This window comes from Euwallacea fornicatus, chromosome 7 (assembly GCF_040115645.1).
Source record: "Euwallacea fornicatus isolate EFF26 chromosome 7, ASM4011564v1, whole genome shotgun sequence".
Taxonomy (NCBI): Eukaryota; Metazoa; Arthropoda; class Insecta; order Coleoptera; family Curculionidae; genus Euwallacea; species Euwallacea fornicatus.
Window position 1 is genome coordinate 3413400 of NC_089547.1, and position 982527 is coordinate 4395926.

At 38.9% G+C, this 982527-nt stretch overlaps 74 protein-coding genes, 10 long non-coding RNA genes and 4 other non-coding genes across 208 annotated transcripts; 40 read left to right on the forward strand and 48 right to left on the reverse strand.

The window, feature by feature from the left end:
* Positions 1-11525: 11525 nt before the first annotated feature.
* On the reverse strand, positions 11526-12734 carry LOC136340048 (uncharacterized). Its single transcript, XM_066283765.1, has one exon. The coding sequence runs from the start codon at positions 12581-12583 to the stop codon at positions 11927-11929; it is 657 nt and encodes a 218-aa protein (XP_066139862.1). The 5' UTR covers positions 12584-12734; the 3' UTR covers positions 11526-11926.
* Positions 12735-39686: 26952 nt separating this feature from the next.
* Positions 39687-202716, forward strand: LOC136339857 (roundabout homolog 2-like). Of its 5 annotated transcripts, none has more exons than XM_066283411.1 (9): positions 39687-40114; positions 137753-137807; positions 165401-165527; positions 165870-166063; positions 195898-196176; positions 196233-197813; positions 197869-198190; positions 198448-199087; positions 199274-202716. In XM_066283411.1, the coding sequence occupies exons 2-9, from the start codon at positions 137789-137791 to the stop codon at positions 199616-199618; spliced, it is 3507 nt and encodes a 1168-aa protein (XP_066139508.1). In that variant the 5' UTR covers positions 39687-40114; positions 137753-137788; the 3' UTR covers positions 199619-202716. The 5 variants fall into 5 exon arrangements, with proteins under 5 accessions (XP_066139508.1, XP_066139506.1, XP_066139504.1 ...); XM_066283409.1 differs by lacking the exon at positions 39687-40114 and adding an exon at positions 47394-47880; XM_066283408.1 differs by lacking the exon at positions 39687-40114 and adding an exon at positions 124450-124761.
* Positions 180506-180598, reverse strand: TRNAY-GUA (transfer RNA tyrosine (anticodon GUA)). Its single transcript has 2 exons — positions 180562-180598; positions 180506-180541 (listed from the first exon to the last, which is right to left on the reverse strand). It is a non-coding gene; the product is annotated as a tRNA-Tyr (tRNA).
* A 1673-nt stretch (positions 202717-204389) lies between the features above and the next one.
* Positions 204390-207820, forward strand: LOC136339855 (uncharacterized). 6 transcript variants are annotated; one of them, XM_066283404.1, is made up of 4 exons: positions 204390-204467; positions 206809-207024; positions 207487-207586; positions 207648-207820. In XM_066283404.1, exons 2-4 carry the CDS (start codon positions 206945-206947, stop codon positions 207792-207794), a joined length of 327 nt encoding a protein of 108 aa, XP_066139501.1. In that variant the 5' UTR covers positions 204390-204467; positions 206809-206944; the 3' UTR covers positions 207795-207820. The 6 variants fall into 6 exon arrangements, with proteins under 6 accessions (XP_066139501.1, XP_066139498.1, XP_066139497.1 ...); XM_066283401.1 differs by lacking the exon at positions 204390-204467 and adding an exon at positions 205936-206024; XM_066283400.1 differs by lacking the exon at positions 204390-204467 and adding an exon at positions 205943-206038.
* A 1024-nt stretch (positions 207821-208844) lies between these two features.
* kraken (serine hydrolase like 2 kraken) lies at positions 208845-212992 on the reverse strand. Of its 2 annotated transcripts, none has more exons than XM_066283434.1 (7): positions 212774-212992; positions 212605-212673; positions 210690-210854; positions 210460-210630; positions 210059-210208; positions 209838-210004; positions 208845-209784 (listed from the first exon to the last, which is right to left on the reverse strand). In XM_066283434.1, exons 1-7 carry the CDS (start codon positions 212814-212816, stop codon positions 209599-209601), a joined length of 951 nt encoding a protein of 316 aa, XP_066139531.1. In that variant the 5' UTR covers positions 212817-212992; the 3' UTR covers positions 208845-209598. The 2 variants fall into 2 exon arrangements, with proteins under 2 accessions (XP_066139531.1, XP_066139532.1); XM_066283435.1 differs by having other exon boundaries at positions 212770-212992.
* Positions 212993-213162: 170 nt separating this feature from the next.
* Positions 213163-214031, reverse strand: Rrp40 (exosome complex component Rrp40). Its single transcript, XM_066283439.1, has one exon. The coding sequence runs from the start codon at positions 213897-213899 to the stop codon at positions 213210-213212; it is 690 nt and encodes a 229-aa protein (XP_066139536.1). The 5' UTR covers positions 213900-214031; the 3' UTR covers positions 213163-213209.
* Positions 214032-214091: 60 nt separating this feature from the next.
* Vps20 (vacuolar protein sorting 20) lies at positions 214092-215571 on the forward strand. The gene is made up of 5 exons (XM_066283440.1): positions 214092-214291; positions 214640-214749; positions 214834-215074; positions 215137-215314; positions 215364-215571. Exons 1-5 carry the CDS (start codon positions 214226-214228, stop codon positions 215411-215413), a joined length of 645 nt encoding a protein of 214 aa, XP_066139537.1. The 5' UTR covers positions 214092-214225; the 3' UTR covers positions 215414-215571.
* A 277-nt stretch (positions 215572-215848) lies between these two features.
* LOC136339868 (thioredoxin domain-containing protein 9) lies at positions 215849-217386 on the reverse strand. Its single transcript, XM_066283437.1, has 3 exons — positions 216647-217386; positions 216322-216511; positions 215849-216226 (listed from the first exon to the last, which is right to left on the reverse strand). The coding sequence occupies exons 1-3, from the start codon at positions 217037-217039 to the stop codon at positions 216057-216059; spliced, it is 753 nt and encodes a 250-aa protein (XP_066139534.1). The 5' UTR covers positions 217040-217386; the 3' UTR covers positions 215849-216056.
* Positions 217387-218147: 761 nt separating this feature from the next.
* Positions 218148-286077, reverse strand: LOC136339858 (integrin alpha-PS1-like). Of its 3 annotated transcripts, XM_066283415.1 has the most exons (16): positions 285688-286076; positions 230005-230132; positions 228276-228296; positions 224718-224816; positions 224488-224665; positions 224019-224227; positions 223632-223839; positions 223090-223387; positions 222679-222914; positions 222033-222448; positions 221516-221673; positions 221133-221368; positions 220851-221083; positions 220555-220793; positions 220283-220501; positions 218148-219659 (listed from the first exon to the last, which is right to left on the reverse strand). In XM_066283415.1, the coding sequence occupies exons 1-16, from the start codon at positions 285879-285881 to the stop codon at positions 219441-219443; spliced, it is 3291 nt and encodes a 1096-aa protein (XP_066139512.1). In that variant the 5' UTR covers positions 285882-286076; the 3' UTR covers positions 218148-219440. The 3 variants fall into 3 exon arrangements, with proteins under 3 accessions (XP_066139512.1, XP_066139510.1, XP_066139511.1); XM_066283413.1 differs by having other exon boundaries at positions 220555-221083; positions 285688-286077; XM_066283414.1 differs by lacking the exon at positions 228276-228296 and having other exon boundaries at positions 220555-221083; positions 285688-286077.
* LOC136339882 (uncharacterized) lies at positions 282676-285681 on the reverse strand. The gene is made up of 2 exons (XR_010732218.1): positions 284755-285681; positions 282676-284694 (listed from the first exon to the last, which is right to left on the reverse strand). It is a non-coding gene; the product is annotated as an uncharacterized lncRNA (long non-coding RNA).
* A 2621-nt stretch (positions 286078-288698) lies between the features above and the next one.
* On the forward strand, positions 288699-295015 carry LOC136339864 (serine protease persephone-like). 4 transcript variants are annotated; one of them, XM_066283430.1, is made up of 9 exons: positions 288714-288808; positions 288875-289057; positions 290606-290739; positions 290795-290966; positions 291022-291119; positions 291170-291333; positions 291386-291585; positions 291636-291814; positions 292042-295015. In XM_066283430.1, the coding sequence occupies exons 2-9, from the start codon at positions 288982-288984 to the stop codon at positions 292201-292203; spliced, it is 1185 nt and encodes a 394-aa protein (XP_066139527.1). In that variant the 5' UTR covers positions 288714-288808; positions 288875-288981; the 3' UTR covers positions 292204-295015. The 4 variants fall into 4 exon arrangements, with proteins under 4 accessions (XP_066139530.1, XP_066139526.1, XP_066139529.1 ...); XM_066283433.1 differs by lacking the exon at positions 292042-295015 and adding an exon at positions 291893-292035 and having other exon boundaries at positions 288699-289057; XM_066283429.1 differs by having other exon boundaries at positions 288700-289057.
* LOC136339859 (serine/threonine-protein kinase/endoribonuclease IRE1-like) lies at positions 292374-298990 on the reverse strand. Of its 2 annotated transcripts, XM_066283417.1 has the most exons (14): positions 298700-298990; positions 298383-298628; positions 298191-298320; positions 297840-298025; positions 296610-296846; positions 296311-296548; positions 295543-295861; positions 295065-295489; positions 294893-295009; positions 294589-294758; positions 294337-294530; positions 293952-294227; positions 293702-293893; positions 292374-293561 (listed from the first exon to the last, which is right to left on the reverse strand). In XM_066283417.1, the coding sequence occupies exons 2-14, from the start codon at positions 298458-298460 to the stop codon at positions 292995-292997; spliced, it is 3129 nt and encodes a 1042-aa protein (XP_066139514.1). In that variant the 5' UTR covers positions 298461-298628; positions 298700-298990; the 3' UTR covers positions 292374-292994. The 2 variants fall into 2 exon arrangements, with proteins under 2 accessions (XP_066139514.1, XP_066139513.1); XM_066283416.1 differs by having other exon boundaries at positions 298383-298990.
* An 885-nt stretch (positions 298991-299875) lies between these two features.
* On the forward strand, positions 299876-303682 carry LOC136339862 (ATP-dependent RNA helicase DDX42). Its single transcript, XM_066283424.1, has 14 exons — positions 299876-300342; positions 300448-300519; positions 300680-300764; positions 300889-301242; positions 301295-301499; positions 301678-301892; positions 301946-302172; positions 302226-302269; positions 302327-302481; positions 302532-302648; positions 302701-302821; positions 302882-303029; positions 303200-303398; positions 303469-303682. Exons 1-14 carry the CDS (start codon positions 300071-300073, stop codon positions 303529-303531), a joined length of 2277 nt encoding a protein of 758 aa, XP_066139521.1. The 5' UTR covers positions 299876-300070; the 3' UTR covers positions 303532-303682.
* A 148-nt stretch (positions 303683-303830) lies between these two features.
* Pym (partner of Y14 and mago) lies at positions 303831-306030 on the reverse strand. The gene is made up of 3 exons (XM_066283441.1): positions 305798-306030; positions 305251-305496; positions 303831-305086 (listed from the first exon to the last, which is right to left on the reverse strand). Exons 1-3 carry the CDS (start codon positions 305838-305840, stop codon positions 304791-304793), a joined length of 585 nt encoding a protein of 194 aa, XP_066139538.1. The 5' UTR covers positions 305841-306030; the 3' UTR covers positions 303831-304790.
* An 800-nt stretch (positions 306031-306830) lies between these two features.
* LOC136340064 (putative inorganic phosphate cotransporter) lies at positions 306831-310775 on the reverse strand. 3 transcript variants are annotated; one of them, XM_066283780.1, is made up of 9 exons: positions 310593-310770; positions 310437-310537; positions 310184-310377; positions 309886-310134; positions 308825-308924; positions 308569-308757; positions 307978-308277; positions 307682-307920; positions 306831-307266 (listed from the first exon to the last, which is right to left on the reverse strand). In XM_066283780.1, the coding sequence occupies exons 2-9, from the start codon at positions 310468-310470 to the stop codon at positions 307054-307056; spliced, it is 1518 nt and encodes a 505-aa protein (XP_066139877.1). In that variant the 5' UTR covers positions 310471-310537; positions 310593-310770; the 3' UTR covers positions 306831-307053. The 3 variants fall into 3 exon arrangements, with proteins under 3 accessions (XP_066139877.1, XP_066139876.1, XP_066139878.1); XM_066283779.1 differs by having other exon boundaries at positions 310437-310770; XM_066283781.1 differs by lacking the exon at positions 306831-307266 and adding an exon at positions 307273-307422 and having other exon boundaries at positions 310437-310775.
* Positions 310776-314371: 3596 nt separating this feature from the next.
* On the reverse strand, positions 314372-318648 carry LOC136340295 (putative inorganic phosphate cotransporter). Its single transcript, XM_066284267.1, has 8 exons — positions 318189-318648; positions 316630-316817; positions 316239-316487; positions 316002-316101; positions 315473-315661; positions 315118-315417; positions 314826-315064; positions 314372-314739 (listed from the first exon to the last, which is right to left on the reverse strand). Exons 1-8 carry the CDS (start codon positions 318220-318222, stop codon positions 314515-314517), a joined length of 1524 nt encoding a protein of 507 aa, XP_066140364.1. The 5' UTR covers positions 318223-318648; the 3' UTR covers positions 314372-314514.
* Positions 318649-321964: 3316 nt separating this feature from the next.
* On the reverse strand, positions 321965-326722 carry LOC136340298 (putative inorganic phosphate cotransporter). 2 transcript variants are annotated; one of them, XM_066284271.1, is made up of 8 exons: positions 326355-326722; positions 324160-324350; positions 323552-323797; positions 323328-323427; positions 323082-323270; positions 322728-323027; positions 322437-322675; positions 321965-322385 (listed from the first exon to the last, which is right to left on the reverse strand). In XM_066284271.1, the coding sequence occupies exons 1-8, from the start codon at positions 326386-326388 to the stop codon at positions 322191-322193; spliced, it is 1494 nt and encodes a 497-aa protein (XP_066140368.1). In that variant the 5' UTR covers positions 326389-326722; the 3' UTR covers positions 321965-322190. The 2 variants fall into 2 exon arrangements, with proteins under 2 accessions (XP_066140368.1, XP_066140367.1); XM_066284270.1 differs by having other exon boundaries at positions 323552-323800; positions 326355-326719.
* A 6863-nt stretch (positions 326723-333585) lies between these two features.
* Positions 333586-339943, forward strand: LOC136340066 (uncharacterized). 4 transcript variants are annotated; one of them, XR_010732250.1, is made up of 6 exons: positions 333586-333783; positions 335361-335809; positions 336206-336678; positions 336986-337145; positions 337774-339644; positions 339697-339943. XR_010732250.1 is itself a non-coding variant. In XM_066283783.1 (6 exons), exons 1-5 carry the CDS (start codon positions 333766-333768, stop codon positions 337949-337951), a joined length of 1278 nt encoding a protein of 425 aa, XP_066139880.1. In that variant the 5' UTR covers positions 333586-333765; the 3' UTR covers positions 337952-337981; positions 338045-339943. The 4 variants fall into 4 exon arrangements, 3 of the variants coding, with proteins under 3 accessions (XP_066139880.1, XP_066139879.1, XP_066139881.1); XM_066283783.1 differs by having other exon boundaries at positions 337774-337981; positions 338045-339943; XM_066283782.1 differs by having other exon boundaries at positions 337774-339943.
* A 574-nt stretch (positions 339944-340517) lies between these two features.
* Positions 340518-342814, reverse strand: LOC136339887 (lysophospholipase-like protein 1). 2 transcript variants are annotated; one of them, XM_066283462.1, is made up of 4 exons: positions 342478-342814; positions 342259-342380; positions 341182-341326; positions 340518-340957 (listed from the first exon to the last, which is right to left on the reverse strand). In XM_066283462.1, exons 1-4 carry the CDS (start codon positions 342554-342556, stop codon positions 340605-340607), a joined length of 699 nt encoding a protein of 232 aa, XP_066139559.1. In that variant the 5' UTR covers positions 342557-342814; the 3' UTR covers positions 340518-340604. The 2 variants fall into 2 exon arrangements, with proteins under 2 accessions (XP_066139559.1, XP_066139560.1); XM_066283463.1 differs by lacking the exon at positions 342478-342814 and adding an exon at positions 341502-341689 and having other exon boundaries at positions 342259-342384.
* Positions 342815-343003: 189 nt separating this feature from the next.
* Drep4 (DNA fragmentation factor-related protein 4) lies at positions 343004-349842 on the forward strand. Of its 2 annotated transcripts, none has more exons than XM_066283459.1 (4): positions 343004-343468; positions 344307-344531; positions 345306-345522; positions 345795-349842. In XM_066283459.1, the coding sequence occupies exons 2-4, from the start codon at positions 344313-344315 to the stop codon at positions 346370-346372; spliced, it is 1014 nt and encodes a 337-aa protein (XP_066139556.1). In that variant the 5' UTR covers positions 343004-343468; positions 344307-344312; the 3' UTR covers positions 346373-349842. The 2 variants fall into 2 exon arrangements, with proteins under 2 accessions (XP_066139556.1, XP_066139557.1); XM_066283460.1 differs by having other exon boundaries at positions 343004-343427.
* Positions 349843-350539: 697 nt separating this feature from the next.
* Hel89B (histone acetyltransferase 1) lies at positions 350540-365400 on the reverse strand. Of its 2 annotated transcripts, none has more exons than XM_066284269.1 (23): positions 365245-365400; positions 363061-363131; positions 362759-363003; positions 362469-362609; positions 362243-362415; positions 361895-362087; positions 361669-361844; positions 361288-361609; positions 361133-361233; positions 360509-360832; positions 360143-360374; positions 359769-359981; positions 359334-359714; positions 358902-359285; positions 358405-358850; positions 356498-356843; positions 356211-356438; positions 355694-356159; positions 355452-355605; positions 354869-355302; positions 354590-354811; positions 354092-354348; positions 350540-351988 (listed from the first exon to the last, which is right to left on the reverse strand). In XM_066284269.1, exons 2-22 carry the CDS (start codon positions 363072-363074, stop codon positions 354096-354098), a joined length of 5448 nt encoding a protein of 1815 aa, XP_066140366.1. In that variant the 5' UTR covers positions 363075-363131; positions 365245-365400; the 3' UTR covers positions 350540-351988; positions 354092-354095. The 2 variants fall into 2 exon arrangements, with proteins under 2 accessions (XP_066140366.1, XP_066140365.1); XM_066284268.1 differs by having other exon boundaries at positions 361669-361847.
* A 254-nt stretch (positions 365401-365654) lies between these two features.
* On the forward strand, positions 365655-366516 carry LOC136340303 (nucleolar protein 12-like). Its single transcript, XM_066284276.1, has 2 exons — positions 365655-365782; positions 365878-366516. Exons 1-2 carry the CDS (start codon positions 365694-365696, stop codon positions 366467-366469), a joined length of 681 nt encoding a protein of 226 aa, XP_066140373.1. The 5' UTR covers positions 365655-365693; the 3' UTR covers positions 366470-366516.
* A 138-nt stretch (positions 366517-366654) lies between these two features.
* On the reverse strand, positions 366655-368468 carry Nthl1 (Nth-like DNA glycosylase 1). The gene is made up of 4 exons (XM_066284272.1): positions 367690-368468; positions 367465-367635; positions 367246-367405; positions 366655-367189 (listed from the first exon to the last, which is right to left on the reverse strand). Exons 1-4 carry the CDS (start codon positions 368176-368178, stop codon positions 366960-366962), a joined length of 1050 nt encoding a protein of 349 aa, XP_066140369.1. The 5' UTR covers positions 368179-368468; the 3' UTR covers positions 366655-366959.
* A 233-nt stretch (positions 368469-368701) lies between these two features.
* LOC136340304 (anaphase-promoting complex subunit 15) lies at positions 368702-370092 on the forward strand. The gene is made up of 3 exons (XM_066284277.1): positions 368702-369099; positions 369365-369424; positions 369780-370092. The coding sequence occupies exons 1-3, from the start codon at positions 368977-368979 to the stop codon at positions 369894-369896; spliced, it is 300 nt and encodes a 99-aa protein (XP_066140374.1). The 5' UTR covers positions 368702-368976; the 3' UTR covers positions 369897-370092.
* holn1 (CD2 antigen cytoplasmic tail-binding protein 2 homolog holn1) lies at positions 369963-371681 on the reverse strand. The gene is made up of 5 exons (XM_066284273.1): positions 371337-371681; positions 370955-371230; positions 370750-370904; positions 370540-370702; positions 369963-370483 (listed from the first exon to the last, which is right to left on the reverse strand). Exons 1-5 carry the CDS (start codon positions 371509-371511, stop codon positions 370233-370235), a joined length of 1020 nt encoding a protein of 339 aa, XP_066140370.1. The 5' UTR covers positions 371512-371681; the 3' UTR covers positions 369963-370232.
* Positions 371682-372194: 513 nt separating this feature from the next.
* ND-B12 (NADH dehydrogenase [ubiquinone] 1 beta subcomplex subunit 3) lies at positions 372195-372518 on the forward strand. Its single transcript, XM_066283715.1, has one exon. The coding sequence runs from the start codon at positions 372195-372197 to the stop codon at positions 372516-372518; it is 324 nt and encodes a 107-aa protein (XP_066139812.1).
* Positions 372519-372635: 117 nt separating this feature from the next.
* metl (methyltransferase-like protein) lies at positions 372636-374211 on the reverse strand. Of its 2 annotated transcripts, XM_066284274.1 has the most exons (5): positions 373856-374211; positions 373664-373806; positions 373121-373606; positions 372895-373067; positions 372636-372842 (listed from the first exon to the last, which is right to left on the reverse strand). In XM_066284274.1, the coding sequence occupies exons 1-5, from the start codon at positions 373907-373909 to the stop codon at positions 372703-372705; spliced, it is 996 nt and encodes a 331-aa protein (XP_066140371.1). In that variant the 5' UTR covers positions 373910-374211; the 3' UTR covers positions 372636-372702. The 2 variants fall into 2 exon arrangements, with proteins under 2 accessions (XP_066140371.1, XP_066140372.1); XM_066284275.1 differs by having other exon boundaries at positions 373785-374206.
* A 248-nt stretch (positions 374212-374459) lies between these two features.
* Positions 374460-378915, reverse strand: LOC136339917 (uncharacterized). Of its 4 annotated transcripts, none has more exons than XM_066283527.1 (11): positions 378763-378915; positions 377470-377694; positions 377145-377394; positions 376977-377093; positions 376608-376923; positions 376380-376556; positions 375781-375948; positions 375645-375720; positions 375441-375584; positions 375086-375388; positions 374460-375033 (listed from the first exon to the last, which is right to left on the reverse strand). In XM_066283527.1, the coding sequence occupies exons 2-11, from the start codon at positions 377686-377688 to the stop codon at positions 374740-374742; spliced, it is 2064 nt and encodes a 687-aa protein (XP_066139624.1). In that variant the 5' UTR covers positions 377689-377694; positions 378763-378915; the 3' UTR covers positions 374460-374739. The 4 variants fall into 4 exon arrangements, with proteins under 4 accessions (XP_066139624.1, XP_066139625.1, XP_066139626.1 ...); XM_066283528.1 differs by having other exon boundaries at positions 377470-377689; positions 378763-378911; XM_066283529.1 differs by lacking the exon at positions 378763-378915 and adding an exon at positions 378578-378756 and having other exon boundaries at positions 377470-377689.
* A 314-nt stretch (positions 378916-379229) lies between these two features.
* On the forward strand, positions 379230-380889 carry Sod2 (superoxide dismutase 2). Its single transcript, XM_066283549.1, has 4 exons — positions 379230-379395; positions 379471-379647; positions 379757-379986; positions 380419-380889. The coding sequence occupies exons 1-4, from the start codon at positions 379358-379360 to the stop codon at positions 380619-380621; spliced, it is 648 nt and encodes a 215-aa protein (XP_066139646.1). The 5' UTR covers positions 379230-379357; the 3' UTR covers positions 380622-380889.
* Positions 380890-380978: 89 nt separating this feature from the next.
* LOC136339920 (frizzled-10-A-like) lies at positions 380979-396197 on the reverse strand. The gene is made up of 5 exons (XM_066283535.1): positions 395728-396197; positions 383109-383314; positions 382864-383056; positions 382623-382806; positions 380979-382163 (listed from the first exon to the last, which is right to left on the reverse strand). Exons 1-5 carry the CDS (start codon positions 395902-395904, stop codon positions 381346-381348), a joined length of 1578 nt encoding a protein of 525 aa, XP_066139632.1. The 5' UTR covers positions 395905-396197; the 3' UTR covers positions 380979-381345.
* Positions 396198-396429: 232 nt separating this feature from the next.
* Positions 396430-408312, forward strand: LOC136339928 (uncharacterized). The gene is made up of 2 exons (XR_010732224.1): positions 396430-396551; positions 407896-408312. It is a non-coding gene; the product is annotated as an uncharacterized lncRNA (long non-coding RNA).
* On the reverse strand, positions 399119-410982 carry qtc (quick-to-court). 4 transcript variants are annotated; one of them, XM_066283530.1, is made up of 12 exons: positions 410842-410982; positions 407425-407669; positions 407085-407340; positions 404278-404431; positions 403810-403882; positions 403681-403755; positions 403458-403626; positions 401984-402357; positions 401749-401923; positions 401591-401686; positions 401361-401444; positions 399119-400759 (listed from the first exon to the last, which is right to left on the reverse strand). In XM_066283530.1, the coding sequence occupies exons 2-12, from the start codon at positions 407643-407645 to the stop codon at positions 400562-400564; spliced, it is 1875 nt and encodes a 624-aa protein (XP_066139627.1). In that variant the 5' UTR covers positions 407646-407669; positions 410842-410982; the 3' UTR covers positions 399119-400561. The 4 variants fall into 4 exon arrangements, with proteins under 4 accessions (XP_066139627.1, XP_066139628.1, XP_066139629.1 ...); XM_066283531.1 differs by lacking the exon at positions 410842-410982 and adding an exon at positions 409359-409501; XM_066283532.1 differs by lacking the exon at positions 410842-410982 and adding an exon at positions 407883-407900.
* A 2800-nt stretch (positions 410983-413782) lies between these two features.
* Positions 413783-421495, forward strand: LOC136339923 (clavesin-1-like). 4 transcript variants are annotated; one of them, XM_066283541.1, is made up of 5 exons: positions 413783-414090; positions 419048-419397; positions 419719-419972; positions 420023-420183; positions 420238-421495. In XM_066283541.1, exons 2-5 carry the CDS (start codon positions 419076-419078, stop codon positions 420362-420364), a joined length of 864 nt encoding a protein of 287 aa, XP_066139638.1. In that variant the 5' UTR covers positions 413783-414090; positions 419048-419075; the 3' UTR covers positions 420365-421495. The 4 variants fall into 4 exon arrangements, with proteins under 4 accessions (XP_066139638.1, XP_066139636.1, XP_066139639.1 ...); XM_066283539.1 differs by lacking the exon at positions 413783-414090 and adding an exon at positions 414717-415605; XM_066283542.1 differs by lacking the exon at positions 413783-414090 and adding an exon at positions 415727-415869.
* A 1570-nt stretch (positions 421496-423065) lies between these two features.
* Positions 423066-426957, reverse strand: nbs (nibrin). 3 transcript variants are annotated; one of them, XM_066283523.1, is made up of 8 exons: positions 426892-426957; positions 426327-426432; positions 426012-426131; positions 425708-425840; positions 425180-425592; positions 424476-425125; positions 423813-424403; positions 423066-423753 (listed from the first exon to the last, which is right to left on the reverse strand). In XM_066283523.1, exons 2-8 carry the CDS (start codon positions 426355-426357, stop codon positions 423577-423579), a joined length of 2115 nt encoding a protein of 704 aa, XP_066139620.1. In that variant the 5' UTR covers positions 426358-426432; positions 426892-426957; the 3' UTR covers positions 423066-423576. The 3 variants fall into 3 exon arrangements, with proteins under 3 accessions (XP_066139620.1, XP_066139621.1, XP_066139619.1); XM_066283524.1 differs by having other exon boundaries at positions 425708-425844; positions 426016-426131; positions 426620-426949; XM_066283522.1 differs by having other exon boundaries at positions 426620-426949.
* A 186-nt stretch (positions 426958-427143) lies between these two features.
* LOC136339925 (androgen-induced gene 1 protein-like) lies at positions 427144-430134 on the forward strand. 4 transcript variants are annotated; one of them, XM_066283547.1, is made up of 4 exons: positions 427144-427692; positions 427763-427987; positions 428516-428620; positions 428979-430134. In XM_066283547.1, the coding sequence occupies exons 2-4, from the start codon at positions 427829-427831 to the stop codon at positions 429432-429434; spliced, it is 720 nt and encodes a 239-aa protein (XP_066139644.1). In that variant the 5' UTR covers positions 427144-427692; positions 427763-427828; the 3' UTR covers positions 429435-430134. The 4 variants fall into 4 exon arrangements, with proteins under 4 accessions (XP_066139644.1, XP_066139645.1, XP_066139642.1 ...); XM_066283548.1 differs by having other exon boundaries at positions 427818-427987; XM_066283545.1 differs by having other exon boundaries at positions 427145-427725; positions 427784-427987.
* Positions 430135-433860: 3726 nt separating this feature from the next.
* Positions 433861-439558, reverse strand: LOC136339914 (protein tolkin-like). 2 transcript variants are annotated; one of them, XM_066283514.1, is made up of 16 exons: positions 439474-439558; positions 438033-438414; positions 437813-437951; positions 437514-437750; positions 437280-437458; positions 436989-437222; positions 436584-436808; positions 436373-436526; positions 436053-436316; positions 435840-436003; positions 435609-435781; positions 435367-435550; positions 434882-435207; positions 434666-434821; positions 434359-434604; positions 433861-434305 (listed from the first exon to the last, which is right to left on the reverse strand). In XM_066283514.1, the coding sequence occupies exons 2-16, from the start codon at positions 438196-438198 to the stop codon at positions 434162-434164; spliced, it is 2991 nt and encodes a 996-aa protein (XP_066139611.1). In that variant the 5' UTR covers positions 438199-438414; positions 439474-439558; the 3' UTR covers positions 433861-434161. The 2 variants fall into 2 exon arrangements, with proteins under 2 accessions (XP_066139611.1, XP_066139610.1); XM_066283513.1 differs by lacking the exon at positions 439474-439558 and adding an exon at positions 439288-439409.
* An 867-nt stretch (positions 439559-440425) lies between these two features.
* LOC136339913 (ATP-dependent DNA/RNA helicase DHX36-like) lies at positions 440426-445008 on the forward strand. Of its 2 annotated transcripts, none has more exons than XM_066283511.1 (18): positions 440426-440558; positions 440624-440768; positions 440956-441091; positions 441224-441423; positions 441482-441663; positions 441725-441914; positions 442037-442226; positions 442283-442539; positions 442659-442746; positions 442804-442981; positions 443097-443239; positions 443291-443461; positions 443522-443756; positions 443816-443934; positions 444081-444319; positions 444381-444584; positions 444638-444835; positions 444895-445008. In XM_066283511.1, exons 1-18 carry the CDS (start codon positions 440453-440455, stop codon positions 444962-444964), a joined length of 3051 nt encoding a protein of 1016 aa, XP_066139608.1. In that variant the 5' UTR covers positions 440426-440452; the 3' UTR covers positions 444965-445008. The 2 variants fall into 2 exon arrangements, with proteins under 2 accessions (XP_066139608.1, XP_066139609.1); XM_066283512.1 differs by having other exon boundaries at positions 442807-442981.
* A 610-nt stretch (positions 445009-445618) lies between these two features.
* On the forward strand, positions 445619-452127 carry LOC136339919 (switch-associated protein 70-like). The gene is made up of 10 exons (XM_066283534.1): positions 445619-445864; positions 447109-447297; positions 447354-447515; positions 447564-447781; positions 447838-448037; positions 448107-448257; positions 448390-448548; positions 448599-448768; positions 448820-448969; positions 449019-452127. Exons 1-10 carry the CDS (start codon positions 445766-445768, stop codon positions 449120-449122), a joined length of 1602 nt encoding a protein of 533 aa, XP_066139631.1. The 5' UTR covers positions 445619-445765; the 3' UTR covers positions 449123-452127.
* Positions 449301-471065, reverse strand: Axn (protein axin). 6 transcript variants are annotated; one of them, XM_066283515.1, is made up of 17 exons: positions 470731-471065; positions 467430-467497; positions 458615-458729; positions 455840-456156; positions 455385-455548; positions 455208-455326; positions 453841-454036; positions 453637-453784; positions 453441-453567; positions 452998-453147; positions 452189-452408; positions 451915-452072; positions 451695-451853; positions 451373-451569; positions 451144-451312; positions 450763-450999; positions 449301-450697 (listed from the first exon to the last, which is right to left on the reverse strand). In XM_066283515.1, exons 4-17 carry the CDS (start codon positions 456042-456044, stop codon positions 450571-450573), a joined length of 2376 nt encoding a protein of 791 aa, XP_066139612.1. In that variant the 5' UTR covers positions 456045-456156; positions 458615-458729; positions 467430-467497; positions 470731-471065; the 3' UTR covers positions 449301-450570. The 6 variants fall into 6 exon arrangements, with proteins under 6 accessions (XP_066139612.1, XP_066139615.1, XP_066139618.1 ...); XM_066283518.1 differs by lacking the exon at positions 458615-458729; XM_066283521.1 differs by lacking the exon at positions 452998-453147.
* Positions 463330-464490, forward strand: LOC136339927 (uncharacterized). The gene is made up of 2 exons (XR_010732223.1): positions 463330-463801; positions 463876-464490. It is a non-coding gene; the product is annotated as an uncharacterized lncRNA (long non-coding RNA).
* On the forward strand, positions 465098-468079 carry LOC136339929 (uncharacterized). Its single transcript, XR_010732225.1, has 3 exons — positions 465098-465662; positions 465795-465880; positions 466084-468079. It is a non-coding gene; the product is annotated as an uncharacterized lncRNA (long non-coding RNA).
* A 2589-nt stretch (positions 471066-473654) lies between the features above and the next one.
* Sgsh (N-sulfoglucosamine sulfohydrolase) lies at positions 473655-476821 on the reverse strand. Its single transcript, XM_066283537.1, has 9 exons — positions 476698-476821; positions 475646-475775; positions 475447-475580; positions 475234-475384; positions 475082-475182; positions 474889-475026; positions 474624-474827; positions 474267-474565; positions 473655-474187 (listed from the first exon to the last, which is right to left on the reverse strand). Exons 1-9 carry the CDS (start codon positions 476801-476803, stop codon positions 473894-473896), a joined length of 1557 nt encoding a protein of 518 aa, XP_066139634.1. The 5' UTR covers positions 476804-476821; the 3' UTR covers positions 473655-473893.
* Positions 476822-476832: 11 nt separating this feature from the next.
* On the forward strand, positions 476833-478020 carry Pmm2 (phosphomannomutase). Its single transcript, XM_066283543.1, has 5 exons — positions 476833-477022; positions 477098-477223; positions 477275-477424; positions 477484-477684; positions 477741-478020. Exons 1-5 carry the CDS (start codon positions 476899-476901, stop codon positions 477884-477886), a joined length of 747 nt encoding a protein of 248 aa, XP_066139640.1. The 5' UTR covers positions 476833-476898; the 3' UTR covers positions 477887-478020.
* On the reverse strand, positions 477981-479725 carry LOC136339922 (methylglutaconyl-CoA hydratase, mitochondrial). Its single transcript, XM_066283538.1, has 5 exons — positions 479354-479725; positions 479023-479298; positions 478768-478968; positions 478555-478710; positions 477981-478232 (listed from the first exon to the last, which is right to left on the reverse strand). Exons 1-5 carry the CDS (start codon positions 479496-479498, stop codon positions 478123-478125), a joined length of 888 nt encoding a protein of 295 aa, XP_066139635.1. The 5' UTR covers positions 479499-479725; the 3' UTR covers positions 477981-478122.
* A 167-nt stretch (positions 479726-479892) lies between these two features.
* Positions 479893-491087, forward strand: garz (Sec7 domain-containing protein garz). Its single transcript, XM_066283510.1, has 33 exons — positions 479893-480132; positions 480364-480591; positions 480801-481028; positions 481087-481281; positions 481344-481472; positions 481559-481665; positions 481771-482003; positions 482064-482232; positions 482295-482441; positions 482493-482715; positions 483802-483989; positions 484045-484195; positions 484263-484438; positions 484496-484704; positions 484754-484872; positions 484924-485156; positions 485208-485335; positions 485392-485621; positions 485712-485886; positions 485943-486155; positions 486212-486381; positions 486528-486715; positions 486772-486856; positions 486912-487052; positions 487222-487382; positions 487436-487597; positions 487652-487849; positions 487906-488100; positions 488157-488258; positions 488388-488528; positions 488779-488986; positions 489253-489412; positions 489737-491087. Exons 1-33 carry the CDS (start codon positions 480060-480062, stop codon positions 490146-490148), a joined length of 5877 nt encoding a protein of 1958 aa, XP_066139607.1. The 5' UTR covers positions 479893-480059; the 3' UTR covers positions 490149-491087.
* Positions 491088-491940: 853 nt separating this feature from the next.
* RapGAP1 (Rap GTPase activating protein 1) lies at positions 491941-588170 on the reverse strand. Of its 10 annotated transcripts, none has more exons than XM_066283387.1 (13): positions 587788-588170; positions 587295-587508; positions 549648-549852; positions 503640-503890; positions 503114-503249; positions 497833-498054; positions 497516-497773; positions 497146-497366; positions 495812-496025; positions 494412-494639; positions 494151-494356; positions 493899-494088; positions 491941-493839 (listed from the first exon to the last, which is right to left on the reverse strand). In XM_066283387.1, exons 2-13 carry the CDS (start codon positions 587441-587443, stop codon positions 493729-493731), a joined length of 2391 nt encoding a protein of 796 aa, XP_066139484.1. In that variant the 5' UTR covers positions 587444-587508; positions 587788-588170; the 3' UTR covers positions 491941-493728. The 10 variants fall into 10 exon arrangements, with proteins under 10 accessions (XP_066139484.1, XP_066139491.1, XP_066139492.1 ...); XM_066283394.1 differs by adding an exon at positions 569384-569425 and having other exon boundaries at positions 587295-588169; XM_066283395.1 differs by lacking the exons at positions 587295-587508; positions 587788-588170 and adding exons at positions 569384-569425; positions 580740-581070.
* On the forward strand, positions 542514-542585 carry TRNAE-UUC (transfer RNA glutamic acid (anticodon UUC)). Its single transcript has one exon. It is a non-coding gene; the product is annotated as a tRNA-Glu (tRNA).
* LOC136340148 (uncharacterized) lies at positions 560415-562033 on the forward strand. Its single transcript, XR_010732267.1, has 3 exons — positions 560415-560602; positions 560707-560946; positions 561068-562033. It is a non-coding gene; the product is annotated as an uncharacterized lncRNA (long non-coding RNA).
* A 2149-nt stretch (positions 588171-590319) lies between the features above and the next one.
* On the forward strand, positions 590320-595421 carry LOC136340354 (uncharacterized). Its single transcript, XR_010732285.1, has 2 exons — positions 590320-590846; positions 594245-595421. It is a non-coding gene; the product is annotated as an uncharacterized lncRNA (long non-coding RNA).
* A 68-nt stretch (positions 595422-595489) lies between these two features.
* On the reverse strand, positions 595490-595596 carry LOC136340455 (U6 spliceosomal RNA). Its single transcript, XR_010732307.1, has one exon. It is a non-coding gene; the product is annotated as a U6 spliceosomal RNA (small nuclear RNA).
* Positions 595597-595854: 258 nt separating this feature from the next.
* LOC136340355 (uncharacterized) lies at positions 595855-596980 on the reverse strand. The gene is made up of 3 exons (XR_010732286.1): positions 596942-596980; positions 596658-596890; positions 595855-595959 (listed from the first exon to the last, which is right to left on the reverse strand). It is a non-coding gene; the product is annotated as an uncharacterized lncRNA (long non-coding RNA).
* Positions 596981-597532: 552 nt separating this feature from the next.
* Positions 597533-597639, reverse strand: LOC136340456 (U6 spliceosomal RNA). The gene has a single exon (XR_010732308.1). It is a non-coding gene; the product is annotated as a U6 spliceosomal RNA (small nuclear RNA).
* A 934-nt stretch (positions 597640-598573) lies between these two features.
* On the forward strand, positions 598574-605646 carry eRF3 (eukaryotic translation release factor 3). The gene is made up of 10 exons (XM_066284386.1): positions 598574-598931; positions 600756-600896; positions 601515-601667; positions 601727-601867; positions 602089-602253; positions 602310-602445; positions 602496-602817; positions 603060-603323; positions 603395-603563; positions 603646-605646. Exons 1-10 carry the CDS (start codon positions 598697-598699, stop codon positions 603687-603689), a joined length of 1770 nt encoding a protein of 589 aa, XP_066140483.1. The 5' UTR covers positions 598574-598696; the 3' UTR covers positions 603690-605646.
* On the forward strand, positions 604150-607421 carry LOC136340353 (ADP-ribose pyrophosphatase, mitochondrial). Of its 2 annotated transcripts, XM_066284388.1 has the most exons (5): positions 604150-604290; positions 606078-606248; positions 606308-606542; positions 606608-606756; positions 606808-607421. In XM_066284388.1, exons 2-5 carry the CDS (start codon positions 606086-606088, stop codon positions 607092-607094), a joined length of 834 nt encoding a protein of 277 aa, XP_066140485.1. In that variant the 5' UTR covers positions 604150-604290; positions 606078-606085; the 3' UTR covers positions 607095-607421. The 2 variants fall into 2 exon arrangements, with proteins under 2 accessions (XP_066140485.1, XP_066140484.1); XM_066284387.1 differs by lacking the exon at positions 604150-604290 and having other exon boundaries at positions 605848-606248.
* MED1 (Mediator complex subunit 1) lies at positions 607107-615248 on the reverse strand. 2 transcript variants are annotated; one of them, XM_066284385.1, is made up of 15 exons: positions 615057-615248; positions 614682-614821; positions 614489-614622; positions 613860-614435; positions 613540-613771; positions 613309-613489; positions 613028-613254; positions 612747-612971; positions 612395-612500; positions 612137-612329; positions 611723-611937; positions 611001-611670; positions 609623-610824; positions 609309-609370; positions 608624-608765 (listed from the first exon to the last, which is right to left on the reverse strand). In XM_066284385.1, exons 1-14 carry the CDS (start codon positions 615073-615075, stop codon positions 609357-609359), a joined length of 4134 nt encoding a protein of 1377 aa, XP_066140482.1. In that variant the 5' UTR covers positions 615076-615248; the 3' UTR covers positions 608624-608765; positions 609309-609356. The 2 variants fall into 2 exon arrangements, with proteins under 2 accessions (XP_066140481.1, XP_066140482.1); XM_066284384.1 differs by lacking the exon at positions 609309-609370 and having other exon boundaries at positions 607107-608765; positions 615057-615247.
* A 381-nt stretch (positions 615249-615629) lies between these two features.
* Positions 615630-618279, forward strand: LOC136340069 (phosphoribosyl pyrophosphate synthase-associated protein 2). Of its 3 annotated transcripts, none has more exons than XM_066283788.1 (6): positions 615630-615766; positions 616827-617320; positions 617378-617512; positions 617563-617703; positions 617768-617914; positions 617968-618279. In XM_066283788.1, the coding sequence occupies exons 2-6, from the start codon at positions 616835-616837 to the stop codon at positions 618124-618126; spliced, it is 1068 nt and encodes a 355-aa protein (XP_066139885.1). In that variant the 5' UTR covers positions 615630-615766; positions 616827-616834; the 3' UTR covers positions 618127-618279. The 3 variants fall into 3 exon arrangements, with proteins under 3 accessions (XP_066139885.1, XP_066139884.1, XP_066139886.1); XM_066283787.1 differs by lacking the exon at positions 615630-615766 and adding an exon at positions 615904-616027; XM_066283789.1 differs by lacking the exon at positions 615630-615766 and adding an exon at positions 616488-616667.
* Positions 618280-619225: 946 nt separating this feature from the next.
* Positions 619226-650056, reverse strand: gw (trinucleotide repeat containing adaptor protein gawky). Of its 8 annotated transcripts, XM_066284380.1 has the most exons (20): positions 642539-642847; positions 639560-639907; positions 639319-639505; positions 638738-638886; positions 637875-637985; positions 637268-637822; positions 636996-637208; positions 635581-635787; positions 634684-635012; positions 634337-634614; positions 634079-634283; positions 633688-633882; positions 633493-633636; positions 633301-633443; positions 633093-633246; positions 632628-632839; positions 632069-632345; positions 631750-631869; positions 631425-631578; positions 619226-631370 (listed from the first exon to the last, which is right to left on the reverse strand). In XM_066284380.1, exons 2-20 carry the CDS (start codon positions 639864-639866, stop codon positions 631213-631215), a joined length of 4098 nt encoding a protein of 1365 aa, XP_066140477.1. In that variant the 5' UTR covers positions 639867-639907; positions 642539-642847; the 3' UTR covers positions 619226-631212. The 8 variants fall into 8 exon arrangements, with proteins under 8 accessions (XP_066140477.1, XP_066140473.1, XP_066140475.1 ...); XM_066284376.1 differs by lacking the exon at positions 642539-642847 and adding an exon at positions 649910-650056 and having other exon boundaries at positions 639319-639907; XM_066284378.1 differs by having other exon boundaries at positions 632628-632830; positions 639319-639907; positions 642539-642849.
* Positions 650057-650358: 302 nt separating this feature from the next.
* mtRNApol (mitochondrial RNA polymerase) lies at positions 650359-655594 on the forward strand. The gene is made up of 16 exons (XM_066283717.1): positions 650359-650621; positions 650743-650844; positions 650895-651027; positions 651084-651266; positions 651325-651628; positions 651680-652135; positions 652277-652618; positions 652794-653621; positions 653691-653905; positions 654042-654228; positions 654291-654455; positions 654533-654704; positions 654758-654971; positions 655025-655196; positions 655251-655342; positions 655398-655594. Exons 1-16 carry the CDS (start codon positions 650480-650482, stop codon positions 655522-655524), a joined length of 3834 nt encoding a protein of 1277 aa, XP_066139814.1. The 5' UTR covers positions 650359-650479; the 3' UTR covers positions 655525-655594.
* Positions 655595-655766: 172 nt separating this feature from the next.
* LOC136340184 (putative polypeptide N-acetylgalactosaminyltransferase 9) lies at positions 655767-704100 on the reverse strand. 2 transcript variants are annotated; one of them, XM_066284027.1, is made up of 11 exons: positions 703559-704100; positions 690145-690354; positions 689249-689378; positions 689013-689196; positions 687466-687574; positions 670677-670948; positions 669634-669950; positions 666555-666807; positions 666359-666498; positions 664499-664603; positions 655767-657459 (listed from the first exon to the last, which is right to left on the reverse strand). In XM_066284027.1, the coding sequence occupies exons 2-11, from the start codon at positions 690162-690164 to the stop codon at positions 657187-657189; spliced, it is 1803 nt and encodes a 600-aa protein (XP_066140124.1). In that variant the 5' UTR covers positions 690165-690354; positions 703559-704100; the 3' UTR covers positions 655767-657186. The 2 variants fall into 2 exon arrangements, with proteins under 2 accessions (XP_066140124.1, XP_066140123.1); XM_066284026.1 differs by lacking the exon at positions 664499-664603 and adding an exon at positions 664650-664760 and having other exon boundaries at positions 703559-704099.
* Positions 668136-730834, forward strand: LOC136340191 (uncharacterized). The gene is made up of 4 exons (XR_010732271.1): positions 668136-668293; positions 668360-668460; positions 692762-692831; positions 730414-730834. It is a non-coding gene; the product is annotated as an uncharacterized lncRNA (long non-coding RNA).
* On the reverse strand, positions 705537-706355 carry Vlet (Valette). The gene is made up of 3 exons (XM_066284040.1): positions 706199-706355; positions 705706-706144; positions 705537-705654 (listed from the first exon to the last, which is right to left on the reverse strand). The coding sequence occupies exons 1-3, from the start codon at positions 706231-706233 to the stop codon at positions 705538-705540; spliced, it is 591 nt and encodes a 196-aa protein (XP_066140137.1). The 5' UTR covers positions 706234-706355; the 3' UTR covers position 705537.
* On the reverse strand, positions 707316-732316 carry Pino (Pinocchio). Of its 5 annotated transcripts, none has more exons than XM_066284037.1 (6): positions 732186-732316; positions 731708-731840; positions 729876-729911; positions 710555-710615; positions 708077-708317; positions 707316-708020 (listed from the first exon to the last, which is right to left on the reverse strand). In XM_066284037.1, the coding sequence occupies exons 2-6, from the start codon at positions 731838-731840 to the stop codon at positions 707898-707900; spliced, it is 594 nt and encodes a 197-aa protein (XP_066140134.1). In that variant the 5' UTR covers positions 732186-732316; the 3' UTR covers positions 707316-707897. The 5 variants fall into 5 exon arrangements, with proteins under 5 accessions (XP_066140134.1, XP_066140135.1, XP_066140133.1 ...); XM_066284038.1 differs by having other exon boundaries at positions 732181-732314; XM_066284036.1 differs by having other exon boundaries at positions 732060-732314.
* A 275-nt stretch (positions 732317-732591) lies between these two features.
* On the forward strand, positions 732592-734970 carry LOC136340185 (man(5)GlcNAc(2)-PP-dolichol translocation protein RFT1). Of its 3 annotated transcripts, none has more exons than XM_066284029.1 (8): positions 732593-732805; positions 732859-733061; positions 733110-733299; positions 733352-733633; positions 733694-733869; positions 733929-734016; positions 734066-734569; positions 734623-734970. In XM_066284029.1, the coding sequence occupies exons 1-8, from the start codon at positions 732746-732748 to the stop codon at positions 734770-734772; spliced, it is 1653 nt and encodes a 550-aa protein (XP_066140126.1). In that variant the 5' UTR covers positions 732593-732745; the 3' UTR covers positions 734773-734970. The 3 variants fall into 3 exon arrangements, with proteins under 3 accessions (XP_066140125.1, XP_066140126.1, XP_066140127.1); XM_066284030.1 differs by having other exon boundaries at positions 732595-732858; positions 732914-733061; XM_066284028.1 differs by having other exon boundaries at positions 732592-732805; positions 733352-733869.
* An 837-nt stretch (positions 734971-735807) lies between these two features.
* Positions 735808-736808, forward strand: eIF3f1 (eukaryotic translation initiation factor 3 subunit f1). Its single transcript, XM_066284034.1, has one exon. The coding sequence runs from the start codon at positions 735936-735938 to the stop codon at positions 736767-736769; it is 834 nt and encodes a 277-aa protein (XP_066140131.1). The 5' UTR covers positions 735808-735935; the 3' UTR covers positions 736770-736808.
* Noc2 (Nucleolar complex protein 2) lies at positions 736734-740904 on the reverse strand. Its single transcript, XM_066284025.1, has 7 exons — positions 739215-740904; positions 738825-738959; positions 738578-738776; positions 738363-738529; positions 737641-738306; positions 737375-737590; positions 736734-737320 (listed from the first exon to the last, which is right to left on the reverse strand). The coding sequence occupies exons 1-7, from the start codon at positions 739689-739691 to the stop codon at positions 736820-736822; spliced, it is 2361 nt and encodes a 786-aa protein (XP_066140122.1). The 5' UTR covers positions 739692-740904; the 3' UTR covers positions 736734-736819.
* LOC136340182 (uncharacterized) lies at positions 740784-745101 on the forward strand. Of its 6 annotated transcripts, XM_066284024.1 has the most exons (14): positions 740784-740901; positions 741216-741427; positions 741542-741669; positions 741720-741919; positions 741967-742148; positions 742199-742434; positions 742484-742657; positions 742708-743017; positions 743066-743304; positions 743459-743775; positions 743827-744212; positions 744263-744408; positions 744465-744660; positions 744707-745101. In XM_066284024.1, the coding sequence occupies exons 2-14, from the start codon at positions 741259-741261 to the stop codon at positions 744868-744870; spliced, it is 2847 nt and encodes a 948-aa protein (XP_066140121.1). In that variant the 5' UTR covers positions 740784-740901; positions 741216-741258; the 3' UTR covers positions 744871-745101. The 6 variants fall into 6 exon arrangements, with proteins under 6 accessions (XP_066140121.1, XP_066140115.1, XP_066140120.1 ...); XM_066284018.1 differs by having other exon boundaries at positions 743459-744212; XM_066284023.1 differs by having other exon boundaries at positions 742223-742434; positions 743459-744212.
* Positions 745102-745337: 236 nt separating this feature from the next.
* On the forward strand, positions 745338-755956 carry LOC136340187 (uncharacterized). Of its 2 annotated transcripts, none has more exons than XM_066284031.1 (8): positions 745338-745582; positions 745648-745844; positions 746157-746244; positions 746300-746420; positions 753963-754115; positions 754172-754256; positions 754309-754411; positions 755032-755956. In XM_066284031.1, exons 2-8 carry the CDS (start codon positions 745664-745666, stop codon positions 755492-755494), a joined length of 1194 nt encoding a protein of 397 aa, XP_066140128.1. In that variant the 5' UTR covers positions 745338-745582; positions 745648-745663; the 3' UTR covers positions 755495-755956. The 2 variants fall into 2 exon arrangements, with proteins under 2 accessions (XP_066140128.1, XP_066140129.1); XM_066284032.1 differs by having other exon boundaries at positions 745651-745844.
* A 22994-nt stretch (positions 755957-778950) lies between these two features.
* Positions 778951-821234, forward strand: br (broad-complex core protein). Of its 25 annotated transcripts, none has more exons than XM_066284317.1 (10): positions 785939-786235; positions 803221-803422; positions 804844-805032; positions 805086-805306; positions 805361-805560; positions 805821-805974; positions 806089-806312; positions 807000-807065; positions 815196-815456; positions 816443-816573. In XM_066284317.1, exons 2-9 carry the CDS (start codon positions 803237-803239, stop codon positions 815414-815416), a joined length of 1461 nt encoding a protein of 486 aa, XP_066140414.1. In that variant the 5' UTR covers positions 785939-786235; positions 803221-803236; the 3' UTR covers positions 815417-815456; positions 816443-816573. The 25 variants fall into 25 exon arrangements, with proteins under 25 accessions (XP_066140399.1, XP_066140401.1, XP_066140397.1 ...); XM_066284316.1 differs by having other exon boundaries at positions 785940-786235; positions 816323-816450; XM_066284321.1 differs by having other exon boundaries at positions 785940-786235; positions 806089-806303; positions 816323-816450.
* Positions 821235-821358: 124 nt separating this feature from the next.
* On the reverse strand, positions 821359-823884 carry NO66 (Bifunctional lysine-specific demethylase and histidyl-hydroxylase NO66). Its single transcript, XM_066284299.1, has 7 exons — positions 822930-823884; positions 822626-822878; positions 822437-822564; positions 822246-822375; positions 821931-822191; positions 821667-821872; positions 821359-821608 (listed from the first exon to the last, which is right to left on the reverse strand). Exons 1-7 carry the CDS (start codon positions 823543-823545, stop codon positions 821454-821456), a joined length of 1749 nt encoding a protein of 582 aa, XP_066140396.1. The 5' UTR covers positions 823546-823884; the 3' UTR covers positions 821359-821453.
* Positions 823885-823957: 73 nt separating this feature from the next.
* Der-2 (Derlin-2) lies at positions 823958-825489 on the forward strand. The gene is made up of 5 exons (XM_066284328.1): positions 823958-824252; positions 824561-824791; positions 824859-824981; positions 825034-825197; positions 825261-825489. Exons 1-5 carry the CDS (start codon positions 824160-824162, stop codon positions 825409-825411), a joined length of 762 nt encoding a protein of 253 aa, XP_066140425.1. The 5' UTR covers positions 823958-824159; the 3' UTR covers positions 825412-825489.
* A 259-nt stretch (positions 825490-825748) lies between these two features.
* LOC136340324 (protein phosphatase PTC7 homolog) lies at positions 825749-831768 on the reverse strand. The gene is made up of 6 exons (XM_066284327.1): positions 831352-831768; positions 829712-829891; positions 827947-828098; positions 827447-827611; positions 827095-827233; positions 825749-827042 (listed from the first exon to the last, which is right to left on the reverse strand). The coding sequence occupies exons 1-6, from the start codon at positions 831575-831577 to the stop codon at positions 826993-826995; spliced, it is 912 nt and encodes a 303-aa protein (XP_066140424.1). The 5' UTR covers positions 831578-831768; the 3' UTR covers positions 825749-826992.
* Positions 831769-832791: 1023 nt separating this feature from the next.
* Positions 832792-834918, forward strand: rdgBbeta (cytoplasmic phosphatidylinositol transfer protein 1). Of its 2 annotated transcripts, none has more exons than XM_066283768.1 (6): positions 832792-833009; positions 833514-833662; positions 833839-833935; positions 833987-834058; positions 834115-834369; positions 834481-834918. In XM_066283768.1, exons 1-6 carry the CDS (start codon positions 832959-832961, stop codon positions 834742-834744), a joined length of 888 nt encoding a protein of 295 aa, XP_066139865.1. In that variant the 5' UTR covers positions 832792-832958; the 3' UTR covers positions 834745-834918. The 2 variants fall into 2 exon arrangements, with proteins under 2 accessions (XP_066139865.1, XP_066139866.1); XM_066283769.1 differs by lacking the exon at positions 832792-833009 and adding an exon at positions 833064-833212.
* Positions 834919-835093: 175 nt separating this feature from the next.
* Positions 835094-836209, reverse strand: RpL11 (ribosomal protein L11). The gene is made up of 4 exons (XM_066283770.1): positions 836157-836209; positions 835675-835806; positions 835426-835612; positions 835094-835371 (listed from the first exon to the last, which is right to left on the reverse strand). Exons 1-4 carry the CDS (start codon positions 836160-836162, stop codon positions 835133-835135), a joined length of 564 nt encoding a protein of 187 aa, XP_066139867.1. The 5' UTR covers positions 836163-836209; the 3' UTR covers positions 835094-835132.
* A 357-nt stretch (positions 836210-836566) lies between these two features.
* LOC136340025 (dynein regulatory complex protein 1) lies at positions 836567-839921 on the forward strand. Its single transcript, XM_066283718.1, has 13 exons — positions 836567-836670; positions 836727-836839; positions 836890-837047; positions 837104-837307; positions 837356-837568; positions 837621-837923; positions 837979-838210; positions 838559-838818; positions 838875-839028; positions 839078-839273; positions 839322-839501; positions 839561-839736; positions 839788-839921. Exons 1-13 carry the CDS (start codon positions 836567-836569, stop codon positions 839919-839921), a joined length of 2427 nt encoding a protein of 808 aa, XP_066139815.1.
* A 79-nt stretch (positions 839922-840000) lies between these two features.
* On the reverse strand, positions 840001-847504 carry LOC136340056 (uncharacterized). Its single transcript, XM_066283772.1, has 15 exons — positions 847369-847504; positions 844883-845166; positions 843447-843547; positions 842964-843119; positions 842646-842774; positions 842354-842593; positions 841945-842073; positions 841760-841889; positions 841584-841706; positions 841442-841531; positions 841266-841389; positions 841112-841214; positions 840944-841059; positions 840710-840891; positions 840001-840658 (listed from the first exon to the last, which is right to left on the reverse strand). The coding sequence occupies exons 2-15, from the start codon at positions 845162-845164 to the stop codon at positions 840599-840601; spliced, it is 1965 nt and encodes a 654-aa protein (XP_066139869.1). The 5' UTR covers positions 845165-845166; positions 847369-847504; the 3' UTR covers positions 840001-840598.
* Positions 847505-851894: 4390 nt separating this feature from the next.
* Positions 851895-855218, reverse strand: LOC136340057 (membrane-bound alkaline phosphatase-like). Its single transcript, XM_066283773.1, has 10 exons — positions 854999-855218; positions 854801-854941; positions 854619-854752; positions 854233-854467; positions 853057-853197; positions 852816-853004; positions 852625-852762; positions 852442-852576; positions 852213-852389; positions 851895-852157 (listed from the first exon to the last, which is right to left on the reverse strand). Exons 1-10 carry the CDS (start codon positions 855096-855098, stop codon positions 851952-851954), a joined length of 1596 nt encoding a protein of 531 aa, XP_066139870.1. The 5' UTR covers positions 855099-855218; the 3' UTR covers positions 851895-851951.
* A 2236-nt stretch (positions 855219-857454) lies between these two features.
* Positions 857455-885312, reverse strand: LOC136340451 (calmodulin-like). Of its 6 annotated transcripts, none has more exons than XM_066284584.1 (8): positions 878631-878773; positions 873885-874335; positions 873729-873770; positions 864238-864480; positions 862391-862526; positions 861028-861163; positions 860823-860971; positions 857455-860770 (listed from the first exon to the last, which is right to left on the reverse strand). In XM_066284584.1, the coding sequence occupies exons 2-8, from the start codon at positions 873975-873977 to the stop codon at positions 860739-860741; spliced, it is 831 nt and encodes a 276-aa protein (XP_066140681.1). In that variant the 5' UTR covers positions 873978-874335; positions 878631-878773; the 3' UTR covers positions 857455-860738. The 6 variants fall into 6 exon arrangements, with proteins under 6 accessions (XP_066140681.1, XP_066140686.1, XP_066140683.1 ...); XM_066284589.1 differs by lacking the exon at positions 878631-878773 and adding an exon at positions 862615-862748 and having other exon boundaries at positions 864234-864480; positions 873885-875031; XM_066284586.1 differs by lacking the exons at positions 873885-874335; positions 878631-878773 and adding an exon at positions 885171-885312.
* Positions 866367-871258, forward strand: LOC136340453 (troponin C-like). The gene is made up of 6 exons (XM_066284590.1): positions 866367-866625; positions 867993-868020; positions 868377-868520; positions 870542-870661; positions 870939-871070; positions 871129-871258. Exons 1-6 carry the CDS (start codon positions 866623-866625, stop codon positions 871155-871157), a joined length of 456 nt encoding a protein of 151 aa, XP_066140687.1. The 5' UTR covers positions 866367-866622; the 3' UTR covers positions 871158-871258.
* Positions 885313-885931: 619 nt separating the features above from the next.
* Positions 885932-892628, reverse strand: LOC136340194 (inaD-like protein). 3 transcript variants are annotated; one of them, XM_066284046.1, is made up of 9 exons: positions 890639-890657; positions 890466-890589; positions 888968-889114; positions 888524-888917; positions 888256-888475; positions 888008-888153; positions 887586-887954; positions 886623-887530; positions 885932-886441 (listed from the first exon to the last, which is right to left on the reverse strand). In XM_066284046.1, exons 3-9 carry the CDS (start codon positions 889107-889109, stop codon positions 886296-886298), a joined length of 2325 nt encoding a protein of 774 aa, XP_066140143.1. In that variant the 5' UTR covers positions 889110-889114; positions 890466-890589; positions 890639-890657; the 3' UTR covers positions 885932-886295. The 3 variants fall into 3 exon arrangements, with proteins under 3 accessions (XP_066140143.1, XP_066140141.1, XP_066140142.1); XM_066284044.1 differs by lacking the exons at positions 890466-890589; positions 890639-890657 and adding an exon at positions 892485-892628; XM_066284045.1 differs by lacking the exon at positions 890639-890657 and having other exon boundaries at positions 890466-890626.
* On the forward strand, positions 892266-893209 carry LOC136340202 (uncharacterized). The gene is made up of 2 exons (XR_010732274.1): positions 892266-892941; positions 892994-893209. It is a non-coding gene; the product is annotated as an uncharacterized lncRNA (long non-coding RNA).
* On the reverse strand, positions 893075-899263 carry Ptpmeg (protein tyrosine phosphatase Meg). Of its 2 annotated transcripts, none has more exons than XM_066284043.1 (17): positions 898839-899263; positions 898621-898783; positions 898230-898389; positions 897957-898173; positions 897781-897901; positions 897640-897727; positions 897428-897580; positions 897127-897372; positions 896909-897069; positions 896630-896838; positions 896227-896409; positions 896073-896177; positions 895850-896017; positions 895684-895800; positions 895402-895634; positions 894999-895283; positions 893075-893766 (listed from the first exon to the last, which is right to left on the reverse strand). In XM_066284043.1, the coding sequence occupies exons 2-17, from the start codon at positions 898737-898739 to the stop codon at positions 893671-893673; spliced, it is 2661 nt and encodes an 886-aa protein (XP_066140140.1). In that variant the 5' UTR covers positions 898740-898783; positions 898839-899263; the 3' UTR covers positions 893075-893670. The 2 variants fall into 2 exon arrangements, with proteins under 2 accessions (XP_066140140.1, XP_066140139.1); XM_066284042.1 differs by having other exon boundaries at positions 896630-896859; positions 898839-899262.
* On the forward strand, positions 893795-895005 carry LOC136340198 (uncharacterized). The gene has a single exon (XM_066284055.1). It carries the CDS (start codon positions 893910-893912, stop codon positions 894894-894896), a length of 987 nt encoding a protein of 328 aa, XP_066140152.1. The 5' UTR covers positions 893795-893909; the 3' UTR covers positions 894897-895005.
* Positions 899264-899439: 176 nt separating the features above from the next.
* Positions 899440-901178, forward strand: Jra (Jun-related antigen). 4 transcript variants are annotated; one of them, XM_066284061.1, is made up of 3 exons: positions 899440-899658; positions 900102-900320; positions 900382-901178. In XM_066284061.1, the coding sequence occupies exons 2-3, from the start codon at positions 900131-900133 to the stop codon at positions 900864-900866; spliced, it is 675 nt and encodes a 224-aa protein (XP_066140158.1). In that variant the 5' UTR covers positions 899440-899658; positions 900102-900130; the 3' UTR covers positions 900867-901178. The 4 variants fall into 4 exon arrangements, with proteins under 4 accessions (XP_066140158.1, XP_066140154.1, XP_066140155.1 ...); XM_066284057.1 differs by having other exon boundaries at positions 899442-899658; positions 900009-900320; XM_066284058.1 differs by lacking the exon at positions 899440-899658 and adding an exon at positions 899705-899948 and having other exon boundaries at positions 900009-900320.
* LOC136340199 (S-adenosylmethionine mitochondrial carrier protein homolog) lies at positions 901162-902871 on the reverse strand. Its single transcript, XM_066284056.1, has 7 exons — positions 902536-902871; positions 902172-902328; positions 902013-902122; positions 901831-901950; positions 901616-901775; positions 901419-901560; positions 901162-901363 (listed from the first exon to the last, which is right to left on the reverse strand). Exons 1-7 carry the CDS (start codon positions 902605-902607, stop codon positions 901240-901242), a joined length of 885 nt encoding a protein of 294 aa, XP_066140153.1. The 5' UTR covers positions 902608-902871; the 3' UTR covers positions 901162-901239.
* An 884-nt stretch (positions 902872-903755) lies between these two features.
* Positions 903756-911491, reverse strand: LOC136340195 (macoilin-1). The gene is made up of 10 exons (XM_066284047.1): positions 911251-911491; positions 910423-910697; positions 909420-909600; positions 908193-908385; positions 907992-908144; positions 907726-907935; positions 907434-907673; positions 906933-907048; positions 905790-905983; positions 903756-905733 (listed from the first exon to the last, which is right to left on the reverse strand). The coding sequence occupies exons 1-10, from the start codon at positions 911328-911330 to the stop codon at positions 905492-905494; spliced, it is 1884 nt and encodes a 627-aa protein (XP_066140144.1). The 5' UTR covers positions 911331-911491; the 3' UTR covers positions 903756-905491.
* A 113-nt stretch (positions 911492-911604) lies between these two features.
* On the reverse strand, positions 911605-917278 carry LOC136340197 (trehalase-like). 5 transcript variants are annotated; one of them, XM_066284053.1, is made up of 7 exons: positions 917195-917278; positions 913511-913805; positions 913163-913456; positions 912568-912973; positions 912261-912518; positions 911875-912206; positions 911605-911823 (listed from the first exon to the last, which is right to left on the reverse strand). In XM_066284053.1, exons 2-7 carry the CDS (start codon positions 913756-913758, stop codon positions 911649-911651), a joined length of 1713 nt encoding a protein of 570 aa, XP_066140150.1. In that variant the 5' UTR covers positions 913759-913805; positions 917195-917278; the 3' UTR covers positions 911605-911648. The 5 variants fall into 5 exon arrangements, with proteins under 5 accessions (XP_066140150.1, XP_066140149.1, XP_066140147.1 ...); XM_066284052.1 differs by lacking the exon at positions 917195-917278 and adding an exon at positions 916004-916087; XM_066284050.1 differs by lacking the exon at positions 917195-917278 and adding an exon at positions 915839-916035.
* Positions 917279-918992: 1714 nt separating this feature from the next.
* Positions 918993-972056, reverse strand: LOC136340196 (extracellular serine/threonine protein CG31145). The gene is made up of 9 exons (XM_066284048.1): positions 971014-972056; positions 968185-968484; positions 957129-957253; positions 950845-950923; positions 946700-946792; positions 941154-941397; positions 939497-939690; positions 935835-935975; positions 918993-921130 (listed from the first exon to the last, which is right to left on the reverse strand). Exons 1-9 carry the CDS (start codon positions 971235-971237, stop codon positions 920929-920931), a joined length of 1602 nt encoding a protein of 533 aa, XP_066140145.1. The 5' UTR covers positions 971238-972056; the 3' UTR covers positions 918993-920928.
* Positions 960473-962966, reverse strand: LOC136340201 (uncharacterized). The gene is made up of 3 exons (XR_010732273.1): positions 962242-962966; positions 961157-962187; positions 960473-960609 (listed from the first exon to the last, which is right to left on the reverse strand). It is a non-coding gene; the product is annotated as an uncharacterized lncRNA (long non-coding RNA).
* Positions 972057-982527: the final 10471 nt, after the last annotated feature.

Genomic DNA, 982527 nt, shown 5'->3' on the forward strand with positions numbered 1-982527 from the left:
CAGCTTCTAGAGAGTCTCTATTCAAATCAGAGTTTCTAAATTTATATCAAAGTAGACTTCTTATAGGAGGCTTGCTTGAGTTAAACTTTCATTCATTCAAACCTTCCTCCGTGAACAAGAATTTCGCGAAAATAAGTTGCTCAAGGTATTTCAGTGAGAGTCTCTGGTCGACAAGCAGTATGCCCAATTTACTACTTAGTAGGTCCGAAAATGAGATGGAACGGAGGATTTAATAAACAAATTTTTAATAATCCAAGCTACTTTTATGTACTCAGTAATGTCAAGTCAAAAACGAATTCCTCTTCATTTGTACGAGATTACCCATGCAGGAGATAAATGTAATTTTTTTATTTATTTTTTTCTTATAGAACCCCATGGATATTGCGACGTTTTTGTGTTCTTTGAGAAATTCTGAACATATTTTATGTAACATTCTCATTCAGCAGTTATCGAAGTGTTTGCGCAATATGGCAATTAGAGTGGCCTGCTAGATCGCCTGATTTCACCCCTATGGACTTTTTTATGAGTTTATCTGACATAGAGTTTATTTGCCCACTACATGGAGGACCCTGCATACATATATGTACACGTCAAAAATGCCCAACCAAAGACAATACTTGATGTGTCTCCACATTTTCATTAAAAATATGCCATTGAATTTTTAACCAATTTTTACGGGACTTTTGGTCGTCTGTGTATATTTCGGTACAAAGAAGCTACAATCTTTAATTTGTTTTAAATTTCTATGAATTATCAGTTTCGTGCTCAGGTAGGGGCGTCTGGACCCCAAGTATGATGAGGCAACAACATGGACAAATACACAAAACGTTTTTAATCAAAATTATGAAAGACGGAGAGTCTGAGTCATCACACTCTCATTAAAAACCCCTTTCTGGCGCGTAGAGTAGAACAAGGGGGCCCATGTGTGTCTGTGTACGCGCCATCTCTTCAATGACTAGAACTAAAATGAAAACCACCCTTTACACCCCTCGAGGTCGGTGCTTGTCACCCCGCCGTCTAATTATTTTTCAATTGCCGATCATTTTTGTTATTCAAATGCGTGAAAAGTTGACGCATTGTACATTGTGTCTGCTTAAGTGGGAATCATATGGGAGATTTTTTTATCATTAATTTGACGAAAAATAGTAGTTCTTCATGAAAGTTCTGCATGGTCATCAACCGAAAATGAAATAATCAGACATCACTTTTTTGGAGTTGCGTACCAGCTTTCTTAAAAACATGATTCTTGCTCAAGAAACATTTCTTATTGACAGTTTCAATAACGCACACTTGGGTTCCAACAAGACGGTACCTCATGTCGCGGTACTTTTCCTGTTAGAGAATACCTTTAAAATGGTTTCAATGCAAAAATTAATACACGGACGTTCAAATACTTTTTCGCCTGTCGGATCTCCCGATTTATCCCCTAGGGATTATTTGTTAGGGGGTTTTAGCAAAAGAACAATTAAATGCTTTGATAGAGAGCCTTGCCACCTCCAGGCACTAGTGAAATGACTAAAACTGAAATAATCCTATATACTCAAGCTGCCTCTTTGTCTTTTCCTACAAGCAAAATAAATTATTTTTGTGCATTAATTACCTCCTTGAATTGCGCAATTGTTACGAAAAGATATTGTGATATGAAAAGTTATCGTGTTTTCAATAAACAAGAGCTAAAAGTGCATTCTCGAACCACCAATAATGAATTTTTTTTTAGCAAAATTCATACTTTTAAGAAAGCCGGTTTGCGATTCCAAAAATTTGATGTTCGACTATTTGATTTCAGGTCTAGGACCATGCAGGGTTTTCGTGAAAAGTACCTCTTTTTCGTAAAATTAATAATACAAAAATTTCCCCCAGATGATTCCAACTTAAGTAGACACACGGTATAGCGTTGGACTAGCATGGGAAGTAAATGGGAAAAGAGTTTGTACAGACTTCCTCATCTTACATTGGGCTTTCAAAAAAGCCATTAAGGAAGGAATAGAACCTCAAACTCGTAGCATGAGATAAAGGGTCCAACAATAAAGGGCCAATCCGGGTTATGGTTCCGGTATTGTTTGACAATATCGTTGGACTGGCTACTTCCCGTTGATTTGGGTCCTAATACTACATGTTCTTTGTGAATTTCCAAAGACTATTTAGACAACGTTGGCGAAAAATATGCTGATTTGTAGCAATAAATTTCTTAGGAAGACGAGTTTATGATTTTATTATTCCAAAGTCCTGGAATTTGAGTGTTAAATGATACCTTACGGCCTAACAGAGTTTTTTCCTTCGTCCGAAGCACATAAAACTAAGAAAAAAATCCACTCGTAAATCGCATAGAAAAGGATGAAAAGTGTACCGGTAAGGCCCTTTTATATCGGCCAAAATTGTATCGAATTTTCTGGGGAATCTTGCTTTAAATTAGAAATAGTTATTAAACCCAGAAAAGGACTTTGCACACGGTATCACTCCCCATTATTTTAGAAATATTATTTGTAAATTACTTCCATTGACAACAAAGCCCCCACTGACACTTATCGATCTTAAGTGACTCTGTGTGTGCCAGTTAACACAATACAAATTTTAGCTCCTTTGTGATATTATTATCCCAGCCCATTATGGGCATTATTTTAATATTGATTAGCTGTCACCCCGGCAGGATTGATTGATACCCCCAGTATATTATAATGTGGGGATGTAGTGCCTGATATAGAGGAAGCAATTCACAAATTGTCTTGTTTGGACGGCAGCTGGACCGGTACGCCCTATTGGCGATGACATTGGGAAGTTTATTGTGAATTAAATTGGTTTTGAAATTTTTAACGTTTTTGCGGAAATTTCACGGGGCGGTAATGATCGATTATGAAAAACGCGATTTAAAATCGAAAGTTAGAGTCCAGTCCATGGTGCCTGAAATTGGAATTTCAATGTAGGTACGTCGGACACCATCGCAGCCGACGGACGGGGCAAAGTGAGACTTTCATGGGTTGGCTGTTTTGCCCGTTTTAAATAATGAAAAAAAAAAAAAAGTTATGTCCGAAGATATTCGGAAAAATCATAAAATAACTAAGGTGAAGTGGGGTGGGTGTGTAAACGGGGTAAGTGAGTTATCGCGGTTCCTCTGTTGTAATAAACGTAGAAATGTGTTCGTTAACAGATAGAAATCTTAAAAGTGATTTCAATCCAATGGCGTAGACGCAACTTCATTGTTTGTGGGGTTCCCCTGTGTAAATAAACCAATTAGGTCGCACTTTAACAAAGAGATGTGTACACGTTGGGAGTCGCAATTAAAGTGGCTCCTTTTTTAGTGAAATATTGAATTAAAATTTTCAGTAGGTATAAACATTTTTGATAAAATTTTACGTTTAAAATGAGAACCAGAGATTGCATTTTAATATTTATTGAGAAATGCATTAATCCCCTCACCCCCCGGAAATATTTTTACACGGGCTAAGTGCAGACTGGCCGCTGGGGCAAGTGCATGTTTGACCGCTCTTGCCCCTGCGATGTTATTATTTTTATTGTTTTCAATCTAAGTCTTATATTTGCTGTTTTTTTCTCTTGGTTTAGATGTGATTTTTGTTTTTTTTTTTTACAACCGACCTGGTTCGGAATTGTGTCAGAAAATTAAATCGCGGGAATTATACCCAAGACACATTACAGGAAGTATTAGAAGCAGCTAATGGTGGACGCATAAAAGCTTATAAAGTAAATTAACAATTTGTTTTTAACATTATAATTCTTTCCGCGCTGAAATGATTATACATAGAGAGCTGAAGGTCTCCCATAAATTTGTTAAAAGTTGAAGGAAGTGTTTTTCATGAAACGATGGGACACGTCAAATATTGTCTTTAGTTTTGCATTTTTGAGGTAACAGAAATGTATACAGGGCTGCCCATGTAGTAGGTGAATTACCTTCTCATTTTTTATCTTATTTAACCCGATGTACATTATGACATTTCGGAGTTCTTTGAGAAATTCCGAACACATTTTATGTAACATACTCATATCGTGAATGTATTAAGGGTTCGAACTGTGCCCCGTTGGCCTAAACCTAACCTGCCCTAACCTGACAATGGGCAGGTCGCAAGTCAAATTCCCCAAGAACCTCTTTTTATCATTTGAGGAGATATTTGTTGAGCCTCTTAAGTTATTTTATTCTTTAAGTATTCCACATTGTTCAGTTTACTTAAATACGCCCTACGTGTCAGATAACCCCATGAAAAAGTCTATAGGGAAGAGGTCAGCCGTTTTAGCTGGCACCCTAATTGCCATGTTGCGCACACATTTCAATAACCGCTGAATCGAGACATGACTATGTTATGCGAATTATATCTCCAACTTTTCAAAGAACTCGATAATATACATGGGGTTCAACAAAACACAATATACCACGTGTTCCGGCATTATCGTGAACGATTTTTCCTTTAATTTTTAACGACTTTCTGCGAAATTTTTGGTCTTCTACGCACATTAGATCACTTTGTTTAAATTTTTCTTTTCAACTTTTTATATCGTTGAAGCCCTATTTTGCACTTATCAATGAAAAAAATCTTGTTTCGTTTAAAAGTGCGTAAGTTGTAAATCAAACCAAATTGTTTACTGCGGTGAAAAGCAGTTTGTGGCTGAATTAATACTAATTCTATGCTGGTCCCTTTGGCCCGTGATGTACAGCTCCAAAACGTTTTAAACAGGCGTGTACCCACTGGCCCCGTTTTCGGTGCAATTGCGGAGCAGTCCCTTTTTTACGTTTTCCTACAATACCGAATATTGTGATGGAGATTTCATGTTTTCGCCTGTATAAATTAAATGGCAATAACCCAGAAAGCTATAGATATGAAAAAGTGGATACTTTTTTAAATATCAAAATGTACTTAATGGTGTAAATCGGAATTTAACAAAAACCGGTCCCCTCTTACTCCACTCCCCCTTATTTTCTTTTTTCACTTACATCACTTAAATTTGTAAGATTTGAAAGAAGTTCGAGATCGCTCCTTACAAAACAGTGGTGAGGAGGCTGACGGCAAATAATCTCCAAGATGATTTCAAAAATGCCCACCAAATGCGAGTGTCTCTTTTCCCACTCACATTCTTTTTGTGTCTAAAAGACATACCATTACTTTTATGAATGAATATGTCAAACACGGTTTGTAGCTTCATTGCACCCACATGGGATGCCGGATTCCGAGCTTAAATTTATTTAGAAGGTCATGCAGGCCCAGTCAACTTTTCACACCATAAAGTATATAAGAAATGTGTGTTTAAACGATACACACCGCCTGAAATGGGCCGTGTGTATCCTTTTCCCCATACTGCGTTTTAACGATGTGCATCCAGCACATCTCGCCGATCATGTTCGAATATGTGCGGCAGTGCCTTCTGCACCTTTCAAATATTAGAATATCTTCTCCATGAAATTGGTACTCGACCAGAAGGGGCAGGGACTTTTCAGGTCGTTGATTTTTCTTGGGGGTTGTGGGGTGGCGATTTAAAAGTTTCGACCAATGCGCTGGACGTATTAGGGCCCAGCTCTGTCTGCAATGGTCAAACAGGTATCGTCCGATTGTACCTCTTTGAGGCGGCCAGTACTTCAAGGTCAAAACGAAATTCTTGTGAACCAGAGGTCATAAATATTTTCTCGGACATTTTTGCATGAAATTTAGGTATTTACGATCTATTTAACTTAGAAATAGACACGGGCAAAACAATTATAGACGTCTCCCATCGTCCACAATGTGACAGCTGTGGATTCATCTAGACAAGTGCAGGTAGCGGCGAATCGTTTTATAGAGACCCCAATAAATTCATTTTCGTTCCTTTTGCCGGTACCTATACAGGATGTAAACGAAACAGTGTGAGATATTTTCAGAATCGGTTTTACAATTGAAAACATGAAGAAAAGTTCGTACAAACGTCGGTCCGCAAAATCCTTCTAAGGAAGCTACGGCCTTTCAAAGGCGGCTTCGAGGAAATGCAGATTGACGTGCGGAACCAGGGGAACAGCTACATTTACTTAACATATTCCTCTATCCTTTAACTTTTATGACAATTTGACATCGAAATATAATTTCTTATCTGAAATTGCTTGAAAAGGTACTCTTGGTAAGTTGCCGTAGATCGAGCCGTTTAAAAAATATGTCGCTTTAAAGGCACCGTTCCAAGGTCTGATGCTGAAATTGGGCAGTGAAATTGTCGAGCGAAACAAAATTTATTTTTTTTGATAAAGGAGGTATGGAACGATAACAAAGCTTAAAAAATCAAGTTCAAAGTAGATCAAAAATTTCATTACCCAATTCCAACTGTGCAATAGTTCTTTTGAAGTGACAAATCCGCTCTATTTGTCATATTTTTCTCATGAATTCTTCCGTCGATTTCGTCCCAAAGGTTCCCTATGGGGTTCAGATTGGGGCTTTAGGCCGACCAGATGATCATACCATCTGTACAGTTAACCACCCTTTTAGTTCATTTTTCGGGTCGTTGTCATGTTGGAACGTTCACTGAGGGCTAATAGCTTCTTTCGAACAGGGCAGTCTGTGTTTTCCAGAATATTTTTATAAACCTGTCCTAAATCTCAAGACCTACATTCTTACTAATAGATCCATGTCAAACTTCCCGAAGCACCCCCGAACTAGAATACAGCCACTTCCATGTTTATCCCTCGATTAAGTATATTTCCGGTTAAACCATTCGTTAATTGGTCTTCTGACCCAACAAATTTCGTCTGATTTGAACAGTTTAAATTAACTTTCATCTGAGAAAAGGTCAGTCTTCCGGTTTTCATCCGGCCAATTCATATGCTCTTTCACAAAACGCAATTTAGCCTTCCTATTTTTTCCTTTTTGAGATGAAAAGCTTCCCTCTTTTTAAAGTTGGAAATCACCCTTGATATTTTGGATTTATTTCAATTTAAATCTTTTGCACTTTTACACTGCTTTTCCCTGCTATCGAATTTTTCTAAGATTTTTTCATTCAGCTGATGCGATAAATGGACACCTCTTGGTATCTTGTAATATTTTCTGTCAATACTGCGATTAGCAAAATAGATATCACCCAATAATATAACTGAACAAATTAGTTGTTCTACATATGACCCCTGCGAAAAACAAACCAGTCTGAAAAAAGAACATCAATAAAACGTATTGAAAATATATTTTTGTCCTTTTATAATATTTAAACAAATAACAAATATGTATATATGCGCTCGATCAATTCTAAAAAAATATATTTTTTTGAATAAATGATTATTTAAAATGTTTAATTAGTTGCTTTACATGTGAGCGACAGTGTACATGTCATTAATTGTTATTTATTGCTGTTTGCGATTTGTTGACATCTCCGCATTTCAACCTTTAATTTATTGAACACTTTTAGTATACCCCCGATACCATTTTTTATGGCATTTTAAAAGAGCCTTAGTGCGGCCTTGTTCAGTGGTTTTGACTGTTGTGTGGTCGTTCGGTTGGATAGTGTCTGCCCTGAAAATAAACACACTTGACTGAGAACCAGCCGGATAGAAGACTTAAGTGCGGATAGAGCTGGTCTTATGCTTAGATTTTATGAGCTTATTCGGAAAAACTATGTGCGATTTAATTGAAATTTCAACTCATCGTTACACGGATTTCAGCGCAAAAAATCAGCTATTTCACAGAATAAATTAAAAAATTCTATTCCCATTGCCCGAATTCCAAACTTGTTAAGAGATCAAAGCGGATTTGCAGCATACATTTATCTGACAACTTTTCAAGTTCCCTTCACAATTACGAATTTCCCTCTGATTTTATTTCATCTAATTAAATCTAACAGTTTAACCTAATGAAATTCACACCTTTACACATAACGTATAGTTCGTAAACATCCATCTGTACCCATCTAAATTACCTGGATCTGAACTCAAACAATCTAATTTCGCGGAACTAATATCTAATTAAGGAAATTGGGGGTTTTCTTTGGTAACGACCTCGCAAATGAAAATAGGAACTGCACGAAATCTAATTCCAAGGAAATACTTATTTGGCGTTAACAAAAGTTTCTTTATAAAATAGGAATAGGGTAAAGTTTGGATGAAAAGAGACCGTTAGGGCATGAGGTGGTCTCAGCAGGTGTGGAATTCTTAATATGGCAGCAGTATTGCGTTGCTTTACTTGGCAAATAGAAAACGTACCATTTTTGGTAAATGCGTTTTGTGAGGGGAGTTTCGTGAATTTGGAAGGATAATTTGATTAGGTTAGCTAGACATTTCATAAAATCAATGCAATGAGAAATTTCAAACTTCACACGCAATTAGGTATGAAATCGATGTTTCGGTTGAACCTCGAACGGAGGAATAAAGAAGAAAACAGTTGTAACATTTTCGGATATTACACCTCCAAAGAGGCTTAAATGTCTCCACTGTGTCCCCATGATGTATGTAGTGTTTCATGCACGAAATCTGTGACAGAAACGAATCGATGCGATGTGTCTACATCGATCAATCTGTTGGATAGGTCTTACGCGAATAAATGGTGATTTGGTTTCTAGAATGCGGAAAACATGAAATCTTTACTTAATAAATGTGAAATGGATTTGTCAAGTACCTGCAGATATAGGATTGATCAGTGCGAGAAGATCCTTTGGGAATCACTATCTGTCGCCGGTGCAACATCGTGAGCTTGGCACGAGGTGTAGTGCTGTGACCAAGAAATAAGGTGAATTTTTCATTTAAGCTTCGCGGGTGCCATAAAATCACGAAAGTATTTTTTTGCGCGTTGGTACCACTGTCTGCGACATCTACGCACGCGTTTTTGTGGACATACAAAAGGGAATCCTGGGGATTTTTGCTGTTCCTGAATTTCTTGAGCAAAGCATTTGCATAAAATTTCGTTTACGAAACGAATATTCTGCCGCCGAAACGGTGACGCTGCCACAGAAGGCCTTCGATGATAGGACTATGTCGCAGATATATTTCTACCAATGGTGCAAACACTTTGAAGAAGACCCAGAAGGAGTTTGAGACGAAGAGCGACCCGGAAAACCATCAACTTTTACACATGAAAGCCACGTCGAGGAAATCATAGATTCCTTCCTCAAACATCGTCGATTGACGATTAGGGGCCCTGCTGGTGCTGCGGGCATTTCATTTAGATTGATCCCGACCATTTTAGAAGATGTCTCTCGCCTCAAACGCGTCAAATATCAATTGGTTCCAGAAACATTTAATTTTTTGGACAAAAAGCGTCGCGTTGAAATCTGTCAAACAACGATTTCTAACTATCAAGACGTGGTGAAACGCATCATTGCGGGATGTGAGACTCGGACCTGTGCATACCACCCGGAAGTAATCGACCAATCGAGCGAACATCGTGCAAAAGGTGCAAAAAATCGTGCTAAAATCACTCAAAAATCAAATTCATGTTGACAGTTTTCTTCGATTATCGCGAGTAGCGAGTCATCAACTTCTTCTGCCGGGCCAAACCGTTGACAAGCAACATTATTTGAGCGTGTGCGTCGTTTACCTGAAGCTATTTGCCTCAAAAGGTCACAATTGTAAGTAGACAATTGTTGATTTTTGCACCAAGACAATGCACCGTTCCACACTGCAGGGAGCATTTTGCCCAAAATTCCACCCCTCTCGCTTCACGACCTCCGCATTTACTTGATTTAGCCCCACCGGACTTCTCGCTCTTCTTCAACAAGCTCAAAAGACTGCTCCGGGTACAACGTTTCGACTCGATTGGGGAGATAAAAGCAAATAGAAGAAGGTATTGAAGGCCATTTCGACGAACGACCTCCCTTGTGTTGGACAGGGAGTACGGAGGTGAAGGCGATCAAATTAATTTGACGGAATAAATGAAGAATTTTCATTCTTTAAATGAATTCCCCCTTCTCCTTTGATCACAGCGGCATGTAGTATTTTTAAGAAATTGAAACGTGAAATGTAACCCGCAAAGAGTTTTCGCAAAAGTATTGTTTTGGGGAAAATCAAATGTACAGAGCGTTTCCATAATTAAATATGAGTTTCAAGGGTTATTTTTCCCAATCGATCCCTTTAATTGGTCACTAATGAACATTTCCGTTAAATAATGCAGTACGTTAAGTCTTATGTGGTTTTCAAATATACAACAAAATCTCATAAAATCGACACCTGGGAGAAGTCGTAAATTCTCCGATGCGAATGGTGCGGGGTACCTGCTATAACCCATGCTTAATTGTGTTTTTTGGTTTGGCGGTAAACGCCTTGTCCCATCATGGTTTGTGGATTTCATAACAGATCAGAACAAGGGCTTATTGTACAAACAAAGATTTGATACGGTCGATGTTCGTTTTAATTCAATGTAAATGCGATCCACCTTTCAAAGCTCATCCTGTACCATATTTAACCTTGCAATAAACAAGGCTGTAAAATGTAGGTTTCAAGTAAGCTTCATTTTTATTATAATGGGTCTTCCTTAATGATGTGCGGACAGTCTAAGGTGGCATTCTACATGAAAAATTAATGATAGTTCGTGGTATAAACTATGTTCCAAAATGCTCCGTTACGAAAATAGGGGGCCGCAAAGTTTAAAAGAAAAAAATGGAAATTAATGGATATTTCCGAAACCGCTCGAAATATTTCATTCAAAATTGTCCACCGCAGTGTCTCCTATAACCTCCTCAAGTTTCGTGCAACCTTTTTGAAACACCCCGCATGTTCATATTGAGATGAGTAAAATGATAAAGTAGCAATAGAAGACTTCCAAGTTCAATTGGCCCTTCATTAAAAATACATATTTCGCTCCGCCTGCATCTGAAATACTTCCTTCAAAGTACATAAGCATATATAGTTTATGGTCTACTGACCTTAAATCCGGAAACCTGTCCGGCCATGCGGCGAACCTCCCTTTTTTTTCTGCAAGACCGGAATTTAAGGAACAGAATGTGAATCATAATTTATGAATAAACAATTTACATGAGCATTCTTCACATGACCTCATTTACCAACGTAGTCGTCTAACTTTTTAGCTCCGTTTTCCCGTTCCCTTGCTGCGCCACTTTCTCCAAAATCAAATTTTGCCGCTTTCTTTGCCTGAGGCCCACCGAGATGCTGTTGTTTCAAAGTAAATTGTAAATTTGCAAACATACTTAGAGGTAACTGGAGGCAATACGAACAAGACGGTATTAATTTGTTTTCTCACAACTGAGTTCCTGAATTGGGAGAAGTTGCGATTTTAGGGGTGATTAAACCGCTGCTTGGAACCCAGGAAGAAATAAAGTGGGACTTAGGAGATTAAGGAAATGGGGTGACATTCGCCCTGGGGACCACTTTGCTCCCTACCTTGATGCACTATGGTTTGTTTTAGTTTCAAGTATGCTATAAAAATATGCGAGTCGTAATTTGTTAAGTTATGCGATTATGTTAAGAAAATCATTTGAATCTGGGGAAATCACGTGAAGTTCGTCTGGTTGTTTGGTAAGCTCTCAACATGGTACTAACCACAGGATGGCCAAACCAAAAGACAAATAGCAAAACTCAGGGTCTTACTTGTATAGTTAAATGTAGAATTTATTTACCAAATGGTCCTCTAAGTTCGAGAAAGTTATAAATCCGGCTTGTGCGGTTTTGTAACATTTGCTAGGGACATTTAGCTAATAATGTTAGGGAATATTAATTTGAGGTTAGGTACCCGACGCTCATGCCCCCGAAGTTTGTGTACTTACTTCTGTCCTCGAGGAAATTAATGTATTTCCCTTTGGCCTTTCGGTAATATGCTTACCTATGAAGTTAGCATTTGCTTAGATATAAGTTCTATATTCAGCCAGGACAGGTATTATCTTTTGTTCAAAGTTTTAATTGCAAATTACACAGACAGGAGCATTGTCGCGATTTTTTGTCCGATGGTGTTGCTACCGCCATAACAAAAAATCTATTTTGTATTATCGTTCCTTTCACCAAAAGAAGATTTTTCAAAAGATCCCCCTCTTCTCAATGCGTCAGCTCAAAGCCTTCTTCTTTATCCAAAAAAAACTTGATATTTCCACCAGTAACTTCATTGATGTGATTTAACACCCCCTGCACGTTAGGTGGAACCCTGCCAAACTCATCTCTTATGCAGTTCAAATAGCTGATCAGCCACTTGTATTGCGTATCGGTGATTGCAGGGTAACCTCTGGATAGGAGCATGATGATGCTTATGGATATTGCTAGCATATCTACTGAACCTTGGAAGAGGTCGGACAGATTCAGTTGCTCCCCAACTTCTGCAAACTCGTCGAATTCCACTGCCCAAGGAGTGGCAGCGATGGCTTGTTTCACTTTGTAATCTCGAGGGAGTTGGTCTTCATCCAACCCTAAAGGCTCCTCCTGCTTGGTAGCAACAGTCAATAAGCTCTTCTTTAATTGGTGTTCCTCTTTATCTGGAGGCTTCGAATCAGCCGATTTAACCAACTTGGGCCCGAATCTGCTGGTTGTCGAGGCACTAATTGAGATTTCTTTGGGAGCTTTAAGAGCCTTTTCCTGGACTTTACTTAGTTTAGAAGGAGTGACAATTTTCACTACACCCCCAGGCCGAGGAATTGCAGCAAATATTTCGGGGTTGTTCTGAATAAGGAAATATGACGGAGCGGTGCCTTTGGCCGACATCTTGGGGTGTTTGGGTGGTTAATTTGGCAGCAAAATCGCAGAGAAATAACTGAGCATTTTTGAAGTTTAAATGAAAGTGCCACACATCGTCAGGCAGGTGTGGTAGACAAAATTGTGGTTAAGTTCCGAAGTGGATTCAAGAAAATTCTGACAAACACACTGACGAGTGTCAAATGGGCGACGTCACTGTATTCTACATCAGAGTGCCAAAGTTGTATGAGGAGAGCACAAATAAACATTTTCTGAATCATGTTTGTCACATTTGACAACGCTAACTGCATTAGGGTATCAGGTAGCCCGTCTTGCAGCAATTTAATCACTACAATCAGCATTACCAATATTGCCTGGACTTACAGTACTGGCAGATTTCAGAATGGCGTTCTATATATGGCCCGTTCCAAAAAATTCTTAATCCAAATTGCCTCGACACAAATTTTATTTATTCCATGAATACCCAAGTTGAGCTCTGTTTGTTAATTGCATGAAATAAGTCATGGCATGCGATTGTGCGCGATTTTTTTCCATGGAAATCTGGACCAGCGGTTTTCGGATGAATATCCTTGAAACGCATAATTTCATTTTTGTTCGTTGCAATTGGTTTGGGCCTCAAACGGGAGATCACGGTGTCTTCAAGACGGATGGTTTTTCGAAAACCCGACAAGTATAAGTGAATAAAATTGAATTTGCTTTGAAAATGGTAGATCTTAGTTAAAATTATATTAGGGAAGAAAAACGAACAATGTATTGCCGGATTTTCCAGACTGACCGCTAAGCGGTCCTTGCCTGCGGTACCACTCATTTAAATCTTTGAATCAAACATAAAAATGTTTATTCATAATTTATAATTACGGTAAATCATATACTATTCAAGTTTCTGGTGAATAATGCATTATTTGTGTGGTGTGGAAAATTATAGATGTGCCATGAAAGTTAACCTACCAGGTATTGATTTGGCAAAACCACAGTCTAATTCCAAATTCAAGTGAATTTGTATCTCCTATTTTTATACCATAATAAATCAACAAAAGATCATTCTTCTCTAGGGGACTCTAGAAAACCCTAAAACTCATGTTAGATGAGTTTGCAATATTTAGCAATTTTTACGGGCTGCGTTAAGGCGGTAATTACAACCCAAATATCAGTCAGTTTTCGCTTACTTGTACCAAAAACCTCGCATTTTACAGCTACATTTTCTGTAGCTGTAGTTTATGTAGTTTTACATTGAAATTGAGATTAAAGGAATTAAAACAAACCTAAACTTATCATCTGACAATAAAGCCCAGGGAAACGACAATTAAATCGGGTATTTCCCTTTCCTTCCTGTCGTTGGATGATAATAATTGATAATCCCTCACATTTTGATTCCGGACAATCGGCGCCCGTTTACTCAATGGAAATATGGTTTATGGTAAAATCTATGGAAAACCCGGCAAAGCGGGAAGTTTAAGGCATTGTTTTCGGGCTTCCGGTGTACTTAACTCGATTTTGAAAGGCACGGAAGGGCTGTTTGGGCTACTGGCAAATTTCCTGAAAAGGAGAGTGGTGTGTGGAGAAAATCGATATCCAGCTTTTGTTGTCACTCTTATCAGGAGGACGCAAATTTACTGAATATTAATTCGGATTATTATCCGAACGGACTGAATTTATTGTTCATAGTTATGCTCAGTTACGATTCACAATATGGCGCTTTCGGAGTATTTGGCGGTTCCGCATCATATTCGGGAGCTGATTACTCCTCAATTCAAAGAACGTTTCTGCTTCTTACGACAGCTCCCATTTTGTGAAAGAACTCGTGGCAGTCGTCATACTCAATTGCCCCGAAATCCACCTTTAAATGTACCTTCTCTATTTCCGCTGCAAAAACAGATCACCGCGAACAAGGGCTACAAAAAGCCCCTTAATTGCATCCCTATTTTTCACCCTACTTAGTAGATGAGTTGTTTCGAAGCGCATTAGCCTAAGTTCTTAATTGCGGCAGCGTATTCGTATAACGGGAAGAGTGATGCTGATGGGCCTAAGGGCACATACGCACTGAGATGGGGGAAACTTTATTTCTATTCGCACTATCAGGTGCAAGATAGTGCGAATACAAATAGTTTCCCCGTAAGTTAACTTACGTTTTTATTATCGCACAGTTGGCCGCATCGCGGGTACTTGCTTGGTGCGTGTGTGCCCTTAGGATTTGTTGCGGTTGTCACTTTTCATTCTTCATACATTTTTCCATATATATCGACACGTAATTTGTGCAATGCTGAAACCTCTAACCAAACTAATTGACCTCATACTGCGAACCCTCCGAAAACTGGTTGAAACCCGACACTAAAACTGAGTCCCCAATTTGGGTTCTCACCCTTTTTAATCTCCCTCCCCATCGTCTATTAATTACGCAAAATTCATTGCAGATAAAATTTCTAAATTGCCAACTGCGGACGTTTTTCCGTTTGTGATTCAGCGCTTCTAAGAGTTACAAAGAAGTTACACGTGACCGACACGTGCCCTTGGGGCATGTTTGGTGAGCAAGTGTGTGTGTGTGTGTGTGCGTTCCCATGTTGTCAAGTTTATGGTGTTTTTTACTCGTGTTGTCAAAGCAGCAGCTCTCATTATTGTACGTTATCTCACCGATTCCGTCTCACCCTCCTTACACCGAGAACCTTATCAGAACTTGCACAGTTACATCGATGTCTTAACTGCAATATGAAGTATCAACTTATCCCATAAAAACCATCCTAAGACAACAACGTATACTATGAAATTCGACATTTCCATAGCTAAAGCCGACATGTGGCCAACATAAAGGGCAGTAATGCAGTTCTAGTTTGGAGCTTGTTCCTTATTTATGACCCCGCCACGTGGACCAGATTCCATTCTGTGTCCAAGGGGTGGAATTATCTATGCTAATACGTGATATCTAACAAGTAAGTAGTGTGGTAAAGTCAAATAAAAGTACGGATTTGGAGGTCTTTGATGATAATCGTTTGATTTTCATTTAAATTGGAATGACCAGTATTGGGACGCTCATTGCACAGTTCTCTAACTAAACACGATGAAATCTCTCAATAATCAATTAGGTATTTGGAATGTACTTGAAGTAAACATAGCCAAAGCGGCGTTGAGTCATTAACGCGCATGTGAGTATGTTGGATTGTCGCGGGCGTACCTTGCAGTCGTGGTTTATTGTAACATTGGCTACGTTTACGGCACTGATAGTTGATCCTATAGTATCTACGTTTTTCTTAAGAGTTATTCAGTTGTGAACTGTAGAACATAGATCATACATAGATACTAATGTATTTCTTTTGGGTTCCATTGAATACCACGTTCCTCAGTTGATGGGATTCTGAAGTCATGAACACTCACAGCGGCGGCACTGACTTTTTTGACATTTCTTTTAAGAAAATGCCATCATTGAGCTTAAATTTGTGACTATGACCAGCGACGAAATGTGTCAATAGCTTCAAACGTGAGAAGCTCACTTTAGCCAGAGCATTGCGACGAAAACGCAGGTTTTTAAAATTAAATCTAAAGCCTTCCGAGGCAGCAACGAAGCATTTCTCAGGCGAACTATGACGCATCCTGCATTATGACTTCCATCAAGAATGAGAGGGCGCTTACATTTAGGTCAGTAGTAGAAATGAGTTCTACTAACATTTGGGCCACTATTACATCTGAATCCGGTTCATTATTATGTCTGTGAGGGATGCTGTGGGGTGGCCACCCCACGATTTATGTCACCCCACGCAAATTCTTTTCTCATTGATCCCTGGGACAATGCTTTACGTCACAGATCGGGCCGATCTAGTCGAAATTCTGCAAATCACTGATGCAATCATTATCGATTGAGCGACCTTGATGATGCGAGGGGTTAGTTTGAGACAATGAACGTTATTCATGCAGGATGTGTTGAGGTTATTTTTGTATTTGCTCTAGGGTGTGGGATTGTGATGAATTTAGTGGTGAACCCAGTTTCCCATAAGGAACATATATTCATTACACATTAAATTGCATTACATTACATAATTACATTACAATCATTGCATTAGATTAATTACATTGCATTTTCACCGGAATGTTTCGGGACAATTTTGACGATTTTGCAGTAATTTCTGATGTGCGAAATTGAAAAATCAACTCGGCTGACCACCGAGTGACGCCACTTTGTGGTCACAAGTGGACATTAAAACAGAAATTTTCATGGGAAAGTTGTAAGTATCTCAAAAATCGTTGAGAACATGTTAAGTTATTTTCTACCTCCTTATATTTAACTTTATTACAAATGATGCGTTTTGTTTCAAGCGAGTTACTCTACTACTAATATACAAGGTGGCAGGTGAAATAATGCCGATTCCTCTTTGTGCAAAGTTTAGGTGAAGATGATCTTCTGGATCCTTCTGTTACAAATATATCCGCTGCTCTTCCACGAAACTTTACTGTATTCCAGCCACTTTTGAAGCTCCTCGTTTTCATGCAAAAATATCAAAATTTCTCATATAAATTGTTTTCGAAACGAGATAAATATTTCGATAATTATTATTTCCTGTATTCACAAAGCCACATCAAGCATTAAACTTTGATATTATCGATTAAATATAAAATTAACTTTTAATATTCCCGCCTTGTAATTTTGCAACAATCCGAAAATGCAATATGAAATATTGTTATACCGGCACAATTTGCTGAATATCTAATTATTATGAGGGAATTAAACAGGATAATAATTTTAATCAGGGGCTCCTGGAATATTTTCACATATTACAATTACCATGAACTTCGTGCACAGAATATAGACAATATAAATATTTTAAATTGTTTTTCAGCCCTGGAAACCAATAATGGCATTGGTTCAAAAATTGATTTCCATGATTTACTTTTACAAATTGCCCTATTTGGTCAAATTGCTGTTTTTTTTATATTTAAATTGAGTATGAAATTTGCATACACCGGTGTCACATATCGTTATGGAGATATTTCAAGGGGCGATAGCTTTATGCAAAATAGTAAAAAAACTCTAGTGGACCCATGGTCAAAAAAGCGCCATTTGCGATATACCGGTTAGCGCAGATCGCTCCTTGGAATATCTGCAAGATGATATATAACACCCTGTAGATCGAGAAATGTACGTTCATCATAATCGAGGAGGTGGATCATCGCTGACTTCTCAAGGTGGTTAGATGTGGCCTATAATTAAAAGTTAAAAGCGAAACTTGAAAGAACCAACACGAAATTGATAGATAAAGTTAATTAAAATGAAGGAAGAGATGACCAAAAGCGTTCAGTTTTAACAGTGTTTTCTCCACACTGATTTCTTTTTACTGGTATATGCAACACCAGGTCGGCACCCATGTAATTGCTTTATTAAGATCGTTATGGGTGGTCTCCGAATGTCTGCCTTACAACAGAGGTAAGGAAATAGCCCATCTCAGACCCCAGAAACGTGGTTAATCGCAGTAGATCAGAAAGGAAATTTAGAGGCAAGTGCTAAACCTCGTTCGAATGGAACTGATATAAAAGCAAGAGTTTTTCAAAAAATTCTCAATGTCAGAAATGACTACAATACTGTAGTAGTCACAAACATTAACCCCAGAGGGTAAAAGAGGGCTGAAAAAATATACAAAACTATTCAATACAGACCTGAATGATTGTATCAAAGATGAGTTACCTGAGATGAAGTTCCAAATTGTCACGAATGTTTCGAATTTTTTTCACATCGATTGATTAGTGGGCGCCGCGAACAGGAGTAGCCACCGCGAGATCCCGATTTGAACCTCCTAGGTTTCGTTTCATTGGTGTTTTCTGAGATGGAGCTGAATCGACCGATTTTTCAACCGTACAGCATCCAATAATCATTTGTACGATCGTTCCTGGGACACCCTATAGATGAAGGATTGATGAAACTCTCCACGTCATATCGGCTTTTGAGCAATCCCCCAAAGCTGGCTACAAAGCTCTTCGCTACACAACTTTCAAAGTTTTTAATGAAAATGCCGACGTGTACCCCCTAAATTCAGCCATTAAAGGCAACTATGTCAAAGAAACCATCATGGTAAATGATAAATGCGAAATAGGAATCCTCTTTTTAAACACCGAAATGTTGTCACCGTTACGGTAGTTTCGAGCATAGCGATATCCTGCACCTCGCTCCACCACTGCTGCTTTATATGGAAATTGAGTCGCTTTCATCTGGGGGTTTATTGTTTCGTCTGCATTAATTTGGGGGGGTCTTTATTTGGTTAGTGTAGTTAAATTTTGCCGTTTGTAGGCCCTGGGAGAGGATCCACTTGACTTCTTTCTTTGTCGTTTTGTTTCCTGTATTTAAATGTTTAGCCAGGACAAAGGAGGAATACGCTTCTAGTACGGAACCCTAGGTAATAAAGAAAAAATTATCTAGATATTGAGCTTTTTCGCAAGGGAAATTATGGCATTTTGGCGGTTTCAGTAATTGCGGAATCATCACCTTGAGCTTACGTAGTCTCAAGTGAATTTGTAATTTATGACTCGGCAAACCCCTTCATTTATGTACAGGGTCTTTCGGAACTATGGGGTCAAACTTTTAGGGGTTGTTCAGTGCAACAATGGAAGACGTCTGAATGTAGGAACACGTGTCCGCAAATTTCTCCCTCCAGCCCCACGACCTTATGGTGCTTTAAGATAGTTATATGCAAAAATCTGTTTTATCGAGCTGCAGGACGTTTTATTTTAATCGGTTAGCACAAAATGACGCTACAAAAATAGTTCAGAATGTCGTTCTTGAACTTCATTGGATCAGAGACGGCTGAAGTGATCCAGTTCGGTGGGCCCCCTTGGTCACCCGATCAGACGCCTTCAGATTTATTTTCGACGGGAATAAGTAAAATCTCTGGTTTATGAAATACCAATGGAAACAGAGCAGGACTCGATTGCAGGAATCACTGGCGCATTTGAAGTCATTCAAAACGATTATCAAGTTTTCAGCCAAGAACGCAGAAACCATATACGTCGTTTAAACAGGTCTGAAGACGACATTTCGAACAATTATTTCGGCGTTATTTTGTATAAACAATGTGAAATGAAACGTACTAAAATTACATAAAAACCTTTTTGCACATACCTGTTTCAAAGCGGTATAAGGTCGTAGACCCTCAGGGAGACATTTGTGAACACAGGTCTTATGCTCGCTCGTCTTCTATAGTTTCAGCGAACCATCACTATTAGGTAGATTCCATAGTTGTGAAACACCCTGTAGAGAAGGTTTTTGGCGCCTCAATTCTAATTATTTCCTAAATCTTGTAATACTCTTTTTAATCCTCACGGTTTTAGCAAATATTCTAGCTTTTTTAGATATGCCCAAGAAACTACAATCCTTTATGCTACGACAAATATTAAACTAATTGCATACCAAATTCACTTTGGGGATTCTTAATTAGGCTTTCAATCCCCCCGTCCCTTTATTTCATTAGACGATCAACCTACTAATGACAAGAAATGGAATAAGATTAGGCAAATTATGGAGAAACGAGAAAATTCCAAACTTCTTCAAGCTAATTTCAGTCGCCATTAAATAACATCCCTATAGAAAACCTTGTTTTTCTCACATTCAATTAAGAAAATCCTGAAAACAGCGACAAATCATCAATTAAAAGTGAAAGAAGGTCCGTCCAGAAGTTCCCGAACAAAAAAAAATTCAATTAGCGCCATTGAAAACAAGAAACAAACAGGGTGGAAATCAAAGAAACCGAAAATCCTTTCGGCGTTATCTTGGAAACGTGACGACCATAAATTACCCTTTTCGGGACCCCAAGGAGGCTCAAATTCGGGACATGAGCCGCCTTTCAAAGGGCTTTTCTTAATATTTTAACGTTCAGGAAATTGAAGAATGGGACTGCACAGTTACATTTAAGCCCGTTTTCCAGGAAAAACTTCGACGAATTTACGTGTTTCGCGTTCATTAAAAAGTTAATGACCGTATCTATCCTTGGCGAGTTGTTTGATTTCGCATCTGGGATGTATATTCAGGGTGCTAATCCCTCTTCCGGTCAAGGGGGGTGATTTATGCAGGTGCAGGCTAAAAGAGTTATGAGAGAGGGTGTTGTAATCTGTTGCCGGAAATGAACTACATACGGATTTGTGTTTCGCATCTGAAAATGGAGATTAAACAGGTTAGAATATGAAGACGTCGGAAGGCCAAATGGCGTATGGGGGGATGCTTCGTAAACTGAGAGTTTGCATACGAGCAAAATCAAAACCTTCAAGGGCGAAATTAACAAAACTCTCACCTCTAATTGGAAAGCGTCACGAAGGTGACAAACGAAAAGGGATGGCCCTTCTACCCTACGTGCTCGCTACTTGACACCGTTATGTCGGTTTCATTTGGAAAACTACCCCCGAAGGGTTGATGTAATTCATTATGCCCTGCGTTGCCTGCGGTTAAGAGTTTTGAATCGGATCATAGCTAGTTTTCTCATTTGTTAGTGTTTGCCGTAAGTTCGGACGTGTTTGAAATATGACCGTGGCCGGATGGTAATTTATAGACGTTCTGTATGTACCCGTGTTATCAGACAGGGATATAGTAGTATTAATATGACGGGCTCGGACATTTCTGATGTAATAAATACCCGTGGGAGGCAGACCCAGGTGAGCTCTTGCAAGGAGTGGTATTGAGATTTGAACTAAAAGACCCTGGAGAGGCCAAGGACTGACCTCCAAGAAGGCCTCATTAACCTTAATCTCCCAGTGGTGATATGCTAAAATCTTATAGCACCTTTAGAATGAATTTACGATAAGCTTTTTATTTTCCGGACATTTAAATCTATTATTAGATTTTAGATACTTTCGCCGTCATTCTAATACGCACATCAGGTAGGTAATAACGTGAAAACTACCCTCTGAATTCACTTTAATTTGCGACAATAATTTTACTAAATAAGTGCGTCTCGTCCTCATCCGGAATTTGGAATGAAACTCACGTCCGCCGGTCCAGACCGTTTACGGCAACGAACGGCCGTTATTACACCCCCAGCAGACTAGGCAAGACTGCTCGCTTTCACCCCCCAGAGGGAAAGCTACTTTTTATCAAAATCTTCTCAGACTAACGAGGGTTGTACATTTCTTTCCTCGATTTCTTTCGCTTATTCTTATAGTGGGAATATCCTCGCGAACTGCAGGCGAGAAAGTAATAAATGATTTACGAGTTGTTGAAATTTAATTAAAGTTCCTTTCCTTGAATGGCTAAGTAGGGTTTTAAAAGCGGCGATGCTGAAAGATACACACTCACATGAGTTTCAGCTGCAAGAGGTCCGTTTTGAATGTAGCTGATTAAAACGTCTACTCGCCTACCCCCTCCCGACCAAGAGGCAACTTTCAATTTCCAGCGATAACATCCCTCCGGTTTTTAATTAAATCTTCAAACCCTGCTTAATATGTGAATCCATCCCTGTTACGACCCTCACTAATTCCAGCTACACCTCCCATTATCTCAAAGTCCATAATTCAGCTGCGGCTACTTTGATTCCGGTCCGATCGGTTTAGTTACGTTGCGCTGACCGTTTCCTCCGGATGTTGGTCGGTTAAAAGCACTAAGGGCTTTCAGGGTAATAAAAGTAATCAGTCTTTGAGCGAGCTGCTGATGTATCATTGAAATTGCAATAGACTTTAGATTCTGTAGGTCTAAGAATTTTTTTTTTTTTATAATATTGCAGTCGCTGAAAGGGAGAAAGCCTCATTGGTTATTCTATTCCAGGCACACTGCCATTATTCTTTAATAGTACAATAGGATTTGCAAGCATTCATAGAATTTTTCACTCCGTAAATAAGTCTCAAGACGTCTTTTGTTAGGTTGCCAACGGAAGTAAGTCCTTCAATCTTGGCTGGGGTGAAGCAGAAAGTCGCAGTGCTAAATCAAGGGGTCGTATTGTGTTAGGAACAATCAGGTTTTTTCCTTATTATTGCTCAAAAAAATAGTACTAGTTCGTAATTTAACAATTATTGCGGGCTCCAATTAAGGGCGGCTAACTCAAGATTGGAGCCGGCGTTGGTAATTTACATTTTATGGGACGGTACCTGACGGTCAAAAAAAATTAGCTCACCTCAATGGGTATGTGACTTAACATTTAAAAGGGAACCCTCATAAAAAAATAACAATTAGAAACACGGAGTCATTACGGAGCCTTTTCGACGATCAGGAACATGAGCGATTTAAGAGATTCCTGGTGCCGATATTGTATTTTATCAAATCTAACGACGAAGATAAAATAAAGCATGGGAGTCCTAATGAGGACCGCCATATATCTTGTTGGCATTCAGTCTTTTATATCAACAAGCAACCCCATATAGAGGGTGTCACTGGGCCAGTGGGCCGCGATAATGAGCCATTGATCCGTTTGATTTATAGGTCCATAAGGATTTATACACCGTGCGTTCATTTGATACTGTTTGTAGTTGGTAATGCAGTGCGAACGAGAGAGTAAAGGGTAGGAGATTTTCTCGCCACTTACTCGAGAAGGGTAGTTTCGATCAAAGTCTAGACACGCGCGTTCGCAGATTACAGTTGCGTGAAAAAAGATTAATAACAAAGCACTAAAGTCTGTATACAGCAATTTAAATAATGGAAGAAATTGGAGAGAGAACCAATTTAAATTGCGGGAGAGGGAATCGAGCGTCCCGCTACCGATCTCCAGGGTGAAAAAATGGGTGTTTCAAATCCAGAAAAAATCACCTAATGTAGGCATGATTGTTCCCATCCATTATCACTTTAAAGCACCTAAACTTGAAAGTCTTTTTAAAAATACGCCCGAAATTAATTTAAAAAGTGTTTGACCATGTTAGCCGAGGCTTTCAGGGCAAATACTGCTGGGAGCAAAGTAACCTATGGCGCAATATCTCTCTTTCCAACTTTCACCACGGGGTTGTCAGGAAGTTACCCCTAAAGTCCAAACACGCGGCCTCACAATTATGGCCATTGAAAAACAACCCCCGCACGACCCTAATGAAAACCCTGTCGTGTGTGCAATTTCACCGAAAAATATTTACGACGATTCTGCATTTTTTATGTTTCGATTTCTATGGGGCTTCTAATAGAAAATAACGAGCCGTAGGTCCGGAGTGACGTTTTTGCCATTTAACAAGTCTTAAGGGGATAGATTAGCCTAAAGTGGTGCGGAGAGTGACGATAATGTCTGTATGAAGTAACAAAAAAGCTATTTTAGGACTGAATAATGGAAAATAATGATCTGATTAGCTGTGCACCGAATGATGTACTGAGGGAAGAGGGAGGTGGAAAATCAAATCTTAATTATTTTTATTTTCTCCCCTCAATCCTTTTTTGACCAGTAAGTGGAAGTTCCGTAGCAAAGTGTACCGCACACGAAAAACATCGTTCAAATCTTATTCGAAGACATTATCTCAGTGAGACTCATAAACAGGGCCGGCCTCAGCCAGTCTGGTACACTGACCGAAATTTTTCATCGCCGCGTTCTATCTCCAAAACAAAGACCACCGACCAACTGCCCCTTAAGGCCGGACAGCTCACAAATGTCCTTTAATGAGCGTGACGAAATTTAAAAGTAGTAATAACTTCTAACATGTCCAAAGGCACTTTCGCATGTGTTAGGGAGAAACTTTGGCGGAAAATTCACTAAAAGGGTGTTTTTGGTTCCCTTTTTTTTTAATCTTAAAGTGTTTTTTGCTCTTTTATGCGGATGCGAAAAGAATCGCTAATTAGCACGCTAATTATAAAGTTATTCCTGCAACCGCAGAAATGCGGCAAATTGCAGGTAGTAGGATTCCCCTGTATGACATCGAAATCATTCGCGTGCGATAAATTGATCTCTTAAGAAAGCGAATAGTGAAACGATCACTGGTGATCGTCTGCATAAATGTCCAGACAAATCTTGGCTGAAAAAGGCACTAAAATATTACTGAGTTTGTAGAAAAGCTCTTTTCACTCGCTTACACAAATTCACATTCATCTTGATGGATTTCATAGAGTGAGAGGTGCAGGTGGAGATTTCATGAGAAACTTCCACCTGCATTAAACTGTGTTTAATCATCCTGGTGCTTGAAAGAATATAATGAACGATTTCCTAACCCTGCCTTGCAACCCCCTGTGCCGGCCCGGACTTTTGAACCAAAACATATCCCCATTATTCGACTTCGAAGATTTTTCGGGATGTAAGTTTAGTGGTACACACTCAAGGGTCAAAATAGGTCTATTATGTCTTCACTTGAGAGGTTTTCATGCTATTATCGAAGGTATTTAAAAGGTCGGAGATTCGGTTAGACGTTCAACAGCTCTGTTATTGTTAAGTTGAGCTGTTTTGCTAGGAAGCCAATTTAGGGACCCTCCGAAAATTTAAGAATTAAAATGTAATGGAGGGAGAGAGACATCTTTGTTTTGGTTAGGGGTATTTAAGTCCACCGTTCCGTGACGCAAAATCAATTTAAAACAATACTCTCAAGTAGTAATTTACATTATAAGTTTGTCACTAATTGTCGTGAATTTGAGCCCGTTTCGATTATCAAATTTATCACACGTTTCGTTTTAGAGCAAACAATATTAAAACATTTTTGGTTTATTACTGTCTAGCTCCTCCTATCAATCCCGAGATACCCCTAGGGGAGCTGCATATCGCATGATAGAGCAAGCACCAAATAAGAGTGGGCACAACATAATATAATATCATTGTAGGTAATGGTACAATCAATGCCATGAGTTTGAATTTTCGCTTCGAGAACGTTTCCAATTTGCATGGAAACCTGGCAAATATTCCCTTAAACACAACTCCCACCACGCAGCCAAATCCCTTTCAAAGTTTCCCTGGAAAGCATTTCCTGGTGAGTTTGCCAGCAGTAACTTGGCCCTTAATGAAATAAGAAAACCTCTGTATACACGGCTTTTTTTCCCTTTTTCTGTAAAAAGTCCCCTTTACTTTATCCATTGTCTAAACGGAACAGCACCTGTACTCGCAGCCAATAATAGGAGTCCATTAATCTTTTTGACTATGAGGGCACTTCTGTGATCAACACAAACACAGGGGAACGAATAGAAAAGCATTAGTGTTTTTAACTAACTTCGGGAGTACTCTATCGAATAAACACACGTGGGAGAGAGGTTTCGGTGTATTATTGTGAAACGTTCAAATAGCCATAAATTTGTATGGGATAATAGGGAAGAAGCTAAAGCCAGCTGTGGGATTGAATAATTTGAAGAATTATTCCACTTATTTGTTATTACGCTTTCCACATGCTTGGCAACAATATTCCTTAATCATAATTTAAAATGATGCCTCCTATTCTAATAAATCGTCGCCCCCTTCTGAATAAGACGTTCCTGGCATAACCACACCAAAACCATCGTTGTTATGCACGACTACTTAAGACCATTTGCATGAAGAAGTAGGCAGTATTTTTGGGTAAATATAAATGGAATTTGACATCCCAAGATTTCCTTTCATTTCCGAAGGGAAATTTTAGGGTAGACGGAAAATCGATTATAAAGGGCGTCGGCAGATATTCGATTGAACAAATGTTGGGAAAAGAGGAAAAAATCAAAGAGGGATTAACACGTGAAGATGTGTTGTTGCCTTTAAGGCACTGATTAATATCGATGATAGTTTGGGCCAAGGCCGTCGTAGCAAGTTCACACCCGAGAAAGCCTCCGGCCGAAAAAGTCTGCCGCCCTTGCTGGTTTGCGGCCCCATAAAGCCAGTACCGGCCAGGGACTGTGCTAGGCACCTTACCCCCTGTACAGGTTTAATGTAAAAACTATACAGCATGTTTTCTGCCCTTTTTTTTTAAACAACTTAATAGTGACACGCATATAGCTCGTTATTTACCTAGGGAGCTAATCAGCCACGATCTCACCGTCATGCCTTGCTGCTTTATTTATGGTTACCATGGAAGTTGGAACGCGTTGTTTTTTGTATTTCGGTTTTAATTTATGCTCAATTTTGTTAACTTTCCGATAATTAAAAAAATTTAGTTAAATCTAGAGGTGAAAAACTCGCACGTATGGTGCTAAAGTAAATGGTGATCATTCAGAAAAACCCTCACGTGCCATGGCATTTAAACTGGACGTTCTGATCACAATAATGTACTTTATAACGCTATTATATGTATACCAAAATAACATTCATGCGGCTATTTGGCGCCCCCTAAAACTGCCACCCCCTAAATTTGGCGCCCCTGAATTTACTGCCCCGTGCAAATGCAAAGTTTGCACGTTACGCTCTCCCTTCCCAACTTACTCGATCGCATGAATAAATCGCCGACTACTACTGATGGCGCAATTGAGCTACAACTCTTTGGCTGAATTTAACGGAAGTCTTAAGAAAATTGTACGCAGTGAGCGAAATAATTCAAAAATCTTAAAGGAACGCAAAAAGACTATTATTTCCAAAACCTTTAAAATAAAACATTTTTACAGGTTTCAGCACCAAATTAGGGGAATGTAATAGCTTCCCCAGGAACATTTAAAATCAGTCTTAATTCCTTAAACTACTTTAACTTAAGGGCGCAGTGCCACAAAAGCGCCCCCGCGACATTAGCCGTTACTTAGTCGAACGACGATCCAAAGAGACAAAGCGTAATTTTACCCTCTAAAAAAATGACAATTCCATTAGGAAGGAATTTTAAATTTCCGCGGCACGGGGCGGACCGAAAACGAAATTTCACGTCCCAGACAATGTTTTAACACGGATTTCTACTTATTCACTTGTTTGTGATTCTCAGTTTGAAACAATGTCTGCTACTCTAGACGGCATAACGTGAAGTGGAAAAAAATACGCCAAAAGTACATTAGTATAAACGAGTAATTCAAACCAACCGACTTTGTTTCTATTCTTGGTTTGTGCCGGAGGAATTGAAAGATCTGGTATATAAATTGAGGAAGTTTTAATCGCAGATATCCCGACAAGCCATCGATAGAAGCACATTTCCTTCGAAAATTTTCTGAAATATTTTTGCGCGTAAAAAGCTGTCGCCGAATCTTTTATGCGCCTGAATGGCTGTCGCCGAACATTTCTTGCGCCTGAAAGTCTGTCGGCGAATCTTTGTTGCGCTTGAAGGTCTGTCGCGAAATCTTTCTCGCGCCTGAATGGCAGACGCCGAATCCTCTTTGCGCTTTGATATTAAGAGATAAATGAGGATGGATTTTAAAATTTGAGGTTTTAATTCACGAAATTTATGCCCCCATAGTTTCTTTCGGTTCTTTGCCTGGTAACAATCATGCCCTTTGAGAACAACAAATAGAATTTTACTCGTAGAATTTGTCATGAACCCGCACAAAAGGGGTTAATAAAATTACATTATTAACCCTTCAAGCGATTCAAAAATGCATCGCACGCCTAGTTTACTCTCCAGCACCCCATCCTACGATGTACTAGAAAAAACTGACCCTAGTGACATAATTTTGCACCCTGTCACTTCACTTGGCGTAAGTTGAATAGATCGCAGATTTATAATATTGATAGAGCTTAAAGCTTAAAGAGCATGTAGAAGTTCTTATTATTTTATATTGTTGCCAGCCCCGGGCGAACAGTATTAATCATAAAGGGCTGGCTGGTTGCCGAAATCAAAGGATAATGGGGTTTGAAAGGTTGTTAGACTTGGTGTGCAAAAGGAGTATGGAGGGAAAATATAGACTGCCCGTCTAGACAGGACCGGAAAATTAGGATTTTTCCTCAATAGTTTTATTTGATGCGAAAGTTTCTTTATGTGGAATCAAATTGAGATTAATTCTAAAATCTTTGGCATTGTATCTGGCGCACAAAAAAAACTGTTGTGAGTGGATTTGGGATGAATGATGAAAGGCGGAAAGGTCAATATATTGCCGTTGCAAAGAGAAATCAGTCCACATAATGCATTCATATGTTACCACGAAAAGAGGAAAAATCTCCCTTTTAAACTTACCATCCCTCTACAATCCATATTTTTCAGCGTAAGCTCGACGTGTGTTAATAGTTCTTTACGTGTAGAGGGTTAAAAGAAGAAGATTATGGCTGCGGAGCAGGTTTAAGCTTTTATTCGGTCAAGAGAGTAATCCTTCTTTCAGACCGTGTAAACTATGATTCATGTTGGAAACAGTCAATCCTTAACAACTGAAGCAAGAAATTTCCACATATTTTATATATGCACGATCTATACGCACGTGTGCAATTCTACCTCTGCAACAACCCCCATTTTCCCAACAAAATAATAGAATCCGCCACACATTTTCTGCATGCAATATGTGCATACATATGATATATAACTAGTTATTTAATTAACAACCGTTAAAAAACGGGCATTATTTTTTCTTTGCGGCCCGTTGTCAAGAGCGACGGACGATATCGTGGTTTTATGGGCCGTTGCTATGAGCGACGGCCCGTAAAAATGAAACAAGGCCCGCTGGCCATAAACTCGTTGTTTCCACTATGGAAATTAAGACGCGAACAAACAGTTTCCATCCGTTTGTGCGTAAAAGTTATAACCCACAATTTTTTTATTTTTAACTCGGAAAGTAACTGTTGCTGTTTTACCACCAAAATCAGCATTTCTCTCATTACAGACCGACTCAAAATTCGCCCTTCACCCTGAAATCTACTCGGTTTTTTGCACCCCTATATTTTATCACGGCAGACCGAACGAATCAGCAGATGCATATTTTCTAAACGGACACTTTCTCTCTTTTGAAGCGTTCGATTTTCGATGCGGTTGATCGGCTTTCAATAATCTTTTGTTGCCGCTTTCAAATCGAAAGTAAACAGAAACGAGAGGGACTATATGGGCTTTGATAGTGTTATTTTTTAGTATATAATGCCGGGTGTGTGTAAACGGGTCTAGTTTTGCATGTAATTAGTTTCAACAGAAATAATTTTGATCAACTCATTGAAGCCCCCCCAATCACCACCACGTACAATCAGCGAATATCTCGTTGAGTGTGGCGGCGGCACTGAAAATGTTTATTAGATATCCTGAGGTATTAACTGTCATCCAAAGAACCTTTCGGAAGTACCTTGAATTTCGAGAAAATATTTAATGATTTTCGGCAGTTTTTTGTCCTTTTTTTAAATTCGTTCTGAAAACGGACTTCCGCATTTCCGCCAAGCTGCCCAGCAAACTCGTTGGTGGCAACGTAGCAGATGTTCCAGCTCCCGCAAGAAATGAACCCAAACAGGCCTAACAACTTTAACCCGTATTTCATCCTAGTTATCACCCTCAATTTGCTTCAATGCGTCACCCTCATACCTCTGTCGTTATTTCCTTCTTTCGAAATTCTTACTGCAAACAGAAAGCTCGTAAATATTCCTTAGCCTAGGATAATTTAGGAGGTTTTACAACGTCGGATTAACATAATCGTAAAAATTTAATGACATGAGGCTCCGAATTGTTCTTTGGCAAACAAAAATATGGGGCTCAACAAGCGTGCCTTTGTTTGCTCAATAAAGAATTCTTAAAACGGATTTTGTGTACGAGAAAAAGGTCATATTCCAGAAATTCTGATTGACATGCGTAATGTGCTTAGAAACGACACTGCAAGCTATCCAAAGAGCGAGTGAGTTTCATGCCTCGTAGAGTAAAACAACTGGTCCCAGGTACATCACTTCAATACGGAATACTTTTCATATATGAAGGAAAAATCTTTAAAAAAATTCTTCGGAAGTATGAGATACATTAGAGGGCGGAATTTCATAACCTTTGGTACCGTTGGAAAGCTTATTGGAAATGCTTTTCGAGGATATGTCGCAACAATGCCGGTGCTAGTTAAAGAAAAATGCTTTGGCGGCCAGAGCGCGTTTGGTAGAGGGAGTGAGTTTATCACACCCTCGACCATCTTTCCTTATCATATTATGGAAGACGTGTTTTTGGATTTTTCTATTGCCAGCATAATTTTCAAAATAGTGGCATTAATAGTTTTTAAAAATCATCCTGTATGTTTTCCTCACTGGGACAAGAAATATTAGATGTCGAGGAGAATTCTACACATAGAAGATTAACACGGGAAATCGGTTTTTGTTTTTCTACCCCTGCACGGATTATCCAGTTGAAACACTTTACATCGAGGTGGTGGTACTCGAGACCGGCCATCATTCCGCGATTTCGTCAATTTTCCAATTAGAGCAGTTCTGGTTCAAAGCGCCTCCAAATTTCAAAAATTCGAATGTCCCGCGTAACCTTTCGAAGCCACGATTGGTCAAGAAAAATAGACGAGAACGTTCATTTGACATGGGGTTTTTACGTTTCTGTGGTTGGCGCCATTGTGTTTGCGTCATTCTAATCTTGACTGTGACCAATTGTGGCCTCGTATGATTACGCGGGATATTAATATTTTTGAAATTTTTAGGCGTTTTCAGTCAAAATGGTTCAAATTAGAAGATTGCGGAATTATGGCTGATCTTGAGTGCTGCGATCTCCATATACAAGTTTTTCAATGGAATCAGTGCTCTGTGATTCGTGCAGGCGCAAAAAAATAAACATCCATTCCTCATGTTAATCTCCTGTGTCCAGGGTCCGCCTGGACTCCCCGTATAAAAATGAATAAAGTATCAGCTACACTCGATCGTATCAAGAGAGGATTGTATGTTACCTAATCGAAAATGTGTCTCGGTCGGGACTCGCCCTGAAATCTCGTTGGCTTGCCCTGTAAAACTTACTTTCCAGTCTTGTAACGTAATTAACAGTTTCGCTTTGTGTAATCTCCCCGTTTACTTCAAACTCGATAGACAAGCTCCCAGTGGACTTTGAGCCTCCGCTTATGACCATATCATTGCCCTCCACTAAGAACGGTCTTGCTCCGAATTTTAACCCCATTCTCAGTCTTTCACGAACGTTTTCACGTACTAAAAACATGTAACATTTAATTAAAATCGACGCAACTTTTTAAAACATGGAGCCTCCATTAAAACTTCCAGCGGACAGAATTAATTCTTGGCGACTTTTAAGTTACTATCAACGGTGCAGTTATGTAAATGGGCCCTCATTTGACGTCTTGTGTCGGTTTTAAATTTGCCATCCCTCTCAATTTAGCCCTACGTCAGTGGCGGATCACTTAGTAATTGCCAGTTTTCAGAAGTTACCAACACGTAGAGCCTCCGATATATGGTTCGTGTCGCGTAACTATTTATTTACGTCACTAAAATGACGTAAATGACAAGTCGTATGAATTTAATGTGTTAAAAAAGAATAAATATATATTGAAATGTCTAAATATAACCCTTTCTTGCACGGTTGCCGCTTAATTTGTTGCCGTTTTGATTTAATTTGGCGTTAAATTTTGGCGGCAAACATTCGTTCTTTTGAAGACTAAATTAGTGCCCTGGTTATTTATTATCGGTGGTTAATTATTGTTGTTATTGTTGGCATGATATCCAAGTTCTTAAACGGTCGGCGTAAAGAGCTGGTAGCGCCCGTGCTACATATTAATTTTGAAAAAGTGTGGCATCACTGCTAATGTGCAGCCCGTGACGTGCATAAAAAATTACGTCACTCGAATCATATATACACGTTGGTGTTGTGGGGACGTTAATAGGAAATGGAAGATGTCCGAAATTATTTTTTAGTATTTTCAGCTGAGGTTTCCACGTTGCCATTTACCCCGCCAATGCTATCACTTAGTCTGTGGTTTATGGCCAAACATTTAGCCTAAAATGTTGTCTGCGAATTAAATTTCGTACCCTTCCCCGGTAATGTATTGTAACGTATAACTGTAAGTGGCTATTAAATCCTATTATGCACAATCTGTGTGTATAGGTGAATTGTGGTTCGAGCCCCTAATCCATAAAGGCCTCGAGAGCACAAAGCTGCGTCAGGTGAACTCTCATTTGCATTAATCCGGTTAATTCCGGTAACTAGGTGACATATTTCTTAATGGAACTAATCCTTCTTGGCTAACTTCGGCGGCAGTTAGCTAGATTAGTCGAGGAAATGCTTCCATGGATCTCCTGGTTTAATTCCAATTCAACTGAAATCGTTTATCGTGTGAGACTAGAGTTTTGGAAAGGTTTGGCGAAAAGCTCGGATGTGGCATTATTTCAAATCCTTCTTTATTGGACTGCATGTCCCAGTTTTGCAGAAGAAGAGAGTCAATAAAGAAGCCGCCTCTTAGGGCGTTAGATGAAACTGCCCATCTCGGAGCTAACTCGAGACACGCAGGATCTATGCCATGCAACGTTGTTTATGCATGATTACGCAAAAATATTTGCTGAGGTTCATGGAAATCTGAAGGAAGCTGGAAAAAGTTATGTGAAAGCTGCACCTGTGGCTTGTTTTCAACGCCTTTTTGGGTCAACTTCACATAATCAAAGTGCGCATTTTTCGCGCAGGAATTGTATCTTTGAAGCTGGAAACGTTCTTGATAAGCTGTAAAATTTCGAAAGTTGTTTGGTCAGAATCTTACAAAATTGGGCTTTATTGACTGTATTCTCGCATGTCCCTTAAATGAAATTCTCGAAAAGTTTCACTGAGTATCGCATGAAAACTGAACAAAAATGAAAGTGTTTTATACCGAAAATTCATCCAATTGATCATTCCAGTAACGTCCGTTCTCCAGTTTGTTAGGCTAGAACGTTAGAGGCAATTTAGGGATAGTTTGCAAGAACTCCGCTAATTTAGAATGCCGGTACGAAGCAGCCCAACTCTAAACGAATCAAGGAAATCTTCAGTCAGATGGAAAAACTGAGTTATATGTAGTTAACGCTTAGTTTTAGGAAAGCAAATAACGGAAATACTTGCTGTGGAAGAGAAAAGTTTATAGGAAGAAACGGTCAGAATCTGAGATGAATCTTCTTGAAAATTTACCCGTAACTGTGCTAATAATGCATTATTCATCAGAAAAGGTTTACGTACAGATTCACCATGCGGAACAGCATTAAGCTTCTCAAACCCATTAAAGCTTCAGTTTTCAAGAAAAAATACAAAAGCTATCAATATCTCTGAAAAACAAGATTTATGACGGGGAATTAACTAGTGACTTTATTTGCACAACTGACCCTTAGAACGCCGACATTTCAGGTAAAGAGCCTTAATGGTTTTTTTTAATCCTGGCAACACTTAGGAAGGATTTGGTGTTAGTCCTGTTGAATGCCATTTTATGATGGTTAAGGGTTTCAGAGCCTTTATACTTAAATTGGAACTTTCGTCGAAACGGTATTTAGGGAGTTATCTCTTTAGTCGAATTCGCCACGCATCACTTGTTACAATGATGAAAGTCATATTGTGGACATTAAAATATTCTTAAACCAGCCGAAGTTGTTAATGGCTGTTGTAAAACCATTGAATTTGCAGGTGGGTACGCAGATACGCGTCCTGTAGTTTCCGATGTACAGGCTATCCACGAAAAAATTCCCGTCGCCCTCCTCTAACGTTTCAATATACTGAAATAGAAAACATGTTTTTTAAGGAAAAGTGCTTCAAAGTTCATGTAGTTTTTCAAGATAATCGGCAGTTTTCTACAGGTCATTTAATAAACGTGTGCCAAGCCAACATTCCATTTTTTGAACAATTAAGCATTACGTTTTTTTACACATTTAAATTTTGCACCTTATTATGAATTCAAGAATATATACAGAGAGGGGGGAGGGATTTTACGCGAACACCCTGTACCGTGCAGCTCTGATTTCTCCCCCCTCCATCACTGAGAGTTTTGCACGGAAAAATGTCTCTTTCATTGATTGTATTTTGATGTGACAAACTTAGATCACTTAGAAGACCAAACTACTTTTGCAAATCAGTTGATAACGTTTATAATAATTGCTGAAAATTACTTTCGCCTACCGCAATGCATGCATTGATTCGATGACTCGTCTTCGACAATAAGACGAACTCTTTCGAATATACTTGGTGTCCGATTAATAATAGCACACGATTCAAAAATCCTATTTCTTAGATTTTGTGAATTTTGAATTGAAATTTTGTAAACTAGTGCTTTCAAGTGACCCGATAGAAAAGAACCAAAGAATTCAAATCTGGTGATCTGAGAGGCCAGCATCGCGAACCCGCCGTTCCTATTCTTCGGTTAGGGTAATTCTCGCCCAGAATTAGGAATGTGCGAATTTTTATTTTTATCAAATTTTTACTAATTTGGTGATAGTTTAGCATGGCACATTTCCCACGCATGTTGAAGTTTAAACCCATTTCTCTCCCAAAACGGCCGCATTCAGCGACAAACACTAAAAGTTATGGTTATTACCTAAACTCATAACTAAACAAAAAACTAAATAAATATTTGAGTTTCTCTTCACCGATAATTACAGTATCCGCAATTTCGTCAAATTAACATGGCATTGAGTAAAAATATGACAAAAATACCAACCAAATTGTTTTTCGAAGCCCCGTATCTCAAGAAGCAAGCCGATACGGACCTATGTTTTTGAACTTTTTATGTTAAAATTAGTCAAAAATTAACTTTTTTAAATTTGCACAAGTACTTAGTAGACACCTTATATATTGTATATATGCAGGGTGGTCAATATGAGATGGTCCGTCGCCTTATCTCAAAAACAGTGCGGTTTAGAAAAAAGAAAAAATATATTTTTGTCACTCTGTAACTTCCAAAATACAAAAAAAATAAATAAAAATTCGTGAAAAACTCAATAAGTCTAATATTAAACTTTTTCCTCTAAACCTTGTGGTTTTTCAGATAAGGCATTAGACCATCTTATGTGAACCACCCTGTACAAATGTATGTTGCTTATGAGATACTCGGTTTTGAGTCATTATTCTCGAGCGCTCCTTGCCTAATAAATTCCGTGTTTTCTAGAAATCCGTTCAAAGCTTTTAGTTGTCTAGGTCAGGGACTTGGTGAGACAGTTAGGGGGGGATTATTAAGGAAATCGATTTGTGCCTCCTCTAGCTCTATTACTCAAAACAGAATTATTCAATTTTAAGCCTCATTCGACTGCACGTGGGTTTCAAGTTCTTTAAATAATATATTTGAACAACACACCGGAGCCTCTCCTCAGAGTTAATACCAATTTCTCGGGGAGGAATTTTCCACATAACTCATCGGAAAGATAACGAAAACTTTCGCCAATTGATAAATCGGGCCGGTGTAATATCATTTTGAGATCGAAACGAATTAATCCCTACAGAATTCCAATAATACTATTCGAGATACTTTCCATTGTAAGCAGCGGAGTTCGAGGCAAAGAAGGCGATATGGCGAAACTTGTGGAACTCCCGCGACCAACTCCAAGTTGGGAGTTTGGTTAGATTTATGAAGCCATTTCCCGTTTAATGAAACACACCGGTGCGAGCAGGGAGATGTGATTAGGGGTAATGAGGATGCACTTCGATTTTTGATTATGAGGGGTGAAATTACTTCTTCGGCAGGAGTTTGGAAGTTGGTAATGAAACGCGACCGGCGGGAGCGGTTCGAAGGGTTTTAATTTTTAAGAGCTTAATGGGAGTTTGTTAATGTTTCAGTGGAGAACGAATAGAACAATTCGAAATAAGAAAAATAAGAAGCAGACAATGATAGATGTTACTTTTATTCTCCAGCGAACCATGTTTCGACCGGGTCAAGGGTTCGGATTTTTAAAACCCCCAGGCGGAACGCCCGATGTTGACCAATCCAAAGACCTCTACCGCTTAAATTCTTGTGTTCGCTGAAAGCTGAAGCAAATAAAAACCAGGGACGGACTGATGAACTTTCTAAAATCGTCTAAAATTCAAAGTGACAAAACAGGATTCTGATGTGACCTGACGATGAATATAACATTAATCTCAATAAAAGCGACACATGTTAGTTTCCTGAGACTTTTTGAATCTTCGCTATTGTGTAATTTCGATTCCGTCGGGAAATATTTTAAAAATGATAAACATTTGCTTCTCTGCTTTGCAGAAAATTAAAATCTCTAAATTGCGAACCCCATTGAAGCCGCATAATATACTCTTCAAATAACGCAACTCTAAAGGCCCAACTACGAGTAGCAACAAAATATGATTAAAAAGTTCTTCAAAGGGCTTCAAAAAGCCATCTCTTGCAGTGTTTACCTTTTGATGTAGAACTAAGAGAGAACTTGCGCGGCAAAAAGGCAAATTTTAATAAATATTTACTTTTAATTAGGCAAATGATGAGAATGTAACATCAGTGGGCCCTGTAGTACTCCTAGAAGTTTTATCGATGGCATGTTTGTTTTCCTTCTCGGGAAAGGTTGCCTTAAAAACTCATCCGGAGGTGTGTAAATAACATAATTGAGAGCACTAATTTGAAGAACCGATGATAGTTAGTGCCATAATGGTGAAGTTTCATCTTTGCTTGATGATCCTTCAGAAGTAAGTTACAGGCACATGGCTTATTATTTTAATATTAGTGATTCTTGCCAGTAATGGATATGTTTCCAGATGCTTGCAAGCGAGAATTATTTCCAGAAAAGGCAGCTTTTTGGTAATTTCCGGCCTTCATGTCTATTAGGCACACGTGAGTATATGGCTATGATTAAAAAAAACGTGCTCTAAGTCATTCGCCTTTTAGTACAGATCCGAGCCGGCTTTCTTCTTTCCAACTATGATACATTTACAAACTACATTTTATGCTTATTATGTTTGGGTTTTGAACTGGCCAGCGTCGGCCTTAGAAAGTCTGACATTTTGGGAGAAATTTTCAGTCTCCGCCCCCGTACTACCAACCAGGAGCAGGAAAGTGGCCGTTCGGTCTCGCCCCCTCAGAACACCAGTACTGCAATTAGCTTGGGCCAGGTTACTACTGATTTTGTTTTTTATAGTACATTGGGTTGTTGAGCATTTTACCTATAAGGGAGGGATTGTTTTTACCTGTTCAAGTGTTGTTAATCCTTCTTCCTGACCCCCCGCCATATCCATGTTCCACGTTCGTGTCTCACTGAAACATAATGAGATTATTACAGTTAAGTTCACTGGCTATAATTTTTTTAAGAGAATTAAAGCCTGAAAATTTATTTAAATAAGATATTATTGGCCAAACGAAACACCTGTTTTCGTGATCATGAAGCGAGTCAGCCAGCCCATGTGACACGTTCAAGCGTTGCAAATCCTTCGTTGTTATCACCATCTGAAATTCTTGTACTCCGGTAATGAAATTGTAATTAAAGCTAAGCAGATGGAATTTACAACCGTAAGTAAATCAGCTAAAGTACGCCGGTGTTGACAGGCGTTGTTACCGAAGTGATATATCTGTTGTCAGAGCCGTTTCGTGCATAGTTTTGGTTTGCGATTATAGAAATATGTAGGCTTTACACGAATCTAATTACGTTTTGCGATAATTCAGGCCTTGAAGAGAGAGAATAACGGCGTAGTTACCATTTTTCACTGATGAGGACTTGTGATAGAATAGACATACGAGGATAATCCTAAAAGAATTCGACTTGGAGTGGATGTGGATGGCAATTTGTTTGTTAAAAATTTGGGAATATTACAAAGACCTAATCTTAAAAAGTGGTCGATCGAATGACACTCCAGATCTAACCCCTTCAGATATTGTAGTGGAAATCCACAGAACCGTACTGGAAGATAGTCGGCTAAAATTGTGCGAGCTAGCAGGCATGATAGGTATTTCAAAAAGTACTGGACACCGCATTTTGACCGAACAATTTGATATGAGAAAGCTGTACGTAAGATGCAACAAAAGCTTCTCTGTGAGAATGTTTCAATGGAGTGTTTGGCAAGGTACCGCAGCAATAAAGCCGAGTTTCTGACGTCGATTCATAACCATGAATGAAACATGGGTCCATCACTTTACACCTGAAACGAAAACGCATTCAAAACAATGGACTCAAAGGGAAAATTGGCTTTAAACAGAACGAAAATAGTTCCATCTGCGGGAAAGGCAGTGGCGTCAGTTTTCTGGGATGCATGTAGGATCATTTTTGCTGACTATATTGTACAAATTTGTTAGGCAAAGAAATTGAGAAAAAGCGACCACATTTGGCGACGAAGAAAGTCTTGTTTCTTCAAGAAAACGCACCGAAAAACACACATCCATCAGTGACGACAATGACCAAAATCAATCGACTTGGTTTCAAACTTTAATGCTCATTCGCCATAATCGCCAGATTTAGCCCCCTCAGATTATTTTCTATTTCCACACTTGAACAAATTGCTCGTTAGAAAGATAACAAATGTAGAATTAGAGTCCGAGGTTGATGCCTATTTTGAAACATTTGAAGCTTTTTACTATAAATTAGAAGCCATAGGACGTTGATGGGAAAAGTGTATCAATGTTGTAGGAGAGTATACGGGGCCATAAATTTATAAAATAACTTCCATAAATTTAACCAATGCTCAAGAACATCATTTGGAACAAAAAAGTCCTGTACAACAGAGGTGAAAAACTTAAAATAATTAAAAAAAAAATGTTAAATTTAATAACCAAAAAGTTATGGTAAGCTCAAAATTTTAACAAAATGACGAAAAAAATACTAGACAGATTGTGATTTTTTGACGTGTAACAAAAAAAGTTAAAATTACTCAGCAATAAAATTGCTAAAAGCAATTTATGACTTAATAACTATACGCAAACTGGATTATAGCGAACCTGAGTTATAACGAATGGTCGTCTTTAACGAACTAAATGTCAGGAATATACAAAATGTCTATTTAATTACGTGTTATTCTTATTCAGATACAATAAATACATTTATAACGAGCTACCGGCGTTACAGAACCCATTTCCAGGAAGAATTTGCAGGTCCGATCGAATATAACGGACTCATGTTTGTTAAAGAGACCATTCTGAAGGATTTATTAGGCTAGTTTTAGGGTCTTTTTTATTGGAGATAATTTCGACCCCGGGAAATCCCCATAATATATTGAATTGTAGTCGATTTTGAAGAGACTTTGGACTGCATTACCTGCATTTTATTGTATTGAATGTTACGACTTGAGTAATTTACAAATCCGTCAATCTCCATTTGGCCTTGTATAAAATTAATACGCACACGTTTCAATTTGGATCACACCCCTAATCAACTACCCTTCGAGCAGACGCAGTTTGCTTCAAACAAGGCGAACATAGCATATGTTTGTACATATTAATTAGAATCGGATACAACGAACGCCCGGTATAGCGAACAAAATCTCTTGTTCCCTTGTGTTCGCATTAATCGAGTTCGACTGAAATAATACAACAAACGGTGAAGGTAAACTGAAGCGGCAACGTCGCACTGAACGTGACCGGTGAAACGAAGTTTGTTTTTGTTATGATTGTTTTTTGCATTTTCTTAACGTCCGGTAACTGATAAGACTTGACCTTTTATTAGTACGCGAATTTATACAGACTAATTAACAGTACCTACGTGAATATGTATTTTTTACGTGAATGTTGTGATCTGCCTTTGGTTTGTGGAGAGGCGTCACAGAATTAATTTTAATTCACTAATCGTTATCCAGAGAGAAAACTTTCAGCTCGACAAACGGAACTTTTCACCGTGTACGGGAGAATTGCTTAAAACCCTTTTTCCTTCATGCATGGACTCAAATGGTGGACGTTTCGAACATTCAATGTAGTAGAAACAATAAAAAATGTGTGTTTTTTAAGGTTAAGTGAGCGGAGTGATGTGTGCAACGGAACACGTCACGCAAATTAGAGATGACAACGATCATTTAAAGGTAAGTGGCGTTTCAAAGTAATAAAATAATAATCGCATTATGTTTAAATTTTAATTATAAACCCTATTTGACCCAAAGAACCCCGTATAAAAATGCATACCTAGTTGATGCGGCTTTTTAGCGAGGCATCGAGATGAAATAAACAAGATGCGACGTTGCCAATTTGCAAAAGATGTTTTTGCTTTTTGTCGTCGGGGGAAATGGTCGTATTTACGACACCTGTTGAAAGGAGCTTTTTTATCCAAAATAAAATTCTTAATCATCGGCTAAATTTACGAAAGTTATTTCCCTAACACCCTGTATCTAGAAATAATGTAATATTTCTCGATTTCTTTTTAATTGTTGAAGCTTTCGTAGAGTACGAAGGTATCAAATTACCACGATTGCATCAAGCAAACAATATCTAACGCGTTAGAAACTCGAATTCACGATCGTGGCGTCTTTCGTTTCGATCCTTCTTTCACGAATGTGCTGTTGACACGAGGCGCACACCACGAAAGCGTGGTTCACTACCCGTGTAAACGCGCCTTTAGGTCGGGTACTTCGACGATTGTCCCCATAGGTAAACTTCTAGAGAAGAGTCAGATATGACACAATTAACGAGAACAAACCCTATCCGGCCCCTGGTAATTTGAAAAAAGGAGTTGTGGCTTTTAAAAATTACCCTAAGATTAGTAGAGATGTAGACATGTTGTGTGAGACACCATGGGGATTTATTAGGGTTTATTGTGAAATATAGGCAGACCTCTGGTGGTTGAACACTGCACGTGTCTCCAATAGGGGTGGTCTTTCACTGATTTGTGGATGTTCGCTTGAATTTGTCATTACGTTGTAAGTGAGTCAAAAGCAGTGGCGGAATTTAACCCTAGATTGGCTAGTTAATGTAAGGTAAGCCGCGCATGAGTGATTTTCCGGTCGGCCGATTAATGAATCGGTAACTAACATTATCGCATACTTAAGTGCGCGCATGGACGAATAAAAAATTGGCCAGCTAGAAAATCGGAGTCCAGGGACAAATTCCCGATCGAATTGCGATTGGCTGATGTCTCCATCTCTATAGTTTTTAATGGAGTCACGTGCAAGAGTTCGATTTTATCCGATTTATGGATACCTACAGTAAAGTAGAACGGACAAAATACTGACATAACTTCTTCTTTTTCCATTGCTTCGTTTAATGTTTCGTGATGAACTCTCATACTGTGCCTATGTACATCAACATTTTTAGCAGTATACCCGATATTTTCTTCGCTTGGTACACCTTATCCCATCTGAATTTCGTATGCTATATAGGTCGATGCAGGTTTATGCAGGATACCGAATTTTTCGATAGACATCCTTGTAGAGTCCAAAAATTTTGCCAGATGCTCTCTTATTTTCTCAAGAGATTGGTCGAACTAAACCTTTTGTATCTCCCATGGAAGACTTTCTAACGCTCTACCAAATACCCTGTGTAATATGGTTCGAAAAATTATTTTGTGCCTATTGTGTACGCACACGACAGTTGCCCCGTAAGAGTACTGATCAAAGGGACGATTTTCGTTCAGTGATTCAAAGGGAAAATTATAAACCTTTATTGAAATCACTATTTATTAATACATTTTAATTTACTCGACAATAAACTAGGATGATTTTTTTATATTATGCTAAATCTGTTCTATAACATCCACAATTAAAAACAAAAAAAATCTTCTTACAAAGGAAAGAAAAAGATTAAATTCTATTTTCTTTCAAAACGAATCTCAAAACTAGAATGATACACTTCTTTTTTTAATCGTTTTTGTAATAATTTAAAATTTATTTGGTAGCCCCTTGGCTAAGATAACTTCGCGAAGACGATTTGGGCTCTATTCTACCAACTTTTTAGTGAAATCTGGGGAAATTTTTCCCATTCTTCGAGAAGCGCGCTTTTTAATTGGTTTTTCTTGAAAAACTCATGTTTTCTAATTTCCTCTTTTAATTTAACCCATAGATTTTCTATGATATTAAGGTCGGGTGGCTGCGGTGGCTTTTTTTTACATGATAATAATTATACAAAAGCTACTCTTTCGCAATTTGGGCGCTATGCTTTGGATCGTTGTCCTGGTGGAACACAAAATCGTTAAAAATATCCAATTTTTCCACCCTGGGTTGTAAATTTTGCCTCTCCATAATGTCATCGATGAAATGCAGCTTTCCTATCCCGTCACTCGACATACAGCCCCAAACCATCACACTCCCACCTCCGTGTTTGACAGTGGTTCTTAAGTTTGCTTTCTTTCGTGCTACATCGGGTGTCCTCCATACCAAAACCACGTTCATCCGATCAAGAGAGGTTGAATTTACGTTTATTTATAAATTAAACTCTTTTCCAAAAACTTGTCTCCTTTATCCAAATGCTCTTTGACGAACCGTACTCTGATCTTTTGATTCTTCAGCCTAATGAACGGTTTTTCCTGGCTACTCGACCATGGAATTGATGTTTTCGCAAAACTATTATTATGGTTTCTGGATTCAATGGCTTGTGAAAATACTTTCCAACTTCTATAGCCAGTTTGGGAACACTTATTTGTGGAGTTCTCTCTACATATCGCACAATCCCCCGTTCATCAGCATCAGTAAAATTTTTTCTTGACCTTTCTTTTATCTTGGTTTTTGATCTTCCCTCACTTTTAAAACTTTCTATAATGTGTTGCATTGTTGCAGGACTTCTTTGTAGAAGATAAGCGATTGCCCCCAATAAACTTGCCTTTTTTGTGATGACTCATTACTAACTCACGTCATCTCGCAGTGGTATGTCTTCCCATATTGATTTTGAACGAAATTCTAACAAATATCAATATTAGTCAACAAGAACTGTTTACTATTCGCATTTTTGAACATTTCTTTGCATTCAGAAATATTCTAGTATCGTAAAATTGACTTGTATCATTTTAATTTTGGAATTCGCTTCGAGAGCAAATAGAACATAAATTTTTCCTTCCTTTGTAAATTTTTTTTTTTTTTTAATTTTAACTGGGGACATTATAGAACAGATGTGGCGTAATATATTAAAAGTGTTGTACCCTGGTTCATTGTCATGTAAATACAAGTTAATTAATAAATTTTGATTTCGATGCAGGTGTATCGTTTCCACTTTGAGCCGCTCCATCTAATGGTAGGAAATGGGAGGGACAAGCGTATTCTTTATATGTAATTTAATCTGTCCTTTTCGCTTTAAAGCGGAATAGACAGCGATTAAAATTCCCCAAGAATACGTAATAAAGGCACATAAAATATTTCTGCAGAGTTCATAACTTTATGGAGCCATATTTCCCGCATTTACACAGTAACCGTAACTTTAGGGAAATTTGTATTCTACTATAGCAAACAAAATAAAGACCTGACTTTGTAAATGACAGGGACATGTCGACAGCAGCCGATATAAGCACGGTTGAGCATCACTTTTCGGCTTAGTGAGCATTGATTTTCGATTGAATAGAGTCTTTCCGAATCCTGGGAATCAGCACGATAGTTGACGTTATGAATTTAAGCAGGGCCTTTTATTGCTTTGCTAAAAAAGAACTTAAAAATTATTCTTTGAAAACCGGCGATTACCCTAAAAACTCAATTAGTTTCCCCTGACTTAATGCCATCGCCTCGAAGATAGATTTTTCTCTCCCATTTAACTTTATGATTCAAATGTCTTCATGTTCCCAAACTAGGAAGGTCCTTAGAAACTCAATTTAAATTAAATTTGATTATCATACTAATGCCTTTTTGTGCGAGGATCTCGGATACCTGCTTCATTCCATAAAATTTATTGTTAACGATTGATTTTTTTATTACCCTTACTTTTCGGTGAGTTGGGACCTTGGTTGATAACTCTTTTCGATAAAATGGCTTTTTAATAACAAAAGTAATAGGAATTTCCCAGTTAATGGATATTTGAGAGAGTTAGAGCCGATTTAATTCGAATTCGATTAAATAGGTAGGATATGTTTGATGTTATCTTTCAACGGGCTTCTGTTCGGAAATTAATGTCTCTATTAGGGACGTTGTGGGGTGCTGAATGATACTTTTTATCTAACGCCCACGACTGTTTATCGTGATATTATACTAACTTTCATTCTTTGCCTTCTGATTGATTGCCAACTGACGTTGTTGAACGATCAACTGAGTGAGATTCGGCGAATTTATTTACTTAAAAATAAATTCCTAACAAAAAAAAAAATACCTAGGCTCAAATCTGGAATTATTTTCGAGCCAAGGACCCATATGAATTAAATCCGAAAACGTGGCATTTGCCAAAATTTGCAGGAACAATTTCCGATCCGCCCCTGTCGTCCGCGATTTGTGCAGGCCTGCTCCTATAAAATTTAGGCCTACCTATAGCTGCATCAATTGGCATAGATTTTGAAGAGCTCCTAGCGCTCATCAGAATTCAAGCAATCAATCTACATACACAAGTAGAATGAGTACCGCCCTTGTCGGTGGGGGACTTACTTGGTCGGTCGCTTTTCTTAAGGATAGGAGGGCGGTGATCAAAGATATCGCCCAGACTTGCTTAAGCCAGCCTTGCGCAGTATACGTGAAGGATCGTTATCCTTCAGATTTATTGACTGAAATCGTTTACTTTAGAACTGAATAAATCTCGGAAAGTTTTTCTTTGCGACAAATTTGCCATTGGGCGCGTACCTGTTTATGAATAAAGCAACTTTTTATTGTTCATGCGTAAAACCTAGAAGAAAAGTGTTGTTGAAATTTCGTTGACGCCCCACGTCTATTTAGTATAGAAAAAGGAATTGTATTATGTATAAGCCTGCAGTAAAATGGTTTTATTGCACGCGCTGACGAGCTGAAAGCAAGATTTACAGCTCGTGTGCGAAAGCTAGAATTTTTTCAAATGTTGTTGTCGAATAGAGTTATGTTATGGTTAGACTTTTGTTGATTAATCCACATGAAAAATTCGTGGTTTGCACGGAAAAAATGTGCTATGAACTAAAAAGTGATGCACTATCAAGGGAAATGCGCGCCTGTGCAGTAGTCTCACTTATCGCTTTCCCTCCGAATAATTGTTATTTTAATGCAGTAAAAAGATCGCGATTCATTTTCATAGGACCACATCAGAGTTCTTCTGTGAGCTGATCAAAAAATCATTTTAATCGGGCAAATCATTCATTCCCTACATTACTTCAGCGTTTTTGCCCCTAAATTATCCCGTATACCAGGATGAGATGAAATCATCCCCGTCTCGAAAATAAAACAATTTAAAATTGCTGATATTTTTTTATTTCCACATAGGCTCTTAACCCAACGATGCTCCAAGGCCTTTATGCCATTGCCATAAGGGAACACGTCCAATGCTTCAAAATACACATTTGTTGCAGACATTATTTCGGTATCTAAGTCAAATTTCTCACCAGCGAACCTTTTTTTGAAATTCGGCACAGACTGAAATCGGAAGAAACCAAATCTGGTGAATATGGTGGATGCGACATTAATTGAAAACTCAACTGTTCAGTTTTATCCATTACGGTATGAGAGTTGCGACATGGCGCGTTGTCGTGATGAAACAGGATCTTTCTTGGCCTCACCAGGGGGTTTTTCCAGAACTCTTCGATGTGGTTCTTCCAGAAGGTTTGAATGATATGCTCCATTCAAGGTTTTTCCCTTTGAAAAATAATCAATAAAATGAATCCCTTTGAAATCTTTAAACACTCGCCATAATCTTTCTAGGTGATGGAACACTTTGAGCTTTTTTGGAACGGGTTCATGCTTTACTGTCCGCTGTCGGGGTTACATCTTGATTTCCGGCGAATAATGATGAATCCATGTTTCATTCATCATAATGAAACGTCGTCGAAAATCAGTCAGGGTCTTTCGCAATTTATTCAAACATTAGCACAAAATGTTGGCGCAGGTCAATTTTTGTGCCCCCTTGCACCCACATTGCAGACAATTCTCTCATGTCTAGAGATTCGGTCAGGATATGATGTGTCCGCTTTGTAGACATATTCATCTATTCAACCACTCTTAATCTCCGGTAACCCAAGATAATTTGGTGCATTTTTCGGATGATTCCGGCCGATTTTGGCCTTCTCGACCGTACCGCACCTTTTGTTCTGGTTCTACCTCTCTTGAAGTAAGCAACGCGTGGCTTACCTGTGGATAATGACGGGGATAAATTGCCTAAAGTAGAATCCAATTCAGCTTTCACTTCTGGTGGCATGACTCCTTTGACAAAGAAGTATTTCATGACCGCGTGCTTTTCGTTTTTTGTCAATTTTTGACCTGTGCCAAACTTGTACGCGCATATAAAGTGAAAACGTCAAAACGAATTGACATTTCGTCGTGTATTGACATTTCGTTGTGAATTGACATTTCGTCGTGAATTGACATTTCTTCGTGAATTGACATTTCGTCGTGAATTGACAAGTTCGAACAAAAAGAACGTGTCACTCGACGTACAGATGACGTAAACGGCTGAAAACGAGTGTGGTTCACATTATCGAAGTGTTTGCATTAACGGACGTGACTAACAATAAACGATTTAAATTTAACCAATAAATTAAATTGATTAATAAACGATTACAACAAACGATTTATTGAAGTAATTTTTAATTCAATAGCTAAAACGAAAATTGGGTGTTACGTTTCAAAAAACGAAATCGGCCTCAAAAGGCAGGTGAAAGTGACCTTGGAAAAAAAATTGGGCCCGAGAATGTAAAAAAAACTTTGGTGAACCTTTGTTTTATACATTTTCTCGATTTCAACGAATGTACTTGCTTTTCCCGTTTATCTAGAATCGCCTGTTATGCAATCACATTACTCCTTTCTATTTTTTAGATTTTTTTTTTAAATGTAGAAATAAATTTTCTTTTTTTTTCAAATTATGCTCACTTTTCCTAGCTGTAAGTAAGATCATGCAAGTGAGCGTTGTTTTTTTTTTAATATTCTTGGGGACAAGTGCGTTAAGAAAATCACGCTTCAGCTATTGCGAGGGCGAAAACCTTTCACATCACCCTCATATTTGAACACTCGCTGACTTTAGTCCTAAGAAGGTCTTAACCTTTCTTGGTATTCAAAACCCACCATTTCCACGAGTAGGGGCGTAACAGTAGCTTTTACCTTCAAAGTGCATCGTTGTCGGTGTGGGCTGTAAAATGTGCTCCTCGCAGCGTTTCCCCCTGAAAACTAAAAAAGCTCCGTACGTTGCACACAAGCTCTGGCTGAAATCGCTGAAATTCGGCGCCCTGCATCGCCCTGTAGTAAAATCCGAGCTTTCTGGTGGGGGAATCATTCAGGATACATCCTCGTACGCGGATTTCAGTCGTCTGGCGACGTTAAAAGAGATTGGACGTTGCTTAAACGTCGCGCAGCGACGAAAATATCACGTAAAATCGGCGGTCCGCGGTAGCTCACTTCAGTTCGGGGTGATTTTTTGCAAATTTTACCGCAACTTTGACTCTTTTAGATAGTTCCAGGTGTTGTGAATTACACGAGGCTTTTGGCACTCATCTTAGTGCCATGTGGATATTCGTTATTTCTAGTAAACTTTTAAGAAATTGTGGATATTTCTGAACTATTCGATTAAATTATTTGGTCACAATTCAATTAATCGACTGCGGATTTAAGTCAAAGGTTATCCTATTGGAAAAGCATGAGATAACCCAGCGTGAACACTTGTATGTGTTAAAATATTCCTAGTTGCTAGTAGTCAACTAGCGAATGTGACTGACAGTGATTTGAAGAAAAAATGTGGTGGTCTTCGATCTTCTTGATAACTGGATGTCTTCAGCTAGCAAAAGGTAGCTAAAATTCGTCTTCTTTTAAGGTTAAAAGAGATGTGAAGTTCGCTCGAAAATCGGGCCCAGGCTTCACCTCGAGCGAAAACCATCAGGGTTCTCAGCTTTCGCCGAAATCTAGCGCCGAGTAGCATATACCTAGCGATGCGTCACCACGATGCCAGCGCAACCTTCTTTCGTTCCCTGGTCCTGAAAGTGGCCCTTTATGCGCGTGGTCTGGGGTAAACATTATTGAACTTGCCGCGATTACCGAATCGATGAGGACCTCAACGAGGACTCATCAATTTATCCAGACTGATTGACTCAGGCACAAAACGTCCGACATTGGAAAGGGTCTTTTATCAGTTTTTCTGGGACATATCCGGAGCTGTGCCGTGATTTCTTGCGATCTTAAGTCGGCAAGTTTTTGAAGAGTCGATCGTGTGTATTTGCCGATTTTTTTCGGATTTAATGCGATGGACGAGGACTGACTTACGTAGTAACCATCGACTTTGCGGTCCTCGGCATCGGCAAATTGAATAAAAATACCATTTGAATCTCCTCTTTCTTTTTCATTTTTAAGACGCTGGCAATGATCATTCGGACGCGAAGTGGGCAGTTGGGTGGGGTCACCTCACGTGAGTTGCACCTACGTTTTTCTGCCGCACGAGCAACCCGAAATTTACTCTCCTCTCCCTCTAGCCTAAGTTTTTAGCGACGTAAACGATTTCACTGAAGCCTAACTAAACACCTGGAACTTGTGCATCGCTTATACATGAGCATAAACGAAGTGACACCCCGCAACCCCGACTCAACCCCCATAATATTCACGCTTTTTGAAAACGGCACAGCTGGGAACCAGTGCATATGTGTATTTCAACTAAAAAGCCCAGGCACATTCACAGTTTCTCCATATCAACCGCAATACACTTTTGCTACCTGATTCCGAAATAGACCTTTTTCCGCTATGGAAAGATGGTCCGCTCTTTGAAAGAGGCCATTGTCACCCCGAAAACCGTAAATCACCCCCGTGACACTTCTTACACAATGACATAACACCTTTTGACTTCATTGTAGGCTTAATATCTTGTATTACTACGCTCGAGGATGTAGTCTTGGAGGTGCCTTTGTAGTCCTGATTTCAGAAACGCGCGGATAGCTCGGATTGAAGGTAATTTCACACATTAGGAGATATCCTGTTTCTCACAATGAACAATGGCAGTTAATCCTTTGAGGAGTTTATTATTTGTTCTTTAAGCGAGTTAAGAACTTCTTAATGAGTTTAATATAACCATGATTGACATTTGTCTCTCCTGTTAATTAACAAAGGGCGCCGACAAAGTGAGCTATAAAGTTGTTATCTTTGGCTTAAGTTAAAACAATTCTCTTGTCGGAAAGTCATAAAAAGTTTATATTGTTGAACACCCACGATTTAAGAGAAGTTTTAATGCCCTTTTGGGAGAGATATGGCCGTGTAATATTTTTCCGGGAAATAAAAACGCAATCCGAACAGTACCCCTTGGTTAAAACCGCATATCTCCATTACAGACTTTTCTCGAGCTTCGTGGCATAAATCAAAGATAAGAAAACAGATGTAAATGTTTGAACTTGAGTTATAGACAATATCTCATATCGTAAACAAGGTTAAAGTGTATAATAAGAAAAATTACGGAAATTGTTAACAACTTATGATTTTCGGGTCCACATGCAGCAATGGGAGATTAAGAGCTATGGGGCGCAGTATTTATTAAGCCATAAACTTGGGTCACATTCGGAGATTAATAGTTTGGTGCTTTGGGCTGGGGAGACTATTTATAAATTTAAAATGGAGCAGCCTAATCAATAAGTAATTGTAATTAATTCGAAATTGAGATACATGCACGCGTTCTGAGAATACCAATATCAACTTAAGCAGTGATGGTGATTAATGAAGCTCACTATTGATTTATTTATCCTTCAAACATGATTTATAGTGGTACGGAATCAAAGTAGGTTGATGTTACTTCAATTTTAAGAGGTTTTAGGGACGTTTTTTTGATTGGTTGTTTACGCGCTGGGAACATGGAAACAGAAGGAAACACGGGGGAAGTCACTTGGAACGAGAACCAAGAGACGGATAATTCCCGTCGTTGTAAGCAGGCAACATTATCCAAAGTGTCCGTTTCTGAAGCTGAATCTTGGGGATCGCGGTAATCGTAAAAGTTGCGAGGTCGGTCGAGTTGAGACAAAGTTGCGCAATTTGGAGGTCAATATATGCAGCTTTAAAATTTCAAATACCCTTCGGGGCTATAAAGGAAACTGACATTTTGAAAAAACTAAATAAAAGGAACTTAGGGATGCGCGGAGGGTCGACCCTCCACTTTCAGCCGCGGCGTTACGCCTTTCCTACAAACCGGCATCGGTCTTGAGGCGTCCTTCTTTCTTATTTTGGTCTTTAGCATTGTGATGGTCTTCCTTCGCAGCTCATTAACATCCAGGGCTACAGATTTATGACGCAAATGAAGTCTTTCATAGTTCCCCCATAAATAATAATCTAACGGGGAAAGATCTGGCGAAAGCGCCGGCCGCCACGCGTCTCCACCGCTCGGGATGATTCTACCGGGAAACATTTCCCACAAATGATCAACCGGTCTCCTATATAACGCGTTATGCGGCGTAACGACACCTTGCCGGAACCAAATTCGACGTTAATTTCTTCTGATATATCGAAATGGAAGGACTATCTATTATCGAATGGAGAATTCAATTCATTGTTCTTTTATGCACGATTGTCGAAGAGCTTTTAACATATTAGTCATCGCCCGTAAAATTTCCACTTCAATCCCATTTGGTCTATGATCACGTCTCTCTAACGAGATCTTTACGAGTCGGTCGTTATAAGCAATTCGTCGTTACAGCGACGTCGCTATAAATGACTCCCACTATGTCAGAACATGCATTCTTGCTTTAGCGCTGCAACAATGCAAACTAAATTCTTACACAAATCCTGTGTGGTAAATCAAACTGTCTAATAAATACACGCTAAAATGAATCAGACAATAAAATATTCCGTGATTAGCATATATTGAGCATAATTTATTTGCATCCTCTTATCAGTTCAATTCCCTCTAATACACTAAAATCGAAAAGCTCGATCAATCGCGAAATTTGTTTTATCTATGCATAATTTGGTATTTTGATATGTTAAACCTCGTGCTACAGTCAATTGCACCGTTGAAATTCGCAGTACTACCGAGTACCGCTTTTGACGGCTAATTCCATTAAGAGTTTTTGTCATGATTCAATATCTCAGGCGAGAGTGTTATTACCGAGATACGGGAGGTGAAGGTCTGTCGTTTTCGTGAAATTACGGAGAACATTTAATATCAATTCGAATTGCAAGGGTCCTATCTACTGGTTGAATGAGTGCGGGGAGTTAAGTTTTCGAAAAGCCCCCGTATGGGTCTCGGCGAAAGTGAAGATTCAAGGAAACACACTATAACCTTTTGCGTAACCCCGTAAGTGCTAACTGCAGAGATAAATTACTAAATAATTCTCGAAAATTGCGTTGGGGCTATTTGGTCCATCAGCAGTGTTTTCAAGTCGGTATTGAAATGTTTGGTAAGTCCCGGGAAAGTTCATTTATTGAATTTTCCGAATCTTTCGTGTAGTTCAAATGCTGCTCAAAATCCGCTTATTTTAATTAAGATGATCTAATTAGGGCTCCTTGTTCGTCTATTTAGTTGCTTAATTGAGTGGAAGATCGTTCGTAAATGATACATTTTCTTAATTGGATTATGTGTACTCTCAGTTATCTGCGATTTAATCAATAATTTAAGGACTCCGTTAAAAGAGCTTTAGCGCAATATTTAAGAAAACGCTTTTAGGTAAGTTTTGCCGCTCCGTCTTCGTCTCAAATTTTATTGCAGTTTGGCAATTAAGAGAATAGCCTCGGGAACGACAAATTTTATATCGAAAAGGAAAACAAGCAATTAAAATCGAACAAAATGACATACTTTCCCATCCTTGGCTTTAAAGTTTCAAATTGCAGTTTAATGGGATTTTTACAGACTCAATCTCCTAAATCTGTCTACGCCGAGATAAGCTGAGTCAACATAGGATGTGTGTATGACAAAATAGGATAGAAAATTTATTAGAGTTTCTAGGGCAAAACGCGCATCTGGGCTGGTGAAAAAGCTCGAGCACCGTACCAAGATGCCCGTCGATGTGCGTTGAAAGTTGCGGGAAACGCGATATGTCCATAATTAACTGTGCGTCGTATTTGTCCATAACTTCGCGCGTGAGAATTTTTTTCATTAATAAAATTTTTTACTAATTAAATTTCTTATTAATTCATTTATTCATTAACGTCTTTAAAATTATTTTTCATTAATATTCTTTTAATTATCTTTTTATTAATATTTTTTTAACGATTTTTTTTAAATTTTCGTTTTACAATTTGTTAAATCAAAATTTTGTTATTTATCGTTCCGTGAAATGTGCCGCGTTTCATAGTCGCTCTCACATCTCTATGAAGATACCACCGAATGCGCCCGGTACCTCCGTCTTGAACCGCGAAGCCATACCAAGTACCTTTCAAAGACTTTATCTCCGAGTGACAACAAAAACCAGCGGCAAGATCAAAGCTATTAATTAGCAGTTTCTCGCGTTACAAGTTCATTAGCCATTCACCATTCTTAGCTTAGAGAAGTGACGAATTTGTAATAAGCTGTAATGGGGATACTTGCGCCTATCCGCCGTCTTTCATGCCGCAGAGGATTCGTTGGCGATTAAAGAGCGTTTTTACAGCTTCTACGAAGTGACAAAAGACGTGCGATAAAGTACGCCAATAATTTGTATAAACGCACGGAGTTCTTGGGCAAGTGGAACTTTCTTATATCATACGGACGCTTCGAAATAACCGAACATTTGCGTTTTTAAGCTTTCGTGTAAAGTTTACGAATTTTTAACTTTGTGCTTTGCTATTTTAGCGTTTCTCTAAATATTTGTTTAATCTGCTTTTGGGGTATTAAAGGATTTTTATGAATAGCAGCTGTTGCCTTGAGAAATCATTTGCGCTTATGTGATTCTCCTAGGATTACATCAATTGAGTTCAGGCCATAACCAAAAATAACAAACAAAATGACTTCAAATTTGCAGTGGAAACGCTTTCAAAGAGCGCCAACAAAGGAATGCATTACAACATGTTTAACGGTTACAGGGCTGGCTTTTTAATGCAATCGGAGATAGCATCAGATGCGTATCTTGTCCCGAAATACAATACGGCTATTTTAAAAGCAAATGCAAAGAGTATGTCTCAGAAGATATCAAGTGTCACAAGTCAAACTCTTTGTTTTTTGATTGGCAATTTGCTACTCGAGGAGCGCACTTCGGCGTTTCTTAAAGAGTGTTCAACTTGTGTGGGCAATTTGTTTTATTTGGCTTCTAAAAACGAATTTTACCATTAACTAAACGGTTAGGGAAAATTTTCTTAAACGAGCAAATGTGAATGTTTTCACGTCTCACGTGCGAATTTGTTGCTTGTATCTGCGGGGAAGTGCGGCGCGGAAATCGGCCAGAAAGTGAGCTTTTCCGCACATATTTCGCAGCAACGAGTAGCCTCGTGAATAACAGCAATTCTTCACTCAAGGGCCGAAAAGCACGACGGCTCTGCTTACCCTACATACCGCGACGGTGCGTGACGATTGACAAATATGACACATGACATTTCTCAGAAAACAAATTATGCACCGTTGACTGTACCAATCACTTCCAGATTAAATTTTTTTCAAAAGGCATTTCCTTTCCTGGAATGACCTCGTTTTTTCTTGCTCGCCAGGCGATGTATTAAGCCCTGTCCAACGTTATAAAACATATTAAAAAGCACGTCTTCATAAAAAATATATTCTGAGGAGACGGCCACAGGGACCATCAACCGCGAAGGAGAAACTACCGTGGTCGTTCATCCATTATCGAGTCCATTACACGAAGTGTCCCCGGTTTCATGATGAGCACTGCAGGAATGGTTAGAGAAAGACATTGTAAGGCGGGTCGCTATTACAGACGTAGCTTCTAGCTATCGCTTTTTATCGCTGACTCACAGGGTGATACCGTTCTCAACAGAAATTATCTTCTAAATTATTCCGAACCTTCACAGCATTTAAAATTCCTGAGTTATCTGTAATTTTTACAATATCTGCGATACCCGCGTTTTCAGTTCAAATGCAACTGGTTCAAGGGCCATAAATCACAAAGTTCAAGTTCAAGGCGACACGGCAGGTTAGTTGCAAAAAACCTCTAGCGGGACTTTTGGTCTATAAATGAATGCCCCATCGCGTGATGGTGCCGATTTCCCGTATCTCCGCCACTGACCACTCGACATTGCTCATGTTTGAGCAGGTGTGTTATGTTACAAATTAATTCGTGTTTAAGCTGTTAGTCGAAACATGCTTTAAACAAGGTTCAAGGTGATAATTACGGTGGTCGCTTATCGATAATATTTTGGTTTAAGCGACTCCCTTCCTGTCAGGAAACCCAAACGAAAGGTACCGATAGGATGCAAACGTTCGGTTCCACCAGTGACACGCCCAACAAAACCAATCTGAATATTTTAAGGGAAAACATTTTCCGTTCTCCTAATCAACTGAAAAACTCTTCCCGCGATCCCTGCCGAGTTTGGGCAAAGCAGTTCTCATAACTCTTCTTACTATGACGCACCATGTTCCAGCGCTCGATTTCGGGGGACGCGCAATTCGTTTTCTGCATGCTGCACAAGTTTTCTAAGTTGACTAAATTTATTTCTCAAATTAAACCCGAACAGGCCCAAGTTCCTCCCCCCTCGGTGTGTTTTTAACCTGAGACAGCCCGAATCTCTGGCGTTGAAAAAAAGCTATGTCGAATCATGCGGAGCACCTAGGTGAACTTCATCATGGGGTTTATTGAGACGCGGAACCAGGCCAAAGGCTTTTTATATAAAAATTCAAAATAACCGAAGTTGCTCTCGGCAAGTCCTCCTCGAAAATTGTCAGTTTCGCACGCGGGAAATTTGATGAGATCCGTCTTGTGGCCCTATGAGGGCTTATTAAGGGCGGACGCGGGGAGGACCAGTTGCTCGCCGCTCCGGTTAAAATTAATAGGGTCCACACTAAAAACTTCAAATAAAATATTTCTATTGTGTGTTCGGACCTACCTCGGTGACCCTTCCCAGCCAAGCACGCAGCGGGTGGGTTTTTAACTTCTGTTTGAACAATGTTTATGTTCTCTGTTTATTTTAAGCGTAGAGGGTGACAGAAACGATCTTTTTTGGGCGGAACTCGTTTAAATTCCATTATTCCATCGGAAAGTTATGAATGAAACTAATAGCTTAATGTTATTAGAAATTCTATGGGCGCTACCTACGCGACGCTGCCGGGCGAAATAATAATAATAATAATCATTCGGAAAAGCAGACAGAAATTGATACCGCAACATATTGATTATGCGGTTATTAATGATCACCCCGTAAATAAAAACACAAAATCTATTGAACTTTAATATAAATTCCAGACTGCGTTCCCAAATTAATTTGAATAATCAAAATGGTTTTAATAACTCATCCGGTGCAGCATATCAACGTTTCATCGCCAAAATAAATCATAACAATTTAATAAAAACGGCCGATAAATGAGTTTAATTGAAAGGAATCGTCACAAAAGGTCTCGACCTGGCCATGTGAATTTATTGTTGCTTTTATCGTAATGAAACGGCACTAATTAAAAGTATAAAAGATATTCATTACAAGTGACATAAATGTTAACACAACACGCATCGAATTGTTTGGTGTTGTGATCTCGTCCCAAAATTGTGCTGATATGAATGTTTAGTCTTAAATCGCCATGTTTTATTCATGTAAAGTTGTGGATTTATTACAGAAACAAAAGCACCGCGCAGTCTTTGTTGTAAGAATATTTAATGCGGTTTTATTACCCTCTTTTAGCGGCGGGAACTGTTTATAATCGTGGAATACGTGAATGTTTCTATTTACGATTTTGCTTTACATTTTACTCAGCATTTAGAGTCGTTTTGTTGAAGGATTTATGTCTTTTTCTGTACCAGCGATTTTAGTTAAATGTAGCGACATTCATTCATCCAAGGCAGCGTACGGGGTGCCGCGAAACGCCGGTCAAACATTTCGGCGGGGTCAAGCACGGAAAACTTCTCGGTTCGGGGACAGTGGCCCTTCAACGTCCAAATCGGAAAAAGTTCTCCTTCGGCGCCTTGCCGTGGCTACTCCTCGGCCGTCCCAGTTTGTCGGCTCCGGGAACCCGGCGCGCCCCTGGCTTTTCTCAACACCCGGAGTTTTCCCAATTAGGATTTTATGACTCGAGTTGCAGCAATTAGGCGCCTTAGAGCAGGGAGGAGCAAAAGAAAAAATTAGAAAAGTTCAATGCTTCAATCTTTCGGAACACTTTGCCTCCACGCGTTATCTCTGACTTTTCTAAATTCTGAAGAGAGGGCAGTTTCACTACGTTAGTCGGCGGCCATGTTCAATTCCTGGCGAGGCGTGCTGCTTCTGCCCGTATGGCTCTTATGGCGGAGAACCGCGTAAATGTGCTCGATCAGAAAGGATATTAATTGCGTACGGAAAAAAACAACCTAAACGAATAGGCATAATAATATAAATTAACGCGTCATTTAAATAATTGCCACGCCCAATAAATTATTCCACAGAAAGTTTTCCTCCCGATCGAAAACTAGCTGCTTGTCCGTTTTATTCCGACGAGCGTGAATTCCTCTTCACACACGCATATTCTAGAAGCTGAATTTCACGTAGGTGTTTTACTCGAAGCTATGGACGACAAAAAGACTTTATAACCATTATGCATGAAGATATACTACGACCGCAATCAACAGCTGCCCAAAAAAGCACTCTTAAATTCGAGCACCCATTTCGAGTGGAGTGCAGTGATTACTCGAAACACTTGTGCCCATAATTACTTATGTAAAGTATTGTAAATTTACATATAAATAATTTGATATATGCAAATTTAGTTATTGACGAGACGAGGTATGACTCGAAAGTCCATACTTCAGTAGTCCTACGATTGGAATAATAAGTTGACTTTTTATTGCTCGGGCAACAGGCCATTTTTTCGCTGATTGATTGATCGCTCGTAATCAATATGGCGAACTTTTCAATTAGATTGGGGCGCAAGATTACCGTTGACTTATAATAAGCAATCTCAGCTCCAATTAAACCGAATAAGCTCAAATAGAAACATCGCACTTATTATTCTCAGATATCCGGGTATCTAGGTTTCCCATGAACGTTAAAAACAGCTTTTAAGTCATTTACAGAACTAATTACACTAACTAATAGTCCCTTTCAATAAACTGAAACGTCCTGAGGTCTAAACATGTTCAAAATGGAGCCGGCTTTTGAATAAATCATGAAAGAAGAACATGGGAATACGGTTTTCATAGCAGTGGTATTTAAAGATTTAATCTAAACAGAACTACCATTGCGAGCTTGTGCTTTGTGTTAAAATGTATTTATGACAATGCGGTTATTAGGTGTTTGCCGCAATTTAGTAATGCAATTTTAACACACTCACAATGGGGAGAAACAGTTTCAGTTTCACTCTATTGTTGCCTAGAAACGTGGGATGACTGTTACTCAAAAAGTGTACTAAATTAGTCGTATGGATCCGAAATTCCAGACTACTTTACGTTTATGCTCCTCATTTTCTGAGCCCCTCAAAATTGACCCACTGCACGGTTGGGCGTTCCGGATCCTCCGGCCAAGTAGATGTCGATTCATATAGCCTTAGAATACAAATCAAACATTAGGCGAAACCGGTCAATCCAGGCTGAGCTTTTTCAGTCGTCCTCGGACAAAATTCGGTGTAGCAAACTGACCGATACTCATAGTCGTCTGGACACGAAGTACTCAACGGCGAAGCTCAAGATGTATCTTTGCCGAAGCTGATGATGAGTTCGTAATTCGTCCAGGGATCTGAACATGTCTCTCGGGAAGTGCCGAACCAAAGAAGGTCGCTAGCGATGTCTGCCACGTAGCAAAGGGTCCGTCCTGCCCGACACGGGCAGATAAGGCGCTCCGCGGCCACCGAAGAGGAGTCTACTATCTATTGGGAATGTTGTGGTAACGCTCACAGGTTCCTATAAATTATATCTGCTAGAATTAGAGGTGTTAAGAAATGAACGACTAGCATCGACGCGTGCACTCGCGACAAAAGATCAAACTGTCGACCGTAGAACCTCCAAGCCCCCGACAGTAACGATTTATTCCTCAGGGAGAGTTCCGCGCCGTTGCGGGGTGCAGGGAAAGGAAACCCCACGTTTTTGGTGGGTGCTGAGTCCCACATTATCAGCTTGCCAGGACACCAGGCCAGGTGTCTTTTGAAGATTTTTCCCAAGACAAAAAAAAGGCGCTAAAAGTGCTTTGCGAGAAAAGAAGAGTCGTTCTGCTGTGCATGGGTGTGCGGTAAGTGAGCACGTTTTGGGAGAACAGAGTCTCGAACAATCTCCGGGAGGATCTTCCGAAGAATGCGCCCCTCAGGGCCGCACCGTGGAGCTTCGCCTTCCCGCTTTCGTACTGTTCAAAAGACAAATTCGTTTTCACATTAAACATTTATTTTCGTGATTATTGACCATTAAATGCCCAACCAATTAAAAACCTGACACGTTTTACATTCAAATAAACCTTTCCCTTACAACAGAAATGATGAGCTTCACAACTGCTGTTGTACCGAATTTTGGCGTTATTATGCACCTAGTGCGCCATTCCACCAAATTTACCTTCCATAAAGGAAATTGTACATCTATAAACAACAATTTCTATCAGGCAATAATTTAGAGAATAACATCGACCATGAATGTTAATCGGCAACATCGAAACGAAAACCACCATTACAAGGCGTTGAATCTATACGAGCCGATTTGCATTTTTAATTGTAGAGGGACCACACTGGGCACTTAACTTTGACTTTTTTTTAATAATAAAATAACGACTTTTATGGCCCTTTGTGCCACCTGAAATAGGCAAACGGGCAATTCGAGCTTTTGCGAAAAGCTTTTACTCTAAAAATGCTGGCTGCAAGTCAGATCTTCAGCTATGCTTTTGCAATTCAACACACTAAAGGCAAACACCATTTCCATATAGATAACCCTCCTGTATTGATTTTCCACACACATGCACGTACCGCATACAGTTTTATAGATATATCGGCGATTTTCCAGTCAAAAATGATACGCGTGTTCCTATAGAGAGGGTTCGATATTTTTTATGGGGAGAGCAAACAAAATCTCTTTTGAACGGGGAAAAAATCACTGGAGGAATGTCTTTGAGGCAAAAAAGGAGGATTTTTAATTTAATTAATGCAACAGACGGGAAATTGCGAAAGACGCTTCAAGGGAAAATGTCTTTCTTTTGTGTACATTGAGCTTTTAAGATTTTCTGACTTGCGACGTTATATTGTTCACTTTGCAAGTCAGCTTTAACTACGGCTAAATTTAGTCATAAATCCCCTTGGCAAAAAATAACGTTGTTAATTTGTCAAATGCCTCAAACACCCCGACTTCACAACCCGAGGAAGTAGGTACCCCATATTGCCATCTGCCAGTCATAACTTACAGCGAAAACGAAACCATTTACTAACTAGCACGTGTAAAAGTATAATTTTACATATGAATTCACCCAAGATTCCGGGGTGGTGTAACAATTTTGTGCAACATTTATTTCGGACGCATACGATTTTGGCCCACCCCATCTGAGGGGATGACGAGGATGTTATTATTGCCCATAAAACGTAGGCAGGGTAATTTCCGGTAGGTGTGGCACGTGGACGGTACTAACCAGGTGAGATTTTTTAGGGGTGTATGACCTGGGGTTTTGTGGAGCCTGTTTTATGATTCTCGTGTAAACAGAGGGTTGGAGCGCATAGGGTGTTCTGCTGTGGGTCACCACTGACCGCTTGAATTTTGCTACTCTTATATGTTTGAGAGCGGCTCGGCTGGGAGATCCCGAGATTGTGTTGAGTTGGCCTGTGACAAAAAATAAGGTAATTTAAACAGCTTCGCAAACTCGGGCAAATGCGGGCTGTCACAAATTAAAATAAAAAAGCTTTTGCCCATTGCTCTCAGAGTTTACGAGATGGTCAGTTCAATTTCGGAATGTGGCCAGCTTGAAGTCCCCGCCGCCAGGTATGCCAACAGATCGTGACAACTCAAGAGGTCTAAATACGATTTAGAGTTAACTCCTCTATTGCGTTTTGTGCCCCGATACGGTCGCAGGCGATAGGAGCAGCGCTACATCCACGAAGCAGAGATGCAACCTCTTCTACCTCACATCAGGTTCCTCCCTAACCCACGTGTTTCAGGACACAGCGCCCTATCTCACGTTGCCAGACTCACAACGGGAAATTAAAAACAAAAAAAAAAAGGAGAACCATTTGTTGCTCTGGCCGTCCGGACGTCCAGATCTTGCACCCATCGAGCACGCATGACGTCGTAGGCAGAGGACCGTAAAATTGATCCCATTTCCTACGAAATTTAGGCGCTTTTTGTCAGGCTCTGTAAAGAGCCCGGGAGGAATTAGTAGGGCATCGATCATCTTGTCATCGTTATTAATACTTTTTTTTGCGTTTTAACGCTCGAATTTTTTCGAAAAATGTAGAATGATCGTGCCCTAACAAGCATGCCCACCGAGCGTTATCTGACTAGCGCCATTATTACTGGGTGTTCCGCTTTCTATGTCACGCTGGATTGTACGTTTGAGTGCTGCTTGCCATTGGAGGTTGGTGGTAGAAATTAAATTGATTTTTTTTTATGATAAGTTTACCCGCTTTCGTTATCTGCCGAAAGATAAGCGTATCGCACGTGAGTCAAATGTAAATCCAGTCGTCAACCATGTTTTTTTTCGCACATTATCCTGCACTCGCTTCTCTTTTTTACCATTCGGCCCATTTCCATAATTTAAGAGATGACGTAACCTAATTTCGTTCCCTAATAAAAAACGGTATTAATATCATAACCGTATATAACAACTGGTCCGGAATAAATTTAACTGTTTTTAAATTACGGCTGCGTAATTTTTAACACCTCTCGTATATTTATAGCTACACTTTATTAATTATGTAGCACTGTAATTTTACAGTGGACGGTTGTTTGTCTAATATTTTAATTAATATTCCGGGCCGTTTCTTTCCCAATGGCCAATCAAGGCATTTTCTAAAATTACCATGATTTACCTCAACAGGGGCGGACTCGGGGTGGCGCGGCTGAGGCCAAATCAAAGCGATAAATTTGCAATTTAAACGCGACCACCCGTTCTCCCGCAAGAGACGCCCCGGCGGCAAATTCGAATTTCTGACGGGGCATTTTCCGAAAATTTCACCGTCTCCAGTCCGTCCCTTCGAGACCGCAAAACATCCTGTATAATTCTTTCTTTGAACTTGGCTGTCTTTATTGGGTTAACGCTCAAAGTTAAAGGCCATAATTATGGGAGGAATTTGCCAAGTTGGGTATATAATTTCGCGTTTAATTGGGTTTGGGGGCTGGACGCTGTTAAGATGTTTTAGGTAGGTAAAACAATACACGAAGAACTTAATTTGAGACCACCCTCGAGTCAGATGCAGAAACATGCGATGTGGCATGACGGAAGGTTCCGCTTCGATTGGCGTTGTAATTTTTGTCAAGTTCGCAAAGACAAATATCTTGTAAAAATTTTGTATTCAAAAGCGGGCCGAGAGTCGGAAAATTAAACTTTCATACATCAAACTGGGCCCGTTTAAAATAAAATCTGGCGGAACTTTTTAATATAGCAGGCACCAGATTTAATAAAAATTCCCAAAGTTTGTGCAACGCCAAGAAATCAGGAATAACGACTTGAAAGGAAAGCAAAATGAGAAAAAAACGTGTACGTTTTGTGTTCTGCCTGATCTTTGTCTTACGTTTTCCGATGGAGATTCAACCCTGTTTATGCTAAACCCCTGAAGAATTTTTCATACACGAAATCCAAATGAATATTTCCCGATCTGATTGGATTGTCGATTAGAGCTTGAGGGGCGAGCTTTTGTTTCAAATCAACCCGGTGCGGTGTTAAATTACGAACTATTTTTTGAGACGCGCTAAAACGGTCCCCTTTGATGGAGTCCATTAGGTATATTGACTTTCGCCTATTTCCTCTACCTTTCTATTTACACAGTAACCTAGATCCTCGAAAGATATCCAGTCAATTAAAGAAAATAGCTTCTTGCGGCCGAGAGGGAGTTAATTTTATAGGCTCTAGATCTAGAATTTTTGAGAAAATCGCCCCACATTTATAGACGTTTTGCCTCCTGCAGCGAGCCACTCCAACATCTGGCTCTATTTTGGCAGACCGGCAATGCAGTCATCTTTAAAAACATATTAGGGTAACTGTGCGGAACATGGAAATGTCATTACGTGCAATTAAATTATGGAAATCTGGTGCAGGAAGAAGAAAGAATAGACAGTGTGTGGCACAAATCACGATATACGAGGCCGCAAATTTTTGCCCCCGTTTAAATTTTCAGTTCAGCTACGAGAACTGGAGAGCCCGGGACGGTTGAAATTTACCTTAAACATTTTGATACTTTGCTCCGTGTATTTTCCGAACTTCTTTATTATCTTTTCTTCGGAGAATGTCTTGAGAGTATTTCATGCTTCATTCGTCTACCCCTCCTGTGGCTGCTTGAGATCAAGCTTCGACCTGTTTCCCGGCAGGTTCGGTATCTATTTTTCACGGAAACTGAAGGCGGTACCACATCTCCATCCACTGCCGCTCTCATGGAGAGCGAGGTTTGGCGGACGCACCAGGAAGGGCGGAGCACTTTCCTAGCGAGCGGCGTTTCTTGACGGTGGTTTAAAATTTCGCCCAAGGCGTCAAATTTGTTAAGGCCGGCCCTGGAGGTGTCGCAGCTCCGTTCTTCCAGACGTTTAGCCAACTATTTAACTCACATTTTTGCTGCACAAGCACGATGTTCCCTTTTCCTTATTTACCTCATTAACGCAGAGGAAGCATGAACTTTCCACGGACTAATTTTTTTAGGGAACTCGAGAAATTGATGCGAAAATGCGCAATTTTCGAGCTCGTCTTGGGCAATAACGACGAAATTTGCCCAAGAAAAATTTGTCCTAATCGATCGTTGTTCCAGAATGAAGTGACCGTCATTCAAAGACAGTAAGGAAGACACCCAAGAGCTGTCTTCGCTGACGATCGCCAACGCAACCTTTGCGAGTACGATAAAATCATGATTTTTTTCTTGTAGGTTGGTAGTACTGTGTGCGACATCCATGCAGGTGTTTTTGTAAACGCAGAAAAATGAGTTTTTCGATTTCCACTATGCCTGGTTTGGTTGAGCAAGGGGTGTACGTTAAATTTCGTTTGCGGAATGGATATTCCGAGACGTTGAGGATGTTACAAAAGGCCTGTGGTGATAAGACTTCGAAGACGGTCGAGAAGGAGTTCAAGACGAACAGTGTCCCGGATGTCCATTGACATCTACCGATCAAAGCCACGTCGAGGAAGTCGAACAGTTGGTGCTCAAAAATCGTCGATAGACAATTAGAGATGTTGCTGATGCTGCGGACATTTCATTTGGATTAACCCTGACTAATTTAAAAGACGTTTTGCTCCTCAGACGAGTGAAATCTCCGTAAAAAATACCCATTTCTTTTTGGAAAAAAAAAACGTTGCGACGAAACGTGTCAAACAATGATTTCTGACCACCAAAACGTCATAAAACGCATCATTGCAGGATATGGGGCTCGGACTTGTGGATACAACCCTAAACTAAGCAACCGATCAAGCGCATATCCTACAAAAGGTGCAAAAAAAACAAAAAAACGCGCTAAAATCACTCAAAAATCAAATTCATGGTGATAGTTTTCTTCGATTATCACGAGTAGACAGCCATCAACTTCTTCTGCGGGCCAAACTGTTAACAAGCAACATTATTTGAGCGTTGTGCTCAAATAACGTTGTTTACCTGAAGCTATTCACCTGAAGAGGTCACAATTGTGGGTAGACAATTCTTGGTCTTTGCACCAAGATAATGCACCGTGCCACACTGCGGGGAGCGTTTTGCCCAAAATTCCATTCATGTCGTGCCACCACCACCGCACTTACCTGATTTAGCACCATCGGATTTTTCGCTCTTTAACAGGCTCAAAAGACTGCTCCGGGTACACCATTTCGACCCGATGGAGGAGGTAAAAGCCGAATCGAAGAAAGTATTGAAGGCCATACCGGAGAAAAACTTCTCTGCCTGTGTCGTGGATTGGAAAAAGCCATGGCGTGAGCGCATTGCGCCGGGGGGTACTCCGAGGGCGATGGAATCTATGTGAAAGAATGGAAAAAAGATTTTCTGTTTTATAAATAAATTCACCTTTTTATTTATCGCGGCAGTATTAAAGTGTTCGACGTTATGTGAATCACCAAGTGCGGATAAAAATCCACGAAGATTTTTTCCGCTCCCCTTTTTCAGTTTTGAGCTTTCGGCAGCGAGATGGTTGAAAAAATTCCATCGCGCAGATTTTTACAGTTATTTCAAACTTGATGCGTTATTGGTGTTAATGGCTTCACGACTTCCTCAAGTTTAACACGCCAAGAACCGCCAAAAACCGATCCTTCCGCCGTCCACCCGCGCTCTCCACCACCCCGAAATAGCTGGTCGCGTCGCCATTACCAGCAGGAAGGGTTCTTTCGCAACGTTTCTCTTTGCAGCACAAACACCAACAACATCATACTTCACAGCGCCATATCTCCTGTCTTCCAATTTTGGTAGTACAACCAGAAAAGTGGTTGATATCTCCAAATCCACCACAGGCATAAAACTGATTACATGAAAGGGTCTACTTATACGAAACTGAATGTCTCTCTTGCCTTATCTTTTTTAAGTGGTGTTATGACAGAAGCTGAGAGATAAAGAGATTTGCCGTGATATATGACTAGCCTCGGTACCATCGTCGGAACTCCACACGAGGTACTTCGTGGGCACATGAGAAATAATGAGAAACGTTAAACAAGAATTCAGAGATTGTGTTTAATTGGGACTCTTCGTTAATTAATCTGTTTTTGTTTCAGGTAAGACGCCCGGAGATGGATCATCGGCATTGCTGATTCTAGGTAACAATCATTGTAGGTATGATTTGTGGTTAAAATGTTTGTTCAAGTGCACTTATCATTTTCCAAAAAAAACTCTCTCCTAAACTAGACAATACGTGACTTAATTTGGAATACAGTTATCGTAGTACACAATCTCGAGAACGACTTCGACTTAATAGAACGTTCTTTGTCACCGGATCGTGTTCCACGGCCTAATGTCCCTACATAATTAGAAAATTAAGAGATAAACTGCTTCTTATAAGTTATAACTCCGTATCAGAAGCTCTAATCTAACAGATTAAAAGCTCGCTTCTTTGAGATATCGATCTCAAAAAATTAATTAGCCTCATCAAGTGACACTCGGATTGATTTCTGGTAGTTAATAGACCGGAGGTGATCAGTTTTATTAGCTTCTATGTTAATTGGGTTTTTAGTGGATTTAATTCATTAGCGGCTGTCAACAAGGAATTTAATGTGGTTAATAGGGATGAGTGGGTGGAAAATTTTTTCCCATCATGGTATCGGGGTGTCGGAGCAGCCGTCTATCTGATGGTAATTAATTGTGTTTATCAAGGAGAAAAATTGCCGAAATGTAATTATAAAATTAAGCCTCCAAGAGTCGTATTTCATTAAGGCCCAGACGAGGGCATCCGTCCCAGAACAGATTCTTTAAAACTCCAGATTACCGCAATTTTCATTCTTAATTATGCTGAGTTTGGAAGATAACAGTTCGCCTTTCATTTTGCCCAACGAAAAATGTTGAAAATTCCCACGTTTAATTCAAATTCGCTCTTTTACTATAATGTCTATTTTTTGACACTTTAACACTTCAATTTATCGCCTATAAATACGAGCGGCAAGTAAACCAACCATTAACCAAACCTATTTCAATTTTACGACGGGTCATAACGAGCCCGAGAAAGTTATGGGCAACATTCCTAATAAACTCCTCACCCATTTTCCCGAACTTTTCATATTTAGAAGTTGTTGAGAATATGTATATGAAAAGATGTCGCGAAGAATAATGGCAGATAAATCACTTTTTCGATTTAAGGCTCGTACATTATGCACCAGCTCATGGTGGGTGGTAACACTTTTTCGATACAAAGTGTTTTCATATATTTGGGGAATTTGGCTAAGCGAGGAGCAGATCCACTTGAGATCACAATAAAATTCACTTATATTGCCCCATCGCGACGTCAAAGAAAAGCAATTTTTGACCGTCAGAAACGTGTCATATGTGCAATTAGTCCCGACCGTCGTGTTGCTTGTACGTCTGAGGATCGGGAATCGATTTTCCTCTCTGTTCGAATAGAGGTAAATTTCCAAATTGGGAGGTGGTTACGACGAGCTAACTTAGAATAGCTTAGAGCCTTAAAGGAGCAAACCTCTGGCGTTCGACGGTCTCTATCTCTAGCGTCAACTCGGCTGTAGCAACCACTCCTAGATTTCCCGCTCTAACGCCAGTCTCCGAGGCTCCCAAAGGACCTACTCGGTGTCACTCAGGAGGTAACAGTATCCACTACATTATACGCTAGGATATCAGCCATGCACTAGCAGTAGCTACTAGATTGCCTGCTCTGGTGTTAATCGTGCCGCAGCGTGTTATAAATTATAAAATTTTAATTAAAAATAATAAATCGGAATATCAATGAATTTAATTTAAAAATTCGCGAGATCAGGGCACCCGACAAACGCTGGAGGGAGTATTTCAGTGTTTCGGCGACCAGCGAGGGGGAAACGTACAATGTGTATATTGGTGGGATTTATCGTCAGAGCTGAGGAGAAAAATGTGACGAAACGCTACCCAATGCCGGTTATTTGCGTGTGGTAATCGTTGTTGACACGATAAGTCAAGGAAGTGAATTTTAACGCACGACCGTGAAATTTTGCGCACGAGCCGCAGGCGAGGGCAGCAATCAAGGGGGACTTCTACTCCCGAAAATAATTTACGTTAAGCGAAACATTATACGTTTGTACGACCTTGTATGAGGTAAACGATAATTTAACTAATGAAAGATTTGCCAGGGTTGATTTTTACGAAACATGTTACTCATACACTTTCAATGGCACTCCCATGAATGGCGTGGTACGTTCACACGTCCCTATCGAACTTTCGTCGGTCCAGACACTTTGATTTGTGGGATATTCTACTGTATTTCTACAGGTGAAGATGATGTTTTCGGTTAAGGTAGAGTGTTATGAAAATTGTTTCTTTTATCAGGTCGCAGAAAATTAGAATTTAATTGAGCCGAAGGATGAGGCTGCGCCCCAACTTCTTACTCTCCAACACTAAGGGGACATCAAGGAAGTTTAAGTAAATGCGAGTGTTCCGATGCGGCTTCGTGGACAACAAGTCCTTGAAGGGCCGATTCACCATTTAGTGTTATCACCTTCTACCTCGCTTTTGTCCACGTTCGGCTTGTGGGACGATTCACAATGGCACTCACCAAAAACCTTCGGAAGATTCCACACAATGAAGCGATAAACATAATTCGAATCAGTTCATTTAGGTCTTGAACTAGTCAAATTTTCCTTTAGCTTCGAATGTCTGTTACTTATTTTCATTTTTTCTCGATAATTCGAACGCTTTTGCAATCGAGATGTTTAGGTAAAATTTCCATTGTGCTCTAGCGCAACTACCGGACATCTAAGGGAAACTCGGACCACTGAGCGGCGTTCAACTAACTAGAAAATTGTGAGAAATCCCGCTTTGGCAGCAGTCTGAGTTTCTTCGGATTTACCGAAAATTCCCTTTCAGATCAACGTGCGCTAGAAGAAAAGGTGAAGAGAGGACGAATCGTTGGTACTCGCCCGAACTAAACGTGAAACGGTGCGGACAAAGAGGCCACGGCAACCTCGTTAAATTAACTATTCGAATATAATGCATAATCATAACCCTCATAAATCATAGTTATTGCCCAGATGAGTAACTATCTGCAAATATTTAAATAATAATCCTCCTCTAAATCATAAAGGATTTATTTTTAGAGTGGCACATCTGCAAAAACACGCATTTGTCTTGAATTGCTACAGTCAACATTAATTACCTCCTCTGGTTCGTATTTTCCGACTAAACAAGAAAACAGAGGATTGTTAATTTATTTACGGGTTATCATTTATGGGATGTGGGAAATAAATATAGTGTTTTAGCGACAAAGTAATGATTTCCAAATAGAGATGTTTCAACGAGAGGCAACGTTCTACTTCCGAGAAATGGAAGAGAAATGAGTCTGGCGAGCTCAAAGTTTCCACTCATTTCACTACGAGCAAGATATATTTTCCCTGCCAATATAATTAATTATTTATGCCGGCCGAATGGTGGATATCGAGGAAGAAACGAAAAAGCTGACGATGCTCGTCGACAATCGAAACGTCGGATTTGAAATATGACGGCTTATTCGTGAACTTCCAATAGCGCAACTTTGCTCGATTTTGACCAATCTTTGTGGCCATCTAGGTCCCCAGCGGTGAGCTCCAGAGACGGACTCCCGCGACAACATGTCGTAAAACCCTATACGGGACGTCCGGTTTTTCGTAGCAGGATTTTAGCCGCGTATTCCACCCATAAAAACAATGTTAGTTTGCTAAATAAACTACATTCGAGAAATGCTTTGTTAGGGAAATACAGGGTGTTGCCGTTTTATACAGTGACCGACAGAAAGTGCGCACCATATGGGAGTTTGTTTTTGTTTTCTAATTCGGATTTATCCGGAAATTTTATTCTTGGTGAAAGTTTTGCGCATTCCTGCAAACTCAAAGTGCGGTTTGCAAAATGCGTCCATCTTGTTTCGTACGGGGGAGATTCGAGAACTACGAAAACGGCTCAGGAGTGAACTGCCTTTATTCTTAATTTTAGGGGAGACATGTCTCGTGAAAAGTTGCTTAGAGTTAAAAGATAACTCCCACAATTCATTTTCAAATATCTATCCCATAAAAGTTGCTCTTTAACGTCTGCGCGATTAGATAACACTAGATGATCGTGGAAATCTACAGACTGATACTCTTCGGGGTTATGACCTACTTTATCGTCCAGAACTTTTTTATGGCGCACCAAATAGCATTTAATTTCAGACATTTAAATTCCCTGCTCCATTTAGGCACTAATACCTGTTTTGAGCAGTTTAATATGTCACCGTTTTCCAGTTGTTTGCGAAACGATGAAGCAATGCATGCTACTATCTTTATCCAGGAGGTTTGGTCGGTTCTGCCATTCCTGACATTCTGCTGGCATTAAATTGTCTGACACCACTACGGTGTAAGCCGAAGTAAGGATTTGCTCATTGACGATCTAAGGGCGGAGTGGATTTTTACCAAGAAGTAAAAAGATAATAACAGTGGACACGAGGACGGCAGTAACTAAATAACTTAAATTAATATCGAGTAATAATAACGATTATTATTATGGAAATTGTTTAAAATAATCGCCGTTGCATTCTGCGCATAAACTGAAACGTCGCCGTAAGAAAAATAATATAAAAATATCGATGGTTATTTGTTATAAACAAAAAATATATAAAAACTGACGCCCCGTTTTTCCTTGATAAAGCACTTCTCGATTATAGCTAACATAGCGAACAAATATTATTTTTACGCGCAGGCCGCGTGATAAAAAACCCTGCAACGAGAAGCCGGTACACCCTGTACGTGTCTGGAACGGAACTTCCCATCCCCAGTACCCAGCTCTCTCTACCTCCCAACTGAGAATCTATCCTTACACAAACATATTCTTACGCATAATTCGGGCATAGATCATGAGAGTTCCAAGGTAATTTCCTTAGCGAGCCCCATGGGCAAAATTGAGGCACACACCACTGCTCTCCTTGAGCATAACATGGCCCCCATTATAATAAACCTTCTTGACGTAGTTTCTATGTTAATCTTCTCCGTGATATAACAACAGAAACTTTACCGGCGCATAAACATTCGGGATTTTGTGTAAAATGGAAGTTGGAATATCCAGGTCTGAAATTTAGCCTTAAACTCTAGAAATTTCAAATAGCCGGGGGCTGGTTTCAATTATAAATTTCCACGTTTTTGGTCACGGAGTGTAACCGAGTATTAGGTGAGAAAGTTAGTAAAATTAACTTTTTAATTACAAGTTTGAGGGTCTGGGTCTTCAAGTTTGGATGGAATATGAAACCAACTTTCTAGCGGACTAATTTAGGCTATGAGGGCCTTTTCAAGGTTTCAGGCGATTTTCAGATATATCTGAATAGTGTTCGCAAAGCTGGAGCTAATGAAGTTCATTCTCACGGCCCCCCAGGCCGCAGGCCAAGGCCTATTTCCTAAAATTTTGCTAACTCACATTAGATAATTGGTGTGTACGTGGTCTGCGGTATCCGAAACAAACGCGAATTAACACATAGATCACGAACGGCTCAGATAATTCATTAATTAAGGGGGATTTCCAAGTTCAATACCGAATGGCTGCAGAATGCACACAAATCATTCCAGGGGGGAAATGCGTGGTCCATTTGGTATGTCTTTGTGTAGTTGGGGCGTAAGTTATACGCACCGTAAAGGGTACGTTTATTTGCTATGTGCGTGTGACAGGAAACTGCTTTGCAAATTTATTTGCCTCGCCAAAGCCCTGAGAGAGGTAATTTCCGCCCATATAAATTACCATCAAAAAATTTCCTAGAAACTTTTCGATTGAGACATCAAATCGAAACATTTTTAGGACGGCTTTGAAGTACTAAAACCCAATAGGGCGCAGCATCGACCGCCAGTGGCGTATCACAAACAAGTGTGATAGGGCAAAAGCCCATGAACAATCTCATTAAGTTGATGTTATCCGTAATCTCTCGACCCAGCTGGGGCAAATTCATTGTTTATCGAGAAGTGGTTTCCGTGGAAACCTGGCCAGCGCACCAATCGCGAGTCAGCATTTCCCCCTTAGCAGGAACTTTGCTCTCTCGCTAATATTGACAGCGTTGCGATAATTCGACCCTTAGTGATGAAAACCTGATATTTTAATGAAATATCTAGATTAGCCTTTAGAATTTGTGCTCGGGCAGCGAGTAATGACAAAACAATTCCGAGAAGATTTGTAAACTCCCTGCTGTTTGTTGGTAGTTCGCACTACTAACGATTCCTCGTCATGTCAACTCAGAAAATATGATCCCAAAAAGGGCAAAACTGCAATAACAAGCGTTAGTTCCTTCCTAATATAAAAGTCCCATATATTCCCTTTCCAACGCCGAGTGTGCCAGCTCTAAAAATGACGAACTACCGGCTCTCTAAGTCTTAGAACAAAGTTGTTTCCGGAAAGCACTATTTTCTCGGAATCCTCTGTACTTTTCCATCGTACTTTTCGTTTTGTTTATAGAACGCAAGCTTGTCCAGGCCATTTTTCTTACCGGGAGAATAAATGTCCGCCATTTTTCAGACGATGCGCCCGAGGCTTTCCGCGATTTGTCTTTCCAGGGTTTCGGGTTTATCCTAAAAAGCGACGGTCATTGCTGGTTAAAAGATCCTTTGCGATATGTCCTCGTTTTAATATTTTTATAAATGGTATTGAGGCCATCATCCTCTCCAGCAATTTTTTCCAGCTTAACGAGGAGTATGAGAAATAGGCCTGGGTTATATCAGCGGAAAATGGCCGCTGCTCATATATAGGACATTAAGGGCCTTAAATCCAGAAACGAGACAATGAGCTTCTTAACAGCCCTATCATTTTGGGTTAATGGCCAAGTAGTAATTCGACACGAGCTGGATAGCGTGAATAACCCCCATAGGTAAATTTACAAAGCAACACCCCAAAGCTTTATCGATACTTTCCAAACCCTTACAAAAAAGGGCAAGATCAATCGATAATAAGGTTTTAATGAGTTTTTATTGTGCGCTACGGTTCGGCATTGAATGCGATAATTGTATTTATAATATTTACTTAACAAAACCTGTAATAGGGACTTCGAATTTATTATTACTATACATTACAGAGTTTCGAGTTTTTTCATGTCCAATTTTGGCATGTCTAAGCTGGTGATAAATGAGTTTACGAGTCATTTTTCATATTATGAGTTTGCACCTGTGGATTTGCAGAACCTAGAAAAAATATTACCGTCCATTCCACGAAGAATCGACACAGAACCGAAGATTTATATGGCCTTTGAACTTCCATTGTCCCAAAATTCGTGCCATTCTCCATCATTTAACCAAATTAGACACGGGTGGTTACGGGATTAGCAGGTAGTACGCAAACCACGTGATTCGGCTAATCTCGGCGTACAGGGTGTCTGGGTAATTCTTCGTCTTCTTTACGACCGAATTGTCGAAAGTTCAAAAGGCTTTAGGACGAACTAGGTATCTATTTCTTGCATTTACTTATTCCAAACAGGGTAATAAAAGACCCACCATCCAACGCTCAATACTCACTTTCATCATTGTTCAGGGGACACCCTGCATGTAGTCAAACATCATTGGTTTCTTTAGGCTGCCGCATATTGTGGTTTCCTTCTATTTCAGTGAGAAATTCTTCAGAAAAGTGCCCGTCGTGGTGTTCTGGTAGCGCGCTACTGTGGGATCCCCGAAGCTCCGCCCACTAAACGGTCAATCTCGGGTGAAACCTCCAGAACTGCCCTCGAGGGATATATCGTCAGGGCCAGATAGGACTGCGAGTGGCTACTCGACTCGTATTCTGCTAGTCGTCCCACTTTTCTAGTGTGATTTCAGGACATTGCTGCCTACGGTCTCTTTGGGCCACCCCGGTCCTCTGGTGTTTTTTTTTCACCCTTCGTGTAATTGAAATGGCTTTCCTGATAGTGTCGCGCCTCCGCATGGTCGATTTATCTCCTTTAAAGTTACGCTCTCTCGATTTCCGATTATTCTATCCATGCCCTTTTGGTCTCAGAGCATGACGTCATCGACTCTAAGGTGTGGATCTGACAGAAGTTTTTGCTTTCTTCTTCGGCAATGGAAATTATTTCTGCATGTGTGCTATTTGCATTTTCTTCCATACCATTCTTACTCGACATCGTTTTTTCCCTCTATTTTCCCCAACCGGAACCGCTAATGCTGCAGGTCCGCGTCCCGGCACATCCCGTTTGGTTTTGCGTGGTGGGGACACCTTCAGAAGGCACCCCCCACATTCGGGGAGGATTGTCGGGAACTTTTACGCCCGTACAATCCAATCACACGATTTCTCGGAACCGCCGTGCGGCATATCTTCCGGCTGGTACGTTTGGTCATTTACCCTTTTCGCCTCTTTCCTTCTGTTCCTTTAACCTGAGCATCTCCGCCACGTAATTTGCAATCAGTCTGAACTCCCACACGCTTTCAACTATTTCTTTTTTTTTAATTTTTTGTGTCGATTCTTGTCCTGCTATTACGTTGAGCGTTTCCTTTTTATTTTTGTCATTTTGTACACGCGAAAAATGCATATTTTACGTCCTCCGTGTCTTCACGGCAGTACGGGCATGAGTAAAATTCTATCTTTCCCATTCTCTTTAGATACGTTTTAAAACATCCATGCCCCCTCAGAAATTGAATCAGATAAAAGCTATTCTCACCGTGTTTCCTCTCCATCCAGGTTCTAATATCTGGAATATGGGCCATTGTCCACTGAATTCCTTTTTCCGTCCACCTTTTTTGCCACGCTTCCCTTGTTCTTTTCCTTTATATATCTTTTTTTCAACTTTGCTATTTTCCCACGTTTTATATGTTTCCATTACCAAGAGGTCTAGAGGCGTTTGCTTGCTAGTTACCTGTATTGACGGTGTTGGGGCTGTTTTATCCACCCTACTGCTTCCACGTGCCATTTTCCACGAAAACGACAGCAGTCCATTTCTTGTTTTAGTACATTTTAATGCATTACTCCCTATTGAAGATGCACAGAGCACAATTGATAGATACATCCCGGTTTACCTATTGCACGACCATCGTTGGGCCTTCCGCGTGCCTAACCCGTCCCTCCCTCCCCGGGGGTTGGATTCCCAGATTGCGGTGAGGGGGCGTTCAGGGGTCACCACGTGGAGGTGCGGATAGGTCTTTGACCCCTAATTTAGGGCCTCGGTTAATATGTTAATTCGGATTATTTCAGAGGTTATTACACTTTTTACATGGATACACACAGCTTTTCCTACATATAAATAAACGTCCAACTACACCCACTAAAAGCCGGCATTTTCACACAAGACTGCGTCGAGTCAAAATTCACTGTTGACTCTTATTATTATCCCGATTTGGTCTCTATTGATCGGTCGTCTGGCCGGACTCGCTGATTCAATTTGTAAATTGCTTTATTCAAAATGGGATAGAGCCCGGTGAAAGTAATTTGAATAAAAACTTTGTTTGAAGGGACACCGAAAGGTGATATTTTGCCAATACACGATTTTAATTAGCGAGAGCCATGTTTAATTTAATGATAACGCTCGCTCAATGTACTGCATGAATACAAAGTGTTCATTTGCAATTCCGAAATTTATATCGATTTGAATGTGAAAAAAAAAAGATTGGATTAAATACCCTTAATTTTCGGGAAAGTTAAGTTTCAACCCCAATAAATAATAAATCTAATAGTGATGGGCCTTAAAATGGCCTTAGACGCGAGAGCTCCAATTAGATGCGAAGTGATTATAGTTCCTTGAGGGCGGGCTATATAATTACAGCACAGGGAGGATATTTTCGGTACATTGCTGCAGGCCTTCGTAAAACTACTCTGAGCAGACAGTTCGCAGCCAGTTTATCAAGATAATATTATCGGAGGAGATCTCCAACGAGTTCAAAACGTATGCAGATACGTAAAAAAGAGATTAAAGTCCTAAACGATAAAAGCAAAAGTGTGACAAATAAAGCTGCTTATTTTGTCAGAGGTCTTTAAAGGAAATACACATTACGATCTGAACAGAAGATTACAAGGTTTTAACCAGAGGTCTAACATGTCATAATATGCTCAGTTCTTAGGAAAAGATGTGACTGCGCGATAAACTCAGTTTAATATTTATGTTTCGCGTTCCCGATTTGTTCGAGATTTCGAACGATTCCGAAATCGAAATTCGGGCTTTTTGACCAAACAAACACACTCGGACCAATTAAAACCGCACATCAAATAAATCGCCCCCATTAAGGCAAGCGGAATGACTTTGTTTGAAACACGCCGCCATTGTTTCATATTTCCAATTGAACATAAATTATCCATTCTCCATTAGGCTCCGGCAGGCCTACATATACCTGCGATTTCCTCTCTGGCTGAGCAAAATGGTTTTATGGACCATTTGGCATTTGTAATAATTAGGTTTGGATGAGCTTCGGTGTGAAACAAAGCTTTTGAGTGCTTAGCGTTGTTTCGCATGTGGAAATTACTGCGCGGACCTCGTCAGAAGTGGTTCGGCGGTTGGTGTGAAGTGAGACTAATTGGAAGAAATTCGGGCGCCGGAAGGTCTCCCGAAATTTGGAGGAGCGGAAAACTCCCGGAAAAAATCGTTTTGCTTCCGAAGAGCAAACGTTGGAGAAATTTGACCGCCCGCCCACCGACTTTTGAGCCTCGGAAAGTCTCGTCCAAATAAAGAGGCCCAAATTTATTTGTGGCTTCTTGTGCATGTAGGACTACTGACAAGACGACGTCGTGCGTTCCTTCCCTTGTTGCGTTCGTTCACCTTTCACGTGTGCAGGATGAGTTGAACCTGGGGGTTTCCTTTTAACGCGACGAGGATCTAAAAAAGCCATGTGAAATGGTTTCGTAACAATTTTTCGAAATCTCAAAAATGGTCGAAACGTGCGCGTACAAAGAAATTAAAAAAAAAATAAGGGGCTTTTTTAATAACCAACAGGGCGAATAGATCGCAATGGACCGACAAGACGGCCGGCGAGATCACCAGAACTAAACCCATGTGATCCTCAAGTGTGGGGCTACGTGAAAAGTTTGGTTTACGATTGAAATTGACACAGTGGCAGTGTTGCGCGAACAGATATAAAAGACGTCGCAGAAACGATTCGAGGAAAAAAGATCTCTTCTGACGACACGTATAAAGTCGTGGATGAGGCGAGCCACAAGTTGTGTAAACGGAACCAATGGCGACAATTGCGAACCATTTTCATGCGCATATTTCTGTCGTTTTTGAGATTTAGGAACAATTTTACACAAGGATTATGCCTAGTTCGGGTGTAAATCGGGTCGAAAACTTGAACTTAAGATCCACCCCATGTTCCATCGTTTCGATCTGAGCCCTTCAATCAATTGGAATTCGTTACAGGCCTCCACATATGAACTTCCAAGCATCGCACGCAAGCACCTCAGTTATCGCAAAACCAGAACAGTTTTCCGTGTAAAATCGAACACGAATATTTAAAATTAGACCTCAATTATTCTCTCTTAGTAAAAATAGAAAATTAAAAACCAGAAACCTTGTAGGTGTAAAGTTATTTTTACTAGGGCGCAATTAATTTCCTTTTGTTATACGTTGCATGAGATAACAAGTTTATAAACTTTCAGTTAATTTAGCCTGGACGCCGCGACGCTTGGTCTAAAGCCGACGGTGATTAACCTAATGGAAATGGCATGAAGTATACGTGTGGAAATGTGGATTTTTGTCTCCGGTTTCTGTGTGATGTTCTATTGGAATGGAGCGGTTTTTTTTTTGTTGATTAATGATGTCGGTTGAAAAAGGACAGGTCCACACCCACCCAGTGCATTTTTAAGTTTCGAAAATACCTCACGGACGGAAATTTTTAGATCGAAAACTTAAATGCGTCAATTTCCGAGGGAAAGATTTCGCTGGTCTCACGCTGGGTGTTTGAAGCGTAATTTTTTTTCATGCAAAATTCAAAATCAAGTTTTCACACAAGAAGAACCAATAGGCTAAACTCTGTGCCTCCTCCTCGGTACCGCCGCGAGGCATCACTTCAAAGTCTTTAATCCGACTTCTTTCGATCGAGGCCTTGTCCTCCATGACATCTTTGATTGAGATTAATTCCCAGTTTCCCCTGCTGCTTGTCAGCAAGGCTCCAATATTTCTCTTGCGACGATTCATCCGGACTCGACGTTCGCTACTTTGTTTTCTTTCTGAAATTGGTCGCATTCGAACATAAAGTGCTGCGAAGTGCGAATTTCTATACCAGCAATTATCCTCGGTTTGCTGGTCGGTCCTTTTTAGGTACGAGGATAGTCCCAGAACTAACCGACCTAACAGCCAAAGAGAAAATGTTTTAAAATAGCCATCAACATCGGTCTCCACCACGTAATTATTAGGAAATATCTTTCCGCTCGGTCATTTGTTCTAATTTGGAAATAAGGAATTGTCTGAACGGGCTAAATCTGGCCAATATGGCGGACGAGGAGTCAGTTCGAAACCACTGTGAGCGATTTTGGCCATCGCGATGGCGGAAGCGTGGACTGGTGCGTTGTCTTGATGAAGCCAAACTCCCTTTCTCGGCAAATGTGGTCGCTTTCCGTAATTTCTTAGCTCAAACGCCGAATTAAATTTCGGTAATATTATCCGTTTGTTGTTTTTCCTTTAGGGAGATAATCAATAAAAATTATCCCACGTACGACCCAAAAAACTGACGCCGTCATCTTTCCCGAAGATGGAACGGTTTTCGTTTTCGTTGGAGCCGATTCCCCTCTTCCATGCTTATCATGTCTGCTAACTGGGGCAACTCTAACCAACGGTCTTTCAGTACGGTTCTGTAGATTTTAAGCACAATATCTGGAGTGGTCAGATCTGGAATGTCGTTGGCTCGACCACTGCGGAGTCCATCTTGGCATCTCGCACGACCGCGTTTAAAAGCTGCCCCCCGGTATTTTACAGTTGTTAACCGAGAACCCGAACGTAACTTCGCTTTGAGGTGGGATGAATTGAGACTTGTCCGCGAAATCTCTAAAAACGGCTCCAAAATAAACGTTCACATCCAAACTTCAGGCACAAGCTGTGTAAGGTTAGGCCTTTGTGATATAGGCAAAAAAATCGCCATTTATATGTCAGGTCGGGCACTTCAGGGGCTCTTCTCCTACGTGCCGAACACAGCGCATCCGGCCATGGTTTGGATGAGATAATCGTCTACTTCACCCTGTCTCCCTTGCACCCACCGTTTAAGGTCTTGGATAAACCACTTCGTCCTCCCTGTGCACTCGTGCCTACCCAGCCTGATCTGACCCTCCAGCGTCTCAGCTGACCGAAATCGGCGATGGCCTCGTTGGCCGCTTAAAATCTAACGAATACGCTCCTTTCTGGTAATTAATTTTAAGTTGTTCCAATTTTCCAGAATTTTCCAGACAAATTTCAACTGACTTAAAAACTCATAAAATCAATCACGATTTGATGGCTTTTAATCCAAATTCACTCCACAACATACTGCTCTCCTCAGTTATGAGTGCATTCTCGGTTATTATACACAATGACCGGTCGAGTCTGAGTCTGAACGCTATCCAGTCTGGCTCAAAACAATGAATCGCTTTTCAAACCCGCTATCTTTGGCTACGATCCAATGCTCTAATTTGCCAGAATACGACCCTTAGCTTTGCAGTATCAATTTCTATTTTCGACTCAATAAAAAGTCAGGCTCTCTTTAGATATCTATTTAGATGCGTCTTGTGCATTCGCGTTGTTTCGAATGGCTTTGCAGTGACTTGCCTGGATTTGACATTTTCTGGATGAACTTTAGCCAAGAGTGATTCGTGCTTCAATTACTTGGCATTTAAGGATGACTGGCTCCTGCACGAGATCATTTATTCTGGGCCATGTTGACTGGCGATGATGAAGATGTTGGACTGCTGGTGTCCCACTATACCCACGTTTACACCGTAGGAATTTTTCCCTTCACGGTCTTTTGCACTGGCGCGATTCGGATCTGGACTAAATGGAAAGCGGCGCGTTCAGACCCGACCCATTGTGAATTTGATGAATACATTTCGAGCCAAAAGGTAAATTCTAAAAGGCACATTTAGGGGTGATAAATATGCGTTTCTTTATGGTAAATTGTCGGAAATAATTTATGCGAGTCGGAAACGACGTATTTTTAAGGCGAATGTCCTGATTCGTTATTTTCGTCAGTTTCATGTCCAGGTGAGACCGCCCGCGAATGGTAATGAAACCATCGTTGGTCCACCTTAATAAATTGTGTAAGAAGTGAGCTGTTTTCAATCCCACTCAGCGTGAAACTCTATTCTTTAAACGGCTTAGTGATTAATAAATGTTTACACGTCTTATCTGATAACAAAACTCGATCTGCCGCAGTTACACAGATAATCAATTAACCGAGAGTCATCAATCGCCCAAGGAGCTCTTAAGCAAAAAGAAAGACTGATGAAAGAGGAGAGGTAATCCATATTAACGCAGTGGCGGGTTGTTAAAAAAATTGGGAAGATCTGAGAGTAAGATCTATAAGGTCCATGGGTAATCAATAGGTTGTCGAGGATTCTTCGTGCAATCCCAGCCAGCTTCCATTGAAAGCAATTTGCTTCGTTTGGTGTGGATTAATACAGCGGTCTGCGGTTTCGTTGGTGGTCCAAAAAGCTATTAGTGACGTTTAAAAACCTGTCTTAATTAAAATAAATGAAGTGAGTTTTGTATTGCATAACCGGCCTGCCACTGCATCAAATTAGAAGCGATGGACTGAAAGATTAACGAAATTATATCTGGGGCGAATAAAATAAAAAGCAAGTTTGTGTGCCATTGTGTTGACCATATAATCAATCAGGGCTCTCCTGGGTTCGTGTCAATTCGCCGCATTGTTTGTTTTGGATAATTTATTGGGAGTTTCTTCGGGATTATTCCTTCAGGTTTAAGTGGGGAAAAATCATAGGAAAATTCCCGCATCGATTGTGGGCGAAGGGCTAATTTCGCGGATGCAGCGCCCCATTACCGGCATTCGTCCATGAATTTCTGCATGTTCAATTCCGCCTCCGGTTTACGTGCGTGTGCCGAAGCCTCAGATGTGAGGAGTGGATAAAAAAAAAAGTTTAGAAAAGGTGCAGATAAGGAGGCGAGGATGCCCCTCTCCATGGGAGGGGGGCGCGTTGTAGTACTGCATGCGGCATGGGAATCGAGCGTTTTTCAAATAACCGCAGAATCGTTCGTCTCTGATTTACAATTTTATTTTTTATTACAACGGCATGACCGACGTCACAGGGGTTTTAAAATCATGAACGGAAAATTACATGCGGCGGCGTGCTGTCCATTCTCGTTCGACGCAAAACGCAACGTTGAAGAGGTTCAAAAAGTTGACTTCCACCCTTTCCAGCGGGTCTCCGTTGACCTCTACGATTTAATGTCGCATCGCCTATTTTAATCCTTCTAATGAACGAGGCTCAGCCTCGTAGACCTGCGCCGTCGGATAACCCCACAAACAGAAATCACATGAGGACAGGTCAGGCGACCGAGGAGGCCGTAGAATGTCACCAAATCTGGAAAAGCGATGGTCTTCATTTTACAACCTGCTGTTCGCGGATTGTTCACGTAAGATTGTGTCACGGGTGGGAACAGCATCACTTCGATTAATATCGAATCTGTGAGGAAACTCACGCCGAACTGCAGTCACAGACTCGCCGCTCCTAACAATACACGAATTTTCGATGTTCTAAGGTCCACGACGGCTTCGTTGCGGCAACTGAAAGATGATAATTAAATACCACGAACCGACGCGTGAAATGCCTGGTGAAGCACCACCCTTCCATTGTAAACGGTCGGGTACTACTCGTACTGAAAACGCTTGGTTCTCGCGCCGCATCCCGTGTGATCGTGACGAAAAAGCGAGGAATTCCCCCCATAGCGGGAGAATGAGTTTAATTTTAGTTTTTGATTATTTCACGTAGACAGTGGATAATGACTTATTTCACTCGCAAACTCAATCCCCTTCAGCTCTCTTCGATGAGTTTCTGCAGATTCCAAGTTGCCCAGCTTACTTCGCTTTGCATCCCCGTCGCAGCTTCGCCACTAAATTGGAGCGATACCCCAGGGAAATGAAAAATTCAGTTACCTGCTCCTAACTGGAAAACATGACTCTCCTCCACGGTTTTTTTCTTGTTAATTGGAAACAGAAATTACACGCATAATTTTAAACTGTTCTAATCTAAGCCCGTTACTTTCCGATAAAAGCCCATCGCCACAAAGGGCAGGGCTTATTACTGTTACCCAGTTCGTTATATCTTGAGCGGACAAAGGGTTTAGCCTTGTTATAAAAACACGATCATTGTTTTTCTCTGCATTCTATTTGCACAAAGAAAGGATCTAAAAATAAGCTGCACAAAAGCTCACGAAACTGGAAAATCTGGAACGGTTTTCTTGTTTTGTTCCCTTTTGATTGGGACTAGCGAAAGTTTTGATTCAGTGCTGAGTCCCGAAATGTTTCTTTTTTCGCAATTGATATCACATAGGGGCTGATTTCGTATATTGCATTTCCCACATTCCCCGTCGCATTCGGATGGTAAATTAGAGAACACGCACATATTTTGTAGAATTCGCGAATATAAGAGTACGTCCCCCTAAAGGAGTGATAAATGATCCAGCCACTGGAGTGGTGCACAGACGCGTCCCTTGAAATGGAAATTCGGAGACCGAAATAGAGAAAATTCAGAGGAAACTCATCTCCGAATATGGCTAATGAGATGGGTTAATTTGTTGGATGGAACGCTCTCTGGCTCATTGAAATGTATTCATCGACGAGGCCGTAAGGGATGAGGCCGAAGTTGTTTTGGAACATGCAAAACGGCTTGCACTAACGACAACCTGCAAGGATAACCGCTATGACGAGTTGAGGTCATCAAACCTCAGGGTTATTTGTCCCTGTCCGTAGTCTCCAAGAACCATTTCCTCGAAAATTTCACGCGTCTGTTAGATTCGATATTTCATCAATGCGATCCCGGCCACTCATTGTTACGCCGCACCGATCGCTGTCGAATTGCGTCGGCAATTTGCACCGGTGCAATTGTCAAAGGCGATTTCAGCGAAAGTTGTCCGAGATGTTTGGATTTTCTGCGAAGGTTGCACTCGTGCAATTCACTTTCAATTGCACGAGTGCGACTTCCCAAAGCGAATCGAAGAGAAACGTTTCTGAAATCAAGAAAACACAAATGGCGGTTCGGCTTCAAGCAGGATGATTTTCTCAGTTGTTTCTTATTCAAAATTTGACGATTTTTGCAGCTTTTCTGTTTGTGCCGCAGTTTTGGAAACGCGCCGAGAAGCTGAAACCTCCTTGCACCGATCAATCCCTGGACCTCGAGACTCCGAAAAAAGGAACTGAATCAAAACTACTGTTAAAATTACAGCCGTACTCCCGTTTCGTCCAATCTTTTTCCTCTTATGACAAAACTGCAGCCTCACCTTATGCTTCCTGATCGCTAATTTCAATTTCCTGTGAAAAATTTAATTAAATTCCTGCCGTCCAACTTGACACCTTCCACCTGAAGCACCTTCCAAGTTGAGACCCAAATGACGGGATAAATTTGCTTCCGTAGGCAAGATGTCTATTGCTAGAGCAGTATGTTAATGGCAATATGCAGCCGGACATGTACACAACAAGTAATTTGTCCATGTTCAATCATCCGTGGAGGGCACGGACATTTAAATAGTGGAGGTTAAGGAAGATGGATTGACAAAAGCGCCCTGTGACCCTTAGGTAAACTTTGTCGGTTCGGCGTGACCATTAATGAAATGACTGGAATTTGGATGGCACTGAATAGGGCAAATACGCTGATTGTTGAGAGAAGACATTGTGTATAAATGAATGGTGTTGATTAGCGATAATATTAAGTTGGAACTTCCCTCGCCGTGATGAATACGGAGCATTATAGAGGCATCAAGATTGCATATTATAAGTCTTGTTTTTTAATTTTGCATTAAGCTCGATGTTGAATGTAAATAGTTATATCTCCTCGTGGAATGTCCCGCTAATCAGGGACGCTCTGAGGCTAATTGATTCTGAATGGGCCGTTTACCACGGGCTTGCTTAACTGATTTAATATTATTAATCTTTCATTGGTGAAATTTGAATACTAAACTAGTTTTAAATTAGATTCGCAACTTTTGTTTTCTTTTTCGAAATGCATTTCCAAGTCCAAACAGCCTACATAGATATAAATCGGGATTTGCAATTCATTTCGCATTTACCAACCATCGTAATTGACTATGTTTTATAGGCAGCTAATCAGTTTATTAGATATATCATTGCGATATCCTAATGGGCGCCTCTAATAGTTTTAAATCATGACAGATTATGACTCATGATATATCAGACTTCCCGACTTGTGTTCGTTTTGATTAATTCAGTTATTAGCAATATTCATCAATTCTTTTTTCCAGGGGAGAGACATCTCCTTATGGTTCGATCAATCATTTCCGTGCGAACGCTAAAACTCAATTTCAGCCCATTTTTATTAATTTGTTATTGGATATGTTAGCAAAAGTTGGGATATTTATCAATGTTATTTGATGTGTTCGAAAAAATTTCATGTAGAAGTTTTGATTTTTTTGCAAGCAGAAATGTCCGAGCGTTAATTAAAAGCTGTCAGTTTCCCCATACAGGGTGGGTCAGGAAACGTCGCGTTTTGCCTTTATGAGTTATGAGGGTCGAGTCGTCCTGCGATCGGCCCAGTCGACGACGCTGCGTGGAAAATTGCCGATGTCTGATTTAAGTGCGTTCTCCCAACACAGACGTCCTTGCTGCTCGCTGAAAGCTCATAGGATCCCATTAGAGGTGGCAATAATTTTCTGGATTTCTTTCTCAGAAACGCTACTCGCGGTTACAACACGAGACGAATTTATTTGTGAAATGAAAAAACTTTATTTATTCCTTCAAACAAATATCATCGCCTTCGAAGTACTCCGCGACCGACACGATGCACTTGTGCCATCGTTTTTTCCGGTATGGCCTTCAATGCGTTCTTCGATTCGGCTTTTATCTCCTCAATCCAGTCGAAACGGCGTTCACGGGGCGATATTTCGACTTTGTCGAACAGCCAGAAGTCCAACGGTGCTAAATCAGGCGAACGCGGTGGCTGCGCAACGATACGGATAGAGTTTTTGGCGAAACGCTCGTTATCCTGGTGCAAAAACCCCACATTTGTCCACAATTGCGACCTCTTGAGGCGAATAGCTTCAAGCAAACGACGGGTAACGCTCAAAGTATGTTCCTCGTTAACGGTTCGGCCTGACGGAAGCAGTTCACGACGCACAATTCGCGATCATCGAAGAAAATTGTCAAAATGACCTTGATTTTTGAGCGATTTTGGCGCGTTTTTTGTGCCCTTTTTGCGCCCTTTGCACGATGTTCGGTCGAACGGTCGGTTGTTTCCGGGTCGTGTGCACAGATCCAAGTCTCATATGTCGCAATGACGCGTTTCGTGCCGTCTTGGTAGTCATAAATCATCGTTTGACACATTTCGTCGCGACGTTTTTTCATCCCAAAAAAATTGAGTACTTTTGGGACCAATGGAGGTTTGGCGCTTTCGAGGTACGAAACGTCTTCTAAAACGGTCGGGGTTGATCCAAATGAAATGCCCGCGGCATCGGCAAGGTCCCTCTAATCGTCAATCGACGATGTTTGAATGACAACTCTACGACTTCCTCGCCGTGACTTTCATCGGTAGACGTTGACGATCGTCCGGGGCACCGTTGGTCTTGAACTCCTTCTCGGCCGTCTTCAAAGTCTCATCACCAAGGGCCTTCTGTGACATCCTCAACGTCTCGGAATATCCATTCCGCAAACGAAATTTAACGCAAACCCTTGGCCCATAAGAAAAGTCGAAAGACCCACTTTTGCGCGTTCGCAAAAACACGTGCAGCACTGCAGCGGTTGACTGTAGTGACGTGACGTTCTGCATAGATGTCGCGGACAGTGTTACCAACCTACGGTACCTACGGTGAACTAACTTCGTGGTTTGGCGAGCGACGTTCTAAACGAAAAATTCACCGTATTTTTTGATCGCAGTAATATATCAGCTGTAACATACTGCACGAATTCCTGGAATATGGATCAAGACAAGCGCTAAAAACCGGAACCCTTCCTTCCTCTTCCTTCCCGGAAAATCAGAACTTTTGTGCAGCCTTGCCAAACGTAAACATAAATCTGCAAGAAAACAAATTTGAAAAAAGTCAGGGAGCGCATCCAGAGTAGCCGAAGCAGCAGGACGTTTGCTGAATATATAATCGTCCAACAACATTGATTTTATTGGCCCCTTGTTTTCAAAGGATAAATTAACCACTTAATATTCTTTAAAAACTTTAGAAATTAGTTTCGCCCGAGAGAAACCGAGCCTCAGGGTGGCGGTATTTGTTTTGCGGATCATCCTTCAGGGCATGTTTGAGGCATATTTGAGAGTGTATGTAATGAAAACAAACTCTCTATCTCATATATTACACGAGTCGTTTGTTTGCGAAAGGAAAGCGCACTTTGTAAAAATAAGAGCTTTCGGAAATGCAAATAAATCAAGTTTCTTTAGGCAAGTTGCTCTCGCGAGGGTATTAGAGTGACAGCTCTATAATTCGACTTCCGGAATTACCCACTCGCGCAAAACTATCCATTAACTAATAACCTCGTTAGGGACTCGCAAACCGAAGAAGAAGCAGAAGACCGATTTGTATATACGAGAGTATTCACATTCGCTTTTAGCTTAAATAATTACACAGTGTGTTTGTGTGTTCCACAGATGTGCAATGTTGATTTACGCCTTTGTGGTTTATTTGTGTTTTCGAGTGACATTTCACAAAGATCTCATTTCTGGAGAAACGTTATTTCTGGTAAATTATATTTCGGTGCTGAGGAGCGCCTCAGTTTTACCTCAGTCGAGCGTTTAGTCTGAGGTGATGATATTTTATCCGGTTTAATGTACGACTTTGAGATCTGCATCGGATTCAGGCAGCGGAACCTCGGTAATTAGCGAACCGTCTCTTGTGTCAACTTTTGACTCGAGGTTTGCCTGAATACCTGATATTTATAGCAACGACCACCAATCGGGAACAGCGAGGTGCTGGCTGCAGCTGCGAAGCTGTCTCCTGGACAAATTTTTCTGCGGGATCACCACGGAAAGTTCACAATGCGCGGGGATTAATCTGTTTTGAAGCAGAAATTGTAAAAAAAAAAAAAAAAAAAAAAAAAAAACTAAATTTCGCGCCGCTCAGTAGCAAACGAACAGTTGTGCCCACTCTACGGGGTGTCCGGTTCGCGGATGCACCCTCGAAACGGGACGGCGGACGCGATGATTTCGAACGTATTTGACCACATGTACCAGCGTACAATAGCGCGTTCCCAGATGTCGTAATTTTTCCGAATTTTCACAAATTCGCCGCTTACTTCCATACGAGTTACAATAAAAATTCGATGAAACATTTGGTCCGATACCATCTTTTTGCGTATAAGCTCGGATGTGTATTTTATCGGAATCGAACGTCTAATGGGATCGGCATATGAAAAAAAGAAAAGAATTGGAGCCCATTAAAATTCCAAAAATGAACCTCCCGAATATCAAACCTCGACTTTGTAAGCAAATAAAAAGAAAGATGCAAGCGAAAGAATCGTTCAAATATCTCTCAAAATTCCTTTCACCATTGCTCTTTCCAATGATGTATTGAAAGAGGCAGACTTAATGTGGCATGAGATATTTAATCAAAAAAGGAAAAAAATTGCAGAAAAAATTTACGTGGCGGTTTAACCAACGCAATAAGAAATTAATAAGTAATTGTTATTTATGCATTAAAAATACTATTTACTTATGATTAATTTTTGTGTTCTAAATGAGTTTCTGATACAACGTCGGCATCTTAGTCGCATCTCTCCGGTGACTGGCTTCGTTTCAGCCTTCACTATGCATCACGCGTTGCCCGGTATGATAGTCAACTGGGGTCAGATCAGGAGATCTGGCAGGCCACAACATCGGCACCTCTCGACCTCTATATATTTTTTTTTTTTGAAAAATTAATTACTTGAAAATTCCGTGTGAATTTAGCGTCAACGTTTGGGCCGATGTAATAGAGAAGCTTTTGATTGGTCCATATTTTTTTTCAGGCAATTTAAATGGCGACAATTACTTAGAATTTTTAAGAAATAATTTCACAGATATTTTAAAAAAGTGCCTTTAGATGTAAGAGCGGAAATCATATTTCAAAACGATGGACGATCTCCCCCATTATCGAAGAACAATAAGGCATAATCGGTTATAAGCGTTTCTAGGCTCAGACGGCGCAGAGCGGGTCAGTTTAGACCACCTTCTAAAAATTAAGTGGGTGTCTGCAGTACTTTGTATCTCAGAACCACAGGATTGCTAGGTTCTACTGAACAGAGGACTTTGTGGTCCTGGAGGTTAAATACACACAGGGTGTGCCAGAAACAATTGCACACGTGAGTATGGCGCGCCAGATGGAAAAAAACGAGATGATTCAGCTAAACGTGCCTTATGCAAAAGATGCTTGCTTTCATTTTATAGGATGTGTAAAGTATTTTTAAAATTTTATCAATCGTTTTGTAGCTGTTTCACTTCAGCAAATTTATAAATATACTGATTCAGATAATCACTCTATTTTGTTACCCCTTAGCACTTCATACTCATTGGTACCCCTGTTCCTGGGACACCGTTTATAATTTATATTTGTTTTTTTTCTCGAACTAACACATTCTTTTTTTCTAGGTAAGGACCTCCTTCTAGACCACGACTACCATTCGGTCACTGCAGGGCATACGAAGCGTCCTTATATGTGCGTACTATCCACAACAAACGCAAAGGAAATTTCTATGCTATAGAAATTCCACTTCATCTGGCGTTTAATTTAGTTCACAAAGCTTTCGGTTGAAAATCGCGGAACTCCGGTGATGTATGAAGAAAAATTTAATTAAAATTCTGGAAACTCTGAAACAAAGAGAGTGCCAAATTTCGCATTTAAGTAACTGCATGGATTCAGGCATTTAAAACGCATTCGGTCAGTTATTTTCCAAAGTGAGTTCCATTATGGAACCAAATTTAGTTAAAATCTTGGAAAATGCGACGCCTTAGCAGCACGGTCCTGGATTCCGGTATTTAAATTGTATTGAGATCGGGATATTTCTGCGATGATCAAAAGCTCCTCGGCTGAACGTTGAGGGGGGAAATACACATGGAACGCTTGCTTTTTAAGAATTTTTTTTTCGGAAATTACTCAGTAGTCTGATTTGAAATTGAATATAGTTATTGGGGACTATAACAACTACCAAGTGCTTCTTTTTTGTTTCTTAATAATCCTGAAACAGCGGCGGTTTAAAGTATACAGTCAAAAATCTGCGGTACGCTAGTGGAGGTCGGTAAAATCATCTGTAGCAAAAATATAAGGAAAATTCATTAATTTATGGAAACACTTTCCATGAACCTAAAATTGTGAAAATTCCGAAAATTGCAAAAAAGGCAACGTTTAAAAAAAGATAATATTTTCTTTAGAAATCATTGTTGATGATCATTTTACAGCGTTAAGCAAGACATATTCGAGAGACTCGTGCAAAGGGCAACAAGTCAGCGAACGTTCTTTCAAATTTTGAGCAAAATCGATTGAGTAGTTTTCGAGCTTCCACGTAGCGCGTGCGAAATTTCGAATTTCGAAAAAAACGAGTTTAAAGTTTTAGAGAGAGAACCGCCAAATTTAAGCGTTCAAGCTTTCGTTGGCGTTGTCAAGTCCTCATGAATCAGCAAAATGTTAATTCGCACATCTTGGTGAAGAGGAAGTGGGTGGTTGTGGTGTTCCGGTCTGGGCGTCGCCACTACTTGCACGCTCCGGCCGACTTGACACCACAGCATTTTTAACAATAAATAATACAGGAGGAAGGCGGAAATCAGTTTCACAGTTTTCCTAGATCATTCTAAAGTTGTTTTTTTAGCACTTAAAAAAAATTTTCCCGTATTTATTCGCCCCCTTCAGGGTCTCAGGGGCGTCCCAATTAAACAAAATAACATTCCCTGCCCCCGCCTATTGGCCTCCCGAACGTGGCAGAACGCCCTCGGCCCCCTTAAACTTCTCAATATGGAGTTCCTCACGTGCTAGGATCGCTCGCCCCTTGCTGGTCTGTATCATCGTTGGCGAATGTCTCCTCTTGAGGAGTGACTTCTTCGCACAACGTGGCGAATGTTTATGGCTGTTGATCATATTTTTCTCCAATGCTAGACATTAAAGGTACCGCCTCACCCATATCGTCTGGCAGGAAACAATCATATTATGCATTATGTGGTGTGAAATAGGGCTAAAAGCCCGTTAAAGATAAGATTCGTATGAATAAATTTGAAACGTTCGCCTGTTAACGGCCCACAATGACAATGGGATGCCATTTTTAAATGGGATTTTGTGGTTAAAAATTCATTACTCATATATTATATTACAATACAGTGGGTTCGAAGAAGCGATACCCCCTCAAAAGCGAGAAAAAGGCCGGCTCATTGCCTTTACGACTAAGAAACATGGATAAGACAAGAAGTGTGCATTGTTATCGTGATGTTGAATTTATTTTGGCAGATAATAACACCTTTAAGGTGGCGTGGGATGATGAGGATTTGCATAAAACGGCCATAACACTTGACTAATATCTCCGAGCTGATATTCGCATAAGAAATTGCTTTGCCCGCAGCGCCTAAAGGTGACCAAAATCAGAGAGGCATCAATCATGGCGGCAACTTCACAAACCAGTCATATCAAGCTTAATGGCGGAAGTGTCTGAACCACATCTCGTTATTCGAATACAGGGCAGCAATTAGGCGTTAAGCATAACTGCCACGAACGGCTGACAATCGCGTAGCACCGAATCAATTTGTTGGAGTATTGTGCAATATACGGGGCGGTCACTGATCCAGATCAATGCTAGATGTTCGATTCAGATTAACCACCCAAAGGAGCTAATTTATGAGACAAGTAGTGATCTGAAAGGGTCCAATCAAGAGCACGAACCGGATGCGATCGAGTGATCGCAGAGATCGAAGTGTAGCACAGTTTTTCAGTGCCGCCCTGTAAATGATATGGGTCTGCGTTTGAGATGTCAACAAGGATAGTTGTGTTTTGCCTGGGTCTTGAGCATGCAGTCAGTCACTTTGCATACGAATATATTGGGAGTTGATTTACTGCTGTATAATGGTCCTTTCACACTGTTTACGCTACCGAGCGTCTCATCGAATTCTTTCAGTCGAGCTTTCCTCGAAGTAATCGAGTTCGAATTTATTCATGGCGGTTTTTTTTTTTTTTTTTTTTTTTTTTTTTTTTTTGTTTATTCCGTCGGTACATAGTGCTCAAGCGAATGCACGGGAAAGCTTTTCGTAGATCTTAAGGGTGCGGTGCTCCGAGAAAAACGCCATGAATTTCGAAAATTTGGCAGGTTTTCTCGAACGTCCGGGATTATCGCTCATGCAGTAGGTCAAGGAAGTGTTGATACATCCGGGCGAATCCCGTTTATTTGCAATTTTTATAACACGAAAACAAATTAAATAACGAAGAATTCAACGTATTCGTCCAAGTAAGGCGCCATTACACGGATTTATGAAAATTACAACCAGGACACCGTCTCTTCGTACAGGGTGTCTCATTTTCCATGCAATTGGGGGGTTTCAGGTGTTTCCCGAGTGGATAGAGAAAACCGCGGTCGGGGCTTTTGGCCTGATTTTCGAGCCAATTTCAATGATCTAAACAGCATTTTGGTATCTCGACTCGTTTGGAAGATACAGGGTGTTCTTCTTTTTTTATCGTTTCCTTTGACGCCCCACAACTGAATATTTTTTATTTTTTGCAGCAACATCTTTTCTGCATTTTCTTATGAGCAATCCGATGACGTATTCGAATTTTTTCCAGCTTAATTTGTTTTCGAGCTACACACCGAAATTGCATTTTTTAATGGAGACCATAGCTTGCCCTGACTCCATTAACTGGAGATCTTTTTTAGCTTTCTGATGATATATAGTTCCACACGTTATCTCGGCAAATGAGATAATTATAAGCCATTTTTTATTTTTTTTCGATTTCAAAAGGAAATGCATCATTAGGCGCAAAGCTTATTTTAAAACTGGAAAAAATGCCCTGATGGTATTTTATGCCGTATAAAGAAAATATTGATGTAGAAAAACACATTTTTCTTATACATATAACAATCTTTTTGTAGTTCAAGCACTGTTTAAGCTGATGTTTGTTATGATATAAACATACTTCATGTAAGACAATATATGCTCAATTGCCGTATCCAAATGCATATATGTATGCTTTAAATCTTATGATTCCTAAAAAATCGTTTATAATTAGCTCGTTTACCGCGAAAAATATATGGAACTGTATATTTTCAGAAAGCTAAAAAAATCTCCGGTCAATGGAGTCATGGCGACCTATGGTTTCCATTGAAAAAAACAGCATTGCTCTGTAAATCGAAAACAAAGTAAGTTGGAAAAAAATTGAGTACGCCACTGAATTGCAGATAAAGCTTTTTACCTAAATTCTAGGAAAAGTGCGTCGTATCGAACGGTGCATCGCTGCAAAATTTCGTTGAAATCTGCCAGGAAACATCGAAGTTATCAACAATATTTTTTTCTAACAACTTCAACGCTCCGCTTGGCGAGTACGAAACGCCAATGACAAGTCGCATAAGGAAAGTCGAATTGTTTTGGCTCGAGGAATCTGCGGTTGGCGGGTTGCTCATTTTGCAACACCCCGTATTAAATTTTTGTGATTTACGAGTTACGAAAATAGCAAATAAACGAGATTCGCGCGGGTGTACGAATACTTTTTTAACCCACGGGGGGCACCCATAAACGACGTCGCTCAAATTTGGGCAGAGCTGCGCGATCGGACCACGGAAACGCGCTCAGCGCCCGTAGCTCGTTCCTCCTTATCGCTCATTTGTGACGTTGTTATTCGTAGATGAAATAAAACGGTTCGTCGCGCTTACGTACGTCGATTGTAGAGCGAAACAATTTCCGAGATAATTAATTCTTTCGGTTTCAATTGCGGAGCACTTTACATGCACTCTCCAGCGGACCCTCGACTGAGAGCTAAAACAGTTGATTCTCAAAACAAAAAGGCATTTTCCCATTGTTTGTGCAGACTACCTTAAGTCGCGACGTTGCCAGGTTTGAAATACCAAAGGACTCCTATTTCGCTTTGCCTAACGGCGGCGAGGTGAAACATCCCCTAGGACGCGGAAATGTGACAACGCCGCGAAGGAAATCGAACAGTTTCATTTGTTTTAGCAGGAATCATTAACGGCCTTCTTGCTCCTTCACGTACAAGAGGGGTGAAATATATTATAGTTACCATCGTTTATCTTTTGTTTTGAGGGGGCAGCGCAATAAAAGTTTCCGTGCTTAATTCCTGGAGATCTTTTGTTTTTCGCATTCGGGGTCGGTTTTATATTTTGAATTCTCGATCGCATAAAAAGGGCCTCAAGTTGGGACTTGTAATGGATATTTAGATTGGGGTGGGAGATTATTTTCCTGGAGGGTCATTGAGGTGCCATTTGAGCTTGCTGCGGTCGGCGGCGCAGGTGGCGAGTTCTGCAGCTTTTATTTGTCTGCACATCTGCCGCCGCGAGTAACACGCGCATTAATTGAAAAAGTTCAGTTTGGGCAAAAAACTCTCCTTTGTGGAATGTACACGATAGCCGGGCAACGGCCCATAAATTCCCTTCCATTTTGCAATTTATTGATTAAGATGTAAAACAGCTCTTTATAAATTCCGAACCTAATTTATTCACTTAAGCTTTTCTCGCTTTAGAGTACAAGCTGAAACGCCAACGTAATAACTCTAAGACCCAGTTATTACCGACGTATTTCACTTTAAAGCACAGCTTCACATACAAGCGTGCAACTCAATACCCTGGTAATATATTCTCTAAAACACGACTTTGCGGCTTAACTAGATCACAGGGTAATATGTGGTCTGGGGCTTAAGTCCTGTGAAGAATGTAATAATTGTAAGTGTCTAAAGCTCTTTTATTTTCCAACAAAGCCGAGTAGCTTAAGCCGTAATGGGCATTTCAACGCGGAAGATAAACATCTATTGAAGCATTGCGCTGAGTAGGTTTAACGGTGGCTGTGGGCGTGGTCAAGTTTGGTGTGGTGCACTCGAGGTGCGCCATTTGACTGAGAATTTATTGTTTATTGCACGGGGTGATCGGGGGGCACATGACAGTCTTTTGGGGGCGAACAGAGGGACAAACAAAAAACCGTTTGCCGTGCTTCTTCTTGGCCACTCTGTATATGACGAGGCATGCTTAGCAGTGAAACCAGACGTCTTGTACGTTTCGGCAGATCGGGTAATTTGCATTACAGCGCACCACCTTCGCGGCAACGTTTTGCTCTTCAAGTAATCTTGATTCTTGACGGTAGTATTAACTTTCACGTGTAAATAACCTCCCTTTTATATGAGGAAAAAGAGGCTTCAAGACTTAAGACCTTGCAACCCTCCCCATAATCTAACAGTTTAATAAAACTCATCTCTTATATATCACGAAGTCTTGTGGTGTGGCGTCTTAAGGAGTCTGGAGGATCCTTTCAGGATATGGGCGTAGGGGACACTTTAACGGAAAGAAGTTCGGAGAGTTAGAGTGGGCTCGGGTCTGCATAAGATGGGAAAAGCGAGAATAGATCTCTGGGAAAGTTCACAAGATACGCTCTTAATGTCGCTACCAGACTATGGATTGGTCCTATTAGAGAATTTTACGAGTATCGATTGAGAAGGTCACGCGCACACTCGCGCGCATACTTTTCTGGTAGTATAGAAAAACTTTTTGCCTCCACATCTAAGAATTCAGGGAATAGTCCTTCACTTTGCACCCCACCCGCAATATTTCCTGTGGAATCACCGAAAGTAAAAGTGTACGCCCTCTTCATCACTTGCCTTGACATCGTAATCCAATAATGTATCGAACTTTAGCAATTTAGCTGGAAGTACCACAAAAGAAATTCTGCAGTATGTCTCCTTTGTAAAGCAGTTAATACTCTGGTATATCTGCACTTGAGATAGTTCTTTGTGCCAATTTTCTCTGCTTGGTCCACACTAGCTGTAAATCTTATAGCGATTTTCAGCAGTCAAACTTTAAACATATTGGCGAATATAGTAAGCGACAATTTAAACTCGATGGTTCCCCATTTTGTACAGAAATATTCAACTTTCACGATTTTACTGTGAAATAAAAAAGAGTCAAACGTACAACATGTACGTAAATCGTAAACGTAAACTGAGCAAACGCCCAATTCTTTTTAACATTAACGCATATGCTGGCTCTCAGCTGTCTCAGGCGCCTTCTGCCCTGCTCCTCGCAGCTTATCGGTGTCAATTTGAAGGGTTCCGACAGGTACCCTAACGTTTACATCATCGAGGTGAAAATCGGCAATGAAACGTTCTTCCGTATACAGGAAACGGTAGGGAAATCCGAGCGCAACGTTCGAAATAACGTTTACGTTTAAATCTTAAAGTGTTTAACGGGTCAAATTTTTCTTCTAAAAACACAAATTCGACATAAACGTGATATCATTGTGCATGGGCAAGGCCCCTTACTGTAAATTGAGCCACGTGGGCAATTCGTTTCGACATGACCACGTCTACGTGTCACGTGGCGAGTCGCACACTTAAGTTTGATGAGATCGACAGCGCAAAACACGTTGCTACTGCGCATGGCCAGTTGATATTTTGTGCGTTTACGCAGTCTGGCTGACCTTTGTTGTCCACTCGCTTCGATTTAATTGAAATTTACATTTTTACTACTTTGAGGCAGACATTGAGTGGGGCAGAAGCTCGACGAAAAACTCTGTTTAAGTGTGAAATGAGAACACGCCTTACTGGCCAGAGATTAATTTCGAGATACTATTTCTATTAACAATAAACTCCACCGGAATTTGAAAATTACCGTGGGACCGTCGAGTGATATCGCAAAAATAGGCGGAGCGGACCGTGAGATTTTGAGAATATTAGATAGTAAACCGGGATTTTCTTGTTGATTTCTTGAAAGCTGAAAGTACACTCTCCTAAATGGCAAGTAATAAATCGTTTTAAGCAACATCTAGATAACACTGTGCAGTAGCCTGATAAAAATAAAAACCTTCACTCCCACATGGGACACAAACGACATCAGCAGCCTTTTATTGCAGCCCGATAAAAGGTGTCAAAGACTTATTATTTTTAGGATTAAGTATAGATTTCACCACGCACCACCTCCTCAGGCAGAAATTATTAATCCTTTCCACTTGAAGCCATCATGGTGAATTAATGTAAGTCATTTTTAATAAGCGGCATAGTGACAAATGACCGAGTTGTAAAAATCACACGGCGAATGATATGACTGGGCCCGTGAAATATGATCATAATGTCGGCCATATGCTTGGCACATGAAAGTCGGTACGAAAGTACAAATAGACCATTAAATGGAGGAATTCCTTTATGACGTTTTTGCATATAGACGTTAAAAAAGTCGAGCTCGGGACTGAACCTAAAGTGCCCTGTAGAGTGCCTTTAGGGCGGAATCTCCAGAGCAAGGCCCAGGGGAATATGACAGTTAACAAATATCACTAACAGATATAAATAACATTCGTGGCTAATGGGGGGGTGTGGGGTCAAACGTGAGCGATTCCGAATGAGAGCTATTTCGCATTCGAAATTTCGTTTTAAGGGTGGATTGTGCCACTTTAGAGCCCATACAAGTTTTAACATTGGTATTACATTAAATTACTTGTGCCTCGGTCGAGGGTGGCTTTTTAGGTTTTCGGCACCGGGGGTTAAAGCAAACTAATGGTTTTGACTAATGAGGGGTGGAGATTTACATGATTAATCTTTGATTTCCATTGTAAAAGTTCAGAGCGCATTAACTTGTTGGAAAAAGAACAATTTTTAAAAGTAAACCCTCGATTCTTTCATCGTCCGGGCATTAACGGAAACCTTTTTTCAATAAAAACCGAGTTGACAATGAGAAGTTGTCAGCGATGTTTAAAATAGGCCCACGAAATATGTTTGGGAGCTTTCCCGTTTTTGTCTGGATATAGAGCTGATGACAGACTTTTATTTGAATTTACAATAAAATTCTGTTCAGGCTCCAGATATGCATACGCTGGTGGATTTCTGAAGTCGAGTAAAAACTTGAATAAATAAATCACTCAGTGGGTTTGGTCTGACCCAAAAACGCAGGACTAGTTTACCCTTTAGGCTTGGGGCAATTTCGCGCATCTTCCGCGACGTCACTGCAGCTCTAAGCTCGCCGATGTCGTTAAAATGATACACGTTCCCCCCATTCGTCTTCTATGGACGCAAATCGAATCCATCCTAATTTCAGATATCCTTAAAAATACAAGGGATGATGCCATCTCGGGCTCTCCTCTAAATCCCTATTTATATTGGCCTTTCTTTTTGTCTTACCGTTTGATTCTGGATTTATAGCTTATAAGGGAATTGCCTAAGGGACCGAAAAGATATATTTCTTAAACTCTAAGTGGATATCCTTTTATTTCCAAGTGAATCCGGTCGTAGAATTTCACGATCGAGCAATGATTCTTAGGTGAACACGATGCGTAACCACCAACTGATGAGGTCTTCGACGATCAAGCAACAGCAAATAGCCAAATCTAAATGGAGTTTTAATGAATCCGCTGGCCATTGCGGGGATCAGGCTAATAACACTAACACCAAATTGAAGGAAACAAAAAAAACTACGACCCATCAAATAGCAATAAAGTCGAGTTATCGTAGTAATCTATTGCTGAGGCAATGAAACTAAGAGAACAACTTGGTATAACTCGTAAAAACTGAAAATACATAAACGAAAGTAGGCCCTTATCAGAACTCCCATCCCCGCCCTGTGCCGAACTCACGACGCTCATCCAATTCAGGACGGGCTTCATCGCTCAAATTTCTCTCTTGTCTTGGACCTCGTGGCTGGCCACAGGAGTTAGCAAATTAATCCGAAATCGTCCTGAAGTATCATAAACAACTAGAGATGACATCCATCATGGGCGCGCGTTGCTGGGACAGGCCCCAAACTTCAGATTTATGTTGGTCATTAATTTATTCGGATAGGCCGCTGGTGCTCGAGATCTGCGTCTGGTGGTCACGATTTGGACGACAAGAAATATAGAACTTGATGGAGAGTGAATTAGGGGATAAGAGGGTTTAATGAGGATAAAAACGATGTCTTCATGGATTAGGGGAGTTACAAAAATTATAAGGCCGATAAAGTGTAACGCATTGATGGCCCTTTGGGCTTCGGCTCCGAAGGGAAATTGGTGGATTGAAAAAAACCGCTCGAGCAAAGCCTATTGTCAGATTTTTCGTGTCCTTCAAAATGAAAGAGATACAGCAGAATTTCTTTCTTATGAGCCCCACATCGAATTTCCGTATTTTTCAATCCACTTCAGCTTCGGGCAGCATTAACCATTGAAAATTCTGTTTATTTAGAATAGAAGTTACTCGGAATTAATTTATAAAAAACTTAGAGCGTCCAAGTAATGTATGGACCGCTTTACACGAAGTCATCTTGGACACACTGTAAGAAGGACTATCATATGGATGCCATAAAGGCCAAATTATAGATCAAGACACGCAATTACAGTTCACATGACTAGAGCGAAAAATAGCAGTTTTATCTGAAAAGGGAATTTCCCGAATTGTTTTGTGCCTCCCTGTATAGCAAATCACTTTTAGGATCTATACATCAATTTTGACGAATCTTGATTGCTTAATTTGATCTCGGAGGGACTTTTTTTGTGACGTTGTGCTCTGATATACTGGATGTCTAGGCGTACCCTGCACATAAGACATTAACACATGAAATTCATTTTTATTTTCTTGCGACTGCATGGGTTATCAAATTGAAAAACTTTTACGTGGAGGTCATAGCACGCAGGACCGTCCCTCATTCTGCAATTTTCTCAATTTTCTAATACCAGCCGTTTTGGCTCAAAACATTTTCAAATTTCAAAAATGTGCATTTCCCGCGTAACTGTTCGGAGTCACGATTGGTCAGAGCCAAGGACAGAATTAAACAAACACAAAGTCTCGATTCTGACCAATCGCGGCTCGAATTAATCCGTTAATCCGAATAAAGCCGTCAATCTCGTAGGTTTAGGTTTCGTCTGGACACCCTGTATATGTTAAACGTGTTTTCTTCATTTTCTTTACTTTGGGACTAACGACTCTAAACTGAATGGAAAAGCAGGGCAAGGCTCAAACATGGTAAGTTTGTTCTTGAAAGTGGTTCTGAACTAAAAGGAGAGATCAGAGGTAACATTGCTGTTAGCGTCCCCGGGCAATCAATAACAAAGTTCCCCGTGAGACTTTTATTTCGAAAATGTCGTTGTACTTGTTGAAACAAACACACTTCTTCCTCCTCTTTACGTCATATATCACATATTTATAGCAGGTGTGGACTCTAACGAACGAGTGTAAACATTCCTCACACTTTTTATGATCAGACCCCACTAATGGATTTATTTTATAGAGTGAAATAAAGCAATATATTTTATGTGTGACATTCTATACTAATGTTGTTGCTGGATATTTTTGGACGCGCAACATCCAGACAAAACCCCTGAGTGATTTAATCACAAAAACGAAAAAGCAATTTTTAATAATTCAGAAGTAATCCAGAGTAATACCGTACCCCAATTACCGGATAATGGGAAAAAGAATCGTCATCAGAAACGGGAAAAACAGGAGGAATTAGGAAGCCATCCGGGCACATCAAGCTGAACTGGGATAATAAACGTCTCGTATAAAATTGCTTCCAGAAATTATTTTCTTATAGATAACGCCCGGTCATATTTTCTGGAAAACAATCAGAGATAATTGTGTCTGGATCTTAGTTTTCAGGACTTTTTTTTGTTCTTCCTTAAATTTTGTGGGGATAACCCAGACGTTTACCCAAGACATTTTTCTCCTCTACGAGTGGAGACCAATTTTAATTTCAACTTAAATTGCAGGATTGAAGTTGTAATATTTGTTTCTGCGGTATTTTCGGTTCTATAGAAAAAGAGAGACACTCTCATTAAGTTTTCCTCATATACCGGGCCCGTGTTAAACCACATCAGGTGTAATTGGGGAAATCTCTCAGAAACTTTAATACAAAGCAACAATGGAATACATACAATAGGGGTTATGAAATGTTCCTCTGTTTAATGCGCTTATGGCTAAATTAATGCAAATCCAATAGGCGGGATCAATAATAAGCATTTTAATTAAAGTAATGCCCTCCATGTATTGGGGAAATTTGTTAATAATATGGTCCTTGTACGTATAATAAGGGAAGGTTCATTGTGGGTGCCTATGCCAGATATTTTCCTATAAAGGCCAAATTTTCCACTTTCCGGCAGTCAATACTAAATTATTATCATTCCCTTTCGGCGTTTTCGTCCATTATCTTAGCTTAAATGGGCAACGAGTTCTCAGTTTTAGATCCTCGTGTTTAGAAAAATCCTCTCTCGATATTTCCATTAACGAAAGTAAATCTCCATGGAGAAACACTCTTGAATCTTAATGAAATTGCCCTTAAGTCCACGGCATATTGTCGCACACTTGCGTCACATGGTGATAATTTTTTTATGCTAAGCAGTCCTCTCTTGGACAAATTCCAGAAATTTCCGAACAAAACCCAGTCACTTCAACACCGGAGGAGTAATGACACCTAAGCACAGTCTCAGAGACGTTTTCCGGGCAGCTTAAAACAACTCATTTGATGTTTTGAGCATATTTCATTCATGTGATGAACGCAGGAGCATTTTGCAAGCGCTAAAATCATCGAAAAATGGAATAAACAGGCACTTGAGGGAAATTAATAAAAGTGCAAAATTGCCAACTTGAAATGGTAGATTATAGTATAACCTGGATTAAACAACTTTCATATACATCGAGGACCCGTCGAGCAAAAACTGGCGGCAAATTTATACCACGTCTCTGCGTATACCCCTGCGAACGGACTTTAGGAACTGGAAAAGGAGTAATCCATAAATTTGACATTGAACAGGTATTTTCTTCGAAAGTTCGCTTTCTCCTCCACTCGCACCTCGTCAATTCATCTCATTTCGCCCCGAGACTTCGGCACACGTCATTGCTGCCTTCGAACCCCAAAAATTTGATTAAACCGCATGTCTCTTGCAAATGACATCAAATCTGGAGATGTTCGCACTTTTTGCGTATTCCTATTGTTCAGACATGGATATTTCGAGAAGAACTGCCGGAAAGTAGAACGCGACTGGATTGATTGAAGATTTCTCCAGGCATATTTCCTAAAGAAAGATTGGAAAACGCTCCGAGGGGCGTTCCTGGGCATTGTTAAGAGCTGTCTTCGTGTGAGTTATTAGGATGTAGTCATTTATTATGCTGCAGATTTCATCCAGTAATCAAAAACACGCTCTAAAAACGAGCTTTCCAACTGACACCTTTGAAACCTCACAGGGTGCAATTTCTTTTGTTTAGTGTCGATGGCTAACAGCCCAGCGGGTAATTAAGCAACGCCAGTCATTAGCAGCCTTTGGCCTTTAATTTCGGTTTAATTTTGTAGAAAAACACTCGGATGTCAGTTGAAGAGCCCCGTGACAATGGCGGCACCCAATTAGCCTAAAATGGTCTTTAATAATAACACGAAACCCTTTAAAAAGCCACCGATTGTGGGTCAGTGATTTCCAGTGGCGTAATCGGCCGGAAAATCGCGCATTCACTCCCTGTTCCCACCACGTGTTCGATGAGCTCATTAACGTCAAAAGCACAAGCTGAAATTATGGCTGGCTGACAATTAGGACCTGTTTTGTTAAGGTGATGTGTCAAGGGATTAAATTGGGGTGTCAGGTAAATTGTTTCCTCTTTATTGCCCCCCACCTCCAGGATTTGTCCCTGTGCAGTCGCAGAGGAAAACACAGTAAATCTCCCGCAGCATTATACAAGAGCATACACCAGCAAAATCAAAGAACCCCACACGGGAGTAAATATTTAAAGGTAATATGAAAGGGCCAATAAAACGCCTTACTTACCCCTCCAAGGGGGATGAATTTTTGATGATCTCAAGAAGGTGATCTAACAGTCGAGCACTAACTGATCTGTGACCTCCCTGGGTCTTTAATTATTCAGGGAATGTCTCCTGGAGTTGTGACGTAGCAAATTAGGGGGATTGGAATTTGTGGGTCTCGATACTAAATATGAAATGTTTTCAGAGGGTATGTACGTCCTATGGGTTTTAGAGAATAAAGATTTAGCGAGATTCCATAGCTTCGAGATGGGACAGCAAGCGGGGATACTCGCAGTAATTAAATATCTTCTAACTCATCGGAACTTTTTAGTCTCGTTATTAGATATTGTTGCAGAACTCCCGACCTTCATCGCTCTACATATTGTTGCCACCGATTCTCATATCCTTAATTAACTTGAGGCCAAAAAATGCCCACCCATAGTGATTTCCGACCATTCATATTTACCTTCCCGTAAGCACACGGAAAGCAGACATGCAGTGCCAGTTTAATCTGATTTAATCTCGTATAACCCGCTGCTGGTGCTCCATGTATACCTACGTATCAAAAATTTAATTATCTTAATGGACTTTCCAGATTTATCTTTCAGCAACAAAACTATGCAACGTTTTTAATATCGTCACAGGACAGTATTAAAAATTCACTATTTGTCGAGTAAAGTCGTGACAAACCTGCATTTTTTGTATGATGTTTGTCCGTGTATTTTGTATGTTTGTTATTTAATGCAATTAGGTCGAACGAAAAGAGTCGTCAATTTAAAATGCATTTTTATTGAAGTTTATGGGACTAATGAGGGATGAAAGTCGGGCCTGATTCGCCCGTATTCGCGCCCTCGTATTCTTTGGAAAAAAAAAACAAGTTACAAAATTGCCCGTTAGAATCGTTTAAGGTCGCAGAAAGTGGCAATAATTGCCCTTTAAGGTCTCCTTGAGTGTTGGTTTCGCCACTTAAAAAGATTCCGTGGATCTTCTTAGTAGCTCGACTCTGATTTGGAGATAGTTTAGGGGCTCCCCGAATAGGCGGTGAAATTTTCCCCGTCAAAGATCAGTCGCGAAAGTTCGCCCAGATTCTATCGACTTCTCTCGGTCAAAATAGTGGAAAAATCCAGGATCGAAGCCAGTCCAGGACGATTAAGAGTTTAAGTTAATGCTGTGGCCTGATGTGGATTTTTCCGTGAATTTTCTGGAGCAAAAGAAAGTCGTTGAAACACGAGCGAATAATGGACAATTTTACGAGTAATGGTTTACCTGAAAATCCAACATTTTGAACCGGAATTCGACTGTGTAAACGAATGCAACCATATTTAACCCTGTCTTAAGGGGTACATAACTCACTATGCAACCCACATATCAACGGTTTTTTTTTAGGAGAGCCCCATGCCGGAGGAGTGGCTCGGTTTGTCAGATGGATGTGTTCGTTTCTAGTTCCATTTTAACGAGCATTTAATGAATTCATTTTGAGGTAAAAAAAACGGCACAACCTTTATATGCCAAGATCATGACGAACATTCCTATGGGTTAATAGACAGTTCCGGCCGACGCGCGACTTGAAATTGCATTTTCCATTGTTCGATAAATATCTTTGGCAATAATTTTTTAACCGAATTGAAAAATTTCGTTTAAAAGAACAGTAAACAATTTAAAAGCACCGATTTTTTCATCAACTATCAGATGAGCTTTTAAAAAAGCTTTTTCCCATATTTTATTGTCGAGGCGCACAATGCACAAAAATCAGTTTTCAGTTTTGATGGGTATTTGATTAATGCCTTCGCTGTGGCCGCTTATTTTTCCATTTGACTGTAATTCAACGATTTTGCTCCGAAAAATCAATGATTGTGAAAGACATCATTTCGAATCTCATTTGACGTATTTTTGCTACCACTGAACTCACATCAATGTGAATCACCGAAAAAAAAAAAAATTTGATTCTCGAGTCACTTAAATGTCCAGGAATACGGGATTTTTTGTTTCAACTAAATTACCGACGTCCTGACAATTGTTCCATGGATGTATTAGTTTGGATCTAATTTTTTGTGCGGTGACGCAAAATGGAACAAAGCTCTGCGACCACACTCCTGTAGTTTAATTATCATCCTAATGGAATTGATAGGGATATTTGCAGGTTTTGGCTTATTGCACGGGATTTATTGAAAATTCTGTTGATCTATCAGTGAATAAATGAAATTTGTTCGCTAATGTATCGATGGCTAATTAATTCTTGACGGTTTTATTAAATCGACTAGGTAAACTAATTTAAACCTGCTCGCTCCAGTCGGTATAGATCGATTCGTGCCATAAACTTGTGCGTTATGGCGGTTCAAATAATTGAAAATTTCATATTTTCCGAGTAAATTTAACATTAGTTTTAACGGATGGATTGGCTCAAATTTTAGCCTATTTGCCGAAATTTCATGTAAACCTTCCACATTATTTGCACAACAAACAATAACCACCAGAGGCACATACGAACTCTCCATGTAATCTCATCTTCCTAACTTTGTAAATTTTAATATTATATTTATTTAAGCCCGTGTCTGTTTGCGCTTAAACTAAGTACATCTAAATTCTGGCCATGTACAATATTTGCCTTCAATTTGTTTAATTGCAAACCGACTTCTCAATGCAAAATTTGCTTTATTGAATCAATATTTGACTTTGAAGACATCAGCTTCCGTCTACAAGTCAAACCTTTGTAGAGAGTTATTAGACACAAATAAATATTTACCAGAAGTTCGATGCTTTGGAGATTGATTATTGCACATAGCAAGGAGCCGGGTATCTACTTGAGGAAAAAATCGTAGTACCAAACGGGTATTTGCCCGATAAATTTCCATTCACCTTTTCCATTCAAACTTGGAATTTGTGTGTTTTCCGGGAAGACCCGAAATTATATTTGTCCTAACGTTTCCCATTTTATGATATTCACGACTGGAACTTTTGGTAAACAAAGGTGTAAAAGAGATTCGGTGTTGATTTAGGTTCGAATCGCTAGAGCTCAAAATCACGTCTATTTACATTGGTTTATATGGATGGCGACTGTGGAATTCTGCTTTGTAAAAGGTTGGGAATACATGGTTTGGAGATGAAGGACTTTGCAGATAATCCCGTGGTGACGTCGTCGTACGATTTGCAGCAAACGAAAATGTCGATTCGGTCAAAGGTGATATCAAACCAGTTCGACCGCAGAAAGATGATGATCAGCTCGAGCGGGAATCATATTCAAGCGTCCCCGTAGATTTTGCAGGAAGTTCCTAGAAGAGCAACAACAATGTGATCAATATTAAATATTGCGGTCCCATCTAGATTTGTCCATATTACCACATGTTTTACGACGCAACAAACATACTAAAAGTATGCTTAGCAAATAATTTAATGTCTGGAATGCAAACTGCCACATCCTGCTGCAGCATAAGCAGGAGACAGAGCTATTCCAAAGCGCCGCTGGAAAATTAGACTTTACTCCAAAGCACTATTTCAAGCTCTAGTACGCCGCTTAATCCAAAGCTGGCTACAACGAACCGGCTTGAAAAAGTGGCAATTTTCCGTAGTGAATGCAAGCATATTAATCATCCCAATATAACATACTTGGAGACAGGGAAAATGGGCGGAAAATGTTGGGGAAATGCGCTATTTTTCGGAGTTTGTTTTGGTCCAGAATAATTATACATATTGTTTATGTGCTCTTTACATGAAACGCGTAGAATTGCTGGAAGCAAAAACAGTTTCGTATACAGGGTGTTTCCGAAGTATGGGATCAAACTTCCAGGAACTCTTCAGCGCTACAATAGAAGGCATCCGAGTATAAGAACACGTGTCCGCAAATGCCTCCCTAAGGCTTTATGCTGCTTTAAAACTGTCGTGTGCAAAAATCTGTTTTGTCGATTTTTAGTACGTTTCATTTTAATTGGTCTGTACAAAGTAACGAAGCAAAAATTGTCCAAAATGTCGCTATTGAACTTAATTCGGTCAGAGGCGACAGAAGTGGTCCAGTTCCATGGGCCCCCTTGGTCGCCGGATCTAACACCTTTAGATTTTTTTCTGTGGCGACATGTAAACTCCCTGGTGTATGACACGCCAGTGCAAACAGAGCAAGACCTGATTGCCCTGACGTTCTTAAACATCCCATGTACAGGGTGTACGAAAGTTTTCGTGAGCACTTGGACTTAATGTCAATATTTTTAGTTTAAACCAGAAAATTTATTTCGCAAAACTCGATCTGAAGGGATTAACGAAAAAGCCCTAACGACGTAATGATTTTCCACTCAAAACAACATAATGTCTCTTGTTTACTGCTGCTTCACCTGTTTCCGCTTCCCTTTCAAAAAAGCTCTTCGAATCCCGTTATGAGAAAACATAATAAAACACGTTCACCGTTCTCAATTGAGTTTTCCCCAAAAATATATTTCATAAAAGAAAACCGTACATAATATAGGAAACTCTGTCTGGAGCATCGGAAACTTCGCTTTTAAATTTTGCCATGTATATTTTATTTAGATTAAAGGATTTGCGTTGGCACCCCTCGTTTTTATCTTTCGCTGACAGTTAACCGGGTTTCATTTATTATTAAACAGGGTTTTTCGTGACGTAATAAATCCCCATCGCAGGGATGATATTTTTCTAACTGAGTCGCACGGAAAAAGCACGAAACATTGACGTTATGTGTCTACATAATTAACGAATCACCAGTGGAAATCCTACAGGATATGGGAACCGACCTCGAATTTCGGGATTAAAGAGACCTAAAAACACTTTCTAATTATGGATTAACAATGCCGCTTTGTTGTTTTTTGTTTGCAACTGGCAGAATGTTTGTAAACGACGGAATTTGGGAAAGGCAGCGGCGACGTTAATCCAGAACACTGCGTTCAGCGATGCGATCCGAAAATTCGATGATTCAGGAAATCAACATTGTTCCTAATGATAGACGTGTCATTAGTCTTAATATTAAAAAAATATTCAGTAAAAAATTGCCACGTCACAATCGGATCACCCACAGATTTCGTTGCGCCACCGAGTAGTCCCACTCGGTCGCCAGTATTGACGACTTCGTCCAGCGAGACAGACCCGTCAGTGAGGAAGGGCGTCAAATAAAGGTATCGATGCCCCAATGTCAATGGGCAGAGCGCCACCTGGGCAATTCCGTATATTTGATATTATTCCTATTCTATCCCAACGCCCAGTATGGCCGAGACCAATAAAATCGTCCGTGTGGATGAACTCCAAGTAGTTCGTCTGGACAGATTAGGTTAAAGTCAAAAGTTTTTAAATGCGAAGATTTTTACAGGGCGACCGAGAGGCGCAGCAAAGTCCGTCCAAGAGCCCTTACAGTGGTGGAATAAATGCTTATGTACAATGACCAGTGGTCAATCTCGCCATTTTTACTGGCTTCATCGGCGCAGGTTGACGTCTTAGTTTTGGGCTGCGTTGCAGGGGGCGCGTTGTAGGGGGGCGAAGCGTACAATTTTATGATCAGAATACATTCCCTTCTAGGCTAAACTGGGCTTGGAAAGGGGATCAAGGCAACCTGGTATCGAATTCTTCCATTCTCCGGATGCCCCTTTACTTGGTACAAAAATAACAATTTTCCTTTCCAAAGCTCTTCTTTTAGAGCCATAATTGTTCATCGAACGCCGCTTCGGAGCATTTGATGAAGCCTTCCAAAGTTCTATTTTTTCAAGTCTATTAATTCGACGTTCTTTCGCTCTTTGATAGAGCTTTGATGAAGGCATCCAAGAGCTGCCTCGAAGGAGAATTTATACTGCACTTTTCGCAGGCTCTAATACTCAGACTTTAGTAATAGTCAATAATTGTCCATTGAAGACCATTTAGCGAGCTTTTATTACGTTTTCCAAGGAGGTACATTTTCAATTCTGTTAATTTCCTCCTTTGGAAATTTCATTTAATTTAATGTGTTGTTTTTCGCTTAAATCACCTGCTTAATGTGGACTTTATATGGTCTCTTCGGGACATTTAATTTGGCAATTACACAGAAAAAGTCAAGTTTGTCGCCATTAAAAGATGGTAAGTTGTTGCCAGTGGCGTGCCATGCGAGCGACAACTTCGCAGGTATTAGAAAGGTCGAGAATCGGGCATGGGGAAAAATGAAATATCGAGAATGTTAGTTCCGGAAATAATTTCATCTACGCAATACCGCCCGCACGAGAGCGAGGTGGGGCGACGGCCCACGGTTTTTCTCGGTGTGGAGGGGGGGGATCAAAAATTTTCGCCCACGGTACCACATTTCTTAAGACCGACCCTGCACCCGGGCGAATGTGGATTTTATTCGTTATGAATACTCGTATGCATTTTTGCAGCCCAGCTGGTCCTCAAATTCTCGAAGTATCGATCAAAATGTGAACTGTGTCAGATGTACGTAGATTCGCTTTCGATCCCTCGGAAATTTTAAATTTTGAATAAATGCATAAAGTTTCATTCTATTTTGTTCAATTTCTCCATTCTTCCGATATTCAGCAAAATCAGGCGTTGCAACCGCAACGAATACATGTCGGAAAACAAACATCCCCTGGCAGATGCTTAATCAATTCGTCAAACAGAACTCACCTCAAAATAAAAGTTGCTCCCGCAACCAAAACCTCTTGTACAGAAAATTAAACTAAAACTTTCCCTCGTCGAGTTTATATCGTAGTTTCCTCTTGATTAAAAAACTTTTGGTGTTTTTAACAACAAAAGCTTTCAATTTGAGGGTGGCCACGAAATGCAGGCCCGCCGCTCAAAAAGCAACGTGTTTACAAGCATCAGGAAGCGTTCCACCGAAACTTTTTCAATTTTTATTTATTTATTCCCGATTTAAAATAAATCACTGCAAAGAGAGGAAAAAAAAGAGGAAAATACAACCTGCTGGGGGGCGCTTTCACTTAAACGAGTTCGATTCAATTTGGTATTAGCAAAGCCACGGATATCGATTCATTGTTTTTTTTTTTTTTTCCAAGTAATTGAGTTAAATTTTAGCCTATGAACTTGATAAATTGATTTTGACATGACGAGATGCATTTTATTTCAAATATTCACCTATTTTTGAACTGGAAAATTTATTAAAAGTATAAAAACGCAATAAAAGCAAAAATATTAGCGAAGGTCTGAATCGACTATCGACGAACTGCTGACGGGCATGTTTATTTTTAATGTTTTTTCGATCGTAATTCCCCGGAAACCCGTGCCATTTGTTTCCTTCCATAATCGCACAATGTAATGATTTCAATTCTGTTTATTTTCAATTCCCAATTCATCGAATGCGATCTTATTATGGGAATTTAATTAGCTTTTTGTTCCTATTTAAACCGGTTTTACTTCAATTATCCACAATTTTCATTTAATTTGAGCACACTTTTCCACCGCCATCATAGATGGATTACAGCTTTTCTTCTAGTGGTTTTACGCCTCTTATTCTCAACCATTCTTCCTCTCCTTGTATCCCCAGATTTTCAATTTAAACTCCAACGAAAATCTAAGAAGTTTATTATCCTAAACTGCCTGATAACAGGCTAACTGCAAGGCGCTTTCCTGTTAAGAAAAACGATTTTCAGAAAAAGTTTTCTTTGCCTCCAATGACCGTATATATCTGGAAGCGGGAACTAAGGGGGAGCGGATACAATAGTCCCTAAATAGTCGTATTTTCCGAAGGAAATACAGCACGAAAGTTCCTTTTAATGGAAGTGTTGACAGATTTTGTAATACCTCGCCTAAAGCCCGTTTGGTTCTGAATATTTTTCCATTACTAAATAAATACACTTTTTGGGCATTTAGTGGCAAATGGGTACTGCGAGAAAACGGCGCAAAAACGAAACAAGGAAATATTTTTCGATGAAGTCTGGATTGCAAACACTAAGAAAAATCGAGACGATTTTTTAATAACTGTGAAAAATCACCCCCTTCCGGACTCACCCATGTGCCCACGACAATTTCCGCAAACGCGGTTTTTGGGGCATTTTGAGATATTTTCACTGGTGTTTGGGAGTTTTTATCACAGCGTAGTCAAAAACAATTTCGAAAATTGTTTTTGAGGATCCCCACAAATTTGCAGGTTATTGCGGAATTTTCCTCCATATGTTTCAGGCCGTTTTATTGCGACGGAGTTTCCAGGAAAGTTGCTCGAGAATTGGCGGTTCTTGCCATCTAAAGGGAAATTGAATTTTCTATTATTTTTGGAATCGGCCCCACAAGCCCGGCTGCACACCGAAGACACACTTATAAATGCAATGAAAATATTCGTGGCACCACAGTTGGGTCTTCCGAACGAATCGGTACAAACGCATGCACGCCGAGGACCCTTTTTTTGGGTACTGACGTTGGTGGCGTGTGTGCCCTTCCAGTAGCACCGCTTCGATCGACGACACCATTGTAGTAACACAAATGTTCCTATCGCATTTTCAGCCTTTCCATTTCCGACCGACCTGTAGAGGATAATACGATTCGGATAATCGATCACTCAAATTAAAAAAAAAAAAAACAAAAAAAACATACAAATCTAAAAAGTAAATGAAAATTTACAACTCCAATCGGAAAGACAAACACGAGGCTAAAACGTTAAATCTGATTCAGTATTTGCGTAACACCCGTTCTGACTGACGATTTCATCCGTGATGGCCGATAAATCAGGGAATAGCCTATCTCTTAATGCCACATTGAATTATAGCTTAAAAGGGGATTAATCCATAATATGATTTATAAGGCCATATCATTAAATAAACAGCCGATCACAGGCGAGGCCGTGATCACTATTTCGGCCGGACTGGGTGTGCCCCGATGTGCATTGAAGTGGGAAAACTTGATATTACAGCACATCCTAACGAAACAACAATAAATAATAAAAACGCGCATGGGTTTCATAATAATACCAAAAATCTCCGGGGGTGGTTTTGAGTATATTTTCATTTAATATCAAGATCTCCGAAGGTCCTAAAACAACAATGGTGGTTTACTTAATTCGGTTTTATTTGAATAACCCGGATTTTTTCCTCTTCTCGCACTGCTTCAATTTAATTTTTTTTGTTCCAGGTAAATATGGAATTCAGTATTCCCGGCAGTTCATCAGGCAAATGAAAAAGCAGCGCGGAGCCATCGGGCTTATCTAGATGTTCCAAAAAACCTGGAAAATCGGTATTTTATCGTAGTTCACACTTTTTATTTCTGCTGGATCGTTCTTCTGCACCCTGTAGAATACAATTCCGATCTGCCCGATAATTGGCCTGTTCTGCACTTAAGCCACGTCAGAGACACAGTTTCCGTATAAACTCAGAAATTGAAAGAAACTGCTATATCCCTTGGAAAAAAAACCGTAAATCTAACCCCAACAGTCGAATGAATGAAATAAAGAACTTTTATGTCTTTCTTGCTATTGAGGAGTCGCAACGCTTAGGACGTATGGCTTTCGGGGTATTTTCTAGTTTTATGTGCGAGAGCCGAGTTTTCTTCCACCAACAGTGGGAAAAGGTACGTTAGATCAATTTTATGATCCTTTTTTTCTCAGTTTAAGTCTATAATCGAAAATTGTCAGCAAGCACCAATCAACCACATAAACTATTCCCTATGTTCGGCAACCTAGGAAAACTAGGGGCAAATCGAATCAGTATATCACTCACGGCGGTGTGACCAAGAAAAACGTCCCTTCCCTCAAAGGAGCATCGAAGGGGAGGTAAATAATAAATGAAGGGGGTCGTGCTACGCAGGCAGGGGGCATGAAATTCCGATACACACCGGGGTGGCAAGGGGAAAACGAGGGTAATAAGATCACGTCGACGGTGGAAATCTGGGAGCATGGGGTGGAAAAAACCATAGAAATGGAAATAAATCTGGGGTTTGGGCGGCCGTAAAATATAGAGGAGAGCCACCTTTTGCATAGGAATTTTGTAATAAACATATAATGCCAAGGGGGTCGGGGAAGTGCTGCGGATTTGCCAAGTTCGTGTGAGAATTTTGATATTTGAGGTTATCGGGAGGGCGAGGAAAACTACAGTTTTCCTTGGATGAGGGGCAAATTAAAAAATTCCTGCCAGCAGATCCAAATCATCGCCAGTAGAGTGCGAGTCAATTTACATCATCAGGAAAATAAATGTCATGAGGACGAATCGAATGTGAATCGGAATTTCTCTCGTGTGTCCAGAGGCAATAGGTAGTGATATCGCCAGACCACGCCCACTCTGCTTGGTTTCTGGTGGGCATCACCATCAGTGAGCACTAAGTGGTTGCGCAACGCATTTTTATAAAGTTTCTGACGTGTAAAACCAGCGGAAATCCTTCAAAAGCTTGAAGAACAGTTCGGAGAGACTCGTGCGAAGAAACCCCAAGTGTACGACTGCCATCAGAAATTTCTGGAAAGACCAGAAACAGTCGGGAACGAGCCTCAGTCTGGCCACTGGTCCTTTTGGGATTTCAAAGGGCGTTTTCACATTGACTATCTCCACGAACTTCGCACAGTTGACGCGGCCTACCACTGGCAGCTACTGGCTGAAGCCAGACTTACATATCGCCAGTTAAGAGGAGAGAACTTTCGATCAGAAACCTGATTCTGCTTCAGGACAATGCCCAACCGCCGACGAACTAACCTGAACTAACCTGAACTAACCTGACAAGAAAGGATTTTGGGAGAAATTCACTGGCCGACATTACGACACCCTCCCTACAAACCGGATTTATACCCATGTGATCATCACATGTTTGACTCGTTGATTAGAGGCAATGGAAGGTGAAAGATCCGACAACGGTGCAACCGTTGAGTGCTTCGTGCGCACTTCGCGGCCCCGCTTCGTCCTACGACGACGACATTTGGAAATAGGCAATACGATGGGAATTATTTGTTCTTAAGTCAGGAGATTATGTGAAAAAATAACATGCACCTTACTATTTTGGATCCTGTTCCAATATGATACGTCCTCCTAGTTACGTGACTATCTCGGGCCTATTTGCGTCCCCCCGTCCTTCGCAACGACAACTTGTCCCGGCAGTCAAAACTTTCGACGAATCACCCTATATAATAAAGCACGATTGCCAATGAGCTTAACGGAGCACGTCTCACTCACTTACCTGTTCAAATGTGTCTCTCCGCGTCTGCTTCTCCGAGTTAATCAGCCAACGCCTGCATGGATGTAGAAGCATTTTCCGTATTAATTTCCTCATCATTAGAAAACGCAGCAACCAGGTAACAAACCTTGAAATCATTTCCAAACCAACTCGATCGAACAACCCGTTTTACATATTTAAATGATCTATCAACTCGTTGATTGGACCCCGGGATGCACCCAATTGACATTCAGACTGCATATTTCGCCGGAACTTCTCGTTTGCAAAACGGTCCTGCAAAGCTCAAATCCCGATCTGCTGGATCGGCGGGAAAACTTCATTTCGATTCAATTGTTTCTTTGGATTCAACCGAATCCCACGGGAACATGTTCCCTGGAGTGTCTCGATAGTATTACCATTCGATCCTGGGAGATGAATTTAAATTTCGGCGAGGCTTAAAGGCGTTTTTGGAGTGCTTAATTGGTGGCAAACTTTGCATTAAGTTTGTTTTGTAGCCCGAAACTTTCGGTTTGTTTTCGGCGAAATTAATTACAGTGAGAGTTCTCAGTGCGTGGAACTTAATGGGAGATCGGAAACTAAATCGAGAACTGTAAAAGTGTATTTTGGTTGTGTGGGTCCAGAACTAATCTCGTTGCCGCTCCCGCATGACCCCTCGAAACGGCAAAAGACATGTCGTAAAATGATACCAATTCGGCGCCAGCAAACTTCCAGATTTATCCCTAAAACCGTTGAAGACAAGTTTATGTTCCGAATTAACTGATGTAGGGTGGTAAATCCCAGTGTTTTGATAAGACACTCTCGAGGTACATAGCATAAAGTAACAAACATTTTCGGCTATGCGTGTCTCACAGTTTGACAAGGGAACCACAAATTAGTCATCACTGGGAGCTTTTTTAGGAGTTTTCGCGTCGATTGCACGACCGGAAGATTCACAAGCTCGGCTGATTGCTTTCGCTACAAACGCCTAGACAACGTGGCACGTGCGACTTAATAATAATTTAAAATTTAATTAATAACAAGAAATGCGCGTTCGAGGAGTTGTGAAAAGCCGACGAGAGGTGCGATGGGCTGAACAAAAGTTAGCTGGGCCGTGAAACGCGCAAAAACTCCCTCGATAAAATTTATAGCGGGACCGAGTAGTAAAAAGGCGTATTCGGAGTTTTTAATGTGGGTGTCAAAGTACTTGAACGACTGTTAGACGAAACAAATATTGTCCTGAAAATTAAGGGAGGAATTGGTGGAAAGGAAACACGGAAGGAGGGGGGAGAGTTGAAGCCGTCCTAGTGAACGTCGACGATTTCGAATTTTTAGGAATGTATATGACCATGAGCGTAATGGAGAAGTTAGTGCAGGACCACGGTTAACTCGCAGACTAAATGTTTAAATAAACGCTAAAGGACCATAATATGGACTACATTCCTATACCAACCGACCACCATTAGCGCGGGGAAAATATGTCACAGATTAACGATGCGTTACGGAGGTTTCAGCAAAATTACATAACATTTATGCTGTTAAACTGAGCTGCTTCACAAAAGTTAGGAATTTCGGCACCTCGCTTGGAGCTGGCAGCAGAAGTAATTTTTTTGTGATCTTTTTCAAAAAATAACCAAAAGTATACTTTCGGTAATATTTTCTAATTTACTTAAGAAAACCGAAGAAGTAATAATAATAAAGAATTTTTCCGAAATCGAAAATAGCATAAAAATTACATCTCGACAATTGCGTATATCGTATGGCCCCCACGTTGTACCAACGCTTCACATTTTGGTCCTGGTATGCTTTCAGTGAGCCCGATTAGCGAGCCTCGTGGCAAATTTTCCCAAAACGGTGGAAGAAGTTCTCGAAGCTGTGGCATTGGTGGATGACGCGGTGGATGTTCTCAAACATTTCTTTGCAACATATTCAATGGAGTTAAAATCAGGTGGTTCTGACGGAAACGGTACACGTTCGATACATGCGTATTCAATCGAACCTATAACGATTCCCGCACGATGGGTTTAGGCACTATCGTCGAAAAATCGCAATTGTCCTCCTAGAGCAGCCGGCAAATCCGACAGAATGTCGTTGATGATGGCCTCTTCGTAGATCTGTGCAGTCGCGTTTCTTTCACATACGCACAACTCACTTTCCCATCACAGCAAATTCCACCCCAGACAGTTGTCGTGCCCCTTTAAAAGAATGAACCTCTTGTAGAGTTCTTAAGTTTCTGCGTACTCCAGGATTTGTCCAGACGCGGACGCGCCGACTATAAGAGTAACTGCCAAATTTGGACTCGTCCGTGAAAAATATAGAACGTCAGTCCTCACCCCAATTGATGTGCTCTCTTGCCCACTCTTGTCCTGGAAGTTTATTTTCTTGGGTAAGAGGAACTTTTGTCGAAAGGCGTCTCGAGACTGTGTTTACTGCCTTAAGTCTCCTTCGAATAGTTTTAGTAAAAACTTGGACCACCGGCCTGGCGTCTAAATGTCGACAAAGCGCAGGTTCTTCGCGCAGGAACCGTAATAAGTCGGTCTTGCGCGGCGGCGGTTCCTTCGGCGGCCTGTCGAGTTTGTTGGAACTTTGTTAGCGGTCTGGACATCGCGCTATGAGAAACGTGGAACACTTGGGCGACATCCGGCCGTTTTGGTCCAGCCCACAGGACACCAGCAGCCCTGTTCTGTTCCCCTGAACTTAAGTTCCTCCGAATCGTTATGAAAGTGTTGTAAGACTTTTGTACAGCCGAGTGAAGTACAATTACCGCCCCAAGTGGAATGGAGTCCGATATCGATGTGCTGATTGGATTTAAAGGAAAATGCGAAATAATAATAAATTTAATTTTCTTTATCCACATTGTCTGTTGCCGCCTAAAAGCTACATTTATTACTGTGCTATTTGTTATTTATCAAGATTTGACCGCATACCCAGCTTTTGTGGAGCAGTCATCTTTTCTACCGTATGTGGTCCGTCTGCGCAAAGCCAGAAATTTCCCAAAATCGTTTTTTGAATTATTCGCGAATCAAACTATTAAACATCGTTATCGAAACAGAACCTACAGTGTGCTCTATTTACGTAAGCCCCGGCAATAAAAGCAAATCTTTTATATCTCTTTAGCTCTCTTGTTTAACGGGCGAAAACAACATAATTTAGATAAAAACATTACTTCAGCCAGTAGGAGTACACAAAAGGGAGTACGACAGACAAGATAGATCAGCTCGCATGTGGTGTTGTGAATAAAATCACTCCCCAGACGGCAGTTGGTCGGTAATCCACGCCTTACGTATCTAAAACATCGAAGCGAGCCCCTAAATCTTGAATTTCCTTTTTGGATTCAGCAACTACACGTGTCTATTTTTCCCGTTTTGTCGACGTTTTGTCTGCAGCTTTTAAAAGGGCCATTTGTCAAATTAAGCGGGGCATTTGTTTCGGCTCTTTAATGCCATCTAAAATAGAATCTTTCGTCTCAATAGGAAATTTGCCAAAAATTCCTCCATTTGTGCTCTTAAAAATAAATTCAAAGAGAATCGCGTTATTGCGGCAATGAATTCCCTAAACCTTCCATTAATGCGGGAAGTGCCTCAACTTAATGGACAAGTGCCACTTAACTGTGGGATCAATTTCAAACGTCAAACAGCAGAGAAATGCAATTTAGCATTACGACATAGAGCCTCTTTGTTCCTTTTATGCGAAATGTACAGGCTAGTAGAAGGTAATTACACGGTTATCAAATTTTCTATCCAGGTGTAGTAATGTAATCTACGCTACTGGAAACCGATGCCTCAACATGTATACACGAGTTTTAATAATGATAATAACATACCGAATTTCCATAACGACATATACACGATGTTTCCCTGTCGATGGTAGATTAGACCTTTATGGAGAACGGGGCGCAAGATCTCTATCGACCAAACTTTTTTAACATAAAACATCTCCGGCGAGGCGGCGTTGCCGGTTATGCGGAAAAGTAGTAGCAACTTCCATATATGCATAGTAAACAACACGCTATATGTAGCGCCTCGGCGGGCTCCCTCCGTGGCGCTGCGCATTTCCCTAAGTAAGAGCTCCATATTGACGCAATCAAACGCCCCATTGAGATCAGAAAAATCGCAGCCCGAGTGTCGCCCCCGTTCAAAGAAGAAGTAATTCTCTTGTATAATTGGAGTGTGGCAGACATAGTCGGTCCTGTCTGGACTCAGTCTGACGGGGCGACACTTTATGGATGTACTCGTCTATAATTTATCAATAAAGATTGATAGTGGACTCCCTTCTTAAGTACGGGAACTGCCTTGGTGACTTGGAACAGTTCAGGAGATTGACCCTCCCTAAAAGACCTACCTATGCAAAGTGCCCCGGACCTACCTAGCCGAACTCCATAAGGTGGTTTTGGACATCAAAGATTACCGAAGGTGAAAAATTTCGGAAAACTCAGCACACTTTGAGGAAATACATTGTTTTTTTTTGAGGACTTGTTTTTTGTAATTTAAATGCCCTCGTATGTTCTCTCGCATTGCCGCTACCAAAAATGCCATTGCTACCGTTGGAAAGCCACTTAAATTTCCTATTTTAAACAGCCATTGTGAGTTAATCTTATTTGCACTTTGCTGACTTTTCAGAGGTCTGAATGTAAAACTTTTTTATTTCTTTCTTTTTTGTCAAAATTTCAACCGTCCATCGTTCCAAAAGATTTCCCCATCTTACGTCATCTCACACTTGAAACGACAAACATCTACAGCCAAGTACCTTCCTCGAAGTTACCTTACTGTTAAAAGAGTGAGGGAGGTGTCAGTTATTGAAAAACATTTTAAACGAAACACGACAAGGCTCTCAAAAATAAAAAAAATAAATTTCCTCAAGGTGGGCTGAGTTTTCCGAAGTTATCTATCTTACAGTTTTGGCGGCTTTTGATGTACAAAACCCCCTCCTGATTTGTGACTCGATAGTTCGGAGACACCCTGTATACACGCAGGCCAAGACGTGACACAGACGCGTCCCATGACAAAACTCCAAACCTCATCGAAACCCCACGATCTTTTATCTTTCAATTTATTTCCCACCACGTCCAATACCTCCCTATCCATCACGGGTGACAGGAATAGGCTGCGATAATTGACCCTCGTGGCAGCCCGACATTTTGGGAGTCCCCGAACTCTCCCAACAAATTCCACTGGAACTGTCACCTCGGGGCATCCGCGATGACATCTGTTACGCTTTCTTCGTCTACACAAATTGCCATATTGGAGCTGCAGGGTCGCTCGTGGGGGATCCCCGCGACCATCTCTTCTCCGAATCCCCATCACAGCTACTCACTCCGTTATGGTTAAATGACCGTTCAGTGGCCCTAACCAAATTCGAATATTTGCCCCTTTCGTCGATTTCGCGTTGATGATGGTAAAAAGGTGTAAAGAAATCACGTGGACGGTCGACGTTTTAACATTCCCTTGCATGTGAAAGATCAACGACATAAACGTCTAGGGCAAGTGCCAGTGATTAAGACACGAGGAGCCATCATCATCTTTTATTACGTGCTTGCTAAGCCGTTTTGCTTGGGATGATCAAACATGCCTACACGAGACACACATAGATTTAATCAAAATAAATATGCCTTAATTATACAAGCAAACAAATAAATTACATTCCGTCCCGGGGAGCAAACAAAGACAGACGTCTTAAGGGTGGAAAATTGCGTCTGTAACAAGGTTACCGAATAAGAATTGGGGTGACAGATTGACGCCACATTCATATCTGTCTTCTTCTTATTTAATTTCGTCGGCGTCGGGGTTTTTGTCTTGCAGGACAGCAGGACAGCAAGACGCTGGATTTTAGATCAGCCACACGGCAATTTTTCAAACGGTTTTGTAGATTTGTTTAACATTAGTTCGGTAACGAAATTGACTTCTACACTTACCCCTTGTGTATTTTATTTTGGCAGTTTCCTTCCAGCGTTGCACAAAGGTCGTGCATAAAATTCATAATTTGTATACGCTTAACCTAAATTTACCCTAATTCGTTGGTCTCTCTACGTAAATCTGGATAATCTGAATTAATCTGACAGTTTTTCCTGGTTAAAGTGGCCCAAACTTAGGGCCATTTGTTCCACGAGGCGAAAAAATTGTAGATTTACTGCGGTGACGATATGAACAAAGAAGCCAACGTAAGGCGGAAAATTTCCGTTTCCGGCTAGTAAATTGGTATAATTTCATTGTCCCCCCTGACCCTAAAAAAACCGCAAATATGTTCCAACGTTTTCAGGCGGATGTTTCTTTTAAAATTTTCAAAAAATCTCCGAAAAAAAATGAGAAAATCTGCTGCCAAGAGAAATGCCTTTTTTCTGAGGACTGGCTTGGATTCAGTCCTCTTTTCCTCTAACTCAGCAAGCTAATTTTACTTTTCCCGCAGGGGCAGTAACCTGACCAGAATGTATTCCTCCTGCTTCTGAAGCTCAAATTTAAACGCCAAATAGGCCAAAACTAACCCGAAACTACCAGACGTTTTTCCTATTCCGGAGCTTAAACTGATGGAATAGTTTCCTTATGCCTGAAGCCTCACCTGACCTGAATTAATTTCCTCTCCTTTTCGGCAACTAAAATAACTCAAACCGACCTGATGTTTCCTAGATTTTTATCGACTTTTATCAAGTTTACTCCTGATTCGGACATATGAAACCTGGACGAAACCGATTTTTAAAATTAATTTCGTTAGAATTCTTTCGTACCTCGCCGCGGCAGATATCTAAAGACTTTTAACGCCTTTCGCAGAAGACTTTTTGTAATTTTGATGTCGACGCGCATGCGGTATAAAGACACGTTGTTCCGGCGTTTCAAATTGGCGATGCGACTTTTCACGACTAGTCGCGAAATGTCGCACTTTCCGAAACCGGTTCCGAAAAATTCAAATATCTTTTAACGTCGACATTCCAAGGAAGATTTCTGACAATGTTTAACCGAAATTTTTCCTTTCGTGAAACTTCTTGCCCTCCGAATTTGATTTCCAGCTGAGAGTTCCCCGAGTATCGCATTCTAACGGAAGTTCACGTCAAATTCGGACGCACATGTACGAATGACCACCGAACGCCCTCGAAAGCTCTGGTACCTTACAACTGACGTAATAGCCCTAGAATGCAAATTGGGCAAGGTGCGGCGCAGAACTGGTCGAAGACTCAGACCACGTGAATGAGGATAGGTGCATGTTTCCATTACAAAATTAGCCTGGCTCTAACAACTGAAAATAAAATGATTAGTCCCAAGTTTAAACTGCAAAGAATATTACTCGTATAAGCAGAAAATCTAATTACACACAAATTAGCGTCATCAGTTTCCGCTTTTAATGAATGCGCGCCCTTATTCCGCACATTTAAGGCGGAATACGGAGAAGGGAATAACCAGAGAAGGAAGATTGATAGACTTTTTAAGTCGTCCGTGAAATATTAAACGGCTGGAATAAATTTATAATGGTCATTATTAGCATTTATAGCTTTTACGTTTCGTTTGAGAAAGACGAACGAAAAATCGCTGAAATAATCATGGTAATTAATTATCCCCAGTTTTTATGAGGGCCAGTTCATTTTATCCAGATTTTACGGCTTACAGAGGGTCGTTAATTGACAGCAAACCTTAACACATTACGCATTTCTTTCACCAAACGCGGAAAGACAATTTTCACGGCACTAAAACATTTAGCAGCCGACAATTTCTCACTTTCCCGATGTAACTTCAAATTCCCATTTCATAAGTTATCCTGGAAAATTTTTCAGTAGCCGTCATAACTCAAAACGCGATTCATCCATTTCGGACTTAATCTGATTTCTATCGCGACAAAATCCACGGCTCCACCATAACTCTTTCGGGAAATTCCACGGAAAGTGTTTAAGCATCGGATTTTCCGGATCGAAATGGCACTTGGACTAAAGCCTAATGGGTTTTGTTTTCTGCACAGGTGCGATTATTATTTAAGTGGCAATTGGAGTTGGGCTTTGAGAGAACCTCATGGTTGGTTTGTAAAAACCGTTTGGTTTCGATTTTATGTCCTAAGGACGCGTTCAAAGGCATTGGAAAGCTCGGTTGGACGGTGCTCAAATGCGAAATGCAAAAAGAGTCCAGGAGTCCGAAGCTGTCAAGCGAATTTGAGAAAAGAAACTATCGAGCTAATTCGATGATACGAAATGCATTTCGCACATTTCTGGAATACCCGTGAAGTGATTGCGCAATCAAGTCAAGTAAAATAGCATTTTCCGCACACGCTTGTAAAACGCGTTTTTCATATTTCCACGTACAAATGGATGCGATAAACTATCCTTTCCCGCACGGAATAGGCTATAAAGCTCAATCGAATTTAAAGTAATACCTAAATTTATCAAGAAAGTTAGTTTTAATACCTTTAAAAATATTATTGTGACCTTGCCAGATGAAAAACTATCAGAAAAGTTCAAACTGCAGTTTCCCGGTTCCTATCCCTGTTTCATGTAACTCTGGAGGAAATTTACAAACTCAGTAAAACTTTATATTTTTCGCGAATTACTTCAAATTCCTCAAAGGAAACCAAACGTTTTCCCCGTGGTGTTCCTTCAAAACGGATTTACTGGCCTTGTCTCTGCTTTTTCTCCGGTCTGCCAGACTATTTATGTCCTGACTTATCGTCCAATAAATTTAATGGACCATAGGGCATGATTGCACTATACTACATTCAACGAGCTTGCATTTGCAGACTTTCCGCCCTCGCCTGGAAACACCCTTCGTTACCTGAAAAATGAAAGTGTGACCTATGATGAGGTCTTTCGCGATTTTCATCATCTTTTTACTGCACATCAACCGGAGAAAATGATCAAAAGTTCCTTCTCGAATTTTGTTCTCAGGTGCTGCCTGGAAAATGTAAGATAATCTCTATATGCTGAACTCTACGTCTGTTTCAATGCATCTTGGAAACTGCCTTGGAAAATGAACGAAACGAGCAAAAATGAAAAAGAGCGTTTCAAGAGTACGCACTGGAAGGAGGTAGTTTAGATGGCATATAGCATATTAGGCAGTTTATTCTGGATTAAGGTATTACAAGTGTATGGTCCCTAACAAATTGGGCACTCACGACTTTAAGAGGTAATTGTGTTCTCCGCTTCGGGACACAATAAATATTATAATCCGTTCGGTTCAGTACGGTTTGGGAGTGATATTCTCCTTTCAACTGGAAATACCGAACTTCTTTGATCTGCACCAATATTTCAGCACGTCAGAAAATATAAGGAAAATTTCCAGAAGGTTTTGTTTTCGGTTATGTCTCAAACAATTTTCGGGAGAAAAATTTTTTCAATTTCTAAGCGTCAATCAATTTAATTCAGTTCAGGAGTTGGTACTTTTTCTATTCGTGTACGGGAAAGCGCACTTCCCTCCAAACATTCAAGGGCGGAAAGTTGAAGTTTCGTGCATTATTGCGGAAAAGCGAGATATTAACAAGATGGCAAAGCAAATTCCGCCAGGTCGATGCAGGAATTTTTGCTATTTTTTATTGTTCCCACGTCATTTTCAACACTTCTTAGCTTAGTTCGCATTAGGAATCAATTAATTTTTAATTTAGTTGTGAACCTCCGAAGTCTAAAACCTTCAGAATTCAAGGGATATTTGTGCGGTAGGCATTTTAACACACTTGGGCGATATTGGCTGATGTCTAATTTCACATACTGCAGACAAAGTTAACCACAGCTTCTTGCAAGACAAATGCACCTGCCCAACACGATTGAAAGTGTCCCCTTCCCGCACTCGACTGCAAATCGAACTTCACGTTTTTCGATGAGCTGAAATCAGCCAGCTGTAAAGCATAACTTTTTATACTTGCTGAATAAGTATTTCCTAGAACTGCATGAAAAATAAACCAACGGAGCCTGATAATACAACCTGAAAATCGCAGATTGATAATGCGGACGCATAACATAGGCACACGAGTGAGTAAACCGCACTTGACGCCCTAGTCAAAGAATGATCATATATACACTCGTAAGATATTGTACCACTTGCCTTCGGCTCCTGTCAACAAATTGTCTTATCCTTATGCTGTTATGAGCGTAATTACTGTTCCGCTTAGCACGAGAAAGTGTAATTTTCGGGCGCAATTTTGCGCACTGAAACGTGCACGTTCAAGCACACTGAGTCAAATTTCAACTTGTAATGATAGAAATACAACGTCTTCACTCTGTTTTGAATATAGCAAAACGAAACGCATAACAGCGCCCAATTCGAAGCAGGTAATATCCCATTTACCCTCGTAAACTCCTTCCTTACGCTCCACTAAAATAGAGTTTCCCAAATCTAATTAGTGGCGCCTCCAGCTAGCAGGAGACAGGAAATTTCACGTGTCTTTCTTGATTGGGCTTAATTTGGTTATTTTTCCTGTGTCTTTTTATTGGAAAAATGATGAGACTTTTACTACATCTCGGACCCTTCTTTGACGAACCGAATGTTTCCAGACGAGATATGTGGCCGTTACTCGTGTTAGTGGCAGCATAAAGTTAATTTGCTAGAAAATTATTTCTTTCCCATCTTGATTGACGTGGGCTTTTATTATGCCGCCATTGAGGTCGTACACCAATTTTTCCTTTGATCGAGTAGATAACGAAAATATTTTTTTTCTTTTAATTTACTCTTATGGGACGCAATTTTAATCAGGCTTACAAGGCTTCCGCTAGCCATTTTCCGAGGAACAAAAGACTAACTGCGCCCTTAGTCGCTTGTTTTTACCGCCGACTATCGTTTTTCATCGCGTTCGCATTAAAAACGTCGGCCATTACGGCATTAAACGTCATCCATTAGCTCTTGGTGGTTAATTATCGTTAAATCTCCCGCTTGGTGTGGAGCCTGTGGTGTGCCTGAATACCGGAAAACACCGGCCAAAATGCCAAAGAACAACAGCCAAACACAATTGTTTCAAAGAACATCAATTTGCTGGACTCGGCATTGAGAGGAATCTACCTAATGTTTGATACAGATTTATGTCCAGAAATTTAACTCCCGATGTGCAAATTAAACCCTTTTAACTCTGTTTAATCTAAGCAAACAATGAAAAATTGAATTGCTGTTTATCCAGAGATTTTCTCGATGGCCGGAAATGCAAATAAACTGGAAATCGGTTTTGATGCGATGGTTTTGCCGTTACGATCGCCTAAGGGATGCAAAAATTGAAATTAGAGACTATTGGTGCAATGAGCTTGGTAAATATTGTTAAATAATCGAAACTTTCGTTTAAGTAGGTTAATCAGCGTGTTTCTTCAACAATTTTTTATTTGTCCGCAAGTACGTCTCACGTTAAGCAAATCACTTCGTACGTATAGTTCGTAGTTTAAATATTTGCGTGTCTAACGAATTAAGCAGCACATACGTGTCTAGAGTATGCGAGGGGAAGGTAATATTCAAATAACAAAAACAAAGATGCCGTGCGTGTATATAAAATTTCGGTCAAGTAAACTTTGGAATCATTTGACACCGTACACGTATGTCGTTGATATATTCTTGTACGTAGTCTCGAACATAAACCAGAGACAATAGAGACGGAAAATTAAATCACCGAATGGGTTCGCTTTTGACAACTATTGTTATCCTTGTTCCGCATATCGTGGTTTTTGTATAGGCATCTACGTTTCACAGTTGGAGCCGTTCGCCTGGATACCGGAACTCGGAAGTTTCATTTTAACATCATGCCATCTTTGCCTTGCAATGACGTTGATTGGTCGTTGGCTGACCTAACAATTGACATTTGTCATTGTCGCCTTCGCAATTTTGATCTCGAGCTCGAGAAGTGCCTTTTTAACATCTTTTGCGTACGATGCGGATATTCCGTTACCGATGTGGAAAAATGTGGAATTTAGGAAACAGACAGTATTTGCGATCTGTATTTAAGAGCATGACCAACTTGCTTGAACGAATAAGATAATGCAAAGAACCACACTTTACTACAAACAAGAACTGACCAAACTGCCGGCCAATTGCCTTTTTTTAGAAGCATCCACTAAATAAAAGCTTTTTTTCGCAATTGCAATTCTGTTAGCGTCAATTTTTAGTTCGGAATCACAAATTTTGTGATTGCGCATGCTTAATGATTGGGTGTTGCGAAAGAACCTATTATTTTATATTACTGTTTCAATGTTTACCTCTTTCTATCTTTCCGAAACTATTCCTTTTCTTCTTCTTCCCTCTCGAAATTATGAGTTTATGTATATTATAATCTGGCGTATTTAGGAAAGGAAGGATTTCAATATCTAATATCGTGCAGCCAGACGGCTTGTGGTTGCCAAAGTAATTGTGCTGACAAATTACCCAACAGGAGCATAGCCGTTTATACACGAAGATTTCATAATCGCATGACCAAATATAGTGGAATTCGATTTATTCAGCTATTTTATGTTTTATTATACACCAACTTACATAAAATATTTTAAATATTCGATATTTTACTTAAATGGGTTTTGTTTTGCCGTTAAAACAGAAAATAAAAAAATATTGTAGAATATTCCCCTACGCGCGCATTTTTGAATCGCTCCCCCGCTAACAGCGCCCTCTTCGCCCAGAGCCCGAAGGAAGTGGACCAGTGGAATAGTGTCATCTCTATTTTAACACTTAGTTGCCCGTCTCGTGTTGTTTTTGCAGGCACAAATGAACTTAACCTCACTTAAATAGGGCTCGGATTATCTTTATTATAAGTTAGATTTTATTAAAAATAGTCGATTTCAAGACTCCACGGACTTGTGTGATGGTTAGTTAAAGTGTTCTGAGTGCTAAAGAGGGTGTTTACATCGGGACAAAAGGTCTTCTTTATGGTTGATCCTGGCGAACATCGTCATTTGGGGACACTTAGAATTATGTCGCGAAATTGTTTTGGGAAACTGGCAGTGTTCAACGGAAATTAGGAAGCGGTAGACCAATTAAACGAACCCCATAACTTGCTAAAAATGTGAGGTGCGTATTGTTAAATTTCTTTGTTTATGTTGGAGATTACGTAAAAGAACGTATCAAACTTGACCGATTTTTTTTAATATGCATGTCTTACACACATTAGACCAACGGGTCAAAATTGATAACCAGAGGGTGTACGGATTCATTAAAGATGGTGGCATAAATGTATGAGTTTGAGTTGGTTATTTCGGAAACGTGACAATTTAGAGTGTGATCCGTTTCAGATGAAAACACCCCTGTACTTTTTGCTTTCGTAACTCGATTTCAAAAAACAAAGGCTCAAAAGGTACAGAATGAAAAACTCTATTTATGCTGTAAAAATTAGTTTCTAACTCATCTGACCAAGACCTGCAATACTAAAACTAGCTATATTTGAAAAAGCTACAATAAAAAGGAGAGGCTGGATGAGTCGATGAAGTGCGCCACTGGTATTAGTACACTGAGAAACTCCACACGTAAAAAAACCTCAAGCAGGGCTTGAAATATCAGAGGCATGTCGTGGACAAATTCATCTCTTAATCTTTTGTGAGCCAGATTCTTGGTGGTAAATAGCAAACAGCTTAATCAAGGCTCTATGTTTGCGAGTTTTTTTTGTAGTGATCACCCTTGATGTGGCATCTGCCACATCAAGGGTGATTTTGCTACGAACACATTTGTGTTCGTGGCAAAAGAGGTAAAAAAAAAAATCCCAAAAACGAAATTTCTGCTGGTTCGATAGAAAAAACTATTCATGGAAAATTGCAGGTACATGGAAGCAATAATTCTATTCCTGAAAGGGTCAAATTGTGTCACCCCTGTCCCCATTTAAATCCAGTGAGTTTATTTAGTTTGGCATCAAAAATACTTGCATGTGAGCGCACGATCGGAATACTTTAAATATTTGGGGAGTCACAAACTTTCTGTTTACTTTCTGACTATAAAAAAGCTAGAAAAATTGTTTGGTGTGAACCATGTGACGCGTGATAGTTTACTTGAATAATTAGTAATTTAGGATAAGAATAGCGGACCGCGTGTTTAAATTATTGTATACAATAGAGCTTGTCTAAGGTCTAGGTTCCCATAACTTCTAAATGAGTTATGGGTCTCTTAGAGGTGTGAGGTTGATAATTTATGGCGTCAAGTCTATTTATAAAAAAAAAAACACATTTTCTGTGTTAAGAAGAAAATTACATGTGTTTGGATTTAAACATCTGCCTATGCCGTTGTAGGAAACTCAATTTTCCGACTAAACAATCATCTATAGCCATTATTTCACGCCATTTTCTCCTCGTGGCGTCATTCCAAGCAAACGCCTTTCAAAGGATATAAAGCCTGCTTACACGAGGACAATTTCGCCTTATATTCCAGCGGTATTGTCCTGTGATACATCTTTCAAGAAGAGGTTTTCCTGGCTCCGGGAACAACTACAAGGCGTAACTAATAAATAAATCAATCCCCTTATTTCGCCTTGTCTAGAGGACTCCGAGGAATTGTTACATAGGGAAATAGAACTGCGAGTTTCGGCTAGATTGTGCCTCTGGTTAACTGTTTCGACTATATAAATTTGTGTCACTTTGCTAGTTTATTGCATGACGAGGGTGTATTTACTGTTATTGCTTTACATATTGCAAAGGGTTTGGAAATTGCTTTATTTTACAACTACTTCCCGATAAGCTCGCTCTTGTTGTTATTTGATTTAGGACGAAATTTTCAAGCAGAGTTGCAAATTTGGGTAATTGAAAAGCCATCGAGAGCTACCATGAACCCGCATGGTGTCTGTTGATACGGAAGCATCTAAAAAATCACCCGGGCCAAGAGGCCGCATTGCCGTAGACATACGCCGCGTTTGAAGACATGGAAAAGGCGTTCGAGAGCTTACAGGGAAAATTTTGAAAGTTTGTCTAACTCCCCAAGTAGAACTTCCATGTCGAAGATTTTTGAATTCCGTAACTCTCAAGTGTTGCGTATAAACTGTCAAATTTTTTGTTACGCTGATGAAGCAGCGGTAGAGAGGTTCCATAATGGCTAAAAAAAAATAATCAAAATTCCACCCTCAAAAGACTGAAAAAGTTTTTTTTTTATAACTATTAGTAACTAGATCTACGCCAATACATTTCAGAGCCAGAAAGCTTCCACCTCTTGCATATAAACAGTATTTGCGATCTCGCTAGTTCCCATAGTGCGCTCAACGTGCAACAGCTTCTTATTATTCAACATGCTCGCTCATGTCTTTAGTCGTTTGAATTATGAATTCAAACGACATACTTAGTAATCTCCAGGACACCATGGCACCTGAAAGTTCTTCGTGCTTTCGAAGCTAGAAGCCTGTCTCACCCAATTCTTGCATTTCCTCGGTTTTCAAACTGAATTTCAGTGCAATTTCCAACAAAGTTATATGAGTCTACATGGCGCTTTCATCAAAAATTAAACCAGGAGCAATTAGCACCTGACTTCCGACGCAAAAATCGATTTCCGGTTCTCCTGGGCCTGCAATTCCCAACTTTCCTTCGTCGACTGCGGTGGAAAAGTGCGCGAGGGTCGAGCTGGGGGGCACTTGTAAACGTGTTAAATTGTTAAATTCCAAGGGATGTTTTGGAATTCTCCCCTGTTTTTAATGGCCGATGCTCTAAATGCTTCATCTGCACTCGACAAACTGTGTTGATGTCGCTTTATATTATGAAATCCAGGGGCGCAGCAAAGACTTCTTTCTGGAAATAGTAGGAGGCGGTTCGAACACAAATATGTGCAGAATGTACATATTACTATATCGAAGAAATTCTTCATATTTCTCATTTAGCACTGAAGGAAAATTGAAAATTCATCGAATGTTCAAGTTCCTCCGTTGTTATCTATTTTTTTAATATTATCAGTGAAGAATTTTTGCGATATTAAGACTCTTCTTCCCATGATATACGCATTTCCTTTGGCACGCCTATGCAAGCTGTGATGATACAGTTCACCCTGACAAGTATATAGTCGGCGTTTTTGAAGGTGGTTGAAGTGTTCATCCCCCGGGGGTGCCGAATCCATGCCTTCCTGCGTTTTGGCCTAATACGGCGTGAAATTTTAATATTCGCCATTGTAAATGGAAAAACAACCGCAAAAAAGGGCCAGCTGCCGGCTATACGTTAATGCAAATTAACGGTGTGTGTCGGTGTGTCAAAGGACTTCTTTTTTGCTTCAAGTTAAGTTTTAATGTACCTGGAAGATTGTTCCTTTTGGCACATCGAATAAATGGATGGAGTCGTAACAAAAACCTGTTAACGTTGGGTGCGCAGTGCACATTCATTAATACGTAATGTATATATAAACACTAGGGGGGGGGGGTAAGAGCAGTTCAAAGTTGAACATTTAACCCGCAACACCCAATATGTATATTCGACGTTAGTTAGTGAATCGAATTTGCGCTTACTAAAAAATTGTTGGTATTTTCCTCATTAAGGGTGATCGATAGAAACCGAACGGATTGTACATTTGGACCCACAGGGGCCGATTTTTCATCCTCTCTTCGTACACTGTGCAAGTCACATCAACAGCAAACAATACAATAGGGGTACCTGGAGCCGCCGCCTCATTTTAGTTAATAAAAATCGAAAACAGTGGAGGCCCAAGCGCCCAACTCGATGTCGAATATCTCTGATCGACGATAATTTGTTGTGAAAATTATTTGTTATCGAGTGCCATCGGAGAGATAATTTTCCCGTCATGAATCATGTTTTCTCAAAGGCGTAAAAACGAAATTAAAGAAGCGTTTCATTTTCTCTTTTGATTTTGCTCGCGATTTGCTCAAGCACTCATTTCCCAGTTGCGTGGCTATAAGCTAGTAATATACGCTTATGTGTGTTAGAAGGATGTGTTAGATGTATATTAGACGGATGAAAAAATGCAATAGCATTATTTGGATTAGCAATTTAATGATTTAATTCCCCTGATTCTTCTAATTAAAACTTAATTAACGTCTTAAAATATAGCCAATCTTCTTGTATACGCCGTTTAAATCCCCCTCTAACTACCTAGTCCTTTCGTACCTCGAAGGATAATACTAAAAAATTTATAGGCTTTTCCCTTTTTAATACCCTTTCCGCACTTAAAATTCAAAGAGCGCCCGTGGAAATCTTTTTCAGAGATTTTTTCAGCCTTGTGCGGAAAATAAAGCTACCACTAATAAATATTAAGCATTCTGCATGATGTGCAGAAGGGAGGCCAAAAGGTTGTTTTCTCCAAGGGCTGAAAGTTCTAGTTGAAAGATGTTTCTAACTTGTAAAGTATTTGCAATTTTAAGTGAAAGGGCGGTAATTTGTATTTTGACTGCAATATCATCGTTCGACAAGTACATACTGGTATATCGAACATTTTCCTCCGCAGAACGAATTTGCTGTTTTAGCCAGGAAAAACATTGACGAACTCAAATATGTGGCCCAAGCTTCATATAATCAGCGGTTGCTGTTTCATACATGTTTTGTTATTATGCTTTGCTTGCATGTTAACCACCAGTTTATTGGTCAATAATAAACATTTATGTGTATACATACCATAACCGCATGATAATGCCAATAAACGTACACCGAGCTAGTATACTGGACCAAATTGCGCATTATTTTGGCTACAGCTATATTGGGAATTTTAGTAATATCGGATTGTTCGAATCAGAATTTCAGAATTCAGTTAATAAACCTTACGAATTAAGCCCTACAAGTAATGATAATGATCGAATTATTGAAGTACTGACAAACCTTTCCGAAGACGCATTTCCCATTGAGATGTCCGAATTCTACCTCAACTAGAACTTAATTTCCCGCTTAACTTTCGCAGAACTTCAATAATTGGGTCCCCAACCCCATTTCGCACAACACTAACGGTACATGATCCCAGACATTCAATTTAAGTATTATTCTCCTCTAACCAGCATCTTCTGAAATTGAATTGTCTTTTCTCTCCCCTTCATTATGACTGACACCATGACGATGGGACTTTTTGCTGACGCAGGGCGGATTGTTTACCAAATTGATGGGAAATATCGCTCGATCAGCTTAATAGATTAATTAGTCTCGTTTGTTTAGAGGGATACCGTGCCATTCATGGGGGCCCCATAATGCCTCAGTTTTATGCAACTTCTTGGAACTGGCAAAAGTTTGGTAGCTTTGAGATAATGAGGGCGCAAGTGCTCTTAGACTTAGGGGAACTGGCGGTTAGATGAATGCTAATTGCTGCAATTGAAGGTGGGTGGGTTACCAATTGAGATTTATGGATAGAAGGTGGAAATTGTCAATGAATTCGGCACTAATGCAATAATTACCACTTCAAAATCAATTACGTACGACCCTGAATTACAGTGGCAGATTGGTGAATGGTGAGCAATAGGAATTTTTAATGGGATTTTCATGTGTTCCGCTGTTTTCAGTACGTTACTTCAATTTCCTTCAAACTCTATTTGATTTAAAATTTCTTTTGGTACATCCCGGCCTTGTGCAGAGCAACAGTGAAATGTTAATTCATGTTTTGATGAACATTCCAAATTGTAAGTCGCACTGAAATCTCTGGTTGTTGAAATGCAACCTGACCCACAAGCACCCTTTTCGGGGGAGTACTGTCCTCGGCAGTTTTCCAGATAATTGCGGGATATTTGCACGGATTGAAGGAAATACGAAAACCCTTCGAAAGTTTTGGCGGAAAAAAATGGATTCTGTCCAGGTTTTCCATCCATCCGCACTATTCAGCAAATCTGACCGTGTATACCTTGAAAAAGTGTCGAAGCTAGCAAAATTTAGACTAAATATTAAAATGTCTGCGGAATATACCGTGCGACTTTAAATTGCTCTCCTCCCCTGTTGAATTTTTAACAAGGTATGTTTTTTAATGTCGCTCTCATCACCGGTAGCGCAAAATGACCGATTTAAAAAAACCGAAATATGGGTTAAGTGACCTCAAATTAAAAGTCTCTCAAAACTACCATTCGATGGTTGCACTGTAATTTAAAATGTATCGATTAGTTTTTGAGGAAAGGAGATATAAATTTGATTAAAAAATGCAATGCACACTCAGTTAAATAGTACACGAACAATGAAAAAACCTCTTTGTTGATAGGAAACTCGTTCGCTTTTGATTTTGTGCTCACAAACAGTCTTTGGTTATTTTATTTATCTTTTTATTAATTTTTTAATAACGTTTCAATTTTTAAAACTCGTCCATTTTGTGGTATCCACGCCGCAAGCAACGTTTAAAAAAATAAACAAACGTCAAAAAGTAGCATTTTACGTCCTATTTAATGCTGCTTTTTAATTAAAAAAAAATATTAAAAAGTGAAGAAGAGAAGGGGGTGCATGGTAGAAGGAAAACCGTAAACATATCTGAACCTAAAGATATTGTATTTCAAACACGAAGGTTTTGCACGTCTATGTTTCAAATTCTCTTGAGACGCGGTTGCTGTCTCTTTCACTGTTTCAAATGTCTGCTCTTTATTGAAGGGTTCCGTTCATGAACCCTTCCTCATGCCCTGTGAATGCTTAATTTCATGTGCCATCTGCGACTTTCGAAAGCCCAGCAAGTTTAAAAAAACACTTTTACTAACACCAAACAATTGAGAATAAACATTTAAAGTGTTCCCCAACATGTTCACACCTACATAAATCTGGAAGACTGCAAGGCAGCTAAAAACACCCCATCAAGTGCGGACCTTAAGAACCCCAACCACTTGTCTTTCTGAAATTTACTATCATCAGAATTTATGTTATACTGTCTTGTTGCGGTTAACCATAATTTATGTGTTTACATCAGAATTTTTATGATTTATACAAAGTGGCTGGATATTCCTGTCGCCGAGAGGGCACCGCCATTAAGCTTTTATGAATTCCAGATTTATGTGTCGTTTTACGCCGCGCAGACTTAATTCCGTAATTTGGTTCTTTAATATGACTTATGTTATTCAAATTTATATTGAGTTTAACGAGGCATGCAAGTTTATGTGTGGTATCACAAGTAGTCCGCAGGGTATGCCGTTATTATGCGTCGAGGTGTCATTTAGTTGAAGACTTAATTCGTCATGCATGAGTGAGAGGCGACAGGTTTTATGGAGAGTCATATAAGGATGGCCCATTTAATGCAAGTAGTTTGATAATTTGTATTCCATGATGATTTTCCGGGATGGCATCACTAATTTCTGCACATTAGAGGAAACCCTTGTGTCGCAAACAAGTCCAAGCACACGGAATAATGCGTTACATTCTTAGCTAATGAGGAAGGTGTATGATACGACACTCCACGAGACTTGTCCCAATCCACCTCTTTGAGTTTCTCTAATCAGGTTCAGGTGTAGTCAATTACGCCTCCCTTGTAGGACAAAAGCTCTAAATACACCCACTTGCATTCATGTACCATTACCCCCTAAATCCCACCCAGTGACACATCGCACTGTATATGCCATTGGCATTTATAATAATCAGCGTAATAACTTCGCCTATTGTGTTTGGTGCCATTAAAAATCCATGGTCCAAAAGGACTGTCATATATTCTGTCATAAGCAGGACGCGCCATCTGGGCTATTTATTAGGGCCTTCGGGGTATTTTTACCCCCTATTTAAGGGACGAGGGACACCCCTTTTTTCTTTTGTACGCGCCAACAAATTGTGTTATTAACGTGATTAGGTAAAATCGTATTGCTACGAAACGAATCGGGCTCTCTGTTTTGGGATAATTCGGTATTAGATAGGGACTTACACTGCGTTTAACTCTAATGGAGTTTAGGAAATGAAATTATTTTGGGGTGGATAATGGAAAACGAGATAAATATATTTTTCATTAATTTTATTGCCGCTAATCGAGAAGATTTAGATCCGTCCAAGAGACGCATTTGCCGCAAAATTCCTCTTATCTTTTAAGTGCATTTTTGTAGGGAATTAGGCATCACTCGAAAGCGTTTCCATGTCTGAAAACGCATTCTACACTAGTTATATTTAAACTAATGTTCTACTTTTGCTCATAACAAAGGAGTGCAATGCATACATAGCAAGAATAGGTGCTCCAGATTCTAGCCAACACTTAATTTCGCGAGTAAATAATTTCCGCACCGTATAAATTTCTTAGGATTCTCATAGTCAAATATCAAGTTTAAACTTTGAATTTAAACCTTTCATAAATGTCTTGGAACATTCTGATGTGACGAATTATCTCGTTAGTTTCTGTATCCAAAGCAGCTTAATCAGACGCGTAATCGAGAGGAAGAGCGAACAAGAGCAGAGGCGCTCGAGGCGACGGTACATTGTGTTACTAGTGCCGAAAATCACATTATCGCACGAGTAAGACGGCGTGGCGACGCGCACCAAAGGCGAGCGGGCGCAGTGCCTCGCGAGTGAAATCCTGTGATTTCCCTACACTTTTCCCACTGGCATTGCCCAGTGAGGACCTTTACCGAAGGATAAACCTGGCAGGCATGTAGTCACGCATTAATTATGTTTAGACTATTTTTACTACATCAAACACCCTTATATGAGCCGTTCTCCCATCTAAACTACGCGGCATGGCTCCTGCATTGCCATATTATAGACTAAACACCGAAAGCGACGATTCCTTACATGAAACGTCCATTATAAAGTGATTAGCGCCCCGTTCGCTTTTAATGAAACTGCAATTAAGTCTGTAAATAACTGAATGCAGTTTGCTACGATTATTATAACCCAGTTAAGCCCGGCGCATATGGTACAACCTTTGCTTCTGCATGTTCCGAATGGAGAGACGGGAAATTAATTTCGTTTTTCCATGGAGTGTTCGCCAAAATGAAAATGTATGATCTTCACGGGAGTAGCAACCGTTTTCTTGATATTTGTTCGGTTGTGGATTTAATTTCACTTCGATTGCGCTTGTATCGGTCCTTCCAGGAACGGAGACCCTGTCCATCCCCCTTGCGCCCTGCCAGGAAATTGGCGACGACATGTCAGCATTCGTGGAGGATGGGGGGCCAAGTGGAACACAACTTATGATACATCATAATGCATTTCACTAATTCTCCTCTTTTACCTACTAAGGCGCCCCTCGGAGTAGCTCCTTGAGTTCATGAATTTTTCTTTGATTCATCAACTCCCCGCGGGAAACTTTCCGCCCTGCAGTTCTCTTTTTCATTAATTTATCCTTCAATTTTGCTTCCGCATTCTTACTGATTAAATCCCAAAGATATGCGGAATCCACGGATTAGACATTTCCCTTCGTTTCTTCCTGATTTCGGCATTTACCCGAGAAATCGCCAAAAATTTGTCATCTCATAACGATGCTAAAACCCTCTGTCGGTGACCCGTTTTGTCCTCTATGAATCCATCTGCACGTAAAAGAAATAAATGTCCTTTCCCGGCTTAGAACAAATTCTCCAGACTTTTACCGATGGATATAAAAGAGGTGGAATAGCGAATCCTGGATATCCTCAAGGATTCTGAAGGTATAAGCCCACTAAACCCATAGAGTGGCGGCAATGGTTCGGAGATTTAAAACTTTCTTAGGTGACTGGGAACTTAGCTAAAGTTCCATGAGATTAGTTCTACTAAATTTTTATTTCCAGCTAATTTGGACGTTCTGAAAGGAACTTATAATCGATTTGAAGAGATAAATTTATGGCTAAGTGATCATTTTCCACTGCAAGTTCAATTTAACTTTTAACAATTTGCCCCCAGCTCGGTCTAATTTATCGGCCCAATATACAAAACATCCAAGTTCTTGTCGTCTAACAGATGGCGTCAAAGAAGACGATGTATCCCTTTTAATATAACTAGCGGGAAACTTTTAAAATATTTTCCAATATTTTTAAAGCCAGCTGGCGCCTTGATGCGTTTTTTCCTTTAGCAATAAATTTGTCAAGTACGTGCCTGAAAATCCTTATAGAAAGGGAAATCCTGCCGCCGACCAAAGCACGACTCGGGGATAAAACTCAGCGACGTACTGAGAACTTTCCACAAAAGCTTTTTTAATTATTAACGACGCGTCACTAAACCTTGACAAACGCTGCATTAGCAACTTTCGAAAACAAAACTTTTAATAAAGCTCCAATTTAATTTTTTCGTCTTTCAAGCTGGCCGAAATGGTCTAACAAGCAGTTATTATTTAAAACTCTGAAATACGTACGGCCCTGGTTTTCTAAGGGATGTTGTTAAAGACGTGCGAGGAAAGACGCAGATGTGACCAGACTCGAAGGGTGGAAGTCTTAACGGCCTCCATTTTATTACTTTCCCGATCGAGTAATTTGGTTAATGATTGACAACCCAGATCTCCCCTGAAAGGGCCTGCGAAGAATGGGAGTAATTTGTTTCGAATTTATTTTTTAATTTTAAACAGGAAGTGGCAGAGTACCGAATGTTAGTGGGAGTTCATCACTGGTGTGCATTAGGCTCAAGAGCAAATTCGAAAATATTTTTTCGCCTCATGTTCATTGAAATGAACCAAAACCCCGTTTGGGACTTAACCGAACTTGACTGTGCGGATTTTGTTACCTGACTGGAGTTTCCCGATGTTTATCACAAAATCGCCTCGGACTACTTAAAAACAACCAGTTAGATCTTTATGAGGAACCAAGGTTCATGGAATCGTCTTAGAATCTGTTGCTAAGGGCCTGATTACTTTACTATCACAAAACTAATTTTAGGGTACATGCGAGGGCAAGTTTTTTCAAGTTCCGGCGAACTAGCTGAAACAAATGAGGTCAGCAAAACATGTTTTGCATGTATTATACATAAAAGTTACTTATGTATCGAAACTACTTTTCGGCCCAGTCACCAAAGACATTAAGACACTTATCGTAACGGAGGGAAGGTTTTTTCTATAACCTTTTCATACCAAATTGCGAAATTTTATACCCGCTGCTTCAGTTCCTCGGTTGTGTCGAACTTTGATCCTCGCGACCAAGTGAAAACCACTTAGTGCCAAGTCTGGACTGTGCGGTGCATGGTCGAACACTACCCATCCGAAATTTTTAAGTTGCTTTTTAGTCTTCGCTGCTGCATTCAGATCCAACCTGTAATATCAAATAAACTGCGTGACATAGAAAAGTAAACACCTCGTAAAAATTATTTTATTTAAATAATTTCTGGTATGCATGTTTGTATACACAAAGAAACGATTACATTTTCAGCTATATTTATTAAAGTGTTTGCGAGTTATCAGGAATTTTAGCTTTTTTCTACTATAAAAATTGTAATAAAATATCAACAATATTGACTGCAAAACATCATTTATTGGTGTATAGTGTGCTTAGACCGTATTGTTAGATTAATTGAACGTATAAGAATGCAGTGAAATTTGCATCAATTGAGCGAGTTTGAGAGAGGTCGAATACTGGTTCTACCAGAGGTTGGTCGATCGTTTAAGAAAATCGCCACTAGATTGAACCGTAGGGTAAACACTATAGAGACACGTTGTCAGGCATAGCTCCAAAAAAAAAACAAAGAGGCAGAAGGAGAGGTGCTGGACCATCCCGAAGAACTACAGAACGCCAAGATGGCCGCCTTCGAATTACAGCCTTAAGAGAGAGGTTCGTAACGTCGAAGACTCTGGCGGATCATTGGTTTGCTGAGAATGGAAGGCCCAATGGGATTCGAACCATTTATCACCGGATAAAAAGTTTTCGACTACTTTCATACCGTCCCGATTTCGTGTTACCCCCTCACCTTAAATTATCGTCAAAATCGACAGCAGCGGTGCACAGAACGGATACATTGGAATCTGGAATATCGTGTTTAGTGACGAATCCAGATTCTGTTTGGGTATGCATGACAATCAGGCAAGAACAAGAAGAAAACGAGGTGAAAGCGGGGATCCTCAGTTTGCAATACAGAAGTATGTCGATCAGACTGTTGGGGTGCTATTGCATATGATAGGAGGTCGCTTTTACATATCATCAGAGGCAGTACAACAGCCCAACGGTACGTCCAAAAAGTTCTGGAACCTCATCTCGTGCCTTATTTCGAAACTCTTGCTAATCCAGTTTTCCAGCAAGACAATGCACGACCACATGTGGCTAGAGTGACTATGGACTTCTTTCAGCAAAATGCAATCAATTTGCTACCTTGGCAACCTCGATCTCCAGACCTCACACCGATTGAACATGTATGAGACATTGTAAGTAGAAGGATGCATAATTTACCCCATCCTCCAGAAACCCTAACGGCGCTATGTCATGCCGTCCAGTTAGCCTGGAATGAGATCCCCGAAGAGGACATCAATCACCTCATTAGATCCGTGCCTGGACGTGTACAGGAATGTATAAGACATCGCGGAGGGCCGACAAATTATTAGTTTTGTTTGTTTTTTTAACAATGGAATTTGCTCAGTTTTCCAATGAAGTTTTGTTTTTGCATAAGGAACATGCGTACCGACAATTATTGAAATGAAACCATTTGTACGGGGTGTTTTCTTTTCTACGTCACGCGGTGTCGTTCGCTCATCTCTTATCTCAAAGAGATGGAGAGATGAATAAACGGGTCTATACCAAAAACCGCATGGAAACGTGAGTACCCGCAATAAAGTAAAGGGAACTTGACAAAAGTAGCCCTCAAATTGAGCAACAAGTCGCGTACCAAGTACTCAAGGTACTCGGCCGAAGATGAGCGCATCATTATGCAAATACCCCACCGATTCGGAGAAACACCCCTTTTGTGTGCAAAATCACTTCCACCATTTATCACACCCGCCAGTGACAGAACATTAATAACCTTAAGTAGTCGCTAATTTTTAGAACAAAAGTCGAAAGTTTACCATCCTCGAACCCATTTTACTTTCTAATAGTCTCTATTCATAACAGATAAACCTACTTGTAACACCTCGTGTTTAAACCGAGATTTCCATATACAATCGTCATTAAAAACCGTTTTCTTGGTGAGGGCCCCAACATTGCGCATAACATTTCCTCGTTTAAAATTGTAGACAATGTCTATTTTACATTTTGGACTTGTTTTAACACCTTTGGGCAATGTAAGGAAATTTAAATTTATTATGTCATTTGCCGGAATTCAATGTTTCTAATGTCTGCCTCGGTTCTTTTCAGGTATGATGTCGCACTGAAGCAGAGGGAAGAAAATATATGAGTGTCGATCTTGTATGTAAGTAGACTTGAACGTGTTACTTAGAGTTTCTGAGACTCGTTTTTTACTGCACAAACAGTTAATAATATTCTCTATAACATCGAACATAAAGCAGATGGGAAGGTTCCTTTTTCAGAGACCGAATGATTTTTATTTAGGATATTATCTTTCCTATGCGAGGGATAAACAGTATTTTTCCTTTGTTCCGATATATTTATGATGGAGTATGGTCTGCCCTGAATATGAACGGAGGATTTAGGTATCAAATCTTTTAATATGGCACGACTTTTATGCAGTTGGATGGAACGAGATTTGTTTTCGACCGTGTATGAGTTAAGTCATGTTCCTTTTTCCACTTCCTGGCTCTTCCATTTCTCATTGGGAACTCGGAGCGGTTCCCGCTGCTTCGCGAATTTTTGAAATCCCGGAGCCCGAAGGCCTGAGATAGCTGTAGGGACTTATCTTTGCCTGAACCTGACGGTATTTCGACAGTTTTTTGGTACTGACTCAGCGACACTTGACTTGCCATAGCTGAAACGGACCGCTGTGCCTTAGTTTACAAAAGAAACTTGAAGGCTGCTACCAATTTTCTATACACTATGTATGTTTATATTTTCGTTTAAAGGTGCGCGTTCTACGCAAAAGTTCCTGGTTGAATTACAAATGATCGTCTCCCAAGTCCAGGCTGGGGAGCCAGCCCAACGACGTACGAATTAAATTCGCTGGAAGACCGCTTTTCTCACAGAACTGGAAAAATTTAGAATCTGCTTGATCCTCACATAAAATTTACTAAATCTGACATGAAAACACATTCACACTTATAATTTACTGCTTTTCGCGAGTTTTTCTGAATTTCATGTTTATTTTCCCCGACATGAAGCCGAAAATTTCCCTCAAAACAATATCATAACATATCCAGCAGTCCGACAACTTATTTACAATGATTTCCAGATTTTTGGTTTATTTGAAATTCTCCAAACAAATCCGCTACGTCCGTATGCGAAATAACTCCTATTCGAATTATAACTATTTTTCCGCCTCTGAATAAAGGGCGATATTCACTTACCCTTGACATACCAAACAGTGGTCTGATTACAGAGGTCTGTTTCACGTGTCCGCTAAAGTGGTACGTGACGCAATGTTAAATTGAGACTGAAATCTTAAACAGGCCTCAACAGAATTGCGGTGCGAAGGTTGGCTTGGAGGGACTTGGGAGATCGACGATGGGAGGTGGTGCGAAGGACCGAAATATTTGTGAAAAAAAAACACTGCGTTGATATCTATATCGTCAAAATTCTTGCCAAGTGTCCCACGCGAAATACACGACTGTCCTACGAGGATACTTCCAGAAGTACTCGACCGGATATACAGGGTGTTTCCTAACTACGTGTAAAAAATTTAAAGGCGCAATCCTCGACCGATTTTGAGTCAAAAATGTCTAATAAACATATGTCCGCAAATGCCTTGTTTCCAAGATACAGGGTGTTGACTGAAAACGTTGAAAAAGGTTTTAAAGGTTTATAAAGGTTTGGTGGTATTTACTAACTTGTTTATTGTTAGTTTTTTTGCTACTTCCACTACTTTAAACAAGATAGTCAGTGTTATTTTGGTGTTTTACTCTCTAAAGTGAAAGAATTTAGTTCTGTGTCTCAAAAATCAGATTATACCTCAGTTTTGAAAATTTTTCAAATGCCTAATCACACTAATCAAGAAATGGCCAATATGGTTTTTGTTTACGGCCTTGCTGAAGGTATATATAGGTGTATTTTTGACTCAAAATCAGGCGAGGATTACGCCTTTAAATTTTTTACACGTAGTTAGGAAACACCCTGTATAGATGCCGATTTTTGCCAAACGTTTGTCTATGTTACAAGGGCCTAACCTTCAGAACTTATACCTAAAGCTTGATGGTGGTAAGTTGATTCGTAGTTGTTTTGGGGGCGTTTTCAGTGGACGCTTTTAGAGATTTTGTGAACGTGGAAAAAATGGTTTTTATTGATTCTCCCTAGCGGAAAAACGCGAAACGGCGAATATTATACAAATTTAATGTAGCGTTTGAGCGCAGAAATGAGGAAAAAACAACCGGATTTGTCGAAAACGAGAGTTTTGTTTCGTCGAGATAACGCACCAATCCACACTTCCGTCATGGCGACCTCCAAAATGAATCAACTTGGTTTCGAACTTTTCACTCGTCCGCCAAATCCGCCAGATTTAGCCTCCGCAGATCATTTTCTATTTGCAAACTTGAACAAATTGCTCGGTGGAAAGAAAATAAATGTAGAGGTGGAGTCCAAGCTCGATGCCTATTTTGAAACATTCGAAGCGTTTTACTATAAACAGGGCGTAGAAACCATAGAAAATCGCCGGGAAAAACGTGTGTGCATCTCAAAAGAGACTATGTTGAGAAATAATGTAGTATTTTTCACTTTATTTTTTTTCGTTAAGTGTTAAATCGAGTACTTCTGGGACCATCCTCATACGCTAAATCTGAAAGCTCAGAGGAATCTCAACGAAACTCAACTCGCTATGAGTTCTGAGAAGATCTAGAAGAAGGCCGATGCGGGACTTTAATAGCAGTTCGCAAGTGCTTATTGACACTAAGATAAGCGCCCAAATGACTTCAATCGAGTCATCGAACACATTACATCGAGTTTAGCACATTTAGTTTTCAATATTCCCTTAGAATTTCTCGACTCTCTGCCGACATTTTAATTAATTACAACGCTGAAAGGGTCCCTGTAAAATTAATTATGTCAAATCTGGGTTAATTAGATGCACCCTAATGTATTTGCCAGCCGTAATGGATTTACTTATAGATCGATAAAAATTTTATTTTATTTCTTTAACTTTAGAAAATTTTTTCTTCTCACGTACACAATCACATCCCATTCCTGAGATCCTCGGGATTTTATCCTATGACTGTATACACCTTGAGGCTTAACTGTAATCCGTAAGGGTCGATTTCCAAGGGACAATTATGCCTGCAGCTTCAATTTTCCAACGTAAAAGGTCTCCTTTTTGTCGGGAGCAGGTGGAACTGAAACTTTCCTTCGCAAAATCGAGATTAGATTGCATCGGTCATTCAATCACGCGAGTATTAAGGGGCCAGTCAGATGCAAACTTTCTATTAAAAAATTTCCAAGAGAATTTGCGGAATTTGAAAAGGATTTATAACGCAAATAGTATTAGTTTCATTGCACAATCCTGTGGAGCTGGAGGATTACCCAGTCAAGTCTCGGTTTCATATTCTCTCCTTAAACTTATAAACATTTCCAGCTTATGAAAGTTGTTCTCGGAAGCTCGCAAAAACACACGAGGGCCTGGAACAACAACGGCGCCATTTTAAGATGCTCGAAGCGCACTTTCGGAAACTTCTCCAAGAAATACGTGGTGCAAATAAGAAGAAAGTTTGTTTAGACAAGTCTTCGTGCGAGTTTGTCGACAGGTTTTAATATCCTCTTCGTTGGAAGCTGAATATATAGGCGCAAATTACGTCATTAAGAGATATATTTTTGTATAAATACGCGGTTGAAGTTGGAGAGACCGGTCTGATGAGGAATTCTAGCTGCGACTTCAAGAAAAATGAATCCCTAATGAGGTGCTCATTTTAACAAGAAAGTGTTTGCGTTGCTTTAGAGGTCCGGTTTTAACATACTTTTTACAGCAAATTTTAAACTGCGACACATACGCTACGTGCTTTTTTTACTCTACTGGGACTACAATATGACTGTTTATATGCACAGCACATGAATCAGGTTGTGTGCAAAAACGTACCATAAAGCGTCCTTTATAATCAAACTGGACATAAAATACTCAATAATCACGATTTATTAGCAGGTTAAAGGGATGAAAGGTAAAGCAGCAAAGGTACAGTTTTACACCGCAGAAAATCATGGCAGCTTTAGTAATCGGGGGAAGTCCCGCATTCGCGTGGTTCCCCCCTTGACTTGACGCAGCATTCTTCGTTGTATTTCGTTTCGGAAGAGTTCGTAAGCACCCTTGAAGTTTGTACTCCTCTTTAGGGGTAACGTTTTTTTGGCCATCACAGATGATTTCGCCAATATGCTGTTTCGTGCCAGGTTCATCGGCACGTTTCTTGTATCCAAAATTGTTGTACGTATGGGGGACCCTGGATTAGGCGAAGTATTTATGCCTCGTACTCCAGAGAAAGGCGTAACCCTTCCGTATCTTGTGCGGGTGGTCCCAAAGTCGGAGTTATCGTTTAATCAGCGAATGCGATTTTACAAAAAAAGGTTTTTCCTTTTGGCTTTTTTTCGAAATATCAAGATCGACGGAGATACCGGGGTGTTAAAGCTTCATTTAAAGAATTAAGACTTATTAATAATTGCCAATCGACGTGAGATACTTAAACAAAATCTTGTAGATCGCAACAGCTACGCGGGAGGTATAATGTTTAATAAATAAAATTATTTTTGTTTTGACCAGTGGCGCGCGTACAAAAAAGATGTTTAATATTTTTGAAAAGAAAGTACGCCACTGATTTTTCTAAAAATGAAAAATGTTATTTAGTTCCTTGTTCAATCATAAGAAGAGCAGTTGTTTTATTGTTTTTTGGCACGACGCACCGTTTTCGAATTAAAAAAAATCAAAAACGTTTTAACGCGCGCCAGAAATTAAGTACTGTTTTAATTTAAAATATCAAAAACAAAAATTCAAATGAAATTTAACCATCGCCAACACCCACAAAATTTTGTTTAATTATCTCAAGTTGTTCGGCAACTATTGATAAATTTCAAGTTTTTAAGCAAAACCTTGACGCCCTGTATCTCCCTTGATATTGATATTTCGAAAGAGCGCCGAAGGAAAAAAATCTTGCTTTTTGAAGCCCTATTCGCCGGCGAAAGGATGACTCCAACTTTGGAATCGCCCTGTATTAGGCTCTGTTTCATCCGTTCGTGTTTGCAACGAGTTCCTGACGATTCCATTTCTCATTGGAAGCTGGGAGCGGTCGCAACTGATTCGAGAATTATTGGGTCCGAAGGATTTAACTCAGCTTGGACCTAAAGGCCTTTTGACTGTTTTTGGGTCCTGACACGGCCACGTTTGGATTGCGTTGCCGTAGCTTAGCTTAGCTGGTTTGAAGCTTGATTTTTCGTTTGATACGACAGAGCAACACCTAGTTTTGGTGCGCAGCGTATTCCTCGTTGAAAAGGTGCGCACTTTTTCCAAAAATCCCCCGCGTCGGTCATAAACCACTTTGTTTCGTAGTCCATTCTCGGAGAGCAAATACTCTGAAAATTGATATCCCAAGTCCTGGATCGCGGATGTACCTGGCCAGCTGATTTGCTGCCAAGGCAGGAAGTGAAGCTCGAGTGCGACTTAATCCCAATTCAAGTAGCTTGAAAATCGAGTCACACGCTAAATAAAAATTCACATTTGGATACACTATATCTGAAAGCAATATAACTTACACTGCTGCCGGCGTTAAAACTGGATTTTCCGATATTCGAAAAGTTCGGAAATCAATGTACAACCCTTGCGAATAAATGTAAAGTTGAAGAAAGTATGCCGTTCTAACGTGGAATTTACATGGAATGTTTTAATCAAACAGCACCTCAGGCTCCCATCGTACATTCCTGCAAACGAATTCGCATTTTTGATTTCCTGTTATTAAATCCTTTGATTTTTATCCAGGATATTGCATTGTTCGATTTAATTCAAAATAGCAAACAAACCGACGAATTTGTTGCCACTTTTCTTGTTTTATTTCAAACCAATTTTACGGCCGTAATGTCGGGGATCAAAAGGTATTATGACAGATTAATGCTGAAGAGCTGTTCTCAGAAGTAATAGAAAAACTTTCGACAAATGTGCCCCGTTTTATTACGAGCAGATGATTGAGAAATAAACGGCACTATCGCAGCACTAACTTTATGAGCCAATTCCGTTTTTATTAGTCTTCTTTAGGAAATATTTCTTTTTGTTTTATTGGTTGCATGTGTCAGTCCTCTCGACGGCATTTAAACTAAATAATTGCAACGCAAATCAATCGGATATTTATTGAAATCTTTCATATTGCCGCGCGGAGACACCCCCGTTTCGCACCCTTTTCCATAAATTCCAGAAAATATCAAAAACCACTCGCACTTCTCCCCAGCCTGGCATTGCATCTAATAAATCAAAGGTAAATATCCCTTAAATCCTGGCAAAAACTGCACCTGGTGTTTCCTTCTATATCCATTTTAAAGTATTCGATAAATTTCTGGAAAACGCGGAAACCCATAAGAATTCCATAAGGAGAATTTAATATAAGGCCTCTTAGTGACGATAAACATGAATTCCCGGGTATATTTTACTCTTTTAAGTCCTTTGAGGATATTTCGACGATAGTGGGTGTAATAAATCCTTGATAAATGCATTTCAAATCTTACTTTATTGAATATAATGGCTATTTATAGGTGACCGGTGAGGTCGTTGCAGGAATTGAAAAATAAATCTTCGAATATTCCACTTTAAATTCCTTTCCAAACTCTTCCCCGGCATTGCCCTTGGGCGAAGGGAGGCTGTTCCTTATTTCCCACTATTAAATAACCATAAACGTCTCAAAGACCTGGTAAAAGATTAAATTATATAAAGAAGACTTCTAACTCTCAAGCAGGAATTGATCCGGACAAGAAAGCAAGAAGGGGATGATGGCAGTCTGGAACGAGGGTGAAACACACAAGAAACTTGGTAAGCACTTAGTAAAATTACAGAATGCCTGGTAAAAAGAGGGGTCGCATGGCGGAAAATATTATGAGAACGGTCATAAAGTGACCCTAAATAAAATGACAAGCGAAAGGGAGCTTGATGCAGGTAGAAGGGTGGACACTTACGAACAGATAAGTTTGATATTGAGTGCTTTTTTGACACGCCGATCATCATAAATGGAAAGCGCGAGTTATTTTTCATTAACTCGGGCTAAAATAAAACGTGTTTAAATGGAGAGCCCCTAGAATGCAACTAATTGCATTAATTCCGGGGAATTATTATTTCCTGCTCTCCATTAATTTTGCCAACCATCATGACTTTCGGGCTTTAATGTGATTCTATTATGAAATGATTTCAATAAGAGCTCTCGAGGTCATCGGGTTCGGAGAAGACGTTAATAGCTCAGTAAAAATCTGTATGGAATAAACATGAAGATCACCTACTGAACTCTCGGTTGAGTTAAATTTAGAACTTGAAGTTCCGAATAGGGTTTCGATTGTGTACCTACGATAATTTTGAAATAACTGCACGTTACGCCTGCTTCTTTAGGCTAATAAGGGTTTTTAAGCCCTTTTGGGAAAGTTCTGAGTGTCCCCATTTTTCCAAAAAAAAAAAATCAAGTTTCCAGAAAAACGATAAAAATAAAGCAACTTTTAATCCGCAAGTGAATTTCTTCTCAAATCCGCTAAAACCTTGCTTGTTCAGTACCTCCTACAGTTTCTGAGATCCCAATACATGGATCTTCAGTTTGTTCAGCAATTCTCTCGCCGACGAACATCGAACGACTTGTTTGTATCTTTGCAATTTCTTCACTCTTCCGGTCTAGTTGCTGTGCTAGTTTGGACCGGATTTCCTGATTTTTGAGAACCCTTATGATTACGACTTCTGGATCATTACCCCCCCCCCCCAATAGGATACCCTGTGAAATATGTTTTATGCCGGATTATTCCGTGTCTTCTTGATAAAATTACACAAATTCGTCCACGTTGCGTTGTTCGCTGGCGAGACCTTATAAGAAAGCAACATTTCACAAATTTCCTTTACCTAGTTTTGTTCACGAACTGAAGAGAATAATCGCATTTCCTATTCTCCTGGAACAATAAAGTTCGCAAATGCAAATAGGATTTTCATACAAGATTCATCCAGACAGTGGCTAAATCAACATTCTTAACGACCAACATGAAAATGGACAAAACCCAGATTATCTTTCCTTGCTCGAAAAAGGCTTCCTTTCGGACGCCATGTTTTGCATAAAAGACGGAATCCCTCCATTTTGAGGCAGACCGCTTGTAAACTGTGTTCGCAGTCTTATAAATATTTCAGGCATTATACCACGGATTTGCTAAATGGGATTAAATTAAAAATAGGGGACAAACGAAAAGGGGCCCCCGCTTTAACCAAATTCGAAATTCTACGTGTCGCGATCGCCTTTTGAGGCCTGACCGTGGAATAGGCCATTGTCGGGCTAGTAAACTTTTCTTAAACCTCTTTAAACCCACTAAATTATCCCTATTTAACCCCACGTACAGATATCAAATAAGCATTTAATCAAATAGGATTCCCATTAACCGTGAAAGCGGGGCATCTTGAAATCTGAAGAGGCAAACATTAATTAAGGTGGTCAGCATGGATTCGTACTAACTTTGAACGTCCTCGGATCCGCTTTAATCATTTAAATCAAATAGAATTAAATATGGAGCCCTTAAATGAGAAACCTTTAAAGGGCCATGAATAATTGATAGAGTTTTGAGCGGGGACTCCATATATTACTTCTGTGGCTTGCAGAAGGGCTGAAAGATATTTGTTTTTGCCCTCCGAAATCGGATTTGCAAAAGTAAAATGGGGATTTGGGGCCGGGTGAAATTATTTTCCATCGCGGTTGATTCGAAACCAATTACTTTTCGTGCTAGATATTCCTAGATGAGGCGGCTCATCCTGTGCCAGAGGTATTGAGGGTGCGGACTTGTCAAAACGATAAACGCCAGTGAGCCCCTCGTTTCGAAAATTTCTCAATGGCAAATTTGGTCTGTGGCCGAGCGGGAGAGGCCGTCAAAGGAATTCTTGGCAACGCTGCCTGTCCGCTCGCATTTCCGTCAAAATTTTCGGCAATCGTTGTCAAACGCTGCGTTGCCATTTCCCTGAATTGAAAAATTCGAATAGGGGACACAGTTGATTTTCGATTCCCCAACCCCATTCAGCGTCGCAACCACCCTCATTGACCTGTTCGAGATGATTATCCTGAAACCTCCTTTGAGGGCAATTGATGAAGAACTCTCGTCCTTTGACGACTCAGAAAATGCTGCTTTTTCAGTGTTTCAGATGTCTCCTTTTCACGTCTCGTTACTGCCAGAAGTACGACTTACGAGGAGCTATAAAATACACACTTGCTTTAGTAATGTGGACAAATAAGTACTCTTATCGAGACGGTCGCTGAAGATATTGGAGTAAATTAAACGAAAATGTCTTCTTATCTGACACCGCCGCATTTTACCTAATTTTACGAGCACAGTTTAGATATATCCTCGACCCAAATCTATACAGGTTCGTTTGGAAACTACACCGCCTACCTACGACTGCTTATACATATCGCAGCTCTCAAGATACACTTATTTAAAATCCTGTATGTTCTTACTTTTACTTTGATATAGTTACGAGCAATCGTAAATTCTACAGGCATTCTTTGTGTGGTCTTTGTCACAGGGTAATTCGAATCTAAATGGATTTCGTGTTAGTCATAAATTTTTAAGTTGCCTTTGTTGCCTGGTAAAAGATGAGCCACCTCCCATCAGCCCATTCTTCTTCACCAACGTAAACACTATTTCAGAAATTCGGTGTCCCAGCGAAGACAAGATACACGCAACGGCATAAATAATCCCTTTTTTTTAACAGGAAGTTTAAACAGACAATTTAGTTTTCCCCTAAAAACAACGCTTTGATACCCCTGGGGTCAGCCTTATCTCTTTTAGACATGTCGCTTTAAAACTGGACATTTTTCTTTGGACAATGGATGGCGGACATTGTGATTAAACGACGGAACGCAGTTATAAATGTTTGGGGGTGAGATGAAGTCTAGTGGAAGAAATGAGGCCTGTTATGTTAACAGATAACATTATGTGCTTTTTGGGGTCATGTAAGTGGTTAATATCGGGATGGATCCATGCAGAGGGAAGATTCGAAGAATGTAATATTATATAACGAGTCAGAAATCTTCTCTACGCGAAAACCAAGGCCACGTCCATCCCCCTCGTGAAGATGTGAAATATTTGTGAAAATTCGATGATTTTTGCGAAGAGAGCTTTAAAATTGGTCCCCAAAAACAGAGTTCACTCCCGAGCTTTCCAGGTTCAAGACCGGGTTCCGGCTTTCACGAGGATGATTTTCAGACTCGAATTCTTGTGGTAAATCTCGGTTGCCATTCTGTTACTCAAATTTTGAGTGCAGAAACTGAACGAGGAAAACATTCCTCCCAAATTTGAGTTTTCTGAACTGACACTAAAAGTGAAGTTTGCCCGATTTTTGAAGGGACGTGATGAAATTACCATAAAACTTTTAGCAATATGAATTGACACTAAGAATGAACTTTTTGTTTTTTCGAAGGCGATTAATGCCATTTGAATTTAGGAAATTGCACCTCTGAGATACTTAGGCGATAATACTCTGCTAAATAATAAAAAAATGCTAATATATTCAGGTCAAAAACGCACCATTTTCGATATACAGGGTGACAGAGTTTAACGATCTTTCTTATATTTTTCTTTTTTCTCACGTGTGTCTTTGAATTAATTTTTTTAATTCCATACACCTAGTCTCTTTAAGAGCCTCTACAGTAAAATATCAAAATCGTCTGTTGCCATATTCAGGGTGTTATGTTTTTGGGTCATGTCCTACTTTAGGCTTTGTATATTTTTTTAACGCCTTATATGAATTCTGATGCCAAATGTAAATTCCTTCTTCGACTCTTTAGCTTTCTGGTTTCTTGCAATATTTTCGTGTCTTTCACCGTTTCGCAGAGTTTGCAAAAATATCTTTATCCAATTAAGGATGTAGAGGAAGTAAGAAAACAAATTATCATCCGGCTCAGTTACCTGAACCAATTCGTAGCATTTGATCAAATTTATTGAAACAAAAAGAAAATTATAAAAATTGTTGAAAATGTGCCACCCAATAAATCAAAAATGATGCGTTTTATCATGGGTATATTTCCAGAGCACTATCGCGCCGTGAAATATCTCCTGTAGTATCTCCTATAGGGTGATACACGCAAGAATGCGCTCCACAAGGATCCCGTAAACCATGAGAGAGAGAGAGAGAGAGAGAGAGAGAGAGAGATGACTGATAAAATTAAATCAAAATCGTGAAACTTCAGGTTATTTTTAACACGAGAATGAGACGTCCCTTCCTTTGATTTAGTAATTCTGCGATTTCTTGCGGTTTCCCAGATTTCTTTCTACGAGCGTTCGTACCCGGGACACCCTGTATTCGCTGACAGTGATAAATTACACCTATTTCCAGGCCACCGTAGTTTGTCTTAATGCCCAAATGCAACTTTTCGAATTATTACTTAGAACTTCGCAAAGTTTGAAATCCGATTGGGGACTATAAACTTTATAATCCTGCTCGTACAACACAAAGCTCTCGCCAGCAAAGGTAGGTAAAACAGCTCTTATTCCCAGCTAATAAATAATTGAAAATACCTCTTGAACAAGTCTTCAAAAATCCTTCAGTAATGGAATATTAAACCATTTTACTAAACCTCCCTAATTTTGCCATTCCATCAATCAATTTCCCTCGCTTAAAATCAACAAACCCCGATATTAAATACGAATTGCGTTTCCTATGTAAATACCCCTAAACATTCCATTATTAAACTTTCTTCCGCACCTGAAGCTCGAATAATCACATATTTCCTGATGGGTAATTAATAATATGGTAATCCATTCATACAATAGGGCACAATAGGGCTTATTACGTCTGTCTATGAGCTAACCTGTTTAGTTCGAGAATAATAGTGCAATAACGTTAGGTTTATGCCACTAGATGACTATGGCATTGCTGTAATAGATTTATATTCAAGTTGTACACCGTTAATCACATCAATTAGGACGTAATTAGGATACAATAGCGTTCTGTGTCTCCAAGAATTGAATTATTAGATTGCGGTTTCAGGCTTTTGAATTGGAAGAGGGATAGATGTTGAAGTTGAGTTGGCTCAGATGCACGAAGCCCCGTGCCGTTCGCGAAAAGAACTGCTTCTGAATTCATTATTTTTGAATAAAATACGGTATTACTTAATTCCAATAGGAAAATCCCAAAATTATCCACTTGAACTAGGAACGTAAAAGATTACAGGGTGTCCCATTTAAAAATTTAAATTTAACCGGGTCTTAAATTTATCCGGGAGAATTCGGAAAATTGTCGTCTAACAGCGGCCTAAATTCCAAATGTGTCATATAAAATGACGTTAATGTCACAGAGTGTAGTGAGACGTGATGGTATTTTGAATTTACATCTCGAAAACCGCAGAAACTGCACAAATAGCTCGTCAAATGCTCATCGATTCTTCAAAGAGTACCCATCAACACCTCCTAACGCCTTTAGGTCGTGCGGCCAAGTACCTTTTGAAAATTTGCTTTAGCGGTAGCTACTCCTCCCAGGCTTGAATTTGGAATGGAAACAAATTCTACGTCAAATCAGTTCTTTTTTGTCTCGATATAATTCCAGTTAGGTACTTTCCATTGTCTCTACACGGTTTATTGGGATTCCATTGGGAGAACTCCAGATAACTCTAATTTGGAGCTTCATCCCATATTAGAGAATATCGCTCTGGAAATTAAATTTATACTAATTAAATAAAATTAAATGCTTGCCATTGTCTTCAGAGGCGACAGAGAAAGGCTTTTATTGTTCAATTCATGGTCCATTGGGGAAAGGAAAGTCCCGAGGAAATCCTAATATGAACCAACTTGTATTTGCACTTGCAAACCTGCGCTACCTTATATGTCAGCCAGTTCTTTCTCCCTAGCCATTTTTCAGCTAATTAGGGTTTATTTAAGTAAAGTGATTAAATGAAATTGATACGACTCGAAGGCAGTACCCGTGCTTTTTCTCGTTTATTACACGAAGAACGGTGGCAAGGAACATTTGAGGTTGCGAACGCACTTAGATGTATAATCCATGAACGGAGTTAAATAGGTCGAGAGATAATGAGTAAATTGGGACAGTCTAGAATTAATTTAGACACAAAAAATACGTGCGGCACTGGTTGAGTCGTGAGAATGTGTCAACAAAGTTTTTTTTTCGTTTTTCTTTTTTTTTCTTTTTTTTTTCTTTTTTTCTCTTGAACCTGAAGAAGAATTCTCTTTGCGATTTCAAAATATTTTCCTTTCTTCTCTCTTTCTCTCTCTAAAAGTTGGTCCGAACCTTTATTACCTCGTTGCTACCTCTCGAACCTGGAAATTTCTCACATTGGAAACCTAATTTCGCAACCACTTTTACAACCCCATAAATCCCGCTAATTTCAAGTTACACTTTGCCATTTTAACCCAATTATTATCCCTTTCAGCGATTTATTATATCGCAAACCGTCACTAAATCTAAACCCTTATCGCGCCCTGGAATCCCTCACGTTTGCACTATTAAGCTTGATAGTGCCCCCGCATGCTATCGGCGCAAAATAGTTAAGTATTCACAGAAATTACCCCTTAAAACTAATTTACAAGTTTTATTTGCATACAAACGCAAATCTCAACTTTAGTTTTTCGATCGTAATTTTTTATCATTGATATGAATGCCCGCATCCGTGCAAAAGCAATTAGCGAAATTAAACCTTTGTTACAAAATCGCGTCTTTATTGTATCAAGTACAGGAATACACGTATATTTTAAACTTGCTCCCCGGATTGTGTAACTTCGTCGGGAGGGTAGTTAAGGATTTAGCACGAAACGTACGCCCTGGAGAGCCCTTGCAGAATAGCAACCCTGGAAGAATATTAGCTTTTTACTTTTTCGTTTATGGTGCTGGTGGAAAGGCGAATTATGGGGAATTACCGCCAAGAAATGTAGGGTGACAGCACAATTAAACCCCGACGACAGTGGAAAAATATGAAGAGCTTAATAACTCCACTTTCCTAAAACGAGTCCACTTGTTACAGTTATTTTCTTCGCTGTAAGCAGGTGTAGCTGACACCAACTATAGCACCAGGGGCTGCAATTTTCGCCGTAGACCGAAGGCCCATAAACATGCCGCGCCTCGTAGGCGTCAGATCCCCATAAAACACCTTCGATTGCGCGTAAAAATCCAGATCAATTGATATTTATAGTGCAGTCAATATAAATATTAATCAGAATTGCCTGAGATTCATTATCGAACTGTTTAAATTGTTTTTAAGTGAGCGTCATGCGTGCCGAAAAAAGCTCCCAAGTTTACGAGCTTACGTGGGCCAAGCTTAATTGAATCCCGGTATTTATTTCTGCAACTCGAAACCTCGACATCTGCTTTGCCAGAAACTTGACCTTGTTAGTGCTAATTATTCACACTAAGTAATAATTTATGGTTTTAGTGACACATGTGTTATGTCTTCAAGTGAAATTGAATGTTGCACGTAGGGGCTGAAGAGAAGAACAGTGCGAAAAAACGCAGATAAAATTGTAGTAAACGTCGCAAACCCAAAGAAATCGTTTCGCAACTTCAATTTTCCAATAATTAATCTTTCCGATTGCTTCCTGATTTGTCGTCCCTCTTCCCTATTTGTTTCGTTTATTATTTCTGTCTGGATCTGTGCGTCTCCTTTGCGTCTCCATTTAGGTCTGGTTTTCGGCGTCCGCGCACCCCTCATTTCGAGTCTTCACAGCCCAAAAGAGCTTTCCGGCCCCCTTGCAGGACGTGTGTCCACGAGAAATCCCCAAACAGCAATGTGCGCCAATGGACTAGCGCAGGCCAGCTGCCTTCAAATTCCTTAAAAAAAGAAAAAAATGCGTTTCTGCGGTTTTTTTTTTAGTTTCATACCTGACTGAGTTACGTGATATGTGAAATACTTCGAGGTGTGCATCTGCGAAAAGATTAAAAGGTTAAAAGGCAGGCGCGCCAATGAGTTTCCACACGGCGACGTCTCGTGACTTTCAGTAGATCGAGAATAATTCCTTTCACGATTCGTTAGCGTGGATGATCTAGTCGGGCTCATAAAATATTTCTGAAAACGTGTTACGGTTGTTTAGTCCCATTTTAGACTGCCTAATCAATCAAGGCGATAAATCGGACTCCGCGGCGCCACTGTCTTGTAACCAATCAGATGCAGATTGTTCTGTCCGTCCACAATCATTTGCCGATACTCATACTCGAACTCATTGGCGTGGATGGCGCAGTTGGTACGATCAATTTTAGAAAGTATTTACGGGTTTCCGATGGTAGGAGCGTGTTTTGCTCAGAGCCTCTTTCCAGCTTCGGTCGCATTCTTGAACACGTTTCACCCGCCGAGCATCGGTAGAATCAGCATAAATCCTGAACCGCTAACCCGTTATGCTGGAAAACAACACCTCCATGTCCATATGTACAATAAGCAATTTAGCAAATAAACCTTTGAGTGTTACCAGATGCAGATGCAGCTTCAACACTCATATAGGCAATTTCTTTTGAGGCGCGGAAATGCGAATGGGTAATAACATGAGAACACATTTTGCAAATATATGGCTCGCTGTGCCTCAATATTTTATAAAAATAATATTATTTTTCAACGATCTTGCTAAAATATTAAGCTATCTGTTTTGTTGATCTGACAGCAGTAATAGGTACGCGAACGCGTTCTTAGCTATGTTTTCGCATAGCGACGGAAGTAATTTTATAAATTATATGGGGACCCCAGATGGCTGCGTTAGTTTTATGGCTTTGTTAAAAGATATTAGGGCTCTAATTGAAGTCTACCTGGGAATAGAGACAACGCTACAATCAAGGATAGGGTTTACAAAAAGGTATCTTCAATGGTGTGGCGGGGCGTTTGAGTAATTACCTTTCACGATTATGTACGAGCCGGAGGGGAAAGTCAAATTTCTTTAGAAGAAGTGGGATTTTTATGATTAAGTTAAGCCGGAGATGAAGAAGTGTACCGGGCGATTCAGGCCGATGGCTCGCCTCTATCATTTTTTTTTTTTTTTGAGATTGGAAAGTTGAAATTTTGAGAGAACCTATACGAGAATAGAGCCGATTGAGTGGCAATAATGGCGTTTATCTCGCGCTTCCGGTTCAACCGGAAATTACCTCAACTTTCGATTTTTAAATGTAATGCCCTATGGATTTCTACTTTTTTGGAATCTAGAGGTCCTTTTTAGCCTAAAACGATGCCATTTAAAAAATATATATTTTTTTGTTGTTCTTTTACGTCGAGCTACGCCACTGAGGTATAAGTATTAGGCATGATTCTAGGTCAGAATTATGGGGGAAAATACTAATTTGTCATTTTATCGAGTGCTTTTTCTTTTATAAGCAATTTAAACACCGAAAAACAGTTTTTCCCATTTATCTTCCATTTTTCAAAATGGCAACTTGGTGGCTCATTGCGAGTTTCTAAAAGTCTATTTTTTCCTAAAATTTCTGACACCAAACACTTTTTACTTGTGGAAATTGTGTTCTTTTTCTTCTTCATTAGCATTTCTCGCTTTCGTTTTATGCACTACTGGAACGCTACTGTTTTAAAGTAGCAGCCGGTCGAATGGTCTCTACATGGTCACTCTTCAGTATTAAGCCGCGTAGTATCAAAAAAAGTAAAAATATATAGGGCATTACATTTAAAAATCGAAAATTAAAGTCATTTCCGGTTAAAGCAGAAGCGCTAGCTCAACGTCATTAATGTCAATCAATCGGCTCTTTTCTCAGGTAGCTTCCCTCGGAATTTCAACTTTCTAAGTTTAAAAATAAAAGTTATAGGAGCGAGCCACCTTCTTGAATCACCTGATGTACATGAGCCGTGTGTTCATGGAAAAGATGTCTGTAGACCTTTTCAGTAAATATATACAGGGCGCCCCAGAACAATTTCAAGCATCAACGAATACAGGAATTTTCTCAGAGTTTATGATGTACCTGCCTAAAGTGTTTGCCAATATGCTTACCGCAGGCAACTACGCCTCTCGAAGCAATTAGTGAAAAACTGATTTAATCTCAATTATCTAATTTAGCAAATTATTTCGACACCCTGTAGAATGGAAACAGGCACTTTCTGTGTAGAGCAATTGCAGCCGATTCTCTCTATTTTTTCAAATTTTAGCACCCACTGGACCATCATTTCGAGGACGGACACGCAGCTGCCGATGCGCTGTGGAACGGACCAAAATTTGCACAATTCGGAATCCACTGAAGAAGCTCTCGGATTCGACTTTGGGATTTTAAATTATTTGCGAAGAAACTCAAATTTGAATTCAGAAAAGAGCACATTAAAAATCGGGGATTTACAGCTGTTTTTTCTATAAATTGTTTCCGGATCTATTTTGAACCCTGCTGCATCTCTTCCGCTGAAACGCGAAGTCACTTTGGCACCAACAACCGACACAGGTCATCTAGCTCATAAACCGCCAGTATTAGTTCTACTTTTAATGAATCTGGGGAAATTAGACGTCATCGATCGGAACACCTTCGATTTATCTTTTCGCTCCTAATGCTCTTCAACCTGTACAAAATATTCATTTAATTCCTGCTTTAAAATGTCTAGAGGTTTTTCCCCTGGAAGTCAAGGTAAGCGTTTCTCATGAAAATTCTTTGAAAATCTCTCGTTGGGGATCACTATGATAGGCTTAGCTGGCACGTAAGCCGTTGTCAAGTTAACATCCGCAATCATATTAAGAGCCCATTGCTAGAAGGAGGAACTTAAGCCTTACATATGTGCCATTTGTTCTAGGTATTAGGAACGTCTGCGAAGCAGTAATTTTTTTTGATGAGATGCTCGAAGAGGTCATTACAACACCAAGTCCCTCTAATTTATATGACATTTGTGGCATTAAGGTGTATGCTTTTAGTGCCTGTTGACCAGTTAAGAGGTGCGCCTGGCATAAAGTGTGATATACAAGCCCCAAACAACACGTTAAATTCAGCTTAGTTCTGGCCTTCTACGGTTACCTACTCTTCGAATTTATATTTCTACACAATTTGCTTAGTTCCCACAATTTTCAGCCAAATGCGTTGTTGGCGTGAATATTCACTGGTGCAGCTGAGACAGAGGGCCCATAACCTCCAGGTCGCAGTATCGCTATAAAAAAAAAAGGGAAAGCTGTTTTGCCTATAAAAATCGCCCTTTAGATCGTATCATGCGAGCAACTCGCACCGTACGCACCGGGGAAAAACGTAAAACGTAACGTTGAACGCGGAGCATAAAACTCATCCAGAGGGCGCAAACGGCACGAGGGTCTAAAATTATACGTGTCTCGTACATACATACATACGTTGTATATTCTTGGGAAATTTTAAAAGAAAATCTGGTGTTAGTGCGATATCCCGAAAATGAGATAAGGAGAACGTGAGTGGGATTACCGATGAGTTTGCATGAGTGGAAGCGACAGTTGAAAAGGTGGATTTCGCTTACGTAAACGAGGTAATAATAGCATATTTGCCTCTTATAAGTCCCTCACATTGCCGAGCACTTAAAATAATGAACACATTATTGGCCTTTTAGCATTCTAACGCGGACAGATTCCTTCGAAATTTGTATTGTGCTAGTCTCGAGATCTGTCAGCCTCAAGGCAGTCTTCCTCTAATTTAGATTAATCTCTTTAATTATTTCCAGCCTGGATCTCTCAGGGTATTGTCGCGTAATAGTGATGGAAACAGCTGAGCGCTTTATAATTATATTTATATTCCATTTAGCTCTTTGTTTAAGTTCCTTTTCCGCATTGAGATGCCGTTTGGGTTAGTAAACCTTTGAGGGAAGGTAAAACCAAATTAGAAGTTTAATTGCATGAATTTTTCGTTGGGCAAATAACAATTAAAACCATGTTCGGACAAGAGAAATTATGTAAAGGTGCGGTTAAAATGCAGAAACTTTAATTATTAAACTGTGTCCGAGCTCGCTAAAAACGATAAATACACAGCAGTGTTCAGTTGATTTTTAGTTTGTACTTTAATAACAATTTGCTAGAACGTGAAATCGCAAATAAACATTCTGGCAAAATATCTCATAAGGAAAGTAAATAATGCAATAGAGAAATATTTGTTTTGTAGTGGTTTGAAAATGGATATTCCCGCTTTATTTTTTCATTCTGTCTGGATCTGAATAAACGTGGACTGCGTCCGATCTTGATCTTCCGCATTCGGAACGAATCGCAGCCGCATCCTCCATGGGTGGTTGCGTCCCCCCCATCGATGAATCGGTTCTTGGAGTGGCGATTCAGTTCTCCTTCAATTCTCTTGTTTCGTTTAGGAAGAATGCGTCACACACTACCCAGGGAGAGAACTGCGCTTTGCTTTCCATCACAAATAAATAATAAAAAGAGTAATGGAAGAAAAGTCGAAAAATTAACACGCAGAAAAAATATTCAAGGATAGTTCTGCAAGCCGGGGGGAATCTTGTCTAATGAATAATGTCCACCATTACGAGACGGTGACGCGCTCCAAATGGAGCCACTTTGGACGAAGTGTAATGGCGAAATAGTAACTATTTAATTCCAGTTCCAGTGTCCAGTATTTCACAAGTTCTCCCGCTTTTTAGCAAAATCAAGAGGTTTCCGAATAGCACCGAATGATACGGTTCGAGGCTATTTTTGAATACAACTTGAAAGAAGTATCCGAGAGGGCAATCGCCGACAAATGAACTGAATTGTGTGAAGGTTTTAAATGCGAAAAACGGATCATTTGCATCCCTGGCCATTGCCCTGGCCGAAAATACAAAAAAAATCTCTTTTCCGAACCTCGGTAGGGCGCGCAAAACTTGATACGCCACAGTCAATGGAGTTACTAATAATTTCAAATGAAGTGTCGTCATGATTAACGGAAGATCCAAGCTTGAGCTCCACTATCAACTGAAGCAAAATAGCAAGTTTGTCTTTCCGGTATTGTTCGTTATTTTGTCAAGATTAATTACACTCCGTCAAATCTGCCATCAAAACATACCCAATTTAAATAACCAGAAAACGGTTGTTACACAGTTTCCAACTAAAACAGGGGTCATAGATTCAATTTGCATAAAAACCCACCTATCACAGTAAACCGAAATTGTTTTAATTAAAATTTCCAGTTTATGACGGCCATTTCGTGTCCCCGAAAGAAAAACGGTTCGGGCTTTCGAGACTACTTTAAACAGTGAACGGGTCTCGTAGAGGTCATTTCCATGCCGAGGCCGTTCCAGAGGGCCAGTTTCAGGAGACAAAAGGACATTAATCCACCAGGATTAGCATCGACTGACCCTTGCAAGAGCAGGACTCCACAGCCGGAGAAATTATCCTTAACATGCCATTTGTTTTAGCGTTTACCCGTTTTATATGCAAAGCGGAACGGTTAGCTAAAGTCCATTTCGTCCTTTGATAAGGATATTGTATTAAATGAGCCCGTTTTGGTTGAATTTCAATGAATTTTTTACTGTCGCTGAAGACATTTTGGCTTTTATGAACCGTTGAATTGGTCCTGCAAGAGGTATGAAAGAATGAAATGGACAATAATTATCTATTCAGAAGGTCAGTCGGAAGGAACAAATAATGAATATGTCCAAGGTGGATCGCTCAGTGTTTCTTTCATTTTTGTTCGCGAGCAGTGCCGCACATGCAGTGCAACATTCGCCCTTCACTAAGGTCTCGGGCGAAGACTCTTGTTAGCGTTTCGGTGCCAAATCTGCCTCCATCTTGAGAACCTCGGAAATATAGTTTATTAAGCAAAGGAGCACTATTTTTGGGTGCGGAATGTGCGCTTAAAGTTTCGCTACGAAAGACTCGGACACCCACGAGTATTTGCGGGACGGACATATGCGGGGGTCTGTGGTATTTCGTGTTTATTGCTAATGGAGCGTGATAGAAAGCAAATTCTGTCACGCTCGATGACATTTTTTGCAATATAGGGATTAATGGGCCTCGTGTCTCCACTGTCTAAAGGCTTAAAAGATCGGGACTTAGTATTGTGGAAGTTATTTTAGGGACGCGCCTCCAATGTGGTGTCGCCAACGTGTGCGATTTTCCCCTAGATTTAGGGAAATTGCGTGCGTGTGTATGTAGCACAAAAAAAACTTAGAAGAAATCGCGGTCGTCCGATCAGATTTGGAGAAGTAACGGTAGAATTGGAGGTGCGTGGATGATGAGCTCGATTGTCCGGATATTCCTAAAAGCAATTTCCATTATCTTGCCTTATAAACTGATTTGTACTCAAACCCGGTAAACCATTACCGAGATAGGAATCGGGGAAATCAATAGACCAATTAACTTTTCTGACTTTAATTCGAATAACACAATTCTATCGCTTAAACCCCACTTCATTAAATATTCAAATAAAGCCAACCCTCTACAAGCTCTAGTGCTAATAAATTTAACCGGCAATATTCCACTTGTGAAAAATCTGCTGAAAAACGGTTTAATTAAAAATCATAAATGCACGGCATGATTCAAATTAATAATGTAATGAACCCTTGTACAGGTTAATTAATCCTATATCCCAGATATTTTACACCTTTTCTCGTCGGGTCTTTGTCGGAAGCGAAATGGAGCAAATTTAATTAATATTTGCGGAATGCACCCCCGGAGTGACGATCTTAAATTAGAAAACTTGATAAATAAACTGCCGGGAATTACTGTATTATTGTGGTATTATTCAAGATAATAACGCAAACAGTTTTTGTTATTTGAGAAATCGAGTTATTTCTGTTCTAGTGGGTTTAGAATATAACGCGGGAAAGAAAACGGGCAATAAAATCCATATGTAAAGTAATGAAGTTGAATGAGCGCGCAAACCTCAAGCATCTGTACAACAATAAATTATTATAAATTCATATACAACAAAGTGACGTGTCACCGATTACGATTTTTCTACGCATTTCGGAAAGTGCTGCTTAAGCATCAAGCCTTTCACTTCGTGACTGCGCCTGTGATACTTGTCGCATTATTTCGAATCTTTACCCCTTCAAGATCGCATCAAAATATATATACACAGTCCAGTGGCGTGCCACGAACCCAGCGAAAGAAACGAGCTTTCAAGACTCGCGTCTCAGGGTTCAGTCAACATTTACTAGATTGATGGCGCGTTCACAGACAGAACCGGCCGCACCAAGTCTGGTGCCCTATGCGAAATTTTTAATCACCACCCCCTAACTCTAAGAAATGTCCGCCCCGCAATGGGCCGGATGGCGGTCCGAAAGGAGGCCCTTTCCGAGGCTCCGCGACCTCAACTGATGTATCCACGGGCAATACGAGAACCATTTCGGTCCATCGAACCGACGGACGGCCCATTGGCAATTTTGAAATTTTCTCGAAAAATCTCTAATACCATTTTTTGCCACCGTTCGAGTTTTCAACCTCGATGACTCAGGCAGACGTGGGCGAGATAGCAAATACCAAAATGTAAATCTGTAATTGCTGAACAACAGGTCCAAGTCCAGCTTACAACCTTACAGCTGTAATTGTCAGTTACTGGCACATTGTAATAAAAATTTGTAAAAGCGAGCGATAAAAGCCAACGAATTTAACCGTGCCATCATAAGACGACATTAACAAAAGTAAATGTTGCATAGAGTCATAAAATGCCAGTTTCTTGGTCTGTCTGAAGCTGCGAATTCCGGTTAATATCTTTAGAAACTATTTTGCCCAAGTCATAGTTTATGGGCAGTGGCAGTATGCCAGAACGAGATGAAATGTTTAATACCATTCTTGACAAGCCTTATTAAGTTTAACATGTCCCTAAAATATTGCCCCTTTGCTGCAGCATTTAGTCGCTTGGACTGGTGGAATCCTGTTAAAAACTATCGAGTCGATTCGTCCCAAAATGCATCCATCCACTTATATGGCACTCCCCAATATTTTCCGAACGGTTCCACCTTTATGACAATAATCCAGGCACTTAATCTGGATCCGGGGCATTACACGTTGAGCCCTATGGCGTCCCTACTGCAAATCCATAGGTAATGGAGCAGGGGGAGTACATGGCTCGGGGAAGCACTCGGTATGAATGTAAAGGACCAGGCCCTGAAAATCGTCATAATAACGTCCCGACGTTGATCCCTCTATAGCTCCAGTGTCGTCGGTTTATTAACAATTTTTGTACGGAAGTAGGCAGCAAATCTGGCGGCGTTTTTCATTAATGCACAAAGCAGCAAAGTTCACTTTCTGCTACTTTGTTAGGTATATTATAGCTAATTTAATGGCATTATACCGCCGGAGGCAAGACATTATTCCAAAGGGAAGTAAATGCAAAGCAGGAAATTCGAGTAAAGTAATTCGCTAAACAAAGGAATTATTTTAAATTAGATTGTAATCCAATTCACCATGGATATTCATAATTATTGTATGGAAGGCAAAAATGACTGAGACATTTAATATCCGGATCCCATTGAAGGCATCCGAAAGGAAGGAAAGTGGTAAACATTGACTCAGCAGGGAGTAACGAAGATCTTGATAAGCAACGTGAAATTCCAGCGTGAGGGCGAAACCCACACGAAAATTTGGGAAATTTTGATGGAACCGAGAAGGTTAAATTGTGGCAAAGGACGAAAAACTCACCTGGTGATGAATTTTGTGGAAACATTCAAGGAAGCGATGGAGATGAATGGGTCAGCGGGCTGATATTCCAACTTTTTTAACTCGTGAGGGTTAGCCGGTAAAATATTGCACGCCGTGGAAAAATGGAAAAAGGGTAAAATCCGTTAAAAGCAACTCATAAGGAGGTTCGAGGCACGTCTACTTTCTTAACCATGATGTCAGATATTTCATCAAGTACCGCCCGCTCTCGGGTAGTAATTACGTAATTAATGGTTCACAGACTTCGGGAATTTTAAATTATAACAAATGAAACCTTTAATGCACACAAAAAAGAAAATAATCCTGGAAACGATGCCCCATTCTCCATTCAACCGTCAGCTCCCATCTGATACTGCTCTCCGGAACAAAAGCCAGAATTCTCTCCATTTAAAGAGCAATTGTTTCCTCCATAATTAAACTTTCCTGGAATCTTATCAGACATCCTATTTCGTGTCTTTATCCAACTCATCAAATCAAATTATGCAGCATAGGAGAACATCTTGGGTGCACCAATCGAGGGGTGGGCATTGATGACGACGTTTAGGACCAAGTTCGGATCTTACGTGCAAAGTAATGAAAGGGACAGAGAGCTAAGTGAAATTTCATATTCCTGGAAAGGCAAATTGGGCTTGTTTATAGGGGAATGTGGCCGGTAAATTGTTTTAGGGTAGTTTTAGTGCTTGAAAGGGATTTGAGAATGCAGGGCTGAGATGCAGAAAAGTTCCTGGGGAGATTATCGCATGACACTAAACTGCGAAGCTCATTCGCAATCATTTAAATGTCGGTTATAACACAAATGCATGAGTGGTCTATTAGAGACTTTCCAAGAATGCATAATAGACGATGTAGCAATAAATTTAGCCGAATGCCTTATGCTTTTATGGCAGCAATAAGGATTATACACGGACAGAGCTCGGATAAAAATGTATTCTTATGACTTTTCCCGCTTTACATACACATACATCAATCCGTTAAAATATCAAAAGTCATTGTGCATTCATCACAGTTCATGGCATTTCCTTTTTATCCGGAGATTTGAATTTCCCGAATAAGAGAAAAACCGCCCTACGATGCTCGGCTTGGATACAGACGTATAAATCTTCGGGACTAGACAAAGAGTACGTCTGCTCACTTAAAGTGCTGAAATACACTTCCCCACTTTCCTAAGTTGCCCGAATCAATTTAAAGCCAATTTTGCATATGGAAGTCTTATCAATGTGTTCATTTTTGAATTTATGCCAAAGCATATCGTAGAGGAAAATGCCATTCTGGTGAAACGAACAAAGCGGAGTAAATTTAAAGATATGGAAGGATGTATTTCAGTTTCGAGGTTTGAGTAAAATTTTATGTTGCTCTAACCAAACGCCAAGTCTGCTGTAAGTTCTCACAGATATGGGACGGATGGTTGCCAGGAATTAACGGAAAACATTCCGGAACGCAGTCGACCTGCAAGCCGAACTAGCCGCGACTATCCAGTTTCTGGACCTTGGATTTTTTTCCCGCTGAAGCCAGTAGCCTAATCGCATTATGGAAGCTATTCTGAACCTATTAGTCTGGCGATTTTCAGCAGTTTCATTCGTCTTTTCAAAATTTGAGTCTTAAGCGAGGAAAGAAAAAAAAATAACTTGGAAAAGCGAAAAAGGAGATTTTCCAATCAATTCTGCTGGATGCTTCCCTCGAGTGGCCTCAATTGGACAAAGAAATTTCAGCCATAAAATGTGAACTTGAGTGCGATTCCGCGGAATATCAAATATGACATCAATTTTCATGTTTAAATGAAAACGGCGTCTCGAAGCCTCTAAGTAAGAGCCGTTGCCGCTCTCACCTAGAGCGCAACGGTAACTATAGGCTTTTTGCTTCCTTGGGCCATAAACGTTTAGAGGCTCCACCAGGAAAAAGGTTCTTGGAGCTGCTAATTCCAGACCACTGAGTGTCTCTGATCAATTCAAAGTTTTCACGTAAACTTTCGCCCTTGAAGAGACGACAGACGCCAAGAGTCGTATTCAAGGAAAATTGCATTTTTACTCCCTTCCATAGTTATGTTCGGAAATTGAGTCCTATATTACATTCTGGTAGACGTCTTAACGCGAAACCCCGACTCATAATCCTAAAAGTCGCGTTTAAACCCGGCTTCAAAGCATGATTAATGCCTCATTCTAATTCTTTATTACAATGATCAACAGAGACTTCTAGTGCACTTCGAAAGCCAAAATTACCCAATAAAGTCCTAAAATTCATTTATGGCCCTGTAAAAAAGACCTAAATTAAAAGTTTATGCCTTAAACGATTTACAGGGCGATATTCATCCGTAATCACGTTAATGGAGATTTGATATTCCGAAGACGTAAAATTCAATATAACCATCTTTATTGAGTTCGTTTTTGTTGTAAGTCACAATGTAACGCATCCTTTGTTGAGGTCTCTAATTTAATTGGCCCAGGCTTGAAAAGGAATTTAAGGGCCCAATTACTGCGTTCAAACATTAGTGTTTTCCCATTACTTCCCGTTCCATTTTTAACAATAATCAAAGACTTAAACGACATTTTCCTCCTCTGCATTCAGGGCTATACAAGGCGCTCCTGGTGCCACTTGAAAAGTAACAAACGTTGCTGCGAAAATTAAAATGACTTTCCGCTTCTGCAAAGAGACTTTTAAAAGATTTAACGGCTCTCCGACTAACAAAAGATTCTATTATCGACATACGAGAACTACTTTCCGTAATGGGTTCAAAAAATTTCCCGTAAATCAGTCACTTACGAAATTACGTTTTGCCCCGTCTCATTGCCATTAGATTTATTTCGTTCGAGTATTCTGGTGGGTGATTTTTGCTGACACTTTAAGGTGGTTAGGTCTCATTTTAATCTGAACTCAACGTTTAAGGTTTAAAGCCGAAGCGACTCGGATGCACCTAGCCCGAAGATTGCGGAAAACCGCTTTGGCATTTTTCAATAAGTAACGGAACTTAATCCTCGAACGCAGTTCCGCTAAATAGTGGCCGCTCGCCTATATGACCAGTGTGAGAATATTGGCAACTGCGTTACAAATTGTCATTTCTTTCAGTTATCTCGCTTTCGTTTGCATCCAAAAACTCTAGTAAAGACCTCCATTTCTACTGGCTGTGCGTGCGTGTTTCTAGTACGCCCCGGAAGGACGGTAATAGCGCCCCTCTTCACTCACTTCAGTCAGCAACACCCGCTTCCACTCACCAAGTGTTAGACAAATAGCGCACCTCGCAAGTCCTTAAAACAGGAGAAATGTCGATTATCCCGATTATCATCAACGACGAAAGTCTTCTTTGTCGCCGCGTTAATATTCAATTGAACCATCTACGAGGTGACAGTGGTACGAAAACATACAAAAAAAATTCAACCTGCTTTTTGTCAAGGAACAGTTCATTAGTCGAACAGCGATCCCCAGCAGAATAGGAAAAAAATTGTTATTCAAGGCCGCAGCCTTACCACGCAAACAGATTCGCATAGAAAACCACTTGCTCCCTCTCATCCGGTATAGCTATTATCAAAGGGTCAAGGGGTTAGACTTACCTGCTTAATGCTTCAACTTCAACATCTCTAAAACCTCTCTGTAACTCTTTAGCCACAGAAGTGTTATCACCAAGATGCTCTAAACCAGGACGTTGAAATATCTGAGAATATGAACACAGTAATAACAAATCCAGGAAATTAAGGCCAGAAGAGGGTTTCGAACACAGCTGGTCAAACCAGTCGACATGAGCGCATGTGAGTGAAGTAAAAATATTTCCGGCTGCGTTCTAAACTTAAAATTATTCCGTGGTATTTTATTGTGACGATTTTTTTCACATATAATCTAACAAGCCCCCCCACTTTATCTGATAAATTTTACCTGCAAGCACGATGTCATAGCTACATCAGCAAATAACAAAAATATGCAGTCATTAGCTTGATGAACTTTTGCTGGTGCGAGATGCCCCTGCTGAAGAAAACAGTGATTGATTTAACCTACAGGCAAAATGCATCAGATCACACATGAGCGTGACTTGTATTCGACTGGAAACGTGCCTGAAAAATCTCCTCACCCCCTCGACATGGGCACACCTGTCTACCTCCTTTAAAAATACTTTCTGTGCTGTTAGAAAATCTTGATAATTTAAATAGTTATGTTAAGGTCAATCAAAAACCCCTTTCGTTGAGCTTGTAGGGTCAGTTCAGGCTATATTGTTACGATTATTTTTATTTGCAGGTTATCACCATACCACACAACAACCACCTAGAATAACGGAGCATCCTGTAGACACCACTGTAGCTAGACATGATCCTGCGACCCTAAACTGCCAGGCAAATGGGGAGCCGGAACCCTCATACACATGGTAAATCGTGTTTAATATAATTAGAGGCCTGTGATAACATACCTGGTGTTCCGCAATTAACTCTACGCAACGGAACCCCAGATTCTTTATACAGTGTGTTTTTGTATAAAAAATATTGAGATTTTACCGAATTCTCGTGTACCAATTGCTGCTACTAACCGAAAAGCAGAATGGAAACGCTTTAGCTTTCAAGGTTTTGGACGGTCTCGAAGACACCCCGCATAAAACTAACTAAAATTTTGGACGCCCGGTATAAGCGCTGCATAGTAAACAACTATCAATTAAGTTTTACTTAAAGATTCATTCCTTCAGTTTGTTGAGAAGAACTAACGCATTTTTCAGGTACAAAGATGGTTCCGTCTTGCGCACAACCCTTCAGGACTCCAGATCTCACAGGGTCGTTCTTCCAGCAGGAAATTTATTCTTCCTGAAAGTGGTGCAAAGTCGGAAAGAATCCGACGCAGGGGTGTATTGGTGCGAAGCCAGCAACGCTCTGGGGAAGGTCAGGAGCCGAAACGCTACTTTAACAGTCGCAGGTAAGATGTGCTTCGTTGCAGTGCGCAGGGATGCGCACTTCATGATTTTTATATTCAAAAACGAGTACTAAGTGTTGACAGACTTTTGAAGATGTCTCCATTTTTTCATCATCAAAAATCTCCAATTTTTTCCTGAAAGTTTCTACAACTACAGGGATTTTCTCACACTTTAAATAGTTGTTTTGTTGGGTACTTTGCTACGTCTGATTTGGCAAAATTTTGCCGAAGATACGTGTAGTATAATTTCTGAAGTTCTAGTAATGAGCCTCCAAAGGTACGTTCCATGTGAGTCCAAAGAACTAAACCGACGAAATACTTTTCAAAAAAGCAACTTTCCAATTGGCCAAACTCCCCGTTTTTTTGGCATCATGTTTAATGCCACATTACATACTCATTTAGGTGGGGAAAGGGGGTCTTTTACTTGACATTTTCGTACTTTTCCGAAATTGTCAAAATCCAAGTGTAAGACGCCGCTTCAGCCCTTCAAATGCCTTAGCTCTCTTAAATTTCAAGATACGGAAATTTTGCATTTCAAATTGGAAAATATAAAACAATTATGCCGATTGAAATGTCTTAACTTAATTGAATTTGAAAACAGTCTTATCCTATAAAATTTAGTTCTCAAACTTTTCCCGTGTAATGGAATTGGGGAAAAAAGAGAAACTCGGCTTCTCCCTTTTAAGGGGCCTGCGTCGGAGGAAGTTTTCCGATTTGTTTTTATCAGAAAAAGCGCAAAGTTTTCAGATTGAAGTATCTACATGGAACTAAATATAAATTAACTAATTGCCACTTTAAGACAATATTGAGGCTACGTGCTTAAATTACCCATTTAAAGAAAATCTCCAGGAAGTAACAATCCCGCTTGCTCAGCAACGCTGCTATTATTATTGTTTACAGTTTATTTTCTCTATTCTGAAAAATATATAAGGAAACACGTACGTTCGCTTAGCTCCCGAATCTACTCCAGAATTGAAAAAACTAGAGCGGGATTCTAATGGTAACGTTCATTACAGCCATCTTCTTTTATTATTACGGCTTTTTTTAGAACAACTCCAATAAAATGTGCTCAAAAGAAGCACTCGGAGAAGTTTAAATGTGGCAGGAAATAAAAACAATTAGCTTCCACAGAAATGGATTTCACTATTCTTCTTTATAGACGATGCAATTCCACCTCGTTCCAAGTACTCCCCCTCCAATTTCAGGTCTCATTTACCCCCTAAAGCATCCGTCCGAATCCGATTTTTGTGATCTTCTCACGTGTTCATCGGTCCGCCTCTCAAATCTATCGGAGAGGATCCGTTCTAACAAACAAAAGAGGTTTAATTTAAATTTTCCTGTTTTGCAGCTTCAAATAATTGCCTGTAAGTTCAAAAAGGGCTTTAATTGATCTCCGTATCGCCTGTTTTGTTTGATGAGTAGTTTTCAAATTGGAATGCTTTTGTTCCGCCCTTCTGCCTCCGGGGCGAATAATAAAGGCCCTCATTCGAGCTTTTCAGTGAAACTTTTACCGGAATTCACTAGTTTCAGAATTTGTTTTTAAGATTCGTCCGAAAGGAGCTACCATAGTCCGACGATCATCACGGAAAATCAACCGCATCGGGGGTTTTAGTTACTTTTAATTAGAGCAACAATGCCCGTAACGCTAATTAAATTGCGGCCCCCAGTTCGTGAAATTGAAATGGGATCCATTTTTTTTTACGTTCGGACGTTTAATTAATATAGATATTTCGTTACATGATCCGCGTATTTTCAGAACCGAACGTCAAATGATCATAAAATAAACAGGGCTGTTTTCCCGATAGGGGTTGGAAAGGGGCTTAATTAAAACGTTCGCATATTTATGCATGTGCTAGCCGCAACAAACTGAACGAAGTGACAATTTCATCTAAGCATCAGAAATATCGAACGCAGTTCGAGTTTAAGGTGTCTGATACCTTGAGAATGGTGGCGGATCAGACTGGCTCTCACGGATTCCGTTCCATTTCGTATTCCACATTCTACTCCATGGCTGCACCTCGCGTGGTTGTAGGTATTGAAAACGTTCGTATTTATGCCTTTGGAGTCGATCGAAATGGGCCGGATCTCACTACCATTTTCGCCTAGTGGCAAGGTGCACACCGAAGAACTCGCCCCGAACGGGCGGAGACTTTGCTCCACGAATTTCCTCCCCATTACCTGCCTCCCCGCTGATCGGATTATCCTCAGCCTTCTCCCTGCTGGAATATATGCCATTGCGTGCGGTGCAAAAATTATTATTTATCAAAGAAGCTTCCATTTGAAAAACAGACCCGCGTGCGAGATCCAAATTCATTCCCTCAAAAAGCCCCCTCCAGATGAAAATTTGCCGAGCGCCGAGCGCAAACTTTACCTTGTGTACCCCATTATTAAAGCTGCTAATGAAAATGATATAAGGGTCCCTCGGAATAACTAAGTGGTTTAACTGTTTAGCTTGTTAAAACAAACATCTTATGTTTTGTAATAGCGTTGGAGAGCTTTGCCAAGAAAAACGCACTGCAGAGTTATTGCCTCGGTATGCGTGTTGCAGGCAGCAAACATACCAAAACTTTTCCCCTTCCCAACGTTGACTTGTTAATTAAATATTCCTCATCTACCTTATTTGGAACGATAGATGACGATGATAAGACAAGGAGCGAGTCCATAAATTTCGAGCTTCCTGAGTACGCTCATAAAACCTTCAATAGACTTCCAGGGGGAAAATTTATAAGCTCAAAATTATGCGTTGATTATAAAATTCCTAAAAGTGAAACTGGGAAATTGCGCTTAAAGATAAGCAGAGCAGACTGCGAAATGTGTCCCAGAACGGTTATAATATTGAATTATTCCGTAGCTAACCCCGGGAAAATCATGAGAGAAAATCGAGAAGAGACGGTTATTATTAGGAAACCCGTAAATTCTAGGACGCTTGGATTACTTTGGGCTGAGGTATTATGTGCAGATTTACGGGGACAGGGGTGGTTTTAAGCGACTGCTATGCACGGTATTAGCGGTTACATTATTGGAAATCTCTACGAAATTTACGAGCTATTTAGGCATCAAACATTTTCAAATTTATAAATTCAATTCGTTCGAGGAAGAATTCAGCGGGAAACGCCGATTTTTAGAGTAATTTTCACTGCCTTTCAACGTTTTTGCTACACAATCGCCCTAGTTTTTATTTAGGAAATTCCATTTTCCCGGCACTTTCATTCAGAACAGCCAAGAGGAACTGCGCAGTAACCGAAGACTTAAGAGACGAACACCTAAAATCACATCAAACGCAAAATGAATCGCTACGCGATTCACATTTCTCTGAGGCCTAGATTGCTTAACCTAAGATTTCCTTCTTCATTATGTAAATCTTCAGATTTTTCCACCACTCACCCCGTTGGTGCCCTCGATAAAGCCACCAAGCAAATGTTCCTTGTTCGGAGCTCTCCTGAGGCCTTGCGCCGCAATACAACCAACTAACCGTCAACGAACCAACATTAAGGGACAAATTAATGGAAAAATAATTACAAGCCAGGGCCATAAAGTCTTTGTCATTATTTTTAAAGCAAATCAACCACACAATCAATTATTTAAAAGGCACTTATTATTGCCTGCCGGATCGTTATCTTCTTCCCATATCGATATCGATTTCTTTCTCTAGAAGCAGCGGCGCCCTTTGTTCAACGCAAAGTAAATGTAGGTGTGGAAATTCGAGTCTATCCATTGACAAGGGCAACTAATCTACAAGTCAAGTGAACAATATACCTTAGGAAAGGCCCTTGAGACGTCCTCTTGAAATCTGAAGAAGGGTTAATTAACTGTATAGTGGTGTTCGTTGTTTAGTGGTTAACGAGAAAGGTTTTAATGAAATAACATAAACCGGAACTGTCAATTGGCATTTACTTAGTTCGAAAGTTTTTCCTTCGTAAAGCTTCACAGAAATTACAGCCGCATTGTCGTATCGTTATTGGAGACTTATTTTTTCGCCCTCAAGATTCGAACCCGTAAATCGTTAAATAACTTAGTCGACGTTAAGGGCGCATCAAATAAGAATCAAAAACCTTTAAATGAGGTCGTATCTTCCCTTAATTTTCGTTTTCCGAATTTTCACAAGAACTAAATTTTATGTCAGTAACTTGAATATTTTCCTCCGTCGTCGAGGGACTTGATACTCCGGAAAATGACATCCAGAGAGTTTTCCAGGGAAAACTTTTAAGTTTCCTTCGCTTATTTTCCAGTAGCTTGCTTCCTGATTCATCTCTCGAAATCTCCGTGACGTTCAGTTGCATTTTCTTGCTTTGTTTTCGGTATTGAGGGAAAACTTTATTGAGAATTTAGGTTTTAAGTAATTACAGCTGTAGGTGCAGCTAAGGCCAGTTGAACTTAGTTCTCTCTTCGGGTCCCTATCGATTGAAACCTGAAGTTATCCGTTTCTTATCGGAAATTGCAACATAAAAAGCCATCTAAGCGGAAAATTAAAAAAGGCATACTCCCCTAGGATTCCGAACTGTCCCTTTTCATTAGAAACCGTCAGATGAAGCATCGCCCTTATTATTTTAACAATCGATAATCTTTAGATAATTCTTGCTACCACTGGCGTATCATCGGATTATTGCAGAGATACTTCGACGATTTTTTGGGCCTTTCCTTTTGTACAGGAATTAACAAAAATTTGCATGAATGTCGGAATACTTCAACAAGCTCCCGGAGTCTCCGTTGGAAATCGCTTTATTTTCTAATTGATTTTGCATTTTTCCTTGTCGACGAGCCCTTACTTTCATAGAGTATTTGTTGATTTAATAATTGCCAGTTAAGGCAAACGAGTTAGTTAGATTGTGGGTTAGTTGTGACCAGAATTTGTTGATGATACTTAACATGAAGGTCCTGCGTGCCTGGTGGGACTGTTTCGGATCTATGTTAAAATTGTCCGAAAAATTTCACTTTTCATTCGGTAACAATCGATTTTCTTTGGGTTGTTGCTAGTATCGCCATTTACCACTTATTCTGGGAGTAAATTTTCAAACATCTCTGGAGAATGACGAAAAAATACTCGATAATTGTGAGACTCTCGACAATCTGAATAAACCAACCGCGTATATTTAAAAAATCATTCGGTAGCTAGAAAACTTCTCAAAGTTTTTGAATATCTGTTGAGAAATAGTTCAAAAATGTATAGTGCGTCTGGAATTGTGAAAAATCACCTGGAAACTACAAAAACTGCTCTAAAATCTGGAACGTGTAAATTGTTTGTGGCGATTCGTGGAGCAGAATTGAAATTTCGCGAATTTCAAAAGCGTAAGGTGCGAACGGAAAATTTTGAAAAATAGTTGAAAATAGAGGTAAGAATAGAGGACTGACCGAAATTTTCTCCTGATCATCATTCTTGTAGATACTCCTTTTTTTAAGGATAATGAGTGATAAGTACTCCTGGAGATTTCGTTGAAAATTTTAGATCTGTATCTCCATGCTTTCAATACTTCTCTCATACCAAAAACCTGAACCCCAACAAAAACGCATGTGGCAAGTATTTTCAAGACCCCATCACCCCGATAATGACTGATGATAAATTTTACATTAGTCCGTGTATCAGACGCCAAAAACTCTCTGACCGACCAACTTAGCAATTCAACGGGCAACTGATTTGTTCTCAAAGCATTGTGTTTTAAGATGAAGAACGAAAAAAATGTGTTATTTTTCCCAAGCTTATATCTCTTCGAAACATCCAACACTGAAAAAAACTAAAATTGAATTTTATATTCCGCTACTAGAATAAAAGCAACGGCCAACAGGGACAAAACATTCGTGAATTTCGTTCCTGAAGACCCAGTTTTTTACCTTTTAGAACATCATCGAAGGTTCTCATAAGCGTTTTTGTTTAAACGCACTTTAGTTTAGAGGTATTATCGAATGTTCGACATTATGCGACAGATAGATATTCTGCAGTTACAAACTGTTAAAAGCCCAAAATAATCTCTTTTTCAAGTGGTTTTCAAAGCTTCCATTATTAGACGCGTTCAATGACCATAACCCACCTTTTCTTGCTTTCGGCCGAAAAATAATTCAGCAACATTAATAATGAGAGCATCGTCAGCGCCCCCTGCTGTTTCATTTACGGTCGCCATGGAAACAAATGTCAAATGAAACGTCATCGGTGACGTTATGATTCAAAACGCGCTTCCTTTGAGTTTTAGGGACTTAATTTGTGCTTAATTTGGACAAATTTATCGTAATTTCATAAATTCTAGTCCAATGTAGCAGTAAAAAACATCGTATATGGTAACTTTTTCGCTGTCACGCTCACGGAGTTTTAGCGAGTGCAAGCAAGAGACAATTAGTCGATTGATAAGTGGGAGAGAGAGGTTACCTTCGTTGACTTGCAAGCAGTACGTCTTAATCCGAGGACGGATCATGTCGCAAAAAGGACCTGTTTTTCAATGGTTGTGCTCTAAACATACCGCTTCTTCCATAGTGTTTATAGAGGTAAGGCTACATTAACATTTACCATGAAATTTGTTCTCGAAAAATGTATTCAAAATTGCATGTATGCGCGTAATTTGCACCCCCTAAAATCCCGCAGAACTACATTCGTCCTCAGCTTAAGGTGTACTGCTTATGAGTAAACGAAGCTAGCCGATCGTTGGCAATGGAAGGGGAAACGGTAGCTCGTCTCTCTCGCACTTATCAATCGCGTAATTGCCTCTTGCTTGCACTCGCTAAAACCACGTGTGCATAGCAGCGAAAGAGGCACTGCATGCACCCCGGCTGTCAAAAAATACTTGAAACTTTTACGTCTTAGATCCCCCTGCAATGCACGCTACACATTCTTGAATTTGACCTTCGGGTCATAATAATGTATCTCACAAAAATATACTATTTTGAATTTGCAGTTGAGCTAACCCGTCTGTCGCCATACCTGAAAGTAGTAGATAACTCTATCTGGGACCGGAAAGCCGCGGTCTCAAATTATTCGATCTAACTAAGCTCCGCCGATTCGTGGTTGAACACGAAACCTTTCAAAATGTCTGTCAGCATGAAAAGATGCCTCGCTCGGCAGCCTATTTGTGTCGTGTATCCTAAGAGCTCCGAATATTGAGTTTTCCTCGGAAAATGTTGGAAATTCAAAGCCCTTTTTGGTAGTTAGCAACAGCACCGTTTATTATGGAAAGTAGGAAGCACGGAATTACGTTATCGACCTTTAAAAAATTTAATAAGATCCTCCGAAAGGTCGACGAGACAAGACAGGCTGGAATTCCGCTGTTATTGTTTTAATGCCGAACCATAGGGTATTTGTTCTATTTCAAAGGTTTATGGTTTGTCGAGAATTCCTAATGGCAACTGTTTTGAACCGAAAATGTATTTCAAAAACTACCAATCTCCATGAAACAAGCCGAAGAGAGTGCTCCAAGACCGATTTTGAGCTATAAAAAACTCGTAGATTAAACACATCATGAAAAATGCGTAATTTAGGTATCCCTAATAATTTTGGTATAGGAATGTTCTATATGATCTCGTTAACTACACAGTATGGAGATCATTTCCATGGAAATGGAAAAGCACAAATTGACCAATGTTCTAACCCAGTTTCGCGGTTTCTATAGATATTATCTTGCCGATAAAGGCCGACGGAGTTTAAGAGTAAATAAAATTCAATACAAAAGGCCGGGTTTTGTACCTCCGCCACTGTGAAACTCATTATTGATAAATGTAATACACGTCACATCTAGGACCGAGATTTAATAGCTCCGAACTAACCGAAGCGACCTTTGATCCAAATGCGGTCTCCTGGGGGGCATTTTAGTCCATTAGCCAACCGCTGGGCCCGATCGAGATATTTATGCAGGGCTTCTTGCCATTTTTATGGGTGTCAGTTTACTAATTGGCTCTGTACGAATGCTTTCATTTAAAACTCTTTAAATCCCTGAATGAATAATGAACGCTTTCCGTCCCACAAAGACGAGAAATATTCCACCTAAACCGCGCCGCCTGTGCCGACAATTTCGAATCTAACCAAAGGGGTCTTTTGGGCATCTTCGGCTTACAGCCCGCCCAAACATTTACTCCCTGGTCTGCCCCAAGTGTTGGTGTTTGCTGATCTCAACCGAAAACACTCAATACGAGGGATTAAAGCTAAATAGAGTAAATATGGCGGTGCCTAGGACCCGCCTAGGCAGGATAAACATGTCTTCATCACGTAGGAAAACAAAGGTACAGGGAAGTGGTTAAATGCGGAAGAAAAATGGCAAGACGTTTTGAGTAAATATTTAAACAAATGGAAACGAGACATGTTAAGAAAATATATGTGGAAATACCTCGGAGAAGATTTAATATTTCGCCTTGAACCGGGAGTACGATAGCTTACAGGTGGAGTTTGGCAGAATCCAGCGTTTTCATTCGGGAGTACGATAATATTGTGTATTATCGTTTTTTAACCGATTCCGAAATAATATCTTTGCTCAGGTAAAATTTTTGTGTTGGAATCCTTTCGTGCAATACCAGCAACGAGATCGATTTCGAGAAAAAGCACCAGAGTTGTGCAATTTGATATTCTTGGTCCAGAGTGGAAGGATCCACATAGTCCACGCAGAGAATTGAACGTTTCTGTTCCTCAAAACTCTCTTTGAAACCGCCAATTTTTCTGGAGAAACTAAAAATTCGCTGGAAACCCCGAGACCCGTTTTAAGCTGTAAAAGGATTATTTCTATTTACATTTATTTTTGTATTTTTTAAGTTTTTTCCGAATTGTTTTTTCTGGGTATTTAACCAACGGGTGAATTTTAACCCATGTTGCACGGGCAAATATCGTAAATAATATTCAATTTTGCCACTTAGGAATCTATTATTTTAGTACCAGCGAATACACCTTCCGATATGTATTTTTTTTAACAAAAAACAATTTTTCCGAAAAAATACATATTCCGAAGAGTGATTATCTTAAGGGAAATGTGTCACTTAAAACGAAGGCAATCTGGATGACACCCACGACCAATTCTTTAGCTGACTGTCGTAAACATCTTATTTGCATGGAATTGGTATTGACAATGGTAGGTATTTTAGTACTCACGGCCGTTATTTCTCAGAAAGCTCCCATGTTTAATGAGGTATTGAAAATAGATGGCTGACCTGCCAAATTGGAGGAAATAATACATATTTGAAATTTATTTCCCGCAAAAAAAGTTCAAAAAATTAATGATTTTCGACATTTTGGGCGCTCTTAGGTAAAAGGGCTGACCGGTGCGTGCGGTCTGAACTAACCTGACCTAGCCCGAACTCCATACTTCGGAATAAAGATATATGACGCTTCAGGACATTTTACTTTTGAGGAAGTGGTGACGATAAATGACAAAATTAGGTGCAAAAGTTTTGCTGATGTTAGACGGGAAAAATTGCAAGATACCTAAACTCCTACTCGCGGCGAAGTCTAGTTCATAATGGCCCTCTTTGGGGATTTTAACTTCAAACCGGAGGCAATTAACCCATTCAAACGAATAAGGAAATGTGAGTGCGTTCCATTAGAAGTTTCAAGTTTTTCTCACGGAAACTGCTCCTCCTGTCCCTGCCTGCACGCATGGCCCAATTTTTGATGATGCCTAACCCAAATGTGCCCCATCCAAGAACCAAACCAATACTTTGTCGGTGAATATTCGATCGATCGAGATCAACTAAATGGAAGTGGAGTTCATACCACGTCAGCAACAATACTGCAATCATGCAGGCTACACCGTCAAATTGCACTTAGAAGCAGCCCTAATTTATAATCGACACTTTAACAGTACCTTATAACGTCATATAAATATCCCTGATGGATGGTAGTACCTGGGCGGTACCGGGCAGCATTTAACAATGTAGACCTGATATATTCGGTGCTATGACACTTTAAGTGGGTGTTGGCGGTTTAATAATCGTAAAAATTGGAGCAGGTTAACAAGAAGCTCCATATGATTTGTCGGTCCGGTTTGCCCGAAGTGGGCGCGCTTATAGGGAGCCCGCTGAGGTTCGATTTTTTCGAAATTTCTCATATGTAAACAGGCTCTTTTATGCGAGTGAAAAGTTGCAACTTAATCTTGGCAATCCCACTCGTGCGACCAGAAAACACAAATGTGCCCATACGGTCATACGCGATTGCCATTTTCCGAGCATTCATACGATGCAACATAAACTGTATATTTTACCTTTTGCGAAAATTTATGGGGCCCAAGGATTTATGGCGCAGCTTTAAACAAAACGTAATACACCTCTAAATCTAAAAACGTCGAATTTAATTCCTGTTGTATGGAACGAAATCGCGAATAATCCTGAAATATTACAAATAAGCTCTTGGTAAAAGTATTTTGGTAGCGCTGAATAAATCGTGGAGAATATACGGTGTTTATCAATTAAAAAGTAAAAGCATGCAGCTCGGAGCCTAATTAATTCAGCTGACTTATATTTAAAGGGGTTAATTTGGGATTAATTTCAAAATAGAGACAGGAAGCAAGAAATGCTTTTGAGCAAACTTTCATCATTCTTCGAGTTGTGAAAGGCTTTTTAATTGAGTTTCTTTTGATGTCGAAGATGGAGGCAGCAAATGCATTTCTGTAAGTTGATTGACGAAAACAGACTCGGGAGTTGCAGAGAATTAAAAGTGAACGGCCCTAGTGGACAGTTTACTTCCTCCCTCCCAACTCTCCGAACAAGTCCTAACCAGTCCTATCTGTCTGAATGAGGTCCGTAAAAAATGACCTTATCATGTTAAACGCCGGGCCTGATACGCCGGCATAATGCCGAGGAGAGATCAAAAGTTCATAATTGTAGCGATCAAAGGCCTTGATAAAGTCGTGCAAAACCAGCGCAGGAGCCTGACCTCTATCACCGGCCCCGATGACATATAATTTAGCCGACGGTGGAACGGTCATCCTTTCGGAGATTTCAATGAAGGGGGCATTGGTGGACTGACCACCCGGTGCTTCTGAAGAAGTAACGAAACGTCAAAACGATCTCCCGCTCTTTGCGTTTGGTATTCTTTAAAAAGCAATTTCTGCTGCAAATTCTCACTCTCGGCATCCTACAATAGGGGTGAAAAATTATTTCCAAAGAATCTCCCTGAGCTCAAATTACCGAAACTGAAATTACAAATTAATTCCATTAATTCAGTCCTTTGTTCCACTGCGAGTCGTTCCTCTCCCAACTTCCATACTTAACGGAAGTTTCAATACAATTCGAACGCAATAATAAAAAGTGCTATAAAAGGGGTTAATACTTTTTCGGAGTTGAGTTACAAATGATCAAATCTCGAATTTCTATCAGTCTTAATGGTCTGCTCCCCTTAATTGCAGGAAAGTTTTATGTTTTGCAATGGGAAGTTTGCTGACTTGATGAAAGTTTTCGAATAATACAAATTAATAAAAGAAGTTCGCTTGAACAGCTCAAACCATCGAGAGAAGTTTTTTCAATAAAAAAATACCCTAAGCCAGAGATTTTTGAAAGATACACAATGGTATGTACGAGCCTCACCTCCGTTAATAAGAAGCTGAAGACACTGTTGGGAGAATCAGATATTCCATTTTCCTTTTCTCATCATTCGATGGGAATATGAAGCAACCACCGGAAATAAACACTGTAACAAGAAGGAAGGGAGATTCTTGAGAAAAGATATGAGATTAAAAAGAAGAATGAACATTATTACGAAGCGGAAGATAATTTTACTAATGCTTTTTTGGGATCTCAGCACTTGAACGAGTATTTCAGCACGTTGGTGAAGCAGGGAAAGCAAATGAAAAGATCAACCTTCCGTCCCTTTAAAATCGGGAAAGCCCAAAGTCAACCTGCGAGAACTTCGTAGCGTGCAATTGATCTAAAATCACCAAGAAATGTACTCAAAATTTTCCGAAAATTCTGTAATTTACGAATGAAAAAAAAAATCAAATAAAAAAGAACAAATTTACTTGTTTGGGGTAGTTAAGAAGAAATATCTCTATTGGAGACGCCTAAATGTGCACTGATCAAGAGCCAGAAAGGCAGTCGGGCTAAAAGGGTTAAAACAAATGGGTGCCATTAGAATGCGGTTTTGGAATAATGAACTCGGTTGCGATCGGATGTGCATCGCTAAAAACAAGCCATTCTGGATCGCCCATTTTGTGATTTGCTGCCATTAATTAGGTCCCATATGGCCAGTGGCGTGTTCACGTGGGATAAAAATACACAAAAACTTTCGGAGGAATTCCGAGTTCTATACGAATTTTATTACTCCTATAAGTAATGCGGAACCTCGTAAACGCCACCAGCCAAAAACTAAATAAATTTTTGTTTTGAAGAGAAACTTTATTAGTAAAACAAGGAAATTTGAAGAAAAATACACATTTCCTCGTTATTTTCTTTGTCTTTTGCTTTTATTACTACTAAAAAGTAACACATTGGTATAAAATATCTAAACAACTGAAAATTTGAATATTTCTGCCTCCTTAACGAACATGGTGGAATATCAAATGAAAAATGATGAGCAGGAATTCTGCGGCTAAAACCAGATTCGAACTAGCAATAAGAAGGTGCAATTCATCAAGTCAATGCTTTAGTCAAAATTTTCCTTCACTGAGGGTACCATAAGATCTTAGAGATATAGTACCAGTCAAGGTGATGTTTGGCTCTCCGTCCTTTGTTGTCTGGTTGTTGAAGTTTGTTACTTGACGCATTAACCTCCGGTCATTGATGCTCAGTGCGGCCCTGCTCGTAATGTTATTGTCCCCTTTCCACATTCCTGGAGCAACTTAACAATTCGATTCTATTCTGGTGTGTCTCCTAAAAATACAGGCATTGTTTTGACGATCAAAGAGATAAATCTTTGTTCCCGATTCCCGATGTTAATGTGCCTAATAAATTCAAAAAGGTCTTCTGCCGTAAACTGGTGCCACCCGAGCATTACCTGTCGTAATCGTCGGACATTTTTTTCCTAAAGAGTTTTGAAATTCTTTGCTCAATTAAACGGAGAAAAGTGAGACGTTTCAAGTGTTTACGGTTTATTTATTGGTCTGCAAAAGTTTTGGGAATTTCCAACTTGCCAACCAAACATATGCCCTGTGGATATTTTTGCAGATTCCTTAGGCCCTTCGGGAATTCGCATTTCGATATATTGTAACAGTTCATAGCCCCCCATCTGGTATTATATGAATTGTTGTTTCGGTAGCATGATGTAAAATAAAGGTAGATCTTAAGCGTTAAAACTCTGCGACTTTTGGGATCTCGCTAAAAACCCTTCATGGGTCCCTAAATCTTTCTTCCTGCACTCTTTTCCCAACTCTTTTTTCCTACAATTTTTCCTACACTTTTTCCCTGCACTTATTTCCGACGCTTTTTTCTCCACAGTTTTTCAGGTTTTAAGGGTCATATAAGATTTCCGTTCTTCTCCACTACACGATGTCGTAAGTGCATTTCACCGACAATTGCTTAAGAATACAACGAAAAACGACAAGACTCGATACAGAAATAAGACTGGCGATTTTACAGAGATTACAGTGCCTTGTTCGGCAACAAATGTGACGTTTATGTAAAAGATTTGCTTTGATAAGTTTCACCGACAAAAATTAACCCGGAATATCTCGAATCTCCCCTAACTTCTGCCTAATTCCCTGTCAGCCAGTCAAAATTAAAAGGGCAATTAAGACACAAAAATTCGACTCCAAATACGGCCGGTGAGTCACAAGAAAGTAATTTTGTATTATCACTGCCCGGTGGAATTTTTGCACATCCCTTAACCAAAATTGTTCATCATAAGAGCTTATCTATTACATTTAACAAGGAATCATTTATTGCATCACTTACGCCTTATGGTAATTCTTCATGCAAATAACCGCATTTCTCATAATTATTCCTAATAACAGTTTTAGCTAAGCATTGCTAAAACAGCCTACTAATTTTAATTCCTTCCGTATTTGTCTTTATCCCGCCAGTTAAGTCTCTCTTCCCCTTTTGGACTTAAAGATCCCCTTCGTTTGGGCTAAATGAAGGAAAACAAACTTGTGACATGAATTCAAAATGTCTAATTAGGAATATTTGTCTTGAGGAGTGTTTTTAAAGCCGTCTTAATTAGTGTGTTAAAAATGAATAGTCGAACGATTTTTTGGTTTTGGAAATATTAATTTTTGCTGCAATATTAGATATGCCCAATTCATTAAAAGTTATATTAAAATTGATTGAATTGGGTTAGTTTATTAACTTTCCGTTCGATTTATTCGGTTTCTGCAATAAAAATAATAACATTTTGAAGTCTAGTCCTGCACCATCAATTAGTTTTATTTGAATAGATTCTATATATATATATATATATATGTATGTCTGCAAACTAAAACAATTTATTTATTTGGAATTAAATATTTTATATTGGATCAGAGTTGTTGTTCCAATCCAAAATTTACAAAAAAAATGATGCCGAATGCTGTATCAATCATCAAACAAATCATTTAAGTTTTGTTTTAAAAAAAAGTCTCCTTCGAGCCGGATTTGAACCAGCGACCTATGGATATCTACAAACTCAAACTCCGCTACAGTCCACCGCTCTACCAACTGAGCTATCGAAGGTCTGACGGGTGGGATGTTTCGCGCAAATATATTCGCAACGCGACGTGTATTTATTTTAAGTGAAAGTATCGTGTGTAATGAATATATAAAACTTTGCAGTTAAGACTCGAGTCAAAAGTAGACGCTAATGCTGTTGTTAAACAGCATTAAAACTAGTTACAGAACTTGCTTTTAATTAGCATTGTCTCTCACTTCGTTGCTAAAAATATCGTTACCGGGCCTTCGCCATTCTGTCACGACTGAGTTATAATAAATTCGTGAGACGTATACAGGGTGTCTCGGACAAAAACTTATAAGTAATGATGGGGATTTCTCATTACAAAAAATGCTTCGTTTCCTTGATACAGAATTATTGAAAAATCGCCCTTTTTTCAATGTTTTTGGCACACTTTCTGAGACATTTCTAGTGTAGGTCAACTGTTCTCATCTTAGACATTTAAAAAAATATTGAATACTACCACAACGATATTTTTCCGAAAGTACCTAGGTATGTCCCTCAAAACTACATAGAAGAGCCTCGTATTTCGGTAAGAACTCACCTTCTGATCTTTGAATTTGCAGGTCGTACAGGTTTGGAAATATTAAATACAGATCATTTGGGAACACATTATTCTTGGACACGTCTCAAGAAATTGCGTTTAATATAAATTGCTAACTTTAAGTCGCTTGAAGAGCGGAAAACCTCGTAAAACAGAGAAGTTAAACTTTGAAGTTTCGAAGTTTGTTGAATCTTCAAATTTAAAGTTTAAATCGATAAATGGAGTATAATGTTTCGGTCTAGACAGAGACGGAGACCAAAGCATTTCGTGTAATTTTTATAATTAATGAATTTCGCTCCTTCAGTCCAAAACCACCATTGTAAGCTTTGAGTTCAGTTTAGGATTGTAACAGGCTTGTATGACTATGAAAAGGAAATTCCTAATAATTTTTTGGAAAATTTTAATTTAATAAAATAATATCAACGTAGGATTTGTTGAGAAGTTAAATCTGCTAGGTAAATGGCAGGGGATTGAGGAGAATTTTAATTCCTCAACAATTTATAGTTCGTTTCTTCTTTTCCTCAGAATCTGTATCATTATTAGAGGTATCCGAAATGTGCTTTCATTGAAGCCGTATTGATTTCCTATGGGCTGAAATCACAAAAGTATTATTTCTTACCCATGAAATTCCATTCAATAGTTAAAAGAAAAACTCACAATTTACATGAACCTTGTATAGATTTTACATGAAATTGCCCTGATACGTGTTCGAAACCCCCTCACAAAGCTTCTCCTCTTGGATGGCTCGTTCCAGCTAATATCCAATCGTTGTAGAAATTCGAAGAACTCGATAGAGCCGATTATCCGTCTTCGTTATTCTCGGCGGAATCCTCTACAAAGCAATTTCCATGCAAAACGCCCACTCCATGGAAAAACAGTCGATTTTTGCTTAGATAAACAACGCTTATTATGAATGACACCTTCCCTGAATATAAAACACTCAATTTCATGCTATGTGCTTAGGGCGACTGCGTTCTTATCTCGTGTAATGGAGTTTTGACTCTTCTCTGCCTTTAGATCTACGCCATTGTTACACCTTAATCTGGAGAAACGCCCGAAAAGAGTCGAACAAACTCTTTTCTAGTTTTCGTCGTCTGTGCAGGATTCGCATGTCGAAATGCAACAAAGCTAATTCGATTTTCACATGTGCAAACTTTCCGGAGTTTCCTTCTTTAGTGTAGTTGTCCATGTAATAAGTTAGGATCTAAGTGGTCCCATACACGTTCCGGGACATTCTGTTGCTTGTTTCCGGGTTACAGGCGGCGAGTTCCTGAGAATTCCCGACGTAAATTGCGGGAACTTGGGGCATCTGACGGAGTTTCGTGTGACCAGCAATTTGGTCGCTCTGCCGTAGTTTCCTCGATGAAAGTTTGTTTTTATATCGGGAAAATTGCGAAGGTGGTCGCCTGAAGAATTCCAACTAGGTGTAAAGTAAAACGAGAACACATCGATACTCTGAAGTTTCTCAGATATTGGAGGGGCTTTACTGCGAGCTCATATGTCTGAAAGCAAATTTTTTGCATCTTACTCGATTATCACAGGTGAGGGAGGCAGCCGCTCGAAGAGTTGCGCAAACCGTCACTTCTAGTATTGTCATCAGATCCCTACCATCAGATCAGAAATCCCACTGCCCGGTTTATCTCTGAAATAGCTCAATATCGCCCAGAACTCTTCTCCTTTTTTTTTTCTTTTTTTTTCTAAGAAAAGTTGCTCCCTAAATTCCCGAGATATCGATCTCCTACAGCTTTAAAAATCTCAAAAAAACTCTCGAAACTCCGTCGTTTGAACTGATTGAGGATAATCAAGGATTAATCAGTGGCACTTACTTAACTAGGAAAGTAATCGCACTGATTAAATAATCGAAATTTTCCATTCAAGAAACGGTATCTGATGCGAAATTTTCGACTGGAGATATGCAAAACAGATTACTGACTTCCTATATCGAGAGCGTAATTGAACTCGCACAGCTACGTTCAAAACAATTAAATTAAAATAGTGGATACTGCCAGTAAATTCAGTTGGAAACTTTGGATCCAGAATGGGAAATTGCACGCTCCGTTCCAGAAATCGATGGAAGTATGGCCTTTGTCATCCGCAGACTGGACGATAGAAGTTCTGAACTAAGTAGTATCTACGGTGGATAAGATGGTATTGAAGAAATGACTTTGATCCTCCTCTAGAAGTAATTCCTCCCTAAGTTTGAATCGTGAGATCAATTGTGGTTAACGTAAGTCATGGGTTCAAATCCTGTTGGTCCAAGGTGTTCACATAAGCTCTTCGTAACGTCAGGTTTGTATTGAACTTCCGCCGATTGCCCCAAGCAGTTCCAAGGAGTGCCCCAAAGTGCCGGTTGCTGGGAACTACCTTAAAGCAAAACGTTCCTCTCATTTTCAAGAGATAAGAACGGTTGTGACTCCTTCCAGTTTACGTATAGAACTGCATAAGTTTGTGATATTATGATCAGCTCTTAGTTATTAAACGCCCATTAAAATTGCATTAAGTGCGATATACTCAGTGCTGACGCTTTCTCAGTTTTATTACATCCCTTTAATTTTGAGTGATAAGATCAGCTGCAGTTAGCGTAACTTCACCTCCAGAATTTATTGTGTTAAAAGGTGAGTTCTTGGTAACACCAGTTTACATTGAACCTCCGGGCATTTCTCGCCCATATCACTCTAGCTTTGAGAGGATCTGATTAATTAACGGTTGATGCCCTACCTATTTACTGTATTATAAATATCATATTATTATATTATATTAAGCTTCTCGACAACATCAGTTACGCGCCCCATTCAATATTAACAGAATATCGAATGATCTATCCACCACATGCATATTTCAAAAGGTTATTATATCGTCCATCGTCGTTAAGTAAGTACCTCCTTTTACCCGTCATATCGCTTTACGAATATGACAATAAAATCCATTCTGTTTATCTTCTCGGGCACTTATTCTGCGTTTAAATAAATAATTGAACGTTATAGGCTTTGAAGCATCGAAATTGCCCCTTGTGACTCCTCAGATTACGAAACGTGACCCTCGGCGATGTAGACGAACTTTCCACAGGTGATGAAAAATTGCGGTATTTCATTTAGAAACGCGAAACCCGTATGGGTTCGAAAACATGCAACCAGCTTCAGCCCTGCCTACCAGACACACAAATCAACCCCAACGCGGACAATTTCAACTTACCCCGTTTGGCCACAGATTTTTTTCTTCGCGGCAAACAGCCCCTAAATTTCCAGCAGGCAGGATTGCAGCCATGTCGACTGTCTGCACCCCCGGACAAAATAATTGTAAAATGTCCGGCCAATTTCGCCTTTTCCCGCCAAATAAAAATTAATGTGCCTGTAGGTCGATAAAGTCAAATTTAAAGTCAATTTTAAGCGAACGGGGGAACGACCGGAAATTGAGATAGTTGTGCCTCCAATGTGAATTGGTTGAATTGATTTGAATTCACTGATATATCAATCAACCGTGTTCATTTCCCGTTGTTTCGGCGGATTTTTAGGGGTCTTTGTGGGGACATTCGTCACCATTTCGGAGATAAAAAGACTTTAATTTAGTTCTTCGAGATTGATTGTCTGAGTAAAATAGTCTCGATTTGAAATTCTCATTCGAAGGATATTAAGCTCGATATGAAAATTTCTCCCCGGCGATTTATCACAACGCACCCATAATGGGCTCGCTCGGGTGTCCGAAGGTAATCAAACTGATAGTGAAAGAGGGGAATTTACGATTTTCCGATATTTAGTATTTTCTATTGTTTTTCCTGTAATACATAATTTTTAATAATTATTATACTCTTCTGGTCTTTTTTTACCTAATTCTTTGTTCCATATTCAAATCAACAATGAAATTTATTTTAAACTAATAGCAAGTTTTATTAACAATTCAGCTCGAAATTGAATATTTAAAGCGTTAATTGAAGCCTTTAACAATTCACGTATTTATTGATTGTATAGCCTACACATCAGACCACTTTACGTCAAATAAAATCATAATTAACTAAAACTGCATAATATTCCCGAAAAATGCTGAAACCTTTCGTAATTACTCAGATATATGAAATGTTTTAGTTGATATTTTCAAATTTATTTAATCTCTGTTCCATTTAATAAAGCAGTCTAATAAATTGGTAATTACCTGCGTATTTCCATGGTAAAATGTGGAGTAATGTTTCTCGTTTATTCATTACGTAAAAATATTTTGTTGCTGACATTTAATTTGAAATAATCAGTATTTTCGTTTAAAAAAACCCATAACAAATACCTCACAATCCCTTCAGCCTGATTCAGGAAGGAATTTCACGAACAATAATGTCCACATTCAGCATTGCGAAGTCGAAACAATTTCAACAAATTTTCGAGCATTGGCCCCTTTCTCGACCTTCCTCCCTCTGTGAAATTACTGTTAAGTGAACTTCACACCGACTTCACGACCAAAATCTCCACGTTCAACAGCGCGAAGTCGCAGAAACCTCGTTGTAGACTGAACCTTACACCGAGTGCGACGCTAATTTTGCAGACAACAAAATCGGAAAAAACAGGCAAAATGTTAAACTTTTTCCATTTTTCCGTTTCTCTAGAATTTTAGAATGCACCTCCCGCTAGCTAAAGAAGGGATTTTGCAACAAAAACTCTCAAAAAGCTCCTTAAAGCGAGAAAATCCCTAAGAAGATTTGCGGCGTCTACCTGTTTGTGCCTCACTACTTCTCTATCATTGAGCCCTCTGAACTGAAGAAACCGAAGGAAAAAAATTGAGCGGCAATTCCGATCTCCAACTTACTGCTTTCAATCGTAGAATGAAATTCATTCTGAAGAACGAGTTCTTCTAGAAGCAGTACACAATGCGCACTTGGTCTCTGCAATTGCGTAATGCGCTCGTCACTGACTGAAGAAGAAAATTGGCGACACGATTCTCTAACTGATTCTGATGCCTCTGTATCTCTACCATAATGATTTTTTGCAATTATTCCGCAACGAACATCACACGGATGGAGGAAAGAGTTTCGCAACAATTATCAATTTATTCACAAGTTTAAACTCGAGAAATCCCACAAGTAAAATTCAGTTTATAAAAAGTACACATATAGTGTTCACCATTTGATCAAGATTCGACTGCTTCTCTAACTCTAATGCGATATCATTGAGGTTTGGTAAGAGAAGCTTTTTATAGGCTTGTGTCACTCCCATAGGGTCCGGTTTTGTACCCCGCACGGGTTCCCTCTGCCCTGCTCGCATTCACAGATTTTCAGTGCGCCTTTTAACTGCTCGAGTGGTCATTCGCTTCTAGCAAGAATGCCTCTCAATTAGGTTGGAGAAAGCATGAAAATATCCATTAATTTACTGAAATGGTTGCAGCTTGATATTTCTTCTTTCAATGACCAATTTTCCTGTTTAAATGGAACTTATCAGTGGTTCTTTGCCAACTCAGAACTCTTTGAATATTTTAGCTGCAATCTCCGTTTCATTGAACTCGACCTGAACGTGTTAAACACGCCCCAATCCCATTGCACCATTTGATTAAATTCAAATTAATAGCTACAAGAGGATTGCTGTCGTTTTGCTATTTTTTCCTATTGTTGCCTTAAACGTACAGCTTAAGTTTACAATATATAGCCGGTGATTATTATAAGAAAGTAACCAATATAAATCAAATTTATCACGCGATGTTTTTGTCTCGCTCTGTTTTCACGATTTCAGCGCGTTTCTCTGATATTAATCCTAAATAACGTGAAAATAAATGCAATTTTATCATGAAAAGCTTTGCCAGAGGAAGATTTAAGAGCCGCTTGCTTTTCAATTACAGGGTTTTAATTGAATAACTCGCCGGTTGAATGCTTATCCAGATTCCCGGAAATGACGGAATGTTATCAATCAAAACCTAAAACTTTAAGCAGGATGTTTCCCCTTTCCCGATAGCTTGTTCGACACAAACCATAATGCAGACGACCCCTTAAAAGCACCTTAACACGTTCACGCAACTTTTTTAACTCCTAAAATCTCTGGAACAGCGAAGTTTGCAACTTTGAGGAGCTGGAGTCGCATTTAAATGTCGTCTAAGCTAAATTTTTGCCGCTTTCCAGAAATATTCAATCGCGTTCAGGGAAATTCTATAATCCAGCGAAGTGAGGTTTAGTGCAGCGTTTGCTATAGCAGAGGCGTATTCCATTACCTTCCATAACATTGGATAAATATTAACGTGGTTTCCGCCTTCAAGAGGGTTATTGGAAGATTTGCGATGGAGCTTCTCACTTCCACTTTTGATCACCTCGGGCAAGAAATGTGGTAGCTAAGGTCGCGGTGAAGACTCAGGAGGGGCGTACCGCCCCTGATTTCCAGGTCAAATTTAAATGGGCAAAGGAGGGTAGATAAACAAAGGAAGAAACTTAGTCATGGCACCTTATTGTTCGGATTCATGCAACTTAGATTATAACATCAAAGATAAAAGCTTCCATTTCTTTCGTGATACCATAAAATTCCAGAAAGTCATCGTTTTTGCGCAAATTTAGTTAGAATGGACACGACAACGTGAAAGCTTCATTTGGAGGCCTCAAACCAGGCATAATCAATAAGTCATCAGTAATAACAAATCTATTTGCCCGGGAATCTAGACTCTCATTAATCTCCTTCGGTAGTGTTTGATTGCTTTTTGATCTCGATTGGATAAAATGCGGTTGGAATGAAGGGAAATGGAAAAATCTGAAGAGAAAAGTGGATTACTCATGGCTTGTTGTTGTCAGGTCCTAATTAATTAGTGAGGTTGGCGTGTTTTTAACCCCGTGTTTATTGTTATCGGCATGAAGAGGGGAAGAAGTGAGAAATAATTGAGAAAAATTGCGTTTCTTGAATTGTTCCGATATAAATGCACGAAAAGAATAAAGTGGCTCAAGAATGATTTGCGAGCAGCTGCCTAATGGCATGATACGGAAAGGCTAATTTTATGAAGAAACTTTATCAGTGGTTTTAACACGAACCCCAGCATCACTCCCTGGGTTTCCAGCAAAGAGGAGAGAAGGAAGAAGATTGCCCCGCTAACATAAAACTGGCCAAAAATGCATTAATCTGTTGATCTCCCTGGTTTGCCCCCTCCAGGGGCACCTAAAGCGTAGCCCCCTTTTGGATCTCTCTTGCATATCGTTAACGATGGTACCATCATTCTTGAACGGGTTCCTTCTAAATCCGAAAAAAAATCGTTCGTTTCGTCGGACTGACCATTTTGAATGTTTGAGCAGCAACTTTGAGTTTGGTCCTTCTCTTAATTTTATCTATCAATTGCTTTTTCTTGCAGTTGTGTTTCTCAGGTTCATTGTTTTTCAACCACTCCTTCCGGGTCCTTCGTCAATTTCTTATCCGCCATGACTTGAGAATCGCTGTAACTCGTCCCCTTAGTGTTATAATCAAAGTGAATCCACAGATCGTGTCTTTCGTTCATTCTCCCATGAGCTGTGGTTCCTCGAACTCTAACATCTCGGTACCTAGGTGTGGGCAGAACCCGTCTCTCTCTCTCTCTCTCTCTCTCTCTCTCTCATCATAATAATAATATCTCATAATCATCATAATATCTCTACATAAGTTGATACCTCAATTTCAGCTTCTCCTACTGTACGCTTCGACCTCCCTAGGGGCCAACAAACAGGATTTAATCAAGTTGCTAATATTTTGATGGCAAATAATACCGGCATTGCTATGCCATGATTAATAACTTCGGTCCGTGCTGTTGAGTAATGTGAGCCACCCTCAGAAATCTCAGGAACTGTTTGTCTGGACATTCTCCTGCTTTTTGAGGGGGATTACCGGCAGATATTACCTTCAAGCAGGGTCCGAATTCAGAGCCTGTCATGGAACACTCGCCGGTGCCTGAGGTCTTTATTTGTTGAATTGAAGCGACGATTGACAAGTGAGGATACTTTCCAAGTTCAACTGAATTACCGTCATTTATCGTGGCTTAGCAGCTCTATTCATTATACCCCTGACGCTGTTTATCATGATCCTAATCACCATGTTTCCAATGCTCCTTGTATGCGGCAATTTCCTCAAATTCATATCTTCCACGTGGACCCTGCGGCTTGCGATCCAGATGCTTGAGCCGCACTCGATTTGCATAAATTTCACGCCTAAGTTGGCATTACTCCACGGAATCAACCCTTCAGGGGCCGAAGGGTGAGAATGACCGTGGGGCCGTTTAATGTTATTTTTTTTTAATTACTGACATATTTGGGTTTCAGAATTCGGGATGGGAGCGATTCGTATGGCTGATAAATCGATGTGTGTGATTTTTAGAAACATGTCCTGGTTCCATTTCCCAGGGTGTTTCCGCGAAATTTCCGAAACTGCCTGAAGCGTTTTTCCCTTTTAGCTCGGGATAATAAACGAGCCGAACTAATGACTTAACAGGAAAATCGCGATCGACAATTTTCTTTAAGCGATACAGGTAACAAAAAAAGATTGATAACCCATCGAAAGGTAATCTGCACCCTTCCAAGTTTAAATCGCTCCTATTTGTAAAGGAAAATTGATAATCCACCCTCTTGTTCCTTTTTCTTTGCACTACGTTTGCCATATCCGGGCGATTATAGATATAAGAAAATTTAGCCTAAGGCAAACTATTGTTCATTTTTCTTTTCCGGGGCTCTATTTCAGCCCTGGATCTCTTGCCTTCTTTCAATTTCGTGTTCCAACCTCGCGTGTAAGAGGTAATTCGTGTGAATTCGGCCAGAAGTTTTGAAGAAAAATGGTGTTTCTGGGGTCCGTAAATGATTTTATAAATACTCCGTTTGTTTTGCTTAGATCTTGATATATTGATTCCAATTACCGGCCCTTTTTAGGGCAACAAATATGGCAGTGGAAATTTCATTAGGAACTCTCAGACAATGACAGAAAATTAATTATCTTAAAATTTTGCCCACATCCTCAGCCACACATACAAACTGCCAAAACTATGAATCAGATAAAGGGCAACTTTCCGGAATTACTCGACCTAAAATACGGAATAGGTAGTCGAGATTCCAGATAGCAAAACAGGCAGACGTCCCTTTATTATTTTCGTTTTGGATAAACGGGTCCTCTTTTGGAATATTGTCGCGTACAGAGGACTAATTACTACATAAAACGCAAAGTTAATGTCGAATTTGTCCCTCTTAAGGGCGTTCCACTACCCCGTACACATCTGCTAGATCCAGAGATAACAATTTGAACTTGTATACGTGCGCGGGGGGGATCAAATTGATCATTTCGCTTATTTGGGGGCTATAGTGATATTTATTGGGAAAGTTTCGGTGATTAGAGAGTTTAGATTTAGAGACATGAAATTTAATATTACAACAAAGTTTATCGTACTTGAGCCTCCTTCGTTCGAGACACACACTAATGGCGCCCAAAATCCTGTTCAGTGCGTACTTTATTACCAATGAAAATCCCCGTTTCGAATTCAGCAACTGGGGCCGGATCTACTCTTTAACAACCTGGGGACGAAAGGATCTTCTCCGATCCCTGGAGAGAGGCAAAGGTCCGAGAGGACTACGAATCGCTACTGGTACGCGTCTCCTCCCGGTGGATTTGGGCTCTCCTCCTCTGTTGTATTTTCACGACATCACCTATCTCTTTGGGTCATTTAGGTGCTCTCGGATTTCTCGTCGCCCCTCGCGTAGTCGAGAATACTTCCTGGTGTCCTCGCGCCTCCTCATGCTCGATTTCCGTTCTTTTAAGTCGTGGCGCAACGCCACTCTTCCTCCTTCCAATCACATTGTCTACGCCCTTGTAATCCCGTATCCTGTTATTACCAATTCTGAAATATAGAGTGTAACGTGTTCTTTGGTTATTTTCATTTATTTTCTTATTCTCCTTTTAATTCTCCTAAACAAAGTCTGTTTCTAAGCACAAATTCGAAAGCAAACCAATTTCCTATCAACAAAAGTTTTTTCACTCTCTAAGTACTGTTTAATTAATTTTCTATTGCATTTTTTTATCAAATTAATATCTGTTTTTTTCCAAAAACTACGATAAGTTTTAAATTGCAATACGCCATTGAATCCATACAGTTTTGGAAAACCTTTCATTTGAGGATTCGCTCGTACTCAATTTCAGTTTAAAAAATCGGCTATTTTACGCCACCGGTGACGTGAGCAACGTTTAAATAAATAATCAACCGTCAAAATGCAGTATTTTTTACCCTATTTAGTGTTGCTTTTGAATATTTTAAAAAATAGTAATTTGGGAGAAAATTCCCGGTTAGAGCCGCACGTTACGTATGGGGTGGTCGCCGAGGTGGGTTTTACCTCTAATCGTGTAAAAATTACACCTGAAACGTTACGTGACGTAAGACAACGCTGTTAACACTTTTTTCCATTTTATGGGCATAAATGGTGGTCATTTCCCGCATTTAATAAATCGATCAGAAAAGTAATGTGAAGTCTTTTTATTTACCTATTTTTTATTATTATATACTACCTATATTTTATTATATACAGGGTGGTCATTTAGTGCGGTCTCGGAAGATATATACTATATTTATTTATACATGCCATTTGAAATAAGCAAGATATTCTAAATCGTAAGTGAGTAAGATGCAATCAGTACTTTTGCTCGCCCTGTACATAAAATTTCAAGAGAACTATTTTCAACTTGAAGGAGTATCTGTTGTTAAGACGCACCGGTCAAAAAACGATAATTCATTCATTCATTTCACGTAGAAAAATTTTTTTTCTTGGCCTTTGCATTTTTGCATTTCTTTAATTTGCTCAAGAAGTATTTGTTTTAGACTTATCGAGTGTTGTACCAACTTCTACTATTTTTTTATTCTAATTTCAAACGTTTAAAAAAATATATGGTGTTTGATTTAAAAAAACGTAAGTTTGCATTGTATCTTTTTTTTGCGCACCCCGTATAAATGACAATATTTTTGAAATATGCCTTATAAGGTCGCACATAGAAGTGTAAAAACAATTTTTCATCAAAACCATTAATAAAGCCGTAATCGTCCGAGGCGTTCTTATTGGACCACCCTGTATATATATATATATATATATATATATATTTTTTTTTTTTAAGAAAAAAATCACAGAGTCATAACTCTGTCAATTTGAAGGGCACAGCTCGCCTCCGTCAAAAGGATTCGGCGATATCTCACATCTAAAGGTCTTCCTCCTCTCATTTTCAAGTCTGCAGCCGTTATGGCGGTAAATTCATTATTAACTAGAAGCATTTTTTCCCCCACAGACTTTGACAAGCTGTCATATCAAGAGAGGTGGTGACAGTGGCTTCAAACTTCGAAGGTATAATCGGGGTGCAACTACCTCTAAAATGACGTATCGCTCGACGCCCCTTCCCCTTCGGGTGCTGAAACCGAAGGGTTGAAATACAGTAAAAAGTTGTCGCCGTCGGAGCAGAAATCGTTCGAACGTTTTTACATACTTTCATTTTGAACGCTGAAAATCGAATTGCAAAGTTTCCGTTGTTCCACCCTGTATGTTAGCCCCGGTTTAAAGGTGATGTACACATGCATAAGAAATCCGACCTAAATCCTGGAAAACATCCAGGGAAGTCAACTGTGCTAGCACCGTCCTTACGTATCCCGGACCAACGCAACAACCCTATTACCTCCCTCCACAGCATTTTGCTGGAGCTATTAAATTCCTAAGATATTAATTGATAATCGCGGAAGGCATTACACTCCTAGATTAGGGAAGTACGGGGCGAAAGGACGGAGGAAGATAATTTCCCTTTCCTCATCAACAAGGGATATTTTATAGAGATTGAATTTGCACCGTCTATTGCAACGTTTTTAATTAAAATACTAGATAGCTTTTAAATTGAGAAGGGCCGTTTTGGTTTTTTCATAGTCCGTGGAACAAGATAAGGTGAGATAGTCAATTATGGAGATAATAGTTTTAGAGCTCGTTACGAAAATAGCCTTGAGGTGGGCGATTTGCATCTTTAGCCGTATCGAGCGGTTTAAGCAATTTCAGCTCCAAAAGCATCAAATATAAGGAAAATTTGCTCCGACGGTAATAAATGGCAGCCGATAGGCCCCAGCCACTCACCACACTGGGCAAAGACAATGAGCATTATAAGTAATATTGTCCCGGCATATCTAAACCTCCCTGGGCAGGAATAGAGGATGTCGTGCACAATATAGAGCGACATGGCGTTAATAATTAAAGTATAATGCGTGATGCTAATAAGGCTCTAGTGGGCATCAGTAGCGTCATCGTGTGGTGAGAGATAAAGTGGACTCGTGGGAAATAAATTTTAGTTGGTCTACGGTTTCAATCGTTCACGAAACTTTCAAGGAAGCTCCGCGGCTCCCTCTCAGGAAAGTCCAGTTTAACCGTTCTGCACGAAGCCCACCAAACTGACCACTCCACGAACCATATCACTTGCAGGCTGCGGGGTGCCTACACATTAATATGCGTAACCAAAATTGAATTATTTGCTTAGGGCGCACTCTCTTGTGTCTCGTGTAATATGGTTAATAGAACAACGGCTGTCTAGTCCATAATGTTTGCATCAGATCATTGATCGATGTAGCCATCAAGTAGGGATACTCTAAATTATTGATGCGAAGTAATTGGATGAGGTTCAGAGATTTTCCAGATACGCCTATGGAAGATGGCAATGATGGGATTACCCGTTGGATCAATACAGATTAAGAAAATTTAGATGTCGGAACAATGGAGGACTTGCAGGACAGAGATGTGGGCAGAGGCTCGTCTCTAGCATCGGCTCGCCGCGATCGATCCGAAGAATACTGCTAAAGTGGCCGAAGAGTGGCTTCGAGCTGAACAAGTGCCTGTTACGAAATGGCCAGCTCGGAGCCCGGATTTGAACCCCATTGAAAACATGTGGAAGCGATTGGAATGCGAAGGCGGGCATAAACGCCCACAAAAATTTACAAATAAGGATTCATTATTTGCTGTTCGGTGCCGAGCTTGGTGTGAAACTTCCCGAGAACCTTGTTAGAGTCGATGCTCTGGAGATAGGCAGAGGTGATAGAGAACAAAGGATTTGCGACTAAAGACGAAAATAACTTTTTGTTTCGTTAATTTTCACGAAAGTCCCTCCACTTGTGTCCTCTAAAAAAATTTATTTATTTATTTTGATTAATAAAGACCTTCAATTGCTCATTTGTTCGTGCATAGTTTAAAGAGTGATCTGCATACCCATCAAAAATTCTGATTAAGGATTATTATGCGCAAGAAAGATAATTCAAAAGTTTCCCCACGTTTGGCCGGCAATGCATGTTCGCACCCTATCCCCCCCCCCCTCGTGCTGCCCCCGTTCCGAATGAAACTTCCGCTTCTAGGGCCTCTTCATAATCGCCATGTGGTTTCTGTTCAAAAAATTGTTTCCACGTTTATGTCCCCCCGGGCCCTTTACTTGCTCACGTTCCATCTTAAAATTGCCCCAAGTCCAATCAAATCAAGTAAAACGCCTCCAAAGCACAATACCTCTATTACGGCGCATCCCCGGGTAAGCTGCCCATAGCTAACCCAAAACAGCGGCATCTATTATTTAGGAAATAATAAAGTTGTATATCTCAGTGAAACACTCGTCTGCACTCTTGGAAATGACTTTCCCAATGTTCAAATGAGCACCATAAAACACGACAAACTGTGTGTAAAATGCGATAAAAGAATAAGATACACAGAGAAGAAAAAGCGGAGGAAATCGAGCCATGGAAATAACATATGAGTTTTTATAGATATACTTTGTTTCTTTACGACTACCATACTTAGAAGGGTGGAAAAATAATGGGGTTACTCAAGCTTCATAAGGCACTCGGGTTTGATTGATGTTGTCAGTCCTCTAGGGGAATATTAACATAAAATAGAGCGTTATTCACATGAATATGAAATGTTGTATGAAAAAATTGAGATAATGGGAGTCACTGCGCCTCTGGTTTTTTGCAAATCTGGCCGAAGCTCGACCAGGAGGAGAACGCTTCTGCTTCAATATCATGCAAAATCATTCGCGCACTTTGCCCCCGGAACCGTCCAGAAACCTAAAAGTATCTTTATTAACTGCCATACGTGCTTCCACAAGCCCGTCTATTGGAAAATGCCTGTACGCCTCTGTTTTTGTGCGGATGTAGCGGTAACTTTCGGACGAAATTTCATTTTAAATCAATGGCGTAGCACGCCCGAAAGAGCCGCTGAAAATGTTTGAACATCGGCGTGTTAACTGATGCTCTTTGAGGATTTAATTGCTCTGAAGATCAGAGACCCAACGCCTCTGATTTTTTCTAAGTTGAGTAGTCAGTTGAAGAGTCAACTCCTGTGATTTTGCATAAATAAAATCATAATTTTCCAAGTGGATGGAGAAATCGCCCCTCCCCTCCCTTCTGTCTTTCTCTCTCTCTCTCTCTCTCTGACTCGGCGTCTGATAAATTCATTGGCGTAGTTTATCTGCAAGGGCAGCTAATAATTCTCGAAACTGCATGTGTTAACTGGTTTTGGCTTATGTATTAATTAAACAATTGATTTCTTGAAAAATGTGTGTCGCTACGCCTCTGACTTTGCAAGAATAAAATCGCCGGTTTCAAAATACGATGAGCCACTTTATCCCCCCCATGTAAAGTTCTTGTCGTAGCATGCCTGTAAACCCAACCAAAATACCCTTGAAAATCAACACGTTCAATCACATACTTTTTCAAACCTCCAATATAAAGGCAGGCAAGAGAGCACTCTTTGAATGAAATACAATCAAATCAGTGGCGGGGGTTGCAGAATAATAATTAAAGATTGATGTTCGTTTCCAGTGCTTCGAGACGAATTCCGATTAGAGCCACAAAATGGTAGAGTGGCCGCCGGCGAAGACGTCGTCATGGAGTGCGCCCCCCCTCGGGGTACTCCAGAGCCTCAGGTGTCCTGGAGAAAAGACGGACAAACATTGGAACTGGGCGCTAGACTGAAGCTTGTGGACGGCTTCAATTTAGCCATTACCGACTCCAAACCATCGGACGATGGCAGATATCAGTGTGTAGCTAAAAACACTGCCGGTATCCGAGAGAGCGCTGTCGCAATCCTCAAAGTCTTTGGTAAGACCTGTATTTCCACGAAAATGTATTAATACCCTTCTCTGGTTTTTCGGTAGTTAAACCCTTCATGATAAGACCTCCAGAAGACATAGTGGCCCTAGTAGGTTCTACAGTGGAGTTTCCATGTAATGTTGGAGGGGACCCAATACCAGATGTCTTGTGGAGAAGACAAGCTGCGGGTGGAACAATGCCTCTAGGAAGGGTGAGAGTTCTGGAAGACCGCACTCTTCGTCTGGAAGATTGCACCCTTCTGGATCAAGGCAGATACACTTGCGATGGAGACAACTTCGCAGGAGCAATATCGGCCAGTGCTTTCCTCACAGTTCACGCACCTCCAACTTTCTCCGCCAGACCTTTGGCCCAGACTATTGAAAGCGGCCAGCAAGTCTCCTTTCACTGCCACGTGACTGGAAGCCCTAAGCCCTTAATTTTTTGGTCGCTAGAAGGAGACAGGACTTTGATCTATCCAAGTTCCCCTTCGGGGAATTACGAGGTTTTTACTTCTAGTGATGGGCAGTCGACTTTGATGCTCAAAAATGCTCAAGTGCAGAATTCTGGGACTGTCATTATTTGCTCGGCTGTTAATGAAGCCGGTTCCGTGTCTACTCGTACAAGACTAACCGTGACTTCCAAAGAAGACAGGCCCCCTCCAGTTATCATACGGGGACCTAGTAATCAAACTCTACCTATACATTCTGTAGCTTATTTGATATGTGAAGCTAGTGGAACCCCAAAACCTGTGATTTCGTGGTATAAAGAAGGCGTTCCAGTGTCTCCTTCCAATAGGATAAATATGACAAATCCTGGCCAAGTGGAAGTTTATAACCTAGATAAAGATGACTCTGGAGCTTATACGTGCGTGGCATCGTCCAAGAACGGAAAAGCTACCTGGACCGGTCATCTGTTAGTGGATAACCCCAAAAACCCCAATATAAATTTCTTCAAAGCTCCAGAATCTGCGATGGTTCCGGGCCCACCCAGTAGGCCTCACGCTTTGAACCAGTCAGAAGGTAGCGTTACCATCACTTGGGGTCAAAACAATAAAATTGGGTCTTCAAGTCTCCTTGGCTACCAAGTAGAACTCTTTGGAAGAGAGGAGGGGGTAACCCCTACATGGACTATTGTTGCCAGAAGAGTTCCTGGACCTACATTCACCCAGCATCTACTAACTGCAGGAGTACCATATACCTTCCTGATACGAGCTGAGAATTCACATGGTCTAGGACCTCCATCACCTTTCTCAGAGCCTATTATAGTTGGGCCGGATTTGGGTCAGAATTGGGGCAATCCTGAGGTCACAATTCTAAGTGAAGCTAGAGCCAGCCTAGTGACCTCACCCAAAATAGTCCGTTTAACAGATGCCATTCCCATATCTTCCAGTTCAGTGAAGCTCGCTTGGGAAGTAACAGAATCCACTTATGTAGAAGGATTATACATCTACTGCGTGTCTGTAGATGAGTCCCCAGATGTCGCTAGAAGCTACAGCATGCTCACAGTACTACATACTGGAGCTTCCAGTACCTTTACTGTAACCAACCTGGATAAATGGACGAAATATGAGTTCTTCTTGATACCTTTTTATAAAGCTATAGAAGGGCAACCTTCGAATTCTAAAGTCGTGAGGACTCTGGAAGATGGTTAGCTACTACTGCTTTTCAGAGATATTTTATTTTTAATTAAAATTGTTTTTAGTGCCCTCCGAGCCACCAACTGGCATGGAAGCTCTTCTACTCAACTCGACAGCAGTGAGACTGAAATGGAAAGCTCCTTCTCCAGGAAGTCTTAATGGAGAACTGGAGACTTATAAGTTGGACGTGAAGAGCAATGATTCAGCGCTTCCTACCATCATAAATGTGGGGCCTTCTGCAATTTTTTTATTAGGAAATTTGTCTTCTGGGGTGGTGTATTATGTGAAAGTAGCTGCCAGTACCAGGGCCGGAGTTGGCCCTTACAGTCCGGCCTCTACTTTGAGGCTGGATCCCACTTCCAGGGTCATGGATAGTAGCATGCAAAGGTCAGACACTTTTCAGATATCTTTTATATTATGAGTTATAATGTGCTAACCGAACGAAACGTTCGAAGAGAGTTTTAGCATTAAATTTTATACTAAAACTCTCTTTATTTTAGAATGCTTTACCGCTTTAATACGTTTTTTATAGTAAATTCTTGTCTAAAAATCTGGTGAACTAGTAAAGTGAGTTTCAGATTAGATCCCAAAATCATTTGATAGGCACATTTCTTGTGAGCAAGATTTAACACGTATACTTACAGGCCCATTGGTCCGGACATGCAATCCGACAACTTCGTCACCGAAACTTGGTTCATGGCCCTTCTCATCAGCATGATCCTAGTAATGCTAGTGCTCTTCGGAGCCATGTTCTTCGTGCGACGCCGACAGCTTCTGTCCAAGAAGACCATGACTCCTTCCAGAACCAACGGCGGCGTACTCAGCACTCCCCTAGCTACCAAGCAAGAAGTGCCCTTATGGCTAGACAAAGACATTCCTGACTACGCAACAACCTTCCCTGAATACTCCAAACTCACACCAAACCAGGAGTACTCCCAAAGGAACGAGTATGCCAATGGAAGCCTTCCTCAGAGCAATGGGAATCTCCTAAATGGGAACATCAACCTTCATACAAATCCCTTGCATTTTAAAGAGCAATACAGTACCAGACCTGATAAGCTGGAGTATGCCGGCTCGGAAAATGGGTACCATAGCGGGAGGAAGTACAATGAGTACAACTTACTGCAGGTGCAGGAGTATGCCAGTCCTAATGTGGGAAATGATAGAGCGTCGCAGATTGCGGATTACGCGGAAGTTGATGCCACTTTGGCTAATAATAACGATGGAAGTTCTTCTCCAGCACCATATGCTACGACCACTCTAGTGACTGGAAGCAGGCGACTTGTAAGTATCGAAGAGAAAATTTGCTTGTCATTTCGTATTTCATAAGGGGTTACTGGTTGCTGTAAGTCTTTTCATCATCATGGCGAATTCTAAATTTGGTCTCGAGCAATGGACGTCCTTGAGATTATTATCACCTTCTTACCTCAATTTTCTTGATATTCGGATAATCCGAACTCTTCTTTTCAGCTGTGGAACTCGTCCGCGCTCTCCACCACCGACGACGAATCACCGTACCCGGCCTCGAACGGGGGTTACTACAACAGAAAAGTGTACTCAGACTCATACTTCGCGCCAGCTCACACCTTGCGCAGGCCCAAGAAGGACCAGCACAGCAGGAAGAATTCCCAGGAAAGCAACCCTCCTGACCTAGTCTCGCCCAATTCCAGCCATGGACAACCGGTTTATGCCAGAGTAGGACCTCCAGCTTTGTCCTGGAGAAACGGTTCTCCGGGACTGAGCAGCTTTAGCCCAAGTGCCACCAGACATGTGTACCATGGCTCTTCCAAAAGTGAACCTGGGAATATGTTGTAAATTAGGTACGCTAATTTACTGTGATCTTTTTAATGGAAAAATGAGTTTTTTATTTGATGGTCCTGTGGGATGATTTGAACTAGCACTTTTTTGTTTTTCCAAGGCTTTTTAGGGGAATGATTCGACCTACAATAGGTAAATGAAATGTATATTTGTTGTGTACATATTCGGATCTTAAGCTAAGTTTACGAAACATTGTGATACTGTACACTGATCGCATCTATCTCAATTGGTGGGTCCCTTTCTTTATTATTGAGGAGGTGTTCTTGGAATGTACATATCTAAGATTTGTGTTCTACTATTGATTTTTTAGATGCCCAATATTCACGTCATATATGGAAACTTACGTGGCTCCTGAAAATTCATTAGAAGTTGTAGTTCTAAGGCCTACCGTTATACAGTGAACCTATAGTATAGAATTAAAATTGTGTACGAGTTCATGCAGCTTTAAAAAGTACTTAATATATCGTTGTTCAAATAAATGAGGTATACAGGGTCCACGCACATGTAGACGCTGCGATTCGCTCGAGACAGGCTTTAAAGAGCTTTACTTCTTTACAGACATTCATGACCTATAAATCCTCAATTTTCCCGACTGCAAATAAACGTTTGAAGTTTTCTCCAATTTGGGTTCCTTGAAAAGAAATTTCCATCCAAATTTCCCTTTTTTCCACCAATTGCCGGCTATCGGTTTTTCACATCGTCTGTTTTAGGAAAATGCCACGATTTCAATAAGGCACATTCTCGGGTTTCTCTGGCGCACTTAAGAGAAAATGCGAGTTGCAAAACCGATAGTTCAGATGATCAATCAACTCACAAGAGCAACAATGGTTATTTAACTAAACAGAAACTTGTCATGGTCAAATAAATCGACCTCTCAATTTCCTGGGTATCTGGTGAATTTCTACCAGGGTTTTCCTCTTAACGAAATCATAACTTCGGCGTCAGTTTAAATTCGGTTAGTTCGGTTACATTTGATATTCAAATTCAATATTTCGTGACGTAAAAGGTTTTTTTTGGAAATTGTACAGGTTTGTCTTAAAAACATTAGCAAAAACGGTTAAACATTTTCCGCAATTTTCCGTCACACCTTTTGCCATGAAAAAAAATCCACGGGATAATGTTTTTTCAAGAGTGTTAGGAGCTTTCGTGGAGGCTTTTGACGACTCCTTATCGTCACACAATCAAGACAAATGGTATTTCCATCAATGTTCTATTCTCTTTCATTAACACGCCCCTGTGAATAAATGTTCGCCACAGGAAACCACTCTTTAGAGCCCTCTCACTTGGAATTTTTCCTCAAAATAAGCAAGTTGGGTTTTTATTACTGGTGATTCACCCAAGACATTGTCAGTTTGTGAGTCTGAGGTTCGAAAACGCGTGGAACGCTCTGACACTCCATCTTCTCAATCGCAGAGGAATCGTCGTTCCAAGAGTCCAAGTTGGGGTGAGTGATTGGGATTTGCCCGTTGGCGCCAAATTAATCGGATTAAGCCGGACAGTCCGCGGGGTCAGTCCATTTTTCTCCTCCTGACAAAATGGCGGGCGAAAACAAAAGTGGCTTATTACACGACACGGGACGTTGAGCCTCGCGTCCAATGCTTGGGCAGTAAGCTTGGTGCTTCACGGCCTGTTTTAGGCCGTTAAAGGCCACTTTTGTACAATCCAAATTGCAAATTTATCGAAAAATCACCTCAGTTAGTGTCTTTATTTACTACCGTTCGCTCTGCCTCAGTGCATCATCTTGCTCCGTTAAGAATGAGATATTTCTACATCACGGTTCATTATAGCTTACCACCTAGCATCGACTGCATTACCTACATAAATTGAATATATCGCCGCTGGTAAGTTACGTGACTAAACCATCGCAAAAACCACCAGCTATTCATCCTTACCGCGTTTTCGTATTTCGAGCAAATATCGAAAAGTAAACGTGCATTACTTCTCGAGCCGTGAATTGTCATTCCACATAAAATTGATGACGATAACATGCTAAAACTGTATTGCAAAAACGTTTTTTCCATGAGCAATAACACTTCAAAATGTATACGTAATTGCTGTTAAAATGATAATCAGCTAAAGGTAGCTGGCGAGTTTATATTGTGACCTCGGACTAATATGTACGCGTAAAAAAATTGTAAAATATTCAGAAAATTCGTTTTTAAAGCTGCAAGAACCCGACTTATAGCATTTGTGTAAATAGCTGTAACCCTTAGGTTTTTGGGTTATCACGTACGTTGCTATTAACATCCCAAAGCTGTGGTGTACGATAAATCTCGGTTAGAGAGATGTTTAGGAATTTTAAGTGTTACGAACTTAGATAAAGACTGATTTATAGTAGCTCTGCTCCAACGGGACAGGAAACCGATTCCGTCTTGTCAGATACCGGCGGGAGTGTGCGTCGGACCAGACCGCCGTACCTACTGCGCACGCGTCTGACGGTTAGGACTTGGTCTTCTCCTTGTTAAAACAAACGCAATCCTCACTTACTAAGTTTACAATAATCTTACTCAGATGGCTCAAGTCATTCGATACTTTATGTATCCAATCAATCTTCCCATTTGGTTACTTTATGCTAGCCCTAGATGTAGTCTAATAGTCATAGACGTTATTATACCTCGAAAAATGGTACATATTCCTGCAGACTACTAGTATATAGGCATAATCTGAAAGGCTTCGATGTAAAATATGCCACATATCAGCAGTTGTATATAACTTTTCTTACTATTAAATTTAACGAAAGAATAATAATCTCATCCCTCCTTAGGTTTAAAATGAGCTATAATCTGTACAGTTTTCATGTTTTTCATGTGTAAAATAGGGTTGGGAGGTAAGCTTAAGACAGTTATCCTCAAGTATTCTTCATATCTTAAGGCATTTGGTTTCGTAGCAAATAGCGGAATTTAATCATCTGAATGGGTTCATCTTTCTGAAGGCATAATTTATTCCGTTTCAGTCTTCCTATCACTCAGTACGTAATCTTGAATAAATAGCTATGTAGGTATTGCCCACGTTGTGCTCATATTTTTATAATTATGTGCCATCTACTATGTTATACAATGTACAGTATTTAACAATTAAATAAGGTTTATAAATTATCAGGTGTATGTTTTCATCGCCCAAACCTGTGCGAGCTCTGGTGTTGCCTGCTGTGGCAGGTAGGCAAGATCTGCCACCGTTCAGTTCCTGGTAGTTCGGGTTCTACCAGAGATCACTCAGTTTAGGAGATTTTATCGTTCACGCAAAAGTAGGTACGACAAAATTTTTTCCGGGCCGAAAGTCTGAAATTCCCCCCTACCCTCCAAAGGCCACTTTCGGCGTGAAACAATTTCGCCACCGGTCTTCGAAAAACCCGAATGTTGTCGAACAGCAATGAAAGCTCATAGTCATGCACTGGATGTGTGATTTCTCACTGAAGGGGCAGTCAGTAAGCAGAGAATCAAAAAACTGTTTTTCTGTGCATTTCCATGTTCGCCAAGAATTGCAGCTCGATCTGTTCAGGACTTAAACATGGAGGGAGATGGTGGTCCAAAACTGAAGAATAAACGTTTTACTTCTAACTCGAGCCAAACGAACAAATTTCTTAAAATACAACCTGGTCGCATGGATCAAGTTAGCATACACGTTTGCCTGCAAGGTACCCGATTTGTAGCTGAAACACTTTCTCAACACCATCAGCACAAATACAAATGTAGATAAATTGCGCGTCTGGAAGACAGTTTTCTATGGATGCCCAGAAATTAGCCCATTTTTATGGTACCTGTGGTCAAACTACCCTCCAGCTCGAACCCCTATTGCGGGCAATATCCAGAAGAGTTACTCAGTAAAGGCAAAACCTTTCGAATTCCATGGAAATAGTCTTTCATATAAAATCTTGTCTTGACTGTTTATTCAATGCTCACTCTCCCTTGGACCTTCGATAGGTCTGGTTGTAGGTTGTTGCTGTAGGTCTTCGGTAGGAAGTTTATGTTCAAGTTTTTCGAGAAACATGTGGAAAAAACACAAAGTTTCCTGATGTTCAAAATCCAGAATATTTAAGATGTTGTAGACCTGTCTTTGTATCCTCTTTCTGCAAACCGCCTCGTGAAGTTTCTACAATCTCCATATTTTTGCTTTTGATTAATCGTCATCCACTCCCTTACGTTATCAATTTGAACTGTTGTTATCCAGTGTTAGATCCGTTTAAAAGAAATGTGAGGGAAGAACTTCTTAAAACTCATATCTTCATCCTCGTTGTTAAAAGATTAGAGGAAATCTTCAGTGGTAAAGAGGAGATCCCTTGATGGCTCCTTGATAAGCATTTTGAGTACCTCCGAAAGGACCAAGACATTCTCTCTCGAATGAGGGGGCAGATATTGGTCTAAAACTATACTTAGTTTCACCTTCTTTAGTACTAATAAGTATATGCTACGTCAACAATGTCCTAAGGCCAGTATTAGTGTTGTTCATGCAGATTTTACTAAATGGTATTTTCCAACAAGATAATGCAAGGCCATGTACCACGAACATTACTTGAAGGTACCTGGAACAAGCACAATTGGAAATGGCTTGGCCTGCCCGATCACCACACCTATCACCTATCGAACTTCTTTGGGACATGATGAGTCGTCATCCTCGAAATTTACCGAGGTCTTCAAACAATTTAGATGACTTATGACATGTTTTTTTTTTTTTAATGAATCACTGGTCATGTGATACTCTGTTATGAAGTATTATTTTGCCAAAATTACAAGGCTTTCTTATCATTACTGTGCGATGCATTTCAAATGATTATGAGTGTATTTCCAGGTCAAGATAGGGTAGTGGCAGGACGATTTAGGAAACAGAACTGAAGTGGATATTTCGTGCGGTAAGGTGTGACTTTCCGCACTCATTAAGTAATCACCTCGCTACTTTAGTAAAATTCATTTTCGAGCACCGACATCATGAGAGTACCTCTTCTCGTGACGCGACGTGGGACTTCGTGGGGCATTTATGACAATGAAAAATTTGCCATCATAATTTCCATTAGCGCGTTTTTGGACTCGGCAACGACTGCTGCTAAGGAGCGTTGCAGTTAAGCGTGGTTGGTTAGTCACAAGAGTGCCTGTCCCGAATTAAATTATATAACACGCCTTTTAATGGCTAATAATTAGGTTAGGCGTTGCTTTAATTGTGGGATGAAATAGATGAGTATTTATAATGAAAGAGACGGATTTACTCACTTTAATCTCACTTCTTCCATCGAACGCGCCTGGACACCAGATATCCTCCTTCGGAAGTAATTAGAGCAGGTTTCACTGGGTACCATTTTCGGTGTTTTTGCATTTGGTACACGTGGTAAATCCGATACTATTCATGTTCAACCCGAGAAAATTCTAAACGTGTACTAAATAAAGATCACCTGTGGACTTAAAGCACCTATTGTGTTCACACTCTCGACTACACGAGTAATAAAAATTTTATAATCTGATACTGTTAATCGCCTCTTTAAAAAATCTCCAAGGATATTTTTAATTTCATCTCAAGGTTCCAGGTAATTCACACAATAACACGATTCGACTAAATCCCTCACCAAGCACTCGCGGGATAATTTTGGAGTGTCGCACTCAGCGTTTCCCTTTGGGGGGAATAATTAAATGGTTTCTTTACAAGTAGAACCTTTTGACTAATTAACGATTATTTTTTTTAATTAATAAAATCACGTCACCAAGGTGTAGTACCTGCTCGTAAATTACGTAATTAGTAAATATCGTAAAAGCCAATGGCGCCCAGATAAGATAAACGATTTCAATGCTGCAAAGGCAAAACATTTTCTGAAGGGGCAAACAGGACCGTTCCTGCCGAAAGTGGTTTATTTCGTGAAATCCAAAAAAAGCAATAGTAGCGCGATTGCAGGGGAAGTGGAACGCTTCTCCACTCCTACCACTTCTGAGATATTGCGACCACTTCAATCTTCAGAACAACCCCAAATCGAAAAATTCTCCATTACTCCAAACCCGATCTTTCTCCATATGCCCCAAAATAATGGACTTACCTTCGGTATGAGGAACCACTCTCCGTTGAGGCAGTTACCACTAAAATGGCTGCATGAACTATAGCGACTATTGCTATGACAAACGGTATCAGCTCGTCCATATTTTACATTTAAAAATAATTCAAATTCAAATTACATAGTCTTTCCCTTTCTAACCAAATGGAAAAGCTTCAAGAAAAAAGAAGAGACCTCGTTAAAATACCGGGCATGTCATACCTTCACTGGGTGATAAAGTTATCAGCTTTTGTGATAATGAGCGAAGTAATGTCGCTTTATTATTAACAGTTTTTTTTTGGTTTTACATGCACCTCAGGTTTTTATCGTTCCATGTGCAATGAACTAGTTGAGGTAGAACGAAAGTTTATGTGACTTTGAAAGTAAATTACATAGGTATTACCTACAAGGTGAAGTTAAATAAGAAGTTCCCTTTTAACACAATATAGACCTCAAAAAAACTAAGCTAATTCTTTATGTGACATTTTTTCGAAATCTTAAAAATAACCGGAATATGCGCGTACGAAACCACTGAGATGGCCCGCGAGATCGCCAGACCTAAATCCATGTGATTTTTATCTGTGGAGGTTATAAGAAAGGTTTGGTGTTTACGACTGAAATTAACACAGTGGCAGAGTTGCCTGAACGAATAGAAAACGCCGCAAAAATAATTCGAGCACAAAGATCTCTTCTAAAACCATATAATTTGTGACAATGATGACGATTTCGACTACCTTTTAGAGCCAGTCCCGGAGTGAATAATATTTAAAGGTTTTTTCATTTATTCAAACTTTAGTACGAGCAAAATAACCAAAATTATTTTTGATATTTCGAAAAAATGTTTCATAAAGATTTTGCTTAATTTTTTGAGCTTTAGGTGGTGTTAAAAGGAATTTTTTTCTTAACATTCACCCTGTGTATTACGTGTCCTTGCCTTTTTTCCTGCATGAACGTTGATTGACCCATTGAAAATCCTGAGAGGACGACATAAAGGCTACTTCTCCACTGAAAATGATAAAATTATCCCCATGTCTGCAACACGAATTTCTAATGTTGCTCATTAAGCATAACGGCAAATTTGGCCATAGCACTGTAAATTTAATACCGCAAGCGACTGCTTTTCACACATTTCTCGACCATTTCAATTGACCACCCTCTATTTTATATTACTCCATCTCAGTGTACACCTGGGGGAAGTAGTAATAAGGCTGTGCCCATGGCAACCTTCCATTCTCCATGGCCCCCAGATAAGTACAAACACAACAATCAACGTGTTCGTGTCATTAGTTGCTGTACGAATAGGACTCATAAACAGAATGGTCATTGCCGAAGTGGAAGAAGTAATACTGAAGTACCGAAAAGAGGAAGAAAAAGTGGATAATATTTTAAAACTGGGGTAAGAGTTTCTGTGTGCATGAATAAGATAGTTTAAGCCGAGCTTATACAACGCATAACAAAGAAGTTCATATATTTCTACACTTTGCTTCTCATTTTGTTATGCTTTGTGCCGTATAAACCCAGCGTCGATCTACACGAAAATGTGGGATTTTACCAGAAATTGCTTCACTTATTTGCAATTTCTCATTTGAGTTTCCATCATGAACACTTTAATTATACGTAAAGGGATACTCCAATAGCAATAAAAAGTTCATTCGTGCCTTAAGCTTTATTCATCGAATAGTGTCCCTTTAGATAATCCTGCGAGAGTGATATTAAGTACGAGAAGAAATGAGGATGGTAGTTCTCTAATGATTGAAACGTTAAAACCCGAGTAAGATCTCGGTCGCCATTTTGACAGGAATTAATTACACGTTTAATAGTCTTTTTGATTTATGTTACAAACTTCAATCATTCACAGGAATCGTAAGGTAGCAGGCAAAAACACTTATGCCGAGGTAGTGCAAAGTCCGAAACTATCGCCTGATCAAGCCAAAGTGCGTAACAGACAAATTTTAAAGGTATGACCATTTTTGGTGAATGCGCTAGCTTAGTCTCTGTTAAACAATTTTATTGTTTCAGGAGCTTGAAACTGTAAAGGGTAACCTCAGGTCTAAATCGATTTTTAGCCCTACTGAACTGCAGTGGGAGAAAGTATGTGGAGTTTACCAGCAAAGCCCTTCGCTGCCTATTGAAACATGGCACTGCCACATGTCTGTTTTTGTATAAAACACAAATAAATGCGGATAAATATTGATAGTGTTTTCATCATATAGTGAAATTTAAATATATCTTTCAAATGCCAATATGCTGTACGTATAGTCTACAAATTGACTTGTCCAAGAACCATCAGAAGCTAAATATACCTCTTCGCACTTCTGTGTCCCTAATACCAAATATTAAATTTCATATGCGAATGCAGCAAATTGCCCAAGAACCGGTAGTAGGGAAATATACCTCTCCTTGCACTTCTGTATCCCTGATACGAAATGTTAAAACTTCAGTAAGATGCTCGAAAAATACCATAGACGACGACGGATCAGCATACAGGACAATTTTGAATTAAAAACTCAATTTCTCTTTTTTTATAATTATTTGAGTTCGACAATTGAAACGTACATGCTATATACATTTCAGGAACAGTTAATTCTTTTTGAATTTGACGGTTAGAACTATGAAATATTTGAAACGACAGTGCTTCGCGCGTACGTGACAAATATTGGGGGCACAAACGAAAAAGTAACCATTTATGAGCGGTCACGTGACATGATTCGGATGTATTGTGGGTTGCTTCAAATTTTACATGGCGCTATCTACGTGCCTCTATGTCAAGTATGACTCTATAGTTTCCTGTAGTGCCATTTAGAGACAGATTGCTCCACCTAGCATTATGCGATAGAAGCAATCTTTACATTTAGTACTTAACGTGATATGGCACCATTTAGGAATAGATACCTAAACCTAGAATCGTACAGTAGAAGGAATCTTCATATTTGGCAACTACCGCTGTGCACGATATTTAGATGGCGCCACTTAGGCGGATAAATTGAAATAACTTCACAAACCGTAATATCCATACGTTTTTTCAATATTTTTTGCAGCCTTTATCAGCAAGCGTTCAGTGAAAAAGATAATTCACATTTTTTAAAATAATCAATAAGATGACTCATTCCGAACATCCTCTTGGAATCTTGGATACCAAAAAATAGTAAAAACACAACTCTATTCAAACTGGTTTCCTACGATTTCCGATAATGGGATTAAAAATTAAAACACGCATTTAGAATCAATATATATATAGTATGTATTTGTATATGGATGGGAAACTATGTGAATAAACTGATCACAGTCTTCACAAAGCCAAAATTTTACGGAAAAATGTTTTACGTGTAAAATTGTTCGTAAAAGAAATTTCATAACGTACCCATTACCCCACAACTTGGTTTTAATAAAGTCAGTGGCGCACATCATAAGTTTGCCTTAAAAATAATTAGTGAAAATCGAGTACTCCGATTCCAGCGAGATTGGGTTCCGCAATATGCGTACGATGCAGCTTTGATATAGCGTGGCAAAAACTCCAATCGGACAAAATCGATTTTTGGGTCTAAAAAATATCATGGACTATACATCATGAAAATTTTTTACCAAAAAACTCGAAGTTGTCGAATTAAAGTTTTGGCCGCGGCAGAACAAAGTTGCGTCGTATGCCTACTACCCCAACGTCGCTGAAATTGGAGCACTCAATTTTCGCTTATTTTTTTTACGTAAAATTATCATGGACGCCACTGTCTTAGCAAAGACAAAATTGACTTAAAAATTTCCTATGACATAATAAAACACAACAAAATCAACCTTTAAAAGAAATAAAGCAATACAGAAATATGACCAGAACCGTAAATAGTAAAGTTTATATGTGCGTGTTTTTACATTTTACCCAAGTTCACATTATACCAAAAAATTAAAATTTTAGCATTATCCAACCCATATAAGCACTTCATAAATATATGTAAAATTGACTAGATAATTTACTAATTTAAGATATTAAGAAATTGTGAATAATCGTCGCCACTGATCTACCATCATTTAAATGCAAATGGTGCGTACCCTCCACTAAATGTCGCTCCACTTTCTTGGCTTGTTTTTCGATTTCATTTAACACGAAGTCGTAATGCTCCGGATGGTCTGGTTTGTGGCCATCTATTGCTCTGATATTCAATACCTATTAAACATATACAAATACGGTTCAGATAACAATAATATCGTGCAACCAACCTCGCAGAGAATTCTTGAAGCTAACTCGGTCACCTGCTCAATACTTATAAAACCTAAAGCAGAGAGCTTGAGTCGGGGATCTCTGGTAAAATAATACCCATCTCTATTCATAGCCGGTCGCATTCCCCTCTTTAATAAAATTTCACATCCTTCACGATTTACAGAACCTATAAAATTATAAATCAGGGAAATTGGTGAATAAATTAAAAATTTGAAATTACCATTATGAGCATGCACCAATATTTCAAGCATCTCGTTGTATGGATAACAGGGCACCTGGTCTGGAGTTAATTTTTCATAACTTAAGAATTTATCTATAGCAGGCCCTATTGCATCACAGCTCCTTTGCAAGTTTCTCACAGAAGGACTAGCTAAAAAGGTGTTTTAAGGTAAAAAATTGTTTAATAATGATAATAATTAGGCTATGAATGACAGGCATAAAATTAACTTAAATGACAAAATCAACCGCTTTTGCTTTGAATTCAAGCGGCATATTTAGAGAATTTTAACGACCCGTAAAATATTTTCTAATTGGAACAAATTTCTATACAGTGTAAAATTCCATAAATTCTCAACAATTTTAGTGTGTTTGTCACCTACTCCATTTACCTTAAGCACTTACCAAGGTCTATACTAATGTATTTCTTTACTTCTTTGGGATATGCAGCTGCATACAGAAACGCAATTCCACCCCCGAGCGAATGTCCCAAGATGGTAATGTCTTTCCATTTAAAATACTTAACTATTCTCCTTAAGTAATGAATGCCATCCCACCAAACGTAGTACTTGTGGCCTAAATTCAGAAACTGTGATTTTCCACTTTTTAAAATGCTTTTTTGGCAATTTTCTTACCCTGTGGAAGATGTGATGAAAATCCATGTCCCGGTAAATCTATGCAAAGTAAAGAATGCCCCTTCTCCTTCAGTAATGGGGCTACCTTGTCGAAGGTGCCAGAGTTGTCCTGCCAGCCATGCAAAGCGATAATGGGTTGTATGTCGCGTGAACCCCACCACTTTCCTGAAAGTATTTGCTCAACAAAATATTTAAATGTTGGAAGGGCAAATTGCTTCTCACAGGGTCTGCTAGTTTATGATAGTTTCAAATCCCATGATTGACTATTAACCAGAAACCCTCACTCAATCGGCAAGTTGTAAAATACGTAATAAAATATTTCTTGGACAATGCAAAAAATAAGATAAAAAGTCGTTGTTAATGAACCATCAAATTAATTGGTGACATTACAAGATGATATCAGTTAACGATTGTTTAAAAGAATTGGTTCTCGCCTAGCACCCGAACCACCCCATTTTTCAATTGTAACATTAATGCTATTCTTAGGGAGTGGTTTCAGTATGATCCGGTTTAACTGAAACAACTTTTACACCGTTTTTGTACAATTGGGTCCTTAGACCTAAGCCTTACTGACTGAATTGTTCCTTAAGCTTGATTCATCTAAATTAATTATACATTTATGATTTCGTTAGAGTTAAAAAAAATAATAAAACTCCGCAAGTTTCTGATGCAATCTTTTATTTCCAAGAATCAAGACCAAAATGAATCCCGATACAACTCGTCATAGACACCCCCGAGCTCATCCCCCTTTTTTTTTAAGAGAACTGACAATCCAGCCTTTTTTGTACGGTTACCAGATCTTTCACCATTTGTCTCTCGCATACGTTAAAGGAATTTATAAACAAACCTCTATCGTTTTCTCATACTTATCTTAAAAAAAAAATGTACAACCAAACTCTCTATCATTTTGAGATAATATTAATTAATGATTTTAACATAAATAATGCTCACATCCATGAAATTAGTTTAGTAATTAGAACTGTTAGTTACGTGAGAATCTTGTCATGATACCAGCAGACAATTTCAAGTCCAAAAAATGTAGTAGTAGTAGTAGTTAATTATCAATTAGGTATTGTTACTTCATACAATTATTTGTTAAAACTTTAATCAAGCAGACTATTTGTTTAAATTAAATGAATAAATCATTGATAACTCGTCACTGCTGCTGGTGATATGCAGAATATTATTCTATACTAAAGTAAGTGATTCTAATGCTCTTAAATACTATAATAATTTTTAAATAATGATAAGATAGAAAATGAAAATTTTATTTTGAAGACTAATTTTCTAATATTTCATCATCAAAAAACGCCCTTGATCTTTGACCTTACTAACATATTCCTACGGTTTACTTATATTTCCACGCACTAATTTGCTAGAAACTTACTCCTCAATGAAAATATTATTTAGAAGGAAAGGAAACAATGCTAACAATAACTATACTTACACACATAATACCGTTATTCACTGTTTTTTTCAAGATTTAGTTAGTTAAGGGAAATGACACTTAAATTGGCCAAGTCATTATGACCACAGGTCACAAATAACTTTTAAATAGCAACTCTTACTTTTCTCCAAAAAATATTTTGTGTATACAGGGTGTCTTTTTTTTTATACATTTACAAAGAATGAGGCAAAAAAAATGGCTTAATTCAGTTTGAACAATATGCCACTATTGATTAGACTGCAATTCAATTAATAAGGGCTATTGGTACTATAGAGAAATTAGAGTTGTGTAGATATTGATTTGCTAAATCAGTTTGATAGGAGAGCAATAATTCTGATAAAGAATTTATTGATTTACAGCAGGATTTTCTATCTCTAGGCTATGGTAAGGTTTCTTAAAGCGGCTAGTAAATTGTACATTAAAGGTGTCACAATTACTTTATGCATTTACTGAGTCTCCAGGACTTACCTGCTATGTGTCCCCAAGGAACAGGAATTTGTACTTCTGCAAAAGCTCCATCAGTGCTAGTCGAAATTCCTTTTTGGGGGGAAGTAAGACACGATTTAGTTATGTAAATTTTTGAATACTTAATAATATTTTAATTATCAACATAAAAATGCAAGCACCAAGTACCTACTATTAGAATCTCCATTATGTTTAAGCTCAACCGTAGCGCTCATGGCAGACGTGAATATATACAATGACACTAAGTAAAATTGATTTCACACTACAAGAAGTGTCTAATAGAAAATTGTGTTCGCCCAGAAACGCACTTTATAAGTTAAAAGCCTTAAAATTATCTAAAATCCACAATCACCTTTCTCTCGTTCTTGTTTCATTTGCATATTCGAATTTCGTAATGACACTAATCAACTGATTACGTCATTGATATTAAAGTTTTAGTCTTAATCTGGAAATTTGGCAATGATGGCAATGTTATGAATAGTGCTATTCAAAAATTGCATTAAATATTCTTATTTAAATTCCTATATGGCAAAATATAACTACAATGAAACTGCAACTCACTTAAGTAGACGTAAAATTTTATTTTCAACAAAACTTAATACAAAAATCTACTTATGCTCTCTACAAGCCTCAATAATACTCTTTTCTGATTCGCCACTTGCAACTTCAAAAGCCCTACACAGAGTCAGTATGTCTTTGGATTTATTTGCCTTCATCCACACTTTCCCATTAACACCAACCACAATCTCATATGGAAACTTGCGACCAAGAGTTCTTAACAGAGGATTTTCGACATTCAACAAAGACTGAACCAGGTTTGTGTCCAAGTTCATTAAAAATCCATCATTGGACAATAGACCTAAGCGCCCTGCTTTGTAATATTGGTCAACACACACTAGCTCAGGCTCCATTTCTTTATGAGCATTTAAAAGTCTTGCATACACAACATCACCTATGTTGACATCCGGTTTCATTTTCTTAGTAGCACCTTCAAAAGCTGACAAACTGAGGCATGCAGGTTCAGCACTTCCTATGTCAACTCGCAGGGAATCTCCTGATTTTTTGGTTATAATTCCAACAACACAATCACCTTTTTTGGGGATGTACCTGTTTCTTCGGGTTTCGATCCAGTAGGTATTTGGCTTCCTAAAGCAAAGTCTACCAGCTTGAGAGACTATCAAGCTATTAGGATCTTCTTCGTTTCTTCGAAGTCCTGGGCCAATTATAATTTGTTTGTCTTTTGACTTCAGATCATAAATCAGTTCCCCTGGAAGAAAGTAACCTACGACTTTGGTCATTATTAGTCAATTGATTGGAAAACTAGGAATTAAAAACAGAACTAAAACTATGGATTATTTTTAGGTTATTTTATGAGATACGACTTTCTATTCGTTTCACTCATATTTGATACAACTGATAGTAAAAAGTGAAATGAAAGTAGTAAGACGTAAACCAGAGTTTTATGCTTAACCTCAAATTTATGTCAGTGTCAGTTTCTTTGACATTTGTTTGTTATGATTTATAGTATAAATTTAAAAATCGAAGTAAAATTAAGAAAATAATAATTAATGCTCTGGTGTATCAGGTGATAATTTTACTAATTTTATATAGCAACAAGTGAATAATGGGTATAATCTTTGGTAAAAAGAAACCTTCCAGCAGAGTCACAGCTCAGGACAAAGCAGTCTTGGTAAGCAAAAATTAAAAAATAAATAGATCCTTGATTTGTATGTAGTGCACCCACCGTATTTCATATTCGATACCATTACTCACATAATAAATATGATATGAACCCAGGTAGACCTTGAGTAGAGTTTACAATATCAAAATTTATAAAGTATCAGTATATATCTCACTTGCCAGTGAGAACTATCAAAAACAGGTAATTGCTAACAATTCATACTCGAGCAATAACCACATGAAAAGGTATAGAATTCCCCTGCAGGCAACAACCTGCTGGTCTAGATTTAAAGATGTTGTGAAGTTTGCAATTTTCAGTTGATTTTTTATACAAATAACTATTTTGCATTAATTTTAGCAATTGAAGCAACAAAGAGATAAATTGAAACAATATCAAAAGCGAATAGAACTTACATTAGCATCTGACAGGGATTTGGCCAAAAGGTTACTGTCTAAGGGTCAAAAGGAGTAAGTATCTAAGATTTTTAACTAATTTAAAATTTTTATTCTCTTATATTTGTCTAAAACTAGTTAACAAATGAATTATTTTAGTCGAGCATTGCTTTTACTCAAGAAAAAACGTTATCAAGAGGAACTACTTAGAAAGACTGATGGGCAACTGGAAAACTTAGAAAAACTTACCCATGATATAGAGTTTGCTCAAATAGAGCTTCAAGTAGTTGATGGCCTGAAACAAGGAAATGAGGCCTTAAAGAAAATGAATGATTCTCTCAATATTGAGGACATTGAGCGAATCTTGGATGAAACCAGAGAAGCAAAAGAAAAGCAAGATGTGTGTTAAATCGCCATTCACATTTAATCATTGTAAACCTCACAAAATGAGTTTTTTTGTAGGAAATATCAAGCTTGTTAAGTGGAGGATTAACAGATGAAGATGAGGAAGCAGTGGAAGATGAGTTAGCAGCAATCTTAAAAGAACAAATGCCAAATGTCCCATCTGGTGATGTACATATTGAAGATGAGGAAGCTATTGCTCAAAATGAGGAAAGCAAAAAGCAATCCCCAACAAAACGTGAGATTTTCCTATTGTAGGTTCATTAAAGGCAAAATGTAATTTTCAGATAAAACCAAAAAATCAAAGGCACTTGAAGTTGCTGCACTGGAAGCATAATAATATAATGATGTCTGGATTGAATTAAGTATATTCTTGTTATAAGTTTTTACCATTAGTATTCGTTCTTACTGTTGGTTCTAATTGACTTAAATTATATATAATTAATGTTTATACTTATGGTAATACACAAATTTGTGATATCAGTTTTAAGTAAATAGTTTTAATTCATAATACATGCAGATATCATCATTGTGTTTGACAAAAAGAGCTCTTGAGCTCATGACACTAATTTTCTATCACTTCTGATTCAAAATTTATGGAGTTTTTTAGTCTTCTACTAAATTACTATACATATGACTTCTTGGTTCTTAGCTCCAATGCTACCTATAAATAAATGCTATTTTATTGTATAAAGAAAACATCATACCATTATCAAATCTTCATTATTTATATGGTTTTTAAAGCCCTTTAATTGAAAATTAAACAATGGAAAAAAATAAATATTTTATTAAACTTTATATTAAAAGATTTAAGTGGTTTTTAATGTAAAACAAGCAAATAATAGGTATAAAATAAATGTGTTATTACAAATGATGAATATATTAGTTAATATTATTGAAAAATGGATATAATCCTTATAAAATTCAGGAAATATTCTTTCTGTGACACTCAAGTTTTTATTATAAAGGAAGATTCCCGATTAATCTAAAGCTTCCAATTCTGCTAGTTCTTCTGCAGTTGGCTCATTAGATCGAGCAGGTAGTGACAACATTTCAGATTTTAAATTGTCACCTCTTAAACCATCTTCTTCAATATCCAAGTCTTCGTCATTCCTATTGTAGGCACTGTCTCTAATTTTCTTACCATAACCTATTTCACATTTGATATTTAAAGAACAATCAATCAGAACAAATCTGACTATTCAGTCAAATGGTTATTACAAAGTGAAAAGGAGAATTACCTACCTCTTGATTTTTTCTGAACCTGCTGGTCAGGAACAACACTAAGATCACCTTCATATTTGATTATTCCATTCTGAGCAATTCTCCATTCCAATACTTCTGTAGAAAAATCATCTCTATTTCCAATTTCACTGAATCCAATTATCTTATCTACCAGAATTGTATTATGGATTAAGACAATTGTTGGAATAACCTGGAACAAAAATTGTGGAAATGAGAAAAATTTTTCTTGGACTATCTTTAGAAACAAGTATCAGGCATGATTACTATTTACTATTGCTATTTTAAGGTAACCCTTAGCAAGAAAAACAAAGAACTTCATAATTACCTTAATTTTCAATTTCTCTGCCAAAAACGGACATTTCTCAGCATTTAATTTCGCGAAACGAGCCTCTAAATGTTTAGGTGCTAATATCTTCAGATGCTTATCCACAATTTGACACCTTTCAGAAGAGTTTACATAAAAGTGCAATACTATATTCTCAGACTTCTTGATAATATCAAAAAAGCACTTTTCTTCTGGAAGTTCCTCATATTTACCATGATCATTCTTTAACCATTCTCGCTTCTCTTCTTCATGTTTTCGCAGCTCTTTCACTCTATTTTTTCTCAATTGTTCTAGATCATTTATATCCATATTATCAATTTGTTCAATAGTAGCATCAACCTGCTTTTCTATTGCCTGTGTTACTTGTAGAAGTTGGTTTTCTACGTTGGCCATTTTTGTGGTTTATTTAGTTTTAAGACTTCTGTGTGTGTCCTGCGATTGCTTTTTTTTGGGTAATGACAGGAAATTAATTGTCAAAAATTAACAAAACCAGATATTTACAGGTAAAACTAATGTCACATATGAAATTTCACGTTATTTTGTGTTTACTTATTTGAAAAACTTAAAGATTCTGCACCGGATGGTTTTCAATGGGAAATTATTTATTTTAAAGAGTTTCAAATTTTTATAACCTCAAAATCTGAATACTGAATTTTACCACTCGTATGCTGTAATCAAGGTTGTTACAAGGAACGAAAGCGCCATTTAAGTAGTAATGTGGCAACGTGGATGTAGAGTGCGTAAAAAAAAATCCGGTAAAGTAAGTTTTGGAATGGTTGACACCGAGTGCGTATGGCTTTGATATATTCTACGTAATCTCGAATATAAACCAATAAATCTAATCTCACTTTTAATTGTTAATCTTTAATAGCGGTCAACAAAAAATTAAACATAAATAAATATATTAATATTGATTTACTTACCCTATTTACGACAAATGCTGAGAAAACACAATTGAATTTCAAAGAGCCATGCTCCATTTATGAACTGCCCAACTCAAAAATAAGACTCAACCATAAAAGCTTTTTGTGAGAATGTAAATATTATTTTTAATACTCAGAAAACTAACCAACACACAGATTTGTGGGCCCTTGAAAAAGACTATTTTTTTCAACTTCAACGAATAATAATCGGAGTCGTTTTTAAGTGAGTTTAAGTTTACTCGTTGATGTTCAAGATTACGTAGAACATATTAAAAACATACGAATTTGCTGTAAAATAATTCTAAAGCCTTAAGCGGAATTTTTTTAAAGTACACCGTGTTTTGACCGTATGCACCTGGTCTGAGTCTTTTTAATTTAATGAAGTAGACAATGTAAATAAAGCTTATAAAAGGAAAAACAACTGTGTACACCATTTTGTTATTAATATTTTTCTCTGCTTTATCAACATTTACTTATGACGCATTATTATTTCTTGAGTTTACGTAGTGTACGACTCACAACTGGTGTAATTCCGCGAACCTGCAGCCTCATCCAGTATTTCTATAAAACAAACGATAAAAAAAGAAATAGGTATATTGAAAATTTGAAGACCTACAATACATGAATCAAATAATAATTCCAAACAATAAAATTAATTAATAGCAAGTCACATATTTATAATAAACTATATTTACAACTAGAAATATATATAATTTATATAAAATATTTACATTTAAATGTCCTTCACGAATCTACCACCATCAAGGCATAATATTATCTATCCGCTATAAATAATGGCAGTGAAAGTGTACTGAATTTTCAAGTGATAGACGACAAATCTGAACCACTTCCAAATCCAAATTTCATAATTATAGCACCATTTGATGGTCAATAAAACTTAAAAACAGTGGTATATAATATAGCAATTTGCATATTTGCACTTATATAATAAATGGACGTACTTACATGTAAGTACGCTACTGTTTTCTATATCATTATGACCTATAACACAATTAAGTACGCTATAGTGTAGTTCACGAACAGGTTAACAATTTGAAAGGCTATTGAATGTTTTTCACAGCTTTAAAACAACAAAATCTTCAATAATCTTTCTTCAGCCTAGTACAAAAAGCGCGTTGCGGTAGATGGCGTCAGAAGCAGTAGAGACGCAATTGAATAGTTATTTCTTTAATACGAAAATTTGTAACAAAAATTGTGTTACTTATTATTGGCTGACATAGGATATGCAGGACCTTCTTATTGTTAACCTGCTAAGATATATAAAAATTCATAATTTATGTCTAATTATAATTTATTTACAATAATAGTCGAAATACTTACGTAACTATGTAGGAGCACCAAATCATTACAGTAAGCATACTAAACAACAAATAAATAATTTGAAAAAAGATATATCACAATTTTAACAAAACTTTAAGTATAAATATTAACTTGTGTCTTTACAACAAACATACCTACCTTTGGAAAATACTTGTAGAAAAAAACCGATAATGATAGAAGTATTAATTGTTAAATCTTCCACGAAAAATCGAAAGGCGTATTAAATGTACATATTTATGTATTTGTAGAAATATTGATGAAGGTTACGTGGTTTGTACTTCTGTTTTTTAAATAAATGTTATTACATGTACTTGCTAATACGAGACTAGTTCTGGTCGCTCATTCAACTAACGAACTTCAGACTGATTGGTGTTTTACACCCTCATCATCATTTCCTAACTATACAAATTAATAGAAAAAACCCAAGCACACATTTATCAGTATATACATATTTTTTATACAACCTAGTAACATCATCAATCAGAAAATAGTGTTTTGTACAGATATTATTGTAACAAACAGATAGTTCATCAATTTTTATTCAGTAATGTCGCGTTGCTTTCGTCGGACTTTTCTAGATTTCCACTCAGTGTTTTGTCTTTGGCCCTCTTTCTCTTAAAGAAGCCAAACCACCACAGGACTAACACTAAAGCTATAAGCAGCGCCAGACCTACTATCACTGCTATGACGATGATCTGCCAATCAACCGTTGAAATTGAAAGCATTTCTGGGTAGACTTTAGTTTCCGCCTGAAACCAAATTTAAGATAGTTGGACAAACCTATAGGTAATGTGTTTGATTTATTATGTTTGTTGCTACTGGAATTTATTCAGCTGATTTGAAATATATTTGATTATTGATAATAATGAAAAAAATCCTCAAATATTAAGTTTCACCCCCAGTCCAGGCCTGTATTTACAACTAAGTGTACCAAAAAAGTGTAGAGCCCCAGTTCTGATCATATCAAGTTCCGCAATTTTAATCGCGTACTATTCGAGCTTCATCTATTTTTTGAATCTGCTAAAGGTCAAGGTTACTTAGTATAATTTAAAATTCTAATTTGTCTGTTGGACGAGAATATCGCGATTTTTTCCATTAGGGATTAGTAAAATGTGACTGAAGCTCTAGTTAAATCATTCTGTGGGTCACTGCAGAAGTATGTGCCCAAACGAAAATGCTTAATTTTGAATCTTAACGAAATTACGATCGTTAGACGCCAATAAATTTCTTGACAATAGCGAATGATATTTTTTCTAGAGCCATCTATTGGAATGCGCTCTGTACTACGCCTATCTAAGAACATTAAAGATACTCTTGTCTTGAAGTATTCTTTTAAGATTTGACTCTGAATAAATGGATGGTTGATACTTACAGAAGCCACCGATACTTGATTCCTTTTTGAAATGAAACTTTTGTCCCAAATATCCACCACCGCATTGGATTTAATTTGAATCCAGTCCACTTTGCTGTAGTCTTCCACGAGGGTAGAATTCCACATCCTTGACAGAATCTCTATGTAAACTTGATTTTTCTTCTTTAATCCTTTTACGTAGCATACAATATCCAAGCAGCTCGCCGATCCTCCGCAATCCTAAGAAAAACTCCTAATTTCCCGCAAAATGAAAAGTATTTAGCAAATCATACCATAACAACAACTTGTCTCTTGATTCCTCCCTTATTAATTTCTTGAGTCTCAACTACGTACTCGACATCTCTGCGCCCTCTGTCCAAGATGGTGTCATTTTCATTCTCGACGTCACTGAAACTCTCAGGGAGAAGAAGGTTCTCTGGCTCTTCTGAAGAGCCACTCAATCTGCTAAGATTTAACGGATTAATGCCACCGTCTGGAACCTTGCAGAAGCCCATATCTTCTCCTGAACCACCTGGGGAATAAAAATCCATCTTCGCATTTTCACTTAACGTAAAAATGAAAAATTTGCCTTTAATCTCCGGTAAGCTTTCCAAATACAGCAACCATTTTCCTTCTTTCCCTTCCTTCCCAGGACTGACTTGGTGAGGCCACTGTATTATTACTCTAATATTAGGCAAATCCCACTCTCCACGATTGTCCAGATAGTACCGGTGAACGACTCGTGCCCCAATATCTTCTAAGTTCCTCATGGCAGATTCACCCACAATCTTTCCCCCGAAGAAGAGGTTTGTATTTCCCTTCCTAAAGAGAAAATTTTAGACAAGTGCAGTGAGGATCGCGTGAAACTTACCCTATTATAGTATAGTCCGCAATTCTTTGCAAAATCACTGCTAGTTTGACCTCAGTGTCTTTTGAGGTTTCTTTGGATGTAGAGTTGACTTTCAGTGTGAGATCAAGCATCTGTTCTTTGGTATTTTTGACGATTTCGAAGCGCAATTTCAATTTGGCACTGGCACGGGCTTGGAATGGATTTCCGAGATCACACACCACTAGGGTATCGTTTTTGAATGAGCATTTTACGTTACTCTGTAACACCGAAATGATACAATATAAACAATGTGTATTAGTGCAAGTTACTAGTTCAACATAATAATAAGGAACCAGTACCTCTTGCATTGTTGCGATGTTACAAAATCTTGCTCTTACTATAGGCTACAAGAAACGGAAACTTACATGTTTCTCAGTCTTATTTACGTTGATATAACTAAGGGCAGTTGGATGGAACACAAATAGTTTGGCTTGATAGGCAGATTCACCTGTGTTGTGCACGACAACTTCCATGATAAATTCTTTGTCAATGGACTCCACCACGTACTGATTATTGGCGTCTTCTGGCGGAAGAAAAGAACAATCGTTAACGACGATTAATAAAAATAAAGTGCGCCTTCCACAATTGAAACGGAAATGGTCAAATTTAACATAGAACATCTTCTGAAGCAATGATTTGGTTCGGATTACGCTAGTATCACAGAATATACATTTATCATAGAAATTTCAATCGGCGTCGGCGCATTTGTCTGGATAGGTCAAGGCGCATCGCCAACAGAACTCGCAGCGACCAGTGTTCACAATTTCGTCTTTTATACGTGAATAAAGCTGCTGCCTTCACCGATTTATCAGCTTAAAATCGAGGAATTGACGTTTCCGTTTCAATTCTGCATTCACGTGATTGCTCAATTACGAAACTTACTATTCAAGTTGGTTTCTGCAGTCAACACTAAATGGCTTTCGCACACATCATCAGATCCACAATCTTTTTGAAATGTGGCCTCAAATTCCACAAGGGACGTAGTGTTTAAAATTGGCGTGTGAGGCTTTAGGTCGTTCTCCAAGGTATATTTCACTTTGAATTTGATCGGCGACAATATATCACTCACTCCCTCTTTTACATAAACTACTTCCTTCTGGCAGAACTCTTCAGATATGTGATCGACTACGATGGTACGAGTATTCTCGTTTTTCCTGTTGTCTGGATGTAGATGGTTTCTGAACCATATTCTAGGGATGATTTTCTGAATTTCGGTAATATGGTATATTACGTTGAACGAATAGCCCGAGGCTGGTGTGAACCCTCCCACGATGGTGAAACAAGTCTTTATAGAAAAACTGCAAAAAAGGAATTTTCCAATAATGGGAACTTTCGTTAGTTTATCAATAATGCCTAACAATAAAATTTTTTATCGAAATGTGGACATGGCGGTCATTGGTCCTGACATCAACTGAGGACAAGATGTGTCACTTGTCAAATACAGTCAAAATGGCCGAGCAAAATTTTAATAAAATGGCGGATGAGAATGTTGGTAGCAGTTAATTAAAATTAATTAACGGTTACTTACCAGGTGTTATTTTGATTTTTCCTGTCGCTAACGCAGCCTTTCCTGGAAGCATTGATATTGTACATGTCATTGCTTTTTATATTGATCTTGATGTCTATAATGGGTCTCGTGAGGAAGAGTAGGGCTCTCTCTGATTCGTAAGCGCCCACTAATAAATCTGGATAACCATTTAGGTCCATGTCTAAGCCACCACTCAGCGAGTATCCGAATGTGTTTAGTTCTTTGAATCTCATGACCTAAAGAAAATCACGTTCAATAGCTTTGTTATTGAGCTCCTCAGGGTTTTCTATGGAAAATCGCCTTTTTATAATGAGAGTGATATAGGCCAAGGAACAGAAGAATAAGTTGGCAGAATTATCATAGTTTCCTTGGCAATTTTTTTATTGGAAGAAAAGTCTTCTGCATTCTTACCTGTGATGGCTCGGCTTGGAGCCCTTTCTCAGATCCCAAATAAATATAAACTGCACCATGGCCGTATTCGTAAGGAGCCCCAATGGCTACGTCGTTGTATCCATCCTTGTTTATGTCTCCAATGGAAGTCATGGCGAAACCAAATCGCGATTGTTCAGTTCCATAGAAAACAGCGTCCGATTTACACTCAGACTCCATTTTCGACTTTTTGCAGCTTTTGAGGTCGTAGTAGACGTAAACCGCTCCGCCTTTATTCTCCGAATAGTAAAAGGGGGCGCCTACTAGCAAGTCATCGACCCTGTATAGTTAAGAATGTAAAAGACTTAAAAAATTTTAAATCGTTTAAGGAGCAGAGAACGTAATGTTTTAGTTGCAGAATAGCGATAAAATGGTCAATGTTAACAGGGAAAGTATATTTAAAGTTATTCTTCTTCGTTTGCCATCAAAGATGTACGACTAAAAAGTATATAAAAATAATCGCCTATACCGGATATTTAGTTTATAATTAAAGAAAATATGGAATATCTTCAAATAGGCCTTACCCATCGTTGTTGACGTCCACAACCAAAACTTCGTAACCGAAACTGGAAGCGAATTGTTCCCCCGTTATGACAAGAGATATAAAAAACTCACTACTCGGTGGTTTTTTATCGAAGAAATACACCTGTCCTACCATTTGTGATCTTGGTGCCCCTGCCACAAACGTGTAGTTGTCTTTTTCAAAGAAATGGCCACCTCCAACACTCATACCTACACAGTAAGGAAAAAAGTAGAACCTTAAGTGAACCCACAATGGTACAGAGTGTTCAAGATGTTATAAGCATTTCGTGTGTACAAAGAGATGTTTGCCTGAAGGCAATTTTACGTGATCTAAGAATCTTGACCACCAAGTAACCGTACTAAAATGTAGAAAGTTTTAGGTATTTTACCTAAATAACTGTATTTGTCAATTGGAGTTGGATTGTCATTCAAAGGACCTTTGTAGATATTCTTGTCTCTATACAAGAAGTCTCCTTCAACAACTTGGGAAAAAACGGTGCCCCTCCATGTATAAGGGCCGGGTGCCCCCACCAAGGCACTATCTCCAACAAAGGATGTACTCGTTCCGATTTGACAAAATCCATATTGTTGATGCAGTCTGAAATGTGATAACAATTTCGCTTGTTTATTATTGTTATTTTGATTTGGGTGCAGTAAAAGTTTACGGCACTAGTGCGGAAAAGTTTGTTTGCATGGGTGTGAGGCGTACTTTGTCTTACCCAATACACGTTTTTCCCAACGTTTAAACTCTGTATTTGTTTTTGATTTAGAAAAATTGCTTTTTATAGAAAAAAAGTCACAAGAATAACTTCTACCTATGAATCTACTGATGGCCCAATTTTCATCCGTTTTACTCACTTGTCTGTGGGAAGTCCTTTGCAGAACTGCAAGGGATTTTCCTTTATCTTGAAATCAGGTTCCAACATGTAACACAATCCTTGACCATAATGGAATTTCGAAAGATCGGGACTTTGGATGTAGCGATGGGCGCACACCATAACCTTTCCTCCAGGTTTCTGAGATTGTATGGATACACCTAGAAACACATCAATGGAAAAAATAGATAAGGAAAAATTGGGGACACCTACCAAGCCACTGTCCATCTTTTATTTCATCAACTTGAGGTGGTTGCAGTTTAGATAGACTGTCCGAATCGTCGTCTGCTTCATCATAATCAACCGAGTTCACTGCGGAAATGTTTATGTAATTTAGTTTATTTTGAGTTGGGTTTGAATCGGAAAAGATTGATGAATCCATTGAATTCTTCACTCAAGTAAAGTTCCGTAAGCAATGGCAACAGACCCATGTGAATGTCAAGGTGAGTCTTTCTATAGCTTCATCAACCTTAAGGAGGGCATTGTTAGTATCTTTAAAAAAGGATTTCGTTTGTCGGACATTAGAGGTATTGCAGAATAGAATGAAATTATGCCGTGATTTACATGTATTCACTCTGGATTATCGTCCAAAGAACCTCATCATTTAACTAAAATAAGACACAGGAGACGTTCTGATAAAGGTGTCCTTAGACCTCCTCAAGTTACTGAGTAATTGGAAGTTGGGGAAGAAATTTCCGAAAATGATTTCTTGAAGCTTTCAGGTTCTCTTAAAAGTTCAGAGGAGTTCTCCTTCTGGGATATTGATACGAATCAACGGATTTTATATAAAATCCCAATCTCTCTGCACTCTTTCTCTTGAATACGAAGCAGAAATGATCACATCCAGAATTTCTAAAAATGAAAGAAAGTCTCTTAGAGTTGAGCTTCTAATTTTCCAAATATTCCAAACCGATCCAGAGCACCACTTTTGAAAACCGCATCCTCTTCGGGTATATATGGTGTGTCGAATGCCATATGATAAAATGCAGTTTTTGAGCCATTTTTTGGAAAATCAAAGGCATTTTGGCGACATGATGAGGTTCCTTCGTTGCATAAATAACTCATGACATATTCAGGCACCCACGGCAGAGCGCAGCAACATGACCGACTTTTTTAACTACCTTTGCTCGGTCTGTGCCTTAATCACCTACCGTATGATACTTTTCACGATTTCGCTTTCCATTTTTCTATGAACGTATTGCTTGATTTGCAATGATCGAAGATCAACAAGTAACGTTACACAATCAAAATCCTTTTTTGCTCGTTTCAAGAAATCTTTAGTATGATATTCTACAAAGAGGAAATGTTTGAGGTCTTTCGGAAAGAAACTTTAGCTCGCATTTGTTCCGAGAGAATTTTTGATTAAGATCTGGAAAACCTCTTCAGAAAGACCTCTGCTATTTACAACACTATGCGATGTATTTACATAACGATTGCCTTAATTAGAAAAATCACAAAACAAAGCCTAATACTGTATGTAAAACTAGGTGAAAAAATAAATGCAAATGTGAAAAATGCAAATAAAAACAACGCAGGCGAGATATTAATTGTCAAGAAAATCATTCGTTTAAATCAAACATTATTCAAAACGTGTTCACACATCGTGGAAATTTTCAAAAGAGAAACAAACCCTCCTCTGTCTGCGTGATGAAAACCGCCAAAGCAAAAACTCAAAAACAGTTCGTCGTGGTCTCGTGAGTTAATAAAAATGAGTTAAAGAAGGTTTATTATTTTGGTTACTGGATTAACTTGTTTTCGCCAAAAAGCTTGAAAACCCCAAATTTCTACAGCGTTATTTCGGCTGTTAACTATTGAGTTAGACTTACCAGTTTCAGAATCTTTGTCATTTGGATGTTAACAAAAAAAACTTCTGATGAAGCAATTTTGAGTATCGACCAAAAATTAAAAAAAAAAAAAAACATCCAAATGTAAAAGTTTTATGGTGAATGTTGAATTTTTCTGTTTTAATTTTCTGTAGTGTAACTGGAAATTTATTAATAAATTTATTTTAGTTTTGTTAAAAAGTATTCCCAACTATTGATACATAAATGTAAAACATCAAAAGTATGTTTTTGCGAATTCCTTGGGTTAGATGTTTCAATTTTGAAAACAAATCTCATCTGTATAAACCACTCAACTAAAAATTAAAAAGAGAAAAGGCGCTTTTCTCAGGTTTTGCCACGAAATATTTTATACAAATGAGACCTTGTTAGTTCAATTTTATCATACTATTAAATCCCACTTTACGTCATGCTGTCAGTTCCTGTTGATCAAATACCAATTTTCCTTATCATTTTAGGATTATTATTATTGATGCTCATTATGTGAAACTTCAGAAAATATGCTTGCAACAACTGATAAACGGCTAATAAATCTTGAAAATTGTGTTGTTATGTGCCATAGATTCACTTAATTAGAAACCATGTAAAGCATAGCCATAACTTACTGATTTTTTACTAAAATTCAGCAAAAACGTAAAATTTTATCAGGCGCAGTTTCAGCTGAAATTTAGCAATGAACGGATGGCAAATTTGGTAGAATTTCAATACATGGTCATGAAGCCTGGTCAAGAATACATATTTATGTAATGCCAACTTTTGAATTTTTTTTGAGAAAGGTGAGAGTACACGCATACGATAATGTATGCGCATGTCAACGTAAGCGTAAAAATGTGCGCTCGAAAATCTGTTGGTTTTCCCAAATTTTCTCGGTAAGAGAAATTTTCAACTTAATTAAATTTTAGCCCTGCTGTGCAAAAGAAACACGAAGAAAATCTTACTTGATAGGCCTGCGAAAATTTTGCAAAAACCAGAATTAACAGTAATTTAAGGATAGATTAAAGTGATACAAATCGATCGCCTGAAATTTAAGTGTTTAAAGGAATATTAACAAGTCGCTAAAACTGCGAGTGGAAGAGAGAAATAAATCCTACAGAGAAAAGAGTAAAGAACAGGCAAAAATTGTATGGCAATGGCACTCTAAAACTGAACGTTTAAAGTGGCAGAGACCTGGACAAAGGGACATAGCTTATTCCCATCGCTATAAATCAAGACTAATTTAAAGTACAATTAAACACCAGGTGGTAATCGATTTGGATGGAATGAGTTCATATCGATTTGAATGAAATACATTGCGAGAGTTACCATAATATTGACACGTCGTTAACACGTATCGATAGAACGAAGGCGGAAGAAATATTTAAAGTAAAAATGAAAATAATAAAATAAAAATAAAAAATATAAAATCCAGATGTTTTAATGGCGCCAAAATGAAGATTTCATTACAAACATAAATTTTTTTGTGAAATTGAACTACTTTAGAAAGCTGTGGCATAATGAAATGATGTATTATATCTATGTATAAGTAAATATTTACATTGGTTGAAGCAGATGTATGTCACATCACGAAGCCTATTTACAATGTTATACATTCAGCTGTTAGGTTTACATAGAAAATTGGGGGCTAATCTTTAAATCTCACCAATCCAAAGTGAGCTTAATATTTGTAACCCAATTTTCCTTTATAATTTTCGCCTTAAAAAAGGGCGCTTTTCAAGAAAATATTAGCACCAATGACCAAGAAGAAAGCCTAAACCTGGCCCTGAACCTACAGATCACCTGATGTGAATTAGAGCATCATTCCTTCGCGCACTACTCAGGTGCAGGTGTAAAAGCATGCAACTAATGAAAAAATAGCAAAAATACTCATGCTATTACCGAGACGGTACCTCGTTTTGGTACCTTTCAATTTCGGTTTGAGACCACCACTTACGCTTAAAAATTCCTCCGGAACCTGCAAGTGTAACCCGAAAACAAAAATATAAAAATTACTCCTAGAACTTCATCAAACTTTTACAAAGAAATTTTTTTTTTTTTTTTGTATGGAAGATGCAGTTGTGTGTAGGTCACTGGTCTTGGACGGGTGTTTGGACTGCCTTACGGACCATGAATAGCAGAAATTTTAAATTGTGTGTGGGACGCTTTAGAAAGCAACAGTTGTAATATCAAATGCATGAGAGCGAATATGGGTTAAATGTGACGTTGAAGTCTCTTTGTAAAAGCTTGTTTGTGGAAGTAAAATCTACGCAAAAATATAATTGTTTGTGCGAAAACTAGTCGAACACCTACTACAGCATATCAGTACAATAGTTATAAACTAGAGTTTTTCATACGAGAGAAAATGTGTGAAACCTCTTAGGCAAGGGGCCTGTTTTATGGCTTGTACTCGTAGTACTTATAAATGAAAAAAAAAAACTTTAGGACAGCGTAGTACATCACTGAGGACAAATCGATTTTCCCTGGGGCTAAACATCAAACATCTAGTTCTATAACAGACACGCGAAACATCTAGTAGGGACTCTAACCCTTATCTAACCTCTAATTTAGTGTTTATACAGAATAGTCTACAAGTAGAGCTTTAAGAGTTTGCAAGTTCAATAACTCAGTTCCAAAAATTAAACAGTATTAGAAAACCTCTACGTTAAAAAATCGACTAAAAAATAAATTTAAACTAAAAAAAACATATATGGGGTCTTACACCGGCCCATTAATGCGCCCATCATTGGAGCCATCAGAAATAATTTTCACGTATTTTCCTGTTGAATTTCTATTGTTTCTGATCGAGATAATCACATTTACAGGGTGTTTCAGAACTGCACGGAGCTATTTGAGGTACGCGTTCACTAGCACAAATAAAAATTCATGTAAGCATCTGTCCGAAACCCATCAGTAGCGGCGCTATAAGGTGTCGAGAATTAAGAAAAAATTAAGTTTTTATTTTTATAGTGTTTGGTCTCCTTGCAGATCGAGTTTGAAATTTTAAATGCGCATAGGCGCCGGTAACAGGAATCCGAAGGTCTGGTTGGATTTATAAATTAATTGATTTATGAGGCAATTGAACAGAATTCGACCAAAAATCGAGATAGATCAAATTTAGGTAATAGATTTAAAAATTGATGAGATATATTAAAATTCACCAGTGGCGTGCGAGTGCATTCTTCTAAAGGACTATGAACCACGACCTCAGAAAATACACTTCCCGGCATAGTCGTTGGCGACAAACAACTCTCCTATTACCTAACACGCGTATGAAAATTCAAACTCTATCTGCAGTAGGTCAATCACAATAAAATAAAAACCGAATCTTTTCATGACTTTGAACACCCTGTAGCGCCGCTACAGTTCGCGATCGGACGCATTATTTTATAATTTTTTTTGTACTCGAGAATATTTACTTAAATAGTGCCGTGCAATTCTGAAACACCTTGTATAATCAAACAGAGAAAGACAATAAGGGACACTTTTAACTGTTTTTCATGAACGTATAAATCCGTCCACCTGCACGAGACGTTTCATTCAATTTTATGCAACACTAACGAGCGAAATAGCAATTTTCCGCCCTCGTGTCCTCTTTTGAATAGGGAATAAAGTTCTTTAAATATCCAATTTAGTTGAAGGTGTAAGACCCAGTGCTTCGAATGAGGTATGCGGCATATACGTACCTCTCAGACCATCAGTCACTATCTGTTCGCAATCTTGGTCGTAATTGGAAATGGGGCATTTGAACAGCGCCCCCGAGAGGTTGGTCCCTGGTTGCAAATTTTGGCCTAAGGGGGCACCCACTAAAATCCTGAAAAGGAGAAAGGGGAGTAGTGTCGCGTCTCTTTTCTTACAATTTATCATCGCCCATTGCTGTGCGTTTGAAGAGAGAAATTGGTTTTGGCTAACTCGGACCACTCCGAACTAACTTGAGCTAATCTGAACTAACCTAAACACGCGCACCAGAAAATTTAAGTTCACTGTGAATGGTGCGATAACCGGACATTTACTGGAGAATAAAACTCATTCAAATTTCGATGATCTGAGATTAATTTCAGTCAGTTTCTCCAAGTCCTGTATTGTACGAAGGTGGAAGCACCCAATACAGACTGACCACCTCTCGATACCAAAATAAACGTATGGGAAAATGATTTACCCATGGTCGGACAATTGACGGCACGGTCTCCATGAGAATGGTCAAATTAGATGTCACTTTAGATTTAAAATTTTAGTAAAAAGTTATAAATGCCCCTCGTTTTTAACGCTCTAAATTTAACTACTTAATAGTGCTTAGCATGTGAGTTTGCTTTTGGAAACTTATCAAAATTCTCGGTTCCCGATTGAGAGTGCTTAAACTGATTGAGGATGGGCATCTCAAGGTCTCAATCTGAACATGAGGCTACTTCCCCCAGTGCTCATTTCCAAGAGGAAATTAAAAGGTGAGGTCCCACATTTTTTTTCTGTTTGTCTTCTACCAGTGGCATAAGCCCCAAATTAAACCACATTTTAAATTCATTGTGCTCCAAGTTAAATTCCCCATATTTGTTAATAGTCCGCGCCGATCTCGAAGTTGCTCCACGAGGGGGATGAGGAGGTGTCGTGCAGGAGTAAAAACAAATAACCCGTTTTTAAACTATTTGCGAGTATTCAGGAAAAAACACTGCGGGTGGCCCCAACGTAAAGTCGCCATAGAAGGGGCCAAATGCTGGTAAATGCCCACTTTGAAACACACGGTTCATGGTTACTATCTGGTTTCTCGCAGGTGTAGATTGAAACCAAAGGAAAAGAAAAAGTTTTATGAAGAAGCGTGCTCAATGCGCAGCAAGCTGAAAAACAGGAGACGCAGAAACCGCAGGAGCAGAAGTCGCAGGAGCTGCAGACCGATGAGCGGCAGAAGGAGGAGCAGGAGCAGGAGCAGAAGGCACAGAAATCGCAAAATGAGGAGCAGGAGCAGAAGGGGGGACGGGAGCAGGAGCCGGAGCAGGGGCAGAAGTTACAGGGAGGGTAGGCGGAGCGAAAAGCTTAGAAGCCATAGGAAAGGTAGAAGAGGGAGGAGAAGCAGTGGCTCAGTAAGGAGGCGAAGGGGGCACGGTACAGCAAAATGTTAATTGCGGAATTCTTTATAACTCCCGGCGTGGTCTCACATGTACACATTTGTAGCTAGATGGAAAATACAACATGTCTTTTAGCGCTTTGGTATTTGAGTGAATGAGTACTTGCTAAGAGGAGTAAACTTTATTATTTGAACACGACAAACCTTTTAGATAAAAACGACAGAAGTTAAAAAAAAAATCAGTTCGTTTGGGGTCATTTTGCAACAATATTTTTCGGGGTCCTTTTGCCGCAACAACCGACTACTAATCCAATCAAAGCCACAGAAGAATTACCATATACTAATTTAATCCAGGATCGGGGTCACGCGATTACCATACAGCTTTTCAATCGAAAAGCAAGCATGACTGCTGCATGGGTGCGCTCCAACCGAGACAATCCGGATCGAAAAAGGGAATCTCAAGGGTAGTTATATACAAAAGAATGTCCTTTCGACAGTCACGTGGCCCAGTAATGGTAGTGATAAATAGGGTTGACAGCAGCCGGTTTAAGGGCCGAAAAATCAAAGTCTAGGTGGCCTTACCAAAAGGACAATCTCCTTTGGGGAAGGGTGAAATAAGGGCACGTCGCAGATTAGTTTTGTAATTGCCTTCTTCTTCTATGGGCGAATGTTTAGCGGACAAAGTAAATCGTCCAAAGGCTGTTAGTTCCTGCCCTAAATAGAACGGAATTAGGGTTGCACATGTGCATATCCAAATCGGATATTTAATGGAAACGTCCGATATACAATGTGGACACACCCCGAGCCACCGAAGAATGTCTTTATTATGCCCTTCCTGGCTAATTGATTCCGAAAAGAAAATGATCCTCATTCGACCCTTGACAGCTCTACCCCATTTAATGTAAATAGCAGAATGCACGAAATGGAATCGAATGACGATCCGGTTCCATTGTGCATTTTGAATTATCTCGATTTCGAGGATTTAGGGCCGAATTGCTAATGCGCTGTTAGATTTACCAGCCAGCTAGTTTCCATGGAAGACGAAAACCCGTCCAAAACTTAGGATGGTGTGTTTTAGATGTCCGTGCAAATCCACTTGCTGGGGGAAGTACGGCCACCGCACTTTAATGATTTGACACTGAGCGACGCTTCCGCTTAAACTGGTTCGGGTCTCGTTTAAAATTTATACATTTTTCGAGTTATTCCGGTAGCGCAACGTCACATTTTAAACAATTTTGTTGACTTTAACCTCGGGGTAAGTTAAATTGAACGCATCTCATTTGCGTAATTTGCTTTGGAAAATTAATTAAATAGGCCAACACTGCCAGTTTCAAGGTTTGTTGAACTTGATGTTGGACGCTAAATATATCTTCATGAAAACGTCGCCAACTGCAAACTTTCTCAACAACATTGTTCATTTTTATATTTGCCAAAACTATTTATTTTAACACAACACAACGTTTCAGTCTTCAATCGCAAAGCACCCAGAGTAGGCCTATGCGGCTGTGCTCATGAATATCATGATATGTCATTGCTGGTAACTTTATACACACGCCGAAAGGGCACTTGGACATTCAATGAACATAAAATCCTCTATCTCGACAAGATATCGCGTTCGAGAACAATGGCTTGTAATTTCCAGATTATCGATGCAACGCGTTGTTGCATTTAAATCCATTCAAGAGGGATTAAGTTCGCAGAAGGAATTACTGTTCCGGGTCTCGAAGAATCTATTGAATTTGCTGAATTCGCAATCTAGGAATCGACTGTCCAGTGAAAAGACCAGTGTTGGAATTGGCGATTTTGACGACGTCGCCGGCAAGTCTAACGTTTCCTTCGGCACCGTCGCCGACGGAGCCTCACTTTGGAAATTCTTCAGGATGAGACAGTTGGATCTTCACCAAGTGCTGGATTTCGCTAGAAAAACACGACGAGGCCAAATGTGAAATCACGTGTTTCGATGTTCCGCAACCATCATCAACTTTGGTTCCTATCACGGGCGCCCTCTCTAGTTTCCGCATCGAATCGAGCTGAAAACTGCAAAAAGCTTACTATTTTCCCGCAAAATTCCCATAGACTCGTGGGCAGGCCCGTGAAATTTCCAGATGGACCCCGTTTTACCTCGAGGCGCACCGCAATGTTGCCAAAAAGGCGCTAAAAAACGATGTTCCTCTCGAAGCGTTATGTTTACGCCTTTTTTTTCAATTTAGACTCGCAACATATTCCCTTAAATCCACCTGGTAGGAGACCAGCGAAGCGCAACTCGATGACTAAGACTTAAAAACACTATTTAGCAATGCCGCACTTTCACTGAACACCCAGTATATCTTCGTATAATCTTCGAATCTACTTCATTCCGTGCCTTTCGCATTTACTTTGCAACTGTAGTGCTGAAGAGGTATCGGTCGTTTAACACGTCGTAAATAATTGACGGAATGGCGATGCCAAGTCAACTGAGGCGCCTTTAAAATTAAGTCAAGCCGCGATTCTCTATCTCAGTTCTCCCTCAATTCCTCCTTTCCTGTGGAATTTTGTTTTGAACTGCCACCTGAACTAGCTCATAAATGCGACCACCACGCCCAGACAATAAAGCCTTGCTTCTTCAAATAATTCTTATTTTTAGATCCAGTATGTTACACCTCGTCCACAAACAAACCAGTTAATTGCCTTTAACAAAACTCGATAAATTCCGGAGGAATGTACTCCCTCCTTCTGGTCGTTTTTATGAGCCAGACTCTATAATTGTCGCTCAACCACTCCCTGGGACAATTTTGCGACCGCAAAAGGCAATTTTCCAGGTAAATTTATATCGGTGCGTGTCGTATCAACATTTGTTTAAGGCCTTTTAATATCTCGAATGTAGAAAATGTGTTGCAACTACGCCTAAAGGAACATTTTTACCGAGATCAGACCAAATGGCAGACTGTGGGCGAAATCGTGCTGTATATTTTTGCCAGTCGATTTTGCAGAGGTGTGAAGTGAAAGATTTATTCTGATTTATTAGCATGTATGGTGAAAACGCTATGTCAAGCAGTTAAGTTAGTGGTGGCTGTGGCCAACTAATCTCAGTCCTAACTGGCTTGTAGCAACCCAACGGATAAGTTGGATGCTGTTCATCTTGTTTGCAACCAATATAAACAGTATAATGGACGTATGTAGCCATTTTCTTCAACTTTCTCGCCCTCTTCTTCTTCCTCCGTGTCATTATCATTCAGCATTAATATATGGCGATGGTTAATAGCCTCAACTTGTCCACATTATCATTATCCATTCTTCTGTGTCGCGCAGTTCTGGCCTCGTGAGAGAGCCTTGGGGGCTCATCAAGTCGGGCGCAGTAGCATTTTGTAGGGAACGCTCGATCGACTTGAAAAGCAGAAAGGACTTGACTTTTTATTGAAAAGCTCTACTTGACATGCACCTTTTTCAATCGGGTGGACGCTTGAGGGAAATCGGCCGGAAATATCTCACCCTAAGAACGTTAGCTCCGGGGGGGGCTGGTGAGTTTCCTCCGACCCCAATTTCTTCTCGAAGATGTCGAAATCTGGCCGGGATATTTTGGATCAAGACGGTCAGGTTAGTCAGGACGGTTGTGGGATTTCAAGGTTTCCCATCGAAGCTCGTTTCCTTGAGAAAATTTCAATTAAGTTACGAAGTAGGTACATTTGGAAAATGTCCTCTTCCATTCCGAGTTTTCTTTTAGGGAAATCCCTGCCGCCCGGATTTATTTATTTCCCTTTTTCAGCGTGTATGGTCAGATTTCCAAGTTGAGCACTTTAATGGGGGCTGCCCGCAGGCTTCCTTAAGCTGCGGCTTTCGCGTAATTCCGGCGTTGGCAGACTAGAAAATAATGCGCGCCTTGAGAACCTTCGGGAAGGGGTGAAAGCCCCTCCCTAGGAACCCGCCCTAGCAATTCCCGTTTCGGTCCTCCGATGGCAATGTGCCCTTTGAGGACCTTATCGAAAGGCCTAATTAGAGGTGTTAAAGGAACTATATATTACCGGTCAGGCCGTGGTGAAATAACGAAAAATTGATGCTCCAATGTTTCACCTGACCGATGATATGCACCGCCCTTTGGGAGGGCTGTAAAAAATGTTTCTTCGCACACATCAGGCTATCTCAAGTTCGATTAGGTCGAGCACATCAACAGGTTCGGTTCAATAATTAGTTAATTTCAGTGTTTGAAGCGAAGTTTTCTCAAGGGAATTGCTAGTCGGTCGTTCGCAGTACTTGGCCATGAAACTAACTGAAATTAACCTACTGGACTTAATTTGTTACTTACACATGGAGACTTAACTTCAGGCCCAGTGGCCTCGAATCGGCGATTAAGGCAGGTGTGAATTGATAGAAATAATTGACTGATTTTGACTGTATCATCAGTTTGACTCGACGGTGTCTCACTTAACTCGTTGGAGCATGCCGACCAACCACATTAAACAGGAATTCTCCCCAATTTATTTCACCTCTTAAAAGCCGCAACAAGATCTTGTTTATTTCTCTGCGTGCCTCTTTCTCAATAACAATCTCATGATATCAGCATTTATAAAGCTGCTACCCACCAGTCCACTTAATAAAAGCAAGAACTACTACTTTTTAACTCGGATGATGTATGATAAGCCATTCGAATGCGGTTTCATTACACTGGCAACTATTTTAATTCCTCATTACCGTAATGACAAATATCGTCGATTGCAGTTCAAGGTAAGTTCCATCATTAGGATTGCTTACTTTATTCATGTAAAACGCAGGTCCGGGTATGAGGCAATAAGGTTGTTTAGCTTACTTCCAAGGAGTAATTCTGAAGCGCACCGAATGGTATCGTTGAACAATGAGTCATGTTATTCATGTAAACGGGCTATATGGCGCCGTGAGCTGAATCGGGCCAAAATAGGAACAAAGGAAAGTCTAGAGGGGATTTACCGATTAAGACCGAGGGCTAATTAGCAACGTTCAATTAAGCTGCATGTGGTAATTAGCCCCGTCCGTATTTGTCAGCTTTATAAGGACCTATGCAGCACGAGGTTCTCCAAGGAGTCGGCTCGTAACTGTGCTGGAGCGCAAAATTAGCAGGACAATTAGATTTTTCCGGAAAACAAGCATGAAACTGGTTGTAATTTGAATGGAACTGAATTTTGGGGGAGTTAAACTTTTTCATACAGTAAGAAAGATATCGAAGGAAGAAAAAAGGAAGAGAATTACAAAATAAAAAAGGACGTCTACAAAACTCCTAGCAAAAAAAAAAGATTTTTTTTCCATAAGAATTTTCTAAATCAAAAACAGAACGTTCGGAAATCTAGCTCTATTCAGGCCGCCCATGCCATGATGGGATATGCTACGGATCAACGTGGAGAATTCTTCCTGAGCGATTACTCCTTTTCGTCATGAAATGCCTGTTCCACGTCACTCATGGATTGAAACTCGACATGATTACGACGAATACGTCGACAGAGAATGTCTAATGCATGTTCGATCAGGTTTAAGTCTGGACTTGGAAAGATGCTGCTTAATTTGAGCCGCTTATTGTGCGACGATATTCATCAAACTGCGATACTCGAGGTTTTCTGGCCTATACAGGCAAGAGTACTCTAAACAAGCCAAAACAACAAAAAAGTTGCGACTGCTAAAATATAAACAAAATTTCACAGAAATTCTCAAAAAAAAATTATTCCGACAAATTCATGAAAATGTTCGATTAGCGTTGCACTCCAGTGTATCACTACCTCACATACCCTTCCGAACACACTGCAAATCCCTTATTAACAACTATTTAGAAATATGACTCCGCCCGACACTAAAGACCCCTTAAGGGTGCCCAAAGACATCCGTAAGGCGTCAAGTAATCGTAAACACCCCATTAGCTTCCTTAATTTACCTTTCAGCTTGAACTTTCCGGAGGCAAGAAGAAGTGCAGCTGTTAGCTTCAAAACAGCATCAAATTAGTGCTTTTTTCGAAAATGCACGATATTGCTTATTGGGATTAGCATCAATTGGTGGTGAACCGATATGAGACATCTGTGACATTTATTTAGGGGTGAAATGTGAATCAGCCAAAAGGCACATGCGAAGTGAATTAAGCGACATGCAATGCCATGGTTTTAGGGTGGTGTGAAGAAATTGCTGATGATTTGTTTGGGTGACTATAAGGGTGGTAATTCTAGGAAAGTTAGGTTTCAATCGCGGATGAGGGTGTTATTATATGGTTTAAGCTGTCTGAAATCTATTAATAAGTCTTTGTTGGGGACATTTTCAGGATATTTTTTTTCTTAACGTGGGAAATCAAACCAATTACGATTTACTGTGAGATGTATCGAATGGGGCGGAAGTAACGAAAAAAAAACAACAAATTTCCGTAAAAGGAAAAGACGAGGAAGAACACTGTCAAGAGCATTTCAACGAATTATTTGACGATGCGAAAACAGAAGTGGATGCCAAAGAAGAAAATGAATATAAATGGAAGATGTACATACATTCACTAACTAAAAACGGGACTTTTTATGGAAAAATAATATGAGGATTTAGGAAGAATGAAATAAAATCAGTGCCTGGGTAGAGTATACTAACTTCTTGCCTAACAAGAAATTAGTACGCTGTACTCAGCTACACTCTTGCTTTTCGGAAGTATTGTGAAAAAAGAAAGTCCTTTCATCAACAAATTACGTGATTGTGTGTGTAAAAGGCTTACAGTAGTTCCACCCCAAGTAGGGATATTTGCAGTACTTCTAAGCCTTGCAGGGACACCCGTTGCATGCTCAATTTCGATCCATTCGAAACTCTTCAGAAAATGTTTAAAAATCCGAATAGAAGCATTTTTGGAATTTTTAAGTAAACCCAAGTGGCCTCGACTGACGTGAAGGTAAAAACGTTTATGATTTTAAAATATCCGGTGATAAATCCTTTGGAGCATCCGAGCCGATAACCATGAATTTGCAGATGCAGTAATGCCCGAATAGCGCCTGTATTGGAAAATTAGATAAAAATTTAATCCGTCATCAGCTCCTCCAAAGTAGCGCTTTGACACAGTTCGCAATTCATCACTTCGCCTTCATTGCGGCAATTTAATCTAAACAAAGCCGATCGCTGATGTTTGAATTACGCAAAGGCCCCCCTGATAACTGCAGTTATTAACGAAGTGATAGTTCAGCTATTCAGCCTTTAGGTGGAAAATCCGGTCATATGTTGGGGGATAAAAAATAATAAATGCGATTCTGCCCAGGTCTTTGGCCTTTCTATCGGATCGATCTTCTCTAAAGTTCAGGAAAATAGCAAAACGATAAAAGAGCGATTCTCCCGAGAGATTTGGACGCTTTCCAAGTATTTCGCGTTAGAATTTAAATTATGGCTCTATTTTCTTTTAGGCTATTACATCCCACGGATTTTATGTAACAGCGAGATACGGAATTGAGGAAAATATTTGAATAACAGTTCCCTGTTAAATTTAACAGTTAATAATGCTGGATTTTATAATCCGAGGGTTGCTGTTAGCTGGAGGCGAGCGAAAGACGACCCACCTCTACTCGCTGTCATTACATCAATTTTTAAACCTAATTCTACGTACGATTGATTTGTGTCGTCAATGCGGTCATTAAGTCCGGTCGCGTCATTTAGGATTCGCAAGATATTTTCTCCATTTAGCAAATACTCTCGAATATTCCCGGCACACACATGGCCAAAAAATTCCTAATAAATTTTAATAACCGACATTCCGGCCGACTTATGTATATGCATACTCCTCATCAGTTTGAAGCAGTTAATTCCGGCCTTATCATCCGATCGTCTGAAGTTGAAGCGAAATGAATATTCTCAGCTCTTGAATTTCATACACATTCTCCGATCCTTCACATATTCGGCGATATTTATAAAGGATCCTCTTTCCCGTTATTCGGTCTCAGTTTACATACTTCCTTGGGGTCCCTAATTTTACCTGGCCGAACCGTTTAAGTCCTTTATCTTGATTCGCGGAACAAAGAACACAAAACGGCCCACCAGAAAAACCAACACTTTGGGACCCGCAGATTTTGATTGGTTATTCATTCCCAAAAAGGAGTGTGGCAAAAAAAAGGCCTTTCAGTTATTTTAACGAGAAAGCCCTTTAAATATTTTGGGTTTGCAAAAGGAGCCAATTAGGCTGCGGTCCGGGATGACGTCGGTTTTTGGCATTTTTAGGGGTTTTCGCTGAGACGAGTAAGGGCAGATGGTTCCTTTCGGAACGACGCCGTAGTTCCAATTACGCGCTAACAAGCTTGCCAACAAATTCCTCGTGCAGGAGAAGACTTCATCAAGTTGCAGCCAGTGGTTCAACCCGAAATCAGCCGTGCATTTGGATCGTCTTGAGAATTCCTATCACTCTTTACGTGCAGTTGGCCGCCCATTGCAGTACTCACTGAATGTCAATTGTCAAATCATATAGTGAGCACCCAGCCAACCCCGGCTTACTAAATGCGGCCATTAGTATTCAATTAATAGCGTTCTGATAATTCGCATTATCTACATGAAGTGGAATCAATTTTGAGTGGTTTTAGTGAATTTTGAGAATATTATACAGTGCTCGACAAAGGTATGGTAACACGTTTATAACTTTTACTTATAAATGTCGGGTTTAAACGATATTTAAAAAAAAATCTTAAGACATAACCTTTATTTCTGAGAATATCGTGGACCCTGCGTCCCTCATTGAATTACCTCTCATTTGACATACGGGCACTTCTCCATCTGAAAATAAAAACTTCGTAGGGGTAGCTGGAAGGGCTGAAAAATTTGACCATCGGAAATAATGCGTTACATTCCTCTTCCTAAATCAAATTATACATGTATAAGCATTTTAAAAAAACACCGGGTCTATCGAGGGTTGGAACCAGTTGCAATACTTTTTACAAGCGCCGTATGGGTAAAATTGTAATACAGGACTTGACGTAATCAGACTGCCCTTCATTCAATCTACCGCGTGTTGGGTTCCACGTGAGCAGTTCATTATCAAACTATCGATAGCTACTCCCAATCTATGAAGTCAAGTGCAAACATTTCAACCTAAATAAAATATCGCGGAGTGCAACGGTTGAGTTATAGTATTTTGCATAGGTAATAAACCGGATTATAGTAGATAACGATTAATCTTTAATCAAGGTCCTGCTGTCTCTGCCGCAGTAACACGAATTTTTCCCTAATCTCAACCAGTATCCAGCTCCCGTACCTAATTGGCGCGTTGATTAAATGACCGTCTCCTTTTAATAAGGACGATGACGATAAACCAGCAAATGCTCATGTAGAATCCTCGGATGAAATGCTGCGATACCATACCTGAAGTATAGACCGGCTTCGGTCATAACTATGACCAATTACGCCTATTTTCGTTCAGACTTCTCGACCATCAGTGTCAGCTTTAATTAGCCCTTACAAGCATTTTCAATAACGCCATAAAGTAGGTGTGTAATCTAAAACACTGAGACGTGAAGTTCCCAGGCACCAAGCCATCAGCGAAGACTCTAATTGGAAACCGAACAGATTCTTAATTAGTTTTCATTCGTAGATAACAAATCGGATGGTGCGGTTAAAGGACCAAAGACAGCCAAACTTAAGGCAGTTCTCATAAAGGGGTGCCCGAAAGCGGGCTTCGTTATTATTAATTTTAATTTCGACGTGTGGCACGCCACTTTCGGGGACCACTTAAAGCCCCCATAAACTTATCAGAGTGCGGCAATTTCGTCTGATTTAAATTGATGGGTTTTTATTTGGGCTAATTTTTTCTGGGAGGTTGATGAACTAAAATCTAAATAAGTCAATACGGTAAAAGCCAGATTTTTGAAGAATACGGAGGCTTAAATGAGTCACGGAGCGGGCGTCGAACGTCCTGCTCTGGGGACATTATGAAGAGGCTGAATGGAAAAATTGGGCAAAAGCGATCGAAGAACTATCGAGATTAATGTTTTTGCGATTCTCCAAGGTCTTCGAGGAACGTTTCCTGCTCGCACTCTCTCGCTGATTTTATCAGAGTAATTCCATCTTGCCTAGGAGACGCAAAAACTGGTGAAAGTCATTCCGAGTAAATAATCTACAAGAAGATAATCAATCAGAGTGTTCAATGCAAATAACAAAGCTTTTTGAACATAACTTTAGATTAAAAACACAATGTAGCACTGAGCTTAAATGTCATTTACATACTTACGTCCCACGTGGATATGTAGATTAAGATTACCGCATATCTTACCTGCAACAAGAAAATTCATATTAATATCAAAGAGAAAATTAGTGACGGGTATTGATGAGAGCAGTGCGGGATAACGAAGGTGGAAAATCAGAGCTGCGAGTCGTGATTTTTCCGTCAAAGGTGGAAAACATATTCCATAATCTCTAATCTAGACACCGACTACGACCTGTCATGGGATCCCCCAGTGATAAGACGTGTAGTGGGTAACCGACTACCAGGGATGCAAAATTAGTGCATCAGGAACAGTTCTTATTTCCTAGAGATTGCAGCCCAATGAGCAAAATTTTGGGGTTGAAATTTCTTCATGGTTGTTGAGGGTGCTCTTGAGGGAGCTAGTCTTCGCGAAACGAATTGGGGAGGATTCGTAATGACCATAGGCCCGCAATCGTTTCTGGTTTTTTGGCGATAATCTCTGATGGGTTTTCGGGAGGTTTTAATGAGCCCCCTTTTGAGGAATGGAAGACCTCATTTTGGGGCAGTCTAGGAGGCTGCAATATGTCCATATGTCATGGAAATGGGGTATGTACCGGGGAATTTTTAGGGGTTTCCAAGAAGAGGAGTTCTTTAAATTTTTCAAAATTATTGGTGTTTGCGGCGATCTTCGAGAGATGTCAGGCATTTTGGTTCTCGTTAGAGCGTTCCCGGGTATTCCAGGTTTTCTCCTTCAGCTAGTTCTGGGTCGCTTTTAACGATAATTTATGGATATTACTTTCCTCGCTTCGTTCGTTGAGATATTTGGGAGCATTCAGGTATGCAGAGACAATTTCGGTGGTTAAAAAAGAAGCCGTTCACGACTCCTGGGAAATCGTCGAGGTTCTTCATGGACTGGCTGCCGAGTAAAGTCCTCGAAGACCTCTTTAGGAATCTATTTTTGCTACTTGAAACCGATTATCCCATATTACGCACACGTCTTAATGAAGGACCCAATACATCCGGTAGAAGTGAAGTTAAGAGGCTTAAGTAGCCGACATGCCGTTTAAATTTCCAATAGCGCAAACTGGCATGTTGTGCCGACAAGTAATCAACCCGCGGCTTGATGTTCCGAAAACAAACTATCATTAAACTTCCGCTTTGCCTTCTTCCACTTGACGTGGTCTGGCATATTAATCAGCTTCCACGAGGGATGAAAATGAAAAAGAATCTTCAGAGTGATGGCTATTAATAAATATAATCAAGACATTTACAAGTTCTGGCATATGGTGCCGTTTACCACGCTAATGAAGAAGTAATTGTAAAGCCGAGACACTAAAATATGGCGCGATCCAAGTAAACGTGTATAAGTGCCTAATTTAAGTACCATCGCGGTGAATAACTAATAAGTTAAAGTAGGAATTAATTGACTTTCGTGCATTCGCCAACGGATATTGCTTATTGGAATTGCACAGTTATGTTCGCTCATTGGCACATCCTCGGCCTTTTTGAATCGCTTCATCGAATAAAATATTCACTTTATGGCCTTTACCACACGAGGTTGTTATGATTGCCGTCAAAACAGCGCGACTTTATCCAGGCCAGGCCACAAAATTCTTATTTATACAGGGCATCCCGAAAATGCATGTCGAAAACGGTGTGATGAGATTATTTGGGTCAATAGGTTAAGATTTGGTTCAAAAATCGTTTGAAAAACGTCTTCTTTAGAGACCCAGAAATTTCGAAATTTTTTTATGAGACTTTCCATAAGGGACAGCAGCGCTCACCTCGATAGGTAATTCTCGAAGGGATGGCAAGGAGGTGTTCTGTGAAAGGAAAGATTTTTTTTTTTCGGAGGGAAATGTTAACCGTGCCAAAAACTTCCGGGGGATAAAAAAGTTGGAGAAAGGAATAAAGTATCATCAGGAAAAAATTAATAGAATGCAACTCCTTAGGGAAAAGTTTTGGACCATTTTTGTGCGAACAATGGGTTTCATAGAAAGAATTCTCCAAATATGGCGAAACATTTTTTTTAAAGAAATTTGACCGCCAATAGCGTCTAAACGAGACACTTTTCTCGAAGGATTTTTGACCCAAATCTAAACGTATTGACCCAAATAATTTTGTAACACCATTTCCGACAAGCATTTTCGAGACACCCTGTGTCCGTGCAGCAGTGTGAGCGCTGTATCTGGTATTTCGGCTGCCGTAGGCAGCACTAGGAGGAACGTCTTCAATTAAAAGGAGCGTTGATAACCAGTTTATATTAACCCATCAACGAAAATATTTTACGAAGCGAATCCACATATGTCGTCAAAGACAAGCAGTTAACAGTTTATGAGCGTTTTTGACCCACTTCGGGATATCATCAATGGGAATTGATTGTGCAAATACGGATGTGTGGATTATTATGTCTTGCAAACGTGGCTTTTCATAGTAACCACACTTTAGAGAAGTTACGTAACCCACATAGAACGCCTGGCTTAAGAGACCATGAGGCATAAAGGGCATGTTGCCGTAAATCGAATAAAAAAAATTAGCACCTCTCACCGCATTTCACGTGGGAGCAATAATGATGATAGACCGTACCTTTCAGACTTCCTTTAATGGGCTCTTGTCTGCAGCATAAACGTATCATTTAGGGACAAGATGTGGTACACCATGGTACAATATTGCTTTGTTTTATAATAAGGCGGATGCACGAAATTACCACGTCCATCTATTAAACACCTACTACCTTTCACCTCCCGATCGTTCGGTTCTTGCCTTCAATGAGTCCCATGATATGCCTCAATATCGACGTACCACGTAAGCGCCCTCACGCTTACGATGGATTTTTTCACGTATTAATTTACTTCTATTTATTTTTTCAGAGGTTTTATTGCCGACCTGCTTTAACAGTTAAATGGCGTAAAAATAACCACTGATAAATTACCTACCAACAGGTGATAATGAGCTTGAAATACTCACATTACTCGAGGTCTCCGTGTGAAAACTGGAATATTTATTAGCACCATCATATAAACACCGATTAACTATTAATTATAAAAATATTGGGATAAATGGTAAAGGTACATCTAACGATATTTAAATTGGCGATGATGGAGGATTATTTGCGTGTGCCTCGGGCAAAGAGTGCCGAAACCGTCAGCGGAGCTCGCTTGGGGCCTCGTAATAGATTCATTTTGATTAATTAAAACATATGGGAATGCAGTTTTCAATCTGTCCACAGAAGCACTTAGAACCAAAAGTTTTTCTTCTAAACGTTACTTCAGCGAAAATAGCGAATTCTTGTTTATGTGATAGCTAATCGCGCATTCCTCCTATGTGGGAAACTCGGCGGTGGTGTGGAAATGCGGATATTACAGCTCTAGGCGAATTGCAGTAACAATAACAGGTAAATGTTCCTGCAGCCTTCCCCTGCAGCCTCGATCAACCTCTCTTTTTCGACCACCTGTTTCGGGATAGGAGATGTACTCCATGAAAATGGTCCCCTGTGTTCATGCGCGTCCCTCCTCTGCAAAACGCATTTAGGGCAGAACTATCACTCTGTGGATTTTTACGATGAATCGAGAAATGCACGCCTTTTCACGGTGCTCCAAATTGGAGTTAAACAATTAGAGCCTCTGGAAGTTCCAGATAAAGAGGCGTTCAAAATTAGCACTCAGCGTCTCAAAAGAAAAGCACTTTAGACATGGACGCTCTGGCCGGTTTTGCTGTAAACGCCCGGAATATTGATGATATATGAATGATGATTAATGAAAACTTTCATCTTGCAGAGGATGATTTTTTAGCGTTTATCAAGCTAAACTTGCTATTACTAATCCACTCTAAGACGAATCACTTTGCTCCGAAGGTTTTGGTCTTATTTCCGCACGTTCAATCACTTACTTCTCGTAATTAACCGTTTTATCTCAAAGATTAATTGAAAACATGGGAATTATTACTCATCAAGCGAATGTACGAGCCGCCCTGAAATTAGTTTTTTTTGCGCTCCTAGTAAACGTCACTTTATAGCTGACAATTAAAAGCTGCCTTTATGCACGCATCGGAATACATTACACGAAACGAAAAGTCACAATGGCAATCAGGTAATCAGATAGACGATCAGATATTACCTTTCAGAAGGCCCCTGAAACTCAATCCATCACGTGTTGTTACGCTTATGACGTTACTAGTACAGACATGCTGACATCCCCGACATGTTATGTTATATATCGTTATGACGTCACGTAGTTTTTACCCTCTTAGCGCACCGAACAAAAAATGGTGGGTATCATGTTGCCACCTCAACGTGACAAATGGGCTCCATTCTTTGTCCGGGCGGAATGAATTTTCTAATAGATTTTATGATAATTAAAGTAGATTTTGAGTAATGCTCTTGGCCGATAATGGGTCTTTCTCTAATTAGTTCGTGGATTCTAGGGCGATTTATTATACAGCTGGACTGGTTCTTGGACCTTTCACATTTTACTCGTAGGAAGTTAACAGCTTGTCGATTTTGGTGTCAAGTGCAAGACATAAATTCGGGACATAACGGATTTAAACAGGATCATGTTGCCAGACAACGTGGCAACCATCAGCCTAACGGCGACCACACATCCGACTTTTAAAACTCCCAGTTCCACTTCAGTTGCGTCCCACTTTATTATATCATAATATTCCGGGAATTTCTATATGTCACCGAGAAATGCCATCATAAAACATGCTTTGCGTCGCTAGCTATTTTAAATTTAGGTCAGCGAAGACATATTTATCCAGACCAGCACAATACTGGTTAGCGGTCACAATTGGTGTAGAGGTGGTACATGCGGATGTCTCCAATAGATATGTATGTGAAACGCTCTGTCATACTCGCGCTCGTTACGGTATGGGGGGCACGTGGTGTCGTGTCGTCGTCACATGATCATCGATTTTTATTTACCTCCTTAATATCATTGGTTAAACGGGTCCGGAGACGGACGTCTCGGTGGGTGTCAAATCGAGCGATCCAGCTGGCCATCCAATTGAACCTTTTCTCCTCACTCACATGTTGTTATGGAGAAATGAGTTCCGTGCTGCTGATATAACCCGTGCGTCGCTATGTTATGCGAACGTGCATAGAATCAGAGGTAATTTTATACCAAATTGACCTCGCAGTAGATCCGATGGGGTTAACGATTAACCAGCCAGTGCTACATATTAAGATCAATCCGGGGCCCCCGGGCCTCTGATCTAAGCTTCATCCCTGCGCTCCAGTGAGGAATTAATTATTGCGTCAGCGGTGTCTTCGGTTTCAAGGCTCGTTTTCCGCCTTTTTGCAATCAGTTTAATGGAAATTTTAGCTACGCGCTCCTGTTTCGAAAATAGATGCGTCGAGTGTCTGGTTTGTTCAGCAAGTAAACCCATCGATCCAAGAACGTCAAAGCGGATGATGTGAGCTTCCACAGACCTGTTGAATAAACCAAAGGAATCGAAATAGTTGCACATAGAAGTCTGCAAAATTTGGCCGAATCAGAGGATCTCGCTGAAATTCCATCAGTCACAGTGCCGTTATTGGGGACTGCAACATTAACTGGCCATCTGCGTATCAGATTGTACAGGGGGGCCCATTTAAAACAGTCCACCCGAAAAATCCTGAATGAAATTTTCTTCTTCAGAGAACCTCGAGGCCCTTGAATTTTACTATTAAGGGGAACATTTTTAGATCGTAAATTCGTAGGTGCAGAGTCGCCCCCCTAATCGAGGTGGCAACCCCTTCATGAATCTTAAATGGCACGGGGGGTCAAGTGGTATATCAAACCGAAGGTATTCCAATTCTCTTTCCAAGTATACTGAATTTTTTTTGCTGCGCCTTTAAATGTTGTAAAAACACGTTTTAAAACATCGGTGCAATAAATCGATAAAAATGAACTTTTAAATAATGTTTTATTCAATTAAGTGCTCAAACTGCGACCCATTTACGTTCATATAAGAATGGAGCCTTTGTTCAACCTCTTCCCGAGCATTTTATAACATTTCGAGAGTTATTTCACCACATGCTCTCCCTACTCAGTGGCGAAAACGTTCTAAATTTTTATTAAATTCCGTTTTATAAACAACAATTTTTAAATTACTCCATAAGAAAAAGTCCAATGGTGTTATATCAGGCGATCTTGGCTCCATCCAGTGAAACCTCCACTACGAATCCAGTGTTCGGGAAAATACTGATCCAGGCAGTTACATGCAGGAACTCCATATATAATATAAAAAATTGGTATTGATCAAAATGCTTTCACTCATCGCCTCATAAAATTGCATGCGGCTATCTGGATCGTCTTCATTGTGCTCACGAATGAGATGCATCCTATAGGGATGGAAATTGTGCTTTTTCAAGATCCTCTGAATACTACTGCTTGGAATATCTGATGTTGATTCTAATTATCGGATGCTTGGAATAATCTTTCCTTGATTTACATGATCCAGCTCAACATGGCCCAAAATTGCATTCTGTGCAGCCAACGATATGTCGCCTTTCACGCTTTTTGTTAGTAACGCATTCAGTCTCCGTGAATTTAGATGTGAAATTCGTCACGTAGGGATGATTCAGATCAGATTATCACCAGTACGCCTTTCATTAAAAATTCTTGCGATTTCACGGGCTATTTCGTTGCTTTTGAAATAGACGGTGACGATTTCAATCCTCTCTGCAGTGGTGTAAACCGCGATGATCGTCGGATGAATCGACAAATTTCGCGGTACAATTCTGATCAGTGCAAAATCGGACCAAAACTACCCGTTCAATGCTCACAAAAACCCATCACTTAATCTTAAGATTTCCATGATAAACGTCATTTTTTGCATTACGGGGGTGAGTTTATTGTTATTAAGTTTAGGTAATTTTTTTTTATTTATTTCACCGATGTTTTAAAACGGTTTTTTGCAATGCTTAAAGGCAGAACAAAAAAACTTTAGCATACTTGTAAAGGGAATTAAAATGCCTTTGATTTGATATGCCGCTTGACCCCCCGCGCCATTAAGATTCTTGAAGGAGTTGCCACGCCGCTTAGGGGGACGACTCTACACCTGCGAAGTTATTACCTAAAAATATTCCCCGTGAAAAGTAATGTTGACCGGTCTCGGGGTTTTCCGAAGAGAAAAACTCCATTCGAGATGATTCAGGTGGACTGTCTTAAATTGACCACCCTGTAGATTTGGCTCTGGCGCCAAGGAGAAAGGAGTTAACCTTTGGTTCTTACACCTTTTTTGAACCGCTTTAGCTGCCACTTTCGGTTGGAGACGTGCTCGTGGTTTTATCTCTTACAGAGGCCGTTTTTACATTTAAAAGTGGGAAGTTGCCCCATAACACCGAACCTTTCAATCAAGCCCGTACCTACTTCATCATCAAGCAACACTCTGCAATTACTCTCCAATGCAAAGCAGTGGGTACTTAAGTTACAAGAAAACTATGGCGTGCCTAAATGGAATCGTTTATCTTCCATTTATCTTTCTCTAATGAAACCCTGAGCACAATCATAACTCCCATGCTATTTTCTAAACGTTTTGACGTTCAATTAGTTTCGTCCCGTTAATTTCAATTACATATTCATAAAGTTGCTCTCGATTTACGACGTTTTACATCAAACGCACGCCGTGACGTAATTGAATGGTTTCGTACCCAGGAAAATTGCCATGACATCATTAACTCTATAGATGAGGCTTTTTATGAGGTTGTTTGCCCCTGGATCTGTCATTTTCCTGCTCATCACACGCAGGTAAGCTTGTAATAGGGAGAACTTGCCATTAGTCCACTGACGATTTATGGGAGGTGCGCCGAGAATTTGAGAGTTGGCAACTGCTGAATTGGAAGTTTGTCCATGGAGAGTGGAATGAATCGCTCGGAAAAGTAGCCGAGATGACGCGTTTTTTTTCGTCACTATTAGGATGTCGAATTTCGACAACGTTTCTGTGACGAAATATTGCGCTTCTTTTGGAGTGATTGGCGAAGATGAGGGTGATCTTCTCAGTTCAACAGTTGAGATGAAGCCTCGTGAGGTGGCAATCGTTCGACCTCCGCGGCGCTGGGGAAATTCAACCGCCATTAACTCGAACTTCAACAAAGAGTGTATTTTTACGTTTACCAGGGAAAATTCCGAAAAACCCAACTAACCCGAGAAACACCCTGTATAATCTCAGCTGGGTTTTAAAAAAGGCCAAGTAGCTAGCCGTTTCGTGTCACTTGTGTCATATTTCTGGACATGTAACGCGCCGCATACAGGTTGTTTGTAAAAGCTGGTGCAAGACTTAATGAGGTGAAAAAAGTAAAAAATGTTCCTATAAACATCGACCCGACGGAGCACCGTTACTGAGGTGTGGCCCTCCAAAAGGGTCCGTCACTTGAATGTTTTTTAATATAACTTTCTTGGTGAATAAGATAATTGAAAGAAAATTGCAGGCAATAATCATACCATAAGGGTCTTTAAGTATCATAAGTTTCATCAAAATCGATTAAAAATTAAGGTAGTATTCTAGCTACCCTTAAGAGGAATTGTTCAAATTTTTTCTATTCCTTTGAATTATCAAGTAAATAACATTATTTTCTAATGAGATAGCTTTTTTTTAGCAAGAAACCCTACTTTTTTTCAAATTTAGCGTAATTTAGTTAAGGATAATTGTTTTCTAAATAATGTATAGCTAGAAAAGTAACGGTTTTTTTAACATTTTCACATAATAGGCATCTTTCACGGCGACAGTTTCATTGTTTCCAACACACTTACGTGCCTTTTATGCATTTTATGATTCAAAGCTATAACCTAAAATTTAATATAAAAATTCATTTTTTCTACTCTTTCGCTTTCTTATGTTAATTAGCAACTTTGTACGTACGTCCATCGGTCTCTTTCAACGTGCAGACTATTTCCATTATAGAACGTGACAATCACTACAATTAACCTGGCACCATGAAAGATGCATACTATGTGAAAATGTTACTGTTCTGAGTAATACATTAGTTCAAAAATAACAATTTTTGACAAAATTACGCAGAAGTTGAATAAAAAATAGAATTTTTTTCTTTAAACATCAATTAACAAATGATATCGTTTCTTCGATAATTAAAATGAATAAAAAATATTCGAAACATTTCCGTTAAGGGTACTTAAAAACCAACGTTATTTATGATCGATTTTGATGAAACTTATGATAGTCAAAGACCCTTATGGTATGATTATTACCTACAATTTTCAGTCCACCATCTCAATCAGAAAAAAAGTTATTTTAAAAAACACCCAGATGATTGAACCCTTTGAAAGGCCATATCTGCGTAACAGTGCTCCGACGGACCAATGGTTATAAGAACTTTTTCTCCTATTTTTCGCTCTACTCTCACCTCCTCAAGTTTTGTACTAACTTTTCCGAACACCCTGTATTTTGAGCTACCTGCGTTCAAATGCATTAAGTAGGCCCTTCAGCGCTTTCAGGAATTCCAGATTTATTTCAGTTTAATCGCATGAAGATAAATCAGAGTACAAACTCAACTAGGCGAGAAGAAACAATACCGCATTCCCCCCGATAATGATATCACGGCAAGAAGGAAGACTCGAACGCACCTAACTAATCCGGTCTTAAGTTTCTTAGAAACAAACTGTTCAGCTCGGCAAATAAGTTATTCATCGTGCCATATCTCGTATTTTTCTATGTCAAAATGGCCATTTCCGCATTTGAGGCATTAAATTTCAAGGAACTCGTGCGGTACAAACTGTGAAATTCAAATTAAGTGACTCCGGCGCAATGGCTCCGAGTGCGAATGAATGGTAAATAGATGCATAAGCTTTAGACACGTTTCCACGTTCTCATGTGTAAATCTCGAGATGCCAACTTTGTACGTAAAACTGAATTACGTGTTTGTAATAATGAGCCAGGATCACTAAGCATAATGCCAGAAGGCTCCTTAAAATAACTGTTCTTTAATATGTGTGTGGAAATCGCCTTCTGGACCTACGTGTTGGTTGTTTACAAGCTATGAGGTAATGGTGGCGTTTACGGTTCTGTTGAACTCGGTTTTTGCGGAAGCGAATCCACTTCCGAGCCGTTTAAATTTAAATTTAATAACCCTCATCTGTTGTCAAGATCATGAAATTGACCCATTTTGAGTCCAAGTTAAGAGAGGAGGTTTCACCTTTATCTGCACGATTCTACATATTTTTTTTTTCCTTAAGGAATTTGTGGGAAAAATCAATCTGGTTCGTATAATTTATGATTAACGCGACCCCCGCGAATGAGCTCCAGAAGCGGCCCATGCCATACACCAGTCTTTCTCGGTCTGTAGGAATCCCCGACTCTTTAAGTATTCGTGCGCTATTTTTAGGGCAGATTTTATTATTTTCTTGTTTCGCCACCTATTTAAGCCAATTTTCCTCAGTGGTTCTACTTGTTCTGGGGCATTTCATAATTCAATTTGTCGACCGCAAACCCAATAAATTCACTTATCCACTATTTCTCCTGTCCGCATAAGCTACCATATTAGGTCCACAAATCCCTACCGGTGGTCACCCATGCGGAACCTAATTTTTTTAATTAGGCATTTTCTTCATTAAAGTCCGATTTATGGGCCATCAGAACTGTCGAAGCGGCATGCGTAATAAATTTATTTTAACAATAAGAGACTATTAATTATGTTCGTGAACCGCCAATGCTGAGAGAGATGCTGAGAAGATACGGCCTTTTGTATGCTTTGTATATTGGAATGTCTTAAATGTGGCAAATTATTGCGCTCCGGACCATAAAGCAAGGTGCGTGGAGATTAGAGAATGTGAGCCTTGTACCATGGTACCTGATTTATTGCGTCGGATTATCTGGGTTTAGAGGAAATTTACTGGGAGGTGGATGGTCTTGCTGCATGCGCCATGGTCGACGGCGCGCCTCTACGACCAGGAAAACATTACTGGAAATATGAAATTTTAAGTGAATTGTCTGAGGTAGAAAGCAGGGACGGCTTCACCACGAGCAACACTGGCCGACACTCCTCATTTATTTCCGAGTATCTACGAGAATCATCTTCTCAATGGCACAAATGCGAGGACCGTCATTTTTCTGTTGTTGCCACCAGCCTCTCTTAGGGCCAAATTCCCAACTTTCTGGCAAGCCTAACAGGCGCACAGATCCCTTTTTGGTGTCCGAACAAGAACTTGTTTTACACATGTCGTCAGTACAAGCTTGACAGTGGAAAGAGCAGTTAGCGCAAAGTCAGAGAGCTCTGCCCTCAATAGGACGTTCGGTCAAGTGAAACTTGTTGGGTCTCAGGTGTTCGTCAACAGAAGTCCGAAGTAAACGGTGACGTATCAACTGGTCGTGCTAGTGGGCTGGTGCCTATGTCCGAATACAAATCCAAAGAAACACAATTGAAAGCCTTCCGCAAGTCGCATAAGATGACATCAAGGTACCGCCTTTTCGAACCGTTGCTGGTGCAACCCTCGCTCAAAAAAGGTACTTATCCGCGGTTTAATCCGAGCCATTTCAGCCCGATCTAATCGCTAAAAGCATTAATCCAAACACACACATTTTCCACTCAGTTTTTGCATACAAAATGCATATTCTGAGTAAGTACCTGATGAAAACATGTGATGGAATGCACGTAATGTACCTCCGAGGATCAAATAACTTGCACCATAGAATTGTAAATTAGTGTCAATGATCATTTTACATGGTGGGTACGACCAGTGTTAAGTGTTCTTCTTCGTAAGAAACTTTGGCTTAGATATCGAAATATCTAATTTCAGCAGCGTAAGTTTTGCATGTAAACGTGATATTTTGGAAAAAGTTCCTGATGTATGGGAGTCATGTGAAGTCATGCTAAATCGTCCTTTGTGACTAAAGCAAGCGAAGCTTGCAGTTTCAAGAGAAACACTCCAATGTGTAGAAAAGTGCGATAATTTCATCTCCGAATTGATCTGAACTACTTCATATCTTGACATAAATAAATGTTATCGGAAACTTAAAATACATACAAAAACAGTTTGAATTGCGATAAGGTCAATAAATTTAATTCATCTCGTTCGCATAATCTGGGTCAGTCTTAGATCGACCTTGCCCTAATGCAGCACAATGTGACCTTTCGCCTTGCCTTTATCCTTGGAATTATCTTAGCAGCATGGTAAAAAATCTTCAATCTTATGGACCTCGTGGAAAGTGATCTATCTGATGCACTTCCTGAAAGCTATTTGGCCACATGGCGCGCCTTCACGGTGTAGAATCATCAGCGAAGAAATGTTGGCAACGACCACCCTCTGCCTTCAGCACAGCTTTAGTCGAATGGTGAAAAGAATTGTGACATGGGTGGATGGATCGGTATAGCAGCACCCTTTAATTCGAGTCAAATTCGTGATTTGATTTTTCATGGATGCCCATATGAAATTTGCACGAATGTACTATTCCTCGGTGTGCGTTGCTAAAAATCGCTCATCCTAGATATCCAGAGGTGTTTTACAGAGTTTGACGTTCGAATGGTGAGTCGGATTAGAGTTCATAAGTTGGAACCTCCCTTATCTGGTACATGAAAACAGTCTTTTGAGGGAAGAAAAATTGCCGGATCTCCGTGAGCTCCCATAGATGCACGCACGAGTTTCGCGTACAATGCTCTACTAAACCAACAGTCGAGTTTGGGCAATGAATGAAATTAGGCCTAACGGTGGATTCAAAAATAGAGGCTTTATTGTGCTTTTCCAACCCACACCCGAATTTGCCGGAAGTAGTTGACCTAGGGCTTAAATGCACGCGCGCATCTGCTTCCTGCTCCTAATCGTATTTTTTTTAGATGAACGAACGGCCTGCTATTAAAGCCCTAATAGAGCACATTATCTCAAATATAGGGCGAACAAGCGATAAAACCCAACCAAATGGTTTCTTGCTGTTGTCCATCAACATCGCGTCAAACGCGTAAGTTGATCAGGTAGAGGACATACCGATGCTTGATTGCATCGAAAGAGTTCTGATACATTTTTTAAATGAGATATTAGAAACGTATCCATAACGTGACCATTACGTGCGTTTAATATTGAAGTAGGTACTTTAATTACTCGCTAAATTGCTGCACGCTCCAAAAGCGTATATTTTGCCCTGCATGAAACCTTGCACACATCCTCATATTTTTCCGACCATAATAATTTAAGTACATGGTAAACATCCGATATCTCAGTTCAATTTGTTCAGTAAAATAACATCTGCGTTATTCGGAATTTGTACACATTTTTATATGGGCTCACATGGGTTCCACAGCCTGGGAGGAAGGCTGGCGAATGCGTATCATGTTGCATTTCATCAGCAACTGAGAATATTAATGCAGTGTTGGGCCTTTTTGTGCAGTTTCATGCAGACGCCACTGTAAATTCGTTAAGTGGAGAAAGCGAATTTTTTTCTGAGATAAAGATGTATCTAAGAGTTTGCTAGATGGAAAAGCAAACAAATAAAGCCCGATAACACATACGCCCTGCAAATATTGACGAGTCTAATTACACGGCCATAATCCATAGATAAACTGATAGCAATCGGCTCTGTCGCTATGAATCTACTTCACATTAAAGTTTTGCTCCGAAAACATGGAAAAGCACTAAAAAAAAAAATATATCTCTTTAGACGCATGCAAATCAATCTTAAGGAAACAAATATGTTAACCTCTTGAATTATCCCCCAGAAGTCTTGTCTGAAAATACCGAGGGGGCCTAAGAATGCTGCAACACCATTTTAAAAGCTTCAGCAGCAACAAAGAATGCAAACACCGGGAGTTTGTTTTGACGGTGCTGCGCTATATGCCGGTCCGGTTAAGGTCAGAAACTGTTTGTTAAGGTCATTTGGAATACTAAATCATGCACTACTTGTTTTCGCTATAAATGTGTTGTAATACATTACGTGACGACTGTTTGTCACATGGAAGAGGACTGGAATTCCAATTATTTGTCTTCACTTAAAATGCGGTCCAATGAGAGCTCGGGAATTGAATCGTGTAAGACACTAAAAATACAACAGCAAGGCTCAGTGATCGTAGCTGGGAGTGGTAGAATTTATGCCAGCGACACCTGTCGGATGTTGTCCTAAACCGCAGAGGTCGTCAGGGAAACTACCCTGCACACGCGCACAAGGCTTATGACACGTGGGCTGGGCCACCGCTATTTTTTCGAATGCAAAATCGTCGACAGCACTTGTTGGTCTTATGATTCAGGCCGCGTCTCGCGCGTTATCGCTTCCTGGTAGGACTTCGCTTTTTGTTTAAACTTAGCTGAAACTGGTCCAATCTCCATGATAACAAAATCCCCCGTCTTGGCATTCGCGAATAGCAAAAACCGAACTGTGGAGGATATTAATTCCGCTCCACCAACCATCAATCACTCCTGACAACTCTTCATCATCTAAGCAATGCTCGCGCCCTTTAACAAACTAGTTCTTAACAGACAGTTTCTTAATTCTGTTTGACTTCGACAGTAGTGAAACCGCACCTTCAGTGTCACTTTACGTTACGAAATGCAGTCAGTCGCTAATCATTCCACCACTCCCGATCCTCTGCGTGTTTACTATTTGCCAAAGGCAATAACCCTTAAAGTGTAGAGGGCCCAGCCCTCCCATTTTTTTTTTTAGGGCGAAAGACACTTTTTCTGCCTTCTCGCCCAATTGGGTCAGCAAAGCTGCACAAAGTGGCATAAATTATGTCTTCTTTGGTTTTTGTTGGAATTGTTGAGAATGTCCAGCAGACATGATTATTACACGCAAGGGGTGATAAAACTCTTATGTGGGGTTTTAGTGGTCCTTTTATGGAGCTCTTCAGCGTATTTTAATCGTTGAAATGTGATGCCCTCTATAAAAGAGGATATTTATGTCTGTTTGAAGGAATAAACCTCCCTTCTTTCTCGATAGACATATAAGGAATTGTCCGCAATAAGAGTAAATTAATTTGATAATAAAATCACTCCAGTGTATTTAACAGCTCTTGCGTGTGCCTCCTTTATGGGATTTTCAGCTTTGATACTCCTAATAAGTTACGTATAGTCTAACACAGTGAAATCCAATTTTAAACGAAAAACAGTGGCGGATCTTAGCGGCGGAAAGGTTTTCAAATACGTTCATTTCGATTAGAGCACTCAATAGGTACGCGACCTCATTAGCGTATCACAGCCTTTTAAGATCCAATAATTTTTAAAATTTTTATCTTTCTTTTAAATTTTTCATTGACCGCGTTTCTTACTTAAAACTCGCATCATGTATGCTACTGTTTTTGTTACCTTATAAAATGCACGCAAATTATTGACGCATTACAACAATTTGGGACCGTGGAATTTTTTGAGGTTACCCCTTCCATTTCGACATAACAATTCTCCCCCTCCAATATTTCCCTCATGTGTACTTCCTTAGCCCACATTACCTCCTTTAAAATGCGTCTAGCGCACCCCTGCATTTACTAAAAGCGCATAAAAGCTGAATTTCCATTTTCTAGAGAACCTCTACAGCATTGAACCTGCCTATTCGAAAACTCATTGGCGTATCACAGTTTCTAAGACTCGGCAATTTTTACGAAAAATCCATTTGGTTTGCTGGCCGGTTCTCCCTTGGACCCCATGGTCTTTCCGACCCTGGTGTTCCCGTGTTTTCCAAACAACGGACGGACAGTGGCGCACCTAGACACGAGGCATAACACCGAATCACTCAGTGTAAGTCCGCCACTGAGGGAAACTTAACGGCTTTCAAAAGGTATTTTTATGGGCGACACATACCAGAAACCCACGTATTTTTATGCACCGGGGTACCTACGTATACCGAATATCGCGTATACCGGGCGTTCCTGACAAAGAAAACAATAAATTTTAATTGTCATTTTCACAGCAAGGTGTCGTACCGACAATGAATTCGTTTAATGAGGGTTGGGGAATGGAAAAAGACAGGACCATGTTTCAACCAGTGCTGGAGCTCCTGTGCAGCAAATTCAGGTAAATTTTGGCCGAATCGCAAACATTTTTCTTCTAGGCCCCACAACGTCACATATGCAAACATGCATCTTTGTTTAAAAAATTTTGGCCCGTTAAAATTTTTGGGAACACCAATATTTGCATACGAAATGACCTCACATTTCAACGCCGTGTCGGTTTCAATCAGGCGTGGTATTTACTTAAAATATTCGTATTGTGATAGATAGAAACGGCACAAAAGAGAACACTTAACTGGAACCTGCAGTAGCGTAGCGCTTTTGTTAAAAATAACCTCTACTTGATTAATCGCCCTTAATAAATATTGCCGATACAACTTGACGCCTCGATGTTCGGAATGTGCGGAATTAATTCAATAATGACGACACAATTGCAAATTTATGTGAGGTCTTTGCTGAATCACATTTTGAGTTGAAGATTCATTAAAATAAACACGGATCATTTGAGAAATTTAACGTAAATACAGATTTGAAGTGAGAAATTTTTCCTGGGAAAAAATAGTACTGTGGGGGGTTTATTTGATATATTTAGTACCTGCGCAAATGTTTGCTGATTGACAATGACAGGGCGGAGACCGAGAGTTTAGGAATTAGCGAAGTGGTTCTTCTAGCAGTACCAAATTGCCGAAAATCAAGGCGCAACCTTAATCAAAATTTTCACTAGCCCATGTTCAGCTTCGCCATAAGGACTAGTCGAAATGGTAGTGGTCTGCGCATGTGTCACGAATCATTAAGTCCGGCATGCTTAGGCTAAGGGCATGGCTCTAAAATTGGACTCTCGAAGAGGTCCTAAAAGTTTCATTATTTTCATTATACACATTTTCTCCTTGCAAGTTACTAATTCTGCTACCAGTACCCTGATCCAAGACCCTCTGATTCTGCGATTGACTGATCCAAGTGAAAACTGAACTATACGAAATTCGCCATTCTGTATTCTCAGGCAATCGCAAAGAAGCGAATGATACGATCCGTACTGAGTCACATCTAATTTTTACCAAATTCCTCATATTGAAAACGTTTCTCTCCGTTCCACCTGTATTACATTCCCTAATCGACGCTTCTTCAATTAATTAATGCGCTAATTTAGTAAAACCGTTAAATAACACAATTTTCGGTAATGAAGTCTCTTGGATACCATACCATTGAACTTGACGATGTTCTTCTGAGGACACAACCGGACCGAAAATGGAAATTTTTGTATTAGCACTAACGGAGAACGCCTTGGCGATACTCAATAAATCAACATGGAGTTTTCGCATTAGTTTCGTCCGACGAGCTAAATCAGATCGATTCTGCGTGCATTATTAAGATTTTCATTGAGCCTTTTAGGACTAAGGCCAGCGCCTTTATCAGATTAAGGCCAAGCGGGGCTTTTCAATCCGAAAGCTTTTCCCATAAAGCTTTTGAACGTGCAAGGCTTGCCACGGCAGCTTAATACAATTCAATGCAAAGACAGCTTTAAGCTGTCTAGCTCTAATTTATGCAATACCAGTTCTCTTAAGACCAAATGTGGGAGTAAAACTGGCAGGAGAACAATTTTTTCTTAATTATGGTATATATGCTAATGAGAAATCAGTTTACATCATGTGCTTCGTCAGATTATAAGTTTATTTCGAACTTGCTCAATATTTACATTGCTGCGTGCTTATAGGATTATGACTGGAAAATTGGTTGCTTATTAGCTCATTTGCAGTTGCATGCATTACTTTCTACTTTCAATTAAATGTCATAAGTCGATTTAATTGGAGTTAGTTCAGAGAGAACCGTCCGTTAGATAAATTGCGAGGGTCTTCAGGCTACTGTGTCCATTAGAATCTTTCCTACCAATGAATTGCTACAAAGCCCAGACATCAACGATGTCTACCATGATGCATGCAAACCACTTCATATAAATTCAACCAGATTAATCTTTATTATACAGGGTTTTGCAATAACATACCAGTGCTGGTGGTCTATAGCTCGTAGACCCCACAAGCTTGCCATTATATTCCATACCTCGATGATGGATGTCTCGGTCGGGTGATAACTGTGTGTCCTGCACTTAAGGGTAGCCAAGAGAGGAGCTGATGGAGATTTGCAGAGCGAAGACAAAGATGGGGAATTTTTGATTCGGTTAGAAATGCGGTCCTTCAGATGGTGCAAGAAAGTGCCACATAAGTACGATTCTGGATGAGGGTTGCCAGAAAAATGTCATGGGTCAGTACAGATTCTATGTATGACACAGTCGAATGGCTCCTCTGATTTGAGAGTTTCAGACATGAGACTACTACCCGGCAGAGAGAAGGGCTTTCCCTCACTTTCCTCTTTTAAAAAATTATAAAATCGACATGATTAAACTACAGCAATTGCATGCGTTGCAAAAAAAAACACTTTCTCAAATTGAGAACATCTAAGATATCGAGAATCGCATGTTAGTGCTGATCCAACTCAAATTTATCATCTCAATCCGAATAAAAAATCTCGATCGGGATAATCTTGTCGGATCTTGTCGGTGTCTCAAGGAGGATCCGGAACGTGTTACGATGTTAGTTCATAACTTAAATAATAAAAGTCAACTAATCGCTATTTTTACACCATCAGCGCCAGACCCAACGTTGGGCGTTCTGCAGGCTCATGGAGTTCAACGAGCCCATCAATTTGACGTATTTTTTTAAATCAATCGGCCCATACTCTTCCCAGACATCTGTGCCCAAACTTGGAAAAAAAAAAGTTCTTCTGGGTTTATTTTTGACTGATATCTGGAAAATATGTGGAGCACTTTGCATTGAAAAAATACTTTGGATTGTTGTTGAACAACCTTGGTAAAGTTGGCGAAGATTCCGTTTGAGGAAATGCGATTGCTGTCCTTGTAGCAAGTAGGTCTCCCAAGGATTGACAGACATTGGGAGGATGCGAGGAGGAATCGGGAATTATCGATGTAAGTTCTGAGCTCACAGAAAAGCCAAGAACGTTATGGTCAAGCACATCCTGGTTAATGAAATCTTTGCATTGAATGAGCATGGCCACTCTCTGGACAAAGACACATGACGCCATGAGGAAAAGTCCTTTAGGTTAGAAATTTTAACAATTTGCCATGATGCGAATCATTGACGATAGTGACTTTGCTATTTTATACTAAGTATTTTTTTTTGAATAGCCTGTATGAGTTCTGTTTAAATTCCTTCCTCAACTCTTTAGCTTTTTGTCATATTTTGGCATTTTTCACCGTTTCAAGAGTACAATCGCTTCGTGATATATCTCCTTGATGATCTGTGACACCTTGCATGTGACTCGAAATTCATATTTTACTACATGAATGTTCAATGACGTCGGCTCGAAATGTAATAGACAGAAGAATGCGGTAGATCTTATCATTATTCAAGCATGTAATATTCCCCCATCTGTAAATATTTGTCCATCAGCCACGATATGGAAAGAAACTTCCCCCTTTAATTTTGAGCCTTTAGTAATCGATCGATGTTTACAGTTAAAATCTGCCATAGATTTATCTCATTTTAAGTATCACTTTAGATGAAAAACCTTCGTTTTACTGTGTAGAACTATTTAGAGAATTTAATTTTTATTTCAGTTCTTAAACACCGTAAAAGGACTAACGGGCGTTTTATTTATTTATTCTTGCTGTTTATATTTTATTTATGAAACGATGATTGAATCGATTAGCCATTTGCTTCAGGCATATAATGACGCACTTATCTCTTTATTGGTTTATTTACTTTTTTTCACGTGATAAAGACTCGGATTTACGTAATTTAAGCTCATTTTCTATTGGGTGTGATTGGAAATGTCGTATAAGGCAACTGAATTCATTCCTGTTCCCGTAGGTATCTTTCACAGTAACTACGTGGGATTTTAAAAGACATTTTGACCGCACGTTTACCAATTTTTTTTCTTTATCAACTTTAACAATTTCAGGGTCGCTGTTAAAATGACCGATAAAACTCGGTGGGCATGTAGGGGCCCTATTTGTTTTCCGGGCGATAATGTAAGGAAATATATGAAGAATAAACACTCTGAAGTTGACAAGGCATGAGTAAACAGTTTGAGCAAACTCGCGCGTACAGTTAAATGTGAACGTTCTTCGAAGAAGTTCCCATTGCAGTTGGCTTTATTGAGCTGCTCAAACACACATCTTTGAGGTAGCAAAGACAGGAAGTGGTTCTATGCGAAGCGATAGAGCAGAAGCCGCCTTTTTGGTTAATTAAATAAATAATGAGGAAAATGTGCAGAACGTAAAGAGTAAAGTTTGAAATAAACTTTTAACATCGCTGTAACACGCGAAAAGGTAAAAATCAGTGTCCTGCAATAGTGCGTCAGCCTTCCCTCGCTTCTGTGCCGATAAAGTTGACATTTTTTCCTTCTAAAGGATTACACAGCACATAAAGCCCTATTTCCAGAAATTATTTTCTAATGTACAGGGCACCCTCAAAAAGTGTGGAGATACCTGTACAACTTCGTTATTTTAAATAAAACCCCCACTTTGGCTGTAATTTTCGGATTTGTCGTTAAATTTTAAGGTCAATTCACATAAGGTGCCCTATCTTTGGAAATTACCTATTCCGAGTTATTCGAAAAAATTTTCAAAATTTGACAGCCGCTCGGTTCCACGGAAATCGGTATTGTGCGCCAACCGCTGTGAATTTCGGAATCAGTCTTCTGGGGCGCAAAGAGGGCCTACCGAACTACGTTTTGACGTGTTTTAATTTCGGAAGAGTCCTCCATAATGGCCAAAATGGGCCTTCGAAGTTGCACGACTTCGAACTTGCGCATTTCAACCTGGCAACTGTCAAATTTTTCCGAATATCTCGGAAACGGTAAATTTTAAAGGTCATCATATAAACTGACCTTAAAATTTAGCGAGAAATCCGAAAATAACAAAAAACTGGAGGGTTCCATTTTAAACAATAAAATTTTAGAAAATAATTTTTTTTAAATATCCCTTTACGTGCTATGTAATCCTGCAAAAAAAAATATTCCTTGGTACAGAAGCTATGAAAATCTGACGCACTATTGCAGGACCCTGTATGTGTGCTATCTAAAGATGTGCAATTTTGATGAAATTGCCGACCTGTGGGCTTTCTGGTTCGGTGATAGAGTCATTACTCTTAAAATAGGAATGAAAAATGGTCACTATTATAGCACACGCATACCAATATTTGCAACCGATATCTGCTTATTGCGTTTACGTACGAAGGAAGTTGAGGAATAATAAATCTCACATTATCATTCATTATGTCACTTATCTAATAAATTATCTTAAACGGTTGGCATTATTGGAATTATTCAATATATCTCAACTTGAAGTAGGTTACTTATTATTTGCATTGAGTGAGACGTACATGTAAGTTTCACTTTAGGTTAGTTCAAGTTAGATTGACGCATTAGGAATATGCCTTGAAGAGGAGAAATAATTTAAAATGCATTAACAGTTTTAGTTAATCACTGCCGACCAACGTGCTGGATCTTCCAATTGAAGAAATTGCGATTCGAATAGGAGAATGGGAACAAACTCACAAAATCATTTATAACGTCGAAAGTAAAAAACGTAATTTACTTTTAAATTTCAATTTTTGAAGCCTACATGATATTTTTCGAGATTTTCAATCTAATCGTGCCCTTTTTCTGAAAGGGTTCTGGACGCTCCACGCTGAGCATCCATGATTACGAGATCGTTTTAATACATCAGGAGATGTTCATCTATCGGAGTCGAAACCACTTTTAGTGAGCTCAGAAGAACTCTATCCGTTTTCAATTAGAGTTTGCCACTTTTTTACAACGCTCCCTCATTCGTCGTTTTTGAAAACTTCCAATTTCAAAAAATTCCACCATGTTTCTCAACATTTCTTAAGAAGGAATCTTCAATAAGTTTTTCATATGCTAAGTTTCTAAAAATTCCCAAAGCGTGGTTATCAGAAAGTCCATCAAGGAGGTACGAACTCTCGAAAAAACCTATTAAAATCGCCTTCGGAAAAAGGTATCGAAACGATATATTTCTGACTTCAAAAATGTCTTTGCAACATTGAAATTTCTTCAAGGATACCTCCACAACTTCAGTACCTTCAGAAAACAGTCATAAACCATCAGCATTAATGTGCATCTTGCAATACCGTGCGGTGCTAAATTGCGAGCCCCCCGTTAGCTTTTTAACAAATTATTGCTTTCTAAAAACTGAAAAGCAGCATTAAATAAGACAAAAAATACTATTCCTTTGATGTTTGCTTGTTTTTTTTTTAATGTTAGGTGCATCACCGGTAACGCAAAATTGCCGATTTTTTGAAATTGAAACATGGGTCAAGTGACATCTGAACTTAAGTGTCTCTCAAAATTCAATTCAATGGTTTAGTGCGATTCAAAATCTACTGACTAATTTTTGAAAAAAAAACACCTATAAATTCGGTCTAAAACGCAGTACAAACTTCTTGAACTTAAACATGAACCTTCGGTGCAAATAGAACCTTCGAAATCGACAACCAATCAATCAATTCTCTGTTTACCCAAACACGTTCATATCTCATATGAAAATCAAGCAAACCATCCGTCCTTTTTGATCGAATCCGAACGGAAATCGCTCTCAATATTCATATTGCGGATAGATAAATTACCACAGAGGGATCTTTAAATCTGGATCGCTTCAGCTAATCCAAGCAATGGAGATTACGTGCAGAAAAGAAAACTATCCTAACATTGAGAACTTACAGACTCGTAATCGGATATTTCAGTTAGCTTTCTTTGATAATTTACGAGGCACTAAATGATCAACAAAATAATGGTGGTCTATTTATGACTATATGAAATATGGCTAATTTGGAAGTTATCTTGTTCTTTACTGTTGAATCTGTGCCAGTTCATTCAGTTCTTGGGCACATAACTTCGGCAACAACTGATTTGTAACATCGATTATATTACATTATCTTCCCATAGTTTAACGTTTAAAATTAAGCAATTACCACACACCGTAGGTATTCCTTGTCCACGAGTCGACACCTTAATCGTGACATACCTTAATAGTAAAACCTGTTTATTTTCGTGTAGTGTCCTCCTTACCTGGAAATAAAAAAAAAACAATTTATTAGTGTTTATGAATATGTAAAAAGTTTACAGCGCCACGTTTACGGACGCCTTCAATCGTTTTTAGTGGAAAAAATTCTTTGCTAACGGTAGAGTGGAGTGCTAAACGCTTTGATTCGCTTCCAAACACTCTGTATTACCATAGCAAGCAAGCGAGAGTGCACACCATATTTACACAATATTACATCTCGACTGCCATTTACAATACCGAAAAATCTAACATCTCCTACGTCTTCGCGAGGAAACAATTCGGCCTCACCATGTACAAGACCATCTGTTTTATTTCATCAAAACTAACTGCATCAGTAGCAAATCTGATTTCACAATAAGCTCGACGTGGGTGAAGAACACAAATTTATTACAAAATTCAATCTTTGCGCTTGACAGCCTCGAACAGAAATTCTTCTTATCGAAGTGTTCAATCACAGATCCGCGGGCGTTAAATGCACCATCCAATGTACGTCTTCTATTCCAAAGAAGGTGGTTTTAATATAGATGGTTTTGAGGACTTTGCTTCGTTCACTGACATAGTAATGGAATGAGAATTGAAAACTGCTCAACCAGACGAAGACACGAAGTGGACGAGCATACACTTCTTCGTGACGAAGCAGGGTTTGGTATATTGTCGAACGAAGGAATTACAGAGAAGCCATCAAATTATAAAGGCTCCTTTGAGTTTATTGAAACGGTCGCGCTTTGTCTGTTACATAGAAATCTATAAAGAAGAAGATAATAAATGAGATGGACATTCGGAATTTTTTGTCAATTCGATAATGATCGGATGACTTGAACGAATGATCAATGAACCGTCCTATGCTTTGGCAAGGTTGAGGGATTCAATTTGAATATTTTCAACAAAGTTCCGTGAAACCAACACTCTCAATAGAAAAAGAAATTTAGTTCAAGTTAGCTGTTTTATTTGAAAATGTGCGACGTCACTACAACCACCATCGATGCACGGTTGTCTTTGTCGCACGCATGGTCTTGTCAAATAAGGCGGCCATCTTGCTCTGACAAAAGAGCACCGACGTGTCTGCACTTAGATACGAGGAAACTCCTAGATCTTGACATCTTATTTCGTTCGGTTGATTTCACCCATCTCTGATCAATTTTAAAGGTTTGGGAAGATATGGATTTGAGACCACCTCTGGGTATTCAACAATCTACCTACGGCAATAATACCGTTACAAACAACTGAAAATTCCGATAAGCTCCACTTTTATGACAAAACCTTTATCACTTACGAGCAAAACACCATTTGACCACTTCTTTGTTCCAGCGTAATTGTTTAAATAATGGCAAAAGATAAAACGGCATTGCGGCACATGAAGTGGACTACACGCAGAACAAATTGTCAATAATTGGAAACCAGGAATAATGGCGATATAAGGAAGTATAATAATAGTGGATGATGGAAACGAAGAAAGGTGTAACCACAATCTAACTGTTCCATTTGAAGCATTTGCTTTATGGCCTTTTTATGATTGAGCGAAGCCTTTGCTGGGACATTGCAAGTAAGCATCTCTTTGTGATAACGCAAGAAAAGAAACTAAACGGTAAATTGTAACTGGATATTACTTGTACTTTATTGGACTTAAATCGTGTTGAAGTAATGAAGTTGTGAGTAAAAGTTAAATGTTTTCAAGCTTAAAGATAGTCTCTGCGCCAATGAAACGATGCCGAATACGGGGTGATTCAAATTTGTGACAAGCAATAATAGAAGTAAGAGCGCCGTTCAGCGGAGGCAACTGTTGGGGAACTGTGGGAAAATCGGAACGAAAATAGCATCGATGCTATTGAACTGAAATCGCATCGGTTGCGTAACTGCTGACTCGGCTGAACGGGGTTAAGAACTAAATTCTGATACCAAAAATTATAAAAAGGGGCAAAGGAATAAAATTTCGATGTTATTAGCCCAATGCGAGGTTAAATTCAAAAAATACCAACGTTTTTAATTCATAAATCAGGATCAACAAACCAAATCACAGCTTTTCAACGCAAACTTTACCTCCGAAAATTGACCATGAGATGCTGGTTATGGATTTCTGCAAACTCAAAATGTCATGAATCAATAAAAAAGAAGAAAGTGTTTCGAAAGTTTTAATTTTTCATATGAGCATTCATCATCCAGATTGTGAATCACACGACACATAAGGTCTTCGAGAACATTACCATGTCCAAGCATCCTCCCCGGGAATACCTTGGTCGAAGTGTAAAAATATGCAAGATTGGACACGCCGTTCTTTCTTGAAACCTGTCACGAATAATTACGCTCAGAAACGGGTCTAGAATACAAAGTTTATGGCCCCAGTTTAGAGCGTCCAAGTTTATGAAACAGTTTATTAAAGTGTGAAGTTTAATAAATGATAATCCCTCGATGTATATTTTAATATTTTGCCTCGCAAGCCGTGTCCAATTCGGACACGACGTTCATGACGTGAGACAGTTTAACCTATCTATTATCAAATTGATTGAAGCGATCTAATTGAAAGCCAATTATTAAGCCTGCAGGTAGTGATGGGACGCGATAATGACCGACAATTTGCATTTAATTAGAGGAAAGTTTCTTCCAAAACTGCATGCCCGTGAGTATCTGAAAACCTTAAACAGGCCGAAGAAGAAAAATGCCAAAAGATAAAGCAATCAAAGTCAGAGATCGTATTATGGAGGTCTGAATGCATTACAGACATTATGCATGGTACATTTAAAATTCAGGATGTACAGCATCAGCCGTCAAAATGTACTGATTGATTTCAAAAATCAATTTGGTTATCTTTTGTGAGTCGAATGTTATTTAAGATTATGACCGAATCGATTTTTCATTAATTGGATTGTGAAAGAGGATCAGCCAGCTGGTACCACCCAGACGATAAGTGTCTACGTTCGTCTGGTAAATAAAATGTAACGGTCACAAACGAACGAGAGGCACGTTTTGCTTATGAATAATAACGTTGTCGCAATTACTTCTTCTCCTAAGGTTTCTCAGTAACACTCTCAATAACTCATCCGAGTCATACTCGGCCTCATAATTACTGTTGTTCCCTTATCTCATCTTGAAAACTACCTGTGGTAATCCCGCTGTAAACCACGAACTATTAAAATTCTTCAGGCGATCGTCCAGCTCGCTTCTAACAATCGCAACCATGTTCATAATAATTGTTACATCGTCATCGGGATTACACCTTTTCTTCGATTCTTCATAAATCTTCTGGTAAATCGGATTTCGTTTAACCCTCATCAATTATGTTAATTCTAATCCCAGAATGCGTTTATTACTGCATTAGGAGATACCTTTTGTCACCTGACGTTACGCAGCTATAATAATTTTACAGTTCACTGGGTTATGAATAATCATCGTTGTTATTCATGATAATCGACGACACATTAGTCAGGATGAACTCGCAAAAGGTATATAAAACTTAATGGCGTGAATACTAAATAGCTGATTTAAATGTGTTAAGACTTGCATCGCAATTAGGAGAGATTAGAATGTCTGGAGTTGCTAGGAGTTAATGGAAAAAATTCGTGAAATCTTCATGGTGGCTCTCTTTCTTCATGCTTCAATGTAGGGATCTTCCCCAAGCGATTTCCTAAAATTACGAGGGCAGTATCAGAAGTATCCGCTCTGACATATCGATGGCTATTTTTTGACCCGCATTACAAAGACCTAAATCTTAACAACTTATACCTGAAGTTTGACTATGAATATTCGTTTTGGAACCGTTTTTAGCGGACGCTTTTTGAGATTTTGGTTGCATGGAAATAATTGCTCGTCGATGCACGATTCAATACTTTCATTGGAAAAGTCTTGGTCCAACCAACATCAAAGCAGAGTTGGATTCTACTCTGGGCGAATCTTCGCCATCGTTAACAACTGTAAGATATTGGGTGGCAGAGTTTAGGCGCGGTCGTATGAGCTGTCAAAACAAACTCTCCTGTGGTCGACTTAATGACTTGCACACTTCAAAAGTTGTGGTGAAAATCCACAAAAAACCACCGCATTTTGGCGAAAAGGAAAGTCTTGCTTCACCAAGACAACACAACCATTCCACTTCAGTCCCCGCGATAGCCAAAACTATGCACTTGTTCCCCCCCACGCTATTGGACAGTCCCCTCGGATTACTTTCTATTTCCGAAATTTGAAGAAATGGTTCGATGGGAGGAGATTTGTGAATAATGAAGAGGTGAAGCCTGGGGTTGATTTCTATTTTGAAACTTTCCAAGCTTCTTACTATAAACCGGACATAGAACATCGCTGGGAAAAACATATCAATCTCAAATGAGACTATGTTGGGAAATAATGTAATATTTTCCAAAAAGTTTTTTCTTTAAGTGTTAGGTCGGATACTTCTAGCACTATCCTCATACCTACACTTTTTTTTAATCGAGCTATACGATTGACCAATGTCCATTATTTATTGCATCGTCAGGCTTGTGCAGATTTCGACAATACAACAAGGAAATATTAATCATCTGCAGTTTTCCGAGAACATCGAGGCAATTTCGGATAGCTAGGCAACGATCCGGAAAATGTCACATAGGCAGGAGGCTGAAAGCATAAATACTTATTTATGTATAAGATTTTTAGGATAGGGATCCGATGAAATGACGCGATTAAAATCTGATGACTTGCAGTCTAGAACATACAATCTTGGTGTCCTCTTAAGGAGTGTAAAAATCTCTGAAATTTTGATTTAAGAATTGATAAAAGGCCGGATTGTTGCTTTTTTCGGACCCATACAAGAAGCCTGGTGCCTATATCATCGATCTCAGTGTAAGGCCCTCGATCTTGCCGTGTACAAAAAGCTGCTGCACGTTGACCAGGCAGTCTTATCGCAATTTTTTTCAAAAAATTCAATTTCTTAATTAACTCTCATGCAGTTACATTACTATTCCTATTATCTATACAGGGTGTCCCAAAAATATACCGACAAATTTTAAAGGGCGATGGGAGACATTAATACAAACTTTTTTATGAAGTAAACGTACTCGCAAATGGGCCGTTAGAGCAGACAAAATGCAATATGGTTTGGGTCATTACAGTCATTTTTTGTTCATATTAGGCATTGTTTGGTTGGCAAAGAAACGATAGCTTACAGTAATTGTTCAAGAGGCCATTTGCTTCAATACAAAGATTGCACCGTCGCCTTATTGACTCGCGGACCTCATGGAATATTCCGGGAACAGCTCCTAGATACGTGCAACTGGCCATTATTTTTGCTAAGAGGCCTTTATCATTACGAATAAGTGTTTCACAAACCATAAATTTTAGATAATTGCAAAGAGAAAAATCCAGGGTGTTGAGATCAGGAGAAAGTGTAGATCTGTCTGCAGAACCTCCTTTTCGAATTCATCGATGCATATCGATTAGTTCTTCAAATCAGAAACTAACGTTTTTTTTTTATTTTGCGGGCATATGTTTATTAAAGAAAAAAATGTGTATTGATATCCCCCACCACCCGTTAAAGTTTGTCGCTACATTTTTAGGACACTCTGTATATTGCCTTGTGTTATGTTTTTTGGCAAGTTTATTGATTTGCTGTTACGTTTATCCTCAAGTAAGTTCACATAGTTTTGAAGAACTAGAACGAATGTGATATGTGACCACCTGCTACTAATTCCAACAATTAACCACAGGGTGCTCGAGCTAGAAAGAAAAGATCGAAAAAATAAGGATAAACGTTTCAGCTTCACAATTATTCGGGAGTAATGTAGGTTAGACACTGAGAATCGAAATCAGGTGGCAATATTTGTCCGTGGAAAATTTGGCAACGTTGTCTAACACCGGTGGATCCACCCAATGTCATAACAAGCCGACCGTTTTTTGTTTACGATTTCAATGAGTCGGTACATGACAAATTAAGGGGTCTCCGGTAAGGGCTCCAGGTACAAAAGCATTAAAATTTAAATTTTGACACCTGATTTAACGCCGTCCTTTTCAGAGAAATCGATCTAACAGGTACATCTATTCCCAAACCGGACCATTGACGGGTTAAAAAATGGTTAGCAACTCCTGGAAATGCAGGTAAAAGACCAATTCCATTACAACAGCACCAAATTCGATACAAAACAGTCAAGCCTCCCGACACTAATTGAACACTTCTTTCACATAATAATAGTGGTCAAAATTAACATTTCTTTGAAATTCTTTCATGGTTTCGTACATCTGTCCCCCGAAGAGAGGAATATTAAAAATTACATCTCCAATTGAAATTCAAGTGGTAGATACCAGCAGACCTCACATTAGTTATGCAGGATGACTGTACGTTTCTACACCTCGCGCACGAAGTAGTACCGTATAGTACATTAACCAATCCGCACTGTCAGCAGTCATTTGTTCTTAGAAAAGCGTCTCCTTGATTTTTACTTTTCCCGTTCGTCATCTGTTTTGTCCTTTGGGTCGATGGTTGTTGGTCGATGGTACAGTCAAGTACAGTGACGTGCGGACATGAACCCTGAGCGGTTATTGTTAGAGATTGATAGTTGCTTCACGGTTGGTTTCATAAACAGGCTTTGTTGTGATTTAAGGCCTGCTCCGGCTAAAAATATGTATGTTTGGTTTTTAGTAGAACAATGCGACAAGCGAGCGCAATGCGTGTACATCGAACGCTGGCCCAGTATTGTCCTTTGATGGGCGATTAATAACTTTAATGAATAGGGATGATTCACAATATGCACTGGGTCATTGTAATTGTTGCATTGATATATGCACAATGGGAAGAATCGTAACATAACGACGACGCACTGTCACTGATAATATGCTTTGTGGTTGGGTTGGTGAACGCCGAATACCTTTGGCAGCTCAAAAGAAGAAACAAATAAGAACCAAAATCATTTTTTCTTGTAAATTGCAACCTCGAAATCGAGAGGTTTTTGAGTACGATAAATTTGGTTAAAAACAATAAACTTTTCGCACATTGCCGATCACTGCAATATTTTTACAAATTCTCATCCCCTAAGCTCTTCTACACCAAAAAGGTATTCTGTAGATCCCTAACCTTCCTCGAGATATTTTCACTTACGTTTGTCGGTGCACCGCCAACGAATTATAAATACCATCGATTAAGTGCTTTCATTGCGAGGCAGGCCATGAAAACAATTAAATATCGCACTGGTGCCATTTTGGACACTTTTCCTCTCTTGTTTCAAGGCGACGATTTCTCAAAAAAACTCGTATCTTTGTCGGTTTTCGAAATATCTTCAATTTTTTTGTTCGGCTTAGCTGCTAGATGTCTGCTTGGTGCTACTGCTCCAAAAGGAATAAGACTTTTCTGTAGAACCGCCCTCATATTGTAACCAAAAGTACCAATTACAGCAGCATTCTCCATAAAACGGCCTGCACAGCATTTAATAAGCTTACAAATAAGGGCAAAACGTTGGCAAAGCCAATTCGATTGAATATCGAAAAGCACTTAAATCGATAATGGGGCAAAGCGACCGCGGATCGAACGGCATTCGATTCGTTATTCAGTTGTTTTGCATGCTGATTTACCAATTAGAATAAATCAAGTAGCCCGCTCGATAAAAACAAATGACAGCTCGGAACAAAGTACCCAATTAAAGGCACAGTTATGTAGAAGAGCAGAAGAAAAAGAAGAGTTGGGGATTTTTCCCGAACCTAACCTATGCCTTTTATGGGTCGGTCTCAGTTAATTGGTACATGGGGCCAGCAAGGTCGAACGACAAGATGCATTTTAATGAATCAATGTATTGGGTGTTGGGGCTGAGGTAGCAACTTCTGCAGGAGAAGCTAAAAAATGCCACTTTGGAAACCGCCAAAATTTCAATATTCTCACTTGAATGAATTGTACTCTCAACAGGAACGGAGACACTCATCAATCAATAATGAAATATTGATTGATGACTTTGGATTGAATGGAATAAATTGAATAAGACAGTTCTCCCTGCCAGCCCTTCCGCTCAAGGAGTATACCTTCGTTTTTGTGCCGTATGTTTAGTAAATAATCTGTATACAGAGTGTTTCCCTCAACATTTTCATACAATTTCTCTGAATCGACAATTTTCATGTTACTCAGAAAATTTAAATCTGTGTTCGAATTTCTCAGTTCTCGACACGCTAGGAATTAGTGGTGCGCTGATGAATTGCAACCTGACGGAGTTTCTATAGTTGAAATTGTCCTTTTAGGAAAACGGAAATTGAAAATTACAAAATCTATGAATAATTTATCTTGAGAAGGATCAGTTCCTTAATAACACAGTACGGGTTTATCAGCGAATAACAGGCAGAATAATAATCTTGTAACCCACAGAGCTTCGGCATGGTGAAACAATATAAATATAGCAGTGTTGTAAAGATACCGATCTCACTGATGTCATACCGAGCGGTCGAGATTATCAATTCAAATTAAAAGATTACTTCATCCAACTACCAATGATGGGTCGATTTCCTGAATTCTGTAATATCCGTTGATGCCATTTAAATGCACACAAATAACCTTTGTAAGCAACGTTCACCTTGACATAGAATACGTGCTTTATGGTGATACCGTGGTTATGCTATCGGAAAATAAATAGAAAAGGTCTTCAAACGGTACCATAGTGTTATCTCAGATAGCTTGTTTTCGTCATATCTTATCTTCCCTCCTATTTTTGGGCATTTCAAGCCAATAAGTTCCAAGTCAGCACACGAGGGAAATTCTAGTAGGTTTCTCTCATGTTCTTTCAGATCAAAATGGATTAAACCACGAAAATGATTTTTAATACTGACTCGAGAAAGTTTTGCCTGCTTCAGGCCACTTCGGGCCCCTGAAGATTGCTGAAGGAAACACGAAAACTCTCTTCTATAAACTTCGCATGTTTATTTCGGTTTACCTTGTGAACATTGCTTAACGCTGCCCAGTTGCTTAAATCGTGTAATAAAACCAGAAAGAAGCGTAGAGCTAGCTGTTGAATGATGTAAATTTAGTATCAGGGTGCTTGCCCAACCGCTGTGAAAGCCCAGAAAACAGACCATCGGAAGCTAAACGTTATTTTTCCGAAGTTTGTGCCTTGAGGGTCTTATCAAAACCTGTACGCGCATCAGTATGACTTATACCGGGCATCCAGGTGAAGCCTCGACATAGGATATTAACATGGGAAACCGGGTATTATTTTTTGCGCCTGCACGGATTATACGATTGAAAAACTTTTACATGGAGGTCATAATACTCGAGACCGGCCGCCATCTCGCAATTTTTCAATCTCCTAATTGGAGCCGTTTTGGCTCAAACCGCTTCCAAATTCAACAAAATTGAATGTCCCGCGCAACTATTCGAGGCCATGATTGGTCAGAGTCAAGTTCCGAATTAAACAAACGCAAAGTTGCCAACAACATAAGCGTAAAAACCCCATGTCAAGTGAATTTGCTCCTTTTTCATTTAACCTTTTATTTGAATGGAACAAAAAAAGCGAAACCAAATAAATTGCACAACTGCTTGCATATTAAAGTTCAACCAACAGATAAGTGAACAAACAACAAAAAATATTAACATTGCTTGCAAAAACATTCACAGCAATTGCTCGAAGAGTCCGCCGACGAATCTGACCAATCGTGGCCTCGAACGGTTACGCGGGATATTCAAATATTTGAAAGTTGGAGGCGTTTTGAGGGAAAGCGACTCTAATCAGAAGATTAAAAAATTTGCAGAATGATGGCCGGTCTTGAGTGCTATGACCTCGACGGAGAAGCTTTTAAATTGGATAATCCGTGCAGGAGCAAAAAACACAAGCCGAGTTTCCATGTTAATCTCCCATGTCCAGGGTTCGCCTAGACACCCGGTATAAAAATGTTTCCCACACTTTTCACCTGTTGAAACCATACACCTCGGCTAATATGCGTGTCGCCCTCAAAAAGGTGTCATATAAACCGATCTCGGACAAAAAATAATGAAGATAACGCACCCACAAGAACTGTAAGAACGACCGACGAACCGGACCACCCGCAATAAGCCTGAATTTTATTTTTTCAGGTCTCCTCGTTCTGTTTATGCATTCGAAACGAATTATAATCTGTCTCGGATAGCGTCTCCTCGTGACACACGCCTCTAAAAATGACATGCCCCGTATTCAAATGAGGCTCGGATTTTTGCACGAGCAAGGTCGCAGCCTTTCAACAGTCAGAGGGTGAGATTAATGGCGTGGGTAGCTCTGAGTCCAAGGCGAAAAATGAAACCGTGTGGTTCTCACAGTGGGGTTAAGGCTTGAAAGTAACAGCCACCAGGAGTGCTAACGCAAGGATGGAGTCTCAAGCGGAAAACTGATATCTGTAAGATGTCCCCCTCTCCCACTTCCTGTGTGAAATGCACCGCTAATCGACTTTTGCTTTATCTGTTCAATTTAGGTACTCCTGGTCCCTTGTAAAACGTTGAGAAAAGAGCCTATAGACCCTGCGCGGGAGACATGTAGCTAACCGAAGGAACTAACTGGTCGGCGCGGATCGCTCATCAACTACTTGTTTTAAGACCCATTGAATGCTCCTAAACCGACCGAATTCGGCTCATATTTCAAGTTCTAGAGAGTCACGACGGCAGTAATTGATGTAACAATCCAATTATCCGTCACACCCTGTACATTATCCGCCAACGTAGAGTCGAGATTCTCACGTACAGACTCGCAGTCGGACGAAGCCTCAAGGAATTATCTACCATTATCAACCTAAATGGAGCTTTATTAAGCAAAAATGCCACTCTTGCCTTGCTCGTGGAACAAAAAGACCGACACACAATAGGCAATCAATTCTGCCAGGCTTAATGCAAGATAATTGGCAAAGGATTTACAAATGGAAGGGTGCACGTCGGTCCCCGAGAGATCGAAATGCGACTTTGAGTGTGTTTGATGTTCCGGCTCTAAGACGCCGCTGTTTGATGTCAAACAATGTTCCCTATCATGAAGCTCAGGCTTGAGTTCTATGCCAAAAAAGCTGGAGAGACGCAAAACCGTCCCCTAAGGCTTAATTAAACTCCGACACTCGAACGTGCCTTGAGCCACCTTTATCTGATCCCATTCGTAGCGCTTTTTACCACCTGTCAGGGCGGTCTTCACTGACGGTAATTTACGCCCTTTGATCGCAGCTAATCACTACAGCCCTATAATTCTTAGTAAAGCAAAACAGCGTAAATGATACGATCTAAAAACTCACTAAAAACCCCATTAGCAGGCAATAAACACTGGCCTCGCTATCAATAACGTTTTTAGGTCCTACATTTCTCGATGTGCAATTTGATACCTACATTACCGGTTTTGTAGTGTTGTGTTGGTCAGCTTTTTTATATGTCGCTAGGCTGAGTTTCTTTGATCAACATCAAATAGCAGATAAAGTGTCTTTCGCTATAAAGTTACAGCGTACTTTTCCGAGTTAAAGCCCTATAGTTCATCTGCGTGTTGAAGAAATTAGCCATCACGGTAGGTCATACAAAAAATCGATCAGAGATAAACATCCATTGCGATTGATGGTTGAAAATGTTGCTGAGTGGTCAAAATCCAAGACACATTAGCTATGAGGGATGTCCCGAAAATACATGTCAAAAAATTGTATCGTTCGGATCAATACATTGAGATTTGGTTCAAAAATTGTTTGAAAAAAGTGTCTCGCTCTTGATGGTCAAAGCTCTTGGAAAAAAAACGTGGTTTTTGCTCTATATCTGGAGAATGCTTTGGATGAAACCCATTGGGCATTTGTTCATTAGGGATTATTTTCATGTAACATTCATGTTTATTCGCAATGTGCAAGTGGTAAGTTTTTCGTAAAAAAATGACCAAGACTCTCCACTGGGCAGCTGCATCGTACTGATTTTTTCTTTGATGGTGCATTAACCGTTGCTTCAATTTTTTTATCTTTTGGAAATTTCTCGTACTCTTCACATTTCTCGGCAAAGAAAAATGTTTAAAGCGATTACCAGTCAAATGTAATTATATAACACAATGCTTAGGATAACTGTCATTTGCATGAGTCTGGAAAGTTACAAATAGCTTCGTTTTTGACTGGTAATCTCTTTAAATTTGGTTCGGTTTTATCCCACAAAACAGCGATTTTATCAAAAATGATGAGGTTTTTAATAAATTTTAAAGGTTAATGGAAGTTTTAGAATTAAATTTACTGGAACTGCTATTGTCCGTTTGTGAGTTATTTACAGGCAAACAAAAATTCCAGCTCTTTTAGACTTCACCTTACCCCTAATCCAAGCCTTCTTGAGCATCTATCGATTTCACATTTCTACCAATTAAAGACGTTGAAACGAATAAAACACGTTCCAAATTTGGAGGAAATTCGGAGGTCGACGTTTCCTCAACTATCAATGGTACAAAGAAAAAATTCAACAAATAGTCATATTTTGAGGTCTCTTGCACGCACTTGCTTTGTCCGTTCCTTTGCGATAATAATTATATAAAATATTTTAACGTTTTGAATGGTATATTGGACCACTGGACGATTTATCAGACCTCTAGACTTTTTTACGGTTTTTTTTTTGTAGTCTATGACTATGACTAATTCCGTCAATATTTAGATGAGCTATAGATCATTATTAACAAGATTGCTATTGGAAATTTCTATCGTGTGACTTTTAACTTGTTCTCGGAAAGGCCCCTCGGTCCTAAAGCTCGAAAATTAGCATCGACAGTTTATGGTTTTTATGCAATTAAGGCACGTTTGCGGCATAATCTGAACTATTCGCTTTGTCCACTACGAATAATCGAATAAAAAAGCTGCAGAGTCGTTAAACAACTGTCGATTAGTTGTCTCGATCTTAAGAGTAAGTCCGGTCAACATCTCTTGAAGGCGCCCGCGACCAGTTTTGCAAGTCTGCACTTTTCCACGCTTTTAATTTTAGAAGTACTTTTTTTAAGAAATTCTGCCCCTTTTAGCCGTTGGTTTTAATTAAATTTACATGACTTGAAAATGTAGTTTTTAATTTTCGTTTACGTCGACGAGTGGGCTGGTGGATTAATTAAAGTTGTTGAATAGGTTCGGGTAACTTGAGATTTAGACGTGTTTTACCAACGGAGGCAAAGACTCGTAAATCAAATTAGTTCGACTTTGAAAATCGGTGTTGAACGGTTTCGGATAAATGTTTCAGTTTATGATTTTCGACGGTTTACGTTCGAGGAAAGGGGCTGACGGAGCGGGCACACTGACGCGACCCCACAAAATTATTTTCCGATCGTCTTTTCCGAAAATGAGTTAGCGTTTCTTCGTCAAAATTTACAAAGAGTGTGAGGAAATTTGACGGGATTGACGAAAAATTACAATCATAACCAAAATCGCTAAATCACCATTCGTTCAACTCGAGCTACTGCTATGTTAATGAATTCAATATTCAATTCTTCCAGCTAATAATAACGAAATACTAGGCCCTGCTGCGGCTCTTAAAATTAGGGCAATCAAAAGATATTTGAAAGTCATCAATGGCCATTTAGCTCACATTTTTTATCGCCTTCTAAGGCTGATGCCTGGACAGATGTGTCGGTAACGCTCATTAAATCAGTTATAGGCCTAATTTGGGATGACGTCGAGGCGGAAATTAATGTTTTCCTGCACTGAATCTACGCACAGGTTTCAATCTATTCTCCCTTTAAGAATGTCCTGGTGTTTTCCAGAAGCTTTCCTAATCAGCCCATAGCAATCTTGAATATTTATCACAACCTGTATATTTAAAACTGCTATTTGTTACTGTTAGGACGTGTCCCCGACAAGCCAGGTGCTCCTATTTCTTAACACAACAATAATGAGACTCACTACACATCCATTTAGGCGTTTTAATACCAGATTTACCTGTTGTAGACAACTATTTCAAAGAACTCGGTTTACAAGCTCAAAAACACAATGCACTGCAGTCTGAAACGTGGGATGTTGAATATTGGGAGACATACAAACAAACTGTCAGGGGTGTGTTAATTACCATGGCTGTTTATAACACATTACGGGACCCCATTAACACAGCGAAAAACCTATAGAATCTAGCAGGAATGAGACAGTAAAATCATTGATAAAATGTCGGAGAAAATAAGATATTTTAGTTGTAGAATAAAGATCGCAGATAGCCTAACCAGGGTTATGTTGGAGGGCAGTCCGATGAAGTTAGATTCGTGAAGGAGGTTGTTAGATGGCTTTAAGCACGCTTGCAAGATACCTGTCTTAAGTTCGCAGTGAATCCAATTAGGAAGTAGAGATCAACAATCTGACCTTGCTTGACATAATGCACTTCTCCTTAATAAATTTCTATTTGTCTTTGTCGTTAACCTACGCCCATTGCCGTAACAGGGATTTAAATGTCAAAGTTATGTCTTCATTTTCCGACATTAATATTTTATTCAAGGCACAATAGTGCCCCGCGAGGGGTGTTTCCAAAAGCAAAAAAATGCAAACGATTCAAATTTCGAAATTTCATGAAAAGTACCTACTTGGTTTTGCAACACATAAACGGCGCCTTGCGGGGGGCCATTCCAAAAAGAAAAAGTCCCGGGCAATTTTGTCGTAGAACACTCAGGACCTTTGGGCAAAAGGGGGATAAGTTACTTTTCTAAATTTTTCAGGAGAATCAAAAGATTTTTAAAAAAATGTTTTTTTTTTGTTTTTCGTATAAGGTACATCTTTTTGCATAGAAACGACTAGTTTGTAATTGGTGCAAGAACGAGATAAGTCCGTTCAAGAGTTTCACAACAACTCAAGTATTAAACTTCCAAAGGAAAAATATCGTAAAACATAAAAACTTAATACAATGTGATATAATCAATCACAATAGTTTCCCTCTTCATCCGTGCTTGAAACGTGTGAAGTTCGCAAAACAACATAATCACATTTTAACATGTCATAAAATGGCATGTCGCATCATCACACTTGTCAGATTTTTTACATTTTACATAAACACAAAATCAAGGTGATTGTTGAGTTTACATAAAAGGATATATAAATAAACGAGAAAAATCATTTGACATGGGGTTTTTACTCTTGCCTGGTTGGCAACGTTGTGTTTGTTTAATTCTGACTTTGACAACGACCAATCATGTCCTCCAGCGGTTACGCGGGACATTCAATTTTTTTTTTAATTTTGAGATATTTCCCGCCAAAACGGCTTTAATTAGCACATCGGAAAGTTTGCGGAATGATGGCCGGTCTCGAGTACTACGGCCTCCACGTAAAAGTTTTGCAATCGGATAATCCGTGCAGGCACGAAAAACAACACGCGGTTTCCCATATTAATATCCTATGTCCAGGGTCTCCTTAACGCCAGGTATATGTATTAAACGTTTCTTTAATGAACCCTTTATTATTTAAATCACGTTCGCCAACGTGAACCGCAATTGGTTTGCATTAAAGAGCGTCTGCTGTACTTTAATTGGTGCAATGCCGTTCTTACACAAAATTGATTGAAGGCTGGGAGGGAGAATCAAAGTGATTAATCAAACGTTCTTATGATTTCGTTGCTTTATCGAGTATTTATCGCGTTTTTGCACCGAACGATGGCTCATGTTTTGTAACAGACTGTGGACTCGTATCATTTTCGGCAAAATAGCGGCACGTCCCCTTTTTGCACCAAGATCCTCGATTTTAGGATCATGATCAAGTGACAAAGTGGCAACAAGGCCGAGTCTCAGCAACCATCAAGTAATCTTTCACGTTCCATTGTACTTTATCGTCCAACGCAAGAAAGGAGAAAAGCGGTGCGTCTTTGATGGGGCATCGTCACCGCAATGGGTTCTAACAGTACGGCTACTTACGGAAGTAAATGTTAACATTTTCCAGGGATGCGAGTAGATTTATCTTCGAGATGCGAGTAGAGTGGGAGAGTCGTAGGCTGCTTAAGTACTACCTCGGAGACAGGAGATAACGAACAATGATGAAAAGCGGCCGAGATAAGGTGGAAGTTTTCGTCTTTGTCGTTTGGGATTAGTGACCTGACTTTTTACTGTTTTTCTATTATAAAAACTTCTGAGTTAGGAGGCAAAAAAATTGTACAGGGTGTGATTAAGCTGCTTGTTTCCTGCATGTCAAGCTCCGGCAGCTTTGATCGAGATATTCCTTTCGGATTTTGGCCGTAGGATATCCATTCGGATTAACGCAACTAGGTGAATTCGGTGACAGCCAACATCTTCGGGACGATATTTTTGATAAGGTCAGTCTTGGGGCGGACACAAAAGGTGTATGGTGTCCCGGAAAGCTTGACGCGTCGATATTAATAGATGATCGCGTTATGTATCTAGCGGTTTAAAGAAAAACTGGTATTAGCGATGGCAAAATTTGGAAGAATTTCACTTTCTGTACCATCAGCAAAGATCCTACTTTGAAGCGCGACTGCCACTAACTTGGGCCGGCTGCACACTTGCTTATGCATACACTGGAATTGCTCAAGACCGAATAGTAATATTAATGCAATTAAAATTTAAATAATGTTATTGTGGGTAGAGAAATGGTCTAGTTATCCACCTGGGCGGATTATGAAGTAAATTATTAATAAAACGTTCGGATAACAGGTGGCAATTTGTAATTTTTACGCCGCTAATTGACGCATTTTTTCGTTTTTTTACGTCTTTAATACCTGTCCTTTTTAATTATACAGCATTTTAAACTCTAACGATAATGACGGTACAAATACACGTGGTATAATTTTCAGTTTAAGTATCGGTCATTCGGTTGAACTAGTTCGGACCTCGTCACTTGTGTAATAACGCAGATATCTCGCTCGAGTTTGCTAGAACTATAGAGCGCTCACAAGTGCCGAGGAAAAACGCTTCAGACTCGCGAGTTCGTTAACTAAAAATTTCCGGATTTTTCGCCGCATTCACCACTTGACCCCTTCACTAACAGTTTTACTCTCCAATTTGCAGCGATCATTGATGCAACTGCACCATCCGCGAAACGAACAAACGACCTAAAAATATTCTATGATCATGAAAGTTCTGCCGTAGAGTACCGACTTGGCAAATATAGATTCTTATTAATAGACCACTTATGTTTACCAAGAAGTTCTGCATTAAGTGGCAAACTGGAAAGCATGTATCATTGATTTCAGCTCTAATTTTTGGTTTATTAAACTATAAATTTTAAAGAGGTTTGAAAACGTTATTCCTACTGAGAATTCAAAGACCCTGAGCCAATTTAGTAATGAACGCTATACTGGAGCAACGTCGTAACCACCAACACAAAAGGCACAGGAAATTATTTCCTATATCTTTTACCTTTCTCCTGTACCTTCCCTATACCCTACCGGCGGGTTAGTTAAGGCACTTACAACGTTATTCCATGGAAATACCGTATTTACAAATATTGGCGGTTACAACGTTGTTCCAGCATAGGGTTCGATTATTGGGGAGAAGGAATGCTACCTTGAAATAATAACAATGCTAAAATAGTATTTAGGGTGTCGACATAGCAGCCCCTCGGTCTCCTACAAGTTAATTTATCCTTTCGTGAAAACCCGATTACGGGGATGTACATATATGAGGTTAATGGAGGTAAATTTTAAAATTAATGGCCACCCTACAGGGCGTCCCAACAAAGCGGGGCGTTAGGAAGTGTCTTTTTTGTACCTCCTCCGGGAACTAACAGAGGCTCGAGAGAGCACTCTATCGCGTGAAAAAAACGCATGTGATGCCTTTACCACGACGCCCCGCTTTGTTGGGACGCCCTATATACGCGTAGAAGATCGGCGCCATGTAATAACGACGTAGGCGCTAAAGGCGAAGATTTAGGCCTCTCAAACTAGTCCCCGAGAGAAAGGAACGAGGCCGAAAATTCCTATGGCGCAAATCAACAAAGTGTTCAGGGAGTCTACTTATAGTGCTCCCACACTAATTACTTATTGAATGAAGTAAAACTGGTGAATTTCGGAAGTTCATGAAAAATGTTCGCGTCCATCCTTCTGGAAAGTTGCTGAAACGGGAAGTTGCCCTTTAAACGATTAACTCGACGGACCAAATTTGCACCTTATTCGCGAGATATTTGTGAGTCGGAGGGAAAGAAATTTGGAATTTTCACAGTAGATCGCATGATGAAACGTAGTTGTTAAAGGAAAATCTATGAATGCACATAACTTCTGGTCGATACCCTGTGCAGGAGCAAAAGTTCACGCTATTCCCAACGGCAAACCCACCAGTTATTGATACTTTTAGATCAAATTTTTTTATAAGTACAAAATTGCACGTAAAAGTATATAGGAAAAATGTAGGAATTTCAGATATGTCTGGTAACATGTTTAATGAAAGCCATAGTCGGCATTTAAAATCTTTTATTTGATATAGTAACATACAGCACATAAAATACATAAAATAGTAATTGATGTCGTAATAAAGGTAGATAAGCACGATGCAATCGATAACCAAGACACTTTTATTGAACATAATAAATAATATTCGAGTGCTTTTCACGTACCGGGGGACACAATCGCCTTCCACCTCTGCAATCTCGTTCCAGAATTTTTTTAACATTACATTTCAATTTCACACCCTGTACGGCTGTGTCATGTCTATTCATTTGTTCCGCCTCCTACCTTCGTACCAGATTGTACCTCTTCTAACAGTCTACCTTTGTACCGAGGGCGTTATACTCGCATCATACATCACAAAACTTCTGGAAGGGCGTTATAATGCATCAAGTATCTGCAGATGCATATAATAATGGGCTTTGTGCACGCGCCCACGGTACTACAATACCGAAGGAGATACCGTGTTCCGATTAAAGGTAAAATGCGCGGTTGTCAAATCTAACGAAAATCCCGAAATCCCAAGATAATTTCATCTTCTCTCTCTCTCTCGTAGACCCCGATACGTAAAAACCCATACGGGGCAATAACTTCGAAACCAATGAAAGACATCATCTCGTCGAAGTGCTCGTCTACAATGTGGCCTGCCTCTTTTTTTCTGTCATGGTTTTATCTCCTCTATATTAAATCCCCTTTCAGTAGATCCGCGGCAAAAGATAGAAAAAGAAAGTAGCAGCATCCTGTCGTGCCCATAAAGTTATTACGGCTACGTACGCAATGTGCTTGATTGTATGTTAATGACGTGTTCGAATCAGTGACTCTATCTGACCCGTCATTCTTGCCTTGAACTTGCGTAAAATTCGCAGTCTGTTCTTCTGTTTGTATGAATGAATTGGCCTGGTCATTGAGAATTGGATTTGCCATAATTGTTATTACTTTCGGAGAGTATAGAAAATTGGTGGGTCCCCGGTCGTGGTCCGCACTTCAACTGCCGGCGTGTGGCAATATACAGGGTGACCGTTTCTGAAGCTCGACCACGGGGATCTCAATAGTCGTAAAAGATATGATGAGGTCGGGTAAATTGAGACAGAGCTGTCCAACTTGGAATTCAAGAATATGCCGTTTCCCGGCACATTCTTGAATACGGGCTGGTTCCAAATTGGTTGGTTTAGATGGCAAACTAACATTATTTTTAGGCGTTCAACGGGCTATTAAAATTATCCGGGTTAAAACTCAACCGTCCTGTATAGGGCGATCTTCAATCTTCGAGACGACATGGAAGAAATTTTTATACTCGGATATTCAACGATCGAGAGGATTTCAATGAGCACTCGACCATCTGGAGTACATAGTCGAGATTAAGGTGACGCGCTAGATAAAAAAATTCGGAGATCCGATTGAAGGCAGGATTGGAAATCTCCAAAATTCATCCAACAGTTTCAGATAATGGAGCAACACGAGAGTTAATACGAACAGTGACTTTCTTGATCATCTTGAGCAATATTTAGTCATCACTAATGAGTCATAATAAACATTCAAATTAACCCAAAGTCTATTTTAAAGCATAGTCGAAACCCGATGATGTGGAGCATTGGGCCGATTTTCCAAAATATCTCTGGTCATGATTTTTGAAGGAGAGGAACGTTACGACATCAAACTCGGATCAATTCAATTTTCGCCAACTATTACGTTTATTTAAAAGAGATTTTATCTCGGACTTTATACAAATCGTTAAACGACTTCACGAGATAAACACGAGGCACCTGCATAGAGAACAGTGCTAAGCATACTTCTCTTTTAAAATATTCATATAATAAATTATTGTTCTTTTGAATCATCCACCTTCATTGTTTCACATGTTCCTCTTTGGTTCTTAAATGTATAATTTACATTTTTATATCTCGGACGCCCTTATTGTATTTATCATTAATTGGAATTTTATGCTAATAACTCAAGGTATATGACACTTGCGTTGTAAGTTATGAGATTGTGGTTCGCTTTCCGTGGTTGTTCCCCTCCATTAAGCACTACCTGAGGATACAAAAGAAAACGTGAAGAAACCCGATTTGTTGGGATGTAATGTAAACGTGCCTAATTGAAGGGGGTTGTCGAAGAAAGAGGCTGGATAGATTTGGTTAGGTTGCCAAGCTTGCGCCTCTGAGGGAATCCTGAGCGGGGCTGGGATCATATGATCCTCAAGAACTCTTTGATCCGAAGCTGATAGGTCGGTGTAATGAAAATGGATAAGAACGTCCCTAATCAACCACTATTTACTCTCCGAAGATGGCTATTTTTTAAATAATTTTTAATCATATTACTTAACATATATAACAGCAAACCAGTCGTTGCATCAGTGAGCAGAAAGTGTCATGTAAACAAATCGTTTCACAAAAACAATGCTCATTCACACTTCTGTTCTAAACATTCCCATTTGCTTAATAAGCACCTTGGGACCTCACCATCAATTTATAATGGGATAATAAGGACTTCCAGACCCATCAAGTTGAGATCTGTAATAAAGATTACCTGTACAAAACGACATAAACGTAAGAAGAAACTGGTTAAAGCAAGTGGTGGCCTTAAAGAGGGCAAATCGACGCAGAAAGGTCGTTTTATGCAGATGAAGAAGATTTTTGGGAGTTCGCAGATACGTTGGAAGGAGACCCCATCTTCTGCATTTGGAACCATTACGTAAATAACGCTGTGTCTCCTTCGGGTCCTTAAAGTGATGAATGGAGAGATTAGGACCGCATCGTTTTTCGAAACCTTGAAGAAATCGTCGAGTCTTGGTAATATATTCGTCAACTTTAAATCAAAACTCCTATTTCAATCCAGTTGCGTTCTAACGGAGGTAATTTCATTGGTTTGGCCGGTTTTAGATTCTATAATTAAATTTTCTTTCCCCTGGATATTGTCGGACATAATCGAATTTTTGTGATTCCGAGACCCTTCACCAAACTCCACTTCTCTGGCCTAACTCTACGGTCCCGAAGACCATTTCACACGCGCCTCATAAAAACTTACCAATTGTATGCCTTCGAATTACTATTTTCCACTTGATGATGGAGAGCTACACTGAAACCAAAATACGAATTTTCCTGCCCACTGGGCGCCTTTTTCACTGACGGGTCGCGTTGCTCTATATTGAAACACAATACTGTCGTCCGCATATAAATAACAATGTGTAAACAAATCACTACTGCTAAAATCTTGTACATGATTATTTTCGATGAGAGCGCATAAATTGTCTACAGGAGATGCGGGTGATCGTGGATTTTTTTCTGCAGATTTAAAGCCTGTACATGTCTGTAGATTCCAAAAATTGATTTAAAAAGTCGCGATCGTATTCACGCTACCACGATCGAGAAACGCAGCAATAACCCCTCACTCGAGCCGCATTACGAACTGAAAGTCGAGAAACTTATAGCCGGCTACATGCGGAGTATACTTCTGAAGCATTAGATCGGCGTTGCCATATGACGCTGTTAGTAATGAGTCAAAAGAAAAGCTGAATTTTCGAAATGTGACTGGCTCATTTTGTGAATTTCTTGTTGCGGTTCGAGTAATGAGCACGACACCGTCAAGGTGCGGATTTCGCGAGAAGCGAGAGGCTCCTAGGAGATATCCGAAAATGCGATATTCACCCCTCACGTTCCTCTCACAGGAACATGCACCCACTGATAGCAGTAGAACTATTTTCTTTTATAGTTTCGTGAGAGAGGCGAATTTAAGCATACGATTAATTCGGAACCAAGATCTCGAGTTTTCGGCTAATTAACTAATTCCAAGTAATTTTAGTGTTGTCGCAAACGTGCATTATTTGCAGTGAGTCAGTTAGTCGAAAAACCAACGAGGATGGTTTTGACGAAAATCTATGCTCGAACCACGAAATTGTGGAAGAAAATACCTCTGCCAGCAATTACAAGGGCGTTTCGATGAGAAGGACATAAGAGATGACAATCGTTCTCTCGGTTATTCTTCTGAGAGCTCCTCGCTTCTCGGGATATCGCCCCTCCGTTGGGGCCGGATCCACGACTGTATCTGCAATAATAAATTCACAGAATAACATTAGTTATTTATTCAATATTGAACTTTAAAAATTCGCGATAGTTGCTCCCGAATTCTGAACGCACGTCAGAATAATGGTCGCAGCTCGAAGATTATAAGATCGAGAGGGAAAGAAAAATGAAACTAATTGCATAATGATCAATCCAGTTTTATCATACAAAATCTACATAAACTGCCCTTACACTCAATTTACTGAGATTGATATCATGTTTGCTGTGGTGTTAATCGGTACCGGCTTTACGGGGGTCAGGTTGAGTGACAGCACAGGTCGGCAGATTTTTCTGGCCTGAGGTTTTTCTTAGGAATAAGGGGGCGATGATTAAAAATTTCGACCAGGATATGAGACTTGCTGGACCCGACTTTTGTGGTAATTTAGTACGACAAACATAAATCTGTACTGGGATAAAAAGTAAAATATTTTGAATCAATTACTGTCGATTGATTATCAATCGATAAAGTATCAAATTTGCGACCGTTTAAATAAGACTAAATTAATAAAGAGTAAATAGGCTTACAGTTGTTTCTGCGATGTGAAACGCAACTTCTCTAATTACGACAACTTTCTGGCGAACTTGGTGAATGATAATTTCCACAACGGCTGTTAACAAAATTCAACAAACCGTGCAAATAATTTTAATAACAAGTCATTTTTGCTATTTTTTTTTAAATGAAAAACTAGAAAACTCTCTTCACCCCGTGAATGTGTAAGTACCGGGGTAACTACAATTGCGATGGACGTCTGAAGAAAATAATACAGTCCAAAAAACAAAAAAAACTCATTTTTCACTGAATTCAACAATGGTTTTTGTGATAAATGAGATGTTTAACTATATAGTTTAGGATTTCGTTGATGTTAGCAGTGAAATTACTGGATCTTCTTTGAAGATATGACTAATAAGCTGCCAATATTTTTGCACCGTTAATAAAGGTGCTTTTAAGTTCCTGATATATTGGTGAAGGGAATTTTTCTTTCTACATAAATAAACAACTACTAGCAGTTTGCAAAAAACTGAAATATATACATACATTTTCTTTTAATTCCTAGGGTGGTTATTTAGAAAAAAAATTAATTTATTTAAAACCTATTCCGACTTGTTAAAATTATTTTGGGTTGCTTTTAACGATTTTTAGATTTTTTTGGTAACCTTTCAGTCAGAAATGTTATTTAAGATTTAAGACTCTCTGCGATAATTTGAAATAATAGTTGACAACCTGATGATGTCTTTAGGACGAAACGATCCCCACCCCATTAAAAACAATTCAAACTTTGAACAATTGATCAATACAAAGACCTTTAAAATGAAACGAACCAATTTTAGGTTCTATAATTTTATCAAGTAGATACATGTATGTAGCAAATTTTGAAAAATCTTCACATTTTGCTACTTGTAAAGTTGAGTTTTTCGCACTTTTCGTGTAACATCGGGGATCATCGTTAACCAAGGAACAAATAATAATTTTTAACTAAACTAACAAACTCTCCTTTTTCCAAAGAAAAGTGCAATCTTTAGTTAACGCAAAATGTACAAACACCGGCTAATGGCATTGGAAAGTTTCTTTACTGGCACGAAACGGGACTTCCCAGATTAAAAGTCTGTCTGCATAAAGTTAAAAGGAAAAATAGGAACATCTCGAAAATCAGCTTATTTGCGCATCCGAGAACGAGATAATGAGCTTTACACAAATTCAGTTTTAATTGTTACCTACTATAGATACAGTGAGGCCGCAATACCAGCCAGTACAGATTGTAGGGGAGCATCTTAGAATTTCCTTTACATGCAAAAATATCAACGTATGTATTCCTCAGATCTATTTATCGACACGCTGATTATGTTTTTTAAATTCCGAAAATAAACACTTGAAAAAATCCTTTATAATAATCGCACTATTATTCTAATTGGTGTCTCCGGACAATTACTTCATAATAGGTTTTATTTCCAATGACCGCTTATTAGCCAAAGATGGTAACCAGTTTATATCAGTCCACTAACATATTAACATTGGTCATATTTACAGGATATCTAGCAACAATAATAAAATCATTTTTTTCCACATAACAACAAGCAGTGAACTTTACGTTAGTCTGCTAGTCTGAATTTGAACATATATAAGAAATTGCTAAATAATGTGATTTTTTTTAAAGTTTAGCGACAACAATTAGACTCAGTGAGAACAATACGTAAGTGAATACAAGTGACTACATTGTCCTTCTGTCCAAGAACTCGTCTGGGGATATGCGTGATTGGAAAAATGCTGAAAATTGTAGTTATTGTCTGTGTGCTGGGTTACACGTTGGATTGCGGAAATTGCTATGAAGCGAAAGAAGGTAATTAATATTCCATTTGGTTTCAATGATTTTACTAACATAAACTTTCGATACTATTAACAGATAAATATTCGGAGTATAAATATTGCTATCTCTAATGATTAGTCCGACCATTCACACTAGTGAACCGTATTATATCTCAAATTTAGTCAGATCTTATAAATTTTAGATACCAACAAGAAAATTGATATGGAAAGAAACCGGATCTCTTCGGGATAAAGAAAATTTTACCTCCCAATACTTTTGAATACATTTAAATTAATAAGACCCTGTATGAGTAGCTTTTCCTAACTTTGAGGCCCATTTCCATTATTTAGCTGGTCCGTGAAAATCATTGAAACTCAGATTTCTGAGAGGAATCGTATCCCACAGAAAAATTGCTGATTTCCTGCGGTTATTAGACTGGAATTTATTCATCGCCTCAATGCCCTTTGACATCCACAACTATGCGATTGTAATATGCAACATTTGTAGTGGGGAATTTACCATTATCACTCTCGTTGTTCAATCTCGTGTTGAGGATTTTTTTCAACATACGGCCAACGTGTTCACTATTTGACTTATCTCTATATTTTCTTTATAGTTCAGGAAGTTTGTTCACTCTTGCAAGGGTGTTACCTCGAAAACTTTCCTGGAAAGTAACTGGGAGGTCAGTGACGGTGCTTAAAGGATTTGTTACATTTTCGCCTAATATCAACTTTGAGGGGTACGGGATGGCTCAAAGACTTTAAGTAGCATTTACCTTTTCTTTTGGAAATTCGAACCTGCATAAAACATATGCGTCTAAGAAATTTTAAAAAATAACCCATGGTTACCAAATTGACGATTACTTATTAGGAGGCTCTGGTATGTTGGAGCGTTTTCGAAATTAATTTGGAGAGGCGAGGCAAACGTGTTTGGAAGTTGGTTTTGAGGGGCATCTTGAATGATTCCTCAAGCATGGCAAGCAATGAATTAATTAGTTGTAATTAAAAGCACGTTATTTTTTCAGCGAAGTAAACGAAGTAATTTGCATAATTTGCATAATGGGCGTATTAAGCAGTTTTATGCGCAGTTTCGAATTTGAGAAACAAAGTAGACCATTAAATTAGATTTCGAAATATTTCCCCCTTCAATCTTTAAAAGGTATAACTTAGGCACAATGCACCGCATTTAAGAAACACCAGTTATTTTCACATCTGAAAAGCGAAAGAATTCTGTTTTTTATTATTTTTTTTTTAATTAATTGAATCAGCTCGAAGGAGTGCTTTAGGAAAGCATCAAAGATTCCTCAGTTCCACATCTGGTTGTCAACCTATAGGTAGATGCCTCTCACAAGCGTTACTTTTTAAGAACCCCCCGTAGCGATAGAGCTATGTAAAAGCGATAGAAAAGTGCGGAAAGTGACACTTCTCCCGAAAGACATCTTCGTGGAATATCTAAAAACACTAAAAATGTCCCTGGATCAACATAAAATTATGGAGACACTACGCTATAAGTCTATAGATTCAAGCAAGGTTCCATGGCAGTTACCCTTTAATAACTTACTTTAACAAAACTTGTTCCCAGAAGGATCCCAATGCCAAAGACGAGGTCTCCCTGGAATTTGCAAACGAGTTCGCAAATGCTCCATAGCAATAGAATCCTTAAAAAAGAGGGGACAACACGATCTTCTTCGATGCGGCTTCGTTGGAAATGAGGAGGTATAGGTCGATGAAGCTTACTTTAAATCAGATAATACGAATTAACTCTTTATAGGTGGTATGTTGTCCAGAAATTTCAGACAGACAACCCCTCCCTGTAGAAACTAGTACAATTGATATATTCACAGTATGGTCTGAAAAACATGAAAAATCCAATGAGAGCGGTATAGACAAAAATAAAACGACAAATGAGGGGCGGATAACGAAAAAACGAAAATCAGAACTTAGTAACTCCTAAACTCGAATCAAATTTTGATTTTTCTAATGCTTAAACATTTTTAGTGTGCAATGAAATATATAAACAAAATAACGTGACTTCAGGAGTGGAATTTAATATACTCAACGGTGAAGACGCCACAGTTGGACAATTTCCCCACATGGTTGTTTACTTTTCGAATCACCAGATTTTGGTCTAAATCTGAACTTCCAGGTGGCCTTAGGTATCGTAAATGATGACGGACAAATAGATTGGGGTAAATGCGGTGCTAGCTTAATTGCCCCAAAATTTTTACTATCGGCTGCGCATTGTTTCATATGTTTAGGATGTTCAGTCGAGAGTCTCAAAAAAGCCAGATTTGGAGTAATCGACAACACGTAATAATATAATACTAAGTTGTACGTGATTGTAATAACTGAATTCTTGTAGTGACGATAGCAGAGCTCAAGATATTGATGTAAAAGGTGTAACATTTACCGGCTCCTACGACATCACATCAAACCATAACGATATAGCCCTAATAGAGTTAGTTCGGGAAGTCACTATGAGTCAAACTGTCTATCCTGCATGTCTCTATACTGATACTGATGATCCTCTGGGACTTATCGTGTCCGGATGGGGGCGAACTGGTACGTACAGAAGAAAAGCTGCTAAAATGTTTATAGCATATATTCTTTAGATGTGACAGATATAACTTCAAGATCAAAAATATTACAGTATGGCAAGATAATGCCTGTTTCCACGGATAAATGTAATACGAGTATTTTATCGAAAAATGCGAATACTCGGAAAGTTATTCTTCAAACTCAAATATGTGCAATTTCAAATAAATCAGGCAATAGAACTGATGCATGTTTGGTAAGTACGCAGTTATATGAATTTGGATAATAGGAAATTCGAGTGACTGTAAGAAATGGCGTTCTACCCATTTTTTAGAATATCTTAGCTGACCGAGTAGAAATCTCTCTATACCATGAAACCCCGAATTTGATATTTAAGGAAGCTAGTATTTTTCTATGTTCCCCTCAGCTTTCATGTCCCAAGTATCGTTTCAAACTTCAATATAAATTCTAAACTCCCTTCAGGGCGACTCTGGAGGACCTCTCCAACTGGAAAGAAAAACCGGAGGCTACGATATCGTCGGAATAGTGTCTTATGGCTTTGAATGTGGCACCGCCATACCCGGAGTGTATACTAGAGTTTCTGCTTATTTAGATTGGATCGAACAACACGTGTGGCCATCTTAATATTAATATAATTCGTTTTTCAGAAAAAAATCGTTTAATTCTCACACGGGCAGAGGAACTAAACCGTTCGAAAATTCAATGTGCCCAAGCTAAGGATATCTAGCGCTGGGATCTCGTAAACGGTAATAGATAGAGGTTTTATCGATTGGAAAAGGAAAAAAACACACAACTTGTACTTAAAATATTTATTTCTCCATCAATAGTTACATCTTTCAATGAAAATATATGCAATAAAAATTAACAAATAAAGTGCCTACGATAAAAATACATATCACAGTAAAACGTGTCAAAGAATGCAACAATTTTAAAACACCTAACAATATTAATAAATTATAAAAATTCTGTATAGCAAGATGATCATTGAAGATAGAATAATTGATTGACAGTAAATGGAATGTTTTAAGATTAAAACGGCATAAACATATTAAAGCATGTATAGGGTATACACTTTCTTCAATACGGTCTATTAATCACATGAAATCTTGGCAACTCAGTAGTAAACATTTACCGAAAGTATTATTGGGCAGTCTGAATTAGGCAAACTCTAGTGGGCCCTTTATTAATTTTTGAGGTTCAATATTATATACGTTTTATTTGGTTTAGTAATATACTCGCTTTTTATGGGAATCATTCCCTTGAGAAATTTGCACCCTTTGCCTGCTATGGCTTAGTAAGTAAATGTCTCCCTTTGGAAATAATAGTCATCAAAAGCAATCAGCAAAAGAAAGAACTGCTAGATCAAGTATTCTACCCTCCCCGGTAATTTCATATATCGTAAATAAAAACTTAACTTACTCTTTAATATTCCAAGTCAAAGGTTCGTCAACCGTCCTCTTTTTTTTCTTGGTCCGCAATTTCAAGGCAACACTCTCCCTCTGTTGTGGAGGTACATAAAAACTACCCTTCGCCGTACTGTCTTTAACACTAATAGTGATATCACTTAAATCTACCGATTTTTGGCTTAAATTCCTATACAAACCACCATTCTTTTCCAACGTTTCGAACCTCTGCCCTTTTTTCGGGCTGTTTCTCGCGCTTGAACTTTTGTACTGTTCATTAACGTCTCGAAAACTGGTGGTTCGCTTTTTTTCGAAAAGATTTAAATTGGCCTCATCCGGTAAAATAACAGGGTTTAAGTTTGTATAAATTTCAATTTGAAATAGGAATTTATCTAAAGAATATCTGTACGATTTGTCGTAGTAGTTTTGGAACGTGGCTTCGCTGGCCACGCACTGCATTGCAAAATAGGCGTGTACTAGTAGCAAAGGAAATCTGCTGGTCCAGTAACCGGTAAAGGCAATCGGAATTTCGCCTAGAGATTCCTGTGCCTCCCTAGTCAATTCTCGAAAATGATGTTTCTAAAATAATCCAATGGTTATTAATACTAAAACGCAATATTAATCGATGATTGATTTTAAAAACCGAACAGTTCTATAATAAACCATAAATTCATTCTCTTCAATGGAAATATTTTCTTTCATACCTGACACTGACTTACTTTATTTCTAAGGGCTCTTAACAAATCTCTCACGCTTTCCCCTCGATAAGTTCTATATTTCCTCAAGTCTTTGGCTACTTCTTCATGAATGTGCACCCTCCAGTCATGCTTTACAACTATCTTGCCGTTATCTTCAAGTGCTTGCAACACTGGATCACCAAACTCTGCTTTCTCAACACGATCACTGACATCCTTAAAAAGATTCCATCAAATCGTTTTATTATAAATTTAGCTTTTATTTATTTCTTACCTGGAAAAAGGCCAAAATCTTTTGACTACTCCAAAACATCGGATGTGATAGCACGGCGTTGCAGGAAGGTCGAGATTCCGGCTTGCAAGCTAGCAATGCTTCAATCACCGGCTTTTGAAGTTCTTTCTCCCAGTCGCAACCACACAAATTATCAAGGTTGTATTCACCCATTAAAATGTTGGCTTGCCGACGAAGAACGTCACCAAAAGGATGTGCTCCATTAGAAAGGACATAGTAAAATAGACAACCCAGTGAGAATAAATCTACTGCAGCTGTCTGAAACGTTGAAAATAGACGAAATTATAAGAATAGTTCTATTTGTACTGATTTTTGAAACATTTCTTTTTCTTGAAGCTTTTCCCTTAATTGAAATAAAATTACTCACTGTCCGGTTACTACCAGTCATCATTTCAGGAGCGATCCACCCGTCAGTCCCAGTCACTCCTGATCGCCTTGAAAACGAGTCTCTGCCAAATTGCAGTTTCTTGCACAGACCAAAATCTGATATCATCACTTTTACTTCTCCCCGTGCATTTGGCACTGAGATGAGGACGTTGTGCGGTTTAATGTCTCTGTGGACTAATTAAAGATATATATTTTCAGTATTGTGTGTACAATATACAGACTCATTTTTTACCTATGTCTAAAGAGTGCAAATGAGCTAACCCGGACGTAGCTTGTCTTAATATATCTAAAGGTGTAATAGTTGTAGTGTCACACTGGCCCTGGACATATTCAGTCAACGTAGCTTGGCAAAGTTCTAAGGCTATATAACGGAACATTCTGTCTTGTTCCATACAATAATACCTCAAAACAAAAAAAAAGTTTTTTCAACGGTTGGTGAATGAGTCAGAAACGAGAAGAACCAATTTAGAAGTATTCTATGAAAACCCTAATTAAAATGCAAAATAGTATACTGTAAAATTTTATTTTTATCTTACCTGATAACGTGTGGATGTGCATCACTCTCACGCAGCAAAGCGACTTCTCTGTCTGCAAAAGTAAAACACTCTGGCAAAAGCCGTTTTACGGCCACCCTTCTATTATCAAATTCTCCTCTAAAATAATAGATATAATACTATAGATTCTAAGAAAACATTAGCAAAGATTTACCTATAAACAAAAGTCCCTTCACATCCTTTTCCCAGCAATTGTTCTGGGTGAAAAGTAATTTTGCCGACTTTCACTAAACCACTAGGCAATTCTTCTGAAATAGCCGTAACCTGACCATTTCGACCAAACGAATTTTGATTGCTCCCCTTTGACCCGTTTTGGGACATGTTTTGAACTTCTCTTACTTGCATTAAAAGGTACCAAAACATAGCAAATACAATTCCGGTCATAATAATCAGGCTCAGCTTGAGGCCTTTATTATCCTGCTGATTAATCCAGACTTTCGTAGTCTTATAAAATTTCAGGAACCATTCCTCAGAGGTTAAATTTTTAGATTTTTGCGCATCTTTCAAATTATTCGTTTCATCGAACCTATCAGTTTGTGTGGTAACGGACACCTTACTAGCATCAGTGATTAAATTTACCTTAAACCATATTCATTGGCACTAAACGGTAAATACACAAAGTACCAACAAACCTGTCTTACAGGGATGTTCGGCCCCAAGAAATCAGCCTTACTGTAGTTGGGCACATTATAATGTCCAGTATAAATCACCAAATGTCCTTCAAAGCCGGATAAACTCTGGAAAGTTTGATCTGGAAGGGCTTCTGCTGGGAGTTTATAATTTTGCCCAGGAATAGGGTATTCTAAGTACAATTTAGGAGGATCCGGCGCATTGGGGCCTCCCAGAAGTAAAGGACCATCATCTGAAGCTGTGATGGTTACGGCGTTTTGGTCGACGAGAGATGGAATCGCATAGAGACCATGGTGATGTTCTCCGATGTAGAGAGTTGGACTAAGTTAAATTTAAAGAACCTAATTATTATGTAATTTTAAAGTGTTTTGTAGAGTTTTGTTATTTTGCCAAGTTTGATTTACGTAAATGAGGATAACACTATATAATACCATTTTAGAAAAAACAACAAATGATACCTATCTGGTATCTCAATCTTACACTAATTTCTGCATAAATTTGTTTAAGACAGGATTTGCTCTTAATTTGAATTGGAAATGTTACTTAATTCAGTAGCAACACAGAAGCAACAATTTAGAAATAAACAGAAGTCCTGCTGTCAATTTAAATTATACCTTAATTTATTATCTGGGATTTATTAACGATTAACGGTTTAACGGCGATTATATTTTTCAAATATTTCTATATAGTTATACCTTGGATACTAACTATTCAAATGCAAAAAAAAACAATTTAGTAACACTTAAAATTGTGACTAAATAAATACTTACTACAATTTCATGTGATTAGGATTATCTATTAATCCATTGTGAGCTTGAATTTCTGATGCTAAATAGTATATGGTATGATTTGACAAGCTTGAAAAAGAGACTTTTATTAGCCCGTTTAAATTAAGAAGATACATGGCCACAACCGGACTGTGCAAATCACTCTCCCAGAGCAGATTTCCCCTTCTTCGATTGAGAGTTAAAATTTTCCCGCTAGAACTTGAAGCAAAATGGACTAGATCTAAAAATTGATTAAATTGTTACATTCTCACGAAATTCCCGCATTATTTAGGGAAATTTACCATAATTATTAAACTCGTCGACACTCATATCAGCAGCGGTATAATCATAAAATGTGATGTTCCACTTTTTGTTATGCGTGTTTGTATCTACCATCAATAAATTATATTTCGTACGACCTATGTATACGAAATTGTTGACTTCTACTGGGCATGTGGGACTATTGTCACCCCATCCTAAAATCTGTTCTTTATTGCCTGTTTTAGGATCAAGTTTATACCAGCTGTCTTTCTTTTTTCCTGCAACAAAATGGAAAAATTGCAGCCATATATTACACTCATGTAAAAAATCATTTCTCTTAAGAAACCATATATTTATAATGCTTTTATTTTCTTGCAAACAAATTCCACATATTAATTAGATACATATATATGCCGCAATAATCTTGAAGGTGTCTATTTAATAAATATTGTGTTAAGTGACAAATCATTAAAAACAAGCTCAAAATTATAAAATTCACTATAAAACATCCATTAATCAAATCAGTAAACGTATAAAAGAGGATTAAATGATACTGTCCGCTTATCTAAAAATAACACTATTCAAATATTAATGACAACAACTTAGAAAGAGTAAAACTGAATAATTCACTGAAAACCCCAACTCTCCATAATACTCCATTTCTTTATGTACTTACTTGCAACTTCAAGGTTGTTATTGGTTTTCAATCTACAGAGGAAGAACTATAAGAAACTTGGTCATTTTTCTTAATATTGATTCTTCAAAATCAATATTATATCTACTTATTCTATGCCATCAGAAAGACGAGTATAAATAAATAAGAAAATGATGTTAAGAAATTGATTGAAAAAGTTATTTACTTATTGCCCTATTACTTCCTCGTTGACTGTTTAAAGATAAAGGAAAATGAAATGAATGATTATTAAATGAATAATCTAATATTCCTCTTCCAAACCACATTAGCTCAAAAATTGAACTATTTTATCTATTCGACATGTAGAAATTCCGATTCAATGGAGGTAGCCCCTAGACGTCTTGATTTTTTGGCGAATGAAATGAAAACTGCATTTTCTGTTACTGAGAGAACAACTTATCAAATGAGAAGAAGATAATTTCGGGGACTTTTCGATTTTCTGAGTCTTTACCTTTCTATATGAATCTCTCTCCTTCTATGTATACAATTCATTTTTAAATGAGCAATAATAAAAAAATAATGACTTCATGAAAACAACAAAAATATTAGGCAGAACAATAATTAGCAAAGTACTCACCAGTATAAAGTATTCCATCAGAGCTCTTACAGGGAGAGGAATGAACTAGCTGAGATATACTGAAAGGCAGTTTCTTTAATGGTTCTCTACTACTCCCCATCAAGTAAAGAGAACCATCCCTGGGATCAGGTAAAAATATTGGAATTAGAGCATCCGATGTCTGTAAAGGTACTTGAACAATGGGTTCTAAAATAAATAGTTTTCCAAATAATAATTATTTCAGATTATATAGAATCCCACATGTGTGAATTTGTCTTTAGGTTATAAGTTAATAGTTTAATCACATCAAATCTACATCAAGACAACTCTTAATACTGTTTCCTACTTAACAAGAAATATAATTCAACTTACGATCTTTGATCTTCCATTTAATGTCTCCATTATGTTTATCTACTGCAACTAAAGTACCATCCAATGTGGCTATGACCAAAATTCGATCATCACACTCTTCAGAAAGCTCATATTTTGGCTTTGAAATTTCCTTGAATAGATGTTTGTGCTGGTAAAAAACTTATGATCATCAGGGCAATATTTAAAAATTACTTCCTGTATTTCATAGCTGGAAACATAGTCTATGCCAATGCATAGACACCAATAAAGTAACAAATGTCTTGCTTTCATTAGTGTTTTTCAGCTTTCCTCTGTTCCTCCAGATTTAAAGTAAAACACACTTGGGGGGAGTAATCCCTAGTTTGAGACGGCAAACGACGGGTTGTGCTAATATACAACAGTTGCATTATTTTCCAGCTGTTGGCTAATGATTTTCTGTTGACAAACTCTCACTAAATACTGATAAAACTAATTAGTATCAAAATTTAACATTTAAGGCTCAATTCAATATCAATTTGCAAAATCATCACCTATTAATTTTGTAATTCCCTATGTATTTTTCTCAATATTCCGAAATAAAAATAAACCAACAAACTTCACATGCATCACTAACATGAATGTCATACTTCAATCATTATTCAGTGAAAAAGAATGTTCACTTTTCAATGGCAAGTTACAACACTTGTACCAATACTGCGTCTGTCGCATATGTTAGCCCCTCTTGAATGAACTAGAAAAGGAAGGAATAGGTTTGCCGATGTTCACGCTCTCAGTCCGAGAGTAGCCCTTCCGATCAAATGTAGAAGGAAGGTAGCGCTATGGATGCCACCAACAAGGTACCCCTAAAAGAAATCGATTGGGATTAATTCACTTGGGTGTCTCGGTGGTGGTGCCCTCGAGTGCCGAGCAACTCAGATTGCCACAGCGATTGCTTTAAACACTGTTATTAATTGACTTAAGGATGGACTTTCCGAGAGACCTGCACGCATCGTGTGCATAAAAGAAAAATTTCGGCATAGAACAAGTCCAATTGTCTCCAAAAATTTCCTAAAATTCTACAAGCAGAAGGGCAACATACATCCCTGCAAAATTGTATGATTTTCTACATGAAATGATACATCTATCACGCGTTTTAAAAAAATGACAGTCAAGTAGGTTTTGAAATTATTTTATATTGGACCTGCATGTCTTGGTATACTCTACGTTATCTCGAATATAAATAAATAAATCCAACTTCAGTTTTAATTTAAATCTTTACTAGTGGTCAAGAAAAAATGAAACGTAACTAAATCTAATTGGTATTTATTTACCTACATCATTCGTAGCAAGTGTTGAAATCACAGGATTGAATATCGAAAGCCCATTTTACGTTTATGAAGTGTCTATTCCAAAAATCAGATTCAACCATAATGGATTTTTGTTTGAATTCAAATATCATTTTAGGTACTTAAAAAATTTTAATTAATCAATACACAAGTCCGTCAAACCTTGGAAAAGACTAGTTTTAATAAAATCCAACAAATAATAAAAGTAAACGGAGTCCAACTTTAGGGAAATTAAGTTAATTTGTTTTTTCGCGATTATGTAGGACATATCAAAGACATACGCGTTCGGTGTCAAATAATTCCAAAGCCTATTCCGCTGGATTTTTTTTTTTTACGCACGGTATTTCTAGATCATTTAGTCTTTCAAAAAACTGACATTGACGGATCACTGTGCGTGCGATGTCACTGTAATCTCCCCATAACGCAAATTGTCCACTAACATTTCTAATATTTGTTTCTCTTCGAAAGTAGAAACGTTTCGATTTTCCCACTTTTTGCACCATTTAAAACTTGCATTAAGTTGGAAAATAAATGTAAAAATATTAGACGAACGCACTGCCGATACCATAAATCAAAATGAGTGGTTTCAACTATTCACATTTTAATTCTAAGAAAATGATGAACGCGGTGCCTCCACCCAGCAATTTAGCGGGCAGTTCGGTGCCTAGAAACTTAAAGGCCGTACCTCCACCAAGTAATCTGGGGACTGGAATTAGGCATAGTGGGGTGCCTCCCCCTTCAAGTGGTTTAAGCAAGCAGGGCTATTCAACAATGACGGCAATCAGTCAGAATGCCATTACTGCTTCCTGGGGCACTGGAAGCCGAAAACGAGCAGTTACAGAAGATGAGTGAGTGTTGTAACTTTATTTATCCTTAGAGTTTGTATACATAATAGTTTGTAAATCAGTTCCAATTAATATGGTTGATCTTTATATTAGTTTTTTCTATCACAGATATTTTGATGTAGAAGATGAGGAACATGTTCCAGATCTAGCATATATTCCAGCTCCAGATAGTCCCACAAGGTAGGCTTGAATGTAGACAAAAAAGACTATTCACTTCAGCTTTAAATTTGACCGTAAACTTTAAAGGAAAGAATGCAATCACAAATTACACATATCTATTTGATATAATAATAAATAATTTTTGTGCAAAATGCTCTTCTAATTTTGAGGTATTATACAGGCTAGATTTGAATAAAAAGAGCCAAGATGAAGATGATGACGAAGATGACCCACTAGATGCATTTATGGCTGGCATTGAAGCACAGGCAAGTATTAATACTAAGAGATCTTATTGGTCTGATAGCACACACTTTCACAAATCTAAGATGTAAACTTAAAAATGCAGCACCTATCACATATCAGAAACTTTTATCTAATTCCTTCCATCAGGTAAAAAAAGAAACAAAGCAACCAGGACAATCAACGTCATCTGTTCAGCCTCAAGATGTACAACAGCCGCAAACCAAACAACCACAGCAAGCAATTAGGGATGACTTAGAAGAAGAAGATGATGAAGAATCTTACTATAGATACATGGAAGAAAACCCTAATGCTGGTTTGTTGCCAGTTGAAGAGGAAGGTATAGAATTAGAATATGATGAGGATGGAAATCCTATACCACCAGACAAGAAAAAAATTATTGATCCACTACCACCAATTGATCATTCTTTGATTGAGTACCAACCGTTTCAGAAAAATTTCTATATTGAACATCCTGAAATTAAAATGTTGACTAAAGACAAGGTGAACTGAGAAATAAAGGACTTTTGAGGAACAATTTAAGATGAAATTTTAGGTCGCAGAACTTCGTAATATGTATGATCTTAAAGTCAGTGGAACAGATGCCCCAAAACCAGTAGCATCATTTGGTCATTTTGGCTTTGATGATAAGCTATTGAAAACTATAATTAAAGCAGAATATTCATCACCTACTCCTATACAAGCTCAAGCAGTACCTGCAGCCATGATGGGAAGGGACGTTTTAGGTATTGCTCAAACTGGTAAGAAAACTTTATTATTTTGAACGTGCAGATTTTGCTCACATAAAAATTTACAAAGTGAAAACTGTTTATGATGCATTTGGATGTCAATTATTTATTGAAATAAACGTGCGCTGGTCGATTCTGATATATTCTTTACTGCATTACAATACCTAACCAACTTTACCATATGTTCTAGGTAGTGGTAAAACAGCGGCCTTTCTATGGCCACTTCTCAAACATGTATCTGTTCAAAAACCAGTGGAAGAAGGAGAGGGACCTATTGCGTTGATTTTGGCACCGACGAGAGAATTGGCCATTCAAATTTACATTGAAGCCAAGAAATTCGCGAAAGTTTACGACCTAAGGGTGATTTGCGCGTATGGTGGCGGTTCAAAATGGGAGCAAAGCAATGTATATGAATATATTAAAACTTATCAACAGCAGTTTAAATGGGGATTTTGCAGGCTCTGAAAGAAGGTGCAGAAATTGTTGTGGCCACTCCAGGGCGAATTATCGACCACGTGAAGGGAGGAGGCACTAATTTACAAAGGGTGACATTCCTGGTGTTGGATGAGGCAGATAGAATGTTTGAACTAGGTTTCGAACCACAAGTCCGCTCTGTGTGTAATCACGTAAGACCGGATAGGCAGACGTTGCTGTTTTCAGCGACTTTTAAAAAGAAAATTGAAAGGTGGGAAGTTTTTTTGGTATTTGATATTTGGTTCTAAATGATACATGTTTTAGATTAGCCAAAGATGCATTAGAAGAACCAATAAGAATATCACAAGGTACGGCAATTCATAATATAAAGATTCATGTTTTATCGTTTAAATGTTTTATTTCAGGAGTAACAGGGCAAGCCAACGAAGATGTAACGCAACATGTGCTGCTTATGCCTAGTCAAGACGCCAAAAGAGATTGGCTTTTTGGGATATTGGTAGAGTTGCTATCCGCGGGGTCGGTGTTGATATTTGTGACCAAAAAGTTGGATGCAGAAAAAGTAATTTAGTCTTTTGTCTTTTTCATGTAATTTTTTTTTCCTTTTTTAAGGTGGCACGAGATCTCCTGGTTAAAGAATACGATTGTTTATTATTGCACGGTGATATGGAACAAGCCGAGAGAAACAAAGTCATTACAGCTTTTAAGAAACAAGATGTTCCTCTTTTGGTGGGATTGTAACTTAAACTTACAACACTTTTGAAATCTTTTTTTCCTTTAGGTGGCAACCGATGTGGCGGCAAGAGGGCTAGACATCCCTCATGTTCGTACAGTGATAAATTATGACACAGCTCGAGATATTGATACGCACACTCACAGAATTGGACGAACTGGACGCGCAGGTGAAAAATTTTTCTCGGAAATCGATAGTTTTTTATTGAAAGTTTTGTTTTATTTTCCAGGAACTCAAGGCACTGCTTACACATTGCTAACGATAAAAGACAAAGAATTCGCCGGTCATATAGTGAAGAATTTAGAGGCGGCCAAACAGGAAGTCCCTCAAGATGTGCTCGATTTAGCGCTACAAAGCTCATGGTTTAAAAAACAGCGGTAAGTATAAGAAAGTTGAGGAAAGTGGCTTAAATATCAACAATTGTTTTTAATTATACCTCAGATATATTATTTTATATAGCAGCTCTGTTCATTCTTGTAAATTATTATTAGAAAAAGATACATATTTGGTAAGAACCTTTTTAACGGACTCAACATTTTGTTTACAGGTTCAAGAAGAAAGACCAGTCTCCAAATGTAGGAGGGCTGGGTTTAGGATTCAAAGAATTGTCTTCTCCTCTGAGGAGCTTTGTGGCCAGTTCCTCAGGAAGTTTGACAAATAGCAATCCTCCTCCACCGCCGAAAGGACCCGCGACTGACAGGTTGACGGCTATGAAGGAGGCTTTTAAGACACAATATATGAATCAGGTAAATTTCTATAACAATCAAACATTTCTACTATTTGGACGTATTATCGCAAGAAGTATATTTTTTTTAGTTCACTGCAAGCGCAGAAAATCCACCACCCCCACCTAGGAAAAAGAAAAGCCGATGGGAATAAAATGAGACATCGAATTAGTTTCATAGGTTCTTTTAAATAAGTCGTTATATCAAAAATTGATAACCTAAGCAAAGTTTTTATTTGGGTTTTATAATTAAAATAAGTAGCAGTAATTATCGTGTATAGGTCTAATAAAATCGATTATAGTCCATTTCAAGTTTTATTTCATGTTTTTATTAAACTTGCATGCTGATTTTACAGTATCCCACAATTAATGTTATATAGTTAAATCACAGATTTCTTTCTAGTAGACAAAAATTATACACCATTATAAATGAAGGAAAATAAATACAGAAATCTAGACAAAAAGCATCTGACGTATTTTATTTATTCGTATCAAATACAATTCCTACAAATTCTTAACACTCAATAACTTAAATCAAATCAATTCCTAGTAACTAATATAGTTCATAAAGTTAATAAATAAAATTGAAATTGACTGACTGATGACGAATCTTATACCCACATATTCTGAGGGCAAAATTCTGGTCTCGGAAACCGAATTATTTCACATTAACAATGGGGTTATATGCTACCTAAATCGTGTAAAATGATCCCATTTAGTGAAATGATTCTAGCTTGAACTGTTTACTGAAGAACACATACTATATTCTGACCAAAAATTGAGTAATTGATTTCTAACATTTCAATTGCTCATACTAATGCTTAGAGCTGCTTTGCTAATATATTTAACTACACTGTACTTATACACTAAATTAATAAACAAAAGAGATTTGTGACTTTGAAGTTCTTAAGAGAGCAAAGATTATGAACTTAAAGAGCTTTTTCACTACGGCCACATCCAATAAATGTTATAGGTTAGTTGGATGAGAAGTTCTGTTCACCATTATTTAAATTAAAAAAGGAACAACTGCTCAACATGAATATCTTATAAGTCAAAAGAGGAGATCAATATCATATAATACCCGTAGATAGAACAATTTTAGCATATAAACATCAAAAGTTACATTTCATAGAAGCAAAAGTTAGTCACCCTGTTCTATGGTACTTACTTGACCTCTTGTATAATTTTTAATTAGGTCTGACATAAATTTTCAGGCTAATACCATTTTATTATTTCCCCTTTTTGTAGCAAGGTCCAGTGTAGTTAAATATTCAAATAAAGTGCTAATGTATTTACAATTAATTTTTAAAGTAGAAAAATGCACCTTATTAGTGATAACTGCTATATCAAAATATGACCAATAGTTAAAAAAGTACAATAAATTGTCACTTGTTATCTACCCATTCAGTGGGTATTATTGCACTTGTTTCTCAAGTTCCCTAATCTGTACCAAGAGATCATTCTTTCTATCTAGTTTTGCCAACTGTTCAGGCTCTGGTTTTCCCAGTGACCCATTTTTCACTTTCTCTTCTAATGCCTCAATTTCTCGAAGGCGTTTTTTCAACTTTTTAAGTTTTTTTGCAGGATCAGTGGCTTCTTGTAGTTCAGTTTTAGCAGCAGGTCGTGGTTTCTCAACTGGACTTTTTGTTTTCTCTGAAGATTTTTCAGATATTTTGGTACTTTCAAGAATTTTATTTATTTCATCGATTTCTGAAAAAATGAAGGTTAACATTTTTATTTTGATCCAAAGTAGATAATTCAGTTTAATACTCTCCCTCCCTTTACTTTCATTCAATAGACAGGCCTAAGCTGTCCATTGAAAGGAAAGACCAGAGGTGAACAAACATAAGAAAATTTAATCATGTCATACTTACTATTTTTTGACTTTTTCTTTTGTCCTTTTTTTTCTTTATCATCTTGAATAATAAACAATCCTGGAATAGGTCTTTGAGCAGTCTGTCCACTGGAAAGTACTACAGGCTCTTGTTTTTTAGAAACAAACTGTTTCCCCTTACTTTCATAAAGAGGTACCTCTTCTTGAGGTACATAGCCCTCTTTTACTCGTCGGGCCTTTCTCCATGTACCATCTGGCCTTTGTGAAGCTGGTATGAATTGTTCCCCTGAAATATCAGGATAAATAAAATTATGAGTGAATTTATCCAGGTTAGAATAAAACGGAATGGGGCCATAAGGGATTTTCAGCGGATGAGCACTTCAAAGACTAAAGCTTGAATTTGTTTAGTGCTTGTTGTCACACCATTTTATTTGATAAACAGCCCGTTCTATGAATCAATTCAATGTTTTCACAACACAGCATACTTTAGTTTATACTTAAGAATTTTTGGGGCTTTGCCAAGTGGGTGTTGAAGAGGAAAACATGAAGAAAATAGCTTTCAGACATGGTTGTATAACTCTGCTTACCATTTTCAGTAACAATATTGGCATTGGCGGCGTATGTGGACATTATCACACAAATTTGATAGGCTTAACTGTGGGTTTATCGATATGCATTAATTAGTTCATATTGTGGAGTATTTTCATTTAGATTTTGAATAACAGTTCTAGTTTCGAAATTCACAAAAGATAAACACTTCTTCGTCTTCCTTCACCTACTGCTGTGAAGCTAGCTGCTATTGCTGCACGCTAATAGCAGCCCGTTCCTACTACTAATTTTCCGAATGATATCGAATCTCAACACTTACTCTGCGACGTTGCCATGTTAGCAAATATATTGTTATATTCTTAATTTAATGCAGTAGTAAATTAAGTATTGAATTAATTAATCTGTGCTTAGCGTTGGTCTATTTTCTCACAACACCTTATATATCAACATATTCAATAGTACCTCGTTACTATTTAAGGTATGTGGCAGCACGCTATCCTCAGAAATATTACCTATTGCCGGTACCAATATTTACGCATCTAACGTTTGTTTAGACTCAAGATTTCAAAGCAGAGTAATCATGCCTTAATTGCATATTCTTTTAGAACAATTTTTCCTTCAGTTGTATAATATGTATTCATAAATTCAATAGATTTTATATTGATTGGACTTTTTTTAGGAAACTTGGTAATGCCGCACATCAGCTGGTTGATTCACGGTTGCTCGGGGAACATCGGATGTAGAGAGTTGTCATTTCATATTGATTCACCACACGAACTGATGTTTCCTAACTGAAATAGAGGAGGTAATTAACAGTAATGACGTCATAAGAGTACTATGGAAATTTATTGCGAAATGCATATTGAACAAAAACTAAAATTATTGTTAAAAACAGCCTTTACACTTTATTATATTTAAAATTTTCTTATTAGAGCTAATGTTTCTTAAACTACTAAATAAGAAGCCACGTGAAGGTTCTCCTATCATTAATTTTTTTTTATGCGAAATTACCCCGGACGTATCAAAAATAATTTATCCGTTGTTAAGGTCAATTCTCAATAAATATCTCTAGAAATATTAGTTCTATTTATTCATAGTAAAATACAGATTTGCCTGCAATGAGTTATTTTATGCGTCCATTTACAATACAAATCAGTAGGTAACTACTATCATAAAACTATCAATGAGGATCATCACGATAGTGATGTGTTAATAGTTGTCTGCGTCTCAGTCTAGGAAATGTCCCATAACAACATAAATTTCTTAAAAACCACGTACAATATGAATTAAACTATTACGAAACTACTGTTATCCTATCTTTCTCCACAGTCCCATTGTCGCCAGACTTAGCCTTTTCCAATGATATGCATGTGGAATGTTTGCGGATTTTCTGCGGGTCATTCCACCATTGCTCTTCTCCACTTCCAAACAGCCAGTACACAATACTTGTGGACCCAAATATGCCGAATGAAATCCAAAAAACTATTCTCCACTCAAAAAGTGTGTGCTGCAAGGTCAAGGCACATTATTGCATGTGCTGGAAGACGAAAGACAAGAGCTCTGCTCCAACAGAATAGAGAATCCGAATCGTCAGAAATATTTGCAAGGATTCCCGACCGGCACCTTGGGCAAGTTTCTGACAATCTGGAATCGGCTCTCGTCGCTATTGGAACAGATCTAACGCTGTATTATCAAACAATAATTCTTTGACCTCCGTTATCTTTATTGAGGCTTTGACACGAAACAACTTATCCTGTGCTCGTTATGGGCTGAAAGGCATTCATCAAGTTTTACTTGACTACAAGCGGAAATAGCTTTTTAAAAGCAACAAAAAAAAACAGAATAAAGATAATGAAAGTTCAAAAATTGTCACTTGATAAATATCGTATATGAATAAATGATAAAACCTCGTGTGAACTTACATTGCCAGTAAGGGCGCCAGTTAAGTAAGGAGTGACTATGCCAGCTACAGCTCCAATACCATTGGTGATTGCCATGATAATCCCAGCAAAATTGGGACTCAAATCCAAAGCGTTCACCTTCATTCCGCAGTAGAAAGTGCCCATGAATCCCATTGCGACGGTGAACATCCAGACTGCAAGGGTCGTGTTGCATTCGGCGTATGAGGCTATCATTATGAATATTGCAGGACCGACGGCAGCTAAATATCGAAAATAGTCATATTTCTTTGGTTGATGTTAAGTTATTATCATCACACCAAAGCAGGTGAAGAACCTCCGAGCCCCAGTAACACTCATCCAATTATTGTTGATGGCCCAGTCGCAAATATAACCACTGCTTATGGAAACAATCCACATTGCCCCATAAGGAACTGAGTTCCATAGGCCGTTTTTAGCCACCTCGAATCTCAGTACTTCCTTCATGTACTTGGGAAGGTCCGTTACCATAGTATAGAACCCCCAATCGTGACCTATTTGGGCTGCAATTAGGGCCCACAGGGGGACGGACGTTGCTATGGCTTTCCATGGAATTGATAGAGAGGTTTCTGAGACGCTATCTAATCAGGAAAAATTGGGGATTATTTTAGTTGAGATTTGAAAGCTTTATCCATGGAGAAAATGTTTATGTGTATGATATATAAGGAGGAAGAAAAAATGCGGTTAAAAGAGGGGGCACACGCGGGATCCTTTGATTTCTGGGTCCTGAAATAAATCTATCAAACTCAGTTTCATCTAAGTTCAAAAAGTGAAAATTGAATTTAAATAAAGCTAAAATGGCCCGCGCTTTTATCAGGAACACAGGCAACACTCCTTTCAGCTTAAATTAAGTAAAAATATGTCCGGCTTACTGAGTTCCTTCTCCAGATATTCTCGCTCTTCGTCGCTAATAAAGGGATGTTGCTTAGGATCAGAGTAGCAAAGCAGTTGGAAACACATGAACCATAAAATTCCAAGCCCGCCGAATAGGTAGAACACTGAAGCCCAGTCTTCTGTTGCTGTTATGAGGTGCCCACTAACAAGATTACATAAAATTGTGCCTAAAAAAAGGTAATCGAGCAATATCTTCGCAGGAAGACGTATGTGAAAGAAGGATCTGCTACTCACCCATTTGTCCTCCAGCATAAACCAACGAACCTATTTTAGATCGTTCTTTTAGTGGCACCCATTGGGCGAGCATAGTGTTGAGGGCCGGGTACGTGGTACCCTGGAAAAATAATAGATGTCGCACGACTCAAAAGAACGAAATAAACCATAATATGAATAATGAATAATGAATAATGGATTTTTGCAATATTTGCAGCAGATGTTTCCCATGTTCATTACGTAGATTGATCCATAATCTGCGCTACATATTTCAGTTTGAAAAAAGATCATCTAACCTGAATTAACCAGAACTAACTTTTTCAAATTAATTTTTTAAAGACCCTGAAGAAATGCTTTTACGCACTCCACGACGTTCGTGGTCAGATCTTATTCGGTCTGGCATTGTGACTACCCCTTTCCTCTCTTCACCCCTCATCCTCTTGGAAACTGCAGCTCACCATTACATCAGGTGGAGGGTGGTAAAGAACCACTCCCTCCCCGAGCCTATCTGTGTATCAACTGTGTTCTCGACCTCACATCTTGAATTAACCTGAATTGCTGATTTTTGTTCTTTCCCGTCGTTAAAAATTCCATGTAGGTATAGTTATACTAGTATTTCATGGAAGCGCTCTCCATCAGTAAGATTTCAAGATTTTTATGGTTTTATACTCACTTAATACCCTACTTAAGCTTATCATTGACAAACATTGCATGTGTATTAACGCCTTTTTTTATTATGGAATCGCTATTAAGTGTTTTATCACACATCAGCGATATCTTTGTTCTCGAGATATCTTGATTCATTCCTTCATTAATTTTTACATAGATGAGTGGAAATTGGAAAGGGCAAATAAGTATTAAAACCAATAATTCCGGCTAAATTAAGGGGTGAAATTCTCGGAGATGAAGCTTGAATGACCTGCAATGCCGTCTCTCATCCCCTACGTCACTTATCACAATTTTTTTTTAATTTTTTTTTTTAATCAAATGCAAGGCTTTCCTGGTTTCACAGATTCCGAGATTCGTTGCCATCACCAAAATACCAAATGGTCTCGCGTTTGCCGACAAAACCTGCTACTTACCTCGCCCAGTCCCTCCACCACCCTCAAAGCAACAACCCACTTCCAGTCTCCATGCGACGTCGTTACCACCCATGGAGTAATTGTGGTAAATATGCCAGTAGACAAAATCCCCAGTCCTAAGGTGTATTTACCTCCAAACTTGGAGGCCAGGATTCCCCCCGGCAAATGGGTTATCAGGTAACCCCAATAGAAAGCGCTCAAAATCAGTCCTTGGGTTGCTCCATCCCAGTCGTATAATATATCAGGGTTCTAGAAAGAGGTACCAATGGATTGGATCATGGCACAGCAACATTTTTACCGTCACTGCATTATTGTCTGAATGAGTACTATTTCCCACTTTACAATAGTTCACGTATTCGTCATCGCTCGAGGAATTCGAAGACCGAACCATTTCTGTTATTGCTATTGATAGGGACACTCGCATCGAATATGCGTTTAGAATGGCCAGGAACCCCATTATTCCCAGCACGTATCGCTGGGGTATTAAAAACCCTGCAATTTGGGGGAGTTTTTGAGTGATTTACGGGTCGGTACCTAAAGGCGATACTTACATTTGGACACAGTCAATTTCCACCCACTGAGCATATTTGCGATGGTTCTAGCGTTTGTATGCACCGATAATTACCAAGATACGAAATGCGCACCACAGGACCTTGAAATTAACATTTAACAAAACTAGGAATATTCAAAAAATATGTGAAACATGCATAAAAAAATATATATATCCTCAAAGTTGCCGTTTAGTCACACATTTCGTCCGGGTCTTAGCGGCTGGGTATCGGAACCGTTCCTACACAATAAGGTACCTGCTTGTGGGTGACCAAGAAACTGATTAACAGAATACAAATACTCGAAGTGTTTGAGACCACTTTCGATTCATATCGATGAGAGACTGTTTCGGGGTATGAGAGATAATGGAATAGGTACCTAAGTATTAAATCAGGTAAAGTTGTTAAATTTGTCTTATAAAGTCGGGCCGTAAAATTGATAAGTAATAAAAACTCGAAATAATAAACAGAATTAATTCGCATTTTTCATCACAATAGAACACCATAATTGGAGTGTTGTTTATTGGAAAATGAAACGGTAACTGAATTTTCATATCTGAAAATTTGGAATTCTGGACTATTGGGTACCTCAAAATTTCAGGTACCGCACTTAAAATTTCTATGCTATTACGATACACAAATCGGGTTCATGTACGATTAGCGAATGTGTGTTTTGTTAACGAAAAAGTCCAATCAAGCTTAAACGAGTTGATAATCTAAGAAATAAACTGCGCCAGGTCTTTGGGGAGGACGCCTTCTCATGTCGAAAAGCGCAATTTTTGTTCTCAAAATTTCGTAACGGGGGGAATCCCTCATGGATCAACATCGAAGTGCAAGAACGCAAGGAAGTCATCGAGACTGATCAACGTCAAACTTATGTACGAGTAGGCACACATTAGGGTGTTTCAGAAAGAACCGCCAGAAACCACCTTCATCAAATTGATGAGACAAATAAAGGATAAGTAGGTTCCTCACAAACTGACCCACCACAGTCGGTTGAATCGCTTGTCCATCGCGTCTTTTCTTAAATCAACCATTTTTTGATGACACGTGATGAAAAATGGGTTTTCCCCATTGTATGGTGACGCAAGGCAGTCTTACTAATGACTCTCTAAAGATAATCGTCCAATAAGATTTACTAAGAAGTACTTACACCCAAAGAAAGTTTTTATAACTTTTTTTGGGCATTTTAAAGGTCCCATTCATTTTGAACTCCTTAATCCTAACCCACAAAGAATTGTGTGAATTTCAGCCTTCTCTCACACAGGAAAAATAGACGCCTGGGAAACTAAATGTCGCCCGCGATATTCTCCTGATTTGTCCCCTTCTGACTATAATCTGCTCAGACTGCCGGACAATATGAGGGGAAAAACGGCCTCGGACTGCAAGAGCTTGAAAACAGCCTTGAAACATTTTTTTTATCCAAATCTGCTCACTTAGATTAAAAAAAAAAAGAAAGAATTTCGGACTCTGACTCATGTTGAGACAAGATTTTGAAGTGCGAAGATAATTATTTTGATGAATAAATAATGTTCAAAATATTTGTTTACTCCATTATTTCCTCATAACCAAAAAAAATAACAAAGCTTTTTGTGGTACCTGGTACTTTCCAATTACGCGCGCCCTTTCTGATTATAACTATCAGCAGAAGGGTTTTCGCAATTAATTGCACAAGATCATCAAATCTATGACTAACTGCGGTAATGTAAGCACCTGTAGTGGACATTATCAGCACTTAATTAAAGAAAAACAACTTAGTTTAAATTTTACTAACAGTAATCATCATCAAGAATGATGGTTCTGATATTACGCAACAGAACGGATAATTTGGGGCCTTCATGAATTGAGGAGAACTCCGACAAAAATATCTGTAAATAACCAAACCAGCAATATATCTGATTAGCAGCACCGCAATCTCACGCAAACTGTTCCAAAGAACACTTTGTGTCTCGATGAAAAGACGCAAAAAAGCTAAAAGTGACCCTATAGAGACCTGGTCTAGCGTGATAATCTGGGGTCCTGCTTTAGAAACTATCGCGGTAAAAGGAAAAAATCAGATGGGTAATAAATGCTAAAACATGGAAAGACAGGTTGCCGTTTTAGGCAGGAGGAAAATAGAGACGTAAGAACCTCCAAGATATTTGGTCCAGCTCAGCCCTATCGCCTATCAACACTGTTCGGAGGGAGCATGCAGGTTTTACGTCACGAATATCTCTCAAAAATGCCTGACCAGATTAAGTCAATTGCTGAGAAGTCTTCCAGGCTTATCAGTCACAGTGGAACAACGTTCCAGGAGTAGCCGTACAGTCCTAACTCCTCTACGCGGCACTAATTTAGTGCTCGATAATGGGGATAAGAGAGTACGCTCGTATAGTCCAGAGCGTCCAAAGGAAAGCACCGCTACCTGGTCACAGGAGCATGTGGCACTCTTGTACTGAAAGTAGTTCAGAGGCGAGTTGGAGCTCCGCATATCAACCTAAAGCTAGAAGACTGGAGAACTAATTCCTGTCCTCCCGACCTGGGCTCTGCGCAAAAGCCTTAATTAGTACCTGAGCCGAGCTCTCAGCGAGCATTCGGACCATTTAGGAGAATCTGGTTCAGAACGGAGAGATTGTGGGGCCGTAGGCTATGCAGAGTACTGCATTTGTCAGTACTTCGATTTCCAAGTTCAGAGGGAAGGACTGTGGGCGGGGAGACTGGAAAGCAAAATAACGTGGGGCTGACGTAGTAATGTGATCAGCGGCATCTTCAACGGAAAGGAAAAAAACTGAAACTTCAATGAATCTGGCATAAACTCGGAATATTCAATAAATCAATGATAAAAAACAAATACAAGGAAACCGATTAGGCCCTCCCGATCTCGATGCTTTTTATCATGCAGGGAAAATTGCGGGACGCAATTGTTTGGGGTTTTCGCCTTTGCGCCATGCGCAGGTGCTCCGGAACTCCGCCATTGTTAATGATGTCCGTCATTGGTCCATGCGCAGTTGGTCCGGAACTCCGCCATTACTACTGATTAAGTGATTCACTATATCAAAAAATTCCAATGAAGAATATCACGAATTCCTATGAAATTCAAAAAGTTATATCGTGTTATAAACGTCAATTATTAGTTATGGCGGATTATGAATAATCTATCTCCTAATCAGCGAACATACACAAATCACTGCTAAATCTTTAAACCATTGTATATCACAGGATTAGAGATTTTATGTCTTCAAGATAGGGATTACTTAGATATAAATTATTTACGAGCGCCAATCAAGTACCGCTTACGTGTAGCTTAATGAGATATCCTATCAAAAGAAAAAATGCAATGGCATTATCCAGCAGCACGACCAATTTGCCCAGCTTGTTTTGACCAATGAACGTAATTATGCTGGTATTTGTTAAGAACCATTGTCGAAAACCCCCGAGGACCTGCAGAACTGGAATGGAACCTCTTTGGAGAGGCTCAAAGACATTCGGCACTAAAACTGAAAGCGAACTCAAAAAATTTATTGCGATCAAATTTTAGTTTGAATTTATGGACGTCGTCAACTCTTTGGTCTGCGCTTGCGCCAAAAGCCACCTGAAGCCTGGGAAGAGAGAAGAAACAGGGTGGAAAGAGAGAAGAAGAGAAAGGAAATTTAAATGGACTAAAACTTGTTTTGAAACTAACTTCTGTTCAAGATGGAGAAAAGACGCAATGAGCATTATTGGAAGCGAATATTTAGGGCTAGATAATAACGTTAATATAGCGATATAGCTGATTTTTTAAGCACGAGGGCTTCATGAAGTCACAGTGAAAAGATTTCGGAAAAAGATTGCCGAACGAGCGAATTTTGAAAATTTTCCGTGCTTCTGCTCAACAACTTCCCAAAGGGAAAAACACTACTACCAGGTTTTCCCACCTTTCGAAACCTGAAGCACTGATATCTCGAGGAGTCACAAAGCAATTCTCATGTAAAATACCTAAGAATTTTAATTAATAATATTTAAATCATATAATAATGAGAACTAACATAGAACTAACAAAGCTGAATAAAATTATGTAAAAAACAACGTTTTTTTTATTATTTACAGTGATGAATTCATGAGCTTATAAACCAAGATTTTGTTGATTCTTCGAACTCATCTCCAGGCTGTTCTTCCCATTTACTGCCTCAGCATCCACTTCCTTTGCCGCCTTTTTGACAGTCGCTTTATATCCCGGATCGTTCCAGATCTGCTCTTTCCCAGTACCAAACACCAGGTAAACCAAGTTCGTGACCGCAAATACCCCGAAGGTTATCCAGAACACTAATCTCCACTGGACCAATGTGTGCTAGAAATTCATTTTCGCTTTCAGGACTATCTTTATTTCTCATCAGTGCTTATACTTAAAGTTACGATTCAACCCCTCTTACTTACATCTTCAGTTAGAGCCCCAGCTAAATATGGAGTCACAATGCCGCTCGTTGCCCCCAATCCATTGATAATGGCCATTAATGTGCCTGCGAAATTGGGACTGAGATCCAGCGCATTCACTTTCATCCCGCAGTAGTAACAACCCATGAAGCCCATGGCTATGGTGAACATCCATACTGCAAGCATCCTATCGCACCCTACGTATGAGGCCACTAAGATGAACACTGCTGGTCCCATTGAGGCTGCAGATAGAAAATTTCTATAAAACATGGAAAACTCGAACAGGAAAACGGACCTAAAGAGGTGAAAAATTTCCTGGAAAATGTCAGTCCCATGATGTTTCTCCTGACCAAGAAGTCACACAACCATCCTGAGGCCAGGGAACTGAACCACATCACTACATAAGGAACTGAAGACCAAATTCCGTTTTGAGAAACGTTGAACTTCAGAACGTCTTTCATGTATTTGGGGAGATCTGTTACCATGGTGAAAAAGCCCCAGTCGTGTCCCACTTGCGTAATCACCAGAGCCCACATGGGCACTGAGGTCAGAATGGCTCTCCAAGGGATTGGAAGAGTGTTGCTTGATACCCCGGCTAAAAAAAAATGTTGTTATTCCTGCCTTGAAGCCTCGCCAAGAGCCGCACTCACAGAGTTCCCTCTCTAAATACTCCTTTTCCTTTTCGGAAATAAAAGGATGGCTTTCCGGGTCCGAGTAGCAAAGAAGAACCCATAAGATGAACCAAATTACCCCTAGTCCTCCGAAGAAATAGAACACTGAGGCCCAGTCTTGGGTGCGCCTAATTAGTTCTCCACTTATTGCGTTGCTAAGAATGGTACCTAAAAGATGTTTACAAATGTATTAGGAAAGAGCTTCAAATATCTTTTTATAGCATACAAAATGAGCGTTGGCGAACATTGCCTCTACTCGTCATCCTTTGGATCGGACATATTGAGAGGAATGAAAACTATTTAGATGACTTAAGGTACCTAAAGTACCTACTGGATATGCGTCTAAGTGATATTCTGGTGTTCAGATCGTTAATAGTCTCGGGAAATCTCTTATAAATCGTAGATTTTAAAATGACTCAAAGAAGAATGAAATCAAGGAGTGTCAGATCCGGTGATTACGCTGGACATTCTGTGTCATTCGTCTACCAATTGTCGAAAAATCGCATACCAAATTGACTTCCTGCATATACAATGCTCCCTATTGTGGCACGCTCTTTCAGTGGGACCCATTTTGCAAGGAGGGCTGTTAGGGCGGGATAGGTAGTACCCTAAAACAGAAAAAAATACGGAGTGTGTAATACAAGGAGTTTTAAAAGAATCATTTTAGACACTCGGAATCTCAATTATGGGTTTCTTCTTCTCGAGCAAACCGAGGAAATCGTTATTTCGTAATGCGTGCCCTTACCTCACCAAATCCTTCTATTACTCTCAAAGCCACTAGGGCCTTCCAATTGCCGCCAGTCCCAACGATAACCCATGGAGTAATCAAAGTAAACAGGGCAGTTGACAAAATTCCCAGCCCCAAAGAATACTTTCCTCCGAACTTTTCCGCTAAAACTCCCCCTGGAAGGTGGGTTATGACGTAACCCCAGTAGAAGGAACTTAGGATGAGACCTTGAGTCTTTTCGTCCCAGTCATACAACGTGCTTTTGTCCTAAAAGAAATAGGTTCCTTGTCTTTGAAACCATTTTTTCATTTTGTCTAAAGCAGGCCGTACACGGGCTCTCTTTCCGGCCCCGTGTGCAACCGCCTTTAGGCAGCTCCCCAGAAACTGGAGCGTTCAACCCATGGCTTACTTTTATTGCGCTATTAGAGTTATTGGCGTATTCTGGAATGCAGGCGTCTGGATCATCGTACACCGTGCCATTTATTGGAACGACCATTTCGGTGATAGCCAGGGATAGAGATACCCTCATTGTGTAGGCGTTCACTATGGCGAAAAATCCCATTATTCCAAGAACGTATCGTTGGGGTATTAAGAAACCTGCAAGGATGTCATTGTCAGTTAAAGAGTTGGAAAAGTGACGAAAATATGCGGGCGGTGCTGGCCCCGCTGGTGGTACAAGTTCTACCCATCGAGCCCGTCAAGTACTTGATTGCTCGATTCTTTGGAACGTTCCCGTACATTCTTAAGGGACATCGTTGGGATGGCCAAATGGCAGTTGATTAAAGCTTGTTATTATGTTACGTTTTCTGAGTATTGTTCGCCGAACCATAAATGTATTTCAGCACACGTTGTTGGTTTTAGAGTGAAAACAATTACTCGAATTTGGCATAGCTCCTCATAGCCGCATCGAAACGTTCAGATGAATGCAAACAATATTATAAAGAATGATAAACAATTCAACAGCATTCAATTTCATAATTTCATTGTTTGTCCTTGGCCTTGCTTGGATAAGAACGAAGCAATATAAATCTATTTGAAAGTTAGTTCAATAATTCCTAAAGTTTTACCACTTTGCTTTGGATTTGTGGTTAATCATAAAATTATGATTTTTCGGTGACAGGCGGAATCTAGAATGTGATTATCAGATTTGTTTAAATGATTATTTTGGAGGTTTTTTTGAATTGTTTCGCGCGGGGCTCTGCCGTATTGATAGAGCGCTTAAGCGCACATCATAAACGTGCGTAACATGCGAGTTATAGAAATTTATTTGTGTTGTTTATTAGTTTGCGGAATAATTTGTGAAATTTTACAAAATCGAAGAAAACAGTTCATTTTAGGCCGAAATGACTCTTAGATTGGTCTTTTGACTGTCGCATCGCTGTTAATATTTGTATGTCGAGACACTGGAAAGTTCTGAGGCTCGTTTCATACCTAAACAAACAAATATAAAAGAATAAATGAAATAAATCAAATCAATGAAATGCATCTGATAAATAGTGTCGAATGAACTATCTTTTTATGTATTATATATAGCAAAATCCAACGCAAAATTTGTGACTGAAACCCGTTTATTCCCTCGAGGAACCTTTTCGGTAGTGGCCATAGCCGCGATGGGGCTCAAAGTGCCCCATCGCGGCCCCCAAATGCGGTATTTGAAAATACTTAAAATATTCCGATCGGTTGTTTTAATTTATTTACTACGTGAGAAAATTGCGAAGAGGAATGGAAACCGTTAAATCAGATTAAGGCATATTGCGTGCGACCAGTTTTTCCGAATTTTAGAACACTCTTTTGAAAATTAATGGAAATTCGCGAAACAAAAAAAAAATTGTAAGAAAACCTCAGATAAACCTCAGTAATAAAAAATTATCGTTGAAGCTCATGCGTCGTTCTTATAACGTTTTTTTCCGCAAACTAAGGCTGATTTGCACTAACTAAATTATACCGACATAAGCAAAAATCACTCACATTTTGACAGTGTAAGCCTCCATCCAGTTAGCATATTTCACGAGGGAGTAAGGTCTCAGTTAAGAGAAATCAAAACCGTTCAAATCAGCTGTACTCGGAGGGTCACCAAAGGTCCGCGAAGAGGTGACAAAAAATTCCCATAGTTTTAAAAAGAGTTTTGTGTTGCCTCACTTATCTTCAGTACGGAACTAAACAGTTTTCTTATCTCTGAAAAGTCAAAGTAACTTAACAATGGCTTTGGGATTTGCCATTATTGTGAATTCGCGGGAACCGTTTGCGCCAGTGGTGTCGGGAGCTTTGTTAAAAGTCGATGAAAAACGCTGTTGGTTTAAATCATTTGCACGTTGTATTGGTGCCGATCTAAATTAACTTTGAAAAATGTCCTGTTAGAATCTCAATAATTTAGCGCCTACCGGGGTGCCTACTGCGTCGAACCGCCAATATTGACTGATTTTATATAAATATTTGCTTTTTAATTTGACTAATAATAATTGTAAGCTGGCAGGAATAATTTGTTATTTCGTTGGAAACGTCGCAGACCTTTAACTACAATTGCGCAGGTAGTGGTTCCCAAACAGTTTACCGCAATGGAAAACACATCATAAATAGAAATTTGATGCGGATTTGTATACCAAGAACCTAAAAAAAAAAACAAAAACAAAAAAGAAATCCAATGATTCTAAGTGGGGACTTTCCGGTGTTCCCCTCGCCAGATGACCGCAGTCGCTTCAGAGATTGTGCGGCTGGTGTTAACCTGGATCTTGCGAAATTCGGATGGAGGTTTCATCCCGTTGGTCAACAGTACGAAACTTTGGTGTTCCGTTATCCACAGTTGCTCAAAATGAACCGAATTTGTGTTTGAAAACTTCTGTGAACTGCTAATAAAATGATTAATCACGAGCATTTGGAGATTATAATATTTTTCAAAAAATGCCTCGTAGATCAATTTTATACGATAAATAACTCACTGTGATTGCCCTGTTTTCGAATAACGGCTTGATCTGAGTCCGATAATAATAGGAAATCCCGTATTTTCACCATTAATTGCGTGCCACACAATGCTAAAGCTCCAATAATTGGAGATCTAAATCCGTTTTTTTTGTTTGCTCTAAAATACGAGATTTGCCGCAGAAGTCATCTAATTAACTATCAACTCAAAATGAACGTACATCAAATCTGGAGCCTAAACTTCAGATCTGCTTTAAGCTAAACGGCGCCGCGGACGCCACTGATCTCATTGCTCTTAAATGCAAAGGTTTATTATTTTTTTTATATATGTATATTTTTATTATATAGCTAATTATAGAGAATTTTTATAGGTCAGTATGATCTAAATCATTGGCGTGTTACAGCCTTTTAACATCCACTAAATTGGATATTTTACGTTTTCCACATTTTTAGGGCGCTCAATTGCAGGACCGCTCTTTGATAGATTACTGCCTTCGGCGTATGGCAGAATTAGATAAATTCGAAATTTTCGAAAAAATAAAAATTGAAAATAATAAAGATTATAAGAAAAAGAAGAATGATAAAAAGTAATAAAAATAATGAAAATAGGGGAAAATATTTTCTCGTGCTTTAGTATTATTTCATTCCCATCAGGACAAAATTGGAGCTCGATGTCTCTTAGAAGAGGTCCTGCCGAAAAGCATTTCCCATCACAGAACAATTTTCTGTGATTGGCACCCACCAGCAATACCTTAATCACCATTATCGTGAAGCTTCATAAACAATAACACGATGATAATTAACAATAGGAAATGGGTTTTCGCTCAATCGAGTCTGCCAACGTTTTTTCAATGAAGGTGAAATTTTAATCAAAACCCTTCGGTTTTTTACAGTTTCAAACGTAAAGTAACTGAAGAAATATAGCGCATTTACCACGGATACGAGTTAGATCAGCTCACACAGAAGTATAAAAAATACAAATACCCCACCACCCTCCCAACCGGTGTAACGCATGAGGGTGCGATCCCGAAGTGGGAGCGGGGCGAACAGCGGCAAGTTGGCACTACCCGTGTTCATCCGGGGCGAATCCGACGCTCGGAAGTCGAGCAATAGCGACAGCGTTAAAGCTCCCCCGTGTTCAGTGTTCGACGCATTTACCTCACGGGCTTCAGGAATTGGCTTGAATAGTAGCCTTAAATGCTTCCGAAAAAACGAGGCCGGCCTTTACTGCCGCACTGCAATATATACTATAGTCCCATACTGTAGTGTATACTATAGCTCCATACTGTAGTATGCTCAGTAGTTCCATACTATAGTATATACTATGGTATGCGCTATAGTTTTATTCTGGAACATTGCGTCATAGGTAGCTTTGAATTTTGCCGTTTTAAACGATTTTGTGTTTCTTGTGTCACGTAAGCGACGTTTATCTGTATACCAATCGAAGGACAAACACCCAATTGATTCGAAACGGTTCATAATTACAAGAATAAGATGGGGAAATCCGACGGATAGTAATACTGCTGCAAATTACTTTTCAAACCGAATTTTGCCCCAACTGCACAACCAAGAAAAGCAAATAATGTAATTAACATTAACGGTTTTTACCGCAAAAAATTGGAAGTTTATTGATTCCTCGGCCGTTAATACGATAATTTTATTGCTCTCGGTTCTGAATAAAAGTAACACAAAGTGTTTGATTAGTTTCGTGTACGAATAGTATTAATTCTAGGATCGCATAAACACTCAGCGATTGCGGTTTCTGAGATGTAAAAACTCAAGTAATATCAGCTAATTTTCCCAGGTTTAAGTCTATTTTATGAACTCGTGCAAAATTATTGGCAATTATCGATAAATAATTTTTTATGGTATTTATGCAACATGCCAGCTGAGAATTATGTAGACAGAATGATGGATGATGAAGGTCACTGATTTAAAATTTGCTTTGGTTTCATCATGACCTACAGTTACAGTTACAAGATTCCTGTAATGGCATTGTATCAAGACCGAGAAGTCGATAATCCGCAAATTACATGGAACCAAGCGATGCGTTCTCTCTCTCTCACGTTTTTAATAACAGTTTAAGGCGAAAATATGAGAAAAGCCCGAGCGCCCGCGTCCATCTCCCTCACATAAGAAAAACCTCGTTGTTAAACGCCCATCACTCATTTCGTAACAATACGTTGCGTAGGGCTCCGGTGGCAGGTAGAGAAGCTTGGAATTCTAGGGCGTATCACGAGTCATTTGAGGTACTCTTTAAGGCAATTGCTCCACGCGTTCCCGACGTATCGGTGCCCGAGGTTGGGAGAGGCATGACGTCAAAATGACGTATGCATGCTGATGGAATTGGCTGTCTGGATGTGTGGCGAGGTCAGTTTGACGTCATTCCATGCTTTGGATTCCTAAGGCCCATTTTCTTGATTCTGAAGAGCTGAGTGCTTTCGAGGAGCGATATTAGAGTTGAGAATGGGCCAAACCGAAACGACTGATCTGAGAGCTAATAATTCCATCCACACCCGACTTCTCTGCTTTTTCCCGGTTATTTTTCGGGAAAAATAGACGCAATCACAAAAATTTCCACAAACCACGATAATTATCTTGATTATTCCCATCGTGACCATCAGTGGTGGAAACAGATTGCCAAGCCAGTCCGCTAACGATTTCGTACTATTCGACACTGATCGGAAGGCCGCAAGCAAATAGCTTCTGTCTGACAAGTTTTCGACGCGAAAACACTGGGGTCGTCTGATGGGAGCCAAATAGTTCGAAATCGGTACCAAATGGACTGGAATGGGATTCCGATTGGGAGAGCGCAAAAATTACAAATGTTTCATAAAAAAAATTTATTCAAATACTAAATAGATATAAACACATAAACTTAGCATATAAAACAAAAAATCTCTTACTCAATAGGAATAGTACGAGGAATAAGTTAATACAAGAGCTTTATACAAGTCCCAATACACTTTGGGCACCTCTGAGAACAACCGAATAGTGATTTATTTCTAATACTGATTTAAAATCGTCTTTTCGCGGCGATACACAGTGAGCCAATTAGCATTTACTCTTCTCCGTCACAGTCGCATTAGCAGCCTTCATCACATAACCCGACTCCAAAGATTTTTCTTTCCCCTCATTCGTGTTCCACGGTTGCACTTTCCCACTTCCGAATATAACGAAAGTTGCGTTGGTGACTAGGAACACCCCAAAAGCGATCCAGAACACTACTCTCCATTCAGCTTGAGAATGCTAAAACTCCCCGCCTTACAACCCCGTTAAAGTACTCAAGGAACATCTTACGTTCTCAGTTAAAGCCCCAACCAAGTAAGGCACAATGATCCCTGTCAGGCCTCCGATTCCGTTCACAATCGCCATAATGGTCCCTGCATAATTAGGGCTTAAATCTAGAGCATTCACCTTCATTCCACAGTAAAATGTGCCCATGAAACCCATTGCGATAGTGAACATCCCTACTGCAAGCATTCTGTCGCAGCCCACATAGGATGCTATGACTATGAAAATTGCTGGACCCATTGAAGCTAAAAAGAGGGTTTAGTATCTTCAGAAATTGATGTAACTGAAGCCGCTAACCTAAAGTGGTGAAGAACTTCCTGGCATGGCATATCTTCATGTGCCCCTTGTGAATTATCCAGTCGCAGAGCCAGCCGGAACTCATGGATACCACCCACATTAAGATATAAGGAATTGAGGACCATATACCATTTTGTTTAACGTTGAAGTGAAGTACGTCTTTCATGTATTTAGGCAGGTCTGTGACCATGGTAAAGAACCCCCAATCGTGCCCTATTTGAGCTATCACTAATGCCCATATGGCCGAAGAGGAAAGAATCGATTTCCACGGTACTACCTTCTCTTTATTGGAGAGATTTGCTATAAAAGAAAAAGAATATCATTTTCTGGAGTAGTGTTGCTGTAACAACCTACAGATGTGCTTGCTCAAATAAGTTTTCTCTTTGTCGCTGATGAAAGGATGGGACTGGGGGTCTGGATAGCACAGCAGTATCCATATGATGAACCATAGGATTCCCATTGCTCCGAAGAAATAGAAGGCGATTGCCCAATCATTGGTAGCTCCGATTAAGGCCCCACTGACGGAGTTACCGACAACAGTACCTGATACAAATACATGGTAAGTTATCCAACAGTTACAAACTGGGGACGGATGCTCACCGATTTGACTGCCTGCGTATACCAAAGTACCAATTTTCGACCTTTCCTTTAACGGGACCCAATTAGCCAGAAGCGTTGTCAAGGCAGGGAAGGTGGTGCCCTAAAATATCCAAAGTAGTACCCAAGTGTTCATACGTCTACATTTGGTGATTCGACTGCGGCCTCAACCTCAATAGTCGCGTACCCGCCGTCCTTCGCCCACACAACCACTACTGCTGACTTACCTCACCAAGACCCTCCAGAACCCTCACGACCACTACCGACACCCAACTACCTCCCGTGGCATATATCACAAAAGGAGTGATAAAAGTAAAAATGGCAGTGCAAAGCATTCCTAGCCCTAATGAGTATTTCCCGCCGAATCTCTCGGCGATCATTCCCCCTGGTATATGGGTAATTACATATCCCCAGTAAAAAGAACTGAGGATTAATCCCTGTTGTTTGCTCGTCCAAGGATACACATTTGAAGACTTCTGGAATACGAAAAAACTGTAACGTTAAATTTCGGACACCCTGTGCCTCGATGAGCGAAGCGCGTTTGCCCACAATTCCTCCGGGACAAACGCAGCCAACCGCCCACACATCGCGCAAGTTCCTTTATAGGACATTGACTACGTTTATACCGTTAATGGTTGCTTTTGCGAATTGCGATCGTTGTGATAATTTTAATCATTTCTCCAATTTCACCGCATTTTAATTAGGAAATATTCCATTCGATGATCAGAACAATCTAATTGCTGCTCATATGAGTTACTGTTCTCGCTGCTGCATGGGCAAGGGAGAGGAAAAGGGTGCAATTTCCTTCTCGTTACGTAATATTCTGTTTACTTACAATAGGGTGAAGCGTTGTTGAGTTTTCCTGCCAATCGTCCAAACAAGAGTGGGTATCAAGGGTTTCGTTGTGAATGGTATCAACGGTCATTTCGGTTATAGCCACCGAAAGCACCACCCTCATGGTATAGGCGTTTACTACGGCCAGGAACCCCATGATACCTAGGATGTATCTTTGGGGGATTAGGAACACTGAAAGTAGGAGAATTATTAACTTAGTATCAGAGAGACGTAAAAGTCACGTGCATTTCTTGAGAAATATTTTAGAGAATACCAAACAGTTGCTTTTTGTAATCTGATAACCAACGTTCCAGAGAATTGCCAATGTCCCCTTAACCATACCAATGGAACGCCCAATCAAGTGTGGTTGTGTCGAGGCGTTTCGAATAAAATTAACCTCCTCAAACTCTAATTCACACGCGCCACGGATGATTATACCATGAACGGTTTTTGCTCATCTGGCCAATTGTAAATTCACCCCATGGCTATCACCCAAAAAATCCTACAAAGAATCTTCACAGCTTGAAGGTTAAGGGCGATGGGGATTCCCACAGTTTAAATCGATTTTCCGCTGTTCAGAGCGCGATTCGTGGATTTTGCTATGATCATTGCACAAGAGGTTATTGCTCCTGAAGAATTCATAGTTTCAGGTGGTAGGTCAGCTTCGAGAATGTTCTTAAAGTTGCACCAATGGTTGAATAGTTTAAAGGAAATAGTTTGATCGATAATTCGCCTTTTACAAACGTGAGTTCGCCAAAATATTTGAAATCTCTGAATGGTGAAAACCAAGCAGCGAACCAACGAAAGTCAAGACGATGGACAAAAAGCGTCACTTCGGAAGTGAATAAATCGGATTAATGCATTCTAATTTAAACTAGGAAATAATTAATCCCATGAATATTTAATTAGAAAATGTCGAACACAGGCGGTAACCCACTAATGCCAGTCTTTTGCTGTGTAAAACAACAGTGCGTAACAATATTATAAAAATGGATACAGTGACTGTCCTTCCATGATCAATTACTAATATTATAATAATTGTAATTAAAGCTGTTTTGATCTTTGTTCAGGTATTACAGTTAATCGTCTAAATGGGATAAGAAACTGTACATAGTTTCTCAATGAAGGATCTGAGGTCTCGTATAGCCAGTCATCCTCGAAGGATCGTTGATGTCATTGAAGTTCAAGAATATTCACGGGCTGGTAAGTTTTATTTAACGCCACTGGGTCGGTTCTTATCGCGGTATTTTTGATTTAGAAAAACTTGCAGAAGAATTAAGGATGAATGGTAATTAAGCAGGTGTTGGTGTTGCCCGGACACACAAGCGAGAATTTGAGGTGAATGTGTTCATTTATATGACTTTTGATTGCTTCTTCCAATTTTCGCAAGAAGTTCTATTCCTGTTGTATGTAGGAAACCTAAAGCGTTTAAGATCTCCGAAAAAGTGGCCACCATGCAAAGGCCCTTGTTAGCAGACCACTAGCGACTCGACGACGTGGTGATATTTTCTGCAATTTCTATTAATGTTATTTATTAGCATTATACTTTCGCAATGATAGTAAAGAAAACCTTCGATTTTCGATTTTATTATCGAAAACGGAGCCCTTCTTCCACACATGAACGTACCTTAGCCCATATGAGCTGCCCCTAAAGTATTCTCGTTACACCTCTCGTCGACTATGGACCAGTAGTTGATATTATTAGCAATAATTATCACGGTTCTGTCGATGTTGTTACGTAAGAAAATGGAAAAAATTATGAACATTTCCTGTCGTTCTAGCCCACAGATTCGCGTAGGAATTTTTTTGGATGGTGAAATGGTGCAAAATGTCCCACGCCCAGAAGTGTGTTCCTACGTTAACGCATTTAACATTTTCCATTTTTCATCGATATATAAGGACTATTGAGATCATTGATTCGGAAATCTGCAATGAGTGAGATTATTCGTTCTAAAAATATAGAACGGACACGATTATTCGCCATAAATATTGTTTAAATGTTGCTTAAAAACGTGTGAAAAATGTCGAATTGTCCGCTTTCCTAGAGAAATTTGACCCCCTTTTCCGCGAAATTTTACCTAAAAAAATTCGCTAAAAAACCCAAAATTCGCAGCGCAAAAAATGACGATTTTGCTAACTAAACGTTCCAGCTTGGTTGGAAAGATATTCGAAAAGCTAATTCAAGTGAATACTTACTTTTTGATACAGCAAGCCTCCATCCTTGCAACATGTTATCACAGCCACTGCCCGCTAGCTCAGTGCACCACGAAATAGATCACTCTATAGAATTTCACTTAACACTTTCTTCATAACCCAAAAACTACATTGGGTATTGCCGAAAACCTGCGAAATTAGTTTGAATAATAATAAATTTCACGGATCGACAGCTACACAATCACTTGGGCAAAATTCGCAATAGCTTTTTTCAAATTCAGCGCTATGGGTGATTATTATTAGGAGGTGAGTACTGTGGCACCTACTTAGCGGTACGCACTACACCAAGGAAATGAGTGGAATATTGATGCTTAATTCACTTATATCATTCGCTAAGGTCAACGCTTTGATTTTCACCGCCGTAGCTCTTCGGTAGATAAGTAGCTTTCGATACACGCAAATATGGGACATGATCATGAAATTTTTTTTTTGAGGATTTGCCTCTACCTTAACTTTCAATAAACCTGTGTCGAAATTGGTCGGTGCAATCGGGATGTATGACCAGAGTAGCTACGCCTCTGGCTATCAAAAACCAGAGGCGTAGCGTTCCTCGTTCTGGAGCGAGAGATCAGGACGGAGCCAACGATTTACGACAACTAGATGTAATCAGTGAAAGAGACACTAATCCATGGCGGCGTGTTGGAGGAAGCTGCGGCAACACGACCCATGAGGTCGTGCACGCGCCGATTCGCCAGTGCGGCACCTCTGACAACAAAACGACGTCATAGGGGCACTAATGCACGGCGACCTTGTTAAAAGTCAATTGAGAGCTATCGGTCAGAGTATTATTTGCTACGTCCGATTATTCCAGATCGGCGGATGAACCCTTATGTATCTGTCCAAGAATTGTTCGAAATGGCAAAAATAAGGCAGACCAACGAGTTTTTACAGAAATGTCGTTCGTAATCAGATCTCGATTAATTAATTCGTTCATGACCAATAAGTATTCCGACTGACCTCTATTGTTGCTGACTATCCAACGACAATCAGCAATGACCGAACTTAATTAAATGCTGTAGGTTGATTACATATTTTTCCGAGTAACTCGAAAAATACCTCAACATTTAAATTCTGTCGACAACATAAATGGAATGCAAATAAAATTCCTCCAAGAACGCGGTTTTCTTTATTTAAACAGCACAGTAAATTGCATATGGAATAACGTCAAATATTGGCTTAAGCAATTCCATTAAAATGGTTTAGGAAAAAATTTCAGGGTCTTTTAAAGACGCACTATAGAGATGACAACACTTCCAAATAGTGATGACTGGTGTACCTGCCAGCCCCCAAGATCACAATCACGAAGTTCTATTGTGCCGCAGGTACACGAAGGAAGGTTCGTCCAATTGGACCGGCGAAGGACGTTGAAATTTGGGAAGTCCTTGAATGAAAGCGGAATTATGCAACACATTGTTGAGAATCACAATGTTGACGTTGTTGCGCAGGATGGAAGGTTGCGTCAATGAATATTTTAACTTTTGACAGTCACTTTTTATTGTCAATAAAAAAGTTGGGTTAGTATGATGCTGAACGGAACAGTTTTTCACCCTATTCTATTATATATATTCCATATCCCCTCCCTCTTCTTAGGAATGGCATTGCAGCCGATTATCTCCCCAAGTAAATCATGAGTCATGTTCGTGCCATTATTGCCCAGTTATAATATTACCTCTAGAAAGAAACTGTGGGTCAACACACCCAGTAAAAATGTCTTCCAAGGCTGGAAAAAATGCGTTTAAGCCGCGCCACGTGATTTTTTTTGCTAATACCGTTTATGTAATATACTAGTTACTGCCAACTGGTAATTTATTGCCAAATTCAAGCTGTAGTTCCTGGTAAAATTGACCACGTTACGGATCAGTCCAATTTTAACAAAATCATTGTTGTGCTAAAACGTGGAATTCGGCGATTCCTCCTTTGGGAGGACGCCGGAAATTGCATTTTATATGTTTATTTGGACGAATTGTATCGTTCATTTTGTGTTATACAATATTTGCTTCAATTTCGACAGATTTCAGCGTCCTCGACATTTAGCTAATGAGTTCCGAATAAAAAAACCAAACAATTTGGCGAGGTTCTTTGAGATTAAGTTCACTGGCACGGACGTTTATAACGTAAGCACAAGCAACATGACTTAATTAATATTATTTAATAATACAGGAAATGCGTATTAAACTGAATTGCCAACCAAAAAAATCAGTTTTTCGTCATTGCCAAGGTGGGGTTTCCCCGAAACCATTTAGCATAGATCCACAACTTAAAACGGATCTCAACGATCGTATGTCTAGAATTTCCCCTCATCGGCCAAAATTTAGACCAATTTTTGGTTCATCCTAAGAGGGACAAAAGTGCACTACAAAAAAATTAAACCTCAATCCCCTAGAGCCCCTATTGTATTATAATGCTGTGTGATCTAAACGAAAGAGCACTCAAGAAGGATCTGCACCACCTAAGTATTCATAACGTCAACCACGCTTTAATTAGGTCATAACGCTGTCTCAGATCATCATAACTAATATAGCTCATAAAAACCCTTGATATGACCTCACACCCCACCTCACAGACGCAGAATGCGCAGGCGGAGCCAGGTCCACGGACAGTCTCCACGACTTCGCTTACTTCATCCGAAGCAACAACAGGATTGAACCCGAAATGGAACCATCTAGGGCGTTTCACCGTTAGAAAGATATGGCGAATTGCATCCGGCTTTAACCGAGGCGAGAGCTGCAGAAGGAGATTTCAGGTTCTGTCCAGATTAGTTCAAGTTAGGCATAGAAAAGGCACCTATTAAAAGCCGCAAGTGAAACTAATGTAAATGAGGTTTTAAATGCCTAGTACCAGGGGAGCCAAGGAAAACCGTCCATTGCGCCATACAAGAAGAAGGTGTAGCTGTTTCTCTTGAGAACATATAGAAAAAAAAAATTATCTGAAGAAAAAGGGCTGACAGGGTCGTCCAAAATTTTTGAATCTAAATATTGAGTTGTTTTATTCCGGGTAAAATTGCGTAGCTATTGATTCAATTACAATGATTTAAGGCAATCGATGAGACCGAAATTTGCCTATCTACATAAGCTATCTAAATATTTGAGAAAATGTCATATTCCTTCTAAGGCCTAAACTATTAGCTCATTGTTACCTTCAACTCTAAACCTTTTTCTACAGAAACACGGAAAATGAGCCTGACGTTGAAATCAAATCTCAGTTAAGTCAGACTCTTGGTTTCTATGGAAACCAACTGATGATGACAAAGTTAACAGCATAGTCATAATTTGGCCCTAAAGCGGGCAAATATCTAAAGCTTAAATAGGTTTGTGATATATAGGAAAATTAAACCGTTTATAGGCGGATATGTTGCAGGTATCCGTTTTACGCAATTTTATTACCACTTGTTTCGTGTTATTTAATAAGGATTCGTTTGCAATAAAATATTGATAAGGCATTGTCATTAGCAAAATAAACAGTTCTCCTAAGCATACCAATTACCCCCGAGAAGGAGAACGATAATGTATTACACAATGCAGCTATTATGAAAATTCTGTATGGTCTTTTTTTGAATTTTCATGATGTCTTTTCCATTAAATGAGCATCCCGGATTTGAATGGTAATTACTGCAGGTGTAGGTGCATGCACAACATAGTCAATACTAAACGAGTTTCGAGTAAGGCAAGAGATGCTGTATCCCGAATTATTCTTAGAAGCGTACAATAATGTATATTTATATGTATTGAGTTTCAAGGGGGAAAAAAGAACGAATGTTAATTTATATTGGGGGTAAGATGAATTTAAAATAAATTTCGAAGAAAGCTACATGGAAAAAATTAAAGGAAAAATGAGAGAAAAACGGAAGACGGAGAAGGCCCTAAGAATTAAATCATGAGAAAGATTACAAGGAAAATGGTGGAAACAAAAAAAGGCAAGAAAGTTAGAGAAACTGAAATAACTAAATAAGTAGTTAGCGTAACATACTGAAAATGATAATGGTAGAATAGAAGGAAATTGGGCGAAAATAATCAAAACTAAAAAAACCGTAAAGAAAATGCTAAAAGAAAACCACAGAAAAACGGACATATGGATGCCGCAAGGAAAAAATCAATGGTCAGGAGCCAATGGCGCAAAAAACAACCACCAATGAGCCGGGCTAAAGGAAAATTCTATTAGGCTTTCCATAAGGCTGGACCTCTCCCAGCCAATAAATAAATTTATTAGGTAGTAACTCGCGCATTTGAAGGTAACATGTTAACCCAGTTCATAGCATCGGGGAATCGCATTAACATGCATAAGGTGTCGCAGTTTATTATTTTACCTTAAAGGTAAATATTCTTTATTATCTTCTAATTGTACCAATATCAACCTTGAAGATCAGAGTTTCCTTGGCCTAGTGCATTGACTAAATTAGCAAAGCATGACACTTTTTTCAATTTGATGTAAACACAATTCGATAAGTATTCTAGCATCGGAGACAAAATCTAATTCGAATTTAAATGATACGTACTGCAGGATTTCCTGTCCGATTCCTGTATTTGTTATGGAAAATCCTGAAAATAATCGTAAAGTTATTTTTTTTCTGTTACGAAAAGAGCGGGGACTTAATTCTTTAAACTTGCCAGTAGGTGCTCATTGAAGAGTCAGAACTAATACCTCAGAAAATTAATGCCTACACTTTGAATCTTGCTAATGACCTTTTCAGCTGAGAGACCTAACACCAACTACATACACGCCTACCGCCATCTAGAGGCAGCAAAATCAAACTTCTACTGCCACCTAGAGGCAGCAACGCAAAACGTCTACCGCCATCTAGAGGCATAGCAGCAACAGCGAAAGTACTTGACGAACTTATCCCAGATAACTAATTAGGTACCACTTGAATTGTAATTAATAAATTCTGGAAGTACTCACATGATTTCTTTTCGTTAACAATGGTGGATCTTGATAAAAGTTTAGTTCCCTCATGTGCTTCGTAGTCTCGAAATTTCACTGAGATACGCATCAGCTTCAGAAAACAGTCGGTATTCATGGTTCATCACTATATGCTACTATGTCCATAATAAACTGGAAATGACTTTCTGGTATGACTGAAACTAGTTTCATACCACTAAGAGTTCCATTGATACCGAAAATATCACTACGCTGAAATGTTCGTCACTGTTTTCACTAGTGGGAAAGAAATACAGAGTATTTCCAAATCAGATTGGTAATATTCCAGTATTGAATAAATAAACACATAAATTACTTAAGTTCAGATTCATTTATACTATTGTTTCAATTCCGATAAAGCAACGTTATTTGAGTTCTTGCCGATTAGAAAGAGACACTAAGTCTTTTTTATTTCAGTGCCATGGGATTTAGATTTGCAATAGTGATAAGGTCTCTCCTACTAGTGGAAAGATAATGGTCGTCATCAGGAGCAGCTAAATATAGTCCTGCATATGTGCTGTAGACACATACAAGGTGTATTTCTATTGATTCCTAACAAACAAACACAAATAGAAATTTCTCTGCATTTAACCATGTAGACCCCTCTCACAGTTTGCGAAATCCCCATAAATTGTGGCGCTTCTTATGGATATACTGTATATTGAAGAAAAGCAGCTTCGTGACGTAGAGGAGATTTATTTGAAACTTCGGGTCTTCTTTTAACCAGCAAAATCAAATAATTTAAATCAGATTTCTCATTTATTGCGTACTTCAAAAAGGGGAAAAAACGTCTAAAAATATAAAAAAGTTAATTTAACCAATCAACAAAATTTTCGGGATAGGAATTCTATGCTGAGTCCGGGTCTGTCTCCGAAAGGAGCGCGAAATTGTCGCCAGTGGCTTAGTTTCGGATGCCTTAACAAACTCCCCTTATCCAAATAAATATTAATAGAAGCGATCCTTTTTAGTCACTTTAATCCTCTTTACCCTGTAAATTTCTAAGCCACCTTAAAGCTCTTTGTTAATGGTAATTTCCCTCTCAAAGACGACATTACCAATCACAGAGGCCTTTATTTTGAATACGTAAAACATCTAGGCAGAGCCGGACCCAATAATAATGAATTAGTTTTAATTTTTGTTAAATTTGTCAAACGACTATTTTTGAAATAAGGACTTAATATGAAATACGCAAACCGGTAAGAATGTTAAGGTATTATTTGCTTTATAAAAAGTGTTGCGGTACGGTCCGTAAAATCTCCTCGAACAAGAAATGCTTGCACCGCTTCGAAGAACTGCTTCTTTACTTGAAGATCACGAAACACCCAATTTTCCCCAAGTATCGGCCACAGAATACCAGCTGCAGTGAGCTCCTCAGCATGGCACATGTTCTTTTTATAACATATGTATGACCAAGCGTACCCTCACTTTTCCTCTTCTACAACATGGCAATGCCATATTGGAAAACCGAGGCTTAGCTGGCGAATTTCCTCATTTCTAACACGTCGGCCGGCTCTTTCGCCAGATCTATCCCCATTAGATTATTATTTATGAGGATCAGGAAAGGCCTCATTTATAAATCTTTACCCATCAATATTAATCACCCGCGAGGGAAGATCACCGCTACTTTGTAGACCGAAATGAGAGGTGCTATTTTAAAACCCATGTCGAATTTTAGAAGGCGCATAGGGCTGTGCTTGGAAGTGGAGGACAAACCCCACGAGCACCTCTTATAATTTTAGATCCCGGTGATCGAACTAATGTCGAAGTGTTTTTGAACAATTTCCAAAAATGCGCTCGAGCAAAACTGAAACAAAATTGATGCGAACACTCACGGGTGCTCATAAAAACTACAGATTTTCTTGGAATAAAATGCTGACATCGCAGTTCAAATACGGTTTAGAAACATGGATCAATACGGTTATTAACAGAAAACGACTCTAATAAATAATAAATGTAGCCATTTCGGCTAATGCCGGTCGTGCCGGGGGTCCAGACCTCCGTCCTCCACGCCTAAGAGGTCCCAAAGTTCGAATTATTTAGCTAGGGAGGGAAATTAGCTATTTTTACTATTTCTAGAGCTGATGTTAGATGCAAAAGGGATTCGCGAGCACTTGCGAAAAGTGTCTCGAAATCGACGTTTTCCCTCCGCACCTCTGCCCATCTGGCCGAACCACGGAACATAGTAGGCTGCGGCTCTAAAAACAAGGTTGCCCGTTGCGATAATCGTCCTTATTGGCATCGCACCGGCTGAAACAGCTGACTCTCGCAAAGCCGGTCCCGAACAAAGAAAAGGAAGGTAAATGCAGGGGAAAAAAGAGAGCATTATCGCACCTCCACGGCCGGGACAAGAACGGACGAGCGGCAAATGAACGTTGCGATATTTCGCGCCATTTCGCAGAGAAGGACAGAGCATTGAGCAACCCAAAGGGCGATAGGGAAGGGACGACATAAGCTGGCGCCCTACTTAAGCTGAAGTCAGATGTGCGCATGCTTTAGGGTAAGTATCGATCACATTTGAGTAGGGTGGTTGAGCACCCCTTAGTTTAGCGTGTAGAGGTAACGCGGGCATAATCGACTTCACCAAATTCGCAACCGTTCGCAGTGAGCGCCGTTAGTGTTCTTTATGTTAGTTTATATTGGCAGTTTTTCCGTTCGATATTGCAAAGATCACTTTTGCAACGTGAGACAGAGGTTCTAGCATAGTGTGCGTAAAGGGCTGAGTAAAGTCGCTTAAGCCGGGTAAGTCCGCATGTTGCTCATGTTTTTCCAGATTTCATACTAGTGCATGCTCCGCAGTCGGGGAGGTTTCACGGCATTTAGGACAGACAAAGGGGTGCTTCGTTAAAATTGGAATATTGGGATATTTTGATGAAATACTGCTGCGCAGTTCTTGACAAGGTGACATTCTTGCCTAGTATGGTTTTTATTCCTATGGACCCATAGGGAAAGTATGCGGATAAACAACTACCTGCACGCAGCGATGTAGCAATGTTAATCTTAGTGTATTTATATTTAATTTGAAATCGGTTAGAACTAACGATATTTAGGTGTATTTTTTGTCGGGCTCCCGTTCCTATTCCTAAGCAAACAATACCCACAAATGCGAGTTTGCCGGCGCGCAATGTATTGAACAATCCCTGCGTCATGGCAGGGGCGATCGATATAGGAATTAAATTGGGGAGTTTTATCAAAGGTATCAGCAAATAAAAATCAGAAAATTCCTATTTTCGCAGTACGTTAATAACTGCCATTGTCGGATGATGACCTTGATCACTGACAGTTTGCTTAACATGCATGCAGGGTAGTGCAATTCAACCATTTGCCGTGGCTAATTGCCCATTTTTAAACCCCAGAGGTAGTAAGGCCTTAAATAGCACTAGGGGCCATAAATTTAATGGCAAACTGGGAAGCGGCGTTGCCAAGTCCGTCAAATATTCCGGGAAAGTTGACAGGTGCTGAAACAGGATTTTAAAGAATTAAACCACAGCTGTCGATTCTGCAAAAAAACTCATTACAAAACTTCATTTTTCTCATTACCGTTTTCCCGACTTTGCCTGTAGCTCAGATAGTTTTTGAGATACTCGAATTAAATTTGACGTGACCCACTGATATGAATGACACTTTAAACGGGCTCAGATATCTTTTACCCTTCCTAGCCCCCTTATAGGACGCCACTGTTCATTTCTTTTCTAAAAATCACTGTGCAATTTAGGAACCCTGGCTCCTTCTTCGTTTTACTTTATATCTCTCGTCGGCTCTTCGTTGCCGCTACTTAGAGAAACCGCCCGTTATTACTGCCGCTTTGCTATCACTTTATTACTGTTCTCCTAGCACCCTTAAAATTAGGTTAGTTCCCCAGTTCCTCAAATTACGTTAAGTGCAAGTGAATGTTTGCGCATTTTTATCCTAAATTTTCGGTACCGGAGAAGAGTTTCAGCTAGTTAAAGTGGGTCATCTGTCTCAACACCTAGAGGTGGAAACATCCAGGGGGGCGCACTCTAGACACTTACTTGTCGCGAGAAACGGGGAGTTATCGCACAGCGTTCCCGGAGCTAATAAAATACCCATTTGCAGGCTCCAGAGATGGACTTCAAAAACGCTCCTAAGAAGCGGACCACCAACTTCCGAGAGGACGAAACCAAGTTACTGATCCAACTGTGGGGGAGTCCTGTGGTCCAGCACAGGCTCTACTTGACTCACCGCAAAGCGCCTGTAATGAAACTCATCGCCTCCAACATGCAGAAGCATGGATTTTACAGGACTCCGGATGAAATCAAGACTCGAATTCGTAATCTCAAGTGTCTCTATCACAGGATCAAAAAATCCATGGCCACAGGGGCCGGGATTGGGACCGTGGACCCTGACTGGCCCCACTACAAAGCCATGGACGATATTTTGAGTAAAAAGAACGCACTGCAGCAAAGTTTAGTGTACAACCACAATTTGCTCAGCGATGTCAATGCAGAGATCAAGGAAGAGGATATTGAGATAAATGACGATGGAGAATCTTCGAATAGCAATGGGTAAGTGTCTAATGGATACCTTGATGGTATTGAGAGATTTACTAAGATTCAATAGCGAGCCGCAAACGAACCTAGCAGTTTCGGCCAGCTTAACATGCCTTATTTCCAAATGGAACACGATGATTTTTCTTCAACCTATGACTGCTTCATTATGATCGTATTGAGATATCTGTCATACTTACTGCTCACGCTGTTTTCTTTATTCAACTAGAACTCACGCGCTTTTTGTACTAAGATTATAATGACTCAGTTTTTGGCTGCAGAACAGCATCTCTAAAATTAGGCATCAATAATGTAAATTATTTTTCATCGAGGTATTTGTTCAATTTCATCGAAAAACCGAGTTCCCATCAAACATGATCTTAAAAAGTTTAACATCCGCCTCTTTGGTTTCAGATCTGACGACGAATTCGACGAAACACCATCAGCCCTACCAGCCACTATCACACCGCTCATCATCGAGGAGGAAGAGAAACTCTTCACTCCCATAAAAATCGCTCCAAAACCCTCATCAATCCCTTCACCCTCTTCCATTCCTACGCAACCCCCGACGACATACCACCGGATACAAATAGCCCAAAACCTAATGAGTAACACCACCACTAGAATGTCCCCTAACGTGCAAAGCACCCAGCTGTTACAACCAGTGAAAATGAATATGTCTTCCAATGCAGTCTCCCCCTCAAAAATCCAAACTATCCCTACCGGGAATGGTATGGTCAAAGGCAACGGTCCCCTACCTATTCCCTTACTGATTTTGAATGGGGTGCAGGGGCAAAGTCCTTCTTCGGGGCTTACGCAGAAATCAGTACCCCTTATGAACACTGTAAATAATCCAGCAGTTACTAATACAGGAGGATTTAACGCCGGTAAAAATAGCTTTTTTTGGATATAAAACATAGTAGTTCAGTGGCAAAAATTGCAAGATTCTCATACAGGGCCGCATTATCAATTATTTTTTCGTTCAGCGTTTCCATGAAAACGATGAAGTAAATTCCGGGTATTGGTGTCCTCTCGGTTTCCAAAGAAACGGCTCTGATGTTCGGTTTAGCACCAATAAATGAAATAAACAAATTTCCTTTATCGGTACATTCGTACAGGGCCGAATTAGGCTTGAGTCGTTAAAGTGTTTACCGTTAAAAAAACGAGTTTATGCAATATTATTTTTATTTGCAGAGGTATCCAGTATCTTGAAGGAAATGCTCATGCTGCAACGAGAAAACTTGGAGATTGAACGGGAACGATTGAAAGTGGAGAAGCAAAAGTTAGAGTATGAAAGAACTGTGGGAAGTGAACTGCTCAAAATGGCTCCATCGCTTAACGAGATATTTCACAGGTACCCAAATTAGAACCACTAGGTACCGTCGAATTTGGAATTATTAGCGTTTACCGAAAATAGGTTAAAAAAAATCAATTAGGCATTAAATTAAATTTTATTAATTTAAATGTAAATATTAAACCGCGCAATTTGGCCCAATTTCCCAACCCTCTAACTGGGCGTATAGGGTGTTTAATGCGATTTCTCAGTTTCAAATCGTTGCATTTTTTCTCATAAAAACGGTTAACACTACGAAAATCATTCAAGAAATATTTTATCCCATAAAAATGTGGAGCATTTGCAAAATTATTATTATTATTTTTACCCAGCAGCGTATCATATTTTTGGTTTACTATGATTAGGGTCACAACAATGGAGACGCCACTGGTGAAATTAAAAACATCGCTGTTTCCTTAAAAGATGTGTCTCTACAGCTATTTCACGCTCCCCATTTTCCACAAAAATATTTAATGTAGAACTCAATAAAAAAATGTATCGCGCCGTATTTCAAACAGGAAACTGAAGCATATCAGTGTTCATATGAAGTTTTTTTCTTCTAAAAATCTTCCACAAATTCACTCTACTCACTAATTTTCCCACTTACTGTTATGAAATAACCTGTACATTGGCCAAACAACTATTCCAGATTCAACGCTCAAGAACCAGAGCAAAGCCCTGAACCAGAAGATACGAAAAACTTCGCAGAGCATCCATCCTTCAAAAAGGCCGATTCCAGCGAGAACAAGAGGCCGTCTGACAGTTCCTTCTTAAACGAGTTACAGAGTTCTAAAGTCTTCAAAGAGGGATTCTTAAATGGTCTTTAGAGCTATGAAAAGGAAGTGGGGTTTCTAGTGGTAATATAGAAAATCTATAGCATTCCAACTCGTCGTAGGACAACTGTTTTACATGATTTCAAGGGGAATTCTTCGTATGATCGTGGAGCCGCATCCGAGGTACAGGGTGTTGAAGTTCCAAATTTATCTTTTTATTTTTATATGTAAGTTAAAATTTCTTATTTTCCTGGCCTATCGCCTTAAGCATTTTTGTAACGCAGTATCACTGACTAATTTTGACTTTATTTTCTTCCTCATATGTCTCAGTAGAGCCCCTAAGGATGAGTCGAGTTTTTGGACGACTTGGAAACCTCCAATTTCCAAGTCGTTGGTATCTTCGCTCGTTTGGAAATTAGCAGAAGCTAACTTAAGTGTATTGAAATTCTGCAGATTTCAAGGGAATCTCCCGTTTGTTCCCTTGGATAAAGGTGTTGGAATAGCATAGTTCTGGGACGTATCGGCAAATACCATTAATTATTACCCTGAATACTGGTCGTGGAAGTGATACTACAGTGGACATAATTTATTTAATATAATATATGTACCCAAATGACGTTGGTGCAATTAGTAAGACTCAGTTGCATAATAGCTGCCCACCGGGTGTTCCCTTGATAATGGCCTTTTGTGGATATCAAAAACCATTCGTATAGTCAGCTTTCTAGCTCGTTTGTAGATTCAGACTCTAACAATTTAAAAAATTGTATATTTTTTAATATAATTTTTTTTTTATTGTATCCGCGTTAGCTAGCGTTTTCGCATCCGCAAAGGTGACATGAACGACTTAACTTTTTTGCAACTAGTTAGGAATCGTACTATTTCTTGTAATGAGCCGGCCTCTGAAAAAATACGAATTAAATTGCATAGCCTTCCCTAACAGGTTTCATACAAGATGTTCCTCCCCTTTCACCCATATTTCTGTCCAGTTTCGAACATAAGTACGGAAATGACATCTCTCATCAGAAGAACCATTTTGAGCATATTTCGTAAAAGGCCTCGGCTCATTGATCACACAACAATGGTTGCATGTAAACGGAAAAATGCATGTATTTCTAATTAATCAAAACCGGCTATAAATGGCGGCGTAAAATGAGATTTCATTTTACGCATTAGAAATTCGAGTGTCATTTCCACACACTTACTTACAAGAGAACCCACATTGTTCAACGTATGCTCAACCACAATGAATCGTCATTCCGAGCTACTTAAAAAACCGCTATTTTCCGTCCACCTCCGACGTTCAATTTTCCAGATCTCTGTGTTGGTTGAACACTCAGTATATATCTTTTCTGCTTTGATACACCCTAGGAATCAACAAGAATCCTTACGAAGTATTTAGCCGAACCAGCCAAAAAAAAAATATACAGGGAGTGTTTGCTTAATTCAACCACCATTCAAGCTGATGGTGGATAAATTGCATTTCTGAGAGTTTTAGCCTACTCCAAATGCTAAGCGAAAACTCCCTAAATACCTTGCATCAAGGTTAATATGCACAACACTATACAAACTGGCAGCTCCGTAGATGATATTAATGTTGGCCGTGTAAATTGTTTCATTTCCTTCAAAATCTTTGTATGTTCGTGTGTGACGACCATTGAACATATCTAATATATTCTACTAAGGTATTTGGTTTTTCAAAGTGACCTTACCAGAACATCTTGTTGCTTATACAGAGTATTCGGAAAAGGTGCGCAAATGTTTTGGAAGTCAGTCCCCTTTTTCCCACCCAATCTTTTTAGTGATGCGCCACAAAATATGCCAAGTGAAACGCACTGAAATGATGTTATCGAACACTTGCAATTTGATACTTCGATATAAAACAGTTAATACCAGGAATTTTAATACTTCGACGGTACCTTTCAGTGATATTACAAAACTGATGACCATTCCAAGTTGTGATTACTTATATATGTTGTAGATTTAAGTTGTTTTTTTTTGTAACAAATTATTTTACATGTTCTTAAATAAAGCTTTTATCAATGAGAATATATCCATATTTTGTTGTGAGTTTTAGATCATTCATAGCAATTCGAAATGCAGATGATAATTGCAGTTTTGCCAACAATGACGCAGGCGCAAAGGAAAGGTTAGGTATGGTCGAAAGGCATGCGCCGGACAAAAGCTTTTTAAGCGACATGTAAACGAGGTGAAGCATAAAGGTAATAAGCTCCGACTTACCTACTCTAATTTATAAAAATTAAAAAGGCAGCGACTCGTCAATTTAATAACGACGATTTAAGTGACGGGCTTCGGCATGGGCAAATCGTTATTCGGAGGAAATTAAGCAAATAAACCTTAATTGCAGTGACACCCGATATCCTTCTATCTACATATTTTTCCCTTTGAAAGGTGCACCTCTGCCGCAATAGACTAAAGTAACGTTAATCTGAACGCATACACAAAAACATTACTTTCCGCACCGTTAAGTAACTTTGATTTGAATCTTTTTGTACCTCATAAATTTTGGAATTTGTCTGAAGCTTGCTTACAATTAAGAGATTCTGGAAAGGAAATAATAAGGAAGTTACCTACAGGTAGGATAGTGTTTAAGAAAACTTCATTTAAATTCTGTATAAATTTAGTTTCCAAAATCTTCACAAATGGATCGTTAAAGTATTATCACATGAAACGCATTTTGAGTGAACTTTTAAGAAGACTGACTTACATCCGATTCCAATGGTGGCAAATATCGTTCGATCCACCTGAATAAACCTTGCAACTCACTCTTTTTTATTTCGTGCAAAGTGTATCCCAGAGAAATAAATTCTCCTTTGACATTGAGCTTAGTTAACTCTTCCAACGATTTCTTGGCCCATGAAATAGGAACCATCGTGTCTCTCTCTCCGTGAGCCATATACAAAGGTGTTGATTCCGCTCTGAGTTCTGAGTAAACAGCGGAATTTTTGTTGAGGAATGAGGAGAGGGCGAAGACTCCTGCTAAACCAGGAGTATAACGGAAAGCTGAATGTAGAGCCAGAGCACCGCCCATTGAAAAACCACCTGAAATAAAGAGTGATGCATGAAAGACTGGTTCTTTAGACCTTTCTGAGAAATGACTTAATATGAAGATCTTGAAGTAGCTTACGAATTATTTTCAGCGTTATCAAATTAGGCAAAAAAGCAACCAAAGGGTTGACAAATTTAAGAGCAGCAACTAATACTTTAAATACAACAGAAAATATGAAAAGGAGCATAAAAATTTCTAAATTTTCTGCTTTTCTTACCTATAATAATCCGATTCAGAGGGACTCCACTGGCAACAATATCGTCGACCAAAAGCTTAATTTGCTCACCAGCGTCATTTAATGTCTCAGTATGTTCAGGCACATCTGGTGTTATGCTATATCTATCAAACCACACATAGCTGAACTATAAAAGGAAAAGAAAATAAATGCACTTAAACGTTATATGCATTTGCCAAACAGTGATCTGATGAGATTAGATAATATAAATGGCAAATTTGAGCGTCTAAAAAGAGCGCACTCAGTGCGACAATGTGGCCATGGGGTGTTATCTGCGTGTGTCTCTAAAGGGACCTACTCACCTCGTTCTTTTCCAACAGTTTTACCCGACCTGCAAAATTTTTGAACGAACAGTCAGGAAAACGTATTTGGGGGAAAATCGCCATACTTTTTCATTGTCGTCCATCGATGACGCTGTTTTCATTCGTGACTTCTGCAGACCTTCGCCAATTTTATAAAGAAGTCTTGAACAAATTAACAGTGGCTTGTCCTGTATTTGAAAAGCACAAGGAGATAAATAAAGGAACTGTGCAAAAACTATTTTATTCTTACAAATTTAGGTAACTCAGTGCTACGTTTTAGTAACTGCTTTTTAGCGTTTTGCCGTAGGAGGAAAATAAAAATTTGGCCATATTGCTGCACTGAATTCGCACTGGTGTGGGTTCTTTAATATAGCATAACATGTTATGGTTTTAAAGAAAGTGTGTTTCAGCCTATCTATGCTACTGTATGTGCATTTATAAGGCAATTTTTATTGCCTCTGATAACTCAAGGACAAGATACAGTGTGTGAGCCCCTAACATTAGGAACTTTTACTTCATTAAAACCTTTTAAGCTTAGGGCCAGATAATGTGTTGGGGGCAATGTACTGTACTGAGTACTTAGAAACAAATGTATAAAAATTACTGGATATACTTCACAACATTTACTACTCGAATTTGTACCATTTAAAACAATTTACAGGCCCATAATTTCACCAAATTCAGAACCCTTTTTGCAAAACCAAGATTGACTAATGATACTAAGAACAGATACAGACACTCAAATAACAATACATACTTCTCCTTTAAGTGGTGTATAGGGCCTTAGAGGTGCCGTGGGGAAGTAGAAACTAATATGAGGAGACTTGAAATCACCAATCAGAAACTTTACCCAGTTTAGGAATCCTTGACCTGTATCTCCTGAAAATTAAAACTTTGCATGCAATAAGAATGTTTAATGAAATGAATTATTCATAAGTTTGTCGCATATGTTCACTACTTAAAAAAATATATTTACCTGATCCATGTAAAAATATCACTGAGGCTGAAGCTACCTTACTGGTCTGAGGTATTTTTACTAAGGATGTAAAAGCCATTAGTCATTAACTATTAGTAACGTGTTAAATGAACCCCAGTTAACTTGTTATGGATGTTTTTATTTGAGCACTTTTTAGGATAATTATTGCAGAGTGAAGAATGCTGAAAAACTTTCTTTAATTTAAAATTTTTCAATTTCTGAGAGATCCGCTCTGATTTCAAGGTCGAGTTCCGACCTAAGTACTGTTTTAAATTATTAAATTATTTGAATTAACTTTTGCTATTGTCTTATGATAATTTAGATGAGGTTGAGGAATTAGATGTAAGTTGAGTTGCATAATCCGTATAAATGACATTGATGTTTTTTGTTATGTAAGATGACTATTACACAGGCAGATCTGAACGCTTATATATTGCTGTCTCTTTTTATAGTGTGTAGAAAAATGAAGATCGCAATATATTCGAATTACGCAAGTTTGAATAGAAAACAAAAAAAAAATGTTTCCTTTCATTTCGTGGTTATATATTGTTTTCAATAATTAGTAATTAACAATAACTATGTATGGAGAGTTACAATCTTTTTTTTCGGGTTCCTCGTATAGTCATCTATGCAATCTTGTAGGTTTCCCGAAGAAAAATCAACTCTCCAACATCATGTGTCCTAATCATAGACACCTCCTCATTTAATATTTACCTAACATTGAGGAAGGGTTTAAAAGCAGATTAATATAGATTTTTTTTCACCTCATCCCACGCCCACGGCGTCTGCGCGCGTTTTCCCTTGCATTTCCTGGCTTTCCAGACCTGGGAGAAAGGAAAATTTAGTCTGGCATTGGCATTGGCCCTATTACACACCCTCATTCCCCAGTGCAGCCTTTAAATTCAGACCTGTGTTGGTGGAGCTGCCAGTTGATTTTGGACCCTCGTGAAGTGAGTTCCTCAACTGATCAAGTGGCTGTTTTATACCAAGAGTAAGAGTGAAATCGGAAGTAGAGTCATTATAGTGAATTTAATTATTATTTAGTAGATATTTGATTTTAAGTCATTTTGCCCCCCATAACTTATAAAATATTTACTTTCTTGTGCATGCAAGGCTGCAATATTAGAAATAGAGGAATATAATTTTATGTGAAGATTTATTCAGTTTGGGTCAGCTTGATACTTGAATTGTGTCCTTTTTCAGAATGGCATTTTGAGCAGTAAAAAAAGGTCATAATTGCTATAATGAAAGTGAGAGTAGAATGACTCGCAAAATACTGGCAATTATTAGGGGCCACCCACTGCATCAAAACAAAAATGTTGCTAAAAACCCTCATCATTTTATATCAGTTGATGTAATCTACATGATACATTGCCTGCACGTATGATCATTTATTTGCATCTTCTAGTAGTGTGTGTAGCGAACAAATGCTCTCAAAGGCTGGAATTGTGAGTTCAGCACATGAGAATCAGTTAAATCCACATACAACTTTACTCTTCCTGCAAAATCATCCATCAAAACTTAATTGCTCTCATTAGTACTTGCTGGTTTAGTGTTTACTGTACCTGTTTAGCTACATTTTTTACTTTTTTAATTTTCCAAATTTAAATTTCATGTCTATTGCCTTTCTTAATTAGAACTTTTACGAACATATTTACCTGTAGGAACTGACATTTCCAAGTGCGGAAAAAAGCTCGCGAAAATTTAATCTTTTCTTATTTATTATATTTATCAAGCGCTGTTGTCTTCGCTTATGCGTTCGCCACGTCTAACTAAGTGGTTATACCTACAGTAGATAGTCTGGACTAAAAGGCCTCATTTATGTATAGATAACAATGACAAATACAACCAGAGGCTACAAAGTGACCGACGCGGAAAGGAAAACCCGAGTGGGTATCGCCGTAAAAAACTTCGACGAATTAAAGAAAAAAACCATCGACAAGTTCAAACTTTCCTATACTCCTTCAGAGATCAACTTCCAGACTCCCGATGGGACCAGAGTCGAGAGTGACGACTACTTTCAAACTCTTCCTGCCCAAACTCTCTTGATATGGGTAATGCTTTTCGTAACTCGTCTATTTTTCCCCGGGCAAATTTCATTTAAATGATTAGACGGAACATATACCAGGTGTAACATATCACGGAGATATTTTAGGAGACGATAGGACTCGGAAAAACAATATAAAAGCATCCATGGACCCATGGTCAGAAAAACGCCATTTTCGATATACAGGGTAGCAAATCCTACAAAAATGGGGAAAGATAGAAAAGTACTGCATATAGTAGAGAAAAGTTATATTTTTTAAGTTTCATACACGTATTTGCTTTAAGACTCTCCGCAACAAAAGTTGAAAATCGTCGTTAGCAATTTACAGGGTGTTTTGTTTTTTTGAGTCATGTACTATTTTGTATTTTGTATATGTTTTTGGAATATCCGGTATGAATTTTAATGTTAAAATTAAATAAATTCTTCTATTCTTTATTTTTTTTCGGGCTCTTGCAGTAATTTCGGGTCTTCCGCCGTTTTCGTAGAATTTACAAAAATCTCTCTCGATGCAAATCAATGCAAAAATCGAAAGAATGTAAAGGAAGTAGGGCAAAAAAATCATCATCTGGCTCAGTTATCAACTATCTAAAGCAATTCGTAACAAAACAAAATTATAGAAACTGTTAAGAATGCACCACCCTGTATATCGAAAATGATACATTTTTGACCATGAGTCTATTATTATTTTTTTATTATTCAACAGAGTACTATCGACCCCTGAAACACCTCCATTGTGGTATGTTACATCCTGTACATTAATAATATACAATGTTTACTGCAGGTTAAATCGGGCGAGAGGGCGGAAACAGACGCCGAATTACTATACAAAACCATCAGGGAAGTGAATGAAGAGTATTTGAACGTGGGCCAGAAAGTGCAGGAATTCTTTACGGATAAAATGAAGTCGAAAGTTTTCAAATTGGCCGAAGTTCTGAAGGGAATCGACGCGGAAAAGGTGAAATTGAGCAATCGCGTGGATCATCCTGAGTGGTTCGAAGGTAATTTTTTTAATAAACCATTTAACGACACATTTATTACTGCTTAGGGTGCATGATTTCTGTGTTTTTCACGTCGATTTATACGATGTATAAGAAATACATTTCAATCTAACTGTAGTAAGTGATCAGCCAGTCCTTCGTGGTTTTGTAGTAGGAAGAACAACTCCGATTTAGTTACAATCAAAGTAACACAATCGTTTCCGAATGTTGCCATCACCATCTCTGTTTTCGCCAATCATACCATTTCGGCAGACATATTTTTATTTTACCAGGCCTTGACACCAGAGCAAAGTCAAAGGAAGAATATATGTTCCGCAGGGCACAAGACCGAATCCGAACATATTACTACAAAACCAAAGAAGACCTGCTCCACGCAACCCACCTGCCTGCAGACAAACTAAACGCACTTTTAACAGAACTACAAACTAAGTTGAAACTAAATAAATATAACGGACATTTGTTCGACAGGCACGCAGCTATTGGAAACTCGAACCTAAAACCTCTCTGCGACTCTATGGGGAAGTTTTATTGCGATGGTCGATGGGACAAGCGAGCTTGTTTGTATGTCCCGAAACATTCCATTAATCCGTACACAAGCCGCGAAGAACGCATTATCTTCCAAACTTGGAACCTCGATCATAGGATAGAGCGCTCTAGAAGTGTTATTCCGAATATCAGCAAAGCTTTGTTGAGTGTCGGTCAAATGATCTACAAAGAGGAAGACTCGCTAGATATTAAAGCTATTTATAACGATCTGTTCACCGTGGCTAACTTAAGGCTTGTGCACATCATATGTCACGACAAAAGGGCACATGTAACGAGGAAGGCTGGATCTTATTTGATCACTTGAGGTTCCCAAACTTTTGCCCTAATTTTATTTATTGTGATGTCTTATTTGTGCACGTTTCTATTGATTTATTAATGTTCGTTTTGAATTGAGTGTGATTAAAGCGAATAAGCAATAAAACCGGCCAATGCATGACAATATTTTCCGGCAGCTTCTCATATATGTTGCTTGAGTGACTTGTAAGGTATGGGAGATGAAAATTGAATTGTGCCCGTTATAGGCTTTCCGCATAGGACGGCACTGCGTGACCATTGTGTATGCGTTTTCTGGGCTTTAAAAAATACAGGGTCATTGTGTATATACCGAGATCTTTTCAAGGGCTTTTTAATAATTCTCGCAAGTACTCTTCCAAAGATGTAAAGCTTTCCAAGACGCAGTACGCCAGAATATTTTCCTATGAACGAATAACGATATTTTCTTAATATAGTGGTGTGAATTAAAGTGGTATTTGATACGTTTCCTTGAGTCGTATTCACCGAAATTAGTTTAAGCCTTTTGGGACGAGTCCCATCATGAACCCATGCGTGCAGAAAATAAAATATAAGGATATTTAGGAATGCTCCGTTTAAAGCTGCGATAGGTAATAATCTAGGTGTCGAAGGCTTTAAATAAAATGCTGCTAAATTTTAAGGTTTCAAATTGTCCACTGTTAAAAGGCGTCTGTGGAATCTGATTAACATAAATATTAGAGGAATTTCCTTGTCGGTCGTATAGGTAAATGTAGATTAATTACAGATCATCTCGGCTGTTCGAACATGTTTGGAACGAGACCGCCCGTGATACTGTTTACTTCTCGAAATATAAAAACGTAGATAGAATTTTGCTGTTTGGATGTTTCACGTTAATATGGCAATTTTCTCGCTTTTGATTGCTGCTTCAACTTTAACTCCTAAAATAGAAAATTTTCGGATTGGACACACGGTAAATACACTGCTCAAAATAATCCAAGAGACAAGGACAATTGGTGACGAATCCTCACATTTGACGCACTTGTATTTTAAAAAAAAAGTATTTACGTCGGTTAACAGTAGATATGGAGCACGATACCAAAAAACTGAAGATGCGGCAGAAAGCCGCATTGGCCCTTCACGTGCTACGACAGCGGGACAAGATTATTTTCTGGTCCTTCAAGCTTAGGCGCACGAGAACAGCTACAGCCTGGATCGGAAACCTGTACGGAGTGTTGGTCTCCATGGACCAAACTGCTAGAAACCGACTGCACGAATATAGTCTACACTCTTGTCACCCAATAAGGGTAATTGGACTGCGTCGAAAAGGTTGCGATCTAAGTTCGGTTTGGGAGGAGGAGTACCAACATTGGGGCAATGTGTTTGTCACCCACTGATATACCCGAAAGCAACAAAGACAATTTTGCTTGAATATTTTCTGGGACGTTTTCGATCCGTTCGTGCAACTCTGCCACTGTGTCAATTTCAGTCATGAACACCAAACTTTTCTTGTAACTTCACAGGTAAAACTCGCACGGATTTAGGTCTGGTGATCTCGCGAGCCAACTTATTGATTCATTGCCCTCTATCCTCCTGTTACGTTGCTCAGTTTTTTTTTGGCCTACGGCGTGTTAAAAGGAAGACTCCTACTTGAGATTCACCTTGTATAAAGATCATGGCCCAAACTATAAGCTTGTTCCTTAGATTCTTTTGAGCAAGGTAGTTAGGAAACGTACTCTTGAAAGTTTATCAATGGTATAATAATCTAAAAACGTAGACCTTTCAAACATATCAGTGGATTCGTCACAGCGAAATCTACTGATATGGTTAAAGGTGGCTAATCGCGTTCTGTTTAAAATACAAAGAGTTGATACGTTTTTTACTTCGCTTTTTTTTTATTTGTTTTTGTGCCGAACAGCATTATTCAGATCGCACAGAGTCAGTTCTGCGAAAATACTAACCGAGAGTATACAGGATAATATAACCATTAGATCAAGGCTTTTTTATATTTGGATATTTGTTTGAGTGAAATCTTTCTAGCCGAGTTCTAGATTAAATAACCTCTCACGGTTCCCCTTATTTTTGCCATATATGCAGTCTAAATTTACCGCTACACAAGTTAGCAGCACAAACTTGCAGAGACGAGATCTTCGTGCCAATAAGGTTATCCCTTAGTCCACGATATATATATATATATATATATATATATATATATTAGTCTAGTTTACCAAAATTGTAAACAGTTCGACGTTAATTAATTATCTTCCTACAACAAATACCAATATCCACGCTCATTGCGGTCAAATAAAAATGTTTATAGCTGTAAAAACGTTATTATTATTAGTAAAGGGTGGTAGGTAAATAGATATAGGTATATTATAAATATGGAAAGTTATATAATATGCTTGTCAGTAATGTGATTACAGTAGAGCTTAGTAGGATTTTAATTAATAGGTTTAGTGGATGTAACTTCACCTCTGTAATTATGTTTCTTCGTGAAACATTCGTATGTCCAGTTTGTTCCTTTTTTCCTCATCTACTTCAATTTACACTTAAAAATATATTTAAACTTTATTAACACTTATTTTACTCGTTACTAATTTTCATTTGAAAACTGAGACTTATCGAATGAGTATTATGAATTTCAATCCCGATGTTTTCATTGTTTCAATGCGGGCAGGAATGACGATTCCCGTCAGCTGCCTCGCAACTCTGAATCTATGTTTTATTGTAAAGTACTCGTAATAGATGTCCCGTTGTGAACAATAGCTTGTTTGAAATTATCGTTGTTGTCGTCTATTATTAAATAACGAGCTGTGATTTTCATATTTTTTAAGATTCCGCGACATATGAAACACCTATACTTACTCAAACATTAAACGAGCTTTCCAAAAAATGTATATCTAAAACAGCGTAAACGCAACGGTGTTTTTGTCTACTTCTTAAGATTGTACACTATTTTAACACAGAAATACTATATATTTGTATGACGTTTTTCTAATTTTATAATCGTGTTGTAATTCTATACATGTATTAATTATTGAAATTATAACTAGTTTTTAGATTAGTTTTCGTTAGTTGAAATTCAAAATTGCCCGAAACCGGTAGATTTATATTCGTTGGTACGTTAGATCAATTATTTCCTGACGATATTTGTCTATACCAATGCAAATTATAGACATAAAATACATAAATGATCTTCCTGCATTTTTATAATAAGTATAATATTCGTTCCTAAAGAGTTTTATGAATGCATAAGAACTATATTGCTGAATCGAAAAAGTATACTCGTAAAAATATAACATCTAGGAATAAATGTATCTATTTTTACTAATAATAATTAACTATTATTGTAGCAAGTTCACATAAGTTGGCATTAAGAACGGGAATCTTGTATTGTATAAGGGAAATCCATATCAAATTACATGGTAACCGCATAATAAGGCGCAAGTACCGCCTATGTTACTAAGATTAATGATAAAACGCATAATTTTTGACTGACAATAAAGACCAAAAAACCCATTATCATGTTCGTTATTTAATTCCATGGATCCTGAATCACTTCATTTCGGCACACGACCTTTCCACCAATGGGCAATTTGCTTGGAACCGGAGGAAAAAAATTTGAAAACTGCTGGATAATCTAAAGAACTGACTCTCTAGGGGAAGAATTACATATTCATTTTCCCCCGAAGGCATAATGACCGCAAACGGGGACTCTAATATTGTTTCATGCCCGTTGTTCGTTATCCACGTAAAGGTTATTCAAACTGTTGGAAATTATGAGTATATTTGGTGGAAATTAGGATTAACAAAACAAGAATGCAGTAACCGACTTTACTTATAAACGCTACTGCAGTACGAGCATTGTCAAAGATTACAAGAAATATTTCCCTTTTTATAGACACGTGAATCATCTCTGTGCGTACACAATATGAGTTAACCATGCCGAAATCATTATTTACCTATTACCGTTTAGATTCTAGTTTTGTACATAGATTTGTAATTTGACAAATCCAACACAAACCAATCAATATTGGCCTTAATTAAATTATTGAAATTACAAACTTCAATTTGTCTAGCCGCAGCCGCACAATAAGCCCAGAACGTAGCTGTCTATGTTAAAGGTGCAGAGATATTTTTTGAATACATTATGAAAAGGGAACTATCGTCCTTTTTCGTGACTTGGGATGCAGGTACTATATGAACAAAAACCACTAAATATTCCAAAACATCCAATTTATTAGTTTACGATGCAACGTACAATTATTACTGATTAGGTTTGAAGGAAACGGCACGTTCGTTTTACCCTCGTCAATGACTTTTATTCAATTTTAAGGTATCATGAGTCCATTATTCAATGCTTAGGGACCAACAATGTTCTATTCGTTAGTGGTTACAAAATTTTATCTAATAAGATACAAGTGGAAATATGTAGCAAAACTCACCATGTCGTCCAGATTCAAATCTCACATAAATTGAGTTATTACACTATTTATCCTAATATATTCAAAATTGAATAGGTTTTTCTAACACTCGTGAGTTAAACCTGTTTATTCACTGCAATAACTCGCTAAAGCTGGTGGATATTCTGTTATGTCAATAAATAGCTATTAATCAATTTTGATATATTAAGAGCTAATTATTCAACGTTCTAAATACCGTTGTATTCACTAGTGATTAAAAAAAATTTAATCAACTAACAGTATTCAATAAAACTCGGTAGATGTATACTCTTCCATAATCTTAATTTTTCGTATTAAAATAATTTAATTAAAAAAAAATCCTGTACTATTCATAAAGTTACTTATTCGGTACACTTAAATAGTAAATATCTAGAAATTTTATTCTTAACGTTAAATGATTGGATGAGAATAAATTATGATGTAAAGATGACGTGGTCTACAGAACCCAATGGAATGAATAATGGTGCATAATGCACCTAGTTTAAGCAAAATTCAATGGAAGTAAAGACAAAAACTTAACATGGAATCATTGTCACTTGAGGAAAAAGTTACGAAAAATTAAATTTTAACCGTTAAGCATAATATTGTTACATTTATGACGAACCAACCCGGGAAAAGCTGAAAATTTAACGCATTACACCTGTACGTATATGGGGTGTAACACATCATCATTTGACCATGAGCCAGTTAGCGTTTTTTTAAAATTATATTACAGAATACTGCTGCCCCCTTAAGTATATCTACGATGACATGTTGCACCCTGTATAGCTGCCCGCCGTAACATACAGGTATAATTTTGAAGAAAAACGACCAAGCATAAATGTATTTGTAACGCCAGTTTGCTGCAGTTTTTTTTGCTTAACAACAAGTATTTACGCAAATGGAAGAGGAAGAAAAAATAATGTTTTATGCCATATTTATAATTACTAGACTGAACTACACCGCTAATTAGGAAACTCTCTCTCTTTCTCTCTCTCTCTCTCTCTCTCTCTCTCTCTCTCTCTCTCTCTCTCTCTCACGTGTATATTAGGTATAACCATAATTGGGCTACATCTAACCAATTAGCAAATTAAGAACTCCAAAAAATATGGTATAGGGCGTAAAATCACTTCAGAAGGTTAACACTAATTCAGTAATCATGCATACTTCTTTGGTTCAACAAAGTCACTTACCTATTGCTTTGCGTTTCGTCGTTCTCATCACATCTGAAAGAGGGAAATGAGTAAATTTTATTTCCAGACGCCGAATCATCCTTTTGTCAAGATTTAATTTTTCTCCACTGAAGTTTTCATTTCATATCCTTGAAGGCAATTCATACGGGAAAATTGATGGCCATTCCAGGCCCGGCTGCTAAAGCGAAATCCGGTTTTACAGCCCACTGAGCGGAAATGGAAACGTTCGTTCGCGCTTTAATGTGAAGTTATTTTTGGCAAAAACATTTAAAGTTATTCGACCATCACGTTTACGTCAATCAAGAAAGGACGATTATTTAGGAGGCAAATTATCGAGACGGGAGGAAATTGTCGAAACAAAAATTACCCACTTGGAGAGTGGGCTCAATTCCATAAAGATTTTCGGAAATTTTGCATTTTTTACACATCTTCTCCTCTCCCAGAAAACGAACGGTAGGTTCGGAGGAATGTCGTGGTACTCTCGGAACGACACCCTACTAATTCTTCATCGCAATCAGAAAAAGAAACCGGATTAAAAAATGCGAAAATCGAAACGTGGCATTTCAAATATGGCATCGGCATATTATGAAAAGGGTAAGGTTGAAATAACAAAGCACCGGCCATTTTGAATTACCCCGAAAGTCCCGTAATTAAGCTCCAAAGCCGGACCCCTTGTATATTCAAAAACAGTTTTGGTTGATTCGAAACTAAGTCCACTATGACTAGGCCGATGCTGACATAATAACCTGAAACGACGATATATGCAGCACACAATACATTCTCATTCATGGTAAACAGCAACGAGTAAACCCAGCTGGAGAAATCGTCTCGGAAAGGGGTTTGTTTCCGGGACTGGCTGAAATGTGGGTTAAAATGTCAAGGTTAACCGACACCGTACGCGTGACCCACTTCCTCCCACGAGCTGCGATCCGTTCCCGGGATTCATTCGATGTGCCCCTTGAAACTTCAGAGGAATCGGATTTGACACGTGTTGAACTAGTTCTATACAATGGTGTTCAGATCATGTAATTCAAGTGTAATTTCATCTGGATAAGGGGGAGAACCAGAATTGATAGGGGTTAAATCAGGAAATAAATCGCGATTGTAACAAAACAGCACAGGTTTTATGAGTGATTGTCACGAAAACCAAATCAAAAGTTGCTATTTCGATCATCCAGATTCTTTTACTTCTCGTAGCCATTATCAACAATACATGATGCGCATGATCATCAGCAAAAAAATCGCAAGCAGGCGATGAAATACCAGAAAAATATCTGCGATAAATTCGTCTTTTAATTACATGTGTCAAAGTCACATTTTTTTATGGTAAATAGTAAACGACTCAATCAACGCCCTACGTTACGATCCTTAAGCGTAAGTTGATAGAAACATTAATGATTATTATCCCGAATTTAAAGAGTTTATCTCGACCTTATCAAATCATCTAATTTATGCAGTCACAAATCATTTCAGCTTTTTTTCGAACAATCAATCAATATTTCCTCGAAACAACATTCACATTCTCGTGTTATCCAAACAAGGACGAGCCTCTTCGTAGATGAATCAGCCCCATCGCGACCTTTACGCAAAACAATAAATTGCGCTCAGAATTTTCTCATAGATTGCTGCCCATAAAAGAAACTAGAGCAAAACGGAAGTGCCGCCGAATCCTGTGCCCTAGAAATCCAGTTTCCGAGAACTAGGTCACCACGGGGATGACCCAATTCCAGAGCTCCACTCGAATAAATTTAAGTTTCGAGGGCATGTAGCGCATTAACAGTTTTTATCTAGCTTCGCTCCGGAAAGCTATCTCGGTTTAAGGAGATGAAAGTCAGCCCTTTTTTACACTTTTAATACGAAGATATAGCATTTCCAACGAAAACGTGTCTGAAGAGGAAGTGTCTATCTTAAAAGATTTCTCTTTCTATATTCATTTTATAATGAAGAATTTTTTTTCGCCATAAAAGCAAAAATTGTTTTAGTATGGTAAATTGAGCGGGGACTTCCTATAGGCATATCGGTTTGCCGGAAAATCGCAATATATCTAAACCTGACAAGCAAATCCCCAATTCAACACGCTCAAATTGATAAAGCAACAAAGATTAAAATCCTAATTCCGTGTTTTTTAACACTTACCCGTTTACTGAAGTTTCGACATAAATTGTGATAGGTCATATTCATCTTCGTATTGCTTATGCTCCCAGAGCTCCGGTAAAGAGTCTAATACGGCTTTAATGCCATTGCCAGGAGTGGTCGAGGACCCAGCGGCGTCTTTGCCACTGCTTGGTTTGTTTGAGAACAGATCCAAAAGCTGCTCCGTTCCCATCGTTTCCATTTTGCTATTTTCTCCACTGATCACCGTGTTTGCAGTTTGTACTTTAAATTTCTGCAAACTAGAACAACAAAACAACATTTACAAAAGTTAATTTTGTAGGAAAAATTCACGCACGCATACATACGACTGGATTTGAGCTATCCGGCCGAATGTGTGCGAACATTCTTTATTGTTTCAATTTATGGGTTTGGGTCCACAAATTTTACGTTTATTATTAGTGACTTAAAGACCATAAAAAACGATTTGAAAATAGTTTCCTCTAAAATTGACAACATTATGGTAACAATAGTAATATTTACCCCATAATCTTTTCCTCCAACGTAGACCTCGTTATAAGTCGATAAACATTGACAACTTTTCGCTGCCCTATTCGATGAGCACGATCCATGGCTTGTAAATCTTTCATTGGGTTCCAATCGTGCTCTACAAAAATCACGGTATCTGCTCCAGTAAGATTTAGACCAAGACCTCCCACTTGGGTTGTTAGTAATAGAACGTCGATTGACGGGTCATTGTTAAATCTGCAATAGTTACAACAATATTTAAAGACGGAAAACAAATTTATGTGTTTTTCTCACCTAGTCACAACTGAATGCCTCATTGCAGGGGGTACTGCCCCATCTAACCGCAAATATGACACATTGGGCATGTTCTTCTGGAACAGGTCGTTTTCTATTATATCCAGCATAGCCTTTAGCTGACAGAAAATCAACGCTCTATGCTGATTGACGGCAATTTCCGCGGATTCTTTATAAATCGCATTCTCATTTGATGTGCCTATTCCACAATCATTCAACAGCTGCTTTAGAGCTGGCAATTTGGCAGAATGATTTATATCTTCCAATTTGGAATTAGCCTGGTGCAACTGCTTGATGATTTGCTTGTATTGGGGATGAGACGGGTTTAGAACCAGCTTCGGGTGATTACACACATTTTGTAAATAGCGGAGCGCTTGGAATATGTGTGTGTTGCCTTGAAGAGAGTTCGCGGTAGCTCCTGATGAAATGGAAAACTGGAAGAAATATTAATATTGCGTCAAAATAATTGAATTTCAATAATACTAGTTCTCAGTTTTAAAAAAATTGCGGCAGAATGCGAATCGAAGAGAATTTATGTTCATTCGACAAAGATCTAATGTTATTAAAAGATATTTCAACGCACCTGTAAGGTTTGATGTGCTTGAGATTTTGAAAAGTCTTCATAGAGTTGCTCTTGTAGCGGGCTTAGTTCACAGTAGTAATCCTGGGTTATTTTTGGAGGCAAGTCATCTAGAACATCTTCCTTCATTCGTCTTAACAAAAAGGGTAAAACTTGCCTGAAACAAATGACCAAAAAGGTTAAATACTGAATGTATAGTGTTTATGTCCATGTGTATATTCGTCGGTCTGACAAAACGAACTTACCTGTGGAGAGCTTCCATGGCCAAAACCCCCGCCTCTTGGTCCTTCGGAGAGCATTTTGGATCCCTGCTCGCCAATATCGGTCTCGAATACTTGGCCGTAAACTGCTTTTCAGTGCCCAAAAATCCGGGCATGAGAAAATCAAACAAACTCCACAATTCTAGCACGTTGTTTTGAATAGGAGTTCCACTCAATATCAGTCTGTGATTCGCAATTAGATTCTTAATAGCCAAACTAGTTCGCGTTTTTCCATTTTTAATCACGTGTCCTTCATCTAAAATCACATAATTCCACTTTATCCCCGAAAAAAAATTGTTATCCTTCCGGATTATATCGTAAGACGCGACAATGAGATGATATTTCCGGAACTTATGCCGGAGTTTCTCACGCTCAACGGGGTTACCGTTGTACTGCAGAGGTCTTAAATACTTGTGATTGACGAATTTCTCGACTTCATAGACCCAATGCCCTAAAATTCACCTGCATAAGGTTTCAGTCATACACGGGGCCACAAGCGAACCTGTTAAAGTAGGAGGGCAGACAACCAAGGAGGGCATGGGAGCGCTATCCGCCGACTTGATCTGCTTGTATTTCTGATCTCGATTGTAGTGATCACCAGCCAAAATACATATGCTTTGCAGAGTTTTTCCCAGCCCCATATCGTCGCATAAAATTCCGTGAAGCTTGTATTTGTTTAGAAAGGCGAGCCAATTAACTCCTGCCTGTTGGTAGCTCCTAAGTTCGGCAGCTAAAACGATAAGCACATTAAAGAATCAAGGTGATTCTAATAAGCGAATCGTCACTAACCAATAGGAATGGGAATCAGGTAATCGGGAATTGAGGACGGAGATAACAGCTGCTTTAAAAACTCTCTTTCCTTATCCCTTTCCGCGTTTAATACGCTATCTTTCAGTGCAGGAGACTCGGGGACCCCGCCATCAAGAGGCATAAGTTGCACAAGAGTGGCAAAACTGTGTGTCCCCATAAGTCTGACCGACATATTTTGGTCGGACATTCTGCCCAAGAGGGGCACAACTAATAATACTACGTATGGGATTATGTCAAAGCGCAAACTCTCTACGATACATGCTATAGCTTCTACTGCCCCTTGGCGGTCAATATCACAGTCGGTTGCTCCCAATTTTGGTAAAACCTGAAACAGAATTGTTTCTTTGAATAAAAACACGTACAGGGTGTTCAGATTTGGAGTGTTTGAGAAAATAACTATAGACAGACTTACACAGCTGAAAATGGTTTAAAATTGACATTTTTTTGAAATCATAGCATAATGTGATTTTCATTAAAAAAAAAGAAAAAGTTTTTGACAAAACGTTACGCTGTAGAAATAAATTAAGTACGCCACTGAAATCGCATCGAAAAAGTGCCATAAGAACGTTTTTGCTTTACTTCAATATTATACTAAACAAAAAACTTATAAGGAGTTTTAAAAATGGCCGAAATTTGAGAAACATCCTCTAGCGCCGTAGATTGTGAAAATATCGAAATGCGGGTCTCGCCATTAATATTTTCTCAAAACTCGAGCTCTTAAAATGTATGCTAGTTTTTCCCTATCTAGCCGGAAAATTAGATTTTCCTGTCCAAAACACTCGAAATTCGAACACCCCGTACACGAAGCAACTTTAAGTTTAATATCTTCAATTCTGAGATTTTCATTCCGCGAGGAAAACGGTAACACATAGTATGTAAAAAGCTATAATGGAAAAGTGTTTTTGATTGTCAACTATGACATGACATAACTCGGGGAAGGATTAATAAAGAAATTCCAAAATTTCGGTTTTTTCGAAATATCCGAAAAACAAAAATAATTTTGTACGCCTCTATTTGCGCCTTGAATAATGTTAAGGGATACCCCGGCTGGATGTTCATCAACTATCCTAATCAAAATAGGAATATACCACATGAACTTTTCATATCGCAAATATGCAGAAATATTCAAATTCAAATACATAGATTATTTCGTGCTGCGTGTCGTTTCTTAAACCGGTGAACCGGTGACCGGCTGATCGTTTACAAAAGACTAAAATTTTTTGTATGTTTTCGTACCGATATCGTTTCTTGGGTGATTCAGTCGAGTGTTGGCGCGATGATAAACAAGACGTTTGTAATCGGGAATTATTAATCGGGATAATGGGGTGCTCTGGTGTTTCGAAGATTCGTTATATACGTCCCTATTGTAGTTGGTGGTTTAGTGAGTGAAAGTGCTTGTTCTTGAATACTTTGTTCTCTTTTTGTGGCCAAAGTGAATGTTGCTAATGAGATTCTCGCTCATGCTGTTGGTACGTCGAGGTTCATTCCCCCCTTAGGGCTAAGAAGAACACGGTCTCCTAAAGATAAACACTAGGGCTCTGCTGGAGGAATTACTCTAGGTAAAAAGAGACATCGCTGGAGTAGTGCCGCACGGTGAGGTGGGGGTGATGGCCATAAAAGATCGGGGTAAGATTCACTTATGGTCTAAATCTATTATCATTTACGCTATCTTCCCTGCCGAACAACCTTATCATCTTTATCAATCCTCTACCCTGGGCTAATTCATGACGTCATTAAAATTATAACCAACCCGCGTGGTAGTTGCAATCCGCGCACCCGAAAAATCTCCCACTTCTTCCAAGTGGTTAAAAACAATAATACGACAAGGGAAAAATCCTGATCGAGGTCATGCGAGGAAAGGAAAAAGGGATTTCTTAAAAACTTACCTTACTAACTACTAACTCCATAACTTTTACCGAATTCGCTTTTGCAAAAACAGCCAAACACCTGGCGCTCAAATGCCTCACGGCCCTGTACGGGTGTGCGAGCAACAGGCACAACCTCTCCAACGTTTTATCCATCAATTCCGGCAAAAGTTTCTCGTGCACACTGAGCGTAGTCACCTCTAACACTTGTAAATCCCACACCAGCTGCTCGGCTTCACTATCGCTGCCGCAAACTGGTTCAAAATGACTAAGATCCACTGCGCTGACCAGTTGACCAACAATCAAGTCCCAAAGCTTGGGTATTTTTTGAGGTAGTTCAGCGCTGAAATACAACGTTATTTCTTTGAGAGCGAAAGTAGCTCCACGTCTTTGAATTTTATTTAGTTTTTGAGGTTCCTCGTCCCTTGCTACTTCTTCTATGCTTACTTCATTTATCGGAGGTCGGCCTGCAAAGGGCAGTCTTAGTATTTAAAAATTTAAACGAGGCATATATGTACCTGGCCCTCTGCCGCTGCTGTTAGATCTCCTAAGAGAAGCTCTTTCCGCCAATAACTGTTGATTTATCAAAGTCAAAATTCCATTGTAATTGTCGGTTCTCCATGCATCAGGGCCATTCTGTACACTACTTTCACCCGTGGGTAAAATTTGCGGAGTGTATTCAGGGTCACACCGCAAAAATGTGCAGAGATTTGTGAGAATTTTATCGTTTGGGCATGGATTACGAGAACGACAGTGGTCCAGCAAAATAGCCAACCGATTGGCGGAGATTTGTTGTAAATTCTCTTCAGGTTCATATTTAATTGATTCCATCAGAGGTTTTACCACTGGATTTAGCTTTTCTGGCAAAGCTTTAAACATCACAATAGCTCCCGATAGTGAAGCTAAAATTACATTTTTTTCCATATGATTAATTGAGTTAAATTACTTACATTTGGCGCTAATAGTAAGAATTTTCTGCTCATTCGCAGTTGTCAAAACTGAACTCTGAATGGCCCGTCTTCTCTCCTGCAAACTCTCCAAAATCTTGAGTTTCAGTTTAGAATTAACTAAATTTCGTTCAGTCTCCATACTGGTGACTTGCTGAATTAACGGTAAAGTCAACACCTGATCGTTGATTATATCGACAGATATCTTGTAATGTCTCAACGTAGCTAAAAAATCCCGAGTTTCTTGCGCTAACTTGGTAAAACTATGAGCTATTTCGTCAAAATAAATCATCTCTTCTTGACATTGGTGAAGCCGCTGCTTTAATTTCAGAGGACAGTATTGTATCTCGTTATTTAGTTTGGCCCATTCAGAAATAACCAAACCTAAACCAATAAAATTTAAAAGTTTTAAATCATACCAGAGGCTAAGAATTGTACCTGTGACTAGTCTTTGTAAAGCAGATTTGCTATTCAAATGAACAAGTAATACTTTTTCGTAACACTCTATAGGTGTTTCTACTCCTTGACTGTAATCTATACCAGGGGCAGGTCTGACAATATAGCATGAAAGAAGTCCTAACATACGAGCGGCCATACAGCGCACTGGTACAGCATTTGCTTCTCTAATAGGCAACGGAGTAGTTTCACTGCCTTCAATGAAAAATAATAGTTAAACCTGCATTCAAATTAATTAACAAAAAACAATAAAAATGTTCTTGTGAACAACGGCCGTTCGAAATTTCAACAGCATTGTAATTGCATTTAAAACGAATATAACTAAGAAACCTTTAATATACTAGTCAATCACATACCTCCTAGATAATGTTTAGGATGTCCGATGGTATGGTCAAAATTGTTCAAACTAGACCCGCTCTTTCGATGACTCTTTGCTTGAATAAAATAATTAGAATCAAATGGCACTTTTGGTGGCTGCATTGACAAGAACAACCATGAGGTTATAAATGGACAAGCAGCGTTCAGTAGCTCAACAAGGCCGGAATTTTTCACCAAATTTGCCCATACTTTTTCGGCCACATCTCTAACCTGAAATGATAAAAAAAAAAAACATTTTTTTTTTAACTTCGACAACCTATACTCTTTGATTTTTTCTCATTTTGAACCAAGAAATATCGCCTTAGAGTTGCGCCATATGATTAGGAAACATCCTCTATACATACTTCCGCTATGGGTTCCACCAAAACCCGCTGAAACACATGCCGCATGGCGTCCTGCAATAATTGAGCTTCCCACACCATTCCCGATCCATCCGGTGGCATTTCTGTGAGGGTCCGTAGGGTGGTCAAAGTAGCCTTTCTTACCGACGAAGTGCTGTGAGAAAGAAAGGGCCAAAGCCGCGGAACGACGCTATTCAAGGGTTGAGGTGGTAGTAGAGATTGAGCTTGAGGCAAATTGAGAATGGCAGCCAAGAGACCCATGAAACTATTGCAAGCAGCTGCTAATTCATCTTGCTCTGAGAGTAGGTCCCATAATTTGTTTATTACCTTGAATAAAGAATATTTCATGATTTTAAGAAACTAAAATTGGTTGCAGCTGATACTATTTATGAGGTTGGGACAGGAACGTTCAATAAAAAAAAAATTCAAATTTTAATTTTAAAAAAGTTCACATTGAATAACAGGAAATTTGTAAAATGGTGTCAAAGGAGTTTTTATTAAAAATTTCTCATACAACATCAAAAGACATATTAAGTAACTTTGACTGGGGCTCATTTAAGTGCAAACAGAAAAATAAATTGTATTTAAAATCCCTCTATCAATATAAGCAACTAACAATTAACTGACCTGTGGAACTGAACCTAACACCAATTCGGTCAATTTTGCAGCCACTGGTATCAAAGACGAAGCTGCCACTGCACTGACATCATCTACGCTATCAGACAAACCTAAAAAAAATAAATCTCAAACTCAAAAATTCAGCCACTTGCAGAAAAATGTACCTTGCAATATGTAGGGAAATGATTTGGGCAGCAACTCATCAATTAGATCCCCCCTCACGGCTAAGAGATACTTCAACCCCAACAACCCACCATGTCTCGCCTCCCAATCCGGATGATTTAATAATTTAATAAGACAGTCCAGAACTTTTTTGCAGTTGGTTGGATTCATTAATTTAATCACCGCGCATAAGGCTTGGGCACAAGTTTCGCGAACTGGTGCCACCACAGCATCTGAGACAAAATCCCCAAATCGATCAAGGGCCAACACGCAAAGTAGCCTTATGGACATGTCTTCCAACCAAATCTGATGATAAGTTTCGATCTAGAAGTTAAACAGTTATGAAAGACAGTGAAGAAGTAGTTTTGTTAATGAGACAGTACCTGAGAAGCTGGGAAATATGTAGCTTTTCCAGCCCCTCTACCATGAATAGTAAGGACTTCCCGAATTGCTGTGGCGGCACCGTGCCTTCTTTCCCAACTCGAATTAAATATATCTTGACTTAGCTGATCACAGAACCATTCCAGCGGCCAATCACCACTATCCCCTGGGTCAGCATCTGCTGGAAAGGCTTGTAAATTTACACTCACAGTTGTAACTAAAACTTACCACACGACGAGTTTTCTTCTTTAACTTCAGTCTTAATTTTCTTTCTTTCCGACTCGTCACCATTGTGAGAGTTTTCGTCGACATCTCGAGATTTTTGTTTATTTCCGGCCTGCCTTGCTTTCCGCTTGGCTCTATTCATTTCACGGCAACTTAATCCTTCTGTGACGCTGCATATTACATCTTCGACAGGCCTCTAAGGAAGATATGTACGGGTAACTTATTATGTAATTCATATGCAAATGATGGCATTTATCTACAATGTGGGTCTGTTATGTCACCCAACAGATATATTTGTATTATTTTGAGGAGAATAATAGAGTGATGGCCTTTCTTGCCCAGCAAACCCACCTTCATGGCAGGGCCATTTTTGTCGCTAAACTCGGGTTTATGAGCATTTGGAATAAGGTCATAATTTGAAACTAATGACGAAGTATCAATTCCGAATTTCTCGGCGACATCCAAACCTAATTTGCTGTTTAGCAGCTGTCGTTGCCTAGCCATTTTTTCCTTCATATCAAGCCCTGCAATATCAAAACGTAAGAGGTTTCCACTGAAATTGAAGAGGTCTCAGTACCCAAGGCAAAATCGTCTTCTAAATCAAACTCCTTCCCTTCAGATGCCATTAAATGCGAACTATTAGCCAGCACTTTTAACATATCAAATTGATCAAATATCAGTCGATTGGAACATGTTATGCTGGTACAGCTTGCTTCCTCTGTAAAATGGTTGTGGGCATTAATTTGGCATTCCCCTTAAATTACCTATTGCTGCTTGCGGCAACATCGGGTGGCAATTAAAACCACCCTTCTAAACATGCTTTAAAAGAGACACGCATGGATAGCCTCTAGTTTTCCCATCCCTCACCATTTTTAACATCGGACACTCCTCTTGGGTTCCACTGAGGAACATTACTAACAATTGCTCTAACTGCTTCACTGGCGGCAATTCGAGTTTCCCAGTTATTAGATTTGAGATAATTAGCGGTTCGTGACAACAAAGTATTTAGTTCATGCGGATGCAAACGCTGGACTTCCCCCAGCTGTTTCGCAGCTGCAGATCTGGTGACCGACGAACTGCCAGTTTCCAGAAGGACAAAAAGTCGGTCTAATCTGAAATGTTATTGTGGTGTTATGCCGTTTTTGTACTTTTGATGCGCTTATAAGTACCTGCTAGACGTCATGTTGCACAGAAGATGTGATTCAGAATGGCGGGCACTTCAGATTGGAAAAGGCGTTTCCTGAAAAGATAACATTATTATAGTAATTGTGTTCTAAATTTAAATGATGGCAGCAGTTAACTAATAAAATTTAATGTGGTTATTCGACGAATATTTTTGCGAGAGACACTGTAACAGTTCCTATAATCTACATTAAGCATTTAAATATTACACGACGAATTGAAGAACAAGACCATACCTAAGTACTTCCAGGAAAAGAAAATTATTTCATTGAGGTAGTACGCCCTAGATATTATGGAGAGCAGACTAATCTGAATAATTACACTTAGACCATACGAAAAATGAATCGAATTAGCCTTAATATCGCATTAATTTATATTCAGGGGAAAGCATTCAAGACATTAAATATTATTAGAAATTTAACTCCCCCCGTCCAAAAACATCAGATTTGCTACAAATACATATTATTAGAGGTTTTGGCGCCCTTCTTGGGATCTTACCTTGATTTACTATAATATCATACACAATATAATAAAGGAGATTCAAAAAGAGAACATGCATATCCTTACAGAACATCCCCCTCTCAGGTAGAATGTGCCTGAAGAAGCAGCCGGCTGCGATGATCAGGTCTGAGGTTTATATGCCCTCACAGTGACCCTAGAGACATGCTTTTAAAACTTTCTCTATCACTTTCCACCAGGGTGGAAGGTACTTTCAACCTAGTTGCGTGTCAACTGATACCTGTTATATGCCACAAATTCTCTTCAGACTCTCGCACCATCTAATGTAAATCGCGTGAAAAGTACCCAGAAAGAGGCTTGACACCATATTCAGAGTTTAACATGTCTTGTAACAATTGGCTTTGACAAATATTTAAACATAGAATTGATTTACTTATAAAGAACACGCTATGCTTCCAAAGGTAATACTTGACCATTGTTTCAACTCAACATTGTGTAAATAGTGTTTAAGTTTTGCTATGCTGCAGAGCACACAGCTGAATGAATGCACTAGATCAACCAGAAAATTATTTGTCTATTCCCTAGCTTATGCAATGAAATAATAGGAAAATTTTACTTAAAAAATCTAATAACTCTAACAATTTTTATGGAATAGTATAAACCATCATTAAGAGATTTCACACCTCTAACCAATTAGGAATTCCAACCAATTCTCACAATAATCATGTAGTTATTCGAAGCAGGTACAATGCTGTGAGCAGCGAGCAAATGAGATTTACTTAAGATTTATCATTTTCATCTTAAGGGATTTAATAAACATTTCTTTGCTTTTTAGCTGGACTACTACAATTATACATAACATAGAAAGTTAGCTTTGCGGTGATACTTATTAGCAATTATACATTACATAGCATATAAACAACATAAAAAATTGGTATTTTTCAAGCCTTCAGTGCAATATTTATGCTCTCACATGCACTGCATCAGCCCAGCATTTACTTCTCAATGTGTAAACAGTAACATCATTCTCATAAAATGTTATCTAGGCAATGGAAAGCTACTAGATATCAAATTCCCAATAACATAGATAAAAAAATCATCAAATATTTGTTGATCAATATTGCCTGTATATGCCTACAAATATCCCAGATAGCATTAACACCAGGAGGCATAAATACCATTTTGTACAGGAGGTAGCACTATTGACTATTATTAGCTTCAAGGATCAGTGTGTTGATATGAGACTTCAATTTAATAGGAGATTCATCATAATTAGGGGGAATTTTTTAATAAGTAACAATTGTAGGAAACTTAAATTGGCTTCCCAAATGTCCAAAAACTACTCCAAATTATAGATAAACAGATTAGACACTTAATTTAGCGAAATGGTGTGCAGTTCCTAACATATGGTTAGAAAGACGATTGATAAATTTGGCCTCAATTTTAATATGAGTGATATCTCATAATACACACGGGTTATTTTAGGTACTGTGTTTATTGGCAAAACCAAAACTTCCTTGTCAGGAAACATTATCTAAGCAGTTTTGACACACAATTCAGTCGGGAAAAGTACACTTCTTAAATCTCTGCTACTAATTCTGGAGGTGAACATATTTTTAAAAAATGCAGCTCCAGCTACGTAATTAATGAAAGGTCAAAACCTAGTTTTAACTGCAAAAATCCTGTATCTACGCAAATTTAAAAGGACTTACCTCATCTGTAACAGTCTAGCTGATGTTTCGGATCGTTTTATCCTGATTTTCACCCTTCTCAATAAACAAATAGGCAAAAGAACCCCTTTATCAGCGGATATCGCAGAGGGAAAGTTCATCTTGGAACAGACAAATTTATACTGACAGCCATGATGTCGTTGAGTCCGACTTTATTCCAGCATGTGTTTCTAATTGGTCGAAACTGGGGTTTGGAGGGGTAAACGTCAGAAATCAAGTGGAGAATTATAATGTTTAAAAATTGTTTTTTTCATGAACCCAGTGATGTCATGTAAAACAAAAAAGTTTTTGCTATAGAAAAAAGTTATATGCATTCTTTCTCCTCCAATTCGCTGAAGATTTCTATTGTTTTTCTAAAATTCCAAAAACATGCATGAAGTACTTCAATCCATTACCGTCATTTAAAAAAATGTAAACAAAAGTGATAAAGCATGGCGTTGGTAAACGTCAAACGTACGAAGAAAAAATCAAAAAATCGCTCCAGCAAAGTGAATTTGGTATTCGATGAGGAAAAGAGAAGGTATTTATCATCCTTCAAACAGACCTATAAAGTTACAAATTATTTAAATGTTTTTCTGATAATTTTCCAAACTCATAACCTTACTTCATTCACAGAGATTTTCTCACAGGCTTTCGCAAACGAAAATTGCAGCGAAAAAAACATGCCCAAGAGAAACTTGAACTAGAATTGAAAGAGGAAAGAAAACGTCTGAAAGCGGAAGCTAAGGAATCTTATAAGAAACTAGTTGTATCTCATAGAGATATTCCAGAATTAGAAAAATACTTACCGAGCACTGAATATGAAGAAGACGATGTGACTGTTAAATTAGTGGAGCTTTCGGCAAGTGATATTGCGAAACAGAACAATTGGATCGGTGCTAATGAACCCAAATATGAATTGGAAGAAGACAGTGATGATGGTGACAAAGAAGATGAAGCTGAGGAAATTCCAGGTATGGAGCTTAGCGCGAAGACAAATAGAGTGAAGAAGGAAGTATCAAAAGAATTTCAAACTGAGAAACAGATTAAAAAGGAATTGAAGAAACAGGCAACTAAAAAGGTACAAAAGAGCAAAGTGTTTCAAAGAAAAAATAAACTTGAGCAGCAAAAGCAGAAAAAAAAATCATTTAAAATGAAGAAACAGAATGAAGCCGTGAGGCAGAAGTTTGGGAAAAAAAGGACTAATTCAAGAAATCATAAGAAATAATTATTGAAATATTCTTAATTACTTATTTAATAAATCAATAAAGCTATCAAATCTTTGTTGCCAAAATTCAACCAATTGATCAAAGTGATGCTTTGAAATTCCCCAAGCATTACTTATCTAGAGATTTTTTGAGTTTCTGGCATAAACTTGCTTGCTTTAAATATTTTGTCTTCTTATTGACAGTAGATTGGGAAATATTTTATTTCATGTATTTATTAACAAAAATTTCATATAAACTAAATTAAGTACACAAAAACGCTTAAATGAATCACAAAAAATACTGATAATAAAAAAATCTTATTCTTGTAAAGTGTTGTATGGCCTTGCTCTGTTCCTTGTAACAAAATCAGAGACAACATAAAAAAATGTTACTCTGCGCTTCAACTGTTTTAAAATGAATCACTTTATTTTGATTTGGTTTTTCAGATTAGAAATTAAAGATAAAGTTAAAAGGAGCAAGTCCATATCTTTAAAAAAATTCCCAATGAAATTATTTCTTTCCCATCTTACCATAGGGGCACAAATTTCTATTTTTACAAGACACACATGCTGGTTTTTTAGCTATGCAAATCTGCTGCCCAAAACCAACTAATAAATGATTAACTTCACACCACAGCTCAAATGGCAACCAACCCTCCAAAGCTTTTCGAGTCTCCTCTGGAGTCTTAGTTTTCACCCATCCTAATCTATTACAAATTCGATGAACATGAGTATCCACACCTAAAATGTAACTTTTATTAAATTTATTTACATATAACTAATAACAATTTAGTCACCAATGCCAGTGGTTTCCCCCCACGCAGTTTTCATACACAAATGTGCCATTTTAGGTCCCACTCCTGGTAATTTACATAAGTCTTCAACAGTTCTGGGAATATCACAGTTATATTGATCCTTTAATATTTCTGAGGCTTTCTTTATATATTTTACTTTACTCTGCAAATTAGATTTATCAATAAAAAATAAGGATAATTACTTTCAATTTAGTTGGCAACCTTCCAAAACCCTACAGGAATAATCAAATTCCCTAACTCTTCATTAGACATTTTAAGAATATTTTCAACAGTACAGCCATGCTCTCGTAAGCGCAGCATTGCTGCATGAGTTACTTCATCTTTGGTTTGGCTGCTGAGCATTAAGGAAAGTAATGCTTGATACCTTATTACCTTCAAAAGTGAACTCTTATTACTTTGGTTTGGTGTAGTTATTTAACTGCTTACCTCAGGGCTTGCAGTCTCGTCTGAGCATTTGTGACAGCCCAGAGAGTCTACTGGGGCATCAAAATTTTTCCTCATATCTCTTAAATTTTCTAAAACTTCTTCCCAATTATCTGGCATTTTCTTTACATTTTTTCGAGCCACTGCTTCTTCAATATCATCATGTTTAATTTTAATATGTTCTCTTTTAACTTTTCCTTCACTCTCCTTTTTAAGAAATTCAGTTTGATCAATTGTTTGCTTCTTGGCATCTTTAATGTCACATATTTCAGCTTTATTTGGTTTCTTCGAAGATGATTCTAAATTTTGAAGAACAGATTTTGAATCAAATTTGAATCTTGACAAATCGGTTTTCATGATGTTGAGGGAAGGATTATTAAGAGAATTTTTGTTAGCTACGGTTTCTGCCGGCTTTGCAGATCTTGTACGCCCAGTGACGGTAGATGCTGCACTAGATTTAGCAGATTTCATTGCTTTCGCCGTAGATTTCATTAGAGACAATTAGGCCTACCAAAATGGATGCTTATTAGTGGTAATGAATCACCTTTTAGGCGAGTCTCAATTCTCAATGCACTGATTTATGATTATTATCTACTTAATAAAAAAAAAAGAATGAAAGAAGCGTAACGCGTAAAAATAACCGAAATGTGGATGTTTACAAAAATGTATAATTTTTTCCAATGTTGTTAAGAACCTTCGAATTCCTTAACTTTTTTTTACTTGAAGATTTACGATATTGACCGCATTCAAAAGATGCCAGTACTTGAAATTTTACATTCTCAACAAAAAAGACGTGAAGTCAGCCCGAAAGGAGACCCAAACGGCATTCTTTTGATAATATTGATTGCTGAATTATACATTATAATCTATGAGAATAGAGATTTCCAGCATCTTTTATACTCCAAACCAGTGTTCGAAAAATTACACCGGCCACATAACATGATTATTGAAACGATTGTTAATACAGCCCTAAAGAACTCATTTTGAGTCTATGGCTATCGAATAACGGATTTATCCTGTGGATTGAGCGACTTTAAATAGGGGTTTTCACTACATTGTAGGTTATGGCACACCAAACTCCGTTCCACTTCAACTCACTAGTTGAAAGCACCAATATGATTGTCAGTCATACGGCGATTTGAAATGTTTTGTTATTGTTTAAATTTCAAATCATTAAAGTTCTATTCCATTTATATTAATTGTTATTGATTGCTCAGGTATAAGTTTGTTTTTTATTATATAATTTACCTCCAAGCTTGTTTCTAAACTCGTTGCAAAGTGATATAGAAAATGAGTATTCCACTATTCCCTAAATGTTTACCAAAAATGAATGATAGGGCTTGGTTCGACGTTGATCACCCTTGTTCTCATGAAGAAGAAGTTGCCCAGCTAGAAAAAGAACATCAAGATTGGGTAAGCTCATGACTAATCAAATTCACAGTAACCCCGTCTAAGTATAAATATAAAAATGGCAGATATGTGTATGTTCAATGAGAATCAAACTATTTTTTGAAATGCAATTGTGTGTTTGGGATTACTTCCAGCATGCATTGGTCTTTATTTGACTAAATGAGAAACATTAAAATTGGAACTTATCTGAAACACCCACTTGCATATATCTGCCAGTATCAATTAGATGTAAGTGAGTAAAACTGCCATTTAAGGTATTGTGTTATAGATGGAATCAATCACCAAAACGCATTCCGATTTACCGCCAATTGGAAAAACGTCGGCTGAGGTAAGATGAGAATGTAATTATTAAAATATAGCTTCTGAAGAATTATAAATTAAATTAGATGTTTTTATACAAGCAATTTATGTATATTGTCATTGTTGCCCTAAAATGTTATTCCACACCTAATGATTGATTCAAAATTCAGGAGATATATAGTTTTTAATGTTTGTTTGCTGAGAGATCTACTCATCACCCACCATCGAGCTTAATTATTAGTTCACCAACATGACCAGACCAATATAAAAGTTCATTTACTTTTTTGCATTAAATTCGACTCAAAAAAATCGTGTAGTGTAAAGGAAACAGGCGCCGCAAGTGATTAAAATAAGTCTTAAATAGAGTATACATGTATGTGTAGATGATTGGGGACGATGACGATGAGGAAGAAGATGACAACGACGACGATGATGACGACGACAGTGAAAGTCATGACGATGAAGAAGAGGATGAGATTGAAATGGAGGCTGCCAATTAACCCTTCAACATGTTCTAATTAAAAGTTTCTTGTTTTTATTTTTAATTTAATTAAACTTCAATAAAATAATTGCGGAAACTTACGTATGTATTTATTATGTAACAAAATATGGATCTGAGGTGTGGGTACAAATTAACTTGTATTATACAGTTGATTAATAATTGTTCAACTTTACTGAATAAATGATTTCTCTGGATTTTTAACCTTATTACTGAAGGCAACTGTTATTGGCCAAACTTTGTGGCTGTTACAGTTTTCTATGTTGTATAACATGTTTAGAAAATAAATGTGATAATTCAAGCTACTAGACTATGTGTATCTATTACTTTTCCACTCTTATTCATATAATTCAAAGTCTATTCTACTCAAAGAATAAAAGTTTGAACTTTCTCCACATTTCCTGACCATTGTCCCAGGTTTGAAATAGTTTTCATTCTGCCACTTAACCATTTGTGACGTTTTATATGGTCCTTCAATTTTTTCATCATCAACTGCCCATTTGAGCTCCCACTTTAACTCCGATTCTTCTTTACTTTGGGAACAACCAGACACTTCATTGGATAAGTCTAAACTTGTGGATGGTTCATCTATAATGATCCACAAATAACCACAAGTTGAAAAATTTAATTAAATATTCACTGACCTTTTAACTTTTCCTTTTCCTTGGTATCAAAATCATCAGCATACATATCAAGTTCAGGCTCACTTGTAACTTTCTTATTCATCTTTTCTTTACTACTAATTTTAGCTTCTATAAGTTCATATGTTTCTTGATACACATCCATGTTGCCAAGTCTTGTTAAGACCTAAATTAATTGGGAGTTTTAAACATTCACACACCAGCAAAACTCACTTGATTGGCAAGTTCTGTGAGTTTCGTTACATCTTCTGATACTTTTAGGGTACCAGCTTTCTTCCTTTTCAACCTTTCTACACTTGATAAGTTGGATAAATTACCACCCAATCTTTTTAAAGCTTTGTTTATGGTCTCTTTTGGTTTCATAAACTCTGTAAGACACTTTACATCAATTGTTTCTTCAAAAATATCACAAACTTACTAAGAATTTCTTTGTATGTGTCAATCTCAGAAAATGGTAATTCTTGATCATCTTCAGAATCACTATCAGCAAGCCCTGCCTCATCTATATTATACTTCTTAGCAGACTCTGAAGTGTGTTGAATTTTTTGCCAGTCAATATTATCAAGCCAATTATCTCGGACTTCCTTTTCATTATTCCAAATAAAATGACCGTCTTTGTCAAAATGACCTTCTTCTAATTCTTCTCTCATATTAAATGCTGTCACTCGTTGTTCACCTTCTTGGTGAGCAAGCCCTAAGTGCACGTTTCAAATAGTAACATTAATAAATAACAGATAACAAATTGAGCAAAACTCAATGCACAAATTGTAGACATGCAAATTTTTAAAGTTTCAATATACCTTCTTCTTCTCCCTCAATATCGTTTTCGTCCAATACATTACTTTCGTCTACATAGTCCTCTTCGTCACTATCCAACGTATGTTTTTTTTCATTTGGATCATGAACGCGTCTTCGAGCAAAACGTTTCTCATTGCCTTCTGAAAATCTGTTATCATACCTCCTTTTGTTAGACATATTTTACCGGAAATTAGTAAGCGCGTTGAGGACAATATTAAGGTAATTTTTACTAATCAAAATGTTCAATTTACGATGCAAATCCACTTGAAAAGCAGAATTATATCAAGATTCAAACATAACGAGTACATGGCATCAAAAACCTAAAACAATCATAAATAAATGACAATCTGAGGTTAGGAAATTTATTGGGAAAAATGTAAATCAGAACATTATTTCCATTTTCGATAGAATTCTTAGAGCAAAAAGGGTAGACCCTAAATTCATTAAATTTCTTGGCTCGTTCCTCAAGAACAGATCTCAGTAATTAAATTGGAGCATCTTAGTTGATAGAATATAGATGAAACCAAAAGAATTCGATGCAGAACTCAGAAAAAGAAAGAGTATTCCGTTAAAATTATAAAAATCAATTATTAAAGACAAAACTTTTATAGCAATAGCACTACTAGTAAACACAAATATGTTTCTATTAATTTACTTTCTCAGCGAAGAATATGAGGCTATGCCTTATCCCATCTACCATAAATAAGACCCAAACTAAATATCCCATTTTCCCTCGTGGAAAGAGAAGGTAATTGCATAATTTCAACATTTAATATATTTTTTTTTAAACTCAAATTTGAGCAAATCTTTCACTAAAATAATTTTTTATTATTCCTAGAAAATTAAAAATAGTTAATACAATGGGTGGACACGGCGACCACGGACATGGCCATGGTCCCCCTTATGTCATACCCGATTACAGAATCTACAAAGTATCAGATGTCCCCAGGCTGGTCGAAATCGAAAAGGCTCTCGCAGCTAAAGGTCTAAAGGACCCATGGCTGCGCAACGAAGTGTGGCGATTCTCTAAAGAATTTGGTACTCAACGCAGCCGTGTGATGCGAACTTTCTTTAGAGGCTTCAAATATGGATTTGCAGCTTTTGTTGTTACTATGATTGGTACTGAGATATATAACAGGCAATTCCCTGATGAGCATGGCCATGGCCATGGAGGTCATCACTGAATTTTGCAATGTAAATAAGTAATTAGATGTCAAATAAATGTTTAGATGTAAGGGGTATGAAGAATTTCTCAAATTGACGAACGTTATTTGGTAAAGACCTAACAGGCAGAACCATGCTTAATATTATCCATATTTATTTGCCTTTTTTCAATCAATAACTAATACACTTAAATTTAAATAATGCTTATTTAGGTTTCTCATATTTTGCTTGTATCCATACTCTATACATTTTTAAAAGTCTTCCACGGTTCACCTGCAACCTTCTGTCTGCTCTATTTTCTCTTTCAATGAAACCTACTCCTTCAAATAAGGTTTTAATCTCATCTGAAAATATTACTTCTCACAACTTATAATGATCGTAATCATATCAACTTACCTTGAGTAAAGAAATATACTCTAGTTCCATCTCCTCTGACATAAAAATTATCCCCTAAAGACCTCCCTGGCTTGAATCTCAATTGGGCTAAATCATATCTACCATAATCTCTAAATAAGACCAACCCTCCAGGCTTCAAACATTTATATACATTGTGCACTATACTTTTATATCTAAAAGGTTTTGATACTGTTCAAGGTTCCCTCAAAATTAAAGAGATTGATACCTATCAGGATGAATAGCAGACATCACAAAGATGATCACAACAACATCTATACTGTTTTCTTCAAAGGGCACGCTCCATTCTTCCTTAGAAACATCCAGAATAAACACACAACACCGTTTTGAATCATATATTTCAGAGTCTTTTAAAATCTGTATGGCCTTTTCAGAAAAATCACATCCGTAAACTTTCAGTGACTCATTAGTACTGTATTGCAGAATTGGGAATATCGTATTTCCAACCCCGCATCCCAACTCAAAAATTGTTAATCTTCTTTTATCAGTTATGGTCAATTCTGGAAATTCAGTAAATAGCCAGTGACGGTCTTTGAAAAATTTGTTGTCATGTACTTCATAAAATGCATCCCAAAACTTATCAGCATCGTTTTCATATTTTTTTAAGTCCTCATTTGAGAACTTAACAATACCATTTTCTTGTACTTTTTTCAAAGCTTCTTGTTCTTGGGCCTCATCCCATTGTACGTCATCCCTATTGAAATAAAACCTTATGTAAATAAGGAATTGCACAGAACTTTAGTACTAATACCAAGAATTGAAGCTATAAACATTGGAAGAAGGGTTTAAGTATCGAGAACCACCCTTGGGTTTTTTTCTATGCTGTGTATGGGAACTTCTTAAGTGAACAAAGTTTCGTAAAAATCTCATACCATGCATTGTTCTGGAAAACATCTTTTTCTTCTGTTAGATAACGATTACCAAATTGGGGCATGATAGTTACTTGATCTTCGTCCGTGTTTCTATCTGTAGTTTCAGTACTTTCCATTTCATTCATTTAAGGCAGGAAAAGTTTCTAAATAACTGCAGTCGTTTATAAACTGTAGGAAACACAAATATACATTAACATGTGATCAAAGAGCGAAAAGAATCAACGAAACTTCTTGAATAAAGCTAAAATTACTAATAAACAAGCCAAACCTAACCTAAGTCTTTAAAATTTTCATTTAACCACGATTCGGTTAAATAGAAAAAGGACTTTTCGCTATCCCCTATTCTGAATGCTCGTTTCCATCGGATGACAGTTGTAGGTTCGAGTAACGTTAACGTTTTTTATTTGGAAATATTTATTGACAACATATTACGAATGCAAAATGACACACACGTCTGCATGAAAGAAATTACGAATTGATGATCAAATAAGTTTAGGAATATTAGAGACATGTCTGAGATAGATCCATCTGTTATCGCTTGCTGACAATACGATTGATTTTGAACTATGAGTCAAACGTTTAGCTAATCTGTGCAAACCAAGTGTCTGATGGGCAGTCAGCCCACAGACCGAATTACTATCCGACCGCGAATATCGTTAATTTACTCTACCCATCTGCGAAAATTACGCATTTATTACATTTTAGTTGCAATTACAATAATAATATTAGTACCTCACTAAGTGAGTAATATCACAATAAATATGCAAACATAAAATAGCATCTAAACAAATTACTATAATGTTCATTCAGCCGGGCCCTTGATATTAATTTATATAGAAAATACATCACTTATAATTTTGTATACATCTTCCCTCAAACAATAACTCATAATAAATAAAAAAAATTTAATTTATTTAATAATAAAACAGGAAAGAAACAAGTTATAAGATAATGTTCAACTGCCGCTCTTCTCTCTACTAAATAGATTGTTCGTGCGGTCCCTATGAAAAGAATTAAAATTGTAACGTCCCGTATTTGTCAACCTTTTAACTCGTCCTATAGAACTGTTTTCTAAAAGTCTAGTCAGGCTACTTGCCGGGCTAGTAGTCAATTCAGATTTTGTATTTGAGCTTCCCGAAGTTGATAAAGAGCTTATGCTTGGTGTTAGGGTAGAGCGGCGTAACTTCACTAGTTTAGATACTCCCCTCGGTGATGAGGAAATAGTGTTCCGCCGCACCACGAGGCGCTCCTATAGAGTATTGTCAAACTTGAGTACTACAGGATGTGCCAATAAAACTTACAGTTGGTTTCTTCAGCTTAACGTTCAAAATATCTTGCAAGTTAATCCTTGGCCGAACATCCTTTTCTTCAGTGGGAATCCCTAGGCTACTTTTTGATTTCCCCAATAACGGTCTAGGCGGTACCTTTTGGACTACTGGAAGCGGCGGAGGCGGTGGAGGCGGCGGTGGTGGAACTGGAGCTAAGGATGGAGGTGGAATTCTGGGAGTTGCCACAATAGAGCAATGATCCAACTTTTTAATATCCAGGATATGCTCCTTTAACCAGGCTAAATCGGAGCGGCAGCCCGTTACCTCATTTTCAATCTGTATTATCACGTATATATAAATCTGAACGTCTCTGATTACACAACTGTACCTTAGCACAGCAATCTTGAAGTTGAGAAACTTTGTTACCCAAATTGTTAACAGTACTCTTTAGATCTTCTAATTCCCCATGAGACTGCTCAGAAGAACCGCTTAATAGTGAAGGATTGTCTGTATAGCGTAACCACGCAAGACTCTAAATTTAAGAAAGAACACCATACTGACAATAGCAAAATAAAAACATTACATCACATACATTTTTAATTTGCAATCCCAACTTGGTGCAAGTATCTATCATCTTTGAACTCCATATGCTTGATTTCCTCGTACATCTAGAAGCATAAAATGAAGAAAACGCAATATTGAAACGCCTATAAATTTCTACGGTATACTTTTTAATCCTATTCACCATGCGGTCGTACACTCCAACTCTTGAAGGAATAGGTCTGATCTCCTCAGGCTCTTTATTCAATTTTTGCCCCGGTAAAGGTGCTGAGTAAGAAAGACTGTTCGAAAATATTCTCGAGTGGTTTACGAGTTTTTGATATTTAGGAGAAGCTCTGAAATGATTACGAGTATTTTGGTTATAGGTAGGGGTAAATAAATAAGCGGTGTGTGTATGCAACTCTCTTGAGAGAGCATCGGGAACCCTCTCAAGAGAGTTAGTCACGACCTGAATAGCCAGATGTTGGAATCTTGAATTTAACGATCGCAAGGGTGCCTGGGAGCACGACTTAACCAATACCAACCGTGGAGTCAGTTCCGGTGCCCTCTTAATTGAGAAATTTGAATGGTAAGATGAATAATCATATTTTGGAGCATTGCATTGGGTTGACCGTTCATTCTTATAACGAACTCGAAAAGCAGATGATGTAAGGTCGTTAAGCAATAAAGGTTATCAGCATCATTATTATCTGCAATCCTAGAGAGGGACTTCTCTTGCAAAACTAAAGAATTTTCCATAAAGGAACAAAAAATCAACATCACTTACCTTCCATTTCTTCGATACCTAAGTTTCATACTGTCCGTCAACGTTCTATCTTTTTCAACAGTTTTCGGTCTTATTGGGGGTGTATTCAGATTAACATCTTCGCGTCTACACATGGCTGCGTCCGGTACACCTCTTTCTACACTATTGTTAAAAATCTGTTCTTTCAGCTTTCCAGATCTATAAAAGACCCTCCTGAACGCATTCAAATATATTCCTTCCGACACTTACAAAACGTTTTTGTCAGGAGTTCCGTTATTCAACAGGCCGCCAGCAACGATGTCAAATTGGTCCCTTCTAGTGGCACCTCTCGTGTCAGATATTAATTTCTCAATTGGAGTTGAACTCCACTGTCTCCTGGAGAGGTGCGCCAAGGACAATTCTTCAATGCTCTTTTCTTTCTGCCAATTGTTGATTTTTTGCGCACCGACAGCCAAGCTTACGATCTCTTTTTCTTTTAAGTAGGGATTTAAATTGACCTCTGCAAAGTTATTTGATTTAGAAAGATTATATCCATGATTATGGAATTCAATTCCGTTGCAGAAACCTAAAAATGTTAAATCAGACATCTACACGTTTAAACGTTAAAAAGGCTTATACTTGATTTGGTCTTTTGAGTGTGTTTGGGGGTCTCAGTTATTAATTCCCCTGACAATAAAATGCCATCAACATCCGGTAATTGAGTGTTTTGGTGACACGACGGCACCGTCTGATTCCCTATGATCGGCTATTGAATGGGTCAATTAAACACAACTTGTAATAACATACCTGGGGAGTGCAATTTTAAGATACTAGAACCTGACTGCTTTCTATTGTCTTTAAATCTTAAAGTTACATCACCACTAGAACTTTCCAAGCTGTCAAATAATTTATTTAAATTTGTCGTGCTCAAGGATGCACTAGTTTCTAATACACCTCGCCTACGTCGACTTCGTTTCTGATGAACGGGAGTTTTAAAAGGCGTGTAATTCATTAACGGCGGTGTGCAGACATCATTATTCATTTTTGTTCCCGACCTCTGAAATAACATTTACAAGTTAGTAAGGATTTCCGTGCTATGACATAGCTATTAAAATAGGCAACACATACACACCCTTCCAGTTAGTTTACGAACAGGAGTTTCCATCGCAAATGAATCTTTCATCTGATTTACAGATTGTAAATTCGTTAAATTGCCGGCTATGTTATTGGGTTTCATAGATTCATGTGAAACTTCATAGGTACGATTCGCAACATCCTGTCTAACTGCCTTGGAGGTACTTTTCCTATTTTTGTCTTTTCGATGTTTATGATGCTTTTTTCTTCCTGGCATGCTACGCTAGAAAACAGCCATTAAAGACATGGGAAGTCAATTTTAGATTTAAAAAGCACAAAAAGTAATAAAAAACACAAATATTTTGTAACAAAAGAAAGATAGGATGTCACAGTCGGAACGTATCAGTGAAAATTCCTCAATAGACTTCCATAGAGGATTGTAATAAAATAAGTATTACAATTTGTCATATTTGAGGTAGATCTTCAATTCAATCCTAAATGAAAGGATGCAAAAACTCTCTTTTGTAAAGGTATATACCGTGTTTCTGAAGAAGATAAGTTCTCGCAGCCTTTGTGTATCTTAGATGCACACAAATCCCAAACATAAACACTATCTGCAAATGCTTTATTTTTTGCAATGTATATAGGTCTCAAAAATGTTTTTGCAGTGTTTCACCTTAACACCACTCAATAGTAAGGTCTCTTCAGAAGGACCCAATTTAATTCCTAATTGTACAAAACATTGTTTCATGGCTCATTACAGGCAAAGTCCATGCACTGGGCATTTAAAAAAAGTAGGAATTGTATGTCCAAAAAGCGAAGAAAAATATGAGCACAGTACTTAAATTCCATATTAAAGTCATGGATTGCAATTTCTTTAATCATTGAAAGGCTTCTGGTAATATCTAAAAAGTCCTGAAATCCTAAAGCTGATTCCTAAATCCTTAGTTTTGCAAACACAAGCAAATAAAGGAGAAGAAAATGCATATCCTCACGAAATTTCATTGAAGCTTTAGGAAGAGCGGTTTTAACTTTTTCTGTTTTTTTTTTATTATTCAATAATATCAAAAGTAGATAACAGACATGGAATCCCTCTAATTCCATATAATATGAAATTAGTACAACTCTGTAGGCAAACCTGGCAAATATATTAAACTTATACTTACCACGACGTAAACCATTTACCGGCCCGCTCGTTTTTACGGTAATTAGACTGAATGAAAAATGCGAATTTCTATAAAACACATAAAAAAAGACAACCAAAAACTTCTAATGAACTTCATTTATCTTTCATTGGCAACTCTCCAAAATAGTCAACAATAGTGGATATGGGAATAGAGGACGTACTTACCTTGAAGACGATTCTACATAAAAAAGTGTAAAGAAATTATTGAAAAACCTAATTGAAATTATTCTCTTATCGGCTTTAGACGGCCGTTGACAACTTTTTTATTTATTTACTATTCAAATTTGAAAATGAAGATTAACGTGTGTAGAATGACAAGTGACAGACCTGTCTGAGTGCAAACTGGCATCGTGCACCCATGCACTAGAAAATTCTCATATACTTGAAAAGATAATCCACATCGATGTAGATTGCATGAGCATTTCTCCTCAAATCAGTTTACATCAATCTAACATAGCACATACGTGAAATATAAAAATTTAAATAATGAAAGCGCCGGAACAACTTGTTTGATTACGTAATGATTTTGTTAATTGTCTAAGTATGAATCAATTTTGATTCGGGTGGGTAGGAGTAGATTCAGTTGGAGTATTCGGAGTATGAAAAACTGCTAGAGAACTGTCAAACAATCAGCGATACCATCTCTGACGCCTGGTCCTTCCAAAAACAGCATAATGATTTGTTGATTTTTATTTTTGTGGAAAGATTTTGGACCGCTTTCGTAACTGTTGCAGCTAGTTAAGTAATACATCAAAGAAATATGTTCACGTTAAGACAAATTAGTACAGTTGTAGCAAGGTAAGTGCGGTTTTTACAAGTAATAGTTAAAAGTTGTTGATAAATATCGTAGTTTATGCAACTGATAATTTCCAGAAATGCCAGATCAAAGCATACTCTTCCTGACCTCCCATATGATTATGCCGCACTGGAACCGGTGATTTCGCGTGAAATTATGAATTTACACCATTCCAAGCATCACCAAACTTATGTCACCAATTTAAATACTGCAGAAGAGAAACTGAAAGTTGCAGTTGAAAAAGGAGATGTTGGGTAAGTTTGGGAACAAAATCTTTATCTAGTTTATGAGATTCCTAGATGATGCGCTGACAGGCAATGAAATGTATTTAATTATTACTTTAAAAAGCTATCAATTTCTCAGCACCCAAATATCGCTGGCTCCAGCAATCAAATTCAATGGTGGTGGTCACTTGAATCACTCAATCTTCTGGCAGAATTTGAGCCCCTCCAAGTCTGAACCAAGCCCTGAATTGAGCTCTGCAATTAACAGTTCTTTTGGAAGCTTGGAAAATTTGAAGAAACAACTTTCTGCTGTTACTGTTGCTATCCAAGGTTCTGGTTGGGGATGGCTAGGTTTTGAAAAGCAAACAGGTAAGTTTGTATATCACTATAATATTAGTGTGCACATTATTGTGCTATTAACAAATCAGATTCTAATCCTAAAACACCGTAAAGTCTGATATTTGCCTATAATGCCTACAGGCTATTTGGTAGTATTTATGCATCTTTAGATTATTTAAAAGATATAATTTTTTTGCAATATTTAATATTGAAATTCAGAGCCGGTGTGAATGTGTTTGACCTAAGTTTGTGTAGTCAGAAATTTGTGAGTTTTTCCCCCTAAGATCCCAAAATAAAATTCTAATCCAGAAAATTCAATTTCCTAGTACGTGCAGGTAGGTATTTCCTTTCTTTAGCTATGTATATAGTACTGTAGTAAAATTTGCAATTTTCTTAATAACTTCTATTTAACTTAATCATCAAACATCTTTCAATAGTCTTCAGATATCAAATAAATTTTAGGCCTTCTCCGCATTGCCACTTGTGGCAACCAAGATCCTCTTGAGGCAACAACAGGTCTTGTGCCATTATTTGGCATTGATGTCTGGGAACATGCGTATTATCTGCAGTATAAGAACGTGAGGGCTGACTACGTGAAAGCAATTTTTGATATAGTTAATTGGAAAGATGTTAGCGAAAGATACAAAAAAGCAAAGTCCCACTGATCAAGTGTATGTGGTTACATACTGTTGATTTTGTTTTATTATTGAATCTTATTGTTAATATGTGTTATTCACAGAGTTCTGTAATATTGTTTTTTTTTTACGAGTTGTCTCGAGAAATAAAATGTGCTGGTCTATCAGTACATTAACCAGATATTTGATTTATAGAAGACTTAGGAAAAATTGTTACCGGAGTCGTTCCAGACCAAAAGATAAGGGCATATTTGTAATTTGTGTGCATCTACGTAATAAAATTTCTTTTAGTTGATAACTTAAATTTATTTGTCATGTACATTCTTGCAAATACATGTGAGTAGTTATTAAAACATAACTGATTTAATAATTACAAAATGGTATAAAAATACTTATGTCTAATATCACATATGAAAATTTACAATAAATAGAAGTATCATATAAACATTACAGACACGATATATATACAATTAATAAACAGTTAACTTTTTACAATTTATAAACTAGAGTAAAGCACGGATTAAAGGCACAGAAGATGTACGGAAAATTTCTTAATTATGAAACTTTTATAGTCACGTAATGAATAATTACGTTATTGTTATCTAAGAAAAAATACCAATTTATCCTGTCATTACATAATTTAATACTTATTGAACGCTTCACCAGCCATAAAGAGTGAATTGGGTACACGAGTAGTGCATTTCTTAGAAGAGCATATTAATTTTACAAACTTCTATTCTTGCAAGTGTAAATTTTATACACGCGTTACAGGGACATTATGTGAAGTGCTTGCAAAAAATATGTCAAATATTGTCTTCTTTTCTTCCACAATGATAATACCCTTACTACTGGTTATAAGAGAATTATTACAGCTCTTGTTATTATCCCTACTCCTCGCTACTCTCGACAACAGCGAAGAAAACACACTGCTATTCGTCTGATTCGAGTTCTCGTCACTCGACTTCTTACAGAAACAAAACAGGTCTGTCCACATATCGAAGGTTTTCGGGCTGTAGACCCAAAGAGTGGCAAAAATTATGCTTGTTTTTCTTAACACTAGTTTCACTAACGATAAAGTGAATGTGTTGTAGAACTGGCACATTAAGTACATCAAATAAGGCACGCTTATTCCAATGCTTATGACTAGAAGTCTATAGAACAACCGTTCGAGCTTCAGCGGACTGCTGCCGCCGATTATAAGTGTTTTTCTGACGTTTTTTAAGGCTACCGAAGTGAGAACACCCAAAATACTACTGATCACCATGAAGAATAATTGAAAGAACACTAAAACTTTGTTAGTCACCTCGCAAAACCCTGATAGGTGGTTAATGCTGATGTGGTTGGACATTAGCACATAAAACATTGGAATGGCGGAGAAGCTCCAAACGATTGCATGTAGTCTAGTGGACACTTTTTCAATGGCTTCAGTTGACCATTCCTTCATAGCGCTCAGGAACCAGACTAAACAGAATACGGTCCACCAGAGGGTGTAAGCAATGTCGCAGAAGAGGAGGATGAGGGCGATTCCTACGCATGAGAGGCTTTCTGCGGGTTTTTCGTAGGCTAGGTGTCCTGAAAAAGAAAAGTTTTTGTAAGCACTAGGTAAATGTGAAATAAATAATAATAATGTAGCGAAAGTGTTTTAGTCAAGAAACTTGACTTTTTGGTGGATGAATTTTTTATTATTTGCAAAGTTCCTGAAAGTACTCGGTTTCAAGGGCTACTGAAACACTAGAAATAAACCCTAAGGTTTTTAAGGACACGTATTAGTAAGTAGTTACTGACTATCGTCCAATTAAGACATGGAGCTAATTCCAAAAAGTAAACTTTATAAGTCAGAATAGGAAATAGCTTTCGAAATAATTATAAATCACCACACAAATCAGTCCTAATAACCAATTACATGGCATCTTATTGATTACCGCAGACACTATTTTCATATATGGATGCAGATTATAGACATATCATTGCTAATGAGATTTATGAACTAAATTTGAGAATTAACAATCTCGAATATGAAAAAACACTTACCTGCACACGTATACGGACCCTCAATCCACCGAATGAGATAAATGGTACACGTGACAAAACCACAAGATGTCAGATACAAGATTGGTCTGGCTGGCCATCTGAATCGTTTCGGCTGCAGAACGAAAGTAATCAGTCCAAAGGTGGTGAAAACTAGACAGACGATGGACCATACAGCCACCCAAACCTAGAAACCATTAATGGCTATTAAATCGTGCTTGTGAAAACAAAAATGATCAATTACCTCAAAAGTAGCCACTTCCTCCAGATCGAAGTGTTGCGTACTTTTGCAGATTGGCACACATTTACCGCCATGAGGGGCAGTATTGGGAGGGCAATTTATATTGAAAGGAATATCATCGGGAATGAAGTAGTGCGTCTGAGTGGGCTCTACATCATCTGGGGGCGCCATACATAAGTCCGGAGCTTCAGGAAAACTAGAAAATAATATTGATTAAAAAAGTAAATAGAAAATTTCTGCAAATGTACCTGGAGCAATTTAGCTCTTGAGGCCAAGGTAGTCCTATCGCTTCCCGAGATTTCATGCAATCATCCCTGACCTTCTCGCATAGCCACCTGCATGCCAGAATGGGGTTGCGGACGTGCTCTGAGCACATGGGGACGAACAATGAGCAAATGAAGAGGCGAATATTTCTTGAGCATTGGAGGTAGAGCAACGGTTCGTACAGTTTCAGCTGCAATAAAATATTTATTGCGGTATTAGATCATGAATTAATGGAAATTGATTTAAATGCAGACACCGGTGATAATGAGACAATTCGATTTAAGTATCAATAAACATCCTCGACTTGTATCTCGTTTTATAACTGCCAATTATCATTGCTAGCCCGATAACATATTAATTCGATTCCGCTTTTATCTCTGCGGCTCGGGCAGGCATACAGGTACACGAAAAGCTTTTAAGTTAATGGACAATTATCTTTAAATCGTAATTAAAAGATTAAACAAATAGTATCAAGTATTTGCCGCACTTCAGGCCCGTATCTTTATAAGCTATACGGCTTTTTTTTGTGTATTATATTGGCTTCATTTGGAGGATCGGTTCGGGCTTCCTTTACTAACCTACTTAATGCAAGATTACAGGTAAAGGGCCGGTGATTTACTGTGTAGAGTATAATAATAAGAGCATTGCTTAACGCGTGGGAGTTCGCGTTTTGGGGCGACGACGCGCCTGACATCAGAATGAGGCCTTATTTTTCATTTTTCTGAAATATTATCATTCACATCCGTTCCATTAAAAAAGATAGTGTTATTCAAATATGTAGCTAGTAAACAGTGAAATAATCTTTTAGACAATAGCTAACAAAGCGCTTCCTCACTCGAGAGACAGGGCCCCAACAAAGGCACATCACTTGAGGTTTTCAATTTGGGCACACACAACGCAACTTTGAACATCCTGTATTGGATCGCTGAATATTCGAAGGAAAAAAGCGACAACGGAGTTTTGTATGCGTACGATCGCCGACAAAGCGTATTACCACAAATTTGCTGATAAATGTTGATAAGGCATCGATGCGATATTTAATAATATAACTTTCAAATACCGCAGGGAGAAACACTTTTATAAACAGGGCAATAAAAGTTTATGTGAGTGTTTGCTTATCATAAAATTATTGCTTTAGTCGGGCAAATTTCCTACGGCACTTCAATACAACACTGAACAAACACGTCATGTGGGCGCACATGGAGAAGATGTGGATGTTTTTGATGCATCAAAGATTCGTCGATTTTTAAATTAAACAATGGAAAATTGTGAAGAAAACGCTTCTGAGAACGAGGTGGCTTAATTAACATTTTAATAATAAATGCGTATGCCTTTGAAGAGCACTATCCATCAATTTGATCTATTCCCTGGATTTCAGTCAACACGTTTAAAATCCTTCTCGAAATAGCCCGGGATAAAATATTTACGTAAATTTTATACGTTTGAAGGAAAACCTAACTGATTTATGTCTACTCTAAAATTTTAGGGTTTCTTAAACCTGTGTATATTAGATTTGTGCCGGTTTCAACACCAGAATATCCCACCTCTTGTTAGTCAATTAAACCCATTAAACAGTGTTTATAAGAGCGGAACATACACTACTCGCGTGAAATGCCCATTATAAATAAATAAAATTCTTAATGTAGCCGAATGCTTAAGTAAATCATATTATTGAACGTAAATCGCTAAGTCATTTACATTTCCGTGAAGCGATATTTTACTTTGCCGCATTAAAATTTGGGAGATCGGCACCAAAAAACCAAATAAATCGGTTTTCAGAAATCCAATACCATCCCACTGTGTAAATTAACAAATCTCCCTCCAGTGCCTTTTGTCCTTTGTGGTTTCAGCTTATAACTGTGAAACTTGAATCCAATAATTCTATTTTCGTTGATAAGGTTTCAAAGCTCACGTTTCATGCTCAGAATGGCCGATTAACGATAGCCACCGGCCGAAGCACGTTTTTCATCCATCAACAATATTATTAATAGTTTTTTGCTTTGATTTATCCCTGCGCATTTTTCGGTTTTAATTGGTTGTATTGAGCAACGCGGTGGAGATACAGGAAAACCCAGAAGAGGCAACAGAAGGCTCTTTTGAGGTTTTTATTAAACCTGTTGCTCAAAGGTGTAGCGGGACTTGCAGGAAAGACTATTGATGAGTGATCGTGTGATGATGTTGTTTGGCAGGTTTTGATTAGCTGGAAACATGAGATATATTTTTGCCTTGTGTCAAAGCTTGTGAGGGCATTACAGAACCAAGGAAGATTTTCATTTCTCCTTGCTTCTTCTCTCGTATTCACCACATTAAACGTGAAGACATCCAAAGCCAAACACGATGGGCATTCTTGTTCCGCTCGGTGCTCTAAATTGTGCTATTTAGTCGTTAATACAGGAAATGACAAGCCCGTCCCTAGCTTTTGTTTTTGGGGGCGCTAGTGTTCAACGAGGGACGTCAGGCATTGACAAAAATTAAAAATCGGCGCCACGTTGCCGGATGGCTAGCGAGGCCTGAGATTTTCTGTTTTAATTTTTTTTTAAGGGAAACCAAAGCTGAAACGCACAAGAAATCCCTAATCTCACAAAAATAACCCAAAAGGACAGTTCCTCGTCACCGAATTCCTGTTCTCTTCATTTTTTGATAATCTCGTCCAAGTGTATTGATACATTGCTCGCCCGTATAACACACTGAGCTGCTTATCGGCGGTGGTCAACGAAGACAAACACACCACGTCACAATTTCCAGTCGAAATTCTGTGACGAAACACGAATGATCGCGATTCTATGGTTGACCCAAGTCAAAGTCTAAAAATAATAATAAGACAGTATATCATCATCACCCAAACTGGAAATTCTTCCCGCATTCAACGAAAAATCGAAGAAAGGGCAATTAGTTCACACCTACAGGCCAGTCTTTTCGCATTGTGTAATTTAGGAACGGTGCCGCTACTGGCCCCTCGAGTAGGTAGGTAAAACTGGACATAATCAAGAATACCCAGGCGCCTTTGTGAGTCTCGCCGCCTTGTAATTAGCCCCGCACAGGTGCCGCTCGGGCTTTGGGGCCTCAAAGTCCGACGGTCTAATAATGGGTCTGGCCAGGGGCGGACCCACACGATTCGCAGGTAAAATATTAATTCAACGTGTCCCACAAGAAATATTTATCAAGATGGATCAAGATTGGTATGGAACCAGCGAGGGTACCACGAATTGCGAGAACAAATAATTATAGGTATCTAATAATTTTATTATTAGGTAATTTTGGTTTTGAGGAATGGGCAGATTGTTTTCCTACACGTGCAGATGTTTAAATCTGATGTTCAATCAGTTTTTCATAATGTTACTCTACTAGATGCAACCACTCATCCACACCTTATTGTTTGCCAACTATTGATTGCTGATGCAGCAAATGAGGATCTTAAGAAGTTTCATCACCAATTCTTTTCTGTTTGTAATAGTTTCTAAATGATTGCGTCACTTTTAGTCGGTCATTTAGGCATTCCTCCGAAAGTACGATTGAAATGTTCCGTCTAATTGGCCGATCCAAGAATTCTCAATTGCTTTCCTACGAGGAGCTACACCCTCTTTGTCCATCCCGATTGGAAACTCCGACAACTCTAACAAGACGTTGAGTATCTCTCCGTGTGAGGAATACCACAACCTACAGTCTTGCCAACTTTAACGCGTAACAGGTCTTATCCGTTGCTGGTCATCAAACCATGGAACCACCACAGTGCCTTGCGTAGTTGTCCTATCTTGTCCTATGTTTTTCCACTTGATTTTTTTAGGTTAGCTTACTGTCAATGGTCGTCCCCAAGTACTCAGACAGACAAACGTTCATCCAAACATATCGCATCGTCGTGTAAACTCTAGTGGATTTCAAGTAGCCTTAAAGCGGCCGATGCTGCTCAGAATCTGGGCGTTTTTGTTCCAGGTCAACTTTTGCTCTTCTTGAACCTAAAGGGTCAAACAAATCCCCACCGGAGAGGGTTAAAAAGAAAGGGCTGAGACCCGACCCTGTACCACTCCCCTCCACATTTCAGCCCCGGTACAGTGCGTTCTTAGAAAATATCACTGTCAGGATGATGGTACGAAGAGCGGCGACGGCGGTTCGTCATGCCTTCAGAAAGACGGTCATTACGGCTTTAGTTCTGCCCGAACGATCAGCGATGTTGTCGTCTCCCCTGGTAGCTTATTCAAATAAATTTGTAACAGAAAACTTAGTAATGACCGAATGTGATGAACATGTTCCTTCTGGCAAGTCTGAATCGATTCTGTATCCCGAATGAAAGTTAATTCACCCGACTGCCAAAAAATCTAATTAGTCGACGGGGACGGCGGCTTTGATGTGCCAAGTTCAAACACCCAGGACCATCTGTCCCTGTGTTCAGATTTGTTGTTCTTTTTTAATATTAGTGCTTGTACGACACCATAATACGAACCTTTTATTTGGTTATTTATTTACTGATATCAGGTGTCATTCAAACAAATGATACGGCCAGAGGGGAGAGTCGATGAACTACTGAAAAGTGGTTTTTAAGAATTCCACTAAGGACTCAAAAGCAGTTCGTCAATTCTTGCATGGCTAGAACTGAAATGATTGCTAATTCTAAAAAGATCTGTTGTTTCAAGTGTATATTCATCAGAACAAGGGCAAAATCCATCCTCCTTTCACTCTGTTACACAATATCTTCGTCATCCTTTTCTCATATCTAGGAAAGGTAATGGATGCAACACGTAATGAGAAAGAAGAGGAGCATCGGGTTTTCCCCTCATTCGAAGTTAAGCCTTATTGCTGCACTCAAAACGCACATTTGAATGCTCGAATCCACCGTTGGAATCCTTTTCCAAGTTTGATTTGATAAGTAATCAATTGGCCAACCAATCAAAAATCGCATCAGAAGTACCACCTGTCTCTAATGTCTAGTCAGTGGGGGGTCTCTCTTCTGTGGTCTAAAATCAGCAAAAATAATAGCTCATTTGTGATTCCTACCATGACAAGCCGACAACATCGCTCAATGGATAAAGCCCGCTACACTGGGCCTTTGCGGTCGTAAACAGGAATGCCTCTATAGTACCTTTATCCGCCTTTGGTACTAAAGACTAATAACTCATCTGTTATAATTTCGATGCTATTTGAACAATCTGCAAAGGCATCGGAAATAATTTATGATGAACATGGTTCAGGGAAATAGTCTCGTAAAGGCAAAATTGTTTTTAAGAGGAATTTTATTCACTTGCAGTGAGGTTATATTGATTTTATCTCAATAACTGATTAGTATTCAAATTTCTTTTGGGTATCGGTTCATTTAGTTGCTGATGGGTACTAGTGTCAAGTTATGGATTTGCACTTGCATGCTAATTAAAAGATTAGAAAACTGTAGATATATTGAATTGGTAAAGAAGGATCGTTTATCAATTCAATATCCTGATCCTGATAGTGACATGAATCTACATTTTCATATCTGGGCAATCGAGATAATTCAAGTAGCCCGGAGAGAAACAGAAACTTCCGATGAGTAATCAGAAGTAACAAATGAGAGATTTAACTTTCTGAGTAATTTGAACTGACATCGAGAGAAATTTTTGATGTTTTTGAGTATATAAAAATGAAGAGAAATGTCGGTACTTCTGAGTAACCTGTGGAGATCGCAATTTTTGAGAGGACGAAATTGAGGACAAATTTATGTATGTATAATCGAAGGTAACATGAACGGAGATTTCTGATTAATCGCGAGTGACCTGAGTTCACAGGTGATAATTATAGTTTCTGAGAGAAGACCTAGACTTCTGAGTAGCACTGATCTACATAAAGCGAAATTTCTGGTCTTTGTGAGTAGTCCGGACTGAACTGAAAGGTCAACTACTATCGACTCGTGTTGTCAGCACCCTGATAGGATATGAAAGGAATTATTGGAACTCCTATGTTTCACAGAGAACAATTAAAATTTCTAGTAATCCATAGTAATTCAAAGGAGACTGTTTGGGGCTTAGAGATAACTCGAAGTAACCTGGGAAATCTATGTTATTCTATATAGTCAGTGAGGTGTACGTCTTTTTATTATTAAGATATATGCAGTGTAAAAAAATTAATTTGTGATAAAAACACCCGGATGGTATTTAGACCCTCTTTGATGGGGGCGGTACTTGGTATTCATCCGCATGGTTAGCCAAAAAAAAACTCATATGATGCAACATACATAGAAGCGCAAAAATTTTTCCGCTAACAATTAGCAGGCAAATACGTGAAAGGGTCCATTGTCCACTACCAACTATTTACCTATTACTTATTCATATAAATAATGTAAAAGTATACACGTCTTTAGATAGATCTGCCAATGCAAACACTCCTTGTACCGAAAGAGAGATCGACAGATAAACAAACTCGAGTGTTATTGAGCATGTTTGGAGCGGTACCAGGTCACAACTGCAGAGTTTATTTTTAGAAGAGTTGGAGGAACGTAATAAATTAAAAATAAATATCAAAATTTCGCACCTTGCTTTAAAGTAAATACTTGTCCGCCTTTGACGCGCTAAAAATTACGGAAATCTGTTAAAAGTCTTCGGGGGGTTCACATGTTGGTGCAAAAGTGAAGCTGGAAGGGTTGTAATGTGACTGGGACTGAGATTAATTTTATTTTTCAACACGAAAAAGTCGTCGCTCAACCGAAAAAAGGACGACATATACAGGATGTTCGCTTTTTAAGTATCATCAGAAATACCTCGCCGTTACTCTTCTTGTTGAAGTGTTCCTGTTACCAGTAGAAATCTTTGGGTGAGCACTCTCTTGGTATGACGACACAAAACTCAACCCTGGTACTAAATTTTAATTAAAAATCTCAGCGTGCATCCTCCGGTATGCACTAAAATGATTTTTCATTATTGCGGTAATCGAAGCCCATTCACAGCTATAATTAAATTTAAAGCGTTGGTCTTCAGACATTGCCAAGAATCGAGTATAAATTGCCAGCGACGAGACCTAATAACCGTTTTTAATGCGCATTAGAGACGCAACGGGATACCTCGAACACATCAAAACTTATAATCTCCATAGTTCTGGTCCATAACGAATCGAAATTACTGAAGACCCTGAGAAACGTTTGGAGAAGTTATGCTTATTAGAGGCAGTTTCGTATGATTTGGGGCTGATTTCAGATGCTGTTTATGATCCGAGACGGGATCTTTTGGAGATCTAGTAAATTGAGGAAAGTGAGAGGAAACGCTTGAAAATAGTGAGTAATAATCAACAAATCGTTGCTCCTAAGCTGCCTTGAACATATGAAATTTCATTGTTCCGATGTATGCACATTCTCCATCTAGTATGTAACGCGTTGTGAGTGTCACGTGTGTTTATAGTGTTATCAAAAGGTGTGAGAGCCATAAATCAATTGGGATAAGTTGCCAGCAGATAAAATGGAAAAACCAGAAATGAAATGGTTTGGAGCGATTTCGACTGAACGCGAGATCGGTAAAGGACATGGGGAGCAGCAATGTTGACTTTTGGAAAAAAATCAAATTAACGTGCGAGGCGACGTATAGGCGAAAGGGAAAATTCTCCGTGAAAGAAAAACTTTTTCGAAAATCTCAACTTTATCTGCGAATTTTCCGATCCGGACAAACACGATTTGCATTTTTTTAAAATTTCATTTACCTTTGGAAGTTATAACATTTTCGAAATTTCTGGACCCGAAGTGTCCCACCCACAAGGCTATAGTCACAATTAATGATTTTCCGAAGACGCACAGGTTCAGGTTGATAACAAGTTTGAGGCCATTTACTTGTAAATTGGTCCGTTTGGACGGGATAGAAAGACTGAGCCTGTTCCAGTCAAAACTCACGATGAAAATGAAACATTTCCGCCATTATGCTTACGTTTCGAAATCGAGTTCTGGATTAAACAGAGATTTGTGCCACATTGTTGCATGCGTTACTATAAGTACTATAAAAATGTTTGTAGTTGGTCATACCATATAAATCACAATTAATGGAACATCATTAGTTCCAGAGTGCGAGTGCCATGCTCGGCAGCACTTTTGTCATCAGATAAGTAGCGGTAAGAACGTTTTTTTTTTTTTTAAGAACGACCACCAACTCGACATGATATGAAAAATGCTCAGTTGCTGTTCCGTCATTTTACAGATCTCAGGTCTACATCTAATAATCTGGAAAAAATTCAAGTTTTTCAAAAGCTTATGCCAAATTTTGGTCATCTATAACACTCTGATTACATACAATAAAATAAGCGCTTGAAATTTAATTTATCCCCTAAAGACTACTTTTTATGGGGACTGTAAGTCGATATTTGTTTTTCGAATGTCCAACAGAAATTCTTGTATTCTTGCCGAGCAAAACTCGATGGGACTCGCATAGTCCCGGCAACTATAAGTCTGCCCTCTTAAGTCCGAAACTCTATCAAGTGTGTCTTACACATATTTGAAGAAGTTCCTCGGATCGAAGTAGGAAAAAAGTTCCTACAAGCATATGTTCAAGTATTAGAAAACTGCCCTCAGTGAGTCACGGCCGACGGTGACCGTCAGACAAAGCGAGGAAAAAGCGAAGACGAAAACACCACCTTTTTCATCTACAGCACCATACCTCTTTAAATACTTTGGCTAAACTTCCCATTATCAAAGAAGTGCCCCTTGAAGAAATCTGGAGGGCATTTTTACCGAACTTTTTCACATTCGGCGGCCTAAAATTCGTCTCCATTATAGAGGAATGGCCGTGGTTAATGTTCCGTGCTGTTTTTGCCCGGGCATTCTTTACAATTCGTCGTACCGGTACCGGGACAAATTTCGAATTATAGTTTTTAGTTGCGTGTTTCATCTCCGGTCCCGTCTCGGGTTCGCTTCTTCGAGGCATCAAATCAAGAATACCCGTACGAGTTTTTGTGCTCCGAAACCAGCGGCGGCGAATGAAAGGTTACTTTCAACTGCATCCATGATTGATTGTCTGGGAAGGCAGTCCGGTCAATGGCGAAGATGTGGTGTGAAGAAGAATAGACAGACGCTCCTGCATGATGTCATTGTAGTTGATGTTGTCGATTTGAAAAGGTCGAGTGAACTAATGGCGAACTAGTGTGAGGATTCGCGGACAATACCCTTTAATGGCTAATGGGGGTGCGTACAATGTCGTACCTATCGCAGGTTTTCGTGATAAAGTCAGACGTATCGAATAAAAGCCATTAAATATTGCCGAGTGGTAAAACGATCTTTTGTTGTATTATGATAATACGGCGGGGGCTTGCACTAGTTAAATGATTGGCCTCCCTCACAACGCTCAATGTACTCGCTCCGTTATGTACTGAATCGGCACTCACGAATATACAACGTTTCATGAGGTAAAAACGCGACTGCATTAATTAAATTTGTCGCGATAATAAAAACACGATTTTTAGAGCTTGTCGATGAGGCCGGGCCCCATTACTACTTATTGGCGCAATTATCGATAAAAACTGCGTGATAATGCACAAATCCGGCCGAACTGGCGAAAAACTAAGAATCGTCGGGAATTCGAAGGCGTAAAATGAGCTTGCCGGCCGCGTTTCACAGTGCGAAAGGTAAACTCATTTTACGCCTTCGAATTCCCGGTGATTTTTACTCTTCCGCCACTTTTTGCGGGATTTACGCCGTATCATCAGTTTCATCGATACGACTCGAGCCTGCTGCTTATAAACCATAAATCCCGCAAGAAGTGATGAAACGGAACAAATCGCCCGGGATTTAAAAACGTAAAATGAGTCTGTCGGACGCGCTTCTTACTCAGCGCAGTCAAACAAATCTCTTGGATCCTGCAGCGTATTTTGACATTTTGAGTACAGTTCTGTAACATCCGATGGATCTTTACAGCGGGGTATCGCCGCAACTCCCATTGTTTTACTTCAAAGCTACAGTTATGCGAGTACATCATTAACATCCGAAGTGAGGAGCTGCGGAATTCAGGCATTTGTGTCGGTTAAGTATTCCACGTCGGATGATTTTTGCCTTTCATGGATGAATTAATTCGATTTGGAAGGGCCTGGGAAGAAATGACAAGAAATTTAAAACACACGACCTTCAACACCAAAGTGGCCGTTGCGCTGACGTCTGCGAGGGGGGGGGGGACACCCCGCAGCCCGCTTCAAAATCGCACTTTGTCGAATTTAACCCCGTTGCGACCAACCACCGTGTCCGGCATCCCTGTCGGTGAAGCTGCGCGGAAGTTACGAAAAGCGAAAAATCGTCGCTTGAAATTTGAAGAAGCGATTTTCATAATCGGTCGTTTTGCACAGTTTCGTCGAGAATTCGAGCGCACTCACGCTCGTAAATTGTGCGAAAAGTGGTCAGAGAGTAAATATCGCCGGGAAGTCGATGCCGTAAAGTAAATTTCCGGGACGCGTTTGTCGGCGCGGCCAAATCTTTTGGCGCTTCAGCGTTCCCATTAACGCGTCTTTCAACGTCCAGAATTAGGCTGTACAGCGACCGAAATAAGCTGTTAAATGTTCAGCTGTTGCACATCCTACGGGAGAACCCCGTGTACCATTGTCTTCGTTTGCGACGGCGACGTCCGGAATAATCCGCCATTTATTATTTTTGGATATTTATCGAAAGCGAGGTTCGTCTTCGGGAACGACTTTGACGCCGCTGTTCCGATGAATCGACGAGCGTCCTCCTGCAACACTCGAATCCAGGCAGAAACTAGTTCGCGTCATAACGTAACAAAAATAACTATTTTTTATCTTAAAAGCCAAGAAGCCAGTCGCCAACGCCAGCTCTAAACAAGACGGTTTCAAATTGTTTTTGACTAATAAACATTCTCAGACATCAAAGCGCTCCTACTTGCTTTAATGTATATATCAGTTAGCTTTGATTTTTCATTTGTTTACTTATCTGCCATCTGCGATAAAAATCCCCTAAAAGTTTTATGCCCTCTGCAGGACTGAGCAAATAACTAATAAATTTTGAATTGGCTAATTGCAATTCTCGACAAATAAACCACGATAACGTCTCGACTCCAGTCTGTCGGTTTTGTTTTGGATCGCATACACCAACGTCATGTAGGCGGCTTTTCACGGATCTCTTTGTCGCAATTTTATGCTTTTTTACCGCTTTCAAGTACCGACAATATGCATCGTAATCGTAGATTGCAACATTATTTACAGCGCCCATAATATTATCATTACTCGGAAAAACATTATGGGACCATCGCTGGAGCTGAAACGGGATGTGTTCAACAAAATCAAACTGACACATTCACAGACTTAATCTTTTGAGCGTCACAATCGCGCGAGCGCGTTAAAGGGGCTTTTTCGCGAGGTCTGGACATACACTATTTTTCTCACGTTCATAGGCCATATACAAAAAAAAATCTACTGGGCTGGGCATCGAACCCACACCCGGGTCATCACGGCAGAGATCCGACACTTCGTCGGTGCAGATCTGAGCATGAGCACTTTTATAATGGCCAACTAGGCGATGCTTGTGACATTTCGTTGACCATTAGATATATATTATAAATTAGCGTTTTTGCTGTGTTCCGGACACGTCTGACGCAGCCAAGTTATTGGTGGAGGAGATCTGCATATTTTGCCTCAGTTACTAATACCGGGATTGCTATAATAGACCCTATGTTATTACAACCGTTCTATCGGTCAGTCCTTACTTAGTCCAATGCGGTGCCAGTCACTCATTTGTTTCCATTGCCACATCTGTGAGCCGGCATTTGTTTCGCGACTATTTTTGTTTACTTTCCTATAGGAGGCCGCGGGAAATTCTTAATAAATCATATGCATTTGCCACTCCGGTTTATTAAGAGTCTCCCGTTGTCGTTGAAGGCAGATATGATTTCCCTTGCCCCTGGGAAGATGGAGTAGTGGCCAGTGCTAGCGGTCAATTTGACAAACGTCAAGTTTTACTAGAATGCTAAACCTGTTCACACGAATTCGAAGCATCGAACTGAAGACCCAGAAATTTACCACATTTCCGATGAAGTTTGACACTTGTTGGGATTCTAGTTCCAATCACGTGCATTTGTCAAATTTGGCCGCTGTCGCTTGCCTTTCACGCGGAGCTTTATATGCACAGAAAAGAAACACTTGCGTGGTGCGAGAAGCCCGGATTTTTGATAAACTGGAGAGGCGCTTGCTTCGCTTACAAGCTTTTTTCGAAGAAGCATCATCAAATTAAACACTGAAACGTAACGTTCACAGAGAGTCGTGCTTTATGATCGTTTAAATTTAAAGCCAGAGGACTGGAATAGAAACTCGCGTGGAAGGGCAGGGGGGGCAAAACGATAATAAAAACGAGTTAATAAAAGGCGGCTGCTCAAAGACGAAAACCGAAAAATAAAACTCAAGTGTTTAATGGCTTCAATTAATTTAGCCCAGATATAAAAGCCAATAACCAATAAACCCGCATCGGCAATGAGCACGGCTGGCGGCAATAAATAATAAAAATTATAGAAATTTTACGGTGGTTCAAGTAAGTATCACAATTTTCTAATGTTTTTACGACACACACGCTTACACTCTCGCGGTACAACACGATCATATAAAAAGGATCACGATAACACAGTACCATAAAGATAACATATAGGCAGGTATTATGGGAGATAATAAATTCGTAATTACCCCTAGATCCGCATGTATCTGGTTGTCATGTCCCATGCGATTCGGCATTAGCGTGGAATTGTATCCCAGGTCTTTGCACATCTCCACGGCGATCAGTTCGCACCTTTCGGCACGGACATCATCGAAACACCAGCTGACAGAAAGTATCAAAACAAAAGCATAATCGATCTTCATCATGGTACCGGTGGGTGACAGTTTCCACTCGAGTTTTCACAGATTTCGTCAGATAAACGCGGATATCAAAGAACCGTCTAGGAGCGCTCGAGGGATAACCCGATTTTGAGACATGGTTCTCTCATGAGATTCCGGAAAAGAGTCGTTTTCCTCAAAAGAAATGCGCGTTTAGTCAAGCGAAGTTGAAACAGAAACGAGCGAAGAGCGGACGGGTTTTTCAATGCGTTCTCGATGCGAACCAGGCAATAAACCGACTAACGGAGGGAAGAGAAAATAAATGAATGCCGCTCGTTCGGCCCGATACAAAACAACCGCTTTACAAAAGATAAACTTTTTAGTGTGCCGTGATAATTTCATAGTCGTTCCAGCGCGATGAAATCGCTGGGTAAAACTCGAACACGTTTATTTCCTTAAAGGACCTCCTAAACAGTCAATTATATCGTACAATATTACATTGCGCAATACTGTTTGGCACACACTATTCGATATTTTTGTGCAACATCCACGTTCGTCAGTTTAAATTTGCTACTTGAAAGTGATCGAAGTAAATATGTCAAACAAACGTAAGGCATGTTTGGCACTCGTTTTATATTTATCTTCCGTGAACGAACCAAAACCACATTGGTCTGAAGGATGGTAGTTAAAACGAGGTGAATATATCAGTGAGAATTTACTGCGTGATCTGAGGCTCAGTGAACCAAAAGATTACGAAAACTTTTTACAGACGAATACTGATACATTCCACGAGTTGTTGGAAATGATACCGCCTTTTCTATCATTATTTTTAAAATTATGATTTTTTTTCACAGTTTCTTTGTGTTCTCTCGCATCAACTTCCACATATTTTTCAATTAACACTTTATACGCTTTATCTTTTCAGTTTCTATCACTGCATTCTGCGCTTCCAATCTTCCATAATGCTGGACATTCACGTTATAGTTGCAAAAATTCGACAGCAAATTCGCTGTCTTCATTTCCTTTCGCCAAGTTGATTGTAAATTAGCTAATGAATATTGCGCAATGTTGTCCCATACGCACAAACAATGCAGTATTCTGCAATTAACTTCCAACAAGCGCAATTATCGTTCAATACTCAATCAATATACACAATATACTCCTCAGACGCACAATAATATTGTGCAATATAATCGGGCGTGTAGGGTGCCCGAGAGGAGGCCCGGCATGGCATGTTGCCCATGAAGGTGTATCAATAACTATTTTTAGATTATACATATACGTTCGGAGTTTCGTCAATTTTGGAAACAACTAATTTTGTTTAAACGGTTATTAACACAAACTCAACAAGGCTAAAGGTTGAAAAACCCGTAAACGGTAACAGGTACAGACGTGGTTCAATGAGAGAAAAGTTGCGTTTCCGTTGGCGTAAACCTCAATGCAAATAGATTCGTAGAACTATATCTGGTTCTTCAGTTATTTCGAAAAAACAAAACATTTTTGAAATTCTTTTCAATTTTTTTCTCGAGTTATGGTAAAAAGGAAACCTAAGACCACTTTTCTGCTTGGGCAGACAGGTAGTAGGTGTCCACCGCTGCGGTGTGATCGCTCGCTAGTTTATCGAAATGGAACGACTAGGAATCATTGAAGGTTCAGGAGGAATGTTTCATGGAGATCAAAGCTCCGCCGCCGACACAGTGGGTTGGCATTGTATAAAATTTCGAGACCAAATCCTGTATTTTCAACCAAACTGCTACAAAAAAAAAGTAGTGAAAATATATTAAATTTTTTCTGTTTTATACTGCCGCCATGTTCCAACCATACCGCTTTACTTATTTAAAAGCCGTCAATTTAGTTCTTACTCAGCGAATGTATTACTTACCTCTTCACATACTGTTAACTAAGTATGAGACAGTGGGACAAATAACAATATGTGGAACTTCGTGTTGCGTTACCATACGTTATGTGTTTAGTGAATAATACGATGTTTATTCGTGTAAACATCTGAAACTTACTATTTGTTCTAAGGGAATGTGTGTTTAGGGACAAATATATGTGGAGATCTGTAGTCGAAGTGAGGAGGTTGGATGGTCAGCTCTCGACGGAAGAATTAAGAGATTTTGTCGGGTGCTTTAGGTTTCATGAGAATACTCGCTAAGTTCAAAGGATCGCTCCTCCCGTGATTAATGAAAATGTTGTATTATAGTTTAAACTTAACTATTCAGATTTTTATTCCACATTTTGTAGAAAACCCTTATGTCTATGTGACCAAAATATGGAATTGGAAAAAAAAACGAAAAAGAGTGAAAAAAATGTAAATAAAAAAACAAAGAAAAATAAGTACACTTAAAGTTAAGAGCACCGTAGCATAACGCTTTGTAATCTTTGTTAATGCATTTACATTAATTAACAAATAACAGTGTTTCTAACAGGTCTGTGTCGCGATCGTAACCTTTGAAGTATTTACCATGAAAGTTTCTTATGTTACCAATTAGGTACGGTGAGTCATAATTCGTTTCGACTTTTCTAAGGGTTTTTTGGACCCAAAAAAATTCCTTTAATACTTGCGGGTCTTTCTATTTACAGAACCTCCACGTGCGATCATTTGAAAGAGGTAGATGAGCAATATTCTGGTAGAAAAAGACCTATTAAGTTACTTTAGAAACAGGATATATGCAGTCATTAGAAATTGAGAAATCCTTTGTAAAGTTTAATATTGACGATTAGGATGTAGGTAGCTACTAAAAGTTAGTTTGCATAAATTAGTGCTTAATTTGCATATGCCAAAGGTGCCGCGTTTCCTTTGGATCATCAAAACAATAATTATTTTAATATTTTAATTCCATTACTGTTGCAAAAATTGATTTAAATCGTAGATAGCTATCATAAACTTGGTTAGGCGTGTTGTATTTTAATCGACTGTAGGTCATTCACACTTTTATACATCGTAAAAATGTAGAAGTGGCTGATAATCATCGGCAGGTTAATGGCAAACATATGTATATAAGATGTAGCAACATAGTTAATCCTTTTGCGATTCCTATGGAAAATTAGGATAGAAGCTTCGAAACGTGATTGTAATCTCCATGAGGATCTCTGATATACAGGGCGCTCATTCAAAAATTTTCCATGAAGAATATTTATCATTCGCCCGTTTGTCAAGTCATTTGTTCGTTCCGATTCATGTGTATTTTCGAAGTATAGATGAGCCTAATTAGTAGGGATTTCGGAAATTTCGGTTTAAAGGAAATGAAACAAACTGTTAACAACAACATTTTAACGCGTTTAATTCAACAATAACTCGATTTGCTACCGTAATTATAATTCTACATTTCCTAGTAGTGAATTAAGTACAGGTATACGTGTAGTAATTAAAAAATTGCACAGTCCGACCAGTAAAACTAAATCACTAAGTTAAGTAAAAAACCACTAGTGCGACATTGGTTTATAAGTATAAAAACTTCAAAATTTCTTTAAAAATACATATCAAATCCCTTACCAAAGTTCGACTCAGTCCTTTTTTTATCAATTAAACGTACATCGTAAAATTGTATCGTTGCTTTAAAAGTAAATAATACATTTGGGCAATGACTAATGGTGATATAAACTTTAATAAAGTGATGTCAAGGGTCCTACTAAAATAATTAATGTTAATGCTAAATATATCAAAACATTTAAGTCCTGTGTACATAGGCACACCTACGGTTTGCAATCGTTTTTAATACAAATTTCACTTAAGTGCTATACTCGAAAAATAAACTAGTCAATTTAAAAAGGTGTACAGGTTTTATGTAAAAAATGTATGGTTCTATAAGTGCATATTTCGAGAGTTTTCCCACCACTAAAGCACTAACGGAAATCTCAAGATTATGTGTCCTTCATATCTTTCTTTGTCTCATATGACAATGCAAATAAAGTGTTTCACAAAATTTTCTGCAAGTATGATTCATCACTCTTCAAATACTGAATACCCGGAACTCTCTCGGTAAAATTCAAAACATTTTTTCGAATCTGAAAGGGATCCATTTCAGATCACCAAAACTCTCATTCTGATCCCGGATTAACTTTACTCATGCAAGAAATATCTTCGGCTTCCACCTTGACACACAAACGTATTATTCATAGTTTAGGATCTGTAAACTACCTGCTTAACCCTCTTTAAAAACAAATTAAAACATAGAGGTGAAATAGGAGAAAAACGACACCCCTTTTAGGTGCGCGTGCGTGTGTGTGTGAGCTTAAGTCTTTTCCTTAAAACTCCTTCATTTTGTGTAGTCTGAAAATGTCTAATTTTAAAAAGTAATATTTGCTGAAATGGTAATCTCATAAAGTGGTTATTAACATTGCGGCCGATTGGGCAAACTTTTTTTTTTATCTAAACACGAGCACAACATACAAACGCTAAAACAATTTGCAAAAAAGACGCATTATTATGTCTTCAATGAAGTCATTTAGAATGTAAGAAAATACATCTCCTTCCTCTTAAATTAATATAAAAATCAATCATATTCTAATATTTTATATCTTTTTGTCACTCAGGCACGACAAGGATAATAAAACTTTGAAAACTACTAGATAACCCTAATATAACTCTTTTAACAGCCTTTAGCTTACTTCCATTTAACAAATATGTATATAGAAGAATATGTCTATTAAGTGTGGATAGTGGTATAAGAACTTCTGGAACAAAACTACTTCGCCGCATTTAATTCATTCTAGCTTTATCGATATTAGAAATCTCGTTAGGAGAGAAGCCAAGGATGCTCTGGATCGCTTTTAAGTGTCCATGAGTGTTTTCCTTGTCCGTTAGAAAGTAGTAGAATGCGGATTTAAGGAACTGTAGTGTAATCTCAGGATCTATCTTGTTCCGGTTTTTGGCTTCCATTAGCTGGCGATACATTGCCTGGAAATTGAAGGGAAATGTTTAACAACAGAAATTGACGGATAAGAGTGTTTTTATACGAGAATAGCAGCATGCAAAATTTTGTATAAAATGGTGTAAAAATGGAAAGTGCGAAAAATCCCTTCGGTTCAATTAATATATTGCACTAACAGCAACGTATTTATTTATTTATCAAATGGACTGTACAAGCGTTCTGTTCAAGTACAATTTTGAACGAATTTCGTACGTTTGGATGCACTAATAATACTTTTTTGTCTGATTTTTGCACCTTAAGAAATTCAAGAACTTACTACTTCTGCATGCAGCATTAAGCTCAAAGTTGTATTTTTATCCGTTAAATAAAGCTGATCCAAAAATGATAAAAAACAGAAGGAGCACGAGCAGCAGCATTTCTAACTAAGCTGATGCGTTTCTTTGAATATAGGAGGGAACTTCAACCAAATTCAAACCGAACTGACCAATACTCCCTTGCATATTCTCACAATTTACATAAAGCAGTTCTTTTTAGCATTTAACATCAAGCGAAAAATTGGTTATTACTATTATGGTGTAACATAATCTACAGGGTGCACAAAAGTTACGAATTCCTGTGCCTTTTTACCTTTCGTGCACCGAGTACCCAAAGCGATAGTGCCTCTTTAGCACTGAGCAATGGTTGGTTAGAAGTCGACGCGTATTCTACATCCTAGAATTCAATAACACACACATTTACAGTGGAACGAGAACCAAAAAGCCGGATGAACTTGGTGTTTGGTCTTGTGTAATAAAACAGGTATATTATAGTGGATATTTTCGAACATTTTAGGTGTCTTGAAGAGGATAGAAACTTACTTTTATATTTTCAAGCTCCGTTTTCGTGACTTGAAGCTCAGTTAGCAGTTCTGGAACTGAAACTCTGGTGGGATGTAACCGTGCCATTTCCATTACCTTTAAAGATAGGAAAATTTTACATTTAATTTAGAACTTACATTCCGTTTAGTTTAACTTACTGAATTTTCATGTTCCATCCTGGCGGCAGCTTGGCCTTGCGAGTACATTTGTAAGTAGGTTTGCTTAGCTTTATCTTCCTGCTCCTGCAGTTTCCTACTCGCTTCCTCCAGCTGCAGCTCCAACTCCTTGAATTTCTCCCTAGCCGCATCCAATTCAGGGACCAACTCCCAATACCTAAAACCACACACACTATCTTTATATGCATAAATATTAAAATGATCAAATTGTTTTCACCTGGCATTGATCTCTGTGATCCTCTGCAAGAGTTCCTCGACTTTATCATTGTGTTTTTGCTTCAGATGATATGTGTCTTCCTCGTGCGTTCTGACCAACTCTTGTATGCGCTTTTCATACTCCATTATCAGCTTGCTGTGCTCTGACGAGCGATCTAGCACGCCCATATGGGCAGTGCAGCCCTTTTCGCACGTTTCTACGAACTTATGTTTAAATGGGGACCTGGTATATTCATCACTCGAATGGATGGAAGAATTAGTGCCATCTTCGTAGTGGCCAGAATCCGCAAAGGAACTGCTCAATTCATTTGGCAAGAGATGGGAAGTGTCGATGGTGTCTGACGCTTCTGGGGTTACGTCCTCGCTGGTATTCTCCTGGAAATGACGCAGAGAACTAGGAATTTGTACATTGGCACAATGATACGCGAGTGAGCAAGTTTATGCCAAAATCTGTTCTGTTTCGGTTCATAAGGCGCACATTCTTGACAAAAAAGTGAAAGAGATTTTTTAATGACTGTGACGTAGTCAAGTACGTGTATTGGCGGATGACGAAAACTTGATAGAAATACGTTATAGATATTTGATAGAAAGGGAGGCACCATTATCATATCCAACAATAAGGTAAACAAGAGTATAATACATTTATTCTTCCAATAAAACGCGTCGGTTCGTCTAATCTGTAATAGAGCTGGCTGGAAATCGATGATGAACAAATAAAGGAAAGAACACGAAAAGTTTTCTATTTAAAACCTACATACAAAACTTGTAAGCGGGGCAGTAGAATCGATACGAGCAACTCGATTATTTAGAGGCCAATTAAGGAAGACCGATGTCGGATGTTTGGCCCAAATAATCTCCTTGACAGAGCTAGAACTGAAATATCCCTTCTTGGAAGTTTGTGGGTAAGGTACGTGTGTGTTTATTCAAAGTCTTCAAATTAAAGCAAAATCGGCTTTACCGCCAGTGGAGATTTCAAAAGAAAATAAAGGACAGGAATTGATCAGCCTTCACTGCGTTTAAAAATAAATATATCAATTTTTATGTGGCTATTTTTTTATTAAATTAAATTAAATGAAATCAAATTTCTTAGGATCGACTTGACTATTATGAAATTAAACACGATTTGATGATTTTTAAATTAAGGAGTGTAGATGTGGATCTAGTCTACAAGCTATCGGAAGAATAACACATCTAAAGCTGACAAAATGGTGACCATACTTTTTTTTAACTTTTTTTACAGTCCCTTCTTAGACACGCTGTGTAATTTCTAAAAACAAATAAAACAAAAACAGGCATAATTCTAAAGAAGAGCTCACCCACAAATGAAGAAGAATTAAGTTTACAAAATCTGTTTGATACGGCAAAAATCAAGGGAGTTTAAGGGAATCTATGACTTTATAAATCTTGATAGCTTTGTTTTCATTTTTTTTTTCGAGGTACTTAGTGCCAGCAAATCAAAGGCGGTTTTAACATACCCTCACAGTGACGGCATCGCTACTATTGGACTTGTCTTCAGGCGAACTGAGAGCAGCTTTATACAGTCTTAATTCTACAACTTCTTTGGTTAATTTTAGTATATCACTATCTTTCTGTTCCAACTCTTTCTTGGCTTGTTGGAGCAGATATTTGAGTTTCTTAACTTGCCTGAAAATGAACAATTCTTGCCATTGTTATTGGACGTCACTGTAATCACCGTACCTGTGCGCTCTTTGCGTTGGGGTTAAGTAATCCTCTCCTGTAGACCCCGCATGTTGATTGCAATGAAACACATATCTGTAACAAGTCAGTCGTTATCAAGTAAATTTAAGTGCCCCATCGTGTACTCACTTCATACTTCTCCCGGAGAAAGTGGTCCCGTTTCTAGCAACACTTGCATGATCACAGGACGCCACACTGCTTGCTGCAATATAATTAACAGTTTAATAAGGATTAGATTTTATAATTTTTACGGAGAAAGTGCGATCGTGGTAGATTTGTGAAGGAAACCGATTAATCATAAAGTCATCATCCTTCAAATAAAGAAATTGTTGGTCAACACAAAGCGGTGGATATAACATGGTACGCCTTTAATTATTGCGTGCTGGAAAATAGTCCATTACTGTATATAAAAATCGATAGAAAATGCTTGTTGCTGGAATAAACGGAGATTTGTTTTAAAATAAGCATGGGACAAGCACTTGAAGAGGTAACGCGTCCTGGAAGGCAGGTGGTTTTTATGAACAAGCAAATTGTAGATTTTGGGAAAAAAAAAACGAATTTTCCTATGAATGTTTTGTAAACGATATAGGGACTTACCAATACTGGTGATACTGTCAGTATCCCAAGAATCCAATTGACTAGACGAATATTTCTTTATGTGAGCTGGTGAGATTGCGTTGGCTGGAGAAGAGACCGATAAGGCGGATGGAGATTTTGGACTGTTCAATCGAGCATTCGATAACGACAACGACTGCAAAAGTATCAACGTTTCAAAGAAATCTTATTAATAAAAGTAAACATGAATAAATAAAATAATAACATAAACTAAAAAAACCACAAGTAAGCACAAAAATTTAACTAACAAACTATTTTTGATTTGTACTGGACACCTTCACTAACCGTTTCATACCCAACGTGTGACAACACACTGAACACAAGATCGGGAAATGAATTCATGAGGCGAAGCAAGAAAATGATTTCCTCATGCATGGAACGATTTTTTTCCAAATGCAGGATATTGCAACAACTAAAGCGCTCATCGTAGTGCAACAATTTAAAAAAGAATAATATTGAATATAATAAAAAAAAAGACTTCCGACATTAAATTACATAAATCGATTCATTTATTTTGCCTCCTTTATGTGTTAATTTCAGCTAAAGGCATTAATGCATGGCATGTGAGAAGCCAAGGGAAGTAAAGTCAAATGATTTTCTTTTGAAAGCTCAATGTTAACGTTCCAATTTTATCACACCGTATAAGTATGAGTTACAGGAATTCACTGAGATGCTGAGCCAACGAAAACAACATTATGTTTTATTAAGTACATCTTTAATAGCACTGCAATGGCTTTAAGTAATGTACCTATAACATGTTTGTCCCCGTTTTTCCAAGGTTACTTGCTCATTAACATTATCGCACCTTCACTGTTTGACCTTTAATTATTGAACCTGAAATTTTTCAGGGTGGGCGGAAAATGCATTAGCTCAGATGGGTTGATTGAGGTGAAGCGGGATGCACCAAGAGGCGGATTTCTCCAATTTTGCGACTTAAATTTTTAGGATAATTTGCGAGCTTTCAAGGTCCCTCAAAAGCTGAAAGTTTGTCTAAAATTAACACGAAATTTAACGCATTCGGCAAAATGGGAGGGATAGGAGGAAACGAAGCAGTTCCTGGCAAGTTGTGTGTCTGCTTCACCAACGAAGCATTTGCCGCAGTCACTCGCAAATGGCGCATCTGCTACATCTACAAAGCATTCGCTGCACTTATGTAGTAGTAGATACTTACTTCGCGCGAGGAAAATACCTGAAGCATTAGCATATCCTGCTTTTCGGGCACTGACACGACCCACTGACTACAATGTGTAGTCGTGCTTGTAGAGAAATTATCTGTAGCCAGTCTGTCACAATATGTCTTCAAAACAACGCAATTTGTTTATATTTAATTGACGTTTCCTTCGTTTCTACATTGGAAGTCACGGAAACTAATCGAGTCTATAGAAGGTTAGTCAACTCTTCTATTATGATTATCTGAGCACGCACATCCAGGACAGCATACCATATCGGATTCGATAATAAGTTGATAAAAATGTAATTTATATTCGACCTCCCGGAAAACACGACCCACGGTGTTTCAACATTTAATGAAGGAGAAAAGGGGAAATTCGGAGAATGTTCACGTTTGAACACTGCCCCGCTTGAAAGACCACTGGCGCCCGCCAGGGAAATTTCGCTGTTTCTTCAACTTCGCTGCCCTGTATATCGAAAATGGTGCGTCCTTGGCCGTGGACATTACTTTGATCTCCGCGGTGCTGCTTTACACCCTGTGTTGTGCATCTCAGTTACGTTTAATGTGTTCAATTAATTTTAATTGTTGTCCAAGAAACCAATCGTTACACCACATTTTCACATATGTGAATTTAGCATAATAACGTGCCATTACATAAACCGTCAAATAATATGAATATTTTTCAGCAACATTACGAACACAATGCGCAAACGTTATTAATAATTCCTTTAAATTTGCAACTTTCCTTGTTGAATTAAATAAATTATTGCACCTTGCAATATCAGCCAATTAACAGACCAAATAACTAATTTTATTACCAATGATCGTTATATAAGCCGCTAAAGTTAACAATCATTCAAAGTACCTGCCAGCAATTCAGCTTTTTTTATTAATTAACTCGGTTTAACTAGCTGAGACCAATTGGAGAATAGTGTCGATACATGCGTGATGGAACAACTGAAGATTTCTTATTGCTGTGGTGTAATCAGAAAGGGTGAAATTGTTGTAATTGTTTTGCGGTTGAAAGTTGACGGTCGCTTTACATTGTTGAAAATCAACGAAAGGCTCATGACGAACAGCGGAAGAATAAGGAGGAAGATGAAAGTGTGTGCAGGCAGGAGTGCGACCGGGCGAAAGAATTCTAAGAGCAAAAGTGTCTAAATGGGGCTACTACTGACAGTGCTTTGGAAATTTACATAATCGATAATCCTCCTAAAACCAAGCAATATATACAAATGTATTTACACATCACTTTCATTGTGTAACATACCGAGTTTGGCCTACTCGCTAGGTACTGCACGCGGTACTCTCACCCCAATTACTTATCGATTATGATTCCTAGATATTTGCCTTTATCTCCTTCTTTAATTTCCCCTTGCTCTTCTACTGGAGGTCCGGCCGTTTGTAGCTCTACATCATTTACTGCTTACTCAACTTACCTACTCAATTACTTAAAAGCATTAAGAGACACGGCGGTGGCTGGATATCTACTGGCACTTACGACTTATCAATAATAACTCACTTCCAGCAGCAGAAGTAAAATTGATTTTTCCTCACAAGTGCCTGTTCAATTCACTAAACCCATCACAGAAATAAGCGAATAAAAGCAAATTCTCACCAAACTCCTAACCCTGCCCGCAGAGTTCGTCGTTCCGTTATCCAGCAAGCAGGATTCCACCCCCTGTTTACCGCTAATCCTGACCGAATTCGGTCTGTGCGACGTCGATTTGCCACCATCGTTGCCGATCCCTTTTTCACCCCTCTCCATGAAGGAGTAACACCTCTGCACCGAAGGGTTTTTGGCAGACTGTCGGCGATTTCCTGCTGACAACCCTTTGCCAGCGCTTCCTGTTCCTGCTTGGTTAAAGTCTTGGCTGGAATAAACGGTATCGATTGGACGATGCGTTAGCATTCCCGAGTCGCGTACACTCAGAGAAATGTTTAAACGCAAAGTTTACCTTGGCATCATGCTCCCGTCATCCCTTCTTTGCGAATCTCTGCTGAGACTTCTACGAAGGGGAGCGACCCCAATCTCCCCCTTAAGGCGTAGGCTGATCTGTCTACGAAAAGGGGTAGGGGATGATGGTACGGGAATTCTAGATTCTGCCGCTTTCGACGAAGGAGAGAGGCTTTTGTCTTCGATGATGTCAGGTTCACTGGGGAACATCTTTCCGCTCATGGTTTACTTTACGCTAACGGAGGCCTGGAATTAGGGCAGAAAGGATTTGCGATTGTTCGACATTATGGAAGAAGGGATTTGCGAGTGAAACTCAAGTCGAAGCTGAAGTAATCTCGATAAAATTTCTGAGTTAGATGAGCGCAAATAAATTCGATTTTCAAATTAGATTTGAGCAGTTTAAGTGTTGCACTATCGTGGGAACATCCAGTACCAAAATTGTAATAAAGGAACATATACACTTTTGTTTCAGATCCATCAATTTTCTTCCCATGTCCCCTACATGTAACTCAGGGCTATGGTTGCCAGTCTGGATGGGTGTGGAGAGACGCTTTAAGCGCGTGCAGCGCAAGTACGTTCGCGGACATGCATCTCCCACCGGCATCTTAAGCAAAGGTACTTATAGTAATATTCTTGCGTGGTGAGTTACATCGTTGGGTAAGAGAATTTCTAAACTAAGTATCATTATAAGCTTTACCTGCATGGATGAGATCTTGTTATTCAGATTACCTTAATTGCATTTCTGGGTATATACTTTTTATATAAAATCTTGCAAGTGAAAGGTGATTTCTCTGATATTCATCTAAAGATTAGGTGGGCATAACTGTGTATTTTTAATTAATGTAGTGCCAGCAACCATTAATATATTTCAAATTGTTTTCTTATTTTACAGTTTGTCCCCGATTTTGGTATTACAATGGTAATGGACATTTTAAAAATAGGTTCAAGGTTATTTTCGTTTTGCACCATCAGCAACAAATTTGCCTTGAGGAAACTTATACCTTGATTTAAATACTTAATTTAGCAATAATGCGTGAAATGTGCGATATCTAGAGCAAAATCGTGACGGTTTTTTCTTATTCGGAGCAATTTCTCCTATTTTCCTCGTTTGAAAATACATCGGGCATTTGCTCTTCTAAAGGAGGCCCAGGGCCGGGTTTGCGGTGTGCAGCGCTCTGGGCGAAATTTTTAATCGCCGCTCTCTACTCCCAAGAAAACCTGTCGACCAAGAGACTCCATCGCCCAACTTCCCACCCCACACAATGTCGGTTCCGAGAGGGCCGATACCCTCCCCCCCCCCCTCCCCCCGTTATGTCTTAATTTAGGAGACTCATTGTTTTCGTACATCAAAGCAGCCCTGTATGACTTCTCAATATATTATATGTGATTAATGGTCTTGTTCTAACAGAGATATGACTGGATTTAAGATTTTTAAAAATATGCGCAGTATATTGATCGAGATTTCCGCATGTGCTTTTCACTGTTTCTGATAATCCGGAATTCGTTTTCTATCCAACTGGATCGAAGCTGGTGTTGACAGTTTGTCCACAAAGTCTCTAAGTCCTGTGTCATTCAATGTTTGAAAAAAGCGAAATATGCCTCGTGGCTCCCACCTAATCCACCAGTTTGGATTTCTACCGCTGTCTCTGTAGACCTTAGTTAAGGGACGAGAAGTGTAGGAGTGCACCTCCAGGTAACATAACTTAAAAGTACTTTAAAAGTCGCCCAAACGCTTTAGGTATCAACGTGACCCAATAACGCAGAAACGTATAATGGCCCCATTTACATAAGATTATAGAGCTTGCGTAGACGATTAATTTGAGACTCCTTTTATGTCAGTTCACTCGGACATTCTAAATAAAAATCAAAAAGTAGATGCCCCTTTTCGGACTCTTGTGTGATAAAGTGTCATATATAGGAGGACGTGAAACTTACCATAATTGCCACCGACCACCATCAATCACCACTCGAACATTCATAGCAGTTTCTGAGATGCATTCAATGGTATGTATATTATGCAACTTTTAACAGCCAAAATGAACGTGTAAGGAATTATTCTCTACAATATTCAGCTAAAAGCGGTAATTGCCACGCTGGTGAGTGAGCACCTATTTGTAACTTGCTGGTACCTTATCGCTGTTATTATTGAACGTTAATCTTATCACAAAATGAGTTTATCACACCACTCAAAAATAATCAGTTTTTTCACACTTTTCATAGAATACCCTGGATTAAGATATTAAGTCTGAAAAAGATTAATTAATATAAAAAATAAATAAATAACACGTATTAAATAGATAGATTCTGATATAAAGTTTTTTTGCACTAAAGAATTACTCGTTATACAGAGTGTCGTTCGATGGTACGTGATAATTTAGGTACCATTAACACATTTATGGGGAAAATTAAGAACTTAATCCGCTCCAATAAACCTTGAACCAAAATTAAATTACCGATGAAATAAGCCTGATGATCTTCAATAAAAGTGGCATAAACCGCAGTTTTGCTTTATGAATGCTGACTTTCATATCATTACAACTTTAACCCCATTAACAAAATCATCGGCCAATTTCGAGCATAATTGATTCCAAACGACGGACAGATTTTGGGACACATGTTACGTGGTGACCCCCGGACGCCTCCTCCCCCGAGTCGGGGTGATCGATCCTGGAGGAGTTAGCGAGAGGTAAAGACGAACGGAGGGGCCGAACGCAAAGAGGCCGCAGGCAGCAATGCGTGAAATTGCACCAGCTGATGAGAGCGCACAGCGGCTAGCAGAACACTAGTTGACTGGAGGACAGTAACTCGCAGTCCTCTTCGGTCCTGACGATATATCCCTCAGCGATAATTCAGGAGTCAAAGTGGGTCATTCTCGACCTGAGGTTTTTAGTGCATAGCCCCTTCGGGGAATCCCACACTACCCAGCCGATAAAACACCAGGCTGGGGGTATTTTGGACGATTTGCTTCGTGAGAAAAAAGAGAGAAAGTTTCTTCGGAGAGATAATGGACTATTTAACAATAATCGTGGAAAATTAATTATACCGGCTGCTCAAAAAAAAAAAAAAATAAAATCATATATAATATTATGTATATATTTCTGCCTACCTGTAGAACTGCGATAATTTCGCTATGTTAAAAAGAAAAAAATAAGTTGACGATTGAAAGTTCTCTTTAAATTAAAGTTTTGAAACATTCTGTATAATTAAGGCATTCACCTGGGGACAAAGTCTACAGTAATTATTACTAAAAAAAAAACAACTTTACAAGGTAACTTGCAGTTATTAGTTTGATAATTCGTACCGATGCCTCGTATACCAGTCTTCAGCTTCAAAACCTTGAGCACGAAAAAAATCTTATCTAAACGTGTATTATTTTAGAGAAAAAACTGCTTTGCCAATCTAATTTACAGCTACGTACCCTTCGCACAGCCAATTCCTGATCGCTCCAAACATCTAACAATAAACTAATAAATCATTTTGTTTAAACAAAATCAAAGAACTTTTAATACCGCGCGCCAATTTTCGTATTCCGCTATCAAGTGACTCCTCGATGCAAATCTACGCACTGAGCTTGGTACACTTTTGATATCCCGTAGATAGGATTAAAAATACGTAGTAATAAAGATTTAAGTTCCCCTCTAGTTAATTAGAAAAATGGGAAAGGGGGGTAAATACCATGCAATTCTCGCTATCGGTCGCAGTGTGGCGTAACAGTCGGGGGCGATACTAGGTAACATACTCAACCAATCTGGAGGACATGACATTATCAGCGACCGAAGTGATACGGTGACGATCTACGTTCAGTAAAGGTCTTTTTGGATGTAAGCTGCATCCAGGGGTTTTCGGGACTGCGGTTAGGAAAGAAAGGTGGATTGCAGAGTGAAGACGGAAGGAAAGCAAATTGTGTTCCATGGTAACGTTCTAATCTTTGTGGCAAGCACGGTACGATTTGCGAAATACCTACATAGCTGTATACAGGTACTACTATCGTAATTGTGGTTGCCTAACGTTGAATGTGATTTAGTTGTTAAAATATCAGATTACGAACCCGGAAACCGAGGCTGAACTGCTGATAAAATGTTCAATCTCTTCAAACAATCTTGTCTAGTTTGTTCTTCAGTTTAGTTTAATCAGGTTAGTTCGGGTTAATGAAGCTTAACTTCATTTCAGGTTTACTGTTATTCAGGTTGTACGCGTCAGCCTGCAGGTTTTACCGAACGCGTCCTAGATTCATCATTCAACAATGAATATTTATCGTGATAATTAAGAAAATTTCTTTTCCCACAATTTCCCATTGCATTTATTTCATACCTTGGAGCTCATCCGATCCACATCTTTTATCGCACGTGTGCGACAAAGTGTTGCTTTCAGTCCAGAAATGCGTGCAGTAAAACCGCACGCTTTCCCCTATTTTCGATTCTTAGGCGTGTCTTTAATCCCATTAATTCCAGGAAGGGTTTGCCATGTTTATTTTGCCTCTCCATGTAAGCGATGAAATAAATCATTGAAATTTCCGTAATCTTAGATCAATGTCCATCAGTTTCCGTACATCTCGTAATGCACGAAGGTGGAAGGCACCCAATACAAGCTGACCACCTCCGGATACTCGAATAAACAACTGGAAAAATGACTTACCCGCGGTCGGAACAATTGACATCGTCGTCTCCATGAAAATGGTCAAGTTTGATGTCACTTTTTTATTTTAAATTTCAGAGGAAAGTCATAAATTTTTCCGGCTTTAAAGTTCTAAATTTTATATGTGAATAGCGCTAAGCGTGCGAGATTGTTTTTGGAAATCTATCAAAATTACGAGTTGCTAATTGAAAGTGCTGAAACTGTTTGAAAATGAGCACCTCGAGGTGTCAGTCAGGAAGCAAAGACGCCGTTAGTGTTGCTTGCAAAGGGCGACGCAAGAGGTGAGACCCCGCGTTTTCTGAAATTTTTAGTCAGTTCTGAATTAGAACTTCACACCCCTTCAGTTAAAGTTTCAAGTTAAAATCTCCATATTAACAGTCGTCGTCGATCTGGAAGCTGCTCCAGAAGAAGCCGCTCTCGAAGAGGTCGCTCCAGAATCGATCGTCGCGAGAAGACACCGAGATGTCGTTCGGGGGTAAAAACAACAAACCCGTTTCTGAATTATTTGCGAGTATTCAGGAAAAGGCATTGCGGGTGGCCCCAACGTAAAGTCGCCATAGAAGGGGCCAAACGCTGGTAAGTGCCCATTGTGATATACAAGGATGATGGTTAACATCTCGGTCGCGCAGGTGTAAAATGAGCAAACAGAAAAGCCAAAAGTTTTACAAACAAGCCTATTCTGTGTGCAAACCGGGGGAAAAGAGGAGCCGAAGCGGAAGCCGCAGAAGGAGTAGGAGCAGAAGGCACAGAAGGGGGAAAAGGGGAAGCAGAAGCAGGGGCTCAGGGAGAAGGCGAAGGAACGATAAATGTCCTATGTAATAAAAATGTGTGTTATAAAGTGATACGAGTTTCATGTAACCTCAGGGGTAGTCCAACATGCAATTATCTGTAATATGGGAAATGGAAGATATATAGAGAATATATAATGTCCTTTGGAGATTTGGAATACTTGCTAGGCGTCAATTTACTCTAAAATAAATAGAATCACTTTTGCGTCCAATCTCACATGCAATCCATGCTACTTTTGTTAAAACCTCAGTTTTCTAGAAAAGATGGACTTTAAGGGGACTGGGACTCAAAATGATAACCACCGGGTTAGAAGTCCATAAGCTAGCTGGTGAGCTTTACCCATGGTCCTCTCGTTCAATAAAAATAAAGAACATTTTCAATTACCCTTCGAGCGGCCACCATTGGATGTATAGGGATACCTCGGACACTTTGGTACCAAGCTGGTCCTATACCTTGTCTGCAATGTTCAGAATAGGAGATTTGAGAAATATTTAGGCAGTTAGAATGTTCGAAATGCTCCGTTTGAAACACGAAGGGAGCCACCATTTCCGGCGCTACTGTTTCTTGATCAATTAAGTTGGAAATTTTCATTTAGCCAATTTAGCAAATTTTCGAAAGAAAATTGTGACATATGCAGTTTTCCGAAAGGAGAAAATGTACGAATTGTAGGGTTGGGTCAACGTAGGTTCCATCGCCAGTTTGAAGTAAAGTGTTTTCGTTTATCTCTCTTATCGTTATTCGTTTTTAGCCTTATGAATATCGTTATTTGTATTTTTATTTCAGCGATTCGGGTTTAAGTTCCCCGCTTCGACATGTTCACGTGATATCGCGAAGAATTTCTACAGGTGAGTTAGCTCAGAGTTGCTTCAATACTTTTGTCAGACATTTAGTATTTTTTCGTGTAGAACACGGAGGCGCCGGGTACCAACACGTACTCTTCGTAGCACTATTATTTATTGACTCGTGTCTCAATTGAGCACCATCAGGCTCGAACGTAAAAAATCAATATTAAAATCAGAAAGTGTAACATAATTCGATTGGAAACTCTTGGTGGGCGTCCTCCTCGAACTTCATTTCAATTTCTAACATCTACATACGTGCAGGACCTTTCCATCGATACAAACACACTTCACACTATCTAAATAATCCAATTTGGGAAAGTGTTGGCCAATTATCAACGCCGCTCACGTCTACGAGCTGTTGCTGATAACACTTCATTCACTATCTCGAGGATCGATTATGGGTAAGTTAGTTCGCAACATCCTCTAGAGATCTTAGTGATTGCTGAATTCGTAGAACTAGTTTTTAAACTCAAAAGTTGATTTTGTGTCGCTCACGTACTATCTATTCATTCTCGTGTTGAGCTGAGAAGTGCCTCGTGGTGCAGTGTTTGCAGCGAAGGCACGTCTCAACTTCCGCCTATACTGGCACCGATTTGGGCACTTTTATTGTTGATAAAAACCACAAACTGTCACTAATGAGAACTGCGACATGACAATACTGCTGATTACCAGCGGAAGCAGGCAGCGCTTCAACGACTTGGTGCCTGTTAAATAAGGGAGCCTGCCGGGCTCTCCATATCTATGCGAGTACGGAGGCGATTATGTTCACGAACAATAAGGTGGTGATGTTGTGGATACTAATTAATTAGGATGAACAGTTCGTTGAGGAACAAAACAGGAGTTAAATAAGGAAGAGTGCGACGAGTAGGTTTTAGAAAATATTCAGGAAGAAGTGCAAGATTGGTATATTAATGCGAAAGATTTTATATATTTATTTTTTCTTATTTAATTTTTTTTTATTAAAAAAAATTATTATTTTTCAATTCTTTAAATTTAATCATTTATAATTACTTTTTTTAGGTTCCCAAACTTTAAAAAATCTTTTCAATACTCCTTTTTGATTTTATTTAAAGTAAATCAAAAGATATCAGGAACAGCTCCAATGTTATCAATTCCAGAACCAGCGCGTCGAAAAGTACAGGGTGTACACCTATATAGTTCATTTTCCTGCATGTGCCTGGCACCGGCCGAAGTTTTCCAATGAACCGAATCGTTCGCGGCGAAAACCCCATTGCAAACAACCAGACATCTGCAGTTACACGAGGAAGCAGTCTGAAAACCTAGACCATGCCCATTGCCATCCAGCCTTCCTCGCCTCACCAACATGTACAGTATCAAAACGGTAGTACCATTACCATTTTTAGACCCAATTTGCGTCAAACTTAGACGTAACAAAATTAAAAACACGGTCCGATGACTCAATCTTCGACGTGCGCCTGACCGGCTTTACTCTTGGTTGGCCGTGCTGCTCCGATACCACGATGGTGGATACCCCCACCTGGGTTTAAATTTAAATTGTGGTTGTATAGTCTGTGAGAAAAATTGTGGTACCACAATACTGTAAGTGAATGTGTCTCTTTTCAAATGCATTTGAAATTTTTCCTTCAGTTATGTAGTACCCAAAATTCTCATTCAACTGGCAGCATTTGGCGGTTTTGAGGGGCAGTTGCGCTTATTCCGTGTAAAAAACGTGCTCAGAGTTAATACTTGCATACCTGACTGTACTTTGTTTCGTATGATGGTGGTACCCACCACGATTGACTTAACGAAACTTATTAACTTCCTGAGTCATCCACGGTTAAGTGCTGTTTAACGAATGTCCAACACCTGAATGAACTGACAACAACACCGAATGCTGATAATTCTCCCGTCAATGGGAGTTTTCTTGGTGTGAGTGCGTTGCTTCAAAGTTTCATGTAAGTACTGAACTTTTGAAAAGCTGATCATTACATAAACGAAGAATAATTTGGGCCTTTGCCGTGGCACAATTTAATTGGTAATTACCGATGTTACCTTGAGCGCACTTGGCCTGATCAGGGATTTGTGTTACAGTTTGAGTTTTTGTGTCGCAATAAGTTGATCGAAAGGAGAAAAACAGTTTTTAATGATTTTTTATGTATTTTTTGTGGTGTATTAATGGCAATTTTCTCGAGTGTTGTTTGCAGAACCCATCGAAATAGGTGAGAACGAACACTGGCAAATTCTTAAATACAGAAATGGCGACATCAAGTATTCCATAGTGCACCTCCTCTTTGAAGAAGACTTTTATCTTGCCCTTTTTAATAGTGATTAAGGCCAGTTAATCTCAAGCAACGGCTATAAGTCGCTTATAGTGATAAAAACTGAACACGCAGTATTTACTATATTCTTGTATGCAGTGCTGGTCTAAGCAAGTCTGACGCCTTGGGCGAAATTTTTATTCACTGCTCCTCTGTCCCTAAGAAAAACTGCCGACCAGGAAAGTCCGTCGCCCAACCTCGTCCTCCCCATAAGACCGGTACCGTTTGCTCGTACTTATTGATCTGCGGAAATGCGCGCGTACTCAGCTGCAGAAGATGTTAGGAGAACTCGAAAATTCATATAAGAATTAAGGTCATAGTCAAATACATTTTCGCTTTCTTTCTATTACGTCTAATTTTTCTTTTCTACGAAAGAGAAATTCAGATTATCACTGCTTTTATCGTTACCGATTTTAACGGGATTGTATGATCAATTAACAATTTTAATTAAAATTAATTGTTGCTGTTGAAGGGGGACTTGATTTGAATTAGGTTTACTCAATTCGACAATTTAGGATCCAAACAAAGGACCAGGAGAGGTTGAAGGTGGTTCGGGTTAGTTCAGGTTGCAGTGCACCTACCTAAAGTAATTTTAATCTGCTGGTCCCGGTGGGGAAACTCGGAATATAGAGAGGAAAGGCGTTTTAGCGAGTAGTTAGCAATGCCATGCGAGAATCCGGCGCTCCCTGACCGACCAAGATCGCACCCTCAATGGCCTGGTGTACATAAGAGACCATTTCCCCAACCTCCTTGAAAAAATGGTTTTAGGGCACGTGCATACAAATTGGTATTTTGGTGTTTTTTGAAAATGCTGATGTCACTGACTGGATTCGGTAGAGATAACAGTTGTGCAACTGTTGAGATTCCTGCTGCGTGATGGTTCAAATACGGGTAAATGCAGAAACAGTTATGTAACAGTATCGATGACTTTTTGGAAACATGAGCAGGGGAAAATTTTTCCACGGAGGTAACAGTTTTGCAACTGTTCATTTTATAAGCGTCTTCCCAGCTCGAATTTAAATTTTTGACAACCTAGAAGGTGGCACACAACGCACAATTTATAACACTGCCACAATCGTAAACGATTTTAAGGCTTTTATAGGCACCACCTTAACTCTTAAATTAACAACGATTTGAGCGTCATAAAAATAATACGTAATTTTGTACGGTTATTGCATTCTGTTTAACACCCACCAATTGACACTTGTAGGCAGGGCCGGCCTTAGCAAGCCTAGCGCCCCGAGCGAAACTTTTAATCACCGCCCCCTTATCACCAAGATAGGTCGCCGACCAGGAAAGTTCGCTGATCTGGGCTACTCCCCCTCAAGCCGGCACTGCCTGGTGACGTTACCAATATAATGAATTTGTCAAACGTCCTGATGTTGTTTCTATAGCAACCATGCATGCACCATAAAAATAATTTTACATATATTTTTACGTGCATAAAACATCGATTATACGACATGCGTATGATTACTGCCGAAACTTATCTATAATCGCTTGATTTCTGGACGGTTTGAAGGTAACAGAAAATTATGCAAATTAATCGATATCCGATAAGCAACGTTATCAAGCCTTATCGAAAAATTAAAACATTACCCAATTACTTAGTTATTGACAATTATCCCGGTTTTAGTCATATTTTAGCCTATTCGCGAGGGCGATAAAAAAGCCTGTAGTTTTAGTGTTAAGAAGCTTCTATTGTCGAAAATCTGGCGGAAATTAGAAGATTGTAAAGGTGTTCTGCTACTTAATACGTACCACCTAAGCCACCATCGTCCAGGATTTATTTTAAACAGGTTAGTTTTCGATATTCGCAAAATAAGCGGGTCTGCATTTTTTTGCTAAAATCGTAAAAGTTTTAATCGGACGGTTCAAACGAGGAAATCCCATGAGTTTGAAATTCATAAACAACTATTTAAAAAAATCAATTTTGAAGCGGATGCATTTAGGATCATTCAAAAATCATTAAGATTAACGGAAATACAGTCATGTTCCAATATTTGCGTATAATAATCCTGAGGCTAAAACCATACATATTACCGTGTCATATAAATTATCGCGTTTGTATCACATGTGTACGTACGGCAGATGTGTGAGTTTATGGTGTTAAATGACAACACGCGATATTGCGTAGTGACTTTAATATGTTGTGTGATTTAACTTATACAGGGCGTCCCAGGTTTTATGACCATGATTTCAAGGATGGTCAGAAAAACACATTTTCAAATGGTCTGCTCCCACTAACTCAAACGGCTTTACAGACTATCCAACGAGGTTCTCCAACTCATGCTGAGAATATAGGGGGCGATAATTTTTTCAGGGATCAGGTCTCTCTTATGACCCTAATATCTTTTGTGGTCTGGCATTGACCACTCATACAATTACATTTTTCTATAATATTTTTCTCTGTTTTTCAATTTTTAATGAGTAGAACCGGCCGGTCACCCTTAATGCACGATAAACTCTGACCAATAGGGTGGAAAATGGGAATTCGCAGTTGTCGGGAGCAACGTTCAAATCAAATGCAGCCATTGAACACCCGTAAAGACCACATCGGCGCACTCTTCATAGCGCATTCCGATAATTTGACGTCTTTCAAAAAACAATAGGGCATCACCTGCCAACTGCACATTTATGCTTTTTCTTAATGTGTCAAAAAACAACGACACAGCGATGGTGTTATTTTTTTTACTATGTAGAATTGGAGAGATGCAATTTTAGTTGAGAAAATGAATCTTAAAATACTCTTTAAAACATTCCTGACGCTTTGATAATTGCTCCAATCATTATTATTGATGCTCAATGAGAACACAGTTGTAGATGAGAAAAGGCAAGCGGATTTATGTTAAACTATGTTAAATATTCCGCTTGAATGATAAAGGCCATTTATTATATATATACCCCCTTAAGGAACTAATATTTACACAAAAGAATTTTAACGTTGTACCATTGTTCAGATTAACTGACTATGGGACAATAAAGCGCATGATATATTGCACCTCATAAGTTAAAAAACCTTATCTTCCCCGGCTAATTTAAATACATGTAATCAACATACCTAATCCAAAAATTTTAGGTTGTCGTAGATCTTCGTCAGTTCCGACATGGCAGAGTACATAGATTATGGTTGGCGAACCAACAACCTGATTGCCCATTCCCTAAACAAGACTCTTTACAAAAATCTGACAGCTAATGACAGAGACGTCGCTGCTAGGGCTTTGAGAGACTTAGTGAAATGTAGTGATGAGTGCCACGATGTGGATTGGGAGGATAAGACTTTGCAGAAGTTCCTCTTTGCCAGGAAGTTTGTGCTTGAGGACAGTTTCGAGCTGCTGAAGAATTATTGTTCTTATAGAAGTAGGAATCCTGACATTTTCAGAGATTTGAGTTTGAATGCAGAGGATGTGAGGAGAGCTTTAGAAAATGGTAAGTGACCGGTGATAAATATCAGTGAGCAACGGGACAGTATACATGTTTCGATTTGAGGAGATTTGCGAGCCCTAATGCTTTTCCATTCAGCAGGAAAATCAGACTTTTAATTTCATTTACGCCATTCTGTCCAGAATTTTTTTTTGTAATGAAAAATTATATATATATTTTTTAAGTAAAATGCAATTGTTCTGACTTTTTTCTCTTTCGACAAACATGTTACAGAGACTCGTCTTCCCCGCAGATTTTCAGAGGTTTCGCCATTAATTTATCATAATTTCGTTTTCACGCCATAAAATCGAATTCCTTCCTTTTTAGGTTTACCAGGAGTCCTAAAGGATAAAGACCGGAAGGGCCGCTGCATATTGCTGTTAACAGCCAACAACTGGGACTGCAGCTACACTATATTATCAATATACAGAGCGATGCTAGTTTGCCTGGAACACTTGACCAATGATCTGCATAACCAAGCCAACGGATTCGTAGTTATTGTCGACTGGACGGAATTCTCTTACAAACAAACCACACAATTGAAACCGTCCATCTTGAGGCTTATGATTGAAGGTTTACAGGTAAAATCCTCATTGTTTTTGCTATGCCAAATTAACAAGGAGAATTTTAGGACTGCTTTCCCGCAAGATTTAAAGGGATTCATTTTATTGGTCAGCCGTGGTATGTAGATGCAGCTCTCACAGTTACCAAACCGTTCTTACATGAGGAAATTAAAGAGAGGATTTTTAGTCATGGTAATAACTTGAGTACTTTACATGAGCTGGTGCACAAGTAAGCTAGTCTGTCGGGGGAATTCTAAGGAAATGTAGAATTTTCGCTTTCCAGAGATGTTCTTCCTGCAGAGTTGGGAGGTGAAAAACCAAGCTATAATCCTAGGTCCTTCTTGGATTCCCTGGACCAGAAAGTCAAAAATGATTCTATAATAAATAATAAGGAAAATGGTGGATCATAGTAAAGGATATTAAGAGTAAAAGAAGACAATATTAGAACTTGCAACGTTTACTTGTGATATTAAATATTTATTAAATTCTTATAGTAAGGTTTTTACGTACAGAGGAGTGTTCAGAGAATTCAAAAATGTGTTCGATAATAATTCGTAGTTCGATAGATTAAGGCACTGACTTAAAGAATTGTTGTATATTTAAACAAATTGGTGAACGTCGTCCCCTTATAAGTTAGGTGTGTAGGCATTAGGCCGCATTGTACGAATGAAATTTCTTGATATAATTCTCCTCAAGTAATTTCAAATAAAAGTATCTGCTAAGTTTTTAAATAATGGATAGTTAGGCACAATAACAGAATACCGCATCGCGGCCCCTATGTTACGACAGCAGTTACACGACCACTACCGAGAAATATCAATCACGAAAAGACTCACAATTTTTTTGTCTCAAATTCTTGTAAAAAAGAAAATTGCCCTTCCAAAATTAGGCGAAACTGATTTTTAATGAATTGGACACATTCCAGAGGCGTAGGATTAATAGTAATATACAACATAGGTTTAGGGATTTTATTTAGAAATATCGCCATAGGTACAGAGGGTGTCCATTTGAAAACTACCCACTCCTATTACCTCGAAACGGGATAAAAAAATTTTAATCGACGGATTACCGCGATTTTATTATCGAAAGGACACAACTTTTGTGTAGAATTCACTGCGCCTCTTATAACTCTCCACCCCACCTTCTTAAATATCTTAAATGGTAAATGATGTCAAGAGGTACAACATTTTAAAGGGTTCTTCAACCTTTACATTTAAGTATTTCATATTGATACATTCGACTGTTGGATTATCAAGCTGGGCGTCTTTAATCATTCGAAAATAATTTTTTTCTATTAGAGTTTTAGTACCGCTGGAATTAAGATTTTTAAAAATTTAAACTTGTCTTATGATTAAGAAATTGTTGTAACATATTGATTTATGATCAAAAGAAAATATGCATTAAACACTGAAGCAAATACTTATTAATTTAATACACTTTCTTGATCCTACAATATGAACTTCTATGTAGAATATGCATTTTTTATTATCTATTTTTGTGTGCAATGGAATGCCTTTTCAATAAATTTTAACATTATCTTGCTTGGATTGTGCTCAATTTTAAGTGTAAGAAGGTTTTAAAGACAAATAAATGACATCTTCGTTGATAGTGTTAAATTTTAAATTAGTATTGTTCTTGAAAAACATCCGACTTCAATTTCCGTCTTTTTAGAATAGGAAATTTATTTTTTTATTCTTTCGGAATAAGTTTGAGTAACGAAATTACTGCATTCAATTCGCAAATTTTGTCCCTTTTTATTAAATCTGAAAACATCGCATATTTCTTCCTATAGTGTATCGATTTTCAATACCGATCAGCTGTACCCTTTACAAAGGGCAGGTAGTACTGATATCACTTCGCAGATGATTCAGTCAAATGTTAGCGCGGCGACGAGGCGGACGTGCGTGATGCGCTCTGCATTAATAGTCGGGAAAACCGGGTTTTCTTTTGTTTTAAAGACTTGAGGTACGCCGCTACTATATCCACGGCTTACTTCATGAAAGGGGGTACTTTTTAACGGGTTTAACTGTCATTTTGTGACTGAAAGTGGGTGTTGATGACGTAATTATGATTCATGCTTTCAATGTTTGGGGGTGAGTTTTGATCATTGTTTCTTGTGGATTACAATTGGACAGCCAGGTCAATGAGACGACCTAATTAGAATATCGCTTGAAAGTCGGAATTATATGGAATTTTAGTTTTTTTGAAAGTAACTTGGCCGAAGAATGATATTCCAACTTGAGCTGTTTCCAAGATCATTTTTTTTGTGTTTCGGGTCCCAACTGTGCGCGTCTCTGCTTCAGCTCGACATTGACTCTACACTCTAATTGATTTGAACATTCTTTTTAGAAATTAATATTGATTTTTTTGTTTCAGATCCCAATTGTGTACGCCTCTGCTTCAAATCGACATTGATTCCACACTCTAATTGATTTGAACATTCTTTTTAGAAATTAATATTGATTTTTTTCTTCCAGATCCCACCTGTGTGCGCTTCTGCTTCAAATCGACATTGATTCCACTCTCTAATTGATTTTAACATTCTTTTTAGAATTTAATATGAAACTCTAATTTGAAGTTTTTATTCAAAAATTAATATAATTTTTTTCTGTTTAAGGTTTCCGCTACGTGTGCCTCTGTCTCAAGTCAAAATTAATTCGATACTCTAATTTGAAGTTTTTTTCAGAAACTAATATTGGTTTGTGTGTTAAATCCAAAACGGTTCTGTGACTTACATTAGAATTAGGATTTCTAGCATTCAAAATTTCCGTCGTTCTTCTTGTGCATCTTCCTGGCTCTTCATACATAAAAATTATTTCAGTTTTTGCTGAACTACGTATACCATATTTAAAATTAAAGTCACAATAACACACCAGGTGTCGCAATAAATTTTAACTGATTTGAAGAAGTATTAATGTCGGCCCAGCACCACGCAAAGCAAGCATTAACGTGCAAGATAATATCAAAATTTAACAATAGATAAAAAAAAACTTTATATTTTGCATAGATATTCTTTTTCGAGGACTGAAGTTGTTTATTAGATACATATGTGGTTCACTGCTTAATGTATCTTTTCTTCTGATGGTGGTCTCGACAAGCAATAAGTCAATAGATAGTAAATTGATTTATTACCACATCTTAATCACAAGACATGTTTCAATAAAAAAATTCTTAGTTTCAACGTTATCAAGATTCTAACAGGAAACATGATTTTAAAATGCGCATAGACGCCTAATTCGATAAAGTAACTAATACGATAAGAACAACAAAATGCAAACGATGAAAAGCTTTTTGAAATGATGTATCACTTAACTCCCTTTAGCATTTAAGGTATTTGCGAAGGTGACTTTGCGAGTAAAGGGTTGAAAGAGACATGGTGATTTCTATACAAAATTGTTTCCTTTTAACAACAAAATCGACGTGGCGAAATAATAGGAGTGGCAAGTTTTCAAATTGACGCTCTGTATAAACTATAAATAACATGTGACGAAAGTGTCTGTTTCGATCTATACATCCTGCAATTTGACATCAATAGAATTTTTCAATGTCAAAGCAATAATTCATTGGAGAACAAAATGCCCTTAAAGCATACATAATGATAATTTAACAATATACTTAAAACTTAAAAAATTATTTTCTTATTACTTCGTTGTCTGTTTACTATGATTTGAGGCTTTTCTTCTGATTCGCTTTCACTCAGAGAAAAGTCGAGTTCTGCGGCATTTACACCGGTCCCTGGTCCGTGTTTTATAAATTTATGTCTAGCCATAATAGTAATTTGGGGATGTAACGGTTGAACCTTAAAATTGACGCGTATTTGAGATATTACTGACTAATTAACTGTCAAATAATACTTACTTTTTTAAATCTCTTAAAGTTCTTTTGATTCTCAACACTATCAGTAGATGTGTTAGAGACCCTGCAAGTAGAAGCTCGCTCGTAGCGAGGCATAAAATTTACTGTAACACAATTCCTGAATATTTTTGAAATCTCTGCCAATTCTGGGTCTTCTTCTTTCACAGTAGAATTAGTATTATTTTTAATACTGTTATTCTTTGACTTCCAACTGGCCTGTAGTACACTGTTTTTGAAATGAAACGACACCGCTGAGCTATTCTTTTTACTTGTGGATTCGTCAACTTTTGTTTGTCTTATTGCTACCGGTTCATTAATTTCATTTTTTACTCTAGGACAAGAGCTAATATTCATAATATCCTCGAAAGGGTTCTTTTCATTTCCAACAGATACAGTTTCAATCTTTATGGATTCCACAATATCTTGAAAATTGTGTTTCGAAGATCTCATCATTTCAAAAGGATTTCCATCACACTGAGTTTTTTGTTTCTTGTTTGTTGTGGTTCTAATAAGAGCGAATGGATTTAATTTCAGTGGTTTGGATGTGTCATCGCTGTCTGGGGCTTTTCGCTTCTGCGATTGATATGGAGTTTCCTTAAAGTAATTCATTAACTAATTTTTTTAAACAACATTTAAAAACATTAAATAATCATAAATATGATTTACCTCATAAGTTTTACTGCCAGCAGTACTAAGATTTTGGAAAGCTTTAATTCCAGCAGCCTCATTCAGTTTTGTTGAAGTTCCACTTTCAGCAGTACTATTAAGATTCTTCTGTGCACTGAGAAACGTTTTAATTGAAGATTGCTTGCTATCCGCTTTGCGACTTTTTTCCTTACTTTCCTTTTCTATTTTCTTCCTTTTTGCTTTTGGAGATTTAATTTCAATGCCAGCCCTCTTAGCTACACTAGCAGCTCCACTATAAAGCTCTAAATTAAGATCCATTAAATCTGGATCTACCGAAGCTGGAATTATTCTCTCAGTCTTTACCCCTGAAGGGCCAGGCAATTCATCCTGCGATTGCGTTTCGGGAGCCAACATACGCAACGTCGGTCTCTTTGAAATATTTGCACCAAATACTTCTGCCATTCTATTGAATTTGGGGTTACAGTTTTTCTCACAGGAACAATAGGCTAAAGCGAGAGCTATTTCCTTGAGTGGAATTAAACGTTTTTTTTGTTTAGCCAAGTTTTTAATAATGACATCAAAGGATGGGTTTGTTTCCTCATTGTTGGTAGTTATAAAGATGTGTTCCTCTTCACTGTGGTTGTCAAACATCGATTTTAGGTCATCTTTCCACGTAATGGAGGTCCCCCCTATGATAACTTTCTAGAAGAATCCAAGAAACAACTAAAAATTATGATTCGTACCACAACTCTTAATAAGTTCCTCTATTTGTTTCTTTGAATCTGGATCCAAAAACACAAACACTTTATGTTGAAACAATGTCCGTCTCCTTGTGTCAAATTTATTCTGAAACCCACGCAACATCTGTTCTCCAACTGGTGGCTTGTTATATTCATTAATATCTGGAATCTTTCCTTTTTCTGAGATGCTTTTTGCATAATCATAAAAATAATCTTGGGATACTATGTGTTTTTCATCCACTAATGCTTGTAAAACTTTAATGGTCAAAATTAGTTTCTCTACTACTAGATGGGTGCATTTATCGGACCACTTATCTACATATTTTCCTCTACATTTGTCAAGAGCCTCTTTCAATTTGTTTCTTTTCTCTATATTTAATGCACTTGATGAGGCAACAATAGCATATGATTCAAAGCTAAAAAGAAAGAATTTATGTAACTTTCGTTATTTAAAAAAGTTTTTGGAAATATTAATATTTTCTAGAGAATATACACCTTTGATTCTGTTGCCTTTTTAACTTACAAACTTACTGAAATTTGCTGTTCTGACAACCAAACTGAATCAAATCCATGTGATTTAATCTAATTTCAACATTAGGTGCTATCTCAACACCTTTATGATAGGTAAGGTATCTAGAGTTACAGTCTTGTAATGTAACTTGATCTCCCTAAAATCAAACATTTATATTGAACAATAACATGTAATGGGTTTCCACAAAAAAACCTCGATCAACTGGCAATACATTTTGATATGGAACTGGTGCCAGTGGTAGGTACCTCTGTACTCTAATTCAATTTCCTCAATTGGTGTTATTGCATTATTGCACATATAAACTTACCTTAATTTTTAACTTTGCATGTTCCCTACTTATAGACTTATCATCCAGTATGAGAATGTCACAGTTTTTCCTGCCAATGGTGCATTCTCCTTTATCTGGGAGATAGATTATTTCTCCTAATGATAGAAAATATGTTTGAGAGTGTGATATATCTTAATATTAAATTCTGAAATGTAAATAAGTTTATTAGGAAAATTATAAACTTATTTGCATTTTAAAAATTTCATGTAATTTATATATATATATATATATACAATCTTTATTATAAATTCGACATTATTAAGAGGATGTGGCAGATGTGTTGAACTTACCATTTTCAACATTTGATAGCAGGAAAATCATGATTCTTAGGTTCTTTAAAGCTCACCAAATTGGAGTCTTATTTGGATTTACATAAAACATAACCTTAGTTTTTCACTGAAACAAATTTACATGTAACATTTTCAAAAAAGTACTTTGTATAAAAGGTGTAGAGTCTTATCTCAAGATATGAGCACATCATAATATGGAATAAATGAAGGTATTCACAAAAAGCGCGATGAACCAAACTTGTGCTTTTTTTAATAGAACACCCTATATATACTTGTGGTTTTCATAATATTACCTTTATTTTCTAGCAAATCACGAATATCTTTTTCCACCCTATATTGATCTTATTCGTGTTTTTCTACTCGCTCCTCGCCTAAATCACAGAAATGTTTCGCTTTTAATAAGTTCCATTCTACTTTATTCAAACTTAAAACTCAAGACCTGTTTGGGTTGTAAAGAATTTACAAATTTTTCAATAATAACAGTATTTTATAAGACAATCAAACGCTAAACAAAAAGCACTAACGACGTCTTATTAATAATAATTATACAATAACAATTTCGTACAAATTCACAAAATAAAGATTTGCATACAACTCGATCACGGGAGAGAAGTTTCAACATTTTTTTAATTTCTGTCACCCCTCAGTCATGACAACACACAGCCATTCCCTACCAAGCTATGAATTTGAAAAAAAACTATGGTGCTAAATGTGGCAACAATGTATAAATCAACGACGATATTTACTTACTTTGCATAGGTATTAATGAAAATTTCTTAAAGCCAAAGACACGCATTGCGTATTTATATTTGTCAACAAATATATCTATTAAAGAGGCAAAAGCATTTTACATGGAAGAAATATAAAAAATCTGATTTTCTATCATTGGCTAGCTAATTTTTTAGTTCCACTCGCTTTATACTTTTGCTTCTAAAATTTAAACATTGATCCACTGTGCCGTGACCTTTGTATTGTGATAGAAGATGACAACTGTAAATATATATTTTAGACAACTAAATCTCCAAGGGTCGGTAATGTCACATAAAAATAGTGGCATATTTTATAACTAAAAGTTAAACTGTATGTTAACATTTTGTTATTGAATAGCAAATTTATCGAATTAGAAAATCTGGCCCTAAGTCAGATATTTCCAACTTAACCTTTAATAATCTCATATCGAATTTTTAACAACCTTGAAAGTGTTGGTAGTAATTTGTTATGAGCGATTAATTCCTCATATCCAAAATGATTTCTATAGCTTTTTCTACAATTTGCTGTTGCTCGATGATTGGTTCAAGTACCTAGCTGAGCAAAGTCGATTTGATTGATCAAAGCCTGCAATTCCTCAATTTGTTGTAGGTAAGAGGTAAGTGAAGCACTTCATTACAGATGATCTCAGGCATTACGTTCGTTAATTGGTTTTCTGTTTTATACACCTGTTGAAACTTGTGTTTCAGTATATTAAACGTCCACAAAACGTTGTATGTGTAGGTAGCAAGAACATGGGCATTCCAGCAATAGCACACCTGCTCATAGCAGCCCACTTTTGGTTTGGCTGCTATTATGACTGGAATTTTGTAAAAATTCCCGCTGAAATAGCAGACTTAGGAGACAACTTGCTAAATACACACAAGTTGAAATTTTTGACTTACTGGGATGCCGTAAGTAGTCATTTTTTTTAAAGTTCCAAATAAAATTCTGAATGATTATTTTGTAATAAATGATTGCTTCAATTGAGTTGAGATACCATAACTCTGATAAGGATTAACAAATTTTCAGACCTATCTGGTATGCACTAACTTACAGCATTATAAGAATGCCATTCAGATGAAATTGAAAGCCAAATAATACAGGAGTCTCAAACAGATATCATATTTTTTTTCCATATTTGGTCTGGTTTCACTGGTAAAGTTGAACAATATTTCCTAAAGTAACCAAAATGATGTCACACATATTATTAACAATGTTGCTAGAAGTGATTGTTTTTTTCTGAAAAATGTGCTGGGGAAATGGGGCTGTTGAATTTATGTAAAACATGCCAATTGCTTTTCAAGGCTGACTGGGGATCTTTTTCTATTGATTTGCGAAGAAGCTGCTAAATTTTTATATTCTCATGACCTTCATTAATAATTCTATAAGTTCTTTATATTGGGTTAATATATATTGTTTAATAATTATTATTGTTTCAGTTGCTGCAGTCTATATTTTTTACAATATGCTTCCTCAATGACATTTTCGGTACAAACGATGAAAATCCAAAAACAAAACCGATCATTAGAAAAATGAAAGACGTTGTAAGTATGAAATTTTTCATCATTCATTCATTAAAAAAAAACTATGATCATGTTTAACCTTAGTTATTTGTATCAATCAGGAACAGAATACTAAAATTGGCTTATGTATAGGTGGCTCTTGTCTTTGTGGACCATTTTGGTTGTTAAGAAAGATGGATAGATGAGATTTCCTCATAAATTTTTACATATATATGTGTTATTGATTTCAATTTTTTGTGATTTGATCTATTGCTTCTCATACGTCATCTCACATTCATTTGTAAGAATCTCATCCATCTGTCGCCTGCTCGTAACTGAGTTACTGCATAAAAAACTTAAAAATAGGACAGCTTGTACAAATTTTCTTCCCTCTTTGCAGATGCTCCCAGTTTTAGCATTTCCCCTTTCAATGTTCGTGGGTCTCACGTTTTGGGGTTTATACGCCGTAAATCGAGAGTTGGTCTTCCCGAAAATTATCGACCAGTTCTTTCCCACCTGGCTCAACCACCTAATGCACACTAATATAATGATTTTCACTCTCATGGAAACACTGTTGTCTTACCGAAAATATCCGTCCAGAAAAGTAGGCCTTTCCATTTTTGTATTATTCATGTTATCGTACCTGGTATGGATAGTTTATTTACATTCCTACACTAATAAGTGGGTTTATCCCGTATTAAATATTCTCAGTTTTCCCTTCAGAATAGTGTTTTTCCTTTCAAATTTTGTTTTCGCAGTGATTGTCTACGTTTTAGGGGAGAAAATTAATAACTTTAGGTGGGGAAAGCGGGCAGTTATTATTAGTGGTAAAACACGCAAACAAAAGAAGAACTAGAGGATTGAAAAATAGGAATATGTAAAGTTAAATCTTGATTCTTAGGGAAAAATGTTGTGATATTTATACAGTTTTTAACAAAATTTTAGGTATGAAATTCTGGTGAAAAAATGTTTTTCAATTTCTAGCTTTGAAAACATCATTATTGAGTACGTTAAATAACTGCGAAATAGGTTTTCCCGCCTGTTTTTTAGAACAGCTAAATAACAGGTTAATAATGATTAGTATACTGCTCATTATTTACCTAGGGAGATAATGAAAAATAATCCAGAATGTCGTCATTTTCTCCATTGCTACTTTACTTACTTATGGTCGCTACGGAAACGAATGTTAAATGTCATCGTCGCTGTTGCTTTGAATTTAATTTATACTATGCTATGTTAATATTAGATATGTTAATTGTAATTTTGTAAAATTTAATAGTGGAAAAAATCGTGTCTACTGTAATAACAATGAATGTAATTTGCTCTCTTCATTATGCTTTGTGAAATATTTTAATATTGCATAAAACAAGTACCGCTCCTTGCCATGACCCTAGTCCATAATGCAGGAATAGTCAGTATCAAGCACTTACCTACTTATAAGAAAACTAAGAATCAAAAGCATTGTTTTGATTTTATTTAATAACTTAAAACCCTTTTAAGCAGTTAGAAACTGACTAATTATGAATTTACACATTAAATGGAATTTGAGAATAAAACCTCTTTTTTAATTATTTCTGAATGTCAAAACGTTTTAATTTCGTAAATTATCATCAGAAGTACTATTTTTAGGCAATGGTTTAAGTGTGGTTCCAGCTCAACCAGTCATGGCCCGATTGCAGTGAAACGTGATTTGAAATAGATAAGTAACTCGTAAATATTGCCGCATGGCGGCAGATGCACTGTCGCTAGAAACTTCTGCTTCTTTGACTTCATAGAAAATGGCTCCTCCTTATCTGAACTTGTTTGTAAAAGAAGGACAGAAGTTAGGACAAATACCAATAGCATCATTGAACCGAAGATTTATTTCCTACGAGAAATACATCCTTTAGTTATAGCCAATCACATGTCTACATGTGGCAAAGTTATGTGAAATTTGCTTCCTCTCTGTTAGTGCTATCATGAGCTAGAAAAAGACACGATGAATCTCCTCAGGTGATCGTCCACTTAAATAGAACTTCAGCGTTTAATTGTGACAATATCTGGGTCAGCCGATAGCTTAAATGGCTAAACAAATTCTTTCACTTTCTACCCTTCCGACAGATAGGAGTGTGTCCGGGAGATTCCAACTGTCCCGGTTTCAACAAGAGACTTTAGCTAAAACCCGCAGCCATGTCCCTCGGCAAACTTCAAAAACAGGTAAATATCCTCTCCCCATTACAGCAAAATCCCCAAGCGTGTTGCACCATCTATTCAAACTCCCTTGTCGCGATAAGTTAAGCTCCATTTCAGCATTTTCTCAGATAAAGTACGTCATGGCTTTCATCGAGCAAAAGACCAATGAAAAAGCTGAAGAAAATGATTCCAAAGGCTGACGCTGAGCAAGAATTCAACGTTGAAAAAGGCGCCTGGTGCCATTACAGAGACTCAAAGTCATGGAGCATTGTTCAAAGGAGAAGCGTGTGGAGTTGTGTAAAGAAAATATTAATTGAATACTGCAAGAATTCGTGTTAAAGCTCCGTGAAAGAAGGGGGTGATGGTTATTGCGGCTTTTGACGCTTTGAAGGTACTCACTCAGGCATTTAGGGTACACCAATAATTCGTATATTTCTCGAAGATGAAAATCATAACAGAAAATTTGCTGGTGCGAATTTTTCTCCTCAAGAACCGCTCAATACCAATTTCATATTCATATTGGAGGCTTCCCAAACTGATAATGCAGAACGTCTCACAGTCGTGCTCAATGTGCTCACACTCATTGAATTCCGCAATGATTTTCGCCTAAAATCACTCTTTTTGATCAATCCTAAATAATTTAATTACAAACAATGCAAAGAAATTTGATTTAAATATATTTATAACTGAAGAAACGAACGGCAATTGAGTTTCCCGTTGAGACATCGTTATTGGAAATAAGAAAGTTTGCCAAATGTACACTTTGTTAGAATGATATTCGCCACAATATTTGAGATCCTGAGACAGTTCTAATTATTTCGGGAGTATAAAATATATTCAACTTCTTCACTTAATCTATAGGATCCACATACAAGTCGCCCCCACAAAAAACTTCAAAATGCAACAGACCACTCCTGGTATTTTCACACAGGTGCGATTTCTTTTCGTGTTGAAACCACTATTGTTACTACTACCGCAAAATTTACTTGTAATGTTCATTCATTTACCGGAACCATCAAAGATCATACATCTACTTAAAAATCTGGATTTCTTCCAATATCTGTCGCGCTTTGTAATTGAATGTTATGAAAATGCCAATGTGTTTTTTGTCCAGGAACTTCTCCATTTGTCGTTCCAGGTACTGATTAGATGCATATTTCACACTCTTTTTCAATTATTTCGAATGTGTAGAGGGGAAAAATATAAACTTACCGTGGCAGTTACATAAAGTGCGATATGGAAATTAAGTGTTTTTGAAATATAGTTTGTTTTTTATTATAACATGTTCCAAAAAGTAGTATTTTATTATCATGAACAGAAAATTATATCTGATATGTGGTGTTCATTCTCGTTGATGTAATGTTGAAAACGTTAAAAAAAGTTGGCTTCCACCCTTTCCAGCAGGTTGCTGTTGATTTCGGGAGTTTGATGTATTGCTCTTTTTAATTCTTCTCACGTACGAGGCTTAACCTCGTAGACAGGTGTTTTCAAATAATCCCATAAAAAGAAATTATATAGAGTTCAGACGACCAAGGAGGCCATAAAATATCGCCAACTCTAGAAATGACAAGATTGGGAAACAACGGGCGAAGAATAGCTATTGCCTTCCTGGTAGTATGTGTCGTTGCCCCATCTTGTTGAAATCACAACTATTCCCTATCAATACCTCTTCTTTTTAATACGGGAATGAAAAAAAAGGATTATCCACCTCAACTCTATTTTTTTATGTGTGTATGGTGTACAACTTCAAGGTTTGTTGGATACCACCGGAGCTTAAAGCAACTCTCTGCCCAATCTCTAAGTTCAATAGCAATAATATACCTATAAATAAGATTGTTTCCTCGCATAATGCATGATGAAGTCGTAGTGATGCTATGGCAAGAGAGGATGATGTTATTTTCCCCCTTGGGTGTTAATCTTTATGGTTATATTTATCTACCGAAATCCCCATACCTGTCTCTCTTACTTTTTGTGTAATGCTGGGATTAATAAGAGCATGCTTTTTGATGCGAGTTTTCGAGTTTCAAATTTGGTTTTGAAATTCTTGAGCGATCACTGCTCATAAAATTCGGAAAAATAGCGGGATTGCCGCCGCCCATGAATTGGCACGAAGCAGGTATTTTAAATTAGATCAACTACACCCCCTCCCTGTAGTGAAATGTATATAAAATGTATTTATTAAATATATCTTTATTAAATATATAAAATTTAAATGACTTTGTCACCCTCTAGAATTAAGACAAGCACGCTTAATTGCCCTATTTTGTACTCTCTAGCATCCGATATTCATTTGTACTATTGTTTTTGAAACACCCCGTATGTTCGAAGTATATTGCCATGAAAATAACGTATGACATATCTGCTAGAAATCCGTGTACTAGTGATTTTAAGCATGAAAACGCACTTACAGCGTTGGAAAGATTTAATCCAGTGTTACTGAAGATTTGCTTGGGAAAAGAGGTGGTGAGCTGTTGGTCAATTTAGAACTGATGATAATGGTCTCTTTGATAAGTGGAGGTTACGATGACCGCAATGTGATGCACACACTACAGATTCCACCCAACTGAGTACGGTCGATGAGTGTAATCTGTATCTGGGCTTTGATATGCGTTAATTAGTAATTTTTTTTGATAAATGATTTTAGCGGGGATGCTCAGAAAGTAATCAAATAATTTCTGTACTGTTATATATTTTTTAATGATGCGCTAATGATTTAGTAAATACTAAAAGGCGGCAAAGATTCTAGAAAATTTAAACAAATTGATAAAAAAGCATAAACAAGAAAACAATTTTGAAAAATCTCTGGGCCCTTCAGCTTTAAGCTGCATCAATGAAATGTCGACTGGTGGGCGGCTTAAAGTCTCGCGAGAGGCTCAATTACCCCTAGATCCGCCACTGCATAACAGTTTCTAATTGAACACAGAGGCCGCCCGACCAGATGTTTGCGTCTCCTGACCTTTAGCTCCAGGATATTTTAATGGTTTCTAATTGGGACTTGTTGCCGTTTTATCTGGACCAAACCAGGCCCTAAACGAGACTTTTGGTGAATAACACTTAGAGGGCGTTTCATAAACGAATTTTATAATACTATATTTTATAAATAAAAGAAATTTTCTCAGCTAAAACGTCTAATTTGCTACCTATATACACAGACGGACATACACACATTAAAAATGAACGCTTGTATATAAAAAAAAGGATCACATACAAAATTCTAGTGATAAACGAAGAATTTTGTCAGTTTCTTCTCTATGCAGCATTAAGTGATATTTACAAAAGCAAAAAAGTAGTATCATACACTATAGAATATCGAGCAGCTATGAAAATATCACAAGTTTCTAATAGTCTATTAGTACCTATACATCTCTCTCTTCGAATCGGCCCAATAAAGGCAAAAAAAAACCAATATAACTATTCCAGATTGTCGTATTCCTCTACGCTGTAGGTGCTTTCTTCCAGTTGATATTCAAGCAAAAAGCCACGCCCAGCTTCTCTGTCATCAGTCCTAAACTTCACGATCATCCCTTCTTCCGTTGAAATCAATTCGTTTTCGGTCTGAAAGAAATCAAATTCGAGCCATCTCAAATTTGAGGGAGAAAAACACTCACTTCATTGCCGCAAAACCTCCCCAAACTGCGGAAGTCGTCGCTCTCCAAGCCGTCGAAGACCTCTACGAAATCGTAACAACCATCATCCAGATGGAACTCCTTGAAAGTAAGTTTAACGCTGAATCCATCGTTTCCTATGAGGAACCAATCGCATGACCTCATTGCTGGATAAGTACTGTTCCCATAGGATGGATGGGAGTAGATTTGGCGTTTTTCTTCGGTCGCTTGAAGAATTCCTCCACAGAGCTTTTTGAATTAAATTAGAAGATTAACTTCACAAAGTTTTGTTGACACTCAAAAAGCATACAGTATGATATGTGGCAAAAAATCCCTTTTTATGGACGTTAGCGTCTGATTTAAAGGTCATATACAGCTGATTATCAGTAGAATCGATTGCACTAGGAGCGCTAGCTCCGCAATATCTCCCCTTCTGATGCGCCTTCGAGGAATCACCATCAAATATCTTTAACATAATCAAATTTAGTCACCCTTGATTAATCAAACTAACGCAACATGCACTTACTTGCACATAATCGAAGTAGCATTCTGGATGCGATTCTAAGTTGAAAATCATGAACGTTAATCGGATTCGATGGCCAGGTGACGTCCTCAAATGCCATGCGCAGTCCTTGGAGGGGGGGTAGGTTTTAGGAAAATTGGGGCTGCTAATGGTGCCCATTTGGGGTGGAATGTGCACGGTGAATACGTCGTGGACGCAGTCGCCCTCGATACAACTCTTTTTGTCCTCGTGCAAGGTGAAACCGGTACAACAAGAGCACTGGAAACTGCCCAAGGTGTTCGTGCAGTCGTGTTCGCAGCCTCCATTCTTGGTGGCACATTCGTCTAAATCTATGAAAAAAAAGAGAGATTTAGATTACTAATGAAAATTATTCATTTGGATCAGTATGGGTATATGGATTGGCCTGCGAAAACTTGCATATCAAGATTTTCCTTTCAAATGCGTAGTTTGCCATGTTTTGAATCCTTTCTATTTAAGCAAGGGTTTACCCATGAAATAAACAGCCGCAAATCCGGTTTGCTGGACGCTGTCGTCCGACCCAAAAGTGACCTTCAGCTCATTACTCTCAGAGGCAATAATATTAGGTTTTTTTGTCCCGCAAAATGAACCATGCTCTTTGTATTTTCCCATTGTAAGTAAACTGGAAACGTTCACGTGGTCGTACTCGCAGGGCTGCAATTCTCATAAATCAATCCTCAATTTCGTCTCCTTTATTGATTCATAAACTCACCTGATCGTCGTAGTTGTTGCCTTCGATATCAATGTGGGTGAAATTCAAAAAAATTACATGTTGAGGGGGAGCCACAATTTGCCAGGCGCAGCGCTTTTTAGGCGGATATAGTTCTGGGAATGAGGGGGAGGTTACTGTGCCGTTTGGGGTTTTGAAAATTCCCCCACAAGCATCTAGAAAAAAGCAACCACCTTTATTTCTCGACGATCACAATGAACAGGGAAAATTTACCAACACAACTTTTTTTATCCGAATGTAGCTCAAAATCGGGTTTACAGCCACACTGGAAACTCCCTAAAGTGTTGATACACAACTGCTCACAGCCATGCTCAATGTGCTCACACTCATTGAACTCCGCAAAGATTTTCGCAGAAAATCCCCCTCTCTGATTAGTCCTAAATGACTTACTTACAAACAAAGAAGAAAAATTGAGTATAACTATACTTATCGCTCCAAAAGCGCACGGTCATTTGGTTTCCTCTTGACACCTGATGGTCGGGGATAAGGGAACCACAGAAAGTTCCTATATGCGTGGAATTCACCCCTCCGCTGTGAATAGAGACGAAATCATAGCTGCAATCCACGTGGTGCTCCAAGTCAAAGGAAACGAACTGTATGGCCACTTGGAATTGTTTTGCAACAGAAATTTGCCAGATGCACTCTTCATTGGGACGATACTCGTCGGGGTAGTTGGGAGATGCGAGATATCTGGAATCAATTCGAAAATTTGTAAACTAATAGATTCAACCTTTTCATCTTCTCACCCTATAGAATCCACGTACAAATCACCTCCACAAGTAACCTCAAAACTCGCGCTAAATCCCTTGTAATCCCTGGTATTTTCCGAGATATAAGTCACCAACATTCGATTGGTTTCCGTCTTGAAACCACCAATGTCCCCACTACCGCAGAATCTACCTACAAAAGTCACCATTGATTGACCACAATACAAATCAAAGAAGATAATAGATCTACCTAAAAATCTGGAGTTCTTCCAATATCCGTCGCGTATTTCCAGGTAGTCACTGCTGCAATTGGGCGATTTGAAAATGTCTATGGAGGTGATATTGAGAATAACTTTTTCCCCTGGAGTAGCCATGATTCGCCACTCGCACGAAAGGGGTTCATCAGCAGCTGAGTTGAAGTTCAAGGAAGGCGATGAAAAAATGCCTGATTTGGATTGGAAAGTGCGGCCGCATTCTATAGAATAAAACCTCAAAACATCACAAGAGATTTGCGGCATTGATAAGATAATTTTTAAAGATTTATTTTGTTATTTAGGAAATGTGTCCATTTACCCTTCCAGGCAATGATCAAATGCTTATTTCACGAACTTTTTCGATGGTTTTAATTACAAATAGTTTAGGAGAATAGACTTACTAGGGCAATTATACAACTTCAACGTTTGCTGAATATCACCAGAACTTAAAGCAACCCTCTGCCCAATCTCCGGAGGGTTTTTGCCTTGTGGAATTCCAATTGGTTGAATAGTACCCACAAACTGGTTAATCGCATACGTGTTCCTAGCATAATGCATGATGGAGTCGTAGTCGTACTTTTGCCCCAGTGAAGTCACCTGATCTGTGCCCATTTTATTAAAGTTGTTCTTCTGATCTGCAAGGATTTTATAGTCATTTCCTATTAGTGAAAGGCGCAGATCATTAAAGCGACCTTCCATTATGTTATGCTCGAACACTTGGACATAGTTATCCCTGTCCGGTCGGGTGTGCTCATGGTAGTACCCGATCGCATGGCCTATTTCGTGGACAATTACTCCGAACTTGGCGCATTTGTCGCCGATGCTCAAGGCCTGAGCTCCAATTCCCCGTTTCCCCACGAAGGAACAGCACCTGAAGACACAATGCCAAGCTACGTTTATTAATTAAAAAATAGAATTGAACGCACCCGCAGTCTTTTTCAGTGAAAAACACGTAATTATCGTCCTCACTTTTATTCCTTTCGATGAATTTGAGGCAAGTATGGTTCTCCCAATGCCTCATAGCCTGTCTGACCAAGGCTCTCCTAGAAGAACCCCAGGTCTCGTCAATTTCATAAGGAACAATCCCGAAATCCCATAACCGCTCTTTTATGGTGGTAGCTGAGGCTCTTTTGTGAATGTTGTGGTCGTTTCCAACACTCTTCCTGAAGAACGCAACGAAACGACTTTCCCAAACAAAATTCCCGTTTTAATTGAATTTTTTTACCAAATCTTCTTCTTTTCCAAAATCTTCTTCGCGCTAACTGACATAGCATTGTGCTTCTCCTGCTCTTTTTCTGTATCCTTTGGAATGTAACGCTTTCTGGACTCTTCCAAGTTGATGGCAATGTCATCCAGGAACACGTCTGGATATTTACGCCATGTAGATGATTCACGCGCGGATTTATAAACACAAAAAGTCTTAAGATGGTGGGAAGCGCACTTACCGGCCTTACAAGGGTTTAATCCAGTGTCACTGGAAATTTTCTTTGGAAAAGTGGTGGTGAGCAGTTCGTCAATGGAGAATTGGTGATGGTGGTCCTTTTGGTAAGTGGAGGCTGCAATGACCGCAATGTGGTGCACACACAAAATACATGCCATCCAACTGAGCATGGTCGCTGAGTGTAATCTGTATCTCAGCTTTGATATGAGTTAATTAGTAATTATTTTTGATACGTGACTATAGCGGGGATGCTCGGAAAGTAAGGAGGAAGTTTCTGCAATGTTATATAATTTTCGGCCGGTTCGGACCGTGTTTGGCGGTTAAATATAACAGCATTGAACTGTCCTTAGTGTTGTGATGCATCAATCAATAATCAGCGCAGCTATCTGGAAAACAACAAATTAATTATTTGTTTACATCGCAGCTGAGCGAGATTTAATCTAAATCACTTATGTGAATGATGTTTAAACAGAAAATTCATGACCTCTGTTAGACTATTGATTTCGTGGAAAGGCTTTAGGGAAAAACCTGAAAAACTTAATCACAATAATGTGTGACCAACCATAACTGTAACGTGCGCTGCAATATATGGTGTGAGGCCCTGTATATCAGCTGCTTAGTCACAATGAAACGCCATTCAAATTTCCCTGTATATTGTAGCGAGGAATACCAGGGGCATCAAAAAAATACGTAAATTCGGGGAATTTATATATTTTTTGTTGATTCGCTAATGATTTAATAAATACTAAAATAACATCGGAGCCCTGAAAAATTTCAAAAAAATGGTCGAAAAAAGCATAAAACCAAATAAAGAGAAAAATCATTTCTGCTATCTCAATAACATCGAGTTGTGGAGACATGGAAGCAGCCTAAGACCTGGCACGAGACTCAATCACCCCTAGATCCGCCACTGCATAACAGTTTCTAATTGAACACAGAGGCCGCCCGACCAGATGTTTGCGTCTCCTGACCTTTAGCTCCAGAATATCTTAATGGTTTTTAATTGGGACTTGTGGCGGTCTTATCTGGACTAAACCAGGTCCTAAACGATATTTTTCGGGGCAATATAATACCTACAAAGCGCGGAAAAGTCCGAGCCTGAGTTGGTGTTAGTGGTTCCAACTGCGTTTTAAATTGTTACAAATTGACCAAATTTTGTACGATTTGAAATAGAGACTCTTTTATCTTGTCGTAAATGTGAAATAACTCCCAAAAAGTAGAAGAGAAGTTTTAAAAATTTAAGAGGCGTTGAAGAATACCTGTTTGGCACAATCACCGAACTCAAACTTATCCTGAAACATAAATAAAGGTAAATAAAAGCCCACTTAGGTGGGGAGTTTTTATTCCGGATAGCGCGGCGATTGGAACCATACTGTCTGGCCGGTGGTCAGCTGCGGTGTTAGATTGTGAGGTCACAATTATACTGTGCGTCCTAAAAAACTTACCTGATATGCACCAAAGACCAAACATATGGACTTTAATATAAATTAGCTAATATTCACAGATATCCGTTGGTGTCAGCGTTGCACAGATCACTTAAGGAAGACATGCAGGACGAGCCTGCAAGGAGTGCAGTTGCAGTTGGAGGATGGATTATATCCAATCTTCATAATGTTACCTCAAAGATGGTTTTTGTAGGAAATTACATTAAACAGGCTAGAATTTTGTTTTTTCAGGGGACTTTTAACATAAGAAATTTCTCATATAGAGATGAATATCTGGCGGTGCCATTAGAGGTATTGCGGGTATCTAGGGAATTCATGGAGCAATTCAAGGGTCTCAATTGACATCGCTTTGCTTTATTCGGCAAATTTTAGTTTAAATTTTATTGAGTTGTAGATAAATAACCAATTTTTCATTAATTTACACATTGAATAATTATTATTTTATTTTTCTTTAATGCCGCTTGTACTCCATCAGAAATCCAATAATAGTGCCCTCTATATGTGGTATATTATGATGTTTTAACCTCTGTTTGGATCATTGTTAGGAATCTGCCCAGAGATCCAGAGCTTGGGCCATTTATGGGGAGAATGCTGACCAAATTAGGAGCGGTACTTGAAAATGTTTATATATTTTGTGTGTTTCATGGAGTTAAAACTACATTTTGTGGATTTTAGCTTTAGCGCTAATAATTTGAGTAACATTTGAAGGACCGAAACTTCTGACACTGGCAGTAGTTTGACAAGCAACTAATTCAGCCAATAGGAAGTTCCTGGATATCTAGACGTCATGATTGTAAAGTGCTGCTTTCAGAAGAGTCAACAATTGCAGCTGAATATAGTTGCTGTTGAATGACACACTATACATTGGAATAGGAACTGACGCTATTTTCCCTTCAAATTTAAGAAAGTTGCACAACTGTTGGCTCTGTTGAACCCAGCCACATGCTCTAAAATTGAATTTAAAAGAATGTGATGCAAAATGCATCTTTTCTCTCTGTCTAAGGCCCTGTTGTATTCTTCATTAGCTTTAAGTCCGAACTCAAATTTTCAGTTGAATTGCAAATGCACTTTAAAATTCAATATAGGTACATCTTGGCTTCAGCTTTATATTAATGTTGGGTTAGAATATAAATACTTATCTCATGTATAGCCACCATGACTGGAAGAAGGAAGAACTGGAGGTATAAACCTTCCATTGATAGAGGCGAGCCAAGACAACATTCCAATGATAGAGGTGAGCCAAGAAGGCACGATCAGAGACCAAAGGGATTGAAAGGGAGAGAAATTGGACTTTGGTAAGTAATAAAGAAGACAAAGGATCACAGATAAAACAGAAACACTCTGAAAACAAAGTTTTGATTCCAATGCAAGAGAGACATCATGCCTACTTAATTTTGCCCTAATTGCCATTTGATATTATGATTTTCTTAAATCTGAACTGGCATTAGATAAGAAATTTACAAGTAAATTGTGTATTCCAAGGTATGCCAACAAAGCAAAGCAAAAGCGTGACATGCTCTTAGAGGCTGGGGGAGAGGGAGCCAGTTCTGTGATTGCAAGAGAGGAATTTAAAAGGCAGAGAACTTTGGAAAATCAGGAGAGAGCTAATAGCAAACCTGTATGTATACTTCCTGTGTATAACACAAATTTAACAGGCAATTTTAAAGAAGAGCCAAAGCTTCTGACTTATTTCAGTGTCTGTTTCCTCTCACTTATAAATTGTGAAGTGAATGTTTAATTATTTTTTTAGCTGGGTTCCATATTAGTTTCAAGCAGCAAAAAAGATAACATCGAAAAGCTACTCAACGAAACTTCTTTACTGTACCCTTCAAAATTTTCTGAAAAAACAACATCTTATGAACACTTGGAAGAGACTGACTTTAAGCATGAATTTTTAACCCATATCACTGGCAATATTATTGAAAAGTTAAAGTCCACTAGAGGGGCTAAGTAAGAATCTTTAATTGTGTAGTGATGCTTCAAATTTGTTAATGAATTCTATGGCCAGGTATCAATACAACAATGATTATGAAAATGCATCGCTTCTGGAAGAACTGCAAAGGAAGATACAAAGTAGAACTTATCAAGAAATGCAAAAGGTTCGTAATAAGTTGCCATCAATGGGAATGAAAGATCAAGTGATTGATTTGATAGAAAAAAACCAAATTGCTGTGATCAGTGGAGAAACTGGTAGGAGGCAATATTTTACTTTTTCATTATTATTATGTTTTATTTATGTTTATTACTTAAGGCTGTGGCAAAACTACCCAGGTTGCTCAGTTTATTCTGGATGATTATATCAAAAAAGGAAAAGGCTCCCAGTGTAAAATCGTCTGCACTCAACCCAGAAGAATTAGTGCCATTTCAGTTGCTGAAAGGGTTGCTGCAGAACGGGATGAAAAACTGGGATGTAGTGTAGGGTTCCAAATCCGGCTTGAAAAGTAAGATCATGCAATTTGTCTCATTATGCTAAGTGCAAAATCAAGGCTATCTTGGAGTTTTCATCTTCAAAATCCATACATCAATATTTTTTGATAATTTTTTTAATACTTGTTCTTTTTAGAGTGATGCCTAGAGATCGAGGATCTATTCTGTTTTGCACTACTGGAGTATTACTTAAATTTATGGAAAGTGACCCAGCATTGACTCATGTATCTCATCTAATTTTAGATGAGATTCATGAAAGGGATGTAACATGTGATTTCCTAATCACAGTTTTGAAAGATGTGATTCAATATCGAAGTGATATTAAAGTAATTAAATTATTAGTAATCATTTTAGTCGATTTTCAGTGAAATTAAATCTTTAGATAATACTCATGAGCGCCACGTTGAACTCAGAAGCATTTTCGAAGTATTATGACAACGCTCCTCATATTAATATTCCTGGCTTTACATATCCTGTAACGGAGTTCTATCTAGAAGATGTTTTGCAAATGACTGGTTATAAATTTAAGGAGGAGCCAAGAAAATGGGTTGTGGCGAAAAATCGTCGCAAACATAGAGAGTGGTCTGAATATATTGAACCTTATATTCGACAGTTGGAAATGGAGCAAAAATATGATAGGTAGATATACATATATAGACCTCAGCACCCACTTACGACATGGAATCACTAAATGGGAGGAATGAGCAAAAATTGATATTTTTTGGTTCGGGTTTCTATCGTCTTATTTCTTTTTGTAGAAATGTTATTCAAGAGCTTCGCAAGATGAAAAGTGAATCTTTAGATATCCCGTTAATTTACGAACTTTTAGTTTATATTTGCGAGAAGGTAAGTGACAAAGTAGTAATTAATAATATTCTTGAGATATTTTGTCTTGAACTTGAGAAGGCAGATGACAATGGAACAATATTAATTTTTGTACCGGGCTTTGCTGATATTTCCAAGTTCTGCACCATGCTAAGGGATTCGGGGCGTTTCGATCAGTTTAAATACATTATAATTCCTTTACATTCCCAACTACCAACCGTCGATCAAAAACAAATATTTAAACCCGCCCCCAAAGGTAATATTTTATTTAACATATCTGTATTTCCGGTCATATCTGTATGTAAATGTCTTTAAGAAAAAAAATTGTAAATTTCTTCCTATTAAAAATATTGCGATTGCCATAATTTTAGATATGCGGAAAATCATTATTTCTACCAATATAGCAGAGACTTCTATTACAATCGACGACGTAACCACGGTAATAGATTGCGGATATATTAAAATATCCAATTTGGATGCGGAAACCGGAATCGAGACCTTAGATGTGGAATTGGTAAATTAATATATCGGCATTTTTCTTCTATGCTCATTACAATTTTTCAAGGTTTCACAAGCCAATGCTTCGCAAAGAAAAGGTCGCGCGGGTCGCGTGAAACCTGGCATTTGCTATCATTTAATTTCTAACATTCGATACCAACTGTTAGACAAATTTCTGAAGCCTGAAGTGTTACGCAAAAGGCTAGAGGATGTGATTCTTCAATTGAAGATGCTGCAGGTATTTCAATTGGAAGGTAGTTTATAAAATTGTTTGTAAAAATGTCGATATATTTGATAGTTAGGGGAAGCAGAACCGTTCTTGGGAAAACTAATGGATCCTCCGGAAACTAAGTCGGTACAAACATCGTTAACTCTACTGCAAAGGCTCGGAGCATTAGACAGTGAAGAGAATTTAACACCTTTAGGATTCCATATGGCGAAATTGCCGATTCCTGCTCAGTGTTCCAAGATGTTGATCTTAGCAGCGATGTTCAGCTGTGTAGATCCTGTTTTGTCTGTTGCAGCATCTTTAGGTACTTACCAATACCCTAAAAATCCCCGATTTTAGTACCTAATTTCCCTTTTTTTGCAGGCTATAAAGATGCGTATCAGTTAAGCATGTCCAATGACAATAAAAGTAATAACGCGGATAAAATGAAATACGAGTTGTCTAGAGGCACCAACAGCGATCATATTTGCATGCATTATGCCGTAGGTATTTATTCATCGCGTCTTTAGAAGTTATCCCAAAAATGTATCACAAATAGCTATTTATGTAACCAATTGGGAAATGCCGTTGAAACTTTTTTCGCTCGTGTATATATTTAATCCTTCTGATATTTGTTTATTATTTTTAGATTCGTGGATACGAAGAAACCCACAATCCATACTCGTTTTGTCGCAAATATTTCCTTAGTTCTTCTACTTTAAAATTACTAAAAGACATGCGTAAGCAATTCGCCGAACACCTTTCTGAAATGAAGTTTATTAGCAGTTCCAACCCCAGAAATCCCGGACATAATCACAACAGCAACAATGTCGGACTTATTAAAGCGATCATAGCTGCAGGATTATACCCCAATATTGCCATCATAACGTACGCGATTAGAAATTGACTATAACCGCATTCAATAATTAATACGAATCGGTATTTTTAGAAAAGTCCGCAAAGGAGGGGCGCAACTTCGAACTGTCAACCATGAAAGAATGGAGTTTCATCCAAAATCGGTGCTCCAACAAACTAGATCGTTCCCCTCGCCTTTAATAGCGTATCACTTACGTTTAAAATCCAGTAAGATTTATGTTCATGATGGAACTGTTGTCTTCCCCCTATCGCTTGTTTTCTTTGGGGACCAATTTAAGTAATCTGAGATATGAATATTGAAATATTCATCTTTGAACTTCTTCTGTTTAGGATACATAATGAGGAAAACGGTCAAAATGGATTTAATGGAGTATCAGTAAATGAAAATATGAAATTTTTGTGTAGCCAATCTACCTCGTTTGCCGTGCAAAAACTGCGTGATAGACTTACCCAAATTTTGGAGTGGAAGATCGCTCATCCAGGACCGGTGGATTGGAGCCAAGACTCTCCTGAAGTGAAAATTCTGAAGTATGCCTCAATTAATGAAGTTCATATGAAGAATAACGTTCTTTGGTTTAATATTTCAGGGCAATAATGGATATGATCGCGACAGAAGATGGTGAGAATTTAGACCTAAGTGATTATGATGACATGTAAAATGAATTAAGTGAGTTTATTTATTATAGTTATTTGAAATCTTATCGGCGTTGATTTAAGTTTATCTTTCATTATTTCTGCAAACCTATTTTACATCTCTTTCCTATTTCCAAAGCAGTCGAAATTGGATTTATTTTGGTAAATAACTAGAAATTCGTTTACTGCTCGTTGTGCAGTGCTGTTCAACTTCTTCCGGCTGCTCGAGACAGTTTCTTTTGCCATGGTTGGATGGTTGAGACGATAGTTACAGCAACGGCCTGTATGAGTAAGTTTCATGTAAACACTTTTCGATTCCTTATAAATTTTAAAAAAATTAAAATTTCAGTCCCGGAGGGGTGAACTATCTTGTTTATTATGTTCAACAATGTATCTTTCAAATCCAACCAAGGGAAGTAATTCAAATCCATGTCCTTAACTGTCTCCTTCTGCATCGAATCTTAAAAAAGCAACAAATATTCATAATTAACGTAATTAAAAAGTCGACAAAAATGGCGTGGTAATTATGCCTACCGCTAAAAGCATAAGAAACAGCATTGGCTTCGATGCCTGGCCTGGTCATATATGGGTGATAAGCTTCGTAAACAGAAATTACAGCTGTTAAAGATCATTAGTCTCTTTTTCAATGTTCTCCCCACCCACTTAAAGCATAATACACTCACACAATTTACCATTAGCGTTCTCATACTCGGTCAGATAATTGATGATTCAACCGTCCTGCTTAATTCGTTTTATCGCGCTTATTTCAAAAACTTGCTAAGCAATGTAACGTGCGTGTCCTGTGTCTCATCAAAAGCTTAGGAAATGTCTGTGTTATTAGAAAATGTGTCGAATAGTGTTTGTTTAGCGTTCAAAGCTTTGCAGCAGGATAAAAGTGGGTTTGTTAATAAATCCAAATTAAAGGTAAGTTATTTGTATGTAAACATTAATTGGCCAATTGCTGATTGATTTGTTTATTTGTTGCATTAAGGAGTATAATGCAGTAATTCAGGCACACACATATGTTGTAGATCATAAAAGATGATTTTTTGGCAATGTGAAACCAATTTTTCGGTGCACATATCTTAATGTATTCAAAATGTTTAAAAACAGTGGGAACAAAATCCAGTGTTTGTTATATAATATACAGGGTGAATTTTTTAACAAGTATTAGCAAATAATGTAAACGTTTGGGCGCTATTTCCTCGACCACAGCTGAAGCTAGATATAGGGCATGCTTCATAAGACATGCTGGAAGTATTGGAAAAGATTTAAAAATAACAGGCTTTTGTTTTTGTCCACCCTGTATTATTCGGAAAAGTATCCAAATTTGCCCCCGTTAGCCTCAAATATGGCTGTTAGATAGTTCCACCGACTATGAACTCATTTAGAGTGATTACTTGGGTGTTGGATACCTGATCGATTTTTCGTAAAATTGGATGAAGTTTCTGGGTATACGCGCTGGCCTTTGATGCACCTATTGGCTGTATGTTGCCATGCAGCAAAATGAGGTAAATTTATGTTCATATTAGCGACAAGCAGTTAATAGTTGCCCATGTAAACATATTCTTTTTGGTGGTTCCAAGTTCGCCAGTGACGAAATCAAAAGATGCCGCAGTAGCGCAAATGTTGTTTTCAAGTATTCACCAAATATAGCTCGAAAGGCATGTTGTAAAAGTAAAATCTCTAACAGGTTCTCCTTAAAGGCGTTCGCATGAAAATACTGAGTGTATGTCAAGGTTAAAGCCTGAGAAATAATTTTTATATAGGCGATATCTATAATGTTATTGCGCCATTAAACGGAAATCGTATTTATAAAAGGAGAGCATATGCATGTGAGAATTCATCAAATATCATAAATGCACTGCTTTCTGCGAAACAAATAAATTTGTATATTTTTATGAGGAATGTTTACAAGGTCCATCCAAGTAATGAATTATTCTAGAGAAGCCACATAACGAATCGCCTTAGATAAAGAAAATTTTATATTATTTTGAAGTTAAATGTTATGTGGATTAAATCAGGATTGGTCGGGGTCGTATTTTTAGGATTGATGATTAACGCTCTTCAAATCTCTTAGGAAATTATTAATATGCGAATTTTAGCAATTATGCGCCTGCTTTTCACACATACGAACAAATTACCTGACTCCAGGCGTACCATTTTAGGTTCTCACAGCAAATATCGGCACTCTCCTCGACCTCTACGGAGTGGAAAGAGGACTGGAACACTTCAGAAGCACCACAACCCTTAATTTCGACCAGTACAAATTTTACCTTCAAAATGAAGTATTTTCCTCCTTCCCTACGAAACTTCCCCTAGCGGAACTGAGGGAGTATGAAAGTCGCATAGCGGAAGTAAAGAATTCCACAACTTCCTTGCTCATCCTTTAACTATTACAACCTTATCCCAGGTCTGTTGGCTGGTTTGCAGAAAACGGTACATGCAACGTGATCATAAAGTCTTCTCTGATGATGCGATCTACCAGTTGTACAGAATATTCTGCGTTTTGGCCGAATTAGTGCCGGATAGTAAAGTTGACCATAGTTATCAAGTGCTCTTGCATCCTTCTGAGGTCTTCGGTATCTTCTGTTTAACAAATAAATCCTAAGTAGCTTTATAGGTTTGCAATATCGCCCAAACGATCGCCAATTCCTTGGGATGCATCTTCGATGAGGAAGACTTCACCAACCTTAGCATCTCCATGGGTAGCGTAAGATTGACTCCATTTCTAGCATTGTTAGAATCGAGGTGCGTGACTGGGGTCAAAGATGTTAAGGCAATAGCCGAAGCTGTGACGGACGTTTACCAAAAAATAGTTGAAGATGTCATTAAAAAGGGGTAAAACACTTATAAAATTGATAAAATTTGATTGTATATTTTTGTTTGTTTCTCAGATATTTGACAAAAAAAGGATATATATTTCCTGCAATGAGAGAGTTTTGGTTCGTTCTCAGACCGTCGGAGCTGACCTACTTTAAAACCAGATCTGAGAAGGACAAATGTGGCACTTTAACTATAGAGCCGGGAAGTAGAGTGGAACCAACCACCGGGTATAGGATCATACTTCATTTTCCAGAAAGGAATTTTGAGCTGGGTAAACGAACGCATCTCCTAGAAGTACTCACGGATATTTTAGAATTTTTATTTTACTTTGATGCTATAGGTGCTCCTGACCACATGACTAGACTACAGTGGATTTCCGCCCTTCAATTGGCCGCAGACCATTCAGGAGGGCAACAAACATACCAGCGGCTGCAAGCAGCAAAGAGGCTCCTTCAAAGACAAGGACTTATACAGGAGATGATTCAAGCCAAGTAAGCATGGAGTAAAGGGGGGTCGGTCATTAGAAAATGCGCAAGGGCCGAAATATTAGAGGATACTTCTTCTTTTGTTTTGCTTGGAGGTAACACCTTCCGTCAAAGCTAGATCAAAAATTGGTCTTTTAGGACCCAACTGCAACAAGAACGCACTGCAAGACAAGCGGCCGAAGGCCAAGCAAAGGAACTTGAAGCTTTAGTCAAAGCGGACTCCAAGAAACTGGGAGAGCTAGCCGAGGTCAAAGTTAAGTTGGAGAAGTTGTTGGAAGAGGAAACACAAGCCAAGAGGTTTGCTGTTGTCGTACTCGAGATAAGAGTTTAAACTAAAATTATTTCAGAGATGAAGAAATTGTTAGGGCCCTCCAGGCGCGGGTTCTCGCCGAGGAGTGGGATAAGAGAGAGGAGTTGGAGAGGCTGCAGAAGGAGCAGCAATTATTGCTGGATGAAGAGCGGATTAAAAGAATGGAGTATGAAGAGAAGCAACGAATGAAGGAAGAGCAATTAAGAAGTCAAGTTTTAATTTTTGCGTTAGATGCGCAGGATTAATGAAATATTTCAGGTGCCGAGAACAAACTGACGCAATTAGAAAAAGAGCGACAGGCGCTGGATGAGGAACTGAAACAAGCCAGACAGAAAATAATATCGTCAGAAGGGATGAAAGACTTTCTAGAAGCCAAATTGTACCAATACGCCCCAGTATTAAGAGAAGGTAATTATTTTCTTTGTGAATATATATTTTCCTAATTTGTATCTAATAGGAGACAAAGTAAGGAGGTCGCATTCCTTTATGCCTAGTACAAAAGAGAGACCTGTGTTGCTGGAGGTCAGACCAGCTACTTTAAGGAGATCAAGTAAAAAATAAATTGTTCATATTTCATTTATTCTATTTTCGATAATTGCTCGAGAGCTCAATAGGCTTGTAAATACAAATTCAATGACTTTCGGTTCGGCAGATTAATTATTTTTTGCGATCTTCATACCTTCTCGCCGTTGTGTTACGACAAAAGGCAGAACGGACAAAGGCATCGAAATAATTGAAATTACAAAATACTAACTTTTATTTCAACTGGCGACAAAAGAGCGTACAAGATTTAATATATTACAGACTTCTCCGACAACCAAATTGGTTATTGAATTGCAATTTATGTTTGTCCAAAACATGCCAATGAAGTAATTTCTAAGGAAAAACGCAGCGAAATCTGCCTAGCATACCATATCGACTCGATTTTCAGTTATGGCACCTTCCAATCTTTCCAAATTTAATTTGCGTAAATACTGCATTACCTTTTATACTTAGTTCATATAAAAATAATTAATATTAAATTGTTTATACAACTCTAAAAAATATATGTACAATAAATTATTTCAAAAAAGTTAAAAACGATTGAATAAATAATTAAGTATACTTTACAAAATTATACAAAATAATAAAACAAAGAGCAAATTTTATGACGATGTCAGTAATTCAATTTTCAAAACCTACTTCCAAGATGCGTGCGCTCAAGAATTCAAGTGCATTCTAGTGTAATGCACACAAATGAGGTATCATCCGTGGTTCTACAAAATTAAAATCGAGTTCAGAATTTGATTCTGAACTCGGCGAACGCAATTAGCTGCCATAACGGAATAACTACATTAACTTTTATGCGTAAAATAGCTATAAATTTTACAAAGGCACTTATTAACGCACCTAATTAACGGCTAAATTATTGCGTGCTTCTGATTTCAGTAGAAGTGTTTAATAGCGAATCAGATCTATACTGTCAAATTAGGAACAAAAAAAATGTGGGTGGGGCAAGTCAATGAGGTTTTCAAATCAAATTTTTTTTATATATAACGGGTATTGCAGGTAGAATAGTAGGTCTATACGTACACGTTTAATTGAGCGGCAGTGTGTAGTTGACACCATATTAATGAGACCGAAGTAACATTGTTCCTGTTATATTTCCTGTTAAGTTTACACATTCGGTCATATTAAACAACATCAACAATAAGGAATAATTAACTAATAAGTAACCTCAAGCATTTAGATCTACCGAACGACTAAGTAAAAAAATTGTCTATAAAAATGATTGCCTATTTCTCCTCTGAATGAAATAATTATGTATTCGCTTTATACGCGGTCACATCCTGAACCGACTCAGATCTTGAGCCATTCCGAAAAGACACGCGCGAACACTATACTTCTTTATATTATTAGAAAATAAATTAAATCCATAAAATTTCAAAACAAAACTTGACAAACCGCACTACTGTTTGGCATATCCACGTAAACGGTGTTCACTCGCAAACTTAAACTTAACTAAAATATCAGTCGACAGGCTTAACTTGAGCCATTATTTTACCTTCCCATAAAGGAACTATATCACCATCGTTGCTCACCTCCTCATGAATCACTTGATCGCCAAGTTCTTCGCAGACCGTTTTGAAGAAGAACCTGAGAGATGAAAGAACACATATAAATCCCCCAAGAACATAATATGAGGAATATTAAATCCTTACCTGTAGTTTCCCCTTTTAGGCAATACTTCCTTAAATTGCTTTAACGTATTTTGAGTTCCGGGAATTTTGGTCCTATAGGGAAACTCCTCGTCACAGAACGTGAATACTACTGTCGTTACTTCATCGGTTTGTTGGGTGGCTGCGGGCAATGAAGGTCGCGCAGTACGCTGGGACTTTCTCAAAGTTGACTGACTGCTCTGGGCGATAACGTCTGGATAGTGGCGATTTGAGGACGACCTACGGATTAAAGATTTCATTTGTATCATTTCAATCAATACTTTCAGATTACTTCCGCTAGTGCGTAATAAAAGGAGTCAATTAAACTAGCACTTCTGATGCAGTCGAGAATTTTATTAAAAGACGTCAAAACACAATATTTACCTCGCTTTCGTTCGCGTCCTAAAATCATCTTCGAGTCTTCGCCTGGCTTCTTCCAACGTGTTGGGGACGGATAACGGTGCTTTACAGACGTCACCGAAGGGCTGAGCAGGGCCCAAATTAGAATTAGTCACGCTATTCCTTTCTACTGAACTAGACCTGGATCCCAATGCTATACAAAGAAATAATGAAAGTTTAGCTTTATCAACATTCGTTTCGTCGACTTAAATACCTTTTTTATGTCTGTTAGAAATAGGTGATGTGGCGCTGCTAGTCCGGTAACTGCTGTTGCGCTTAACTGAGACATCATTATGTCCTGACATCAGCCACGCCAAAACTCGACCGTCTTTGACCATCGCAGGCGGTGCATCTGACACCACAGACACCCCGCTGTCCGTCAAGTCGGTTAACGTTTTCTTGGATGCCGACCTACGGTTAGATATATTTTCTTGTAAATTATTCGATGAAACTCTTAAGGTTTCGTTCCGTTAAAAATGTCGAGCCCTGACTGAATGACGGCGTTTGAACGGCGTCTACTTGTAAATATTACCCACCTCCTTCCAACACTCCCGCGCACGAATCTATCGTCCGGATAGTCTGGCATGCTTTTCGACTTGACCATTCCAAGTTTGTGTTCGGAACCTTCTGTGAAGTCGTGCACGTTTCCTGAGTCGTTGCTGAATATCGAACCGTCCTTTTTTCTTCGGGGTTGCCTAAATATTCGAATTTGTGAAAGACTCGGCCACAGAGGTTTTAAAAAGTTAAGAATATTACCTATATTTCTGAGAAGACATTATTCCAGGTGAGGTTATACCGGCTGGTAAATCAGGGAACACTAACGAGACATGGTCGTCTAAAATCGATTGATCGTTTTCGTCGTCTAAAAGAAGTTTGTCGCGGATGTTGGCGTCATTCATTGGCAGGGATTCTCCCTGCGGAGGATGATTATTAATGTAAAGAATACAAGAATAAACATTATGAAACTATCGTTTTTATGTATTTCCTCTTCATTCCTCATAATCCTCTCGTAATAAGTGTTCGTGCTTACCTTTGTGAGTTTCTTCTCCAAGAGCTCCTGAGTATCTCGGTCTTTTTTAACAATCTCTAGCTTCTCAATCAACATCGAAGCGAATTTATGCGTATCCATAGGTTGACACTGCGACTTGTCTACCCACTGAGTTCGCGGAATCACTATTTGATTCATGTGGACTTCGCGATTGAGGGTAGCCTGCCTTCGGGACGTGCGTATACCCATAGATCGGCCGTCACTATAATCGCATTAGAATGTTTGCATTAGTACGGTTTTTGGTATCATTGCGTGACGTCGATGAAGTGACAAGTCAAGGCTACAAAGTTAGTGCAATTCATAATAGAATAGAAGGAAGAATTTCTGTTAGACGATAATTATTGCAATCAATCCTAAATTGACGATAAGAGAAAGTTTGTCCAAGGCCTCATTGTGTTATAGACTTGTGTGTATGCTATTACGAGTGTGATTTAAGAAATAAGGTATATACATTGACGTCCTAACCATAGTACAGGGTCTAGTAGGAAATGTGTTTTTTTTAAATCAATGTATTAGATAAAAAATGTTCCACTTATTGAGGCATGCCATGATGCTACCATATGTGCATGGGAGGAAGGAACATTCTATGTCATGCTAATCGTACCTACCTATTTGAAGATGATTGGGAGAGAGAGAGCAGTTTTGTTTTATTTCAAAATTAAAACTAATTCAAGTTTACTTGCTGCAAGTTTTCAAACCATGCATCCAGTCGATCCAAAACAAAATTATACATATGAACTACACATATAACTATTAATTTAATAAAAATTTAAATAAAACAAAAGACTTACATGGAACTGTCAGTCAAAGACAAGTTGTCCGACTCCGTCCTCACGTCCGAGTGGCTACTAAGACTATGCAGTTCGCTATCTTGCCTCGAAACGGGGTTGTATGAATTGTACGCGGCATGTGCGCCAGTGCCACCGCGATAAACAAACATACTATTTTGCAAGCAAAAAAAGGAAAAAATAATACTAATGCGGCTCTGGGGTGTAACTTAAGAAAAATCCATTAAAATCAGTTTTGGATTACAGACTTATCTGTGATGAAATGTGACATGCACGAAAAAAAAAAAATATATATATAACTTAATAATTCTCTCAAAACCGACATGCTGCTTAAACATGACTAAAACATTTCCCTCAAGAGGGCAAATTATGAGCGATGTTTAAAAGCATCAAGCTGAAAGGTCAGCCTCAAAGCCTAAATTAGCGAGCCTGAACTTTAGACTTACCTTGCAAATGTTTCGGACTTGGAACGATCACCCGAGCGCCTTTTTTGCGATATTAATAGAAGATCTTTGGTTAAGCGCATGGGAGGTGGTGCAACGTTAGGGGTGTGGTATCCTGTACTCATACTCCCTGATAACAAAAAAATCAATATTAATTATATATTAAGTAATAATTTTTTTTGAACGCTATTCAACCTACCAGAGGGATGTCCCATATGCACTGGGGGTTTAACAACCAACTCCATGTCTTCATGCACGGTAGGTAGAGGGTCAAGGGCACTGGCCATATTCGAAAGATCGTTACTAAAGTCACTGCTACTGCCGCTACTGCTCGAGCTTTGCATATTCTGAAACCGTTCTAACTGCTAGAGAAAAACGTTTGACATAGTAAAAACAGAATTACCTCTACGTATTGCAGGTACATTTCGCTTTTGAGAAAATTGGGGTAAGTAGTAGTCACAACTAAGTGTTCGATTTGGGCTTGTACTTTATCGAAGAGCGTGACTGGAGGATCAAGGCACTGGGAAGACTTTACAATTTTTCCTATTTCTTTTCGTACCTCCTCAGGTACTGGTAGTGCGGATTTTATAATGTACTTCCTGAAAATTATTGTTTTCATCAGTCATCTTAAATCAATGTGGTTTATTTTACATAAATAAAAAATGTTAATGCCTTATTAATCAAAGACTGGAGGTTTTGTTGACTTCAAATATGTTTTTGCAGAGGGAAAAGATAGCTGTTTCGATAGTTTTGTCTTAAGTGTTTAAACGTTTCCGAGCCGGAATCGTGTGTTTGAGGTATTACACAAGCTTTTCCCCAACCAAAACAAGACGGAAAGCAGGATCAAAGGAGAATACAAACGAGTAAACGATAATTTCCAACACCATAAAGTTGCAAACCATCCTTCTCTTGTTTATTTATGCAATCCGTGGCTTAATTTTTAATCAGTTTCTCTACGATTTCGGTTGAAGTTTCTACTTTATCTCACATTCAAAATGTCTGAATATTACCAGATTAAAAATATTACTGGATTCGTCACACAGAGGTATTAACGTGATTTGATGAAATAATTTTGATTTACAAGAAGAACGCATACATGCACGTGCTAGCGGACCTATTTTGAGACTCTTTATAGGCAATCAAGGAGCCTCCTCAGAAGCGACCGCGCCAGCACAATTGACAATAATTTCGCCAATTATTCAAGCCACAATGTATTATCATAACTTCTATGATAACACAACGGATTAGCTTTGAACTTTAATTCATCACTCGCGTCCGCGATCAAATATTTACTGGATCAAACCATTTACTCTTATAGGAGCATAACCTTTGAATTGATACCGAAAGTGATAAGAATATTTTATGTATAACGACAAAAGTCACTAATTTCATAGCCGAAACGAACTTCGTTAACTGGACGCCACATGTGAGTCAGACTGGTAAAACTTCAGAGTAAATATTGAAAATCTTCCCGTTCAACTCAGTTTAACAACTAATATAAATAAACCGCACACAAATTATTGGCAAACAAGCTTTTATGATGTACTGTAATGTTTAATGTAGATTGCATTTATCGTAGCAATTTAATTGATTTAATGCCTAGTAGAGGATAAGCCTAATTAATACCTCAAACGCGCTACTGAATCATCAATCAAATTATATTAAATAGGGTCTGGTAAAATTTTTAACAGAATTAGACCATAAGAAATACTGGTAAAATGGTGAAACTAGTAAGGTTGGCCCGCCCAAGTAATTCAGAGAATTACTTACTTATAAATTAACTTAACCAATTGCATAATCTTATCGACACCTCGCTGGTTGCGTAGACCCTCGCAGGCAAACCAAAAATCCAGGGCGTCAGAGTGCTGTTTCCCTTCTGATTCCAAGTACTGAAATATAATTACATTCATAAGGTCTGATGAACTTTTGCGAATAAATTGAAAGTACCTGTCTAAACAGTTTGACTCCATCTCCGTCCTGCAGCAAAGTGTGGAGGGAGTGAGCCCATCGCAAACAAGACGGCGGAGACCTACTGCCGACTGCAAGGTCAGCGGGTCGAGATGAAGGTCTGGATGAAGAGGATGATGCTACATCCAGGGAGGTGGATGGTCCTGTAAATTAATATTTTATGAAACAGTCACATGTGCAACATACTTTAAATTCTAATAAGAAACGTAACAAGATTAGTGTGGTATATGGAGACAGAATATTGTTATGGCTATAAATGTATTCCCCTAATGCTCTGAGAGTCAGCCAAGTAAATTTAATGTAGTTTTTCAGATTTTAAAATTAAATCTAGAAATATATTCGGATTCAATGATTTCAAGATACCTTAAGAGCTGCTTTTCTGCATTTTAGCAATATAAAAAAATTAAATTTGTCTGTTTTCACAAAGTACTTACTAGAAGAAAGGCTGAAATTCCTTTTCGGAATAGGAGAGCTCGGCTTGGTAAACAACTTGGCGTCCTCCATATACCGTTGCTTGATGGTTTCCGGTCCCCAGTCGGACAGAAAGTGACTCTTCTCTTCGCCAGAAACTGGAGGTCGCGGGGAGTTTTGATGGAAAGCACCCTCATGGAGAAACTGTTGCTGATCCTTGCTACTCATCTTGAATTCAGCCTACTTGACAGGCTTTCGGGGGTTTTACGATATACGAGCGAGATATGGCGGATGTGACTATTCCTAAGGTTAGGCAAGTCTGGAAGCATCATAGTGGATCCTAAGAACAGAGAGTAAATGATATTAAGGATACATAATATTTATAGCTATGATAATGGGTAATTTATAGAATAGTTTCAGAAGCCTGATTTGGGCTAGATCAGATTATAAATAATTACATAGCATATCAACTATAAAGTGTATCATATACCAGATGCTAAACCCCAAAACATCCCACCTTATGCTTATGCTATTTAAACAAACAGGTGCCTTATTTTAGTAAATAATAACTTATGGCAAAATTATGTGTATGACATAAGTATTGATATTTGTTTGCTGTTTTTTCATTTTTTCCTTCTAGGTTAATTGGAAGCTTCAGACAAAATGGCAGTGTCTGGAATCTACATATCTACAATTAACTGAATAATCTATGACATAAGTTAATAAATAAGAAAATTCAGTAATTTGAATATTACAGCTTTTGGCTCACTTGTCCAGATGTTAGACATGTGATTTATGATTCAAACTTTCAGGATTTCATACCCCACCATCCAAAAATTCAAATTTTGAGCCTGGAAATTGAGCATTCAAAAGGCCCTTTCTGTTTTTAATAAGAAAACCTATTGATTGCTAAGATGGAAGGGTGCAAAACATGTAAAATGGCAGCTCTAAATCTCAAAATGGTTGCTACCCCTTAGGGATCTCTCGATCAATATAAAGTCAACATATTCTGAGCCCTGCGTAAAGCTGAAAACTGTCTATATTGATTTGCCAGGAACAAAGCCACAAAGCACTCTACTATATTTTAGAAATTATTAGATGATATTAAAAATATGAATTATAAGGGCCAGGTAGGGCCCCTGGTATATAATATTACCCAAGACACAAAGCATTATGGGCATTATAACTCAGCTGAAGCAGAAAATATGAAATAACAGCATCAATGGCCCACTAATATTCAGACAAACAATGAAATATGATCCCTCAGGCAAATCCTACATGATTTGAACAATACATTGAAAAAACTGCATGCTTCATATCATAACTGAATTATGGTATTGTAATTGATATAGTAAGTTAGCTCTTACACAATGGAGACGCCATGCCCACAACTTATGATACATACCCCATGTTATCGAGAACTGTACCTGGCTTGAAGCAATGTACTAAGATGGCTCAAACACAATAGTTTTTTTAATAAAGCCCACTGTTAATAAAGATTATGAAAAGCTGTCAGTTCTTGTGTGTACAAGATACCCTATTACTGACACTCGAACAGGGAGTAACCGAAATGCAGTCTGACAAGAGTCTTCGATCGAAGCTTGAAACATGAGGAGGGGGAAAATTTGGCTTTTTACATTTGAAAGCCCTCACAGAGTGCTCTTTTTAATTATTATATTAAGGGTAGTAAGATGAGGGTATAAAATATTTAGAAATTTTCCTAAAAAACTTTAAAGAAATCAGTAAAAAGTTGGAATTTCCTTGAAATTCAAGTAAAAACTGTCATTTTACCAATTATTTTTGTTGTTAATGCTTGTTCTCACTTTGATTATTTGAAGTTGTACCCATTTCACCTCTCTATATGGGACAGACCAATTAGCATGGTCCTATTTGTCATCTTGCAATGCATAAGAATAATTCCAAGGTCATCAGAAACTTGGACAAAACTTACTAAACTTGATTGATAATCAAGATTCAGTAATGCTGAGTTTAATTTGGATACCGAAACATTTATTATTAATTTATTAATTAAAAAAATAATCAAAAATTTAAAAAAATTTGACCTCTTCATATACACACAAAAAGACAAAATAGAGCAATTTAGTATAAGTCTTGCAGGCATAATTCAATGTAACTTCGTCATGTAACTGATGATAAGAGAAGTGTTGAAGCTTTGGTGGAGGTCTGTAAAAGACATCAAGCTTACATCTATTATTACCAAATTATTGTTAATATAATGTTTACAAAAAATAGATTAGAAAGCATGTGGAAATGTAGGAAAAATGTTGGAAGTACATGTTTATGAAGAGCAAAGAGTGATGCAGTGTCTTGTTCTGCCATGCAGACTTGAGAACTAGGAGAGTTGTGACAGTTTTCACTGAATTAGGAAACAACAAATTTTTCGCTTTTTGCCAATATACATGTAGGTTTACATGCAGTAAGGTCAGTAAGCCTGGAACAAATTGAAAACTGCAATAGTTAAAATATCTCTCGGTCGGTAAAGCGAAACGTTCCTATATTGCTGACCAACGGACGCTGCGTCCAGGCTGCAGTTTCAAAAATTGCCCTAATGAGAGTAGGCCTTTGGAACAAATAATTTTTTCAAATTTCGGTTTATGAGGGTTTTTACCAAGACCTACGAGATATAACATTTTGCAGTCAGAATTGCCAACAAGTTAGTAGATCAGTTTAGACCCTGGTTTCGCCAGATCTGAACCCAAGGGAAAATTTTTAAACACCCATTGGGTGAAATCGAAGTGAAACTCCCTCTGATACGCTAAGTTAAGGTACATGCTTACTTTGCTAACACAATAGCGTAAAATTCAGCCGTCACAGCATTTGTAGGCACTTTCAGTAAGCAAATGGGAAGACACGGATGGCTAGCTGATTTCTTCGAATTGGTATTGCAAGTATCTGAAAGGAAATAGACGTTCCTATATTCTCATACGTACATCATAAGCAATAAAATCCGGATACAATCTCGGTCATAAAATTGAAATTTCTACCATTAAAGCCCCCTAAAAACTTTCCATTGTGCGCAAAAGCCGGTCGGTCGCTAAATTACTGGTGATATTTTGGACCCCAAAGGAAAACGGAGAGGACCGCAGTGAAACTTAACGGGAAAAAAAAAATTAATGCTTTCATGAGGATAACTAATGAATTTACTTAATCTACGGTTGTATAACAATAATTAGCATAACTACCATCGTTGTAAAATGAGTCTAAAAGCGGGAGCTATTAAAACCAAAGTAGTCAGTAGTTGATTATCATTTGCTTAGTTAAAGGTGAGCATAAGAAACTGCGGCGAGCAAGGTTATCTCTTTTTACTAGGACGCCAATGGATTAAGTCAAGATGAGTGACTGACTGCACCGACCGACCGTCTTCTTCTTAAAAAAGATTGCCGCCGTTCGGAGCCTCAGGCCATCCAATACCCTGTAATATTTTTCTAGCTCAAGACTGCAGCAAGCCCGACTGGAATAATGAGCAATAATTTTCATTTAGATACGCGTTTTAAGCGGAGGACTTTGATGTCTCAGTGGATATAAGAGAACCTTCATATTTACATTCGAGTTGTGGAAAATCGCATTCGCAACGGAGAGGCCGAAAATAAATTTCGAACAATTAAAACATTTAATCGTAACGTGCATTAGAGAACTACCTAAGTGAGCTAAACGACACTTACACCCCTGACACTGCGGATGGCTATAAACTATTAAAAACACCCCCGGAATTCATTTTCCGGTCGACACCTGGAAGACGTCTCGTCGAATTTACGATTAGCAGAGGGAAAGCCGAAGACAAGAAAACTGCATTAGAAAAATCCAAACTGAACAGTCCTCCTCTGGTGTTGAATAAATCAGATTCGCCGCGCAGGGGTGAGACAGCAAAACCACATTTATCACCGGCGGGAGGGTGGGGAATGACAGCTGAGTCTTACTTAAATGGATATGAGGAAATCTTCCAATATTAATGTATTTTGCAGTTTCTTCATATGGGAATGCACGGTCGCACTACGAGAGAAGCGGGGGGAAGAATTGGGGCATTCCTAAAGGTCGGCTTTCGTGCCACCTACGAAAAACCCATTGATGGTCGACGATTTTTGGCGCAGAATCTGGACACGTGGACTGTTTTATTTAATCTCGGCATCAACATTTGGTCTATTCAACAACTTAGTTATTTTTTACCTGCAAAGGCAGAGACTTTAGCAAAAAAAAATCAATAATCACGCTAAGTTGAGCCCTTGGCAAGCGACTTTTAGCATGTACGAAATGAGAGCTTGTCGAATTTGATTAACACATGTGTCAAAATATCCGTTGGACATGTCAAAATTTAGGGAAGCTCACTCCCAAGCAAATGAGGCGTAAAACGTAGCAGCAGTTTTAAACTTCTTGGATATTCGGTTGGACCCAACCGAGGCAACTTCAGAGATCTTCATCGTGTATATTTCCTTTCAATATCAACAAAAACAGGTTGGGCCCATAAACACCTCCCCCGAATATGTGACAATAGCGACACTGCCAGCGCATCCCATGTGTTAACCCCAACTTCCGGCAGGCTCCTGCTAAGGGTTGAAATCTTCAACTAGCACATTTAGCTCACCATCAAGTGATACCCCATCATATTCGGAACAACATATTCATGTAGGCGTCTATATGACCATCCATCAACATAAGGTGGCCAAAACCATTCATCTCAAAGTCCTTAGGCATAAGACAGTAGACGACCCTAATTTGTTCTTGACACCCATTGATATATTATAAGAAAGTAGGGACAGAGCAGAAGTCGAAGCGTTTGGGGGAAGAAGCTGGGACGAGCAGCAGGAATTACCGAAAGACAGAAGGACGTTCTCCGAAATGCAAACACCTGAGGAGTTTCTTGGGCCATTTCAGTGAAGTTTAGGGTACCCAAATGTGCAGGGATGGAATGTGAGGGCACAAGGAAAGCAAAAGTTGCACTTTCAGTTTAAAAAATCTGGTGCGATAAAAGTGACAATACTGTAAAAGGCGCCCCGAAAGGTTTTTTTTTTGAGAACTGAAATTCAAGAATGTTCAAGTTCTTATAACGATGAGCCCCTTTCGATTTATAAGCAAAAAAAAAAGAACAAAAAACTGAGTGTTCAGTTTTTCTAGGGTGTTTAGAAAAATGGTAACAACACTGCGGTTTTGAAAATGCATTTTTCTTAAGATAACCGAGATCCGGGGTGGGGCTCGTAAAACGGGGACCTTTGCGTGAGGATATTAGAATTGCAAGTCGCATATTTAATTTCCAATCAACACTTGGCCTCGATAATTTGATATCCAGTGCGTTGATTAGTTTCAATTATTCTCATGCGATGGAAGGATGTGGCTTTGGTCTGGAAGCTAAGATATTTAATATCACACGAAGGCACCCAGCATGTTATAAAAAAAAAAACTATAAATTAATCTCGTTAGGAAGCATTTTCGTAAAATTATCGCAATGCTCAGGTTCCGACTCGGAACATGCTAAAACAGTGTTTTCAATGCGGTACTGAGAGTGGCCTATGATTTTTGAACGTCGTCTGCTCTTTGCTCCTTCCGACATAAACCACGATTTACTAGAATATACCTGTCGCATCAGGTGAAAAGAAAATTGAACAGGTTTTGCAACTTACGTCCAGGAAAATGGTGCCCCAATTAAATGTAATAGATCCCCACGAACCTAACAGGGCAAACAACCTCAACTGCAGCTGAACCTGGCGAGGGGAGAAAAACCTCTGAATTTTTAAATCTTCTTGACATAAAAACCAGCACCTGATAAAGTATGCTTTTTGTCATCACTTATGTCCGAGGGCAAACTATTAAATCCGCATTAACTGTTTCTTAACTAACCCGAACGAAATCTAATCTTGAGGACTCAATAATACGTTCAATTTATCAAACTTACAAGAGTTCGGGAGACAGCTGACAAACATCCAGTCAAAATACTTGATAAATCCCATTTTACATCACCCTCAGCCACAAGTACCACAACATAAATCACCGACAAAGCTTCTCAATGGTAGAATTTTCACGTAAGTATTTATCCACGGGACACGCACAAGCACAACAGTCCGACTGACGGATATTCACTACACAACAGGTAGGTACGGTCCGGAACTACATTTGAGGTACGATCGGGCCAAGTAAGTTCGCCAAACTGATCTTTAATTCCGGCAGTACGACCGTTAAAAGAACAGAGAGTTGTTATCAAGTCCACTGGGTACCCTTCAGAGTACGACCAGAAGACCGCGCCGAGGGTCAGCAACCGCGGTACCACTAAGCTTTCTGGGCCTCAAAAGAACGCCGCCTGCTTTGCCGTACCCCCCGCACTTCGGCTCTATAATTCCAGCATCACAGAGGCGTACGTACTAAACCGAATCGCCGTTTGTATTCGTTCGATCGGTTTGGATTTTATAAATCGCGAATCTTAGAATTTGAGCTTTGTTTTATTATTTTGTTATCATAATTTTTACTGGTTCGTTTGTGGGGGTCAGGTGATGAATTAAATGTACGATTGGCCTGGTTCCAGGTATCAGTGCACACTTGCTGCACTGCCGTCTCAACAATGAACGGTGGCTGTTAGGTTTGTGAATTTTCAAAATGAACGCGCCGATTCGGTTTCCACGTATGGACTGTTGATGCCCAGCAGAACAATCAAATGCCCATGAACCGGCTCGTCCAATAATAGAGAAGTCAAAACGCGCTTTTAAGGCTGACGGTAATTTGCCGAAAACAACTCCACCATTACTTTTAATTACCGTCAAACGACTACAAAGATGAGCACACTTTAACATGCACTACGCAGCTATACTCAATGAATCCGATAATGAGATTATAAATCATCAGAGTAAATTGCCAAGAATCCGCTTGAATTATGTAAGGTTGAAGCATATATGGCAGATAAATATGTACTCACTAACTTGAGACTGATATATTGAACTAAAAGCATATTTCATACGGAAGTTACGGTGAATGCTCAAGAATCTAATAATATATAACGGTCAGCAGCATTTAGGTGACATTAAAAGATTGGTTCAAATACCGGGAACACGTTGGGGAGATGGCCGGAGTGGGTTATGAAATATTTAAAATTTCAATATGCCGCATTTCTCGATTCGTACTTATATGGAAATGCCATCGATCAACCGTGGTTGACTTATCTGATGGGTGATATAGACAAGTGTATAGAACATAGTTAAGCTGGCAGGATTTCTACTATTGTTCTTACCGACGATATATGTAACAGGGGGCAACATTGCCGACTTGCCACATCTGCCTTCAAAACGAAAATAATCAAAGAAATGCCGCCAGATTAAGTAAGCAGCTCATAGACACTGACGGCAGATGACAACAATGCCCTTAATGAATGGCTCGCTCGTACGTTCTACACTAAAAAAACTGTCCTTGCAGCCAAGTATAAACACATGAAAAAAGGCGGAATAAAATCTTGTTTTTTTTTTTGTTTTGTCGCCATACGCCACGTGTGAAGTAGGCGCCCTGTGGAAACGTGTGCATCCCCTTACCGAGGAAATCGCTACAGATGCGACTACCGTAAAGAAATCTTTTAGCCGCTCTCCAGTGTTTTACTAAACACGGGGTATCGAAGTCACGCTGAATCACGGCAAGTTTCCTCATTTAAATGGGACGCCCAGTACGTTGTTCCAATTCGATACCACTGACATCTATCTCATTGAAAGTATAAGACCGGAATTACGTCACATACGGGCACCGATAAACGGCGACTTTTCAGCGCAGAACTGACAATTGACAATTTTGACAAATGAGACATCACATAAAAAAAAACGTACCAAACGTGACAACTAATTCTTGGATATGTCAGACACTAATTTTACTAATCTGAGAAAAAAATCTGTTACTTCTTAGTACCAATTGTCAGAAAATGTGGCGCAGCTCGACCTACAATATTCAAAGCAAAAATCTGCTTGAAGCACTTGCGCCACCCTTATCGGTCATGGGGTGTAACGGTAGGTTTAAAAATTAACGACCCAAAACTAAGGGGGTCCAAATTACTGTCAACATCTTCCTTTATTTTTTTTAGTAAAGCCATTTCATAGAGTCAGACAAGCAGCCAGTGCAGGCGCCATAGACGCTTTTGGTCGTACTCAGCTGGAGCCGGATTCCAGCCCATTTAGGCAAATTAGCTAGTTTTGAAAGGGTGTACTTTTCAGCCTATCCCTCGGTCTCGGTGGCATTGTGGGCTTCCAAACTCAGTTCTGCGATTTATAGACTAAAACGAAATTTCAGTTTTCAAGCTCGTTTAGAGTAAGCAACACTGAAGACTTGAAAAAGCGTTCTCATTAAGCTTTAAAGTGCGCAATTTCGCCTCAAATTAACCGACTCCGTAGTATTTCAGATAGCCCAGATCCCAGTGGCGGGGCTCGTAAAACTGGCACCCTCTATACACCACGGCTGCGTGGTGGCCACTTTTGGCCCTCACGTCCGAGACCCCTCAGCGCGACTCATAATGATGTACTTTAAAACCGAGGCGTATAAAGTGCCATTTTACAATACGTGCTTCAACCACCGAATTGAAACCAAAGTACTACAAAAACACATCAACCGTCCATATTGTCACTACGGATATCGAATTAATATTTCCATCAAATATTTGTTAAATTGATCGTTGAGCAAATAAAAACAGCCATTAATCGTGCATTTTGATAGTTCGCATTAATAGCTTGTTCGTGTGTTAACATTTAGAATACACAAGCGACGGCGCGGCTATTTAATACATCAAAGGAACCGCCGTTCCATGATTTTGTTTCCTGTAATCGATAAGTACCGCTTTTAGGTAAATGCGTTTTTTACGTCGTGGATTTATGTAAAAGCGACTGACTTGCCGGCGATAAACCATTTTTATGTTTATTCCGTCACGGAGGGATTTGGTTTTTGAATATAAGTATTACCGCGATATTACACACGGAATTATAATTACATACGTTTCGAGGTCATTTCAAGTTTAAAGTGTTCTCCCTCAAAGTAACTTTGAGGACAAAAATATGTTTTCCGAGATAAATTTTGCACGATGCTAATCATCTCTCCTGATGTAATACGTGAATCGTCATGTAGCCACCTTTCAATCAATTTGGTATGTTGAGAAACTTTGATCCACCGATCTTCAGGAAGGCCTAAAACGGAACTCGCACGCGCGAAAACGTGCAAAAAGCAGGAACACAAAGTTATTGAAATGCGCTTGCGCGGCAGCCACGTCGTCCGGCGATGTATCAACATGGCTACTGTGCAAGCGCAACTGGGAAATTTTTCAGGTTCCTCATTGCTTTCATTCGATATTCCTTTCCGAAGGACCAGTACGGAACTCTCCTCTTTCGCTATGGTGAGGTGCTCCATTCAATGTGTCAACACCCTCTTCCCCTGCCCGATTATGTCTGATGCCGCTAAGGAACAATTCAAATGAGAATTTTAATTTTGAATGACCGTCTAGTTTTCGGCACCTTTGTCACCGTAATCCAGTAATCTTTTCGGACGTTACACGTTCCCTTTATGGGACTTGCTTACTTTCGGCTTTCCTTCTAATTTACCTGCTCGTCAATACCAACAATTGGAGAAATAATTACATTATGACTGGTATAAAGTCACAACTGACAAACTGCTTCTCATGCCATTTACATACCACCAATTTTCGGGCCGCGCCCATCAGCTGCCTTTCGCTGAAACGCCGAAATACCGAAAATACGAGGAATTCAGTATTTTATTGTATACCTGCTTTATCGTTCGGTACCCTCGGAATGGTCGTAAAGAACCACCAGAAACGACTGACCGAGAGCCAATGCGGTACCCTCGAGATTACGATTTTCCAGACCGTAGGTAATTTTACGTTTAGATAATTTTGGTTAAATTTCAGGGGTGTAACGACTTAGGCCTTGACGTCGTAGCCCCGTGGCATCGCTCACCCCGTCTCATCAAATTAAGATACGTTTTTGACATTTAATTTTACAGAAATAACGAAGTAGCTCGGAGCGTGCAATTTCGATACGGATGGCTAACAACTGTCAGTCGTAGAAGAATTGGAAAAACCCTGGGTGGTAATTGCTTCAATTTTCTACATCGCTTACACCATCACAAATATTGCTTGGGCAATTCTGGGGCACATTCATGCACAGAAAAAATAACTCGTTTGAACACCAGAGCAGAAAATCTCGCTAACAATACACAGGGTGTTTGACAAGTGTCCATTGTCGGGTTTCTACAGTTCCTGGAATTTATGAGATATTTAATTCAATTCTAGGGTGACCATTTCGCTCAAGGATATTCTATTCCATACAGCGGCACGACCGATCTGATGCTGAAAATCTACAGTGATCTACAGGCTCCTTGCTTTCATCGACAACGCGAGAAAGCCTAGGTTTCGAAATAATCGTTTCTAAAATGCCTCTAATACAATACACAGATTTAGGCGAACATGAAGAAGCTCTTCGGGAGCTCTCAAAAACTGTCAACTTCCAACTGAAGCTGCAGAATTCTCGGAAAATCTGCAAGAGCGTAAAATGTCCCATAAACGTCGGCGACAAAAAAAACGCAAAATAAAAAAATTGATGGAGAAACTCGCAAACCGTCCAGGAACTTTGGATCAGTCAGGGAAGGACCGTAGTTTTTGTTCGTGAATTCCTAAACCCCCGAAGGGTTACACAATCGTGGAATTTTCCCCTGTCGAAGACTTACAGCCCCGTCTCATTAATGATGTATAGAGTTGAACGGTGAGACGAAATCAGTATGGTAGTGCCTGATGCTGTGGTAAACATGAGCGGAATTGGGATTTCCAAACCTTTCGGTAACACCACGCTAGAACAATCGTCGTGGCACCTTCACACTTTTTTTTTTTTTTTTGAAAAAAGAACTCCGATATGTTTCTGAGAAATGCCGACTTTTACCCCCTTTTGTGGCCGTACTAGTGCGTTTTAAGCTTTCGTTACGAAATGCTCGCAGCAGTTTCTTCCTCGCCTGCGGCTTGTGTAGTAACATTTTCCATTGAATCGTTTTTAATTTTCCGCTCAAGGCTGGCGCATTAATTCTCTAGGTACAAACAGATTAGTCGCCCATTTCTACTCTTTGCAACTTTGAATGGTAAAATTAGGTCGTGTGGTGTCTGATAACAAAAATAGGAGTTAAGGGTAGCGCTTGTTTTAAAACTCTTTAGGGCAGAGCAAAAACACGCCAGTCCACGATAAAATCTAACATGCACGGAACAATTTCTAGGTCCACGCAAATTTACCCTCGCGCAGGAATTTTTAATCTCCATGCATGGAGGTGCAAATCTGTATAATTAGCCCCTAAGTGCATATAATGGGATTAAAAAACACTACAAACATGACAAGAAAATCGGCAATAAATCAGTCAAAAGCAGTTGAATGTGCTTAAAAGGGGTGAAACATGGAGATTACGAAGCGCGACGCCTTTCATTAGGATAACCATAAACTATTTAAAGCTTGACTTTAATATTTTAAAGCAACCTAAAAACGCCATCTGTAACAGGTTAAAGCCGCGAGTTTCTGGCAAATTACGAAAGTAAGTCCTTTGGAACTTGCTCTGGAAAGAATATCAAAGGGGAGCGAAGCATATTTTAGGTCTACTTACTTTCTTAGTGGGACAGCAACACGAGCACTTTCGAAGTAATGGAGTCGGAGTGGTAACCAGCCGGAAATCTGAAACGGAACAAATTAACACATGAAGCACCAGAACATCAACACAATGGACAATGCTGGCGACCGATGAAAATCTTGATGCGGTTCAATAAAACTGTTTCCTCAAAATTCAAAGATACACAAAACTAGTGTGATATGTGGGCAGTTTTGATGTGAACAAAATAAATAAAGCTATAAAAATTAAGATCGTCCGGTTATTGGACATTCGGGTATGCTATATCTAATGAGTTCGGGTCTGCGGCATCGTCAAAAGAAGTAAAATTTCGTGTTTTCGGTCCTCATGAAAGCTATCTAGAGGACCAATTCGGAGAATTCTTCCGGGACAGATGCAGTGTTAAAAAGAGCGGCGTTGCCGTTTGGCCTTAGGTTATTCAGGATTCTTCAGCCCAAGTCCCTCGAATTCAAATTTCTTACCACGTTAGGGAAAAAACTGTGCAGTATTGAGAGAGATCTTTGATCTCCGGTGTCTAAATCCGGAAAAAAAGTCTCTACATAAATCGGTGGTTGGACGATTAGCAAGACCTGAACTGCCAAGATAGATTGGAACATCAAAGGATCCAAACGCGCGGAAAAATCTGTACCTGTCTAAAACAAGTTTTACTCTTGTACCGACAAACAAGACAATTTTCTGATCTCTTTGCGGTGGCTTCTTGCTCGGTTTCAAGGAAATTAATGCATTTCCAAGTGGAATTAAGGAGCGAACAATGCTAAAAACAGTTACAAAAACATGCTGTTCAACTATTGAATATTATCTTCAGGAAGAAAAATGTGGTAGCAATAGTGGCGAGTTTGTCCGGCCATTCCTTAAAGCTTAATATTCTTTAATGGCTGGTTAATGGCGTCTGGCCGTTGGGTGTTTCCACCTCGATAATTAATCGAGAACAAAACTGCTGGCTTCCAGTGGCGCACGGACAGTGATGATGGTACAGGTACGCAGAAATTATGAATAATGAACCGAGAAGATAATAGAAACAAGACAATTGATCTTACTTTAGATAACTGACAGATAATGAAATCTAAACTGGCGACGAGCGAGTGCTGAACAGGGTGGTGGAGTTGGTGGGTCTGAGCTGTGAGGCAGCTCGTGCGGCGGAGAAGGGTGGACGGGTGGATGGGGCGGAGGGGTCAGTACTTCAAGCAGACCTACATAAAACCAAATTGACAACGTTTAACTTCAATTAAAGTGCCCGCAATTAAAAAATTGTTGTATGACATGGCTGCCATCTTATAACACAGAGATCTCATATGCCGAAGTGGTACGGGCAGTTTTGCGATCAAAGCGAAAACTACTTTGACTCGTGCTCGTTTGTCAAACTGGTAAGATTCCAATTATCTCAACATTTCGAGCAAGACATTAGTTATCAGCAAGGAAATCTTTTATCTTTCGTGATGAAACCCACACGATCGGTTTTCACATCCACACACACATCGCCTACGTCCGAAAATAAATTTTGTTGTTTCATTCGGCAACAACAGGTGACGGCGACCCCCCCGGAGCTCCGACCATCGGACACCGGTCCCTGAACATCAAAGAAGCCGCTCGCGGGCCGCGTCAAAGCGAACGCTTAGATCATAGCGAAACTTAAAAATTATCAAGCGCTTTGACGGGACCCCGGTGCAACATTTGTACCCGACTTTGTGTCTTCACTTCGCTTCCTTTTTAATCGTTTTAGACGTTTTGTCCCCCTTTGACCGTCTTTCAACTTTCAAGAGAGCGTTTTTCGCGCCCAGACCACTTTATAGATCGAAGAGACAACGATACCCTCTTTTTTGCTTGACAGTTTTCCATTGAAAAATTTATTAGCGTGATACGAGATATTTGCCTGGTTATTTCTGCGACATTCATAAGGGGCCTAAGAGAAATAGTGTGGAATTGCAGGGTTCGAGAGTGGGGGTTTTTGATTTTTTGCAGAAGTACATATCAACTTTGTACTTTTGGATTTAGTTGTCATTGCTTCCTCAATTATTTGACAAACACGTCTGCAACTATGTCATAGATTTTTGGAAATAATTCTAACAAAGGGACAGAGATACTTATAATAAAATACTGATAGCAAACAAGGTTCCATGTAAGACAAAACAAGAGAAATAATCAATAGATACCACAAAAGAATTTATGAAGCATTTATAAAGCAGACTAAAGCATCATGCTAAACATCCCGTATCTTAACACAAAAATATTTGTGAATTTCTGCATAGTCTCAGGGTGCTCATTCATGCCCATGTCATAATCTCACCAAAGGACTTTGTGGTAGTACAGATCTAGCATTCACTCTCAATTCTTAAAATTTGACTTGGACAAATTTATATATCACAATCCAATGAACTATTACCTGGCATGCCCTTTGATTTTTTTATAAAATGATTGACAGACATCCTAAAAATTCAGCTTCAATTTATATCATCAGTAAATTCCGGAATTATAAGTTAAGATCAGATTTATTGATCAGATGACATCAAAAATTACAAAAATTTCATGCAGCCATAAAAAGAGCAATCAATAGGGTCAGAATAATAGGAAAAAAGCCACTACCAACATTAATTTGATAATGTCAATGATATCTTTATTTTTCAGATCCCACCTTGTAGGAACAAGCAAAAATGAGACAGACCATTGTAAAACCTTATCTAAGCTAATGACCCTATTGCCTTTAATAATGGATTTCAAGTCTACAATGTCCATAATTGTTTTGGGTCTGGTTAAAGCCTATCAATCCAAAGTAGCAGAAACAAAGCATTTTATAACAGGTATAAAAGTGTTTATTTATTACTGGCCAAACCCTGCTTTGTGTCATTTGGTCAACTATAATCACTGTGCAGTAAAATATCCTTTTCTGCACTTGTTAAGTGAATATCTATTAATTCTATTGCTGACAGCTCTACTTGTCTACATAATTTTATTGAAAATAAAATAATATGGAACAGAGACCTTGCTGAGAACTCACACGAGGCCACTTTTAGTTGTCATCTAGGAATCTAGCCAGTCTTGAACTATAGAACAACACCTTATGAAAATTTACTATCTCCCAACTAAATCCTGATTGCTTTTAAGGAGGGGTATACATTGTAATTCACTGAACAAAGGCTGGAATAATAGATAATTGCTTGTCCTACCCTTACCTTGGTAGGTAGGTATAGGAACAGTGTCATTTTGAGGGGGTTCATGTTTATTTCCACATTGGTAATATTCTACTATCTACTAAAACATGTTAAAACCTTGTTCAGAATCTTACCTTCGATTTAATGTAACGGCACTTCAATGTTCCTCAGAAATCAGAAGTAAAAGGTATTAAATGCGTTTCCAAAATATAAACAACACATTTTTTATGCAAGAGAGAATCGAATAACCAAGCCGTGAACTGCCGAAGATTTCTGTGAAAAATCGTTCAACTACTAGAACGGCCTTCACTGCAATTACCGCACTAACTTCCACGTAATGTGTTTCGCTCAGAAAGTGGGAAACAAATGAAAAATTTAACTAAAAAAAATCGGAAAATGCTGAAAAATAACTAGGAAAAAGCTGATGACCACTTCTTTTTCCTTTCAATTTTCCGCTCCACCTACCAGCCAACTGTTGAACTAATTAAGTCAGGAATTTGAACCAATCGCGTCCAAGAACTGCAGATCACTCGAATAAAATCAAGCGAATGATTTGAATGAAATGAGTGCCGAGTGCAGCTATTCTGTTCCTGGCCATCTGTTCCACTTTGCACATGCTTTTCACGGCAATTCTTGATTTTAATAAATATTTGATTCAATTAGGGACATATTTTATGCCTACTTCATTGTAAATAAAAACAAAACCACTACTTAAATGAAGTAGAAAAAAGACTAACATAATTCCCTGGCTGTGACGTCTCTGTCACGTAAATCGCTGTTCCAAATTAATCGCAAATGATAATTGTTGATATTTCTACAATTTTATTCCTTTCGAGTAATGAATATAGTAGCAGCTATTTACAATTAATTCCTTGATTTGTCCGTCAAAAACTGTTGATGTGTGATGTTCACATAACTCTTTTGCGAATGCACCGGGTGTGAGAGAAAATACTTCATATGCACTCAATCCGATGCAATCACCATTTTCACTCTACCTTTTCTTATCAGCGAACCGTCACATCAGTGTCACTTGTCATATTTATGTTATTTTTTGTTTGTATTGTTTGAAATTTGCGATTTATTTATTCAAATATGTTTATTTATGAAAGTAATAGTAATTAGAAATTTAAATAAATACCATATAAACTAATAAAGTTGGAGGTTTATTTGTATTTATACAATTTACAACTCAAAGAAATTCTATCAAATTACGAAGTGACATGTAGAAATGCGTTGGTAGTTTTGTTTACTAGTTGACACTAGTAGTTAATGAAGGAGTTCAACTCTTAACAACATTAATAAAATGCTTTACATGAATATTTGTAATGCTTATGTTACATCGACGACTTGGTCAATTGAATAATCTCCACTTAGTCCTAGTTGTGTTATTAGTCTTTGGGTTTCTGATTGAGGTAAAAGTATTATATCATAAACATCAAAGGAACATGAGATTTACTGATTACAAACAAAGGGTAAGTGCTAACAATACTCCAAACTTTTCAGTACAATTTATTTTGTTTATTGAATGTTTCATCTATACAGGAGCTGAAGTAAAATTTTCCTCATAGTACAACTTTAATGTAACTGACAGATTTAACCTCTTATAGTTTCCAAAATTTTTATGTAGTTCATCCTTATCTTCAACACCCTGTAGATGTAAACATTTCGGAATATATACCTACAGTTTTGCTTGCAGTCTACGTCAAGTTTTATTTAAAATTGGGGTGAATTAGGAATTATACAAACTATTTCACAAACTGTTTTAGAACACCTTGTATAGTTGAAACTGTTACCAATATACCTGTAGTATCTTCATGTTAGTATTACTTTTAGAATATGAAAACTCCTTTAAATTAAATTATGCATGGCATTTCCTTAGGTAAATGATCTTTCATTTGATATGAATGCAGTGGCTAGAGTAGCCAACAGCACATCTGAAATAATAAGAAGACTGCAGGCATCTTTAAAATCCAAAAGACTAGTCCCAAAAGTGACAACAAGTTGACAAACACAGCAGCACATTAACTATGAGTTCTTAAGCTCTTTACATTGACCACTGCATACCAACTATCTTTCTGTTAAATGTTTCAAATTAAAGTGTTACTTATCTTCTAATTATTAATGTGCTGATTACCTCTTGGGGCAACTAATTGTCATATAAAAAAAGAGGTGGATTTGTTGGTATTATACAGGGAAACATGTGCAAATATTTGGAAGGCAATTCCTTAGGTTAAAATAAAACATTATTTAAACTTAAGGAATCTCCTCCCAAAACACCCTGTATTGGTCTTTGTGGATATTATTCTTTCCAGGACATGAGTAGGTACATTAATAATTTAACCCTAGGGTTATTTAATATTATGATATTTACAGATGCTTTCTTGTGATATAATGGCCAGTTTTAGTTATTATTAATTATTTTAGATTCCAATGCTTTTGCTGGATCTTATACTCATCGTTTAGTGTTCAGATATCATATATTAAAACTAATTCAAATGAATAGTTTTTCCTCACTAGCAGTTATAAGAATCTCTGCTTTATTACTTTAACAGCAGGTGCAGCTCTTCCTGGATCTAATTCCATTTAAAAAAATTAATACTTTCACTTGTGGGTTGATATTTTTTAAAAGTTATAAAATAGAAACTGAGGTCACAAGTAAATTTGAAATTTGCAATACATGCAACCAAGTCTAATTATTCAAGTTAAAACTGTCCATTAGAGATAGTTTAGATGTATAGTTTTCTACTATATTTCTCTATTTACTTAGAGTTGAATTACATTTTAACACCATTTTAACATGCAGTTTATCAAATTTTGCTGAAATTATTTATGACACTGTCTATTATGAAGTGTAGAAGTTAACTTACCATCAGCCATAATGTGATACTTTCCATTAGAGATTTAATGAAAACCATGAGCTTTAAAATGTAGGAATAACAAATAATTGAAGCACAAACATTGTTTAATACAGTTTTCACATTCTGAACTTGATTCTGAATGCGTAAGTAATTTTTATCGTTATTATGGATTGTTGTTTACTCATATTTTTAATACCAAATTATTGTAGATATTCGTATTTATTAATTTATTCGGGGTTTATATGTCACAAATTTTATTAATGTAAATTTTTCTGTGTATACATTCATTGACAATAAATATATTTTAGTTTTAATATTTTTCATTTTGATGTTATCTACGATTTCGATAATAATTCGACAATTTCCTTCCTACTAATCTTACAAAATTATAATAAAAACATAGATATTACTATTACAAATTTCAAGCCACCAGCAGCATTCACGCGGTATTATCTAGATCCAAGCACGAAGGATTATTTTTGTAATTGCCTTGATTCTCTAGCACTGCATGAGGTGCGCATATCCAAGGATCTTGCGTATCTTTTTGCCATTCAAAAAGTCTTTTCTTTAACTGATTAAATACCCCCATCATACTAGGTTTTGAAGCTAAATTATTGACTTCTGCAGGATCTACTTTAAGGTTGTACAATTCCCATTCCGGCCTATTATAATAAGATTTGAGGGTTTTGAACCAGTTAGTCGGTTCGTGTGATTTTGTACGATTAAGCAAATCCTGTAAATCAAAGTTCATTAAGGCTCCATTTGCAAGCAAGTTGTAAAGATCTTTTTGTATTATTAGGCAAGAACCTTACCTGGAATGTAGGAGATAAGTAAAAGTCTTCGTCTATTGGAAAAGGAGACGCATAATTAAGATTGTGTATTAATTTGTATTGTTGCGTTCTTATCATTCTCATCGGATAGTACATTGTTATCTCATGTAAGTTGTGGCTGGCAAAAATTGCTTCATTAGATTTATCTTCGGGTTCTTTGATTAATAAGGGCAATAAACTTTTCCCAGTTAAATTTCTTTTCCCTTCAACATTGTTAGTTTCCCAGTTCTGACTCACGTTTTCACTTATTCCATACCAATCTAACAGCGTTGGTACAATATCTGTGGAAAGAAAACAATAATTTAAAGCAGCGAGTTTATATTTTCAGGTCGTACACACCAAGAAGGCTGGCCAAAGAATTTGTAATTTGATTCCTTCTTTCCCGATGAATAGGAGAGGAAATGAACATCGGCTCGGCAATACCAGAATCATAAAGATTAGTCCTGCCATTTGGAAAAGGTATCCCGTTATCTGAGCTAAAAATTACAAGGGTGTCGTCTAGGTGACCTGCATCTTGCAGCTCTTGGAGGACTAAGCCGACTCCTAATATTAGAGAAAAAGTATTTCTAAAGTGATAGAGGAGAGAGAGTTTGCAGCATTTTACCTTGATCCAGCCTGGACATTGTGATATACTGAGCATCTATGTCTTTACGTGCGGCCTCAGTATCAGGGATATAATATGGAGGCACTATTTCGTCCCACTGGTAGTAGATTGGTGTCCAATCAGGTATTAACCCCATACCTATGAAGAGATTGATTTATTGAAACCCAAGATTCAAATTTGCATAAGTAATAACCTTCTTCTCCATTGCCAAAACGTTCGCAGAACTCTCCATATTGGGGATTGGTATGGCCGCATCGATGAGGATCATGGAAGGCGATGTATAGGAAGAAGGGCCTAAGAAATCGGTTTTGAAATTGATATAGAAGAAATTGTTCTACGACTTACTTGTCCTTGGTGTTGTTTAGAAATTCTCTAGTTAAAAGTTTAATGTAAGTGATGTTTCTCCCTACTTGCAATATCGAATTATTTTCTTCAGTCTGGGCATAGTCAAATGGATAGACGTCCACTGGTCCGACATGTTTCTTTCCGATGATCCCTGCGAGTCAGTGTTCAGCGAAAAGATATTTGAAGATGATCAATAAATTGCGTTGATTTCACCTGTGTGGATTGAGTGTCTGCGAAGAATCTTGGGTAAACTGTCGACTTCTAAAGAATCAAAATGATGCACCCCTTGATGAAGACCGTACATTCCATTTTCGTGCGATGGCATGCCCGTTAAAATCGTTGAACGGCTAAGAATGAAGTCTTTAATAATAAGTAAAATTGTAGGAAAATTACGAACTGCAAAACGACCTACCTGGGAGAACAACTGCTAACAGAAGTGAAAGCCTTATTGAAAATTAAACTTTTTTTCGCCAGATTGTCGAGATTTGGTGTTTGGCATATTTTGTTTAAGTAAGCTCCCATTTCAAAGCCCCCGTCATCCGCTGTAACGAAAGGCGCAATGTTGTTTGGGTATTATTATCACAGGGCAGGTTGCGCAGTAGTGACTGTTATGTTTATGCGCAGAATGTAGGGAATACCCATTGAATTCGTAAAAACCCTCTACGATGCCTGGTGCAACTAATTAAAATTTGGACGTTCTGCGTCCAATAGAAAATGTGACAAAAAGATTGAATCACCCTGTATCTTAGTAAAAATATCAAGTGTGATTTGTCATGTGGGTGACTTAGAACTATGGGGGGTTAAGGGGGTCGTTAAAAAAACTAAAGTGGGCGTTGAAATGTCAAATGAACGATAAATTCCTTTGTTATAAATTATTTTTCAGATGTTTAGTATATGTTTAACGTTAACAGCGCCTGCGAGTTTTTTTTTAATAATCAATCATTATCATACCCCCTGGTAAGATAAGTACATTTAATTCTGAATCATCCCTGTATATGTTCTAACGCACGATGCAGCTTTGGCGGAAAAATGACATCGTAAAGGTGTTAATTGCTGATATATGGCGTCAACATTATCATATCAATCTTTTCCGAAGCGTTATTGGAGGCAAGATTAATTGATACGTGGTATAAAAATCTCAGAAACTAGATTTCATAGAAACATGTAAATATGAAAATGAAATTTTTAGTCTGGACTATTGGTAAAAAAGTTGAATTGATCAATTTTCCTCTTTTAGTGATTCTGGGAGTTGTAAGATGGTTTGCCTATCCTATTGAACATGTTTCAGCGCTTGTTCTCATTACTGACAGTAACTTATCAAGTTCAAGGTTTTGATGACGTAGCCGCAATCAAATAACCTTAAATGAAATGTTTACATTAACGCTAAGTGTAACAGCAGAAAAACGAAAAGGTTTACGTGGACAATTCATTCGAAGTACAGTGATAAAATATATCGGGGCTCACCTATAATTAGTAATGCATTTTTTTTGCCAGCAAACACATTTTTTTCACATGTAACGTAGACAAAACTACAAAATTTTATCAAAAGCAGTACAAACTTCCACTTCATTGTTGGAGAACGGGAGGCAAGGACTGACAGAAAAGGGGAAGGGGTTCCTAGTAAAGGTTCAAATAATTGCACGTTATCCCCATTTTTTTTTCATTATGACTGGCAGGAAAATTCTCTGCCTTTTCGACGTGGATGGAACTCTGACTAAACCAAGAAATAATATTAATCCTAAATTTGAGGAATTTTTACAAACTAAACTAAAGCCCTTTTGCTCTATAGGTATAAAATTAATCTTAACTCCTTCATATTAGCGTAAAGTCTATTTCCAATTTTTATTTAATTTTTTTCTTCCAGGACTTGTGGGTGGTTCAGATTTTAAGAAAATTGCAGAGCAGATGCTTGGAGATGATGTAATACACAGATATAATTATGTTTTTACGGAAAACGGCCTATTATGGTTTAAAAATGGAAAGGCGGGAGGTTGTACCTGTTTTAATGGTTTAGATATTTTTTAATCAAATTCATGTTTAGAAACTCAGAGTATTCAAAAATTCATAGGCGAGGAGAAATTGCAGACATTAATTAATTTTATGCTTGGATATCTTTCAAAGGTTATTCTTCCTGTGAAAAGAGGCACTTTTATTGAATTCAGAGTAGGAATGCTAAATGTATCTCCTATAGGTGAATCAATTTATTTTCTGATGTAAAATTAGTCCCTAATGGAATATAAACACATTCAGGCAGGGCTTGCTCACAAGAAGAAAGAGATGCATTTGAGAAATATGACAAAGAACACAAAATACGTGAAAAGATGATTACAGCAATTAAACAACAATTTCCAGATTTTGGTTTTACATATAGTATAGGAGGCCAAATCAGTTTTGATGTGTTCCCAAATGGATGGGATAAAACATACTGTTTAAGACATTTGGAAGATGAAAGTACAGTATTTTGATTGATTTATTATTCTATTTTTATATTAACTCTTGCTGTTTAGGTTATGATGAAATACATTTCTTTGGTGACAAGACAGAGATAGGGGGCAATGATTATGAAATCTTTAAAGATGTGAGAACTATTGGCCACAAAGTAGTCAACCCAGAAGATACAAGAAAGCAACTTGAAGAATTATTTCATTTATAGCATTGACCCAATTTTACAGTCCAAACCAGTATTTGATAGTGGTTGTTGGGAAGAATGGGTAATATTTATATAGCTCATTAATAAAAAGCCTGTGTTATTTCCCAAATATAAAACATATATTTATAAGATAAAAAGTATGTCAAATTTATACAAATAACCCAGTACAAAAATATTGACCTATTCCATCCATAGTACCTTACTTTAATTGTCGTATAATTTAAACACTGACTTATTTTTTATTTACCCTTGTATTCAGGCTTTCTTTTTTCTTTAAAAGCTGATAAGCCTTCCAATCGGTCTTTGGTAGGAATTATTTGAGCATAACAGGCTTCTTCAATGGCCAAACCTTAAAGAAAAGAACACGCAATAGGATAAATCGTTTTTATGTTTTTAGGGATGCCACCGCCACCATACTGCTGCGTGCTGACATTTATTATCAGCAGCGCTATTACGCCAGTGTGTGTCCCCATAAGTGTAAACTAGAGGCTATTGCAAATTACAGACTTTTAGTTTACTGACAATATAGCCTGTTGCTTAATTGTCCGTGCGCGCATCCATCAATTTTATATCCATATAATGATACAATTTCAAGATTTAGCCTGTAGTCTGCAGGAGTACTAAATCTATTTAAAATATTTTATTTTTAATTAAAAAAAAAATCTGTTTACCTGTATTTAAATCTACTTCGATACCCCTACTGATGGCTTGTTTTGCCATTTGCACAGCCAATGGTCCATTAGGTAAAATATCCTCAGCAATATCAACACACTTATGATATGCACTTTCTCCCTTTTCATCTTGTTCCACTACATGGTTAACTAGACCTTTGTAATATCATTTTATTATGACTAGAAGGTAAAGCTCTATCAGAGTTTTATTACCTAATTTAAAAGCAGTACTTCCATCAATAATTTTAGCAGTATAGATTAATTCTTTGGCTACTGATGGGTTCACTATTCGTGACAATCTTTGAGTACCTCCAGCACCTGGTATTATTGCTAATTTTGTTTCAACCAAACCCATTTTGGAATCTACAGAGGCCACCCGAATGTCACAGGCTAAGGCTATTTCTAACCCTCCTCCTAAAATTTAATTATTATAATCTAATTGAATGTAATCTATACTAATGTGTCTACCTAAAGCAATACCATCTATTGCTGCTAAAACAGGTACAGGAACATTTTGCAATTTAGTCATAAGATTCCTCAAATTCGTAACAAAGCAAGCAACTTGTCTAGGGGTCATTTCTGCCCTTTCTTTTAGGTCAGCACCAGCACAGAATACTTTTGGTACCATGCTTCGTAAAATTACAACTTTAGCAATATTTTCATATTTTATTTTGTCAATGTAGTGATGAAGTTCATTCACCAAACGTGTGCTGAATGCATTGCGCTGCTCAGGTCTCTTGAAACCTTAAAATATGATATAATGAAAGTAGCTTTTTCAATCTTAATCAGCTTAACTTACCTAAAACTGCTATGCCTTCATGATGCCCTTGTAAATAGTTGAATACAATTTCATGATGTGGTTGTTGGGAATATTTTTTAAGGAAGCTAGAAAAGGCACATGTTTGGCTTTTTAATAAATTGGAAACCCTCTGGAATATGAGCATATTTTTGTCAGTTTTATCAACGCGAAATACGGTCGATAATGGAGACTAGTGATCATTTAAATATATTTATCTGAAAGGCTTGAATCCTACCAATGAGTTTAGTTCATCATGCCACTGTTATCTTAGTATAAACTAAACACAATTATCTGTATTAAATTTTATTTGATATTTTCAATATAATTGGTTGTTTATAAACATTAATAATAATAAATAAACATATATACAAATACATAAAAATCCAATAAATAATGTCTTGATATCGCTCTATAGTGGAAAAACGTCAGAATCACTAATTTGACATGCATTCTCTTTCCTGATTGGAGAGCGCCATGTTTTCAAACGTCATTTCTCAAATAACACCTGATCAATACACTGACACTGACAGATTTTTTTAATTCATTTATTCCTGACGGGTGACGTGTAAATTAAAATTTTGGTATCTGGGTATTATTAAATATGGATTGAACTTTAAAAGTTTCTATGAAGTGGTTGAGAGAGAAAATGTAATTTAGTGTTAAGGAAATTAAATATTTACACCGTTTACTTACAGAACATACCAAAATGGCTCTGCCAAACAATGGAATCTTCGTTGTCAAAGGCGAAATGACCATATTGATGACTGCCATTAAAAGAGGTACAAAAGTACAATCATCCTGTTTTTCAAAAAAATTATACTAATTGCTACTGTTTTATTAACTTGAATGCTTCTTTCCATGGTTACCATTACAACAATATGTAACAACGTTCTTTTATCTTTGCTTAGCACCTTTCCCCCAGTTTTTGGAAGTTATAAGTAATCACTTCTATCGAAATCTCTCATTTGCAACTATAAACCAACTACAGCTGAATATTTTGTACCTTCTAGGTGTAAGATGGCAGTCACATTCATATCAAGACGAAGAAACGGACGTTTTAATGAGGAATTTCCAGAACTTAAAGGACATTCTTACCAAGGTAGAAGATCTAAGGCTTATAGAACCTGATGTGTTTTTGTTTCCATTTCTGGATGTTATCAGAAGTGAGGATACAAGTGGACCTGTTACCAGCTTAGCTCTAGCTGCCATTAACAAGTTTTTGTCTTATGGTTTAATTGGTAAGTAAATATCAATTTTTAACTTGTGAATTAGTAGTGCTCTGCAATTGACACACGAAGTATTAACAATTTGCTTTTATTTTGAATTTTTTTCTTTCTCTGATGCAATTGAAATTGGGCATATGAAATAACAAATTCATGTTGGGAGAAATGTCCTCAAAAGCCCTTCTTTTGGTCAGTTTTTTATTATTGCAACCTTTATGTTGTAGATCCTACACATGCTACAGTTCCACATACTGTATATAATATAGCAGATGCAGTTACTCATGCAAGGTTTATTGGAACTGATCAATCATCAGATGGAGTAGTTCTCATGAGAATATTGCAAGTCTTAAGAACATTAACTCTGGCTCCTGAGGGGGCTATGTTGACTAATGAAAGTTTGTGTGAAATTATGTTGAGCTGTTTCAGAATATGCTTTGAAACTAGGATTCATGGTACTTACATTAATTAGTCTTCATTTTAGAATATGGCACTTGAGTTTTATAATTACAGAGCTACTAAAGAAGACGGCGGAGCATTATTTGAAAGATATGGTTCAATTGGTTTTTATGCGCCTTCCTCAGTTCTCTGATGATGTTAGGGCTGTAGGCATTAAGCAATTGAAGATGCAAGCTGGAACGGAACAGACTAGAGCAAAAAAGAGAAATCGCCACTCATTTAGGAAAAGGAGCATTACAAGTGATAAAGGTTGATTTAATTTCAGTAATTATAAGTTGTTTATTGATTTTGGAATTTTATTTTATTTGCAGATATGATTGACAATAATTTCAGGCCTGGAAGTTTACAGATTCAGGGTGCTAAACCCACAGTTTCAGTTGAGATTCAGTCACCCTCAGGAAACGTTGTAGACATGCAAGGCCAAATGATGCAAAATAATGGTGAGTCTATGGATACATCTTTTATTTAGTGTTTTAATTGTTATTAAAGCTGCTTCAATAAAAATTCCTATTTCTTTATGCTTTAGGTGACAGTCCAGTGTCAGTGAATGCAAATGAAGAAAAGAACATGTCTGAAAATATAGCAGTAGATAATACCAAAGAAAGGTCTCAATTAGAACACATAGATGAGAAGGTAAGGAAATATAAAAGAGTTTGAATGCATTTTGACGCATTTAAAGAGTCGTTTCACTGAATTTATAAGTAACTGAGACCAAAAGAAGCGTTTTCTTTGTTTTAGGACAACCAAGAAACTGAATTTGATTCTTTACTGCCTGACACTGAATCGCGCTCATCCGTAACAACAGACATTTCTTTAAATAGGGAACTCTCAGTCTCAGATGGTCAGTGTGTCTCTCAAAATGAAATCGCTAGAGATTATATTAACCCAAGAGGTATACGGTTTACTCCACAACTCCAAGACGATTTAGTTTTGTTCCCATATGGACTAGCGTGTGTTAGGGAATTGTTCAGGTAACTTCACCTCGCAAGCTTTGCATTATGTGCGAAAGAAGTGTTTTACGTTATTTATAGATTTCTAATAAGCCTTTGCAACCCCAATGACAAACAGAATTCAGAGGTGATGATCCATCTTGGGCTGACTCTGTTAACTGTGGCATTTGAAGTAGGTGCTGATAATATCGGCAAACACGCCACTTTGTTAGCCTTAGTTAAAGATGACCTGTGCCGAAATTTATTTTGTGTAAAGGCGAAACTCGGTTTAATTTAAATGCAGTTTTATTGACTAATTCAGATTTATTTTAGCTCTTAACAACAGAGCGAATTTCAATATTTGCCGCTGATCTCCAAGTCTCATTTCTAATGTTTGAATCTTTGAGAAGACATTTAAAATTCCAAATGGAGAAATGTCTATCAAAATTAATGGAAATTATAGTTAGTGATAATCAAAAAGTAAGATCTAGCATGTTATATGTTTCAGCTGATAAATTAATTGTTCTAAAGGTGACTTATGAGCATAAAGAAGTGGCTTTGGACAATATTCTGCAACTGTGGAGAATTCCCGGATTTGTTAATGAGTTGTACCTTAACTACGACTGTGATATGTATTGTACGAATTTGTATGAGGATTTATCCAAGCTGTTGTCGAAAAACGCGCTCTCCGCTATGAATGGCGTTTGGCATACACATTTACTCTCTTTGGATGCTCTTATTACAGTTATGGAAGGTATTTGTTTGAAGCATTGTGCATGAATTTCTTGGCTGTTGTCTATCTAATGTAATACGGGTAGGATAAATCCTGCTTGGAGTTAACAGGTTACAAACTTTAAATTTCAAAATTTAAGGAAACATTAAAGATCAGCATTTTCTGGGTTACAAATTGGGGTACAGATAGGTTTTCTTCCCTGTCTCTATGTTGGAGCTGTCATGTGAAGGACTATTCCCCTAAAACAAGAAACGGTACTGTTCATAAATTTTAAATACAAAAAGATTTCCTGAATAATGCTCTCTATTCGGCGGCCGAATTTCTAAAATGTGTGTGCATTTGAATGTTTTTATCTAATCCTGGTGGGTACTGTTAGGTTGCTAATCTAGTACCTACGTAAAACATCTGTAGAACATCTTTTTTGTGACCACTGGGTTAATAAACAAATAATTGTTGACATTCAATGGACGTTCTGAATTAATAACTTAACGGAGATGGAGAATCTAAATATAAAATAAAAATGGTGACTTTCTATTGTGAAAACAAAAAAAGCGTCAACCTTTGAATTTCTGCACGTGGCGCTATTTTAAAAGCAAAATATTCAGTTTTGAAGCGGCTCATTGTAGTCGAAAAACAACTTTCATTTATATATGATTTGAAAAAATACAAAAGTTTGTAACGAACAGACATAGGGAATCGTCCGTTATGTGGTTTTATGGGTGTCGCTTCAGTGCGTTGTTATTTCCGAAAAGGCTAGGATTACAACATTAGTCAAATGCCAAAAAAACTTACCGTTTGTGCAGCTCTTTTACCTTTACGTTGTTGTCTTACGTTGAATGATTTATGTGACATTTGGAAAAGTAGTTTACGTATATGACTTCTAGGTCGTAAACTATTTTCCTAAATATCTTAATCGTTATTCAGTATGTGACAACACTGGTAAAATTTTCTATATGACCTTCGCAGATGGTAATCTTATTAACGTCAACAACCTTTTTGTTAGTCCAGCCGTTTCGTAAATATTGGTAGTGAACGAAGGCACTTAAAAAGACCACCCGGTATATTTTTTGTATTTAAACGTACGTTCATAGGCATTATGATATACAGGTATTGAGACGCATTGTTCCGAAGCTAAATCTCTTAATGGAGTGTCCGTGGATACACGTTCAATCGCAAGTGAAGGCAGTGAGCCTATGGAACACATAGGAAATATTATTAGCAAAAATAACAGAGTAAAATACGCCTCTGAGATACCACCTCTCAACGATTTGTTAGCGAGGAAAAGTATTAAAAAGGTATATATGTTTTTAATTATTGTTAAAATTCTACACTAACAAAGAGTTTTATTAGTGGTTGCCTCAGGGAACGGACCATTTTAATACGAAACCAAAAAAAGGGGTACAGTTCTTCCAGGAGCATGGTGTTCTGAAATCGGAGTTAGATTGTCATGAAATTGCGATGTTTTTGCGAGAGAACCCGTCGTTAGACAAGAAAATGATTGGTGAGTTCTAAGCACTGTTTTGTTTTTTTAGTGCAAGAAAAGCCCCTAAAAAACATTTTGTTTTTAGGAGAATACATTAGTAATCGAAACAATTTAAATATATTGGAGGCATATGTGAAAACGTTCAATTTCGAGGGCGTCCGAATCGATGAAGCTCTCAGAAGCTTCCTGGAAGCATTCAGATTACCCGGCGAAGCTCCTACCATTTCGTTAATATTAGAGCAGTTTGCTGAACATTGGCATGTAAGAATGTTGGTCTATATGCAAGTGCATTTATGAAGTAATTAATCTTCTCTTTAGAAAAGCAATGGAGAACCATTTGCCGATGTAGATTCCGCATTCACTTTAGCTTACGCGGTTATAATGTTAAACGTAGATCAACACAATCAAAACGCGAAGAAACAGACTGTTCCAATGTCGGAATCTGCGTTTAAAAAAAATCTTCAAGGAGTGAATGGAGGGAACGACTTCGAAGACAAAATGTTGGCTGAAATTTATGCTGCCATAAAGTAAGATCATGAATGGGTTTAATTCACTTTTTATTTATTGAATCTTTAGAGATGATGAGATTGTTATGCCTTCAGAACACGGTGGTTTAATTCGGGAGAATTACCTTTGGAAAGTTTTACTAAGAAAAGGAGGATCCAGTGAAGGAGATTATTATCACATTCCCCCAGGTGGGGTTTCTCATTTTAATAGTACACATGTATATTTAAACTTATTTTCAGGAACTTACGACTCAGAACTATTTAATCTAATCTATGGATCATTGGTATCCGCATTAAGTTTTATTTACGACCGATCCGAAGAAATCCCAGTTTACAAGCATGTCATGAATGGTTTTGAAAAGTGCGCCTTAGTCGCCGCCAATTTTGGAATGTCAGAAAAGCTGGATAAACTAGTAGTTTCACTATGCAAATTTACTGTGTTTTATAGTCAAAGAAGGCAACATAACATAACAGTATGGCCTGGGTTTTGCTTTTTTTTTCTTTTTAACGTGTTTATTTTCTAGATTATCTTTGGTTCAAATCCAAAAGCGCAACTCGCCTTAAAAACGGTGTTTAGTTTGGTTCATCTTCATGGAGATGTTGTCAGAGAGGGTTGGAAACATGTTTTGGATTTGATTTTGTCGTTATATAGGTGAGTTGGGTGTTGCTTGTTTAGGGTGTTTAGAAAACGTCATTTTACCTTTTCAGCAACAATCTTTTACCGAGGGGTTACGTAGAACCGGAGGATTTCATAGATAAAAGTGGCAAAATTGTGTTAAGATATGAAGAGATTGAGAATTTGCAAAAGCAGGACACGGGACTATTCAGTTCAATTTATTCCTACATGGTGTCAGCTGAAAATTTGTCAAAAATCCCGACTCCGGAAGAACAACAATTTATGGATTTAGCCAAAGATTGTATTAAAGATTGTAACTTAGGTAAGCTAACGTAGGCTTAGACTATTTACGAAAGTTAAAAATTATGTGAAGGGAATTAAATAATAAATACATTATGGATTTATGTTCTAGATCAATTGATAACAGATTCCAAATTTTTGCATGAAGAAGCACTTCTAGAACTAGTCAAATCTTTGATTGAGCTGTCGAGGGGCCCTGATGTGCAAAAAAGCCTGGGCTACAATTACAACGAAAACGTTACAGTATTTTTTATGGAATTAATGTTCAAAATCGTAATACAAAATAGGTTCATTTCTCAAAATCAAGGCACTGAGGCAGCTATATTTGATCACGTATTTCCAGGGATCGCGTAATAACAATTTGGCAACCAGTAAGAGATCATATTTACACCCTGGTTATGAACGCGTCAGTTTTTGATTATCAATTCCTTTTGGAACGATCGGTAATAGGGTTGTTGCGCATTGCAATAAGACTAATGCGAAATGAAGATATGTGTCCAATAGTCATTCAATCTTTAAGAATGCTGTTGCTCTTAAAAAGCACCACGTTATGCAGGTAAGGTCTTTTGTTTGTGTTCTATTTTGGTGGTTAATAAGTGTTTAATTTGATAGAATATCGAAGCAAATTTCATTCGGTCTTTACGAGTTATTAAAAACGTCTGCTCAAAACATTCACACCAGTGCTGATTGGACCATAATTTTCACTTTGCTTGAATGTGTGGGTGCGGGTGCTCAACCACCTAAACCGGTAGCTGATGATGGAACTGCCTGTGTCGACCAAGGTATAGCTAGTTATAAATACACTACATAAAAATATAGTGATTTAGTTTAATTTGACCGAATCCAAAAGTTGATATTTTAGGTGCCATTCTTTTTGAGATACTCTGTATAATTTATATGCAAACGTATTACTGATAATATATTCTAGGTGGCACTAAATCTGATGGTGAAACTCAAGTAAATAGTGACGAAGAGAGTGTAATATCAGATCGAGGATACACTTCCGATTCTGAATTAACTAAGAGTCCTAAGCATAATAATAATCAAAGGGCACATAGCCCGTTGATTGTTCATCATTCTCCTGTAGGGACTCCTAATGCTGGAGGGTGGATTCTGGTACGCAATTAATATTTAAAAGATAAATTGTTATTGATAAAATGGTAACATTTTAGGTGGGAAATGAAGGGGAAGTTCAGCCAGTTATCGGCAGAACTGTGCCGCCAACACAATACGGAATTGCTCTGGAGAGAAATTTAGGCAAGTCAAGTTTCTAAATTGGGTAATTAAGGTATTAAAGTGGATTTGATTTTAGGACCACATGACCCAGTAAGCCTTATAAAGTGCTGTGAAAGTTTAGCATTTCTAGTCAGGGATGTAGCTCATATCACTCCGTATAATTTTGATATTTGCGTGCATTGTATTCGAACTTTTGTCGAAGCTAGTCTACATGAAAGTGAGTACATTCATTATGTAAATTTTTTACTTGCTTTTTGAGCCACTCTACGGATTGGTCCAAAAATAACGGTACATCAGGCAATGGCTTCTTTGTAACTGCAGCAGCAGTAAGGCCACTGCAGTTACGTAGTATATTTACTTCTTTCTTGGTTTCTTATATTTTGTAGCCAAAAAACTTTCCATTAATAGAGATTTAAAAGACTCAAGAATCAAAAGGAAAGTTACAACCCGAAGAAGAGCAGAAATGAGGAGCACAAGGAGTCCTGCAACAAGTAGTCCTGAAGAAGAAAGCAGTGACGACGAAGTGCATAGTGGCTATCACCACCTGGTGAGAATTAATTAAAATTATTCATATTATATGCATGAAATAATTTTGTGAAGCTTCTGGATCTAATGCATACACTCCATACTCGTACGGCCCAAATCTTCAAATGGTGGGCCGAAGAGGGTGGCGAAATTACCCAGGAAAGTTCCTTGTGGACGCAAGGATGGTGCCCTTTATTGCAGGGTATTGCCAGAATGTGTTGTGATAGACGAGAAGAGGTAGAATTTGAGACACTGTTTTAGACCCCGAACTGCAAATACCATTCTTTGTAGGTTAGAATAAGTGCCATAGCATTCCTTCAGAGAGCTTTATTAGTCCACGACCTTCAGACTTTAAGCGGTCCTGAATGGGAGCAATGTTTCCATAGAGTATTATTCCCATTGCTCAATTATTTACTACAATCCATAAATCCTAAGGAACCAGTGGCAATGGCTGAATTTAGAAACCGAGCCGCCACAGTATTATCAAAGGTTAATAATGTTTTTTAGCTCCAAATATCTCTTTTATTAATCTTGAGGATTTCTAGGTGTTTCTACATCACCTTACGCCCCTTTTGTCTCTGCCAACATTCGCCAATCTTTGGTCGAACATTTTAGATTACATGGATCGGTACATGCATGCTGATAAAAGTGATATTTTGTACGAAGCTATTCCTGAACTACTAAAAAATATGCTTCTTGTTATGAATTCAGCGAGAACGTTTGACGGTCTGGAAGGAAAAGTACTATATCTTTGTAAATTTTACGAGTTTGGTTACACATTAATCCTGTATTTCAGAATCAGCTGTGGGATTTAACGTGGGAGAAAATCGGCAAATTTTTACCGAATTTAAAGGATGAGTTGTTCAAGGAGCCGGAAGTAGAGAGAATAGTTGAAGAGGTGAATGAAAGATTGGTCTTTGAATTACACTTTGATGGTTCTGGAATTTTCTAGCTTATGAGTGCTTGAAGAAACACTTCAAATCATATTGATTTTTTGCAGTTTTTAGCTTATATTTTTCTTTCATAGAAACCTCAGGAAGTGCAACAACCAAAGTTTGTAAATCCGATTCAACATAACATTGAAAATCTCACTAGATCGAGTATAATACTACAACCGCCTGTCTCGCAACAGCAAGTATCGTCACATTTGTTTGCTCATTTAGGACAGGTAGGATCAAATATGACGGATTGTTTAAATGAACAATAGATTTGTATACAAATTTGTTTTAATAATAATATAGATACATTTTTTTTGTATGTGTATGTATGATTTTGTGTAAGTCTGAGAAAAAATGTTGATAGTATCATTGACGTATAAGCTGCGATCCTAGATACAAAAACAACTATTTTGAATATTAAACTATATTTTTGACTTTTCGAAATTTTACTTCAGTGAAATGTACTTTTTGGAGTTGCAGATGGTGTCAACACCTATCGGCACAGCTTATTCCACACAAATATCGTCGCCTCCAATGGCAACAACAACCGTTTCTACCACACTCACCCCTCAGCCAGTTCTACACCCAACTACTATTAGCTCTTCCATTTTACAACCTACATTGCAACCGGGCATGCCCTATATGCCCAATTTATTGACTGGTTTTACCGGAGTTAATCCACCGCAAGGTAAGTGTCTTTCGTAACGTTAAAGCCATGCTACCAAGATCATGGTCGAATCATTTTACTAACGATAGATTAGTAATCTTGTCTCTAAATAAAAAAGGCCAACAGGCAGAATTTAATTAATTCTTAAAAAGAAAAATGCAAGATGGAACTTTTGGCTGCATCCCTCCATTGCCTCTATATTATCTTTTATTGGACCATTTTGAAACTAAAGTTGCGTGAAACAGGTATTTATTGCGAAGATTACAATACACATATCGATTTTTAAGGTCTTCCCCAGCCTCAGTTGCAACAGCACACTTTTCCTGTCTTATATAACAGCCCGACAGTCATTCCAAGCACCACTGCCACCGAGGTGCAACCTGTTTCATTGTATGCAGAGTATGTGGGAAATCCTTATAACTTACAGAACGTCGATATGGTTCAGAGGTACGTTTTGCATAGATAGTTATTGCACAAGGGGAATTTTGCGATGAAACTACTTTAATAAGATCTAATGTTATTTTAATTCCTCACACACCACAAAGTCGTTATTTCTGCAATTGTCCGTGTCTGATTTATCAAAATTTAAAATATGCCTTTTCTGATGTTCAAGAGTTTTAATATAGACATATATACGTAAGCATGTCCGGAAAATGATGGGGCCCCTCGGTTTTTTGGATTTACGTGTGGCCCACGTGAATCTCGTATGAAGCTATAGCTTAGTCTCAAAAAACCAGTCAGAAACAACAGCAAAATAGCATTTTTTTACAGAGTTGATAACGTTGTACCATCGAACCAAGAAACCATTCAATCACAGCCTTCCTGTCCAACTTCCGAACTGCCTCTAGATAACTCTAATTTGGACAGCACTGAAATGACAAAATTAACACCAGTAGAGTTCCCAACGGTCACTGATGACCACCCATCTTCTGACTCTAAAACCAACCTCGTGCAGCCATTCTTGATGGAACAAATTAATACGAACACTTCCCAAAGCGTGTTCGTAGCTGCGCCCGATACTACTGGTACCACTAATTTTTTCCAATCATCCAATTATTTCAGTACCGGCGGTTCTGCATTCGTGCCAGTTGGCAGTGAAATATTATTTGGCATTGAGAACAGTCTTGAATATAATCAGTTAATGGGCATTTCGGGGGCCAATTCCACCGGTACGGACGTTTGACAGATGTCAACCTAGAGGGCTATAGTGCGCCTGATGAAAGTCAGAAGGGTTGTATTTGGCCCGTTTATTTGAAATTTACTATAGTTATTTACCTAACCAGGATGCAAAATAATACTTGATGGTAAGTCGATTGAAGTTGATCTGATCAGCAGTCGAGTGCGGCAAAGGCAGTCTCGCACGTATCATAAACAATATTTTTCCTGCGGGCTTATGTGTGTTTCACAGTCGTGTTATGTAGGAATGAGGGTGTGTCTTTCACAAGTTGAGGCAAAGCGAATGTTAACCGTTCACGGTGAGTAATTTACATACCGTGGCATATGTGGTTATAATTAAACGTCAATGAGAAATCAACACATATTCATTAGTACGGATAACTAATGAAAACCTGCTTTGCCACAAGAAAGTGCTGTTTAGATGGAAAAAATAGGATTTTGTTTTATCGTAGAGAATTTATTAAGTCGAAAGAATAATTAATTATAATTTGCGCCTCAAATGCCAATCTGGCCTTATGGTAAGCGGTAGAGAAACTACCATATGTCAAAACATGAACACAATTTGTTAACTGATGAGTATTTATTAAAGTGCTTCCCAGAGGTTAAGCACAAAGGCACTCTCGAAGCCTTAGGATTTATTGTTTAGCCTAGTAAGGTTAAACTCGTCTATTCTGTGAGTAAAGGAAAAATGAACTTCTCTTACGAGACTAATTAATGCGATTTCTTTGAGGCATAATACATTATGTGAGGACACCGTTTACATCTTTAATATATTTTTTTAAGGACATTTGTTGATTTGTTGGTAAGTTCTACGTAACTATTGTTTAACATTTAAGTTATAAATAATGTGGATTATGTATGTAAAATTAACAAATATAGTGTATGTAATTATTGTTTATTAACTAATAATTATTATCGGTTACCAATATAATGAAGTATCATTTTATTGAGTTGTTTTTCCTCCCTTAAGTTTATAGCCGTATCTTCATGTATTTTCAGAATATATCGATTTCACAGCAAGTTGGCAATGGATTTGAAATTTAAGGTATATCAAAATAAATCGATATTTAAAGTTTGAGATAGACCGCTTCGTGTTCGTGATTTAATACGATGTTTCGACCTGGCGTCATCTATACGATATTGTTTTAAGTATACCTTTTCTATATGAAGAATACTTTTAAAACATTTTGACACCGTCTGTGTGTAGATAACTAAACTTAGTATTATTTTTTAACAGAAATTTACCTGATGTTTATGAATTAGTGAAAATCGAATGGGTCACCACCGTCGAAAGCTTAGAATCAGTTTTTTCAATTTTAGCAAAGACAGTAGCGTCAATGACAATTTCGCACTAAAAAAATTAAGTGAAAATTGAATCTTCCGATTTCAGCGAAATTGGATTCAATGGGTTCTGCTCAAGGCGAAATTTTACTGAAAATTTAATATTTTGTATCAGGAAAGTAGAATAGCGAGGAGGTATGCAATTCAGCTCCTGTTAGTTCTTGAATCGGCCCTCCAAAAATCCAGTCATTTATCACATTCGACACATTTTACTCAGAATGGAAAATTTCGCATCAGGAACACAGAAGTGCGAGGAGGTATATTACCTTTTAATTATTTTTGAAGAAATTAGTTTGCTTCATTAGCATACGAAATTTAACATTTCGTATCAGGAACACAAAAGTGCATGAGAGATATTTAGCTCTTGATAATTCTTCTTTTTGTTTCGGTACCAAATGTTTTCCAAATTGAAAACCTCAAAGAAACCTTTAGAAGAAATTTTGCTAAAAAAACAACAATTCACATTAATAATATTTATTAGTTTGCTGTAGCGATGTATGAAAAAAAACTTGAATTGAAATAAATGAAGTGGAAAATAATTTTTAAAAAAATCTTAAAGAAGTTCTTACATTACGGTGTCATTTTGAAACCTATTTATATGTTTTTCTTGCGTTTCTGACTAGTTAAATACATTCCTTTTGATTGAATCATAAATATTTATGGTATAATTTAACAGTTCCAAAATGACCGATAACGGGAATTGAACATAAAGACGAGGGGCGCATAAACACTGTTCAAGAAATCACTCGATTAGCCTGATAGTGCTTAAACATAACTGATTGAAGTTAGTCAAAAAGTCCGTGCTACTTATTAATGATAATCCTACTACACATTCAAATATATCACTTCCTAAATATTTGAAATTTCAACAGAATAAAATTTGTCCAAAAACGTTACCTACACATAGAAAAGGCCATTAGTTAGATAATCTTAGAGATTATTTTCTTTTAAAGGTTAGGGCGAAACAAACGAAATATTTACAACGAATTAGTAGGTAGTTAACTTAATGCTACCAATATACAGTTACTGAAAGTAAAAAATACTCTTCTTTAGTAATACGAAGTATTGCAAGTTGTACAAAAAGGTTTTAAACATATACATAATATATTTATATGAACAAAAAAGGGGAACTATCAAAAACCCTTAATAACTTAACATGCACAAACGGCGCACTTCAATACGAAATTCAAGTGAACTTAAAAACTAATAAATACTTTGCTCGTTACGTATTTACACTAGAACTAAATAGTAAATAATGATATAATTTTTTTCAGAAAAAAAAATCATTTTTGGGGAATGTTACTTTGGTATAAATAAGGTAATGGTAATAGTTTTTAATGTACAGGGTGTTTGTTTGGTCGAACGAGAAGTTATAAGTGGTTTTCTCTGGAGGATCTCCAGGAGGAAGTCATAATATATGATATGGTAGAAATAATTATCAAACGTGTTGGCACAATGACAACATAAAAATGGCAACTTCACTTCGTTTCATTGTTGCTGCAATGTGGCCAAATATTATTTCACCCAAAGAAAATGTCTATTAAGTAGGTAGACACACAGAAGTTTGATATTCTCCACGATAATATCACGTGTGTCAAGTTAAATCTCTCAGTGTGAGAATGAATGCAAACAGCAAAATTACAGAGTAGTGAAAACAGACATGAGTATCACTGCAATGCGAAAGCGAAGCTGCCGTAATATGCAGACAGTTGTGTTGAACAAAAGTATCTCACTCGACCTCAACAAGAACACAATTAATAAATACCTAAAACTAAACTCCATTGAAGGTATCGCGTTTAAGGAAAAATATCACAAAACTAAAACTTTCATGAGACCGGAACAGCCGCACACTTTTACACCTATTTCGTGATGTCACCAAGAAAAATATAGTTTCTTGAAATCGGATATATGTACGAAAATAGTGGTGCGCAACATTTATGTTTACGGTGATGTGCCTATTCTCTTTTAAATACGTTTCACATCCATTTCGTCTAAGCTATTTTTAACTATTGATTATCTGCTTTATTTGGATAAATCACACAATCAAAAGAGAACTTTCGAAACTTCAAAGAAATCCTACTCAGTAATATCTCAAAAGTCAATAAATCTTCAATCAAACCTTAAATTAAGAAAATCAGGTATTTGTTACTTTTTCACTTAGAAACAAAGTTGTCTCTCACCTCGATTAATTGGCATTACAGACCAATGAAAAGAGGCCGATTATTTTCCTATAAAAATTATTACATCTAATCTTTTAACAAGTCCCTCAGCCGCAAAATTTCTTTATGCGCCTGTGCGAGTTCACCTTGCAGAACCAACTCCTTCTCGCGCAGCCTTTTAATATCTCGCTGGCAGCTCTGAAAAATATTTCAGTATTGAATGGGCTATATACTTTTTCAATTATGTGTAAACTTACGACATTCTGCCTCAACAAGTCCAACTTATCACACTTCAGTCGAGTTACTTCCTGTGCTAGCGCATCTTGTTGCGATGCGTTTTGGCCCCCCGCCGAACCACTTCCAGGTCGGTCCTGGCAGTGACTGCAAGCTTTCGCTGCAGTTTCTGCCGACGACATGGATTCTAGACCCGTATCACTATCCACATACCTTTTTTTCAGATAACACCGTTTTGAATTTGAAAACTTTCACATAGATAAGTGGAGACTTACCCTCCTGCGAGATGCTCCAAATCTTCGGAAGTCAAGGACGAATCGTCGCTGGCTTCGCTCAGAGCAGGTCGCGCACTAGAGGGAGCATGCGCTGTCAAGTCAGGAGACGAGGCCGTGGAAGACCGACCGCTGCCACTGCTGCTGGCCGAACCTCCCGACTTCTTCGAGTTGGAGATTATCGACGATTTGGAGATTGATCGTCCGCTCTGTAAGAAAGATGTGTGATTACTTCAATCTAATATCATTGTATTGATTTCTCACCGAAGGAGTGGATTCTGATATGGGAGGCTGACTGGTTTTCTTGCCCAGTTTGTCGTGGTGGAGGTGACTTGCGGGCCCCAAATTGTTGTCGCTTTGGCTTGTTTTCACTTTGGCGGCACTCCAGGCTTTTTTCACGGTGTCGATGAATCGGGCTCCGGGGCCGGAGTCGCTTTTGGGTGTACCGGGGGCGGTGTTCTGGGCTCCTCCAAGAAAATCCGCTGTTTTCTCCTGACGAAAAAAAACAATGCATCATCTGCTTAATCAAAGCCATTTTTTTTTTATTGCCAGCCGAAATCGAATTCTGTAATCACACAGATTGTTTATAAAATTCGTTGTAATGGTGGAGGGGTAGGGTTGTCATTGAAATTAATAAGAAAGGAAGTTCGTACTGAAGATTGACGGGTTTCGGGAACCAACTCTAGCCTGGTTGTATTCTTCTCTATTCGTTCACAGACAGAAGGCGCTCGTCGCTGACTAGCACTTCCACGTGTTATTAATGCTCTCTCTTTGGCGACCCCTCGGAGTGGAGTTTTCAATCTTTTATTCTCCTGATTTATAATTTTATTTTTGGTTGATTCAGCGTTTGATTGATGTTTAGATATAATAAAATGAAATTTCAAGTCAAATTTTATTCCCGCCAATCATTCCTTTGTAAAGGCGATATTCCAAATGTTATTCCATAAAAAATTCATTGAATTCATTTAGCAAATGCTGGATGCCATATGGGGGACGCGACATGACGGAGCTCATTACTTCAATAAGCTTTCTCCGACTGGCTTTTAATCCTAATGTTCACTTTCGTTTAACTGTCGTAAACATTATACATACATGAACAATAATTAAAAGTGAACTGTAGCGCTCCAATTATGGCTACTACAAACCATTAAAAACAATATCTATGGTTTAGTTAGTTGCTATGTAAATACAGGACAAGTACGTTATTCCCTTATAGAGTCAATTTAGTTTATTTATCTACATGGCAATGATAAAACATTACCATCAACGCCAGGTAATTCTCGAAGATAATAGGGCTAATTCTATATGTCCGTTATGTTGCAGAAATTTGAGGACTGGCGATAATCTTTTTTCGATTGCACACAAACGCGTTGAACATTGGAGATTTGCTGCATTTCACGGTAAATTTCACAGCAGCCCCAATTTATATCTAATTTTTTAAAATTTACTCTAAAGTGGTAGGACATGCAAATTTGAATGTGAGTAGAGAAAGTTAGAAAAAGAGGCAGAATGGACCTCACAAAAACTCAAAAAACATTCGCCTTGTGCTGGTGCACGGTTCGCAACGAGGACCATTTGTTATGGCTGAGAAGTACAACATTAGAAATGAATATTATCATTTTCCCATGTTGAGGCTGATTCCCATCAACTCGTTTCACGCTTACCTTCAATTCGTCGGTAAGAGACTGCAGTAGTGACGTTCTGGTCCTCAGCTCCAACTTGGCAAACTTCTCAGCTTTGTAGCACGCGTTCTCGGCGTTGATCAGCTTGGTGAGCAGGAACTCTTTCAATTCCGGGCTGTGCTTGAAAATTGCGGGCGTTGGGAGGGTGGGTCCGAAGAAGGGGACGTCGTCCCTTGCGGTTACACTCACTTTGTACCTTAAAAGAACGTTTCGATTGCGAATTTTACGGTGAAGTATTTTTTGCTTTTAATTATTGCGCAAGATCTACGGGAGGCCGAAAACAGGGATTTCCACCATGCTGGCCTCTATGCAATCGGCGACAGGGGCAGACGTGTAGACGTACCCAATATTATAAGCAAAACGCCCTAAATATAGCCAACACACCGTCTACACCCATTTAACAAAACGTAGTAGACCGCCATGTCGGACATGAGTTTGGCTAGGTTTACATCGGCACATGAAGGTAAGTGCAAGCTGGGGCCGGGAAAAATTACAAATTAAACCGGACAACACGTTACTCGCTATTTGACCGCTGACGCGGCATATTTTCGTTCGACCTTTTTGGTAAACCGTGCCCAGTTCTCATTAGTCTCGCCGAATCGTTTTCATCGATGGGCCGCCTGTAACGTTAGAATGTCGGAAAATGATCTGGTATAAAGCACAAGGGGATGTCTCCCGTGGAAATTCTAGCAACAGTTCTAAAAGTGGCTTCGCAAAGCAGTTCGAAAGGCAAATTTACATTTTCAGCGTCAATAGGCGCCCCCAAAGAAAGCGCGCTGCCTTATTTAGATGTCAAAAGACTCGATTGTAATTTTTATCCACGAATGGTTTGCGCTGCATAAAATAACTAAAAAGGAAATGACGCCATATACTCGTTCTCGTTGCTCGAGTTGACCTCGCGGGGAAATTCAATTACAACAAAAACGGTTCAGGTTTATAGACGAATTTCGATAATCTGCAACACGGAGGTCCGATTGTTTATTTAGCCTCGTTAAGATAGATTTTCCCCGCGGTGTGCCAATGGAACAAGGCAGAATTCGAAATGGTTTATTTTAGTTGGGAACGCGCAAATTTATTTAAATCAAAGGCGTTTGTTTTCTCACCGGCGAAATAACTTTCACGGTGGTTCCAAGCAAAATATTGTGGGTCGAAAGCGAAATTGGTCTGAATCGAACGCTTTGCGTAAGACTATTAGGAAAACGTATGCGTGGACGTAGATCAGAAACAAAACAGACTAAATAAACGTAACCGTTAATTTGTCATCTATCAATGTCGGCAGTGGTGCGCTTGCGCCCGAACAAAAGTAAACAACTTACCTTGTATTAGGAGCATTTGGATCCAAAACTTGCACCACAATGAACGCGTGCAAGAAATGCGAAGCGATCATGTCAGGACAGAAGGGCGTATTCTCCTCTTGGAAAACTATGGCGACAATATCGTTGCCGATGTGCCTTTTCCTCTGGAGCTGCTGAGGATCGTTGTCCGTGTAGGGCAACAGAGTGGACACGTGGAACATTATCTCTCGGTCCTTGAATACCTGAAAACCCCATGAAAATGGTTGAACGGGTTCCCAAACCGTCGGTTTTTCTCTGTGAAATCATTCAAAACGAATCGCTCGAACTGTTTGTCTCTGTGGGCTTACGGGAGTCACCGTATGCGTCCTTCGAGCTCGTCCTTAACTCTTACCTCATACACCGCCGTATCTCCAGTGTGCCCATTCTGAATATCTAGCCCGCCCCTGTACCCCTTGTGGTCCTTCAGTTGTATCCTCTGACCCAGCAAACTCAAAAAGTCATCGAAGGCCGGAGTGGTCACATTATTGCAAAACAGTTCCTCCTCGGTGGTCTGTCCAAACTGCTGGTACAGGACTCCGAATTTGAACGTGGTGACCAGCACGTGCTCGTCATAGTTGGCTATAAGTTGGGAGACTTTCGGGTGTAATACCTGTGGCAATTGAAGATTTGAAGTCGTGGAGTGGATAACTAGTGCAAGGAGTAAATTACTGGTTGGAAATTATCCACGTTGACTTCCTCGTTGAGGAGCTTGGCCATCCGGGATGGACTGGGATTCGGGCCGAGATAGGCTGAAGGAACTATTTCGTGCTTGGTGGCCGTCCTCAGCCTCAAGAGAATTCTCGTGTGTTCTTGCTGCGCCACGTTTTCCGTTTTGATCGACAGCAGGACAGGGCCGAGGTTGTCGTCAGTGCCGATTAGGTTCGAGTGCTCCTGGGGGGACAAAAATTCAAGTTCTAGGTCAAAGCCGGTTCGACGCAAAACCAACAATTTTCGAGCCGTTTAGAATTTTTGAGACGGTCGCTGTGACACGCAAAAATGGCGAAGTTTGGGGGTTAAATTTCACAGAAAAATTCGTCTCCCTTCAAAACCGTCGTGACGTAGTATTTTCGGACTTTTATCTTGGGAAAATTCATATTTTCCAAGGTTCGAGCGGGATGGAGGGAGGATTTTTCGCCTGGCGGCCTTGTATAATGAGACGTTCGGTCCTGCATCGCATCGGGAAAAAGTGGAAAAATCGCGAATTAGCTTGAATATACAGCAGATGCTCGATAACGAAAATATTTCATTAATATAAACATAAAATTCGTGGTAAGCGGAACGCGCAATGACGTAAACAGTTCTTGGCGATGGTTAACATTACGAGAAGTTGTTTTAAATATGCATATGGCCTGGAATGCAGTTAATCAGCAAACTATTCAAAAGTGCTGTAACAATTGTGATCCAATGTTGATCCAATGCCCTGTCAGTGCGTCAATAGATGTTCTTGATTTATTGAAAATAGCGAGTCCCATCATTGTATGCACTCCAGCTGATATTAATTTATGGAACGAAGACAGCCAGACGAATGATGTTAATAAGGAGGAAGATGTGCAGAGTGAGGACGATCAGGACGTTCCCATTGAAGTTAGAAGTGCGGTAACTGACGCGCGAGCTATATAAGTTTTAACGAAGCTTTAGATCGAGCTGAAAGGAAAGAAGTACCACACGTGTACGTTTTAGTTCTTCGTGAATGTGGACGCAGCCATTGGTAAACGCCATTTTTAGGCAGACTGAATTTGCAGATTATTTTTCTTCTAATTAAAAAATACTTAACATTATTAGAATATTTGTTTATTTTATTATATATATATTGAACGATTCCTTAATAAATCGTTAGTTGTTCGAACCACGCTCGCTAATCTACCCACTTAAATAATGCGAACTACACGTGATTTGAATTAGTTTACATTAACGAGAGCCTGCTGTATCTACTTTCGGTCAGACTTGGTGAAAAGCCCGTCGATTCTAACGAAACTGATGTTTATCGGTTGAAATAGCTTGATTAAAAAGGGCACAGAAGGGGCTCCAAGACCCATAAGAATACTTAACGAACGCCCATACCTCCATTGTTCCAGCCCTGAGAATGGGAAACTTCTCACATTCCTCCGTTCACGGAGGAACAATCTCCGATTTGTATTCACGATTTAATTGCCGCTCGCGGTTCTTTAATTGGTCCCTCAATTATTAATTCTGTAGCTGTCGGTCGCGTTAATTGCGGTTTGGTTTCACCTAACGGTGTGGTATTGGTTTGTCACACGATCGATCTTATTGATCGATGCCAGTTAGAAATCGTCACTAGAACACATGTCCTATTAGAGCCACTGGGTTCGTCGCTCTGGAGTGTCTATTATTTTCCCAGGGATTTGCCAAAGACAACGCAATTTCGTTGCCGCAATCCGAATGTCGGTTGCCTTTGTTTATATTTCTTAAGCAAACACAAAAGTCGCCTCGCTCGCGGCTTTACAAATCTATTATTTGATCCTGGCGGGAGCGAAAAACCACCCTTCCATCCCGGGGATTATGCGGATGGGAAATTTTATACAATAATGGAGAAGCTAGGAAAACCGTTGGAAAGTAGATCAGACATACGGAAAGACTCGCACCTAGAGGAAATTCTTCATAGATGTATTTGAGGATATCACGTCATGTGGGAATGAAAATGGGCAATAAAAATGCGCATAACTGTCGGTGTCCTCATAAAAGAGACACGAACGAAGTATGGCGTCTTCGTGCCCTTGAAAAAAACACAATCTTGTCTTAAGTTTCGCGCACGACTGGGCTTCGAGATTCGAAACGTGAACGCATCGTATACGGGGAAATTGTCTTCTTCAATATTGATTTTTTTTCCTAGAACACAATACGATTGTTCAGCGGAGATAAATCTGTGTATATACACAAGGCATTTCCATATTTTCAGCTTGGAACCGAACTAGATCAGGGAACAATAACCCGAGATATGCCTTTTACGGCGACAACGTTCGTTAGCCGGAATACGACAGAGGAAAGAGGAGTCGTAATGGGTTCGGCTTTAAAATATCCCTTCGGGACACAATACGCCTGATTAGGCTCGAACTAATGTCAACTACAAATCTAAATTATGCGACAACGAAAAGGCTTATCACTTTGGTGGCGGAAATTTGCATATGAGCCGAGCTTCATCAAGCAATAACGTGACGCTACAGTGGCCTATTAGCACACCTAGAATTTGATCGGAGAACCGAATCCGACCTCTGCGAGTTAATTCGAATCGCATTAGGCAGAAAAGAAGACAGTTTAAAAGGTGTGCGGCAGCGGAAAAATGTATCTTAAACTAAAGGTCGGAAGAGCCTTGTTTTAGTGAAAAAACAAAAAAAAAACGCTTTTCCACTTTCAACCGCCAAGAGGTTGCTACGACTCGCAAATGGCTGTATGATTGCGAAAATTCGGAGAGCATTGGGAGACAAATTGTAATGTAAATTAGTGTGTAACGCATTTCGATAGATGGCGCTCGTGCCCTTGCACCTAATTCCACTGGTGCTGGAAAGTTGAGGATGTATGAGAATTTTGATTTATTTGTAAAAAAACACCCTCATTCGCCAGATTGCCAAGAAATTTTTGTGCGGGCATTGCGTGTACCAGCAGTGAGTCAGTCGTGGCCCCTTGTAGGTAGGTACGTGTTTTTCTTATTAATGTGCAAGGAATGCGCCCTTTAAAGGTAGGTTTAAACTATCGTTTTACTTCGTAACCACGAGGGAAGAAAATTTTGTTGAATTTATATCCTTCCAAAGAAACTTTTCTTATTTTTAATAATGAGGAAATTTTCGAAAAGGATGGCCTTTCAAGTTTAAGACTGTCATTAAAGGCGTATTGTCCGTGATTCATAATGCTATGAATAACATCTTTCAGTTTTCATTTCGAGGCGGTGCAGTGTTCGGACCAGCAGAATCGTACACGTTATAGATTCTAGTTTTAGGCAGTAAATTGTGCAATATATTTCATCTGTTAGGCCTCGTTCAAAAATGTAATTCTTCGGTTTCAAAACAATACGTAATTACCTGTTTCCAAGGCTATTTATCAAAACAAAAGAAAATATTACTTCGGGGAGGAGTGGGCCCGATTCAAGCTGTGTCATTAAGGAGGTCGCCCTAAATTGCCTTAATCCACTATTTGGAGGGCGTGACCGAAATTAATTTCGTGCGTTTGGAGAATATTCCTGAAAACCCTCGTCAGTAGACCGCAATTCAATATCTGGCGAACAAATGTGTATGTTTTCACACAATACCTATTATTGTTAGACTATACATGCCGACAAGTTTAACTGTAAATAGGATTTTCGACTTTAATAACGCCCACGGTATTTCGTCCGCGATCAACATACATGAAGGAATCCGCCATTTTTCTTCGATTCAACGCAAATCCGTACGTAATTACGTTCCGCCGACACGAAGAGAGATGTAATGTAAGGTCCAGGGAATGGGTCATTCCTTTGGAAACATTACATTACCCGACTAGTATGCACCGATAGACAGTTTATGAGTTATCTATCACATAGCGCCATCTAACGATCACTTCGTATTATGTTGCACAATTTTACATGTGCCACAGTGTATGAATAAATTAATAAGTAGACAGTTCGTTCACTCGTATCGGGCCGCCTAACGATTATTATAAAAGTCGTTTTTTAATTAATTTGAATGTTGGCCGAAATTGATTTCTCGGCGTATTACACAATGTTTGAAGGCCTCGAGAAGCCGCTGCGGTACGCAACAATCCGAAAAAAGCGAGCATCATAGCATGTCCTGTCAAATTTAATGTCAGAAATCGAGTCACTGTTCCTCGCGTCTGCATCTTACGCGCTAGATGTCGTAGTAATTTTTTGAATTCCGGACGATACCAGAGAAAACAACTAGATAGCGCCAGCAGCGACCGAGTGCGTTAAGATGATTAAACCAAGTCTATATCTGCACGGTCCTTGGCATTTTCCCCGCATTTCCAGTGGAATGGCCCAAGTAATAAAAAGACATAACCTTATTTCATCATCGCAAAAGCAAAAAAGAAAGGCCGGTACGTCGGTGGACCGGGGCCATTTTCATAAGCCGATATCGTGCCTCGACCGGACTTGGAAGATCAAAGCGGCTTTCGCAGGCTTTTCTTCAATTCTTAAATTCCGAATGATATGTGGCCCGCTTTGCGGGATTGAAATCTATATATATTTACCTCCGGCAGTTTTAAAGTCAGGGGATAAGAATATGGGGATTTTGTTTCTCGAGACCTTTAAGGAAGGCGTAACACACATTTTATGCCACATTTTGGGAGCGACCGTAGCAATTTTCAGGGCTAAAAAAATTCGAAAGTTGGTGAAAAGTAATGCAGTTTTTGGGAACGTGTGAGGCTGAAACCTGTTAGAATTTCGACTTTGTTGCACTTTATCCCCCGGCAATAGCTCAATGTTGCTCGCAATTTTTTTACATTTTCGCCTATTTTTGGCCACTCCTGCGATTCTATTATTCATTGCTTCAACCTACTTTTCATTTGCGCAACCAATGTTATGGTTTAATGAGTATTTGCCGTAGTCAGCGATTCAAGAGTTACTGAGAATCCTTAAAAATTGCCGAAGAAATCTCGTCCTAATTATTTCAATATCACGACTTCTTATGGTCTTGGGAGGTTTATTATTTTTAATACGCTAATAATACCTAGCCCCTGTCCCTCTAGACCTGCTCCGCCTTCACCTGAGCGTGACGTGGGCGCTATGTGTTAGTGAGAAAAATCACAGTGTTCTTATTGTGCTATTCAAATGGGTGAGTCCATTATTGTTCGCTTTATGCCATAACGGCGACACGGTGACGGCGTCTATTACATGAAATTTCATAGTTTCTATTGCCTGCAATAATCGCACCGAATTATGTGCTAATTTTTGCGAACAACGTGACTGATGATCCCGCAAACAGAAAACAACGATGTGACTCACCCTCCCGACAAAAAAGCGCCTGTAACACTTGGCAGTGTCGTCGGTCTCGATTTTAGCCCGCCACGACTGATGAGGAATGATGGGCACACCCCTGTGATCGAATTGGTCCTCGTGGTCGGTCCCGTCCACCCAGTATCTGGAATTAATAAAAATATGTTTCCTTATTACATCTGCTAAAAGGGGAAAATAAGAAAAATTACAGGTGTTGCGACCGAAAAAAACCGAATGTCAGAAGTTACTAAGAGGTCGAGAATCAGGAATTTTTTGTTTCCAAATATCAGATATGTAAGATGTTGCCCTCCCAACCAGTTTTCCCTTGAAGGCTCACGTCTTAAATTGACCTTTACGTATGAAATTCAACAAAAATTTATTCGGACCGCGCTAATTCTCTGCGTGTCGCAACATCAATTGCACGTACCGTAAAATGCCGACCGACCCGAGCCGGTGCGGTACACGCAGATCTGATTTAAGACCGGCGCAAGTGGGTAGATTGGAAAAACTAAACATTCAAATAGGAATTTCTTACCCCTTCGGGGGTCCAGGAATCATGGCGTACGGTCCAGACCTAGATAGCTCCTCCTGCAGTATTCTCCTGGCCTGCGGAGGCTGCTGAGGTGACAAAGGGGGCGTGGTGCCCGACAGCGGATGCGGAGACCCCGCCGGTGAGATCTTGATGTTGTTATTGTGAGTGAAACGCACATCTTCCTGCGAATCCTGATGAGGCAAAATCTTCTCCTTGGGGATGGAGCCGGTGGTCAGTTGCCGTTGAATTTGCGGCTGAAAGGACGAATTGATCCGGTTAATAAAAAAAGCGATTTCGTGTCACGTTTCGACGGGAATGGAGAGGAAAAAAGTTGCCGATTTCCATTAAGCCCAAGGATTTTCGTCAGAGGCGCGATATTTACTTTGGCACGCGATACCCATACATGAGCATGCAGATTCGTGCCCTATTACGTAAAGGAATTCGCTCTATAAAGGTCGAAAAACCTCTCGCGTGATTATCCTAAAAGGAAACTGGAAATCCATTAATCTTGTTTTTATTTTCCAATTTATTTTAGCGGGCTCGAGGCGGCGTTGTTGATTTTTGACACGTTCGTTCCACGTCTGGAGGCAGGAACATCACACGTCGGTAAAGAATTTTAGGCCAAAAACGCCCATAGATACTTTTTTAATATGCACTAGGGATGAGGCGAACGATCGATTCGGCTTGGGTATTCGGCCTAGTGTACCAATACATATTCGGTTTTGGCCAAAATATATTATACAGGGTGTTTAATATTTAATTTCATTTTTTTTTTTAATATTTCACGTTTTGGGATGCGAACATAAAATTCGAGACACGCCATGGCGGGATAAATGTGCACGTTCCTCTGTAGGCATAATAATGCCATTTGCACAAGCGGCATATGTGCCGCCATTCTCGAGTAGCCGTTTTTTGAGACAAAAAACGATTTTTTATTCATGTACCTACCAAAAAACCGGCATAGGGTTCCAAGTGCGATTTTTTAGAATTGTTTAGGTTTAATTCTATTTTAGTAGAGGTGGAGGACGTGAAGGCAAACATTTTTTGCCTAATAAATTATCCGCGAATTAATGATTTTAACTAGAAGAAATAAAAGACTCGTATGATAACAAAATGTACTGTAATCTAATGTTTTACGTTAATGCACACAAATCAATGTAAAATAGGTAGCAAACGAATGATAAATATTTTATAACAATTTTTCAAAATTTCACCTATTTTTCTCGATACAAGCATTGCACTGTCGATTTATCGATTCACGAACCCTATAAAAATGATTTTTTTATCTCGAAAACGGCTTTTTCAGCAACAAAACGCTAAGAGGTTTTTTTTGAATTAGGAATTAATGGTACATTATAAAAAAAACATTCGTATTAAGAAAAGCCAGTGGCATGCCATCTTTTCCATCAAAAACGTCCCATTGAATGGCCGCACACACGCCACTGGTTTAAATAACAACATTCTGTCTACTCGGAACGTGCACATTTACCGCGCCACAGCACGTCCCGAAATTTTATGTCCGCATCCCAAACCGTTTTTGAAGTATTTAAAATTCTGCATCTCTCGAGAGTTTGTCGATACATTTATGAAACACCCGGTACATACAATTAATTTCGCACATTCGGGCCATATTCTTCGGACGGTTTAAGAATAAACTACAATTGCCTTTCGATGCAAGAGTAGCAGTTTACTTTCGGGCCGCCCTGTATCACGGTCGATGAATTCTCAAACAATATTTGCCCCACATACGCAAGGCATTAAAACGTATTCCTACATGCAAACTTTGGGATTATAACCAGGTTTTCCTGCATAATTAACTGGATAAAACGTGACAAACAGGGTGTCCCATTAGTGTTTCATTACGTTTCAAGAGGTGGTCAAAACACAGTCAAAACTAACGTGGATTCCCGCGTAAGCCACGTTCCAATAATGCTCCATTAGGAAGTCGCAGGGCGTCAACGTTTTATTGTAAAATCCGATGTCTTCGAGACGGCATCAGATAGGTAACTGAGATTCGGTCATTTTTGACGGTTAATGTGGACGCGTGACGTTTCACAAGTGGCGCGCGCGCGCGCGCACACAGGCGCATCCCGGCACGTTTTTGGGAGCAAAATGGTCGCCACTGCTCGTTTTCAAAACGAACAATATTTTTGGAAATTTCATTTCGTTTAAAAGAAAAAACGGTCGCACGACTCTTTTTCATCCGGCGCGTCGATTCTCAGCAAAAAAGTTAAAAAGGCCCACATGCGCGATACTCTTTAAATGGTTTTAATAACATGTGATGTGGTCTGAGTATCGTTTATCTGCTGTTAACAAAATGCCGAATTTCGTTTACGTATTTGACGCGGTTTCAAAGATATCGATGAAAATTGGACATTTTAATTAAACTGTAACACCCTATATCCTCCTAATGGGACAACGTTGGCAAACCGTTTATGTGGGAAATCGGGTTACTTTTCAACGCGCCATCGCCACCTGAAATATGACGAAAAACATGCGACACCCTGTATATAAGAGGTCTTTTATTTGCCGAGGGTGTAATTAGGAAATCTGCTCGTGCATCACACAAAAATCTAATGGAAAGTTCGTTCCTGATTTACGGCTTGAAACTTTTAAACGCCGAACTGAATCTCACGCTATATGGGTTGATGTAAATCGATTTAATATATGTACATAGTTGGAAAAGTGGTCTGGAACATGCAATCAGCGGCGACTTACAGTCTGCAACACACATTACGAAGGTCAATCTAAGTGTATAATTGCCATTAAAAATTCTTGTAGCTCTGAATCAATAAACGCAAACGGCTTTGCACTTAATTTTTTTTTTCCACAAGTTTTTCCTTTAATTAAGTAGCATTTTCAATCTCATTGTATTCCTTCGCGTTTAGGCGAAGTCATTCGTTCATTAACGAGACTTTTTGCTTTCCCGATTGTGTTTTGTGTGAACTATGTCGCGAAACTCTCACAAATTAACTGGCTTCATTACGGCAAGACAACCAATTAGTTTTCACGGTTGTCTTGTTCGGGTTTCGATAGAAAACAATATTGAATAAGGCAAACGGGCCCCGCCCAAGGCGGGAAGGAGATAAATTTAGTTCCCAGAGAACTCATTCAAGAGCAGGCAAAACCGACATGGCTAACGAAACTTTAGCGGTAACCATCTACAGGCGAAACTAACACACGTTACAGTTTTGGATGAGGGGGTTAATTTCCCGGTTCCAGACCGCAGTTTTGAACGACAAACATGGAAATTTCATTTTTAACGTTACAGATGTTATGTGGATAAAGCTTAATTAAAATATGAAATATCTTGTTAGCAAGCACAATCTCCGGATCTTGAGGCTGATGATCCCGGGACTTCGGGCATTACATTAGTCCTCGAATTACCGGAGATTGTTGAGTGCAAGAGCTCGAGTGTTTTTCAGGGAAAAAAACAATAGGACGTCGATGACGCTCGTGCGGCCTTCGTGAAATTACTAAAATACGGGGTGATCCAAAATTGATCGCGAATATTTTAAGAGAGTATTCTTGAGGTCAATGCAAGGCAGTTTCTTCCGACGAATCGGCGCGTTAAAACGCATCCTTTGAGGGCTGGACACATCGAAAGTTGGAGGGAAAAAATCGATTGTGTCAAATTGGGGCCGCGATTAATCGTTAAATTTCACGAAAATTTGCAAGCTCTGGTTTCTGTAGGTGCTCTACTCATTTTTTTTTTACTTCAAAAATTATGTAAACTTAATTTCGGAGAGAATAAGCAAAAATGTCGGGAGTGGCAGCGCACCAAGTTTTTCAGTTTATTTTCATAATGCAGCAACCGCTCGATAATGAAAATATTGCGTTAATGTAAACACAAAATTCGTGCCATTAAATGGAGCGGATCGTGCGATAATGTAAATAATATATTCGCTCGATGACGGAAATAGCCCTTGGCCCCAAGACCCCAAGCACTGGTATATTTCACTATTTGACTTTCTTTACTTTACCCCAATATCTTCACATAATGCAAGTGTTTCCGGACACATTTCGTTCCATACTGCAAGATCATAGTGTTAGACCAGTTATCGAGTAGCGAAAGGAAAAAAATCTATAAGGAATTTCTTCAAAATTCATTCTGAAATCATCAACACCCCGAACTAAAATATATATATATGGGTTCAATTCACTCCTCTTTATTACCAGTAATCCTGTATGTATTCAACGTTTCATTAGTAGATCGTTTATTATTTCATCACGTTCGCTAATGTAACCCAAATTCGATTTGAATTAGTTTACATTATCGAGGGGCTACTGTACTACTCTTTCGTGCAATATCGGTTTTGGGGTAAAAGATTAGTTGCAACAACAAAAAAAAAACTGAAAACGTCAAAATTTTAAATTTTTTCATGGTCGATTTTGAATATCTAAGACACATAAAATGTGGACTTGGAAATTTTCTCGAAATTCGGTCGGTGACTCTGGTCATAATTTGACATATACGATTTTTTCGCCCAACTTCGACGACTCCGGCTCTCAAGGGATGCATTTTAGAACACAGGTTTATAGGAACAAACAGTATCATCGTGACCTCAAAACTACTCTCTTAAACTTTTTGTACTCAATTTTGAGTCACCCCGCACACAAGAGAAACTGTAAAGAAAGCCAACTTCGACATTTCAAACTTCAAGCCATTGAAGTCGCCTTCAAAAGTAGGTGCACTTAGACTACGGGTGAATATACACGGTGTTCCGCTTAAAATAAAGAAATCGAGCTTGTAACGGATAACAATGATAATTGCAATGCGCGGCACCCTGTGGACTACGAAATGCGCAAAAAGGAAAACTTTCCCACAAATTGTTACTATTTTAAATTAAAATTTGCGTTCTCTCTGTCCTGCGTTGATTATTATTAACTGAAGCCATTGTTTGGAGGATTATTATTAAAACAAATTATCATTAGATGAAAATATGCATAAACTCCCATACTGACACTGACAAAAACAGCAACTAAAAGCAGTTTTCATGTCCGCGGTTCATGCTCGAATCTTGTCCCGCTATCATTACATCCAGTCTAATTAGCAAAAGAGCGTTAGACAGTAACTAACCAGGCCTTGTTAACGCAAAATAAATATTTAAACAAAATGCAACGAATCACTGATCACAGAAGTTTCTAGACTTGGCTGCCAGTTTGTTGAGTGCATAATTAGCATTAAGCATCTGTTGCTGTAATTTTCTCTATTGTCTAACGTGCGTTTAAATTGTTGTTTATTGGCCGAGAGTCAAAAACACGCAATTAGCTGATGAGGCACTTCGATGGTCTAACACCAAAGAGTGCTGGCGCACAATGCTGGCCTTAATGCAATCAATATGGTTTAGTTAAAATCTAGTGATTTAATTAATCTATTAGTGCGAACAGGTCGCGTTTGTTTAAGGCTAAATTAGGTTAACTGAGCGGCTGAAATTTAATTGGTGATTTTATTATCGGGAGTTGATTGATTTATAGCCTCGTTCCACTAACGAGAATTACGGCTGTTAAATACATGCAAATATTCCTTACCCTTTTCTTAGTCTTGATCCGAAAATCGTCTAAAAACATGTCAAAACTCTTGCCTCTCAGCATGTTTGACGTTACACTAAGAATCACCTAAAAACATATTTTTTCGTCGCTTCAGGAGCGCTCAGTTTCTGGACAAACACGCTATACTAGTTTTTGGAAGTAAACACTGTCCTATTTATGCGATAATTTTCGTTGCGTCAATTTGATTGGTCATTAGCGCCGAGGTACTAACAAGACGAGGAACAAAGTCTTTTTAAATATAGACAGGGACAAGCTTATAAAAGGTCCGGCCAAATCAATATGATCACGTTTCTGGATTAGGACACGTGTCCGACCTATGCGAAAATAAATCTCTGATAGGGTTCAGACGAGTATCAATAATAGATTAATCGATCATGGTTTGGATGAAACATGTAGACACAATGGGTCTCAATTTGTTATTGGTAATAATTCGCACCCCGGTAGGTTTGACCGAAAACTCCTGCCAATATTTGCATTTGCAATGAAATCGATTGTAAGCCGGTGCTAAAAATGGATAAAGTGATTATTTTGAAGTAAACATTGTGGTACGGTGTGAAAATGTGTTGATCGCAATGGATAAATAATGCCCCGAAACTAAATAAACATCGGGTTGCCCTTAGCACCATCGCTCAGTTGTGAGTAGCAGGGCATCATTCTGAGAGTGTGCTAATTTGTCGGTTAAGTCGATGAAAAAATAATGTCGCACGGGAGCCAAAGATGTCTGGACATGATGGCGAATGCGCCGCCGAAAGCTGACGAAGTATCTGGGACGGTTTCTCCCTCCCCCCTCATATTTCTTATTTACTGCAACAGCGACACATCTAGACTGTGTGGATATTGTAGCCAATGGGCAAAATATAAATCCACTGCTTTAAACCTAAGCCGACACGAAGTTACAAGGCCTCCCGTAAACAAAAACAACCCAATTTTCCGCTCAACTTCCTCAAGGCATAAACAAAACTCGTTTTGGCACCAACTCAAATCAGGCTGTTTCGTAAAAATAGCCCCGAATCCCACTTCCCTGTATTTGTTCTTCTGCGGTAATAAAAACCAGCTTTTCCTGAGTGTTATGCAACTGTGTCACGAAGAACACATCTACCGTACAAGTGCATCAGAGTACAGTTACCGAAAAGGCGTCTGTGCTCTTTTCCCCAGACAGATGACCCACTAAACCATGGTCGAGAAGAATTTATCGGAGGTCGGAAAAGAAGATTTCCTCTTTGGCGTGTGTGTGCTGCAAAAAGGAGGTTTTTAACGGTGAATTATGTCCGAATGTGATATAGTATCACTTGCAGCCATTCATGCAAGAATGGTAATTAACGACGTGACCAGGCACTTTGTTTTCGGATTTCTAGTTGAGGGTGAAAAATTCCGCTGATACGATCGACGCTAAAACCGAGAGATCCCCCGGGGCACCAGCACGTAATACGACCGCGACCATGAGTCACAGAGGCCTTAAGGCACCTCGCCTTGTTTGGACCATCTCCGAAACGAGTCACTATGCATTAGTAGCATTTTTATTACCTAAACCTAGAGCTATTACCCTTTATTACTTGGGTTCTCACCGTTACTAAAATTCCTCATTTATAATGCCAATTGGTCGTGTTCAGATGTGCGAGACAGTTGGGTTCTCTTTATAATTTGAATGTCCGATCCTTGAAAGTCTGCACCGATGGCAGAACGAACGTACGGTTTGTTTGTATCCCCGTGTGCCACGAAAGAAAAGAAGTCAAGGATAAAATTGAAAAAAGATGCCGGGAACGTTCCTTTGAAGCGTTCCTGATTGTTCCGCTAAAGCAAGAGCGAAACTCATTATGGGGTCGACTTTGTTTGGTCAAAACGACGACAGCTCGAGCTCAAAGAAAGCTTAATTATTCGCGGATTATTCATAGAGTCAAATGTGAGCCAGCGCGGGTGTTGCATGTAGCAATACCCGGTGCGTTTTATGTTCTTTCAACTGACTGAAGCCCACTTTCGTAAATATCGTCGTTAAGTAATGTCGTAAGTGCTGTAAGTAAATGCGACTCCGCACCGAACGCGCCGAACTGTGCAGCTCGGCGCGAAACGTTTTAAGGAGAAAATCGATTATGTGCTTTGGTCCATTTCGCGCGTGCGCACACCGTTTCAATTAAAATCGACGGTTACTTCACTCAAAATCGCACAGATAGCGTACCTATTTGCAATCCTGTACAAAACAAACGCGGACAAACAAACGTTTTTCTTTAATTTACCGAGACTTGCCGGATCGTGTCCGTTCTTGTCGCAGACTCGCACCATTTTAGTGCGCTTCGGCGCAGATCACTGTTCAAATCTGACGCGCCACGTTACGTAGAGCAGATTTTAACAGTGCGGCCCCATCGGTTTGGAACCGTGTCACCATCACCATCGTAAGAGTTTGTTTTACGCCTGCATTTGATGAAGTCTTAGTTTGGAAGAAAAATACATTTAAAAAAAACTCTATTGATTGCCGTACTAAAGCAATTTCTTTCGAAATGCAGCATTAGAAAGAAATGATCACAAAATTGGTGTTTTTTGAAATTTTGAAATTTGTTTTTTAAATTAGTAAATACAAAAAAATATGGAGGATTAACAAAATGTTTTAAAGTTTTTAAATACCTTTGACTTTCATTTACTAACTTAACAAAACAAAGTTCAAAAAACACCAGTTTTGTGATCATTCCTCTCTGATGCTGCATTTTTGAAGAAATTCCTCTAGTATGGCAACGCCGCAATCAATTAAGATTTTTTTAAATGTATTTTTCTTCTAAATTAAGTCTTTATTAAATGGTGTAAAGACACCATGAGTAGCTGTTTAAAAAAGTATAACGTTATGCTGCCCAGCAAAAACTTAACACCCTGTATAAACAGAAATATTATTAGATCGTGCAGCTTTCGAATATAAATGAGTACACTGTTAAATATTTTATATTGATATTTATGCAAAGGCACCAGTATATATTTGTATTTCGTTATATCAGCTCTGACATAATATCGTCATCACGCGCAAGAATTTCAACCCCTGTTAAACCACACTTGATGAAACCAGGAGTCGATTCGAATCTGCCCAAGGCTGCACCCCAACCATCCATCGAATCGATGTCAATTCCTGGATTTTCAACCCGCGCCGGGGGGTCAAAGAAGTAGCCAGACCACGATTACTCATGCCGGCTGATGTTTTAAACCGGCTAAGTACGTCTACGGAGCGAGGATGTGGACGTACATCATTGGCTACCTGCTGAGTCCCTCAGGTTCCGGGAATTTACCTTGAGGGCGCATGTGGAGGTAGACGCCTCTTAAGACTTCGAACCCTCGTGCGAATATTAGAGCTAAGCGAAAGTGTTTTTTGCAGCTACGAGGACAGTCCCAAAAGTACCTAAACCTAACAGTTAAGAAAACAAAATTTTGAAAAATGTTACATAATTTTTCAACGTGGTCTCCTTTCAGGTCGACACACTCTTCCCAGCGATTTCCTATGGCTCTTATGCCCTGTTTATAGTAAGAAGTTTCGAGTGTTTCAAAGCATGCACCAACCTCGGACTTCACCTCTTCACTATTAGAAAATTTCCCTCTAACGAGCCATTTTTAAGAATTTGAAAATCGAAAATAATCCGAGGGGGCTAAATCTGACGCGTGGGGAGGGCGAGGAAAAAGTTCGAAACCATATTGATCGATTTTGGTCATCGCGATGACCGACGTGCGGCCTGGCACGTTGTCTTGATGAAATAAGATTTCCTTTTTCGCCAAATGCGGTCGCTCTTTGTAGATTTTCACCGCAACTTTCGGAACGACCAACTCACCGAGTCGACCTCTGGGCAGTTCGTCTTGGCAGCTCATGCGACCGCGTTCAAACTCTTCAACCCAACATTTGACAGTTTTTATCGAAGGTTCAGATTCCCCCATGTCAGAGTCTAACTCCCCCTTGATGTGGCAAAGACCAAGATTTTTCAAATTAAAGTATCGGTTCACGTATCGATTAGCAATTTTTCCCATGTTCACAAATGACTAAAAGCCTTCACTAAAAATGGCTCCCGAAAAACAACAAACCAACGCAGTCCTTCGAACTTCAGACATGAACTTTTGAAGGTTACGTCTTTGTAATATAGACAGACTCTTAGCAGAAAAATCTCCTTGAACGCGTCAGTTCTGGTACTTCTCGGACTGCCCTCGTAGACATTTCAATATGTATTTTGAATGTTTAATGCGACAGAGAAAACAAATGCCGAAAACCAGCTCAGAACTTTTTCAAGTCCCGTAGCGCGACTTGCATTGAAATTTGAGTAGGTGGCCGACATTATTGTGGTTTAGGAATTTAACCCAAAAGCCCCCTGAAGGGCACTGAGAATTTTAGGCCGCATAGAAAGCCATTTGGAATGAGCCTGCACCAGTTCGAGTATTTATGTATTGGGTGTTAGTTGTGCGTTTGTTGATAGTAGTAGCGGGTATGGACCTCGCAGCTTATGGGCTCATGGAGTAGAGGCCGACGTCATGGGAGTGGGCGTGGTTTATAACATAAAGCTCGCCTCCTGTACGAAGGGCCATGCTTGATGTGGGGCTCTTCATGAGCTCTTGTCAATGTGGTGAGAAATACTCATATAACAATATCAATAATAAATAATAATAAAATAATGGTTATTGACGCCTGTGGTATGCTTTTCAGGTGACAATTTACTCGGAAGAATTCTGTTCGGAAGTGAAAGCGCTCTCTTTGCCTAATGGATATTAAGAGCCCCTTGACGAAGTGAGCTCTGCGTTTTTTGCTATATCTCTGTTAAGATCTTCGTCTACGCTCCCTTCAACTCCTTCGCTCTTACCATTTTTAGTGTATTCTCTTAGTCACTTCAGCGCACCGTAATTTACGTTATATATCTTAAAATTATAATTGAACGTTCTTTAAATGCCCAACTCCGGCAAAATATAGATTTACCTGATATACCTATCCGTGTAACAAAAATAAGGTTTTGCATAAATTTCAACAAGAAACACATGCAAACTAAATTATCCGCAGCGTAGAGTGTTTTAATTTACAGTCGCAGGGGGCGCCCCGTTAGATTATTCCCGCATTTGAACCAACGAAACGTGAATGCACAACTTACGTATCTATGGAAGTTTACATTATATGCCCCCAAAATAATCTTATCTGACGGCCGCAACGGCAACAGTGCAGTGATTAACCTATATTTCTGATTAGTGGAAATTCATTTCGGTTGCCGTTAAAATTATCAATGGACGAGCACCGTGGGGGTCTTCATAATCGCAGGGCGTCCATCTCTGGAGCGCGGCCGCGAGGAGTTTGGAAATTTAAGAAAAAAAAAAGTGCGAATTGGGTTAAGCTGGGAGAAAGGCGCGAGCACCCGGTATGAAACGGTTGGAGAAACGTCCTAACCGACTGGCGATAAATTGACCTAGAAAAAACGAACATTTTTGATTAAAATCTGGAAAATTGTCCCGTCTTTAAGCGTCTCGAAGTCGGTCTAAGCATCGGGCGATCCTACGGACTGCGCCAAAAACATTTAAGGATTTCGATTATCACTCGACTTCCCCATTTTAATCTCGATTTTAATTAACGCTGCCAACAATAATCTGACAAAAACTCATCTCCTATTCAATTTCTGGTCGACTTGGTCTTTTGTGCTTTGCAAACCGATTAGAGGAAACCAACAGCGTACACTCGAGTGTATGCTAGATCCAGTAAGCTCATTTCAATACTGACAGTCACTTCCTGTATAATCTCAGGTGTAATGCGTTCAATTAAAGCGATCCTCGGCAGTTACGCATAGCTTGATCTAAGGTCAAGGGTTATTCACTAGAGCCGATTGGAAATCGTGACATATGCTCGTCGTAAGTTTGAATCGTCGGCATCAAACCACCGAGAAATGGCGTCGTTTTTAAACTAAAACTCCGTGGACGTCGGAAATCCGGAGGAAACTTTCCTACTTTAGAAGTTTCGAAAAGTTTTGTTAAAATTTCTCATTTCTGACGTAGTGCTGTCTAAATAAGAGATTCTGCTCGCCTCGAGGTTTTAATTTGGAGAAATTAACCACTCACCGTTTCGGTAATCCACTGTTTTTCAAAGAGGCACGTAGAGCTCGTTTATATTTAAATGCATTGTGTACCAAGGATCAGTAATAATGCCCACCAGAGAAAAACGCTTATGTCTTGCTGATTACGCATGCAGTCTTTCCCGTGTTCGAAGAACAAGCTTAAGGGGCTTTAAAAGAGGTTTTTGTGTTCATTTTAAAGCGATTTGCAGTGGTATTGATTGGACTAGTGGGCTGAGTTGCAAATATGGGATCCAAGGGACTGTGCCAGGAATGAGATTTAAAAATGCCGAGGCTCGTTTACAACCTGGGAAATTCCGCCCTTAGGTTTAAACCACTGAGCGACCCCATCGACTGCGCCCATTCGTTATTCCGAAGGAAAAAAACGAAGACAGAACTGAGGCGTACCTCCGAAACAGAGGTCAAGAAATGTTAAGAAAAAAAAAAATCAGATAAAATCTACAGGGTTATTGACTCGGTTGTTTAAGGTGTATGTTACTGTTTATACTCTATTCTGCGGTCCTGTCGGCGGTGTCGAAAGCACACCTTATACAGGGCGTCTCGTTAACTCTGTCACAAGGCGATATCTCCGTCACGGTTGGAAATACTTGAAATTTTTTTTGGGACAAATTGTTGGTTTGGTTTGATGAAAACGCATTACGCGATGGGTCTTTACTGTTTTTCTTACTACCGGTCATACTGGAGGTCAATGTCAAGTTTCTCGTTTCAAGTTGAACGTCCTCCATATTTTTGCATTTTAAAATTCTAGACATTAAAATGATTAAATGGTTGTTAGGCCTCCCCATTCCCAGACTTTACATTTAAATGCCGCATGCAATTTTTGGCTACGGAGAACACGTCATTTCCGCAAAATGTCAAATTTTCGACTACACATAGCGAGTTCTATGGAATTTGGATGACCGTCCTTAAAAGAAAAATGATAAAATTGAAATGACGTAAAGTAGCTAAACACTAATTTTCAGTGAAACTTCCACCTGCACATTTCACAACTATTTTATTTATAATTCGAAACCAAATTCGATTTCCATGGCAACGACTGAGCAGGTGACCACCACTACCACGCTGCGCTCTCATGCCCAAAACCGGCCGTATTGGTTGCAACGCCGGCAACGATATTTGGACTTGTTATTATTTACTAAAACTTGCGAATTGGATTGAGAACGGTTAATCATGTTAGTAGCATAAGGAGAATGTAAACGACGTTACTGGGGTGCTTCTGAGCTCTACACCGCCAAAAATCGCACGGGACATCTAAACGTGAGCTCCAGAAACGAGGAGACCTAATAATGATTTAATTAATTTTACGTGCGGAGTCTGAAAAAAATATATATACAGGGTGCTCCGCTTGAAGTAAGGCAGTGGGCACCGACCTCCGGTATGACCGGTAGTAGTAAAAACAGCGGAGCCCCACCGCACAAAACGTTTCATGAAACCAAACAATTTGTGCCCAAAACGCTTTCGAGCGTCTCTACAATGGAGATATCGCCTTGTAGCGCAGCTACCGAGGCGCCCTGCAGAGAATGGCCCACATCAGTGCGAATTTCAATTTTTTTTTAATTTGTCTGCAATTTCCAAAACGTGAAAAAGATTTTTAGTTTAACTTCGATATGGTTAAATACAAGACATAAGTCGATTTATTGTACTCAAACCCCCTTGCGACTAGTCGCAAGTCCGCGAACCAAAAACTACGTGACTCACGGATGATTTTGCAAAAAAAAAATACTTTCGAGGTCCCGCACGACGGACACAAGCTGCTCCCCTGCAAGGCAAATTTACCATTGTTTATGGGCCACCCTATATAAGTCCGTCAAAACGAGATCGTCCTGTTCGCAGCACTTTTATACGCGCAGGCCCCCCTCAATCTTCACCTCCATCGCGACACTTTAAAACTTAAATCTCGCCGGTTTTATTTAAAATAAACGACACATTATCATCTTTTTAAGTCCATTATTTCATGGAATCGCTTATAAAACGCCAGGGCAAGTAGACCGGACACAAATCACTCGAGTTTATGGGGTACGAAGCGTCGCACTTGCATATGGCCGCGACACCAGCCCGTATAAAATTAGATGTATGCCAGGTACTTACACCTATTTTCGTGCCCGAGATAAAATATGACGGTGTTAGAGTGCTCTATAAGAGCTCTTGTGTCTTTTTAGATTTGAAGCAATTTAGTTTTATGTTCGAATTAACGAATACACGTAACGCGGAAACTGCAATTCGAAAGATGGGCTGCACTCTCATTTGCGACTATTAAAGTTTACGTGTATTGTCCGTTATTCCACGCTTTACCGCCGTTATTCTCAAACAAACTCCCACAGTACTATATGTAAGAATAACTCCCGAAACTCCTCATCAACTTTCCGGTTGATAAATCCGAAAGAAGCAGCGTTTTGTCTTCTCGTTATCCCTTGCCTGACAAATCGAGTCCATTAGTAACGAACTGTTTATCCGATAATGGCGAACTAATTTATGGGGTTGTTTTCCCAACGGTCGTTATATTTCTTTATTGAAATTTTCGGTCCATATTTCACGCACGGCTAATTTATTATATCGGAGATTTATCGCGGAGCGACTACGGGGGAATGTCCCGTTTTGGCGCAGTCGAATGGATGCGATGATAGATTTTGCCTATCAAGACTAAAAGAGGAGGAAAGTTTGTGGAAAATCGAGAAATAAATCGCGCAATGTTTCAAAATTACCAAGCAGAAAAATCGTCGAATTATCCGAAAAAGGCGGATCGGAGGAGTATCATCGAACCACGGCACGATCCCCTTATTAAGTCCAAACTCTACAATTCATCAGCTACGTGAATTAATTTTAAAAAAGTTAAAAAAAAAATCATCAAGCTTGACGCATTCAACCTGAATTTTGGCGCAGTCCTAGAACGACTGAAATGGCAATTTCGCTTTAGTATTTCCATATACTTTGGCGCAGTCTACAGGATCAAATTTCACATTTTACGCTGAAGGCAGTTTATCTAGCTGGTTAAAGCACCCATCGTATGCAACAAAGAAAAAAAGGTAGCTAATGAGACCTTTTGTGTGCAAATCGGGGAATTAAAACAGACGTGTTGCTTTAATTGCCGTTTCATTTGGAAAGGAGAACAATGGCATGCGGTACTGCCACTAGAGTCGTTAAGACGAAGAATTCCTCGGAGTCCCATTCGATTTGTATTTTTTCTCTTTAATTTTGAGACCATATCAACACCTCACCCTTAACAAAACCCTGCGCGTATTTCTCAAACAAAAAAACAAAAAAATCGCCTCATATTTTATTTTTTATCTATTCCCCATCGCCCTGCCCATATACTCCTTAAACGTATCAAAACTACACGGGAAATATCCATAATACGCATTTTTTATTCAAATACCAGACGATTCGAGGTGTCTACGGGCCTTTTTGGTTTATTTGCCGAAAACTGGGGCGTAACAAAATAAGCCAAACAATATCGGGGAAAAGTGGAAAACCACGCACAATGGAGGAACCAGGGTGGCTTATTTACCATAATGGTTGCCAACTTGAGATAAAAATGTCACGTTGTCGTTGGCCCAATGCCGTTCTCACATTTCTCTCCCGTGTGCGGAATGATGGAGTGGCAGTCACGTGCCACAACCATGACGAAGTCTTTCTTTTGTACCTATTTGTTTATTTTAGAAGCTGGTAAAAAGTAAATTTGCCCCAGAATAGAAACCCACGATAATAGTATTGTGGCCCAGTCCGTAGGATCACTTCATTGGGAAAAAACCTCTCTAGAGGGTGATTCATCAGCGACGGGACAAGCGAAAGGGGAAAACCCCGCCGGTCAATTGGTGCCGATTGGAGAAAATATGTATAATCCGAAAGTTGATAGTTTCGGACATATACAGGGTGCTGAAAGTTGAAATTTTAATCGATTTTTTTGCCATTATTAATCACTTGAAAATTTGTAAAGATATGTTGTTACAGCTGACGAGTAAGATATGTTTTGCAATTTCTACGTTGCTAATAGATTATTATAAATGATCAAATTTAAACATGGCGTTCGCCAATTGGATTTTTCTCGAAAACGAATCGAGATATCGAAATGAAACAGGAACACACACTACTTTCTCCAATCGTCACTATTTGTCGTGCAGTTTTCGGTCGGCCCGTTGTCAATTAATCACACTGTAGATTGGAAAATTTTTAAATGGGAAACATAAATAAAACGGGCAATGTCAGAATGGCCCGCCTTCTTACATCCCCATTGGGCCCACCGAGTATCGCATCATTTCTGGAGTTCCCAGTAGGGTCACGTGCCACGACCAAATGAAAGAATTCTCTTTATTAATAATTTTCGAAATCGACGAAAATACGTCTCGCCTAGCCATAAAACTCGAGGAAGCCTCTATGTCCCCGAAACGAGACATTACATTTATTTTCGGTCTGTGTGAAGTATTCCGGGATCAGTTTAAACCCGGCGAGTTTATTGATCCACTATAAAATTGTTAATTTATATTTTCCAACTATAACGCAGAGGCGTGCCTTCGGGTTTACGTCTTCGGTCCGCAAACAAAGACAGGAATTGCGAAACGCGATTTGCGTTTAGCCATTATTTATCGCCGGCCCGAGATCGAAACAATGGCTTATTTCGTGCATTTTCCCACGCAAATGCTTAATTCTGCATTTTCCACGTTGCGAAAAGCCCCTCTAAACACAACAAAAAGTTATCTCACAACCTCGTTTCCTCGTAATAAATGCCCCCTTAGGAGTCGCGATTAATATAATAAGCACGTTAATTGTGTAAATGTTTTGACGTTACGTAGTGCCGCTCCGGAATACGCGTAACGAGGAGCGAGACAAACGAACAAAAAATGCCGCCAACTTTGCCCGTCCACGGGGAAATGTTGAAAATGCCGAGAAAATCGGGAATCTATTGATTTGATTTTCCTTAAGTCGTTAATTTCGTTAATGAAAGCGGATGCCCAGGGGTTGCGCCCTGTAGAAAATTGGTCCTACATTCCAGAAATTCTGGGATCGCGTGGCAAAAAGTGTTATTCTCGAAGAGGCTGAAAGTGACGAAGAGCAAAAAAGCGACCTTCAAACCTCACCAATATAATCATGCTAATTTCGTCGGCATATTTTATTGAAAACGTCATTATACACATCTGACCACATATTCGAGGCCATTAAAAAATTGTTATGGAATAGAATAGGTTAATCCGCCGCAGAGTTCGTGCTTCACGAACTAGGGGAAAAAAATACCATTTCGCTTATTACTATCAAGTCGAACAAATGTCAATCGAAAGTTTATATATATCTCATCTCGTGGTTTGCTGCTTTTACAACATATATTTCAGAAATATCGAAAGTGAATGCCAATTATTTTTATTGCCGAATGGGTTTTCGCACAAGTTGGGTACACGATCTAAATCGTTGGTCAATGCACGTTTGCCTCACTAATAAGGACTTAGGAAACGGACGATCGACTTTCACTTCGACTCTCTGAAACGCATTAGTGCATAAGGCATTAAGTGATCTCAGCTAAGGACGAAAAGATAGCCCATGGTGTATTTTCTAACTGATCGTTTGCACTCGATAACAAATATCCATTTTTTTTTTTTAATTTAAAATGATGAGCAGTTTTGTTAGTTTTCTCTTTTATTATTTTTTTTTTTCCCGAAAACCCGTTACACAACCCACCCAACTAATTACTGTATGAACGCACAAACATGATAAGAATAACAGAAATACTGCGACAACTACAGAACAGATGGAAAAAGAACACCAACAACTCAACTATACTGAGCCCACATTGCTTAACGAGACAGACAAGACAATCCCGCCTCCTTTTCCCTTCGAGCACCCTTTGGGAGCACTTCCAGATGTAATGTGATAGTATTTAGTCACCAAAAGATTACCATTGTATCACAGGCAGAAGACCTGTGGTACAATGGCAGGGGAGTATTGTGGCATACCTTGTTTAGGTCAGTGATGGAATTCAATTACCTAATTCTCCCGTACTAGTAAATGGTTCATCTATAATAATGTCGACAGGCGGTTTGTTTATAGGTGTTTAGTTGCTAAGATGGTTTTATCTCAAGCTTTAGCAAACCACCATTTATTATTGTATTTTTTAAATATTTAGAATAGTTAGTGTATGTCATAGATTTAGATATATTAAGTTTTTTAACAATAACAAAATGGTAGTTATCAATAAACTCTCTCGTCTTCAACATCTTTTAATATAAAATATTTTCTCGTTCGTACGTATTACGACAGACCTAACAGGTCGATAGCCTATTTCTGAGGAAATAAAGATTGTGTATATACAGGGTGTTTCTTAACTACGTGTAAAAAATTTAAAGGCGTAATCCTCGACTGATTTTGAGTCAAAAATGTCTAATAAACATATGTCCGCAAATGCCTTGTTTCCAAGATACAGGGTGTTGAAATGGGACAATATATACTTATATATTTTTTTTATTTTTTTTTTAATAAAACGGTGAATTAAAATCCGTTTTCGGTGAGACAAAAAGTTTGCACTTTCGTGGAAAAACTTCATTAACTCTAAAAAAAAGCGCTAACAATAAAAATGAAAAAATTATTTTAGTGTGCTCCTCTCTTTTCCAGTAGGGTCGCCACCCGATTTGTTGGAGAGTCGTAGAGGCAACGAACATATTCTTGTGATAATTTATTCCACTGTTCCTGGCCGGCTTCTTTCAAATCTTCTTTGTTTTCAAACTGTCGGAAATCTTTATAAACAGCCCTGGCAAGTTGCCCCTAGACGTTTTCAATAATGTTCAAATCCGGGGACCTTGCCGGCCATTCCAGAACTTCATAATTTTCGTCTTTGAATAATCCCTTTACCCTTTTAGCGGCGCGTACAGGGGCATTATCCTGCAGCAAAGCAAAGCTTTCCTGTAATAATGCTTCTGAATACTTTTTTTGGTCCAGCACCTGTTAATGCTAAATAATGTCTGCTCTTTATTTTGCCACAAACAAAAACTATTTCCTTTTTGTTATTACATCACATGCCTCCCGTACCGTCACACAATTTCTCCACCATGTTGCCTTTTCGAAAACACTTTTTCGTCTTTCCGTGGGTGGTGATAATTGCTTGCCCAACCATTAGGACGGACAGTGTCGATTTTTTTTTATAATATGAAAATGACGTTTTCATCCCTTCAGCTTTCCAATGAATATAGGGTCACGAGCAAACTGTTTGCGAAGTTTCTTACAGCTATCACTAGGCGATGGAATTAGCTTAATTTTTCTTTTCTTGTTATATGTGTGGCTCCATCAATGACCCTCCTTACATTTTTTTTTATATTTCTTTGGACTCCAGCCTTTCGCGCAATTTCTCGTAATTCTCAAAATATTCTGTTTTTGTCTGCTGGTTAAGACTGACGGCCTGCACGGTATTTTCTTCTTCCTACAGGCCTCCGGATTCTTAAGAACATTTTAAGTAACTCTTCTACTCCTTCCTGTATTTTTAAAAATATCCGAAGTGGATTGTTGGGGATTTTTCATTTTTAAAATGATAGCACGTTCGGAAGGTGTTAAATAACTTGCACGACCCATTGAAGGTGCTCAGTTTCACTGCAGTAACAACACTAAATACACTTAATTATTTACAACATTTAATTTTGGTAAATATTTATTTACAAACTACAAGTGTTCCACCTTTTTCTCCCAAATACGATCCCAATAATGCAAATCCATGTTTAAACATCAATTCTGCAACAAAAATAATATCAACTCTCAAATTTACAAAATACCTTTGCATTTTAGTGAAGGAATGGATATATGTGAATAATTATCAATAAACAATGTAAACATAAACAATAATTAAAATCAGCAACATGGACTGTCTTTTTGTCTCGGAACTCAAATCAGGCTTTTGTGAATAGGAAAACCACTCTAGGTGATTATTATCGATTTCCATTAGGGTGGAATGAAAAACTGAAAATCGGCTTTTTTAAGCTTTTAATTTGGGTATGGTCGGAATGAGTAATGAGCTTTGTAATAGGAAAAGAATGTTGGAAAGGCAAATAGAGGCCATTCAGCTCTCAACTCTGAGGTCGTATGTCTCTCTGACACGTGAAAAACTCTGTCATTACCAACTAACAACAGACATAAACGCCTTATGGCAGTAATAGTTCCATGGGAAAATTATTCACCCGAGGAGGCAGAGAAACCGTTATGCTGGGCACCATTTATCATCGCCGTTGATCATTACACGACGGTGTTGCTACTTTCCTTTTCTGTCTATCAATTTTCTTTGGAATTGCGTATTGAATTTTCATTAGCGTTATCGATGGGGAAACTATTTTAGGGCACCTCCCACCGGCCGTTATCAAAATGCCACTGTAAACTCCATGAGAATTTATCTTTGTGGGTCGTGAACGCTCGTTTAATCGTTAGTTATTTTAGATGAGGAATAAATTCGTAATTTAATAACAATTCAACACATCGAAACGATTAAATTTTGTTATTTAAAAAAAATCGTAATGCTTCCCTACCTCGATTCCCCAAAGCAATTTTGATCCTATTACAGTTTTTTTTAACCGTTTCCCAAACGGATCAATTTCAATCTTATCCGGTTTAATCGTCGTCGGCGCAAAAGTTCCTCAAAACCAAAAAAAAAAACGAAAAGCAAAACGAATCGTGTTTTATAGAAATAGAATCCCGAATTCGGATTTAAATTTAGGGCTTCCGAGTGTGCATAATCTGCTCTGCAGCTGCTCCCAACAGAGACCCACGTTTGTCGATTTTCAATTGAGAATTTCATTTCTCAGAAAAAAACGAGCAGTTGAGCTTTTCATCCTATGCAGTGGCAGTTTTGAATTGAACACCTCTAAACTAAGCTCTAAAATCGTTTAGGAATTAATTCCTTTGTTTCTCGCACAAGGAGCTGCAATTACGCAATTCGCGCAAATAGAGCTGAAAATTGCTCAATTTGCAGCTTCGATTGTCTACTTCTAAGAGGATAAAACCTAATTAGTAGTGGGGGGGCTTGCGCAGCGAATTTGCAATTTTTAAGCGATGCATTAGATATGATCGAACATGGTACCTCTTCATGGGACAAAAATACTTCTTATCGCGTCCAATTCATCTAAAATGTCTTGTGAATGCAACGCGGTCCCTATCTGTCTTTGGCCATCGCCAAGTTCTGCGTTTTTGCTTTTCACGACCTTATCTTTACGCTCATTAAACTACGCATAGCGGCTGTAGCAAATAGAAAAAAAAAACAATTTTTGAGATCGTTCAACTTATAGTAACTAAGAAGGGATAACCTCTTCTCCCTTCCCCTGAAAGTACGCAATAACCAGCGTTCCTACATATCAATTAACATTATAAATATGACTCGTAGAATTTCAGGTAATAGAAAACTGAAACTTTGTTTTTTTCAATTCGATTTCAATTCAAATATATGCGGTTGCCATCCTGACGACCAGATTTTACCCTTGTTGATTTTTACGGAAAAATCAAATTCAGCAGATTAGAACACTTAATAAAAAATTAACCCTTAACTTTGGATCGTCAGAATTGTCAATGGAATGATCCTCCTCTCAATTAACCCACCCGATGAGGCACAATGTACATACAACTAAGCCGGCTCAAACTACTGGAATATTCTTAAACAAATCGCCGAAACTTCGCAAGCATCCATCTGCCCAACTATTCCCTCACTCTAAACTTTCATGGGAAATAGTTGTAGTTCGCAATATAACTTACAGAGAGATAACCCATCAGTCCAGCGGCTCATCAATCCACCCCAAGAACAAATCCCTCCAACACGGTTCCGCTCGTGAAATTAACGGAAAAGTTGTTAACAACTTCTTGTAACGGCCGCAAATGCCGGCCAAACAACCCCCGTTTCCTGTTATTATTATTCCACGTTAACCGCCTGCATCTATTATGGAAACTTTTTAAAATTAAAACAAACAAAACCTGTTCGTACCACTTACAGGGAATGAAGGTGGTTAGGGGTGGAGGTGCATCGGATATTAGCAAAGCATATAATAATTACTTTTTGTGTTGAATATCCTCGTGAAAAATTGGAGGGATGATAGCTTTGAAAGGGGTTGTTGAACTTGCGGGGGTAATATTTGCCTACTTCGGTCGGTGTTGCAATCCGCACATATATTTTGTATTTATTATGCTGTCAAATGTTTTAATGTCGTCATTAAAATGCGAGTAGTTACGCCGGATGCAAATATGGGGGCGCGTGGGTGATGGTTGCGAAAGTGCATTTACAATAGGGATAGAATAAAAAATAAAACATCATATACGAAATGGTTTTGAACCAAAATTTTCGAAGATATCAGGTGTGTATCTAGGAGCGAATTCGGACGGCCCAAAAATGCGACAAAATGGCCGACGTTTCCACCGTGGTCGTTTGATGACGTTTCGTAAAGTTTTTGACAACTGCGGCGCAAAAAGCTAGGCGGCCATTTTGCCGGAGTTTCCGGTCCGAATCCGCCATTAGCACGAGGGCACCGCCAACGCGCAGGCATTTGAATACTAAATAAACTTTTATTGATTTAAATTACTATATTTCCGAGATATGACGTGCTACTTTGGCGACCTTCAATGTGCTTCAAAGTGAAAGAAGGCTCCTTAAAGGGCCCCCTAGACGCTCAATTATATTACTCAATATAATATTGTACAATGTTATATTGTGCAATACTGTTTAGGACACACGATGCAATATTTTTGTGCAACATCCGCATTCGCCAGTGTGAACTTGAAACTGGAAAGTATTGAAACTTGAAGGTAATCGAATTAAAAATGTCAAATCAGCGTAAAGCCTGTTTGGCACTTGTTTTATATTTTATCTACCGTACGAGAACCAAAACGCAAAAATTCGACAATAAATTCGCGGTCTTCATTGCGCTTCGCCATGGTGATTTTAAATAAACTAATAAATATTGCGCAATACTGTCCCTACACGCACAAATAATTCAGTATAGTGCAATTAAGTTCCAACACGCACAATTATCGTTCAATACTTGAGCAATATACATAACATACTCCTCAGACGCACAATAATATTGTGCAATATGATTGAGCGTCTAGGGGGCCCTCAAACTAACACCCAGGACCACAACCGAGAACATAGAGAGACCATATCAATCGATTTTGCTGAGAAGCAGCACCTCAAAATTGTCGATTATCGGTTCCAGGACATCCTGTATATTTTCAGTTGTCCCTACGTGCCTTAAATGCGAATCGCAGTGCCATAAAACGATAGAATTGGCCTAGATGAGTGCGCAATCTAAAAACATGGGATTAAAATCCATTTTTGTGTACATATGTGAAATTTCCTGTTGTACGAACCGAATCCGACGTCTGTATCGGAAAAGTGTTACATTATTCATCCCACGTATGCTGTTTAAAAATGGCTGTGGCAAATCGGTGTAGGAATATGCATTAAGAGCATAAGGCAAATATTAATTGCCCTAGATGTTTAATTACCGTGACTAAATGTTTCACTTGATACTTTCGGAATATGAATTATGAATTATTAATCCTTTACAATGAGACGAAAATCTGCAAATTCCTTACGAGCCATTGCTCACAAAAAGGAACAATGAAACCAAAAAAAACCTTCTATTAATCTACGTATAGAATTTTTTTCAATTAAGAAAATACATAAAATATTTATTGACGACACAAGCTTCGAAACTCAATAATGCAATATGAGCACACACGTTTCTTTCAGCTATCATCGCCATCATCATCATCGCTGCCATGGCGAAGCAATTACTTACCTTTATAATAGGTATCGGGTCTTATGACTCATTGAAAAGGTCAAACTTCCTATATTAAATCCTACAATTATTCAGGCCATGTTGTGCAGATTTCCTTTTTATCTCGTTAATGTGGAGCGTTATTACATAATTTGATCGTTTTTACATAAGAGAAATATTTAGGACCCAGTTAAATAATGTATATATTAAGCTGTAAATGAACAGGCAACTTGAAAATTGTATATTATTTGGAATTATTTAATTCGCAGTACTGGCAAGCGCAAGACGGCATAGAGCTATTTAAAAACTCGGTCAGATGGTAGATTTTAGACTAACATTACTTAGTAACTTTCTTACTTTGATTCTTCGCTGATGCGTGGCCAAATAACTGTTTTTTTTTTCTTTTATGCGCACCTCCTACTTTGAGGAGATTTCTGGATCTTGCCAAAACAGACTTTCGATTTACGCGTTTCTGAAAATAGAAAGATATCAGATCTTTTGATTTCTTGGCAATGGATTCGGGGCTCCGGTTAAAATTATGAGATATTTAAAGTTGATAGAATGGCGGGTCAATGACCTAGCTAGCATAGGAAAAAGGTTAATCGGAAGGTTTTAACGCGCCACTCCGTAGAAATCTACAGTTTTTCCAATCTTGGCAAAATAGTTTTCTCACTTTTTAGTTGATCGTAGAACATTCTCAGTCACAACGCACAATGGAAATCTCTGTATTTACTGGCGTTCAAACTTTCATCGTCGGTGACTCACACACCTTATGGAGACTTCTACTTTCGGAGCTGAACTAGTCATAGTTTGTTCGTTCAGATGGCAAAGATCGCGGGACCGACCCACACCCACATGGTACATGGGCACGATTCTGAGAGATTAGAGTTTGAAAGGAGTTTTCCGTTTATCAACGTTATAGCGCACAGAAACACGAATCAGACGTACGAGGTGCGTCAAGCTTCGTTTCCAACCCTGTACTGACCTCGGCTAATTGTTAAAATCTCACCACAGGAGACTGGAGTCACTGCCCACCAACGTTTTTTTTAAGCCACCGACGATTTAATTTGACTTCGAGAAAAAGCAAATTTGAACATTTTTATATTACACAGGGTCTCCCATTTGGGCATGGGGGCGCCGTCACGAAGCACCGGAAAACGCTCGAAGATCAAAGAAATGCACAGCATGTAAAACAAATGGCGTCAACCATTACCATCCACCAAATTCTCTTAAGTTTATAAAAAAAAATTACACTGCTAAACCGCAAAAACTCCCAGCATTTTCCAAGTCAGAAGAAATCCATTCGGTTTCATTATGTGTTTTAACCTATCCGTTCGCTCCGGTTTCGAAAAAAATGATAATGGAAATGGAGATTGGTCTTGGGCAAAAAAGGAGGTTACCAGGCCTCGATGTCGGACGAGGCAGCAAATGTATGCGAACATAAATCTCTCCGTTTTGTTTTAGGCATGACATTAGAACTTTAATGTTGATAATAATTTAATGCGAGCGGAAACTTCAGATTTATCGTTTCCATGCTCTCGTTTGCGTTTCCTACCCTTGAGGGCTGTTATTAGTAAATAACAACGAATATAATAATATACAGCTGAGGCAGCGGCATTAGCAACTATAAACAAACCAGTAAGTGCGAGTAAGCAACGTTAATGTATACAATATCCTAATCAGCAAAATTGGTTTTGCTGGTTTTAAAGCGAGCCATTGGCACCTAAGTAAATTAGGTACTCAGTAATCAAACGGTATACTCCTCTAGGCTCGGAGGAAGCATTAAAAACATTATGGTTCCTCAAGACGGATTGTAAGTAAATTCGACTCGCCTGAGGAATCAAATCACGTCCGATGGGTTCCGCTCGGCAAGGAACAATTCATAATCTGGAGAAAAAGCACAATTACGGCACGAACCTTGAAATGCGTGCGTCATTTGACATTAAAAATTACAGTAATTTCGTAACATATCTTCGTCGCAGTTACATTTTTGTAACTGCGGACAATAGAATTTTAAGCGTGCGTTGACACCACTTATTTCTTCCGTTAACTGGTTTCAACGAAATGTTTATTTCCATCATAAACACATATTACAGGTACACACATTTAGAACTTCTTTATATAAACAAATTCGCCAAATCGACTTGAAATTATTTGTATGGAAAGGCAGCGTTTCGAGGCATGAAGGGAATTAATATGCAGACGCTAATTTACGATGGTGAGGCCTTGACCAACTGATCGAGTTGTTAATTTATATTTATGATACATATACATGTTGCGTGCACACCTACATAAAAATAATTTTACCATTGTGCACGTATGTGCACGTTTAATGTGCATGGTATGGGCAAGAACCGTGGAACACGAAAGCAGGCCGATGGTACTCGGTATTCAGTAACTCTACGCAATTGAAAACTGTTTCCAGCCAAATCATCCTACTACAGCAACTATTGATATTTCAATAGTTTCAATCATCATCAATACCGGCAGCGAAGTACCGAACAGTTTCATGTCGTGGTCAAATGGTGGTAAATACCCCCCCCCCCCAAAAAAAAAAAAAAGGTGGGCGATAATCTGAGCAGGCGATAGAAGCCCAAGGAGTGGCCGATAAAGTGATTAGCCCCAAGGGATGACTCCTAGAGTTAGAAACACTCCATTGAAACTTTCATGGAAAACCAAATCGCCAAATTGCTTCCACAAGCAAAACTCGAGAGCGTAAATATGAATTTTTGGTGAGAAAAGCAATTGAAAGGGGACGCATCGTACCTCCAATAAGGGTAAAACTGTGACAGTTGTGCTGGCTTGCAGACCCCAAAATACCAAAAGCACTAGACCCTCCGCTACAGTCATGGAACGCGATGGAGAAAAAACTTCCATAGAGCGGTACGGAGAAAAGGACAATAATAGATAATCAAACTTCAAATACGGTTCAGATCAAGTAACTTTTTATCCACGTGACAAGCTTCATAACAGCAGTGTTGCCATATCTTTTCAAAATTGAGATGCAGCAGAAATTTGTCGGGCATCGTTGCAAGGCTATCAGTGTTTAGCAATGTTTAACCGCATTGTTAGGTCCAGGGTAAATAATTACCATGCCAATGAACAAAACATTAGCTCTCTAACCGAATTCAATGGTAACAAGAGCCCATTATTTTGCAATTTTCTTTCAAAATAGTTGATGAGGAACGCTACAAGCTCCTTACACCGACTGTATAAGAACTTGTTCATTATACCAACAATAATAACGACACCATCAATAACGAATAACCGAGAGCACTATTTTAGTCCCTAAAAGAAGGAATTTTTACCGCCAAGGCCGAACAGAGAACACAACGGTTTGAAACACGAAATTAAACCAAAACGCCGACAAATTAACCGGCAACCGCGCGAAAAAAAAATGGGGTTATGTTTAGACGTTCAAACACAACTTTATTCTTTTTTAGCGTATTGAATTCATATGACTTGTTACGTTGCGTAAGGCGACTCTCAATCGTTACATTTTGTGACGTGAATAATAATTTGCGTGATTTGGAATGTACCTTCGAACAGCTGATCTTGAGAGACGAAATAACGTGATTGATCATGGCTTAAGTTGCAAAAATGTAAATAAACCCAGTTACGGTTAGTAATAAGCGTAAGGCGAATCGTAAGAATTGTAAGAAAAAAAACTAATGAGTAAAAATGGCACAGTGCTTCCTTCAAGGTTCCACAAAACAATCGGATAAATTACCACGGAATACAACGGTAAATTCTATGTTTAAATTTGAACATTTGAATGTAATGAGGCAAAAATTAACCTGTTAAACCGTTACTGCAGATATTGCCCGGTACTGCCTATGATTTGCAAATCGCTTTGTATTGTGAATCGTCCTTTAAATTGGCATTTCGTTTCAGGGGAAAAAAACGGTGCTGCACTTGACAGCATCGAATGCGATAGTTTTTTTTCCACTTCAGAATTTGCCTAGAACTCAAACCCACAACATTCTCTTTCGTACAGATACGCAGCCCTAAGTTGCCTCTCTGACCCCTTGAAATGACGATTCGATTCGGGAATAATAAACACGCCATACTCGACCAGAATTTCAAGACTATAAATTCACATCAGCTTTGTAATAGCGGTCACTAATAAATGTTTCATTGAGACTTCATGGCACGTCTGTTGAAAACAACCTACCTATACTTGATGCAGTTTTTTAGTCTCAAATTTCCTCTGTGACTCCTTAACACATTCAGCGCACATCACGAAGTGAATTTTACAAACGGCCTATAAGTATAGAGAACTCCTTAGGAGTACTGAAAACATTTCATATCCATTTTATAACTGCTGAAGCAAAAATGAGAAGATTTAAATACTTATAGTCCGTGACGTACCGTTGCGGCATGAGCACCGAACTTGTTAAAATTCTGGACGATTCCCGAATGAGCAGAGTCGTACTTAACAACGTTCTCTGCAAAAAACGTATACTACGTCGCTAATCAGTGCAGGGTCGAAAAACAATCAGGTAGCTGTCCGTTCCCCCCGAGGTTTTTTGCGTTTTATAATGACCTAAACGAACCTTTGAAGACGGAAACCACCATTTTCTGCGCTGAGGAAAATTTCTTTAATTTTCTCCTCTTTCTTTTGAGAGTTCTTGCAGAGTTTCTTTTGTACGGACGTAGGTAATTTGCCACTCTTCTGTCCATATCAAACCACCCTAATGCAACAAATAAATCCGTTGCTTTCGTAAAGGAAAAGGCGCGTTCTTCTAACAGAACAGTACCCGCAAAAGCGCCGTTAGACAAAACAAATGTCAAGGTATAAATCACCTTGAGTTTACGTTGTAAACATATTTCCCGGGAAAGCAAACAGCTGGGCGGGGCGCAACCTTTCAGATGAACGCTTTATCACGGGGTTTCCACGTTTTTTCGTCATTTTTAGGGCGACACTTGATGATGAAGCCCTCCATTCAACCTTGGGGGATTAGGCGGCGAAAACAAAAACCCCATATCTCATCCGATATCTGCGAGACATTGTTTTCCTAGCCATCGGGAGATGTTTGCTGTGCAGCAAATAAGATGGAGACTTGCATGATGCAAGAGCAAATAGGAGTCACGGTTAATGACGTCGTAAAAATTGTCTGCAAGCAGGGAATAATGTCAATTATTGCTTGTTAATGGCAAGTAAATGTCTGTGGTTTCTTGCTTATTTTCAAGAGGAAAAAAAATTAAAACGCGAACTATGACCTAAAAACATCTGCTTATGTCTGATACTGCACTGATTTTTTTTTTAATCTAAATTAACATTTCGAAAATGTTAAATTTGCATAGCGATATGTGCTTCCTGCCAGATATAGCTCACACCAACCGGACAGTAATTATGAGCATATCAACATCAAACGGAATAGCGACACCCAGAGTTTCGCATTAATGAGGTACTATATCGCATGTTCGCGATTTTTACTTCCACGTTTCTGTTACCATTATTCCTCAAGTGCTAACTAAACTATCGATTACCAGATGTTTCATTCCTTACTGAATTCCACTGTACTGTTACCATAATTGCCGTCTTCCAAAAAACCACTAGAAAAAAACGTTAATCAATAATTTTTCCTGGTCATCGTTCTTTACGTTAATGTTGTTATTAATCAGCTATTTTTAGCCGATAACAGTGTAAATGTAAATTATTCAGAACCGGTCTATTGATTAATCAACAACCGCAATGTTGTAAACCGACACGCGATTTTATCGATTGCCCGACGAAATATTATAGAAACTAACTCGAGGGCATTAGATAATTGCTTTGAGTCATCTTTCTTACAGGAGAAGGTATTGTATCATGCGCGATTCATATCTTCCCGGTTAATTAGCGGCCAGGAAGTTATGATCATAATTGGGATTTGCCGCTACCTCAGGTGACCTACAGGTTCGAAGATTCAATGATGGAGGTGTCAAGGGATTTAGAGTGAAATTTTCCTCGGGAACGCTTCTTTCTCTAAATACTATCGCAAAGTAACCGGAGATAATCTCTGATTCGGCAGTCGATTGAGGTTAACGTTCCACCTCCAGAGCTATTTGAATAATTTATTTTCGCGCTTACCAAACTGAGCGATGTCAAAGCGCGCACTTGAGCGAGGGACTGATGTACAAGAAGTAACTTCTAAAGATTTTGTGAAAGTCGATTAATAAGCCTCTAACGACTCAACGAATGAGAACCTCGACAACTTGAACGAATCAAGCATCCATTGATCCCCAGATGGTTTGTAATGAGCGAAACCCCCCGCAATTTAGTTCGCACCGTCTAGTTTACAACAGGTCAATAATCCTATAATGATCGCATGCAACCGAACTTGATTTTTTCCAGTCCCTTTAAACATTTTTTTATTAAAGTCAAGTAAAACTAACAAAGTTGCACCTCAAAACTGGTACTTCCCATTGTTAAGGTCGGCAAGTTTACAACCAGAAAATCGGCGAAGTGGTGTCAGGGCACACCCACAACCTTCCTAAAATAATATATTACCTGAACCACTGAAGTCGAGTTTTACGGACAGGATTCGAGGTGGGCATTTAACTTTACAACGTCTAATTTCGAGTTTTGCAAATTGCAGCCTGCGGCCCCGCTGAAATCCGAATTTTTCTACATTATCAGCGGTAAATAAACGTTTAGTGCCAACATTCGATCCACGATGGAAATCCGCGACTAATACCTCCATAATTACCTGGTGCTATTCAAATTTGTATTCACCCATGCAATTAGCGCAAAAAGTTGAATCATTCTGCATGGCCAGAGGAGATTTAGAGTCCATATTGCAGCGTTTACTGAGACGGACAGTTCCGAGTGAATAAATCGTATGCACGTGCAGTTCTTTGCAAAAAAAAGCAAAAAAAACCTTTCAAAAACGCGTAGGAACGCGTTTTTTGCGGCACTCGCATTGTTTATGGTAGTTTCCGGAATATCCAGATTCTGCGTCATCGATTTCAATCAAAATTCTACATGCCACGAGTCCGAAAACAAAGTAATCGGGCCTTCCAGATGACCCGATTCGAGTTCATTACGGAATGATACAGTGTCAAAGTCGTCCGTTGGAAAATGAGGCCACTTGGGGTGTAAATCGAGTTTCCCCGGATTATTAAGTTTGATTGCCCGGACTTTCCACCGGATTAACGTCAATGTTCTGCCATGTTTACCTCTGCGATGATCCGGACGCATTACGTAATTAACTCGCGGCATATCATAATACTCAGAGCGTCCGTCTGACCTCAAAAGAATAATGGAACACGTGTTTGAGGTGCAAACCTTAAGATTGCCAGCGTTGATTTTCACTGGATGCTCCGAGGTTTAAAACGTACATTCGCAAAACTCGAAACTACAAAGAGAAACATGTAATTCGTTGAGGATTAGTTGGAGGAAATCGTGTCAAAGAGCTCTCAATGTGGGAACCTCATTTTAGTCTAAATTTAAGGAACTTTCGTAACGTCTAAAGCTCATTATCTAATGCTTTAGCATTCGGATATGTGGACTTAAGATTTAACTAATTACCGGGGCGAACTATTTTCGACTTTTGAAAGGAACGAGCCATCCTCAGATTGATCATTATCGAAAACGCATTCTTCAATGATACAGAACAGCGCTAATTTCGCCGTTGAAGTGTTTAGTTTGGAGAAAAGCTTTCTACCTGGTTATAACTCCAATTAAGAATGGATATTTGTTCATACAAATTTACTTTAGAGTGATGATGGTAATTAAAAATTATATGAAATCGGCAATTGTGGGGTCAATAGACGTTGGTCTTTGGAATTTTCCTGGCAAACTTCCTTAACTTTTCAAGTCTTAAACGATTGACTAAATCCTTACACCTAGTTACCAATATTCACTCTCATTCCATCCAAGCAGGTGTTATTAACAGGACGAATTTACTGATGCTTAGGAACGTTCGATTCTCAACGAGTTATATCGATTTACTCTACCTACGAAACATGAAGTTTATCGTGATAAAAATAAGATTTTTATCAGTGACGTCGAGCAAATGTGACCAGTTTGATTATTTTCTAACGTCAACGTTGCTCTGACAACTGCTGATTGGTTGTCAAAAATTTTACCTCTTATCATCAAATAATCATTCGAATATTCAATTGATGGTAAATGTTGCAAGATTGATCACGTTTCCATCGAAGATGTGTACGCTTTCTGATTTCCGACAACACAATAAGTATGGTTAAAATACGTGGTAGTACTTATGCCCAAGTGGTAGGTAGATTTGTCAGATATTTGCCCAGCGGAATATAATTAACTCGACCTCATGTTTCATCCGATAAACTTTTCTGTAGCGCTGGTGATTTTTGTCCTTTTGTTGCACCACACCATTGAACTTGGTCGACACGATCAGGTTTTGTCGAATTCTACTTTTCAACTCAATTTCGAAACAACTTAATCACCCGGAGTGAACTAACTTGACCTAACCGAACTAATCTTGTTTTAATAGAAGGATGACAAACTTTCCTGGACGCAAACTTTATTAACGGTAAAAGCAAGCAATCAGTTACACGGGACGCAAAACCGACGCAAACTCCAAACTTATTAAAGTTGTTAAAAAGTCGTGTAACAAATGAACAAAAAGTCATTAAACCCTGGCTTACTCCATTTATTTCCGATTATCTAGGAGTAATTTGATTTATTACTTTATATTTACTTCTGTGAAGTGCTCTAATTAAATCCACACTTCCGTCATTAAAATTATATGCTCGCATTTTCTTCTCAGACAGTTATAGTTCTTGGTGGCAGGTGGACAGTCATTCCTTGGCAAAATCATCAAAAGAGAAAGCTATTGCGAGTCGAGATGATGACGATGACGTAAAATCTCGATTAGGCAAAATACTTCCTCATATCGACAATAATTATTACCTGCAAACTGACGCCTTTCCCCAAGGTGTCACTTCTCCCGGAAGGGGCGTCCTTCCACCTCAACACTCCCATGACTGCCTGCCTCACCCACCCTCGCGGGATGGTGTTCCGGTCGTTCTCGCTCAGCGTTCTCATCAGGATCAACCTTAAGGCCACATCAACGCCAGTAACTAACGCTGGATGCTGTCATTGCACTCTTACATCACCCAAATTTTTTTTCTTTTAAAATTCGTTAAGGTCTTCAAACAACTCCACCTTAATCACCCTAAGGCCAGACAAAACAGAATCATATAAGGCCAGTCAGTGTCAAATTAAATCCGAAGCACCTTCAACTATAAAAGTCTGTTACAACAATCACCATTCCATCAACAAGCACTGTGGAAAAAAAAACAATTGCCGGTACCGAAACAGTTGCGCTCGCAGAACGTAGTCGGGACAGGCCAACTGAGACGAACCGAAGGCGAAAAACATTTGAACGTCGAGCGCGTATATTGCCGCGAAAGCCTGTTGTCCTTACCGACCAATGGGAGGCGAGAAAGAAGCACACACTCGTGGGAGGTCGGCTTACTTCGGCCGTTTGGTTCTTGAGGAAAAGGGTAGTTTTTTGCCACTCAGGAAGGAAATCGTGCCGGGAAAAAGGAGAACTAATTGATAAGAAGGGCCCCACGAAAAGGTTTTTTGTCTGTTGTCGAAAATGCGTTGGCGGAGTTCGATGGGAGGGGATTGCGACTGAATTAATCAAGGGTTTTTGTTGATTGAGAGTGCGCTATCGGCGTTGAATTAATTTCTTGATGTGGATTAAAGGAAGCGGTATTGGAAGTTTATGAGGGTCAGTTCGTGTGAGATCAAACATGTTTAAGAACCGCTAGAAATGTGATAATTGTGGCATCCATCTCCGACATACGCAGGTTCAAACAAGAACGTCGCCGCCAGTACATCATAACTCCGCCCTTTGAAATCACCAGAGCTCTATAAATACGATTTAACTGAAATTTCGTGAATTTACAACTGTAAAAGCACTCGTAAATTATTTTTAAAGTGCACACGCCCGTTTTACTCCTGAAGCACCCCCGTTATACCGCTAATAGCGGTCTAGACCAAACACACATTCTCCACCAAATTTCGATAACCGAAAAAACCACTATCCATTATTACTCGACTTTATTGACGTTAAAGCCAATGATAATGAGAAAAAATGAAAATACCACTAAAAGGCTCGGGCAGTAAAAATATTTCGGGTTCGAAAATGTTTGCGTCAACTTGAAATAGAAGCCCCATTATGGGCCTTCTTTACCCAGCTGAAATCTCTTTGTTCAATAAAACAATAAATACACTTTCGGAAACTTTTGCCGCTCGTATTAAAATTCGAAGGAGCTTTTAAAAGTTTCAAACTCCCGGGTCTATAACATTCGAATGATTCTGTAATTTATTCCCCCCCGCAGGACGTAATTTCTACATCTTTCCAATTTTAAGAGTTCAGAGTTCTTGGACTCGCAGTTCATTAAAATGAGATTTACTCGATTTTTTTCGACACAATTTTTCAAATCACTTTAGGATCTTGTTCAATAATTCAACGAGACTTCACGGTGCTTGTCTAAGAAAATTAATCGAGTAAATTTCAACTAGAAGTGAAACGCCACCAAGAAGAGGCATCGTGTAAGCCGTTTGTGGTCTCGTTTTAAACCATCAATCAACATCCTGCAATGCTCTCAATACCAACAACGGTTAAAAGACTAAAGACCCTTAATATTGAGCTATTGTGTATGCTACGGCGGTCTAACGAAATACAACAATAAGGACTAGGAAAAATAGAAGAAAAAGTTGCGTGGTACACCCCACGCTGTGATGGCAAACCTATTAAGGCAAGAAGATGAAAAATGATCGGACATCTGTTGGGCGCAATTTTTTCTTTTACGTTTCTAAAAAGTGTAAGATTGAGTTTCGCTACGATCTCCTGATATTTCAACACTTCACGACAGGCGCAATTATCAGTTTAGCAGAGGAAAATTGCGCCAAAAGGTGAAAGTTACCTAGAAGAGGCCTTAATTCCGATGATTTCTATTACAACTTTTTCTTCAAAAGTGTTTCCGAAGAGAAGCAGCTGGCTTAAATAAGGGTCTTAAAATCTGACGTCCGACACATGCCACGGGCCTCCTGCATGTCGTGCACCTGCCGCTGTCCTCTGTTACAAGTCTTCGCCTTTCAAAAGGAACACTAAACCATTTTTTTTTTCTTTTTGATGGAACTATTCGTTAAGTAACATAAAGTTATGGTGTTTTATCACGTCCGGAGCGTGCTGGCGATTCAAACATACGAAACACGTTTGCACTGTAACAACAGAAACTGATCCATGTTTGACTTTATACAATAACAATATGACCCAGATCGGGCCTGTGAAATGGCCAAACACGGAACGAATGCTGTCAATGAAAAAGTTGAAGCTATTTGTAATCCGGTCCGGAATATCTCATCATGCGTTTATATAACAATACTAGCCTATACGTAGTGTACACACAGTGTGTACTTTTTGTGTTTGTCAAATAAATAGGAAAGTCACTCAACGGCATACTCGACTAGCAAATGCTTCTTTTTGACAAATGAGACACCTTTAACTTAGACAAAATATTTCTTTCTTTCCTTCAGAGGTTTAATAGAACTCCGAAAAGGACTTGATGTCAGGAAGACGTTGCAAGATGCGATGCCCTGCTCCATATAGAAATATAATGTTATCTAGGGCGGATTCGAAATGGAGGGGTGTGCGACTATGGAAGGTCACAGATTTGTAATGCAGGGAACTGGGAAAGGTTCGGTTTCTTATATAAAATCATTAAAGCCATGGACATTTACTGGAGGATAATGCTCGAAATTTCAATGACTTTATTTTAACATTCAGACAGTACAAAAAACGACCAGGGGGCGCGTTCAGGAAACAGGAGCGCTACAGTCCTTTTTTGCGCCGGCTGTATTTCGCTAGAGCGCCGACTTAAATTCCTGATATTCCATGTTATCCGAACGGGAAAAAAAATCAGGTCTGTTCCGATTACCTCACAGACAGAATTTGGGTCAGGTCGGGTTTCATGAAAAAAGAATGTAATTTAGCTCAGGTTTCTTCATGGAAACAATTTTGAATTAGCTCAAACATTCTTACTATAATCAGATTTCCTCTTCTTTAATTCGAGCAAGAAAATAGCGCGATTTCAAAGAGTATCGAAAGCTATAAAAGCGATCCTTCCATGCCCTTCAGTTTGGTAATTGCGAATTTTTGAATTCTAATCAACTCTGAAGTAAATTGGCAGTTCCTGAGTAACGATTATAATGTCGGGCTTGTCACCACAGAGTATTCATCCAAAATTTTCTACTGTCGCATTACGCAACAAGATACCCATCTTGATCCAAAACGAACTAGCTGCATTTTTCAGTTTAGGATTTCTCGACCCTTGAGGCTCTGCCGGCATTCATACCCCCCCCCCCCTCCCCCCCCCCCCAACGTTGCAGTTTTCTTTGCGGTTCCGCAAGTTTTCAAAAGTCTAAGAACTTTAATAGTCTAAATCCAGACCGCAAACATCTTCTGGATAAACCCGAGGTCCCGAGTGATTTCACCCGGGACAGATCCAGATTGTGACCCGCCAAAGCATCCGGTAGCCTGTGACTTATCAACGCGATTGATCTCATTTTGGCCAGTTTCCTTAAAGTCTTTAGTAGTTGTTATTGAAAAAATGTCCCCGTAAGTATTCCAGGTCCTTCAGAAAACATGAGACGGGATAATTGGAGGAGGCTTATGTTCCAGAAAAGCCTCGCCTCGCTTCGGGCCCGATTAAAATTTAAATTTAAAAGCGCCTTAAAACGCTAATAAGCAAGCAAAGCGGTACTTTATTACCTTTGGAATCCAGTAATTTATCCGCAAAATACCTTTCCAGAGTGTTTTGGTGAAATTTACAGAATTTGCACAAAGAAAGTTTTACTGGTCATTACTGAAATTGCAAAATTAATTTCTATACACCACGCCCTTATAAAGGACATTATCGAGGGCTTAAACACATTGCATCATGATCACTATCATAATCGGAACACCGCTGAAAGGATTAAATTACCGACATGTTCCTCTCTCCCATAAATTGCTAATTACTTTGAATAATGAAGGCCCTCTCTAACCCCTTAACACATCTGCCCTTAATTGAATCTCCCCGTTATAGGTTTACGGACCAATCGATCCGATGCCTGTGTAAAAAATAAAAAAGTTCTGTTTGCAAGTAATAATAAAAAAAACATCCTGAGTGTTTCTTAGGAAGGTGATAAAGCATGGTGATTATGAAAAAAATAACATTCAATTTCAGGTAGGAGAGATATGAAATGTTGGAAAAACGCAATCTACTAACCGCGGAAGCGTTATGGGACAGTCGTGAGGTATGTTTCCCATGCGTAACGTCTTAAAGACCGAACAAATTGCACGAAAGGTACTTTGATACACTTTCCAAGAGAAAAAAAAGTTTTGAAGGGCAATTAATGATTTCATTGCCCTCAAATCCTAGGCCTTAAATCAAGAAACGCGAAAAGTTGGATTACACTTGGTTCATCACAGAAGTTAATGGATAAAATGGAGAATTGGCAGTTTCTGTTTCGGGGCCATTGAGCATTATATATCCACCTCGCCCGGTTTATTGAATTCGCACAAACAGGAAATTTTTTATATGACTTTTCAAAGAGGACATTACGTTCTATATTTCAATACCAGTCGCAAGCAAAAATTTTTAGACTGATGGCTATTTATGGCGTTAAACTCCGTAATTGCAAGATAAAAACTTGAAATTTACATCTGAAACCTCGTTTAATGTGAACAAGGCAAAATTGGACCAAAACCATTAAAAACTATACGCACGTGGTCATGGTAAATGCCAATGTCAACGTGTCTCAACCCAGGTGCAAGACGTCTCAGCCCGTCCCAATAAGGCCTCATCAGTATTCAGTATCTCATGTCCCTCACCGGAAAGCAAAGAGCGGATGTGACCGTCTCGCTAGGCTGCCTCACGCCTACCACACAGTCATGGGCACGGGAACCAGGTATCCTGCATTTTCATTTAAAAAAAGAACCATCCTGTCTCGCTCTCACCGACAGAAAAGGCATTAAATGCAAAACGAGCAATTTTATGAAGTTACCACAACAAGTAAATGTGCTGGACACTACGTTTTCTTAAAAAGAAATCTCGTAAAGCTCCATCGGGTTGTTTGACCATAAAACCTTTTTTAAGGTCACAATAAGAGAATTACGTCCGACAAATAACCATCTTTTATTGAACATTGGAAAGGCCGGATTTATTTCTTCGATTTAAACCTATCGATTGGCCCTTCAGGACTGTTCGAACGAGAGAGTATAAAGAAAAAATTGCAGTTTTTTAAATAGTTTCAAATCACCGCACTCAGTTTCCAAGTGTTTGAACTGTCTAAGTAGTTCACGAACGGTATTCTCAGAATATGGCGACCATAATAATGAACCATTGGGCATAAGCGAACGCATTAGACCAGGAGGGGAAATTTGTCATTTCGGCAGTGGGATACATTAAACGGGTTCTTCATGTAAATAACAGTTAAATGTAATAATGTAATAAACTTGACAATGAGTTTGAGAACTGTTTCTTCAACGGAAAATTTTGTATAATTATGGAATATGGTCAATTCATTTTCATAAATTACGCTTTTAAAATCATCTCGTCTTATCCTTATTAAAGACTGTAACGTTTCAATAACATCAACATTTCAATAACATTGGATTAGTTATTTATCTAACAAGCAAAGAACATTCAGACAAGAAACTTTTAATGCACGAGCGAGAAATGTTGAGCGGGAATCGAACTCGGGTTATCAAGGCGGAAATCCGACACTACTTCATTGTTGCAGATCTGCTCATGGTCACACTTTTAATAGCGACGATATTTGTGACATTTTTGTATATTAACATCGAAGTTAACACCATTTTGCTATTTTAGACCCACATGGGATATAGTAAGTTAGTGGCAAGATCGTATTTTGCCTAATTGGCTAACACATTACCATATCTCTAAAAAACGTTCCTTCAACCCAGAGTAGTTCATTGCGTTGTGTCCATCATTCACTTGTTTTTCCTAACATCCGTGTGCGTTACGCATTCCTAGCAAAAGCGTGAGTTTTCGCGACTTCTGTCTCCGTTTATTATGTTTACATTCGTTGGAGGAAAAATAAATATCCGCACTCTAGGTCGGCGGGATTCATATGAAACGGTGGAAGTCTTTGGGAATTTGCGCGAAGGCGGAGCGCTATTTTCCATTTAGCCGGAAGTTTATGTAGACAAGTATATTATGAGCACTAACTTTGCAATGGAAATTAACAGACCTCGTTGTCGCAAATCGTTTACAATTAATTCAGTTGTGCGCTGCTATGTCTGGTGTAAAAGAATAACGAGATGGTGAATGAAGCCCTTTAATTACGTTCACGACAAACTGGGTTTGGGAAATGCTGGGTGTAATAATTTAGGTGGTTATCTGTTCGTACGTAAAATTGTTCGTATTAATTCGGGAATACAATGTTAAAGTTTATCTTCAATTTCAGTAATGTAATAGAAGGTTTATAATTATACGTGAGTATAACAGACTATTCAGTCTGTCTTATGTAGGCCATTACTACACAACAAAGAATATCCGATATGGTCTAGTGGCTAGGATACCTGGCTTTCACCCAGGAGGCTCGGGTTCGATTCCCGGTATCGGAAGACTTTTTTTAAATTTTGTTCGATTTATTCAAATTTTGGTTATTTTAGTAAATGCGTTTTTTTATTCGTAAAACGTTAGTTTTAATACGATAAAACATCAGATGTTTCATTTAACAAGTGTTTACACTGGTATTTGTTGATTTGAAAATTACGTTTTACTCTAGTTTTTTCACAATTTAATGGTCACGGAAAACGTTTTAACCGACGAAGATTCAATCAGGCTTCAGGCGTTTCTTTAATAGTTGTTTTGTTACTAACACCTGTAGATTGTACCATTATTTTTACACAATATCTCATGATGAAATCAACACATTCAGATGGGGTTCTTTCCCTCAAAATACAAAAAGAAAAAAATATTTTTTCGGTTACCATTTATGTAAGTGTTACGATGTGATGCAAAGTAGCAAATTAGCCTTAAACTAAATTCAATTACTCTCCGTTAGCAATTCGTTTGAATGACCAAGAAACCTTTCTAAAATAAACTTGAAACCATTATTAGCTCGTACCCACAATAACAAAGTCCTTATTCTCATATCCTACCTGAAGCAGAGAACCAAAATTAAAATTCAGAACATGATTTAGAACATTTCGAGGGCAATTTATTAAATAAGTAGTTTATGCTGTTATATAAGTCAACACAGAAAACTTTAAAACTTGACGAGTTTCCCGCAATAAATTTTAGTTACGATCGGACATTTTTATGTCGCCTTTAAAGTCGGCGCATTTAAATTCCTGTAGAATATACATAATATATTTATCTTTATTTTTATATCGTGGAAAAGCGAAAGCCCCCCGACAAAAAGACAGCTCGGGGCCTTACCAGGGTCAACAAACCGTTACTTCAATTGGCCCGAACGCAATTTTTTTTTAATTGTGATGTAAATGTTTTTGATTAGATTCACCTTATGTGGTTGCCATTTGTGACTGGCAACTTTCTCTACTTCCTTTTATGTTTTGAACAAACGAGGTTATTTCCTCACAAAGTGCAATTTACCAGAGTCGCACTAAAATCCAAAAAATAAAACCACAAAAACACGTTTTCTATAAATTCGTGCCCCAGATGGTAATATTGCGACTCCCACGAGAACCAGGTGAATGTAACAGGGCACCTGCCTCAGTGCCCAACAATGCAGGTTTTAACCACTCAATGGAACCATTTTTATACGGATTCGGTTCAGGTAAATCGGAGGCACCTGCGCTTATTTTATTTCACTTCGCCCCCCTCCCTGTCCTGCTTCTTTCCATATGAGATCATGTTGCAAGATTAAAGCGCGTTAAGGTGTGGCACATGAGAACGAATTCGAACCCTCTGATGAAATCTAAATAAAATAATCTAATGTGACATGGTCTTTACGGTGTCTCAAATATGGTTTCCAGCAACATTTTAAGAGAGTATTATTTTTAAATCCGAGGCTTGAGTGTCTTGCGGACGAAATCCTGGATTCCAGTTCTAATAATACACACTTTCCAGGCTGGCAACTCAAAGAGAATGTGCATGGATTCTAAGAAATTGGCCTCAATGATTTGAACCGAACAAACCAATTTTACCAGTCAAGGAGTCTCAGGTGTCGCCGCAGTAATTGAATTTTCTCCCTTGAAATACTTATTAGCCCTGACAGATTTTATTTAACACTTTTCGGTTTTCATAACCACAACCGCCATCTCGGCAACGTAAAGCGATCACTCTTGCAAATTTTTAATTTTAAAGCTGCCCTGGCAGGATAATTCTCCTGCAAACAATGGTAGGAAATGAATGTCTTAGGTTCTGAAAGAAACACCGTCGCGTCTGGAATAAAATACAAATAATTCCAGGCTTATGAATCTTTTAGTAAGGAACTTTTAGAGCGAGACATGTTTACGTGGTGCATTCGCTGAGAAATCGACCTTTTTACCCGGATAAACCGGGAATATTTACTCCGGCAGCCGCTAGATAGGTTGTAAGAGAAACAAAATAGTTCAGGCGCTGCCTGACCTGCTTTCGAGATTTTATGGTGACGTACTGCTTGCTCACCTTTTTTACTTAGACAAACTTGCTTTGGATTTAAAGCCTCAATACGTCGTAAATAAGAGAGAAATTCAGGAAAGTTTTCTAAATGCTAAATACGACTTCGGATATCTCTTCAACCAGTGTTACATTTTGCACTGAAACATGTAATGATTTTACATAAATGATTTTCAAAATTTTTGCTTCTTATGTAAATTTTTTGTTACAACACTTTGTATGGGAGAGTCTCATTTTTTTTTAGGGAATTGAATCAGTTTTACAAGGACGTTTTTTTAGTTAAATTAAACCAAGCATAACCTAAATACCGATTTGTAGATAAAAATTAATAAATTAAAACTTAACACAACAGCATCTTTGGAAGAAGCCTAAATAATCAGCAATATATACAATTTAAATCAAAAAGCAATACTGGTGCTGCCATCCGTTAGCCCATTCTTCAAGTTTTAAAAACACATACACATCGCGGCCTGCAACTGTTTAAGCTGGCGCCACCTTGCGATAACAGCTTGAAACACAACGTGCGTATTAAAGGAACATCGTATAAGGCGCATTCACCACAATATCAAGAGTTAATACAATTTATTTTTGATCTTTTAAGTTCTCAGAAATTTTCTGAATATAATGCACAATAAGGATGGGTAAAGTCATGACGTGCTCATTTAATTTAAAATGACATCATTTGTGAGTAACCTAAACTTACGCAGGAATAGTTTAGAGTTTTTCCAAAGAACACCTATTTGGCCACACTGATATGTTGTTTTCAGTCATTGAAGGTTTAAAAGTATCCTGAGCATTTTAAGCGAAGAATCACTTCTATACAGAAAAGATTCTGAAATATCTATTGATTCTTTTTGCGATTTTACAGACTCTTCGGTGATTTGTGCGAAATCTGGCAGAGATCTCAAATGTCTTCGAAATTTAAATACGATTCATTGAAGATTAAAAATGCGTCTCGCATATTTAGTGGGAGAACATCACTTTCATTTCAATACGGAAGAGGTACTGAGATATATGTACCTCAGGGTAAAATTCTTTTAAAGTGTTACTTCACTAAAATTGACCATATTTGGGTTTATAGTGGATTGTAAATTGATAAGATTTAATAGGTACAATTATTTGCGGCTAGGGAGAGCTAATTTTAATTTTTTTCGTAATTCATCGTCACTTTGCAGTAAGGGCGACGGCATCTTTAAAATTAAAACAGAGCCATATTCGCAACAACAAGTCGAATTTAGGAACTTTCGGGTACAAAAACGTTCACTAAAGACCGAGGGTTTACTTAGAACCGTAGCAAAAATCTAAAAATTTTCTTGAAAATATTAAAACTCCTTAATAATATATAAAAGAAAAACTGCGACTTATTAACATCATAAACAAAAGGATAAATTTGACTTGAGTCATTCGACTTCAAAGAGATTTAAACTGATCGCTCCATTCACCATAACATCAAGAAAGCATAATGAACAGAACTTTATGAAATTCAAGTAATTTCCTTTTGCAAAATTTATTACTAGTTACTTTAAGATAAAAAACCTAGAGAATGCTACTAATTCACTTGCTGGCAGCAGAAACGATATAACCAAGTACTTAAGCACCTTTATACTCCTGCCTTTGATCAGTGCTGATTTATAGACCGATACAACTTTATGACTCAAACCTCTGGGTATGCCCATTTTGCACGAAAGCGTTAGGCAAATGGTACTTAAGTACCCATACACAAACGAGGATTAGGCAGCATCCCATTCCTCGTGATGCAGCTTCATGCGGTTAAATGCAACATAAACTGCTAAATCCGCGTACCTATAATGGGCGTACGTATAAGATGCCATAATGGCGTTCATTGTGTGAGGGGTTCTAAATCTCTTATATAGCCTCCCGGTCACCATATGTGAGGCATTACCGATGAGTGAAAATCCTCCATAAAACCGTTTTGATACTTTTGTCAGAATTTTCTTAGTTCCCGTAAACTGGGTATTTGGATGATATGTAAATGGTGACAATTTGTTAGAGACGAAGGAAATCTGCATTATGGAGATTACGTAACTGAGTTACACCTTGTTCCGCGACACTGGAGGTTGCCTGTATAAATGGATTAGCTGCCTACATAAGGCAAAAAGTAGGAAGCCGATAAATCGCGAGAATGCAACAACTTATTAAACGGATAGTTACACCAACAGCGGTCTAATCCGCAAATAATGAATAATGGCATAGGAAACCAGCTTTCCCCTCTTGATTTCAGAGTTCGGCTATAGCAAATGGTGCAAAAAAGAAATCGTATGATGATACCAACTGAAGAGGTAGGTGCGAGGAAAAATGATTAATGTTTTTGAAAGAAGGTCACACATATATGACTATTGCAAAATTTTCGCAAATCCTCCACCCACCTGCTTCACCGTGACCCATCATAAATACGTGAAGGAAAGCAGCAATACTGACAAAATTGACGATATACCACAAAAATGAATATTTCTCGGAGTATGTACGTATCGTATGGCCCCATATCTCTTTGCGTAGCCAAATATGGCGCCCACAGTGGGCGGCGGATTAATCGCTGGGCTGGATATTTCTGCAACTTACGACAATTTTATTGTTACAGTATTATCGTCTGAGTGTTTTGCGAAGGCAAACGCCTGCCTTCTTGTCAACGAGGAATTAACAACGTAATTGTTTGCCGTTAATTATTTATACGTATTTTGCACCGGGAAATTATCGTACAGGAAGTTATCGGGTTTCTTGTAGGAGAGTGGGCTGGTGTTTGAGAAGACTGTTTAATCGTCTCTGATAGATGGGGCTTGACTAATCAGAATAAGAAACTTTAAAGATTCCCGATTTGTTAATTTTTAGATTTTAGAGGCGAACAATCTCAAAGTTCATACTCGACCAGAGCTAATACTTTGTGATCCCTTTCTGAGGTTTCTCATTGCTTTTTCAACCATGTGGCAAAGCCAACATCAATCGAAAAATCTTCATGCTTCGAAGAGCCTGACCAGGATCCGTCCCATCTCAGCTCCGTCTATGGACATAACCCAGGTGGTCACCCTGTATGAAATTCCCAGCAATCTAATCTATCTCTTTAACTACCCATTAGTCATTGGCAGCAAAAACGAACGTTGAAAAAATCGTTTGCGGTCATCAATCTCTTGGCCACGGTTAATTGAGCACACCGATCTTTTTCTTCCGATCGCGATCCTCTACATGACAAATTCGATCTCCGCTGCTAACTGAGGAAGGAAAGAATCCGAAAAGTGAAGATGTTTAATCGTCAAGTTCAATTACCATCCAATTGAAGCTTGACTGATAAGAAGGGTATGCGCCTAGCCGTCCAATTAACCAGACTTGCTCCGTGGTGATCGACAACGGCAAATAAACACACTTCGCAATTATAACTTATTCATATGAGCCGAAGGCGTCGCAAAAGACAACATTCTTCAGGGGAGTACTTATTAAGGTTTACCTTGATTTCGCTTTAGGCTCGTTAATAATACAATTAGACAGCTATCTCATCATAATTAATGATACAAACGTTGGATGCTCAGTGTAGGTGGACGATTTGCGAAAAGTTATTGATCACGAAAGCGTCTGTTCATTTTCATTCATAGTTGCAGAATTTGTTTTATGGAACTCATATTGCACGGTGTCCTTAAGGCAATAGCAAAGCAAAAAATAAATACCTTTTCGAGGCAAGAGCTGACACAAGTTGAATATTTGCAGAACAAAACCGTCGAGGAGACAACAGCCACATTGGCAAATGTTTACTTTCAATTAAACGCGTGTCGCGGTCAGCACAATGGAGGAGAACATCTGTCAAAATAACTTGTAATTGATCAGTCGCTCACTGTTGTTGTGAAATAGTCCCGGTGAGAAGGAGGTTCGATTCGGCAACAAAAAGTCAGTTGAATCGCAATATCTGCTGCTCTAGATTTAACGGGGAATCTCACGGTCTTCAAATAAAGATTCGGGAATTTGGGAAAATCCCAATAAGGTTTTATCTCTCGTGGCGGTCTTCCACGAAAAAACAATTGAAAAAAAAAACGATACGTATATAGGTTTCGAGTAAAAATTGGTCAATAATGCGGAAATTTTCGACAAAGAAATATCCTACCTTCCTCATGTGCCTCCAAGAGGTAAGAGGCGCTCCATTTATCTTATAAAACCCGCTCAATATATCATTTTCAGTAGCGAAAGCGAAGTAAACCAAACTGGCCCCTACATATACATACATTGAAAATCGTGAATTGCAAACTAAGGCTAACAACGACTCACGTGTGTCATGTGCGAAAAGCGCACTTTCTACCCGATAATCATACAAAGGAGACGTTCGCACTGAACGTTGGTAAAGTAAAAAATTAGAATTAATTCATTTCTTCCGTTCGCACAGGCAAATCCATGAGTCAGCCTCATCGAAACGAATCAATTTCAAATTCTTGTTTACATATCCCGAAAAAACTCACTGCGACCCACTGACTGATGTCATTCCCATACAATTGCGTGACCTTATTTCAATGTAAATTACCTAGCTGTTTGTCTATTTAATTCATTCGTGTCTCTTTGCTCTTTTCTTTTTAACCTGTAATTAGCATCTTATTAGCTATGACATTGCGAGTTTCTACGTATTGTTGGTTCGGAACGCTCACTTCCTATAGCTACAAGCAGTTTCACTCAAAGTTCTCCCATCGAGAAAATTCTTGCTTCGAGTAGTAAATAATAAATTCCTCGAGGCAGCCGCTTTCCGAAACCATTAAAACCTGAAAAAGTTATAAAGCGTACTCGTGGGCGCAATATTTCTTTTCGATGGTCGTATTTCTTCTCGAGAATGCGCCCTCCGCTGAGACCTGAGAGAAGTATCCTCGTTTTTCCCAATAACGACCGGATAAACTTATTATAAATTAATTTCCGGATAAATTGCATTTCATTCTCTTAACAACGCATTAATGAAGCAATCGAATGCGGCAACAATGCTCGCAAATTAATCCGTACGAACTGAGCTCGATGCCGATGGCGCAGAATGGATTGTGGCAGTTAATTTGATTTCACTTTGTTTTTGTCGAAAAACTCACCTGGTTAAAATAAGCAGGCAACATGCACCTCTGGTCGTCGATTCTTGACCTTTGAGCTTTCTCTAAAAGCTCGAAAAGGTCGGTAGTCGTCCCTTTGAGACGGTCCGGGCTCTTGGGGTCTGCTTTGGACACCGGAGTCCCCAGATTCGAACCGTGCCATGTCGTGTTGCTGTTGGTAGTGTTGGTGGGAGCCTGATGTTGTCGTCTGCAAGAAAGAAACCTGACGTTTAATTTTGCCGTTAATGTGGCTTTAAGGGTGAAACCGGAGGTTTTATTGCCAAATATGAGATTGTCAAGTTGGTAGACAGCTGAGGTTTTCAATACGTTTCAAAGCGACTTAGCCAAGTGACAATGATAATTTTTTTAAAAATTTTTAGTCGGGGTTCCCGCATGCGCCAGCTTCAGATCTACATGCCCCTTGGGGCGGATACGGCTCACGCGAACCACTTGATTCGAAGTGATTTAAGTGATGTGACCAGCACTGGTTTCACGAGAAAGTAAGTTTTGCCACTACCAAAGGACAACGTAAAATGCATACGGTCACCCACAAATGCATTGGTACGCAGCATTACCACCTGTAAGAGTATTGAATATTTTTTTTGAAATAACAACAATATTTAATTTTAACTAAATGTATGTATTCCAGCATGTGTACATACTAATAATATCACGCAAATTATTTTCAGAACTTAAATCTTCTTATTGAAAAACAAGATTAATTTATTTTAATTAAAAGCAAATTTCACATAAGACCCGATGAAGATAATAAAATAACTGTTCACAAAAAATCAAGTCAATTAATACCGGGTATGGTACCACTTATGTTTCAGGACTCCCATTAACCATGGTTTGGCATTGACTAACTTTTTTCTAACGTCACGTGACATTTTTTCCCATTCTCCTAAGACAACTCATTTTCGAGTCACCTTCATTATACGCAACGTTTACCCGAATCTGTTATTCCAAATGATCCCATAGACGGTCCATGGGGTTAAGATCGGGACTTTGGGAAGGTGTATCTAATAAACGTGATGTATTGTATACCAATCACTGGCGTACTGCATAAGATTTATGTTTGGGGTCATTATCTTGCTGAAAGTAATAGTTGCGTGCCAATCCCAATTTCCCTGCACTTTGCTTTAAATTTTCCTATAAGACATTAAGGTACGCTTGATGATTCATGGTTTCAGCAATTATTGCTAAGTTTCCTACACTAAGTGCCGCCATGCAATTCCAGACCGTTATTTCGCCTCCTCCATGTTTGACGGCTGGAATTACATTTATCGGATTTAGCACTTCTCCTCTTTTCCTCGACACTTCTCTTCGTCTTTCTGGTCCAAAAATATTGAATTTGCTCTCACATGACCAAATAACATTTTCCCGGAATTCGGGTTTCATCGCTCGGTGTTGCTTGGAAAAATCGAGACGGTTTTTCTATTTACCTGACTTCCGTATGGTTTCTTTCTTGCATCACAGCCTTTATGTCCGTTTCTATGAAGTGTTCTTGGAATTGTCTCCTCGTGGACGGTATTTCCAAAGTACTGCCTAACTTCCGAAGCCAACAATGAAGCACTTTTTCAGAATCTTCCTTGATTTCATTTAAAACGTATCTTGTTTACCTTTTCGATGACAATTTTGGACGTCCCGTCTCGTGGTTTGTTCTGAATTCTGTTTTCGAGTTTGAAACGATTAATAACTTTTTGAACCGCAGAGCGACTTCTTTTTACGATTTTTGAACCGTCGTTGCAAGACTTTCCTTCTTTATTCAAATTAATAATAGTTTTTCGTTCACTTACGCTTAACGCTGTTCCGGCCATGTTTAAAACTACTGAAAAACATGAAATAAACAGGCGCGCCCGACCAGAAATTTGTGCATTTTTTGTGTAATCACAGAGGCGTGATAAACAAATAGTAAGCCACTGCATTCTTCATTTTTGTATACATTAATATTCAAAACATATGTCCCGAACCAAGACTTATGTGGATGTAACCTATTAGAAAAACGAATGAAACTCTTTATCTGGTAAGTTCGATTTTTTTATGCAAATTGTTATTATCGCTAGTGGCACGTATAGCAAAATATAAATTTCCATGTAATAAAATTAAATTTCGTTGTCATATAAGGAGACACTAACACTCGTTAGTTAAATCATACGCTGCACCAAGACTTTTGTGAGCGACTGGAAGTCGTTTTGCCTTTGTTGGCGGGGCAGGACTTCGGAGACACTATAATACCCTTTTTTCATTGAGATAAAACGATCAAATGAATATTTACGAAAGAGCATCCCTTAATCAGAAACTCCGGATTTTTCGAGAACCCCGGAGTAAACAATTTGACTTTCAAATGACGTCTTCGCGAATCCCGCCAACAGCAGCAGCAATCTGTTGCCGGTGGTTTTCTTACTCCCCATTTTCCTTGGGCCCAGTACAATTAGTTCGAGATTGGACGCAATAAGATGGAAGCCCCGGCGCGTTTCATTAATTTTGAATTATGGAACTTTTTGCTGCGGCCATTCTTCGGGGCCCCGAGACTGACTGATGCCATGTTTTATTCATCAAAAAGCTATTTCCAAGTCTGTCGGTAAATTATTATCGATTGGCTGCAGTTAAGTACACGTTTAAGATTTTTCTAGAATTTTTTCAGCACCGGAATCGCTTCACGCGATCCTCCGCTGCATCGCTGTCGAAGCGAAATCAATTTCAACTTTCGGGTCGAAGACCTTCCGGATAATTAGTCACATTTTAAGAGCTAATTATTCGTAACAAGTCCGCATTTTGAGTGGTCATAAACCACGCCGTTTGGCCGTTCAGTGGCGTAACATGCATGATTAAATTACCGCAAACGTCCGACGGACGGCGATTTCTTTGCGGGCAACAATGCCACGACACACTAAACTGCGGGCCATTTATGGCGGGATGACGAGGTAATCTCGGTGTGACATAACTTTCTTTAAACTTCGCTTCAATAAGTGAAACTAAAATAATATTGTATTACAGCATTTTTATAACAGAATGTCAACGGCTAAATACATTGGGCACCTCGCCTTGTTTGTCCGCTCTAAATGTAATTGGAAACGGCGAGTTGCTGTTATACAATGCGACATACAAACTGCAACAATAAAATATTACGTTCCCACATTATCGTTAATACAGTTTAGAAACTGTATGGTTTTATGACTTTTCCCAAACGGTGTTGGGTTACTATAATGGGCACCTAACCTACGCCATGTTTTTTTTTATACGTACCCGATTGTTGTATTAACATGTAGTGCACACGGATTGATCACTGGGTACCACTTCTGTAATTTACGTTATGGTTCAGTTTAACCTTCAGATAGGATTACAGGTCCCACGCTATCTATTGACAGAATGTATGGTCAGGTTACACTATGATTTTGCCTATTAACGGCCCTATTTCGTGCAAGTCATTTTAAAGGTTTACTTCAGGTCAGTTCGGGTTAGTTCCGAGTAATATTTCATTTTCTTTGATTTCGACCTGAATTCCCAGGATAAGAGAAAAATGTTGATAGATGCCGCCAGTCATTTCATTATCGGAATAATTGAGGAAGAACTTGCATTCCATGTTAATAACAAACCATACACTAATAACAATCATAATCGTTTCGTTCGAGAACTTAAAAATGCGTAATTTTGAGGAATGAACCGACTCGGGCGGTTCTAGGACTAAATTGGAAATCCCTTCAGTTAGAAATTACTTTGCGGAAATATATTTCGTCCGTCGACGCTATTTTCACTCAGGAGAACTCCGCAGATTCGTTTTTTTCCATATAAACAACGCACAGAACTCATTTCAAGTTTTCGTATCCATTGAGCGTTGGAAAATAATAGCTCTGTCGACTTGGATTACGGGTAGCGTTCGTTTTAATCAATTTACTCACAACATCTAATGGAATTTTGACCTTCTCAAACAAAGTCAAAACTCAACACCAAACAAGGTAATGCAATTCCTCGATCGGAATGAAGCGTTTAACAGGAAATCCAATAAAATGGCACAGCTAGAACCCAGGTTATCTGCGGAATAGATAGATACAAGATGCAGAGATAGACAATGCACGCAGTAAATCTGCCAGATCACTCATAAAGAGGGAAAAACACGATTAGATAGCTCCCTTCGGTTTTATGAGACACGCAACTGAAACTGTCCATCGTACATTTTAAATCTCTGGACATGGGCGTTCGGGCAGTAATTTGAATCGTTCTTGACTTTCCGACACAGAGTGCGCCGGACGTGAAATGCTTATCGGACGCCTATGATTTCCGTATCAAAAAAGTGATATAACAATCAGATTCACGTCGGGCTCGTGTTTGTTTTCTATTAAACCGACCTGTGGGGAAAAGTGGCCCATTATTCACTTCGGCCGTGGCTAGAGCGACCGGTAAATATCCGGCACCGAGATTTGCGCCTTATTGCCTCCGCTTTGTTATTTTGGTTTATCGTCTGTCATGTACCTCTATTATTCACACCATCCGATCGCGGATTTATCTAGTTTCGAGTCTGCGGATGGGAAAGTGGTAAACTGCCATCAAACGTTAAATTGCTTCGAATAAATTAAAGGGGAAGTGCACGTTTAGGGCTTGTAAAGTGGAAAGTTTGCTTGTATAGAGTCTCACCGCAGATAAACGAGCTCCTGCCGGCATTCCAAATGGCACAAATTGTATATGAGAAATCTTTGTGGATGCTCTTTCTTGAGTACCGTATTTTTGGGTGTTGTATCATTCAAGACATTTCGTTTTTTCTAAACTAATTCAAAGTGATTCGACACCTCGTCGTTGCAATTCGTCCTCTTCTACCGCGTGGCGGTGTCACATTTGAAATCCGACAATTCGATTTTTGACAACTATCATCAACTTCATGTTTCCCCACGAGCGCCCATATATCTGTATTACACAGGGTGTCTACTAAATGGTGGCATCAACTTCAAGGTGTGATTCCTTGTCACATTTTATGTGAAAAAGTCCTAAAAACGTATCTTGCTTCGTTTTCGTGGTACACGGTGTCAAAGTTTTATTTACTTTTCGGTTTTTCATAAATATTTCCGGACATAAGGGCAACATCTCGGTGAAATTCAGCAGTCGGGGATTTTCCGAGAAGAGAAACTCAAATGCGATTTCGGTTTTACCGCAATACGTAGATGGCTATTATTAAGCGTTTATTAATAAATGAATATTTTCACGAAGTGATTTGCAGAGAAATTTTTAATCGTCGATATCTTGAAAATCGTTGCTCCGAGAGCTTTCGACCAAGTACACCGTTTTCGTTCAGGATTGACGGGAGACAAGACGTAATCTACGAGGAGTCGAAATACAGGGTCCTAAAGACACCAGGGCAAATTCAACACGATAACATTATTGCAGGTGGCGCCCCCTACACGGTGCGGTAAAACCGACATCATATTTGAATGTCTCGTCCCGGGAAAACCCTCGCATGCTGAGTTTCATCGAAATGTTGCTCTGGAGTCCGAAAATATTTATAAAAAACCGAAATAAAAACTCTTGACACCTCTTGTCGCGAAAACGAAGCAAGATGGAACGTACGTTTATTATGACTTTTTTTCATAGAATGTGTCAGGGAATCGCCCCTTGAAATTAACGCTATCACTTGGTAGACACCCTGTACATCTATGATAGCTCTCTCGTTTATATGTTTTTTCCAATGGTCCTTTCTTGGTTCCTTTTCTTCAAATTCAGCGAGGCTGTTACAGCCGATGCGAGAGAGAGAATCGATCTAAAAACAATTTAAGTCCTTAATGGCCGAAAAGAATCTTCGTAAACTTGATTAACTGTACCCGCTGATCAGCAGTGTAATTAACAGTTACCGTATTAATAATCCTTATCGAAGATCATCGTTGTATTGTTCCGATCACAATGGAAAAAATCGCCCAGTAATGGACTTTTGCGTCATGGGTCAGCTGACAATCACCGCCAAGAAGATTATTGATTTTGGCTTCGATTCATCCAGTGTCGACTTAAGGCTTTCCTATTGCTTCATTTAATGCCCGCAATAGAAGAAATACACAACAACTCTTCTACGGGTCGATTGATTAAACCATCATTCGTGCCGAAAAAACAAAACATAACACTAATTATTCCGGACCACGGTTGGGTGAGCTCGGTTTGTCTTAGTTCGCGTGCACGGCAATATCCTTTGATTTTACCCCAGTTTCTTTCCTGCATTATACACGTCCAATTAGTCCTGCCCATAGAGCCTGGTGAGGAAATTATTATAATTTCTGCAAGCAACCCAAACCGAGTTCCTTCGCGTAACCATCGACTGTGTGTTGGGTGTCTTTGGCAACGTGTGCACCGTCTCGTGGAGCTTCGTTTTCACCAGGAACATTACAGAAATGAACCAGTGGAAACATGGCGAAACTCAGAAACGGTTATTCGACGTCATCAGAAAACGTGGATGTGTTCGCTTTAATTCATGTTAAGAATTCTAAGGAAATTCCTCTCGGGGAATGTCCTCGCTTCTTTAGAATTCCGCTGCGTGAAACAGAAGAAAACTCTCTCATCAGAGCAGATTAAATTTTCCCATCCAGTCGAAGGAAAAACGTCTCCTTCCTGGATACGGATTTTTAGAGAACGTTTCCTTCGATCTCTCTCTCTCTCTCTCTCGATTTTCTAGGTGGAGGTGTGGAGAGACGAACAAATTCAGTGGGGCATCTATGTGGTTCGATTATGAAAGCTGTACTTATTTTAATCTCGATGAGCTTGGTAGCGTTTTCTAATTTCGAGAAGTGCTCATTTAACCAATACCCAATATTTCAACGCAAGTGGTACCAATTCCGATCCACTGTACTTGAAACCGTGGCGAAAGTCACGACATCACCAATTTCGTGATCTCCAATTAGCTGTTTGCGAGATATTTAATTTCCTTGCCGTTGATTTTCGTTTCTTGCAACGATCGCTCCTCGGTACACGCTGCGCTAAATCTGAAAAAATACTTAACATTCTAATTGACTAAAGTGGCGCAGGTGCAATTACCTACCCTCAATGAGAATCTAGATATGTAATTGAAGGAGCAACAAAAATAGACAGTCCTTGATGCGCGCATATCGTACATCTCGTCTCGGCGAGAGCGTAGTGTCCTGGACGATATAAATAGAAATTCAATTAAAATAACGTCCGTTATCGGCTTAATTAATCGGGTTATCGTTATCGGGTGCAACCAAATGCCGTTTACGAAAAAAAAATGGAAATCGCATTATTTGCAGGGACGGACGTCTGCACGTGACGCGAGCTTCGCATACGAATGCGGCTTTAATGGACGCATTCGTAATTGCCTTTTACCCCTATTGTATCGAATTTATCGGAACTTCATCGCTATATTAATGCAGGATGGGCCGAGGCTTGCAGCACAAGCTGTACGGCATACAAAGGCCATTATGACGCAAATGTTAATGGAGCAGTCTCCGCTATTTACTTTGCAAAATGACCCATTGCCGAAGGCAAGCCAAAGAGCTCGAATGTGTTTACTTAATGGAAATAAAATTCCACCCTCCGGTGCGGCCATTGCGCGGACCCCATGTCAGAGAAACCACTTTAACATCTTAATGTCGCTTGTCGAATTCACGTCCATTGGGGCCGGATTAGTTACCACGTTTGCCGAACGGATTCGATTTTGGGTTTTGCGGTGGATACTCCGAACCAATTATTGTTAAATTCCGCATCACAGAACCAAATGGTCTAATGCTTCAACTAAAAATAGTAAGCAAAGTCAACGAGCCAGCCCGAGGGTCAGTATCTAGTTAAATCTCATTCAGTGGGCCCGATTTGGCGCATAATTAGGGGTTACCAACTCGCCAAAATTTTCGGGTTTACTACCCGGTGATATCATTGTGTCACAGGCTCGAAAACGGCTTATTCATTAGCCCGTATTGTTGAAACCAAATGGGATTTTTAGGGCATTAGCTGCCCTGACAGATGGTCACGTGCTTTTTTTGTCGCTCGGCTAATGATACACCTATTAATTTTGTGAAATTTGATCTTTGAAGCAAACAAGGGTAATTCCACGGTATTTCCAAATCGCTAGGGTCGACAGGCTCTTCGTAAACCTTTAAAAACTGATCAATATGACGCACTCATGGGAAAAAATTTATTCAAATATGAGACCACGCGTCAGAGTGCGGCGCATACTTACTGAATAATTTGAATACATTTCCATGTGATCTCGTTTTTTTATTTATACGAACAATATGGTTTCCAAATGGGCCTTAAAAGGATGCCCGGTTTTGGTCCTTCGATTAGATTAATGGACGCAGACAAGCAACTGATGTTTGTCGCAGAAGCGTGTGGAAATGCATCTTCATCGACTTAAAGAGAAACGTAAACAGTTCTCTTTACTTTTCAATTTGTTGTGAAGTGTGAACGCTTTTTAAGAAGCGTGATGAACTAAACCGTGCTCAAATCATTCTGTTGCTCTTCGAAATTCATTAAAATATAAACGACTACTTTATGATGGTACTTCCCGATGATAACATCTAATCGCGTGTCGTTTAATTCTTTCGAATTATGCACCGTTTTGTCCGGGCTACGCCCTTCGTACGTCATCTGGCGATGGTTAAAGTGACTCATTTCCAGGATCGTATAAACACTGTTTCAAACGAGATTTCCCAGTTTCAGTTTATGACTTTTCGCGTCCATCTAATCGGCAATTATCAACAAGAGATAGTGGTTTCAAATTTGCATGAGTCACAAATAAAGTCGTCGTACGTTAAAGGCGATCCCGATACTGTTGCGCTTGGTTTATGGACGGAGCGTATCGGTAACGTAACAAACCCAATTACCATAAATATCAAAAGAGCGAAGCGGTCCACGGAATCTAATGACTTGAGAGGAGAGTACGATGCGAACATCCTTAAAATAAACTGGTGGAAAAAGGGAACGTACCAAGCGAATTTAAATGTCAAATTTGAACCTCCAAAATTGTCGCTTCATTATCGTTCGTCTGATCGATGCGCGACTGCTGGGCACTTCGTTTTAACACCTTTATTGTGTTCAATGGGAACGACACAGAATTCGGGACTGGTTATTCAATACTGATGAAGCCAAAACTAGCTTTAAAACCCTCACTTTTTTCGAGAACAGTTAAAATTGTGAAATAATCAAGATTCTACTGCAAAAAATCAGCTTTCGCACACTTTATCACCAACACTGGAACCTATTATGAGACCTAGCTGTCGACTGGCAACCATAATAGACTTGACTAATAGGCCAAGAGGGAAGATCGTACAAGGGATGATTTTTTTCAGTCTCAAGATCCACCATTATCTTGTAGCAGGGTGAAAAGCACACGTGCAAATGCCACTCTCGACGGATGCGAATGTGACTCCCGGCGGTTCCTCAGGCGAGATTTGAAGCACATTCTGAGCCACGGTTAATGTCGATAATGGGAATGGTGATGCCCGTTGTGGTGTTACGTAACGGCTCAAGGTGTTTTTTTGCAAGGTGTTTATCGGCAGAACGGGCCTTTATTGTTGTTAGTTACGTACGATTAACCGGTTTGTTGCGCAATTTTCTCGTATTTCTTTTGCATATTGTGCGTGATGAATACACCTTAAATACTATCCCTACCCAACCATCGTATGATAGTACAAGATACCTATAATGGTGGCTTAAAAATATGACTTCTGAGGAAGCAGATACCCATTGACAGGCAGAAAGAGAATATTTTGATTTGCACCGATATCGTATTTACCTTCCCGATGGAACTGCGCAGGCCGATTAACTGGACCATACAGGTACAGTATGCAGCCCTCACTGTTTCTGAGATCTCAATTTTTTTTTCCAGATTGTACAACAAAGACATAAAAATTAAACGTAACCGTTAAAGGCAATAAATAGTCGAATAGCAAATTCTCGCCTGTAGGGTACGATTAATCGGCACAGATTTAAAAAGCATGATGGACGTATATGGCGGACATGGATGCATTATACAATCGCGCTTAAACACAAGAGTAAAACGAAAAACCTGTTTAGTTGTGATAGAGATTGAGAGAGAAAATGTAAATTAACAAAGCCCCATTAGGATTGTTTATTTGCTTATCTGGCATCAAGCATAATAGTTAGGTAACCTGGAGGACGTACACATAATAAACACAGGTGGGTCGACGGGTATTGGGAACACTGTGTGATTGGGACTTGATTTGATCTTTATCTAACTAGACTTGATTGAAAATTGCCTACTTAGGATCTTTTAATCGGTTGGTGGCGCGTCGAGTTCCAACGAAAGAGGCCAAATTTGCTTACTTCAGATAAATATTTTCATACCTATTAACCCACATCTGTCAACGGGATAACCATATGGGATGGATCGGTATATTTTGGGAAGCAAACTATTTATATGGACAAAACAAAAGCCAATTTTACCAATTAATTACGTAAATATAATTATCCAGCGGCGCCACTCGTGGAAGGTAAACATTAACATTTTGGTAAGGCCAGTTTGTCTAATTAGACCGGCCTCTACCGTCTTTCTCCAACGGTGGTCATTCGTCATCGGTATGTGTTTAAATTGTTTTGACCACTGGTTCGAACGTTTACGGGATTCGAGCTGAGGCAATAACGAATCTCTCACCAAAAACAGAAGATTGAAAATGCTAGGAAGTCTTAATTTGCAAAAATCTTAAAACTCCTTAGTGGTAAGAGGCAATTCGTATAAATTATCGGTATTGAAATATTTAAATGATGTTTTTTTTGCTTTATTTATCGGTTTGCATGCATACCCAAAATCTACTACTGATCGTTCGGAATAAACATCAGTATATTTTGGTTTGCTTCAGCATCAGGTACAAAGAGCGCATTTTAACAAATCATATAAATTTCATAAAAATAGAAATTTATTTTTGTTTTTTGAAAACACCAGAACGGAAAGTTTTACTCTTTACACCAAATTATAAGTGAACATCCAAATACCTCTGCATAGTACGTACAAGGTAACTTTTTTTTACTACATACGTATGTAGGTATGTTTGTTTTACACTTATGCCATTGTGGCACAAACCGCAGCCCTTTTTTGCTTTGCTTTTAAACCGTGTAGAGACAACAACAATTTCAACAAGTTTAAACTCGGAAGAACGAAACACTAATGGCAACTGCGATGACCAACTCATTTGTTCTCAGTCCTGTACGGACCAGGTCTCAGACTATTAAAGCAAAAATCTCTGAACCCAAAAAACACACAGGAAGCAACAAAATATCGGTGACAACCATTAAGAACCAAAAATCCGTAAGCAGAAAATCGATTGAAGTCCACCGATCGACAAACTTGGAAGAACAAGTAAGTGTGGATTATGACTCAAAGTGTTAGCGACTGTAAGATGGTACTATCAGATGACGCCTCAAATTCACGTCTAATGCTCATCTTTTTCAATACCTGAACTACAGACTAAAAATTTTAGGTTGAACATCAAGAGATCGAATGTCCAATATGCTTCGAGGATCTGTCATACATGGAGGCTCGGTTCACGTCATGCGGTCATGTTTACTGCAAAAAATGCATACAATCGCTGAATTACTGCTCTTCTGCAGAATCCAAAGGAAGGTCCAGTCTCTGTCCTTCGTGTAATGGGAAAATATACATTACCACCAATAGAAAATTATTTTTATAACTTCGTTCGGCAATGCTTTACCTATTTTAATCTACCCAGTGTCTCAGATTTTATGCGTTAGCAAAAGCTGGTAGAGAGAGAAGAATTTAAAAAGAAATCCAATGAGATACTAATCTAACTCGTTTTCTTTGAGCCACCCCGTATGTTCCAGCCTGTACATCTGTCTCGATCTTATGACTTTTGTATTTAAACCATTCTTCTATCTCTACGAGGATTTAAGATAATGGCAGTCCCATATAATCTAGGTTCTCTGTGTATTTGTTCTGAATTTATCTTTTAGTCGTTTATGGATTTTTGTATTTTAAATTTAAGTGTGTTTTTTTTATGTGTATCTTGGATTGTACTAATGAAGCATTTTCAACGGCCAAGCAGTAAATTATCTCATAAACAGTAATAACTTATTAATCAGATATTAATAAATTAAGTATTCTAGTTTTCAGTACTTTTTACGCGTAACTCTATGAAATAGATACAAATGTGCCTACGGTTTCGTCTTCATATTTTTACTTTTCCATGCTAAAGGTGCCCTTATCGCCTCACTTGGATGAGTTTTCCAGGAATCAGTTTTTATATATGAATAACGTCGAAGGGCGATATTCCTTGTGAATATGTAAAAAAATGCGAATTGCTTATAGTTGAAAAGATTTATGTTTCATGTATACGCGGCAGCAAGCTCCCTAAACTGCCTCTAGATATGAAATATGCCAAAGAATCGGCGTTTAATGAAAAGAATTAATAAAAAAGTATATTTCGAAAGTTTCCTTTTATTTTAAAAATCCGAAACACCCATACGAAACACTGATCGAAATTTCACGAACGTTTAAATTCTTAATTTAACAACGATCACTTTACTGCAGAAACTTCCACAAAATCCGCAGTTACGTAAAGTGAAATTCTGTGGCAATTTGGAAATCACTATTAGACAAATCTGCAAAATCATTGTACATACTGTTCATTAAAAACCAGGCTCGACTGGTTCTTATTCTTTTTCAAGTTCTTTGCAAGAACGTGATAATGATAGATTTTAATGACATAATTTGCAGTTTAACATCCATGAAAACCTCCTCGAAATGAACCCATACACACACTTACACTTGATCAATCTAAATCCTCTGGTGGCAGCTCGAAGTGCACTTGAGCACTCGAACCGGTCATGATGGCAATTTAGTAATTATCTCCCGCACGGTCTGTTGATTGACATCAATACTTCTGGTTTCAGTTCATCAGACACCATGCAGTTGTTACTTAATTCCCATGTAGAAAACCATAATTATTGTTGTTAGACCAATTTGAGACTTTTCGCGGTGTTCCATTGGCAAAATCGGGCCTGAATTTGGATTTCTAGGGCACAGAAAATCTTTAAGTTGTCTATACTGTAAATCTGAGAAATTTAGAGTTGCAAAGTATATGATTACAATTCCGTCACAGATAAGTCGATTGTTAAATTGCAATATTCTAGATTTGAATGATGAAAGATGATTGAGAATTTGAATTAGTAACAGTTCTTCTTCGTTGGCTTTATTGGCAAGGAGTGCCAATGCTAATGGTACTACCCATTCACGCCAACAGAATCAACCTGTAACTTTGACTTTAATCTTCAAACGAAGTATTACGGATATTCGCATAGGAAAAGGCGCACTCCAAACGTAAACAGTTTACACAGCTATCTGCGAAAATAGAAAAAGTTGTATCTTCCTCACGTTGATTTATGGGCTCGTAAAGTAGATTTGCTGCAAAATACTTCAGAATTTATTCGAAAATTTCTTCTTATCTCCTGGTGTTATTTTATTGAAATTCTGCTCTACGTCTAAAAATATTCCCTTCTGTGCATTATAATCTATTTTCATCTGTTCCCAAAGGACACATCACCGATGACCCGATTTCACTCCAACGGCTAATAAATTATTGATGGGTCGGGTCACTAAAATCAAATTCCAGTTTAGGGCTGGAAACAGGTGCCCTAGTTAAGCTTAATTGGCTTAATTAGGCAAAAATGACCGGCTGTGGTGATGGACCTCACCGAGGGCTTAACGGTATACCTTCCTTATTGACTGTGAAATTAGACCCGAAATGGAATAAAAAAATTAGTGGAGCGCAAAATTTTAAATGATTTGAAGACTGGGCTTTAATGTTCTATCAATTACTTGGGTCATTAAAATGTCTGTCGGTGGGCCATTCGGGCACAAAAGATGCGGTAAAATTATGATACTGGGAAAAAGTTTCGTGTGAGTTGGTGAACGTTAACATCAGTCAATATCGGTCGCAATTGGGCAAAACCTACTGGTTAAGAACTATGTATCGGCGATTTAGATTTTAATCGGGAAAATTGCCCGCCTCAACCTTTTTTTGTGGGCACACGCCCTGGCCGCTCGGGAAAATTGAAATGATCGTTCAGGTTAGACATTTGTTTGGCTTTTGAATTTACTACAAATCCGCAACCACTTTCGGGCTACTGGAGAAAATAAGGAACATCGCATGATTTGTTTTTATTAATCTGTGCAGATAACTTACATTCTCTTCATATACCTTTTTCTGGCAATCAAAGTGTAGGATTCCCTATGTCCCCCACTGAAATATTTCATCTTCAAACCCATAGAAACTATCCTAGTATCACGACAATTGCACAACAATATTGCACCCAGTTGCACCCATTTCGGCCAATTCACACGAATCCATTAGACCTTTTTTCAAAAATTCAAACTGACATTAACCGAAATCCATAATAAAAACCATCCAGGAATTCTTTCCGACGAACGAAAGACTTTTAAACCACGTAACAATACGCGTCGGCCCACGTGAATACGCACACGACGCGCCGGAGTTGCGTGAGTCTTCCGGAGGAGCGTTGGAACAGCACTGAACAGCACCAAACTGAACAGAAACTGAAACGCGGTTCACTTTTTTGATTCAGTCCGGGCTCCGGTTGCCTTCCACGGCCTTCTTTGCGCCCCACTACGTTTTCGGCTCACTCTGTAGTAGATTGTATTGTTGCGTTTCATCATCGAATCGCGGCAGTTGATTCGATTGCGATTTCGATTTCGTTTGGGGCCTCCGCCGTACAGTTCGAAAAGGTCGTCGATCCATAGAGATGCAATTAAATTAGTAATTTATCTACAGGGTCAGATGGCAGTCCCCACCTACATTCTTCTCAATATAGGGAAGTCGGCAATGACGAGCATTTGGTGCCGCTCCGCATACTTGTACTGTGGCGATTGAATTCTTAGGGGACGCCGCAAATTCAAGAATTCGTCCCTTAGGAACGGGACGTAAATTATAAATTAAATGGCTTGCCGAATAAATTATTAACGAACAACCATTAATTCCATTAATTACTGAACGTATAGAGATTTTAATGAGATCCTTCTGGAGGCAATAAATACGAACTTATTAAATATAACTGAAGTGCGGAATTTTTTCGTTTTTGTTAAATTTTGATATATTAAAATCATTTTAGCGGCGTTTAAAAACGTTCCAAGCAAGCGAGACCCACCTGTTCATTTCGCACATTTCCTCGGGAAAGAAAATTGTTGATTCGCCCAACGGAAATTATTATTTTAAGCTCGATTTTAGATCGCTTTTCAGGGCTTTCGCCTTGAAACAGTAATTTTTAATAAAAATATTTATCTTCAACTCCCTTTTTCTGGGAGCCAATTTTAGCGATAACTGACTGCTATTGTTCAATATTTCCCCTCGTACTTACACAGGTTAGAGGTAGTTGATCCCAAAATTTGATCACCTAGCACTTTCGAGAGCGGGCTGAATTTGATTCATTGTGTTAGAAAAACTGCACATGCCAACGCAACAAAGCAGCAAATAAGTGCGAACACGGGGGTAGTTAATGTACTCTGTATATATATATATATATATGTATTATAACACTTAGTATATCTATACAGAATGTCCCAAAAACGTCTGTACCTCTAGTTTTCGTAATGTAAACAATGTGGTAGTTAAAAATATAACCCTTTTGTTAATTTAACTCTCTGTTAACCAAAAGGAAACAGTTTCCCATAGCTCGAACGTTTGCGCGTTCCAACTATTGACCCGTGCATTAGCCATCCGATATCTGTGATTATAAGTTAAACCTCCCTTAAAGAGTAAAAGATGGTTTCTCTCGGATCTCTATACGCCACAGCATTGTGTCATTCTTCCAGTGCAATTCTATTATAAACTTTGACAATTTTTTATAAATCTTCATGTCATCAACACTCGGCTTCCACCCCGACCAAACCATTAATAATGCTGTTCTCCGAAAAACCTTCAATGAATTTTTCATCTTTCCGAAGTTTCCCATGTATAGAACTGGTAGTTCTGGAATTCTGAGAACAAATGAAACTCTTATTGGACGTTTTTATGCGATTACGTTTGCGGCGATTTGCCAAAGAAACTTACGAAACAGGCCAAGTTTATCGCAGATAACTGTTTTCGGAAGAAGGAAAGCACGAAATGATGATAAATTCCTCTTGCCTCATTATTATTTAATAATTAGTAGCGTACGAAAGCAATGAAATCAAATCTTGAATCAAACGCTTTCACAATTTTACTGCTCCGATAAAGATCTGTAATTTTCTATAATTTTGTATAATTGCCAAGGTCCGAAAGTTGGTTATTAGATGACTTAATGAAAATAACATCACTGTTGTTTTCGTTACAGTTAATTCACTATTTTTAGAATTTATTTACTTTTACTCGTAGATTTTTATACTCCGGAGATCTACTTAGCGTTATGATAATTTCATGCTCGTTTTGTAATCTTACAACAAACAACAGATTTCACCATTTGCTCGCATTTTGTCGCGTTAACGGTATGCAATTCATAAGTTTTAGCGATGGAAATTCTACAACCCATTGCCGGAGGCAATAGCCCGTAAAGTGTCAAACAATGGCGGCACGCACCCATTAGACCATCCCGACCACTTGACGGGAACAATGGGACGTCAGTTGGGACTCTTTTATTTAACACAAATAAATCAAACCTTGATTTCGAGGGGGCTGCAAACATACCTTTATTAATCTCTATTCTCTATGCTCGTCGTGAATGGGTATCGGTCATTTTGATTTCGTGGAAACGTTTTGAAAATAAATTTCATTTTCTTGGTTAACCCGAAGAAGTTTTTAATTAGAGTACAATATATAAAAGAAGTTATGTGGGCAATATAACGTGCTTTCCCTTATGCTTCCTTATGCAGTTTAATCTGCTTATCAATCCTATCTAATTATTTTGGATTTCTGAAGTGATCTTTCCTGGAATTTGAAAGGACATAGAAATCTGACGAGAACGATTTCTTAGAAATAATTTTTGTTCATTTTGATAAAGTGAACAATTCGAATTTTCAATTCCATGAGAGAAACTAATTTGGGCTTCTCCCACTCGAAATTCTTGGCAAGAGAAATCTGTCTTTGAGCCCTTAGAAGTGCCTTATCAGAAACGTATTTGTTTTAGCAACCGAATGGCGTCATAATATCGTGCTACCGTACTTCTATTACCTCACAGAACACAACTTCCTACAATGTGTATTCATCATCGTTTAGCTTTCGTTCACAGCTAAACAAAAAAAAAACACTCAAACAACCAAAACAAAATATTAAATTATTAAACAGTCAATAAATCTATAGTGCCTAGTGAAAGGAGGCCGCCTCTTTATGGCCCGTCCAATGTTTGAACGGTTTTTAACAAAATAAAAGGCGACGCTTCGGAAGTCCCGTTTGGGGCCGCTGATAAACAATGGGGCCCTTTGGCCCGGCAGTAAATAAGGCTCCTTTTTAGGTAGAAACGCACGCCTGATTAATTTTTTATTAAGACGGGCTTTACGTGGGGCGAATATGAGGCAATGTTCGATACTACCTTTCCGTCACAGTTATGTATGTGATTGCGTTAATTTTCCTTTCAAAAGTAATTGCACAAAAATAACTGACAAACTTACTATTATATACTATATAACTAAGGAACCTAGTGAGAAGGAGGAGTTGCTTCTATTACATAGATCAAATGGGAAAAAATTATAGCACTAACTGGAACTGTCGTGAATATACGTAGGAGTGAACTTTGATTCCAATACATTACTTGTTTATGTGATTCATGCTATTTATTCATTCAGATGATTGTTCGGTCTCATTGAAAAATTGATATAAATTTACGAATTGTTTTCAAGGCTATTTTTTTTTTCACGTATTTCCTCAAACACTTCCACGACATTCAATCATGAAAATTCAAACAGCCAGTAATTCCTACTTATTAAAGCTCGACTTGATTGGCAGATGAAATATTGTTAGAGGTCTTTTGAATACGTACTAGAACCATCGAACAACTGTCATGATTCAGCCAAAATCCTTTAAATCGCCCCAAAATCTATTTACAATGGTGTTATAGATTCTAGGGCAGATGCATAATACCACAAAACCGCTAATCTTTTATTGAGGAGGGTTTCGTATGCATTAGGTGGCTCGAAAATTGGGTTTGTTCGAATCGAGATTACCTATTTATGGAGTTATGAAACTTACGGACATAGATTTCCGTTAATTCACCACTCCAGTCCTTTTCATGGTCCACTAATGGTACCCTTCAACATTATATGTTGCCAATCATGCATCTGCCACCATTCATCGCCATATTTCAGACAAATCGGGCTTCATCTGTAGCTTCGCACCATAATTTGATGAGGGTGTCCTGTCATGATTGATTAAGTAGTGTGTGACGAACTATACGTAGAGCAAAATGTTCGTCCTTAAATTCAGAATGCTGAATTACGAAATTAAAGCCAAATTGAGGGTTGAAGAGACACTGTCGAGTGATACTATCCCCCACATAAATGGTATGGAAAATACGTGGTTATCGTCATAGAAACAAGTATCTTTCACCATAAATTAAAATAAATTATATCGAATTACTTTACCTCCAAATGAAATTTATTAAACGATATCCGAATTTTAATTGGGAACTCATATTTCCATGAAAAAGGGCCGTGTAAAATGCGCCCGCTGAAATTTTAATAAAACTGCTGCTCTAGTGCCATTTTTCTCTTGCGTAACGGCGCGTGTGTTGGCCGAGACCATTTACGAGAGATTAAAAATATGCAAATCCGATGGTACCTTGAAGTGTGAACACAAGGAGCCGCGATAGAAATCTTCACACCATAAATCCAGTCGATTGAGTCCACCTGATTTCCTATTTAGATCCCAGTTACCAATATTAATTACGTAACCATGATGGGACATTTAAAGGACTACATTCAGATTGCTAATTACGGTACAACGACCAAAATTAAAATCAGTAAAAATGGCTAGAATTTATCATTTTAACTGAAACCAAGTTATTTCACTGGTCTCGATAACGTCACAAAGATAAAACGTTCATTTTACCACGGAAGGAATTATTTCACGCCATCATTCCCTCTTCCCATGCATACTTCAAGTCACGTTAAGGCAGTCAAACTGTCATTTGTCATTTCGCTCTATTTAAATTTCTTCAGACCTTATATGAAATTTAAACTTGCTTTATGTCTTTCTTACAACATAAAATAATCAAATTCGCCATTAAGGGATCTTTGAGTTGGCTTCATTATGCTCGATATTGAACGAATTATTCAACTTTGACGACTGCGGGTCCATTTATGACAAGTGAAACGTGAAATCACAAAGGAAGACAATGAAACTGATTAAAACTCCGGACGAAGGAAGGCTTTCGAGGAGCTGCTTTTGACGCTTACGACTCTTAATATTTGTGGAACTAATTAAGACCCCCTCGGGAGGGCCCACAATAGAGAGGCGAATTACGTTTTAATGATGGAGAGACGAGAAATTCGGTTGTGAAGGGGTACGAGGCGAATTCGTTGAAGATGATGAAGTTAGCGAGGTCTCGGCTTAGTTAATCGGTCATGACACGTGTGATGAGCCATTTTAGGTTAGTCGCAAAACTGTGTTGTTAATGAATTTTGAGATGCGTTTTATTCTTGGGGGTACAAATAAAAAAATTGATTACTCTTTGAACGTCGAATATTCAGTTAAACATTGAAGCAATTCGGCCATTTAAGACGGCGAATTCCTTCATTAGAAAATGTCAAACGCCACTTAATCGCAAACACTAATTCCAATTTAATAAAAACTCACCTGCGAATTCAAAAAACGGCTAAAATATTGGTCGAGACTCACCTGCAAAGGAAAGAAAATAAATGTTAACAAAATCCAGACCATAATTAACTATAACTTTTCAACCAACAGCATAATTCCGAGCTTAAGTTTCATCTGCACAACCGCACAAACTGCGCATATTTCATTATAGAAAATGGGACTTATCTCGCAGTTAAGTGCTATTGCCAAAGGATTGTGCTATCACTCGATGCTCTAATCGTCTGTCTCTAATGCTAACAACCAGCTTTAGCGTAACCATCCTCAACCAGGACGGGTGACTCAGAAACAGGGCTTACCCCGTATACATTTGGTTTGCAAATTCGACATGGAGATTTTATTTTAGCTTTTGACTCTGACAAATTAGTTAAATAGTAATATATTAGTCTTCGGCCAATATTACATGAAAATGTGACGCAAAAGCAATTGTTGAATTGACAAAATACAGTAGGAAAATTCATCATATGTAAATGAGTGTTTCAGAAAACTTCTCAAATCCTGGGAAAATGATCAATATCAACGGAAGAAGAGGTAAAAAAATTCCTTTGTTACTTCAAGGCTCATTGAGAATAAGTCCTGACTGCAAAACAATGGAAAGCTTCAGAATTCCCAGAAGATTAAGCAGAATTGATTCCTGTTTGGAAACCTTTCGAGCGATCTTCTATCTGGAAGATCATTTTTTAAAAGCACATTCCAATTTTCGAAACTCTATCCCATGGCTTGCCATTGAATAAAAAATAAAAAATTCCATGTTTAAACTGCAACAAAAGCTCGTCGACATTTTTGGTCACAAACATGAGTCTCTCGGAGGGTGCACCCAACAAATGATTGACTGAGGGCAAAATAGATGACAATAGGGGATGACCGAAAGCCGGACATCTCGCGATTTGGATCAGAGACTGTTTCATACAATTTGACGGGGCACAACCACCCTTCATCCATGTTTTAATGGTCTAGTAGATCCATATACGTCCTGTCTCAATATCGTCATTTTTCTTTTTTTTTTAATTGTCTCACCCCGCAGATAACGAGGATAAAGATATAGAGATAACAAAGACGACAGAGTTCCTCGTTTCGTCTTACTTTTGTGATCCACATAAAGTAATTCATTTACTTTGGTACAATGTACCTAGAATTGCCAGACGGCACCGAATTAGGGAGGTGTCACTTTTTCCTCTCATCTAAACTCTTTGACCACTGATCACACTGATAAATGAAACTAAACACATCCCACCCCTAAAAATAGGGGAGATTCTCTATTAACAGATGCGTTGGTATGCAAATCGCAAATCGGTTTTTGTACCACTGGGGTTAGTCCGCTTTGCCATTCTTGAAGTGTGCTCGATTATGAATGGGGCTGGTAATTAATGAAATAAAAAGATAAAGGAATTAAGCCCAATTGTGTAGTAAACTCGATCCAGGTTTTACTCGGGCATTCGGACATACACAATAATAATCGAATTAACTCATGCAGTAATAATGGTTAATGTTGCTATACTGTAGTAATTTGTGTGACTTGCACGTTTTCAGATGCGTGGTATCTACCCCCCCACACAATGACACTAATTGCATTATGTGGAATTGCACAACTGTGAGGAAATGTGAAGAAGGCTTTTTTTATCACCGTCTAGATATAAAAGGCAAAAATCGGCACGCACAAAGAATATTGACTAGATACGATGTATGCAGGATAAGAATAACAAGCCAGCACCAATCAAAACACTTTTCAACGTAAATAAATTCACTCGTATGCGCGGGTGTATAACAATGCGAAACCTCTTGTAACGGCTAACCTACTTAAAATCAATGAATAAGAAAGAAGTGCAATAAGGCCGCCCCCAGAAAAAGGTAATCTTAGCTTTTTTGCTTATTGATCTAAGTGGCTCAAACTAAGGGCGATCCCGTGCGACTTGTCTGAATTGCCTTCTTGAAGTTTTGACTCGAAAGGAAAAGACAGGGAAACCACATTGTAAACTAACATATTATGGCCCGAATGCTTTTAATTTTAACGGCGCTTCCAATAGAATCAAAAATAAATTTTATCCCCCCTCCCCCCTTCAACTCCACTACCCCCCCCCCCCCCCCTCCCCGCCCCTGGCGGATGACACGAATTCCCCAATTCCCTCAAGACAGAAAGGTCACCTCCGGCTAAATTGAAACTGTAACCTTTTGAAAAGTCCACTCTAAAAAAGGAACAAATTCTCTATTATTAAAGTTGCTTTCAGCTAAAACTCAGAAAGGTGCGCACGTTAATTCCTCTTTGTTGCTCTTGCGGTCTGAGAAAAACTTCCGCTGTCTATTTCCAACTTTCATTGAATTTTAAAGTAAGCAACAAAACAGGAAGTTTCCTACGGCACTCGAAAGCACAGTGGTGGCACCTAATTTGCATATTATTTGCATCTCTGAGAGGAATTTTTTCAGTGGCTCAAACTGTGCTAAAATTCGATGATGATATTATGCAGCTTGTGCTCCCCAATCATTCCATCACTGTCACGGGTTTTTTATTTCTCATTAATAAAGTTGAAAATGATAAAGGTCTGGTAATCCTCGCACACAAAAAAGGGATTACATCCATTTGAATATGTCGTCGGCAAAGGTGATAAGTTTCGGTTGACATTGATGGAGTGTCCCATTCTTGTCACGATCCTCTTCCTGAATAAAGAAATCTGATACTTTTTTTAAAAATGCAACTCAAAAAAAAAAAAAAATTGCCGGTCAAAGACTGTTTTTACAATGATTAAAATAGTGGCAATTGAAAAGCCTGAAAAGCCAAGATTGTATCTTAAAGTAGTCGTCCCGCCTGTCTTTTGATACTCCTGACGTTAAGCTCTGCCTAATTGCTGGGTCTTAAATGGCTTGTCCGCTTTGCGCATACATTATAACGAGGAAACTAACTAATATAACGGTTGACGCACCTTAAAAGAGCTTTTTAATACTATACAGTATTTTAAAAAATAAGTGTTGCACATCGGAATCAATCGCTTTCTTTAAATGTGTCACTGTTTACAGAATTAAATTTAATCGCCTGTGATAAAACACCGTCTTTGATGTTATTTTTATCTAAACTCTTAATACCCTAATAAAATTCGTTTAATGTCAATGAAAATAAAAAACTTGCACATCAAAGTCTGAAAATACCAATATCGCATCACTCCCGGAGGGTTTAAAACAACGTTTTTGATGTTTTGGAAAAAATCATTTTCAGATGTTATGAAATTTTCTGGCTCCGAATATCGAAGCAATCTTGTGCTTTATTAGTGCGCTTAATAAGCGCAAAGCCTTGCTCGATGACCCTTGATGGCAAACTATCGTTATTTGCTCAAGAAGGTAACAATAAGTTTTCCGGTCCAGGATGCCACACTTCCTTAGGTTAGAGCCAGCTGGCATTATAGTTATTTGTAACTTTTAATATATTCCAGTCCAGTAAGTTCCGAAAAGGGTACGAAATGGGGTATAGGATTGATGACAGATGTAAGGGAAGAAGTAGGGTCAGTTTGGGTTCGGTGTAGTGTCCAGTTATTGTTGACGAACCTCTGAACTTGTTCTTGAAGATTTCCATTGCTCGTCGATTTTTAACGCGAGAAATTTCAAATCACTTCAATTAATCACAAAATATGAAATTAGTTTTGAATAACCGCAACCGGAATGCTGCTATAAGGGAACGAGAAAGTAAATAATAAGTTTTAATTAAGTTCCGTAGTTTGCCAATATGAATTTGAATTTCGCTGAAGGAACGCCACTGGACATCTCGATTTTGACCTGAACAAATTGGGCAGCGTTACACCTGCATTTTCATGTACCCACTTGAGTCCTCGTACGTCACAAAAAGCATAAACCTCTTTCGGTGACAAGTGACACGTCCTATATAGCACAAATTCCCATAAGAATTTTAAACATCTACATGAGTGCATCCACTTTCGTTTATCCAATTACGTCGATTGGCCTGTTCTTCTGCCATATCTGTCACAGAGCAACATCTGTCCGAGCGGCATGTCTATAACTTAATGACCGTTCTGGCCTTAAGTTGTTAATAAATTGCGGCTCCTTGGGTTTTTATCGTTTTTAAAATGGCTCGCAGGGGCAAAAAGGCCGAACGACCACTTGTCAGTTGTGTCTTATTCGCTTGTTAGCAAGAAGGGGCTCATTGGGCAAACATAAGACATAAAACTAATAGGTGTCGATGCGCGTTATTAAGCAGAACAGCTGCTTTTACCCGTCGGCAACGACTTTTTTCTCTAGGCGAATTTCTGGGAAAAATCCTGGTTAATGAGATGCGGAGTCGAGAGTTTTGAGAGCACATTTAACCTGTAAAAGTTACGTGGAAGTTCAAGACGTCTCTTGGGTTGTTAGCTCCGAGACCTAATGACGCAATTAATACGTCATACAGCAGTTTACTTTGTAGCACTTTTAACTTCGGGTTAAATGACTGCAGTGCTCGGATGAAATTTCATCGCTGGATAAAAAGCTTCCGATCTCCAGAGGGGCACATTTGTAACCAATCAATTAAGAAATTTGGGTCTAACATTCTTTAGAACGTTGTCGACAAATTTACATAAATGTCACTCAAACATTCGATCCGCCCGACGACTTCTATTAAGTTACACAACGAATACAAACAGGACTACCCTTTTTCACATAACAGAGATGTCAATCAGATCGTTTAACTTCGGGCAGTATCTGCATCTGCAACTGTATTACAAATCGAATATATTGGGTAACAAAAGGGGTCCTAACCCCGGTCTGATAGCGTTCAAAGTAAGCCAATTAAACTCTGATCCCTTCTTAAGGTTCGCAATTAAGCTTTGTCGCTCCCCCTAACTCAAACACGGGACTCAAGTGTGAGGCAAATTCGGTGCATCAATCTCAAAGAGCATCCAATTTGTAGGCTGTCATTAAGCGATCCTCCCTAGCAGTATGTGGCCGGAAATCGATCTTATAAATCAGGCGAGGAGTATGAATTTGCGGTAGGAATGCCTGCTTGTATAATGAGCCCTGTATTGGATTTCTGCATCTAATTGCAAATGACATACATTAGAGGGAAGTTGCAGAACATGTGGGGAATTCGCTGTAATTGGGGGCAGATTTAATAAAACTCTCAACTGACGTATCCTCTCTTCGCCCCGGTGAGATGAGGCCTAACCGAAACTCCAAATACAAAAATCTTAATTGAAAATACATATTGGATGAGTAACATAAATTTTTAACAATATTTTATCCGTAAGAAAGATTGGTTTCTGGTCACGATGGTGAACGCTTAATTTTATGAACTTATTTATTGACTAATTTTAGTGTAAATCACGTATTTATCAGTCTTTAATGCCATTTTTAGGATATGAACATCTAGTTAATGTTAACTTATCATACTGATAGTTCCTAACTCGATTGCTGATACAAATATTACGACAAATCGAAACATTCAATGGTGGGCCGCAGACCCAAATTTTTACTCTAGATTGTAAAAATAGTAGAAGCTCCTACCTCCTACGTACTTATATTGCACTCACGTTACTACGTCAGATGTGAGAGGTCAAAGGCGAAAAGCAACAAATTATCTCGGAAAATCTCTACCTTGAACTGCGAAACCCCCAAAGGAAATCTGAGTTTAATGAAAGTAACCCACGTATACGGGAAGAAACAAAATTGTTTTGCCGGGTCCTGCCTCTTCCTGGTTTTAGACGCTAATCCACAATCCAAAAGACACTCGGCAAATTTCATTAAAACTTTATACATGCTTTAATTAACGTACATCTGTCAACAGAGAAACCTACAGGAATTAACCACGTGTTCCACGCGAATCTACGTGGGTGCCATTCCCCTTCCTTTAATTCGTAACCTGGAAGCTCACGCTTTAGGATACACCCTTGGAAAACCTAATGCAGATCGTTAACTGAGTTATATACAGGGGATGGACAAAATAATATGAACACCATGCGATCAAATACATATATTTGCATATTAGCAACGCTGCTTCCGCGTAAATAAAGCAAGGCGTAGATGTTGCACAGTTTATGTGCCAAGTCTTGTAGGTTATGTTTCATGGTTTTACTCGCTTTTTTTTGCAAAGATCAAAACAAAATATCGATGAAATGTGTGATCTCTCAGATTTCAAAAGAGGGCAAATCGTTGGTGCTCGATTAGCAGGAGCGTCTGTAACGAAAACAGCTGAATTGTTTAACGTTGCACGATCGACAGTGTCCACGGTAATGTCAGCATACACAAAGTATAACAAAACATCATCGGCGAAGAGGAATAGTGGGCGAAACCCAAAGTTAACTGACAGAGACCGACGAACATTAAAAAAAATTGTGGCCAGACAACATAAAACTACCGCGGCAAAAGTGACAGCAGAACTCAACACTCACTTAAGTAATACGGTTTCGTCAAAAACAGTTCGTCGGGAGCTCCACAAAGCTAACATTTATGGAAGGGCTGCAATTGCGAAACCCTTTATATCGCCTGTCAACGCTAAGCTGCGAAAAAAATGGTGTCACGAGCACAAAACCTGGACACTTGATGATTGGAAGAATGTGATCTGGTCTGATGAATCGTCATTTACATTATTTCCTACAAACGGTCGAGTTTATGTATGGAGGTGCCCAAAAGAAGCCTACAATCCGGACTGCCTGCTTCCTACAGTCAAGCATGGAGGAGGTTCCGTTATGATTTGGGCAGCAATATCATGGTATTCAGCTGGTCCTATCATTCAAATCGCTGGCCGGATAACTGCCAATGAATATCTAGATATTCTCAATGACGAAGTTATTATAATGAGTAGCATATTGCTACCAGATACTGCCATATTCCAAGATGATAATGCGCCCATACATACAGCCAAGAAAGTTCAGTCTTGGTTTGAGGAGCATAAAAATATCATAAAACATCTTCCCTGGCCCGCACAATCCCCAGATCTCAACATAATTGAACCATTATGGGCAATTTTAGAACAGAGAGTGAGGAACAGATTTCCACCTCCAACATCACTGAAGCAATTGGCGGATGTTTTGGTACAAGAATGGGACAACATTCTATTAGAAACTATTCAGGCCCTCTACGAATCTCTGCCCCGAAGAATTTCAGCTGCTTTAAAAGTAAATGGTGGCCCAACACCTTATTAATAAATAAATATTGTGTATATTTCAGGTGTTCATATTATTTTGTCCACCCCCTGTATGTATTCACGTTGATGAAGATTTGACGGCAAACCGAACCAAACGCTGCTTATTTCCAGTAATTATGGTACCTACGACGCTGAAAACCCAAAAGTGGGTCAGTAAAGACTAACAGTACCCATCTACACCTAGAATACCGATTTAAAGACCTGCTGTGGAGTCTGTGTTGTCGTAGTTTTTTTTTTTTGATAGATAGCAGCTATGGGAACTATCAATTATATCATTTTTTTCGGAGCGTTACATCCGACAACATTGGCATCATTAGGCCATGTTTGCATTTACAAAATTCCCTTGTAATGATTGGAGTCGGATCACGAAAGCCTTAACAAATGTGTTACAATGGGAGGACACGAGCTTATTTAAAAATTGTTGGGTGTAGATTTAATGGTACCACTAGATTTATTGTTCTGCATTGTTTAACTTTGTTTGGTATTCAGGAAATGTCGTTGAGTAAATAAGGTGCTATTGGGTTATTGCTTGATGATGATAATGACGGCTTTCTTTTCTGTACTTGTTAATTCCTCACAGTTCAAAGACATTGGTTCACTCTTTCGTGTAAAAATTGCTCGATTTTTGATGAAATATTTGAAAGGTTTCGTGATTCGGTGTGGCGTGCGTATGTGCATGGCCTGCAGACTTGCCAGATTCGAGGTCTGCCATTAAAAACCGTTTAATTAGAACAAGATCTTTTTCTATTTGAAAATAGACCGACATCAGAGGTCTTTGACCTGCTTTTACAAGCTGGAAAATCTAAGCATAATGTGTGGTTTTTCAATGTAACCCAACAAATGGGTAATTGTTTTAGGAGCTTTGATTAACTTTATTGGTAAACAGCAACGAATAGGATATGTCTAAGAAACTTTATATGTAACGAGAAACATGTTGGGGGAACTTTCAATCTGTGTTTGGAGGGTTATGGGCAAAACAAACAAATGGTCCAAAGCTGGAGACACGCTGGGATGCAACTTGTTTGCTGACCGAGTTTCAGTGTTGACAAACTCTCTGATATTTATTGATTCGATTGAGTTGATTTTAATGAAACACAATATATGAGATCGTATCGATAAGCGGGAAATTAGGTTATTACATACTGATGCACAGATGCTTCAGGAAATACAGAAAAAATATTATACAAACGCTCTGCACAATTAGGAACTTTCTCAGTCAGCTGCATCTTTTAAGCGAGAGAGGCAAAATATGCACTTTGCCTTAATGAATGAAATTCTAAATATCTTTTATAGACTCATTCACTATACCGAGGACAACTGGCGTATACCGCAAAAGTTGTATCTTCGCATCAAATAACCATCCAAACGGAAAACAGCTTATTTAGCGCGACCTCTAAATAATAAACATTATAAGATAATAATAATGAAGCTTTAATTAGTAGCGCGAATGAATAGGATCTTTAACACAATTTCAGTTAAACTTACTCTCTTCTAAACTATAATGAGACGATTTCACTTCGAGAATGAGAATATGATAAAGAAGTCTAAACACTTTAAAGTGTGAAAACAATATTGATATACTAAATAATAAAGATGTTAAACTTCTCATCACTCAACTTCAGTTGAAAGTGCCACGATAAGTGTACAGAAACAATGCTGTCTTCCTAACATGTCTTAGTATTTTAAATAGCAAGAAAAACAATGTTAAGCATAAAAGGAAATCGGTGTTTATTGAAATGCGAAGGCACTTGAAAGTCGAAGCTAAAATCAAAGCAAATATCTTCGCATTATTTGAACCAAATTTTTCTGCTATAGAGTACAACACCATTTAATTTTGCGAACTTGGAAGTATCCATAATCAGTGTATCAACGTAATTAATGATTGCTTTAAATGTTGATCCGCACATTTACTCGATTTTCCAGTACTTCTAATCAAAGATATATCAATATCAACACTTCCTGGAAGGTCATGATAAGATACAAAGACGTCTTCAAGGATATACTTGTTTGTTATTCGATAGCTGATAGGGAGACAAAGCTGCAGCTAAATGCAATTCCACATATACATACAAACTTGGGACTGTTTACTTATGTGTTGTGTGTTGAAATTTGTGGATGAAAATGTTTATATAGATTTGGGGTCTTTTATGGAAATTCAATTTTAACACACAGCTGCTAATTCCATCAAAATACATACATATTACTAAACACACATACACTCATGCTCATTGCAAATACGGTATTGTTGCGACTTCGGAGGTCTTTTACCTGCGGCCGCCGCACGCCAAGAGTAACAACGTTATCGGTTTTTTTATGGAACATAAATGTGGTTTTCAATTATGTTTCTTATTGGTGTAAACTAGGGCTTACAAACAATACACTTGATAACCATTCGTATCTCGTAATTTTTCTGCATGCCATTTATTAATTTAAATTGGCCACAATTTGCTCATATTAAACGGATATGCCGTATCAAGTGTCGCAATGACACTGTTCACCATATATATCCTGTTAATAGCCCCCCAAGCTCAATCCCGAACCCCTCCTGCATGTATTCACTTTTTATACACCACGAAGGAACCATTAACTTTGAACACTTCAAGCACTAGTACATAATATTGAAGAAATCCTTTCCCAACGAAATCTTAATTAGAAAAACTAACGCGTCAAATAACAATAAATATGCAAGACACCCATCTGAAAAGTAATGAAAGCTCTTTTAGTTCTACCTGTATACCAAAATTGGTGTCAGTGGAAAGCGATTTACGTCATATCCCGACAATAAGGCACTACGCGTGTGAATGTATGTATCTATATCAGAATAATGAAAATTTTCACATAGAACAGGTGATGTGATAAACGATGTCATAAGTGTCATATATCATTGTTTCCTTAACACCGCGGCACCGTAAACCCGTATGACTAGATTTCTAGGAGATCTCAATGACAAAATATGTAATATTTATGAAGTTTTATTTTAGTTTAATATGCACTTCGAGCGGTGCTCTTGCATCGTTTTGGTGTTAGATAATCCACTGAAAGTAACGCGCATTTCCAAGATTGATTTACTTATACAATAACAAAACTAAGCGAACATCGGTCATATGTTTATCTCGAGGGTTATACTCTGTTGGGTACATTGACCAAGTAAGACAATCACAGGATCGACGATCGAGATTGGCAACATTGATTTTCTACTATATATTATAAGGAGCCTATTCGAGGTATTTCTATGAATGAAACTGCACGCATCTTTTTGAGTCACTTATCCAATGTAAATTGTTATTGGCGATGGGTCCACTGATATTATTTCGAATTATCCCAATGTCTAACAAGGTGATAACTGAAATCATTATGAAATGTGACGGTACAATGTTGCGACTATGATTAATCGAAATAGTTTGGAAGTTAGGTGTTATATCGAGTGACAAGGCGAATTGAAAACCATGCAAACAGTTTGTAACAAATTGTGTATGGCTGCCTAACTGTCATTTTCAGCTCCACTGGAAGTAGAGTCTATTCCTTATTTGAAATTCCTAAAATACCCTATACAGGGTGTCCACTTTTCGAGCTCAACTAAGGGAATCTCGGTGACCATAAAAGATAGGCGGAAGTTGGGCAATGAAGAATGTTCTGTTTAAAAATAAAATAAAACGTCCTATAACTTCTGAGGGTATGTAATTGAAAAAGCCGAAATTTTAGAAAGATGTTCTTACTTTTTCCATAACATATTTAGCGAAGTACATAATTCAAGATTATTGACACTTCCATCCTTGCAAGTTTCCCTCTTCTACAACGTGGCGAAGCCTCATTTGAAATCCGACGATTCGGTTTTCGACAACATTAAACATCCATTAAGCTCGCAATTGAAAAAAAACCGACGCATTTTGAATCGTAACAACAGCGGCGAAGTTTCATTTAACGTTAATTTCTATGACAACAAAGATGAAAACAACAAGGGGGTTGACCACATTACTACCGACTAGGTGGCTCCGTAAATAATGATTCATACGTGTGTTATTCAATTGTTTTAGAAAAAAACACGAGTAAACGAACTTACACTCATGCCAACATACCTTATAAGAACCTTTTGTAGTTACTAGGTGGAAAAAATAGGCTATTTTTCAAATTTCATGAGTAGTCAAATACAAAAAGCATCTCAAACTAAGAAGAAACATCCTCATGAGACACAATATGTAAAATAATTATTAAACTCCTCACCCATTGCTTTCGTTAGTCACCAGTTGCTCCAGCATTTGAATTTTCAGCATCGTGTGAGCGTATCCCTGCCCGAACTTAAACCCTAGAGCCCCGAAACAGATCACATCATACGATTCAACAGGTATACCCGGGTATATCTTCAGTAATTCAAACTAAAACCTGCGTACACTCATTAGCAACGAACTAGCGTTAAACATAATAATGGTCCATTCTGGAATTTTGACAGAAAACAAAAAAATCATAGCATTCCGAGCGGATCCGGACGAACGAACGTCGAAGATGTACGAATCGCGTCCCAGCCACCCACGATAGCGGCAAATCGACTGATGCAGGCGCTCAGCTGGTCGGCGGTAATCGGCGTCGCATGACTCCTAGATCTACAAGTTGGGAGGCGCGAAATTGCGGCGAAACAGTGGGATCAATCAACGATTTGTTTACTCGGAAAATTGTGTTATTTTCATGTAGTTTTATGGTTTCGTTGCTATATTGGTGGGTAAATATAATAAAGAAAATTGCTTCACAGTTGCTCAGAAATGATCTGAAATCCTGGAAAATCATAAAAATTTAATCAAAAATGTGTGTATATAAAACATATTTTGACGTTAAATTAAGGCGAAAATTCGCCATTTTGTATACTAGAAACAGCAATCATTTACACTTAATCTAAAAACCTATTATCACGAGTTAAAATTGGGATCGTAGCAGATAAAATAAATAATGAAAATATGGAACAACCTCTCTACAAAAACTCTTCAAATATTTAAACCACTGCATGAATTATCCTCCCTGGAACTGTGCACTATGTCCTCGTCAAACAAAGACACTTTTACGGATCAACAACGAAACGGAGGGAGAAAGAGAAAGAGGGAGAGAGAGAGAGAGAGAAAGACAGAGCGAAAGACAGAGAGGGAAAGAAAGAGAGAAAGAGAGGTGATTAGATCAGAAAAACACGATTTACCTTTGATTTCGGGACATAAAGGACGATAGGAGTGTGCTAGCCCGGGCAATAAAGCGACGACGAATGCTCATCCATCCCTGGAATGACTAATTGGCATTTCGATGAAGCTCAGTTTTCTATGAGATTCAATTTCCAAGTAAAATGGATTTTCAGGTATCTCTGAAATTAACGGCAAATGTGAGATTGATTTTAGGGCTGAGGCGAGTTGCGATATACTACAGGGGCATATCGGGCCCTGCACTTCTAGCTATAATAAACTGGATTTTTGGGTTAATTAAAGAAATTAAAACTAAATATTACCGCAATAAAAAACCACTTAACCCTTTTCGCGGAAAAATCACGCTGCAGCCGCCTCGGGAAATATTGCCCTTATCTCCCCATCCATCCTCGTTCCGGAACAATAAATCAGAAGACCTCCCCAGGAGAACGTAGCCTTCATTTAGGTTAAGTGTTGGGGCTTTGGGGGTTTACGGGTCGTGTGTAAATAGAATCCAGGACAATTTTATTAAATACTCAAATGAGCGGTTAACACGATTAATGCGCATAAATCACTCTAAAATTACTCCGGCTCGATTTAATTAACAAATCGATAAATGGATTTTAGAAATCCATTGCTATTTTTGGTTCAGCGTCTTTCCTCTTCAATAAATGGGTCAATAAAAAAAATAAACCAGTTTAGTCATCGGTTTACTGGATTAATAAAGCTCACTTTATTTATCAAAATAAAAAAAGTTTAAATCTCAATTCATTACTTTATAAGCTGACCTGACTTGAAAATTGGATCTTGAGGAGTACAATTGAAACTTAATAGAGTTACAATAGTCGATGGGGGGTAAGAAAGTCGCAAGTGACGATGTTGGAAAAATTTGTGGTTCAAGAACCCAATATGTAGCTACTTATTTAATAATTAAAAAATACAAATTTGCGGCGTAATAAACGGACGCTCGCAACTTTTCTCATTTGGAAGCAAATTGGTTTAAAGCATGGTGCCTCGTAAGGGAAGTTTTCTTCAGTATTGTGAAAGTTTGCTTAAGACACTGAATATCATGGATTTACATTTATGTACTTCTGAAAAACTGTTAGTTTGAGTTAAGCGTCTAGCTAAGACATTGGTGCATGGTAACTAATATTAGGGCGTATGGGTAAGATTTAAGAAAAATTACCAATACATGGTACCTCTTAATAAAGTCCGATACTTTTCATTTATTAGCCATAAAAAAGAATTTTACTCACTTCGGCAGCCCTAATGGTCTTAGCGTAATTTCGATGAAGTATACGGCAAAATCAATTTGCCCCGCAATTTTCACGTTTATTAAAAAGCAGATTTAGTGCGCTCAAAATGAAAGCCTTCTGACCTTTTTCTACTCCTTTTACGACCTTTTAAGCTGAAACGTTAAAGGCTGGATTAACTTAATTTATCGGCAAAAGGGCTCTTGGCAAACAAAATCAAGTCTGGGCCTCACTTTGTTGAAGCTTTGGATCTAGAATTTAGCAAATTATACGAGTCATGTAGGTATCTATTTTCTGCCCCACTTAACAAGGAGAATGTATGCCACCGAGGTTCATATGCATACATACCATAATCATAGCCGTAATACCGTGCATTTATCATATCAACCATTTCAATTGCAAAGCGAATTTTGTTCTCACAGAGAAGCACTTTGAATGCTTTTTTCATCCGAAGCAAAAACTTTAATGCTTCACGCGATAGTCTTGTATAACTAATACATAACAGAATTTCTTTTGAATCTTGTGCTTTGTGAAGGATTTAAACAAAAGCAACTACAATGTCGATCAATTGCCGGCAAAAAAACCAACCGGATTGCCTTGCAATGAATAATAAAGAACTCGGTTCATAAGCCACGTACGACCGTACACAATTATTGCAAATCTGTTAATATGTATTAGTTTTTTTCTATGGTTTGCTGGATAAATGGTAAAAGTGACCACTTAAGTCAGTCGCTGCACAGCAATTTTAATTGCTCGGAATGGCCAATTATGACTTGTGTGAACGGATAGCCGATTTCATAACATAGTAAAAAGCAAGTTTCACGCCACAATTTATGAGGAAAAAGTATATATATACATATATATATATATATATATATATATATATATATACTATTTTATTTTATTAATTTAAAAATTAATATTCGGATAACTTATTTATAAACATAAATTTTTAATCTATTAGAGTAGCTATAGTTTTATAAATAATTCTTGACAGAGTGGTGAATGAGATTAATGCTCTTCAATGGTGTATTCCAGAAAACTTTTGGTTCTTAAATCACATTTATTTACATATTTTGAAATATCCCGATTCTAGATACTTGTCACCAAATTAACTTACACTAGAATAAGTTAAGAGTAATCTCCATATAAATTCCCGAAAAAAAGAAAAATTACTTTAGCAAGTATCGAACGGTTCAGATGTTCCAGTGCAGTATAGACAGAATTTTCTCAATTCTAAAGAGACGTTTTGTTGTGGATAAAAATTCATAACAAAACATACTAGGTTATCTCTCCTCAAGCCAACATTCCAGGAGATTCTTATTGACGCGAATCAACCATCTCAGCGATAGACTAACGGAACCACATGGGCTCGAAACTGCCCATTAAACTATGTCCATTTTTCTCTTCTTCGACGTTGAACAAACACGAGACTTGATAGTTATTACCGTCGTAACAAGGACTGAGCAACACCCACCTTACTGCTAGTTGAGAGCGAGAAGTTGACTGCCGCCTTCTTCGGACAATTGCAAAAGTTTCTCACCCCGATATTTTTCATCAATTGATGATCAATTAACCGATAGCAATAACCAACGTCACTTTGAATGAAATGTCATTATTTTACAAGATTTTTATTACATAACAAATTGGTGCTGCGGTTCATGTACGGGTTAAGCCCCAGTTGCCATCCTCAATCTGAAGGTTTAAAGGAGCAGCAGAATAACCAAAAATTAGCAGATGAAATTCGACACATCAAGTGTCCAATTATAAAGTTGTTGAAGGGGCAAATTGAGACCGCTGAGAGTACGCTTTGCGATAGTTTAAGGGCTGGTCAAAGGTAAGATTTCATTCTCGTAGGTTTACACCTCCTTGAGAGCAATTTTAGAACCAAATCATGGAAGTACAAACTTTGGAAGTGCAGATGGGCGATAGTGAAATGGTTGCTCATTCTCCTAATGATGCTAAGCCTCTTTGTGTATGGTGCTCTATTGGGGGCAGGTCTGTGCTCTTACAGCATCTCCGATATCGGACTGTCATGTGCCGGCACATTTTCTTCAATCACTGATCTCAATTTCGCCAAGAGACACAACTTCATTTACTGATATTCTACATCTACTTATGTGTATACAATAATTTTATCTGTGGACCCAATAGATTCGACAATATACCTTGGGCCTGACCATAACTCTTGTAGCGGACAACTAATACCATTACCATCAGCCACATCAAGATGGTGATGGTATTTAATACTTTACCATCGTGGTTGCTGAATGGCCGCTTCCTGCATTCTAATTTATGAAGTGTCATTTGTAAACGTGGCGTTTTCGCGGCACTGATATTAGTTGCCTGTCAGCTTCCCTCTTTATCCTTTTGATTCCAGTCCCGGATTTTTACCTTGTAGTGCCCCTAATGGTCTCTAGATGGAAAAATGATGGAGCAACTGGATTCCTTAATGTTCTTGTGTAGGCTTGCGGAATGATGCCGCATTGTGCGCGCTGGGTCATTTGTCTTGGTTTAATCTAACTTATCGGCAGCAGAATTGATGATAACATGTGGTAGGTTTCGTGTAATCAGTGGCGTATCTAAGGGTAAGTGGACCTCGGTGCAAAGTAAATAGTGGGCCCTGTCAACTGCCCAACTCAGAATTACCAGATGGTATCCGAATGCGGGTTACGTGTTCATTTGTCTGATGACCATTACCCCAACATTATGCCCGACACCCCATTACTCTTACAACCCTTATAGAGTTCATTTTCAGTATTTTCCCTTGTCGAATAGTCAGTAATGGTCAATCAGTAAACTACGGAAAATTATTGGAAAATAGTAATATTTCAATCTTTTTTTATGGTTTGCGAACTATTTTTCCTTATTTTGCGTTTCAACACTGCGCTTCATTTTCAAAAAATAAAAGATTCTGTTTGTAAAATTGGAACGATATGCCCGACTGTAATTTACAAAATGGAGGTTATTTATGTGCGAAAACCTGTGCAACATGGGCCCCAAAGACACCGAACTGGCCGCCGTGTTCACGGACTATTTATCGCCAAAACACGTGGACATGGGAAAACATTTCTTAAATTTACGTCTTCCATCTGGTTGTTTCATTTTGTCGTTTTATCGCAAAGGCTGATGCGTCTTCCTACGCAAACGCAAAGCTGAAAGATGCATAAAACCTGCATCAACAGTTGTCCAATTTCCAGTTAACGGTAATACCTAATCTGTCTTGTTCATTCGCGAATATTTCCTTTCTTCCGACGCATCTCGATAAGAAGACTCCTTAAGAATGCCAATTATATGTTCAATGGGCCCGAAATGCGCTGAAATATTCATACATGCGCTTCAAAGAACACCGTACTCTTATCATGATTGAAATGTGGGTCAGGACAGCCTCAGAAGGGAGTTAACGATCTTACGACTCAACATTGTCTTGATGTGCTTTAATTCTAGTTTTGGGATGAAGTCCGTTGTGTATAAATGACCATAACTCTGTTGATGATGGTTTAAATGATACGTAATCGAAATCTGTTTCTCCATTAACCAGCTTCCGTGTCATTGGCTAGTTATAAATTGACTTATCGGAGATACATATCGCCCTTACACCCGTTTAGCTAAAGCTTTCACTAAATACCAAATATCGAATTCTTAGTCATTATGTGGTACCAAAAAAAAAAAAACAAATCTTGTTGACCCACTTTAGTAGAGTATTTGTTAGTTGCTTGTAAATCTTAAAAATAAAATTGGCACCGTGCACATGTTAGGAACCTTGCTAGAAACCATTATATACGCAGATTGAGTAACGTCTAAGATTAATTATTGTTGTGTATTCTCAACGTAAAGGCAGAGTAGAGAATATAATTAACTATCATATTCCAGAGACTTAAACATAACAAGTTACTTGAATTTATTCATTTTCGATTGCTCCAATATTACTAAAAAAGTGCGATGAGGTCACGTGGGATTAGACACATTCCAAAAATACTTTTTTCTGCTCATTGCAATCTAAGTCATTCACAAATTATTTAACTTCCCTGTTACACCAATATTTGTGAAAATGTGCCGCTCTTAAACAACTTTTTTCATTTTTAGATTAATTTTTTTGGGTGCTTCTTACACTACCGCTTATTCACCCCATTTAACAAGCCCCACCCATATAAGGCATTTTTGACCATAGAATATTCTTTATCAACCTTGCTTCCTACCGTTTTGTTCGACAAATTGGCGACCCAACCGATTATGTCGCCAATTATTCTAATTAACCAACCATTAGCATCTACCAACTAAGACTATTGAGTGGGTGGCCACTCCATTTCGGAGAATTTTGCAATTTAGATGTCCTGCTGCATTTGTTTGAATCAAATTTAGGTTACCTTAAAGTATTGTGAGCTCTGCTTGTTGACAGGAACCGCCTCCGCCTCACTGGTACCTTTGGTGGTTCCATCGATCCGTCCAGGGAATGCTGACGAGTGATGGGTCTCCTCGGAGCATTGTTTACCACATTTTGAAGAACCATAATCATGTCTTTTTTTCACAACTTTAATGCTTTATCCATCAATTTCTTCTGAGAAAATTTCCACAAGAATCCTAAGTATTTCTTTATTAATGCGGACAATAATAAGATTTTCCGGAATGCCTCATTAGAATCAATAAGAAAGCATTTTTGGCATTTCGATAAGGAACTTATGAGAAATAACCTGTTTAATGGGAAAGCACAGAAAACCAGAAAATAACTTGAGCAACTTAGATTAAAATTCAAGTAAAAATCTATCACATTATCGATTACCCACTACATTTAAAAGCAAACTAATGAGCAACTCACGTACTATGAACCCGATACTACTTTGAAACTTGATTCCATATTACCTGCCAATAAGACACTGCATAATACATAGTGATCATGCAAGCTTTTTTTCATTGATTTCAATAATTGAGGAACTCAGTTCTACATGATCAACTATTCCTTCACGTGAATGCATAATCTCCAAGCGACAATAAACTACCTCTTTGAAACTGAAGAGGAACCAGTCCAACAATAAATTTTAGTACCACCACGCACAATATGCAACACCATAAATCCTTCAGAGCTAAAGCACCGGTGGTACCGAGAAGTAGTAGTGACCACTCTTTACGTAATCGGGCGATTATCAGGGCGCACAGATATCTCACACGTTATCTCGCGCCGGTACCATTGGTACTCTCACTTTTGCGATCGCAATACGGTACCTACGCGAATGGTCTGCGCAAACTGGCCGTGGTGCGGAGACTGCGATCATCGACGAGTACCCGGTACCATTATCTTAGACTTGGAGGAAATGTCGCCTCAGGGTGAGATCAGGCTGCACCCGGTGTTGTTGGTACCGCTAGCAATGTCAACTGGTGTGCAGAACAAAAGCTGTTATGATTTTACATGTTAAAATGTAATAGGACATGTTAGAGTTTCTCCATAATTAAAAGATACCAGGATTTCTTCAAGATTGTCCAACGCTTCTACTCGGGTTACTCTCAAATTACTATTAATGACTTTTTGGCACAATATAGATTATGTTTAGGCTACTTCAGAATTACTGAATTGTCTATTTGAAATCAATTCAAGTTATTAGAAATTTCCTTCACTTCAAAACTTTCCTTTAACATTTTGATTTCTGTTTAGGGTAGCTGCCAAATTATTGAAAATATCTGTATGACTCAATTTGGGTTACTGAAAAACTTATCTTGTGGTCAAAGTTATTAGTAGTTTGAAAACCCCAACCTTAGGACTAGTTGCATGTGTTCGGCTTAATCAAAATTTATCTATCATCTGCGGTTAAATGCAGGAATTCAGACTCATTTAGCAATTCCGCTAAATAAAATTAAAATATATTTGGGATCTAATTAGAGGGAAAAATTTGTATAATGCAATTATCATGTCCAGGCCATTTTTACATCAGTGGAGCCACCACGGTACAAAAAAATGAAGCACTCTGGAAAATGTGTTGCGCCATCTTTGTGAATGCTTCTATACTGCGGAAATACATCTTTGAATCTTTGTATTGAATATAGCAACTTTCGGAATCCGATTTATAGATGGCAGTAGACGCAACCTTATCTTTTTGCTCTTAAAAAGGACATGGAAATGGAAAATCATGCACATTTAGGGCGACGTTATGAGCGCACTATGAATTTTAATTGCAAATGAATTGCCATCAAATGATGATCTACATAGATATTGCTGAGATTCTTTTCTATAAAAAATTGTTTGATGTTAGAGTTAATAATAGATAAACTCGGATCCTAAACTAATTGACTTTATGTGGTATCGTAAGCCAATTTTTTATGTTTTAAAAAGTTTTTAAGAGGGTTGATTACGTTTTCGGTCCTAGATTCTCGATTCTAAATCCTTTAATAATAAACTAAGTAAACCTGGATTTTTCTGAATATTGTTTATGCATTTCGGCGCAGCTCAAGAAAAACAGAGCATATTTCTAAAATAGATATAATATGAATGAAATTGAATTATAAAAGAAAACTTAGTTGCCTGGTATCTTTCCTATGCGGAAACGTTCCAAATTCCAGCGCTGGCGCATTTTGACGAGGAAAATCGCCCATTCTGAAATTTGGACCCCTTGGGGCTTCAGGCCAGGTCAGGGTTACAAGGCGAAGGTCGTTTTTAAGGACGAGTGCGTCCAGCTTTTAGGCTCAACTTTGCATAACAACCATTTCATCCCAAGTAAAACTTTTCAATGCCCAACGCATGTATTTTAGGTATTTTTACCACGTCGAAAGAAGCGTCCACATCGAAAAAGGATTGACCTATTTTTATTAATCTAATATGTCAATTTTTAACGTCATATCCATTAAATAAAAAGCTTTATTTCATTCAAACGACGAGCTTTCGAGCAGATGTGACGAGATATCGTGTAGGTTTCAGACGAGGCTTTAGGATTTAGATAAAAGCTTATTGGGATTCATTGGAAAATTGAACGGAACTAAGCAGCTTTCAGGGAACACGGAGGACTTTATCAGCGCATCGTAAAGGGACCAATTATTTGAAAATAGATTCTGTGACCCAAAAAAAATAGATGATGAACAGGAACCATAGAATCGACTATAAATTATTTTTTTTATTTTTCTATTTTTTAGGGAAAAATAGTATTGTACTAGTTTCTATAACACCGAGATAAACCTTGACTCCATTTACACCTATCATTGCTCAATGAAAATAATTGTGTACGATGGCATATTATGAAGACACACGTGAAATGACAATCGTAAAATTGCTTAAGAGTTTTAATTGCTTCTCTAGTAATTAACTAGGTAAAACAATAAAATCGCAGCTATAAAATATGAATCCACATAATTTAAGATTTTCGAAAAAAGTCTCGTGTAAAGCCGCTCAATTCGGACTAAAGTGGGAGCTTCACTATCATTAATAATTGCCTCATTTTAAAGTGTGCAAAGTGCTATACATCTATAACCGGCACTAACTGGCACTTATTATGTAATAAATTTTCTGCATCGGTTTAAAGCCGTATTTCTTCTTCTATTCTAATTTGCATGGAAACTCAATAGTACCTATTCAAATGTTCGAATTAAAAAACTATCAATTCCCAAGTCAATTTCACACACATAGGTCATAAAGAAATTAGAAAATGTTTTTTTTTTTTCAAATTTAGACTAAGTGAAAAATTTTCTCTCCCAAAGTGGCGCCCCCTGCTATTATCGAACGACTACGTCTGTCCAAGTGCACGACTCGAGTCATTTCTGCAGGATCTATTGCCCAGTTTGTGTGGTAGTCAGTGGGTCAGTGCCAACTACATAGTCCGGTGCATTACGACCATAGAACAGTAAGCCATATCGAACGCACTTTTCGTATAATTTGTTCAAGGCATTTCGATAATTTGGTGACAGAGAGAGAGTCGTGCAGATAACGAGTGACCATTTAGGTAAGTGGCTTATGCAGTTCTTTTTGCCGATTAAAGTTTTTAATATGTAGGCATAATTTTCTTTTAAAAATTAAAAATATTGTTGTATTATGCACATCTAACTTGCCCATAACATAGCATGTCCTACATTTTTGATTATTTCCACGTTCATTATGCAGGTTTATTGATTATTCTATTACTTAATAAATAACAGAGATGAAGTATGTAAATACTGCATTATACGTATAGATTGCAAATTAACATTTCCAGATACCTACTATGACTAAATGTTATATCTTTGTTTGGCTTTAATAAAAATCAATTATCTTCACCTGCGAATTATTAATTATTTAAATGACAAGAAATAATTTTCTTTTTCTATTTTATTCGGGAATAACGCCTCACAACCAAATAGGGGTTGATGGAGCGGCAGAGTTGTATAGATCGGAAAAAACGAAAATATAACAGAACTGGTGCACAGATTGCGAATATGCAAAATATGCGAAACCTTCTGAAAATTTCTCGTCTAAACTGTGGAATGGCGTGGTTCATATCATAGTTTCAAAAGGTCGATTTGAGGCATGTGACTGGTGTTTGATTATTGAACCTAATTTAGAGAGACGAACTCTCCAGGCCTTAAAAAAAGATAAATAAATACACCAAAATTTGATGAATAATAGAGAATTTCGTAGGTCGAATGAATGCTAGCATGCATTTGATAATGGTCACAGAATTAAATGGAACGATTCTTGCATCGTTACCAATGAACCATTATCAAAAGAACGTAAAATCCAAGATAGTGGATATATTTCACTTAATAAAAACCGATGTGTGGCCTCTTATTTAGAAAGCATGGATAACACTTTGTTGCCTATGATTGAACAAGAGGTCAATACTAACAAATCTCAGTTAGAGTAATTACCACAACATCATAAATTGTAATACAATGTAATTAGGTTCCATAGTCAAACACCAATCGTTTACTTCAGATCAACCCTTCGTAAAGATTAAATGTTTTTCCTAGTTAATTTTTACTGAGAATGGCGTGCAATGATACTGTTCCAACAAGCTCTACTTGTAGGTGAAAAAAAACCAACAATCAGCCTAAAACTTATTTTTAAAACAACTTTTTGTATTTTTCCCTACGTACCTTGTAATGACTTTTCCTTTGAAAAAAAACTATTTTTACATTTTGGTAATTAAAGTTTTAAAGAAATACTCTCTCAGGAAAGCTTTTTCAGTCTAATGAGCCTGAAAAAGTCAATCACTCGTAGTTTTCTAATTAACGGTAGTTTCGCCTTAAAATAGAATTCCAATCAATAGGGCGAATTTCAACGAACAATCACAAGAAGCTATAAAATTACTTTGTATATCACATAAACAATACTTAAAATTTATTCAACAACGGAAGAGATGCTTTGAGAACCTTCTAATAATTTAAAATTTCGTAAAATTGTTACGTACTACCAAATGGAACGTTCAAGAAGTGACACGTCAAAAATAGAAAATTTCAAAAAATGGTATCTTCCGAGCTAAACCTTCATCACCAACGAATTGCATATTGAACAATCTCTTTAGCATGATTTTCAAACCACGAAATCTGCAGCTAATAGAGAATGAAACAATGGCGTAATTGAGAGCCACTATGTGCTTCTGAAAAAGTAGAACATATCAACAAATGTGGGCGACAAACAACATTTTTTAGATTAGATTGTACTGTAAAAATTAGGTTATACCCGAAATGAAATAAGTAAAATAAATGATTACGTACAGGTGTGTTGATGACTTTCCATGCCCAAGTTGTTGCACCGCATGTTTGCGGTTCTTCTCCAAATAAGAATATATAATTAACATTATCTTTCAGATATTGAGAGTAAACAGTAATCCTAAATACCAAAAGGCACCGAATTACTTTCATTTTTTGTCTAGGCCTAGACACATTGAAGAGAAAAGGTGAAAACTCGTTGTGTTAATATATAGACTTAATGTCAGGTATCATTGGGTACATACTCGATTTTGTCGTTGTGGCAAAGAGTGGATAAAGAAATCGTAAACGATATGACAAAGAATATTAGTTGCTCAATTATTTACCTACGACGTAATAGAATTTTGAAATCCTCGACACCCATCAGCAGTTTTATCATTTAAATTTGCTTTGAATAATTATATGTCAATGGATCTAACCGAAATGCTTAGGAGCTTTAAGTGTGAGAAATGAAAAGAATAGTGAAGAATACCGTGAGAGTCCGATAATCTTTTTTGACAAGCACAGAACGCTATAAATGTTCTCTAAACAAATCTGTTCTAAACAATCTGCAAAGTTGAATTTTGGGAATTATTCGGAAGCGTTCCTAAACAGTTTTAAATTTCTAAAATCCCTTTAAAAGTAGGCAAAAGCCGTTTGAAATACGGTTCAAAATTCGAGAAAGACTTGGTAATTTTTATTAACCACAAAACCCATCATAACAATACCATGGAATTGGTTGAATTTGGCATCATACGCATAACGTATAAAAGCTTTTTCTCGACTTCCCCACAATTAAGAGCAGTTAGATTAGTGATTAAAACTGAAAAATAAATTAAAAATTAATGACTAAACTATAGGACATAAAACATCCTTGTATAGAAACCTACAAAGCAACATATGATGCACTCATTGCGTATAACATCTATCTCCATTCAGAGCTGCTCCATGACGTCACCAATTCGCTTATTTTTAACCTCGAGGTCCACGGGTTAATCCAATATTGCTAATCAATATAGCCGATGATGTAATCACAATTACACCTGCACAATTCGCTGAAGTACAAAATGTTTTACGGCAGGATAATCTCAGGCGGGTGCTCATGAAAAATCTATTACGACCGAAGAAAATTGGATAAGAACGTATGATGAAATGGGGTGGACAATAGGAAAGTTAATGCTGATAAGTAATGCTAGTAAATATTGAATTGGTCAGCAGTTTACAATTCAAACTATAATGAATATAGTGAATGTTTCGATTTTGATAACGCTACAAGCACGTAAAAATACGAAATTACATATGCATGAAGTACGCCCACTGAAACCTAATACTTCTCTTTGACCCAGTTCCAAGTGACGAAAATAATAACAACAATGCTATTCTGTTGCTTTCAGCCGTAATTGTATTAATTTCCTTTTTTTGCGTTGACGCAAATTTATACGAGGAAATGACGATTCATACGCTCTTTTGAACCCAAGTTGACACATATTCCGAAAAATTTTCAATAACACTCAACCATGAAAAAATGGAAGACCTTTTTTTTAATCGATAACCTGTATCCGGATCTATAAACGAATCAAAAATATAATCAGACTTTTTTATTTTATTTCGTCACTGTATCACCAGGGCCTATCCTACCGCTAAACATAAAATCATTTCTTTTCCACATTTTCAGACGAAAATGACTTCTCCAGCCTTAACCAATGGCAATGGCCAAAAAGACTCATCTATCAAAGGATCCGACTCTGCCCTCCCGCAATCCCCCGCAAGGAGCACCGGAGGGTTATCTGCTGAGCAGACGACTACCCCCCCTCTAGTGGCTTGGTGGAGAGTGTTCAAACTGGTCAATTTACTCACACAGCAGCACTGTTAGAATGTTCCAGAATTTTCTGGTTTCGTTACGTTTTATTAGAAATGAATTATTGTTACATATCAGTTTATGAAAATTATTAATGAATTTAAATGTGGTTCACAACTAGGCTGAAATAGCGATCGAGGAATCACGCAGAGGTTGCTCGATGGAGTTAATATAGGAGTTTGAGGCCGAGAGTCTTTGTTACGGATTGTCTTTATCAAACATACTCAGTAGTTGTTCTATCAGTAAATATTATAAAGAAGTTCTTGGGGTTTCATTAGATTGTAGCTCTGCCTTCCACTGATTTAGCCGTAAAAAATAGGTCTTAGATAGTATCAGTCTTGGCACATTGATGTAATTTATAGCTTAATATAAAGTTAGTTTTGCATATTAATATAGAATTACGGTTTATTTACTAACTCGTAGTTCAATGAATTTTGTTTCTAAACTTTGCACTGTTTATCGTTCGATACACACATATTATGACAATATTATCATTAAGTAAGTATTTTCTTATTTTATGGAAGATGTTAGTGTGGATCTAGTCCTTATGAGGTTAAGAAATTTATAAGTACTGTAACTTTTACATAATTAATTCTTTAATATTACACTGAAAATCATTAACCAAAAGCCGTCACAGCAAACGTACTGTACTAAACAATAACATAATTATTGTTTTAACATTTTTGCATGTGGTTTGTAGATTGAAATAGAAGTTTTTATGAAACCTACGTAAAGGCATTTGTTGCAGAACCCTCAGAGATGGTCACATTAAGTATTTACCAAATATTTTTGCAATTGTTACCTTTATGTATGCACAGGAAAAGAGTATAATACAATTTTTATCTAAATATAAGGGAGCGTTAGTAATGTTATTTCATAGTTTATAAGCTTCATTAATAATTTTATGACTATACGTCTATTGTTAAAACAATTTAAGAGGTAGAAAATTATTTAATCGCAATAAAATGCAATAAAAAAAATAACTTATTTGGTTCCTATGCGTTCTTTACGATATTAAAGAAATTTGGACAATTTTGTGATTTTGTCATAGAAGAATACCAAAAAAATGTGGAACGCTTCACGATTTTGCGTGTCATCCTTGCGCAGGGGCCATGCTAATCTTCTCTGTATCGTTCCAATTTTAGTATATGTACCGCCGAAGCGAGTACGAGCATAAAGAATTGATTATCCCCTTTTGAACTCAGAATCTGATAATAAACAAGGGTAAGATAATATTGACATGATCTACTGGTGTGCTATCTATGTTACTAAAATTCAACTTCACTACTAGTGCTGCCGTCTAGCAAGAACTTCGTGTACTATCGTTTTAAATAGTTTTGAGTTTGAAAACTTTGTTTAGCTCCAGATTATTAAAAAAAAATTAATGCACAGTATGGCAATAAAAACACTAAATTACGAATATTAACTTTCTCTTCACATACCTTGTGAAATGGCAACATTTCGTTGGACTCCTTACTGAACCGCCCTCTGAAGCAGGTCGTGGCTTGGAACAAACCTCCACGCAATCTGCTCTAAAAATAAAACACCGAAGATAAGAATAAAGTAAAATAAGAAAACATTGACCAGTAAAAAAAATTAAATTACGTATAGAGCATTACAGTTATGGAGTCAAGAGACGTGGAGATAAGTGTTTGGAAAAGATGGTGCTGAAAATCTATCGAAATCGAATCTAACGAAATATCTAATCTGTAAATATGTGTGGGGTGGTAGCTAAAGCGAAGACAAAGAGTTAGAATATTTAGCCGTTTTGTATGGGTAAATATACCCCCATGCGAGCGTTATACGACATATTTGGTTTGAATTTAATACCTGAGTTTTATTTAATATGTGTGTGCAAGTGGTGATACCAACTTAAAACACTCGGAGAAGTTATTGTTACTTCATTGTTACCCCAAATTTAAATGAAAATTCAATAATTTCACACTTAAAACAGACAAAACACTCTCAAAAAGAAATTTATCGCATATTTTTCCACACAATAATTTGATTTAAAATTACTTCCGCCATTTACTGAAGAAACAATTGAAATTTGTCAGAAATAACTGAACAAGAATGACAGTTACAGGGAAAACTGATAATCGCAAGCAACAATACTTTACAGTGACGTCATCGAAAGTAGTCCTCAATTGCTAGGGCTATATAATTCTGTCGTATTGTTTGAAAATTAAAGGTTATTTTCAATATAGGTACTAATAATAATTATGCCAACCTTCTGATTTTCTCGATGACATCCTCATCAAACCAGTTGCATCCAACGGGATTATTGGGTGTCACAAAAGTTTTTGGGAATAATAGAGCACACTTCTGCTTCGACGATTTAATACTTCCAGTACTCCACATTTTTTGTAGCCGCACATGCAGTGGTTTCGATTTTAAGGGTGTTGGTTTTGAAAATGGCGCCTTCTCTTCCACAAGTTTGACGTAAGGAGAATTTGAATCCATCTAGAATTTTATTATAATTCAGTTTTTGATAGTTAAGACTAAATTACTTACGACATAGGATTAAAAACTAAACACCACTATTGTTGGCTGAATTTGCATTAACAAAATTATGTTATGTACGTTGATTATTACCATGTCAGATTTCCCGTTTTCGAGAACCTCAAAGATAAGGAAAAAATAGCTCGTTTTGACCAAATTCTTCCGGTAGCGGTGTTCCTTGATGTTTTTGCAGCTGTAAATTATAATCGCAACCACATATAATTTTTTTTGCAGGACTAAATTATATACATTTACCGACAGTATAAAATTTTCCTCTTCTGCAGGACAGACAATAAAATGCTTTGTCTAAAACATACTGTTTATAGAACATGGGCCATCAAGGTTTCTCCCTTGAAAAGCGGGATTATCCGCCATAATACCCCGTTAAGAGTAATTAGTGAAATTGCCCATAGTTTCTATAGGACTTATATTTAGGTTCATTACTAAGCTGGGTGTGTGAAGAAGGGTGGACCTGGCATCCCTATCAACATCCATTATTGCTGTCAGCACAGCTATTTTAGTCTTGATGTTGAGTGTATGTAATTACTCATTTTCAAAAGCAAAAACGTAACAATAAATTTGTGTTTAATTAAAAAAGTGCAAAAAAATGTGGAACGCTTCACGATTTTGCGTGTCATCCTTGCGCAGGGGCCATGCTAATCTTCTCTGTATCGTTCCAATTTTAGTATATGTACCGCCGAAGCGAGTACAGAAGTTGACGTCAGAATTTCGTATTTCAATTTAAACTGATATTTCGAATAGAGGTGAGCGGTTGTGAAGATTTTCGCTTATAGCGCCCTCTCTGAATGATACCTAAATGTCATATTGCATGCAACTTTTTTCAAACTAAATTCCCTTCAATTAATTTTTGGTTTTATTTGTTTTATACGCATAGGATCAAATAACCCAACATTTGATTAATGACATTTTTCTGTACATTTTTTTCCATTTACTTATCTTTTTTTATTAACCGAAATAACAATAACTTTGAATATGAACTTTGCAATGTTTCTTACTTCAAGCTTTTCGTGGAAGAGACTTATATTTTTAGACTGTTTTTCTAACGTATTATAAATTCAGATTCAAATGGAACTCAATAGGTAACTTTTATATATATATTTAATGTTCAAATTTCAATTTTGATCTATACTGACGCCATCTTCCGCCTCTGATTCTCATTAATTTGGAGCTTTGTGTAATTACTTTTATTATTATTTAAATAAAATATTTAATTGCTTTGGAAAATAATATTTAGACGTTTAATTGTCAGTAATTGGATTTCAATGTTATGGGAGTCCTACAAATCTAATAATTTTTAATAATACATTAAATTTCAATGTATAATTAAAAATCGGCAATGCAGTTGACTGCATACGGAACTTTGCGTATCTTCTTGCGATGTTGCCATAGCTTAATAGAAACTTTACAAACTAATTACTCCTCTAATCTAATTATTCAAAACACTCCATATGTTTACCTGTACAGTATTATAAGTTGGCTATTCGTAAAAAGTCGTAAATTAATCACATTTTCTCAATTTTTCGATAAAATATTTATTTATTTTTGTACAAATCCACAATTTGGCAATTACGCTTAGATCGTGTGACATTCGAACAGGTGACTGGTGACGGTCTGAAATGACGTGACAGTTGTCGGCCATTGTGTTCCGGTAGGTGACAGAGTGGACGCACGCGGGCGAATATTTTCGTGTTTTCCCAGGGTTTTCCTCCCATTTTTTCCTTAAATTCAACTCAGGGCCAAGAGAAAATGTCTAATAACACAGCGCCGGATAGTTGGGAGTCTCAAGCCGACACCAATTCCACAAATAACAGTCCCAGTCATGGTACAGATGTGACAGCGAAGTTTTCCACGTTGAACGTGAATGCAGTTGAATTTGTGCCTTCGTTTAGTTTTGGGTCTCCAAAGGCGGCCGAAGACGCCTCGAGCCCTCCAGAAGGTCAAAGCAAGGAGGCTTCGCCCCAGCACCAACCAGTATTAAACGGTAGGTAACGACATAACTGTAATTTTTCAATCTGCTACGAACATTTAGGTTATATGGCCTCAATTTTTTGCCAACGACTTCTTTAGTTCTTTCACTACTGATCCGCACTCATCTATTCATTTCTATAAAACGGTGGTATTATAAAAAAAGCCTCAAGGAATCTAATTTCTCAAGTCAGCCTTTGCTTTGTTTGGCTATTGGGACCATTACCTCATTTTAAGGCATGCATATGTTGCAGACATTTTGGCAAACTATTCAAATTCGCACTATTGCAAACCCACTTGACATATTGGACAATTAAAATTTGCATTTAGTTGTTGCTTCAAGTTTCATTGGAAATCTAAATGTTTTGCTTTAAAATAATGATAATGGCATAGCCAAGCAAACCGGTTAATACTGGTTTTTCCAGACATTAACCTGAAATATGCTTCAATACCTTCATCAATTTTTAATTTTCTAAAAGCAGACCTGGATCAAATATCCCTGATGACATTTTCTTTACTTAGTATATATTCCCACAGAAAATTGATGTTGATAAATTCATCTTGTTTTAATAGTTAAGGTTAATTATTCTCAACATGTAAATGGAGGGAAAAATGTAATAATGCAGACTTAGAATGTGCAGAAACTGTAAAATTAGCATAGAAATGTTTTGTTTATGCAGCTGTGGTATTCCAGGAAGTTCATGCTTACATTAAAAAGGAAAACTGCCTATGAATAAGGCCACATTTTTGGCTACAATATTGTAGCCAAAAATATGGTTGTTTGTTAATAATTGATGTCAATATACCTAGTAGTACTTGGAATTAGCATCACATGAGAAGAGATTCATTTATTTTTATCACTGACAAGAATGATTTATTCTTATTTAAAAATCTTAAGAAAACATACTTGTAAAACCCTGATTACCTAGGGCTCATAACATTTGTTACCTTAAGATACACGAAGGTTAGCATTAATGGCATCCCATTGAGAGTTCAGACATTTTATAATTGAGAATTTGTTTTGGTAAGTTGTATGCCACAGTATCTTATCCTTAACAAACAAAGCAACTTGTCCCACTTTTTGGCTCTTATATACAGTCAAGCAAATAAAGCATTCCAGTTTAGACTGAACCTAAGCAGAGTAAAGGAAATTTAAAGATTTTATTCAACTGAACTCATATGTCTATTATTAATAAAACATAGCTGGGTAGGCCTGTTAACATCATGATTAGAGAGAGTGGTGATCAAAGAGTGGGATGTTTTTTCAAAATGAAAGGTATCCAAATAAGAAAATACAAATTAAGAAAAATAGATTTACTAGTTTAATTCTTAGCAGTGTATATACTATAGAATGCCATGTATTTACTATTAAACCAATATTTATATAAAAATACTGGATAAATAGTAGTTTAAGGCCCAACTTTGTAGATTTTTAAGTCCGGAAAGAGTTGGAAAATATTGTGAACTAAAACAATAATGCATGAGTTGAATTGATATTGCCTAAGATATAAACCATTTCCAAACTTTTTACCAACTATCAATGACTAATTTACAAAATATAATAACCTGCATGTAATGTAAAAATATCATGATTTTCTATAGAATATCTCCATTTTCCACTTGAATGCCAATGCCACCTAAATCATAAAATCAGTTAAGTGGTATAATTCACGATTTGTTTGGAAAAACCCATCGATTTAATTTATCAATTAAATCAATGTTAATGTTAGGCTATATGTTTATGGAAACCTTTAATTATAAAATATATCCCGAATTTAAAATTATTAATAGTGAAACACTCTGTTATTCACCATACTTTAATTTGGTTGTTCTTTTTTAGGCACCCCTTCAACATCGCCAATTGAGCCACCTGAAGCAAATGACCCTCCTCCTGTTCCGCCTGCATCTGGAAATGATACCAGTCCGACTGGTGTAGGTGGTAGTTGGGAAGATGTAGCTGATGAAGATAGTACTGCATCTGGTAAGCATATGTTGTCGCATTTAATTTAGTGCTTTGCTGTAACTTAGTAGCTTTCAGAACAAAAATATTGTAACAATACACAAATTACTTATACAAGTTATTAAACAACTTAGAACACTTCCTTGTTTCCATTCACTACAGCATCAAATACTTAACTAACCAACTTATAGCGCATTGTCCTCGTATGTATCCATTTGTTAGAACTGTGGTATTAGCGATATACTTCCAGAATGATATCGTTTCAAATACATTACTCGGCCGGGAATGTACTCCCAAGTTTATATTGCGACATGGAGTTATATGGCTTTCTTCATTGTTTGAAGGCTTAGAAAATTAAAATTTAGTATTGGAAGTGCAGGTTTGGAATAGCTCTTGCTGCGATGTTGTCAAGTTGTACAAATTTTCTCTGGATTTAGAGACATTGTGTGTGTGTGTTTATGTGTATTATTCAAGTTTTCCTAAAGAACCCTCACCATCCTACCTCAAACGTTTTGCAATACATATTTGAACTGAATGCGTGGGAGGGAACTACTTCGTTTTCGTCGCCTTATTTCAACAATCCACAAAAAGCAAAAGTAGCATGTTTCTCAGTTTTTATATAAATAACTATTCTTTCAGGTGCTGCCCAAGTAACTACTCCCGAAGATGACGATGAAGAGGTTTCAGGCGAAGAACAACTTAAACAGAAAAAAAAGAAGCCCGCTAAAAACGTGGAGATAGAGGAAAAGAAAGAACATATTAATGTGGTCTTTATTGGTCATGTTGACGCTGGTAAGAACCTGCAAGTTTTCATGCCAATAATGAGATATTGATGATAATGAAATTTTTAGGTAAAAGCACTATCGGCGGTCAGATAATGGCCCTGACAGGCATGGTAGATAAAAGGACGTTGGAAAAGTACCAGCGTGAAGCATGCGAAAAAAGCAGAGAGAGTTGGTACCTTAGTTGGGCCTTGGACACTAATCAGGAAGGTAAGTTCATCCGAAATCAAATTTATTTATTTAGAGTAGTCTACTAGATTGTGCAAACTATATAAATTTAAAGGTTCATTAACATTCCTTAGTTCAAACCCGAAAAATAATTCTTATGAATATAATATATTGTGGACGCTTATGTATATATTGTATTTTCTTAATTGTGTTGTGATAAATTTAATTTCGGGATTTTCTATATACAACTTTTCTTTATACAGAGCGAGACAAAGGTAAAACGGTGGAAGTGGGTAGAGCCTTCTTTGAGACTGATCGAAAACATTTTACGATTCTGGACGCCCCTGGCCACAAGAGTTTCGTGCCTAACATGATCGGCGGCGCAGCTCAAGCCGATTTAGCAGTTTTAGTTATATCAGCTAGGAAAGGTATTTTTGTTTATAAAACCTAGTTTGATATGTATTTGAATGTGTTTCTGTTTTAGGTGAATTTGAAACCGGTTTTGACCGAGGAGGACAAACCAGAGAACACGCCATGCTAGCCAAAACCGCGGGTGTCAAGTATTTAGTTGTGTTAGTTAATAAAATGGACGATCCCACCGTCAATTGGGACGAAGCTAGGTAAGAAACAAAACAGTAGTGTAAAATTGGTATTATTTTTATGTTTCCAGATACAACGAATGCCGAGACAAAATCCTCCCTTATCTTAAAAAACTGGGTTTCAACCTAAACAAGGACCTTTTCTTCTTACCCTGTTCAGGCCAACTGGGTCAAAATCTCAAAGAACCCGTAGACAAATCAATTTGCACGTGGTACGATGGTGCCGCCTTTATTCCCTTCATAGATAACTTGCCGCAGATCAATCGCAAAGCGGACGGTCCCTTCATGATGCCGATCGTAGACAAATACAAGGATATGGGGACTGTTGTCATGGGAAAAGTGGAGTCAGGGGAGTGTCGCAAGGGACAGAATTTGATTATTATGCCTAATAGGGTGAGTGCGAAGTGGTGTTTGATTAGGAGTTTCCGGGAATTTGGTTTTAGAAATGGTTGAGATTTAAGGTTTAGCTATAACTCGTCCAACGAGGATACTGTATATGTAGAGTTCATCTGAGCGGCATGCTAGAATCAGTATGTTCACTATCTTTTGCCTGGTTTTTATTAACAAAGCAGCAATTTAATTGCTTAAAATTTGCATAAACAAAAATTACAATGTTGCTTTTTGTTGGTTTGCAGACACCAGTTATCGTGGACATGCTTCTAAGTGACGATGATGAGGTTTCGCGCATTGTCTCTGGCGAAAACGTAAAAGTCAAAGTGAAAGGAGTGGAGGAGGAAGACGTCAGTCCGGGATTCGTGCTCTGTGACGCCGTGAACCCGGTGCACACGTGCCGTATCTTCGATGCGCAATTGGTCATTATTGAGCACAAGAGTATCATTTGCGCAGGTTACAGTGCAGTCATGCACATCCATTGTGCGGCTGAAGAAGTTACTGTTAAGGTAAATTGTGAATCTCACGGATTTTCCCGTCGTTGAAAAAGAATACTTTTTATTGGAGTCTATCGCTTCAGGCTTTAATTTGTCTAATCGAGAAAAAAACCGGAGAGAAATCCAAGACTAGACCGAGGTTTGTGAAACAAGACCAAATAGCAATTATGAGAATTGAGTGCGCAGGCGTGATTTGCCTCGAGCCCTTTAAAGAGTTCCCGCAGATGGGTAGATTCACATTAAGAGATGAAAGTAAGTATTCATTCTTCGATTTATATAATAATGAAGTGAGTTTTGGTATCTTTCGTTTAACAATGTTTTTTTGCAATTCCAGATAGAACAATTGCAATTGGCAAGGTCCTAAAACTGGTGGAATAAACCGCCACTAAAGACTCAAATAGGCAGTATAAAATTGATGATTTTTATCCAACCGGCGGTCATGAACGAGGGATAAGCGACAGTTTTGCACCACACAACTCGAGTCCTGGCATGTAAATAGAGACCAAAATCTCAATGCGAGTGTAGTGTAAATTGCCTTTTGACGGGAAATCACGTTTTCCATTTCCACAGCGATGTTCTTGTGGAAGTGGACCCATTATTTTCCGCCATTTTTCATTTTTTGGCCACTAAGTTTTCGGATTTGCTGTATATATTTATCGGTTTTATTTTAAGTTATTTTTGTCCGAGAATTCGGCGCGAGTGGACCTCGGGCTGACCGGTCGCTGCAACTCTTGGCAGAGCTCAACGCCCCAGCTAAATATATCGTAATTTCTAACAACCATTTCTATTGTTTATGGCTACTACTATTAAAGTTATCAATATAATTTATTCAACAGCTCAACGATTGCTGGCTTGTGTACTTCAGTATACAGAAATTGATGAGATTTTCGTTTTAATGGAGAAGTTGTGTGGTGCGCGACAATCGAGTCAAGACAAAGAAAAAAGTGGTTATTTTGTACGGTTGTTGTTTCTTATGCAGGTGCTTATTACCTCGACGAATAATTCAAAAGATGAGGGTATTTTATTAGGAATTTCGATAAGGCTGATGGCGTTCCCTATTAAATTCCACCTTGTGCTTATTCTTGCTTTATTTGATCATACGTCGGGATATTGGTAGAATTTTATATTTCCAGAGCCCCAAAATATAGTTCCATTATCGAAGGTTTAACAACAAAAATCCTTTGTAATTTTTCAACGATAGAGTGTTTCATTCTTTCGATTGCTTTAATTTAATCATCTAGAGATATGATTTTCTCATTGAGTAACGGTCATTACACCGTAATTGACACATCAGCGAATATATATATTTATATATATATATATATATATATATATATATATATATATATATATATATATATATATATATATATATATATATACTTACCAATTTTTGCCACACGTATTGGTGCTACTTGGCTGAATAGAAATACCTTCACCTTTCTTTAAAAAATGGGCCAAACTTTCCGCGAGTTGGAAGAGCTGTTGGAGTTAACAAAAAAAAAACAGAGATAATTTTCCTGCGATCTCTTACGAAAACCTAACACGAATTGAATGATTGAGATAGCGCACTACTCGTGCTGGAAGATCTGTTATGCTATTATATTAGTCAATTAGGCAAAATATGTCCCTATCCATAATTTAATTGCATCCTGTATGTCTCGGAAATAATTAAAAGATGTTGATTCCTTGTCGAGCAAACTTTTTTTTTGTACAAGGTCGTGGGAAAATGGTGTGCATAACTCTCAAGAAAATTTCTTAACACATTGCAAGGTTTGCCTGCAGCTCGTGCGCAACACTTCACGCTCATGGGTTAAGAGTCACTTTCTTCGCGTGTTATGTAAATAACTATAATGTGATATATTAATGCTCACTTTTACAAAAAAATAGCTTTTGCAGTTAAGCAGCTTCAAATGAGGCATTTGCCACTTTCATTTTATCATTTAATTTAATATTTTAATTCCGATGAATATAGATTTTGGCCCGGGAAGGTTGGCTCATACATTACTACCAAACGCATCATGCCTTTTGCCACAAAAGCTGATTTTTTTCTACGGCCGAACGAGTGCGAAATTGAGGAAAAAGTCATAGTGTACCTAGCTTTTTTTGACGAGTTGGTAAACGTGTAAATAATTCAAAGAGAGTTTATATTTCGTTACTGGTGTGACGGAAAATTTAAAATTATATTTAGCTTACGTTGTAATATTTGCAAAGGAACGTTTTGTTAACTTAAGTTTGTTTTTTAGTCTTTTATAATAATTATACAACTATTAAGTAATCAACAGAATAATGTTGCTATCAATTTTATATATCAATAAAATTTAAAATTGTATAATTTTATGGTTTTACTCGAAGAGAAACGAAGTGCGGAGTTTACATTTGGCTTAGAGGCGTTGCTTTCAGGTTATCCTTATATTTAGTTTATATCGAGATAGATGGCGCTGCGAACTTCATGTGATTCCAAATATCCTTTACAACTTGTTAACTCTCGCAGTAGCCTGTTTGCCTTTTTTTTGTTAGTTTTTAACGTGTAAGAGGGCGATACCTTGATACTCTACTAATCTTCGTTCTTTCTCAACCTAACCTGAAAATTTCCAAAAGATTGTTTTTCTTTATAATTATAAATTTCCCGGTTACCTTTTTTCTGTGATTTTTCCTCACTTTTGCCCCCAAATGTATTCGCCATCTAAAATCCCCTCTATCCATACCGTCATCCCTACATAATTAAGCGTCATACTATATTCCTCATTCTCTTGATGTTTCTAGCCGGTAAAATGCACACCAAATGCAGAGAAAAATTTTACCCCTTAAGCAGTGTAAAACGTCTATCGTTTCCTGATAAATTAGTGCCCTGGATAATCACCTTTGATAACTACACCCCATGTGAATATGAATCAAAATCGTTACTTAACAAGCCTTGGGCAGATCCCTCGATAAGTATACAAGGCTCCAAAAACCAATTGATAAGTGTACTCATCCTCACATAACACTACTAGATGATCCCAGCTTTCAACCAAAATGGAATAAACTTGATGGCAGAATTAATCGACAGAGCTATATGGGGGATTATATTATACAGGATAAAAGGCCTCTAAATCCCAAGGGGAGAACTGGCCTTATAGGGCGAGGAATTCTAGGAAAGTGGGGCCCAAATCATGCAGCTGATCCTATAGTGACTCGATGGAAGATTGACGATAAGCAAAAAAAGTGCATAAATAAATTAACTGGGAAGTAAGCAGTGTTTTAAGGATTAACCTGAGCTAATCGATATCTAATACCTTGGAGGACATTTTAAGGCAAATCTTGCAATTCTGCGCTATTAAGCGTCGAGACTGTGGCCAATGGGCATTACCTGGAGGTATGGTAGATCCAGGTGAAAAAGTAAGTGAAACTTTGAAGCGGGAATTTTTGGAAGAAGCCCTCAATAGTCTCAAAACATCTGAAGGTTAGTAGAGATTTACTGGTATTGATCAGTTATTGCACAGGCATCATTTAGAGCAACAAAAAATTGAGGAAGACATGATTAAAACCTTCTTCACAGAAGGGCTAGAAATCTATAAAGGCTATGTAGATGATCCAAGAAACACTGACAATGCTTGGATGGAGACTGTTGCTGTTAATTTTCATGATGAAAAGAGAAGTTATGTGGGTAAATTAAATTTAAGGGCAGGGGACGATGCTGTAAAGGTGAAGTGGTTAGATATTGATAAAAGTTTGGATTTATATGCCAGTCATTCAGAACTACTGAAAGCGGTGGTTGAACGATTGGGAGGGCATTGGTGATGAAAACACAGATTGTAAATTGAAACTTATATTCTACTATGTATAATAATTGCAAGTCTTATATATGTACATTTAAAAAATAATTTAATAGCTTAAACATACTTATGGTGCCATCCAACTTGGGCTTTGAATGGGTTGAAACAAAGTGGTTTGAATAAAATACTCCTTAAGTAGATGAAAGTGAATGATAAAACTCTTGTTCCTCCTTTCTTTTCTTTCCTTGTCGGTTTACAGATATTATTTAATAATTCATTTATTTAAATAAAATTAAGGAAATTATGTTTGAAAGAAAGGAATGAGATTATAATAAAAAATATTTTGCCCAGATTTACGTTTTGTACTTTCATATAAATAATCGTACTGTGGCGAAGTCGATATATAATAAATTAACATATATTATTAAATATAAATTATTTAGCATCAATTCATCTAAAATTGCTTAAATTATTCCTGAAGCTCGATAAATTTTTATCACAATCAAGGAAAATACTCAAAAACATGGACATTATTTCTTTAATGATTATCGAAATTACCTATTTTCCTAAAGGGATTTACATTATTGATTTTTTTGTGTATTTCAACTCACAAATGACAAAAATTTCTCTTCGTTAAATAACGCGCAGTTGCAATTAATTAGAATATTCATCTAAGTGTCTAAAAGCGGCTTCAGAGGCATTTAACCAGAGTTTATGAGACGTTCATAAACTACAAACTTTCCTCAAAAGCCTGCCCAAGAAAACACATGGCAGCTTCTTAGTTAACTAATTAGTAATTTAGAAGTCTGCGAAAGTTCGAATCGGACTTTATGCTCATGAACTTCTCTCTTGTAGATGACCTTCGTGCATAAATTGGCAAGCTTATGTCGGACTTATTGTCATTTTATGATTTTTAGTGTTAACTGCAAAACTGTTACTGATTACCTATAAAGCCCAATTTCTGTACGATCTCATTTCTCTAGGGCTGAAATGACACGTGAACTAAAACTCTAAATTATATTTAATATATCAATAAAAATTTTCTGCAAAAAACTTTTAAAGTTTTTACTTTGAAAGTTCACCGAGGTTTAGTTTTATACCGTACTAACTGAATTTAATATTCAATTTCTGCAGGAGTAGGTGCAATGAATATGTAGTGCTTTTAGAAACCAAATCTAATTGGTTGCTTAATTATTTCAATTATCTGCTTTAATTTACAATTTCATTCTTGACCTACCTGCAATAATAATATTCCCAAACCCGCACCTTACCGCTAAATTTCAGATTTATCAGTCATTTTACTGGCATACAAGTGAGCCCTACACTTATGATTGTCTTACTAGCAGCGTCAAACAAACCTAATACTCAAGCCTCCGATCCGAACCTCGCCGGACTCAACCTTTTCCCAATAGTAACTAATACCACTCGTCTCACTTCCCCAAGGTAACCAATCCCTCGTCGATCAAATCCTCATCCCCCAAACAGCTAGAGCTTCTGCTCGACGCTCTGGAATTGACAATATGGACGCTGACGGACGGCGAGTGTGGATAAGGGGGTGCCTTGCTGAAGTCCAGGGCTTCGGTGTCTATGGTGGTTGTGGGGGCATATTTCGACGCTAAGTGGAGGTTGTGCAGGGCTTCGCTGGCCGAGGGATATGGGTTCAGGGGGTCGGTGGTGAGAAATAAGTCGTCGTTACCTTAAAAGTTAAAGTAGGAACCTTAAAAGGGCTGCGTAAGTAGATAATTAATTTTTAGGGTGCTAAATTTCCAACGAGATGTTAGACTCTGGTACTAAAATTATTAAAGTTTGATAAGGAAGGTGTTTAAAGTTCTTTAATCCAACAACAGAGCATTATTGAAATACCATTTATGTAGTAACTTACAAATATTATTTTAATTCAGGTCAGTGTATTATTACAAAAAACCTGAGCGTTTTCTGTATATTCCCCGGGAATTTCCTTTCACTTGAGCCACGAGAGAGATTATATTTATGATTTTTAATTATTGCCAGGTCAACTTTTAGCATTTCACTTTCATTGAACAGAATCTAACATGGGGTTGCTAATTTAACATCTAAAATCCTGTGTTGCATGTTAAAGAACTGCACTGTGCATACACTAATTTGAAGCGGCATTACATAAACAATAGGCTGACTATGCAACACAACAATTTTATGTTTAAGTGATTTTTAAATACCCAAACCAGAATGTTAGTTAACGGTCAAAATCGGTAATACTTACAATTAGCGTATTATCACAATGAAAATTGGTTTGATTTGGGCAACAAGGTCAATTTGAGGATCCTGTAAGGAAAAATAAAATAAAACTGAAATAAAACAAAATAAAAATGCGCACGGAAAATTAGAAAAAATTCCAGGAGAAAATAAATTATAAGTTTTACTATTTATTTTTATCAACCTAAAAAGCCTTTTCTTCAAAAGTTTAACAAACCAGAACTCACCAACTCGTACTATTTCTAAAAAATTAATTTTGAAAATTAATTTTGCAAGTTGCCTACTATGTCGTACGAAAAATATATTTTCCTAACATCTTACCCGACAAATTCTGTGGCCCCTCCTTTTTTTTATCCTCTACGTCCTCCGTCTTGCCCGGCCCCAGCAGATTCATATTATTCCTAATCTTCTGGTCCAACGAATTCATCGCGGGTATACTCAGCGGATACTTGCCGATATCGTTCTTCACCATCATATCAAAAATCTTCGTGTCCACCGTGCTCCTATTTACATTATTCATCTCGTTTTTTTTCTTATCTGACAATTTCGGAATTTGGAAACTTTTATCCAGAGTTTTCATCATTCCCTCCATCATCAGCGCTGAAGAATATGGATCTACTTTCGGCTGCATTTTGAAAATGTCCGACGAATCGTTGGGGGTGGGACTGCCCTTGCCTCGCTCTTTCATTGAAGAAAATATAGATTTCTCCGAGGAGCTTTTGCTCGGCTTAAAGCGGTCTTTGCTCCTGCTCAAATCGGTGATGCTACCGGAGCCCAGTTTCGGTGATACTGAAGGCTTTGAAATTGATTTAATAGGTCCTAAAGGTTTGTTTGACCCGCTACTTCCTGGGGGTGGTTTATTTCCACTCTTCAATCCGGTTGAAATATATGTGGTGGACGAGTTGGGAATACCCGAAGAACTGCTGCTTTTCTGCAGTTGCTGAGGCTTCTTTGAAGCAGGTCCACTAGTGACACCTGGTTTCAGCCCAGTGTGAACTTTAGGGGACCCAGAGGTGCCTAACTGAGAAGGCTTAGCAGCTCCCCCTTGGGAGTTTCCACTCAGCAAGGCCCCAGACTTGTTTTCCTTCGTTCTAGGCTTGTTGATAGTGAGTTTCATCCCATCAGAACTGGTTTTCACCATGTATTCCGAACTTTTCCCATCTCCCGTCAATTTCGCACCACTTTTTCCTCCATCCTTCGTGGGCGTTTTACTGCTACTACTACTAGACTTGGCACTAAGGTCCGTGGGAACGTCGCTATGCTGCGCATTAACTTTGAAGTTTAATTTGTCCACGATGGCAGAAAGGGAACCTTTACGGTTGCGCAGGCTGTTTGGGTTTCCCTTAGAGTCCGAACTGGGTGAAGGTAAAGATTCAAGAGAACCGCTCTCAGAACTACTGATATTCAGATCTAGGGGTTTCATCTTGAACGAAACAGATGATGATGAGGACGAGGAGGAAGAAGAACTGGATTTAGTTTTGTTGCTGCTGCCACCAAAGATATTGCGGGCTTTTTCCTTGTCCCTGGAAAATATTGGCGTAACATTAATTTTACATGTCAAAAAAGTCAGAAATATGTGCAGAGAACAAGTTGGACTTGTTGCGCATATATCTGATTATTTCCCACGATCCAGGATTATTCTGTTTTTGGCTCAAAAATGAAGCTACAAAAAAACACCAAACATAGCAATCAAACTCACCTAGACCCTTCTTTGCTCTTGCTCTTTTCACTCGAACCTTTAGTGGAGGGCGAATTTGCTGCGTTTTTTAACGTCGACATGCTCGGTTTGCCGCTCCCGCTCCCCGAAGGATGTTTCGGACTAGAAATTCCGGCGATCCCGTGTTTGGGGCTGGAAGGGACATGGGCAGGAGAACTCTTGGGACTGGGACTGTGATGTGAAGCACTGCCAGATGATTTCGGCTTCAGCAGGCTCGGACTCAGTTTCCCCGATAGGGATAGTGGCCTATTTGAGGTGGGAGACGCGCTGAACTTTCGCATCATATTTGGAGAAGAAGGTGTAGATCCCGACAATGGAGGGCTTTCTGCGGGCTTAATGCTGACAGATACAGGCTTCGATAAAGGGTCTTGTTTCATCGGAACTTTCTCTGGAGGGCCCATGGGACTATCATCTCTTTTCCTTTTTCGCTTCTTCTCCTTATCTTCCCTATTGCTTCTGCTGCTCTTCTTGTCCCTTCTGTCCTCCGAAGTTTTAACTCCAGTAGTTATAGGAGTAATCGTAATTGACGTGGACATCAAAGGAGGCGCCGCCTGGGAGATGGGAATAATTTCGATGCCCATTCGCTTTTCCGACCCCAAATATGTAGGGGTGGGGGACGAGGAGATTGGAGTGATGCTCACATTTGGAGGAACTAAAATATGCTTTTTTAGTTAACTAGTTTTTGTACGTCTACATATTATTACCACCAATGTTTTTCGCAGTGAACTCGGAGAGAATACTACTGCACGTGCTGCTGGGAGATTGTTCAGGGGGAGTCTTCCTAATAGGCAAGGTGGATAAAATCTCGTCCATATCGACAGTTCCTGGTTCGCTCAAGGAAAAGTCTCCTGCACTTTTTTCAATGTTGCTTAAGAAGTCCGATGAGTCCACATTGGACAGTTCCAAGTCTGACTGAGACCTAAATAAAACCGTTAGTTTTTTAAGTGTAAAATTATTAATATGCTATCAACTTTAACTACAAGGCATATTTCATAACAACGATGGAATAGCGGACGACGTACCGGTTAGAGTCTTAATTTTTAAGGAAACTGGTTTGATGATAAAATTTAAAGTGTATTAATTATCAACCCTGAAAAATATTTGAGTAAACATCTTACCCCGAATTTGGGGTGGCCACCTCGGTTTCCTGGGAAATCAGAGTACTGCGCGACGTGGAATCGCAGCTGGACGTTTCAATATATTCCGAGTCTTCAGTGTTCACTCCCACCTTCCGCTTGCCACTTTTCCATAAATCATCAGTGGCTTTGCGTTTATGCTTCTTACCTGGGCTTGGCTTCTCTGGCGGTGAACCTGTTGGTGATAAATTAACAACGTCACGAAAACTATTTATTAACGAGCGTGACTTATAAATATACCTGCCAGAATATTGGCCAATTCGAGATTCGTTAACGCCCTATCGGAAGGTGGGATGTTTAGAAAATTTGAACTGCTCATGGATTCGTCCCACATTGCTTGCGAGTCCTGAAAAGAAACGCGTTTTTAACCTAAGATACGTGTATACAGAATAACACCGTATCAGCCCCTAAACGCAGCAAAACTAAACTAAAAGTCTACGACGTGCCACTGAACAAATTTAGGGCAGTAGTACGGACCAAATCGGTAAATCATACAGAAAAATCAATTTTTAACGTGCAAGGTTGTTAAGTGCCATAACTAAGAAATTAGCTGAGGTCGACAACAAAAAAAAAGCACAAAACGATCCCTTACTTGCATCATGATCTGATGGTGTCCCTGTGGCCCATTAACTCCCGACTCTTGCTTGATCTTATCCTGCAGCCCCCCGAATTCCGATAGGCCCGGCCCTGCGCCGGGGCCCTTGTGGTCGCCGGGATCAATGGAATCGAGGGGCAAACTAAAATTTTCTTGCCCGTGGTACATGCTTGGCTGGACCGCCTGCCGTTCCCACATTTTAATCACTGCCCGCATTGTGACCTAAAACCACGACTTTTTTATCCTCCAATAATTACAAACTTGGCACAATCTTTTACTGGAATTGAGAAGCTTGTGTTCAGCACTCTAGTGGCTACTTCTGACACTAAATCTGGACTTGAAGGAGTCCTGGGTCTGCCAGGATACACTCTAACTTGTAGATTGGAAATATCAGATAGATCTATATCTGCAGTTGCCATGCATTCTTGCAGGGGGTGCTCAAGGGCTATGGAAATTTGTGTTGATGACAAGGCACTCACTTCAAACATGGTCAAATTGTCAAAGTCTGCAAAACCATAATTTTAAAATGTTGCATTAATATTCTTTAAAAAAGATGTACTTTGTCTGCTATTGGGCCTTACACAGCTGCCAATAATAGTGTTGAATACAGCCTGCTCCCTAAGGACCATAAGGATATTGGCTACATGAGCTGGATGAGTGAATGGAATGCTGGTCACAAAAGCTCCATTCATATTACGATTTTCAGTCATGCAGTAGCAATGAGTTTGATCAGGAAGAGTCTGAAAGATTACATATAAAAAATACATAAAGAAGGGTGTTATAGACCAACCACAAATAACCCCTTATTGTTGTTACAGGTCAGCTTTCCCTCACTAGTATGATTAACAATGAGGTTGAGCAAAGGCTGAGGAGTACTATTATCCACCTCATGCCACTGTTGGACTTGCTGGATCTTTCGCACCTGTGACAAACAGATAGGCATTGGTTTGTTGAGTTTTAGAGTGAAACAAGCTGGTAGTATGGTGCTGTTTTGGTTGTTCATTTGATTATATACAGGAGTACTGCAACAAAAGGTAAGAATTTATATAAACTTGTTGTATGTCTCAACCTTACATACACTAAGCAACAAAATTTAGGGTCCTAAGTTACCTTTTCCCATTAATACTCCTATTCACAGTTATCAAAGAAGCAGTCTGCAATTTGTGCCCTGCCGAACTTTCCATGCACACAGTAACCCACTGTCCCATCCCTTTGGATATGACATTTTCTATACTAATTACATCCAATTCGTGCTTATCCAGATTTAATAAATCATAGGGGGACACAAAGTATGTGAGTTTCATATTATGTCCACCGCGCCTCTTCTCCAAAACCCCTACTGGGGATTTGTGTATTAAATTAAAGGGTTCTTTAAAGAAATTCTGCAGCTGTGCTAAAGTACATAAATCAGCCTCCAGTGCTTCCAGTGCTGTGAAAGCTTTAGATTTGATTTTCTTGTCTGCATTTAGCTGATAAATTGACACAAATCCTTCAAGTTGAGTAGTGAAATCTGTAAAGTCCCCTTTAGAAAGACAGTTGACCAGTTCAGTGCAGCTTTGCTGTTCCATTTTGCCCTCATGATGAATTTTAACATCTTTGACTACTCCTGTTGGCTCCAAGATAATTTCTAAGTAAAACATGTCTGAGAATATAAACACCCCAGAGGTTTCCACTACAAATCTCAACCTAAAAAATTTATAATAAATTTCTCATAAATTTTGAGTAGAGTAGTATTATACCCTAGCTGCCGAGTAAGGCTTTCCAGCCTCTCAATCATGCTCTGAAGACCAGTAACTTTGATGAAATGCTGTAAAGTGTCCAAACACTTCTGATGCTGGCTTTTTTCAACACTGTCCAAAGCATATCTTTTTTCCTGTTAAAAATATCTCTCAGGAGGGTGCAAATTGGAGTGACGAGTGATAAAAGACATACCAGTAAAGTCATGCGAACGTGCTTTGAAATTTCTGGTAAAGTCTTCACTTGTGAGGCTTTTGAGCGCAACTTCTCCATAAGGATTTCAAGCTGCCAGTCTTTGGCCTTGTCTTTAGTAGACACAGGCATATTTAGGCAGTCTAAAGATAAAAAGCAAGGAATTTTAAGTTTTAAATTTTGCTACTGCTTTTTGGGAGGTTACTGGAATTTGGACTGGGAATTTTAGAATTTAGTTGTTTGTAAATTTAAGTGTGCTTGCTCATAAAAATTTTAGGTTTTTAAATTTATTTAACAAAATTTCGAAAAAGGTAAATGTCAAAGGGTCAATATGTAGAGAAAACATTCAGTGCTGTTGTAAAATACTGAACTACTTACTGTTCTGCAACTTGCTCATCGTGTTGCTGATTATCGGTGTTTTATCTAAGAGATAATAAGCTCATTTTAAATTGTTTATTTAGAAATCAGGAATTAATTTCCTCCAGTATTCACAGTTCAAAGCACCAAACAACATACATCGCTCCCAGACGTTGACACAAATACCTTTGTCCACCATTTTGAATATCGATGACATAAATGACAAATGATAAATGAGATGACAAAAGTCATCATCATCAAAAAAGGCCACAATTAGGATGATGGCAACATCGAGAAAGGTGCTTCTGTTATTCGTTTTCATAAAATTAAATTAAAAAAATAAGCTTTTATTTAATACATTGAATATCTTTCAATAAAAAAATTGCGAATGTTTTGGTTTTCATCATCTCACCAATTTATATAGATAGTTCACTCGGCGGGAATATTTCCAAAAAGAAATGAAAAAAAAAATTAGTTGCATGAAAGTAACATTGATACAGCATATTAATGTATGCAACAATGCTAAATTTTTCAAAGCGGACTGTTTATATATAGGTGATGACCCTAACAAGTTCATGACTTATAAATGTCAAAATCATCTGTTTTGCTATCTGTCTTTTTATTTATTTTTTTTTAATTTTATTTTTGGTTTATACACGGCACATATTTTCCAATAATTTTCTTAATTTTTATATTCAAATCACAAAAAGCATTTCGTTGTAAATCCGAAGGTGAGTTCAGTTTAATTGGTTTCTCCTATACGTGTCAAGATGTTTTTTTTATAATGGAAAGCTGCCTTGGTACTTTGTGTAATTTATTTAGGTGTCACTTATTCAAATCTGTTCCACAAACACCATCAATTAACGCTGCTAATTTTCTTATTGAGAGGTGTAGATAGATTTTTTTCATGTCAACAAATAACGATCTTAATAAGTATTTAGACAGTGAATACTGGTGTGGTTTTATTAAATTTCTGCACCTGCAGGGTGCCGGTACGGCATTATGGTGCATAGGCATCGTACATTCTCTAATTTGATATATTTGTTTTGTATGATAATCTTATACCAATTTCTTTGGTGGACTAGGTATGGCCTGCACTTTGAGCTTAGCATTTGTTTGAGAGAAAAAAGCCTTAAATGCAAAGGATAAATATTAAATAAGGTCAATAATCAAGCAAAATTAATGACCAAAGAACTTACTACAACTCAATATTTTTATTTTATTATCTTATTTCTTAGGATAATAAAGGGTAAGGGTCATCATTAGACGAACAAACAGGTTCTTAATCAAAAACAGATTAATAATTTTAATATTTCTTAACAAAGTTTTACATATAAGAAATTCTGATGAGAGAGAGGAACATCGTATATAATTGCTACATCATTATGAGGGTCTTGAGTAGGTTACAATGATATGAAAGAAGTATTTACAATTTATTAAGCTTTTTAGTTGCATCCTATAAGAGAATCTTTTTTTTCTTCAAAATTATTTATAATATGTTGGAACAAACTTAGACAAAAGATACTCCTAGAAATTAAATGGAATAGAGTTCTCTTTTTCATAAAGAGGACTGACCGTTTGACTGCTGAGAGAAAGCGCATCCACATGCAGTGAACAGGGGTGGACTGACAAGCAAGGAGAGCCCCGAAGGACTTAGTCACAGGGCCTCAGCTTCTCCCCCAAATTTCACTACTGCTGTTATTATGTTATAAGACTAAAAACTTGTGGTTATCTCTATTTGAAGAGACTTCGACATATCACATTTCTTAATAGGTTTTTTTTTACTTTCAGCCCTTGACATGGATGCCCCTAAAACATCTGATATCATCATAATTGCAGGCAATTCTCACTCCGAATTAGCGAATTTAATTGTCAAAAGACTGGGTGTTTCCATCGGCCAATGTGCCATTTACCACAGGAGCAACCGTGAAACTATGTTCCAAATCGGTGACTCTGTACGGGGAAAAGACATCTTTATTGTGCAAACTGGAACAAAAGATGTTAACAACAACATAATGGAAATGCTGATCATGGCCTATGCTTTGAAGACCTCTTCTGCAAAATCCATTGTTGGAGTTATTCCTTACTTGCCCTACAGCAAGCAGTGTAAAATGCGTAAGCGAGGGTCAATCGTTACTAAACTTGTTGCTGAGATGATGGTCAAATCTGGAATGACCCATATCATAACCATGGACTTGCATCAGAAAGAGATTCAAGGATTTTTTGATTGTCCAGTGGACAATTTGAGGGCGAGTCCTTTTTTGCTTCAATACATTCAAGAGAGTGTAAGCTAAACAATTGTTATACATGATGATTGATATAATTGAAATAATATTAATTAGATTCCTGACTACAGAAACGCAGTAATAGTGGCGAGGAATCCTGGTTCTGCAAAGAAGGCTACTTCTTACGCTGAACGTTTGCGATTGGGGATTGCGGTTATTCACGGAGAGCAAAAAGAATCAGACGCAGATGAAGTATTTCTTTTGTGTTATTTGTTTATTTAGAATTAATTTTATAACTTCAGGTGGATGGGCGTTATTCTCCTCCGATGGTCCCCCGGTCTCGTACTATGGATGCTGGAGTGGGCGTCCCCATTCACATTGCTAAAGAAAAACCTCCAATAAATGTGGTTGGCGATGTAGGAGGTAGAATAGCAATAATGGTGGTATGTTAAAAAAAAATAGCTTGACCAAAATTTGAGGCAGTTTTTAGAGCACACAATATTCTAGGACGACATGATTGATGATGTAAAATCGTTTGTTGCGGCTGCAGAAGTGTTGAAAGAACGCGGAGCCTATAAGATTTACGTCTTAGCTACGCACGGTCTCCTTTCCTCTGATGCTCCACGGCTCATTGAAGACTCCCCTATCGACGAGGTAAACAATTGAAGATATTTATGTATTTATTTATAGCGAATAATGTTCTCTAGGTGGTGGTAACCAATACAATCCCGCACGAACTGCAAAAGATGCAGTGCCACAAAATTAAGACCGTGGATATAAGTATTTTAGTGGCAGAAGCCATTCGTAGGATCCACAATAAGGAATCTATGTCTTATTTGTTTAGAAACGTGACGCTCGAGGATTAAGGACTGTGTGTATACTTGTAATAAGCCCAAATATATATTGCTATAATTGTTAGTTTTCGATAGTTACTGAGATATCTTTAATTAAATATTATACGGCTTTTATTCAACAGTGTATCAACTTTTATTAAATCAGAAATATAGTATTTGATAGAATGTTTTATTTTACTGCACCCACAATACTATCAAAGAAATTAAACATGCGTGAAAAATGGATTTAAAACACACAAATGGCACAATAGTTTCGCCAATTTGGATATCGAAAAACGACTATTCTACAAGACAATTTAACGTTTTTACGTTCTCGCAATTCTGTTTTTCTTATACGAAAAATTAATTTTGCAGTAAAATGCTCAAAAAACCATGGACTCTAAATCAGTCGATGTTAGAATCAGGAAAAGTAGTTTTGCCACTCAATCCCGAGCAAACTAAATTAGCCACAGCTAAAAAAAGGTTTATAATTTCGTTGGCAATGCTGTTCAAGTGATATGACGCTTTTCGATTAAGGAGTAAAACACTATTAGACTTTTATCAAAAGATGCAAGATACACACATTAAAAAAATTCGTCAGAATAATTTTCTATGTAACGTGACACCATCTGTGAGCGACATGACGCACTCGCTGTCAAATAGAGGCAGATTTCATGTGTGGTAGAATGTTTAGTTTGACAACTCACGTTTAGATGGCGTAAAAAATTACAGAACTCTGTACGTAGACATACGCCTACCTTTGATGAATAGATGGCGCCGTATCGAGTGTTACCAACCATAACAACACACCACGTTCCGAACGTGCGAGCTGCCAGCCGAACGATCCATAAACCTTGTATTGCAGGTGCCGCACCGCCAACAACCTCCGTCGTTAGTTTCGACGCTTTTCACACAATTAAAACTGAAGAATAAATTACTTGCACCGAACTAAATAAACCCACAACTAAACATCAATTAGACCTTGTTAGATTAAGACATAAATAATTTGCAATAGTTATTACAAGTTAATGATAACAATCCAAAGAACAATAGTGAACAACAACACACAACTTCCGGTATTTTATACTTTGGTGGGATTCGCAAGGGGGAGGGGGAAAAATAAACGAACAACTACATTAAGACAACCTTTATTACTGAATGCATACTGGTCATTTGGGTTACAAGTACAGAGCATCAACAACAGAATGTTGTTTAAAAGCACTTACGATAACCTAACTTAAACCTAAGTGCCCACCTGCACTGTACGCGTACTAATTATTGTTGGGAGACAAGATTGGACTCGCATACGTACAATTTTCAGGCAACTGTTTAAACATATTTAGAATTAAAATTACAGTGCAGCAGGGTAGTTTTCGTAACTTTAAAACTATCTTCTTTACTTATACAGGTTTGAAAATATTCTTCTACAACATTCAAATTGAGTTTACATAGGGTAGCGTATTACTTGAGGGGTGTTATTTAGTTTACTCTCTGATTTGATTTTTTTTTGTCTACTACTTGATATCATATCACCGTGACTTTTGGCCTGGTCCCTGAGTTTACCTTCCTAAATGACTCGCCCCTTTCATTCTTGTCACAGAGATTCTTTTTATATAAGGTTTCAGATCAGACTTTATCCAAACTTTTTACCGACATAATCCTAATCTACGTTTATCAACAGTTCGCCTTTTAAGGCTTTTTACAGCCAGTGAGGACGTCGCCGCTCTTCGCATCTCATTGGAAAAACGTCATCTTCAGTGATGTTTGTGTAATAGTTTTAGATAAACGCGGTAGTTTATTTTTAAATAATTATTGTTATTATTTATTATTTCTTAAATTGTCAGCAATATCACATATTTGAAATCTGTCAATACAGGAAAGTTTATATTGCCTTATTCGATTTACCAGTGTTAAAAGTTCGTTTTTAAACACAACCGCTTAACGTTTAAAATAAATACGTAAACTAAATACACACAGTACACAGACGGCGGCTATATAAATGTATTAAGGAACTAGAAAACAATTTGGAAGATGCGCGTGAGAGTGCTTAATATTAACAACAAAAGAGAACTGGAATAGTTTCAGTTAACGACATCAAAATGGACTAGATTTTACAGGAGGGAACTTGTTTTAGGCCATTTGTTGCTAGAATAATCATTATTTCATCCTGACATCAAATCCAAACAAGCAGAGTTGTGATGCTACAGGTCTGCGATCAAGTTTCGTATCGGGGAAAAAACCTAAATTTCGGGGATATGCGGTGGGGCTCGCCAAGGCACGTTCGAGAATTGCGCGAAATCCAGTTCTGCCCAAAGAAAATTCCCACGCGAACTTTTTAGACATTTGAAAATCACTTTCAATGCTACTGGGTGGCTCAAAAACTCGTACGAATAACAATTTTTTTTTTTAAGTTACTCCTCTCTCTCTCTATTTTTCCCTATTTATATTATTTTCCTATTATATTCTCTCTATTTATAATACGTCATTGGTAAAACACGTAGTGCGAATCGGGACGATTTTCAAAGCGGCGAGAGTCACAAAACTACTCTTTTAGGCTTCCAATATATCGCAAGCGGTGTCGTCAAGTTGTCACTGGTTTCCGAGATATTAGAAAAAAAAAAAAGAAAATTTAGTCAAAGTTTCAATTGAACGCATTTCAAAAACTGATCAAAACAATGAATTTTCGTTGGTCTCTGGCTATCCGCAGCTTGAGCTCATCGCCATTTCAAGCTGAGGTTTTGCGCTTAAGATATCAATACCAACTCGGTTTTTTCGAACATGAATCTGAGATTTTCATTTGCTGTTTCGCGAGCGCTCTTATTCCTAAACGGCCAAGCTCGATTTAGGCGCATTTTTTAAGTTAAGTCTTAGATAGTTGAATTTGGTTCTGTGAATTAAAAAAATCCATTGTATTCGTATCGGGAGATTCAGGTGGCCACAAAAAACGAGGCACAAATGATGACTGATATTTGACTAAAAAAAAAAGAAAAGAAAAAAAAAACAATTAGGTTGGTATGAATACCTTGAATGCCAAAGGTTATCTTGGAAAAATAATAATACGCCCGCGTCGTAGACGGGAAAGACCCGACCGAAAACTGTATCGAAGTGTTTTCGATCGAACTGACGTTTTCTGTTTTTAACGTTTTCAATTGAAATTTCTAACCAATTTTCGAAAAATACTATTAATTGCGACATGCCACGTCGAACCTCCAAAATTGGAAATTCTTCAGCAACGGCCGCGCACACCTAAAAAAACCTTGTATATCGGACTCTCTACTGGACATTGAGATACCTAACGTTTCGTGTCGAATTTCGGTCTTTCCTCGTCACCACACATCGCTTCCGCCACAGATTCGTTAATCGTCATCAACGGATCTGCGGCCGCGTTACAGGGTGCCCCAACTATATTTCGCCGCGAGGAATTACAGGGCGCAACATCAATTTTTCTTTCTCGGTTGATTTTTTCGCCACCCAGTAGTGTTCTTCAAATTTGCTTTTCGCAAGCGACCAGCCGGACATTTTTGGACCGCAAGATTTCGCGTTTTTCCCCGGATGCAGCTCAACGAGCGGTGCCTTAACAAAGAATGTTTAGGAGGACAAATGTAAGAAGGCAACGAAAGATTACCCATCAGATACCAACGCAATAGAATAACAATACTTGTTCTTACAGCGAATTCTATCTACCGTGGCGAAGAGAAACTTGCATTTTTCCGTTATTTTCCACATCGTTTAATACTTAAATATGTAATAACGTATTCTCTAATCTAATATTAAGTAGTTTACACAATAATATACTATGAAATTATAACAATTGTACAAGAATCATCAGCCGTTATATACACATATTGCATTTTAAGTTATTTATACACAGCAAGTAAGCGTATGCGGCTGCAGCCGCCATGAGCAAAAGGTTTCTAAGCGAAATTTTGGCACGATTTCGTAATTAACCGGTGTGTTGTCTTTTGAACCGTGTGATATGACTCGGCCGTTGTATTCAAAAATATACGCGGAGATTCCATTGACAAATACCCAAGAAGAAGCCACCTTCACTAGTGTTCTCTCTTACTTTATCTGTGCAAAAGTCTTATATTATCTGATCGTCAGGAAAAGCGCCAGGCGAGCGCCGCCTGGGAGTTTTCCTGATCACCTGGTATCCCTCTACAGTCTTTCCAAAAATTACCTTAATCTACTTAAACTACGATTTTAAACTAGACAGAGAGCACACTTTAGTTTGTCATTTTAAGGCATATTTACTGTTTGATTGATCAACACAACAGAATGAAATCGAAATTGGCTCGTGAAATTTAGAAATGGAATATTGACGATTAGGTAATAGACACGACAGTGTAGTAATAATAATAATAATAATGCAAGAACGAATGTAACCCTAAAAAACGATATTCAAGGAATGTTAATTTCATCATCAGTAAGTGGTTCTTATGCTATCCCTACAGCTAGACCTAACGATAGAAGAATGATAATAAATTCTACACCTGAGATTGAGGGCCTAACGTTCAATTTGCTACCCCACAACTACTTACATGTCATTCGTACCAATTCAGGAAAAATACCTCTGCGTTAGTAGAACAAATGTTATAGTACAATTAACCTACGCGATAAAACTCTTTTTTTTTTTGATAATATTAGAACATACATTATCTTTTTACAGTTGGCAGTACCTTGCTAGCGTGAATCGTCGCGGGGGCCGCGAGATCGACAAAATTACATTTCGACACTCTGTCGAACGTGAGCAGCCGCGGGCTGCGCCCAAGAAAAATACCAAGAAAATATCTGCCTCTGCTCACGTTCCTTAATCAAATAAGTCGTCCAAACGCACACCTTAGTTCTACTAGTTGTCTATTTTCTTCAGCGGTTTTATACAATAGTGGGGGCTAAACAACCGTAGCCGATTTTATTTGTTTTAAATATACAATCAATTCGCCTAAATATGTTTAAAAACCCTGTCTAAAGTCAGGCCCAAATTTTTCAATTGCACATATTTATAGGCACTTGAGTTGTGCGGAAAAGCCGTTATCCGCCCGATAACCGCCTCCCCGGTTTCACTATAAATAACATACTGGTAGAGTTAAAAATTAATCAGCACATATGGAATAAAAAGCACTAAACTATGACTATCACAACCATGGTTGGAAGAATTTGGCGAAATTCGAAAATCAATAATTTAAACTCAGCGTATTTAATATATGACACAAAAGGTCTTTGGTATATAGTGACAAGAGTAACAAAAGGTTTTTCAGTTGTTTGAAAAAGAGACGGCAAGAAACCTGTGCAAAGAGGAGCTCTTAAATTACGTGTTAAATTTTGCGTCCTTATCAAATTAACCGGTGACAATTTATCACGTGAAGAACAGTATTGCACCGCCTCGGAGGTGGGAAACTGCCAGTTTGCCCCCGCCAGTCGGTGCAATTTTGCCCTGCACGCGATAAAGTGCGTAATTACTTAAAATATACGGGTGCGGTTTTCCTAAGAAGTTGTACCTGAACTGGGTCTAAACGTCCAAAAAACTACACGCGCAACACAAGCCCGGATCGACAACATTCACCCCCAATGCAGGACGTTTACGGTTTAAACCGCATTAAGAAAAAAATCAAAGACACCTTCTGGGATTTCAGAAGCCCATGTGAACTTGGGGCCTAGAGGACAAGGTTAGATCTAGAAGCAAAAAATTTTGACTCGCACTGTTATTGTTATTATTATCTGTTATTGTTGTTGATGGTCGCGTCGTCTGCTTCGCATGCCCCACACGCAACGAAGCAAATTCATCCACTTGGGAACGACGTAAATAAGGGCGCCGCCTGGCGGTCAAAATGTAACAGCGACAAAGCATGAAATTCCGCCATTAAATTTGACACCGACGACATTTTATGTAATTTTTGATTATGACTCATCACGCTCCGCAGTGTTTACATCGGGACCCTGCAATAAAACTTAACCGCAAAGGCAGGAATTTCAAGCTTCTTCGTTCTGCATTTCCACTATTAGAAGCTGCATTGATTTTTTTTTATGTCTCCATGGAAAAATCAAGTTTGAGATTTCCAGACAGTGACAGATCCCTCAACGTACCCCCCCCCGAACTCGTGGCGACTTTTTTTAATGATCGTGACTTCCGCCGGAAGACGGTGCGCAGGTGTCGAAGCACTCTCGAGCAGTCTGAGTTGTCCAGAATTTTCTTGGCACTGGGAGAATGTGGCGGTTTCATAATTTTTTTTTAACATTTTCCATTTTCAGGTGACGCTTTTGCGTTCGGCCGACCTGAAAAACGTCATATAGTCCTCGCACTTTCCCGACAAGACCCTTCGGAACGTCAACCCGAACTAACCAGAATATCCCTTAAGAAGGCGAATCGCGAATCAAACGATCGAACACCAAAAGAAGTCGTGGATTAAAATGGAGTTTGAAACCCCCTTTTCCTCGGTTTAAACCCAGTTCGGAGTCAGTTCGCCCAACCGTACCCCCTAATCAGTTCAAGGTCGAGTTAAGGAAATATTAACGATTACAAATAACTAGAAACATAAAGCGTATGGTGACCAACTAAATAATACTTGAAGACGAGGTATTGCACAGTTCTAGGCGTATGCAACTCCCTGGAGTTTTGTCATTAATACTACTTTTACTGACTAAATGCTGCCACTATGTAAGTAACAATTTTATTTAAGTATACTTAATTATTACACTACGACTTAAAGTTACCCATCAACCATTTCTCATGTTTTTTTTGCAAGTTTCTCTCGATAGACAGAACGTGTTTGCTCTCACTTAATCGTCAGTGAAACGGAAAAAGAGATCCATAATGTTACATCACTACGTCTCTTTTTTTTAGTAGTCATTTCGGGGAATTTTCGGCGCGCAGGGCGCGGCCATTTTTTTTTTTACAAAATAGAGTCATCCAAAAGACTTAATTACTTAAAGCTCATTAGTCAAATGTAGGTTATTCATTCTCGGGAAAAACTGAGACCAAGCAGGTCACGATTTCAATTATTTACACACACGTTTATAACAAAGTCAAGAGGCACATCGATTGGTATTATCAAGTGTTACATGAACATTGCGCGTTTTATTCATTTTTGCTACTAAAAGCGACAAGCTCCTATGTATTAATGTCAACGGCGTTATTCTCGAAAAAACTGTAATTTCCTTTAAAAAAGTCATATCCATATATACTTTAAAAAGTAATAATTGTTATTATTGCCGATTCATAAAAATAACTCTATACTATACCTATTTATAAAGTCAGGGTTTCAATTTTTGGCAGACTTTAATGTGACCTTGTCAAAGTTACTATAAGACAGATCCGGAACCGAAGGTTTCTCAAACGAGACCATCACCTAATCTTCTCCGAGTATCCTGGATAAAACGAGGCACAACCGCGATTATTCTTTGATATACGACTTATGTATTGCAATGTAGGGAAATGAACGGTGGTTCGAACAAGATTAAATGATGCCCGTGGCTATAGTATCGCAGTAAGTTTCATTGATATGAATCAATAATTAATTAAAGTAACCTAAAAACAATGATTTTTGGCATTACGTTCTAGTTTTGACTGAGCGTTGATAATCTCAAAAAGGAAAGCGCCAAAGGTGTCTCTAATACAACAGCAAAAATAAGTCTTTTTCTTTAGAACAGCGTCTGCTCGAATTTAGGTCAGGTCAAGTGAACTACGTAAGACTTAAAACTACCGAACACCAAGAATTCACTACAATACGATGAGGGCTGCCGCCCTTAATTCTACTCCCCCTAGTACACGGTGTTTTTATTATATAATATACTCTTTTAACTAATATAATATATAGTATTTAGTGGCAATGATTAAATATATAATATTATATTAATATACTTGAAAACACAAGTGGCACTTTGATCACAAATACTGTCAACCTAAACGAAATACTAACTGGTTTTCAACATTTAATTTCACTAGTATTATTATTATTATTATTAAGATTATCCTGAACTTTTTGTCGAAATGTTTTGTGTAAGTTTAGTACGTATCGTGCGGGTTATCGAAACCGTTTTCGTTGATCCATTTGCGTTATGTATTGCAAATCATCAGGTAACATTGGTGGTACATTCTTGCAAAGTCCAGCCACGAGTAGTATAAATCGTGCACAGTCTACGCTACTTATTATTGAAGCTGAGCTTATAATATTTTCATTTTTTTTTTGTTTTTTTTTTCTCCCAGTATTATCGGTTATAAATTATAAACAACGTTTACAGTCTAAAAATTGAAAGGTACACAAATATCAGATATTTAGGAAACTAGAAGTGATGCGCGGAGTTGACCGTTCTTGACCAGACAAGCCCGTGCATTGCGCTTTTTTAATGCACACTCGATAATATATACAACATTAGAAAGTAAATCACAATACGCGTTGGCAGCCGTGTGAAGTTTCTGCACGCTTAGGCGGAATTTGGTATCAGTGCGGCAAGTCGAGGGAAGAGAAGGCTCGCGAAGCGGGAAGAAATGTAGTACCGGCAATTAGCTATGGATCATCACCATCGCGGAAAATTTAAGACGTTTAGTTTGGGCATTCTATCTATAGTCCTCCATTGAATCGATCCCTTTGTCCCTTTCTCATATTAACGTTAAAAATCAGCAAAGAAAATTGCGCACCGTCCCGTTTCTAGAAAAAACAAGGGACATCTCTTACAAAAAAAAAACGACGAGTTCTCTGCCCACCGCACGACATAATAGGTCACCACAGAACCGATCGTTTTGAATTTTTCCCTGCCCTTGAATATGCAACGCAGACTGATGGTCAAACTTCTCACCTTTATCGTTTGCAACCTCGAACGTGGCGCTTTGGCGGTGTTCCAAAAACGATGGGCCGTAACAACCGACCCCGAAAACTGTCCCGGATTCGCAGCCTCGTATGGAAGGACCCATAAGAATCTGCAAATTTAGCGAAGTTCTTTGGGTCACACAACTAAGATCAAAGGGACGAAACGCGGAATTGGACATTTTTTGTTTTTCAAACTAAACTACCGGATTACCCTACACTTACCAGAGCTGAAAGATTGCTCTTGACACGGGACAACTAAAACCTACTAAAAATCATGACTTTTACTAAACGTTGGTTTTTAACTACAAGAAAATGGGCGGACAGGCCTTCAAGGACTTCCCTTGCCTTCTCACCTCGCCAACATTAGAGAAGAAAAAACTGAACGACGTGCCATAGTGACCACTGTTTCCCTTTGAGGGTCTCGACCTAACCGTGCCTCAACGACTGCCAATTTGTTTCACATAACCGGAAAAAAATCACTGTTGGGGACGTAAGTCTAAGAACCGCCTGCAACTAAGCAAAGTTCCGTCACCTGACGGTTGGAAGTGGTGAAAATTCGGAAAGAAAACGCTTTAGCTGAATGTTCGGTAAACAACCACTATAGAAAGGCCGCGCTGTCCAGACAAACCATTGTCGATTGCTCGTGAGACTTAATTTTAGATCAGTACCGACGATAACGACACCTGGGCTTGAGAGATCCCCCGTGACCTGCGTGTAGATCGTCGCGTAAACGTATGATTCAGAGTTTGTGGTTGTCCGATTATATAAGAACACACAATATAACCCTACTACCAAGTTTTTTAAATACTAAGTAATATCGTAAATCCCTAGAGACTAATACATATATACTAAAATGTAAATTGGCAATAAGATACTAAATATTCTCTATTGGAACTTATGAGAGAGGTCTATTTTTTCCAGGAGGCTTAAGTAAAGCGTCTTTTTTAAATGTTTAAAGCAGTGACAGCCTGCTAGAAAGAACAGCCCGTGATTTTTTTGCACCATTTATCGCGGGGCAGCGTCCGCTTCCCGGGACGCATAGAAATAAAATCCCTAAGGAAAATTCCGCTTAGTAAAAAATACTCCTCTTTATTGATAAATTCATTAACGATTATTGTTCCATTATTTTTGCACGATATGACTCGGACATTCCGCGCCCGCGAAGCGGACGCTTTTCCCCTCCAAAAAGCTACTAAACAAACGATAGCTTTCCCAAAACAAAACTTTTTTAGATTTTTTTTTTTGAAAAGTTATTATTAAAAATTAAAAAGCCACTTAAGAGTCACAGCACAGTTATGTACTTCTTTAAAACTGTTAGTTCATTCAAAAATGATCATATTGTGAGCGTCGAGGCGGAGGCCGTCCCGACCTCAGCGACACCCAAACCATTGTCTTAAAACTTAAAATTCGATTTTACAATTTACAATCAAAAGGCGCGACCGCCGACGCACTGCCGCCTCGACGCACGTCCGCTCGATCCCAACGTTACGCACCGTGCGATAATAATAAATGCATTTAACTAACGCGAAATCGAAGATGTATCAGCTTCAGTCTTTTTTCACCACTATTAGAGGTCGTTTGGTAACTTCCGCGAATGAAGAAGACGAGTAAACAGGACTAGAAAATGTGCCTCAGAGACTGGGACAGGGTTCCGCACGCGCAGCTGCCTTTTAGATTGTTTCCCTTGCTGAACAACAATAAAAGGAATTTTATAGTAGCAAATACACTTCGGGTGACCGAGGAAAAACATCACAGAGAAAAGCAGCTAGTCAACATAGGACTTTTCTGTAAAATTGAGCATTATTTTGGGAGGTTTTCTTATAGACTAATGTACACTCGAGCTTAGCAAAGGGTTTAGGGGTTTATTGGGGGGTCTGGGCGATGTTCGAGACAATTACGGTACACGTTGGCAAGTTGATTAAATTAGAGAAAAGTTGTGCAATCCAGACAAAGATTTTTTTTTTTTTTTATTTTGGGAACTACTACTTGCGGAAAAAAATACATATATATATACATAAAAGACGAGAAATTACTCATGTAATCTTTTGAAGTTGGCCACAGATACTGCGAAATCTTTGCCGACAATTCGTTTTTGGCAATGTAACAAAATTAAAATTAAAATTTATGAAACGCACCCGGTAGCTTTCTACGCTTCGAATTTTGCATCCTTACTCCTATCGCCTGTAATGTAAAACAGGCCAGTACTTACAGGGGACGTTTGCAAAGTTCATTGAAACGGTGTTTGGGTTTGAAAGTAATAGAGAATGGTGTCCACACTCGAAGATTTAGTTGTGCTCAGTAACGAACGGATGAATCAAAGATGGGGTCTGTCATGTACAAGACGCGGGGATGGGCCGGTCACGTCCCACCGACGTGAACGGTACATAAAACAGCATTTTCCATAGCATTATGCGAAACAACTTTGGTCCAATTAATTTTAATCGATTCCGCAACCGCTACGGTTCGATTTTTATCTTGAATTAATGTATAAATTCGATAATGCGATTTGGAAAATTGCGAGAGATTTTGGAAGAATCACCTCACAGAGTCAAAGCGATGCTAAATGAATCAACCCTTTGCCTGTCTGCTGATATTAAGTGTAAACAGATGTTTGCGCTGCGTAACGTCGGAACGGACCGGAAACCGCGTTTCTCCATCGCTCGATCCACTTTCACACTGTTAGCTATAAAGTTGAATCTCGATATTGTATGAACACCACAATAACACATGTTTGTTAATTCTTATCGTGATCAAAACAATCACAGTATACAGACTAAAAATGTAACGATATTCAAAGTCTACGGCTAACACATCCATTAAACACAGAAATACATTTATTATAATATGATTTAAGGGTATAATAAACTTTCATTAATTAGAACGATATTTTGGTTTTTCAACGTTTTAAAGAATTTTATTACTAAAATTTATTTAAGAATACTTTCATTTAGCGTGCAGTCTAAGAACTGATTGTGGTGGTGTTTTTTTATTTTGGGACTAATCCAACCCAAAAATATTTTAGTTAACAGCTTACGTAAACATGTATAATTTGTAAGTGTAATTTGATATATCAGGAATAGGAGATCACAGGTTTTGCGGGGATTGGAGAGTTCCCGACGCGACACTACCGACATACCCTTAAGGTTTGCAGCTGAGCTGCATTTACGCTCAGCTGCAGTCGGCTCTTCCACTAAGCGGTGCCCGAGTTTTTGAGCTCTTTTGTAATTGAATTTTACCTCAAATTAGCTAGTATAAAAAGCTCAGTCTTTCAACACATTCTCGCGATATCATTATTTCAAAGAAAACGTTCTCTGTAGCGGCGGCTCAAAAACTTCGGGACTTATCGGGTCGTTATCGACTCTCTCTCGGTCTCTAAATCTAAAATCGCACCTAGTAGAAAATCCCCAGCACGAATTTCCGTCGCTCTACTTAACCGAAACACATATAGGATAGGATACATGCCACGAAAAGAATACCACACCGGGCTCGCTTACCGTTATAGACAAAATAACTTAGGTACCTTTAAATTACGATTAAACAATAATAATTAAAAACAATGTTAATATTAAATTGTTAATATATAGGAAAATATCTGAATATGAGAAAGTCTACGCTAAGAGCTCGAAATATATAAAATGTAATTATTATGAGTTTGGTCACGTAGTTAAATATATATATTTCATTATATAATATATTAATATTAAACCTTGCTTAATTGGGACTAGTTTAGGTTACATTTCTTCATATTTTCATATGCGTCACTTGGTGCGTTTAAGTTGAGCTCGGTACCACTAAGAACGTAAAACGCATCGCAGTCGGATATTAAGTCGCTAATCGTGTTGACACAACGGTATTTCGATCTTGTTTTTAAAGCTAAAACTCGCAGCGGCTGAAACGCTTTTCAATGCTTTTATAGAGAAAAAAAATGGCAACTCGAAATTAAACAATAAGAACGCAAAAAATAAAATTACCTCCCAGTTTTTCGCACTCCACTCGACGTGTGGAAAATAGTGTACATTTGGTATCCACCTTCCCCTTAACTCTTACCCTAACTATTTAAAAAGAAAAACAAAATATATTCTACAACAACAACTTACGTAGATCACCGCATAATAATTAGTTATTAAAGATAGAAATCACTTTACAATAACAGTAAAAAGTTCATTTCAGTTTAAATAATACAATAAATATCAGCTTTCAAACGTTCTACCGTTTACGCGTTTATCAAGGATAAAAACCATAAAATTTGAATAACGTTGACGGGCATAATTAGCGAATATCTTTTATTCTTAGCGTATTTCGGGTTGTTTTTGATTTACATTGACTCACCGCCTAGTAAGTCGTTGGGTAAGAATGAGTTCAGGCTGGAGGGGGTAGCTCTGGCCGGGTCGCTCGAGTCCAGGGTGGAGTTACCCCAGAGACTTGACGGGTTGTTAGGCCATGCCGTTGAACTCCATGTGTCACCAGCCCCACCTAAAAAAGAATTCACTCGTTTTTGAAATCATTACAAACGGGGTTCTAGCTTACCCGGTTTAGTCGAGGAACTGCGCCATCCTCCAGAAGAACCGCTCTGCTGGTTGGCGGCGATGTTCTGCATCAGAGTGTTGGCGTCCCAATCTGTGGGGTTTTCAGCAAGAATTGTCGTGTTGCCGAGAACGCAGTTATTCAACGCTGTCTGCGCCTGAAATTGTCCCAAAGTTATTTTCCGCACACACCTAAAACCTTCTAAATAAACTAGATAGAAAAAGTTCATACACAACGTCGAGAATCACCGTTTACTCATAAATTGGATCCGTGTTTATAATCATCAAAGTCCTTGAAAGGAGCGAAAACAAAAAAATACAATACATACCTTCGTGGCCTCCTCGCGGGATGAATATTTGGCAAGTGCAAAACCTTGGTGTAGGTGAAGGTGGAAACTTAGCAATGGGCCATGTTGCATGCAAAGCGTTCTTAGAGTCGATCCATCAATCTAGAATTAAAAACCACCCCTCAGTTACCTCTGATGTTTAACAAAAATTATTGAATAGATTGTTGGGCTACCCTGTATAAGTCGCAAACAAAAACAAAATAAACTTTAAAAAAAATGAAAGCATGATTTTTTAAAATAAAATTCTTGTATTTTTGTGAGAAAACACCATAGAAATCAATTAAAAACCCTAAAATCGTACCTGGGCGGTTAAATTTCTCAATAGCAGCCACTGGGAAGCTCCACCAGACCCGCCCCAGTTACCGGAGTTGCGTTGAGCCGCATTGCCGCTCCATGGTGCTGAACCACCTCCTAATTGTCCGGTCCACCCATTAGCGAGACTACCGCCGCCCCCTTTGCCTGCTAGACCGGGTGGTGGGCCGCGTGACTTCTGTGTTGGCCATAGTTCCGAGGTAACTGCGGTGCCGGGATTCAAGTCACCCAAGTTACCTTTGCTTGAGGGTAGCTTGACTTGAGAACTATACGAAAGAAAAACCGACAATTTTATTTGCATAATAAAAAAAGTTTATGTAGATTTGTTTCGCGGGGAAAATTCAGAAGAATGTGTTGGGCATCACGACTTGTGTCAGTAATTGGATCCGTTGTAATCATCATTAAAGAAAAAGCTGGAACAAGAAGTGTTTCGGATCAATTTTCGAACGCTGAACATTAGAACGTAAACTTTTAATAACGTATTTTTTTAGGAACAACGGTTAGGTTAATTTAAAAAACAGGGTTCACGGTAGTGTAAAATAATTTACCTGGTGAAAGCACTAGAGGTAGAAGGGGGGTTAAACGACCACGTGGATGAGCTGAGAGATTGCATGGCGTCACTAGCCGGAGGACTCTTGCTCGCATTAATGCCGAACAGCTCGTTATCTTTGACGTTGATGGCGGCGAGCGACAGCGGCGAGCGCACCACTGAACCGGGCGTGATGCTCGGATCGTCTTCAATCGATTTGATCTGATTGCCCTAGAAACATATTAGATACACCCATATTTAAATCTGGTGTCCGTAAATACTGAAGCCGGAAACACATCATTAAACATCATCATGCGACATATGAGAAACATGGTGAGGTCTTCTAGTTCTTTAAAGAAACACATCAAATTAATTTGCCCTTCCTACGTGATTCAATAACAATGTTTTTCCGCCTTAAGCCTCTTCAAACCGGACAGAAAATCATGGTCTTTCCTCCTCCGTAAAACTGAAAGCGACCACTTACCTTCCACGGTTTTCCAGGTTCAAATTCAGGTACGAGATCAGTCAAGGAAGGTTGGGGCGCTGCGGTCCACTGTGCTTCTTTCACGTCGTTGGAAGCGTCGCCACCGCTAGAATCCGGCCAGCCGGTGTCCCCGGAACGGCCGCTCGACCAGGGTCTTAAAACACTCGTATCAAAACTTCATTCTAACTCTAAACTATGAAAACCATACCCATCGGGCTGAGTTAATCCCAACGGCCCCATGTTCGGTGAGGTAGCTACTGGCTTGGATGAGGAACCGGGAGCTCGGCTAAATTCGATGCTCTCCTCTTTGTCTTTGTTTATCCACTGGTTAAGTCTTGACTGCTGCTGATTCTGAAATTCAATGTTCGTGAAAGTGGAAAACTCTTTAATCAAACTTTACCGCATCTTTGTTTAAAGCCAAATCAGCGAAACTGCCTTGCAAGGCGTTGATTGAGTCATGCATCGGATTAGCTTTGAAGTCGTACCCCCCAATGTTGCCCTGTTGTTGCTTGACGTAAAGAGCTTGCTGGGCTTGAATCTGATTCTGCAAACAACACTTTTATATTTTAATTTATCGCGTTAACCAAACCCTTACTTGAATGTTCATGATTTGTTGCTTAGTCTTGGTAATGAGAACCGAATACTGCATTAGAGCTGGATTGGTCATGTTTCCCTTCGACGATTGAACGTGTATTTGCTGCTGATTATTTAGTTGCTGCAGCGTCTTTATCTGCTGAAGTAATTGATTAAGAAGAAATAGAGTCTGAGGAGCAAGAGGCTGATTTAATATCTGAAAAACAAAAACAAAATTGTTATGCCTCTTGGGACTGATAGATAAAAGTCTTGTTAAGTTTATGTGTTAAATTGACTGTGACAATCTAGAACAATTAATCTCTTGTAAAGTTAACTTAAAACCATAAAAAGTTGCTATATTGCCAGTCAATAAAGTAAGACACATTTTGAAGGACGTTTGAATTTTAACTTACCTGATGGTTCAGATACCCAGCTTGAACAGCCATTTGTATTTGTTGAACGAGCATGCGCAACTGTTGAGTAGAGGGTTGTCCCTGTGGCTGCATCGGCCGTCCTCCTGAAGATCCTACAAATCCTTGACCACCTACGCCTCCAGAATTTTGAGACTGATTTAGCATTTTGTGGACCACGGCCGGAGAAATACTGTTAATTAAAGAGCTAAGAAGAAAATTTGATGAAATGATGAGTTTAAAAGTTCGGAGAGACATTACCTGTTGCCTTGACCAGCACCGCCGCCTGAGCTGTTAAGCAGGCCGGGACCGGCACCTGGAGGAAAACCACCAGTTGCCAAGGGATTTCCAGCGGGGCCTCCGATACCGGGATACGCGCCTCGCTGGGGTCCCGGGAATTGGTTGTGCTCGAAATGGTCCTCGTGACGACCACCAGCACTCCAGCCGTCGTTACCACGACCGCGCAGAGGACTGAGAAACTCTAACGCATCTTCCACGTTCATTTCGCGCACTCTAAGAGCGTTTTCTACGTCCTCTTTCTGCATACCACAACAATATGGAATAATGAATAATTTAAACTTCACTTTAACCTAAATAAACCCACAAACCTTATATCCCATATCAACGAGCATTCGAAACTGTTTCGAGTTCCATACTTGCTCCTTCGTAAGCTGAGGCTTTTGCTGCGACTTGTGTCCCCAATCCAAATCATTAGAATCCCACAAACCTCCAGGGCCCTTGGGCTTGGACCACGGGGCTCCTGGCTCGTCTACCCAGGCAGCTCCTCCGGGACCTCCGCCTACCTCATCCCATCCGTTGCGACCACCACCACTCCAGACACCACCATCGGGCTTGCGTCCAGGGGCCATGCCGGGTGGCCCAGCCCTACCTGCGCCCATAGCGGCCGCGCCTGTAGGAATACCTTTCCAATGAGTCCCTATTAAATAAGCACGGCATATTAAAGATTTGTAGGAAGGGTTGGGAGGTTATACCGTAAGAAGATATGTTGAGCTGAAGCAAAAAACTGTTGATAATAAGCGGCCTCTAGACGATCTGCATTACTTGACAATAGGTCGAATGGAAGACTAATAATAAGTATGTGGTTTCCATTGAATAATTTTATAGTAGAGAATATAATATAAATGATGGTATTTTTCAATAATTTTGATCGACAAGCGGCGGCTTTATTATAAAGAATGGATATCTGAAGGGATACTTTACATATGATTAATAAATAAACAGAAACAAGGTACTTTTTTCCAAAACAAAACACATCACATTTTTCAGAACCAATGTATAAAAAAGCACAATAAAGATAGTTAATTGCCCGAGGGAAAAACATTTGTATGATCAGGTGGAAAATAATGACCTTCAAAAGTATTTCTAAACAAAAAGAAATATAGAAACAGCCACTTTCGACTCACACGAAACGGCGGGAAATTTCGAAACTTACACCACCCGACCAACGAATATTAGCTAACCAAACCAAACCCACGAGCAATTACCTGGTTGGGGGGCACCCCATAAGGAAGTACCGTCATCGTAGTTCGGCATATTTCGTCTCTGAGTCGGGGGGGAAGGTTCCTCCCAACCGGCAGCATTGCCAGGCCCCACGGGCATCTTATTGGGATGGTGCATGCCACCTGGTCCGGCGTGAGGTCCGCTCTGGCTCCAAAAATCAGCGCCGGCGCCGTTCAGTCTTCCGGTGATTCCTTGGAAAACACAATTGTAGTAACTGTAGGTTTATTTACAGTTCTTTCATAGATTGAAAAGACCTCAAAAATATTAGATTAGTGGATAATGTTTTCGAATCTACAAGGGTACGTATACGCTTAATCGTCTCAACAACTTCAAAGTGACTGAAAAGGCCCTAGAATGGAAATACTGCGGACTAAAAACATTTTAGCACACATATTTCGAGATTTCAGGATAACGCATTTGAAGACATAGTTGTGGCCAAAACAACCATAAAATGCGTCCTTTAAGAATGCCATAGAAAAAATTTCGACGATAACATTCCGATCACATTGAATTTTTTTTTCCATTAATGCGAGGCGACAGAACTATTTACTGATTTTTTTTCGCTTTGTTGATTCACAATGCGAGAAGTTACTTTAACGAAATGATACGTTTCATGTAAATTTAGCTATAGAGGTTGTAACAAATGTACGTAACTCGGTGACATATCTGCTGTTGCAAACAGATTATTTGAATTTTGCCACGATGTATGAGGTCGTTGAATGGAAACTGGGGGAAAAACTGAAATAGCCATTTAGTGAATGATGAAATGCAATCGGAAAATAACCCCCGAAAAAAATTCCTTTTGCCTTAGTACCCATTTCTATATACAAAGCATTGGAAAAAAATTAATGATACATTAGTAAAAATACTATTCAGTGACAAATCGGCACATAATAGTTCGTGTGTTGTTCGTTTTTTGCTTAATAAATTTTTTGCATACCGTCTACAATCCGCATTGCCCAAAAATAGCGTCTTCACAGAAAAAGCGTGCCTGACCAATTTTTCCTTTCTTATCGAGTATTGTTCTCAATTTCGTTAGTTCCTTATTACCCCAAATTCCGCCAAAGTTATGATAAATCTTTCGAAATTAGCCTTAATTTCTCGCAGCGATAATTTGAGTAAATTATTGGCACAGGCCGGCCAAAACTCCCAATGACATTGTATACCTTCAGCCGAAATTAAATTGTCTGGCACGCAGACAAAAATATTTCGTCATCGGCACGAATATAAACCATTCTCGTTAAAAATAGTCGTCACTCTTGTTAAAAATAGATGCGGGAAGGCTCGCTTTTCTTTAAGAAAAAAATAATCAACGAGTAAATGCGAGAAATCAAGAAAAGTACCTCTATACTTTTGTTCATGACGAATCATTAACTCAAACTCAAGAGTCGAAACTCACCTCTAGGGTCACCACGCATATCGCCTCCACTCATTTGACGCATTTGTTCTCGAGGATCGAGCTGTCTTGGGTCGAGTCCTGAAGCTGCGGCGGCTGCGCGAAGATCGGGTCGCATTCCATCCATTGCAGCAACGGCAGCCGCTGCCGCGGCTGCGCGCGGATCGGCACCAGCACGGGGATCACCCCAACCTGAAGTGTTACCGCCTGTCGCGCCTTACGCGCCAAAAACATCAAATTATCTCTCAAGTCATACGAGAGAACTCAATTCTTACCCTTACCTCCCCACATTTGATTCGAATTATTGTTTCCCCATTGTTGTTGATTATTGGGAACTCCAGTCCACACATTCGAGCTATCGGTAGTGTCATCATCTTCGCCCCAAGTCCCGCCAATATTGGTGGAGGGGGTATGACCCCATGGGGTTTTCTGTTGAGGCTGCGGCGGAGGCTGGCCTCCATTGCGCAAATTCGCCTCCCATAACTCTGTTCCATTATTAACTGCTGGTTTCCACGGGGGTGGTCCTCCAGCACTGGCATCCATCTTTAAAGTTGGTTCTGGACTGGCCGGAATGTCCCACTGAGTGTCTTGATTGACGTGCCCGCCCCAGCCATCAGTACTGAAGATGGCTTCACGCATGTTGTTTAACTGTTCGAGCTGCTGCTTAGTGGTGTTAGTGGGGGCGTTGACGGGGACGCTGTTGGACGCTGAAGGTGGAGCCGCCGGGGGCGCATTGCTACCAGTCGGAGGCTTTGATCCTGGCTGGCCCCAACCAGTGCTGTTGGATTGTGAAGCCGGAGGCTGCTGGCCACCTGCGTTTGTTTTGTTGGCTGCAACAACCACAACATTTAATCCAAAAATCCACTAGAAATGGAGATTTACCGTCGCTTTGTGAAGAAGCGGGTGAGCGATTAGCATTGTTGTTCCACTGCTGGGTACCCGCGGCGTTTTGATTCGAAGCATTCGCAGTACCCCAGCCGCTCGTATTATTCACTAAAACAGATTAAATTGCGTTATATTGGGACAACCTTCCTAATAAACGATTATGTTAAAATACAATGCTAATTGTCACCAAACCGACTGGGCTTTCGATAGAAATTCTTCACAAAGTCTAAATGACAAAAAACCTCGAGTTAAAACTGTGCGAATGTTGGTTATTGTTAGAAATACGATGCGATGCTTTGCAGTATGGCGCTAACATTGATGCTTTATTGCAAGCCTTGATTCTGTGACATCACTGTCAGGCCGATACCGGTTTCGTGTTCGTTAGCACTCATCAAACGCCTGTATATAAACGAATACGTTTGTTATATATTTTGACTTTGACCCTAAGAAAACAACACACGGTAGATTCTCTGTCACTTGACGGATAAAAAAATTTTAGCTTTGACCCTCTGTACTTCGAGAACGAAGCCTCCGCGGATCTATTTTTACATAAACTTTTCATATAATTTTTAAAATTTCTGTCAACTCTGAATTTATGCTGGGAAAACCTAAAACACCCATAAATAAATCACATACTATTACTAAGTTAGCATCAATATACGATTCATCAAAGAGAAATATGGCACGATTCTTATTTTGATTAAGGGACGCCTGTAGAGAAACTTGCCCATGGGAAATAAAATAGTCCTTTGCGATACGTTATGACTTATATCTTACAACCGGTTTTATACCATAACTTTACTTTGCGAATGTTAACGGGAGAGATAGACTTCATAAACCAAGATGACTTCTTTTCTTACCATTATTGTTATTGCCCTGTTGAGAAGGAGGGGTGCCCCATCCAGAGGTACCAGTGCTGAGAGAGCTTTCTCCACCTCCTCGTAACCTCAAGGGGACCGAATATCCTTGTAGGTTGTCATCATCGAAAGTTGTGCGCAATTTGATTTGCCTGGCGGAAAGCAGATAAATGTAATGACACTCACTAACATCAAGCACTTCTTATGGTTCCAGGTGAAGATGTAATGTGTTACAATGGGAAAATTACCATGTGGAGATATACCGATCGATTTTACATTATGTCTTCGCCGGGTATCGCGAACAATACCAACACAATGCACCGTTAACATGTAATTTCGGCAACTAAAGATTTACAAAAAGCGGACTCTAGGCGTTTTTTTTTCTTTAACGACTGATGCATTAGATAATATCGGATTTCTTAAGATTTTTCCATTTAGGCAGAGGTAATCCAACGCTCATACGAATGAAAGTTAATTTTAATGCCGACAGCTTAATTTTGGCCTCTCAAATGAATTTGGGACATTTATGTAATCACGGAATCGTAGAAGTAGTTGCGAATGAGGAGGCGAAGGAACATACGTACTTGTGGCACAAGTATTCTTCAGCATCAGTCGCATCATCGTTCTTGTCGTTGCTATCGCAGTGAAGAGTAGTCAAGTTCAGGTTCTCCAAAGCGTCGAGTACTTCGAGGTCATCAGACTTTTGGTTGGGAATGTCTCGTCCGAGGGGCAAAGCACCAAACTTACGACTATCATCTAACTTATCGCTAGCTACATTATTATTATTAGTTAAATTATTGTGGGCGACCGTGTAGCGGTCATTACGTTGTATTTTTGGTACGGTAACAGAGTTCAGAAGACAGTTATCGGTCACAGATTGCAGCTTAAGATTAGGGGCGGGGGCCTCGGGGCCCCGACCAGAGCCAAATATCACAGATGAGGCGGCGAGCTCCCGGGATTGGGGGCGAACGCCATTAGGACGGTTCGGGGGGTCGGCTCGACCCCCCCGATGCGCCCACGCGATTTCGTCTTGTACTGGTAGGGGTGCGCTGCCCCGCATGGCTGACTCTTGAGGCACTTGATAGGTAGGAAATATATTAGACTTCGGCTCGGAGGGGGTGGGGGCGCGCATCGTCAATAGTGCTCCATGTCAGTCTGGCCAGCCAGAGAGATCTGCAACAAACACATACATTCACAAAAAAAAAGAACAACAAATCATGATTATTTACAATGCTCGCCTAATGAAAACGACTGAACGTCACCTTTTTGAAGTATTAATAGAAGTTTTTTCCATGGGATACACTGTATATTATGATGTTTATACATGAAGGTTCTTCATTATGGTTTCAAACGTATAGTTTAATAATATTATCTCTAATAGTTTTCAAGTAAATGGGCACTTCTGTTCCACAAGAATGAGTTAAGTAAAGATTATCGTCGAATCTCTGTGAATATTATGGAACAGAAGTTCTTCGCTAGCGTGAAAATTATTCGAGATTATATCATTAACTATATATTTTCGAAATCATAATGTCTTCATTCTTTGGAACAAAGTGCACATCATAACATCATATCACTTTAGCAATTCACTACATATAAAAGTTACAACTAATACCTAGATATTTCAGGTTAGTAATCTTATTGATGGCAGAAATCCTTGTCAAAAACCTTTTTTGGATGGCAACTAAAGAAAAGTCCAATGATTCCTTAAATGAGCCATTTATTTTCTTCTCAATTTTCAAGCTCAAGAATCATGGTCTAAAAACCCAGACAGTTTCTCAAATATCCTCCAATTTCAGTGAATATTGGCTGTCATAGGAGTTATTTCGAATAACTGGTGTTTACTTCAAGCTTGATAAAATTTAAATTATCTTTAATGTTAATAACATATTTTTAGGTATACCTAAAAGTATATATGGTTATCAAATAGTGATAAGATTACGTGGCGTTTCGCCATTACAAAATCAACATGATATTATTAGCTAGGCTTTCCAACCACTACTAATTGTTTCATGTATCCTGTATAATATAAATTATTACGACAAAAGCATTATAATATTTGTTAATATGTAATACAGGTATTAGTGTGAAGTAATTGTATTTTGTCGAATGTGGAACTGCAACTTTAATAAAAACAATGAAAGTCAATTAGCTACATCCCTAGTAAACAGAGAAATTTACTTAGGACATGAACCATGAATATTTTATCTTCTTATCAAGTTAATCTTTAACAGGAATCAGAAATCCTCAAGGACAAAACAAATAGGGGAACTGGGAAATACCCAGTGAGGGAGAATTCTTCAATATAAGACACAGTACATGATTGAAGAGTACTACAATGTTAAAGACAAAGGTTTAGTTTCAGTTTAGAAATGCATTATTTATTAATACATGATTGATAGTTGATCAAGTTTTATTGGTGTTTCGACTTCAAGTGATTAGTAAAATAATTAGGAATTTGTAGGGTTCTTTCTGTTCCATAAATAACTAAATATCCATTTTCGCAATGAAAGAAATCTTGGAGAAAAATTATAATGTGTTTAATGAGTGGTTCAATCAACTTAAACTTTTCAAAAATTGGGTCAAAAGTATGCTTGTTGCACCTACACAAGGATAATGGATTTTTGGTGAGAACTTCAGGATAGGATGTGATAACAAATATTCAGGGCTGAAGGGGTTAAACGGTTAAAAAAATCACCTAAATAAAGATAACATATTAAAATCCAAGTGGAAGAACTAGAACTACGTCACGTAGCGTTGTCTTCAAAATTGTTATGTTATCATCAACGCGTCATTATACAGAATCCAATTTGCACCAACATGAAAAAATAAAGTTGCCAGGCAAAAGGCAATTCCATTAGTGAAAAATACATGTTTGGCAATTGTGACGTTCTTAAAACTATTAGAATGGCTTGTTTTTATTTAAAATAAAGTAACACATTCAGTCTTAATCATACTAGTGGTCAGTGAAGAGTTTAAACTACCACTATTCATTGACTTATTTTTGTGCCTCCTTTTTAGCATTACAAAGTGTAGGTTTCTGTGCATCACCCTATCAAAATACTAAATTGAACATGATGACATTGAGTAACAATTTATATTTGTATTAAGATGCAAGACTGTCTTGAATATGAAACTAGTCCACCCACACAAAGAATCAACCAGTTTTTATTATAGATGTGAAATAACTGACAAAAAATCTATTAAAATAATAATGCTAAAAGACTGAATTCCTGGGATTTTGTGGTATAGGATGTCCTTCGGAATAAAATATAACACAGAATATATGTTATCCTAATAAAACAAAGCTTACCTTCTAAATATTGCTAGTAGTAATTGTCTGAACCACTGGGCTTAAGCAACCATCTATTATGATAAGGAGTGATAAGGAAAATAAGATTTAAAGCCAAATTATTAAATCATTTCTATATTATTTTCTCAGTCTCCTCTCAGCTTTCATAGCACTCAGCTACTGGACTAAAATAAACTGCCAAGGAGCAGAGAGCTGAACTGAGTAAAGACCTACAGCGCATATAACCGTCCTTTTTTATCTTGCTCCAACTAATGGAGTTTAAAGGGTAACGCAAGTAATTTTGTTAATAAAAAAAAAGAACGTTGATTGCTTTTTTTCAATCAGCAATTGTTATGCGTGTGCTTTTGTCCATGTTTACCTTTTTTTACTAAAAAAGGAAACGTACCTTGTCGACGCGCATAGTTCGACATTAGGGGCAATATGTTCGTTTGATAATATTACCCTTCTTATTTGATGGTGCCAAAACTAAAGAAATTTACAATACAACTTACTTATTTATCAGAATTTGGACGCCAATCCTATCAACTAGCGAACCTTCTGCCAGAAGAGGGGGACGTGGAAAAGTTGGTTCGCGAACACACACAAGTCATATTATCCAATGCGCACTTTCCAATAAAGCACCGTACACGGCTAAACTAACGCAATGTTGATGTATTTATCACACTTAACTCAATGAGAATACTAAATATCACAATATTATTAAATTTGGCGTTAAAATACTTGGATTTGCGGGCACCACGGCTTTAGTTGTTTATTGATCCGCAATTACGTGGCAGCGATTCGCTCTCTGCCTCTGCTCTTCTCCCCCCCTTCGACACAGATTTCGGGCACGATCGGGCGTTTACGCCTTTGGAAAGTGTGCGAAGGAAACCAGTTTCGAACATTCAGCGGGAGTGTTGCCGGATTTAATGCAATTTATTTCAAGCCTTTATGCTGGCTTGCTTGTTTGGGGAATTGACTGGTTTGAGATGAAAAAATCCTCATTTTCTTTTAGAAAATTTTTGGACTCATTTTGAATCGTCATTTTAGAATAGATATAATTCAGGGTGCTGCAAAATGCAACATCGCAAACCAAAACCATGGCGGACTTATTTGCCAAGTTTCAAGATGGTGCAGGGCGGGAAATTATGAAGTGTATTGCTGCGATAACAGGTTTTTCTACGAGCATATTAAAAGATGGCTTTCGTAACACTTTATCCCAATCGATAGCATCTTTTCATCTCTAGAGAGCGAATATAACAACATAGCGTTAATATTTCCATCTAGAAATGAAAGTTTGACAGTAACGATAGAACGCAGTGGGCCTTCCATTGGAACATTGTGTTGGAAGTATGCGAGTAATTGATTTTGTGTATACTTGACTGCTTATAATGAAATCGTTCACTCTCGAAGTACAATGTGTAGGAGTGCGAGTGGCGATGTTAAAAATAATTTAATTTTTAATAATTTAATTACCGACGTATCGTGCATGGCACAAGAAAAATTATAGTTATTTTCACCAGTCGAAAATCATTTTCTGTAATTCGAGCATATTACGACGTACACTGTTCTCTTGGTAACAAAAAACTATAACGAATGTATTTGGGGCGATTGAAATCGCTTGTAACTTTCCTTGCATTCTTTAGCCTCAACTTGCCAGGAATCGTCAAACTTGATAATTCCTGGATGCAGGTAATCGCATGTGAAAAAGTGGCAAAACTGCGATGAGAAGGAAGCTCTTGCAAGACGCCGTTTTTAAATTCTTGCTAATTTGGCCAGCAGGGGTTACTAATCCTTATTTTTAAATAGTTATTCGAAATCACGACAAAAAGAGCAGTTTGAAAATATCAAAGTGGCAAAATATTTCCTCAATTCCGCTATTAATACCGTTTTCAAAATATCAATGTGGCGTATTTAATAGATTCGATTGTGTTTTTTAAGGCTCTTGCTAAAACAAACTCCTCGCTATTTGCTACCGCAATTGATCGCTATAGCTTTCCCCGATTCCCTATCGCGTTAACTAAACAAATCGAAGGTTAAAACCGTAATTTTCGGAAAACACATTTATTGATAAAAAATTGGTCGACAGGCCGTGAAATTTATCGCGGCGATTGTTGTCATGGTCGCCTTTTCCTTAAGCAAAACGCAGAAAAGAGCAAAACGACGGCAACGCCGTCTATCGACTGGCACAGAAAAACAAGCGTGCCCCGCGGACAACTAAATACCGCGACTGAATTATTTTCGCCATTTCGAAGAACAACAAGTAAATAAATAGATTATGTATGCAAAAATGTAAACAAACGTTCGGTCGCTCATTGCGGCTTTCTAATTTTGCCACAAGTAGCTGCGCATTGACATGCGGAGGTAATTCGAGGTTTTGTTGTCAAGCGACTGTAACCCCGATTATTGGGTGCGTCATCACTTATTAATTCTTTAATTTCCATGGCTCCTTACGAAATTGGCAACGAATCGGGCGACCATTTTTTCACACTCCCCAACCTTGGTTCAATTGGAAAAAAGTGGCGAGCGGGACATCCCCGCGCTCAAATGTTGATATGAATCGCAAAAATTCTTCATAAAAATAGCAATATCCATTGGCGGTTAAGTAGCACATGACTACCTGCGTAACGGGAGGAGAGACACGACTGAATTCTATTGCGCATCACAACGGGGTCATCAAACTCCTTCACGGTATAAAATTCGTTGCAATTAGCGCAAGTAACTTCATGTTTTTCTTAGGAACATGTCAGGCAAGTGTGAAATTATGTAACGCGATCGAAGAATGGTTAGTTTTCGTGAGGTTCAGATTTTATTACCGTACGTACATCGCCAAATAAATTAGCATCGGTTTAACTTGACAATCACGATAAACGACTGGACCCCCCTCTCCTGTTTGGGACTTATTGATAAAACGAGGGGGGAATTACATCAGCAGGGAGCCTCATAGTACTGGAACTTAACTATCTATGTCCTCATTAGTCACGAAGAATTCGTATACATGAAACTAAGTTCCAATAATGTCCCATTCGCCATTTAGTCAAAATAATCCGAATTTGAACTGACTCTGTGGAACGATTTGATGATGAAACCAATGGCTCTGCAATTGTTGATTAAATCATAATGAATTATTACAATATGCAGCTTGCTTTGTACGAAACTAACTGTTGTCAAAAAATGGACATGTCCGGGGGAAAATGGTCGTTTCGTAAACCTAGATATGCTCTATCCTATCAAATAGACAATCAAGACAAAAGACCTCCCAATACCGATTCCTCTTTGCCTGACCAAGACACAACCGAATTCAATTCACTGCCGATAATTTGAACTTACAGAGTGGTTCACCATGTTTGATCAAATGGATATTTCCATTGTTATCGGTCCTACGAAAATCTTTAAATTAACAACGCTTCACGTCTCTCTGTATCCGTTTACACAAGCGAAAAAATCTCTTCCATGACTTGAAAGCAGCTTCTCAATAAATAGTACTTGTTACTGGGATATTCAAGCCTTAACATTAGGCAAACAACGATTAAATAATTATTACTACGGGTCAAATCTTGCGCTCAAAAAGGAAGTCGTATCTGCAGAGATCTGAGTACGTGAAAGCAGTCTTTGTTTTTTGACCATTGTTGAGATTTTTATTTGATTGCCCATGCACGGTGGCAAGTGGGTGGGGACACACCTACAACTTGTTCCCAATGTTTGGACTTGAGAAACGGCTAGAAATAAACATATAAATAATTACATTTTGAGATCAGAGGAAATACATCTGTTCGATTCTGCAAAAATATACGGGGTGATCGAGTAAAAACATAAATAAATATGAAACCGCAGTGGTGCCATTTAACCCGACAGATTTCCGATCGGTTCATGCGGATGCGCTCGGTTAAATTTGACAGCAGAAGATCTGCTAATTTAAAGACCTTCCTGGGACTCATGATAATCGAAATATCCGTTTGATCGAATATAATGAATCGCTCTGTACAAAAAAGGAGCCTTGCCTGCCCTATCGTCGCCCTTCGTACCCTCGACCCGACCTTACCCCTTAGCGGCGCGACCCCCGCCTTTGATGCTGACCCAGTTTGGCGGGAACGAAATGGGGCGACGCACACGTTGCACTGGGATCTGTTGCAAGCTCCAGGGAATTCACTTGAAATTTTGAAGGGATTATTTCGAGGTCGTGAGGGGATTTTTCCCCGATTACATCGGCGCTGTACATCCAGCATGTGCGCAACTGAAATAAATATTGAGGGTGTCACGACTATTTTTAAGAGCGACATTAAAAATAGGTCAAGATTTATCGAATGTCGCCCTTTAGATGTCGTCAAATATTTTGATTGCAGTCGAATTACATAAGTATTTACCAGTCGTGGACTAGATTCGCCTAAAAGTGAGCCATTAACCCGAAATTTATTTACAATTCAGGCCTGTCGCCGAAGTTACAACATCAATTATACAGGACTTGTCTATTCCGAATCTCTCGCAATGCGAAAGCAGTGTCTAGAGCTATAGACAAAATAGAGAGACAGGTACGTGCGCAGTTGAATTTTTCATAGCAGCGCTACGAAAAAGAACACCACGCCCATAAATAGGAGCTTCGCCAAACCCGCACTTGGAAATTGATATTTCGTTTTTCGAACGAGGCCAAGCAATGTTGTCTATGCTCTTGGTTTTTGTCTACAATTTGTCAGCAGCAAAGACTCGTTAAAAGGGGTACGAATTGTTGGAGTCTTCACGAAAGGTCTTCTGACACCAGGTGTTATTTTGTACGTGGATTACCGCCAGGGAAAAACACCACCGTTAAGTTCAACAATTGTCAGTGTTAAGATCAAAGTGATTACTTCGTATGCGTAACTTGAACGCGAAACAAGTTTCAGACTGAATTAGGGGAAAAACGCGGATAACTACCTCTCGGTTCAAGCCCCAAACTATTTCTGCCTTTGGGAAACTTCTGGAGAGAAAATGAGCAGGGGCTGGTGTCTGCCTTCATTTTTCTGACTGACCAATCAGAACACTGGTCAGGTGGTTTCCATGAATTTGCGATTTTAGCCCGATTGATTTAAGTGCAAACCTCAAAAGTTTTTTGCCTTTTTTACCATTTTAACACACTGCTAAGGGCATGGTCAAAGCTGACGTGTGTATTTGTGACGTGCGTATATCTACCCATGGGTAAGCGAAACGTGACGAATTGGGTGGGTGTCCAACAGAATGCACTAGAGTGCATCCACACAGTTACATTCTGCTATTTAGACTACTAAAATGGTGACTATCAAAAATGGAAAAAAATCCATTCTCGACCATGAGAAGGTTCTGGTCCATTAATGTGACGTGAAATCGAGTCACCATTTGTTACGCAAAAGTGGACGGAATAAGTACTTAAGGGGGCAAAGCCACTTTAATCTTAAATTGAAGCGGTGATAAATATATACATTTAGGGTAAACCGGAGTGAAATTCGACCCTTGATTTTTTTTTAATTGCAGGAAATTAAAAAATGCACAAATTAAAGAAAGGGAATATTTTATGAATTTCTGGCTATTAAAGCCGAAGAAATCTCAATAAAAACCTACGTGGAATCTAATGATAGCGAGAGAACAAAAAAACACAAATCCAAAAAATTTTTATAAACAGCTAAAGGGGCTTCAAATAGGGACTTTCAAGGTAAAGCGGGGTCAAGTTTGACTACATCGATCACTCGTGCATACATCAATATCAATTCAATCACGACAACCACTGAAAAACAGGCTATTTTGCATTTGTCAGCAATAGGTAATTACTAGAGCCTGATATTAGTGAGTGTTCAGGCTGTCTCAGAAGTCTAGGATATACTATCGTACGGGCCAAAACCGACCCGGCCGTATCAGTTAAACCTTGAGAAAAGATCTAAGCCCCAATTCTAGTATTGAACTAACCAAGAACGACCACCCAAACTAGCCAAGAAAAAGTTCCTTTCTGGCTGCAGATGAAATCAAACTTTTGTTTCATGGAAGAGTCGGTCCGGATTAAAGAACATACCTGACTTAGTAAACAAACATTGGTTTAAACAATGATTAAATCAACTTAATATGATTAGAGAACAATTCGCGACACCAGAACTGCGACAACTTTTGGCTCAAGTGCCGGTAACTTCTAATTGTTCTTTTCCTGTAGCAACTTTCCGCGTCTTTGGCCCTCCTCAATGTCCCTGACATAACAAATTCGCACACAGAACACGGATAAAAATTAGAAACAATCCCATCATCTCAAGTTTCCAGGTTCTCACATAGCAATTTTGACCGTTTAAAAGTATTCCTACATCTTAGGAATAAATCGTCTGTAATTTGGCAACGTGGCAAGTTGAAATCGCGCCAGGTTGTACGTCATCGTTGGCATCAAGACCACTATTGCAAACCGGCTTAGAAACAAGCCCCGGCTGGCACTGTTGCCACAGCCCTACTTTAGAGTGGGATCTAGAGTAAACGTAAGCACTTTGGCAACAACCGAGAATCTATTAGCTTATCTTATATTTATATAAATATTATATAAAGAATAAAAGCTTATCCAATAAACACTTCAAAAAATTGCATCAAAAATTGATATGGCTGAAAGTGTCTCTAGACTTTAGGGTACGGTGGATCAATCCTAGATAACATTGAATGTGGGAAGGAGATTCGCAAATTGACATTAGATTGTCCTCTGTCACTGAAGCAATAGGATTAACTTGGCAAATACATTTGTCCAATCATAGGACTTGACTACAACTTTTGACTAAGTGTGCCTACCAAGATGCAAATATTTTTGTTATAACTGTAAAAACTGGCTTTACCAAGCAAGAAAAGACCTGGTCTTTATTACTGTGTATACCTAACCTGTAGGTAAACGATTCTAGTTTATCAAGGTCGCATACTTGCGAAGAATGTGCAAATGGCAGCTGCACGGTCATCATGGGGTACTACTGTTTGATGCTGTTTACTACGCCGTTGATATTTGAGCTTTCTAAAATTGGGTTATAGGCGGGAATTCTATCTGTAAGATATGCATGCAGCTTCAATGAAATAATTTAAGGTCTGCTTGTATTTATGCCATCGTCTAGGTTTTAATGAACACAAAATTAATTAACAGTGATTTATAACGCAAATAAATTTAAATGCAAGATGTACGCGAACTTTAAGATCGAGAAGAGGCCACAATATAAACTGCAAAATTCATGGAATTGATTATCAAAAGTATCGATGTAATTAATTATTTATTGAAAAATCATAGTTTTTTTCTATAATTTGAAAATCCCATATACTAACTGACTGTAAGATACTCATCCCAGGGTTTATTTATAAGTAAATTTTCATATTTTTAAAAAATATTCCATTTGGTGAACTACTTTGCACTAATAATCAATGATCTACCTTAATCAAGTCGTTTAGCTTAGACCATGTGATTATGTCCAAAATTGTGAATTTACCCTCTGTGTCTATGCCAAGGTGTTGGGTTTTGGGAAATAAGAACTCAATAAGTAAAGAATTACAAAAGAAAATTATCACTGCTGGGAAATCTAGATGGACATCATACAACTTAGCTACGTAAACTCAACAGCCGATAGTAAATAACTACAATGCGGCCATGAGGTAGGTATGTGATATGAGTATCTATACCTCCATACGAACCTAAATTGGTAAAAAAAAATGGACACTGTATCATTGGCCAGTAGTTTAATTTTAAGGTTTTCAATCAATTACTAAAGAAAACGCTTGTTATACATAAACTTTGTGAAAAAGCCATCTAAATTCCGTTTTTCTTTAGCATCGATTCAACAAGGCTCTAGGTCTACCCAATAACCGCAGCCGATTTCACTGTCCCACAACGCCTGAGTGGTATTCTACATGGTAAAAGCAATCAAAATGGGACTTACCTTTAAGAAGATTATAGTCTTTATATATAAAATTCGCAGAGATATCACTTCAATTACACAAAATTCATCAAAAACGTACGTCGTTTTCGCCAAGCGACGCCATTTTATGAAATTTTCCTCAAATCCTATTTTTGTTTGACATTTTTGTCCGGGCTTCGGGGATAACCGGCAAGTGCGAAATTGCACGAACAGCACCAACGATTTGATGTTCTGTGCGCTTGCGTACACGTCGCAATTGCTCTGATTGAGCTAAACGAAATAGTCGATAAATATACTACTTTTATTAATACACCTCTTTTCTCATAAATTCTTCAATAACCTTGTGTAACAATCGACTAAAATACATCAATCACAAGTTATTATGTGCCAAATAGATAATCTACAAAGCCTACACGCTCACTAAAAGTTCTTCTTGTTCCTTGTCAATTGTCACACTAATGTCACTATTAATCAGCTGATCAACAAATAAATTCGTAAATGGCGAAAGTTCAAAACAAAATATTGCTCTAGATTTAATTGCTATTTTAAGCTAAAAAGTGCGAAATATGCTCTTTTATACATCAATTCACAATGTTTCTATTATTTAGACGTAGCCCTAAATATTTCGATAAATCTTTAACACTGTCATTACGTAATTTTAGCGAAATCTCCCGGTCGAATGTGAGTGAAAAAACGTGCCTCTTATGTAAACGTTTGAATACTAACTTTAGTGGTGAGTTGCTAACGCTTTTACCCCTATTTGATACAAAGCTGTTCCTGGTATTCACTCATATTTTTATCGTTTATCTCATTAAGTGTTTGACTAGTTAATTAATCTTCTACTTATTGTGCAGAGCAATACAGAGAGCAGTCATCAGTTATTAACCCCAGTTTGAACAACGCCAAAAAGAAGAGGTTGAAAAAACGTTCCTCCAAATATACAGATATCCTCGAAGGTAAGATTTGTGTGCTAAGTAAGGTCTTAACTCAACAGTTGCACTTTCAGTCACCAACATATCATCATACATGAGAAAAGCTAATGTAACCAAATTAAAACCATCAGATTTGAACCTTTTAGCATCCTCTGACATCAATCTGAATGAACTTTATAAGTTAAAGTGTTTGTCACATACTTATAGGTATGTACTATATACAGTGATGCTTTATGAGTTTTGTATTAATCATTTTGTTACAGTAATTTAATATCAGATGATATAGGTAGCTATGAGGCAGTAACAGTCAGTCCTATATCCAGTGATCTTAATCTTAATCAAAACAGTGATATTAGTAATAAGTTAGGTAGCATTGAAAACGGCTTAAGTGCAAATGACTTTGTTGATGAATTGGAGGTTTTGGATGCTGAGCTTGAGTTTAAAAGGTGGGCATATGTCTCAGTGTTGAATAAATTTTTAACTATTTTCTCTCCCATCTTTTAGTTTGGATGTTAAGAATTCTTTGGAACCAGAAGTAGTGGAAGACCTTCCACTACCTACTGAGTCAAAAGAAAAAAATGAGCCTGTTGAGGAAAAATATACAATAGAAAAAACTGTTCTCATTCAGAAACATAGAGATGTCATTGCTGCCAAAACATTAGCAGCTTACAGTGAGGTGTGCAACCATCTTAAAAATCCACATAGAGGTTTGCACGCTCTTTATTACCATCAAAGCAGAGTGAAAAAAAACATGACTCCAAAACTCTCTAGCATGAGAGACCTTAATGTTTATTATACACTCTTAAAGGTATATTTTATATTAATGTAGAATTTTTGGCACCAATATCTTATATTATAGGGATTTGCCAATAATTCAGACTACCATAAGATAGAGCAAGTATTAAAGTTAATGAAGGATGAAAATATTGAACCAGACTTGAATTGCTACACAGCTATATTTGAGTGCCTAGGTAGAGTTAACTTTGAGAACCATTACTTGAAAGAAATAAGGATTCAAGTCAAAGAAGCAGTAGCCAAAGGGATCACATTTGATAGAATTATGAATGAAGGGATTTTTTTGAATGACTCAAGGGTTCAAGTGCTTAAGGCCTTTAGAGCACATCAGCTAAATTATAGTCCAAAATTTGAAGCTCCTAGGGTTTTTTATGATAATCCTTTGGTTAATCATTTGAATAGTGAGGAGCAGCTAAGAATTGGGGGTGTTCAGGCCTTGGAAGAGCAGTTGATTCCGCCAGGCGAACTAACAAAACGGGCAGAGACACAGTTGCTTATGGAGGAGAAGGGATATATTACAGTAAGTTGTTTTACAGATATTTTAAGAAAGGAAAAAGAGAGGAAAGTATGAATCGTTTAAGGGCATAGTAGATAATGGTTTAAAATACCAAATTTCAAGTTTTAATGTGATTGCTTGAATTAATTGATGAATTTGTTTCAGGTAAAATCTATAGAAACTAAAGACAAACCTTCCAGCGATGTCATATTCTATCGCTCGAAGTTAGAGGAACAGTACAAATCGTGGGCCGAATCGACACAAGAAGCTTTCAAGCGGGACCTAGCCTCTACCTCTGCAAAGAAACATGCCCTTACTCTTGAGCCCTACTTAAGATGCGTCCCTAGTAGTGATGTAGTTGAAATTATTGTTCAAGAGGCCAAAAGAATCGCACAGGGTTCAGAAACGTACAGTCCAGAGGTACATTTGCTGCACAAAATGTTGGGAACGAAATTGTATATGAGGTACAAAGTTGTGCGTAAACAGAAGACTGGTGTTCTAGATCAGGTAAATTTTTATTCTACTTTTTTGTATCTCTTTTAATTATTGAGATTTCTGCTGAATGACACACTATTCTTCAAATACATCTAAATAATAGCGATGTTATTTTAGCTATGAATTTTAAAAAATTGTGTAACAGTTGACTCTGTTGAATCCGGGCAATATTTATATTCATTTTTAGACCATGGAGATTCACAAAAAGTACTGTGAAAACTACGCAACCTCTTTTACTAATCTCGAACATGTCCCACATAGTGAAAACTTCAGTCATCCGCGTATTCAGTGGCAGCTCCTACAGAATGAGCAGTGCAAAGACGGAGCTACCCTAGATATGGCTCATCAGCCATGGCCCCTAGGCACTCTTATTTCTCTTGGACGATTCTTGTACCACATTATAATACACGATTTGAAAGTCGACGTCAATGCCATGCGACGTGACCGTAGTGATAAGAACTTCTTACCGGCTTTTTATACCATATTCCGCAACCAAGGTCGGATAGTCAAAGAGGAAATCAAACCGCATCCCGTATTATCCAAACTCTACAAAGCATCGCAGCCTGAAACTTTGACATTTCCTGCTAATGAAGTGCCGATGGTTTGTCCCCCGGTACCATGGACTTCTATACACAATGGAGGATATCTAATATCTCCTACTGATGTTGTCCGACTCCCGTTCCAGGCTTATATCCAGAAAAAGCGGTTAGAGGAAGTGAGTTCCGTACAATTATACCCAGATCTCGACGCTTTGAATCAACTGGCTTTAGTGCCGTGGAAAGTAAATACCAAAGTTCTAGACGTGATATTGGGCGTGTTCAGAAATGGAGGTTCCTCGAAATTGGATGTGCCTCAACCACCCTCATCATTAGTAGCTCCCTCACCGCCTGTTCAAGAAGTAGATAAAGAGGAGAGGTATAATTTTTATAAGTTAAAACTGCAACATCGCAGGAAGCAGGCGGAAATGTTCTCATTGTGGTGCGATTGTTTATATAGACTCTCATTGGCCAATCATGTAAGAACTATTTTAAATAAAATTTTATTGTTGCCATATTTGATTATTTTTCACATAACAATTTTTTAGTTTCGAAATGACATTTTTTGGCTTCCGCATAACATGGACTTTAGAGGACGCGTCTACCCAGTACCTCCTCACCTGAACCATTTGGGCTCGGATTTGGCGCGCTCTATGTTGATTTTTGCCCAGGCGAGGCCTCTAGGACCGTCGGGTTTGGACTGGTTGAAAATACATTTGATTAATTTGACTGGGCTTAAAAAGCGCGATTCTCTAGCAGATAGGTAAGCGAAGACGTGATTTAATTCTTTTCAATCGTTCCAATTTCTCAAACTGTAAAAGAAATCCTGTTTTTCTCTAATGTTTTATGAGAAAAAAAATCTATGGCCAATCAAATTTCTCTTATCGACATCGTTCCAGATTGGCATTCGCGAACGACATTATAGATTTAATCCTGGACTCGGCAAATAATCCCCTAGAAGGTAAAATGTGGTGGATTAAATCCGACGAACCATGGCAAACGTTGGCCTGTTGCATGGAAATCGCCGATGTTTTGAAGTCCGGTATCGATCCGGCTCTATATCGGTCGCATTTTCCAGTCCATCAGGTCTGAACTAGCTGCTTGCAACCCGAAAGTTACTTGTTTTATCATAAATTCGTGCGATTTAGGATGGAAGTTGCAATGGGTTGCAACATTACGCTGCACTGGGTCGCGATAACGTTGGAGCGTATAGCGTGAACTTGGCGCCTTCGGATGTTCCTCAGGACGTGTACAGTGCGGTGGTGGCATTGGTTGAGGAGGAAAGGGCTAGAGATGATGCTGCCGGAATCGAGGTAATTTTTAGAACTTATTTAATACGAAATTCCTGTAGCAAAATTTTAACTCACGATAATTTAAATAATTTCTGCAGATTGCGAAAGTTTTAAATGGTTTCATCAAGCGCAAAGTCATCAAACAAACGATCATGACAACGGTTTACGGCGTGACTAAATTTGGGGCTCGTCTGCAAATCGCCAAACAACTCAAAGACATCGACGATTTTCCCAAAGAATCTATTTGGGCTGCTTCTTCATATCTTACAGGTATGAAAATAATTCTTCAACCAAGTATGAGGTTTCCTTAAAATGGCGTTTAGCTCGCACTTTCGAATCTCTGAGGTCGATGTTCACGTCAACAAGAGAAATTCAAGATTGGTTCACCGAATGTGCTCGATTAATTACCGGAGTTAAGGGTTCCTTGCTGGAGTGGGTTACCCCTTTAGGTCTCCCGGTGGTGCAGCCTTACATTAAGTTTAAAAAGGTCACTGGAATGCCTTTGGGTTATGACAATTCTATTTTAGACCAATTCGAGTATGTGAAAATTAGTTGTCAAAAATGTGGGAAATACTATTTTTGGTTTCCAGAAAGCCAAACACTGTAAAACAGAAAAACGCATTTCCCCCCAATTTCATCCACTCTTTGGACTCTAGTCACATGATGCTTACTTCTCTGCTTTGTGCCAGGGCCGGAATCACGTTTGTTTCGGTCCACGACTGCTATTGGACGCATCCTTCGACAATTCACATTATGAATAAAGTGAGACTAATTTCACACAAAATTGAACTGTTAACTTATTCATAATCTTGGCAGATTTGCAGAGAACAATTCGTCGCTCTCCATTCTGTGCCGATACTAGAGGATTTGTCGGCTTTTCTGCTCGATGCGTATGCGCGCGACTCCAGGTACTACCATAGAATCGAAAACTTAAAAAAATGTAATTTTTTAATTTTTTTTTAGTGATTTTACCGATGATGATTCAATACCCGATCTTGGTAAAAAGTTAAGCATGGTGCTGAGGCGACTACCTCGAAAAGGCGATTTCGACATAAATAACGTATTGAGTTCCGTTTACTTTTTTAGTTGAAACTAGTTGTGTTTCTTGAAATTTTTGACTAATTATTAAGATTAAATAGAAATAAATTTTTATATTATTACATGTGCTTTAATGCCTTCCTATGCATTGTGTAGGTAGTTTCCCTTAATTCGCATGTTGATTAAGCTTTGTTGAGTTGAAAAAATTATTCATCTGCTAGTCAGTTAACTAACAGCTGTAGCTCCTTAAGTGATGCGATGCATTAATTCGGGTTAAGGACGATAAAACGGACGATAACTTAAAAGTTTTATTCAACACATTGTCATTTATGTACATGAAAATTAAGGCACGTTATAAAAATACACTGGCCTAAAACCACGACATTTAAATATCACTAATTTTTACATGTTCCTCCTTCAGAAAACTTGACAGTAACTGAAACGAAATGTAATCGCGCAGTGTTATCTGGAAGTTGACCAGAGTCAACTACATTATGGATTATTACAACTATTCTTTTGATAAAATTTGAAAATATTTAACTAAATAATTAATAAATCATATCACATTTTAACAGTGATCATAACAGTGGAACAAAAAATACACACAACAATCGTACATTCTCACTTTCCAAATCTTAAAAAAATAAAGATAAATTTAGTTTCTATTTCTTTTCTGTTCCCTCTTACGTAGAGCAAATCGAGAATTAGAGAAGCGATTTAGTAGTTATTTAAGATAATAATAAATAAGGAAATAGTACATGTATTCGGTATTATAACAATCAAAGCATATTTCTGAATAACGTAAGTATAGTTTTCGATATGTACAATTCGCTGATATGTAAAAAAAAGATATGCACAAATCGTACAACGATATATACATTAGAGTTGAATAGAATTTTTATATATTTAGGCCCGGTTTTCCCCGGTGTTGTTTCGAACGAAATTTGTAGATGGCCCTTAATCCGAAAGATAATCCACTTAAAATTTACAATGTTCATACATCACCTAATATACAAGGCTGTTTCTCGTTTTCGCAGATTTAAGGTACCTTTCAGAAATTGAATTTCCGGCATTGAACTCTTCCAAAGGGCCAATTTTCAAATGACTTCCCTGCTTCAGCAATTTTCTTGACAGTTCGGTGGCCTCGATTACCATCAAACTTTGAATTTCACAGTTCCCCACTAAAAATGCTCCGAACCAGTTTTAACAAGTTTTTTCTATTTCTTCGTCGGAAACATTCGAATTTCAAATCGGGCGCCTCATCCATTCAAAGCGATGTTCATAATGTATGCAATTTAGTATTCGCATATAATAGATTTCAGTCAATTCGATGATTCCTACGAAAAGCAACATTGTATAGAGATGTTCCTTACCTAAAACAAACACCAATATGCGCGAAGAACAATACCGGAACTAATCGCCCTTTATTAAGTACAAAACATTTCTATAATAAGAAATAAACTAAGAGTTAACTGGAATGCCATAACAATAAGAAATTGAGCACTTGAAGTTCATCAATGTCCAGATATGATACAGGTTTCCATCAGCGCGACATGTGGCCGTTTCGCTGTTTATTATATTTCTGGAAATTGGATTAATATTTATCAACTACGTATTAAGAAAAAAATCCTTTAGTTAATCAATTCGAGGAAAATCTTGACTGGCAGATCATTAAGGTCGCTTTAGCGTCCGTCCCACGACAAATCTTTAGCAACTAAGCCAATTTGGACTTGTCATAATTCTCCAACTTCCACCTTTGATACGGAGATTCAGAATCGCACTGTTCCATCACTATCTTGGTCTTGGCAGCGTTGATCGCCATGCACTTGTCGCTACTCCCATGTCGGATGAGGCTTCGCACAGGATCGTACTCCCAGTACTGATTACCCCTGCTCCCGTGGCATGGATAGAGGATCACTTCCTGACCGCTATAGTCCAGGCAGGCTTCGTCTCGCCGAATTTCTCCGTTTTTGCTGTATAGCCAGAACTAAAAAGACAAGGACATATGTGATATTTCGACGTAGCGGCATTAGGGAAGATTGCGCCATGCATGACGTCAATAAGGTATATAAATAAGAAGCTTTGAGAGCAATTAGATTAGAAGCATCAGCGACAAACGAGCCCGAAGCGAACCGAGAGGACTTCAAAAGTACCGGGACATAAAGAAAACTCATTACCAGTATTACCGCCATATCTTTAACAAGGGAATATTCTTTTTATCTGTAATAAAAAGGGAGTGCACAAAAGTGTTCCTTTGGCCTTTTTACCTGCAGAAGAGCCGCACAAAAGCCCGACCAAGGCTTTGCGTTTCAAAGGCGGCCAAACCCATATCGGCAAATATCTTTATCTGGGTCCCCGGGGTCGGGATCGGGGAACAATAGTCTGCGCCCACGGGATTTTCTCAGGAAGAAACGTGCTGCTTGAGGTGATTTGCAATTGTAATGATATGTCGATTAAGAGGTGATGATAGTAATCACTTTGAGGTTCGTTCGGGGGGTAGTCCACGCTCCTTGCTTCCTCTGAGGTGGCACAGGGTGCTACCCGAAGCGGGGCTTGGAAACGTTTAGCGAGGTATCGAGCGAAAACAAGGGATTTTATTCCAAAGATTTTTAGGACGTTTCCATACGACCATACCATTTATGACGTGCATTAAATCGTAGCAATATCGCCAACAACAAAACCACGTGTTATTAAGTCTGCCGTTTTCACAGATGGGCAATACCATAAAATTAATGGTACCGCCGACACGATATGGCGCGAACACGCGATTCGTTCTTCTAAAATCGCCCCATTTCCCTCGTACCATTTCTCGACACGATGCAAACCTTATGCATCTTTTCACACGTATCACTATAACAGCCGCGATTTGCTCATTATTATTGCAGCGATGCTGTAGTGGAGACAAAACATCCAAAAAATCTAAAAAGTCTTTGTGCGAGTCTTTAGCTCTGATGCAGGGTGAGTTTCTTTCAATGATTAGCGAAGGAATCCCGAAAACTAGCAGAGTTACGAAGTCGGTTAAGTGGGGGAAGAATTACAGCTTTAGGCGACCAACTTAAAACCACTTTTGGTTCCTTGAAAAGCTGCGTGACTTACTATACCGGGTGTCCAGGCGAACTCCGCACATAGGACATTACCATGGGAAATCGGTTTTTATTTTTTTGCGTCTGCACCGATTACCCAATTGAAAAAATGTTGCATCGAGGTCATGGTCCTCAAGACCGGCCATCATTCCGCAATTTTTCCAATCTTCTAATTAGAGCCGTTTTGGCTCAAAACGCTTCCGAATTTCAAAAATTTGAACGTCCCGCGTAACCGTTCGACGCCACGATTGGTAAGAATCAAAGTCACAATTAAACAAATACGAAGTCTTGACTTTGGTCAATCGTGGCATCGCCCGGTTACGCGGGACATTCAAATTTTTGAAATTCGGAAGCGTTTTGAGCCAAAACGGCTCTAATTAGAAGGTTGAGAAACTACCGAAATATTTGATTGTTTTACTATTAAAGTGCATTAAACGTTTCTTTAGTAAATCGTTTGCTACTTAAATCATGTCCGCTGGGGAAAACACTTCGACGATTTAAATCTCACTTGGTCAGAATTAGTTTACATTATCGAGCGTCTACTGTATCTACTTTAATTTCCAAATTTTCATGGTAACTAATTGTCGTCGTATGTGAGAATGAAGTCCCATTTTGCTACCATTTACTGAGAGCTGTAAATGGTATGTTAATGGTGCCGTGTGAAACCGCCCTTAGACTAGGCTGCGAGCGATACTAGAACTGATTAGAAAGCGTCGGCTAATTATGTGGCAGCAGAAGCAGTACAGCTGGCGGGGTTTCCCAGCGTTGCGGAGCCATTTTAATCTGCTTTTAGATGGGCTTAAAGTAGAGTCACCTGCATGTACTGAAACGCAAAGGAGAAAAAAAGTCTCGCCTGAGGGGTTCCCATGCTGGATAACCTGGAACATTGCTAGGAGTGTCCGCAGTAATAGGCAGCGCCGGCTTTACAGAGGGTTTTCCTTGGAGGCATACGGAAAAAATTCGAAATTATCGATGTGTCGCTTACCGGCCCCGCGGACTGATACGGGCGCTATGATGACCACCGATGCCTTAGTCGCGGTCGGGGTGCCTCGGAAAGGGTTTTTTCTCGAACTGTAACTTTTAACACCGAAAATCGCACAAATTTTGGGGTCAAAATGGAGCTGTATCGTGGGAATTTCGCGACACTTTTCTGAGCTATACTATGCGGTATCTGGAGTACATCGAGCACCCCTCGTTTTTTTTCCCTCTCGCTCGCCTCATTATTCGAAGAGAATGCGTCATCATTTCAGGAGCGTAACGGGACGACTCCGCCTGTCCCTCCAATCCAGAATAGCTATGATAATTTAATGCTGCTGTATCAAAGTTCAACAGCATTAAATTATCATAGCAAATAGAATATTAATTCAACCCGACGGGCGCAACCTTTGAAACCTGCACTCTAAATCGAAATTGCCCTAGTTCAATCAAATATATTACATTATCAGCTTATTTAATTAATTTGCGCTGTATCCAATGGAATATTTCCTAACTGGAAAATGCGGATTCCATCATGAGCTTCTCCATGCGAAACAAAAATTTGTTTTTACCTCCGAATTGCATTAAATCTCGATTTTGATTTGAGTGCAAATGAAGCGAGCTCGATAATAAATTAAAACCAAAACTCGTCCCAACACCGAATTTTCCGTAATTTTTTCCGATTAAATCGTCACCATTCCGGACTCAATTATCGGCTGCGGGTCGAATTTTATTTAATACAACTTTGAGGCAGCCACATCCGGCAAGTTGGAGCAAGTTTCAGGCTTCGGGGCGACTTCCCCTCGGTAAACTAAGTCGATCTAAAATTCGACCTGCTAATGACGTTTAATTTAAATCTCATATTTGTGGCTCGCTTTAGGGTATAGAATTTCTTTCAAAGTGAGGAAGCTGAAATTGGGATATGCCGGTACAGGGCGTTCCATTAAGACCGGCCGTTCTGAGACGATCGCCATTTTTCCTGTTCCACTCGTATGGTTTCCACTTGTAAACGTCGAGGTTTAGTAATGGAGAATTACACGGACGCACAACGCGGAGAGATTGCGAAAATCCACTACCGGAACGGTGAGAGTTTCCATCCGAATGCACCTGCTCGCAGCGCGGTGGTCTCATTAATCGAGAAATTTGAAGCGGCTGGGTCAGTACGAACCCAGAAGTGTCCAGCTCGGTCTAATGAAAACATTGCAGTTGGTAGTGGGTGTTGGCCAGAATCCTTCCACCTCAATTCGCCATCGTTCTCAGCAATTGAGAGTTTCACGAAGCAGTTTGCAGCTAATTTTAACTAACGATCTGCATTTGCAAGCTTACAGGATTCAGTTAACATAACATTTGAACCATCAGACCGTGCACAATGCCGAACGCTCACGGAATGGATGTTAAAACAACAACGAGCGAATGTTGGTTTTTCGAAGGAAATCATCTTCCATGATTATGACCCGACTTGATGGCGGGTCATCAACAGGTTCTTTTCCGGCTGGCCATGCGGTCGCCGTCAACGGCGATCGTTGTCGTGAGGTGATAAATAATTTCTGGACTTAAATTGCTGCAGTAGATCTCGCAGACATGTGGTTTCAACAGGACGGCGCAACCCGCCACACAGCAGACGAAACAATGGAATTACCGAAGATGAAACTTTAAGGGAGAGTTATGCGATGCGGCCGCCGCGATCGCCCGATATGACGCCGTGGGGTTTTTGCTTTGTGTGTTTTTTGTTTAAATGATCTGCGAACAATTTCTTAACCGAAAGACGCGATCCATTGACGAAGCTGAGCCGGCACTGTGCTAAGTTCTCATCGGAAATTTCGTTAAAAGAATCGATGAGTGCCGTCGCAAGGGGGCCATTTATCGGATAGTGCATTTACCAAAGACACCTGAACTTGTCAAGCAAACGACGCGTTCTTTCCAATTTTTGCAACAACTGGTTTCGACGGGACACCTAGTATATCGAAGAGGCGACTATCCGCTGTTCCTTCGGCGGGGAAACCTCGACGTGCATTACTTCCAAACCCTCAGTTTCCCATAATTGTCGAGCTTTCAGCCGACATGCTATCGCGTGCTGCCTGATTATGAGGAAATTAATGAATCAGATTTAACATCTTACATGCGTATGATTTCGACAACTCGTTAATTTAACGGCGGGATGGATGACGGCCCTTTCTGCTGCGGGATTTCTAGGGTATTTTTGGACAAATTGGACGTAATTCAATCGGATTAAACGCGGCAGAAATTTAATTTGTTTAAATATTATTATAATATGTCCCATTAGGGAGGGAGAGAAAAAGCTCGTCATGTATAAAATTAGCTTAATAATGAACTGGCAGTGGCACAAAAAGGCACGAGGGAGCGTTTATTCCGGTCGAAGTGATTCATTTTTGTTCATTAATAATTCCTGCGTCAAACGTACCGGGGCTTATAAATTAAAATGATTAAATCGTTTATGAATTCTGTTAATTAGTACAACACCGCGCTACAAAATAGCACCCCTTAATAAGACGAAACCAGCCCCGCCCCCCACCGGCCTGCCGAGCGGCCGAAAGGACCCAATTACTTCAACGCATCCTCCCTCAAGCACAAAACTGAAGCTCATATCCTCTCTGCTGCTATCTCGTAACATAACTCCTCATAACACAATTCCACGATAAATTAGGCTTATTGAGCTTAATTGGGTATTCATTAACAGGATACTGATCAGTCCTAATCTATTTAGCTGACAAATGTAGTCCGCTGCGGCGCAGCTCTGCTATATGGCACTGATAGGGACCGAGGTTGAATTTACTGCAGTAATTCTGGACTAGAATATACGAGTGCATGTCCATGCAAGATGAGGATATCAGAAAATGAAACGAAATGGCTCGCCTGGCAGTGTCCTGTTTTGAAATCGTTATCGGAAATCAGGGACGGTCTCAGCGGGTCTGCCGCCCCGGGGCGAAATTTGGGAAATTTTTAATCGTCGCCCCACAGAAAAAAAAAATAAAGGGGGGGGCGCCGACCAGGAAGGTCCGTCGTCGGGCCTCGCTGCCTCGGAAGTTCGGTCCTGTCGAATGTTCAAAGTTGGATTTCAAAGCTGCCAACGATAATTACCGAGACAATAAATTTTTTACGGAGGACAAAAAGATACAAGGGAAGCGATAATTATGGCGCAAATGAGCAATTTTTGCTCATTAATAATTCTTCTACCAAACCTATTCGAGCGCTCGAATTCAAACTATTAATTTCCGTCATAAAATTACTGTTAATTATGAAATCTCTATTATCGGCATTAGTTCATTGACGTTCAGACGGACATAAATCGAAATTGTGGTCATTTAATTTACAGAAATCCTATTTAATAACTGCACATATTTTTAATTCGCAATGGAACACTTAACGTCGAGCCGAAAAAAACGCTTTAGTTTGCCAATAATTAAAGGGTATAATGACTGTGGAGTACATTGTGTAAATACGTGGAAATCCCATTTGCAGCTGTTCCATTTGAACGATCAAATATTGAGAAATTTTTAACCTCGCCCGCTCTAGTTTCAACAAACATGCGAACGCAACGGTCCAAATAAACTGTAACACTCAGGTTTGATGTGCGGCAAAGTTGATATTTGCCGTGATTAATTTTGTGCTCTTCTGCGCGTGTCTTACATTAAAAAAAAAAAAAAAATACAAGGAAAAACTACAAACCCGTTCGCACAAAACAATTATTTAGTTGAACGTACGTATTTTATGTCTCGAATAATCCCAATTTTAAATTTCCCTTCGTTTAATATTAAATTACTGCGAATTAAAATTCTAATATTGCCAGTCTGTCAATTGATTATATGTTATTTAATTAATAATTGCATTGATATTGATATTTAATAACATAATATCACCCAAACAAGACAATGCATGCATCCCGCGTTATTGGCCATTCATTATTAACGAAGCTAATATAGCTATATGTTGATTTATTTTATTTATTTAAATTTATTATTGCGAGAAATCGTTGAAGTTCGGCAAAAAATACTTCCCAGAAACGTTATTAACCCCCTCCCAGATTCCTGAACTGTTCCGTGTATGCCTGGTTGCCTACGCAAGTCCGGTCGCTTATCTCGAGGAACGAACCTACGGGGGCAGGTGCAAAGTTAAATCACAACATCGATTTGAGCAAACGGAACTGCCAAACTTCGCGCTGCAGAAACGTCAAAATCAGACGTATATCTTTAAAATGGAGAGTTATAGAGGCGTTCCCATGAATCCTCACATTAATTTCTGGACGTTACAGATTTAAAATAGGCCAGATCGATTTACGTACGGAGCGCCCTCGGTAAAGCCGGGACAGGCTACATGCTGTTGTAGAAATGTCAGGGGGACCAAAACGCCACACAGTGGAAGGAAATGACCATTATATCTGACACCACCAAACGAATTCAATAAAATCAAGAATACGTATCACGTCCGTTCCAGGCGACTTTTCCGCAATTTTGCCCCATTGCATCGCCCTTTTAATTTGCATATTTAAATTTGAATGTTTATATAAAGTTTTGTTTATTTGCTGTTTTATTTATTCATTATTATACTCGAAAGCTTGGCAAGGGCGCAACCACCCCCTCACGTCTTTAAATCAAATAAGTAAAGTAGTTTTCTTGATATTTTGGCGAAAACAATTATCGTTGAAGAATCCTAAAAACTGTTGTAAATATTTACAAGAAAAACACCACAATGCAAATTATTTATCTCACAAACCCATTAGTAAGTCGAGCTGTTAATATATCCAACATTGTCCATTATTGTTAAAGAAATGGCGATCCAGTTACCAAATCAAAAGATGAACGATTATGAACCCACTCAAACCTTTCAACTAAAGGTGAACATTAAAAAAATCGTCAATGAATATCCACCCCAATCGACGACATATTTACAAATAGAGCCACCCAGCACTGGAATATTAGTAAGGAAGACAACCCTCCGAGCCACTTTTACCTGGTTGCCACCTTGTTGGTGACAAGGCCACAACCCCACCGGGTTGTTGAGGCTTTCCGGCGAACTGACACCGTCCAAACAGGTTCCCAATTCAGAAACGGCGATCTGGAAAAACAGAGCACAACGTAAATAAGGATAGAAATGAAATTACCTGGTTGCCTCCTTGTCGATGACAAGGATAGAGTCCTGCAGGTTTGTGGAGGTCGCTCTTGCGGGCAGGGGAGTCTAGGCAGGTTTTACCCCCGTAGCCTAAGTTGCGAATCTAAGAGAATACAATGAGGGGTAAAAAATTAGCAGTACCGAAAAGAGTGCACCTAAAATCGCAAAAGAATTAACAAAAAAAAAGGGGAAAAACGCAAACAAGCTGTCTAGTCAATTCTGAAATGAAAATCGGTAATTCATTGGGAAGGGTCATTGTTATTCAAACAGAGTGACCGGCCACAATAAATGTTTATTTTAAATATTCATGAAATAACTGCGCATATACTCCCCAAAAGCCGCATCGTAAATAATGAGTTCCGGTTTAAGCCTAGATTTTAATAATGATGACGATAATGCGTGTGTCGCAGATTAACTTGTCCGTTTTGTATGTAACAACATTGAAAGAGGATTAGAATCGGCTAATACTCTTTCGGCCAGGACCTGGTTTGATTTCAAAATTACTGCAAACAAAACTTTTTTCTTGCATAATAAAGTGGCCCCGAAGGACCATGTGCCAGGAAGCTTTAGCGGAATTGGGCCTAATGGCATTTGCTTGACTCTAAGTTGGTATCATTACGGGGAATCCCTTGATGGCTCTAAATTCCAGCAGGAATAAAGCGAATCCTGATAAAACGGATTCTCAGAGCTAATTTTTTATTTGTGACTTTTTCCTCCTAAAAAAAAATTCTTAGATGTGTTGGAAAGCTCGGCGAAAGAAATAGCTCGATTATACGGCACGTTCCGAAGAGAATTCCTCAACAATCGGAGTTTCCGCTGGCAACGGAAAAACTTGGAAACACGTCCGCTCTATCAAACGGTCCACTTTTCAAGTTGTAAAAAATTGTCCAATTAAATTTTCAGTTTCTTCTTTCAATTAAATTTAAAAGCAATTAAATTCCGAAACTTAGGCTTTTTAGTGAAATTCTTGCATCTCTTTGTCTTCCGAACACTTACTTTCTCTACAACTACTTAGGGCTTTCTTGCGCGGCAAAAACTACAGTTCTGTAAAAGTGATTTAGTGGCAAGTTTATGTCACTTCACGTGAGACCCGCTGGTAATATGGCCCAAAGATCGAGATTTATTTCAAACGTGCTTCTTATAGGGAACATCTGGCTTACGCGTTTATGAAGCCTCGCTCAAACTTTTTCAAACAAACCAAAAAATATCATTTTACTGAACGATGGAGGTTAGGAGTTTAACAACATTTCGGTGGAAAAATTACAGTTCTATTGGTAGCGACGTTCCTCAGTGAAAACCAATTCTGCACGCACTTAACTTCAAGCTAAAACTTTTCTTGGAGTGATTGTAACTTCTCAAATTTCTCAACTCAGTCTCGGTCACTTCAGCTATACACAACTCGTTTAGATTCAAAGAAATGATTTAGGTTAAAAAAAATCTATTTGCGATTTTACCTAAATGCAAAAAAAAACGAAACCCGAGATTCTTTCGGCAGCAGCAACTTCTGATACAGGAGGTAATTGATTGTTTCCAACTACGGTGAACTCGGGGAGTTTCTTTTAATCTACTTTACGTGCTGACTTTTGCCGTAGTTTTAAAGCGTATAAAGAAAGGTATATTTTAAGTTCCCTGTCTGGTAGTGCTTTTCAAGGAGGTGCTAATTTTTACTCTCAAATGTATCTATATATGGGCTGATATTACCTCTCCATTAGCTACTGCGTCTCCCGGGATGAACAGCTCCGGATAGATGTTGTCCAGGTACCATTGGAAGTTCTTGCAGCCGAGTTTCTTTCTAAGGGATATTCGGGACGACACGTCACCAAATTTGCCTTTATCGTGGCCTGGAAGGAAATCATAAATAACATAACTGTTGCTCCTTCAGCAAATCAAAACGTACCTATTCTTTGATAGTAGTACTTGGCGTAATCGTCCAACCACACTTCAGCCAATCGGACAGAGTTGCGCCTTAATACGTTGACTCCTTGTCGCCATTTGTACGGAGATCTCTTTCTGAAGATGTGCCCTACGTGCGAACACGGAACGATCTCCAGGGTGCCCCCACACATCCAGGTTTTAAAGGAGAGCTCCAGATTCTCTCCTCCCCATATGTCGAAGCCTTCGTCGTAGGTGCCGAGTTGTTTGAAAAACTCCTTGAAAAGTTCTTTTTATTACGTTTTGGAGAGCTTAAGCCAGAATGCCAAATTACGCATATTTGTTACAGTTGAAATGCATTATTAGGCAGCCGTCTAATAACGGGTATTGTGCCTCTCACAAATTTTGATAAACGAGACGACAGAGTTAAATTACCCATATGAATGCAGCCTTAGCTTCGCTGGGAAAACCTCGTGTATATATATATATTTACATACGTTTGTTGTAGTAGTTTTATCTCCGCATATGAAATATCCGGCGCACAATGCTACGGCCACGAGAACGCCATGCTCAGTAATCGGATATTTTAAACTGTTTATGTAAATGTAGTAAATGCTCAAAGCATTGCCTCTGGTTAAATGAAAATAAAGTGCAAAGTGTTTATTTCCCTTCAGACCGGCTCGCGCGATGACAACTTTTATTATTATTTGCATAATTTCTTCGTATGTATGCATAGTTTTCCAGGTTTTTAACTTCTACCAGGAAAACAAGTTTTTCAAGGCCGGAATCGAAATTTATCTCGCACATTGACCGTTTCCGAGGTGTCGACACGGAAAACAAACGCTCCATGCCAGGATTACGTAGCTTATGAAAAGCCCGTAATTCATTGTTTTAATAAACCGGGTCGTAAATTATGAATTGTCGCCTGAAAAAGCGGAAATATTGCCCCACCTGCCGGCCCAGTTGCACCCTGGCATCTGCGTTCCGACATAAAAATGTTACACGCATTAGATCCGGCAATTATTTTATTTTATGGGGCGGTCGTAAAGCTTACTGAGGCTTGGCTGGTAAACCCAAGGTTTAATTCCCTTGTCAAGTGTCTGTCAAAGGAATTATTTAAAAAAATAAAATGGACAAAAAATATAATCCGTCCCTGTCCATTTATTCTATGTTAATATCATAAATAATTTAAATCAATTACGTCCCTGTTCATTTATTTTACCCGTGTGATGCGCCACCACCGACGCAGCTTTTTTTTCAAATGACATTTCAGCGCGAACTAAAATAGAAATGCGGCAACGTGGTGCTATCAAAATATCATCCTTTAATTTAACATTTTAATTCAAATCGACGCCATAACAAAACTATTTATATTTTAAATTCAATACGAAATTAACGGGAAGTGAACCTAGCTCGACATTAAAACATCCGGATGATATTGGGAATTTGCCTTTGTACAAGACTAGAATGTAAACAAAAGGTAGAAAACTGCAAACATTCACTTTTTATGCTGTACTCATTATATATTAGTAGTTTATTAAATGGTCATTGCAGCATTTCATGTGCAAATGTAAACAATGTAATGCAACGTCAAATTACACAATGCATTTAATGGAAATCTTGCAATTTGACCATTTACCATAAAAATACAAGGGATGTGACAACGCTGTGCTTCGCCGTGACTAATACTGCCACAAACAACAGTGAAAACATGGTGGACATGTTCAGTAGTTTTTTGGATTCGTTTGAAGAAAGTCGAAAAAGGTTTGTACCAAAAGCATTTTGCCTCGTTTTCAGTGGGAAAATTTCAAATTTGCCGATATTTTGTAGGAAGACTATTATAGAAATAGCCACTGACAGGTTTTTAAGCTAGGACAAGTGCTACAAGATTGGCCTTCTTGGGCGCACACTGGATCACTGGAAAGACGTATGTAAGTACTATTTAGCTTCAATAATGCGAGAAAGACCCATTGAGAAGTGTGATTAACCCCAACTACGTATAGGTATTAAAAAATACCTTTAAATTTTTTGAGGAAATATACAATGAGGAACTCAGTGATTCCAGTTTTCTAGTACTCGTCCTGTTTGTTCTTGGTACTAATAAGATTACACATACCATGCCACGTTGCTAGCCTATGGTTTGATCTTACAGGGTCTCAGAAGCATTTATATTTTTGTCATAATGCGATTTTTCATTAATATCCAAAAGACCTACACAAAACCGACACGAACTAAAAATGAGTAATGTCTACGAACCATACGGACATTCTCAGTCTACCACGCAATTCTTTCTTCACTTTTAATCTAAATAAGTGCCTAACTATTTGTGCCCTAAAACTCCTAAAATGCACTCTTAAATAAATAGGTATACTATCTGCATCATTTTTACAATCTTTGAACAAAGACTCAAAGGCCCTATTGACAGTAAAATGCCATCGCCACCGGCCCTTTTAAACGAAAATGAATTAAAAGCCCCACATTATCAGTTCGCAAACACGTTTTAAAACATAATCCCGGCGGGATTGTTTGTTTTTCACTCTGACACCGTGGGAGCCTCCTAAGCCCCAGTTTCGAATTAACTTTATACATCAATGCGGCCAACTTCGGGCTTAAACACGACGTCCCGTTTTGTTAGACATAAATTTAAAACTTCCCATTTTTAGGACGTCAGAGGAAACTTTTCCATGTCCGAGTGTTGTCGGCGAATCGTACGTGTTACGTGTCCGGGGTTATTGTCGAGTTTTACAAATGATGTTTTATTACATAGAGAAGGGTGGCGTGACTAACGTCCGCCACGTCATTAGATAGATTGAAAAATAATGTATTTATTTACGCCCAAAAAAGTTCGGGATAAAGATCTGAACATAAAAAGGAAAAAAGTATTCAAGCTGCGCCCTTGCAATCGTTACAACAACGAGGAATTTGTGCGGATTGCATTGTTTTGCGCTATTCTGGCATTTCCGGCCGGCAAAAACATGCATTATCTAATGAAACCGTGCAGTCTTAATAAAGCTAATAGCTGCGGCCGGGGCCGCACTTGAGGTAAAGGTGAAATGTAGGCAGTGTTGCAAAAGGAAATAACAGTACTCAAATTCACCCCTTACCCTATCTATACTGAACAACCCCCCGGCCATAGTTGGGCTCCACACAGGTTCAGCAGTATTTTTGTGTCTTTGCTTCTCATGCTGGGGTACCGAGTGCCAATTGAACTGCAAATTCCAATCGAAACCACCCACGTTAACAGCGCTGCTGTCGTGATAAATGTAGGCCAGAGTATTGTCATCAATTACATCGATTACAGGGCAGACTACTGTAGTCGAATTCCGGGCAATCCTGTCCAGAAGAGGCTCCAACCAGCCTTCGGTGCACTCACAGTGAGAGTCCAAATAGGTTAAAACTGCCCCGGAGGCATGCTCGTAACCTGAAGAAAATAAATTGATGTCAGTTGATAATCAAAATATATAAAAACTCAATAATATTAATAGAACGTCACATATTGTAATTCAAATGAGCCACATCATCTAAAATTGCTTTATTTAGTGTATGGCGACAATGTAATGTAACTGGCATATATAAAGGCTGTCAAAAGTTTCACGTGACAAACAAGAAAATCCCTTCATTTCCATAATTCATGGACGTATGAGAAACCGTTAAGAATTCATCAAGTTTCATAATTTATGTGTTCGTGACTTACTACGAGTTAAGTCCCAGCGGGTAAGATTGTGATTTAATAATAGAGAAACGGGTTTCTAAGTCGGTGGGGGCTAATAAGCAACGACACATGATAACGCAAAAAAGTTAACATATAAGATAGCTAAGTCACTGATAGGAAAGAAGTTGCTGAAGTCGAGCCTTGTTACAACTAAATGTAGATTTGATGGTGGTTAAGTTGCTTAAGCTACTGGTTGTCAAGGCAGAGATCAGGTCTCTGGGGTCTGACTTCAAAGGAACAAAAATGTCTTTTCCCCCTCACGCGTTCCTATCAGGGACTTATGGATATCACGACATTTGGTTTTACACAATATGCGTATATTGCTTTTAAAACAATTTCAAATTAAAAATTAAAACTGACGATTTTCTAGAGAAAACCATAAAGGAAGGTAAATGTCATAATATAAATAAATTTATCTCAAGGTTTTGTCCTTACCTATCAGCCTAGCTCTAATCAATCCCACTCTCTGGGGGGCACGTACGATCTTCACTTTAGGCTCTCTGAACCAATACTCCTCCAGCTGCCTCTTGAGATGTTCCATATCCGAGAAATCATCCACCAAAATAACTTCGTGTATTAATTCAGATGGAGATCGGTCCAAAACTGAGTGCACCGTGCGTAGCAGCACCGACCATGCCTCATTATGGAAACAAATAATTACTGATGTCTTCGGCAAAGTGGTCAAATACCGCCCCGGCTGCTTACACCTGACAAATAATATAAAATTCATGAAACTAAAACAAATGAAGGCTGACAGCTGAGTGTAGAAACTGCGTAGATACTCCAAGAAGAGCAACTAGAATAATTGCACATGCGTTAATATTCAAAAGACGAATGCAAACGTTTTAAATACTGCGTGGTGCACGGTAAACGCATGCGTCGCAATACTTTTTCTACCTCCGGTTAGGCTGTCATGGCCATTTGCTTGCCGTTGCAGGAGACTGATCGTTTATGGATCTAATATGTCTAATCAGGAATTAAAAGCCAAAAAATCGTTACGGTTACCCTATATATATATATATATATATAACCCTTCGAGAAGGGTCGTTAATAAACCTCATGGCTTAGGTTATTAATTTTATTTCCATAGTTAAGTCGTTTAATAAGTCAACCGTCAAATTGAGTTTTTTATATTATAGTTCGGTGATCGGATTTGAAGTGAAGAATCCGAAAGGTCCTTTTTCCGGGGAAAAAAATGAGTGCGTTCGCCCCTTGATGATTGATGGGGCGAACCGAAACGTTTCGGCCGGCATTATCGTTCGGTGTGACGTGGACGCATTTGCGAATAAAAAAAACCGGCTGCTGTATTGTCCGCTTTTGTTGCTGATTGGGTTTTGATTGTTTCAGCCATGGCGAATTGGGAATATGGAAAAAATTCTAATCCATCTCCCCTGTTCGATGCTATGCACTTCCCACTTGACTTCTGCGATATTTCATCCGCCAAGAATCAGGGAGATATTTAAATGAAACAATAAAAAAAAAAATGTAACGTAATAAATATGTTGTCCAGTTGATGTACGTCCGTCTCAACCGAACTCCCATGCATCGGCATCTTCGGAGCCGACGTGCTCCGGAGGTTCGCGAACGTATTCGATTGTCAACAATAACTGAAGAGTACGCGAATTCGTCCACTTTTCCTTACACATCAAAATATAAATAAAATTATAAAGCCTACGAAAATCTTTTAATCTTGGGCCCGGCCAAATTTCAAATGTATTCTCCCTTGAAAACAATTCAGTAATTTCGCAATTAAAGCCCTTAGTCCCTGAATCAGAATGACGCTAATAAAATAAGCAAACAAGACAAGGAAATATGCACCTAAGCTCTGAAATTAATGCGATTTTATAGAAAGGAAAAGCCGGAGCAAATCCCCTTTGAGCCCGCCGGTCGGGAAACTCCGCGCAAATTCTATATTTTAGCATTTATATCGAATTTAGGAATCTTTTTTACCCCTGGTGAGCACTTCTTCTGATTCGAACCATTAAGGCCGAAAAAATCGGAAAAGTTTCTTTCCACTTTTGTTTTACTCGTTTGATGGACACCAGAGAGTTGAAATAAATTTAGACTTTGAACGTTTGTTTTGACTTCTTCACTTGAAGACTTTATGAATTATTTGTTTGGCAGTCTTTACTACATGCGAAATTAAAAGTATTTTTCGTGCTCGTTTTTCCGGCTTCGTGGAAGTTGGTTGAGATTCGCATGGAAATTTAGATGGAAGTACTTACACTATAAATCAAATCTGAAACTGTGCCTTTCTCGCCAGTTTACCCATTTCCCAAAAGTCCGATCATTTAACATTATTATGCCGTTCTGGTTGAAAAAACTCGGACTCTTCCCTGATTGTCCTTAGGGATGATATATTGTCTCAAAGTTAAAGCGATTCTTTATAGATGCATGTTTACTCTGAAATTTGATTCAAAAACCTAGCGGTTAAACGCCATAGGACACTCCAAAAATTAGTGCTGTCTGTCCACTGTCCAATTAATGCAATTTTCAAAGTCTCGTAATATGAATTAGGTACCAAATATTTTCTCGAGGTTGCGAAAGTTTGTTGTTAGTTCAGGTTATAAAATAACCCTGATGGTGTTGTTTTTGGTGATGTTCAGTGCAGAGCCCCACATGCACAAAGGTAGAGAATTAAAAAAAGACATTTTCTAAAAGTCGCGTTACAAATTGAGCAACAACCTCTAGGCTCCAAGTTACGACAAAACGTCCATACAGGGCGAATTATTTATAGCGTGGTTACTTATTTATTGAATTTCTCAACTCCTTCCCCGCATCGCTTTGAGATCTTATGTCCGGAACAAGTTCCATTTAAATGCAAATTTTCCGGTTCTTTTGATGAAAAACTCGTGTTCAGTCATAATATTTCACTTGTTAATTAGAAAAATTTGGTTAATTAGATACAAAAATAGTGTAAGTATAGAATCTCTTCACTTTCCTAGGAGATTAAAGCCTGAGTGCTTCGTGGCAGTTTCTCTTATCGGCCTCAGAGGAAAAATAAAAGCAAATTTATGTTGGGCAGACATATTTATTTGTACCACGTAGGGCTTATTTGGACAGGCCTTGAAGTCAATTTTAACTGAGCCCCTGTAAAAGTTTAATGTTTGCCAAGCAAATTGGAATTGTTCTCCTCGTAATTGACTTTTAATTTTTTACATTACCGTTTTGCTGGTAGTTCTAGAATTTCCAGACAAAAAAGAGCCCTTTTTTTTTTATTTCATCCAATGAAACCGTATTAATTCCGGCTCGACAACTCAACACTAAACCGACCCCATGCAGGTTTCCTTTTAATGTAATTGGGTCCCACGTGAGTAAGCTGATGCTGCAAAAATGCCGGCCCGGCAATAATCCAATTAAAAAAGTAGCAGGATTAGAGGAAACTAAGTCTTCCCTTTAGGGCTCTCTTGAAAACATTGAAAAAGGGCCGAGTTTTAATTAATAAGCCAACATTGAAAATCCAAAGTTCTGTTCCTTTTTAATTTTCATCGGTTTTTTTAGTCAATAGAATTTTTATTAAATGCGTACTTGAAATGCAGGTCACAAGTCATTATCCCCGTTTCTCCGATGCCGGTTTCGCTTTCATCCAGTTGAGACCAATAAAAAGGAATCTCTTAGGCCTCTATTTCCCTCTCGCTTTTATGACATCAACGACGGCTAAATCTTTTTATCAGCCACATCTGGCATTACAAATTACTCCTGTCCCGTGAATAGGTTCGGGAAACATTCAATCGTACAATTTTGAGTCATTAGATTCAGGTCGTGGAGGAAAGGGCCCTAGATTTTCAATGGATAAACCGGCCTGATCGCTCGATTAATTATTTATTGCCCCTTTACAACAAATAGCTGAACATTTGGAACCTGCATTGCTCATTCACTGCCTCCCAATCTGTGGAGATCATGAATCAATCGGTTACTGCAGAAATACTATACGAGTCGTGACTTGCCTGCAGAAATCTGACTTTTTAAATGAGACGCAGGTTGGGCAGTTGAAATCTGTCTTGGGCTACCTCCATGGTGCCTTCCACATCCGTGACTTTTCTCCGCATATCTTACATCGATATCTATCGCCATCGAGAGATCGTGCTATCGATAGAGAGAATTCATTAGTTATTTCATAAAACTTGCCTCGTCTTGCACAGAGACGTTGAATTCGAGTTAATTAAATCAGGAACTCTACACATTTTCGGGCCACGCATTAAACTGTTTTAATCTTTTCATTAAACGACACTGAAAATGGGTATTTCCCAGTTAGTTAACTTGACTGAAAATATAAGAGCACGGGAAAACACATCGTCCCCGCAAGCGCACGGAAAATAGCAATTTCCCGGAGTGCTAATGAAATTCAGAGTATAATCAGGAAAAATATCGCTGATTATCATTACTTATGGCTCTATTTGATGGTGCGATACGAATGTGTCGCGCTGGAATTTCTCCATTCTTCTTAAGTCTGACTGATGCGTAAGCCGGGAAAATGAGCAGGTACCGAAGGTGTGTATGACAGAAAGAAAGGAGGTACGAAATGAGATGAACGACGGTCCGATTTGTTCCCCCGAGGAGGCCAATCACTCAATGAACTCGCCGCTCCGTGGAATCGATCCCGGTTATGAGTATTAACAGCAGGATAAACCGAGAACAGCCGGCTTCTCTTCCAAAATGGTTTATAACCAAAAAAACAGCTTATTGAGCAAGTAACTGGATTCAAGGCATTGTTCATCGTGGAACTATCACGCACCCACGAGGAATTTAAATTTTCGTGACTCGTTATGAAATATAACATACCGTCACGTGGGTCTATATCGTTCTATACCGCTTTTCGAAACGTTGAGGGATTTGGAAGAATATGCTCTGCTCTGCTCTCCTCGGGGGAGTGCTAACGTATATTTAAGGATATAGATCTTCAAATGTGTGCATGCAAACTTGGGCTTTTGGACTTTTTCGGATCGGGTCAAATGCGAAAAGAGACAGTGTTCCGTTCTTACACGAATCGACCACCAAAATTGCACCACGAACGCCATCGAGTGTAAAACAATCACTAATTTCCGCCTCGTTGAACTTAATGAATAGAGACTCCTTTCCGCGAACCCCCATACAAAGTTCAAGCTCGCAGCTGTTATTAAGTAAACTCACCTATTTTTATGAAAAGAAACTTTGTCGGAAGTTAGAGCTCGCAACGCCACATTGTCCCACGGGAGCGAAAATAATATTTACCGAGAGTGTCTGGGGAAGTTAGTGGTTTGTAGGAAATGGGATATGCCCCTGTTGCGTTCTGCAGTGACTCTCTACTGCGACATCTATTGTTTCTTTCATTTTTTTTTTCTTTTTGGAAAATTCGTCTCAGAACCTAATATTGGGTGTTCTGAATCCAGCCGTAATTTTATCGAGGAGCCTCGCAACAGCAATCAATGGAGGCCCATCGGTCGTCGGATCCCCATTATCTCGGTCTTAACTCGATCGAGTAGCCCCCAAAAGTGGATCGGGCCGAATTTGCGCGCAATCCAATATTGAACCCAATTAAAATCTTACAGCGCATAGGAAATATGATGCATCCGATCCGCAAAGCTCTGGATTGGATGCGAACGTTTTATCTTCCGATCCATTTGTCTGGCCGCATTTGCAGTCGAACTATTTGCGAATAGATCGGTGTTATCTTTCGCTTATATGTTTGAGTTTGAATTTCAAAGTTAGAATCATTGATATCATGCCAAAAACTCGATTCCAATGGCGGTGGGCGAAGGGCGATCATCGAAAGAAAAACTTTAATAAGCGTTGAAATATCAAAGGCACGCATGGGAACGGTTCATCTGTTGGTTTTAGGCGTTTGATGGTAAAGAGTGAGTTGGCTAATCAACGCCCTGAGTTTACGGCCCACCGCTTACTGGCAGATATATACATATATATATATATATATTTTTTTTTTTTAAATAATCATCCGTTATTTTCCCTTAATTACGAACTGATTCTCGCAAATGGCAACGCCGCGTCGTTCTATCGTCATCGTTGTTGCGCGCGGAGGACGCGTATTGATGCGAGCGTCGATCGCACCTCCGCAGAGTTCGACTCTGATCGCTTCTGATTGAAATTATTTTGCAACGATTGAGACGTGATTTAAAAAAAAAAAAGTAATGACTTTGTCTAAGTATGCAAGGGCAACAAATAGCGACCATTTGTCAACATGCCAATCACTGACAAACATTCCGGCAACTACATTGTTCCTATTTCGGCATTCCGTTGCTGAGCACGATCCATTATCCGCTCCTTTGCAATCCATTTCACGATGGAAGTGACGTGTGTGAGGCTTTAAAAACCGATCCCTGGACGTGTCATGTGCATGTTTTTGCATCTCTCTACAATATCGCCTCCCCTTTTTTTCTTTCTTTCTTAACAACAATGCGCCCCAATGAAAAGTTTGTACAACAGCAACTTGTCCGCGCTTTAGATTAATTACTTTGCGTTGTGCTCGACTCTCGCAATCAAGCAGAACCTTTAAGTTTCGGGAATTTGCCAACAGTGTGGTGTCATGCGAGCCCTTTGAAAAATTATGCCGATGATTTATCGTTCTCTTTGTAATCGTCATTATTCCCGGAAAAAAACAATTTCCTAATTCGCGAAGACGCAACAACCTCACCAGCGCCGACGGCCGCAGGTACCACCTACGGTTCTAATACGTTTTTAATTGCTTTTTCGTCTCTAATTGCGCCATAAATTTCCTTAACATGAAACGAACCTTTATCCAACGAATCGAAACAATAAAAATGGGAAATTAGCACTGCAACTTTGCTGTGTAGCGCATTATACGAGGACTTTACGTCTCGAATGCATTAAATTTGATTTAGCAAATATTTGCCTGCTTTGAGTTCAATGGAAGTCGGAAGAAGGGCGCAAAGAAGGGCAGTGGCAGTCGTTTAGCGACATCAAAGGGCTTCAAAGCACACAAAGATCTCTCGTAATAAATGCATACGAGTCATACAGTGGCAGGTTATGCGGAATGGGGCTTAATTTGCCTCTAACAACATCGCTCGTCGGTTTGGGGAGGTTCGAATGGAAGAAGCTTGACGCGAACTAAGTACCAAACACAGGGTCGTCGGGGGTGTAATAAAACCTGGGAAAAAATCGCTCAAACAAATTGAATGATAGTGTTTTACATTCTATCCCAAGACGGTGACGTGAAATTTATTTCGGAGCCGGAGTTGTATTTTGTCACGAACCGTCGTAAAGCCGGATAATTTAAAATTTCACCGGAATATTCGCCGAGGCGCACTTGGCTTTTTACGATCCATGAATAACGGAAGTTCGGCATGCCAGTTTCGGTTTACGGGAAATTAACAAACCCCCAGTGCCGAGCTATAGGCGTTACGGTACATATACAAATCTGCATTTTATATCCGCGAAATAGTTGGGGCTGCAGGGAGCGAAAATTTGTAATATGAAGAATATGAGATGCGCTCCGCTCGGGAAAAACATTAACCATTTCGATTTCCTATCACGGCGAATAGATCGAAAACCGCAAAAGATAAATATTTGTGCCGCGCAGGTGCGTCTGGTGGCGCGACGGCGACCTGCGCGCGCCGCTACGTGCAAAAGTTAACGTCGACGATCGACGCACAATTAGATCAATGGTCGTCAGTGACGTGTGGCGAACGCGGATAAGCGGGGACCGACCCCGCTTGGATTCCGCTCGTCGTGGGTCCATGCACCCTCGTTACCCCGGGGAAGGCCGGTCAGATTTACCCACCTCCCCTACGAACGTCTCTTTGGGACATACCAACGGCATATTCCCCTTCCAACCAATGCAGCACGAGAACTGTTGCAGGCCCGCCCGAGGGTTCTTCCAAAAACTGCACCCCGCACTTCTCGTCGCATCTGATAATTTTAAGAGTTTGAAGATCCGCTGCTCGTCTCACATTTCCGACAAGTTCTGGGGTGCGTTCAGTTGGTTTACTACTTCCCGATTTTCTTTGAACACTGCCAATTTCACAAAACAATTTCACAATATAGTTCGAAGTGCCGCGAAATTGCAGCAACTCCACCCCTGCAACGTGGGAAAATTTTTCATGAAATTCTTAAAGACAGGGTGGAAGTTTATAGGTCCATTCTCCGTTTGCCAACTCGCCACTCCGAAAATAAGACCCAACCAAAAAGGCTTTTTGTTCGAGTGTAAATGCCATTTTTTTGCATTCGGAAAGCTGTAACTCGCCAACACAAAACTTCGGGGAGTCTTGGAAAGGACTATTTTTAATAAAAACCAAACTAATGATCCAGGTAAAGAGATTTGTACTTTTAAGTGAGGTTAGGTTGGTTCATTTATATTCGAGATCACGCAGAACATATCAAAGACATACGGGTTCGTGCTCAAATGTACTGCGTGACATACATACAAAAGAAAACACCCCGTAAAAAAGGGGGTTATTTAAATCATATTTGGTACGCACGTTTCTTTCGCTAGAACAAATGCTTCATTAAAATTGAACAATCCTAATTGTTAAAATCCAAAAATAAATTAATACTTTGCCGGTCCCGCGACGTGTCATGCATTCCTTTACAGGGTGTTCGGATTTGGAGTGTTTTGACAGGAAAATCCCATCTCCCGGCTAGATAAGGAAAACCTAGCATACATGTCAAGAGCCCGATTTTTGACAGCATATTAATGGCGAAAACCGCATTTCGATATCTTTCCAGTCCACGGCGCTAGAGGGCGTTTTTCGGAATCCCTGTAAACTTTTTTGTTTAAGACAATATTGAAGTAAAACGATAATATTCTTAAGACACTTTTTCGATGTGTTTCCAGTGGCGTGCTTGGTTTTTTGTTACAGCGTACCGTTTTGTCAAAAACCGACGTAACTTTTTTAATTTAAATGGAAATCGCAGTCGGCATGACTTCAAAGAAGTGTCCATTTTAAACTATTTTCAACCATGTAAGTATATCTATAGTTATTTTCAAAAATAAGCGATATGTTTGGATTTCTTAAAACTTCTCCAATTACATTTACTTTTTCAATTTCGTTAACTTCATTTAAATTGTAGTGTTGTAGTATGCCCTTTTTGAAGCTTCCTTAATTTTTGAAATTATTCCCTAATTTCTTAAACAGTCTTCTATCTGGTCGATGTCTCTCGGGATAGCTGTGGAAGTGTAATTCAAAGGCTTCTTGTGGCTTTGCGTTTGACAATATGAAATACCTTATCATGTCATATTTTTCATAGTTATCTATCAGTTTCACTTGGAAAATTGGGACCAAATCAATACTAAAAATGGAAAACTTTAACGCAAAAATCGAAACATATAAAATAGATAATGTTACTTGGACTGCTGATGCCGAGGCCAATTCAAACATAAACACAAAGTCTAATACTTTAGCTATTTTTGAAAAAAACCACAGACATGCTTACATAACTGGAAATGGTTTAAAACTGACATTTTTTTAAGTCATAGCCGATAGTGATTTTCATTGAAATTAAGGAAGTCACGTGGGTTTTTAACAAAACGGTACGCCGTAGTTAAAAACTATACGCGCCACTGGAATCAAATCGAAAAACTGCCTGGAGAATGTTTTTGTTTTACTTCAATAATGTCTTCGACATTGACCTAAACAAAAAGGTTTTGAGGAATTTTGAAAAGCGCCCTCTGGCGCCGTGGACTGTAAAAATATCGAAATAGTGTTTTCGCAATTAATATTTTCCCCGAAATTTACTTCTTGACTTGTATACTAGTTTTTCTTTTTCTAGCCGAGAAGTTGGATTTTCGTGTCAAAATACTTCAAATCCGAATACCCTATATGGGAGTGCATAAGACAGTGCAGGAGACCGGCAAATTATTAATTTGTTTTTGATTTTTAACGATAAAATGTGTTCAATTTTTTATTGGGACATTTTTTTAACGCAAGAAACGTGCGTACCGAAAATAATTCAAATGACACCATTTTTACGGGGCGTTCCCTTTTCTATGTCACGCAGCATAGTTCCATGCCCCACTAAATTGGGAATTTTTTAGAACACGCGGTAGCAGGCAGACTCATTTTAGATCCAGTAAAATATCGCGTTTTCGGGCTCAAAATCTTCTCCTAAACTCTGCGCCAAATGGGCCCCCTGCTTTGTAATTCGTTCAAAAAAGGAAACGGACAGTTAAAACGCGTTCTAGATAGAGGAGTCTAAGTCTCATTATTCGCGGTCGAGCAGGTGATTTCCTTTTAGATCCGACCCGATTCCGGCCCTCTAATTTGGGCGCGGGGCGCCATGAAATAACCCCCGGGCCCTCGAGTGAATAAATCCCGAATTAATCCCGACAGTCTCGTTAACCCCTTTCCATCTCGCTTAACCTGAGGAAACGTCGCAAAAATGTCGGCCACGCGTTAGCTTTCCGGACTTAATTGGCCGGAAAGGTCCGGATAAAAAGACGTATTCGAATGCTTCCGTAGTTTCGAGGGGGCCGATATTAAATTCTTAGTTAATTTATATACCTTGTGGGTCGCCGTAAATCAAAAATGTACGTAAATCCCCGAACTGCAGCTGCCCTAATCTAATTCATAAACTCCGGAGCGACAATAGAGGCTCCAAGAACGAGCGACTGGGGATTGAGACACTCCGAATGGCGCGGCTCCTAAAAGCAGAGACCCTCGGGGTTATTTGTTTTGTGGATACATTTCCTGCATCGCCTCGAACTTCCGCTCTCCCATAAATGCAGTTAAATCCTGCCAAGTATAAGACGATCCGCTTTTGCATGGGGGATTAGGGAGATAGGTCGAATTATATTAGAATATATTTACCTGAAAGCTGAATTTTCTGAAACCTTAAATTATGAGTATATGAAAATGTATACCGTGTAATATACGTGCTCTAAGCAAGCGTCACATATCGAATGACTTTCGGTACATTACATATGCTCGAAACGGATGCAAGGCGACAGATATACGGATGCTCGCAAACCTACTTTTCCTTCCGTGACGCCGACAGAATAAAACAACAGTAAGTTCGTTTCAATCCCTAATGAAACCTATTTGAGTATGCAAAAGTTCCCTTTCCTGAAACTGATTTGTTTACCAAGGGAAGATCTTTTACAAGCGCCTCATCACTTTCGAGTACACGACTCTCACGTCATTACGCCACCATCACTTTCGGCATCCCGTCCGTTATTAGTGCTCTTGGGACCGATGAAACCTCAAAATATTCTCAATTCAAGTTTAGAAATTCCTAGAGTTGATTCGCGTATTTCAGATGGTAAATCTCGTGAAGTAAATCACATGAGGAGCTGCTGAGTTGAAGCGTTTTCGCTGCGAGCACGGAGGAATGAGAAGCAAAGATTTAGATGATTTATAAGAAACTGCAAGCAGAGGCGAATTTTCGGTCAGTTGGTGACCAACTGACCAAATCGCAATGCAGCGAAATTGATGGAGGTCGTAAACAACGTCCAATAATATTTGGAAAGTTCTTGTTTAGCTCTACGTAAAAAACGAGGTTTCGACGCGGCAAAAATGCCAATGTTTCCATTGCATTTTCGAGGAATTTGGGCCGTAGCCTGATTGGATGCACAGTATTGGCCATAGCTATTGCAACTTTTAAAATCGGTTAATATATTTTCGTTTAAATCGAAGGGACGAAAGCGCCGCCCCGTATAGGGTGTCCACGCGAAAACTCCCAGCCCCCCTCGAACTGTTTAATATATTGAAATAGGGGAAATAAAATTCTAACAAAAAGCAATTGAAAGTTCATGTAGTCTTTCAAGATAGTCAGCAGTTTTATACAGGATGTTCAGTAAAAGCGTACCTGCCCAACATTGCATTTTTCGAACAATGAAACATTTTTTCACATATTTCAATTCTGTGTTTTATTACGAATTCAACGATATACACACGTGTGTCATACATCGACCCTTATAATTTTTTAAATATTTATAAAAATTCACCCCCGGGCAACATGGTTCGATGGCGATGTTCTTTACTTTCGAAAACAATATGGCTGATGTGGTCGTTTGTTTCGTTTTTATGGATTGACTTAAAAATCAAATTCAATAGTTTACTGGGTTTATACCCAACAGTTTCTATGAAAAAGGGTATCTACCGAAGGAGAAAGATGCCAAATTTGATTAATTTACTTGAAATAGGAGAAAAATGCTTCAAAAGGTATTTTTAATTTTTCTCATTTGCTAAAACCAATATTTACTTTTCGGCTCAACAGGAGTATAATTAATATTAATAATTAAAATTGTGTTAAATTGACTACAATAACGATAACGCAGAACACACTTATTGCTTTGTTGTTGTTATTATTTCGCAGGTATTATTCAAAGTTCCTTCCACCATGTTCAACACACAATCAATTTTTTTTTTTTTTTTCAAAATTCTGTGGGCATTTTGTTATCACATCACTTCGATTGATGCCATTCATTATGATTGATGCTCTTCTTTTCATTATACCTACAAGAATAATAATTATAATATTTGAGGTATGGCCTTTGTTGAATCCGCAATAAAACGCAGAATTTGAATATGTACAGAAAGTACTGCTCGATTGTTCAAAAAACGCCTTATTGGGTCGACACACGTCTATTAAACACCCGGTATAAAACTGCTGACAATCTTCGAGAACTACAGGAAATTTCAAGCGCTTTTTGTTAAAAACGTTCTATTGCAATATATTAAAAAGTCAGAGGTGGGGTGAGACTTTTCGCGTAGACACTCTGTATATACATCTTCAATCGGACTACCTTTACTTACCAGAGAATAGCAACGTGTTATCTCTTTATACTCACTGGCACAAACAAATTATGCTTCTGTGCTGGCCATAATTATTGCAATTAAATTCCTTTTCTTGAATAATTAACTATAACAATGAAAAATAAGGCAAATTTGCAATATTCAGTGTAATATCCTTTAGCACTCGCTACAGCTGCCATTCTATTTGGCATAGAATTAATTAATTTCTCAATTATAGCTGAATCCATTTCTGACCAACCTTTTGCCAGTAATTGAAATAGTTCCGTCACATTTTTTACTTTTCAGTCCGGAATTTTCCAGTCCCAGATTTCCCTTAAATTCCCAATTGGATTAAGATCAGGACTTTGGGTCGGCCACTTCATAACGGGTATTTTTTTGCTGTTCTAACCACTCTTTGACCAATTTGGAGGAATGCTTTGGATCGTTGTCGTGTTGAAAGGTGGATTTAAGCGGCATGACCTCGTCCGTACGGGATTCCAAAATGTTTTTGTATACGAACTTGTCCGTCCTTTTCTCAGTTTTGTGTAGAGGACTCATACCAAATGACGAAAAGCACCCTCACACCATTACAGATCCTCCGCCATATTTCACAGTGGGACAAGTAAACGTATTTTGGATCCAATCTCTGGCCTTTAGGTCGGCTTACGTGTACCACACCATCACCTCTAAGTAAATTAAACTTCGACTCGTCAGTAAATACGATCCTTTTCCAATCACTTGGCATTGTGACAAAATCTTTATCACATTATCGTTCGAGTTGGAAGACCAGATGGTCCTGCTTGGTCGATTTCATCCAGGATTTTCCTTGGAGATGGGAAATGACTGCTTTTTGCGATATTTAAAAACTTTCGGTCCAATTGCTTGGAGGACTTTCGTGGTCCAGCAGTGTTTTTTGAACGGTGTCACATTACCAGTACGAACATATTGTTTGACGATTCTTGACACTGTCGATTTATGAAGTTGTCAATTTCTGGCTATTCCGACTTGCCTCAGACCATTCTTATAGAAACGAATCGCTCTGGTTGTAGCGTCACCGCTGTACGTTTTACTTCGAGCCGTGTTGGAAAATTCACTAAATTATCCTCGAATTGAATAAAGGAACTGAGAAGCAAAATTTTGGCCAGCACAGGAACACAATTTGTTTGTGCCAGTGAGTATAAAAAGGGAAAATATATTCCTTTTCTCTGACGAGCAGAGGTAGTTCAACAAAGGATGCATATACAGGGTGGTGCATTTGTCCCTTCGATTTAAACGAAAATATATGTCAATTTTCAAAGTTGCAATAATTATGGCCAATACTGTATATTTAAGGGTTATTCTTGTCGGATTTCAGATCCTAGTAATATAAACAACCTAACAAGCTGCTGATTTGAACTATTTTCGCTTCCAGAGAGCGAATAGAGCAAAGTAAACGAACGCTTGGCTAATTTATAACAAACTGCAGGCAAGGGCGGAATTCTTCCATTTAGGGCTGTAGGCTCGGAAATTTGATACATTTATTACGAAGTGAAGACGTTTATTGAGTTTTCTCACACAATTTCATTTTATACCCCGCTGGAGGTAAAACCCCAGCTTGACTTGATTAGATATATTTCCCTTGACGTTTTTTCTCCACTTTCTATCCCGCGATTGCCTCTAGTTTCGATAAATAACGAAGTTGACTTACATAACTTCTAATTCTTTCACCGTTTCTGTGGAAAAAAAAACGAGAATGGAGATTTTAATTATCCCTTAAAAGGGACGTTTCTTCCCCTCAGCTTCCATTAAAGGCGACATTCCTTGGGCCATATAACTAGTGATTAATTATGCACCAATAAACGGATTAGTAAAAAGGTCGGGACCTAATTCTGTTATTCGCAAAGAGTCCTTATTCTTTTCACGAAACCGGGGGATCAGTAATGTTGTTATAATGAAGGAGGGCTGCAAAACAAGGCCGCTACTCTACCTGCTCCCATAAATTATGAGCGAACTCGAGGCCCTTAATCTGCGCCCCCTTTTTGCGGAAGGCTGGCTGCCTTGTTGGCTGAGAACGAGATTTATTTAGATTCTAGATGGAAGAAAACCTGTTGGACGTTTTTCCAAACGAAGGCGATTTAGTGCGGCCAGATTGCAGGTACTGAAATCACTACAGCCGACGAGCGTTTTACATTTAAGCTGTAGCAAACAAATGAGGCATAATATTCCGAAAACGGACTCAGTCTGGATTATTTGTTTTGCGGATATGTATTCCCAGCAACGTCTCCAACTTCGTCCTAATATAAATGCAGTTAAATTCTACCAGAACTCTCAGCTTTGCATACATAGAGGACCGAGGTTGTGGTCGAATTATGGCCCTATTTCAGTCCAGCTGAATTTGGCCGTAACTTTCTGTCTGCATAACTCTTTTTGATATGTATAACCAACTCAGGATTTCTCTGCTATTTCAACTCGAAACAAACTTCTATCTTTTCCCATATAAGATTAACTTTAAAACTATCGTCTACAATCTTGAATTCAGACCTCCTCATACAAACTCCAAGTTCGCGGCTGTCATTAGGAAAACTTGCCCATTTTTAGGAGAAACTTCGTCGAAGTTGGAAGAGCAGACCGTCCCCACCGCGGCGGGGGGAGGGGGAAATAATATTTATTGAAAGCGTCTTAGAAAGTTGATGTTTTAAGAAATAAAACCACAAGTGTTACCCGACGTCTGGCAGGGGAAAAAGCTTTTGGAGTATGTGTTGTTGAGAGATATTTCAGACGGTTTTCATGATTTTAGCCTCGAAAAATGAGGAAGAATTTTAGAGTGGCCAGGCACGGGTCAATATTCGAGATGTATGAACTGAGGTGGATGTGTGTTTTGCGTTACTTTCATCCCCAAAAATCGAGCAAGAGCATCCAGAAATCGTTGTTAAACCGCTCTCGAGACGTATTTTAAGTGTTTTCTGGGGGCGTTTTTTTTTTGTTATCGCATTTATACCTTCGTTCGAGCCCCTTTCTGCCATCTAAACGATCCCATTTTATGTCGAACGCTTTGCGCGAATGCGTAAAATATGCGGGAGATAATTTCGAGTGTCGACTATCTCCAACCGTTTTGGAGATGCAGCGTCTCAAAACAGGTAATCTGTTCAGGCGAGTTTCCCCAAAAGTCGCCCGCCCCTTTTCTGTTACATGAAAGTGAACGTTTTTTTTTTTATCGAACACCCTGTACACGTCCCGAAGAAAATATTCCTGGAGATTCCGGTGTGTCACATGTCCGAACGACTCATCTTCGACGGTTCGTCCCGGGGCTCGAAATGCGTTTTTGAAAAATCTGAATAATTGCGACGCGAACGTTGACAATTTTGGATCGTTGATCTACAATAAATTGGAAACCGTTAACAAACTGCCGAATGTACCTTTTCCTGATTGAACTTGGACAGCCAGAGACCGGTTCTTTCTGGAAAATGCGGTTATTCGTCGATCTAATTAGCATAACGGGGGGATCTAAAGGCCCGTTTCGCGGCTCGAGGCATCCGTCAAGCTGTCACACGCATTAGCGCACCCGAAGGATTTCGGATACCTGGGGGTCCTGTAAACCAAGTCTCGCGTGAAAAATATTTTCTTATTACTTTGATGGAATCATTCGAAGTTTACGGGAACTTTGATGATGGAAACCAAAAACTTTCCGAGCGTGAAGTCGGCGCGCGGTTTCGCTGAGATTTGCTTGTTTTAAATGGGCATATCTCTACGTATGATAAACTGATTTCGTCCATAAGACTTTGCAACTTGAATATTATAGAAAAATGCAATTTTCCCCTCTGTTTTCTTGTTGTTTAAAATTCCGGGCATATCTTGAAAGATCTCTTCCGGCGCATTAGATATGCATGAACCGAATGGGATGTGGCGTCCGCCCTGCAAACTTTTGCTCCCATTTCCATTTGCCTGTGCACGTTAATGTAACAAGTAAATTTTCCGATTGTAAACTGTAAAGACGACGCCAACTTCCGGCATTACCATTTTGTTTGCTAGTGGGCGTTCGTTAACTCTAAACTGTTACGTTCGCTGTTTTGATTGCTCCTGTGTGCACTTCGGCTCTAACCTAATTAGGCGCGATGTTCCCGGTATTGGAGGCAGATCCCCGTTAGTTTGTTAACAAATTGTTGTTGCAGTATTTCACCCTCCACAACCGTTCTATCAATGCAATTTAAAACTTATGCGAAATCGCCTTTAGAGCAGCGGTTTCACCTCCGTGAAGCGGGTTCGACGCAGCCTGCCGATCGTACACCGTCAACGCATCTGATGATCATAATTACGTGAATCCCGGCTATCACGTTTTTGCAAACAACCATGACCTTAACATTTCAGCCACATAACTCGCCGATACGGTCATACCGTGACATTTCGTATATACGATAAGACCTTTTTGCTCGATACGCCGCATATCAACGGAACTTCAACAGCTCGGAAACGTTTCAATTTTTAATGCCCCACCGACAAGCGAAGGAACAATGGATCTTAATTAGAACCAAGTCGGATCAATCATTAATTCTGTCGCTTACCATTCGTCTCTGGCGTCAGGTAGGCTCCTATGGACGCTGATCATGTCGCTGACGTATTGATTAAAGGCGTTTCTCAACCAGCCGTCGCTCACCATTTTCTTTACACCCTCTGAAAATTTTATAAAATCGACCATTAATAGAGTACGTTTCGGGTAAGGGATGAAAAGGGATAAACAATGGGTTTTGTTTCGGTTATTGATTAAACCGGAGGCCTTAGGATAATGAAAAGCTACATAAATCATAAAATCATTGAGAGATCGTTTTCGAACTATGAAATTCGTGCGTTTATTTTCGATAATGTACGAATTGACAACGTCGTAAGACGAGTCTGCCAAAGTCTTTGCTGTCGGCGACGCTGGCGGGGAATTTTCAGTATGGTCTTCTTTGGTTTCTATGTGTGCCCTACGAAGACAGGAGCGTGTGGCCTTATTGAAACATTTCCTGGCGTTGCCACCAAAGAACCTAAAGTGATAGTTTTCATTGATTTATCCAAGATTAATCAACCCCCTACACTTCGCATTAAAGTCTTCTTTAAAACGCGCCGTTGAACCGCTCACGGAGGGTAAAAAGAACATCTGCTCTCCGTACAATTTCGTCCGAACACAACACCCCGTAAAAACCCGACAAAAACATTAGGAAAGCTATAAGAAACCATCTCGTCTTATCTGCACGTCGGCAGTCGGGGCATGCCGCGGCCCTTAAAGGGGGGATATCCATTTTTTGGGGGATTCCCAGAGGAACGACAGCCAACTTTACCTCGTTTGGGACGGCAAGAAACGATCTTACCGTCTCTTTACCCCCATGGCATTCCCAGAGGGACCTCATAGGCGGATCCAGCTTAATTAATAAGAAAATTGTTTTTAGGCTGAAAGCTTCGCTCTTGCGCTAAAGGCGATTTAAATAGGATTTTCCGCGAGTTCTTCGCATTATGACCGAAATGTGAGAGACAATAACAGCAGCTGTTAGATTCTTATCATCAAACATAGCTCTTGAAGCCGCCCTAATGAGAAAATAAGGGCCACTCAATTTTCTCCAGGCGCAGTGGTGGGATCGGAAGAAAAATCGAAGAAAAAGTTTAAGTAAGCTCGATTCCTTTCAGTAATCTGGACCTACACTTGGCAGCCTTAGTTGTTTAACAAGGACATAAGTTTGCTGTTGACGTGAAAATAAAGGTCCATAACTTGGGTTCCATTCCTGGTAAAATTACCAAGACTTCCATCTTTAAGCAGTTTTGCATGAAGAACATAAAGTCTCAACCACTGCGCCCTTTTTCCGTTCTACTCCTGCCACCCCTCTCCTTCAAAGTTCTACGGGTAATTTTCGAAAATAGCTTATCTGATTCACTTGAAAGCAAGGTGAGGAGGGGTGGTCTCACCGATATCAGCAGACTCCAAAGGCAACGTGAATTATGTGCACGAATCCAGAGTCATTACACAGAAACTGCTCATTTAAGAAAAAAGTTTTCCGAGTCGATCGGTTCCGCGAATTGAGGTTAAACGTCTCTTTGTCCCGTTAGTGATCGAGTTAAAATGTGAATAATCACTTACCAGTCAAATTCGTTGGCAAATTTACCGCTTTCCCCAATTCACCGGGCAGTTCTTGCGGAGGGGCCAACACCGAATCGTCGTTCTGCTGTTCCGGCTGCTCCTTAATTTGGGAGGCAGGAATGTCCGGCTTTTTCCGGTTTTTGTCGATGTTACTTCGTGCTACTGTGTCTCGGACATCGTCCATCTGAAAAAAAAATTCTATGAAAATTTATTTCTTGAGAGGGTAACATACTAACAGCATTGTGGTCCTGTCTTAAGGGCTCGGCTACAGGTCTGCGATTGGACACTCCAGTTTCCCGGAACATGAGCACGGCTATAGTGAACCATGCCGTACCAACTATAACGATCAGCTTGATCAGGAGCGATCTGAAATGATTATTATGATTCATGTGACCTGCGTCGATTCGTACCATTATCATCTCATTTGTTGCACATTAATTTAAATCAGAGAAAACTATGAACTGTGAGAGTTTAGATACGCAAAATATATGTTAATCGATTGGAAGTAAAATAATTAGCGGATAATCGTGAGATTAGATTAGGTTGTCATAGAAATCGAGTGTTATAATTCCGGTGTTCTTAACATAAATAAAAAGTACAAAAAATTTATGTACGAGTACACATTGGTTAGTGTTCGGGGATACTCACATTGAGGCAAAATCTTTGTTGGCGTCTTCGTATTTAATTTTGATAGGCACTAATTGGTATAAGTACGAATATCAGAGTTTTTTTAATTATTGGAGACAAAATGGTGAATGCGATTCAAGTACTAGATTTGTTGAACGTATGGAAGGGGAGTAGTTCTGAATTCAATATGTGATTGATTAAAGATTGGGCCTATCGAAGAATAATGGAAAAGTCTGAGAAAGTCGAAACTTTTTTTAACTAAATTATCACAAACCGCGCAATTTTTTGATTGAGATATAAAAAAAGTGACTTCACCAAATTGTGAAGAAACTTGCTTCCATAGATTTCACTTTAAACGCAAGTTACAAACAGAAAAGTTTATTCGGCCCTATGAAAGAATCGTAAAAATGGGCCTTATTTGACTTCCTTGTTAGTCTATATTGCAGCTAACTAATTTTCTTTTCGAAGATAAAAATTTGCGTTTACGTTAACAATTATCCTTTACCTTCTGCGCCAAAACACCATGTTACCCGTTCGTCAATCACGCTGCCGCTGAACTAATAACAATATCCGAATCAGCATCGTGAAAGGGCCATTACAACTTCCTGATAAGATTAGTTGCCATCATGAGGGAACGGGGAGGGCTGAGACGAAGTGTCTCTGAAGTTTCCTCAGGGAGAATATCCGGGAACGGTGATCTTGACAACGGGCATTCCTGGAAAACAAACAATGTTTTTGAGAAAAAAACCAATATTTTCTTCGAGGAAACAACCCCCTTGTTTGTATATTAAATTTGCCTTAAGGGTTAATATCAATTAGATACTTCGTGAGGGCTTTAGGTAGGGCTCCTTAATTTACTTGAACGAACTAATTAATGTGTTTAACGTTGATTATTCTTTAGCCCTCTGATCCTAAATTAGGTTCCTTTTTAAACGAGTCTTTTTTTTTTGTTTGGAAGTTTTAACAGTTTTATCGTCTATTTACTTACAATGTGCTGCAATTTCGCCTTAATTACCTATATCAGAATAACTTGAGCGGAATACTCGACCAATTTGAAAATTTGCGTTCAAGCAAAATTGTATTGTCAACGATTGTCACTTTGTCAAACATCTCACGGTAGTGTCAAGACCCTCCACCACTTTCCGTCTCCCATTCATCTAAAATTTCGGCAAAAACAATCGATAAAACCGCCCCCATCAGCCTGCCATCCGGGTTAAATAAACCACGACCATAAACGCACCTTTTTACGACCCCTCTCACATCCCCACCCAGATATAGAAAAAACGTTAATTTTCCGGAGAAATGAACCAATTTCGGCGTTTTTGTCCTTTTCCGGTAACAGGGCGTAACACACCGGGGCCCCCATAAACATGTTTGTATTCCTACCCCAGTGAACATTATTAAAGGAGTTTTGAAACGAATTTGATTCGGAACGGGTTATATTGGGTGTAAAGGTCAGTGGTGATTTCTTAATTAAGAATGACCTTCTTTTCATCACTGCAATATGCCTTTTTTGGATTTCTGACTGCAATGTTGTCAGATTTTTGTGTTAAGAATCGTTGCTCTGAAACATTCTTCAGTTCGTGTTCCGCCACTGATTTTTATTTAGGATAAAACAATGGCGTTCAACCTAGTTATAATAGAGAATATTGGGGTTTTTATTATCTGAAACGCAGCTTTGTGTTCCTAGCGATCCTTTGAAAAGCCTGTAAAATTCGACTGTTCATCAGATCATTGCACCGCCGGATGACGAATCCATGGTGTGGGCCTTGCCTGGGTCATCCGAACGTACGATAACACGAAGTTGAAATGATTTTTTTTCCCATGTCGTGTAATCGATCCTGTGTCAATATTTTTATTTTCCTTTGAATAATTCTTCAGTTTGTTTTAACCAATTTTGTCGACGAAAAAACAATCGCGACATTGACGTCAACATGACATACGTAATTCTTTCGTCATAAAGTTGATTCCCTCTGTCATTTCGACACCACTCCCTCGCAACAACCAACTCCCATGTTTCCCGAGGACCTCCTGAAACCATTGGCAACGCCGCCGAAAGTCGGTAACGGAGACTGCTAATTTTAAATTGTCGTGTGTTAATGACGGACGTTGAATGATTACTGTCATTACGGCTACTTACCGGGCATTATAAGTCCGGCGCGGTCGTTGTAAAACTGGCCTTTACTACCTGCAATATCGAAGACATTGCCCCATTAATGGGGCCCGTATCGGTAATTAACTTAACCTAGATTTTCCCATCGGCGGGCATCGTATAAAAGCGGAAATGTTTGCTTTTCTTTCTTGTTTGGAGCGACAGTACCGTTTTTAAGTGGAAATTTGTAAATAAAAAAGAAACTTCTGTACCATTTCACTTGCGAGTGCATTTAATTCAATGACATAATCGTCAATATCTTAAGGGCGAGACTGTCCTTATGACTCCTTTTATAGCGGACGTATTGGTTGCTTTTTTCATTGGTATGACTCATAAATAAGAAGACCTCCTCAGGGCCCAAAGGCAATACAACACAACATATATTTAAAATTAAACGTCAAATAAAACGTTTCATACCATTTATCATTTTGCCTATTATATGGTTTATCGACCCTTTCAGGAATGAGCTATACTATATCTTTAGATTTCTCTGGAGGCCCTCAGCGAAACTTCAGAACACAAGCGGATAGGAAAGCCCCATTATCGGCGTTTCATGGGTTTGCTATGATTAAGAGTTTTTTTTGCCCTTTTCGAGGGTGCTGCGTGATGGAAAAGAACGATATTTCTTGAATTAATATGTTAGGTAGCGAACGAGCGTAGTTTTGTGAAACTAAGCACCTATGTGAATCATCGCTGTGATTGGTTACATATGACAGACGGATGGCTTAGGGCTTGGGAAAATGAAAAATTTCGCAAGGATTTTGTCGCATTGCGCCTCTAGGAAAATTTGAGGATTTTTCATAGATATGCCTGCTTTCTTTGTAGCTTATAATAATTACCTGAATTCATGCTGGAAGCCAGCCATAAGTACTTATATCCGCAAAGGTGAAATTTAACAGTTTAACGCTCTATTACACAAATAAATTTGTCTCTTGTATGCAATTGATGTAGAGAAATCATTAATTTACAGACTTTGGAAATCAAAGAAGGGAAGATGCCACCACTCGACGTTTCAAGACGCCTTCCAAACACCTTCAAAGGTAAGTGATTACAGAATTGTCACCATTGGATTTTTTCAATAATCAAATTCAAACGGAAAATTTCTCCTAAAACTGAGTTGCTATTGCGTTGCTGCACAAACATAAGCGTCCTTCAAACGCGCGCTTCTGATTGGTCACAGGTCAAGGTAACGGCTCCCGACTTTGAGAAAATGACAAAGCGCGCTCGGATCTCACCGATCGGGGTTTCAATTCGATTGTGAAGATGTGTTTTTAGGATTGATATGGTTTATTGTTGCACAATATACGCGGAAACTCTCAATTACTATGTGAAACCTCAGTAAAACCTTCTCATGCAAATGAGTCAATTTCAACACATTATTATTATATCTAAATAAAATAACAGTACCGATTGGAATAAAACAACGTACTGAGACAATGGGGTATTGAAAATTCTAACCGAGAAGTTGTAACAAACAATTTAAATGCATAATTTATTTTTTACCAATTTCTCAAGACATTAAATCCTCCTATGAAGTAATCGAATTAGTGCTATAATTAAACGTTGAGTTAATAATTTCCTACGTCTAATTGCCGTTTGCGGATGTTTTGTTTTAATTATTTGCTAGAACTGTGTGTACAGTTTGTGGTAATAGGCAAGCGTTTACCCACACGCTTAATGCGATTCAGGCCATAACCAAAGACACGTGATTTCGAAACTTCGAGGCAGATTTTTCAGTCTAAATGCCAATTTTGAAGGGTTTTTGGATTGTTAAAGCTGAGAAATTAGATCTGGATTTGTTCTATACGTGTGTCCCAGCAAAACCTCTCTGGACGTTATAATCCGTCCGGGTTTGCGAACCTAGTTATCCATCACTTCGTATTAAAAAAAAAAAAGCGAAATAGAGGTGTAGGCTGAGGGGACCTGACAAATTGCGCCGTTGTGTAACGGAAGTAAAATATGGTCCATTGGGAGAATGATACCTGCCCGAATATATAAAATCCACTACTGCGGATGTTTTATTGCCGGCGGCTAATGCTGATGCGCGAAACCTGCACCCAGTGACTCGGGAATTTCACGAGGAAAACAACAAGTAATAAATTTTAATTTCAATTTGTTAAAAATACCCAAAACGGCCTCGGGGGCAACAAAATGCAGAAAGAGATATTACCGAAGCATATTGTTAAAACATGTTTCAGGCAATCCCCACCAATCTACCCAGAAGGGTTCCTTCACCATTTTGCCGAGAAACAGCCCAACTCCCTAATTAAAAATTACTTTTTCATATAAGTCAGGTTATTTGTGCAATTAAGCTCTCGCCTGCTATAGTATCACAATGCGTTCTTTGGAAATCAAACACCTACCTCTATTAGCTGATATAACTCAGTATTAATAAAGGTCTCTTGGCTTTGAGCCTCAGTAGCAGCAAATTGGTATACAAAAGCAGCACTTTTATTAAATCAACTTTAACGCTGGTTATATATATATATATATATATATATATATATATAAGTATAGGTCAGGTATTAATTGAATCGTGTATCACTGAGCAATGGAAAAAGAGAACATCTTTGGTAACAAAACAAAGGGAATATTTTTTAGCCATTTCTCTACAGCCCAGAATGATTTTTCCGCACTTACAAGTTATTGACATATCTCTATCAGGATCACGTATTTTGAATTTCACTAGGGGAAAAACACGTAAAAAGGTCTTAGACGGAGCAATTCTACATGCTTTCAAAATGATCATTGTTAGAAGTATGAGAAGTTTTAATTGAATGGAAGATCTTTTGCGAAAAATAGTTTAGAATTTTTAACATTTATGCACAAGTAGATACATTGAATATGAAATCAGCAATAAAATTTTAAAATTGAAATTTGCTGACAAATCGGGTTTGCGGTTTTTCCATTGTTTGCAATTGAATGAAATTGGAAATTTTTATTTTGGAAATTTAATTACTTTCTTACTTACGTAACGAACAAAACGGAACACATGTTGATAACGGAAGAATGGAGCATTGCTACCACTCTACAAGATACGTCTATCTAAAATTATCCGAGATTCCGCAATTCAAACATCAGGTTGTTACTCCAGATACGCAGTTCATAATTCATTTACCAAAAATATGCAAAAATCACCCTGAGATCGACACGATAACGATGCGACTCACGCAGTTCGAAAATGCCCACAGGGATCAGATAGGAATTAGGTACGGGAATTTTTGTTGAAACGTTCAGTTGAAAATCTCTAGTATTTTGTCTAGAAAATACTTGAGGCATTCTGTGAAGAAAATGTCCAAACCCTTATCAAGAACTGATTTTTTACGTATTATTTCATTTTCTTTGCGCAATCAGTACAAGCTCAATGCGAAAAGCAAGGTATGAGCAATGAACGCTTCAATGGCGTTGAACTGACATACAAAGTCTCTGAAGCAATATTCATAAAATCAACGCAATATATTAAGTTATGGCTTATTGACTATGGCCATCAAGATGTTAGTGTCATCTCTCACATTAAAGTCGAGAAAGTTGATGTATAAATTTACGATGGTATTAAAAAAAGATTACCTTCAGCACCAGGTACAACGAAAGTAAAACTGTTCATCCTGGACATCGTAATGTGCAAATTACCAAATATAATAGAAAATCATCCGTTACATCACGGTTTTTAATACCGAATTCATTAATAGAAATCCACGTTGCGTGCTGACGTATCTACATTCGAATCGTCTTAACACACTTTTACTTTATCCATCAATAATACTTTGCCCAATCAAAAGAATCGCTGATGGTGATAACGAGATAATCTTAACTAGACCGCGTTAAGTAACATTGCTTAAGCCAATTGTTTTAGCTTAAAGATAAGGTCTGTGTATGGCATCATGTCTTCCTAAAAGTGCCCAATTTAGGATTTATTTTAAATAAACGTGCAACACCTGCAATTAGAGACAACTATCCTAATTAGAACGGGGTCTCTGCATCGAACCGTTAATTCCGGAAATTGCTGACAATGAGTTAGTGAACCTGGCAATCCGATCCTGATGTAAATGCCAATGCTGGCACTCAATTAGCATTACTCTCTATTTTTGCCTTGATGTGTCCTTTTGCGATTTTTACGCGTAAAAAGTCATTTGTTTCGCGGTACTTCCCTGCATTCGATGCTGTGAAACTCGCGAGGCAGCTCCAGCCCGACCGTAATTTTCGCAATCGGAAATCAGTTTCTCACCTTACGGCACTAGTCACTATTTTGTGTGATTTAATGAATAATAAAATCTTTGATGGTTTATGTGGAATACCGTTTTTACGTCGAACAATCGAACTTTCTCCGCAAGTTTAAAGTGTTTGTATCAGCGAAAAGGTCGAAAGTGCATTTTCGCTTTCATTTCGCTTGCCTGGAACTCTACACAGTATAAACGAAAATGAACTTCCGAAGCGTTTGCACCGAAAAGCAACAAGGACCTATTTCAGCTCTCACACGTTATAATTAATACATTCGTCTATACAATTCAATGAATGACGGGTCATTAAAATTGCGGTTTACCGTTAGCTTAACCTGACCTTAAGCTGAATAGAGTGCGACCTATAATTGGCCGTTACCTTTGTGAAACTTCCCATACAAGAAAAATTACACACAACAAAGCACCATAGAGTTAAGCATTTCAATTAAACCCGAACAATTTACTTTGCGTTAAATCGATTAAGTTTCAAATTTAAAGCGACTTTAATGGATTTTGTTGTTCTTAAATGCAAATTTATAAAAGTTAAGAAACAAACTCCCCCGTTTAAAAATTGATTAATCCCGAGTACTTTTGCATGAAGGTATCGGAGAATGAATGGATGAAAACGACTTCCGGCACCGGAGCGCTTCATTCGACCCGATATCAATTAACATTGTTCTGGTTTAATTACCATTGTTACGCCATCCAATTAAAATAATAAAACCTGAATGAACCGGGTAATTACATGATTATTCGATGTTCAATTGTTGTCCTCGCTTTCGATTTTACCGGGTAATGAACCGTTTGCAATCGATTTACTTACGGCCTTTCGGAGGCTCCTACCGTGCGTTTAACAAAAACTCCGGTCAGCTAGGTTTTGGAGTTATGCGACACCGGGCCCGTATGTCTTTGATATTATCTACGTAATCGCGAAGATGAACCGACAAACCTAACCCCACTTTTAATTTCAATCTTTACTAGCGGTCGAAAAAAATGAAACCTAAATAAATCTAATTTTTGTTTATTTACTCACCGCATCTAAAAGAAGTGCCGAAAAGACATGGCTGAATTTAGAAGGCCCATTGTCCGTTCGTGAGCTGTCCATTCCGGAAACAGGGCTTAACCGCAAAAGGTTTTTGTTTGAATGTAAATATCATTTTTAGCACTTGGAAAACTTGGACTAACCAAGATACAAGGCCGCAGAGCATCGAAAAAGACTGGTTTTAACAAAATCCGACAAATAATAAAGGTTAACGGTGTCGTATTTAGGTGAAGTCTGTTCGAGAATACGTAGGACGTATCAAAGACGTACGGGCTCGGTGTCAAATAATTCCAAAACCTACTTGACCGGATTTTTTTTGAAACGCGCAGTACGAGAGGAAACCAAAACCCGAAGTCGAGAGATGCGAAAACTCAATTTTATTCTTAGCAAGTTTGCTACATTTTAACACTTATTGCATGCGAACATATTTGCTTCGCAGCACAATTTTAAATGCAGTTTTTTCACGTACACATCCCGAACCAGTCGGAATTCTACAGACTTATCTCCAGCGCGCTATACAGATTCGTTATTGAGATTTAGGGTTTCAAATTTCCCACTTTACGTACATTTCGGAGTTGTGGCTCGCTGCCAACAGGGCGCGCTCTTTGGATTTTGACACAAATCAAAATGCAATGTTGCCAATAACGATTTTTTACCTTGGCGGCATTAATCGATTGTCCGACAGAGTGATTACTCAAAAGGCAATAAGTCCCTGGCCTGGTTCTCTCGCCAATAAATAAAGACAAGGCTTTGCCAAAAGATCAAAGTGATTCGCAATAATCAACGAAAATGTTGTAATTATTCCTTTTCATTACGAAGATATTTTTGAAGCTATGCGGTTTGTTTTTGGCTTTGAGTGTGCACGTTTCACATTCCAGTGAAACTATTTGGGCGTTTGCGTGATTTTGTATTATTAAAAAATACTTAGATAAACTATTTTTCTACGACATATTTTGCGCACATAACTTAACCGGTCTTATCTAAATTGCCTTGTCGGTTAAATGTGGGCACACATATTATGGGGACATTAGTTTTATCTGTTGCACCACAAAACGCCCTTAAAAAACCCCGGATAATAATTAACTAACTTTTTATATTTAAATTGTTTGTCTGCAAATATGTTAATAACGAATTGAGGTATGGAGAATACAACACGTACGCCTCTGATCGATGTGAAGATAATGCGGTCCTAATGGAAAAGTACGCCTGCATTAACTTTAAAGCTAAAAGCACTAAAGCTGATATTTTTAAATAATGCAAAAGGCCTTTCCCCTTGAGGTATTTAAATTTTATCATTTAATTTCCTATACCGTATATGCACTGCATTCATAATGGACGACTTTTGTGCCACTTTATTCATTTATTTCCTGTGGAATCACCACACGAGCGGAAACATATCAGATATCATTATCAAATGAAACGTTTCAAATCATTTCAAGCCTGTTTTTGTTATCATACGATGATTTTAAGGTTCTTTTTATTCATATTAGGTGGATGAAAGAGTGTAAATACCATCGTTACACTTAGGGCCGCAGAATATTAGTATCCAAAAATAACGAATACTTATAATACGTTTTCCGGTCAAAACTTTGATGTCCACGATTGGGGTCTCCCTAGGGGCGACAGCTGGAAATTTGATTGAATCAGGGAAAAACGTGCATTAAATGTTCAGTAAGGATCCACCTAGATGTTCGATCTATTTGTAATGATATTTGAAATGTCTCGAAAGTGGTCAACACGCGTTAATTTGAGGAATTATCTTCTGGGAACATTATCAAGTATCAGTTTTTAGGTAAACCACTATTTCCATCCCAATTCTTCAGTTAAATAATTAACAAACATCTGCTTAATCAAGTGGATATTTGCTGCATAAATTTACTGAATCTTGATGGCCAGTAAGACCAAGACAGAAAAACTAATGAAGATGCGTATAACGAAAGACAATATTTTGATTATTAACAGCATAGATACCACTTTCTTGCCTTTGGCGATAACTAAGCGAAAGAATATACCGATGTTATTACATCTTCGTCATCACGATCATTCCGAAGATACTTGTAAATAATACTTAAGAGAGTTCAATAATCATTAATAAATGGACATAGTTGACCTAAAACCGACGTTGTTCTTACAGGCAAACAGAGCCCCATTTATCCCTACAAAAAGCTCCTAAAGGAGAGATTTAATGGACTTTTTATTAAAATTGGTAATATCCTGAAGTAAATCAAAACAACGTGACAACGCTGCGCCAAGCTTCCTAACTGTTTCCCGTTGCCTGCGACGACATTGACAGTTATCCACGCGGAACTTTATAATCCGGCCATTTAATTGAAAATAATTGTCAATTGCCACGTTGCCATTTACGAGAAAAATGATCTTAAAACCGTTTCACTTCTTGGGGTGTTTCCACGCAATTTAACATGTCCGCCTTCATTACTTCGATGGGTCATTTTGATCGATTTGACCGTCTCCTTTGAAAAATGGTGCATAATACATGTCTGTCAACATGTATAAATAACAAAAGAATAATATTTTGACCCTTGAACAATGGAGGTACCACTTTCTTGCCTTTATTATTAATGACTGAGGGAATGACGTGTCGACCTCATAATGGACAATTGTCATTCACCGCCGCGAACATACCATAAAAATCTGTATTACAGGTGCTTTGTTTGAAAAAAAGCCGAATTTGTTTATGATAGCGTTCAGCATTCGGTTTTTACCGGATGACAGTTCACGGAATCATTAGAGATAGAGCGCCCTCTTTATGTCTCTGATTTATTGCAAAGGGAAAAGATCATAAAATTTCCTTTGCAACGGGGCGTCATAAGTTGATATTCAACGTTTAAAATGGCGGTATACGGCGATTTCCTATAAAAGAATGAAGTCTTAAAGAAGCGTGTTGCAACCCTATGAGAGCATATTCTATTCAAAGTAAATTCATCGATCCTTCGCGAAATAGTGGCAATTTCAATTAATCAATTCATCACAAGCTTTATGGTCGAAAGGAACAACATCTGACAAGGGAAAAATAATTACCTTGAAATAAAATTCAAATAAAAATGTTTAAAGAGTCAAGGTCGAAAATATAGATAAAGTTATTAGAAAACATCAATATAATAATAATAAAATTAGTTTGAAAGGAGGTCATCACGTACAGCGAAGTATTCAGAAAACTGAATATTACCATTAAGCATTTAGGCAGTTAAAGTGGAGCATTCATGATACCTCATTCGAGAATGTCCACAAATAAGTAGACTTTTCACAGTTCTCCTGAATCTCAGAGCATTCTCCAAATACACCAACGTGGTACCTCGTGGAAATTTCGCCTTGAAAACTTTGAAAATTGAAAATGAAAGAGGCGCTGATCAGAGTTGAAGAAGCACTGAGATTCACGTGTAGAGAAGCAGACATGCAAGAAATCCACATGTGACATTTTGCATCTACAATCTGTTAAAATTCTTCAAATACTTTTGGAGGATCTTTTGAGTTTAATTAGAAATTTCAAAGGTCGAAAATATTTATCTTCCAATGCAATCCTTGAGTAAATTTGACAGCTCATACGCCCATTGCACGTGTTTTCTCTATATCGTATCTGTAACTTCGTTATTTTTAACTTGGTGGGCCCACTCCGGCTGATTTTTTACGCGAAAAAAAAAAACATATAAATCCAACTTTAGCCCTCAAAAATAATACATAAAAAGTGTCAACAGGCGCAACATTTATTTTATACAGGAAAAAAATCGTGTATTTGATGATACTATTACGATGTATGCGCTACAGCATAAATTTGTTCGTTTATTTTTTGCGGTTTTGCAACCTTCACATACACACAAATGGGGCTAGAAGAAGGTACTAATTGGCTGGTAGTCATGAACGCGCTTTTGCAATAACCATTAGAAATGTTTACGCAAATTTTTAACCGCTGCTAAAACCTAAATAAACGTTTGGTAAAGGGCAATGTACAGGGTGTTCCGGAATAATGTTCAAATCTTTTAACAAGTTTTTCCACCAGCCATTGAAAGGTGAGAGGGGGTGGGGGGCGGAGGCGGCTTCATATAAAATTTTTCATTTCGGGTCCTTGCTTTCGCGATATTCAAATCTCAAAATGGCGGAAAATAATTGTTTTTGTTTCTTAAAAACGTTTACACTTAGAAATTTAATTTTTGGCGCATATTATCAGCCAGTCGAACGCTATTTTGTGGCGGTGCCTATTCTTTTGCTCATGTTTCTGCAGGGCGGGACTGAACAATCTCTAATTTGATTTCTTTCAGAACTTCTCCCTGCAACAGCGAATTTCACCAATTTTTTTAAAATATTACGCATAGTTTTAAAACTTTTGTCACCCTTTTAATTTTTCCATGCACCAACGGTTTGCGTGGGAAAAATATAAAAATATATAAATAGTTTTTCTTCCCTTATCAAGTAACTTTCCGTCACCGGTTACAGATAAATGTAGCAGACAAATTGTTATATTGGTGTTTCTCTGTTATTGTGTTATCAACCAAATCGCCATTCGGTGTATTATAATAAAATGTTTATAAACAACTGACTTTGTGGTACGAATATTAGCGAATAAATCGATAGGACATGCATAAGGCAGGATTTTGACTACAGTTATAGGAATAGGCATTGAAAGCCACTAATCCATTGTAAAGGTTGAAGATGTTTAAATATTGGTTAGAGCTTTCGGATCTAGACTAAAAAAAGGTAAGAGAAGGGCAATTTGGATGGTTTTGTTGAAAACACCAATACGCCTCACACGAAAATCGTTTAAGGCTTTTATCAGTAACCGGTGAAGAAAAAACGCTGAATAGGGTAAGAAAAACTATTTTTATTTTTACCCATGCAAACTGTTGGTTGTATGAAAAAATTACAAGAATGAAAAAGTTGTAAAATTATGCCTAGAATTTAAAAAAATGTTTTGTCGAAATCGGCTGTTGCAGGAAAAAGTTTTGAACGAAATCAAATTAGGGGTTGCCGATTCCCGCCCTTCAGAAACACGAGTCAAAAAGTAGGCATCACCACAAAATAGTGTCCGACTAGCTGATAATGTGCACCAAAATGATAATTTCTAAGTGTTAACTGTTTTAAAGAAAAAAGAAAAAAAAACGTTATTTTCCGCCATTTTGAGACTCGAATATCTAGAGAGGAAGAACCCAAATTGCCAGATTTCATGCGAAGATCCCCCCCTTCCCTAAAATGGTTATTAGAATACTTTGTTAAAAGATTCGATCGTTTTTCCGGAACGCCCTGTATATACAAAAGCAATTTCTTCATATTCCAGCTGACAGGCGATGATTTGGCCAATAACAATAATTCCGCCTCCGGGCATTTTCGGCATTTAAATCTGAATCGTCAGTTTGACGCATAAACTGCATGTAACATGCGACCTCGCTAATTCGGGTTGAAACGAAATCATTTTCCTGGATGATATGCAGAAACTTGCAACAGCGGCAGGTTTCATCAACCATTCGACAATATTGGTCATCAACACTGAAAGTACCACACTAGACAAGACGGTAAAACAAGTCGCAGAAATAAGGGCAAATCGGTTAATCGTGACACGAATACGAGTATAGTTGTACGGCGTTGTCGTGTGTGGGGAATTTGTTAGAATTTGATGATGAACGTTTGAATTAAATTGACATGTGCGCGACGTTGCGTTAGCCGTAGGATTTCCTCGATGTCCATAATCTGACGTATACCAACTAGATTGTCAATTAATTGTCACTGACTCTCATTTACTGTCAGTGAATGTCACCGATTGTCATTTACTGTCAATGACTGTCAAAGAGACTTTTTGTGGAGAGTCCATTCAACCGGCCACTATTTTATCTTACTTTTCATGATTTGTATACATCAGACGGTATTTTTGGCGACTTCCTTTTATTAACCTGCCTACTGAATGCGTTCGTTAATAATTCAATACCCACATTTGTCTTTCTACCTAGATTACCGACAAACGCTTAATGATAAGCAACTAAACCACGAAATTGTCTTTATTTTATCAATAGTTTCGTCATGTCGAAACTTTAGGTCTTTTTTTATTCATCAAAACTGGAACAATTCAATGATTAAAAAAATGTTTTTTGTCCGGGGATGTTAAATTCTTTTTTAATGATGGATTGAAGTCGTTCTGAACATATTTAAGCCATGTTTGTTGTGCACTGAAGTAATGGAAATTAAGCCTTAAATGAATCCCGTCGTTATAGGCCTTAAAAAATATTCGAACCGAGGGCGGGTGGGCTTTAAAAACGTTTTTTAAAGGCAATTGTGAGCGTCGTTTTTCATGGCAACTTTAGGGAGCGCAAATTGCTTAGGATTTAAACGCGACATTGATTCGTGTGTTAGTAAACAGGGGTATCACCGAGGTCGGCAGGACATTGCATGTTGTACCTAAGCCTCTTTTACAATTTAAATCCCGTTTAATTCGCATTGAAAAACCTACTTGACACCCATAATTTCTCTCGCGACTGGACCGACTTTTTGGATACTACATACTTACATTGACAGAATCGGGGGCCTTCACAACTACCAATGACTGCAGAGATTGTCTTAACTAGAGACACGCACTTAAGTTACATGACACTACTTATCCCGGTGGGTACTCAATAGAGTTCGACGATCGACGAGTTATGTCCGACTCGAATCGAAATAACTGTACTCGTACACACGCTGCGGCGGACTGAAGACGAGTTTATCGCAACTTCCTCCTCGGCGGCGCTTTCAGTTTTCGCATGTACCCCACGATAACTGACGTCGTGTTCGGCCAACTGGCAACACGAACAACCCCCCCAGGCAGGGAAAAATCGATTTGCGTCATCGAATTTTCCGCTTCCCGCGAGCACCTGGAGAACACCTTTATGATGATGAGATCAAAGATAACACATGAAAATAGGCTTGTGATAGTGCGGTCGTTCACGTATTGGCATAGCGCCACCTTTCGACAGAGTCGCTGTTGAAGCAAATTTTGGGGGATGTTGCCTCGAATGCTCCCGTAACAGCGGGTCGGAGGACATCGGTGTCCGCTACCTGGTAAAACGAGGATTTTTGGTCGCCTCGAGCCTAGCCCAGCATGTGTGTATTTCTAGACTAAACGGAGACAACTTTGCCAGCGAACACGCTTGATCTTGTCTCGAATTCGCTGCGATTTGCATTATTTAAAGTGCACGGAACGTCAAGCGTCCCGCACCAAGCACTTTAGGTATAAATTTTATACAGACTGTTTCGTTATTTTGCTGAATACCGAGTAAAAAGCATAAATATTGGTTTTACTCACGAATGTGTCGGTTCTGAAGGGTGCGTCTCTAAAAATGCTTTTCAAAAGCCACAATGGTCGCATAGCGAACACAGCCGTCAAATTTCAAATTTACTTACTATGAAGAAACCCCGGTATGTAAGCCATTAGAATATCAAAGTGCCTGATTGGTAGTGAAATATTCATGGATACTATAGTAAGTCCAAGGAAAATTATCGATAATTTTTGGGAAGTTTACGTGAACAATAATTAAAGTCAAAGTACACGGAAACGGGAAAAATACTCACGCGATGAAATTTCTGTCATTCTTTATGGGCCAAAAATTCTACAAAGAGGCCACAAATACCCAGAACCGACTTTAACAAGCCTGATACCTTGACGAAATTTTTAATCCCCCCCCCCCCTCAGCCGACAACCAGGACAGTTCGGTACTGCAATGACTATTGGCTTTATTCAACGTACTATGGGCCATAAGCCAGGAGTACACTCACTATTGGATTAAAATATTCTATTTAACTGAAGACCACACACGGCTGGTGCGTGACTCAGCTCGCAGCTGCATTGAAGCTAAACTGAAAAACAGAGACGTATCCCTTCCAGACTTCTCCTTGATCGCAGTTTCTTTTTTTAATTCACCTTAATTTAACGGGTCATGCGTATGTTCCCACGGATTTGGAAAACCCTGTATGTGAAACAGTATATGCCTGGAAGAAGAAAAAGACAATTCTTCACCGCAGGGATCTCTCGCCCCACCTGAAACACGCTTGGTGGACTGGTGTCATTCTAATAGATCCGTTCTCCACTTGATCGAAACGATTTTAATTAAGACCCCGTTAAATAAAATTCTATTTCACACGGACATGACAAGAAAAAACAATTAACCTCAGCTGGTTAGAGCCGTTTTGGCGCGCTTAATCAATATACGCGGGCAGTATTTTCCTAGTTTGAATTTCCGCTTTAATTACGTTCGACGATAATTGCAAAAGGGTAAACGAAAATTTTTATCGGATACTCCCGGCCAGAACGAAACAAAAGGGAACAAAGGGGATGAATAATCGATTTTTGTTTGCCAGGGGAGGAATGAGTGATTGGTATTTTTCTTTTTAGTTTGGAGAGCTCTTTCCACTTGATACAGCAGATTTTAGAGGTTGGAAATTAATGTTAAAAATTTTTTTTATCAGGACTATTGGGCTAGTAAAGTGGGAAATGTGAATAGAAAGTTGGGTTTACGTTTTTGATATATTGTCCAGTTTCAATTGAATAACTTCCAAAGTATTGTATAACTGCTGTAAATCATCCTCTCCCAATTCTAATACCACTTTATCCTCCTTTTCACTGCTGACCTGAAACATTCAATTATAAAAAGTTCTATTAGGTTAAATATCTTCTCTAACCTCTGCTAAATCAAGCTCAATTCTCGCACTAGGAATAGCCAATTTACTCCCCAAATCACTCCCTACTAGCAAATTCAACTCCCACTGCATGTCCACCAACCTCCTTCTATTCTCAAAATCCCCCAACTCCTTTTTGGCCTCCTCCGACCATTCATTGATAAATATTTCTGCTTTCTCCTGCCTGAACCCCACAACATCAAGTAGCTGTTTCTGTAGATCTGTAGGTTTCAGTAATACCCGCTGGCTTTGATTGTAAATATAGACAATACTCTGCAAAAGCAGCTGCAGTTGGTTTTGATCCAATTTTAGAGTTTCCAACAGTTTCTGCCGTTCAGAGTCGGTGAAGTAATCGTCAGTTGGAGAGTTGATTATGTGAGATAAGAGTAGTTGGAATTTCTTAGTGCTGAGATGGTTGATTAACGCTATTCCTTCTTTCAATCTGTATGTGAGGGAGGTTTTTTTGTAAGGGAGTTTAATTAGGAGCTTTAGTTACCTGTTGTTTATTGTTATCCATTGCCACTCTCCCATTTTTTTGGTATATTTATATTATTATTTACATATTCTATATCTAACATCAATTATAAAATCATCATAAACAAATTTGATGACGACAAGCTTGTCAAAATCGGCTGTGCAAATAGTCAACTGTCAAAGAAAAATGAAACAACACAAATAATTTTTTTTTTCTGGACAACGATAAGTAAAAATGTGATTATTTATTATTCATATTTCTAATGACTAACATTTTTATAATATTTCGAGATATTGGTAGAGTGCTTTCTGATTTTTAATTTGATTTTAATTTAAAATGTTATTTCAGTTGGTGTACTATTGTATACAATGTTTACATGTGCACACTACACTTTGTCATTCACTCTTAGATCGATTAGGAACAGAAGCAACCCAATCATTTGTCATTTATCACATGTCAAATCTGACACATGGGCAATATGGATCTGAATTCCGGCAATTTCGAACAAACGCGTTTTCCGATTTGATAAATAAAAATCTGTTAAAAATACTGTTTAAATAATTATCATTCAGGCCTTCCGTGTTTTACCTCTACATTGAAAATAAACAAAATCAAATTTGCCAATAGTTCCATGTACAGTGGCATTATCGATTATAAAGTTACCGCAAGTTAAATATTAGATTCTTTGTCCTCAACGGGATCCCCCTTTCAGATCCAACGTGAAATGTAAATGAGGATATAGCCGCGTCCCTTATTAATTTGATACCTTCCTCCATAGGAATGAACATTCTCAACCTTCCAGAACCGAGTTGAATAGATAAATGAACCTCTAGTAGCTTACATGTAAGTACATATTTAGACTTCAGTGTATTAGACAAAGTTTGAATCAACATTTGAATTGGAGTTATACAATTTTTTTATACAGGTTTGAAGTATTACGGGCAGTTGCTTCATTAAAAGTAATTTGTAGAGATGTATGGAGGGTTCAGAAAGAGATGGTCTACTATAATTTTCTGATTTGTGACGATACTCAGACCAAACGATGTATTAACCCCGCATGTCCAGAATGGAATATTATTTAATAGTATTTTTAAATATCAATAGAGATTGCCCGATTTCAAAATGTTTCCCAGACAAATTTCCGTTTCGTAATTTATTTATTAAAGAATACAGTGGTACATATTATATTCAATAATTTTCAGTCATACAAAAACAAAATCTTCGATATAGTTCTATACTCAAATATATCAAATACAAGACACTAAAAATGCTTTTTCGGCAATTAAAAAAGTACAAATATCTAGCTATATTTACCTTCAACCTTGAGATACACAATAATAACTCATAATTTACTAAAGCGAAATACACAGTCTTCAATTAGTCCAAAACCTAAACAATGTGTGCATATTTGGTTCAGCACAGACATTTATTTCAACAGGAATGCCCAAGAGTGATATTCTCGGTCAAATTCGGCAATTAAAGACTATGCTTTTATTAATAATTAGTCTAAAACTTATCTAGGGGTAATATTGAAATTACCAAGAGAATTTTGGTTTTAATGTAAAACAACAGCGGGGAATTTGGGTTCATTTCCTGAAGCCAAAAAATGTCGACGCATAATCCTAAGCTAAATATAAATAAACTCCCTGTATTAGCGAGTAGGAGTGATTAATCTAGCTCAGTCCTAACTTAGAGAATTCAGTTAAAGCGTAAAATGGCGTCATGACGTGGCACTGAGACGTTCTAAACGACGACTCAGGTCTTGTGAGACTGGAGAATTCGAACATTGTTTTTGGGGTTGGCTGCACTCACCGGACCATCTGGCTTTACCACTGGCGTGAGACTGGAAGGGGAAACAGAATGATTACACGAATTCATGTGGATAAAGCTGTAGCTTACCATGCTCAAATCCCTCTTCCAGACAGCTCCGCAAGCGCCTTCGCACTTAAGGCAAGGCCTCTCCAAGGCGTAGCCCCCGCATTCACAGCAATCCAAAGAAACGTGGCTTTCAGCCCAGGAAACCCCGCAGGAGAAACAGCAATTTAGTTGATCCCGCAACTCCTCAATGGTGAGAACTGCTTCTGGATGGTTATAGCCCCAAGAGGTGACATCTTCTAGGCTGTGACTCAATGCTAGCGAGCTGAAAACGACGATGAAATATTAAAATTTGAATTGTCTATTAGTCGTAATTGCGCAATAATTAACGTTTCTTAGCTATCGACAAAATTTACTCCCAAGTTCCGTGTGAGTAGTGAAAGCGCCACCTGTTACACTGAACGAATTTTGTCGAACCACCCTCAATTTCGTCATCGCGCGAAAGAGTCTTGCAATTCGGTAACAAAAAGATGTCACCACAAGCGGAAAGGAACATGATAATTGACTTTCAAACGACCGCCGTTCTAATGCAATTTTAATAAGTAGCGTGGCGGCACCTTGCGGTCTAAGTGGACATATCCGCGATGCGGTGTTAATACTGTTAATCGCACCAAATTGACATTTACGAAAAAGTAGACGACTTTCGTGAATTCGTTGGATTTTGCCGGTTTCAGTAGGCGAAATATCAAGGTCCACTCTGACATATATTTGTTGGAGATAAGAGGAAAAGTGGCCAGTTTTGAAAGTGTTCAAGCACCACCTGGCAACGCTGCCCGTTCGAATGTTACTGGGTGCCTGGTCTGGTCTGACGTTAGTCTTTCTAAATTTTGAAACAATCGCTAGGCGCAACGTTGCTATTTCCTTATTAAGGAAACTTCCAGAGAAGTTGCGTCACTGTTATAACAATTCGGATCCTTTGTGAACCTTCTGGCAACGCCATCTGCTCAAATATTACTACGTTCTTTCCATGCTTGACCTCAATCTTTTGAAACAATGGCTAATCGTGGCATTGTGTTTCCTCGGGTTAAACAAACACCACGTTTCGTAGGAAATATACACTTCCTGCGAGTTGCTTTATCCCGCAGTGGTCGCTCGATTGGGGTTTTCTAAACTTACCTGGCGGAATTATTGACTGACACAAATACTTTCATAATCGATCAAATATTTTTAGCCCAACCAACACCGAACCGCAGCCGAATCAAGAAGTATTTTCTATTAAAAGCCACAAAAAAATTCCACAATGGCCAGCTACCGCTCATTGTCGCTATTTTGAGGTTCTAGTGGCATTTTCCAGGGTCGCCTAAAAACCATCCATAACGGGTTTTTGAAGCGCAGCTTGATGAACCCTCCGGATAACCTTTCATCGAAACCTTTAAATGCACATTCAACGGTATATAATGTTGCTTTGCTCGGGCGCCAGCCATTTGTTTGAAAGTGGATTTCGTTACGGTGTATTCTTATTAAAAATATTTACTGCTGCCTTCGACGTCATAGGATTAACAAAGCGCCAACGGTGCATTGAAATCCAAAAATACGGCAGTTGCTTGGAGACGCACTAATAGTAAACCATGCTAATAATAAACTAATAATGTAGTTCAACCTCGAAATTTCACTATAATAGTAGAAAATGCTTCCGATTAACATCGAAACACGAGGTTAATGCGTGCGGCTGAATGTCTGATGATTTGCCGTTCTTTGAAATGCGCAATTCGCTATTTATTGAAAGATTTGGATGGCCTAATTGACGGCGATGTACATGAATAAGGTCGTACCTGATTAAATAAAAATTTCCTGTGTTCAAATTTAGCAAACAGGATGTCTGTGAGATGGGTGCAGCTAATCCAGAGGAAAGTGGCTTGAATTGAAAATTGTTGGTACTCTAATCTGACAGAGAAATCTACGCGTTATGAAGAGTGGCTGCGTCAGCGATTTCTGGTCTATTAACAGAAACGCAATTTGCAGCCAATTTAACATCGACATGGGGGAAACCTCCAGATTTGGTTTTTCTTGTGCTCTTTTTTAAGCCTCGAATATCCGAGTAAAAAATATTGCTTTTTACCTAAAAGGGGAAAAGCAAACAGCAACAAAAAAAATTCTAGTTGCAACGCTTTCAGTGAAATTTTCATCTCAGTGACTTTCTTCTGGGAATCCCACAACGTCGCGAAAACGACCCGGATCAAACAAAAAATTGCTCGTGCGCTTTGCTCTTGCGATTTCAGTAGTGTCCCTTGTCAAGGTAATCAGTCACCGAAGAACGTCCAAGTAGATTTTCGCGCGCGCGTAGAAGGCCGCCAAGCATTACTACGCGCCCCTCCGTAGTTGGCATATTTTTGACAATTTTGAACATTCCGCGAAGACTTGCTCTTGCGCGGAATTTCGCAATCGTCCAGGCAAATGTAACTCTGAACAAAGTCGAACACGCTTTAAACATAAAGATCGCGGCGCCCTTTCGCGGCCCTTCGCGCCAGATCAACCCTCGCACAACCCTATTTTCTCACTCACCTATGACTCGAGTGGATGTCAGCTGGATGGTGAACCCTGGCTAAAGACATCTCCGCTGGTACTGAAACAATAATAGCAAAACTCAGTCATTGACTTCGACAATGTGCGCGTTTCTTGGACCTCACTCGGGCCTTTGACCCGGGGGCTAACGCGTATTTTAACTCTGGCGGTTCGAAGACCCAAAGACCTCGATCGAACCAGAAATCGAACTTAAGCGCGCAACGACTTAACACAAACGCCGTAAGAAAGGTAACATGCAACAGGGGTATTTGCACTGTAAAGGTAAACAAACAATGGAGACCTTGGGGGTGTTTCGTAATATTTTCGTATTTCTTGATCTGGTTAAGCTGAGAGTTTCCGTGTGAAGTCGTTGACTTTTTTCGAAAATAAATTCGATGACGCGGCGCTCATCTAGTGCTATGCGAATCCGTGATAATTTACAATATTTCTTATCGCTAATACTCTCTGATACCATAATGCTACCGTTGACCTTCTAGATATGGTGCTTAACGCATAGGTATAAGGCTATAAAACGACGTTGCTTTTTGGAGGTTTCCAAGGGGAGACCTCTACAGCTTTGGCGGCACTTGGTGATGTTTCGTGTCAATTAAAGCTATTGCGACGTGAAAATACAAACTCGATGTTCGAGCAATTTTACGGGCAGCTTAAATCAGTACAAACTCGTTGGAAACAGGCAAATTGCATAAAGCATCTAATTTGAGTGACATCTTTGGACCTGACTGATTCGTTAAGAATGGGTGACTTAGTAATAACTGACGTTGAAGGCGATAATTTGCAATTTTGTCCAGCGCTCGTTATATATAGCAGGTTTGAGGCGGATAATGAATTACTTATGTTTGCTAAGGAGTTATCCAAGCAATATCACACGCACAGTTAAAAAAAAATTAACTGTCTTTGTTACTGTTGAACCATCATCTCGGTTACGATGAATGGCCCTCACTTTATCAACGCAACTTAAATCAATTAGGACACCTTGAATTTTATTTCCATCGCACACCTTACTATTACAAAAATTTCAATTGTACTATGGAAAAATGTCCCAAAACCCATTAATCTCCCTCCATTTCAACTTGAACCACAACTCGCCCATGCTTTTTAAGGGACGCAAAAAACTCACTTTTTCCCTCAAAAACTGCACACCGAGAAAACCAAAGTAATCCAAGAAAAGCTCCTCCCCTTTTCCTGCACCCTAAAACTTTCTTCACAATTTTCCTTCCCAAATGAACGAGACTCGCGACTTTTATTGTATCTCGATGTCGTAGTTCTACAGACCGCGAAACATTAGAAAATCGACTGGTTCTCTCCTCGTATATATGCAGTGCGCGGGTCGTGGACGCGTCTGCGAAGGGGAGGGGGAGGGGGGGAGCGAGAGGAGGAGGAGGAGGAGGAGGTTTGACGTCACAACAATAGGCTTAGGAGAATGTTACGTTCCAGGTTTCGAGTCTATCTTATCTTGGTTTCAGAGGGAGTGTTGGAATTCGTTAGCGGTTTTTGTGCCTTGTGGATAGTTTTTAATGGTCGGAGTTTCGATGCCCAGACAGAGAGCGCCAGTCGTCAGTTAACAGCTAACTGGCACATAACCTGGCAATATTGTTTTCCCAAATTGCAACTCGTTTACGTGAAAATGCAGTGCCTTGAAGTCCAAACGCAATGGTGCCGGCTCTTTGAAAAAACTTCTGAATTTTTGAGCTCACGATGCTTTCGCAGCGGGCCAACACCGCCTTACCCAAGAAACACGTCATGCTTGTCACAAATTCGACATTCACTTTTGACAAGCACAATTCATTTTGCAGGAAGTTGAAGAGCGTTCTCCACTGGCACCATTTTTTTCTCTTCGAGCATGTGTGGGTACTTCAAGACATTTCCTAATCTTAATTTACTAAACCACTTGATCTTCCTAAACCAATAAATCGTATTTTGTAATCGATGTCGTGAGACGGCGCCATCCAATTTTATGCACACTCAAAGAGAACAAATTACACTTTAACTGGTTTATTGAAACCCAATGCCAATGTTGGTCAATACGAGCAGCAGATTAATTAATTTTATTTTCACTGACACCGATACGCCAATTAGTATCGTCTTTGCACAACATATATATTTATAAAAAAAATCATTAGAACATGCCTGGAAAAAAATGACCAATTAATGAGCGAATCTTGACTTAAAAAGTATCGCCATTTTATCCCGGCCTTGGAGTGAAAACAGCGCTGAACTTGCATTGGTTAATGTGAAAAAGTTGCGTCAATCAATTAAATGAAGTGCGTTCGTCAAAGTCAACTCGTAGATATGACAACGCCGCGTGTAGCGTTTGTTTCTGCGACCGTCAAGACTTTGACAGCTGCCTTGCGGCCATTTCCCCGACCGAAATTGATCGTAACCAATTGATAGAGAACGATGTTGAGCATGAATAGTCGAGAAATAGAGACAAGTGAAGTGACGAAATTGGGCCAGAAATGGTACTGAGTTGTGAGTCAAAATCGGCGTATGCAACGAATGGATGGGAAGAGCCCACCCATTTTTGGACAGAGCAACGGTAAGAGCAAGTTCTGTATGTTAGTAAATTGCGCCCGTTTCTTGTCGTATGGAATTTTGGCAGGAGTCATTAGCAACGTTTATCTATTAATTCCTTCTCCAAGCGTTTGTAAAAACAGTACGAATAGAGGATTAATCACCTCGTTTCGAAGTAAATCCGGTCGCTACATCCATTTGTGCACCTAGTGACACCCACGATGACTAGGTTTGCTAGTCATGCACAGAATCCTAAAATCACGTGCGTTTTATTGCGTATTTAAGCTAATTACCCATTTTCCCCGCTGCAATTGCTCAATTTTAGGGTTTATTTCGGATTAAAGTTTTTACTCTTTTTACTAGCTTCTCGTAGTCACTTGGAGCTCGTGCTGACCTTGTACTTGGCTCATTTCACAATGGTAAACAAAAACAATTACTCTACATAGAACGTTTAGTCATTACAGTGATGTTATCAATCGTTTATTTTAATTGCATCTAGGAAGGATTTTCTCGCCTATTTAATGGCTTCAAAACGACCTATTTTTATGGTGTTTTCGCACCAAGGCGGGATTTTTTTTTCAATTTCCCTGTAATCCGTTGTTCTCGGGAAATGTTTGTCAGTGGGTTTTTCTTTCATTCCGTGCAAATTGTCCCAAGTAAACTGCGGCTTTGAGCATATTGAACGGTGACACGTGTAAGAATGTATTAAGAAATCGATTGTCGCAAATTTGTTATCGACAGGGCTCGGGTAAAAACAGAAAAATACGTTACTGCCCAGTTCCTAGCCACTTCAAGTTTATCAGCTTAAGACAATGAGTATTCAAATATGCACCGGCGCCTTCGGGTGCTTTTTCGAAAACCCGTATTTTACGAACACGTAGCGGCAGCGAAGATAACGCAAGGCAGGGTAAATTCGTGACAACCAAACGAATTGCCACTTACCGCTGACGTCAACGGCCTAGTTAACGCAACAGGAAGTTGGACGCAACCAAAATGACAGTGACAATTGACAATGTGAAATTTTCAAGCGTGCGCGATTTTCACTCTGCTTGCATCGGAATTTACTATGATTACAACAGCAACGGCTATATTCGGAGATGAACGTGACTTTCCAATGACAACTATTAAGGCCTTGTCGGAGCTATCGAATTTCCAACAGATGTCGCTACCGCTCACAACTCTCCGCAATACCTGCAGGATTCGCAGTAGTGTGCATTCAAAATTCACGTAACAACTTCTAACAATGACATTTTGTGGAATGTTTGTTGGGTAAATTGCCCAACAAATTTCTCAGGCACCATTTTAGCACCACATATAAAAATAAAAATGCATATGCCGCGCCTCGTGAGTGGGATTTAGATAATAATATACCTGCTAATAGTAATCGAACTTTTAATCAGTCCTGGCATTTGACGATATATCGATTGCTATGCACTTAGGCAACGCAAGTCAAAGAGAATTTGCGGTGCTTCCATGATAATATATTACTTCCGATGGTGCATCAACAAAATCCCGAAACTGGCTCACGACGCACCGATTCCTAGACAGATCTAATTTAGTCCGTTCCAACCCAATTTTAAATTAGAAAGTGATTTCGAAATGAGATCAAAATTCCGACGAATAGGCGTTTAGGCGAACTGAAACCAAAATATTTGAGGTTGTTATGACGTTAAATCGACGTTTTCCCAGATATTTCCACTCGTAAAAAAACAATGATCTCAGGCGAGCTTCGAACGAGTTAATGACTGGATGGGAAATTTCGAACTCAGGACAATTCTTTTAGCATATGCATCAATCGAACCGCAAATTTTTGCGACTTGACGCTGTAGCACGTGTTTCTTATCATTATGGATTTGTCCGGGGGATTTGATGGAGTTGGATAACACCGTTGTTTCTTTGCGAAGGATTGCGCCCATTCCGGGTTAAATCAGTTCGGACCAGTTTTCTCTATCCGATTTTCACATGAATTCTAGAAATCTGGTCTGGTAAGCTGGTCTTCGAGGATGAAAGCCGCCGTGTCTGGCGGACACATGATCTCGCCCCGTTCAAAAAAAGTCTTTTGTCCGGTTTCTCCGTCCGCTGACCTCAGCTAATCAGAACAAATGGCGCCACAACGAACCAAACACCGAACAAAGGGATGAGGTGCACGTCCGCAAAGAGATCTTCAAATCCCCGGGGTTCGTGTTCGTCCAGATTCGCCCTCTGTTAGGCGTTCGGTTCGCCGTATTGTTCGTTGCTTGGCGAAATGGACAGATATGTACCAAACTTAGAGATTTTGCGTCTATTTAACAGTTTAAACCGATTTGTTGCCTTTCTCGGCTCTAGTCCCGGCGCAGTCTTTTTGAAACATCTACGGTCCATGACCGCAGTAATCCGATCCAATGGCCAAAACCCACGTGGGTTATTCCGCGTATAGGACAGATCTTCGTTAGAAACAGTTTCTTTGTAACTTGGACAGCTTCGCCTTTCAAAAAGCACGAATCACGCTCTTATTTCACCTTCTCGAGAATATAACTTGAGCTCCGAAGTTAGAGCAATCTGCGTTTACATACGCCTTATCAACATCATTCGGTTGCGTCAGCAGTCCTATTTCTCCTCATTGTTTTCCGTCCTTTGGTTATTAACAAGGTGAATAATTGCATAATCTCCTAAAGATAAAGCCAATGTTTAATAACGAGATACAACACCAAAAACTGCATTCTAACTGTCGTTTATTTGACTTGCGTCCAAAGATAAACGACTATAACGTTCTATTGTTACAAACCAAAAATTCCCAAGGTGTCAGACGGATTTGACCTCACCAGTGTGCATCTGACTCTGGTCAATTTTTAAAAAGATATTTACATGCGAGCAATAGACAAAGATTTCTTTTGACTGCATCATAGACATAGGTGGTTATTAATAGTACGTATTTGTCACAGTCCCGGTCTGTGCACACATAAAGCGTAGGCATTTCGGTTATAAATAACTTGGGAGAGTGCTAAAAATAGGGTATAGAAAGGCACATGACACTGATTGATCCTAGGCATTTGCGTAGGCTTAGAAACAGTTAAAAAGGGAATGAACAATAGAATTGACGTGGAATATGGCGCGAGGCGGAGGTAGAGTATTTTTCGTAACACACGTGGAATAGTCGAAAATACTACGATATGCAATAAACAATCAATAGAGAGTGGCGCCAGCATTGCGCGAGTGAAATGGAGAGGAAGGCGTCCTCTTTAATGGCAGTCTCGTAAACACACAGAGAGGGCATATGCTGAAGCTTGCATCTGGCCGAGAAAAGTCAAATCCTCGGTACACAACGAAAACGGCCCTGGAACGATCTGGGACGTGTTTCACAATTCCCTGAGAAGCTAGAGGCTCCTTGAAGAGTAATCGAAGGAGGGCACGAACTCTCATGTCCCTCTCATTGGAGCGCACTACTGATATTAATCGGGGAAAAATATTTTCTCCTAATAGTTTGAGAGTAAATCGAGCCATAGAACGCTGTATATCGACTTCTCTCTTAGGGTGTCTTTCGCGGAAAAAATCGCCACCCTGTTAGAACCGTCCTCGATCCATGTAGCCCCAATGTGGCTGGGAGAATGTTTCCGTTCGCTCGGTCAAGAGCCTTTGACACATCACGAAAAACTGCCGTTGTCACCTCTCTGTTTTTTCAAAATGTTCCATTTTTGCCCAGTAATTTCCATGAACAAAACTGAACAGTGTCTTCGCCAGCACGTTAAACTCGTCGAAATGTCTTGCCGTTCTCCTTTTAATCATTTTTTCGATAAGTTTCAAAGTAGTTGGAAGAACGAGTAATTGCTGTATAATTACAGACAGTTTGCGCCTTTGTTAGTCCGAGCATCAATCCACGGTTTTTTTCGGTTTCATTTCAGAGACGTACCGTGCGAAAACCACTTGTCGCATCCCAGGAACTTCATCATCGAATTTTTTGCCGCACAACTATTTTCCCAACTGGACGCACAACACAAGTGCTATTCCTAGATAGCACGATGTGATTCGTTTGACTATAAACTGATTCGAAGTTGATGATCGTCCACGCAAATGATGGATAAAATTCCGCATCCTGGTTTACTAACAAGTGTAATTAAACAGGATTATAATCTAATTTATATTATGAGGCGCCTGCTTTAATTAGCTACGTTGGGTTCTGAGAAATGGAAGTACCAAAATTTTCATCGCAAATAGCAAGTCATCAAATATCCAGAATCTAATGGGGATATTTGATTCGGAATCGTTCCTGTATTTTTTGAAGTATACGTTATATCTTATGAGTGATTTTAAGGCGAGATGATATTGAGTTTCGGTCGATGCCCAATATCCGGTATGGCACGGCCGCTCGATCGTTCGAAAAGCTCTTGAAACACCAATAATCCTAGAATAACCGTTGTCGGAAATTAGAAACATTCCTTCGAAACTATTGCAGGAAACACAAAAATGTATGGGAAATGCTGACTTTACTGCTGCCGATCGCTTTGGAAAAACCAACGGAAATTGCAACACCCAGAAGGAGTGGAAATGATTGATTGAATCGACCAAACTGAGCAAACACCTTCAACTATTTAAAAGTATAATCTATTTCCATCTACAAAAAAAAACCGAGCGACGCCATAATCCCACTACGTCACGTATTCGGCGCATGCCTACTAACACTTGATACTTTTTAGACTTCTAAATTCATTCGTCCACACGTCAAAAGTGGTTGTTGGCACTATCACTTATTTATCCGCACAACAATGGATTTCCACAGCGCCACATGACTTTTAACAAGTCGAAACAGCATATATTAGTTGATTAAAATTACTATAAATCAAGTAGAGCTGTCAGATGTGACATCTTTACCAGGTCTTGGTGCTGTTGTTATTAAGGTTATTTCTTTCGCCAGCGTGCAGGGGGCTCCTCGTGCTCGGCAACCGCCCTAACCAGAGCCGAAGCAGCGTTGCTTGAGGTCACAAACTCGTAAAAAATCGGCATATTTGCTTTATTGTTGTTTCGACTGAAACCACAAACGAATTGATTCTAAAAAAAAATTATTTATTTATTATATGATGTGATTGTATTCGGACACGCGAAAAACATTAAAGCGGTCGTCTTTCACCTTCAAATTATTCGGAATAAAATTAAACTGCGAACTCAGAATTATGAGCATCAATTCCCTTGAGAATACAAATTACAAAGAAACCACATTTTTCATGTAAATACATAAAACTTCTCGGTCACTGTATGACCCTAACGACTTTTCCGACCTCTAATTACAATGGAAAAACGATCGATAGTTGTGCCTTCTGTTATGCATCAAAACATTTCTATGTAGTTCACATTCGACATGCAATAAGATTTTTTCGGTGCACAAACAAAAACGACATCAACAAAGTTGTTTTTCACGCCTTTATTTCTGAAATCCCCATTGAAATTCCCTGTAATCTTGCGTCAAAAACACCATGAAATGCAATACGAAGAAAATTACATCAGCTGATCGCCACCCATACATGCATATCGTTCTCCTTTTCCTAATCACTTCTTTCAACAAAGACGAGCTAAATCATATCTGTGCTTTGGAGCCACCGTATCAACAATGACAGGAAATTGATTTTTTTTTAATAAAGAGATAATTACAAAGAAACAATAATTTATTTATTATTATAATTTAATAGTTTTTTGGTCTTGAAAACAAACATTTATAAGGGTACTTGGACTCGGGTCTACACGTGACTCCAAAGATTAAAAAAAAAATAATGAAACTGATACGGCATCAAAGCAACAATAGTAGACTGAACAATCAAACATTCAAACAAGAAATCAAAGGCCACTAATGAAGAGACTCCTAAATAGGAGATGGTTCGTGACCGTAACGGGCAGTGGTGCCATTCTTTTCATAGCGTTTAGAGTGGAAAAGTTCGTGCAGATGAACATAAAAGCAGGAAAGGAAGCGGTAAAGAAACGAGTAGTAAGTAGAGATGAAAAGAGCGCATTAGTCAACCACACAACACGTGTCTCTAACTATTGGCGTCATCGGGCATGCGCCTGCTACGCAGGTCCAAACGGAGGAACAAACAGAAGGGGTCGCAGGCAGGTGTCGACTCAGCCTATTCTGGAAAGACTCAAGTTTCCCCAATTTCGAGTTATGAGTTCAGGGCAGTTTCGCCATGGACACTTACTCGCAAATGGCTGATACCTGGTTGTGGCGTGCTCCTGGCTTCCTTCCATCCTTTCCAGGCTTCTTCCACATATGCGTATGTCTGCGCGCGCGCGCGCGCACACACACACACACACACACACACACACATGTCTAACGAAGAAGACGAGTAGAAATAAAAATCGCCGGGTTGGTCAACGTCCTCTAGTGTCTAGAATGTTGATTATTCAAATGCCAATGCGGCCCGTAGCGCAAAACACAAGTTGAGGTTATGACTTGTGATTCACCCTCTTCGGTTTGTTTACGTCTCGCAGCGCCCCTCGCGGGTACTAAATATCTCGATGTTGGGTGGTCTGCATAGAAGTTTTGGTCCGCAATAGATTTTTTTTTCTTAGTAACGCAGTTTTCAATTTCATTTTCGACGAACTTTTTACTGCATATTATACACGATCCCGCTTTAGGCGCACTTAAAATAGCGTCAGTAATGGCATGTGTGTGTGTATGTGTGTGGCGTATTACGCAACATTCGGACCGACCTCGACTGAAAGTATTTCACATCATTTTAGCGTATGCACTCGGTTATTGCCACTCAATTAGGACTATCTCAAGGGAAAGACTAACCAGACACAGGATTCTAATTTAATCTGCCATAAACACACCGTCGATCTTGTCTGGCACCATCTAGGGAGAAAGTTGCTCGTGAGAAAATGGATGTGAGACAATTGAAATGGCCGACTTTTAAAAGCGATTATTCATTTGGGCAGCCATTTTGTTGCTCTCAGCCGAAGAAGAAAGTGCTAGTTTTCACTTACGACAGTTTTGACAGATGGCAGTAATGTCAAAAAGTGACTGCACTTGTAGAGTAGACATGTTTGAGGTGGCAGGTTAAAGACTGAAAGCTATTAAAGCAAGGCCTGTTGATTCCCGTACCTGGACCTAGTTCGTCAAAATGGCGACGAGCGCGTCAAAACGCATGAGCAAAGTGGATGCAAAGCAACGTTACGCGGTCGTTTTGTTCGGCTCAGTTCGAAAAAACGATAAATTTAGAGAAACGAAAGAAAAAATAAAACTTAATTATTGACAATTTTCGAATCGTCTCAAATGGGCGGAAAACACGTTTCGGCAGCTATTTCTTTCACTCGTAAATTAAGGGAAAAACTGCTCAAAATAAATCCCTGTCCGTGTAACTTTGATCTCTGTTGTTCGTGTTTATTTATTCGCTTTAAACTTCCAACATTTCTGAAGCCTTTAAAACACAAAGAGTCATATAAGGCTCGTTGAAATACGTCTTGCAACGTCTGGTTGCGCATAGTGGGTATCTCGCCTTGCCATTTATAGAACCGACATTTATTTCGCATGTCCATGTCGCCATATTCAATATTCATGTACACTTCCGTTCATTAGATGCTAATTTTTCTAATAAATTCCCATACAAACTATAGCGTAATTTAGTGCGATTTTCGACATGACTTGTCTAAGATGCCAGTTATGTGGATGATTTATGGAAAGTGGGAACTTTGAGAGAACGGAAAATGAAACAAAGGTAAAGGAGAAAAGCGACAGTGCACAATTTCATTTGCTATATACGAAAATACCGCCTAAAGGAGCTCGGCCACATCGTCAATGACCTTAATTTAGAAAACTAAGGTCAGGATGAGTCAAATTTCGAATGAAAGACGCCATATTTGTTACGAAGCAAAATGCCCATTGCAAATCGACTTGTTGAGTACCTTATGAAAGCCACGTTCGAGATGGAACAGAACAGGAGGCCGCGGGCAATAGAACTTGATATTTTTGAAAAACGCCATATTGACTTAACAACAAAATGGCCGCTGACTCAGGCATGCGCTTCGCCGGAATAATTTTTTTCTGCGCTGCTGCGAATCTGTTTTTTTTTGCGCCTTATTGGTGGCGCCAACTCTTTCATTATAAACTTTCACTACAACTTTCGTCATCAAATTTTCTTGTTTCTAAAAATAGCGTTCTCCCGGACAAAGTCCCAAATCGTTTCATTGGCCATCGAGCCGTTACTCCCATATTGCTTTTACTACGAAATTCGGAACGTATCCGCCGCGTGACCTGGTTATCGCGTGCTCTTAACCGGCTCCGTCGGGACGCGTCGCGGCGTCAGCGGCACCTCACCGCCCCCTTGCGGGTCAATACTCTGGACTGTAGAGCAGACTGGGGCCTCCCTAAAACCCCACAGGCCTGCTCCCTGAATGTGCGAATATCTCGATCATAAATTAAAGGAAAAATTCAATATTACCATGTCTAGACTATTATTTGACTTTCGTAATTGCAATGATCGCAGATCTAATTACTACTACGAATGATTTATTGCCGGTTGTTGTTAGATAGGACGTGTTATTAAGTCATGTAATGTGATATGCTGATCGCAAGGCGATTAAATTGGTCAATGGTTAAAAATTAAAAAAAAAAAAAAAAAAAAATGGATTAATAATAACAATGAGATTTACATTGTTTGCATAGCTTTACGTCAAGCGGCAGTTGGATTAGAAGATTGTCATGTGAGGACGAGAAAAACACCAGAGTTTGTTCTAGAACGTTCCCATTGTCATTTAAACCTGTAAAAGGCAATTTTCCAATTATTAGCATGCTGACCCAAACAGTTTTAAATTGCGCAAATCCTTTCTGACGTAAAAGGGGACCTCAACACTTATCACAGAGCAATTTCGCTTAAGTACCTGCGAGTTAATGTTTTTTTGGATTAAAAAAATTAATTGTAAAAATCGTCATTGTTAGCAGGCAGCAGGAAGTCTCAATCGACACTTTGAAGTGTCCTGGACGGGCAACAGAAAAAGAAAAAAGCTAACACTTTTCCTCATCGGAATTTAATTTATTAAATGAAAAAATTTCGCCCTAGCGAGATGCGAACCTCGCAAAACCACGTTAAATACCAAGAGGTGTTAAATCGAAGTGCGCAGGTTCGAATTCCAAGAACTTTTTTAATTAAATATGATTTGCGAGTGCAGTCAGTACCATTCGTCCATCGACCGCAATGAAGGAAGGTGAGTGAGTAACTCGTCCCATTAGCAGACGTGTAGTGTGGCCAGGAAGTTCCACATTCTTCTAACGCATTGAAAAGGAAGTTACCCAGAAGACGATGTTCAATGGAGAAGATGTTTTCGCCGCCATAAAGTTGTAACACATTCGAGTGTGCACTATGAAGATTTTCATTTGAAATTGCACACCCCGTGTGCACCGTTCGAGCCCCCGCAAACGATTTTTTTTTGGGGGAGAGAGAGATAAAAACAGATCTTCACCTGTCTTCGAAATATCGACGAACGAAATGTGCACTTTTGACAGCAGTAACCGCCGAACAGTTGAAGTTATGCCGAAATGACTTTTCCCACCGTAATTTTTCAAAAATTCCGGATGTCGAGCTGCTGTCAAAGCTATGACTAACCTGAACTAACATAAATGCTTTTGCGGACTGCGCCTGAAATCCTGAACTTTAGTGCCTATCAGAAAATGTCCAAAAATCTCTGGGTACTCTTCAACCGACGAGCTGCCACTGGAAGGTCGTTCCCAAGAAAGTAGAACAAAATAAGGCGCAAATAATCCGCAAATGTAACCGTTTCTGTTACCGATAAGCTTTTAACGTGTTGAACCCGTACGGGATTCTGTACACAAAAAAAATTAATTAAAATACAGAGTGCTCGTTCTTACGAGGTCACCATCGTCTTTAAGAGCGACTCTCGGTAATTTAACGGAGATTTCCTGATGGGAAGCTATTATTTCTCTACACGTTTAATCGTAATTTGAGGTTTCTTTTTATTTCCATTGTTTCTAGGCGTGTCACTGCCCTGTATGACTTAGCATAACCCGAAGATTTATTTAAATGTATTTGCTTTTGCAACGTAAATGTTTCTGTTAACACACACACTAATTCGACATTTTAGAATTCACTGAATTTTTCTGAAGGCAGGTCAGGTCAACCGGTGCAATCTTCATTTAGAAACTGTTCCTTTTAGGCTCGACACAAAATTCGCGGATTTCCCAATAAAACTAAGATAAAAAGTGGTAAGCACGAATTACCGACCGAGTGTTTATGGATTTCCAGGCGTGTGTCAATAGCAGTTAAAAAAAACCTAATGTTATTGCTTTATAAACCACATTTCATGTGTTTTGTAACAATACTTTGTTATCGTTTACTCGAATTCTGCAATTTTAGTGCTTTCTTCATTAAAACCAAAATTGAGAAATCCCCAGCTATTTATAACCGACTCGTTAATTTTTACATCTGAAACTTCCTCGAAAACACAACTAGCGAGGTTTCTCACAATACGGGCGATTCGTACTTCATCTTCAGGACCACTTTCGCGACCGTCCTCCCGTTTGGGCTCACTCTTCTCGTTCCCGCCCTCAAAACTCCCGTTTACACGCACGTTACGGCCCTGATCACCAGGAACTAGGTCGATGGGAACGCATACTGAGTGTTGCTTACGCAACGCTGTGAGGCCTGCATTTCTATTTTTGAGTGGGTTGAGCCTTTATGCCCCAGTAATTGATCGGCTTCATTGCAGCCCACTGGGTTGCACATAGGAGTTTGCTGCAGGAGCTATAAAACACCGCTTATTGCGTTATCTGATTGAATGTCGCCAGTTATTATGTTTCACAACCATTTAGTTGGGACATGTGTTTGGTAAGTTTCCGCAATGGAGGAGAAAAGAAAATAATCTGTGGGTCTCTGGGTTTTGAATTTTGCCTAAAAATTTTGGAGAGAGAGAGACAGGAAGGTAGAGTCGATGAGTTTCGGCCAGATTTTTTGATCTTTTTTGAGGAAAAAGTTTTGGGCCCGGCCGAAACTTGAGCCTGGGGAAACGTCGAGTGAGATCAGGAATTGCTAAGGTACGGGTATAAGGTTCGCTTCCGGGTACGACACAACTTTTTCTATTTCAATATATATATAAAAAAAAAAAAAAAACGTAAGTGCGACTAACATAAATAGAGGCATAATGTTCTCTTGATTTTTTACACCCTTTAATCGACGAATCGATTTATATGGAGCTGCTAAGAAAATTTTAAAACTAAAGAAAAATTTATGATAAATTGTTGACTTCACGTACATTGTGCACATACTTTTTTTTGAAACAAATTATTTGAAATGCAAACAGTCGTTCCAATAGTACGTACACAGTGCCACTTTCATTTTACATATGCTCTACCCACATCTAAGATAATAATAATAACAATATTTTGCTTTCTAAAGATCCCATTTTCGTGCGAACAACATGACTATTACTTTCAGTTTTCGGTCCTTGTCGTCAAGGAGTCCATAAAAATACGCAAAATGCTATTTTTAACCTGAAAATAGATGAAATATTATATTGTTATTATTCGATTTTAGAGCCAATTAGCAACACCAATCAGCAAGTTCTAATAATGTCCTCTTATCTTTCACAATTTTCATTCAAGACGCGTATGCACATCACGAGCCGATAAATCTCGGATGATCCATAAAAAAACCTCGCAGCAGTCGCTGCACTGCAGACGTAGGACGTTGATTGAGCAATTTATTGCCCACCATCAAACATCAAACCATCAGATGAACCGATCCCAGACATGCCTTCGTTATTTTAACGCTTAGTTGAAGTTTTTGTTTAATGATCACCCTTTATTTTGCTTATAATTATTGTGTCTTGCAACGAACAATGACGCACGAATAGTGCGTAATTTGCTCAAAGAAGCTTAGTAATGCTATTTTATGTATTTTGGTTAAAATCAACGGCTGATAACGTTTTGATTCGGGCTAAAATGCGATTCACCGGGCATCTTTCACAATTCCAAGACAAATACCAGTTCAAGTTAATTCGCGAACTTGTGATTTCGGTGCCATTTGAAGCTAAATTTTTTTTTTAACCTCGGTCATCATCATGTCACTGCTAAAGCTCGGTCTATGTTTATTAAACAGTCTTTGATGGATACGTTTCCATCCATGCACGCAGGTGCCTACAAACAGATTTGTATCGCACATGAAATCGTATGATATTTTTTTGCTACAGGGGCGTATTACATAGAGGCTAACGCAAAATTGCGCTCCGCCATTGTTAGTAGAATCATAAGTGGTTTTTTTTCCAGCTAATAATTATGCAGTACGGACCAGACTCTCCTCTTATCTGGGGCCTCATTGTCAAATAGACACAAGGTGGATCATGTAGAACGGTTCATAAATCAATTAATGGATCCGCGGATTATTTAAGATGTCGATTTATTTTGTTTTAAGCAAAACGACTTAGAACAAACAACACAGAATTTTCGGGCTTAAAAACTAATTTCAGAATTTTAATCCTGTAACGTTCCCAAACAATTCGAACATTTTCCCTCACGATTACAGTTGTAATCACGTAATATGTATTGCCGCTGATCATTAACCTGTGCTAATGTAAATTATCCTTGAAATCAAAATTCCAACTCCATTCTCATATCACGTATGTTTCAGGTGATTATTTTGGTAATCAGTGCACCTAATCCCGCGTAATATCGTTGATTATTGGTTAGCTCCTGATGAGGTAAATCACTGATTACGTTGCTGAAGTCTGAACAATGTACGAGAGACGTGCATGGGATTAAAGCGAGAGATTAAGCGGAAATTTTGTTTTTTACGCGTGATCTCAGCAATCATCCAACTTCATGAGACCACTGGAAATAAAGTCAACAAATTTCTCGTTAGATTTTGAATTTTTTGAAGTAAGACGATTATGTGCGCGCCGGGTGTGGAACCTATGGCAAACGGAGTGCCATCGAGAGTTCTGGAACGGAAGAATTCAAAGTTCGAATTCCTATACAGCAACCATTTTATTTTAATTCAAAAAAATACAAAAGTATGTACAGGGTATTTCATAAAGATACCGACAAAATTTTGGGGGATATAGAACCCATAAAAACGAGTATTTGGAACGAATAAAGTTAGGTCCGATATCCCTTCGTTTCCAAGATACAGGGTGTTTAATTTTTAATTTGTTTTTTACATTTTTTATATTTCAAACGGTTTGCAATACGTAGCAAACCGTTTGAAATATAAAAAATGTAAAAAACAAATTAAAAATTAAACACCCTGTATCTTGGAAACGAAGGGATATCGGACCTAACTTTATTCGTTCTGAATACTTGATTTTATGAGCTGTACATCCTCTGAAAGTTTGTTATTACGTTCACCCTGTATAAATGTGCAATTTTCATGTCCCAAACATCCTCCATTGGACTTGTGATTCTAAGCATTTTAATTATGGACGAAATTCTCGGCGATCCTGCTATTGAGGCAAGACCTCCTCCCATTCCTCCTCTCTAGTTTGTCGAAAACAATTGACAATGATGACAATCATAATTCATTTTCCCTTACTCACACTACATACTTCCCATTACCCGCACGTGATAAATTAATGAGTTTATAACCTGATACGCGGCCTACTAATGGCGCTAATCAGAACAACAAATGACTCGCGATAGACAGTCACGTGTCACGTGAGTGCCTTTGATTGAATTACTGACTTACATACTGTATGTTATACATTCTCAAATCAGAGCCGCACAATAAGGCAAATGACGTTACTGACTTAAGTAAGTAATCTTAAGTTATCTGCTATTTGCTGATTCGATATCGCTGGCGTCAACGAAATTTCAGAAAAAAAATTGTTTTTATGTTTTATGCAAACGTAATATCTATTATAAACAAACGATTTGTGTACCTAGAACCGAGGACATCAGACTTGTGAAATTCGCGAAATTGGACGGCAAATATTTGAGGAGCATTATTGCGGATATTCGGTGATTTTTGTCTAAATATATCAGGAATTTCTGGTCATTGGGGTAAATAGGACGTCTTCTAGCGATTCAAAGAAACGCCAATGTGGCGTTGTTCTAGTTATCTAACGTAATCAAATAGAATCCTCTCCTTTTGACGTAGTTTTAAAAGCTTCAGTTCACGTCCTGGAATTACCTAAACCGACTCTAAATTCCTTTCAGGTATGTGTATTCCTAAAACCAAATCCCTCTACGTGAGCTCAGGTATATACACGAAGTCAAATGTGTTCTCCCTCACGTAGCACCCGAAATTGTTCATGCTCGTTAAATGCGATTAAGACACAACGCACTGGTTCTTAATAGATTTAAGCCCAGTATCGAGGAAAGGACTAAGCCATGTGACTTCGCTCCCCTCGTTCACAATATAACTGTCAACTTTCATCGCTCTCTCTCTCTCTCTCTCTCTGTCTCTCTCTCCCCTTCTCCATCTTTCTTGTTCTCTTCAATTTAAATCCACACAAGCCTTAAATTTAAAAGAAGCATAATACACTCAAACAGCCAATCCCTCGATTCCCGTCCTCTCCGATAATATACCGATCCATCAACCGCATAAATAATCATTATTTTCCTTAAAAGCTAAATTTTATAATTTCCATTAAAAAATCGATTAACCTCAATAACCTTGATTGATCAAAACTTTAACACGGATTAACAGGAAAATTGCTTTGATCGTTTTACGTTCCGTGCCATTAAATTAGGAGCAATTAACTCGCAACAACTAAGCAAATGATAATTCTGAGAACTTACCCAGATCCAGGGTAAAAAATGTAGGTATCAAAAGACCCGCCCGATGAGATAATAAATTTAATCTCGCAGAAAAACAGACTGAATGATGCCCGTGAACACTGACCTGGACTTTAAGGGAGTAGGTGTGCGAATCTGGGATGAAACAGAATGAATCCCTTCCACAAACAAGTAAAATCTAACAATGTTGCCACATTTCGCACGAACCAAAACATGTTTCAACAACAAACAAACATAGAGGAATATGTTTTTTGTTGCAAATAGCTTGACATCAACGGGCAATGTTGCCCGTTGCAGAGAAGAAGAAACACAGAGTGGACCACGTCAGAATGAACATCAGGGAGGATCTGACACGTCACTACGTGGTGGTGTATCTGATTTAAAATCCGGCGTTTTCTTGCAGCTGCCATCAACTTCTTTTTTTTATTAAATTTATTTATATTTTATTTTCTTTTTTATTTAAATCCGATCTTGGAACGTTCCTGTTTGGATTCCCAACTTTCTTTTTATTTGGAATTCAACCACATATTGCCCGATGTCTTCATGGTTCGCCACCGCCCAAGTCATCCTTCAGTCTCGCCGTACCGGGCCCGCCTCACTCGATAGTGGCCTGGAGGGTCTCACTATGGATGTGAGTACTCGGCTTCATAGTTCCTCTCCCATCCAATCTCCGTTCCGCCTGGTTTCTTTATCGTTCCGAGCGCTCACAGAATTGCCTCCGGCCAACCCTTTTAGTGCATCTCAGTTCAGTGGAAAGCCCTTCTGGATTCCTTCCTAAGGAGTTCCAGCCATTCTACCGCGGAACCCTGCAAGCAGCTTCCCTGCGGAGAGCGCACGCCGGGTACGACTTCTCGAAGCGTAATGGCCTCACTGAGCCAGTCAACCTCATTTTCTAATTTTACTTTTGAGTGGTGCCGCCGTGCGTTGGAGACCGTTGCCTGACTTACAAGTTCTTTAAACTTGATTCGATCTGTGGTTCTCGGGTTCCTATTCGGGAGAAGCACGCGACATAAGAAAAAACAAATCTAAAATTGGCGAGCATTGGAACTGAAAATGGGCGATATGTCGGTGCGCTTGGTGGCGGCCGCTTAGGAGCACCAATGGGCTCGCATGCTCTGGGGCGCAATGACTCGTTTTTTATCCACGTCTTTTCGACGCCAAAGTCCCGAAGGATCGAATAATCCAACGACGGCCATTTTGTTGCTTCAGGAGCTCAAAATTACTATATCAAAATGGCGGATTTTTTTTATTAGCCTGCGGAACCGATATTCGAATACATCAAAGTGGAAGAGCCTGCAAGAAAATCTCTTCGCTTCAGGTAGCGACGTTAGTTTACGCAAATTCGGGTGTTTTTGTGAATGATCAAGTTGAAACTTAAAATTCGTTACGTCACCGATATTAAATCTCGCGTGGAAATTTGGCAACACCACTCTTTCTCTCTCTCTTGCCGTAATGACGTCACTCAGCTACCCATCCACCGTCACCGGTAAAATACATCGATCTGAAGCGTGGGAAGAGATGGTGAGGGGGGGGGGGGGATGTCAGAGTCTGGGGGTTGTTTCGCAAAATGCCAAGGCCTGTCAGGATGTAGGTTTCAGCTTAAAAGGGCAAAAGCCAAAGTTTGCAAATTTAATAAAATGGAAATTTAAGCGAGTTATTAAACGCATGCAACGACATTGTCATCAGTATAACGTTAAAGCTGCAAACATCCATGAACTTGTGTTCCCAGTAATTGTGTAACGTAATTATTCGACGTTGGTGTATCGGTTTTTTAGATATTTGCAATCTGGCAAGCGTTGCCAAGGTTTCCGGTGTATATTATTGTCCAAAGTCCTTTCTTGATGCATCTACGTTTTCGTTATATAACGAAACTTTCATTTTTTTTTTCCGATGCAGAAAATGACTTCCGTGGGTATCAAGGAGAAAATTAAAAAGTTCCTACTGCTTGACCAAGGTTAAGGCACATTTAAATAAATTGGTCAACAAATTACGTAATTAAAACTAGTCTCGTTATTGGTACGCACAACGCCTTTTTCTGTATTATTAGATTCTAAAATTGCCGAACAAGATAAATAAACTTACCCAGAGATGCTCCGGCTCGGAATGCAAGCGTCTGACCTGGAACGAAAATAAATAAATAAAAAAATATATATGAAAAGCCTTGATGTTTGGAGTGATTTATTTGGGAAATCGTCTAGTTTGTTACATGTAAAAATAATCTTTGGAAAAATACGCAAGAAACTCGTGGCATGACTCACAAAACTGACTAAGACCCAAATTATTGATGCGCTGTTAACATTAACGCAAGCTAATCTCAATTGAAACGTTGAAATAGGCCTCTGTATTGATCACATTCTTTGTTTCTATGGAAACTAGTTTGACCTTAACGTAAGCAGCTTATTAATAATTTGGTCCGTTCAGGAACAAATTCGGATCTCAAGACTTTTCATAGTTCATTGCTTGCATATGCAGGGTGCAACATTCCATCATGGAAGGTATGTCAGGGAGCTATAATACTCTGTAAAACATAAGTTTTTAAATGCTAAACTTTGCCAGCCTGTACATCGAAAATTACGCATTTTTGACCGTTTGTCCTTTAACACTTTTTATTATTTTGCAGAGCACTATCGACTCCTGAAATATCTCTACGATGACACGTGACACCCTGTATGCATATAGGGTGTGCAAGTTTGGTGATAGAGAGACGATTAAATCAACAAAGTTGTAGAGAGTATTTAAAAAATTCATATCCGGTTTGAAAACTATTTATTCTTAGTGTTTTAGAGCCTCCAGGTACTACCTTTGTATGAGCTTGAACTTGTCCGCTCCCCTTGACTCTGCAAAATGCTGCATTTTTGGTACGAAACACCTTTTAATCAAACCGGAAAAGTATTATTTGGGCAAGGATTTGCTTTGATACGACATGGAGTTTGGAGTCAGGGACCAAACCAGTACATGATGTGCGAGTCTTGAAAGATTACTTGTCATACACAATCTAACCAAAGGAAATTTATCTATAAATATATTTTTTTATTGCTCAATTATTGTTAACTGTTCATAAACTTCACCAATAAATCTTTCTACTAGGTTCATAAAAAAATGTGCGGAATAATCATTTAAAAGTGTTCCAGTTCCAATTGCAATAGAAGGTTTCCTTACTCCTGTAAATGTAATATCACCTCTATGTTTCCATTGAAGCTTTTCATGAACACAGTTACAAATAAAAATTTACTGTTTTTATTTACTAAGTTTGTATATTTATTATTAAAATAATTATTTTTATGCTGTGAAGAATAGTGCTTGTCAAAATGTGAGGCAACGTCAGAAGCACCTTTTCGAATTAGATTATATCACTCAAAGCATATTTTTTGGTAGAAGCCAAAAGTGTGTTCCAGCTAATTAACACATCATTTTTTTGGTTGAGGCCAAGAAATTGATTTATATGTGTGTTCATTATACAGGGTGTAACATGTCATTATGGAAATATTTCAGGGGGTGGTACTAAAAAAATTCTAATAAACCCATTGTTAAAAACACGTCATTTTCAATATACAAGGTGACAAAGTTCCACATTTTTTTCTCACATTTTGTGTTTTTCGCACTTGGGCCCTAAGTTAAATTGGTCAAAATGTAAAACATTAAAACTACTCAAAAAACACAGCACCCTGTATGTGGCTACTGACAATTTTAACATTTTGTCATAAAGAAACTTAAAGTCAATAGGTGTGTGAAATTTCAATAATTAAGTTTGAGGCATACATGAAGAAAAGCAAAATAAGGGTCTATTAGCAGTTTTTGTTACTTTGCTTAATACTACCACTCACTGAAACATCGTCATGATGATATATTAAACTCTGAACGTTATTATTAAAAAAAAAAGGCTAAAAATTATTTATTAACTGTAATTGACATACCACTGAAGAAAATGTCATGCAGTGATCCTCGATGGTCAAAGTCTGGATCATCAGAATCGAAGTGAATGTCATCTTCAAACTCTGTGAACCCTTCGAGATGCTCCAGATTGGTGTTGCTTTCAACTCGTAGCATCTGCAATAAACAAATCTTTGTTACATCACGTAGGAACAATGATTTGTTTGCTGTATGATTGCTATGATGCAATGTATTTGTTTACACTTTTTGGGCAAAAGTATGAACTTGCCACTTACTGTATTACTTCACGTCACGATTTCACAAGAATTCTTGCGATTGCAAGTAACATTACACCGTGAAGACAACACAAAACAAAGCGAAAGCATAATAACCTACATTAAGTGGACAATTAAAACAATCTTGAGTGTATGTTTTTTTTTACTGATTTCTTATACGAAGAATTGTTTTTGTATGTAAAGTTTATGATGGATCGATATTGGCGGTTATAGGAACTTGCCTTACAATTAAATTTGGTTGGAAAATTTAAATTTTAAACTTTGCGTGACCTTTCAGAAGCCAGCTGACCAACGAGCACGAACACGAACCACAACCACGACCAAACCGACCACCAATACCTAACGGCAAAAACAAAGGCAAAAATTACAGCCAACCAGATAAAACTGAACACGAAAATTGAAGCATACCATTGTCTACATAGTGTACATGTGATAGTTTTGTGAATAAATTTAAGTTTATCATATTATACATAAAGGAATAATGCTCGCATTATGCTTTATCTTAGATAAACATAATTTTACACTTTCTTAGGCTTTAAATATTGAAAAAATGTGTAAATATGGGCAAAATAAACAAGATCTCATTCCTATTAATCATAGAGTTGTCACACTTTTTTCACGTCAACCTTAACATAACCAAGAAATCAAACAGCTGATCGATGAATCACTTACCCCAACTTTCATCGTTCTTAAAAGCCGAAAAACACCACGAATCAAACTCAAAATATGCTTCAAATCTAAAGTAATTCCCTTCTTTAAAGCCCCCATAAGCAACTTCAATAAAAAATGACTCGAAACATACTCAAAAGCAGTATTCAAAATGCTTCTTTCAGCATTATTTTCCAGGTATTAAACGATTTCAAACTCATTGGAAATTTTGTGCAAACAACCGATTACAGGTCCTCTTTAGATGCATTTCTTTCATATTAAATGCCTTCATAATTCGCACTGTAGGCCAAGATGTGCTGGGCATCATGAATGTACGACTGCTTTTACTAGAATCTACAATACTATTCCTATCAAAAGAGCCCCTTTTAAAAGCCTGTCTTTCCAATGCCAAGTCGCACAATTGGGCTCAAGTTATTAATTTAATATGGCTGTCGTAAGTTATAGCTTTTAATGCCTTCAGCTAAGCATGGCAATTTTTTAGAGTTCCTTTATCAGCTGCATTAGGCTTGGTGCTCGTGTACATTTGGATTAATATTCTAAGCCCTATGGATGAAATTTACTTTCACCAATACAAATTGGGGTGCTATGCTATAGGAGTTTCATGTGTTGTTGAACAGGCAACACAAAGTGCTGTTTTGGTAGCTCAAAGCTTCTGCTTTGTCAAGCTTAAGGTATTGCACATCTGGGAGATTGAAGAGTTCTTGAAGCAATAAATTATTGCAGATAATAATAGAGACCGTGTACATTCTAGGAAGGACCTTTGTTTTTGTATACTTAGTGGTTCTGTACCCCAACGAGGCCATACATGCTTTCTCTCTGGCTCAAGTACTTTCAGCAGTACTATTTTGTGGGCTGTACTATGGCTTTTTTGCATGGTACATTCCAAAATTAAATACGTTTAAAGAAGGTCACAAAAATGACAAAGATGATTTATTATATTCAGATATGGCAGATTTCCCTTTTAGGAGTCTGTTGAATTTTTTTCCAGGATTTATGTTCAATGAGGTAGGATTTTTAGGGGCGAAAATTATTCATCAGCAATTAATGAAGCTAAATGCCTTACAGGATAAAAACATTGATAAAAAACTTCTAGTCTTAACTGTTAGTTTTGTAAAGCAGTCAGTTATAAAGCAGGTGCTCACTGAGGGGGAGAAATATGTGATGACAATATCTCCAGTTCTAACTTTTAGCCAACAGTCAATTTATGATATTGTGAACAATTTAGGGAGCCTGGCAGCTAGGTATTGTCGGCCTCCACTCATTAAAGTGCAATTATTTCTATTTAAAGTTTCTCCCTAAGATTTATTTTCCGCCCGATTGAAGAATCTGCCTACTTCTACTTCACTCAAATGATTCAAAGAGATGAACCACTAAAGAAACAAAAAATGGTAATTTTTGCAAAACTCCTTGCAGAAATATGAATAAATACTTTTATAGAAAAATGTAGCAGAGGCTGCAGAAGTGCTCAGTCAGCTTTGTAGAGTTGTCACAAGCATTGGTTTAGTTGTAGTCATTTTTGGCCAGTCATACAGCTACACATTGCTCCAGCTGTATGGAGGGAAGAAACTAGTGGAAATCACCCTACCAACAACTTTACTACAATTCCACTGTTTCGCGATAGTTTTATTAGCAATTAATGGAGTGACTGAAGCATATGTTTTTGCAACTATGAATAACAAGCAACTGGACAAGTATAATTACATGATGGTGGTGTTCTCAATAACATTTTTGCTGATTTCTTATTTGTTAACCAACATTCTGGGACCAGTTGGGTTTATACTAGCAAACTGCATTAACATGGGGGGCAGGATAGTGCACAGTCTGATTTTTATTAAAAACAAGTATTTGGAAACTGGTTATAAACCTTTAGAAGGATTGGTGCCTACTTCCAAGTTCATTGCAGCACTGCTTTTGTCTGGCCTGTGCACTAAGTATAGTGAGGTATGATTACAATGAGGGTAAAGTTGAAGCAATTTTCACCAGTGAATTTTTAGCTTAATTTATTGCCAAAGTCTGTGATTCAACATATAGGAATTGGGACCATCTTTTTAACACTAACAATAGGTGTATGGGCTTTTGAAAACCAAAGTTTGTTGAAATTAGGTTATGAGAAGTATAAACAAGTGTCTTCAAAATCTGATTGATGAGGAGAGAAATATGATTATTTGGGTGTTACTATTAAATAAATATTGATGTTTTATTATTCAGCAAAATTGTTTTAATTTAAATATGTATACAAAGGTACTTTAAAAGACTTTTATCTTAAATAGAATGATTACATATTTTTATAAATTGCCCCAGTAATAGCCCCACTTTTCTGAATTATACAAGTTTGAGTATCATTTTCTAGTGTTATTATTGGCATTTTATTTTGAGGCTCCAGCTTTGAGACCTGGTGGGCCATGGCTGCGATGCACCCAGCACTCTCATTTGAAGCCTTTCCCTTTGCTAAAGGAATTGGGATTTTATTTTATGCTTGAGTATATGTATGAATGAGAAACTTTAAAATAGACATTATTAATAACAAATTGACTTATGATTTCTCTCCGTGAGTGATTTGGAAACAAACTAGTCACCAAAAGCTATGTTTGTTTTTTTGGCACATTAGTGGAACAATGACAAGCAAAAATGGGTAGCCATTTTGTAGTAATCAGTTTGGACATACCGGCTTAAAGTCGAAACACTCATGGGAGATCTATGTGCTAAGAAATTATATTAGTCTATTTACCTCCTATACATAAACCTTGTTGATCAGCAAATACACACCCAAGAACGCCACTTGTGCTGCATCTAATATTATTTGAAATTACTTGTTTCGTGTTCTGTTTTCCATGCAATTATACTTACATCTCTTCCATTACTCGATCCAAATTTGTTTCCATATTTATAACTTTTTTATGTGTATTAAATTAATCACAACTTACTTTAAAAGCATTGAGCAAATTTAAAATAAAAAATCCTAAATAAAGTAATCATAACCAAACATTTATATAAATATTAACATATCACGTGTTTATTCTCACATTTTGTGGCTATCGTTTAGCTTATAAAAATGTTGTGAGTAAGATAAAGACAAAATTATAATCGATTTCGTCTAGCTCGGGTTCTATTGTCCTCTTTCTCTGTATAATGTAATTTTAATAGCACAAAGTAAGATCGACATAGTTTCTTTTAATTTTGACATTTCCCTTTTTTCAATCACCATTCTAACCTCTAAAAACGTGTGGTTTTCGAAAAGTGAAATATTTTTCGAATTTTCTTAAATACCTATACAAAAATCACAATTTGACCCTAAAATTCCATAGTTATGGCCCTAAACCTCAGAGTTAAAGTCCATCCGGTGGTCTTATATCAAATAGTAGACGCGTATGAAAGACGCAACGCTGACTCGTACAGGGTGATTGGAACTCTCTTGGGCACTTCTGACAAAGGAATAGTGGAAGTTACCAATTGCTTTTGCGTCCCTCATAAGGAGTATGACGACCAAGTAGAAGCCGAACTCTCCTATGCCATGGATGTCTATGACTTGAACCGTCGAGTAAACTCCAGTGAAGCGATTGTTGGATGGTGGGCCACAGGTCATGAAGTCACCAACCATAGCTCAGTGATCCACGAATATTACTCCAGAGAATGCATAAATCCAGTCCATTTAACTGTAGACACTAGTCTTCAAGGAGGTAGAATGGGTTTGAAAGCTTACATTTGTGTCAACTTCGGAGTGCCTAATGGAAAACAAGGCTGCATGTTTACACCAATCTCTGTTGAAATTCAGTGTTATGATCCAGAGGTTTTTGGAATTCAACTCTGCCAAAAGGCTATTGGACCTTCAGGAAGAGCTTGGAAAATTAATCCTGCAATGGACTTACAACAAGTTGCTGAAGCTGGCAGTAAAATGGGCTCTCTATTGGATCAAGTGCTGAGTTATGTGGAAGATGTACTTGCAGATAGAGTGCCAGCTAATAATGAAGTTGGGCGAAAGTTACTGCATTTAGTGAATTCAGTTCCGCATATGACATCAGAGCAGTTTTCTGAGATGTTTAACAGTAATGTTAAAGATTTATTGATGGTTATTACTTTGTCACAACTTATTAAAACCCAGTTGCAATTGAACGAGAAACTTACTCTATTAACATCAGTTTGAATCATTGCATAAATAAATCGAATAAAACACAGGAATAAATTCTATTAATATCACCAGTCATCAGCTGAAATATTTTCAACCACATCTTCTTGATCATCAACATCCATTTCCTCACCGATATTTTCTTTGAGTTTCTTGGCGACATTTTTACCTCCTCGTTTCCCTCTTTTCTTTTTCTCCAAACCAATTTCTTCATCCTCAGAATCACTGGGGAAGAGTTCAATTGGTCCCTCTGAGCTGTCCTTTGCTTTCTTTTCATGCTTCTTTAAAAGGGGAAGTTTGTAATCCCCAAGAATATGGTTATTGGTTATTTCTTTGTTCTTTTTCATGTTCCTAATTTTACTCCAGGACTCATAAAAAGCAGTTAATGGAGTGCCTTTGACTTTAATCTGAGCCTCCCACCCTTCAATTTGCTTCACGTCTATTAAATTTACAGTCAATTTCGCCCGCTCCGATTCAATAAACTGCGAATTTTGCTCAATTTTTTCAAGGGCTTGTTTTAGTTTCCGGTTATAGTTAGACATTTTCGATTTTTTTAAGAATTGCTTTATCTAGAAATTAAACAAATTTAGGATTCCTTAGAGGCATGAAATAATTGACTCTACCTGTAAGACACAGAAAATGCTTAAATCCGGGAAAGCTATAGTGTGCGACATGACTGAAAGATATTCTAAGAGTTGAGAATAAATAGTGTCAATAACTGTATCTTTAAAACCATTTTCTTGCAGTTGCGATTTAGAGAGACGCAAAATACATGTAAAATGAAGGGGTTTCATTGAGACTTTTTGATGTTTCTTGTTGAAATCATGAGATGTTAGAACCTGAAATTAATTTTTAGAATATCCAAAAATTATAGGGACTTATGACTTACCTCTAACAGAAAGGGCAAAACAGGGATAAAAACTCCAGTTTCTTTAGTAAAATCAATCAAAATCTGCACTACATGAAACCTTAGAGGGTAACATTGAGCTGTAGGTACCAGTTTAATTGTCCCCAGGCAAACTTGAACAAATGGGTACACTAACTGTTGCATTTGAGGTTTATTTTGTGTGGCAGACAGCAACATTCCCCACAAACGAAGAGAATTAATGAACTGCCAGTTATACACTGATTGAATATTTTCAGTTTTTTTCACAGTTACTGCATTCCTTAAATGAATTGCTAACTGCCTTATGTACAAGAACACATGTGAATAAGCCACATTCAAATCTAAGGTATACATTTCTACCAAAGAACGTCTCATAAAGTTTATAGGGGCCAAGGTACTTATACTGACAAATTTTGAGTTTTTAACATAGGTCATATACATGGACTTCAGACACAAATTTAAAGTGCCAGCCATTTGATGGTTAACTATTCGTAAAATGCAAAAAAATGCAAGAACCCTCACTGAATCCTCAGCAGTGCCCCAAATTCGAATTAATTTAGTTAAAATAGACTTTGAAGTGTTTGTGTAAGAGTTTAGCATAGGACTCATGTAGTGAAGGTGTTTGAGGACCACTGTTTGAATATTTGAAGATGTTACACCTATTAAAAGCTGCAAAAAAACATTTTTGATCATAAAAATTTAAAGATGTAAGACATAGTCCTCACCTTTAAGAGATCTGTGAAATATGTTTTTAAGATTCCTTTTATTTTGTTGAACTTTTTGCTTTTATGGGGGGGTTGTTTTGAACCTGATTGAAGCCCCAAAAATCTCCTTATAGCTGGTCCCAAATGTAAGACGCATAACTGTATGACTGCATTGAAAACAGCTGAGCCTAAAAGACACTGGGAATATTTCATTCTTAACTTCATAAACAAATTACCTTCAACTTTCAAATTTCGATGATCATCATCAGGCTCGCCACCATCTTTTGTAATCATTCTAAGAGCTGCATGAAATGCCCGACACAATTTTGTAATTGTTTGATTACTTTTATCAGTTTGAATGTCATTCTGCCAAGTCTTTATCATTTTCAATGAGATCAATCGAGAGTCTCCTTCTTGTTCTTCTTTATCATCTACCTATGGTAATTAATTTAGGTTTTTAGATTCCAAAGTGACAAAACTTACTTCAAAATCACTTTCATCACTGGCTACTTCCAAATTTTCTTTTGGTCTATGAATAGCATCTTCTTCTTCATCTTTCTCTGAATCTTCAGCTTCTTCATCAGAAATAGAGAATTGAAGGAGCTTTTTGTCATTTTCCTATAACCAATTTTGGATTTTAAGATAGTTACATGGATTTAAAGAATAAACATATACTTTCAAAAGAGAGGAATAATTTCAAGTCAGCAACAAATGATATACATGGCAGAATATAAGAAATATATGTAAGATGTTCTGGCTACTGTAGCCATCATAATTTTGACTATTAAAGATGGAGTAATTTTACTTAACATATTATTGCTCAGAATCTATTATTAACATATAAACTGACTTATTACAGTAAATAAAGTTTACCTGTAAAAATTTGTAAAACTCAGGATCTGTTTTCTTCAATTTTTCAAGGTCTTGTTTATGTTTCTCTGCCAATTCCTCATCGGCCCATTCCTCCTCAGTCTCTGAGGCGCTCTTCTCTACTTCTTCGCCGCTCAGTTCATGTTCTGAGTCCTCAGGTTCATTTATAAACGCTTCAACCTCACTATCACTACTTTCAGGCTCAGGTTTGAGCTTTAATGGGGTTTTTTTCAGGTTCTTTGGACCCGACAGTTTACCTTTTGGCACTTTCTTGGCCGGTTTTTTGGTCAGTTTCTGTTTTTTGTGCATTTTAACTACCGGTTTTTTTGATTTCACCATTTGTGAGTAATTACTCGCTACTTTTGAAAAATTTGGAAAATGCGTGCGTGCATTTAAATGTTTTTGGAGGTTATGTTGAATGACGTTGACTCCCCTACCTTGAAAGAACATTTCTTCTGTGTATTTGACAGTTGACGACATAGTTTTGTATACAATGTAAACAATTAATTAATAGTATAGAGAATAGAAGAAAAGACTATGTTTTTCATTTATTATGTTAATACAATGTGCATCTATTATAATGATGAATGTCGTATGTATAATTGTGATTAGAACATTATTATAAATTTTACATTTAAATCATGGCGCGTATCTTTGTTTAAAATCCCGTGGTGAACCCCCAAAAACATCTAGATGTGGATAAAATGGCGAAGGATAATTATCGCATCAAATAATGTTTTTTTCCTTTCGAGAAAATTTGTCCACGCGCTCTGATAACTCATTTATTAGTCGTAGTACCTTCTTGCCCTCGTATTTATCCATAAAACCGCATTCCATGCAAATAACCTCTGCCCCTAGCTAAACTTCCCCATATCTAATAAATAAAACGAACTCATTTCCCTGGTAACAAAGCACCTAATTTAAACTATAAATCCGTGCTGGAACGCTCTTAAATGGTTACCATAGTCATTAATGAGTCACGATATAGTTTCAAGTAGTGTCATCACTATCGAACCCTCAAAAATAACCCATTTAATGTGGCAGCTTTGTACGAAAGTAATGGGTACCCCCGCATCTCCTCTCTGCGACCCAAATGAAATCTGTGGACTAACGGGCGTAATTGCGGGTCCCATGGTATAATGGAAACACGGCGAAATTAACAAAGGGTCTTCCGGTTTGGATTGGAAAAATATAGATCGGAAGTTAAGCGGGGATTTGAACCATCATTGACCAACCATCAGTAGTTTTAGCATCGAGCCCCAATATTTTCGGTAATTTTCATACTTATTTGGTAGATTTTAGATTTATTTATTTATTTTTGCAGACAGTTGTTCAAACGCTCCATACCATTATTAGGGGGATAATTATTCAAAATCAAAAGGGTTTGTATGGATGCAAATGAATGAAAGTATAAGTGGTTTGAATGAAGACTTTTTGAGAATTAGGGACGTTTTTTTTTTCATTTATTTTAAGGATTTGTGAGAAATAGAGGATTTGTGCTGCAGTGCTAAAACACACACATTTTAAAAGACACATTGTTTCCACAATATTACGCGGAAACACGATTTGTACAGCGTATAGATCACATCGGAAATTGCTGTGGAGTTGATATAATACAATGACGAGAAAATCTGTAAAAGTGTTCGATAAAATTCTTTTTTGCTACAGAATTTAGGGATCCTTTAAAGGGGTAAGTAAATTAGATTTTCTTGCATTTTTCGTAAAATTCGCATTGCGAAGAATCATTGATTTAATTATCAAACAAATGGCAAATTTGTTCGTGTTTACCACACAGCATCGTTTTACTTCACATTCTTAATTGGGATTTAATAAGTTTGATATGTCGCCGCAAACTGCTGTAGAATGAAAATTTGCCAATTCTTTTTGTCACATACAGAGTTATATGCTCGACTGTCGAGATCAATTAGCAATAATAGGCTGAATCAATAATTAAATTGGCTGCACAGTCAGTGTTTCACATCGGTCTAGTAACGATCTTTGCAGAACCCAATTTTGTTTTCAAAGACACGTGTTACCTAACGCAGAAATGTTCGGGAGCAACAAAAAGCCGTCGAAGAACCTTCGAGGAGTGAAAATGGAGGAGTTGATCTTGCCTAACTCCAAATTGAAGTTTTGCGTCGATCAGTTGCAGAATTTGAATTTCATATTCAATAAACGACTGGAAAGGGGTGAATCGTCTGAGAATTTGGCTGTAGGTATGTAGAATGCGCGCGCGAAATTTAATTCCATGAGATCAATTTGTATGAAAACCACGAGATCTAGACGTATATGATCCATATAGCTGTGCGTGATTATCGAAACATTTTCAGAGAAATCCATCTCTTTAGCAAAATCAGTAACCGAACGATTAATCCAAAGATTGCTGTGCGGGGCCGCCCAAATTGACCAGAGATTTTCGACTAAATATTTGATAAACAATCGTAACGACCAGCATGATGTAAGCAGTAGATAACGAAATTCATCAAATCACCGAGCTAACGCTTCCAGAGTGTCGCGACGCACCTAGAATATATTGTCCGCCTCGACGCCCTCTCCACCCCCTTAATCTATCAAACAGACGAAAATCCCTCTTACGAGGTCTTGGAGGCTGATAAGGACTGCCCCGCAGGATACGCCAAAATTCGCCTCAATTCTTCCACTCATAAAATCTGGGAGGAGTTCATCAACTCATTTGGATTCCTTAGAAGGTATCTCGATCACCGAATCTAAATGGTCCTAATAATACTGCTTTCAGGGACAGAATCCAGGCGCGTTTGGTAGAACTCCTGGCCCAGGCTGCTGGGAGTGATAAACCCATGTCTCCTCTCCATGTGGATGAGTCTACCATGTGTGGAGTACCTGGAAAAATTGTAGATCCTGCAACGTTGTATTATATGCTAAAGACCCCATCAAGACAACATGTGTATTATGGGCCAGGTTTGTTCCAAATATTTCAAATAATTCGATTTTTCTGGTTCCTAATCCAGGTGGAAATGTGCCACGCTATCCAGATACCAGAGACTTTAGACTCGCAATCGTGGACGAGCCAAATGGAATTAAACTAAAAGTTGAATTCCTCTCTCCAGCTTTAGCAGCAATTTCCATTAAAGTTACTCTTTTGGTGGCCATTGGTGTGGATTCTTGGCCAGTTTCCAGCGATTTTCCTAATAGAATCCCTCTGGGACATTCTGATTGCTTACTGCATTACCAAATAGCTCAGACCGTAAGTTTTTATGAGCTAAATTATCTAGATTGTTTTGGCTTATTTTAAGGGAATGTACCTCGTGGGCTATGGAGTCCATTCTTCAGCGTGGCAGATGCGATTGCCAGCTGCGGAATTCGGGCTTTTGAACCATTATGGACCTGACAGCACTGTGAGGACCGTTCTGGATATTTGCTACGAAATTCTGCAAGATATAAATAGTTTTAGAAGATTCCAGAAACCTGTAACGTATATTTTAATTACTGAAAAGTTCCAGCTAATGGATTCTTATAGGTGTCTTACAAGATTCTTAACCGATATATGATATTTTCTCTCCTCATGGAGAAGTTGGAGGAGAGTTCTAGCACACCATTTGCAGATATGATATACTGGTCTCCTACATACCTATCTACGTTGGTTTTAAAGCTACTAGACAAAGTAATCTTAAGGCTCAACTCAGAGTTCCAACCAAACTACTTTTTCAAAAAGGCAAATCTCCTCTTAAACCCCGGTCATCTAAGCGATGATGATTTTATAGTGGAAGCTAGCAACATCAAGGGCTACATGATTAGGCTTTTTGACGAATCTTTAATGTCCAATGAAGGTTTAAAGATTATGACAAATGTGACAGTAATTCATGAGTCTCTTCTAGGAAACATCGATTTTTCAGCACTACAAATCTCCCAGGAAACCGAGGTGAATCTTTTGTACAAATGGAAAGGATTGGTGGATGGTATGCTGCCTCCGGCAGGGACCAGAGGCCGTAGACTTTGTTTTGCCGGCTCGAAAAGCAAGAGGGACATCGTACACACTCAGTATACCACAAGACAGCTGGAGTATATTGGAATGGTGCTGTACAATATGCTTAAAGTAAAGCAGTACACTGCGCATGTGCGTATATATGTTCAAACAGCACAAAAAACCCGTTCTGGATTGCCAGACATATGCGCAAGGAGGCCCAACCGGTATTCTGCGCACATTTCTGACGGCCTGGAGTCAGTCTTTTTTTCTGTCGGAATAGATCTATTATATTAATCAATTACAGCACCCTACTGCTTCCTCTATCAGCGACTATGAAGTTGAAGACGCAGATGCGCACGCAATGGAAGATTTAATTTTTGTTTTAATAACTCTACTGGATCAAGCTCGGGATTTGTATCTCTCTCAACCGAATCCTGCAATTGCCAAAAACAAGGCAAAAATCAAAACCAGCTACAGCGAATATGTGTCAAAGCTTGTAGATCTCATCAGAAAAGACCGTAAAGAGCTCGTCGCCAAATGTCCCCAAGACCTGCACGACGACCTGATTCTAGTTAAAGTGATTCTGAAGTGGCTCTACAAGGCTATGGATCAGAACAAAAAGTACTTGGCTCCGATCCTGAGGCCCTATTTGAGCAGCGTGTTTTCCAGCAGTTATCACGTTTCGTTTCACTTGGAGCTCATCAGGGAAAGGGACAAAACCGATGAGTTGGAGGCGATAGGGTCGTTTTGCAAATTGGTTAATTCAGGAAGTATCACCCCTGCGCAGGGTTTGATGGATTCCATTAGCAAGAATTGGCAATGGGCTAGGGAAATGCTGGGGATGGTGGAAAAGAGCACTTTGCGACTGGTGTTTGTGCAGGAGAGGGGGAAGGTTTATAGGCACATTTTGTCTCTTCCCTCATATGGCGGGGAGAACGAGAATGATATTTCAGGCAGCAAAACTTGGAATTATAAAACGAGGAAAGTTCGGTCGATTAAACGAAGAACTACTTTGCCTGGAAGAAACTACTTCAATTCACTTTTGCTGAATTGCGAAGGTAAAACTTTCAATCCGTAAACCACATCAATTGTCTCCATATTTTACTAGATCTCAAAAGTTCAGAACCACCGCAACATGAGCTACTTAAAGCCAACAGCCCTTTAACTATTATCTTGAAGAAACACCATAGATATGGTCAACATAGGTGTATGGGCGATTTACTGAAAAGCATGGCTTCCATGCAGAAATTGAGCGTAAGTTAACATTATCTTATCAGAATCTAAATTTCAATCAGATTTCTATTGTTTAGGTATTCCAAGAGGCGACGTCAACTCTACCCATGGAGGATCAATCTAAACTATTAAATATCCTGGACAATATCCACACTGCGAAGGCCAGGAAGTCATTAACCAAGAAGTGGTCCAGCACTCTGCCCCATAGCAGCAAAATCAATCCTTTCGGGGAGAGTGGGGTGCAGAAGTACACTCCAATGGAGGAGAGTGCTGGTAATGCGATTTTATGGAGACGCTTTATTCTGTTTTGAATATTTAGGTATAAAAATTTCCCCTGAGGAAAGTGCTAAGAAACTCTGGAGAAAAGAGAGTCTTTTGGGTACCACTAGGGCCGTAAGACTTCGCGAGGATAGTAACGTGTTTCTATTGGAGGAGAATTTTAGGATTAAGTGTTTGGTAAATCGGTCAGAATCTATTAAATAATGAGCGAATTTCTTTGAAAAGTGTGTTTTCTCTCCCTTTAACCCGAAGTACGCAACAGGTTTCTTTTGAGCTCACATTTTATGGTTCCGCCAACGTCTTTGGAATTCAATATTAAATTCCGTACAAAATAGGGGCGTATTGGGCAAAATGTAAAATTATGTTTTACCGAATCGCATTAATTTATTTTGCACATTTCTGTATAAAGATTCGTATTAAAGAAACTGTAATAAATCTCTTAAAAAAATAGAGTTTTTTTGGGTACCACCGGGGCTGAGAGAGAACATCAATCTGTGTGTCTTTCTAGGAGAAGAATTTTAAAATTAAATGCCTGAAAAATCCATTAGAATCATTTAAATAAACAGAAATTTTCCTTGACAACTTTGCCTAATATTATTCCATTGCTGAAAATTGCACCCAACTATCCTTATGGAAGAGCGTCTCTTCAGATCGAAATCAATGGACGTCCGCGTCTGCTCAGTTTCGACGCAGCATCCCGGTTTCGCTGCAATTCCAGGTGTGTCGGAAAAAATCCCGATTCAATCGCGTTTATCCATTAGTTATATTCCATTAACTGGGCCAAACAAATGGCCGTTCCATTGGGCCCAGTTTAGACCTTTTGTCGAGGAGAAATGCCGCGGATAATGGAAATTAAACCAGTGAAGGTCACCAGGGAGAAAAAAGTTTATGGGAAAGGGGACGAGGTGTTTTAGAGGTGAATTTAGTGTTCTTTTTTTAATACTAAAAGCAAAGCGCTGTTTCGGTGATTCTTCTACTTAGCAGTATAAACAGTACAATGACCACCACAATCCCGATTTTGAGTAACTCCAGTGTAACTGCACCATGGAAGTTTCTGGGTTCTGCCAGCTCAGTGAGTCCTGTGAGTTTTCTCGAAGGGGATTTGAGTACCTCAACTCCGAAGTCTCAAGAATCGTACAATGGGACTGGGTATTACATTGATGATGACGGAGAAAGCAGTAAGTTTCTCCGATTCATAATAGTTTACTAAAAGCTTGAATTTGCTTATTAATAAGCATAAAATTTCGCAGACAAAATTCAAGGAAAAATGTGCCTAAAAGCAAGTTTATACAGAGAGGGCCGAAAGCCTGAAAAAATACGTGAAATTTTATATAAGATAACTGTCAAGTATACAGGGTCACTACATAAAGTTTTTCAGCATTTTCAAAAAAAGTTTTACAGTTTTTTTCAAATTATTCTACACTTTTGGCCCTACCTGTATGATGAAAAACATGATAGAATGCAAAATCTAAACCGAATTTTGTTTTTAGTGTGGAACGACTTGAAGACAGTCTTTTTAGCATGTTTAGCCACTTTAGTACCACTAATAATAACGTTGGTTGGTATATTTGGAATGAGGTATTAATCGCAGGTTTCTGCGTGATGCTTCTGTGACATAAAGCATTGTTTTTAGGATATTGTGGGTGCAATATAAGACCAGGAAAAAAGGTGAGAATATCGACGGAGATGTAGTCCAGGACAACAATACAGAAGGAGCTTCTAAACCGCTTCATGCGCATCTTCTAAACGATAAGGTAGGAAAAAGGAGTTATAGAAATTCAGTTTCATAAACGAAGACAAATACTTTTAATATGGAGGTTCGATAAGGTCTCATTTCTCCAATAAGGCTTTAAGTGTAAAACTCACTGAAATTATTGAAGACTTCTATGCACATATCCGAGATACCTAATTCGGCTTCGCACAATAGGAGACTCCATGCTCTATTTGATGATGGAAGAACAGTTGATAAAAAAGATCTAACACATCACAATCTTGACAAACATATTTCATTCTTAAAAGGTGTCTCAGTATTATTGCTTACTCAACCAGGAAAAAATACACTAACTTTTGAAGCAAAGATTTGCATTCACCATAATAGCAAGAAACACAAATGGCTGGATAATTATGTAACTAAATTTACACAAAAATATGGATATTTTAATTATTTTTTTTTTATAAGAATCTCGTTTATGAGACTTTCCGCAATTCTCCCTTACGGGAACGTTAAGCATAACCCTAAAGCCCACTTGCAAAATGCACTAAAGTCAGGGTCAGCAACGTATCTGCCTGGTTGTTTTATTATTTTATATTCAAATCATCATATGTAAAATTATTTAATTTGCATATGATTTAGTATTTTTAGCCAATGAGGATTAATTCTAAAAGCACGAGTGGCAGGTTCTACATAGGTACAAGTACACATTTAAGAACCATCATGGTACCATATTATTTCTTTATGTTCCTGCGCATACCTTTTTGCAGATATCTTTCTCACAATCATAATGAATTATATCCTCAAAAAACGTTTATACGATATTTCAACTATGCACATGTGTTCCAGCCACTGCATGTCCACGTTTTCTAGTTAATTTGTGTCACGAACGCCCCTGAATTTCAAATAAGCATTAATTACATTATTTGAAACAAGGTGCTATTTCGGAGGGCAACGACTCGTCTTGCAAACGCTAGCGGTCGTTACGAACTTAAAAGTTTAGGACAACTTTTCAGAAAAACGACCAAAAAGTAACCCGAAAGTATGTAAGCGAAATTCGACTGGGTTCCTATTGTCGAACCAAAAGATGACACCCCTGGGAAATTCCTATTTATACTAAATCGTTGCCTCCATTGAAGGACGCGCAGGTTTCGCTTTATCAGAAATGGGTAGTAATACCATAGACTAATTAATTTTTACATTGATCTAATGAGGATTTTTCGGTTCGACAATGAGAACCCGCTGCAGTTGCAAGGGCCCCAAAAATGTTCAGCTGTTTTATTTTTCATAGATGTATGGCGTAACACGACGTGCTTATAGTAGGTACCCGACCAGTTGTTGCCTGGGTTGGGCTCCTTATTTCGGCAATAATTTTGGCAGAGAAGACAAGAAGAAATAAATTACTCTTTGGTTCGAAGTAATGAGAAAGTAATGATAGCCTGGCGGGTACCAACGCATATAACCAGAGACTGTTTTCGGTTTGCGAGATGGTTCAATAGATTGTGAAGCATTTGGCAATTTTGTATTTCATTTTTGCCAGGTGGTTCCGCTTACACACATGTAGATAATTGAGGGAAAAGTTAATTTAAAAAAGTCAAAACCTATAGGTACGTGCAGGATGTGATACTTGTAAAATAAATCGAAACGGTAATGTGGGACTTTAGACCATGCGAACATGCTCAATATCGCAGTAAATAGCACCTGATTATAGGCAACCAACTATACGCGCGAATGGGAGAGAACGGCCATTGACTAGGTTTACTTCGAATACTGTTTTTGATTTTGATGGACCGCTCTTGATCATGCTGTGGGTTTGCTGATGAGAACGAAAATTTTCCTATCAGTTTTCTTATGCTTCGACTCTAAAGAATATTATAAATTAGTGTTTGTCTTTGTTTGATCCTCTTTTTCGCCTTATCCGTTACATCTTCGGTAGTTAACAGTTTTATGAATAGGGTCTTTAGTGTGAGCTATTTTTTTTTTATGTTTACGTTCCAGAACGAGATCCCTCTTGGATTAGCACTCGAGATTTGGTGATCTGCCACACCCAGAACTTCCAATTAGTACCTAACCGACACGTGCCAGACATTTCCCTTATCTAACGTCACTTCGCATTTTTCTATTCGACTCGTGAGAATTCATATCACATTCTTAAAAAAACCCATAATTGAAATACGTAGCAAACAACAGGATTAAATATTTGCCAAACCCAAAGTGTTGTGCATATTATCAAATTCGCATTATTGGCTGTGCAAAGATCGTTCACTGGTGCAGCTGAGCCCCAAAACCGGGTGCATTGGCCCCCGAATGCACCTCCCAAATATTCCCACTTACATGTAAAAAACAGGACGTCATTGCTGTTAGTTTATCGGCTTCTATAAAAAGAAAAGTTATTTGGCTTTAAAATACAGAGTGACCCAATTTAGAATTTAATGAAAGTTCGAAAAACGTTTCTTTTTGTCGAGGCGATTAAAAATGTGTTTATGTCGGTAGAAAGTAGTAACTGAACACCCTCTATATGTGCAATCCTAGAAACTTGAATAACGCCCTCTTGCGATCGATTTTACGAATCAAAATTTACCTCGTTACTTATTTAGGTGACGACAAGGGCGCTGCGAAGCGTGAACAACAATTTTAAATTAAAATTTATGACAAATTTAATGTTAGACCTGTTACTTTCTTAAATTGCCATTTTGTCCACTAAAAGTCACATTTATAAGTGACGTAAACAATGTAAACTATATGACGCAATTTTGAGTTTTAGTCTTTTTGTCGTGCAAATAAGATTAAAAATATTTACGGATATACATGTGTGTGTCCGCCCTGTATCAGAACTTTAAACCAGAAATAATCCACTCTCAGACCGTCGCTATTTGACTTTGCCAAATGCGAATGTCAAACCCTTCTCTATAAAAATCTATTACTCACTCTCTCTATCACGGTCCTCTCTATTGGTGTTAAAAAAAGAGGACGCGAGCGGGGATTTTAAAATCGTACTCTCTCGGTACTTGGTCGTCAGATGGAGGATGCCGTGGATTAGAAAGAGATAGACGGTATACGCGGAATGCATTTTCGGCGGTTATTAAACCCGACTGGGTCGTGTTTCGCACATTATCGGCTATCTATGCAATAATAGCGACTAGACGAAATACGGCGGGATTTTGACCTGTCTGAAGGACATTCAGATCGTTGGAACTTTGTTTTGTACGGTTTTTTTATGAGATTTTATTATTCGCTTTTTTGCATGACCATCAATGCGTTGCAATTTTATGGGATTTATAATAGATGGCGCGAACTTTAAACACTTCTAGACACTTAGTACCAAATGTCTATTTACAACTTGTTTTTAACTTTTTGCAAGTTATATTCACTTTATGCAACTTCAGAGACGAAATAGAACTTTGACACTATAAAACTGTATGCAAATCCGCATTCACAAGTTACCTAACAAATAAAAGTACAAATCTTCGAAATCACAGATTTCTGGAACCAGATAGTTGTTCGTAATTAGGATGTCCTTGTTTAAACGGTTTTATGATCTAGACAGGATGTTTGTGTGATTCTAGGACTGTTGCATGTTTTTGCAGTCGAAATGGTCATAATTTTCATGGTTCAGTGGCAAACTAATGGTTATTTCAAAAATTGTAGCATAAATAATTACATACCGGAAAATCTTACTTAAATTACCTTTTTGTCTGGCTCTAAACCCAATTTGGATCCTCTAAAGGAACCATACAATCATGAAATTTTTTACGAATCAGTTGGGTATTTTCAAATTAAATAAATAGTCGGAAACGTGAAATATGCCTCGAGCTGCTGAGTCCACCTTTCCCTATTCAAACGTCTAAAATACCTCCCCCTGTACGTTAGTACAATCCCAGTTAAATGCTTGAATCTGGTGTGTAAAATGGTCTCACGAAATGATATGAATTTAACGCATATTTCATTGGTTTGTAAATAGCAGAGTTACTGTGACAGGTAGTTTTGAGGAAATTCTCCTTGAATACTGTACACCCAAAAGGAAGAATCTGGCCCCTGATGAAATCGAGCCACGTAACTTCAAACTATTGGCGGTACGCCGCTGAGGAACCACCAAAACCGAAGAAAAAAAGTGGCTCGTTGCGCTATTCGGCAAAATGCATTTGCACCAAGTCCCTCGGGTCTACGGCCGGTCATTCACTTCCAAATTCTGGGACCCAAGCCGGTTCCTGCTCATTGCTCATCATATCGTCTCTCTTGGTTCGCATTAGACCAGCGCGGGTTAGAAAAAGAGGGCAGATCCGCGGAGCCGGAAACATGGTCCAGCAAAAAAAGGCACCGAGCTGCGCTCGCTTTGGCCTCTCCTCCTCCTTCCTCTTCTCCTCCTTCGTTTGGGTTCTTTTTGAGTAATTGCATCGTTGAACATTTGCTATGCCATTATCGGAAGATGCACGACGCGTTTCTTCAAAATAATGGGCCCTTCTTTTTTGCGCGCTTTTTCGAATGTTGTTGCTACGAAATTTCGTTTATAATTATTACAATGTTGGAAAGAGAGATGAGACGCCCAGATGAGGATTCCTTTGGTTACAATTTTTGAAGTTGAAAATCGAGAAAAAGTCGCGATTACCCATAAGTAGGTACCAACCAATCAGAGGCGGACTGGGCGGGACGTCAAACGGCTATTGGGGTCCGAATTTCTTTTCGCCGCTAGAAAATGAAAATTTGCCTTGTCCTCGCTTCATTCTCCACTTTTCACGGTGGAAATGTGGAGGCAGCTTCAGATGACGCTCCTAGATGTTGCCGCAGTAGGTGAAATGAGTTACTATGCGCGTAGCGTTATCTAGCGGCGCCACCTGAAGGCACCTTAATTCTCTATGAAGTCCGTGTAATTTTCCTCATTAAAAATTAATTTTTCATATAGATTTTCGACGCTAAGACCCCCTCCATGGTCGTCTTCGGTTGTTGTTTTTGAGATGTCAAAAATGCAGGAAATGCTCCTCTTAGTGCTTATTCTATGAATGTGTAAATCATTATGATGACGCTACATAAACAATATTTAGGTTCGCAGACGGTTTACATCCTTCGGCCGACACGTTATTTGTTCAAAAAAAGTCATTAACCACTAACTTAAACTTTTTAGGAGGTCACCGGTATATTTTTAGGAGCCCCGGGCTGCTTTTTGTTTTCCTTTTGTTGGTTGCACCATGCAGCAAACGCGCTCATTAGGAAGAAGGCACTAATTACTTTTTCGCGAATCGCACATTTTTAGGTCGATCGGCGAGACTTTGTTTATACAGAGAGCTATTAAAATTTATCTGTTATAAAATGCATTTTTTCGGCAAACAAAACGTCCGAGGAAATCGGGTGGCCAGGAATTTCCCCTCAGGGAGGCTTCAGGACGTTCGACGAACCGAAGCTGAACACTTTTAATGGTTTTAATGCTGAGGCCTCTAAATGACGCCAGCCGACCGGGGCATCCACAAAGGCACTAGATCCGCAGTCCGCTTCTAAGGCTTTTGTAGGACTTTCTACAACAACCGATGAGTTATGTGTCTTACCTGAAAACCTACACATGTTAAGTTTAATTTGATTTGCATTATTAATGCATTGCGTTGATATTATCGAACAATACGCAGGCCAATTTCGCGTAATTAATGTGGTCATTACCATGAGACTGGGTTGCCAAATATCGATGGACTCAATTAATAAAACTCGTATATGACCCAGTTGCTTTGTTGTTTGAATACAATGGTAAGAATTGAATAAAAAAGCGACGAATTCTTCTCAAATCTTCTACCTCGAAGTAACTACTTAAAAGTGCAATTAAATGCAACCAAAATGTCACCAAACCGCATACGCATCCGTTCCCACATTCACCCTCCCAACTATTAAGCCATTGCCTATAATAATAATATAGACCTCACTTAAAAGTCACCTCAAGAACGGTTTCGCGGTCGGGTCTATTCCTCAAACCTATCATTTCCAAATCTTTCGGTACCAGATGTGTTTTGGTACCATTTCCCAGAAATGGGCCATTCTTCTCCGAAATAGCCCGCCAGGGTTAGTGACTTTCTTAAACAACAAACACACCCGATGGTGATTACGTTGCCATTTCGCATCACGCAAACCCGGTAATTTGCCAAAATTGATGCATTTTTATGTAGAAATTTCGCATTGGTGATCGAGGGGGCCCCCGGCCAATTTACGTAACTTTTATTTGCCTTTTTCTGGTAATGCGTCTTTCACCACTTTGGCAGAACATCTGCATAGCAGTTCGATAATGGCGCATAAATTTGACATAATGCCCTAAGATCGCCCATCCTTTTTTTTTTCACGTTAATCGGTTGCGGCATGCCCTTTAACCATCTCTAATGTAGGTTCGCCATAGTAAAATTGCCGTCATGTGGGAAATGGCCGATGCCTTAGTTTTTGCACATGGGAAATCGGCAGATTAGGGCTTTCAAGTTTAGAAATAAGTGCAAAAAATTTAAGCCTCGAGGCCGTCAAGGGTAATTTTGGGTGTGTCTGAATGATGACGAATCGGGGGCTTTCCTTAATGGGCTAATTAGCAAATTTTCGGACTTCTTCAGAGGCAAAACGCGCCGACGCGCTTTGAAATTGTGAAATATTTCAGGATTCGCAAGGTGATCGTTTTAAAAAATATGAAAGTAAATTTCAAGATTTTCTCGGTCCGGTGCTGTTGGCTTATGCGGTGCGGTAGGGGTGATTTATGTAGATTTTTTCATGAATGTTCCTGAAGTGAAGATAATCCAGAATATTTCTGAGTGCCTACTAAGAATCCCAAATTGCTCCTCCATTTCTCCATTTATCTTCAAACTTAGAAAAACTTACAACCCTTAAATTTTTTACTGTGACTTTTCACGTAATCTTTTTATTAAATTTCAGGTGTTAAACTAAACGCACGTTTTACTACCGAATTACGTTATGAATCTCATCCCATTTTTGTACACGCAAGAATGAGCTAAACTATTAAATCTACGGTCGTTTAATGGCAATAAACTGTGTTGGCTTTTCATCATTTTTGGAACTTTATATAGCGCACTTTACGATTTTTCTGGGAAGGTCCTGTGATAAAGTATGCGCTTTATTAGGCGCACCTATCTAAGAACAAGCCACTCTAGATTTCTATCATTTGAGAAATTCGGTACTAAAAAGACTATAAAACTAAAACTGTTTTTGTACCAAAAGTATTGTAAAGTTTGAAGAATTTTTGCAGTTTCAGGCGGATGGCGTTAGATGGTGATCATAGATAATGTATAACTCTTTAAGCTAAACGTTAAAGGATTTTCTTACAGAAAAAACCTCTGTAATCGGCCAAGTTTTTTCGCGTATTTTGCGCACATCTGCCCGATAAATTGCGTGCAAAAAATTCGTTGAAGTGCAACGTTTCGAATTGAGGTCACCACCAGATGCACAAGGCCGGTTTATTCGATTCGCCCGACTAATTTTAGTGTTTTCGAACGCTATTTCCTTCGTTGCATTTGCACCCGTCTTTCTCGCTCCCACCCACGTGACTTCGTTTCGGCGAAGCCCCATTTTTGCATATACAGGATGTTTACGTATTCTAACATAATCGTCCTTTCAGGGATCAGAAGAGACTCACATCGACATAAACACAGACACCGTGGAAATTTGCGAAAGCGCTCCTAATGGAAACAGATCGAGCAACGTCAATGGGAGCATCATAACGATGACGCTGAAGAACAACCATCTCATAGTGGAGACTGAGGAGAGGAATGTAGGTCTTGAGTACGTAGAAAAAAATCATGAATTTTTATCGGTTTTTGCTTTAAGGATATAGAAGAAGATAGCAGAGAAACCACCATGAGATACTCCCCAAGTGCCCGAGATGGGGTTTTCGTAGTGGAGGTGCAACAAGGTTAGTCAAAAACACCCCCCGTCGCTTTTACCCCCCCCGTGCTATTATTTAGGGGTACGAAGAAGCCCTGGGTCAGGCCCGGCCTCCATTGCTGAGCCCGAGAAATCTGGGTCTTTGAGCGATGAATGTGCCCTGGTTCACAACCCCCCCGAAAGGTTTGACAACTACTCTCTTTAGCAATAATAATAGGGGGTGATAACATGAAAAGTCTAGCGACACCCAAATATTTTCTTAATTAATATGCGCTCGTTCAAACCCAACAGGCTGAGAAAGCTTGTGCGCCAGTGGTGTTATTAAGTCGGACATTTGGAAGTCAACAGAAGCGGCCCGAGAGGGGTTTGGAAATGAATTTAGAAAAAACTTAAATTTGTAATATATGTAACTGCCAAAAATTCATAGGTACTACACTTCTAGCGCCAATGAAATTTAAGGAAAAGTAGGTTTAAGGGAGTTTTTCAATTTGAGAAATTAGCGATTGGAATTAACAGAAATCCAGGGGCGTATTGATTACAAATTTGTCATAATTCCCGCCGAAAAATTGTAAATCAAAAGAAATTAAACTGTTACGTCAATGCTCTTTAATTTAGAGAATTTATGATTTCAGTTAATAGTGTGCAAAAGCCATATAGACCATGCAGGATGTTCCTAGAACAATTTTTGCCCATATCTTTACGTGTTTCTTAGTTTTGACACTAGCGTAGGCTCGTTATTTAAGGAAATATTTTAGGTGCCTTTAAACTTTTAATACTCCCTGTATATAACTTCTTCTCTTAAGATATAGTGATGAAGAAACCCTAGAAGAAGGGGACGACAGTGAATACTACGCAGACGCAATTTCCCCAAAACCCATTCTCTCCCAACCCAAAACTGGTCTAGCATCCTCTATAACTAGCCTGGGCTCCTACAGTTACAGCTACAGCAATCAGTGCAGCTACGACCAAGGCAGCTACGGCTACAACTTGTACCTGGGCTACAGCAACGATTCCACTTCTTCAGGAAGAATTCCTGAAGACACAAAACCTAAAATTACTTCTGCTTTGTACAAAAGCAATACTGCTAAAACCTTAAAAAGCATGAGTTTTGATTGCAACAATGAGAGGTTAAAGGAAAGGCTGGTTTTGGGGCAGAATAGTTCCTTGGACAATGTATTGGAGAGTAATGGACTGGAGGAGTTTTCTCCTATGCTGTATAATAAGACCAGGGGGGCCACTGAAGAACGGCCAAGTGTTAGTGAATGATGGAAGGTATTTTAAGGACCAATTTGTAGGTGTAAAAAAGATGTTTGTTTTAGGGGGGGACTGGTTTGTAAGGAGAAATTACTCTGCTTGGGTCCAAATAGGTTATGGCAGGAAAGCCATAGTTTCATTTATTCTTTGTTCATGCTGAGAACTGAAAATATATAAAGGGAAGGGGAAAAATGTAATTATCACACTTGTTATGATGTCACAAGACGATTTGAAGAATCTGATATTTTGCAATAATTAGGTATTTTGCTGCCCTTAAGAGCATTAGTGATATTTTCCTAAATTCAGTAGTTTTCTCCTTTTTTTATATGAACAAAAGCAAAAGTCTTAAATGTCATTTTTTTTGCAATTATTTCTTTTTCACCCGAATCAGTACTAATTATTGCAAATTGTTTAATTATACATGTTGACTGCATTTAGGAAAATCTGTTCTACAATAAATATACTGTAGTAAAAGGTTTTTTATTCAATTCCATTGTATAATGAGATTCAGATTGTGAGGTACTGAACACAAGCATTATATTTCTCACGAAAATTTTAGATAAACACAAGGAACGAAACTGCACATTTCAGCAGACGAATTTGTAATTACATAACGATCCAGAAGTCTCGTTGGTGTTGGGAAACATTTTGACCAATCTAAACGAACCTACTCCTAGTTGAGCGCTCCGTACACCCGTTAATTGCTCTTTGTAGAAGTTCTCAAACTTCGTGCACAGTTCAATTCTGTTGTCGCCCTGTATATTCGCCTCTAAACAACTGCCACGCACCAACAAAAACAAAAAATTGAATACATGGCCATCCTTAATACGTTTCCAGGGCCAAGTGTACATACGAGCGATTGAACAGCATTAAAATCGCATTTAAAGTGCATCCGACTAGTTGACGCGTTTGCAGCAGGAAAAGTAGGCCAACACCGGCCCTGATCGTTTGCACGTTTAATTGGTGTTTGCCATGCAGAAATCGCTCTTTGAAGACCGATGCCAAATCTCCTTCTCCCATTGGCCAGCCCGCGATGAAAGTTTCGGAAGGCCGAAGTAAACAGACAACCGAAAAAAAAAATCGTTTTAGTTTTGAAATTTTTCCTCGCATCCATCATCGATTATTTTAATGCATTCAAAAATGGGCTTAAAAGTCGAATAAAAAAAAAAAAGGAAGTTTGTAACGTGACTCTCTGATTGCTGGGAAAAACAAACCGAAAAAAGCGTCTTGTAAGAAGGCAGTACCGCCTAACCTTTGGTGGCGCAAAAGACGTGCATAACGGTACCGCTATTGAGTTCGCGGATAAATAAATGATGCTTTGTCAGGTCCCCAAAAAGAAGTAAAAGGAAAAAAAGCTCTTTAAAATATATGACTCGTTGTGCTCTCTTCACAGCTTTCGAGCCTGCATGATGAATTTCCAAATTGTATAATGCCCTTTAAGATGACTATAGGTTGGCGTAACGGCATCTCTTGATTAAATTATAAATCATTGCGTGGCTGGTTCGTAAACGAATGGATTTAATTTGGGTTTATGATAAAGCAGTCTTGAGAAAGGTTTGCATATTTTTATGCGACTGCTTTTTGTTTGCCCTATGTAAATTAAGCGACCTCTTGCTTATGAACATGGAATTTTGCATTCGAAGGTAAATTGTTCCTAAACGAATCCCGCCAAATATCAATTTTTAAATACGGAGACAGAGACAATCGAGAAAAGAGAGCGAGCAGCTATTAAAAAAAAAAAAAACTAGAATTTTAACAAATAAAAAATCGCTACAGGATAAACTGCCAGAATTAGAATTTAAAGAAGGAGAGAGGACGGACTAAGCGAAACCTAATAAGGAGGCAAACAATTTCATAGCGTCATCGTTAATGGCTTCATTTGATCCTATTGAGAACCAAATGCTACAGCGATCTTTTACCTACAGCGAACCAAAAATTGCGACGTTCCTGGGAGGCTGATTACCCGAATTCTCTTAAATTCGTAAAGTTTTTTAAAATTTTCATCGGATTTTGAATGGAAATTTGTCAACTTTTTTCAAGGGTCAGAAGCCCTGTCAAAGGATAAGAAGAATAAAATCGAAAGTGGCGTTGCCAGACGTCCCTGATCATATCATTGCGGGAGTTTTTCCTTTAATTTTGTAATTTCTTTGGAACTTTTACAAGAGTGAGAGGAGCCGCGCCACGACGTCACGTTTTTCGATTTAAAGAGCGACAATTTGAATTAGTTATCGACAACAATAATTTTACCGCGAAGTAAAACTTGGCCGCTTTGACGAAAGCGTCATAATCCCCATAAAAAATAAAGCGATGTTGCCAGACTGCTTCCGCTATTCTAATATTCTTAAATATTTAAAATATTTTGAAGGAGTGATGAACTGACGAAAACAGAACACGAGAGCTAGGTACGAAATTGCCGGGTCTACAACAGATCTGGCAACATTGGTAGTTGTGAAAAATCGTTCTGTTTTCGCTTTCACCTCCTCGGACGGAGGTTCGTTATGTGATTTTGATTAAAAATAAGAGCGATCCATGGATTAAAAAGAAAGGAGATACTTTAAAGTAAAGTTGGCAACGTCGAAAAAGTGAAGAAATGGCAACAATCAGCGATTTTGGCATTTTCTTCTGTTGGACGGTAGTTCCTTCTAGTGTTCTTTCTAAGGCCGATTTGTGCCACAGCTTCCGTCCTCTGTGGGAAGTGAAGCTCAACTCTGCGCAACTTCAGAATTTACGCAGTAGTGCGGCGTCAGTTGTTATTTGTTAAAAAAGTTTTTATTGTTAGTAAGAAAAATGCTATTTAAAGAGCCACCACGAATCGATACGCCTTAACGAAGAATGTCACGGCGAACCGGACGCACTAATTCTTTATTTTCGGTGGTACCTAACTTTCTCTACAATAAATGATGGTGCACGAATACCATCGGACATTGGAAAAGAAGAAAAAACCTGCGATTCATCTTATCTTAATGCACTCTGATGCACGCGATGTTATATGATCATCGGTACCAAACCCACGGCAGTGGCGGCACCATATTCACGATTGAAAATAATTGAACAAAAAATGCTGAATGGATTCATTAAATTAGCAATCTATGTGTAAATACGCAATTTTACATCAAAAAGTTTAATAACCAGGAAAATGAAATTATTTCATCCAATAACTCGCGCACATGCAGATAAAACCCTCGTTTTTATTTAATAAAAGCCATACAGTAATAATGAATTCAAAACCTACCAACATATACATATACACAGTATTATTTTATTCTCGTTCTCTATATAGGGGGATTAAAAATAATTCATTTAAATCGGGAAGCCCCCGGAGGGTGGTGGTCCTCCCGTCGCTTCCGCTAAGTCCCGCCCTCAGCTGCGTACAGATTTTTCATTAAAATGTACGGTTTATAATCGATATTTAAATAAAAGTTGGTTAGAAAGGGGTAAAAAGGGGCGGAAAAGCCAGGAAAGCAAAGAGATACGTGAAAAAGGGTTGCCCTGCTACGCTTTTTCCAAACAAGGGGGGCGAACAGTGTCGTGCTCCCAGGACCGGATTGAAACCACTGAAATTGCTATTTCCTGTATCATCAAAAATTTAAAGGAGAAGAGTGGTTATGCCCGATGATTCGTCAATAATTATATAAATTTTAGCTTATTAATTATTAGTCTCGTATTAATGATTTCTTTTAGCGTAAGTTTAAGTCCTGCTCTGCGAGGGACTAATTACGCACAAGCAGAATGCGTAGAGCTATGAACGTGGGGCCGGAACAAAAATTATATTCCGGGAGTAAAGTACGGCTTTATTTAAATTTTATAATAAAAAATGACAGAGAAGGCTCCGGATATGGAATTCGAATGGCGTTATCTGAGCGCGTTCGTCTCTTTAATAGAAACTAATTTCCCCTTATCGAGGTCGGAGATTAAAAATCCTTTTTGGCCCAAAAATCGAGCAAGGGAAGAATGTATTTTTCTCATTTATTTATTTATCGTCCTTTTTCGAATTTAACGGATTACGGTATGAATAATACATTTTTTGATGGTAAATTGGGCGAGTGCGCGATTAAAAGCAATTTTTTCCAGGTCTTCATTGACATGAGGATTTGATTGATTTATATGATATATCGAATAAAAATGTGTCTCCCTGACTATCCTCTTTCTGAGGCTTGAAGCGACGAAAACAAAACTTTTGATTATATTTTTACTTTATATATTTTATTTTGTGACTTGACAACAGGTTTTTTATGTAGCAATTACGAAAACTAACAAGTTTCTTCGGGAATTTAAAATTATTTTACGGTGGTTCGGGAGGTTGCCTATGCTTGGTTCGTAGTGTTAATAGAAACATTGAATTGTTCTGTTTTCAATTACTTTATTATAACGTGAAGAATAACCGTCTTCCAAGACAAACAAGACAATCCCGCTTCTTTTCCCCTTCAGCCACTCTATTGGAGCATTTCCGAATGTATTTTTTTCTTTTCTTTTCTTCGCATTTTATGAATGATTATTTATGTATAGATGTAAGTGTTTTTGTTACAAGAGCAGAAAGACCCAATGGTTGATGGCCTTTTTTTCGATCTGGAAACAAAGATTTTTTGTCCCTCTATAATCCTCTTCGAGAAGTAAATAATACTTTATTTATTTCGTCATTGTCAGTGAGGGTACAAGAGAGAAACGTTCGAAAAAAAATGGTCATGAGTTTGAGACATTTTAAGAATCGAACGCAGAATGGGGATTACTTTCAATCGTCAAAAATAATGACGTTAAATTAAAAAATATATTATTATTATTATTTGAGATTGGCCAAAGAATGTTTTTACTAAATACACCAAAACATGCCTGAACTAATATGTAGTATACGAGAGAAACCGATCTCTTCAGAAGGAAGATTAGCTATTCCACTAAGGTAGGTTTACAGCAAACTTGTTTATATCTTTAACTTTTATTTCGATTTCGGACCAATTTAACACGTAACACGTATCTAGAGGAGATAGAGAGCACAGTTTCAATTTGCTCTACTTTTCGTGTCCCTCACAATGCTGCATCTAACATCATCAATGAAACTTATAATACCATCTGTGGCTGTCTTCATGGACATTTGCGAGTACCAAATGAAGAGTCATGGACAAAGCTTAGTTTAACTTTTGAAAAAAAGTGACATTTTCCTCATTGTGTTGGAACCTTTCAGGACAAACATGCAATAATTCAAGTGAACTAATGAGCCTTAAACACATTAAATACATAAATTTTTGTTGTAAGACTCTTCGAAATACGGGCCAACATATATATTACAACAAAGAATCTTTCAACATTGTGTTAATGATGTTATGCGATGCAAACTATAAATTTACTTTGGTGGACATAGGGGCTGAAGGCAGACAGAGTAATGAGATATGCATGGGTTGCTTTAGACAACTTTTTTTTGGACACCTTTTATATTCCATTTTCCCAACTGCTCTAAATAATATTTTTCGCACTATTTTGCAATGTTATGTGAATTTTAGCACACATTTCCTTTCTACACGCAGATTTTAAGCAAATATTCGAGTACTTTCCAACTTTTCTAGTTCTTTTGACGCGTCAGCAACCAGTTAAACATCTCTTTTATGAACTATTGTAACCAAATTACATTAAAGTTTCTTCTTGGCAATTTAACCGTTCATATGCATGAGGTGTACAAATCACCTTGACCTATTATCGCTTAGGACGGAACATGCAACGCTTTCTCTTCGATTCTTGTTACTCGCGTGGTACCTAAATCCAAGGGCGTACCTTGAACTAACCAAATTGAGTAAAAACCCTTCTAATTACGAAATTACAACCCCACGAGGCCGCGTCCTACAAAAATCCCTGGATGCTGGATGAAGCTCCCCTTCTCCTCCGCGAAGTATACTTCCGCCCCGGGGCTTCCCGCAGTTTACATTTTCCCCGCGACGCCCCCCCCATTCCGCGTCCCGACGCCCTGTCCGTCGCCCCCCTTCCCCCCGGCGCCCACGCCGAAATTTTTGCTAGGGACTCATTGTACATATTTTCGCATGAGGCTCTATTTTGCGTTTTTAGCTTTCTCTCTCGATTTTATTCCCGTTTCCCGGTTCGGTATTTAGCGGGAGGGATACGAAATTATACGAGGAAGGGTCGAAAGTAACACGAAAGTTTACAATTCTTAGTGGGATAGACTTCTGTTCGGGGCGAAGTTATACAATGTATGTTTATTAAATAAACAACAAGAGTTGCTTAAAAGTCAAAGTTTCCCAGCATTAAATAAGGATTAGTACCATTGGGATTTGATAATTATTTTATGATTCAACCCTCTAAATTCGGTTGGGGAAAAAGAGGGGACAGGAAACATCGAGCCCTCGTTTGGCTGATGTATGCTTTACTTTTAAAATTTATGTGTTTATAATATTAGGCATAGGCCCGGGTAAAATTCGAAGTATAGAAGGGGAGAGCTTTTTTATGTTGTTGGCCGGAAATAAATATTGTATTTGTCAAGAGAAAGATGGAAAACGTTTCCCGAAATATATATTAAAAAATGGATAAATCATTAGGCTTCCTGGCATTTTTCCCGTATTTGATAGACGTCTCGGATATGGCGCGGTGATGTGGGAGAAATACATGTTACACTTCTTTATTTTATTAGGAAATTGTAATGAAATTGTCGTCTTGTGGTGAGGGTGCGCCATATTTAATTTCTGCAAAGAATTAAAAATATGGAGAGCATCTCTTTGGAAGATTTGTCAGAAAAATTTAATTTCATATTCCCGAATTCGTTATACCTCGTTTTAGTAACGAGAGCTAATGCCAAAAGTTTATCGAAAACGAACTGAAAAACCACCTTAAACAGTTCGAAAACTCGAAGAGATAGATATGAGGTGTACCTTTAATGTGCAAAATATTATCATTGAATGATTAGTAATGAAAAGTAAATTGCAATTGCGGTTTAAAACATACTCATACTTATTTCGACAGAAATTTATGCTTTGTGGGCACTCACTTATAAGAGCTTCGAGATTTTCCACAATGTTTCAAATGCCTTCAATTTGAATTACCATGTGAGTATCGTATTCGTTACGTGAATACGAACAGAGACAGACAAATGAGAAGAAAGAACATGCATAATTAAATCGTGAAATAGGAACGTCGATATTACAAACCCAAAACAGCCCAATTTCGCATATTCTCATCTCTTTTTCCTTGTAGATAAAAACAACTGCTATCAACCCACCTCACTTTACTACACAGCGGGCGGAAAACAAAATAGATGTATTAAATCTAAATAAAATATCTCAAAGTTTAAATGAGAGCTCAGCCTAAACTAATCCATAAGACTTGATTACTGAATTTATGATGCTCTGTTTTTCCCCTATTTTTCAGTTCTTTACACCTTAAATTATCCAAATTTATATAAACGTATTAAATTACGTAGGAAATTTGTAAAATTCGAACCGTTCCAAATTTTCTATAGACTTATTGGTATTTTCTTCGTGGAAAAAGACTTGGGGCACTATTATAGGAAATATGTAGCGTGATAAATTTCAGTAAAATCCAATAGACGTTGATAATATTTGATACTGCTTCGTATCGTCATTTTACTTGAAGTACTAAAAAGCAGGAACATTGCTGAAGCAGTTATGCCAAGATTTTAGTCAACATCAGCGAAGTTTAAGTTTGTTTTTGTGCTTTTCTGGCAACTTGAAGATGCGTGCCGTCATATCATGCCACCGAAGAAGCTTATAAAAGTTCTTGGCACATAGAAATTGTCAAGAACCTAGGGTCTGAACTTTCCGATTTCATAGCAAGTTATTGAAGAAGGCTTAAAAATTGTTAAACACCACAGCATTTTCAAATACAGTTCGAAAAGTGTTACATTAATTTCAGAAATTGTCACTTCAATTTCGAAATTTTAATAATTATAACATTTTATCTTAGATTGGAACTTTTCGCTCGACACAATCCGGACGGGATATGTGACCTATGACTAACCACTCGAAATTACAGTCCTCCGCAGAATTTACATATAATAACAGAAAGTATTACATACATATTTATATTTATACGAACCAAGAATCAATAAATCTTATAAGAAATGCCTCAAAATTGAATAATCAAAAAGTTAGAAACGCAATAAAAGGGGAATTGGGCGTCATGGATTTCAAGGCTGAAAGGTCATTTTATGAAATTGTTTTTTTTAGCTTAAACTAGATTTAATTTTAATCGTCATGAAAAATAAAACCGTGGTGAGCTCAAAAACTCATAACGACACTTTAATTCTGCGTGAAAATGGGGTTCTTGTAACAGCAGAGAGCAGTCACTGCTTTTCTTAGAGGTTAAGAATGCTGACTATGAAACTCCAGTCAACACCATTACGACCCGTTTACAGGGTTTATTAATGAATGAAATATTTCCTTAGTAAAAGTACACAAATTATAGATAAATATTTAAAGAAAGTACGTACTTTTTGTATTACTCTTCGCCAACGTCAACGTGCCGCCATTTTAATCGTTGCGTGTTTCCGTGAACCCGAACGCCGCGAAGTATAGGTTAAACTGTCAAACTCACTATCGCATTTTCGATAAGCGATTATTAGAATTTTCGACCATGCACAACACAAAATAAACGTACACAAATAAGTGTTCACGAATTAACCTTGGAATTGACGCAAAACTTTACGAGTACTGACGAAAAATCGATAAAAAATTTGATAATTTTCAAAGAAAACGACGTGTGAGGTGCAGAAATTGTATCGCGGACGCCATCACTGGAGCGTTATTCTTTTGTTTCCTATAGCCTACTTAACGCCAATAGATACGAAAATATGCTTTCTGTCTTACATGTGTGTGCTGGAATTAAGATTGTGAATGTCCTGGAACGATTTGCAAGAATTAGAAAATATTATTTTACATTTTGTGCATACTATGTGTAATGTGTGTACGCTAACAAGCAACATTCCTCAGGAGCGACATGAGAGATTCGAGCTTCATGTTGTATATTCGCCTGACCGTCACAACTCATGTATTGACAGTTCATCAAAAATTTGCCAAAGGCTGAGAGAACTTCTCTCCCTTGTATTTTGTCCCACTGCGTGCGCCACGCCTAATTTTAAAACGGTGCGTTGCGCAGGCATTAGATTTTTGTGCGAGAGGCCCATGGAGGACGCGATTAAAAAATCTATAATTTTTACTATTTACTACTCATCTACGGAATACAACTCCATCTCCGGCCGTTTCCATGACTACCGGAGACAGATGAAGATCGCGGCGGCGTTGCCGAAAAACTCGCTCTTATTCATTTCGCTTTTCTATTATTACGTTTAGAGGGGGGTTGTGCGGGAGGGAAGGGGACCGAGTTGAGGGAGTGAGTTTTCTTTTTAGAATTACTGCTGGGTTTCGTGTCCTGATTATGTCATATACTTTTTTTCTGCGCGGGGGAGGAAAGGGGGTGATTTTAGATGGGGCAGAAGGCTTTTCAGCGATGTGTTAAGACAAGAAATTTGTATTTTAGGTAAATCGATATGACGTTAAGTTTTTTTTTAATTAACAATTAAGGGATATATGTATATATATATATATATATATATATATTTTTTTTTTTTGTTGGAATAATACCTGGAATCTACTGAGGGAGCGGTGTCCTAGCATTGCCCCCTCTCGCTTAAGCTGCTCACTGTCGCCTCCTAGATGAAATGTGGGGCTTCTGATGCCGAAAATTCGAATATATTTTAATGAGTCTCTGATGATCTGAGAAATCTCCAAGTCTCGTTGGCGGACTTACATCAAATCTCCAAAAATGCCTTAATAAAACTCCAATTAAATGTTTTAAAACTAGTTTTACCACTTGACCGTGATTTACATGAATATGTACAAATATTCAGGGTGGACCATCAAATAAAAGAAAAATCTGTCGGTTTCTGACTTTCTAAGCACAATGCGACATTTCTAATCCAATTAAGTGCCCATTTCCCACTGGTTACTAATATTCAATCTTACCTAGCACTTCTATGCAATTATTGAAAAATCCTGCTTAACTGGCATTAACGTGAAGGCCAGATTGTTAAGGTGCTGTTTCATTTAACAGCAAGTTAGTCGCTGTAGAAACATCCGGGATACGTCCTGTTCTGCATATATGGCACAGGACCCAAAGGTCTTCTTCTATAGAGAGTTATCGAATAAGTGTCCGATATTTCATAGGGTAATTTTTCAAGTGGTTTTAAGATAAAAAATTCTTATAAACGTGAATCCTAGCTTGTCTAATTTGCAAGATACAAGGCATCAAAGCTGAAAAACTAAATCAAACATTCTTTTGATATCTTTTCGATCTTTTATAGCTAATGTTACAAAATTTCGTATCGGTGGTTTCTTGAGATAAGAAATTCAAATTGATCAGCGATTTGGTCGTGCTTTCTAGAGGACGCCACAAACGACCATTAGAATACTTTTAAACAACTGCAATTTTTTTGGGCCACACTGCATATCAACTTCGAGTAAAACAATTTTTTTGCTACCTACCTTCCTTTAAAAGTGCCCAAATGGTCACTTGTCGTGCCTCTAGAAGGTACAACTAGATCGCTGATAAACTTGAATTTCTCATCCAAAAAAACCCCCGTGCACGGAATTTGGTAAAATTAGCTGGAAGAAATCGAAACGTATCAAAGAATATGTGATTTATTTTTTCATCTCCCATATATTTAAAAACTAAACGAGCTGGGATGCACATTTATAAGAAATTCTCATCTTTAAACAAGTTGAAAAATCACCATGTGAAATAACGGACACACGCTCAACAACATCCTGTGTACATGCAAGGGATCATCGCTAAAAAAGCCTCAAGAACGAATTGAAACGTCAGAGACACGTCTTAGATAGGTTCATCTGTAATCAGTAGCCAGTCGGACCTTGACAGTACATCGCAAATGGCTCAATCAAAACGTCCGACGCTTACGGTTCACACGCTGCTGCGAGGTTACTTTGTTGATCACCCTTTAAGGGAATGGGCCATTATCGGTCGAAATCTGCATTCTACTTGCAGCCCGATTTTGAAGGGGTGATATACAACCGGGCCTAAATGGGCAAGAGATTACCGTGCGAGGAGGCCCAAAGATATCAATTTTAAATGAAACGATCATCCCCCGTGTCGTATTTCCCCATCGAAAATAGATGCTGACGAGACAGTTCTTCGCCTAAAATTACAACTCGCTGAACATCATCAAAAGAGGAAAAATAACCTGGAAGCTCAATTACGCATTCAAATAAAGAAAACTCAATAATTCCCCCCCACCTCCACCCCCTACCCAGCCCCCAGGCGAAAGGGGGTGCGAGGGGGATGAGCGACAGTCGTTCAGGCAAGTTTTCGAGCGACAATTAAGCGCTAACGGCTAAAAAATAATAGTGGAACTAGTCGGGTAACGAAAGGGGGATACTGGGATAAAAGAGAACGAGTTTGTGCGTAGGTGAATAGCACGCACATTTTACGAAATGAGAAGGGGGGTGCGGGGGAGGGACGCGGTTAAAAACTGCGATCGATATGAATATGCTTTAAAATGTGGATTTTATTTCAACAGGCTGATGCCGGATTTCGAGGGCGGCTGTTGCTCCAGCCCTGAGGGGGCGTGAGGGGGGGATTAATCACCCCTCTTCACATATCGAATTAGAAATTACGAACAGGAGCCACGTACAAATAACGTCGTTTTAGCGTTTCCATTCAGACAAGCTTATGACATCTCGCTGAGTGTTGGGCTCGCTCAAAGGTCCATAAGAAATTCCCTTAAAAATTAATAAATTGCCGCGAAAAACTTCCTGCTTAGGAGGAATTAGTGAGGGCGAGCTTCGAAACTCTGGCTCAGAAGTTTTTTTATTTATATTTTCCTCGGAGTTTTCCGCCTTTAAAGGCTGCACAGAGTTGAATTTGGCTGGAAAGACCTTCAAAAGCTCATAAGAATTCTCCAAATTCTTTCCGAAGTGGCTGAATTTCTGTGAAAGAGCGACTCCCAATAATCTTTACGAATACTCCAAGAAACCCCACTTCTGAACTCTTAATAAGGGATCCTTCATACGAGTTTAGGAAGTTTCCCCTTTTGGACTACTTGGAGCTTGCCCTGAACTTGTCCGAGAAAAATGTTGAAAGAATCGTGCAAAAATTGCACCACAGAAAGCTTCGTTTTATCGTGCAAGATCTCGTGAGCAGTGGCAACTGTGCACCGGGCGGCAGCTGTCACCTGGCTCCCCGCCAAGCAAATGGCAATGCGAGATGAATGGCAGAACTACGCTGCGGCATTGCCGTTTTTAAATAACTTAGGGAAATTCGATCCGCGTTATTTAACACTAATTTCTCAATAATAATTTTCGTTGAGGTTAACACACTCACCATCTTCAGTTCTGTAGGTTTCCGGTCTTGACTCGTTTTGAAGTGTATTTATCAGACTGTCTTTTTTAACGCGGAAATTTTCCCCTTGTACCTTTTCCATTCTTTCATAAGATTCAATTCAATTGAGTTCCAAGAGCACTTCGCCCACGTAAATCTGGAGTGTAAAAATGTGAGGAATTTCGGATTAAAATATATAAACGGGGTAATGGCCACGTTACACCAAAACCCATCACTCTGTAGTGCATTGGATCAGCCAAGATTATCGTAAACGAATTTTCAAAAACGAAATCTAAAACTGATTTCTCTGGCTCCTCTTCTAATGATTCTTATTCTGAATCCTTCACCTCTATTGCAATGCTGCGTGCTCGGATCCAATGAAACTAAACGCATCGAATTTGGGTTTACCGAAAACGTCCTTTCCATAATTGTTTACGGACAAATTTGGGTTTTCGTCATTGATTCTTTTGTGTGCGAAATTAAGACTTCTCAGGGCGATATTTTAGTGCCGAATGCGCAAGTTTTGGACATGTCAGAACGTGGCTGGTGGAAAATGTTTGGCCAAAAACTAAATTTAAAATTCTGAAAGCGTTTTAAAAATATGTTATGTGCACTCTAAGCAGGCCTCTTCGCTATTTTTAAATGTATTTTTATCGCTCCAGAGTGCAATGCACTGCGTTGTTTGCATATTGCCCGTCCAAAAAGCGCTAGCTAATCATAATATTCAATGTGCATCATATCTTTGGCCATAAAACCCTATTATAATAGCCGAATTTCAATGAGAATTTTGCACCTTAGACCGTCATACCAAAGATTTAATCTTTTGAAAATTCGAATGAGGGCAGTTTCGGAGATATCGCATTTTCTAACGCACGCGCAGTTTTTATGATGTCGCGCTAAGGCATCAAAATCGGATGGTGTTTAACCCAGAAATCGATAGACTCATTTGGCCATTGACATATTCTTATAAAGTGTTTAAGGTAAGGCAAAATGATTTGTAATATAAATTGAATTTATGTCGCGCATCCGTTATGGAAGACAATCAAATAGGCGTGTTTGTCCAAGTTATTTATCGTATTTGCATTTAATAGCGATCAGAAACCGAAACAAAGACCCTATAAAATTAATATTTCGTTATTATGGTGGCGTTCTTAATTTTTTAAAACAAAGAAAATGTGCCAATGAAAAACGCACGTATAACGCCGCTTTTTGTGTCTTAATTATAACCAGGCAGGTTTTCGCCCATTTGTGTTTGTCGGGTCAATCATTTTCAATGTCCCTTAATCATTAGTTAGAAATTACAACGTAAGTTCGCTCCCCTTTAAATTGACTCGCTACATTGGGCTGGTACCCGTCCCTACACGCAAGTCCGCAATCCAAATATTTGATTCACGATTTTAGTCCTCATGCGGCTTACATGCAGCGAAGTTCTGATTCATAACAATTCACTGTGAAAAGGTTTTTAATTATTCCTTGTCACAATCATATCCAGGACGCCCCTAATTTCCTATCAATCCATTTGACGAATCTGTTAATAATGAAATATACAGGGTGTCACATATCGATTCGGAGATATTTCAGGGGGCGACAGTTCTCTGTGAAATAATAAAAAGGGCATATGAACTCATGGTTAAAAACGCGCCAGTTTCGATGTACAGTGCAGTAAACTTTAACATTTTTTCTCATATTTTGCGTTTTTCGCACGCCCTTGTACCATATGCCCTTGATTTGAAAATCTTAGATGTAGGCTTTGCGTGTCGGTCCACGATTTTCATCCATACCCTCAACAGATGAGATCATTAGCGTAGTTGGGTCAATTAGAGGTCATCATTTTTTCGCAGCAGAACCGTTTTAACCCAACTCAAAGGCTAATAAGAAAATTCTTCTCCCGTGTGTGAAACTACGGTTAGTGCGCCCCTGAGTGTTTCTCAAGTCTCTCTAAAGGTTTCTCTTGTGCCGCCCTATTCAGTGTGTGGTCAGCGGTGTCCGCACGTCAGATTGTGATAGCGCACCGAACAGGAAATTTAACGCTTGTTGCGATTATGCAAAAATGAGCCTTAAAACAGTTGTTCGGGTCACCATCGGTTAAACTCGGAAATGCACGATTTCGGAAACGTCACCAAACCATGCGCATAACGACTTAAACGTTCCCCGATTAAAACAAAATTCGAGATATTTCTGATTAGCTGACTTTGCATATTCGAAGAAGTTAACGTTACGTAAAAATTTACAGCAAAATGAAACTTTCAAAATTGCAATTCTCGTTGTTCCACGCATTTTAAGTCTGATCACAAGTCAAAGAGACACGAAACCCCCATTTACTTAGACCCATAGAACGAAGTCTAATCTCATTCATAGTCTAAGGCTAAGGCCCAGTGACCGACTGCAGCAGGAATCCCGTTCCTGCCTCCTCAGGCACCGACATTCACTTGTCGAACCGGCTAACCTAGAAACTAGTTGGCCTAGACCATGGCTAGACATCAGCTAGACGGGTCATTAAAGCCGATGGTATTTTGTTTACTACTTACGTCACCGTGACTGTGGCATTCACTTTCGGTTTCGATTCACGATAGCGCAAACCGCTTACTCGGCGTTATTAATAGTCATGTTTGACTATTTTAAGTCAGTTTCAAGCTGCTGCCAGGCAGGGGGTTTATTTTAGGTTTTGGGGAGGGGAGGGGCTGCTGGGTTGCTACCCCACTCGCAGTGACTTTTTGAGACGACCTCGGAATATTAGCCTGAGCTGACGTCCGGGTGTACGGGTCTGGTGAGTGGTTCAGGACCCACTGCTACTGCACTAACTTTATTTGATAAATTTTATTTCACCCTATTTTAAGTATGTACGTTTCGAGATGCCGCAAAGCAGAGAGATTTATTTCAGATTTTGGACGCGAGGGTGGGGACTGCCGCGTTGCCGCTACATCCGTTTGCGGAGTTTTTTTGAAACTCGAAATTTTACCTAAAATGACGGGTCGCAGTGTATGGCTCGAACGTTCGGTTTAGAAGGACATAGATTGAAAATGGCGGCAATCGCGACATTTTGCCGCTCCGAAAATGGAGGTTGAGAAAATGCCTTTTCAATTATTTTATTGCCGATATAGGATCCACGTCACTCCGTTAAGTCGAAAAACGGCGCTGTCGCCTTCGCCATTTCGCCCTAACGAGTGGCGATAGCCTCATGTTGCGACCCACCATTTTAGGCTGAAATTTCGTGCACAATTCGAAAATCGCCTGCTTTTAACGAAATCTAGGGTCGTTTACCCGTGCCACGCCACTGTGAAATTGAACCGAACGAAGAGACCATTGTTGCTCGCGATTTCGGCGGTTTTACGCTGCAGTGGCCGACATTCGGCGGCGATTTCATGGTCTTTGTAATTAGAATTCCCACTCATTAAGTCTAGTTGGAAAAAAGAAGTCCACGGTACCAATTTTATTGTCTGGAGATTTTTTAGGGCAACCCGAAATCGCGCTTTCGACCAAACGGATTTCGGCTCTCATGCGAAGACCCTCATGAGCCCTAATTATGCACATGTCACATGAGCAATTTGAAGGGGACTGGGTCAATTAATTAATTGATTAAACACATAAATAGCAATTTGCTACACAGTGTAAGTTCGCAGGTGCCCCTGCAAACTTTTTGCCCCACATTCAGTGATTTTTCATTCAACCTTCGCTGCCTTCTTAGGAAAGACAAGTTATGGGGCACGTGCCTTTGCCCCTATACCTTGAGTGGCTGCCATTCTTCACACGAACACACTCGTGTCATTATAAAGTTAAATATCAATCATTTCAATCGATGTGTGCAACAACCAACCATCATCAGGAAACTGATGGTAACTTTTTTCTCCTCTTAACAAACATCTAAATGCAGGCTTTTCCCTTTATACGCCGGTAATTGCAGGCAATAACCTGACTTGGCAAATTCGACCTAAAATAAATTTTGCGCGGCTTGTTGCTTCATATACAGTTCCTGCAAATCACAAGCGAGATTTGACTAATGGCAGCTAAGCGCTCGCAGGAGCGACTCTGCCAACACAAGCAGGTACCCAATGCAAAAATGCAAATGTGTAGTATCTATGGCATTCACAGTTCAAGTTTGTTTGTCATTCGGCCTTGGAGGCAGTCATGGAACTCTCAATTGACCGCTTAAAAAACAACAATAGTAAATTAGAATGTCTACCGCAACACTAACGTTTATTGTTCCTGCGCTTCGACGAAAAAATGGCAGAAAAGTTTTTATTGCATTAGCATTTATTCGGGTTCAGGGTTGTTTATTGTCTAGCCGGTTTAGTTGTCGCTTTGGGGAATTTCGCTACGGCGGGGAAACATACATGAGAGATCGAAGATGGTTTGTAGGTTTACTCGCAGAGACCTCCACATTCCTTCCAATAAACTCTCAAAAATCACGAAGTTCTCCTAATTCTAACGTAAAAAATAAATTTAGCCGCCTCCCATCACCGAATAGATGTGGTCCAAGAAGCTTCACTCGGCCTCGGCACATTGATCCCTAATCCTAAATCCGCCAACGCCGGGAGTGTTCATCATTCCGCCTCTTATCGAGCTGGCCCTCATCTCCCGTTGGTTTGCTACATGGATTTGCAGTTTCGTTATCACTTGCGCCTGCGCAGTTTCTGCTTCGAAATTCTCCAAATGTGACCCGAATTCTTGTTTTTGCAAATTTAAAAATTGTCGCCTTTGGGCTGTCCAAAACTAATATACGGATCGGACGTAGAATAGGAACTCTTGCAGGCCGGAAGATCCGCGATATTGGTCGATGTAATTGAGAGGTGAAAGTGAAAAAAAGTGAAAACCCGAAGTGGTACGCTCGAATTTTTTGCCGCTTTAAAATGTTTAACCGTTAACGTCTCCGGAACTCGTGGAGCAACTGCTTAACACAGATAGCTCAAATTAATCGACTCAACGAGCAACTACAGATCTCTTAGTTTTCAGGGCAAACGTGACAACAAATTCCCTGAATTTCAAACTCATTATTTCTCTCTCTTCGTACTCATACGTTCCCGCTCATCATTGATTTGTCTTCCAATCTCAAGCCAATATCTTCCTGGCATCGTCTCAACTAACATCCGTTATATACCACCGGACCAAAAACGATCAAAATCGTTCCATGGTACACACTTCGAGGCGCGACGGCAGGGGGTACCGTCACCATCACCAACGGCCTCGCATTTTCGGCAGGAAGACCCAGCCCTGGCCGGGGTGGTCCGGGGAGGGGGCCGCGCTGTTGCATAGTCCGTATATAGCATTGGCGAAAGTGCAACCATGCGTTCCTAGCAGACAGCCGAATTGCACCGGCCCGAGGTCCATGAACTTGCAGTCGTCGCCCAAGGTCCCCCCGAGCTCCCCCGATGGTGGTCCCCCCTTTTTTAGAGAACCAGGCGAATGTTTTTGGTGTGGGCCCGGCCCGCCTAGGTGAGGATTTGGTGGGCGAGTCCATGTCTTATCAGAAACAGTAAATGCCAGTAATGGTGAAACTTTTATGACGAATGAGAATTAGAAGGGGATGATCTTGTTCACGGTACTTTTTCGACTATTATAATGCAAAGTGGAAAAAAAGAGATTTTTTGTATTTACTCATCACTTTTCAGCATAAGAGTTTTTCCAAGCGCGGGAGCAATTTGATTGCAGTACCGATCACTAAATGAGTTTCATACGATAGATGAGTATAATTCTTCCATGTAAATGTGCCGATCCAGCATAATTGCTTCTGGTCCTTACTGGAAAATGAGATAAAGCTTTTTAATCGGCGGTTGAGTATAGCTAATGGTTCTCTCTTCGCTAGAAAAACGGAACAATCATTTACGTAACGAACAAAGAAAGTAACTTTTAACGCACGAGCGTGAAATGTTGCGCAAGAGCCGAAGGTGAGGGCGGGGAACACGCGAGTGTGTTAAGAAACTTTCTCGGGAGTTATGCACGTTATTTCTCCTCCGAAAACGCACCATGGACCATAATGGGAGGAAACACCTGGATTAAGCGACTTATAGTTTGTAATTTGGTTCTTTGTATATGTGTCATACATACGAATCAATTCAACGTGCAGATAGAATATGACCAGTGGCGTCTCAAAAATTGTATGTGTTTGGATTGAATTTAAAAAAGCTGGCACAACATACGCAGACAAAGAATTAGGACATAAAGAACTTATGAATTAAACCAGAAAAATTTAATTAAAATCGAAAAAACTGTTTATAGTTATGTGGAACACAGTGAAAGCATCGACAAATTATAATGCCTCTATTCGTGTTAAAATTGTAACAAATAACCAACTCAAAAACATACGTTCATACCACCAAGTTTATTCAATCTGTATATACCCCCATTATCAATTTTGGCTCGTTAGCCTAGCCTGTAGAAGACGTGCATATCATATCTCTGTTTTTGTTATTTGAACATTACGCCTCCTACACACCCTAGCCACGTGCGTCCTAACTAATTCAATATGTGTGCAAAATTCCAAACTGAAAATTGTAAATTTATTTGCTTTAAAAAATAGTAAAAAGCACTCTCCCCCATCCATTTCAGCTTTGTAGCAGCCCAAAGTGTCAAAAGCAAGAGTCGCCCTATCCACTAACGCCCATGGAGTTTCCGAGAACAACCTCATGATATTACGTAGGTCCCAACTTGGCTGAGTTAACTTGAGGATGCTCTTTAGCAAGGAACCCTCAAAAAACCCAAACCAAAGTGCATCCATCTTTCGCTTTTCACCATTCCAAAGGATTTTTTTCCAAAAGAATGGGACTCACCAGTTCAGCTATTGATTAATTTTACTTTTCATTCGTCATAAGGCCTTCCGATAGTCTAACCTGAACTAACCTGAATTAATAGTGGTACGCCCGAATGGGAGTTCATTTGAAGGTAAGAGAAGCGAATTTCATGACTTTCTCACAAATTGCAACAATACCATGGAACTGGCTTCAATGGTCAATTTCAAGGCTCGCAGGTAGCGTGAGGTCAAAATTTCAAGGCAAAGCTTATGACGAATGACTAGAGCGAATTGCAAAAAAAATAATAATAATCGAAACTTTCCACACCCTGTATGTTTCCAAAAGAAAGTTTTTAGTCGAGGGATGTTTGCCCCAAAGGTCACCTTTTGAGGTGTAGAATCGTCAGATTTCGGATTATCCGTTGTCCATGAGTCATGCTATACAATCTGGAAGAAAAGTTTTGAAAATTTCTCAGTTGCAAAAAAAATATTGTAAGATAGCGATACACCTTGCGCAGTGCAACCACTGGCGGATCACAGCCGCACAGATCCACATTTTGCACCGAAGCCCGTTTACTCATAGATCCACCTTCGGACCTTCCACAGCACCGATTCTGCTCCTAGCAGGGCCTCCTTAAAAGCGACAACAACTAGTGACTCGGACGAAGGACAAAAACCTCGACATTCGAGCAACAATTAAAGGCCGAAACTCTTTTATTTGTTTATTCTAGTAATTTTACAACGTCTGGCGAGTGTAAGCGTTTCGTTCCTGTTTCACCAGTTCAAGGAACTCGGGTTCCAATGAAACAGGTCAACAAATTTTGGAGGCTGGTCTGGTGAACTGAACGACTTGTGATGTTTGTTTGTACCAGTTACGTCACTGAAAATCCAGACGATCATCATCAAACAGGATCAAATGTCGCCTTTCCCATGATACAAAAAGAAGGTTGTATAAGGTCATTGAGAAAAAGAAATTAGCGCGTCAAATCGCCATTACAACAATGCGATAAGGCCGCGAGATAAGGCTATTTACATAGACTTATTGCAAAAAATCCGTCGTGCACAATTTTTTTGTATAGACGCCAAATTTATCTGCCATAGTGTTTGAATTAATACAAAAATTATCTCCTATACAAATAAAAACTAGAGTTTGGTACGACCTTGGGCTTGATAAAAGTGCGATAGTACAGCTTACGCATAGCAACGGAAAAAAATGTGCCAACTTTCGAATGCTGGATGATGAAAATGGCATGATCTCGCTTTAAGGACATGCGCAGCGGCGTCGCTAGGACGCATCTAGCGGTCAAATGGACGGCCGAATCACTATAGTTGAGATAAGAGATAAGTGATACTCAATGTGGGAAGAGTTGAGGAGGAAACAGCTGAGAATGATAACAACGGTTCGAAGAAAACCTTATGGGGCTACAGCATAGAAGATATTTCAGTCTCGTTCAAACTCTTTTGTTTTTCTATAAACTTAAGACAGAGCTTTAAAATTGCTGAGATAAACTAGAACTATTGGCATCCGGCTGGCGTAATAAACTCTGATCTTCCCAGTACCTCACAGGTGGCGGGTTCTAAAGTCACAGTAGCCAAGGTTGTCTCTCCATTCAGAATCTTTTTATTGGGCCAAAATCAAGTACCAATTTATTGCGTTGCGGTTTACTAGGTTCGTTCAATTGTCTGAGATGAAATTGGATTATTGGCATCTAGCTGACGTAATCGACTTTAATCATTCTAATGCCCCATAGATGACAGGTCTGAAGTCTCAAGCCGGAAGTCGGCCATTTTGCCTCTCCATGAAAACTTTTCTGTCAGCTCAAAACCGAACATTTCGATTTATTGTATTGCGATTTACGAGTTTTTTTCAGTGAAATTTTGATAAATTCATGGGGGGTAAAGTAAAAGGGGTGTTATATGGAATTGAGAAGTGAAGTGATCGAAGGGAGAGAGATCTACGCTCTTCACGTTCACCATCGGACAGCAGGGTTATGACGACTGAGCATGGTCAAGCCTTAGATGTTCTTGTGAAGATGGAAAATCCGAGTTTCCTATTGGAGTACGAGCCAGCTGTTGTAGTAAGCCTTAGTAAAATGATTCACTCTCCATTCATTATTACAACCATTACGTTATCTTTGCAGAATAGTCTCTTTGTTTTCTGTAAATACCCACTTGTGACCCCTTTCGAATACTTCCGCATATTCCTCTTCTCCTTTATCCTTCTTTTTTTTCATCATTTTTTTTAAACGTTTAATAAGAATTTTTCTCATCGGCTCAGTGCAAAATCAATAAAAAACAAAAGTAAAAATTAAAAAATAAGGAATAAAATAAAAGAGAACAGGAAAAAAAGGATTTTTTTTCTTTAGTTTCTGGTTTAAAATACTAATTAGGTGTCTGTAAGAGAAAGAGAATATCTAACCAAATTAAAGTGAAAATTCGGCAGTTGAAGAGGCAAAGCTAGAAAATCCTGTGGGTGCGCTAAAGCAGCCAAATTTATTTCACTAATGCAACATTAAACAGATATCAGTCTATTATATTTCTGCGCCCATGTTTAATCTATAAATAGGCTATTAGTATTTGCTCCCTGATACGGCAACTACACACTTTTTCCACAGATAAGGAATTTTTTTGTGCAACGTCAGCCAATGGGTGTGCTCCGAGAGTATCTGCGCCAAAATCTAAATTTGATACCGGGACTCCATGTTTTAGACATGCCCAATTATTTCAATATTCATCCATTTTTCCTATTGACAAAACTTGAACTCGAGAGTCTTAATCGTTTTAAGCCTTGAATACGAAATTTATATCAAACCTGTTGCACAATGCGAATGCCCCATAGACATGGGGTGTACGCACAAAGGTTCGCTAATATTTTTTGCACAAACACATACGCAAATAAAAACAGGTATTCAATGGCAAAACCCATCTGAATGGGGTTGTAATCCATGGATGTTGCCAAGTTGTGCTAATGGGTTTTTTTCTGTCCGTTGACCCACTATACTTTAAATTTTAATTATTTGTTAGATATGATGGGGAAAGGAAATTCTTTGTTTTCTTAGGAAAATGTTGTACACTTTAACCCCAATTGAACATTTAATCTAGTTGTAATTAGGACACGGTGTTGCAGGTGCGCCGCATTTGACTCACTGACGAAACGCTTCTAAAATCCATTCAAAAGAAGAAGCTCTTGGAAAATTGCCACGGTGACATTCTGCGCCATTGATTTTTTGGGTCAATCACCAGCTAAATTTGTCACTTGATTGGTTAGAACACGGAGGCGGGGAGAATCTCATTGGATGAATGGATCATGGAATTTATTTACGTTTTGATAGTACATTGCAAATTGACATTCGAAACTGCAATTTTCTACGTAAAATTTGGAGCATTTTATCCTTTAACCCCACAACAAATTTCCAAAATGTCCTTTGAAATTGGCTGTTTTTCACCCAGATGTGAAACCGCAAAATTCTAATCTATGTCTGGAATTCGGGGATTAAGTGTCGTTGTTTAGAAATAAATTAAGAAAATCAGAGTTTTTCGCCGGAATATATTAATTTTCATGTTTTTAATTGAATCGATGTTTGAGTCTCCAAAAGGGTCCTAAATGAGGAAATTTGCATTAATTCAAGCTCAAGTTTCTGTTGAAAGATCACACGGGGCGACTCACAATATGTAATTAGCGAGTAAAAAGTTGCAATCAACCTCAGTTTTAAAGAAGCGGAAAGTTGAGATTTCTGGAGAAGACCTTCGACCTACTGATTTAGTCACTGTCCACCAAATACCGCCCCTTCTTAAAACACGGCAACCCTGCAATCCCTCATACATTTCATAGACAAAAGGGCACAAGTCTGCTTCCCTTTGCGAATCTGAAGACGGAGGGAGCCCTATAATAAGAAAGCAGAAAAAACTCCTGTTCTATATGGTTTGTATAGACGTTGGTGAATAGCCAAAACAACCGGTTTGATGTGTGCAATTTTTTCGCGAAAAAAATTGCATAGATCTTAGCCCCTTCGTACAGGGTCGTAGGTCAGGGATGGGCATTGTCGTTGGAATTGGGGTGGTCGGGTAAGGTCGTTAGCTTCTCACGTCTAAAATTCGCAATTATGGCGGTGAGAGCAACGTCAGAAGATAAATAACCTACGCCAACAGCAGCACAACAAGTAAGATAAATCTGCCGTATTAACAAAAATTCAAATAAAAATACGTTGCTGAACCTACGACAACACTGGGGTCTCAAAAACAAAAGCACCCAAAATACGGTGTGATGCTGGGCCAATGGAGAATTATCAGTAGTATTAAATTTCAAAGTATTTCGAGTATTATTTCCACTCGACCTAATCTAACGCGAAAATTCACTACCAAAAAAAATCGCCTAGAATTTTTGTGTTAGTTAGTATCGGGATGCTGAACTGACTATTATCGTTTGCATGTCTACGTATCTTGGCATAGTATAGTGGTGATCAGGTGTTTTCATATCTCTGGGTGACGATTATACAATGGAGGCTTGCTGAACTGAGCAGTTAAGGTAAGTCTTGTGAGGCCAAGAATGGACATTTTCCATGTAAAAAATCAGTGCACATAAGCGAACCTTCGTTTGGAACTTGGTCTTGGGTCAAGATGTCAGCCACTGTAGATTTTGCAATGCAAACGTGCATTCAAGTTGCGCAATGTATGGTCAAAGTCAAAAGATGGGGCACATGTGTACATGCCTTAGAACCAAAAAACATCTGGGTCTTCGTGTTTTTGGATAATTGAAAAAAAAACAATGAAAATAATTGCCCTATTATTGTTTTTTTTTTATTTTGTTCTTTGATAATAACGAAGTCAAAACATTAAAATAAAATGCGTCAGTAAACATTATTCCTGTTTGTTCGTTCCTACGTTTTTCGTATTAAAAAATTGACGTTCTTAGTGCGTTATGTAAGTGTTCGGGGCAGCGTTACGCATTGTGGAAGTAAACACATAATTAAGTACGTTAAAGGTAAAGACCACGTAATTTTAAGAAATTATTGCGTTTTTGCGCAGAGTAACACTACAGCAATTTTTTTAGATTGTCAATTCGGACAACGTTGGATCGACAGACGCGGTCCGGCCTCGTGGCCCCCTGGATCGCCCGATCTGATACCTTTAGATTTCTTCCAGTGTGGACATGTAAAGTCTCTGGTTTATGAAACGCTAGTGGGAACAGAGCAAGACCTGATTGCACAAATCTCTGCGACATTCGAAGTCGTTCAAAACGAATATCAAATTTTCAGCTAAGTCCGCAGAAACCATTCGCGTCGCTTAAACAGGTGCATTCAAAATCAAGGCCGACATTTTGAACAATTATTATGGTGTTATTTTGTATAAACAGATTAATTTCGAAAGATACTAAAACTCGGTAAAACAAATTTTTGCACCTAACTGTCTCCGAGCAGCATAAGGACGTAGCGCCTTGGGGAGGCTTTTCCAGACATGGGTTCTTATATTCAAATGTCTTCTATTGTCCCACTGAATAATCCCTAGAAGTTTGTTCCCATGATTCTGAATCATCCCGTATTAGAATCTCGCGTACCTTGGATATTTAAAGCGACACAATAAAAGCTTAAAGCTCATCGGAGCTCGAAGCATTCAGAAAACCGACAAAAAATTCAAATATCACTAATTTGAACTTCTGTACGGACGAAAAGATCTTTAATTACGATTTTTTCTTACCGCACTCAAGGCACAATTAACTCATTTCTGAGAGCTCCCGTTTGAGACACTCTGCACGCCGATGTTGGTCAAACACGGTGCTTTGGCCATTTGAAAAACAGAGCCGAAACGGCAAGTTTTTCGAATTAATTTTGCTTCAGGTCACTTTACTCTCGCAATCAAAGCGTTTACCTACTGAACTTGAGTAAATGCTCTCCTTACGCATTCGGTCCATTCGAATCTAAATTACCAAACAAAACATATATGAAAACTGACTGGAAACCCTTTTTGCGCAGCTTCGACTCAAAAAATTCCCTTCTTCCATAATTGTTGTTACGTTAACTTCGAAATTGGCATGAAAAGAGAAGCAAGTCCCATTGGGCAAAATGCTTTTTTTTTATCGTTGATAAAAGCCGTCGTTCAGTTACAGGTGACTCATCCAACGCGACCTCAAGTCATTCTCTACTTATTGTTAATTTATCTCCTTTTTGGCGTCAAGGTAATCCAAATGCGACGTTATGACCCTCAAAAGAGCTTTAATGGAACCCCCCCACCTCTTTAAATTACAATTTTCCATCAGCCATTGTTATTTCAGAGGTTCTGATAAATTTTCTGACGTTCTGACGGGTTGGCTCGTGAGGGAGCTCACTGAAAAATCGGGGAAAGTCTCAATTTCTAGTCCCGATTATTAAACGGTCAGGGGGGTGGGTTGCCTCTTAAAGACCGTTTTGAAGGGCTTTTCATTTCGCAGCTAGAATTCTATGAATAGAAGATTCCATTTTTTTTTTTTTTAAACAAACATTGACATAAACAAACATGCCAGATTACACAACATACATAAAAAGAAGCAATAAATCACACGTCGAGCCCGAGCCGCGATAGACCCTTTTTTTCTGGGTTATTACCTCCGCCGGCCGCTCGCCGTAACAATATCCTTTATTAAAATTGTTGACTTTTTCCAGTTCCGTTTTTCTGTTTCTCCGTTTTTCTGTTTGTTTTTTCTTTACCCAAAAACTCTGAAATGGAAATTTTCAATTGCGCCTTTTCTCGAACTACGCTCCAACTCTTGAGAGATCAATATAAAAAAATGCGTGCTCAATTTGCTCACACTCAGCAGTAGAATCGGGCCATTTATTAAAACACAGGGTGTCCGATTTGAAAGTCTTAAAAAGCGCAGTTGCGCAGAAGATTGATGATCTACTGGAAATAGTATAAGATATTTTTTTTTTTTTTTTTTTTTAATTTCTTATTTATCACTTTTGGCATTTACGCAGAAGTGGGTACAAATGAATATGAAGTAAGTGAAAAAATCGCAAATTGGAAATTTGCACACAAACCAAGCAGGTGCGCTCACGCACCTGCAGAAAGTGATTTTACAGTCACTGTGTCCAAAAATGGGTTTCTTATCCATTTATTCCATATATTGACTTTGGCTGGCTTGACACACTTTTCAAAATCAAATCTCAACTTTTCGTAACTTCTACATTTCATCGGCTTTAACTTGCGACTGTTTACGTTCAGTTCCAGTCCCGACCTGCCCACGATAATCAATCGCTTGCAAATTTCCATTTTGTAATTTTAACACTTAGTCCTTTGCTTGTGGTACCCGTTTGTGCGTGAGCATGAAATGATCCACATTTACACACACACACTCAATGAAACCGTGAGTCGTGAAAACCTACATAAATCTCACGACACCCCGTTTCCTCGGACCAATTATAGTACCGAGTGACCTTTGCAACTAACACCCCCCAAGATTATGCAAACTATCCCTTTACATTACGTTCGCGAGCCCTTGCCTAACTTTTCAGCTCTTAGGGGAGCCACCCCCCGTAATGAACGGCTTCCCGCCAACGGGGGTGTTTTAAAATGTAGTTGGTTCTCCTTGAAAGCTCTCTAGCTTTATTGATTTTGTGTAACTAAGACATTCTTCCCTACAAAATTTAAGTTTTAAAACTAAGCACCGAGAGCGCTAGCTGGCCCGGGAAATGCAAAGAAAATGAGGGAAAAGTGCGTGGGGAGGCAGGGAGGGACTGGAGGCTTTTCCGGGCATTCGGGGATTTTGTAAATGTATCACTGTTTAAACTCCGCAAAATGTTAATGGGTTTCATGAGTGAGATAACCGAAAGACGTAAAAGCTGAAATAAGCCCCGTAAAAATAATTAAAAGGACTTTTCAAGTTTTCTCAGTTCGGGCCTGTGCTTGAGAGGGAGGTTGAAAAGAGGGGGGGCAAAGAGAGTTTCGACGTGTCCTTGGCTTTTTCACTTTCATTAGGGAAATTCAGGCGGAGTTTTATGAAATTTGCGTAAAGGAAAGTTTTATTATCCCGGATAAAACCTCTGGTTTTAGAGCATCCCCGCATCCCCAGAGACTGCGTTATATTTACCCAAATAATAATATCGCGTCTGATGGGCGTACACCCAACGACCAACCTCTCTGGGTTATTTACCGCTATGAAGGCACAACATATTTTGAAATAGAATGCAATGCAGTTGCTTAGTCTCAAACAGAAAAATAACACTTTTTATCTTTAAAGGTCACGGGGACATCTCTATGCCGCTACCAGTAAATAAAAAAAATCTTTGTTAAATGCATTTCAAGTGGCTCTATCTTTATTCAGCGAAAAGATCACTTAAATGACGATGCCAGAGCTTCGCCTGTCTCTCTTCCGTTTGAGGAGGACCCGATGGTTCATCTCACCGACTTATCCATGAAGTCATCGCGCAGATAAAGACGGAATAAAGTTTGCAATTTAATTAGCGAAATTTATTTTTATGCGGAGTAATTAACCGTTGTTCTTAGTAGATAAAGCTTAATAAGATCATAGAAGTTTGAAGGTTATCTGCGGCATAATAGGCAAACAACCCGCGATCTCTGGGTTCACGTATGTACCTAATCGAGGATGCCTTTGGCCTTTGATAATGCCTAATTTTTGGGTTTTTACTTATTTTCGTACCACTTCGAAATGTCATATAATTCGTGGTGTGAGGCATGATTCACGCCCCTCGTGGGCCTCGTGAAGTTCGAATGTGCCTGTTGGCACCCCGCACCAGTTGAAGTTGTCGGGACGTCGGTAGTTGCGCCCTTAAAATTAGCTGATATCGTCACTTCGCCCTTAAAACTACGAAAGACCAGATTTTTATTTTAACGCGATTTCAAAGACATTCGCGCCCTACTTTGTCACGTGACACGCCCTGTATATAATGGAATTTTTTAATTTCCTATTCTTTAGGATTCATTTACCTGTAGAAATACCATCGCCTTTAAGTTTCGAGTAGCTTTAGGATTAATAGGAGCCAGTGGACTCCTTTTAATTCTTCGAACTTTTCCCCATAGAACACACTGTATACTTTCGCACACTGTGAACCTGCCGACCACAAGGAACAATTTCTTCATACACCTCCTTATAGCTAGCTTTATCGTTTTTCGGGTTATTTGAACCTTCACGAGGTAATGCCTCAAGTTCTATAAAACAGTTTACAAAACCTGGGACGCCTGAACTCTAGTTGCTGATGTAGAACGCCCCCATATATTAAGCCAGTTTTTCAATTTTCCCTTTATGGGGGCTATTTTGCTTCTAAAATCCCTATATCGATCTCTCACTTTTCGAGTAATAAAGGGATTAATAAGAGGTAAAACGAAGTCTTTCACACGATTCTCTTTGAGTTCTTCAACCCGGATGCTTCCCTGAATATTTTGAACCTACCAATGACACAAGAGCTTCCCCTGATACCAAAATCTGACGATTATTATTACTAATTTGCCCCTTCGTGACGCCACGTTTTTCAAATATTTTTGACGAGACCTAAAGAGATTTTTACCACAACCATCAGGGGGCCCCTTTGCTCTCTCTTTTTTTGCCCATGTCCCAGGTCACCGACACCTCTCTCCACCACCCGAAACCCCCTATAATTACGCGCTTACATCCTGATCTATCAATTCATCACCTACCATCCTCCAAAGCGGCCAAGACCCCCGAAATTACCATCGCAGCAACCCACACGAAACCTTAGGCATGTCTGCAATAAAGTGTCTTGACCTCTAAAATTTTTCATGCATAAAACCGAAATGTAGCTGCTTCTCTCTCAGACTCGCAGGGCCCCCCTATGGGACGGGTTATTGTTTGAAACGAAGAAGTAAAATTTCTTTCGCACGGAACCCTTTTTAGAGGGGACCAGTGCGCTAATCGAAATTTGCACAAAGTCCCCTAAGCGAGAAAGAGAGCGATAGTTTTTTAAACTTAAAGGGGAGACAGATAGAGAAATTGCAAGGGACAGGGCGGGACTCGGCCAGAATGTCACAAATGCCCCTTCAGCCTGGGCGTATGTACAAAAAATTATTTTTCGATAGTTGTTCCGTTTATCTCAGATGGGAATGAGGGGTCCCAACTAGGCTCAATGTGCGCACAAACTCAAATATTGTTTAAGCCTACTTGAACCCAACCGTTTTCCTCCCAGCCTTTATCCAAGGTTAAACCTAGGATGTCCCGTTGGTTAACGAAAAATTCCTGACTTTAAGGCCCATTTGCACCGTTGTAATTTAAGCTTAGATTTGAGTCCACCGACTGTGTACCTCACTTAATCTTAAGTTAGTTTATTGAGAAATTATCCCTGATGATGAATCTGATTTCTGACCCCCAAACACCGGAACTAAAGGTTATGGCTCGTATGCAGTTAATGCGATAACGATAATAAATAGCTTACAACTGGATTTGGCCAGTTTTTAGTGGGATTTTAACTAATTAGGTATGAACCTATTTTTTTAGGTGAAAGATAAGATAAAACTGGGCACTTGAATGTGGGTGCATTCAGCGGTGGAGCCTCAGACAAGACAAGAAAGCTCATGGCTGTTCCGTGCGTACTCCCATGAAGCAGAGTTTCCACACACGTGCGCAAATGTGGAGCGCGAATGGAAATGTTGAAAAAATACAAACAAACATAAAAAAAAATTAAACGAACGCAAAATACTGTCAAAAATAACAATAGAAGGATCTAAATCAAAAGATAAAATGATGATAATAACAGAAACAACAAGGTAAAGAAGAAAGAAAAATCTAACATGACGAGATAATTGAAAATTAAAGATCTAAAAAAGGAAACTAGAACAAGAAAACTAAATTCATTAAATTACGATATAACGTAAGAAGAGTATTATAATAGTGACGTATAACAAAGAAGTGAAAAAAATATAAGTGACAATTGGTGTTTGTTGTTGCGTCAAAGTTGACACTGGGACACTTGTCATCATCTCCCAAATGACATTTGACTTTAAACAGATTCTCCACTCGAGCGGGAATAATTTGGAAGAATCGTTTCTCAGCACTCTTCCTGCAGATATTAATTTCTTTGACTTTTTTCACGTTATTTTCAAGAAAATTCGAAGATACAGAAGTAGACTTTGGCGAGAATGTCCACCGTGACGTCACAATTTCCAATGCTTTTTAACCGGAGAAAGTCTTTGTGAAGTCTACAGATAGTTTCCTTAAAATAGTCCGGTGGATTAATTATTCAATGATGCTCAAGGTTGGTTTTTAGAGTCCGGACCTGTTTGAAAGTAGAGGGTCCATCTCACCGACTCGAAATTGGGATGGCCGAAAACTGGCTGTTGCAAATCTCGATTTTCGCTAACTGTACTGCATCGCGGCGACCGGAGGGGGCCCCCAAAAACCGCGCCGTCTCCCCCTCCCCCCCCCCCTGTTCAGGTGTGCGCTCGACAGGTACCTATGATTTTGCGAATGCCAAATAAAAAGTGGTCCTACAAGTTTAGGGGTTCGGGAGTACCAAAATCATGAGGTCGTTAGAGTATTACTAGACTCTACGAGCGGATGGTTAGACGTGCCTAGTGATCGCTCCGCAGAGTACTCAACGTCACGTGCGACCCTGGACTGGTACTGCTTCAATGGTACTGAGTCTTAAGTTATGGTGCTGCTGACGGTTTAGCGGGTTTTTGCTTTTTGATTGGGAGCATTTCCGGGTCGATTTTCCGGGTTTTCGTTTCGTTTTCTTGTGTTGGTAAGTTTTTAATTTTTTTTTTAGTTTGTTACAACGTATCTTCGAAATTTCGTTTTTTTTTGCACGAAGTTGCGAAAAATAACTTAATTTTGAGAATTGGAAATTTTTGCAAAAAATCTCTTTTGCAGTTGGTTTCTGCGTTAAAAATTCTTGTAAAAAATTTTGAAAATATATCTACAGAAGTTTTAATTTCTCGCCCTTCAGGCCTCGACTTTTTCCTTTCTAAAGAGCGTTGATATCTATGCGTTTCTAAACGTTTGGCGCTCTTCCTGGATCAATCAAATTTAGCACATAAAATTCCTATTACTGGTCCTTAGAAAGACGTTTCCTTTGAAAGGGTTTCTTAGGGCTCTGGTATTTTTAATGCAGTTCTCGATTGGTGCCCATGAATTCCACTGCCGTTTAATCAAATATCGAGACCAGAGCCCAAGACATCAAAAGATATTTTTTAAAGTTTATGCATTCCCGAATTTAAAAAACTCACACAGCAAATCGCATAAAAAGTCGCTTTTCTGGCCACCCCAAAAGTCCAAATTGTATACCTGGGACGCCCCGTATGTAAAGAAATGAATGTACGTGACGAAGTTTTCTGGAAATGTATTAAAAATTTGATGTAAAAATCCATGCGTTACTGCAGCTAATATTCAGCTGCGGGACATTTTTCTCGACTCATCAAGAACTTGCACATCACTGTAAATTCCCTGAAAATTCGAAAAAACTTGTACTTACAGTAATGCAAAAAATAAATGAAGTCAGAAACCAGCGCTTTATGTTGAAAGTGGAACCGAAATTGCCTAAAGGACTCCTGAGGGAGTACGTTATCATAATTTTTTTATATATATCTTTATAAAGGTTTTACATTCAGTTACATAATAAATTGTGCAAATTCGGGCATTAAAGTGTTTCCTTTAAAAATTTAATTGCGTTGAAAAATTAATTTGAATAAAATTCACTAAAAAGGTAACTCAAATCAATGCCCTTTGAAAGGATCTTTTGGGCATCTTTCGCTGATGTCTTTCTCCTATTGTTTATTTTAATTTTTCTTCTTGGCTTTATCGATTTTCACTACCTAGGGATTCTGTTCACAAAAAGGCATCGAAAAGCGTTAAAACCCGACAATAAGAAGTGCAGATATTAGACAGTTTCGGGAGTTTCCCATGTGCCTTGAAAAACAGGCTCAGAAGGGTCGTTCTTTTTTTTCTTGGACGTTTCTGGGTCGATTTTCCAGGTTTTTGTTCGGATACTTTCTACAGGAAATTTTGCGTCTAAATAAAAAAGAAATCTCACTGATGGCTTCCTCAAGGCCAAAATTTTCTTGACAAAATGTCGAAAGTCAAAATTTATACAACTTTATGTACAATGATTTTGAATTTTTAATCGTGTCACCTTGATTTTTATCTCTTAAAAATACTTCGATAACACTTCTTAAACAGTTTCTGAGATACACGGTTTGAAATCCCACATTATTAGCCAAATTAGTAACATTCGGTCAAGTTTAGTCGATGAACTGACCACATTTGTATGGATTTCGGGCCTCTGGCTTGAACTTGCTATTATAAACATGAGCCAACACGAAATCATCTATATATCGCTCTTTCTTCAGCCATTATTTATCTGTCTTGTGTTTTTCAGTGTGTCAATTGCTTTAAGATTCTCAAACCGACTTGCGGAGGTTCACTCGCGTCTTAAGAAATGAACCGATAAATCATAAGCAAATGAGTAATTATGATTTTGAATGGCCTTAAGAATCCAAACAGACGAAGCCTGCCTTAATTTTCTTAGTTTTATTTAACTTTTCTTAAGTTTCACGTGACTTTGTGTCGAACTGCCGTAAGGCACACAAAACGCTCCCTGAACTCATTATGAAACAACAGTTTTTTTTCTGAGAATGAGAGGAAACAGAGAGATTCAGAAGTCATTCCTGCGTTTCTCAAATTCGGACACGAAGGCCGCAAAGTTCTCGTCAAAACTTTATCTTCAAACTGAGAGGGAACAGACTTTTGTTGAAATCAAAATGGTCGCTTCAGAGTCGCATTCAAACATGATAATTTGCATTAATAACGCTCAGGACGTCTTGAAAAATAGCTCTGAACCTATTGAGAAGCTCTGATTGAATCACTGTCTATGAAATTTGCATTGAGAACAAGAAGTTGAAGACTTAAAGGCCTTTTCAGGAGGCTTAATGTCAAGGGCCTCATTTTATTGTCCAGGGGAGTTCATGGTATCCTACCAAGGGCTCTAGCAGTATTGAAAATTTTTTTAATTTTCAGAAACCGAAACCGTAAAAATTGTCTGAAGGACAGCAGAAACGCACCTCTTGCTGATCATTTTAGTAGACTAAAGAGGTACAATAAGCTTTGAAAATATTGAGAAATGATAGATTTCGGTGTCTCCATGTTGTCCTCCTTTTCATTCGTCCTCTCAAGCTTTGAGGACCAATATCTCTGGAACCGCTGGTGCAAATGCCTTAGAATATATTAACTAGAAGGCCTGGGTGACCTTTCAAAATCTCCATATACCGGGTGGTAATAACTCTGTGGGTTTTTGAGGTTGGAGGGCTACATAGTTCCATCCAATAGGGACCCCGCCTTCGTCTAATCGGCATCGGCATTCAGAAAGTCTTCGGATTAAATTCTTGCTTATTAAGAATCTGCTTGAGAATGTCCGATTTTCTCGATTATTTCTCCCGTAAACCACATTTTATTCAGTTTATAACAACAAATTCATCAATCAGTAAACAATTTTTGCGATTACATTCGACAATTATTTATAACAGTCTACATCCTTTATACAGCAAATTGATAAAAATGTCACTTATTTAGAACTACTTTTATAGCTATGTTATCGCACATAGATCTTACAGCTTTTTGCTCATTAGGCTCATGCGTGCATGAAAAAATATGTTTAAATGCCAGGAATATCGCACTATTCATTCCATTAATGAATTCACCTAATCACTGATGTCCTTGAAGTTTAATTTGAGATAAGCACATAGTTAGCCATTGAACAATAGAATAATAGCTGACATATCTATTTAAGAGGAAAATAACTTTTGTGAACGATTTTGAAATTGCCACTTCAGACGAGTTGTTCTGGTATCAAGAGCTGCAGATGTTCTTAATACGCGTTATATGTAGAAGAAAATATTCGGCCTGGCAGCAGTCGAAATCAGCCGGTGCCATCTAGCGTCGATTTTTCTCTATTACATGCAGTGGTGCAAATAACCCTCAATTAAGCTCGATTGTCGTTATGAGCAGCTTTCTGTGCGACTTAATAACGACGCCCTGTAGAACTATCTGCTATGAAGATTATCGCAGACGTAACTCGGAAAAGTCATTGTAAAACTGTTTATTTATTTTCAATTCTAGCATTAACCCTCAGCATTATGTTTGTCGAACTCGCTGGAAAACGTTATAATCTACGCCCAAGGGCTTGCGAGAAAAATGTTACAACTGGGAAAATCACTGCTGGAAATTTTCCTGCGATGATTTTTAGTGACTGGTTAATTTCATACTTAGCGCTATATTTTCAGCTTCATAAATTAGTTCATAGATAGCGACACCGAATTAAATTGGGCGCATGGGATTTTCTCACGTTAATCCACGGGCGAATCTGATCTGAGGTTAGTTCAATTTAGCTAGCTTAAGTGTAGATGGCGTGGTAATAGTGAGGAGCTACGCGAATTGAAAAAATTTAGTAGTTAATCATTTTAATATTTAAGTTACCAATGCGTAGAGTTCGAGGATTCGGAAATCAGTGGCTTTAGAGGGTAGATTGGCGCTTCACCAATTCCCAGATGCTGTTGCCTGTAGTCTGTTGCGTTGGGAACCTTGGGCTAAGCCTTCTTTGCTGCGCCCCTGGCGGGAATCAGGGCTCAAGGTCGCCCCTCTAGCTGTATAGAGCCGATCCGGCGATTTTTCCTAGCGGATCGTTCGCGAGAGATATTTTTAATTGCTCCGCCTATGCTAATGAGGGCTCCCCCGGCGCCCCACCGCCATTTGGGCCCCAAAAAATCATTAAATTCTTCGCGGGCTATTCCCGCCGTAGTTGCGCAATGCTTCAACATTTTAATTTTATTCTGTTCTATGCCCTTCTTTCATTTCGTTCCGATTCGCTACAACAACCCGTATTAGATTAGAGAACGTTCGCCGTTTCCAGAAGAGGAGTTTACCCCCCTTTTTCCCAAACGAAAGGGGGAGGTTTATGCTTTTGGTCTGTTGTTTATAGGCCGACGAGAATGTTTTTGAAATAAATATATTTATACAGAGGGCGATTCGGAATTTCGAGCATCGGAGCAAAGAGCGCTCTCGCTAGGAGCGAGTAATGAGCCTGACGTCATCAATACATGATCTTATCGAAACTGCCTTTAAGTCCAATCAACTCGAGCGAACCCCTCGTAGGCCGTAATCAAATATTTGATTTTTTATCTTTCACTTCCAGGTAGACAAAAAGGCAAAAAACGAATATAAACTATCAGTCTCGGTACTATCTTCTGGGTCAACACCAAACTTCTCGGAATGCGCCATATTTGCTCACAGTCAGATATTGCCTCTGATAACCATACAATTCGTCATTATGCTAATAGTTTTCGATAAAAGTCTGCTCCTCTTCGTTTGAGAGACTGCAGAATCGGCTCCTAATGCCTCCCCTCACATGATAAACCACCGAAAGAATCAGCCATATTTTTCCCGTTTCTTTTCGCCGACTGCCTGGGCCATATTTTATTGATTTTATAATCAATACCGCAATAAAACCTGCAATGTTTTCATCTTTATTTCCCCCCAGCATCCCTCCGGCCGCCCTTTACTTTTGTGCCCGCATACACACACTCGCTCCACTATAGTATCTGTTTATTCCCCGCGCTTTTTGTTACCTGGGCGACTGCTATTAAAACAAGTTGCGGGGCGACTGGGGGGCTGAAAGGGGAGACTCTCATCTCCCCTATTATTATGATATACACAGAAAAAATCAGTGACGGGGGAGAAGCACTACAGCCGGAAAAAAAGGTTAGAGCGTGGGTTAAATTGCAACGATCGCTAGCAAGACTCGTCCAAAGAGTTCTGGACCGTCCCTAATTTTTTTCTCAAGACTCTCGGCCATTCTACAATTTAAAGGCTTTTGGACGTCAAAATGAGAAAATTTGAGCCAAAATACCTTCAGAATCGTACGGTTTCTCCTTTCCTCTGTCTGACGTTAACTACGCGGTCCTTCATGTTTTCGATTAACCCCTGGAGAATTTTAGGGGTACCGCCATGCCAGTCTTCAGCAATTTTTTCCTTGAGGTCCTCAGTGCTGTTGCCATCCTTCTTCGCAGATCGCAGCCTTGGCGAGCTATTACAAACATTCCATAAATTCTCTAGTGGGTTTAGATCTGGACTCTTCGCGGGCCGCTCCGTGATATTGATGTTGTGGTTGGGAAACTGCTGTTTCGTTATATGAGCCGTGTCAAGTGGAGCATCATTCTGCTGGAAAACGTAATTAGGCCCTGTCATAAAGTCACCAATGCCCAAATCATGAACGAGCCTTCGCCGTGCTGGCGCTAGGGAAAGAACCGTTTTTCTCTTATATTTGACGCATTTTTCCTGCGCAAAAAAATTCTAGCTAAAAATCCCTTTTTCCGTGCGTTTCCTGTGGGATTTTTTTTGAAAACTATCCAAGTCATAACAAACCGAAATAGAATTTTTCTACTTCATTAAGTTGTTGTTGGCAAGGTCAGGGTCTCCAAAATAACATATAAACCGATAAAAGTAAAAATAGCGACTATTTTTTTCGATTTGGTGCACTGCTAGATGCCGAAATATGTGTCTGGGGTCACGCCAAAACCTCTATTTTTTCCTAGGAGATAATCCGGATAATAGTGAAGTTATCGCCCATGGAGTTGCATAGCTTAACTTGTTTAAAAGCTTTGATAAGGCCAAGCGTCTTGCCGAATCAATAAAAATTGATAGGGGAAAAACCATATTCGAATTCACGTTAATTTGCTCGAGAATCATTTAATTTAAACCCTTGTTTCAACCACCGAGTGTTCCCTCATTTTCCTACCCCTCGCATCCTGAATCGATCCTGCGTTGCCTAAATCGACTCTCAAGTCTTCAGTTTTGGTGCGAATTCGTTGAATTTCTACCGGTTTACTTTGTCGTTCAGATATATCCCGAGTTTCCCAAAAACGCCCCAAAACAGTGTTTTTTTTCTTAATTTTTGAGCATTTAGTCAGACCTAAGCGTTTTTCTTTCCATGACGCGAAATCATCCAAAACGACCCTCTCCCCTGCCACCTCAAGTTTTGGCATGGTCAAATGGATGCCGGGGAGGATTCCTCCCAGGAACGTGCCCATTAAAGCATCTAGGATTCAGTTGGTCACCCACGAGAATCCGCCACTAAGCATTATTTCTGATAGCTCATCCCTAACCTGAACTAACCTGAATTCTGTAAGTCCTCGCTTAGGTCTATAATTTTTTTAAGACTTTTTTGAGTTTCCAAAACCGCAGAAAATCGGTTTTCTCATTTCTCCAAGTTTCCGTAACTTTTCAAAATATTGAATTAGAAATCATCTCCTTCTTCGGTTTTTTAGCTTTTTTGTATTCATATCACGCAGTCGAGTTCACTTTGCGAGATATTTAAACTATAAGATCCATTAAAACCCAGCGATTTACCTTGTTTCTCGAATTTTTTCTTCATTATATTTATTATTATTTATATTTATACATTTTATATTATTTTATTTTTTTAGCAGAACGAAGCTGATTGCAATTTGCTTTATAGGCACTTTCCTGATGGTAAAACTTTTCAGTGTTTTCAGTATTTTCTTGATCTCTTAACTTCGTAAGCGACCCTCAAGCCAACTCCTTTCATTCAAGGTGTTCAGCTCTCATGTGCCCACAGTTTAAAATTTTCCCTTGAGCATTTTACCTTTGTTTCATCCTTTGAATTCAGACCGTTTTCTAGGACACTTTCATCTCATTCAATTTCCCGTAGTTTTGAGGTGTTTCCCGAATGTTTTTGGCTCTCTTTTCCTTTCACATGTAATTTCATCTCACGTACTGGTATTACCGAGATTTCTTCTGATTTTTTTCAGCTTCGTTTCATCCATTAAATGAATTTAAATTTATTTGTGGATTAGAGGAAATTCTCTAGTTCGGTCTGCACGTAGTAGTTTCGAGTGATTCCCTGAATACGTGGCTCACTTTTAACAAATTGAACGATGCCGAATTCGGCAAAAAATTGGATTTTTCAAAAAGGGCTCCGGTATTACGAGTGGAGGAAGGGTTAACACGTTATTAGCTATAAAATTTACGTCAGATTTATCAAAGTCTTATATTAACTAAAGCTATTCTACACATATAAAAATCCTTAAAAAAATATTAAGACTTGTAAAAAAAACTATAAACATTTTAAAACATTTTAAGTTAATGAAAAAAAAAAAATACAAACTAAGAAAATAATAAAAGCGTGACAAAAATAATCAAAATTATTTATAGTTGTTTTTAAAATTTTTGGCACTCTGTCTCTCAATTTGGCCTCCCGTCTTACGCCTGTCTAGTAAGTTGAGCTCTGAGGGGCTCAAAACAACCACAAAACTCAGCAGCTAAAACCATAAAAAAACGAGCGCGAAAAATTACATTCAAATAGAATTTAAGCAATTCAAGGTTAAAATCCAGCCTAAGCCTCAAAGAAACGCCACTGATTTACCTACTAACTACTATCTCTAGTTACCTTCAGATACAGCCCTGACAAAGATTAAATGTGGTATATCAATATATTTTTCCGCAAAAAGGTTATACAAATAACTATTTTTATGTTTTTTAGATAGTTAGGGATCTTCTATCGCGATGTGTTGCAAAAGAATTTCGCCCAACCCCTACCAACATTCCACCACTGGTCGCCGAAAAGTTGTTCCTGATTTGACAGTGGCATTGAGATCAAGGAGTTTTCGAACGCGCCGATAGAGAGCTAGTATTTTACCGTCTAATCCGTCCGAGGAGGGTTCGGGGGGAGTTTTCTCACGCCTCGCGACGCTTAACGTTTAACGTAAAAAACGTTAGCTGACTAATGGCAGTTGTTTTGAAGGCACTCTCATAGGTCCACATCAAAAAGTATTTTTCTAAAAAATTATAGTAACGTTGCGTAAGCGCCAGAAGCGTGATAAAAATATGTGTCGAGATCGTTTATAACCTGCACTATTTATTTGAATGGATTGGTGCTTATCGAGAAATTAATAATTGAACTAGTCAATTTTAGATAATAGTGGAATACAGACGATTTTCTATCACACAATCAGAAAGATTCTTCACAGAGACAAATAACGTGAACAGTGAGTGGTCCGGAACCTAAGGCAATTGAAACGATGTTAATCAGGTTTGTTTTGCGTGGTTCTTTTTAATGTTTTTGTTTGTTGCATCTTGTTATCAATCTCTGTAACAAATCCGTCTATTTTTCGAAACAATAATAATAATAATTAACACACACTTTATCGCATCACCGCTCTGGCAAGAATAATATCTGGGTTATCAGATGCTTGAGAACTAGCGCGAAATTGTTTTGTAAGCCTAGAAAAAGCAAATAAGCTGATCTTTGTGTTGTATCAGCTTTGCTGTCTCCATGACCCACTTCCTCATTCTTCGATAAGCTTACATGCGAATATTTGAGAATTAAGATTTGCAGGGTGTTCGAAAAACCCCGGAGCCACGCCAATGGTGTTTTTCTCCTACATTTGTCAAGGTTTTTCTCCTAATTTGTTATCGAAGTAAACTGCGATATCGCGCATAATAGAACTGTAAGAGCAATAATTGCGGGACACTCAGGGCTGATAAGGAGTATGAAAAATTTAGTTTCTTTATAACCCCGTTTTGTGGTGATTGAAGTTGTTGCCGGCAGAAAAACGAATTTGCCCAGTTTGGAGATGCGCTTAGGTGCATAGAAAATTCAGTGTTTTCTGATTCAATTTTGTAGTAAAAATCACAATGAAAGTGCGGAAAAAAAAAACACGAAACACGGACTAAGCCACGGACACGTGCGAAACCAGAAATCTCCTGCGAGAAGGCCTGAATCGGTGGTCTCACGTTAGAAAGCCTCAGTGTATGTTATTTTGATGACTTTTCATTTCGATTTGGCGCTGAGAAGCCTGCCCCAGTTGTGCATGTCAGGCTTACGCTATGCCCGAGTCGGGCATTAGTGCACTTGCGCAATTAACTTACGTCCGCGAATTCTCGTGTAATCATGAGTTGACATTATCTTGAGAATAAAGTTTAGTTCGACTGAGACTGCCCTAATTGGCCCGACCTGAATTGAGATAAGCGGAAGAATTTCGGAAAATCCTCAGAGCTTGAAAATTTTCGCAAAAGTTCGATTTTTCTTTTCGCGAAAATTGCAGAAAACTGTAAAGAGCCTGCATAGTTTTGAAACACTGCGAGTGCAGATATAATGAGCTTTCCAAGAGCTGTCGACCCTCTTTTAACCTCTTTGTTAATCGCAACCAAAAGCAATTAAGGGCACTATTAATTCCCGATGTGCGGTGGCTCTCTCATGGCTTGTCTTTGTCGGGACATTAAAACCGTTGTCAGTCATAAACAACATGCACAATCCAAACTAGAAAATCTAAACCCTGTTTCCCTTTTTTTGGGCAACCCCGTACGTTTGAAAAATTATAATTCCATAAAAATCAATAATTCATTGTACAAAAATATGTTCAGTTTATACCGCTCCATCTTTCAGCTTTTGTATTTAAATCGCAGCCATATTTCTAACAGGTTTCGGACTACCTATTGTCCTTACAAGGTGCCCCGGCTGAAATCCATTTATTCACGTAATTGCCGATTGACCCGAAATACCTATAAAATCCCTCTTTCAGGTTAAACTCTGATTTTGTCCCATCAAATTCGCTGGGAAATGGAAAAGATTGAAAGGTAAACACTCTTGCACGCCCACCCGGTATAGATCATTGCGGCCGCCATTTCGCACTACGAATTTCGGTAGGAGCACAACAGCACTGTGGGTTTCTGGGGGCCACCCCGTATGTCTCGCGATGCAAGACAGAAAAGTGGAGAGATGATTTATAAAATTTGCGCCATCGAGCGCTATACGTGTCTAGGACTATCTGTCACGCTTGGCGAGTAGGTGTGCCGATGACGTCAAAATGACGTGTGGTCGTTGTGACTGCAGATTGCGGGACCATTGCGCTGCGTCACTTTGACGTCATTCAGGGGGAAATTTTTCACTTTCCACCAGTCCGCCTGGTTCAAGTTTGTTCGTCTGGTACGAGTCGATGGGTGGTTTTATTTTATTTTATTTTATTTTTTTTCGCGAGAGCGACGGGCAATAAAATATGCTAATATCTATAAGCTTAGATGAACGCGCGAAGTTCGTCAATTAAATTATTTCCAGAGTTCAATAAACCGCAATCGAGCGTTATCAGCGAGTGAAAAATCGAGTAACAAAAGCGACGGATTCTCGCCCGCCACTGTCAGTTTCATATTTTCCTAATCAGAGGAAGAAACTAAGAGCGCTAGCAGGTTGCCATAAAAACGTCGGCGTCGGGGGTGCGGGAGGGCCAGAGGGGCGGCCGGCAGGGCAAATAGCGAAAGTCTGCACCACCAGGAAACAAACATCGTGAACGGGCCCATCCCGCAAAAATGTGCCGGGACCGCTTTTACTTTTAAAAAAAATCCGTTTTGCGCCACCACCGACCGACTTCGATTTTTTATTTTGATATTTTTAATTGCGGGTCTGTACTCGTTATATTCTGCGCATTTTCATTCGCGCGAGGCGGGGTGGGCTCCCCCCTTTTTCCTGCTGCACGCACTATTTTTTAGTGCCGGCTTATTACAGCAGATGTCTCATGACTATGTCCCAATAAAGAATAACTCTCTCCGATATTTTTTGCGCGCTCCCAAATTTTAATATTCGCACGCTGTCGCTCGCCGGGCCAACTTCACATTTCGATGTTTGCGAATAGTTAGTAGTTAGTCGCGTTTGTCATTTGTCACCACCGGTCACCTGCGGTAGTTGGTCGCGCCGATGCTCGATTTTCTTTTACATTTTCGTTCAGTTTTTCTTTTTTTTTTGCGCCGACCAATTTTCGAATTCAAAGCGCGGGATTTCGTCAGTGACAGTTTGTGCGCGTACACGTCAAACGGGGGAATAGTGGACTGCATTGCGAGCATGGACCCTACGACCGATGCTTTCCGGCATAAATGACTTTTCGCTTTTTTTTTGCATAACAGGTAACGAACTTTACCGTCAAAAATTCCCCATTTATCACTTGCAGAATCGACGATCCAACAACCATGTTTGCTTTCTAATAATAATTCGTTATTCCTAGACAATCGCGATAAAATTATTATCATAGGAAAAACCGAATTGCGATGGCTGACCTCCCACGTTTCCAGACCTAAGTCCTAGCGTTTTTTTAGCAACTTCCATAAAAACTTATTTTCCTTAACGTGGCCCCAACGACTTCTGGTAGACGTATTTGCACACATCATTGGCGTGTCGTTCGTTATTTTTTTGGCCCTTGTTGCTATCTCTAAATTCCTATGATTCAACGCGTTTGTTTTAATTAAATTCAAATCTAAAAACATTCGCAGCGCTCAGCGCCCATCAAATCGTTTGCTTATCGCAGTCGTTTGAAATTCAGCAATTTTCCAAAATTACATTTTCCATTGATGTTTTTTTTTGTTGTTGCCAATCATTACCCGAAAATTGTGTTCTCTACGCTCCTGCTTCTTTTCGATTAAAATGAAGGTTCAATTTGTAGTAAAAATTAACAGAACTTAATATATAGGATTTCTTAAGTCATTAGCGTATCATAATGTTTTTACACGTTACTAATTTTTCGCACGGCTTCTTAATTTAATATTGAAACGCCTTACTTGAATGTTGTGTTCTGTTCACACGTGCTTTTATTGGATTAAAATGCATTTTTTTATGGCGTATCACGTTGTTTCCCTTCAATCCAGCAATTGTAACAACTTTTTTCTTCCATTTCTGCTTTGTTCCTCATCCCATAATCGAAACCAGTACGCCTCTGTTTTTACTGTTACTACGCTTATAAACCAATTTAAAAATTTTTAAAGAAGTTTCACAATATTAAGTCATTGATGTATCATCGCCACTTGAGATCGAGCAATTTTCTATTGGCTTTTTTGCTGTTTCTTACTTGAGGATTGTTTGCTGTTTACTCCCATTTTACTTGCAAACAGAAAGCTTTTACAGCCCTCAATACAACACGTCATTGGCGTTTCAGTTCGTATACCACCCATAAAACCCACAGCCCATTACAAATTTATAGTAATAAATTGGAATTTTTTGGCTTTTTAAATTGCGTCTACGCCCGTGCTTTCTTGAAATCAATTTATAAATTTCTATGTTATCATCTTTCAATATCACTGAAAACCATTGGTGCACCTCGGTTTCTCAGATCGGGCACAAATTTCTTACATTTAGAAAGATAAAATCGAGTGTTTCGACCAGAAAAAAACCCACTTTATCGATTTCTTGTTTCGTTCTCGGTACGGCCCTGATTTTTCCATAGCAATGCTGCCAAATTACAATGTATGAGCGTTTGTGACAAACAGTGGCGTGCTATACGCTCTTCAAGGCTCCTATAATTGGGAGTGACAAGCCACAACAATTTGACCCTGATTTCTCGTCCATAAATCTATTGGGTTGTGTGAGGTTTCAGTATTTACAGGTATCAGTAGGGCACTTCGTGAGTCTACCTTTACTCTCAGAGCCTCTACGAATTTTCCCAGTTTTGAGATTAATAAGCGTAGGGCTTTTTCGTTGACCTTTTTGGCCTTTCCTGGCACAACCTCGCGCTTCTCGTATGAAATTAATAATTATAATGTTTCAATACTTGTGACTCCACATCAGTGGCGCCCGTTATGCCTCAGGAACTCCACGAAGTTGTTGTTCAGAATAAGCGACATTTTTTCTTGACGTTTCGTGCCCCTTTTCGGTACGCCCGTGATTTCGTTGTTGGAACATGAACACGGATTCACATGACATTACATGAATCCGTTACATGGAACATCATATTACATGAAGTGACTGGTTGTTATTCTGAGGCTTGCGCTCAATAAACAATTTTAAAGTCTTTCAATAAGCAATTTAATTATATTTTGGACACCCAGTGTTAAACGGAAAAACGACCTTTTCTTATACGATAGACTCCAGCACTTCGATTCGGGAAATTGAAGGACGAATATTATATCCCAAAAATGATGCTGAATGATCGTATCTAGGCTACGGTAGTTAATATTTCGGGAACGGTTGGAGGTAGCTGCATAGCAGTGTTCTTGGTAAATACCGATTCAACCCCAGCAACTATTACTTTTGAAGGGTTTTTATATGAATAAAGAGAACGTCAACTTCGCGTTGATTTTTGCAGCAATTTTCTTGAACAAGTTCTCGAATAACCAAACGATGAAAACCACGTCACGGCTGGTTGCTATTCGCAGAAATCATATTTGTTTATCTTTGTGTATATTGAAGCAATTAGTCTCTGCTGACCGACTAGACTAGACAGGAGATGTAGACACTCGACTAGACAGAGTTGTTATGTTCGTCAGCAGCAGGGTTATGGCCGCGTCCTGCCGAATGCAGCAACGATTTCGGCAGGCAACAACGGACCCGGAGGTCGTTGCAGTTTCAATGAGGCAGTGGGTTTCCTGCCCGATCTGGGTTTTGCTCCATTTGGCGACGAATGTCTTTGGCCCTGACCGATCGTCTAAGTTGTGGGCGATTCTCCTGTAAAACGCGGTTTTCCTTCCTCGAATTTATCGAATTTGAACGTTTTATCTCTAGATTCTCGGGCAACAGCAGGTTGGTCACTCATTGTGTTTTAGGACTTGGTCCTGATTGCGTGTGGTCAAAGTCGATAGTTGGCAAAGCGTGGCGGAATATCCACAAAACGCTTCATAAGAATGCCTAAAAACTCCCAAAACGACCAGAAAAAATGCGAAAAATCGGTCTTAACCACGAGAAAGCGGGCAGCATCGGTTTAATTTTTCGGTTAAAAAGAAATGCTGAAGAATAACTAACGAGTGATCCCAAGAAGAAAGGAAATTTCAATGGAAATCGGTTTTTAAAAACAATTTTTTGCGAGTTTCGAAAAGTCTTTTGAAAATTTCTATACCATTTATCTTGTTTTCGAAAACTTCAAGAACCCCTCGAACCAATTAGCAACTTCAATACTCGTTAAATAGGAATTTGTAAATGTGACAGAACACGACGAACCTGTATAAAAGCCTTCAGAATATTCAAATATGAGTGAGATACAAACGCGTCACACGGGTGTCGCCCCCTGTGCGGCTGGCTAATAAGTTAAATGTAAAAGCGACAGACAAGTGTCGCCTCCTGTGCCGTTTGCTATAACTTTGACCTTTCCACGCGCATCGTCATTTAATTTAGAGCTAATTCCGCGCGACGTGGTCTCCATTCCAGGTAAAAAAAGTGTACCCCCCCCCCCCCCCCTAAGCTCCAACAGATGCACGCGATGGCTCAAAAACAGGTGCTTAATCTCGTAGTTAAATTACCTGCGACATTCGCACACCGACTACTACAGCGGCCATTTTGAAAAGTTGTGACGTAATTGGTTCAGATACAGTAGTGCGGGTGGCATTATTAAACATATAAAAATGAGAGGAGTTATAAAAGAAGTCATAAGTAAGAAATATTTTGAAATTCACATTGCCCAAAGCAAGTACCCCCCCCCCCCCTTACATTGTGGATTTTGCGTAATTGGACAAATTTGCAACTTGATTGGCCGATAAAAAACGCCGCAGAAAAACTGCTATTGATGCCAAGAAAAATCCCTAAAATGTTGCGTAGAAAGAGAAAAAAAATCCCATTGGTTAGATCAAAAACAGTGGCGGAGACGAATCTGGTTTGATGGCACGAGAAAAAGGCGCCTTAAAGATCGAGAAAACGAGAAAAAATCGAATTAACCCAGGTTAACCTGCCTAAACTATTATTATATTTTAATATGGAATATCACATTCTGAAACACGCAGATTTTATGGGAACACCCTATATATGCACTGACAACCCTGGTTCGATCCCGTTATTTAGGCAATTTTTTTGTGCTTTCTGAGAAAATTTGAATGAGGGTTTGATTCTATTGAACCCCATATGTCCTCTGGCATTGAATTGCCCCATACAGGGTGTTTGGTATCGAATTCCTCAAAATAACAGCCGCAGAAACATTTTTAACTGGCGTCCCTAGATGGTGCGTCTCTGAAGTCACTTGCGTTGCATAGCCTGCATAGTCTTAAATAACCCCCTGAATAAGTTCATCCCTTCATCCCCATTTAGCCCCATATTTTTTCATTTTCCCTGCGAATAACCCCTCTCCATCGCGCCGGTTCCTTTTCCTTTCATTCTAGGCCGCGCGTACATTGCGTTCGGAATTTTTTTCCCCGCTCTATTTTCCGTGTTCTTCTATTTCCCCCTAATTCGACATCCCCCTCTGCCCCGGCAAACCCGCCACCCCCCGAAGGCTCGCGTCACTTCCCCACCACTGCCGCCGCGCTGCCGTCGTCCAATCAAATTTTTTATAATGAACTTTTTTAATGATCGCGAAACCCGAAGGCACAGAGAGGGTGAAATATGGAACACGTCTAGTTTTGAGGGGGAGGCTGAGATGGGGCGATCGAGGAGAAGGGTGGAAAGAAAATTTTGCGTCTGTGTGTGTGTGTGTGTGTATTATTTTTCTTGCAGTTTTTCGTACGCATATTGTAGAACATTGTTCGGAATTAAAGAAATATAAAAAAAAAACATAAAGAAATACGAGAAATCGTCTTTAAAATTTTCCGTAGAAAAATATAGATCAGTAGCTCCATCTATCCCCCCGAGTCCCGCATTGCCAGCTTATGAACCTCGTCACACGCCATATTGACAGCCGGAGTGCTGTTGCCAGATTTCTGTTAAATTCTTGATGTCTTATAGAAAATTCCTTAAAAATGTTCAACGTAAACCGTTCAATTTGCAATTGATTAATTAGCGAACAACGTGAAGAATAAATTGCGTGACACGATAAACTTTCAATATCGATAGTTTAGAAAATTTTCATTGTCTATTACTGGATTAGGTACAGGCTCGGGTCGACAATGTTAATATTAGAAAAATATGTGTCATTGACACCATCTATCATCCCAAACCCGACACTGCTATTTGCCGTACTGACAGCTGGAGCATTGTTGCCGGATTTATTTTAGAATCTTTAAATTTCTCGAAAACTTCTTTAATGTTCTTTTACCTACCAGGAGCGGCATTTAATTTGCTATTCATATCATCCATCCATTTGTTACCCATTTCCACTACCAAGTACGAGTCAGCGATAAAATATATGTGCCTAAAATGATCTAATTTAATTGTTGTCTAGAACAATAGCTGAAACATCGCCGAAAGGAGCCATCTTGCATACTTATTAGCAACATGCCAAAAATGCCTACCAAAAACGGATTATTCTATTCGTCACGATTCCTACTAAAGATACAATGAATGTTAGATATGAAATAGAAATTTGCGGTTTCCAGCCTTTTGATTTAGAGACGTGACTAAGATTCCTGGTAATAGATTAAGCGAATGCGACTAGAACGTTGCGAAAAATTTGGAATGAAGAGTGATTCATTACCAGCAGCACCATCTACGGAGTTACGAGGTGACTTTGTTTCAAAAGGGCCTATCTATTTCCAATTGAGCCACTAGATGGTGCCACGCATGCGGACATCTCAATAAAACCCATAGGACTGCTTGTCTTTTGCGTTCATAGTCTTCGAACTAAACTGAATCGCAAGGACCAATGCCTCATGTATTTCTTTTCATATAAACATCGCAACCCAAATAGTTAGTCTTTAGTCTTTAGTTTATTTAGTAGTCTGAAGGTCAAAGCCCAATATGTTTGCGAACCGCCGTCGTAGACTATTGCTGCCATACGCAGCCTGCTATGCCAGTGGCGGCGCTCTAAGGTTTTACTTCCGTTACAGCTGAGTACAATTGACCATGGTCGACACTCAACACTTCTGCCTGCGGTGGAACAACTATCAGAGCAGCATCACTTCCGCCTTTGAGAACTTGCGGGATGATGAGGATTTCGTTGACGTCACGCTGGCCTGCGACGGAAAAAGCTTGAAGGCCCATCGGGTGGTTCTTTCGGCGTGCAGCCCTTATTTTCGGGAATTACTTAAGGTAAGGGAAAATGTCACTCTAAAACACCACGTAATTTACTAGGGAATCGCTGTAAAATAGGAGCTAACGTGTCTCATACGGGGCACTTTAAGGCCAGCGCAAGCTAACCCGAACCGACCCAAAGTGCGGGTGGTAACGCATGATTAAGTCTATTCTAATTTAGATTCAATACTGCGTTTTTTACTTTTTCGCTAACTAATTTAATTGGAGATTTCGTTCTTGCCTTCTCCGGCCAATCACAAGCAGGGTTTTTGCTTGGTTGCCATGTCAACCTGAAAATTTTCCGGAAATTTTTGACGTTTCGGTAAAAGTAATAAGTGAAACTTTGGCATATCTGGTAGGTGTTTTGACGTACGTGTCACCTGTCATATAGGTGAGCCGATGCCGGTCATATATGAATAAAATTAATATGCCACGTATGAGAGCTCTAGAAGGAAGTGCTGCAATTTTAAGAAAATCTATAGGGTCTCTTAAAAAAGTGCGGCATTCTGAAATTATGTTTCTTTAAACCCTGTATATTCTCATGTGAGCGACATTCCTTGCTGCATTCCTCGCATTTAACGTTTCGCTCTAACTCTAACGCTAAAAGAGATATTGCCGTTTGGGACATCGCTGGGACACCCTGTATGGACAAAAATTTTCGTTCAAGTTAATAATACAGTCTAATCAATAGTTCAAAGATACAAGGTGTTTGTGTATTAGAAATTCATGATAGAATCAAATAATAGACAAATTTTAGGCTAGGAATGTGTCTGGGGCATGAATTAAAGATATTTTTAAACATATGTTTCAAACGCGAATGACGCTTCAATATTACACTTTCTCAGTGATATTCATCAGTATTCAACAATTTTTGAGATAATGAGGTTTATTTAATTTTCTTCTATATTTTATGGATTTACAAATGAACGGTCAGAGTTAGTGAAAAACGACTTATGTTTCTTGTGCTAATATCCATGCGGGAAGGTCCATTAAGGAGCTGAATAAAATTAATCTCGCAAATTGCGCACTCTATAGAAAATCTTAGCTGCCCTGAGATATCCACAGAGTCATCACGATTTTTCGGACTTCGCAGACTCGTTTCCTCGTGGAAGTGTGGGATAATTTGAATTTTTTCACTCCAAACAGTCGCTAAAAAGAAAATAACTCTTATCCTAACAAGTTAGTACCTCCGAAACCTACTAAACTACAGTTAATTAGTAAAATTGTATTTTTCATCCTAAAATCAATCAGCTTTAACGGCATTTCCCCCATTATAATCGGGAACCTTTACGATTGATTACAGCATTTTTAATCACTCAACCTACAGGCCAACAATTCGATCAAAATCCGTTATTTCAAATCTCTAAATAAACAACAAAAATTCCCCGCTGATCTATCTTAATATATCGAAAATCTCTTACGCCGACCTCTCCTTGCAGTCTACTCCTTGTAAGCACCCTGTGATAGTCCTCCAAGACGTCGCCTGGACGGACCTCCACGCCCTGGTAGAGTTTATCTACCATGGCGAAGTCAATGTCCACCAACGATCTCTCTCTTCCTTCCTCAAGACCGCTGAAGTGCTCAGAGTTAGCGGATTGACCCAGCAGCATGGAGACGGAAGGGAACAGGTACGACCTTATTTCTGAGTCTCCGCATCGTTGGCAATATTGCGCTGTTGCAGCTGGCTCAAGTACAAAGTCTGATCAGATCTCAGCAACATCAGCAACCGCACTCAGCACCTCCCACACCTCCTATACCCAACCATCAAGGGAGCTACGCGGATAAATTGGTGGAGGATGCCTTGTTTACTTCCCCGTCGTCACCTCCTCATGGGGCCACTTCAGTTACTCATCAGCTGTTGCGAAGGGCTGCTATTCAGTATAGGAGAGAGCGGTTTGATAGGTACGTGTCATTGTTGGGCAGTAGGTGAGGTGTTAAATGATGAGTCTCTTCCAGAAGAATTTCTTCAGATCCTGAAAACGACCACAAAAGGGCAAGGGCGGAGCATATAATAGGGAATAACAACAACAACGAATTGAACTTGTCACATAATCCTCCTCAGACGCAGCCTGCGGATTTTTCTCCTAGTGGGATGAAAAACAATGCTTTGAATCTGAACATTAATTCGTCCCTACATAAGTCTGACGTCATAGAAGGTGAGTTGAAAGGGATTAAAAGGCTAAAAAGCATCAAGGGCAGATGCATTTCGATCACATGTGCGAAATCACACTAATAGGTGGCACTAGTGAGTCATTACGGGAAAACACCGCAATGGCACACTTGCAGCAATGCGCCTTCGCCATAATGTCAAGACATTTATATGCACATCTGATATATTGAATTTATAAGGTTTCACTATTTGTTCGTTTAGAAATAGTCTTGAGTAGCACATTAAAAACATTTTTATCCCTTTCAGGAAATGGTATAAGCAGTACAGACCGGGAAAACTCACCCTGTTCTCCATCACCGACGCACCCCCTTTCAAGGTGTCACAGCGACAGCAATGAGAATAATGTGAAAAACGAGCCCATGGAGTTGATGTGTAGTACAAATCAGCCAGATGAAAACAGGTAAGGAATTATAAGGAAATCTGAAGAACAAAATCGTCCAAAAAACGAAAAGACATTTGAGTAAAATGGCCCACATAAAGATTCCTCTAACTCTCGTATCAACTCTCCTCCTAGTAACGACTCTGGAGAGGGCACCCCAAATGAAAACGGTCCCAATAACCTGACGCACGGCCCCCATTCCGGAGGCAGCTCCGGAGGCGATCATGACGACCATGACAGTCCCATCGGACCATATTTAACGCCGGCGGAAAGTAAACTGTTCGCAACCGCTGCTGGCAGCTTCAACTTCAGCATGGCCGCTCTCGCAGCTGACCCAGCTGCGCTAGGAAGTAAGTTTGGTTAGTGATCGTTTTTGTTTTTTTTTTGCATGTGGTTGGTTATGGTATTTATTAAATAAATTGATTAATTGCGTCGCTTATTAAGCCATACGGCAGAGCTGAGGTAATGGCAATTGAATTATCTAAATTGTTATATGCGCTCTACCACTCGGCCCTGCCAGAGACTCTCCAAGTCGGTCGACCTTAATGAAAATTTGGGGGTTATAAAGGGGACATTGAGCTTTCAATTGAGGCCTAAGCGGCTTTATCGAGTTGTAAAGTGTAGGCGCGAGAATTTTTTAAATTCCACCTTGGGTTCTGTTTCGAAGTCTTAATTGCGCTCTACAACTCAGAGCTGCCAGCGCCCTCGGAGTTGCTTAATCGTCATAAAAATATCAACGTTTGTAGGGAAAACGGTAGGGCTTTCGATGAGGTAAAAGCGGTTTTAGTAATTAGCAAGGCTAGGGAGCTAGAATTTTTTAATGGGATTGCCTCTCTCAAATGACGCTTCTATCCGAACTGCTTACTTGCCGAATTCGCCAAGCTGTTCGTTGATGTCGATAATGTCTTAATAGTATAAAGCCGTTTTAATCATCGGTGAAGGGAGTTTTTACTGACACTTGCGTGCTCGCCATAACCTTAACTGATAGTCAAACCTAGTCAAATCTGGGCAGTTAGCTGGAAGGTTAACTGCAATATTAATCGTAGATTTATTTGTTCCAGGTCTAAATCAATCGCTCCAGGCAAACGACACATTAGCCGGCACATCACAAGGTAAGATTGTTTGCTATTCATCTTTTTTACATTGTAAATATTGGAATTTTCCAAGACAGTAGTGGAGACGAATATGGATTAATATTGTCCCTCTGAGTAATCACAATCTCGTTGGATATGAGACGAATCGATTTTTCACGATAATTGTGGTGAAACCGGTGGCTGTGGCACACCAGGTATTCCATGAGACAAGTCTCTTAATGGCAATATCAATCGATATCATCGGCTAATAATTTCCATTCAAATGATAGATTTGATTGGGAAAGATTCTTTTGGAGTCTCGTTGCTTAGCATCACATCAATATGGCAAATGTCCAAAAGCGTCTTTCGTCTTTTCACTGTTTTCTGTGTTGTGTTTTGACACGTTTTTCCGACTGTGTGTATTGTTTTTCTGGTCTGGTTACTGTGTGTTTTTAGTTTTTGCGTGTCTGTTTTGCTGCCCCTTTATTTCCGACGATACAGTAGTTGTTTTAATTTCGGGGGAAGCCAATCAAAACGAACTGTAACCTTAAGGTGCAACAAGCGTAAATGCGTCTTTACACAACCGGCTGTAAATAAAGTTGCTTAAACCAACGGACAACTGAGTGGTTGTCTAAATGGGGCCCTCTTGCCCATAGGTATGGAGGATTTTCGATGTCAGCCGTGCAACAAGAGCCTCAGCTCCTTGACGAGACTCAAACGGCACATTCAAAACGTGCACATGCGCCCCTCGAGAGAGCCAGTGTGCAATATTTGCAAGAGGGTGTACAGCAGTCTCAACTCGCTCAGAAATCACAAAAGCATCTATCATAGAAACGTTAAAAACATTAAGACCGAAGAACTGATGCCGCCTCATCATTCGTTTTATTTGTGAGGGAGGATTTGAAGTTTCAAATTCAGGGTTTTGCTCTGTGTCCATAGAAATTTACATCTCCAGCAGTTCCGCTGCGATTTCAAAGACAATCACTGCATAGACTGTCGCTTGATTACCCCGAGATAACCGCAGTTGCTGCCGCGCCACCTAGGGGTCGCTAACTCTCTAGCCGGCCGTCAACAATAGATGGCGCCGTTACGAACAAAAACTGCATTTTTGCTTTTAATGAAACTTCCAAGCCTCCATCGCCTCGTACAAATAGACAGGATCTTATCTCCGATTTTGTTACTACTTTAGCCTATAGGACATCCTAGAATGTAAGGTTGTGGGGTGTAAATAAACCGAGCAGTAGCATAACACACTTAATTAACTATTTTTGGTACTCCAGATCCACCTCCATTCTCAAACGATACTAAATGAGCACAAATCTGAGTACCAAAAATACACGATTGGTTAACGAGCGGAGGCCTAATGGATGTTATATGTTTTCGGTGGCGGCCAGCAGATGGCGGAACGATGCGGGGCATGCCGTTCGGCGCGGTCGCGGCAACGTCGCACCACCGCTGCGACCTCTGCGGCAAGATGCTGAGCACCAAACTGACCCTGAAGCGGCACAAGGAGCAGCAGCACCTACAGCCGCTCAACAGCGCCGTCTGTCAATTGTGTCAAAAAGTGTTTCGCACACTAAACTCGCTTAACAACCACCGGAGCATATACCATCGAAGGCAAAAGTAGTGAACGATGTTGCCCATTAGGCCCCGCTAGGTATAGAGCGTCCCCTGCTTTTCGAATTTGAGGGTACAAGCGCACTTTGAAAATGAATGCGACTCAGAACCGCTTCCTTTCGATTTTTACGCGACCTTACTTCCATTAGGAACGTGACTCAAAAATGACGTGGCTCAAAAGTCACGCGACTCAAAAATCACGTGACTTTTAGATCATCACGCGTTTTGATCCAGAATGACAAATCGAAAGAAAGCGGCTCTTGTGACAAAATGCGATGCGACTCAAGCGAGTTATGGCTTAATCCATTCTCGTCGATTTGTTTACGTTTCGCACCGTTATCCTCGGAAAGTGTAGCTCTCGTTAAAGTTATCTAATCAAATTCCAAAAGTAGGGCTTTTAGGCTGATTGGAAAACTCTAGACCTTAATCCATGTGACATTTTTGGAAAGCGATGTAAATTTGAGAGCGGTGCCCATAGATGGCGTCCCTACGAGGCATGTCGGTCGAGTGACATCCTGAAGGGTTAAGCAAACGTGGCACCTGTTGCCTGATATAGTAGATAAAATGGCTCCCTTGACACGAGCAAGTGCTTATTAAAGATGGCGTTCGCAGCCCACAACTCTAAAACAATATATTACTTGGGTAAAGTCACACCAAGAACTTTAGATTGTCAATAATGCTCCTCATTTTCATTTCTGAGATGTACCTCCACCTTAAGTCGCTTTCTCAAATATGACTTCCTTAAGCTCAACACTTTATTTATACCGAACTTTAGGAGCTTATGTAACACCTTCGAGATAATCAATTAAAGACATCCGGACCTCGTGACACATACTTTAGCCTTGAGTCAGGTGCCGGTTTATGTGGCGAACAAAACGACGCGTTTGACAATCAATCATTTCAAAGATGGCGACTAAAATGGCGTCCTCAACGCCAAAACATGGCGCACCAAGAGCGTCTCTTCAGGATTTTTTTGTTAAATTGCGGATCTTGGACACCAGCTTTCTGACTCTCCATGTTCTTTTAGTTCTGTGTGGTACCGAAGTAGGCATCAAAGGTATTTGCATTTTTCCTCGAACCGCTAATAGGCATTGGTCCTGACCATGTGGGTTTTAAACTCAGTTTTGAAGCGCCTCAAAGTTCATAGAGCTCCTCAGGAATACTTTGAGAGCCTCGTCGGAACTTCCAGAGGCTCGGACCGCTTAGAACACCCTTTCCTGAAGTACAATACAGCACTCGAGGCCTGCAGAGAAAGCTGGCAGAGCCTCAGGTGCTCTCGAGGCATCACTGGAAGGTTTCAATGAGCCTCAAGGGATTCGGAATCGTCAGAAGACTTTAGTGAGGACTTTTTTTTATATTATTAAAATTGACGGAAAAGGCCACTGAGTGAACATTAATTCAGCCATTTGAGGTCAGAACAGGATCAAAGAGGCCACTTTGGGGGATCTGTTCTTGATTAAGTTGTTTTAATTAAGTGCTTTATTCAATTCGGCCATGAAGCCGAAACAGGCATTTTTACGCATATTTCTGTGCGCGCAATTAAAGACAACTTAAGTCAAAACTTCAGTCAAATTTTCGGTATTTTTGAAGTTTTTGGGGCGCTTCGTTGAGACCGGAACTGAGGCCGAAAATGTGACTTTTTAGGATAACTTCTCAACCGAAAATGAATTTTTCTCGGGCACCGTTTTCTATGCTCCATTGAAGATAACTTGCGCGGGAATTTTTGCATTTTTGCAATTTTGGAAAATTTAAGTTTTAAATATTTTCCTTTTCAACTAAAATTTGGTGCTGTCAGCTGGTTCGTTGAAATTAAAAGTTCCGTTTTTACTCAGTTTTCTATTCAAAATCAAAGGCCAGAAAGTTTCTTCCTAAAAGGCCTTTTTACGTGCTTAATGAAGCCGACTCCCGAGGAAAGAAACTAACTTTTTAGTGACCTTTCTAGGAAATTCATGCTATAGATAATTGAAGTCAGAACTCAGTGGAAAGTGCCAGTTTTCTTTTTATTTGGCTAAATCTTGACGGGGACAGAGGTCGAAAATGCGCATGCCTTAAGCGATATTTTCCGGGAAGTTTTGGCCAGGGCCGGCCTCAACAGGTCTGACGTCGCGGGTGACATTTTTAATCACCACCCCTCTGTCCGCAACAAAAACCGCCCCCCGAAAGGTCGGTGCCGGGAGTGGGGCGCTCGCCTTGAAAAATGGCTCCAATTAATCCTCTCGAGGAGGACCCGAAAGCGACGCAGACCATTAGGCCATATCTTCTTTAGTTTCCGAGATACGCCTGCTATACAGCGAATGTTTGCGACTTTTTTTGTGAAAAAAAATAAAAAATTACAATGGAGGACTCGTATGAGGACCGACGAAGAGCACGCGCAACGTTTCGAATATCTTTCGAAAATTCTCAAGAAGGGGAGCGGGGGGGGGGGGTGACCATTTCGTGCCACTTTCCAAAGTTTGAGCGGCGACAGGGCCGGCCTTAGCAAATTTGCCCTTTTATCCCCAAGAAGAACCTTCGACTAGGTCATGCCCCCGTCTCCCCCAAGACCGGTATTAGTCTTCGCGGTTATCGAACTGCTGTAGTTAAAAGTCCTTTGTCCGCTCGCGGTTTTCAAAGAATTTAAAATATTACGAGGAAATTTACCACGCCCAAGTGAAAACCCACCTCGGTACCACCAAACCACGAAGCTCTGCAGTTTTCCAAGGAAGGCCTACCGTAGGAATAATAAATTAATGCAACTATCCTTTATTGGTAAACACTTCGCGCAACGTCTCCTCTCTGTTCCGTCTCGAATAGATTAAAGACTGATTTTTTGAAATTTGAAAATAATCAAAATTAGGCTAAGGAAGGAAAATCAAAAACCCATTTTGGCTGTGAGCACGAGTAAAGAGCGTATTAGAAATTTGAGGTCGCGCCCTCAAGGAGAAGTGTTTGCTGGTAAGGCCCTTACTGCCCTTAAATAATGCATTTGTAAAGTGTTTCTAAGTAATAATATTTATTTAAATAAGGCAACATTACACTGTTTACTTTTAGGCTCTGTGATATATTTTGTTGTTTACTGCTAAAGATTTTATTATTATTATTTGAAACGAACTTAATGTTGCCCACTCCTGTACATGACTGTACATAAATAAACAATTAAATGTTAGTAGGTACTATAGCAGCTATAATATATTATATACATAAAAAAAAGAGTATTTAATGGATTTTTATATAATGCTGGGTGAATGGGAAGTTATATAGATCTAATCGTAGCTTTTAATACAACATTATTTTATTTTTTTAAGACGTAAAATGCTGCGCAGTCTATAAAACTGAAGTCCAAATTTGAGTGCAATTACGATTTCGAAGGTTCTAGTCAAATCCTGGAAGAAATATCTGAAACCGAGTTTTATACGCTGCAAGCTCACATATTTTTAGTAGTGTATAAGAGGCTTCATTACCACCATATTATGGTTCTTTAGTTCGTACTTCCCTCAGATCGACTGAGGCGGTATTCCCCCAGAATAGCGTATCTCTAAGTAGCGTAATCTAGGCTTAACATTATATTCGAAACTTGTTCATAATTTCTTAAAGAAAAATGGAGAGGACAGGACTTAGTTACTTACGGAAAGACTGAATGAAATTCTTTATTTTTTTGAGACTCGAGGTATTTTTTAAGACTGAACCTTCAAGCTTTCGACTGATTTTTCACTTTTTTAAAATATCTTATTTATTGCCGTGCGACTTGAGGTTTGTGTTATTAACTCGCTTCAGGTTAAATCGAGTTAACCGGTTGGTTTTTCGGGCGGCCTCGTGGTGGGCCTTCTCGGGAACGGGCAACAAAAAAATCCTTGGGTTTCCCCCTTCGAGCCACCGAATTCCGGGCCTGCTCGACCCTGGAAGAGCTCGTCCGCGCTTTGTTCCCTTAACGCGAAACCGTTCGAAAGTCAGAATTTGTTTTTTCCATAAGCCCCCTTCGATAGTGCGCCTCTGGTTTTTCGCAATCGAACGTTTTTCGTTAGTCATTTGGGTGGGTTGATTCCAAAGAGGAGGAGGGGGGGGGGGGATTTTCAAGCAAGTTGCAGGTGAGTGTGCATTTTTCTCGTCGCCTCGCTCTCCTTAACACCCCAAGAGCACGCCTCTGATTTTCGCCAAATGGGCCAAAGGGCAGAGGTCGCGTCAAGGAGAGGGTGTTTCACAATAGCATATCAAAAGTTTCGGTGGTGAATCTGTGAATGATTTTGGGGAAAAGAGATCATATGAACATGGTTCGGTTTGCGCTTAACCTACCTGCTAGAATGCATGCCTCGGCCCTTTTTCCATATCATTGTTGAACAAGCCCTGGTGTGTTTCTATCGTGCTGAATGAATGAATTAGGCGATTTCTCGGTTGCAGATTGTAGCGTTTTACTTTTTTTCCATGAAAACGGTTAACGTTACGAAAGATATTCAAAAGAACTTTTTCACAGAAACCTGAAGCATTCGGAAAAAAAAATTACCAGTGCCGTATCACATTTTTCGTTTAAAATGTTCAGCGTTACATCAGCGGAGACGCCACTGGTGAAATCAAAAACATCGTTTTCCCCTTAAAAGCCGTGTCTCTGCGCCTATTTTATGCTTTCTAATTTTTATAAAAATATTTAGTGCCGAAATAGGCTTATAAGGAAAAAACAAAGGAAAAATTTACCGCCCAGTATACCAGAGCAAAAACGGACCCATATTCCTGTGAACTTTTTTTCTTATAATTATGCAGATATTCATCCGCCACGTTTTTGGCACGCTATTATGAAACACCCTGCATGTATTTTTTTAAATTGAAGTCACAATGAGGGCCGTGTTGTGTGTCACTTCGCTCTGGTCATCATCACCAGAGTACGCCCCTGATGAACGGTTGATTTTTTTTTTTTTTTTGAGGAGTCTCTAGGGACAATGTTGAACGGGAGAAGTATGTCGAGATCTACTGCCCTGAATCAGGAGCGCCTCACAGAGCTATTCAAGGCGGATTAAGCTCCACCTTGTAGCATATGAAAACTGAAAAAAAAATTTTTTTGGAAAAACATTTCAAAGGTCAATTCGTCCCGCATATTTTTGAAAATTAAATTGTTTTTTCATCAACGAGTTTCAACCAAATGTACAGAGGCATAAGTGTCGGACAAGATGGCCCTTTACGATCTGAATACCAAAAATGTTCCTCTCTCACCGCGGTAATCCCACGCTAATGAACCGTTTCAAGACTCCTTAACGAGATTTTCGATTGACAAAAATCAGGACCGTACTAGGGAGTAAAGACACCGAAGGGGGTGAAATTAAAAGAAGAAAAAAAACATATTTCTCTGCGAGATTTTCTCGCATTCGTAAAAAATAGTCACGCGTTATGTTGCTCGGTACACAGGGAGTTGCGAATTGGGGGGCCACTGTGAGGATCTCGAAGATCACAGGCGAGGTACAGGGTCGGTTGAGTTAAGGCACCTCACAGATTTCGCGCTCGCCCACGAACGCCTTAGAGCTCCTCTCACTCGTGAAGCCGATTCTATAGTGCGCATGTTGGTCTTAGTGGGGCAGTATCGTTTCCGAGGTCTACGTAATGGCCGTGGACGCCGAGCACGTTGGCTCGCTTTCAAAACACAACCCTTTCGCCCTGACAGAACCGATCGGTCCATTTCATTTGGCCTGAAGTTTATATTGGCAACCCCTTTCTTAACTAATTTTACAAACGATGAGGCCGCAGCCTCCAGTTTGGGTCCTGTGTAGAGACGTTTCCTTTTTTTAGTTTTTTTGCATTCTGTAGGCATGTTTAAATGTTGTTTGATGCAATATTTTATTATATTTTATGTAACTGTTGTATAACCTTTATTTATGTTTAAATATATTTTTACATTTGCAAAAGCGATCAGCTTGGGTTTTATTTTTTTGGCTTTTAGACCGCAACGTTCCCATTAATGTGCGTGATGTGTATATGCTTGAATGTTTCGTTTTCCTTTCTTTTCTCTCTGACCGAATCATGTATGTTTTCCCCCTCTGCGAGGGGGAAAAAATACATGGTTGCCAACACGGCGAGTGTTGCCACCATAGAAAAAAAAAATGATCGGGAGTGATAATACGTCGCCAGCCATTTTTCCAAACCGCACACTCAAAATTCCATGGTTGCCAAATTACATCTGCTTCTTTGTACAAGTCTTATTAGATTATGCTACTCGAAACTGGAGGGTTGCCACCTATAGTCACCGCACACCTCACGTTGGCATATCTGCTTAGGTGGTGGCTCTCAAGTGGTATCCGGGTCATGGGAAACAACACCTTCTTGGGAATACCTCTCAAGGTTCGTTCTAATGTCGTCAAATTAACGTCCCACCAGTATGTCCATTGTGGCGCAAACGGGGACTGGATACTTACAAAACATAGTGTGCACAGATCGCGAGTGTGCGGTCAGTGACATGGCAGATGGCGATTCTCGTAAAAAAATCAAAAATACGGACCTGGTGGCGACACTCGCGGCAGTACCAGACCAGAAGGGCCTTTCCGTACACGTAGTTGCTCTTTTATGGACTAGAACGAACGCTGTTTCCTTTTGCAGGGGTATCGCCCAAGAAGGTGTTCACTTGCCAACTTTGCGGCAAAGTGCTCTGTTCGAAAGCCTCTCTGAAGAGACATATCGCGGACAAACATGCAGAACGACAAGAAGAGTACCGGTGCGTGATTTGCGAACGTGTCTATTGCTCTAGGAATTCCCTTATGACACACATCTACACGTATCATAAGTCCAGACCTGGGGATATTGACATTAAGTTTTTTTAGCCAACAGAACAATTCGAGTTTTCCACCACCAATTTTGCAGGTAGATATCTTCGCATTCAGTAAGACTGCGTGAATGGTTCCTAAGAGGAATTGCCTCGAAACTTGCTCATCTCGACTCCTTAAACGCGAAAGATACCAAACTGACCCGAGGGCAGCAATTCACAGTTTGCGACTCGGCCAGGCTGTGCGGTAGGCCACCCAACATACATCTAGTCCGAAATTTTTAGTTATTTCTAGTATTTTTTTTTAATTTTTTACGCGGAAATTTGGTTAGTTTTGGCAGCGAAATTACACTAATTGCATCCGCAGTCGTAGGGCGAACTAGAGGCAAATCAGTCCTAGAAGCAGTGGCGTTATCGCAAGTAGCTTGGAGTCGTTTTCTGCGATTTAGGAGAAAACAACAAAATTTTATTCATCAGAAACGTGATTTTCCTGCTCACGCCACTGATGTAGCACACTGTATCTTAAAATTTAATTATTTTCCTTTTAATTCGGCAATTAAGCCTCTTTAGGAACCATTCTCATAATAGCTCATCTACTCGAACATGATCACGTTTTACTTAAAATTTAAAAAATATGGAGGTAAGTACAGCTTTCTTCCCGTTAAAATTAACTTGAAGCCGGAAACAGCATAGGCAACCACACAAACGAAAACTTCCATTAAGGCCGTTTTAGACTATCCAATTTCCCATACTAAATACTGAAGGATCTTTGAACTACATCAACTTTCCCGAATTAGATATTCGAATAGCAAATTTGGCGTACTTCAATATCCTCTTCAAGGAATTTGATCGTCTAAACAAGCATTACAGTGATTTTTCGGATTTGTCCTGACCACCAATTCTCAACAACGCCTTCCATATTTCATCATGTTTCGTTAATCGTGCTTTTTGTCCCGCCCTCCAGCCACCTGCAGTGTTGCCAAATCCGCTCCTCAGCTTGACGCCTGCTTGTCTTCGCCGTGTGACCAGTCGCTACGCATGCTCTTTTCCCCACAGCCCGCCCTAAGTAACGATCCTCTTATAGGACCAATGAGGATGCCGCCTCCGACCAGCGGAGGCATCAACGAGCCGCAAGAGTGCCCGTACTGTAGGCGCACCTTCAGCTGCTACTACTCCCTCAAAAGACACTTCCAGGACAAACACGAGCAATCTGACACGTTATATGTATGCGAGTTTTGCCATCGCCGGTACCGGACTAAGAACTCACTGACCACGCATAAGAGTCTTCAGCATAGGGGGTCAAGTGGTATGCTGAAACGGCTTCTGAAGACAACCGCGATTAAGAGCGTGTTGGGGGTGGCGGCCAGCGTCAGCCCCCCACAAAGGCCCCAATAGGTCGTATTGTAAGAGGAAATAACGTTGAAGTTTAATGTGTCACTGCCCCGTTGGTGACGGCCTAGCATCCACGAAAGTACAAAGTAAAACATAATGAAACTTGTCTATAGTTTTATATACGATTGTCCTTCCTTTGGCCAATGGAAATTATGTATTTTTGAAGAAAAGAAAAAGAAAATATTGTATTTAGGGTGTCGCCTAGGAGTGTATATCGAATTCCAATTATCATCAATCTTATGGCTTATTAAATACAACAACTAGAGCAATGTTCAGTTAATCACGCAGGTGAACGGATGAATGGAACGTTTTCCGGTACCACCAACCCCAAATATGTTAGGAAGGTCACTAAACGTATTACGTGTGCAGCCCTTTCTAAGTTATTAGCATTTTGTTGTATTTAATTAGCGCTTTAATTAAGTAAATTATATGGAATACGTATATATTTGACAAGGACCAGAATTAGGAGTAGAAGCGGTTTACTTCACTTCTTCATTAATCAATTTAGTCCAATTAAAAACTTCAAAAATCACTGAAAAACTCCTAAAATAATAAATACAATTTTTCAACCCAAAGTTTATTGGAAACCCGTTCCGATAGATGGCCCTGGTGGTCTGGCACTAATAACTCTGTGGATTCCCGGTAAGTGCCACCACCTCGAAAATTCAATGAAATCGAAGAAACGTACCTTCACCATTGTCAAGAATCAGTGGCTTTGCTATATCGCTCAAAATGTTTTATCAAATACTTTTGTAGCTACTTACAACTTGATGCGGAAATGGCGTAGAAACTTTTTTCTATAGCTTTTAAATCTTATGTAGTTTCTTAAGATAGAAATTTCGACCACTAAAAAAATAACAATGTTACGGGCATTTTTGTAATTTGCTCATTATGCCTTCTTAAATACTCTTTACAGCTCCTTCATATTTCACAGTTTAATCTCTCGGCACGAGATCTTACAAAAACTGGAAGTTGCATTTTTTTTCTCAAAACCGCGAGGGAGTCTATGGAGGGGACCGCATTTAAGAGAAAACACCATCTTTAATCGTAATAAAAATTTTAGGGGTTTTTTAGAAAAGAAGTTAGAAAGCTTGTTTTTCACGTCTACTACCGCCAGGCTGGTCCCTGTCTAACAATGTTAAATCCCAAAAATCAAATCATATTGCGCAAAGAATTCTTATTACATATCACCCCTGACCATATCAACGAGGGCGTCTAGAATATACAATTTCACTCCCTGACACTTACATATTAAACGCACCTAAAGACTATCATTATTCCTTTTTATCAGTGTTTCTGTGATTATCTCTGTCTTGCAAACATGGTTCTTCGTCGTGGCCAAATTTAATCGTTGTGTTTATCGTAATAAAATATTAAATTTCTTATCAATCACCTCGTATATTTTCTATGAGAGATTCAAAGGTGATTGTATTTTATTAAGGTAAATGCTCCAAGTAATCCATTGCTCACAATTAGTTAGAAGCAACACTAACGGTAGGTTTTCTCTGATGTCTGACCTATTTGGTAGGTCTCGTATAGTGTTTAAACTTAATTATTATTACTGTAAATGTACGTAACATATTATGTTAAAACTATTATTATTAACTTGTTAAGTCTAAATAAAAATTAATAATTCCCTTTATATCTGTGAATAAGTGTTTCACACTAAGAATTTTTTCGAAGTAAGCTTTAGAGTAAGTAAAACTACTTGAAGGATATTTTCCTAATCTACATATCTTCCCAGGGTTATTATTATCTTTGTATATACAACATATGTGCCAATTTTTTAAGTAAACTTTGGTTAATTACAATAATTAAATATAATTAATTTTTAAGCCAGTGTAAAGCGGTGTATGCCAAACGCGTTTGTCTGCGTGTTCTCAAAAGGGCGCGAGGGCAAAATTTATTGTGATTACGTTTCGAACTTATTTTAGTTAAGGAGATACGAACTTGTTGAGGAGTTGTTATTTTTTGATATTTTTTAGTGAAATTTGCTGTGATGGTTTACGTTTAGGTTTGAGAACTTCGAGAACATGCAGGCGAACTAAATTTTAAAAAGTCTCGACAACAAATCATCACTAAAATATGTCGCAGAGTATAAAACACCATTGTGCTTGTCAATATTATGCAGAGTGAGTCAATATTTTCTCACATACCATAAGTGAGAACGCGCAAATGTAATGAATTTTAACGGGTTTGCAAAAAAACTGCTACAGTTCTCGAGGTGTGTCTATGGGTTTATGTGGACCGTGCGCCCTTTTTGTCAATCCAGTTTTGGGTGGTCTAAATATGCCCTTGAAATTATCTTTTGAAGCAATAATTTATTATCTGTTTAAAGATTTCTGTGCAAACACAGAACCAAAACATTGAAAAACCACGGAAAACATTAAAAAAAAAAACATATCGCATCAGCTGGAATGAAGCAAAAAGCGCATTCCAAGAGATGACGCTGAATTACCGGAGAACGAATGAGCTGGGAAGTATATGGATAAATGTTCGGTCACCAATATATCAAGAAACTTTTAGGAATTTACGGTTTTTCATTATAATCAATTATTTTCAAGATTTTAACGCTTAGTTTATGTAGGATAAATTAAAATAAGTATTTATAAATTTTATTTTTATTAACCAATAAAATTAAATTAAATATCACTCAAAAAATCTTTTATGTCTTAGGGCTGCAATTCCAAATTTAGTCAAACTTTGAGCTTGCTTTTGATCAAATTCGAGTTCCGCGGAGTAAATATTGATTCACTAGTAGTTAAAATTATTCTGAATTGTAAAATCAGGTGCTTGGAACCCGATTTTTCAGGGGTAAAAAATCTATGTTTTCATGGAGATTTTTAATTCACACCTTGATATTTCTACCCTTATATACCAATCTTTGAAATAGGCATATTTGCTTCATTCGCAAGATTTGTTATCGTAGACTAGGTAGAGAAATTGATCTGAACCAAGTAGGCACGGTTATATTTTAAGTAAGAAAACCGTTTAAGCATACATTTAATGACTGTATCTTTAGTGCTGTGACTTTATTAATATTTACAAAACGTTTGGGATAAAGAAAAAATTATTGTCTGAATAGGTTTAAAAATTTTTTGTATAATTTATTTAATTTTTTTATCGTTTGTGATATGGCCTTCCTACCAAAGACCCTTCACTTTTTTGTTAATTTCCGGAACTGTCCCAATAACGCGATTTCTATACGTGCCATTGCAATTTTTTTTGAAAAATCTATAGGGTATAAAACAGTCAACAAAAGACTTTCGCACCGATGGCTGGTGGGGTTTGTTTACGCCCGTTTTATGCTCGTCTTCTAATAAATCGCATCACAGTAGGTACTTAACATAGAAGGGGGATTGGAAGGCGCGGCTAAAGCGGGGGTGTACGAAACCGAGGATGTATAGGTTGTCCTTTAACTGTTTAAGTGTAAAAAAATTCATTTTGCTAATGATTAAATAAGTTATTAGAGTAGATTTTTACGAATGTAAGCGTTGATCCTTATCATTAGGAGAACTAAAGCATATCTATGTTCAAGACATGGTATACCTAGAACACTTGAAGAGCAAAGAAAATAAGTATATCAAGCCAGTATTAACGTTTTTATCTGCATTTTTTAAATAATATAGTGGACCTAAAATCGTTTCACGTTTGTGGCAAGAAAAAACTGTTTTACCTGCAAATATGTTCCACTCACATTTACAATAATTATTCTGAGTCTAAATTCACTCTCAGGGAAATGCGATATACCTCTATTTTCATATAAATGTCATTTTTAGGCTCGGAACGCACATTCAGACAAATCATCCAGCATCAGGTTTAAGCAAAGTTGAAATAGTTTTAATAGTCCCCTCATGAACACTGCCATATAGCTTCGAGTCCATGATTTGTTACATTCGAGAAAGGGCTTAGAGCTCTAAAAACAATGAAACAAGCTGCCTTGATATCAGTACAAGACATACGTTTAACTGCAAACTATGACGGGGGTGTTCGGCCCTCAAAGGCCAGGGCCTTCCTAATATGAAAATATTACCTCAATACTCAGAATATCCGCAGATGTACTTATATTGTAAAATGTATTTAATGTAAGAAAATTAAACAAACTTCGAGAGACGAAACTGTACAAAAAAATGATACATTTTGGTTTATGTCCAATGTAATGATGATTCATCTTAACTAAGTAGTTTTTGTAAGTAATAGTTACTTTCAACCGTCACAAACCTGTACATACTTAGTGTTTTTTTGCTTTCGGGATGCGATTTCTTATATTATTTTAAATTATTGAAGAAATAACCTACAGTGCTTCTTCGATTGAGCATCGACGTGGCCCTGATAGTGTTATCGGACATAACCGCTTCCAATTCTATTTTTAAGGTTTCATTATTTAAATTTCTTTTTGTAACAATTATTAGAAGGCTAATAATTTTTGTTATAAATATTACGATATAATTGTTGGTGTAATAAAAGTATTGAAACAATCTTAATAGTGCTGTTTCATTATTCACCGGAGTCAACAACAAATTCGCGGTCGAAATCAACATTTCATTATGATAAGAATGAGGAGATCGGTACCGTGACTAGTTTTGAGGAAGTAAAAAACACACATAGTTATCCTTTACAAGATAAAACTTTACAGATTTTATTTTTGACAAGAACACAACAAAAGTCTCTAACAATAAAATCTTAAATTAATCTGAAATTTATTAGTCACTCTCGCTTTCAATTTCTTCACGCTCACTTTCGTCATCACTGGCAAAACTCGGCAACGGACCTTCAGTAACTACTAGGCCATGCTCCCAAAGTGAAGAAACCAGGCCCAGCTTTTCTATCTCGTCTTTTATGGGCAAACTATTCACTTCTAAAGAATAATTGAGTAATTAAATCAAAAACAAATGGAACCTTAAACAAAAACATACCAATAAATTCAGGATAACTTTTCTGCAGAGCCTCAATTCCCGGTATCAAAGAATTATCGATCTCCAGCCACTGTTCCTCCTCTCCGTGATAAGTTTTCGCATTATCAGTGCAGAAATATATTTTTGAAGTTTTGGAAGACTCCTGGACAACCCTTAAGGCGTAATAACGCAGGAGGCGCAATCGAACTTCTGGGCTTATTTCAATTCTAAGAATTTGCAGAGGTTTTAAAGTAAAATTTTACCAAAAGGATATTTTGGTTATACCTGTTAAAAACCTTGCCATTTTTCATGAAATCCCCATCATATTTGCAGGTAAACTGGGCTTCTTCTTTCGAATACAGAGGAGGCATGGCATCATGCATGAACTTTCTTCCTAAATTGTCAGCAGCTAGGTCAACATCTAAATAATCAACTAAACTGGTCAATAAAGTCTTGACTTTATCCAGAATAATTTTCCTTCTGGCTGATTTATCATTTTTGTTCACCAATCCTATATGTTTAAGGTAGTTTAATGGCAAACCCTTTCTAGAATAATGAACAGTGTAATATGAAAATGTATAAAATCCAAGAAATCCACACCTGAATTCAACATTTTCAGTGGCAGCTTTCTTTAATGCAGCTGGTATGGCCTGTTCTAACAAGTCAGCATAAGCAGTATGTTGGTACATAGAGATAGTAATATGCAGGGAATGTTCATCTTTGGTTCTGCCTTAAATGTTATATGTATATTGCTAGTAAAAGAGAAACTGAATAAAGGCTTAAAGTCAAACCTTCATGTATTGTGCCTCTTGGGAAATACATCAAATCTCCAGCTTTCAACTCAACCTCCATAAATGGGGCTCCTAATTCGTCATGACTAAAGTTCTTACTGGAATCTCTTGCAAGAACATCTTCATTTCTTATAATTTGAATTAAATAAATGAATAAAAATTGGGATAAATCAATAAATATTTACTTACTTTGGCTTATATAATTTCCAATATTTGGTTCCCTCTAACTGCACTATAAATGCTTCTATATCATCAAAATGAGGGGCAAATCCCTGACTATCAGGAGGAGTGAGGTATACATTAGTACCCACCATAGTGCCAAAGTACTCTTGCAAACTGGAAATCAATGAGTGCACATTATGATCATAAGTGTGAGGATTCAGAACTCGAATGCTACACCCATTGTTGTAATAGTCCCACAATGTTGAAGGCAAAGCCCTGCCTAAATTGCTACAGTGATGAGAAATTCAACCTTAATTTCCCCAGTACTTACCTTCTTCTTCTATGACCTCCTTTTTGTTATTTTGATAAGTGACTACATCAATATTGCGGGAGAAATGCAAAGAGCATTCTCTCAAGATTTGGTCGAGTCTTACCGAGCTGAAAATTTGACTGTAATAGGTAGGGTCTGATCTTTTAATGTGTAACACGTCTTTTTCCCAATTCTTCGTGAAAAAATTTTTTACTTCTAATGGATTTATAAGCCATTTGAAGATTGCTAGACTGTGGGTAAGAGGATTGAATCCAACAGAGTGTTTTTCTGGGGGAGATATTTTAGGTTTTTTCTTGATGTTAATGTTACCATTGGAAAGCTTGCTGTGTTTTGGTTCATTAATTGGTACCAAAGTAGGAATTTCATCCTCAGAGCTAGAGCTTACTTTCTTGATTTTAAGAGAATTCTTAACTACTTTGGGTGATGACTTCTTAAGCTTCTTTTTGGGTATTTCGCATTTTGGGGATAAGCCTTTGGGCGGCTCTTTTTTAAGGTTTTTAGCACGTTTTTTACGCTTCAACACTTTAGCTGGTAGTGGCTCCTGTTTTACACTGAGTTTTTTTTTCTGTTTGTTTTGCTTTTGGTAGATTTGGAAGGCTGATAGCATTCCATCCATGGCTGAAGCTGACGCTGACTTATATAGATGTGAAATTGGAAGGTTTAAGATAGGTAACTTGAGTTCTTGAATTAAAATAAAACGAGAATTGGAACCACCAACTGATGAAAAATTCAAAATATTTTTCTAAGGTTATGTTTGATTTTTATTAACACGTGATATGAAACTAGGGCTTTTCACTTTCATTCTCTCGGATTACACCCTATTTACGTAGATTTGCAAGTAATGACTCGATAATACAATATCCGTTAAAATTTAAATAAGTTTCGTCTTTTTAAACATTAATATTTTCTCTATTTTCCGTTTTACGTATGCTAAAATTTCTAATGACCACCAAAACACATTACGTCACTTCCAATTACGGCTAACCTTAAAGTCCTAACCCAGTAGTGTCATTGTCACGAAATGTCATCGACTCATTTCGGTTTGTTGATTTCGCGATTTTTACACATTGATGTGGCCAAAGCGCAGATTACAGATTAAAGTGTAAATTGTAATAAAACCCTTGATGATAGTAATTAAAACCCCTTAGTAACCGATTAACTATAGTTTAGTGTAATGTCGTGACGTAGTTCTATTATTTTGAACCTGTGATTACGGATCAGGGCAAGGAAATGGCTTATCAATCGCTCAGAAATGAGTACTTTAATACACCTCCAATTACGAGGGCCTACACAACTGCTTGTGTCATCACAACTTTAGCTGTGGTAAGTGTTTTAGTGTGCACTTTTAACGGTTCCATTTCCGTCAAATTGCAGTCCTGCAGCAAGATCTTAAAACTTATTAAATTAACCATGAAACACTCAAAATAATCTGATATCATTAGCTTAATTTGTTTTTAAAAATGATTGATAACATGTCTAAAGACCCATAAATATTGTCACATACAGGTATATGTCCTGAGACCCTTTAACCACTCAATTTCCCCTTTTATTTAAAAAGTTAAAAACTTTACATCAATTAGTTTACTATCAGTTCAAGTAAAATAGCACTTATTCTGAGGTGTTTCTTTCAGCAATTAGAACTAGCTTCACCATTCCAACTTTACTTCAACCCTATATTAATTCTAAAAGGCCAGGTATGGAGACTGGTGACTACTTTCCTGTTTTTCGGCACCTTTGGCTTCAATTTTCTATTCACAATGATATTTACTTACCGTTACTGCCGGATGCTGGAAGAAGGCTCCTTCAGGAACAGATCAGCAGACTTTTCAATGATGTTTTTGTTTGGTGCAAGTCTCATGACTGTATCCTTTGCTAAAATTTATTTTAAAATTGCCATCATTACAAGTTTTCTTTAATAGTTCTTTTCAGATAATTGCATTCTTTGTTAATTTATTATTCTTAGGTCAAGCATTTACCATTATGTTGGTTTATGTGTGGTCAAGAAGAAATCTCTTTGTGCGAATGAATTTTTTTGGTTTATTGAATTTTCAGGTTAGTTCTTTTAATGAGAATGAGATAGGATGTTGATAGCAAACATTTTTAGGCGCCCTACTTGCCTTGGGTTTTAGTAGCTTTTTCAGTGTTGCTGGGTAATGCAATATACATAGATCTAATGGGCATAGCTGTGGGGCATATTTATTACTTTTTGGAAGATGTGTTTCCAAATCAAAGGGGCGGATTTAAGATATTGAAAACACCACATTTTCTGTAAGATCATTCTCAACTCAATAAATTTAATTTTTGGTTTATATTACCATTGGTTGCCTCTAGGAAAAGTTTATTGGATGAATTACCTGAAAACGTAGATTATCAGAGACTACCAGAAGACAACCCTGGAGGTTTTGATTGGGGCAACAATCAGCAAAATGGAGATGACAACAACCGAGAAAACGAAAATCAACAAAACGCCAACAATCAGTGATACCTACCTTTAACTGTACCCATTAAATGTAATTTCTTATTGTTTTTTAGTTCTAATAATATACTATTAACAAAATAATACTTTTTTTACACTTGCAGTGGTTGAATTGCAGCTCTATAAGAACCTTTTAGGTGAAGAAAAATTTGTCCAACATTAGATTGTAAAGAAGTCTCGTCGCATGTTTTGCTATTTAGATTGAGTGAGATGATTAAACTCATTAGAGTGCCTTTTATATCTTTTATACATAAAAAATACAGCTTGTCCAGACTATATGGGCCCCTATTTTTTGACTAAAAAATATCAAAAGACAGGTTGGGTAATGAAACACTGGAGAAAATGAGTTAGATCTTTTTAATTAACAACTATTTATTTAAACTATGATCAGCACTTACACAGTTGCAAAGAAACAAGTGAACCGAGTATATTTAACGTTATTACTATATATTTAAGCGCTTAACTGAAACAGTTGCCAAGCAAACGGGCCGACACAGTAAACTCCAACCTAAATATTAGGTAAACGCATTTGGTTTAAGCATCACTAGGTTGTACCTGAGCGGATCTCTAAATCTTGCAATTACGGTAACCGAAGAAGAGCTACAACACTCCTTTAAACCATACCTTAACAGATTACATTAATATTAATTATTCAGTCTCCTAAAAAATGGGCCCTGAGAAGGCTGTTTAATGGGTTTTTACAATCATGTAGGACCTATGGGGAGTTGTAAGTTAATATAGAGGGTGGTTGGGCTGTTCAGTTGAAGATGTTGAGACGTTTTGAAATGAAAAATAAGGGGAATCATAATTGGAATGAAGTTGCATTTAAATAATGGATGAATTTTTTACTCAACTGGAAATAGATCGTTTAGTTGGTGTAATACTTTATTAATCGAAAACAAGTAGCGCCATCTAAGAATAAAGTCGTCAACTATGAGGATTTCTTGTCAATGGTGTATACAACCTTTTAGCAATAATTAGGAACACAGGATTGTTCAACCTCGGAATATCAATGATTTTAGAAAGATCGAATTTATGTTAATTTAGGGGGGACTTGTGGAAAAACACGATAAAATTTCTTTGTCGTTCAAATAATAGTTTTAAATTGAAATTTCCTTGAAATTTATATGTGGCAGCGTCGCTACAGACTCGAGAAATGATATACACACTATTCGAACAAATGAACACCGCGCTGTTGCCAACACCCCCAACTCGAATACATTCAAAGTCAACATGAACGGTCCGACGTAAACTATAATATACGAAGAATTAATTCCAAACCTCAGGTACAATGACAAAAAAATTATCCGACTGGCGATCTGGTACAATTTCAAATAGATCAAGACTAAATCCAATTTAAAGTCAAAATTTATGTAAAAACCTTTAGCCATTAAAGTTATCTCAGACCGCCCTAAATAGAACTAAACTGCACTAAATATGATTAGAACCATGATCTAAACTTCAACAAAACCTAAGAGCTAAAAGTTTGAAAACAAATCGAGGACGACACGAATGGGAATGGAAAACAGATATGAACGCGGCGAAATTATAAATAGTCAGAAAATGGATCGAAAAATGTAAAAGGTGTTATATTGCAACCGTTGCTAAGATCACTGTTATGTCGTCAGGTTTTCCACCTAAAATTTCAATTTGTACTAGTAGCTTTGAAGGGGCAAAAGGAATACTTACCGATTGTACTGATACCGTTGGCGAACGCTCGTTCAGCAAAGGGCGATACAAAAGTTTTGTCAAATGAAAGGCTGCGCGCCATCCATGCTATCGAGTTAGCTACCATTTGCAATCTACTGGCGCAACTTTCGCCTTGACACTACAAGTAAGCGTTCATCAAGGGACAAATTCCACAAAATGAAAATACATGTGCCAAATTCTTTCGAAATAATCGTACGATGACTAAACATGTGTCTTTTTCCAAGAATGATAAAAAATTATGTATAATATGCGACACAATATAATAACAATAGTTTTTATTATGGCTTACTTGACCCGTAATAATCGCAGAAAGTGGCAGACGTTTACTTACTTTAATTAGTTCATTTAAAATGATATTCTGTGGCAGATTGTCGAAGACCCCGTCAGTTGCGACTAGAATCACGTCACCGTCCTCGACTGGGAAATTATCACTAGAGGCCAGTTCGGGACGGTCGCTGAGCACGTCGGCTCTGTAGCCGGGTGGTGGCAGTGAGAGCTAAAAAAATGATGAGAATAAATTAAGTTTGAATTTTTTTAACGATCGCACAGAAGTAGGTACCATGGATGTGAAGTAAGTGATAAAATTGGAAAATGGAAATTTGCAACCAAATTCTTCCGACTGAGAACGCATTAACGTACGAATTTATCGTATCTGATATTTTACGCAATAAATGAGGTCTTTTTCAACGACCACCCTGTATAATGGACCAAAATAATTTCTTGCCATTGATTCCGAAAATGTCGTGATTCAACCTGACAAAAAACCGGACATGAAACCTTGATTGCTGGTGGGTACCAATTGACTCTAATAGGCTGCTATTGACGACTTACCTGAAAAGGTGTATTAAAATAATGTTGCTGTTCCTCGGATCGTCTAATCACCTGACCCTTTCGCACGACCATGAATCCACTATCGCCTATATTGGCCGTATACAGGGTGCTGTTCTCTCGGTTTAACAGTATCACACATGCCGTACTACTTCCTGGGAAAAATTCAAATATGTAGAGAATTGATTATTAGCCGTTCCTGAGAATCTGACATTTTTCGGTACGCATATGGCAAAGAATTAGCGCAGATCGCGGAATATAATGGGGAATTGGCGGATTTTCACACGTTTTTGACGCTTTTTTAATACCAAAACGCGCTTTTTCTTGCACATTGTATTGACTATTCTTGTTTCAATTTGCCTTTGCCGGTTTCCTCTCATTCGTCAGATTCGCTCACGTCCGTTCCCCGTGTAAAGCACGGACCGCTCGACTTCTGCTAATTTTCAGTCTCCTCCTGCATTAAACTGGTATTTACAAAAGAACTTAACAGAAGTATGTGTGCTGTTTTATGCACAAAGATGCTTCTTGAGTTTTGTTTGCACTCTCCAATATGTCCATTAATTCAAATGTGGGGATTTCGCATGTTTTAACGATATGTATAAGTGGTGTTGAGTAAAGCTAAATCTTGACACACATCCATTTTCGACGTCATTATTCGCAGTTTGACTCGCTATGCGTACTCAGCACTTTCCTAACTGCCGCCGCATATAGTTCGCACTACTAATTATAAACATTTTCCGGGAATCCTATGGGTATGTATCGTGGTTACCGAATCATATCTATTAATCAGCGTTTATTTAATACATAAAACATGTTTGATGAATAAAGGAGAAGCATCTCTGCTGACTGATAAGCCGGCATGCCTTAATATTTGAAGGCAGCTCTTTATCACAGGCCACGAGAAAAACCGCAAAGACGGTTGTTAAGCTACTGGCTGTAAGGAGAATTACTACTATCCAAACTGGCGTTTTTACTATGCGAAAAATGGGGGATTTATTAGATAAATTTATGGCTAATTGACTTCACCACATAGTCAAGATTTAAGAAGAAAAGCGTAAATTTCCACCGCGCGCTGCTTTTTATCCCACTCACACAACTCATAGCAATAAATAATTCATTTATGAACAGATAAATAATGCTAATGGAGGATCTCGCAGGAATTTTTGCAGCAGAAAAATGCTTCGATCGGGTCATTACCATTGCTATTATTCAAGAGCCAATTCAATTTAACAACTAATGCGTGATTTAGAAAATAATTAGCAACCAAAGCAGAAAGACGGATTGAAATCGACCGTTCCGGTGATTTACGCTGGCTTTCACATTTTTGGCATGGCACTCAGCCGCAGGTTGAGTTATAATTTCAGACACAAGAGAGCTATTTTTGACAAAAATCAACCTCCCGATCACATGACGTCGATCACGGGACCAATCGATGCTACTGGGTGTTTGTTTTTAGTTTATAGGTATCGCGTCCCATGACCTTAGACAACCGCAGCGATCGGACTTAATCGGAACATTTTTGCTAAAACAAATTGGGGTCAAAAGTGGATTTCCAAAGTCGTATTCCGAGAATACTAGGCAAAATATTTGTGAGGATTGGGTTAAGGTCTGCTTATCGGCACCAAAATAAAATAAGAAATTAATAAATAACCGATTTGTTTGTTTAACTTGTTTGTATCAAAATGAAGCGTCAACACTGATGAAACCAAATTAGCACTTTTCGCTTTCGGTCACGCGGCAAATCTCCACACATACACATACAACTTACCTAAAATTGCTTTCTTATTATGTAGTAATTCGTAATAACTACTAGCTAATAACTCTGAAGGGTTGTTGGGGGTAAATCGTCCTAAATTAACTAAGCGCTCGCAGGTTTTCATGAGGTGAAGGGAGAATTCCCCGGGGTCGATTCCGTATGCCCTCCACCCTCCCACACCGTCCGCCACACCTAGAAAAAAATACATTCATGTAAATCCTCTCAGTAAAGAGGTGGAGCTATTTTGGGTAGTTGTGGCAAGTGTTATGATAACGTTTGAGGTAGTTTCAGAAAGCTGAGGTTGACATCTTCCTCACATGCGATAATGAGCTTTGTAGCCAAAATATGAATAAATCAACTGATAATAAATGATTAATGAATGGGTCAAAGTTATGGTACTGTCTTTCATCGTCCGTGGATTAAATTTTGCACTTTGAAACCATCTACTCAGTTTTTCTTGTAAATTGCACATATTTCCTGACACAGCCATATCTTACGGTTGTTGATAGAGAAAGAATATCAGTCAATAAATTAACATCAGAAATCAACTGGTCACAAATTAAGACGGTCATAAATCCATATCAGGAATATGAAACGTAATAATTGTTATTGGGCTTTTTAAATGATTTCACTCATTATTTATAGCTTGCTGTAATTTATAAAGCAGCACCTGTCATGTTCCCTCAATTAATTACATAATCAATGCCTTAAATCAATAGAATTCATTCATCTCAGCCCTGATGGGGATCCCATCAGTTTTTCCATGTACTCTTGCAAGTTGATAGTTTTGGAGCCATTCCTACGTCAGACGTCGTTTGTGTTTACTGTTAAAGAATGGAGGTTTTAATACATATGTGGCAGGTGATACCACTATGGCAGGGAACATCACATGGACAATGATGTAATTTGCTTGTAGCAGTTCTACACTTTGTAACCTCCACTCATCACTGGGATAAAGTAGGGCTGTGTCAAGTGTGAAAGGCCCAAAAAGTTTCATTAATCTCCTTGCTAAATGATTGTCAATTTTGCATTGTAACTTAAGTCTGCACTTTGCCTGCTTTGCCTCTTGTTCCAGAAACATTGGGAGGGAAAGAAGATTGAATAGCCATGAAAGGCATGTTTTTCTTTTAACAAACCTCCAAGAATTCTCACAGATTGCATCCATGGAAAGGTGATTACTTTCCATGTCGTATGAGCCAAGTAGTTTTACATGGTACAAACTTATGTTTTGCATTTCACTTCTGTGCCTTTATATTCAAGTATCCACATCACAATTCCTCAGCAATCTGTGTCTTATTCAGAAATTAACTTGAGAATGGTCAGTCCTAAAGCAGCCTCAAAAATGGGGCTAAGGTGTAATATTAAAACATACACGTTTCTAAGCAAACTAATAAAGCTTCTGGTCACAATGCTTGCATAAATTACTAAATAATAGTTAGAAGAAATATTAAGTAAATCCAGAAGAAACTGGTTGAATCCAAAGTCCACCTAATATACACCAAATTCAATCGAGGTTTTCCCTTTGTGATTTAGGACAATTGGGCATTTTTTAGGTGCTCATTAGGCATTAGCTTAAATTAAAACATCTCTCATTTATAGGAACCTATGCAAATTAGTCCCCCAAGAAGAAAAAGTTTATGTAGAAACCTTACCCAAGACTTCCGCGGATTTGTACCTTGCCTTGAACCAGGCATCGTCCCCAAATTGTCCGTGGACCAGTCTTTTGATTCTTCTCTCCTTTGAAAAACCACACACCGCGGACACTAAATGAGGCTCAGTTTTCTGCTGCAATTTCGGGTCCGTTGCAGTAGAGAAATTGTGGATGCCACTGAATAGAGCGCGTGATATAAGGCGTCCAGTTACGAATAATGAGTGCATTATCTTAGCGAGCTAGTTGCAACGCATTAGTTGAATGTTGAATGGGCTCACGGAAACGCCGTTAATCACTATTTCCGCATTTTTGCCAAAAAATACGCGGAGCTACACAAACGAGTCAAAGCAAAGTCACAAGATCACAGAGGTGTGGACAGAGGCGCAGAGGTTCGGGACGGGGACGCGACGATATTAAAAATGCACGAAAAAAAACAAATTTCAGCTGGGAAAAAATAATTGACATTTGACAGAATGAGTACTCCACTGTTTCAAACTTGGCTGTAGACAATGTAAACAAAATTAAAAAATTAATTAAATGAATTTAAAAGTTAATATCTAAACTACAAATACATAATGTGGGAATCATTTATTATCACAATTACAATCGAGAATTTTTTTAATAAGTATTTTATCACATTATTTTACTTAGGAGACGAGCGGTGAGAGCATTCGGAAAAACAAAATTTATATCTGCTATGAAAAGATATAACCCATCTTGCTTGGAATGTAATTAAGAAATGTGACGCCACTAAGTACCACAGCATATTTAGTTTAAAAAGCAAATTTACAAAAAATATAAATTAACTCTGATTTTTAGAGTGTAATTTGGGCATTTAACTACACAATTATTTCAGTTTTCAGACCATTTATACTTCAATCTATACCATTTGAAAAAATAGAATAGTTAGTAAAAGGTAAAAACAATAATAAGGAAGTCCGCCAAACATAGATAACTTTTTATAAAATGACTATATTGAGACTGCACAACCATGTTTTGCCTTGAAATTTATGTACATCGCTTTAGCGTTTAGAAGGATTGAAAAACACTAGCATAAAGACGAATTGTTTAATAGAAAAATATTTTTTTTATTTGTACAAAACAAAGAACTTAAGTGTCAGAATAAACAAAATATTTAAAGCAAAAATTCAAAAACAAAACTACTTCTAATTCTCGTACTCATATATGAAGGTAAAAGTGTGTAACACTCAAAAACATATTTTATATTATTTGAAAATTTTACATAAAACAGTCAAAATGGCCGACCTGTGTCTCTATGACGTGCTATAACCTTTATATTTGAAACAATTCTATTTAATCAGCTGTTGTCAACTTTCTCACAAACAAGTTGTCTCTTTTGTCTTTGTCTAGCTGTGCAAATATCAATGTAAACAAGAGAGGCACAACACAGTTTAAATGTTTTGGATTGGATGTGCTTAAAATGTCAATTATAGAATTGGAATGTCTCTAAGCTCAAAGAAATTCAAACATTTTTGTTTAAAGTAAGAATTCCATCAAATTTAAACTAAAATAAAATAAACAAATAACCAAAATTTAATTGAAATCTTCATTATTGTTTTTAAAAGATATATTTCAACATTTTACGTTATGGTGCTAACTAAGGAGTATCGGATCTGCATGCCTTTAACGGTGGAGGAGGTAAGACCTTTGCTGTTTTTATTGAAAAATCAATGTTTACATCTAAATATAGATGAGCTTATCCGGTTTCCAAGGAGGAGCAAGCTGGAAAATGCATTTTATTATTTGTTTCTCATAGGTTTCTGTCATGACATCTAAGGGGAGAGTAATTTCACTTAATTGAACACCCAGGACAAATATCCCTCTTGGGAACTCAAAATTAGGTATAACAAAATAGAAGTGCAACAAGTTAATGCTATATTATAAATATTATATACCAACATATTTGCCAAATATTCAACATTAACATTTTGTTAGGTTTATTAAGGCACTGTTATTGAAGTGTTTTTTGACTATCACCTATCACATTTACTCATTCATGTGCTTCTGCAGAATTAAATACAAATGATGTGTAACCAGTCACATCGGAGGTTCTTTTTTTGGATTTTACCAATTTTTGAACAATTGTCTTTGTCATGTACCTTTTGCTGCATTTCTTATTAGGCACAAAATTGTCTTTTTTAGTACCAAATTGGGCAGCTGTACATGATTGCGAAACACAGTCTTGAGCAATCAGGAGATGGAGTGGGAGTTGAAGTAGTAGAAAATAAAGAAATTGTCGATTCAGAGCATGGGAAAGGCCAGTACACAGAAAAAAAAATCCATTTATCTAAGTAAGAATTTAAGATCTTTAGTAAAACCAAGACATATATAGCTGTATTCCCTTCTTCATGGTTTACTTCATGGAATATCACTAAAAATTTTCCTTAAGTTTTATTTAAATATTATAATATTTAGATTATCTTAGGGCCTTGCCAGGGATCTTAAATGTCTACTAAATGTATTTTAGTCGACTCCCTTATTGGATTCAAGCAATCATACCAAAATTATTTTATGTGACTGAAAAGGCCTGGAATTACTATCCATATACTATTACTGACTACACGGTAAGTACCCACAATTTCACACAAATAGAAAAATAAACTAACGTTTTTAAGTGTTCCTTCATACCAAGATTTCATATATCCATTCACACTAGATATGAAAACAATAATGGGACCTCTGAAAATGTGAGTTTGTCTCAAAAAATGAATGATTTTAACTGATCAAAAAAGTTTATTATCAGTGTCTAAACTTGAGTCCTGATCAGCTTGCTGAAAGGATTGTTGAACACATTGACATAGCTTATGATGAAGTAGCTGCTAAGCACTACAAGGAAGAGGAGGATCTGAGGTTTTTTAAGTCTGCAAAAACAAGTAGGGGCCCTTTAATTGAGGGCTGGAGGACCAATTATCAACCAATCATGTGCAGCTACAAACTTGTAAATGTCTATTTTGAGGTGTTTGGACTGCAAACCAAAACGGAAGAGTTCATACATTCTGTAGGTTTCAAGAAAATATTGAATTGATTTGGTTTTTTACAATAAAAAGTTGTAGTTAATCCAAACCAATTATAAAACAGGTTATTTACCATAACAAAACTTCTTTTTTAGTGTATCCATGAAATTTTACTTTTGGGACATCGCCAAGCATTCGCGTGGATGGACGAATGGATTGACATGTCCATGGATGATGTTCGCAAATACGAAATCGAACTGCAAGATCAAGCCAATACATTACTAAAAGAAAGTGGAACTATTGCAGAGGATTCTATGCTTACAGAAGAAGGTGCAGAAAAAATTGAGATTGAGGAAGGACTCGGCGGTCTTGAGACTCCGAAAACTCCGGTTAAGAAGGGATATTTCAACTGGTTTTAATTGCCGTTTTTTGCTGCTTTAATTTGAAGAAGGTGGTTATTGATGTGCAATACTGGTTTTGAATTAGCGCATGATTCGTCGGCGATAGAAGTTGAGCCATTTTGGTTGTGAGTCATTATCTAATGATGTTTGTGTAGTTGCATTTTATGAATAAAGAATGACAATTTTACTTCAGAGTCCTTGTTTTTTTTTTGAAAATGGTATTTCTAATGAATTAAATTGACACTTTGGTGCTGTTGTCTGCAGCAAGTAGCAGCTGATATATTTCTCTGGCAAGACAATAGGAAATAAGTAAAAATTTTTTCACTATATTTATGTGAAAACTATATAATAAAGAAAACACCCAAACTTCCTTACTTATCAAAATTTATTATGATGTAAACAAAGTTTACTTCTTGCTTGCTAAAATGATGCCATCATATTTCTGCTGGAACCATTTCATCGCATCTTCCTTGGTTAATCTATGAGGAAAACCAACTTTGCCTTGTTTTCTCCTCCGATGGGCAACATTGAACCCTGGCCTGCCCAAGACAACATAAAAATCTAACCCATAGATACCTATACTTGGGTCATATTTGATACCCAAATCAATGTGTTCTTGGATACCAAAACCAAAGTTTCCAGAAGCTAAAATAGATATTTATATGAACAAATGGAACTGCCTTAAAAACAAAAACTTACCTGAAAAGTTGTCCCTCCTCAATTCATATTCTCTAACTTTCAAACCTCTTTCTAAAATTTCCTCAGCTTTGGCACCTCTTACTGTGCAATGGACAGCAATCTTTTCATTACGACGGATACCAAAGGATCGTACAGTGTACCTGGCTTTGGAAAACACAGGTTGTTGACCTGTGAGCTGTTCCAATACCTAACAAAAGAAGGGAGGTCGTCTTCATTAGGTTTTAAAACAGTGTGTAAGTAAGTACTTACCTTGGCTGCTCTGGTAAGCCTGTCACCACTCTCACCAACGCAAATGTTCAGGCACAATTTGCGGATGTGCAGGTCTCGCATTATATTTTTGGTCTTGTCTTTGACCTCTTTTTTCTCCTTTTTGGCCACGGGCTGCAAAATTAAACAAATTATGAGAAGCAACAAAATAAACACCAAAGAAATAAATTTTAATGACTAAAGTGAGCATTTAGATTTTGTATTTGGTAATTTGAAAGGTGATAAATTGCTGAAAATACTAGCAAATATAAGTTTTCTTTGAGGAACTTTCGGTAGTTTTGAGAAATAGAACCTCACAACATAAACACTTAAATTTCGCGAAAAATAATGAAGTCGTAAAGATATTAATGTCTAAATGTAGGGGAAAGTTTCCTCTTTTCGGCTGTGTTTCCTAACAGTAATTTTCACTTTTCCGGTGAAGGATGAATTAAGAAAATGAATGGAAAATATTACAAAACACTCACCGCCATAGTTACGAATTTTTGAAGAAAGATGTTGAGTTACTGTCAGCTGTCAGAAGTCACACTAGGTGACACGTTGTAATAATTGCAAGTTCGCGTACTTTGAGAAGAGATGTGTCGACATTGTAGAAAATGTGTATGATTATTAATAATGAAATTAGAATAAAAAAATTAATTTTCAATTTTGGGAAAGAATTTTGCTTTTTAGTATTTACGATTTCAAAATTTTTTACCTGATTATCTATTACTAAGCATTAGGGAAGAACGCCATTTTACACACACCCTCACGTTTCTATGTACACAGGACCTATTAATTGATCCAACTTAGCCCACGCATTTTTGTCCCTAAACAGTAAAGTAAAATTCCTTTTAAAGGCTTTGCATCCTTAAAAAGATCCTTTATAATAAGTATCATGAGTGAAGATGTAGAATCAAAAATCACTTCCCTAGATCCCAAAGAACGCAAACTGGCCCGAAGGTTGCGTATCGAGCGTCGTTTGGAGATTTCTAAAAAAAGGTACATTTTTCGCAATTAGATATTATTATCACAGAAACTATACAAATACTTAATAGGCAAAATGATCAAGAATTGGAGGTCTATTTCCAAGAGGAGGCATCAGAGCAAGACGAAATTCAGAACCAACTTAAAAAGAGCGCTGAAGTATTGGAAAAGTACCTTATTGAAGGTTTCTATTAGATTTACTAAATAGCACAAGCCTTGCACATTGTTTTATAGGAGAGGAATATATTACTAACATCAGAATTGCAAATGAAGCTCGAGAGGTGAATAGAAGAGAGTTTGAAGCAGTGAACAAAGGAATAGTGCTTCATCAGCTGGATGAAGAGGCCACGTCTGCAAAGGAACTGTTCGCTACTATTGCATCCAAATGGGCGGTAAAATGCAAATTAGGCGCAATTTTACTTGATTAATAAAAGAATCTGCGTTTCAGTCAATACAGCGCCAAAACGACCCTCTAAACATTAACGAATCTATAGCTGAGCAAAAGGAAAAGTGTGACATGCTTATTAGCCAGAAGGACCGAATCATTGGAATGCTAAATGAAGAATTGAGGAAGGCGGAACGGCAATTTACCAAAGATCAAAAAAAGCAAATGGAGGATATCAATACCTTAACGCAGAGGATCGAAAAACAAGTTTAGTTTAGAAGCTCATTTGAGCGCCGCTCTAAGTATTGCTTACAGATATCGTTTATGAAACGGGCCTATCGCGAGGAGCTGAACATATTGGAGAAGGTGGTTAACCAAGAACGGGAGGTTTTGATTGAGACTTCTGATAGAAACTGGGAGGAACTGTTCAAGAAGCGCGAACACCAGGAGATCTCTAATATGAACAAAAAGTTTGAACAGATGGAGGAGTTTAATCAGCGAATGGACGAATTAAGACTCGACTTCCAAGTCAGATTCTCTCCTACTAAGTATCAAAATCAATAGCATTAAAGTCTTTCAGGAGCATTATCGCGAAACCAAAATCAAGCTGGAGAACGATATTGAGGAACTACTTAGGGAGCTTGAAAACATTAAAGCTCTTGCCCTGCTCAACGGCGAGAAGTTGGACTATAATTACCAAATTCTCAAAAAGCGAGAAGATGAAAATATAATCATCAAATCTCAGCAAAAAAGACGGATAAACAAATTGCAAGACGTGATCAACGCCTTGAGAAAGCAGATCGGGGATTACAACAGCAGTATGTCGAATCAGATAAAAAAACTTTCAGAGAATATTAGGAAACTTCAAAAGTCGATTTTGGATGTAAAAAGTTGTGTTTGTAACCATTAGTTCTTGAGCGCAAATTGTTATATTGAAGGTAGAGGCCAAAGCGGACCACTTCGCACACATAAATGACGAGAAGTTCCATATGTTGTGGGAAATGAACAAAACCCGAATTTTGGGGGTGCTAAAAAAAATCATGGATAGTGATAGGATTTTGTACGAGCAGCAAATGGGTCTCGACTGGGATCCTCCTCAGAATTTCATTGTGGATAAGAGAACCTTACCCAGCTATAAATTGGCTGTGAACAATGTTACTGTAGAACTTGGTGAGCATGGCAGTTCATTTAGTCTGGATAGGATTGATTATCAATTGATTTTCATCAGTTTTGCATCATTTTTCAGGAAAGCAGAATGTTTGTAGTTCAAAATATGTTGAATGTTATTCCTTTACGTGAATCACAAGGCATTGTTGTCAGTTTCGTTCACCATTATATCAAGAATATATAAAAACCATCATTAATATTACGCATTAATGTTTAATAAGTTTTCTTTATCAATTGTAAAGGGCCTATCTGATTAGTGGTATAATTGTGTATTCTACATTCATTTCTGGAATTGATCTTAAAATATTAACTCAATATACGTCTATTGAAGCTGCTACTTTTTGCCCTCAGAAATGCGTCCAGACACCAAAGGCGTGAAAATGAGAAAATCTGTTGTGAGTCAAGCAGTTGAGTCAATTCCTACCTCGCCAAGTTTCTTAAACCTAACGAATAGTCAAGACCTAAACACCACCTATATGAAACTTCTTAAACATATTTTGACCAGAATCGCTGACAAATCGGGGTTTTTGGCTGAAAAACGGTTGAAGGAGCTCCTGGCGGGGTATGAGGATAATCTAGAACAGATTGTGAGATTGGACAACGTTTTTACCGTGAGATTCAATCCTTGATCTTTCTTCTTCACTCTACATAAATGTTTTTGCTGTAGGCTCTGGGCGTTCACGGCGCATCCTTTATAAATATGCTCTTCAAACACTTCCTGCCTTACACTTTCTGTCCAGTGTGCCAAAACTCGATAGTAATTCCGCCTAAGGATGAAAGCAGAGACTCCTCGGGCTCTCAGATGTCTTCAATATTGTCTCGTGAGTACTCGTCAAAATCTCGTCAAAATCTGATTTAAACTTCCATCAGGCTTTGGAGATGAAACTTTTTTCATCCCCGAACTGGAGGGTCTCGGAGACATCATTAGACAATCCGACAACGTACCAGGAGCGATAATATCCCGGCCGGACGCCATTGAGGACACTGCCGAAGAACCGGATGGTATGCGGATGATGTCCGAATATGAAGTCGTTGAGGACATTTATGAAGAAGTCGAAAATGCAAAGTAGTATCCAAAGGAACTTAAGTTTGTTTTATTAAGCTTTGGTTTTAGTTTTGCTTTAGACAAAACCAAGGAGAAGGTGAAAGTGTTGTCCCCAAGGAGGAGAATCTCTATATCTAGATTGCCTGAGCTCTACTGTTGTCAATTCCAGCATCCTTTAGTCATTAGTCCGGTTTATGTTTTAAAAGCTTTGAGGGAGTTTGTAGCCTCGTATTACACTAGAACCCTTGGGTTCGTTAATGTTTACATTGAAATTTTGAGTGCGTACAATTTTATACATGTAATTTTAGGGTTTCTACTGCGGGGGCTCGAAGGCAACAGAAAAGGCAAACAATTTCCAGGTATTTGACTCAGCATGATATTAAAACGTATTGGGAGAAATTCAAACTCAATTTTGGTGAAGATAGAGTACGGGTTTGGAACGGGCTTTTAGCCGGATTGAAGAAGTATCATCAGATATTGAAGGGTAATAATGAAACAAGTAAAATTTTCTTCGAAAATTTGATGGTTATTTTAGATCGCCGGTCAATTTGTGATCAAGTGCTCAAATTGAGAAAGGAAAATGTTGAACTGAAGAGGCTGTTGGGTAATTATTTGGACTATCATGAACTGCTACCTGATTCATGTATCACTGAAAGATATCTTAATTGATCATTTGACACATTCATATATTCATATTTTATATAAACAATCATAATAAAGAGTGATAGAAAAACCAATGAACTTGTGCTTCTTTTGGTTTTTGATTAACTAGTCACCTGCACAGGTTTTAAAGCATTGGTCCAAATGGCAGCCTTCTAGAGCCTTACAAATTAATTAATATAGGGCAAGTTACATTCAAATTACCAATAAATACGGTAAATACATGGCAACCTAATATAGGTTTTTAATTCATTTAAAACACTAACTTTATTAACAACATTCAACATAAAGTTTTGAGAAAAATCCTTTATTTTTTCTGTATACGTATTCGACTTTTTTGGTGGAAATTAGCATATCAAAGGTTTGTAATATTGATAATTAGTATTATCGTTGGTTTGGGCCAGCAAATTGATATCTCCGTCCTCATCACACAAACAGATGTGCTTTTATGCGTCCAACAAATATGTAAAATATGTAACATCTGGAGTCATAAAAAAAGTGTTATTCGCCATAATATCAAGAAATCATAGATTTCCAAACAGTATGAAACCAACAACGGGAAAAAATAAGGAATTTTGCTGCATGTGTAATTCATCCTAAACATTTACCTTCTAATATACACCTAACAAAGATCATCAAAGCATATTACATAAATAATTAACAAATCATAGCTAATAAGTGTGAGTTTAAAAATAATTCTTGTCCCTCAGCCTCTTGATAAACACCGGCTCCATATCCTCGTCTTCCTAAAGTCACCAGGACATTTTATATTTTCAAAAATTGCCCTTGAAACTTACTGCAAAATATGAAGGAGCGTCAATTTCGACAATACTCTGAGTAGAGCCCTCTTTGCAGGTCAACCAAAAGGTCTGCATGAGCCCCTTTCCCTTCACCTCTACAAGACCTCGCTCCTCTATTTTATATCCGCCAATTGCGTCCAAGGCTTTTTTCATTTCCAAGCTAATGTGGATTTTTGAGGCTAAAACCAAACATTATTAAATCATGATTATTCTAATCTTTCTTGTATATACCAAGGCCTGTGGATTCCATTCTAGAAGCCGTATTCACAGTATCCCCAAACAGGCAATATCTGGGCATTTTCGACCCCACAATCCCTGCCACCACAGGTCCAGTATGAGCTCCAGATCTGCGAAATAACTTTGTTGATCTTGCACAAGACTTTTTAGCAAAATGCATACCTAATTTGCAGCTTTTCTGACTTCCTATGAGGAATTTTAAAGTGCTTAGACCCTGCCAGTAGATCAAGGGCCATGCTGGCTATTTCAGACACATGTTTATTTCCTAAAACTTACATTTTTGATCAAACTGATATAAATTTAAATTTATTATTACCATTCTTAACTGGAAGTCCTGAGGCCACCATATAAGAGTCTCCAATAGTTTCTACTTTATAGACGTCGTAGCATTCGATTCGGGCATCGAATTGCTTGTAGATTTTGTTGAGGAATGTCACTACCTGAAACGTTTAAGCTTAATATTGTAAAAGTAGATATACGATCGAAAAGTACTTCCAAAGGGGTGCTGATAGCTGCAATTTCGGTGAACCCCACTATATCGCTGAAATAGACCGTCACTGAGGCATAGTATTCGGCAGGAACCTGAAATCGTCTTCAATAGTGTGGTGAAAGATTATTTATTATACATCGTTACTTGTCTCGTCTGTTTTAGTTGAATTGCAACACTTGGAGGAAGCATCTGGAAGAGTAAAGAGTCGCTTTTCTTTTTTTCCCTCTTCAACTCATTAGCCTTTTTGGATAGATTTGCTGCATAGAGCTGAATATGGCAACGTTAAGTGTGAAAATTCCTTTGGTTCCTGGTTCATATACCTGAATTGTCGCCACTGCATTATGTACCAGCCAAATAATCACTGGAGACACTGCCAATACCACTATAAGAATGGCGATACCTAGTGCTTCTTGATTGGCAGCTACTTGTAAGTTATCACTCACATAATCGCTGAAATTTATTTATTCAAAACCCTCAAAAATTATTAGGTTTGGGTGCTATTTACCCTATAGTGACCCGCAGTGATCTTTGTAGTTTTCTGAGTTCGTCGGAGTATAGAGCAATAGAGTCGAAATAATTGAGGGCGTCGTCGTAGTTTGGGAATCGTTTTTCATTTTTTATTATAATGTCGTTTCTAAAATCAAATAAATGATATTTTAATGTGTCGTGTCCACAAATTCCTTAAATTAGCGTGCAAATTTTAAATATTATCCCTCCGAAATCAGTGGCGATTTGAGCTTGGAAATCCCCGTTTCTTCTAATTATTACTAAGTATTCTATTCGCCATTGTCAAGAATATGTTGCCCTGCTCAAGGACTCTTTGAACGGGCACAGTTGATAATGTTATTCCTAGATGACGCCACCATGGCGGTACTAGTACTACTACTACTATTTCTATCAAAAATGGTTCTCACAGTTTCTTTATGTTCCCATACTCAATCATCGTCCGCGAAATATTCTTGTATTCCTTCTTCAATTTGACCACATAATTCAGAGAGGTGTTCAATAAATCTTTAGCAATAGAATCGTGTTGGATATAGTTGATGTAGTTTTGAGGCTTCAAGTTGCCTCTTCCGAAATAGTTGACTCCGTAAACTCCGGCTATTCCAGTGCTCTCGATGCTCTTTAACAGGTTTTTAAACGCCAACAGATACCTAAGGAGGAATTTTGATCGCACTAATAAGTTGACAGAGAAATCTGTTTCACCTCCATACACCACTAGTGTCCGTTTCCTTGATCTGTTGCGTTAAATGTTCCAGCATTGCGGCATTAACCGAGGTGTACCAAGCGAGAACGTCAGTCCAAGTACGTTCTTCCGTTTGGTTGACTGATTGCCTGTAAAAACCATTATGTTCTAAAGTTTTTATTTGAAAAAGTGTTAGGGCATAGGGCGGACAAAAGGATTATTCCATTACTGGAGCATAATAGTAACGAGACTGGTGCTTTAACATGTCGATCTGTTACATAGGAACGTAAGTCTTGTTTTGAGGGGAGAACGGAAAGTTATGTTCAGGAAACACTCACCGAAAAGTGGTCAGATTCTTAAGGAAAGTTTCTTTGTCCAAATAGACTTTGCTGCGCCCTTCGAATTGTAACGCGAGAGTGGGCCAAAAGCTCATGTTTCCCAAAGCTTCGTTGGTCAGCTCAAATCGAGCGCTTAAATTCGTTCGCTGGGTCTTGCTGGAAAAGTCAAACACTTTATATCTTCAGAACTATAACTAAAGGGGATTTATTAGAGGCCGATTTCAATGGAACATTTTTTCATAAAGCAAATTTCTATAACAAAAATGTGTTTTAGGGAAAGTTTATTTACTATCTAGGGTAAAATCACATTGTATTTATAGACGGCATGTGTGTCATTTGCTCTAATAGAAAATTGGAACAATTTGCTTGTATCAGTTGAATCAATCGGTTATTCTTGGAAACTTAATTATCTTGGCATTTTACGTCGTAGGGAAGAATATTGTTGGGTAATATCTCATGCGGGAGATTATTCTAATAATTTACTTTGTGGATTCTTGACCTCCAGTGTAGACGTAGAAAGCCACCTCTGACCTCTCCAGTTGCATCCTCGTCACCACTTTCCCCAGTTCAGTAGCTGCAGTCACCTGGAACCAATTCGCCCTTAAAACTAACTATAGAATCCTTTTTTCTTGAGCGGTACGCGCCTAGAAACCCCTTCTGTTTCCACTAACACGTGTGTTTAACTCTCGAGCTTCCTCACATGTTTCCGCTCTAAAGAAATAACATGTTTTTTTTCGCTCTCACCCTGTATACGCCTCTAAACCCCTCTCTGTTTATATTAGGTGTGTTTAATTCCTTCAGTACACTTTGCCAATAGTCATTCGTTAAGTTAATTACTCCGAGCGAATGACAAATTAAAATATATGGACACATAGTCATTAATCGGTTTCGCCTTAAATTTATTTGTCCTTAAGTGCCATGCCGTATACCCTCGGATCGATGTGGAATGGGTTGAGAAAAAGTCAATAGATAATGGAACAATATCGAGTATTGGGACAAAGGGTTCTTATAATGGCGAGGGGGAGGAGGAGGGGGCGTATTGACCTGAAGAATTGCGAAGAACAAAGGAATGGCTGTGATAGTGTGGGTATGGGAAAATGCACTTTCAGGAGGAGGGTAAGGTCTCTTGAATGTGTGGTGTCGCTGGGGGTTCTTTTAGCTGAAATCCTTTCGGAAATATTGAAAAACGTTCAGGTGCTAAAATCATCAAATCCGCCATTTTATGGAAGACAAAACATGTGAGTGCTCCAGAAAACAAATGACTGCCGCACAGTCACTTGTTCTTGCGTCACGGTAGGGAAATTTCAGTTTGACATATTTGTATGTGTAAATAGAAGAAAGGTAGAGATATCAAGGTCGAGGAAGTGCATTGAACTCGTGAACAAGTTCCGTTGTTCTGGATAACTTTCTTCATCTAGACGTGCGAGTCGAAGAGAGACAAGACGAAGTTTCAATTTTAATGAATATTATCCTGTTAAGAGTCGTGTTGCACTGCAAAAATTAATAATCCTATAAAGCTAACAAGCGCAAAGTGTATGTTCTGGATATTTGGCACGACGATAAAGCCCCCGCTGGGGGGGCAAACATCCCCATTGTTCGTATAATATTGACACAGGGTGTGCGACTTTTATGTCTTTTTCTCTGCGAGCAAGTAATTCATACGGCTGCACTATTAACGAAAATGGATATTTATTGGACCGAGGCCAAAACAGAGAATCTGACTAGTAAAAATTAAAAGGAATTGAGTTTCATTTGTGACATTTGGTAACACGTCAGAAAAGCCCTGGCACCCATGGAAACAAATAAAACAAAATGGCCGAGTTTATGGTCGGTTATGTTTTTTATGCCGCTCGCCAACGTCACAGAGAAACCTCCACGGCCATTTGCTCCGGCAATAGCGAACTGAATTTCTCCCTTACCTGATTTTCCACTTCAATGCTGTCATGCTTCAAAATCATGATGTTCCTAAGCATGACTGAAGTCTGGACGATTAACGCGAGAATGGGGATGAAGGGCAGTATCAGCATTTGCAGGAGATGGAGTTTGCGACCCCTGCCGTCCGCAGGGTTGATGGATTTGGCGCAGCAGTAGCCGCGCGGTACGACCTGCGAAACGTCTTCGGAGCTGAGGGAGCGCAGGGAGACTTCCTCGCCCCCTTGGGATATGTGATTGGTTAGGGATTTTTGGTTGGTGAGTGACATCACTGCAAAGCGAAAACTGTTGTGAGAATGGTGGTTTTGGTTCTTGTCGAATTAAGTGAGGAATTTTTGCGAAGTAAGTTTTGCATGTAGAGCGGGTTTGAAGTCGCGAATAATGGATGTTTCTCGAAAACTTCGGTCTGGAAAAAATCGTCGTCTCGAGCCGTTAGGGCGCCCCACTTTTAGTCGAACAAAATGAAGAACGTTTTCTGGGGTAAAGAAGCCACTGTTCCCTGGACGCGACCACGATTTCATTTATGTACACATCTGTCCCAGTACGGCTCTGTCTCTAAATCCCACTGCGGCCCTGCGTTACGGTAGAATTCGGCGAAATACCCTGTATAAAACAACGACTAAAACAATTTCTCATGCATTATTTTGTCTTTAAACAGTCTTCTGCCTTAAATTAACAGCTCTGAGCTAGTTTTGAGTTGCCGGCTCAAATTGCATTTTCCCAAGTTTAATTGCGAATGTATTGGGGTCGAGGTGTTCAACCCTCTAAATAACCATAAAATATTGCAATAAACTTTGATTACGCGCAAGAGTTCGTAAACCGAATACCTCATTATTATTTGCTGCACGATAAACATCGAGTGTTTTATGCGGTGTTTGAGACCCATGGGAGGGAATTTGGCGTCGATTCATTCACTCAATATATATCTGTATATATATATATGTATATATATATATTGGATATTTTTCAGGAAAATTCGTTAGTTTTAAATAAAATGGAGTGAAGTTGTACCAGGGAGAATGCCGCTAAGGATAGAATTAGTTGCGTGGAAAACGCAGCATTGTTCATTATTATTTTGATGGACGCGTGTTTGAAAGTGTCTAATTAGACCCCTCAATTAATATCGATCCGTTCTCTTCTTAATTAAAACTTAAAGAATTTCATGAATAAGGCGATAGACAAAAACTCATTTCCTGCCATTTGTACTGGAAGCAAATTTCATTTGAAAAGCAATTATTGGTTTCTATTTCAGGCGCAAAATTAAAAAAAAAAAAGAGGAAAATCAGAGCTTTGGATAATATACGTAATTCTCTTTATAGCAAAATTTCTCAATAATGCATCGCTTGTTTTACTTAAAAGCTTCCTAAAATCGTTTAGAGAATAATGGAAAATGCATTAGAGAGGAATTACCCAAGTATCATATGAATAGCTAAGCATTATGAGCTTTTCCCGAGGGTTCCTTTCGCTACCTCATTTTATGCCATATTTACTCGCTAGCAGCCCTTCATCTCTCCATTATTCAAAAAATCTAAATATATGACAACGCCACCGAGCAACCGAAAAAGGCAACATCGCGACTTTCTTTTGTCACGCCGTCTTGTGGCTGATGCATGCGCTGAAGGTCGCTTTTCCACATTCAAGGCAACGAGCAATGTTGCCAGAACGCAAAAAATCTCTGATTTATATCGCGTGCGATGAAAGTTGTCTGTTCGCTTATTGCTTCCGTCAAAAATCAATTTTTTTCCTGGGGAGCAAATTCCCCATTTCGGCGACATAATGTTTGCGGTTAAATGACCTGCCAAAGGAGTTTAAATGATCCGCGCTGCTCTACGTGGAATACAAAACAGAGCTTAGTCTTCGTAATGACTGAAAGTGACAGCTGAAAATTGATAAATTTCGCCCGGTTTATCGCCGCCCGGTAAGAGAGGATTGAAAAATTTACGTATTTATGCAAATTTATTGGAAATCAGAGACGCATTGTTATTGAGCGCGACAGGTTTTAAATTAAGTTGAATTATGAAAAAGTGAATGTAATTCGACATTCGAGTTATATAGTTATCCGGTGGGTTTAACACTGCAATTATTGTCGATTTTTTTTTTTTTTTTTTTAATTAGTCATCGGGGAAGTTAGTGAAGGGTAAACCCTCGATTTATGATGATGAAAAAACTCTAAAACGCATAATGAATAAAAATAACAAATAATAAACAACAATAACAATACAGTGAGTAATAAATAATAGCAGTAGTACACTATGACGCTAGTAGGGGAGTCGATTCTACACTAAATAGTGAAGAAAAAGTGGAAACGAAAACAAATCCGCGATGAAATACCGGGTCTTTCAAAAGGAATAAAACGATGAGCAAATGCTTTTGCTTCCCCAGTGTAACTTTAACACCTAACTGTAGGCACGCCCTGGAAAAAAACTTTTCACCCCCCCCCCTCCTACCCTACGCCTCAAAAAAACCTCCTCACCAATTTCCACGGGCTCCAGCTTTGTACTCCTCGCTACCGAACTCTGCCAAAATCACTCTACGTATCGCGTTCAAGTGTTTGAATTTTTTTCGTCTGAGGGTTGATTAATGTGGAGTTACCCCCCCGGGAACGCACCGCAGTAGGGCAGACTTCAATGCGGACTGAACAACTTCAACAAGTTGTCGGGAGTTTTCCGGAGTTTCCGCACGTTTTAGGGCCGGAATCTTGCGCCTATAGTTCATCAAAGGCAAATAATTGCCTAGTAGTTAGTCTCATGCTTCAGGGATGGTGGACGTGTTTGTTTAAGTAATGCTGTCTATACAGGGTGAAATATCACGTGAGTTATATTTTTAAAGAATTTTTAATGTGGGCGCGCGTGTATGGCAACGCGCCATGAGTATTGAAATATATATTAATATAAAACGTTTGAATTTATTATTGCCATTGACATCGAAAATGTATAAATATTGGTGGAAGCACGTGTCCGGGCCACTATATCGAATAACTTCATCGAGATGAGCTTTCGTCAACTGGTAAGTAGTGTGAAATCTTGAGAATTTTCTATAATATTTTTTCTTAAAGTTAGTAGTTCTGCTGTCGCTGCGTGCAGCCAGTCTGACTCCGTTAAGAATAACGAAGGCAGATAACGGGCAGTACTACCCCGATAACAGCGGTAAGCTTCATGTCTTTAGTGGTGAGATTCCGAAAAAATCGACGCAACCTCGTTCAGGGCAGAACTTCCATAAAAAAAACACTGATGTTCCTTGTCGGAAGTGATTCTCGAGATAAAGCTGTCAGTGGTCAATCTACAAGGAAATTAATTATACCTAGAATTCAGAAAAGTTCTAAAATTCGCACGTGCAGTTTCTTCCCCGTTTCTTTGATGTTCGCCTTAAGCAACTTCGAGCATATCATTAGCCAAGGCGCCCACCGATTTTTATCACTTTTAAACGAGTACTACCCCGATTACGGGCGTATGTATTGCATATCTCCGTGTCCCAACTCATCCCCTGAACACCAATTTGTTGGCTTCCACGTAAGAACCAGTCGAGGAACGAGGGCACGCAGCTTCCTACATTTTTCCATTATTATCTCGAATCTCGATTTTTTTTTATTAACAGGACGGTACATCCCTAATAATTCTGGCGCCTACGTCTATGAGGACCACCCTTACATCCATGACGACCACCCTTACATCCATGACGACCACCCTTACATCCATGATGACCACCCTTACATCCATGACGACCACCCTTACATCCATGACGACCACCCTTACATCCATGATGACCACCCTTACATCCATGACGACTCACCATATGTCCATCAAGTAGGGCCTAAAGGTATGTTAATTCTCCACTAAGATCTTACCGTAAAGTGAGCGTTGGCTCTGCCGAGTAGAGTGAATTCGATGGTTTATGGCGATTTTTGGGTCCACGAGTACTCGATTTAATTGATTTTTAAATGTAGGTGAATGGTCAGGTCTTCACTTCAATTCCTTGACCTTTAAGATTCAAAGAAATATTCGTAAATATGCAAGATTTAACGTTTTGATGGCTTAGCGCCCCGATTAGCAATTCAAATTCATGTCATATTGATGAAGAAATCGGACAATAACGCAAGCCTTGCTGATATTTACGTATTATGTAAATGTCAACAATGGTTTTCGTTGGACGTTGAAATTCCCCCCTGAAGAACGGGAAATTAGTCGCCAATCGGGATCCCTTTGGCCGGTTTTAAGTTCAAGTTCCTATTGCCTATTCTTCCATCGTTTTTATTAATGCTTCCCTCTAGGGGGGTTCGGAGGGAACGGGGGAGTCGGAGGAGACGGGCAAGGGGGATCGGGAGGACCGGGCGGACCCGATGGACCTGGAGGGCCCAACGGACCAGGTGGACCTAATGGACCTGGAGGGCCCAACGGACCAGGTGGACCTAATGGACCTGGAGGGCCCAAGGGACCTGGAGGGCCCAACGGACCTGGAGGGCCCAACGGACCTAGGCGGCCTAACGGATCGGGAGGACCTAACGGAACTGGAGGGCCCAACGGACCTGGAGGGCCCAACGGACCTAGGCGGCCTAACGGATCGGGAGGACCTAACGGAACTGGAGGGCCCAACGGACCGGGAGGACCTAACGGACCTGGAGGGCCTAACGGACCGGGAGGACCTGTCGGTCCTATTGAACGAGGAGGTCCTGGTGGGTCATATGGTCCGGGAGGATCCAGTCGACAACATAGGCCAAATAGAATAATTCCTCTCGCAAATCTTGAACCACCTTCGTCTTATAAGAAACATGTAGTATCGCCAGGACAGCGGTATTTGCCTGCATACAAGAACTATACACTAAACGTGCCTTCGGAGTTTGTTACTACTAAACTAAAACCGAAAGTGCCTCTGGGGCCGACCAAGGTGTCTGTCAATAAGAGTCGCACACAATCTTTGTCATTCCCTCTGTTGACAACAGTTCAATATACTTTTTCAGGAAATCAGCGATGTTTCCATTGAAAGATCTGATTTCACACATTATTGCGAGTGTAAATATATACATTTTTTGCGGTGCTTTTTTTCCATTACAGGGTTATGTTAAGATTTGTGTTTGAACTTTAGTAGTGTTCATAATCGAAGCTATTGCTCATGTGAAAAAAAATTATTAGACTTTTTTGCAAGAAATTTCATTGGCTACAATTATAGCACGTACGACTTTTGTCGTGGATGTAGCGGTTTCCGAGATATTCACGAGGAACGGAATTTTACTCAAAAAAATATATGCTAAATCGAAAATCGATCGTTTATTTAACTCCCTCAACACGCTGACTGCCATTTTCACGAAAATGTTCCTAAAAGAAGATAATTTTCTTTGCGGAAATTTCCACGTTGGAAATAAACAATTTTCCAAAAATTCTTCGCGGGGCACTCGACGTGTTTAAACAACAATTTGTTTCAACAATGCATTTTTACATCCAACGGTCCTGCGGGATCGTGGAGTGAAAAGAGGGCTGATGGGCGGGGCAGCAAAGAACGTGGTTTTGGTGTATTTTCCGTTTTCCAAAGGATCACATATCACGTGGGTCAAGTGTTTTCCTCGCGCAGGGGCCACCCCAATGTCTTGATTTGTTTTTAGGTCCGTTCGAATTAGGAATTAAACGCAAAAAGAGGTTCGGGGCGAAGGTAAGTAGAGGGGGAGCATAAGAAAACGTATAGGATTAAATTCCGTTTTTCGTGCCTACCTCGAAAACCACTGCATTTACGAAAAAAATCGCAAGGACTGAAGTCGTAGCCGACGAAATTCCCTACAAAAAGGTCTAATGGACTTTTTCCATACGAGCGATAGTTTCAGTTATACGCCCTTCGAAAGTTCAAAGATAACTCTGTAATGGAAAAAATGCGCAGCTAAAACTTATACAGGGTGAGTCGGGAGGATCGTGCCAAACTTCAGGAACGTGTTGTACATGAAAAATAAATGTAAAAAAACTCAAATGTTGTTATCCGATTTTCGTTTGTTTACAAGTTATAGCGTAAATAAAATTAAAACATAAAATTTAAAAACATTATAAATATCATAAGAAATTCCATAAATAAACGTTTGGACATCATAGTAAATGTTCAAAAATATCGCCATTAACTTCTAAACATTTTCGGCTTCGTCTATGAAGAGCATTCGTTGCGCTCCTGATCGTTTCATGTCTTTCTTTAATGGCAGCTGCAGCATTTCTAACGCGTTGAATTAGTGCATCTTGAGTGTCCACTTTTACTCTGTACACTTCAGTTTTAAACCAACCCCACAAACAATAGTCTAGTGGTGTGAGGTCTGGAGACCTTGGAGGCCAACTAATAGGGCCACCACGACCAATCCAACGTATTAATTTATGGAATTTCTTATGAAATTTATAAATTTTTTTAATTTTATGTTTTAATTTTATTCACGCTATAACTTGTAAACAAACGAAAATCGGATAACAACATTTGAGTTTTTTTACATTTATTTTTCACGTACAACACGCTCCTGAAGTTTGGCACGATCCTCCCGACTCACCCTGTATATTCACCCTCACGATAATGTATGAATTCAGGGAAAACTAATTTTTTTTAACGTTCGATTTTCCACAAATTAAAGTAGACCAGGCCTCGAAATCAACTTGCAGTCCTTATAAAAGACGTGGAAGTATCAGATCTGCGTAGACGATAAGAAAATAACGAGGGATTGTTTGAAAACCCCGCGGCAAGGGGCTGAACCGTTGACAATCGATGACAATTTAAAGTATGGCTTTAACCCAACGAAAACTTGATAATAACTGAGTTTTCCTTCTGCCAACCATACCAAAAAAGGCCTGAAAGCAGTGCTGCTGATGCACATGCTTGGGATGTCCTTGGTCGATTCCGACGGCGTCAAATCTGCACAATTCGACGGCCAGTCCGACGCGCGAAATTGCACCCAATGCTTGGGGGCTCAAAGCGAACACGATAGAATGGGCCTTTTTCCACACATGTATTACGTGTTTTTCGGCAATGAAACCACTTTCCTATTTTTTTAAAGAAATTTATAATTTAAGTATCACAGTCAATTTGCTTCGCAGGAGTGAGAAATCAGGGCGATTTTGGTCTGGCCTCTTCACACTTAATATCTGGGCTCACGCAGGCGGCTAAGGTGATCAAATACGGAATCACGTTCTCCTCCATCACTCCCGTGAACAAGTGCGCCCATGGCCCTTTAGCGTAAATGCTCACGTCGTCGGCCCCGTGGGTCTCTTTTTCCCTTGGAGCGGCTGCTGGCCATTGATATTCAACTTCATCTGTGGAAATTTTCGACTAAAATTTTTTTTACATTGGGGGAGAAATTAAGCGTACTCATTTCTTCAAGGGTGGGAACGTATCTCTGCCCATTTCTCAGCACTGGCGTGTACCCAGGCCCGTTTGCGTAATTCAAAATCGTGTAGGGATTATTGTCCTTGCCGAGCCCCGCGTAGCCGAAGACGTCGCTGCCCCTAGCCGCGTACCCTGCGTAGCTCATGGTATGGGCGTGATCTGAATTTTCGCGTTACTCATTAGATGAATCACTCGCCATCTACTCACTCACCTGAGGTGACAACGATGAGGGTGTCCTGCTCTTTAGTCATAGACACAGCCTTCTCAACTGCCTTGGAAAACTCCGCAGTTTCATCCAGAGCCTTGTGAGCCCAGCTGTAGTGGTGGGCAGTGTCAATTCTACCCCCTAGACAATTTTTATTAATAGAATTTTAATGGGACCATAAAAACGCACCCTCGACGAAGAGGAAGTAACCAGAGGAGTCGTCTTTGGTTAAAACGCGGATTGCAGCCTCGGTCATCTCGGCCAAGGAGGGTTGAATATCCGGGTCCCTTTCTATGTTGTACCACATATGTCCAGGCTGGAACAGCCCTGCAGGACAATTTATTGAACTTTCCATGGGGTTTCGCATTAGTTCGCCATACCCAAAAGGTAGTCGGTAGAGTCCTTGACGTTGAGCAGCTGCTCCCTATTCCAGACATATTCGTAGGACTGATTGCGGCTTTCCCTCAACTTCTTCCACCCTTCGATTAAATTGAGGCCGTCAGATCTGAAGCCCTTATTGCCCTGCTCGTCTACGGTTTCTTTGGGCAGCAAATTCATTCTCCCACCACCTAAATCATCTCTTCTCAGGTCACTGACTTTCATAAATATTAGCGTATAAACCTAAAATGACGTTCAACCCTTGACCAGTCTCCCTGAAGATGAGCTGATGAGCGATATCTTCGCATTCTCGTATGTCGCCATGCAGGTGCATTACATCAGTGTCAGTTTCCCAGTGGCGTTCGGCGGTGTGGGCGTAAATTGCTATAACAGATTAATGTGCGAAAAGGCCATGGCTACCATGAAGGCGATGCAGAGCACTGGATCTCTGAGTTTGAGTGAAATTTCTAAGTCGAGTTAATAGGATGATATTGGCCCTAAGGGTCCTCGGAGGAATTGTCTTGAAAGAAGCCTGGGGCATTAATAAGGCAGGAATTTTCCTGTACAAGCCCGTGCCGGCCCTAATTTTTCAGATCTGGCAGAGGTGCAATAACAAAGAGATTTTTTTCCTTAAACTATTAGGTTTTCTTCTTCTGCTCTAAGGGCGCCTCTGATTTTTGAAATTCGGCTAAATCATCGATTGCTACTTTTTTCGAAAAATAATTGAACTTAAAAAAAATAGTTTAACGCTAATAACTTCGAATAACTCCGAATTGGAAGTAATCAACTGATTTCTTGGGAATCTTTCGTAAAATATAAATCATTTTTTAAAGGGGATAAAGAATAAAAAAGTTTTGGTAGAAGCGGGAATCGAACCCGCATATCCACGCTACACGTCCGCTCTTAAGAGTCGGCGATGTTCAGTTCTGGCTTTGGTTCGCTTCTCGGTTGGACCAACTTTTTTCAATTTTTTTACCTAAGAAAAAATATTCCGACTCAAGTAAACATCTTTGCCCTCCTGAGGGCAATAATTTGCCAAAAACGATCCTTAAAATGAACTCAAAATCATGAGACCCGAAGAAAAGGAACAAAAAGAAAGAAACAAGAAAAGGAAATAGACTTAAAACTTCTATGGCAACCACGAAATATGCACAAACCCATATGTAACCGCATTTCCGTGGAAATTACTTTCCAAGACATAAAATTACTGTGATATACTGGCTGTAATAGCATTGACTTCGCACCTAATAATAGGCTCTGTTTATTAGTCATTCGGTATGGCAATTAAATGCGATCAAGGTTAAGAACCTAAACAAGGAAATTATTATTAATAAAATTGACGAGATTCAATGAAATCAAGCACCCAACATTAGGGTCACCTGAACTTTTTTATCCCCATACGTAACGTCTTGGACTTACCTGCAGGCGATGCGTGGGTGACCCTGGTGGTGGTCACTAAACCAGTCCTTTTCCCTTTAAGCTGGAACAGCCTCGCAAGGGAATCGACTTGGTTCTGTTTTTGGTTCATGGCGGTGCAATTTTTCAGATTAACAGCAGCAGTCACCCCAATGGTTCCCAAGTTCGCCTTCACCCCTCCAAGGTAGGCTGTCGCCGAACAAGCCGAGTCTGCAGTTTGATGATCCACGCAATAGGTCTGCAGGAGAAAGTAATGCAGAAAAGATTATATAATGACGCAAGTGCAATATTGAAGTCACCATTGTGCTGCAACCTTTAAGCTAAATGTCGTCATTTTTTGCCGGTATTTGCATTTCAATCGAGGTTCAACCCAAGAGTTTTTTACTTACCTTGGACAGTCCCGTAAAAGGGAATTCCTCGAACGAGAGCGATTTCTCTTCACCGCCCAAATACACCCTGGTGGCAGCTACCGTGGGGATGGACATGCCATCCCCCAGGAACAGTATCACGTTCTTGGCGGTATCTAGAGAGGTTTTACTGAGATATTAACCTAAGAAGTTGTCGAACTTACTGAAATTTAGTCGGTAACCGAGTCTCTCAGCTATCGCCCTCAACGCGCTGTTCTTCCAGTACTCTTTGGTCTTCTCCCTGGCGATTTCGTCCTCAGTTTTGTTCCTCATAAGCTTATTGGCAAAAGGGATGACTTCGTCATCTACACAATGTTTAAAATCGTCATTAATCGAATCTCAATGGAGGACTTATCACGAACCCTGCTCATCAGGCCTTTTTTGGACCTTCTTAAGTGGTAGTTTAATGCTGCAAACGCATGCAAAGACACTTATCAAAACCAGTACTTTTTGCACCAACATCTTGAAGCTTGAGGACAAAGACTGCACGGGACACCCGGTATAATCAAAGCGACTCACTTTCCCTAATACATTTCGTTTAATGTGGTTTAAGCAATACAATGGACAAAATGGGATTAACGGGTACAACGAATTGAATTGATATAAATATCAATTCAGCAAAGCAATCAGTAGTCTCTCTCCCTCTTCGGTGCATAATTTTAAGGTCAAAGAGTGAGAAGGCGCCACCACTCGCGGCTGCAAATCAATTAAAAAAGTTCGTTAATTTGTAGTTCTGCAGGAACGCTTCTTGATTTTAATAATGTCGTCCTTGTCCCGGGTTTTTGCGTTCGTTTTAATCGATTTTTGCCCCATTTCGATGAAATTTCTTGCGAAATTTCGAATTAGCAAACGGTAAACCGTTCGAATAACTGGATAATGCGGTTTTGTACCGTTGCGATCGGTGATTAAGGACGTTTGGAAATTCGTCTGGTCGTTTGACACTCGAAGGCTTTCGTGGGACGATGAAGATCTGGCTGTCCTACGAGGTATCCAGGACCGGCATCCGCATGTCGAACGTCATTTTTAAGCACCGCCTCCCGGCCCCCAAGAAAAATCGCCGCTCCGGGCCATCGCCCCTCCATTAGGCCAGCACCAGAAGCATCGGCAAAAATTTTGAATTTTATTTAACCGCTTAAACCACTGAATGTTCACTATTGCGGAATTTTTGTGGGGACCCGAGAGTTTAATTACACCTCTAGAACTTGCTTGAATCGTTAAAAACTATTTCGACACGAGCTTTAAAGAAATGTCCAGGCGAAGAAACATGTACGCCTCTGGAATTTCGGTAGTAAGTTTCTAAAGGCACTTTCCTGTTTTGCTGGAGTGTGCGCAGATTGTTAAGCGCTTTCGTACATATTGGGGCGAATCAAGCAATAATAATTTTATTTTCGGATGTAAAAAAGTTGGCGCGCCTCTGGAATTCGCCTAATAAATTCGTGCCCGAAATTCGGAATTTTCGCCGTAGCGAATCACTTAAATTACGAATAAGAAATTCGGACACGCCTGGAATTGAGCCCGATTCAGCCAGTTTTGTGTGGTAATTAAGAGCCAATTTTCTGGGCAGGTAACGTTCAGACGGGGGGGGAGGGGCTATGGTCAGATGAACCGAACACCACACGGAAAAATTCAAACCGATAGGGCAGAAAACGCGAAAATTTGGCCCATTTCTAAGTCTCCGAATATTGGAATCCCTAACGCGTTGCATAAGCTTGAAACTGATGGGGTCCACTTACCCTACTTATATAAAACGCAAAAACAGACCGAACCTAAATTGGTAAACGCGACCAGTACCCGAAGAGCAAAAACTATGCCATATTGAGCAGTCGACGAAATCTTTGGTTCCAAATTGATTTGGTAGTAGGAAATTGTAAATGAGCTCATTGTTAATCTTAATACACCAGAACTAGAAGTTTTTGCTTGTGACAAAAGTTACTTACCTAACATTTCTTTTGTATTTTTCAACATTGCATTCCTATTCAGAGTAGCAGTGAAGTAAAATTCTGTCATGGTCCGAAGATAAAACGTACCAAAAATGCGTCTTTTATTGCGTAGAAATTTCTTCTAGGGGCCACCAATAGACCCTTGGCTAAGTTAACGCTACGCACCTGGGGATGTTAACTTGCCCTGGGCAGTTGACATCACAGCCCCTGAACAGGTTAACACTACCCACAGGGGGTTTAGGCAAGGCAAGTTAACAAGCTCCTGTGCGTGGTGTTAGCCCTTCCAGCACCGCACCCCCCTAGATCACCCAGTCGTTCTTCACTCTTTTGCGTTGGTTCGTAAACAAATGATAATTAAAGAAACTAATGAAGATACGTACTAATTTGCGGGTTATGGCTCGATAAACTCAAATTACCTTCAAATCCCTTGATTTAAGAATCCCCAGTTTTTTTGTTCTCATGGGATCAATGGCAAGGTCTCCTCAATCAAGCGTTGAATAGGTTTTTTAGCTTTCATGGTAAATCGAGATTTCATTAAGTAATTAAAAATTTTAAAGCGATGTTTTGCGCAAAAGATCAATTAGAGGAATTTTTGGACGAAGTTTCATGGGTTTGAAGTGGCGTTAGATAAAAGACAGGATTTTTTCACTTAGAACGAGGAGGCTTTTTTCAAGTGCACTGTGGTTGAAAGTTAATTATGGATCAATAAAAACGCGATTTTTGCTAAAAACATTTCCATTTTCCAATAGCAAAAAGAGTTCTTAAAACTGGATCAAAAAGTCTCTCATTAGAGTCGCAGACGTGATGCCATCATTGCTCAGCAGAACTAGACGAACGACGATAATCTTTTAATTCACCGATTAAAGAAAACGAAACTCTCATAAATACCTTGGTTTATTTCTCCATTAATATGAAATACATTTGCCTTATTCTCTAGTGATATAGAATTCCTCGTTATTATTCTAGCTTTGACATGGAGTACAATATGGCCTGTTCAAACTTCTGGACTGGAGCAGCAAGCAGTTTGATCGACATTTTAGCTGAGACCGGGCAAAAAGGAGTTTGCTTTAGTCCAACACCTCAAAAGCTTGGATGTATGAACAAAGTAAATATTTCAATTACAGGTCTGCCTCGTGCTGTTGCGCAGTCCAGGAATTTTCCGGAAAAAAACCTTAAATCTCCATTAAAAAATTTTACAGGTTGGGGAAGAGAAAGAACGTCGCTCCACATAACAAATCAAAATAAATAACTATAAATTCGTTATATTAAAAAAAGTTGATCCTATCGGGAATCGAACCTACGTCTGCCACTCGCATTTAAGATGAAGTATTGGCTTAACACAGGTCTGGTTCAGGTTCGATTCCCGATCGGGGTCGTCTTTTTTAATTTCACTCAACGCTTGAAAAAATCCCTCAGTTTCACTGTTACAATAGCAATTTTAGTACACATACAAATATTGTCTTTCGTCTGAATATCAACGGTCAGTAAATACCTCTACAACAATCTAAACGATTATAGATAATTTTTATCCAGACAAGTTCACAATGAAATGGAGTAGAATTCCTGCAGATCTCTTTTATTGAGAAATTGTGCAGTTGTTGAGGCTCCATTGTATTATTTCAGTTATAATTAGCCACATATCGAGATATATACAGGGTGTCTCAGATTACCCTGTATGGCAGCGAATATCTCGGAAACTATTAGAAACTCCGGAAAATCTACTAGGAACATAAAGTAAAAACGTTTTTGGTTAACCTGAGGACACAGGATGCACCAAATATTCCCCTTTTCGGTGTAAACACGCATAGAATTACAGAATCTGAGTATTTACAAACATCTTCATCCCCTGTCGTCTTCTGCCAATTTCTGTGATTATTTCGCTGAATCTCCTAAGTCTTGAGAGATATTGCAAACGAAAATCTGAGACACACCCAGTGTACAGGGTGTCTAATTCAGGAGGTCCTCTATCGCTATCTCCGAAACGGCGAGATTCGCAAAATCGGTGAAATGGGAAAAAACTTGTCATTTTTTGAGGGTTTTAATGTGCCATAAGTGGAGCTGCTATATTGTATTTGGCTGTCGAGATTTTGCGCTAAAAGTCAAATTAATAAAGATCTTCAAAGTAAAGGAAAACGTCCAAATAAGACACCCTGTAGAGATATATGTGTAGGTAGGTACCTGGTGTAATCATTTATTGAACGAAGAAGGGGTTTTGATTCTCCACTGAATGAAATCTATGCTCGATTGCGTCACAAAAAAAACGGATAAATAAGAGTAGTATTAAAAATAAGTGGTAGAAGTGAAGCCTAAATAGAACTGGAAGTAATTCCTAAGCCCTTTCGTGGTGGCATTCTAGAAGCTAACACTCTGTAGATACGTATAGCACTGGCTATTTTTCCTAAATAATTCCTGCGTAACACGAAAACGCAACGGCATATTTTCTGACAACTCTAAGGAGATTTTTCACTTAAAGAGGCATAAAATAAGTAAAATCATGTCTGAAAAACTGTGGGCAACCTCCAGACTATTGAGCTGGCTGTACCCAATTTTCCAATGTTCGTTCCCATCTCCATGGGGGCGTACCTTCTGTCAACCCTTATGCACGGTCAGAATCTCTGAAACCGTAAAGTTTAACGCGGGGGGGGACTGGTGACCCTCAATGATCTCGGCACCTCTGTGACGTCTTTAAAAAGTCGCACATCTTTCGTTAGATGGCACCACATGGGAGATGACGCTGGTGGTAATATTTTTAACAGCTGTCAAGTTTAGTTCTCGGTTCGGTTGTTTTCGCCGCGTTTTGTTCTCAATCGGGTTTTCCAGATGAATTTCGGTAGATTGACGAGAAAGCCGTGAGTGAAAAGACCTCGATGGGAAATATCACACTCAGAATGAGGCCATGAAAGTGAATGGCCGGGATAAGATGTGCTTAGAGCTTAAATTACAAAAGCAGTTTCTTATTCTTGCAGCTTACAGGTAAATTTCGACAGGTCAACAAGGACGACGTAACTGGAAGGCGTCCTTGGAGGGTGCTACGCTTGGAATGGGGTCAAGAAAGTAAAAGATCGGCGTGAGACGGGCTTGTGCCTCAAATTAGAGGGAGAGTTTGTTCCTAGGGTTCAAAGGTAAGTTTTGACAGGTCGACGATGACGGTGTAATGAGTAATCTGTCTGAAGGGTAAGGTCAATTTGTAGTGGTGTTTGGCCCGGACCGGCTTTAACGATTCAGGCACTTTGGGCAAATTTTTTAAATACCCCCTAAGAAAAACGAGCGCCCTAGGTCTTCATCCAACTTGGACTACCCTCGCCCCCCTTGTTAAGCCGATACTGTCTTTGGTTTTGATTAAAATTCAGTTTGATGATGAGGGTGTCACGCAAAGCTGAGAAAATGAGGAGAAAATGCAGAAAAAAAACCCATGAGATTTAGTTACGCTAGGTACCATTCCCACTTCCTCTAGCCTCGGAGCAAAGATAAAACCACATTTATTTTAACAGTACCTATATTTCCATGTATTTTTGTAGACTCTAAGAAGCCCGAAATCACAAATATTAACGAAACCTCTGTATATTTCCGCAAAAATATATACAGGGAGTCCTCATAAATCAACCTTGTTTCCAACCTATTTAAGGTCGGATCGGGGCGGGCCTTAGAAAGTCTGGCGGCCTAGGCGAAATTGTTTACAACAGCCCGCCTACCCCCAAGAACAACTGCCGATCAGGAAAGACGCCCGCCTTTCCTGGTCGGCCGCCCTAAGGCGTCGCCCAACCTCGTCCCCCATAAGGCCGGTACTGGGTCGGATATAAATACCTAAATTACAACAAGAGTAATTAAGGGCTACGTTATGAAGTTTTTAGGAGGCCAGTGCAGTGCGTCAAATGTAATTAATTGATATTATAAAAAGGGAAATTATTCCTATAATAGTAATAGAGGTGCAGCACTAAGAAATGCGTGAATATGAAAAAGTGTGGTGAAAATGTCCGATTTTCAAAAGGAAGACCAACACTTTTGGCGTAAAAACTATGCACAATTCAATTCTTTGCTATCGCCCTTCAGTAAACGGAGGGCGAAATTTATTTATAGGAAAAAGTACTAGAGCCATACGTGTGTATTTTTAGCAGTCGAATGTTTGCTTCTTGGACCATTTTATCTGGGGCAGTCTCTCTTACTAGTTTTTAGAGGTCAAAATACTCACAAACTCTGCAAAGAACCTTAAATTGCTCAAAATCGCATTGAATAACTTCAGACAAACCTTCATAATTCACTTGCCCATCCCCGTCCAAATCAGCCTCTTTGATCATGTCATCTACCTCCTCTTCCGACAACCTTTCTCCTAGACTCGTCATCACATGGCGTAGCTCTATGTTGGATATCAGGCCGTCGTTGTTCTTATCAAACACCCTTTTGGGGGAATTTTGCTCTTTCATTGTCCTCAAAAAATGTCTGGTTAAACCTACCTAAAAGCCTCTTTGAGCTCTTCTTCCCCGTCAGCGTCTTTCATTTTCTTGGACATCATCTGCAGGAATTCGTTGAATTCTATAGTACCGTTTCCATCCTGGTCCACTTCATTTACCATATCTCGCAGTTCAGTTTCTATAAAAGGGCAATAACTGATTAAAGGGACGATGAAAGAGCATTAAACTTTTGAGAGTTATTAGGGATTTATATGAGAAAGTTATCTCTTTGAGCCTTAAAAATGCTTAATTAAATTTCTGTCCTTCATCTGGGACGTTATGGCTGTAAGGCCTCTAAGGATTTATATTATGTGAATTAATAGGTTTCCCAGGGATAAATGATGGAAATTGCGTTTTCCTGTGTAAATCTGGGAAAGTTTTTAAATTTTCGATTAAGTCAGTGTGTTTGTGGAACACGTGGAGGTTCGCAAAAATAAAACTTTTAGCGCCCGTCCTGTCCGATTGATAATCAGCTTAAAATCGAGTTTTGCCCTTTAGCCAGAGTGCTCTCGGAGGGCTTTTAAAAATCATCTGTTATGTTATTTGCTTTTTAAGTGATCGATAGTTTCGATTCAAAGGGGTTAACTGAAGGGAAGTAATGGTGTAAAAGGGGTATCAAACAAAAGATAAAATAACCGAATTAATCTGAAATAACTTATGAACGAAATGCGGGATGATCTGGTTGAATATGCTTCAGCCAATGGAGCTCGTGAAAGCAGTGATGTACGCACCGAAAAAAAATAGAAACTGCTTGAATTATCTTCTATATATAGATTAGCCTCAAAAAGTCACACATTTGATAAAAAATGCATAATATACTGGGTGATCTAGATAAAAAAAAATCGATATGGAATACGTCGATATCGATCACATCCCCCCCCCCCCCCAATTACTCGCCCAAATTACTCGAAAACGGGCGGAGATAAGTAGAGGACAGTTAAGGAATTTTTCGTTGTGATTGGCAAGCTCAAATTATTCCGTAATTATGAGGTGTCCCATGAAAAAAACGCGAGTAGATAGGACTTTTAAAAACTGCTGGACCAGTTCTCGTATTGCACCTAATGTTATTCGAAAACTGAGTGAGATAAATAAAAGAACGTCTGCAGGTAAATTTATCTTAATGAATAGGAAATTCAAAATATCAGATAATTTACAGGGTGTTCCGTATAAACAAAGAGTTTTATCGTCTAAAAAATTGCTTCGTGAAGTCACGACTTTTCGCTCCCAACAAAATATACAGGATGACTCCTCTAAAGTGCGCAGAATTCATAAACTGGTTGACGTGTTTTTGATTAACAACCTACTCAAATTTACTTTTGAGGGGCGCTATAGCTGAAAACTGGTTCAATGGGAGAAACAATTTTACCTGTTGGTCGCTGCCCCAGAGATCTCATGACCACGCCCAGCTCCGCCATGGTGATGGTCCCATCCTCGTCCTTGTCGAAGAGCATAAACGCCTCCTTGAACTCCGCGACTTGATCTTCGGAAAGGCCATATTCGGTCTAAAAGAAGACAAATTTGTTACGGGTGAAAATCGGTTAGTTCGGGTTACTACGAGGGTTGTTGGTTTCGAACAGAAGGGAGACTTACACTGGTTTGTTGGATTTCAAGCTCACTAGTTAATCGTTTCAGTCGCGAATACTCTTTATCGTACCTGTGACTGTTGTTATTTGTCATTCTAACGATACGATCCGAGAATTGACAACGTGAATATGAACCCCGGACTTAGCTTGAGACAAGAGCTATTTATAAGTTTTTTAGGCGGCAAAGCTGTAAATAAATTAATGGTAAACTGCTTTAATTATTGCTTATTGATGCTCCCTATGGGCTCATCAACGCAGATCACTGAAACGGCACAAAATCGAGAGTACAATAGCTGTAAAGGTAGGAGGCGCAATAATTAAGTTAACTGTTGCCTAATTTTAGTTCATTATTTATTTATTTAACTTTGGCACACAGGACATCAGAGAGTTGTTTTATTTGCCAAAATTAGCCGGCTGGTGTCCCCCTACACGCGCGATCCAAACCAGTCCAGGGTAAAGTGTGTTTTTCTCTCTAAGCATTATTCCAGCGAAAAAAATAATATATTATTCACTGCATTTCGAGTTTCACCTTCATACAGTGGTTGTCTCACAACAAAATCCGTGCCAATGTCCAGATTATTTACGAGAAATGCTTATGTTTTCAAGATATTGCCGTGTTTACTTAATCTATAAGTTGTTGATGATATTGTGTTGGAATTACGTGCGCATTTTCAAGGAAAGCGAACATGAAATTTCTCATATTTGTTTTAAATTGCCTCGAACGTTCATTTAAGTTATTCCTAAAAATAAGATTTATTGTATCTCCCTAAACTTAAAAAAAATGGACAATTGTTACGCTCTTGTTTTCTTTGAAAAAAATTAGTACGAGGACACCTCGTGCTGCTGCTGAAAAGTTGCAGAGGCGAAGTCTTGAAGAGGGCGCTTTTTTACAGTCTTCCGTCAAAGTGACGCCAAAAGGATTATTTATACAAGAAAAGGAATACCTGCTCTTTGAGCTGGCAAGAAGGACTCCCAAAAAAAAGGTTCGTCGTCTTTTTGCTTCATAATAACAGGCCGTTATCGGCTGGTGAATGATAGTAAATTTGGTACCCCAAATAGCCTATTTTATCCTCATGAAACCACATGAATTGAACCGGGAGAGAATATGCCAACTCGAGGTACCACTCGTCAGTCCAAGTTGCCGTTGTAAAATTCTTGCTGTCCAGGACCTACGAAGTTGAAGTCCCGAAAAAAAAAACAAACTTTGCTACATTCTCACATCAAAATTGAGACGCGCAGGAAGAGGGTCCGAAAGCTTTTTGATGAAAATAACTTATGGAGTTTTCGTTATTATATATTAGTTATCGGTCGATTCCAAATCGAGCGATAACTGATATATAATGTTAGAGATTAGATTTTGTTCGATCGTAATTGCATCTTGAGTTCTGGATCAAGAATCGGGAAATCAAACTTATTTGGGTACTGTCAGTATTGCCAAATTTGTGATTGAAGCCTACGCCCGCCCCATCGCTCGACAAAAAGTTTTCGATTGGCCGAGAGCGCTTGAAAGGAAATTTCCGAGCAGCTATCCGGAAAGTAGAAAGCGCAACTCGAATCGCGAACAATTGACCTTTTAAAGTCGCGTTTGACTTTAAAATGTTACGAGTAAACCACATTCAAGATCACTTACTAGATCAATGGTGACGATCAAATCGTGCTGATGGTGCTTCCCTTTCTTGCTTTTCTTATTCTTCTTGCCAGCAGCCTCAATTTTGGCTGGAGCTTGCTTGATGGGCTGGCCCTTTTGCTGCGCGTTCACCTGTTTCTGGGAAGACTTACAGGGCGTCTTGGGACCCCCCTTTGCTCCGTGAGTGGGGGTGCGGGGACGCTGCTGTGTCACGTGGCCGCTTCCATCTGCCGGCTTATTACGGGCCTAGAATTAGAGAAAAGGCTCTGATAATCTCGAATGGACGAACGTCTGCTTGTTTATTAGATGTGTTTTGGGTGAAGTTTAAGTGAAGCAAATGGCAAGTATGCTTCCCGACCCAGAAAAGGACCAAAATGTCACATCATGATGAGTATAAGTGAAATTCAGCTAAAAAAAAGAAGCAACCAAAGAGCTGGAATTCCTGCTAGAAAATTCCTGTAAAGGTCATTCTGAGGCAGTTTTGTATCAATTTTGGTTATGCATTAATTAATGAAATGATGAATTGATGAACTAGAACATAAAGACAGTTTTTGATTACTTGCCCATCAAAAGCTAACAAATAATACCTTTTCAAGATTTTTTAAAGAGTTTGGTAACATGGCCTGCCTCCTGAAGGAATTACAAGTGATGTCAAAATGACGTAAGGGCTATATAAACACTGGCAGAAAAGAGATGCCAGCATGATAAAAGACGGTTGCGATGTTGCCATTTCCCCTTGTTGGTTTCACGGTCAATGTTGTTTGAAGTGCAAACATCATTTAGTTTTCTTGAAGGTATCCCCACTAAGGCAAAAGTAATCGGCAACGAGGCCAATTAGGTAATATGAAAATTAATTTGACAAAGCACTTTACTGATGTAAAGAAAATTATTCTTAAATGTAGTACTTAAATTTCTCGATATGTTGGTGAATCATACATATATATACCAAGCATTTATCCTAAAGATGTCTTCATCATCGCAGAAGTTTCCGTAGAACAATATCGCCAAAAATCAATCGTCTTAACCATCAAACTCATATAAAGATTGGTATTACTTCCATGTGGTGGGAAAGAACATTAGAATCCCCAATTAACTTGTCTATTTACTCAAAAAATGTTTACAACCCACGATAAACACATTTTATTGTTCGTTTACAGTGACTCAAATTTCGCAAGAACAATAAACTTTCCAGCGCCGAACCTGCAATTTTAATTATTGCGACAGTCCACGTCCCAAATGGCCCGGATTCCAGAAAACCTGGATAAATTCGAGTGGTTTTTCATTTTAAAAGCCTTCATGCCGCCATTAATATTTTTAGCCAAAAGGCTGGCGCCTGGAGACAGGACCTTAAACTTCATTCTTGGCATAAATCACCTCGGCTACAGTTGATTATATGAGATATCATTTTTCAGAATACTCAATATAACATTTCTCTGACTGGTTTTTGTATATGGGGCGATGAGTCGTTTATTTTGATTGTGGCGTGATTGGATTTCGTCCAATTAAATGGAGAAATGAGTGAAATTGGAAGAGAGTATGCCAATTTCATGTAACATGTGGAGCATTTCTTAAAAGGTTTCATTGTGCTAATGATTTTTCCTCATTGTAAATTAACTTTTACACAAGATTCTTGATTGAATGGTGAAGGAAACCTTTCCGTACCTTCCCTTGTGGAGATATCCACATTTGGGTACTATCACATTGCTCATCTTTTAGTAAAGATTTGGTGTAGAAAACATGAACATGGCCAATTTAAGAAAGTATCATTATATTTACAAACGTTTCTTCAAACCACCACGCACCACAATTCTTGATACATTGGTGAAGGACATGGCCTCGCATCTTCCCTTCTTAGAACCAGATTGGGCTACTATCAAACTCTTTATCTTTAAATAAAATTTGGTACAGAAAGTATGGGCGTGGATCCCTTACAACGAAGCAAAGAATTAAACTTAAGCCGACAAACTTATGACCCATTAGCTGTCATATACAATCCTACACGAATTTTTGCTCAACATCAAAGACTCTAAGCCGCAATCCACCTCCCACACTGCTCTCATCACCGAAAACATTTTCCACATAATCGAAAAGCCCCCCAAGATGACTGGTTGGTGTAGAAAAATCCCATTCTGACCCACTCTGCCGTAACAAAAGAATCGTTAAAGGAGGAAGACATCAATCGCCAACAGAAACCCGAAAAGCGAGCATTTTTGGAATGCCATCACCACACCGTATAACCGATTGCGACTCGCATTGGCTAAAATTAAAATAGCGGGTGGTGCTACTTATATACTGAGTGTTGGCCGGTGGGCCCCATTTTAGCCGGCGTGGAGTTCTTGCCGCACTTGACGCTGAAGTGGTCAAAGAAGAGGCAGAGGACACATTGAAATGGTTAGTGTTGGGTGGTGGTTTTGTGAGTTCAGTGTTTGTGATGTGGGTGGTATATAACCTCGGGAAAATGGAATGAGGCCATGGGCGTCCTGGAGGAAAGAGCGGCCCCTTTGAAAAGGAAAGAGGAATTTTGGTCATTTTCTGGACGCCCATGGTGATTCCATAAGCTGAGCAGACTGTGACCATGACATCATGGTCTGAACAATTTACGGTAGCTAGGAGGAAGGTCGAATTTTCTGGACCGTTTTTTTTTCTGGATTTGAACAGCAACTCTTCGCAAAAAATGCGAACGTCTCGTAAAGACTTATTGCAAAAGCTGCTTTTCTTATGTGAAATTAGAGGTACAGGAAAGCTGTTTCTGCAGTAAAATCATAATCAATTTTGGTTTCTATAGCACCGTTCCATATATCAATTTGGTCCGATTAATTGTGGCCTTTTAACACTCTTAATTAGGTTTAGCCGAACTGAAATTTATTTATAACCAGAGCTGTGTAGATTGAAACTATTGTAGCTCGGTTTTGCCTGCGTTTTAGTTCTGCAAATTTTCGACAGAGAAACTTTAAGTTTTCCGGAGAGAATGAAATTACGGCACAAAAGTCGTTCTCAGTTCTCTTATGTGCGCCCGCCTAAGGGGAACGGTGTGGCTATGTTTTTATGTTTGTCGTGAGTGGGAAATTTTCCTAATATTCATACGTCCCTCAGCCACTTCGCTGGCATTAAGGCTGCCGTGCGCCACTGATTTTTTCTTCCGTTCTCTATGAGCAAATTTGTATTTCCCGTAGCGTTTTTGCGCACTTGCCCAAGTTCCCCGCTCCATCTCTTCAGTTTTTTCATTAAAAATCGACTGCGTTCGCGGCTTCTCCATTTCCGAAACGTCGAATTTTCCTGCAATTTCTTATTGTTGCATTTGTAAGCAAATCGCACCTTGCCAGGAATTTTAATAACCATCAATCAAGCCATTTACTAAACGAATATGTTTACGCTTTACACCCCAATGGCTGATGGACTGCCTTGTTTTTTTCAATCGACACCAAACAAGCTCCTGGATTGGACTATAAATAAATCAAAAAAATACGTTTTTAACTAAAAAATCAATAATCAAATTCCGGGAATTACCAGCGTTTGAAAGCGCGGATTCACTTTTAAACTTCCTGACAAATCGCTTTTAATAATCAGCTTTTAATTCGAGTTGGCACCTACGTGAGGAGACCCTGAAACATTTAAATTTATTACCGGATCATTTGCAAATGACCGAGAAATTTTCCAGCTAGTTTCGATAATAAAATAATTTCACTCGTTTTTCGGCCTGTTCCCGTGCCTCCCTTTTGATCCATCACTAATTTGGTTTTCGTGATTTTTTTTTTCAGGCGGAAGCTGAGGACCAACAAATGCAGTGTGAGTAGCCGCGATGGAACTGGATTAAAAATAAAATCCGGCCAGAAGAATTCAAATATTTAATTCACTGAATTAAACAAACGCCTTCGCAATGAGAAAAACCCTAAGTATTTAATTTTGCATGGGCGTCCCTCATAGAAATCTTGGCTAATTTTATCCACGGACGCTCCTCACCACTGTTCCTTCCTCCCATTTCCGAATTAATCCTTAAAACCCGTAAAATTTTTACTTTGCCAGGCAGCAAAGTGCGTCCATAAACCAGAGGCGCGTAAAACTTTTATGCCATTCCATAAACGCTTTAGTGTTACAATACACGTAATAAGCGAAATAAAGTTGATATAAACGATGTTTCATAGTGCTCAAAAGGGCGTTTTCCATGTTCGATACGGCCAAGAGGGGCACCATCGAGAAGGAGAAGGTCAGGACCATTTTGTCCACCTTGGGGCACTCCTACGACGAGAAGGAGCTGGAGCAGATGCTCTCAGACGAAGACCCAGAAGGTGAGTTCTCAACTGAGTCCGGGTTAGTTCGGTATTCCCATTAATTTCACGACGAAGTTGTCGAGACTTCAACGCCTCCCTAAAGGCGCCTGTGAGAAGGGCCCCGTGGAGACTCTCCTTCCCGGAGACCTCTCGGTGGATTTGAGGGCTTCGATGGGACATTCAGGCGATTGGAAAGGGGACCGTCAACGTGCGCGTGCACCGAGATGACTGGAGACCACGTGTACCGCCGCATTGACATTTGTTTTAACTGCGATTTAACCTGATCGTCTATCGACGGCCCCAGAAGGGAGAACACGCACGTCTTCGGATTCATGGATACTTTGGAAAGTCATCGAGTGACTAAGCCGAAATTCCTCGCGAAAGCATAATAGTTCCTCAAAAGTCCGCACATTTATCAATTTCCAGAAGATGATTGAAGGATGTGCCGAAGTTTTATTGAAATTTATTGCGAGCATTCTCGACGAAAATCCGAGAATATTCGGCCCAAGCCTAAATTCCGCTACAGGTTGATAAATGTTGATAAATACGTCCTTGAATGGCTGTTTAAATCAATGGGAAACGGGATTACCATCCCTAAAATAAAATTTTTCCAGACTGCTGGGTTTCGGGACCCACTAGAAATAATTGATGGTATTGCTCAAATGAAATATGCGAGAAACACGTTAAAAGCTGTGCCAGATATTTTCGGGAAAATCGCGTGTAGGCCCACAAAAACAATGAACAAGTAGCAGTAATCGAAAGGTAATTGAGAGCGTGTCCTGCAAATGTATTATTTATTTGATCTGTAAATACTTCACCTACATCTGGAACGACTGACAGAGATAAATGAGGTAATGTCGTCACGTCAAAAATAACATAGAGCTATGTGAATCGCCTCTGGGCTCTAACAGACGTGACAGGCAGGCGAAAATTACCCTTTGAACGTTTATATTGGAAGGAAGGGGCCTTATGAAGTGCCATAGGGTATCTCTGCATGAAAATAGCTTCATCTTTAAATGGAAATTACTGGAAATATTCCGAAGATAAACGCGCATTTTGCAGTTGCGAAGCGCGTCAAACTTCGCAACTTTCAAATTTCCAAATCTGGCACGGCGCTCGCGCCGCCCCCCAACTTCCCGAAGATTTCTGATTGTTTTAGATTTGATTTTTCCCGCGAGTTTCCCTTCTTCGCTCTTCTTCTCTTATACAATTGATTGAAGACTGTGTCCATTTTTAAGGAATTTTGCTGGATTATTTTCACATATTCCACAAAACATCGGCTCGGTCTAACCTGAGCTGCCACAAGAAAGTTTCTCGTCTCTGGCAATTAGAGGAAGTCTTAGCAGAAGTAATCCGAAGCGACTGTGATTCAACAAGGAAAATCGTCAATTTTACCGTAACAGTGCAGAAAAATCAATAAGCCCCAGACAAAAAATCAAATAAAAACATTAAATAATTTCTAATTTTGTCCCATTAAACTCGAATTTCCACCAATATTAATTTCGACCTGTCACCCGAAATCAACGTCAACGTCTCGTAAAGGAAGAAGATATATCTTTCGTCTTCCTTTTCTCGCTCGTAGAATAAACAGTGACGGTTGCACGAGCCTAAGTAGGTGGCGGCGAATATTACTTTATAACATTGGCACAGTGGTAGGAAATGAGGATTTTAAAGGTAAAAATGTCCAGTTTTTGCACTGCCATTCACTTGTCGCCCCAATCAAGTCCAGACGTGGCCCTTCAAACTCTTTCGTCAAGCAAACTTTTATAATCCCGCGTAAACAGCTCTTCAAAAAACAATTAAAACTTAATTTTTTAATTTTTCGGCTCTTTGCTTAATAACGCTCTAATAAACGGTAACGCCGCTCTTCGGACCGATCCAATTATTTCTCGAAATTTATGTCTGGAATGATGCCAGAGCAACGAAAAATATCTGGATTATTAAATGTGCTCATTAGCAGGAACGCCAACATCTTTGAGGGCCGGATAATGACTTTGTTTCGAATTTAAATAGACTGTTAGATTTAATTTGCGTTTCAGGAACGGGCAGAATGGATTTTGAGGCTTTTTGTCGCGTGGCCTCTCACTTCCTGGAGAGCGAGGACGAAGAGGCTCTTCAAAAGGAGCTTAAAGAGGCCTTTAGGCTTTACGACAAAGAAGGTAGGTAAGCAGGCGTAAAGCAGCAACTAATCTCGATTTCGAATTACGAGACCATTTTTCATTTTTCATCGGGAACCTGGCAAATTCCAGGCAGCTGTATGATTTATCACATATGTATACTTGACCTAGAAAAATGCCTTATTTTCGATATCTTCGAGGAACTTTCAACTCCATCATCACCTTGGGGCAGCTTTTGATAAATTGCCACCGTCGCGTGATTTCAGCCAATCATTAAAAACTTAAGGAACGTTAGTAATTCATTAAGACTCCTCTATAGGTAATGGCTACATACCCACTTCGAGTTTAAGAGAGATTTTGGCGGCTTTAGATGATCAATTGACCAGCGATCAATTGAACGAGATGATCGCTGAGATTGATACTGATTCTTCGGGGACCGTAGACTTTGAAGGTGAGGTTTTTTTTATGAATTTGCAGCTGTAACTGGAGTCTAACGGTGGTCGTTTCAGAATTTATGGAAATGATGACTGGTGATTAATTTGGACGGTGTTTTTGTACTATTTTTTTGTATGTGAAATATAAGACATGTTGTTGTGTACTTATTTGTAATGGTTTTGAATAAAATTGTGGATTTTGTTACTTTGTCGTACACCACGTCGAGGCGTGGCTGTTAACAAAACTGAATTTTAATTCCATCTCGCAACGGAGGCTCAATAAAAGCTAATTATCATTAACTTTAATGGTTTCGTGACATAATGGCGTATACAAGTTCCAGGTTAGTACACAACAGGCCTTTTCGGTAATGGTAACCTAGCACATACTGATCTTTATCGGCTGATTTTCAACCATTCGAATTGATCGGCGTTCGACAGAAATCAATAAAAAATAGAGAAAAACCGAGAAAAGTGAATTATAATTTACCTTAACGGTTTCATGATAAAAAGGTGAATGCATGTTTCACAGGTTGCACTACATGATCCTATTTTAATTAGGTCAATACTTACATGGCGCCATCTACCAACAAATACTGGAACGTTGCGCGTTTCTTGATGTGGCAAATGCAACATTTACCATGAACTTTCATTGAAATTGGCTAAATTGCCATTAATAATTACTGAAAATGTCACGTGAATATTTCATGACCTTTTCTCTCACTTTGTGTTTGATTCGCCTTTTAAGGGTACTTATTTAAGGATCATAATCTCTTCGAACTTCCAGCAATTTGACAGCGAAGCCCCTACGGTATACCTTGCGGGTTCATGCATATTACATATGCCTTGTTAAATCCGTCCTTTACCTTACAATTTCAATTTGGATCACGGTACGAAAGTTCGAAGGTTTATTTCCATATCTGCGATGGGTAAATCCCCGCTTTGCTGAGATTTCAATTTGCCGCTCTAAATGTCATTCGAAAGCTTCTAATGGAGTCTTGATTTTTATGTGCGACACCACCAGCTGATTTTTATTTTCTTTTAATTACAATTTGCTCCTTGATGACAACAAAAAAAAAACTTTTTCTTGATATCGGCCCGTATCCGAAATTTGACTCTGCGCTGCAGCTATCGAAAGATCCCCCATATTAGCACGGTAACCTGAATACGGGCGATAAAAAGGGCCGTTGGTTATGTCCTTGGGAAAATGTCTCGGCTACTTTTGGCAATCATGTAGAGTTTAGCATCGATTTGCAGAAGCCGGGTTTTTCCAGCCATCGCATTGCGTCTTATCAATGTTTTTTAACGGTTTAACGCGTTTTTAATTCGTTTAAACGCCGGCGAGATCTGAGGTAATAAGGAATATTTATGATCAATTTGCACGGCAGACGCCCTAAGTTTGAAGTGCGCAAGATGAGCAATAAATCAATGCCGAACTAGCGGAACTGACCTTATTAAGGGATTTTACCTGGGGCCGTGTCATCCTTCATCAAAAGTTCCCCCGGAATTCGTTATTCGCAGGACCTTAACATATCTATGCTAAAGGGCCGCTCCGTTGGCTACGCAGAGACGGGCCACGTTGCGGGAGGTAAATTCGCCCTAATTTGGATGTATTTAATTCAATGTCTGCGGGCAGGAAATGAAATCGAAATTCCCCGACGCAATGACGAATATAGTTTGCAACAGGCGAAATTTGAAATATCCATTTGCTTCCATTAGGACAAACTAACTCCTCCCGACACCTCGTTCGAGCGCAAGCTGGCTGGATATTCCGCTTCGCAAGTGCAAAACCTATTATTTATTCGGAAGTTCTGCTGAAGTTGGAATATTCAAGGGGAGCGTGGAACGCGGAACAAGCGTGATGGTATAATGGAAAATGGAAAGATAGAGCCGTTTTCGAAAACAACTGCCATTGAGGTAAAACTAGACTCATTGCCTTGTATCAAGATGGTAGCTCAGTATTTACCGTCACCAACGAATATTCGAATTTATTTTATTGGAAATTCGCTTTTGAGCCTGAGATTTATTCGAGGCCTGAATAGGAGCCATAAATTTCTTCAACCTTGTTGGAAGCTTCAACCCCGATAGGTGAAATATCGAGGTGTTCAGTCCGAAACTCTCTTGAAAAGACGCATTTAGGTAATGGAGATGGCATAGGAAACTGGTACAATAATAGCCTTAAACATACAAAATTCAAAAAGCAATTCGGACGACGTTGAGCCTCAGCTAAAACCCATTAAATTTAATTGCTGCGAGCTTTTAAGAGGATCGATAAAATGGGATCGAACAATAATTATCGAGAGCGAACACATTGAGTATTCTGTATTATATAAGTCGAACGAGTAGAATGGTCTGCAATAGCTCCGAGTCGGGTTTTATTGTCTGCAATAAGAGGATTTGAATTCGATTATTTTCGGTTTCTATGGCGAAATCAATTCCGAGATATACGTACAGAGCATGCATCTATGGAGCAAGCAAAGCGAGCGAAGTGTCTTGTCTAGCAATAATTTTCAAAACCGCGATTACACAAGTTTAGAGGTTTTTGAGGCTTAAAAAAGCAATTGATAAACTTGTGCAATGCTCTATCATAGCGAACCTCTAGATGATCTAAATCTATGGAAAATCTAAGCGTAATGAAATCATCTAATGTAAAAAACTCTTTGCTCTAGGTAAGTTACCTGGCTGAGACTTCTATAGCTACTCGCGCTTCCACTGCGCGCCTGAAAAAGAATTAATTTTGAATTAAGTGATTTATTTGAGTAAAATTATTGCTTTGTACAAGTTGCCACACTAAGTGAGGAACATCGGCATGCATAGTGATTCTCCAGCGTTACCTTGCTCCTGGTCCTGGGGACGCACTCCTCCTTGGAGGGTTTCCTCCTCTTGTCCTTTTCCTTCAGGATCATCCTCGCAGCCGCAAACGCCATTCTGCGCTTTCACCGGACGCAACTCTCTCAATTACATAGGCTCATTTCGCGACAATTACAAGTAAGAGTCTTTGCTAGATACACCGCGTGACACAGAGAAGGGGGCACCCCGTAGAAGTGGTTCGATTTAAATGGCTTCCCCATTCGTTTATGCCTTCCTACGAACCTCAGCTTTTTTTACAGTAAAAGGCGCAACGCGCAAAGCGACTTTGTGGGGCCAGAATATCACTACTGTCGTAGCTTGCTTCCAGAAGGTGTTCTTGTGCGTTGTAGTCGGACGAGGTTCCCAGAAGATCGGCCACAGAGCAAGAGCGGTCCCGGAAGGCGTCGAAGAATCACAGAACTGGTGCAATGGGACCTGGAATGGGATACTGTAGTTTTCATGCAGATTTTTCCTGGGTATGCATGGCGGTTGGGAAAGAATCAGAAGGCGATGAGCTGCCTCAGACTGTAGAGATAATGCTGTGAGGTGCACGGTCACCGGTACACCCAAGAAGTCTTGGAACGGCATTTTCCACTCTACCTCAGAACACTTCATAATCCAGTTTTTCAACAAGGCGATGCACGACTCCGTGTGGCTCGGGTTACTGTGGATTTTTTCCAACAATACGAAAACAATTTGTTACTTTGGCCTCGCCGACCTCCAGACCTAACCTCCATCGAACTTGTGTGTGAGGTATCGTAGCAGCGCTCTGTAACTTCGTACAGATAGTCTGGAATGAGATTTCCCAAGAGAACATCGATCAACTCATTGAATCGATGCCTAGACGTGTCCAGGAGTGCACCAGGGGCATATTATCAACTTTTTTTCATCATCGAATTTGTTTCGTTTCTCAACGATGTACGTAAAATGAAACCATTTTTACGGGGTGTTCTCTTTCCTATGTCACGCAGTATATTTGTAATGGGAAAAGCAGGGAAAGCCCGTGCGTGCGCTATCCATTAAGCTCGCACACAATCAGCTTTTAGATCGCTTCAACGCGAATATCTTTTTGGGTCAAACTCGACTTTATGCAAGCCAACGTCGGATTTTTATACTTTTACATATTTATGATGGAAAATTCCCTTCAGGGAGGATTTATATGCTCAACCAGTATTTCAGGAGTAACATAATAAACTGCCTAAGTGGAGAAAAAATAATGTCGCTTTAGGCGAAATAATAAAATTCTGAAAAGGACTCTATTAAAATGTAAATAAGTTCGCAATTTTGCTGCATTGAATGCCGATTCTCGTTAGAATTCGGAGCAGATTTGAGTCTGAAGGGGTTTACGCATCAAAAAGACAGTTTCCGAGGCTTCCAATAGAAAAAACTTCAGGTCAAAAGCTCCATACAAATAGCGCAATTCCTGCTATTTCCAATGGCACTCGAGCCCCTTCACTCCGGCCATATCACGCGGAGCACAGAGGTTTCAACGTAAATTAAACAACGAGATCTCCTTGCCTTAAAAGCTTTGAAGTTCCTAAATCTTCACCTGTAACGCAAACAAGCCCTTCTGAGCCGTAATGACTACATGTTCAAGCCCTACGGTTTTAACTGCCCTAATTAGAGTTCACGTGATTTCAGCACAGCAACCGATTCTCGTTGAAAAGCTCTTAAGGGTCTAACTCTCAGAAAATGCTTCCCTGCTCTCATTCGTCTGAGGGCGGTCATGAGGATCGGAAATTTGTGCCTGAAAGGGGGATTTTTTCGGTTGAAGGTAAACGTTATTTTGGGTCGATCCTGTTTCCCCTAGAAAACCCCAGATAATCGGATAATTCCGGTGTTAAAAAATCAGCCTTTCCAGGGACAAATAATTGCCGTGTTTGCGTCTCTGCGAACTTTCAAGGCGATAAAAGTTCTCTAAAGGAAATCACCTTTAACTGGATATTTTCCCGGGAAATTATCAACCCTGCAGGAAAAATAATCGACTTTTCAACTCCAACGACCGAGAAATCGCTCGAACTTTGAAGTTGTTGCTTCCGCACTTTAAAGCGCTCCGTTATTGCGTTTTCGGTCCTCCAAAGACAAAACTCGGAACGAGGCCTATAAGCGCGGTTTTCACCCACTCAGTAACTCGGCTTTTACTGTTATTAAAATCGAAAACTGCTGTATACTTTTCTTCCTTACGGGCTTCGTGAGTAAATGCGGCTAACAGGATAATTGAATTATTCAGGGACGATTTTAATATTTAAATTCGCTTTATTTTAGAACAATTATGTTTGTGAGAGCTTTATCGCTTGAATCCAGCTAGAGATTTATTCCCTAGAAATCAATAGAAAACGCGCAAAAATGCGAAAATCCCCCCAAAATGAGGCGAATCTTATCACTGACGCGACTAGTCTTTAGGCGACGGCATCTCGCAAACGGTAAAAGCTATCGAGTTGCACGTTTCACCGATCGGAAGAGATGCAAATGGTGCCTATTTTCCTTTAGTGTAAGTTTGCACAGATGCGCGTAGTTGCCATTCAAAAAGTCGACCAACCAGACCAACATGGAATTTGTTCAGAATTCAAGGCTTCGCATAAAAATTGAACACTTTTGCCCTTTCACGGTTAAAGCTCCGCCGGAAAATTAAAAAAAAATACGTTACATGAGAATTTAAAATAGAGGAATGGGGCTTCTGATGCAGTTTTCGTCCATCAGCAGGAATTCGTGGCAACTTGAAAAAAATTCTGAAAATTCCATAAAAGTTTCCCGTAACTCTCCTGTGCTGGTCTAAAACTTTGAGTTTTTCATAAAAGTGTTCAATAGGATTATATGAACTAATGAAGATAATCTGTCTAAAGATGCCGCTAGGCGAACCAGCGATCGTTATCAAACCGCTAGAGGGCGTTAGAATTTTTTTTTAACGGGCAGTTGCAAAACTCTCGACCCTCATCGGTTCGATATTATAAAAAATCTTTTACGGCTAACTAATTTATTTAGGTTTTATATTCTGAATAAACGACGACATTAACATTCATTATGTAATTGCGTTATAAGAACGCCCTACATCAACGAGCCCTCTCACCAAATAACTAGCTATGAAAAACTACCTTGAATATTCAGATTCACAACTTTCAGACGTTTGACTCACTGCCCCTGTTTTCCATCCCTTCGCTAAACCCTCCTCGCTGGATTAGGAACTTATTATAAGCAAACAAGTCTCCTCTACACGAAAATCCTTCTCGGAAAGTGTTCGTTAAAAGCCTGAAATATTCAGTCCGGATAATCTGCACTTATTTATCATAACACGAACTCGATTTCTCAAATCAACTATATTTAAATTTATTGTTATTTATGGAAGGGAGTTTATCGTTTCATGAATAGGGGCTATTTCGTTGGCCGGAGGTCACATAAAAGGGCTCAGTCACATTATTAGGCCGACAGCGACGAGGGGTTACCACGTAATCAATCTCGCATTCTGTGTATTGATATAAAGTCCCATTTAATGTAGCCAAGGACTAAAAAATTTGGTTATGTGGTAGAGCCCCCGAAAGAAAATAAACCACAGTGACACACGCAATCTGACTTTGTGGTTGGTAATATTTTTAATTAAATACCCTTTGGGTGCAGAAGCATTTCCAAAAATAGCTTTGATTAAATATCTAAAACTTTTCGCAGGAAAAGCCGCAAAACATGATTTTATGGGTTGCTTAAATGGAGAGTTTCAAGCGGGTTCTTAAGCCTTTTGCAAAACAATTATCTTTAATCGCTCCAATTTATTGTGAAAAAAATATTGTGAAAGTTATAAAACTCCTAACCGCGATCGCTCTGGCACCAAATGGACCCAGTTCAACTGAAATGTATCTCGTAAACTGGAAGCTAATAATCCTATAAGTAATTGGTAATGGTGCAGGGCGCTAGTTGTGGTGTTTCTGTGATGATCCGAGGATTGATTTAGGAGCCGCAAGCAAGGATATTTTAACGTTTTTTAAATGGGGCTGCAGAGCAAATCCGCGTCCTTTCCGTAAGGCAATTGTCCCTGACAGGGTCCGCAGTTCGCAGATAATATAGTAATATCAAAAAGATAAGTAGAAAGAAAAAATTATAAAACTTCTAGCCGCGATCGCTCTCATACCGTTTGATACATCAAATCGTATGAGACGTAAACAAACATTGATTAAAAAATATCTCATAAAGTGCAAGTGAATAATATTGTTAGTAATTGAGCGTGGTGCAGGACACTAGTTGGGGTGTTTTTAGTGATGATCTGAGAACAGGTTTTGAAGCTGCAAGCAAGCGAATTTTTCAAAAAGGCAAATTATAAAGTTTTTTAATGGCAAAGTAAAATCCTATCCCTCCTATAGGGCAATTGCCCCTAATAGGGTCTACAGTTCGTATATAATATCACTGAGCAAAGTGAGAAGTACAACGAGGTGGAAAACTCCGGTCCCGCGTTGCTCTCATATTGTGCGCTAATGCGATGTATCAAGCTTAATTAAAAAATAATTTCTTTTCACTTTATGAATTAAATCAATTACTTTTCTGGCATTTGGTGATCTACAGTTGGCCCTAATTTGGGGGAAATTCTCGTGCAGATCGCACCCGAAGCTTGGGGTCCACAGCCAAGCAACTTCTTTGAAAGAGTGAAAAACATTACTCCCTTTACTCAGGTGAAGGAAATTGAACTGAAACCTTATTTATCGCTCTATATTCTAAAACTTCTCCAAACTCATATCAAAAACTCTTACTCATAAACCCAAGTCGAAGCAACAAAACGAAACGAACGCCGAGTTTCAAAGTTTTAACACGTGGATGAGTGGATGAGCGTCGATTTCGGAGTGGGGCCGCGCGTTTCGCCATCCAGGGAGGGACTTCCAGACTGGACTAGTGGGGCCTTAGAGGATCCCAACCTGTACGAGACGGTGCGCACGTGAACCGCGAAATTTCCGAAATCATGCAAAACGGTGACGGGGGCGAGTTTCGAGGCTGCAAACCCTGAGGAGCTTTTGCTCTCCGAGTGGGGGGGAATTCACGGTATTGATACATTGAGTCTTGAATTATGTGTATCTTGAGTTTTTTTTCCAAAAAAGCGGTGAAAGTGGGAAATTTAGCGCCACCTTCCAACCCCTGAGCGAATCATACGGTCCAATCGATAGGCAAACGCACACAGGTTTCACCTAGCGTAGCTCCCTTAAACGTCCCCCAGAGGGAAGGAATAATATCCCCATCAAGAAGCTTTCAAGGTTTTTAACAGGGCTCACATTCCGACATGTCATTTTCGTGTTACAGGAGAAGGGATCGCGTAAGTTTGTCACGTATATAGATAATCAAGGAGGGTGGCAAATTCAATTTCCAGAGGCGTACTTTTTGTTGGGGAAAACTTGCCATTAAAGGAGGAACGGAAGGGAATACTGATCGATTGAGTTAAGTTTACCTAAGCGCAAACCTACCCGAGTTAAGCAATATTGCTAATCTATCAAACACTGGTAATATAATAGACCAATTTGTTTCTGCAACATCCATCTCAATCGAACAAGTAGCTACACCTAATCCATTAAGCATTCAACTAGCGACAAACACCATTAATCACCTGATTATTCAAATCGACAAAGAACTCTGCCATCTCGGTAAACAATGCGAGTTCCAAGACACGAAACTTTAAGTGTGTTCTAATGGAGACCGGATTTAGTTTATAATACACACTCTGTCTAAATTTCCAGGCTGGAAATGTAATTTATGTGTGCACCTCCAGAATAGCGAACCTCGGAGTTCCATTAACTTCGTTTGCCGGGCAGCGGGAATTCCGATGAGGTATTAATTTTGTGATACGTTGGAGGAATTTGGTATTGGCCCGAAGAAAAAAGGAAAAGAAGCCCCTAGAGGCAATTGTAGGGGTTGGAAAATGGGCGTATTTACGGGGCCAACATTGAGAAGAAATTCTATTAAAACCAGCCAGGAGTTTCGCGACATCAGTCCTTTCTCCCACGCTGCGTTTTCTTAATATTTAACTTCAAATCACCATTTGCCGTTCAAAAGCCTCGAAAAAGCATGCACAATCTTGAACAGGCTATTGTTGACCATCAAACTGCTTCTCCGCGATCACACAATAGCACAGTAAAAACAGTCCCGCAGCTGGTTAAATCTCATACATCTAGATTTTCCAGCCCTGGGGCTCCGTCCCACATGACGTGTATGAAATTGAGTGTCAAAGAGATTCTCAGAAAAGCATAAAATTCTGGAAGAAATAACGTTTTATGGAGAAAGTAACGAACATGCCTCGGGTTTGTAAGATCGAGACTCCATAATTGGAGAGATATCAATGGTCGTATAGGAAACTGGAACTAAGGGGTATGCAGAAAGAAATATTTACCGCTTGTAAGGCGGTTGTCCCCAAAAAAGGCAAAAACATGCATGCTCGAGCAAAGCGAAACATAGTTCGAGTTCTAAAACTCCGCTGCCTGATTAGAAGCCCGTATCTTTCAATGAGGAAGTGAAGGATTTTCATTAATGCTTCTTCGAATTGGGGGTTCACAGCGAATTTGCATCCCCTTTGTGAAGTGCGTGTCCTTAACAGAGCTCTGAACACGCGCACCGGGCACGGAGAACAATGGACCCGGTTAAAAAAGCTCCTGTCCCTCATCGCCCCTATACCAAATGCTAATTTGATATGACAAGCTCCCATCATATTTCCCAAACTGCATTGCTCAGCTCCATTATTTTCTTCCAGTTTCGTATTCTGTGGATGGTGCTACTTGACGCAAAATTTCCGCGATGATTTGGCATATAATTTAGAAACTACAGCCAAGAAAGTCTCTATCAGGAAAGTGTGAGGAGAAACTTGAGTAACTAAAGCAACTGAGGTAGACCGATGGAGGCGCGACAGAACCAATTTACATCCCTTTTATAGGGCATTTGACCTTAATAAGGCCAAAAAACCACAAATAAGTTCGTTAACTGAAAGGGAATCGTGGCTCGAGTTCCAGAACTCCCGGCCCTCATCGCTTTGTCGTCATATTGCGTTGTTCATACGTGTACAAAAACTGCATTGTTTACTTCGGTTACGGTTTCAGGGCTTGTTAGCGCACACCTGACACTAGCTGAGGGGACATTGATGTTCCAACTCCTAATTTACAAGTCTGCGAGCAAGCAAATCGCATCAAAAATCAATGAAATTCCCAAAGAAACAACATTAAAATAGTGTTTCTCCTGATGGCTAATTCGGGCTAAGTGACCAATATCTGCTCCTAGATCAAGACATAATCGAAGATACCAATGGTCATGTAGGAAGTTGCGTCGATGTAAATGAAATTTAAACGAGGCCATTAGGTTTCGAATTATAGCAATTCGCTTCGGATGGGGTGATTCAATAAGCCCGCAGCTGTGAATTATCTGGTAATGGGTTGGCAAATTATCGGCAAACGTAAATTGGAGTCAATTTGATAATGGAGATGATAGAGATCGCAGAAAGTATTAAGCACTAGTTACATAGAACATCATTCAACTGGAAGTCGTTTTAAACTTTATGCAATGAGTGTCGAGATTAAGTGATTGCAGAGAGCAAATTGAATGGAGGTACCTATTTTTTACGATTTAACCATCGATATCGTAGGAGTCTATCGATTTTTGTCGGAAATTTACTTTCCAAATGCCTTCAGGAAAACCCGTTTGAGACCGACAACTTTAAAACTTCCGGTGAAGCTAATTCAGATTACACCGAATTTTATGGGAATTCATGATGTTCACATCGGGTCCCATTATCGGTAATAAGTTCTTGTGATTTCCGTGAAATTCCATTCGAAATCGCACAAGGTACTGAGAACCCAGTTTCCAATGGAGACGGATCCGTGGACGGACTTCCGCGTTTTTCTACGTTTTTCCGAGAAGGGGATGATGTTTCTTTTTCAAATTTTTAGCGTCGAAATCCCAGGAAACAGTGAGCACTAAAAATCGCGCCACCTAAACTCTATTTCTTGTCAACACAGACACGACCACAACAAGCGCACCCACACAATAACAGCAAAACTATCGAACAGGACCGCATTTAGGCTCACTCTGTATATAACGAGAGAGGATACGTGAGCCCATCGCTAGAATAATTTAATGAATAAAAGTTGAAATATATGAGGGTATCAACAAATCGCAAACAGCAATAAATAAAAATTAATAACATGTATGTAGGCACATACAAAAGCGACGAAAACGAAAGTGAAGTCCAACTCTGTAAAACGATTTATCACCTGCAGGTGCGGACCAATCGGCAGCGGGCCTCATGGTGAACGATGCGTTTATTATTGTTTTGATCTTGTCTATCTTAAAGATAAATAATCCATAGTCGCCTCGATGTACCCTTTAGACCTGCAAGATCGGGTAGCAATATCTCTTTGGTTTCCTGGGAGTCGTTATAAAGTTCAGCTAATTATAATTTAAATTATTCCAGCAAATAGCCACTGCTGTCAGTTTTACGTCATTAGACAGGCTTTGGAAACAAAATAGTAACGCTTCAGAAATGGCGTCTTCGCATCTGCCTGCTGCTCAGTTCGTGCTTTACGAAAATTGCAAGTTTCCTCTGAAATTTTGGAAAAAACTGTTAATACTGTGCGTTAGTGGAAACGTTAACTTTTGAGTAAAACAGTGCGTATAATTCGACGGAGTTTCGGGTAGAAAACGGTGAAAAATCGCGTGCTGAAAATTCTATTGTGAGTTTGACAGTCTGGCGAACGTACGGTCGCTTATGCTCGGGTCGGCGGAAGCACCCGATGAATGAAACCAGAATCTGCGACTATCCTGGAGCTGAGCATTGACGTAAACAACAGGGATTGATGTGAAAATAGGGAAAAAGTACGTAAAAACTTTATTAACCACTTTAACTTTAACTTTTAAAAGACATCACTGTTGGGTGTACGCGATTGGGCATATTGAACGATAAGCTGGTGAAGTCTCTATTGAAAGAATTCACGATTTCAACGCTTTCATTTCAACTAACACTTGCGTCACCAGAGAGAGAAAGGGCCGAATTCGTGTTGTATCAATTTACGCTTTCTATAAGTTCGCCCCAGTTCAAAATCGGTATTTAACACCAAGAAATGCGATTTTCATGATTTATTTTGCCCATAAAACTTAAGCATAAAGTAAGATTATTAATTTTGTTAATCAGCTTCCTCGCAAAAGCGGCTTATAACTCAGCGATAGCAATCTTTCCGTTGAAAACCTTCCACCAGAAACAGCAGAAGTGAACTTTTTATTGCCCCCGATTCTTATCAGCAAATTAAATTACTTTCGTGAGAAAGATCGAGTGTTGTGAGGGTTGTTTGAGGGTCTTTACAGCAACTTATGTGAGGTAGTTGCACGATAATATGATTGAATTTCCTCGTGTCGAAGCCAAGTCACAAATATGCCGCAAAAGCACCCAAAATGGCACAAATGCCCGGATATTGAGAGCTCCGATGGCCATTTCCGGTCCTCCAAATCCAATAATAAAAATCCAATTCTAAATGTCATTGGCACGCCTTAAAATATATGTCAGTTGCGTTTTATCATAGCGGATTCGAGGTAAATGCTTGTTAAATTTCTTTGGGCGAAAAGTCCTCCAAAAAAGCGTATATCTTGCGGGAAAATCTGCACAGATTTTGACACAAATTTTATAGCAAGCAGACGTAATTTGGCAGAAGAACGTCTGGAGATTAAATCTGAGAAATGACAAGGAGATTGTATCATTTCCGCGCTGCATCGCTAGATATATTGGAAATTCGAGCGAGCTGCATCCAGAGAGGGATTCTTCGAACTCCATGCCAGGCTTTTGTATAGATTTTTCCATTCTGGCTGCAATTACTAGTTGCGGAATGGGAAGATTAAAACTGGAACAAAAGCCAGGCAGAGACAAAACCTTCGGTTTTTTTTGTGGTGAATGTCTGAAACCGCATCCATTAGGCCAACTTAATATAAAGTCGCTGCCTTGAAGGCAATGGCGAGCTTTGGAAACACAATGTTAAATTACATATTTCTATAAAACTTCTCTGACCTTTATTCACTCAACATTTAAAATTACACGCAATAAATGTATTGTTTTGTGAAGCGGCTTCGGCTAATTATTATTTGAGGTGCGGATGGTTTTTTCCCAGAAGGGTTGTGTTATTAATCAGCAGCAAACAACCCTTATTTGTTGAAATAAAACATTCGTGCAGTATTCGAAAATTGTTATTATCAGAGACGAACTGGATGGGGTTCCTGGCATTTGGACGTTGAATGCATGACCTCTGGAATTTTTAGGAGAGAAGTAAAATCTAAAGCAATATCTAAATATACACAGTACTTAAATGAGTATTTGCCCAGAAATTCGTTCAACACGAAGAGGCTCTTTTTCCTTAATTAGAATTGTTCAAAACTTGCTCTTTCTATTAGTTTTGCTAAGTGGGACTTTTGTGCCTCCCTACTGCGCCACTGTTTTCTTCCCACGCAACTTGCAATTTGATTACTTGAACATGCCACTGACAGAAGTATTTTCTTAGAAATTTATTGGCAAAGAATCTACTTTCCGTTAATAACGATATATCAGAGTCCGCACCTTTGGTCGGTTTTGTTAAGCGTGCTTTTGGTGTCCTCAAATGCATCCTCACTGCCTCACCGATCCGGTGCCAGTCAAACACCAAATTAACGCTTTCCCAGAAATTCGTTAGTGTAAAAGCAATTTTTTGTCGATTCGAGGTTTCCGAATCTACAGTTTGTTGGATTTGCAAAGTGGCTGCGTGGTTTTCACTACTTAAAAGAAAAATTCCTAATATGTTGCCCTGATAAATCCGAACGGAAAATCGTTAAATTTTTTCAGCTCGAACTTCCAGGTAATCTATCGTAATGGAAGGGGGAGATAGTCACGAATTTGCTATAACAATGATAATTCTCCACTGAATTCGATTATTTGCCTCTAAAATTACTTTACAAGATTTCGCCCCAAATATGTTTTCGTCCAGTCCGCCCCTGATTAGCACTATTTGAGTAACAGAATACATAAATTTTGTGCCGTATACGCATAGAGTAAGTACTCTATAATTCGTTTGGGTGCCTCTCTAAGCGTTTCTTCAATGAATTTGGAGTTTCACGGAAGTACCAAATCACTCTCCTCACCTCAGCGGCCCCCACAAGCTCATTTCCTTCATACCTTTCTCTGATTTGAAAAGCAACAGAAGCATGCAAATTCCCATCAGCCATGATCATAATATAAGTATGTACAAAGACGCTTTTGTGAGGTGTTTATTTACAATAATCAAACATCCAGAAGCAGACATCGATCTTACCCTCCGCATCACCCTCAAAGAGAACGAGGACGTCTTCATGTTAGCGGCTTCAGTCAAGAAAGTAAGCGAGGGTAAGCGTTAAGTATCTGGAGGAAGTAAAAATAAGGGAGGAATGTATCAAATTGCGTCCCGTCTTGTATCACCCCCGATCGGTACTGAGTTTATCAGCTACTCATGACCACTGACAGACTGTCCTGTAGTCGAATTGTACAAAAACCAACACTTAATGTACTGAAGGAACCAACATTCCAATAGCCAAATTGTACTAAAGATAGTACAATTTTGTTGCTAAGAACAATTTTATCTCTATGATGGGCGGTAAGTTCTCGCTTAGGTTGCTATGGAAAATGGCAGCTGCGTCCTCGAATTCAACTGTTGCTGAGCTGCTGACCCTCGGCTGGAAGACATCGGATACTGTGTCCGTTTTGAATAATGCATTATTTACTCATGATCAGATGATTTCGGTCCGGGATAAGTGGGGACAAAACATTAAAATTGATTCTGGAAAATTTCGAGCGACGGTGATGAATAATTTCCCGAAAGGGCCGATATTGATGCGGGGATCGGTTTGTTATACAAGCGAATGGGGATATCTCGGCACGTTGATTTCGCATTTTTTAGAATAATTTTTTGAGGTTTTAAATCGTTTGAAGTGAGCAGAGTGATTCTCTTGGGGGCTGCAAAAGTTCGTTGTCGTAGATTTTGAGTGACGTTGGATTGAGGAATTGCGCGTTACTCTTTGGGGCATTAATAATCAATAATTAATTTAACAATTAACTTTATTGAACACAGTATTACCACATAAACACTTATATTAAAACAACTCAGTATCACATATCAGTAACTGTTAATTTGTTAATTATTAGATATCGGTCGCTCCATTTCTGATTATGTTCGCAAAACTGTCGATTAAGAAATCTGAGCGTTAAATCGTTCCTTTTCTGCTGCAATTTTGGAAAAAATCTATTTAAAATTATTAGAAATTAAAGAAAAAGTGATTAGATAGAAAAAGTCTTCTTAAGTCCGCCTCAAAAATCGAACGATTATTAACGAGAAAAATTAACAATAATAATTATGAACAAAGTCACTGTAAAGCTAATAATAATTGCGGATTGTTTTAACGATTCACATGGAATGGGAGTAAAGTCTAAAAGGCCGACTGACCACCTCTATGAGCACTTCACCGCACTTAATATTCTTAAACAAAGCCACAGCCTCGAGATGGGACAAGTCTTGGAAAGATTTTCCATTAATCGAGAGAAGCTCGTCACCTAAAATACAGAAAAAAGCTCCCTAAACCACTTTCACACAACATTCAACCTGCAAATTTAAAATCTAGAAGTCCTTATCAGGAGGGTAATTTCCGTTTGGACTTATCTCTTGCGAATACTTTGATTTGATCCATGAGTGTTTTGAATGCCTTAGACAACCGACTGGAAATAACATATTTACCTTCATGAAGAACACCGCTTTCAGCTGCCTGTCCTTCCTTAAACACGGTCTTCACGTAGATCCCAATAGGCCCTTTAGGGGAGTCTTTGCCCCCCACAACAGAGAAGCCCAAACTCTTTTTCCCAGGCCCTTTGCAAAAGGTCACAGTCTTATCACTGATTTTCGTCGATGGTTTGCTAGGGATGGGTATGGCCTTAGACCCTTGAGTGCGTGTGGCGGAAGAAAGCGAGAACTTTCTCATGCCATAAAGGGAGGGAGAAACTTTAGGACTGACACTAGGGGAAGATCCCCCAGACGTTGGGGTTTCGTTGGATTGATTTTTGGTTGAATTGGCCTTCTTGGCAATAGGGATACTTTGGGGTTTAAGAAAAACTGAGGATTTTCCTTTGGTCACCTCTTTAGGGCAAATGAAGGGATCTTTCGGTTTCGAGAGCGGATTTCCTGAGAAAGTCACTTGAGTTTCTAAGCTTGAATCATTGTCTAAGATATCAGAGAGGCCTACGAATTTTTTGGGAGACTTTTTTGGAGGCGTCCTAACGGCTGTCTTCGAGAGGGTCACTGAGTAATGCTTTTTAGGGGTAGAAGTCTCTACCGGGGTTATGGTATTTATGGATGAAGCAATAGAGCTTTTGCTGGCGCTTTTGCAGACTGAAGCTTTCGTGATACCAGATTTGAGGTGATCGTAAGGAGCAGGCTTTTTCTTCATGGGGCTCAATAGCGGTTTACTCAGGAACATTTTAAAGGAGTTGGTGCGCTTGGCGGGTGCCTTACGAGATGCTCTTGAAATTACCAATTCCAGTTCGTTGTTTTTGGGATGAAAGTGACTCTTAGCTGTCTGGTATTGAAGACCTTTGATTCTCATTCCATTGGCTCTCACCACTTCATCTCCCACCTTCAAAGTTCCATTTCTGCAAAGAAGAAACGGCATTATTTTGGCGTTTTGCACCAAAACTGAGCTCCTACTTGCTAGCAACGGAATTGGGAACAATTTCCGTGATGGTATAAGTGGAAGTCCCATCGTCACCTCCGGAGGGAGATATCTTGATGCCCACCATTTCGTTCCTCCTCATTTTTAATTTCACGCACTTAAACTCCTTTTCCACCACGTTCGTGACGTTGCAGTGATTTTTAAGGGGCGAATCGCTTATTTTAATATTCTGAACTCCATGACTGCATTGCTCCATGTCCTCGTCAACGCACATTTTCATTGGGGATGACTTTTGCTTAATGCTGCGCCTTTTTACCACGTTTCGAGCCAATTCGTCGTCTTTAGATTGGGATCGGGTTCGTTTCTTCGTTACGGGTTTCCTCGGGCTTCTACCATAGAATTTGCTGGAAGTTTCTCGTGATAAGCGCTAAGTAATGCTGGTTGATTTCACTGGTACCTAAACGAGTAAGTGGTCTCCATCTCCATGTCTTCATCTGCCGATTCTGTTTCGTCACTGGATCCAACGTGTTCTCGGTAAGCATGGCCGTTCTTGACCACCAAAGTGCGATCCGCCTCCCCGTCGGTGTCGACTTCGTGGCTCGTCTACATATAACCAAATCACAAAATCGTTGAAGAATGATCCGCCATTATCGAGCGATACAAGAGCTGACTGGTGACTTTCGAACGTTAATATCTGATATTTACCTGACTAATCTGAGATTTAACAGATCCGACGGGAGAATCGATCACCGGTTTGGCAGAATCACTGCCATACCCACTTTCATCGGACTTCATTTTGGCCTTCGCAGTCTTCTTTTTCGGCATGATATAGTTCAGGAAACTAGTCAAACTGTCCGTCGAAGACGACCTTTGGTTGTCCAGCTTCCGGAACCCTTCACCCTCATCGTCGCTTTTACTAGAAGATCTTTCGAAAGAATGAAGGCAGGCAGGTTCAAGCTTGGCGAGCACCTACCTAATAGTAAACATGGACTTAAACCTAGATCTCCTGTTCTTTTTCTTGGACTCAAGAGCGGCATCTTCCTCATCGTCAAAGATCTTGTCCAGCTGTTCAGAGCTGGGGTCCATCAGCTTCAAATACTCCATAAGCTGCGACTGATTCAGCTCTAAGTTGTCCGACATGCACTTCATCTTTCTCTTCGTCCTCAAGGTATTCCTCAATTCACCCTCAGTGCTTAAAGCCGCATTCACGTTTTTGTACATGTCGTAAACCTTCTTCACGTCCTCATTAGTGATCTTCTGCCTCATTGTAGACTCATCGTACTTCTTGGCCTTGTAGGTTGGTAGAATTTCCGAGGAGTTTTGTTTCTTGAGCTTGTCCCAAGCTCTGGATCCCCAAGTGGACTTGCCTAGATTCTTAAGATTAAAAGGGATTTTTGTGAGAAGGTATTGAACCTACTGGTGATTTTTGATGATCCAAATTCGTCATTGTAAGTGGGCTTAATGGAGTATTCGATGATTTCTTCGTTTTCGGAAAGGCTGGAGACGCTCTCGAGCTGAGGATTGGGGTCTGAGTCGCGTCTTTTGAAAAGTCGCCTCATTGTCTCTGGAAAATTTATGGAAACTCTCGTCTCGATTTAACAGATTAATTGAGAAAATACCCTTAATTATTTTTGAAGCACCTTTACACATTTTTACACGTATATTTCTTCAAGGGAGCGTGTCAACATCAACTGTTTGAAAATGGGCCCATTTCGGGGGCTATATCTGAGTCGACATGGGGCAAATATTGACTCAATATTAATACGATTATCGTTAGAGTTATCAGGAGCGATTTCTTGTTATGTGACTGTTGCCCTGTATGCAGCAGTGTAAACATCGGGTCTTTTGTTAGATATGGCATTAAATATTGCAGGAAATTAGGGCACGTGACTGAATGGCACGTAGTGTTTTTATTTAAGAAGGAAACAGCTAAATCAAACGTGGAGATGGAGAGGAATTGAGCCGGAAGGAGGTGGATTTTGGGGCAATTAATTTATTGAATTAAAAATAGGAACGTAAAAATTACAATTTTCAAAGAAAGCGATAAAATAATTCTCGCAAAAAACGGCATAAACGAATTAAATGATTTTGGAAAATGCCTGAGTGTGATAACATCATGATACGCCAATGACTTATTAGGCAGAGTATTCTTTGAACTCTTCGTTTAGACCTGTTTAAGTTCGTCTTGCGAATAAAGCGTAACAAATCTTTTTCATGCGGAATTTACTAGCCTAATCGGGGAAAGTATTTCGGCGAAAAAAAGGCAGTGACGTACCACTTTTTTTGCAGATAATATCGGAAGACGAGTAAGTAGGGACGCCACTGGTTAATTAATAAAACTACTTTTCGCACTAAAATACGGGGCTTACGCGCTATTAACGCGCACCAAAATTGAAAGTAATATTTAAAATACTTTCTAAGAAAATAAAAGCAACGGCTTGAAAAGGACAATTTCCACGCCCTGTAGCTAAAAATTCGAGCCGTTGCGGACATTCATTCATACGAACTTTTTCCGTAGAATTACCCGAGGAATCACTACCGGAAATATTAGCACCACGTTAAGAAATACTCCGTATGTTAAACGCCGTGTGCGTGCTCTGGCCAGTAAATACAGAGGCGCACACAATACAATTTTCAAGTAAGAATCAGCAGGAGCAAAATTCGGCAAAAAAGGAAGGAATAGTTTGGTTGATCCGCACTTATGTTTTTAACACCTCAATTTCCGTACATCGTACTTATTCATAACTCGGTTTTAAAGCAATTAGAGCCGGTTGCAAGCAGCGCCTGTAAATTAACCAAAGAGCTTCGAAACTGCATCTTTAGACCAATGTTTCCTCAGATAATGCGATGTAAACATTGCCAAATCCGTCATAAAACTAACAATACACAATACAACACAGCATTCCACGACCTACCCCTAATGTCGACATCTCAAAATTCCTCCCCAGAAGATCTCACTTTCATTTTTGGCACGGCTTTCCGAGACAAGATCGCGTCCGCCGAAATATCCGGACTTGACACCGCTTGCTCGCGCAAATTCTACATGAAAACATCAGCAGAAACAATCGTTTTGCCCAACTTGAGTTACCTTAATGGTCGTGTTAGAGAGAAAAATCGTAATCCACTTCCCACAGGTGGCAGCGAACTGCCCACGGACCATTTGGACGAATATTTTAATTGCGAGAACACCGTTTTAAGCCAATGTAGATCGGTTAGTTCGAAGATTTTGAAGACGAAAATTTCTCGCCCACTTATGCTGTTCACAAAAATTGCAGGGCCGGTTTCGGTGGGTTTCGGTCCCCCCGTCATTCGGAAGCAGCTGATTCAATTTTAAATTCATATGCACCGACACGGTTTTTGCCTGGACAAATTAGGCTTGTAATTAATTACGACGCCCACATTAGTAGGATTTTTCAGTTTCTGCACTCGATACAATCCCACAGATTTCTCACGAATGTGATTTGTAGTAATTGCCGTCAATTACCACAATTAACGGCATTGATTACCTAAGTGGAAATCTATTTTGTCGCACCGTTTTCAATTTTCGTTTGACTACGTTTACACCGTGTAATGCCAATCTTGCCCCGCCAAGGCAGCTACTCTCGACGCAGGGTTCGGCGACTTTTCTGGAGTTTTTGACCTTCTTTCAAACATTTTTGGGCCTCCTCAATGGCTGAAAAATCCGCTGGTTAAAATTGCACTTTACGGCCAAATTTCTGTGATTTGAGAGTACAAGTAAAAACTCTCTCTTTGAGGAAAAAGGTAAAAACGGCGCAAATTCCTCAAGCAAAGCGGTATACATAGAAGATGAAATGTCCCGTCTAAATTCATCAGAAATTGAAGGAGATGTTATTCCTGGAAATCCTGGAACGCGCAAAATATTGTTATTAGCTGTGCATTTTTCAACGTAACAAGCATTTATATCCATACAGTAGATAAATGTACCTTTCCATTATTTTCTTGTGGAACCCCACATGTGTCAAGACGTTTTTGACTCTTTGAAAGGTTCTGATCACATTTCACGTAACATTCCCACGTTTGAATTCACTAGTGGTTCAAAAAATTACAAAAAATAGAAACAACGATAGAACTAATAATATTTAAAAATAAAAATACAAACTACTGAAATCTAATGTATTAAATGTCCCAAATGTGCCCCGTTGACTTCTTCGCAGTGGGCGGCCGCAATTCAAATTCTTCAACGACTTTTCTTGTACTGAAGAGGTATTCGTTGAGCTTCTTGAGCGATTTAATTTTTTAGCTCTTCTGTATTTTCCGGCCGAAGTCAATGCACCCCATGTTTCGGATAAACCCAGAAAAGGGACCATATCGGTGAGATCAGGCGATCTACCAAGTCACTCTAATTGCCCCCTTCTTACAGTCCATCGATTGTGCTGTGATTATATGGGTATGTTACATGAAACATGCACAGAATTCCTCCAAGAACTCAAAAACGTCATAATATACGTGGCGTTCCATAAGAAAAAATGAAAAAATACATTTATTTACTACACGGGCAACCCTCTGTACATGTCTATCACGTCAAAAAAGGCACAACTAAAAACAATATTTGACGTGTTCCAGCGTTTCCATGAAATATATTTTTCCAAAACAAACGTGTTCGCCGGTAAAAACGTTCAATTTGAATTTTTTTGCTTGGGAAAACCTTTTGCGATTTCCTGCTTTTCTTTCAAATATTGAAGCTGTAAATCAAATCATGTTTCCTCGTTCTCTGGTAGCTGCTTTTGCGTCGGCGGCGATTGCAAATGCCACAAAACGCAATCTAGTTTGTCTTTTTGCGGATTATTAGCTGAACATAAACACCCACAGCAGGATATAAACACCATTGTAAAGTTGTTTAATGTGCGGGTACAGTTTTAAATGGCGATTTCGGCTGACCGTGATATTAGTTTAACACCAAGGGAAGGTAGTACCTGATCGTTTGGAATTCCAACAGTTCACTATGTACACGCACATCGAAAAGCACAAATAATGCACTGACGGTAAAATACCGCAGAAAAACGATGGGTTCGCTCCAATTCCAGTTTTTTGCGGGAAACAGAGCCGAGTTTATCTCTCGAAGGAATTCCTTTTATCGATGGGGCGCGCTGCAAGATCAGAAAAACTTGAAACGCGTATAAACACTTCCCAGGCCACCAAACTCCCGTAAAGAAAACATACAGGTTAAAGAAGTTTATGCTGTTTCTGCGGGGCAAGTTGCACCGTGCATATTGCAAATTTGGCTTGGAAATGCACTAAAAATAACCAGAAGCGTGTCACTTCCGGATCGACGAAGGTGGAACCTCCCCAAATTAATTTCCTCAGTGTGGGAACTTCAAGAATTAAATTTGCGCGCAACGAATCCAAGCTGCGCCACTGACTCTTGCATATGTATGGAATTCTAGGGCCCATTTAATAATTCATCAACAGGTGTACTTTACAGAATGTTGGAAACTAGAAATTTCTATATGCGCCTTTGTTAGGATTAGACTCAAATTGGTGTTAGTATTGCGATGAAAACGCCTTTTTCGATCTTACATCTTTATTTTTCTCGAATTACAACATTCCTGCGAATATTATAAAAAATACAAAATATGTTTATTGATACACAATATGTCATAAATAATACCATTAAAATCGCTATTGCACGCTCTAAAAATTACAATTATTGTTGTAATTGATCCCGATCCCAACTGACACCTCACAGCTAACAATAAACAAAACACAAATTTGGGAACAACCTACTCGCTTCTCATAAAGTATAAAATTTTATTCCTAAATCAGTTAGGACGAAATCTTACTTATTCTTGTTTTTATACAGTAATTACTATAGGCACCTTCGTTTCGCCGAAAACGAGCTCCCGCAACTAAAATTATTAGTAAAAACTCACTACAGACTTACGAAAATACTTCACATATTATAACGATGTGACAATTAGTTAAAAAAGCTGCTTCATTCCATTCTTTCCTAGCTCTACACAGCAAGCAACTTTCTCATTTAAAGACGAGTTAAACTCTACAGAAAACATCAGCTCGCGCAATCTACTAATATACACGTATATTAGCATGTCTTGGATGGAATCGTTTACTTTGCCGAAGATAATTTCAGTAATTCTCAACTCATTCCTTAGCAGTGGGGTCTTCGGGACATTCAGCGGAAGACGCTTTTAGGGTATAGGCCGCGTAGACACTTTCACAAACAAATCTGTATTGGTTCTGAAAAGAAATAACCATTAGCAAAGCGTTGTAGCAACGATTCAAGCAACGATACAAACATCGAAACAACGTTAATCGATACTCTCATAAACACCCGTCTGAAATTTCACTTCATCATAATTAATTTCAAACGTCACGGCGACATGGATCGTCCCTTGATTCTCTGTCCGTGTCCATTACCCAAAAGACTGCTCACTTCGGCCTCTTGGAAATCACGCAATGATTCTTCGAATGTCAGTGCAATTTTACACCCTGAGGATTTATCGCCATGGCTGAAACTCGACGAAAAAACACGGGGAGATGTGATAGTCAAGCAAATTTTGGGCGGCAACAATTGCTATTGTAGATGCAAGGCGAAGTTCCCGCGGCCCAGCTTTTTCAGGCGTCCTAATGCCTGCACCACCGTCAAAGTTCTGGACAAAAGCACTTTAACTAGACAACCTTTGAGTGGGTGTGTTTGTTCGGGCGACGATACTGCAGCCATAAGTGGTGAAATGTCTTTAAAGCCTACCGATCAACGACTTGTTTATGACGCTTACCGGCAAAGTGAAGAGGACAACTTTAAAAGACAGCTTCGAGATTATGAACTTGAAATGGCTACTGGCGATAGCGATCACGTCGATACTCTGTTAAACCCTCAAATACTTCAAACGTCCGATTCTTTCTCTAATTACCCGCAACGGACCTTCTCAGATGACGGGCCAATACATCTCACCTGCTCAGAACAGTCGGTATCAAATTTCCGCAAGGAACACTTTTTTGAAACCCACGACATAGGGAAATTCGAACTAACGGGGAATGCCCCGCGGGACCATATCTGCGTTCACCAGTATAAACTCGACGAAAGGCAGCTTCCAGAAGCCGTTAATAAGTGCGTTTTCGGTCGAAGTGTATGCAGGATATGTGGAAAACTTATGGACTGCACTAGTGTAGACAAAAGCCCTAGGACGCACTCAAGCAAAAGTGATTTCTATCAAACGACAGTAAACATGGGCAAAGGGAATTCGAAGATAGAGGTGCTGCTCGATGAGGGTGATGTGATGAAGTCGAGGGAATACATTGAGAAGCTGAAGAAGCCGGTCTATCGTTGCAGTTTGGCATTAAGACATCAGAAATTGAGAGTTGTGTAGGATTACGACTTTGCAACGTTGTGATGTAATGCACTATTGCTTCTTTATAAAAATCACATACCAACACAAATCAACGTGTGTACACTCTTGAAGACCACTTACCGCGTTCTGTATCATCATAGCGCGTTGCTCCCTCATCGTCTTCACAATTTCCAGTGGATAAACCGGTTCCTCAGCTTCCATTAAACACAGAGCGGTCTCCATAAGCACCAAAACGCCTGTTCGACCGATTCCGGCGCTGCAGTGCACAATGACTGGTTTATCGTCTTTGCGATTATCTTGAACGTCCTTCGTAAAAGTCAAAAACTGCTGAGGGGAATCGGGAACACCGTGGTCTGGCCACGCAATATACTGCATGTGCTTGATTTCGCGAGATGTGTTATCATCCTAAGAAAAAACATTTAAAAATTACGTTTAGACCAAAACGTCGGGATTTTAATAGAAAATCTCTAGAGTGCTAAGAGATATACAACTCAGTGGTGTATCTTGATTCTTTCATTCTTACCTTAACGTCAATAAGCACAAAATCGCGAAAGATAAAGCTCCCTGTACCGTCAGTTTCCTCTTTCACGCACTTAACTATGGCATTCTGCAGAGTTAAAACCTGCCCCACATCAGGCCAGTATTTGTGACATTTGGCCCTACCCCGCTCTATTACTGTGGTCAACATCACGATCAGCGTTGAGCCCTGTTCTAGAACCATCTGCCAGAAGTCTTCTGTCGTGGACTGAAGAGGCCCTAAATAACACACTCGCAATGAATTTTAAACAAAAACTTCACTACATACCTTGGGTGGCAATATAGCGATTGACGACTTCGGTGCCCGCAATCTTCATTTCCACAAAATTCGCATTGATATACTCTCCGTTTACTGGGTATTGCAAGACCACTCTGGTTTGGTCGTCTGTAAATACCTTGTTAACCCCTATAGGCTTCCAATATATTCGACTTACAAGGTGAAATATCCCTGTATCGATTCTTATTCAAATTCTCAGGCTTTGTTGCCTCATTACAGGTCATGTCTGGATGCTTTCGGTGAATCATTTCGTATCTAGCAATAAGAGCGCCGCTAGCTAAACCGTCAGCCAAGAGATACATAGACTGTTCCAGCAAATTTCCAACTAAATCAACGGAAACTTCATACAAAAACATATATGTGGCGTGATAGTAAATTACCGGAGGGCACTCCCACATCATTGGCTGGCACATATTGATACGGGGGCTCCTCAAATTCTTCGTCTTGGTAAATTGCGTTGGGGCGGACAAGAAGAACAAGTTTTCCTATATTAAATCGTATAACCTGCGTTTATTTAAGAATTCAGCATTTTACCTGAATCAGTATTTCTGGCAATTTGAACTAAGGCTACTACTTCAGGCTGAAGGACGTTAGTGACGTCTTGACCGTTTATTTGCAGAACTTGGTCCCCCTCAGATAAACGAGGGATACATTTATCGGCCGGGGTGTTAGGAGCAACCTTTGATACCACTATTGGAACGCTCACTTCAGTGCCTCCTAATCAGAAATTAGGGAACTTCTCAAAATGATCATGATAATGATCGTAAAATGCCAAAATATGGCGCAATAAAGTGCCTGTTACCTCCGAAAGTAATATAAACACTCTCATATCTTTGTGGAAGGTAGAGAGGCGATTATCAGGCAGGGAGGGAGGGAGATAAGTATAGAACAAGGTCCCGCTAAAGTTCAATAATTTCACTTTTACAATAAACATTACCTTTGACATTGAACCCATATTTGCCATCCTTATCAGGATAAAGCACCACAGTAGACAAATTTTCTTCAATTAGCTGAGAGGTCGGAGACTGGCTGACGCTGTAAGGGGGTGTGTCGTAGACCCCATTTGATAATGGAGATGGAATCTCTTCATCTGCATAACTCATCACCCTGCCGGCAATGCCAGGAGAAAAGGGGCCCTCTAGGGTTCTTTCCAGAAACCCACCGTCACTTCATTTAACGTAAATAAAACACTCCCACACTCAAAACTAATGCTTACTCGTCTGAAATTCTCACGTCTTCTGTCCAGGCCGGTTTCGGTTCTTTTGTGCACGTGGTTGTGACTTTATGGGTGTCGTAAGGTCGTGATGGTCGTGGGGGAGCTATTGACACTTTGCCTTTGTCCTCAAGAGGTGGTGGCGGCAGAGCTTTCTCTTTAATCTTTCGAAATAGGTAACTTTAAAACGTTTGAATTAATGTATGGAACGTGAACAGTACCAATTGCTTGCTGGGCGACCTAACAAATTTTCTTTCCAAAATTCCTTTTCTTTTCACCTCAGAAGCAGTCTGATACTCAGTTCTGCCTGAATAAGTGAATTTTGATCCCAAGGAGAGGAATTTGCGCTTCACCTTAGGCGAATCAAGCCTGAAGAATGTGTGGTGCTCCACACAGGATTTCCATAAGGTTTTTGATGATCTATAGCTCTCCATGTTGAAGCCCAATAGAGTATCATAGTCTTCAGACTAAAATTAGTGACTTTAAAAATGAAGAGAATAGAGAAGATGCGGAGCCACATACCGGCTCTCTCCTAAGTTGAATGAAAAATTGTTTGCGTTTGAAAGAGATTTTCATTATTTTGGACCAAGAAAATGTGTTAATTTTTATGTTATTGTGGAATACTACAAGGCCTATATGGGTGACTCCTAGTTGGATGATTTTGTTCGTATTGTCCTAGAAATTCGAATATATATTAAAGTAATGATAGGAAAGAGTAATGAACTGGAAACTACCTTGGCATTATGGAGTTCAACCCCATACATGTCTAATCGCTTTGCATGATCCAGAAAATTAAATTCTGCATCTGCAGGAAGTTGATTCCTGTAATTAATTAAGTTTCAATATTGATTTTATTTAGGAAGGTAATTCCATACTTGTGTAACTTATGCAATTCGGCGATTTTTCTCTCCATTTCTTCCGTCTGATTTGGAACCAGACATAAATTTGATAAGTATTCTTGTCCATGTTCCTCTGGATTGTAATCACCTAATTCCGCTGTAGCAATAATCTCTTAATGAGGCAACTTATTAAAACACCTAAACCCACTTACATTGAACGATATAACTAGCTAGTAAAATGGCAGTAGAAGGAGGTAAAATTAGCTTTTCATGTAAAATATCGCATCTTAATTGTAAGTAGAACTGATATCTGGTATACTCTTCATGTAATTTACTTGGATCGGACACATAAAACTTAACCCTAAAGTAGACGGGATGTTGGCAATTACCCAGCTGTTTTTTAATCGATTTGGACGGATCAAGCCATAACTGAAAATTGTACTTTTACATCATGTTTCATTATGGAAAACACTTAGATATCTTACTATACATTCTGAATTCCTATTGTAACAACCATCATTAGAAAATTGTAAGCCAAAGTAGTCTTTTTCCACAAGCTCTAAGTGATTATACACCTGGTCCAACAGGACTGTGCCCTTTGATTTTTTTTCTACATGAAATGTGTGGTCTGTATCATCCAAAAACCTAGAAAATTGAGGCAATGGGATCAAGTCACATTGCTTTTAGTTTATGTAAGTTCTTGATATAATAGTAGTGACAGGGAATTGGGGACAATTCCCTTAGTATGGCATTGATTCTTAAATAAGAGAGTAGTTATTTAAGGCTTATTAAGTAATAGATTTCAATGATCACAGGTTTTTCACTAAAGGTATTGAAAGGTTATTAAAACTTGTATATATAACTAATCAAACTTACTTAACAGTGATGCTTAACCCCTTGAGCTTTCTTTCCCTTGCCGCAGCCAGTTCTAAAGCCTGTACATTATATGTACCACTAGAACTGCCAAATCCTCGTTTCGATACACTTTCTATCATAATTCAGACTATTATTTTTAGGCTTGCTTTTAACAGTCATCATCCTGCAATAATCAACACAGGTATATTAAGTTAAAACCAACAATGATCTACACCTACCACAATGGTTTAAACCTAGTTGATTAAAGTTTACTTAGGTGAAGGCATCAACTGATAGAAAAGGCAGTGATAAAGGTAAGCTTACATTGATAAACAGTGTTATTATGCATGATAACTGCAAAGATTGTGTCTGAAGCACATCGTTTTGTTGATACAGTTGATAGAGGCTGAGTTGACTGGGGATTATGATGGGCTTTATTTACTGTAAACGGAAAGTTCCTGGTTGGTGTATAAGCAGTGTAAGAACCACATAACTACAGTGGTTTGATTAACCCTGTAAAGTGGGTTAGTAAAAGGCTAAAAAGCAAATTTTAAGCGATAAAATAAAAAGTAAAAAGGTTGAATTCGCAGCAGAAATTGTGGTTTTTTTTTTTTTGAGGGGCAAAATTGTGCTTAAAGAGGGGGGGATATCGAGTGACACTGACAGTGATACTAAAAAAAATTATAATAGATAAGGTTAAGAATATGTCTATCCTTGTTTGTTTTATGTTCTTCGGAAATTGAACTACATATCGTCGTGTAATTCATATTAATTTTGTTATTGCTGTGGTTGGCAACCCAACCAACATTATCCGATAGGTCATCTAACTGACATTTGTCAAAGTCATGTAAATTGAAATTGCATCATTACTATTTTTAGAATTATAGCTTTTGTATTTTTATTATTTTTCTAAAATACTAGGAAGTAAATACAGGTTTTATTCCTGCCATAAAAGTCTTGAAACTTCCCACTCTTTCTTCCAATTAAAGTTCACAAGTGAGTCACTTCGTTTACGTTATTCAAGAGCCCTTGAAGTGGTGCTACAGGGTATATTTCAAAGTAAGTAGTATTGTGAATATCTATTACTGCATTGAAGACTATGTTAATCGACTATAAACACCTTTTCCTTTGTACAATAGAAGTAGTAAGGTCAATATTTAATTTGTTGTACGCTGAAGCCAATCACATTTTCTTCAAAATTCTAACAGAGAAGACAGTTAGTCAGGGTAGTGTTGTGGTAGCACAATTGCTATAAGCTTTGTGTGATTCTTGATAGAAAGTTTTAAACTATAAAAACAATGGTCCTTGTTAATGAGTTGATACTCCCGACAAGTTAAACATAGAAGTAGGTAATATGGAACCATCAATACAAGTAAAAATAACAATCATCATCTGAATATAATTTGCAGATTGTATGGAAATAGCTGATCCCACCTACTACTTTTTGCTATCTCTAGTGGTCCTCCCCGTTTATTTATTCTTTAAATTGTGGTCCTGGTTAGGCTTTGAGCTGTACAAAAACAATTAGAAAATGAGTCACTTTGGAGATAACAAGCAGCTGAACAACCTCAAAAGAAATCTAACCTTGGATTTCAATCAAGCCAAGAAAAATCTGACTTTCCCTTTATCCACTGGTGAAGGAGGCCTGTCTGAAGTCTTGTCATCACCTGATTTAATGAAACTAAAAGTGGACACTCCCGAATTGGAAAATATGATTTTAGGTATTTCTGCCACTCATTTTGCACTATAATATACTTCTATAATAAATTTATCTTAAACCAGATAACCCACTACCAGGGACACCAACCCCTTCATTTCCTTTCCCCAAAACTGTGACTGCAGAACAAGAGAAATTTGCAGGAGGCTTCATGGAAGCCTTGAGCAACCTCCATAACTCTTCGTCTCAACAGGGTTCAGACAGCAATGCCAGCACAATATATAATGAACCAGCTTTTCTGCCACAGATCAAAGAAGAACCTCAAATTGTACCTAACATCAGCAACTCCCCCCCAATGTCTCCAGTGGATATGGAGTATCAAGAAAGAATGAAACTGGAAAGAAAAAGGCAGAGAAATCGACTTGCTGCCTCCAAATGCAGGTCAAGAAAATTGGAAAGAATTTCTAAACTCGAGGACAAGGTAAAATTACTGAAGAGTGAGAACAGTGAGTTGGCATCAGTTGTTAATCAGCTTAAAGAGTCTGTGGGGTTATTGAAGTTGGAGGTGATTGAACATAATAAGAGTGGATGTCAAATTATTCTGTATTGAGGTAGATTGATAGCAATTTGCACTCATATTCAATTTTCTCTGTGAATTAGGCTCATTGACAATCATTTTAACTCAAAGTCTTTCCATTTGTGTTCGAATGACTGTTAACAAGCTTTTAATTGGGGTCGCGGCTTTACAAAAAAGTACATTAAAATATCGAAAGTTTGTATTTTTATCACAGTAAATTGAAAGTATTATATAAATAATATATCATTATGTAAATGAAGAGTTACCTTTATAATTATTATTTTTGTATGGAATTCTTGTTGTATTAAGGATTATGGAATAAAACACATTTTATAACGGCAACAATTATTTATTTAAATCTGAAGATAAAAAACAAAACCACTATAAGTCATGATCAAGACTAGTATCACCTCAAGCTCCTTTCTTCAAGAAAATCGAAAACTGAAGTTTTAGCAAAATCATAGCTCCCAAAAAATATGTAACCTCCTAAAAAGATCCAAAGAGTTCTTGGAAGTACTCCTGCATACAACCTGTAGAGGATGTTTATTAATATATAGAAAAAATTCATTTCAATTAACTAAATACCCTTTCACTCCCTCCTTTCTAAGAACTTTGTGAAAGGTTTTGGTAAATGTTAATGAACCCATTTTTGCTGCTTTACTATCTGCCAACATAATTCTAGTCTTCACTACATCTAAAGGCGTGGTAATAGCTGCAGATACCCCACCTGAAAAAGGTTAAAAAGTGTCTTAAAATCGTTGGATAATAATGTCAAGTTCCACCTGCTATAGATCCACAAACTGCGACCTCCCAAGAATCTAATGGAATATTATTTTTGAATTTTGACATATAGGAAGATTTGCAGAATTCAAGGGTAGGAAATTGGATTATAGAGAATGGAATTTCTCTCATTATAGTAGAGCCAAAGCCTCTATAAACACCCTAAAATTTTTATTCTTAGTATGAATTAAACCATGCAAGAAAAAATTTAAAATACCCTTAAAAACCCTTCATGTTTATAGGCCTCCATCAAAATCCTTATAGATGATTTATAAGCTATTGAAGTTTGCTTTCTTTGCTTTGTCACTTCCATTGGAACTCTGACCAGACAGGCCATCTAAAATTGTCCTACTCTAATATCAATATCTACAGTTACTTCATTAAACTGGCATAGCTTACAACTTCAGCTACTGAAGCCCCAAACATGTATACCAATGGCATAGCCTGTTTTGGCACTAAGGGCTCTGAGTAATGCTTTATTGACTCATAAGTTATGAAAAAGAAGGCAGCTACAATAAAATTATTTCTTTAAGGGAATGGTGATATATAAAGTGGTACCTTGAGGGGCACTTCCTACAACCTGAGGTGCCAAACCTTTGTAAATAGCTTTGAATCCCCCAGAGTTTCTGAAGCCTTTTTCTGACTGCAACCTGGTTTTCAGGGTGTCTAGAGGAAAAAGTACTATATCTACAAATAGACCTGCTGCGCCACCTCCCTTAAAATAATGAGGAGATCCTAATTTGTGATGTAAATAGATTGTAGGAAAATATTGGTTTTGGAAAAAATTTAGAATTTTGTGAGAAGGCAGGCAGTAAATGAAAATGAAGGAGTTAACAAGACTGTGAAGCCCTGTCTTCCACATAAAAATTGTTCATTTACCATTGGGTTTACTTGAATACTTTTTATGTAATCAAACACTTACTAAAAAGGCCGACCAGAGCATATTACGCTGGCTTATAGGAGTTAGCTCCTTTTGGTGTACTTCGATCTCCATAGTTTTAAAGCTTCAGGAATATTGGAGAATCAGAATTCGCCTCGATTTCTAGGGAGCTCCCATTTTTAGGGAGTTTGATTTTCTATTTTAAAACTCCAGACAAAGAGCAGCACCGATTTGTTGGGTTTTTGCAATCATTACATGCGAAATGTATTAAAAATAATTTGTTTTCTTAAAGCTGAAAGAGTATTACGAAAATGACCTTTGTCCTAACCTCATTCCAATTTTGAATTTTTTATAACCCACTTCTTTAAGTTCCAATGGCATCCCGCGCATTAAACTCGTTCAGTCAAATGTCAATCTATTATTCAATATGGCGTACTAGGACCGGCCTGCTCTTGGCTTAGCCTATGTCAAAAGTTGGGTAAAAAACTAGTCGGTGCGTTTTGGGGATAGTAGCAGATATGATGAGAAACTCTTCAGGTGCTGGCAAAGCCCTGATTTAGCCTTCGTAAGCCTGTATATCGCGACAGCTCCCCCGGCGCGCAGGACCGGACGAGATCAGATAGATCAAGTAGGCGCGCGGAAACATTTGAACAAACTCTATTCGCCGACCAATGAGAAACGTCGTCTCGTTCACGTGACATTAATAAAAAAAATGGAAGACGGTTTCAAGTGACGCGAAAATAACTTAGAAATATCTTTCCGAGTGTTTCCTTAACAAGATTGTTTTGTGTAGTGAAAAGAGCTAAATTAGAACCTCTCGGGTATGCTGCGGTAAGTACCACATTTTTCGGTTCGTTGGATTTGATTTTCTAAGGTATTTTCCCCATTTATGTTTTGGTATGTTTGCGTTACGGTTTGGCTTGCTACAAAATAGTTCAAACTTCTATTTATTCGTCTATATTTCGTGTGTTTGTATTCCGCCAAATAATTTCATCGATCATTTCAACGAAATTAACAGCAGCCCACAAAAACGATGTCAAATGACGCTTCTGAGGCGAAGGCCTAGTATAAAGATACACATATATAAGGCTATTTTAGGCAGAAAATTGCGAGATTTTGATTTCGGCTTTCCCTAAAGGGGTTCCAAAAAACTCGACCTCGGGCCTTCCTTAACTTTTACCGTGGGACGAGTTCGTTGCATAAACTGAAATTCCATTTTTGGCTTTCAAATTTTCTTATATTCAAAATAAAACAAAAATGGCTCAACTTCAAAACAATAAAAAATATATATCATTAAGTACAGTGTAATTCTCATTTTTCAAATGTTGGTTACACGTCAATTTCGAAAATCCACTCAAAACCGTGTAAATAATATTATGTAATTAAAGGAACTTAAAAACGCATTCTAAATCAAGAAAAACCTTAACAAATTAAACGTCATTCTCTCAACTTCCAGGATGATCGAAAACTTGCATTGAAGTGTAAATTCAAACGGAAATAAATTAGGTTTTCGACCGTCCCGGAATATGACCAAAAATTTATAAAAAAAAAGCTTTAAACTAATATGAGGAGATCAATAATGCCAGTAAAGCATGTACCTTTTAGGCAACGCAACATTAGTACCTTTTGTGCAGTATAATAACAGAATTTAACAATTAATTTTTACTTCAGTATAGTGCCCAAAAGTTTCAAATGGCAATAGAACAATTTAACATATAATATTAGGTACGTTTCAGTGGGTTGTCGATTGTCTGTTCAACCCCAAAAGACGTTTCGGGTTGTTTATTTAAAACTCACTAAAATATGTTTTATTATATCACAACGAAATGAGATTGAAATGGCAACGTACATACAAATTTGCAGAGGCTTATTCAGAGGTGCTGAAGAAAACTATATACTGAGGGCACGAAGCACATTTTGTTTACGTGCTGTTAAACTTAAAAAACAGCTTATCACAACCATGTATAGAACAATTAAAATAAGCATGAAATTTTCTCAGGAAAGGTTTGGTTTTGAATAAGAACCACTAACGGTGGTTTAGAGGGAGAGTTACTATAATTGCACCAATAGATAAATTAGCATGTTTACAACATGTGTATGACACTACCTTATCGTCCATTATAATAAACAAAGTTTTGTCGGAAAATTCAAATTATTTAAATTTATCCGGAAGGGTTTTGTCCAAAAGATGAGTTTTATGACAATCTAAGAGCATTTAGAGGAAAAAATTAAACATTAAAGATGCGTAATAATGTGACGCTTAACCACTTGATAGCGAAAAATAGTTTCAAGGTTTCTTGAAAATTTAACGGAACCGATTAGTGGATATTTTATGGTTTGTAAAGGGCCAATGACCTCTACAAAAACCGAAAAAAAAAACGAAAACAAACGTGTCGTAGCATGGACAACGAGGGCACCGCGAAGTCAGATTACTAAGCCTAGAGAGTAAGACATTCCCGGCAAATGACGTATGTTTACTGGCATTGCACATAGCTGGCGTGTGTCGAACGAAGCACTTTAAGGTCATTTCCAGGGAACGTTTTGCTACCCAGAAATATACATTGATGCAACTACAGAGGCTCACCATGTAAAATTAGTCAAAAAGTCCTAAAACTGAATTTTGAGTCTCGGCGCCGCCTATTCGTATAATTGACATATTTGTTTATTCATCCTTTGTGTTGATTAATACTGTAAGAGATGGGCGTCAAAAACGAGACCAAAATTATGAGCTTGTGGTTGCAAACAAGTGGCAGAAAAATTCCGACTATTTTCAAAACGTATGGCAACACAGATCTAAATATAAAACACCTACTATTAAAAAAAAAACAGGTTCAACACAAACTTTAATGCGTTTTTTTTCCAAAAAAGAAAGCAACAGTAAACAACCAGAAAACGTCGGTTTTCAACCGTGTAAATATTACCGATTTTCCGCGAGTTTCAAACGCAAATGAAAATGCAACTTAAAAAGAAGAAACGAATGATAGAGAGAACGACAAACTTAAGCCTCCGTGGATGCGATGAGCGTGTTAGAAGCCGAGCTCTTCGGCGTATAGGCCGTCGCGTTCGGATCTAACTTGGAAAGACCGGGGCCGTCCGTGAGACACACACGCGACACCTGAGCCCCAGCTGAAGTCTGCACTGGCTGAGTCGTCGCGAAGGAGTCGTTAGGCATCACTGCCAGGACCTGGGCGATATTGCCTTTCAACCGTTCGATTTCCTTCTCTTGGTTTCTGTTGGAACCTATAAACAAATTTAATCTAGATAGGAAGGCCTATACGTAGTTTTTCGAGACGTACTTTGACTGATTTCCAGGTGCCTCTTGGCCTCCCCCAGCGCGCTGAATAAATCGAGTTTAATACGCGTTTCAGCGGAAAGGGCATTTTCGAGATGAGTGTTTTTATCTTGGAGCGTGGCCAAAGCAGACATCAGCATTTCGGCATCGCGCACTTGCTCGCTCAGTGCTTGCTTTTCCAACTCCAGCGTCTTGCATCTAGTAGAAATATCAGTAAAATGTTTATGTTTAGCTTTCAAGTAGTAAAAGAGAGAAGGCGCAATGTGCATGCAAAGCACTTGAGAATTTTCGAATAACGGAATTTTCCGATTAGAAGAGCATGTCACGCAAGATAAAAATTTTTGCAAGCTTTCCGCAATTTCCCCCTTCGACCGATTTCGCTGGTCGGTTACAGTCATCGAGGTCGCATAATCAACATTTGAGATCTATAGAAGGGCAATACAGAAACAAAATTAAATTTTGATACCCTGTATGTCGAAAACGAACAATTTATGTATCGCTTCTTAAACTGGAGAGCTTTACGATGACAAAAAAAACTCTAGTTTTTTGCATGTTTTTGTACTGATCTCGTACCTTAGATGATTCAGTCGAGTGTTAGCACGGCAACGAGCCAGATTCATCATACGGAATGAACTAATAATCGGGATAATCGGGAGTTCTTTTGTGTAAATGACAAGTGAAATATATCGCTAGTGTAGCTAACATTGACTGAGTGAATAAGGTGTGGAGGAGCTGTAATTTGGTGAGTGAAAGCGGGTATCGCCAAATACTTTGTTCTGGTTTTGTTTCCCCCTTTGAATGTTTTACCCTCTCGCAACTAATTCTCATTTGTGCCGTTTTTTGGGGGCACCTTGCGTAAAAAAGCAGTAACAACTCCGATATGTTAAATTGATTATTCCGATTTAATAGTCCCTACATCTACCTTTAACGTTTTTTCTATAAAATAAGACCCTGGAAAAACTCATTGTTGTCTCATCTTTGGTCCTAGACCGTGTTTTTAAAATCTTAGACTTAAATTCGGAACAGTTTCTATAAATAATGAAAGTGTTATTTAATTGAGCGATTCATTACTTTTATGGATAGAGCCGTGGGGCGAGGGAGGTAATTTTTTAAATCGATTAAAATACTGAAATTTGAAAAATCTCACCTTTCTTCGGCCCAACGTTGCGCCTGGCGACACTCGGAAAGTTCCACTTCTAATTCGCGTCGTCGCGATTTGCACATTTCGGTGCATTCTGTTCTGGAAGACTGTTGCGCTGTCACCTGTTTGAGGGGAATATCAGACATTTTTTCCTTTAACTTAAGTTTTCTTCATTTAGTCCATATTGCATAACCAACCAACCAAAGTATCTGATATAAAATCAACACAAAAAAACAGAAAAAAAAACAAAAAATAAAATTATTTTTAACGGAAATAATTCTCGCAGAGAATTTCCCAGTTTTTCTGATGTTTGGAAAACCTTCTATAATCCTTAACAAAAAAATGACTAAATACCTCATTAACCACTTCAACACATTCATAACTATATAGGATTGTCCATAAAAAATATTTTCAATCGTTTTTGAAACTTGTAATAAAATCATTGGTCCATCTGATTTCCTGCTTATGGCCATATATTTCTCCTCTACCAATTTATCTGCCACAAACCTGTGCAAGCCTCGCTTCCTCTTGTTTGCGACTCTTCCTCTCTTGCGCCAGCTGCGAATCGACGTTGGACCTCAGTCGTCTCTCTTCAGTCACTCGCCTCTCCAAATTGGCAATAGTCTGTCGATCTGTTTGTTTGGCAGCTTGTGCGTTTTGCAGTCGCTCCTGCAAATCTTCCAACTGTCTTTGCAGCAACGAGAGCTCCCCTTTCGTGCTCTTTTCGCTCGTCGTTAAAGAAGCTACCTGAAACGTTCTCCATGAAAGCTTAAAATTTATAAAATGGGGCAATACGAACTTGTATCCGTAGCTCCTGCTCGCTGGCTCTGCTCTGCTGCAAATCGCTTTTGAGCCGTCTGGTTTCCGTTTCTAATCTCTGTAGATACTCATGAGCTTCCCTCTCTTTATCTTGCTCTCTTTTGTCTCGCTTCTTTGTTTGCCTGGGCTCATGGTCCGGTGCTTCGTCGTGGAAGTCCACCACTGACCCATTGCTGTGTGAATGATTTATCTAAAAGCAAACTCGAGTTTCAATCCACGTCCTTGAGGACAATAAACCTTTGAGACCTTATTTTGCCGCTCACTGTGGCGACTATCGTGATGATCAGCCATGCTGCTGTTGTCACCTCGAGTTTTTTCCGCCGAGGCTCTTTTATGAGATCTTGTTCCGTGGTTCACCCCGTTCGGTACAGTACCGTTGGGTATGTGCCCATTTTTTTCCTAAAATTTCCAAGGTTTCACAATAACCAATTCTACCGCAGAACTCACCTTATGACTATGGTTGTGAATCTTATGATTATTTTGTACATTGGTCGCCACGGGAGCGACACTGGGTGAGACATTCAACGCGAGCTGCTCCGCAGGTGGTTCGAGGGATGACTCTGCAGGCAATGCTTGCTGCATCAATTGCATGTAAAACATGTTCTCTTTGGCCACGTGTTGCTGCTTTCGCTGTCGCATTCTTCGAAATACAGAATCTTTCAAAACCCATATACAGAGAAAACCACCCAACTATAAATTTGTCCATTTATTAAATCGAGTTTATCACCTTTGGAAGTGCGATTGACATTTTTAGCAAATATTTTGAATATGCGCAAAATAGATTCAAGAAAAATTTGGGTTTCAAGGCTATCAGTGATCTACGTAATATGTGTATTGCAAATAGGTTGGTAGGATAATAAAGTGGAGTTTGTGAGTGTCCAATTTAATCAACACAATAACCAACTAACACCAAAATGACGTTAAGTTTCACTTCAATCTTTAATGCTTTTATAGGCTCTCACTGGTACCGGCCTTAGTACACCATTGCTTCATTTTTTATGAAAGCCCCAATTTCTATACCTAAACCACACACTAAAATCTACGCCTATGTCGAATTTCTCAATTAAAAAAGAACTAATTATATATATTTCAAAATCTTATATCCTGCCCTTTTACGCCAGACAGTTTCGACCCATTTTTTAATTTCAAGATAAATTATTATTTATTTCTGTGATGAATCTCATAGGCATATTACAAACCATCTTGATGTTTGCAAATTTCTAACTATATACAAATGTGTAATCTTATAGGAAAATATATATTGTGAATTTATGAGCTTATTTCAGAACCTTGTACCCAGCCCCTATATGCCCCTGCAACTTTCACCACACAATTGTGACGAAGTTGCTTAGTCAAGGCACTTACATTTGTGGTGAATTTCATTGGCGTATCACACATTATTATTCCGAAATTATCTTCAAATCTGGCCTTTTTTTAGAAGATTGCTTATACGACTCAAATTCAAAACCTGGTATTCGACTCCTGGAATTCTTCTTGTCACTGTTTAGAAAAGTCTTCTTCATGTCACTGTTCAGAAAAAAATCAAATTAACATCATTTTGGGACTTAATTTGGAATTTGAAGATTTCAGCAGACACTTACAAATTGTTCTCAATTTTCCTATCCACCCAGTCGGGTGATGTTTTCTGTATAGACAAAACATGGCTCTACCAACCTATATCCCACGTAGGATTTGAAGCCAAAACCTAACGTCACCACTGGATAGCCTATACAGTGGGCGGCAAACGGTCGACATAGGTCCAGATGACCTGGGAGGTGTTTGACATCTCGTAGGCGGATTGCCGCCTCAAGGTATACAAACAGAACCCAAAGGACTACAGTGGGAGCACATATCCCTGTAAATAGAATAGAATTTAACTGATGAGTCTGTGTGGCAATAATGTGTCAGATGCAAATTAAAACTCTGCGAGGAGTAATTAAATTGTAGTTTAAAATAGAAAATTATCAACAATTTCTTTTTAAGTTTTGTTTTTCTATGGAATTTAACTACAAAAAACTTTATTTTGAATGGCTTATAAAGTAAATAGAATATATTTTTATTTAATCAAATTTCAGGTGTAAAGGGTTTTCATTTCAAAATTAACACTGAAATATTATATGATTTTGGTTCTAGTTCGACTGTGGGGAGCTTGAATAGCAATTGATACATAGACTAAATTTGCATCAAACTCCCTTAATTTTTAATATTTGGTAAACATAATGCTAAATCAATGAAATTAAGTCCCCCCAAAAGATCAATAGCATTTAAGCTAATTTAAAAAATTAACTTCTGCATATGAAAAATTAAAAAGAAATTTCTATTAAAATGTATTAACAAGGTTCTATCACTGCAAAATAACTTAAAGCCTGAAAGTTAAATTAACATTTATAAACGAAGTGCCAAAGTAGCAAAATTGATAATAGAAATAAACCATTTATTTATTCACTTTCCACAAGATGAATATCTACTTCTTTTTGGTTATCTTTTCCTCAGGAAAATAGCTATAAGGAACTAATTACTGTGGCAACATATATCAGCCATTAAATCAAACATCTTCCAGTAAAGAGTGTCACAACTTGAAACATTCAAATTGATTTTTATCAAGATTTTCAAAAATCTTTTCTAAGCACCTATTCAATCATAAAGTAGTTTTCTATATCAAGTGTTATATGCTCACCTTTATCTGTATGCCACACATACTGCACCCAGACATAGGTGCTGGCAACGAAAAACAGCCACTGCACGGGGATGAAGAAGTAGCACAGCATGTCGGAGGTGAGAGCCACCAGGACGAAGAAAACTGAAAAGGCCAGGCCTTGGTACTTAAAAGAGTCGTAGACTGAGCGAATCAGTAAGTAGAATGGCCATAGAAATTCAAAACGGAACTCCAGGAGGAAGTCGGCCACTATTACCAGGAGCCACAAAATGATGAACTTCAAGTAGAGAAGTGTGCTGAAAAGGACAATAAAAATGTGACATTTGGGCTAGCAAATGTGGCCAAATTATATGTATTTTAGTTGGTTGGGCAGTGCTTTGGTAGAGTCCTATTGTGAGTATTTTTTAAAAATACATTTGCCAAGTAACTACCTTTGGGGTAACCTTAAATTATCATGCTGTGAACATGTAACAATTTGTCTGAGATCATTTGAATGCAAAACGTTATAATTCTGTTTGTGACCCCTAGTTTGTTATGCTGCATTCATGTTAGGAGAAAATAGAATCTTTTGACTGTATTTATAGATATGCATTGGCAAAAATAAGGTTTGTTTTGACAGCTGTAGATATGGTTTTTTCTATCTTCTGATTAAGGGTAGTTTGAGGGTGCAAACTCATATGACCGCAAAAGGGTAATCGAAGGTGCAAAAATTTTATCCCCGATGCCAAAAAGTCCCTGTTCCGCTAAACAACAGCCATTTTGTAACACATATGGTCAAAATCGCTTAGGTTGTGAGCTCCCCACTGCGATTTACTACTCTAAATCACATTCAAAACTCGAATGTTATACCTTCCGTAAAATCCTTCGGCGATTTTGTTCCTTTTCATGGGTCTTCTCATCTTAGCCAGCTCCACATTTCGCCTCTTCATAATTTCATACAGGACCACGATACTGAAAACTTATGATTTAACAACACTTTTCTGGAGATCTCCCCGAATTCCGCGGCTTTTTCATGGATTTTTTATCCAGAAATTCGTCTTTGCGGTAAAAACGGAACGTCTTTTGTGATGACACTTGTGACAGATAAGATAAGTCCAGGGTAATTGTAAAGTATGAGACGAGGTGGCGCCAGTAGTGCTGTCAAAGGGTGAACTGGATAACATATATGTCGACATTGTAGTCAATAGAAATAATTGCGTAAAATGAAATTTGATGAGTTTTATTTAAATGCTTTTTGTAGTAATAAATTATTTATTAGTGTAGAATAAATCTATAAAAGTCAGAGCAACCCCATTGGTCCATCCAAAACCCGGTTGTACTTCGTATTCACCCCCACCTCCAAACTTTCCAGGATCCAAAGCGTCGTACTTTTCAAACATAATCTTATTTTCATTGTACCCAATCATATTCGCTGCTACCCAACTGGAAAAAAAAATCTATTTTCAAACTATCGGGTATTCTGCTTCATCATACTTATGTCCGAATGTTTTGCCCATATCTATAGCATCAACGTTCCCAGTTTGTAGCAATCCCAACACCACGAACTCTTGCAATGGGGGCCAGGCGTTCCTGAAGTCCCACTGCTCCCCACTTTGATCCAGAGAGGTGGGAATACCTCCACGATACATGTCTATTCCATTATTTAGGAGATACTCAGTTGCGCGTTTGCCGTAATAATCCTTCTTGTTTAAATCGTAGGTTTTAGCCCATAAAGGAGCGAAATTGCTGGGGTAAAAATTATTGCGGTTTCGTTGCAGAACTATGTCGTAATCGAGCCATATTCCTTCATTGTCGTCATAAAATACCTTAAAAATATTCGTTTAAAAATTGAATTTGTGTTGGATTATACGTTACACTACCATTTCAATGGATTTATTCCAAGCGTCTGCCTTCTCTTGCCACATATCTCTTCTATCCGAATCATTAAAAATGTGATAAAATTCTGCAACACCACTGAAAGCTTTGCATAAAATTGCATTAAGATCCACTGGGACAACTCGCTGAGTGAGTGTGTGAGTGACATTCGTCTCAGTACCACCGCTGTTATCAAAGAACCATCTGCTAGAGAAATCCCATCCGCTTTCAGCAGCACCTTTCAAGGCTTTATAACAAGTTTTCTACAAATGTCTTTATCACTAATTTTTTTACAACGTTTTGAATACTTACCTTGGCAGTTTCATTGTAAATATTGCAAGTCTCCAAATCCTTGCTGTAAGATTCTGGTCGAGGGGTATTACTGAAAGGCTCATAGTGAGCTAATTCATGGATCACTCCATTTTTCTCTACAAGTTTAGTCCGGTTTTTTAACCAGAAATTGAGCTCAATTTCAACGCACTGAATGTTGTTCTTTAACCACTCGGTGTCTTGGGTGTACTTCAAATACTCCTGAATCATGAAAGTTAAAACGGGGGGGTGAGATCGGTTGAGGTAGTATTTTCTGGAGCCATTGGGCATGAAACCAATCTCCTTAATGAGGTGACAGATGTTTTCCAACATACCACGGACCGTGTCATACATTTCGCTGAGGAGAAGGCCCTTCATTATCCAGTAGGAGTCCCAATAGTAGACTTCCCTGCACAGAGTGTTCGAAAATTAGAGTAAAAAAGATCGATCATGTGCAGCCACTCATTTATGCAAGACGTTAGGAAATGCTTAGTGATATCGCACATGCCACTCAAAATAGCATTTCCTAATGAGTCCTATGCATGACCTCTTCTAGTTGCGGTCAGATTTTGTTTTTATGGCAACGATTGCGACTTACTTGAATCGGCCACCGGGTACTATGAACCCATTAGGCACTTCCAATATGGAATGTTGCTCGGGATTTTCATACACATTGTGGCTGATTTTGCGCCCCAAAGAGGGCCAGATTCCAATGAGATTTTTGGCGAACTCTCGCACTTTTTCGTCGCTGATTTGTTCAAGGATCGCTGGGGAGGGGTTGAAATCGGTAGGAGTCCAACTTATTGTTTCGTTTTCTCTTATAAAGTTGCTTTTGACGAAGTTCTCCACGTCAGCCTTGGTCGGTTTTCCATTGGTGGCGTTCATCATTTGCCTGTAAGAAACATCCTTCGTCGATTTGAATTTTGAACTTGTATAAACAACTTGCCAGAAATTGTCCAAAGTAACGTTGACGGGGTTCACTTGGCTCATGTCCACGAAAGTCTTGGAATCGTTGAAAATCATAGCTCTTTGTACTACATCCAGGAGTTCTCCCTTGCAGTACACAGGACTAGGACAGGAATCGATGGTTTCGTCCTCTTCAGGTGCTTCATAAAGCGGGAGTGTAGATACTTCAAGGAAACGAGCAGCAAGTAGTACCCCCAAGAGGACGACTATCACTAATTCTCGTTGCATAGTTTCCTATAGGGAAGCGCTGCGAACGACTGTTATGAGATTATGGTCTAAAACCAAGAAAGGTGCGTGAAATTGGGCAATTAGGTTCCTCGGGGACACGAACATCAGGGTCTTACACGCACTATTTATAATTAATTCACCAAATTAACCTTGCTTGATCGGAAAAGACTTGAGGAAGGTTGGATTCGATGGCGATCAGATATGATGAAGTTAAGCGACAATGTTGCGGCAGGAGAGTGCAATTTACAATTAATAATCGCTGTACGAGTTTCTTCCCACCTGCTTGCACTTCAGCACACTTAAATACATGAGGTTTGGCCGTAAGGTTTACGTAAGTGATATATGGAAATAAGACGTACCATTATCTGTGGATTCCCTCAAACCGCGGAAAGTTATCGTTATTATTTAACTGAACTTATTTAGAATGTTATTCTGACGATAAAGAGCTGCGGTTTACTTATCATTGTATGTAAATTTTACAGGTGCATTATGTTACTCATAAACACATAGTTTATTTCCCATTTCTGGCGTACCGGTAACCATAGCGACGAGGCAAAACAAACAAACGTCAAAAGCCCGACAGGCATCGTTGTAGACACCTGCATCGAATTTTGAAATTTGGGGCGTTAAATTTTTTTTATTTTCCAAAAATTCGCACAAAATGACGCTTTGACCCTCCGTTTGCGGCTTTTCACCGAACCTCGGCTTATTTTGCTTGCTGAGTAAACGGACTGCTGCCGCACTCAGTTCCAACTGCGGTGAGTGTGCGGTAAAGTATGTATGACTTTCCGCACTTGTTTAGGGCAAACAACACTGACTTCCTTGCACTTACCGACTCTCCACCGGCATCACTCTAAAACACACAATTTCGTCCATATTTATTGGATGCGATATGCAGGAAATGCCAGTGACACAGTATGACTACGTTTACGTTAATTCTTGAACTATTGGTCAAACTACTTCGGAGAGCTTTGCCCGCCGTCGAAACCGAGTCAATTGGCGAAGAAATTTCAGACCCAGACCAACAAAGAGATTTTGCCCATTAATAGCGACGTTTCAAGGATCTTATAAATTAATTCTGCCGGCTCAATAATTAAAGCACACACACTTATTAGTATTTTCATTTATTAGTTGTTATGATAAGACGGCGAACAATGCACCAGATAAAGCAGTGGGTCAGCACTTCGTGTCGGTGTTTAAATCTGTACGTATACCTTGATTGCTGAAAAAGTAGGGGGAGTGTGCTCGGGGCTCGCCTAGTGCGACCCTGTAAGAACCGCCAAAGAAACGGACGTGCAAAAAACATTAACAGAAAAATTTAATCCGGAACTTTGAGGTCCGTCAGTGATGTCCTACGTACTGAGGCAGGGGCGGCCCGCCCCGTTTCCGGGTCCCGTGACCCAAGATCAACCCGAATTCGTCCTGCGTCACTGCGGCCCACTTACCTCTAGAGTCGCGAATGAAGTAATTAAAAAATGCTCAATTTTCCGCGTAAAACAGCCTAAAATGTCCCAAAATGTTTTTTTTTCGTAAAGTAAACGAAACTGAGTTGTTCTCCTGAACAGAGCCGGATCGACCCCAAATTCTTGGCGGAGGATCGGATACCTATATATTATATTTTTGATTTGCACCTCCTAAATGCATTAACAACGATTTCTTTCCAGGTTCAAACCGCTTTTTGTCGCCTTCATCGCATATTCGCCACACAGTGCGACCACTGCAAGGTAAGTCCAAAGAGTTATTAAAGTTTTTCTTTGATGTAAAAGTGCAACGGACTGAATAATAGGATAAAGAGTGAAATTAATTTATCAGGCATTCTGTAACTCGTTAATTTCGTTTTTGATAAGTTTGCCTTTAGATTGCGGTCTAGGTAGAGGTTTCGCATCTTCGACTTCTTTAAAGCAACAGTTAGATCGTTACGGACATTAACAAGCTGATTTTTCTCTGTGTATTGTACACCGGCTAATCGGTTCGAACTTGATAACGAAATTGCGTTTGAAAACGCTCTATTATCCCCCCAAGGGGCCACTGTTGGGCGCACTTATTTACTCATCGATTACAACTGTTCCTTTAAACTGACCTAGACCAGTGCTGCGGGCGCAACTTTAAGCAGGGAAAGTTGTTAGTTATTGGACTTAAGCTCCCTAAAGAGTATACCGATCTAAGCCGATGTGCAAGATTGGGTATATAATAATTGCTTTCACTATAATTACCACTCTCGCACTACTGAACTGGACTGCAGTACCTTATTCAAAGTCACTCTATCGACTAATAGCATTAGAAGTAGCATTTTGTCTTATATATTCTATCCAATTTTTATGATAAGATAATAGTGACGAGGCAAAGGTAAACTTTGATTTGTGTCAAAAGTGTTTACTGACGTGTCCCTAGAGTCGTGATCATTGTAGAGAGTTATTAGAGAACCTAACTCCCGGATTGATTTTTCCACACAAACTTCTATAACTAAACCCAAACCCTCTTTCAAACGCGAACTTATGCTTTCGACGTGAAAGTCCATTGCCCCTAACGACAAAACCGTCTTTTAAAAGGGCCGACACCCAAACCCGAAAAGAATAAGGGACGAAATGACGGCCATCCTCTCGGGGCTTGTACGAAAATTGCCCCCATCTTATATGCGTCAAGTCTTTTCTTTTATTGTTCTCTTTTCGTATTCGTCAATTTAAAGTCATCTGATTTTGGAGGATGCGATTCCATCTCCATCTAAATAAAGCGTTGATACGCTGCACATTTGCCGCCTTAGGGTTCAGCATTCGTGTATTTTTCTCCCTTTATTTTAGGGTCGCCTATAGTTTGATTTTAGAGTGTGCCGATTTGCCTTCAATCAAAAATGAATGGGGTAAATTTGGCGAAAGTGCATTCATGAATTGAATACGATGCTAAAAGTTTGGCAAAGGGAATTGGCGAATCTCGTAAATTGAAAGAGGGGAAATGTTTATTTCGGCCCATAAAATGAATAACCTGAACTAACCCGAACTAACGCCGCACTCGCCGTGGGGGTCAAGAAACCTGCAAGCTCAAATTTTTACGAGTTAATGCGTTGTTTTCTATTTTTACGAACCGTAATAAGAAGGGCGTTTCCATGCCCTTAACGGCCAAATTTTCTAAATAGGGCAATCTAATACTAACTGCGGCATATTATTTTCTACATCTATTTGCGCCCGTTTCAGAGTTCTACATCCTAAAAGAAATTAAAATTAATTTTAATTGGATAAACCACTAAGAGGTAATTTTTCGTAGTTACGAATCAAATTACTAAAGGAAAACGACGATAATGTCCATTTTGATCCTTTAAAATGGGAATTAAGCGGGGCGCATTCGCCGAGACATCAAGAAATCTTTCAGATTGTGATATTTTCTCAACAATATCTTTTGATATTTCACTCAATATCTCTAAATGTGAAATTATTCTACTTACGCTAAACGAGCCATTGGCACACTTGAAAAAAAATCATCTTTGAGCTCTCCACTGAAGTGAATAAATATTCCACAGAACTGAGAGCTGCCTGTTTACCAATAATGAAACCGGATAAGATAAAACACATCATTGAAATTAACCATGCTCGGATAGATAAAATATTGAATCATTACGCTTAGGAAAAAAATCTTTTTGTTGTTGTTATTTCCATTTTTGTGCGAACGCCATAGTTTTTAGCCGATCGAGACTTGGGGCAAACACGCCTTATCGCAGCCAAAGGGCCAATCTCACATCCACCACGTCTCTGCGAAGTGACTAATGCCTTAACCCTTAGCAGTGACATTAGTAAAACAATTTATCCCCTCGGAGGCCGTTTTTTCGTCCGCTTCCTCTCTCTATATATCCGGCGTTATTCACGCTGACCCGTGGCCCCAGCAGCATTAAACTTCTTTATCTCGCCCAAAACCAGATTCTGGACCGTTTTGCCTCTTAATAACATAAATTACGGTGGCAATTTAGCTTGCCGCCCCCGGTAACCGCCACTGCTTATTGCAAAGTTAGCACCCCGTTTAAGGAACTTCGGCAGTTGCTTCTTAGGGCCGCATAACAACTTGTTGTTTTTGTTGAAGGGAGAGGATTCGGGGTGTCTGTTGATAAGCCCGAAGAAATTCGACTGAGTGGCATAAGAAAGTTGGATGTGATGAGCAGGTGTAACGTATAGACCGAAATTCCACGTATTGGATGCGGACAAAAGATGTGGGGGTCTCAGTTTTTAAAATATTCGATATTTCCCCGCGAATTGTCACGAGGAGACACCTTTCGTTGGCCCGATTTGAAAGGTGTCCGCCAAACTGCCTTGGAAAGGACATGAAATCCATCGGGGCAAGCTGCTCGAGCCCAGTTGTTATAATCACCTCTCTTGGTTTATGAGATGAGCATTAAACGCCTCAAAGAGGGAATCTCTCGAATCGCGACCCATGCTTTCTATACGGCCCAATGCGGAGTCCTTATCGCTCGATTAGAGCGAAAAACAATAATATAGAAAAACTCCGGATTTTTTTCAGTCGGGACCGAGTATGGAGGTTTTGAGATATTTTTTGGGTCACTCGTGTTACGCCACCTTCAAGGATGGCGAGTGAGACCCACTTACGCGAGTGAAAATTGATTTTTTTTTTTTTTTTTAACCAAGAATAGGAACCTCTTTTCGTCAAAATTAGTCGTTAAATGGGCGGCAAGAACCCAATTTACATTCTTTTTTTGTGATTTTCGCATTTAAATTGTCGAAAGCCGTGTAAACCCCGGTTAACAACTCCTCCAAGTAAACTTACTAAGCGCATTAAAATGCGCAAGGGCGCAAATCTATTATTCGATAGTTTAGAGTTGGAGGGCCCTCCAACTCCCGAAGAGCCTTGTTTGGCTTACGACGTTTCAACCCCGGAAGTGGATCCAGCTTCAGTGCATTGTACTGGCTAATTGCGAACTCTATGACATCCTTCCGATGCGAGTCAATATTGACAAAGGATTACGTTTTTTGTGTCGTTATTTGGAGAGAAAATACGCAGAAAATAGGATTGTTTACAATGCCTATAAACAGGTTAAAGGTCGGTGGCAAATCGAATTGGGGGCTCGTTTGAGGCACGTAAAGGGGGAACGCAAACATTGGCACGCTCAGCTTGATCGAATTAAGCCCATAACGTGTGTTCTGCTGGGTGACATCTTCGGAAAGTTCCCAAATTTATTTAATTCCGAGGGAATCTTTCATGACAGAACACAGGATACATAAATAAAACACGGCGAACACTCGAGAGTAATATCGTGTATTACTTTACTGATAAATCACATTGCAACAGTCAACTTGGCCTTAAAACCGAGTTACATATTGAATATTACTTACACGTATAAAAACAATAAGCTATGAAACTCACCGTCTCAACGTCATAAACCCATCTATTACTTCCATTTATATTTACATTATATTTATGTTACATTGTTGTGCATCGCTTTCGTCTTTCAAAATATTTACAAAATCATGTACAGTTAGAAACAATAACGCAGTAAAACTCGGTAGGTTCCAAGTCGATCCTCACCTAGTTTAATGAGACGCCATAAGGGCCAAATTATTGAACTGCGGTCGAGTGCGCGGGGAAGTACAGGGTCGCCCGTGCTAGGCCACGCACTTTAAAATTCAGATAAAGCGTTTCGAATAAAAATAAAAAATTTCTTATTGAACTGATATACCGAGTGTTTGTCGAGCACTTGTGCGAACTTTACACGTCGAACCTTTGGCTAAATTTCGAGGCACGAAGTTCAGATGAACGCGGGTCGGTATCGGCTTGGTTCTTGAGGTGCAGCCTCGCCGGATGACGCAGAATTTCGAACCTCGAACTCAGAATTGCCGCGGAGCTGATGGGGGCCGTTCAGGAGACGTGATCGTCGAGAATGAAATAGCCATCTAAATCGACGATGAATCCCACAGAATCGGCCATAGATTGGTTCAACGGAGGATTTTTTTTTCTTTCGCTTTGATTGGAGAGTTCGCGTTTAACTTCTAACGTGCACAGTCTACCGCGGGGAGCCCTGTAGTTTGCCAATGGAGTAATGGCGAGCCTCCGCTTTCGACTAAACAGAAACTTGGCGTCCCCATGGAACTTAGCTGAATATCAATAATTTAGTTCTTGGAGCATCGGCAAGTTTCGCCCTAAATCGTAATAAAAAATAAGTGGTACTTAAACCTATATTTTGGCTATTACTCAGGGTAGAAAACCTGACTTCTTTATCCCCGTTTTCGAGAGGTCTTAAACCAGAAATTTTAGCCCCATTAACGGTTGTTCTTATTGGATGAATTGAAACTTTCTTTATTACTTTTTCACCGTTAAACTATAATATTCACTGATGGAAAATATCATTAGTTAGTCTGGGTTATTGGGTGTTGATGTAATCGCATGCTCATACAGCAGGGTGTACCTTTTATCATCAGATAGTTATCTTGTTTCATAAAAAATACCGAACGTAGACCTATTTAAAGCTAACCCACAACTCGCTTTTAAGGAATAACATTAATCGCAAACAATATAGACATTATTCGTAACGATAAAAGTATTTATAAGAGATTCAACAAATACGTAAAATAACTTAAAATAGATGTAGGTAATCGATAAATCTATATCTGTTTGTATATCTTTTTGGTATACGTCATAGGTGCCTAATCTAGATCACAATAATTAGCCGGGTGTAACGAAACTTAGGGGAAGCACCTTTCTTACGGGTTTGGTTTGGTTAAAATTTGGTTGCTCGCGCACCCAGAACATTTATTGTACAAATATCTTAAAAATAAATAAGCTTCACATAAGGCCTTGACATGACTAGCTAGTATTTGATACTAAATGTTACATACGGGGTGTTCTCTCAAAGGTACATCGGGACAACTGAACTTTCGAAATACAAATTACCCTCAATCATCATATCTTGGTTAAAATATTCGAAAAGTTACGCTTAGCTTACGCGAGCCACCCTGTACGTAAATGATCGCAAAAGGAAATCTTCAGCATTCAACAATTTATCATTTGAAGTAATCTAATGCAATGAAAACGGCTTCCCAAGACTACTAAACAATAAGTGGTAACACTGGTAACTACCCCATATTGAGCAAATATCTTATCTGGATTTTACGCGTTATTTCTCCTTTAGTTTCCATAGTAACTAAATCACTATTTTTCATTGCTTTACAACCTCTGTTAAATACTGTCTTCAATCTTGTTGCTACTGTCATCCAAGGGGTCCTCGCCTTTCTGCAAACAGTCCCTAATTCCTTTGAGTATAATTTCCACTCTTCGGTCCAAAGCTACCAAATGGGGGTCCCAGAGAATTGGTGATATGGGGTCTTTGGCCATACTCCTTCGCAGGGCGTCGCTCAGTTTCGAAGGACCGCTGTGAAACCTGGAAGGAAAAGAGATAGTTACGCTTTCAGATTATGCGACTTCACCTTTTTCCAAAGTCACTTGGGCCTGACGTCGAGCGTCGCGTGGGCACTTCAAGCGCGAATCTTGGATGCAAAACAAAAATCAATTTACTGCGTTCGGGATCCGAAATTTTGAACTGAGCCCCTCAATGCCTGCCCGCGAGTACTCTAAAAGCACGCCCAGACGTACTTTGCATAAAACACCCATGCTTATCGTGACATCTCTGCTTCGAATCACGTAGGCGCCTTCGCCACTTTGGCCAGAACTTCGCTTTTGGGGTCTTTTACTTTTGGATCTAACTGAAACCGAATCAGGTAACCTCGCGAAACGAAAAAGGCTCTTTAGGAAGATGAAAATTAAAAGAAAACTTTCGAGGAGCTCGAAAATCTCTTAGGAGGACCTACAAATCTCAGTGGAAAAATTCTTCGACTCGGATTTGCATAAATTTTACTAAGCAAAATATTCTCTGAAAGCACGAAGCCCTGCCAATCGATGCACACCCTAAAGGAAGCTTTAGAAATTCTTAGAAAATCCTGAGAAAAGAACGCTGAAAATGAAAAAAAAATTACAGAACTCTCAAACAGTTCTGATCAGAGCCTACAAATTTTCTATGATTCAAAAAATTCCTCAGAAAAAATACTGCGACTCGGCTCATTGGTCAATCCTACGTGGCAGTCACCACGTTGACCAGAATTTTTGCTCTATTTTTTTTTTTATTTGAATGTAGCTCACACTCGTTTAGTCAAGCGTTAACTCTACAAAGGTTCGATTTATTCAGTCTGACCGAAACACGTTCCTATTTAAGCCGGCAATTAAAGGCCGGCAAACGGTTCATTATCTTCATCGAGAAGTATTGCAGACTAGGTGCAATTAAAGCTACATTTTCATATCAAAGAGTAAAGTAAACAGGCAGTTTCAGGACTTTAATTGGCCGATTGAATGATGTGGACTGGGATGAAACAGAAAAGGCTTTTTTGATAGGAACATTTATGGTTTTGTCATTTTCTCGTATTGTAAAAGTTCTTTATGGCGTACTGGCAGATTTTTTTTTATCATATTTTTTTACGTTTATACGAATTAGCTGCGTGCGTAATTGCGTTCGATATCACCTGAACTAACTCTTTAGTTTCGAAATTGAAGTATTTTTTCTCCTTTGACGGTGCCAATGGGCATGATCCTCATTAAACACTCCATCGAAAAGAACGTGCTATTGAAAGTCGCCTTTTGAAAGCCAAATAGCGCAAATCTAAGCCGGGCAATTAACCGAAATGTGCACCGTTACACGCGATCTCCAAACTAAAGCATTTCTATTAGAGAGGTCGGCCCCGGCGGGGTCCCTGGAGAGCCTCCGAATCCCACTAGCCTCTTTACTCTTTCGACGGGAATCGCTTCATAAAAGAAATCTCTTTTTGGCTTCGTACGGCGAATAAATGCCAAACTTTCCAGGAACGATTAGCTCGTTTGAGTGGTTCGATATTACTCCCAACTTTGGACTTGAAATAGCTCCGACTCTTGCGGATTTAGGAGTGCTTTTCGTAGAGGTTTCTTATAGGCAAATAATACCTACATACGCAAATATGGAATCTGACAAAAAAAAAACGAACGAGTTTTAACCACTATGATTAGACGTAAATATCAGAAATTGTCGTCGACGATGCACTGTCACGCAAGTACAATTTTTAACGCGTTTGAATTTACAGACGAAACCCGATTGCGAGTGACAAAAGAGGTAGGAATAATATACTTCGCCAGCGTTGTCAAGAAAAAAAAGTATGCGATTCCTTCGCCATATTGTCAGCAAGGAGGATTTCGCCATTTCTTCCGGTTTCCTTCGGAACTGCGAATTATTTAATTGCCAACACGAAAAAGTTCGCGTGCAATACAGCTAATTCCGGCCGGAAGCAAAAACAGTGCCGTAGGCCCTGTAAAAGCCTACTTAGCAATTTAGATATCAATCTAATCGTTGACCACTTAAGGCTCGCAAACCCATTTAGGCCTCTTCTAATTCCCTTACCTTTCCCGTCCTATGCGAGGGTTTTTCAGTCTAAATAGACCGACCCCCTGTATACTAAACGATTCAGCTAATGCCGAACGCGTTAATAAATTCGATTGTCTGTTCCCCTTGCGGTCGTTCGTAATGGCACCTGAAATGGTTTTTGTCGTTCCGATTCAGGCGCCTCCGCTTGTTTGCCCCCGTATTTACGTGGCTTTAACGTTGTTTGTTTTGGAGAAATGTTATTGTTGCATAGGCCATCAGAGCCCCGCCGCCTGACGATTCAGGCCTAATTAGTTTCTACACCCATTAAAGTACGAGCAAGGGTGGGGTTTTCAGCTGCAAAGCTTTTGGGAGATCGCTTAAAATCGAGAAATTCAAGTGCACTCGAATAGCTGATCTCTTTAGCATAACGTAACGATTTGAGGAATCTGCAGAGATTTTTTTTATTTTTTTATTGTTTATAAATAACATAAAAGTCAATCGATTTTGATCGTTTGCATCGGTTCGTCAATTTTCATTCATAGTTGTTACGCTGCCCGCGAATGCTGGTTGGTGTGTCTCTGGGCGAGAAAGACGTAACTCGATATCTGGTGATAAAGGAAAAAAGTAAATATTTCCGAGTGGAGGATGACACGGAATTCTTCAAGCGCGGCCAAGGCCGAAAAACGTACCATTTGTTAACGTGTTGCTTTCTTCGATCCGCGGGGAGTTGAAGCAAAATTAGTTTTTATCTGTTATCTATTCCGTTGCTCTGCCCATCCCGGGGGCGTGATGTAATGTATACTTTATCTCTTAATAATAACGACGTTACATCGAACCCGTATACAGGGTGTTTTTGAAGGGATGGCAGAAAATTGAACGGGCGAATCCTAAGCCAAGTTTAAGACGAACAGTCGATACGAAGACATATTCAAAAATGCTTTCGCCTCGACCCACAGGGTGTTAGAAAACGCTTTCGCGTTTTCACAAACACTGCCAAAAAATCATTTTTTCCCTTGACAGGTTCAGGCAACTAACGGTCGATAGTTGTCAAACCCGACAGCAAACAAATGCAGCTAGAAATCATGGCGACCGTCACTGAGCGTTACTTTATTATTTAAATTGATCGACGTGAAAACCCCCGACTATTATCGCGGATATTACCTAAACCGTCGATTTGGAGCGGAATTTCGCGACGGACTGAAAAGCGAGGAAACTCAATGCGGATTTCAGAAGTTTCTGTAAAAAATCCAAAATGTCACGAGAAAAAAATGCGATGAACGAGAGGTCAATACGCGTCACTCAGTATACGAAATCAAAGTCCGAAAATTTCCGTTTGCAGGAAACACTCGGCGGTGGACACGTACAAATTGTCAGCAAGCTTCAATAAAAAATAAAGAAGTAATTTTAAAAAAGCGGTTTTTTTTAAACACCCTGTAGATCGAAGCCAAAGAATTTGTGGGTACGTCTTTATGTGAACGTTTCGTCTTAAATTTGGCCCAGGATTCATCCGCTCAATTTTTTACCATATATTCAGAAACAGCCTGTACGTAGCCCCCAAAACTCTCTGGCAGCGTAAGTGCGCTCCTAAGTGACGTCATCGAACAATGCGTCAGCTAATGTTTATACAGTCGGACTTTGTCCCTCTGAGAGGCAATATCAGCCGATTGAAGAAATCGCCCGTTCAATGACGATTTAACTGGTTTTTATTTATTTTATTTTTTATAGTTCACTCTCCCAGTGGTCGAGTTCCACGGCGTCCGCACGGACAAACGCCCGTCCCCACTGCACGTAAACGTTACACATTACGTCGGGATAAATCCGGGACGAGATTTAAATTTAATTCGTATTAAAATAATGCGGATTAATGCCGACACTTAGGAGGCCATTAATGTAGTCCCTGCTCTCCGGGTTCGGCGGGCGAATAATAGAATTCCGGGGCAAATGTTTAGCTTTCGAGGAAGAATTAACTTAAAGCTTTCTTTTCGACGTGTCCCTATTGAAATCTAAGTGGGCTCGATTGTATTATTCGGAGAGGAATAGAAAAGAAATGCCGTCTCGAAGTGGCTGAAATGCGAGCCCCGAGTGACACTCCACCGGGAAGTACTTCGGGGGCCCCGATTATTTTCCAATTCCACGGGAGGAAAGTTGATTATTTCGGAGGAGTGCAATTTCCTTTAATAGTGCGCGAATCGTCTTTGTGCCCGAAAGCTCATTAATTATTATTTATCCGAATATACACAAGGGTTTTTGTCTGCAGTTCTTGTACACGGCCACTATCCTTGGCCGCGGCGAAATCCCCCATTGTGTAATCCCTTTATTCTTCATGGCACAAAAAGCGGAGCTTATATAAGAGCACTTGAGGAGCTTACGGCACTTTTTGAAAAGCTTTCCTGGCCTCCGTTTTATTTCATATCATTTGTAACGGTAAATAGGGTGTTTTGCCGGAAAGGGAGGTTTTCGAAAAAGAGCAAACATGGCTAATGGACACCCTAACGATGCAATCGCTTCAGTTCCTGTATCGTCGAAAAAAATTTAATGGATCACACATACACATGAAGTAATCTTTTGGAAAAATTTATTTTGGTGGCTGGATCAATTAACTGGTAAAGTTTATTTTGTTCCAGAGGGCGGCGGTTTTATTTTATATGCAATAAATAGAGCCCTCTGTCTCGACACGTATATCGCCCGGTTTACTGGAGAGTACGCTGAATTTTAACTACCCCGAAATGGAGCGAGATTCCAGTCGGTAAAGGGTTTTGTTTCCGGTTATTTGGTTGGTTTGCTTTATCTCTTGCCTGACTGGCTTACTCGAGTTGTTTTCTCTGCAAATTATCATATAAGCACGCAGGTTTATGCGCCATGAATTGAACCAGATTGCAAGTGCGAGTACCCGCGGGTTTATTCAGGGCAATTGCCCCAGCGAATTCGCTCCGCGCCAGACGTCGGGTTCCCCAGGAAAATTGCCAAAATTCACCGTATAACTTCGGATAAATAAATAAATTTTGTTGGAAAATTCCCGTCCGAAATCAGTTTGGCGGCGAATAAATTCAGCACGTCGAGCGACTACCCTCTCCAAATATGAAACGATCGAGCCCCTACATCTTTCCTCTGACATGATAATCAGGACACATCCTCAGTGCCTCATCGCACGACTCCTGCCTCAGTTGTTTTGCCAAATTACGACTCAGCCATCGACTTTTAAGCGAAACAACATGACACAAAACGCCTCTTTCCCGCCGCTTTCCCGACTTTTCGCCTTTTGTAAATGGAAGCCTCCCAAAGGGAATTGTTAATAAAGTTTTCGTACAAATGTTTGTTTTCCGACGCTGTCTTTGTGACAAAAACACGAGCTTATAATGTACAGAGTGGCCTGCGGCGGCGGCCCCGTTGAACGCGTCTCATACAGTGCGTCCAAGATCGGTTGCTCTGTGTCGGGACCTTCTAAACTGCACGAGCCGAACGAAGGGAAACGACAACTGTCCGGCCGCGGTACTGCCGCCTTTGTGAAGTTACCTTCGGACGCGGCCTGACGTCCGAACGACTTCCGATCTGGGACGCACTATACTTGCAGGATCTTGCCCCCGTTCCTCTTCGTAAAAAGGCATCAATAAATCTCCCAGGAATAAACTACCATGCGTTTCTTTAATTAATTGCATTACTGTAGCAAAAACTTGCAATTAGGGCCAAGTTTGAGGGAATGCGGAATGTCAATAAAAAGTTTCTCAACTGGCTCGAGTTGCCGGGGAATTCGGGTAATTTTATTTAAATTCAGCTGTGTCTGAAGTTGCCCTAACTTTAACTCGACTTAAAAAAAATGTCGGCCGAATTAGGGTTAAAGTCGAAATTAAGCACACGTGGCGGAGTTCGTGCAGAAAGAGTTAAAACGGATTATTTTACGGACATTAACGAGGTGAGCAATTAGAGCGGGGAATTCACGCCGAACTTGTTGATACGGAAATATGACTTTAATTGCCTCGATTTAATGACTTATTGACCACTTTGAATCCTATTTGTTGGGTAATCAGATTAGCAGCGTCTCGGGTGTACAAAGCATGATTAACGAGGACGACGATAACTCCTTGGAGGGCGTGAACCGAAGAACTTTAACTTGTAATTAGTAATATATGCAAATCCAAGAGCGCATCCTTCTAAATTACTCGAAAACTTTTATCCGGAGCGTTAATACCTACTCCGGTAGTTCCGGGCCGGCGCCTGGAAATTTAACGCAATTAAACTAGATTAAGTTGTTGTACATTTTATTTATAAGCGATAAATAGAGCCTTCTGTCCCGACACGTATATTGCTTGCTTTACAGCGGTCTACCATGAATTTTAAGCACTTAATATGGCGTGCATGGGGCGCAATCCTCCGAGGGGATTGTTTCGCATCGAACTTTGGCGGCCGTACAGTTCAATACTGGTTCTCATCTTTTCACACAAGACACGTAAAATTATTGAGTAAAAAGAGACAAGGGAGGGAAGGAGATAGTTTGCTCTTGCCGAAAATAAGAAAAACAAAAATCATGAAAATAACGGAGAGGCACAAAAAGACCGCGGTTGCACACGGGAAAAAGTCGCGTTTAGAGGTTTGAAATAGAACGAAAAAGAGATCGAAAGGCAAACTTTATTATCGATTAAATGAGAAAAATTTATGCAGAATGGACATGAAATGAAAAACGCGACAAACAACTCCGGGTTAGTTCGGGGCAATTCCGGTTATTCGGCCTTAAATGTCCGGCGGCGATAGGCCTCGAATTCGACACTTGGACACTGCTGCAATGACGCGACAGCAACCGTGAAAAAGCGCTCGCACATTACGAGCGTCACCCATCGGAAGGACGACGGCCCTCGTCGTACGTCCGTCCAGCATTATACCATTCCCCGTTTCTCCCCTATTTTCTAATCAAAACCTGATAAACCAACCCCCTACCACGCACAACACCTCAATGGCAAGATTAAGCGAGAGCCTAAACTCAAAACAAACCCGTTAGTTAATTATTGCTAGACGACAAAGCGGCTCCGCCCTTAATCCCAAAACTGTGCGTCCTTTATAGGGGCGGTTGAAGGGTTCAAACCACCGAAACCGAACCTGCTCGTAATTATGGCTTGTCAGCCGCAAAATCAAAATCCAAAGAGAATATATATTAGAGTTGACACGGTTAACAGAAACATAATTACTTTTGCGTTTTAATCGTCGTTCCGTATACGCGGCGGGACCGCCTTGTTAGCCCCCTTTGTGTGGGCGGCTCGTTTATTGTTAGTCGACATGTCATAGTCGGTGGCATTCAATTAGGGGGGAATTTGTGGGGTAGGAAAGGCGAAATCATGTTTATCTCGTACCTGATTGAGGGAATTATTACACGTGGGGCATTTGGAGACGGTTTGATCTCGAGGAATTCAGGGCACGCTATTGCAAGGTAATTAATTTAGTAAGTCTAATTAGTACTGAGCTCAGCTTGAATTGATCCCAAACTGGTGAAATTAGCTAGATCTGAAGAAATCCCAAGCAATTATTTTGGGTTATGGTCTCCTTCGCCATTATGTCGAGGATCGGGAAATAATGACATTTTTTCCGAATTTTCGATTCGGGCTCTTTACGCGTTTAAATAAGTGATATTTAATTATTGCCATTGCCACTCCGGGCTTGGCGGATCAAGTAAGTCTCGCTGAATGCTCCGTATAAAATGCATGCTCCCCATAATATTCATAGACTCCATTGCATATAAAGCTGACGCGAAGAGATTACCTCTTGCATTACCATTTTTATATCCACTTAAGAATATTTATTCGCCACTTAATATCTCTCTTTAATAATGCAGCGCAATGTTTGCCTATTTGAGAAAAGCCCCCGGTATCGGGCTTATAAATGCGCTGATGCCCTTATTTGCCTGGGGCCCTTCTTTCCGGTGGCCATCAAAGACGCTTTACGTCCCACTTTATGTTGTACAGACACTAAACCCGCGTCTGGATTAAGGCTACAATGTAAATACACGTGTGTTTACCCCCTGAGGCCAGAGTTTTTTTTTGGACCTCGAAAATTATTATTGCGCAAATCGCTCAATAATGATGTTTGCCGGATTGGATACAAATGAGGTTCATTTTCTGTTCTGTTATCGATACAGTGCTTCCATCAGGGTTTAATTTCAAGCGAGGAACAAAAAGGGGGATTTGGTATTTTCGAATGTTGCGAAATTCGGTATGAGGGGTGTTTCGGGTTTCAAATTAGTGGGGCATTGCATTGTTTCTCTAAAAATTGTATATTTCACTATTATCCGATCGATCCTCCTGCAGTATTTTTCTCGTCATTATTATTCCCGTTGGGGCGAGGGCGAAAACAGCAGTTTAACGTTTCGCCACCCCCGCCATTGTTAATAAAGTGTCTCTTTTCCTGCTTCATTAGACCGCTGAATAATTAAGCGAACCAATCGCTCGTTAAGCAGCCAATTATCGGCACTAAAACAATGCCGGAGGCAAACGTTTTCTCTGAATTTATTGTTGAGTTTCGCGAGAGCATCGTGACCAATTAGTCGTCCTGTTGTTGTTTGTTTTCTACTTATCAGTTTGTTTATTTATCAGAGGGATGAATTAATTTTTAAAATAGAATTAAAACTCCTACAACTTGCTGTTTCGGAATTTAGTTAATCGGCGAATTCGTCTCGTTAGAGTCGCCCTTTGTGGATCACGTTCAATGAGAAGAACGCTCGAAACCGTACGAAACGCGCCAGAACGGGCCAGGTACGTCACGGCCGTGTCAGAAGTTCTACTGGGACGCTACTGACGTATCAAGTGCGTTTCGGTTATACTGGGTGTGCGCTGCTGAAACTGAACCGGGGGAATCTCCGTGGCCGCAATAAATCGGGACGAACGTGCGCGATTTGGAGCTTGACTGGACGCTCCACGGTCCAGTCTTACCGTTGGAGCAAATACCGACGACCCTGTCCTTTCAAAGAACCGTAAATATTACGACGCGCTTATTATAACACTTTTCGTGCTCTATCGACTAGTCGAACACACAGGGCTACAACTCAATCTATTACGGTCTCATGTTAGCGGCACGCACCCGGCTCGTTAGTTTTCACGGTTTTATTCATTAACTTAATATAATTACAAAATTCCCGCTCTTGATCATGCTGAAAATTATAGCGATTAACTAACGGTCAAACGGTATCTTCAAAACTGCGCTCCAATTTGCGGACAACCTGTATAACGCCTCTGGCAAAGAAATTCTTATTTAAAGGTTTATTTTTCAGCATTTCCTTGACTAAAATGGAAAAAGAGTTCAGTTTTAGTAATTTGTCGCAAATGTAAAATCTAAAACAGTTCATTTCGAATGCGACTGCTAAACATTAGAAGACGGAGCTTTGTTTCAATTCCGGATGCATTCGCGCTTCTTTTTTTTTTTTTTTTTTTTTTTTTTTTGAGGGAGAACTCATGGAAAATGCCGAGTGCGATCTGCCCGAAATATGCCAATGTAGGGACAAGCACTTATCGCGTGGTTTTTGGCAAAATTTGCGCCCTTCGGACGCGTGCACAGGGTGTCCGTTCCTGGGGCTCAGCCGCGGGGACCTCGGCAAGAACGTAATCGTCCGGAACACGAGCCAGAGACTAACGAGACATTTTCCGAGACGGGCAGACAAGTCGAGTCGTCTCCCCGCACCACCACATTTTCGAAATCGTTCCGCAAGCAACGTAAAAGGCAACTTTTCGCCCTCCCGGAGTACCCCGAGCCGATCGCCGGCTCCGACTTGACCCGGCTCAAACTACACAGCCAACAAAATCAATTAAAGTTTGTTAATTCCTTTGTGGAAGAGGTGTTAAAGCCACACAGCATCATATAAAGTTCGTGGCGAACGTGCAAGCCGATATTCCCATTATATCGGGCTGGATAAGTCCCTCGGGAACAATACCTGCCCTCAATCCCAACGTCTAAATCATGTTTCATTTCCTTGACTCGACCGTGACGTCTCCCTCGATAGGATCACGTACGACGCTGTATCGGGGGCAGTCAAATTTATGTTAACTGCGGAAAAAGTCGAAATTAGCCTTTATTTTTCAATGAGGGACGTTTACTCCCACAAAAAATTTATTGCGGACCCGAAATGGCCCTTAAATGATGACGTTATTAAAATTTCGTCCTTAAATCTCGAACTGAGGAAAAGCGCAGGGTGTGCTGAAATTTGATTAAACACATTTTTTTTTTGGTGAGAGGGTAATTACCTCCACCGAGAAAGTTAAGGGTGACAATCGGACAGAGGCGCATCTACAAGAGGGGGCGGTAATTCGAGCTGTTGTCATTTGAACGAGTGTCATGTCGCCGCCGTTAATTAAAACAAAACGCTTCCGAGTCGGGTTTTTCCTCCAACGTGATTCGGAGACGGGAATTAGGCTAATGCCGAAGGCTTTCGATCATCCTAATCTGGCTGTTTTCATCTAATCCCAGCTAACCTGGTCGATTAACAAGAAAAATCGCGGAAACAAGCCTAAAGCTGATGCGCCCTTACGGGCCGCAAATGTTTGGGGAATATGACAGGATTAGCAGAAGAACGAGATTAGAATTTGCCCAGTTTTTGATCTTAATAATAAATGAGGGTTTTTCGTAATGAGGGAGGATTTGAAGTCGGCGACATTGACTCATTGATATTCCCGAAATTGAGTTAAAAAAAAAAAAGAAAAAAAAAAGAAGTTGCACGTTCGACGGAAACGCTTCACGATGCGAAAAGATCTTCAAAATTATTTTTGGCTTTTCGCTTGTTTCGAAAAAACCAACATTGTCGAACTTGTTTGTCATTTTTTTCCCGAAATTTTGGTAAGAGATGCGCGACAGGCCCGATCCCGCTCAGTAACGTTTCGTTTGCCAAGACCGATTATCACCTTTTTTTCCTAAATACTCCGCTGACAGGTTCGCGTCGATTTTAAGACAACTTCTCGTCGCAATTTGGGGCACACGCAAAGGGGCGAATTTTATTTACGAAAGTAACAAGCGGTAGCTTTGGCAAGGCAATATTCCTCAACGCGCGTCTTCGCTTCCAGTCTGGAAGGAGCGTTTCACGGGGGCATGGCAACATTAACAACTAAATAACTAATACGCTCTTAGACTCGTCCCTTTAAAATCCGAAATAACGCAATTATTCCAATTTGCGAATTTAATGAGTCAGTAGTAAAGCATGCGGGATTTTGCAACAATCGCCGCCCCGTAATTCGTTTTCCTCGACATTTTGATTAAATTTGTTTGCTTTTTCTGGATAAAATATGAGAAACAAACGAAATAATTCATTTGAACAACACTAACGAGATGAATTTGAAAACCGACACTGTAAACTAGTAAATACACTTAACAAAGTAAGTAAAAAACGACCCTAACGTGACGATAAACGGCCACAGTGCGCCAGCTAAAAATGATACTAAATTCAGAGATAAAGTTCGCGAAAGGGAGAAAAAACCACCCCTCGGGCGACTACTTTTTGGCAAACAAACGTCTTTTTTCCGTGTCCTTCAACGCGAAATCTGCAATTTCTGTCTATTTAATCTCGATAAAACCCGCTGGTAAATAATGAAAATCATCGAAAAAAAAACCGGACAACGTCAAACCAAATCTGGCCCAGGTGAATAACTACAGCTGAAACGTGCTTGATCTCTGCCCACGTGAATTGGACCGGAATTAACTTGTCAGCTGATGAGACCTGTTATGTATCCGAAACGACACTATAATTCCCATTTCAGTTCGATTAATAATTCGCCATTAAGCAAACAGAGTCTTTCACTGCTGACAAGCTATTTCAATCCGGGGACGTGTCCGAATGACGAAAACGGGTCGGACACGGATGTCGCCGAACAAGAGTTTGTTGTCCAGACCATTTGAAACGGGACAAAGAAGAAAACTTACCACTTGCATTAATAAGGAGGTCTCCGGTGGCTTAGGCCCTGCAATATGCAGGAGTTGAGGTGTGGAGTAAGGGATACAGATTTGTCGTTTAGAGAAAAGGACAGACGTTTTCTACGGTTCTGTATTTCTGTGGCGCTGTGTAGAGACCGACCTGTCGATTTCAATGACTAATCCAAGGCATTTAGATTGCGACCTTTGCCGTGCGATTTTCATAATTCAAGCTAAGCGACTTCACACGTGATAAACTTAGTCAACTGCTATGTTCGTGATTGTTTCGAAAGAAATAAGCACACAGTTAATACTAGGCATATTTGAGATGATTTGAGACATAATCTCGATAGAGGATCGCGTTTTTTTTTCTTTATTCAGGTCGCTGTGTACCGGGCGATCAACGTAAATAAACTTGCAACATATGAAATATTCAAAAACGGTGGTCAAGTTGAGGGTTTTTAATTGAAAATTAAGCCCGGAAATTTATGAAGCGTTAAGGGACGATTAGGAATTTTGATTTAGTTTCCCCACACGTTCATGTCGGTTTTAAGTACTTATCAGGGGTTAAAGGCAATAATACGTTTTTGTTGCTTCGGAAACGCTCCGCATCTTGGTCGCTTCGAACCGGAACCAGGTCAGCGCAGTGACATAACTCGTCTTCCTCGATTCTTCATTTCGGTCAGTTTTAATAATTTTCCGAATAAAAAAATAATCGTCATTATTTCAAAATTATGTTTCATAACGCGTGTGGAATGACGCCAAAAACACATCAATTAACTTGGCAACGTCGCATAATATTCAGCCAAGCTGTATGGCTCAGCATCCCATCAACAGGCCGCGTTTTTGCTATGTTTCATGGTTGGCATAATCATTGCAACTTTTGGTATATTGCAATATCATAAAAGTACGCAATTTTATAATATTAGTATATAACGAATCCTATTCATACGAAGCAGTAATACAAGCTTCGAGATGTATATACAGGGTGTTTAAAAAATATGCTGACATATTTTAACGGGTGGTGGGGGACGTTAATACAAACTTTTTTTTTAATAAACATATATCCGTGAAACAAAAAAAAACCGTTAATTTCTCATTCGAAGAACTTATCGATATGCGTCGATGGATTGGAAGGAGAGGTCCTGCAGCCAGGCCCGCGCGTTCTCCTGATCTAAACATCCTGGATTTTTTTCTTTACGGTTATCTCAAATGTCTGGTCTACGAAACGCTTTTTCGTAACGATGGAAATCTCGTGGCAATAATGGCCAGTTGCACACATCTAGGAGCTATTCCTGGAATATTCCACGGGGTCGCCGAGTTAAGAAAGCGACGGTGCAACCTATGTACTGAAGCAAATATCCAATATTTTAAACAATTGTTATAAGTCACAGTTTATCTACACCTAACGCGAACAAAAAGTGATCGTAATGACCAAAACCATATTGCCTTTTCGCTGCTCAGACAACCCATTCGGGGGCATGTGTTTTCTCAAGAAAAATGGTGGATTGATGCCCCGCACCGTCATTTAAAATTCGTTGGCATATTTTTGGAACACCCTGTACACGTTATTCCGCATCCATCGACTGTCGGGCTTATTTAAAACAATGTCCAAGTCGCAAATGGTAAATATTTGCGTTTTTACCTAAATTTTTCAGAAGGAACTTATCAATAGTGCAGGGTGTTTGCGAAAGCTGCATTTTTCTAATGGAACACTCTATGCAGAGCGTAGAGTTTATAAATTAATTAGAAATCACTTAACTTTCGGGAGCTCAACCATGGGGATTCGGTAATCAAAAAAGAGACGAGATGTCGCTGTTTAAAAATTTAAATAATTCCCACGGCTTCCGGAGATAAACGAAAAAAACTTTAAATATTTAAAGAAACGTTTAATTTCTTCCTCCGCTCCTTTAACGTTGACACTTCATCGCTCCAACTCTTCCCATTCTACGGCGTGGCAACGTGTCGTATGTGACATCCGACGTTTCGACATTCGGCAACCATCATCGGGTTTGATTTTTCTTATGAGCGCCATCGCGAATTGTCGCATTTCTTAATTTTTCCCGATCATATAATCGGAAAAATACGCACTTTCCGAATGTTCGACAATGCACAGCGTTGATCTTGAAAAAAAAAAAAAGAAAGTCCACTCGTGACCCGTAACCGGAGTTCTGGACCAGCGTGTCGCGACATGCCTTTCTCGACATTTCTTCGAACCCTTTCGACTTCATCCGTGGGCCAAGAAACGCAAAGGGCTGAATCACATTGGCTTGGGGGTTTTATTCGGTTTACTTCGAGATTATTGGAAAATATCACATTCAGCCCTCGCTTATTATTAGACAGAGACGGCGATTCTCCCATCCCCCAGTTTCCTTGGAAAATTAAGCCGCAGAGATTGCGACAGACAGGTTAAGGTATTATGCATTAGTCTTATTAAATTTTATTTGATATTAAATTTTCACGACAAAGCCCCCGACATTGTTATGAGAAATTTCGGGTAGTTCTATTAAATTTAAATTTGAAGACTGCTTCCCGCCTGGATAAGCTTTGTGATTTTCCCCCGGTGCGAAGGGAAAATAGACGATTCTCGGGCCTTGTACCGTATTTAGTTCCGTGTGGAGCCCGGAGTTTAGTTTATAGTTTGAATGTTATAAACCGATTACCGGGCGCGCGTGTCTTTCGGGAATATTCGACTGTTAAATGAGCTGCGGCGAACTTCATTTTGTTATCTACGTCTGGATGTGTCGTAACCGTAATTTATTGTTCGTAGTTGCTCAAGGTTGAAACCGGAAACGTAAACTCACCGCTAAAACTACGTTTTTGAAGTTCTTACCTGAGAAGGGTGTCGAGAGTTGATTGTCTGATCAAGCAGCATTGCAACAACGGGGCTAGAATAGATATTTCGTCGTGGAAGGGTTTGCCGAAGCCTCGACCGTGGTCCAGGTGCAGGGTGAATGTGTCGTTACCAAATAAACTGGAAAAAAAAAGTGAAAATGCTAAACGAAATTGAAAGGGGGGCGCTAAATATGCAAACTGAATAAAGCGATTTTTCTAGTGTTATCCAGTTTATTAGAGAGAATTAACTTTTGTTAACATGAACCGATTGATGAATTGGCTCTCTAAATCGCCTGTCCAATCGATTACGTTTGAGCGGTTAACGGCAATATATGGTTCAAATGACGTGACTTTTTATTCACGTCACAAAATGTAACAATTGAGAGTCGCCTTATGCAAAATGACAAGTCAAATAAATTTGATATGCTAGAAAAGAATAGAGATATACAGTACCCCGCAAAAGTTTCGAAACACCGATAGGAACCGGTTAAATTATGAGAAATGTGCATTTGGAGGTTCATTCGAATGCAATTGCGAACGCATTGAGCACCACAAGGTCTTGTGCCGCATTTTCCTATATTTTCGTGTCTCGTTAGTTGCCTAAAATAAATATAAATAAGTTTTTTTGCTAAAGAAGAAAAACACGTAAGTTTCGAAACATGTACAAAACAGAGTTGCTGTACTGCTGCTTGATAATGAATTTAGTGGCAAAGCGTGTGTTGTCAAGGGCTCATCGATATCTTGCTATCGTGCCTGAAACAAAACTATGATCTTGTAGTTTGAAACGTAAAATAGTTGATGCCCACGAAGAAGGTAAAGAAATGATAGATATTTCTCGTGATTTCAACATGTACCGGGGAGCAGTGTCAAAAATCGTAAAACAGTATAAGGAAAGAGGTGCCGTCAAGCCTGCCTTAAACTTTGGTAGGCCACGTAAAACTTCGGTGAATACTGAGCGTTTAATAAAGCGGATTCCGCCAAAAAAAAACTCCAGAAAAACGGCGAAGCAAATCCACGTCGAACTCGCAAATGCGGAGATAGTAAAAGGCATTTCTGCTAGGTTAGGCGTAGATTAGCGGAGGCCCGGTTGTTAGGGCGGCGTCCTGTAAAGAAACCACTCGCTTTCCCAAACGATCTCGAGGAGCGAATCGCATTTGTGCGCCACCATTTATCGCGGACAAGTCCTGAGTGGAACACCACATTATTCGGTGACGGGAGCAAGTTCCTACCCTTTGGTACTAATGGTATGAATTTCGTCACGCGTCCCGTGGGAAGGAGGTTTACCCCAACTACCCGCAGTTAAACATGTTGGCGGTGGAATAGTGGTGTGGGGATGCCTTTACAAGATCAGGTCCAGGTCCAATTGTTAAAATTACAAGTGGAACGGATCAGCACGTGTATACGGACAAACTATCCAACCGCGTTACCCTATGCCGAGGAAAATGTGCCGTTGTTGTGGACATGCCTACAAGATAATGATCCTAAACATGCGGCTCGGACGGTTAAAAGGTCGTTTGACGATCATAATGTTAACGTAATGGAATGGGCGGCGCAGTCACCTGATCGCGACCCCGTCGAGAACTTGTGGGATGAACTCGATAGGAAGGTCGGGCTCTACAACATCACAAATAAAGACAACCTATTTGAAACTATTAAATTAGAGTGATAAAAATGATCAACGGAAACGTGTGTGAAATAGATTGATTCCCTGACAAATCGATGTAGACTTGCACTGCAAAATAAAGGATTTTCTGTAAAATACTAACACAAATTACTTGTTTGCGAACTTATGTAGTGGTAATTTATGACTGGTGGTTTGCTAATGCATCTTGGTTTGTTCTCACTTCACTGCCACGTATTTGATTTCAAAGCAATTATTCTTGAAAGACGGCAGATCCGATTTAACGTTCATCAAAAATTTGCAATATCAATCAAAAATGAATTACACTCATAATTCATGTTTTTGTATTTTTCTCCTACATGAATCGAAACCTCCGCGGAGCACTGTACTTGAATGTCTAAACATAACTCAAATTTTTTGCACGGTTGCCGCTTCAATTGTTGACGCGTCGTTCGTCAATTTTGGAAGTAAAATTAGATACCTGTCAAATTCTTGCTACATATTTATTATGAAAAGATGTGGCATCAGTGCTGACCTGAAGCCTGTGACGTGCACAAAACGACACGTAATTTGAACCATAGGGGGCACGCCAAAAACGATGGAACAAATGAGTGTTGGGCGCCAAAGGGTAGAAAAATAGAGCAATTTAGCTTATACAAAAATTGCTTGTTTTTATTCTACAGGGAGTCAGAGTAATTTTTTCATTGTTTAAATCGTGAATAAATCGCACAGTTTCTGATTTACCGGCTTGAAATTGCTCCTGCGGGGGTATTTTGGGTACGGTAAATTCATTTAAAATCTCTATTCCAAGCTGGTTGATGGGTCACGCCACCTGTATTTAACCGAGATGCAAAAATCGCCCTAATTGGCACATCAGTCCCGTTAACTTGAATATATTTCCGAATTCTGATTGAATTCTGGGTCTATCAATCTTGGTCACCCTGTGGAATAATCTCAAGACTGAGAAAATCGGAAATAAAAAAAAGGAATTCTTCTCAGAACGGATGTATTGTTATGAATCAAAAAGTGGAATGTTGAGGAAACGCAAAGCTTTACAATTGCGGACGAAAAGTATCTCACAGCACCTTCAGATTCTTCCACGGGATGTTCAGAAATCGAGAGCAAAAACATCTCTTGGTCTCACCCTGTTAATGACAAATTAATTACGATTTTCGACGAATTTAATATCTAGGAATTACTTATATGAAAACGCTTAAAATTCATTTAAAAAATGATCAAAATCGATGTAAAACTTAAAAGCGATGGAAAATTGACAATAAAAAATATTTATGTTGTCCGGTTTTTTATGTCCAAGAGGATATTTTATATCAAAACGGATTCGGCGAGAAAATTCGTACCTCTAAATGTTTTTGAGATATTTTACAGACGTGTCAACATGGAAATTATTATTAAAATGTTTGCAAATTTTCCAACGGCAATTTTTGATCTCCAAATTGCTCAACTTTGCCCCGATTTGACCTGCTTCGTATCTTTTACGGTTACCGATATCCTCATGGCTGAGCTTCATAAACGGATACCGTGTATACGGTAATAAAGGGATAATGTATGCGAAATGTTCATATCGATTATGATGCCTCTCAAAACAAAGGAAAACGTTTAACTGACATTTTCTTGTAATTTTTCGAAAACATCCATAAACCGAATTAAGTCGTAAAGAGGGGATGAAAGTTAGAGATTAAAACCATGAAGGCTTCAAGTTTATAAATCACTTAAGGCTGTCGACGCGTATCAAGGAGCACTGTTTCCGACGTGCCTCATACAACCCGGCTAACTAACTTGAGATAAGCTTATCAAGATGTCCCGGCTCCATGAGGGGTTGCGGATTAAATCGAATATGACGGATAGTGTAGGCCTAAAGTCACCATTCACCTGTTAGGAGCAGGTATTTCATAAAAAATCCGGGGTGTAAATTTCAAGTTTTGTTTCATACCTTCGGAATTGTCCTTTTCAAAATTATCGCGTTGTTTCAATTTTTATATCAACGATATTTATGTGAAAGGTCGAATAGAGGACCTTACCGGAAGGTTTCGTAGTGATGTCTGTCCATGTTCCCGATAAGAAAATCGAAAACAGCCATATCCATCAAGTCAAAGAGCCTTCTGTCTTTATCATAAGGAGGAATCTCTCTCACTAGCTGGCAATAGTTGGGATCAGTCTCCCATTGGGCTTTCCGTCGTTTGTGGTACGATCGGCGCCAAGGATGTCTCCATACCTGCAACAAGACAAATTTTTCGTTTTTCTAAATATACCAAAAGAATCCAATTGTGGGGACATAAATCGAGAAATCACGCCATCATTCCCTGAATTCCGAACATCTCCGTCCGAGTAGTTGGTTGGCACTTTCCTGTCACACTTTCCAGAGAAAGTCGTCACGAAAGGCAGTTTGTTGGTATAAGTAAACGGAAAAAAGATCCTATCTCGGTGTAGTGCGGAAATTCTAAATTGATCGAGTATATGGAAAGACGACGTTAAACACGAGGAAGTTTTCGAGAAATATGGAGTTTTAAACACGAAGTTGTCTACTTTAAAATTCATAAGGCTTCGAAAATTTTTCTGAATATTAAGGTCAATTTCAAGCACCTATGTTTCCCAATAAAAAAAATCGGCGCGCCACTGAAAGCAAATGTCGGTCCCTCATAATGGACAGCGACAGAGGCCGAATTTTTTTCCATTTCGTTGGCCGACACTGCTGAATTTCACAGAGAAGAAAGTCATACGATTTTATGTCAAACTTGCCCGGTTGAAGATACTGAAATTTACCGTCCAATCGCTAAAATCGAAGCAGTGACATGTTCTGACAATCGCTCTCAAATATGAATATTACATGAAAGTTCCAATCAAACAGCTATACTCAAATCTGATAATTACTTCAAAGAACCAATAAATATCTCCAAAATTGCTCAATTTCAGTTTGTTAAAATTCTGAAAATCTCTCTTTTTTGCTTTCAAAATCGCTCAATTCCAGCTTAACAAAAATGTGAGTTAAAGTCACGGACTAACGCACGTTTTCACCGGAAATATAATTTTTTGCAAAACTTATTCAACTATCTGCTTTATTCTGTGCCTATTTATGGTCAATTTCGTCCTCTATCTAGCTGTAATAATCAAATGCAACCAATGGAATGGACGCAAATCAGATTTGCCCGCAAATTTCCATTTTATAATTTTATTACTCACTTCATATTTATTCTAAATAACAATAATATTATCTACTGTGTAAACACTAAAAATTCGAAACTTACACCGAAACAAGGAATTTCAGTTGTGCCAAAGATTAGTCTAAAAATTGTTTAGTTTTATTAGCAAAAAAGGTCACTAATAGCCGACGTCAAAACGAATAAAAATCGATCCCGTGTTCCATCGACGGCTCGAGGTAAGACGTAATTAATGCTTTCGCAGCCTTATGTCTTCCATTTTGAAAGATCTTTCGAATTTTCAAAAATTTTGAAAAAATCAAAAATACACTTACTAAAATTGCAAGTTTCGTTGCATCGCTTGCGCCTCGTCGGTCGATCTGACATAATTAAATTGTGCACTTGTGCAGCGCACCAAATTTCATGAATCGGATCCCAGAGATGTGCCGTTTTAGTAGTTTGCGTACTAACCCTATATAGGATTTGAGGCAACGAACCGAAAATTTCTTCTTTCCGCCATTAAAATGTTTTGATATCTTACCTTCGTGGGTGCCAATTTGCTGGAGGGCAGGAAGGCTGCAAAGCTGCCCTCCAGCTTATCGGGACTTCCGCAAATGGCATGTGAAGTGTCGCAATAATAAGAACATTTGCCGTGGAAGCACAAATTCTCAGAAGGAGACACAAAGAAAGTGTTCAACAAATCACCTTCTGCTTTTTGATACAGTTCCGTGGTCACGTTGAGCAGTCGTCCTGTTACGGGCATAGCACGACGGAATCCCAAAAGCCTGGAAAGAGAAAGAAATCCCTATTACCGATTAGCCGAATCATACTCGTTGCTTAATTCGAACTTTTCGACGGTCCCCGGTAGACCTTTTTCCAATTTCCTTGAATGTGGCAAGGAATATCGACACAGAATGCAATTATGACGGCATGTCGTGAAGAGGGCCAGAGGGCTATTAAGTTTTAATATACCAGACCGCGACCCTTTGAGAAGTTATTTTAATATCGCGATATTGTGGCACCAGCGTTGCGCCGCCGTCCGGGAACCATTAAATTTCTACTAGAGCCTGAACCACATGGAACTAATGTGTTTTTTTTTCGCTGGGGCCATTGCATTTTCCTTCTATGGAATTCAAAGAAGAAAAAGCGAATTTCCGCTTCGTAGCTAAATTATCTAAACCTATTAGCGAATTTTCCACGACGGAGCACTTTTTGGAAAACGAGCTCTATCACTATGCAATATTTACGAATAATTAACTTTTCAGCTAAGTCAGCTAAAGGAAACAATCTCAGGGAAACTCTCTCTCGAACGGGATGCAACTTTCGGGGGTTATAAAAAGTTAAAAACTCGGCATGAGTCGGCCAACTTCCCGACTGCCGAGCGATTAAGTAAAATTGTTCGTAAACAACTCAAATAAAGAACGAACGCCAAAGTGAAAAGGTAAATACGGGCGTAGTTGCCCCAAGTTTAATTTGTCTTCTTTCGGGAAGTTCAGTCTATATTAGCAAATATTCATGGCTTAATGGGGCCTTTTTAAAGCGCTAAGTGCTGCTCCTAGATTCGAGAATGTCCTGTTTCAATATAGAAGCGGCCAGGTACTTCGTTTTAATTCCAAAATTAGCCAGAATAAACAATCGACCATCGCCAGATCGTTTTGGGTGCAGCACCAACCTGCAGAACTGCTGCCTTCGCTCGCACACGTGTCCTCCGTCGGCGGTATCGAAACTGTTGTTGGTTCCTCCCAAAAAGCGGAAATCGCAACTTAAAATGGTCCTCATTTCGGCAAACACATACATCATATTTAGACTCGAACAGAAATCTAATCCTTTAGGCCTCATCCCGGCAAGAATACTCGGATATAAAGACAAACAATCCATTTGGGAAATGCGGCCATCGAGTTAGAAAACCTCCCCATAAGCATAACGTGCCATCAGAGCACATTCAGAAACACATTCGCTTTGAATTTTATTAAGAGGAAAAGCCCTCCAGACGGACGGATACGTCTTGAGTTTTATTAGGAGCCAAGTGGGGGGTCCTCGGTACGCCGTGACGGGTGCCAAAGGTACATTTTCGTTGCGGACATAAATTTTTAACGACCCTTCTAATGCGTTTGCCTAGAACCAAATTACCGGCCCGAGTTTAAACGAATTTTAATAATAATAGCTATACTCGATTAGATATGCAGTGGCCATTAATACTAAATAAACCGCCTTGGCGGGCAGAAGGACGCCCCCGAGCGAAAAAAAAACTAATGCAGGGTCGGCGTGGCCTAAATAAATAACCACAGGTCAGTGGGGGCACTTTTAATTCAGCCCATAATTAACTCGTAAATATTAACGGGCTGTATGTGCAAGCGCGAGCCGTCGAATCAATTTAGCTTAACTCAAAAAGTTAAGCCCGGTTTTAATTATTTAAAGCCAACCCTGGCTTACGTCGGAACCGCCATTGTGTTTCATTAGGGACATGCACTCAGATACGTTTAAATGTCAGCGTTGGTCGAGGGTGAAAAATCCGTTCTTACTACGAGTCATGTCGTAGACGAGCTACGCGTTTAGTTGAATCACGAACGAGCCTGTTCGTGAAGCGAAGTGAGATGCCGCAATAGTCGACTAGCGTGACACAAAATTTACAAAATAGATGGAGCTAATTCTGCATTTGCCTGCGCACTGCACATTCTGCGAACGATCAACAAAAGTGGCACTTTTTGACAATATATACCTATTTTTGTGCAATAGCTCCCCATATATATGCATACTTAAATAGAGTACCTTTTTCGCTGCTGTGCACATAGAGTTTTAGTGAGTGCAAGCAGATGATGGCAATTGGGTGATAAATGCGAAGGAGACAGGCTACCGTCGTTGACTCGCATGCGGTACGCCTTAATCGGAGGCCTGATCTTGTCACAAAGAGGGCTCGTTTTTTAATTGATGCATTCTAAAAATACCATTCCTACTGTGGTACTTGTAAAGGTATATTAAAATTGATCATGGAATTTGTTCTCGAAGAACGCATTAAAATTTCCACGTATGCGCATAATTTACGACCTTCAACATCGCGTAGAACTACATCCACCCTCGGGCTACGGCGCACTGCTTGCGAGTCAACGGCGCTAGCCAATCGTTGACAACGAAGGGAAAACGGTGGCCTGTCTCCCTCGCACTTATCAATCGCCTGTCCGCCTCGCTCTTGTTAATCACCTGATCGCCTCTTGCTTGCACCCACTAAAACTCCATGTGCATGGCAACGAAAACGGTACGGTATATAAACGACGAACAAAAAGAAGACGGCGTTTAAAATTGATGTAAACACGGGAAGAGCTGGATGTGATACATTTCTTGGTCCGAAGGCCGTCATATATCACTACCCTTATGACGTCATTCCGCCGTGAGAAATTCGTCGTGCGCCTGCGCGTCAAGACGCGGAAAGTTTTTTCATCCGATTTCGCCGCCGTAGTCTCATTTGCCAAAAGAAGAGATGAAGTAGGGGAAAAATAACGCCGCTTCCAGTTCTCTTGGGTCACTGCCCACATAATAATACATTAAATTTGAATTCCACAGGTTGCACGAATTTCCATGTCGATCCTCCACCATATGCCAGCGCCATTAACATTAACGGCCAGTTAATTGTTAAAGAACTTATTAACTGTCGGAATGTATTAAGATATACCTCTATGTATAATACGTACTCTACGGCTTGGTCGGGGGTGGAAAAAAGTGTTTCTAATGTAAATTACAGCGCCACTTTTGTCATTGTTGCAAGGGGATGAAACCCTTATCTTTCCCAAAACACACTCCCTCCAGTGATTAAATTTACGTATTTCGGAGTTTTGTTAATTGCACGTTCTCATTTAAATGCCGTGCAGAAAAGTTTCGTACCTCTGCAATTCCCGTCCTCTCGACACCGTTTTTTGGAGTACTTCGAAAACAATTACACTAAATCACACTTTCGGAGTTGTAATAGTATTTTAATTGCAATATTTGGAAAACGGCTTGATATATCTGCTTCCACATCGTCGGCAAATCCATTTAAAATAGATTAGGCTTTTTGTGTGTGAGTCATATAGTATCGAGCTTTACTTGCTACGTTTGACGGACCCTAGAAGGGATCGGTGAAATCCGCCGAAATAATTTGGCAACTAATAAAGTTCGAGAGACCTCAAAAATATGTCTTCGTCGAATTTAGAAAAGTTTCATAATAACGAGAGAGAAGAGTTCTGCTAGTAGACTTAGACGGGACGAATTTTCTAAGTAGCATATAATTGCAATACGTCCGAAGTTGAGAACTTGCGAAATTAAATTGTATCTCTTTCAAGTTGAAAGCCTTCCGAAAATAGACTATATGACGGTTTATATACGAGGGCAGTAATAAAATAACTGAATTTTATACGGCGTTCTAACTATTTTCCTCGAGTTCGAGAAGGTTGCTCAATATTGCTTTTAAATTAGAAGCTAATGGGAATTCTGGTCACAGAAGGTCTGTGCCTTTTTAAAAGAAAGTTTCTTCTCTTAACGTGGCATAATATTTACTTTTGAGGCACCGTAGTGGATACGAAACAAATTTGATACAATCGGCTGTGAGAAAACCAGGTAGGAAAAAACGATTCATCGCATTGTCAAGAAGATGAACTTGTTACGCACGTTGACATGGAGCTGTCGTAAATTTCGTCAAAGTTCTAGCGGCGCACGTCACTCCACGTGACGTTATCCGGATTATCCAATCCGATGAAACGCATGCAAAGTCGCTAAATATTAATTCTCCTAAATAAATTAAATTTAAATTCATTCGTGAAATCTCATTGCAATGTCAAAAAAACAGCCATTATTAGTTTTAGCATGTTCATTATATTATTTTCATTGCCTCATTGATGGGCATGAACTTTCCGCAGTTTGACCTTATTATTGTTGTTCTTGTCGGTATTAAACTTAATAGTAAACACAAGCTGCATTTTAATTGCCAGTTAATCTGCCATGTATCGGTGCGTGTTTATTTTCAATATATATTTTTTAATTTCATTAATTATTTTAAACGTTACGATAGGTATTAAAGATCGGCAAGGGTCAGACCGGCCCCCTCTAACTAACCTAAAGATCAGGCCCGGCTTCGGTGGGGTTAATTAGGCCTGCCTTTTGATGATGTATGTGCAGAGGCGGACTAAATGTCAGAAAAAAATTGCTATTCATTAGATCACGGGCGCAAAACCCTGAAGATCTTTTTCGGATACAATTTAACCGATCGTTAAACCCTTAACAGTGTGATGTGAGAACTCTATCGTAACGTGAAGTATCGTTTTTTAAGGGAAATTCATATTATACGCCAGGTGAAACATTCATTTTGTATTGTTTGACCGTCAGTTGACCGTGCGTGTTAATGTGAATAAATAACAGAAAATGAATGTTTCAATATTCGGTCCGACCGATAATGTCAATTGTCCCTTAGCTCCGAGAAAACCGTGTTAAAAATAGCTCCACCATATTGCTGAAATAGCACAACATATGTTTCGCCCCTTGATTGCGCGACTCTCACCAAAATGACTTCGGATTTAATTTACGAGGAGACTTCAACCAGAGAGGTCATTCACCATCTTGTCACGAAATTGCAGTGCTGAAGGAGTACTCGGTAGAGAATTGAACCAATTTACTTGCGGACACAAAATTTATGTATATTTCAGCATATTGAAATAATGAATTAATATCTTCCTGTCTCTATCACTGGAATTTCTTGCAACATTAAAAATCCATCAGCCAAAAACTTGAAAGGGAAATAAATCTCGAACTTTGCCCCGCTTTGTAAAATGGCACAACTACTGCATCGCTAACTTGTTGTAATTTTAGCCAGGCCGATATTCGAGCTTCGGAAACCTGTCCTCCGCTGTTTTCAGTCCTCCAGCGACATCGGGAGAATGACAAATTTCCCCCCGTCTCAACAAATAACCGCATTTTTCATTGCAGCCTCTAATTTATACTCTGGGGCTTCGGGATCTTAAGTATTGGATTTCTGATTTAGAAACGTGACTGTGGAAATTTAGCTCTTAAAAACACCATCAGTTTCTCTCATTCCAGTTTCTTTAGAGTAAACATAACACTTACCTATCCAAATGGAAGGCTGCAATTTCGGCGTTATGCCTCTCGTAGTCGGTAAAGTAAAAGTGGTTAGGCAATGTCTGTTGCTCCCTAGGGAACCTGAAACAATGCAACCAAATTGCACGCTTAGGTAATAACATTATATGTATTTAAAATATTTAGAGTGGCTGCAAAGAGCATACAATAATTGCTACATCAAAAATCAATTAAAATCGACTGGCCCAGTTGTGCCATACTCTACAAATAACCTCGGTGCATTTCAGTTTAATGAGTCCAAAATGCAAATTCGTGACTTAAACAAAGAACCCCTATTAATTTTGCATAATAAAGAATGTCCACATTTGAAACATGGAAATCGTTTCTCTATTTGATGTGTTAACGAGTCTCGGCGAAGGGAAATTATTTTGTTTAACTGCAGAGCTCTAGAACTAATGTGCCTTTTTAGGTTATAGCACAATATCCAGAGTTTTTTTTTTGTGCCTGATGGCTGGAAAAGGGGAGAAAAACAAGCAATTTTATGTATGCGCCATAAATACGACAACGGTCGACTAGACGACGACATCGTGTCGCCAAATCCCACATTTGCTTGTCGTCTCTCACCTGATTTGCAGGAACAGTAAATTTAAATTCTCTTGCAAGGTGTTGGGAATACCAAACGAGCATATAAGAAACCGGCAGGATTTTCTAAAACGAATTCGAATGACTCGGCAATGTTTCAGAGGAAGACGCATAAAGTTGCAGCTCCTCTACCTGATGTGTAATATTAGCATTTACGGCCATTGACTAGGGACTAAACGAAATTTTATTTCTTTGCTCTCTGCTTCGGAGAATGCAAAAATGAAAAATTTCGGCAATATTGCTTAGGAGCACTCGTACGTGCAAAAACTTCAGTGAAAATCCCAAAATTCCTCTTTAATGTTAAAAAAAATTAGACCCCGAATTTAAGGAATAATTGCCGGAAAACAGGATTTTTCCATGATAGACTTACAATGAGCGGGGTCAATCTTATCTACAAGAAAGGTAATAATGGGGACCCCGCAAATTACAGACCAATTTCTATAGTTCCGCTCTTGAAAGTGCTTTTTAGAAAGTAATAATTTGCCCTCATTGTCTGAGTTCGGGTATAGAGAAATTCTACCCATAATACAATTAGGGAATTAAGGGCTGGGTCCTTTGAGGAGGGTCGGAATCTACTTTCGGTGTTCTGTGGGGATTTTAATGGCTATATATTCATGCAAAAATATTTAGAAACAAAGTCGTTTTAGTTAAAGTGTTCGATTCACCCTCACTCCTCAAAACCCCTAGCGGGCAAATTATGGATATCCAAATATTTCCCCCCATTTCCCTATTATTCCAATCAAATTTAATGAAGATATCTTCATTAAAACAACCTTGCACACTCAAAACTCGTCCTTTAGAAGCACATCGATTTAGGGAAAAAAACATACCTTTCTCGATCGAATGGCGAATGAAGATGTGTCTTTGACTCGACCCGACCGCGCGGGGCGGTGGCCCCTTTAGGCTGATATAGTGGGCGTTCTTAAATGTTGGACAACATGTTGCAGATTCCCCACGTCAAAATTAGGCACATAAACGTCGACAGGTGCAAATGACATTCGCGGTGACGAACTCCGAATTGGTTCTCAACACACACTTCCGTCACTGCTCCTAGGATTTATGAGATATTTTAGTGCAATTTCGGGCGAGCCTTGCCCCTAAAAATACCCCGAAAATCTATGGATAGGGTTGAGTGTAATTCATCGAGGTGTTCGATTACTTGCTTTAAACCAACAGCAAATTCAAACACAATATAAACCCTTTATGGACGTTTCAAATCGGTTGCCTTGTTGTTATGATAAACAAGATTGTTTAGAAACTAGTTAGCCCGCCGGAGCGAGACCGATTGAGTCCATTCTGAATCCCGAAACCCGGCCATAATGGTCCGGTGTTACGGTCTGTTTGTTTTCATTTAAAGAGGCCACAATGGATATTCGGCCAGGTAATTGATAATGTTAATAATTCGCTTTTGATGACGCTCTAAAGTGTAATTATGGTGCATCCAGCGTGCGTCCTCCAGGGTCCCAAAACTCTTGGAATAATAGAGCGGCAAATACGATTTTTGCTCACGTATGATGATGATTATTCCGGCGTGTTACGGCTGACGTGCGTCTCTGATAGATAACAAATCGCCTCTTCGTACGTGCGTGGAGAGTTGATGGCGAATTTCCATATCACCCCTGTTTTTCTGGAGAAAACTTCTGCAACCGGCTCTATTATATCACCGCTCAAACGATCTAATAAATCCTTTTATGGGAAATATTTACAATAAATAGTGGCCAGTAAAAACCGATATTTATACGACGAGGAAAGAGGGTCATAATATATTCGCAGCTACCGAAAATCGTATAAAACACAAATAAATGCCGCTTTAACGCGCTTCGCGGTCAAATATGTGAGACAATAAATACCACAAATAACGTTTGTAATTTAAATTTTGACGTGGTTTGATGTGGGTTTTAATTTTGACCGTTTGTTTATGAAGTCCATTATTAAACAAACAATGCGTCGGAGGACAGTAAATGCAATAGTAAATAAAGTTGATCAAAATAATTAACCAATTATTTCTTTTCAATTTTTCCATTAATTAATTTTAGCAAGAATTTCAATTACAACAGTTCGGCGCAGAAATAATACCAAAATTATAGACATTTCATTTAAATATATCCGGCATCTTGTACGTCAACGAGCGCGTTTCTTCTCCCCAATGCTGGAAATTCCACAATCTGGCAATGCAGCAAAGACCGGTCCAAACACCTATAGAGTTTTGCTATAGAGCCTGGAGCCGCAGCAGATGGGATACTGGAAATTTCTTCACAGAGTCAAAGGTTCAATTGGGGATTAGCAAGAAAAGTTCTTTTTAACGTCCGTTTGGCGTTAATCATAATTCTATAAATTTCCGCAGCACGGTTCGAACCTTGTTAAAGTTTATAGTAAATTACAAAATTCCCACCCTAGATCTTATCGATATGTGATATCGAGATAAATTTCGTAAAAAAGCTGCAAACTTTTCATCCCAAGTTCGTGAGGTCAGACTCGCTGGAGGCATCCGACGTATGCCCGGCAAGGATTCTGTGTTTACTGCTGTTCCGATGTTTTGCCCGTTTGAATCAATCAATCACAAAAATGGTAAAATTAAGTACAAAAAGAAAAAAAAACGTAAAAAAGGCCAATAACAAACAATGGACCAATATCAATTATACATCTATACGGGAACAACAGTGATGGTAAGCATGAAAATAGCGGAAACAGCATCACGAGCAACGCGAGTTTATAAATTCTGTTATATTTTTGTACTAGAACTGAGTTTAATATATGACAAATATACAGTGGGAAGCAAGAAGTTTCTTCGGGCGGCCCTAAAGGACACGTTACTTACTTCCGCGTGCATGCATAAAATGCTACTTTAATGCCTAAGGAGTGAACGTGGTTTGGCCGACGTCGTGGCGGTACAATAATAAGCTCGTTGTGAACTCTGTGATACAAAGAACTTTATTGAAGAACAGAAGTCACAAAGGAAACAGTCTTTCTATTCAATATTATAATTAGTGACCATTTAACTGGTGATAACTGGTGATACAATTGCAGTACCAATAAATCAAAATTTCATCCAATAACAACCTTCTTGGCTTCAAATAGTTTCAAAACTCATCGATCAATCTTTCAACTTTGGGAAACTTCGCTTTTTTTGACTGTGGAAGTTAAATAGCTCGACGAAGACCGTTTTATTGCCCTTGTAAACCTTCGTGTATATAAATTGCTCAAAGAATGCTTCTTTTATTGCCCATAGAGTTACTTAAGTGCGGAAAAAATTTTCTACTATTGATGAATAGCCCATTGAAAGAACTAGAAATTTTCCACGTTGAAATCAGCGGAAAGGCCTCGTGCTTAATCAGCTTGACATCGGACTGGCTCAGGACCCTCCTAGGAACAAAGGATTCCCTTTAATCCCTTAATGCTTTCCTTGTTTGTCTTTGCTTTTTGATCGCAGGGGTGAAATTGAAATAAGTTGGAAAGGTCATGTTACCAGAAAATTCTGTCGTAAAGTAGATATTAACATCGCTCAATAAAACGTACGAGTCGAAAGTGCTTACCTCATGGGTTTGAACAAGGCCTGCAGGTCGTTGGGGTAGTCGATGATAAGCTTCAGTTGAGTTCCGCCGGTTTTTTGTGCTAGAACAAGACGAGATAGATTCAGTTTCAATAGTAATTATTAGCCAAATTCATATAGCACTTTGGCGATGTGTTTAATTGAGAACAAAATCTATAAATAGTTGACATAAACCACATTTTTCATCGCATAAAATAATATTTCGTTTAAAATGCACGCGAGCCGGCTTCCCATGGCGCTTTGGGAGACGAGCCAAATTCGGGAAGTTTAATTACTTGAAAATTTCATGTATATTTTTATTGATTTTGTTCCCGTTTGTGCGAGGTCATAAATACGCTAAATCAAGAGATACCCGTACACTAGTGAAATAACGAAACTTCAGGGATTCTCTTTGAATCCACGAACACCAAGTTTGCCACGAGGCGTGACGGAAACTTAATGTCAAGCTTAGACGTCTGAACTTTCGCCGAATTGGGCCCTCAGTGGGCGCCTCGTGGGATGCCGGCTTTATACCGAGAGATTAGATCGTCATCGCAAATTGGCCAGTTAGGATTAACAAAACGTAGAGGTTCCGTTATCGCAAGTTTTCGGTTTTTTGGAGGATCGCGACACGTTTTCAAATCCGATTTTTCACAGAAAAAAACTGCTTACGCCATGGTTTACGTTTCGAAAAAGCATCACAGGATTGCGTGAGCCACTTTCGAGTATCTCGATTTCTAAGCGAGGTTTCCTAGCAATCCCATCGAAAAGTGGGACACCCCGTACAACAGGAATTGGGATTCATGCCGAGACGTATTTAGAATCGAAGAAATGTTTGATCACTTAAAGCGGACAACTCGTTGCTCTAAAAACTGCATTATGGTTTTTAATGACTTTTGTTTTCGTTCACTTTGTATATTTAGGTAAATACAAACAAGTCAAACACAATCGAACCATTAATGATGGGTTTTTCGATTAGAAAAGTCCCATTTTCTCGAAACAAAAGCCGCTCGTTTTGGTACTAAAAACCTACTTTGCATAAGCCACCTATAGTTGTTTACAACGAGGCAAAGGGAAATCGATCGGCAACAACCAACAAAGGGTCACAATCAACTTTTAGTGTGAATTTGATAAATTGTACGACTGGCGGTGGTATAAAGCATTCGATATTCCTTGATTGGCTTTACAAATAATTCCGGGTCGTTAAAAATAATTTTTCACCACGGAGCGTGACGTTTTTATGATTGATGATCCGGCGGCCTCGTAGCTTTTGTTATTACCACACACACCTGAACGCGGCACCGAACACACGCCCGCTCCGACGTAATTTTATTTTATTTACTTAATGAAAAATCAGAAAGGTTCAATTCAAATTAGATTTGTGAGTACGCGGCGCCAGATTGCGTGCCGCACGTCTTCGACGACGCCGTTTAATTGGTCCCTACGGGTCGCGCTTTTTGACGGGAAGTCCACCAAATTGTGCATACGGGGTGTCCCACGAGTGTAGGCCTCTGTCTCTCTATCTCTACCTCGTACGCCATGACTAGGAGCAAGTTGAAACTTCCGATGCCTGGATAACATACGGAGTGCTCCGCTTAAAATGAGCGAGTCATAACATTCACTTCCGGTATGACCGGAAGCGGTACTTCCATGACAACCTTGTAAATCAATAGGACACCTCTACTTTAGTACGATACCCAGAGTTCAACTTTTTCCTTGCCATAATGTTCAAGATGCCGATAGACGCCCGTTTTCGTGGGACCCCCTGTATGCATATTTGCAATATTACCGGCCCTAAGAAAGTCGCCTTTGACTGAGGACATCTACACGCAAACGTACGAACTAGAAAAACGATGTGAGCAACAGTACTGCCGGTGGCAGATGTTTGTAACAGATTTGCATGACTTGAGGGCTGTCGAGTGAAGCCGATTAGCCCAGAACGTTTCAACCGGGGCATGAAAATCTACATTAATCACCACATTAAACAATGTTTTAACATGCAAGAGAAAAATTGCTCTTGTCAAAGATTCTGCATAAATGTCACCTGGCCAATCAAAAAATGTTTTGTTTTAAATTTCCGACATATCTCGACTCATAAGTCAGTTACGGTCACGCCACTTGTCAACCGTCAGTGTTGTCGCTTTCGGACAGATCTGGAATAGAATAGATTTACCCTTTAGTCCCGAAGGAACTGAAAAGTCTTGCTGTTAGATTTAACGACAGTTCTGTGATTTGAGCGTGTTGCGACCGCTCTTGTGCGTCAGTAGTTGCAAGGAACAAAGGTCGTTGGGGCTGGTGCGCATGCGTGCGCTCACATTTCCCCTGGTCCTTGTTATTAGCTCAACAGTGGTAGTGCGTGCGCGTGTGTGAAATTCGGGTTGGGCAAGGCTCTTGTAAACTTCTCCTTGATACGACAATATTTTTTCCTTATAAGAATTTTATTTCTCGCTGTGTGATATTAGGCGAAAGACACGTATTTTATTCGTACATTTACTATGTACGTTTCATTAAAATTTCCCAATGAAAGTTTTTAATTCCTGACGGTGCTTGTAAGCGCCCTTTTTTCAAACCACCCGAATGCAGCAAACATATGTAAAATGTGTTTATCGCTTTTTTTTGCGATAATATATGCAATAGATGAAACAAATAATAATGCAAATCTGTTTTTGTGGTTGCACACAAATTTGGGCGCTAAAGTGCTAAAGCAGAACATATTCTCGATGAAACTTGGCAATTTTTTATATGAAAACGTAAACTGCGCCGCAAAATTTACGATGTGTGAATATTCGAATATTCCACAACATGACACGGAGCTTCACGAAATATCACGAACATTCCATGAATTTTCCACATTGCTTTCCCCTTTGAAGGCAAGTTAATTCCATTACCAAAGTAACGTCTGAGCAACACACAACATATGTTTGGAGAAACAAGTTGGTTGGCGTGATTTCGACTGAAAGAAAATTCCATTACGTGCAATTCGCCATGCAAAATGCGAAATGACTGGATCGCATACCAATTTGTTTCTCGCAGAACACACAAAGCGGTTAAATGATGGATGAAACGCCAAGAATTCTGCTTTGTGTGTACATCTGTATAGAAATATCTGACTTACAGACTCGTCACGACAAACAAACTTTGTTGCCATCCATCTCATATTAAAAAAAAAAAAAAAAAGTCTCTCCATTAGTGTCGCAATACCTGAGCCATTTCCCGATGACGACCCAATTACCATATGGAAATCGCGCCCTTAATGGAGAAGACATGCATAAATCAGTGCAACAAAAGCGGCACGGCCATCGCGCTGGAAATTGAAAAACGCAACGTTTCATAAAATTAGAAAGAAGGCAACGCGCGCCCGAGACAGAATAAAAGGAAATTCGTTTGCGTGGAAAAACAGAATTTTAGGTTTAGAGTAATAAGGGAGGTCGCCGCCCCCACCGCCGCCGCTCACCTCACGTGACTGACGGAGGAAAAAATTGAAAAAGTGTGATGGATGGGCAGGTCCGAGTTGATATGTAAATTACAACGTGGAGGATTAGGCTTTGGCCGCTTTTGCGAGAGAATATAATAGTCGTAATACTGACTGTAAAATAATGTGTCACAGGAAACCGAGTTATGAGTTCTAATGCAAATTTAGTCCAGACGTTCCCAAAATAGATAGAATGCGAAAAAACCAATGAGTAAATATATTCGACGTCCAAACGCATTCCACCCTTATCGGGTCCAAACTGGATCCTTCAATGGAAGGAATGGAATGTCAACCATTTTGACAACCGACAAGAGATACGGGCAGTCTTGTATAACGGCGTGATTAAGGCGCTGCAGGCCTGAAACGCGAATGAAAACACAAATAATCGACGAAAAATTAAAGTGTGTGTCATACACAACCGGATTACGAGTCCTAAGGGAAATTCGACCGATCAAGTTCCCCGACTAGATAGAAGGAAAACATTTATTTTTCATTTTTTCAACGCACAGAATTAGCGCTTAAAAGCACAAAAATTAGCGTTTTTCTATTTCGAACCTTTTTTTTTAATCAATTTTTTGCCTTTTTAGGGAACTCTCTATATTTGATAAAATTATGAAAACGTTCTTGCATTCATCCCGCCAGCTGTTTCCTGGTTTGAATATTGCTAGTTTTCCCTCGCTATAATGTTTAGCGCTGTAAAATATGTCCGCGACGGGGAGAAATTGGGGCGACTGGCGAGCTAGAGAACTTGAAGATACCTTAACACAAGCGCTATCATCTGCTGTTAATAGCTGTTTTATAATGCCCATAAAACTGTACGATAAACTTCCGCCGACGATAAGAGACGTTGCATGCCATCCCATCTAAAATTAAAAGAGTACTTATTTTTTTTAAATCTACAGAGTGTTAAATAAAAGGTACTTAGCGTGATTGTCCAAAGATACAAACTGTCGAAAAAATCAGAAGGGATCCGTAGATTTTGCGTTAAATTTTCCTTAAATTTAGATGGAAATTTAAGTTAGTTCAGGTTCGCGCAAATTCGGTAATAAAGGAACTAAAAGGGGATCTCAAAACTATAAATTTTCTACATCTCCGTAATTAAGGAAAATAAACAGTGCACGGCATTGCGTGAAATTTATTGGAATTCGGGACATTCTGCAGGAAGACACACAGGAAAAAATATTAATTCTTGGGCGAGTCGTTATTGAGATTAATGAAAATCCGCCGATCTCGGTGTACATACTTTCGCATCTTTTGGCTCTATCGAGGGGATCCCAGTCCGCCGCACAACACCATGGTCTATCCAAGAAACGGGCAATTTTCCCACCATCATCGTCATTCGCATTTCGGCGCTTTGGACATCTACGAACTGCCCGCATCACCCCTAAGAGAGGCACCTTTCGAATTCAGCCAGTCGAGCTTGGACCCTTCTGTCCGACGGCCGAAAACCGTTCGTTTACTGCCGCGTTTTAATTCAATACGTGTTGGGCAGAAAACATGAAACCTCAAGCGTCTTCCGCTAAAGTACCGATACCCTCGCCCAGATCATCGTTCCCATGGAAACGAACCGATGAAAACCGATATTTACAATTTAACGGAAGCTTCAAGTCCGCGATAGAGCTTTAATAATTCGGCATTAATTGATGCAAAATTCTCAAAAGGCGAAAACTGTTAAGTGGCGTTTCCCCTTGTGTTGCAAAGGGACAACGTCACATTTTTTCCCGTCCCTCGAGGGCGGAACACGATTGAAATCACCAGAGCATGCCAGCGCCGCTGTTAAATTTATATTAGGACCACCTGGTTATTGATTTTAAATATTCTCAAGAGGTATCCGATACAAATACACAAACTTTATGATAGGTGTAATGCTAACTTTGACCTAAACGAATATCCGACGCTCAAAAGCAGAAGCTTCAAACATATTCGTATGCAAACCAAATTTGTTGTAAGCCAACTACTACTTTGTTTTGAATGGAATATACATGGCATGGATTTTGCGGATACAAAGTATTTCCATAACCTATTTATGTGTCTGGAAATGTAAATGTATACGAAGTGCGTATAAAGTCTCTTGCACTATGATGGATTAACATACTACAATACTTAAGTTTAATCGACTTGCAAATGAACTTTTTCTCAAATTGAATCCGGCCATTGTCGGCAGTTAAGCGCGGCTTTATTAAATTTCATTTAGGCCTCGGAACAAGGATCTTCCCCGTTCCGCCCGCCTAATACCCGGTTGACGTCGCGGTGGGCGTCGGTGATAAATGGACGTCGCTTTTCAATTATGTACCTTAACGGCCTACCTCGTCCGATCTAGAGACAAAAACTGGATGAGGCCGTCCCTTGACAATAGTTCTTAATTGGAAGACGGCGAAACTAGGATTACACGTACTTGGCCGCGGGCGAAATTAAACTCAAAATTCATCTCGGGAGATATAAAAGGAAATATAGTCCGAAATTCGTGCCTCAAAGAGAAAATTACGAGGCGGTTTGTAATTTCCAACCAAGTTTTGAGCAACACTCAACTCAACTGAGGAGCGAAATCTCGTTTATCATAAAATTAAGCTGCACTAAAATTTCAACTTTGCCGCCCTACCACTCGTTTTAGTGCTCGTTGTAAAATTGCGAAGTTTCAACTATTTAGGCTCCGGTTGAAATCGTATGTGACCAGTATAGTAGAACCTCCGTTTGCTGCCCCTATTCGTGAAAATGGGCAAAAAAAATATTTTTTCGAAAATTTTTTTGACTCCCGCCAATCGGGTGCCGTTCGCGTCTCCCCGATCGTTGGGATTACCCGAATATTCGGTGCTTACCGACGTGCAGTATCTGTTCCGTGTGCATCTCCGCCAACAGCTGATCCACCAAAGGACTCTCCTCCGGGTACAACTCCTTCTGCGAGATCTGCAAGTGGAATTTTTCCAGAGTCGTGGAGTTCTTCCTGCAAACCACAAAAGAGCGGATAAACAACAATGCTGCGTGGTTGAAAATGATGGTGTCATGAACTTGGATACTCCATCAAAATTAACAAGCTCATCTCCGCTCTGCGTCACGGTGAACAGTGAACACACCTCGGATTTCAATCCGGACTAAATCGCCTCCTTATCGACTTCGCGTGATTAATGGCAACTTCCCTGCCTCGAGTTTAGTCTTTTTAATAAACGACTAGTTTCTCGTTTCTTGGAAAGACACCGAGCGGCAACTAAAAAAACTCATTATTGCGTCCATTGGACTGGACAGTTGATTATGTACCCCTGTATTACGTAATTACACGTCATTGCCGAGAGGCGACCCTACCTTTCACCGGCAAAGGGCTTAATAAAAGGGCGCAAATGAGGACGGCCCTTTGTGGTCTAACCTGCACGAAATGGCATTTGGGAGGCCACATGCCCTTTATAAATATTCTAGGAGCAGTATAGGAATGCGGCCGCTAAATCACGTAATAAGATTCATCCATCGGACCTGAAGGTAGTCTGTTTTACCCTCCCTGGTTAATAAAGCAGGTTGTCCGTGCGACAAACGGTAATTCGAGGTAAACAAGGGATGACACCGAGGTGCCCGGGAGTGTCTGCGCTCTCGGGGGACATCGGCAGCCGGCCGGAAAATTGCGCCCTTAAAGGTAGGGCCACCCTTAACCGGACTCGCATTCTAATGGGGCACGACAGTGTTAAACGATTGATGGCTTCGAGCGGCCGATATATCGAAAACATACGTGGATCATATCCTCGTACTTCCCACTCTAGCCCTATGGGAAATGACGTGTTATTTACCCGAGAGGTACGATCGCGAATGGCATCTGCGACATGCGTTGTTTTTTAGTCTCTAAAGGTAGAACGAAAGTTGCAACTTTCGAACGCAGCTGCAAAAAATTCTTTGCATTGCTCGTGTAGAAGAACCGTCGAGTTACGTAGAGACGACGTTCGCATATGATTACGAATCATCGGTAGTGTCCACAATTGACGCCACTCCGGCTGATTCGTTTTATTACTAAAGCAGTCTTCTTCGTAGTAATTTTCTTCGTTTATATCGGTGCTTCGACGTTTCCAGTTGTTTTAACATCGAAATTGAAATTGGTGAAATCTGCTTTCTGAATTCAACTACGTATCCTAACGCAGCCTCGAAGTTTCATTATTGCCTTTTACGGTTAGTGATTCGAATGATAACATCGCTATTGAAAAAAGGGGCCATCACACAATTATAACCTCAAAAGAGCGAACCGTTTCGGGGGAGCCGTGATTACGAGGCCGCCGCCGCCGCCGCTGCCGGATCTGTAATTTAAATTTAGTGCGCAACAAAAGCCATTCCCGTCCCGCTGACAGGGAAATATCGGTTGTTATTTATTCTGAAAATTACGTCTTTCCACACTTATTCGATAAATATGTAATTCTGAATCGTATATTCGGGCGGTTCGTTATCGTTATCAAACCGCCGATGACGTCTTTATGTGGAGGGGCGAAACGCAAAATAACCGAGAATTCAGGATTTCAATGGGACTTAACGAAATTGTCCAATTACGGTAGTTTTTGACGTTGAGAGGACCTGATGAAATTCAATGCATTACGTCCGAAACATAATGGTTCAGAGTCGCGAACTCCGTCTCCCGATTCGGAGGGACGCGATCGGGCGGCGTGGTTTCCAAGGGGACACCGCTAGGGAGAAACAAAGTTGTGCGGCAACGTCGCATTGCCTTGTCTCGGCCCTTGCAGCACACCGGACTTCTATTAGAACCTTGTGCCGACCATTTTCAAGCAGGAAATTCGAGTTTGATGCCATTAATCGGGGAAATCGAAAAAACTTAAATGGATTTTTATACCCCCCGAAATATTGCCGACAAGCTCACTTCCTTAAAGACATTATTCGAACTCCTCTTTGTGCCCGAATTCCCGAAATTAATTATAAAGTCAAACATAGAGGCGGATTTTGTTGCGAGTTCATTAGGCACAGGACGTGGAACAATTTGACGTCAGTTTTGGGCGAAGGGATATCGTTGTGGGGTTATTTGAATGTCCAATTTCCTCGTTAGACTTCGTTCCCCATCCGATACACCTCTGCAATAATGAGTTGCGAAATGCCTTAATTCATCATAAATTTCAGATGCACCCGCACCATGTAACCAGGCATGACACAACCAAGATAAAATCCTAATCTTGTAAGAGTTCCCTTATAAACCCTGTCGTGCAGTATTTAAATTTGCAATCTAGGTGGGGACTATCTGGGTCTTTCCACGCCATCAACACGTCCGCCTCTTTTGCATACGGTTGCATGCCATTCTACACAGTAAAATATTCGTCTGAACTAATAAGCATAACGATTTGCATTCGTCATAACACTTTTCGTGCACGTCCAAATATCCCAATACACACGACTACAACTTAATCTATTATACTCCGAAATTACGGACACGCACCCTGGTCGTTTGTTTTCGCGGTATTATTCATAAATTTAACATAATTAGAAAACTCCCGTCCGTGATCCGTCTGGATATTGTGCCGATTAATAAACTTTCGAAAGGAAAACTTCGCGATGGGGCCGGTGCGCGCGGACACCCTGTGTAGTGACTTTAACGGGGAAATTCTCACTAAAAAATTAGTTTCCAAATGTTTCCTTAACGAAAATGGAAAAAGAGTTCAATTTCAGTAATTTGTCCCAAATCTAAAATTCAAAGCAGCCCATTTCGGATGCAACTGCTAAACATTACAAGACGGAGCTTCGTTTCAATTCCGAATGCATCCGCGCTTTTTTTTTGAGGGGGAAATTCATGGAAAATACCGGGTGCCTTTTAACCGACATGTGTCGATGTACAGGCAAACTGTTATTGTTCTATTTTCGGCAAAATTTGTCCGTTTTCCGCCTATTTTCATGTCTCATCACCGGCAATACGCGATTCAAATATATATACATATATATGGTGTATATAGGGGAAGTTGAGCAGTTTGAAGTCCAGAAAGGTGGCCGTTTCGAAATTTGAAAATTTCCAGTGACTCTCGGCACTAGTCGAAAAAAACTGAAATTTTTGAAAAAAGGTTTTTGCTTTCGCCTCAGCTTACTTGGCGAGATAACTCAAGATGAGCGGGAGTTCGCCGGTGGAACTTTCCGTCTTCTTCGACGCGACGATGTCACACACGAAATCCGACGTTTCGATTTTTGACAACCATCATCGACTCTGATTTCCTAGTGGACGCCATCTTGGGTTTCCAGATTCGTGGGGGGAGTCCCAATGTCGAGTCGCGTCCGGCTATCCCTGTACGCGAACCTGCGTTATCTGGGACTAGACTTGTGCGCCGCCAATTTCTTTTCCTGTAATTTAAATTTCTTATTCGCTTTTAAAGTTCTTCGGTCTATCGCATTTATTCTTCCTTCCCGCCAATTTCTAGTCGGCACTTAGTCCGAAAACGTATTAAAAAATATGTACATAATTCGTAGCCTAAATTTGTAATGCTTTAGAATACGGAAAACCTCTCAAATTTTAACACGAAATTAAGAGAATTTCCGGTAAATGAATAGGAAAATAGCGTGAACGATTCCATGTTTTCACAGATTTCCAGAGAACGTTCAGAGGCATCAGTCGAAGACAAAAATACTCAATAAACTTCCAATTAACCAAGGAATCTCAATTTCCAAGAGGGAGGGTGGGGGACGTTTTTGATGGCCCGAAATGGGCACACGCCCACGCACGAGCTTTCCGAGACACCTAACATAGTTAAACTTTTACGGGAATTTGGAACGCCCTGTGCATCAAAACTCTGAAAATTAATGTCTGTTCACACACGCCCCTCAAATTTCTCACTCCATGTTAACAACAAATATTGAATTAAAGGCAACAATGCCGGTACCAAATGCTTACAGTTAGTGGTGGATGCAGCCACTAATCCGGATTGGAGGAAGCAAATCCCTCTGTGTAATCATGAAACTGGGAATCGATGGTCGGGTATTTGTTCTTATTGCCGAAACGATGAAATTCAAATTTGTTAGCTGCCGGTATTGACGAGAGATCGAGGACTGTAGATTATCCAGGGATTTACTCAAAAGCGAGAGTTTTAATTTGCAACTGAATTAGCAATCGCGAATTTGGAATCCGTTGACAAATTTATTGAAGTAACAACACTCTTTTCTGCGACATTTCTCCATGTTTTTCCAGGATGTATTTTCGCTCGGTGGTTAGATGTGTGTCTTGAAGCTAGCAGCCATCTCTTCAATTTCGTGAATTCCTTCTCTCACTTAAATTCCTTTGGAATTAAACCCATTTCCTCTGCTTGTCTAGATATCTTTCCGGTCTCTCCACCAATTGCCCGATTTAGATATCCAGCATCAGTGCCTGGAACTTATGAAATGACTCTCTAATCTAGGAAATGTCAGAATTGTTTCCTTGGATTAGGGACTATTCCTCCAACAAAAACCCCGTGAATTTCAACACAGCTGATTCGCGCAGATCTAAATTATCCCAATGTAGTCATTTCGATTTTATACGCCATCGAGGCCCGTGTCCTTTCTTCGGCCTCTTGAGGTCCCCGTTCAAGTTTCAATATTGAAAATTCCAGAGGCGACAGATCCGTATTGAAGCAAAAAAACGATAAAAATTCCGTCGGTGGGAAAAGATTTCAATTTCTTCTTATACTCGGTTCGGCTAAAACAACATCCCCGTGTATTTTTTCCTGGATTTGGCTCTGCTTGCTCTAATCCAATTCTCTGAAAGTCAAAACGCTTAATTCTCCCAATTTATCTATTCCCTTCGTCCCTTCCTCGCTTTCTTCTTTTTTCCAGTCTTTTCTGTAGTAAAATGTTTTACTAACCTGCTAGTGCCGTAGCGGACAAGGCCGATTTTTAAATAGATCGCGTGAAGAAATCCCCAGGTACAAATTTTGACTGAACAAAACGCTAAAAGATTCTCTCATTTAAGGTTTTTACCATTTCCCTGATTAATGCATTAACCTGAAGTTTCCTCTATGGAAGCATCTCGCATAATGTTCCAACGTATTTCCACATTAGTTCGACTAATTTGATCACTACCGCGACTCGTCTGCCTCGATGGAGTCTGGATCGAACGGCTCCACCTCTGGAGGTTAATTATACAATGCATATTACGGCACTCGACCCTTAAACGATTTATTAGGAACCTCTCCAGAGACACTGTCACGGAATCTTGGTTATTTCCTATAGCTGCTTCTATTAGGGCAAAGATGAAAATTTAATTTTGTGGGTTGTACGGGGGCTTGCCAAAACGCACGGCGCGATGTCGTTCTCATCTTTAATTTACGTAACTCGCTCCTAATGCTTGAAAAACACCCAGTATATCGGTTAGGACCGCACATCGAGTATTCTCCAAAGACAAGACACAAGTGCACTAATTAAGACTCTCAAGTCTTTCCCGAGCAAAATTTCTGCATCTGGCGTGAGTTTTTGCTCAAAAATAATTGGATTATCGAGTTCGGATTGTGGGAGTTAATGAACTTGCTTAATTAATTTGATGTCCAGTCGACAAGCCTGCGGAAAGTCTGAAAACAATAATGAAAGTTACGACTGCCGACCGATCCAAAGTCAATATTAAAAGCCAATACACAAACTGCCAGAGGTGACTTTATGCGGTCTATTCGGCCATTGTCTTCTGCCATAAATTCCTAATCGGGTCTCAGCCCTTATGAAATACAGGCAACGGTTTCCCGATACCTGTCGCTTTAACCCCATTTAAAACTAACTTATGGCGTCGTAGTCGGGCTTACGTATTCTGCTTACCTCCAGGTGTAATCGATTTGATTCAGTATTACCCGAGTTTTTCCATAGGTTGTAATTAATATTGCTTACGGTTAAATCGACTTAAGGGCCTTGGTCCCAATAACGGAAGATACATGCGTTTCTCGGAGATATTTTGATCTGCAACTGAGGCATCCACGACCGAGATGGGATCCAAATCGGACGATCCGAGTGAAAACGTCCATAATGCCGAAAGTGCGCCCAAGAGGTCTTTTCGTCGATATCTCGGGACATTTGTAGACTTGTGAATTTCGCCAATTCATTTATTTATGACGGTTCACATTTGGACAAGTTTGCCTTCTCTCTCTAAGTACGCGCAAACAGGGTTGTCACATCTCGCTTTGCACGGCTGGTGCCGGAGTTCGCGCAGCTGAGCTTTAGGAAAATCGACACCCTGTAAATGTGGAGATGGCGGTCTGAGAGTGCGTTGCGGATTTTTAATGAAACTTACCCGAAATTTGAAGAATTTTGAAAATAGAGAAGCTGGGACTCTTAACAAATGTGTGCGACTTGTCTGCCAGTGAGGTTGTCACTGAAATATTCCGGCGGCGCCCGTGTCTTTCCGATAAAAATGAAAAGCTGAAAAGTGCACTATAACCAAATGACAATTAATTTTCTATCGATATCCCTCCTCAATTTACAGTTAAGTAAGTTGGGACTAAATCGAGTCGCTAAGGCCCTATAAATTAATAACCTACCAGGAAAGCTCTTAAATTCTAATATATGGCTACTAATTAAGAGCGACACCACGAAATTGGCTAATAAGTATCGGAAAAGTAATAAGGGCCGATTAAAATTCAATGGCGTCCGACGGAGGAATCGCGCCGCACGTCCCTCACCCTAAGGGCGATAAATATTTCGCTTTTAATGCTAAGTAATAGCAGAACCGTCTAATTTAAAAAATACGAGGTGATAACAAAGCTTTAAATTTCTTTTCCTCCCGCGGCGATAAAATTTCACGAGCGTGTTCCCTTCAAGCTTGCATAAATTTTGACGGAATTGCTGGCTGCTTTATCACATCATAAACACCCCCTTTGGGTGCCGCTACGCAAACAAATTATTCCTAACCTGAAGATAGCGTTTTTATGGGGTTGTTTCGAGAGGCATTCGTGAAATTAACCTTTTCTGATCTCATTGTAAGTCTTGTTAAAGCAATTAGTTTTGAGCCGAATACACGATAGAAACAGGCGCTTGGGAGACGCGTTGCCAGGGGTGAGGATTTATGGAGGAAGCCGCAGAATGTCCGCCCTTATTGTACCAATATCGCCAAGTGGCTTGGAAATAGAGACTCCGCAATTGCAACTCAAAGGTGAAACTTCGGGCGAAGTTCAGAATCAAATGTCTCGCGAACCACCGACTGAGCAAAACCGCAAAATTTTCGAAATCTTATTTCTGGTCTTTCCTGTTTTCCACAGAAAGCGTTCGAAATTAAAAGAGACCGTGCGACAAGGCAAATTACCTCACGACTTTTCGGGAATTATGAACGTTACACTGGTGGCTCGTCGGTGCGACGGTAAACGCTCTAATAATTGCTGCAATTTCAGATTTAGAGTCTAAGAGTACATCAACCACTTACCCAGCAACGATTGACCTGCAATTCTAAACCCGCCCTGTGCATATAAACCAGTCCTCGTATATGAATTTCGCGCACGAACAACAACGACCTGGGCAGTAATTATCCCCGTGGTCCCCTCGCAGTCCCGATTTAAACCCTTGGATTTTTTTTTCTGCGATTTTTCCCATGCGTATTTTATCCACGGATCGATCGACGCAATGGAAAATTTCAAACACGAGAAGGGTTCTGAAAACTCCTAGTGCAAGATGTTTTTTGGGTCGCTCTTCCAAGCGATTTTCTGAAATATCACGCGACCGAAAATCAAAAGAAAAAATCTCGCCGCTCTCGCTGCAATTGTGAAGTCCTGTATACGAGTTAACGTACGATAAATGGAAGCTTATCCAGGGAAACTTACATTGAAAACCTGATCCACACCGGAAAATATCGCACCTGGCAACAATCCAAATTCTAATCCTACAACTGGGTTTCGAGGCATAAAGGTGTCAGTTTTCATTACGCTCAAATTAACTTAATTCCAACATGGTTTTGCTTCTACTCAAAATCACTTTTTTCTAAACTTTTTTACTTCTAGATGTGCGTATATTTTAACAATACCAGTGAGTGTCATGTGCCATTACACATCACATACGCCTCGTTAGGTTCCGTTATTGAATTTTTTCTCGTCACGTTTCCATTCGTATTATCATGGAGATGGAAAGAGACGCATTATTGTCAAATGTGACTAAGGTTTTGATGGATTAATATCCTTCTCAGGTGTTTTAACTAGTGCATTAACGTGTCCCTGCAAGTTACGTGTACTCGTTCACAATATGCCGAATTTAAAACTAACAAAATAGAAACATCAGGTGCGGTTCTTGCAAGAAAAAGTCTTGAGAGTTTGCAGGAGTTTTCCTGCTCATATCCCAGGCACTTTACGACACCCCTGCCTGGACGTCCCCATATTGGCTTTATCCCTTCTTGGGTAAATCCGGATGAAACGAAGGCAAATAGGGAATTAAACTCTGGTGTTTTTTTAATGGAAACTTTCTGGAACTTTTGAGGACCGTCCGAATTAACTCCGGCTTTCCTACTGTTTTTCCATTATTTTATTACTCAGGATGCTGATGGGAACGGAGGATTGTTCCCTTAATCTCCTCGCCAAGTCCCCGGATAAACTCTTCCAGTTAATTGAGGGCAATTTTCGATCGTCAGAAGTGTTTCCGAAGAAAACTTTTCTACGTTTGTTTCTGCTGGAGGGACACTTTTAGACAAATTCAGTTTATTTAAAAACGAGGCCACTCGTTGTAATTGGGTCCAAATAAAAATTGCCCTTTGGAAGCGGAATCCATCCAATAGAAAAGACTAATTAATGGAGTAAGGGGCTTTTTGAAATCCGAAATGGAAATTCTGTCTGGCGATAATTACACGAGCCAAGTTCTTTGTCTTTCGAACTCTTTTTGTTGGGTAAGGGAAGGCATTGTTGTCTAGGAATTGAAGATACGAGAGGTGATTTTTGTTCGAAGTTTTACAATATACGTAGCAAGCACACAAACGCAGATATAAATCGTTCATCCTGCCAACCGTGAAAGATATATTTACCCCTCAGTAAGCAGAATCCTGCTACACTTTTTGCTACGTCTAATGCTTTTAAAATCACGGTCCAAGCAAATAAAGATGACCAGATGACCGAAGAAGGAGGTCTAAAGTAATTGCATGAAATGCGAAGCAATTGTTGAGAAGTTTCTCTGTTTTTGTGCATGTTTCGAGCATTACGTGAGATTTCAATATTTCACGTTAAAGATGATAAGATCGACCCGGAAGTTAGTGAAGCAGCGTTCTCGTGTTCCGCCATCTTTGGCGTCAAATTTGAAACGCTTTAAGGACGGCAATGCTTCGTCCTCGGCATTCAAGAAAGCCGGTTGCGTCCGTCGGACAAAACTACGTTTAAAGATTAAACGAATTTTGGCGGATTTCGGCAACATCCGGGAACCCCCCAAAGAGAGGCCGAAGCCGTTTGTTGGACGTATGCCGAATGAAATATTTTCCTGCGTTTCTAACGCAAATAGATATTTTAAAAAAAAACCCGTCAGGGTCAACTTTCATTTTGCATTTACTTCGTTCGGCCGTTATTTGAACGACCTTTTGGTCAAAATCGGTGTCGACATTGAGCGCAGCAAGAGACAAATGGAGCACGAGAACAGTTGTGGAGACGACTGCGATATCTCAAATTGCACATTCCCAACAATACAATCCGGCGACGTTGCCTAGCAACAACATTACATTATCAGGTGCTGTAATTTTCAACTTATCAATGGCAAATCGCACGCAATCACAGCACAGGGTAAACAGGGGCCGCATTCTTCAAATCTGGATCCGATATCTATTGTCGTTTTATCAAGTTTAATCGCTTTATTAATTAACTTCCGTCCAGATTTCACGGAGATATTTCGAGATCTTTGCAGATAAGACGGGTCGTTGCTTTCGAAAACAACTCGAAATTTTTGCCGCGTTCCCATTTAAAAACACAGTTAAACTCGTTAAAACCGTGGTTTTAATCGCGATAAAAATCGGTTTTTTGATCGGTGACGTCAAGGTAAAATGGCCAGTAAGGTTGCACTCCAAAGTTCACATAAAAAACGTCGACTTGTTGCAAAATCGATATCGAATTTGTTAATAAAAGCTTTCCATTAAATAGTTGCTCGAACATTAAAAAAATGTCACAAATTAACAGTGACCGGAGCGAAACTGATTACATTTCCATCGGACACGTACAGCGTTTCTAGTCCGTTCTGCCCGGTGCAAGGCTTCCGACACTGCAGACACTACTTTTGAGACAAGATGCCTCGGGCGATCGTCCAGCCGAATATGACTTCGCTTTCAAGGCCTGTAAGCTACATCAATGATTGCCTCCTCAATCAATCATTGTCTCTTTAAGCACTCAGCATCATTAAGAAAAATCTCTCACGCTAGAGCGCTAGTGACCTTCACTGTTGATGTATCAGGGTTTTTCCCAGATAACTATCAGTCCGTACCTACAGACGAAACTTATCTGATAAAACGCGATATTATATATGATGCAATAATGATCGACACTTGAAGAATCCCGCCTCTAATCTGCCAGGATACTTTACTAAAACTCGTGACGATCTGTCGTCCTCCTATCAGACAAGGGTAATTCAATCGCACTCATGCGAAAATGTTATTATGTACATAGAAGATGAATCTACTGATCGCGTCACTGAATCTGATCCCCATGCCCCCTTCCAGGCGAAGCTACCACCCTAATTGACCTCTTATACTATAATCGATCTCAACATTTCCAGAGAACTGAAAATCCACGTTAAGAGTGTTCCGTCAAGGTTGAGTTTCTCGGGTGAAATTTGGTTTAAATAATTGTTTAAAAGAGCTGTAATTTTTTAATAACTGCATAACACCGCCCAAATTGTTATATTCTCACTTTTGTTCGGCTAATAGGAATAAAGACGCGTCAAATCTGCCGAATTCCGGATCGATTTGACTGGGCTAAACCTGAAATCGTGAAATCTCCGAATTTACTAAATAGCACTTACTCAATTTTTATCTTCTTGATATCCCCAATCGTCGGATTTCGCTGCTTCTTCGACTCGTGTTTGTCGTCATTAATCACCGGATGCGTCCTGGACACATCCTCCCTAAACTTAGCCCTCTCATAAGTGTCGAGAGACAAATAGTCCATGAGATCACTAAAGTCGTCAAATTGCTCTTCTTTTCCACCACCTTCCGGCAACTTCTTTAGAAGGGCGTTTTCCTGCTTCCTCGAATCGGCATTGCTGCTAAGGGGAGCAGTTTCGTTCGGCAAGCTCTCCTTGGAAATGTTGGTACTGATTCCACTGGAAAAAAAACAAAAACAAAAAAAAAGATTAAATTGCGGCCAATCGTAATGCTTTTCTCTTGAGTTTCTTTGTGAAATTCCCTTGCAACGGAGCCCTGAGGATGGTTAAACGTCGATTCGGCGAAACGTCGGCGATGGCGTGAATCGTCCGCCAATCCACCCAATTTACCCATATCAACAGTGTTTAATAACGTGTTTTCCGTTAGGGTTCAAATTAAAATAGGAACGGAATGGGGGATTTTCAATTTGGAATAATGATTATTTAAAAAAAAACAGCGGAGGGTCCGATTCGACTACCGACTAAAAGTAAATTAATTAAACTTCCAGATAATTAAATTCATGCCTAATGAGCTATTTTGGGTCGAGTTTTTGCCTTTCGGGCTCTAGTGGAGCGAAAAGGCTCGATCGGAACGAGGCAGAGGATGGAGTGAATTTGACGGGCGCAATGTTTTCGTAACAAATTAACCTATCGGGATGAGAAAGACTACGTACGCAGGCTAAATGGCTTAATTCGGTTTACACTCGATTAAAGAGATGTTAATTCGGTTCTCTATATGTATATTCATTAGTAACTGTCGACCCTAAAACAATTTATTCTAGTCGGTTCCAGATTTGTCCGGGGAGTAGAGTTTATGCAACACTTGTCTCAAGCTTAATCGAGACGAAGGAATTCAACTAAATCCTTCCAAACGGAATGATAATAAAGATGAACCCCGATAATCGACAGTCAATATGACACGTGATGTATAAGTTATCCCTCCCCGAAAAGAGATATAAGCGCTTTATGCGACAAAAAAAAACCGGTCATCAATCATTGAAAGGAGCCTGTGAAAAAGGGAGGCTGAATATTTTAAGGGCGCAATCTTTTCGCTAGTTCGGAAATTAATTCAACTTTTTATCAACCTGTCAACGGAGAAGTGGAAAAACGGGCACTGAAAAATGGATAAAAGCATGGCAGAGCAAAAACTTTCTTGGGCGGTGTGGGGAGCGATCCGATCACTTGTTGCTGACACGTGAGGAAAGACGGTAAGGAATAGCCGTGAGTAATGGTCATTTTCCAGGACGGACCTTTTTCTAGTTGGTCGGCTACAATGTATTTTTAAGGGAGATTCTCGCACCGTCCAATGGCCCAAGATCTGATAAAAAGAGTATTCTGCAAAAGTCTGATTTACTCGAGTTTCTCCGAAAATAAAACTCCTTTATGGAAACATCGATAAATAGTTATGCTCAAGTGACTGATTTATGTACTCTCGAAGGATCCGAGCAGGAAACATTAATTAAAGTAGAAATTATCCCTAAAACTTTGAAACAACTTTAGGGGTAATTAGTCGAAGGGTGGGTCCGGATACATACACGGATATCTATGTGTCACTAGGACTGAGTTCGCACTTTCACTTCTGTGTGCTTCGACTGGCAGTCAACAGGTGGAGCCACATACTAATTTTACTGAAATTAAAATTCGACGTTGAACAATTCATTCACCATTGTCAAGAAACATCCCCGCACTTGCTGATTCTCGCGTGAGTGATGTGAGTTTCGTACCCTTACACCCCTTCTTAAGTGACTCGGATTGAGTAACTCCGCTTATTAATCCCCCATTTTTGCTGCCCCCGCCCTCCACTTTCTTTGATGTTACCTCAGTTAGCAACCAAAGCTAATTTCGGCCCACTTGAGCAATCAAAGAGCAATTAGATCAAGGCTTGATGAACTGATGCCGGATATTACCCACTTTAATCCACAGACTTCGTCGATAATTATCAGAAATATTGCTCGAAAAAAGTGTTCTGCAATTAGTGTTAGGTGCTCGATAAACATCTGAATCCTTTAGTTTTAACCAAGTGTCTGGGAAGTTTGTTAGGTGATAATAACACTTAAACTTGTAAGTGTTTATTGCAGTTTTAAGAGGTTGGGAAATTGAATGTGTAAGTTGATAGCTCCTGCACATTCTTTGGCCTATATAGGATGAGCTACATTGTAGTTAACAAAATCTTATCATTTAGGAGGGGCTCTAGGAGTAAGTGCACATTTGGCGCTCAGACGTTTAAAATCTAGACGTTTTTTCAGTTAATCCTTCAATTCGATTTTTTTTTGTCGTCGGACCTCGTTATTTAAACATTTCTATTTTTACGAGATTGAAATAGGCGTTTTAAAAATTAACGGAAATTTTTGTAGTCAGGGCCGCATCTAGGGTATAAGTGCGCCTCGGCCCAAAGCAAATTCACGTAGATCTGATCTTACATCAATTTAATACAGTTTTTTTTTGTTGTTGTTTTTTTGTATTATCCCGAATTACGTGCCTAGACAATAGAGACCTAAGCGAAAATCGCTGCAAGCGCATACAACCGACCTAATTAAGGAAATAATTAACTTGCCCGCCATTGTTTATTCGGCACTTATCTCGAAATTTTGTTGGGTCAACTGCACTGCATAAACAGATGTGATAAAAGATTTTTGCAATTATTATTGTTCATACATGCGCAAATCTTTCCGCAAAGATTTAAGATCCCGATTAGAGCAATTAACGTACCTGTGCGTTTTCTGCAACAATCTGTTCTTGAAGGTGTTGTACGCACTCTCCGGTCCTTCAGAGTTGACCACGTACTTGATTCTCCCGTGAGAGGGCACTAGGTGCCTCCTGGATAAACCTAAGTCCATCTGGATGTCCATGATCAAGAGCAAGGTGAATAGAACCGCGATCACACTCAGGCAGAGCACTAGGCGCTCTTTGAGTCTCAGGCCCCCACGAAACATGTTCGCACTAGAGTCTTTCACTATTTTTAGTTCACTACTATTATCGACTATCACAGCGTTTGTTTCGGTATTGTTGAAATTGTTTTGAGTTGGTTGCTGCGATGTGTCAGCGGTTTTTCGCACCACATCGTCGGGCGGAGGACTGTACTTCGTTTTTTGATGTCGCGGATGGTACTCGTAAGTGGGATTGACCAAAACTACTTTGAGGTGGTTCTCATCGGTAATAGCGCATGGTTTTCTCAGCACCAACTCGGTCGACTTGCTGGAGGCAGAAACATACTGCCGAATATTGTCACTATCACCAAGTGCACCGCTTGATAACACCGCCTTATCTCTTTCGCCTTTATCGCTCTCATTAGACGAGGGGGATTTGTTTTTGCGTACTTTGAAGAACGTCTTCGAGGCTTTATTATCTAGTTTGTTCAGAAAGGAAGAAATTTTCGACTTTCCTCCTTCGATTCGGCTATTTACACTAGGGGACGACTTTTCCAACCAACTTACTATTGAATTTTCATTCTCGAAATAGTGACAATCGACAGACTTAGACTTAGACAACCGATTATTTTTTCTCACTAGAACCGGACTGTAGTGATCATGAATGTAGCCCGGATCGATCACTAGAAGAGACTCGCCACTCTCTGGATTTTGGTACGTGTGATTCTGGGAGTAGCGCCGGGCTAGGATTATGGAATTTTCCGGTCGTATTGCGATGGAGGGCGGCTTGGGTGGTGGACGCTCGCCGAGGGGGGGAGTGGTTGGCACCAAGGCTGCTGAATAGCACCATTGCAGCCCTCGATTGGTCGGTCGGTCCAGGTTATTTTATACGGAAAGGATTCGAGAATGTAACCTGAAAATAAGGAAAAGAGTTAGTACACGTTGAGTAATTACGTCGTTCCTTATAGCCGCGTTATGCAGGGCACACGGGCATTTAATCCTAAACTCCAGTTTGAGGATTGGACAGTGGACTTTGACTCCAAAACTAATAGAGCAGGTTCAGGAGTGTAAAATAATAGGCCGTATGATGCAGTAGAAGACCCTGGCCGGTCTACCCATACCTTTGAAGTAGATGCTATTAGAGGTTGTAACCAACTTTGTGGGCCAGAGGGCCAAAACACTTTCATTCCGGTCGGGAACCGAGTCTTCGAACTTTAAATGCGGGAATAAACTGTGAAAAAAAATACCAAATTTGGGCCAGAGAGGTTGTAAAGTGATGATGAATCAATTACACGTAGCCCTTCACCTACATACGAACTAGAAATCTCGCTGTCGTATCAGTATACCTAAAACTCTAAAGTACAATCCAACTTGTTTATTGGATCCATTTATACGGTCTGTCTGGAGTTTCCCTGAAATTTATTTGTGAAACCTCCACTCTGGACGATCAATTTGTTTTCGCGACCTGAATATCCTCAACGGTCGACAAGTTTAGATCCCACTTGGTCAATCTTTAAAATGCCTTCTCTTTTACAGTTTAAACTATTCGAAAGAGGAAAAGCCAAGTCTGCTTGTAAATAATAATGCCTGTTTTACTACCAGAAAAAAAAATCACTTTTCTGTAGCAAAAAGAACAAAAGCTTAAGCCCTCAAATACTACATACTGGGTTTATACGAAGTCAGAGAGAAAAACAGTCGCTTATAAAATATGCACGCCATTTTGGGTCTTGTGGCGTTTCTGAAAAATGATCCTCTTAAGCCCGCATAAAAACAAAATAGTGTAATCTTGACGTTTATTTTCAAGGCAAATTTAGTTAAGCCATTGCGGGTCGCAAATGAAAAATATTCGCATTTGGGACCAGTGACAACATTCAAAAATAACGCATGTACGGTACTGGAGTTTGGGACCGAAGTTGCATAAGGAAAGGCCTATAAACTTCCCATATCGTTACAACGGGGAAATTATCGCGAACCCACTAGGAATAACCCGCACGTAACCCTGACTTTCGAAAAATATATCGAATCTTGGTGCAGTACCGCAACTGTCCGCCCGCCTTTTTGTCCAGAAAAAACAGTTGGCGTTACTGCAATTTAAATTTGACACTTATTTAAAATTAAAGTAAATAGCATTTTTATATTAACCTCGGGAGGTGTGATCCTTCATAATATTCCCATTATTTCTAATTGGAAGGTACAAAACAAATCCTTCGTAGCCCGAGGACTGGAGGCGCTCAACTTCAATTCGCTTCTCTGGTCATTAAAATAGAATACGGCATTATTAAAACAACGAAGAACCCTTGCACCGTCAAAAATTACTGCCGCGGAATAATTACGTGTATTAAATATTAACGTTTCATTTCGAGTGCTCAACATTTCATACTGGGATATGTCCAAGGCACCCCTAATAAAGGCCATCTCTTGAGGGGGCAGCATCGAGTTTAATTGGAGATCTTCCTGTGACAGTTTTACGAGGAAATTATTTTATAGATACGAAAACCTAAGTCGGCCCTGCGAAAACCAACTACCGCACCAATCTAGTAATGCCACGTCGCTCTGTCATCAATGATCACGTTACAGAACCGTCTTCAGCCCCGGTTACAAAATATACATATAACAACCTAACTTGCTGACGTTAAGGCATTAAAATTTCAGTGGTGAACGCCGGTGAGTGTATAAGCAAGTTGCTAAAGAAACTAGTTTCGCAGCCCGAGGTGTATTGCAATTACTTTTACCTATGTTCGCGTTTGGGCGTGTATCCCGGGATTATGCAGCTAATTCTGGAGTTTATGTTAATAACCAAAACTAACTTGGCGAACTCGTAAACACTAACCCCTTTTGGCGTTAAATATGGATGGGTAACGGTCCGTGCAGGATGATGACCTCCGATTTCGGGCCGTTCAAGCTGCAAAGCGTTGTCGTGTTGTGCAATATGGTATTTACAGCTCATTTCATCCGAGGGTAGCCTAGACAAGTGTGATAAACATACATGTATATAAAGATGATAAGTAAAATATAAAAGTATTCCATGTTTCAACGGTCGGCGATCCTAGAAGAAACGTCTGAACACGGCCCTGGTCTCCACAGAATTGATGGGTTAAGACGAATTTAAATTACTCAAAAATCAATAAAGAATACTATAAAAAAGTTTATTGTATGAATTGCTGCTGTAGACATAATATTTAATAATGTACAGGGCCTCCAATGCAAAACGAACTGCTTTCCAAGGCACAGAGAGAAGTCGAGATCTTTCTCTTCTGCACCATTGTCATAAACTGTTCCCTGATTGGTGCGTAACAACTTTCGCAGCTTGTTTTAACAGGGACGGCTTAGGTTTTCTATTCAAAATGTTCTGAAATGTGGCCAATATCCGTATATGTTTCAATAGATACTAAAAACACATTTGAAACATTTTTGATTTCTCTCATGAATATCCGCCAGTTTGTAACAATGAATCGTGGCGGCATTGAGGGGGTAGAAAAACAAAAATGCTGTCGATACGAACGTTCGAAAAAGTGTTTCGGATTTTCCAGTAATAAAGGGACTTTGATTAAAAATCGGATTAGCTTTTGCAGCGCTCGACAACTCTCGTTTCATTCCGTTCGCATGATAGCTCTGGAAAACTGAATTTTATGGAACCGAAATTGCCTTCGGTGGGATAAACAGTCAACTCCGATGATGGTGATTAGGGATTTGATACGTGTGAGTGTTTGTTTCTTTTTCCAATTAAATCGTCCTAGAGGGCCGAACTATCCAGTTGGAAGAAACGACATGAGGCAAATCTGACTGAAAGGCTTTAAAAAACAGGTGTATTTACTTCTAATTAGGTTACCACGAATCGTTTTGCAGGGCAAGCGAATTTTTAACTGAAAATGGGGTTCGAAAGGGTTACTCCATGCCCTAAAAACAACATCCCTCAGGAAATCGGCCCACGTTTCGCCGCCCAAAAAACTCAATTAACCCCTGCATATTTTGCATTATACTATTTGACAGCCATGGTGCCAGCGAAAAAAGCTTAATTTACAAATTTTGAAGTTATATTTACGGGTCGGACTTGATTCGTGGTGTAAACAGGTTCGGAAAAAAAATTTCTAAAAATTCTCCAAGAGAAAAAATTTTGCGCTTAAGATTGAGCACAAAGAGCTGCGTTAAAACGCCGTGGAATGCTCGACTTGAGGACGGCTCAGCTAGCCTCTAAACGGCTAGTTCAGGTCAGCAAAAAAGGCACAAACATTTCTGGCACATTTGATTTTTTTAAATGAAAAAAAAGGTGCAAGTGGAGGGATTCGTTTTGCCGTGACTGAGCAGAGCCATCAGTGCTCATTTTCCTGAAGTTTAGACTTCGCCCTGCGTCTTCTGAAGTGGCACTTGAGGAAATCTGAAAAAAAAATCTGAAAGACACTCAACGTATGGCCAATTGATTCTGCCTAAGAGGAACGAGCTCCGATGAAACCTCCAATTGTGGCGAATTTTTAAAGCGTCGATTGCAAAATTTGACTTTACGAGCGTTTCGTGACTTTACTTTTATAGATATCGTAATGAGCCCGGCGTCATCAAAAACCTCGAGTTTTCTCTACAATTCACAATTTAACGCATTTCCATAAGATGTCGCGAAATTTCCATAAACGAATTAAGATTTCTAAAGCCCCAAATTTTAGACATTTTTTCTTGAAAATCACCCATGCGTGAACGCGATTAGACAACGTAATTTCCAAGTAGGCTTTGGATTCCATTGTTTTATCAGTCGTTTTTGCCACCGGTGACGTTTCATAAACAATCAAGTTCCATCGGGAATTTTTCGTGTGAAATTTTGCTTCTGGATCCGAGAAAACTAGTTGAATCGATAGAAATATAGAAGAGTGAAACGTTATGAGTGTTTCTGCTGAAATTCCGGTCTTTCTCCATCGGGTTTTTACCAAAAATAGTGCTATCCGAATTTGGAACGTTGTGTCGAGTGTCCTGCACATTTCATCTGGTTTTCTGCCGATGTATTCGATTGTCCCGTCAATGTGGCAGTGACGATTTGGCCGTAAGTCTAATGTTATGTAAACATTTTAATATTTCTACCTTCGTGATAATAGTCAAACAATTCTTGCATGGAGTTAAAATGCCCTTTTTGTGTGTTTTAATAAGACGAATGTATTGAGGAAAGTTCTCCACTTGACCTTTACTTTACTCCCCGTCAACCGTCCGGAAGCAGCTCTTTATGTCAAATCATTGACGTATGCAGGAAGAGTTTCCGCATAGCTTTACGTGTTGCCGAGGTTTGTGTAGAGAATGTATGCACAATGTAGAATTTGTTTCGCTCTTGTACTAAAAATATCGCTGCCTAAAATTTCAAAAATGATTCAAATTGAACGGCTGCCGTCACTTTGGACACTTTTAAACAAAATCCGAAGTTTTTAACGTGATTCGCCCAAATGAGGTACTAGCAGCTTAAAAAGACCATTTGAAAAACCTCTGTTTCCAGAGACTTTGAAATTCGAGAAGATCAATACGAACTCATGAGCCCTAGCACCAGCCAATTTCTTATTGTTACCATGGCATAGTTACGCTCTTGATTGAGTGGAACTGTCCATTATTCGATGATATAAGATTGCTAGAACATCCTTCTGCGTCTCTGCTCGACCCCAAAGATACATCGTCGTCCATAAATCCAAGCCGGCGAGACAGATATGTTGCTAAACGTGTTCACGTGACAGTTGCCCATATCATCCGGCCCCGTATATATCAACGGGACATGTTCTAAATTCAAATTCCGGTCCGGTTCTCTATATCTCTATCTCTCGCCTATAACGGGTTGCTGCTCATTCGCAAGATGCATCTACGGAAACGGACAGAGTGGGTGTTTTATTTATTATCTGTATCGTGTAAGAATAGCTAATTCAATGCCTAGATTGAAACGTAAATTTTGCTATATATGACGGAAAAATTGCTCCGATAATAGGTTTAACATTGAATCGAACTTGAACTCATTGCCCCTGTTAAATAACGCTGTATATTGCGGCATTAATATTCGAGTACAATGCCCAAGCACCGTATAATCCTTTTGTGTTATCGACGTCCATTGTATAATATTGTATTTTAATTCCTGCCTCTGTGGTCGACGGCGACAGGTTCCGCGTTTCCGGTTGGTACTACCTGCTCAAACCTCGGTTTTTATTGAATTTTGATGTTAATTCAAGACTTTATTTACGTCCAGCTACGTAGACCGTTGGTATCATATTTTGCGTAGCTCCATTCAGAACGAATTCAGTCCGATTACTCGAACCACGTGAAAACAATTTGAAATGTCTCGATTCTCTCCGGTAATTGGTTGTGTCAATTGAACATTCATCCTAGTTAAATAGTCAGTTGGTATGATGGTTCAGGAACTGGAGGTAGTACCTTCAAACGACATTTTTTCTCGGTCAGTAGGTACTTAAGCGTAATGACGGTGGTAATAGGACGATTGCTTTCTTGGCCTTCCTACTTAATTAATAACAGCAAAATTGCATAATATCCAAGAAACATAAAGTTGAGATTAATTGTTGGGTTTCCGTGACGTATTGCGGGTTTTCTAAATAAAGGAACCAAGGAAATTTCGTCTGGTTTTTGTGCATTTTGTATAAAGGCTTTAGGAGCAATTTCAATGGCTAGACAAGCCTCAGTTTGAACATCAAGTAGGTGTGCACGAGCCACCATCAAATTTCTCGCTTCTTAATTTTTGAATTATTTCTCTTAATCCGGCCCTGTGTCTCCGCTAAATGATGCAGAATTTGGGAATTGGTGCACCTCCAGTTTTGCGTTTGTTTCGACAGGGCCTTAAGCGATCAGCGGTTTCCTTCTATTTCCTGAATCACGCGGTCGTTAAAAACGTTTTAAATTCAAAAGTAAAATTAGTTCGTTTAATATTATACGTCCTCCCAAGGCTTTCCAATTTAAAATTTGCACCGTTTTCCTATTTACTTGCAAAAACAGGACTCAAATCAATGGATTTGAATAGAAAACGACACCTAATTTTTTTTTTTTTTCAATTAAATTCGCACCTTTCCTAAGCTTTGTGCTTGTATATCTCGCGAATCTGTGCTCGAGATTGTCTCACGAAGTACTTCCAAATTGGTAATCTCGCCGAGCTCTATAACCCTGCACTAGCGGGGTTGTCACACCCCTTTTAGTTTCCGGAATACGGGGTAACTGCAAATGAAACTTCCTGAAACTGCGTTTCCAAGGTTCCAGGAGTTCAATAATTGAGTTCCTACTCGATCGGATTCCCTCGATTTAAGTAAAAACGGGTCGTCAAAAATTTTGAAATTTTCACGGAAACTTTGGAAGGAGGCAAGACACTTGCCGCTCCCAATTTTCCAAACTTTGAACGCTGACATCGTCAATACCACTTAAGAAATTCCTCGTTTTGTGACTTGAAAGGGGGAGTAACAAGCGCTAAAATTGACTTGTAATTAATATATAAGTACGACCAGGTTAATGCCGAAACCTCAACCTTAAACCGTCATTTAAGATGCTAAAAAATGAGTCTTAAGAAATGATGCATTACCACGTAAGATGAACGTGAGGGTATATCAAAGGGTGGAGGGGGGTCTGTATGGCTGCGATGAGTCTAGTGCACCTTCAAAATTTTGAAACTTCGAAAATGATGTTAATTGACAGAAATTCGTCGCTTACCAGAGGAATTCGCATATTGATGAAATTTTTTTTATAGGTGTAAATTTTTATTTCACAAGTGAGGCTGCTTCAATTACAAAATTTCGACGATTCGGAAGCTGAAAAGCGGGATTTGTTCAGATTGACGACCTTCTCTTTTCATTAGCTGAAATGAGCAAACACCTTAGGCTATATACATACCTACGGCTAACTTAACCTCCGCATACAATATTACTGTGTTTGTGGCTACAGAGTTCATTTTTATTTGATAACAGAAGCGTTTTTGTAATGGAACTGCATAATAAACGGCCAATTTGCCATGAAAATAGATTCTGAATTCCAAATTTGAAGGCAGGCACTTGCGGTGATATTTTTCATTATGTACTACGAGATACTTGACAACGAAAACTGGAATTTCACTGAAGTCGTTGCCAACTCAAAAAAAATATTGTTTTCAATTAATTAAGTGATGCCTCAGTGTTCCCATTTTGGATGAGTACTGATTTTTCCTTACAGTTAATATTAAAGCGTTCTAGGTTGGTCCAAGGTGTCATAAATGCAGATGATAATTTTGATTTTAATGAACTCAAAATTTTGACCTCCTTTTGACCCTTCCCGACGAAAGTTTAACCCTCTTTGGCGAAATTTCGACCCTTTATGGCAATCTATAAATTAAACTTAAGAAAAAAAAACTCAAAATGATCGCGTTGACTACAGCTACGTCGGCCTGTACACACTTGTCACGTCTGCTTTAGTCGGCCAGAACTCGATACACATTTAAACGTCAAAAATTTCCAAGATGTCGCTTCTGAATTTGAATTGGGTTTGATTAAAAAGCGCTTTCTACATATAATAACTATTATCGAGAAAGTGCATACCTGCATGATCATGTTTTACAACGGGACTCCGGTAAACGCAAGTTACGCTCAGCTGCCCCAGAAAACACGTTATTTTTGCCTCTGCTTTAGGACTTGAGTTGCATGCCCTGATTGTTTTTAAATGAAGAGTTTAGGCGAGTAAATTGTTAATTTGCACATCTTTTTATTTGACTGAGGCGCATTTTAAGCTCAAACTGAATGTTGAAACCGAGCAGCATTTTCCTTGACAAATATCGGCTGTTTAAAGCGCCAAAAGCAACCATTTGGAAATTAGCTTTGTTAAAGTTAAGTTACGTAGAAGAAAAAACACAAACGTACATACGCAACTTCGGCATAAGTAATATTTACCTAATTTCGGCTTGCAGAATCGTGTGGGATTCGTTCGCGAATCAAGCATGTGCCTGAAAACAAATTGACGATGGAGAAACAATTTTGCAAAAATTGTTAATAATAACATCACGTATGTCGCCGAAGCTCAGTGTTGGGGTAACATCAACAATTGCTCAGCTCGACTGTTTATTGCCCAATTTTTCTTAACAAATAGCTGATGAACGTGTCTGTTTTCCACAAACCCTAATTAGCATTTTCTCACACTCCACTTTTACATTCGCACCGTTAAAGTGAGACAATGATGGCAATTATTATTTAATCTCTTCTTCAATGTCATTATTAAGGAACACATAAAAGTATCCTTGGGAAATTTTCCCAAAAAAAAAAAGAAACAAGCAAAAACAAAACTGAAAACGTATGCGTATTTCACCAAAAGCGATTCATTCGGCAAGTCAAAACGGCTCAAAACACCGGAATTTGCTAAAATTAGTAATAGTGTAAAAATCGTTCAGTTCAGGTTCCGCATTGTTAGCACCGTACATCGAGTACTACTCTTAAGGATAAATAATTAAAATCCCGTATGATTACAAGCTGCAGCTAGCGTGAATAGCGGATATGCATTATCGTCAAAATTACACGTTTCCGCTACTGAAGTTTTGTATTTCACTGTGTAGATGGTCGTAAAAGTGCTACTTTCAATATGCGTTAACAATAAATAACCCTGACCATCATTATTCAAAACCATCATTTATCGATGGGAAGTCGTCGTCATTTTCCACTTAAAGATGATTTTGAAGTCCGGAATGATATTCAATTTGTGATGCTAATTATGATGATGATACTAATACAAGTCCATGCTTCCACCTTTTGAAATGTGTTTTTCGGTTATTTATTTGTTGAATTGTCTAATATAGGGTAGTTCACTTACTACGGCTCGGTCCCATGGTCGGTTCAGTGTGACAAAAGTTGCAAAACTGGGTGGTAATCTAAGGTTCGGAAACGGTGTTGCCAAATTAAATACTATTTACGTCGTTTTCCAAGCTCGGTTCGCCATTAAATCGAGCAATTTTATTGGACAGAATGAAATCAATATATCAAATCGCTTGATTGATTAAAATTTATCCGAAAATAAGACACTTTCTTCTCGAAGTATCAATCAATTACCGATCCCGAGCAATCAATTAATTATTTTTCGAAGGATATAATAGCGATATCACAATTAAAGTACGCAGAAACTGCCTCGAAATTTCAAAACAACTTCCAGAAGAACTAATCAACGACGCATTCCGACAGAGGGTGCTGGCGACGCGGTTTTTCTGACCCTAGCGGTCGGGGAATTTCGTATATTTCGCTACAGATGGCGCCAAAAAATTGCTAAAAATGAGATTTTATATTGCAAGTGGCATACGCCATTGTCAGGAAACTTTTCTGCTGCTGTTCCTTTAGAAGGCATTAGTTTGGCATAGAATTCTTACAATTTCGATTTGCTTTTGGTCCAAAAAGTCTCTTCTTCGAGCTTATATGCCTCCACGATTTCGTATTGAATCCAGCTGTAGGAGTAAAGTGTATGTGTTTTTTTTCATGAAATACATTTGCAAAATTAGTTTTTTTTTCCCCCGTAAATTTGGTTGTAGTGACCCAAATTATTAACTTATTGTTGATTTTTCCTACTGAAGCACTTTTATTTCAATTCTCACGCACCGTAAATACCAAATCCTTTAGCCTATGCTGGTAAGTGGTGCCATTAATGCACACTTGCGTACCAAACTTCCGGTGCGACATACTTACAGACCGCTTTAACAAATCGACTGAAATCTTTTGGCAAATTATCCCTTTGCTGGTTACTCGCACGTGATATTTTTAATTCAAATTTAGCAAACTCTGACCTGGATTCAGACATAAATTATCATCGTGACGTAATGCGATGTTTTGGTTTTTGAGTCTCAAAATGTGTACTATTCGTATTCGCGCGGCTATTTTTAAATCACGGTCATTTCTCATTTGACAACCTTATTACCTCGACTCTATTTTCTAATTTATAAATAGGCGTATTTTTTATTTACGATAAAGCGAACGTTTTTACTAGTGGAAAAACAGAAAAACCGTTATTACCTAACACCACCGGGTTTAAATGCACACCATTTTCTTTTTTTTTTTTTTTCTTTCAAAGAAATGGAAATGAAAGGCCGCATTATTATACATAAGTAAGCCGTTAATTTGAGTTCTGCTTGTGGTAAATGCTAATTGTAATTAATGGCAGCGGCTATCAATTTTTGCAACAGACCGAGAACGATAAGGTACGAGTAATTAAATGGAAATTTGTGTCGACGCTCTTCCACAACAGCTTTATAAAATGAAAATTATTTATCTATGACCGATCCCGCTTTCGCAATAGTTACAGGGAACTGAACCAGACCAATTATAAAATTTAAATAATGCATGATTAAGAAAACCACCACGGGGTTATATTCGGCTTCAGAAAATGAGGAAATTTCAATTGCAGATCGGCA

Coding starts and splice junctions, on each gene's coding strand:
- LOC136339857 (XM_066283407.1), top strand. CDS start 47,829: ATGTGGTGGTCTTCGATCTTCTTGATAACTGGATGTCTTCAGCTAGCA. Junction 165,528..165,869: donor CCGGAACCCTCATACACATG/GTAAATCGTGTT, acceptor CGCATTTTTCAG/GTACAAAGATGGTTCCGTCT. Junction 198,191..198,447: donor ATGGATAGTAGCATGCAAAG/GTCAGACACTTT, acceptor GTATACTTACAG/GCCCATTGGTCCGGACATGC.
- LOC136340303 (XM_066284276.1), top strand. CDS start 365,694: ATGGCGTTGGTAAACGTCAAACGTACGAAGAAAAAATCAAAAAATCGC. Junction 365,783..365,877: donor TTCGATGAGGAAAAGAGAAG/GTATTTATCATC, acceptor CTTCATTCACAG/AGATTTTCTCACAGGCTTTC.
- LOC136340057 (XM_066283773.1), bottom strand. CDS start 855,098: ATGTTGGTGCAAAAAGTACTGGTTTTGATAAGTGTCTTTGCATGCGTT. Junction 854,942..854,998: donor AAAAAGGCCTGATGAGCAGG/GTTCGTGATAAG, acceptor AACATTGTGTAG/ATGACGAAGTCATCCCTTTT. Junction 853,198..854,232: donor CACCCACGCATCGCCTGCAG/GTAAGTCCAAGA, acceptor AATCTGTTATAG/CAATTTACGCCCACACCGCC.
- LOC136339920 (XM_066283535.1), bottom strand. CDS start 395,904: ATGATGAAGATCGATTATGCTTTTGTTTTGATACTTTCTGTCAGCTGG. Junction 383,057..383,108: donor CAAGAGCTAAATTGCTCCAG/GTACATTTGCAG, acceptor ATTATTTTCTAG/TTTTCCTGAAGCTCCGGACT. Junction 382,164..382,622: donor GGGTCCGTATACGTGTGCAG/GTAAGTGTTTTT, acceptor TTTCTTTTTCAG/GACACCTAGCCTACGAAAAA.
- LOC136340324 (XM_066284327.1), bottom strand. CDS start 831,577: ATGCACTCATTATTCGTAACTGGACGCCTTATATCACGCGCTCTATTC. Junction 828,099..829,711: donor TAATAAGAAAGCAATTTTAG/GTAAGTTGTATG, acceptor AATTTTTCCCAG/GAAGTAGTACGGCATGTGTG. Junction 827,234..827,446: donor TTTTAAATGAACTAATTAAA/GTAAGTAAACGT, acceptor GCTTACTTGTAG/TGTCAAGGCGAAAGTTGCGC.
- MED1 (XM_066284384.1), bottom strand. Junction 611,938..612,136: donor GTGGCCACCCCAAATTCGGG/GTAAGATGTTTA, acceptor GGTTTTATTTAG/GTCTCAGTCAGACTTGGAAC. Junction 610,825..611,000: donor AAGAGCAAAGAAGGGTCTAG/GTGAGTTTGATT, acceptor AATATTTTCCAG/GGACAAGGAAAAAGCCCGCA.
- LOC136340194 (XM_066284044.1), bottom strand. CDS start 892,527: ATGTGCGTGTACATAGTGAACTGTTGGAATTCCAAACGATCAG. Junction 889,115..892,484: donor TTGGAATTCCAAACGATCAG/GTACTACCTTCC, acceptor TAAATTTTCCAG/AGACAATGAGGCGACTTTTC. Junction 888,918..888,967: donor TGGATCATCAAAAATCACCA/GTAGGTTCAATA, acceptor TTAAGAATCTAG/GCAAGTCCACTTGGGGATCC.
- LOC136340196 (XM_066284048.1), bottom strand. CDS start 971,237: ATGTTTCGTGGGGGCCTGAGACTCAAAGAGCGCCTAGTGCTCTGCCTG. Junction 935,976..939,496: donor CATCACTACGAAACCTTCCG/GTAAGGTCCTCT, acceptor TTTTTTTTCCAG/TTTATTTGGTAACGACACAT. Junction 921,131..935,834: donor ACTCTCGACACCCTTCTCAG/GTAAGAACTTCA, acceptor TTTTCCTTCCAG/GTTTCACAGCGGTCCTTCGA.
- Sgsh (XM_066283537.1), bottom strand. CDS start 476,803: ATGAAGTGGAAGTTTGTACTGCTTTTGATAAAATTTTGTAGTTTTGTC. Junction 475,027..475,081: donor TTTTGGCAATGGAGAAGAAG/GTTATTACTTAT, acceptor ATCTCTTCATAG/GTATGGGGTTAATACCTGAT. Junction 474,828..474,888: donor AATGTCCAGGCTGGATCAAG/GTAAAATGCTGC, acceptor CTCTAATATTAG/GAGTCGGCTTAGTCCTCCAA.
- LOC136339922 (XM_066283538.1), bottom strand. CDS start 479,498: ATGCTCATATTCCAGAGGGTTTCCAATTTATTAAAAAGCCAAACATGT. Junction 479,299..479,353: donor TGAAGGCATAGCAGTTTTAG/GTAAGTTAAGCT, acceptor TCATATTTTAAG/GTTTCAAGAGACCTGAGCAG. Junction 478,711..478,767: donor AAGTACTGCTTTTAAATTAG/GTAATAAAACTC, acceptor GATATTACAAAG/GTCTAGTTAACCATGTAGTG.
- Der-2 (XM_066284328.1), top strand. CDS start 824,160: ATGGCTTATCAATCGCTCAGAAATGAGTACTTTAATACACCTCCAATT. Junction 824,982..825,033: donor TTGGTTTATTGAATTTTCAG/GTTAGTTCTTTT, acceptor AAACATTTTTAG/GCGCCCTACTTGCCTTGGGT. Junction 825,198..825,260: donor TTGAAAACACCACATTTTCT/GTAAGATCATTC, acceptor GGTTGCCTCTAG/GAAAAGTTTATTGGATGAAT.
- Noc2 (XM_066284025.1), bottom strand. CDS start 739,691: ATGTCGTCAACTGTCAAATACACAGAAGAAATGTTCTTTCAAGGTAGG. Junction 737,591..737,640: donor TTTTGCCCTTTCTGTTAGAG/GTAAGTCATAAG, acceptor AATTAATTTCAG/GTTCTAACATCTCATGATTT. Junction 737,321..737,374: donor GCATTTTCTGTGTCTTACAG/GTAGAGTCAATT, acceptor TTTAATTTCTAG/ATAAAGCAATTCTTAAAAAA.
- LOC136340025 (XM_066283718.1), top strand. CDS start 836,567: ATGAGTGAAGATGTAGAATCAAAAATCACTTCCCTAGATCCCAAAGAA. Junction 837,569..837,620: donor AATTAAGACTCGACTTCCAA/GTCAGATTCTCT, acceptor AAAGTCTTTCAG/GAGCATTATCGCGAAACCAA. Junction 839,502..839,560: donor TATTACACTAGAACCCTTGG/GTTCGTTAATGT, acceptor ATGTAATTTTAG/GGTTTCTACTGCGGGGGCTC.
- NO66 (XM_066284299.1), bottom strand. CDS start 823,545: ATGGATGGAATGCTATCAGCCTTCCAAATCTACCAAAAGCAAAACAAA. Junction 822,879..822,929: donor GGAGGTCATAGAAGAAGAAG/GTAAGTACTGGG, acceptor GTAGCAATTTAG/GCAGGGCTTTGCCTTCAACA. Junction 822,376..822,436: donor AAGAGGCACAATACATGAAG/GTTTGACTTTAA, acceptor ATAACATTTAAG/GCAGAACCAAAGATGAACAT.
- LOC136340056 (XM_066283772.1), bottom strand. CDS start 845,164: ATGTCACTCACCAACCAAAAATCCCTAACCAATCACATATCCCAAGGG. Junction 841,707..841,759: donor ATGCAGTGGCGACAATTCAG/GTATATGAACCA, acceptor TGCCATATTCAG/CTCTATGCAGCAAATCTATC. Junction 841,060..841,111: donor TCAGAAAAGCTGCAAATTAG/GTATGCATTTTG, acceptor GTTATTTCGCAG/ATCTGGAGCTCATACTGGAC.
- garz (XM_066283510.1), top strand. CDS start 480,060: ATGGCTCTGCCAAACAATGGAATCTTCGTTGTCAAAGGCGAAATGACC. Junction 480,592..480,800: donor TTTGTCTTATGGTTTAATTG/GTAAGTAAATAT, acceptor TTTATGTTGTAG/ATCCTACACATGCTACAGTT. Junction 487,053..487,221: donor CGAAGCTAGTCTACATGAAA/GTGAGTACATTC, acceptor TATATTTTGTAG/CCAAAAAACTTTCCATTAAT.
- Sod2 (XM_066283549.1), top strand. CDS start 379,358: ATGTTCACGTTAAGACAAATTAGTACAGTTGTAGCAAG. Junction 379,648..379,756: donor GTTGAAAAAGGAGATGTTGG/GTAAGTTTGGGA, acceptor TCAATTTCTCAG/CACCCAAATATCGCTGGCTC. Junction 379,987..380,418: donor AGGTTTTGAAAAGCAAACAG/GTAAGTTTGTAT, acceptor AATAAATTTTAG/GCCTTCTCCGCATTGCCACT.
- mtRNApol (XM_066283717.1), top strand. CDS start 650,480: ATGTTTCTATTATTTAGACGTAGCCCTAAATATTTCGATAAATCTTTA. Junction 652,136..652,276: donor AGGAGAAGGGATATATTACA/GTAAGTTGTTTT, acceptor AATTTGTTTCAG/GTAAAATCTATAGAAACTAA. Junction 654,229..654,290: donor CGCATTTTCCAGTCCATCAG/GTCTGAACTAGC, acceptor CGTGCGATTTAG/GATGGAAGTTGCAATGGGTT.
- Vlet (XM_066284040.1), bottom strand. CDS start 706,233: ATGGGAGAGTGGCAATGGATAACAATAAACAACAG. Junction 706,145..706,198: donor TGGATAACAATAAACAACAG/GTAACTAAAGCT, acceptor CCTCACATACAG/ATTGAAAGAAGGAATAGCGT. Junction 705,655..705,705: donor TTGAGCTTGATTTAGCAGAG/GTTAGAGAAGAT, acceptor TGAATGTTTCAG/GTCAGCAGTGAAAAGGAGGA.
- LOC136340304 (XM_066284277.1), top strand. CDS start 368,977: ATGAGTATTCCACTATTCCCTAAATGTTTACCAAAAATGAATGATAGG. Junction 369,100..369,364: donor AAAAAGAACATCAAGATTGG/GTAAGCTCATGA, acceptor ATTGTGTTATAG/ATGGAATCAATCACCAAAAC. Junction 369,425..369,779: donor TTGGAAAAACGTCGGCTGAG/GTAAGATGAGAA, acceptor ATGTATGTGTAG/ATGATTGGGGACGATGACGA.
- LOC136339925 (XM_066283547.1), top strand. CDS start 427,829: ATGGGCATTCCAGCAATAGCACACCTGCTCATAGCAGCCCACTTTTGG. Junction 427,988..428,515: donor TTTTGACTTACTGGGATGCC/GTAAGTAGTCAT, acceptor TTATTGTTTCAG/TTGCTGCAGTCTATATTTTT. Junction 428,621..428,978: donor TTAGAAAAATGAAAGACGTT/GTAAGTATGAAA, acceptor CCCTCTTTGCAG/ATGCTCCCAGTTTTAGCATT.
- holn1 (XM_066284273.1), bottom strand. CDS start 371,511: ATGTCTAACAAAAGGAGGTATGATAACAGATTTTCAGAAGGCAATGAG. Junction 370,905..370,954: donor CACATACAAAGAAATTCTTA/GTAAGTTTGTGA, acceptor AGTGTCTTACAG/AGTTTATGAAACCAAAAGAG. Junction 370,703..370,749: donor TCACAGAACTTGCCAATCAA/GTGAGTTTTGCT, acceptor CAATTAATTTAG/GTCTTAACAAGACTTGGCAA.
- LOC136340182 (XM_066284018.1), top strand. CDS start 741,259: ATGTTCGGGAGCAACAAAAAGCCGTCGAAGAACCTTCGAGGAGTGAAA. Junction 741,920..741,966: donor TCATTTGGATTCCTTAGAAG/GTATCTCGATCA, acceptor TACTGCTTTCAG/GGACAGAATCCAGGCGCGTT. Junction 744,409..744,464: donor CTTCCATGCAGAAATTGAGC/GTAAGTTAACAT, acceptor TCTATTGTTTAG/GTATTCCAAGAGGCGACGTC.
- nbs (XM_066283523.1), bottom strand. CDS start 426,357: ATGATTTTCCTGCTATCAAATGTTGAAAATG. Junction 426,132..426,326: donor GCTATCAAATGTTGAAAATG/GTAAGTTCAACA, acceptor TTCTATCATTAG/GAGAAATAATCTATCTCCCA. Junction 425,593..425,707: donor TGTCAGAACAGCAAATTTCA/GTAAGTTTGTAA, acceptor CTTTCTTTTTAG/CTTTGAATCATATGCTATTG.
- LOC136340048 (XM_066283765.1), bottom strand. CDS start 12,583: ATGTCGGCCAAAGGCACCGCTCCGTCATATTTCCTTATTCAGAACAAC.
- LOC136340195 (XM_066284047.1), bottom strand. CDS start 911,330: ATGAAGAGGCGAAATGTGGAGCTGGCTAAGATGAGAAGACCCATGAAA. Junction 910,698..911,250: donor GCCGAAGGATTTTACGGAAG/GTATAACATTCG, acceptor TGTCCTTTTCAG/CACACTTCTCTACTTGAAGT. Junction 907,936..907,991: donor ACAGTGAGCGGCAAAATAAG/GTCTCAAAGGTT, acceptor GTTTGCTTTTAG/ATAAATCATTCACACAGCAA.
- LOC136339862 (XM_066283424.1), top strand. CDS start 300,071: ATGAGTGGTTTCAACTATTCACATTTTAATTCTAAGAAAATGATGAAC. Junction 301,500..301,677: donor TTTAGGTATTGCTCAAACTG/GTAAGAAAACTT, acceptor CATATGTTCTAG/GTAGTGGTAAAACAGCGGCC. Junction 302,482..302,531: donor AAAAGTTGGATGCAGAAAAA/GTAATTTAGTCT, acceptor TCCTTTTTTAAG/GTGGCACGAGATCTCCTGGT.
- LOC136339923 (XM_066283541.1), top strand. CDS start 419,076: ATGGCAGAGTACATAGATTATGGTTGGCGAACCAACAACCTGATTGCC. Junction 419,398..419,718: donor GAGGAGAGCTTTAGAAAATG/GTAAGTGACCGG, acceptor CTTCCTTTTTAG/GTTTACCAGGAGTCCTAAAG. Junction 420,184..420,237: donor TTACATGAGCTGGTGCACAA/GTAAGCTAGTCT, acceptor TTCGCTTTCCAG/AGATGTTCTTCCTGCAGAGT.
- LOC136340298 (XM_066284270.1), bottom strand. CDS start 326,388: ATGTTGCAAGGATGGAGGCTTGCTGTATCAAAAA. Junction 323,801..324,159: donor CAACAACGCTTCACCCTATT/GTAAGTAAACAG, acceptor TTCGTATTCCAG/AAGTCTTCAAATGTGTATCC. Junction 323,028..323,081: donor TTATTTGAGCAAGCACATCT/GTAGGTTGTTAC, acceptor TTTCTTTTATAG/CAAATCTCTCCAATAAAGAG.
- Ptpmeg (XM_066284042.1), bottom strand. CDS start 898,739: ATGATAGAAAGTGTATCGAAACGAGGATTTGGCAGTTCTAGTGGTACA. Junction 896,410..896,629: donor ATATGGGTTCAATGTCAAAG/GTAATGTTTATT, acceptor ATTTCTGATTAG/GAGGCACTGAAGTGAGCGTT. Junction 895,284..895,401: donor TTGTGCTTATTGACGTTAAG/GTAAGAATGAAA, acceptor GTTTTTTCTTAG/GATGATAACACATCTCGCGA.
- LOC136339859 (XM_066283417.1), bottom strand. CDS start 298,460: ATGAAAGCAAGACATTTGTTACTTTATTGGTGTCTATGCATTGGCATA. Junction 295,490..295,542: donor CGAACATCCCTGTAAGACAG/GTTTGTTGGTAC, acceptor ATATGGTTTAAG/GTAAATTTAATCACTGATGC. Junction 294,759..294,892: donor GCACATCCACACGTTATCAG/GTAAGATAAAAA, acceptor TTTTGTTTTGAG/GTATTATTGTATGGAACAAG.
- LOC136339914 (XM_066283514.1), bottom strand. CDS start 438,198: ATGCTCAGTTGGATGGCATGTATTTTGTGTGTGCACCACATTGCGGTC. Junction 436,004..436,052: donor GTGCGCTTTTGGAGCGATAA/GTATAGTTATAC, acceptor TAAGTCATTTAG/GACTAATCAGAGAGGGGGAT. Junction 434,605..434,665: donor TTTTTGCCACATATCATACT/GTATGCTTTTTG, acceptor TAATTCAAAAAG/CTCTGTGGAGGAATTCTTCA.
- Vps20 (XM_066283440.1), top strand. CDS start 214,226: ATGGGTATAATCTTTGGTAAAAAGAAACCTTCCAGCAGAGTCACAGCT. Junction 214,292..214,639: donor CTCAGGACAAAGCAGTCTTG/GTAAGCAAAAAT, acceptor CATTAATTTTAG/CAATTGAAGCAACAAAGAGA. Junction 214,750..214,833: donor CTGTCTAAGGGTCAAAAGGA/GTAAGTATCTAA, acceptor GAATTATTTTAG/TCGAGCATTGCTTTTACTCA.
- qtc (XM_066283530.1), bottom strand. CDS start 407,645: ATGAGCGGAAAGATGTTCCCCAGTGAACCTGACATCATCGAAGACAAA. Junction 403,756..403,809: donor TTCTCCGGGAGAAGTATGAA/GTGAGTACACGA, acceptor GACTTGTTACAG/ATATGTGTTTCATTGCAATC. Junction 401,687..401,748: donor GGATGGAACATGAAAATTCA/GTAAGTTAAACT, acceptor CTATCTTTAAAG/GTAATGGAAATGGCACGGTT.
- LOC136339913 (XM_066283511.1), top strand. CDS start 440,453: ATGCATCTTTTCTCTCTGTCTAAGGCCCTGTTGTATTCTTCATTAGCT. Junction 441,424..441,481: donor AAGTCCACTAGAGGGGCTAA/GTAAGAATCTTT, acceptor TTCTATGGCCAG/GTATCAATACAACAATGATT. Junction 441,915..442,036: donor TTCCAAATCCGGCTTGAAAA/GTAAGATCATGC, acceptor TGTTCTTTTTAG/AGTGATGCCTAGAGATCGAG.
- Drep4 (XM_066283459.1), top strand. CDS start 344,313: ATGACAAATACAACCAGAGGCTACAAAGTGACCGACGCGGAAAGGAAA. Junction 344,532..345,305: donor CCCAAACTCTCTTGATATGG/GTAATGCTTTTC, acceptor TGTTTACTGCAG/GTTAAATCGGGCGAGAGGGC. Junction 345,523..345,794: donor TCATCCTGAGTGGTTCGAAG/GTAATTTTTTTA, acceptor TTATTTTACCAG/GCCTTGACACCAGAGCAAAG.
- LOC136339864 (XM_066283429.1), top strand. CDS start 288,982: ATGCTGAAAATTGTAGTTATTGTCTGTGTGCTGGGTTACACGTTGGAT. Junction 291,334..291,385: donor TTTGGAGTAATCGACAACAC/GTAATAATATAA, acceptor GAATTCTTGTAG/TGACGATAGCAGAGCTCAAG. Junction 291,815..292,041: donor ATAGAACTGATGCATGTTTG/GTAAGTACGCAG, acceptor AACTCCCTTCAG/GGCGACTCTGGAGGACCTCT.
- RpL11 (XM_066283770.1), bottom strand. Junction 835,613..835,674: donor GGCTTACCAGAGCAGCCAAG/GTAAGTACTTAC, acceptor TTCTTTTGTTAG/GTATTGGAACAGCTCACAGG. Junction 835,372..835,425: donor GAGGAGGGACAACTTTTCAG/GTAAGTTTTTGT, acceptor TATCTATTTTAG/CTTCTGGAAACTTTGGTTTT.
- LOC136339887 (XM_066283462.1), bottom strand. CDS start 342,556: ATGGCTTTTACATCCTTAGTAAAAATACCTCAGACCAGTAAGGTAGCT. Junction 341,327..342,258: donor ATACACCACTTAAAGGAGAA/GTATGTATTGTT, acceptor TTCCTTTTATAG/TTCAGCTATGTGTGGTTTGA. Junction 340,958..341,181: donor TCTGAATCGGATTATTATAG/GTAAGAAAAGCA, acceptor TCTTTATTTCAG/GTGGTTTTTCAATGGGCGGT.
- eIF3f1 (XM_066284034.1), top strand. CDS start 735,936: ATGGCCCTAAACCTCAGAGTTAAAGTCCATCCGGTGGTCTTATATCAA.
- RapGAP1 (XM_066283387.1), bottom strand. CDS start 587,443: ATGATTATGGTTCTTCAAAATGTGGTAAACAATGCTCCGAGGAGACCC. Junction 549,853..587,294: donor AGAGCTCACAATACTTTAAG/GTAACCTAAATT, acceptor TCTTTCTTGCAG/ACGACAACATCAGGCTCCCA. Junction 497,774..497,832: donor ACGTGGATAATTTCCAACCA/GTAATTTACTCC, acceptor CAATTGCCACAG/GTATTACACCCGAAAGTCTC.
- LOC136340069 (XM_066283787.1), top strand. CDS start 615,943: ATGTCAACAAATAACGATCTTAATAAGTATTTAGACAGTGAATACTGG. Junction 616,028..616,826: donor TCTGCACCTGCAGGGTGCCG/GTACGGCATTAT, acceptor TTTTACTTTCAG/CCCTTGACATGGATGCCCCT. Junction 617,704..617,767: donor GTAGAATAGCAATAATGGTG/GTATGTTAAAAA, acceptor ACAATATTCTAG/GACGACATGATTGATGATGT.
- Pym (XM_066283441.1), bottom strand. CDS start 305,840: ATGTCCACATACGCCGCCAATGCCAATATTGTTACTGAAAATG. Junction 305,497..305,797: donor CAATATTGTTACTGAAAATG/GTAAGCAGAGTT, acceptor CTGATATTTCAG/GGGAACAATTCATACCAGCT. Junction 305,087..305,250: donor AAAGAAAAAGTCAAAAAATA/GTAAGTATGACA, acceptor TCATTTTTTCAG/AAATCGATGAAATAAATAAA.
- gw (XM_066284376.1), bottom strand. CDS start 639,866: ATGCGCGCCCCCACCCCCTCCGAGCCGAAGTCTAATATATTTCCTACC. Junction 635,788..636,995: donor TATGCGTGGTGACCCTAGAG/GTGAGTTTCGAC, acceptor GTGTTTTCCAAG/GAATCACCGGAAGACTGAAC. Junction 632,346..632,627: donor ACCTCTAGTGCTTTCACCAG/GTAAATTATTTT, acceptor TCTTTCGTATAG/TTCTCAAGTCAAGCTACCCT.
- LOC136340184 (XM_066284026.1), bottom strand. CDS start 690,164: ATGGTGTTTTGGCGCAGAAG. Junction 670,949..687,465: donor CCTGACGCCAGAGACGAATG/GTAAGCGACAGA, acceptor ATTATTTGTCAG/GTGTAAGCAGCCGGGGCGGT. Junction 666,808..669,633: donor GGTTGTTCAGTATAGATAGG/GTAAGGGGTGAA, acceptor GAACTTTTCAAG/GAGTTTTTCAAACAACTCGG.
- eRF3 (XM_066284386.1), top strand. CDS start 598,697: ATGTCTAATAACACAGCGCCGGATAGTTGGGAGTCTCAAGCCGACACC. Junction 598,932..600,755: donor GCACCAACCAGTATTAAACG/GTAGGTAACGAC, acceptor GTTCTTTTTTAG/GCACCCCTTCAACATCGCCA. Junction 603,564..603,645: donor ATTCACATTAAGAGATGAAA/GTAAGTATTCAT, acceptor TTGCAATTCCAG/ATAGAACAATTGCAATTGGC.
- LOC136340185 (XM_066284028.1), top strand. CDS start 732,746: ATGACTCGAAACATACTCAAAAGCAGTATTCAAAATGCTTCTTTCAGC. Junction 733,062..733,109: donor ATTAATTTAATATGGCTGTC/GTAAGTTATAGC, acceptor GCAATTTTTTAG/AGTTCCTTTATCAGCTGCAT. Junction 733,870..733,928: donor TTAGGGAGCCTGGCAGCTAG/GTATTGTCGGCC, acceptor TTTCTCCCTAAG/ATTTATTTTCCGCCCGATTG.
- LOC136340187 (XM_066284031.1), top strand. CDS start 745,664: ATGACCACCACAATCCCGATTTTGAGTAACTCCAGTGTAACTGCACCA. Junction 746,245..746,299: donor GTTGGTATATTTGGAATGAG/GTATTAATCGCA, acceptor CATTGTTTTTAG/GATATTGTGGGTGCAATATA. Junction 754,412..755,031: donor GTTCACAACCCCCCCGAAAG/GTTTGACAACTA, acceptor TCTTCTCTTAAG/ATATAGTGATGAAGAAACCC.
- LOC136339868 (XM_066283437.1), bottom strand. CDS start 217,039: ATGGCCAACGTAGAAAACCAACTTCTACAAGTAACACAGGCAATAGAA. Junction 216,512..216,646: donor CAGAGAAATTGAAAATTAAG/GTAATTATGAAG, acceptor TTTTTGTTCCAG/GTTATTCCAACAATTGTCTT. Junction 216,227..216,321: donor GGTTCAGAAAAAATCAAGAG/GTAGGTAATTCT, acceptor AATGTGAAATAG/GTTATGGTAAGAAAATTAGA.
- LOC136340197 (XM_066284053.1), bottom strand. CDS start 913,758: ATGCAACGAGAATTAGTGATAGTCGTCCTCTTGGGGGTACTACTTGCT. Junction 912,519..912,567: donor TTTACAATGAAACTGCCAAG/GTAAGTATTCAA, acceptor AGACATTTGTAG/AAAACTTGTTATAAAGCCTT. Junction 911,824..911,874: donor GGCAAAACATTCGGACATAA/GTATGATGAAGC, acceptor TTTTTTTTCCAG/TTGGGTAGCAGCGAATATGA.
- LOC136339917 (XM_066283525.1), bottom strand. Junction 377,094..377,144: donor CTTAAAATTGCACTCCCCAG/GTATGTTATTAC, acceptor AGCCGATCATAG/GGAATCAGACGGTGCCGTCG. Junction 375,389..375,440: donor TTCAAGATTGCTGTGCTAAG/GTACAGTTGTGT, acceptor GTGATAATACAG/ATTGAAAATGAGGTAACGGG.
- Pino (XM_066284037.1), bottom strand. CDS start 731,840: ATGCTACGAGTTGAAAGCAACACCAATCTGGAGCATCTCGAAGGGTTC. Junction 729,912..731,707: donor GCATGACATTTTCTTCAGTG/GTATGTCAATTA, acceptor TTTTCGTTCCAG/GTCAGACGCTTGCATTCCGA. Junction 710,616..729,875: donor CCGAGCCGGAGCATCTCTGG/GTAAGTTTATTT, acceptor TTATTGTTTCAG/TACCAGCGGAGATGTCTTTA.
- LOC136340199 (XM_066284056.1), bottom strand. CDS start 902,607: ATGGAGATCGAAGTACACCAAAAGGAGCTAACTCCTATAAGCCAGCGT. Junction 902,329..902,535: donor TGCTCTGGTCGGCCTTTTTA/GTAAGTGTTTGA, acceptor CATTATTTTAAG/GGAGGTGGCGCAGCAGGTCT. Junction 901,561..901,615: donor AGTTTGTGGATCTATAGCAG/GTGGAACTTGAC, acceptor AACCTTTTTCAG/GTGGGGTATCTGCAGCTATT.
- Jra (XM_066284061.1), top strand. CDS start 900,131: ATGAGTCACTTTGGAGATAACAAGCAGCTGAACAACCTCAAAAGAAAT. Junction 900,321..900,381: donor ATTGGAAAATATGATTTTAG/GTATTTCTGCCA, acceptor ATCTTAAACCAG/ATAACCCACTACCAGGGACA.
- LOC136339919 (XM_066283534.1), top strand. CDS start 445,766: ATGTCTGTGTTATTAGAAAATGTGTCGAATAGTGTTTGTTTAGCGTTC. Junction 447,516..447,563: donor TGCTCTTGCATCCTTCTGAG/GTCTTCGGTATC, acceptor GTAGCTTTATAG/GTTTGCAATATCGCCCAAAC. Junction 448,549..448,598: donor GAGGAAACACAAGCCAAGAG/GTTTGCTGTTGT, acceptor AAATTATTTCAG/AGATGAAGAAATTGTTAGGG.
- LOC136339858 (XM_066283413.1), bottom strand. CDS start 285,881: ATGTACAAGATTTTAGCAGTAGTGATTTGTTTACACATTGTTATTTAT. Junction 228,297..230,004: donor AGTGACTGATGGTCTGAGAG/GTACGTATATGC, acceptor TTACACTTGCAG/GTTCCGGAGGAATTTTTAAG. Junction 219,660..220,282: donor ATCAAGTATCGGTGGCTTCT/GTAAGTATCAAC, acceptor ATTTGGTTTCAG/GCGGAAACTAAAGTCTACCC.
- kraken (XM_066283434.1), bottom strand. CDS start 212,816: ATGAGCGCTACGGTTGAGCTTAAACATAATGGAGATTCTAATA. Junction 212,674..212,773: donor ACATAATGGAGATTCTAATA/GTAGGTACTTGG, acceptor CCCCCCAAAAAG/GAATTTCGACTAGCACTGAT. Junction 210,631..210,689: donor TTCATCACATCTTCCACAGG/GTAAGAAAATTG, acceptor TTCTGAATTTAG/GCCACAAGTACTACGTTTGG.
- Axn (XM_066283518.1), bottom strand. CDS start 456,044: ATGAGTAGCAAGGATCAGCAACAGTTTCTCCATGAGGGTGCTTTCCAT. Junction 455,549..455,839: donor GAATTTCAGCCTTTCTTCTA/GTAAGTACTTTG, acceptor ATTAATTTACAG/GACCATCCACCTCCCTGGAT. Junction 454,037..455,207: donor TTGGTTAAGTTAATTTATAA/GTAAGTAATTCT, acceptor AATAATTTTCAG/GAAGTACATTATAAAATCCG.
- LOC136340198 (XM_066284055.1), top strand. CDS start 893,910: ATGGATCGTCCCTTGATTCTCTGTCCGTGTCCATTACCCAAAAGACTG.
- Pmm2 (XM_066283543.1), top strand. CDS start 476,899: ATGACTGGCAGGAAAATTCTCTGCCTTTTCGACGTGGATGGAACTCTG. Junction 477,023..477,097: donor AAAGCCCTTTTGCTCTATAG/GTATAAAATTAA, acceptor TTTTTCTTCCAG/GACTTGTGGGTGGTTCAGAT. Junction 477,224..477,274: donor TAAAAATGGAAAGGCGGGAG/GTTGTACCTGTT, acceptor ATTCATGTTTAG/AAACTCAGAGTATTCAAAAA.
- metl (XM_066284274.1), bottom strand. CDS start 373,909: ATGAATGAAATGGAAAGTACTGAAACTACAGATAGAAACACGGACGAA. Junction 373,807..373,855: donor GAAACACGGACGAAGATCAA/GTAACTATCATG, acceptor CAGAAGAAAAAG/ATGTTTTCCAGAACAATGCA. Junction 372,843..372,894: donor AGTATATTTCTTTACTCAAG/GTAAGTTGATAT, acceptor TAATATTTTCAG/ATGAGATTAAAACCTTATTT.
- LOC136340453 (XM_066284590.1), top strand. Junction 868,021..868,376: donor TGAGGACCAACAAATGCAGT/GTGAGTAGCCGC, acceptor GATGTTTCATAG/TGCTCAAAAGGGCGTTTTCC. Junction 871,071..871,128: donor GGGGACCGTAGACTTTGAAG/GTGAGGTTTTTT, acceptor TGGTCGTTTCAG/AATTTATGGAAATGATGACT.
- LOC136339855 (XM_066283398.1), top strand. CDS start 205,962: ATGTGCAATGAACTAGTTGAG. Junction 205,983..206,875: donor TGTGCAATGAACTAGTTGAG/GTAGAACGAAAG, acceptor CATGGCCCCCAG/ATAAGTACAAACACAACAAT. Junction 207,025..207,486: donor GATAATATTTTAAAACTGGG/GTAAGAGTTTCT, acceptor AATCATTCACAG/GAATCGTAAGGTAGCAGGCA.
- LOC136340064 (XM_066283780.1), bottom strand. CDS start 310,470: ATGCTCAGTGGGTGGAAATTGACTGTGTCCAAAT. Junction 310,135..310,183: donor CAGACAATAATGCAGTGACG/GTAAAAATGTTG, acceptor ACCTCTTTCTAG/AACCCTGATATATTATACGA. Junction 307,267..307,681: donor CTGGCGCCCTTACTGGCAAT/GTAAGTTCACAC, acceptor TTGACCTTGCAG/CACACACTTTTTGAGTGGAG.
- LOC136340353 (XM_066284387.1), top strand. CDS start 606,068: ATGTTTCTAGCCGGTAAAATGCACACCAAATGCAGAGAAAAATTTTAC. Junction 606,249..606,307: donor TTGGGCAGATCCCTCGATAA/GTATACAAGGCT, acceptor TAACACTACTAG/ATGATCCCAGCTTTCAACCA. Junction 606,757..606,807: donor TAGTCTCAAAACATCTGAAG/GTTAGTAGAGAT, acceptor GGCATCATTTAG/AGCAACAAAAAATTGAGGAA.
- br (XM_066284302.1), top strand. CDS start 803,237: ATGGTCGACACTCAACACTTCTGCCTGCGGTGGAACAACTATCAGAGC. Junction 805,307..805,360: donor AGGAGAGAGCGGTTTGATAG/GTACGTGTCATT, acceptor AGTCTCTTCCAG/AAGAATTTCTTCAGATCCTG. Junction 806,313..806,999: donor TGCGCTAGGAAGTAAGTTTG/GTTAGTGATCGT, acceptor TATTAATCGTAG/ATTTATTTGTTCCAGGTCTA.
- Hel89B (XM_066284268.1), bottom strand. Junction 361,234..361,287: donor ATTTCCCTACATATTGCAAG/GTACATTTTTCT, acceptor TATTTTTTTTAG/GTTTGTCTGATAGCGTAGAT. Junction 356,844..358,404: donor TGGAGTTAGTAGTTAGTAAG/GTAAGTTTTTAA, acceptor ATTCTGTTTCAG/GTTTTACCAAAATTGGGAGC.
- LOC136340066 (XM_066283782.1), top strand. Junction 336,679..336,985: donor TACAGGAGGATTTAACGCCG/GTAAAAATAGCT, acceptor TTTTATTTGCAG/AGGTATCCAGTATCTTGAAG. Junction 337,146..337,773: donor CTTAACGAGATATTTCACAG/GTACCCAAATTA, acceptor CAACTATTCCAG/ATTCAACGCTCAAGAACCAG.
- LOC136340295 (XM_066284267.1), bottom strand. CDS start 318,222: ATGCTAACTGGATGGAGGCTTACACTGTCAAAAT. Junction 315,418..315,472: donor GTATTTAGAGAGGGAACTCT/GTGAGTGCGGCT, acceptor ATTTTTTTTTAG/CCGGGGTATCAAGCAACACT. Junction 314,740..314,825: donor CTGGGGCTCTAACTGAAGAT/GTAAGTAAGAGG, acceptor ATGAATTTCTAG/CACACATTGGTCCAGTGGAG.
- ND-B12 (XM_066283715.1), top strand. CDS start 372,195: ATGGGTGGACACGGCGACCACGGACATGGCCATGGTCCCCCTTATGTC.
- rdgBbeta (XM_066283768.1), top strand. CDS start 832,959: ATGGTGCTAACTAAGGAGTATCGGATCTGCATGCCTTTAACGGTGGAG. Junction 833,663..833,838: donor AAAAAAATCCATTTATCTAA/GTAAGAATTTAA, acceptor AATGTATTTTAG/TCGACTCCCTTATTGGATTC. Junction 834,370..834,480: donor CGGAAGAGTTCATACATTCT/GTAGGTTTCAAG, acceptor CTTCTTTTTTAG/TGTATCCATGAAATTTTACT.
- Nthl1 (XM_066284272.1), bottom strand. CDS start 368,178: ATGAAATCTACGGCGAAAGCAATGAAATCTGCTAAATCTAGTGCAGCA. Junction 367,636..367,689: donor ACGAGACTGCAAGCCCTGAG/GTAAGCAGTTAA, acceptor TCACTTTTGAAG/GTAATAAGGTATCAAGCATT. Junction 367,190..367,245: donor GGGGGAAACCACTGGCATTG/GTGACTAAATTG, acceptor GTTACATTTTAG/GTGTGGATACTCATGTTCAT.
- Rrp40 (XM_066283439.1), bottom strand. CDS start 213,899: ATGACCAAAGTCGTAGGTTACTTTCTTCCAGGGGAACTGATTTATGAT.
- LOC136340451 (XM_066284589.1), bottom strand. CDS start 873,977: ATGGCGTTTGCGGCTGCGAGGATGATCCTGAAGGAAAAGGACAAGAGG. Junction 864,481..873,728: donor GCTATAGAAGTCTCAGCCAG/GTAACTTACCTA, acceptor CTCTAATTCTAG/GCCCGTAATAAGCCGGCAGA. Junction 861,164..862,390: donor TCTGGGGCAGCGACCAACAG/GTAAAATTGTTT, acceptor GCCCTTTTATAG/AAACTGAACTGCGAGATATG.